The 979,419-nt window shown below is 37.4% G+C and overlaps 3 protein-coding genes, 6 long non-coding RNA genes and 1 pseudogene across 21 annotated transcripts; 7 read left to right on the top strand and 3 right to left on the bottom strand.

Annotated features, from left to right (window-relative positions):
* Positions 1-6,158: 6,158 nt before the first annotated feature.
* LOC141490761 (uncharacterized) lies at positions 6,159-739,715 on the bottom strand. Of its 7 annotated transcripts, XR_012469330.1 has the most exons (11): positions 738,851-739,715; positions 645,387-645,461; positions 404,881-404,931; positions 197,468-197,635; positions 159,534-159,668; positions 159,313-159,381; positions 19,710-19,820; positions 18,612-18,682; positions 10,699-10,770; positions 7,709-7,799; positions 6,159-6,526 (listed from the first exon to the last, which is right to left on the bottom strand). It is a non-coding gene; the product is annotated as an uncharacterized LOC141490761 (long non-coding RNA). The 7 variants fall into 7 exon arrangements; XR_012469329.1 differs by having other exon boundaries at positions 18,514-19,820; XR_012469327.1 differs by having other exon boundaries at positions 18,612-19,820.
* LOC141491624 (uncharacterized) lies at positions 32,052-34,569 on the top strand. Its single transcript, XR_012469672.1, has 3 exons — positions 32,052-32,194; positions 32,847-33,036; positions 34,296-34,569. It is a non-coding gene; the product is annotated as an uncharacterized LOC141491624 (long non-coding RNA).
* SOX2 (SRY-box transcription factor 2) lies at positions 50,332-51,393 on the bottom strand. Its single transcript, XM_074192527.1, has one exon. It carries the CDS (start codon positions 51,391-51,393, stop codon positions 50,332-50,334), a length of 1,062 nt encoding a protein of 353 aa, XP_074048628.1.
* Positions 51,995-61,569, top strand: LOC141491622 (uncharacterized). Its single transcript, XR_012469671.1, has 3 exons — positions 51,995-52,078; positions 57,738-58,031; positions 61,215-61,569. It is a non-coding gene; the product is annotated as an uncharacterized LOC141491622 (long non-coding RNA).
* On the top strand, positions 317,606-324,580 carry LOC141491492 (spermidine synthase pseudogene; annotated as a pseudogene).
* Positions 379,440-425,279, top strand: LOC141490762 (uncharacterized). Its single transcript, XR_012469334.1, has 4 exons — positions 379,440-379,667; positions 399,305-399,446; positions 422,079-422,192; positions 425,224-425,279. It is a non-coding gene; the product is annotated as an uncharacterized LOC141490762 (long non-coding RNA).
* On the top strand, positions 460,689-468,656 carry LOC141491621 (uncharacterized). The gene is made up of 2 exons (XR_012469670.1): positions 460,689-460,884; positions 468,411-468,656. It is a non-coding gene; the product is annotated as an uncharacterized LOC141491621 (long non-coding RNA).
* Positions 739,716-744,838: 5,123 nt separating the features above from the next.
* Positions 744,839-755,706, top strand: DNAJC19 (DnaJ heat shock protein family (Hsp40) member C19). Of its 2 annotated transcripts, none has more exons than XM_074191004.1 (6): positions 744,839-744,938; positions 747,188-747,239; positions 747,327-747,400; positions 751,745-751,824; positions 753,329-753,399; positions 755,540-755,706. In XM_074191004.1, exons 1-6 carry the CDS (start codon positions 744,936-744,938, stop codon positions 755,608-755,610), a joined length of 351 nt encoding a protein of 116 aa, XP_074047105.1. In that variant the 5' UTR covers positions 744,839-744,935; the 3' UTR covers positions 755,611-755,706. The 2 variants fall into 2 exon arrangements, with proteins under 2 accessions (XP_074047105.1, XP_074047107.1); XM_074191006.1 differs by lacking the exon at positions 744,839-744,938 and adding an exon at positions 745,110-745,118.
* Positions 755,707-774,511: 18,805 nt separating this feature from the next.
* On the bottom strand, positions 774,512-839,823 carry FXR1 (FMR1 autosomal homolog 1). 6 transcript variants are annotated; one of them, XM_074191000.1, is made up of 18 exons: positions 839,605-839,822; positions 810,230-810,282; positions 808,773-808,866; positions 806,141-806,212; positions 803,300-803,448; positions 802,948-803,041; positions 802,148-802,264; positions 798,212-798,382; positions 797,276-797,354; positions 792,914-793,023; positions 789,856-789,942; positions 789,110-789,167; positions 788,960-789,022; positions 783,056-783,259; positions 781,569-781,769; positions 780,737-780,817; positions 776,675-776,766; positions 774,512-775,522 (listed from the first exon to the last, which is right to left on the bottom strand). In XM_074191000.1, exons 1-18 carry the CDS (start codon positions 839,653-839,655, stop codon positions 775,346-775,348), a joined length of 1,953 nt encoding a protein of 650 aa, XP_074047101.1. In that variant the 5' UTR covers positions 839,656-839,822; the 3' UTR covers positions 774,512-775,345. The 6 variants fall into 6 exon arrangements, with proteins under 6 accessions (XP_074047101.1, XP_074047099.1, XP_074047102.1 ...); XM_074190998.1 differs by having other exon boundaries at positions 788,960-789,167; positions 839,605-839,823; XM_074191001.1 differs by lacking the exon at positions 788,960-789,022 and having other exon boundaries at positions 839,605-839,823.
* Positions 839,824-840,173: 350 nt separating this feature from the next.
* Positions 840,174-846,983, top strand: LOC141491620 (uncharacterized). The gene is made up of 3 exons (XR_012469669.1): positions 840,174-841,851; positions 844,412-844,551; positions 846,229-846,983. It is a non-coding gene; the product is annotated as an uncharacterized LOC141491620 (long non-coding RNA).
* Positions 846,984-979,419: the final 132,436 nt, after the last annotated feature.

Raw genomic sequence — 979,419 nt, 5'->3', positions numbered from 1 at the left:
AACTACCTTGAGAATGGTAGTAAACATAGACTAAGCTTCAGAAATAGGAGACATGCAGAACACCGAGGAATAAGATATTATTCTTTATTGCCTAATAGGGATGTATACCATAGAGGAATGCATTACAGGAAAGGAGCTCTAGCCCTTCCTTGACAGTTGATGAATCCCCATTGCAATATGTTTTTAGTCTTATTTCCATAATTTTTTTATATGTGAACATCTGTTAGGTCGAGATTTTGGTAAAACCTTTATTAAATGAGTTCCTTTTATGAGTAAGGCACCATAATTGGAGAGAAATTTAGAAAGAGGTAACTGACAACACAAAGCACTATGGGATGGCAGTATAATCCTGAAATATATTCACTTTTTTTTTGAGAAATCAAGAACTTAAGAGATAACTTTTCTCCTGGTCTAAAATACACATATAGTTAATTATTATTTCTCCTCTGTTAACCTTTATTTTCCTCACTTTTTATATTTCATCCCTTTATTCTATTAGGTTTAGTGGGGTCTTCTGATAGTCAAGAAAACCTTGGTTCAAAATTTGTCTTTGATGGCTTTTCTACAGTTGGTTGACTCTTGGAGAATCTTTGCCCCCAGGCTCTGAATTCCAGACAAGCAGCTCATCTGCTTTGGTAGACCAGTCTTCTTTATAAGGGAGTTATCTATTCAAATGAACTGACCAAAAAAACGGGGTGGGGGGGGGGGGGGGGGGAATGAAGGGAAAGGGGGAGAGACTGAAATCTAAGAGAAAACCCCAAAATTCTGCAATAGTCCTAGTTAGGGGAGGACTGGATTAAAGGGGTTGTGACATGAGAGGAAAGAAGGGAAAAGCTATGAGAGAGATTTGGAGACAAGACAAGATGAGACCCTTGATGGTTATTTGAGGGATTAGAAAATATGAATAATGAAGTGTTGCTCTGAGATTTTCAACAGGGGCATCTGAAAGAATAAAGGTAGAAAGAATGGTGGGTTTTGGGGAAAAGATAATGAAGTTCCTTCTAGTCAAGTTGAACTGGAGATGATTATGAGACATTCAGGTGGAGAAAGCTATCAGAAACCTATCCGTGGAGATGTTGGAATGGAGTAAGATGAGAGATTGCTCTGTAAATGTGGGAGTCTGGAGATGATAACTGAACCAGTGGAAACTAGTGAGGAGAGAGACAGAGACAGAGACAGAGACAGAGACATAGAGAGGAATCAAAGTCCGCTAGAGTACAGGTAATGAAGAGAATAGTGGACTCCAGTGATTACTCAAGTATAAAAATGGTTTAATTGATGAATCTGAAAATTTTATACAGTGTAATTTTGGCAAGTCATTTGAGTTTTGGTATCCTTCCTTTGAAGTTTCTCCCTTTGAAAAATGGGCATAATATTTTCATGCAATTGACTTTTCACAAAGGGGTCGTGTTCAGATGCCAGTGTGCACAGTTACTACATCAAGTGGGTGTTTCCCCACAAGTTTCATTGCCAGCCATAGAGACCAGGGGAAATTTCATGGTATCATAGTTTTCAAGTTGTAAGGAATCTCAGAGGATATTAAATGCAATCTCCCTCATTTTGCAGTTGAGGAAAGTGAAGCCAAGAAAAATTAAATGATATCCCCAGGGTCATATGACTAGCAGATTTGAACCCAAGTCTTTTCCACTCTCCATAATGAATGGAGACTTCCTCCCTTCTCCTTTAGCCTGAGGTCATTGCTTACAGGGGAGAAAAAGGAAATGTTTCCAAAAGGCAATTATAATAATATCTGTTTCCATAATCTAAAGAAAGCTGTTCAGTTCTCCACATTGTTTTCTTTCTCTTTTTTTCACATTGTTTTCTTTCATTGGAGGTGACAGCTTATTTCCAAATAGAGATTGAACCCTGTTCTTCCACTTTTTTGAAACTTAATGAGTCTCCCTGCCTTTCAATCACTTCTCTTGGGGGGGGAGGAACAGGGAGAAGGATGTCTTCTGAAGGCTTCACATTCCTGCCAACTCTAAAGTGAGCTTAGTGACTGTCTTCCAAGTCTCAGGTGAGAGGAAGCATGGCAGAATGGGGACAGGGAGGGACTTAGGGTCAGGGAATTCAGGCACTTAATACCCATGGGAACCTCAGTAAGTCACCTGATCTCCTGGAGCCTCAGTTTCCTTATTTGTTAACTGGGGTTCAAAAACAAAAACAAAATCATGGTCATTGAAAACAGATCCTTGTCCTCTAGGGTGACAATCACTTTTCAAAGACTATGAGTAGTTAATGATGATGTTATTGCTGTTGTTGATGATGATGGTGATGATGTTTTATAGGCAGCTAGGTGGTCCAGTGGATAGAGTAATTGTCATGGATTTTGGAAGACCAGAGTTCAAATCTGGCTTCAAACCCTGAATTGCTATATGACCTTGGACAAATTATTTAATCTGTCTCATGTGTAAAATGAAGATAATAAAAGAAACTTACCTTGAAGGGTTGCTCTGAGGACCAAATAAAATATTCTTTGCAAGTCCCTTAACATAGTCTCTGGCACATATTAAGCATTTATACATGTGAGCTACTATTATCATTGCCCACCTCCCCGGTTTGTTGTGGGAATAAAATGAGATAATATTTACAAAACACTTTGCAAACCTTAAAGCTCTTGATTAATTCTAATGATTCTTAGTTATGGGGAAGACTTTATCTTTGCAGGGGGCAATTAGAGAAGTTCCTCATCAATAAAGAAGAATTCTTTTTCTATTTGAATTCTGCATAGGGCATCTTCCCAAAAGTTTAAAAACACCTTAGATGAAGATCTATGTCTCTGGGATTCAGGATTTGCTCTATTTAAATGCACTTTGCACATTGCAGACACAATTGTTATACTCATTAATGGATGAATTGATTGAAGTAATCAAAGAATTTCTTAAAATCCGATGCCTGGGAGATGATTTGTTTGAGGAGAACTTTTCAGGCTACATTTTGTTCTACCAAGTTTAATGCCTTTTCTGAAGAAAACAAACAAGTGACCCAGTGAAGATTTACCTTCTCTATAACTCTCAGTCAATTGTATGATTGTAAAGATGTGGTCTATTGCAGAAAACCACTTATGAAAGTTTTTCTGCTCCTATTTTATTTTTTTATCCAGGATATCCTTGATGGATAACCTGGACAATTCTCTTAAAACAATAGAGAAATAAGAAAATAGACATATGGGCAGATGTCTCCTCAGTCCTCTGTTTTTTGGGGTGGCACTAGCACCCTTTTTTGTGGGAGAGGAAAACTACTCCTTCTGTGATCTTGACCAAAGGATGGTACAATGATCAGGGAAGGCTTCCCCTCTGAACAAGAGCTCAGAATCTGAAAGGAAACGCATAGAGCAATGAGGAAGGCAGGACAGACTACCATGAACCTACCTTGGCAGTCACTGAGTTGAAAGATGAGACATAATGAACTAAAAACTTTAGGTTCAAATTCCACCTCTGACATATATTGGTTCTGTGACTCCTGAATATACTTAATATTTCAATATTTCAGGCAACTTTGTAAGACTATAGATTTAAGAAAAAAGTCTTTGCAGAGATGGTTTCTTCATCTATATCATTAACTGCATCAATGACATTCCTATATCAATGAAATCATAGATCCAGTCCCTATCCTTTTCCCACTACAACTTTTTCATATTTTCTATAAATTTCCTTCGTAAAAGTATCTCAAAAATTAATCCCAGAATATCTTTAAAATTGTGTACCTTCTGCATAGATCTCTTCTCTTAGAGGAAATTGATCTTAGAATCTTCATCTTTTTTTTTTGCAAGGCAAATGGGGTTAAGTGGCTTGCCCAAGGCCACACAGCTAGGTAATTATCAAGTGTCTGAGACCAGATTTGAACTCAGGTACTCCTGACTCCAGGGGCAGTGCTTTATCCACTGCGCCACCTAGCTGCCCTGAACCTTCATCTTCTAATGACACTGTTGTTCATTCCACAAAAAGGACTGAGGTGATAAACTTCAAATACATTAGCTACATTATGTCACAGATGAGAACAGATTAGTAGAATCTATAGTCAGTGAAAATTTTTCTAAATCACTCTTGAGTAGCTTGTGTTGATTACAGTCTGACATGACAGGAAAGGAAAATGATAAATGTTGAAAGAGATATTGGAAAACTGGTACCCTAATTCATTGTTGGTAGAGTTGTGAACTATCCAACCATTCTGGAGAACAATTTGGAACAATGTCCAGAGGGCATCATACTGTGCATACCTTTTGATTCAGCCATACCACTACTATCTGTATCCCAAAAAGATCACTTAAAAAAAAGAGAGAGAGAAGAGTGTATAGGTATAAAAATATTTATAGCAGCTCTTTTTGTGGTGGCAAAGAATTAAAAATTTAGGGGATGTCATCAATTGGGGAATGACTGAAAAACCTGGGGTATATAAATATAATGGGCTACTGTTGTGCTATAAGAAATAAGGAGGTGGATTTCAGGAAAACCTGGAAAGTTTTACATGAACTGATGCTAAGTGAAGAGAGTAGAACCAGGAGAACAGTGTACACAGTAACAGAAACATTTTGTGATGATTGACCATGATAGACTCAGTTCTTCTTAGCAATACAGTGATAAAAGACAGTTCCAGAAGAGTCATGGTAAAAAATGCTATCCACAATCAGAAAAAGAACAATGGAGTTTGAATGCAGATCAAAGCATAATATTTTTACTGTCTTTGTTTTTTCTCCCTGATGTATTTTCCTTTTGTTCTGTTTCTTCTTTCACAACATGACTAATGTGGAAATAGGTTTACACAATTGCACATGTATAACCTATATAGATTGCTTGTTGTCTTAGGGGAGAGGGATGTGAGAAAGGGAGGAAAGGAAAAAAAATTGAAACTCAAAATCTCATTAAAATGAATGTTGAAGGGTAGCTAGGTGGTTCAGTGGATAGAGAGCACTGGCCCTGGAGTCAGGAGTACCTGAATTCAAATCTGGCCTCAGACACTTAATAATTACCTAGCTGTGTGACCTTGGGCAACCCCATTTGCTTTGCAAAAACCTAAAAATAAATAAATAAATAACAAATAAATGAATGAATGTTGAAAACTATCTTTATATGTCATTAAAAATAAAATATTATTTACAAAAAATTAAAATTAAAATAAAAAATATTAGCAGAGCTAGTGAGTTTGATAACTGTGTTATCTTCCTTCTAGTCCCCTACTAGTCTTTTCGAGGTGATCTGGCTAATAAGGTCAATATTGATTTTCACTATAATAATAATAACAATTTTCTGTGATGTTGTATTTTCAAATTATATTGTCTTCTAAATCCACATTTGCTTTGGATACCATTTGTTGAGTTTGTTTTATTTAGGTTTTTAGAAGTAGGCAATGGACTTATTGTACTAGATTGGTTCTTGGATATCAGCCAACATAATATGTTTCTTTGATTTGTTTGTTTTGCCGTAGGCAATAGGGTTAAATGATTTGTCTAGACTCACACAGCTAGTAAGTATCTGATGCAGAATTTGAACTCAGGTCCTCCTGACTCCAGGATTGGTACTCTATCCACTAAGCCACCTAGTTTTCAACTATACTTAAAGCTTGGTAAGACCTGCCAGATATTGTGTTCAGTTAGTATTATCTTTGGAAGCCTGGGAAGACCTCAATCCCAAGATTGATTTTCAGGCAAAGATCTATTTTCAGGGAGATGTCTAATGAATTGGAGGGAACATAAACAATATAGTTATCTGGTTCCACTGGACTTTTGAATTTACTAAGCACTTAGTGATGATTCTTGATTCTTATAAGCTCTCTATCTTCCCAGAAAGTAGGAAGAGAGTGAGTTCCATAGTTTTAGTTTCATGGATATGGAAACTGAGGCATAATAAGCTTTAAAATCTTGCCCAAGGTTGGCAACCCTAAGAGCAGCAAAGGTGACTAGTTTAAGCAAAAACTTCTGACTCTTTATTCCATAAGTCTTAAAATGACTGGGCTTTTCTAAGAAGCCCAATTTTAAATGATCTTACTTTTTAACAGGAAATTCATAGTATATCTTCTGATTAACAAAGACAAGAGAGCCAAAATCACCTCTAGGTATGTTTACTGAGTTCCTGGGTCCCTATACCATTGGGTGATAGATATGCTGAAACTAGAACAAAGAAGACTATTTTTAAAAAACATTGGAGAAAACACATGAGAGATTTATTTTTATTTAGAAATCACTGAAAATTCAAAAAATCTGCTTCTTAGAGAGATTTTCAAACATCCACTGATTCCTCCCCATATTTGCCCTCTGGAAATACTACAATCTATTGTTTATTTAAATAGTCCACTAGAAGGATGTAATACTGTATAGATTTACTTTCTGGGCTACCAGCTCCTTTTCTGTTACATTGTTCTGTTGAACACAACTTATGGTTTGAAGAAATGTCACTGATAAATTGTGAAGTTTGAAAAGCAGCAGAGGCCAACTCAAAAGCCAGAAGAGCATGAGAAGGAAGCATTTGAGAGGAATCGTGGACAATTCAGGCGGGTGGATCTGCAGGGAGCTCCAGAACTCAGAAGGACTCTGTTGGAAGCAAAGGACCCAGGGTCCTGGTCATTCCATGTCAATCAGGCAAACAAACAAACAATCCCCCCTCCCAACCCCCCAGCTGGGAGGAGAGGGAGCCGGTGGGCACATGATGCATGCAGATGGTGCTCTCTGAAAGGGGCTTTTGCTTGGGAAACACCTGCAGGAATTCCAAAACCAGTGGAATGCGTTCCAGTTGGCCACCACCAATCTCCCAATTGCCCCACTTACTTGGGGAAAAGAAACCCCAAACATGCAAAAATAAAATTGTAAATAAAAATCACCTGGCTTTAAGAGTCAGTATTTTATCTCCGTAGTTGGGGAGGGAGAGAGAAAGAGAGAGAGAGACAGAGAGACAGAGAGAGACACAGAGAGAGAGAGGGCATGAGAGAGAGAGAGAGAGAGAGAGAGAGAGAGAGAGAGAGAGAGAGAGAGAGAGAGAGAGAATGAGAGAAGAGACAGAGAAAGAGATGAAGAGAGAAAGGGAAATAGGATAGAGAAGAAGCAAGCCAGCCACAGAAAGACACACATACACAGTCCCCAGGCTGGGACTGCTTTACACCAGCTTAGGACATGAAAAAGAACATTTATTAAAGAAGTGACAGCATTTTTTAGGTTCTAAATGTCGTTTTGTAAAAGAAGAATTAGAACAAAAGGGGAAAACACATAAAATAAATTTTAAAAAGATAAACTTTGGTTTGCATTCAGATTCCATAGTTCTTTCTCTGGCTGTGGATGATTTTTTTTTTCCATCAAGTCTTTTAGAATTGACAGCATTTTTAAAAATAAAATTAAATGGTTTTAAGAAACTAAATAATTGACATTTCTGGAGGGTTTTAAATTTTGCAAAATTCTTGGAGTAATTAGATTAAACTTCAAATATTTCCTTTGAAAGAGATGTTACAAATATCATCATCATTTTTCAGATTAGGAAACTAAGGCACAGCAAGAAAATGTGAGTTCCTTAGGAAGGAACTGCTAGCAAATTTCAGAGGCAGGATTCAACCTTAGGTCTATTTTCCTACTTCCCACTCCAATACTGATTCCAGGGCCAGTCCTCTTATGGACTATATAATTCTCTGTCACCAGCGCAGTCTCCCCCCTACCCATCCTTTCCCCTCCTAGCCTCTCTTCCACGTCTCTCCTGAACAGCACTGTAAAAATAAAACTTTGGCTCACCTTGCATTGGAATCGAGATGGTTTCTTCTAACACTTGGGGATCTTGTATCAATGAAACCGATATGGAGACTGTTTTTACCCAGCTTGGTACCTGGCAAGAAAGATCGGGAATTAGCAAACTCGATTTGAATGAATAAATCTGTGTACATGTTGTCTTTCCCTAAACAGGTAATAAACTCCTGAAAGCAGGGACCCTCCCATGTTTTGTCTCTCTTGCCTCATCGCAGAAGCAGGTTGAGATCTATATAGCAGGTGCTTTAATAAACATTTTTTGGTTAGTTTTATTTACTTTTCCAATACATGTAATTAGTTTTCCAATCATTTTTATAAAGTGTTGATTTCACTTTTCCTCCCTCTCTCCCCTTAACTGAAAGCAATCTAATATAGATTATATGAGTATAACTGTCTTGAACATAGATCCATATTTAATAAACATTTTTCTAATGAAATTGTTGAACTGAAACTGCCCCCCAGGAGTGTCTGGCTTGCTCCCCAGGAGCTATTCTCTAAAGTTGTGATTTCCACCCCCCACCCCCCCACATCACAGAAAATAAAGTTTCTTCCCTTAGTTAAAAAAAAAAGCAGCCTATTTCGGCTTTTGAGGCAAGATTTCTATTTCCTTAAAGCAGCCTCCTCCCCCAAATTCTCTGGGCTACTCATTTGAATCTGTTGTTGTCTGAAAAGGAGATATTAGCAAGGAGATTAAATTCATGATCGATGGAAACCAGCCCCCAGGGTCCCTCTCTGGACCTAGCCAAGGTGCTGCCGAGCTCGCCGAAACAGTCCTCCAAAATTGCATTTCACACAGGCTCAGAATCTACAGGGTTTTTTAAAAGTTAGATAATTAGCAGGAATAAAAGTCCTAGCCGGCATGCTCCAGTGCCAATGGCCGCTGTTGTTGTTACTTATTTCCCCCCTCTCTCTCTCTCTCTCTTGTTAGGTCAGAGTATGTGCAACTTTTCTTTGGGGGATGGGGAGTGGGCAGGGAGGAACAGGGGTTCAAAGGAGCAGGGTCTTGGATCTCCAAGCCGGGCTCTAAATATATCGAGGGCATCCCTGGGGGGAGAAGGAAGGATGGCACCAAATAGGACTTCCCAGCAGCAAATTAGAAAGTTTTGGCTCCTAAGAATGGGTTGTGTTGTTTGGGCCTGGATTCTGCAGCTGCCTCTTGCTGCTCCCTCTCTCTCTCTCTTTTTGGTGGTTTATTACATACAAACTCCTAATGAATGGGAGCTGCTGTCTTACAGTATACCACACTTACAGGACTTATCTCTAGGCCTACCACAGATTTGACTGATCAACAGCAGGGCACCACCATCATAATTCTTCCTAGAAACAGGAGGATAAAAAGGGGTTTGTTGGAGGTTGGCTGGGTCTGCCCAGAATCCTGCCTGCGGGGCCTGCCGATGTCATCACTAGCCACTCCGCTCTCTGGCCTAATAAGGTACAGAAACAATGATTGTTCACTTGTTGGAGGAGCCGCAAGGACCAGAGCCGTGGAAAGTGCAGGCAGCAGGGCACCCATCCAAGTGGGATTAAGGCCACAAATGCAACTTTATAAGGCTGTCTGGGTGGCAGGAGGAGTATCTGCAGTGGAAAATCCAGTTTAAACATAATTTATGACTTGTCATTCATAATTAGGGGCGCTTGTCATTGTGAGGGAAAGTGTTGCATTGTGTCCAGTTGATTTCGATAAGTATTTCTATAAGCTCCTTATATGTTATCACAGCTCATGGGGAACGACCAGAAGATAGGAAAGCACAGAGGAAAGAGCCAAGTGAAAACTAGAGGCACTTGGGGCTAGCCAAGAAATATGGCGCTTGTGAAAGAGCAGTGGGTGGGACTTTGGGGGCTGAGAGGATGCTGTATTGATGAAAATCCATTCAACCAACTTCTCCCATCAAAGGGTCTTAGCATGTGCAGAGCCTCCTCTGTCCATCTACCTCCTCCTTTTCAAAAAAAGCAGAAGGTAGTAGAGGCCACTTGACAGAAGAACAGAAGAACATCATCAGAACCCTAGAATTATAAACCAAAGGTTGTCATCCTTTTTATTTATTTTATTGTTGCCAGGCAATGGGGTCACACAGTTAAGTAAGTATCAAATATCTGAGATTGCATTTGAACTCAGGTCCTCTTGTCTCCAGGGCCCATGCTCTATCCACTGTGCCACCTAGCTGCCCCCCCCCCCATCCTTTTTAGATTAACAGACTACTGATTCTCAGCTTATAAATATGAACAGCAAACTAGCCATGGAATCCCAGTTTATCAGGAACTAAACCATTATCACAGACAGATCTTGCTCTCACCTGCCAGGACATAGCACAGATTAAAAGAAAAACAAAATAAAAACAAACAGAGAGTTTTTTTTTTATTTTGCAAATGTATAAACAATGAAGAATGATGTTTATTTTTTTTTGTGAATGTCACATTACATACTCATAATCTCAAAACTACACAGAATGAAAAATTTTCACAAAATGGGGACCAAGCAGAAAAAAAAATAAAATAAAGGGGAAATAAGGAGAGGTATATGCCATTTATGCTATGGGCCTCTCTGCTACTGGAAGAGTCCCGATAATGTTTTTACCAGGTCTATAGATGAGCTTACATCTCTTTATTTATTTTTCCAACTACATGTAATGGTCGTTTTCAACAATCATTTATTCCTTCCCTCCCTTTTCTCCCCCCCACCAAAAGAAAGCAATGTAATAAGGTTCTACATCTATAACCATGCTAAACATAGATCCATATTATTCGTGTGAGTTTACATCTCAATAACTTTATGCAGTGACAACAAGCTGTCATTTGATATGCCCAAATAATAGCCTGTAGAGCATTAAATAGCAAATAATTGCAGGACAGTTATTTATTCTCACATTATTTCTACATACACTGCTTTAAAAATCATGAGAAAAATGGAAGTAGCAATAGGAGTCACTTTAAAAGCTTTATTTTAAAAGGAGAGAAAAAGTAGTTTACTAGAGGCTTACCCTTTGAGTCAGGAAGACCTGTGCTCCAATTCTCTTCCTGATGCCTATTAGCTGTGTCATCATGGGAAGTTACTGAAATCAGTCAAAAAACATAGCATCAAGAACCCTATTCGCTCAATGGCACCATTATTGGTGCTATTTTGTAGACAAAGAAAGTGGAGCTGAGGAAATTTAAGTGACTTGCTCAGGTATCACACAGCTAGTAAGTGCCTGAAGTAGAATTTGAACTCATATCTTCCTGGCAAAAGTTAGCAATAACTAACAAAAAAAAAATCAACAGAAAATGGACTCCACTATACTTGGATTCTGTTTATCTCTGGAATTATGGGGGGGAAGGAGTTATTAAAAGGATATTAGTACAATGAACTTAAGTTTTTTGGAGTCTGCTACAGTAGCCCTATGTCCAAAAGAGGGAGGAGTGTGCTTGGCTGAGGCTCCACAACATTCTAAATGGAAGTTTTGTTCCAAGAGCACAATGACCTAAATTCATCATGGCGGACTTTTATGGGGATCCATAGTTAAATAGTGTCTAATTATCTTAATATTATTTAACACAGTTTGATCAGTCTGTTAACCAATGCCATTCCATGTGTATAGGCTCCCCAAAAATGTGTTCTTTTCTTTGAAAATTTGGGTTTCCCCCAGTTTTGCACAACTGACTAATTTTGTACTTTTCTTCTACTGAGTTTTATATATAATTTTATACAAAAAAATCAGTACTGAAAATTACATACTCATCTCCTCCCAATAATAAAGAGAAAATTATAAAGTTTCTCCAATATCCATAACATTTAAGATCCAATCCTATGCTTCTGATATATTCTAATTATTACTAGCATTTCAAGTTACACTAAATAAACTAATCCATGTATGCATTCACATCGCAATCTTTTTTCCCTTTCCTTTCTATTTAGTGAAACTTTAAGCAATATACAACCTGCTCTTGCCTTCTATTTACTGGGAAGAAACAAATGACCTCTTGTCTATCAGTTTTGTCATCTGTAAAAGTTGATAATTCTTTCTCTGAGCAGAATCTCCCAGGGCTGTTGATGCAATCTAATGAATAAGAGATATGAAACTGCTTTTGAGCACCATATTGACATGAAGGTTTAAGATCAGAGAGTTTGGTAACTGTTAGATATCCTAGAGATCATGTAAGGATCTAGGGAAAGTCAAGTCATTCCCTCACATTGTAACTCAATTTCCTTCTTGGAAAAATAAGAGGGTTTAAAAAAATAAAACAGGGGATTGGAAAAATAAATGAAAGGGATTGGATCACAGGATCTCTATGATCCTTTTTAGCTCTAAATCTATAAGTTCTGATCAAAAGATGTAGGCAGTACACATATAGGCTTGATGGCAGTAGATAGCAAAGCTGGGACCAGATCATAGGTCCAATACTCACTCTATCCTCCACTAGATTACCTATTCTCTCTCTCTCTCTCTCTCTCTCTCTCTCTCACACACACACACACACACACACACACACACACACACACATTTATCTACCTGTATCCATTAACTATCTATCAATTCATCCAAACTATGTCTATCCATACTATCATCTATCTATCTATTGATCTGTTAGTCAATCTATATTTCTTTCTGTCATCTCTCTCTATCTCCTCATATGCTGTCTCCTCCATAGAAAAGGTTTTCTTTCTTGACCTACTGTCCTGAGTTTTTGGCACAATGACTGATTGAACAGATTCTTAATAAATGTCTGTTGTATGGGTGGCTGGGGGGCACAGTGGATAGAGCACCAGCCCTGGAGTCAGGAGGACCCGAGTTCAAATATGACCTCAAACACTTAATAATTGCCTGGTTGTGTGGCCTTGGGTAAGCCACTTAACCCCACTGCCAAAGACAACCAAACCCAAAATAAATAAATAAATGTCTGTTGATAGCCTAGTTGGTTTTTGGGCCACTATACTGAATCCCTTGAAGCTCTTCTGTATTGGGGAGTGGGGAGGAGGTGCCGATTTCTTTTCCACCTACAGGTTTTCATATTCCAGGAAGCTTATGACTCACTCAAATGTATTTTGTACTTTTCTTAGGGTCAGATTTGTCCCTTTTTGAGTTGCAAGAAAAGCCCAGCTGCAGGAATCATTAAAGGAATCCATTGTACTGTGAACTTAAGCCCCCTACAAGGCTAGCACACTGACAAGCAAGTGGACCTTTGGCTGAAGAGGCTCAAAGACTATAGACGATGGAGTTTTAATTACAGTAATGACAACTTACACTTCTAAGGACGCTTTTATATTTACAGACAGCTTAAGAATTAGTATCCCTATTTTACAGAGAAAGAAACTGAGGTAGAGAGCACAAGTGACTTAGCTGTGATCATCCAACTAGCTATTTGAGGTCATTTTTGAGCCCAAGTCACATGTTCCTTTTGTGAATCAGATTCTATGATTCAGTATCATGACTGGCTGCATAGGTCATGTCACTTCCTTGCTTAAGAAGTTCTGACTTCATTCTGCCTAAAATCCTCTCTTTGCAATCAGGTTCCAACTTTTCTTTCCAGACTGATTACACAATAACTACCACTGAATACCATTTTAAGGATTGTAGAATGGTTTATAAATATTATTTCTTTTGATCCTTACTACAACTCTGGGAGGTAAGTGCCATCATTAGTCCCATTTTACAGAGGAAGAAACTGAGGCAAACAGAGATTAAATGACTTGCCCAGGATCACACAAACCACTAAGTGTCTGGTTAAATTTAAACCCAAGACTTCCGGACTCTAGAACTCTATCTACCTCCCAGCTAGTCTGAATGCCATAAGAGTGAATTTGCAGGGCCAGTCTCTTTTCCCTTCTCACAAAACCCAGAACTTCATATGAATTCCTTCAAAATGCACAGCAATAAGAACTTCTTGATAATAGCATATGTTTGAAAAAAGGAAATTCTGAGGAATCTGATCATTGGATCAGATGTCATGTACAGCAAAGCTTGCAAAATATTCCTTCACATTTCTATGTAAGTGGCACAGGGCAAAGAGACAAGATGCTTTTGGGGCTGCTACAAGATGCCATTTGTCTTGCAACCCATGGTGGGCTAAAATGAAAACCAACCATAAGCTTTAATTAATCCAAAATTTTGTGGGCATGTGGGGAAAAATGTTGTCCAAATCCATTTTCCATCATATGCCCCCCTACCTCTTAAATGTTAGGGGATCCTTTCATAAGCCAAGAGTCTCTGGTCAGGGTTTAATATAGGACAAAGCTAGAAAACATCACTAGCTAGGCTGCCTTTTTTTTAATATCTACTAATAACACAGGCTCCTTTTCCATTTCAGCCCACAATTTTAAAAATTAGTTTTAGTGATACCTTCTGTTTTTGTATCACAATTTTTCTGAAAATACCTCACTTAACATCTACCTCTCAGATTAAACTCCCTCTGCTCCAACAGAAATGTTCTCAGGGATCATCATTCTTTTCAAAATTACTTGGAGTTCCTTAGCCCATCTTTTTTGAAACAAAAGTTACGCAGGACAAGGAAAGGGTTGGTGGGGAAACACTCTTGTTACTGACAGTTTTTTAATTCACAGGTTGTTCACTTACCCCCACACTATAAGATTTGAAACCATTCAGCAACTATCTTAACGAAATGGACTCAAGAAAACGGAATGATTTAAACTCAAGTCATTTCCATAGCCAAGGGAACAGCCGCAGTCCATTTCCCTGTTTGAATTTGCAAAATATTGGCATGCTGGAGGAGAAGGATGTCAAATTGGTCATGCCCAAAACTAGTTCCTAAAAATGCTCCGATCCTTACAATCAAAAAAGCTGATTTTCCCAGCCCCAGAGTTTCACTGGAATTCTGCTCCTAAGAGTCTTTGTGGGGGTCTGTCTGCTTGCCAGGATAATTAGACAAGCTTTTCCATATATGTAGAAATGAGAAGAGATTTTCATTTTAATTGTACTCAAGTAAGAAAATGCAAAAATAAAGATTCATAGAAGGATACCGACGTAAAGTGCAAAAATTCATACTCTAAAATCTATGTCCTTACTGATACATAAAAGTATATAATCAGAAATCAAAAGATTACAAAAAATTAAAGCAGGTGATTTGCTTGTGATGGAAGTCTAAACTTTCAAAATAATGTCACTTAAAGTGTAATAAATAACTGTTGTTTTCATATCTTACATCTTGTCATAATTTTCTCCAGTTGTCTTCCTATAACAAAGAAAGATTATTGAGCAAAATCAACTGACATCAGATGCATGTGTGACCATGTATAAAACATTTCATATCCAGGTCCTTTATTTCACCAAGGGAAAAAAGATCAAAATATCCAAACTTTTTATTTATAAGGCCCAGATCCTAATTGCTGAAGCTGACAGCTTTAATAAAATCTTAACTATGAAGTTCTGCTTCACTTTCCTAAATGGCTGTGGAAGTTCTAATAACTAATTGAGGGGAAGAATTTAAGACCAATCGTTCTGGGTTAATTCTAGGCCTCCAGAGTTTTCTTTACATCCCTTGAAAGTAGGAGAGAGGAAGGGGGTGGAGGAGCAGTTTATCAGAATAAATGAAATTCTGACAGCTTTCCCCTCCCAAACCCCATACCGCCATCCCTAGCCAAACCATTTCAAGGGACCTTAAGATACCCTACAACTGCAAGTCACCATCATCATGCAAATAGTAGTCTGGTCTTAGAAGACTGTGACTTTGCAAATATAGAGATTGTTCATGCATTTCTATAGGGTCATCTTGTATATAATATTGAAAAGTTAGTCTTTTGGAGCTAATATTGAAAAAGCCAGGCAGGGAAGTACTCTGGATACTAGGAATTAGGCAATCCTAGGTTACTTTTTGTTATCTTTCAGCTGAGATGCACATTGGGAAGCTTATCTCTCAAATACTGTTTTCCAGAAAACTTTGCAAAGAAAAGCATGAACTGGTCAAAGAAAAGAAGAAAAACTAAGTCTGAATCATATAACTTTTTTGAGTTTAAACATTTTGACAATGATTTCTTTGGGACATTAAAAAACAAACAAGTAAACAAAGAAACCTCTCCCTTTGTTGAAAAGTTGTGGAGATTGGGGCAGCTAGGTGATGCGACAGATAGAGTACCTGCCCTGGAGTCAGGAGGACCTGAGTTCTAATCTGACCTCAGACACTTAATATATTTTTTCTTTTTTTTAAGGAAATGGGGTTAAATGACTTACCCAAGGTCACACAGCTAGGTTATTATTAAATGTCTGAGGCTGGATTTGAACTCAAGTCTGCCTGACTCTAGGACCAGTGCTCTATCCACTGTGCCACCTAGCTGCCCCCAGATACTTAATATTTACTTAGTTGTGTGACTTTGGGCAAATCACTTAACCCCACCGACTTGCAAAAAACAAAGATTTCAAAAAAAAATGTTTTTTTAAAAGAGAGGAAAGTTGTGGAGGGACATAAGTCCAGATAACTGAAGTCACGAATGTATGTGAAATCATTCCTAGGGGATGGAAACTACTCTGTGATTTCATTGGTATAGGGAAACTCCAGTGTGTAAATTCAACCAATGCAGGCTGGTACCTGCTCTGCAACATAGAATTTCCTAGAAAGTTGCCTAGAGCACTGAAAAGATAAATAACATGCCCAGGGTAACCTAGCCGGGGTATGTCTGAGGTGGAACTTCAGTCAAAATCTTTTGAGCCATTAGGCTGTTTGTTTATTCAAACACTGTCAAAATCATAGCTATACCTGAGAAATAACTGTTATCCAGGAAACCATTTGAAGTGCTTCTCATAACAACCCAGGGCTATGGGTCTTATCCTCATTTCACAGATGGGAATACTGAGGCTCAGAGACTAAATAATTTTCCAGTGTTCCATAACTAAGGAATACCAGTGATGGGATACAAACTGCCAAGCGAAAGTTTATCCCTTCTTATTGTATTGATTTCTTAACATTCCTTTTTAATTAACATTAGTGTGCTGTTTTGTCCTTCTCTAGTCAATAATCTATAGAATAAAGTATACTTCCCCCAACCCACAAACATCCACCCTGTAAGAAAACAGTAATATAAGCTGTTTCCAAAACACTTCTCAGTATTAAAAAATAAGAAATGTCCTAAAAAGTTGTCCTTTCCACAAAAACCTCCTCAGAATCCCTGGAGGGGAGATATTGAAAGTGTCCCTTATGAATTCAGGCTAAAATAATGAATGCATCTGTGGATCATCACTGTCTCCCCCCGAGTTAAGCTGTTGTCACCCCTAATTTTCTCTAAGAGAAAACGAAGGGGCTCTAGCTCCTGTCATTCAAGCACTAATTTATCTGGCTCTCAGGAGAACAGACTTTCTGAGAATAAGGATTTCTTGTGTGGTAGAGTCAAGCAAAGCAACCTTCCCACCCAGAGAGTATGGGAGGGTGTGGAGCCCCTCCTTTCACAAGACAGAGCCAGTAATCACAAGGGGAAAGAGTTCACCCCCTACCAGACCCCTTTTGTTTCAGAGGGTGGGGAAATGTAGAGTCAGAAGATGTGGGTTTTAATACCAGTTCAGCCGCTAACTATCTGTGTGGCCATGAGCAAGGCATTTTACATCTATAGGTCTCAGTTTCTTCCTGTGTAAAATGAGGGCATGGACTAGAGAATGACCCTGAAGGGTCAGATTTGGATAAAGCATCACCTGGTCAAATTCACAAGGTCCCCAGGATTTCCTCAGAGAAGGTATTCTCCAAGAACTATTATATAGCATGTAGTGTGTATAATATAGCTGGCCAGAAAATGGGGAGAAAAATTTCTTTCAGAAAGATTAGAAAGGAATCCTTCCCTTGTCATCCCATTTGCCAACTGAATTTATTTGGAGTAAATTAGTCAAAGAGAACAATAGTATGTTTCCCACAGAAGGAAGACTACAGTGGGACATTACCAATGAGATATCCCATTCAAAAAAGAAACAAGCTAATGCAACTTGGGGAGTTTTCATCCTCTTACTTCATCCACCACTAAACTTCCATACACTTTTTATAAACATTTCCTTTTTTTCATTCCATACTCTTAAATCTGAAAAAAATGGGGGGGGGAGAAGGGAAGGTTGGCCCTCACTCTGTCTCCATGCAGTTAGAAAAGAACCTCTTCAGCTCTCATGTTTGCAATCAAATGTGTGTCTGCCTATTTGTTTGACAAAACAGCAAGGTGTTGGGATCTTGTAACTAATCTAGTTTCATTTCAAAATGCTGTTGGTCTGTTGTTTGTTTTAGTTTCTTATTTTTCCTGGTTCAATCAGAAGCCTCCAGTTGGACACATTCATTGGAGCCGAGTAGTAAAGAAGTGAGACAAATTTTCTCTTTTGATGAGCAGTTTGCTGTTTTTGGAGCCCGTGTACAGTGATTTTGTTATAAAGCAAATAATTATATTTCATGTTTATCCCCAAAAGCCTGTTGGGGGTCAGGGGTATGATAGGGAGAGGAGGGAGACTGTTCCTGCTATAATCTCCCTGACATTTCCATGATGGCAGAAGATGCTAAAGAGGAGAGAAGGGTTCAATGTCCACTATGGGCCTAATTCTTAGCACCAACAATTTATTTTAACCAAAAAAGGATCTTGAAAATTGCTATTTAATGTGCTTTTAATGAGCCCCCCCCCCCCTTCTCAAGCCCTCACACCTACATCCTGGCTCTTCCAAACTGTTTTCACCCGTCCTAATAACACTCAGTGGAAAACTGTCATTCTTGGCTAAATCCTTGCTTAGGTTAGATGCTATGCCTCCGTGAGACAGGGTCAGGAGGTCACCATCGATTTTGGAGGCCACCTGGAGAGCCCAAGCCGTGAACTGACTCAAAAAATTTATATCAGCGCTGGAATGGCCCACCTCCCAGGGTTAGCCCTCGTCTGACACTCCAACCGAAGGCTGGGGCCTGCCAGGCTGAGCCCAGAAAGAGGCCAGAGTTGTTGACCCTGCTAGCTGACCTCTTCAAACTTCAGGAGGATTTTTCTGGCAGTTACCACGGTGACTGGATACTCCAAGCTTATCCTTTTTACTGAAAAGGAAAATTAAAAAAAAAATCCATAAAAAAAGTTAAAGCCCACCTTGCAGAGATTCAAGATAAAGAATGAAAGTGTTTGAGTCCTCAGCCCTGTTTCAGTACGAGCTGATAGACTGGGCTCTTTGCTCACAAAAGCTGTTAATATTAAGCCCTCTCCCTTAACATACACCCCTGCCCCCAAAGGGGCACTTGCATAGTCTTCCAACATGCAAGGCTTAGAATGGGGGGGGGGGGTGGAGTAGGCTGAGCTTTTGACAGGGATGATAAACAACACCCCCAATGGACTCTTAAAATATGTAGCATTTACTCTGACTTCCTGGATCCATTTGAAGGCTGTTATTATAGCTGATTTCTCACTCTTCTCTTTTTGTAAAGAAAAGCAAAAAATAAAAATAAGAGAAGAAAAACAACTTGAAAATATTCATCACTTGGATATGTTCAAATGTATAAGTAAAAATGAACGAAATGGTTATTTTGCATTAGAAAAATGTCCTTTGTTTGTTTTTCTCCTGCGGGAATAGTGTTCGGTTTGGTTTGTCTAAATTCTTGTTAAACAATAGAATTAAGAGGAAAAGAAAATGAGGATACATGAGTAATAGTCTAGGTGTGGGTATTAATGTTGTCAGTTCTGTCTCCCATTAAAGGGATTGGTGAAAATAATTATATGACAGTGATAATATTCAGGAATCAAAGAGGACCCTGAGAGGTAAAAATGCAATATGTCCTTTATTTCTAGAATAATAGACATCAAAGGTGGGGGACCCTTCTTTTCCCTGTTTACTACCTAATGGAATCTGGTCCCCAAAGTTCCCCCAAACAATGTTCAATGCCCATTTAACATATTCTACTGAATTTCCCTGAGAGTTGTTATTAGAATTTTAAATTAGAATTTTAAAAGCTGCCCATCTGGGGGTACCAGGAAATCAGTTTCCTAATTGCTTGTAAACCTGGAACCCTGAAACTCGGGTTTCTTTAGATATTGCTGTGTCCCCTCAAATTTTTAAAGAAGAAATATGGTTACTTTCCTGTGTCTCCTCCTGGACAAAATTTTTTCTTCCACTTTTCAGAACCTCGAGTCTCTGGAAGGTTGCAAAGCTTCTTCATCATCCCTAGATCTAGAAGGTCCTGCAGTCTGTGTGTGGGAAAGAAAATAAAAAAGAGAAGCATTTGCATTTGAAAGGCATTAGTTATATAACAAACTAGAGAGTGTCTTCATTCCAAACATAATTTTTTTCAACTCTACGGACAGTCAAGGAAAAAAAATGACATGACAAAGAGAAATGGACACTTGAAAAAATACTCTAGATTGATATTCTAATTTTTGATGCTTTTTGCTAGGATGTCGTTGCTCTCTGTATTTATATGTAAGCATGTAATAACAATGATTAAAACATGTATATGTGTGTAAGCTTGGTTCATTAATGTTTATTTAAAAATTAATCATGGGAATAATTACTCCCCTGGTTGTGTGGTTTTAGGAAAACTGGGGAAAATATTAAACTTAGATCAGCTGCAGGGAGAAGTAAATAGAATCAGGAGAATAGTATACACCTTAACAAATAATGATGTCAACTGTAGAAGTCTGCCAAATTCAAATTTATGGCATTGACTAAGAAATGACAGAACATATTTTCTTCTGCTTAGTTGAGGGGTGGAGGACTACAGATTCAGAATGTTGGTTATGATTGCTAAAAATTTTTATGTTTCAAGAGAGGGTTCAATATGTTTGTGTAGCTGAGGAGCCTCTGGCCAAGTTTGCCTCTTTCTAAGTGCTCCATCATCTCTCCCTCAACCCCTCTTTTGGGTAGGGGGTGGGATAGGATGGAACAAGTCAGGGATAGGTGACAAGGAGGATCATATAAAGGAATGATAGTGAGGAACAAACAAAAGACAACAATAAAATGTATTTTCTTGAACAAGGCAGAGAGCAAAGATTAGAGTAGTTTTGTACAGTTAATTTGTGTGTTCCCACAAACCTCTACAAAAACAACTGTTTTTCAATCTGATAAGAGGGTCCAAGATGTGTTGGATTGACCAGCTAGGTTGGTGTGTCATCCCAGTTAAGGTGCCATCTCATTCCCCAGTGATGATCATTGAGTCTCCTTCCTAACTGGAAAGGTCTGGTAGGCTTTCTGAAAGACGCCCAAGACTGGCAGAGATGGGGAATGACTATGGAGCAGGGAATGAGGTGCTTGCAGAGGGATTGGGGAGAGAGATGGAGTACACAAAGGAAGCAAACCAGGCCAGAGGCTTCTGAACTGCAAACCTTCCATTGAGTGAGACATTATTTCTGAGATGGATCTGAACAAGAAATGCTCATTACTAAGCAGTGGTTTATTTGCATGGAGAGGAACTATGGAAATTCCTTTCAAGGTACTCCCCCTTTGAATAGCTTCCCAGCCAGATTGTTTTCTCCAAGCATCAATGACATTTCCAATGATTTATATAATCCTCCACCAAATGAACTATGACTTATTCAGTACTTAATGACATGGCTCCCATACCTGTGGCCAGTCTTCTGTGATCAATTCAAAAAATATAGAATATAACCTCATAAACCATGAGTGAGGGAAAGAACTATACAGATGATGTTGTCCAAGTCTCCCACTTTGCAAATGAGAAACCAAAGCCCATAGAGGATGAACTTTTGTTAGTCTCACAGATATAGCTAATGGCTAAGACTAAAGTCAAAGTCTCGATTTCCTCCTATATCCCTATTGCTCCCCACTGAAATGAGGTAATATGGAAGAGCAAATAGGTAGATATTCTAGGTCCTCTGAAGCCAGGAGTTACCAGTTTTTTTCCTAAAACCTTGACTTCCTGGTGAATTAATTTCCCCAGAAGGCAGAAGCTTCAGGATGTACAATAGTGGAGATGACAGATAACATGGCAGTGATATCACAGGTATGAATGATGCTAGAGGGGAAAAAACCTCACTGCTTTAAGTTCTATCAGAACAAGAAGAGGTGGATTAATATCATTGCCCCAGTTAATTCTTTTTATTGGTTTGTTGTGGTTAATAAGCACTGATTGATTTTCTTCTAATCAGAACAGAGAATTCACTTTGCCAGGTTTGTAATTAAATACTGAGAAGAAGGGCATTCAGTGTGAGCCTAGTCCTTCTCAGCTTCCAGGGCTATGAAACAGAGTACATTCAACTCCAGGCTTTGTAAGATAGGCCCACTGCCAGTCTGGGTAGGGCTTATTCTAACTTGACTTTGACACCATTCTAAATTAGTTCAGCCTTAACTTGTATCTGTTGGTAGGTAGGCATTCCATCGGGGAAGTCAGAAAATGAAGGGCCAGAGGAGCAAGCCACCATATCTAGGCAACCCTGTCCAAGCCAGCCTGGGTACCTTAAACTGGACACCTGCAAGATACAGGGCTCCCATCCAAACAGGTGTGGGAGGGTTCTGCTTTTACTCAGCATTTCAGTCGAACAAATATTTTATTTATTGTAAAGCTTCCTTTTCAGTTCCCTAAATCTCAGGTGTCTTTGTGAGAAGCTGGGAAGGAGATGGAAGGGAACAAGGTTTAATTAAGGGTTTTGTAGGCAAGGAGGTAAAGCAATGTGTCTCCTAAGGGTTCTGAAGGAGTCTCAAGGTCTAAAGAAGGGTGCAGATTTTGTGAACAAAATAGGAACTAAGGTAGCAGAGGGAAGAAAGAAAAGAGTAGATTGTAGCTAGAATTTCAAAGATTTACCTAGTCAATCATTTATCAGGAAAATCTGTATTTTCATATCGCAGATTTAGTTGAGTCAAGACACAACTGAATGGGGGTGGCTGGGTGGTGCAGTGGATAAATCATGGGCCCTGGAGTCAGGAGTACCTGGGTTCAAATCTGGTCTCAGACACTTAATAATTACCTAGCCATGTGGCCTTGGGCAAGCCACTTAACCCCATTGCCTCGCAAAAAAAAAAAATAAATAAAAATAAAAAAATAGAAATAAAAAAATACAATTGAATGGGGAAATTTTCACAACAGGGAAAGGTTAACTCTTACAGACTTGAAGTTAGCTTGACTGAAAAAAAAACTATCACAATGTGTGGTCAGGATGCCAAAGGTTATTCAATAATATATTTCTTGTTAGAGACAATAAAACTTTGATATATATATGTATCAAAGTTTTATTGTATGTATATATATTTTTATTGTATATATATATATATATATACATACACACACACACATATATATAATCAATTAATTCTTTTCTTTCTTTAAAAAAAGATTTTATTTATTTTGAGTTTTACAATTATCCCCCTAATCTTACTTCCCTCTCTCCACCCCACACAGAAGGCAATTTATCAGTCTTTACATTGCTTCCATGGTGTACTTTGATCCAAATTGAATGTGATGAAAGAGAAATCATATCCTTAAGGAAGAAACATAAAGTATAAGAGAGAGCAAGATCAGACAATAAGATATTAGGTTTGTTTTTTTTTCTAAATTAAAGGTAATAGTCCTTGGTCTTTGTTAATCATTTCTTTTCTGGACAATAGAAATCAAACAAGTTTAGGTTGATATCTTTTTTTGTAAGGTTAGAATTGGGGAGCTATTATATTTTGCCCCCTCGAGACATCTCTTACTTCTCCCTGTGCCTCAGTTTCCTCATCTGTAAAATGAAGAGCCTGGACTAGTTAAGATTCTTTCAAAATATATTCTAGAAGTATGTTTTACAAGATCACCCATATCATATAATCTATGTCAAATTGCTCACCGTCTTCGGAAGGAGGAAAGGGAAGGAGGGAGAGAAGAAAAATTTGCAACCCAGAATCCCTACTCCACATCCACCCTCCCTGTGGCAGGGCATGCTCAGATCTCTTCTCAAAAGCCAACCTGGGCAGCATATATATCCCTGGGGACAGACCTCACTGCCCTACTTCTTACTTCTTTGATTGCTTTGGAATGGTCTCACCAGCCCAGAGGTAGAATCCAAACAGGAAGCAAAAGGAGTCCAATTTCCTTTATTTTACTTTTTAAATAATGCATATAAGGGGTAGTGGATGGATAGATGATGAAGGGAGGTGGGACTTTAGAGGATTTTTCAATAAAGAAAACCTGCTTTGTCTTTTTGATCAAGCAAAAAGTGGATGCTCATCCCTAAGCTTCCCGGTAGAAATTCCAAAGGCTAAGAGGGAGGGGGGAGGGAGAAAGGGAAAGGAGAGGGAGAAGGGCGGGGAAGTGCCCTACCCCCTTCTGTTCAAAATCTGCATCCCTTCACAATACCTTTCCCCAAGGGACATTTCTTCCAAGTCAGTTCCTTCACCAGATTCACTAGAGTCTGAAACTGTTCCTAAATCCTATGCCTCTAATTCCCTTCTTTCCTCCCTCCCCCCTTACATCCTACGCCCTGATTCAGCAGGTGAGGAAATAAGAGAAGGAGTTTTCACTGTTACTCCTAAAAACACAAATTAAACCATTTTAAGGAAAGCCAAATAGGTCTGATTCCCTCCCCTCCCCACTTCACAGATGAGCAAACTGACTCAGAGGAGAGGGAAGTGACTCATCCAAGGTCATGCAGTTAATGAGTATCTTTACAATTTACCATGGAAGCTCAATTCCCTTGTCACGGCTGCCATGAATAAAGATATGATGTTGTCTCAGTCTGGAAAAATGCCACAGGGGATGGGTCTCTTCTGGGTACATACTCACTCATGCAAACTGAGTCCAACAGACAGACCAGAGAGAGACTCGGGGAGGTAAGGGCAGGAAACTTTCCCTCCAGATAGGCTTGGCTACTGTTTAAAGGAATGGAGGTCAGATTAAATCTCCTTTCTTCCTGGGCATCCAGCTCTGACAAGAGGGAAAGGAGCCAGTGGTTCATTATCCCTTGGTGAGTGCAATGGAAAGAGTTAGAGCCAAGCTAACCCAAAAGTTCTAGCAATGGGGATCAAAACTCAAGGAGAAATTATTCAGAAGATCAAAGGTCTGGAGACGAGAAGTCAATAAAAGATGTCCTTCTTCCATGGCCTGAGTTATACTCAGGTGTTTGCTGCTAGTCCTGAAATGCGGGCAGGAAGATTGGGCTCAAGGGAAAAGAGAGAGAAGAAGGTACTGGGATTGTGGCAGGGCAAGGCCGGAGCAGAGGTAGGGAGATCCAGGCAGAGGGAAACACAAGGACAGGACCAAGAGTCTGCTTTCAGTTGGGGCCTTAAACAGAAGGGGAAGAGTTAATGAATTCAAAAGGCAGCTTCAACACTCTTCCATTCTCCCTCACCCAGCATTCCAGAGCTTGGTTCCTTCTCTTCCTCCCAGTGTGTGTGTTTGTGTGTGCACCCCTGGGTGCCTCATCAGGGCTGAAGACTCATATTCCCTTGCTCTTGATCTATCGGCTCCTAAATATCTGCTAATTCAAAGGGGCTGGGTAGACAGGATTCTGGAGAGTGTATGATTCAGTAATTAGATGAGCATATTAGGACCTATAGAAAAACCTGTGCCATAGAGTTAAACTCGCCCTTGGGAGAAATCCTTTAGGTATTTTGACACAGGCTCATAGAATTTAAAATTACAAGGGATCTCAGGGACCACCTAATCCAATATCCTTCTTTTAGAGATGAAGAAACTGAGACCCTGTCAGGTTAAAATATATGTTCAAGGTTAACACAAATAGCAAGTAGAAGAATCATCTATGTAGATTCATTAGGAAGATGGTTTACCTTCAGGGAGGCTGCAACATAAGACAAACAAAAATAGATCTTGCTCTGTTTCTGAGTAACTGCTTTCATCTGTTTTATTTCTTTAGAATTTTATTGATCCCTTTGATTTTTCTACTGGCTATTTCCATCTCTCTCTCCTTCACCTAGTTGAATCCTTCTTTGTAACAAAGCAACACCGTTAAGCAAAACATACCGATAAAGCCACCTCATCTGACAAACAACCTTCATGTACAACATTCTGCACCCTTGTTTCTCTACCTCTCCATGGAGGGAAAGGGGAGGAGTGTGCGCTTTTATCACCCATCATCCTCCAAGAGCAAGAGTGCAGAGCTCTGTTTGACACACATCCCTCAAGCCTTTACTTGTGTCTGTCATTATTATTATTTAAATTTCAGAGTGATCAAGCGTTCAGCCAGCACACAACCTGCTTCTCCGGATATTTTAAAAATTAACAACATGCATACATGCATGCGAAAGCCTATCTAATTTCCTTCTCTTCCCATTGGCACTTAACCATCCAGTAGATATAGTAAATGGCTGCTCCATTGGGACATATATCTCTTACAGGTTCAATTCCATAAAAATGAGGACTCTGAAGGCTTCTTCATTCATTCCCTGACCCAGAGTTTTCTAGTCCTGCAATGGCCTTCTTTCAGGATGATAACTGTGATTCTTCTGTCTCCAAAGAAGGGTGCACATGAAGTCAGGGTACTTTCTGGGAGAGGCATTCCTTGGAGGCTTTTTTGTCTTCTCAAAGTGTGCGAATGAACGGTGGTGTCACATAATCGATAGGAAAAACCCAGCTGTCACAGATCCTAAGCAACCCCTGGCTACAGAAATAATTTGAATTGGCATTTCAGAATCTGAAAATAACCTATGTGGGTGACTTGGGGTCCAGATGGAGCGATCCTGCAGTGGCTAAAGAATAACCTTAGTATCCAAGTGCCACACCGAGTACAAGCTATTCTCCCTCTTTACAGACGATCTATCTTCCTCTCCTACCCTAATATCCAGAGGTGTGCAGTCAGAGAAGAGGGAGACAGGGGAGTGGTTTTGTGTGTGTGTGTGTGTGTGTGTGTGTGTGTGTGTGTGTGTGTGTGTAGGGGGGTCTGAAGAAGGTTCATCTGGCCTTTTCAATTTACTTTGAAGTATCCTTTCAGTGGGTACTTTAATAATGGTATTAAATCCAAAACTCTCTCTTCAAATACTGGTCCAATTGACCCCTTGATTTCCAAGTTAGAAATCTGAATAAAGATCTGACCACTTCCAAATCCAGCTTTTGAAACTCTTATAAAGGGCCTCTGCAACATCCAGAATGTACAAATATCTCTCAGCACGAAGCCACTGAATTAAAAGCATTTTATCACAAGTAATACAAATATACAAAACGTTTTTGTCTGTCTCTGCCGGTCTCTGTCTCTCTTCTTCCCAATTCCTCCTTGCCATCTCCTACTTTAGGCCACCCTTCTCACTCACACCAAAAAAAGCAATAAAATCAAACTATTTGTCCCCTCTCCTCTTACAGCTTTTGCAGAAAAAAATTAGAGTTTCTGTATCTCCAGTTCTTAGAGCTTTTCTGTATCTCCAGCTCTTAGAGTTCTTTATCTTTTCAGTGCTTCCCTTCCTGAACAGTGGCCTAGCACCCCAGCCCCCCACTCCTTGGATTAACCTAATAAACTCATTTGAAGTGTTCAAATTTAAGAAGAACCCCAGAAGTGAATTTCATGACCTTGACAAACTGCAAATCACAGTAGACTAGTTTTAAAGTTAATCACTCACCTAAGAATTTGCTGACTGGTAAGAGGAAGGTCTCCTTTCCACAATGGTTTGAATATTATGGCTACCATATTCATTGTCTACCAGGCCTAGGCTAGTAAAAAAACAAAAAGGATTCAAGAGGGAGAAATTTCGTGTGGTAGACCAAGGGAGATAAAAGTCGGTTGATAACTTCAAAGAACGATTATCTTTCTCAAAACTAGGGGATTTATACTTGCCTTTTTACTGCCTTTACCTCCCAAGCTGTAGGCTGAATGGGAGAGTCATCATTTCAGATCATCCCTTTCCCCATCTATATCCAACAGTTGGGACAGTCAACATTTGGAAGAAAATGGCAGCTCTGTTTTTAGAACTAGTTTGGTGCTATTTTTCATCCAGTTTAGCAGATTTCCAAAGCTCCTTACCTCCACCTCCAAGCCAGGAAGAATTTTCCTTTTGGCCTCCCTATTCCTGGCTCCAAGTTTATCCACTTCTATAATTCATCAGATACTCCAAAGCTGCAAACTGACAATCAGAACATATGTAGTGCAGGAGAGGTGAAATCTCATCCAGGGAGAGAGTGGCTTCTTTCTGAAGGCACTCTTATTCCCAACCAGGGGGCCAGGAGTAATCAAGCTGTGATCTCCATCGAAGAGAGGAGAGATAACCACCTGACTCCAATAGCTCAGGCTTCAGTTCTTGGTTACTCGATAGGCGTGTGAACTGTGCTTATTTACCTGTATAGGCAGTCACCAGGCTCCCACCCCATGGCTGTACTGGACACACGAACAGCAATGAAATTCTTGCAAAAAGTCTTGTCTTTCTTGTTTTGTTTAGTTTTTAGAACAGAACAGAGAAGTCACTTTGTGCTTAATTTGTAAGCATAAACCCTAACAGGTCAGTTGGCTAAAGATTCGGGGGCTTTTCTTCTTTACAATATAGAGAATGCATCTACGATTTCTTTGCTCAAATAGATCAAATGTTCCCAAGGTCTGGCATTTTCTCTCTCTATGGAAGACTATATTCATGCATATATTTTGATGTACCTCATACACATACTGACATGACATAACTCTATGGTGGAATTACAATCCCCCAATCCCTAATGCACACATACACCACCATCATCATCCAAAAGGAAAATTTGCAGAAATGTTTGACTCTTGGGAATATGCTTTCATGTAAGCTATTAATGAAATGTTTCTCTTTTGTTACTTTTCCTCCGGTGAGAGGTCACCTGAGACGGGGTCCTATGGAATATTTAAGGCTCAGGGAAGGATTCTTCAGGTGGGGAGCATCTTCCAAATCCAAAGAGGCAAGGATTTGCCACCTTCCCATCCCCAACTTCTCCCTCCCTCCCTTGCCTTCTGGCCCTGCTTTTAATTTCACTGACGTGTCTAGGTTTCCATTTTCCTGTGTGTTTGCCAGCTTATTGTAGCGCCCTTGCGGAAGCATTTGTCTCCTCTGTCTCTGTCTGTCATTATACAAAGCGTTCTGAAGAGCTAATTTCCAAGCCTGGGAGTATACACTGACTACAAAAGTCATCACATTAGCATAACAAGCATAAAGTTCCAAGGTGGTAATTTGGTTATGGATCTGAAATCTTCCCCACTCCAGTCTTCCAGAAAAGGAGATTTAAAGTTTGGCTGAGGAGGGGGCACTTTCAGGGTTCCATCAAGGCATCTAGAAGGGCAGCATAGTTGCCTGTGGGTTTTTGGACTCTAGGCAATAGAAGTAGCAGTTTCAACAGCTGGGCTGGGTGGGTCATCTCTTCAAGATTCAAAATGTGAATACTTTAATCTTTCCTTTCTTCCTTCCTTTTTCTTCTTCCTTTCCTTTCCCTTTCCTTTTTTCCTTTCCCTTTCCCTTCTTTTTCCTTCCCCTCTTTTCTTTCTTTCTTTCTTTTCCTTTCCCTTCTTTCCTTTCTCTTTTCTTTCTTTCCCTTCCCTCCCCTTCCCTTCCCTTCCCTTCTTTCCTCCTTTCCCTTCTTTCCCTTTCCCCTCTTTTCTTTCCCTTCCCTCCCCTTCTTTCCTCCTTTCCCTTCTTTCCCTTTCTCCTCTTTTCTTTCTTTCTTTCTTTTCCTTTCTCTTTTCTTTCTTTCCCTCCCCTTCCTTTCCCCTTCTTTTTTCCCTTCCTTTCCCTCTTCTCTTCCCATCCAGGACCATCATCTTCTACTCTTCCACATAATGCTCTCTGTAACTAACTGGGAAGGGAATGCCTGAAGAAGCCCGAGGAATGTTCCAGGGCTAAGTTTTTGATTTGGGATAGGCAGTTGCTTAGGCTACTGGTTTTGGGAGGCTAGCAAAGACAATCACCTGGTCGGATCTTAGAAAAGCTGCATTAAACCTTCATTACCCTCAAGTTTTTCGGAATACTCATGCTGTACACCAGTGGGACTGGAGGAAGCTAGCTATTCCTTATTAATCCTGCTCAACTTGGAATGGAGAGAGGATTGGGAGAGATGGGGAACCAGTTCAGTCCTGCTATTGGGGGCCAGTTGTATCTCAGTGCCATCCCCAGCCCCGCCCCAGTGAAAGTCCAGTTTCAAAGGGAAGAGCTACCGGGGCACCTTAGAGGCTCCCAGGGTGGAGAGATGATTTCCTGTCCATTAAATGGAACAGGGGCAGTCTTAGATGTTGGACTGTTTGGGGGAGCACAATTTGAAGACTTGAGATGGCTAGGACACTTTCTGGGTTCTCCTTCCTGGGAAAAAAACAGCAATGGTTCAGGCAAGCATCCCAAAACCGGGAGGGGATGGGATGGAGTTGGGGGTGGGAAGGAGAGGAAGAAAACACAAGGAGATGGGAAATAGCTCTTAGGGGAAGTGTTAATCAACTTCTTAGACTACTGGAAAGGGCCAAATGAAGGAGAAGAAAACAGTCTAGTTTAGTTTAAGGTAGTATCACTTGGGAATTTTCTTCATTCTTTTCTTTATCTGTGTCTTCTTTGGTCAACAGATGGAAATTCACATCCCTCTTTACTCTCTGGCTCTGATGCTTCTCTCCCACTAGTTGGACATTTATTTTAATTATTTCACATATTCTCTTTGCCACCAATTAAGAATTTCCTCTCCTCTCCTCTTTTCTCTCTTTCTAACTGTCCCCTCCTATTACAATAGGCTTTGGATTTTCCCTTTATAATTCGAAATTTAATTCTCTTTACCCTGGTTGTTTCCCCCTTCCTAAATAGTTGGAGATAGTTTAGGAGCTTCTGGCACTTCACCTTTCAGCGACAGATGGCCATGGAACAAGCTGCCCATACCTGTTGGAGCTTTGCCTTGCTTTCCCTCTAATTTCCCCCATCCCATTCCGGTTTCTTTTTCTCTTTCTTCACTCTTTCTTCTAGGGAGAACCCTACCTTGCTTCAGAATAGTCCCCGAGTGACCCCATGGGTATTTTTTGGGGGGAAGACCCCTTTAGCATTCCAACACGGCCTACTTCCTTACCTAAAATGATGGTGAAGGGTCCATTCAGGCCCAGGGACCACACTGGAGCATTAATTAGGCTGATGAAATCCATAGAAATGTATGGATTCAGCATAATCGAGTTTCTGCTGCCCACTATAGTTAAGGAATACGTGAGCAGCTGGGAGAATAGGGAGTTCTGTTAGGGGGAAGTCATGCGTGTAATTGAGTATACTTAACATAAGCATTTTAATGATCAGTGATTAAAAGTGCGTCTACTTAAATTGTATATCCTCGGCAATTTGTCCAGATCCACTTTATAACATTCTCGCAGAAAAAGGTGAGGAGAAAAAATTATAAACATGCTCCTTTCCTCCCCCCCCCCCCCCATTCTGATCTCAGGACTGGAGTAGGAAGGAAGAGCTCAAAGGCAAGAAAGGTGGCCTTGTGTGAGGAAACAGCTACACCAGGCTGATGGTAATTAATCACTGTTTTGGCACCTTCTTCGCTCAGTTCATACAAACTATTAGGAGTATATAATAAGGGATTTTTTTCACCCGTAATTACTTATAATAATTAGATCACTTGAAAATCCTGTGTTTCTTTAAAGAAGCTTCTCCTGCTTGTTTGATATGGTGGGGTTCCCCCCTTTAAATTTTAAGGTCCTCTTAGAAGATATAAGCTGAGATCGGCTATGATGTACGGTAGCTCCCCAGAACTAGGCGAGTTGGAATGGACACAAAATCCTCCTCCAACCTGTTGGGGCTGCCTGCTCTCCAGTCCCTTGGCTGGGTGATGTTCAAGCCTGGGGAGAGAGAGAGGGAGAGTGGGAGGCCGGGAGATGGCAGTTCTGCCCCCAGGCAGGTGAAGCCTACAAAGGGGCAAGGAGCCGCTGGCATGCTATCGTGATGCCAGGGTCTGGGATGGGACCCAGAGTTCCCCCGCACTTAGTTAAATGTCTCCCTTCTTTCCCAGGCTGTTTGGGGGCAGGGGCATGGATGGACCCCGCCTCCTCCAGCCAGCAGTGAAATCAGACCAACTTTGTGTAGTAGCTAAAAAGCCCAGCAAAGAAATCTATTGGGGCTTTCCTCCCCACCCCCTCCCCACCTACACCAAGAGCCTCTAGCTAAAGAAGGGATCAGATCTAGCCCAAAGGACCCCGAATTGTGGGTGCGTTTGGGGGTACCTGTCAATGGGGCACCCTGTCCGAAGCAGCGCTAGCAGGGGCAGAATCACAGCCCAGGCCAATTGCATCCTAGTGCGAAGTGATTTGGGGGCTACCCTTACCTTTGTAACCAAGTGATATTTGAATCCAATAATCTCACTCCGATCCCGACTAAGGGAACCTAACGGTTTCGAAAGTTCAGAAGCTGCCTTGGACCCTTGGGGCCCAAGACAGACGAAGGGGGCGGGCAGGGAGTCACTAAAAGTTTACTGGGAGGAGTGAGCCGTTTTCCTATTTCAGAAAAAAAGAAAACGTTGTGAAGGGATCGCCACAGAAAGATTGCCCCTCCCCTTTTCCCAAGCCCACCGCAAAAGTCCCCCTTCCCCTCCCTCCAAGGGAAAGAAACCAGCGCTGGGGAACAGTGATCCCGTGCCCCCGGCGTCGGTTGAGGAGCTGTGCCAGGGCAGCCTGGGCAAGGGACGCCGGCGCTGTGAAAGCCTCTTTTTTTTCTTCTAGCTATGGTGGTACTTGGGGACTTATGCGGGCCATGGAGCAGGGAGATTTATAGGGTTTGGAAAGTAGGGCGAGCCAGATGGTAATAGCGTCATTAACACACCAACTTGGGGTGGGCAAGTGAAGCTTGAAATTGGAAGAGAGGCTGGGAAGAACAAAGGGTAAAAATGCTGCCCCCCTCCTACTGGTCGGAGGAGCATAGAGCCCCTTCTGGGGGGCTGCCCTGTCCGCCTTGAGCTACACCATAAACGAGGGCTTTCCTCTCCCCTGGGGAGACTGAGAAAGGCCAGAGCAAACTTTCTCCGAGGGCCTGCTCGCCTTTCATTTCGGGGTAACCCTTTGTCTCCTGAAGCCTTCCCAAAGGACTTGGCAGCCCAGGTCGCAGGGGGAATAGCAAAGTTTGGTTTAGGGAAACAAAGCCCTGCCAGGAGTAAGTTTGGCTAAAAGTTCACCCCCCCCCCCACTACACCCCGCTCTGCTCTCCAGATACTGTTTATAAGGAAGTAGCAAGAAGCTAGAGGTTAGGGGAGGGTGGGAGAGCCGGCAGAGGGAACACAACAACGACAACAATCATAATAACCGTTTATATCGTATAGAGAATGACGGTCTCATTGAGCTTCCCAACATCTCTGTGAAATAGGTACTATTACCTCTGTTTTACAGAAGAGGAAACAGGTTCAGAGAGGTAAAGGCCTTGACTTGTCATATTGCTAGCAAGTTTTCGAAGGAGGATTCAACCACATCCTTTCTTGACTCCAAGTCCGGGACAATCTCCATTACACCATGAACTGCGAAGTTTGGGCAGGTGGAACACAAACCATCACGTTTCCCCAACAAAGCTGCTTGTAGAAAGGTCAGGAATCATTGGGGGACAAACAAACCGTTTAATTTATAAGAATCACAACTCCTATTTATAATAAACAATCTCACCAACATCCATCTCTGGAGACAGCATGCCTTATAAATGTGTGTGTGTGTGTGTGTGTGTGTGTGTGTGTGTGTGTGTGAGAGAGAGAGAGAGAGAGAGAGAGAGAGAGAGAGAGAGAGAGAGATGGATTTATCTTTGGAACGAATCTTCCCCTTAAAGAAAGGAAAACATGGAGCTTGGCTCTTTTTGTGCAAAGTTTAGGGGTGTTAGTTGGGTTACAACTACCAAACCAACTTAGCAACCCAAATTTGCTGATGAGGTCTAATCTGGAATGGAACATTCCCCCCACCCCCTTCTTTTAAAATGTGCTGGGGATATTGAAAAGCCACAAGGACCGACCCTTCAAACGTTATTCAAAGAAAAACTGAGCCTGGCGGTTCGTCACAGGCAATTGTAAAGAGTTTCAAAGAGCCGATCAAACGGGCTGGGAAGTCATCTGCATTCGAGTCCTCCGGATGACAGAGTTACAACCCGCACCTGCAGGGTGTTTGCGAGCCCAGCCCCACGCCGAGCTACAAATCACCACTGGAATAAACCGCGGAGGCTTCTCCTCTGCTTCTAGAAAGAGGGACTCGGGAGGGTTCGCTTTGCTATTGAGCCACCTTGCAAAACAGGGAGGTTAGCAGGTTTTTCCTTCTTGGCTCCTAGAGCCAGGCGCTCCCCAGAGTTGGAGCCGTTAGGGTTTGAATGTAGAATTGGGCAGGCAGTAAGGAGGGGACCAGGGGTTTGTTTCTTTTCCCCGATATCCTCAGCCTGCGTCAGACTGTTATCATCATCTACCGGACTGTTAGCTGTCTCCATGGGACTCAAAATCAAAAACCAAAACAACAACAAAACACAAAAAAGCCTTGTTCTTCTAGTGTCTTTTCTACTTGAGGGGAAGACTCACTTCCAGGAAGCCTGGATACCTCTCTCTCTCTCTCTCTCTCTCTCTCTCTCTCTCTCTCTCTCTCTCTCTCTCTCTCTCTCTCTCTCTCACACACACACACACACACACACACACATACAGACGCCTACATAAATACATGCAAACACTTTTTTGGCGGAGTTAAAACTACCCACATACATGGACCCGCATCTGAACTGTTTGGTTTCGTTTTCGTGGAGCGCATGAACATGGATGGATTCTGGAATGTTAGTGTTTGGCTTACTTGATCGTCCTCTTTTGCCTCCTTTTTTCTCAGATGGAACAGAAAAGAGAATCTCTTCAGAGAAGAGATCGGCCATCGAAAGAGGGGGAATGTTCAAAAGAAAAAAGAAGAGAAAGAAAGGAGGGAGAGATGGGGAGACAAAGAGTAAAGTTTGTCTAAGTGTTGCATGAGTGTCTGGAAGACCATAGAAATACAAGCATAGGAGACTGACCCATAAAAAAAGCATTAGTTAGTGCCTTTGGATCTGTGGATGCTGCCAAGATCAACATTTGGAGCAAACAGATCAAAAGAACCATTTTCTGCTCTCCCCCCACCCACCCAGGAAGGTTTCTCCACGCAGAGTTGATGTACTCGTTGGAACCTCAATGTTGGAAGGGCTAGAGAGTCTCAGCACCAACTTCCAGAGGCGCAAAAATGGAAATTAACTCATGAAAGGGGCGTGGTCATGACAAGCCCCTCCCCCTTCTCCCTTCTTTTCTTCTTTTCCTTCAATTCTTACTCTTTCTGTGACATTCTAAATGTGAGAAACCAAGTGATGGACGAAGTAGAGGCCGGGGTCAGCCGGCTCAGATTAAAAGATAGGAGAGCTAGGGTCTAATTTGCTCCAAGGCCTCCACTCAGGGTTCTTAACCCTTCCGGGCTCCTATGGGGTAACAGCTGCCGGGACTGGTCCCATGAAACTTTCAGATCCTCTGGAGATTTAAGATTCTCCAGGGACCAAGCGAGGCACAATCTGAGACTCTAGTGGTCAATGTTTTTTGTACAATTCAGAAGCACAAAATCCCATCGCAGATGGAAGGCTTGTGATCAAGGTTCTGAATGGGATCTTCCCTACTTTTCTTATGAGGGTGAAAGAGCAGACAGGTCTTTCAGAGTAAGAGCAAAGAGACTTCGAATTGGGAAGAGTTATACATTTCCCTGGAAATGCAGTAACAGAACTACAAAGAAAGAAGGCAAATGGACCTCGGTTTGCCTTATAAAATAGAACAGTGTGTATCTGAGCCCTCCGGTCTCCTCCTGCTCTCAAATTGAGGGAACCGCACTTGGAAAAAAAAAAGTTATGTGGGCTAGTAAAAATATGAATGCTTTAACTGGGACATAAAGGTTTTTTAATCCTAATCAGAGTATCAAACTCACATTTAGTCTGTTGGGAAACTGTGGCTTTCTTCCATACTAGGATTCTAAAGGTCGATCTCCTATTCCTGATGAGTCAACAAGAGTATCAAAACGAAATTTAACAAATTTCTTTTAATTTGTAACAAATTGGGATCCCAGCCAGGGTAAGGATGCTTTCACCTTGGAGCAGAGTTTTTAAAATTTTGTTTTCTGTTGAAAATTTCAGATTGGAAAATCCTTTCTGGACCCTGGAGGGTGGAGGCCACCCAAAATAAAAACCAAAGTACTCACTCCCACCTAAACACTCAAAACGCAGGAAAGGGGGACAGGGCGAGAGGAAAGGGAAGACAATTCTTGGGCCCATGATCGGCATTTCTTCTAGTCCCCCCCCACCACCACCACACACACACACACACACACACACACACACACACACACACACCCTCCCCTTTCCTGCGTTAGAATTCAGTCCAGGCCCCTTCAGCTCCCGCAGAGGGAGGGCGCGCTGGGAAGCAGGAGCCAGTCAAAGCGCGCATTGTCTAAGTCTCTGGGGAAAGCCAACAAGAGCAGGCGGAAGAATAACACTGTCCCCAACTCTTACAGATGAAAGTTTTCTAAATAAATCCTTTCCCTCGAATAATACTTTTAGGGGAAGGGGTTCCGCTATCTCCTCCTCCTCCTCCCTACTTTTACTCTCTTAGAAAGAGATGTATGGGAGATTTACAAGAAGGGAAAGTGAACAATTTTGTAGGGAAAGTGAACAATTTTGCTTACAAAATTAATACAAATAGCAAAATGAGGATGGAGAAGAAGGGATTATGTGTCTTTAAAATCCATCCAGACATTGCATCTGCCTCAATGACAGGCTATAACATAAGGGGATGGGCGTCAGTAGTGACAGGGCCACTATATTCACACCTCTTGTTTATCTTAGAAATGAGGTGGAGAGCGCAGTTTGTTGGGAAGTTTCTCCTTCTTTTGGTCAGGTCATTTAAGTATAATGAAAAGAAATAGCGAAAACCAGAATAAAAACCCACCTCTAAACCCCTAAACTATAGAAGAACCCCGTAAGGGTGGGACAGGAATACTAAAAGATGATCAGAAACGTCAGGAAAGAATTTGGGAAATCCTAAGACTCTGTGACTTTGGAGGGCAGGCAATCCTGAGAGATAGGGCCGTTAGCATTGGTGAGTGGAGAATAAATTTCTTCACCGGGTCTTGGTCCTTCCCTTTTCACCTGCCTATGGATCCAGAGGGGAACCCTCTCTCCTTCCAGTCTCCTGTGTCTGCAGGGGTCTTAGGGCTGATTGAGTCTGCTCCCCCACCTCACCCATTTGCAAGAGAAAGCCTCTTGTAAAACTTGCAAAACTCTGGCAGCCCCCTCCGAGGGGCAGCCGGGGATAGGCGGGCATGCACATATTCCTAAACCTGGAGCTGAGGATGGGGGGGGGGGGTGGAGGGGAAACGGAGGAGGGATCACTTAAAATGTTAAAAGGAGAAAGAAAAGAACAAGAAATAAAAGAAAAGAGAGAGGAAAATCTTCCAGATTTACTTCATGGTGTGCTGTAACAGGGGAATAAACGAAAAAGAAAAAGTTCAGGCTTCCTGCGTGATGCTAGCTGCCCCATTTGGTTTGCGAAGTTTCATAAGCCGAAGTGTTCATAAAGAGAAGAGTCCAGTGGAGCAAGTCAGGGAAAGGGATGTGTTTGCTCCTGGAAGGCTTAGGCTGTTGCTAGGATCTAGAAGAAACAGAAAGACGCAAAACAAAAAGGGAAGAAGAAAAAAAATGGGAGAAGAGAAAGAAAATAGTAAGGAAAGAAAGAAGGAAAAAAGGAAAAGAAAGAAGATAAAGGGAGAAAGAAAGGAAAGGAAGACAGGAAAAAGAAAAAGAGTAAGAAAGAAAGAAAGAAAGAGAAGCAAGAAAGAACACCTATCCTCCAATGAAATCCTCCAGTTGTGTGTCTTTCTGAACATGAACTCGATGGATGGTTATGACAGAGTTACAGTGTCTCGGATCCAGTGTGCCTACTGCTGACTGTTTTTCAGTGTCTGTGACTGTGTGACAGTGTAGTGTGACTTTACTTTGTGTGGCTATTGTTTCTTTAGGAATTCTAGGAGTGCCTGCACACTCTGTGTGTGTGTGTGTGTGTGTGTGTGTGTGTGTGTGTGTCTGTGACTATACATGTGTGAATGTTCAGAACTGTCTGTACTGGGGGAGGGGGCCGGGCCCACATCTGTTAGAAGGTCCATCTTGGAGTTGCTCACTTACGGGAGCCAGCTTATGAAATCCCCACAATTAGACCGGCATTGTTCTTCCTCCACAACACTGCCGAGAAAGAAAAGGTCTTCTCGGTCGGGGCCAATCCAACGAAGCGTTTGACGTTATTAAATAATAAAGCGATTGTGATTTACATTGTTGCGCGGAAAAAAGGGCCAATTACCCACTGTTATGTTGCCATAAAGATCATATTAACTCGAATTAGTAATCCAACAATATGTGAGCGTTTAAAAAAAAGGGGGGGGGAGCAGGGACCGGGGGAGCTGGAGCGCGCGAGGGAGCGAGGGCAGCCCCAGCGGTTCCTGCGCTTGTCCAGGAGGGGCGAGCCCCGAGGGTTCTGGGAGAAAGCAAAGAGGAGAGGAGGTTGGAAGAAGCTGGGATCCACCACCCGCTCCGAGGTGCAAGCTTCTCAAAGAATCCAGAGCCAGGGAAACCTTTTATTCGTCCTCTCCTGCCTTCGGGTAGTTCTTTACCAAAGACTCTTCCCTGGGCTAGCCCAGTAGCCTTCTAGTAAGGGAGAGCGCCCCACTATTACCAAAGACTCTTCCCTGGGCTAGCCCAGTAGCCTTCTAGTAAGGGAGAGCGCCCCACTATTACCAAAGACTCTTCCCTGGGCTAGCCCAGTAGCCTTCTAGTAAGGGAGAGCGCCCCACTACTGCCTCTCCTCAGCCCAGGATGTGGATGTGCGACTGAATTGCTGTGCGTTTTTACTTCACTCGGGCTCCAAGGCTTGAAGCCTAACACCGGGGCTGCTGAAGGCTGCATGCTAACATCCCAGCGTAATTCTCATCTTCTCTAATCAAATCATATTCATTCTCATTTCCTTCTCTCTCTCTCGGTTATTAGGTTTATAACTCTTGGCCCACTTAAATTTGTGCAACCAACCAAGGAAATCTAAATAGGTTGGGGCTGCCTCAGGAGTCCCGACCCAGGGCTTTGCTAAGGAGGATTACTGATGGGTGTGTACAGTCAGAGGATGCGGAGGCTGGGCTATCAGGTAGCAGGGCAGAGTGGGCTGGAAGAGGGGAGGGAGGAGGGAAATGGGACGCCAGGGGTCAGGGACAAGGTGGGGAGAGTCTTACTGATCCGCAGGGCAAGAGGTGAGGAGAGAGCATTTGCGAATCTTGGTGAAGTGTGGCTCAGACCCCCACCCCGCCCCGCCCCATCCTGTGCATTCCGCAGTCGGGAAAGGAGGCGGGTTGACTACCGTTAAGCTCCAAGGAGAGCGGGGGTCCCTTTCCAGCCCCAGCTGGAAAGAAACCTGGGTCCTACGGTCAGAAGACTTACAGTCACATCAAGGGCCCAAATCGAGTCAGAGCCCAGATCCTACGAAAACTCCAGACGCTTTCATTATTAGAACAAAACAAAACTGCTACTGAATATGGTCCTTTGTGAGCCTTCTGTCCTCTGTCCCCTCTTTCCTACTGTAAAGAATCCCAACTTGGCTCCCAGCCCCCAAAGGGCAGAGATCCCCTGGGTGGGGGTGGGGTGGGGTGGGTTCAGCTCAGAGCAGCTGACGAGCCACCAGGCGCTTACCCGAACAGTAATCGCTGGGCCTGCCAGCGCCCCCCCACCCCCCCTCAGTTTAACGGTATTCAGGCAAATAATGGTTTCACTCAGGGGCCTCAGAAGTTGATGCTGTTTGTTACCATATAGAAAAACTTCTACGGTTACATGAGTTTTCATAAGCAAACACAGAGCCATTTTCCTCGGCGCGATGCATCAGCAAATTTAGGGGAAGGGGGAATAATCTACTGCTCACAGGAGCAGCAAGGGGGAAGGCCGGGCAGGCCGGGTGAGGGGCTGGGGTAGTCTCGGGGTCCCAGGGGGGAGGGGGCAGGCGCTCCCGGACCCAGCCCCACGTCCCTCCTCCTCCCTTTCCTGGCTAAATAGTTCCTTTGGAGGGCAATCAGGGCAGCAGGGTGGGGAAGAGGAAGGGGGGAAAGAAAGAGGGATAACTCAACCAGAACATTCCAGCCAGAAGGAGGAAGGAGCTTCCCTGCCTCGTGGAATAATCTTGAGTTAAAAATCCGAGTAATCAAGTGGAACAGCGGCGGGCCCTTCGAAGCTCCCAATTGGAAAATGCGTCTGTCTTCCTAAGGAGGCTGCAGCCCACGCAGCCGCCCGGGAGGTGGGGGGGGGGGGACTGGCAAGGGTTGGCAAACTTGGCGTCCTTCCTGCTCCACCAGCCATCAGCCTAGGGGCTTAAAAACCGGCTGATGCCCCCTCTCCAGTAATAACTAATTCCAAAGGGGAGAGGATTCCACTCTACAAGATTACTGTGTGTCCATGGACCAGATTAACCCACTCCTCAGGAGGAGTAAAATCGAAGAGCAAGTCTCCAATGAGAACAAGAGCAAAAAAGTGAACACGTTCCCTCCCCTCCCCCCATAAAATTCTGATACAAATAACAACCCCGGTCCGAAGTCAAATGAGACAATGTCTTTAGAGAGCTTTGCAAACCCTAAATGGGTACAGAAATATCAAGGATTCTCATGTTGTTTCCTGATCTGCCCTTCCCCAGAGGTTGGAAAATTCACATGAACTAACAGATTTCAATCGCCTTGCACATTGGAAAATGCTACTGAAAGGTCATTTTGCCTGTCATTTGCGGTTTCTGACTTTCAAGGATCCACGGGCTTCGGAGAGACTGCTTTGGAAACTTCACTGCACCTTAGAAACGGCGGGATTCACCGCTATTATGTGCAGATACGCCGTCTTACAAATGTTCTGCAGGCTTTGGAGGTTCAAAACTTGCAGAATGCAAAAGACTCTGCAGCTTCTAGGTCGTCGTCTCCGTTGTTGTTATTTATAGTTTCTGACTTGCAGCTTTGACTGGTTCAAGGCTGCTGTGACTCAGGGGATGGGGGTGGGGGGGAGGAGGAAAAGATGCCGCCATCCACTCTCCGTGTCTCCCCGGTACGTATGGATATCTTCATGCGCACACATGGAGATCCAACCGGCGGGACTACAAGAAGCCGGTCCCATCCATCCCGGGCCGAGTAAACACTCAGAACATTTTGAGGATGGCCAGGACAGCTCCGAAAGGCTCATTAAAGACCCTAACGAGAAAGGGCTCTATGACCACTTTGTGAACTCTGAACGATGGAGGGGGGGGGAAGCAAGGCTGCAATGGAAGGGGGGAAGCAAGGCTGCGAGTGTGAGTCGCTGCCACGCTGGCTGGCAGTGTGTGGTCTATTGTAGAGAATGGGGCTTTTCTGAGTGAACAGAGAGAGCGTCCCCCCCCCCTCCCCTTCCCCATTTCTACTGCACCTGCACTGGATCAGGGAGTTCCTGCCATTCACATCGCAGATTGTTCAAATAGAAGACGTCTCTGACAGCGCTCAATTCATTACATTTCTTCCTGCTTTTCACACCAACACACACACACAAATGAGTATTGCTAGTCAGTGACAGAAAAAAAAAATCTTACAATACTTGATATTTGCAACTCGTTTTGGAGCTCATCTCCGTAATCTTAGAATCCTTCCTCTTAAGTCTCTTGGCACTTTGCACTCCTAGGAAAAGGGGTAACGTTAAGGATCCCTCCAATGAGCCCCAGGAGTTGCAGGCAATCACACAGTTAGAGGGCTCAGGCTGAAGTTGAGATGTGGAAGGGCGCAAGGATGTGGGGGAGCACCTGATTTATGCCATCTTCGGTGCAGGCTTGAAGGACATTCATAATCCCTGTTAGCTTCCTACTAAGGAAGCAGTTTGCTAATGGGGTGGAGGAGGGAGGAGGGACAGCTCTTGGGCTGAAGTGTTATTGAAACATTTAAAACAATTTCCTCACAATTATGGCAGGCCCCATATGTTCCTGGGTGATTTTTGCCATCTTGGATTCCAGGATGTCTGGGCACCCATTTAAAAAAATGAAAAGGGGCTGGAGTGTTTTGGGGGGGGGGAATAGTTGATGAGCCAGTGCACCCAGCTTGACTGGAGTTAAGATAAACAAAGTCCCCTAGGGAAACTGGTCTCTTAAGGATGCTGCTATTTCCCTGGGAGGAGGAGGGGGAGGAGAAAGGGGGAAGCTAGAGAAGGGAAGGGAAAAACTTGCCCTGGGATTTTGCAGTCTCAATAAAACAGAAGCCTTACATAATAAGCCCAGCTTTGAGTCTTTGACTGTGATACTCCAACCGACCTGTGTGTGAACCCCTGGCAACAGAACTGCATGCAGAATGAAGCCCTCGCACCCACGTTCACACCGCATCATTACCAATTCTGCTGTCTCTAAGTTCTCAGAGGACAGGGCAGAGATTTCGAGAGCCTTCTCAGTATACTCTGAATTCAAAACACTTTAAACTGATTTCTTGATAAAGAAAACGAAAAAGGTAGGGATCATAAAGTTTGTGTGATCTCCCCATTACATTTTCCCAGTTCTCTCTCCCCCTTCCTGATTTACCTCTTGCCAAAAATATTTCAATTGCTACCTAACCAGAATTGATTCTGAGGTTTAATTAAATGGCTTCTCTCTCTCTCTCTCTCTCTCTCACACACACACACACACACACACACAGAGCCAAGGCTCTCAAACACTAATTTTCCTTTCAGGAAAAGACAATCATTTAAAAAGTTTCAGAAAATGTGTGTGTGTGTGTGTGGGGGGGGAGAATGAGGTGTGTGGAGGGGCAGCGCAGAGATCCACCAGGCAGCCTCAAATCCAACACAAACTAAGCCTTTAGGACTTCGGGAACTCCACCATTGGAGAGCCAGTCCTTACAGCCACCTCCCCAAAACCCACAGCAGACACAACAGTGTTTTTCTGTTCTTAAAGAATTTCCTCTTTACACCCCCCCCCCATTTGTGGGGCGTCTCCAAACAAAGCAGACGTAAACAAAAACATAAAGCCACCCAAACAGAGCCCATGACAAATTTCAAATGCACCCAAGACGACGTGGATCGGGGCAGTTTGGAAGAGAGGAGCCGCGGTTGCCTCAGTTTCTCGGTGGGTACAGGTGAGTGCGAGTGTGCGTTGCCACTGGGTCCTGGGTCTCCTCGGCCGGGGGTGGGGGCTGCGGGGGAGGGGGCAGAGCTGTGGCAGTGAGGCCACCACTGACTTTCCCAGGCAGCCAGGTCTGTTTCGTTGTTGTGTTAGCTAAAATTAAGAATTCCATAACTCGCTGGCCGCCGTCAAGCCGCGCCAGTGACGTCACGGGCGGGGGGGTGGTGGGGGAAGCTGGGGCTGTGCTGGGCCTGGCCGCCCGCGATAAGGGCCTTCTGCCCGAATTCGCCTAGGCTCCTTTTAATGCGTTCATTATTTCTCGGGCTTGGGCGGGCGGGGGCGGCTCCTCCCCTAGCTCCTTCCCTCCTCCCCCGGAGCTGCGGGTCAGGCACCCCGCCTGAAGGAGGACAAGTTTGCTGGGTGACCTGGGGGGGGGGAATAGAAGACTTCCCAAAGGAGGAGACCCCCCCCCCCCACCCGGGCTGGGGCTAGCAGAAGGAGAGAGGGAAAAGCTAAAGGGAGGCATCCGAAATGCGCTAGCCCAGGGTCCCAGCGTCTGGGGGCCAAGGAGGAGGCAGGTAGTTGCCAGATAGCCATAGCAGCTGAGCTAACAGCCCCATCTCGGGGACCACCTGGCTAGGCTTTCCCAGCCCCTAGGAGCCTCCCTTCCCCTTCTTAATGGAGGAGGAGCAGGAAGGAATCAGCAACTTTTCCCCATTCCCGTCCTACATATGGGCCAGTAAGGTACCGAGTTTCATGACCCCTTATTCTAAACAGGCCCTTGGTTAAGGTTTCAAAGCCTAGAGAACTTGGGGGTTTGGGAATGAATAGTTTTCATTAATAGCCACAAAAGAATAAATATGCAGGAAAAGACGAATATGCATCATACCCCAATTCAAGTTCAGTCTTCTCTTGTTTCCCTCCTAACCACCAATCAGCACAGATCTTGGGGATCAGATCGGGACAGTCCAAGGGACTGGGCCCTGGGGAAGCTTGGAGTCCAAGGAAGATCTCCCGAGGCCATGACCAAGGAGCTTCTCATCCCTAAGAAGCCTCAATCATATTGGGGGCCTCCCAGCCAGTAATTCCTCCCTCTTCCCTTGGATCTGGGGTTACTGTTGCAAGAACGAATGCTAAATACAGAATTTGTCTTAGGGCAACTGTTAAAGGGACTAGACTGCATCAGGAATCACAGTGGTACCCCCCCCCCCAGCCCTATAAGGATGAGGTGGGGTGAGTGAGCTTGGAATATCATGGGGAACCCTTTAAACTAATTGTCAAGGTCAGTGATATCTGTGACAAGTACTCCCATGAACAGCAAAGGAATAAATCTGACTCCAAAACAGACCACCTAAGAATGGCTTTCCCGGATCTGGTAGGTAGGTGAGAGGGCAGGACGCCGAGGCCCAGAGGGGCGGGACTGCACCACCACAGCAAGTTTGCCAGGTCTCAGAACTGGTAAGCATCTCTACCCATCCTGAGCAGTTAACATCAGAGTAAGGAACATCTGAAAACGCAAGAGGTCCTTGGTGTTGAACCAATCCTTCAAAATTCAGACATTTAATATTTGTGCCCTTCTCAAGGGAAGGGGCTGTTATATTTTGTTTAGCTTGAAAAAGAACCTAAGAACTAGCAGTTCAGGAATATTAAAAACAACAAATCCACAAACCAAGAAAAGATGTTTGAACAGAAGACATTTCCTTAGCCTACAGAAAAGCTTAATTTCACCTGTCTCCCCTCCCCATCTGATTGGCACCGAAGGGAGAAACCTTGAATCTCCAAAAGATAAAAAAAACACACAACCAAACACACACACATACAACAAATAAAAAAAAATCACCTCCCAATATATTTTAAATGACCTATGTTAAGAATAAATTATCTCAGCCGACTGAAAACTGAAAGTAATCCATTTGATGGACCTGGGAGGGACAAGGATTAGAAATGGGACATGGGGTGGAGAGGAAGGAGGAGGGTCTTTTCTTGTGTCTTCAAGAAACTTGTAAAAGTTTTTCCTCCTGAAACCAATGGAAATTCCAGATCAGCTGCAGGCATTTCCAAATTGCCCAGGGAGGCAGCCCTAAGAGAGAACCTTGCATCGCTTCATTTTTCTAGGTTACTCACTAACTTTAAGCAGCACCTCTCAGCTTCTTTCTCCTCCAACAGCTTATAGCTGGGGCAAGCAAAAATAAAGAAGGCGGTGGTAGCAAGGGTTGGGAGAATTTTATTCAGCCTGGCTCAAGATATCCTAGAACTTCCAACTCTACAGAAGGGGTTAGGGTTAGGGTATCTTGACGCTTCTCCTCCCCCCATATATATTTTACTCTGCCCCCTCCAATCCCTGGGACTTTTAAGTATGCTCAGGAGGTTCTCAGTTTAATTCCATTTTAAAGAAATGCCGGAGGAAGACCCCAAAGTGAGAGGGCAAAGAATTGTTTTTAAACTTGGGAGACCTAGAAGGGTAACTCACTTCTCTATTCTAGCTGCTTCAGAGTGTACCTATTTTTTAAAAAGTGAAATGTGGCTGGCTGGCTGCCTCCTGAAATCCCCAGGCTCAAGGGAGAGCCGGGGAGGTGGTGATGTGGTGTGGGGAGTGAGAAGGGAGGATGAACGCTTATTAAATTACAACAGATAAGCGAGATAAATAAATGAATGGATAAATAAACAAATAAGCGGAGTAGAAAGAAATAGCTGTGCGGCTGACTAGCAGGCGATCTCTACACAATCAAACCCCCATCTCCAGGCAGTTAGCTATAAACTGTCAGCAATTGAAAAGTAAACCCGGGAGCATACAAAGGGTCTGTTTAATTTCTCCCTTGTAAAGACTCCAAATGAGGACCCCATCACTATGCAGTTAAGCGGTTCGGGTGGCTGGTCCCCCTGAGGGGTTTGAGCTCTCCCTTTTTAATGTAAGAAAACTGCCAGCTCGAAGGCTTCAATGGCGCTCCCACAACAAAAGTCCTGAAAAGCTGAATGAATTGGGTTTGTAATTACAATTTGCGCCCCCCCCCCACCCCAGCTTATCTCTTATTCATTCAACATATATTATTGTCACCTAATCTCACTCTCCTCATTTTTTTTTCTGAGCACCCTAAAGACCGGCCAGACCCTCGTTTGGTAATTAGGAGGGAGCAGAAGGAAGCAGGTCTATCTCATCACACCTCTCAGCAACTAGCCAGCGGCCTTGGAGACCCCCATGCCCGCCCCCCCCCCACATCAGCAGGATCTCGAGTCCTCCAACCCTCACCTCCCCAACTGCCTCAGATCTGCCCTTCTCAAAAACCTGGAAAGAGGCTGTTAAGATTCTCCGATCGGAATTCTCTCCCACAAGAAGGTACCCCGAGCAGAGCACAGCACCCTAGCTCCAGAACAGGTTAGATGCAAGGAGGGAAAAACCCCAGCTGAGCCCTGGCTGTCAGGGCCTGGGGTTGCATAGCTGCGTTTCAGAAAATGAGAGCCTCCAGAGATCCCCGCCTGGAAGCATGTGTCAGTTCTCGAAATAAGTTCAACGATTACAAGCAAATCTAGGAGCAGGCTAAATAATTAATTGGAGCGCTGCTCTCTGACCCCTTCGAAAGTCCAGTAGGGACCAGTTCGAAGTAATAATACCTCCGAATGAGCTCTTGTCAAATACGCATTTCGCAGTTAATGTGAGCCGTGTCCCCCTGGGACCGCCTGTAACACCAGCTTCCCAGCCTTGGCAAGAAATCCTGCTAATCTACCTCTCCAGTTCAACAAAATATTTTAACACCCTGTCTTTAAAGGACGCTTGGGGGCGAGGAAAAAAAAAACCCAAGTGTTCACAGGGGAAAGGATGGTGTTATCCGAAGTTCGTAGGGGCTCCCGGGTAGGAGGTTAGTTGACAACATTAAAATCCATTCTCTTGCTCCAGAAACATCCCAGACCAGATTCCACCTTCCACCAACTCCATTCCCTTCTTTCTTGGGGAAATAAATCCTATCCAAGCTCAAACTTTGAGGAGATAGCTAGTACAAGTAAGATGCCCTATCTTCCTCTTCCTTCATAGAAAAATCACAGACTTCAATTAAAGAAAATAAATATCCCCAAGTAATAAAGTAGTTAGGAAATGTCACATCGTTGAACTATTTAAACCCGAGGGACTGAAAATTGCAATCTGGAATCTGTCCTTGACGGTTTTTTTCTGGATAGTAATATATATATATATATATATATATATATATATATATATATATATATATATTTTAAAGAAAGAATTTAAATTATCATACAAAATGGTTTTTTTCGATTCACCTGATTCAAGGGCATGCTGGGGGGGGGGGCTGTTACTGTGTTTGGCAGACAAGGGACAATCACTTCATCTAGTTCCACCTTGCAAAATTCTTTTCTGTTCCCCACGCTCCAAACTCTCCTCATTTAAAATAGCTGAACCCCGGTAATTCGTCAACAAAAAGTCGCAGGCGGCAACAAAAAGCTTAGGCTTAAGTGTTTCCTGTTTAAGAGTTTTTTTTTAAAGTCGACTCCAGTATTTATATACACAAATACATATATATATATATTTATATATGCAATATATATGCATATATGAATACGTTTCAATAAGTTTCCCTTTTATTAAAAAAAAATTCCCGACGCCAGGCTCAAATCTCTTGCATCTTTTTTCCTTGATGGATGGCAAGATCGTTTGGATCTTTATTCAAAGTTTTCTTTTATTCATATGTGCCAGCAAGGGCAGGCTAACGTGCTCATCACCACGTGAATAATCCTATATGCATTACAAAAGCCGGGCAGCTCCGAGAAATTCTTTCAGAGTCTCTGCATTAATTAGAAAAAAAAATGCTTCGCCCAGGGTAAGGAACCGGAATAATAATCTGTCTGCTCTAGCACAGCATTGTCCTGAAAGAGTAAGAAACTCACAAACGGGGGCACATCCAAAAACCCGAAATTATATCCTTGGCTGCTAGCTTTTCACTTCTCAGTTTGGGGACTCCAAAGAGCTGAAAATTCGGGCAGTTCCCCAGATGTATTTACTTGTAGCAGCCTCCGGCAGGGAGCATTTTCCCTCACCTAGAGGGTAGCAGTGGGAGCCTGGGCTGCTGAAGGCAAGTTGCTTTGCAAAAGGTGCAAAGCTACCAGTTTACCTAGCGGCCCCATCTCAGTATTAGTCCACATTTGGAGACCCGATTGAAAGAGTTCCCCAAATCCCGCTCCCCGAGAACAAATGGGGAGCTGTTTTAAGAAGTGACTAAAGGAAGCCACTAATTAGGTCGCCCGGACGGGCCAGGGGAAGGATCCTGTGGATTCCTCTGTGACCTTCATCTTGCTAAGTTTGGGGGCACACGTGGCCGGGAAGTCCCACCTAGACTCTCCTTACCCCCAAAGCCCTAGACAGAAGAGGCTTATCACACAGCTTCTGGTCCTCGACAATTCCAGGGCCCAGGGCCCAGGGCCCCGCTCTGCCAGCTCCAGAGAGTACAGCAGAGGATGGACCCCGCTACCACAAGTACCAACTAGGGCAATGCCAAAGGAGATTACTTACAGACCCGACAGAGCATAGCATCTACCTCAGAGGCGGCTGGGTTCTTCCTTCATAGGGTGGATGCTTGGGGTGCTCCTTGGCTGGAGACACTATCCGGATTTTGGGGCTACAGTCTCCGACCCGCGCTGGCAATTTAAAATAGGATCCGGATAAAGACAGGGAGGGAAATAGAAAGGGCGAGAGAAAGAAAAATAAATACAAAACCCCACCTGTGAGAAGCCGCACGGTTTACAACTGGTCCTCTTTGGCCTCTCCTCTCTATGAGGGGAAAGAGGAGAAAGTTTATGGAATTCTGAACCAAAAAAAAAAAAGCAAACCACTTGTTTCTCTCAGACAATAGCAGGGCCAGAGACACCCTCTTCCCCCTCCCACCCCTAACACACACATCAGCACTTTCAACAACCAGCTTGCAATTATTCTGACACAAAGAGACACCATTTATCCCTCTAAATATACTTCACCTTCCCAAAGACCAGTGCACCGTGAACTGGGCTCCAACAAAACAAACAACCGACACAACCCGCCCAGCTTCTGCCTCTGGGCCCAGTAGCTCGGGGCAGCTTTCCGGAATATTGACAAACTCCCCTTCCAGCCTCCCCCCTCTGGCCCTCCACACACATAATCCACAGTCTGAGCCTCGGGTCAGAGAGGCCCAGGAAACCTGGCTGCTGGTTCTCTGCAACAAGTGTTGGAAATCATCAGTTAAAAGCGCACAGGTTCCCCCACCCCGTCACCCAATCTTCTCCAAGTTGGGAGACCTGGCTTTAGGAAGGTCCCGAGTCCCAGACAGGTCTTGAAAAAACGGGACACCCGACAAGGTGGCCTAGACTCCCGATTCAATTAGCTAAGCAGCGAATGCCCTTTATTTCTTGGCTCCTATACATTTGCAGACCTGCTGCCTGGCAGCGGACACCTCCAGTCTATTTTGTATTTTGCATTATTTGGGTTTTTTGTTTGCTAAAGCCATTCTAGAAGCCCGGCATCTCGGTTCCCACAGGCACTTTCAAACAACGCCATTGTCTTCTCCAAAGAAATCCAAGACGCAAATGGAATTTCAGTGTCCATATTTCAAAAATTTATTATCTCAAACTGTGCATAATGGAATAAAAACTGAAGTTGAAAATGTACCTGTTATAAGGACGGGATTAGTTCAAATATATGTACATGGACACTCGGCGGACTGGTTTAAAGAAAACACAGGGTCAGCCGAGTTTTGAAAATACAACTACCAAAAATGAGGGAGGAAAAAAAACCGTAAATATCACAATAAATTTACAGAAATATTACAAACCATAAGAAAATATTTCAAACACAGTAATTTCAGGTCGCTCTCGCTGTTCTCTTTTTTTGTTTGTTTTGTTTTTGTTTTTAATTTGCGTTCAAATTGAAACAGAAGGAAAAGTTTGGAAAGAAATGCTATTTAAATGACCAGCCGTAGCAGCCTGTCTGGAGGGGGCCAGCTTTTGTTTTTGTTTTTGTTTTCTTAACAATAAGTAAAAAAAAAATGAATACAACCTAGAACGTTTGCCCTTTTATAGAAAAACCACGGAAATGGTTTTTGTTTTGTTGTTGGGTTTTTTTTGCAAGTATTCTAACCTTTTTTTTTCCCTCTCCTTTTGTACGGATTTCTAAACAATTAAAACGTCCAAATTGAAATGAATTCCCTCCTTTTCTCGCCTGCAACCGCCCCGGATCCCAGGGGGCAGGGATCGGGGATCCTGCAAGAAGACTCTTTTGAAAAATAGTGGCCAATCTTCCGATTAGGAACAAGGGACATTTTGATTGCCGGGTTCGTCTCGATAAATACTGTACAAAAGTTGCTCGCAAATATGAAAACGCTTTTCCTTTTTCTGCCGTCGCTCGGGAGACTAGCTCTAAGGATCGTGGGTAGAGACTTTTGCAAACTTTGTGCAAAGCTCCTACCGTCCGCGCTCGAACTTTTGAAAAAGTTGGCTGTAGTTTTTTTTTTTTCCTTCCCTTCCAGAGGTCTATACAAGCCCCCCTCCCCTCTCTCGGTCTCCCCCTCCCCCCGAGTCTCTCTGTACAAAAATAGTCCCCCCCCCCCCCGCCCCCAATACAAGTCCGGGGTCTCTGGATAAAAGTTTTCCTGGGGGCGCGGCGGCGGCGGCCGTGGCCGGGGGTCCCCGCGGCGGGCGCCCCTTCTCTCTCTCCCCCTGCGCCCCCACCCCCCGCGTCCGGCCCGGCGGCGGCGCGCTCACATGTGCGACAGCGGCAGCGTGCCATTGATGGCCGCGCCGGGCACCGGCGCGCCCTGGTAGTGCTGGGACATGTGCAGTCTGCTGGGCGCCGCGGGCTCCGGCACCTCGGCCCCCGGCAGGTACATGCTGATCATGTCCCGCAGGTCGCCGGCCTGGCAGGGCGCGCGCGAGTGCGACGACGAGGTGACCACGGGCGGGCTGGAGCTGGCCTCCGACTTGACCACGGAGCCCATGGAGCCCAGGGCCATGGCGCCGCCGCCGCCCGCGCCCGCGCCGCCGCCGCCGCCGCCGCCCGCGCCCGCGCCGGCCTGCTGCGAGTAGGCCATGCCGCCGTAGGGGGGCGAGCCGTTCATGTAAGTCTGCGAGGCGCCCATGGAGTTGTACTGCAGCGCGCCCACGTCGTAGCGGTGCATGGGCTGCATCTGGGCCGCCGCCGCCGCCGCCGCCGCCGCGGCCGCCGCGTTGTGCGCGTTGAGGCCCGGGTGCTGCGGGTAGCCCAGCTGGTCCTGCATCATGCCGTAGCCGCCGTTGCTCCAGCCGTTCATGTGCGCGTAGCCGTCCATGCGCTGGCCCACGCCGCCGCCCAGGCCGCCGGCCCCCACGCCCACGCCGCCGCCCATGGCGTTGGCCCCGGGCGCCAGCAGCCCGCCGGGCAGCGTGTACTTGTCCTTCTTGAGCAGCGTCTTGGTTTTCCGGCGCGGCCGGTACTTGTAGTCCGGGTGCTCCTTCATGTGCAGGGCGCGCAGCCGCTTGGCCTCGTCGATGAAGGGCCGCTTCTCGGCCTCGGACAGCAGCTTCCACTCGGCGCCCAGCCGCTTGCTGATCTCCGAGTTGTGCATCTTGGGGTTCTCCTGGGCCATCTTGCGCCGCTGGCCGCGGGACCACACCATGAAGGCGTTCATGGGCCGCTTCACGCGGTCCGGGCTGTTCTTCTGGTTGGTGCCGCCCGCCGACGTGGAGTTGGGGCCGCCGCCGCCGCCGCCGCCGCCGCCGCCGCCGCCCCCCGAAGTCTGCTGCGGGCCCGGGGGCTTGAGGTCGGTCTCCAGCATGTTGTACATGGCGCGGGCCCCGGACCTCCCCGGACGGGCCGGCGGGGCTTTTCGGGGGGTCCGAGGGCGGGGGGAGGGGAGGAGGGAGGGTGGGGGGGCCGGGCGCGAGCAGCCACGCGCAGCCACCGGACGCGCCGCGGGCCGGGTCAGCCGCAGCCCCGGCCTCCGCCGGCCTCCGCCTGGGCCTGGGCCTGGGCCTGGGCCGCCGCCGTTATTATTGCGATGATTACCGGGCCGCGGCGCCGCTCCGAGCCGGCCCCCACTTGTGCCCCCGGCCTGGCCGCGCCTCGCCGCGCCCCGGCTCGCGCTCCCGCTCCCCTCGCCGGCTCCGCTCCTGCCAGTCCTCCAGACGCGGCCAACTACTTTGCCCCCTTTTGCAAACACTCTCCTCTCCGCCTTGACAACTCCGGAGACTTTTTTGAACAAGTTAATAGACAACCGTCCATGTGATGGGGGCTGTCAGGGAATAAATGGGTTTCCCCGGACCAATCAGCGCGCGCGGGCTCCTCCACACAGGACAAGCCTCTCGGGCTGGTTTTGCATGAAAGGGGGCGGGGCCTGCCGCGCCGCCGCGCCGCCGCCGGCCCTGGGGGAGGGGGAGGCGGGTCCCCCCGCCAGCCAGCCAGCCACTAAGAAACCTTTGTGCCCCTCGCGCTGCAACAGGTCACCCCGCACGCCTTTTCGGAGGAAGAGGGTAAACAGCGCCGGGGCCGCCCCGGGGCCGCATCTGGGCGGGGGGGGGAACTTGACCGGGACGGGGTGGGGGGGGCCCCCCATGTACTTTGCTGTTCCACGGTCTGCTCCGGTCGCCCCCCCCCTCCCCGCCCAGAACTCCCGGGGATCAGCGGCGGAGCCCACCGGGCCCCACTCCGAGGTCCGCTTGGTCCCTCCTTTCCCTGCGGATTGTGCCAAGGAGCCCAGAAAGTCCCAAGACCCGCTTGGCTCTCACTCGTCTTCCTTGTTTAGAAAACATCTGTAAGCTCCTTCCTGCCTCGCTGCCGGGACGCCCCCTCTCGCCCCATATCTAGGTCCCTCTCCCGACCTAAAACAGATGTACATACATTCTCTATATAGGCTTTGTTATTAAGAAGTTGTAGGTATCTCCTATCTAATTCATTCTCCTCCTGCTCCTCCTCCCCCTCCCCTCTTCCCCTGGCTGCGGCCCCGCCCCGCCCCCACCCGCCCAATCCTTAATCCATTCAAACAGTGAGGAAAAGCAAAAAAAAAAAAAGCCACCAGCCCTAGCCCCATATTCCGCTTTCTCCTCCTCTTCCCTTCGCCCTTCTCTGAAGCCTATCAGAAGAATTTCAGTGTGTCCCTTTCAAATAAGGCGTAGGGGAGGCCGCCGGGGGAGGGAGAGCAGAGTGAGACGGAAAGAAGGAACCAGGAGTTAGATGAAGGTTCCTTCAGCCCAGAGCGCTGCAAGGAGACCGGACGCCAGCCCGGAGTTCTAACGTGCCCTGGTTCCTAAGCTCCTCCAACACAGTTCCCACAGCCCAAACTTTATCACCCTTTCCTTTTGTCCTGTCACTCATCCCCCCCCCCCCCAGTCTGCATCGCACTGCCGAGCTTCCTTTGGCTCAGCAGATCGCTTGGGACGGGGCTCCCCGGGGCTGGAAGGTCAGGGCGGGGTGAGCTCTGCCAGGCCCCATCCAGGGTCAGGGGAAGGGAGGCAAGGGAGCAGCACTGTGGACAAAAAACTGAAGGGGGAGAAGAAGAGGAGGAGAGAAGTGGGGGGGGGGGTGGACGGAGGGGGGAAGGGGACTGGACTGGAGGGTCTCGGGAATCCTGCTCGCAGCGGACCCAGGAGGGTAATTTTAGCCGCTCTCCCATTGTCCCGATGTAAAGATTTCAATAGGTGGGAGCTCAATGCGGAGAGAAATGGGAGCACGTCCGTTACAAATAGGTAGTTTTGTTTCTCTTGTTGTCACTACACGCAGGCAAACAAAGCCCGGTCTAAGTTTCCTTCCACTCTCTTGTTGGGATCTTTGTGGCTAAAATGCACTTGACTACAAAGGGAAAAAAAGAAGCAACAACCTCATGCTATTTGTGGCTCAGAAAGGACTTAAACCATCAGGGTTATTTATTTTTTTCTCCTTTAACACTCTACCCCCCCCCACCTTGGCCCCCAGCCCTTCTCGGGTAAGGAAAAAGTGCCGATCGCTAGCTCCAAGCCACGTTCTCTCTATTGCATTAATTCTCTCAGTAAAAAGTCCGGATTACTGGGAAGAGAAGTCATTGCGCCCTCCCTTTATTACCCCCCCAAGCTCCCCCCAATCTCTTCTCTTTTCGCTTCCTTCAAGAAATCTATATGGGGGGAACCACTTCCAGAATTCCTCCAAGGCCAGCCCGCGCATCCCTTCGAACAAAGTGGGGGACACTACTTATTTCGAAAGTTTGGGGCGTTAGGTATGAGCCCAGGGCTCCTTTTGAAAAGCGGAGGGGGGTGTGGGACTCCCCCGGAGACGGGCCGCTTTCAAACGGATTTGGGAGATACGTAAACGTACCCCGAGATCAGGCAAAGGAGGGACCAGAGAAAAGATTAGGGCGGGGGGGGGGGGGGCGGCGACGGGAGGGCCGGGACCGCAGGGAGGGGCGGCGGGAGCTGGAGCCCAGCCCGAGGTGGCCGCCACTGGCTTTTCTGCGCCTTGGGTTTCAGGGACGGGGTTGGTGCGCCCCCTACTGGCGCGACTTCCCCCCAAGAATCGTGCTTTTCATTTTCAAAAGAAAAACCATTTGGGGAAATCTTCATCTTCTCCCTAAAGAAGGAGGGATGGGTGGGGTGGGAAGAAGCAAAATTAATTACAAGTCATTTTGATCCACAGATTGGTGTGTGTCCCTCAGAGGCGTGGAGGAGCCGGACTGAATTTACTCAACTCCTTCACACCCTCGCCCCCCCCCCTCCCCAGTCTAATACTTAAGCTTTAAAACTAGGTAGGAAGGGTGAAAATTAGGGCCACTTCGCCTGGGTGGGTGTGCTTGATCTCATCAACTCCCGCCTCCTCGGTCCTTCCCCTGCCGCTGCCCCCCCCCCTCAATCTGGCAGATTGATTAAATTTGGGACCGAGGTGGGCTGCAATAAGGGTAGCCCTGGGGGGGGGGGGGGGGGGTTGGTTCATGAGCAGATATTGATAACTGGTGCCAGTGGAGCCCCGAGCACGGAGGGTTTGCTCGCTCAACTGAGGCAGCCGGAAGATTCCTTCCCACCCCCACCTTCGCTAACCAGATGCGTGCATTTATGTTTGAACTCTATAATAATGCATTTAAGAGGTGAAAGGGGCTGGCTTGGGCCTCAGCTAATTGCGTCGATCACAGAAATGAGCGGGGGAAAATGCGTCACAATTGAGTCTTCATTGGCTGCATTTATTTTCAGCTTTGTTTTAATTAAGCCCGTTTGACTTCTCCCCGCCGTACAACTAACTGTCTCTGGCTTTGAGGCGTGAGAATAACGTGTAAGGGGAAAATCGGGAGCCACGAAGGGCGCCGAAGCCCCCTTTCCCACTCGGCTTCTGACGACGTGTGTATTTACAAAACCGAATCCCTGGCCAGACCATTGAAAGCCACGGCCATCACTCAGCCCTAAATACTGCTAACCTCCAACCCCGAAGGCTGGATCAAGCGCCCCGCTCCCACAGTCCTTCCTATTAGGCTGCTGCATCGCTAATAACCACCCTCCTTGCCCTCCTCAGGAAGAGAATGAGACCTAAGACAGGAGTCTTCATTCAGGGATCCTTTAACATGTTGTCTTTGGCATAATTTATGGAAACGGAACAGTCCTTATAGGAAACAGGAGAGAAATGTATAACCCTTTCCCTCCCTTACTTCTCCTCCCTCCCCCTTCCCTCCCCGCTCCCAAAGGATGGGAAATAACTCTTCCACACTTTTATTGATAGATTAGACAGCTTAAAAGGTTGGGGGGGGGGTTAGGAGAGGGCGGGGAAGGAGTTGGAGACTTCTGCCATATTTTGTTTTCTTTTGGTTCTGGGACCGGCCTTGGGCAAAAGCCCTTTAGAATCCCCCAAAGAAACATCCTCCTGTGGTAAGTGGAAATCCAACTCTTTAATTTAAGTTAATTTTTTTTCCTGCGTGGGTCCACTCCCTTCTGCACCCCCCTCCCAGCGGTAACCCATCTAAAGCTAACTATCAAACCATTTTGTTCATCGAAAGAACCGCAGACCTATTTTTTCTCCCTAGCGGCAAATAGAGGTTTAACTTGCGGTAATTAGGTGAGAACTAGCCTAGCATCTTACTATTATGATGCTCGTTAAGAGACGCTTCGTTTCTGCATCTGCATCTGAGAGCGCTCCCCTCCACTCTTAATCTTCTTATGGAAATGAAGGCGAGCGGCAGGGAACCCGCAGTCTTGGAGAATGTCCTTGTTAGCTGGAATTTCTCAGCATTGCTAATTAGCAGAGTTTGACGACCACCAGTATTGGGGGAGAGCTCTGTTTAACGACGCGCAAACCCTTCCGAGGAAGAGCAGACTAATTTTATTTTGTAATTAAAAGCTGAAAGGGGCCCTATTTGACAGTGAGGGCCAGGAGAGTTTTATCTCTCGGTGAAATAATCATTGGCTTGATAACTCAATTTTCGCAGAAATGTCACTTGGAGCCTCCAAAAGTTTTCATTTGAAAGGGAGACAGACAGACGGAGGCAGACGAGATGTCCTAACTCTGGAAATAGAAGGGAGGTAGGAGTGAAAACTTAGCCAGACCAAGTTTTTCCCCCTCTTCTGGAGAATCAGGGTTGTAGAGTAAGGGTTGTTTCATCCTCTATATTTTTATCTCCAAGACTCAAAATAGTGTCTGACACTGTAGATGTTTAATAAATGTTGATTTTTTTTCCCCTTCCTCTACTTCATTCCTTAGCCCACACTGAAAATCACTAGTAACCTAGTTCAGGAGGACTGATAGAAGTAGCGGAACAGAGAGAGAGAGAGAGAGAGAGAGAGAGAGAGAGAGAGAGAGAGAGAGAGAGAGAGAGAGAGAGAGAGAGAGAGAACAATGCTTGTATTCATGTATTCAGGGCCTGGGCCGAAGCTATTTGGTTGGGTAGAGTTGGTACATAGCTTTCCCCTTAATATATGAGAACTAAAAAATTACAAGAGAATCACGCAGGCCTGAATTATTTTACTTCTTAAAGGTGGTTTGATACTCTTGGGGTTTGGGTTGTTGTATTTGTACGTTTTAAAATCACAACAAAGAGGCGCACTCCCATTTGGGATGTTCTAAAGTACAGCGGTCGCGAAATGGACACGGGCTGGGACCCTGGACAGATCAAGGCAATACTGATGAATGTCAGAGCACTGTCCGCTATCATACCTTCCAAAAGGAGGGACACATTCCTCTCCAAAACAAGTCGTCGGCCGGCCTACGGCAGAAGAACATGCCAAATCCCAGGCAGCCACGGACTCGGGATTTACTTTTATCGAACTTCATTTCTTTCAGATCCCCCAAAAGCATTCAGATTTGCATAGGTTATTCTGCAAAAATAATTGAGACTTCTCCCTAACGCCGTCTTCCATTAAATTTCAATTTAACTTCTCAATTTTGGGAAAGGGAGAGGCAGTGATTCCAACACCGGGTTCTAGTGGAGTGACCTGTGAACACCTTCTCACCTCCCTAAAAATCCTGCAGGAAAGATGGAGCTAGGAATGTGTATGTGGCTTTGTCTACTTAAAATTGCTTAATCACCCCCCCCCCCTTTCCGTCTGTTCCTTAAGCATCTTGCTTTTAATTTGCAGAAGTGTCTTTGCCCACAAAACGAACAAATGCTTTCTCAGCCTAAACCCAATTTCACTCAATCATTTCCCTCAAGAGCTCTAAGGACCCTTGAAGGCTTGCATTCTCGCTCTGCATTCTCCCGCCCGCCACCCTTTTTTTTTTGTCTCTTTTCTCTTAATTCTCTTGGAAGAAATAAAAATATTTTTTCAAAAAAGAAAAAAAAAAGATCCCAAGTGCCAAAACACAAATATATTGAGGCCTTTTCGGCTGCGGTTTCAGATGGTGGAGCCACAAGTAAATTCGGGTCTTTCTGCTGTTACTGGTGCAACCGAGATCCCAATATTGAAAGAGGTAGCACCGAGGGATAGATATCTATAACTGCTTGTCTCCTTACAGACAGTGCAGACATTCCCACCCCCCAGCACACACATCTACACTATCACCCCCTCAACCTTCCTTGCTCCTGTGGCCCACTCCACAACCTGCCGGCAGTTTCAGTCAAACGAATTTGTCCCCGTCCATCACACCAGCTGATTTCTGGAGAAATGTGAGTTTGTTTTATTATAGCAAGCTTCTAATTATTATTATCATTATTATTGTTAATATTATTATTATTATTATTATTAATAGAGACTTCCCTGGAAGTCAACTGGAATGTGCAAGGGAGCTGCTGGTCTAATGACTTTTCCAGTTTCCTGGAATGTCTCATCCCTGAGGTTAGTGACTCAGGTCACCATCTACAGCTCCGGAAGTGTCTGTATGTGGCAACCGAGGAGAAAAAAAAAGAAGCCGAGTATTCCTTATCTTTCCTCCCCTGCCCTGAAGCCTTCTTAGAATGGACCCTCAAGCACCTGTTGGAGTCCTTTTGGAGAAGACCACAAATGAGGCATACTGGAGAGGTCTGGTGAATCCGCTGGCTCAAAGGTATTTATTTCTGCTCTGCTTTTCCCCAGGGGACTATCATTGCTTCTAATCCTCTTCTCCCAGTTCTTGTTCCAATGGGGGGGGGGGGGCTAAGAAGAGAGTTTGGAAGACAAGAAAGTAGATTACTCTGCTCTCCCCTCAGTCCAGGGTTCCTGTGGCAGTACGGAGAGACCACCGCAGGGTTGGGTGTAGGGCTTCTAAGTGACTGATTCTTTATTCTCTCTTTCCCCCTTCTCCTGCTCCTCTCCAGGTAGAGTTCTGTATCTCCTGGCCTCATTACACAGCCATCTCACTCCTTTAAAAAACTACTTCTGCCCTGGACAGAACTCAAGGGGATAGTATTTTCTCCAGTTTCTGCCAGCCACCTTTGGGTGGCTAAAGGAGTCATGCATCAGCTTGGGGGAAGATGGGGAGGGATCAGGGGAAAACAATGCCTTTGATCTCTGCCCTGGCTGAACAGAGAAGATCCTAGTTTGGTGATGGTAGGTAAGACACTTGAATAGGGAAAGAGACAACCCCAAGAATGGAAGAGAAAGTTTAGGTTTTCCTTCGGTTAATGGACAAGGAAGAAAAATCATAATATTAAAGGAGGAAGAAAAAGCCAGGCTCAAAGCAGCATCTCCCAAACTTTGATCATCTGGCCCAAGAATACACTAGACTTGACTCCAGCAAAAGCTCTCTCCACTAGTAGAGGCAAGTCAGGCCAGGCCTTTGATAGACCTTAGACCTCCCCAAGGAACTGTCTACAACCTTGGAAGGAAGAAGAGCAAGGCTCAGACCTAAATTGTAATCCCTCAGCACCAGTCTTTCCTCCTCTCTCTCCCATCTCCAGCACCACTTCAGAGCAAAGACTAGCACTTCTTTAGTGGGAATTTCTCTAGCAAAATAATTGAGAGGATATCCTTTGGATCTAGGGTGCTGGTTTTCTTCCCTCCCTCCCTCATTTTCCTTCTGCAGCCCTCACTGGATCAACCCAACCTATCCCCAGTTTTAATTTGATAAATTTTAGTAAACCCTTCAGAAACACCACCGATCTTTAGTGAAAATCTGAACCCCCAAGACACAGATTATTAACAGGAGCTCTGTGGCCAATGGAGTAGGCCATTTCAACACTCAAGTTCCTATCAGATGGGCTCCATCAAAGTTGAGGAAGTCTGAGATCCTTGAGCAATCCAGCTCTCTCTCTCATCCCCATCAGTTTTGAGAAGGTAGAACTGTAGGCATCACCAGTGGCTATACTCCTCCCCCTTCCCCTTCCCCTTTCCTCTTCCTTCTACCTCAGGCTAAATCAGTTTTCCCTAGCAAAGCCCCCAAGCTGAATCCTCCTTTTGAGTCAGGAAACTTGACTAGAGGTTCTCTACTCTGACTCTAAAAATTACTGATTGGGATTTTTTTTTAATGGGGGGAGGGAAGAGAAGGAATTGTGTTTCTGTTTTTTTAAGAGGGAGAAAGTAGAATGGATTACCCTTGTTATCTTCCTCCATTATCATTAACAACATCTCATTCACAATCCCAACCATCAGACAATGTTTGGAAAGTAGTCTCCACTATAGAAGATGAGTTTGAGGCTAAACCCCCAGAGGGATTAAGGGTCATAGGGGAAAAAAAAGCATGACAAAACTAATTTCTCTGTTTGAAGTGGGTATTGGTAGGATCACTTTTAAGAAATAGTGGTCCATTATAAGATAGTAGCTGATTCCCATTCTTTTGCAGGCTTTCTTGCCAGCTTAAAGCAAGGAGTCTCTCTCTCTCTCTATCTCTCTCTCTCTCTCTCTCTCTCTCTCTCTCTCTCTCTGTGTGTGTGTGTGTGTGTGTGTGTGTGTGTGTGTGTGTGTAAAATGAGGCCAGATAGATGGAGAGAAGGCTGAGTAGATGGAGAAAGCACACTGATAAGATCCTTCTATCATAAAGGTGAAAGGGGCCTGGGAAGTAGAGAATACTACCCTTAGAAAACTTGAATGAATGAATGAATTAGGAGAACATAGTGCAAGTACGAGAGTTCCCAGTAGCCTCAATAAGAGGTAAGTTGTGTGGTGGAGAATTAAAGAAGTGAAAAAGGGTAAGGGCGAGAAATAAGGTGAGAAAAGTGGGAAGAAGACTTCTCCAAGCCTAATGGACCTTCTGGTTAGTATGATAGGCCGAATATTTTGAGGTTTGGATAATTAGCATATTTTAAAGCACTGAAACCAATAGGTACCTCTGAAACAGTACCATCCTGATGTCTCACCATGCCTTCCCATTCCTGAGTTCATCCAATGTGTGTGTGTGTGGGGGGGGGGGGGGAAGAGGGTGGAGAAGTTTTTCTTCTGGATTCTGTCTTTGTGTCTTGACTAGGATTTCCTCCTAACTCCCTATCCACTAGCCCTTTCCTTCTTTTCTCTTCCCCTCAGAATCAGGAAGCACTGATGTCTTTGTCACTTGCTACCTATAACTTCCCCAAGGTCCACAGACCTTTGAGAAATGTTCTTGATGATTACTGAACAAATGGTCCAAGTTCATTACCAAGTTGCACATTTGATTGTGGTCTCCTGTCCCTTTTGTCTCTTTTCCTTCTCATCTTTTCCTTCCCTTTTTTCCTATTCCATAATTCAAAGTAACAGAGCTGGAGAGTGAGGCAGCAATGTATACAGGAATAGAGTGGAGTTGCTTGGGGTTTGGAAATGCAGTTTTATTGTTTTTTTTTAAAGAATAGAATTATTTGATGAAGACAGAAGCCAACACCAGATTCCAATTTTATAGTTTTATTTTAAAGTGAGAGAATTCAGGAAGGGGGGCGGGATTTCATGTAAGATCAACTCTATCTAAAAATAATCTGTACCTTCCTCACTTCCACTCAAACTGGGGTCATAGAAAATGACCAATTTCATCAAGTTCAAGAGAAAGTTTACTCCTTTTAAAGAAAATGATTTTTTGGGGGGTGAAGCCTAAATTTCCTTATTCTAAGTTAAAGAAAGAATGTGGAATGTGTTCACACCCAAATCAGTAGGGAAGGGAAGAGACACTATCTATAGCAATCTTTACAGTTTTCCGATAATGAAAAAACATCCGAAAGGTTTGCTATATTCTACAGTGTCTTTCTGAAAGATGTTGCTCTGAGTTTTGCCTGAGTCTTATCCAGGCAGCAGTCCAGGTGAGTTGTTTGAGAAAGCTTTTTCAAAATGTCCCCTACCTACACCTTCCCAGACAGTGATTTGGAATTCGGGTGCATGCATTAAAACCATAAAGTTGGCTACAGAAGAGCACCAGAGAGATGAGAAAACCGAGGAGCAGGTGGGACCTCGGGGGTTCAAGGCTTAAAAAATGGCATTGAACCTCCTGAGGGAGAAGGAAAAGGAGGTCCAGATCGGTCCTCACCCTTTGAATTGCCTCTGAAACAATGGGGGACTAGCCTGAACAGGGGTGATTTCCATCTATCATATGTGTCCCCCTAAACTCCAGGAACTCTTTGATCCCTGCCACGGAAGGATCCCCACCCTTGTGGCTCAAGTCTCCAGGACATTGACATTAAATTGGAAAAAAAACCTTTTTAAACATTTTATTGTCTCACCAGAATATCCGTTCTCCCTTCCCCTGCTTTTTCGCCAGTTTCTAAATCATGGATTATTCTTTCACTTTTACAGTCGCATCCTAACAGTCCGGTCTTTTGGGGTGAGAAGACAAGGCTTAGGCTCTGTCTATATTTTTATAAGGACACTAACATTTCTCGCTTTCCGCTCCTCCCACTTTTTTTGGAGAGAGGGCTGGGATTATGAGGAAAAGTCTCCTAAAAGTTTACAATAATCGAAGAATAGGTTCCAAGTAACTCCTTCTCCAGCCTCCCCCCATCGCACCCCAACCCCAGCACCGCGCAGTTCCGCTAGTGTCCAAAAGGGGGCACCCTCGACAAACGCGCTAAGAACGGACAGTCGGAGCCCTGAGCCGTAGCCGGTGGAGAGCGGATGGTTGGCTCGCAGGATCCCCCCCCCCCCCATTGGAGGGTTCTAGATTTTAGGAATCAAAGCAAAGATTAAAGTAAATTTTTATGGGGGGGAGGGGAAGTATGTGGCTCAGTCAACTAGGAACACGTCGAACTTCCATGCCCCCATGCGGGAGAGGCGACGCGCCTCGGGAGTCCGCCCGCACCATCCCCGGCGGCGCGTTCGAAATCCGAGCTTTGTGACGGCGCTTACAGAGCCGGGGCCCCGAACCCATCCCTCGTCCGACTTGGGAATCCTTTCAGACGGCCTTCCCTTTATAAGTAACTGGAGCCTCAAGTCACCAGCTGACACGCCGATTCTAGGCTATGGCTGAAGCCCCGGGTTCAAGAGCCTTGCTTTCTGCGCTGCCGCATTTTGCCAGCATCTCCTCCTCCAAGGCAGGGCAGGGCAGACAGTTCTTACCCCCAGGCTGGAAACCCCCACTTGTGAGCACCCGTGCAGAGGAGGGAAGTCACAGCGAAATAGAATGGTACCCCCCTTTTCCCTCTCAACTTAAAAAAAAACCCACACACAACCCACCAACCTACCCTTCACCTGTATTTAAATCGCACGTCTTTAATTACAGCAGTTGGGGATGTATGAGGCTGAAATGAAATTAGCAGTCATTACCAGTCCTTTAACTCGGTGGTGCTTTTGATCAGCACGAAATTAGCTTTCGAGTCCTAACAAAGGCGCTATAGCAAGCAGTGGGCTGTAAATAAGACAGCTCGACCTGCCCTCAACACCTTTTCTCTTGTCAATCACAGCTCTATCATTCAGCCCAAGATTAACCTTTATCTACCAAATTCTTAAAGAGAGAAGAGGGAAGGGAGGGAAGCTCCCTCCCGAACCAAGTCGCTCCCTACCGGAGCCGAAAACAAGCCCCCCCCCCCCGTTAAATTGTATTATAATGAGTTGGTGTCAACATGTGCAATTTCCCAATCATTCCTCATTCCCCTCTCCCCCCCACGTATCGGAGATGCAGCAGAAAGCTCAGGGAGGCAAAACAATCATCTATCACCCTCTCAAAGAAGGGGAATGCCATATGTTCATTGGTTTTGGAGAGTCGGTTTTAGGTGGCAACACTCCTGCTTTTAGAAAAGAATTTTTGGGGAAATGAGTCATTTGCTTCCCGGAAGGAAGGAAGGAAAAAAAGGAAGATTCTCTAACTGAAAACCACTGTCTTCAGTGTGGTTCAAAAAGTAAACATACGTGCAGGTTACCGTTAGGAGGCACCAGAGAGTAAGCCCATGGTCCCCCTTCTCCTAGGGACAAGAATGCTGTCCAGTTTCTGGTGTGGACAGGTCGCAAGCCCTTAGTGGCAGATTCTCCCAAGCAATATTTGCCCTCGCCCACCTTGGGGGCATTTCATAAGGTTTCCTGGTTTCCCCAATCCTATATGACTCAGCCTATTTCCCAATTGAACAAACAAACAAACAAAAAGGGAGGGCACAGGTAGACTGCAGGACTATGTTCGCCTCACAGTTTGGATGCGGCCCGCGCTCCTCTTTTTACTGACTCGCATCGGGCGGGAGAAGCTCAGTGGCAAGGCGAGCAAACTGCTAAAGCAAAACCAATCAGGGCGGAAGCCCAGCTCTCAAAGTCCTGGGTTCCTCTCTGGTGCTTCCCGGATCTGGTTTCTCACTTTCAGAAGGGAAACTACACAGCCACATCACCAAGCACCCCACTAACCCTCCACGGCCCTACGAGGCAGACAGATGAATTGGGTTCAACCATGAAACTGTATGGAAGAAGATGCCATTTCATCTCAGCACTTGTTTAAAAAGGATAACGAAATGAGCAAGTAAATTGCAAAAGTTAACGTTTTCCAGCTTTCGATCTCCATGGGAGAAGTGATTGTCACACAAGGTGGGTTTCCAGATCTTTGTAAAGGTCACCAAAAAAAAAGAGAGAAAGGGGGGGGGAAGAAGGAGGGGATTAAGGGAGAAAGTATGGGAGGGGAGAGAGGTAGGAAAGGGGAGGGAGAGAAAAGAGAGAAGAGGAGAGGAGAAGAGAAGAGAAAACTCGCAGTCAATGTCAAAGTTGGTTTGCAAGCTACTTACATGTCCGTGCCAGATCAGGGTGTTGTCTTCTAGCGGTTTGATTGGCAGGTAAAAAAAGCGAAAGGAGGCGAGGGCTCCGGAGCCTCCTGTCAGTCCCAGCTCGCTTACTTCTCACCGGACAGCGCGAGTTGAAGGAGCTCGGCGGTTCCCCTCTTTCTGTCCTCCTCCTCCTCCTCCTCCTCCTCCTCCTCCTCCTCCTCCTCCTCCCTCCTCCTCCTCCTCCTCCTCCTCCTCCTCCTCCTCCTCCTCCTCCTCCCTTCCTCCTCCTTTTCCATCCAGGACACGGTGCATCCAATTCGGCTTTCCTTCCCCCCAGTGGGTCCGTCAGCCTCCTTCCTCCTCCACCCGCCTCGCCTGCTAGAAGCCTCCAAGTGCTAGCCTAGCTTTGCCACTGCGACTCCCTGCAACAAGAAAGATCGTTTATGGCTTAAAACCCCCAAATGGCTGATTTTTGAAGAGAGACAGAGAGAGAGAGAGAGAGAGAGAGAGAGAGAGAGAGAGAGAGAGAGAGAGAGAGAGAGGAGAGTGAAGAGAGGGCGAGGGAGAGGGAGAGGGGAGAGAGAAGAACGCACCCAGAGAACAACAAAAAAGTCAGTTAGCCCAACAGTGCTCTATCCCCCCACCGTACAGAAGAATAAAAAAAAAAGCTTTATGTTTTTTCAGTGGGTATTCAAAGATAATTTGATGCCATTGTTTCTGCTACAGATGGTTCTTTTAAATACAATAACACGCCTCTTTGTGCGGACTACCCACAATAAAAATCGAAAGCGGTCCCCTGAATAACCATTTTGTTCTCTCTTGTATGAGGCCAACAAAAGACGCCGTGAGGTAATGGGTTCTGTTTATTGAAGCCATAGAATAGGGGTTTGATAAAGATTTTTTTTACAGCAGAAGGCCTTGCAAGGTCGACATGATCTCTTCATATTTTCCTTTTTTAATTTTCCTTTTTTTTATTAAACTATCTGCTCCTGGATTAATTTTCCAGTCCTCCTTGATTCCTACTCGGCTCAAACATCTGGCCTTCGGCATGGGGCCTTCCTCTGCTTGTTTTGGAAGATCTGCATGGGGATCGATAGTAAGGCCATCTTCCGCAAGCCTCAGTTTCCTGCGGAGACTGAAAGGGGCAGAGCGATGAAGGTATTTCCAGCTCTTTCCTTTGGGGGTGGAGGAGCGCTGGAGTAGAAGAGAAAGGAGGCCAAGAAGGGACACAGCCACCCTCCCCTCCCCCCTCAAAAAATAAACAGGAAAAAGTCATTACTGACCACCCCGCTTGCCCCCCGCCCCGCCCCGTTTCTTGTGCTGTCCACGCAAAAAGAAAGAAGCGCTGAGTAGACACATAGATCGGGAAAGATGGATGTCAGCCACAGGAGATGTGCCCACATCTTTTCGTGCAGTTCCCCACCCCCACCCACCCCACCCAGCAGGCATTGGCATGCTCGCCAGCGTTCCCAAAGGGCTCCACTCTCCCATCTCCCAGACTGGGCTCTCCAGCACCTTGACCAAGAAGGACAGTGAACCTGGCAAAGGGGCAGGGAACAGGACTGGGCAACCCATAAGTTGGCATCCCTGAAGCCCAGCGCCTCAGGGGCATTCTGGTGGATCTATAAGGGCTTATTGCTCCTAACCTGGCGACTTGGGTTCTCTTTGCACTCCTCCACGGTCTCCGGTCATCTATTTAGCTTGGTAGTGCCACCTCCTTGCCAGTTTGAAGCCACCACTCCTCCCCATCCCCCGCGGGGCCCTTGTGTTGGCCCCACCTGGGTGGGCCTGCTGCTGCCTCCTAGGTTGGCTGCCTTTGGATGGGAGCCCTGCCTGTCACTCGGGCCCTAAATTTGGATGCGGGTGAGGTCTCTATCCTCTTCGACGACCTTCACGTCCCCCTCCCTGTATTCTCCCCTCTGCATCCCCCACCCCGGCGAGGGAGGAGACAAAGAGGACTCCGCAGGGAAGTTGTTAGACCCTGACTATGTTTTTCTACCTTTCTATAGGAATGGATGGCACAGTTCCCGGCCTCTCTGGAGCCAGTTTTGACAGTAATTCTGCTCTGTGACTTTTGCCCTTTGTGCGCTCCGAAATTGGGGCTCACCTGGAGCCCAGCGAAGCCCCGAGATAATGGCTTTAATCTTAAAAACATCACGTCCTTAAGTACCCCCTTCCCCCCTCTATGTCTCTGCTTTTCTATCACTCTTCTCCCTGTTTCCTTCTCCTGCCTCTGTTTCTCTCTTCTGTCTTTTTCCTTTTTAATCCCCCTTCTGTCTCTCCCTTTACAAATCGGTTTCTTCCCGGTCTCTCCATCTCTTCATCTCTCTGTGTCACACGGTGTCTCTACCTGTTTCCGTCTCCGCCTTCCTCGCTACCTCTGTTTCTCTCTGGGTGTCATCATCATCATCTCTCTCTCTCTCCCTCCCCCTTCCATCCATCTCTCAGTCCTTTCTCCCCCACTACGAAATAAAAGGCATCCAGACCAAACCCATCTTCACTTCCACTTTTCCTTTTCGAAACGCACACGCCATTGGTTCATAACCGGTCTGAAGTCATCTAAGAAGGGATTATTGGGAAGTATTATTTACACACCAATTAAGGTCTTGGGTCGGAAACTCCGAAGGCAAAGATAAGCAACAAAACGTAAAATTAAAAGGATTTGCACCTGGTTGCTTCCTCTAGACGCCAGTGTGCTTAACAGGCTAAACCACCAGAGTACCTTGTTGCAGAGTCGAAAAAGCCGGGAATAGCCATCACCCCGACTTTTGATCCCCTCGCATGCTCACCAAGAGAGCTCAACCTCTGAGCCAAGACAGTGGGCGCAAGTGGCTCCCTTTGGTCCGGGGACAGAGTTTAGAACGTCCTTCGACGGCTCAGCCTGGCCTTGGCTAGGGCGCAGAGTCATTCAGAGGGCACAATAAAATCGGAAGCTAGGCTGAGTAGGAGCAAGGGTGGGTGGGCACCCACGGGTGCCAGTCTACATCCTTGTGGTGGACATTTTAAATCGGGCGTAGGGTGGGATAAAAAGTAAAGAAATACGTCTCAAAACTTTGCAGCCACAACAGACATCCCCCAAGTGAGGTCAGAGAGCTCGTTGCTTTCAACTTTTTCGGGGAACTGGTTCGGCTTTACTCAATGTCATCAAGTCCCACGGTCTGAATTTGTCTAAAGCTCCCCCCCATCCACTCCAACACATTCTCACAAGTCCACTGAGGGGGAAAAGTCCTATTTGGGGTTGTGCCTAGCCCTCTATGGGGGTTGGGGTGGATCCTACAGTCAGTTCATGCGGGTGCTTAGCAAACTCCATAAGGCCAAAGACATGGGATCCACCGGATCCGCTTGATTCAGCCATTCCTCCATTCGTCCATCTCTTCCTTCAAAAAGGCGCCCGAGTCTGGGCCTCGCCGGTACCTTGCGGCGTCGGGAAAGCCCAGGAGAGGAGGTCCCAGGAGAAGCAATCTTTGGGATCCTTGGATAAACGGGAATCACGCCTCCTCCCATTGCGGGAAGGTGGGGGAAATGGAATCTGCCCGCTTCTAGGAACGCCAAGGGACCACCACCTGCCCCAGATACGAGCGGAAGGCTCGGCCAGATGGAGGGCTGCACTGGGAAATAAGTGTCAGCTCCTGCGTACATGAAAGTTCCTGGGTCCGATCCCCCGGTCCTGACCCAGAGTCAGTTCCTCGGGAGTCACAAGGAAAAGGCAATTGGACAGCGCCAAGTGCTAGAGGTGAGATCCCTAACGGGAACTGTCCCTCCCGGATTACATTCGTTGCCCGAGGGGAAATCGAGGGGTCCTACAAATTGAAAACAGGGCGAAGGACTCATTCTGAGTCGAAACAAGAAATATCAAAACGATTCCCTTCTCCGCACTCCCTACATGATATGGTGAGCTCGGGATAGTCAGAACCACATCTTAAAGGATGTTTTTCTCTCTCACTTTTTGCCGCTCCAAGGCCGGGGACTTCCTGGCTTGTCTCTTATTTTGGCTCTACCATGGGGTTCATTCCCCTACCTTGGTTAACAGCCTGAACACAGTTTGCCCAGAAGGATGAGCAAAAATAGATGGATGAGCATCCATCAAGGGTGCCTGAAGGGTTACCAAAAACTGCTTCTGACCTTGGGTATATTTGATAGAAGGAGTGTAAAGTTATTTGGATGCTAGCTGCTAATGCTGCTAATTGATTATCCTGGACTGAGATGTAGATTCAGGAAATCAAACCTTAAAGATCAATTTTCTGCAGTGGTGGTGGGTGATGGGGGGCTGTATTGGGAATGGAAGGACTTGGGTTCAAAACCTAGATCTTCTACGCCTATCAGTGTGACCTTGGGCAAGTCCCTTCCTTCATCTAAGGCCTCATTCTCACTTGAAGCTCAGGAGCAGTCCGATTTTGAGCTTAGTTTGGGAAAGCAGGAACTGAGAAAGCAAGGGAGTAGGACTTCATGGGTGGGACAAGGTTGGAACAGAATGCCCCCCAACCTGGAATGGAAGATTATGTGTGTTTATGTGTGTGAAAATTTGATTTTTGAGTCATAAAGATTAAAAAGCCAGAAGACTTTAGCCAAAAAAGTGAGTAGAGGCTGAGTTCCAGTCTAGCCTATTATGTATGCAATTATGGCTTAAATGATCATCTGTGAGCTTTATTTTCTCATTTCTAAAATAGACACATTAATTCCTCTAACATCTACTAACCCCCAGGGCTGTTGTGAACCTCAAATGGAACCATATTTGGAAAGGGTTCATTATATAAATGTCTCTTTTTTATGACCAAAGTCTGTCATTCTTATTTGTTTATCCCTTCTCTCTTGGGAGAGCCAGGCTGTAGATTGCAAAGTTTTTAAAAAAGGGAGGGAGTTTGGAAATGGGACTTCACTTGATTTACAAATGTTCTTTTTGACTTAGACTGGCAGCTAGAAGCCAGGCAGGCGAATTGAGGAGATTGGTAGGGAGAGAAGGATCTTCATCTTGTTTAGAGTACCTTAATAAATCTTAACTGAAGAGATCTTTTCCTGTGCTTTGTGGCAATCCCTTCTAGGCTCCCTTCTCTGGTCCAGGACTCTAGGCCACTGCTTTCCACTCCGCCCCATCTTCCACCTATCCTTGACTTCAAGACATTAATCAGTGTTTCTAGGTCTTAAGATATTTGAGCTTAAATTTCATTTAATCCTGGTAGATAATTCTTGAGTGACATTAGGCAAGCCATGTCTCTCTGGGCCACAATTTTATGCTGTAACTTGGGAGGGATGGAGATGGAGAACTAGATAATCTCTAGATCTCCTCCAGTTCTTCTTCTTCTTCTTCTTCTTCTTCTTCTTCTTCTTATTATTATTATTATTATTATTATTATTATTATTATTATTATTATTTTAGGATTTTTTTATAAGGCAGTGGGGTTAAGTGGCTTGCCCAAGGCCACACAGCTAGGTAATTATTAAGTGTTTGAGGCCACATTTGAACTCAGGTACTCCTGACTCCAGGGCCAGTGCTTTATCCACTACACCACTTAGCCGCCCCAAGATCTCCTCCAATTCTAAGAACAATGACATAAGACCTGTAAAAAGATCCATTTAAAGAGTTAATCATATGTGGGGTGGCTAGGTGGTGCAGTGGATAAAGCACCTGCCCTGGAGTCAGGAGTACCTGGGTTCAAATCCGGTCTCAGACACTTAATAATTACCTAGCTGTGTGGCCTTGGGCAAGCCACTTAACCCCATTTGCCTTGCAAAAACCTAAAAAAAACCCCAAAAGAGTTAATCATAGCACTAAGAGGCTGCTTGGTAGCAGAACAGATAGAACACTGGGTCTGGAGTCAGGAAGAATGAGTTCAAATATGGCTTCAGACACCTATTAAGCTTTCACCCTGGGTAAGTCACTTAAGTTCATTTGCCTCAGTTTCCACATCTATAAAAGAGGGATAATAATAGGATCTACCTCCTAGGGCTGCTGGGAAGATGAAATGAGAAAATAGTGAAATGTTTAGCATAGCGTTTGGTACCTAGAAAGAGCTATATAAATTTTAGCTATTAATATTAGCATATTTTTTGTCAGGCAAAATCAATGTATTCATAGTTAGAGATTAGTTTTCCCTTGCCCTCAAGGCTCTTTCCTGGCTTGGCAACTGTCTCCTCTCCGGATTCGAGCCTGAGGGTAGGAGAGAGGGCAGATGAGACCATATTGCTTTGACTTCTCTGAAATTTTCTTCACGATCCAAGTGACTTGTTATTGTTTAAAAAGACCACTGAAGAAGTCCAGAAACATTAACAGGTTAAAGTGGGCAACATTCCTGAGTGGTGAGTAACAGAGAGTCCTGAAGGAAAAGGCCTGAGAGGGCTTCAAATGAAAAACCCAGGGAGGACTGGATCTTGAGACCATCAGTCTGACCCCCACAGGCCAGAAGAAGCAGGAGATAATTTGAATATCCAGGAGAATGCCAAAAGGAAAAATTCAAGGGAGTCTCCCATGGATGTCCGGTACAGAGAGAGAATGGTTTCTCTGAAGGGAAAAAGCATAATACATGCTCCTACTCCCTCTTCTCCTGATACAGAATGTCATATTCACAACACTAGATAATTCATTATCCTTCCTCTTTCCTTCTCTTTCATTTACCTGATCCATATCTTCCTGAAATATGATATTACCCATTCCCTCTATGTCTCTTTTTAATATTGGAAGTCACTCCATACACCCTCATAGAAGGAGATGCTGAGAGCAGGACATGCCTTTAGAACACTAATACTGTAGGTATTGTAGACTAATAGACTAGTAGAACACTAATACTGTAGGAGGTGGAAGGGTTAAAAAAAAACCCCATGGAATTGATTTCCCTTGCTTTTCTCTGAGATATTTACATCACATTCCCTCCCCAAGTTTGTCTGGCACAAATTGCAAGATAAATGAAATAATTTTTGGAGAAAGTTTCATATGTATGACTGAACTGATTCCTCAAAATCTCTAGGTTAGGTAGGCAATGTAGGTATTTCCATTTTACAGATGGGAAAACTGAGTCGAGGGATGAATTAAAGTGACAAGGTTAGCATCCAAGGCTGAATCAACATCTCTCGACTCTGGACCCAGGAGGTAATCTCCTGTTTTCTGGGCATGGAGAACTTCAGCAAATTAAATTCACAAAGTACTTTTTAAACAACTATGATTGTGTAAAAGGTATGGTACTAGATGATAGGGTTATAAAGATGAAAAACAACCTATCCTTGCATGCAGGGGTTTATAATTCACTGAACATAATGTCTCCTCTACTCTCCCATCCACCCCCAGCTTGTATGGACAGGATATGGGACGTAAAACAATAACAAAGATCTCAAAATATATTTGAGAATTCAACCAATAAACTCTTCTGGAAGCAGATGAGGTAAAGAACTGTTGCCCATATTCATTTGACCCTGATTCATAAGAAATCAGAACATTTTAGATAGATGTTGTATACCAAGCATCACTGACTTCCAAAAATATGATATGGAATATTTTCAAGTATCTGTATCTATATACACATATATGAAGTGTATATATACACATTGTATACACATGTATGAACATTAACATGTGTACATATATGTGTGTATGGATATAAACATTTACATGAAATTAAAATCTTGAGAGAACAAAAACAAAGTATATGCCATCTTGATTACTACTACATTCATCCCAAGCATTCAGCAAGTCAATAAAAAATGAACTTACCTCCCAATTCTCTCTCAATTAAAAAAAAATCTGCCTATTTATTTGTATAATAATATGAAAGTCATTTAATACAATTGGCAGGAGAGCTGGTCATTTTCCCACCATTTCTAGCTGGACTACATCAAAAAAACATGAGATCATGATAACTGATTATAATAAGGTGACTATTTTTGTAGATCACTTTACGTTTGTAAATAGCTTTACATCCATTATTTCACTTGATCTTTCCAACAACCCATGAGGTAACTGCCATTCTTATTACCATTTTATAGATGGAGAGACTAGGATTCAGAGGTATTAAATAGGTCTATCTGTGGCACACAGAAAGTATCTGAGTAAGGATTCAAACCCAGATTTTACTGTCTCCAAGCCCAATGCACCATCCTTGGACGTAAGTTTGGGATATATTTTGCCATTCAATATGCCAGTCTTAAAACACATTTGCCCATGGGAATAACCTGGTTTCTGGCCTGAACATCTGAAAATATGTATGTGTGTATGTTTGTGTGTGTGTGTGTGTGTTTAAGAGGGGAGGGTTAAGGGAGGGGCATATCAGTTGACTGGCATATTTAGAAGTGTTGAGAAAATGAATTCCAAGGTTGACTGGTCTTGTGGATAGAAAGTTGTGCAAACACAATAGAGTCTGAGAGAAGAAAAAACTTACTAACTTTGATTAGGTTTAACAAGAAAAAGTTATTGAGCCAAAAAAACCCCAACTACTGGAAAAATTTCCTTTATTCTCCTTATCCATACCCTTGATTTTCCCTTAAAAGTAGTTTGTAGTGACTTACTAACTAAAAAAATGTTAGCCCCACCTCACTTTCCCCATTCTCACCCTTCCCTTCTTTTGTTATTTCAGTCTATAGAGATTCTGCTTGCTAAGGCAGGGATGATGATAATAACAATAATAATCTAAATTATTAGCTTCAATGGCATCTTTTTTAATCAGTCCTGAGTCTAGCTTTGCCCAAATGGCCCCAATTCAATTCAAAAGTAATTATTTATTAAGCACCTACCATGTGTTATTCAACAGGAGTGAATGCTCTCTCCTGAGGGAAAATATGAACAGCCTAATAGATAATATTTGAAAGTAAAATATAAACCATTTTGGGGAGCCAGGTGAAACAGGTTATAGAAATGGACATTTCCTCCATTCTCTTTTCAGGTATGTTCCCCCAAATCTGGCCTGCCTTTCTTGAAGACCTTCAGGGTCTTGTAGTTACAACGGGTTAGGATTGGGTTACATTGAAGGGAAGAAGAGGGCAGCTATTAAAGAGGATCTCTGGAATGTAAAAACTTCCTTAAACTTTGAAGGCATGAGACACTCAAGGCCTAGGCAATAATGAGTTTAGGGATCAGTTAGTCCCTCTTAGCTAGTGATTTCTTGGATGCTTCCCCCTCACTTTGGAGCAGAAGAGAGATTCCCATACATTCAGGGCCCAAGTCTCCAAAGAGTCTAGGCCAATGGCACATCCAGCTACATGTTCCAAAAATCCCAGGCTCAGAAATCCAGGAGGGAGGGAGGAAACTACAGCTCTGAGAGTACACACGTGATTACTAATTAACCTCATTAATGACTGCAAATCCATGAAAATCTGTATTTTTATTTTCACTGAAAGTCAATTAAAAACATTTTGCCTCTTATTACTTACCTTCCTTGCTACCTCCCCCCACCCTTTAATCACCTCCATCAGCACTGCCCTCTCAGAGGTCAGTAGAAATTACTTTAAGACATTCAAATAAAAGTATTGTTATTTTAATAGGCACTGTGGATAGTTTAATTTGTATCTTGTATTAAATTAAACATATGGTGAACAGGGTATAATAGATTTTCTATAATTTAGCTGCCAACGTGGCTACGGCAGCCAGTTCCTCTCCCCAACAGCCTTGTCAGTGGTTTGTTTACTAGCTTATTTGAATTAAAATAAAGCTTCGCTTCTGCTGACTGCACATCATTATCTATGAGACCATAATCCTGTGAGCAAATCCCATATCTTCCAGAACTGGCTCTTTTGTTTGGGATCACCGAGAGCTTAGCCTATGACAAAGAGGAATAAGGCATCCCTCTCATCCTCATAATTAAGTGTGGGGAGTAATTTAGAAACAAACCCAGAAAGATGTACAATTTAGAGTTATATTTCTATACAGAATGGAGGAGAAACAGGATAGGCCAAGCACCTGATTGTGAGCGGGATGTTTCAGCCGTATGACAGGCACCCATCCAGTTGAGGAAAAAGGATAAATATGAAGCAGCGTTAATAAAGAACGGCCTCATTTTTGCACCAAAGGGGCAGCCGTTCTATCTAAGGGAGCTAAAGACAAGTTAGGGAGGAGGCAGGGGTGGGGTGTCAATCAGGGGAAATGTGAGACTTCGTTCCCTTCTTTTCTGGGGAGCCTACACTATGTTCTCCCATTATTCTAACTGGATTCACAATTAATAGTTATTGTGTTGCTCATATAGGAGATCTGTAATTGTGAGTATAGTAGTTAAAATGCTGAATAAGAATAACAAAACAGGGTTTTTTTTTTATTTGTTTGTTTGCTTTTTTTTTTCCTCATGGAAAAATACAACTACAACTCTTGTTGGAAATTGTTAGCATTTTCTATCCAGGATGCATAGAAACTATGATTCCCAGCAAAGAGAAAAGAATGAATAATTTAAATGGCCATTTCCAACTGTACCCCCAGCTTATCTTCAAACCCCCCCTCCCCTCACTGTGACAACTAAGAATATTTCTCAGTTTAAATAGAAGTTGCAGATTTTCCCAACCAGGTCATACAGAGAAACAGCATCCCCTGCAATGCCGCCCACAGACAAATTGGTGATGCCTCTTTGGAAGAAGAGGGGCAAGACAGGGGTTGATTTATCAAAGTCTTCCAGAGGAATTGTCACAGATGGGAATTCTGAGGACCTCTGGGAAACCAAAGCAGACCCTGGTGAATTAGTAAGCAGGTCCTTAGACTTTAAAAACATTTAGGCAAAGTGACAGTTCAGAACATCTGTTAGCCTTCTGTCTGAGCGTAAACTCATGTCATAGAGTGCACAGCTGTAGGCATTTTGTGTGTCTTTGCCAACATCTGTCACAGCAGTACAGTAATATAGGTAATTATCCACACCTTCTATAAACTGTTTGCTATTTTAATTTTTTGAAAGAGTAAAATTAGCGTTATAGTCCTGGGCAAAAATAATTGAGATAAATATAATCATTTTTCCCCTCCCAAAGATGAATGAATGACTGATGTGATCACTCTGAAAAGAGCATACATTTAGAAAATTTCCCCTGCCAGTATGGGCCTTAGACCAATTTTTTAAAAGGTAAGAAAAAAATGTAAGTGATCTCTCCATAGAGAAAAAAACATCAGAGATTCATTTTTCAGAAGCAAAAGTAGAATGAAAGGAAAGGAAGAAAAAGGCCAAATGGTCTGCCATGTAAAGCAAATGAAAATGGTATATTCTGATTTAAAAAAAAAAAAAGATAGCGTGGATGACAGCTACACTATTCTGGTGCCAATTGGATCACTCTTCATAGTGGCCCGATGGTCATTTGACAGTTGTTACTGATAGCACTATCTATGTAAAGGAAATCAATTCCATGGTTTAATTTTTACATGGGGGGAGGGGAGAGGAGAACCCCTATATTAGTCTTCTAAAGGCCCACCTTGCTCTTATCATTTCCTTCTATATGGGTATATGGAGTGACTTCCCATAAAAGAAAGAGGCAGAGAGGGAATGGGAAATGTCATATTTCCAGAAAACAAGGGTTATCTCCCATTTGACAAGGAGATGGCAAATACCACCACTTCTTACACCCTAGTAGTTTACCATGCAAGAAGAGTCACAAAAGGTTGACAAACATATGAGGTTCCTTCAATTTCTTGGAGCCAGGTCCTGAAATCCAAATAGCCCAGATGAGATGTGTGCATGGGGTAGATGGGCTGCCATGTCAATGAGTTTAACATATGAAGAAACTGAACCAATTAAGGCTCTAAATTTGAAAGCCACCTGTGTGCATATGTATGAGCACATGCATACATTTGTGTGTATATATGTGTTTGTGTGTGAGTATGTATATGAGTCTGTATGTGTATGTGTGACAGAGAGAGAGAGAGAGAGAGAGAGACAGAGAGAGAGAGACAGAGAGAGAGAGACAGAGAGACAGAGAGACAAAGAGAGACAGAGACAGAGACAGAAAGTAAAGGTGTTGGGGAGGGTGAGTGGGTTCAAAGAGAATTCCTTTCAATAATCCCTCTGAGTAAAAAAGAGTGAGCCCAGAAAGGGAAAATAAGCATCCCGTTGGGGGTAGTTTCAACATCTAAACATGTGATGCCATCTTAACCAATTCATTACATACTCCTTTTGTTTCCACAACAAAAGGGAGGCAACTTGTGTTAGAAATTGTGATTCCAGTATGATCCTGTTTAGACTAAGGTGAAACCTTTAAAAAGTGCTGTCACCTCTGCCTCCAGCTGGTAAGAATGGTGGGGCCCGAAGGCCCTAAGTACAGTTTGGATGAGGTCATGCCCTCGCCAAAGGCCCTGCATGGCCCTAGTTTCTGTAGTAAGGGCAGCTTCAGAAAATAATGATTCTGGGCAGGGGGGAAGGATGCTGGCCAGTTCTTTTACACAATCAGATTTCCTAGATGTGGTATTTAATCAGACAAGGTAAGCAGTTGAGTGGTTCTCTGTTTGGTGAACTCTATTGATGCTACAAAATGGAGCTTAGAGCTTTAAAGAAACCCTGGAGGGGTTGGGAAAATATTTTTAGAAGGCAATGTTGAAAGATATGACAAGAAGGATCATGGTGTGTACCAGCATACACCACCACCGACAAGAAGGGGAGGAGTCATGGGCATTGGCCTGTAAGGTCACAAGGTTCATTTGTCAAAGGCAGGGTTTCCAGAAGGGGATTCCATCTTAAGGCCAAGGGCCATGAGGGGCAAACCTTTTGCGGGAGGTGGGGGGTGGTGGAGGTGAGATGCATAAGAAAGAGAGAAGGAAAGAGTAGGACCTAGACATAAAAGAGACAGACAGCCTGGCCCCCAAAGAAATACTAAAGGTAGGAATGAAAGGAGATGATGACTAAAAGAGAAGAAAAAAAGAGAAAGAGAGGTACTGACAGAGAGCATGGCTGGGGGTAGAGAAAAGAAGGGTAGAAGAGGATGCTGAGGGGTGAATGGGATCTTAGCGGCCAAGGGAAAACCAAGGGACTTGAATAGGAAAGTGGATGTTAAGGCCTTAGAAGCAGGAGGATAAAACAGTAAGAATTAAGACCTAGAAAGGAAGATTAAAAACAAAAAAAATCAAAGAACAATACAGCCTGTCCAGTTTAAAGTGGGTGAGTCTAAGATCCTTTCCACCTCGAATTCCTTTACTAGCAGTTAAGGGAAAAAAGGAGCAGTTTACGCGATTTGAGGATGATTAAAAAAAGGGTAAAAATAATGAACTCCCCCAAAATACCTTTGAAAAAAAAGTCTCCTTTTAGTGCTGAGCCTGGGTACTTTAATTGTCTCTACTATAAGTATTCTGGGTTGGAAACCCAAGCAAAAGGATCATTTTAAAATAAGGTTATAAGTAGCATTATTTTTTGAACTTAAAATAGGAGAGAGAACCCACAACACAGTGGGAATAAAATATTCCACACAGCTGTGGTGGCTCCTGTGAAAATATCTTCCTATTAAGGAGAGTGAATAGATAGGTGATTCACTGTTTCTGCAAATACGGGAGAGCAGGGGATATCGCTAGGACATTTCTACCCATCAAATCACTGCTTCCCAGCACCCCGGTCCCATAGTCATGGTATCTCGCTTTGGCATTACACTTTTCATTCGGAAATTTCATTTGATTATAGTCAGGATCAATACTGACTCTTTGAGGTTCTTCTACACTGTGTCACACGGGACCTCTCTTCAACAAGGGGCCGTCCCTGCCCCTATCAAAACCTGTTCTATTCCAACTGCTTTTTGGAGAGTATCAGCTACATCGATTTACATTATGGTACTAATGACTGACAACAAGTGGCCCAGGATACCCCTTAATAGGGAATATTCTTTTACCAAAGGGAAAGGACCTGTCTTGGTAGAATATCAGGTGCTTGTGGTACAGTATAAGGGATTTGGGTGAGGGAAAACATAATTCCTTAACTCTTCTCATCATACAGAATAGATGGCAACTTAGTCTAGCCATACCAAGAGTAGGTTATCTTCTGGATAAGGAACAGGTCTCTGATTATAGAATACCAAGTCAGCGGTTGAGAGTTACAAGGATTCACAGAAGTCTTAGAGTTCAGGAAAAGGAACAACAAACACAAGACTCTGTTGCTCGTATTGGTCCAAACCTGTAATTCATTAGTATGAAAAAGTTCCCTTTGGGGAAATGCCCTCCACCCAGGTGGACAATATAATACTTAGTCTTAGAAAGTCATCTCAGAAGAAAATGAGATTCAATGACTTGATCATCCATGGTCAGTTTGTCCTGCCTGGAGGCAGGGTTCAAACCTTGATCTTCCCACTCTAAAGGACCCCCTTTATCCATTAGTGCTATTCAAAGCTTGATGGTAATAACACCTGTAGTTCAGATTTATACAGTGAAAGTTTACAAAAGTTAGATAAAGAAAGAGCCCTTTCAGTTGATTTGGGGGAGGATGCCTAGGTAAGAACTCCTATGAAAGGTGACTGAGTCTTGGAGAAAGTTTACAGTTCTAAAAGATGAGGTCTCAATTTTCAAGTCACCCCATCTCCAAATTATTGAGGAAAATTCAGAGCTGGCTACAGCTGTAACAACTGGAAATTAGAGAGTAATTATAATACTCAGTAGATTTGTTTTATATATCTGTATATACATACACACATATATCTATCTATTCAGATGCCTGCTAAGTGGATAGCACCCCTAAAATCAAAAGGACCTGAGTTCAAATCTAGCCTCAGACAATAGCTTGTGACTCTGGGCAAGTCACTTAATCCTGTTTGCCCCAGTTTCCTCATCTATAAAATGAGCCTGAGAAGAAAATGGTGAACCACTCCAGGATATCTCCAAAGAAAATTACAAAATGAAGACAATTGGACAGGACTGAAATGACTCAATTCAACTCCCAGAGGCATGCCTCTCACTTAAATTCAATTCACAAGTCAAGATACCACCAATTTTGTCATTGATCCTTTTCAAAAATGAAGGACAAACAATAATGAGGAGGAGGAGGAAAGAAAATGACATTAAAAATCCCTGACTATCTGTATGACATTAGGAAGTTCATTCCTTTTTGCTGGGTCTCAGTTTCCCCATTTGTAAAACGAGGGGCATGGCCTAGATGATTTACACTGTCCCTTCTGGCTCTAAATCTAGGAACCTATGATTCTACGTTCCAGATTCCATTTTAACCCATGCCAATAGAGGTCAAAATGCTTTCTCCCCGCCCAAACAAGTTTTAGATAAAAATGCGCCCAAATCCTTTTTCAAAGGAACTACAATCCACACACATAGTGGCTTATGAAGTCCTCTTCTCAGTCAAATATGGTGGGTATTTCAAAGCTTATGATTCCTGTTTGACAGATAAGTAATTTGAGGCTCAGAGAGGGGAGTGATCAGGATTCAGACCCCAAGCCTCTCTTGCCTTCAGGTCTAGAACTTTTCCTCCTCCACCAAAGAACTGCATTATTTAGGGTGCGTGACACTGTCACCAGACGAAACAAAAGACAAACTAATTTTTCCAGTGGTATTCAAGATATTTTGGTCACTTCTGCCTGTAGCCTGTGACACAAGGATCTTTAAGCAGAGAAGTGGTAGGAAGGGCTGCTTATGAAAGCATCCATTTGAACACTTTCTAGAGGTTTATAAGAGATATTTCTTCCACTACAAATGGAAAGGATTTTGAATCACTGTCCTGATGTATCAGGGTTAACCTTCAATATCCATTACCAGCAAATGGTATCATTAGAAAAAGAGGATCGATTTGTTGATTAGAAATAAACACTTTGAAGTGCTCCATTTCCCCTGTGGGTGCTATTCCTACCTCCTCATACCTTGGGAGATGGATGTGGAGGTCCTTTACAAACCTCAGGCCCCTCACAATCTAACTTATATGTGAGTCACCCCCTCCCACCCCCTTATATGGGGTGGAATCATATCCTTGGAGTTTGATTCACCATTCCTTAGTTCCCTCCAGAGAAATCTAGAGCATCTTCCTTTTCCAAAAAGAGCAAAATTGGACAAGGTCACAATCCACATGCCAAAAAAATCTGTTGCAGCCATCCAGGGGGGATGTTGCCTTCATTTCCAAATGTCAAAGGAGTTGCAGAAATAGAGGCGGCACCTCTGGTACTCTCTTTCACTTTTGGCCTGGCTCGTCCTGAAAGAGGAAGGAAATCAGGCCCCAGATTTGAGCAAATTTCAGTACACAGACACCCAGAGATGACTACCATCTTGCACCTGCAGAATCTGCTGTCAGCTGCTCAATTCCAAGGCCCTGGCTTTTCACTGATTCCTGCATCTTGGCTGGCTAGTTTTTTAACTCCTTAGTGACTAGAAGCTATGCCAGTAAAAGTCAAATGAGATTGGGGAACAAGAAAAAGACAAGAACGAAAGGGTATGACTTGGCTGAATTTTGCATGCTCCCCAAATTGTCCTGAAAGTTGTCTCAACAGCTGCACATGAATCAGGGGAGCATCTCAAACTCCAGCCTTGACTCCCTAGTTCAGAATCCATTCATCCTGGCTTCAGGAGACGGCCAGCCATTCAAATCACCAGCCTCATTTATATGCTGCAGGCAAAAAGCCAACAAAAATATGGTCACATTTAAAAGCCTTTTAAAGAGTGAACACCTCCCTCCTCTCCCAATTGTTCTCTGCTTTTTCACGTTGCCAGTTAATAGGTTTTTAGAGCAGATTCCCTCAACTCCTTTCCCTGCCACATACTGACTTGGCTGGCATCTATGCAGCAAAAGGCTGTTTTTCAAGAGGCTTTTAAATCCATTGGACCTCTTTATGCCTTTCATTTGCTAGCTCTTCAGGTAGGAGCTGTGTTCCTCGCTTAGCATCTTTTGCATGTTAGGAGTCATGTAACTGGAATGCATAAGTGATGATGATGATGATAATGATGAATAATCATTGTAAAAGATGCTTAGGGCTAAAACCACAGTGATGTTTATGCTGAGAAAATCTACTGATCTCTCCCTTAAGAACTGCATCTATATAAAATATAGTTATCATATTATTGGGAAAATTAAAACCCCTTGGACAAGTGTTCATGCTTTCATTAGCTGATATATTGTTAAGGTTTATGGAAATCAATTTAATATCCTGATCTCTTCCACTCTCTCACCAGTATGGACCAGAGATTAGAAAGCTGATTGAAGAATGGGGTGCAAATGATAAAAGAAACACTAATAAAATGAACTGATGAGAACTCATGGATCTGTATCCACATGTTGAAAAGCAAATGGAGGATTACTTTATTCAATGCAAAAATCATCTGTTCATTTCAGTGCATATAGCATAAGATAGAGTTAGTGGCATAATAATAACTGATTTTTATATAGTCTTTGATGGCCTACAAAGTGCCTAATATGTTATTTGAGTCTCTCAATGACCCTTTTTGATACTTTTCTTTCCAATCAATGAAGAAACTGAGACTCGAGTTTAAGTGACCTTATCAGAGGTGGGGTTTTTGAGGCCATGTTGGATATCTTTTCCATTGAGATATATTACTATTATAAAGAGGAAATGAACTGTCCAATTTAGTATGAGTTTATCCATGGAAAAGAAATTGTATATCCCTTTCAGCTCCAGCAGGATTGCATTTTGAGCCCTGAAAACTGAGCCAGCGAGCTCAACAAACTGCTGAATGAATTGCAATTTTCCAAATAATGAAACCACTTAAAATTCATGCGTCTTCTAATTTTTTCATTGTTCTTGGTTCTGGTCAGTAGGAATGACACTTATTACCAAGTCACTGGCAGCAGATAGAAAATAAACAATGGGAATCTGAGGTCTAAGGATTCAAAGATGCCCAAATTTGAAGTCATTTAAGTTATTACTAACCAATAAGCTTGGGGCAGCTAGGTGGCACAGTGAATGGAGAGCAGTCCCTGAATTCAAGAGGACCTGAGTTCAAATCTCTCTTGAGATATTTGCTAGCTATGTGACCCTAGACAATCATTTTACTCAGTTTGCCTTAGTTTACTCATCTATAAAATGAATTGAAAAAGAAAATGGCAAACCACATGAGTAACCTTGTAAGAAAGCCTCGAATAGGGTCACAGAGTATTGTACATGACTGAGATGACACAACAACCAAAAGACTGGGCTTTCAAATGTCATTTAAAAACATTAAAATGTAGGTGAAGCACAATGTAGAATCTGGATTTGTAGTCATACTTCAAGGCTTAGAATTTTGGATCTATCATTTAATACCTGTATAATCCTGATCAAGTGACACCCCACCCCCCTTCAGATCTCAGTTTCCTCATTTTTAAAATGAGGAGTTTGCAATCAAAGTTCTCCAGCATTTCAGTTCTAGATCAAGGCTATTTTGAATAAAAAGCTACCATCAAGCTCTACATGGCAAGCTGTCTAGCTTGCTCAATGAATGCCCTTAGCCTGAGTGGCAAACTTCGGGATCTAACTTCTGAGCTGATCTGGTCCCTCAAAGGACCCATTTAACTTGCAACAGCTCAAAGCACCACATTTTGAATTGGACATAATTATCTATGAAAATATAATTAAAATACTCCCATTCAGATGGATTGGGCTGAGTGTTTGTGAGGAGGAAGTAACCTCAAGGGACTATATCTGTCAAAGGTCCTTAGTACAGTGAGAGCTCTTTATTCCCTTCTAACTTTCTCTAAACAAAGGTTGGTTTATATTGCTGGCTCACATTTGCTGGAGAGTAGAACATGCAATAATTATGGGTTATTCTCTGATCTTTGATCTCAAACTAGCCTGTATCTCTTGTATGTAGTTTGAAGGACGTCTATCCTTTTAAATGTCATCTAACACAGACAACTGTGATGGATCCGAGCTAAGCATCGATCTTTAAAGGAGAAATCTAATCTCATACCCACCCCCTCACAAAAAGGGGAGAAATTATTTATGAATCTTTGGTTTGAAATAAGTTCTTATAGTTCTTTTGGTGGGGAGAGCTATTTGAATTTTTCTTCATCATTTAATCACTTTCTGGGAAAAAAGAAAAAAGGAAGAAATAGAAAAAATCGGGGAAGGAGGAATATAGAGAATCAGGAACAAAAGTGTGAAAGTTAAAAGAGAGAGGGAGAAAAATAAAAGTATCCAGACAGAAAAATGAAGTGAACAAGATGAGATAAAGGAAAATTTGAATTTATGTGTTCCCAGCAACATTTGCTTCATGTTCCCTCTTTAAAGGCCCTGATCCTTGGATGTTTTCAACATTCCCTTTTTTGATGGATGCCCTTTTAGCTGTGTCTCTACAGGGTTGGTAGCTAAATTAAGAAGAAAATAAGGAATTCAGATTAAAAATACAGAAAGTGAGAAATGAAGAAAATAAGGTGGAAGATAGGAGAAAAAAGAAATTGGAAAGGGAGAAATGAAAGAGGAGAAAAAAAGGGAAGAAACAGAAATGCTGGGCTCTTAGAATGAGGGAAAAAAAACTCCATTCACAGGCATAGGCCCTTATTTTAGTATTTCCATTGCTGTATGGATATTCTTTTGGCCCTACTGGCCAAAGTGAGTTACTCATTTGCAAGAGTGGGTTCAGATTATTAAAAGATTCAGATTGTTGGAATACTTTGCATTAAATAGTACCTCTCTCTAATGAGCTCAAATGCATTTGGCATCTCATTAATTTTTGCCACATCACTCTGAGATATGTTGGGGTCAGAATTACTATCTCTCCTCTACAGATGGGGGTTGGGGGAAAGAGAGAATGTAGACTTTTTAAATTGCAAAATAGTAGGGTTTTTTGGACTTCTGTTTTAATTTACCTGAAGATGCTTTTCTAATTTTAAGAAGGACTTTGTGAAATTTTAGTCCATTCCCCCTCTCACAAAGGTCTAATGAAAATCAAATATTTAGAATATCCTTTTGCTGATACCTGAATGGTTATTGATTATTATTACTATTATTTTAGAATATGGGAGAGTTTAAATTTGCAAAATTCTTTGTTATATCATTTGAACCATGAACAACTCTTTCAAGTGGATACTTACAAGTATTATATTTACCTGAAAGAGACAACATAGGATTGTGGTTCAAGTGTTAGGTTAGTAAGGTAAGTTCACAGTCTGACTGTGATTCTCATTTAGATGAACCACAGGCAAATCATTTAGTATCTCTGAGGCTCAAACAGACATCTAAGACCTTAGGTTAAACATTGATTGAGACCTGTGTTGGTGAATATTTCAATAATGGATCAAATTAAAAATCACTAATATTACAAATTTGGCTCAAAGGTTAAAGTGACAATTCAATTGCAATACATTTAAAAATATTAAAATTATTCACAATGATGAAATTATAGCAAGCTCTTCATTAGAAATTTTAAGTATTTTTGAATAGAAGCCTATATGAGCACACTCACATTTTGAACAAAAGGATGTAAGCTTGTTTTTGATAAATCACTTTTTCCAAATAAAGTTTCCTAAGGATTTGTGAAAAAATAACTTTAAAAAATCAATTAAATTGTTTTAAATGTAATTGGGGAAAATAAAATAATATATATATACATATATATATTTAAGAAATCAATTAATTTATCCAAACTGAGTAATGCTTATAATAGCTAGCAGTTATATTACCACATTTTGACCAAAAGGATGTAAATTTGCTTTTGATAAATCATATTTTTCAAGTTTGTTCTTAATGGTATGTGAAAAACTAACCTTTTTTTTTAAGGTTGCATGGCAATAGGGTTAAGTGGCTTGCCCAACGCCACACAGCTAGGTCATTATTAAGTGTCTGAGGCCAGATTTGAACTCAGATACTCCTGACTCCAGGGCTGGTGTTCTCTCTACTGTGCCACCTACCTGCCTGAAAAACTAACCTTTAAGAAAATCAACTTATTTACCCAAACTTTGAGAAATGTTTATAATAGTTAACATTTATATTGGAATTTAAAGTTTACAAAATACCTTACAGTTTCTGATAATAATTTGTCTTATTTGATCCTGATAAAAATCCTGTGACATAGGTGCTATCATTAACCTCATTTTACAGATGGGGAAACTGAAATTAGGAGTGATTAAAAGACTGCCCCAGGGTCACATGGTTAGTGAATGTCTAGTTCAAGAAACAAGTTAAAGTTGGAATATAGTATTCTATAATCACCTAGAAAGAAGTTTTTTATAAAGATGCCCATGACCATTTTGGTTCCCCCAAACCACATCCTCCCAAATAAGAATAGATATGACTTGTATTTGCACTAGAGGAAAACAACTAAATAATTGGGGTGGAGAGAAAGAATTGAGTCAAACCAGTCAAACCAGTTATTTGGTGTAATAGAGGCAACTATGATCTTCCTGAGCTGAGTACTCCCACCCCACTAAAAATTTCAGTCTATTTATGTTATCTCATTATGATCTCTCATAATTTTCCATGAAAGATCTACTCAATGCTTCAGAGTTCTTTCTCTGAGTCTATGGATATTTTGTGGGTACAAGCATACTACTTCTCTTCATTCTCACTTTATGATATCTCCACATCATATATATCCTGATATAAGCTTCTTAAAGGTAGGGTCTATTTTTTTTTTAGTTTGTCTTCAAACCACCAATCCCTAGCTCAGAATTGGATTAAAGGTTATTTGTTGATTGGAATTGAATGTCTTTTATACACAATTCATCATTGATATTGAATATAACTGATTTTATTCACCACATATCTATCCATCCAATTTAGGTCACCAGTAATTCCATGTATTAGAAGCTTGTAATTAGCAGATGTCAAAAGATTAAATTGGACATTAGCAGTGAAGAACAAATAAGGATCTAAGTATGCACTGTTGATGGAGCTATAAATTGGTATAAAGATTCTGGAAAGCAATTTGGAATTACTCAAATAAAGTGACTAGCCTAGCCTTTGACTAGAGAATCTACTTCTAGGCACCTGCTCTATGGAGATCACTGAATTTTCCCCACCCCTCCAAAAAGGTTTCATATATATCAAAATATTTACAGCAGGACTTTTCATGGTAGTAAAGTGGATACCCATCAATTGGCAAATGACTAAACAAATAATAGTACATGAATGTGAGAGAATATTTCTCTGCTTTAAGAGACAGCATGGGGAGCAGCTAGGTGGCGCAGTGGATAGAGCACCGGCCCTGGAGTCAGGAGTACCTGAGTTCAAATGTGAACTCAGACACTTGATAATTACCTAGCTGTGTGGCCTTGGGCAAGCCACTTAACCCCATTGCCTTGCAAAAAAAAAAAAAACCCTAAAAAAAGAGACAGCATGGACAGATGCTTCCTCTCTTCTAAGCACACATACCTTTTAGACAGGTATTGATTGATTTTGTGGAAATTTTTTCCTATTCTTATTTTTAAAAATTGTGTTATAAAGGAAGAGGGCAGAGGAGATACAACTGGGGAAATTAATGATGTAAAAAAAGATATCAGAAAAAATAAAAATTGCAAGTCCTAAATGTGATGGAACCTAGTCTCAATTCCACTCCCCTTTCAAGTCTATTAGTCCAAATACCCCTATTGTGAAAAACTATGGACTGGAGACCCTCTTTTCTAACTCTAGGGAAGAAAATCAGGATGAAGGGAACACATCTCATTTCATTCACTGTCAGGGTTGATCCTCTCCTCTCATACCAGGCTCTGGCTGGTGTAGAGTCAACTTTTGTAATTGTTAGGAATGTTTTCAGTTGTTAATTTGTTTCTATGGCCAGTAGTTAGCACTTCAGTTTTTAAATGACCTAGTTGACTCTCTCAGATGCGCAGTAAGTGTCAAAGATGGAGTCATCATGCATGCAATAAGCAGCTAGAGTATAGTGCTCCTCCCAGACCAAATTCCGAAAGGTTCTAGTTGTTCCCCCCCAATTAAGAGTCTACATCCATAGAACTCAACCATGAAGTTTTTAAACAGACATTGCAACAATTTATTATTAAGCACTTATTTTTTGCAAAATTTCAAGGCTCCTGACTAAAGAGTTGGTCTCAATGTCATATGATCTATGTGACTCTGAGCAAGTCACTTAATTTTACAGTAACCCAGACAATTCTCTCAGATTATAAATTGCAGAACAGTAGCAGTTCTTCATTGGTAGAGGATTCTTTCTTACTGGGAGTTTTTTCATTTGTGTGAAATTACAGATAGGAAATGAAAGAAAATATGCTAGCCACTTTCTAGGAAGACAAAGACAAAAGTAAAAATAATTCCTGCCCTCAAGGAGTTTATATTTTACTGGAGCAGAAGGGGGTATTACATGTAGTCAGGTAAGAAAATAAAGTGAAGTAAAGTCATTTCAAAAGAGAGAGATCATTAATGATATGAGGGATTCAGGAAAAGCTCTCAGAAGAAGCTGGCTTATTTGTTTCAAGAAAGCTAGGAACTCTAGAAAGTAGAGATACATTTTAGACATGGTAGACAATTGTGGGAAAGCATGGAGCTAGAAGATGGAAAAAAGAAATAGAAATCCAGCACAAGCATTGATATTATCTTCCTGATTTTACCTCTCTTCTTTGCTTTCTTTTGGGGGGGGGTGTTGCAAGACAGTGGGTGATGTAAGTCACAGAGCTAGGTAATTATTAAGTGTCTGAGGCCTCATTTGAACTCAGATTCTCCTGACTCCAGGATTGGTGCTCAATCCACCTAGCTGCCTCATCTCTCTTCTTAAATTTGCCCCAATCTTTCCTTTCTTCCAGGTCAGGGAATTCTTTCCCAACAGTTTGATTGACTTTCTTCACTATTTGATCTGTATCTATATCTGGTACCACATTCAAATGAATAAACAATTGAGACCAGTAGAGTCTAGAAACTCAAGAAGGAGATATATTTGAATGAATAGAGGTAGAGAGGAAGAAAATGGCAGAGAAAGAAAGAAGAGAGGAAAGGAGAAAAAATAATTTAAAAAGTTAAATCTTTTCCTGGTTTTGTGTTTACAGATCACTTTATTGCCTCTTGTGAAATCTTTCTTCCTCTGCCCTTCCTTGTCCCTTGTTTCCTTGACCCTTTCCTCTCCTCCACCTTTTCAAGGAATATGGAAGGAAAAAGGAGTAGGTGAACAGATAAAAATTTTCTGAATCATTGTCTTGCACATGGAAAAAGACTAATGAGGTTTACTGCTGGTGGGAATGCTGAATAATGTCCAGTAATTTAATTGTTTATAGATATACATAAGTAAAGCAGATATTTAGAACAAAGGATTACAGGATGAGTCTGCTAGCTCCATTGGTTTGACAGCCTTTTTGCTCTTGCTTCTATATTGATTTGCAGGACCATCAGGAAGAATTGTGGAATCTAAATCTCATCAGTCTAGACCCAAACAGCTACTCATTTGCTGGGTAATTTCTAAAAAAAATTGGAGTGGATGAAAAAGAATAATCATAGAAATAAGAGGAATTGAAGGAGCTTTTCTAACTGCAAATCAGAAAGCTGACTAGGACTAGGGATTTAGACTTGATGAAAAGAATAGATCTACCATGATTGCATCTGATGGTTTTTGCTTTCTGCTTGATGGAATGTGACTATCTTTGGCTTATGATATGTCTTAGGGCTATTTAAACTAAATCTTTACTTGCTAAGAAGAGTTTTGCTAGAAGTTTCACTTCTACATCTAGTAGTAGAAAACCAAAGATGCTTAAAAAGGCTAATAGTAAGAAATGGTAGCAGAAAGCAATTCAGTGAACAGCAAAGTAAGAGATAAATGGAGCTGTCCAGCAGGAAAATAGGCACTAGTGAAGGATCAGAGAATGATCAATGACTCAGAAGCATAGGTGTTGTGTTTTCTGGCTACACACACTCTTAAATCCTAAGATGATGGCTCACAAGTTCCCATTGGTGTGCTTACATCTAATACCCAGGCAGTAGACTCAATCAGGAGTGACAAGTGACATAGTAATTAGAGCCCTGGGCCTGGAGTCAGAAAAACCTGAATTCAAATCTAGTCTCAGATACTCATTAGCTGTATGACTAGCAAGTCACTTAAGCCTGTTTGCCCCAGTTTCCTCACATATAAAAATAAGTCAGAGAAAAAAATGGCAAAAGCATTCTAATATCTTTGCTAAGAAAACCCCATTTGGGGTCAACAAGAGTTGGTCATGATTGATAAATGAATGAAAGACTCTTCTAGTTAGATTTAGTGTTCAAGTTTTCAAGGCAAGAGTGGTGAGTTCACACATGAAGTTTAATAGTAAAGAGGTTCTTACTTAGGGAACACATGGCTAAGGAAACAAATTTCTGGAACTATAGTCTTCTAATATCTCTCTTCTCATGGTATCCTCAACACTCTCCCCTTAGGGGCAGCATGTCTGTGTGACAGGTTATTCAGCTGACTCCTATTTCTCTCTGAAGGGCAGCTAGGTGGTCCAGTGGATAGAGCACTGCACAAGAGGGCAGGAGTTTGAATTGAGTCTCAAAGACTTGCTTTGTGACCTTGGGCAAGTCACTTAACCCTAATTGCCTTGCATTCAGGGTCATCTGCCAATCCTGATTCATATCAGACCACTGGACCCAGAGAAAGTGAGACTGATGACTTAGCACAGTCCCCCTCACTCAAATCCAGTTCACATGCTTGTTATGGCATCACCTCCCTGATGGTCTTCTTTAAAAATGAAAGGTAAAACATTATTATTTGTCTCTGAAACTCTCTGAGCTCAAGGGCCAGGGATAGCTCTCTTCTTGACTCACAGAATTGACACTTCTTACAGTTGTCTCCTATTTTATCTCTCAGGTCTGTTCCCTACTGGGGGTAGCACCTCTAACTGATAAATGTTGATGCAAGATATCATGGTTAATAGTAATAGAATTTTGCCCTTGTTTTTACAGCTACTTCACTTCTTGAAGGCCAGGAGTCACACTCTTCAAGACCTATTCATTGCTTTGACTCTTTAGGGAGTATATCCTGTTTTTAAAAAGTTACTTTGAATTTAAATTCAAGAAAGGGTATTTTCAGTCAAATAACTGCACATAAAAAAAGAATTCCATATAAAAATGTGAATTTCCATTTTATATCACTTGCTTTTTAAAAAAATTCTACATATTACTTTCAAAACTGTCCTTATTTTAAAATATAATTGCTCTCTCTTCTCTCTCTCTCTCTCTCTCTCTCTCTCTCTCTCTCTCTCTCTCTCTCATTAACTTCCCTGACCTCTTTCCTGTTAAAAAAAATCAGAAGGTCCAAAAAAGCCATTTTTAAAAAACTGGCTTTTTTCCTATGTCCTTTGAACATTGCATTTATCAGAATTTTTAAGCTTTTCCAGAATTTTGTGGTTGTTTTATAATGTTGATCAAGTGGTGCAATGGATAAAGTCTCAGATATGATATCAGGAACACATGAGTTCAAATATTGCTTCAGCCACTTTTTAGCTATCTAGGACTGAGGTAAGCTGTTTAACCTCTGTCTACCCCAGTTCACCATCTGTAAAATGGGATAATACTAGCACTTACCTCTCAATGTTGTTGTGAGGATGTAGCGAGATAACATAGGTAAGGTATTTTATAAATTCTAGTTAGAATGATGCTAATGATGATGACGATGATGAGGTTGCTATCTTTGTTTAATTTTTTCTTGTATCTGTTCACTTTATTCGATATCAATTCATATGACTGGATTCTCTGAACTCATCTCTTTTGACATTTCTTATGACATAATAATATTCCATCACATTCACATAGCGCAATTTGTTCAGTAATTCCCCAATTGTCTAAGAGGTAGAAACATTCCCTTAGATTCTGTTTTTTTGTTTGTTTATTTTTATTGGCCCCTAATCCTTCCTTCAAGGTCAGGAAGTTTGTTTTGCTTGGGACTTTCCTTTATCCTGTTGATTTTTAAAGGGCCAACAGGTCATGGATAATTTTTTGGACAGCCAGTTGTTAGCTGTCTGATCAATTATGTAACTACAAACAGACATAGGAACTGACATTTATACGATGCTTTAAGGTTTGCAAAGAACTTCACATGGGTAATCTTAGTTAAACTTCACAGTAGCTTTATGAAGTAGATACAACAAGAATCTGTATTCCCATAAGAACACTGAGAGGAAGATTCAATGACTTGCCCATGGGTACATAACCACTAAATTTCATAGGTGGGATTTGAACCAGACCTTCCTAACTCTCCTACCAGGACTGGAGTGGACTATGCTCCATATAATGTCTATGGCAGGTCATGTTCTGTGTCAATCCTGTGATACTTTAAGGATTTTTGATTTCATTTGTGACTCTCCACCGGAAATCTTTTTTTTTTTAATCTTAGTTGCTTCTAGTATCTTCTGTGGGAATATCCTGAGGCTCTGTCCTAGCCCTTTTCTTTCTTCTCTTTATACTCTGACTAATAGCATTAGCTTCTATGGCTTTATCATCTCTATGCTGATGATTCCCTGAACATTCCTTTCTCCAGTGCCAGTTTACATCACCAGCTGCCAACTGAATATTTTCTTTTCTTATCTTTTTCTCTTCTCTTCCTTCCTTGTTCTCTTCCCTTCATTCTTTTCCTTCCTTTGTTCATTTTCTTTTTTCTTCCTTCCCTCTTTTTCCTTCATTCTTCCCTTCCTTCCTTTCTTCCCTTTTCTTCTTTTCTTTCCTTCCTTCCTTCCCTTCCTTTCTTTCCTTCATTTTCCTTTCCTTATTTTCTTTTTCTCTCTTTCATTCCTTTTTTCTCCCTTCCTGCCTTTATCTGAACATCAGATAAAATAAGCATCACCTTACAAAATATAGAACAAAAAGATTACACAAAATGTGGATTTCTATTATATACAACTTGCCATTTCCTTTTAAGTATATATAACAAATTCAACACATAATTTTCAAAGATGTCCAGTTTTTCTCTGTCTCCTAGATTTCCTTCTATAATCACCACTGTGATTTTTTTCCCAAATGTTTCAGTGAACCTCTTCTTTTGTTTCTTTCCCTATTATTAGATCTGTTTCCCTTCCAACTCCCTTCCTCCCCTCATTAAAAAGAAAGGAAGAAAAAATTATCAATCAAGCAAAACAAATTCTTCTGTTGGCCATTCTGTACCTTCATTAGGATGTGGTCAGCAGATTTCCTCATCAGTCCTCAGGGATCCTTCCTGGCTGGTTATTGAATTGGACTGAATTCTTAATTTTTCCTCTAGGTTATGCACACTTAACTTCATATGCATTCCTATGAGTCTTCCTAGGTTTCTTATGGCACAATTTGTTCAGCTCTTTTGCTGCAGTTGCTACAACACCAACACCAACAACAGGTTTCCATAAACATTTTAAAGCACATGAGTTCCTTTTTTTCTCTCTTTGATCTTCTTGGGGTCTGTTGGCCATTTATAACTCAATATCTCATTGGCATGTCAAGCCCAATATGTTCAAAATAGATTTCATTATCTCCTTCTCTGCACCCACTATTCTATTTCTATCAGGGGCACCACCATATTTCCAAGCTCCTCAGGCTGAAATCTTGGTGTCAATCTTCAACTAGTCACTTTTTTTCCCCTCCATGCTGTCAAATATTGTCATTTCTATTCCTCCATCTCTTGCATGTCTTCTCTCCTCTCACCCAGATACAACACTAGTTCAGATCCTCATTTCTCTTACTTAGACTATTTCAACAGTAACAGCCTCTTATTCAGGTTCATTCCTTTGAGTTCATAATCCACTGCCATCCATCCTCCACATAGTTGCCATAGTTGATTCTTCTAAAATTCAGATCTGACCACATTATTCTTCTACTCAAGAAATTACAGTGGCTCCCTATTCCATTTAGGATCAAAATTACATTTCTCTTTGTGATTTAAAACTTTTTACAACCTGGTCTCTTTGGTAAATTACTCTTCCTTTCTCCCTGTTTTCCAGTTGTACTTTCTTACTCCAGTTCCTCACATCTAGCACTCCATCTTCTTTTACATTACTACAGTATAAATAAATATATCTCTATATATTTATATATATGTAGTAATGATATCACAGATGTCTGAAATATTGATTAAATTGTTCTTTGTCTTTTCTTTTCTTTTCTATTCAGGTTATTTGCAAGGCAATGGGGTTAAGTGGCTTGCCCAAGACCACACATCTAGGTAATTATTAAGTGTCTGAGGCCGGATTTGAACTCAGGTACTACTGAGTCCAGGGCTGGTACTCTATCCACTGCACCATCTAGCCCACCCCTGCCTTTTATTTTTGAAGAGGGTCAATGACAGTTGACATATCTTGTCAGTTGGAATTGGACTTAAATAAGGCAGAGTTGCACAAAGTCATCAACCTCACTCTTTCTTGAGGCTTGATCAAAGTCCAGTGGCAAGACAAGAGTAAGGATGATGATCACTCAGGGTGCAGTGGATGACGTTGGTATCTTTGATGCCTGTCCAAACTAGGTCACAAGCCTACTTCAGCTGCCTTCATGGTCATTGGAACATTATTCTCATTTGCCCATTTCACCCAGGGAAGTCTTCACATGCTTGGTATAGACACCTCTCATCTCAGTAATAAGTTTAGGGTCTGACCCTCTCATCATGGTTTAATCATCTGTGAGATGTATGACCATTGCATAATACAACTTGATGGAGCAACAGGTGAGAGCTGGGTATCAGGTAGACATCAAAGTTGGGGAAGTAGCCCTGAAAAAGACTAGGTAAGCTCTCACAACAGGGATGCTAGTTCTCTTGAACACTCCCCACAGTTCATTGATTAAATACTTTGGATGAAAAAGAAATCTGGGTTATTAGTGGGGACATGCTTAGTATGATTCAACAGTGTAATGAGACAGCAAAGAAAGTAATCTTGATCTCAGGCTGCATTACCATAAGAATAAGTAACAGAAATGAGGATTTAATGTCCTCTGTTCTAGTAAAATTTGGAATGTTTTTTGTTTAATTTGGGAGCTATATTTTGGGAAAGAATTTTCAGAGGAAAAAGTCCAGGATTGTATAGTGACTAGATCACAGGGATTAATAGAAGGAACTAGGCTTATTTAACACACTGCCCCCAGCAATGGGGAACTTGCAGGGAACATATGACAACTGTCTTCGAGTATCTAAAAGGCTGCCTGGTGGAAGATGGATTAGACTTGGTTTGCTTGCCCCTAGAGAATAGAACAAAAAACACTTGGAGGATGTTGCAGAGTAATAAATTTCAGGTTGATAAAAGAAAAAACTTCCCAAATGATCCAAAAGTTCAACTCAACTTAAATGCTTATTAATCATTTCCTTTGAACATTTTTTGATTATAATGACTAATCTTGGCCTTAGAGAAGAGAGGAAACATAGTTCCTTCCCCTTTTTTTTGAGCAATAGAGGGCTATAACTTTAGAATGTTGCATTCACACACTTTCAGAGATATTTGATTTTGTTATTTTTTTTTCTTTGCTTAAAGGAAAGTCACCTGGGTTGGGAAATGCAGTATGTCCCTCTCCCACTTGAGGAGCAATCACATTTGCTGGATTGGATTGAAATACTTTGAACATTTTCCATATATACAAGTTTCTGTTTTGCTTAGGCCCTAGTGGGTGACTGTAGATATACTATATAGTTCCATGTCTGACTCTATTCTTTACTTAATAATAAATACATTACAGTAACTGATTTTTTACAACAGACAACTGACAATATTGTTAAAAGACTTTTAAAAATTAAAATGTTTTAATTTTTTTCCTCTAACATTCATTCTATAACTTTTGTGTCACATGACCAGGTAGTTACAAGTATCTTCTTTTTTACAGATGGGGAAAATGAGACAGAGGGAAGCTAACAGATTTGTCTGTCCAAGACTGTAAAAGTCAGGAAGTGCCAGAGTGATCATCCAATACTTTTTCATATACTATGGCAGACTGGGTATAAACTGAGATCTTTTTTGGTGTGTATGATCCTACCTGGATTCATGGCCTCTGGACTGTATCAGCAGTAGGGTGGCAGGTTTCAAGTTTTGCCTACTTCTTACACCTTGGTCATTCCCTTCTCTCAGAATACACGTGCCCCCCTCATAGGTTTAAGTCCAAACATATTGTTTAATTGTGATTAATAATGGGAGATGAGATGCTTTGCATTATTTCTTCAATTACAAATCTCTCATGAATTGTAATACATAATACAAAATGATCATTATGAATTCCTTTTATCATACGCTGTAATTGCTATAAATCTTCCCCTCCAGTGTTTTCTTTTAATATCAGCAGCAGAGGTTCAGAATACATTTATGTGGTGTCAAATTCCCGACATATAATTGGAAAACAGTGCAAAGGCACGATTCAGTTTGTTTGATGAAGCATTTTCAAGTTTTACATATGCATTTATCTGCATATATATGTTCAATGTGTTGACACAAAATAATCCATTTACCACTTTGAAAAAGCTTTCATTGACTAAAGAAGTAGGGCCTTGATGTACACACAAAGCTATAAACAACATAATTGTAGGTATTCTTTATGAATGTTGCACCTTCATTATTAAATTATTCCTTATATTTTTAGTCTGAGAAATGAAACCCAGACTACTAATGTTAATTCTCTTTATGGACTATCTAAGAAGAAAAGCAAGGTCAAGCTTCTTCATCTAAACTTCCTCAGTGAGATGATGCCCAGTGACTTCACGTAAGTCTCCACAAGGGTCTTATGTTTGAAAACGTACAGGAGAATCATCACAGTTAGACATTGAAATGGCAGTTCTAGAACTGTGCAAATTTAAAAGGCAAAGCTGAAGGGTTCAGGTGGGAACAATGTCCCTATTTTTCTTATTGTGTTACTTCCAGCTCTTTGGGGAACGAGGGCCTCTTTTTAAACTGGGAGGAGTCCTTGTTCTCCTTTGACATATGGTTGGAATGAGTGGGCCTCTGCGGTGACAGCCTCCCATTCATCCATGGGAGGAGTGAGAACACAGCCGTGGAAGAGACTACGAAGGGTTTTTCTCATTACTACTAGAAATCTTATATTGTCTGCCCCTGAGAATGTTAATGAAAAACTTGTGACTTTGGCAGCTGGAATTCATCTTTGTGATTTCAGTCAAATCAAATTACCCAACAGGTAACATTTTGCACACATAAATACACACACACACACACACACACACACACACACACACTCAAGTCTCAAGACTCTCATATACTGTGCAATATGTCCGGGCAATGACCCAAAAACCTACTGTGTGTAAGGCATTGCCAAAGGTTCTGGGAATAGAAAGACAAATTGAAAAACAGTCCCTGCCCTCAAGAGTCTTACATGCTGCTCTACAAAAGCAGTCAGGCTCTAAGATGCAAGTATTTCAGAAGAGGAATAGAATAATTGCCTCTCTCTCTCTCTCTCTTTGCAGAAGAATTGATTCCAAATAGGAAAATTAACTAATTCCCTTTCTCATTCTGACACTGATTTTTCCTAGTCAGAGAAGCATGATAACCATTTGAAAGTTGCTTTTACCTGTAGGTAAAAATCCTTCTTTTAAATTATTTTTATATAGAATTGCAATATTTAAACTTTAGATGTAGCTGTACAACTTTCTACCTTGCTGAGGAAGGAGGAAAAATTTAAGAAATTCATTTGACCATCTGGATATCAAATTCAAATAGAAACAGAGAGTAATCCATGTATAAGGATTTCTGTAGGACGATTATTGACAGTTAAAAATTTAATGCCACATAGGTTTTATTGTGTTTTTATTTGTTTGGTTAAATATTTCCTAATTACATTTTTTTAGGTTTTTGCAAGGCAAATGGGGTTAAGTGGCTTGCCTAAGGCCACACAGCTAGGCAATTATTAAGTGTCTGAGACCCTGAGACCGGATTTGAATCCAGGTACTCCAGACTGTGCCACCTAGCCGCCCCCTAATTACATTTTAATCTGGTTCAGGCTATACTCAGGGGATTACAAGCAAACTCCATCTTTAATACCTCTAGTTTATACAACCCACAAAAATGTGGATAGATAGCAACATCTGGATGATGAGCTAAAACTTTGTATTTTTATCCAAAAGTTGAGATTAAATTGAAAGAATATTAATAATTTGATTCTGATATGAGAACAATATGTGATTTCCTCAGAGTAACCCAACAAGTCTATGATATAGACAAATCCTAGGCACTGAGTTAAATCCTGAAACTAAGATAAGGCTGTCCCTTTGGTCAAAGCTATCCATCTATGTTTACAGAATTCAGAAAGAAGCAGATTAGGATGTTGGGAGGGACAAATCCTGTTCTGAGAAAAGGAGAAAGTTGGAATTGAAAAGAAGTCAGTGGTTCAGAAAGATGAAAGAACCTAAGATAATTTAAGTTTACAACCTTATTTTAAAGGTCAATTCATATAAGTAGAAGAGGTGATTTGAGTTCTGTTCTTTGACTCAAAATCTAGTGCTCTGTTAATAAGTAAATGGTAGGTTTTCTTAAGAGGTTATAGAATCATAGGATCATGGAATTAGATCCATTTCTAATGGATTTCATCCAAGTCCTTCATTTGACAGAAGAGGAAACAGGTCCGGAGAAAGTTATTTACTCCAGATTACACAGTTGACAAGTGAGTTTTATGTACTTTGGGAAGCGATTCCTCCTTGCTCATTGATCCACTCCCTCTAATGAGATTGGGAATACCCATAATCAATTAAATACAAATGTCTTATATTGATCATCAGCTACTGCTAGTTTCTTTGATAATTCTTAGACTGGTGATAGAATCTTTATGCCAGATCTGGGTTGTAAATTGGCCAATCTGGGAGTAATTCTTTTTAAGAAATTTATTAATTATTTTTTGTTCCTACAGAGAATTTCACTTAGAGTTGCATACTTAACCACCTGAAATCATTATTATTTCATGGACTCAAAGAAATAGAGGGCAGAAGGAATCTTCGCAATAAGCTCAGTGCCCCAGCTGTGTACCTACTCTGATGAACAATTACAAGGATCTAATTGACGATCTCAATTTAGTTGTTTAGACAGCATCTGGGCCATCTTCAGAAGGCTTTTATTTATCAAAAATCAATTATTTAAGATTCTGGTTCAGAGCACTTATTTGGTTAAACATCTGTCTAGATCTTGGTGGGGAGGTGACAAGGGGAAAGGATAAGTGAGAATTTAAAGATGTATGAGGAGGCATGAATATGAGTGAAAGAGATCCAAAAAAAATTGCTCTTTTCCAATCTACTGAGTTTAAAATTTGAACACTTCAGTCGAAAGTAGGTCCTTTAACTTTTAACCTCTTTGCTGCTTATGTTTTTCATATAACTACTATCAAAGGATAGGTACCAGGAGGATCTCCAAGAGCTCTTGTGATTCAAGTAATTTGGCTTCATAATGATCTAGGCTTACTTCTGATATTTACAGCTACATAAGTATCCTCTTGTTGAGCCTCAGTTTCCTCATCTGTAAAACAAGGAAAATAATACCTAAAGTATCTACCTTTTAGGCAGCTGTGTGGCTTACGTAAGATAAAGTCTATATACTTCTTTTAAACTCTGACATAATTAGAATATTGAAACTCATGAACATTTGATTGCACAGTCCACATTGGGAGGATGTCAAAACATTCTGCTGAAAAGTGGAAAATTAAGAAGTTCAGCAGACCATCTGGGTGTTTTGTCTACACAATCCCAAACATCTGGATAGAGTGCTTTGCATGCTGTAAAGTGCAATAAAAACTTCAGCTGTTATTACAGTAGAGGCAGCATAGTATAGTCTATAGAGCAGTAGGACTAGAGTCGGCCAAACCCGGGTTCAAATTCTGCTTCTGATACTTCCTAGATAGGTGACCCTGGGCAAGTAACTGTGGTTCAGGCAAATTCGAGGAGTTAGATAAGTTATACCAGGTCAGGATTCACACCTAGACCCTGATTGAAGAAAGTACATCTACTTTTTCAATTTGTATGCTATTGTGTGAGTTGAAAGTCAAGGTTAATGGTTGGGGTGTGACTTCTGAATTCTAAGATGGGTAAAAATTCACACAGAAATATGGGCCACCATATGTGGCAAGTAGCCAACTAAGGAGTATTTGTGTGGGAAATGCACTGTAAACACAGGACAGCTAGTTGTTTCATGTTTGCAAATTTATAGGCTTCTTCCAGGCATGTTTAGAAGCCTAGGATAATTGGTTCTATTGTGGCTTTGTTACACTGTGTCTGAAAGTGTGTGGTCTTGCAAACCATGAGGCAGAATGGAATCCTTTTTCTTCCAAGCATGAAATAAGTGACATAGAATGTCTTCAAATAATGTTCCCTCCTCTGGCAGGCAAATGTATGCAGTGATATAATAGACTCTAAAGACGAAATGGATCTTCTGATCCATTTTGCAGAGGTGGTGCGGTACAATGGGGAGAATTCTCTGACTTTGTAGTTAGAAAACCTGAGTTCTAATCCTGACTTGCCACACCACCTGTGTGACATTAGACAAGTCACTTCCTGACTCTGGAAATGAGTTTCCTTTTACGTAAAATGAGAGAGTGGAGCTGATGAATTCCAAAGTTTCTTACATTTCTCAATTCAAGACTATAATCCTATGGAAATAAGACAGAGAAACTCTGAATCATTTCTGCAATGTTTCTCTACTGTCCTCACCTTGGCAAAGTACTTTTCTCATAGAAGTCATGGAAAATATAAGCCATATAAGTATTGGCATCCCCAATTAAAAAAATGAAATGGTTCTCAGAGAAGTTAAGTATGTGGTTCAAGGTCATACAGCTCATAAGTGGAAAAGGCAGGAGACAAATTAAGTTCTCCCTCTTCCTATTATGACATTCTGAGACTTAGATTTGTTGGATACAAAGTGGCCCAATGTATAAGGGACTGTGCTTTATATTCACGTCCCAACAGTTGAAGGAGGAGGAAGAGGCCAAAGAAGGAGAAAAGGAGGAGTGAGAGATAGAGGGGAAAGAAATGGAAGAAATGGAGTAGGAAGGAGTAGAAGAGATGGAGGAAGAGAAAAAAAGGAATAAGGACAGAACCACATTGTTGACTGAATGTTGGCATTCACATGTTTGGCTCTCAGTGACTAAAAAGCCCTCTTGAATATGTTGCCTCATCAATCTCTTCTTTTCATGATTCTTTCCCTCAGGGTTGAATGGAATCTATAGTCATGCAGTCCTCATGCCTGAGTTCTGGTTGGTCCATGGTTCTTCCTCTTCCTTATCCTCCCTCCTACTATCCACTCTGGGTCTTTCCATGAGGTAGGGCTTTGGAAATATCATCATTTCAAATTATTTTCTATCTAGAAGCATGAGCTTAAAGGATACACAACCACCATTCCTATCATCCTTCCACCAGTGGCTCTCCCCACCCCTTCCACTCCCCCTTCCACCTCTTCCCAACCTTCCCCATGTCAATATTCCTCAGCATCCACTTCATCAGTTTGGGGGAGATGATGGTTTCTATTTGTACATCCAAATAAACAGAGGAAATATGCTAATGCAATCCAAATATGGACCATGCAATCAAAATATCATGAGTTCTGGGCAACATTTTTTTGAGGTTTTCTCTAAAAATAGAGCATTTATATCATGCAAACACACACACACACACACACACACACACAGAGCTTATATCAAACAAACTATCATTTAATCCAGTCAAAAATTGTAGTATTTTTAAAAGTCCTGAGTTGATAGTCTTTCCTTGAGTGGTTCTCCCACCCTCTACCCCCTACTGTGTGATGGGGAAGGAGGTGTGGATATGTATGTATGTATGTATGTATGTGTGTGGGAGGGAAGAAGGGAGTAACCCATGTGAATGGGAAGGAGAAGTGATCTATGTCTGGGGAATTTCCCCTGTAACATTTAATGACATCCAGCTGTTCCAGCTGTTTCTATTTCACAATTGAATTTTTACAATTTTACAGAGCTGGGAAAGCAAGCTATTGATCACCACATCTATCACTTAAATAAAGTAACTTCTCTCCGCAAAAGTGTAAGAATTTGAATAGCTTCAGACAAATATCCAAGTCATGGTTACATGGGAGCAAAGAAACAAATGAAAATTAACATTTTATCAATTCCTGTTTTTTTTGGGGGGGAGGGAGTACAAAGTCCTAAATGTTCTAACTTATCCTCCATCATGTGCAGGGATATTCTCTAGCAAGAGAGTTTTTACAAGGACAATAGGTCTAACATGTGTATAGGAAGAGTCTAGAGACTTATATCCTGGTCAGGGCTAGACCAGGAGTGATGAGTTTTGGGGACAAATCCAGTCCCTACATTGCTTAGTGAGATACAAGGCAAGATTCCTTCAGATCCCTTACCTGTAAAATAGAAATTATGATACTTGATACACTTGGATTCCCTACCTCACAGGGCAGGGGCCAAAAGTGGTCCAATTCTATAAGGGACTATATTCATATATTCATGTCCCAACAATTGAAGGAGGGGGGAAAAGGATAAATTGAATTATATAAGATACAGGTAGAAAGGTACCTTAGGATGGTGAATAGAGTCAGACCTTGGAATGAACAAAAGAATGAATTTTCAAAAATAGCATTTATCAAATGCTTACTTTGGGTTAATCACTGTGCTGAGTCATTAGGATAGAATTTTTTTTTAAAGAGACAGTTTGATCTCAAGGAGTTCACATTCTAATGGAGGAGATAGCTCCCAGAAGAGGGGTCATATGTAGAGCTCAGCGGTCTGTAGAGGGCAGCGACAAACCAAATACTCATGTTTCTTCCTGAACATCACTTTCATTCCCAAGACAACTGGCTGGTACAGTGGAGAGTGTTGTTAAGAGCCAGCATAATCTGAGTTTGAATTCCGTCCAAGACACTGGTTTATGAGAGCCTAGGTATGGGGGTTCTCTTCTAATGTCATTTTTCTGTAAAATGGAGGTAGTAATAATAATGATGATGATATTTGCTCTTTGTTCTTGAAGACCATGACATCAGGAAAGTGATGCCATGACATACCTATGAATTGGATTTGAGTGAGGGATTACTATGCTAAATCACCAACCTCACGTTCTCTTCCAGAGCTATCTGTGTTCAGTGGCCAGATAAGAATCAGGACAATTGGAGATAGGTTTGAATGGAAGACAATCAGGTTTAAGTGATTTGCCTAAGGTCAGACAGTTAGCAAGTGGTAATAATAGGTAATAGTAAGAGGTAATAATAGTCCCTACATTAAATGATTGTTGAGATCAAAGGACATAAGATATGTAATACTTTGCAAATCCTAAAGCACTGCATTCATGTTACTTATTCCTGATAAATCTATTTTAAATATTTTTATTTATTTAAGGCAATGGAGTTAAATGACTTGCCCAAGGTTACACAGCTAGGTAATTGCTGAGTGTCTGAGACCACATTTGAACTCAGGTCCTCTTGACTCTAAGGCCTGTGAATTCCTGATAAATTTATCTATTTCTGTTCTATCATTTGCCAGAGCCAAAGATTTTGTTGTCAAGAATCTTTTGTCTAGGTAGCTCTGGCTGCTGAGGAAGTGGGGTCTGTAAGCACTTACAAGGGGGGACTTGCTGGGACAAGTCTCTATAAGGTCAAATCTCCTCTGGATGATAGTTTATGGTACTTGAAGAGTGGGGGAGGAGGAGCATCTTACACAGCTCTGTGTTGCCTCCACTAAGTTTGAAGAGGAGGCGGTAATGGAGATGATTGAGGTAATTTCATAGGCCTGAATCAGGAAGAGCTGAATTCTGACACATAGAAGTTGGGTAACTAGCCAGTTAGCTCTCAGTAATTCAGGTAACAAATACTATAAGTTGTAAAGCAACCTCCAATTACCAGTAGTGGTACAGAGAGTTTTCTTACAAAGAAGCAAAGAAATCACTGGTGTAGATAAAAACAATCATGAATTATTATTTGTCCTGACTCTACCATTAGTTTAACTTGTTACCCTTGCCAATCAATCATTCAACAAATATTTGTCAAGCATGTGCCAGAATGACAAGTTCAAAGAAAAAAGCAACCTCTACTCATAAGAAGACTATATATTTTATGGAAATATTTACAATATAAAGATGAAGTCAACAATTATGAATATATGCCCAAGTTGACACTTGATTAATCTTTCTTAGAGAAGCAGTCTCACTAAATGGACCATTTCCTTCCTAAGAGCTTACAGATTTGTAGAGGCTTCTTGTCTGTTTCTCTGGAGGCTGCACATCTGAAGTCAACTATTAATTATGAGCAAGATGAAAAGTTGATCTATGTAAGTGAACTCAACAAACATATATTAAACACCCATTAATTGAAATTCACTGGGGATGAATAAACAGAAAGTGAAAACTAAATGTCCACCTCCATTTCAATAGAAGTTATGTTAAACATTAATTAAATACAGGATAACCTAAGTTAGACAGATAACTCATTATTAAGGGCATTAGAAATAAATCTTTCCTTGGAGGTGTTACCTGATCTGAATCTTAAACCTTCATTGCCACTGACAAGTCTCTCTGTGCCTCAGTTTCATCATCTGCAAAATAATGTCCCTTCTAGTTATAAATCTATGATTCAAGAGGTAAAGGGAGGTTAATGAAAATTTCTGAATAAGGATTGATACTTTTGAATAAAGGAGATTCCATGTTTTAGGAATATTTGCTTGGCTGTCACATGGAGAATAGATTAGAAGAAGAAGAAGAATGGAATCAGGAAGACAAATAAGTGATGACTATACTAGTTTAGGAGGGATAAGGATCTGAACTACGAGAGTGAATGTATGGGTGGGACCATTTTAACTGATGTTGGGGAGGTAGAGTTAAGAAAACTTGGCGATTGATAGGATGTGAAGGATGAAAAAGAAGAAAGAGTTAAGGATGACACTCTGGATGTGAAAGTGGGTGATTCAAAGGATACTTGTGTTTTCAACAGAAATGGTCATTAAGAGAAGGGATGGTATTAGGGGAGAAGATAATGATTTCTGTTTTGGACATATTGAGTTGGAGGGGTTTCTGCATAATCACTTAGACTAGCTAAACAGGCATATATAAAAGTAGAATGGAAATTCAAGAGAGATATTAGAATTAATAATAGTAGTTAGTATTTATGTAGTATCTATTGTGGCCACTTATTGTGTTGTGTATCACAAATATTATCTCATTTCATTCTCACAAAATCCTTAAGGGTTAAGTGCATTGTTTTCCTATTTTTCAATTGTGGTAACTGAGGCATGCAGAGGTTAAGTGACTTGCCTAAGATTGTACAGCTAGGAAGTATCTGAGGTCACATTTGAACTCAGGACTTCCTGACTCATGGCCCAGAACTCTAACCATTCTGCTATCTAATTTACCTGTAAACCAGGCATCGAGGTTAATAGTGAATAGAATACTGGGCTTAGAATCAGGAAGACTCATCTTTATGAATTCAAATCTGGCTTCCAAAACTTACTAGCTGGGTGACCCTGGGCAAGTGACTTAACCCTGCTTGCCACAGTTTCCTCATCTGTAAAATGATCTGGAGAAGGAAATGGGCAAGCCATTATAGTATCTTTGCCAAGAAAACCCCAAATTGTGGTGATGATGAATTATACATGACCAAAATAATTGAACAACAAGACGATATTTATAGATGGGATTACATATAGAGATCTGGAAATCATCTGCCTAGGAAAGTTAATTGAATCCAAGGGATTGGGTGAGATCTTTAAGGGGAAAAATAGAGAGAAGACAAGAAGGTTCAGGACCAATGTCCATGTTTAGTTTGGGGGAATAAACTGATAATCCAGCAAATTCAATCTAACATAATAGAAAGAGCACTGTCTTTTGAGTCAGTGGATTTGGGTTCATATCTTGTGTCTAACAAAGTCCTGGAATGACTTTGGGACTCATTTTCCTCATCTATAAAATGAGAGCACATGGTCTCCAAGATTCCTTCCAGCTCTTGATCTATGACCATGACTTTTAATTCCTTATCAAAGTCATACAAAAAAAGAGGGTAACTAGAGAAAGCAATATTATGGAAGTCAAGGAAGGAGGGGGATGGGTTTCATAATCTGTTAAAAGCTGAAGAAAGGTAAAAAAAATGAGGAATGAGAAAAAACCATTGAGATCATCTTTACCATCATTCATAGAGTGTCTTCAGGTTTGTATGTTAGATCATTTATCAGGTAAGACTTTACTGGTTACCTTTCATATTAATGACTTCAGACTATTGAAATCTGAAACAAGACTGCAAAGGATAAAAAGAATAGTAGGGAGTGGAATGGAATCAGAGTACAGTCAACTATTTCTAGGTGTTTGTGAAAGAGAAAAGTGATGTAGGTCAGTGGTTTGAGGGGATAACAATGTTAAATTTGTGTTTTTTAAGTGTGGAGGAGGTCCTAGTATATTTGTAGAAGGTAGGAAATTAATCAATGAATTAATGAGCATTTATTAAGCCACTATTATGTGCCACCTAGGTAGAAAAATCTACTGAATTAGGAAAAAGAGGGAATGATGTCTATAAGTCTATCCAGAAGAGAGGAAGGGAGAGAGAGGAACAAGAACACATGTAGAGTCATTGATTTCACCATGTGGAAGTGCTACCTCCTCATCAGAGTCTGGAGCAAAAGATGAGAGAATAAGAGGCATCATAAAAAGAGTTTTATGGTGTGGAGGAGTTGGAAGAGGGAGCTTTTGAATAGACAACCTCTAATTTTCTTATCAAGTTAGGGGAAGGGGTGCTCTACAGCCAGGGATGGGAAGAGTAAGTGATGGAGGAGGCTTAAGGAAAGACAAGATATAGAAGTCACTATGAAAAAGAAAGGAAAAAAAACCATTCATGGTCAAGAATGTGGTAGTCAAGTCAAGCAGAAAAGAATAGAACTTTGGTGTCTCACAAGTTTGTAGTGAGCCTACTAAATGTGACATTTCCTTATGTTTCTCATCTTCTTCCAGCATTAGTTGAAACCAAAGGTAGGAGCAGAGAAGGCAAATAGTGGAGGTAATGCAGGGAAGGTATGGGATTTTGAATGCATAAGGTATGATCGGTGTTAGGATAAGGTGATGATGAATTTAAAAAGTATGGCATGGGTGTCAGTTTGGTGACATAGTAGATGGAGTACTATCTATGGAGTTAGGAGGACCTGAATTAAAATCTTCCCTCAGTTACTTCCTAGCTGTGTGACCTTGTGCAAGTCATTTAGCCCTGATTGCTTCCAAGGGGAAAAAAGATGAAGAAACAAGTAGAGTAGATTTGAGATATCATTAGACCCAACTCTAGGAAAAAATACTTTTGTAATTGTGTGAGGAAATTACTGGACTGGAGATATAAGAAATGTAGAAGTAAAATCAACAAGATTGCTGAAATAATTGTAATTTTTATTGTTGTTCAGTCATGTCCAACTCTTGAGGTCTTCTTGGTAAAGATTCTGGAATGGTTTGACATTTCTTTCTCCAGTCCATTTTACAGGTGAGGAAACTGAGGCAAAAAGGTTAAGTGACTTGCCTAGGGTAACAGCTAAGAAGGTCACATTTGAACTCAGGTCTTCTTGACTTTAGATCCAGCAGCATTTTATCCATTATGCCACTAGCTATCCAATGATTATCATAATATCACCATGTAGCAAAGTGCTTTACATGTATTTACACGTATTATCACATTTGAAATTCATAACAACCCTGAGAAGTAGATGGTATTATCTCCATTTTATAGATGAAGTAACTGAAGTTAACTATCTTGCCCAGGATCACAGAGCTACCAAGTGTAGAAGACAGAATTTGAACATGGGTCTTCTTGCCCGCAAGTCAAGTGTCTATCAATGGCACCAACTAGATGAGCCTCTATAAAATGACTTGAAATCAAGTATGAACATCACCAAATAATGAATGAATTTAGGAAGCTCTCTGAAATGTATACAGTTAGTTCTCTCTCAGTGAGAATGGAGATATATATATATATATATATATATATATATATAAAGTATATATATATATATATATATATATATATATATATATAGGCAATTTAATGCTCTCCAGGCACTGGGAAGTAGTTTTGACTACTCATAGGAATGTTTCTATCCAGGTCGATTGCTCAGGAAATGAAGTAGGGACGTATTGTACATTATAAAACTGAATTAGAATCTATTCTCCTTTCTTCCCAATTGGCAGCCATTGTTGGCTCATGTTGGATTACCCAACTATTGAATGCAACTTGGGAGAGATATGTTTTGCTACCAGAATGTACAGAAGCTATTCGAGGGGTGGACATATCCATCCATGTACAATCAGAGCTGTACCCACCATTAGGATTAACTCAAATTTCTAATGCTGTTGAAATAGGCATGAGTATAAAATATAACTATAACCTAGCCTGGGACTACCAGTGTTTGCTCTCTAAATCTATTCATTGTTTAGGCTGGAACCAGAGACAGGAGAGTCTTATTTAGTATTTCATTTCCACTGCTGTAGTCCTGGCACCTCTTGTTAAGAAGCACAAGGTACAAAATAATTTTGGAAACTAATGTGGAAGTAGGCAGTAAATATTACAAAAATAATTCTATCTTTTGATCTAAGAAATCCAATGTGAAAGTGTTATCAAAAACAATATTTTTTATCAGTATTCTATATAATTAGAAAAAAATTGCGAAACATAAAAATGTGAGCTCCTTGAGAGTAAGGTTATCTTTCTTTCCCATTTGTAATCCCCTTGTACTTAACACAATCCTTTGTTCATAATGAGTGCTTAATAAATAATTTGCCTCATTCATTCACTTGAACACACTCTCTTCTATTATCTCTGTCAAGAAGTTTACACAGATTTTGCTTGGGAGTGGGGAAACTTCCTCTATCCATGAAGAACCCAACTGATCCATAAACTGCCATCATAGAAGGTCGCCTACAGTTCAGAAAGATTGAGTCACTGCTCCTTGGTCATGTAGCAGAAATAGGATTTGAACTCAGGTCTTTCTGACTCTTGGTCCACCACTCTATTAACTGTGTGTCTCTTCTGCTGTCACTGGCATGTTTTACTGAGTATAATGGGAGACACATGACTGAGACAATGTCCATTCTACCTTGATCCCAGGATTTGATGACTCTTAGGTATCATTTGACTCTTAGGTACCATTAGAGGCTGTCTATCCAAAAGCTCCCTCTTCCAACTACTTCACACCATAAAACTCTTTTTTTTGATGCTTCTTATTCTCTCATCCTTTGCTCCAGGCTCTGATGAGGAGGTAGCACTTCTACATGGTGAAATCAATGACTACACATGTGTTCTTGTTCCTCTCTCTCCTTTCCTATCTCTTCTGGATAGACATATAGACATCATTCCCTCTTTTTCCTAATTTAGTAGATTTTTCTACCTAGGTGGCACATAATAGTGGCTTAATAAATGCTCATTAATTGATTGATTCCTACCTTCTACAATACAACCTATGATCTGATGATTCTGGTTCTGTTGTGCCTCTCTAGGGTCCAAGTGTTTAATAAATTCCAGTTGTAAGAATGAATAACAATAACAGTTCATATTTATGGAGAATTTTATAATTTCCAAAGAGCTCCTCACCCCAACATCCCTGTGAGGCAGGGAATGCAAGTGGTCTTATTCCCTATTTTATAAAGGGATGAAGCTCAGAGAGATGAAGGCACTTATTTGGGATCTGATGGCCCCTAAATGCCAATATCTACTTGCCTCCTCAGACCTTCTGTGTATGAGAAAGGTATTGCTTTATGTCTCTCACATCAAAAACACATTATAAAAACATTCTCTTATGTACAAAGTCCACCAGGAAATACACTTTGGTAATTATTCCCATATTTTTAGATAAGGAAAGTGATTAACCAGGAGGCTTTTCTTTTCTTTTTCTTTTTTGCAAGGTCATACTGCTAGTAAGTATCAAGTATCTGAGGCTGGATTTGAACTGAGGTCCTCCTGACTTCAGGGTTGGTGCTTTATCCACTTCACCACCTAGTTGCCCCACCAGGAAGATTTTCATGAAGGACAGTTAGTGAACCTCAAACAAAACTAAGACCAGCACATCATTCTCAAATCCAACTAAGAGTGGGTTTTGCATTTTTCTACAATTGCTTGGGACTCATCATTTGAAGAATCTCCTTCCTGTCTTCCATTCAAAATCTGCACATCTTGACTGTGAGGTAAAAAAAATTACATTGAATTGTGGGAAAGCTAAAGAAAAAACCCTTTAAGGTCTCTCTATCTTCTGTTTTCAGTTTATGGCTGGGCTTATTAAACCTGTGAGCACAGCTTAACTGTCAGAAAAAACCCCGAAACCCCCAAAACAAAATCCCCTCTCTTTCCTGGGTATCACAGTTATGGTATGCTGGAGGTTTTCCCCCACTCCAATCTCTTAAGAGTCATTTCTGTAAAAAGATGCCCAAAAGGAAAATGATAAACAACAAGAAAAACTAATGAAAATCTAGAGAATAGAAAATGAAACAGCTTCTTTTTCAGAACTGAGAGGGAGGGGATTTCCAGGATAGAACACTGCATACACTATTAGACAAGGTTTCTGTATTGGATGATTCTGCTTAATTATTTCCTTTGTCCTAAGAGAGGGTTTAAAATTCTAGGACCTTTTCATTCTGAATTACTTCCCATTTATCCTGCCTACACACACATTTGTTTGTTGACTCACTGTTAGATTGTAAGATTCTTGAGGGAAGAGACATCTTTTGCCCTTAGTATGTAATAGGAACATGGTAAACGCTTAACACATTTTTTATTGTCTAATTGACAGTTCAAATCTAGAGAGGAAGAAATGACTACTGTTAAGATTTATGGCAATTACACATTATGTACATGAATATATGCACATGATATGTGTGTGTCATATTGTAAGTATGGACATGTAAAATGGATTTGTGCATAGATTGATACAGGTATATTTGTTGTCAAGTCATTTTTCATTTGTGTCTCACTCTTTGTGACCCCTTTTTGGGGGTTTCTTGCCAAAGATACTGAACTAGTTTGGCCATTTTCTTCTTCAGCACATTTTATAGATGAGGAAACTGAGACAAAAAGGGTGAATTGACTTGCCCAGGATCACACAGCTAATAGGTGTCAGTGACTGGATTTGAACTCAAATCTTCCTGACTCCAGACCAGGCACTCTATCCATGATGCCATCTCACTACCCCAAATATGTATACACACACACACACACACACACACACACACACACATAAATGCAAGCAAACGTGAATATAAATACAAGTATACAAATATTCACACAGGAGAAACACACACATAGGCAGCACCCACATGCACATACAGGTATATGTATATGTGTACATATAAGACAATACACACATTTGCACAACACATGCATGCAGGTGCCATACAATACAAATACACATATATGCACATATGCCCCCACATATGCACATATATATACACACACAAATATGCACACATACACATACACATACACACAAGGCAGCTAGGTGGCATCATAGTGGATAGAGTGCCTGGCCTAGAGTCAGGAAGTTTCCTCTTCTAAAATTCAAACCTGGCTTCATACACCCTGAGAAAGTCACTTAATCCTATTTGCCTCAGTTTCCTAATCTGTAAAATAAGTGGGACAAAGAAATGACAAAACTACTTCAATAGCTTTGCTAAGAAAATCCCAAATGAGATCATGAAGAGTCAGACATGACTGAAATGGCAGGTCTGTAGACACAGGCATAATATACACAAGCCCCCAGCACAATGGCTATAGACACTTGTACACACACACACACACACACACACACACACGTATATATGTGTGTGTGTATACATATATATACAGGTATACACATGCATGCACACATATATTTTTCTAGCTGCCAAAATGCATCATTTTTCTTGCCTCCTCTTTGCACATTAGATAGATCAGTCAACATATAACAGTAAAGTCAAGCATGGCTCCCTTTTCACATTGTGAAAGTCAAATTCTAGTCCCAAATCATCAATTCATATTTAATAGCTACAAATAAACACCAGACAACAGAGCAATTATAGGTTAAGTTTTGGAAACATGAGGTAAAATTTTTAGATGATTTTTCCAGTGATCCATTTCCTCCAGTACTATTCAGGGAAATGAAATATTCTTTTCTTAAATTAATTTAAAATTTTACTTATTTGGTTTTCACACCATCTACAATTAACATGAAACAACAACAAACATTTAACAATATTTGACTCCCCCTTCCTCTTGCATTCACCCCTTGCTATTACTTCTCCCACTTTTAGAGAGCAATCCCTTAAAAAAGGGAGAAAATAGTTCAAAAAATTATTGCAAACATCTAAATGATTTGATATAATATTTAATATTCCGTGCCCACCAGTCTCTCCTATCTTTGCAAGGAAGGAGAGGAGATGCCCTCTCTTATCTCTTCATAATTTCCCAGCACAATGACATATTCTAGCAACTTCAAGATACAGAATGTCATCAGTTTGCAGCCCCCCCTCCATGTGGATTATGAATCTTTTCTGTCTATCCAAAAAATCTGTTACCTTGGTCCCAATGTATGAGCTCAATGAATTTAGGTAGACCCTTCAATAATAAACACAAAGTCCATTTCTGGACCTATATTATAGTCTTTTCTGCTTGGTTGGCTCAATCACAACTTGTGTTCTATGGAGATCGTGAAATTTCTTTTTAAAATAAATATTTCATTAATTTTCCCCCTGTGCTTTCCAATCTAATCATGGAGAATAGGAGGAATTCAAAGAAATCCGGATACTTTTCAATACATTCCCCCTCTTTCTACAGAACTTCTTTTTTGAAGTGAAAGACAGTTAAAATTAATGTCATCTATTAGTACATATAACATTTCAAATCTAAAGTCTTCTACCTCACACCAACTGAGACAAAAGAAGTGGTAGACTCAAGAATGAGCAATTTGTTTAATCTGATGCCAGATGTCTTCTAGTGTGCTTTTTATTCCTTTATTGGAATTACTGAGTATGTTATTCTCCTGGGTCTCTTTTTCTTCATTCTGCCTCAGTTTATCTATGTCTTTCTGGATTTCTCTGAACAACTCACATAATGATGCAATGCTAGTTCAATATATTGACTTTACTATAATTTTCTTTCTTGAAGTTTCTATTTTTTTCTCCAACAAAAAGAACTGCTTGCTCAGAACATCTTAGTTTTTAGGGAACAATAAAAGTTTACATTTATATGATGCTGATTATGCACCAGGACCTTCTTAATAATCTTTTTTTAATCCACCCAACCCTGAGAAGTAGGTGCTATTATTATAATACCCATTTGACAGGTGAGAAAGTGAGGCAAATAAAAGTGAAGTCACTAGACCAAACTCATACAATTAGGAAGTTTCTGAGATAGGGTTTGAACTCAGGTCTAACCTTCTATCCACTGAGACAGCCAGCTGCCTAATGATCAGAATGATGAGATAATGAATGGTAGCTTATATTTCTGCACAAAGCTTCATCTCACCATTCTTATTGAAAAACGCTTTCTGAAATGCATTATATACATCTTTGTCTTAAGTAGAGATTCTTTCATAATGATGGTCTTAGCATAGAGCATACAGTCCAAGATTTAGTTCATTTTGCTGAGTCAGTCTTCATGGCTAATGGAATGTTGGGGGGGGGGTCTGGTTATTTATACACTAATTGACCCCAGGCTGTCTGCTCTCTTTAGTGACTTCTTAGGTAGTTCTACTTTCTATTGTTTACTGGACATCTCCCTTGCCATGAGGCACAAATTTGTCATTTTTTAAAATATTGGTCACCATCAGTAGCATTCTACCATTTTCTGCTCCTGATTCACTGTGGTCTGCAAAAGTCTACAATAAAGTTGCTACTATTGTATCTAAACTAAGAGTCAATAGCCTCAGAGTCTAAAGACTGAATTCAGACTTTCAGATTTATATAAAATGCACCAGAATATGAGTACAAAAATTTCTTTTGTTTTTTTTGACTTATTAAATGATCTTTGAACTTTGATGATTTTGACCAAGATTTGAATAGCTGATGCTGTTGGATAAGTAACTTCTGGATAGTCTTGATGTTGTTTGTCCTTAGTTTTGGAAGAGGATCAAAGACATCAGGAGGATTATGTCTTGACTTGTAAGTAAATTGGAGTTAAGTGAGGCATGGCTGTGTAAAGTCATAACTCCACTCCAGAGTCAATGGAGTCCAATGGCAAGACAGGTCAGGACTATTGGAAATAGTCCTGGCTAGATGGTAATAACTCACTTTGTTATAGTACTTTATAGTTTATAGAGCACCTTTTTAATTCTAGCCCTGTGAGATGGGTATTTCAGTTATTATTATTTCTATCTTTTTATAGATGAGAAAACTGACTTACAAGATCATAGAGCTAGCACATATCAAAGCCCCGACTCAAAGTCAAGGTTTCTGACTCTGGGTCCAGGGCTCCTTCAGTCTCATGGCCATCTATGCATAAATGAGATTTGATATACACTTAAAGAGTTAACAGAATACCATGAAACAATGGCTCAGTGAATGGTTATTTTAAAATGTAATTTATAAAACTCAAATATTTATTGTATGTTTTAGGCACTATGGTAGTCCCTGGAGATAGGAAGAAAAATAAAATAATCCCTGCCCTTAAGGATCTTATATTCTTCTGGAAGGAAAATCTACAGACAAATATAAAGAAAATAAATGCAAAGTATTTTGGTGAGGGGGACAAGCCAATCTATCCAAGAAGACAAGTTAAGTGAAAAAAAGTAAGGTAAAAACATTTTTTAATTGATATCTTAGATTTTTATGGGCAGCTAGTGATTAGGGAACCAGATTTGGAGATAAGAAGACTCATGCTCCTGGGTTCAAATCTGGCTTAGACATTTATTAGCTGTATGGCCCTGGGCAAGTCACTTAACCCTGATTACCTCAATTTCCTCATCCATAAAATGAACTGGAGAAGGAAATGGTAAACCATTCCAGCACTGCCAAGAAAAATCTGAAAAATCAGACAGGACTGAAAATGATTGAGCAACAAGATTTTTATCTCACCTTCTTTCCCCAATGTGTCTTGACCTTCAGAACCATTCTTAGAGTTTTTTTAAAAGAGGGAAAGAGAAAAAACTCCAACTTAGCAAGACTAAAAAACATATTATAGAAACATGTTGAATAGAATGCTGGTCCTGAAGTTAAGGGGAATTAAGTTTAAATCCTGGCTCTTGCTTCCTGACCCTGAACAGGTTACTTAACTTTTGTCTGACTCAGTTTCTTCAATTGTGAAATTGAAATAATAGTGGTTCTTGAAAGGGGTTCTTGAAAGAATAAAATGAAATAACCATTTTAGAGATCTCATTGTTATTTTCCCCTTGCAAGGTGATGTCATGACTTGCAAGTAAATTGGACTTAAGTGAGACAGACCTGTGCAGAGTCACCAGTCTCACTCTCCCCTCTAGAGTCATCTGGGACTAGTGATAAGATAAAGATCAGGATGACTAGAGATGGCCCCGGATGCAATGAGTAAGTAAGTAAGTAAACCTTAATGTACTACATAAATGCTAACTACTGTTAATATTATAGATTATATCTAATGACTCGAATAGTATTTACAGTGTTGATGATGATGATGTTTGTCTTCCATTCTTTTTTTTCAAGGCAGTAGGGTTAAGTGACTTGCTCAGGGTCACACAGCTAGGTAATTCTTAAGTATCTGAGGCCAGATTTGAACTCAGGTCCTCTTGGCTCCAAGACCAGTGCTCTATCCACTGCACCACCTGGCTGCCTCCATTCTTGAAGAAGACTATGACATCAGGGAGGTGATGTGATGACAAACTCATGAATTGGATTTGAGTAGGAGGAGGGGCTACGCTATGTCACCGGTATCACTTTCTCTTCCAGAGTCATCTGGATCCAGTGGCCAGATAGGAATCAGGACCACCGGAGATGGCCCTGATTTGGAAGGCAAACAGGATTAAGTGTCTTGCCCTAGGTCACACAGCATTGTCCGAAGCTGGATTTGAACTCAGATCCTCCTGACTGCAAGGTCAGTGCCCTATCCAGTGAGCCACTTGGCTATATTTACAATGATATACTACACATAGTACTCCACCTCTGCAATGGAGCTAGGGAGATGCATTCTAGTAGTTCTTTGTATTAAAATGACATTTGAGTTTTCTGTTGTAGTTTTGAAGAGAGCAGTGCTGCCTTTTGCTCCTGAAGTATAAGCCCCTAGGATGTCAAGAACAATCCTTACCATTTCCCCCACTCACTTTTACCCTTAGAACTAATTAGTTCATTTGGTAGACACTCCACGGGACCCTTCTTTCCCCTTGAGAGAAATACCAAGGTATTTTCACCCTTTTCTGCTTTTACAGAATTTCCTGGACAGCCTAGTCAGTGGACCAGACAGTGGAGCCAGTCAGTGAAGGAGACAGCCACTACTGACGCTGACATTACAATCTTTATAAGATGCTAAGTGACTTCTGTCATTCACTTTTTGGTTTCATCCAGTACTAGGGGAAGCCCTGCCATTTGTTCCAAAAAGCAAAGAATGAAAAGCTCAGTTCAGTTGTCTTCAGACAGATGAAGAAAAATAGGCTGCATCCTTAGTTCAATGCCCAGGCAATCTTGGCTCAGGACTCAGAATGCCCCCCCCCCCCAGTAAAATCTGATATCAGTTCTATACTGAGGAAATGAAGGTAAAAATAATAATAGTTAACATTTACATAGTGTTTAAAATGTGTCAGGCACTTTTCTAAGGGTTTTATAATTATTGTCTTATTTGATCTTCACAACAATCCTGGGAGGATTGTTATCTCTATTTTACAGGTTAAGCAAATTGAGGCAGACAGGTTAAGTGACCTGCCCCAGCATCACATTCTAGTAGGGGTTTGAGGTAGGATTTGTACTCAGGTCTTCTTGTCTCAAGCCACTGCTCTACCTAGCTGCCTGTGACCAAGGTTGTGTCCAATAGCAAACATTCAGCTCAAAACAGACCAGTTTCTTCTAAGAACAATGCCAAAGGAAAGCTTTGCAGGAAGCTGAGTGGAACAAGGACAGGGACCTTTAGTCTAAAGAAGGAATGTCTTGAAGAATGAAGCTCCAGAAAGAAGTATTAGACCGGATCTTTTTGGTTCCTTGAAGCTAATCTACAAGCAGTGGATAGAATGTACAAAGAAGTGAATTTTGGCTTGATTTTAGGAAAGAATATCCCTCAAAATGAATTGGAATGGGGCATCTGAGGCAGGCAAGCAATCAGCCAGTCAGCTAGCAAATAATTTGATGCATCCAGTATCGGGCTCCGGCCCCAGACATCTAGCTGGAGGGCTTCCGGGAGATGCTTTATGGCTGCTTGGTGGGGATGCTTCTTCAGGTCTGGGTTAGATGAGATGACTGCTGAGCTCCCTTCCAACTTTAGCTTTTTCAATTTGGTGATGTAACTGACAGTGAACATTGGATCAAGTTTTAAACATTTCCAGCTGACCTGATCTTTAGTGTTATTCAGAGAAAGTCATTCTCCCTAGCTTCATTGTTGCCTCCTGAAGATCAACATGCTGTTTAGATAGGGGGTGCAGTTTTCCTGTGAAATCCCAGGTGCTAAAGTGAGAAAGGTCATCTCAATAAGAGATAATTATAATGGTTAGTGTCTTGAGTAAGGCTTCCAAGACCTTAGGCCATAGATATGAGCAGGATGTGAAATAAGTTTGTTTCTTGGACCTGAGAGAGAACCTTTGTAAAATTTGACTTGGTAGCCTAGAATATCAATGTAAGTTCTTGTAAATTTTACATTTCAATTTGTTAGTGGTTTCGGGATTTTACTGAGATGGATTGGTGGCTTAATTATACATACAGCAATCCATTCACACAGTCTTCTTGTTGTTTGTTCAGTTTTTTCAGTTGTCTGACTCTTCAGGACCCTATATGGGGTTTCTTGGTTTTCCATTTCCTTCTTCAGTATATTATGCAGATGAGGAAACTGAAGCAAACATAGTTAAGTGACTTGCTCAAGGTCACACAGCTAATAAGTGTCTGAGGCCAGATTTGAACTTGGGAAGATGAGACTTCTTGACTCCAGGCCCAGCACTTTGCCCACTATGGCATCACTTGGCTAGCCTCCCCGAACATCCTTAGAACATCCTGAGATCTGACATTGTCACTCTCCATTCCTTGTGGTATGGGTTGTCCATGATTCTGCTTTTTTGGAATTAAGAGCATTTTCATGTTTCTGATGATCAATTGATAAGATTATATATTTTAATCTATCTGGCCAGTCCAGGAGATATTTATTCTCTTTACTAGTACTGTACATGGCAGTATTTAAACTAGTCAGCAAATACTTATTGTCTGCTATGTAATGAGTACTATAATTGCTTTAATTGGAGAGAAGGTAAACTTCCTGTTTCAGTTTTTGTCTTTGCATCCTTGGTGTCTAGCAGCATACCTGGTCCATGGTAGAGGTTTAATCAATACATAACTGATCTAATAATTGATTATCTTCCTCCCTCCCGCCCCACAAGCAGTGAAAAAACCCAGCATGTGAGTTAGAGGATCTGGGTCTAAGTTCTGACTTTTCCACTATGATTCTAGACAAAATACTTAACTTTCCTGGGTCTTAGGTTCTGTAGCAGTATAAAGAGGGGAAGGTAGCCCAAGTAGATTAAAGACAGCATAAAAATTTCCATGTATACTAGTGACTTCAAAGCAACACTTTCCTTCCCCCTCCACCATTGGAAAGAAATGGAAGAGAGGCAATAAAATGTAGTAGGTATGAAAGTTAGGTCGAGATAAATTTTGGTAGTGTAACCCCGGAGAATGTTATATAATCTACTTATTCTGCCCAAAACTTCCAAAGATTGTAAATTAGAGGGTGGGTGTTTATTTGTCATTAGACATTTCCTACAAAGATGCTTTTGAAGTTAGGGTCTGTTGATCAGGGGGAATGGAGAACAAACTAGGGTGTTTGAGTAGTAAGAAACGAGGAATGTGAGGAATTTAGAGAAACATGGGAAGACTGATAACACTGATATGGAGTAAAGTAAACATGATGAAACTCTAAAGAGAAGTCAAATTCTGAGTAACTGTAAAAATTAATCTATGTCCCAAGGAAAAGATAATAAAATATACCGAGGTCTTTTAGAGTCAGCTCAGGCTAGCTCAGAGGAGTTGATTGTTAACATTTCAATGTAAGCATCAATACCTCAGAAATTGGCAAAGAAAATGATAATAAAGCAGATTAAACTTTAAAGCATGTTTTGCATAAATTTTCCCTCTAGAGAGCTGATTGTTAAACATTATACCCCTTAATAAATCCTTCTCCCCTTGGCAAAGAGATGGGGGACAATGGAAGCTACATGTTATATATACTGTCAGACATGATCCCTTATTTTTGTCTTTAAATAAGGATCCATTATTTTTGTCTTAATACTTTTCTTTGCTCAATATTGTCAGGGTGCTATATCTAGAAATAATTCATTTGAAAAAAAGGGACCAGGGGCAGCTAGGTAGCGTAGTGCATAAAGCATGGGTCCTGGAGTCAGGAGTACCTGGGTTCAAATCCGGTCTCAGACACTTAATAATTACCTAGCTGTGTGGCCTTGGGCAAGCCACTTAACCCCGTGTGCCTTGCAAAAAAAAAAAAAGAAAGAAAAAAGGGACCAATAAAACTTTTTAAATAAAGCTTCTACATCAAGGCTTCTTAATGGGGAGTTCATAAATTTACTTTTGAAACATATTATAATTATATTTTAATATAGTTTCCTTAGAAATCCTATATAAAATTTTCTGTCATAATAAACACTTTATTTAAATTACTAACATCTACAGTATTTTTAATATATTATACTATATATTTTATTTTATGTATTTAAAAGCATGAATCCACAGGTTTTATCATATTGCCAAAGGCTATGATACAGAAAAAAGTTAAAAATCTCTGTACTAGATAATGTCTAAAGTTTTTTCCTTGTTCTGACACTGAACAGAGATTTATTACATATCTACTAAGTACAAGTCACTGCAAAAGGTGATGAATTACAAGGTAAAAAAAATTCCATTCTTGCTTTCAAAGCACTTACATTCTATATTTCCCTTCTGAATGTCAATAGCCTTTCCTATCACTCATATGGAAATGAGAATATATTGCTTTTTACTTATTGCCGCACAAAAACTCATCTAAATTTTCAATGAGGGAATAACTAGTTAATAGCTTTGTGACCACTTAGGCTTCAATTTCCTCATTAAATAAACATATTTAAGTATGGATTGGCACTAGGCTTGCACTAAGGGATAGATTAAGATTGTTAACCCTAGTTCCAGCTTTCAAATACTTTCAATTCTCATCTGTTAAATGTGAGGATCAGATTAAACTATGATCCTTAAACTTTCTGTAAGTTAACACTTCCTTTCTTCCTTTTTACTTTCTCTTTCTTATCTCTCTCCCATGCGTCCTTCTTTTTCTACTGTGCATTTCAATGGATCACATATTTATTTTTCACTGAAAAAATTCATTTATTTATTTTTTATATCACAGTAATTTCATAATATCTATCTGTCTTTCTATAACTAAATTCACCTTTGAAATAACGACAACAAAATACAGTTAATCTTGATGTGTTTTTTTTGGCAAGGCAATAGGGTTAAGTGACTTGCCCAAAGTCACACAGCTAGGTAATTATTAAGTATCTGAGACCGGATTTGAATTCAGGTCCTCCAGATTCCAGGTCCAGTGCCACCTAGCTGCCCCAGTTAATCTTGATGTAACCAAGTAAAATAGGGGTCTGCTGTTTGAGAGACCTAGTCACTGGGATGAGTATGTTGGGTAAGTCTGCTTCTGGAAGTGCTCAAGAATGAACTGGATGGGTTCTTCACTGCAGAGTATACCCTAGGTATATACTAGAGTATATACACTAGGTATATACTCTTTTTTTTAGATTTTTTTTCAAGGCAATGGGGTTAAGTGGCTTGCCCAAGGCCACATGGCTAAGTGTCTGAGGTCGGATGTGAACCCAGGTACTCCTGACTCCAAGGCTGGTGCTCTATTCACTGCGCCACCTAGCCGTCCCGGTATATACTCTTAAATAGTGGTGATGAAGAAAGTTTTGGCTTAGTTTCTGGGTTGTAACTGAGATGTTTCCAAAAAGTATTAACTGGACAAATTAGTCTTTCTCCTTCCTGGTGGGAACTGAACCAAGAAATGATGTAACTCTCCAGGAGGGGAGAGGTGATACCAGCAAACAACTGACCCCATCTGAGCCAACGCATAACCTTGAGCATGACTGGATGGCTTTTCTCTCTCTCGTAGTTATTCTTTTCTTTTTTTAGGTGACAAGAGTATTGGAGATGAAACAATTTAGGCTAAGACTTGTGAGCTTCAGTAGGTCAGAAGAGTCATTAACCAAAGATCAAGGAACAGAAGTTGTCAATAGCTGAGTTCTGTAATGTCTCTGAGGGGTAACCTGCTTGACCAGTTGGGCAGAGGATCAATGCCAAAATGCCATGTTCAACAAGCAAGAAGTGAGTCTGCCCATGATTTATATCAATTAGGAAGTGGATAGAGAGAGGAGGGAACAAAAGCCATAACTTTAAGTCTGAACTCATTATGTTCAGACTGTGATGGTAGAGGGGACAGTGTGTCCTACCTTCCACCCAGTTGGAGGGAGATATTTTAATGTTTCTGGCTTTGAAATATCTTAGATCTTCTCTGTCACTTTATCATTCTTGTTGTCTTCCTAGACTGTCAATTTTCTTCCTAAAACATCTTGCCCACAACTGAAGACATTGTTCTAGATGTGATATGACCAGATCAGAGCACAGAGGTATTTTTGTGACACAGAGGTATTTGTGACTCTTTTAGACAATCTAAGTTAATATTAGCTTTTTGGATATAATATGACACTTGAAGAATATTATGGTGGTTTATGATTTTCCTTGTTTACCTTTCTATAAAGATTTAATACAGGGTCTTTTTTTAGGGAAATGTGAATAAAACGCAGGCTAGAAAAATTTGGCCAAGAAAGGGCTGAGAAATTATAAACTGAGGGTGATTTTTACCCTAGCCATGATAAACTGGGATATGCTCCTTCCATTTGGTTTAATTTCCAGAATAATACAAATGTCTTGGATTGGAAGGAGTAGCAGCTTCTAAGTTCTTCCTTGCTCTATCATGGCATTCAATTCAAGCTCTGTTAAATCAACAAAAATCAATACCAAGTATATGTATTATATGACAGTTCCATCTAAAGTAGCTAGTCTAGAATTTAGGGCACCTACAATGGAGCAGCCAAGCAAACATAATTTACCCAACATATCTGAAGCATCCTCACATTGATTTTTTTTTTTTGGTTTTTCTAGCCCCTAGTCACTGAACAGAGAAAAAAAATGGCTTACTTAGAGTGTGCTAATACTTGAAGCTACAAAACATTCATCTCTGTGCCCTTTAGTTTAGCACTATCTTTTTTTTTTTTTACTTTTCTCAATGGACATTTTAGGACATTTTAAAAAATACTTTTCTATTCTAAAATGTTATGGCAAGAAAATAAAATGGGTTTTTTTAATGCTCTGATCTGTTGATTAATTTTGCCACTAAAATTATATTATACCAGTATAGTGTTTTAATGTTTTAACTATTTCCAAATGCAATTATCCTGAAATAACTATGAATAGAAAATTGTATATAGCTGAAAAAAGACAGGCATTCATAATGTATTAACGTCCCTAATTTAGCAACTAGAATAAAAGGGACACACAGACACCATTTTTGAGACTATAATTACAACTTAAGTCACTATTAAAATGACAGGCATATATATTTCCAGGTTAAAATAATTAATGTGTGCTCCTTCCTAAATGTGTTCACTCATAAGAAGAGACAATCTGACTTCTGAGTTCATACCTAGCCAAAAATATGGCATGGGCCTCATCGACCAGGCAGGACAAAAAAGCATATCCTTCTACATTGATCAGTTTGATGTAAACAATGACCTTCTGGTTTTCTTTTCCAGTTGCCAGCTTACTCATATTTTAACCTTGACAGGCTATGAAATTTATCCAGATTAAATATCTGAAATCCAAATAATAATCAAATGATGATACCCCAACAGAGCTAGGAGACAGGGTTACTGCCAACCTCAGACTCCCCCAAAATATGCTCCTCCCTCCCCCACACCATTTTTATTTACTCATAAGTATCATTAATACCAAAGATGTATAACCTCTAGTGCCACATATGTCACTCGCTCTCTCCAAGTCTTTAGTAGCTGAATGCTTATCTATTTCAGTCAAATGTATTTCTTATCGAAAAAAAGAGTGAGCAGCCTGACAATACAGTGTTATCGAATTTTTTCAGCAGAGACCCACATGTCATTCAGTATTCAGACATGCTTGTGCTTGATTGATGGATGGGTTTGTGACAAATAAAACTAGGATCAACAGCTTTGCACCTTTCCCCCATCAGGGACCAGAGTAAAGCATAACTCTATAACAATGGTGGGATTAGGGATGCATTAGCTCTCCATCGACCAAAACCATCCATTCCCATCAATACTTTGCACGTAATAACCTGAAGCTATGATAAGGAAACAAAAGAAGGAAAAAAGGGACAGGAGAAAACAAATCAATAGAAGAAGGGAATGTTTGAAAGATGCACTGTCCAAATGACGAGATTTTTTTCCTTTTTTTTTTTTTTTTTTTTTTTTTTTGCTGAATTGCCAGGATAATGCCCCTTGACAAGGAAACAATGACCCTCAAGGGTTATCGAGAATAAAGCACACAGTGGTACAATATTAGCCAAAGATTTGGCATTTGAACATTGCCACTTGGCTTGCATCTGTACTGGCCAAGAAAAGTGGAGAGTTCAAAAAACAAATGCTGTCAAAGCAAATGAATCATTTTTAAGAATGTGTGATTTCTTTCAAGGCTCATTCACTTCTTTCTTGACCCCTCCCTCTCTCTCCAAATTATCTCGTAGTTATTTATTTCTGTTCTCTTCCACTCTTGGCCACCCAATAGAATGTAAGCCTCTTGAAGGCTGGGCCTGTTTTTTATTTTATCTTTGCACTTTGAATACCTATCAGAGTCTTGCACATGGTAAATACTAAAATATTTGTTGGATCAGATTGGAGTGATTGAGTCTGCAGGGTAAATTTACTGGATTTTTTCAGCCAAACTTTTCTGCTTAGGCACATCTTAAAGACTAAAATAGACAGTGACAACAGAAATTCCTTCAGTGGTGACCCCCTTCTGAGTTTTTATAAAGGCCACTTTAGAGCACTGTTGTCAATTGAAATGGTTAGAACGGACACTGGTCCATTTTTACCAATCCCTAAACTCATATATGTTTCCCTTCTTGCAAAAGGGGATCAGATACTTGTCCAGGAAAATCTTTGTTTCTCTGTTACTTTTCTACAAGAACATTTTATCTTCAATTTCAATTCATTGACTATTTTGATGATAATTTCATCATTTCCCCACAAACAATGGACTGTTAAGCTTATTTATTCAAGTTCTTTTAAATCCCTTTTCTCTTGAGAGCTTTTGATTTTGTATTATCTCTCTTATTTCTTCTAATTTACAATTTATTCTAATTGACCATTGAATGGGTTGGCATTATTGTCCCATTGGTGTGGACCGACATTAGTGATATTTGTTCTCCTCTGAAGAAGAAGTGGGCAACAGAAAGTTGAGTCCAAAGTTCTAATTGAACAGTCATTGGTTTTGGGAAAGATACTTCATTATTTTGTTTCAGGTTTTATACTCAGAATAAAGAAGAGAATTGTATTGTCTGATTTGTCATCATCTTCCTTCTCCTCTTCCTCATCCTCATCATTAGTAGTATTATTATTCTGCACTGACATTATAGGATGTTATTCCCCAGTTAAAGTTTTCAAGAGATTTGGAGGACTAACACATTCAAGCGCTATTCTTTCTTTTTATTTAATTCTTTCTTTTTAACACCATGAGAGGAAGAAAAACCTTTCCTTCATAACTCCTACAGAAGATGAGGAGAGGGAGTGAAATTCCTTCTTCATCTCCCATCTTCATAGAAACCCTAGCTTTCTTAACGAGCATCTTTCAAAACTACTTCCTTGATACAGCCTTTCCCAATATACCCCATTACTCATGGCCTCCCCTTGAAATGACTTTCCATTGCCCTGTATATATGTTATTTTAAATTATTTTTTTCCATGCTGCTTTCCCTCAGTAGAAGGTAAGCTCCCTGAGGTCATGGATTGCTTCTTTTTCTATCTTTGTATCATCACTGCTTCACGCAATGTTAAGTGGATTTTTCTTAATAATTCAATTGTTGTATTGAATAGGGAAGAAAACTTCAAATTTCTCACACAAATACTCTGAGATAGTTGTGATTGTAGGTTAATGATTCTCACTAGAGAATGAGCTGATTCAAAATGTTTCCAGAAATGGGGGGGGGGAACCAAAAAGAAACCAAGGGAGCTTGTTAAGTATTGAGCCAATTCTTCCCTAACATAGAAGCACTCTTATGGTGACCAGTAATTTCAAAGCCAACTTTTCATTTCTATATTAACTGAATCAACTCAACCTCTGAGGCCTGGATAGAACATTTGAGTTCAGGGATGCTGTGTTTAAGTCTGGGGATGGAGTGCTATTGGGGTACTTGCCAAGAGAAGGCTAACAATTTAATGATGACTTTGAGATGCCTTCTTCTGGCATGAAATTAAAGGGTTAAAAAGTGTGAGAAGCATACATCTGACATCTCAGATCATACGGCATTTAATACATATCACTCTAGCCAGGAGTTGCTCTGAAAAATCTCTGTGCCTGAACAGAGAACCCTTTAGGTAACACACCTGATTAAAGGCATATGGTCCACTTTTTTGGCCCCCAAATTTGACCTATTTTATAATTGGTACAATCCAGTGGGGAATTTCCTTCAGATCCTAAATACAAGGCCAACCTCAGGGGCACTCTAAATAAGTGATTCCAGGGGGCACCATGCTGAAGATGAATGAGCCCCCAGCATCCAGCACTTAGACCTGTGAGTGGGTTCATTTCATCTTCAGGAAGAAGACTCACCACTTGCACATCTGTCCCCTTAAAATTTAAAGCAGATCCTGGCCTCTGACTCCAGCTACCTTTGTAACCATGCGGAGGGAGAGTTCCAGGGCTCCCAATGTCCAATGTTCTAATAGAAAAAGACATTAACAAGGCCTTGTGTTATGTTTTAACATATACATGAACATGACCCTGACCCGCTAATGTACAGGCACGATTGATACCTTTCCTTTACAATGAAGTCGGCTCTTCAAGCTTTCAGTAGCCAAGTAAAAGGCTTTCCTTCGAAGCATCCTTCCATACCTGACCCAATATAGGGCTCTCAGATTCAGTTTCATTTAAGGATCTACCTGAGTCAACATGCCAGCCTGAACCTACCACCCTCTGTGTCCACATGCTGAACAAAGCTGTCCCCCTGTGTGGAACACGGGTGTGGTGATCATGTCCGTGATTTAGCTGCTTCCCATATCTAGTAGACTAATTGAATAATCCAAGGTTTCTGTATTAGTCTACATATCACTAGAACATGAGTTTCTAGAGAGCTAGGCTTTTCCTGCATAAACCCGCTGCAGGTGGGCAAAACACTTTACATATACTGTTTCTTTTGGTCCTCAAAACAAGTCTATAATATTGATGCTTTTTATCACCTTTTTAGAAATGAGGAAATTGAGATTCAGTGAATTTAAGTTACATGGTTAATAAGGTCAAGTGTTAGAAGTGGGCCCAGCCTTTGTTTCCCAGGACCTAATATAGGAAATTATTCTTAGTAGCTACTTAATAATTTTATGTTGAATAATTGGTTGAATAGTTGCAGGGAGGATCTTAGGAATATTAATTGTGTTGAACTTAAGACAATAGCATGTATATATGTTGAGAGAGAAAAAGGAAGAAAGAAAGAGACATAGAAGAAGAGAAAGAAGTGGAGAGACATATTTATAGATATTTATTTTTATGTATTTATAATACATGAGTGAGAAGCCTTTTGAAAACAGAACTATACTTGGTTTTGATTCCCTGCCTCATTCTTATCTACATGACAAATCCCTTCTGTACTCTGAGCTTCAGGCAGTTTTCTAAATCTGAAAGTCAGACATGTTGGGATCTCCATTGATATGAAATGTCCCTGACATTTTGACCTATATGGATAGAACAGAAAGATTAAATGCATCTTGAAAAAAATTCCCATTACTTAATCATGGCCAAGTTGAAAGTGTGCAATACCATCTAAATAATAACTGAATTTTCATAAGTGTTTTGAAGTTTGCAAAACATCTTGTCAACATCATTTCATTTCATTCTCCCAATCCTCAGAGACTGAAACTACAGAAACGATCACTGTTTCATAGGTGACAAAACTGAGTTAGAGAGGGGTTGTGTCACTTGTCCACAGGTACAAGGTCTGGTTGGATCAGAGGCAAGACATGAAGTGAGGTATTTTGGAGCTCCAGGTAAGTATTCTATCTACTATTCTCTGATACCCCTCATGCCTATTCATTTTGTGTGCTACATTATATCCCTAATCGAACAAATCTAGAATTTGTTTTTGAAAGAGACAGGTATCACATTGAACTTAGATCAATGCATACTATGGGAATGATGTAAAGACTAACAAACTGCCTTCTGTAGGGGGTGGGGGGAGAGAAGCAAGATTGGGGGGAGAAATTGTAAACTCAATAAATAAAACCTTTCTAAAATTAAAAAAAAAGATACAGGTAAGAAGAAAAGTTTTCCCAGTGTAGGAGAGGCATACATTATCTCATCTCAGTTTCCTTAGTGGTAGCTTCTGAGGGCTCTGTGATGATATAATTCCTCAAACAGAGCTTTGAAAATCTTCAGTGAGTCACATAAATGGGGCTGTCTGTGAATGGATCCATGGGCCACATTAAAACTAAACTAAAAAATACTGCAGCAGGAATACAATATATGAATTGGGAGTAGGGCTCCACTGACAAATCTAAAAAAGATCTCCAAGCCCTTTACCTTCTTGCCAAATGTTTCTCCTCACAGACACTAGATTTGGCATACTATAAAATGCATTCCAATAGTCTCCTTCTTGTTCTCCAAGCTCAACTTTCCACCTCTAGCTTTTGGGCTTTTCCAAATTTCCCATGACTCCCCTTTACATACTCTCCACTCCAGCCAAACTAAACTACAGCCTCTGTCCTTATTTCACTGAGCTGTCTTGGCATTTGTACCCCATGTCTGTAAATGCCCTCCCTCCTTACCAGTACATGTCCAAGTACTATTGACATTCATCTTTTAAAAAAAATTTATTTAAGTCAATGGAGTTAAGTGACTTGTTCAAGGTCACAAAACTAGGTAATTATTAAGGGTCTGAGGCTAGATTTAAACTCAGGATCCTGACTCCAGGGTTAGTGCTTTATCCACTGCACCACCTAGCTGCCCCTATTGCCATTCATCTTGACTTTTGTCCTGCCATTGGACTGGATGACTCAGGAAGAGAGAGAGACTGAAAACTCTGTGCAACTCTGCTTCACTTTAATTTATGCACAAGTCAAGAAATCACACTAAATGGTATTGTTTCTCTTCAAAATAAAGGGTGAACTTCAAGGCTCTGTTTAGAAGACACTGCCTTTTCTGATTCCCATAAGCTCCTTGAGAGGAGGGATGGTTTTATTCTTTTTTTTCATATTCTCAACATCTACTCCAGTATGTGTGCCCTTAGAAATATTAATTGTATTGAACTTAAGACAATAGCATATATATGCATATATATGTATATATATATATATATATGCTGAGAGAGAGAAAAAGGAAGAAAGAAACATTGAAGAAGAGAAAGAAGTGGAGAGAGAGAGACATATTTATGGATATCTGCATTTATAACTATAAATAAATACCTACATGAGTGAGAGGCTTTGAGAACAGAGTACTATATTTGCTTTGATTCCCTGCTTCATTCCCTATCTACATGACAAATCCATTCTATATTCTGAGCTACAGGAAATTTTCTAAATCTAAACATGTCATAGACATGTTAGGATCTCTATTGATAGGAAGAAATTTTCTCCCCCAACTAGTAACCAGTAGATCCTTGACATTTTGACCTATATGGATGTAACAGAAAGTTTAAATGCACCTTGAAAAATAGGCCCTTAATAAATACATGTTGATTGATTTTTTCATCAATAGTCTTCTCCCTTTCGTCAAGTTATAGTAATCTATATGTATATTGTCGCCTTCTGGTAGAATTTCATCACTCTCTTTTTTTATCTTTGCATCCCTAGTGTCTACTACAAATCCTAGTTTATAGTAGGCACTTAACATATTATTAAATGTATGATATTATAATATAAAATAAAGTACCTATAATAAATATCTCATAATAATTGTTGGAGACAAATCAGGTTAAGTGACTTCTCCAGGGCCATATAGCTAGTATCTGAGGTCAAATTTCAGCTCAGATGGGGCAGCTAGGTGGCATAGTGGATAAAGCACTGGCCCTGGAGTCAGGAGCACCTGGTTCAAATCCGGTCTCAGACACTTAATAATTACCTAGCTGTGTGGCCTTGGGCAAGCCACTTAACCCCATTTGCCTTGCAAAAACCTAAAAAAAAATTTCAGCTCAGAAAGATTAATCTTCCTGACTTCAGGCCCAGTACTCTACCTGCTGGGCATTACTCATTTAGGTAATAAATGTCTCCTCCACAGCATAGATTTAAATAATTTAAGAATCAGAAGGGGCATCAGCAGCCATGTAACAGCTTATATACAAAAAGAACATTTAATACACAATATGCTACAAATGGTCATCTAACCTCCACAGAGGGGGGAACATGCTACCTCTTAAGGACTTCCATCATACCAATAGGAAGTTTTTCTTGACATCAAACCCAAATTTGCCTCTTTGCAACTTCTCCTCATGGCTACTAATTCTGTCTCTGGGGTCAAACAGAACAAATCCTATCAGTCCTCCACAAGACTATCTTTCAAATATACAAAGGCATTTATCAAAACGTCCCTGAGGGGCAGCTAGGTGGTGCAGTGGATAGAGCATCGGTCCTGGAGTCAGGAGTATTTGAGTTCAAATCCCACCTCAGACACTTACTAATTACCTAGCTGCATGGCCTTGGGCAAGCCACTTAACCCCATTGGCCTTACAAAAATCTAAAAAAAAAAAAAAAGACTTCCCTGAGTCTTCTCTTCTTCTGCCCAGTTTCTTCAACCAATTCTTATATGAGTGGGACATGATGCCTTGCACTATCCTGGTTGCCTTTCTCTGGACACTATCTTCTCAACAACTTTCTTAAACTGTGACACTCAGAACTGAACCAATAGTTCATCTAAGTCAAATCTGATCAGACTTTAGACACAGTGCAATGGGAGTAGCCCATCTGCCCTTCCTGGAAGTTATGCTTCCATTTCTGCAGAACAAGAGCTCCCATTAATTTTTGTCACTGGAACATCACATACTGAGCTTGTGGGTCACTAATATCCCCACTTCTTTTCCAGAACAACTATTATTTAATCATAATTTTCTTATATTGTGCTCTTGCTGTTGTTCAGTAATTTCAATTGTGTCTGACTCTCTATGACCCCATTTGGAGTTGGTTTTTTTTTTTTTTGGAAAATACTGGGTGGCTTGCATTTCCTTCTCCAGATCATTTTCCAGACGAGAAAAGTGAGGCAAAGATGATTAAGTGACTTGCCCAGCTGATAATTGTCTTAAGGTCAGCTTTGAATTTGGGAAAATAAGTCTTCCTGACTCCAGGCACTCTATCCACTGCTCCACTTTGCCACTTTAGAAGCTGATTACTTGTGCTTAAGTGTAAGGCATTCTATTTATCCCTATTGAATTGCTTCTTATTAGATTCAATCTATTGATATAGCTTGTCAAGTCCTTTTTTGATAATGACTATTGGTGTATGTTGATTATCTCTTCCAGTTTTGTGTCACCTGCAGACTTAATGAGTATGCCATGTATTCTTTGTCAATGACAAAATGTTAAACCACACAGATCTCTGAAGTACTCTTCTGGAAATCTTCCATTATCTTATAGATATATTAATAATGAATTGTTCTTTGCTTCCTTTCATTCAATATTTTATTGTTTTTCCAATTATATGTAAAAATTAACATTCTTTTTTAGAAATTTGAGACCCAAGTTCTCTCTGTTCCTCTCCTCCCCCCTTATTGAGATAGCAAAATATTTGATATAGCTTACACATGTGCAGTCATGCAGAACATATTTACATGTTAGCCATGTTGTACAGAAACCATGCACCAAAAAAATTCCTCAAATTTAAAAAAGTTTCCAAAAAAAAGTATACTTCTAGCTGCATTTAGATTCCATTAATTCTTTCTCTGGAGGTGGGGTGGATAGCATTTTTTATCATGGATCCTTTGGAATGTCTTAGGTCATTGTATTATTGAGAGTAGTTAAGTCATTCACAATTGATTATTTTATAATATTTTTATTACCATGTACAATATTCTTCTGGTTCTGCTCACTTCACCTTTCATAAGTTTATATAACTCTTGAGGTTTTTCTGAAATCATCCTGCTTGTCATTACTTGTGGCATAATAGCATTCTGTCGCAATCATATACAACTTGTTCACTCATTCCTCAGCTGAGGAATTCTTCCCTCAATTTCTAATTCTTTGTCATCACTAAAAGAGCTGCTATAATTATTCTTTGTAAATATAGCTCCTTTGTTTTTTTAAATACTCTTTGAGATACAGATCTAATAATGCCACTGCTGAGTCAAAAGGTGTGCACAATTTTATAGCCCTTTGGGCAGAGTTCCAAATTGTCCTTTAGAATAGTTGGATCAATTCACAATTCCACCAACAGTGGTACAGTGTCGCAATTTTCCCATATCCCCTAAACATTTTTCATTTTCCTTTCCTGTCATACTGATCAATCAGATAGATGTAAGGTACTACCTCAAAGTTGATTTAATTTGTATTTCTTGAATCAATAAGTAATATTTATAGCATTTTCATATGACTACAGATAGTTTTGCTTTTTTCAACTGGAAACTGTTGCGTATATCCCTTTGATCATTTATCAGTTGGAGAACGACTTGCATTCTTTTCAGTTTGACTTAGTTCTCTATATCCTTGAGAAATGAGGCCTTTATCAGAGAAATTATTAAATTTTTCCCCAGGTTTTTGCTTTCCTTCTAATTTTGTTGGAAGGGTCTTATATAGAAAGTGGTGCCTCAGGTGAGAGGAAAATCAGAGATCCCAAGAGGTGGAGGGTAACTGTGAGAAATCCACTTTCTCCTTTTGGCTGGTTCCTCCTCTGAGAAATGAGGGTTTTGGAGCTAGATCATCTCTAAAGTCCTTTCTGGTTTTGACATTCTATTACCCATGCTCCCAATAATTAGTCCTCTTAAATGAGTGCTAACTCAGAGTGCTGGACTGCCACAAGTACTTTTACAGAAAAGATGCCATGTTCTTGGAAACAGTTTCAGTTTTACTAGAGTTACTCTGTATTCCATGTTTGGTATTGGGTACAATACTTTAGTCTGCTGTCATATGACCATGACTACTCAAAATCAAGAAATCTCAGGATTATAAGAGAGTGCAGGAGCCATTGAGTCCACCTCATGTCTGAACAAGAGTCTATAACACCCAACAAGTGATATCTAACCTTCATTTGAAGAACTTTATTGAGAGGTGTTCCAACACCTACTGAGGCTTCCTATTTTTTTTTTTTTTTAGGTTTTTGCAAGGCAAACGGGGCTAAGTGGCTTGCCCAAGGCCACACAGCTAGGTAATTATTAAGTGTCTGAGACTGGATTTGAACCCAGGTACTCCTGATTCCAGGGCCAGTGCTTTATCCACTATGCCACCTAGCTGCCCCGGCTTCCTAGTTCAATTTGGCAAAGTATATACTATGAAAAAAGGTTTTGCTGGGCGCAGCCAAAAACATAAATATTGGCAAATTGATAGCTGAAGAGACAACGACCTAGGATTCCAGAATATTAATGATGGAATTCTGATAACTATGATTATAACTAATATTTATATAGTCCCTACTATTGCTAGGTACTGAGAACATCATATCTGATAAAGACCCTGGAAGGTAAGTGCTGTTATTATCATAATCATTTTTTTTAGGTTTTTTTCAAGGCAAATGGGGTTAAGTGGCTTGCCCAAGGCCACACAGCTAGGTAATTTTTCAGTGTCTGAGACTGGATTTGAACCCAGATACTCCTGACTTCAAGGCTGGTGCTTTATCCACTACGCCACCTAGCCGCCACCTAGCCACCCCCTATCATAATCATTTTAAAGTTGAGGAAATGGAAGCAAATCTAGGTAAATGACTTGCCCAGGGTCACACAACTAGTGAATATCTGAAGCTATATTGGAAGTCTGATTTTCTTGAGTTCAGGCCTGGCACTCTATCCACTGTGTCACTGAACTGATTCAATGGAAGCTGATTAGGTCAACAAGTGAGACATCATGGAGCGGGGTGCTAAGCATTTCTGCACTGTGGACTCTCTTTGACCGCTTTTGCAAAACTGTGAATATATTCTCAGACTAATATTTTTAAATTTGCAGAATAAAATACTGAAGATTACAAAGGGGATCATTTCTGTTCAATTACAGTTAGATATCTATTTTAGTCTGTCTATGTTTGGCTATCTACTCTGTCTATTTATCTGTCTGTCTCTCTGTCTCGTCTGACTATCTATCTACCTATCCACATATTTTTAAAAACCACATTCATTTAATTGGAACTGGACTAAGGTTATGCAGATGAATTCCAAATCTACACACAGCTTGAGTCTTTCTTCTAAGCTCCAGTTCATATCACTAGGTAACTGATAGACATCTTCCTCCTACCTCCCTCCTCTCCTCCTTCCTTCTTTTTCTTCTTTTTGTTGTTGTTTTTTTTTTGCAAGGCAATGGGGTTAAATGACTTGCTCAAGGACTCACAACTAGGTAATTATTAAATGTCCGAGATTGCATTTGAACTCAGGTTCTCCTGACTCCGGGCCGGTGCTCTATCTACAGCTCCTAACTGCTCCCTTGATAGATATTTGTAATGACACCTCAATCTCAGCAGGTGAGCCCAAAAAGATACACATTACCTTTTCCTCTGAACCCACCCTTCTTCCAAATTTCCCCTGTTTCTCTTGGGAATAACACCATCTTTCCAGCTACCTGGGTCAGCAAGGCAAAATCATCCTTAACTCTTCTGTCTCCCTTACACCTTATCAATCAAGTGCCAAATCTTATTAATTCTACTTTCACAACATTTCCATAGATAGATATAACTGTATTTGAATGTAAGTGATTTGCTTTGTAATCTTAAATATTTTATTTTGTGAATTTAAAAATACTATTCTTTTTTTTTAAGGTTTTTTTGCAAGGCAAATGGGATTAAGTGGCTTGCCCAAGGCCACACAGCTAGGTAATTATTAAGTGTCTGAGGCTAGATTTGAACTCAGGTACTCCTGACTCTAGTGCCAGTGATCTATCCACTGCACCACCTAGCCGCCCCTAAAAATACAATTCTGAGAATATATTCATGGTTTTGCCAAACAGGCCAATTTACACACTCATTTTTGTCTAGATTATAGCCAGTTTCTTTTTTAACAAACACATTTTATTTATATTTTTATTTCTATGTCCATTAAATTTCCTTCTGCATCCTTCTCCCTTCCCTTCTAGAAATCTATAATAGCTAACAAACAAAAAGGAATTTAAAAAAGGAAGAAGAGATTAAATATCAGTAAAATTAATCAATACATTGAGAATATCTAAATATATGTCTCTTGATTGGATTCCTATCTTCTGACTTCTCCTCTAATCATCCTCCCCACAGGATAATCTTCCTTAAGAACAAGTATAACTGTGTCACTTCTCTGCTTTAAACATGATTAGTGTCTGCTTAGTGTAAATTCCTTAGTTTGGATTGGGTCAGGAAGGAAGAGACATCATGGACTTTCTGAAGGAAGAAATGACAGGTTTTGATGATCAGCTGGATAAAGAGGAGGAGGAAAAAGGTTTCAAACCAAAGGTCTGGAAGTATGTTCATCCTGATGGGTATTTTAGGAAGAGATTCAATTATGGTAATAAATTTTACAAGATCACAACATTTGAAATAACCATTTGGTCTGAGTGAGAACTAAACTGTACAAGATTACAAGATATAAAATATATAACTTGTCTGAGTGAAAATGAAATGGCATAGAGGGGAATCTCCTTTAGCATTTATCAATCCACTTTACTCTCTTTTATATGCTTGTAAAAATAAATGTAATCCTCCTGACATACTTTTTCATCTACAGTCAATTCTATTTTATTATTTAAGGAGTCACAGACCACCCGAAACCTGTTATATGTTCACATTTTATTTTCAACCTCTCTAGACAGCACTTAGTCCTCAGAAAGGTTATGATGAAGCTTTTCACACACTCAGTGTGAAAAAAAAGACCCTAATCAACACTTCTATTTCTTCTTGTTTATTTCCTATGGGCTTGACTTTACTATAGAAAGTTCTATTTCCAAAACAGGACAGGAACTATATTTATGATTTAACAAATATACGGAATTTCCTCTCAGTGCAGGTAGGTATCTTTTGTGCAATTTATTAACTTAGTTGTTTGGGGGGTGCTAAAGAGTCAAAAAACCCTATTTTAATCTAGGCATGATGATAGGTGCCATGGCTACAAATTCAAGAAACATAAAGATGAAGCAGTACCTTCTCTGAAGGACCTTACATCTTACAAACAACACACATTTTTTCAATCAACAGATACTTCTTAGGCACCAGTCTCTTTCCTAGGTGTTAGGATACACTTAGAAAGAATAAAACAACGAAATACAAATGAATACAATAAAATACACTTAAATACAAGAATGAAACAATCTCTACTTTCAAGGCTCATATATCCTCATGAGAGACAACAAATAGATATGTACTTAATACAAATGCAGAGTAACTGGGGGAATGGGATGGGATATGGGGTAATAGGAACAAGGAAGATTAGGGCTGACCTTGCTATGCTAATGTAAGGTTTTTCTTATTCCCAGTAATGCCAGGATTTGTCATCTTAAATCATGCCTTAAATCATGTCTATACTGCAAAAAGTGAAGTATATCTATCAATTATTCCTTTAATTTCATTAATACCAAACAGGGACTGCTTATCCAAGGTAAGACCCAATGATCCTGTTTGATTCTATAAATTGACCAAATAAACCAGAAACAAGAGATTAATCTCTACTCCCCATGGTGTATAGATGGCCTCAAGGTCACTACAGACTGCATCTCTAGTTGTGAATGAATTCCTCTGTTTCTGCCTCCTGAGCTTTGCTTTATCCTAGATGTTAGACAAAAAGAACCTTTTCAATAAAAGGGGACCTTTGTTTCTGAAGAATTTGTTTGCTCTGCTGTTTTTCAGACACAGAAAATCCCATTTCTCTTTTTTGTGACCACTCCAGTCGTTTCAGAGCCACGTGCTAGTCTGAAGCTTGATAATGCTTAGATGGGATCCCATGAACCCAGAAATGGACAAGTAGTGGTTTCAGGTCATTATTGCGGGGGGAAAGGTGTTTGACAGGGGGAAAAATGCACAAAAAGTGGATACCGGCCTCAGAATCATGTTTCTCCCTTGTTGTTGGGTGAGGTTTTTTTCCTCCCCCTATAAAGGAGACAACCATTCTTCACAGTTTTTGCTTAAAGTATCTCTCCAGATTTTTGTTATTGTTGTAGCTAGGAGGTGCAGTGGATATAGTATCAGATCCTGAGTCAGGAAGCCTCATCTTACTGAGTTCAAATCTGGCCTTAGATACTTACTATGTGATCCTGACCCTATTTGCCTCAGTTTTCTTATCTGTACAATTAGCTAGAGAAGGAAATGGCATTCCTCTCCAGTATCTCTGCTAAGAAAACTCCAAAGAGGGTCACAAAGAGACAGACAAGACTGAAAATGACCAAATACTAACTGCAATGCTCAGAATCATTGTGTTTCTTCCTTGCTCCCCCCACCCCCAAGGAGACAACTGCTCTCACAGTTTTTGCTTCCCTCCAACAGTACAACTGTCCCCATATATAGTCCACTCTACTTCTGAAGCACAGAACCATTGTTTTGAAAATTCCTCTTGAGGTCAATAAAAAATGTCATTGAGAACTTGAAAGAAGAGATTTTAATACAGACATTTTATTTTCTTTACACGTGATTGATTGAAACAAGCTTTCCTCCGAATCCAACCTTTCCTTTAAAGACCCCCTCCTTTAAAGACCTCTCCTTTAAAGACCCCATCAGGAAAACAGCCTTTAAAACTAATGCTATGGCTTTGACTAGGGTGATGACAGGCCATTGTAGTGCTTGTTGGCCATATGTAAGAGTCATTTCCCTGAGCTTAGTTCCAATGCATAGACTCTTGAGATTGAGTCAGACTTCCTGATGGATTATCATGGGTAAAATACGAAGTTTAGTTGTTAAATAATTCTGAGTTGGAAGAGACCTTTAGAGTCTCCCTGCCTCAAGTCTCTGCCCAACCCACTTCATCCCTTCTACTACTATCTTTCCCTTTCTACTACTTTTAACATGGTTTTCCATAAGTACAGATGTGTCACTCTCCTATTCAGTAAACATGTTGTTGGAGTATATAGTTATATATACATATTGTTTTCTCATTAAAATGTAAGCTTTTTATGAGAAGGAAATTGTCTAATTCAATCTTTGTGTATTAGTTCCTGGCACACAGAAGAAACTTAATAAAATACTCTTATCTATCTATCCATCGATCTAGCCATCCATCTCCCTTTCATCTCCCTCCTGCCTATCTCCCTCCCTTCTAATTTGCCTATCTATCTATCCATCTATCTATCTCTTTTACCTGTCTTTCTATCAATTTATCTATCAAAGGTATCGAGAATACATGGTCATGCTATGTTGATTGTTATATATACATACATATATATATATATATATATATATATATATATATATATATATATGTATAGCATTGGAAAACCCAAAGCTAAAGTCTTGTTTTCCCCATGTACATACTAAGAGAATTCGAGATCCCCCCACAGATAGAAATACAGCTACAAAAATATATTCTGTCATATTCATGGTCACATTCACACTTTAATTTTGTCTTTGGATTCACTTTTATCATCCTTCTTCCAGACCAAGACAGGATATTTCTCTTTTCTCTGTAGATGCTCTTGGGCACCCTAAGTTGCCCAGCTCTTTTATTTTACACACAAGGAAGCCCAGTGGCTCAGTGCAGTGCCTAAGCTTAGGCAGACAATATGTAGCAGAGCCAATGCTTGAAATAAGATCCTCTGACTCCAAATCCATTCCTCATTCCAATATAAGAATATAAATTTTTGCTTAAAAAAAGGAGTGAAACTAGACCATAGTATAGTTTATTCTACCCTTTTGGAATCTTTAAAATCAAAATCCTCTCTATGATATGGAAACAAGCTATGACATGACCATTTATACTGAGTTTGAATCAAAATGCATTTGAGCCTCATCAAATACTAAAATGTCCAAAATATTTTGTTCAAATATCCTAAAGACTAATATTATTAAGAATATAAATTGAATGCCATTATCTATTAAGAAAATAAGGCATTCAGAAGCTAGGTGATGCAGTGGATAAAGCACTGGCCCTGGAGTCAGGAGGACCTGAGTTCAAATAATGGCTTCAGACACTTAATAATTGCCAAGCTGTGTGACCTTGCATTGCCTTAAATAAATAAAAATTAAAAAAAAAGGTGTAGGTAATCATCTGGTCCAAGACCTGGAACTCTTTCTTGACTTCCATAAATTCTAACTTTATTGAAGATAGCTAAAACAACAAAAATATATTGACCTCAGGGGTGCTTACTTGGGAAATTCTGGGAAGATTGGTTTCAAAGCAAATTCAATGGCAAAATTTAAAATCAGATGAAATATTTATCTGCAAATGTCAGGAGCTTGGGAAATAATTGGGATGGATTGGAGAGTCTGACTGGGCTTTAGTTATTGATATTATGAGAATGAATACATAATAAAGAATGAATACATGAAAGGACTGCTGGGCTAGCCTGCTCAGGAAAGTTGACTTGGGCTAAACCTAGAAGTAGGCGGTGATGATGATGATGATGATACTAACATCTTTTCTGGTTAAAAGAATGAGAGTCAAGAGACTTGAGCTGCCTAGGTAGTGAAGAAGGTGACTGAAGTCAGTAGAGTAGAAGGCAATTCCAGACTTACAAAGGAGGCAAATGGGCCAGGCTGATTCCCAAGGTTAGACTCTCACTTTCTACATTCTGATGAAAGCAATTCAGTTGACCAATATCAACAAATGAATTTTTGTAATGGGTCAGAACTATTTCCCTCTGGAAGAAGGTGAAGGTGGGGAAGAGAGTGGGAAAAGAGTTAAATTCGGAGTTGGAGGTCCAAGGTTTGAATCTGAACTACCTGTGAGACCCAAGGCAAGTCATTTTACCACTTTGGACCTCAGTCCCCTCCTTTATAAAATGAGGAGGCTGTACCAGATGACCTCAGAGGTCCCTTTTACTTCTAAATCGATGATCCGAAGGCAAGGGATTATACATTTCCCATCACTGGAGGTTCTGAAGCAGAAGCTGGACATTCACTTTTCAGTGATGTTATAGAAGAAATTCATGAAACGGGGAGGGGGTAGGACTAGATGACCTTAGAGGTCCCTTGCAAGTCTCACATGCTATGATTCTATGAATCAAGGAGGGAAGATGCTTCCTTGATTGGTTTCTAACATGAAAGAACTACTTGAGGATCTAAAGATGAATGAAAACCTTGAAATGAAATGAAAGTGGCAGGATCCAGACAACTTAAGGAAAACAAATTTTAACAAGCTCTCTCGTGCATTAGTCACAGAGATCTGATGAGAAAGAGACCTAAGGAACAAAGAAATATGGAAAGCTGTTCTCTCATCCAAAGAGGCAGTCTGAAGGTAGAGAGACAGACTCAACCAGTCTCTAAGACAGGGAACAAAATGTTATTTTGACTAAGCTTAGAACTAAATTATATATACATATGTACATACACACACATACATATATGTATACATATGTGTGAATATATTCCTGAAAGCAGAAAGATAAGTGGAAAAAAAGACATAATTAAAATGGAGAATAGCTTTTCTAGGGAAAGGTTAATTTATACATATTTGTCTACACATATATATCCATATCCATGTACTTGCACTCTCATCCACATATGCGCACACATGCACATAAATATTTCACATGGACATATACATACAATGCATAAGAGACATATGTCAATGTGTACCTATATATATCTCTCTGTGTGTATTTAGCCTCAAGAAGCTGGAAGTTTATGATGTGACATAATAATTGGATGGCTATTATGAGAAGACAGTGACACATTATTGAATATATCTCCAGAGGGCTGAACAAAAAGAAACTGCCTTAAATAAAACCAAGAGAAACTTTAAATAGGTAAAAGGAAGGATATATTGCCTGTAAGGGTGAGACAACACTATAAGTTGGGAAGAGCAGCTCCTGATTTCCTAAATACTTTTAAAAATCAGATTTTAACAACAGTCAACTCTGTTTGATGATTTAGACTTTGGCAAAAAACAGGGTGCTGGACTTTATGATGTACAGAGATCCCTGCTGGCTTCATACTTCTGGGATGATTGCTTATTATTTTTAAGTATTTTTACTAAACACTCACGAATATTTTCTACATATAATGCCACAGAAGTCACTAGAAAAATCAAATTAGTTAGCCAAAGCTCTCACCTGCAAGGAACTTGGTGTCGTCTATATGCATTAGATTGCCCTCAAGTAACCAGTCAAGTCATTGAAAAATTCCATTTGCAAACCACTAGTGGGCATCCACTCCAAAGGGGACAAAGGCAGAAAGGAATGCCCAGATTTATAGTATCACCTTTGGAAATAGAAAAAAAAAAGAAACAAATAGGTACTCATAGGTTGGAAAGTGAGCAAGCAAAAGATTGCATCCTATACCCAAACTATGCTTTCAGGTCAGCTTCCTCATTCCCCCTCCACGAAAACTCATATTCTGTTCTCAAATAGGGAGATTTCATCTTATTTTGCCTCTACTCCCTGACCTTATCCAAACCATGCCAATGCCACAACCCTTTCCAGTTCCCCTTTATGTGATAACTGCTCCTTGAGGGCAGGGACTGGCTTGCTTATATATATAGTTATGCCACCAACACAAAACACAGTGTCTGACACATATTTACTTAATAAATTATTTTCATTCACTCATTAGAAGTGACAAATATGAGGAATTCAATGAAATATGGAAATACTTGTATAAATTGATAGAGAGTGAAATATAAAAACTCAGAATGATAAACAAAATGCCTATAATAAAGAGCAACAGAACTCTGATTAATTGCAATCAATTATTTTGGTCTTAGAAAGTAAATGAAGAACTACATTTTCCTGCACTTGGTTGAGAGGTAGGAGAAAATAGGTGTAGAATGTGGTCTACGTTATCAGATCCAGTTTTACTTAGTGGGGGTTTTGTTTTTGTTTTTAGTCACAAAGAATGAATCAAAGGAGGGGAAGCAGATATTGGGAAGCATAAAAATAAAAAAGCTACAAGCAAAACTTCTAAAAACCACCTTTATTTAACTCAACCTTCTGCTTCTTAACCTGGTGGACCTAGCAGACACCTGCTGATAGTATAATTAAGGCAAATAACCCAATACAAATAGTCATAATAAATCATTGAAAAAGAAATCTTATGATTTTGTCAAATTTAGTATTTTGTAAAACCAGTAAGGAAGAGATGTAAGTATAGTCCCTAACACTAATGGGGATAGAACCCTGGGACAGATAATTATTTCTCAGTTATCAAAAGAATCATAAAGTCTTAGCAAAGACATGTTATTTCAATGTTTTGGAGAACTTTGGTATTCCATATAATTATCAAAAAGACACTATTGGGAAAAAAAGACACTTTTGTAAGGGCTTTACTAGTCTAGGGATGATATTTTAAGAATGAAAGATTAATTATAGAATTAATCTATGGTCAAGAATCATAGGGTCAAGACATGGGGCCTGGAAATAACAGCAGAACTCCTTGGAAAGAAGTTAGAAGACCATGATGGGATGCTATGTATAAGTTTAATTCTTATGACATCTAGTGAGGAACATCTTTGTCATTTATCCCCACCCCCATCCCAACGGACAGACTAGAAAGTAGTGTGCTAGTCAACAGACTATTTCTACCTTTCCAACCATCTGATTTATAAATCTGAATTTTTCTTGGTGCCAATAAATGCTTATATAAGCTCTAGTGGGTTTTCCCAACTTCTGAAGGACATGTGCCTGTAATTGGCCTTTCTCATCTCTGTCTTGTTAACAAGTATATAAATAAGAGAAGGCTTCAGTAATTGGCTCAGAGTTACTAATGAATTAATTAACTTCAGTCTATTTTACCTAACCTTTAATAATAAGAGTCTTTTTTTTGGGGGGGCCTAGCAATAGGCCTGACAGGCTGAAAAAACAGACATGCAGCCGAGCTCTTGAAAATTAATGAGAAACGAGGAAAGAATCAATGTACTTTCTGCTTGCAGAGAACGGACACAAAAAAGACACAATAAACCATGAACAAACACAGTCAGTTTAAAAAATAGGTTAGAAAAAGTGGGCAAATTCAATTATAGAAGTAATTAGAAGATATAGGGCAAGGCTGCCTTTTGGGACTATGCCAGAAAACATGAATTAATCCGAGTGAATAGAAAGCGGCCGTGTAGTAATTAAGAGGCAATCACCTATGGCAATGAACACCTGAAAACAGGCTGCAAACTATTAATTCAGTGATCAAAAATATTTTTAGATGATTAATATGGCAAATTTGTTTTAAAAGACTAATTTCGGGAAAGATATCAAGACAATAGGCCACTATTTGTTCCTCTGGCATTTATATAGCTAATTAAATTTTATAATTTGCACAACATTCATTATTATCTGAAAATAGAGAAAGCAATACTGAGCCTTGATTTTTTCTTTTTTTTTTTTAATGATGATGGGTGACAAAATCAATAAGTTAAAACTGCCTCCATTTTCTTAAAAATTCAAGTGCCTCAGCCTTCCTTCCTTCAACTTGTGTTTTTCTCTTTTCCTCCTATCCTTGATCCTGAGACATTAAGCACTGACTTCATGTATGCATTTCTCAAAGGCCTTTGATTCCCTCTCTACCTGGCCCAACTTCTGTTCACAGTTTAATTTCAGCTCCATCAAACAAAAATGGTTCAGAGTTCTATTTGTGTATCAAAGGCCCTCTGACGTGGTCAACAGAGGGTCTGTTCCTTTAGTACCCCCACAGTCCTTCCCTCAGAGTACAAAGGAATTGGGACATTTTAGTTAAGTATGCTTTACCACACACAGAAGCCTAATGGTTTCTGAATACTCGATTACCAGAGCCTCATGAGGCAAAAGAAGTCCTAACATGCCAATAAACAGCCTTTAATAAGAACTCTTCCATCAAGACAGCTCCTGGAGACAAATTTACTTTGCTATCACTAGTTATACAGATTAGTCAAATGTGACCCTTTCTTTAGGAAATGGAATCTGTTGAGGCCAACAAGTCATTGACCAGGGGTTTAATTAGTGCCCATCTTTTGTTTTTAAGTTTTGGGGTTTTTTTTGCAAGGCAATGGGGTTAATATAGCTAGATAATTATTAAGTGTCTGAGGCCAGCTTTGAACTCAGGTCCTCCTGATTCCAGGGCTGGTGTTTTATCCACAGCACCACCTAGCTGCCCCTAGTGTCCATCTTTTAAGGGGGCAAAAGAAACTTTTACTAATCAAAAGGAGGAATGCTAATCAATTAAACAGCATTTATTAAATGGCATTAATTAATTAAGGGCCATCTTCAATTCTCCAAATTCACATCTGGTCATTGGACCCAGATGGCTTTGGAGGAGAAAGTGAGAATGATGACTTAGCACAGCACCTCCTCACTTAAATCCAATTCACTTGCTGGTCATGGTATCACCTCCCTAATGTCATGGTCTTCCTCCAGAACATGCAAACAGTATCATCATCATCATCGTCAAATGCCTGCTATGGGTCAGGTACTATGCTGGGTTCTGGAAATAAGAAGACAAAAGCAAAGCAGTCTGTCTTCAAGGACATCTAGCATATATAAGGAATATGCAAACTAGACTTAATGCATAGAAGATAGTTGTATATTTTACAACAAAGTCATTGGGGAAGCAACTTCAAGGCATTAGGGAGAGTTTCAGGGAGAATATAGTACTTGAGCTGTATCTTGAAAGAAGTTAAGCATTCAAGAGGGGAGAGGTAAAGAGGAAGGGAAGTCCAGGTTTGGGGGTACAGCCAAGTGTCACAGAGGAGGGACAGTGAGAAAGCCAGTGTAGCTGGACCATAGGGAATATGAAGGAGGAAGCAAAGTGCAAGGTTGGAAAGGTAAATTCCCCAAAGAAGTCATTCATCTTGTGAAGTAAGAAGATGTTACATGGCACCCTTCTTTTCCCCTAAAAACTTTGTTCTTGCTATGACATGATTTGAGATGCTTTTTTCAATATCAGATTTCACAGATGATTAACATCATTAATAATTAAAACAAAGCAAATTGATGGCCTGCCAAATAAGCACCAATTGAAAATTCATTAGGGGACAGCATTTTGTTGATAGTTATATGGGTACAGGATGGCGCAAGATGTAAGATATAGGTAGGGAACCTGAATAAAAGATTTTAACAGGAAATTCCAAATTAAAGAGGACTGTTAGTTTGACTATTTCAGGATCCAGTCTCAAGAGATGAAGGCTCACTTGTTTGTATGCTTATCAGTGTCTACTAAGTAGAACCCATTGGCCATAAAATATCAATGTGCCAAGTAAAAGAAAAGATGTATATGGAGGCCCCCCTCCACTATCCTCAAAATTAGTTTTAACTGAGTGAGTATGGAAGATAATTTGGAGAACAATTAGGGTGATCAAAGTCTCAAAGCCTAAAAAGAAAGAATTGGTATCTTTTTTTTTAGAAAGGGAAAATATATTTGTAGAATGGAAGTTTCCAGAAACCAAGACCAAAGAAACAAATGATTCAATGCAATAAAACACATATCAAGAACCAGTGAAAAGCAAGTTGATATAATGAGAAGAAAACTAGACTCAGAGTAAGAAGAGTTTAAGATTCACATCCAGTCTCAAATCCTCAAAACCTCTAGACTCTGTGACCATAGAAAATTGCTATCTTTGAGTCTCAACTTCTTCATCTGTAAATGACAACAATAATACCTACAGTACTCATTTCACAGTGATTCTAAGAGAATTACATCACAACTAAAATCCCATCTTTTACTGGAAGTCTTGACAACCCCTTTCAATTCCACTACTTTCCCTTTATCCATGATTTCCTATTTATCCTGCAAATAGCTTACTTTGTGGAAGCTAGGTGGCACAGTGGATAGAGCACTGACCTTGGAGTCAGAAGGACAGGAGTTCGAATCCAGCCTCAGACACTTGACTGCGTGACCTTGGGCAAGTCACTTTAACCCTGATTGATTGTCCCACATCCAGGGTCATCTCCAGTCATTCTGATTCATATCTGGTCACTGGACTCAGATGGCTCTGGAGGAGAAAGTGAGGTTGGTGACTTAGCACACAGCCTCCCCTCATTCAAATCCACTTCATGTGCTTGTCATGACATCCCTCCCTGATGTCTTCGAAAATTAAGGACAAACATTATTATTACTGTTAGTTTGCTTTGTATCCTTTTTGTTTACATGTTGTCTCCCTCATTTGATGGTGATCTCCTTGAGGTGAAGGATTGTCTTTTGCCTCCTTTTGTGTCTTTAGCATTTAGCACAGTGACTGGGGCATAGTAAGAGCTTAATAAATATTGATTGATTGATTGAAATGAAGTATTGTATGTGAAGAGTTTTGTAAACTTTAAAGTGTTGTGTAAATGCAGGCTTCTAAAGTTATATTCAAGCTATTTTTGTTTTTTATTTCCTTATTCTTTTGTCCTCTTGTTGCCTTTAAAAAAAAGAAATTTAATTACTTGCTTTACTAGTGTTCTTTGTCCTATAATATAAAACTCTTTAAAATATTCCTTTTATTGGTTTCTATTATTTTCACATGATCTCTTTATGATTTCCAAAGCACTTCTTCATATGTTATCTCATGTAAGTTTTAGAACTGCATGATGTGGATAAGCCTGGTATTGTTTCCATTTTATAGACAAGGAAAGTTGAGTTTGGAGAGCTTAAGCTATGCCCAAGGACAATTGGGCAAAGTAAATTTCTGAAGCAATATGGTATAATGTGTACTGTGCCAGGTTAGAAATCAGAAAACCTGGCTCCTAGACTCAGGCCTGCCTATAATCTCAGGATTGCAAGGATTACAAAAGATCGCATATACAAAAGAGTTTTGAAAACTGAATTTCTGAAGAAATTTAAAGTCTGACATTTTTCATTCCTTTCTAGGATTTTTAAAGAAGGGAATGATAGGAGCAAAGGGAATGGTTGGGATGTCTAAATCAGCAAAATGAAACCTGAACCCCCCCCCCAAATGAAATAGGTTAGAGAGAATTGGGGAGCCAGAAAGGGAAGAAAAATCCCAGCGGGACAAAGTCTCATTCAAAATGAACTAGATTTTCATGCTCCCTTACTCTCTTCTTCTCTTTAATTCATAAGTTTCAGTCTTGACACCTTTAAGAAATGCTGTTTGGGGGCATCTAGGTAGCACAGTGGATAGAGTACCAGCCCTGGAGTCAGGAGGACCTGAGTTCAAATGTGACATCAGACTTAATAACTGCATGTGTGACCTTGGGCAAGTCACTTAACCCTATTGCCTTAAATAAATAAATAAAATTTAAAAAGTAATCATCTAATAGTACAGCTGATAAATTTAGAGATCATCCACTTGTATTTTCTCATTTTATACATTAGAAAAAGAAAGGAGGAATTGACTTAGCCAAAATTAAAGCTGGTAAATGACAAAGGCAGGTTGAGAATAAAGGTCTCTGAACTTTTGAATATCATGCTTATTCTACTATGCCAGAGTAATAAATGAAAAAAAAAAAACCAAAGAAATGGGATGGACTTTTGGAGGAAAGACTATTCTACAAACATACAAGTCTGAATTGAATCACCAGGGTACTCATATTTCTATAAAATATTCTGTCCACTAAAATATAGTGAGCTCTGTGAGTCCCATTGTGTTGACACATTTATTGTCAACGAAAGATATTCCAAGATCTTATTATTATTGGTGATTCTTCTTTACTACTTATTAAATATGAATCATATAGACAAAAAATAAAAATGGCATAAGGTATTAAAATATAGGTATGTGATAGGCCCAGTGCTTACAGTCATTTAGATAACTGGATGCTTCCATTGCTGTGTAGATTCTTTTGTTTGCTCTGAAATTTGAATACTATTTTTAACTTTCAACTTTCCAAAGGAATTCTCTTTTTTTGTGATTTAGTATGACCAAATTTCACAGTCCAGAGGAGGATGCAGTTAGTGACAAAGTTCACCTTGTTTTGCTAATTTCCAATTGTGACTAAGTCCATAGAAGACTTCTTTGGGTGCCAGTTGGTATATGACCTCATTTTCCCTCAAGCTAGTATTTTCATGGATAGCTAGAATAGAACATGGATATGGATGTGCAAAATTAGGAAGGCACAATTTTCCCTTGTTATATTAGTACTGGATTATAATTTTACCCTTTTACTTTAAAATTCTGATATCTGTTGAAAATGCAAATATCTGGAAGATTAATCCTTTAAACTTCTATATATGTCATTTATACTTTAAATTGTTATCAGCCAAGGTTTGGACCCACCTCTTTAGTAAAACTCTTCTTCATCTCTCAAGGAAACTCTTCCACAAAGACTTTCTACTCCTATCTATTCTCTATACTTACTTTCTTCATTGTTTTATATATATATATATATATATATATATATATATGTATGTATATATATATATAAAATTTCCATTTCTCATGAAAAATAAGTTATAAAGGTAAGAGAAGACAAGACTAAATTCTTTGAGGGGAAGGACTACAACTTATTAATCTGAGAGAACACTGTGTTATACATAATTTCAACATATATTTGTTCCAGTGAATGAATGAAATAGCATGACATAGAAAAGATAGAAAATGACTGATATTTACTGCCTCATTGCACTTGGCAAGTCTCATTCCCATTCTGATCCTTAGTTTCTTTTCCTATAAAATGTAAATAATAACACCTATACTACTCAACTCTAAAGGCTGAGGTTTATTATGAGGAAACACTTTATATGCCTTCTAAAGTGTTAGGAAAACAGTCTATGTCCCTCAAATTACCAAATAAAAGAGAAGCAGTGCTATGTTAAATAAACAAATTCTTTGGTGTGAATAAAGTTAATGAGTAAAACCACAGCATAAAAGGGATCATCAAAGATATGGATGACAAGAAAAGAAGATTAGGCTATCATGCAGCAAGAACAAGGAATAACATACGGGCCAGTCCGTTTCCTCCATTGATGTTCATGTGATTTAAGAGACAGAGAAAAATTGTCCAGCCACTGGGTGGACATTCTGTGGAAGATTTATGAGAAGATATGATCAAAAGTCATCCAAGATGAGAAGGCATGGACAGGATGCTATCTGGATTATCAGCAAGAAAAAAATAATGTTCCTACTCCCCATTTCTAAAGTCTGAGCTCACAGACTCATTGAAATGTAAAAGAGAATGAAGATTTCTGAGATTCCAAAAGGAGGATGAGGCAAGAATATTAGATTATTGTGAGTCTAAAAGGGACAGAGGAAAGGGAACTCAAATGAGAGCAAATGACAGAATGTGGGAAAACTAACAATCAAGTATCTGTTTTATAATTTTCTCTTTTCATTGCACTATGTTGTGAAGGCATGGTGGCAAAGTCACTTGCTTTTCTCCCAACCATTTATCCCAAACCAGTTGTCTGCTCATTTGTAAATCAGAGATAATAAAATTTGTTCAACTTACTTCAGAGTGTTATAATCATGAAAGCTGGAAGGGTCTCTCAGAGAATCTGGTCCAATCCTTTCCTTCTAAAATTAAGGAAAGTGAAGCTTAGACTGGAATATGACTTTCTCAAAGTCACAACTCATGATGTGAATTCATTGGTATCAGGTACTTCCAATGGGAAATTTCCTTCTGCCAATGCAGATCAACACTTGTGCTGCAATTTAGAATTTTAGACAATTATCTGGGGCACTGTGTGTTTAAGGACCAGCCTTCATCCTTCAGAGATAGGACAGTCCTCTGTGTTGCCATCTTATAAAGTATTTTCCTGTCTAATAAAACATTTTCTAACAAATAGTAAATGGCTACATGAGTGGGACCTGTACATTTCTTACCATGATTATCTGTAATACATCTATGTCTCTATTTCCGCTCCTCCTCTAAAAGAAGGGAGAGTGATATCACAGTGAATTCCCTCCCAGCCTCCATGGAACTGCTTTGACTCAGTCTCCCTGGAGGGCAAAGAATTCCTTACAGGAGAGAATAATAACAGTAGTCGTTCACATATCACTTAAAATTGTGCTTGGCCAACATTATTGTATTGGATCCCCAGAACAACCTCATGAGGTAGATATTACAATGATTACTATTGCCTTGTTTACAGACTAGGAAAATGAGGTTCTGGGAGGGTGAGTAATATAACTATTAAGTATCTGAAGCAAAGTCTTATTTATTCCAGGGCCATTATTTTAGTCACAGTACCACACTGTTACTCTTATCCTTAGCTCATGGCAAGAATGGCTCAAAATGTATGGAAGCAGAAGCAAGGTATCATTCTCTGATGTTTGCCCAGTTCTGAAAATTGGGACAAGTCTAGGGATCTTAGGGGATCCCTAAGTAATAAATAGATCAATCTCATTGGTATAATGAAATCTGAGAATTTGGAAGATTCCAGTGAAGTCCTATGGTTACCTCTTTTTTAAGTTTGGTATCTGCTTTCCTAACTACTCTTCTAAGAGGGGTTCCACTGCACTATGAACTCTGGCAATTTCTGAAATTGCTGTTCACATCAATTGAGGAAGTAGAGAGTTCTAGAAGAATATAAAGACAAAAATAAAAAAAAGTTTCTCCACCTGAAACAGCTTAAGAAATATCAATTGGGGGTGGCTAGGTGGTGCAGTGGATAAAGCACTGGCCCTGGAGTCAGGAGTACCTGGGTGCAAATCCAGTCTCAGACACTTAATAATTACCTAGCTGTGTGGTCTTGGGCAAGCCACTTAACCCCATTTACCTTGCAAAAATCTAAAAAAATTATCATTTGGATTGCAAGATTAATACCCTAAATTTAAGAATAGGGTACAAGTGGTGGTGAGGAAATGCCATTTCAAATCTTACCCAGACTCGAATCATATCATAGTTAATAATCATATGTTACTTTGAGGTTTACAAAAAGCTTTCATACATTTTCTGAAATAAGCTTCAAAACAACATTCTAAGGCAGGTATTCTTTCTTATTTTGCAGATAAGGAAATTGAGGCTCAATCAATCAAGCAACAAACATTTATTAAGCAACTACTATCTGCTTGGCATATTGTGTTAAGTCTTGGATTATAATTAGAAAGAAATAATTCGGGGATGCTAGGTGGTGCAGTGGATAGAACACCTGCCCTGGAGTCAGGAGTACTTGAGTTCAAATCCAGCCTCAGACACTTAATAATTAGCTAGCTGTATGGCCTTGGGCAAGCCACTTAACCCCATTTGCCTTGCCAAAAAAAAACCCCCATAAAACAAAAAAGAAAGAAAGAATTCAATTTGTAATAAGCCTACATTCAAATGGGGGAAGAGAATAGTACATATGAAATCTATAATGTATTAATATTAAGGTAACAAATGTAAATGTATACAAAGTAGTTTCACAAGAGAGTTTGGGATGAGGATAAAGAAAGGTTTCATGCAGAAAACAGTACTGGAGCTATAACTTAAAGGTAGAGAAGGACTTTAAGGTAGAGGTCAGAGAAAATGCAATATAGGCATAGAGGGAAATCACAAAGGTAGAATGAGGTGTGTGAGAAACAGAAAAATGCCAGTTTGGCTGGATCACAGAGAATGGAAAAAGAGAATAATATTCATGAGGCTAGAAAGACAGTCTGACAGATTAGGGTCAGGAGATGTAGTACTTCAAAAGCTAAACAGAGACATTTATAGCTGATCTTAGAGGCAAATGAGAGCCACCAGAGTTGATTAAATAAGGGAGTCATATAGTTGGATTTATGTTTAGAGAAAATTATTTTGGAAGCAGTGTTTAGGATATTCTGGAATGGAGAGAGAGCAAGGAAGCAAGTTAGGAAGCTGTTGCAATAATTTAGGCAATCTAAGATGGTGGCTATGTAAATGGAACAAAGAGTCAGACATTAGAAATGCTGTGGGTAGCAGTGGATTGGATAGGTGGGATGAGAATGAGCCGTCTGGAAGAATGCAGAGATTAAGACCCTGAGAACCTGGAAAGATGGTGGTCTCTTCACCCTCAGATATAGTGAGATTTGGAAGAGGAGAGGTTAAGGGGAAAGATGAGGGGATCAGTATTAGATATATTGTATTTAAGATTGCTTTGGAACATTTTTTGACATGTCTAATGGCAACAATCAATGAAAGATATTGGGCAGATATGAAGGTATGGGAGTCCTCTGCAATAAAACTACTAAATGTCTTGCTCACAGTCATATAGTTAAGGCAGTTTTTGAAAAGATATATATATATATATATACATATATATATATATGTATATATATATATGTATATGAGGAATTGATCGCAAAGATGAAATCACAGATCCAGGCTCTTTTTATATATGTATCTGTAAATATATATTCAACCATACACATGTACCCACAAATATACATGGGTTTACACCATCATTCAACATATATCTAACTCTTTGCTAACATTTGGGGTAAATGTGGTCCTGGGACATTAATTAAATTTTCTTTTGTGAAAGACAAAAGTCATTGGTGATTCATTTAATCTTTAATTCCTGTACTCTGGAGGCTCAGACAAACATCAGAAGGTCATGGCTACTTAGACACAGAAGTTTTAGATATCCAGTCAGTCACAAAATTCTTGCCGACACTAAACTTCCTCTTCTTTTTTTCAGTTTTCTAATGTAAATAGAAAAAAAAAGAGAGGGGAACAAGGAGGAATGGCTAGGGCAACATAACACACAATTAAGAAACCTCTCCAGAGAGACACTTTCAGAGGAGACATTGGCAAAGGAAGAAGGCATAAACTTCCCCTTTAATATTCCTGAACTGCCTCGATGAAGCTGTGCTATTTGACCTTGTGAAATTTCTTTTCTTTTAAATAATTTTCAAAGGATTATCTAGAGGATATTAAGGTTTTATGGAAGCATCAGTAGGCTCAAATCTAAGTGACCTGGATTCCTATCCTTGTTCACTATCAAATTTATCCTGTTTGGAAGAAGCCATTTGGTTGTACTATGTTTTGTTCACTTAAACTTAATCTAGAAGTAAGGACAATGATGATTATTAGGGAAGCTAATGCATACTAAGAGCTTTGACTTCTCTCTTGTGGAAAACTTTAGGCAGAGTTGGAATATTTGTTTTGCTTTGAAGTAGCTCAGATGGTTTTATTGTTAGCTTATTATATTCAGTTGGAATTTACTGATGAAAATTTCCATCCCTTCTGATAAAAATATTCCATGTTGACATGGTAAGCATTGCTTCAGAACTCTTAACACAAGGGTAACTAGGTGGCACAGTGTATAGATACTTAATTACCTAGCTATGTGACCTTGGGCAAGTCACTTAGTATCCCATTATCTTTGAAAAACAAAGAAAAAAAACTCAATAGAGTATGAAATATTCTTATTATTGTAGTTCATGATGAGGATAATGGATTGAGATCAATGTATAGATAATAACTCTGGACCAGTTTAATGAAGAAACGGGGTATTTATGGGATGGTTTAACTTTTATTTTTTATTTCATTTATTTATTTGTGTGTTTGTTTATTTATTTATTTTTAGGTTTTTACAAGGCAATGGTGTTAAGTGGCTTGCTCAAGGCCACACAGCTAGGTAATTATTAAGTGTCTGAGGCTGGATTTGAACTCAGGTACTCCTGATTCCAGGGTTGGTGCTCTATCCACTGTGCCACCTAGCCGTCCCAGTTTAACTTTTAAAAGTAGAAGACAGATGTTTAGTAAAATGAGCAGAACCAGGCAATGATTTGTACACTTTGAAAGCAACACTGTGTGAAGATCAAGTATTATGGACTCAGATCCTCTCAGCAGTTAAGTGATCACAATTCTAAAAGTTGTGTGATGGAAGATGACATCCACAACCAGAGAAAGAACTATGGAGAACTACAGAGTCTGGATATAGACCAAAGCATACTATTTTTACTTTTTAAAACTTTTTTCTTTCTTTCTTTCTTTCTTTCTTTCTTTCTTTCTTTCTTTCTTTCTTTCTTTCTTTCTTTCTTTCTTTCTTTCTTCCTTTCCTTTCTTTCTTTCTTTCCTTCTTTCTTCTAGTTTTTTTCTTCAGTTCTGATTCTTCTTTCACAATATGACTAATATGGAAATATGCTAAATATGACTGTATATATATACATACATATGTGTATATATATACATATACATATAAAATCTGTTTCAGATTACTCACTATCATGGGGATGGGGGAAGTAAGGGAGAGGTAAAAAGATGAATTCAGAAGTTTACAAAAAAGATGAAATCTTTGCATTTAATTATAAAAATAAAATAAAATAACCTAACATTAAAAATTAAAAAAAGAGATTCAGAACAACAGCAACAAAACCCAAACACAACTCTGGGAAAAAAGAAGAAAATTACGATCTCCCACAATGCATTCCTTGATTGTCTCTATATGAGAAAGAATTTGGGAAGGAATAAAGGCCTGGTTTGAGCCATCAGGCTTCCTTATGTTTTCATTGCTTCCATTATTATCTCTTCCTCCAAATATATTTAGGGAAGAGGCATGATATAGAAAAACTGGGAATGCTGATCCAGCATCATCTTCTGTCCCAAATAAAAATCAAGTGGTTCAAACAAACACTAGGTCAGAGATTCAATTCTATTTTAACTCTTCTTCCTCATTTTATATAGAGAAACAATTTGAAGCTCCAAAGGATAGAATGCCTTATCTAAGTCCACACATGTAAGGTAAAATACCAATAATTGGAATTTGAACTCAGATTGTCAGACAACAAGACCAACATGTTTTAGACTTTTTAGGATTTGGAAGACTTTGATTTGAATTCCATTCAGTCAATGATTAGCTTTGAGCAAAAACATTTAATCTTGGAGCCTCAGTTTCCAGATCTAGAAAATGGGGCTAGTTCAACCTACCTCACTAGGCGGTTGTGAGGGCCAAGTGAAATTATGTTCAAAAACTGCCCCTAAAGGCATTCTCAACTCCTACTGTCCTGGGAGCCTTCTGGTGGCAGAAAATAAAATCTCTTTTTAGCACCAAGAATGAACACTTCCTGTCTCTGAGGGTCTCTCTGATCCTTCACTCTTTCCTGAGAGCCCATGTCACCAGAGACAGCTTTGCATTTTAATCAAGTTTCTCATCCCTCCCTCCTAACTCTGTCTGTCTTCCTGAACCCTCTACTCCCAAGTAAATGAAGTTCCCCAGGGCTCCTAAGGGGTTGAGGAGAGAGAGCAGCTTTTGTAGCTAGTGATGGGGTTGGCGGATAGCTCAAGCTGTCATTACAAGATCCCCCAGATATAGCAGAACAATCACAGCAAGGCTTCAGTTCCACTTGAGGTTTTCTGATTGTAAAACCAGCCATTTTTCAATTTAAATAATTTAAAGATTCCAGCTTCTCCCTCTGCCACGGCTCATTTAGCTCCTTATTAGTTAACTGCTTCTTGAGTTCAAGAGGTGTAAGGGAAGAGGGCATCTTTTCTTTCTTCTGATATGTAGCAGCAGGTAGTAGAGAATAAGTAAAAATAAAATGAATATATATCTGATGAGGAGAGAGATGAGAAAGCCATCAAAATCATCACAATTGATTTTTAAAAGATAATTAAAGACAAGTACTTCACATCATGGTATCATCTTTTGCTAGGGAAGTTGACTGAGATGCCAAAGAAGGATAAGGAAGGGAAAGATAGAAGTGACTAAGTCCCTAGAAAACTTGGGAAGGGCCACAGGAACTTGACAACCCTCATCTCTGCTTAAAAAATGCCCAATCCAAGCCTCACTCTTCCCAGATGTTGTAACCTATGCCTGCCCTTCATGTTTTCTGTGGAGAAATAATAAGGCATCATGTCATCTTGGAAGAACAGACTTGGAGTCTGCTCTAGAATCTCTTTCTTTTTTGTGAAGGAAACAATCATCTTCCTCTTACATTGATCTTAACTTCCCTTAATTTGGTCTTAATATTTGAGATCTCCCCCTTCCCCAAGTCTCTGGAGTTACAAATTGGCAATCTTGAGTGATGCTGTAAGGATGGGAAATATGGGAGGCTCAGAGCAGTTTTACTTGACTTTTTTCTTTTAACTCTACATAAATGATAAATATTTTAATAAGAGGAGGTTTTTCTTAGGCATTGTCAGGACTGAGAAAGGTAGGAACCTTTCTCATATTTCTCCCATTTTTTCCCCACACTGCTAAGCACAGAGCTTAGGTACTCTGGTGCCACTCAAACAAATATTTACAGAATGATTCCCTCTTTCCCTCAGCCTCTTAGGTTCTCTAGCTTCCTCCAACTTCTGTGCCATCCCCTATACAAGATGCTCTTGGAGCCCCTAGCTGTCCCCTCCCCCACTACAAATAACTCTTTTTATTTCAGATATTATTATATGTGTACATGTTTTCTCCACATAGAGACTGAAAGTTCTTTGAGTGAAGGAACTGTCAGTTTTTTCCTTTGTTTTCTCAGTAACTAGAACAGTGAACTAGCACTAGCACAGTGGATTCTTAATACCTGTTTACTGAGAGCTGGATGGATTATTTAATTTCAGAAAAGGAAAGAGAGAGCGAGCTCAGGGCAATTCCCTTTCTATCTGCCTGGGCAAAGGCTATGGCTGAAGGTGAGTTGTCTTTGTCTGAGTTTTCATAACCCTTTCAGGGTTTCTGCCAATGCTTAGGACATTCCACTCTCTAATTATAGATGAGAGTTCTAGAAATCCATAATTAAGGATTCTCTATAGCAAATTCTATGGGGTGGGGAGGCATAAAGCCTGGGGAAGGTTTTTTCCACAATCGTGTTGAAAACATTTTGCTATAAGGGAGAAGTTGAGGAATTAGATCCTGTCCATATCAACTTGCACTTTTCTTTCTATGCTTCAGCTAACATAGTCTACTCATGTGAAAGAAAAGAAGTTCTCTGAAAAAAAGGGTAAATTGCAAGAAAGGAGAAAGCATGAGAACTCTCAGAGAAAAGACTGCTGGCAGTGGTGGAATGAAGAAGGCGATGAATCTCTAGTTTGAGTTATTGGCAAAATTTTGAATAGCTCAGGTAAAATGTCAAGGAGGACAGCAAGGCAAGAACTGATCCACCCATCCAAAATGAAAGTGGAATTATTCAACGAGAATCTCAATAGATAAGGAGATGTGATATAGGGGAAAGTGGGGAAAAGATGAGGAAAGATGATAATAGTGGTTTTTATCTTTAATGGTGCCTGGAAAATAGGAGCAGATTCTTGAGCTTCTGGGGATAGTGATGGGGATAACCACTGGAAAACCAGGATAAATTTCAAGAAAATAGGAAGAGCTTATTCCAATGGAATGTTCCAACGGGAACATTCATCTCAATTTAGTCAAGTCAACAATCTCTAATTATGCATCTAGTGTGTGCTACCATGCAGGATGACACCTGAACCTCCTTAATATCTGGATATCTGAAAGACTTTCAAGATTTACTCAGATGAAAACATTAGGAATTAGTTAGGTCCACTTGTGCATTTAACATCCAGAGTATAAGTGTCTGGGGAAACATCATCACACAAGTTAGCATCAGAACAGAAAACTCTTAATTCACAGTCTTTGCTTAGACTGAAAAGTCCTTCCCTCTCCCCAAGTCCCTCTAGAGGTTCAATTAGGACCTTATTTTTAACCCCTTGCATGCTTTAGCTTTCTTCCTTTTAAAACTTAAACTTGGATCACAATTTTGCTTTTATGCTAAAATTTCATCACAAAATAATGCTCAATGAGGAATCAGAATTGTCCCAAATTTCCTCTATTGGCTGCATTTGAGCCCCTGGGCATCAACAGTGTGTCCAAATAAAAAGCTTTAGTTTTCTTCTACAATTCATCTACAGTACCGTGCCCCCTTTCTATCAAAGAACAGCAGTAATATTCATCCTTCTTTTAAAAAAATGATCTGTACGTAATATCAAGTTTGTCTTTAAGAGTTTGAACTTTTCAGATTTGTAAGGGTTTTTTTTTGGGGGGGTGCTTTTAAAAAGCAAACTTTTCTTTTAAGTGGTAAAATAAAAAATGAAAGAAAATAGACACTTGACTGTGTGCAGAAAACAAAGACCAGAGGTCTGAAGTATAAGAGCATGTTCAGGTCCATAGTATCATCACTGAATCTCTCTGAATTAATAGAGAGATCATATAAAGATTAAATATAAAAATATGTCATCATATAGACATCTTCATTTGAAATTGGATCTTTTACATTTTCAATTTTAAAAGAGGACAATTTTTATTATCCTCCAAAATATGGAGAAAATTTCAACATTTTAGTAAACTGCTATAAAATTAAAATTTCTGGCAGGTAATATCAGCATAAAAGTTGGCCACTGAAATGGTTTTCTAAGAATATTGACTAAGTAAAAATGTAGGACATTATGTCAATGGGATTTAATTTTTTTTTTCAAAATAATGGCTATCTTCTAGTTAAGGAATGAGAGAAATGAATGCAAAAATATTCTAGCAGGCATTTTGTTTCCTGTACAGCTTTTAAAATTATGACATGTTTACCAGAAAAATGTATAACTCATTGACAGGGTGACAAAAGCAATGTTAACCTTCTTGAAATTTAATGGGCACGGGAAACATGGGAAATAAAATCGGTACTGCATATAGAATCACATTCAGATTGTATACAGGAGAAAAGAGATTTTCCAAAACACATTAGGATTTGGGAAAAGAAAGGACCCTTTAGAAGATATATCTACACACACACACACACACACACACACACACACACACACATTATTAAAAAAAATCTTAACGGCAATCTATCATGCTGAGTCTTCCAAAGACAATGCTTTTTCATAGAAAGCACAACATGGGTACAATTGCATCGATTATGGGTACCCTGCAGGTATCCCAATTTCATGTCCAACCACAATAGTTTCCAGATTCCTTGCTCCTTTAAATATATATATTTTCCCCTTTAGTTTCTGTGCCAGGTTACTACTATAACCTTAGTGAAAAGGTATCTCGATTTTCTACAATATTAAAGCATTCCTAGTGAACTTCAATAAAAAAGGGGATGTTTACTTCTTCAAAAATAAAACAATTTTGAAACTCCCTCTATATTGCTATATAATTTTGGTTACATTTATTCTAAAATTTCTATTGTAAAACAATTTATTTTCTTATGTATTTAAAAAATTTCATTAAATTTATTTTAATCCTGATGGCTTTATTCTTGAACATGTTCATTGCCCAGTTATGTTTGCATTGAGGTATAAAATATTAGCAAACTTCATTAACCTCATATGCTTATATGATTCTACAACACTCCATTAAAACTCTCCTCCAGCCAGTATTATTTTACTTGAGAAAATGCTAGTTTAAGGCATATTTAAGAAAAAAACAAAACAAAGGTCAAAAGTCATAATGGATAATAGCTAATGGTTTTGATAATGCTAATTACATAGTGCTAGAGAATAAAGGTAGAAAGACAAATACGAATACCAAAGAAAGATAAACATCCCAGTGCTGGATTAAAAAAATAATAAGGGGGAAAAAACTTTAAATGTCTTTGTACTTCACTGTCATAATTCGGAGACATAATGAAGCCTGAATTAAAAATGTCAGTTTCTGTGAGTGTTGATAACTTGGTTCTTTGTTGGGCAAGTCAAAATGTGTCTGTTTGATAGGTAAAAATGACAGATTGAAAATGGGAGAAGCTCAGTCTAAAAAAAGAAACACACACACACACACACACACACATACACACACGACTTTAAAAAAAAGTAGGCCCATAATGTGGTACTTTAAGGAAAGGACCTGTGGGGTAGGAGGCAGTATCTTTAGGATGTAACCATGCAGCATTAAAAGGCAATGTCCATGACCAATCACAGTGATTTCTCTGGCTGCTGGGGCTCTTGCATCTCTCTCTTTACACTAGACTGGAAACCCTTTGTACTAATTGCCAGACTGTACCAGATTTTCTGGTTCAGTTCAATCCTATAATTGACTGACAATGATGGGCAAGGAAGGGGAAAAATCCAGGCTCAGCACTGCAAGCAGAGGGTCAGAAATGGTTTCGCAGGGAGCCCATCACTAGCTGGCACCAACGGCAGGGTTAAGAAAGCATCCTCAGTACTTTATTCTCATTGCCAGGTTAAAAGGGGATGTGGGGGAAAAAGCAAGTCTTCCAGATACCCTCTGGGCCTGGGGGGGCTGCTCTGATCTTGCTCACAAACTCCTAGCTTGCACTGATCTGAAATAAAAGGAAATAGAAAACCACTTCCACTGAAGTTTGTTTTTTTTTTCTCCTGCCTGTTTGGTATTTTTCAAATTAATAGATTATTGCATTTCTTTGGGAAAGAGGGTTCAACTTTAGTTCTACACAATTAAAACAGGGTTGTCTTAGAAAAATTAAATATACTCAGAAGTTTTCATCCAGTTCAGGAGTCTCTAGAAAGAGTGCTGCTATTTTAATTAGGATCCCAAGAATTGAAAAGCGTCAGAGTGCCGGACATGATGAACAGAAGCCAGGAAACCCAGGCTGGACCATAGACTCTGAGTCAAACATTCAAGAACCTATTAATGTTGCTAATTCCTACATCCTGGTTCCCTGTGACAGGGGACTCAAGGGCAGCTTTCACAGTACAGAAAATGGTTTACTTTCCCCCCATTAATTAAAAAATAAAATAGACTGACAAGTACCTAAGGAAGTCAAAGTTGATGCCAAAAAAAAAAGAAAGAAAGAAAGAAAGGGAGGAGGGCAGGAAGAAAGAAAGAAAGAAAGAAAGAAAGAAAGAAAGAAAGAAAGAAAGAAAGAAAGAAAGAAAGAAAGAAAGAAAGAAAGAAAGAGGGAGGGAAGGAAGGAAGGAAGGAAGGAAAGGAGGAAGGAAGGAAGAAAGAAAGAAAAAAGAATGTTCCCAGTTTTAGATTAGAGAAAGGTAGCTCTGCTGACTGCCTGGTCACTAGTTATTTCCTTTGAATGGTTCTCCTCCCACTTTATTTCAAACTAACAACAACCTTAACAGAACAAACAGTCAACGTTAAAAAAAAAATCTGTGGTTAAAAACACAGATGTCCAAACCACTAGAAGAATGGGGAAGAAGAGGCACTTCTCACCGTCAGACAGAAGAGAGCCCTGTAGGAATCTTTGGAGGGTCAATAGATTGAAAATGTGATCACAAGACTCAGTCCATTTTTTTAGGTATCTACAAGCCAGGTGCCCCAGCATGTACAGAACTAGCACCCTCAACCTTTCCTAGAACACCTACCACAGCAGCCACTTCAGTTTTTAGTAAGAAGTCATTTACTTACTGGGATGGGAAAGGGACCTTTCATTCATTCCGAGGAGGACCCCCTTTTCGCTGGAACCTGTCACACTATCTGATTTTCCATTTAAAAATGAAGAAAAGGAAAGAAAGGAAAAAAAAGAAAAAAAAGTTACCAATAAGTTCCATCCTGCAAAGTTTCAGAGTTAGGCCAACAAACTGGCATCTCAAACTCTAAGGCAGCCGAGAAGTTGAGCGAATGCTTACCTTTCCAACCCCTGAACAGAGCTGTCTTTTATGAGGCCTAGACCAGCTGACAAGTCCCAGGACTTTCCCCCACAGAGGACCAGGACAGGTGAAATGATAATAGGTGAGGAACACCTGAGAAGAGGGACAAGTTGACTGGAAGAAAGGAGAAGGCAAATAAGTAAAATGTCTTCCCACAGCCCCAGTCAGCCCTTGTGCGTGCACGGGGAGTTACCAATGCACAGACTCTAGACTTTTGTCCAAAGCTGTGGTTCTTCCCCCCTCCCCCTCCTTTTTTAGTGAAGCTAGATTAGTTCATACAAAACTCAACAATACAGCACTGAAACCCATTGTTGATATTCAACATTTTTCACATAGCGGAACAGAATAGACAATACGGTATCTAGGAAACCATGGGCTGGATTACAAACTGATGATATCTCATCCTTCTGGAGGCCTGTAATCCTTTTTATTACCTACCACAGCAAAAAAAAAAAAAAAATCAACAGGGGAAATAAAAAGCTCTCCGGATACATCAATAACATTACCATTCTTAAGAAAATAGGATAAATTCAAATCAAATCTTGTTTTCAGGGCTATTTCTCAAAAATGCCATTTGCCTTTCATGTGGCCCAGTGGTTATTAAGCCCACACACTGTTTGCCAGCTTACATAGGATTTATTATTATTACCATCATCATCATATTATTAGGACCTTTAAAAAGAAACTTCTTCAATAGGGTTCATGATCAATTCATATCTCCAAGGTTTATAAATCCTTGGCAAGTTTTTGGTTTCAACACTCAAAAAAGGGGCCTGGGACAAAAAACCTAGGCCATTTCATTCATTTGCTCAGAATGAATGTGTTTCTGTGTTTGTTTGTTTTTTTAGTAAATTAGGTTAATCTATCTCCTATAGCTGACATTTCATTACCATTTACCTGTAAAGAGCCAACCAAGCCCCTATGTTTATTTGTGCTTATTCAACTTGAGAACTATTCTCCAGTTTCTCAGCACCTAGCACTCATTTTGGGTGCCTCCATTTCCTGAATGTGCCCTTCTTCTGGGGGGGCGTTCCCCCTTTTAACCTTTCACAGACAGCACCAACCTCTTGGCTCAGTTCCTTTCTACAAAATCCGCTTCCCATATTTTCCACCAACCCCGAAATGGTCTAGGTAGCCTCGAAGTGATTGTTCCTACCAGTTTCTTTTCATCACTTCTGCAATTGACCAATTGACAACTGATTGATGGTTATCTTTTCACTTCCACAATGAAAGAAATTACCATCACTATGGCTATGTACAGTAAATGCCTCCAGAGTAAATTACAGGATTCTAAAATTCTCCTTAGCTCACTTAGTAAAACATCAACACAAAAAGTTTCTTTACTGCCTCCCTTCCTGTACCACAGATTTGGCCTTTCCTGTCAGCTGTAGAAAAAGAACTTGACAGCTTCTTTAAAAAGAGGAACATAAAGAAACTTGAATAAAGGATGGCACTAGGCCGGTCTCAGGCAAGTGGCCATTCTTTGCACTTGGAAAAAAATCAGACTTGTGAGTACTGATAAGCCATACGCGAATACTCCAAAGACCATTCCCAGTGACCTTGAGATTTTTCTCTCCCTCACTCAACTATTCCAGTGTGTTAGCACATGAATTCTGAACTTTAGAAAATTGCCTCTTTTTTTAAGTTGGTGTTATTTTTTGTCAAAAAGAAAACTCCTTAAAATTGGAAAGCAGAAAAAAAATAAAAGAATCCTATTTCTCTCAAAGTTTTAAAAAACCAACACATTCTTTTATTCTGATGGGCTGATGGACAAATGCTTTAAATGCTATACTATAATCTAAAATATACTGTAAATGTGTATTTCACTCTCATATGAACACTTAGTTCTGTCAAGGAAAGATGATTAGAAATAGCTTTTGATCACTATACAATTAAAGTTTTTTGCATGTGTGAAATAAATATATCATGGTGAAAAATAAGATCGATGCTATTTCCCACTTGAAAATCATACTTAGAGAGTTAAAAACACATAAGAACAGGCAGAAAATGTAATTTCTTACTATTTTTCATCTGTTGCTTTGTATCTCTATAAAATAATGTATTCTTCTGAATAGCCAAAAGGAAATCTCACTCTAGTTTCATTTGTTTAGAATGGCTGGGTCTTGTTTTGAAATCTTTTCCAGTACTGAGTCAATTTATTCCTCCTACCCATCCCAATTTTCTTCTTTAGAGTTGACAGAAAGGAAGTTGTCTGCTGGCTGAAGATATCCAATAGAATCTATTCTTGGCTCTGTCAAGGACTCATTTTGAACTTGGGCAAATGAATGTATTTGAATTCAGTTATTTAATCAGTTACTTAATTGACAAAAAATTATCCCCTGAGTACCTCTCATATCTAATGCTGGATTAGGACTATATTTGTTTAAAAAAATACAAGATATTATAAATGATCACAATAAATGTACAATATAATTGGAGAGACAACAATAACAATGATGCAATGTTAGCAAAGTACTTTATTTCTTTATTTCATTTGAAGCCAGAAATAGGCTGTGAGGGAAGAACAAAAACTACATATAAATATAATTATTTGTCCATACATTCATATATATGAATTCAAGGTTTATATATATGTGTATATGTATAAATATATATATATATATATATATATATATATATATATATATATATATGCTAAGGATGTATATATTCAGGACACACACACACACACACACACACACACACATATATATATATATATATATATATATATATATATGCACACACACCAGACACATGTACATATGTGTGTGTGTCTATCTTCAATTCCAAAAGAGGCAAATGAATTTTAGGGAATTAAATGACTTTACCCAAGGTCATTTAGATAATGAATGTCAGAAGCAAGATTTGAAGCCAAGTCTTCCTGCCTCTGAGTCAAATATATCATTTCCTCAAAAAGAGGTGTGAATTCATGAAGCAATTTGTAAAGAAGATAATATTTACACTGTCTATGCAAGCTATGCAGACACACTCAGATACATATGTTTGTGTATGAATGTACATGTATATATAGATGCATATAACATTGCTGGTATGATGATAATTCTGTATTTCAGATACAGGGGACTGGGGGACTAGCCCATGCTAGAATACCTGGGAAGCTAAGTTCCAGGAGAATTTTTTTTTTTTAGGTTTTTGCAAGGCAATGGGGTTAAGTGGTTTGCCCAAGGCCACATAGCTAGGTAATTATTAAGTGTCTGAGGCCGGATTTGAACTCAGGTACTCCTGACTCCAGGGCCAGTGCTCTATCCATTGTGCCACCTAGCCACCTTCAGGAGAACTTTGAAAATGTGCAAACGAAATATCTCAAAGAGATTGTGTGACATGTTTGAATAGTATCCAACCACTCTAAATGGCATAGGATTAGGCAAGGCATTTTTCAGTGGGTTCTGTGGCTGGACCTAATGGGGTCTTCAAGAAGTTTGAGTCAGATTGACCTCCCTCTGGGTTCCATTTTCATCTAGGGGAATTCAGTGACTCATATCCTGCTATCTGGTGAGAGATTATGCTATAAGAAGAAAGGTCTCAGAACACTTGAGGCCATATGATCAAGAAAAAAATAGACTTTGGTCTTTGACTTCTTTGTTTCTTCTTTTCCATTCTAGGTAGAAAGAGTGGAGCCTTCTAGACTTTGGGAGTTTCAAAAGGTTAATATAATATGCTACAGGAATCTAAGGGTCTGAAAGTTAGTGTAGCATTGATGCCCCGAGGAAGAAAAAAAGATTTTCAGGAAAAACTTTCTAAACTCAAATTGGCAAAAGCTTAAGTGATTATTCAGACTAATTTTTAGTGATGATGCCCTTGGGTATGAATTTGGTGGGGTTATGCTTTGTAGGAATTGATATAAACTTGAGTCTTTTCCTCCAGAAGACAAGGTAGTATAGGGGAGAATATGCTCTGAAATGTTTGTTCTTGTTATGTCATTGAAATAAGCATTTTTTTTGTAAAAAATGTAAAATATGACCAATCTTTCTAAAACTATTTCTGTTAGTTAAATGGAACTAGAGTACTAGCCACCAGCCTCTAACAAATGTGCAGAATACAACCAATTGGGGCTCGAGTCTCTCTCTCTCTCTCTCTCTCTCTCTCTCTCTCTCTCTCTCTCTCTCTTCTTTCCTTATTTCTCTCCCTCTTCCTACTTCCCTCCCTGTCTCCCTCCCTCCTTCCTTTCCTTCCTCCTTTCCTCCCTCAGAGTAGTCTAGCTCTCTATTATAATGTAGCAGACCCGACTCTTGACTGAGCTACATCCATGCTACAAAAATAATACACACAGAGAAATTAGAGAATATAGAATTCAATATGAGGCAGGTTCATAAAGCTATATTCACAAAGACAGTGGGATTTGATTGGAGCTTGAAGAATAGGCTAAGTGTGAATAAATGGAGGAAAAGAGTACATTCAGTCTAGGCAGGAGAAATAACAAAAAAGCATGTAATGGAAATAAGTATAATTCAATTAAATAAATATTTATTAAATATCTACTATGCTCCAGATTCATCACTGGCAGACTAGACATTGGGTGATTAATTCTTTTACCATGGTAGTTCATGAAACTGAGATAAATATAAAAGATCCCTCAATCTTATGCTAGACTTTTCCATTTTTTCATTATAGCTAAGGGACCCATTGGTAGAAAAAAGAGGAAGAGGGTGCTAAGAATCATGAGTTTTAGATTACCAATAAACATTAATATACTTGATTCTATAAATACAAGATACTTGTTCATGGACCAATGAGTAGTCATATTACTGAAGAAAGCAAATTATGATCTTATGAATCCCTATATAAATGACACTGAGAGACAAAAGAGAATTATAGTTAAGTGGCAAAATGGTTCAGGAGTTTTCCACGGAGAAGCTGTTCAAAAAATTAGCAGAATTGGCTTTATTATGCCTCCAAAGACATATCCATTTGGAGGAGGAATTTGGTTATCTTGTGAGGAACTGATCATGATGTGCCTTTATGAAAGAACCCTTCCTCAAAAAAAATTGGAGATAATTTTAGCTTATATGCCATCATCTTTCAAAGAATGATGTGAAGGAGAAATTCCATAAAGAACTTAAAAAGCCTTCCAATTAAATCAATATGTACTTTAATTTTCAGCGACTTCAGTGAAATAGGAGAAGCTAGCAAAAAATGTTGAAAAATAGGTAGCAGGATTAAGAAATTGTGTCAGAGTTTTGTAGATACACTGATGCCTTATATTTGTGATGGATGTGGCAAGTGGCAAAAAATTCCCCCAAAACAAATGATTATATCTTGTATAGGAAATTAATGTTAAGTAATGTGGAGGTCATTTTTTAATTATATAATTTTCCCAGTAGTTTTTGTTGGATGAGTGACTGGGATCATTGATCTTTTTCAAACAATAGGCTATAAGGTTTGTTTTCTTCTATATGTTGGGTAATTAATCTGCTACACTAATCTTCTTTTATATTTTTAACAAGCACTAAATAATTTTGGGAACTATAGATTTATATTATAACTTGAGATCTGGTACTGATAGTCTTTCATCCTTCATATTTTTCATTATACCTCTTCAGAATCTTAACCTGTACTTCTTTCACATAAATTATGTTATAATCTTTCCCTGTCCTATAAAGTAACTCTTTGGAAGTTTGATTAGTATGGCACAGAATAAATAAATTAATTTAAATAGTATTGTCACTTTTATTATGTTGACTCTGCCTACTCATGAGCAAGAAATAGTTGTCCAGTTGTAGTATGGAAACTCTGGACACAGAAAATGTAATCTTTTTGAAAATTTTTTGTACTATGGGGGTTGTTTTGGACTACTTGGTTATACTCTTTGGGGCAGGAGAAGATGTATTAGATAAAATGCTAGTCATGGGCAGTGAGTACTATCTTTAGCATAAGCATTGAATAATACCTGGAGTCTGGTGCCAAATCACTCCTGAAGTTCCCTTGTACCATTCACCATGGAAATGCATTTAAGCAAAGATCTGCCCAGGTAGAAGTTCTTTCCCCCTTGACATCCTGCTGGTCTGCTTCAGCTCTTCCCCTCTTCCCCTCGTCCCTTCTTTAAACTGGAACCACATACTTTGGTCCATGCTGCTAGAATAATATGGCCCCAGCTCCATGGGATTGGATTTATGCTGATCTAGGTTTCTTGCCTTTGTCTTTTTAAGCACTTTAGCCTTTCTTAACCTCAACTTCTGCTAATCACTATCTAGCTGCTTCTCCACAGGAGCTAACTTGTAAACTTTTGTGCAACCTGTGAATTAACATCTAAGCCTTTCTTACCTCCCTGAGTTAGAGTTGGTGAGTTTTTCACAAAAATGACCTCACATAGATTGATCTTTAAGACCCCTCCTTCCCCAAAATTCATTTCCTCCCATATTCACAATTACTTAGGTTTTCCATGATGAGTGTTTTGTAGTTGTACTTCCAAATATTCTATGTGGTATGTAGTTATTTTAAATGGAATTTTTCTATGCCTTACTATTAGTTTTGTTGGTAATAAATATAAATGCCGATGATTTATGTGGATTTATTTTATAATTGGGAATGTTACTGAAGTTATTATTTCAATTAATATTTAGTTGACTATCTAAGGTTACCTAAGTAGACTATATCATTTCCAAAAATCAATAATTTTGTTTGTTTTCTGAATATATTTATTTCTTTAATTTTTTTCTGTCATTGCTACAACAATTTCTAGTGATGATATAGTAGTGATTAAACAGTAGTGATGATAATGAAGACCTTTAATGCATTCCTGACTTTACTGGAGAGGTCTTTAGATTATCCCCATTACATATAATGCAACATATTGGTTTTAGATAAATACTACTTTCTTTTTTTTTGTATGTTTCCTATAGCATTCTTTTATTTTTATATCTTTTTAATTTATTTATACATTATTAAAATAGTCTTTTGGTAAGAGTAACATAATCCTCCCCTCCCCCCACAAAAATAGAAAAATTTCACAAAAAAATAAAGTGAAAGAAAGAAAAAAATTATACTGCAATCTGTATTTATTTTATTTTATTTTATTTTATTTTTAGGTTTTTGCAAGGCAAATGGGGTTAAGTGGCTTGCCCAAGGCCACACAGCTAAGTGTCTGAGGCCAGATTTGAACTCAGGTACTCCTGACTCCAGGGCTGGTGCTCTATCCACTGCACTACCTAGCCGCCCCTGCAATCTATATTTAGATACCATCAGTTCTGCCTCTGGGGTAGATCATATTTTTTATCATAAGTCCATCAGAGAAGTTGCTTCAATATTTTTTCCCCCACAGTTGCTATTACTGATTGTATTTCCCTCTATCCATTCCTCCCCACTCCCATTTATTCTATTTTCTCTTTTTCTTTCACTTTGTCCCCCTCCCCCCAAAGCGTGCTATGGGGCAGTTACATGGCACAGTGGACAGAGCACAGGCCCTGGGTCAGGAGGACCCAAGCCAAAATCCCACCCCGGACACCCAACAACTACCCTGCTGTATGGTCCCTGGCAGACCACCCAATCCTACCACCTTGCAAAAACACAAGAGTGCTGTATCTGATTACCCTCTCCCACAATTTACCCTCGACTCCATTACTTACATCCCTCATCCCCTCCCCCCATCACTTTCTCCCATCCCCTTCCTCTCCTTTTACCTCTAGGACAAGATAGATTTATATACCCTATTAAGTATGCATTTTATTTCCTCTCTGAGCCATTTCTGATGAGAATGCTCACTCATTCCCCCTCATCTTTTCCCCTTCCACCCTATTGCAAAATCTTTTTCTTGACTCTTTTACATGAAATATCTTAGCCTATTCTACCTCTCCTTTCCCTTTCTCCCAGGAAATTCCTTTTTTTACCCAATGACTCCATCTTTATATCATACCTTTATATTCAACTGTCTAAATATACTCCTCCTAACTGCTCTATTAATTGAGATGGTTCATATGAGTTATTAATATCTTCTTCCCATGCAGGAATACACGCATTAAATTCATCATAATTTACCCTTCCCATCCACCCTCTCTATATTCACCCGAGTCCTTTCTGTTCAGCTCTGGTTGTTTCAACAGGAAAGCTTGAAGGTCCACTGTTTCAATGAATGTCCATCTTTTCCCTTGGAAGAAGATGTTCAGTTTTGCTGGGTAGTTGATTCTTGGTTGCATTCCAAGCTCTTTTGCCTTCTGGAATATTATATTTCGAGTCCTAGGAGCCCTTAATGTAGAGGCTGCTAAATTCTGTGTAATTCTGATTATAATGCCATGATATTTGAATTGTTTCTTTCTGACTGCTTATAATATTTTCTCTTTGATTTGGGAGTTCTGGAATTTGGCTAGAATATTCCTGGGAGTTATTTTCTTATTGATTTCTTTCAGGAGCAGATCGGTGAATTCCCTCAATTTCTATTTACCCTCTGCGTCTAGGATATCAGGGCAATTTTTCCTGTGGAAAGTCTTTAAAAATGAAGTCCAGGCACTTTTCCTGATCATGACTTTCAAGTAGCCCAACCATTTTTTTTTAGTTTTTTTGCAAGGCAATGGGGTTAAGTGGCTTGCCCAAGGTCACACAGCTAGGTAATTATTAAGTGTCTGAGGCCAGATTTGAACTCAGGTACTCCTGACTCCAGGGCTGGTGCTCTATTCATTGTGCAACCTAGCCACCCCAGCCCAATCATTTTTAAATTATCTCTTCTGGATCTGTTTTCCAGCTCAATTCCAATGAGATATTTCACATTTTCTTCTAGTTTTTCATTCTTTTAGAATTGTTTTATTGTTTCTTGATTCCTCACAAAGTCATCAGTTTCCTTTAGTTCCAATCTACATTTAAAATAGTTGTTTTCTTCAGAGAGCTACTTTATCTCCTTTTCCATCTGATCAATTTTGCTTTCTAAAGTATTCTTCTCCTCATTAAGTTTTTGGACTTCCATTTAACCTAAATTGTATTTTTTAGGTTTTTTGCAAGACAATGGGGTTAAATGACTTGCCTAAGGCCACACAGCTAGGTAATTATTAAGTGTCTAAGGGCAGATTTGAACTCAAGTACTCCTGACTCCAAGGCCAGTGCTCTATCCACTGCACCACCTAGCTGTCCCTAAACTGGTTTTTAAAATGTTTTCTTTGGCATTTTTTTATATCTCCTTGACCAAGTTGGTGACTTGGTTTTCATGTTTTTCCTGCATGGCTCTTATTTCTCTTCCCAATTTTTTCTCTATCTCCCTTATTTGATTTTCAAAATCTTTTTTGAGTTCTTCCATAGCCTATTTTTCTTGGAGCTTTGACTTTGTTATCTTCTGAGTTGTGTTTTGATCTTCCATGGGACCAAAGTAATTGTCTATGGTCAAGTTCTTTTATTTATTTTTTTTTTGTTGTTTACTCATTTCCCTAGCCTATGCCCTGGTTTTGGAGTGCTTCTTGGGTTAAGTGTTATTGGGACACCCTGGCAAGGGCCTCAGTTCCTTCAAGGTATTATGAGAGGCTCTGACTACTCTCCTGATCTGTGCTTTGGTCTGTGAATGGTCATTAGCACACCCCTCTGCCCTGGAGCTGTGAGGGAGGGTCCCTCTTCTGATGTGGCAGTAGGGGACCCCAGATTGCAACCAGATTCTGAATATGGATAAAGTACAAAAGTCCTGTACCAGAGATAACAGACTGACCTTAATAGTCTTCCCCAACCCCCTTAACTTCCATGGGCTGAGTGCTCTGGAAACAGCTGACAGGTACTCCCTGAGAGCCTGCTTCCCTGGGCCAGGAATGCCCTGAGGACAGTGGCTGTGGTAAAGGCCTGGCAGAGGTTTCTGACTGATCTTGCAAGTTGTGCTTAGTGATCCCTTGGTTAGGAAGTCTGAAAACCACTTCTACTGCCATGAACCATTGCCCCCAGGGACCCGAGCACCCCACAGACTGTTCCTGCAAGGTTGGGGCTTGTTTACTCTTGCTAGGAAAGATCCTAGTTTTGCTGTTGTACCTTGTGAACCTGATGGAACATAAACTTTCCCCAGATCTTCAAGTTACCATGGGCTGGAGAATTGTTTCACTGGGTCTATCTGTGGGTTTTGCTTCTCTCTAATTTAATTAGAATCATAATTCAAAGGTTTTCAGAATATTTTGGAAGAGAGCTTCTGGGAAATCCTGCCCTCATGCCACCATTTTGGCTCCCTACTACTTTCCATATTATGAAAAGGTCCTGTTATTCCTGTATTGTCTGATGTTGCTTTTTAAAAAAATTATTAATAGAATTGGATGTTCTTTTGTTAAAATTTTTTCTAAATCTGTTGATATAAACTTTATGATTTCTAAATTATACTTATCCTAATGTTGAATCAAACCTATATTTCTAGCATAATATCAAACCTGATTATAGTACAAGGTATTATTGATATGTAGTTGCAAGTTTTTACTAATATTTTCCATCAATTTTCATTATGATTATGGAATACAGTTTTCTTTACCTCTCTTTTTCTTCTTGGTTAAAATATCAAGATCATATTTGTATTTAAGAAGTAATTCAGGGGTGGCTAGGTGGTGCAGTGAATAGAGCACCAGCCTTGGAGTCAGGAGTACCTGGGTTCAAATCCGACCTCAGACACTTAATAATTACCTAGCTGTGTGGCCTTGGGCAAGCCACTTAACCCCATTCATTGCCTTGAAAAATATATAAAAAAAAAGAAGTAATTCAATAAGATTTGATCTCTTCTTATTTTTTTTGCAGTTTAAACAATGTTGAATTATGTTGGAATTAACTGTTCTTTGAATGTTTGTTTGAATTTACTTGAAGATCCATCTATGCAAGGATTTTATTCTTTGATACTTGAATGACCTATTCAACTTTTTTTCTGAGAATAAGTTATTTAAATTCTCAATTTCTTGTTTTGAATTTTGTAAATATTTATAGATTTCATTTATCTGTTTTATGGAAATATAGTTGGACAAAAGTTTCTAATAATTTCCTTTATTTCTTCTTTATGAAGAATATATCCCATTTCATTTTTGGTACTGATTATGTGGTTTTTCTGTTTATAAAAAAAATCAAATTAATGTTTTATCTATTTTATTTATTTGTTTGTTTGTTTTTTGCAAGGCAATGGGGTTAAGTGGCTTGACCAAGACCACACAGCTAAGTAATTATTAAGTGTCTGAGGCCGGATTTGAACCCAGGTACTCCTGACTCCAAGGTCGGTGCTCTGTCCACTGTATCTATTATATTTTTAAAGGAGCTTCTAGATTTATTAATTCATTTAATTTTTCTTTCAGTATTACTACTCTCTTTTGACTTCCAGAACCTATATTTTTATGTTTAATTAATATTTAAAAATTCATTGCTGTTTTTCCCATTGTTTTAGATTGCATGCTCAATTAATTAATCTATTATTCATGTCTTTTGCTGATGAAAAGATTTAGAGATACAAAATCTCTCCTAAACTTTGCTTGAGTTCTAACCCATAAATTTGGGGGGGGGGGGTTAGTGTTTTTTAAAGTTTTTTTTTTGCAAGTCAATGGATTTAAGTGGCTTACCCAAGGCCACACAGCTAGGTAATTATTACATGTCTGAGACTGGATTTGAACTCAGGTACTCCTGACACCAGGGCTGGTGCTCTATCCACTGCATCACCTAGCTGCCCCTTAGCCCATAAGTTTTGGCACACTGTCTCATTTTTGTTATTATATTTGATGAAATGATTTATTGTTTTTAACATTTGTTCTATAATTGCCAGTTTTTTTGGATTAAGTTTCTTTGTCTCAAGTAATTTTTAATCCTCTTTTCATTAGACATCTACTACAAATTTCTTTTTATTGCATTGGATAACTAAAATATATACTGAATCTGTTTTTCTTGCATTTGTGTGTGAGGTTTTCTATCTTATATGGTCATTTTTTTTTCAAATGTACTTCAAGTGCTGAAAAATAGGGGTATTCCTTTCTATTCCCATTAAGTCACAAAGATCTATGTTAGCTAACTTTTTCTCTAAAATTCTATTTGGGTTCTTAATCTTTTTTTTATAGTTAGATTTATCTAGGTTTAAAGGGAGGTGGTATATTGAGATTCCCAATGCCAACAGTTTTCAATTTATTTGTCTCTCTTTAACTGTTCCTTTATGTATTTAAATGGTCATATTTGAACTCAGGTCCTCCTGACTCCATGGCCAGTGCTCTACCCACTGTGATACCCAGTCACCTTTTAGCCATTTTTTTACCTCCTCTATCCATCTTATAATCCTGTCTCCACAACTTTGCTTACATGGTTCTGATTGTTGAAATGTCCTTTCTCTACCTCTTCTTTTGCTTAATCCCTATCCATTCTATTCTTTATAGTCTAATTTAATGCTAACCTCTATGATACCTTCTTTGGTTCCCTGGTCTTCAACTACTTCTCTCTTTAGAATCTCACAAAGCTCATTGATTTGGCCCTTTCCAATGCATTTCAATATTTCTTTGTGTATGTGTATGTGTGTGTGTGTATTTGTGTATGGCTGTATACGGTATTATGTGTATATGGTTTTTCCCCCAACTAGACTAAAAAAGGGCTAGAAAGGTAAAGTGGCATCAGACTAAGGAGCAATGACAGAAGTATACCCCATTGGCAATACAGAATTACTGAAAAATTTTGAGCAGAACATTTACATGATCAAATCTATACATGAGTAACATTAGTTTGACAGTATCAAGTAATACCCTTCAGAATGGGATTGAATTAGGAATGAAAAGTGATTGCAAGAACAGCATTTGAGAAAACCCTCAATTATTGACACCACTGTCTCACCTATACCTTTCTCAGGACCCAACAAAATGCTATACATTCAATAATTACTTAATAAATGTTAGCTGATTTGTGGGATCTAATAACCAAAGACAATTTATTCAACTTCAATATTTGATGATAAATTCTTGGAAAAGTTTGTGTGTGTTTGGTTATGTATGACCCAGGATTTTTCTTCGTAGTTTTATTTGTGTGTGGCTTTAATCTTTGTCATTATTTGTCAAATGAATTGGGATTAAAGGGATTAAAATAGCAAAGGGAGAAGGAAGTTTTGAGGCAAAATTTGTCTAGATTCCATGCAGGAATATAAGCAGTTCATAATCATTATCCCTCATAATTTACCCTTCTCATCTACCCTCTTTACCTTTACCTGAGTCCTGTACTTGAAGAACAATCTTTCTGTTCAGCTCTGATAGTTTCAACAGGAACATTTGAAATTTCCCTGTTTCATTGAAAGTCCATTTTTTCCCCTGGAAGAGGATGTTCAGTTTTGCTTGGTAGTTGATTCTCGGTTGCATTCCAAGCTCTTTTGCCTTCTGGAATATTACATTCCAAGCCCTACAAGCCTTTAACATGGATACTGCTAAATCCTGTGTGATCCTGACTGTAGCTCCACGATATTTGAGTTGTTTCTTTCTGGCTGCTTGTAATATTTTCTCTTTGACTTGGGAGCTCTGGAACTTGGCTCTAATATTTCTGGGGGTTGGTTCTTTTTGGATCTCTTTCCAGAGGAGATCAGTGCATTCTCTCATTTTCTATTTTCCCCCTCTGCTTCTAGGATATCAGGGAAATTTTCCTGTAGAAATTCTTTAAAAATGAAGTCAAGGGCTCTTCCTGATCATGACTTTCAGGTAGCCCAATAATTTTTAAATTATCTCTTCTGGATCTGTTTTTCAGATCATTTGTTTTTTCAATGAGATATTTTACATTTTCTTCTAATTTTTCATTCTTTTGATATTGAATTATTGTGTCTTGATTTCTCACAAAGTCATTGACTTCCTTTAGCTCCAATCAACATTTGAAGGATTTGTTTTCTTTAGAGAGCTTTCTTATCTCCTTTTCCAAATGGCCAATTCTTTTTTAAAGTATTCTTCTCCTTATTAACTTTTTGAACTGTTTTATCCATTTGACCTATGCTGGTTTTTAACATGTTATTTTCTTCAGCATTTTTTTGAATTGCCTTAACTAAGTTGCTGACTTGGTTTTCATGTTTTTCCTGCATCTCTCATTTCTCTTTCCAATTTATCTTCTACCTCCCTTACTTGATTTTCAAAATCTTTTTTGAGCTCTGTCATAGGCTGAGTCTAACTTATATATTTCTTGGAGCCTTCAGATGTAGAAGCTTGAACTTTCTCATCTTCAGATTGTATATTTTGGTCTGCCATGGGACCAAAGTAATTGTCTATGGTCAGGTTCCTTTTTTTCTGTTTACTCATTTCCCCAGCCTGTGCCTGATTTGGGGTGCTTTTGGAGCTTTTGAGTATTGTTGGGACACCCCCACAAGGACATCAGTTCCTTCAAGGTCTTATGGGAGGCTCTGACTGTCCTCCCAGTCTGTTGAATGACCACAAGCACACCCCTCTGCCATGGGGCTGTGAGTAAGGTCCCTGCTCTATGACAATATGGGGCTCCAGACTGTGACCAGGGTCTGAATATGGACAAAGCCCCAGAGTCTTGTCCCAGAGATGGAGAATAGACCTTGGTCATATCCCTCCACTACCTTACCTTCTGTGGTCTGAGTGCTTAGGGAACAGCTGCTGGTCAACTCCCTGCTAGGCAGCTCTGTGGTACTGTTTCTGTTTCCTGGGATCTGGGCTACGCTGAGGGTCGAGGCCTTGCTGAGGAGGACCACACTGGACTGGGCTTTGTGTTTGCTTTGGCAGAGGTCTCCCTGCTTATCTTTCAAGTTATGCTTGGTTTTTCCTGTGGTAGCAGGTCAGGAAACTACTTCTGTTGCCAGGAGCTGGGGCTCCCAGGGACCCAGGCACCTTGGGGTTGTTCCTGGATGGCTGAAGTTCCTTTGTTCCAGCATGCTGCTGCCCTCTCCAACTCTGTGGAACAGAGCCTTCTCACTATTTTCCAGGTTACCTTGGGCTGGAGAATTGCCTCACTGGATCTTTCTGTGGGTTCTATCTTTCAAAAATTTAGTTGGAGTCATAATTTTAAGGTTTTTGAAATATTTTGGAGAGAGAGCTCCTAAGAAAGGCTGTTCTCCTGCCCGCATCTTGGTTCTGCTGAGATTATGTTTCTTATAGTCTTCCTGACTGCAGAAGACTTCTATGCAAGCCTGAAAACCCACTTTCATTTCTCAAGGTGACTCATTGTGCCTTATATCATCAATCAATGAAGCATGCAAATAAATAATAAGCATTTATTAAGAGTTGAACATATGCCAAAATTAAAGTACTTATTTAGTACACTATCAATCAAAATTACAAAAAATTAATGCATTAGAAAAAATTGTAAGTAAATTCATATGGAGAAATAAAAAGTTGAGAATTTCCAGGGATTTAATGGAAAAAAAGTGCAAAAGAAGGTGGCTTAGCCCTACCAGATCCAAAATTATATTATAAAGCATTAGTCATCAAAACTATCTGGTATTGGCTAAGGAACAGAGTGGTAGATCAGTGGAATAGACTAGGTGCAATAGAAGGAAATGATTATAGTAATCTGCTGTTTAATAAACCAAAGAGTTCAGTTCTTGGGATAAAAACTAGCTCTTCAATAAAAATTGTTGGGAAAATTGGAAGTTAATATGGCAGAAACTTAGATTAGACCAACACCTCACACTCTATACCAAGATAAGATCAAAATGGATATAGGATTTAGACATAAAAAAACAATATTGTATACAAACTAGGAGATCAAGGAATAGCTTATCTGTCAGATCTATGGAAAGGGAAGCAGTTTATAACCAAGGAAGAGATGGAGAACATCATTAAAAGCAGCCTAGATAATTTTGATTACATTAAATTAAAAAGCTTTTGCTCAGACAAAACCACTGTAATCAAGATCAAAAGAAATGTAGTAAATTGGGAAACAATTTTTACAACTAGTATTTCTGACAAAGGACTCCTTTCTAAAATATACAGAGAACTAAGTCAAATTTTTAAAAAATAAGCCATTCCCCAATTGACAAATGATCAAAGGATATGCAAAGGCAATTTACAGATAAGGAAATAAAAATGATCTATGAAAAATTGCTCTAAATCATTATGGATTAGAGAAATGTAAATTAAAGCATCTCTGAGGTACTGCCTCACACTTCTCAGACTGGCCAATATGACCAGAAAGGAAAATGATCAATGTTGGAAGGGATGTGGGAAATCTGGAACACTAATACATTGTTGGTGGAGCTGTGAACCCATCCAAACTTTCTGGAGAACAATTTGGAATTATGTCCAAAGGGCAACAAAAATGTACATACCCTTTGATCCAGCAATACCACTATGGTCTATACCCTGAAGAGATTATGAAAAAGGGTAAAAATATCACTTATACAAAAATATTCATAGCAGCCCTGTTTGTGGTGGCAAAGAATTTGAAATTGAGTGAATGTCCATCAGTTGGGGAATGGCTTAATAAACTGTTGTATATGTATGTGATGGAACACTATTGTTATAATAGCAACTGTGTGTGTGGGGGGGTGGGAATTCAGGGAAGCCTGGAAGGATTTGCATGAACTGATGATGAGCCAGATGAGCAGAAACAGAAGAACACTGTACACCCAAACAACAACATGGGGTTGATGATCAACCTTAACAGACTTGCTCATTCCATCAGTGCAACAATCAGGCACAAATTTGGGATATCTGCAATGGAAAATACCATCTTATCAGAGAAAGAATTGTGGAGTTTGAACAAAGACAAAAGCTATTACCTTTATTTTAAAAAGAAAATCATTATCTTATTATGTAATTTTGCTATATCTTATACTTTATTTTTAAATTAAATTAAATTAAATTTTTTAATAAAGATTTTATTTTGAGTTTTACAATTTTTCCCCTAATCTTTACTTCCCTCCCCACCCCCACACAGAAGGAAATTTTGCCAGTCTTGACATTGTTTCCATGGTATACATTGATCCAAATTGAATATGATGAAAGAAATCATATCCTTAAGGAAGAAACATAAAGTTTAGCAAGATCAGACAATAAGATATCAGTTTTTTCCTAAATTAAAGGCAATAGTCCTTGGTCTTTTTTTCAAACTCCACAGTTCTTTCTCTGGATACAGATGGTATTCTCCATTGCAGACAGCCCCAAATTGACCCTGATTGCTGCACTGATGGAATGAACAAGTCCGTCAAGGTTAATCATCGCCCCCATGTTGCTGTTAGGGTTATACTTTATTTTTGCTTCCTTAAGGATATGATTTCTCTCTCATCACATTCAACTTAGATCAATGTATACCGTGGAAACAATGTATCTTACAGACTGCCTTCTGTGGGGATTGGGGGGAGGAAAAGTGAGATTAGGGGAAAAATTGTAAACTTCAAAATAAATAAATATTTTTTTAAAAAAAATGAGCTGACCATATGCTAGGCATTGGAGATACAGATATAAAAATTAGACAGTCTTTGTTGTCAAGAGTTTGTCTTCCAATAGATAGAGGAGGCTAACAACCAGGCATGAAAACTTTTGTTTAAGCAGTTATAGGGACTATGAGTAGAGTCATAGAAAGGAGGATTCCCAGCTCTCTCCCAGAAGCAATGGTAGAATTGATTTCATTATTGCTCTCACATTGAGTACATGAGAAAGGTGTGTTTGGAAGCAAGGTAGATAGTAATGACAGTACCTGGCTAAGTCCTAATATTCTGGTGAATGACTAGATAGAATATGAAACATGGTCAAGGGTCAAGTAGATTTAGTGCATTAGGTGTTTTTAGCATGGCATAAAACCAATCATCAGAAAGAAACAGATGATAATGATAATAATTCTATGTGTGTATGCCCATACACATGTACATATGTGTATATGTATATGCAAATGTAGATATTACTAAGATTTATAAAGAACTTTGCATATCTTATCTCATTTCATGTTGAAATGACTTCAATGTTCATCTCAGAGAAGCAGATTTTGTTCACTACTTTCTGTCTTACACTTCAAGTGCTTGCCTCTGACTCCTTTTGAATCTTGGCACTCCAAAGGTTCTATATGGTTATTTCCTCCATTAGTGCAGATCATAACCCATCTTCTGTTTCCTGTCCATCTTCTCCCAAAACATCAATCACAAATGATTTCCAGTAATTGAGAGTTCTTTATCTAAGCATTTTTACATTTCAAGACACCAGGGACCTGGTGGTCCATATAGTCATGGCACAACTGACTCTAAATCTTTACCATTCATCCATTTTCTTGATTATAGTTCAAGACAGTCTCATTACTCTATCTTTTAAAAGATGTTCTATGGCTATATTTCAATAATTCAAGGACCTGTATTTTCACTGGTGTGGAGTCTCTTTTCTGCTGTAGGTTGCAACTTTGATAATAGACAGTCTGCAGAAGCTGCTATGGCTGAAGAGGAGGGTGTCAATGGAGTTGTATAATGGCATAGTATTGTTAAAATATGCTCTGATGGGGGTGGCTAGGTGGCACAGTAGATAGAGCACCGGCCCTGGAGTCAGGAGTACCTGAGTTCAAATTCGGCCTCAGACATTTAATAATTACCTAGCTGTGTGGCCTTGGGCAAGTCACTTAACCCAATTGTCTTGCAAAAAAAAAAACTTTAAAAAATGCTTTGATGCAGAGAATGAAGCATTTTATTAATCTATATCCCTATATCTATGGAATTGTCAAGATCTCTCCCACCCCCATTCCCGCTTTCCTTTTGAAATTTATTTAATCTGTTCACAGACATCAACACTCTTACTCTGTGAATTTGGCTGACAATATTTTAAAATTGTAACTTCTCCAATCAAGTTAAGTTGTTGTCATCATCATATTATTTATTGAATACTTATACAACATGCTTGTTTTCTTCCCTAGGGAACAAAATGATTTAAAATGACATTCTCTTCCCTGTCAGGAGTTTATGGTCTACTTATTTGGAAGAAAGTCAAACATTTGGTTTGAAAATAATCTTATACACTTGTATATTGTTTATTTTTTTATATAATTCTTTCAAGCATGACTTGAGATAGTTCATCCTTTTAATGAAAACACAATGGAAAAATAAGACATTTAGGGAGAAATAAAAGGAAGAAAAGCAAAAATAAAAGATGGCATAATCATCTGAGAACCAATTCATTTCAATTTAGCATTCATTAAGTGGTTAATATGTACAAAGCACTTACTCGGTGCTAGTGATACACAGGTAAAACTTACAGGTATCTGTTTTTGAGCAGATTCTATTCCATTGTTTATATAGTATGAAAACAGAGAAGTAACTTCATTGTTCTGTCATTTCAGTTGGATCCAACTTTTCATGATCCCATTTGGAATTTTCTTGATAAAGATACTAGAACGGTTTTCCACTTTCTCATCCCTACAGATGAAGAACCTGAGCCAAACAGGGTTTGGCTTGCCCAGGGTGGTCCAGCTAGTAAATGTCTAAGCCTGAATTTGAACCCAGGTCAAGTCTGGTGCTCTAACCTGGTAAGTAAATACAAAGTGTACAAAAAGAAAACAAAGAAATTTCAGACTGTGAGTGGGGAAGAAGGGAGTGCTAGGAGTTAGAAAAGAATTGATAGTTGCCCTTGGTCCTTAAATTGTAATTCAAATTTCCTGGCAGATAAGGTTGAAGAGATGCACTTGATTTTCCTTTTCAGTCAAGAAAAAAGCATGTAAATCTGAGTGAATTTGTCCCCTTTGGACAGTTTCATGAGAAAATGACTAACTACAAATTTTGTAAACATATATGGACAAAAACAATAATAATAATAACAAACCCCCTGTGAAAGATAGTGATCAAATATCGTGAACTAAAGTTTTGCAAGTGATAACTTTCAGTTCATTGAGTCATTCTACTGTTCATCCTTGTCAAAGCCAGATATTTTTATGGAGCCAAGTCTAACTTTGATTCATCAGTGAATAATCAAGGAGAAGGAAGTTAGAGTGTAGAGTCAGGTAGCATTGAAAACAGGCTGGAATTGTTATACTTGTTGCCCATGTTTGACTTCTTTGCAAATAACTAAACCATGAACACTTTGTAGGAGAGAATGTGTCATTCTAATCTCATTTCCTGCCCCGCCCCCCTCACTGTGACTTGGACTGACAGATGTGGGAGCATAGATTTTGGTGAAAGGTTTCAAGGAGTTCAGTTTGTATTGCTTGTTTACTAATGTGTTTATCTGTTTGTGGAAGCAACAGGAATTAAAAATTCAATTACTCACTGCTACTCTCCCCCAAACTTTGATGATCAGGCTTTGCATTATAGGTGACTCATTAGTGCAGCCTGGTCATGAAAGCTTTTTGGGGAGTAAAAGCTTAGAAACATGAGAGAGCTTAGAAATACTAAGATTTGACAGCTGGTTGGATACATGGTATGAGTGAGAGTGGGGAGTTTGAGAATGACACCAACATAATGAACTGGAACAGAAATGAAGATGTTCTGAATAAGGGTAAATTTGGAAAGGGTGGATTAAAATAAATTCAGTTTTGGACATTTTAAGTATGAGATGTCTTAAACTCATGTTTGAGATGTTTCAAATAGGTCAATCAATTTGAAATCTCTTTTAGGGAACAAAAGCTACATTGAAGCTTAGGAGAGATCTGAGTCTGGAAATCGCAGTCTAGGAGTCATCAATATAGCCATGGTTAAAACACCAAAAGCTAATGAGAGCACCAAGAGAGTGTAGAAGGACAACAGAGGCAAGAGAGGGGAATCTAAGACAGCCTGGGATGCAAGCACAGTTAAGAGGCATACTCTCTATGAAGATCAAAAGGAGCAAAAGAAGCTAAAATGGCAGGATTAGAGAACTGGAAAGAGAACCAAGAGAGAAGAGTGTCACAAAAACTCAGAGTATCAGGAAGAGAGGCTGGCCAACTGTGTCAAATATTTCAAAGAAGTCAAAATGAAGATAGAAAAATACTAACAGATTGCTTACTTGGGGTTTTGTTAGAGATGATTCTTGAAAATGGATTAGAACAATCAAACAAGCATTTATTAATTATCTGCCAGGCACTTAGTATTTGTGAACAAAACCATGAATCAATTGTTGCTCTCAATGTGTTTATATTCTATCAGATACTATTAGATCATTGAGAAGCAGGTTTGAATCTGTAAATATATCACTAGATATCACATACTGGTGCTTTGCCCAGAAACAAAGAGATGCCTCACTGACATGGGAGAGGAAACCATAAAAAGATCAAGGACTTTTGCAGCATTCAGACGAACCCCAGAAGTCCTATTTTCTATCAAATCAGGTCATGGAGTGAAATGGTTCTGGTAAAAGTAAGTGAGAGGGATGTCTTTGTACAATATATACCTCATTACAATAAACATATTTGTACAAGTCCTGCCACAATTAATTTGCTTGGCAAGGTAGTCTTTGAAATAAAAGGACAACTATTACCAGATCCCATCTAGTTCTCAATTCTGTATTTCTGTGTATAGGCCCCTTGGAGATAGGGCCATGAGGTATGGGGTTGGTGTAGAATCATTCATGCATTCCCCGCCCCCCCTCAGAGAGGAGGTAGGGCATTGGATGAAGAAAATCTTTTTTTAAAAGTTATATGTTGGAATATAATGAAACAATTCAGTTTTTAAAGTACTTGTGAAATGAGGGAGACACATGTACTCTCAATGCTGATTTCATAAGGCATAGTGGAAAGGCTAAAATTATTCAGAAAATTCTTCTTTTGCCTGAGCCATCACTTCATATTTACACAGGGAGAGTCTTAAACACAATTACAAAGGAGAGAGAGAGAGAGAGAGAGAGAGAGAGAGAGAGAGAGAGAGAGAGAGAGAGAGAGAGAAGAGAGAGAGAGAGAAGTATTTTGCCATTTAGCATAGAAAGCACTGAATGGCAATTCCTTTTTTCAGTTAAAGCAAGCATTTCTTCCCTATTCTTCTTGAACTTCCAACCCAGAACCTCAAACAGATGTTTTCATATTTCTTCAAAGGGAGACAAGCAAGTTAAAAAACTTCATTCCTAAAATCAAGAGCTTCCATTGTCCTCAATGACTGTTAGCGCTGTATGTATATAATCATTCAACCTACTTGGGAAGAATTTGCATCATGGAGGGTGAGTCAAATTAGGGATACTAAAAAGAAGCCAACTTTAATCTGGAAGAAAAAGGAAATACTGGTTTTATCTTTTCTTTTAAAAATTCAACTTTCCTCTAGTACTGTCTTCTTTCGAACTTTATCAGTAATAAATGCAAAACAGAGTCTCCTGATAGTGACATTCTTAATGCATTTCATGACCTGGGAAAGTAATTTCATCTTCCCAGACCCTACTTTTGCTCTTTTCCTAACTTGACCTATAGAAAAAAATCAAAGGGGGGGCGTGGCTAGGTGATGCAGTGGATAGAACACCAGCTCTGGAGTCAGGAGTACCTGGGTTCAAATCCAGTCTCAGACACTTAATAATTACCTAGCTGTGTGATCTTGGGCAAGCCACTTAACCCCATTTACCTTGCAAAGACCTAAAAAAAAATCAAAGGGATCTAATAAATTCAATTAATAATCTTCATGAGTGTTTTAGGCTTTATAAAGGAAAGACATGATCAGAACCAAAACCAGATTAGGGAAATTAATGTTTTTCCTAAGGTGTCAATATGATGGTAGGGGGCTTTCTCCCCATGACACTCCTAAGTGAAACATGTCCTTGTATGTAGTAGTCCTCCAACAGTCTTGTGCTATATGATACCATCTCCAAGGGTGCTGTTTTTCTTCCAGAACCTCTCCTAACCCTACCCTTTCCCTTCCCTGTTCTATACTTTACTTTGTCATAAGTTGGACTGTATACTGCATGGATCACTCCATCTCTTAGCATGACTACCATGATTCAACTAAGGCAAACTTCTCTATATGTCAGATCCCTAACCCCTAGTGACAGCTCTGAACATGATTTAAGAAACTGAATTTTTTTAAATCACAAAACTCTAAAAGAATGCTTCAAACAAGAAATTCTCAAAATGGGTCCTTATCCTTAAAAAATGAAATAGGTTATATTTGAAATGCATTAATTAGAAATTAAAACTTCAATTTGATTTGATTTCTGCTATTATTTTTGTGAATATTCAGAAATCACATGGTACTCTATGGAATATGTATCAAATCTGTTGTCTCTGTCTCTCTATCTCTCTGTCTCTGTCTCTCTCTCCTTCATGTGTATGTGTAAAGGACCATTGACTTATTCTGTCACACTTGGTAGAAATAAGCACTTGTAGCTTATTCTAATAGAATAATCAGTGATAATAATAGTAACAATAACAGATATCATTTGCATTTATTATTTTATTTAATATTCACAGTAATCCTGTAAAGTAAATACTGTTGTCCTCATTTTACAGATGACAAGCTAAAGCTGAAAGAAGATAATTGTCTCATCAAGGGTCACATTCGTAGTAAGCAAGTGAGGCAAAAAATAAACTCAAGTCACTCTGGGTCCAACCCTCTAGCTACTTTGCTACCTAACTACCTACATTTCAAGGAAGCATGACACAGATGCCATACATGCTTCAATATTTTGGTGGTTCTTTGAGCTTCTTCTCATTCCATCCATGCCTACCCAATCATAATTCTTGTCCACCTTCTTCCAAAGATCCTTCATAAAACGTCCATCTTTGACCTTGGATATTTTTATATTTTGTAGGATAGCAATTGAGCTTTCTGTATGTTGACCCTTGCCCTCATTAAATGACCAGTTCACCTTCTTTTTCCAATCAAACATCTCAGATTAGTTCTCATATTATTTCTCATGTACACAGCATGAGGATAAATCTGCTGCAGCTTACCCTTGCCTAACAAGCTTTTTCCCATTGAGCTTGGGGTCTCCTGAAGCTTTGGTTCTTCAGAGATCATAACATTCTTAGCTCTGCAGCCATAGAGTGGTGGCAGTAAAATATCTATATTGAAAGGACGAGTCTTTACACTGTGGAACAATTGGAGATCATTAAAAATCCTGTACCTTTCCCCAAATACAATCCAGCATTCTTCTTTCCTCCTATTCAGTTCTGGGCTCAATTCAGTGTCTATTTGCCAGCTATTCCGGTATCAAATGTATACAATGATGAAAGAATTCAATGAACTGACCATCAAGTTCTATTTCCTCGACAATAGGTCTTTTTATTCAGTTGTTTTTCCTATACAGACTATAAGTTTGTCTGATTAAAAAGTAATCATAGGTATCATTGAGATCCAGCTCACTGTAATGTTCCAGGATTTGACAAATCTCCACAATATCCTCTGCAAGTGAGTGAGAATCATTCTTTCATTAAGATCTTGTGCAAAACATCCTCATGACAGGAGCACCTGCCTTTAGCAGTCATATTTTACTCATGTCCATCTTTTCATGACCTCATCTGGATTTTTCTTTTGCAGTGATCCTGGAATGGTTTGCCATTTCTTTCTTCAGCATATCTTACAGACCAGGAATAGAGGCAAATAGGGTGACTTGCCTAGGGTCATACGGCTAGTAAACATCTGAGGTCAGATATGAAATCAGGAAGGAGTCTTCCTGACTCCAGGCATGACATTCTATCCACTGCAACACCTAGCTGCTCTGTAGTAACAGGTAATAAGACCTTAATGAATATTTACTGAATGGAGGACTGCGTATACATTTCCTTTTTCATGAGTTACTTAAGAATCGATTATTGATGGCCATATAGTAATTGAACAGAGCTATCAAGAAAAGTAGCATGAAATTAATGTATCTAAGAGAGATCCACCCATTGGAAGGGAATCTCTAAGACTAAATTTTGCTTTAACTTTGCAACTCAATGCAAAGATAGGTCCCAGGAAGCTCTACATGGAGAACCAAACAAAGGGGCTGGCAGAGCTTGTTTCATCTGAGGGTGGGCTGGAGCCAGCTTGAACTGACTTCCAAGAACCAATCATTAAATTTTCAGTGAGAGTGTCTACCCTGGAGTCAGCAAATCCTACCAATCAAGAATTAATTTATTGTTTTGTTGATTGTCTAGACTCAAGAAAGTGATAGAGAAAATGCTAATAAGATAGATTCAACTTAAAAGTGTATCTTGTGTGTATTACCTACCCAAGAGTCAGTTGTTAAACATTTTTGAGCATATTTTTGGTCTTATCTCACATGCTCTGCTCAATAAAGAACTCTGTAAGTCTGCAAATATTTTGCAAGCTAAAGGAAAGAGGAAGTAACTGGAGATATCTCGGGAAATAAAGGCCTGTACAATGGATATAGAAAGGAAGGCAAGAGATTCCAGTATAGGAATAAAATTTAATTCCACAAATATTTATTTAGGACCTCTTATATGCAATATATTGAGTTATGTGCTGGGAAAACAAGGGTAAAATGAAAAAGCCCCTTCCCTCAGAGACCATGTTTGAATCCTGCTTCCTACACTTATTTTTTATTTGGTGTGGAGGGGAGGTTATTGCTTAACCTCTCTGTGCCTCAGTTTCCTCATATGTAAAATAAGGAAGTTTGACTAAACAATCACTGAGTCTTTTACAATTCTTAAATTATGTGATTCTTCTTAAGATATATGAATTGATGTAATATAAGGCAAACATAAATGGGAAGATAAGACACTTCATCATTGTACCAATTTAAATAGAAAGAGAATTTGTTCAAGGGACATACTCTACACAAAGAATGAGGAATATTATATGGTGTGAATAGAAAAGGAAGATGGCACCAGATTGTAGAAGGCCTTGCATGGCAGAAAAAAAATTGATCATTATTTGGATTTCAATAGGGTTACTTTCAATAGGTCACTTTTTTTTTTGCAAGGCAATAGGGTTAAGTGGCTTGCCCAAGGCCACACAGCTAGGCAATTATTAAGTGTCTGAGGCTGGCTCTGAACTCAGGTACTCCTGACTCCAGTGCCAGTTCCCTATCCACTGCGCCACCTAGCCACCCCTTTGGTTACTTTTTGACCAGATCTGGAAACCATGTGAAAGATGGATTTGAATGGGATAAAGTGAAAGCTCTAGGCAGATACAGAAGAAGATGATATAGTCACAAAGTAAAAGTATGATATAAGAAATTTAGATGTAGAAAAGACATTAAAAGATATCAAGTCACAATGAAACAATAGTTAATAGTGATAACAATAATAGTTAGCATTTATATAGTGATTTAACATTTGCAAAGTACTTCACCTATTTGATCTTCCTAATACCTTGTGAGATAGGTACAAATAATTATCCATGGCAGATAAAGACAGTAGTGCCTCATAGAGCAACACAAATACATCTATTAATAGCATATTAGCTTCTTCTCATGAAGAAATTGAGCATTTAGAGATTAAATGACTTGCCAGAGTCACATAGCTAGCAGCTTCCTGAGATCAGATTTGAACTCAGATCATTTTGACTTCAAATCTAACATTCTAGCCACTACACCTAAGGTCACAGAGGTAAGCAGTGACAGAGGTAGATCCTCTGATTCCAAAATCCAAATTCTTTCTATTAAATCATAGACAACTAATCAATAGCCTTCTCTATCCCATATACAGTCAATAGAATGCACAGAAGACAATGTGGGGGGGGCAGCTAAGCAGCACAGTGGTCCTGAAGCCAGGAGGACCTGAGTTCAAATTTGGACTAAGACACTTAATAATTACCTAGTTGTGTGACCTTGGGCACGTCATTTAACCCCACTGCCTTAAATAAATAAAAATTTTTAAAAAATGAAAAAAATAAGAAGACATCATGTGACTTGTGGCAGTTTTCTAGGAGAACATGGATAAGAGTCCATTGGAAAGGGAAACCAGAAGGAAGGTCCAGAGGACCTGTAGGATCTGCAATAGATCAGATAGCCATTAACAAAGCCTTGGGCTGGATAAGCTAGTGGCAGTGAACCTGGAGAAGTACAGAGAGGCTGTGGAGGTGGCATCAACACAACTTGACAATTGATTGGATATAAGAAATAGGAGGGAAAGAAGGGTTAAATATAACTCTCTGGTTCACTATGCAGAAAAAGGTATTTTTCTGCTCTTTTAAATTTTTTTTCTAGAATGTGAACATTATATGACTCAAGGAAATTTGGTGTAAGTTGTTCAATATTGTGATTTAAGTCTTGTGTTCAATAGTCAGAGGGATATAATTTTGAGAAGCATGATGCCTATATCAATTAGTTCTCATAGATTTTCTAATTAAAACAATTAAAGGATTGGAAAAAATAATTGGAGTACCTACCTTGTGAAAAGCATTCACTGAGGTTAACATGCAGGCACAGAATGATTATGAACTTGTTTTAAAAATAGCTACCAACTAGAAAAAAATAATTATAACATCAAACCAAAGTCATGTCTGAACTTGCCTTGGAAACAAAAGAGAAAATTTTCCTTGAGCTTAGAAGCTGTCTGTTTCACATCATCAGGGACTGGAAACAGCTCCAGAAAGTTACCTTAATCACCGGAAACCCTAACATCAGTGAACATCTGCTTGAGAGAAGTGTGGGCAGTTTCTCCATTATTCCTTCATTGTTGAGTTATTCAATGTCCTTACAGGCTTTTCTAGAGTCTCAAGACATTTTACTGGTATCAGAGCAGCTTGTAGTCTGTCACCCACTGAGTGATTTCACTTTCTTTACCAATCTGGATCATGTATGCTGAGGTGCTAGATGATGGAACTCCAGGGGTGCTGGGGATGCTTGATCAGGGAAGCCGAGGGGCTAGAACTCTAGGGTACCTGTAATGCTTTGGATCATGATGGGTAATTCAGGCAAGGGAGCATCACTCAATTGAGTCACCTTGAGGTGTCCTCAATATCTATTCTTTTTCAATATCCTCTGATTACTGCTAAGTAAATCTTTTATTCATTGTTGAATGTGAGTGTCACATTTCATTCCAAGCCAAACCTCAATTATGGGGACTCACCTTGCCTGAGCCCAGAACAACTCAAAATTTATAATCTAAGAAGACTGTAGTATCTTCATAATACCACAACCATCTTAGTTTAGGCCTTCAACACTTCTCACTTTCATATTATAATATCATAATTTTTAACCTATTGTTCTCCAGACTTTTCCTCCCTAAATCATAATCCACATACTCATCAAACTGATATTTTAAAAGCACAAGCCTGACTATGTCAATGCCCTCATAAAGAAGATTCTTTCTTTTTTTTTCTTTCTTCCTTTTTTTAAATTAAAAAAAAATTTTAGGTTTTTTTTTTCAAGGCAATGGGGTTAAGTGATAAAGAAAATTTAGTGATTTCCAATGCCTTTAGGTGAAAATACAAATGTTTTCTTTTGGAAGTCTTTTATAATTTAGTTCCTGCATATCTTTTCAGACTTAATATTTATTATTGTCCTGTTCTATACTCAAATGAAGGTGATAAAAACAAGATATAACAATAATTTTTAAAATTGACTAGTGATTCAAAAGCTAAATCATCTAATTACTCACTTACGGTTCTCCATATACAACATTGTATCTACAATTTTCTTTTCTAGGGCTAGAACTGTTTTTTTCTCTTTTTTTTTACAAAACAATGGGGTTAAGTGACTTGCCCAAGGTCACACATCTAGGTAATCATTACGTGTCTGAGGTCACATTTGAACTCAGGTCCATCCTGACTCCAGAACCAGTGCTCTATCCTGCACTGCACCACCTAGCTGCCCCTAGCACTGTTCTCTAAGAAAGTATATTGCTTCTGGAGAAAGGCAGCCATCTATACCAAATGCAAGCTAACTTCTACAGATAGGGAAGACAAGGCAGTTTAGCTGAAGCAAAGCAGCACTCTGGGGGAGAGATAGTATGCAATATGTGAAAGGCAAGTCAAATAATTGCTATCATCCTTACCAACTGTCTCCCTGCAGATCTTGATAAAAACTGCCTAGGACCTTGAATTCTAGGGAATAGCAATGCACTCCCCACCTCCAAACCACTAGACCTGTTTCAAGATCAGTACCCCAGTCATCATTGAGGGGAGAAATTATTGTGGAGAAGGAGCCCATCTTTATCATCACTACAAGGTAATAACAATTAAAAATTACAATTAAAACAGGAGCGATAACACTTCCACTCCCTGATTCTAGCCTAGCTCTTATAGTCAGCATCTGGGGAAGTATCTCCTGTGAACAAGAATCAGCCATCCTGAACATCTGCAATGGACAGAGCAGGCAAGCCAGTCTAGCTGAAGTGTCTCCCCAAAGGAGAGAATGGAGATGGTATGTGACAGGCGAATCAAAGCACCATGACCACCTTGACCATCATCTTCCCTCAGATGCTTATAGATATGGTCCAAGACCCTGAACCCAAGAGTTTTGGGAATAGCAATACTATTCCCAAATAGCCATTACCAGTTATCATCCTGGTATGTAACTCATTTGGGGATGCAACTACTTCTGTGAGTATCACAGTTACAGCTTTTGAAAAACAATCCAGAAAAGAAAGTTCTTGTCACCAAAGTCCTTAACACTGTCAATTTTTTAGGGTTTTTTCAAGGCAAATGGGGTTAAATGGCTTGCCCAAGGCCACACAGGTAGGTAATTATGAAGTGCCTGAGGCCCGGATTTGAACTCAAGTACACCTGACTCTAGGGCCGGTGTTCTATCCACAGTTGTTAGTTTCTAATCCCTCCCTATCTGAGTATTTCTTTTCAATACTCCTACCTTCACTTATTTACAGACACAATATTCCTTTGGTAGATTGTAAGTGCCCACCAGGAGCTTACAAAAAGACAGGGACTGGGAGGTGGAGCCAAGATAGTGGCATGAAGGCAGGAATTCTCAGAAACTTGTTCTCCCTAAAACTCCAAAAGCCATTAAATTATGACTCTGGCCAAAATTTAGAGGGGCAGAACCCACAGAAAGACTGAGTGATACAATTTCCCAGTCCAAGACAACTTAGAAGTTCCACAGGAAGGTCTGTTTCACTGGGACAGGGGCTGGAAAAAGTAGCTGGGAGTGCAGCCAGGCAGGGTGGGTGCCTAGATCCCTGGGGGCACCTGGGTCCATGGCAGAGGGCATGGTTTCCAGACCTCCTGTCCTAGGAACAGTTGGAAGGGGTGGTGAGAGAACTCTGCCGCACCAGAGCCTCAGAGCAGCCCTGTGGAGAAAAACTGTAGCGAGAATCAGGGACTCCAGCCTGCACCTCCAGAGCTCAGCCCACAGACAGTAAGGGGGTCGCAGGAGACTGCAGAGGTTTCTCTACTCTCCCTGAGGCAGGACTCAGCTGTTTGCCCACACTCAGATCCAGGTTACAGTCTGGGCCCCCGTGCCATCATAGCTGAACAGGGACCATCCTCACAGCTCCAGGGCAGCGGGAGGGCCTGTGGTCATCCACATACCAAAACACAGGCAAAAGAAGAGTTACAGCCTCTCCTAAGACCTTGGAGGACTTATGGTCCCTGTGGATTGTCTCCCCCCCCAAAGATGACAAAAGAAAAGACAGATATTGTCTCAGGTTTGTATTCATATACTCACTGTCCTAATACACAGTAGGCTCTCAATAAATGCTTGCACTCCATGGCTATATGGGAAGGACAATATTGATAAAATCACATAAAAGGCTAACTTTAAAATCATGATTGCAATGTCCTCACTTGACAGAGAAGGAAACTGAGTTTCACAGATGGTCCGTATCACATTTGACCTTGCTAGAAACAAAATCTAAACCTCTTGATATGCTGCTCTCCTGGGTTCTTCTCCATACAGCATAATATTTTCATCTACTTTGTGTTCCTAAGAATCTCTAAGGGCTATGAGTTGCACATGACATAGCTCCTCTTTATACTCTGGCTTCAGCACTAAGTCTATGCTGTTCAATAGGAATGTTCATTCATTTACCTTTGGTAAAGTTGTTAGGGTTGATGGACTCCAACAAACTATTCAGGAAAATGAGTGAATTTAGTTTTACATTTAGACATCTGGCATGTCTAAATGGTGTGAACTAAGCCTTAGAGAACAATAATAAATTTAGTATTACATTTCATCATCAAAAAATGGTTTGAATTTGGTTGAAGGGTTGAATTTGAAAGTCAAGACCTCTAATTGGTATTTCTGTTCCTCTAGTACTGCACCATGTTTTACAAGTGGATTCTGGTGAGCAAGGGAGCATGAGAATGTAGGCACAGTGGTGAAACTCGTTTCTGCTATAGCTTAAAATGCAAACAAGTAGGCATAGGATACTTAGCATATTCAGTCAGTCAACAAGAATTTAGCTGGTGACTACTGATGATGATGCTTGTCCTTCCTTCTCAAAGAGGACCATGACACCAGGGAGGTGATGCCATGACAAGCTCATGAATTGGATTGGGGGGGGGCACTGTCACCAGCCTCACTTTCTCCTCTAGAGTATCTGGGTCCAGTGGTCAGATAAGGATCAGAACGACTGGAGATGACCCTGAATGTGAAGCAATTGGGTGGGGTTAAGTGACCGGCCCAAGGTCACACGGTCAGTAAGTGTCAAGTGTTTGAGGTTGGATTTGAACTCCTGTCTTCCTAACTCCAAGGTTAGTGCACTATCCACTGTGCCACACAGTTGTACAAAGCTGTGGAGGTACAAAGGAAAGCAAAAGACAGTTCCTACTCTCAAGGAGCTCAAGTCTATATATGAAAAAGCTACATATAGGATAAATTTAGACAGAAAACAGAAGAACCTATCGTTAAATGAGAACAGGAAAAGTTTACTGTAGAATGTAAGATTTTAGTTGGTACATAATGAAAGCCCAGGGAAGCTCGGAGGCAAAGAGGAAAGAAAGAATAGTGGGAAGAACTAGCAAATATGCCCCAAGTCAGGAGATGGAGTATATGGGGAATGAAATGGAAAAGAGGTCAGCAAATCTATATCATAGAGTACATAGGGATGAATAGGCCATAAGAATATTGGAAAGTGGGGTGGCTAGGTGGTGCAGTGGATAGAGCATCGGCCCTGGAGTCAGGAGTACCAGAGTTCAAATCCGACCTCAGATACTTAATAATTACCTAGCTGTGTGGCCTTGGGCAAGGCACTTAACCCCATTTGCCTTGCAAAAACCTTAAAAATATATTGGAAAGCTAGGAGGGAGTCAAGTTATGAAGGACTTTGAATGGGCAAAGAAAGGATTTTATATTTGATCCTGAAGATGATAGGAAGTCATCGGATTTTATTGAATAGGGGCAGGAGTAAGTAACAAAGTCAGTTGTGTACTTTGAGAAGATCAAGATTAGTGTTTTTTATTATTCAACTAGTGGGTTTTTAATTTTATATTAAAAACATTTATTCAATCAATAAAGGTGATTTTATTTTCTAATTACAAATGAGGAACTATACTAGAAAGAGTAAGAAGAAAATAAGCTACCAGATACAATTAAATACCTTGTCAGTTTTAAATGCATTTATGCTCTACTCTCATCTAACTTTCCTCAAAACACTCTCTGAGACTATTTTTTTTCTTTTTTTTTTTTTTAGGTTTTTGCAAGGCAAATGGGGTTAAGTGGCTGGTCCAAGGCCACACAGCTAGGTAATTATTAAGTGTCTGAGTCAAATTTGAACTCAGGTCCTCCTGACTCCAAGGACCGGTGCTTTATCCACTGCACCACCTAGCCGCCCCTCTCTGAGACTATTCTAATCGACAGTTTGCGATTTCTCATTTTCAGTGTATATCCAGTTGCCATTTAGAATGCAAGAGTCAACTACCTCCTTAACATTAACATTTCTTTGCTAATTTAATTTTATCTTCAAATGCTTTAAATTCTGCTTCCTCAGTTCTCTGTCTTCTAGATTAAACACTAGGGCTAGTATTATTATTACTGTTATCATTATTATACTTGTTTAACTCTTATTTTGTTTTGTTTTTGTTTGGTTATTTGACAAGCAGAGAAGACTCTTTGGCCACAAAGGAAAGGATCAGAACTCTAGGTGGGAGTTCATATTTTGGATTACATAGGGAGAAAGTTAAGAGGACTATAGCTTCCTTTGATGAATTTAAGTCATTAGGTCAGGCAAACTATATGAACAGGCAGGCATGACTGCTAAGCCACTTATTGTTACTAGGTGAAGCACTTACTGTCAATGATATTTGGAAAATCCTGGAGAATGGGAAAAAATGTTTCAGTAAAAAGCCAAATAGCCTAAAATCATGGATTTAAAGCTGGAAGGACCCTTTGAGGTCAAAACTTCCATTTTGCAAATGAGGAAATTGAAATACAGAGAGATTAAGGAGTTTACCTAGAGTTATACAACTAATGTCCGACTCAGTATTTTAAACCAGATCTTCCTGGCTTCAAATCTAGTGTCCAAGAGACACTATTCTTGACAATTCTTCACTTCCTCCCTCATTTTTCTTTCTTCTTTTTTGTTTTTTTGGATTTTGCAAGGCAATGGGATTAAGTGGCATGCCCAAAGTCACACAGGTAGGTATTTATTAAGTGTCTGAGTCAAATTTGAACACAGGTCCTCCTGACTCCAGGGCCAGTGCTCTAATCCACTGCACCATTTAGCTGCCCCTCTACCTTCCTTCTTCCCTCCCTTCTTCTCTTCCTTCCTCCTTCTCTTCCTTATTCTCCCTTTCTCCTTTTCTTCTTTCCTTCCTTCTCCCTTTTGCCTTCTTCCTTCTTTCCATTGCTTCTTTCCCCTTCTTTCTTTCCTTCCCTCCTTCCCTCCCTCCCTCCTTTCCTTCCTGTCTTCCTTCCTCCTCCCTCCCTTTCTTTCCTTGCTCTAATCTAACTCCTTCATTTTATGTATGAGGAAACTCATACAATTCACTTCTAGTCTGTTCCTTTTTCACCACTGTTCACTCTACACCCCAGGCCAGGATTACCCCAATCCTATCTCTGTCTACTGAAATTCCTTCGGGCCTCAAATCAAGTTCTACTTTCTCCATGAAATCTTTATTAAATCATAGAATCATAGATTTAGAGTTGGAAGTTTAAATTCATCTAACGTAATTCTCTCATTTTACATATGGGGAAACAGAGGTTCAGAGAGATTGAGTGATCTCACAAAGGTTGTACAAATAGTGATTGACAGAGCTGTGACTTGAACCCAGGAATTCTGAAACCAAATCAAGAATTCTTTTTACCATTCCACACTACTCCTTCCCTTGGTTCTTCTAGGTGAAAGCGATCACTTCTTTTTTAAATTTCTGAGAAGATTCTAACAAGAACTTCTCACTTTAAAAATTTTTATAATAGTTACTTCTATAAATGTATTTCCTTCTCTCCAGGTCCCTTGGCTATTATATATATATGTGTATATATATACATATATATATATGTATGTATTATATCCATCTGGATGTATCTATGTCTGTCACAAAATGACTATAGAGTAAGAAGCAGATGTATTAATAGCAATAATAATCATATTTAGATTTTTCTCCTACATTTTATAAAGCCCCTTATATACATTGCTCCATTTCATCCCCACAATGACTCTGTGAGGTAGTTGCTAATATTATACTCCTTTTACAGATGAGGGACATTAAGTTGGGAGAGTTTGTGACTTTTCTAGGATTACACAGCTAAGAAATTTTTGAGGCAGGATTTGAATTCATGTCTTCCTGATACCAAATTATTCACTTGATTGTCATTTAGTCACATTTTCTGGAAATCAAAAAATTAATTTTTTTTTACTTTTGATGAAAATAACAAAAAGTGAAAGCTATTCATTTATTTTTTTTTATGGTTGAAACTTCCCTAATGCTGTTTCCCATTGTGAAAACACCCTCTACACTCAAAGGCAGTGTTGTGTGCCTTTCATATCAAAACATCTGCCACAACAAAGAATGTGACTGAATAGACTGAGAGGATAAATACAAAGCATAATAAATGGCCTTAATACTTTAAAAAATCCCATGGCATCAAAACTAATTTTGTGCAACTCACTTTGATTCTTCAATAGCTCTGTGATGTTACTGAAGTAGACACTCCCCCCCAGCTGAGCAGATTGCAATCCATCTCTATTTCCTCTTCCTGTGCATCTCTTGTCCAAGACCTCCCAGAAACCTCCTCCCAATAGGCCTTCCTCTCAATTTCTTGACATTATGTGACCCCCCCTCCCCGTATTGTAGCAAGCAGGCTGTCCATTGGGTTGCCTTCTCTGACTAGGCATCTCTCTGATGATAATCTTGATTCTGTTTCTCTCATATGGCTCTTCATTTGACACATGATATAGCCTACTCTCTTCTGCCAAGTTCTCTACTAGTGCCTTTGGGGTGACCTGTAAATTGAATTCTTTAGGCACTGGAGATTCTGTGGCTTGCAGCCATTTAGCATCAATAGATACAGTCAATTAATTTCTCAGTGGCATTCCAGATCTCTTCTTGTATTCAATTTTGGGTCTAGTTCATTGTCTATCCACTGTGTTTGAATAGTTCACTATTTTTGGGAAACCAATTATTTTACTCAAATCTTGTGTCTAGGCCTGCAAAGATCGAAAGAATGCAAAGAGGCTCATGCAAAGAGTAAAATGCCAAATGGGGAAAAAGGTCAATTATTTCTCTATTTGGGCTCTAGGCCTTCCACTGAAGTCCTTCTCTAAATCCTCATCAAAGTATGGAGGGGTCCCTGGGTTCTTGAATGGCTGTTCCCATGGAATATATTTTCTTGGTAACATCTTGATCCAATTAACCAAGTTCAGAACCAAATTCAACCCAAATTAGCTGCAGGGGCCAGGCAGGACAACTCTCAAAGATCGAGTCATGATCATCGAGTCAAGGGGTTCTTTGTTGCTACTTTGGCAGCAGTCTGGTGAAGCATGTGGATCCCTTCTCAAAATAATGTTTTTAAATGCATAAAATATATATGGGAATTACAAAGGAGACCAATAAATTGAAATAATTATTAATTTAAAAAATAAGCTCACAAATCATAGGTTAAGATCCCTTGATCTAACAGATCCCTGAGAACTTGTAAACTGTGATTGGGGGGGGGATGGAGAAAGGGAAAAGGAACCTTAATGAAATCATAGATCCTTGAAATACAGAAAGGTAAGGCTATTTGATCCTACATAGCTAGAATTCTCATTAATCTTCATTTTTTAAAACTTTGAGTTCCAAATTCTCTATCTTTCTTTCTCTCCAACACTCCCCTCCCCATTTTGAGAAGGCAAGCAATTTGCTAAAGGTTATACATGTATAATAATGCAAAATATTTCCATAATTTCATAGACTATCAATAAACCCATATGTTTCTTAGATGAAAAGTCCTCATACAATAATAAATTTAGAGTTGGAATGAATTGTAGAAGATCATCAAGTCTATCTCCTCAGTATTAGTGTATAAAAAAATTAAAGTCCAGAGGTCACACAAGTAGCAAATTCTCTAAAGACCTTGGATACCAACTGCACTACTTTTTCCTTCATACCATTATTTAGTCAGAGGTCTATAGGATATGATCACTATGTTTCAAGAATTATGGAAATAATGAAACATTATAGGCAATATCAAAGACTAGGAATAAGAGTGATGGAATCTGATCTTAATATATGGTTCAAAGATGTCAAAATATAATGGCACAAAGACCGTCTTTAGAATCAGAAATCCTACTCTTTTGTTAAACGAAAGAGGTTATAGAACTAATATAAGAGGGAGGTAGACATGAAATTTATCTTTTCAGTGATATTCATATATGGAATCAAATAATTTCAAAGGTAGAAGAGACCTCAAAGGCCTACCAGTTCAACACATGCTTGACCAAAAATCTCCATTGTGACACACCTAACAAGTGGTCATCCTTCCTTTGCTTAAAGACCTGGGAGAGAGATTCAGGACTGAATGAGGCAGCCCACTCCATTTTTATAAAGCACTAATGACTATAAAAAAATTCCTTCCATAAAGTCAAAAACCCTCTGAATTTTCCCCTGATTATTTTTAGTTCAGTCATCTAGGGCACAACAATCCAAATTCTTATGCAAAATATCTTTTGAAATTCTTGAAGATGCCTATCATGTTCCCTCTGATTTTCATTGGACATTATTTTGAGTTATTTCCCCTTATTCTCTCTCCCATTAGGAGAGGACATTTTTTAGAAGTTTGTCAATATCCTTCCAAAAATGTGGAAGTAAAATAATATTTCACACATTGTCTGACCAGTACATGTATAGTACAGTGGAGAATAAGAGTCGACTTTGCACTAGATGTTTTGCTTCTCATATTGCAGCCTAGGATTTCACTAGTTTTGAGGTTTGAGGGAAACTTCATGTCCTACTGTTCACTTATCTTGAGTTTATAATCCATTAATAATCTTATTCAAATAAATAATCTCTTGTCTAGACAAATATAGGAAATGAAATTTAAACACATTCTTTTCTCTCCTCTCTTCTCCCTAATTCTTTCACTTTCTGAACATCATTTATTGTTCTAGTGGAAATCATGCAAAGTCAAACACCTGAGTCATTCCCCACACCAGCCCTGCTGAGGAAGAGAACCAAGATTCAGTTAACCAGCAGTTTCATTTCAAGCCCCGAAAGATGACAATCACCAATATCTTTCAATTTGGGGAGGGCAAGTGGGAGTAATTGTTCATAAAGCTGCAGGAGCCACATAAAACCAATATCACAAAACAGAACTCTGAAGACTCCAACAATCAAGTCAGTCATTCTGGCAAAAGCCTTTATTGGTCATCTGCAGGGTGTAGAGCTCTGTATCCAGACCTGTCTTCCTCAGATATAGTTGAAATAGCTCATGCAGTTTGGGCTGAGAAGAAACAAACAACACTCATGGGGCTCCATTTCATAAATCACCCTGCTGGGCATTGACTGGCGGCTTGCGGCCCTTCCTAAAGCACATTTCACATCCCTGGGGTATGCTGAGTCCGAGCTCTAATGTAAAATATAAGAACATCACGTGAAGTGTTTATTATGGCTGTTTTCCTATTGCCACTGCCTAGGAAGCCTCATGCAACAGAAGCTATATACCTCTCATCTTTATGAAACTTAAAATTTAAATGTATTTCTAACTAAAGCACAATTTAAAAAGGAACCTCAATCAAGACTTTTCAAGAAGACCCATCTCAGGTCAGACTGACTGATTTAGTTGCATGTTAGATACCTTCTGAAATTAATATGAGCCAGTACTATACATTATGAAGTAAGGACCAACTTCATTAGCACACAAAAATCCATGATATAGTCAATCACTTACCTGGTTTCCAATTTATTGGCAGAAACACTTGAAGAAGATTCAAAAGTCACATAGAGAATAAGAAAACAAGTAGTTTTTTTCTTTCTAGCAAAGTGAATTGAATTATACATCCTTTGAATCTGGAAGTTTCTTTTGCAGATGGCAGTTTCAGATTTCAGGTGATCTTTTCTGCAGAGAGATATGGAAGTATATTTCAGTAGCAATCCATTATCAGATAAGAGTAAGAAAAATTACTCCCAAATGGCCCTGAATGGTTTACCACTACTTTACCAATTGAAGTTGATTTTAGACACATATTCATTCATTCAATCAATTTACCAATATTTATTAAGTTCTGCTGGTATGAAGGATAAAGACTTAGGCATGGAGAGATCACACTCTAGTAAAAGGATAAGACATAAACAAAAACAACATGTGATTTTGTCAGAGTAAAAAATCCCTTTGCCAAGGTAAATCATAGCTTCAATAAGTTCTTTTTTTTAAGGTTTTTGCAAGGCAAATGGGGTTAAGTGGCTTGTCCAAGTCCATGCAGCTAGGTAATTATTAAGTGTCTGAGGTCGGATTTGAACTCAGGTACTCCTGACTCCAGGGCTGGTGCTCTATTCACTACACCACCTAGGCACCCCCCCCCCCCCATGATAAGTTCTTTAGAATTGCTGGAGATGTTAAATAGCTCGACCTGGTTTTACTACCAAATAATTGTTAGATGTCTTCCTAAATTCACATTCAGTCCTTTATCCACTACCTTAAGACATAAACTTGAAGAATTTTAATATACAATATTACCTGTTGCCTACATAGATACTGCTAAGAGATGTTGCTTTATCAGTCAGTTTTGCTAAACTGCTTTTCTTTGTCACCAGGTGTATATGGGCATCTATGCTGGGTCTGTTAATGACTGTAGTATCAAAACAAAAGGCATTAATAAAATTTTAAAAGGGGGATGTATTTTAGAAAAATGAAAATCAAATGCTTTTATTCATATAAATACTAAAATTAGAAATGGCTGTAATCTGTAACTGATCAACAATCCTCTCTATAGTATCCCCAACAAGAGGCTAAAGACCCAAAGTTTCTGAATGAAGTGGAAATGCTGGAAGAGCCTATATCCTGGTGTATGGTCTATTAATCTTTTACTAGCTTCCTTTCTAACTTGAAATTGATGATTCTTTTGACTTAACCCCTAACAGTGTCCTAAACATTTTTTTGGATTGGATCTGTGATTTCAAGAGTAGAGAGGAAAAATCTCTCTCTCCCAATGCAGTTTAGCACCTGCTCTATAAATATAGAGACTTACAAAATCTTCTGAGGGTACTGAGAAATTGGGGATTTGCTTGTGATCATACAGCCAATGTGCTTCAGAAGGAAGACTTTATGACTCTGAAGCCAGTTCTCCATCCACTCCACCACAATGATACTATTATTTACACAACAAGCACTGAATAAATACTTTCTGGGTTGAATTGGATTGAATCCGCATTTTATATATGGAGAAACCAAGACTCAGAGAATTGTGAATAAAATAATGGCATCCCTAGGACTTAAAAACAGATTTTTGGATTGGGAATCCATTGATCTTTTTCTGCTTTATATTGGCAAAGCATATAAGATTTTGGAATAAAGTGAATCCATGAAGAATCTAGGATTTACAGTGCATACATTGTTGTTCCTAGTTTGAGGGTTCACCCAACATCATCACAGTGTGGTGAACAAAAGATCATGCATAAGAGAAATGAGAAACTGGCCCTTTCTTTGTTAGCTATGGAACAGTCAGGACAACTTTACTGGATGAATATCATTACTTCTGTATTGTTTGTACATTTTAATATTTCCCTGAACCATTCTTAAGCACTAAGTATTCTTTACCAGAAATTGTCAGTCAAATATCATGTCTGGGTCATAGAAATGCTTCCAATTTAACTTCCACATCTTGTACACAAGACTTTTGAAAATGATAGGAGGAGAATAGTACAACCAATAGTACAACCAATAATGAGACAAATTGTTTGTCAACAGTTCCAGTGTACATATGTAATATGTACATATATATGTATACACACATAACAACCAAGAGGATATTTTTGTTCATATCCAGTCTAATGGCCATTGAAGACCCTTCTGATTATGAAATAATTCTATGATTTTTTCACAATTACACAGAATGTTCTGGAGAAGATTGATGACAAATAAGGAAAATTATAGTGTTTTTGAGTATAATAGAATTTAGCTGAATATTTTCCAAAGAAGTGGTTAGGTCTTAGTTATCAATTTGTTTTGTCATAGACTATGTGTCAATGAAGAACTGTCTTTTAATGACAAATTATCCTGGAATTGATCCTGATGCTTTCCCAGGAAGTGATGTTAATCAAGAAATCTAGAGTTTTATGAAAGACTACTTGATCCTGTTTTTCTCCATGATAGAATACATTTCATTGATGAGAGATGAGCAACTCTACCTTGATGGCTGCTTCATTTCCATCAATGCTTTGTAACTGGTGTAGATTAAGGCCTGTTCAGAAGGAGCTTAATAAAGTAGTTGAATGTCATGTTGCATAAAGAAAGTAGAGTAAGATATGGGTTGGTTCACTATAATCCATTTCAGGAATGATAATCAATACGGGAAAGTAAGTCTTTTTTCATGCTCAATTTTGTTCCATTTTTTTTTTTGGCAAGACATTAAATGGCAATGGAATATTTGCACTTTAAAATGTGCATTTATTTTTCAAGATTGCACTCGGGATCTCTCTGAATTGTGCTGTCCAAATACTTGCATATATTAATTGACAACACTTATACAGAAATTACTACCAATTTATGCCTTCTGTCAGCTTAAAAGCATATTATTGAAAAATGTTTTTGAAGCCCATATCAGAGCCATAAGAAGTAAAAGGGTAAAAAAGGCACTAAGTCAGCATATTTAATTTCAATTCCCAGCTACATTGCAGGGTATAATGCAGGAATTAGTCATCATACTCAGAACGGAGGACTAAAAGGTTTTTCATGGTTGATAATCCAAGTATGCAAGAACCTTGACAGGGCTCCAAGAACGATCCCAGTGGATCATACATAGAAGAACAGCATTGGACTAATCCCTAAAGGAAACCAGTAGGGAGTTGACTTCAAAAAGTATCAAAGACTTAAAGAAAATATAGTTAGAATTTATAGAATGATTTTAGATTTGAAAAGTTTTTAACATTTTATCTGAATAAATTCTCATAATAACCTTGTAAAGCAGCTTTTTTTATCCCTGTTTTACAATTGAGGAAAATGAGAAATTAACTGATTTGTCCAGTGAACATAGGGGTTTGGGCAAGATTTCAGTTCAGGTCTTCCCACCTTTAAATCCAATACTGTTCACTTCACTATCTTTTTTTTCTCTTTCTTTTTCTCCTTCTTTCCTTTCCCTTTTCTTTCCTTCCTTCCTTCCTTCCTTCCTTCCTTCCTTCCTTCCTTCCTTCCTTCCTTCCTTCCTTCCTTCCTTCCTTCTTCCCTCTCCCCCCTCTCTCTTTCTTTTTTCTCTCTCCCTTCTACCTGTCCCTCCCCATGATAGTGAGTAACCTAATATAGCCTATGCATGTAAAATTATATTGAACACATTTCCACATTGATCACAATGACTTCACCATCTTTTGACAGAAAACAATACTAGTTTTAACTTCCACGATATGCAAAAAAAGGAAAGCAGCCCCCCCCCCCCAAGTAGAGATTTTCATTTATTTCTATTCCTTTCTGGAAGCATGAGGAACAGACATGAAAAATGAGAGACATTGTAGAAAGCATTAAGAAGGATAGTTTTACTGCTAATATTAAACTATCAAATACCTTGAATTTGCAGACAACATATTTTTGAAATAAAGACAATTTCACTCAGAACTGATGATGTCAAAATCCACATTTCAAGATACAGAGTCTGAGAAATTCTTAACTGAAAGGAGCTTCACTGAATAAAAAGACTCATTTAACTAAAAATAAAAGATATGTCACTTCACAAGAGATACTGAAGGGCATGGGGATGAGGGAACACAAAATCTGGAGGTATGAGTTCCAGGGCAAGAAGAAAACTGCCTCTAAATGGAGGTACCTTCTAAATATGGCTCGTTCTTCCAATCCTATGCCATGTACCAGGACATCTAAGTGATGTTGAAGATGTCCAGGTGTGTTATAGGGAATGCTTTACTCCTACTCAGGTTTGTTTTAGTTTTTCCAGTTGATGTACCAGTCCTGTATCACAGATAGGGAACTCAGACGGGAAGAATTCAGAAATTGGGAGACTTGTACCAGGTAGGAGAAGGGGGCCTGGCTAGATCAGAGATCATCTATTGGAGAAAGGCTAAGCCCCCCCAAACTAGGCAAAAGCAGAGTTATAGAATTTGAAATGGGTAAAGGATGGCCTACACCATTTAATCTAACCCACTCACTTTATAAACAAGAAAATTAGGATGGTGAGATAATAAGATCATAAGATTAAGAAAGACCTTTGAGGACATATAGTTCAAATTCCATTTTTTACAGGGATCCTGAGATAAAGTGACTTGTTTAAAGTGACTTGTCCACACAGCTAGCAAACAGTAAAGCTGGATTAAAGGAGATGAGATGACATCAAAAAATGAGCAGTCAGGCAGCTAGTTATTATCACTAACACACAGCTAGTAGATCTACTAATCTAGTTATTATCACTATCACAGAGCTAATACATCTACTAATGTATTTAGTATAATAAAACACAGCTGGGTATAACAATGCATCTAGTTAAAATCACTAACATACAGCTAATTAGCATACTAGTTAGTGGTTAGTTCACTAATGCTGCTGGTTAGCATTGCTAGCACAGCTAGTTGTATCACGAATACAGCTAGTTAGTCATCTGATACACCTAGTTAGTACCACTAGCAAGTTAATTAATATACTAATGTAATTAGTTAATATCACTAATGCAGTTAGTATCACTAACACACTTAACTGTATCATCAATATACTTAGTATCACTAACACACAACTAGTTGGTATTTTTTTCTTTAGGTTTTTCCAAGGCAAATGGGGTTAAGTGGCTTGGCCAAGGCCACACAGCTAGGTAATTATTAAGTGTCTGAGACTGGATTTGAACTCAGGTCCTCCTGATTCCAGGGCCAGTGATTTATCCACTGTGCCACCTAGCTGTCCCACAAGTTGGCATTTCTAATGCAGCTAATTAATATTACTAACAAAAAGTTAATTAGTATACTAATACATTAGCTAATATCACTAATGCAACTAGTTAGTATATGAATATAGCTAGTTAGCATCACTAACACACAGCTAGTTGGTACTCTAATGCAGTTAGGATCACTAACACATAGGAGCAGCTAGGTGGCACAGTGGATAAAGCACTGACCCTGGAGTCAGGAGTACCTGGGTTCAAATCCGGTCTCAGACACTTATTACCTAGCTGTGGCCTTGGGCAGGCCACTTAACCCCATTTGCCTTGCAAAAAACCTAAAAAAAAGGATCGCTAACACATAGCTAATTAGGATCTCCAACACCCAGCTAGTTGGTACACTAATGCAGTTAGCTAGAATCACTAACATATAGCTAGTTAGGATCACTAACACACGGCTAGCTGGTACACCAATGCAGTTAGCTAGAATCACTAACATATAGCTAGTTAGGATTGCTAACACATAGCACATAGCTAGTTAGGATCACTAACACACAGCACATAGCTAGTTAGGATCACTAACACACAGCTCATAGCTAGTCAGGATCACTAACACACAGCACATAGCTAGTTAGGATCACTAACACATGGCTAGCTGGAACACCAATGCAGTTAGCTAGAATCACTAACATATAGCTAGTCAGAATCACCAACACACAGCACATAGCTAGTCAGGATCACTAACACACAGCACATAGCTAGTCAGGATCACTAACACACGGCACACAGCTAGTCAGGATCACTAACACACGGCACATAGCTAGTCAGGATCACTAACACATGGCTAGCTGGTACACCAATGCAGTTAGCTAGAATCACTAACATATAGCTAGTCAGGATCACTAACACACAGCACATAGCTAGTCAGGATCACTAATACACAGCACATAGCTAGTCAGGATCACTAACACATGGCTAGCTGGTACACCAATGCAGTTAGGATCACTGATATATAGCTAGTTAGGATTACTAACACACAGCTAATTGATTCACTAATGCAGTTAGGATCACTAACGCATAGGATCACTAATGAAATTATTTTTACTAACACAGCTAGTTAGTGACTCAGTTTCTTGTACATGGTCGTTTTCATTACATCATTCTACCTTCTTTTTATAGTATACTCTTCAATGACACAGCTGATAAAAAAAATATTCTGGATATTTCAAATCGCCAGGCAATCAGCATGCACCTACTATGTGCAAAGCTTTGTGCCAAGTGTAGAGCGATAATGACAAAAAATGAAGCAATGATTGCTATTCAGGAGCTTGCAGTCTCCTCACAAGCAATGACAGATTCAGGGGCTGGTAGAGACAGTGTAAATCAGCTCACAAGTGTAGACTTAAATTTTCAGTATGATCTGGGCAAGCGCTACACATTCTGACTGGATTTATTGTTTTGTTGATTGTTCAGATTTAAGAAAGTGATGGAGAAAATGGCAATAGTGCAGATTAAGCTTAAAGGGGGTGACCTACCTGAGAGATCTGGTCAAACAATTACTAGCACATTCCTGCAAATAAGTAAATACAACATCTATAAAGAGAAAATATAGACATTTCTTTGGGATGGGGAGAACATGAACAAGAGGTTGGGAAGGGGGAATCTAGAAAAGTGAAAGTTATTATAAAATCAAAATGTCATAAAATCACATTATTGGAACAAAAAAAGCACATTGGGGGAAAGAGCAACATTTAAATAAAATGCCTATACTTTTCAATAACCCAAGTAATAGTTGATAGAATGTCATATTTTTACAATTTTCTCCATGGAAAAGCAATATCAGTATAGAGATCAGTGACCCTCTTTCCAGAACATGCACTTACTAAGTAGGTATTTGCTTCCTGAAAGAAGGTTATCTCCTCTTTTGACTATCATCTTTTCCTATTCCAATAAATCTCACTTTCATCATGAAAATGTAGCCAATTCTAATAGGGAGTCCTCCATGCAATATTACCTCTGATCAGAGTGATTATGTGACGAAGTCAAGTTCAAAAAAGATTGCCCAAATTGATGATGCCAGGGAAAGAGGCACTGAACAGCTCTGTCCACAGATTGGCTATTGCTTTTCAAACATGTTTTATGAAATAGCAGTACTTTGAGAAAGCACGACATTTGAGAAAGCTAAAAGCATACAATCTTTTCCTTTATTGGACAATGACCCAAGAAAATGTTTAGTGTGTGCAGGAATAGTGCAGATTCCCAGAGGGTTGGGATACAGGAGGTGTTAAAATGTAAAAGAAATATGTGAGAAAAGTCATCTCTTCTGATTAAGCAGTTGCATTACTGGACATATATCCCAAAGTGGTAAAAGACAGAAAGATTACACCTATACCTAAATATTCACAGCAACACTTTTTTTCTTTTTTATTAAAGATTTTATTTATTTTGAGGTTTACAATTCCCCCCCCTAATCTTACTTCCCTCCCCCACCCCCACAGAAAGCAATTTGCCCATCTTTACATTGTTTCCATGTTGTAGATTGATCCAAATTGAGTGTGATGAGAGAGAAATCACATCCTTAAGGAAGAAACATAAAATATAAGAGATAACAAAATCAGACAATAAGATATCAGGTTTTTTCCCCCTAAATTAACGGAAAGAGTCCTTGGACTTTGTTCAAACTCCACGGTTCTTTATCTGAATACAGATGGTATTCTCCATTGCAGACAGCCCAGAATTGTGCCTGATTGTTGCAATGATGAAATGAGTGAGTCCATCAAGGTTGATCATCACCCCCATGTTACAGCAACACTTTTTAAAGGCAGGTAGGGAGTGAGCGTAAAATCATTACAGGATTCTTTAATTTGTATTTCTTACTTTACAAATTGCTTGTTCAAACCCTTTTGTCATTTATCTTTTGGGAAATGAGTCAGTATTTTATAAATTTGAAAAGAGAGAGAAAAGCAGAGAAGGAAAAATGTGGACTAATATCAACTATTTGTGATGAACATTTTATAAATGTTTTAAATAAGATATGAATAAGTAAATTACAACAACATATTAGAAAGATTGTACATTATGACATGATTGGATTTTATACAAAGAATGCAGTATTGGTTCAGCAGAAAGACAACCATAATTATAATAAATGATGGTAATAATATAAATAATAAAAAGTATGTGATTATCAATAGATACTGAAAAGTCTTTTGAAAAAAGTCAACAAATGTTCTCCTTTTTTAAAAATCTTAAAGGCATAAGAATAAGTGGACTTTTCTTAATATTATCAAAGATATATTATTATATTCAAGAGTGGCACAGAAGATAGAGCACTGGACTTGATGTAGAGAAAAGCTAAATTCAAATATTACCTCAGTACTTAGTATTATGTGACCCTGCTATATTTCTTCACCAAAGCTGGATGTTAAGACAAAATGAGTTAATATTTGTAGAGCTGTGTACAACCTTGAAATGCCATATAAATGCTAGATATTATTAATACTAGTTGTCATATGTAATAGAGGAAACATTAGAAATCTTCCCAGTAAGACCAGAGATAAGTCAAGAATTCCACTTAGAAAATCCTAAAAGTCAATACAAATTATCTGAAAGAATTAAAAAATTCAGAAAAGTTACAGGACATAAAACAAATCCACACAAATCATTGACATTCTTGTATGAACAACAAAGCCTAGCTGGATGAGCCAGAAAGAGACATTAAATTCAAAATAATTACATAAACTTGATAATATTTAGGAGCATATCTTCCAACTTGTGCTGAAGAATTACATGAATCCAATTATAAAATACTCTGCAGTAATAAAGACAGACTTAAATAAGTGGAGAAACATCAATTTGTCATGGGGAGGCTAAAATAATATAACAAAAATACTATCTAAATCAATTTACTTTTTCAATGCTATATCAATAATAATATTGAAGGTATATTTTATAGAATAGGAAAAATAATAAAATTCATATGGAGGAAAAGTGATCAAGAATCTCAAAGGTAATAATGAAAAATATGGGGAAAATGAATAAAAAAAATAGGAGTATATTAGTAACAGATCTTTTCTCTCTAAAGCAGTAATACAGTACTAGCTTAAAAAATAGAGAAACTGATTAATGGAAGAGTTGAGATTCACAATATATAGAAGCAAACTAACACATTAGCATAATATATGAAGAGAAAGCAAAGGGGGAGGGAGAGGGAGAGAGAGAGAGAGAGAGAGAGAGAGAGAGAGAGAGAGAGAATGAATTAGAGGAGCAAAGACGAAATTGCCTTTCAGATCTATGTATAGAGTAAGGGTTCATGATATTAAACGATTAAAAGAAAGCATAGCAATAGATAAAATTCATTATATAAAAGGTGAAAACTTTTACACAAACAATATAGTTAGAATTAAAAGGGACACAGGTAAATTGTAAAAATTTTGGTGCTAGTTTCTCTGATAAAGTTCTCAAGATATAGAAAAAAATGATTCAAATTTATAAAATACTGACTCATTTCCCAAAAGATAAATGACAAAAGGGTTTGAACAAGCAATTTGTAAAGTAAGAAATACAAATTAAAAACAATCACATGAAAAATCTTTTAAATGACAAATAGAAAAAATTAAATTAAAGCAATTTTGAGGTTACAACAGATAACAAACCTATTAGCAAATATAACAAAAGAATAAAATGACAACATGTGAAGAATTACAGGAAAAAAGGCATACTAATATATTGCTGGTAAAGCTGTGAATTGCTTTAGCCATTATGCAAGGCAATTTGGAATTATTCCCCAAAACGCTATTAAACTCTGGATGGTCTTTAAAGTAGCTACTTGGCCTTTATCCCAAGGTTTTCAAAGAAAGAGGGAAAAGACCAATAGGCATAAAATATGCTTTTTTTCCCAAAGTAGCCAAAATTAGGAACTAATAGACTATCTTTCTATTTGGGAATGTCTAAACAAACTGGTACATGAGTATAATGAAATATTTATTGTCAGAAATGATGAAATGTATAGTTTGAAAGGCAGCTGAGAAGACTCTAATAATGCAAATTGAGTAGAACCTTAAGAATAATTTCTACAAAGACAATCCATGGCTCAAGCCTACACAGTTGTATAAGATCTTTCTTGTTGGAGGAGAGAGTGATTAAATGATGCCCCAGGCTTGTCTAAGGGACACAGTTGTTGGGAAGAGAATGACATTAGAAGAGATAATGTCTTCAACCTGATCCTGCTTCCAGTTTAACACAATAGGGATTTGGGAGGAATTTCTTTTGGGTGAAAAACAGGGATTCTTTGTCAGTTAAGGTAAAATACCTAGTTCCTAGCAGGAGAGGTCATTCATTCTGTGTAATGCCTAGTATATTCTAATCTGTATAACTTCTCTGATTTCTTTTTGCTACTGCTTGGATAAATGGGTTACTATTCAGTACGTCTTATAGTCATTGTATAATTAATTTTTTGTGGAAAAGGAGTCAAGTTTTTGGATATAGCTTGAGGTACTCATTTTCTATTAAGGAAAAGTGACAAACCTAAAAATGTTTTCTCTTAGATTAATAATATTCAAGAGGGCACACAAATACAATTCTAGGCTCCTCTAAGGAGAGCAAGGTAGACCACTCTTGTGGATCCAATCTCCTGATCCAATCATGGTAGTAATCAAAGTCTCCCTTGGAGATGAATATGTAAGATTCCATAGAAATCTATTTATTCAATTCTCCTTGAAAACCACATTTAGACAGATTCCTGTGGACATAAAACAACCCATATAAACTATACATATACTTTCCACAATGATAACAGCTTGTAGAGAAAAAAATGCCTGCAAGATTTTAGAATTTTATTGAGCCAATGAAAAATTATGAGTCCAAAGAAATGAAAATAAAATATCTCCTGACAGAATAGGATGGGAAGAGAGAGACAAACATTTTCTGATATGGCCAATCTGAGAATTTGATTTGCTAGACTATGCATATTTTTGAGGAGCATTTTTGTCCAATTGTAGAGAGCAGTGGGAGGGATAGATTATGAATGAATGAAGAAGCAAATACATATATAAATTTTATTAATATGTAAATTATAATAATTACCTTATTTCCATTTTTATATACAGAAAACAATTCTAAAATTTGAGATTTGGAAAAAGGAAATACAAGTCCTCAAATGCATCACAGAACTAACAAAAATAGATGAAGAGAAAAATTTTTTTAAAAATGCAACAATATGGAATAATCATCTTTTCCACACCTGATGATATCTTGAATTAAGGGCTCACAGAGAAGAACCTTATAATGAAGCAACAAACCCAAGTTGTCCATGTTTAGATACCAACTAATTCAGATCATGCAGTGAAATAAGCATGCAATTAGATGGGCTCCCCTGGATTTATGGAATCATAGGATTAAGTGCTTACCACTTACTCACAAAGGATTAGTTAGGATATATGTATTTACTTAAAGCAGATCTTTCACTAAATTAAATCATTTATGATGATAGGGAGTAGAGAGCTCACATGAGGTTCTGCTTCCAAACTTTGTCTTTAACAATCAACCAAAAGACAAACTGTGTTTATCCAAAACAATATTTAATCCTTAAACGGGTTTAAAAGATCCAATTTGCATGAAATATCCATGCATTGATGGTGAGATAGACTTCATATTGGATTTGGAAAATTTGGGTTCAACTCCATCTCAAAAATGTAATTATAATTTTTATTATGATTTATGATTTAATTATTATTATTTATTATAACTAAATTTATATATGCTAAAGCTGTGCTGAGTGCTTTACAAATTTGGTCCTCACAACAAAGTAGGTGCTATTAATAACCTCATTTTATAGCTAGGAAACTGAGTCAAATAGAGGTTAAGTGACTTATAAAGGTCATATAACTACTAAGTGTCTGAGACTGGATTTGAACTCAGGCCTCCTTAACTACAGAATTGTCCTAGTTTCCTAGTTATATGACCTCTTTGCTCTCTGCTCCACTGAAACTTTGAGCTATTTCATTTAATATTCAAAAAAATACAACTTACTCATATTTTGAAAATTTTTAAGTCTCAATATATGCTTTTCAAAATCATCTTTTTACATTTTATTATTTTTAGACACTAAAAGAAAAAAGTTTTTGAGGGAGAAGGAGAGAAAAATCAGTTATGCCAGACTAATCAACACATCAATTTAGTGAGAATCAGTTACTAAATTTCCTTGCTTATTGCTGTTTGTTGTTTAGCTTCTGTTCTTGAAAAAGACCATGACATCAGGGAGATGATTCCATGACAAATTCATGAATTGGATTGGATTTGAGTGAGGGGTGGGGGGGCTGTGCTTAGTCACTAGTCTCACTTTCTCCTCCAGAGCCATCTGGGTCCAGTGGTCAGATATGGATCAGGATGACTGGAGATGCTCCTGGATTTGAAGCAATCAGGGTTAAGTTAACTAGCCATAGGGGCAGCTAGGTGGTGCAGTGGATAAAACACCTGGTCAGGAGGATCAATTTCTTCATCTGTAAAATGGGGATAATAGCAACTACCTCATAGGTGAAAATCAAATAAGGTAATAATTGGAAAGTGTTGGCCTATAGTAAGCACTATATAAATATTGATTATTATTATTAGTAGTAGTATTAATTTCCCAGTTCTGTCCAATAAGCATTTATGTAGCACCATCTAGGTGACATATAATATTCTAGGGGCAGGAAAACAAAGACAGTGAACTCACTCCCTGATCTCAAGGAGTTTACATTCTTCTGGGGAAAATATAACATGTAAAGAGATAAGTAACATATTTATATATACATGTACGTATATATATACACATATATACTAATTAAATACAAAAATAATACTTTCAGGAAGTGGTGCATCCACCTAAGTAGGTTTATCTGGGGTTGGGAAGTGGGAAAAGGCTTATCAAGGGGAAGCCCGTGAGCTGAGGGTCAAGAGAAGCTAGGAATTCTAAGAGTTGGAGGGAAGGCTCCAAGCATGAAATACACCATATATAAATGAATGGAGGCAGGAGATGGAATGTCATGTATGAGGGAACAGCAAGTTCAAAAAGTTGATGTCAAAATTCTAATGAATTATAAGGAATTGCTTTGAGAAGCTATTAAAAAAGATTCAATAGAATTTCTATCTATAGAGCATCTTTTCATTAATTTAAATTTTTATGCAAAAGTTAATTTAATAGCAGCTATTTAAAGCAATATTAGCATTTTCCTTGTTTTCTATGTTTTTAACATTTTTATTAGAAAAATTAAATAATAAATCAAATATCTTTAGCAGTAAAGAAAGCATGTATTTAATAACAGATTATCTATTATTCAATTACTAAAGAGCTATTTCCTGTCATTAGAAAAATGAGAAATCTCTTCCAAATGTCTTTTTTGTTGCTTTTTGGAGGTTTGTTAACCTGATGATCAATGATTTTCTTCCTCTAAAAATCCATTGCTTGCAGAAAGGTCACAGAACAAAATCCTTAGGAAAATATTAATTTTTTAAAGATCCTGAGGATTAGAAGCTTATTTATTAAATCTGTGGACCATAATATGATTATGTTCATTGAAAGAGAATACTCTGGATATATAAAATTATCATATTTTGTGTTTTGGAGCACACTGTCTAAATAGAAGGGTGTCCGAGAATTTATAGCCTGAGTCTGAGGTTTTGCCAGAAGGATACTGATAGAGATTGCTCTGGTGTTTTTATAGGTAAATATTCTACTAGTCACCCACCAGAGTTTGATAATAGTGCTTGGAAAAGAAGCTGGGAAAGTCTAAATAATGTAATAATCATCCCATTTCCCATCATTCAAATGGACCACCACCTTCCAAATCTCAGTATGGGTCTGAATGTCTTCTTGTTTAAAGTATGAAGAGATAAAGTAGCTCATCTTGTAAAATGGATGGGAAAGGAAGGTATGTGGTCAGTCTCAGAGCCCAGGGTTCAATTCCTACATGAGGCTTCTCCTCATCTCCCTCTTACCCCAAACCCTCCAGTAAAATTGTTAGTGTTTTCTAGTTCCTGTGATTAGAGAGAGATGTGGTGTTTATTTATCTATATACATGTGTATATAGATGTGTACACACGTATACAACCAGTTAACTCTCACTTCCGACCCTGGTAAAATAGCAATTCTTTGAGTGCAAGAACTGACCTTGGTTTTCTATTCCTAGCACTTGATCCTTTGAATGTTTCTTGAACTGAATATAAAAGTTTGATGCTAAAAAGACTTTCAATTTCTTAAGATTTAATAAATAGCTTAGAAGGCAATGAGCATGGGATCTCTAGTTACCAATGACTTCATTTAAGATGACTTTCCACAATCTTTTAATACTAACAGTCCAATTTTACGTGTTGAAATCAGGCACCAAAAATACAAGTCATTATTTCTTTCATGTCTTAACATAGCATTAACCAACTAATCTCTTTTCTCTTAGGAAATCTTTAGTTCAGTAGATGGAAAATGCAACAAGGCTGCAGATAACTTATTTTGCCATTAGTAAAAAAATGGTTTTAGAAGATTTCGGTTTGTCTAAAGGCTTAATCAGCTCAAAAACCTGCAAATATACTGAATATTAACAATGGGGCTTAATTTTTATCTGGTAATCTAAGAAGGAAACCCAGAACTAATACTGAATTTATGTTTCAATGAATTGAGTCCTCTTTATTAATCTGGATTGTTTCAGTGATAGGAAGAGACCATATTCATTGAAGGATTGATCTAGAATTCAATTGTCTCTCAGCAACCTTTAAATTAAATTCGTATCTCTTATAAATAAGGTAACAACTTTTTTTGTTTTCCCTTCTTTTCTCTTGGCCTCATCCCAATCCCACCACCTATTTGATCTCTAGGTACTTTTATTTCCATCAAGTTATAAAACCGTACTACTATACAGTAAAAACACAAGGTCCCTACTTATATTCTTCAGTACATAGTATCTTTCTTCTAAAGATCTATGCCAAGAATATCTTGAGGTTTTTGAGTCTTCATTTTCTCAGTCTTTTGAAATACTGTGTCAGTTCTATCACAATTTACCTAGCCTTGGCCTGACCCAATTTAGAAAAGCACATTGAAATTGGAATCCAAAGAATTCATATTTGTGAAAACAGAATATGACTGTAAATGTGTCTTGAATGACCAAATAATACCATTTTCAATAATAGGAAGTACATTTTTCCAGGGGAGGAAATCCCTGCTTTCTAATCTCTGCTTTCTGCTCAGCATGACATGGTCTATTGGTCTCCGAGTCAGAGAAAGGCCCAACTATCACCTAATGTTAATCCCATCTGTGAAGTTTTCTCCTTTTGTAACCTTTGGCAAATCATTTAAATTCTCTGTTCCAGTTTCCATTTTTATTGAAAAAATGATTTACAAGATACTTGATGTGGGGCAGTCTGATACATATGGTTCTCAAAATAAATATTTAATATTTATTTATATAATGCTAGATATTTTATCACATATTATTGAGCATAAAGGCAATTAGTGCATGATTTTTTAAAAATTCATGTAACAGTACCTATAGCAGGGAATGATATAGATACAATGTTTCACATTAAAAAAATAATTATTAATGTTCACTTTTCCATATAAAATATTATTTCCCCTATTTATATGGGTTTATGCTCTCATTCATGTGGACAGCTCACCCACAAATAGAGATTACAACCTAGATTTGCTCTTGCATTTGTTTTTAACTTTTATTGTATTCTTCCTCTTATTCTTCATTATGGATCTATTCAACAAACCAGAGGTCCGTCATCTTGACTAGATGAATTAAATTAATAAGTATAATGTTATATGCCAGGCACTGTGCTGACTGTTGAAAATACAAAGATAAAAATGTATGAGATCTTCCCCTCCAGAAGCTTACATTACATGGTGGTTGGGGTGGATAGACTTGATATTGTTGTTAATTTTTAATTTTCAAAGAGAACCAGTAACACCAAGGGTAAAGTCTTGACTTTTACTTGAATTGGATTTAAGTGACAGGGAGTTTCACAAAGTTGGCAGTTTTACTCTTTCTTCAGAGTTACTGAGGTTCAATGGCAATCCAAAAGTCAAGATAACCAGATGACCCAGGATGCAGTGAATGACCTTGGTGTCTTCTATATCTGACCAAATTCTGAGTAGTTCACCACAAATTGTTATTATCTGCCTGTTCAACCAGAGGAAGTCTTCACAAGATTGGGATTACTCACCTTTGCATATTTATTACCTTCAACCTTGTTTAGTTATTCTACCAAAGCAATTTTATGAGGGTGAGGCCACTGTATAACCTGGAGCTTCCTGGAGCTAAAGATAAGAGTTGGTTGTAGGCAGATACTGAAGGTGGATGAGCTGCCCTGAAAAGGTACTTCCTAATATCAAAAGCATTAGCCCTCCATAAATATCTTATAACCTTGAGAGATATACTAACATATACATGGATAAATTCATATAAAGCATACATTAGTAAATATGAAGTATTGAATGGGATATTAACAACTGAGAAAATTAGGAAAAGCTTTGGAAGGTCTGTAAGTTCTCTATGAGGATCAGTCAGCACATGATTTCTCTATGTAACTAGTCCACTAATTCAAAGAGTTTAGAAGGAAGATAAGTAGTAAACCATGATATAAAATGCTTGAGTGAAGGATATATGGAGATACTAAAGAATGAAATTATGTAGACCTAAAAGGATAAATTGCAGCAAGAATTAAAAATGAAGTATTTCCAGAGAGAACAATATGGTTGCCAACCAGCTTAGATTTTGAAGAGAAACATACAGAAGATAGAGGCAAGGTTAGGAAACAAAAGATGAATAATGGCTACAATATGATCTTGTAAAAAACAGTGTTAGGAAAGTTAAAACTTATGATGAATTGAAGACTAGTGAAGGAAGTTAAAAACAATGAAAAGGCTTCCCCCACCCCACAAAGGTCTATTGGTTTAAAGGGAGGGTCAACTCCAGGACAAGATCCTTGTCTGGAGTGGATGGAATGGTGGTAGCTGACAACAGAAAGAAGAAATTGCTGTTTGATTTTTTTAATTTATTATGCTTTTCTCTGTAAAGAATGACCTTTATACTGGAAATGACTCAAAGGAAGTTGAGACCCCCTATATGCAGTTAGATGTTCTTGATGAATTCAAGTTGCCTGGCCTAGATAACATCATCTTCAGATTCTGAAAGAGAAGTCATCTGTGAAGGATGAGCCACTGACAGTGACATCTTAAAAATCAGAGTTAAAAGGAGAGTAGTGAAAGACTGGAGAAGGTTGCATGTTGACCTATTTTTTTTAATGGAAGAGAACCAAGTCTATAAACTACAGGCTAATAATCTTGATGTCAATTCCTAGGAAAAATATAAAATGGATCATTAAAGAGATGGTTGTTCAATATTGAGAAAGAGAAGCAGTAATTACAAACAGCTGTCATTTTTTCATAAAAAACAGGTTATGTAAGAAATTTTATTTTTTTACAAGATTAATGTTTTTGTCCTTCACTTTCTTTTTTTTTAGGTTTTTTCAAGGCAATTGGGGTAAAGTAGCTTGCCCAAGGCCACACAGCTAGGTAATTATTAAGTGCCTGAGACCAGATTTGAACCCAGGTGCTCCTGACTCCAGGGCCGGTGCTTTATCCACTGCGCCACCTAGCCGCCCCTGTCCTTCACTTTCAAAGAAGCCCATGATATCAGGGAGATGGTGCCATGACAAGTAGGTGAATTGGATTTGAGTGAGGGAATATTGTGCTAAGTCACCAGACTTACTTTCTCCTCCAGAGACATCTGGTTCTAATAGCCACATATGAATCAGGATGACTGGACACAGCCCCAGTGTGAGGCAATCAGGGTTTGGTGACTTGCCCAAGGTCACACAGCTAGTACATGTCTGAGGATAGATTTGAACTCAGGTCCTCCTGACTTCAAGTCTGGTGCTCTAGCCACTGTGCCATATATTTGCCTTTTAAAAGATTACTGAACTAGTAAGATGAGAAATGTGGTAGATACTAGATTTTTGGAAAAAATTTTGGTACAAATAACTCAGGTTATTTTTATGGAGAAGATGGAAAAGTATGGACTATACAAACAGATGAATTCAGAATTGCTTGGATGAATGTGATCTTGAGATGAATTAAGGATATACAGCATCCAATAATAGAGAAGTGGAAGTTTCACTTTTCCTTGTCTTTGTTAAATCTCATCTGGAATAATGATTTCAATTCTGGGTATCATGGAGAATCTTTAGAAGAGGGCAACCAAGATGCTAAAGGATTTGGAATCCATGTCATAAGAACCTGAGCAAGTTTAGGAAGGAGAAAAGAAAATTTGGGGGTGGGGAACAGAGTTTAATAGTTGTCTTTAACCATGTAAAGTTCAGACTTATTGTTTTTTGGCCTGGCTGGGTTGAACCAGGAAGAATGGGTAAAAGTTCAAGCAGAGGCTGGATGACCCCTTGTTGAGCATGCTAAATTGAAGATTCCTTTTTTATGAGTTCAGTTAAATGCTATTGAGATTGCTTTCATCTCTCAATTTTGTGATTCTTTTTCTAGGCATGTAAATCAGCAATACTGCCTTTTATAATACTTCCTGGGCACGTATTATTGGTGGTAACATCTTATAGCCTGCTTTTATCCAAGAAGCATTTTCCATTGACTCCATTGAGTCTTCTGACATTTTCCATGATATAATAGTATCAAGAGAATATTGCTGTGTGGAACAGTGTTAAGTATTATTTTCATTCCACAAACAGTAGATTGAGTATTAAGCTTTAAAAATTTTATATTTATAGTATAATAAAATATATTTTTATCCTAAAGAAGAAAGGCTTGCATATTGAAATAGTGGGAGTTCTCTCAGTGAAGGTTTTTAAGCAAAGACTGGATTACTACTTACCATGTTTTCTGTAGAAGGAAATCTCATTCAGAGCAGACTAAATGGTGTCTGAGGTTCCTTTTTAGAAAAGGGATTCTATGATTCCTCTGATGGTCAAAATTGATCACTATAAAAATATTGATAAATCTATTCCATCTCAATTTATTTATTATTCTTATTTGAGTTTCATTTGTAAATCTTCCCAGCAGGAGAATGCCTCATGTAAAGCTTTCTGGAGACATCTCTTTTATTGCTTTTCAATATTTTATGAGGCAATCACTCATACTCTTCCATCTTTCCATCCTCCTATTCTGAAACATTTAGCTTGTATTTCAAATTGTTGTTTCCCTATGCTTCCCTGTCTAATAGGGTTTTGTCAAGATAATTGGTGATCATAAGCAAACTTTTTTTCAACAACCCACAAGTTGACTCTTCACATCACCAAATTATCAATATTGAAATTAGATTGATTATATTTTGAAACCAAAGTTGGAGTTCTTCAGTCAGATATCACAATAACTAGAACTGACTGTGGCTCAGACCATGAGTTTCTAATGCAAAGTTTAGACTTAAATTGAAGAAAATAGGGAAAATCATCAGATCATCAATATGACCTAAATAACATCCATCATGAATATGAAGTAGAAGTGATGAATATTATTTAAAGAATTAAATCTGGCAAATAGAGTGACTGAAGATATATGAACAGAAGTTCACAATTTTGTAATGGAAGCAGAGACAAAAATATTCCAAAGAAAAAGAAGAGCAAGAAAGCAAAAGGGCTATCTGTTGAGATCTTACAAATAGTTGAAGAAGGAAGAAAAGTAAAAGGCAAAGGAGAATGGAAAAGATATAACAAACTGAATGCAGAATTCCAAAAAAAGGGGAGAGTTAAAAAGATCTTCTAAAATGAGGAATGCAAAGAAATAAATGAAAACAACAGAATGGGGAAAGACAGGAGATGTTTTCAAGAAATTAGAAATCAAAGGAATATTTCATGAAGAATGGACATGATAAAAGACAAAAATGATACGGACTTAATTGAAGAAGAAAAGATTAGAAGCGGTAGTAAGATTACACAGTAGAACTATACAAAAAAGATCTTAACATCACTGATAACCACATTGGTGTGCTTAATGATATTCAACCATATATCCTGGAGAAGGACATCAAGTGAACCCAGGAAGTATTGTTGGAAGAAAGGCCAGTGGAGGTGATCAAATTCCAGCTGACCTTATAATTCTAAAAAAGGCTACTATTAGAGATGCTAGTAAATTTGGAAAACTCAACAGTGGCTACTGGATAGAAAAAGATCAATTATACCCCAATCCTAAAGATATATAATGCTAAAGAATGTTCGAATTATAGAACAATTGTACTCATTTAACCTGTAAGGTTATGCTTAAAATTCTGCAAGCTAGGCTTCAGTAATATATAAACCAGGAATTACTAGAAGAGAATGCTGGCTTTCAAAGAGGCAGAGGAACCAGAGATCAAATTTCTAGTATTCATTGGATTGTGGAGAAAGTAAAGGAGTTCTAGAAAAAACATCTATTTCTTCTTCATTGGTTATAATATCATCATTGGTTGGGTGAATCATAACAAAATGGCAAATCCTCAAAGAGATGGGAATACCAGATCATCTTTGTTGTTTCCTAAGGAACCTTTATGAGGGTCAAGAAGTAATAGAACTGAGCATAGAACAACTGTTTGATTTAAGATTGGGAAAGGAACACAACAAGGTTGTCTATTATAACTTTCTTTAATTTAGACGTGAGTAAATTGTCTCAAAGATCAGAGCAGATAGTGACTTGCTGACATGAGATGTAAAGATGCTGGCTCTTAGGAAAGAAAAGTACAGCAAATATGCTGTCCATAGTAAAAAGCGGAGAGATCATCTTTCCAACAAGGTCCATGTAGTCAAAATTATTGTTTTTCCAGTAGTAATGTATAGTCATTAGAGTTACACTATAAGAAAAACTGAATGGTGCAGTATCTACACTTTTGAATTTGGTGCTAGAGAAGAATTTTAAGAGTTCCTTGGATGGGAAGGAGATCAAATCAACCAATATTTCAAGAAATTATTTAGTGGAGGGCAAAATATTGAAGCAGAAGATGACTACATAATTTGGCTAATAATGGGAAGATAGTGCTCATTGGAAAAAACCTCAATGTTGGGAAAGGTTGAAGGTAAAAGGAAAGGGGGGATGACAGAAGATGAGATGAATAGTGTCAAGAAAACAATGAACATAAACTTGAACACATTTCCATAGATAGTGGAGGACAGAGGGCTGGATGCCTTACGATTCATGGAGTTGTGAAAACCAATGCAGAAATTATATCTGATAATATTTAGAGTAATCCATAGCCATCATCCCATAGCCTTTATCCCATCCTTACCCCTCATTTTTTAAAGGTTTTTGCAAGGCAATGGGGTTAAGTGACTTGCCCAAGGTCACACAATTAGGTAATTATTAAGTGTCTGAGGCTGGATTTGAACTCAGGTCCTCCTGACTCCAGGGTTGGTGCTCTATCTACTGTCCCACCTATCTGTCTCCCTACCCCTCATTTCTTTATCCTGGAATGAAGACTACTCATATTGCAGGTTTTAAAAATGAAAATACATTGTGCAAAATTATTCTTATATCAATGTCTATATAAAATGAAATATTGTTCTAAATAATATGAGATCAGGGCAGCTAGGCAGCGCAGTGGATAGAGCACGGGCCCTAGAGTCAGGAGGTCTTGAGTTCAAATCCGACCTCAGACACTTAATAATTGCCTAGTTGTGTGACCTTGGGCAAGTCACTTAACCCCATTGCCTTGCCAAAAAAAAGGCAAAATATCAACGAAAATAATATAATATGAGATTCTTAAGGATATTATTTTTGTATCTCCAGAAAATACCATATTGCCTGGCACAAATGATTGATGTTGTTCAGTCATTTCAGTCATATCTGACACTTTGTGACCCCCTTCTAAGTTTACTTGCTAAGGATACTGGAGTGGTTTATCATTTCCTTCTCCGGCACATTTTACACATGAGGAAACCAGAAGTACCTGGGTTCAAATCCAGTCTCAGACATTTAATAATTACCTAGCTGTGTGGCCTTGGGCAAGCCACTTAACCCCCCTTGCCTTGCAACCCCCCCCAAAAAAAAGTTAATTAGAGAAAACAGAGTGGTCCAATTGCAAGGGGCTAGGTTTAGAATCATTTGACTTGACTTGAAATTCTAACTTAATGTGAACTTGGACAACTAAATTTATCTCTCTGGGTCTCAGTTTCCTCATCTATGAAATGAGAGGGTTGGACTAGATAGTTTCTGAGATCTCTTACCTGTTCTAATATTATGACCTTGTGATCTAATGAATAAAATTTTCTTGAATGAGATAGTTTCATTTCCAATGACCTATATTCATTTTTCATCCCAAATTATGCTTGAACAAAAAAAAGTAAAATGGAAAGCTAACATGTCAATTGTATCTTAAAACTGAAGATCTTTCTGCTCTGATAATACCATTTTTGAATCATCTAAATTCATACCCATTATCACTTAAGTGAACACCAACACTATTACCAAATCTTGGAATGATATTCAGATTTTTCCCCCCTCTCATTCTGAAGGTTATCTCCCTGGTCGCTCAGAAAATCAGGTGACAACCATTTCCCATGATGCTCTAAGTGCTGTCAAGCTGTCCATCAAACTGTCCCATGGTTCTTTAAGACTTCACATATGATAAATTGAAAAGCACTATTATCTGCCTGTTGTGACGGGGACCTGTTTAGGCTTTGATAAGATATCACTAGTCCCAGGTGAGAGGCGGCTGACAGCACGTCAAGAAAAGACAACAGGCAGCAATAGCAACCATGAGAGTGAGCACCAGGTTGACAAACATCTGTTGTGGCTACTAAGCCCTCTTCATTGCATTTCAGTTTCAGAGTCATCCTGAGTCTGGGCAAGAACAGAAATTTTACTTTTATAGCTAGCAAATTTCATGTCAAAGGGAAGAAAGTCCTTAGAACTGAAAAGATAGCAAGGATAAATCTCACCATGGGAATTTAGAGAAACAAATTTTCTGCCCTATGTTACTAAGAAATTCCATGTTAGTGGTGATGATATCATTTAATTCTTTAGGAATTTTAGATCACAGAATGATTCTTTGCAACAAAAGGGGAAATTTTGGATTTCTTTTTCTGACCCTAATGAACCATTATATATCTTTGTGAAAGCAATGTATCAATGTTCAAAAATTAGTTCAGTTAAGAGTTGGTCTATATTTACTGTTTTATTTAGTGTAATTTAAAATTAACAGTGGAACTAAGATTTCATAATGGATAGGGTTTATGAGTTGGAATTCACAGTTTTTTTATTTGTTATGTTAATGTCAAACTAAAAACTCTGATCTCTATATAAGGAGGAAGAATGGGAGAAGGAGTCTTTGCTAGACAAGAGATCAATGGAGCAGTCAATATTTGGACAAAGAAAATATTTCCAAAAGAGATGGGAGAAATTGTGAGAAGGTAAAGATTGTTCTATAATCAAGGTAGCTAGGGGAGAAAAGTTATTTCAAGGATTTTTCTTGAAAAGATATAGAAACAAGTTTGAAATTGGAATGAACTTCTCCAATCTCAACTATCCAAAACCAGGATCATTGGAAGTCTAGATATTTACTAATGTTGAATTCCTAGACATTAACATGCACTAGTCTTTCATTGTATTTTTTTAAGGCATTCATGAAGAATATTACAATTTCTACTTAGGCAATTTGATCATTTCTTTTCTTTTCCTATGATTTCCTGCTTCTGTGTATTCTAAGATGTCTTTCATGTTACACATTTCTTCTCTTGTTCTGTGGCCTTACATCCTTGATGCCTGTCACCTTAAGAACACCTGAACTTGGAGCTCACTTAAGGAAAATAGTCTGTTGTTATTTATTATGGTTTTCAGCTGAATAAAGGTGGTGGAGTTGGTTGCTAACATCACCACCTTGTGTACAAACATTTTTTTGCATGTACTTTCTTAATGTCATTAGGGAGTATTGTAATTTTATTATATAGTGATGTCGCACCTCGATTACAGAGAACATTTAAATAATTTTGTAATTCAAAAGCAGGGGGTAAAAAAATCCTAGCCAACTAAAACCATGATTTATTTTTAGACCTTTATAATTGGTTCACCACATAATATTTTCTTGAACTCTGATGAATAGAAAAAATGCCCAGATCACTGAATAAAACTGAAGAAATGGCACAGGAATTAGAATTTTTATTCAGAAAATAAACAAGGATTCTCCTATGACTGATGCAAATAACACAAGCTCAAATTGTCTTTTTTCTAGTTCTTGGATCTGGTTTCCTGTTTCTGCATCTCTGACTCTACAGTACTACTTTTATATGCTAGGACTTTCTCTGCTCCAATTCAGTGTACCAATATTGGGAATTTATAACTCATTTGAAAACAGGCTTTGTCTCCGTTCATTGTCAGAACTTTAATTGAACAGTATGTGAATTTCTCTTCAATAAAACATGTCATGTTTCTAAATTGAAATTTTCAAAGAGCAATCTTTCTTAGTGACGAATGAAGCTTGAGTCATTTGTAATCTTCCATTACCTTTTGAAGAGATCAAGCAACTGGAATCCTGTCAATAAGAATGTTGGTAGAGCGTAAAGAACTAGTATTTAATCAAATTCTTCAGAGCACCAAAAGAAAACAAACTAACAACCATATGTTCCAGAGAAAGTTAGCAAGCAGCCCATTTGACTTGATGAGCCTGCTTTTATATACTCTCAGCAATGGAGCTATCCTCAAGCAAATTGTGGGATTAAATAGGTAAATACTTTCATACAAGTAAATCAAGATTGATTAAACCAGAAGCTATTAAAAAAAAAAACTAAGGGAAAGAAAAGTGATTAAATACAAAAAGTTAGGGCTGCTTGGTTGTTTGTTTGTTTGTTTGTTTGTTTTGCAAGGCAATAGGGTTAAGTGGATTGCCCAAGGCCACACAGGTAGGTAATTATTAAGTGTCTGAGGCTGGATTTGAACTCAGGTACTACTGACTCCAGGGCTGGTGCTCTATCCACTACACTACCTAGCCACCCTATGCTTGCTTTTTTTTGAAGGAGTGATTGAAAATGGCAGGGATGTCATACACATTCATCTGTACATTGTCAAATTCAAGTTCACTGCACCAGTCTATTGGGACCTGTGACACACTGTCTACTTTATTTCAACTGGCATTTATTCTATGACTTCTTTAATCTTCCATTCTTTTAAGGTAAAAATAGCAAATCAGTCTTGAAAGAAAAGGTAGATTGATCCACAATGGCAATTATTGGTAAATATACTTCAATAGAGAAGCAATGCACATCCTCATATGGATGCACGCCCAAGATAAGAAGTCATTGGAAGAGACAATCTAATATATCCATTTATATTCTTGATTTATATTGTAGAATTACAAATGGTTTCCAAATATATCACTATCTTAATATATACTTTCAGATATGACCCAGGGTGATCTCTGATCTCTTTGGGCATGGCTAATTTATGACATTCAGCTGTAATTCATAAGACCATGGGATCAGAGAATTGGAAAGGCCCAACTCTAAGAACAGTTTCTGGGTAGACATATAAAATTATTTGGGGAATGTTTGCTGAAGGGAAGAAATATTAGGATAATTTTTCAAGAATTTTCATCAAGAGTTTTTATGTTTCAAAATTGTGAAATGTTAGTATTGAATGGCTGTGCATGAACAGTGCATTTGTGGCAAAGGTAAAGATTCCCCAAGAGGTTATTTTTTAAATTTTAGAATTCATAGTAAGGAGCTGATTCAATGCCACTCTGACTGCACAGAACTGGAATATGTTTTAAATTGAAAGGGAAATGTCCAATGTATTATTTCATTTTTTAGATTACTTAAAACCAATGATAGACTGCCTCTAAAATGCTACATGAAACAGATATGATCAGAAACACACAAATATACATGAAAATTCTCTCTAGTGATAATTTTCTAGACACTAGAAATCACAGGAAACAATACACATTGACAAACTTATCAAAAGCTACCCATCTCTCAATACATTGTATTTATAGACAAATGTCAATGTTGAGGCTAAAATCACTTGTGAAACAATGAAGGATTCATGTCTCAACAAGTTCAGATACCCATTTTTCTTCCTTTGACCTTGTGACAAAATTCCTGCCCCCCTAACCCCCATTCTTTGTTATAATGAGCAAACACAAAAAAGAAGTCCAATTCAGCACAGGGATATGATAAGGTATCAGTGTATACTAGAAAATTAATTTATTCTTATGCTTTATCCAGTATTAGGTAGTTAGCCATTAAGAAGTCCAAGTAATAGATTTTTCTCATTATCATTTAGAACAATGTCTGGGTTATAAATGCTTACTAGACGCTTATTAACTATTGATGTTCCCCAACAACAAGCTCACTTAAAATGAATTTCAACATTTTCAAAATTAGTGTCTGATGCTGCTTCCCCTTTTCTTTTTCTTCATACTAATAACCATGATTTTAGAAAAAGAAACCTTTCTATAATCATTCATTCAGCCTTTATGAAACTTCTATTATATGTAGGCACCAAGCTAGGTACTGGGGATGCAAACACACACATAAAATAAAATTGTCTCTATCTTTAGGGAGTTTACCTTCTATTGAGTTGAAACAACATGCATACAAGTAGGCAAATATAAAAGAGAAAGTAAATACAAAATTAATTTTAATTTCTTTCTTTCTTCATTCATCCCTTTATTTTTGCACAGGAGAGCTCTAGAAACCAAGTGGATAATGGTAAGACTGTAGAATTAAAGTTGGGTAGTTAAAGTTATATGGAACTTCTGAGCTCTACTCTGTGGAAACAGAAAAATTGAATATCTGAAACGGACTTATAGTGAATCACTCAAAAGTTCCTTTTCCTCCTGAATAATGTTTTAAGAAGGTGACCATTTTTGTTTTTTTTACTAAGGGCATATGGGTATAGAATTTCTTATTTCAAAAGTGGTCATTTATATTTTTAAACTCACATTATTCAAGAAAACCAGCCCTTAGTTATATTTATAAGGGAAAATGAAAATGCAAAATATGCAGATAAACTTTTTGGGTTTTTGCAGTTGTGTGTATGTGCATGTGTGGGGGGGGAGATTGTCATAATATTTTTTAAAAGCAACTGAGTTTTTTTTTTCACTTTTCAAAGTCTTCCATCACATTTAAACAGCCACAAGGGAAAATTAAATGGTGACATAATATTTGAACAAGATGACATTTGCCATTGAAAAAAATCAACAATTCAATGCAATTCATCAATCACTTATTAATTAAGTGGCTACTAGGTGCTAGCACTATCCTATATTCTTGAGATTCAAAGTGAAAAATGATTCAGTCCTTCTCCTCAAGAAATTTGTATTCTACCATTATTTTTCCTAAAAATAAAACTTGTTTTCTACAATTATTTTTTCTAAAACTAAACCCCCCCCACCACTTGCAGGTAGATGCATTTTTAAAATCCATTTTTAATTTTGTGCTTTGCACAGAAGAATAGGAAGAACCAGTTTTACATAGAAAAACCTCTCAATAATTTCTATCTTCACTAAATTATCCAGAAATAAATCACTGGGATATTGAGTTCAATAGGTCTTACAAAACTGCTAAAAGTTTTCTTTGAAGATCACTGATACTCAATCTGTGCCCAAAACATTGGGGGAAAGTCAAAGACATAAAAGAGGCAGTTGAACAAACCCATCCATTTCTAGGAAAAAAATGTCTATGATGTTACATGATCTTTCTTAATTTTACTTCCCAATCGAACTCCAGATCATAACAATAAAGTTTCATCCATAAACAACTGGACCATCTGAAAGAAGAGCCCTCCTTTCTATACTGAGCCAAGAAAATGAATGGGGACACAGATTCTTCTCCTTTGGTCTCTTGTGTAAAATTTCTTCCCTTATCATCTCATCTTGTCATATCTTTCTGCAGTTTGAATTACCCTCTTTTCCTCAAGCTGGTAAAGCAGTGAAAGGATGTTTGTTCTGCTAATTAACTTGATTACCCTGATAACTCCCTGCAGCCTGTGACAAAAACAATTATCGTTCTTCCTTTTCTCCCCCCCTCCTACTGGTGAGAGAGAGAAGAGAGAAAGGAAGGGGGGGGGAGAGGGAGAGAGAGGGAGAGAGGGGAAGAGAGAGAGAGAGAGAGAGAGAGAGAGAGAGAGAGAGAGAGAGAGAGAGAGAGAGAGAGAGAGAGACTATTAATTAGCAGCCAGGCCCAGGTCCCTGCCATGTTCTCCTGCCACGTTCCCAGGCCCTCGAGCAGGATAGCATTACATTGTCAGGAGTAATTTAGCTCTCATCTGTCTCTGCTAATTATTGTCACATTCATCAAGTTCATCAACAGAAGTGCTCTCCGGAGGGCTGCATATTTGCAGTTAATACAGCATAAACGGGTATTACCCATCACCACATTTGTGATGATGAGAGGGACACAACTTATTCATCCCTAATTAGAGCAAGCTGGGTAATTAATTATGCATTCCGCCTTATTACTTCTGAGTTCCCAGATATTGTTTGTCTAAAAAGGGGGAGAGAGAGGGAGAGAGAAGAGCCTGAAAATGCAAAAAAAAAGGGGGGGGGAAGAGAAAGAAGGGTGATGTGTTTTGTCACATGTTCTTTGCCATAATTCCCACCTGACAAACTCGCTGAATCAGGGGAAAATTGCGAGTTGTCAGCGGCAGAATAAACCGCTGTAATAGCTGATTAATGATCAGCACCTGTGACAGGTGCTGTACGGGACTGTAAACTTGGTTTGATTAACAGTCACTGGACGAATAAATATTAGTGACAGTCACTGGAGAGCCAGTTGGCTTGTTTTCTTCCTTGTTAACAAATCACTAGCGTTTCAGTTATTGATATTTCGGATGGAGATGCCCGGTTTTCTTTAGGATCACGAAACAACATTGATGGAAAGTTGTTATGGTTTTTTTTAAACTGTGTTGGTTTCTCTTCAGGTACTTTATTCCAGGGGAAAAAACTGTATTTTGACAAGATGGCCTATAAGAGTTTAAACCTACCAGATTCAGGAGGAAGAATTCAAAGGATGAAAAGATTCCGAACAGCTTAATGGACATCCACCTGTGTAGATGTCCATGTATATAAACATTCATTTAATAAATGTTTGTTAAGCAAATACCATGGGGGTATGCTAGGTACTGGCAAAAGAAAGGTCAAAATGAAATATAATCATTGCCTTCAAAAAGCTTATGATCTATGATCTATGATCTATATAGATGTGTAAAAACTATATCATATATTGCTGGGTGATATTTAAGTATATGCATATATACATATACACATAGATACTTATCTACTAAGAATCTTATGTAATGGTTTACTAGAGAAATTCACCTCTGCAAGTTACATTTTACAATAGATATATGAAAATATAGATAATAAATATACATATATAATATATACATTATATACATAATTTATATAAAATATATACATATAATATAAAGATATATCATATATGCAAGATATATACATATAATATATATTTATATATGCTATATATAAATATATATGTACAATACATAATACACAAAAATATATACAAAATGTATATACTTCATATACAAATATATATACATTATATATACAATATATGCTGCATATACTATATATACAAAATATATATACAGAATATATGTAATATACACATTATATATATGTTTAGTCAAAATTATCTTTTACAGCCTATGCTACTGGTCAAAGACAAAATTCTCAATCTGTAATTGAGGATTATGAATTTGGAATTTCTATCTTTCCTATCATTAATTGTGATTGTGATCAATATCCTTTCTAAATTCTGGCAACTAGAACTGGATAAAATACTCCAGATGTAATTTAGCCAGGGCAGTGCACAGTTGGAGCCTCTTTTAATGAAGCTCAAGAATGCATTTGTTTTTTAGGTTTCTATATCATCATTGTTGATTCATAAGGAATTCGCAATATACTAAAACATTATCCTATCATTCCCTTTGTCCTAAAATTTTATGGCTATAAAAAATATTGCTTGGGATTGGATCTTTTCCTTTGGAAAAAGAGAACTTCCTCTTTATGCAATCATCTATCTCACACCTAAACTGAAAGGAGCAATTATCTAAATTATGTCAATGTCTGAACATATGACCAAATCAAATAGACTTCGACTAAATGGTCCAATTATCCTTTGGTTGGCCACTACCTTTATTGAATTGCCTCTGGCATTTTCATTTATTCTCACTAAGTCTTCTAGGAATAACTAGGTGACACAGTGGATAGAGCATCGGATATGGGATCAGGAAGAATCATCTTTTTTTTTTTTTAAGTTTCTGCAAGAGTTAAGTGATTTGCCTAAGATCACACAGCTAGGTCTGAGGACACATTTGAACTCAGATCTTCCTAACTCCAGGGTGGGTTAATCTACATCTACTGTGCAACCTAGTTGCCCCAGGAGGACTCATCTTAATGAGCTCAAATTCATCCTCAGAAATTCATGACCTACCTACAATATTTGAATGAGTCAAACTTCTTTGACCTTGGTCTAAGACCTTTTTTGAATTTGTAAGATGAAAGGGTTGGGTTATTTTATCTCAAAAATTCCTTCCAGTTCTAAATCTGGAGGAGGTTCAAAGATGATGATAGACCAGTGTGTCTCAAACCAAGGGTCAAAAAGCATTCCCCTATCTATCCTACAACCAGTTACTTAATTGTTGTGGTTTGTCTTTGATTTTCCAAGAGGACCAATGGTAGCAGGAAGTTGATGTCATGACTTATAAGTGAATTGGATTTAAATGAGACAGGGCTGTGCAAAGTCACTCTTTCCTCCATAGCCCTATGAGTCCAGTGACCACCTTTAGATCAGAATTACTGGAAATGTCCCTGGATGCAGTGGGAGACCTTGGTCTTTTTAAGTTAAAGTCTTTCCTAGGGTTTCAGTTTATCTCCCAATCACTGATTAAAGCTAGATAACAAAATTAATCAAAAGCATTCCCTGATCACCAACTATTTGGCAGACTTTAAGGATAAAAATTTAATAAATGAAATAACCAAAAGCTTAAATTCTGAGAGGGAAAACAAAGAACAAGTAACAACAGCAACAACTAAATTTATATAGTAAAGTTTTCAAAGTGCTTTACATAAATTAGCTCCTTAAATGCTTTCAACAATACTGTTAAGTGGATACTATAGCATTTACTATTAGGATCCATTATATCAACTATTATAATAATAGATTCCATGTTACACATGAGGAAACAAGAGACTGAAAGAGTTTAAGTGACTTCCCCATGGTCTTTTAAACTCTGGTCTTCCTTGACTCCAAGTCCAGTCCCAAATTCACCACATCACTTCGCTGTCTATATAGTCTTATATATGCAGGAAAAAGTAGGCTAAGAATAAAATACAAATAAATGCAAAGTTAAGTACAAGGTAGTTTAGGAGGAAGATCACTAGCAACTTGGGGAGATCGTGAAAAACTTTGAGTAACAGTGGTACTTGAGCCTTTGTACCATCCAGAGATGTCTAGTGAGAGCAAGATTGTGCAAAATGCTGGTCACAACTCAATGTTTAGAAAGAATATAGGCAGGAAAAAAAAAGATAACTCTTGTTAGCATCAGAAATAATGATATTTTTCAAGAGTATAAAAGGACAACCATCCAATATTTAGCCAATTAATCAATGTCTAAAGCAACAAATACTTGTTGAATTGAACTGAATTGTTAGTAATCAGAGATATATGGTATTATAATCATTGCACATGACACTAAAATTTATACAGAAATTTACAGCTTAAAAAACATTATTCACAATAACCTGTGGTTGCAGTGCAAATAGTATTATGATTATTTCATGCATAAAGAAACTGAGCATCAAAGAGGAAAAATAACTTGTCCAGGGTCACACAACTAGTATATGGTAGAAAAGAGACTTGAACCCAGGTATTTTGACCCAATATCAGAAAGTGGAGGGAAATGCACTTCACCCCAGCTGGTGTTTCTCTCCCACTCCTCTGATCACTTCTTAGAAATTCTTATTATCACATTAAAGATGAAAGGTATTCCTATGAGATATGATACTTGCTGATATGGAGCATGAATCATTTGTAATAATATACATTTACAGAGATCATACAGTTAGAACTCAAGATTTCCTTTTGCATATTCTAGAAAGGAAATCAAAATCAAAAGTGACAAATTGGCATGAGTTGGCATCCCCCATTGGATTGCTGCCCATTTGGTCTCACTGGCAGTAAAATCTATCAATTTGTTCATGAATGACTGGAGAAGAAGTGAAATCATGGTGTTCAAGAGAAAAAAATAGCATGATGGATAAGTAGTTAATGAAGATAGAACGGGGAGATATTCTAGCTGGAAATGATTTATTTACATGATGAAATCAGTCTAGAAAGGGTCTAGTCAATTTGATAAGTGAACCCAGTTAATAGTGACCCATATTAGCACCAATGTTGAGATAATTATTTTAAATTTTGATCTCCTATTTCATGTACAGGAGAAGAAAGATAAAGCAAAGATCTAGACATGATAGTCACCCATTCCACAAGCACACACATACACACACACATATATACATACACACATATATGACATAACCCCTTTTCTCTTTTCTCTTTATACTTGGTGATCTCATCAGATTTCATGGGTTCAAATAGCATTTCTATGCAGATGATTCCCAGGTCTACATCTACTTTAATCTGTCTCCTGAACTCCAATCCTGCACCACCAATTGCTTTTTGGACATATCAAAGTGGAGGTCCTGTAAATATCTCAAATTCATCACATCCAAAAATAGACTCATTATCTTTTCCACCAAAGCTTTAACTCTCTTCTCAATTTTCCTCCTACAGCAATGACACTATTTTCTTCCTAGTCACCAGTCTCATAATCTCTATATCATTCTCAATTTCTCATCCAACTGATCCTACATAAGAGATCTCTTGTTAAAGATTATCATTACTACCTTCATAATATATCACATATACATTCCCCTCTCTTCATACTATAGGTACTTAACACATGCTTACTGGAAGTCTGACACCAAAAAGAAATTCCCTGTTAACCGAGTTTCACTGTATTGTAATGGATAATTAGGAGAAAGAACAATCTTCTCTTGGTAGGCCATGAACTGAAGTTATCTTTATAGTGGTCTTCTCTTCCTTCCTGTTAATCCTAGAAGAATTAGTTTCTCCAGCAGGGACCTCTCCCACTTAACTGCTGATTTGTCCAATTCTGGACCTGTTTTCAACCCCCCCCCCCCCAGATAAATAGCCATAGACCAATGAGCAGAAGGATAGCATCCATCTTCCCTTGACTAGTGACCCAGGCATGTACTGGAGAGAAATATCTATCTATATCTTATGACCATGGCTGCTTAGTGATAGGAAGGGTGATTCTGCCTTGGTCTTGGTTTAACTCATCAACCCAGAAGCAATTATTAAGCATCTTCTATGTGCCAGATCTTCAAGAAACATTTTGGAGAATCTTTTAAAAAATCTTATAGCTGTGTCCCAGAGCATAGTCTTATACAGAATATATGATCTTACAAAGAACAGAGAATAGCAGAGGAAGGGACTGTAACAGTCTCAATTTATTGTCAGACACTTTCAGAAAATACAGACTTGCTTAGTTTCTATTGGACAGTCTACAAGAATGTCCATCTGAGATTCTAAGGAAGGAACCAATGATTATGCAGTTTAAGAGTAGGAAAGGAACTTTAGTGACCAGATAGTACAACCTATAAATGAAAAATAATTCATTGATTTCTAGCTGGAAGAGTCCTTAGAGATCATGTAGTTTTACAAACCCCTTATATTCTTGAACTTTTTTGTATTTTTTTCTCTTTTGGTCTGTTTCTTCTTTCATATGGGAGCAATATGAAAATTTGTTCTATAATATTGAATATAAATAATATATTTAAAATACTTATCTTTTTATGGAGGGGAAAAAGAGAGGGAGAAAATTTAGAACTCAAAATTTAAAAAAGATAAATGTTAAAAATTGATTCTACATGTAATTGAAAAAATACTATTATGAAAATATGTAGTTCATAAGTCTCTCCCTCCATCCCCACTCTACTCATTGAAAAGGCAAGCAATTTAATATAGATTATACATATGTAATCATGAAAAGCACATTTCCATATTTGGTCATGTGGCAAAAGAAAATACAGACAAAAAACCTCAAGAAAAATATAGTAAAAAAGTATACTTTGATCTGATTTTAGTTTCCATCAGTTCTTTTTATGGGGATGTATAACATTCTGTAGTGATGTATAAGTCCTTCAAAGTTGTCTTATATCATTGTATTTCTTTTTTTAAATTAATTTTCATTAAAGATATTATTTGAGTTTTACAATTTCCCCCCCTATCTTGCTTCCCTCCCCCCACACCCCCCAGAAAGCACTCTGTCAGTCTTTACTTTGGTTCCATGTTGTACCCTGATCCAAACTGGGTGTGATGAGAGAGAAATCATATCCTTAAAGAAGAGAAGAGAAGTCTAAGAGGTGGCCAGATAATAAGATATCTGTTTTTTTCTAAATTAAAGGGAATAGTCCTTGAACTTTGTTCAAACTCCAAAGCTCCTTATCTGGATACAGCTGGCACTCTCCTTTGCAGACAGCCCAAAATTGTTCCCGATTGTTGCACTGATGGAATGAGAGAGTCCTTCAAAGTTGAACATCACTCCCATGTTGCTTTTCGGGTGTATAGTGTTTTTCTGGTTCTGCTCATCTCACTCAGCATCAGTTCATGCAAATCCCTCCAGGCTTCCCTGAAATCCCGTCCCTCCTGGTTTCTAATAGAACAATAGTGTTCCATCACATACATATACCACAGTTTGCTAAGCCATTCCCCAATTGAAGGACATTTACTTGATTTCCAATTCTTTGCCACCACAAACAGGGCTGCTATAAATATTTTTGTACAAGTAATGTTTTTACCCTTTTTTCATTATCTCTTCAGGGTCTAGACCCAGTAGTGCTATTGCTGGGTCAAAGGGTATGCACATTTTTGTTGCCCTTTGGGCATAGTTACAAATAGCTCTCCAGAAGGGTTGGATGAGTTCACAGCTCCACCAACAGTGTAATAGTGTCCCAGATTTCCCACATCCCTTCCAACAATGATCATTAATTATCCTTCCTGGTCATATTGGCCAATCTGAGCTGTGTGAGGTGGTACCTCAGAGAAACTTTAATTTGCATTTCTCTGATAATTAATGATTTAGAGCATTTTTTCATATGGCTATGGATTGCTTTGATCTCCTCATCTATAAATTGCCTTTGCATATCCTTTGACCATTTGTCAATTGGGGAATGGCTTTTTGTTTTAAAAATATGACTCAGTTCTCTGTATATTTTAGAAATGATTCCTTTGTCAGAATCATTAGTATATCATTGTATTTCTAAGAACAGTAAAGTCATTCATAATTGATCATTTTACAATATTGCTGTCCTGCAATATTCTACTGGTTCTACTTATTTCACATTGCATCAGTTCATTTAAGTCTTTCCAGGTTTTTCTGCTCATCATTCCTTATAGTTTAATAGCATTCCTTCACTGTCATATACCACAACTTGTTCATTTCTTCCCAAATTGATAGGTATCCCCTCAATCACTTTGCCATCAGAAAAGAGCTGATATAAATATTTTTGTGCATATAGGTCCTTTTTATTTTGCTTTTTTAATCTCTTTGAGGATCTAGGCCTATTTCTGAGTCAGAGGTTATACATGATTTTATAGTCCTTTGAGCATAGTTCCAGATTGCTCTTATTAATATATATATATATATATATATATATATATATATATTTAAAAAATAAGTTCATATATACTCCAAGTAGAGAATCCCTGTTCTAATCTAACATAATGGAAATTGTATATTCACTTGGTGTAAAAATACCTAAAAAAAGAGAAAATTGTCAATTGTGTAACACATTTTTTTGGTAAAGCAATGGGGTTAAATGACTTGCGCAGAGTCACACAGCTAAGTAAGTATTAAGTGTTTCAGGTTGAAATTGAACTCAGATCCTCCCGGATTGGTACTCAATCCACTGGGTCATCTAGTTGCCCCTTGTGTAATACTTTTAAAAGAATTTTTATCATATTAATTGCCATCAAAGCTACATGAATTTGAAAAATGCTAATATGTATAGGATGTTATTTATTCTGCCTATAGGAATATGTATAAGATGTTATTTGTTTTTCCTATAGGAATAATGTTGTACATTTTATTTGATATAAATAAAATCAAAACAAGAGTGTTCAGCATGTGGATTTTTGGACCCCTTGCAATGATATAGTCCTTAAAGGGACTTGGGCCTAGAGTTGGGGAACTATGGCTCTGATCTTTAGAATGAGGACTCCAGACATGGTGAGTTTCTAATAGAGTTTTGTAAACAAAGAAACATTAAATTATATTCAGCTTACACTCTCTTACCTGTAAATACCTCATTCCCTTGCAAAGAATCTCCAGCTACTTCCAAAAGTAGAGAGGTTTAGTATTCATGTTTCACATACTCTAATTCACCTGTGGTGATCCAGTGGTGGTAATCATAAAAATACCAATAAACAAGGCAGGAGGAAATGATAGTTGGAGGCATGATACACACTTGGAGTCACTGAAGATGAAGACAGGGATAAGACAGAATTGATGGCTATATAAAATTGAGTGCAACAGCTGCATTTATGAAAAATAGGGAGAGGACTATAATGACATCTCCCAGTCAGCAAGATCAACAAGGTTAGTACTCCAATTGACTGGTCAGTCACAACCAACCAGCAGTGGATTCATATGATAGTCTGGCAAAATGAGTGGTTACAGGGATTCTAAGACATCTATAATACTTGAATACAAGGGTGCTTAGGCTGGGTTTCATGACATGGAATTTTTCAGTGATTGTGGCAAGGGTTCTCTCATGGTTTCAGTTTTTATTTTTTTATTTAAAAAAAATTTTTTTTTAGGTTTTTGCAAGGCAATGGGGTTAAGTGGCTTGCCCAATGCCACACAGCTAGGTCATTATTAAGTGTCTGGGGCTGGATTTGAACTCAGGTACTCCTGACTCCAGGGCCTGTGCTCTATCCACTGTGCCATCTAGCTGCCCCCCGTGGTTTCAGTTTTTAAGAGAAATCTGAAGACAAAAGTAATTTTTAATGCAATTCACCAACATTGTGTTATGGCAATGGTGAACACTAATATGATTTTACTCTGCAGTGAGAGGCATCATTCCCAGGAATAAGGAGGTGATAAGCCTACCATATTCTGTCTCAGTCAGGCTACACTGCAATAATGCTTCCAATTGTTGGCAATACGGTTGAGGAAGGATATTGATAATCTGAAAAGCATAGAGGAAGACCACTAGGATACTGAAGTGCCTCCAATCCCAGTATAAAACTGAAAAACCTCCAAGAGATTAAAGTTAGAGAGGAGAAGATTTGGGGAGGATGAATTAGCTCCCTTCAAGAATCTGATGAACTTTCATCTGGAAGAGAATTAGACTTTTAAAAAAATATTGATCAAAAGAACTGAACTAAGAACAATGGGCAGAAGCTGAAAGGAGTCATGTAAGGAAAAATAAACTTTCAATAACAACCATCATAATGGAGAATGACTGCTTCAGGAGATAACAGACTCTCTCTCTCTTTTTTTTTTTCAGTAAGGGCTGAACGGCTACTTTTTATAGATGTGAAATTAAGGAGGGTTCTTGTTCCAGAACAGGTTGGATTACATCAAATGTGAAGATCCTTACAACTCAGATTTTGGGATTCATCTCAATTTAAAAATTAGTAAGGTGTGACTATAAAGAAATGACTTTAAAGTCATCTACCTAAAGTAAGAAATTTTAGGGATAAGTGAAAGTGCTCCAGAAGGCATTGTATTTTCAGAAAGTTTAAGTATCAATGCCCCATTAGATAGTACTGGTGGGTCAAATGATTGGGGTTTCTGTCATTTTTTTGTGTCACCCTGCAGTGATAATACACTGTAAGGTACAAAAGATAAGTGAGTTTCTCTAGAGTAAGTTGAATTTAAGTTTCTTAATGGTTAGTTATGTATCTGATTATTACAGTCACCCTTAATTGCTCTCTATATAATTAGGCTCAGTATCTAAAACCTGCAAAGGATCTGAAATGTTCAAAAATTTCAACTATGAGAATGGAATTTCCACATTATTCATACTTCATGGGAAGCAAGACAATTTAGTTCAAATAATGGCAAAGACAGAGCTGGGTCCTTGGCTAGGATTTTTAAAAATACAGTAAAAATGCTTTTTTAGAAAAATCCATTTTTGCTTAAGCACAATGTTTTAAGATCAGGAACCTAATACATAACAAAAAAGTTCAATAGAAGGTGAATTCTTGCCAACAGATGCAAAATGCTATGAAAAATCCCTGGCCCAGAAGTAATCGCTTACCAAAATACACACACATGGTTATTGGGTACTTGAACAGATACATAGCCATTTGAATAGACAACAGTACTGTTGGCCAAGAATTCCGGAAAGAGGCCAACCTCTCATCCAGATGCCACTGCTAGAGAAGAGAAGTGTTTGGCACCAAATTTCCTGCTGCCAACCTCCTCTCAAATTCACTGGTGAGAATTTTTACAGAGGTGATACAAGAAAATGAAGACTATAAGTAGTTCTATTTTAATATTTCTACACAGTCACACAATGAAGGGTTATAATATGATACTTTTTAAACTTTGAAACAATTGCATGGATACTTTATAAGGTACCAAAGAAAGTCAACTACAATGGATTTGACTGCTTTGGAGATTAAGAAGTATATATTGATTTTTAGAATAAAAACAAAATCAGTGGGAGCCCAGAAAATTTAAGGTTTTAAAGTCATGCATTTTTTAAAAGAAGTTTTATTCCTGTTTTTTGTTTTAAATAATGGCCATCTCTGAAAAACTGTTGATTTTTTAAATTTCAAAAATTAAGTTAATCTTGTTCCAGTCCATGTAGAAATTCATATCAATTTATCCTCCACAGAAATATAATTTTAAAATCTTTTCAGGCTGGTCAGTGGAATACAATGGTGATTTCTTTCAACATCAAATAATTTCCAAAGAAAAACCTGAATAGGCATTAATATGTCTATTATAGTATCAGTCTGACAGTGAAACAAAATGGGGAGAAATAACCTATTAAATTCCTATTTTTCCCCTCTTCTTTTTAATCAGGGGTGGCTGAATCAACATTCTTTTTAGACTCAGTTCATGAGGGAACATAAAACTGAGAACTAGAAGGGATCTTAGAGATCATCAGAGCCAGCATCTTTATTTTATAGAGGAGATAGGTGAAGTCAGAGGCTGCAGTAGATAGAGAATTGCAGCTGAAGTCAGAAAGACCCATCTTCCTGAGTTTCAATCTGGCTGCAAACACTTACAAGCTCTGTGACCCTGGAGAAGTCTCATTTAATCCTGTTTGCCTCAGTTTCCTCATTTATAAAATGAACTGGAAAAGAAAATGGCAAACCAATTCAGTGTCTTTGCCATGAAAATACCAAGTGAGGAAACAAAGTGACTGAACAACAAGTTGAAGCCAAGAGAAGTGAAGCGGCTTTTCCAAAATCATTTAAGCCAACTTCCTTTCTGTCAGCTAGTTGGAGATGCAGCTGTTTTGCCAGGGCAAAGTTTTGAGATTCATCTGATGAAAGGGGAGAATTATCAGACGATGGCCTAACATCTGACGGTTCTGATGAATTCTGAGAAATGCCTTAGTTCAAATCACATCTTTTAATTTCCACAATCACAGAGTAATTTCTAATTTAAATTTTTTGCAATGTCAAAAACCATTAAACTGCTCTTTGAAAAGAGAAAGGGAAAAGCAACAGGGTCAGCTTGGCATGCTCATCGAGATTCCACTGGCTAATTTTGTATGAATGTAGTACTCAGAAGGGGGTGATGTCTTTGTGTGTTCCATATTGTTTTCCCAATCTTCCCACAGAAATATGCTGAATACAATTCTCCAAGATGACCCAGTCAGAGTTTTACCCTTTAACCATGCAAGAAGCTACATTTCCCTGGACACACTACTGCCCACTGATTACATCTACTTTGCAGGAAATACATTTAACTGCTCTCACTTCAAGTGTCATTGACATTGATAAATCATTCTGAGAGAGACATGAACAAATATATCCAATGCTCATCATTGCATTTGGGAAAGATTAACAATTTATTACAAGAAATGAAATATCAGATAGCTAGCATACTTGTGTAGTAACACTTACCTGGCTGTGAATTATATGATTAACAAATGGAAAAGCAAATGAAATCAATCAATCAAATGGATCAATAAATATTTGTTAAATGTCTACCCCATGAATGAAACAAAATGATGGGACTGATTTTTTTTAGAAACTATGAGATTTAAACCCCTTTTAGAAAAAAAATCAGCAATTGCGATAACTAAATAAAAGAGAAACCTTTCTTCCTTGATTGCTAACTGGATGGAATCTTACAATTCTCCAGTTACAAAAGAATGTGATGGTTATCTGAAGACCCAAAATCAAAATGGGAAGGGTAGAGTGAGAAGGTGATTTTATATCATTTGATCATTAAATTCACCAAATTTAAGTTCCTAATCAATGAAATTGAAACATTCCCTATCTTTTAAAAACTTACATTTCTCTCTCTCTCTGTCTCTGTCTCTCTCTCTCTCTCTGCCTCTCTGTCTCTCTGTCTCTCTCTGTCTCTGTCTCTGTCTCTCTCTCTCTCTCCCACACACACACATACACAAACATAATAAGCAAATAGAAGCTGATTTGAAGAAGAAAAATGCTAAAAGAAATGGAGGGATAAAGAAAGATTTCTATAGAGGGTGGTACTTGAGCTAAGTGCTAACAGAACCTAGAATTTCTAAGGTGGTGAGGAGGGAGTTTGTTGCAGGAATGAAGGACGGCCTGGGGAAATGGCCCAGACTAGTATAGTTGTAAAATACTTGAAGATAGGGAGTAGTGGGGTGGTAAAAGGGTTGCAATATCAAGATGAGTTTCTATTTGTCATTGTCTTATCAAAATTTATGTAAAGTCCTATGAAGTTATAGGAGATTTTGGTATAAAAACTCACAAAGACCTGGGAAAAATAAAATTACAGTACTTGGATGAATTCACAATGTTAATGAGAACACCCCCATCCATAGATACAAACCACAACACATCAATCATTTCTAATTCTATATAAATTCTTGTTTGTACTTTCCCATAAACCATTGGATAATAGATTTAGAGCTAGAAGGTATCATAAAGATCATTAACTACAACTTTCTCATTTCACAGATGGGTAAATGTAAGGGATTGTTGTGTGTGGGAGTACTGTAAACTTTTATCATCTGGTGTCCTTGAGCACCAGAATCTTGTTTTACCGCTTGATTGCAGAGTGCCATGGGAGTAAGAGTGGACCAGGGACTAGGGAGGATATTTAAACACTTGTATTATTGTAAATAAATGGAGATCTTGGAGTACTTGGAGATCTTGGAGAACTTTCCACTCTTGTCTCCCACCTTTTCAATATTCACCTGGATAGGGATAGGCGAGTCAGCAGGAACCTAACACATCCTGAGCAGCTAGTCTAAAAGGAACTTAATGTATAAACTGAGTCACAAAGCTAATAGTATTTGAGGTAGAATTTGAACTTAACTTGATACTTCAAGTCTTGTTTTCCATCTCCTATGTAACTGAGACTTCACTCCTCCACGGAGAGTCTACTCAGAACCATGCTATACTTGCTCTGATTGTTTTTACCAATTTCTTCTGCTGTTCCAAACCTTCATGACTCTTCTCTAGTCATTCACATCACCTCATTTCCCACCATTTCAGCAAGCTTTCCTTGTATATCACCAAAAGAAATTTGAGACCATTTGCTTCATCTTCTTCATTCCCTTTCACCCCATATCCCTCAGACATCTTCTCCCACTATCTCTGTCTCTCACACCTCGGATAAAGAAGTAATCTTTCTCCTTGCCAAAACAAACCTCTCTACATGAACCTTTAATTTTACCCCTTCCTATTTTTTTGCACAAGATTGCTCTCATTATTAGTAAACTTGCCTAAACTTCAGTCGCTCTATTTTTTTTTCGGTTTTTTCAAGGCAATGGGGTTAAGTGGCTTGCTCAAGGCCACACAGCTAGGTAAGTATTAAGTGTTTGAGGTCTAATTTGAACTCAGGTACTCCTAACTCCAGGGCCAGTGCTCTATCGACTGTGCCACCTAGCTGCCCCAACGCCACCTAGCCACCCTAGTCTCTCTGTTTCTAGTGATACCCACTGACATGTTCACATCTCATCATTAAAAATCATTACCTGACCCAAGCATCTTTCCTAGTTATCATCTTATATTTCTTCTTCCCTTATTGACTTAACTCTATAAGTAATTTGTGCCTCTATTTCCTCTTCTCTCTCTCTCTCTCTCTCTCTCTCTCTCTCTCTCTCTCTTAAAGTTCCTGTAATCTTACTTCTAAATTCATTCAACTGAAACCTCCTTTCCCAAGGTTCCCAAGAATCTCTTCCATAATTTATACAATGTAAATAGCTTACTAGATTCAAAATAATTGATTAAAAGAGTGAACATGAAAAGTAAAATAGGGTTCCAGAGAATTACTAAGCATTAAGGCAGTTAATCCAGTAATGACTATTTGGGTTTTTCTGGTATGCTTACTTAGAGGATTTTATAAGGGAATGTGAATGACTAAGGTGAATTTTAATTTTACCTTTGACTTTATTGTATGAATTGTTTTATTTCATGTCTAGAAAAACCCTGGTAGTTTTTCAATCAAATTGTGGATTACAGAAGCAGTCATAATACTCCAAATGTGCCTTAACTAGTGCTTGGGAGACCAGTGCTTATCTAAATGTGTGTATGATGCTTATACATAGCTAAGACTGGGGTGGATTTTTAATAATCATATGGTTCTTTCTGACCAAATGATCTCTCATTTTTAGTTTTCTTTGTTGTATCTTGAATCAAATCATGTCCACTAACTGTGTGTCCCCATATAGACCCAATCATTACATTTTTTAGGCACTGGATACACAATGAAAGAGCAAAACTAGTCCCTCCATCCTAGGAGTTTACATTCCACTGGAGAAGACAGCATACATAAATCGTTATTTAAAAGATCTATACAGATTAGCTGAAAACTCATCTCAGAGGAACTGGCAGTAGCAGTAGCAGCTGGGGAGACCAAGGGAAGGTTGACTTAAGGAAGTGGTACTTCAGCCATGGATTCTAAATCTCACAACTTGGGAGGGAAAGAGCATTATAGAAACAGACAACAGCCAGTGCAAAGATCCAGGGATGGAAAGGAGTGCTATATCATAAGAATAGGATGGAGACCAGATCACAGAAGCAATTGAAGGAAGTAGCTTATGCAACTTCACATGTAAGAAGGGCCTCTTTCTCTTTTCTTTCACTTAATGATATCTTTAGCTTTCATGGGTTCACTTATTTCTACTTAAAAGATGCTTAATCAATATATCCTTTTTTTTGTCTTTCTACTTACCTCTTGTCACTAATCTCAAACTATCCTCTGGATGTGTTAAATTGAATGTCCTCAAATAAGCATCTCAAATTCCACATGTTTAAAACATAACCCTTTATTGTTTCTTCCAAATCTTTCCCTCTTCTGTCATTCACCAAACATGTCTAATCCATCTCCAAATCTCATCATATCTACTATTTACAATATCTCTTGTGTATATATCCCCATCTCTTCACTCACATCACAACAATCTGAACTCAATCTTTATCTCCTCTTCATCTTTGACAAAAGAAAAAAGAAAACATGTAAAATATTGGCATCCTCTGGGCCATGGGATCATAAAAAGTCAGACAAGACTGAATGAATGAGTAATTATAGATGTGTGAAGAGTAATATAATATTGCAGAAGTCAAAAGATACAAGCTTATAGCCAAGGATGCTTACCAAGTAAAACTGAGAATTATCCTACAGGAAAAAAATGGTTCTTTAATGAAATATAGCATTCCTGATTAAAAGATCAAAGCTTAGCTGAAATTTTGAGTCAAAACACAGGAGTTAAAAGAAGTTTGAGAAAGCAAATACAAATGAATAAACAAAAGAAATTTACAAGAATGAAGAGTATGCATTCTAACAGGGGAGATGATATGTATCCCCTCAGAACCCTAATATAATTGGAGTCATTGGGGCATTTAAATGATATAACCTTTTTAAATAGGAAGGGCTAGGAGTGTAGTTTTGATGTTTTAATGAACTTTTAAAAATAAGGGAAAAGGATAGAATAAAGAATACACTAAAGAAAGAAAGGACTAAGAAAGAAATGAAAAGAAAGGGGGGAGAGAACTAGCTATCTCACATACCCGGGTCACACAAGTAGAAAATCAATTCTAAAAAAGGAGATATCACTTTAATGTTATTTTCATCTGAACCACTACAAGGAGGCACAGGACACACACAAAAAAAAATGGTATTGTAATACATTCACTCAACAGGGCAATAAGATGGAGTGGGAAGAAAGCAAAAGGGTAATAAGGGAGAGAGTAGATTCAAAGAAGGATTAATCATTAACAAAACAAATTCTTCATCTAGGAAGAGAGATTATGAAGAAAAGTTTTAAATGGAAAAAATGGAAAAGAATAAGAACTTGTGTTAGGATTTTGGGGTAAGGGGAGAGGACAGAGGAATGGAAACATATTGCAACAAGTATAGAATATCTGTGCTGAGCATTCCTCTTTTACCACCTTTCTTTTTCTATGTAAAGGGGCTAGTATAAAGGCAAAAAGAAGGAAAAGTGTAGGTGAACAGAATAGAAGGAAATATGCAATTAATGAGCATAATTGTGTGTGAATGGGATGAACTTAGGAATTCATGCAAAGTCAAAATAGAAGACTGAGCAAAGTCTATCATCCTTTAGTTTAACTCAAAATGCAAAGGTAACCATCCCGATCTAAAATAAAGTCAGGGCAATAATTGTTCATTGAAAGACATCGGGGGGCAGCTAGGTGGTGTAATGGATAAAGCACCGGCCCTGGAGTCAGAAGTACCTGGGTTCAAATCTGGCCTCAGACACTTAATAATGACCTAGCTGTGTGGCCTTGGGCAAGCCACTTAACCCCATTTGCCTTGCAAAAAAAAAAAGACATCAGGAGGGATATAACATTATATAGAAAAGGTTCCAAAAATAATGAATCAATATAAAAACTTAAACTTTTGCACCAAATAGCATAACATTTAAATTCTTAAAGAAAAATCCAAATTAGTTCCAAAGGAAATGAGACATCAAAATTATGATAGCTCAGGACCTCAATGTTCTCCTTTTAGACCTAAGGAGTGCAACAAAAAGATAAACAAAAAAGAAGTGAAGGACCTAAATAGAATTTTAGAAAATTTACATGTGAAAAATCTCTGATAATTAGTGAATGGATTAAAAAAAGGAGATAGATTAGATAGATAGATAGATAGATAGATAGAGATGGATAGGTAGATAGAGATATACACATATACAAATGTAGAATGGTGGTGGTGGTATATGTGTATATATACTTCATCACCACATAGTACATTTATAAAAAATATGTACCCGTGTGTGTATTCTTTTTTCATTGTATTCAATAATTTCTAGAGATCTATAATCTCTAACTTTTTTCAAAATTTTATTTTGGAGTTTAATCTCTGTTTTTGTCTCTCTTTGTGTGTCTCTCTCTCTGATTTTTTTCTCTTCTCTCTGTCTCTTTCTCACCCTACACACACACACACACACACACACACACACACACACACACAAACATATATAAATACAGACACACCACCACATATATAAAAATTGTCAGTTTTAAGGCTTGAAAACCCTATAAGCAACGAAAAAATCCACAAATAAAAAAATCAGAAATACTAATCAAATTCTTTACTGACTACAGTGATGTCTGTGTTTGTATATATATATATATGTGTGTGTGTGTATATGTGTGTAATTTTAAAAGATAATTAAAATTGAACACTAAATGAGAGTCCGAGGTTGATTGATCAAATGTCGAATCATAATAGAGCAGATAATTTCATCAAAAATGAGACAATATACTGAAATATTTAGAATCTAGACAAATAAGTTCTAAGGGGAAAATGTTTATCTCTAAACATTTTCTTCAACAAAAGAGACAAATCAATCAATCACTAAATTTATATTTAACTCCTACAGTGTGCTGGCACTGTGCTTATCAATGGGGCGAATACAAAAAGAGACAAAAGATAGCCCCTGACCTCAAGAAACTTACAACCTAATGGGGACATATCAAAACTAATATATACAAAGCAAGATCTATGTAGTATAAATAGGAAATGATTAACAGAAGGAAAGCACTGGAATTAAGAGGAGGTGAGTTAAGGCTTCTTGTAAAGGGAGGTCAGTAGATGGAGTGAAAGAGGAAGAGCATTCCAGGGATTGAAACCAGCCCGAGGAAATGCCAGGTCTGAGATATTAGACATTTTGTTTTTGGAACAACCAGGAGCCCAATTATCATGGACTGAAGAGTATATGTGGAAAGTAAGATGTAAGAAGACTGGAAAGACAGAAGAGGGCTACATTGGGAAGGGCTCTGAATGCCAAACACAACATTTTTAATTTGATCTTGGATGCCATAGAAAGGTCCCTGAGCTTATTAAGTAGAGAGGTGCAACAGAATCAGACCCATAGAAGAGGAAAATTACTTTAGTGGCTGAGTGGAGAATAGAATGGAATAGGGAGACACTTGAAGCAGGCAGACCTACCAACAGACTATTGCAATAATCCAGGAATGAGGTGAGGAAGTTTACACTGGAGTGATAGTAATGTCAGAGAAGAGAAGAGGGCATGTTTGAGAGAAGACATTCCAAGGGTGTATTCATAGGTCTTGGCATCAAATTGGATATAGGGGGTGAGAGATCAGGGAAATCTAGGATCATATCTGTGTCGGAACTGGAAGGATTGCTATTGGTCTCCATGTAATAAAAAAAAAGGCAGGGGAAGGAGGAGGATTTAGAGGGATAACAATTAGTTCTGTTTTGGACATGTTGAAGTTAAGTAGAAGATGGGGAAAAGCTTAACTTGACAGCATTTATTCTGGAAAAAATAGTCGCATTTCATTACACTGCAAACTGTGAATTAACAGTATGATATAGCAGTTGAAAAAGCTACTATGATATTATGTTCCATTAAAAAGAGCATAATATCTACAATGAAGGAAGGGATGAATAGTCCTGTGTCTTGCTCCTGTCATACCATTTCTGGAGTGTAGTGTTTAATTCTAGAGATTATGTTTAAAAATTTTGAAAAGCAAGGTTTTAAAAATTTTATATTGTCTAAAAGAGATCAGCACATTTGGTGAAGCACCTTGAGAACATGCCATACAAAGACTGGAGGTAGGGGAAGGTAACTCAATTTCATTCAAATATTTGAAACAGCTGTCATATGGAAGATAGATTTGGTTGATTTTTTCTACTTGGTCCCAGTAGGAAGAGCTAGGAACTATGTGTAGAAATTACAGAAAGGTAGATTTAGGCTGAATGTAGGGAAGTTATATCTAGCCAAAAATAAGCTGGACTACCACCAGAGAGGGCTTGGAGGATGCTGGAAGACTGTTTGGTGTGGATTTCTTGTAGAAGGAATTATTGTACAGGGCCGTTTTAAGTCAAGATAATTGACCTTTAAAATGCCTTCAGCTTGTTTCTTTGAGTACTATAAGGGGAAATTATAAATAATAAAATATAGCTAGCTTTTTCTCTAATTACCAATGTTTTTATAAGTAGGCATCTAGGTTGTGCAGTGGATAGAGCACCAACCCTGGAGTCAGGAGGACCTGAGTTGAGATTTGCCCTTAGATACTTGACACTTACTAGATGTATGATTTTGGGCAAATCACTTAATCCTCATTGCCTCAAATCCAAGGCTATTTCCAATTGTCTTGATTTGTATGTGACAACTGGATCCAGAGGGCTCTGGAGGAGAAAGTTAGGCTGGTGACTTAGCACAGCACTCCTTCACTCAACTCCCATTCACATGCATGCCATGGTATCATCTCCTTGATGTAATGATCTTCTTCAAGAATGAAAGACAAATATCATCATCATCATCATCATCATCATCATCATCATCATCATCATCATCATCAACAACAACAACATTATACAACCAGTCTAAAAGGCTGTTGGAAATTAGAGACTGGAGGTCAACAGAGTAATAGGGACATGCTAGATATATTTAAGAATCATCATTATATGAGTTAATATTACAAAAATGACAGTTATATCTAAATTAAATTACTTATTCAGTGCCATACCATTCAAACTACCAAAAAACTATTTTACAGAGTTAGAGAGATAGTAACAAAATTCATCCAAAGGAACAATATCAAGAAAATAAATTTTTAAAAATGCAAAAAAAGGTGACTAAGCCATACTAGACTTAAAACTATATTATAAAGTGGCAGTCATCGAAACTATCTGATACTGGCTAAAAAACAGAAGTATATCAGCTGAATAGATTAGGTATAAAAGAAACAGTAGTAAATTTCTATAGTAATCTATAATAGATAAACCCAAACACTCCAGCTTTTGGGATAAAAACCTTTTATGTGACAAAAACTACTGGGAAAACTGGAAGACAGTATGGCAAAAACTAGGCATAGACCCATATAAGGTCAAAATGGGTACAGTATTTAGTCATACAATATAATTTAATCATACAATAAGCCAAAAGGGAGAGCAAGGAAGAGTCTATCTGACAGATCTATGGAACAGGAAGAAGTTTAGGACCAAAGAAGAGATAGAGAACATTATAAATTGCAAAATGGATAATTTCAACTACCTTAAATTGAAAAGATTCTATACAAACAAAGCCAACTCAATCAAGATGGGAAACAATTTTCAGAACTAGTGTTTCTGATAAAAGATTTATTTCTAAAATATATAGAGAACTGATTTAAATTTATAAGAATGAAAGCCATTCTCCAATTGATAAATGGTCAAAAGAATATGAACAGGCAGTTTTCAGATGAAAAAATTAAAGCTATCTACAATTACATGAAAAAATGCTCCAAATAATTTTTGATTAGAGAAATGCAAATTGAAACAACTCTGAGATACCACCTCATACCTAACAGATTGGCTAAAATGACAAAAAGGGAAAATGATCAACATTGGAGGGAATGAAGGAAAACTGGGGTACTAATGCACTGTTGGTATAGTTGTGAATTGATCCAACATTCTGGAGAGCAATTTGGAATACCTCCATTAGATCTATATCCCAAAAAGATCATAAAAAGGGAGAAAGATCCAGATGTACAAAAATATTTATAGCAGCTCTTTTTGAAGTGACAAAGAATTGAAAATTGAGAGGATGCCCATCAATTGGAGAATGAATTAACAATTTATGATATTTGAATGTTATGGAGTGCTATGATTCTATAAGAAATCACGAGCAGTTGGACTTTAGAAAAGCTTGGAAAAACTCATGCTGAGGGAATGAGCAGAACCAGGAGAACCTTATATGCATTAAAAGCAAAATTGTGAGATTATCAGTGAAGATGGATGAAGTTCCTCTTGGCAGTTCAGAGATCAAGGATAAGAGAGCACCTGTTATGGAAAATATCATCCACATTCAGAGGGAAAAACTATGGAGTCTGAATGCAGGGTGAAGCATACTAAGTTTACTTTAAAAATTTTATTTTATGTTTTTCATTTATTCTCATGTTTTCCCCGCTTAAATTGAATTCTTCTTTCACAGTGTGAGTAATATAGAAGTATGTTAAACATGATTGTACATACCCCATGTGAAAAGGGGAGGGGAGGGAAGGGAAGGTGGTAGAAAAATGTAGAACTCAAAAACTTGCAAAGGGAGGAATGTAGAAAACTACCTTTGCATGTAATTGGAAAAAAATAAATAAATAAAATTTTAAAAAGAGTCATCACATAGAGATGGTAATTAAATCTTTGAGAGTTGATGAGATAACCACATGAACAAGTGTGGAGGGAGAAGAGAAGGCCCAGGACAAAGAATAGATGAAAGAATTGAACATGAATCTATAAAACTAAGAAAATGAACAACTGAAAAATTGAACTCCAAAATAAAAAAATTGAAATCAAAGAGATTGCCACAGTTAAAAGCAAAAAGATCCACCAAATTAACACAAATAAAATAAATAAAAAATAAATTAAAGATAAAAACAGGAATAGATAAATAATTAGCTAATTTGATCACAAACATAAAGTGGAACAAACATCAATATTAAATGCGTAAAAAGAGAATTCACCAAAAATTGAAAACTAAAAGAAGTTATTAGAAACTATTTTGTTTAATTCTATGCCAAGAAATCAAAGGAATATTTACAAAAATATTTACGAAAAAATACAAAATGCTCAGATTTCTAGAATAAGAAATAGAAAATTTTAACAAGCCAATCTTAGGAAAGAAATTAAATAATAAACAAATCAACTCCCATATAAAAATTTCTGGGACCAGATATATTTAAAAGCAAATTCTATCAAATAGTAAAACAATAATTACAATATTACATAAACTATATGCAAAACAGAAGTTACTTGAATAACTTTCGTGATATGCATAATTTTTTAAGGTTTTTTTGCCTTAAGTGGCTGGCCCAAGGCCATACAACTAGGTAATTATTAAGTGTCTGACACAGGATTTGAACTTAGATAATTGACTCTAGGGCTGGTACTCTATCCATTGCGCCACCTAGCTGCCCCTGCATATTGTCTTAATACCTTAGGGAGAATTAAAACAAAAAAGAAAACTATAGACCAATATCTCAAAATATTGATGCAAAAATTAAATAAAATGTTAGTAAGGACCCCATAGCAAGATATCAAAAAGATCACATCACACTATTACAAGGTTGAGGAATCACACAAAAACTAATTGAAACATTAACTAGTATAGTTGTAGGATATGAAATAAATCTACAGAACTGTCAACATTTCTATTCATTATTAGTTAAATTCCATAGGAAAAAATATAAAGAGGGGTTGCATTTGCATTAACTACATAATACTTGAAATTACTGGGACTTAACTACCAAGACTCAGAATAACTGTAACTATAGAAATACAGCTACAAAAACTCTTTACACAAATAGAGACCTAAATGATTGGAAAAATATTTCTTATGCTCAGTCAATGCAATAAAATAACAATGTAATCTAAATTAATTTAACTATCCACTACCAAAAGATTATTTTATGGAGCAAAAAAAAAATGAGATTTATTTAGAGTAACAAAAGATCAAGAACTTCAAAACAAATGATGGCAGGGTGGGTGGGGAACTGGGAATGAAGGACTCACAGTATCGGATGTCAAACTATACAACAAAGCAGGAATCATCAAAATAACTTAATATTGTTTTAAAAAATTAATAAATCAATTAGTAGAAAAAAGTAAGTAGATAATTTGTCAAAGAAAATGAACTTTGTGCCCATGGTCAACCCAAAGGTTTTGGATATTGGATGAGAATTCACAAGTCAACTCAACCCAAGTTGAGTGCTTACTAGGCCAAACACTGCAGATAACAACAAAGGCAAAAGATGATTCTTACTCTCAAATTTCTAATGTTCACCAAGGAAGAATAGCAATTAAATGCTTTAAGCTGGAATCTAGAGCTTAACAACCAATTATTGAAAGTGATACCTAGAAATACATTGGTGTTCTCAGGAAAGGCACAGAAAACATAAGATTAACAGTTACCACTTAGGTTGTATATGTTAAGGAACTGATCAGTAGCCTAAGGTCAGAAACTGAGGAGGAAGTATACATTTGGAGAAATTGCAATGTAAACTTTTGGTGTGATAATATGGAAAACAGATCTGGAAGGTGTCAAAACAAAAAGTCCCATAATATTAATGAAACATATGGCTCAACACTCTACAATAGTTGTGGAAAGCTGAACTTTTCCTCATCAATAAGAAGGAAGGAGATTAATGTTTTCAGAGCACAAGATATACAGGCTAAAATTTACAGAAATATTTTAAGCAAAAAGACTATTTCACAAAACAATAGTAATAACTAGAAACAGAGAAATGCAATTGAATTTGCTCACTATACCCAAAAGATTTATTTCCAGAGAAGGGCTATGAAATAGCGAAGATCAAAGTGGAATTAAAAAGCACTCAATGGGCAACACTCACAGGAACTCAGTCAACAATATATCTGATAAGAAGAATTAAACAAGTGGATGAATCAAGTATATTTGTTTATAAAAACAGTTTCATGATAATCATTTAGAACTAGATTATTCATTGTCCCCATAATTTGCAGAAATGCTATCACAAAACATCTGAATTTCTGGATTAAGGCAGATTATGCAATAAAGCAATGGAAAATATGCTAAATTTATCATTTACTATACACTTAGAAAGATATGTTCAAAAAGCTACAATTCCACACCATAAACTTTCTATCTTATAAAATAAAAGATAATAAAACCTGCTACAATTTGTACTACTAATGCAAATCTCAGAATATCCTTGAGATTCAAAAACAAATCACTCATACAGGAAGCAAAGCATCATTGCAGAGAGACTTGTTGCCTACAACAATTAAGAAATAATAATGATTCAAAAAAATTAGGCATTTTAGTAGAAATTGTCATAGCAAAAACTCTTAAGATCCAAATTACAGTTTGAAAATCTTTCAAGATATAAAAACCTAGTGGAAGAATTTAAAACTATTGTAGGATCAAAACAAGGTACACATCATACTTATTGTCCAAATTGTCATTGGAGTTTACTGAAGGTACTTTCAATGAGTGCACAGAAGATGAGTTTATGTCTCAATATTCCTTTTTCAATAATAAAGAGCCACTTATAAATTATAAAAGCCAATTATAAAAGTCCACTTATGTAAGAGCCCAAAGAATATTAAATATAAAAGAATAAAAGCAGAATGGCAAGTTGTCCTTGGACCACTTCTATCTGAACTACTTCAAAAATGTTGAGAATGAGATAAAAATTATAACCAAATAATAAAAGTCTCTTTCTCTATTCCTTTAAGGTGGACTGTTCTGCATACACAATGTCATTCGAACCCTGTGATGTCAGTGGTCTTATTGTCCCCTTTATCAGATGAAGAAACTGAATCCCAGAAAACAGAAGTGATCTCCCATATCAATGTCAATATCAGAGGCAGGTTCCAGACCCAGTTTTCCTGACTCCGAGTTCCCTGCTCTAGTCACTAGATAAAAATAATTAGCAAAAACAAATGGTCTAGGGACATATCAAGCATATTGGCACCTCAAAATATCACCAGTACCTGATGAATGTCTCATAACAGATTTCTATATGGAATAGTTATAGACAGATGGAAAAAAAGACGATATAAAGGATGACAAAGGGTAGAAAGAGTACAATCCATCTCTTTGGTACAGGTCCCCAGTGAAATCATGGAGCCATCAAAGTATCCAAATAAATCTAAAATACATAGAAATTTCTTTTATAATTCTAAATTTAAAAGCATATGCCATTTTTATAGATTCATGATTCACTCAAGATATTGACTGCCCTGGTTCGCTCATTACATCGAGTTCATATTATAAATCAATAGCAAAGAAGCAGAAGCTAATTAGTCTAGCTAATAAATATTTTTATGAGAGTACAGATAGCATGATCACACTACTGTAACAGAGGAAAACAATGTGTGGGCATTGTGGTTCCTGCTACACAGGGAATTTCCCTCTGTTGCCAGATTGGGGCCAACTAGGAGGTGATTTGAAGAGTCCATATAAGATGCTTCCCAAGTGATTCAAATCAGAAATAAAAATAGACATGCTATTTAAAATGTGGGACATGTCCATTAAAATGTTTTTCTTCCAAAGCTAAAGCTTACAGAAACAAGAACCACCAATAAGAAGAGATGAAATGAGTAATGTGTGACCAGCAGCTGTTGATGAACTTGCTTCATGCAGAGTTAATCATTTTGATAAGAGCCGTTATGGGCATGACTAGCCATTGTTTCTAACTGTGTCTCTCATGCTCACAGTCAGTGGGGATGTTTTGACTGAATCCCTCCCCCCCCACAAAGCTACAGGAGTGTTCACACAGAGCCAACCAAGTAGAAAGAAGGGTTCTAAATGAATGGCACATGGATGGTACCAAAGGAAGAAAGAACTATGTGGGGAAATCTGTGGATGGTTAAAAGTTACAAATTAGCCTCTATGAAAATCCAAACTATATTAAAAAGCAACTCAAACTCCAGAGAAAAGAGAATTACTAAAACTTCATCTTTGGAAATCAGGCTCCTCTACCTAATTTCAGACACATCTGAATTCAATTCAACCTTATAGGGCCTTTATTGATACATTGGGCAAGGCACTATATTGGGAACAGGGAAACATAAAGGCAAAAAAAGTTCTTAATTTAAAAAAAGTTTTCTGGGGAGGTTCAGTGAGAGGAAGGGTATGATGGAATAATAGCCAAATATAACATTAAATACAAAATACATGTTATAATTAGTAAGTAACTTCTGGGGAGAACATAAATCAACAAACATTCAAATGCTTCTATAATCAGAGCAATATAGACATTCATTTTAAAAGTAAATTGTCATTAAATAATATTTATTAAATATATTAGTGTAAGGCTGCTACAGGGTAGGTTGTCATTTTGAGTTACTCCAAGAAGAATTCATCTACCCGACTACCATCTAGCTGCTTTCTATTTTAATGAATTATTCTTGCCAATTAGTTTAGTCAATAACAGTTATTAAAAGTAGCCTATTGCCAGACATTATTCTAAAGCATGGAGTAACAAAACACAGTATTTGCCCTCAAGGAGATCACATTCTAATGGGAGAACCAACATGCAAATATCTATGTAAATAAAAGACACATACAGTGTAAATGAAAGTCCTCTTAGAAGGTAATAGAAGGTGGGGTTGGAAAAGGTAGATCTTGAAAGAAACCAGATAAGCCAGAAGACAAAGGGGAGGAGGGAAAGAATTCCAGATTCAAGGAACAGCCAATGAAAAGACATGGAGTCAGGAAATGGTAATAAGAAAGCCAGTGTACCTGGATAGAAGAATTATTGAGAGAAATGTAAATACAAGAAGGCTGAAAAAAGTAGGAAAGGACTCATGTTGTTAAGGCTTTAAATGTCAAACAATGTTTTGTTGTTGCTGCTTGGTCATTTCAGATTCTTTAAGACCCCAATTTATGTTTTCTTGGCAAAGTTCCTGGAGTGGAATGTTATTTTCTTCTTCTCAGATGAGGAAACAGAAGCAAATAGGGTTAAGTAACTTGCCCAGGGTGCCATAGTTAGTAGATGTCTTCAGTCAGATATGATCTTAGGAATATGAGTGTTTTTAATTCAAGGCACTCTATTCTTTGTGTCACCTAACTGCCCTTTTTATAGTTAATCCTGAAGTAATAGGGAGCTACAGGCATTAATTGAGGAAGATAATGAAATGGTCATATCTGTTCTTTAAGAAGATCACCAGGACAGTTCAGGGGAGGATGAATTGAGATAAGGTAACCAATCAATAACCTATTACAATAGCCTAGGCACAAGGGGATGAGTATTTGCAATAGGGAAGTAGTTCTATGAGTGGGGATAGTGGGACATATACAAAAGATGTAAAGTAGCAAAGGCCAGATTTGGTTATGGGGGGTGAGAGTTAATGAGGAATCAAAGATGACAGTCAAATTGTAAACTTGGGGCTGGGAGGATGTTAGTGCTTTCATCAGCAACAAGGAACTTTGGAAGAGGAGATTGATTCAGAGGAAAAATGAATTCTATTTTGAACAAGTTGAGTTTGAGATACCTATCTGACATGTCCAAAAGGAAGTTGATGTGGGACTGGAAATTAGGGAAAAGGTCAGGGAGAGAAATATATATATATACATGAATCATCTGGATCATTTGGATGGAGCTGATCATCAAACTCATGGGAATTGATGAATTCATCAAGAGAGGTAGTATAGGGGGCAGCTAGGTGGCACAGTGGATAGAGCACTGGCCCTGGAATCAGGAGTACCTGAGTTCAAATCCAGCCTCAGACACTTAATAATTACCTAGCTGTGTGGCTTTGGGCAAGCCACTTAACCCCATTTGCCTTGCAAAAAAACCTAAAAAAAAGAGGTAGTGCAAAGGGAAAAGAAAGGACAGAAACTTGGAGTACATTCATAGTTAGGGGGCATCACCCAGAGGAAATTATAGCAAAGAAAACAATAGCAGACAGATAAGAGGAGAAGCAAGAAGTATCAGTGTCACAACAATCTGAAGTTAGAGTGTGGAGAAGAGGGTCATTGACTATTAAAAGTTACAGTGAGGTCAAGAGGAATGAGGACTAAAAAAAAGGTCATCAGATTTGTCAATTAAAGGCTCACTAGTAACTTTGGAAAGAGCAACTTCAGTTGACTGCTTAAATTGGAAGTCAGATTGCAGAGAATTTAGAATTAGTGGAAGGAGAAGAAATGTTGATGCTAAGAATAAGTGACTTTTTCAAGGAATTTAATGAGAGAAATATAGCTAGTGAAGATGACGTAATCAAATGATTTTTTTTAAGGATGGGAGGACTGTAGGGAAGTATCTAGTAGAGAAAGAAAAATTGAAAATTAGTGAAGGAATAGGGATGATATAGATGACAAATTGTTATAGATGATGCAATGGAGTGGGATCACTTTTACATGTAAGAGGGTTTCCTTGGCAAAGAGAAGGACTAACTTATCATGTGAGAAAGGAGTAAAGGAGGAGATAGAGAGGAAAAAGACATCTGAACTTTGTGAAATGAGGAGGAGGAGAAATGGGGGGAAGCACTATTATAAGGGAATTTGTGGAGAGATGAAAATGGAATGACTGTTGTGGTAAGTGGACTAGAAAACTAATTAGAGAGGAATAAAAAGATTGCTTTGCTACAGTGAGGGCCCAGTTGAGATAATATAAAATTAATTTGAATGAATCCAATCAGCATGATTTTCTTCAGGTCTGATCATCAACAAATGAATAGGAGCAAAGGTGGTGACTAGTGGGAGTAACCCAAAGTTGATGTTTGGCAAGGTGTAATCAATGATAGTTGAAGGGAACAAGGGACTGGAGTACAGTGTATTTAAAGCAGAGATGAAAGAATTGAGTGATGAATAGAATTATACAGCTTCGTTGTTTCTTCAATGAAGGAAATGACAAATCTCATATTTTGACAATTATTTTTCACTTTCTCATTTTTTAGAAAGTTTTAACATCATGGAAGTATATGGAAAATCTTAGAAACAGCTAGGTTGTATCTGATCTATTAAATGTTTTTGACAAATTTAGGTTGCATTCTTACCCAAAGGCAAGAACTAGGCTTACCTCCTAGCACGTCATGCTCTGTGCTTCTTTGTACCATAGACTATAACTTAGTTGAGATTGATATCATCGTAGTTTTGTCTATGCATTTCCAGCACAAGATATAAGAAGCACTTAAAATGAAATACACACATGTCTGTTATAATTATTAATACTAAATCTGTCAAGGGTAAAAAAAATACACATAATTTTAATTCCTTTTTTCTTCCTTCTACTTGATTATTTTCCTTTAAAAATAAGTTCCAAGGATCATGAATGACAATGATTGAATTATTTTTCTTCACCACTTACTGGGAAAATTCTCACTGAGCAATGGTCTTTGCAGAACCAAAGAGAAGAGGTCATTTTTGTTTGTCATTAAAGTGAGACACACTGAGTTTTGGGTTTGCTTCAATTTCAGATGGCTTGTTTTTCTGTTGCTGCTTTTGTCAGTGGGGAAATATAGTAATGACTCAGCTCTTTCTCATTCATGGTACCCAAGAGGGGAAGAACAAATCTGTATGTTCTGCCTTGGATTATAAAGATTACCTGAGTACAGACAAACCTACAGGCAGTTCATCATTTATTTTAGAGTCTATCTCTTCTAATGCTCTTGATAGGACTCCTGTTTGATCAAGTTGTAAAACTGGGCAATTTCTCAGACCAATTCATGCCTTTTGCCATAATTTTGGCATCTATACATTGCCAAGCTTAGGACTGTGTTTGCTCGGGCATGATAGGCATTTTAGAATATCCCTGACTCATGAATATAAATAGTTATGTGGAAAGAATTTTTTTTATATCTAAAAACCAGTGCCGGTAACAAAAATCACCCAGAGATCAACAACTCTGAAAGAATCTCACGTCGCATTCCTTAGAATGTCGGATTAAACTAACATGTGCCAGTCAATATTGGTACACTGTGACCCTTGATGCTTCCGAAGCCAAACTATTAAGTCCACCATTTTCTCCTGTAAGCACTTATCTGTAAGGATGGCTAACATGTCCTCTGAAGCAGATATTGAAACTGATTGGACAATAGGTAGATAGCAGACAGGGGCCCAGGGGCCGACCTCTCGAAATAGGGGGAGAAAATCTTAATCTGCAACACAATGCAGCTCTCTGGAAACCCTATCATTTTCACTTCCCATGTGTCTGCTGCCTGACTGTGAATGGATTTGAAAAGGAATGGTTAGTGCTGAAAATTGGATCAGAGCTAACATTCTCTCGTTTTTTATCAGCAGCTGCCAAAGGTCACCTGACATAATAGCTGATGAATTCAAGCCCAGTGGATTTCATTTGCAATTTTCAATTTACTGAGGCCTCCAAACCCCACAGTGATAAAAGCTTCCCCTATCGTGGCCTGTCACAAACATCAAGAAACCGCACCAACCCACAAGAAAGGGAAAGGAGAAAGCCATGCATCATCACAGCTACAGATAAGGAGAACAGGAAGAAACGGTATCATGCAGAAAGGTGGGGAGCGGCATGTGTGGCTCCTTCTCTAAATGCCAATTGTAATGAAAAGACTATGAAGAGCAATCAAATGATGCCAACAAAATGACAACATTTTTCTTTGGGGTTTGAAAATTGCCTTCTAATCGCTCACTTGACATGGCCAAAGATAAAATAAAGGGTGACAATAAAGGAGGGAAGGAAGGAAGGAAGGAAGGAAGGAAGGAAGGAAGGAAGGAAGGAAGGAAGGAAGGAAGGAAGGAAGGAAGATAGGGAAGGAGGGAGGGAAAGAAGGAAGGAAGAGAGGGAAAGAGAAAGGGAAGGAGGGAGGGAGGAAGGATTGGAGAAAGGGAGGGGAGAGGGGGATTGGGAGGAAAGAGTGAGGAAAAAAAATCTCTGTTTATTTGGATACTAAAAGTATGGAGTGCTGGATTATATGAACTAGAGCTGTGATTTACAAAAACACCTATTCTCAAAGGTCCCATTATTGGAGACATGGTCTGTCAGCCCAAACCAGGGAACTGTGTGTGGCCTCTCTGAGGACCTATAGATCCCTGGATTGATTTGCAAGAGAATTAAATGGACTTTGCCACTAGATGTAGGTGAGGATAGACATAATGGAGAGTAAGAATGCAATGATTAGATGAAGAGAGCCATTTTCTCCTTGTCAAAGCATTTACAGATTATTTTGTGAGGCTCATGGGTGAGATCCTGCTCCCCCAAATGAGGAGGAAATACTTTGGGGGGGGCAAAAGAAAACAACTATATTTCTGGTAAAATATTTTGTCTTGCAAGACTGACTTGTCCACCGGTATTTAATTCATGTAGGATGTGATCAATGCCATAGACAAAAAAGAGAATAGTTAAAGCAACAATCACCATTCCAAATGTGAGTGCTGGAAAAATTAATTTCAGACATTAACATCTGTATCCAACAGCTTCTGGGTAGATCCATTGAGACAAATGTGTCAAGGTTGCCATCTGGTTGGTCTCATATGTGAATTTCCAGTTCCAATATTGTTATTCTAACCTGATTACTTAAAACAAAATTTCTATATCTGAATTGAAGAAAGACCAAATTAAATGGAGAGTTTGATATACACTGTAAAAAAAAAGAAAGTATATATGAAAATGGGAACCTCCATTATTTAGTTTATTTTTTTGAATTTTTTAGTATATTATAAAGTCAATGTGTAACTTTCAAAGCTATCTCTCTCGTCTGCGATTCCTTCTGACCTTCCCCTGTTCTCTTCTCATTTACTGGTAGAATCTTATCCCTAAATCTCCACTAATTCTGACCTCTTTGCCCCCTCTTCCCACTATTGGGGAAAAAAAGAAAAAAATACACATAATAAATACAAGCAATACAAATTCCCACACTATCCATATACAAAAATGTATGGTTAAGTCTGCTTTTGAGACCATCCCTTCTTCCTCAAGAGGTGAGTAGCAGGTTTTATCCCTGATATTCTACAATTGTGAAAGGTCATTGCATCGATCAACATTTGGAATTATTTTTCTGCCACTGTTGTCAAAGTATAAATTATCCTCTTGGTTTTATTTACTTCACCTTGTATTAATTTGTATGTCTTTCCAGGTTTCATGAAGATATCTGCTATATAATAATATTCAACTATACTCACAAGCCATACCTTTTTTTTTCCATCTATTGCCTAACTACCAGATATCTTCTTGGTTTCCAGTTTTGTCTTCATTTGACATCATTGGAGTATGGGCATAATAGTGATACATTTAAGTCAAGGGGTATACACAATTAATATTTTGCAGAGCACAGTTCCAAAATGCTTTCCAGAATAGTTAGACTAATTTACAATTCCACCAACAGAGGGCCTATATTCCTGCAGTCCCTCCAACACTGACAGCTTTTGCGTTTTTGTCATTTTGTTAATATGATGGGTAATGAGATGGGACCTTTAATTATTAGCAATTTGGATAATTTTTTTCCACATGATTGTTGTCTTAGATTTTTTTTTACTTTGAAAAACTGCCTGTTCATATACTTTTGCTATTAATCAATGGAGGAATGGCTCTTATTTTTCTAAATTGCAATCAATTCATGTCAAAAATGAATCCTTATCAGAGAAACTTGCTGCAACGGCTTTTTCATTTAGTTTTTATTCAAATTTTAACTATATTGGGTTTTTTATGCAAAACCTTTTGAATTTTATGTAATCAAACTTGTTCATTTTTTCTTCTGTGATACTTTCTATCCCTTGTTTGGTCATGAACTCTTGCCAGATGCAATACCTTTATCATGTGACCTTTAATAGCTAAGCCATGTATCCCTTTACAGCTTATCTTAGCATTTGGTATGAAGTATTCATCTAAAACCAATTTCTGCTCGACTGATAATTAGTTTTCCCAGAAACTTTTTTCAAATAATGAATCCTTACTCTAGGAATTTAGGTCTTAAGGTTTAATCAATAGACTACTTGGTTCATTGTCTTCTCTGTTCCACTGATTGACATCTCTGTTTCTAAACCAATACAAAATTGTTCTGGTGATTATTGCTCTGCAATATAATTTGAGATCTAGTATTGCTATGCCCCCTTCCTTATCATTTTTTTCAGCATTTCCCTTGAGGTTCTTGACTTTTACTCCTCCAGATAAATTTATTATTTTTTCCAATTCTATAGAATAACTCTTTGGTATTTTTATTAAAATTGCATTTAATTATATGTACAATATAACATTTCTCTAATTATTTTGGTCTGTCTTTATTTCTATAGAGTATTTTATAATTGTATTCATCTAGTACCAGTGTGTCTCAGTAGGTAGACTCCTGAATATTTTACACATTTTATAGTTATTTTGAATGGAATTTTTATTACTATCTCTTCTTCTTGTATTTTGTTAGTAAATAAGAAGAAATATTAATGATTTATTTATGTTCATTCAATTTGCTAAAATTATTTTTTCAAATAATTTTTGGTTGGCTCTTAAGCTTTTTAAAAATAAACAATCTGGGGCAGCTAGGTGGCACAGTGAATAGAGCACTGGCCCTGGAGTCAGCAGGACCTGAGTTCAAATGTGACCTCAGACACTTAATAATTACCTAGCTGTGTGATCTTGGGCAAGTCACTTAATCCTAGTGCCTTGCAAAAACCTAAAAAAAGAAAAAGAAAACAAAATAATCATACCATTCGCAAAAAACAATTATTTTGTTTTCTTTTTGACTATTATTTTCTTTTTCTTTTTACTTATATTCTTATTCATTATTTTCTTATTCATTTATTTCTTTTTCTTATTTTATTATTATTAATGAAAACAATGCTAAAGCATCAAAAGGACCATACTTGATTTACCATTGTTTTTTTAAATAAAAGTCCACTTATTCCTATGAATTCTAATGATTGTAATAGAAATGAATGCTGAATTTTGTCAACTCTTTCCTAAATCTATTAATATAATCATGATTCATTATTCTTGTTATAAGATAGCCTATTATATTTTAACAAATTCACTTTGGTAATAGTGTATGCATTTTTGATAGGTTGCTATAACATTTTGCTAGCTTTTTATCTATTTTTTGCATCAATGCTTATTGGAGATATTAGTTCATAATTTTCTATCTCTGTGGTTTAGGCATCAAGACCATTTTTTTGTATTGTAGAAAGAATTTTATGGTTTTCTTTCACTTATCTTTCATAAATATTTTATGTTATATTGAAATATTGGAATTAATCTTTGAATATATCTTCTTGAAGACATCTAATTCTCTGACATTAGTATCTGGTATTCAGGAAATATTTAATAAGTATTTACTGGCCAGATGAGTTAAGAGTAACTGGCAAAAAAAAGAAAAAGAAAATTACTCATCAGTCTATCTTTCCAATAATAGTATTTTTCTGGAAGAAAAATGAAGAAAGGCAACTATTAGAGTAGGATATTTACCTCCTTTGATGATTATATTACAATATCTTTTATAGAGTGCTTTAAGGTTCCAAAGCAATTTACATATATAACTTCAACTGCTTCTCACAATTACTCTGTGAGGTAGGTACTATTACTATCATTTTAACAATGGGAAAATTGATGTTCAGAAAGGTTAAATGATTTGTCCAGTCATACAATTATTTATCAATTCACCATTCAGCAAGCGCTTGTTAATAGTCAATATTTCTATGATGCTTTAAGGTTTACAAAACATTTTACATATATTGTCTTATTTGATTCTCACAACAAACCTTTGAAGTAGATGGTATTATTATACTGATTTTGGAATTGAAGATTCTGAGGTTGCTAGAGGGTGACCCAGGGTCACATCTGTTAAGAACAGTTACATGACACAGTGGATAGAGTACAGTCAGGAAACTCTGAGTTCAAATTTGACCTCAGACACTTATTAGCTATGTAGTCCTAGGCAAATGCCTTAACCCTATTTGCTCTCAGTTTCTCATTTATAAATTGACCTAGAGAAGGAAATGGCAAGCCACTACAATGGTTGTCTTTGTCAAGAAAACTCAAATGTATTCATGAAAAGTTGGATGTGACTGAACAAAAATGACATAGTTGCTAACTGTCTGAGATCACATTTGAATTCAGATGTTCCTGACTTTACCTCTAGTCTTCTCTACTGTATCATCTAGTTGCCTCAAGCAGCTTAGGCTTATGAAATGCTCATTAGGTGCCAAGAACTTTGCAAAATGTCAGAGAGAAAATATGGAGCCAAAGTGTCTGATTTCAAACAATGGTTCAAAGTACTTCTTTTAATGCAAATTTGAATAATCTTTCATTTTCATTAAATCTTGATGAAAATTAGTGTCTTAATTATTCTTGGATTTCACATTTGAAATAAGAAAAATATACATTTATTTTAAATTGCAAAAAAGAAGGGTATTATAATGTGGTGGTAGCTACTTTTGTCTTTTCAGATTTCCCATCTCCCTCCGCCAACATACACAAAAATACAGTTGCAATTATTTTGGGGAGGGTTCTTTTAGAAAGATAAACTACAAGATTCCATTCATTCAAAGAGGTTTCTGTATATTATCTTTGAACTGTTAAACATGCTACAATGATCTCAGTTGTGGTATAAGATTATTTAAAAGTCTTAAATTAATCAGGATTCTGAACATATGTATAAAACCTGGTAATGGTTTTTCATTAGCTCTATTCTTTTGTAGTATGGTAGAAGGCCAGACATTCTTACTGGTCAATTGTGACATACCCAAAAGGTGATTCTCCTTCATGTTCTTTCTATTACAAGCCAGATCTATAGTCATTGAGCAAAGAGAGTCTCAAGTAATCCTTGCAAGTTGATTGATTAACAGGAAGTGACTGTTATTTATCACGTTCTATGACTAATTACTATCACTCAAAGAAAAGAGCATTTTACCTTGCAGTTTTAGTATTAAGAGGTCTTGTACATTTCCTGAAAGGAGAACCTTGAGAGAAGGCATTGCAGCATATATTTTTAATTCACTCCCTGCTTTGAAAGCATTAAAGTCAGACCTCATCCTCAGTTAGAGAGCTTCAACACTGAGAATGTTTGATTTCAATAGAAAGCAGACTCTACTACACAGATGGTGACTCCTCTGTGAGTTGGTGAATGGTCTTCTACAGTTGATATGAATGACAATTTCATTTTACTCTGATCAACCTAGTGATGAGACCAGATCACTATGAAAATATTTAAATAATGGCAAGCTTATTTCAATTGAGTATTTAGATGACAAGTAGCACCATCAGGAGCTTCCATTTGATTAGACAGTTCTCAAACTGTGGTCTTCAGACCTCTGGGGACCCTGAGACCCTTTCAGGCATGCCACAGTGTCAAAAGTATTTTCCCAGTATAGGATGTGGTTTATCTGTTAAAATACTCTCCTTTCCAACTATATACCTATATGAGGCTAGATTTTCTTCATATGCTTTAAGGAAAATAATATATTATAAGGAATAGAGTGCAGAAGAAGGTATTAGAAGATAATCATCTTCTTTTAAGTTATTGATATTGAAAATAAGGTCTCAATTTTTTTATGAAAATGAGTTATTTTTCATACAGTTATGCTGTATACATTAATATGGAGTGGATATATTTTTATTTTAACTGAATATTGTAAACATTGATCAGGTTTCACATCTAAATTCAGTAATAGTATAGCTTTTATATATATATATATATATATATATATATATATATATATATGTATGTGTGTGTACAGATAAGAAAAAGTTCTTTGGGTCTTCAGAGTTTTTAAAGAATAGAGGGGTTTCACTGCAAAAATGTTTGAGAACTGCTGGGTTAGAGAATGGTGTTGGGGGGTGGTCAACATTTTAGATATGATCTTCAAATGGACCAATAAACAGACTCTCAGAGATAGAAGGTGTCTTAGTCACCAAATATAAACCCTTCTCATTAGAATTTAGGAAACTGAAGGCCATAAAAAGAAATGACTTGTCCAAGGAAATAGTATCACCAAGTATACTTTGTAATATATAAAATAGTATCACAAAGATGCTAAGTAATAGCATTCAAATCCAGGTCCTCTTACTTAGAAGTAGCACTCATTCCATACCATCAGATGAGGAACATGTGTGGAGATATGAATTTAAAAATTTAGAATGCCATATTTTCAGTAAGTTCCTCTTAAAGGTATAATTTAGTATTTTGCTGGAAATTAAGTACTGGAAGGAAAAAAGACAAATGTCTAAGTAAGCATAATGTCCAAAATAAAGTCTGTCACTTGCTTCAAGGGTGTAATTTTTCTGCACTAAACCACGAAATTCAAAGCTAGTCTCATTTGGCTCCATTTGACTGGATTTCAAGCCTTCTTTCCAGAATATGAACTTCCTGAGCAGAAAAATGGTATTTACAGTAGTAAGAGGCATTTCCCTGATGATGAGGATGTTAGTAAGGAGACGCTGTTAATGAAGAATGAGTTGCCTTTCCCTTGTACCCACTCCCCCAAAAAGAGTACTGTCAATCATAGAATCAACCATGGTTTTGCACAGAGTTAGAGTGCTCTGAATTGGAAAACAACTATTTTAGTGCATAATTAATGGGTATTACTGCTGATCGAGTTTGTGTAGAATCAAGGAAATTGGTGGAACTGGAGATGGACCTACAGGGCAACCCTACTTTTCTTTCTGCAACATTTCCTTTATTAATGTCTGCAGTTGGAAATCAGGTCTTAAATGAGGTTCTCACAAGCAGGCTGATGAAGTATGACTGCAATTTCCAATGGTCCCATGAAAGAATGTGGGGGTTTTTTCAAAGTGACAACACCTAATTTCACCTTTCAAATCAGGCAGCTATAACAAAGGAGTGATCTTTTTAAATGTTCCAGTCTTGCCCCCCTCCCCTCTTTCTCTCTCTCTCTGCCCTTCTTTGTCTCTATCTCTGATCTCTGCCTTTTTGTCTCTCTTTCTCTCTGTTTCTTTCTCTCTGTCTCTGTTTCTTTCTCTCTGTCTCTCCTTCCCTCCTCCCCTCTCTGAATCTCTTATTATCCTCTACAACTCCCTTGAATTCATCAATTCAATTGTTCATTTCAGAACTGTGAATCTTTAGGTAAACCATTTTTCCTAATAGGGCTTATGTGACTTCCATGAAGCAGTGATTCACATGAATCCCTATCAATGATATTTTTCAGCAGATTATTAGAATTTTGCCCCTTTCACTTATTATTTATTGATCTTATCAAAATAAGGGTTAAAATAATGGTCCAAAATAATATGGTGCTTTATGATTATGAGATACTTTCACATATATCAATTGGTCCTCAAAAATCTCATATAAGTATTATTATCTTGGGGCGGCTAGGTGGCGTAGTGGATAAAGCACCAGCCTTGGAGTCAGGAGAACCTGGGTTCAAATCCGGTCTCAGACACTTAATAATTACCTAGCTGTGTGGCCTTGGGCAAGCCACTTAACTCCATTTGCCTTGCAAAAAAAACTAAAAAAAAAAGTATTATTATCTTGATTTTACCAATGAGGACACTGAGGTTAAGCAAGGTGAAGTGATTTCCCCATGGCCACACAGCTAGCAAATCAAGTAATCATAGTATAAAATAGCGTTGATAGAGGGAATCAATAAAATTATCACATTTCACTTAAAGTACATAATTAAAACGCAATAATTCAGGTAGAAATGAGTCAATCAAATCAAATAAAATCAAAAACATTACAACTAAATGTGAAATAGTCATGATCATTTTAGATATCTCTGATTTCTTGATGAACTGGATTGATGCTGCACAAAATAAGTGTTTCTATTTGCTAAGGAAACTTGACCATGTCCCCATGAGTCTTTTATATAATATAATAATATAATAATATAATATATATAAATATATATTTATGTATTATATATATAATATATATTTATGTATTATATATATAATATATATTTATGTATTATATATATATATATATATATATATATATATATATATATATAGTAAATCAGTGCAAGACTAACAAATATCAATTCTAGCAAGCAGCAAAGGAAAAAATCTATTAAGTAACTTCAGAGGGGAAGAAGGCTGGGGAGAGCTTCCAGCCTAGGTTTCAGTCTCCTCCCCATTCCCTTTAGCTAGAGGAGCTTTGAAGGGTCTGGAGAATTCTGTACTTTCCATTTTTCCTTGGAAAAATGTACCTGAACATTTTGGCCCTCAGGATAGCAACAGACAATAACAGTTCCTGCATTGAGAGCTAAAGAAGTCCGGGAACAGATTCATAGCACTACAAAGAGCCCAGCAAATAAATTATCCCTAAGGGTTACTTTGAGGTTCTTATGAAGGAAAGTATTCCCAGTAGGTAGAATGCATTTGGTCAATGTGTCTCCAAGCTTGAGCCCACATTTCCCTAGACTCTTTATGTACTGGCACTAGAGAATATCAACGATTTTTTTCATGGGTAGGGGGAGATGTTTCATACCAGCTACTCAGTAAATAAAACCTTTCTAAAAACTACTTAATTCTAATTTATGAAAATGATTCCTAACTGATCATTCATAGCTAGAAGCACACCACAGGAGACTTGTGAGTTATAAAACGTTAGAAAGATAATTACCAATCCTTTATGGTTAACCTCAGAACCCTTTGGGGGATACAGTAGCTATGGAGAGAATGGGAGACCCAATTCAGCAAAGTATGTGCTACAATAGAACTCAGGGTTGGGAAGGTAGAGCCACCATTTGAACAAGTATTTTGATTTAAATTCTTTGTCCCTTTAACAACCTAGGGACTGGACTGTCTTGTTCGGTAAGTATAGTCTCACCTAACCCACAATACTTAGCTCCAGATTAGTAACCTCCCATACTTGTCAACTTCTTATATATTCTGCTACTATCTTACTTCTTGTAATAAAATACTTCATTGTATATACTGGACCTCCAGAAAGACTGTTTCAACAGAGCACAACTGTCTGGACTAGTAAGTGAATAAATTCAAACTAATCTAGCCTATTCTCCTGAACTAGCCTCAGTCCCTAAAACACTTAACATCCCATTCAGTCATCTAACTAATTTATGATATATCCTGCTCCTATACATGTCTCCCCCAACCAATACCCCATGAGCACCATCACCACTTGGGCCTCCTTTTCATGTGTTACTGTGGAGATGATAATAAAGTCAATTTCTACCATTACAACTGAAAGAGGTAGGTTAATTAACACCCAATGGCTTTATTTACCATCCCTATGGCTGCCTAGCCTAAAACTTTATTCCCTAGTCATCATTTCCCTTTTAAAGTGCTATCTCCTATTAGAATCCTTTGAGGGGCAGGAACTGTCTCTGTTTTGTATTTGTACTGAGCATTTATTCAGGTTTCTGATACATATTAAGAGATTGATAAATGCTATTTTCCCCATTCATTCATGCATTCACTCATTCATATATTTTTTCTTTCTAGATGAATAGTCAACTAAATCATAAAATATTAAACTAAATCCAACCAGACCTAAAACATGAATTCCTTCTGCAGTTTCATCTAGTCAATTGGTCACCAGCCTTTGTTTGAAGACCTCCAACAAAAGAAAACTCATTATCTCTCAAAGTAACTTGTTTTAAGTCAGTCAAAAATCAACAAATATTTGTGAAGTATTTCTTTTGTTCCAGGTGGGAAAGAAAGGTGGCAGGGTGGATAGAGTGCTGGTCCTGGAGTCAGAAGGACCTGAGTTCAAATCCAGCCTCATGTACTTACTAGCCATGTGACCCTGGATAAGTCACTTAACCTTGTTTGCCCCAGTTCCTCATCTGTAAAATGAGCAGGAGAAGGAAAGGGCAAACTACTCCAGGATCTTTGCCAAGAAAACCCCAAATGGAGTCACAGAGAGTTGGGCATGACTGAAACAACTGAAGAACAAACATGTGCCAGCCACTGTACTAAGAATACAAGGAAAAAGGGAAGGAAATAGTCCCTACCCTCAGAATTCACATCCTAATGGTGGAGGCAATATGCAAACAACTCTGTACATACAAAATACAAACTAGATGAAGATAATCTCAGAGAGAAGACACTTCAGGGGAAGTTCAGGAGGGGAGAAGCAGGAAAGGTCTCATGAGGATATAGGGTCTGAGTTATGTCTTTTTTTAAACTGATTAATTGACTTTAATATCACAAACTACTTTCCTCACAGACTTCACCAAAGCCTTCCTCTGATGCCACCCATGGGCCTTAATTAGCCCAAGCTTTCTTAGTTGACACATTATATGTTTGAGTAATATTGAACTGGCATTCACTCATATCCTCATATCCTCATAGGCATAGCACATCTCTGGCAGGTCCAACCAAGTTGGAAAGAACTTATATATAAACTGTATGTCAGACCTTCAAGAGCCAGTCTAGTTAAGCTGGGGGAGTTTTATCTTCAGGTTGCTGTTGAGAGAGTGATTTTTCAACTATGCTAATTTTTTTCTTGAGATATCAATATTTTTTTATCAACACACCAACTCTAGTTTGTCAAACATCAAAATTAAGTTTTCTTCTGTAAGAGTAAACATAATTCTCCTCCCCCACAAAATAAAAAACCTCACGAGAAGTAATAAAGTGAAAGAAAAAGAAAAAAAATGTTCTTTGGTCTGTGTTCAGATATCATCAGCTCTGTCTCTGGGGTGGATCACATTTTTTTATCATAAGTCCATCAGAGAAGATACTTCCATATTTTTCCACAGTTGCTGTTGCTGATTGTAATTCCATCCATCCATTCCTCCCCACTACCATTTATTATATTTTCTCTCTCCTTTCACTCTGTCTCTCTTCAAAAGTGTGCTGTGGGGCAGCCAAGTGGCACAGCAGGCAGAGCACTGGCCCTGGGGCCAGGAGGCCTCAAGCCTACATCCCACCTGACACACCCAGCCACCCAGCCACATGGTCCCAGACAGGTCACCCAATCCTACCACATTGCAAAAAGTTAAAAAAATGTGTTACATTTGACTATCCTTTCCCATGATCTACCATCTCCTCTATCACCTACATCTCCCCTCTCCTTCCTCTGTCCCCTTTCTCCCATCCACTTTCTCTCCTTTTTCCTCTAGATTTCTATACCCTATTAAATATGTGTGTTGTTTCCTCTCTGAGCCATTTCCAATGAGAATGTAGGCTCACTCATTTCCCCTCACCTTCCCCTCTTCCATACCATTGCAAAAGCTTTTTCTTGACTCTTTTACATGAACTATTTTAGCCTATTCTATCTCTCCTTTCCTTTTCTCCCAGCACATTTCCTTTTCACCCATTGACTCCATTTTTACAATATATTATACCTTTAAATTCAGCTCCCTCCTGTGCCTTGTCTACATATGCTTCACTAACTGCTCTAATAAATGAGAAGGTTCATATGAGTATTACCAGTATCATCTTCCCATGCAGGAATACATGCAGTTCATCATCATTAAATCCTCATAATTTGCTCTTCCAATCTATATTCTCCATGCTTCACCTGAGTCCTGTACTTGAAGATCAAACTTTCTGTTCAGCTCTGGTCTTTTCAACAGGAACATTTGAAATTCCCCTGCTTCATTGAATGTCCATTTTCCCCCTGAAAGAGGATGTTTAGTTTTGCTGAGTAATTGATTCTCGGTTGCATTCCAAGCTCTTTTACCTTCCCTTAATGTGGATGCTGCTAAGTCCTGTATAATCCTGATTGTAGCTCCACGATATTTGAATTGTTTCATTCTGGCTGCTTGTAATATTTTCTCTTTGACTTGGGAGTTCTGGAACTTGGCTATAATATTCCTGTTTTAGGGGATCTCTTTCCAGAGGAGATTGGTGGATTCTCTCAATTTCTATTTTGCCCTCTGCTTTTAGGATATCAGGGCAATTTTCCATAGAAATTCTTTAAAAATGAAGTCAAGGCTCTTTTCCTGATCATGACTTTCAGGTAGCCCAATAATTTTTAAATTGTCTCTTCTGGATCTGTTTTCCCAGTCAGTTATGTTTTTAATGAGATATTGCACATTTTCTTCTAGTTTTTCATTCTTCTGGTGTTGTTCAATTGTTTCTTGATTCCTTGCAAAGTCATTGGATTCTTTTAACTCCATTCTACATTTGATGGAGTTTTTTTCTTCAGAAAGCTTTCTTCTCTCCTTTTCAATCTGGCCAGTTCTGCTTTTTAAGGCATTCTTCTCCTCATTAACTTTTGGATTGCTTTTTCCATTTGACCTAAACTGTTTTTTAACACGTTATTATCTTCAGCATTTTTTTGATCTCCCTGACTAAACTGATTTAGTTTTCATGTTTTTCCTGCATTGCTGTTCTGCCTCCCTTACTTGATTTTCAAATTATTTTTTGTGCTCTGTCATAGCCTGAGCCCAACTCCTATTTTTCTTGGAGGTTTTGGATACAGAAGCTTGGACTTTGTCATCTTTTGAATGTGCAATTTGATCCTCCATGGGACCAAAGTAATTGAGTATGGTTATGTTCCTTTTTTTCCTGTTTAGTCATTTCCCCAGACTGTGCCCTGGTTTTGGGTTACTTCCTGAACTTTTGAGTGTTATTGGGACACCCCTGCAAGGACCTCAGTTCCTTCAAGGTCTTATGAGAGATTGACTGCTCTCCTGGTCTTGTGGATGACCACAAGCACACACCCCTCTACCCTGGAGCTGTGAGGAGGGTCCCTGCTCTCTGGCAATGGGGGTCCTAGACTGTGACCAAGGTCTGAATATGGATAAAGCACAAGAGTGAGGAAAGACCTCAACAGTCTCTCCCTACTCCCTTACCTTCTGTGGCCCAAGTGCTCTGGGAGCAGCTGATTGGAAGCTCCATGCTGGGCAACTCTATGGGCCTACTTCTGTTTTGGGGGGATCTGAGCTGTGCTGAAATCCATGCTAGGGGTTCTGTGCTCACTCTGGCAGAGCTTTCCCTGCTGATCTTCCAAGTTGTGCTTAGTGTCCCCTGGGTTTGCAGGTCAGGAAACTGCTTCTGCTGTCACAAGTTGGTGCTCCCAGGGACCCAGGCACCCTGTAGGCTGTTCCCAGAAGGCTGGAACTCCTGCATGGTAATCCTGGCTGCACTGCTGCCCCCTCCAACCCTATGGAGCAGAGCCTTCCCATGATCTTCCAGGTTACCTTGGGCTGGAGAACTGTCTCACTGGATCTTTCTGTGGATTCTGTCTCTCAAAAATTTAGAGTCAAAATTCTAAGGTTTTTGAAATATTTTGGAAGAGAGCTCCTGGGAAATGCTTTGCTCATGCCACCATCTTGCCTGTGCCCCCTGAGTTATGTCTTGAAGTAAGCCAGGAAACTAGCAGGTGTATAGAAGGGTATTCAGGGGGAGAAGACTCAGTGAAAATGCATCTAGTCAGTGGATGAAGTAACATGTTTGAGGAACTTTCATTGGATCATAGAATACTTGAGGGGAATCAAGTACAAGATGATTGGATGTGTAGGAAAGAGTCAAGTTTTGAGGGTTTTTTTAAATGTCAAATAAAGGATTTTTATATTTGATTCTGAAAATAATGGGGAATCACTGGAGTCTACTGAGTAATGGAGATAATATGGCTAGACATCTATCTATCTATCTATCTATCTATCTATCTATCTATCTATATATATATGTTTTAGAAATATCATTTTGCTGGTTGAGTGGACCAGGAATTAGGAAAACCTGAATTCAAATCTAGCCTCATACACTTATTAACTGGGTGACCCTGGGCAAGTAACTTAACCTCTGTTTGCCTCTGGTGAAGAAAATAGCAAATCACTTCAGTATCATTGCCACAAAAACAGTATTAGCATACTGTGACTTCACAGAGTAGTGAAAAAAACTGAACAATAAAAAAGTACTATAGGCTCCATTTGCTCCCCTCCCACTCATCCAATTGTCTCTTGTAACTGAATTTCCTACCTCATTGCCCTGAGGAAATTCTAGCCTTAGTAAATTAACATCTTGATTTCACAAGTATGCTTGGATTCACACCATGCATTTCATACAAAAAAGTTAGGTTTAGTCAATTTTCTTGTGCTAATACAATTTATCAAGTCTAATACTTTCATTTTTCTGACTCAATTTATGGAAAAGAATGTAGTAATAATAAACTAGCATTTTATAGCATTTCAAAGTCTGTAGAGCACTTTACATAAATTAGCTCATTAGCTCTCTCACTTGGGAGAGAGGTCCTATGATTATTCCCATTTCATAGATGAGACTGAGGCTGGCTAGTATCTATCTTATTTTATCCTCACAACAACCTATTATCCCCATTTTACATATGAAGAAACAGACACAGGCAGGAATCTTGTCCAAGGTTGCACAACTAGCAAGGATAAAAACTCAGTTCTTCCTGATTTCAACTCTACGCACTGTGCATCCAAGCTATCAATTTAGCAGGTTCAGAGACATAATTCTGATTTATCTGACTAACATCTCCACTAAACACTATCATCAGGTGAAGTCTAATTTCATGTCATCCTAATTAATAATCCTAATCATCCTAATTTTTCTGATTGGTACACACACAGCTACTAAATGGAATAACTGGGATTTGAATCCAGATCAATTGCCACCAAATCTGTGGTCTTGGAAAGACTGCATGGTAGTAAACATATATTGCCATCATTTATTGCTATATTATCTACTCTATAGAAAATCCTGGAATAGATGCCAATGGAATTTTAAAGATTTAATAAGTTATGTTCCTTTCTTTTATTGAGCTTACAATCTAGTGCAAAGATATGATCAAAATATAAGTAAACTATAATATAAACTATAATTTGGCAAGAGCATAAGATAGGCACAAATAAAGGCCTATGTCAGTTGAATTTAATAATTTAATTTATTTATTCTTTATGTCAATAAGTATTTATCAGGGACCTTATAAAGGCAAAGGACTAGGGTAAGAGATAGAGCAAATGTGGTGGTCCCTAGAGAACATTTAAAAATTAAATAAGACACTCTTTCTGTTCTCAGAGAACTTAAAATCTAAGATGGCCTATGAGGAAGAATATAAGTTTTTTCAAGTTAGGAGCTGTTTCTTCTTGTATTTAGAGAGAGAGAGAATGAATGAGAATCCAGTTCATAAGGAAGTAGAACTTGGGAAACCAAGCTATTTATTATATATAAATTTTAAAACTACCAGAGTAATTTTCTTTTTTTTTTAAAGGTTTGTATTTTATAGTTACCTCTTGCTTTTTTTTTAAAATTTATTTAAGGCAATGGGATTTGAGTGACTTGCCCAAGGTCACACAGCTGGGTGGTTATTAAGTGTTTAAGGCCAAATTTTGAACTCAGGTCCTCCATACTCTAGGACCAGTGCTCTATCCACTGTGCCCCCTAGCTGCTCCACAGTAACTTTCTTTTTTAAAAAAACTTTTAAATAATTTATTTTTGAGGGGCAGCTAGGTGGCACAGCGAATAGAGTACCAGCCTTGGAGTCAGGAGTACCTGGGTTCAAAGCTGACTTCAGAAACTTAATAATTACCTAGCTGTGTGGCCTTGGGCAAGCCACTTAACCCCATTGCCTTGAAAAATCTAAAAAAAATTATTTTTTCCAATTATGTGTAAAGATAGTTTTCAGCTTTCATTTTTATAAGATTTTTTTTCTATCTTCCTCCTTTCCCTCCCTCTTCCCTGGGATAGTGAGTAATCTGATATAGGTCATACATGCACAATCATGATTAACATATTTCCATATTAGTCATGTTGCATAAGAAGAATCAGGATACAAGGAAAAGACAAAAGGAAGAAAAGATAAAACAAATTTTAAAAAATGAAAATAGAATGCCTTGGTCTACATTCAAACTCCATAATTCTTTCTCCATATGTGAATGACATTTTCCATTAACAAGTCAGAGTAACTTTCCCCTCACCCTCAAAAAATGAACTCTTTAGAAACAGTGCAAAAGATCAAATTACATGAAATGACAGCAGAGTTATATTAAGATGCTTTTTAACCTGGAGCAAAAACCATTGTGAGGAAAGAGGTGTCAAAAATAATATTTTTGTGGTTAGAAGTATAGGAAAAATGAAGACAAGGGTTTATTTGTGCCAGGATTCCCCAACCTACTGCTGTCCCATGATTCTGCTTACTAATCCATCTTCTTAGCCTTGCTCCCTCCCACAGACATCCTGGGGATGTGGTCAAGTAAGGGAGGAATTTTAATATCAACTGACTGTAAAGGGAGGAATTCTGATATCCCAATGGTCAGAGTTCTCTGTTAATTATTCACATGCATCATACTAGTTATGCATCTGTGCCTAGAGGTTCATAACACTCATCATATGAAAGTGAAAACAATTGTAGAGCATTGACCATGGAGCACTGACGTAAGTATAAACCTCCAGTAAACTCTGACATTGAGGCTCTTGTTATATAAACTCTGCTGGAAATGGGATGATTAGAGCCAAAGACTGAATCAAGAGACAAATGAACTCACCCTATCCACCTATCAGCTTGAAAATCAACATGAGGGTCATCTTCTGTCCTGATTTATTTCTACTAAACTAATCACTATCACCAACCCATGTCTAATTTTAAGTGCTCATGCCACTGAGATTGGAAGGTAGCATCCTTCTCTAATAGATATACAAAAATAATTCATTGCAGTCTGAATACAATTCAAAGTTAATGAGGATATAGTCACCAACTCAGAATGAAAATATGGAAGAATCTATTTTTCAAATGGTAAAACAGAAATCAATTCTATAGGTCTGGTATTGGACTTTCTAATAATCCCATCCCTTATCCTCTTGTATTCCCAAAACACAATCCATTACAAATCAACCTTCCTTAACCAAACAAGACTAATGCAATCAAACATTCAACAAGCTACTTATGTGGGCTAAGCACTGTGCTAGACCCTGGAAATCCCAAAATAAAAATTAAATAGTACTTTTTCTCAAGAAAGTTGTGTTTTATTCAGAGAGAAAACATATACATATATATGTATATATATATATATATATATATATATATCCATTATCTAATCCACTGGAGAAAGAAATGACACACTATTCTAGTATCTTTGCCAAGAAAACCCCAAGGACAGTATGGTTTATGAGGTCACAAATAGTTAGACAGTTTAAAAAAATAGTCATATGTCATATAGTCACCCAACAAGATGATAGGCAAGATAATTGCAACTGAGAAAATAATGATTACATGAAAAATGATGCTTGTTATGAGTGTTGAAATGAATTAGGGATTCTAAGGCACGGGAGGCACAGCCAGAACAAAGGCATGAGGATGGGAAATAGAGCACTGTGAATGAGAAGCAGCAATTAGGTCAGATGTCTGAACCATAAGAATGTGAAAATAGGAATAAGATATATTACATTATAAAGGTAGGCTCAAATCAATGGCAAAGGGATTTCAGTCCCTAAGAAAAGAAGTATATATTTGATCCTAGAGGTTATAAGGAACTAAATGTGTTTTTCAAACAGGTGAGTGACACAGTAAAATCTGTACTTAAAGACAATGACTGGCAATTGTGGGAGGATGAACTGCAAGAGAATCTTGAGGCAGGAGGACCAACTAGGAGACATTTGGAATACTACAGGTAACAGGTGATAAGGAAGTGACCCCTAGCTGTGTGAGTAGAGAGAAGGAATTGGATTCAAGAGTTGTGGAAATAAAAATGACATGATTTTTCACTTGATTGGGTCTGTGAGATGACCAAATCACACCAAAAGTATTTCTGCAATTTAAAAAGAGGAGATGAAGTTGAGATCCAGAGAAGTACTGTAGTAAGTTCTTGGGTCAAGGAAAATTATAGTTCAGGTCTTCAAACTTGCAAAAAAGTATTTTTTTCCTTGATGTCATAGCAAAGTACTGACACAAATTTCTTTCTAGTCCAATGATGATGATGGCTAGCACTTAAATGAAAGTACAGATAGAACAACAACTGATAGCTCTCTTTATAAATGATATTTCTAATCAATATCATGATATAAATCATATAATAAAGCCTACTTACTGACTTGAGCAATTTCTCCAGTACTGTGGATCTTTTATTATCGGGTATGTTAAGGAAAAGAGCTAAAGTAGATTGAGTAAGCTCCAAAGTTCTTGTCTTAACTTTATATACAACTGACTTGGAAATGGGTATTGACATGATATTCAGTTTAGTAACTTGGTCATGAAGATGCTACTTTGAGATCTATGAGGAAAAAATTTTCTGCTCAGTTGTTTCAGTTGTACCTGACTCTACATGATCCCATTGGGAGTTTTCTTGGTGAAGATATTGGAGTGGTTTTCCATTTCCTCCTTTACCTCATTTTTATAGATGAAGAAACTGAGACAAACAAGCTTTTCCATGGCTAGTAAGTGTCTGAGGTTGGATATGAACTGAGGAAGATGAGACTCCCTGATTCCAAGTCCAGCACTCTCCACTGCACAACCTAGCTGCCCCATTAGGAACAGATGAAAGAATGATGAATTTCTAGTTCATACTTGAAAACATAAAAAATATATGATTTCATCAGAAAAAGGAAATTGCGGTGTGAGTACTTCCTCTGCTATCACAATACATAACTCGTTCATATTTAGTAGTTAAATCCTAGCAAATAGTCTTAAGATCAACCAAGTTAAATTACTCAATAAAAAACTATTAAATGTAAAAGTTGGGACTGGAGTTGAGATCTGGATCCCAAGCCCCAAATTTCAGCTCCTACTTATCTTATGCTATCGCTATTTGGAGTGTAATTGCCAGACTTTAGAGTATTAGTTTACTCACAGTAAAATACTAATCCTTTTTGTGGAATATAAATATAGTTTTTCAACTCTATGCCAAATATATTCTGTTCAGAAACTTAATACTCTCTGTCTCTTCTCTTGAAGACCTTTTAAATGTCATGACTTTACATATCTCTCTAAACAGATGACTTGTACATTTATATATCCATTCCTTCTCTTGAACTTCATTGTTGAATCATCAATTGCCTTCAGGATAATTTGGCTTTAACTTTTTTTTATTAATATGATTTGTTTTTATATCATCAAAATTTCTCTCCTCTCTTTCTTAACCCCTCTCCCAAAGAGTCATCTCACTCAGCAAATAATTTAAAAAAAAGAATAAGAGAAAAATATCAAATCAATGAATAAATCAGAACTATCTGAAAATTTCTGCAAAAAAGTGGAGTGTCTTCTTTAGACAATTAATGGATAAAGCACTGCATATAGAGTCAATAAGTCCTGAGTTCAAATCTAGATTTAATGCTAATTAAGTATGACTAAGGGCAAGTCAACCTCTGTCTTCCTTTTTTTCCTCACTTATAAAATGGAGATAATTATAGCATCTACTTCCCATGGTTATTTTGAGGATAAAATTAGATAAAATTTATAAAGCAATCTAAAAATCTTGAAGCATTATATAAATGGTAAGTATTATTAATATTATTTGGGTCATGCTTGTTCTTTGAAATTTTACAACAGTCACTTGTGATTATTTTATGCTTATTGTTATATTTGTATTTTTGTAGCCATTATGTGTATTTAGATGTTTTAGAGGTTGTATGTCCTTAATAATATCTTCTCTATTGATTGTCTACTTGTTCTCAAGGTTTTTTAATTGATTTTTCTTCTTGTTATCTTCATTAATATTAATCTTTTCCTGTCATATTTCCCTATTTAGCCCTCACTCCTTTCCTTTTAGAGGTATATTCCCCCTCAAAGTTTTTCAGACTTATCCCCAATTGGGCAATTTACTTTCCAGCCTCAGTTCCTGCCCTAAGTGACAACTAGGAAAACAGAATTGGCCTTCCTTTAGGCATAATGTGGCCTCATCCTACATGAACACCCCCACACACATATGTGCACACACACACACACACACACACACACACACACACACACACACCAATGCTGGTATTTTGTAAGTCTTTGCTCCAGGCAGAGTAGAGTTGTGTTTTGGGCATGGGCATGGAGTGATGGCAGACATTGCATCAGCAGAAAGGAAAATGATCATTAGATCTCTGAGCACAAGAATATGGGTTCTGTTATAATACACTGTAGTGGTTTAGATGCTGGTGAGGGAGGAAATGTTTAGTGAATACATTATGGATTAGGGATTAGTCTTCTCTTAGGTTAACTCATCAGAGTGTTACCTCAGATTTTCTGGTGTCTTGGCTTGTGCAGATGGCTAAATTTATTTTATTTCTTGAGTATGATAATTTTATTAAGAATTGTGAGAACTCTTGAACCTCACAGAAAATGTGTACTCCTGCATCTTGTTGGTTATGTGATAACATCTCACTTCTTGGACATTTTGAAACAGAAGTCCCAGATAAATCTCAAACAACATATTTAAAACAGAATTCATTAACTTTTTCCCTCAAGTCATCCTCTTTCAAACTTTCTTATTACTATTGAAGGAAATTTCCTATATCATTGAAATCAAATCCTATCTCTTTGCCCTCTGTGATTTAAAGTGGCCAAATATTTAATAAATCAAAAGAACTTATTAAGAGCTTATACCGTGGTAGCCACTGTACTACATACTGGAGATAAAAAACAAAAATGAAATGTTTCTTCCCCTTAGAGAGTCTACATTGTATGAAGGGAGACAACATACAAGGCTGAAAATTATATAATATTTTCTTCCCTTTTACAATTCATCAGACATTGAGTTTTTGAACTCAGAATTTTACTAGAAATCTTTGTGTCGGTTTCAGCAATCTCCAATACTTCCAATACTCACAGGTATGTAGGATATTGCCTTAGGCACTGTAGTAAATATATTAAAGATCTCTTTCCTTTAAAGATCTGTTAACACCTCCCTATCCAAGGGAGGTTTGAAGAAGAGTTCAAAGTCTCCAAACCATTCTTATGATCCCTGTGTTTGATCCATTATTGGACTACTTTGGATTTATTCTCTTTATATTTATCCTCTATAAACTTAAGTACATATTTGTTGTCTTCTTTATTCAAACATAAACTCCCTGTGAATAGAAATTGTTTCCTTCTTTGTCATTGTAGCCATAGGGCCTTACTTCATACTTGGTACTTAATAGACGATTGATAATATGCTTGTTGGCCGATTGATTCCTAATAGTGTACTTTTCAGCTGCCATCAGATCAATAGAAGGGATGAAGGACAAGCAAGTGCCAAAGTATGACAACTTTTTTTAAAAATTGAGTGCATTTGCTATTTTTATTTAAAGTGGTTTGCATATTTCTCTTACTTTTTTTTAAGCTGAAAAATAGAAAAAAGATTGAAAGTGGACATGCTCTGAATTTACACCACAGTAGAATTAACTAACTAGAAGTGAGGAAAATATTTTTTGCATATTTCAGTAGGAAACTATTTAAATATGAAAATGGGGATTAAGGAATTTATTTTCATTTCTTTCTAACATTATATCTATCACCTGGTTCAATTGTCATCATAGTTAAATTAATGATAGATAGGTATAAATAGAAAGAGAGGAAGAAACAAAAATTATCCTTTTTGTTTTTTATCTAGCTCTAGTTGCTCAGTATAATTTTAGCTCGAGTTTCTCAGTATAATTGAGATAGTCTCTTGCCTACAGGCTAATAATAGAGTAATAAATGTCAATGATATCATATGAACAGGGTTTAGGATTTGTTTTTGAGTGACCAGAGAATTTCTTGGTCATCAACCACACACACACACACACACACACACACACACACACACACGTGTGTGTGTTTATGTTGTAATGTGTACAGAAATCTCACAGAAATTCAGCCTTTTTTATCATCCTCTTAGCACTTAGGTTATTCTGCACCAACTGGTACTTTGGTCTTCTTGGTCCTCCAATAACAAGTCTAGTCACAGTGAGCCCTGAGAGATAGGACAGAAAGAGTCCTCATCTTGCATTAATTGCTCATATTGAAACTATGCCACATCTCTCCAAGCTAGTTGTTGCTTAGTATCCCTTTGATATGATAATGACATGCTTCTTAGCAGATGAATATGCAAATTAAAAGCAGTAATTTGGTGGCCTGCACCTGCTGACACCGCACTCCTAGGCTTCTGCGCTCAGCTACAGCACTGCCGCGACACAAAAGGCTAGCGGAGGGAAAATTAAATTCTAATGTCGTATATATTAAGCAGATGCTTCCACTTTTCTTTGTACACTGACTTCCACAGAATTTTCTCCTGGAATCTCGGCTCTCTCTTTATGCAATGAATGGACACTGATGTGTCAACCACAGAAGTGTGCCCCGTGTCATTTAAGTGCTCCCATTTTAAAGAAATGGCTCAACACATATGTATACAAGAAGATGAACATCTCCTTCCTAGTAGAGCAATAGATAATTTTACTTTTAATGTACAAAAGATTGCCCATTCATCCCTTCATTCATATACTCTGTACTTGATTGGTGAGGCCTCAAAACAAATTTCTGATGCAAAGATTTGTCCTGACATGAAGCTTTGCTTCTAACTTTTGATGACAAGAACACTGATTTACAGGCAAAAGGGACCTTGGAGATCATCAGGTCCAACCACTTCATGTTAAGGCAGAAGAAAGTGATCGCCATGAAGGAGGTGACTTGCCTAAGGTCACTTAGGTAATAAGCAAGAGAGCCAAGATTTAAAACTAGATGCTCTAACTTCATTTCAAGGGCTAATTCCAATATACCAGATGTTGTCTAACAGTATAGTGCTAAATAGCCTGGAAGAATGGGAAGAAAGACAGATCAGAGATATGAAGTCCAGACTTTGAAAACTTCATTTAACAAATATTTGTGTGACAATTATCAGGTAATTTTGGAGGAAGCTAGGCAGAATAATAGCTAGCTGGCTAGATAGACTTGGAAACTTAATTTCATTTTCTATCTGTGATCCTGCTCTTAGTCTCAATTTCCTGATCTGTAAAATTATAAAAATATTCATTCACATGGTTGATATGAATATCAAATGAATAATGTACATAAAGAACTTTGCAAAATGAGAGTTAGATATTATCATTGTTGGTATTAGCTTCTTTAAGGCTATTTCCTTATCTATAAAATGGAAGGATAAAACATGCAAAACTGGTCTCTTAGGGTTAGTGTGTCAGGATAAAAGTTCTTGATGAAGCTTAAAGTAGTATAGAAATTGAAGCAAAAATATTTCAAATGATCCATATATAAGCCAACAACTCTACAATAGTTTTGACAAGTGGTCATACACTCTCTGTTTGAATACCATTAAGAAGGGTATAATTGAATAGATCCTGAGCTAGCTCATTCCACATTTGAATATCTTTAATCATTTGGAAATGTTGCTTTTCAATGACTCTAAAGCAGACTTTCAGCAAAATTCACAAAATTCTCCTAGCTCTGTTTTTGTAGGATAAAAATCAAATTAAATCAACTAGTACCAAAGAACTTAAGTGATGGAAAAGTCCTTGAAGATCACCTAGTCCAAAATCATCTAGGCCAACCCATACTTGAACATGAATTCCATGTACAACAACCCCTGAGAATTGGTCCTCTACTCTGGAAGTCCCACAGCAAAAGGCAATCCAACATCTCCAATTTGGAACGTTTTTAATGGTTTAAAAGATCTTCCTTAGACAAGCCTAAATATGCTTTATTGAAACTATCACCTATCATTCTAAGTTTTGACTTGGAGAACCAACCATGTGAATTTAATCTCTCTTCCACATGACAACCCTTCAAATATTAAAAAATATATATCCCTCCTTAAATTTCCCTTTTGCTAGTCTAACTTCACCAGTTTCTCCCAATCCTAGCCTCTGGTATCTTTTAATGCCTCCATAGAAATAAAAGCATATTTTTGTACTTTGATATTTGTTGCTTCCCTGAAGCAGTGATGTGTATGTATATACATATGGAGAATAAAGAATAAAGAAGTATATATATATGTATGTATGTATGTATGTATTTGGAGAGAGAGAGAGAGAGAATAAAGATGTCTTCCATTGACCTTTTCCACCCCAAGTCAACAGGAGTCATTTTATTGAAGAAGAAGCTACCCCCTTTTATCCATCTTTGGAATTCAATACTTGAACTTATCTTGGAGCTTGCTGGTTTAAGCACTCCCTCCACTACTGTAGATCATGAACTATTTGCACCTCCACTTTGTGGGAATCTTCCATTGATGATCTGCCTGACATGGCTTTCCTCTGGTACTTTTCCTATTAGGTGAGGGTCAGTGAATCATTCTGGTTGTTCATCTCCTACCCCTTCCTCTTCCTATAGGACCAGCCTACCTCTCCTTTACTACCTAGCTCTAAACTTTTAAGCTGTAACAGAGAAAGATCTGAATTTATAAATTATTTTTATAAAACCAAATGACAGTTTTCATTTTGTCCAAAAGACCTACGTCCTCCTCATCTAGATTTGTGAAAAAGAAAAAGAACTTTTTTGTACCCTCTTGAGGGGTTTACATTCTATGGGTAGTATAATCCCTTTCCCTCCTAAGTAGAAATATAGCCAGGAGAAAAAAGCTAAAAAGAAACACAAAACTCTCCTCTGTGACCTATCAACCTCATGATGCATCTAGTTTCCATTAAACTGAGGAGGCAGAGTTCCAAGGTTATATCTAAGAACATGACAAGCATCTATTACTGATGAACTTCCTGGCTGACAAGATTTGCCATTTTTATTCATGGTTTAACTTTTTTTACCTTTATCCAGTCACATGAAAGACACACACTTGGATACTTTCAATTAAGCACAGAGCCCTTAACAAACATGTACACGGTAGGAGCAATGAGAAGAAGGTCAAGATCAATGGGAAAAGATGGCTTGAAGGCTTTCATTTTTTTATGTTCCTGTATTGTCCAAGGACTGGATTGTTTAGCTGAATATTTCTATAGTCTGTCCCCCATTTCTCCTTAGCCTCCCTTGTTCTTGGTAACCATGTTATCAACAAATTTTTTTTTGCTTTGATATAAAGATAATAGTGCTTGAAATGAAAGGAAAGAAAAGAAATGGGATGATTTTAGGTCCTCTTGAAAAGAAGCAGTATGGTTTTCTATCATATCCTGTCTCATTTCAGTTCCTAGAAATAGCAACAATATACACTAAGTTATATTTTGAAAAAAATTATAAAACCTGAGCTATCCAGCTACTGGAGAGAACATTGTACAGGGAATCAGGAGATCAGAGTTCTAGCCTAGAACTCCCATGACTTGTGTAACACTTGAGATTCACCTCTCTAGGTATCTGTTAACTTTATCTGTAAAATGAGGTTAAATGCAAAGGCATAATGACCTCTTGAGGTACTTTCAAAAACTAAAATTCTATGATGTTCTTCAAAATAATTTTTATTCTCCTTTCAGTTTTACTCTGATGCCTCATAATAGTATAGATATGATCCTGGTTTCTTAAAGATACACTAGAGAAGTGTATGCACTTTTAGCTTGTGCTGTAATGGAAAGTTTTAAGTATGATCACAGGATCAGACTAAATCTGCTGTGTGAGGACTAGGTTAGAAAAAGATTTATCAGCAGTTAGCTGACTATTAAGAAATTAATTCTTTGAACCATAGCAACCCTCAAAAATGGCAGTTAGATGGCACAATTCAAAGACTGGAATCAGGAAACTCCCTTTTATTGAGTTCAAGTCTGGCTTCAAATCTAGCTAGGGAACCCTGGACAAGTCACTTAACTTCATTTATCTCAGTTTTCTCATCTGCAAAATGAACTGAAGAAGAAAACAGCAAAGTACTTTAGAATTTTTGCCAAGAAACCCCCAAAATAGGGTGATAAAGAGTTGGATACGATTGAAAAATGACTAAAAAAAACAACAAAACCCTAAAAATAAAATCCTCAAAACTTTCAGCACTGCTCTTTCACTGTGATAGTAGGGGATGAATGTGAAACAAATAAAAGAGTACTACGTTGTTAGGTCAATTGTAACAGTAAATACAGGTTACCATAGTTGAGATCTTTGTCCAATTACCAAAAATCTAATGTATTATTGGAATAATCAAACCACATCTCTTTTGATATTTTGATAAAGAATGAAGTTATAAGACAAAAAAGTTGAAGTTAAATGAAAGATGGCTCACAAGTTGATTTTAATGAAGTTGGAGTAGTTAGTTTCATGTCATGGTCAAAAGGATTGAGAAAGATCATTTTTTTCTTTTATTATTCATCATAAGTAAAAGCAAAACATCAAGACAACTACAGCTAATGCACAAACATCTGTTATGGATGAAGGGATTGAGAAATTATTGAAAAACCTCTAAATGAAAGACCTGGTACCTTAAATTTCAAAGTAGGCACAGGAGAGCATGATGAAAAGCATGGGGGTCTGAGAGATCTCAGAACTTGAATTAAAGTAGCAGGACTCAGGACTCAGAAAACTAATGATGAAGTCTCTCATCCACTCTTTGATGGAAAAGTAATTGCCTAGAGCTTTAGAAGTAGACAGACATTCTAAAGAGATCCATGTTTTCTTGCCATGTACTTGAAAGATATTTGTAGGGATAAGGAAGGGCATTCAAATAGTGAAAGAGAAAGTGAATTGATAGACAATAGCAGAGATTAAAAATAAAACATATATGAAATAAATCCTTTTAAAATCACACACTGGGGGAAGACAGGAGCAATTTGTTGCTAGTGTGATACATACATTGCACGCAGAATAACTTCACGGTTTTCTTCTGTAGTTCTCTTCCCTATTTTGAGACATTTGTGATTGCTGACAAATGAATAAGAAATAACAAAAAAATTTAAAAATTAAAGTATTTTATAAAATTAGGGCAGCCGCATGGCACAATGGATAGAATACTGCATCTGGGATCAGGAAGACTTGAGTTCAAATTATCCTTAGACACTTAATAGATGTGTGACCCTGGGTTAGTCATTTAACCCTGTTTGCCTGTTTGCCAAAACCTGTTTGCTCATCTGTAAAATGAGCTGGAGAAGGAAATAGCAAACTAATCCAGAATCTCTACTAAGAAAATCCAAAATGGGGTCATAGTATTTATGACTGAAAAAAAATTGAACATTTTGTAAAATGTAAAATGTAAAAAAGATTTGAGAAGCAAAATAGCATAAAGAAAAATGCATGTAGTCTATTCAGAAGCCTTGAGCCCATATTTCTTTCAGAAGAACACTGGAAGGTTGGAGGTATTTGTTTGGAGATCAAACAAAAAAGGTAAAAATGAAACTGACTATACCCTAACATAAAGTACAGAAGTGGTTACTGGGAGCTACATGAGAATCGGCTTCATGATTGCATTCAGGCCATTTAGTAAAGCAAGAACAGAATCAACCTCAAATTAAGGTCTGTAAAAGGTTTCTAAATAAATAATCTCATTCAAATTCCTAACTTGGTCTATGAACTTGTACTAAATATCTTTGAACCTCATTTACTGATTTGTAAAGAAAAACAAAAAGAATAAAGATATCCAATCTTTTATACCCATGGTGAAGGAGAAAGGCCCCCAGAGTCAGAAAATCAAGATTCTAGTCTCAGGTCTGCCTCTAGTTAACTCAGCAATCTTAAAATCTATTTGATATATTTGAGTCCCAATTTTCATCATTGATAACATGAAGGAGTTGGAATAAATGATCCCTTAAGTCCCCTTCTAGACATAAAATTTAAAAATTTTAAACAATATCCATTACTTTTTCCATTTAAAAATTTCAGCACAAATTTATTATGCCATTATTTATCATGTATAATATAATTTACTATATATACACAATAATTTTATATTTATCATTTTTCACATACTATATTCATTATATATATTATACTTCTTTATATACTATACATAGTATGCCATATATACATAAATAAAATATATGTATTATTTTTATGAATAAATATATCACATAAATCTCATAAGTGAGGCTTATAATTGGAGGAATATTATAAAACCTGAGAGTTATAAGTAATCTGAGAGGCTCTACACTCTGCCACCCCCACCCCCACCACCCAAGATAAGAAAAGCTTTCTTTCTTTTGTGATGTTTTCATTTATTTTTTTTTCAGGGACTAGACTATTGGAGGCACAGTTTATCAGGATTTCTTTTGGAAAATGTTTTGAAAGAGTAGTTATTTTCAACAAATTACATCCTTCAGTTAAGAGCTCTGTTGCTTCAATCATTTGTTCTTTCTGAATACAGATTTCAAATACCATAATTTGATTTGCTGAATTGTTACATCACATCTTTCTATGTATCATCTAATCGGAATCATTTTATTATTACATTATGGCCAAGTGTATCCTTCCCAAAGTGCAATGGACATGTCAATAAAACCAACTGATTTGGTTGATGTGGAAAGTCAAACTGACTTAATTCTGATTTCACTGTGAACACGGTACATGTGTGTATGTGTCTATGTGAACATGCAATGCACAAATGGATGTGTATTATCCAGTATGGCTATATAATTAGTTAGATAATTGACAAGTCTACACTTCCCCCTAGAGCAAGGAAGATAAAATGATAACCTATGAGAACACTTTTCTTGTCAGTATTTAGCTACAAAGTAGTGGGGAAAAGGAGAGATATTTCAACTGGATCTGTTTTTACATCAAGTCAAATGTTTTAATCAAAGTTTATTTGAGCACCAAATTATATTTTTTGGGGTGGACACTTCCACTCAATTCAATGGATATTTATTAAACAAATTCAGTGTGAGAAACAGTAGTATCAAGGACAGAAAAACAAAAACAAAATTCTTCTTTTGAAGCAACTGCTTTCTAATCAATACATATACACATATAAATAAAATACACAGATATTACATAGATATAAAGAGATAGCAATTTTTTTTAAATTCTAGAAGGTAGAGCTGAGATGCACAGAAAATCCAGGGATGGCTTACAGTTTAACAATCTATCATCTATGACTTCTCATAGCTGACAGTTTTCTTTCTTTTGTTTCTGAATTCTTTGAACTCAGCTCTCTCCTTATCCCTCCCTAATATTAGAGTGTATGGAATGGTATGATATATATGTATAAATACACATTATATTATTACACACAGTATAATATATAATGAACTCATGTCTCATAGATATATGTATAGTATAAGTGATACACATATGTGTCACTCTCATAAAATATGTACCATATAAAATGGTATATATGTATAGCATACAATATGTGCATATATATATTATATACTTTGTAAGTCTGTTTCATTTATACATGATGAATAACATGTGGTATATACATATGAGTATACATTATATGAATATAAATATAGCATATAAATATAAATGTATGGTATAAACATCTATGCATCTATTATACAACACACACAAAAATATCCTATAACACTATATTCCAAAGTAAATGTTTGGAGAGAAAAATGAAGAACACTGTTGGATGAGAGAAGTCAGAGATCATAGATAGCTAAGTTATAAGCCATCCCTGGAATACCTTCCCTGTCTCATCTCCATCTTCCAGAATTTTTTTTCTAAAATTGTGGATATATTTTGATTTTGCATCATCTACACTTCACAATATATTTCTGTCTCTCCATCTCAGAGAATCATCTCTTATAATAAAGAATTGAAAGACAAGGGGAGGGATTCAGCAAAATTAATCAAAACATTCAGTCCACCTGCAGAGTTTCATATCTGAAAAGCATCACTGTGAAAATAAGGGGAACACATGGCATTATCTACTCTTTGGGGTAAAGCTTGGTCATTCTAATTTTATGGTATTTAGTTTCAATGACTTGGCTATTTTTCTTAACACTTAGAAGAAGTCATATTGTATTCTCTCAAAACTGTCTTTTATTCACTTTATATATTTTGAATATGCATAAATATTGTCTTCTTCATAAGACAGTAATTTTCTTGAGATTAGGAACTACTTACCTTTGTTCTTCGTGTTCTTAGCATTTAGTATAGTGAATGACACACAACCATTTCTCTCTTATTAAATCTAATTCACTTGCATGTCATGGCATCACATCCCTAATGTCCTTTGAGAACAAAGGACAAGCAATGACACCAGCAAACACTTAATATATGCTGATTGAATGATTTTTCTAATTTGTTTTTCATATAGTTGGATCTAGTCATAGATTCAGTACCAGTGTAGTAGTGTGTCCACCTTTCCAAAGCACCTCAAATATAGATTATTTCTCTCTGTTGTCAGATTTTTCAATATGTTGAGTACTAGATAAAACCTGACAGTCATTATAATTTGTACTTCTTTTATCATTATTGACTAGGAGTGGTTTTAATAGACTGCTAAATTCTTGTTCTTAGAATTATTTTTTAATATATTTTGTCCATTTATCCATTAGGGAATAGTGTGAGTTTAAATATTTCTGTTAGTTCCCATTATATTTTAGATATCAGAATCTTATGAGGGATATTTGATGTCCCGAATTGGCAGCTTCCCCACTTATCTATAAGACTTGCATTAATTTTGTTTTCACAAAAGTTTTTAGTATCATGTAATCTAAATGACCGATTTAATCTGTTATAATTGCCTCTAGAATTTTTTTTCACTAAGAATTCTCCCTCCAGCCATATTTTGAAAGGTAAAGAATCTGTTTCTCTTTAAGAAGTTTTATGGTGTGACCTTTAATATTCATGTCCTGATTCCATTTTGAATTTATTATCCTATATGACATAAGATATTAGCCTAATTTTACTAAATTCTTCCAAACTACTTTCTAGTCTTTTCAGTAATTCTTGAAAATCAGGGAGTGTTTCCTCAAGCAATTTCTGTTCTTGGGTTCATGAGGCACTGGGTTATTGAGTCAGATTATTTCTGATTCTTCCTTCTTCAGTTTATTCTATTGATTTATTTTTCTTTTTTTTGACCAGTACCAAATATTTTTGATGAAAATAGATTGATGGTATAAATTCATCTTTCATTCTTTCTTTCTTTCTTTTCATTATGTCCTTTGAGATTTTAGATCTTTCCCCCCCCAATAATTGGAGTTTCCCCCTTATTTTTTTTATTGTTTTATGTGTAGAATTTCCTTGGTAATTTGACTCAAATGATACTAAATCTGCAAATTAGTTTAGGTATCATTATTTTTCTGGTATTACCCTAGCCCATTCATAGGCAGTGATTATTCCTCCAGATGTGAGTGGTTTTTTATTTATTTCAAAAGTGTTTTATAATCATCTCTATACAAATCTTGAGTATGTTCCAGTATGTAGATTCCCAAATATTTTATATATTTTCCCATTATTTTGGTTAGGACTCTATTTCTATTATTTCCTCCAGAATATTGCTATTTCTATATATAAAAATTGTTTATTTGGTTTTACCTTATATCATTTTATTTTATTAAACTTATTAGTCCCTTTGATCATTCTCTAGGATTTTCTAAGCAAATAATGTCACTAACCATACTTACCCTTCACAAAAACTGATCTCATGTCCCACCTCCCCATGAATCTTATGATCCCAAATGTTAATAGTCTATCTTTCCTCAAATTACCTTGTTTTTATTTTTCATGTTCATTTTTAAACCTCCTAATACTGCAAAGATGCAGAATTCAATCCTTAAAATTCTGAATTTGAAGTATGGGCAGGACATCCACTAGATAAAAAGTCTTAAAAAATCTGAGAATGGAGCTGAAAACTAGAAATACTCATTTGGGAGGCCTCTACATTGACCTTGTGGAACTGGGTGAACTACAGAAGAAGGAAATTATGGAGGGAAAAGCAAGAGAGTCCTAGCCAGGACCATGAGGAATGCCTGTACTTAAGATGTAAATGAAAGAATAATATAATTTTAGGATTGGAAGAGTTGTCAGTCTAATGTAGATACCCAAAGAATTCCCCTTATAAGATGTCCAATAAAGTCATCTGGAGCAGATAGAGGTTAAATGACTTATCCATAGGGTCACACTGCTACAAAGTATCTGAGGCAGAATTTGAACTCTGGACTTCCTTACTCAAAGATGTGACTGTCAACTTAGTCATCTAGCTGCCTTGTGGATCTAGATAACACAGGCTCTTTCTAGCTCTAAATCTAGGATCATAAAGTACCTATTCAACACCTTTGCCTTTATTTTGATTTTTAACTTGAATAATTGTATAGATAGCATTGTAAGGAAGTGTTAAATTCAAATAGAAACAAGGCCACTAAACTGTACATAAAGATTCCTATATTGACTTCAAGGACTGCTCATATTGACTTAGAAAACAACATATTAATATTACTCTATGTTTTATTTTATATTTATCTATTTTATTCCATATTTACATTTTAATCTGGTTCAGACCATACTTGGGAGGCTGTGGACTGTGGGTACATGTTTGATATCTCTGTTCTGATGGCTTGAGAACAATATTTGGCCTGGGTTGAATTCTATATCAGACATTTATTTGTTATATGACCTTAGGCAAATTAGTCTCAATTTACATATCTGTAAAATGAGGATAATGATACTAAGCTCGTATCTAATATTTTTATGAAGAACAAATTAGATATGTGTAAATTACTTTGCCAACCTCAGATTATCAATTATTATTATTACTGAAAATATCAGCTAAATGTAATTTTGAAAAAAAGAGAAAAGGAAACATAGCCTTAAAAATATTACTTGTTCTCTGAAGGTTTTGGAATATATTGTCAATGATATGTATTTCTCATTTTTCTCAAAGCTTCTTCCTACCAGAGACTATTTTCGATGAATAAATTGTACTCTACTCACTTCCCCTTGACAATGGGATTCAGAATTAAGTAAAAATGACCCTAAATCATTCACAACTATAGAAAGAGTCAGTGTGACTTCATCATCAATTCGCAGACATCAATCTGTAGGCTTGTTTAGAGGGTACAATACTTGTAATCAAATACTACATCTTGAATTTGGCTTCTGGTGTCAGAGGTCTATAGAAAGATCTTTTTAAATAGCAAAGAAAACATAAATGGGGGTTCTGACAGGCACTTGAATAGAAAAACAAAACAAGATTCAAAGCTGTAGTGACCAGCCATCACAGATCACCAATATTCTTCCTAGACATTCATTTATAAGCATTCCTAGTTCATCCCTAGAGTCTTCCGCTTAAGTGACATAAGGTCGATGTTGGTAGTCTTTCCCATGAATGAAACATGTAGAATTGTAAAATAGTCCCCTGGGAGCAATTCTGCTAACAGAATTGCCCTGTGGAAATATGAGAGATCATTTATGGCAACTGTGATTTCAATTGCTCCAGTAAAACCACCTGACAGAGTTCTTATTTATCAAGATCATTTTCCATCAGGATCTCCACTTGTTTTTCTTAAAGAAAAAAAAAAACACATGTGCAGTAGCTGTAGAAATCCATTTGGGGATGAGATTAACGATGCAGCACATTAGTGGAAAATTCCCTCAATTGCAATGTTAGCGATTGGGGAAATTTATAAAGCAATGATGTTAGCAAACAGGCTACCCCCTGGAGGGTATGAAAACCAGGAAGAAACAGAGTGAATGTGTTGGAGATCTTCATTAAGATTCCATTTGAGTTATTCCAGTTGTTGGAATGCGGGGCACAGCTTTAATTAAGCAGCCTGGGCATATAAATACTCTTCCATCCCTGGGCTCTTGACCCACAGAACCTGGGAAAGAATCATTGGTTTAGTACCCAGAAAGGAAAATATGTTCTAACGTACTCTGTGTTTGAGAAATGGTGAATATGGATATAGTGCTGGGTTTGAAATTAGGAAGATCTAAGTTTGAATCCTGACTCTGACTCACATTATCCATGCAATCTCGGACAACTCTGAACCATAGTTTTGTCATAAAAGTATAAGTAAAATGGAGATGATAATATCTACCACAACTCAAGAATTTGTCATAAGGTTTGAATGAGCTAATGAGTGAAAATCCCTTTGAAAACATCAAAATATCTTATAAATGACAGCTATTATCTTTGTAATGAAAAGGGTCAAGACACAATTATATTTCTTACCTAATAATAGCCCCAAATAAAACTTAGTATAACACACTGGAAAAACACTGAATTTCATATCAGAAAGTATGGACTTGTCACCTGTGTGACCTTAAATAAATCATTTAACTACTTTAGTTTTGTCATCTATAAAAATGATGAGAATGGATTAGATGAAGTATAAGATCCCCATCAGCTCCAAATTCTAAGATTCCATAACTCTAATATATTCTTACAATATCATTACTTCTTTTTTCCTATCAATTCCAAACATAATTGATCAAATAACAGGTATAATAACTTGGAGCATAGTCACTAACACAGAGGGACCAAAGCAGGGGAAAGAGGAGGTTATTAGGCTTTGTCATGGATTGACTTTGAATTCTAGGAATTAATTCTAATTCAAATAACAAATATATTTCATCTATAGTCAAGAGGCAAAACTAAATGTCTAGGGTACATTAGAATAAGACTAATAATTTACAATACAATAATTTACATTACAATAATACTAATAAATTACAAATAATTACAATTTGGTATTCAAATTTCACATAAAAGGAAGATTTGTTCAGTCATAGAATCTCACAGTTGAAAGGGATCTCAAAGATATTTAACTCAAGTCTTATCTGAATAAAAGACTCTTTTGCCACAAAGCCAATAAGTGCTCATTTGGCCTTTGCTTGGAACACCTCCATTGAGGTGGGATCCTATTCTAATTGACTCCTCAGAGATGCAATGGTTGGAAAGTAGCAAAGATGCAAATTTAGACTTGAGGTCACCCTAAACCACCTAAAACTCAAGCTATTCAGAATTTGTATTTGAATGGGCAGCCTCTGGAGGTAGCCTCCCTTCCTTGGAGATTTCTAAGCAGAATCTGCATGACCCTTCGTTGAATATATTACAACAGGAATTCTGGGTATGTTTGGGTTAGACTAGGATGGTCACTGACAACTCTTGAATTCTTTGATTGTGTGAACTCATAATTTCTGGAGACAGTTTATTCCACTTCTGGACAGCTCTGAAATCAAGCTAGTGTAAATTTTTGTCTCTGCAACTCTGCCTGCTGCGCAATCAAAACAAGCCTGTTCCCTGTTCCCCATCCATGGGACCATCTTCCAGATACTTCTCTAATTTTTCTGAAAATGAAATGGAAAGGGCGGCTAGGTGGCTCAGTGGATAGAGCACCGGCCCTGGAGTAAGGAGGACCTGAGTTCAAACCCGACCTCAGACACTCTAATTACCTAGCTGTGTGGCCTTGGGCAAGCTACTTAACCCCATTTGTCTTGCAAAACAGAAAGAAAGAAAGAAAGAAAGAAAGAAAGAAAGAAAGAAAGAAAGAAAGAAAGAAAGAAAGAAAGAAAGAAAGAAAGAAAGAAAGAAAGAAAGAAAGAAAGAAAGAAAGAAAGGAAGGAAGGAAGGAAGGAAGGAAGGAAGGAAGGAAGGAAGAAGGGGAGGAGAGAGAGAGAGAGAGAGAGAGAGAGAGAGAGAGAGAGAGAGAGAGAGAGAGAGAGAGAGAGAAGGAAATGGAGAGTTAGAAATAAATGACTTGCTCATCATGATGTAGAAAGAATGGGGGAAAGCTGGGATTTGAACCCTGGTTCTCTAAATCTCCTAAACTATACTGTCTCTGGAAAGATTTGCTTCTGCTAGGAGCAAAGAAGCATCTAATTTTATTTTGCAGCAGGAACAGACTTTGTTCTGCAACATCACAACAAGCAAGCATACTATCTTTAAACTGAAAATAAGCTAAGTATGTAACATCTATAGAATTGAAACAAATTCTCCCCTTTTCCCTCATGCACATCCACATATGGAGATCTTTGTTTCAGGACAGTAAAGAAAATGTCATTAAGTATACATATAAACACACCACAGTTTATGGAAAGCCATTACAGAAAGTCAAAGAAACAAGTTAAAAAGTATTACTATCATCCAACACCATTATCAACAGCTCAGTGCTACCATGTCAAGAAGAAAAGAAATAGACAATGATGTCCTGTTACTCATTTTGACAGCAGTGATCTGTAAGAACAGAATCCCTGAGGCTATTTCTTAGTGAAAAAAAAAAACCATCTGAAAAGCTGTGTACTCACTCAGCCAACAGAACTGTGCTTTTCCAATCCTATGTCACATTCTGTTATTCATGGCTCTCTCCTAACCCCCTTTACACAGCCTAATTGCTGGGGCTTCCACTGACATGTCACAGCCTCCTTTGGATTTGCTGTCAGTTTCCTTGGGTTGGATTTTTTCTAAGCTTTCTAAATGGAGGAGGAGAGACAAGACAAACCTTGTTCTTGATTTAGCCCCCTCTGTTTCATAGAGTCAAGAGTTATTCACTGTCCAACTTGCTATGATAGCTTTTTGCCTGGGACGTAACCTCTGATTGAAGGTTCCCGAAACATGCAACTTGTCTTTGGCAAATGAATTGTGAGGATGCCTGCCAGCTGCCAGACATCTCCATTTTTAAAACACCTTCGAAAACTGCTTTTGGCACTGGTCCACCAACAGGCAAGGCAATCTGGAGCTGGAGGCTTTGTGCAAAAAGGGGGTGGGAAGGATACATAAGTTTGGCCACCTTTCTATCTCCATGAAGACAATAAAATGAAGGAGGCAAAGGATGGAGGGAATGTTTTTTTCCCCCATCTCCTTGGTGGAGATATTTCCCATTTCAGACAAATGACACATGACTTTTCATAGGCTGGATGAAGCATATTGTAGAAGTCAAAGAATTTCAGAAAGTTGGAAAAGATCTCAGAGGTTGTCTAATGCCAACTATACCAGAATAAGACATATCTCTAAAACATACTTGAGGAGTGGTCATTCACTTTTTGTTTGAAGACCTCCAGCAAGGGGGAATCCCACCACCTCCTAAAGCAACTCATTCCAGTTTGGGATAGCTTAAATTATTAGAAAACTTTGCCTAATGTCAAAACTAAGTTTCCTCTTCTTCAACTTCTACCAATTGTACTATAGGGGGCCAAAAAGAACAAGTCCAATAGCTTTTCCACATGGCAACCCTTTCAATGCTTGGAGATACTATCATGTAGCCCCCAATTGGGTCTTCTTCAAAATAATATCCACAATTCTTTTGACTAATCACCTAATGACCTGAATCCAAAGTCTTCAAATGTCTTTCCTAAAATGTAGTGCCCATAGTTGAATGTACTCCAGATATGGTCTCTCAGAGGCAACAGAATTCTCACATCCTTATTCCTGGGCATATATCTCTTATAAATGTAATCTAAATTAATATTGGCATCCTTAGCTGCAATATCCTCACACCAATGACTCCTATTAAGATTATAGTTCACTAACATTCCAAATCTTTCTAGACAAACTTCTGTCTATTCATGCTTCTATTCATAAAATACTGTGACAATTTTTTAAGCCCAACATAAGACTTAATAATTATTTCAAATAAAATCCATCTTATTCAGCTCAGGGCCCTAGCCTATCCATAGCTTTTTGAATACTAAAACTTATCATCCACTGCAGGGATGCCAAACATATAAGGCTGCTACATTCCTAAGTTCAGCCTAAACCAGATTAAAATAGAATGGGGCAATATTAAAAAGTAAAGAAAAATAAAATGAAATCTAGATAGTGGCAATTTGTAGTTTTGTTTAATGACCCCTCCTTTGTATTTGATTTTGATACCATTGATTTGATACCTAAGCTACCCTGCCCACCTGTGCCTTCTGCATATCTGCTAAATGTGCCATCTATGCCTTTATTTTATAGAAGATGTTTAATATGGTGTAGTGAAGAAAACAATGGAAACTGAAGTCAAGGTATGTGACCTTGGGAAATACTAGCTTGAAATTTCCTAAATGTGTAACCATAGGCAAATCACTTGATGTTGCATTATTTCAACTGTATTGTCAGTAAACACCCTGTTCAATGACCCTCTGATATAAAATAGATCCAGCATAGATTCCAGGTCAAGGAGGGATAACTTGTGGATGGAGAGGTTCTCTATCTGCTCATGACAGTGTATTGATTATATTAAGTGTCAGGACATTTCAGATGTCCTGAAAGATATTTGTGACTACTCAAAGGAATCTGACTTTTCAATCCCCAAAGGAAACAGAGTTTAAAGGAAGACTCTCTTTTGCTCAGATTGAGACATGCATCTGAATGGAAACCCTCCAGAGCTTGTCTAAGAGTATATAAATCTGGGGAAAACCATACAGATAAACAAAGAACTGAGTTTAGCTTTGAAAAGGAAGAGGAGAGTGAACTGGATTTGATTTTCTTGAAGACTAAGCATTCATTTATTATCTACTATATACAAATTCATCTTCCTGAACTCTAGGCAAATCACTTCACCCTGTTTATCTTAATTTCTTCATCTATAAAATGAGCTGGAGAAGGAAATGACAAACCACTCCATTATCTTTCCCAAGAAACCCCCAAATGAGGTCATAAAGAGTTGAAGAAGACAAACAACTGATCATTGTTGGATAAATATATAAAAACATTCTTTATTTCCTGTACAAATGCCCTCATCAAAGATGCTCTCAGTTCAGGTATGGATCACCTTCATAAAGATTTCATATAGATGTTCTCATAGTCACCTTCTTCTGGAATCAATAGGTCCAATGACTTGGGGATATTATTCTTTATAAGTACCATGAATCCATTTAAATAAATGCAGACCATTTTCAACTACTTCATACTTGATTCACACTTCCTTTGAAAAATGAAATGTTATTGGGTTGGTCTATTCTGATTCTGAGATTAACAAAATTCTACATATAAATCCCACTTTCTATAATTTCAGGGCTTTGATAGATAAATTATAAAACTCAAAGTTCAGTCTAGATACCAAAGATGGAACTTAGTTACTTTTCTGTTCAAAGTGAAGCAAACATGTCTGTGAATAGGATGTGAATAATATGGGATATGAATTCTATTTTATGACCAGGGAGATTTATATTTATAGTATTCAAAGTAATTATTATACAGGAAGGTAAGAGTACTATGAAAAATACAAGGCAGGGAGCCTGAATTCTAGACTAGTACTTCCTTAGTCTTTCATGGGTTGTGTTGATCAGAGTTTGGGAACTACAACTTTCCAAAAGAGTCTATTCTACTTTGGACATCAGGAATCATTAGGAAAACTTTCTTTACATGAGGTTAAAATCAACTTTTCTTCAAGTTTTAACTGTTGTGTCCTCTGAAGCCAAACAGAGAAAATATAATTATTATTCAAAATGATAACTCTTTCGATGCTTGAGGATAGCTATTATGTCCCCCTATGACTTCTCAACTTCAGACTAAACAGACCTAGTTCCATCAACTGATTCTCATATCTTGTGGTGACATGGGAATTTACCATACTGATTGTCTTCTTTTTCACTCTTCAGCTGATCAATGCAACCTAAGATTTATTGAGCTTCCATTTCACTTAGCCCTCCAGTTCTTTTTCAAACTTTTAGTATGCCCCACATCTATTTTATTCTTGTGAAGTTAACATTGTTTTATTTTGCTCAAATATTAGACATATTCTTATGTCATTTCATCTTCTTAGATTTAGGCAACTTAGTGACAATAGCGTTCTGGGTCCATAGTCAGGAAGATTCATCTTTCTAAGATCAAATCGAGTCTTAGACTCTTACTATCTGATTCTGGGGAAATTATTTAATCCTGGTTGTTTCAATTTCCTCATCTGTAAAATCATCTAGAGAAGAAAATGGCAAATCACTTTAGTATCTTTGTTAAGAAAACTTCAAAATGTGGTCACAATTGCCAGGCACTACTGAAACAACTAGATCTCTTTGGACTTTAACTCTGCTTTCCAATAGATCAATTATTATCATATGCTTTTTGTCATCTCAGATTTATTAAGTATGCTGACTATGCCTGTATAATTATTAAAAGTAGTTCCTCTGATTTATCTGAAAGAATAGTATAAAATATTGTCATAAATAAAGCTATATGTAATTTTTTTATACCTAAATAATAGGTTAAAAATTGAGAGACTATAAGATCATATGGCAAGCAAAAGTATACAAGAGGCAAAGTTTGCTTTACTGCCAGCATCCTTCCCTCTTCCCTTCTCCAAGCCTCCCCCAAATTCTCTCATTCTGCTCTTTGGCTACCCAAGGTACCTCACTTTGGGGTCCTATGCGATGTCTCTTTTCTTGGTATGTGGAACACACTGAGTTTTTCTTGTTTTTCCATCTCTGATCCTCCAAAAATACTAATCTGATATCCCAGTTCTAGATCTTCATTTGCCATTTTCTAATTTGTTGAGAATCAATAACATTTCAAGGTAATGCATTTGTAATTTTAAACAGATCTTTTGGGAAAACCTCCATTTAGATTCTACTCTGATGTCCCATTGGTATGTGAAGATGACCTTGGAATCTTGAAGAGAATGTCAGAGAAATATCAGCTCTGAGATGTCTTACCAAGTGGGAAAGGTTTCAAGTGTGGATTTGACAAAAGGTTGAATATCTTCAACACAAGAAAGAATTTAGCTAAATGAAGATTTTTTTTTTAGGGTGAAGGGGAAAGGGAAAGAGACACAACTCATGAAAAGGATTCCTAAGATGTGGATAGGTTCTGATATAAGTTGATGGAAGCCTACTTGGATGAAATCATGGATCTTCTTAAGTCTTTAAATGTTTCTGGAGACAATTGTAAATACTTGAATGCACTTAAGGGAAGCTAGTGAGAAAGACAGCTTAATTTTTTCAGTACCTCTCAATGTATTTTTTGTTTGTGCAAGGCAATGGTGTTAAGTGACTTGCCCAGGGTCACAGAACTAGCTAATTATTGAGGTCGGATCTGAACTCAGGTCCTCTTGACTCCAGGGCCAGTGCTCTATCTACTGTGCCACCTAGCTGCCCCATCCACCTACCTGCCCCACCTCTCAATTTGAAATAGATAATAGTCCTACATATCCAGATTCTTTATACTCATATAACCAGTTGTGATATGCAAAAAATACAAAACAACTCTCATACCAAGTAGAGTTTATCAAAAAGTACAGTCTAAATAAGCCCCTAACTCTTTCACAAACCTTAGATATAGGATGGTTTCAGAAAGTAGTTCAGTCTTCTTGAAATGGGCAGAATCTGATGGATAAGAGCAACTTTACTGAGACCTCAAATACCCTGTGGTACCACATGAGAACTAGAAAGAACTGCCAGAGGGAGGAGAACTGAGTCTTCATGATTGCCACTTTAACTGATGTCTCGAGGCTAAGGGAGAGAACCTTGGCAGTAGTCAGAAGGAGAAGAGACACCCAGACATTAAAATTGAAGGTAATTATAGTACTTACTGATTTTCCCCACACCGGAGTCCTACAATTCAACAAAGGAAAGGAGATCTCAATAAAATTGAGATCTGATGATAGCATCTCTCTCCCTGATTCATTCTTGAGAAAACTCTAGATTATTGAACTAATTACAGATTTTTAGGGATTTGGGGGTGTTAAGAAGATGATAGGGCATTTCTTTCTAATACTGCAAGGAAATGGAGAATGATCCAAGAGTACCAGGTTGGATTGTCTGTACAATTAGGAACCTGGCTTGAGTTATTTTATTTTTCAAATAAATTTAGTCCACAGATTTGTTTCCCTAGTCTTTATCACTGGTTGCTAGAATTTGTCTTTTCTATGAAGACAAAGCAAAGTTGTTTAGTAAAAAAAGGATGGATTTGAGTCAAGACCTGGCCTTAAACTCTGGCTTTGCTTTTTATTTTTCGGAGGGGGAGGACTTTGGTAAGTCATTCTAGACTTTTGTTTTCCATCTATTGGGGGGAGACACACACACACACAGAGAGAGAGAGAGAGAGAGAGAGAGAGAGAGAGAGAGAGAGAGAGAGAGAGAGAGAGAGAGAGACAGAGAGAGACAGAGAGACAGAGAGAGACAGGAGACAGAGACAGAGACAGAGGGAAACAGAGACAGACAGACAGAAGACAGAGATAGAGATAGACAGAGCGAGACAGAGAGACAAAAGGACAGAGTCAGAGAGTTCCTACACTAACTACCTTATAATGTTGTGAGAAAAACCCTAAGGAAAATTTAAAATATTGTAGAAATGAGTAGTTCTCAAATGGGATGCCAGTTCCATTCTATAGAGTTAGTGGATACCTGAAACTTTCAAAAGACCATATTTCACATTGTGAATGATAATGAACAAACAAAATTTGATCTCTTCATTTCTCCTTAGTAGAGAGAGTAAAATAAAAATAGAAAACTAGAGAACAAGACAGAATACATTTATTTCCTTTTAACATTGGGATCCAGTCAAGGGTCATACAACTTGGTGGGAAGCTTCCTAAGAGCATTTTCTTATTTTGGCCTCATTTTCCAAGTATATGCCTCAAAGGCACTCTCTGAAGGGCTGTATAGGACCTCTGAAGCTTTCTACAGCTCCCAGTTTGGGATCACCTTATCATATTTGAAGGGCTATCCCATGATAGAGATCATATTTGTTCTGTTGGTCCCAGACAGTTAGAGACAGGAGGGGAGTGGGGCAAGAGGGGAAGTCACAAGGGCACAGATTAAGTTTAATGAAAAAGGAAAAGTCTGATGATGAAATTTATCCAAAAGTAAAATAAGCTGTTCTCACTGGAGATCTTCAAGGTGTGATTCTGTGGCATTGCTATCACAGTCCATTGGTGTCCACTGTCCAGTGTGGCAACCAAGCCATGGTTTCCCAAGAAGTGTCCCACCATAGAGTCCAACTTTGAACAGCTTTAGGCATTCACTATATTTCCTGCTAGCCAATTAGATTTTTCTCTCTCTCTCTCTACTTCCTAAAATGAAAGTAGCTGCAGCAGCAGTAACAATAGTAAAGTATACTCACACTTTTCATGTATATTTTTACAATACAGCTCTGTGTATGGGCATTGCACGAATGGATTGTCCTCATTTTGCTAATTAAGAAAATGAGATTCAAAGAGATTTAATAATTTGTCCAGGGTCACAAAGCAATTATAAATGTCAAAGATAGGAATTGAACTTGTTTCAAATCATGTCTAATGATTTACCAACCAAGAAGCACTACCTCTGAAAGCCACCACCATTACCTATATGGAGTATTTAATTGTTCTTTGAATGGCTATTTCTGACTCCAATCTAGCCTGTCTCCAATATACCACCTATCAGTGCCAGAATAATCTTCCCCAAACACTCCATTGCTCAAGAACCTCCAAATGGATCCCTGTTGCTTGCTGAGCCCAAATTCCTTAGCCTCTTATTCAGAGCCCTCTATCATCTGACCCCAACCTTTCCTGTACTTTCCCTCTAAGTACCCTATGCTATAGTCAAATAGGACTGTAGATAGTTCTTACAATGTGCATCATAGAATCCTCTCTCCTTGAATGTATTTAAGTAATTCCTTCCACTTGAAATGAATGGGAGGTAAAGGTCTTTATTAGCTGTGACTGTTACATAGTTAAGGAATAGAGAACAAGTGTAAGAGGCCTGTATTTGATGACTGGTACTTTTTAATGTAATTATGGGTAAATCCCTTAACAATTAAAACTCAGTTTCTTCATCTACAAAATGAGATAATAATACTTAGAAAATTTCATTCATAATGGTACTGTAAGGATAGAGTTACATTTATATTTGAAAACTTTAAAATCTTATATAAATATCAGTTATTTTTAATATTAATTATTATTATTATCAACTCATCTAAACTTTACCATGCAACTTCCAAGATCCAGTTCAAATGTTACCTTCCCATGTACAAAGTAATAAGCTATGTGTTAAGGATACAAATAGAGAAATAATAGAGACTTAGATCTCTTGAATCTCACTTTTTAAAAGGGGGAAACAACACAGATAAGAGGTTTCAGTTGGGAGTCATATAGATGGGTTCCATGGTCCTTAAAAGTTTTCCTTGATCTTTCTAGAATTTCATTTCTCTCTTTAACTGTGATCACAGTTTGTACATTTGTTTGCACATTTTTCCTGCAGTACTGATGTTTGTGTTAATGACTTCTTTCCTCTATTAGACTGTAGTAAGTCCCCCCCCCAAAAAAAGGGTGTGTTATTTTTTTTTGTTATTTTTATATTTCAGTGTCTTGCTTCCAAATAGTAAGCTATTGTTGAATGAATGAGATGGATGGATTGAAAAAGGCTTAGAATCTGCAAAACTGTGGGGGGGCAGAAATGAAAGGATATCAGGGATTCTTGTCCCATTTCAGATGGACTTTCTTCTCAAGGTCCCAGGTTTGTCACTGATTCTCTTCTCTCCATCTGCTGTTGTCTCTACTCAGCTGAGGGAGTCCATGCAACCCTTCTCCCTCCTCCACTCTCTTCTCCCAGCTATCACAGTATCTGACTAGTCCAACTTAAGCCCATCATTTCAGAGGAGAGTTCACTTCTAGAGCAACTCTGGGTCAAATAATTCTCTTCAAAGTTGAAATAATACCAAAGCTTCCACCCAACAAATACATCAATTCTTCCACTTTTGAGATTATGCTTAGAAAGTTCCATTCCCCAACACACTGGATAAAAAACAACATGGAGCTTTTCTTACAGTCACAGAAAAAAATAGGCAAAATGCTTCACCCATAGAAATTTAGGTACTTGAATTATTCAAATATTTATGCACAGATGCTTTCTAGAATGTGGTTATTCAGTTGTGCTCAAATTCTTTGGAACTCCTTGGACCTCAGCATGGCAAAGACTGGTTTGTTGTTTTCTTCTGTGTTGGATTAAGGCAAATTGAGGTAAGTGACTTGTTTAGGGTCAAATTTGAACCCAAGTTTTAGTCACTCTAAGTCCAACCCTCTAAGCCACATAACTGCTTCCTTCTAGGACCGAGACTTAGCCTAAGAAAGTTTTTGCAAAAACAAATAACAAAAACAAAAAAAAATACTCTATGTCAAAGGTGAAAACAGTTGAGGGCTGATGACCTTAGTTCCAAATGCTTTGTGCTCAGTTAGAAGAGGTAGCTACTAAAAAACCATGGGACAGTTGACTGACCTCATGTCTTTTCTGGACCTCAGGTTCCAGTTCTCTTAGATTAAGGGAACTGGAATAAAAGTTCTTTAGGGTCTTTCCTCTTCATATACTTTATGGTTTATGACTTATATAAGGTAATGGTAATATAAGGATAAAGATGATGAGCACATTGAATGCTTTAATTAAATTTAATCTTACCATCTCCAATTGTGATAAACTTATTGAATGAAGAACACATTACTCTTACTTCCCTTTAGGGTTGAAATTGCACTGCATCTTAAATAAACCTGTTTAAAATAAATTTGGACTTCCCAAATGGATAAATTATAAAGTGATTGTTCCCCTTATGAAAGGATTCCTAGCTTTACAAAAAGTATCATTTAGTGAATTCCATGAATGTAGTTAAGGTATTGTTCATTAATAGAATGACATTTGTGTAAAACAAATACTTAGGGTCTATCATGCATCAGGATTAGGCCAAAAATTGGGGATACAAAATCTAAAAAGGTACAGACCCTTATCTGAAGGACTTTATAATTAAATAAGATTTGGAAATGAAATCCCATGTGTGTGTATATACATACATAAATACATACACATATATACATATAGATAAAATACATAGATATTACATAGATATAAAGAGATAGCAATTTTTTTAAATTCTAGAAGGTAGAGCTGAGATGCGCAGAAAATCCAGGGATGGCTTACAGTTTAACAATCTATCATCTATGACTTCACCTAGTCTTAAGACTAATTAAGACTAATTAAGACCAATTAGTCTTAAGACTAATTATGATTATTTATTATAGAATCCCAGAATTGGAGGAATTCTTCTAATATCCTCATCTAAGACATCATTGGTGGCCTAGGAACTTCTTACATAATGCTTTGGGTTCAAGAACAAGGCTGAATTCTAGGTAACTAAATCAAGAGAGTTCGTTTTTTTCCCTCCCAAATTGGGGACAGATTTTATGCCCAAATCAGAATGCAATTTCAAAGATTTCTCTAAGACAAAGCACAATTATAGCTCAGGTCTAGGAATTCCCTGTATGTGGTTAACAGCCCTCCCACCAAGACACTCAGTGCATGATAGGTATAACAGATAGAAAACAACTTCTGGGGGTGGCTAGGTGGTGCAGTGGATAGAGCACCAGCCTTGGAGTCAGGAGTACCTGAGTTCAAATCTGACCTCAGACACTTAATAATTACTTAACTGTATGGCCTTGGGCAAGCCACTTAACTCCACTGACTTGCCCAAAAAAAAACCCTAAAAAGAAAACAACTTCTTATTTTCCACATCAGACCCCTTACTCTTTGAAATTTAGAAACACATTTTTTGCTGACTTCTTCCACTGCCCCTGTGGCCTCTATCTTTTATTGGTGAGTTCTCTTGGGAGCTACCATTTTAAAGAAAAGCCCAAACCAACAAGTTTTCATTCTCCCGACTTGGTGACCATCCCATGCCCTACATCCCTTGCCCCCTTTCAACTTCCTTTTATGTCTTGTCATCCTCCATTCGAATATAAGCGCTTATGTTAGTGCAGAATTTGTCTTTCTTTTATACTTGTATCTATATCTTGGCCTAGAAGATGACAAGTACTTAAAAACACTCATTGATTTGACATATCACAAACACTGGCCAAGATAAATATGAAATCATGACAGTTATTTATGGGCTTTTCTTCTAAGCTGCCTTTAATCTCACACTTTTAAGAAAAGATAGCACAATATAAACTGAAGTCACACTAGGGAGAATTCTTAGAATGTTAGACCATAGAGGAGAAACCTTAGAGGACTCTATGACTTCTTCATTTTAAAAAATTAAGTAAAATTGAACCAAGAGAGGTAAAGTGACTTCTGTGGTAAATACTGTGAATACTGGAAATGTTGAATTTAAGATTGTACTTATCTTAAGAGAGTTAGAAACACTTTAGCATTTAACCTTGTAGACACAAAGGTAAGTTTATGTGAATGAGGACAAAAAACCAATCCTCAAGCAAGGATTCACTTTCTTAGCTTTGCAAAGAGGTTAAAGAATAGCAGAATTTTAGGAAATGTATTCAAAATTTGCTTAGATTATTTAACATTATGACTGTGGGCTACAGTGAAATCCATGGAAGACCTGAAAGACATTGTGTACTTAAACAAAGAAGAGCAAAAACAGAAAAGAAAATATAGACCACTTTCCCTGATTAATGCTCAAATTAAAAACTTTAAACAAACTTCTAGCAAGAATATATCACAAAGATTATGCTCTATGCTCACATGAGATTTTTACCAAAAGAATGCAAAATTTTTAAATCATTTGAGAATTGTTGAATTATTTTTTAAACCACTAGCTCTATTAAAAACACTAGAAAGTATAGGAATAAATGGAACTTCTCTCATAATGATAAATAGTATCTAAAACCAAGCAAATATTATCTATACTGAGAATAAATTAGAAGCTTTTCCAATTAGAATAAGAGTAGAGAAAGGAGTCAACTAGTCAAAACAGCTAACAACTTTAGAGAAAGATGAAGGATATAAAATAAATCCTCATAAATCATAAGCATTTCTATATATTAACCAACAAATCCCAAAAGGGATAAATCGAAAGAGAAAGAACATTTAAAATAACAGCAAACAATATAAAATACTTGGAAGTCTACTTGCCAAGACACACACACAGAGAATACATGAACACAATTACAGAATACTTATTTTTTAGGGTTTTTTTTTGCAAGGCAAACAGAGTTAAGTGGCTTGCCCAAGGCCACACAGCTAGGTAATTATTAAGTGTCTGAGACTGGATTTGAACCCAGATACTCCTGACTCCAGAGCCGGTGCTATTTCCACTACACCACCTAGCTGCCCCTGTTTTTGTGCTTTTTTTTTCAAAGCAATGGGGTTAAGTGATTTGCCTAAGGTCATATAGGTAATTATTAAATGCTAAGACCAGATATGAGCTTAGGTCCTTCTTACTCTAGGGCTGGTGCTCTATCCACTGCACCACCTAGTTCCCCTTTTAAAACACTTTTCACACTCATAAAGTCAGATCTAAAGGACTGAAAAATTATTAATTACTGATGGATAGCCTAAATCAACATAATAAAAAATGATAATACTACTTCAATTAATTTGCTTATTCAATGCCATGATATCAAACTACCAAAGAATTATTTTATATAAACCAGAAAAAAAATCTAGTAAAAGGAAAAAGACCTAAGAATATCCACAGAATCAATGAAAAAAAGGAACTTCATCATGAAAAAAAGTTAAGGCAAAGGCCTAGCAACTTGAATTTCAAATTATACTACAAAGCAATAATCATCAAAACAACATAGTATTGAATAATACATAGAGTGGTTGATCAATGGAATATATTATATACATAAAAACATAATCTACAGATATAAATATCTCCAGGAAGCTAGTAGTTGATAAACTCAAAAGTCCAAATTTTGGGGACAAGAGCTCACCATTTGACAAAAACTATTTGGAAAAATGAGAAACAATCTGACAGAAATTAGGTGTAGCTACCCATCTCACATCATATGTCAAGATAAATTCAAAAATGGCATGATTTAGATTTAAGGGGTGATATAAGGAAATTAGGGCAACATAGAAAAATTTACTTGCATGAAATATAGCTAAGAGAAGTGACCAAATGAGAGATACAGAGAATCACAAGAGGTAAAATGGATAATTTTGATTACATTAAACTAAATTGTTTTTGATAAACAAAATCATTGCAGACAAAATTAGAAGGAAAGAGGGAAACAATGATGGGGGAGTTTTACAGCAAATTTTTCTGCTATTATTGTCAAATAGAAAAAACCTGATCCAAATTTATGAAAATTAGAGCCATTCCCTAATTGATTAATGGTAAAAGGATATGACCAGGCAGTTTTTAGAAGAAAAAATAAAAATAAAAACTTTCAATTAATACATGAAAAATGTTCCTACTTATTAATAATTATTCGTGTGTGTGTGTGTGTGTGTGTGTGTGTGTGTGTGTGTGTGTGTGTAGGCAATTATCTGAGGTTGCATTTGAACTCAGGTCCTCCTGACTCTGGGGCCCATGTTCTATCCACTATACTACCTAGTTGCCCTTCTTAGTAATAATTAGATAAATGGAATGGAAAACAACTCCAAGGTACGATTTCAGGTTTGTTATGATTTGCATTTCTCATTTTTTTAGGTTTTTTTTTGCAAGGCAAACAGGGTTAAGTGGCTTGCCCAAGGCCACATGGCTTAGGTAATTATTAAGTGTCTGAGACCAGATTTGAACCCAGGTACTCCTGACTCCAGGGCTGGTGGTGCTTTATCCACTACACCACCTAGCCGCCCTTAGCCACCTAGCCGCCCCTTTGCATTTCTCATATTAGTGATTTGGAATACTCTTTCATGTAATTGTAAGTTCTTTTCAATTCTTACTTTGTGACCTGCTCATATCCTTTGAACATATGAATTGGGAAGGTTATATACATGCATATTAATTGTTTATATATCTTTTCAGACTCATCTGACCCTATCAAACCCCTCTCAGAGATGCTCAACAAAAAGATTTTACCCCCTTAAACTATTACCCTTCTTATCTTAGGAATATTAATTTTCTGTGAGCAAAAGTTTTTTTTAGTTTTGTTTATTCAAAGTTATCTATTATATCTTTTGGGAGTGCCTCTATCCCTTGTGTGGTTAAGAATATCTCTTAACCAAATATATGAAAGGTTTACAATCAGCTTTCCATATAATTTTAAGATTGAAAAATGTTTAATATTTATGTCAAGTATCCATTTAGAATATATTGTGGAATATGGTGTAAAGTGTTTGTCTAAGCTTAATTTATGCAGGCATCTTTCCAAAATGCTTAGAATTTTTTTTTTTTTATCAAATAGGAAGTTCCTTACCATGTAATTTATATTTTCTGATTTATCAGATACTGGGCTATTGAGTTCCATTGTTTCTGATTCTTCTTTGTCTCATCTTTTTCATTGATCTAACTCTCTATTTTTAAACCAATACCAGATGATTTTGATCATGTTGAACATATGGTGCTTCTATTTACTTTTTAATGATGAACTTCATCATGAAGAAATACAAACAATTCAAAATGAATAGAATAAAAGACTACATATAAGGGTCAAGATGAGTAACAAAAAAGAAGTATGGTCTAGCTCCCCCACCAAATCTCTTCCTATCAGACCAAATACTGATCAAAAACTCCAAGAAAAAGTCAAAATGCATCATTTTTTTTTTCAGCACAAGGGAGCTTAGCAAGCCAGAAAGAGGCGTCTACAAACAGTTGTGACAGGTTCTGGCCAGGAGGGTGCTAAAGATGGAACATCATAGTAACTAGGGACTTAAGTGGAGATTACTGGGCAAGAAGCTCCAGGGCAGGAAATGATCTTGGGGAAATCCTGAACTAGTGCAGGGTGTGGGGACAGGGACCATTTGGCAATTCTATCACTTTCCCAATTTTGAACTGGACTGAGGGAAGGATCTGTACATTTTTCTTAACTAGAGTAGTCCCTAATGAGAGAAATGACTATAAAATTACAATAAAGGGGAGTCTCAGCTTATCCCTTTTAGACTAAGATAAATCTAAACAAAAATAAACAAAACATTAATTAAAGTTTTAAATGGAAATAGAAAAGAACATACCTATTTTTGATTTATGCATAGAACCTTCACAAAAACTGATCATATGTTTGGATATCAAAAACCTTAAAAAAGAAAACATAAAGCAGAAAAATTAAATGTACCTTTAACAACCATAATATAATGACCATTATTAAATGACCATTGAAGCAAAGATTAAAAATAAACTGGAAATTAATAACTTAATCCTAAAGAGCAGGAATGTTCAAATAATGAATCATAGAACTAGTCAATAATTTAATTTAATGACCAAAGTGAAGCCAGATACAAAAAATAGGGAACACAACCAAAACAACACATCAGAAAAAATTATTTTTAAGCACTTTCTTCAGTAACAGAAAGAGTAAATACAACTTCATCATGCAACTTAAAAAAAATCTAGAAAACCGACAAATTAAAAAAACTTCAAATTCAATATTAATCAAAGGAAAAAAATTATCATTTTATTAAATAAAACTAAGAGCTGGTTCTTTGTGGGGAAAACAATAAAACAGATAAACCTGGAACCTGATGTTTTTTAAAAGAAGAAAAACATCACTAGCATCAAAAATGAAAAAGGTGAATTCAAACTAATGAAAAAAAAATTTTTAAATTATTGGGATCTATTTCACCCAACTATATGCTACTAAAGCTCACTAGCTAAATGAAATAAATATTTACAGAAATATAAATTACCCAGGTAGATAAAATGGGAATTAGAATAATTAAATAACCCAACTTAGAAAATGAAATATACAAGTCATAAAAGAACCCTTAAAGGAAAAAAATTACTCCAAGACCAGATGGATTTACAAATGAATTCTACCAAACATTTAAATAATTTATTCTAATACTACATAAAATTTTATTTAAAAAAAAGAAAAGTAGGGTTTCTACAAAATTCTTTGTGTGACACAAATATGATCTTGATATTTAACCTGAGAGTTAAAACAGACACAGAAAACTACAGATCACTATTTTTAATAACTATTGATTCATAAAACTTTAAATAAAATATTAGAAATGAGATTACATCAGCCTATAAGAAATGATACATTGTTACCAGATTAGATTTGTACCAGATTTATACTATTTCAATATTAGGGAAAATTATAATATTTGTCCATTACAGTTAAAATATGATACTCATTTCTGGCTTTAAAAATACCAGAAAGTATAAGAATAAGTGCATTTTCCCCTAGAATGATGGGTAGTAGAACTAAGAGTCAATATTATCTGTAGAGGGGATAAACTAGATGCCTTTCCAATAAGATCAAGAATAAAACAAGGATATCCATTATTACCATTACTATTCATTATATTACCAGAAATTCTAATTCTATCAATAGGACAGCAAAAAAAGAATAGGAAATATTTTTATCACCCTTTTCAGATGACATAATCATTGACTAAGAAAATCCTAAAAAGTTAATTGACAAAATTAGCAATTTTTGCAATTAACAGGATATAAAATGACCTATATGTATCAGGCATTTATATATATATATACATATATATATATGTATATATATATATGTATATATATATATATATCCAACAAAATCAAGCAGGGGACTAAAAGAGAAGTTTCACTTTAAATATACGTAGACACATAAAGGAAAAATCATATATGAATGTCAACTAATAAGTATTGGGCTTCTATGAAAATATACAAATGAGGAAAGATAGAGATGCAAGTCAAAGATAATATAACATCTTCTATAGTTATAAAACTGATTTGTTAATGCTGGTGCAAATGTAAGTTTTATGAAATATTCTAAGTGCCGGTGTCAGGGAAATTCTTGGATGCAAAATATAATACTGCAAGGTATTATAATTTCAATGAAGACTAAGGTTGTAGCTAGTACTGTATACGTAATTCACCAATATTAATTAACAAAACACTCTTTATACAAATACAGACCTGAAAAAATTGGAGAAATGTTAATTGTTTATGTAGTTTGAATCACTATAATAAAAATGATTTCTATCTAAATCGATTTACTTTTTTGATTCCATGCCAACCAAACTAGCAAAGGATTACTTTTTAGATATAAATAAAAATATGCATCTAGCGCAAGGTAATTAATGAAAAAAGTACAAAGATAGCCTTAACAATATGAAATCTCAAACTATACTGCAATTTCATAATTGCTTTAAAAAATTAAAATTGGGTAAGAAACAGAGAGATCGACAACACATTTGGGATGCATTATACAGAAGCAATTAGCACAGTAGCCTACTGTTTGATAAACCCTAAGTTTTTTTTATATTGGGGTAAGAAATCATTATTTTAAAAAATTTTTGGAAAACTGGAAAGCAGTCTGGCAGAAACTAGGTAAAGAGCAGCATCTCACACTGTATATCAAGACTATATATATATATATATATATATATATATATATATATATCTTCTTTCTTTTGGACATGGCCAATGTAGATCTCCATTTTGCTTGGCTGTACATGATTGTAAAAAGGGGTTTTTCCCCCTTTCAATTATGATTCAGGGTGGGGGAGAAAAGAGAATGTGGATTTTTGCTAATTAAGAAATGAAATTTTATTTAAATTCTTTTGAAAATAAAAGAACATTGTAGTTTCTTCTGTAGAGACCAGGAGAAACTAAGAAGGTCTAAAGAAACATTATATTCAGGGTGAGATAATGAATTCTGTTTTGGATATGCTGAGTTCGAAATGTTTCTAGGACATTCAGTTTAAAATGTCTAATAAATGGTTGTTGGTATGGACCCAACTATCTGGGAAGGTAGGTAAGTTCAAGATTCCCTTATAGTGAGGAATTAAAGTTGAATACATAGAACTGTAAGTTCTTAGCAAGAAGATGATTATTAAACCTTTGAAAGCTAATGAAGTCATTAAGATAATATGTAGAGAAAGAGATGAAGAATCAGTACAAAGATATACCCATAGATATTGGATATAATATGAATGATGAGCTAACAAATACAATTAAGAAGAAGTCATACAGGTAGAAGGAGGATAATAGAGTCAAGATTGGAAATGGAGAAATAAAAAGTTAGAAAGGTTGGAGAAAATCTTAATAGGATTGGAGGTTGTGGTGAAGATGGATAGGTTCATAGGAGTAGCACAAGTTTTGATTAAGGAAGTGGAACACTTGTATGCAATGGTGAGATCTGGGGAGATACCATCCCTGTTGCATACTGAGTTTAAAAAAGTAGGTTCTAGTACTTGAGGAGACTGAAAAACCAAGAGGCTAAAGAGTTTAAGGGAGAATAAGGGCAGAACTTTAAGGGAAGAGCAGAAGAAAAGGAACCAGGGGCTGAAATGTTGGAGAAAGGAGGGAGCTTGCTTTGGAACCATGTAGACAAAAGTTACCATGATTTAGATACTTAAATAAAGGGAAAAATTTTAATAGAGTATATTTCAAAGGAGAAATGTTGTTTAGTGATAACTGCAAAGAAACAGTCTTAGGTGACAATGGGAAACTTTGTCCTTTAAAGATCAAAGTTATCAGAGATATTTATGTGTATATATGTATGTAGGTGTGTGTGTGTGTGTGTGCTTCCATGTCTGTGTCTCTGTGATCACAGCTAGTTTTGGAGAAGATGATAAAAAAACCATAAAAAATCCATATCATGTACAGAGATCAGGTCTCAGTAAAGGAAGGAGTATGAAAGGAAGAGGCCTAGAATGAAGGGAATGTCTTCATTATTGAATGGTAATTCCTAAGGGCACAGTGGAAACTATGGGCAAAACTGGAGTGAGACATGGATATGGTAGGGTTCAAGAGGATAAGGATGAAAGACAACAAGGTGGAGGTGGTGGGTCGCTTGATCTGAAATAGTCAGTATTTAAGTAATACAGGGAGAGGGAGACTAACAGGTAATGGTAGTTTGCTAACCATTCTGGTTAGTCGTAGTAGTAGTAATAGTAGTAGTAGTAGTGGTAGTAGGAGTAGAAGTAGGAGTAGCAGTAGCAGTAGCAGTAATTGTTGGTGTTGTTCTGTTATTCTTCAGTCATGTCTGACTATGTCCTCAAATGAGGTTTTCTAGGAAAAAATACAGGAAAGTGGTTTCCCACTTTCTTCTCCAGCATATTTAAAAAAAATGAGAAACTGAGGCAAGTAAAGTTATTTCCCCAGGGTCACACAGCTAGTCAACAGCTGAGGTCACATTTGATCTCAGTTCTTCTTAACTCTAAGTCTGGTGTTCTATACTCTGTACCAATTCTGGTAAGAATAGATGGCAGATTAAATGGAAGAGCCAGGTTAGACCTGTGAGTCTCCAAACTAATTTTGTGACTTGGCAAAAAGTCACTAATCTCAAAATAAAAAAGAAAATCTCAGGATAATATTAATTTTGTTTACTTTAAGCTATTTTAAAAACTATATTTCAAGTCTCTAATTCCTTTAGGATAGGTCTATAGTAGACTCAAATCAGATGTAAGATGCTAGAACTCCAGTCACTGTGCAGATTAGAAAAATATAATCTATCTCAAAGAAACACTTGTCTGAGGTTATAAAAATATTTCTAGGGGCAGTTTCCTCCTCCTAAAGCATTATAACTTCTCAGCTTTATCCTTATTCTCACTACTCACTCTTTATGTAATTTATAGAATCATAAATTTAGGAGCACAAGATATCATGTGATTTCTTTATTTGGGCTTCATAAACTTTTAAAAATGTTTTGATAATTACATTTCAGTGCAATTGATTTCCTTTGTAACTTTATCCTATTTTATTCATTTAAAGACATTACTCTGAGAAAGGGTTCTGAGGACTCATCAGACTGCCAAAGGGGTATAAGGTTTCTCATTTTTCAGATAAGTAAATTGAGACCAAGGAAATAAATTGAATTGACAATGCCACAGAGATATGAAGTAACAGAGATGGGATGTGAACCAGCTAGGTGGTGCAGTGGATGGCGTTCCAGGCTTGAAGTCAAAAAGCTCTGAATTCAAATTTAGCCTCAGACATTTAATACCTGTGTGATTCTGGGCAACTCACTTAACCCCCTTTGCCTCGGTTTCCTCATCTGTAAAATGAGCTGGAAAAGGAAATGGCAAACCACTCCAGTATCCTTGCTAAGAAAATCCTTAAAAGGGTCACAGTGTCAAACATGACCCAAAATGATGAAACAAGAAAACAGCAACCTCCAATTCCACAATTGGAGTACTGATTCTTCTGAACCATTCTGAGTTTTGTTTGTTTTTTGTTTTAGGGTTAGACCTTCTCAAGCATTATCTCTATCCTCTGACAGATAGCTCACACTCACTCATTACATGGAAATTTCTCCCAAGGTTCTGGTTCACTTCCCCTATTTGCTTTTGAAAGGTATATATGCTTCCCAGTTAAGTCACCTTCCTTCAACTAGAAGTAACTCCCATTCCACAGTATCTTTATAGCCTTCTGCTGTATTTGGGGTCCTGTGCAAAGCTGATGGGATAATTTTCATCAACATCCAAGGCACAGGCCAGGACCATGTATAGAAATAAGCCTGGAAGCCAGAGGTAGACATTTAACGAGCCATGCTTTTCCAGGGCTTGGTAAGGAAGATGGCCCAACTAAAGAAAAATTCTGTCATGATCTATTAATAGAGAATAAAGATTAATGAAGGATTATGTCATAATGAGCCAGCCTGCAGAGTAGCTCCAGTTCTGGCCCTCTGCTGCCAAAATACAGTTCTCATTTCCAACAAACAAAGTCCATCAGAGAGAAAGCATAGAGCCCCTTTAGAGCTGGGAAGTCCCACGCATAATAATGAATGGCCCACTCTTCCTTTGCCAGAGCTCTCCAGCACTCTCAGGGTCACAGGTCATTGTGGTGATTCAGAGGGGGTCTGATCCTTATCTAAGCTTTGGCAACAAAATTAGATTGTGCTCCAGTCTTATTAAAGAAATGTTTGTTCCACCATCAATGAACTGAAAGAAAGCAGCTCAATGTACTTTTGCAAATTACAGCAATAAACTGCTTGAATTAACTGCTTTATTACAAATATTTAATTATTCTATGGGCTAACTGTCTAGTATTTAGGAAAAAGATGAGTAGAACACTTACTCCAATTTAAATTTGGATATAAAGTTGTTTTTTTATTTTAATATTAACTTCTATTTTCCTCTCATCTGAGATAGAGATAAGTTCTCCCAGTCAGAGCTTCTGTGTTTTGAAGATCAACCAGTTCAAGTTTGGAGATGACAACATGGAGTCTTTAGGTCTGTATTAGTTGTCAATGAAAAAAATGTAGTTTGGGATAATTTACAAAAGGCAGTAAATTTTCATTTGGCAGAAATATGAATGAGCATAGAAATGAAATGTTTTTGCCCAGAGTTACTGTCCAAGTTGCACAAGTTTCTTCTGAAGTGAGACATGGTGGGGACAAGACCTAGGGAGGACAGATCTTATTGTACATTTACTGGAGTTAAATACAGGCTCTTATGCCTTGGCAATTCCATCTATTCTTAAATGCTATTGGATTTAAAGAGAAAAAAAAGACCTTGAGAAACTCTTCATAAAAAGCAAGAGTTCCAATGAAAAATTCAATAATTTGGCTTCAAACTTCACTTTCCATTTAGGGGGTTCACAGGATGAAAATAAAGTAAAAATATTTTTTTAAAAAATCATCAGTCATGTTGGCCAAGCTATCAGAAAAATAGAAAATACACAGTAGAGGGCATATTGCTCACAAAGAAAAATCTGAACGTCTACTACAGGAGTAGTGATCATCCAGTATCCAACGGCATCAACAGGGTTATTTCATCAAAGCCCTTTGACAGCCTCTGCTTACTTACTGTTTGCTAATCTACAGACCTAAATTGACCATTCAGCACCAGCAAGTGCACCATGTAGGTCTCAACTTTTCATGAAACACGCATTCGGAAACTACAAAGTGCTGAATATATTTTCAGCCTTTTTATACTAAGATTTACAAGTAATGACCTTAAGCAATGTCATGCATGTAGAACAAAATCATGAGACCACCCTGGTTTTGAGCCGAATTAAGGTATAGAATCATACTTCATTATCATTCAAATGTTGCCGGACTGAACAACAAAACGGCCCCCAGTCATACCGCTAAACCGATTTCATAGTTTCACTTGGAGCAACACCCCTCCCTCTCTTGCTATTTTTTGCTATTACAGGCTCACTGTAAGTAGACAATTATCAGAGCTTAATGCCAGAAATGATAATGCACTGCCACATTTGGAATCCTTGGGCAGCATCCGTTCGATCCCGTGGAGAAAGAATGTCTCTTAGTGTCTCCTTGGGGCACTGGCAGTTGGCAAATTTGGCCGCCCGTGATGACATTTTGTGAAATCATCATTTCAGCTTGATTCGGAACCCAACCCGGCCAAGGCTGATGGCAGGATGACTCTTCTGGCAAGCTGCCTCCCTGGACCCACATACTCTACAGGCTACTTTCTGTCGAACTACCTCCCATGAATGAAGCCCTTTGACTTCCCTGCCATAGCTGGCACACTGCCCCTTTCACAGCCCCAACTAACCGTCATCTTGGATGTAACAAATTAGTACATTCTCAGAATAATAATAAGTACAGACATGAAAACACCATTGTCTTTATTGGGAAATGAAGTAACTGTGCTTTAGGTGGGTGACTCTTTCAAGGCAACACCACAGGCAAAAATAAATCTTTTAGGGGAACGAATGGCCAATTCCAAGAGATATGTGACACATCATTTGCTGTAAAAATCAGAAAAAAGGAAATGGAACAAAAAGCTGTTTGTTGGAATGGATGAAAAAATGAAAGGATAAAGAACATGAAAAATATAAAAACAAGGGGAGATGCTTTTACTTGAAAGTACAACAGAGGACACAGGATTACAAAATCTCTTTTTGAGAGGATGGTACTTAACATCACCTGAATTCCCTACTGGTTATTACTCAAGAAATTTTTTTTCTAATTTTTTCAAACTTTAGCTTTATTAGGGAGAAAGAGTTCATATAGAAGCAATCAAAATAGATTAACAGTAAGATAAAGCACAAAAATATTCTCAAATGTAATGATATTCAAAGTCACTGATTAAAAAAAATTTAATAGTGGAAAAAAGGATTTTAATATTTGAATGGGATCAGAGATCCAGAATCTAGAAATGGGAATATATATGTACACACACACACACACACACACACATATATACACATGTTTGTGTATGCACATGTATCTTCTTCAATTTTGATTAAACTCTATTCATGTAGCATTTATAAATATACATAAAAGTCTACTCTCTTCAGCAGCACAGATATAAAGATATGCAGGAAACAAAATGTTTCTTCTTATTTTGGATAGACCAATGTCAGTTATTCTGAGAAATAAGAATATTAAAAAAATGTGTCATCATGGTCTTTATGACAGCCTCAACTTTCTCAGGGAACTATAAAATGGAACATTAAGAAAGATGGGAACAATGAGAGTCTCCTTTAGCAGTTGATAAGACTAAATTAGAATAAATGACAACAAGTCTGGAAGAATCGAATAAATATTTCCTTACCACAACTCAGAGACTTTCCAATGGAGATGTCACTTTTCAAACTGTTACCATGTAGAAATCAATGTCACCCTTGATCATTCATTAACGAGCTTTTACTTGGAGTGATTGGACTCCAATCACTTTAAATCGTTTGAGATATTTTACTGCAATATTCCTAAACTTTCTGGTTCAAATGAGTCCAAGAATATCTCATTATAAATGTAGACAGTCCTCAAAAAGCAGTCAAGCATGACTAAAAAGATCACTCTTTTACACAAAAAAATAGCCTTCTGATTTTACCCTTTGTTGAAAAGACATTTGGTCGGCCACAGGGGAAATACATAATCTACTTTTCTATTCAAATACTATATTTGAGAATTCTGAGACTACAAGGACCCTACAACAATTCTGGGTAAAATATATCTATATATGTACACTCATATATATGGACACATATGCATCATGTATGTCATAAACACTCATGTGACAAAGTGCAAATTGCTGCTATGTTAGCAATAATTTTAACCATCATTTTAAAAAGTAAAACACCTAAAACAGCTCTAATTAGTAATAAATTAAATCAGAGTAGCTAACACAAGTAAAACTGCCTCTGAAATCCATCTCATTTCTAGCATTCTCAAGGGTAAATTTTATGTTCAAAGTCAAGTTTGAATAACATAGCTCTGCTCCTGTAGCAGGAATCTAATTTTGACCAAATATACATTCTGCCATCATAATTCATACATAGAGATGACCTTGGAGTTAAATCCTGTCCCTTTCAAATACAGAATGTGTGACCCTGGATAAGTCATTTAACTGCTTCTCTCTGTCCCAGGTAACTCTCTGCAACTAAAAACTTCAAAAAAAAAATGAGACAGGGATATATTCATGGAGAGAAGCTATCCCTATATCCTACTATATATTTTGTTCAGTAACATATCAAAAACAATGTTCTTCATGACTTTTTACTGAAGATGGGCATCAGAACTTTTTATAAAAGAAGATCAGGTCTGGGATTCAACATAAAATTCTGATGCCTTCATCCCTTAGTCATGGTACCCTAGATAGATCTATCCAGACCTAGAAGGGACTTCAGAGTCCATCCAATTCAATTTCTTTAATTTACAGATGAGGAAACTGAGTCACAAGTAATGCCAGAGAAAGAATTTTAATCTGGTTCTCTTACTTCAGAACCAGTGACCTTTTCACAGTTTCATCATCTTTGCTTTTATTTTTCTGTTTTGTTTCAGGAAAGAGATGGAATATGACTCATTCTCTTATATTGCAAAAGTGTCTTTTTTCTTTCAGAAGTAAAAGAAGGTGCTAAGCAACTGATGTCTCTCTTCTGCTTTAAATAAGAGGCTGATTCAATCTCCCACCCAGTTCCCCAGATTACAAAGTACTGGAACTGAAGGGGAAAAAGTTTCAAGTCATTAGTTTCTTTGTGAGTACATAATATTTCTTCAGTTATCTTTTCTCTTTAAAAAAACAACAAGCAGTTGTTCAATACATTTCAAGCCACCACACAAGGATTTTAAAAGTCCAAATTATCTTTTCATCCTTACGTGTATGAAAAAGAAGCTTTATTTCTACACTCTAAAATTGATGACTCATAGGGCTAAAAGTTTGAAAGCTTTCTACCTATGTGCTTCCCTTGACTTTTCAGAGTGTGAATTAGCTTTTGGGGTATAATTCTAAAATGCAAAATGTCAACTCGACTTGCATGTTCACTCTGAGTTCCTTCCTAGACTGTGTAGCTCTCCCAGCAAAGGAGAATGCTAACCACATATTTCAGGACAAAGGAACTGATTCATGGGGGGCTGGGGAGGCGGTAGGGGTGCGGGGGTAGGGGAGTGGGGGCAGGGAAGAGACCACACACCATTTAAAAGGTTTGTTCAATTTACAAGAAAACTATTGTAAATGCTTTGTTGATTCATTATGAATGACCCGGCATGACAAATAACAAGTGACCACCTCCTTGTTGTGTCTCCCTGAATGCGTAATGCATTCAGGGGGAGCCCAGTGGCCATCTGGACACACCACAGAAACTTTTTTGCAAGGGAACATGAAACCCTTTCCAAAGACACTGCTCCTAGGTTCGCTTGGCCAGACAGCTTAGATTACAACCATGGACAGCTCTGTCCGGAGAAGATTTGATAAACGCAAATCTTTCATCCAAAAGGTCATTTCTAATTGCATATTGCTTGTTCCTGGCAGACAAGATTCTGAAAGGTAGCCCACACCTGAGAGGTGCATTCCACTAGAGGGAGTGGAAAGAACCCAGAGAAGGGGAAACAGAGTGCTGGCTCTGGTTGGGTTTTTATCACCAGGGTCCCTTGAACCAGCTAACAAAAGTCCTTTTTGCTTCTTCACCTCAGAAAAAGGGAATAAAATATATTTTAGTAAAACATCTTAAAAATCCTTTGTTGAAAAATGCTTTAGAAGAGAGAAGTATTATCCTCATCATCTACTGAACTTTTGTCTCTTTTTCCCATGTCCCAAGGGAAATAAATTGACATATTTTTCTATCACCAATGATCCTTTTAAGACCTCAACGTGGCTTCACTCCATTACTTCTCACACTTATCTCCATTAAAAACACATAAAGTGAAGACAGTCAGAGTCGGGGCAGAAATAGGTAAGGAAAAAGGGCAGTAATGTTTAAACTGTTATGTAACATGGGAGCTCTCTAGTACCCCACCATCAGCCTTTCCTGTAGGAGCAAGGTCTACAGAAAATAAATAAATAAAGGAAATGAACAAAATGGGGCCCTTCAGATTCTAGCTGAAATGGGCTGCTTTGAGGTTAAAAGCATAGAGATTGCTTTCCTGAGTGGCCATTTGATTGCAGATCATCCATGTATTGCTCTATCCTTTTCCACTGGACCCCAATGTTGCAAAAGCTTTTACTAAATTGCTAGTTTAATAGGAAAAGTCTATATCCATAAAATGATCACTCTAGATGAACATTTTGGGTTAATTTCCTTTCTTCTCCCCCCTTCTTTAACCAAAAAAACCAGTCATAAACAAAACTCCAGGGTCTAGGAAAAAAAAAAAAGATGTGTTTCTGGAAACATAAGTAAAAAGATGTCCAGTTCTTACAAAATTCTGGAAACCTTATCTCTTTCAATTTCTTTACGATTCTTTGCTTCCAATAGGGTTTACTGGTCCATGACAGTTTCAGAGGAAGGAAAAGTTTAAGGGTAGGAAAAACAAGATTCAGATAAAGATATCCAGGACATGAATAAGCTGGAGAGGGTCTAGAGCAGAGTGATTAGGGTAATGCAGAGTCTCAGGATCATGCCATAAGTGCATCAGTTAATAGATATGGGGATTTTTATCCTGGAGAAGAGAAGATGGGAGATAGGATTGCTAATTATCTTATATGGAAGAGATTAGATTTATTCTGCCTGACCCAGTGGGCAGAACTGGTCAGATCTGGGTTAACTGCTGCTTCCTAATGTCTCTTACAGAAGCATTATTCGTGTTCCTCTTCCTATGTACAGAGAAGCCCAGGGATCTATTCTGGTTCCTCTTCCTCTACTGTCTCTCTTGGATCTTACAGGTTCAAATGCACACAATATATACAAGTGCAAAGTGTATGCAGAAATATGTCTATATTGTCCATAAGGTTAGCTTATAGCTTATAGCTTATAGATACAGATAAATTTATAAATATAGATACAATAAAATTTATAAATATAGATACAATAAAATTTATACACAAAATAAATTATAATAATATAAAATAAATATAATCATATTACAATTTATATAAATATAAAAATTTAAAATATGGATATAATAAAAATTACATATAAGATTGGTTTATTTTTCTATGCATATTGTATAAGGTTGGTTTATAAATCTAAATACAGATAAATTTATAAATATAGGCTTATGTCTAGTTCTATAATTGAACCTTATCTATAATATACAGATATATAATGTACAGAAATATGTATATTATATATATAAGGTTGGTTTATAGATAGATTCAGATACAGTTGTACATCTGTAGCTGCCCATAAATCAATCTTTTACATACTATACAGACATATATGTTTTGATATCTATAAATCAGTTATATATAATATACAGAGATTATATTCTCTGTAAGGTAGGTTTATAGATAAATGCATAAATATATAAACACGTACATATTATCTATATCTATAAACCACTTTTATATATAGTATATATGCATGTCTGTATATTATATATAGATACATATTTATCCATATTTGTATATCTATCTGGGAGTCATTTGCATACATGGCAACTGAACTCATGATATATCTATCTACAGCTACACTTACATCTATGTTTAAATCTAGATCTATTTATCTATTTCCAGTTCTCATCATTTTCTTATTCTGACTGTTAAATGTTTAATAAATGCTTATTGAATTGACTTCAACTCAATTCAGTTTGCAGAGAGTCAAATGTTGGTTTGGTAAAGAAAAACTTCCTAGCAATTAGAATTTATCTCAAAGTGAAGTGGACTACCTTGGGAAATAGGAAGTTCCCCCTTCAAGCAATGACTGGTTTTTTTTTAAGTTTTTGCAAGGCAAATGGGGTTAAGTGGCTCGCCCAAGGCCACACAGCTAGGTAATTATTAGCCCAAGGCCACACAGCTAGGTAATTATTAAGTGTCTGAGATCGGATTTGAACCCAGGTACTCCTGACTCCAAGGCCAGTGCTTTATCCACTATGCCACCTAGCCGCCCCCTGCAATTGACTGCTTTTAAGGGAAACTATATTGGGAAATTTGGTGGAAAGGGATAGACTGGAATTTCACTGGGCTGTCTTCAAACTATGAGATTGTATATAATATTGTGTGCTGGTTTTAACACACTCTGGGTCTGATTTGAAGTAACCACAGTAAAAAATAACCACAGGAGCAGATCTACATGGAAATCAAGAAATGTTTTGTTCAGGAATAAACCAATCTGTCTTTCTCCTCACCTACATTTCCAATGTATTCTTCTCCTTTTCTTCTCAGAAAAGAAAAAAGTTTTTTAAAAGGCAAAAGAAAGTTTAGAAAAAATTAACAAACTAATTGCATCTGAAGGGAGGTCAGTCAGTTCCTTTCTGCTGTACCATATTGCCTTCCAATAAGGAAGTGATACTCCTGATAAAATGTTTTAAACAGGAAAAATTACTGAATGATTACAAATATTAAAACTTTTTCTCTAGTTTTTGACTAGAATTTTTTTTCCAAACTCAAACTTTCTGATTGACTTCTCTTTTCAGTTGGGAAAGCTCAGAATTTACAGAGGAAAGTAACTCCCCTAAGAATACAAAAGTGGATTTGAGCTGGAGGTGTGTGTACTGTGCTAAGTCAGCACCCTTGTTTTCTCCTCCAGAGCCATCTGGGTCCAGAGGCCAGATAGGAATCAGGAAGCCTGGAGACCTCCCAGGATGTGAGGGAGTCAGAGTTAAGTGACTTGCCCAGGCTTACATAGCTATTAAGAGTTAAGTGTCTAAAATCATAAAAACAAAAAACAAAACAAAAAAAGAAGGGGAGAAGCTAGGTGGTGCAGTGGATAGAGCACTGGCCTTGGAGTCAGGAGTACCTGGGTTCAAATCCGGTCTCAGACACTTAATAATGACCTAGCTGTGTGGCCTTGGGCGAGCCACTTAACCCCATTTGCCTTGCAAAAACCTAAAAACAAAAAAACAAAACAAGAGTTAAGTGTCTGAGGTCAAATTTGAATTCATGTCCTCCTGACTCCAGGGTCAGTGCTCTATCTACTGTACCACCTAGCTGCCCATATGTTTTAAGAAAGACTTTGAATAAATAACTTTATTTTGACTATTATAAATATTCAAATTAACTATTAAGTACATATGAAGAAAGATGTTATATGCATCCAGAGAATAAATAGAAATATGTATGGGTTTTATGTATATATATATATATATACATATATATATGTGTGTATATACACATATATATGTATACATATATATGTATATATATATATACATATATATATATATATCCAAGATAGGAGAGCAAACAAGAAATTTACATGATAATTTCATTGTATATTTGTAGGGAATAGTAAGTTGTGCATAGAAGACTTGCAGTTTCATGTGCAATTATCTTTTTTATTGTTATGGAAATATATATATGTTTACATGTTATAGAAATGCTTGTTGTATTACATAACTTAAAAGTAAATGTTAATTAAAAAATAAGATAAGCCATACTAAAAGCGAGTCTTCATGCAAATATCATCATTCAGATTGTTGGAGATGTTCCTGTTACACACATACACACATACACGTGCGTGCACACACACACACACACACACACACACACACACACACACACAAATACAAACACAGCTGCATAGGACAAAAATACCTTAGAACAAAATTTCTGATTGTCAACAAAAAGTGGAAGGTCACAGGGCCAATGACAGGCAGAAGTCTGAGGTAAATAAAGTTTGCCTTTGCCCCCCAGTCCTGTCTCCTCTTGCAGCCTACCCTGACTTCCTGACTTAGCACATATCTGTTTGCTAAATGGGTCCCTTCCTTCTCTATTTCCACTCAGCTTCTCTCTCTCTCTCTCTCTCTCTCTCTCTCTCTCTCTCTCTCTCTCTCTCTCTCTCTCTCTCTCTCTCTCTCGCCTGAGCCCAAATGAGGCCATCTGCTGACCTTCATGCTCTCTATCTACTGCCTGATATAATTTTTCCTTTTACCCCTGATACTCTCTGATATGTATTTAGGGTTCCATAGTAGGCATAGTCTTTTTTTTTAACATTTGAAGATCATGACTGCAATAGGTACAACTTAGCAAATTTTTGCAACAAGAGGACATCTTTTTTAGAGCAAATCAAGAAGTGGAATAGTTTTTCTGGGGGGGGGGTACATCAGATTTTCCCCAAACTGGAACTCTTTCAGCAAAAGTTTGATGATCAATTAATGTCTATAGGGTAGAGAGGGTTCTTGGTGAAACTTAAGTAGATCAATAAGACCTTTGAATTCTCTTCCAAATCTAAGTCTCTGTGATCAACAGGATATGTTCTATTATGTTAGTCCATCAAAAAATGGATATGGAGATAGAGATATATTTATTAGAAATATTGTGTATATGTAATATATAAATGATTAAAACATGTATATTCAGAAAGATATCTACTTATGCCTATGTAGATATAAATTATATATAATTTTATATAGCCATGTAGAGAAATATTTATATGTAAATTTTATCTAGCTATAAATATGTCTATAAAATACTTATGTATAGTTATTTAGGTGTTAGAGATATAATTACATTTAGTGCTTTTACTATACTCATTTTACAGATTAGAAAACTGAGGTTGAAAGAAGTTGTCCATAGCCATACAAATAATAAGGAGACAAGAATCAAATTCAAGTCTTCCAAATGTCAATTCCAGGTCTTGCCACTATGCCAATAACCTGCTCGAATATGCTTAAACAGTCCACTTGGGGGCTCAGTGAATAGAGTCTTGGGCCTAAAGTCATAAAGGCTTGAGTTCAAATGTGGCCTCAGACTCTTACTTGCTCTATGATCTCAGAGGAATCACTTAATATGTTTGCCTCAGTTTAAAAAATGTGGATAATAATCAGACAGGGTTGTTGTAAGGATCAAATTAAAATTACACAAATGTATGCATTGTAAAAGGATATACACATTTGCACATACACATATGTGACCCTTTGCAAACCTTAAAACACTATATAACTTCTAGCTAATATCATTATTATTATAATATAATAAATATGAATGTATATTTTTGTTGTTGTTGCGTCACTTTTTAGATATGTCTGACTCTGTGTCACACCCATTTGGAATTTTCTTGAAAAAGATAATGGAGTGTTTTGCCATTTCCTTCTTCAGCTCATTTACAGGTGAGGAAACTGAAGCAAAAAGAGTTCCTGGGTTCCACATTTGGGATTTTCTTGGCAAAAATACTGCAGTAGTTTACCACCTCCTTCTCCAACTCATTTACAGATATGGCGAATAGGACTGAACGATTGTCCCAGGGATGCACATGTAGTAAGAGTGGCTGGCCCCCGGGTTAGGCTGCGGCACAGGTTGGCGGGAGGGCAGACGGGCGGGCGCTGCTGGCCCCGTTGTGCTGCGGCCACCGCGGCCTGTGTTTCCCCCGGCCCCGCCATGGAGCCCGGTGCCCCCTGCCATCCGCCAGGGCTGGTTCCGGGAGACGTGCCACCTCTGGTCAGGCCAGGCCATGTCCCTGCAGGTGGACGAGCTGCTCCACCACCAGCGCTCCCGCTACCAGGAGATCCTGGTCTTCGGCAGCAAGACCTATGGCAATGTCCTGGTCCTGGATGGAGTCATCCAATGTACAGAGAGGGATGAATTCTCATACCAGGAGATCGTTGCCAACCTGCCCCTCTGCAGCCATCCCAGCCCACGAAAGGTGATAATCATTGGTGGTGGGGACAGGCATCCTTTGGGAAGGGGTGAAGCATCCCTCTGTGGTGTCTGTGGTCCAGCATGAGATTGATGAGGACATGATCCAGATCTCTAAGAAATATTTGCCAGGCATGGCCATGGGCTGCTCCAGTCTGAAGCTGACCTTGCATGTTAGAGATGGATTTCAATTCATGCAGCAGAACTAAGACGCCTTTGATGTCATCATCACAGACTCCTGAGACCCCATGGGTCCTGCCAAGAGTTTGTTCAAAGAGTCTTATTACCAACTGATGAAGAACAGCTGAAGGACGATGGGATCCTCTGCTGTCAGGGTGAGTGCCAGTGGTTGCATCTGGACCTCATCAAGGAGATGCGACACTTCTGCAAGTCTCTGTTCCCTGTTGTGGAATATGCCTACTGTACCATCCCCATCTACCCAAGCATCCAGATTGGCTTCATGCTCTGCAGCAAGACCCCAAGCACTAACTTCCAGGAGCTGACCCAGGAACAAGTAGAGAAAATGAACCTCAAGTACTACAACTCAGAGGTCCACCGCAGCCTTTGTGCTGCCTGAGTTTGCCCGCAAAGCCCTGAGTGATGTGTGAGGAGACTGGTATGCCCCCCTCGGCCTCTCCCAGGGACTTCAAGCCACAAGTACCCATTCCAGGATGCCCCTCTTCTTGCTCTGAGGGCATCAACTGGCACTTGGCACCTCTTCCTGACTGAGGACCTGCCCCTTGCCAGCCAACCCTGCCTGTTGACCAAGTGTTACTGAACCCAGGACGTGATTGAGGGGCTCCCTGTGCCCTGCTCTGCTGGGCGGGTGAGGGGCAGTACAAGATGTCTGTCTTTCTATCTCTGTCTTTGTCCAGTCTGGTCAATTAGTGTCTGTTAATATTGATCACCTGTGTACAGACTGATCCTTCTCACCTCACCAAGACCCCTCACCAAACAGTGTATTTATAACTGAAAAAAAAAGTGGGGTGTGTAGAAGGGAGAAAATTGAATTTAAGTTCTTTTGACTCCATGGTTAGTGTTTATATTTGCACATTATATACATCATACATATTATATACATATATGTATTTAAAACATTTTGCATATAATGCTTATATAAATATGTATCTGAAATAAAACATATTTACATTTATACACTGCTTTAAGGTTTTCTAAACACCTTAAATGGACTTTCCCAGTTGATTTGTATAGCTACTAAGTTTATATGAGGAAGGATTAAAACTCAGGTTTTAATACCTGACTCCAAATCTATGACTCATTATTCTGTACCACTTAGATATTATAATTTATTATAAGTAATACCTTATTACAAATATTATAAGTAATCCCTATATAACTAAATGTCTGCATAATAATATATACATGTATAGTATCTGTATAACAAATATATAATATAATGTATGTAAAATAAATACATGCGTATAACATATGTACAATATCTGTATAAAAGAACTATATAATATATGTGTAATAATATATTAATATTTGATATATGTATAGCAATATATAATATAATACACAATAATAAATATCTACATATGTGATGTGTATATCTGTATAAAATAATAATAGATATACAAATATAATAAATATATACATATATTTTATTTCTCTCTATATATTTCTATCAATATATCCACTAAACTTAGCAAAGTAACTGGCATTTAGTAGGTTCTTAATAAACATTTACTGACTCCTATCAATAGATAAAATTATGGATAGGTCTCGATTATATTGGTCCTACATTTGGATTATGACCTAGGAATAGTGGCCATTGACACAATTCAGTAGAACTTACAGCAATTGCTCTATGCTGTCTAAGTCCCAGAGGGCTTATCAACAGCTGGTCTGTGTGATTACAGATGTCTGAACAATTATTACCCATTTAAAAGTTCAACTGGTGTTGGTCTGCTTCCCTGCATACTGAGGGTGGGAAACAGCAGCAGCAGCAGCAGTAGTGGTCCCATCATTGAGTGATAAATCTTCCTAGTTCTTAGATAGACTGAATTATCCAACATCTGGAGGTAACGAGGGAGCCCAGTGCACTAACAGCAGAGCTGACGCCACTTTGACAGTCTATATACATGGGTTGGGCAATAAAGCCCTCAATGAAAGAGGCTTCAGTTTTCTCTTCAACAATGACATGCTAGTGGGTTAAGAAATAAGCTCCCATATTCATCATCCTCCTTGGCTTTGAGATGGCTGGACCCTTGGGCATTGTCATCTAGGCTGCTGCCCAACCTTGCTATCCATCTTGCCTTTGTATCCTAAGGATGATAGTGCCAGGTAACCTGAATGCTCTTCAGCTGCACCCTCCCATATGCATTTTCTTCTCCTGCTAGTTGTTCTCCTGTTAGTTAGCTAATTGAGAATAGAGACTCTTAGTTTTCCATTTGTATCCCCTACATGATTTACAACTTTTAGGTCTTTAATAAATATTTTTCAATATAATATTCATTCATTCACTCCTTCACCTTCCTTGTTACCAGACATACGACTAATGTGTTTGAGATCACAAAGTAGCTGGACACTAGCTTAACCTTATGTGCCATATGAAAGCCTTTCCTTTGCTTTATGGTAAGGAGGAAGAACCTTTCAAAAAGAGCAAAAAGAGCAAAGGACAGTTCTTTGGAGGACATAAAAGCAATAATACCTCAAACATTAGGTAGGATGTTTGGGATATTATTGTTTTGAGTCTACTTTCATGCCCTGTCTACAACTCCAACCTCAGGAGAATGAGAATATCAAATTCTTGGGATCTGAAATCTAAGGAAACACATTCCAGGGAATCACAACAACTTCCACACAGAAATTGGCAATGACAAGCATAGGATCTCATAACTGCTATGACCCTGTCATGTAAGGGAGTATGAATAGGCTACCATGTAGCATCCCTTTGCACTGGCTTCTCCAGAAACAGGGTGTCTAAAGAAAATGCTCTCATGGATTTCATTTTTCCTTTTCCTTTTCCTTTTAAAAACTAAATTAGTGAACTTTTATTTTTTTCCCTCCCACACACCCCCAAAGATAAAGACACATAAAATCCTGGTAACAAAGATGCAGATGCCTCATTAGTCATGTTCAAAATGTGTGTTTCATTCTGCAACATGAGTCAATACCCTCTCTTCCACCAAGGAGTCAAGGACCATGTCCCCACATCAGTCCTCAGAATTCAAGCTTATGCTTGCATGGCAGAGTCTTTCAGAGTTGTTGTCTTTATAATCTGTCATTATGTAAATTATTCTCTGAGTTCTATCCATTATACAAGTTTTCCAAGATTTCTCTGAAATCATCTCTTTTATCATTTCTCAAAGAACAATAATATTCCTGGGCAGGAATCCTCTGATGCTTTTTTATAATTTTATTTAACAAGTAGTTATTAAGTAATTGCTAAGGGTAAAGTCCCAAGTTACATGTTCAAAAACAATGGAAGTGTAGTTATTGTTCTCAAGGAAATTATATTCTAGGGAGTCAGTGGAAATGCAACACGAAAATGAATGTATATACATACATACATACATATATATATATATATATATATATATATATATATGATTTGAAGAGGGAGAAAAAAGAGATAGATCAGAAAAGGTTTTTCAGAGGACATGGAATTAGAGATGAGTTCTGAAGGAAACTCTGGACTCTAAGGCATAGAATGAGGTCTAAGAAACTGACCCTTCCCAAGAGCTATGGACCTCACTGTGGTTATCATTCTGGCAGTGTCCAGGGGCAAGCTTTCTCTCAATTAAAGCTTTTCTATTATTTCAGGTGATAGAAGTTCCTATATTTTTACCACCTGGGAAATAGTTCTTTCTCTGCTAAAGAGTTTGCCCTAATAAATTCTACCAATACCACTGAATCAAATGAAGTCAACCAATGAATAAATTACTATTTATTTAGCATTTCCTTTGTACCAGGGAGCAGTGTGGGAGTGTAGTACTCCTGGTCTACTTGCCAGGAAAACTTTGGTTCAAATGCCTCTTCTGACACTTATAAATTATGTGATCCTCAGTGTTGGAAAGGATGTGGGAAATCTGGGACATTAATACATTGTTGGTTGAGCTGTGAACTCATCCAACCTTTCTGGAGAGCCATTTGGAATTACACCCAAAGTGCAATAAAAATGTGCATGCACTTTGATCCATCAATACCACTACTGGGTCTATACCCTGAAGAGATGATGAAAAAGGGTAAAAAACATCACTTGTGCAAAAATATTCATAGCAGCCCTGTTTGTGGTGGCAAAGAATTGGAAATTGAGTGAATGTCCTTCAATTGGGGAATGGTTTAACAAACTGTGGTACATGTATGTCATGGAACACTATTGTTCTATTAGAAACCAGGAGGGATGGGAATTCAGGGAAGTCTGGAAGGACTTGCATGAACTAATACTGAGTGAAATGAGCAGAACCAGAAAAACATGGGGGTGATGATCAACCTTAATGGACTTGCTCATTCTATCAGTGCAACAGTCAGGCACAATTTTGGGAAATCTGCAATGGATAATACCATCTGTATCCAGAGAAAGAACTATGGAGTTTGAACAAAGACCAAAAACCATTACCTTTAATTAAAAAAAATAACCACATTATCTTATGTAATTTTGCTATCTCTTATACTTTATTTTTTCCCTTAAGATATGATTTCTCTCTCATCACATTCAACTTAGATCAATGTATACTGTGGGAATGATGTAAAGACTGACAGACTGCCTTCTGTGAGAGGTTGGGGGAGGGAAGTAAGATTAGGGGAAAAACTGTAAAACTCAAAATAAATAAAATCTTTCAAAAGATTATGTGATCCTGAACCATGGATAATCAAAACTAAAAATATTCTTGCCCAAGGCCACACAGCTAGGTAATTATTAAGTGTCTGAGGCCGGATTTGAACTCAGGTACTCCTGACTCCAGGGCCGGTGCTCTACCCACTGCACCACCTAGCTGCCCCCGGAAGCTTATATTCTATTAGGGAAATAACATATATAAACCTCTAAGTAGACATAAAAGGTGAAACTTGGCAACTGTTCCTTGAATATTCCTAAATTGCCTCCTTTATTACCTTTTCCTTATTTAGAGAATAATTTACTTGAAAATAAATTGCCTGGCATGTAGGAACCATCTAATGAGCTCCTAACTCCATGGAAATAATTTTGGGGAATCATAGGACCATAGATCAGGAACTAGAAGAAAACAGAAAGATGTGATCCAATCTCCTCATTCTGCTGAGGAAGAGACTGAAGACACATTCAGCACTATACTGATAGTATGTAACAGAGCTGAGATTTGATTCCAGAACATTTGACTCTAATATGGGAGTAGACCAAAAGAATACATGTTACAAATGGAAACTCAGACAATACCTACTCTCAAGGAGTTTATATTCTATAGGGGAGATAACATACATGGAAGGTTTCACTGGCAAGTCCCATTGTCCAGAGAGTTTAGAAGCAAAGCACTTGGCAATGCCTCTTCTTAATGTAATTTTTTTTCTGATATAATCATTTCCATTTCTGATGTTTTTCTATCTGCCAATGGGTTAGAAGTATACCTATTACACAGAGTCTTGGGTTCAGGATCAAGGCTGCCACCATTAAAGTCAGAAGAGATATGGTGGTGGTGCAGGTGGTGATGGTGGTGATGGTTTTGTTTGCCTTTCAGACTCTGGCTCCTTCTCTTCCAGCTATCCTGCTGCCTCAGCCTCCTACAGACATGGAGTGCCTTACTCTATCTCAGATCAGAAATCCAAGAGGAGTGCTCCAGAAACCTTGTGACACTCACCTCAAGTAGTAGATAGTGTTTCCTTCATTTAGATGACTGCAGAATGCCTCAAAATCTGGCATGATTTCAACTGTTAGCTTTTCCTGTGCAAATCTTCTTACAATTTAATAGTTGATGTCTTATAAAATGCTTAATCTCTTTTTAGTGAAGGGTAATTCTGCCTGGCAACAGGAGGTCTATCTACTAATATAAATGACCTGTGAGCTTTTCCACTGTTACAATCTACTCTACTTTGCCAAGAAAGAAAAAAAAAAGGAGAAATATTTGGCTCTCTCTAAACACCTTTAAACATGCAGGCAGATGACTTATAAACCAACAGTCCTGCTATGATCATGTAGCATCAGACTTCATTTTAAATTCTCCTGACAGAAGTGATTAAACAGGTATGTGTTTATACTCAAATTTTTTTTCTCCTGAAACGTAGCTCTTAGAAAAATGATATTTCGAGACCATGTTAAGGATGTAGGCTTTGAGGTTATAATGTAAATGCTAGAGGGGCAGAATAGAGTTTTCTGCCAACTGAAATGTTTCATTTATCAAATATCTGAGGGCATCCTCACATAAGGCTATCTGTAGACAGGACCAGAATGGGTCATGATTTCATTTGCATATTGAACTCTCAGATAAGGAAATTCCTTTTGCCATTGCAGGTTGATACCCTCTCCCTGTAACTTGTTATCTTAGGGAGTTACCTACAGCACTGAGAGGTGCTGTAAAAACCTCTGATACCCCCTATTCTTCCAATTAACTTGGGAAGGAGATGTGATATCATTATAGATGGTATAGTAGACAGGGTACTGGACCTGGATTTAGGAAGATGTGGATTCAAATCCTTTCTCAGATACTTATTAGTTACATGATCTAAAATAAGAAATAAACCTTCTGTCTCAATTTCCTTCTTTGTGAAGTGAATAGTTTGGCCTCAGAGGAATCGAGGGTTCCTTCTAGCTCTGAATCTATGATACTATGACAAATGAGAGTGTGACTCCAGGTCTACTCATCAAGAGTAGAAAAGACATTAGTTCAAATTTCATTTTCAACATTATAAATTGTGGCCCTGAACAAGTCACTTCCCTAATATGTAAAATGAAGATAAATTCAAACAAACAAATAACATGAAGATAAATAGCATCTGCTTCACATGATGATGTTAGGAGCAAATGAGAAAAATTTTAAAACAAAAATTGAACACAGCATAGTGGAAAGAAAGCCAATCTTGGAGCTTAAAGATCAGAATTGAAGTCCTAATTCTCTGTCCCATACAGGCTGTGCTTCTATAGGCAATGCCCTGAACCTCTCAGTGCTGTAGGTAACTCCCTAAGATAACAAGTTACAGGGAGAGGGTATCAACCTGCAATGGCAAAAGGAATTTCCTTATCTGAGAGTTCAATATGCAAATGAAATCATGACCCATTCTGGTCCTGTCTACAGATAGCCTTATGTGAGGATGCCCTCAGATGTTTGTTGGAAACACAAAGCAAATTGCCTAAGATCACACAGTGTGGAGGCAGGACTGAAGCCATGTTTTCCTCCAAACATAACACATAGAAACAAGGAATTCTAAGAGGCAGAAGTGAGGAGGGAATCATTCTGTGCCTATGGGATGACCAATAGAAAGATACAGAGGCAAGAGATGTTTATGAGGATCAGCTAAAAGTGTAGAGTAGGTGAAGGGGAATAATGTGTTTAAAAGATGAAGAGGTGAGAAGGGGCCAGGTGGTGAAGAACTTAACATGCCAAACAAAAGAGTTAGATTTGATCCTAGAATGAGTAGGAGCCACTGTATTTTCTTTCAGATAAAAATGATATGGTTAGGTCTGCCTTTAGGAGGGTTGGACAGGAATGGGGAGAGACTTAAGACAGAGACCAATAAGGAAGTTATTGTAATAATCCAGACTATCCATGAGAATAGCATAAGAGGTTTTGTCAAACTCTATCTAGATAAATAGCAGCCCTATTCTGTCAAAAAAATGAATTGGGGGCAGCTAAGTGACACAGTGTATAGAGCACCAGCCCTGGAGTCAGGAGGACCCGAGTTCAAATCAGACATTTAATAATTACCTAGCTGTGTGACCTTGGGCAAGTCATTTAAGCCCATTGCTTTGTAACCCCCCTACCCCCCCCAAATGAATTGAGGTTAGCCTGTCATGACCTGTTGATGAAGCTATACCAGCTGCCTGGAATCTCTTTTTTCCCCCTTGATGTTCATGTTTTTAATAATTTCTAGAATCCTGTTAGGAATCCAAGTCAAACTTGCAGGGCTAGAGTTTGCAGACCCTTGCAGAGTCATTTTATAATTAGTACATTTGACCATTTCCAATCCTATGATATCTCTTTCTTCTCCAAAGATCACTGAGAGTAGTTTAAAACTCATATTTGCTATTGGCATTTATTTCTCCCTGGATCTAGTTAGCATCTAGGGGTCCTCTTACTATCTCCTCAATAAGTTTCATCTCCATCTTAACCACTTTGACTCTGTTCTTTATAGTTCAAAGGAAGGTGAAACAGAAATAAACTATGAGTTAAGTAATTTTGTCTTTGTTATTTCTATCCCAGTTGCTGTGATTATTATCCCCCATCTTTCCTTTGACCCATACTTGAATGCATTCCCTCTTTTCCTTTGCTTCCTAGAAGCTGTAGCTTCTTGCAAAATTCCTTTATAATAACACCTCCTACATGTGACCATTCCTGATCTTCCCATCTGCTATTGCCAACATTTTATTTATTTTGAATATGTTTTGCATATGCCTACATCTGTACATGTTTTCTCCCCTGATAAGACTGAAGATCCTTGAAAATAGGGGTTCTTGCACATTTGTCCTTGTATTCTTAGTCTCTAGCACAATGATTGGTTCATAATAGATACTTAACAATGGTCATTGATTGATTCTCATCTCTCTCTCTCTCTCCACCTCCATATAGATTTTAAAAGCCCTTTTGTGTTATCCTGAGAACTTACCAGCCTTATCTCATTCAGAGCCTTAGCAATCCTGAAACTATTATAGGACCATGCCTCACTTTTGTATACATCCTCTATTAACTGCTCATGCTTCCAAATTGCATGTATATCTTTTTTAAAATCAAAGTTGGTTGATGTATTTTCAATGTCCTATACATTTGTCCTAGGCTGACTTCCCCCTACAGAATTCTAGAACATGGAGATTCTACTTTTTAAAAATTCTTTGAAACTCTTCTCTTCAAATCAATGGAGTACATTAAACTATGCCTGGCTTTTTTTTCGCCTCTAGCATAAACTCTAAGTTGGAGAGGTCACTTTCTCCAAAATTCTCATTATTTTTAGCATAACATCTTGTTCTTTCTTATTGATTAGAATCAAATCTAGATTAGCATTTCCCCTCATTATTTTCTATTATATATATTATACATGCAATATTCTTATTTATACATTTCAGCATTATGGTCATTGAAATAATAATGTTAGCCATCATTATTATAAACCCCCAAATTAAAAATAACATCTGAGAATTGATGACATCTTTGACTTGCTAAATTGCTGGTTTACCATGGTCTACATCATGCTCCCTAAACTGTGAATCAATGGTTCTGTCTTAGGCCCTTTACTCTTTCTATATCTACTCACTCAGTGACTTTACTGTGAATTTAACTATCTTTTCTATGACGATGACTCTCTGATCTATACATCTAGCCACAGTCCCATTTCACTGAGTTTCACCCTTGCATCACCAGTTGCCTTTTGGAAATTTTGAAGCAGATGTAATAGAGACATTATCCTTAGTTCCAAATCAAGTTTCCCTGTCTTTATTAAAGGCACCATCATTATCCAATCTCTCCTGCTTCTAACCTTAATGTTATCTTTGACACTTCACTATTCCTCACCCCACATACCCAATCATTTGTTAAGTTTTATTATTTCTTCATTCCCAAGATTTCTGAAATCTTACTCTTCTTTGCTACTTGCATGTTACCACATTCATTTAATTTTCTCAATTCTTACTTAGATAACTACAATAGCCTCCTAATGAATCTCCTTATCTCTAGCTTCTAACAAATTTACAATGTCCTGCATGCAGCTCCCAAAGTAATTTATTTTTTTAATTTTTTAATATTTATTTATTCTCTTTTTGTACAAATAATTTTTATACATTAATAAAATATTCTTGTTTAAGAGTAAACAGAATACCACCCCCCCACAAAATAGACTCACATGAGCGATAAAGGGGAAAGAAAAAAATTAAAATAAAAAAATAATAGTAATAATTGTAGGTATGGCCAGGTGGCACAATAGACAGAGCACCAGCCCTGGAGACAGGAGCACTGGAGCCCATATCTGTCCCCATACACCCAACAACCAACCAGCCGTGTGACATGCAAGCCACCCCAACCCCACTGCCCTGCAAAAACCAAAACAAGAAAAAAAAAGACCCAAAATAAAATAAAATAGTGATAATAGTAGTGGTGGCTGGGTAGTGGACAGAGCATTGGCCCTTGAGCCAGGAGCACCCGGGTCCAAATCCGGACTCAGACACCCAAAGATCACCCTGTTATGCGGCTCCAGGCAGGCCAACCAGCCCCATTTGCCCTGCAGCCCCCCAAATAATAATAATAAAAAATGTGCTTCAGTCTTTGTTCCAACACGAACAACTCTGTTGCGGGTGGATCACATTCTTTATGGTAAATCCATCGCAAAAGTTACTTCCATATTTTTCCATGGTTGCCATTGCTGATCGCAACTCCCTCCTTTTGTATTTCTCCACTACCATGTACTATATTTTCTCTCTCCTTTCACTCTGACTCTGCTGTAGGGTAGCTGAGTCATGCAGCAGACAGATCCCTGGCCCTGGGCCCCCATACCACCCCTTAGGCCCAGCATCCACTTGGCCCTATGGTCCTGGACAGGCCATCCAATCCCAGCCCCTTGAAAGAAGTATAAAAGAAAATGTGTTACATCTGACCACTCTTCCCCCCATAGTCCATCCTCTCCTCCTTCATTCACATCCCCACCCCTTCCCCCTGCTCCCCGCTTCTTACTCCAGAGGTCTATACCCCATTGAGTATATATGCTGCTTCCTCTCCTAGACACCTCTGATGAGAGAGAAGATTCCCTCATTCCCCCTTGCCTTCCCCCCTTTCATATCATTGCAATAGCTCATTGTAATAAAGAAAAAACTTATATGAGATATCTTGGCCTATTCCCCCTCTCCTTTTTCTTTCTTCTATTACATTTCCCTTTTTTTTCTATTGACTCCATTTTTACACCATATTTTATCTTCAAATTCAGCTTTCTCCTGTGCTTCAACTATAAAAGGTCCCTTTACCTGCTCTATTAACTGAGAAGATTCATATGGGTATTATCAGTGTCGTTTTTCTATACAGGAATACATGCAGTTCATCATCATTAAGTCCCTCATATTTCCCCCCTCTCCTCCAATCTCCATGCTTCACCTGAGTCCTGTATCTGAAGATCAAACCTTCTGTTCAGCTCTGGCCATTCTAACAGGAACATTTGAAATTCCCCTGGTTCATTGAAAGTCCATCTTTTTCCCTGGAAGAGGACATTCAGTCTTGCTGGGTAGTTCATTCTTGGCTGCATTCTAAGCTCTTTTGCCTTCCGGTATATTATATTCCAAGCCCTGTGAGCTTCCAATGTAGTTGCTGCTAAGTCCTGTGTGATCCTGACTGCAGCTCCACAATATTTGAACTGTGTCCTTCTGGCTGCTTGTAATATTTTCTCTTGGACTTAGGAGCTCTGGAACTTGGCTATTACTATTCCTAGGGGTTGGTTTTTTGGGATCTCTTTCTCAGGGGAATCTGTGGATTCTCTCCATTTCTATTTTTTCCCTCTGCTTCTAGAATATCAGGGCAATTTTCCTGTAGTAATTCTTTGAAAATGATGTCAAGGCTCTTTTCCTGATCATGACTTTCAGGTATTCCAATAATTTTTAAATTATCTTTCCTAAGTCTGTTTTCCATATCAGTTGTTTTTTCAATGCGATGTTTCACATTTTCTTCTAATTTTTCATTTTTTTTGGTTTTGAAGTAATGAATCCTGGTTTCTTGTAAATTCATCAATCTCCATGAGTTCCATTATTTGTCTGAAGGATTTGTTCTCCTCAGAGAGTTTTCTTATCTCTTTTTCCATCTGGCCAGTTTTGCTTTTTAAAGCATTTATCTCCTCAATAACTTTTTGAACTGTTTTATCCATTTGACCTAAGCTGGTTTTTAGCATGCTATTTTCTTCAGCATTTTTTTGGATTTCCTTGACTAAGCTGCTGACTTCATTTTCATGTTTTTCCTGCATCTCTCTCATTTCTTTTCCCAGTTTTTCTTCTAACTCCTTCATTTGATTTTCAAAGTATTTTTTGAGCTCTGTCATAGCCTGAGCCCAATTTCCTTTTTTCTTGGAGTCTTTAGATGCAGGAGCTTGTGCTTCCTCATCTTCAGATTGAGTGTTTTGATCCTTCTTGGGCTCATATGCAAAATATTCCTCAATGGTGTTACTCTTTTTTCTCTGCTTGCTCATTTTCCCAGTCTAAGCCTGTTTTGGGGGTGCTTCCTGAGCTTCTTGGACACTCCCACAAGGATCTCTGTGTGTGAGGCTCTGTCCTCCCTCCTGGTCTGTGAATGACCATATGTGCCCCCCTCTGCCACGGGGCTGAGGTAGGGGGGCCCTGCTGTTCTATGGGGGGGCCTAGACTGGGATCAGGATCTGAATGTGGTCAGAGCCCCAGAGTCCTGTTCTGGGGGCAGAGGACAGAGCTCAGCAGTCTCTCTTCACTCCCCTCCCTCAGCTCAATGGGCTCATGCCCTGGAGGCTCCAGCTTACAGGCTCCGCCTGCTTCTGTTCCTGGATCTGGGCTGCCAAAAGACCACATTGCTGGCTGTATGCCCTAAGGGCTGGGCTCCACGTGCTCACTCTGGCAGAGGACCCCCGCTGTTCCCCCACTTTGTGCCCGGTGCTCCCCGGGGTGTAGCTCAGGAGACTCCCCTGCAGCTGTGAGCCTCAGCTCCCAGCACCCTGGGGCTGCCTCCGGGAGGCTGATGTTCTTTCCCTCTGGCAGCCCGCCCCTCCGACCCTGGGGAAGCAGAGCCTTTCTGGTCTTTTCCAGGTTACCTTGAGTAGGAGAACTGCCTCACTGGGTCGCTCTGTGGGCTCTGTCTCTCGAAAGTTTAGTTAAAGCCCTTAGTTTGTAAGTTTTATGAGAGAGCTTCTAAGAGACCTTGCTCTCTTGTCACCATCTTGGCTCCGTCCCTCCTCCAAAGTAATTTCTTAAAGTGAAACTTCAGTCATGTCTCTCCCCTACTCAATAAAATTAGGAGTTCCCTATTGCCTCTAGAACCAACATTGAACACCTCTTTAGCTTTTAAAGTCCAATGGCATCAAATCACAATTTATCTTTCCCAATTTCATTGTACTTCCCCATCCCCACCCCTGCATTCTGTGATGCAGTAAATAGACTTTCTCTTTTTTATTCACAGATGAAAGTCCATCTTATCTCCAAGTTTTGCACAGGTCATCCCACATCCCTAGAATGTACTCTCTTCTCATGTTTAACTCAGAGAAGCTATCATTTCCATCAAAATTCAGCTCAAACACTACTCTCTATGGGAAATCTTTCTGATCTTCCCAGATGCAAGTGTCTTTTCACCAAACTGTTTTTTAGCCATTTCAGACATGTCCTACTCTTTGTGACCTCATCTGGAATTTTCTTGGCAAAGATATTGGAATGGTTTACCATTTCCTTCTCAAACTCATTTTATAGATGAGGACCCTGAGGCAATTAGGGTTAAGTGACTTGCCCAGGTATACAACTAGAAAGTGTCTGAGTTCAGATCTGAACAGATAAGTATCTATACTACATTACCTAGGTACCCCTCTCCAACACCCATTGTAATTATTTGTATTTGTTCTCTTTATATTTGTTGTGCATATGTTACATATATGCTTGTGATTTTAGGATGCTTCTTATAAGTAGATACTGTATCTAATAAATATGTGTTCATTGATAGTTACTTTTGTAAATGAACAGTTTTTATCACTGTTTGTGTGGTACCATTTCTTCCATTTATTTTATTTGTGGTTCTTGCTTCTCTTTTTTTTCCCATGCAAATTGCTCTACCCACATCAAATTTTATTATGTAGTACCTGGATAAAGGGTTCCGCATGTTTGTTGTGGCATATACTGGCTCTTTGTTTCTCACTTTGATTTCCGTGGGTTATAGGCCTAGTAATGGGATCACTGGGTTGAAGAGTATGGAAGTTTAGTTACTTTTCTAATAGAATTCCAAACCGACACCTAGAATTGTTGGTTCATATCACAGTTCTACCGCAATGGATCAGTGTGCCTTTCTTTCCACAGCTCATCATAATCCAAACAATTCCAGGAGTTTGGATATCAGATTTTTATTGGTAATATTGATGAAAATGTGTTTCCAATCTACCATTTCTCCTTTAAGTATTTCTCCAAAATTGTATAATTCTCCATTTTATTTAACTGTTTCCAATTCTCATTACATTTGCTAATTTGTTTAAAAAAGACTTGTACTATTTAGATCATTGATAACTTCAAAACATCAAAAATTTTAATTTTGCATGTGATTCAAAGGTCATAGTCCCTATATGACTTTAGACTCTAAAGGTTCTGAGAATTTTTGTGACCTAAAAATTAATCACTTTATGGCTAATTCATTGATTTGTTGTTCTAGTTTTAAATTGGCTGATCTTCAGAATGAAGACAAAGTCCATCATGGGGTCTATATTAGAAGCTTTTATAGCTTGGCAAGACCTGAGAAAGCTTGTGTTCTATTTTCACATGGTCTTCCTAATCACAAGATCATCTCTCTGCTATGATGAGGAACAAGAGGGAGGTGTCTGAAGGAACATTCATTGATGTTAAATCATTCTACAAGCAACTCAAAAACTGAAATTGATATCTTTGGCAAGACTGTCAATCAATGATTGTGGTGAACACTCCAAAAAGCAATGCCCTTTTTAAATTTTTCTTTATTATTAGGTCAAATGACACCAAACCAAAATTATCCTAAAAACCAAAATACAGTGTACCCATTGCTTTACCATGTTTACAAAACTTATCCTTTATCGAGGAAGAAAATTAGTTTGTTCTGACAGGATGGGTTTCTATAGTTCAAGAAATTAATCTTAATGTTTTATTTAAATAATTTCCTAATGACTAGTAAACTGTTTCTTGCTGGAAATTCATATGTATTTTTCCAGGCTTGTCTTATCAGCTCTATAACTATTTCACCAAATTGTATTAGAAAATTAGAATAAATAAGTCTCATTTGTTTTCTTTCCTGTGTACTCATCTGTAGATTTAAATGATATTCCATTGCTTCTTGAATGGTGAAAATATAAAGTTAAAATATTCTGCATCCATTAAGTAGAAAGTTCAACAAAGTTTATAGTACAAAGGAATTGGAGTTGCTTTTTTGGTAATTCTGAAAGGAGTGAAAATGAAGAATGGAGATTTTCAGCCTTTAGAAATATTGTCTAATTTATTGTTCACCTCAGGAGTGGTCATCTATACACATCTCAGAAGTTAAAAAATCAATATTTTCAGTTATAAATCAGAAATGCAAAAATAATTTAGCCTATGTTTCAAGAATCAAATCATCCATGAAGCAAAAAATCACTACAATTTATTTCTATCAAAGAAGTATTTGTCATTACTTTATCACCCACTTTTTTTTTAGTAAAAGGGGAATTAAACTATTACAGGACACCTTGTTAAGTAATTATATAGCAGCCTCCTGGTGCAATTAAATAGCCATCAGTCCCTGCAGCTGAGAAATTTCAGGTAATTATTCCAAGATAATTTAATAGGAGAATTACTGTATTCAAGCAAGCATTAGCTAGTAATCTACCTCAATTAAAGCATCCAATTAATTTCAGAACCTTGACAACAGTAGCCTTTTTCAAAACTATGCTTCTCCCCTCATTTGGTGCTGCAGATGCAATATTCTTTAAACATCCTATAAAGTTAATTTACTTTTCCAAAAGGTCTTGTAACTAACATTCTAGTGTCCTGAGAAATAACGCAAGCCAGGATACAAATGTTCTTTTTGGAGATCTCCTCTATATCCAATGTTGCCCTTTGCTTTGAAAGAACACAAAAGTATATTCATGTAGACTTAGCATGGACTTCATCAGGTGGACCAAAAACTGTTTCATTCATGGTCAGCTTTAGGAAAGCATTTCTCTCTTGGAAGAAGATTAGACCATGAAACAATAAACAATGTGTCTCTTGGTTGTATTTACTTGTGAAGCTGGGAGTAGGAGTGGGGAAAGGTAGATGACAATAATCTAGGATGGTTCTATACACTGGAGTTTTTCCTTTTCCATACTTCTGAGTTTTTCTCTGTTCCTACCCAAATAATATTGTTGTAGTCATTGAGTCAATCAATCAAAAAGCATTTAATAGGCACCTATCATAGTCTAAGCTCTAGGTTCACAAAGACAAAAATCTAATACCCTGTTCTGAAAAGACCTTCTAAGGAAAACAACTTATACACATATAAGTAAATGAAAAAATAAGAAATATAAAGCAATTACAAAATATTTTAAAGGGAAAGAAAGGCATTACAGGTCAAGGGATCTAGAAAGATATAAAAGAAGATGGTTCTTGAATTAAGCTTTGAAAAAAAATTAGGCATTCTGGGTGAAGGTGAGCAAGATATGCATTCTGGGTGTGGAGTATAACCTGAGCATCCAAAAGCAAGGAGATAATTGTTGGAATATCATGTATGAGGAATAGCAATGAGATTGGGTTGGTTAGGACATAGATGGAATAAAAGGGAATAAAGTGTAATAAACCTGGAAGGATAAACTGAAGTCATATCCTGAAGGAATGATCCACCTGTTTGGGGTCTGCTAGAAATAAATGTACATTGAGAAATAGATGTCTATTGAGATCACAAAATGAGATTAGGTTTTAAAAGCAGTTCAATGCATGGTCTGTGGTAAAGTGGACATCATTTTGGCTGTCTGTGATTACCACATTCATAAAGATGTCAAACAGGAAAATCATCATCAGGCCTATTATCTAGAAAGATAACTTTTCTAGGTCCAGGTAAACCAAGGCACGGTGTCAGGAGAACAAAAGCAGAAACCAGTCACTGAACCTTAGAGTCAGAAAATATGACAGAAGCATTTTAGTTCAATTTAACTCTGATAGAGAATCCTGGCTACATTCCTAACTGGTAGCCATCTGTCCTGTGCTTCTATGAAGAAGAACCTAATGTCTGGCAAGACAAATGAATCCAACTTTTGGAGAGCTCGGACTGAAACATTTTGTTTACCTAAGACCTAAACCTGCTTCTTTGCAGCTTCTCTTGATTCTGCTCTCCAGAGACCAAGCAAAGCCAATTCAATCCCAATTTCATATGACATCTCTTCACACTCCTGAATCATTCCCCTTGGGTCTGATTCCTGGTTATGGTAATTACTTACTATGTGACCTTAGGTGGATCAATCTATCTCCCTGGACTTCAGTTTCCATGACAAGTTTGGACTTTGGATTTCTATAGTCTCACTCCTATGACCCTCATCTATAACCACTAGAATGGAGAAAAATGAACCAATTTTTTCCAACTCATAATACACTTGTGAAATTACTGGGAAAACCTGAGCAGCAAGGAAGGAGTTATCATCAATGCAAAGCTAATCTGACAGCTAACAGAAATGGATTCTGATTATGAAATTATCTGTTTAGGAGAATATCAAAATTAAGGTTTTCTCATTTAACTGAATAGTAATCTTTTATTAAGTACCTCTGGGTGCTCTAGGACAATTTACCAGACCATAAAAACTTTAGCACCTTTCATGTAAACAGCAGAAGGCATATTTTTAAATAGCCATTTTAGTTTAGTCTGCATATATGTATGAATACTAGAATTTAACATTTGGCTAATATAGATACTTAACCTAAGTGGGTTTTTTTTTTTTTTGCTTAAAGGGTCTCCCTTCTAATATTAATGATCTCATGGTTCACTCTTATTTCAAAGGAAGGAATTTTTGCATTTGGGACCTCAGACTGAAGACTTGGAATTACTAATATAAACTACTAGAATAGCAAGTGCAATATTGAACCACAGTCTGGATTTGCACAGCACATCTAGTTTCCTTCTCTCTTCCTATAGATTGATAATTTTACTACAGTTTGAAAAAGGTTGGGAAACACTGAGCTAAACAAATCTCCTTGCCCTTGTTTAATTATGATTAACTTATGAAGGAGGATAGCCTTTCGGGGGGGGGGGAAGAGCAGTATTAATAGGGTATCAAATGATGTCTCAATGACTTCAAACAATTCTTCCCAATCTTGAAGAAAAATCAATAAAACATACCAAGAAGCAAAAATCAAATAAATACACCATATAGAAATCAATTGGTGCCCTCCCATCCACCAGAAAATCAGCATAAATCTATCGATGGGACTAGAATCACATCTAAAGCTGCTGCACTGTAAATTACACAAGCCGAATCAGTAATTGGCAATATTTCCTGTCTCGAGTGACAATCCTCTTCGCATCCAGAGCCAAATTATACATGTAGCAAGCCCCCAATCACAAGTTTACTCCCTGCACAATGATTAGAGCAGGTAAGGATTCAGAGAAAATAACTACAAGGTACCTAACGGATTTAATTCGCTCCACTGCGGCACCTCTTGCTGTTCTAATTATCATTTCTTTTGGAGTTACCTGTAATTTTCTTTTAGTACCACAAATGGTACACTTTGTTTTCTTAACATTTCATAGGAGTCTGTTATTAATCAGTCATTTTTCTACATTGGGGGAAAAATCTTTCAGAATATTTAATAATTAAAATAATAAAAAGGGAAAAAATTCTAACAGGTTTTGCACTGCTGAAAATTTACCACATGACCCCCAGAAAGCAGTCCATAATGGATTAATAAAAGATGAAATCATTTGAGTATTAATGTGGACCCCTGGGGGACCCCATCACCATCACTAATAGACCAGACTTGGGGCAGCTCAATTATGTACTCAGATAAATAATTTGCTATACCAAGAACAGACCTACAGATTATACAAGGAAATTCTCAGCAGCTCTGATGTATCAGCCTATGGCAAACAGTTGTAATCAAAAATTAAGAGCAGGCATGGCATCTATATCTGTCATTTTCTAAAGGCCTCCAGAGCAGGGACCAATTACAAGAGCATAACACCAAATAGGACCTTAAGAAACCATCAAGCTACTTACCCACACCCATTCCCCCCCATCCCCTAATTTCAAGTAAGTCACCAAAACAATTCTGAATAGATGGAGAGGATCATGGAATTTGGAATTGAAAGGGAATTTCAAATCTAGTTCCTTATTTTACAAAATAGGAAACAGAGGTTCAGAGGAAGAGTCTTGCACAGGGTCTCAGTTACAGATGGCAGTCCCGAGATTCCAACCTAGGTAGTATGACAAAACTAGCATTCTTTGCATCGCAACATTCTATTAAAGATTTCTAGAGAAGAAAGGAAAAGGCAACTTTCCTGGGAATGCTCAATATCTCAAAGTTCACAATTTGAATTTATCAATCCTTATCCCCCCAAAGCAACAGTTTTCTGAATTCCCCCTTTTCTGTGGAGGGTAAAGCAAGGATTCTTTCCTAATATAATCTCACAGCCCACTTTGGCTCTTTGTTCTCACTCACCCTACTTAGTTATCAGATTTTTCCATCTCTTCCTCTATGTCATGTGTCATTTCTCTCTCTCTCTCTCTCTCTCTCTCTCTCTCTCTCTCTCTCACACACACACACACATGCACACACACACTCATACATATAGAAAATACATAATCTGTAATATATGATATATATCTTGCCTCTCCTCTCTAAACTATATGATCCATTGTTGCCCATGGCTCCATTAAAATATTATTGCAGCAAACTGGAACTCAGAGAAACATAAGACTTGTGTAAACTAACTTGGAGCAAAGTAAGCAGAACCATATATACAATGACTAGGATACTTTGAACAGGGCTATAATAAACAAGTCCTAATAGCATAACTATGGATAGAACATGGGCTAAGTGTACTCTAAGCTCATTTATGGCAAATGGTCAATGATCAATGGGCATTTAGGGATTCTTGAGAAAAGATCCATCTTATCATTTTCCAGTTCCTGCTTGGTTCCTTTTCTTACCCTCCCCTCTCCCATACTTAACAATTCATCATTATTGCCACCAAATACTTCAAACAGTTGTTTTGATACTACAGATTATGGTTTCACAGGTTAAGATATCTAGCCTAAATCTTTCAGTTTATGGATAAGGAAACTGAGATCTAGAAAAGTTCCTTGTCTTAGCCAAGCTCCCAAAGTGGTGGGGCAGAGCTTTGAATTCAGGAACCTTAACTCTAAAATCACTACCATTCCCAATGTGACAACAACATCATAGGAGTCTGAACTTAGAGCAGAATGGAATCTGTCAGCTTTATTCCAACCCTCCCATTTTACAAATATGGAAATGAAAGTCCAGAGAAAGGGGTCCCATTAAATTCGGACCCAGGTACTGAGACTCTAAGCTGGGGGCCCTTTGCAATACAGAAGGAGGCCTCCAGCAATTTTAACTCTGTAGACTGCCATCTTTCCACGAAACAATAATTTCTAAATGGCCTGCAACTATGACAAATTCTATTATTGTCCTTTTTGATAGCTTCTCATTCATATCTTTAAAGTCTGGGTGGAAAAGTTATAAACCAGAACACTTGCTAAAAACAAATGCAGGCATGCCATGCTGGCCGATAATTCAACTTTCCATTCTTCAGACTTAGGTCAGTTTTCAGTCAACTAGTCAAGTATTTACTGAGCATTTAGACCATGTCTAGTATTCTAGTAGAAGGATGTGGGCATTAACTGCAGGGCGAGATAAGTTTAATTTCTTACCAGTCTTCAATATGGACTTCTCTAGCAAATTCTAGATACCTCTCCTTTCTAGAATAATACTTTGATCCTGGAAATCACACCTCAGAAATAATTTCTCTCTTTATAATTTCTCCCACCTTTTAAATGGGTCTTCTCAGAACTTCTATTTAAGAAGAGCATCCAGGCTAACCACCTCATTATCTCTTACTAGACTGCTATCTGGACACAAGTTATCTTCCACCTTTCCCTTGTCCCATCCCTTTTCAACTTCCTTTCAGATTATCTTCTTCCATTACAACATAGGATCCATGAAGGCAAGACTTTTTCTTTTTTGCTTATATTTGTATTTCTATGCTTGTTGACTCACAGTATGATCTTATGCTTTTATTGGGGAAAAATACATGTATAACAAACTAAATTGAACGACAGACACCATGCTTTACTTTCTACTATTTCCCACCTTTGTTGTATGATTTAAATGCTGCCGAGGGGATGCTATAAATCCCTGCTCCCTTCTCCCACCCCCCAGAAGTTTCCACATGTTTCTGGATTTGCTCTATACAATATCCAGTGAAGTCCTAGCAGAAATATGCCTGAATGCTTTAATGGATCTGGGATCTCAACAATATAGGCACTAATGACATACATCAAAACATCCATAATTTCTCATTCCATGAGAACCTTGTCTGTATTCATTCTTACAAATCTTCCACAGGAGAGCTATCCAACTTGCTAAATCTTTCCCTCTATTTCTCTTAATGTTAGATAGATAACAAGGGAACACATGAATAAATTGCCCATCAGTTATCCCAAATACTGAATAATAGAATTTAAGCTCCTTGAGTGTTAGGAATCATGTGATCCTCATCCTCTACCAGTTTCTGTTCCTAAAGTATACCCCCAAACTTACCCACTTTTGTTCCTACTATTTCCTCTGCTTGGAATACCTTTGTTCCCTACCTCCTTTTCTTTCACTCTCCTCTACCTCCATGTCTACTCATTGAAATCCTACATGTCTGATTGAGGCTATTTGGGAAGGTACCCTTCAGATGGAACAGTATTACAGGCAACTAGGTGTTATAGTAGGTAAATGTGCTAGATTTGCAGTCAATTGTTACCTCAGAAATTTTCTAGCTGTTTGACCCTGGTCATTCATTTAACTTCTCTCAACCTGAATTTCTGATATATAAAATGGGGTTAATAATTGCAACAAATATAGGATTTTTATGAAAAAACACACATTGAAGTATTTTGCCAATCTTAAAACATATTAGCTGTTATTATCATGTCTCCCCAATTTGACTCAACAAAAATAACTGAATTGGTTTACCACTTCCTTCTCCAGCTTATTTTACAGATGAAGAAACTGAAGGAAGCAGGGTTAAGTGACTTGCCCAAGGTTACACAAATAGTAAGTGTCCAAAATTCAAACTCAGGTCTTCCTGACCCAGGTTAAGTGCTCTATCCATTGTATAACTTGCTGCTTAATCCTATTTTACTAATTTTATATAAAAAGAAATAACAGTAATAGAATAGCTACTTGAAGAGGAACTAACCAGGGAAAATAGGGATAAACTTTTTTTAAATTGGAATGTTGGACTGTGTCAAAAGTTTTTAATTCATTAACCACAAAACTCTCTAGTATTGCTTAACAGATGGAAATGTAATTGGAAAAGCTAACAAAATAAACAAAAAATATAATACAACATAGATAATATAAATTTGTGGTTTTCTAAGTCAGTTTGTAACTGCAATTATGTGTTTCTATTTGAATTTGATTCCATGGGGCCACATGGTCTCTAAGGAACTTACAAATAGGGAAGCAGTTCATATAATTCTATGAAACATAAGTGGGATGTTAGAAACATTCTAATTTACTTTAACTGCATAATTAAGTCAAAGATTCTCAACCAGAGATGAGAAGTTTTTAAAAATTTTGAAATTGCATTTCAATGTAATTGATTTCTTCTGTAATTCTACATACTTTTTTTCCTGTAAATCTATATATGCACTTAAAAGTGTTATTTTGAGAAGAGGTCCAAAGCCTTCCTCAGACTTCCAAGGAAGCACATGACACAAAAAACCTTGAGAACCTCCGAGCTAAATGGTATTTAATTCAGACTTTTGTGCCTACATAAATAAAAATGCCATTCATTACCTGGGTACTAGATAAAAAAGCAGAACTAAAATGTCTGCCCTCAAGAAGTTTACTTTTTCATTGGTGGGGTGTAACATGCACACAAATGAGTAAACAGAAACTAATTCCAGGGACAGCTAGGTGGTGCAGTGGATAAAGCACTGACCCTGGAGTCAGGAGGACCTGAGTTCAAATCTGGTCTCAGACATTTAATAAATACCTAGCTGTGTGACCTTGGACAAGTCACAGCCCCACTGCCTTGCAAAAACAAACAAAAAGGAATTAATTCCAGCTCCATAAAAATTAGTGGATATAACCCATCAGTATGGCTAACTTTGGTTAGGACTCAATGTTTTAAGCTGAGAAATAGGGAAAGTAGCTATTAGCAAATGATGATGGAAAGTATTTTGAGAAAATCAATCAGACCTGAGAACAAATATCAGGGATTACTGAATTGATTACATCATATTATATCACTGTCACATATCATTATCAGTTTTTCAGTCTTATAAATGGGAAAGTATGTTTTGATAAATATTGATAGAGTGCTATTTGCTATATTCAATTAGACCCGAGTATGTATGTTAGAAGTGGCAGTTAGGTGGAACAATGGATAGACTACTGATCTGGAAAACAGGAAGACTCATTTTCCTAAGCTGATGTTCAACTTCAGACACTTAATAGGTCTGTGAACCCGCGCAGGTTCCTCAGCTCTGTTGGACTCATTTTTCTCATCTGTAAGATGACCTGGCCAAGACAATGGCAAACCAGTCTAGCATCCTGGTCTAGAAAACCACAAATGGAGTCAAAAAGAGTCAAACATGACTAAAAACAATTCTACAACAATTGATGATGCAGAAATGAAACTCAGGGGAGAGACTTGTCTTATAGGCACATGCATGCACAAACACACACATATAAAACATATTTCCCTACAACAAAATATATATTTTTAAAAGGCAATGCTTTCTCCCTTCATGGAGAAGAAAATGGGAAATTGCTCTAGGATCTTTGCCAAGAAAACCCTTAAGGGAGTCATAAAGAGTCAGACATGACTAACATGGCTCAACAGACATCAGTCATTATTGAATTGATGTCATTATGCCAATTCCATCGCATTTCCAACATTACCCTTTAATATATTGCATATTTCTATTATTTTATAAATATTTGTTTTCCCCAGTATGATATAAGCTCATCGAGGGTACAAGCTATGATATTTTTTGTCTTTTTTATACCTAACATCTACAATGTTGCATAGCATATAGTAGTCCACACAGAGAAAAAACATTTACATGATGGTCAGAAAAAAGTTATATAAGGACATTCTCAAGGTCTCTCTCTTAAGAACTTTGGAATTGATTGCATGACATGGGAAACAGTAGTACAGGACTGTTTGCCATGGGATGTCCTCATCAGAGAAGGTGCTGGACTCTATGAGCAAAGCAGAACTGAAGTAGATCAAAGGAAATGTGAGATATACAGACTTAGAAAATCTACTCCAAATGTTCATATGGATTATTTATGAATGATCCGTGGCAGAGCATTTTGAGCTCGTGTTAGTCTGGTCAGCCACAATCAGACATATTGTAACTTTACTCTAAGGAAGTGATATCATTTTGACCCTCTTCAAAAATTAAGGATAACAACCAACTAGTAATGTACTTCAATAAAATGTCTAGTTTTCAACTACCTGTTTGATTTAGGCTATGCCTAAGCTTTAACCTAAATGAATTAAACAAGTCCAATGGATATAAAGGTTATGAATTCCCTTTATTAATAATAAAAAAGTAAAAATACTTTCAGTTGTGTAGTGGGCAAAGACAGGAAAAATGGAAAAGCATTTGACAATAAATACATCAATAATTCAGAAGATTATGTCTACAGTCCCAGTTTTTACCCCCACATATTTTTACCCCACAGAAAATTATCTTCATCTATGTAGCTGATACAGTTGCTGGTGATCTTAATTCTCTTAACCAATTAAGAATCCAGATCCTAGTGAGAAACAACTCAAAGTACTAATAATTTGACACATTAATATATTGAAAGGGTTTGAAATTTACTTTTTAAAAGATTGGGGGGACTGAACCTTGGATCCTTCTTAGCCAAGTTATCTAAAACACTTCAGATATCTTAAAATAAAACTAATCCCTATACCAGTGGGTTGAAAACTTTTCATATCCCCAGGGCACTAAAATAATACCCTTTAGAACAGTAGGAAAACTATTTTAGGAAAAAGCTCTCTCGTTAAAAGAAGGAAAGTCAATTTTTAGGAATTAGGGATGCTAATCACAGTGTCTCAAGATGTGCATTGCTGGGGAGTTGAAAAAAAATTTCAAGACCACAAACTGTCCTAGAGGCAATGTACTCGGCCCCTAGGAAGGAGATGTAAATGGGAAGGAGACTTGAGATCCCAGTCCTGCCACGGCTTGAGCTATCATAAAGGTCAAGATAATTGGCCCCATACAGCAAAATCAACACCACTCACCCTCCCCTCGCCAGGCAGATAAGCACAGAAACTCAGCCTTCCCGCCGAGCTAAGTGGCGGCTAATACGGGTGGAGGAGGAGAAGGTCTGAAAATATGCATGTAAGAACATGAGGCATTGTAATGATGCCATCAAGCTTAGCATTAAATATATATTTTACAATCAATTGAGGTACCAGAGGTTTCCCTCCAAACAAGCAGGAAACATTTCAAATGTTTTACTAGATGGTGTACTCTCAAGTTTATGCCCTTCTGGTGTTTAGAACATAAAATACTCTGAATGACATAGACACACTCCAGTTAACAAATAAAATTATAATAAAGGTAAGTCATAGTTCAATACCACGACAATAGGAAGTCAGGAGAAATGGAAATCTCTTTCAAAATGCTACAATTAATCATATGTTGAACTATACATATATAGATGCACACATATGCATCTGTGCAGACAAAAGAGACACATCTATTAAAATAGAGAATGTAAGGAGAAGCAAGATTTACAAAGTGTTCCAAAAATCTTAGTGAAATATTAAGCTCTAATAATTTGAATCTGATAAGATTCAAGAATTCTGAACTCCCAGTGGTCATAATTTGAATTGAAAATGAAGAACTCAGGCTGGATCTCTTCTAAGTGATCACACAGACTTGATAGTAATCTCAAACTGCTTCCAGAAAGATAAATCTCATTTTTAAAGACTCCAATATTCCCTCAATGATGTAGGAATCCCAGCATCACACCAGTATCTCAAAGAACAAAATGGTAGATTATGCAAACCACAATGGAACTCTGCATGGTTGATGTCAGAAGAACAGACTTAGGCAAGAAAGGTTGGGGGGGGGTAGGTATCAAGGAGATTTACAACTGTACAAATAGGGGTTGGGCTATAGGTTGTAACCATCTCCATCTACATACCTCACAGGAATCTGAAATTCAATATGTCAAAAACAGATTCTCCTTTCCTTAAATCTATCATTCTCCCATAATTCTGATGGGGAAATGCATAACTTTCTAGTGACCCAAGTTTTCTTTTTTAATGTGATCCTCAACAAGTCTCTATCTCACATTCTTTATACTAAATTAGGTATCATTCTGTCAATTATTTCTTCACTATATCTCTCACATCCATCCCCTTCACTTATATAATTGCTACCTTAGTTAAGAGTCTCAATACTTTTCCCCAGAATTTTTCAATATCCCCAATCAATCTTCTTGTTTGAAGTTCCCTCTGTAATCCATCCTCCTCAAAACTATCAAACTGATACAGCTGTATCATATTAGTACTCCTACCTGAGGTTATCTGATTATTTTCCCCTCAAAATTCTAGGAGTAACCCTGAGGGATTGGGGATGTGAGAAGTGTTCATGAGCCCCAATCTAGTGTGCTTCTGACTGATGGAATATTTTAAAAATATTTATATTTAATTCTTTAATTTAAGTTCCAGATTCTCTCCAATCCACTCATTTGTCTCCCACCCACTTAAAAAGGTATATAATATCAATTATACATATAAAATCATGTAAAATATGTTTTCATATTTGCCACATCATGAAAAAAGCAAAAAAAAAATAAAGTGGGAAAAGTATACTTAAATTTGCACTCAGAGTTCATCAGTTCTCTCTCTGGAAGTAGAGGGCAGTTTTTCATCATGAATCTTCTGGAATTGTCTTGGATCACTGTATTAATCTGAGTAGCCAAGTCTTTCACAACTGATAACCATTACAAAATTATTCTTACTATGCATAATGATCTCCCAGTTCTTCTCATTTCACTTTACATCAGTTCATATAAGTCTTCCAATGTTTTATTTTCTGAAATCAACCCTCATCATTTTTATAGCACAATAGTATCCATCACAATCATATGCCACAATTTGTTCATCCATTCCTCAATTTATGAGTATTCTCTCATTTTCCAAATCTTAGTCGCCACAAAAAAGTTGTTATTTGTCCTTTTCCTTTTTATCTGACCTTTTTGGGACATAGATATAGCATTATTGGATTAAAGGGTATGAACAGTTTGGTAACCTTTTGTCTGTAGTTACAAACTGTTCTCCAGAATAGTTGGACTAGTTCATTACTTCAACAATTGTTCATTAATGTACCTATTTTCCCACATTCTCATTAGCAACTGTAATTTCTGATTAGTTATGAGACAATATTTCAGAGTTGTTTTAATTTGCCTTTCTTAATCAAAACTGATTTAGAGCATTTTATATGACTATATAATTTTGATTTCTTCTATTGAAAACTACCTGTGCACATTTTTTAACCATTTATCCATTGGGGAATGGCTCTTATTTTTATTAATTTGACTCAGTACCCTATACATTTAAGAAGTGAGGGAGCAGCTAGGTGGCATAGTGGAGAGAGCACCAGCCCTAGATTCAGAAGGACCTGAGTTCAAATCTGATATCAGACACTTAGTAATTGCCTAGCTGTGTGGCCTTGGGCAAGTCACTTAACCCCATTGCCTTAAATAAATTTTAAAAAGAAATTAGGCCCTTATCAGAGAAATTTGCTATAATTTTTAAAATATTACTTCATTGGGGTGGCTAGGTGGCACAGTGGATAGAGCACCAGTCCTGGAGTCAGCAGTACCTGAGTTCAAATCCAGCCTTAGACAGCAAATAATTACCTAGCTGTGTGGCCTTGGGCAAGTCACTTAACACCATTGCCTTGAAAAATCTAAAAAAATATTACTTCATTGTACACGGTACCTTTTTTATTTTAGCAAAATAGAGGTTTCCTATCTCTTTAAATAAGTTCTAATTTTTTCTTTGTCTGATATGATTGCCAACACCTGATCATTTCACTTCCACTGAAATATAACTGTCTGTCTAGCCTTTCTTTTCAGCTCTATGTATACAAGTGTATCTCTATTGCGCAAGCTATTGTTGGACTCTGGTTTCCAATCAATTCTGCTTCTGTTTCTATTCTATGAATTCCATTCACACAGTTATGTTCACTAACTGTGCATTTTCCTCCATCCCATTTTCCTTTGTTTCTTTTTTTCTCTCCCCAATTCATGCTTCCCATTACAATCCTCTTTCTCACTTCATCTCTTATTTCCTCCCCTTCCTATCTCTCTTTTGGGTAAGACAGATTTCTTTACCAACTGAATTTGCACATATAGTCTTTCCTCTTTGAAACAATTTCAAAGAAAGTGAGGTTTAAGCATTGTCTACCATCCACAATTTTCCCCTTTGCTATAAAAACTCTTCCTTGTGGACTTCCTTTAGGTGATAAAATTTCCCCATTTACTTCTCCATTCCTCTTTCTCCCAAGAAAACCCTCTTTCTTTCTATATATTCTTTCTTTCTTTTTTTTTTTTTGGAGATCATCTCACCATAATAGATTCACATCCATGCCTTCAGATTATATAGATTTCTTCTAACTCCTCTAATAATGACACAGTTCCTAGGAGTTACATGCATCATCCTCTCATATAGGAATGCAAATAGCTTAATTCTATCTAGCCCTTATGCTTCTTATTTAGCCTTTATGTTTCTCTTGAGTCTTCTGTTTGAATGTCAAATTTTCTATTCAGATCTGGTCTTTTCATAGGAATGCTTGAAAGTTGTCTAATTCATTAAATATTCATTTCTCACCCAAAGGATTATACTCAGCTTTGTTGGACAGATGATTCTTGGTTTTAAACCTAGTTCCTTTGCTTTCTGGATTACCAAATCTTCTATTCCTTTAAAATGCAAGCTATCAAATCTTGGGTGATCTTTACTGTGGCTCTATAATATTTGAATTATAGCTTTTTGACTGCTCACAATATTTCCTTCTTGATCTAAAAGCCCTGGAATTTCGTTAAAATATTCCTGGGAGCTTTTCATTGAGGATCCCTTATAGGAGATGATTGATAGATTCTTTTCATTTCTATTTTATCTTCTGGATCTAATATGTAGGGAAATTTTCCTTGATAATTTCTTATGTCTAGTCTTTTTTCCTCTCATGATTATCAGGGAATCCAATAATTTTAAAATTATCTCTCCTCAATCTATTTCTAGGTTAGAGATTACACATTTTCTTTTATTTTTCATTCTTTTGACTTTGTTTTATTGTTTCTTGAATTCTCAAGGAATGATTAATTTTTGATTACCCAATTCTATTTTTTAAGGAATTATTTTCTTTAGTGAGCTTTTGTATTTCCTTTTTTCTATTTGGCCAATTCTGGTTTTTAAGGAGTTCTTGTCTTCAGTGAATTTTTGTCCCTCTTTTACCAAGGTATTAGTTTATTTTTCATAATTTTCTTACATCATTCTTATTTTCTTTTCACAAATTTTCCTCTACCACTCTTATCTTTTTCTTTAACTCTTTCCAGGAATTCTTGCTATCCTTGAATTTAATTAACATTTTTCTTTGAGATTTTGCTTCTAACTGTTTTCACATTGTTTTTTCTTCTGCATCTAAGTCTTGGTCTTCCCTGCCATCATAACAGTTTTTTATGATCAAGGGTTTTTGTTATTGTTTATTTGCTTGTTTGCTAATTTCCCCCACTTATTTCTTCATTTTGAATTTTATATTAATGTTTAGTTCTGCTCATCCAGGGGTAAGGAGACATTATGTCAAACTTCAGGCTTTTTTGAATCACTACTTTCTAGCTAGTTATGGAGATCTTCAAGTCTTCAGTACTTCCAAGATGTTGTGGGAGGAGAAGAGGTGTGATCATTGCTTTCCTGGGCTCTGGTTCTTAACTAGGAAGGTTACTTGTTACCCTGAAGTTACAAGTGTTAACTAATACTCCTCTTGACTCCTCTTAAATTGCGATCAAAGTCTATGCTCCCTTGTGACTGATCACAATCATTCCTCTCTGCCCTGGACCTGGAACAGGCAATAGAATTGTCAATCAATGGAGTGCTAACTCCACCCCATGCCAGCAAAGAGTTCCCTATGACCTCTTCCTGATCACTTTTCTGACCCACTGCTGGTGTTCCTACCATGGTTTTCACCCACTCTAGTGTTGCAGACCTCCAAACTTTGATTTGAGGAATTATTTTATACTAGTTTAGAGGGAAATGTTGGAAGAATTCAGCCTGTCATCTTTCCCAATGATTCTTAATTGACTAGAATTAATTGAAATTTTAGAAATCTAATGGAGTTCCAAGTTTGGTCAGGTGGAATTAGAGTGAAGAAATACTCAATGCTGAATTCTGTATACCACAAGGAAGCCAAGGCACCTAATTAGTTAAGAAAATGTTGAGTTTGATGCTAGATACCTGCCAAAAGGAACTTAGCAGTTTTGTTTTACATCTTCTTAGAAGATGTGTGGATATTTATGCAGGTGTCTGTGTTTATGTGAGTGTTGTGTCTGTGTGTTTATACACGCATATGTGTGTGTATGTGTGTCTGTGTCTGTGTATGCACACAAGCATGTATGTGTAAATCTGCATTCTGAATCCATCACTTCTCTGCTATAGGATAAGTAACATTCTTCAATTCTTTGGACTTATAATTCGTCATTACACTAATCAGAGATCTTAAGTCTAAGCAGTTTGAATTTACAATGTTGTTGCTATAGGATAAATTGTTCTTGTTCTCCTCAATTCTCTTTGCATCAGTTCACCTAAGTCTTCCCAGTTTCCACTAAAACCATCCCTTTCATAATTTTTTATGGTAGAACAGTATTCCATTACATTAATGGAACACAATATGTTCAGCCGTTCTCCAAATGATGATTAAAACTGTTTGAGAGATATCTTCTTTGCGTAATTTAATCATTTTATCGATAAGGCAAGTTATTAATAAAAAGGATGGTCATTTGTCCCTCTCCCTTAGACCAAAGATAATCATGGTGATGGACTCACAGTTTATGTACCCCTTTGAATAGTAGGTGTTCAATGAAGATCTGAGAGTGACTTCATGTCATCCTTGGACAGAGAGACTTATCTTTATATACAGACTGGGCAATCTATTCAAAGAATATATGCCCTAACCAAATGGTCATTCCACCAATATGGAGTCTTAAACAAGAAAGTTAGTCCAATTTCATTATTGACAATGTCTTTCAAGAGACTGAACTTTTAAAATTGGAAGAAGGAGAGAACTCTGAATCTCCCCCAAATTATTGCTTACCCAAACAAACTGTGGTCTTTGAGTTTATCAAACACTAGATTACTAGATTATTTTTTTTTGCTTCTGCATATTTTGCATCTAATCTGTTATACTGATCTCTATATTTCTTAACAAATACAAATCCATTTTGATGCTTCCTTCTTTCCTACTTTTTTCATTATTTCCCTTGATATTTTGGACTTTGGTTCTTTCAAATGAATTTAATTAGTTTTCCAGCTTTTAAAAAAATCCTTTGCTTATTTTTATGTGTGTCACATTGAATAAGCAAATTAAATTAGGTAGTAGTAATTTGTATTATATTATTAGATTAGGTTAATAATAATAGTAAACCCATGAATAATGATATTTTTTGAGTGTTTTAGGTCTCCTTTACCATAAACAGTATTTTATAGTCATATTAATACAAATTCTTTTGTGTTGATATAAAAACCAAGAATTTTATATATTCTATAATTATTTTGAAAGAAATGTCCCTTTTTATTTCTTCCTGATGAGATTATTTTAATAATACACAGAAATATAGATGATTTATATAAATTTACTTCACATCATTTTACTTTGCTTTATTGTTTATATTAATTTTCATTTGAACTAGGTTTCTATAAGTACAATATGATTTCATCTTTAAAAAGTGATAATTTTAGGGGCAGCTAGGTGGCCCAGTGGATAGAGCACTGGTCCTGGAGTCAGGAGGACCTGAGTTCACATTATTGTCAAAGCTTAGACACTTAATAATTACCTAGCTGTATTACTTTGGACAAGTCACTTCACCCCATTGCCTTGCAAAAACCAGAAAAAAGTGATAATTTTGTTTCTACTTTGTCTATACTTGATACCTCATTCTTTTTCTTAAACTACATTGACTAGTAAAGTCAAAAATGGACCCCTTTGATTTCTTCTTTATCCTACTAAGAAAGACTGTAGTTTGTTCTCAGTATAAAAAAATATTAGGACTTGAAATATATATACTGCTTACCAGGTCAATTAAAGATACATCTGTTCTTTTGTTTGCTAATGATTTTTCTTAATAAATAGGTATTGTATTTTTAAAATTTTTTCTTGCATCTATTGATGTAATAATATGATTTTTGTTGTTCTTTTTTTTGGTACTAATACATTCAGTTATGCTTATGGTTTTCCTAATATTGAAGCAAGTCTACATCACGGTATAATCCAACCTAGCCACATTATGCAACATGTTTCTATAGCCCCTTGACTAACATTAAAAAAAAACTTTTACATTAATTTCATTAAGGATAGTGACCTATAATTTTCTTCCTCTGTTTTGTCACTCCTTAACCTGGATACGAAGACAACATTATTTCATAAGACTAATTTGGTAGGATTATTTTTTTTCACAATTTTAAAATAATTTGTGTAATATAACAATAAATTATTTTATTATTTGATATAATTCAGTTTAAGTTCAACTGATCTTGTATTTTTTCCCTTTGAGAATTCATTTATGAGGCTTGTTCAAATTCTTTTTCTAAGACTGGGCTATTTAAATGATCATTTTTTTTCTATTAAGCCAAGTATTTCATATTTTTGTATACATCACATTGTTTATCTTATTTATATAATTGGACGAATTAGCTTTTAATGTTTTTCATGTTTTATTATGAATTCTTTTTTCATTTCTTATCCTACTAATATAATATTTTTATAATAATTATACTCTTTCTTATAAGAAAGATAATTGTTTATATCAGAAAACAGCATTTATTAATTATGTGGATTTTGTTTGAATTACATTAATATTTGATTTTCAGGATTTCTATTTTACTGTTTAAGGTTTTTAATCATTGGTTTTCTCTCCTTTTTAAAAATCTGGACTCCCACTTTGCTTATCTATTCTTTCTCTCTTTTGTGGATGAAAATGTTTAGAAATATGAGTTTTCCCCTAGGCTTCTTTGGTTGAATCAAAAAAAAATTTGTGCTTAGTCATTATTATCATTATTTTTAATAAATTATCTATGGTTTCTATTATTTGATTTTTGATCCACTGATTGTGTAGAATTTAGTTTAGTCTAGCACTTTTATTGAAAATAACCTTCATCATATTGTCAATAAATACTATGTTTCTATTTCATTGTTGGTAGAGCTGTGAACTCATCCAACCTTTCTGGAGAGAAATTTGGAACTATACCCAAAGGGCAACAAAAATGTGAATACCCTTTGATCCAGCAGTATCACTACTGGGTCTATACCCTGAAGAGATGATGAAAAAGGGTAAAAACATCACTTGTACAAAAATATTCATAGCAGCCCCGTTTGTGGTGGCAAAGAATTGAAAATTAAGTAAATGTCCTTCAATTAGGGAATGGCTTAGCAACCTGTGGTATATGCATGCCATGGAACCCTATTGTTCTATTAGAAACCAGGAGGGATGGGAATTCAGGGAAGCCTGGAGGGATTTGCATGAACTGATGCTGAGTGAGATGAGCAGAACCAGAAAAACACTGTACACCCTAACAGCAACATGGGGGTGATGATCAACCTTGATGGATTCACTCATTTCATCAGTGCAACGGTCAGGGACAATTTGGGGCTGTTTGCAATGAAGAATACCATCTGTATCCAAAGAAAGAACCATGGAGTTTGAACAAAGTCCAAGGACTATTTCCTTTAATTCAGGAAAAAAACCTGATATCTTATTGTCTGATCTTGTTATCTCTTATACTTTATGTTTCTTCCTTAAGGATATGATTTCTCTCTCATCACACTTAATTTGGATCAATGTATAACATGGAAACAATATAAAGACTGAAAAATTGCCTTCTGTGGGGGTGGGGGAGGGAAGTAAGATTAGGGCGAAAATTGTAAAATTCAAAAATAAATAAAATATTTAATGGAAAAAATTAAAAAAAATTCCTACCCTCAAAATATATAAATAATATGCTTAATAAGTTATATGTTTTTGCATTTGTACAGTTTTCAATGATGTAATAATACATGATCAATTTTTGTAAAGGTGGCATGTAGAGCAAACAATAGTAAACTCCTTCCTATTCCCATTCAATAATCATTAGATGTTTAGCATCTCTAATTTTCTGTCTTATTTGATTCACTTCCATGATCCCTAATAACATTAAATTATTGGATGTCACTTGTATTATCCTCCTTCCCCATTAGAATGTAAACAATTAATCCTTTTAAAGTCCTTTTAATTGCTCAATTGTACCTAACTTTTTATCTTTTCTCTTTATTGTCATGTTTGTATTTCAGTTGTGCTTATACTTTTTTTTTTAAATCATGAGTTCTTAGAATTCTTCTCTATTATTAAAGATCTATTTCCCACATTCCCTAGAAGAATCATATTCAGTTTGGCTAGGCAAGTTATTCCTAGTTGCAAATTTATAGTTTTTTCCTTTTCGAATATCATATTCCATACTCTCTGCTTCTTAGCTGTTTAATCTTTCATAATCTTAAGGGACATTGAATTCTTTATTTCTGATTGCTCTCAGTATTTTATATACTTGAAAATTCTGGACTTTCTTATGTCATTCCTGGGAGATTTTGTTCCAAGATTTCTTTCAGGAAATTACAAGTAGATTTTTTTTTATATTTTGTCCTTTTATTATGATCCTGTAAATTCTAACAAGAACAATTTGAGAGAATTCTCTACTTTAGTGTAAAGTATAACTTCACATGGGAGCTGAGGTTTTAACCTACCTCCTTCCATGGTCTCATGCTTAGGATTAAAAAGTCTTAAAGTTATCGTTATTATAAACTTAAAGTTATTATAATAAGTATAATATTATCATCATAATCAGCTCTTTTTTAAGCCTAGAAGATTTCTTCCCTTGTTTCAATACATCTAGACATCTAGACAGGGTTTTTAAAAAAAATTTTTTTTTAAGTTTTTGCAAGTCAATGGGGTTAAGTGGCTTGCCCAAGGCCACACAGCTAGGTAAGTATTAAGTGTCTGAGGCCAGATTTGAACTCAGGTACTCTTGACTCCAGGGCTGGTGCTCTATCCACTGAGCCACCTAGCTGCCCCCTAGACAGGTTTTTTCCCATGACTTCTTGCAATATGAAAACCAGATGCCTTTTATTTTTTAGTGTTAGAAATTGTGATTTTCAGATGGTCCAATGATATTTTTAAAATTGTCACTATGATCCAAGTGGTTCCCGCTAATGTGTTCCCCCAAAGGCAATTCCTTCAAGAATCACTGGACTAGTCTATTTGCTGGAATTCCCCTGGTAGAATGTATATATACTTCTCTATTTGACTGGGTTGTGAGTGAAGCCCAACCCCTACATACAGCTCTGGCCATTTCATGAACCTGCTCAAAATTGCTGAATGTTTCCCTATTGCCTCTAAGATAAAATGAAAATGCCCTTGTTTGGGATTTAAAGTCCTTCATAATCTCACTTCAGCCCCACCGCCCCTTTCAGATTTATTTCATACATCTCATTTTCATTTTTCTCTAAGCTCCAGTCAAACTGTCCTATTGCTGTGTGTCCTCAGTATTTATCTTCCATTTCTGTGCCTTCACCAAGTGGTACCTCAAATCTGGAATGTACTCCCTCTACTTGTCTGATAGAATCCATAGCCTTCTTCAAATCAGTTCAAGTGCCACTTTCATTCTCTCACTTTTCCTACCTCTAGTTGCTTGCTCATCTTGATAAGCGCATGTTCATATTGTTGTGTGTGTGGCTTCTATAGTTGCAGCTGAGAAATAGGAAAGAAATTCCCTCCATCTTAGAAGTCCAAAGCAGAACTCAAGGTATTCTGTCAAGTTCGAAAAAAGATTTTGTCCTCTTATTTAAAAAATACAAAGTGAGAAATAAAGAGTTTCTTGTTCAATGACTAGTCCACTTTGATACAGCCCTTTAATTCTCTCTTCCTTTTCTACCACTTAACCTTTCACTGAAGGCAAGGGACCAACCAAGAATCTTCACCCTTTAGTAATAGGGCAGAACACATGGGTCACCAGAAGTGGGTGATTGTGATTTATACCTGTAGAGTTACATACTCATACCTAGCTCTCAGAATTAATTATCTAAGTACTACTAATGATAGTAGACTTGAGACACCAAAGTTGGCAGAGATCATACTTTACATATATACCTACGATACCATCTTATCCATGAAGTCTAGCCAATCCTAAAGAAGACACAATCCATTTCATTCTCTTCAAAAACTTGCAGACATTCAATTTTCATCTTCTAGGATAAAGGACAAAACAAGACCCTTTACCATGTGGCTCTACCTACCTTTCCAGCCTCATTTAACAGTACTTCCCTTCATTTAATCTGATCCTTCAAGTCTAGGCATTATCTACTCCTCAAATACAAGTCTAACCATGTGTGTACCTATCCATGTATGCATGCATACATATATTCATGTGTGTGTGTGTGTAATCTGCACTTACTTTCTCTTCATCTTCGTCTTTTTGATTCCTTATATTTCCTTATGTTTTAGATCAGATCCAATCAACTTTATTATACCTATTCTAATCCTACCAGTTAGAACTTTCTCCTAATATTCTATTCTATTATATGTCTATATGTTATATTCTCTGTGTAATAAGTAAAATGAAGCTTTTGGAAGTTAAAAACTAGTTCATTCTTGTTTTTGTATCTCACACTGTTTAACAGAAAGTTATTATATTCTTAGCATAAGTTTGTTGAATTATTCAAGAAAATCAACATGCTGTATTATCATAAAGGAATGCTGTTATTATCATCATCATCATCATCTTCTTCTTCTTCTTTCCTGGTCTTTTCAAGCCTTTATAAGAAATTTTACCAAGAGGAGAACTGAAACTGGAAAAGGGAAAAATATGACATTAACTGACAGTTCTACAGACAGAATTTTCATCAGGATAGCTGCCTCTTTTCAGGCAATTCAAATTGTCAAATAAACCATTACAGTTCAGTTGAATATATACCTACAAATAAATATAATGGTTATGGATTTTGAAGAACCTTCTTTGCTCTTGGGAAAGCAAGTAAAATCCAAACATAAGAAAGCAGTTATTTGATTGCTAAACAGAACTAAGCAAGGAAAAAAAAAACTAATTCAATGAACCATCAGACATTTGAGCAGCAAATTAATTTGAGATTCTTTCTGAAGTTCATGTAAAGGAACTAACTGGAATAAGTTCAAAGTAAGTGGTTAAAAAGCTGTTGATGTATGGAAGAGTTGGTCCTAATTAGCTCACTGAGTAGGTCTGTCACAGCATTCTGACCAATCAATAAGTAAATGGAGAAAACTCTCTAGCATTAGCCACAATTAAAAGCATGTCAGCAGGTGGTAGGAAGGAAGAGTATTTACTTTGTAAAATGGAAGACTCATGCACAGAAAAAAAAAGTAAGACACTGGCCTTAGCAGGAGAAAATGTGAGTTTTCTGGAGCAAGTGAGGAAAAGAACTGAAAATGTTAAGTGAAAATTCTTTTCTCTGGCATGTAAAAAAGAAGAGTGCATTTTATAAAAAGGATTTCTAAGACTGGAAACATGAGACTATAGACAAATGAACTAAGGTACAGAACAGTTAAATAATTTGCTCAAAGTTCTACAGATTCAAGAACAAATGGGTGCTGATAACAAATTGGAAGCCAGAGTATCCCCCCCCCCATTACACCACACTGCTCTTAGTGCTTAATTTCCACTTTAAATTATCTACCCCTGTTAAGAGAAATTATTATCAATGATATGGGGGATTCAAAGTTTTCCCTTATACTATAGTCCTTATTTCAAAGTTCAGTCAGTTTAAGGGAATTATTGATAATGAGACTGAATTAACTTCTCAATCTTGTTAGGACCCAATCCAACACAATCATAGAAGAAATGTATTCCCATTGTGTCCCACTCAGGTTTGGATGGCAACAAATTCTTTCATTAGATTGACCAACTTGGGAGGGGGTGAAATTTAGAGATAAATGATATAAGCAAAGTTCATTAAAATAGGTCCAGCCCTCATTGCAATATTCATTTTCTCTCATTCCTTATTAAACACTCAGACCTGATTGCTACCCTCTGAAATACCCACGTTTCTAAAGCCATTTAAAGCCCTGAACCTACCACCATGAGGGTTCAAGAGTGCCTCTGACTTCTTTTATTAAAACACTAGCACTTACATTAAATTAAATTAAAATGACTAATTATCCAGAAATCATATCTCTCAAATGTTTTAAATATCACACAACATTCAGATCCACATAAGGTATTCTGCAAAAAGTATGAGATGGTGGGGAGCATGGGGCACAGAATGTGTTTAAAAGTCATTCAAAGAGTAGAAATCCCAAATATAAACCCCTGAATGTGCAATCTTTTTAATTTCTAAGTTTTCTTGTTTCTATAGAAAAGGAGGATTGTATGTGGCACTCTGAATTTCTCTCATGTATCACTTGGGGTTCTTAAAGTATATCTTAAGTTTAATTTTTAAACATTTTTTAAAGATTTTATTTATTTTGAGTTTTACAGTTTCCCCCCCTAATCTTACTTCCCTCCCCCCACCCCCCAGAGAAGGCAATTTGCCAGTCTTTCCATGGTATACACTGATCCAAATTGAATGTGATGAGAGAGAAATTATATCCTTATATCTTAAGTTTAATTAATAAGTTCCAAGACTACCACGCCTGTTTGTGTTCCTTTCTAAACTTCTTTATGCTCATTTTTGTGTATTTTTTTAACTGTTTCACTAATATTGCTTTTTTTTTTCTTCTTTTGCTTTGGTTTCTCTGTAACTACCTCAGCTACTTTCCCCTGCTCTTCTTCCACCCTCACAAAAAAAGAATTCTCTCATTAAAAATCTATGCATTGGCTATAACTGGTAAAATATATATCTGATTCTGAACCTCTAGTTATTCATTTTTCAGTTCTTAGTTCAGTTGATCTTCAGTCATACCTGACTCTTCATGACCCTATTTGGGCTTTTCTTGTCAAAGATACTAGAGTGGTTTGCCATTTCCTTTTCCAGCTCATTTTATAGATGATGAAGAAACTGAGGCAAACAGGTATAAGTGACTTGTCCAGGATCACACAGATTAGTGCATGAGGTCATATTTGAACTCAGAAAGATGAGTCTCTCTGACTTTAAGCCTAATGCTTTGTCTACTGTGTCACCTAGTTGCTCCATGCATCACATCTTTTTTTTTAAGGTAATGGCATTGTGACTTGACCAAGGTCACACAGGTAATTATTAAATGTATGGGGCTGGATTTAAACTCAGGTCCTCCTGACTCCAAGGCTGGTGCTCTATCCACTGTGCCACCTAGCTGCCCTCATACATTATTTCTACCAAAAATACAATTCATCATCAATGTTCTAGAGTCATAACTTCCTATTTATTGCATTGATCATAGTTCTTAAATATTTCTGTTGTATTATATTCAGGTTCTTCTCTCATCACACTGAATCAATTAATAGAAGTCTTCCTAGGTTTCCCTGAATCTGTCCTTTTTGTTATTTCTTAAGATGAAATAAAATTCCATTACATTGGTGCACCCTAACTTGTTCAGCCAGTAGATGGGAATCCATTATGTTTCCAATCTTTGCTACAATAAAAGTGCTACTATAAAATTTTTATACATAGTGTTCCTTTTCCTCTTAGACCTAACACTGGGTCACTGAGACTCTATAACTGGGTCAGAGGATCTGCTCAATTGAGGGACTTTAAGCATGTAATTTCAAACTATGTTCTAGGATGGCTAAACCAATTCACTGCTCTACCAGTCAGATATCAATGTGTTTCTCTTCTCTTCAACGAGCATTATTTTCAATTTTGACCAGTTTTGCCAATCTGAAGGGTATAAGAATTTCAAAGTTATTTTAAGTTGCATCTGATTAATGATTTGTGGCATTTTAAATATTAATTTTGATGGGAGGCTAGGTAGCGTAGTGGATAAAGCACCAGCCCTGGAGTCAGGAGTACCTGGGTTCAAATCCGGGCTCAGACACTTAGTAATTACCCAGCTGTGTGGCCTTGGGCAAGCCACTTAAACCCGTTTGCCTTGCAAAAAACTAAAAAAAATATTAATATTGATTTTTCATATTTCTTCCTTTGAGAACTAATTATTCATATCTTTTGACCCTTTGTCTACTGGGAAATGATACTTCTTTATATATATATATATATATATATATATATTTGTATCAATTCCTTACATATTTTGAAATGAGACTTTTTATCAGGGAAAATTGCTGCAAAGATTATTTCCCCCCCAACTACTATTCACCCTTTAATTCTAGCAATATTTTTTTTTGGTGCAGAAACTTTTCAATTTCACGTAATCAAAGTTGTCCATTTAATCCCATGTAATTCTCTCTATCTCCTATTTGGTCAGAAACTTTTCCCTCATCCATAGTTGTGAAAAGTATTCCTTTTGATTCTTTTCTAAAGTGTTTATGATAAGACTTTTTATATCTAGGTCATGTATTTCATTTAGAGAATACTGTGCAATAGGATGGTAAGGTGAGGTGTTCAACTAAAATTAATTTCTGAGAAACTACTTTCCAATTTTCTTAGATATTCTGAGAATTGAATTTCCTGGATTTATTGAACATTACACTACTACATTTGATTACTACTGGTTCCTAAGTACTTAATGTTTCACATTGGTTCTTATATTTTTAAGTAATATAAAATACTTTGGATGATTACAATTTTGTGACATTTTGAGATCTGATATTGCTAGGCCCCCTTCCTTACTACTTCCTCCATTCCATTATAAGAAAAATTGTGATCTTTTTCCTCTTCAGATGAATTTTTCTATTTCTCAAAAGGAATGCTTTAAAATTTTGGTCTGCCTGTGAATATATATAAAATAATTTAGGTAGTACTACCATTATATTATATTGACATAATTTCAGTATATAATCAGTATATAATATATATATATTATTTTAGTAAAGAATGTTCTCTAACTGTTAACATAATTCCTCTGTAGTACTTGATACACTCTCAGATATTTTATAAATTTGATAATTATCATGAAATTAATTCCTTTTTCTAGCTATACCTAGTAGTTTTGTTTGTAGGAAATAAAAAAGCTTGATTATATTGGTGGGATTATTTTGTATTCTGCTACTTTCCCAAAGTCAATAATTACTGTAAGTAACTATCTTCAGACTTCCCTAAGTTCATCACAGAAGCTACATGGTACAATAGATAGAGTGCCAGGTCTGAGGGGCAGAAAGACTCATCTTCTTGAGTTCAAATCTGACCTCATGTACCAACTAACATGTGATCCTGGGCAAGGAACTTAACTCTGTTTGCCTCAGTTTTCTCATCCATAAAATGAGTTGGAATAGGAAATGGCAAGCTACTCCTGCATCTTTGCCAAGAAAACCCCAAATGGAGTCATGAAGAATCAGACACAACTGGAAATGAGGTTCATCACATGCTCTTCAAAAATCCATATAATTTTATTAATTCTTTGCTTATATTTTTTCATTAATTTCTTTTTCTTTTCTTATTGATATACCTAGAATTTCTGGAACTATATCAAATAAGAGTGATAATAAAAATAGTATTATAAAACTGAGATTCTGTTGAAAAGGTGAGGAGGTGAGGAAGATCTGAGTGCAAATATGACCTCAGATACTATTTGTATAAACCTAATTACTTAACCTCTGTCTGCCTCTATATGACTATAAAATGGTGATAACAATGGCACCTAAAACCCAGAGTAGTTGTGTGAATAAAATGAGAAAATATTTTTAAAGTGCTAGTACAATGCCTAAAATTTAGTACATGAAAACAATCATTGTTTTCCTTCCTATTAATCTGGATATTATATATGAATATATATATATATATTATTTATCAATTTCATTTGCTCATTCTGTCAATATATAATTAGATAAAACACCTTCTAATAGCTTTATTTCCTCTTCATTTGCTGTGATTTTTTCATTTTTATTGTTAGCAATTTCCTTTTTCTCCCATTTTAAAATATTTTAACTAACAATTTAGCTAAATTCTTTTTGAAAAAAAAAGTTATCCTTTAATCTTTATTTCAAGTCAATGTTTTATTAGCTTCTAATATTTTTAATCCCTTTTTTGATTTTAGGAATTTCTTTTTGTGCTTTGTTGTGTTTTTCTTATTTCTTGTTTTTATACTTTTTCTTTTAATTCAATAATCAGTTCTGTTCTTTCTCTTATATTTGAGGAAACTGCATAGAAATAGAAATGTTTCTCTAAGGAATGTTATAGTTGCATTTCTGAAGTATTAGTAAGTTGTCTTTTTACTGCATTTTCTTTGATGAAATTTTCTAGAATTTATATCCTTTGATCTCTGACCCCCAATTCTTTAGGATGAAATTGTTTTTATTCAATTAGTGTTTGAATTATTTTTTATATGTCCTTTTCTGTGTAATTTTATAACTTTGTAGTTAGTAAAGGATTATTTAATATTTGGGCTTTTCTACATTTCTATATTTTATTTTATTTTTTAGGTTTTTGCAAGGCACTGGGGTTAAGTGGCTTGCCCAAGGCTACACAGCTAGGCAATTATTAAGTGTCTGAGACTGGATTTGAACTCAGGTACTCCTGACTCCAGGGCCAGTGCTCTATCCACTGTGCTACATAGCCACCCCATTTCTATATTTTATGTACATTTTGTACAATTTCTACTTTTTACACATGTGGCTTTAAAATTTTTGCATTAAAAAACTTTTATTGGGGTGGCTAGGTGGCACAGTAGATAGAGAACCGGCCCTGGAGTCAGGAGTACCTGAGTTCAAATCCAGCCTCAGAAATTTAATAATTACATAGCTGTGTGGCCTTGGGCAAGCCTCTTAACCCCATTGCCTTGCAAAAACTAAAAAAAAATTATTGAGATTTTATATATATATATATATATATATATATACACATATATATATATACATCTATCTATCTATCTATCTATCTATCTATCTATCTATCTATCTAATCTATCCATGTATAGACATATAATTCCCCACAGTATTTTCCTAGAGAATAATACAAAATTAAAAAAGAGTATTTTAAATAAAAAATTATTTTAAATTAAAAAAGTCAGCATAACTGACTAATGCATCAATAAAATCTGAAAATTTGTGCAATATTAAACATGGGCTTCCCATGACTGCAAAGCAGTGAGGTCTCTTTTCTTCAATCATGCTTGTTCTGGGTAGCTTTGCAATATTCACTTTTTTTTGGTTGTTCTTTCCACTTGCAACTCCCTCAGTTCATGTTATATATTTCCATGATTCTCTGTATTTTTTTATTACAGTACAGAAATAGTCAATTATATTAATGTGTCAAAGTTTGTTTAGTCATTACTCAATTTATTGTAATCTATTTCATTTCTAATACTTTCCTATTAAAAAGGGTCAGTTTTAAAATATATTGGTGTACATGGAAGTTTTATTATCAGTGATCTTCTTGGTTTATAAGTGTCTCAGAATAGAATCTCTGAGTCAAAAGACATGGAAATTCTAGTCAGTTGATTTACAGAATTTCAAGTAACTTTTCAAAGAGATTATAAAAATCCACAACTCTATCAACAATGCATTAATATGTCTACCTTCTCACAAACCATCAAAAATTGACTCTTCCCATCTTTTGTTATCCTTGCCAATTTTCAGAATATAAGGCTATATACCTTAGGTTAAATTTTACGCTGATTTATTTCTTTTATCAACAGTGATTTGGAACACTTTTTCATGAGATTGCTAAAAATTTGCAATTATTTTCAGATTGTTTGTTCAAATCCTTAAACAACAGATCTATTCTTATTGTTTTTTGGGAACTGGGAAATAAGCTTATATGTATGTCCTGGGGTTGTTTTTTTTTTTTTTGCCTTTTTTAATGTCTTGGATACCATAATCTTATTAGGCCAATTTGACAGAATTTTTTCCCATTCAATCACTTCTTTTCTTTTCCTGGTGCATTAATTTTGTCTGTGTAGAAAGGCATTTTTTAGGTTAATATATTTAAAATTATTAATTTTATCTTTTGAAAGGGCCTCTATCTCTTATTTGGTTAAGAATAAATTTCTTGGGGCGGCTAGGTGGCGTAGTGGATAAAGCACCGGCTTGAAGTCAGGAGTACCTGGGTTCAAATCCAGTCTCAGACACTTAATAATTACCTAGCTGTGTGGCCTTGGGCAAGCCACTTAACCCCATTTGCCTTGCCAAAAACCTAAAAAAAAAAAGAAGAAATTTCTTATCCATAGTTGTGAGAGGTACATGATCTTCTCTTTTTATTGTTGTACAGTCTGATCATTAACATTAAAGACACATATCCATTTAGAATGTGTTATGGAATTTGATATAAAGTGTTGGTCTAAATGTAATTTCTGCCAGACTGGTTTCCAGTTTTGTAAGAAGATTTTTTTTAATCCAATAAGGAGTGCTTTTCATAGATAATCTATATTTTCTACTTGATAAAACATTGAGTCAAGTTCTGTTGTTTCTTATTCTCTCATGTCTAACTTTCCATTAATCTATCTCTCTATTTCTAACCAATACAGATGGTTTTAATGATTTTTTATTACTATCATTATATTATATTTTATATTTTATAATATTATATATTATATAATATTACATATTTTATAATATATGTTGAAATCTAGAAGTGCTATTCTCTATGGAAAGGGGGAAATTAAACAGAATATTAAACTGAATACATCTCTATAAGGGAAGATAGTTCTTGTAACTTGAAAATTATATTTCTCTTGGGATAGTTAAAAGGTTGAATATAATAGAAAAGATTGTACTTAGAGGATATGGGTATAGTTGGTTCTTGTCTTTCATTATTGAAAAATATCAAAATTACATCACTATGTTTGAGACAAGATGGCAGTGTGAAGCTAGCATGCTCCTGGAACTTTTCCCTACATAATGTTAAATGAAGCTTCTATACAGACATTATAGCTAAAGATCATATCAAAAAAAGAGGAAAACAAGTTCTCAACTTTAGACATCATGGAAGATCTTCAATGGAGGTGTCTCTCTCCAGGGGAAAAGGAGAAATAGTGTCCAGCTAGGCAGGAAAGCAGGAAAGTCAGTGGGAGGCTGTTAGTACAGTCTAGCAGCTAGACAGCTGTCTAGGTCCTGGCACAGCTAGATAGTAGGCCAGCAGGGAAGGTCTCAACCCCAGACAAAGTCTGAAACCTGGCAAGACTAGGTCAACAGACAGGGTACAAACCACTAGGCAAAACCTGGACATAAAGAAGGAAACAAACCTCTGCATAGGCAATGCCTGGGTTGCATATGCAACATCTTGGAATGTGATAAACCAGGGACGAGATTCCAGCTCCAGCTGAGAAGTATACTCCCTATACCCCAGGAGCAGAGGTCAACTATCAAAATGAACAAAAAAACACTAAAGAGCACTAATCACAGAAGGCTACCATTCAGATAGAGATGATAAAAATGTCATTTCAGAAGAAGAAAGCAGGGACAAATTATCTACATGGGAAGCCTCAAAGGAGATTATGCATTGGACTCAAATCTAAAACCTCCTGAAAGATCTTAAAAGATATTTTAAAAATCAAACAAGAGAGGAAGAAAAATGGAAAAAAGAAATGAGAGTCATACAAGAGAATTATGAAAAACTGACCAAAGTAATCAACTCTTTTAAAAGTAAAAATGATCAACTAGAAAAAGAATGTAAAATTGTCCAAGTGGAAAAGGAAAACAATTTATTTGAAAGTAAAATTAACCAAGTGGAAAAGGAAACACAAAAACTAACTGAAGAAAATGAAACTCTAAAAATTAGAATCGGACAAATAGAAAGTAATGACTCTTTGAGACACCAAGATTTTACGAAACAAAATCAAAAGACTGAAAAAAATTGAAGAAAATATAAAGTACCTCTTAAGAAATATAAATGACTTAAAAATAGATCCAGATGAGATAATCTATCTATTATTGGTCTACTTGAGAGCCTAAATAAAAAAGAACCTGGAAAATGTCTTTCAGGAAATTATAATGGAAAACTATCCTAATATACTAGCTCAAGAAGAAAATATAGTCCTTGAAAGAATTCACAGAACACTTGTGAAAGAGACCCCAGAATAAAAACTCTAAGGGCTATAATAGTCCAATTCCAGAATTCTCAACTAAAAGAGAAAATATTGCAAGCAGTCAAAAGAAGAAGCAATTCAAATACAAAAGAATCACAATCAGAATTATACAGAACATAATTGAATATGTCAATATCAGTAATATAACCACAGAAATCTTATTTGACAAAATAAAATATTCATTCCTATTTAAATTCCAGAGAATATAGAAATAAATGAGGTTTTCCTTAAAATAATGAATAGTATCTATCTAAAACCATCAACAAATATTATATGTAATGGGGATAACCTAGCAACATTTTCAATAAGATCAGGGGTGAAACAAGGATGCCCGTTATCATCACTACTATTGATTATAGTATTAGAAATGCTAACTTTAGCAATAAGAGAAGAAAAAAATTGAATGAATTAGAATGGGCAATGAGGAAGCAAAATTTTCACTCTTTGCAGATGATATGATAACATACTTAGAGAAACCTAGAAAATCAACTAAAAAACTACTTGAAACAACAACTTCATCAGAGAGCAGGATATAAAATAAACCCACATAAATTATCAGCATTTCTATATATGAACAATGAATGGGTACCAAGTTCACTTTTTTAAAACTTCTATTTTTTTCATTCTTATCCTATGGTTTTCTTTCTTTACCCTTAGTCCTAATTCCTCATATAAAAATGACTAATTGGGAACATGTTAAACACAAATGAACATGTACAACTTTTACTAGACTATTGGCAACTAAAGGGGGGGGCTGGGAATGGAGGATGGTAGAAAACTATGTAACATAAATGTGCATATGGATGAATGTTGAAAAACTTTCCTAACATGTAATTGAAATAATAAAATATCAACCAACAATAAATGTTGAAAACTATATTTACATGCAAATGGAAAAAATGAACATGTTTTAAAAAGAATAGAAAAAAGATGATTGTACATGAAATCTGCAAGTCTAGTATGTACAACTTGCTTTTCCTTTTAGATGTAAAATAAAATTATCATTTAAAAATAATTACCCTTGCTATTCTAGGATTTTTCAAATTAATTTTATAATTAATCAAGTTCTAAAAAGCTTGTAAATTAATTTGGGAAATTATCATTTTTATTATATATATACAATAGGAATGATCACTGAATAGCTTTCAAGATATTCAAGTTGTTCTTTATTCTTTAAGTAACATTTTATAATTTTAACTATAAAAATATTTTTTGTTCTTTGGTAGATTGACCTCCAAATAGTTTATATATTTTGTAGTCATTTGGAATAGAGTTTGCCTTTCTATAATTTCCTCTTGGATTTTTGTTATTAATGTAGAAAAAGGCCATTTGATTTTTTAAAGTTTATTTTGTAGTTTGCAACTTTGAAGAATTTATTACTCCAATCAAATATCTTTACTGAATCTCAAGGACTTTCCAAGAAACCATCATATATCAGCAAAAAGTGATAGTTTAATCTCTTTGATTATCTTAATGCTTTTAATTTCTTTATCTTGTCTGAATACTACTGATAGAATTTCCAAAACTATATCAAATAATGGTAGAGAGAGGGGATATCTTTGTTTTAAACAAATTTATCATGAATGGTTCTACTACATCCCCATTGATTCAAGGTTTATATCAATTTCACTTTTTTTTTCACTTAGTGATAAACTGCTGCCATTTTATACAGGTAAACTCTTTTTCTTTTTAGCACCATGGTTCAACAACTAATATGAACAGGTCACTTCAATGTTTATTTGCCTAGTGTTTTATACCTATTAGTGAGTTTTTCCTTCCCTTCTGTTTATATTACATTTCTCTTCCCTTCCCTTTACGTTATTATTTTTAGATAATCAAAATATAACATAACTATTCACAGGATCTCTAATTTGATTTCCTGAGGACCCATGTTGATAATAGAGTTCTGAGGATATGGGATGTGTGTGTGTGTGTGTGTGTGTGTGTGTGTGTGTGTGTGTGTGTTTGTAAAATCTCCCAGTAATAGAAGATAAGCAATTTATCTGTTAATCCTATATTAGTATTCATTGTTTACATTTTTTTTACATTTTTCTGGATACTATGTATTTCAAAATTTCTTTTCAACTGTTTTTTTAAATCAGAAATGTGAGGAAGTCCTTTATTTCAATAGTGTACTTTTTTTACTCTAATGGATTATATTCAGTTTTTCTGGGGAAGTTATTCTTACTATTTCCATAAGGCAACTGTGGACTATCCTTTTCCAAGGTCTCCAAAACTTTTTATTACTTGTTGCTAAATTGTATGATTCTTTTTTTAGGTTTTTGCAAGGCAATGGAGTTAAGTGACTTGCCCAAGGCCACACATCCAGGTGATTATTAAGTGTCTGAGACCAGATTTGAACTCAGGTACTCCTGACTCCAGGGCCGGTGCTCTATCCACTGTGCCACTCAGCCACCCCTGTAATGATACTTCTTTATTTTTGGTTGTTTACAGTGTTTTTTTTATCTTTGATGTGGAAATTCAAAATTTTGCCAGTAATATTTTCTGAGAGTTTTTTATTTAGAGATGAGGAAACTATTGCTTCCATTTTGAGAGATCAAGCCCCAAATCCAAGGTTGCTTATTTAACAAATATCAGGGTCATGGATCAAATCAAGTTCTTCTTCAAAAGAAGTTAAGGAACAGGACTGGGAGGTAACAAACTGGCAAACAGATGAGAATGAAGTGTTCTAAGTTCTAAGTTCTCCAGGCCTCAGATGCTAGCTCATGGGCAAGTCATATAATCCTGTTTGCCTCAGTTTCTTCATATGTAAAATGAAATGGAGAAGAAAATGGCAAATCACTAGCATCTTGGCTAATACCACAAATGAGATCATAGCAAGTTGAACATGACTAAACAACAACAATACGGGCACTTTGGGGCCATGACCTCCTGTTAGGACCCAACGTGCAAGAGCACTAATTGCTCTTGATGCAAAGCTAATCTACTTTCTTTTCGATCATAAATTTCTCTAAGATATTTCTTTCACCACTTTTCACCTATTCTGTTTAGTAATAGGTTATAGCTCATTTACAACCTTATGGTCTTTAATACAATTTCAGAGATGTGACTTAGATCCATTGTTTTGATGTGAGCAAAATAAGTAAACTCACAAACTTCTCATTCTTTGTGATAAATATAGATATTTTAATTGTGTCATAGAAAACATATTGAATTTGTCATTAGAAGATTTGCATTTATTTAAGTCCCATTCTTTCTCTAGATGTCTGTGTAACCTTTTCTAAGTCTCAATTTTCTCATTTTTAAATGGTTTGTAGAATTTGTTTTATGTACCTCTTACCTAACTCAAAGGGTTTTTTCCCAAGAAATAAACAATTGGGAAAATGTTTTATGACTTTCAGTCATATAAAAATGTCATTATCATTTCTCACAAAGTAATAAATTTTTAATATTCACAGGTCAATTTGTATAGTTTATTTCATTTGATCTTCAGAATGCTGGGGAAAGAGACACTATAGGTATTATTATCCCCATTTTAGAGATGAAGTAGGACTCAAAAAGTAAGATAAAGAAATGTTCTTTATACAGGAGGTCCTTTTTAGTCTCCTCCCTTGCAGCCTACCTTCCATATACTAAGTATATATCTTATATGTACTTAGTTACTGATATGCTATCTCTCCCATTAGAATTGATACTTCTTGGGGAAGGGAGGTTTTGGGACCTTTTATGTATCTCCATCACTCAGTGTCTGGCATATGCCAATGCTTTAATCAATACTTATTGACTGACTCACAAAAATTGATGTCAGGGACAAGATTCAAATCCATGTCTCTCTTGAATCCAACTCTAGAATGCTTTACCTTAGTACCTTCCTGTTCCACTCCAAAAAGGATAAAGGAATGTACCAAAGGTAATCCAAAATGTGTGGTGGTGAAGAAGGAATTTTTTTTCTCTACAAACTCATGCTATGGGTTATCAGTAAAAAAAATTATGTAAAGTTGAAGATATCATCCATTTATCTTTTGTTTCTTATGAATTTGGTAGGGGGAAAGGTGCTGGATAAAGTGGGGTATCTATGGTTGCAAGATCTTTCATTATCTCAGGAGTGTGCCAATACATTAGAGTGTTCAAGACTGGCATTTTAGGGATACAGCACAGTGGATACAGCACCGGTCCTGGAGTCAGGAGGACCTGAGTTCAAATCTGGTCTCAGACACTTAATAATCACCTGGATGTGTGGCCTTGGGCAAGTCACTTAACCCCCATTGCCTTGCAATAGAACAAAAACAAATAACAAACAAAAGACTTCTATTTTTATGTTAAAATACTAGAAAGTAACAGGAATGGAGGGATCATTATTAACCCAACACTATGGGACACACACCTATCGAGATGATTCTACTAACCCATTTCAGAATGTCCAGAAGTAATTTCAGGACAAGTATTGGACATGCCTAGGAAGTTAGCAACGTTAACAAAATATGTTTGAAGAACTAGGAAATGGACTTAACTTGAAAAGTTAACTTGAAAGAGGTTATATGAACTAAAGGCTTAGCTATGGAAGAACCAAGAGGAAATGAGAGAAAAGAGAGCTAGGTGAGTTCAGGAGAGCAAGAGTCATTGAGCTGGTGAGTGCCAAATTGTCTTGTTTCCATATTAACTGAGTATTTTCTGTGATGCACTATGAGCATAATAAGCTAGTAACTATGATTATCTTATTGAAATCAGGTGCAATGAGGCTGTGGCTTTACTCTCCTAACTCACACAAGTACTTAAAAAACAGGTTTTTAGATTAAGGCTATAAGGGTCCTAGGAGCACCCCTGAGGGGCAAGGGTAACTTTCTCAAATGCATCCAGCTCAAGCTACCCCAATATGCTTCCCCTAGAGATTACCAGAGACAGTAATTTTAGTCAGTCCCACTAAAGAGCTTTTTATAAAGGGACATTTGCTAAGGCACTATCATAAGAACACTTGGCAAAAAAAATTCCTTACCCCCCCAAATTTGTAACCCTTTATCTCTCAGGACACAGACAATAGAATTTCCAGAGGGAAACTGCTCAAGCTTAGAAAGTACAAAGTGGCAACTCACAGATGCTGGTTGTTGAAAGTCCACTTCATCTTAGGGTGCTCCAGAAACTCCTCTTAGCTGTGGTATAATTTATTGATAGGGTTTCTTGTATAACTATGAATTTACATCCAGGGTTTTTTTTTTTTGATTCCCTATCAAAACACTATCATTAGATGATCCAGTAAAGAAAGGGAAACCCAATGTTCTCCAGACCCTTTGAAGTTCACCAGGTCCTCCTTTAGCAGAAGGGAGGGGCTGGGGGAAAGGAGACCAAGGTCAAGGTTGCTACTGAGCCTCTAATTCCACACATTTCCCCATACTCCAGAAGTTCCTCCTCTGTGATTTTAATGGGACACCACACTTATTTCATCCTTTCAAATGACTCGGCTTCTAATAATAATAATAATTGGTAATTTAAGGACTATCCCTAGAATATGACCAGGCTCATCTATCTTAAACTGTAAATGATTCTTGTGTGGCATCCTTATAATTCTAAGGACTTTGGACACTTAGATATAAACTTAAGGTTGACTGATAGGTTGATTGAAACTAAAACATAGAACTGAGATTGATTGTTTAATCTGCTTCTTTTTGAGGGGGGGATAGGGTGACATAATTGATTATGTTTTAAGATGAAAAATCCCTGGTTTGAGGGAAGGACAGAATGACCTCAGGACTATGGGTAACAGCTGAATGGTAATATGAGATAACTTTGAAGAGTAACAGATTAATAACCTCCCCCTTCATCAAACCAAAATGAAGCTATTGAATGAAAGAGGCTTACATAAGGAGTTGAGCTATGGGTAGATAGTTGAAGGACATTATATGATGCATAACTTTATAATAACATTGGGCATCCATACCTAATGACATCATAATTTGGTCCTCATTTATCATGTAATGTGTCCTAGACAGCTTCAGCTATCATTTGTCTAGCATTCGTTAAGTATTGTCTTTCTTATGCTAGTCAATGGACAATGAATGAGGTGGGGAAACCATTTAGCACATAAGAAAAATAAACCTCAGTGACAATAAACAATTTGTCAGCTATTTCTCTGCTTTAACATATGTGTGCCATGAAATGAATGAACTGATCTTGTCCGTCTCATTCATCATCCAAAGCACAGAAAGACTTCTAAAGTCAAGATTCTCTGGGAAGATTATCTGACAGGTGATATATTTCCAGCTCTAACACTTCAAGAGTCTATGAAGCCACATAATGGTTATGAGATGAATGAACATTAAAGATGACAAATCATGTGCCATGTTCATTTGTCAGGTTCCCTGTTCTTTCACTGTGGAACCCATACACACAATATTCTTAGCTCATTTGGGAAAGGATAACTTAACTTGGCTTGACTTGACAAGTACTAGATGATCATAGAAATATGAGGAACCACAGTACAAACAACATGGCACCCACCTGAACAATATGATACCTGATCATGGGCAATTTGGGGCTGGTCACATATCTCAAAAATCAGGGAGTGATCAATGGTGTGGTGCCTATACTCTTTAGTTTGCAGAGTGGCTGATTCTCTTCCTCCCACAGATCCTGGGGGCTGAGCATTTGTTCAAATATAGAGGCCTCAGCCCTATGTGAACCTGAATCAGGTCATCTCCAGATTATTTTGACTTCAAAGTCTCATTATTTACTACTGACTTACTTACAATCTACAAACACATCCTGGTCTCTTTCCTACTAATCTCATCGGTAAAGCTGAATCTTTAGCCTTTTGGAATATTCTATTCTGAGAGCTTCTCTCATTTACACTAGAAGCGGCTGCCAGGTTGGGGAGATTTCAACTTTATTTCCTTTGTACTTAAACTCCTTCATTCTAGATATTTGTAGCATCTTTTCTTTTTCCTTTTTTCTAGGACTTTTCCTTTTGAATCTTTTTATTCCCAGAGGATGATCAGTGGATTCTTTAACTCTTTTCTACATTCACTTTCTCTCTTTGTTCCTTCACTTTGTCCTCTGGTTCTAAAAGACATAAGCAATTTTCATTTATGATTTCTTAAGAGGTCATTTTCAAGCCTGCTTCTGACATACTGAACATGTGTCCCTGGGCAAGTCACTTAACCTTCTAGAACTCTAAATGACTCTCTAAATTTATGTTTCAGAGAACCAATGAAGAAACATTTCATCCACTACAGAAAGATTATGGATTTCAGGTGAATAGAATGAGATATTTTTTGTGTGTGGGAGGAGGGGAGTAGATTATACAACCTTTGAAGGATTGGTTTTGCTGGACTGTGCACATTTGTCATATGAAATCTATTGAAATTTCTTCTTTTTCCCAAGAGGGGGAAAAGGGTGGAAAGAAGTAAATATAGATTTCTATTACTTTTTTAAATGGAGAGGCAGATGGTGCTAAGAGATACAAATTATCATATGTACTTTTAGGTGAGGTCACTGTATTGTTAATTTTGCCTAACTATTTTGCTTTGTCAAAAGAGACTTCTCATAAAAGTGAGAGTAATTTGAAAAGTTTTTAAATAAAAATCAAAACAATAACATTTTTAAAAATATATAAATATTCTGAAATCAAAATTCAGTTGGAAGGATACATTAGAGCAATCAACACCTACATAACAAAGTTTTAATGGACGTCTGGACAATGGAGTTAGAAATCTAACAAACCTATGCAATACTTACATATTAAAGGTCATCAACACCTCAAGGCCAAAATGGAAAATTTTAAACTTCCTTAGGAAGAAGGAAGAGCACTGACATACAGTCTCAGAGCATTTGAGGAAAAAAAGAATAGGTAAAAAACGTAGAAATATTTCTGGACCCAAGAAACTTACATTCACTGAGTAACACCAAAAGCTGACCACCAGGATAGGAGACCAAATCTGTCAAATGGAACCCATATTGGTTTACCCTATGGAGCCCATAAACAAAGCTAAGATCCAAGAATAAATTCAAGAGATCCTCCCTATTGTTGATGTTCATTTGAGCTCAAAGAAGTTAATGGCAGCAACAATGAATCAAACAAATGACTGTCATGGAGACTTCTTTTTAAAAAAATAGAAACAGAGAGGTTTATGATAGTTGAGAGTCAGGTTACAAGCCATCACAAACAGAAGTTACAAAAACATTATCCTTAAGGAGCCTGGACTAGTTTTCAATTCAGAATATCCCAGGACCATAGGAATAGCAACAATAAACTATAGATTACAGAATTTTATTACCAATAGAAGACTATTTTAGATCAGAGAGGAGAGACAGAGAGAGAGAGAGAGAGAGAGACAGAGAGAGAGACAGAGAGAGAGACAGAGAGAGACAGAGACAGAGAGACAGAGACAGAGAGAGACAGAGAGGAATAAATGGAATAAATAAGAACCATTTGGGATCAAGAAGAAATGTATATATCAGCCCTGTTGAACTGTTGGTTAATGGAATTCTCCCAAAGATGCTATCAGTGAACTTAGAGATGTTTTGTTTCATTTCAAAAAGTACTTTATTCACCTGTGAAACAGTCCCCAGAATATTGAATATAAAAGAATAGCAGTTAGATGATGAAGTCTCTGAATCATTTTTTTTCTGAACTTCATCAAACAGTAATATAACTATAAAAATAATAAATATGGAGAGGCTCATTTCCAGCACTTCATTGCCAATCAGATTCTTTGACCACAGCTCAGAGGAAGGAGGAAATGCATTGAATTTATAGTCAGAGAGCACAGCTTCTGAGTGTCTGCCTATCATTTATTACCAGGACAACACTGAACAAGTCACTTAAAAGAGCTGTATAATTAAGGGGTTAGACTAGATGACCTCTTTTTCTTGTTGTGCAGTCATTTCAGTCTTGTCTGTCTATGACATTTGGGGTTTTCTTGGCAAAGACACTGGAGTGGTTTGCCATTTCCTTCCCTAGTATATTTTACAGGTGAGAAAATTGAAGCAAATAGGGTTAAATGACTTGGCCAGCATCACACAGTAGAATTATCTGAGGTCCTTAGATTGTTACCAAGACCCAGAGTTCTGTTCATTGCACCACTAGTTACTCAGATGTCCTCTAGAATCCCTAATTCTGTGATCAAACAATGAGACTACTAATTATCATTGAGAAGTACTGTGACAACAAATATGCTACTAGATCCCAATCTTATAACTTGAATGTCTCTAAATCCTTGGTATTTTGAATGTAAGAACAAAGCACTTATGAAGAACTATGTACAAAGCACTGTGTATTTATTTCCCTAGGGAAATAAAAGGAAAAGTAAGACAGCCCTGACTGCAAGGAACTCGCTAATCCTAATGAGAGAGATAAGACATATGGAAGGTTTCAGCTGCAAGTCTGAAGGAAAGGTCCTATGACCCTTATGGTGCATCACCAAGATAGATGGTAATGCCTCTTATATAAATGTCATTTCTACCACTAATATCATATCAAGATAGCATGGTACTAATATCATAAAATAAAAATGGAAACAGAACCAAAGTGGAAAGATGGAGGGGACATATGGTATAGTTAGAAAAATATTGGCTTTAGCACCCAAAGATCTGGGTTGAATTCCCAGCATTGTACAACAAAGAGGGACAGCTCTCAAAAGTACCTTTCAGTTCCAAGTGTGATATCACATATTTATAAAGTATTTCAAAGTTTTTCAATAACAACTTTTTATAAAGTATATTACCTATATTTTATAACTCATTTTTATTTAAATTTATTTAAATAATTATTTGATAAGTGCCTACTCTGTACAAATTACCACTAAGTTACTAAATCAACACTCAGTGGGTACCTATTGACTATAAGAATTATTGTTGGTACTAGGGGAAAAATAAAATATTGTAAGATGCTGTTTAAAAAAAGATTATTATCCAAATGAACTTTGCCTTGAGCTTACACTCATCGTCAAATAGGTTGAAACAAATTCAACAACAAATCAAGTTTTATAAGTTCACATAAGTCACATTTTTCCTGGTCTTTTTTCTTTCCTTTCTTCCTTTTCTCTCTTAATCTTTCTTTCTCTCTCTTTTTCTTTTTTTTTCCTTGGAATCCTGTCCCTAGTTCTTCCCTCTTTCCTATCACCATCATTAAAAAAAGTAAAAACAAAAACTTTGTAACTAATATTCTTCACCCAATTAAATAGACATGATGATGATATTTTGTCCTTCATTCTTTTTTTTTTGCAAGGCAAGTGGGGTTAAGTGGCTTGCCCAAGGCCACACAGCTAGGTAATTATTAAATGTCTGAGACCAGATTTGAACCCAGGTACTCCTGACTCCAGGGCCTGTGCTTTATCCACTGCGCCACCTAGCCACCCCACTGTCCTTCATTCTTGAAGAAGACCATGACCATTAGGTGATATTATAACGAGCACATGAATTGGGTTTGAGTGAGAGGGGTTGTGCTAAGTCACCAGTCTCCCTTTCTCCTCCAGAGCCATCTGGGTCCAATGGTTGGATATGAATCAGGATGACTGGAGATAGCCCTGGATGTGAGGCAATCAGGGTTAAGTGACTTGTCCAAAGTCTCACATTTAGAAAGTGGCCAGTCTCTCTCCACTGCGTTATCTAGCTGCCCTTAAACAGACATGATAAATGATAGTTGAATCAACATTGAGTATGCAAGTGCCACAGTGTAGTATTAATATATGTATTAGCTATAGAACTACAGTTTTCTTTTTCTCCCCCCTCAGGAAGATGGCGAGACTGATTTCTAACACATGGAAAAAATATTTCCATGCCTTCAGTTACTCTAAATTTTTTAAAAATAATCCACAAATCCTGATAAAGTAAACTTGTATTTCTAAATGCTACAAAGAAGAAGCATAGCTATGAAATGATAGGTGTGTCCTATAGATGTAAACAAAGATTCCTCCTAGGTGTAATTAAGGAAGAGCATGATGAAGGGAATCTAAGTAGATTTTTCTTAATTCTTCTTCCTCTCAGCATACTTGTCTTATTGTGGGTGCTTAATACAACTTTGTTGATTGACTGATAAACTTTCTGCAAGTCTCAACAGGTGCCACCTTCTACAAGAAGTTTTTACTGAACTGAACTGTCCTTTCCCTACTCAAATCAAACTAAATGTCCCATAATTATCTCAACTCAATATTTTCAAGACTGAAATGAAGCTCTTTTCTCTTCTTTTCCAAAATTTATTTCATTCAAAGGTACCACTACTCTTTAAGTTATTCATTTTCCCATTATATAAACAGTCATAGAATCTTGACATTTCTACCCCTCAGTTTTCTCTTTATTCACAATCTCAATATTAGTTTATATTCTCATCCCATCATATTAATACCATTGCAAAAGCTTCTGAACCAATCTTCCCTAATCATCTCTTCCATCTCCACAGCTGCCCTAGTGATTTTTCTGACATGGAGTTCTGATCATACCATCCTTTCTGTGATAGCTCTATACGGCTTTCAGGATCAAAATAATTTTTTTTTTTTTACTTCTAAAGTCCTGGCCTCAAATTGCCCTTCCAGTGTGATTGCATTGTACTTCTTTCACAAACTGTTATTACACAATCAATGGACTTTTTTCAGTCGTCATCCTTCCTGGACATTCTTTGTTTATCACCCTTTTGGGGATACTCCTCCTTCCTAGCTGATTCTTTACCCATCATTTCCTCTCAACTGTAAGGGTACTGTAAGACTGTCTTTAACCCTTTTCTCTTCTGCATCTAGATAATCTATGTAGGTTATGCTCAAATCTAGCTCTAATTTTTCTAGCTCTCTTTTTTTCCTTTTTAGGTTTTTGGCAAGGCAAATGGGATTAAGTGGCTTGCCCAAGGCCATACAGCTAGGTAATTATTAAGTGTCTGAGACCAGATTTGAACCCAGGTACTCCTGACTCCAGGGCCGGTGCTTTATCCACTGCACCACCTAGCCACCCCTCTTTTCTAGCTTTCAATCAACATTGTCTCTTGGACACCTCAAAATGAATTTTCTGTAGATACCTTAAACTTCACATGTTCAAAAGAACCCTCATCATCTTTGCCCCCCAAAACCTTCTCTTCTTCCAAATTTCCCTATTAAGGTCAAGTGTACCATTCCATAATCACTCTAACAATCTCAGTTTATCTTTAACTTCTCACTCTCAGTCACATCACATATCCAATCTATTGCTAAATCTCCTCATTTCTATCTTTACAATATCTCTAGGATATATCCATTTTTCTCCACTAATTCAGCTGCCCATCTGATAGAGGGACTTATCACCTCACACAATAATCTTTGGGATGGTATCTCTTCCTCCAGTCTCTCACTTCAATCCATCTGTCCTCCATTCAGCTGCCAATAGTGATTTTTAAAAAAAAAATGGGTCTGCTTCTGTTACCTTCCTCCTCAATAAACTTTTGGAGCTCTTTATTGTTCTCAGGTTAAAATATAAAATCCTGGTTGATTTTTAAAGCCCTTCATATTCTGCTCTCCTTTACCTTTTCAGTTATCTTACCATTTATTCCCATTCATGGACACTGTGACACTGGTCATGGACACTGTGACACTGGTCATCTCACTGCATTTGGAATAAAATATGCTGTTGTTGTTTGTCCTTCATTCTTGCACAGTATCAATTTGGAAGGTGTTATTTTGACTTGCAAGTGGGAGGGTTGTGCAAAGTCACCAGTCTCACTCTCTCCTCCAGAGCTATCTGGGTTGAGTGGCAAGATGTAGATCAGGCAACTGATCTGGGAGTGACTCCTAGACATGCCATCTCTTGTTTCACCACTTTTTCACTGACTGACCCCCATATTTTTCAATGCTCTCTTTCCTCATTTATGCATTCAGACTTCTTTGACTTCCCTCAACAGGCAGCTCAAACTCCATCATTGACAGGAGGCCTTTTCCAGTATCCCTCCCTCCACCCTGCATCTCCTTCCCCACATACCCTATAGAGTCTTCCTTTTGAAATATACTCTCATTTGCATAGCATAGATTCTGTATGTAAAATGTTTCACATCTTCTCTTCCCCACTTTAATGTGAGTTCCTTTAGAGTAAGAACCACACACTCCTTCTGTTGTTTGTATACCCAGCACATAGCATTCATACACTCAATCAACACTTAATATGTGTTTGTCAACTTGACTCTACAAAAAGTCTTTTGTTGTTCTTCTCATTTTCACTTCTTAGAATCCTATGATTAATTCAAAATTTAGTCCAAGTGACAACTTTGGAAGCATTTTTGCTGCCACTTCTGATGGCCTTCCTCCATTCATTACCCTGTGTTGATTTCATATATATTTTGTCTAGACTTATAAATGTACATGCTAGTTCTCCCAATAGCATGTAATCTTTCTTTGGTCAGAGAGTGGTACCCTTTTTATCTCTGTATCCCTAGCACCTAATACAATGGCAGTTGAATAGCAGTTCTTAATAAAATCTTGTTCATTAATTGATTCTCTGATGACAGAGTTTCTCAGGGAGCATAGGAGGGAAGGGGGTAGGGTCTGGACCTTGAGCCTCACTAGTTACAATTTATAATTTGGACAGAACTACCCTGGGGTAAGCTATTAATTGTGTCCACTCACAACTGAACCTGAACCAGCTTAAACCTGGTTGACCAGGTAATATTTAACAAAATAAATTTTAAAACAATGAAATTTAAATAATGTGAACATATGGTTTTCTAAGTCAATATACTGTCTACATGGATCCTTTTGTACCAGTGAATAGCCCTCATTTCTATTAACTATTAAGCCAAGAGCACTGAGAGGGTAAAGTGATGTCAGAAATTGAACTTAATAGTTCTTCCTGATTTTGAATTGGTCTTTGTATCCACTGGCTAAAGCACTGGGCTGGGAATCAGAAAGTCTCCTCTTCCTGAGTTCAGAAACTTCCTAGCAGGACAGCTAGGTGGTGCAGTGGATAGAGCAACAGCCCTGGAGTCAGGAGTACCTGAGTTCAAATCTGACCTCAGACACTTAATAATTACCTAGCTGTGTGGCTTTGGGCAAGCCACTAACCCCATTTCCCCTCACAAAAACCTAAAAAAAAAAACAGAAACTTCCTAGCTCTGTGACCTTCAGCATGTCACTTTGCCACAGTTTCTTCATCTGTAAAATAGAGAAGAAAATGGTAGTCCACTCCAATATCTTTGCCAAGAAAACCCCAAATGGGGTTATGAAGAGCAATGACTGAAAAACAACCAAATAACAATTCTATCCACTATTCCATGTTATCTCTCAGAGGAGAAATTGTGGGAAAATATTTAAGAACTTTCATTTTTGTACTTAAGATTACTTTAGAATGATTTGATAAGGTGGAGAGTGTGTATTATTTTCTTGATTCTACAAATCAAAACAAGATTACATACAAAGTACTTTGTGAACCTTAAATCATTATATAAATACTAGCTATTATTATGATCATATATGATGAAACTAAACTTCTGTGTGGTCCACACCTTTTCCCATGATATCTTGCAATCTCCTTTTATTTGTTTTCTACACATTTTAAATATAATCATCTATGCTCATTTGGTCCTCCAATAGAATATAATCTCCTGGAAGTCAAGGGCTGTTTTATTTTTCTCTTTACATTCCCAACATCTAACAAGTAGGTACTTAATAAATTAAAAGCTTATTGAATAGTTGGTTTTTAAAAAAGCACTATAACTGGCCTGAAAACATTGACTTCTATCCCTGTCTTGCTCTATGATCTTGGGGCAAGTGATTCAACATTTCTAGACCTTCATTCCACCATTAGCAAAAGAGGGGGAGGCATACCAGCCTTCCTCACCTCTAGAAATTTGTTGTGATGTTTGAATGAGGCAAGGTAAGCAAAAATATTTTTAAAAGATGCCAAAGCATTATATGAATAAGCCATTTGACCTCTTAGTCCTGCTCTGGCATATATTCATCCTGGGTTCAATGATGAAGGCTCATGCCATACAAGCTCAGAAACTGCCTCTCAAATATATACATAATACATACATGTGTATTTATATGTGTCTAGGTTCATGGTATACATGTCTAGAAATGAGCACTCAAATACACACATGCATTTACATGCATGTGTGTCACACACGTTCAGGAACTGCCTCTCAATATATGCGTGCATACATAAACATATGTTCATATGTACATGGTCAAGGACTGTCTCTCAAATACACACACACACACACACATATATATATATACACATGCATATATCTATATGTGTTCATATCATACATGCTCACAAACTGCACCTCAACAGCACATGTGTATTTTACATATGTGTTCACTTCACATAGTTCAGGAACTGCCTCTTAATATATGCATATACATTCATGTGTGAATGGGTTTGCACCATACATGTTTAAGAATTGTCTCTCAAAAATACAAACATGTGTGTTCATACCATGCATGTTCAGGAACTGCTTCAGAAACACATGTGCTCATTTGTACATACATACCCATGCAGATTGTTTATGAATCACCTCTCCCATACACATGCATGTTTATATGTGGATGGATGGGTTCACATCATACATGCTCAACAATTGCTTCTCAAATACATGTGTGTTTGAAAATATATATGTTTGTGTCGTGCATGTTCAGGAACTGTTTCGACATAGACACACTGCACAATACACACATACATACATGGACATGCATGCAAAATGTGTAACTTATGAATACATATATATATCTATGTGTGTGTATCAGAAAAGCCAAGCCAGGGCACAGAATTAAAGGGAAAGGAAAGGGAGAAAAAGCACCAAACCAAGCCATGGCCTACTTGAAGCCATGAAGGAGGGATGTCATTTCTCAAGTCTGAGTAGATTTGTTTCCCTTTGTTAGATTCTTTTCCAGTGTGTCCCAGGCACTCTGGAAAATGAACGTCAGAGACAAAAAAGTACTTCGCCCGGCAGGAATACAAAATGGTCAAAGCCTAGCCAGCCCCACCGAGGAGCAGCACCATTCACTCACAAAGAATTGTGTGCATGTAGATGGCTGATTAATTGCCGGCCTGCCTAGACGAGGCTGCAACAAGCCAGATACTGTCAGCGTGCAGTCTGTTACCATGGAAATGCAGCGTTCCTGTTCCCGACAAACCCTTGAATACCGGATAGATTGTGCCATATGTAAATAAGGCAAATTAGTTTTCCTATATCTTCCAGACAAGGTTAGACTGAACGAAAATATATCTGTTTAAACATACTGTAACCCTCTTAGATGAGGCAAAGGGGCGAGATCAGCTCCTTTCTTAGGGAGCTGCACTCCATATGTTAGAGCTGAAAGGCACTTGGGGGTGGGGGGGATGACCAAAGGCAAAAAATGCTTTTCCCATTTAGAAGGCAAGGCAGCAAAGCCACTTCTGCAAAGCAACATTAATTAGGGTTTTTTTTTCCCTGTGAACCTAGTCATGGATAAGATGCCCTTGTCCAAGGGACAATAAAAAGGCATATATATATACATATATATATACATATATATATATATATATATATATATATATATATATATATATATATATATATATATATGTATACCATTCCTAGGAACAAATACATTCCAGGTCTTTGGCCAGTCATTGGGGTGATTTTTTTCTTACTCTTTTTCTTCCTGCCTAGTTCCAGATTGCAGAGGGCATTGCTCCCTTTGACTGAATGGAGATTCTGGGGGTCAGCAAACTAAACTAAACCAATTCAAGTAGCAATTTGGAACATGGAAAACCACTGAACTTAGATATCCCTACCTTGAGCACTAAATTAATAAATACTTTGCTAACAGTATTAAGCAACATGTAGCATGGGCCATGAACAGGCATACTGGATTGACAGGTACCATGATGGTAATGAGATTAGGAAAGATCCAGAAGAATAAAAATAACCCCACCATCACTAAATATGGGACCTTTGTCCTGTAGGAAGAGAATCCCAGCTTGAGAAGTCTCTAGGAGTTTATAATGCTCATTCATAATGAATCCAATTTGATGGAACCCTAAAAAACTCCTTGAGATTAATGTTAAAATATATTTTCCAGGAGGAAGTACAATGCAGTTAAAAGACAACATTTTCCACTCTTTTTCTGTGTTATAAGTGCTTAGCACAATCTCTGGCGAATAGTAATCACTTAATAAATACTAATTGACTGAAGAATACAACACATTGCTAATAAGTAAATACAGGATATATATCAAACATACACCCAATGATTCTGGTTAGAAAAACATCAAAAATAAAAGACAGGAAGGGATAGGCATTTCCACTTACTAGCTAGAGCTGAAAAACCATCATATTAGAAGAGGGAGGGATTACTTTGGGTTGAGATAAATAGGATGAAGTAAAGATAGTCCTTCCAATTCTGTCAAAATCTATATATATTTTTTGGTGATATATTTCTGATAAGAAAAAATGATGGGTACACAGGTCCAAAATTATATAACTCAATTGCATGGGCCATTCTGAAACTTGGAAAACATATTTTTCTGGGGTTTTTTTAAATATTCAAAGCCACTTTTTTAGAGCTACTATTTCTTTACCAAAAACATTGTCTAATAATAGTAGTAACTTCTTTTTTTTTTAGATTTTTTTGCAAGGCAAATGGGGTTAAGTGGCTTGCCCAAGGCCACACGGCTAGATAATTATTAAGTTGTCTGACACCGGATCTGAACTCAGGTACTCCTGACTCCAGGGCTGGTGCTTTATCCACTACGGCACCTAGCTGCCCCCAAGCAGTAACTTCTAAAACAAAGACTTGGTCCTACTTTAAATAAATGGAAGTCTACCAAAGTATAAATTTGTATGTACCATCAGTCACAATCATGCCTATAAGTTGCATTGCTTATCAAATGGGAGATCTTATAATAGGAGAGATTTCCTGGGAGTTATGTCAAGTGTTGCATCATGAGCTGAAACAAAATATTTTAATAATCATTTTAAAAATTTCTCCTAAAAAAGAGCACTGTCTCTTTTAAAATCCAAAAGGCCTGGGTTCAAAGACCACATGAGTGACAAGAAAAGTTGTTTACCTCCCTAGTCCCCCAGCTTCTTCCTTTGGAAAATAAGGTGGTGTTGGAGGACTAGATGGGTGACCTCTGATATCTCTTCTAGCTCTAAATATGTAATCTCATAATTCTTTAATCCCAGGATCTAACATTCACAAATAGAGAAGTTCTTTTCTGCTCAGTCAGAGGAAATCAATCTTTTCTTGTTAATCTCTGAATTCTTATGTATACAAATAATGAAAATGCAACAGTACTTCCCACAGAGCCACAGATCTGTGTTGCTTTTAAATGTACATGTGTCAAAATATACTATTTTCTCTGGATTAAATAAACACTTTCCCCTAGACTTCAGTCAGATTTTCATTAAGCACTGAACTTGGAAAAAAATCATTATTTTTCTGGTTTCCATGCTAAAATGGGAAATAATTTTTCCACTTTACCTCTTCCCCAAAACTCAAATTAATAAATACAAGTTTTTGTGAAAGGCAATTATTTTGTTATATGATCAAAGTACTAAGAAATTTGCCCAGGATTTTGATTCGAGGAATAAATTGTCTGTCATGTTATCACTAATAATTTCTTAACATTCCCAAAATTACAAAATCTAATTAAACAAAGACAGACTGATAGAATTTTAGTAATGAAAAGGACCAGAGATTGTCTTGTTCAACTCCTTCATTTTGTAAATGAAAAAACCTCAAGACCAGAAAGGTTGATGATTTGTCAAAAGTCACAAAGCCAGATAGTGGCAGAGCCTGGGATTAGAGCCCAAAGCTTCTGAGTCTCAGATCAAATCTTTTATTTTTTTAATGTACCAAAAATTATCCTAAGCAGGCACAAACACAAATGTTCTGATTCTGAAGTCCTGGTGCTCTATAAAGACTATAATTAAGAGTTCTGACCCAAATTGCACATATTATAAACATTTGCCTTAACATATAAAAGATAGTTGTTTTTTCCTTACAGAGTCATTCAATATATTATAAGCTTCTTTAGTATAGGGAACATGCCATTCATTGCTCTATCTCCCACAGCACCTTGTACACTGTGACTGCTCAAGAAATATTTGCTGAATGAATGAATGAACAAATGAATAAACTAATGAATGATTTCTACAATTCTATTCAATATATAATAATAGTTGACTATCAATTGACAAATCTTTGGATCCTGACATTACTAGTCTTTAGAATTAGGGAGTCCCAGAACAAGAGATTGAGCTCCTCTTTGTTCTCAGACTACCCCCTGGTTTCAGGGCTGGGAGAATGGGAGGGGAAATGACTGGGTAGAAGAGTGGTATATGTTTAAGGGAGCTGTTTCTGTTGCTATCCAATTCTTGAGTATAGGTTGAACCTGACAATGAGGTGACTAAGGATGACTAAGAGATGATGTGATATAGAAATGTGTTGGACTTATTTGTCAAGAAAGATTGTGTGAACATGGGTACATAATTAATATCAAATGTATCAAATGAGAACTTATATAAGTACCTGTAAACCTTAAAGTACTGTACAAATGCCAAAAAATCCTACTCCTCATCATTATTAATCTGTCTTAACCCCAGTTTCTTCAATAAAAAAGAAAAGTATGATAGCATAGAGGATAAAACTCCAAACTTAGAGCCCCAAAGACCTATCTAGCTTCTAGTCTTTCCTCTGACATCTGTGTGACTGTGATGGTCACCCAACATTAGTTTAGATAAAGAATCATTAACTTTTTATTTAACGGACCTCTTTAGACCCTTCTGAGAACATGTTTCCTATATTCATAATGGAAATAAATATAAAATTCCAAGTAGTGGTAAGAAAAAATAACTGCATTTCCCCCCCACACAAGTGCATAGAAATCTATCATACTGAAATATATCCACAATCTCCTTGGGGGGTCCATGAACCCCAGATTAAGAACCCTGAGTTTGGCACTTTCCCAAGACTGTAAATTACATAAGAATTGCTAACCCAAATCAGTGTAGGAAATTCTAGTTCCCTAGACTTCATAAAATCAAAGATACAGGCTAAAGGAAGATCAAAAGAATACCTACAGTTTTTACCTAATAGGGTTATTGTAAAGTTCTTTCTTTCTTTCTTTCTTTCTTTCTTTCTTTCTTTCTTTCTTTCTTTCTTTCTTTCTTCCTTTCTTCCTTCCTTCCTTCCTTCCTTCCTTCCTTCCTTCCTTCCTTCCTTCCTTCCTTCCTTCCTTCCTTTCTTTCTTTCTTTCTTTCTTTCTTTCTTCCTTTCTTTTTTGCAAGGCAATTTGGTTAAGTGGCTTGCCCAAAGCCACACAGCTAGGTAATTATTAAATGTCTGAGGCCAGATTTGAACTCAGGTACTCCTGACTCCAGGGTCATGCACTATCCACTGTACCACCTAGCCACCCCTATTGTAGAAATTGTGCATTTCTGCCTGGGAGCATCTGTGTAATATGTATATATCTATACATTTAAGCACATGCACATTTGTATATAGATACACATATGCATATGTGCATACATATATATAGATACATATATCTATATACATGAAGTATATTAAAAACTTTGTAAACCTCAATGTTTTCTTTGAGTTGTTCAGTCATTTTCAGTTGTGTCTGACTCTCTGTGACACCCTTAGTGTTTTCTTGGCTGAAACTGAAATGATTTGTCATTTCTTTCCTCTAGCTCATTTTACAGATGTGGAAACTGAGGAAAATAGTGTTAAATGACTTGGGCAAGATCATACAATTTTCCTAACTCCAGGCCCATACTTTATCTACTGTGCCATACCACTGTTCTAAAATGTTTTCTTTATATATCAATTAATATGACAATAAGATACAAGAACATAAATATAAGAAATATAAATATAAAGAACATAAATATAAGAACACTAGAAAATGTCTGGCTTGTACTTGTCCATGGCAAAGGATTCTTCCTTTCTCCTTTGGGACAACTAGATGGCACAGAGGATGGAGTGATGGGCTTGGAATCAGAAAGAGTGAAATTCAAATCCAGCCTCAGAGACTTAATAGTGTGTGACTTTGCCCAAGTCACTTAACTTCTGTCTGCCTCAGTTTACTCACCTCTAAAATGAGAATACTAGCAGCACACAATAAGAATATTGTGAAGACCAAATAACATATAAGTAAGGTTTATCACAGGCTTGGTACATAGAAGGTATTTAATAAAGGTCCACTTTTTTCCATTCCTTCATTTCTTCCACCCCTGCATTTAGTATTCTAAAATGCATGGCCCTTACTTCTAACTATAGGAAAAATAACAGTTCTATAAATATACAAAGGGAAATAACTTCAGAATATTTTAAAATATAAACCTATCTAGTAGTCCTATCAGTAACATATCTTTTAAAATGGAAATATAAGGGATAGCAAATGACTTCCAGAAGATACATCTACAATGAGAAAAAAACAAAAAAACTTGATTTGTCCCCAGGTAATTGAATGTAATTTCATAAAGAATACTAATTGCCTCATTTCTCGGAGTCCAATTAATTGAAATTCAACATGTTGAGTGTTTTCTATATTTCTTAAGGAAGAGTTTAATGTGATTTTAAATAACAAATAACTTCACTAAATTATTTAAAACTAAAAATATATGATTATGCTCTGTGCTTTATACTTTGTACTTGTTTTTTGGACTTGGAGCCTAACAATAGATATGGCTTCACAGTTCTTTTGCCATTTTCATTTTTTAATAGCTAAGTCAAAGAAAAATCTGGTCATTATTATCCATGCATTTCTACCATTGATAGGACTAGAACACAAGAGAGCTGTCCAAATGCTGATTTCCAAGGTAGCCTAATTAGATTTAAGTTTTTCTCCCTTAGAAAAGCACCAAGCTGGGCTTGAACACAATTCTTCATCCTTGGTTTAATTCATTCACAACATATAAATAATGATGCCAGCTGGTATTTATATAGTACTTTTATGTGCAAGTAGCCTCGCAACAAACATAAAAGGTTTGTAAAAGAGATATTAGCTATCCTATGGACTGCTAAACAAATGAAGTCATAAACTACAAAGTAAAGATGGATCACAGAATCAGAGAATCTCAGAGTAGGAAAAATCAGCAAAGATCTGACTCCCTCTAGAAAATCCTGCATTCCTGCCCCTCCCCCTTCAGTACTAGTTGTGCTCTTTTTAATGCCACTTAAACAATCGAACAGGATAAAGAGATATACTCCTTGCTACTTCTAGACTGTCCCTTTGTCATGATTACTCAGCAATCTCTCCTCCTTTAAAGTTTAGTCCATCTATTTAGTTGACCCACTTCAGATTCTAATCAAAATTATCTACTGTCCCATAGGTCAGTAGTTCTCAAACTTTTTGGTCTCAGGACTCACTTACAAATTTGAGTTAGGTTTGATGACTGACTTATCATCTTCTACACTATAGCACCTGCCCTTATACTTCAGGACTTCAATACACATGTCAGTGTTCCTTCAAATATTGGCACTTTCCACTTCATCAGTCTCCTAGACTCTCATGGTCTGTGACTTCATAACCCCATCAGAAGAGTAAGATCCTTGATCACTCTATGACCCATAACTATATAACCACTATGGTAGTAACTAGAATTCTTCTTTCTGAACAAAACCTCTTAATATTGCATCTCTTCTTCTTTCTACCTGAAGCCAAACTTGTTCTCAATCCTCAATATGTCTTCTACTCCTTTTGATTATATCATCTTTTAAAAACATGTAATGTTTTATTTTCTCTGATTACATTTTAAAACAATTTTTTTAGGTTTTTGCAAGGCAAATGGGGTTAAGTGGCTCGCCCAAGGCCACACAGCTAGGTAATTATTAAGTGTCTGAGACTGGATTTGAACCCAGGTACTCCTGACTCCAGGGCTGGTGCTTTATCCACTACTCCACCTAGCCACCCCAAAACAATTTTTAACATTAGTTTTTTAAATAAAATTTTGAGTTCTAAATTCTACTCTTCCTTCCCCTCCCGCTCCCTGAAATAGTAAACCATCCAACAAGGCTGTTTATGTTTAATCATGTAAAATATTTCCATATAAAAATCATTTTGTGCAAGAAGACTCAAATAAAAGAAAAAGGAAGGAAGGAAGGAAGGAAGGAAGGAAGGAAGGAAGGAAGGAAGGAAGGAAGGAAGGAAGGAAGGAAGGAGGGAGGGAGGGAGAGAAAGAGGGACGGAGGAAGGGAGGGAAGGAAAGTTGGAGGGAGGGAAGGAAGGAAGGAGGGAGGGAAGGAGGGAATAAGGGAAGGAAGGAAGAAAGGGAAGGAAGGTTGGAGGGAAGGAAGAAAGGAGGGAAGGAAGAAAGGAAAAAAGGGAAGGAAGGTTGGAGGGAAGGAAGGAATGAGAGAAGGAAGAAAGGAGGGAAGGAAGGAGGGAGGGAGGAAGGAAGAAGGGAGAGGAGAGAGAGGGTGGGAAGGAGGGAAGGAAGGAGGGAGGGAGGGAGGAAGAAGGGAGAGAAGGAGAGAGAGAGAGAGGGAGGGAAGGAGGGAAGGAAGGAAGGAAGGAACCATGCTTTAGTCAGTACTCAAATGATATCAATATTTTTCAATGAAGATGGATTGTATGCTTCATCATCAATAGTTGGGATTATCTGGAATCAATGTATTTCTGAGAATAGCTATCATTCACAGTTCTTCATCATATAATATTTCTGTTACTGAGTACAATATACTTCTGGTTCTGTTCAATTCACTTTGCATTAGTTCATATAAGTCTTTTAAGTTGACCATATCATCTTGAACCTATGGTTGAACAGTTCAACCATATACTATCCTCTACCTTTACATTCTTCCAGGCAAGCACTGACAAACTTAAATCTGGATTATTCTCACCATATATCTTTCTGACCAGATTTATTTCTACCCTTTTAGTCTCCATGGGGCTCTCAGGCTCTCAGGGTTGTATGAAAATCCTCTTATTCTCTGATTCTTTCATACCTGGCTCTATCATACTATCCTAAGTAATTATTTCAAATTATTTCTTCTTCTCTTCAGATTCTCTGTTTCTTTTTTTTAGGCAAGGCAGTGGAGTTAAGTGACTTGTCCAAGGTCACACAGCTAGGTAATTATTAAGTGTCTGAATCCAGATTTGAATTCAGGTCCTCCTGACTCCAGGGTCAGTGCTCTATCCACTGTGCCACCTAACTGCCAACACCACCTAGTTGTCCTCCTCTCAAGATTCGTATACCACTCCTATCCTCCCTCTCAGCAAAATATCTTCCTACTCTACTGGAAAAAAACACTGAAATTTATGTCTAGTCTACACAACACTGTCAAATCCTTCCATATCATCTCCCATTCTGTCCTCTTTTGCTCCAGTTTCTAAGGAAGAGGCATACTCTTTGAGGAGCTTGATCCCCTGGTCACACTCTCATTCTGATCTTAAATCTTGACTTGCCCATTGCTTCCTTTCTAGTTTCCTAAAAATATGTCCACCACTCCTGGTTTTGGGTAAGTTATTTAACCTCATTGTCTCAATAAATTCTCAAAGACTATAAAATACCATTAAATTGTTAACTGAATCAGTAGTGGGAAATTCCACACTGGTAACCTTCAATATTAATGAAATTGCATGATCTGCCCATCATCTCATGCAAAATGTAAGCACAACCAAAATGTCCCATACTATAAACTATTTTCAGTACTTACATGTTGATATAAACATGACATTTGAACACTTCTTTAAAAGGAAAAAAAGGAACCAAGCAGGTTTAATTGGATTACTTGGATTCTTAGATAGTCACAATCCAACATTGAATTTGCTCATTATAAAGCTTTCCAAGTGCTGCAGTTGAGAATTTGTGCATTTTTGTATTTATATAGTGACATGTATCCTAGAAGCAAAAGGTTCCACAATGTGAGAGCAGCCATCTCATTCTCAAACTTCATTAGACAAAACATACCATCTACCTGGTAACATGCTATTTGTGCTCTGGATGCCAGTGATGTGGTGAAAGAACAATGACAGTAATATCTAGGGTCAAGAGTATTATCCCAGTCAGAGAAATGAAGAGTTTTGAAGTTCTGAGTTAGCATAAGCTGAGAAGAAAAGTATGAGATCCCTATATTAGACTAACCCCATGGAAGATACCAAGATGGACAATTCCTTCAACAGTATTAATAGTATTGAACTTTAAGAGTAGAATGATTAATAGAGGAAAAGATCTCTATAGAGATAAGATCAATATATTTCCTTACAGAAGAAAACATTATCAAATCTGAAAGAGTACATGAAAATAGAAAAGAAAGAACTGAACAGGTAGATGGGATACCTAGATTTTAGTCATGGCTCCCTCTTTTGAACTTTCCACTCAATCCAACTGAAAAAGCATTTATTTACTAAGCAAACACTAACTATGAGCAAAGAACTAGGCAAGGTACTGTAGGCAAGGCAAGGAATTGCGTTAAGTAATGAGGACAGAAATGTAAGCAAAAAGAAATAGTGTCCCTTCCTCCAAGTAGCTTATAGTCTAAAAGGAAGAAAATACAACCAAAAAAGGGGGATGTAATGAACTTGGGAGAGAAGTACATCCTTTGGAAGTGTAAGTCTGGTTTTGGAATTCAGAAAGCCAGACTCATAGCTGGGAAATTAGAGACCCTTCCCTAAAACAGAAGTACCAGAAGGAACTCACAAATGAAAGAAGGGGACTAACATGTTAGAAGGTAAGACAATAGCTGAGGCAAGGTATTGAAATCCAGAAACTTTAAAATCTAGCCAAGAGGGGAAAATATTGTACACAAGTGGGAAAAACTTCAAATAGAAATGGGGGCCACTAAATGGTTGACAAGGTTCCTTTTAGGCCACGTATTGACTTAGAAAACCACAGATTAAAAATATGTATGTTTTACTGTGTTTTTATTTATGTGTTAAAATATATCCCAGTTACATATTAATCTGGTTCAGGGAACACTCCAGAGTGCTATGGGCCACGTGTCTGACACCTGGCTGCACACTGAGATAGCAACTGCCTTACAGTACTTATCTTAAATCACCTGGTTTTCTAATTATGTGTTTCTTTTTCCCATAGTAGCCTGGAAACTTCTTTAAAAGTAGTGTCTTATCCATACTTTCTGCATAATATATACTTGTTAAATGATTGTTCAATAGCTTCTAGGGAAGTTATAATGTCACTGCACTTCGGTTTCTTCAATCGTATTAATAATAAGGATAACTCCTATTTGAACTCCATCAAATAGAAGATAAGAACTGATTGAGATGAGAATGAATACATACATTCATACATACATACATATATATTTTTATATATAAAGACAAATTATAAACTTTATAACAGCAGGACATGATTATTTTCTTTTAACTGAGAAGCAAGTGTATATTTGCCTTTTAATTAGTTCCGTGTAAATATTGTCTTTGTTTTATATTGGGTTATAGCTTTACAACCAAATTTTTTTGTTTACACAATCTGCAATCAGTTGTGTGGGTTAGAATGATAACAACAGCTCATAAGGTTGGCGATACATACATATATTATTGTGGTTGATTCTGACAATCCCAGGAGACTGGTACTATTATTATTATTATTATTCCCATTTTACAAATGAGAGATTTAAAGCTCAGAGACAGGAAATAACTTCCCTGTAGACAACACCAAACCTGGAAAAGTTCAAACCAAGAGTTTTCTATCCAAATTCAAGACTGGGCTCAAAAGTGACTAGATGGTCCCTAAGGTTCTTGAAAGTCAATTATTACCTAATATTGATTTACAACCACTGATTTCCCCATGACTGAACAAATTCAGAGGTTGAATACAAGTCACAAAACCTCGACTTAAAAATTAACCCATGCAAATTTTGATTTACTTCAATAATAAAAACGAAGGAGTGACTCATTTTTTTTGGCCATGTGGGTACATATGTCATTGTTATTTTATTTTTAGTTGAACTCAGCATTGACAGTACATGAGAATTTACAGTTGAGTCCAATAAAAAACCATTTAATCAAGACATGTTAAAATAAGCCTGGCATTCAAATCATACCTAATTAGACATTAGTTTTCTAGAGAGAAAAATATTATGAATAAAAGTTGGAGGGTACTGGTATCTTTAAACTTTCAAAAGAAAATTAATTTAAATCCACTCAAACCTTCTTTCTTGGCTCATTCTTAGTTAAAGAAGCAAGGTACCATGAATTCATTCTCCATATAGTTGCAAAAATATTCTTCCTAGGGTACATAAAATATCACTGCTCTGATCAAATGTCTTTGGTAATTCCCAAATGTTTCAAAGATGAAATATAAATTGCCTAGCATGGCATTTAGGGTCCTCCAAAGTAATTCCAAATGTTTTCCAGTCATATTTCATGATTCTTCCTTCCATATCTACTATTATCATTCCACTCTTCCCTCAAAGTAGATAACTACTTTAAACTAAAAAAAAAACCCATTTCTTCAAGCTTTTCACTTCCTAAAAATTATTCCTTCCTCATTTTCATTTTCAGAATCTTGTTTTTGAAGGTCTAGTTAATATGCCAGTTCTAAATTACAGAATCTTAGTTGGAAATGATTCTAACAGATACCAACAAAAGTGCTCATGTCTTTGGGATAATTCTGTTAGAAAGTTTTTCCTTATATCAAACCCAAATAATCTCCTTGTGAGTTCCAGCCTTTGCCTCTAGTTCTAACTTCTGAGACCAAATAGAGAAAATTTGTTCCCTCTTCTATATGATTATTCTTTTTTTTTAGTTGTTTATTTTTTTGCAAGGCAAATGGGATTAAGTGGATTATTAAGCATCTAAGGTCAGATTTGAACTCAGGTACTCCTGACTCCAGGGCCAGTGCTCTATCCACTGCGCCACCTAGCTGCCCCTCTATATGATTATTCTTCATGACAATTATTATGCTCTGCCCTAAGTCTCTGTTTTCAAAATCAAATATGCCTTGCTACTCCTTGCTTTCTTTCTTTTTGTTTTTTGGTTTTTTTGCAAGGCAATGGGGTTAAGTGACCTGCCCAGGGTCACACAGCTAAGTATATTTCCTCATGCATAAGATGCACCTTTTTTCAAAAAATTTGGGATCTAAAAACTGGGCACATCTTATTCAGTGGTTGTAGATTTTTTTACTTGCATTTCCCATTTTTTCACTCTTGTCCTTGCCCTCATTGTTTTGCATTTGTTACCAGTATATTAGGTTATGCTATGCCACATTTTGCCCAGAAATGGCTTAGAAAAGATTTTAGTATATGCTGAATTCAAGTTCAAAGTGATCCAGTTTGCTGAAGTGAATGGAAATCATGCTGTTGACCCTAAGTTTGGTCCACCTCCAAATGAGAAAACAATCTGAGACTGGCTATGGAATGGAGAAACCTGACTGAAAACACCCCGGCAGAAGAAGGCCATGAGAGACAAGGCAGTCAAATGACCTGATTTAGAGAGGGAATTGAAGATCTGGATTAAAGAGCAAGGGGCAAGTGGAATTCCCATGTCCTCCAAAGATGGTTCAGCAGGAGACCAGAAGAATTGCTGATGAAAATGAAGTGACTGATTTCTAAGGAGGACACAATTGGTGCTTCAGGCTCATGAGACAGAATGGCCTGAGCATGTGTCCATGCACCAGACTCACCCAGGGAGTACTTGTGGTCGACTCCAGACCAGAGCACTGCAAGGAAAGCCATCAGAGTTTCTCCTAAGACAGGGATTCATCTTCAAACACAGATGAGGATGAACTCATGGATGGGAGTTTTGACAGTGATGAGGAGATGCATGAATGTGATGATGAATAAAATGAGGTCAATAACTTTACGGAATACATTTTTTCAAATTTTTGGTCCCCAAATTAAGATGTAACTTATACATGGAGAAATAATTATTAAATGTCTGAGGCTGGATTTGAACTCAGGTCTTCCTGACTCCAGGGCTGATGCTCTATCCACTGTACTACCTAACTGCCCCTTTATCCCTTGCTCTTTCAATGAGTCATCATATACCACGATCTTGAGATCTTTCACAGTCATGTTTGCCCTCTTATGAACACACTGCAATTTATCAATATTCTTCCTAAAATGGGGCACCTAAAATGAGATATGATTTGATTAGGATAGAGTGTGGTGGGACTATCACCTCCCTAATTCTGACACTATGCTTCTTTTGATGTAGCAAAGATGGCTTCAACTTCTTGTGTGTCCCATTGCACTGCTGACTAGTACTGAACATGCAATCTTTTAAGCCTCATCCAACCCCTCTACCACCCATCAATTTTAGAAGTACTGCTATCTGAATCTGCCCAGTTCTGGATTTGGTAAGTTGATTTTTTAAATCAATTTAAAGTTCTTATAATTAGAACTTTATATTTGTTCTTATTAAATTTATTATATTATGTCTAATATAATATCCTGCCAAACCATATCTTTTTAATTCTTGTTATTTATTCCTTCTGGCTTTGTTATACACAAATTACTAATCATGAAAATTATGCCTTTATTGAAGAAATTAATAAAAATGTAAAATAACACAGGTCTAACCCAGATCACTAAGAATTACCTATAGAAGCCTTTTCCCAAGTTGGCATCACATCATCAATGATTATTTTTTATCTAAGCATTTTATCTAACCATTATATTTAATCTAACCATTCAAGGAATTCTGAATCTGCCCAATTATACTATCATCTGACCTATTTCTCTCTGCCATTTCCAAAAGATCACCATGAGAGACTTTGTTAAATGCTTTGCTAAAATCTTGATAAACAAGAACTAAAGGACTCTTGATTCCCCAAATCAAAATATGTCCTCTCCTACTTCAGATCTTTCAAGAACATTTATCTGTTAGTCTACCCCTCCCCCATCACTATCAACTTTGCATTATACTTGTTCTTATGCTTGTCATTTTCTTTGCAATAGAATGTAAGCCCTTTGAGGTCATTAATTATCATTTAAATATTTTTTATCCACAATGCCTTGGAACAAAGCAGATATAGCAAATATTTGTTGAATTTTACTGATCTCTTCTCTAAGTTGTTATGCTGCAAAGGATGTGTTCAATAACCCAAACCTGTGACAGAGTACTATAATAATGAGGACAATGGCACAATTCAAGGGCCATTTTCTTCCTTTTGTGAAATGCATGTATTTATTTGAATCTCTAGAATTTGATGAACAAACTTTCCAATGGAAAATCTGATGAGAGGTGAAAGGAAAGTGACCTTTACTCATTGATCATTGAAAAAAAATTGAGATCTCACTCAAGTATTCTTCTGATGTGTGAAATTCCAGATTGATTTTTTCATTAGTCTTCTGATTACACTAACCTCCACATACCTCTTCTTTATAATAAACTTTACATAAAATTCTTTTGAAGAAAATAAGTTCCTGCTGACTAATTTGAATGCTTAAAATCCAGTCCAAAACTCCTTTCACATTAATGCTAATCTAAGTGATTAGATAGTTAAAGATTGAATTTGTGTACTTCCATAAACTCCAGGTAACAGGCTCAAAACATTTAATTAAAAAAATTAAAAGTAATTTTTTGACCTTGTTTGAGTCTTAAACTCACTGAGTTTCATTCAGGTCATTCATGTGTGAACTATATGACTTCTAAAGTTTACCCTTGGTTTCAACATTCAAGGGGTCCATTGCTGCTTTGTTTGTACAGTACAAACAAAATAAGTAGTTGGCTGACTTTTAAAACTGATGATTGATCTGGTAATCAGAATAGCCTAAATAATATTGCTTATGTAAAGAATTATTCTTTGGTTGCTGAAAGGAGCAAAAAAAAAAGAAACATTTGTATAAGAAAACTGGTAAGCTAGAAGAAATAGAGATGCGATGATGAGATACACAGGCTATTCTAAGGATCAGGTCAAAAATTGTCCTTCAAATGAATGTACAGAGAGGACCTATTTGAAGGCAGAGCTAAGACTATGTTAATAATGGACCTGTCACCACCCTTAATGGACCTTGTGGTCCATGAGCATACTAGCATGTGTTTAGGGTTTTTTAATTATGAAATCTATAGCTAAGAGATTATATAATGGTGATGGAGTACTACTGTCATATAAGAAATGATGAACTCAAAAATTTTAGAAAAACATGAAAATAATTGCATGAAATAATGAAGAGTGAAATGAGCAGATTCAATAGAACATTATATGGAGTCAAGAGAACCTAAGTTCAAATTCAACCTCACACATTTGCACATTTGATATATACTAAGTGTGTGACCCTGGGCAAGTCACTTAACCCCAGTTGTCGAGAGAGAGAGAGAGAGAGAGAGAGAGAGAGAGAGAGAGAGAGAGAGAGAGAGAGAGAGAACATTGTATATAGTAACAGAAATATTGTTTTAAAAATGACTGTGCTTATAAATTATTCTTTTACAGATATACAAATTAACTATAAAGCATATATAAAGACACTATTTGTAGCCAGAAATTATAAAGAGATGTAGAGAATATATATATATATACACATATATCATATATATATATATATGTATACACACATAAATATTCTTATTTGTATCTAATAGTAGCCAATTCTAGGAGAGGGGGGAGGGAGAGAAAAAAAAGAATTTTCTTGATAATTTTGACATAACATTGAAAGGAATAGCAAGTTAAGCAGAAAAGATATGTAGTTTCACGTACAATCCTTTTTATTGAACTATGTTATGGAAATGTTTGTTTTATTCCACAAATGACAAATAAAAGAAAAAAAGATAAATCCAATAGTTCTTTGGAAACTATGGAACTAAGGACTGCCAAGGTAAAACCAGACAGAAAGGTAAAATTTGTGTCATGAGTTAGAAATGAGTCACTCCTTATAAAAGAGGACCAACCTGAGAAATAAGAACCAAAGAAAAGCTAGAAGAAGAAGAAGACTAAGCAAAGTGTAGGAAGGATCACAAGGAGCTGGAGTTTGTAGACATAGAAGCTATAGGAAACATTCCTAATGGGTGGAATGCCCAAAGGTAGATTTTTATTGGGAGACTTGATTTGATGAGAGTCATTGCTTTGCTGACTGGCTGAAGAGAGGTTGAGCTGTTCTAGGAGTTCTTTCTGCTGTTGTGGTGATCCTGTGTATCAATCTGAGTTTGTTGCTCTAGTTTCATCCTCAGCCTGATAAAGAAGAGACCTTTCAGGCATACTTTCTATGGGCATTTATATTCTGAAAGAGAGAAACAGGGCAACAGACAGTTTGTAGCTGTTTTGCTATGAGCTAAGCTTATTGGCGATGTGTGCTTTACTAAAGGCAAATTGGAGAAAGCAAAATTCTGTTGAGTGAAGAGCTATCTGGGCTTGTCTATATTACTAAGAAAGTCACCCTGAAGAGCTCTGCAAGTCTCTGGCTTAAGGGAATAGCTTGACTCTGAACAAATGTTGATATATGTTTGGCTGAAAGAATGTTAATATTCCCTCATCACCCTTTTTTTTAAGGCAATGGGGTTAAGTGGCTTGCCCAAGGTCACACAGCTAGGTAATTATTAAGTATCTGAGGTCAGATTTGAACTCAGGTACTCCTGAATCCAGGGCCGGTGCTCTAGCCACTATGCCACCTAGCCGCCCCCCTCATCACCCTTTTAAGGGTGTTTGTTAGTTAAAAATCTTGTCAGTGCTTCATCAGCTTGGAGATGAGAAATATTTTCGACTAGAAGAAGAGTACTGAGGACCAGAAGGGAAACTGCTAGCTGATGTAGATTTGTGTGGACCATCTTGTTCCTGAAGAAGTTAGAGACATCAAAATTTTCAATATAGAGTTATGGATTCAAGCCTTTCCTCATTCATTTAGGTCCCTGTTAGATTTCTATAAATATGTGTCTCTTCTTCACTCAATGTATGTTCTGGTAGGAGACTGGATAACCCCAGATTAAAATGATGATTGTAATGTTTTGATTACTTCTGCTCTTGTAATCTATTGAGCAAATATTATTCTATTTCTTGCCTTTGCTTCAATGCCTGGTGAATGTTTCATGCAGTCAACAAGTGTTTATTTATTAAACTTACTACATTCTAAACAGTGTACTAAAGTCCCAGGGCTAGAAAAAAGGCAAAAGTGTGCTCCCTGCCCTCAAGGAGCTTACAATCTTATGGGGGGGGGTACATTCAATAAATGTACAGTATAAATGGAAGATATTCTCAGAGGGAAGGTTCTTGACTATGAATCAGTGATGTCATTGTCATTGTTTTTTTTTTTATAAATGGGAAATACACCAGTGGGGGCTCAAGAGCAACATGGGTGATTGAGGATATATTCCTGCCAACACTGACATACAAAACATGTATATACACATGTGCACATACATGCACATATACATATCAGGGTAACTCCAAGAACCCTGAGAGAGAATAGCAAATTATATACCAAGACTGTGACCCATGCCATTCCTCAACTCTTGGAATAATCCCTAGATATAAAGATACGATGTCAGATGGAAGATAAATGAGTTAACCCAGTGAGAAAAAAGATGGTATGGGTACCACATTGTGTACCACCTTCTGGTCTACTCTGCTCCTGTAAGTAGTTTGATGCCATATCTAGTCAAAACTTATATAAAATGATGTAATGAGAAGAAATAGTAACAAGGAAAAGAGGAAACTGGCAAATGAAAATAGGACAGCAGATTCAAAGAAATGAGACAAGGTCTTATCTTACTCCCACTAAAGAAAATCTCATATTTGACATTTCACTCATTATTATTATAAATACACAGTTTCACTTTGAAGGACAGTTAGAGAACATGATAATCCACTTCAGATGGAACATTTACGTAAGAGATAAACTGATTTTTTTTTCCATGGTAAACTTTGCTGGGCAAGGAAATTACTGGAAGAACTCTTTAACAGGTGATAAACTACTTTAGTTCAAAATTTGAATTTTTAGTAAAACTACAGAAAAGATGGTTCACTCTTTTACTCTGGTTTTGTTTTCCTCTTCTCTGCTAGTCACTTTAGGAAATATGAAGCTATGCTATTCTTGTATCTGATCATTCCATGTACAAATAAGTTCTATTAGTCATAATTCTCAAAGGTTGTAGTAAAAATTAAATTCTACAAATATTATCTTCTAAGTACAAACTCCATGCATGCAAAGATAAAAAGAAATAGTTCCTAGCTTAAAGGAATTTACATTCTATCCATGACAGCATACATTCAAAGGTAATTTTGCCAACAAGTTTGGCCCCAATTGGGCCCAGTAAAGAATTTTTGACAATATATGTTGATTGATAAATCTTCACCTAACCATGGAAAACACTTATCTCTATGCTGATACGATAAACAGACCCATTGCTCTTTGCCTTTGCCAAAATACTCTTAAAATTCTACTACAGGGCAGCTAGATGGCACAGTGACTAGAGCACTGCCTCTGGAGTCAGGAGGACCTGAGTTCAAATCTGGCCTCAGACACTTATTAATTACCTAGCTGTGTGATTTTGGGCAAGTCACGTAACGCCCTTGCCTTGCAAATACAAAAAAAATTCTAACTACATCTCCATGATACATTTTTGTGAGGTTAGACAAACAGTAAGCTTTGCCCATTCCACAGTGGTACAGTTTTTATCTAAAGACCTTGATGACATTTGTTCCCACAGAACCCACTCCATAATTTTCATTTTTTCCTCAGGTTTTAGCAGAATATCATTACAGCTAACATACAGTCAAACAATGATTTAAATTATTTTTAAAGTCTGTTTATAATTAGAAAGCTATAGTTGGACATTTTCAATATTTTGGGCATACTTACCCCAGAAGAGTCTGATTTTCCAGGCAGGAAAGGATATAGTTTTATAAGCACCTAAAAAAGAAGGAAGAATAACTAATTAATCAAGAAGCATTCATCAAGTACCTGCAGTATGCTAGGCCCTGTACCAGGTGCTGGGAATGAAAATATAAAGATAAAACAATACTGACTACAACAAAGGCTTACATCCTAAAAGGAGAGGGGAGAGGAGGGACAACAAATACATAAATATATGTTCAATATAAATATAAAGATAATAAAGACAAGTAAATGCAAAATAGTTAAATTAGAATAGATTGTAAAGAGAGGGACTAGTTATTAGAGAAATGACAAAAAGACTTTGCATGAGCTTTATCTTGAAAAAAGAGAAGGATTATATGAGTAGAGATGAACAAAAGATCACAATCTGGTTTGGGATGTCCAATACAAAGGTATAAGAAAGGGAGATAGAGGGTTATGAGGGAAAGAGATCAAGTTAGCTGGACCATAGAGTGTTTGGGTGGGTGGGAGTAATAGCTAATGGGGCTGAAAAAAGAGATCGAGGTCAGAGTGTGCAGGTATTTTAGCTTCTGTTTTAAGAATTTCTGTTTTATCAGGACAACTGCGTGGTGCAGAGGATAGAGCACAGGCCCTGGATTCAGGAGGAACTGAGTTCAAATCCATCCTCAGACACTTAAAAATTACCTAGCTGTGTGACCTTGGGCTAGTCAATTAACCCCCATTGCCTTGTAAAAAAAAAAGACAAAACAAGAGTTTCTGTTTTATCCTGGTGACAATAAGGAAACATTGGAATTTATCAAATAGGGGAATAATATGATCAGATGTGCACCTATGGAAACTAATTTGCAGCAATACCTTGGATGGACTGGAGTTAGGAGAGGATTAAAATAGGGAGATTAGTTAGGAAGCTGAAGCAAAAATCAAGGAAAGAGGTGACAGAAGTTTGTGAATTAAGGTGGTAGCTGTGGGAGTGAGAAAAGGAGTGGATGTAAAAGATTCTGTGGAATTACAAATAGCAAGACTTAACCATTGATAAAGTTTGAAGAATGAGGAAGAGAGGAGTAGATGTAATGCCAAGATTATAAGCCTGGAAGAGTGGATATATGACATACTTCCAAAAAAGACATTGGGAAATTCAGAAGAAGGGAGGATTTGAGGGAAGAGTTCTAATGTGTTCAGTTTTGATCATGCTAAATTTGAAATGCCTCTAGGACATCCTTTTAAAAATCTCCAATAATTAGCCAATGATGGAAGATTATTCAAGTGAGAGACTGGAGTTTAGGTCCTTTACACAGCAACGATAAGTAGGTATGGGAATGGTTGAGGTTCCCCAAGAAATTTGAATAGAATAGAGAATCTAGGACAAAAACTTAAGAATACTCATGGTTAAGGGTGATGCGAATAAGAGGAGACAGACAGTCATCAGACAGGATAGAGGAGAACCAAGAGAGGGTGGAGTCATGAAAGTTCAGAGAGGTGAGATTATCCACAAAGAAAGGATGAACAACGTTATCAAATGCAATCTTATGTCAAGAAGGATTCCTACTGAGAAAAAACCCATCAGAACTGGCAATTTAGAGATCACCAGTAACTTTGTAGAGAGCAGTTTCAGTTGAGTAGTTAGGTCAAAATTCAGGCTTCAAGAGTTGAGGAGTGAATGAGAAAGTGGTGGTAATGAGTATAGACAGCATTTTTCTTGGACTGACTGTAAAAGAGGAGACATTGAACAGTAGCTTAAGGAAATGAAAGGGAATGATGAAGGTTTTTGTTTTTGTTTTTCAAGGATAGAGGAGGCTTGAAAGTGTGTGAAGGCAAGTTGAAAGAAGTGGTCTGATAGGCTGAAGCTTAAGATGGGAGAGGGAGAGGGAGAGGGAGAGGGAGAGGGAGAGAGGGAGAGGGAGAGGGAGAGGGAGAGGGAGAGGGAGAGGGAGAGGGAGAGGGAGAGGGAGAGGGAGAGGGAGAGGGAGAGGGAGAGGGAGAGGGAGAGGGAGAGGGAGAGGGAGAGGGAGAGGGAGAGGGAGAGGGAGAGGGAGAGGGAGAGGGAGAGGGAGAGGGAGAGGGAGAGGGAGAGGGAGAGGGAGAGGGAGAGGGAGAGGGAGAGGGAGAGGGAGAGGGAGAGGGAGAGAGATGTATGTACTGGGGTTAATGATGCATACTTGTAGAAGCTGGTACTAAAGAAGTGACCTAATTCATGTTCCTACCTTAATTTTTCCCAACTATAACCTATCTTATGCACTGTTGCCAAAGTGATTCTCCTTAAACATATTTCTGTTTGGACATCATGCATATAAGTGTAACCTTTGATACTAGTAGCTCAAGCTAGTGCATCACTGGGGTTTGGTAGTTCTAAGCTGTCTGAAACACCAAGAGGATAAATAATTGGCTTTTGTCTCAGTGTCAGAACTGGAACCCAGGTCTTCTTGATTGCTAAAATCAGTCTTCTATCCATTATACTATGCTGCTTTTCTTTTTTGCCACTTAAAAGATCAGTATAGTATTCCAAGATATCCAAATTTCTCTCTATATATTAAATTATGCCATTTGTTCCTTTCTAGTGGACCATTATTATCAATGGCAACAGCAACAATAATTGACATTTTACAAAGAATAATATAGAAATTAGCTCATTTGAATCTTACAACACCATAGGCACTACAGGCATAATTTTTCCTATTTTATAGAAGAGAATATTTGAGAAGTTATGCCCATAGTTATATGGAGAGTAAGTGATCACAGAGCATAATAGGCAGGAAGACTGGGAAACTTTTTGAACAAAATTGTCATATAAGAGGATCTTAAGAAATGCTGTTGCCTGACTACTATGCCCCTGCATGGATATCATCCTTCTCTCTGCCTCCACTCTATTTTTCTAGTTTTTGTCTTTTTTTTTTTAATTGTCTCTGTTAGAATGTGAACTCCTTGAGAGAAGGGACCTTTTTTTTTTTTTATTACCTAGTACACAGTACAATGCCTCATATTCAGGAAGTGCTCAATATATGCTTTATCTAGTTCAGACACTAGGCGTTAGTCTTGAATTTTGATGGATACAAATGCATATAGCTACTAACACTTATGCGGGTGTACTCACATATACTTGGCATATATATATATATTGGAGCTAACTGATTATAAAATACTTTATTTATTGATGCCACAGTCGTGTAATAGATGATAAGTTTCCTGAGGGTAGACTCCCCCCCCCAATATCTCCATTACCTAGAAGAGTATTTCACATGAAGTATGAGCTTGATAAATATTTATTGAAATTAATTATTTGATGTTATTTGTTCCAGATAATTTAAGGTGAGAGAAATTGATTTTATATTTCTTTAACTAATTCTCTTGAAACATTCCAGGGTGGCAGCAATGTAACCAACACAGTAACAGACTTAAAACTGCAGTTTATTTTGGAAGCAATTTTAGATTTTATTGGGGGATGGGAATTAATTTGCTAGTTCCTCCTCAAAGGATTTATATGGGTCAAGGCCATTCAACCAATGTGCTAGTTTTAAACAATTTGATGATGGGTATACTGACCCCTCAATTCCCCATGTCTCCATCATGCACGTCATATAATCTTATTGTTATGTTTTGGAATTCTGCATTACCCAGTAAGTTCACCACTTCTACTTTCATTTTCCTGACCACTTCAGCCTCTCCTACTCATCATGAGCAACCTAATATTAACTTAAATGACAAGTGAAATACCTCATCCTCACTTGTGCTTCTCTCCTTGACATCTTTTACTTCCACTGACCCCAAACACAGAAAAAGGCAGCACCTTTATTTATCATCAGCAATTTTCCTCTCCACCAGAGAGCACTTAATTACCAAGCTGACACTCCCTTCCACAGCTGCAAGAGAACAGGTAGGGCTTAGGAGATGCCAGTGCCAAACCTGCTGCTGTGGCTGCTGCTACTGCAGCTACTTTCTTGTCATTTGGGGACCTTCTGGGGATCTGGGAGGTGAGGGAGAGAATAACTGGCATCTTTTACCCAGCCCAGTGTGTTTTCTGAAATTTGATGATATAATGAAAAATACCTCTTGCTTGCTACATTACTAACTAAATACTGTATTGGGAACCAGGTTTCCATTATAACCCCCTAGCAGATTGACTGAGAAGAATTGATACAACATCATACTTAGTGCTTGTAGAAAATCTCTAGTGATAGAATATATTGGGGATCAAGACTGTCTTTCTGATCTTTATAGCTCTCCAACTGAGACATTGAAGCAACATGGTAGCAACTTCACAAATGTTTGCTGAATAAATGGATGATAATAATTTGTTTTTAGGTTTTTGCAAGGCAATGGGGTTAAGTGGCTTGCCCAAGGCCACACAGCTAGGTAATTATTAAGCGTCTGAGACCAGATTTGAACCCAGGTATTCCTGACTCCAGGGCCAGTGCTCTATCCACTTCACCACCTAGCCACCCGGATGATAATGATTTGTAAAGCAAACCAAAAACCACACATGCATGCATGCACAAAAACACATAATTCCAATTGCAACATTTTTGTGGTTCAGCCCCCCTTTTTTTACCCAATGAGAAAGAGCACAGGTACAAGTAAAATATTCATTATCATAGACCTCTCTTTTGATCTACTTAGTATATCTCTTGCTTACAGAAATCTATTAATGACTACTTTTTGGAGTTCACACTTTTAAATAGTTCCTCTTTAGGGAAAGAAAGGTTGTTTTGTTTAGCATCATTTGCTTAAAAAATTAAATTTAGTGAAAAGTGACATTAATGATAATGACAATTGACTTTCCATAGAGCTTTAAGGTTTGCAAAGCTCCTTTCATATCATTTGATCTTTCTAATGTCAATGGAACATAGACTTCTTGAGAACAATGGTTGTCTCATTTTTGTCCTGCATTCCCAGTACATGGCCTAACTGCAAAAGTCATTCAATAAAGGTGTGAATTTCCTGATTGCAGGGAAAGAGAATCCAGTTCACTTATTCTTGGAAATGTACTTTTATTTCATCATTATCATAATAAAATAGAGATTTTCCAACCAAAACAATATGTTGGTTAAGTATATTGTTTCACAGTTCTATGCTATGTTATCATAACTACTTTTGATGTAATGAATTACATCTACTTTTATTAAAATTTGACAACATATCTCTTAAATGTTAAAATCACTGAAATCTTCCACAGTGAGAGAAAATTCCAAACTGTTTGCACTGGCTTTGATTTGAACACAAGTTAATAGAAATGATCCAGGATGGATCTTGCATTTACTATGAAATCCTACACCTAAATTTTGAGGGACCAAATTTTGTGATATTCATAATATTTTATGAACTTTTTTGAAATGCTTGGTTTAATAATTTTTTTAAAATCCTGATTGTTTTCTTTGTAAATCACAACTAAAAGCTAAACATTTGTAAATAACTTTTGTACTTCATCATTATCATTTCTACTTAGGAAATGTAAAGCAAAACAAATAAAATATAAGCAACAAGTCATTGAGGCAATGAGACTTGGCTTTTTTTTTTCAAGAATCATAGTACCCATAAATAAAGATAGCTTTTAAAGCAAAATTATAAGACCATAGAACTTTGGTTCTACACTAGACCTCAGGGCTACCTGGTAGTACAATCAGTATCTGCATGAACACTGGTTCTGACCATGGACAATTGTCTATTTAGGCATTGCTTCAAAACCTGAAATGAGGAAAACTCTCCTTGTTAGGAAACTTATTCTTAATCAAACCTAACCTCTTTCCAACTTTCCCCCTTTACTTCTAGTTCTGCCCTGTGATCCAAGCAGGACAAATATGATCTCTCTTCTATATGACTGCCTTTCTAATACTTTAAAACAATTATTATGGTTGTTCCCCCAATATGACTTTTCTCCAACCTGAACATATCTACTTTCTTCAAACAATCCACTTATAAAATGATCCCATGGTCCTTTACAATCTTCCGATGCCATTTTCTGCATTCTGTTCAATTAATCTTTTTTCTTAAATAGGACCCCCCCAGAATAAAACACCATATTGCCAAATGTGATCTGAGCTGAGAACAATCACTTACTTAGTTCTGGACACTATTCAATCAAAAAGTAAAGCCCCTCAAGGCAATCTAAAATTATCATAGCTTTTGTTGTTGCTGTTGTTGTTTTGGGTTTTTACAAGACAGTGGGGTTAAGTGACCTGCCCAAGGTCACACAGCTAGGTAATTATTAAGTGTTTGGATTTGAACTCAGGTTCTCTTGACTCCAGGGCCAGTGCTTTATCTACTGCACCACTCAGCTGTTCCTCTTGTAGCCTTTTGTAATTCATATCCAATTGTTTGTAGCCCATTAAAACCACAAATGACTTCAAATACCTAGGACTTTGTACCTTGATTTCTGAGCATTAATTTCCTTGCTTTAATCCATTACTTAATTCAACTCCTTTCCATGAGGAGAGAGGGACAAGAGAAGAAATTAAAGCAAGACATTCCATAATATGTACAGGGAAATGGGCAGCTCTTTGAACAGTAGTGGGTAGGCCATATCTCAGAACTAGTTCATACAACTCTTTAGCCAAAATGAGGCTACATGCTCTAAACAATTGAAAGCTGACCCATTTCATTAACCCCTAGAAGGGCAAGGCCTGGAGGTAAGTAGAGTCAAGTCTTATGACCCTCAACTATATAGTACTCTGGGACCTCTTCCTCTTTTTCTGCTTTGCTCTAGTACAATATTTTTCTTCCTCCTAAAGTGACTCCAGACCCTGCACTCTATTGACTGCACCAAAAACCTTAAAACACTGTATAAATATCATCATCATCATCATCATCATCATTATTACCATTATTATCTGAAAATGTATCAGGAGATTTGGTGGACAGTAAGCTCTCCATAAGCCAGCAGTGTATTGTTATGATCAAGAAATGGAGTACCATAATTGACTGCATTTTGAGAATCAGAGGAAAGGAATTATTTTGTTGATATAAATCAGTGTCCCAAGGGGTATAACTAGAAACTGTTGAAGGGACTGGGAATGAGGTTCAAGAAAGAGAGATTCTGTAAGTAATAGGCCATTTCATCAAGGGCAGGGAAACACTTAGCCTGAAGAAGAGTAATTAGGAGGAACTGAGAACAATCTTCCAGAGTCTGAAGAACTGCCATTTGCAAGGATAGTATTGGCTCAATTTGGTCACAGGGGCAGAACCATGGTAGTTACAATGAGATAGATTTATATTTAGTGTAAATAAAAAAACTTTCTTATACTACATGAAAGTGAAAGAGGCAACCTCAGGAAATAGTTATGTCCCCCTGAAATGCCAGGCTTAAAGCCAAAGCTGGATGACCATTTGTCAGGCATACCAAAGAAAGGGTTCTTGTTAAAATATAGTGATGATATTATGCAATTTTAAACACCTACTGAGTCCCAGGGTGTGGTGTAGGGTTTGTTCAAAGAAAACTAGTACTTATGGTGTGAAGGCTGCTTTTTGATGTCCTCCAAGAAGCTGTAGCATGCCGAGTGTCTACAGCCTGGTAAATAGTTTTGCAGGCAGGCTAACCAGATTGAGGGTAACTGAGGGAGTCTCAAATTCATTTGTAAGTTGGGGAGTTGTCTACTCCAAGCATGAGAACTATGTCCCAGACACTGTGATAAATGTTGGATATGCATGCCTTTTTATAAAAGCAAAAAATGGACTCAACCCTTGAGGAGTTCACAATTAAATAGAAGAGTTAGAAGATGGGTTGTTATATTCTCTAAGGATCCTTATAGTTCTAAGGGTTTAGAATTTTGTTGTTATAAAAGGAATTAAACATAAAGAAAAGAAAACAGATTCATGGGGGGAAACCCCAAGTCAGTGTACTGGTATAGTTTTTTTAAGGAAGATAGTTGGTATCTTATGCAAAGTACAAGGGGCCAAAATTGTATGAGTCAATCTTTCTGTCTCTAATTTTGATCATTCAGTGATAACATATCCTTCTCCTCACATGACTTCTGAAGAAAGAGGAATCAAGTGTTTGCAGATGCATCGAGATTATCCAGTTCTAAAGAAACCCACCATCCTTTGGAATGACTTTCCAGATAATCACAACCAGTCCTATCCCAAAGAAAGGAGAGAAATTTTCTGCTCCTTTTCATCTTTTTTACATTCTACCACCTGTATACTAGATAGTTCACCTAATCAAATGCTATGGGAAGGTAGTAGGGCATATTATTAGTTACAACATATCACATCAATGGCACCAATCTAGAAGACTGAGAGGGGAGATAAAAGAGACTCTCCTATTTATGTTGCTAGAATTCAGTCAATCAGCATCTAGTTGGGTTTTTTAAAAGGGGAAGACCATTTTTTATGACATTAATTTTATTTGTTCATTCATTCATTTATTGAGTCATTCAACAGGCATTTGTTTTTTATGTCTTTAATCATACACAAAAGCTTAATAGTGATAAAGGAAAAAATCATGTAAAGTATCTTACGATCATTTAAGTAAATTCAGCAAGCATTCATTATGTAACTATAAAGTATTAGTTATTGTATTGGGCACAGAGGATATAAAGAAATTATAAAACTTTCTGACTCCTAGGAGAGAGCACATTTTATTTAAATGAAAATTCAGGAATCCAGTGAAACAGGAAGGTAAATATAATGACCATTTGGAATTGATTATATAATGATAAATTATTTATATTTTAATGGAGAGAGGAAAAAATATGTCCTCAAAAACCACAAATATCTTCATGGGTCAGAGAGAAAATTAAATAAGACAGATAGTGGCTCCAACTGGTTCTGGACTGTTTTGATTGTCTTAATAGAAACACATAGGAGGAAAGGGGGAATGCAATGGGGATGAAAAAAGGAAATTTGTTCTATCACAGAATAGAGATGGCTTGAGATAAAGACTATACAAATAGAAAGGAAAGGGTAGGATGAATGGGCATCATGCAAACCTCATTTTCACTTGAACTACCCACACTTGCACCTACATACTCAAAGAGCATAGTCTAGAAATACATTCATCTCAATAGGGATATTAGGGGAGACAGGGAAATGATGAAGGATGAGGATTTAAAACATAAGGCAAGATAGAAGAGGGAGTAATCATTAACAAACAATTGTCACCATCAGAAGGTCAGGGTGTATAGAAGATTAAAAGGAAAGAAATTGAATTGATAAAGCTAGGAGCTTTTATATAAGAAAACTGAAAATTTTCCAATTTTGGAAAAAAGAGCTAAACCAAATTCTATTAAAAAGGAAAATGTAAAATTCAGAAAAATTGAAGATAAAATAAAGGAAACTATCAGAAACTATTTTTGTTCAAGTATATGCCAAGAAAACTGATAGCAAATTATTTGAACAAATATTTACAAAAATAAAAAATGTTCACATTTGCAGAAGATAGATCATCTAAACAGTTTAATATAGAAGGGCTGTGGGAGAGAAATAAACTATAATTGAAAGCAAAACATCCCAGAACATTTGCAAATTAATTCTATCAAATAATTCAAAATAACAATACATTTCAATATTACAAAATGTTTGTAAAAATAGGAAAGAAAAGATCATTTGAAACTCTATGACAAAATATGACAAAACTGATAGTAAAGTCTAGAAGAACAAAAGCAAAGAAAACCAGAGACCAAAAACTAATAAATTTCAATGCAAAAAATATTAAATAAAAAATTAGCAAAAAAGGTTTTGTAATAATCTTTCTAAAAGATTATGAAGCATGACCAGGTTGTATTTGTATCAGTAAATGCAAGGTTTTTTTTTCAATATGAGAAAAACTTTAAACACAATATAGTATGTTAATAGCAAAAATGAGAAAAGCCAAATTATTATATCATTAAATATTTTTTAAAAAGCTTTGGACAAAATACAATGCCCAATTTTATTTTATTTTGTTGGGGGTTTTTTTTAGGATTTTGCAAGGCAATGGGGTTTAAGTGGCTTGCCCAAGGCCACACAGCTAGGTAATTATTCAGTGTCTGATGCCAGATTTGAACCCAGGTACTCCTGACTCCAGGGCCAGTGCTCTATCCACTGTGCCACCTAGCTGTGCCCCTCCAATTTTTATTTTTTTTAAAAAAATAGCAAACAGTAACAAAAAGACCTTTTTGGTGGGTTATGTTTAAAGAGAAATTATATTCAAAATAAATGAAGAAATTATATTAATTTGAAATTCTGGGTGCAAAGAAAAACAGGAACTATTTGAAGATAACTACAAACTGCTGTAGAAATACAGGTGTAAATAGTTCTAGAAATATTAACTGTTCATTGATAGGTTATGCTAATATAATTTTTAAATGGCAACACTATCAAAATTAATGGACCTATTTATAAATGAAGTAGTATCAGAAACTAAGAGAAAACATTATGTGCAATGAAGAAATGCTAGAGGCTCTTCTATTAAGAACAGGGATAAAGCAAGGAAGTCCATTATAATTCTTATTTTAATATTGTGTTAGAAGTACTAGTTATGACAATAAGACAAGAAAAAGATATTGAGAGAATAAACAAAAAGCCAAAAAAGTAAATAAAGTTATCATGTTTTGACAAATGATACAATGGCTTATCTAGAGAACCCAAAAAACAAATTGAAACAAGTTATTTCAGTCAAGTTGAAGAATATAAGATAAATTGTTGTAAATCATTAAAATTTCTTTATATTACCAACAAAACCCAAAAGAAGAACTATGTATATAGAAAAAATATATTCAATATAAACATACAACTTTTAAAATATTTGGAACTCTAGATACTACAAAATATTCAGGAACTATTAGACATAACTACAAAACATTACAAAATACAAGATACATAAATAATTGGAAAAGTGTTTATTATTCATTAGTAGGCTATGCCAGTATATTAAAAATGATGCTGCTGCCTAAACTAATGTACTAATTCAGTACAGTATCAATCTAGAAAAAATAATAATGAAGAAAGACACCAGGGGAAAAAAAGAATCCCCCAAAACTCAAGGGGAATAATGTAAAAACTGTGGAAGGAGACCTAACAGTGCCCGATTTTAAACTCTGCTAGAAAGCATAATCATCAAGAAGTCTTGATGCTGATTAAAAAGAAAATAGACCCATAGATAGTTAGAAGGCTGAGTGGATGGAGTACTGGATTTGGATTCCAAAAAACCTAAGTTCAAACAAAGCTCAGACACTTTTTAGATCTTAGACCCCAGGCAAGTCATTTAAGGTTTTTTTTTTTGCCTTAATCCACTAGAAAAGGAAATGATATACCATTCCAGTATCTTTGTCAAGAAACCCCATGGACAGTATTGGCAAGTTATGGTCCATATGACAAAACAACAGCAACAAATAGAAAGATCTAATAATAGTAGTACTGATTAGGGCTACAGCATATAAAAATATCCAAACATAGTAGCATAATGTTCAATAAACCCAAAGAACCTAGCTATTGGGGGGCAAGACCTTACTGGTTAACAAAAATTATCAAGAAAATGGGCAGAAATTAGTTAGCAACCAATATATCCTACTATATACCAAGATAAATTTTACAGGAATATATGACTTAAAAATAAAAAGTGACAAATTTGAGGATTAGCTATTTCTTCCAAACTGTTCAACCAACCTCTCAAAACTTCCTAAAATTATAATCATACACAAGAGGCAGAGCAATTGCAGTTGTCGTCACAGTCTAAGACACCAAGAAAGAAAGCACAATAACAATCTGATACATCAACAATAATAAAGATTAATACTTAATCTTTTTCTTTTAGGTTTTTTCAAGGCAATGGGGTTAAGTGGCTTGCCCAAGGCCAAAGAGCTAGGTAATTATGAAGTGTCTGAGGCTGGATTTGAACTCAGGTCCTCCTGACTCCAGGGCCAGTGCCCTATCCACTGAACCACCTAGCTGCCTCCATCTTTAATCTTTTAACATGCTCATTTAGCACCCCCTAAGGTCTATATAATGGAACCTAACCTGCTTGTACTCTGGGGTTCACTAAGATACTTCAGCAGAGACTTCCTGCTACTGTAGTCTCTATCACCTAACCTCCTGATGAAGAAATGGACATGAAGGAAAAGTAAAGCTTATGTTGACTGGGGCATCAGCTACTGCTATACTGCAGCAGACCTTAGAAGTAAGGAACAAAGGGAACAAAGACAGGGAACAATTTTACTTGGTTGGGCATGAGGGGATATTTAACAATCCTAAAGGGTAAAGGAGTGGCATCAAGTTATGTACACATAGTCAACTGGGGTAGACTGAGGCCAGTGAAAAGTGAATTTCTCATATTGAGACAACTTTGATCAGTCTTTTATCAAAATGGAAGCAGTCAGAAAGTGAATAATATTGGAATATAAAGAGTAAAAAGTAAAAGTAAGAAGAAAATAATTTAAAAGATTGAGCACAAACTAATAAATTAAAAGGGAAAATATTAATAAAAGAAAGCAGGATAGCCTCCTAATCATCTAAACATCTCTGAATAAACATTGGAAAACAAAAAAGAAATAACTCAACACCCGATGAGACAAAAGACCTGTGGATTACCAACAGAGCATGGAACCACATCAGGATATTACTGAGTGGGTAAAAAGAGAAATAAGAATCATGAGAGATTCAGGGTCTACCTAATACATATAATTGATAGAATAGAAAAAAAAATTAAATTAATGGTAGCTGATGATTTAACCAAAGAAAGAAAGGAAAGAATAATTGATATAGAGTGCTGGACCCAGATTCAGGAGATCAAAAGTCATGTTGAACATGTACTAACTCAGTAATCTTATGCACATTTCATATGAATAATAAGAACATCTACCAACCAGGGTTTATGGTGAGAATGAAAAGTAATTTGGCACATTTAATGTCATATAAGTATTAATAATAACAATAAAATGATAATCATTTCAACTAACACAAAAATGAAGGACATTCTAGAAAATGGGGGAACAAAAAGTAATAATAGTAAAAGAAAACATGGCTCCTTCACCAAAAAATATAATAATGTCAAAGAAAAAATATACAGCAAAATAAAAACCTAACTCTCCTAAACTTAAGTGTGATTAGATAAAACAATCTAATAAAAAAGTGACAAATTAGATGAGAAGATTAACAACATATACTTACAAAACAGCTGAACACAACATACTTAAAAAGCAAAGAATAAAACTGAAGGACTGGGATATTGTTTAAGAATGTGAAAAAATAATAGTGATTTTAAAATTAAAAATTTGTTGTATGTAGTAAAAATAGTTCTTAGGGGAAAATTGTATCTGTATAAGAAATAGCAAAATAGGGAATGAGAGGATTAACAGACTGAATATGCATTTTAAAAAATTATAACACAATGATGGAAGTATTAATTTTATGAAATAAATATGTTCTTAATACCCAAACCAGGGAAGGATGAAGAACTATAGGTTACTATTATTGATGAATATTCAATATTTTAAAATAAAATCTTATCAAACAGACTATAGCAATTCATACATGAAATCATCAATTATGATCTAATTCGATTCATACCAAGAAGGCAAGGATAGCTTAACATTAGAAAATAATCAACATAATTAACAATATTAAAAATCAAAATACTCCAAATCACATGATCTTAATAGGCATAGAAAAGGCCTTTAATGAATACAATACCTCTTTGGTTAAAAATTCTAAAAAGTATAGGCATAGTTAAAGAAACCTTCAAATATCATAAAATCTAAGTTAAATTGAAAGCATGTAATATAAGCAATGAAAATACACTAGAAACTTTCTTAATAAATACAAGAGTAAAGCAAAGGTGCCAACTATCCCTGATATGATTTTATATAGTCTTAGAAATTCTACCAATAAGATAAAGACAAAGAAATTAAAGTTATGTAGAAAAGAAAAATAAAAAATAAAGCTCTCTATTTGCTAACATCATGACAATCTACTAGTAAAGATACTAATTAAGATAATAGCTTCAGGTAAGTTGTAGGGTCAGAAACAACCCCTCAAAAATAAACTTTAATTCAATATAATTGAATAATAACTTTAATTCAATATAATTGAATAATAACAATCTAAGTGTCAATAGAAATCTCATTAAAATATTTGGGGAATCAATCTACAAAAGTAGATCAACCTACTTCTGTTAACTCAACTAAATTAAATTAAATAAAGGACAATTTAACTACTGAAGGAATATTCAGTGTTCATGGGTAGGTTATATTAATATAATAAAAATGATAATACAGCTACAATTTTAATTGTAATTATGTTAATTAAACTATCAAAGTGATGATTTACAGAACTTGAGAGAAAATAAAATTTATTTTAAGAAAACTAAGGTCCAGAATATCAAGGAAAATGATAACAAAAAGATAGGATTATGGAGGAATAGCACTGCTAGTTCTCAATTTAAAAAATATAAAGTAACAGTCCTCAAAACCTTAGTTATTGCATAAAAATAGAAAAGTCTTTCAGTGGAACAGGGGAGACAATGAAGCATAAGAAGTGATGGAGAACTCACCAACATAGTGTTCCACAAAGCATAAAACATAAATTACATAGTAAAAGCTACTTACTGATTGAAAACTGGGAAAACTGGAAGGCAGACTGGAAGAAATTAGATTTAGAACATCTTATGTCATATTGTACAAAAAATTGATAATAATGATCTAAATGTTAAAGATAAAAAAAATTCAAAAAAAGCAGATTATGTACCCTTCACAGGAATGGGTAGGAAATGAATTATTAAACAAACAAAAGATAGAATTAGTTACAAGAGATAAAGAGGCAACTTTGATTACACAAAACTGTAAGGCTTCTACACAAACTAAATGCATCTAGGATAAGAGAAGAAGTGTTGAATGGGGAGGTATCTTTGAATCAATTATCTCAGAAAAGAATTTGCTATTAAACTGTACAAACAAAATCCATTTTTATGAGTGGTAGAAGTATATGAACAAACAGTTTTTAAATAAAAAATTTCAAACTACTACCAATCAAGAATGCTTCAAAACACTAACACTAAAGATAAATTTAATCTCCCAGGAAACAAAGTTGCAAAGATAACAAAAGGTAGAAATAGTCAATGTTCAAGAGGTTGTGGGAAGAAATTTTTGGTGGAACTATGAATCAGTACAACCATTTGGAAAGCAATTTGGAATTATGCAAATAAAATGACTAAAATATCCACGTTATATGGTCCAACGATCAACTGCCAAGAATTTATCAAGGAGGTGAATGACGAAAAAGAGACTCCAGATTCTCCAAAGATTTTAGCAACACTTTGAAATAGCAAGAACTAGAAATAAAGTGAATGTTCATTGAGGGCATGAATTAATGGACTATTACCATGCTTTAATAAACATCAAAAGTCATGGAAAAAGAAAAACATGGAAAGATTTACATGATCTGATCTGATACAAAATGAAGTAGCATAGCCAAGAAAAAAATGACAAAAATGATACAAATGAACCACAAAATGATAAAAAGTAAATGTTGCAAAATTATAAAGAACAAGTTTGAGCCTGAATAAAAAATATAAGAAAACACTTCCACTCTTTTTCTCATGGTTTGGAAGGTCCAAAGATAAGGCATATCTTAGATATCTTCAAAATTTCCCAAAGCTTTTATCAGTTTTTGCTGATTTTTTTCTTTAGAAAATATTATTTTTACCTACATGTACAAAATTATTTTAGCAGTTTCTGTTTGTAATGGTAAAGAATTGCAAATTGAGGGGATGCCCATCATTTGGGGGATGATTGAACAAATTACAGTATATTAATGTGGAATATTATTGTTCTGTAAGAAATCATGAGCAGCCAGACTTCAGAAAAGTCTGGAAATACTTGTAAGAACTGATGCAGAGTGAAGTGAATTGAGCCAGGAGAACATTCACACATTAATATCAATATTATGATCGACTATGATAGATGAAGCTCCTCTCAGCAGTTCGGTGCTCAAGGACAATTCCAAACGACTTGTGATGAAAAATGCCATTCGCATTCAGAAGGGAAAACTATGGGGTCTGAATACAGAGCAAAGCATATTATGTTCACTTTTTAAATCTTGTTTTATGCATCTTTTCTTTCTTTCTCATAGTTTTTCCCCCTTTGGTTCTGATTTTTCTGTCACAATGACTAATATGTAAATACATTATACACAATTATACATGTACAACCCATATCAGATTACTTGCTACCATGGAAAAGGGGAGGGAAGAGAAGGAAATAGAAAAATGTGGAACTCAAAAGCTCACAAAAAAGGTAAATGCTGAAAACTATCTTCGCAAGTAATTAGGAAAAATAAAATAACATGGAAAATATTATTTGCTATGCAGAATGGCTTTCTTCAAGTACAGGATACTGTGAGAAATTCTGGTGATGTAAAATATAAAAGATATTATTTAGAATTATTTAAAATAGAGAAAAAAGTAAATTAGAGGAATAAGAAATAAATTACTTTTTATATTGCTAGATGGGGAAGAGTTCATGATAAAAAAAATGGGGTAAAGAGAATCATAGAAGATATGAAATTCAGTTTTCATTATATAAAATTCAAAATATTTTGTACAAACAATATAGCCAAAATTAGAAGGAAAATGGGTATCTGGGGAAAAAAAATCTTTGCAGTTAAGTTTTCCAAGTAAAAACTCATTTACAAGTTGTAAAGATTGCCTGACTCAAATTTATAAGAAAAAGTGCCATTCTAAAACTGGAAAATGGTCAAAAGATATTAGTTCTCAATGGAAGAATATTCAGTTTCTAATAGAGAAAGGCAAATTAAAGCTACTCTTGGGTTCCATCTCACATCTATCAGATTGGCAAATCTGATTTTTTTTCTAAAAAAAGTGAAATGTCAAATGTTGAATGGGACTTTGGAACATTTAAACATTGATTTTTATGTAGAACTCACACAGGGCAAGAGCTCACAACAGTGGAGGGAGGACAGGTTCATAAAAAGTGATACAAAGGACATTCTGAAAGTCTCTCTTAAGAACTTTGGAATTGATGTGGTATGGGAGACATTAGCACAGAACCACCCATCATGGTGAGTCCTCATCAAAGAAGATACTATGCTTTATGGACAAGACAGAATAGAAACAGCTCAAAGAAAATGTGAGATAGACCAGTTTAGAGAACCCACTCCCAGATGTTCACAGGGACTAGTTGTGCCCAATTTGTGGTAGAGCATTCTGTGCTCACATTGTCAGACACATTGTAACTTGTCTCTAATATAATGATGTCATTTTGATCCTCTTCAATACTGTGAAGGATAAGAACCACCCAATCAACCAATCGGCATTGATTCCTTGTTGGTGGAACTGTGAATTGCTGTAGTCACTCTGGAAAGCAGTTGGAATTATGCTCTCAAAGTCACTAAAATAGGTCAGTATTTTAGTAAAGATACCACTCACAAGGTCCACACCCCAAAGATGACAGAAAAAGGAACTTCCCTGTATAAAATATTCCTACTACCTTCATTTGTTAAAGCAGAGAATTTGCTTTAACTCAGGGATAAGTCATTGGTTATTGTTCTGTTGTTTCAGTCATGTCCAACTCTTTGTGACCATATTTGGGTTTTATTTGACAAAGATTTTGGAGTGGTTTGCCATTTCTTTCTCTGTCTATTTGACAAATGAGGAAAATGACATAAATAGAATTAAATGACTTGCCCAGGGTCCCACAGTTAATACATATTTGAGGCTAAATTTGAACTCAAATCTTCCTGATTTCAGACTCAGTGCTTTATTGTGCCACCTAACTACCATGCAGCCTCCCAATCTATCAATTAAAAGATAACTAAACAAATCATGGTATATGAATACATTAGATATTATTGGGTTATAATGAATGAGGAAATGGAAGCTTTTAGAGAAACCTGATATAGAGAGAAGTAAGCAGAAGTTTATTACAATACAATATAAACAAAAGTTTGATACAATAACAACACTATAAAGATTACTTTGAAAAACTTGGGATCAACTCAATGACCAAGCACAATTCCAGAGAACTGATGATATGCACTTCTGGTAATGCTATAAACCTATATACTATGGAAGATTATAGTCTCTGAAGATCTAAAATTTGAAGGTTACTCAAATGGCAATGGAGAAACATACAGTGATGGGATATAAGCAGACTGTAACAGTTTATCCAAACAGAATTATGAAAGAAAAACCAAAATGCAAAGCTCAAAAAACATTGGAGGATCAAAGATTGAAAGCTGAGAAGGTCTTTGGATATCAGTTAATCCAAAGTTCTGATTTTAGAGATTAAACAAGCCCAGAGAGAAAAAAAAGTGAATTGTTCAGGGTCATATAGGTAGTAAGCAACAGAAAGTGGTATCTGAATCCAGAAGGCTTTTATTACACAATAGGCTAGTAATCTGCATTGGTATCACTGTGATTTAAAGAGAATTGTATGTCTAACACATTGGATAGCTCTCTTATAGCAAATTTATAACTAGAATTTAAGGAGAATCTGATAATAATAAAGGGAATTTATTAACAGTTATGAAGAAGAATCATCAAGAGTGATCAAGCATAGGGATGGATGGGTAAGGATCTTCATTATTCAATGAAATACTAAAATTGAAAAGCTTACAGATCCATTTGAGCACTGAGGATTATGTCAATGACAGCAGCTAAATTTATCATAGCATTCTATCTCTCAGGGAGGATTTTAAACTCAGGAAGCATATAAGAATATTCTGGAATCTTATTTATGACTTTAACATCTTACCTCCATTCAGCTAGTTCTTAGAGCAGGTAATAATATGAGACATCTTTTGCCTGGCCCTTATGAAATGATTTCTATAATGATATTTTTAAAGAGGACCTGAAAAAGGAGAAAGGATCATTCACAGTGTAGTCTGACATATCTCCTTTGATGCCTAGTAACCAAAAGCCATACTCATTATATCACACAAAATCTAGGTGAAGCAAAACAGTGATCCTAGTTGAATTCTTGATAAACTATCGCCTGAATACTGTTCCCATACAGGAGAAGCAATTCAGTATAGAGTAAATGTTCAATGCCCCTGCCGCTGTTACTAGACATAGAGAATGAATCACCACCCTATTATATTTTTTTGTCTGAAAAAAACAGTATTAGATTTTCTCGTAACTGCCTCAGAAAAAATTAATTAACTATTTCAGTGCCACCAAGTACTGATCCACAAAATACCCTCTGGTAGTTCAATCCTGTGGGGCCTTTGTGGCCTAAATCTCACTTGGTACAGTGATGAAGAGGCTGGGTTCCATCTGTGCAAAGCATGAAGTAATTTCCAAAAGAAGTAGGACAGACAAACCACCTGGTTGTATTCATCTTCTATCTAGGGTCCGTTAAAAATCACCACACACACAAGGGCCAGAGACAATTGTGGATGCTGACCCTTGCTGACATAAGTGTCCCTTGATTCAAAGACTTGGGAGCTAACCTAATTTTGCCTTTTCTCCCCTTCTTGCGCTACAACAATACACACTTGCCACCTCAGCAAACAAATTATCAGATCAATATTTGGCTGGCAGTCAGTGCCCCCAGCCATAAACATATATAAAAAGGGCAATAAGCTCTTAGGATGCTCTAGTAAAGATCTTGTATCTATCATCGGCCACAGTGGACATCGAGCAGTCTTTCCCTCCCTGGGCAAAGGGGGAAAAATCAGCTTCAATTTGAGTCCACTGCACAAGTTGTACAAGGAGGGAGCAAAATACTCTACCAGATAGAGTACACAAATAAAACTGTCATCCTATATAATGTGTCTAACAGATAAAGTCAGCATTCATTCTAACATTTATTCCTACATTTAGAGCAGTTTGATTGTGCTTTTAAGATCATTAAAATTTTCTACTTTGTATAAATGACAGTCCACTCCTGCTCTCCTCGTTCTTCTCAAAAGATAGCATGCAAATATTGTCTTCTAAATAGTTCCTGACTGCCTTACTACTAAATTATTGGATGGGTCAGAAAAATCTGAATGTTTCCTTCACATTTTTTAGGCCTCAAAGAAATATCAGTGAACAGGGAATATAGACAGACCCTAACCAGCATAGTCTTCAATCAAATTCAGATAAAGAAAATAGTGATTCCATCAAAGAACTATTGAAACTAGGGATAAACTGGAGGAATATTTTTTTCACTAAGGAAATAATAAAATGAGATTGTGGTGGCCCAGAGGACATAACCATTTTGCCAAGGGGAAGAGAGAAAAATCTTCCAAATAAAGTAACAATCCATTTTTTTGGACTGATCCTCCTGAAAAAGTTATAAAACGTACATTTCTCATTTGTGTGATTTGAATGAATCTGTATTCTCAAAAAATTATTTTAATTTTTCCAACATTGTGAAGCACAGACTAAGACAAAGACAAGAAATGTTTCCTTCCTCAGTGGGATTTTTTCACTCTCTATTTCAGGCATGGATATAGATGTGATGTGTAACTACATCTGTTTGACTTCATGAAAAAAATTAGGTAAGTAGAATGATAACCCATATGCTAAAATACTAACAAAGAAATTTCACTCCCCTCGGGTTCTCCCCCCCCAAAATGCGAGGAAATCATGTGGGGTTTTGCAATCAGCCGGCATCGGGGGGTCAGAGATCAAAAATAAGTGGTGGGCCACAACATGCAGAGCTTTTAAAAAAATAATGTCACATTCTCTCGTTCTCAGCATAAGAAATGGGCAACTTGTTCGGGCAAATAATTGTTAGCGCTGAGGATTTTATTATTAATCTCCGAAGACCGCTGAATTTGGGGTCACAGTGAGGGTTGATTAGGTACAAGGTGCATAAAGCTCTCCTCTGTCGATGCTATTGAAAGAAGCAAGTAATTTAGATTCAGAATTGGTCTTGGACTGAAGCTCACTCCATTACGGACCATTTTCAATTTCAGCCATACAATAAACATCAAGCTCAGCAAGGAAATTAGTACATTTGGTAATGTATCGGAAGAGATGGGTGGGTCTTTGACAAGATGACACTTATCACCAAAGCTTCAGTTAATGAAACCCTTGAGTGGTATCTGCGTTTGACATATTTTGACATTTTTTGAAATCACATCCAGCGTTTTTCCCTCCACAATGTTCTTCTTTATGAAGAGGGGAAAAAAATCCATCTACCTTTAAAATGAGGGCTGAAGTACTGCAATATTATTGGAAAAAAAATTAAAGAGATGCTGTCTGTCCATGATGGGAAGAACAGAGTACTTTCTGGAAATCCGTAAGATACAACAGATTCACAAGATAAATAGTATTCAAATTAAGCACACACTGATTTTCCAGGGAGAATCTTTGGATGAAAATAGGGACATTTTTTATCTTACTTTCTGGAGAAGTATCTTCCTCTATCAATGGGGTTTCATTAATGGGATTTGAAGTTATATTGCCAAAAAAATGCCAATTGTAAATAATTATTTCTTGAGTCTAACAGTTTTTCTTTCTTTCATGAGGAGCCTGCTTGTACCAGGAGAGGTGGTGGTAGGGGGAAGGAAGGGTCATCAGTTAAGTAAGAAAAAGAAATGAAAATACATGGGTCTATCTACCCATATACTCTCACCTACATACTCAGATACACATGCCAAAAAAAAAATGCTATGCAAAAAAAGAAAAGAACAAAATATGAGGTAAGAATGAAATCAGCAGAGGAAAAGAAAAGAACAATATCTAGCCCCAAATCGACTCTAAGAAAAGCATGACCCCCATTCCTCCCACCAGATTTCTTCGGTTGGGGTATCATTAAATGTTGCTTGATGGCCAAATGCATAGATAATATAAAACCCAAGAAGAGGAGAAAACATCCAAAGTGATAGGAGATTTTGGCTCACACATTCTGAAGGGGGGAGGGAGGTGCTATTTACTTTTTAGCCTTCCTGAAAGCTGAGGGGAATTATTATGGATTCAGATATTTCAAATCTCACACAGCTCTATTGTTCCTTCTGTGTTTTTCATCTCGCACTAGAAGAACAATTGCGACAGAAAGTACAAAGCGTTCCAAACAGGGGGCCTTCCTGAACTGCCTGGGTCCAGGGCAGCCCTCAGAGCACTGGAGCCCAACCCGGGTGGTCCCTCCCACAGATCATTTACCCATCACAAGGAGGAGGTCACCTTGAAGTTTGAAGAGAAAGAGAAAGAAGGATGTGTGTGTGTGTGTGTGTGTGTGTGTGTGTGTGTGTGTGTGTGTGTGTATAGAAAGAAGAGAGTGCAGAGGCTAAGATTCTGAAATATGTATGGAGGAAGGGAATGTTTTTTTGTTTGGTTTTTAGAATTCTTTCTTGTCTTAGAATACCTCTTCGAGGCACTGTGCCTGTCTGCCCCCCTTTTTTTCCATGTCGCAATCATAATTTAAGGTCCTAAATTCAGATCCTATTTTTAAATTCCCCTATAAAAGCTACAGATTCTAAAAGGACAACTCCTGGTTATTTACAACAAATTCTCCACTTTGCTGGCCTAGGATGAATTTTGAACATCAGGCTGAGAGCTTCTCACTCCTTCTACACACACTCCCCTAACCCACTCCCATACAATTTCTGTCCTTCCCTGGCCAAAGAAGCCAGTGTACACTCACAAGTCTTATTGATAGATTTTTTTTTTAGTTTAAAGACTTGTTGAGAAAATAGACCTTCAAGATAATAACATGTATTTTCCAGAGTTATGAAGATCAAATGAAATATTTGTAAAGTACTTAGCACAATGTCTGCCACATAGTAGGTGCTTAATGCTGCCTCTCTTCCTTTCTTCTTCCTTCCTTTCCTTCCTTCCTCCCTCCCCATCTCCCATCCTCTTTTCCCCTCCTTTCCTTCCTTCTTTCCTCTGTTCCTTCTATTCTTTCCTTTTCCTCTTTCTCCTTTTCTTGCTTCCAATCTTCTGTTATTCCTTTTCTCTTATTCCCTTTCTCCCAGTCTTCCTTCTTCCTTCTCTCCTTTCTTTTCTTCCTAAGTTCCTTTTTTTCTTTGCTTCCTCCCATCTTCTGTTCTTCACTTCCTTTCTTCTTCTCTCTCCTTTCCTTCCTTTCTTCATATCTCCTATCATCTAGTCTTTCCTCTTTCTTCCTCCCTTCTTTCTTCTCCCTCTTTCTTTGTTCCTTTTATCCTTTCTGTTTCACTCTCCCTCACTTCCTTAGTTCCCTCCTTTCTTTTTTCTTCCTTCCTTTTCCCTCCCTCCCAACACCTCTTCTTCCTTCTTTCTTCCCCTCTTCTTTCTTCTCTCCCTTCCTTTCTACTATCCTTTCTTCTTTCCTTACTCCCTTTCTTCCTTAGCTCCTCCCTTTCTTCCTTCCTTCTTTCCTTCCTCTGGCTCCTTTTCCCCTCCTTTTCTCTTCCTCTCTTCTTCCTTCTCTTTCCTCCTCCCTTTCTCCTTTCCTTTCTTCTTTCTTCTCTCCCTTTCTTTCCTCTTTTCTTCCTTCTTGGTAAAGTTCACTTCCTTCCTATCACAAAAAGAAAAAAAGAGAATATTGTAGAGAAAAGAACACTAGTTGAAAATAGAAATGCTCAGGTTTAAATCTGAATTTGGACCCACTATCTGTGAGTTCTTGAGCCAGTCACTCAAATTTATGGGGCCTTAGTTTTCTCTCTGTAAAATCAAGGATAACCTCATTATCTAGTTCATTTCTTCCAGTCTCATTTAATGGTTTAGCCACAGTAAAGGTTTTAGTTTAATGATAAGAATCCTAAATTTGGAGTTAGTGTCATTCACGACATCAGCAGAAAGGGAGATACTCAAAGACAGATTTGGACTCAGTGCCAAGTTTAACCCCCATAAGAACGGTGTCTGCATTTCTATTGTTCTTTAAGGTATGCCAGATGCTGTACAGACATGACATCATTCAATCTTCAGAACAATCTTTTTTTTAAGGTTTTGGCAAGGCAATGGGGAAAGTGGCTTGCCCAAGGCCACACAGCTAGGTAATTATTAAGTGTCTGAGGTACTCCTGACTCCAGGGCCACTGATCTATCCACTGTGCCACCTAGCCGCCCCAAGCCACTATATCTTTTTTTAATATTTATTTATTCTCTTTTTGTACAAATAATTTTTTATACAATAACAAAATATTCTTGTTTAAGAGTAAACAAAATACCCCCTCCCCCCACAAAATATAGATCGCTTGAGCAATAAAGTAAAGGGGAGAGAAAAAAATTAAAATTAAAAAAAAATAATAGTAATAATTGTAGGTATGGCCAGGTAGCACAATGGACGGAGCCCCAGCCCTGGAGCCAGGAGCACCAGAGCCCATATCTGTCCCTATACACCCAACAATCACCCAGCTGTGTGACACGCAAGCCACCCCAAACCCACTGCCCTGCAAAAACCAAAGAAAGAAAAAAAAGACCCAAAATAAAATAAAATAGTGATAATAGTAGTGGTGGCTGGGTGGCAGACAGAGCATTGGCCCTTGAGCCAGGAGCACCCAGGTCCAAATCTGGCCTCAGACACCCAAAGATCACCCTGCTATGCGGCTCCAGGCAGGCCACCCAGCTCCATTTGCCCTGCACCCCCCCCCCCCCAAATAACAATAATAGTAACAAATGTGCTTCAGTCTTTGTTCCAACACCAAAAACTCTGTCGCAGGTGGATCACATTTTTAATGATAAGTCCATGGAAAAATTACTTCCATATTTTTCCACCATTGCCATTGCTGATCGCAACTCCCGCCTTTCATATTTCTCCACTACCATGTACTATATTTTCTCTCTCCTTTCACTCTGACTCTGCTGTAGGGTTGCTGAGTGTCGCAGCAGACAGATCCCCGGATCTGGGGCCAAGAGGCCCTGAGCCTCCCTACAACCCCTTAGGCCCAGAATCCACCTGGCCCTGTGGTCCTGGGCAGGCCTTCCAATCCCAGCCCCTTGCAAGAAGTAAAAAGGAAAATGTGTTATATCTGACCACTCTCCCCCCATGGTCTATCTTCTCTTCCTTCATTCACATCCCTCCCTTCCCCCTGTCCCCCCCCTCTCCTTCTTACTCCAGATGTCTATACCCCATTGAATATATTTGCTGTTTCCTCTCCTAGCCACCTCTGATGAGAGTGAAGATTCCCTCATTCCCCCTTGCCTTCCCCACTTCCATATCATTGCAATAGTTCATTGTAATAAAGAAAAAACTTAGTACATGAGATATCTTGGCCTATTCACCCTCTCCTTTTTCTTTCTCCCATTACATTTCCCTTTTTTTTCCTATTAACTCCATTTTTATAACATATTTCATCTTCAAATTCAGCTTTCTCCTGTGCTTCAACTATAAAAGCTCTTTCTACCTGCTCTATTAATTGAGAAGGTTCATATGAGTATTATCAGTGTCATTTTTCTATGCAGGAATACATGCAGTTCATTATCATTAAGTCCCTCATATTTCCCCCCTCTCCTTCAATCTCCATGCTTCACCTGAGTCCTGTATCTGAAGATCAAACCTTCTGTTCAGCTCTGGCCATTCTAAAGGAACATTTGAAATTTCCCTGGTTCATTGAAAGTCCACCTTTTTCCCTGGAAGAGGACATTCAGCCTTGCTGGGTAGTTCATTCTTGGCTGCATTCTAAGCTCTTTTGCCTTCCGGTATATTATATTCCAAGCCCTACGAGCTTCCAATGTAGTTGCTGCTAAGTCCTGTGTGATCCTGACTGCAGCTCCACGATATTTGAACTGTGTCCTTCTGGCTGCTTGTAACATTTTCTCTTTGACTTGCGAGTTCTAGAACTTGGCTATAATATTCCTAGGGGTTGGTTTTTTGGGATCTCTTTCTCAGGGGGATCAGTGGATTCTCTCCATTTCTATTTTGCCCTCTGTTTCTAGGATATCAGGGCAATTTTCCTGTAGTAATTCTTGGAAAATGATGTCAAAGCTCTTTCCCTGATCATGACTTTCAGGTATTCCAATAATTTTTAAATTACCTTTCCTAAGTCTGTTTTCCATATCAGTTGTTTTTTCAATGAGATATTTCACATTTTCTTCTAATTTTTCATTTTTTTGGTTTTGAAGTAATGAATCCTGGTTTCTTATAAATTCATCAATCTCCCTGAATTCCATTCTTTGTCTGAAGGATTTGTTCTCCTCAGAGAGTTTTCTTATCTCTTTTTCCATCTGGCCAATTTTGCTTTTTTAAAGCATTCTTCTCCTCAATAACTTTTTGAACTGTTTTATCCATTTGACCTAAGCTGGTTTTTAGCATGCTATTTTCTTCAGCACCCCAAAACCAGGCTCAGGCTGGGAAAATGAGCAAGCAGAGAAATAAGAGGAACACCACTGAGAAATATTTTGCATATGAGCCCAAGAAGGATCAAAATACTTAGTCTGATGATGAGGAAGCACAAGCTACTGCATCTAAAGACTCCAAGAAAAACAGAAATTGGGCTCAGGCTATGACATAGCTTAAAAAAGACTTTGAAAATCAAATGAGGGAGTTGAAAGAAAAACTAGGAAAAGAAAGGAGAGAGATGCAGGAAAAACATGAAAATGAAGTCAGCAGCTTAGTCAAGGAAATCTGAGCCACCATATCTTAAAGGAAGTTAGGGATATTGTAAAAAGAAAATGAGGAGGGAGATTCTAGTCATTCTGGATGGCCAGTACAAAAGAATATGAGGATCAGTAAGGAAAAAAAAGCAAGTTTAGCTGTACTGTAGAGTTAAAGGAAAAAAGTATTATAATGACACTGAAAAGATAGGATGTAGGAACTTTGAAAACTAAACTGTTTATACTTTACCATAAAGGCAATAGAGAAACATTAGAAATTATTGAGGAGGGAGTAACATGGTAAGATCTATGCTTAAGATAATTATTTTGGCAACTATGTGTAAGAATTTACTGGATAGGCAAAGAGAGATCTCACCATGTCATTTCTTGATAATTTCTAATAACTCCAAAGAGCTGATAGGTGATGTTGGGGCCAGATTGCTTAGGGCTTTACAAACTAAATTGAGGTATTTCCTAAAAACAATAATAACCCAATAGGGTAAACAGAATAGGGTAATCACATGATCAGCTCAGTACTTAATGAAAATTACTTGGAAAGGAGTGTATAGGATGGACTGGATAGGGAGAGTTTTGATTTGGGGAGAACAATTAGAAGTCTTTTGTAATAATCTAGGCAATGATTTTGACAGCCTTATATAGTTGGCTAAATTTTAGTTAACTAAAATGTTAGCTGTTGAAGTGGTAAAAAGGGGTCTTATAAAAGCAATGGTATAAAATAGAAATGACAAAATCTAGGATATATGGGGTAAGGGAGAATCCAAGATAATGCCAAGATTTTGAACCTGAAACCATGGAAGGTCAATGGTACCTTCAATAGAAATGTAGAAACATGGAAAAGGAAAGTGCCTAGAGGGGAAATAAAATAAATTTTACTTTAGACCTGTTGAGTGTCTCTAGGATATACAGTTTTAAATGTTCCATATGCAAGTGGTGACCTAGGATTGAAACTCAAAGAAAAGACTGGGCAATTGAGATGAAGCCATAGATAAGATATGGGACCTGCAACAGGAAGACCTTGGTTTGAATCCTGCCTCAGATATTTGTTAGCTTGGGACCCTGGGCAAATCATTTTTCCAAGCTTCAGTTCCTCATCTGTAAAGCTGGAGATAATAATAACACCTACCCTACAAGATTGTTGCAAGTATCTAATGAGTTAACAGCAGTAAAGAATATTTTAAACCCTAAAGAAATTTCTACATTATATAATAGTTAAAGTCATGTGAACTAATGAAGTTATCAAAAGTGAGTATTGAGGAAGAAGAGAAGAGGGTTCAGGACATAACTTTAGAGAACACCCACAACAGTATGATGTGAATAGAGATCCAGGAAAAAAGAGTAAGAAAGAGTGGTTAGCTAGGTAGGAGGAGAACCAGGAAAGAATAAGGTCATTAAAACCCCAAAAGGAGAGAGTATGAGAAGGAAAAGAAACTAAGATGTGCCAAATGCAGAAGATGAATCAATAAAGATTAGGACTGAAGAAACATCCATCAAATTTAGTAAGACATCATTAGATAGTTCCTTCCTCATTTCCTTTTCACAATATCGCTAACTTCCTTTAAGACATGGTGACTCTAGTTATATTTCTAATGCAAAGTCTTTTCTATTCCCTCAACTTCTAGAGACTTTTCTCTAAAATCACTATCATGTGAGATATGAAAAATTTTCCAAATCATTAATAATTAAAGAAAGGTTGAGATTTTACATCAATCACCAAATTGACAAAATTGTTAAAGAAGGAAAGTGACAAATGTGGGAGGGGGTCATGGAAAAACAGGCACAGCAATGAAATGTTAGTAAAGTTGTGAAATGGTATAGCAATTCTGGAAAATAATTTGGAATTGTTCTCAAAAAATTACTAAATTCTATATAGACTTTGACCCAGCAATACAACTATTAAGCATATCCTCCAAAAAGACCAAAATAAGAAGAAAACTACCCATGCATAGAAGTATTTATGATAGTTCTTTTTATGGTGATAACTGGAAACTAAAGGAGAGTAAAGCAATTGGAGAATAGCTAAATAAATTATTATATATTAATATAATAGAATATTATTGTACTGTAAGAAATGATGAAAGAGGGGGCAGCTAGGTGGTACAGTATTTAGAGTACTGGCCCTGGAGTCAGGAGGACATAAATTCAAATCCAGACTCAGACAATAATTGCCTAGATGTGTGACCTTGGGCAAGTTACTAAACCCCATTGCCTTAAATAATAAATTGCAATTAAAAAAAGAAAGAGTACTTTAAAAAAAGAAATGATGAAAAGAATGGTTTCAAAGAAACCTGGGATGATTGCTATGAACTTATGAAAAATGAAGTGAACAGATTCAGGAGACAAATTTAACGATAATATGCTGTAACATAATGTAAACATAAAAATGTTGTTAATGTAAAGTTGTAAGCATAAAAAATGTTGTAAATGTTGTAGTAAACATAAAAAACTTTGAATATCTAAAGAATTTTGATCAACACAATGACCATCCACAATTACAAAAGACCATTGATAAAATATGCTACTGATTTCTTATTAAGAGATGTAATAGACTCAACAATGCAGACTAGTTTTGATTGTGGGTAATGTAGAAATCAGTTCTATTTGACTATACCTATTTGTAACAAGGGTTTTGTTCTTTTTCTTTTTAAAGAAATCTGACCTAATTTCTTGTTAATTATACATTTTTATTTGATCATTTTTAGAGAGTGATTCCAGTTGTGTGATTAGGTTGAAAGTAATACAGAGGAAATAATGTATATAGCACTTTGAAGGAATTTTGACTGAGAAAGAAAAAAGATATATAAAATGATAAGGTATGGTATGGTCTGGGGAAGATTTTTTTAAGAATAAGGGAGCTTTGGGCATGCTTGAAGGCATTAAAAAAGCAGCCAGTTAATAGGGAAAGGTTGATAGTACAAGAGACAGAAAAGGTGATTTTGCTAGAGAAGATGAGAAGGGATAGGATCAAATGCACATGTGGAAGTGCTGACCTTGGCAAGACAAGGGGCCTTGGTTTGTATACTGGAGTAATAGACAAGAGAAAAGGAGATGATATCTGAGTGTTTTTAGATGAAGAGAATAGGAAAAGAAGGAATTCACATCAAATTGCTTCATTTCTTTTGGTGAAGAGATAGATCCTCAGAAGAAATATGGGAATAGGGGAATAAAATGACATGGGAGTAAGGATGGAAGTTGTAGGGAGAAGAAATTTGCAATATCTCAGACAAAGGTGATACACATCTAAAACTGAACAAAATAAGATATCACATTTACATGAATGGTAGATCCTTTGTAAGTTAGATCTTTACCATCCCTTCAAACTTATTATCTTATATCTCATTTCTTTCTCAACCAAATTCCTTGAAAGAGATGTTTACAAATATTCTAAATGGAGGGGGAAAATCAAATTGATTCTTTGCTATTGTGGACAAAAAATGCCAGTTGACTGGATGAACCCTTCACTTTCAAACTGGTTATTTTAGAAATGTGAAGACACCCATCAGTAGGAATAAATGGTGGCAGCCAGGTACTTGATAAGAAGTTAGGCTATGGAGAGTAAGAAGATATTTATTCTGCAATATGCCTGGAAGAGAAGCAAAATAAATAAAAAGACAAAGGTAACCATTCATAAATTTAGGACCAGTTCCATTTGGAAATAGCAATGATTTAAACATTTGATTCATCTTAAATACTAAACTCAACAATTCATACTCAGATACTCCAAGCATCAGAGAATCATAGCTCATACAATTCTAGGAGAGTTGCAAAGACTCTTTAAGGTCACACAGTCCAGTCCTCTTTTACAGATGAGTAAATTGAATCTCAGAGAGGTTAGGTTATTTGCCCAAGGTCACACAAATAGAACCAGCATTTGAATTCAGTTTGTCTATCTCCAAAAACCAGTATTCTTTCCACTCTGCCTATTGTATATTAAGTAACAATAGCCTCTTCTGATGTCTGCCTCTATTGCAATATTCATTATGAATGAACTTGAATTCCCAAGTCATTTTTCCAAAGTGATTGGGCAGAGTTGGTTTCCCCCCAAATATAGCTGAAAAATAAAGGAATCTGGACAAGTGAGAAGAATACTCAGGGTCAATGTTATGCAAGGTTTTGCTGCCATGTCTCCTGAGTCTGTCATTGGTTTTTGTCCAAACATCTGAAGATGTAACAAATTCCACTACATTTGAAAATTCCAAAGTTCTTAATCTTTGGTGTCCTGCTCATTTGGCAATTGAATTAAGTGTTCAGATTCAATTACACTTCCTTCCTTCTTTCTATTTTTTTTTAAAAATTCTATACAGGTACTTAACATTTTTCTTTATTATTATTTTTTTAATGTGTGTTGTTTAAATTTTATTTATTTAAGGCAATAGGATTAAGTGACTTGCCCAAGGTCACACAGTTAGGCAAATATTAAGTGTCTGAGGTTACATTTGAATTCAGGTACTCCTGACTCCAGGGCTGGTGCTCTGTCCACTGCACCACCTAACTGTCCCAACAGTTCCTTCTTTCATAAAATTGTTCATACCTCTCCAGTGCCTTTAAGATGAGACTATATGAATAATAACTAATGATACTAGCTAACATTTATATAGCATTTTCTAAAAATTTATTATACCTTTCCATTCATTATCTCATTTGATCCTAATAGCAGTCCTGGGAAGTAGGTGCCTGGATAATCCTCATTTCAAAGATAAGGAAACTGAGGCAAGAGGGTTAAGAGACTTGTATAGGGTTATACAGCTAGAATCAGAGATAATATTTGAACTCAAGAAGATGACTCTTCTGACTCCAGGTCTGGCACTTTATCCACAGCATCACAGAGGTAATAATAACAATTTAGGATCATAACAATTTAACACTAACAATAATTAATAATAATAACAAGAAGGTAAATAATAAAAACCATTTAATTGCCACCAGAAATTACAGAAAGGTTATCTTTTTTTTAGATTTTTGCAAGGCTATGGGGTTAAGTGGCATGCCCAAGGCCACATAGCTAGGTAATTATTAAGTGTCTGAGGCCTGATTTGAACTGAGGTACTCCTGACTCCAGGGCCAATGCTCTATCCACTGCACCACCTAGCCACCCTGAAAGATTATCTTTAAGAAGCTCAGACTGATTCAAGGAAAAATTTTCATCATAGGAATGGAAACTGTACATAACATACAACAACAGGCAGCAGAAACTTGAATTTTATCGTAGAGTACCTAAAAAGTCATGTTCCAGGGGCTGGAATTATGCATCAAAAGGTTTCTGTCATTTATAAACTATCAAACAAGTCTCCATCTTACAAATACAAAACCCAAAAGCTTGAAAATTCAACAATTAAACTTGACTACATCAGTATCCTTATAGTCAGGAAGGTCACTCATAATTGCTTGGACAATAAAAAGTGATTTATAAAATATTTTTTAAATCTTTCTCATACCAAAAACTCAGAATCTTCAAACAACATGTAATGAAAAGTTCTGACACATTAGTCTAACCCTATGGGAACAGGATGAGGTTCACATCATCCCTACCATCCTTTCTACTACTAGAGGAGTCCTGAAGATTCTTTCACTGAATCTCCCCCAAAATAAGTTGACATGAAGACAGTATTATTGATGAATTAAAAAATCAATCATTTCATCAACCTGAGCAGTAACCCAAAGAACATTAAAAAAAGAATAAAGACTAAATGATTTGATCTTAGATTATTTCTATCTGAACTTCATTAATATAAGAGGATGTAGGAGATAATGATACTAATAATGAGGATGATGATGAACTTAAAATCCACCAAATCAAGAAACAAGCTAAAAGGTGAAAAGCTAACAAAGTATTTTTAAATCTAAGTAGACTTTAATATTTAAGAAATCTAGTAAAATGAAATATCAAAAGAATTCAAAGTAAAAACCTCTCAGTAGCAGTTAATGGTATGATGTTCTATGTTTTTCACTCAATTCATTCCTCATCTCCTTTTTGGAAGTTGAATGCCTTCTTCAATTTGTTTGATATCACAGAGGATACTATACAGAACACATTATGATTTACTTTGTTTTAATCTATGGTTTGTTCTACTCTCAAGTGTTTGTTTGCTTCTCAGTAATGGACAAAACCCAAGCCACACTGTAGTCTTTCTTAAAAAAACATTTCTAAGTATTTACTGGATAAATTGTTTTGTTTTTACTTTCATATCCCCAAGGTTTAATAAATGTTGGTTATAAACTAATTGTTAGAAAAGACCTTGAAGATCATGGAATACAACCTCCCCCCCAACTCCTACGTCAATTTTATATATGATATTAAATGTTGTGAAGCAACAATTGTTAGTAGAGTTGGGATTGTAACTCAATCTTTTCTAACTCTAAATGCAATTGCTTTTCCATTATCCCTGCTCTCACTCCACAAGCCCCTCACATTACATATAGTTGTTCAGTCACTTTTCAATCATGTCTAATCTTTGAGACATTTGGAATTCTCCTGACTGAATGGTTTGCCATTTCCTTCTCTAGTTCATTTTACAGATGAGGAAACTGAGACAAACAGGGTGAAGTGATTTGCTCAGGGTCACACAGCTAGGAAGTGTCTGAGACCAGATTTCAACTCAAGATAATGAGTCTTCCTAAGTACAGATTCAGTGTTCCATCCACCTAACTGCCCTATATAAACATGCACTTATTTTTTAAGAGGAAAAAATTCCCCCTCTTTTCCCATTTCCCATTTCCCAATCCCTAATCCTACTTCTGAATTTCTGAAAAAAAGTTCATCTTTGAAAAAGATACTATTAATTAAAACTTAGAATGTATAGATTGGGCCATCCCTGAATTCCATTTTCAAACCCAATTGAAATGACTTTTTCTAGTCAAAATTTCTATACTATTTTGCCTTGATATCTCCTAAGCACTTAACCCTCTCTTCCTTTTATCATTTCTCTCTGTGCATATGTCCATTGCCATTTTAAATCAAGTCCCCTGGAAGCAGGGACAGGACAAGATCTATCTTTGTATTTCCAGCACCTAAATACAGCACCTTGCTTGTTGTAATGTTTAATAAAGGTTTACTGAATTGAATTGAATTTAGAAGTAATGTCAAAAAGTCACTACCTTAAGGGAATCTTTCCACTTTTCATAATAACTATTAAACTCCATAGACATAGCTGGCTTTTGGTTAACAAACAGTTCAGATGAGCCAGATTCTCATTTCTAGGACAGCTAGGGTCCTTGATCACCTTCTGGACTATTCTATAGCATTCAAAGGAGGTATTTGTATAACTCAGTCAATTTTTGAGCCAAAGATCTAGTATAAAGCAATTCTTTTCTCCCCTTAAGGAAAATCACTTTGAACATTTACATAGAAGATAAGCTTCAGAGAGTAGAGAGAGCTTAAAGTCAAGGAGATCAATTAGAAAACCATTGTAATATCATACAAGGAAGAAGATGAATATCCAACAAGACTAGACAGGTAGGTTGGAATTAGATTGTAAATGGTTTTAAAATCAGAAGGAAAATAGTTAACTGGGAAATATCTTTACAAGCTTCTATGATAAAAATATCATTTCCAAAATATACAAGGAGATATTCCCCAACTGATAAATGGTCCAATGATATCAATAAGCAGTTCTCAGGGGAAGAAATAGAAGCTATCCAGAACCATATGGGAAAAATGTTCCAAATCCTTGAGAATTAGAGAAATGTGAAATGAAGCAAAATTAAAGTTTCATTTTATATCCATGAGATTGGCAGAATTGATCAAAAAGGAAAAATAACAAATTTATGGGAAATAGGCATATTGATGAAGCTGTGAAATTGTACAATTATTCTAGAAAACAATTTGGAACTATATCCCAAAAGTTACTAAACTGTGTATAACACTCTTTTTACCCATCGATAGCACTAGAAAGCATATATTCTAAAGACATCAAAGAAAGAAAAAATATCCTATTATGGCCAAAAATATTTGTATTTTTGTAAATATTCTAAGGGCAGCTAGATGGCACAGTGGATAGAACACTGGCCTTGGATTCAGGAGGACAGGAGTTTGAATTCGACCTCAGACACTTGCCACTTACAAGCTATGTAACCTTGGCAAATAACTTAAGCCTGATAGCCTTGCATCCAGGATCATCTCCCATCATCCTGATTCATATCTGGTCACCAGACCAAGATGGCTCTAGAAGAGAAAGTAAGACTGATGACTTAGCCCAGCACTCCCTCACTCAAATCCAATTCATGTGCTTGTCATGACATCACCTCCCTGATGCCACAATCTTCTTCAAAAATGAAGGACAAATATTATTATTATTATTATTATTCATAGTAAATATTTTTTTATGATGACAAAGAACTGAAAACTAATAGATGACTATCAGTTGGATAGCAACTGAGCAAATTATGGCATATAAATGTACTAAATACTATTGTGTAGTAAGAAGTGAAGAGGCTTATGAGAAGACTCTTGTACTGCTTGGCCCAATACAAAGTAAAGTAAAAAGAATGAGTTACAACTAATTGTATATTGTAATGTAATATATAGTAATTTTTCATAAAATATTGTAAAATGAACAATTGTGAAAACTTAAAAACTTTTATTGATTCAATTATCATCTCTTGGCAGATCATTCCCAGATATATGGATGGTTTGAACAAACTGGGAATGGGGAGATGACCATGTCTTCAAATACTTGAAAGGAGTGCTATTATTGCTATTATATTAAACTTATTCTTTTTAGTCCTAGAAGGCAGAATGAGGAGCAAAACATGAAAGTTAAAATGGCATATTTCAGCTTAAGGAAAAGAAGAATTTTTTCTCCAACACCTCCCCCTTCCCTCATATCAGATAATGCAATCTCAGGACATGATGTTAACATGACAAATTATGCCTCATATATAAGGAAAACCTTCCTACAATTTATAGTCCTCCCAAAATACAGTACACCATCCTAGGAAGAGGGAGCATGCCCCATGACTCTACAGCTTAAAACAAGTCTGGGGGGCAGAGCCAAGATGGCCACAAGAGAGGATCCTCTCTTAGGCACTCCCTCATAAAACTTATAAACTAATGACTCTAACTAAATTTTCAAGAGAAAGAACCCACAGAGGGATCCAGTGCGGCAGTTCTCCTACTCAAGGTAACCTGGAAAAGAGCAGAAAGGCTCTGCTCCCTTGGGGTGTTGGGGCTGCCTGCCAAAGGGGTAGCCCACCAGAGTGAAAGAACTTCAGCCTCCTGGAGGCAGTCCCAGGGTGCTAGGAGCCACAGCTCACAGCAGCGGGGGAGTTTCCTGGCCTATGCCCTAGGGAGCACCAAGCACAACTTGGGGGAACAGAGGGGGGACCTCTGCCAGAGCGAGCACGTAAAGCCCAGCCCCAGGGCACACAGCCAGCAGCATGGCCAAGGCAGCCCAGATCCAGGAAACAGAAGCAGGCAGAGCTGGTAAGCAGGAGCCCCCAGGGCATGAGCCCATTGAACCTAGGGAGGGGAGTGCCCCCCCCCATAGAACAGCAGGAACCCCCACCTCGGCCCCGTGGCAGAGGGGGGACACTTATGGACATTCACAGGCCAGGAGAGAGGACAGAGCCTCACACACACTGAGATCCTTGTGGGGGTGGCCCAAAAGCTCAGGAAGCACCCCCAAAACAGGCTTAGGCTGGGAAAATAAGCAAGCAGAGAAACAAGAGGAACACTATTGAGAAATATTTTGCCTGTGAGCCCAAGAAGGATCAAAACATTCAGTCTGAAGATGAGGAAGCACAAGCGCCTGCAACTAAAGACTCCAAGAAAAACAGAAATTGGACTCAGGCTATCACAGAACTCAAAAAGACTTTGAAAATCAAATGAGGGAGTTAGAAGAAAAACTGGGAAAAGAAATGAGAGAGATGCAGGAAAAACATGAAAATGAAGTTAGCAGCTTAGTCAAGGAAATCTAAAAAAATACTGAAGAAAATAGACCAGCTTAGGTCAAATGGATAAAACAGTTCAAAAAGTTATTAAGGAGAAGAATGCTTTAAAAAGCAGAATTGGACAGTTGGAAAAAGAGATTAGAAAGCTCTCTGAGGAAAACAAATCCTTCAGATAAAGAATAGAACTCAAGGAGATTGATGAAATTATGAGAAATCAGTACTCAATACTTCAAAACCAAAAGAATGAAAAATTAGAAGAAAATGTGAAACATCTCATTGAAAAAACAACTGATATGGAAAACAGATTTAGGAAAGATAATTTAAAAATTATTGGAATACCTGAAAGTCATGATCAGGAAAAGAGCCTTGACATAATTTTCAAAAAATTACTACAGGAAAATTGCCCTGATATCCTAGAAGCAGAGGGCAAAATAGAAATGGAGAGAATCCACCAATCTCCCCGAGAAAGAGATACCAAAAACCAACCCCCAGGAATGTTATAGCCAAGTTCCAGAATTCCCAAGTCAAAGAGAAAATATTACAAGCATCCAGAAGGACACAATTCAAATACCATGGAGCTGCAGTCAGGATCACACAGGACTTAGCAGCAACTACATTAAAAGCTCATAGGGCTTGGAATATAATATACCTGAAGGCAAAAGAGCTAAGAATGCAACCAAGAATCAACTACCCAGCAAAACTGAATGTCCTCTTCCAGGGAAAAAGATGGACTTTCAGTTAACCAGGAGAGTTTCAAATGTTCCTGTTGGCATGGCCAGAGCTGAACAGAAGGTTTGGTGTTCAAATACAGGACTCAGGTGAAGCATAGAGATTGGAGGAGAAGGAGAAAATGTGAGGAACTTAATGATGATGAACTGCATGTATTCCTGTATAGAAAAATAATATTGATAATACTTATATGAACCTTCTCAATTAACAGAACAGGTAGAAGGAGCTTTATAGATGAAACACAGGAGAAAGCTGAATTTGAAGATAAAATATGGTGTAAAGTCAATAGAAAATAAAACAGAGTCAATAGAAAAAAGGAAAATGTAATGGGAGAAAGAAAAAGGAGAGGGGGAATAGGCCAAGATATTTCATATAATATTTTCCTTTGTTACAATGAGCTATTGAAATGATATGGAATGGGGGAAGGCAAGGGGGAATGAGGGAATCTTTGCTCTCATCAGAGGTGGCTAGGAGAGGAAACAGCATATATACTCAATGCGGTATAGGCATCTGGAGTAAGAAGTAGAGTGGGGGAACAGGGGGAAGGGGTGGGGATGTGAATGAAGGAGGAGAGGATGGACCATGGGGGGAGAGTGGTCAGATATAACACATTTTCTTTTTTGCTTCTTGCAAGGCTGGGATTGGATGGCATGTCCAGGACCATAGGGCCAGGTGGATGCTAGGCTTAAGGGGTAGTATGTGGGCTTGGGGCCTCTTGGCCCCAAGGCCAGGGATCTGTCTGCTGCACCACTCACCTAAACTACAGCAGAGTCAGTGAAAGGATTGATATATAGTACATGGTAGTGGAGAAATACGAAAGCAGGGAGTTGCGATCAGCAATGGCAACGGTAGAAAAATATGGAAGTAACTTTTGTGATGGACTTATCATAAAGAATGTGATCTGCCCGCAACAGAGCTGGTGGTGTTGGAACACAGACTGAAGCACATTTTTTATTATTATTATTTTTTGGGGGGGAGGCCAAATGGGGCTGGGTGGCCTGCCTGGGGCCACATGGCGGGTTGATCGTTGGATGTCTGAGGCCGGATTTGGACCCGGGTGCTCCTGGCTCAAGGGCCAGTGCTCTGTTCGCCACCCAGATGCCCGCACTTTTATCACTATTCTATTTTATTTAGGTCTTTTTTTTCTTTTTTTTGGTTTTTGCAGGGCAGTGGGGTTGGGGTGGCTTGTATGTCACCCAGCTGGGTGATTGTTGGGTGTACGGGGCCAGATATGGGCTTGGGTGCTCCTGGCTCCAGGGCTGGTGCTCCATCCACTGCACCACCTGGCCATACCTACAATTATTACTATTATTTTTTTAATTTTAATTTTAATTTTTTTCTGTCCCCTTTACTTTATCACTCAAGTGAGTCTATATTTTTCAGGGGAGGGGGGTATTTTGTTTACTCTTAAACAAGAATATTTTATTAATGTATAAAAAATATTACTTGCACAAAATGAGAATAAATAAATATTAAATTAAAAAAAAACAATTCTGTAAGACTTTGTAGAGGTATTCTAGAGAGGATCCCTAGTCAGGTACAAGTTTAAGGTGAAAAGGCTAAAAGGAAGGTCATATAGATGATTAGTTCATTAAGAAGTTTGACTGTATTGGTTTGACACATTCTACCACCAGAAATTACATGCTAGTGCTTGCCCTATGTTGATATTGCTCCAAAGTACCTTGTTTAAATGAAAGGAAGAGAAACCAACTCAAAGGCCAAGAGACTCCTGAAGCATCCAGACCATCATCAGTAAACCTATTTCCTGTCAAATCAGGTCATGGAGTGGCTCTGGAAAAGGCAAGTGAAAAGGATACCTTGCATAAAACACCATGCACCATAATAAAAATAATAAACATAATTGTGTACTTCATGCCACCATTAATTTGATCAGCAAAGTCATCTTCAAAATCAAAGGACAACTATTATTAGACTAGCTGAACTCTTAAGTCTCTTCCATTTCTCACATTCTAGTGTCCTCTGTTCCTTTTTTCTCTGACTGAAATGATTTTACTCCATACTTCTGCCTCACAAAGTCCTTCTTTTCCTTTAAGAAACAAGTCACGAATGATTTTTTTTTGCATGAACCCTTTCCTAACACACTCTTTTCCAATATTAGGACCCTCCCTCCCAATTTCTCTTATATTTAACCAATTTGTTGTATCTATATTTATTAGCTTTTTATTTATGCTGGAACTTTTATAAGTATTAATACCTTCCCCATTAGAATAAAAACTCCTCAAGACATTTCATTCTTTAAACACAGTTCTTTATTCACAGCAACAATATGGAGGAAGACCAGGTAAATGTCATTATTCCCATTTTATAGATGAAGACCTGAGGTTGAGTTGCACCTAAGGTCACAAGATAGGGTCAAAGGGACAATTCTAATGCGATGTTCCTAACTCTACCACCTCTCTTCATCAAGATAAAAAGTTCTGAATTCTAATCCTACTTCAAACACATGAATTGTGTGACTCTAGACAAAGCACTTAACCTGAAAATCTCAGTTTCCTCAACTTTGAAGCGGGAACAATATTAGCACATACCTCATACCTAGTTGTGAGATTCATATAAGATGATCCATTTAAGACCTTTGCAAATGTTCAAATTCTAGATAATAGTCACTATGTGACTGAATGATCAAAGAAGACCAAAGTGGGAATCAAACTCTGTCTTTGACAAATCTCACATGCTAACTATGTCACCCTGACCAAGTCTTTTACCTTTTCTCTGCCCAGATGGCTCACTAAGACTCTTAAGTGGGAAAGTTGCAGATTTACATCAATGGCAAGAGACCTATAGGACTCCCATTGCATAATTAATAAGCTTCTCACTTTCAACCCCTTCCTCACTAAGACCTTTCATTTTCTGACACTAATACTTTCCTTCCTCTGGGTGACATGTCTTTTCCAGGTCAACCTTTATTTCACTTACATACCCAGGACTAGCTGCACTCCAATGCACTAGAAGGTAGAATATCCCATGTTTCTCCCTTTTACTACTTTCTAGATTCTATCTCTACCTCCACCTCAGTCACATCTCAGTCATATCTCTTTCCTTGAGCCCTATCCAAATTTATCTCCTAATCCAGATCCTGGTGACCAATGTCTACCACTGTCTAGGATAGCATCCCAGAGATACTATTCTTCCTCCTACAATAAATTAAAGTACATAACCTCCAATCTCCCTCTGAACCTCAATTTTTGCTCTTTCACTGGAGAACTTTACATATATGTTGATGTTCCCTCACATATGTGAACTCAGGTCCTCAATCTACTTAATTCACTTCATCAACCCTTCCACTTCATTTCAGATACTCACAAGGATGGTCATACCCATGATCTCCAGAATCACTGCCAAGGGTTCCACTTTTTGTTGAAGAACCTAGAGATCCCAATTTTTAATCATAATCTTTTATCACTCCTTCTCTCAGGATCCCTTCATCTTCATCATGGCCTCTAATTCCTCCATCTCTCAGTGCATTTTAAAGTATCATGCATTCTCTACTTGTAATCTCCTTTCTGAGAAATCATGACTTGGCGAACCACTTCAATTCTACAATAGTTCCACTACTTGCCTCTCTCTCTCTCTTACTACAAATTATGCCTTCGCAGACACCAATCACAGTCTATATACTCCCTAACAATTTTATTTGCTCTAACTTCTATTCTGTTGACCAAGTCCACTACAAATTTAAGCTATCTAATCCCAACTGAAAAGGCCAGTGGAATAAATTAGGTACACAATACACAATAGTAAATGACCATAGTAAATCTAGTCTTTGAAAAATTTAAAGCTCACCATTCTGGGGACAAGAACTCACTATATGACAAAAACTGCTGGAAAAAGTGAAGAGTAGTTCGACAGAAACTAAGTAAAAGCCAATATCTCACATCATATACCAAGATGATATAGACATAGTGTGACACTAGAAGCAAATTAGGGGAGCATGAAATAATTTAAATTTCAGAACTATGGATAAGGGAAGAATATATGATCAAGAGACAAAGAACATTTACATGACATAAAATACATAATTTTGATTTTAGTAAAATTAAAAAATTTTCCACAAACAAAAACCAATGCAGCTATAATTAATAAGAAAACTCAGGGCAGGGGAAGTTTTATAGCAACATTCTCAGACAAAGGTATCATTTATCAACTATACAAAGGACAAAATCAAATTTAAAAGAATACAAGTCATTCTTCAATTGATAAATGGTCCAATACTATGAACAGGAAATTTTCAGATGAAATCAAAGCTATTTGTAGTCATATGAAAAAATGCTGTAAAATACTATTGATTGAAGAAATGCAAATTAAAACAACTCTGAAGTACTTCCTCACATCTGTCAGATTTGTCTAATATGATAAGGAAAATGACATGTTGGAAGGAGTGTGGGGAAAATTGGGGCACTACAAATTTGGGCTATTTAATCTTAACAGGGGATCTACATGGCACAGGGGATAGAAAATTTCTGGGCCTAAAGTCAGGAAGACTCATCTTCCTGAATTCAAATATGACTTCAGACACTAGCTATGAGAAACTGGGCAAGTCACTTCACCTTATTTGCCTCAGTTTCCTCAACTGTAAAATGAGTTAGAGAAGGAAATGGAAAACCATTCTAATTTGCCAAGAAAATCCTAAATGTAGTCATGAATAGGCAGATATCACTAAAATGAGTGAACAATAACAAAAATCTCAACTGGACTCTCACTGCAATAAAGCAATCTTTTTACTCCTTTTGAAATCATTCTCTGTTTCATTCACTGAAGTAGATATAAATCTTCTCTTCTCTCCTCAAGCCTCCCAGAGGCTTCTCTCCTCCAATTTATCAAATGTCTCATACCTTACTAAAACAAATTGAAACCATTCACTGCAAGCTCCATGAACTCTCCACTGAATATGATATCCTCAATAATACCCCCAACTATCAAGTCCTCTCTAATTTCTTGATGAAAATAAAATGTCCCTTCTTGTCAAAGCTAAATTCTCCACATGTACCCTTGATTCCATTCCTTCAAATCCTCTCCAGCTATCATGTCCCACTGCATATCTCCCACTTTCATCCCCATGCACCCTCTAATATTTAATCTAACTTTATGCACTAGAATCTTCCTTAATGACCACAAACATGTAAAGGTCTTCCACATTCTTAAAAATATTCTCAGGGGGCAGCTAGGTGGTGCAGCAGACAGAGCACTGGCCCTGGAATCGGGAGTCCCTGAGTTCAAATCCAGCCCCAGACACTAAATTACCTAGCTGTGTGGCCTTGGGCAAGCCACTTAACCCCATTGCCTTGCAAAAAACTAAAGAAAAAATATTCTCATTAATTCTTACAGTCCCCAATAGTTATTATCCTATATTCTCTCCCTTCTCACTTAACGTCCTTGAAAAATCATTTATCCTAGGTGTCTTAAATTCTCCTCTTCTCACTTTCTTCTAAACATTCTGTAATTTGACTTCCATTCTCATCATTCATTTGAAACTCTATCCTCTAAAATTATCAATTGACATCAACTTCCATATCTAATAGCTTTTTTTTTCAGTCTTTATCTTAATATGTCTGCATCCTTTGACATCGTCAATCACTTTCTTCTCCTGATTGCTCTCTCCTCTCTCAGTTTTCATGATATTTCCCTGTCTGGCTCTTTTATCAGTAACAACTGTTCATTCTTAGCCTACTGGACTCTCATCCATGACACACCTCCTATGCTTGAGTACTTCCAAGACACTGTCCTAAGTTCTCTTCTTTTTATTCCTACATTCTCCCACTTGGTGTTTTCATTGCTTCCATGGATTCAAATATTGTCTCTAGGGAAGCAAGTCCAAATCTAAATATCCTGCCTTAATTAACACTCCTGAATTCCAGTTTGGCATGCCAATTACCTTGGCATGTTTCAAATTGTGAATCTCATAGTCATCTCAGACTCAAGGTCTCTCAACCAGAATTCATTATTTTCCCCTAAAAAACACACTCATCTCCTGAACTTCCCATTTGCTGTTAAAGACACTCCTGTTCATCTTCCAGTTACCCAGCTTTGCAATCTGTGTTATACTTGACTCCTCAATCACATTTACCCCACATAAAGGGTGGGATTGGGAAAAGAATCAGAGAAGGGAATAAAGAGAATAAGTATTTATATAGAGTTTATTATGTGTCAGGCCCTTTGCTTTTTACAAGAATTATTTTGCTTAATCCTTACAACAACCTTGTGAGGCAGGTGCAATTATTATGCCCATTTTACAATTGAGAAAACTGAGAAAAAACAGAGGTCAAGTGACTTGGCCAGGGTCATACAGTTAGTAAATATCTGAGGCCAAACTCAAGTCTTCCTAACTCCAATCTCTGCTACCATTTGCCTCTTATTGAATAAATAACTTACCAAATCTTGTCATTTCTTTCTCTACAACATACCTTTCTATACAATATCTATACAATGTCCCTTTAACTTTACCCTTGTTGAGGCCACTCATTTCAAGCCTAGACCAATTCAATCACCTAATAATTGATATCTCTGATTCAATTTTCTTGCTACTACAACTCATCCTCTACATGGCAAAGTGATTTTTTTTTATAAAACAAGTTTGATACTATCGATCCTTTTCCTCAATAAACTCATGACATCTTATTACTTTAAGATCTAAATAAATTTCTTCATTGGCAATTTAAACTCTTCACAATCTTGCCTCTTCCTATATTCCCAATGTTCTTTCATATTTTTGTTGTTGTTCAGTCATTTCAGGCATGTCCAACTATGCATGACTTTATTTGGCATTTCCTTGGCAGGGATACTGGAATGGTCTGTCATTTCCTTCTCTAGCTCATTTTACAATGAGTAAACTGAGGCAGACAGAGGTTAAGGGACTTGCCCAGGGCCACACAGCTAGAAAATATCAGAGATCAGATTTGAACTCAGATCTTTCTAACTCCAGGCTAGGGCTCTATTCATCTTGCCATCGAGTTGTTTCCAGTCTTTCCCATTAATCCCCTTTAAATATTTTACAGTTGACCTCTATTGATCCACTTACCATTTCTCACACATAACTGTCTATCTCCCATATCTTTTTGCTGGAAGTTCCCCATTCCTGGAATGCTCTCTGTCACATCCACATCTTAAAATCCTTGGCTTCCTCTAAGAATTAGCTTAAATCCACCTTCTTCAAAAGACATTTCCTACTTCCCCAGTTGCTTCCCTTCTAAATTTACTTTTTCTCTCTTCACTATATATCTTGCATGTATATTAGAATGTGAGCTCCTTGAAGGGAGAGAATGTTTTTGTATTTTCATCATATATTCAGTGCTTATCATATTGCCTGGCACAGACTAATTACTTATAAAATGTTTGTTGACTACCTCGTTGCCTTTGTCAAATGTTAGCTTTCTAAGATAAGAGTTCACAATATAAATGAAATAACAGATGTAGACCTCAACAAAACCACCAAAAAATAAAATTCTTCCAACACTGAGTGTTGGGTAGGTAATGATACTCCTATTTTACCTTAAATGAAAAAGAAAGATTGGGAGAGAATGTGGTTAAATAAAAGCACTAGAACAGAGGGACATAGGTTCAAATCCTTGCTTTGTTTCTTTGTTGTATAACTTTGGAGAAGTCATTTGTTATCTATGGGACAGAGTTTCCTTGCTCATAATATGAGCATCTTGAATCCATAGGTAATCTTAAAAGTCTCTTCTAAGTCTGAATTTTTTAATTGAGATATGAATTCATTCCAAATGTAATCTCTAAGTCATACTCCTAGTTGTGTTGTAATAGCTTTCTTCTTTAGGCAGATGATGGGGGTATTTCACAAAATATTTCATAACAGAGCCAAGTAACGTACATATTGGACAACTAGGGGAATACATGAATAGAGTGCTGGGTTTGGAGTCAGGAAGATTCACCTTCTACTCTCATTACGTGTGAGATCCTAAGCAAGTCACTTTGCCTCAATTTCTCATTTGTAAAATGAGAAGGAAATAACAAACCACCTCATTGCCTTTGTCAAGAAAATCCCAAATGGGGTCACAAAGTTTGATATGACTGAAAAACAGCTGAAGAACAACAACAGAAATATACATTATATGTGAGAGTTTCCTACATGTACACATCTCTTTATTCATGATTTTCCTCTTTGCTCCCTTCCTGACAACCTTTTCATAGGATTTCCCTGAAAACTTTCTTAAGCTCACAGTAGCTCATAGAAGATGGTTTCTGTTCCTTTCTCACCTTTATAAAAGTTTCCCCTTTGCTCCCTCTGCTCCCTTTCCATGTCATCCCCACCCCAGGAATCTCATTTAACTATAATTTCTAGTCCCTGGCACACATCAGGAACTATTCACATCTGCAGTAACCACTTACATCTTTATTTCTCTACCTTTTCTCTGGAGGACCTTTCTATAAACAAATATGCTTATATTACAGAATCCTAAGAAAGTAGTGAGGGGCCACCTGATCTTTTTTTTTTAATCTGTCAGGGTTAGAACACTTACATTTCTTGCTGAGAGCTAGGCTCACGTGGTTGCTTTCGATCTGTAGGACCCAGATTAGCTAATTCGTGACCCGTGAAACAACTCAGCAGGAGAACAGATGGGGGGAAGTCACTCTTGACCTCATCTCTCTGCCTCAGGAGAAAAACAGAGTGTGTGGAAAGAGTGTCAAAGGTCTAAGGTTCGTTAAAGGATTCACAGTGGTCCTATCTCAGAGGGAAGAGATGAGGCGACAATGCTGTCTCCATTTTTGTATTCTTTTGTGGATTTCTTTTCGGACACATTGGATGAAGCCCTGGGAGAAACTCCCTTTCTTGAAGCTTATCAAAAGCCTTGCAAGTTAAGATTGGACAGATGCCCTGTAGATAAGGAAGAAAAAGCCCAATTGTAAGAGATAAAGAAGATGCCCCCAGTGCTAATGGCAACCATTCCTCTATTTTACTTAACTGGGGCACTAAAGAGAAGTAGTAACTACTCATATTTTTCCAGAAATGAAAGAATACAGCCATTAATTGTTCAAAATTAATTTTTAAAAAAAGATTAAATTGACTTTCTGGCAGAAAGACCCACATTTGTTAACTTTGCACTCACAGTCAGACTATAGACACTATTCACCCCTTCGCTACTGTTAGCTTTCATCACTGTGAGTCCTACATCCAAAGAGCGCACACACACACACACACACACACACACACACACCTCCCTCTTCCCCATCCTTCCAAAGGTTTGATACCCTGAGTGATTGTTTTTCCATTTTCTCTGTAATTTCTTCACCAATGTACTGCTCAATTAGCTTACAACCTTCTTCTTTGAATACTTCATGGATATCCATTGATTGGAGAATAGCTAAACAAATTGTGGCAGATTCATGTGATGGAATATTACTGTGAGATAAGAAATCACAAATATGAAGGGTTCAGAGAAGAATGGAAACCAAGATATAGATTTATAGATACAGAGCAAAACAAACAGAACAAGGAAAATAAATGTATAATCATTACAACAGCATAAGTGCAAAGTCCAAAAATCAAAACAGATACTATGTTATTACAATGACCAAATTTCATGTCAGAAAATAGATAAGAAAATGCACCTTTTTTTGCAAAGACTATTGGTATGAAACTTTGTATATTCCACCAAATTTTATTAGTTTTTCTTTTAATTGCTTGTCCCTCCTCTTTCTTTTTTCTCTATGTTATTGGGGGTGGGTGAAATGGGTAATAGCATAGAGATTATCAGAAGACTATATTCAGAAATTAAGGTGATATAAAAGTAAGAACTATCACTTTTAGAAAGGCAGTAGGGAGCTAAATTTGGAGTCAGAGGACATAGGTTCAAATATCACCTTTAAGATTTACTACATGACTTTAGATAAGTCATGTGACTTCTCTAAGCCACAGTTGTTCCATCTGTAAAATAAGGGTGTTGAATTAAATGACCTATAAAGTACCTTCTGGTTCTAAATCTATAATCTTAGGCTTATGAAATTATTACTTTTTAAATAAACATTTTGCAAACACCAATGTAACACTTGGGTTACCTAACTTTTATCCTGTACATGACTAACCCGTAAACTTTTCAATTTATATATTTTTACACCAAGAAAGGAAACATAGAGTAGGGGGAGAAAAGTTGACCCTGGGATCTGAAAACCTGGGTTTGATTCTTGTCTCTAACTTACACTAGGTATTTGATCACAAGCCAGACCCTAACACCATTAGTATCCCAAACCAATGAATAAGTCTTTCATACAAGCAAAATATTTAAAAGTTAAATAAACACTCAGATGATAAAAATAGCAATAGTTTTGTTAGAGTCCAAATGGGGCTAGAACTTAAAAGAAATGGTGTAGCAGAAGAGTCAGAGAAGAAGAATCAACAACACTCAGAACTGCAAGGGATTTTAAGTGTCTTATCATCCAGCTAGCATCTGAGTAAAAAGAATCTCTTCTCTATCTCCAACAATTGATCTTTGTCTCTGCTCAGTAAGAAGCAACCTCCTGAGATATTCTTTTTCTTTTGAGATATCTTTAATATTTAGGAAATTTCTCCTTATGTTTAATGGAAATCTTGTTCTCTGAAACACTTCTCTGGAGGTGCGTGAGATTTTTCAGTTTTTTCCTAAAATGTGGTGACCAGAATTGAAAAAGAACGTTTTCTGACCAGGACAAAGAATGAAGAGTGAAAGGAGAACCAAGAAAACATTGTCCACAGTAACAGTATTGTTTTAAGAAGAACTCTGAATGAATAAGAATGACTTTGACTATTATAAATATCCAAATAACGTTTAAAGGACATGTGAAGAAAGACACTATCTGAAACCAAAGAAAAAACTGATAAATAGAATAATTTTTAAATATATGGGCATATGTATGTGTGTGTGTGTGTGTGTGTGTGTGTGTGTGTGTGTGTACCTATTTGTGTTTAGTAGTAACCATCTCTACTATGGGGGAGTATGTAGAAAAAAAGAAATTTGCATTTTTAGAAGACTTTTATAGCCATATGTATTGTCCTTTCTTTAACTCATTTCTGAGAGAGTAGGTTTCCAGGACTACCAACTCCCTTCCCCATCTAATTCCTTTGTTTCAATTCTTCTTCTCACATCTCATTTGTGTAATATGGTAACTTTTTAAAATCTTTTCTTAGACCATTTTACTTTTAAGAATAGCATCTCAGGGTGGCTAGGTGGCGCAGTTGATAGAGCACCGGCCCTGGAGTCAGGAGTACCTGAGTTCAAATGTGACCTCAGACACTTAATAATTACCTAGCTGTGTGGTCTTGGGCAAGCCACTTAACCCCATTTGCCTTGCAAAAAAAAAAAAAACAAAAACCTAAAAAAAAGAATAGCATCTCACTCAGTTCTCCCTCCATTTTTCCTTCAAACATTCTAATAACAATCTTGGACATACAGTTTACATTTCCACATGTAGATAGTAAATAATTTGTCCTTATTGAGTCCCTTACAATTAGTCTTTGATGTTTATGTTATTTTGGGGGGGGTTCTGGAATATCAAATTCTCTATTAAATTCCTGTCTTCTTGCAACAAAATCCTAAAATTCTGGCACTTTGTTGAGTGTCCATTTTACATAAAATCAGGATTATGCTTAACTGTGCTGGGTATGATATTTTTGACCACAAGCCCAGTTCTTTTGATCTTCGATATGTTGTGTTCCAGGAACTTTTAAAGTAGCCACCCCTAGTACTTGTGTAATTCTAATTGTGGTTTTGCCATATTTGAATTTTTTTCTTATTGCTCTAAATATAGTCTCCTTAATGTGGGGCTTTGGAATTTAACTATATTTCTGGGGTTTTTTATCCTAGGATCCCCTTCAGTGGGTGATTGGTGAATTTTTCCCATTTCTACTTTTCCCTCTTCTTCTATCACTTCAGGACAATTTCCTTTAATTATTTCTTTTATTATTATTATAATATTAAGTTTTTTTTTATTATAGCTTTCAGGTAGTCTGATTATTCTTATGTTTTCTCTTTTTTTTTAGATTTTTGCAAGGCAAATGGGATTAAGTGGCTTGCCCAAGGCCACACAGCTAGGTAATTATTAAGTGTCTGAGATCGGATTTGAACCCAGGTACTCCTGACTTCAAAGGCCGGTGCTTTATCCACTACGCCACCTAGCCGCCCCTCTGTTTTCTCTTCTTGATCTGTGCAACAGATAGCTTTTTTCTTGTGAGGTGTTTCACTTTCTCTCCTATTTTTCCATTCTTTATATTTTGTTTTATTATTTCTTCGTCTCTTATAACTTCACTGACTTCCCCTTGCTCTATTCCAATTTTCAAAGAATCATTTTCTTCCTTAAGATTCTGGACCTCCTTTTTCAGTTGGTTTACTTTCTTTTCATAATTTTCTTGTTTTTCTTAGACTGTACCTATTTTTTTTTTTAGTTTTTTTAGTTCCTCAGTAAATTCTTTTTGAGGAAGAAATTATTTGATGTTACTCCTTAGAGTAGGAGAGGCTTTTTTTGCTTCAGCATCTTCCTCTGAAGACAAACCCTGGTCTTCTCTATTCCCATTAGTAACTGTCTATGGTTGGATTCTTTCTCCTTACCCTTGCTCATTTAAAAAAAAGTTAACAGCTTTTTCTTCTATTAAGCTCTAGTTCTGCCATGTGGGGAATGCTGTCTCTTATCTCAGAAACTTTGTTCTGGGCTCAACCTCCTTTCTCCTAATAAGCCACAGCTGGGGTCCCTCAGCACACTGTTTTAGAAATGATCTTACTCCCTGAGTAACCTCCAGTGACTATAACTTCAGTTCTCCCCTCTGGCCAGGAACCAAGACCAAGAACTCAATTCTCCTAGCTCCACTGCCTCTGCACTCACCTGGTATGAACTGGTTCCTTCTTGCCCAGGACATCATATCCCACACAACTGGGCCTGGGCTTCCTTTTCAGCAAAGGTTCCCCTCTTCCCTGCTCAGATACCCCAACTCCCCACTTTCTCTGTGAGGTGATATATTTCTGTGACTGAGGCAGAGGCTATCTCCCAGCCTGGCTGCCCCAGGACTCACCTCTTATTTCAGGGAGCTAGCCTGGAGGTGATTGCATTTCATTCAGTCAGCAGAACCTCAGTCTAGAATCTTTCTTTAGATATTCCTTAAATATTCCCAAGATATTCTCCTATTCCCAGGAGAATACTGGATCTTCTCCAGTTGTTCCAGAAGGAACACTGTTCTGCCACAAATTTTGTTTGTTTTTGTTGCTCTTATTTCACCTGAGGTGCTTTTTTTAACTTGGAGGAGGAAATCTGGAGAGCTCAGAAATTTCTGACCTATTCTGCCATCTTCCCTCCCTAAAATTCTTTAAGTTAAAAAAAATGATTGCTGGGATGGGGTGGAAGGCAAAAAGTAATACCTGACACATATAGTACTTGAAAATTTGCAAAGTTATGCATAAATAGAGACATGTATATGGCATCTACACACACGTATACATATATAGACATGGGCATGTGTGTACATTTATGTATACAGGTATGTATTGTGTATTTACATGTGTGTATATGTTATTTAATTTAAGCCTCTCAACTTTCTCATCTTACAGATGTTTAAATTGAACCTTGAAGGGGTTAAGTGACTTGCCAGTGCCAGTACTGTTCCTTTCAGTACTAAGAGACTTTGAACAAGTCAAGAAATTTCTCTAAGTCTCAGTTTCCTTATCTGTAAAATAAAGATGTTGGATTTGATGGTCTCTTATACTCTGATACTAAAACCACATGGCTAATCCATTCAAGAACTCACTTCCATTTCGAACACAATAAACTATTGAGTTGTGACTAAAAGATCAATGAACTAATCAAGTCCTTCCTTTCACTTTTAATTAGCAGTTGGCTTGGCTTGTTTTTCAATCATATCCAAGTCTTTGTGTCCCCCATTTATGGTTCTGATAGCAAAGAGACTGAGTGATTTGTTGTTTCCTCCTCCAACTCATTTTACATGTGATGAAACTGAGACAAACACATTTAAGTGACTTGCCCAGGGTTCACACAGCTTTTAACTTGAACTTGTGGAGATTGGTCTTCCTGACTCTAGGCCCTATGCTCTATGCACTATGGTACCACCTAATTGTCCCTTAAATGGTGCAAAAGAAGTTTAATTAAACATTTAAATAAAACTAGGGTTTTTAACCTGTTACTCTTGACCTTAAGAACCATTAAAAGGCCCATAGCCTTAAGAAGGAAAAGGAAAAAAGCAACCCTAAAAAACTTAAAAGTGGGTAATCTCCCATCCATACCCCAAAGATCATGCAATTATTGAAATAAATAAGATTTTTTTTGCTATTTATCTTACACAAATTTCTAAGTAAGAAATAAAGCAAGAGATAATGTAAGAAAAACTGATTAAGTGGCTATTTGCTAAGCTGTTAAGGAGCTGACATCTGTAAAGAATGTTTACAGTAGATGTCTATTAGAGAAAGTGGTGCAGTGGATAGAGCACTGGTCTTGGAATCAAGAGGACCTGAGTTTGCATCCAGCCTCAGACACTTGACACTAACTAGCTGTTTGACCTTGAACAAGTCACTAAACCCTGATTTCCTCACAATCCAGGGCCACCTCCAGTCATCCTGATTCATGACTGGCACAGGACCCAGATGATTCTAGAGGAATAAAAAAAACTGGTGACCTAGCACAGCACCCTCTCACTCAAATCTAATTCATATGCTTGTCATGGCATCAGCTTCCTGATGTCATAGTCTTCTTATTATTATTATTATAACTGAATGCTAAAACTGAAAAGGGATCTTCAGGTTTCAAAGTTAAATGATTTACTCAATCACATGGCTACTAAATGGCAATCTCAGTAAGGAATGAGGCAGGTACCAGAGCTCACATCTCCTGATGTTGAACTTTATGCTATGACAACTGCCCCAGAATAAAAATTAAAAATTAAAAATTTTTTAAAAATGAAACAAGGACAAGCAGTCAGTACCTCACTGGTGATTTGGGTCATTTCTTGGTAAATGTGAAATCTGTGAGATCAACTGTTATTTTGTATGAGACAGTACCATCACTATTTAGGATGTTGAAATGAACCCCAGAGAGACAAGAATCCTTGGCAGACAAGTTAGGTACCTATCAGAATGGTGTTTTAGCCCTGCTTCATCCTCTCTGGTTTGTTATCATATCTACTGCTCTAATATTACTTCTATAGAAAAATGCAAACTGCTCAAAGTCATTTTTTGTCTTTTTTTGGGGGGGGTGCTTTTTTTATATGCAGTCCTCAAGTCTAGGACATTCCACAACATGTACTAGACATAATGAACATTTGCTGAATTTAAATGAAAGAAAATTTTAAGCACCCCATCCAAAGGTGGAAAGAAAATTGTTCTATCACCATTCTTTATTTAATATTTCTACTATTCTCTCTGCTCCCTCTTTACAGAAGTAACATTAGTTGAATTAAAACATTTGATTGGTATTTGAACCTTCTACCTGGATGGAGAAAATTGTTTTTTATTAATCATTTATCATCACCCTTGGTATTTTCCCACAGAAGAGGGAAACTTTGGAATAATTATCAGTATTTTGTCATTGCTTTAATTTGTTACGAAGAGGAACTTTTCCTCATTAAGTCCTCTGATTAAAAGATATGATCTTTTTTTAGTGTATTTCATACTCAGAGAAGAAAAAGTGGGAGAGAACGCCTACAATTCCATTTGGGTGTCACCAAGTCACACATATGAAGTAATTATCCCATTATAAAGTACATTGCTAGAGCTATGTCTGGAATACTGCATGCAATTTGGAGCTTCTTCTATAAAACATATATTGCTAATTTGGAAAGAATCCAAAGAGTAGTAATACTGACAAAAGGCTTGGAAAACATGCCATTAGGAAGAGTTTAAGAGAATAAAAAACTGAACTACCAGCAGATCAGATAACTAATGAGAAACAGAAAAAAAATTTAAATACTGGGTTGTGAAAAATCACCTAAAAGGTAAAAGGGATAATTTGTCTCATAGTCACATCTGCAGAAATATTAGTGATTAAAATTTAAGTAAGCACAATTTTAAGCAGAAAAAGCAACCAACCAATACTCAACAATATTGTCAATCAGGTGAAAGGAGGTATGCTTGAATGATTATGGGACTTAGACACTGAAAATCTGGGTTCATACCTCAGCTTGACCACATTTGATTATATATATTTCTATGGACAAGTCATCTCTCCAAACCTCAACTACTATTTCTATAAAATGAGGATAATTCTTGTTATGAGGATCAATGTAAGGAAAGAGCTTTGCAAACTTTAAAGTAATAGCAGAAAGTAATCATTAAAGAGATACAACCACCCATGGCCCAAATCTCTTTCATTTATCTAGCCCTTCTGAGACCTCTCTCTGAGAAACATGGACTACAAATAGCTCACCCTATAGGTCTGCATGGGTAAGAATAATAAGTTCCTGTTTCCTATACAAGCACTAAGGTAACAGTGCACATCAGGTTTGGGGTGGTTTTTAATTTTATCCCACAGAAATGGAGAGAATGGAAAGAACATAAACAAGAGATGTAATTCAATTACTTCTCCAGCAAATCCCATGCTCTACCCAGAAGCCTATAGAGACTCCAAAACTAATATCATATAATCATGGTTTAGACTTTCCTCAGAATGAAAATTAATTGAGGATTGCTACAGAGAGCAATCTGATCTTGCCACCAGACCTACCTGCACTATCTGAATATCACAGAAATAATGAGGACAAAGTCCAAGTTTTTAGCTCACCGATAACATGATTCATTCCCTTAATGCTCTTTCTAATCTAGAACACTGGGGCACATTCATAAGCTTTGTCTCCCCAAGAGTCATATTGCTTAAGAATTCACCTTAGTCTCTTTTAGAAGGCTGGGCTTTTGAACTTTGAAATTGGGGGTTGACAGGTACCCTGAATTTGGTACTGTCTAGAAATCACCCTCCTTAGTCTCTCAAGAAGGTTGGATTTCAGATTTGTGAACCGAGGGGTTCTTTTCTTAGACAGAGTGGATGGAAGTATATGAAAGCAGTCAAAAAATGATTGCAGTAATGGAGTGATGGAGGGTATTCATTTTTACTATTTGGAACTTTTAGTTCTGCTATTCTGAGTTCCTCAAAAAGAGAGGGTAAAGGCTGAAAGAGAAAGAAATATGATTATCTAAATGACCTTTCTTAAGGGCAACCATAAATGGGTGACTCCAACCTACAATGGACAGAGCCAATAATTATCTCTGACTAATGAGAGACTTAGAATCATAAATAAAACTTGAGAAGCCTGTACATTTCTGGATGTGACTCTCATAGTAAATTATCCAGTCCTCTCACATTGATAACCAAAGAGACTCAGAGAGGTTTTACCTGCCCAAGTTCAAAGTAACTGTGACAAAATTTTAATCTAGGTCTTTGAATTATGTCTATATAATGTCAAATTCAGTTCAAGAAAGTACTGAAAAGAGCACAAGATTTGAAGGCTAGGGACATCTGTTCAAATCCCTCCCCTGCTGCTTACTATGCATTGACAGCCATTCATCTCCACATAGTAAACTGCTGATTGAGAAGGAATTGTTCTTCTCTGAAAGACTTCTAGAAAGAGTGAAAAGCTTTCTCTCCCTCTTCACCTCTGTTTCTATCACTACCGGCAAAACATTAGGCATTAGTTACTTTGTTTTAGTTCTTTAAGTTTGTTTATAACTTCTTATTTAATGTGTTTTTCCCCTGGGTCTAAAAATCTAAGATAGATCATAAATCCTTAATGATGCCTGTCTATATGTTTAATCCTATGATGAAGAGGATAAATGGAAAACTCAAGTAACTAGTTAGAAATACAAAGAATTCAACCACATCAGAGATTTAACTCTATTCACAAAGCCAGGGTACTCCACAATCTGAAGTTGAGAAGAGACTCTCATGGCTATGATTTTTTTTTCATTTATAGAGACTTCATTTATAAGCTCTTAAAACAGCAGACAGTGATCTAAGTCAACAGCACAATGAGCCCTAGATGAGAAAGCAAGTCAACATAATTAGAGTCAGATGGTTTAGCCTCTGGATGCTTCAGGCATCTTATCATGGAAAAGGGGGGGTGGAATTGAGGCAAGAAGCAAAAAGAAGTCCAAATGCATACCCTTGGGCTAGTTAGGGGGAAGAGAAAGTCACATTCTGGAAGGAAATCTGTTTCTTCTCTTTCTTGTTAGGAGGAAGGAATTTTTAAAAAGTTCTTTCCCCACCTCACTCCATACCCCCCAAAAACCCTGATTCATAGAAAGAACTATTGGTTACATGTCAAAAATGAAACATAGAGGATGATGACAGAGGGGTGAGAAAAACAAAGAAAATGCAGAATAGGAAGTAGGGAGAAAAACGTAATCAAATATTTAGAAAATAGAGGCAGTATTGAGAATATGTATTGGTCAAAAGTACTTCACAGAAGAACAACAATCCTCTTTTCTACGCTGTTTCAGTGAAAATGATCTAGGCCAGTTGCTTCCAAAGGTTTTCATTTTGTTCAGTCCCACTGGGGCCATCTTGCATTTTCAGTTTTAGTGGAGTAGATGCTGCTCTGTCAACCTCAGTTAAGATGACAGATGGTCTAAACTTATAAAGAACTCTTTCTATTGCTATCTAAATACTAGCTACTACTACTTCCTCTAAAAGGAAATGACAAAGGACTTGTATCTTAGTCATAAAACATCATGGACAATAAGATTCAGTGTCACAAAGGATCTGACACAATTGAATGACTAAACAAATCTACCACCACCACCACCACCACCACCACCACTACTACTACTACTACTACTACTACTACTACTACTACTACTACTACTCATCATCATCATCATCACAACCAGACTTTTCTCAATAGAGGTTTCTCTATCCCAGAGGCAAGGATTTTAGTTAGAAAATCTGGAAGACTTTTTAAGGACCAACTCTAAGAATCAAAGTGATCCTTCTATGAAGATAAAGAAATTACCATGGGATATGTGAGCAATCATCATAAGGTTTGGAAAGGCAACTTGCTAGAGTAGATAGAGGGTGAGCCTTAGATTCAAATATCATCAAACATTTCTAAAGAACTTTATATGTATTATTTCATTTCGTTCTTACAGCAACCATGTGACATAGAGATGCTATTGTCATCACTATTTTATATAAAGAAAGAAGATTGGATCACTTGCTTTGAATTCAGTTTCTGAGAGCTCTGCCATAATTATTGAATGACCATTGCCAAGTCACTGAACTCCCCAGAGTCCTAAGCAATTGTCTATATCTATAACTATATAAAGTTGCCTAACCGAATAGGTGGAGAGAGACTAATTAAATTAATTAAAGGTACCCATATAAAATAAAAATGATCCCTCAACCCTGACACTTTTCAAAATCATAAAACATTTTAGTACACTAGTCTTTGGAATAGAGGAAAGAGAAAGAAATGCCCAAGTTCATGTTTCATCTCTATCTAGCTGTGTGATCTTGAATAACTTTCCCTCTCTGAGTCTTTTTTCCTCAAAAAGACAGGAGAATCATATTTGTACTATCTATTTCTGGGCAGAATTTTTGACACCTGAGGAGGAAAGAGCTTTATAAATCTGAAGCACTTTATCAATGTGAATTGATACTAATATGAATCACACAAACTTTCCCTTGGGAAGTAATGATGCCTCAATAAGGTTCCATTTTGACCTTTCAGCCAAGGGATTGTTTCTATTCACAGAATAAATAACACTTAACAGTTAATAAGTGGATTCGTTCAGAATCACCCCCATGAACTAGGCAATTCAGGAATTATTGTTCTCATTTTAGAGATGAGAAATCACAGACCCCAGAAAGGAAAATCACCTTACATAAGATCACATAGCTGGGTCATGGACTATTTCCGCTAAGCAAAAAAAAAAAAAAAAAAAAAAAAAAGGTCTTCAAATCCCTCCTGATACATTCACCATAATTATAATCATAATCATGTTTATAATGACTAAAGCCTTATTCTTTAAGTGAGATTAAAATAATCACCAAGGCTAAGTGTCCACATCTGACAAGATTTTGGTTTGTTTATTTAATTTAGCCACCTACAATTTTATCTTACAGGAAATCTGTGACAGTATCATAGTCAGATAAAGAAAGATTTTTTTATAATTAGATTTTAATTGTAAGATATCACTAGTACTTTGTTGTGGATTAATTTGGGTAATCATTCTTGTAAAATGCACAATGTCTCAAGCCTTGGAACAATTTTTGTTTAAATATTAAGCAACTTATGATTTATTTTTGCAGATAATAATTTTGGGGAAGTTATGGATTGTTTGCTTTTTTGATGAAGAGAGACCTGGATTTCTAGTTTTCTTATGTTCAAAAAAGGAGAATATATATATATGTATATATATATATATATACATATATATATATATATCAGTGAGGTACATACTTATAAATAAATCTTATAAGTAAAAATTTATGAATGAATAAATAAATAATTTTTAAATTGCTATTTATTATAATTCTTGGATTTGTAAATGCTAGTTTTTTAAGGAGATGAACTCCTTTGCAATAGGGTCCTTTTCTTTCCAAGGCTGTACTCAAGAGTTAATATATTACAAGGACATAATCATCAACATACCAATAAATATAGGGACTATGTTTTGATTGGTGGAGTTCTAATGTAAAATGAGAAAATGCTTTTGTAAGTATCACTTCTTACACCAAACTAAGATAAAAAAATTTATACTCAAAATATTTAAATATACCTGACTTTTCAATATCAAGAGCATATTCAAATTATATTACAAATAATTTTTAAACTATTTTTCTGGGCGGCTAGGTGGCGTAGTGGATAAAGCACTGGCCCTGGAGTCAGGAGTACCTGGGTTCAAATCCGGTCTCAGACACTTAATAATTACCTAGCTGTGTGGCCTGGGGCAAGCCACTTAACCCCGTTTGCCTTGCAAAAAAAAAATTTTTCTTTTTTGAAGTTATGGCTACACATGTGTATATGTATACATATAAAGGAAAATATGGAGAAAAAGAGAAAAAGAAATCTCTATATATTTATATAGAAATGTTTCTTGGGGTGGGAGGCAAGATATGCATCAGAATATACATTTAAAAGATTATTTTGCCACAAAATTATAAATTTTCATGAAAGTTAAATACAAGGAAGGAACTGATATGTGGAACTCCTAGGATGGGATTGGGAACCTCCTCACCAACCCAGACCATCTGTGATATAGTAGATAAGTCCAAGTGAATTGTTTGAGGCACATATGTGACTGAAGCAAGATCAACATATGTATAAAACATTCAAAACCTAAACAAAGTATAAATATAAAATTATGTTTAGAAAGTTTTCTTCTTTAAATATAGTTTTTCAAGTTTCATCCACAAAACCAAAAATTAACACAAAGTTCATTTTTAGTCATTTTATAGACCTAAGGAATATCTAAAAAGGATTTTTCTTACTAATGGAATATCAAAGTACAAATATAAAATATTATACAACAAAATATTCCATTCTATAATAAAATGTTACCCATATAAGGAATATGTCCTAATAAAATATGAAAAAAATCAAAGATGTTATTTTGATATTTGGAACAGGTGGACCTTAAAAAAGGTTCCTAATTATTCTTACACTGTTGAAATTATTTTAATTTTGCATCTCAGCAGATACATTTGTATTCTAGAAACAGGTGTTCATCAAAAAGACGGCGATAAAGAGATACCACTGTCAGCCGTCAGGGCTTGGAACCTAGCCTGCATGGTGTGATGACAGACAAATTAGAAAAACCCTGCTAAACATTTCTACACTTCAGAAGGAGATTACACCTTTTTAAAAAGGCAAAACATGTGGTTCAATTGCTTATTGTCTTGACATGTGGTTATGATGAAAGACAGAGTCTTAAACATCAATAGAGCTAAACTAACATCCCAGATGGGCTTCAGAAGAGGGGAATCCTACAGAACTCCACCTGCACGAAAGGCAGCTTGGAAAAAATGAAAGGAACGTTTTCCTTTCCCCACCCCCATTCAAGTTGTTTCTTTCTATTAAATGGGCTTTTAATGAATAACACATGGTTAGACAAACTATGATAGGAAAGTGTTTATTAAAATTTATTTCCTGGGATGACAAAGCTCACAAACAGCAGAAGCAGCAGACTCTATCTGTGCTTTTGTAGCCACAGAATATCAGGTAGGAATGGTAGACCTGTGTAAGATATACACTGTATGGTAGGGCCAAGAAAACTGACCCAGAAGGGAGCCAGGACAACTGGGTTACGGTAGCAGCTCCACCACACTCTTGCTGAGATATGGAAAGTCAGGTCTTAGTTTCTTCCTCTGAAGAATGAGATAAATATGGGCTATAAATTCTCATATCTCCAACTGCCTATTAGACATTCCAAATTTGGTGTCCCATAGACATCTTATATCCAACATGTTTAAAATTGAACTCATTATTTCCCCCAAAACCCCCCTCTCTGAATTTCCCTATTAGTCTCAAATTATTACCATCCTCCCAGCTTCACATCCCAGATTTCATCTATCAACTCTTCATTATATCCCTCCTACCCCATAGCCAAGTCCTGTTGATTCTATCTTCACAAGATCTCTTATATATTCCCCTTTCTCTCCTCTGATATAGCCAGCAGCCCAGTGCAAGCCCTCTTTTTCTCATGTCCAAACTATTGAAATAGCTGGCTAGTTGGCTTTGATTCCTAAAATCTTTTCCCAGTAGAGTCCAACCTCCATTCAACTGTCAAAGCGATCTTCCTAAAGTGCAGGTCTGATCATGTCATCCTCCTACTCAATAAATACCAGTGACTTCCTATTATCTCTAGCATCAAATATCAAATCCTCCATTTAGTTTTTAAAATCTTTTCACAATTTGACTTCTACAGTCTCCTTAGACTTTATTCCTTTCCACATTTTATGTGGTCTATTGATACTGGTCTCATTTCTATTCCTCATACACATCATTTCAACTACAAATTCTACATCTTTGCACTGTCTGTCTCCCATGGTTAGAATGCTTTCCTTCATCATTGCTCTTGCTTTCTCTACCTTCATTCAAATATCAAGTAAAATCTCACTTTCTGCAAAAATTTTTCCAGGACTCCTTAATACTATTTGCTTCCTTCTCTTTAAGATTATTACCAGTTTACTCAATAAAAAGGTAAGTAGATACATGATGGATGGATAGATAGACAGACAGACAGACAGACAGACAGACAGATAGATAGATAGATAGATAGATAGATGATAGATAGATGTATGGAAGGAGAGATAGATATGCATATATAGAAAGAGATAGACAGATTGATAGAAAGTCAGATGGTAGGTAGATAGATGAAAGATAGATCTTGCACATACATAGTTGCTTGAATGCTATTTCCTCCATTAGAATATGAATTCCATGTAGTTTCTTAGATTCCTTGAATGTAAGTATTGTTTTCTGTCTTTCTGTATATCCCCAGTGCCTAGCACAAACTACTTAATAAATTTTTGTCAATCTGACTCAACACAATCTTTAACATTCTATGATTTTGCTTTGTCTCTCTGGAAATAAATGTACCCTCTGTCTCAGTAGCAAAGAATAGCAACATATTTCTGCAGAGTTCCATAGTTTACAAAACCTTTTTTTCTTAAAAGGGGTTTCCATGGAATAGGTAGTGAAAATTCTAGGGAAGGGGTAGTGAAAATATCATCATTCCCACTTTTTAATGTTTTTTTCTATAAAAATTTTAATACAAAATATTATAATCCATTTACATCATTTCTATTTTATAGGTAGAGAAATTGAGGCTTCTGGATATTAAATGACATACCTATAATCACATAGCTAGGAAGACCAGAGGTAGAAGACTCGGGACTCTTGATTCCAAACCTAGCATTGTCTCTACCATACCCCAATACCTCTGATTTTTGAGGTGAAATGCAAATGAGGCACATGACAAATAGAGAGGTCAATGAGCTCCAAGTTTTCTCTTCTTATCGAAAGGCATCTAGGTGCCACTAAGAGACAATAATTCTTTAAGACTATGGAAACAGCATGTAAGATGCCTAGGAATCTATCTTTTAATAAACCATTCTTAACTCACTCATTTCAATTGTTCATTCCATTAACGTTTATTGACTGTCCATTACATGCTTGGCTCTTAGAAGATTAAGTCAAAGAGGCTATGAGGGCAATTGAAATCTTGTTGGTGAAACAAAACAAGATATATTTCACCAAATACTTAAATAATAGTGTTTAATAGTATAGCCTAGAGAAGACTGAGAAAATATATAATGGCGGCCCTCATGTATTTGAAGAATTGCTATTTGGGAAAGAATCAAGAAAGCAGAATTAGGATCAGTCAGGAAAGCAGAATTAGGATCAGTGAGAGTAAGGTTTTGTGCCCCCTTTATCAAATTGCTCCTTATCTCTCTCTCTTTTCCTTCCATAACTCATTTCTTTTATATTTTTCCCCTCTAGAGCAAAGCCAAGAGAACATTATACAAATTAACAAAGGACAGATTTTAAGTTTAATGTCATAGAAAGCTTTCTAATGATGAGACAAACAAGCAAGCAAAAGCAAAGAATCATACAAACATAGAATGGACTGGCTCAAGAGACTAGAGTCTTTTCTTGCATAGCATCTTGAAATACTAGCAATATGACCACATGATTTTTTTAAATTATTTTTTCCAAGCATCAAAAATATACTCTTTCCTCCTGCCACCATAACCCATTGGAAAAGGAAGAAAAACAAAAACCCTTATTACACATATTCAAGCAAAATAAATTTCCTCATTAGTCATGTCACCAGAACAGTGTGTGTGTATGTTTGTGTGAGTGAGTGTGGGTACTTGTATACTCTAGGATAATCTTTCCTAACCATCCTATCTCTTCCTCCATAGTGCTTTCCTCCTCCTATTCTTTCTACTCTTCTTTTAAGGTCATCATGACAGATGATAGGACCAATTTCAGAACCTCTGTCTAATTAGACTCCCCATATGACCTGTGATGGCAATATCATTCAAGAGGCATATATCATCTCCTTTTATTAGAATAAATCCAGTTTATCCTTCTTTAGTCTCTCTTGACTATTGGTTCACATTTACCTTTTTATATTTCTCTTGACCACTGTGTTTGTCTTCAAAGTAATTATATAGCTCTGTTCTTTACATAAGAAATTCTTATGTTTTCTATTTCATCAAAGATTCATATTTGCTCTTTATAATCATACACAGTTTCACTGGGTAAGTTCTTCTCACCTATAAAACTATAGTTCTTTGCTTCTGAAATATCATATTCCAAGCTCTTTGCTTCTTTGTAGTTGTGGTTGATGAATTGTATATGACCTTGAATATATCTCCTTAGTAACTGAGGGTTTATTTTTTTCTTTTTAGATGCTTGCAGTATTTTTTTTTGTCTTGGAAACTGTGTTTTGGTTATAATGTTCCTTGAAACTCCTGGGAGTTTTCATTTGAGAATTTCTTTCAGGAAATGACTGATAAATTCTCTCTATTCCCAGCTCTGATTCTAAGAGACCTGGGCAGCTTTCTTTTATAATTTCTTGAAAAATTTTGTCTGGACTCTTAATTGGTCATGTCTTTCAGATGATTTTTAACTTATTTCTTCTTGATTTATTTTACAGGTCATTTGGTTTGGTTTTCTTTTTCCATAAAATACTTTATATTTTCTTCTATGTTTTTAGTATTTTGGTTTTGTTTTAATATTTGCCTCAGGGAATCTTTAATGTCTATTTTGTATATTCTGATTTTCAGGAGTAAGGTATTATGCCCCTTTTATCAAATTGCTCATTCTCTCTCTTTTTCTTCCATAGCTCATTTCTTTTATATTTTTCCCCTCTAGAGCAAAGCCAAGAGAACATTGTACACATTAACAACAATACTGTGAGTTGTTCAACCTGATGGCAGAAGTTCCTCTCAGCAGCTCAGAGAGCTAGGACAACCCTAGGAGATTGGCTATGGACAATGCTATCCCCATCCAGAGGAAGAAAAACAAAAACAAACAAACAAAAAACTCTTCATAATCTGAATGAACACTACATTCACTTTTTCAAAGTTTCTCATATATTTCTTTACTATCTCATGGTTTTCTTTCTTTTCCCTTAATTCTAATTTCTCATACCAAAAATGACTAATCTGTAAACATGTTAAACACAAATTTTATGTACAATTTGTACAATATACAACCTGACTGTTCACCACAGAGGGGAGAGGGGTAAAAAGGGAGGGTAGAAGGAAATTATGTAACTTTAAAATATGCATATGTATGTGGATGAATGTTGAAAACCTTTCATAACATGTAATTGGAAAAATGAAATATCAGCTGAAAAATATTTTTTCTCTAGAGCTATTATTTAATTCTAAATAAGTTTTTAACTTTGTTGAACTTGTACCTAAGATTTATATTTTATTTGAAGCTTTGTTTGTAGATGTTTTGGAGTGATTCTCTTCTTTTTGGTTTGTTTCTAAACATCTGTGATACTTTTTGACATTGGGATTTTTTTAATTTTTTTAATTTTTTAAAATTTTTAATTTTAATTTTCTCATTCTTCCAGCTCATTTGTATCAAGGTCAAGCTTGATTCTGAAGGAGGTGTCTAGGCTGGTCCAACTATGTTTTCTTGGGGGTACCAAGAATTGTATTATTCCAGGATCTCAAGTGCTCCCAACATATTCTGATCCATAGCAAAGACCAATCACTGCTACCTGATTGAAACTCCACAAGTTAATGGTATATGTCCATGAGTAGTAAAAGATTTTTTGGCAGCACATACCAAAGAATAAAGAAATATCATAAATGAAGGTTTAGGAAGCATTGCAAAATTCATCACCAGAGGGAATATCCAAGCCAATAAAATCAATGATTCTTTTTATGTATAAGATAATATGTGATCAATTGTTTAGATGAGTGGTAGAGGTATCACTACTATAAGAATGTAGATCTTGAAAAGATAATTTCAAGTTAGAGCAATTACCAAGAATAAGAATTTGAACCAGGCTGGGATGGGGAGTCAGGATTTGGATGAAAAGAAAAGATTAAAGAAGGAAGCTGTCTCCAAGCAAGACCAAAACCAGCCATTCAAAAGGGCAAGGCAAGCAGTGCTTTGAGGGTGATGACAATGCCAGTTTCATTGGATTAGTGAGCTCAAGGAGGAGTGTAGTAGGAAAGGAAAGAGGAAAGGCAGATTGCAGAGATTGCTGGGCTGACTATGAACTTTGATCAGAAACCATGGAAGGTTTCTGAGGAGGGGTATGATATAATTTACTTCAAAGAATGCATCATAATCCCATTCTTGAGGAGAAAAAGCATCTTTGGAGGACCAAGGAACTACACATGCTGATAGGGGGATGTTTCAGAGGCTACCAATCTACAACTAAAATTGTCTTCTCCCTGTAAAGCAGAAGTCACCCCAGTGAAAATCTACTACAGACCAACAGGACCACATGCATTCAGAATCATCTCAGTCCCATCTCACTCTACCCTAGCCTTAACACTCACATCCTCTTTTTCTAACTCAGAATTCAGGAAATAAGCTGCTCCTAATAATATTATTTATTAATTACTAAATATTGGAAAGTGGTTGTTTTGGAAAGCTATCTGAATTATGGCATATAGCACTATTTTGGAGACGCCTATCTCTTGGGGACAAATGGACCAGCTAATCAGTAAAGCCATGTTAATAAAAGACTACAAAGAGTCCCCCCACACCTCATTTGCAAAAGCCTGCTCTACCAGCAAATTTGATGATAAGATACACTGGTCTGAGGGTGTTCAGCAAATAACTTATGATTGGCAAAATAAACAAACATAATACCAATCAATTCCAACCAAAATATTCCTACCTAAGGTGGTGACTGGAGAGATTGAAAGTTATCCATTGAGAACTAATGAAGCAATAGGCCCCCACACTGCCTGCTCTTATAACGCAGGTGGCTGGGGACCAAATGAACAGCCCTCCTCGGCTTTGTTGTTGTTCATTGGCAGAAGTAACTAAGAATAAATTTTATCTCCTATTCCCCTAAAAACAAGCAATATGTGCTCTCTATATACATGAATTCTCAGGTTTCAACACTGAAAATTATTCTTTCATTCTACAGACTTGGAAAACCTTCCCAATGTCACCCTTCCCAAAATAGCCATGGTTCCTTAATTAATTAAATATGTTGGTTTATTTCTTGATTCCCCCATTAATACTGTCCTTCAATAACTCATGAAAAGAAGGACACTGGTCTCTTGAAGACAATTTGAAGGAGTATGAGTCAAAAGGAATTCTAAGACAGTCTCAGTAAAGGATTCTGTGTCCAGCATTCAAGGATCAGGTTAACCTAGAAAAGTTCTGAGAATCACATCATTTAATCTGGAAAAAATAATGATAATAATAATAATAACAATAATAACAATAATAATATATGAAATCTCTATATTTTTCACAAAGCATTTCATATACAGTATTCTGGTTGAGTTACTATACCCCATGAGACAAGCTATCAACCCAATTTTATAGAAAAAAAGGAAACTGAGGCTCAGAGATAGTAAATGAACCCATAATAATTATCAGAGATAGGATTCAAAGCCAAGCCCTTCTTGACTCCAAGTTTACTTTGGCCTTCTACCCACAGCAACTCATAAGGCTCAAGCATGGGAAGGACTGCAGTCTACATCAACAGAGGGAGGATTCACACCAAAGACATCAAAGATCTACTAAAATGTTAAAACAATAAGCATATTCAGTTTTTAAGATAATATTACCTTTCCAACAAAGAAAAGTTTAAAAAAGGGGGAGAGGAATCATAGGATCAGAAATTTAGAGCCAGAAGAGGACTCAGAGGGCATGATTGTTTTGTTCAGTCCTTTCAGTTATGTCCGACCCTCTTTGACCTTATTGGTATTTTCTTGGCAAAGATACTACAATGGTTTGTCAATTCCTTCTCCAGTTTACTCTTCAGAGGATGAAACTTAGAGAAACAGTTTTTGTCCAGAGTCACACAACTGTAACTTAGATCTTCCTAACTCTGAGCCCACTGTACCCACTGCACCACCTTGTCACCACTTTGGTCTAGATGGCCACTGAGGAACCTTCCAACTTTTGGAACTCTGTGATTCTTTGATGTGTTTTATGTGAACATAGATTTAGCTCCAGGACTCTCTTCCAGGTCCTCTTGACAGTATGCTAAGTTTCCCAATTAGGAACTACCTCTCCTAATGCAGATTGGTATCTCCCAGCACAAGTCCCATTTACATGAATGTATCTGGTTTTCTGTTCAGACAGTAACTTAGCCATTCTCTCTGAAAATGAAAGATGATGATAACTTTGGAAAACTCTTCAAAATACCTAACTCAGAAATAAATCCATTAAGCTTATAGTGTGTTTCTGAGTATTTATTTTGCCTTTGCTGTTAATCATAAGAAAAGCTCCTTCTGCTTAAACAAGAGCTGTTTGCCACTGTTCTACTCTCCTCCCACTTGATCCTAGATCAAGGTCATCCTGCTAAATGTGTTTCTGACATGACAATCACTTCCCTTTCATGGCCACAAACCATAATGTCCTAAACACAGGAATATGATTTTATTGCAAAAGCTGCTAGAAAGAGAATTCTGACTCAAGCACAAATACCTGTAATAATAGTGAAGGAAAAACAGGAAATTACGGGCAAAGTAAATTGCTTTTTTGTATAAATACTGTTTTTTCCCAAGGTCTTCTCAATGTAAAAGCCCCACTTTTAAATTACTTAAGTCCCTTCACCCTCTTTTTTAAAATTCTCTTTTGCCTTTTCAAGGCTTCACCTGCTCCTTCATTAATAGTCAAAGTTAGAAAGCAAACTAAATTAACCCTTTTCCCCAAATGGCCTTAACATCCCTACCCTCCACTAGTTAGTCATCAGACCATCTATGGCAAAGGAGTTGACACAGACAGAATGAAGAATAAAAAAAAAGAGATATCCAGGAGGAACATATATCAATCACTGTTGTTTAGTTTTGTTTCTTTATACAAGGGAAAAACAGGAAACCTGTGATATTTAGTGCTGGGAAAAGAAGACCAAGGGAATATATGAAATAGAAAAAATAATTGTCTTCAAGTACTTGAAAGATTGTCAGATGGAAAAAGGATTAAGTCACCTCCCCCCACACCATTGGATCCAGAGAGAAAAGCTAATTTCCATGAATAGAAGTTATAGGGTAGTAGATTTTGTCACAATAGAAGAATGACTTTTCTAATTATTAGAACTTTTCCTAATGGGTTACCTGATAATATAAGGAGTTCCTTCTCATTAGAGGTAATTAAGTAGAGATTTTAAGAACATCACAACTATCTTATCTTATCCTCTCTACCCTTCTGCCCCAATCCACATTTTTGGCAGAAGTTAAACTCAATTATTTATAAATTTATTACTAATGTTAGATTTTCTAAGTTTCTTTTACCCAGGCTCATAAGCTTTAAAATAACAGAACTAAAAATATGCAAATGATGTAGGGAGATGGAATAAAAATCCTCCCTCTTCATTGTTCTTTTTCACTTATTCATTTATTTTTTCAAATGTTTTACTTATTAATTTTTTCAACTACATGCAATGGTGGACTTTAGCAGTCTTTTTTTTGCAAGGTTTTGATCAAATGGGGACCAAACAAATAGCCCTCCTTGGCTTTGTTTTTCCTCACTGGCAGAAGTAACTGAGAATAAACTTTATCTCCTATTCCCCTAAAAAAAAAGAAAGCAACATGTGTTCTGTACATATGGATTCTAAGGTTACAATACTGAAAATTATCCTTTTATACTTCCCCAAATAGTCATGGTTTCTTAACTAATTAAATATGTGGCTAATATCTTGATTCTTCCCCATTAATACCCTCCTTTGATAACTCATGATAAGAAAGGCACTCTGGTCTCTTGAAGTCAATGTTGAAGGAGTATGAGCCTCCTTTCCCCCCCTCCATTTCTTCCCTCTACCCTCTCTGGATAGAAAGCAATCTAATATAGGCTATAAATACATACATACATACATACATACATACATAAGACCATGCTAAACATAGATGCAAATTAATAATGTTGTGAAAGAAGAATCAAATTAAAATGAGGGAAAAATTAGAGAGGAAACTAAACATAATACATAAGATAACTTTTAAAAATTGAAGATGGTACAGTAGATAGAGCATTGGCCCTGGAGTCAGGAGTACCTGAGTTCAAATCTGGCCTCAGACACTTAATAATTGCCTAGCTGTGTGGCCTTGGGCAAGCCACTTAACCCCATTGCCTTGCAAAAACAAAAACAAAAAAAAAATTGAAGATAGTAAACTTTCGTCTGCATTTAAACTCCATAATTCCTTCTCTGGATATGGATAGCTTTTCTTATCACAAGTCTTTTAGAATTAGCTTTGATAATTGTACTGCTAAAATGAACAAGTCCATCATAGTTTATCATCACTCAATGTTCCTGATAGTGTGTACAATGTTCTTCTGAGTTGTGCTCACTTTATTTAGCATTAGTTCAGTAAAGTCTTTCCAGACTATTCTGAAGTCCCATCCTTTATGATTTCTTTTAGAACAATTGTGTTTCATCACATTCATATACCCCAATTTGTAAGTCATTCCTCAATTGGTGGGCATCCCACCAATTTCCAATTCTTTGCCACTATGAAAAGAACTGTTGCAAATATTTTTGTTTATGTGGGGTTTTTACCCCTTTTGTAATCTCTTTGGGATATAGCCTATGGTTGGTATTACTAGGTCAAAAGGAATGCACAATTTTATTGTCCTTCAGGTGTAATTCCAAATTGTTCTCCAGAAAAAAAAAATATGGATCACTTCACATCTCCACCATTACTACCTTAGTGTCCCAATTTTCCCACATCCCCTACATCATTGATAATTTTCCATTTTAGTCACATTGGTCTATCCGATAACTGTGAGGTGGTAACTCAGAGTTGTTATAATTTATATTTCTCTAATCAATAATAATTTAGCTCCTCACTCCTCTTAAGCAGTTTCCATATTATTTGATAAATGATCAATTTGAAAAATTTTAGCATGATAAAAGGTATTAGAGATCATCTGGACCAAATCCTTCATTTTACAGGTCAAGTACCTGAAGCACACAAGAGAATGAGGAAGAAGTCACCCTTTTTGATAATATGTGCATATTTCAAGTACTATGAGTTTGACTATAAAATAATGTTATCATTATTGACAACATGATGACAAAATATCGCCTCACAACACTGGCACACAAAAGGTTTTGGACATATGGTTGAATGGATGGAAAGAGAAAGAATGATCAAAGGGGAAGTGTGAGTCACCAACAAAGGTTTTTGTAAAGTGACTAAAGTCCATGGATGAGTGTAGAGTGGGCAGAATATTCAGAGAGGAGGAGATAATATGAACAAATGCACAGAAATGACAATTAGCAAGAAAAGGACAAAGAATACCTGAGCTTGGGTGTATAAAGGTTTTAAAGAGGGAGAAACACCATTCAACTTTAGATTACACTCTCCTATTCTGCTCAGAAAAATATAATTGGGAATTTTATGGCTGAGGCAAGAACCACAAAGGAAACCAGGAAATAGGCATGAATGAGTCATTATTTGAGAAGACAGAGCAAGGAAGAAGGTCACTCTAGACCACTATCTGGTAGCTTCCTATTTCAGTGGAAGAAATTAAGGGCAATGATCTACTGTGTCTGTTTCTACAAGACTATTCAAGTATTTTTGAGGTTCTTAAATGTGCTACCCTTAAAATTCCGTACCATGGAGGAAAAACCTCTTTTTCCTCCTACCTTAGTTACACCTGTGACTGCTTACCTTTCAGATTCACTGCCGGTAATTTTCACCATGACCAAAGAGCATTCCATTGTTTGCCATACCATTTCCTGTTTTCCTGAGTGCAAGGACCAAAGTGAATCTCTACTGTTTTTTTTTTGCCCCTTTCTCTCTTCCCATACCAACACAAAGACATACGCCACATTATTCTGAATATAGGAGGTCCTTAAAAGATGCTAATTAACCAAATTTTGATTAACCAATTTTTGATCTCAGTGTATTTGGAGACATTCTATAAACTGAGGGATAGAAAACTATCCTTTTTCCCCATCATTGCCTTATCTTCACTTATCTGTATATATGGACATCATCACCACTGTACCATTCATCCCAAGAGAAAGTCAGTATCTTGAAATCAGAAACTGTCATTTTTATTTCTGTATTTCAAGTGAGCTTGTAATGAAAGTTTGAATGGAGTTTTATCAATCAACATTCTCTCAGCTGATTCTGAGTTTTTGGAAAATCTAGAAAGATTATATGGTTGTCCTTTCTTCTCCTCACTGCAGATAGAGATTTTTGCCTTGGATCTTTTTTCTTAGTACTTAGCAGTTTCATCAGAATTTTATCACTAATGACAAAAACTAAAAACAAACAAATTTCTGTCCTATCAATTTCCCTGAGGGAAAAAAATGTTAAAAATGTTTAAAGCTTTTCTCATCATATCAAATAGCTATAAGCATCAATATGCCTTGCCATGCCAAGAGACAAGTAGTTTAATATATTGTTTTCTGTTTCCCTTTTTTAAATAAAGAAAGAAATAATCTTCCTGGGGGGAAATATGATAGGTTTTACTTTAGCCCTGTAACAGCCAGAAGTCCATGACTTATCTGCCATATTTGTCTAATTAAGCTATGTCAACTGTTGGTATTGACTAAAAACTTGCATGTGTCAAAAGCTGGGAAAAAATACTTCTAAAGCTTCTTGGAAGCCAAGTTACCATAAACTGAAATTGAGTGCAGGCAGACTCACACTGTAAAATCCATTTACAAGCCAGAGCTGTTTTATGTAAGGATTTACCAGGGATGGTAACTAGTCATCAGAGTCTGATAATAGGGTTTTACCTGAATTTCATTCCAAAAAGCTCTTCAGGTTTCCACTAATACATTTCAGCTGATTAAGGACTGGTTTTGTGATGACACACAAAATTAATCCAAAGTTCTAGCCAAAAGAAATTTGTCATGGTGTTAGGTTTCCAGAAAATAAGTGTATACATGAAAACGGAAGAATTTTTTTTAACATCTTGTCATGAATACTAGTGTTTTGGGATTGCAAATAGGGAAGAATATTCAGCTTCAATATATGAATGTGTGTATGATGTGTTATGTATGTTCGGTCCATTTTTAAAAGAGAATGTGACAGAGCTTCAAAACAGCCTTTTCATTACAGATCAGTTATAATATAATAATACAAACGACACCCTCTCAGAGGCCAACAGCCAGCAAAAACATATTTCCATTTTAACGCCTTTAGATGATCAAAGCATCCGCTTAATATAATCAGCTCAAATCCATTTACCAGCAGGCCGACCACTGTGCCCAGGGACTGTTTTCCTTTCCAGCCCTATCTATTCTGGAACAGGTGCTCTAATGGTAAATTAATTAGCGTGTGGAGATGCACCTTGTTCTCCATCTCCCCAGGCCTCTTGTGGGTCAGGGCCTTGCAGAAAATGCCATCTGGGCAGAGTTTCCCCTAGAGGAACAATCAAAGCCTGCAGACTGCAGACGACAGAGGAAGGTTCATGGGACAATTAACCTTATTAGTCCTCATTTTCCCAGTATATAGTGTGTCAACACGTTAGCTCCATAAATAAGGTGCTTCAGAAACCCAGCCAAAGAAATGGCTTTTATGCGTTGTTAAAACTCTTAAAAACCCTCCAGAAAAAAAAAAGGAAAAAAAACTTAGATGATTCAGATGGAATGAGAGGAACTCATTTAATTATCATTCTGGCATATTACCACAAGGGGTTGGTAAAGAAGAATGAACTATCTGAGATACAGATTTCAAAATCTGTTTTGGAAATTGATGGCCTATGACTTATTGGATGCAGGGAGAATTAGAAGACAATTTCTTTACCAGGTTTTCCTAATATTTCTCTCCCAGGATTAATGCCTCTTATAGATATATCTCAGAAGCATCTGGACTACTTAAGAAAATGGAGTTCTTTTGCAGTTTTTATTCCTGATTTCTTCCCCATCTCAATTCTACACATAATACCCTATTGTCTTGGGAATCCAAATGAAAATCTATCAGCCCCTGGTTATTACAAATTCAACACATACTTAGGATCACTTTTTTATCCAAGTAGGTTTAATTAAACACTTCACAGATGATTTTTTGCAACCTGATGCAAAAGTGCCGATCATTCAAATTGTTCTTGAGGAATTTTAAGTGTTTTTTGAGAAATGACAGGGTCAGTTTGCTTTCATATGAATTTCTTCAAAGACAATTTGTCTTTGGCTTGATTATTAAGAGAGCTACATGGCAGAGGAGATGACATGATTTGATTAGAGCCAAGAAGACATCTTCTCCAAATCCCTCATCTGACATGTACTGTATGTACCATTGTGAGCCAGTCACTTAACCACTCTTATGTTCTTGACAAATCTAAAACTCTTGAAGTTAGAGACGAGTTGTTGACATCCAAGGTAGGAGCCTCCATATTCCCTACATCAATAAATTCACATCTTAAGTACATATACATATACATAGATGAGTATATTATGCATAACACACAAACACAGGTATATATACAGTATATTTATATATCCATATAAATGTATATAATATAATTTATATATACATTTGTGTGTTTTGTGTATATATACATATCCAAAGTATTTATGTGTATGTATATATATATACATACATATAATATGTGTATGTGTGTGTGTGTAGCTTTTTCATTTATCAATAAGAAAGTACATGACTCAACACTCCAAGCTAATTCAGTTACTCAATTCAGAATTTAGAGTTTCAACCTGTAAAAACATTCTCTCAACTGCTGACTCTCCCTCTTTTGCAGCATCCATAGACAGTTCCAGTGGGGACTCCAGAATCACCACTGGGTTAATGATGTGTTTGGATGATCACTGACAACATGAGCAGCTTTGTCTTTTTCCATTACAGTCTGTGTTGATTCACATGTGAGTTGAAAATATTTGCAAACTCTAACTGTTTGACATTAAGGACTGGGAACTCATCTAATTCTTCCCAAAGCTTATTCTTAGTTAGAAGCAATAGTGGAATGACTTACTTCTTGCTTTGTTTTATTAAAATAGACATTAGATGCCGCTGCTTTCACTCAGAGTAAATTCTTAGGGACACAATTTTGAGGACATAAGCAAAAACACACTGGTGGGTAAAATGTGAGCTTTTATTCTTCTTGTCATTGCTCATAGACATGCAATCATCCATTTAGAGCTAGAAAGGAACTGAGTCCAACTCCTTCATTTTACAGAGAAGTAAATAGAGGCCTGGAAAAGGATTTGCTGACATTCACATGATACCATTCAATGGGAAAACTGGGTTTCAAGTCTAGGTTCTCCTACGCCAAATCCAGTCACCCTGTCTCTGCCCCACATTCTTCCTCCTGCCCCATGAATTCCTGAATCTTTTGTATCATTTTCCTCATTTAAACTTCCAAACTCAGATTTCCTTTTGCCTTTCTATTACTCTTCTCCCTAGACTTCTCCCTTTATTGAAATCATTCTTGTAGTCTTAAAAACCCCACTTCAATCTCCATGACCATGAGAAAAGAGAGACAGTCTTTCACTCCCTTGCCTTCTCTTCTAGAAGGAACACCAGACAGCACCTGGAGCACAGATAACAGTCAATTGATCACGGCAACCATACAAATGACTCACATCCCCTGCATATCACACAAAAACTTTCCCACGCGTGCATCTCTGAGTAAAAGAGAAAGGATCAGTCAGCAAGTATTTATTAAGAAGTTACTATTTACCTGACACTGTATTAAAACATGAGAATACAAAGAAAGGCATATATAGTCCCTGTTCTCAAGGAGCTTACAGTCTAATGAAAAGACAGCATTCAAATACAAATGAAAAATATACAAAACAATTTGGATGTAGTCTCGGAGGGAAGGCACAAAGATTAAGGAGGACTGGAAAAGACTTCTTACAGGTAAGACTTCAGCTGAGAAGTGAAGTCAGGGAAGCCAGAAGACAGAGATGAGGAGGGAGAGTGCTCCAGGCAGAGGGACAACCACTGAGAGCAGAGGGACAACCACTGAAACCACTCATTCAGGAAATGGAAAGTTCTGTGCTAAGAATGGTAAGAAGGTCAATGTCAATGGATCAAAGAGAATATAGAAGGGAAAAAGATAAGACTGAAAAAGGAGCAAGGTGCCTGGATCTAAAGGAATTTTAAATCCAGAGGGCTTTTATTCGTTTCTGGAGATAACAGGGAGTCATTGGAGTTTATTGAATAGGGAGGTGATAAGGTAAAAATTGTGCTTTAATTTCACTTTGACTAAGTTTAAGATGAATTGGAGTGAAGAAATATGAAGCAGGAAGACCAAAAGAAAAATCCTTATATCAACACTGTGCTGACTGTTGAAGGGATACAAAAAAAGGTAAAATTATGGTCCCTACTTTCAAGGAGTAGATTCAAGAAACAGATAGACAGATAGATAGATAAATTTGTTAGAGTGAAAGCATTAGTATAGGATAGAGGAGGATAGGAGGATAATAAAATATTAATAATAAGGTGGGATGGATTGAATTTTGAGGGAATCAGGAGAAAGAGAGAAAGCAAGGGGCAGCTAGGTGTAGCAGTGGATAGAGCAGCGGCCTTGGAGTCAGGAGTACCTGAGTTCAAATCCAGTCTCAGACACTTAATAATTACCTAGGTGTGTGGTCTTGGGCAAGCCATTTAACCCCACTTGCCTTGAAAAAACCTAAAGAGAGAGAGAGAGAGAGAGAGAGAGAGAGAGAGAGAGAGAGAGAGAGAGCGCGAGAGCACAAACCCAGCACTCTAACTACAATTGCCTTAATAACATGTAAATAATTAGGTATCTAAATCTGACCAGGATTAATGATTATTTCATATCCTTAGTTCAATTCTATTTCCTCAGTATAGCCATGTCCCCTAATTCATTGCCACTATTGTGACTCTATTTCTCTGTATTTCAGTTTCTTCACCTATCAAGGTATTGGATTGTCATTAGAAGGGCAACTAGGTCTAGTGGAATATTAGTATTCAACATATTCAAAATATTCAACATAAAGTCAGAAGAGGTTGAGGCTTGAATGCTTGCTCTGAAGCTTGATGTCTAGCTCAGTGACTTTAGTAAAATGAAAAAGGTAAAATTTAAAAGATTTGATTTATTGAGAATAAAAATTAATATAAATTCATAATTTATCTTCCTTTTCACTTAAAAAAATGAGTCTTAGTAACAGCCTTAGCCCAAATCCTTAGTATAGGATTGTATTCACCTCTGGTAACTCCAATTCTGGAAGAGCATTAAAAATTGGACAGTATTCAAAGAAAGACAAATACAATAGAGAAGGACTTCAAGTTTGTGCCATATGAATAGTGATTGCACTGGTTTAGTCTGGAAAGGAGAAGATCAGGACGAATAAGTCTTCAAGTATCTGAAAAGCTGCCATATGAAAGAAGTATTAGCCTTGTTCTCTTTGGCCCCCCAAGGCCAGAACTCAAAACAATACATGTGAAATAACAAAGAAATAGATTTAGGCATAATGTCAGGGAAAATTTCCTAAGTACAAGAGCTATCCAAAAGTGAAACAGTCTGCCTCAGAACCCTGTAGATTCCTCTTCATTGAAGGTCTTTAAACAATGGCTAGATAAGCACTCTACAGTTTTGTTTCTGCAGGGATTTGTCCCAGGGAACAGACTGAATAAAATAAATAACCAACTCATTAGTGAAAAAAAAATTTGCTAAGTATTTACTATATGCTAAACTCTGCATTAAGTGCTAAAAAGGGGGGGAAAGCAAACACAAACTCCAAAAATGTCCCTCCCTTAAAGAGCTTGCATCTTCTGGAAGAGACCACACAAAGGAGATTGGTGACTTGGAAGGTGGACTTTAGTCTGAAAGTTACAGGCATAGAACATAATACCAAAGATGAACATTGACACATCTTATTCATGATCAGTGGCTGAGTTCCCTTGATAATACTTCATGGTTCCAGAACTGGAAGAGGGAGGAAAAAAAGAAAAGGCTACTCCCAGGGTAGCAAGATAACTGGCAAGGAGTCTGAGAGAAAGAGTGAAATCAAGTATGAGGTAGTCCTGAAATAATCTTCCCAAGAGGGGCAGTCACTAATCTAGAGAGTGAGCTACCAGTTCAGAAGTTCCTCCAGGTCATGGTCTCCAGTAATCTGCAATGGCAAAGTTGGTAGGACCAAATGATGGTCCTTTGGTCTGTGATAACAGAATTAAAAGTAGCAAGAGGTAAGAAGCTGGTGAGAAAACAATGTATGCTTCCTCCTCCTCCCACAGGTAATTTCTAGAAGTTGACCACAACTTATCAAAATCCCCTGAACTATACCCATTGGTCAAAGGAAGCACAGAGTTGTCTTAATTAATATAACAGGCTGCCATGAGGTGACAGAGAATGAATCATGGCAAACTGAGAATACATTTAAATATTCTCTCTGCATCCAAGCTGTTTAGCTGCTAGAATCATCCTCTTTCTCTGTCCCTGAACTAAAGAAGTGGAAGGAACAGCGGGGGAGGTTAACAGATGCATCTGGAAAAAAAGAAGAGACACTAAGAAAACATGCAGAGGAGCAGCCATGGGGTACAAGATACAACAGGGACAATTCACTAAAGGCAGCTAGAAAAGGTGAATAATACAGAAGACAGAGCTTAGCTGAGTAAATGAAACAGAAAAGATAGACTCAGAAAGCCAACATTTCTCTGCATTCCAGAGATATTTACCAAGGAAGACATATCACACATACCCCCGAGACTACGAAAATATTTACCCTCAAAGAGAATTTAAAGGAATATTTTTATTCTCTTTTTAATCATTTGATGTCCTTATTGACTGTCTCATCAAGTAAAAAACATGCCACAATCAACCTAACCTCCAAAAAAGCATACAACAAAGAACCACCAGGCCGAATAAGGATGAAGAAATAAAGAGCTCCAAATGGACACAGATCTTAGAAATAAAGGGTGACAGCATAAACAAATTAGAAAAGTAAGGAATTATCTTTCACACCTAAAGATGGGGAAAATTCAGAACACTGAATAAAAGAAGGGAAAACAAACAAGAAAGTGCAAAATCTTACCCAAGGAATGGGCTCCCTGAACATTAGAGCAAATAGAACTCAATGACTCTAAGAAGTGACAAGAAATATAAGAGCACCAATTAGGAGAACAAGGAATATCTATGGAGAGGGGAAGAATTCATGCCCCAAATAGAAAACATTATGAATGCATAATGGATCATTTTGATTACATTAGATTAAAAAGATTTTACACAAATAAAACCAATGTAACAAAGATTGGAAGAAAAGCAGAAAGGTGGGGCAAAATTTATAGCCACTGTTTCTGATAAAGGTCTCATTTCTAAAATATATAGAGAATTGATTCAAATTTAAAAGAAAACAAATCATTAGCTAACTGATAAATGGTCAAAGGATAAGAACAGGGAGTTTTCAGATGAAGAAATTAAAGCTATCTATAGTCGTATTAAAAATGCTCAATCATTACTGATTAGAGAAATGCAAATTAAAACAACTCTGAAACACCACCTCACATATATCAGATTGGATAATATGACAGAAAAAGAAAATGATAAATATTGGAGGGGGGTGTGGGAAAACTGGAGCACTCATGAACTGTTGGTGGAATTAGGAATTGATCCAGCCTGTTCTGGGGAGAATTTGGAACTATGTCCAATATGCTATAACTGTTCTATATCCTTTGATTTAGCAATAGCATTGTATCCCAAAGAGATCACACAAAAAAGAAAAAGGACCCATATGTACAAAAATATTTATAGGAGCTCTTTTTATGCTGGAAAAGAATTAGAAATTGAGGGTATACCCATCAACTGGGGAATAGCTGAACAAGTTGAGGTATATGAATAAAATGGAATAATATTGTTCCAAAAGAAGTGATGAGCAGGCAGATTTCAGAAAAACCTGGAAAGACTTCCCTGAACTGATGCTGAGTGAAGTGAGCAGAACCAGGAGAATACTGTATACTGCGACAGTAACATTATGTGAAAATCAACTATGATAGACTTAGCTCTTCTCAGTAATCTAGCAATCAGACAATTTGAAAAAAAGACTTGTGATAAAAATTTCTTCCACATCCAGAGAAAGAACTATGAAGTTTAAATTTAGATGAAAGCATACCATTTTCACTTTTTTTATGTTTTTTTTTGTTTTGACTCTTTTTCAATATGGAAATATGTTTAATATGACTGTACATGTATTATCTAGATCAGATTGCTTGCTACCTTGGAGAAGGGGGAGGGAAGGGGATAGAAAGAGAAACGTTTTTAATTTAAAATCTTACAAAAATGAATGTTGAAAACTATTATTACATATAATTGGGAAAAATTTAAAATATTAAGATAAAAAATATATAAGAGCAAAATAAAAAATAAAGTTGCAAAAAAAAGAAAACACAAGTCATCTCCAATTGAAAAATTACTCTTAGGAAAAAGATGAAGGCAAAATAATGTAAGAATCATCAGACTACTTGAAAACCATTCACACTCCAAAACCACAAAACTCTAAATACGATATTTCAAAAGATCATAATGAAAACCTCCCAGACCTATTAGATAAAATTGTATAAATTAAACTATCATTTTTTTCTTTAAATTTTCAAGAAAAGACAGACCCCACTAGGCACCTGTTAAAAGACACCCCAAGGGGAGGCTAGGTGGCACAATGGATAGAGCACTGGCCTTGGAGTCAGGAGTACCTGAGTTCAAATCCAGCCTCAGACACTTAATAATGACCTAGCTGTGTGGCCTTGGGCAAGCCACTTAACCCCACTGCCTTGCAAAAAAAAAAGACACCCCACAATGAAAATTTTCAGAAATATAATTGCAAAAATCCATAGATTAAAATAGCAAAACACTGAAAGCAATAAGATGAAAAGAATTTAAATTCTAGGGAACCACAGTAAGTTCATACAAGTCTTAATAGCAACTGTCTTAAAAAATAGAAGGGCCCAGAACATAGCATTCTAAGAGACAAAATAAAAAGACAGCTAAGAATGACTTAACCAATAAAATTTAACATAATCCTACTGAGGAAAAAAATGGATTTTTAATGATGAAGAGAATTTCCAAATATTCCCAATGAAAAGATAAAAGCTTGAGAACCTATGAAATGTAAACATAAGAGTCAAGAGAAAACAAACCAAAAAAAGGAAAATATATAAGAGCAAGAGCTCTTAACTGACCTCCTTGGAAGCAGATCTCTAGATAATTTTCTGGGGGTCCATGAAAGTAGATGGAAGAAAAATGCATCTTTATTTCAATTTAAGTGACTTCCTTTTTCATTCCTGCATATTTTGTTTTTATGCATGAAAAACATTATTCTAAAAGAGACCCATATATTTCACTGCCAAAAGGGTCTATAACAAAAAAAAATGTAAAGAAGCTCTGCATTAAAAAATTTTGAATGTGATAAACAAAAAGAAAAATATTTCATTCTAATGGAGAGAAGCAACAAGGATTCTCCCAGGACTCTTTAAGGATTATAGAGGTAGTACAATAAGACAAACAGAAGATGTGGGGTGGGTTTATTCATAATCATCTTAACTTAAAAAGAGAGGGAAAAGAAATATACTATGGAAGAATGGGAGGAAAAGAGATGAGATACTTTGCTTCACATAAATCACAATGTGCAAGAAAAAGGATTGCAAAAATATACTTAAAATATGAACCTCAGCTTCTTTTATGTGATGAATTCACTGTATAAGAGAAACAAGTATTAAATTAAAAGCAGAAACTAACAATATGTTGCTTACAAAAAACATTTGAAATCTTATGTCATAAAGAGTTAAAATTAGGAACTTAGATCAGAAATTATATTTCAAGTATACTCAAAAAAGTTAAAGTACAAATAATTAACTTATAAAAGGAAACAACAAAAATTGAAATAATTAAAAGAAAACAAGGAGACCATATTATATTCAAAGTCAACATAGGGAAAATGAAATCAGTGTTTATAAGTATATGTATACATTATAAAATATATATATATATATATAATATACACAAAGAAGTGGGTATAGAAATTAATTTTACCCAACTGGAAAGTAGAAGGAAAATGAAAAAGGTGAAGGTTTGATGAGAGCAAGAGTAGATTGAAAGAGGAGGGAGTCAGAAGCAATGAAGATGTATAAGAAAGAGACAGGTTGAAAAAGAAAGATAAACAGAAAATAATAAGATGGATGGAAATACAAGGTTATCAATCAAAGCTTGGGTGAAGGTGAATGGGGAAAACTCACATAAAAAACAGAAGAGGATAACAGAATGGGTTAGAATACAACAAGTATATAATTTTCAAGATAAACATTTAAAAGAAAAAAGATACATAAAAATTAATTAAAATAAGAAGCTGGAACAGAACCTTATGCTTCAGCTGAAGTTAAAAAACATAGGGGTAGCCATCATGATCTCAGCCAAAGCAAAAACAAAACCAGAACTAATTAAAAGAGTTTACAAACTTTATTTTTAGGGTGGCTAGGTGGCACAGTGGATAGAGCATGGGCCCTGGAGTCAGGAGTACCTGAGTTCAAATCCAACCTCAGACACTTAATAATGACCTGGCTGTGTGGCCTTAGGGAAGCCACTTAACCACATTTGCCTTGCAAAAACTAAAAAAAAAAAAAAAAAAAAAAAAAAAAAAAAAAAAAAAAAACCCCAAACCTTATTTTGTAAAAGATACCACAGACCATAAACAATACTGAATATAGACAATATACTGAACATATATGTACCCGATCACACAGTATCCAAATTCTTAAAGGAAAAATTCAGTGAACTACCGGAATAAGGAGACAATAAAACTATATTAGTTTAGAACCTTAATTTACTATTATGAGAACTAGATACATAATAAAATAAATAAGAAAGATGTTAAGGAGATGAATAGAATTTCAGAAAAAAATTGATATGATGGACCTTTGGAAAATATTGAATGGGAATAGAAAGGAATATACTTTTTTTTAGCTCTTATGGTATTCAGAAAAATCAACCACATATTAAGGCATAAAAGCTAACAAACAAATGCAGAAAAGTAGAAATATTAAATGTATATTTTATTATCATAATGAAATAAAAATTACATTTAATAAAGGGTCTTTAAAGCATAGATTAAAATGGATTGGAAAACAAATAATCTAATTCTAAAGAATAAGTGGGTTAAAAATCTGATCATGAAAACAAATAATTTCATTAAAGATAGTACAACAATTGAGACAATGTACAAAAATTTGTGAGATATTGACAAAGCAATCGTTAAGAAAAACTATGTCTCTAAATGCATACACAAATTAAAAAGAGAATCAGATTGATGAATTGGACATGCAACTTAAAAAAAAATCTATAAAACAACATTTTAAATTTCCAATTAACTATCAAGAGAGAAATCCTGAAAGAAAAGAAGATATTAATAAAATTGAAAGTTAAAAATTGAATTAATAAATAAAATTAGAATTTAGATTTAGGAAAAAAGACAAAAAAAGCAGACTAAGCTTTTTTTTTTTTTTTGGCGAGGCAATGGGGTTAAGTGGCTTGCCCAAGGCCACACAGCCAGGTCATTATTAAGTGTCTGAGGTCGGATTTGAACTCAGGTACTCCTGACTCCAGGGGCGGTGCTCTATCAACTGCACCACCTAGCTGCCCTCCTAAGCTGTTTTTTAAAAAGAATAAAAGCAAATTACTAGTGTCAGAGTTGAAAACAGTGAATTCACAACCCCTGAAGAAAAAATTGAAACATTATTAGAAGTTATACTGTTGAAATAGTTGTCTATATAATTGATCATCTAAATGAAGTAGATGAATATTTACAAAAATATAAATTACCAGCTTTACATAATAGGAAATAGACTATTTAAATAATTCTATTCCAGGCAAAAATTTTAAAAGAATCAAAATCAAACAAACCATAAATGAGTTCCCTAAGAAAAAATATCCAGGACCGGATGATTCAAAGCAAATTCTACCAAACATTTAAAGAACAACTAAATTAAATAAAAGAACAATTTTACAAACTATTTGAAAAAAAAAACAAAGGAATCCTACCAACTTCCTTCTATGATAAAATATGATTTTGATCCTTAAATCAGGAAGAGCTAAGACAGAGAAAGAAAAATTAAACTTATTTCTCTGATGATGATTGAGGTGAAAATATAAGTAAAATCCTACCAAGGTGACTATAACAATATATCATAAAAATTATGTTATGACTAGGCTGTATTCCAGCAGAGCTGGTCCAAATTAGGAAAATTACAAAATATCAATAAGAAAAACTATAAAAATCATTTATTATATCAATAGATGCAGAAAAAAATTTAATAAAATACATTACCAACTCCTATTAAAAAAAAACTAGAAGGCATAAGAATAGAGTTTCTCCCCCTAAAATAATAGTGTCTAAAACTAAGAGAAAAACATTATCTGTAATGGGGATAAAATGGAAACCTTTCCAGTAAGTTCAGGCATGAAGAGAGGATATTTATTGCCATCATTTGTATTCACTGTTATATTAGAATTACTAACTATAGATATAAGAGAAGAAAAAGAAATTGAAGACATAAGTGAAGGCAATGAGGAAACAAAACTATAACTTTTTTACAGATGATATAATAATATTTAGAGAACTCTAGAGATTCAACTAAGAAAAATAATTGAAATAAAACTTTAGTAAGTTGCATATATAAAATAAATCACACAATTAATTGACAATTCTATATATTACTAATAAAATTTAGTAGGAAGACATAGAAAGATAAATGCCCTTTAAGACAATGGTACACAATATGAAATATTTGGGCACCTACTTGCCAAGACACACACAGGAGCTATGTGAACAGAATTTCAAAATGTGTTTCACCAAATAAAGATAGAGATGAATAATTGGAGAAATTGCAATTGCTCCTGGGTAGGTTAAGCCTAGTTAATAAAAACTGCAGTGATTTCTAAATTGATTTACTTATTCAGTGCTATATCAATCAAACTACCAAAGAATTATTTAAGAGTCATAAAAAATAACAAAATTCATTTGGAGGATCAAAAAGTCAAGAATATCAAAGAAATTGGGGGTGGCCACGTCATGCAGTGGATAGAGCAGCCGTCCTGGAGTCAGGAGGACCTGAGTTCAAATCCAACCTCAGACACTTAATAATTACCTAGCTCTGTGGCCTTGGGCAAACCACTTAACTCCATTGCCTTACAAAAAAAAAAACTAAAAAAAGAATATCAAAGAAATCAATCAAGGAAAAGAGTGAAAAGGGGGGTCTAGCATTATCAGATTTCGCACTATATTACAAGGTGGTAATCTCTGAAACAATTTGGTACTAGTTAAGAAATGGAATAGTTGATGAATGGAATAAATTAGTACATAGAAGAAAATGAGCATAGTAACCTAGTGTTTGATAAGCCCAAGCATCCTACCTATTGGGGAAAGATCTTAATATTTGACAAAAGCTAATGGGAAAACTAAAAAGTAGCTTGGCAGAAGTTAGGTATAGGCCAACATCTCATACTACATATCAAAATAAACTCAAAATAAAAGGTAATGTCAGAGGCAAATTAGGGGAGGTTGGAAGAAATTATCTGTCAGGTCTATAGTTAAGCAAACAGTTAATGATCAAATTAGAAGAGAAGTGCATAGGCAAAATGAATAATTTTGATTGCACAAATTTAAAAGATTTTGCACAAACAAAACCAAGACATACAAAATTAGTATAAAAGTAAGCTATGGGAAATTTTTATACTTTTTTTTCCCTGAAAATGTTCTCTTTTCTCAAAAATATAGAAAATGGAACCAATTTTTTTTAAAAAAAATAAGAAGCAGTCATCAATTCCCTAAAGGTTATAAACAGTCATTTTATTCAATTAAAGAAATCAAAGCTATCAATAGTCATATAAAAATGTCTAAATCTTTAATAATTAGAGAAATACAAATAAAACTCCTCTGAAGTATCACTTCACTCCTATCAGATTGGCTATGATGTCAGAAAAGGAAAATATTGGGACAGGGAAAAAAGATACATTAATTCACTGATGTGGAGTTGTGAACTAGTTCAACCATTATGGAGAATAATTAGACACAAAGTCCTATAAAATTGTGCATATCCTTTGACCCAGAAATACTGTTACTAGATCTGTATTACATACAAGAACAACAAAAAAAAGGATCCATATGCACAAAAATGTTTACAGCAGCTCTTTTTGTGATGACAAAGAATTGGAAAATGAGATGATGTTCATTAATTGGGAAATGACTGAACAAGTTGTAGCATATGAGTGTGATGAAATATTATTGTGTTATAAGAAACAACGAAGGATGGCAGCTAGGTGGCACAGTGAATAGAGCACCAGCCCTGGAGTCAAGAGTACCTGAATTCAAATCCTGCCTCAGACACTTAATAATTACCTAGCTGTGTGGCCTTGGGCAAACCACTTAACCCCATTGCCTTGCAAAAACCTAAAAACAAAAAAAAAACAATGAAGGGATGGTTTCATAATACCTGGTAAGACTTATATGAAGTGGTGCAAATAGCAATTTATACAGTAATAGAAATATTATAAATATAATTAACTGTGAAAGACTTAGTGATTAATTAATACATTTATCAATCAAACTTCAAATATTCATGATGTAAAATGCTATCCAACTCAAGATAGAGAACTGATGGATTCAGAATGTAGAATGAAGTATATTTTTCCTTTATTTTTCTTGTTTTTTTCCAGAACATTAATAACATAGAAATATGGTTTGCATGAAGTCAAATATAACAGGCATTTTATTTCTTGCTTTTCAATGGAGAAAGTAGAGGGAGGGAGAGAATTTGGAATTGAAAATAAACACAAATTTTAAAAAAGAATAACTTACCATCAGCATAAAGTATTTGAGAGTGTACTTGCCAGAATACACTGAGGAAACATAGTTAGAAAAACGAAAATCAAGTCACACCCTCAAGAAGTTTACATTCTTAGGGGGCAGCAACATATATAAATCAATACATGCAAGATATATATATATATATATATATATATATATATATATATATACATATATATATATTGATAAAAGATAGTCATAAAGAGAAAGACAGTAGCAGCTAATGGTGGCAGGACAAGGAAAGACCTCCCAAAGGAGGTACTCCTTTTTTATTTCCTTGTCAGGTCACACCTGGAGCATCAATTCTGGGCAACACATATTTCATTTTTATTTTTAAACTTTATTTAAACAAAATTAACATTCTTTACACAAATAAATACAGGTCTAAGACCTGGAGAAATGGTCATTGTTCATGGCTATGCTGAACTGAAATAATAAAAATAACAATACCACCTAAATTAATTTACTTATTCAATGTCATACCCATACAAACTAACAAAGATTTACTTTAGAGATTACTTAAAAAAAAACCACCAAATTCATTTGAAGGAACAAAAGGTTAAGAATATCAAGAGGATTAAGGAAGAAAGTGGGAAGTACAGAGAACTAGTAGTATCATATTTCAAACGATACCACAAAGTCATAGTCACTAAAACAATTTTTCATTGAGTAAGAAATAAAGAACTTAACCATTTCAGCAGATTAGGTACATAATATACAGAAGCAAATGAGCAAAGTAGAGCAAAGTAGCCCAGTTTGATAATCCCTTAGAATCCCACTTTGGTGCATGAGCTCAGTATCAAAACAAAACTGATGGGAAAAACTGAAAAATAGTGTGATAAAAACTAGGAATAAAAAAAATGTCTCACAACATACCAATATATGTTTTAAACATACATGATTTAGACATAAAGGATGACATTATTAATACGGGAGCAGAGAAGAAATTATCTGTCAGATTTATGGGTAGGGAAAGAGTTTAAAATTAAAGCCAAACCAAAGAAGTTCACAGAAGTAAAAACAGAAAATTGCAAATACATAAAATTAAAAAGTGTTTTACAAATAAAACCATACAAGTAAAATTAAAAGAGAAGAGAAGAAGGAAAGTATGGGAAAAATCTCTGCAGCAAGTTTTCCTAGTAAAGGTTTCATTTTTAAGATATATAGGGAGCTGAATCAAAATTATAAGAATAAGATCTATTCCCCAATTGATAAATGGTCAAAAATTATGAATAGGTACTGTTTAAAGAAATAAATCCAAGCTTAGCCATTTGAAAAATGCTCTAATAATTAAACAAATTTAAACAACTATGAAGTTCCATACCAAACCCATCAGATTAGGAAAGTTGACAGAAAAAGGAAAATGATAATAACTGAAAGGCTTTGAGAAAAAAATTATATTAAAATTTTTTAAGTGGAACTAATCCAGTCATTCTGAAAAAAAAAAGGTTTGGAACTGTACCCAAAACAATTATTAAACTATGCAAACTCTTTGACCCAGTGATACTCCTAGTAGTTCCATACCACTCAAACAAATCAAAGAAAGAAGAAAATGACCCATGCAAACAAAATATTTATAATAGCTCTGTTCGTGATAGCAAGGACTTGAAAACTGAAGAAATACATATCAATTGAGGAATAGATAGCTAATTTATATTTGAATGGTGTAGAATAATATGGTGCTAAAAGAAATTATGAAGGGAATAGTATATGAGAAACCTCAGAACACTTGTACTAAGTGTCACAAAGTTAAGTAGAACCAGATCAATTACTCAATAACAGTTTTATAAAGCCCAATAATTTCAAGGACTTGAGAACTCTGATCAGAACAAAGACTAATCATAATTCTAAAGAATTCATAATGAAGCATGCTATCCACCTCCACAAAGGGAAGTGATGGTCTAAAGAGTGTAGATTGAGGCATTTTATATATGATTAATATGAGAATTTGTTTTGCTTCACTATGGATAATTGTAAGACAGCATGTTTTTCTTACTTTCTCAATAAGGGCCAAGAGTAGAGTGGGTAAGAGAAAGAGAATTAAGAACTAAGAATAAAAGTAAAGAAAATATAAAAACAAAAATAAGTGTTGCCCAGAACTGATGCTTCATGTGTGGCCTGACAAAGAAATAGAAAAGAAATAGTACCTCCTTTGGGAGATCTTTGCTTGTCCTACCACCATCAACTGCTCATGTCTTCCCCCTTATGGCTACCTTTCATCTATATAGCTTGAATGTACTGATTTATATATGCTGCTTCGCCTCTATGAATGTGAGCTTCTTGAGGGTGTGACTTGATTTTTATTTTTCTTCTTGTACTGGTTACTCAGCAGAGTGCTTGGCACATAAGAAAGTACTGAATAAATTGTCCATTGATTGGTAGATTATAGACACTATAGTTATATTCAGACATAAAAATTGTAGTTTTTTTAGAAGTCATCCCACATTGTTAACTGAACTTGCAGTTCACTGACTCTGTCCTCCCCCATATTTTTCATCAAAAAAATGCTGTCATTGCTTCTCTCCCCACCCTGTACTGGTGCAGTGAACATATCTTAGGTATACAGTGAGAAATGATATAAATTTGGTGCATGAGAACTAGAAGTCAAATCTTGGCTCTCTTAGCTGAGTCATGTTAGGGACGTCTACCTTCCACCTCAGTTCCCTATCTGTAAAATAAGGAACTTCTAAGATTTCTTCCAGCTTTAAGTTTATAATATTAATATTTTAATTACCATTGAATTTCATCTTATTTTTATTCATTATTTAATCCTTTTTGAATCCTGATTCTATAATCAGTTATAGAATCTTGAAATAGCAAAGAAGCTCAGAGACCATTTAGTCAGAATTTTAGCTGACAAAACATCCCATCTACAATATGTCCAATATTCAGTCTTTGAGTAAATACCTTTAGTCAAGGGATATCCATAGCTCTGCAAAGCTGTTCACTCCATTTTGCTGTTGTTCAGTAATTTCAGCAAAGTTTGACTCTTTGTGATCCCATTTGGAGTTTTCTAGCAAAGATATTGAAGTGAGCTGCCATTGTCTTCTCTAGCTCATTTTACAGATGAGGAAACTGAGGCAAAAAAGTCAATGACTTGACTAGGTTCACACAATTAGTAAATGACAGAGATCAGATTTAAACTCAGGAAGATGAGTCAGGCCCAGCATTCAATCCACAGTGCCACTCCATTTTGGAATAGGTCTAATTGCTAAGAAATTATTCTGACTTCAAGCTTATATCCGGTTCTCTGGTGCTTATAATCATAGCTCCAATATCTATCCTCCAGAATCAACAAAAAAGAAACTAATTAATTTACTATATAACCTATCAGACTTTTGAAAATAGAAATCATGTCCTTAAGAAGTCTTCTCTTAACCAGGCTAAATATTTCCATTTATTTTAGCCTGTCAACAAATGACCTCAACTTGAGTCCTTTTATCAGTTTCAGCTCTCTTTTCTGAATGTATCCTAGCTTGGGCATGTCTTTCCAAAAACGCAAGATCCAGAAATGAAGACAGTACTCTGGGTGCATCCTCTTATGATATTAGATCCATTGCTCTTCTCTACAGGTATTTTTTCTGAACTCTGCTATATCTCATGTTAGCCATCTCTCCCTAGAGATGTCATCCAAATCAATAAAGAACCATTAATGACTTCTCATGTTTCCATTTCCTACTGAAACTGCCTCCATACCACCTTTCACATCACTTCCCTCCTCTCCATTGCCATGGTATAGACCTTCATCTCTTCTCTCCTAAAATTCTGCAAATGTCTCCTAATTGATCTGCCTGATTGAAAAAAAAATGTATGTTTTCTGCAATCCTGCCTCCAAGTGATCTACAATGTACCTAAAGCACAGATATGATGTCATTGTTCTAAGAAGATACAATCTTACAAATCCCTTTAGTTGGCCTCAACCTACCTTTTGCCGATTTACAAACTATTATTTCCTTTCATACATACTACTACCAATTTAGCCAGGAAAATTACTGTCCCTGATTTTATGAGATAGCTAGACATTACAGTGGCTAGAGTGTTGAACATGAAGGCAGTAAGGCCTAAGTCCCAAATCCTGTATAACTCAATTTCATCACCAACAAGATATGAATAACAGGTTTTTATGAGAACCAAACAGAACCATTTGTGTAAAGTGTTTTGTAACCCTTAAAATACCATATAAATGTTTGTTATTATAATTATATTTCCATCTTTGGATGCCATCTCCCATGTCTTGACAGAATGCACTTCCTCTTCATTATTACCTCTTGTAATCTCTCATCTTCAGCCTAAGATCAATTCATGAGCCACTTTCTTTTGAAGTCTTTTCTGATTCCTCCTAATTATTAGTGACACCCCTTCCAAAGGAGAAAACATCAAACAGCCTCATATCCTTCATCTGTTTCCACATTGCATCTACCAAGAGGACAAATCGATCAACAAGCATGTATTAAATACCTATTAGGTAAACTCCTTGAGGGCACTATTTTGCAAGTTTTTCCTTTCCATCTTTGTATCCTCCAATGTCAGACATGGCAGCATGGACTTGTAAATCTTTACCAAACCCTTGCCGAAAATACTGCCTCATTCACCAATTATCATTTAGACATCCTCTCTTCATCTTTTCCACAAGAGGAACAGTAATGACTGACCAATTATTTGATGAAATCAAGACATATGATTTACCGAATTATTCTGATTCTCTGGTCACCTGCCAAAAAAAGGAACAGAGCTGATTTTAATGAAAGACTCTCTCTTTGTAATCACCACTCAAGTACACAAGGATTTTGAAATTAGGGAGAGAAAAAAAACAAAGCAATCATTTAGTCCAAACTTTTCATTTTGTAGGTGAGGGAAGAGAGAGCTATAGAGACCTTAAGTGAAGGGCTTAAGATCACATAGTTAATAAGTGAGAGAGAGAATGTTTAAATGTGATTCCTCTAACTCCAAAACACTATACTGGATACTCCAAAAGGGAATACTACATCTCTTAAGTCATTCTAGAATTTTACCAGGATTCAAAGTTAAGATCAATGAACTATAATTTGTAGTCTCTACTCTTTTCTTTTTTGTTAAAATTCTATAGATTATAAACATGCCTATATACACACATATGGGAGGGGTAAACATGGAACTATACATATATATATATATATATATATATGGGTCTAAACACATATATATCCACACATGTACAAAAAGATATACATACAAACACAAAACATTGCAGTACATTGGAAAGATAATTGGGTTTATAGCCAAAAGACTTAGGTTCAAAATTGAGGTCTGCCATTTAGTATCTTTGTGCCCTTGGAGAAATCATTGTTCTACTCTTTTTCTCAGTTTCTTCAACTATAAAATCAAAAAACTTCAAAAATGGCAGTACAGGTGCATTATAGCATTAAATTATTATCTTTTAGCAAAACAGTATGTGTGTATATGTGTGTGTATGTGCACATATACATTTTTCTTTCATTTACAAATTTGCTAATTATGTCTTTCTTTGGTTTGATACAAGTTAAAGATCATGTTTGAGAGACAGTACCAAAAGATAGAGAGTACTGGTCCAAAAGAAGTCTTTATTCTGGCTATAAGATTGTGGACTTAGAACTGGAAAAGACTTCAGAAGTCATCAAATACAACCCCCCCCCATTTTACAGATGAGAAATCTGAAAACTTTAGAAGTGAGATTACCTGCTAATATCACAAAGGGGCTAAGTAATGGTACTGGAATTTGTACCCAGGACATCCTAGTTTGAATCTTTCCACTATATTTTCATACTAGATGACATAGAAGGATCATTAATTTTTTAATGTTGTCAGTCAGTTCTACCAATCTATATTATCTATTTTGCATTTTTTCCTTTCCTACAAGTATATAATCAGAGATCCTGCCTAGTTCATTGCTAAAATGCAAATAGACAATATAAGCTACATACTCCTCATGTAATATTCCAATAACCATATTTAAAATGATTGAGCCCAATTAGTCATGGCTTGTTTTAGTGACCCCCCCACTAAAGCTGTAGTTATCTCAGTTTCCCTTTTTGAAATTTTACAGAAGTTAAATAGTCTCTTACTTATGAATAAAATCTCAGCAAATCATTTCACCTTAACTCTTTACGGATCCATGGACTTCATAGACTTCACACAATAGAGTTTGGGTGATTCTCCTTAATATCGAACTCCTTCTAGGGGGGGTCATCATAATCTCTTCATTTTAACACAGTACAAGAATGCATAGTTGCCTGTTTGGAAGGAACTTAACACGGTACAAGACTGCATAGAATAGCCTGTTTGAAGGGACTTCACAGAGATCCAATCAACAACTGAACAACAATAGTCTCTAGACTCTGGTGGTCATCTAGCTTTTACTCACATGTCTGAAGAATCTACAATGAGACTGTCAATGAGAGGATTGACAGTAAACTCAAGTCACAACATACCAGCCTCAAATTTTGAATGTCACCAATTAAATTAATGTAGACTAAAACTGTGATTCTTTCCTACTCTGGCCCCTTTCCACCATTCTGTACTGTCAGTATGGAAGAAAGGACTAAGGACCGTTTCAGATGAAGAATCTGTTTCCTGGGTGTTTTCCTTGGTCAGAGCTTTCATCATCAAGAGGTCAATTTTTTTTCTGGTGATAAGCCTCTCTGTAGCAACCCTTTTTGAAATTGCATCTATGAAAGACCTGGAGATAGAGAAAATATCCCCTCAAGGGCTCTGTTTTGTAGCCTTTCCTTCCTACACTGGTCCTTAAATAGCTGTAAATGGGGACATGGCACGAGCTATGTCTTTTTACATTCAAATTGGCCTTCTCTTCGGGAGGCCCTGTTTTCAGGTGCCTGGGCTTGGTTTTTTGTTTGAAATGTGCTGCTGATGGCTTTCTACCCTTCCCATTGCTTTTAATGTCCTTCTTGTACCACACAACACTCGTATCACAAAAGATATATTAAAAGTAGATAAATATGCTACCCAGTTTAACCAATTACATGCCTGCAGGAAAGCAGGTAATTTGAATTAAGTGAAGTGCACTAAAAATCAACCAGCTGATCATTAGCTCTCTGATTAAATGAGGAGCTGAATTTAGTAAAAGATTTTGATTAGATATACATATATACGTATATGAATGGATAGATTTCATTGTGTAGAACATGTAATAAAGCAAATAGATGTATGTCATATGTTATATTGCATATGAAATATATAAAGTAGATCTATATCTACTTTATATAAGTGAAAGTATTGTCAAAATCCCTTGCCAAATGCATATTATATATAAATAGTACATAAATATATAAATACATATCTTATTTGCATTCACACATACACAAAAGCCTGTAGCTATGTGTATACAATGCATGAAGGGAGGAAGGAAAAGAGGAAGGAAGGAAGGAAGAGAGGGAGGAAGGAAGGAAGCAAGGAAGGAAGGAAGGAAGGAAGGGGAGGGGAGGGGAGGGAGAAAGGAAGGAAGGGAGGGTAAATAAATGTAAAAGCAAATCCAAATGACTGGAGAATAGAATTTCCATTAAAAGAATCCAAGACCTTGGACTCAGCTGAAAGAAAATGCATCCTGCTCCTGTGATTTCTTAATTAGGATGATCTTATTCCACTCCTCGTTCCTTGAGCCCTGCCTCAGTTGGCTAGGAGATGACAGCAGGCTAAGTCAGAGCCAAGGAAAAGTGTGGGCCAATATAAGGCCTCTTGGGTACAGGAATCAGGGCGCTTAAAATATGAGGATTTGATAGAGTTAACACTTGCCCTCAAGCAGATGGTTTTGAACATCCTGTCAACACTGTCAGTGATTATGGAAAACAGATTCTTGTTACAATGATAGTCCCTCTGGGACCTGAGTGAAGAGCTTTCTCACTCCAGAGCCTCATGGAGGAGGTGTAAAGCATGTCATTTCCAGGATCTCCCTTCAGCTGTGAAACTGTAAATGTGCCTGAACTGTGACTTAATGTGGGGTCCTGTGACAAGATTCTGGAAGAGAGAAGCAGGGAAGGGAAAAAATTTCCCATCTACTTCACATGTCCTTCCAAGCCAGGCCACTTGCAGTATATTTTCAACTTGTGAGCTTCAGTATCCAAAGTGAATAACTGAGAAATCAAAAATAGGCAGGTGAGGGAAGTCAGAGTAGGAAATGCTAAATTTTAAATGGATTTTTAAGGAATATTTTAAAGGAATTTTTAAATCTATTTTTTTCAAAAGACTTTAGTTTAAAGTCATTTGCTTGAGGTTGAAAAACATTTAAAAATATCTCTTCAATTAAAAAAGGAAACATATGAAATAATATTTGTGTGAAATCATCAATGATAAATTCAAAGTAATTTGAAATATTAGCATGGCTGGGGGTGAAGTAGGCAGTACAGACCTAATGCTACAGAGTTCAAATGAAAATTTTTCAAGCAGAGAGTTAACCATCTAACTATGAATGACAGCATCAATCAAAAAAGATTTTCTGAGTCCCTTCTGTGAATCCAGAATTCTAATTCTAATTTTGAAGGAGGGAGTGATGCTATTTCCAAGAAATGAAATGCTTTCTCATAAGCCACATGAAAGTCCCAAGGAACATCAGAACTCGTAAAGATTTGAGAGATCAACAAGAGAACTGAGGACTAGAGAGGGGAAGATCACACATCTAGTAAGTGAGAGTCTGGAACTAAAGCCAGGTCTCCTTACTTCCATGGCCCTTTCTATTATTCAAGGCTGTCTTCGATTTGGAAGGGACCATAAATGACAAATTATTGCTCCCAAGTTATGCCTGCTTCAAAGTGATCAACGGGATAATATCTCATCTAGAGATGCTGCCTTCTAGAACTCACCATCTCTGATGGTCCTCTGTGGGGCTGACCATTGCCCTCAAACCTGAAGGTCAGCAGTTGGCAGATTCCCCTTTCTGAGAACCAGGGAAAGTGCCATCTTTGTTTCAAAGAGAAGAGTTAAGGAGGAGAGCTGGTTTCAAAAAGCTCCCTAGACCCAGAGTGTGGCTTTCATCCAGAGGGGTTTCTAACCTCCTCCTTCATTCTATCATTCGGCTGCAGGGCTTGGAACACCTGCGCTATTAAATTCTTTCCTTGGAATTTTTTTAATAAGAAAAAATTAACAAAGTAAAATTTGTTGACAGTGTTCACAGTCAACGCAGTGGGTGTTCCACCTCTCTGCTGTCACATTTTCCTCACTCATTTCTGCAGGTGCTAAGTACATACTGACAACAACACATGTTACCAATCTTAACTGTGCTGTGTGTGTGTTTTTTTACCTTGTAATTAAAGAGTGCTCACAGCTTGAAAAAAATAATACAGGTGAAAGCTGTCTTTGCCCAAATATCTCTTATTAAGAGGCCCTTGCCTCTTAGATAATTCTATAACATGGCACTTATAGAAAAGTTGAGCTCTCTATATGACAATTTACATAAATTGGAACTCTATATTCCCAGACACACCTATTTTGAGTTCCTTTTTATTTCTGGGATCCAATTTAAAAGCCCTTCCTGACTTGACTCCAAACAACCTTTCCAGTCTCATCATGAATGACTTTTCTTTGGTCAAATCAGACTGACCTTCTGGCAGCTCCTCCTACATAAAATTTCATCTCCTTTTCATAATTTTGAATGTCCTTCCATCTCACCTCCATGTCTCAGAACCCCTCATTTCCTTCAAATTAGCACAAATGCTACTTTCTATGAGAAACCTTGACTGATTTTACACATATATATGTGAAATATATACATATGTGTATGTGTGTATATATATTCCCATTCCCTTGTGTTTATGTATATATGTGTGTGTGTGTGTGTCTATGTGTATATATCTCCCATTCCTTTTGTGTGTATGATATACATACAGACAGACAGACATACAATATGGCTTCACATTGGTCTGATCAGCCACAGTTGGACATGCTGTAACTTGACTCTAACATAATGCTGTCATTTTTGTCCTCTTTGAGAATTAAGGACAACAACCAATCATACACATAAATACATATAAGAGAGAAAGAAGGCATACATATATAAGGAAGGTGTGTGTGTGTGTGTGTGTGTGTGTGTGTGTGTGTGTGTGTAGGCTATTTAAACTCCTTTGTCTTTGTATTTACAACAGCTAGCCTAGTTAATAAGCACTTATTATTTGGGTAGGTATACCTTCCTGCCCCCAATATCTCATTTTCTCCTTAATATAGACATTCGGTGCTCCTTTTAATAATATAATTCACCAATAGCATTAATGTTACTGAGAAATACAAATCTAAGGGAGTCACAGCTTCTCAGGGAACTGTCCAAGACTAAAAATGACAGAGCAGTTACCCAACTACATTGATAATTTCCTCAGAGGAATTTTCTCATATTGAGGAAATAACAGGTTCTGACCAAAAATCAAACAAACCAAATCAATGGTATTTCTAGAGCCCCTTGAATATACATTATCTTTAAATACATTATCTTCCTTGAGTCTCACAATAATTCTGCGAGGTAGGTATCAGCATCCCCATTTTACAAATGATGAAACTAAGGCTCCAAGGGCATTAAACAAGTTGTCCTTGAGGACAGAGAGGTTGTCACTGTCAAACCCAGGACTTTCCTGATTACACCTTTCTGTTCATGACAACATACTACTCCCTTTCAATATCCTTCTTCTAGGAAAAAACATATATTCTTTCTAAAAAAAAGTATTTGTTGTAAATTGAACTGAACAGACCCCTATATATGTGCATCCAAAGTCTGGTTCATTTTGAAGAGCCTCATCCTCAAAAAGTTGTCTGTCAAAGGGATGAATATTTTGATTCCAATAGTTCATGAAAACTCTGGGTGAGGTAGAGAAGAGTTGCAAGCTGAATCAGTAGAGGGAGTATCCATAACAATAAAAACCCAGATCCTTCAAGAATTAAGTGCATCATACAAAGTAGAGGCAAGGAAGAGGTTGGAATTTAATTCAATGTCTTTGCTATTTCCCACCCAAATCTACATGGGTAAGCCTCACTACATGTCCAATGTATAGCTAAGTTAACAGAAAATATTTCCTCTATGATTCATCTCTTTAATAACCATCTAATTGAAGATTTCTTTTATTAGTAGCTTAGGATGACAGATGATAAAAGTTTAGTTTTTTAAGTCATTCCTTGTTAAGGGAGATGTTCCACACCCTGAGGCATGAAACCCACCTCACTCATTCTTTAATACATCTTGATCTCATCTTTTTTTGGTGTAAGGTACCAAGTCAGGTCCTGGTAATATAGAGTCCAAAAGGTAACAGTCTTCTTTTTTGTGGCCCCTACTTCTGCGAGGTTTGCTATTGTTGGGGGTTTTTTAAGGTAGCACAGAACTGACTCTAACATAACCATTGAAAGCAGCCTAATTTCAAAACATCTTCTATTCTACCCTTAATGGAAACCAGAGAATAAATATTATTCTGTAACATTATTTATATTTATATATTCATAATAATATATAATGTTAATAATAAAAATTAGTGTACTAATAAGAATAGATATGAAATCATAGATATTGGAGCTGTAAGGAATCACCATGCCTCACTCCCTCTAACATATAAGGAAACTAAGTGCAGAGAGGTATACTGAATTCATGAATGACTCATAGCATAGCTAGAAGTAGATTTCAGAGCTCCTTCCTCCTTAGGTAGCATTCTTTCCTCTGTCTTTACTAATATTGGTCATTCTCATCATGCAATAGGGGTGGGGGGGCACCAAAATGAGGCATTACATGGCTAGAAGGAAGCATGAGGCTTTCAAAACAAAATGAAATTGTAAGAAAAAGTCGACTAAATAACAAAGAAATGAAGTTCAATGACCACATGGAGCTTCCCAGAATGGAGCTGAATTTGATTCCTGCAAAAAAAAATATTTAAATGTAGAGATTTCGTGGGTTTAGATACCAAACAGTAAATAGGACACTTGCCTCTTTCACTCTGTTTTTTTTTTCCTCAGGATAAATTAAATATCAGAATTAAAGAATTTCAGCGTTGGAAGATTATTTTGTCTCACATATCTCCTCAACTTACCTGACAACTGGTCATCCAACCTTTAGCTAAAGCAATTCAGGAAAGAGGAAGCTTCCCTCATCAGCCCATTCCAAATGTGGATAGCCCTTAATTGTTGGGAAGCTTTTCCTGACTACAAGTCTAAAGTTACCTCTTTGTAACTTCTACCTACAGCTCTTAGTTCTGCCCTCAGATCAAGCAGAATGAGATAGTCCTTTGAATACTCAACATTAGCTAGCTTGATCATCATAAGCCATGGCACTAACCTGAATTCGGTCTTTTGGAATTTTTTTTCCTAGGATAGGAGGTAAGGCAAACAAACTATCGCAAAAGAATTTTCTCATGCATGAACATTCTTAACTTCACAAAAACACATCAATCTCAAACCATGGGAATGGTCATCAAAATGGATAGATCTGGATTTGAACCAATGGCAGATATTCTAAGGGGAGTTCCATGAGTAAGATCTAAGGTGATACTAAAAGAGCTTGTTGATATGTAAAAGTTAACCTATTCTAGGACTATTTGCCTTTCTTTCTTCAACTTCATTATTTCCAAATTTATTTTGTTATATGTCCCAATCTTACAAAAGACTAAGTCATCTCTTAGCTGGTAAATTGTACATTTAAAACCACTGAACTCAAAGCAACCAACTAAGAGCCTAGAAAGTCTAAGCTAAAAAGAACCTTAGAGGTAATCCAGTCTACTCTCTCAGCTCAAGTATGCAGATGGGGAAACTGAGTTCCAGAAGTAGGTGATTTCATCTGAGGTCATACTCTGCCTGAATTTCTAGTGAGAACTAGAAATGAGGTCCCTTACTCCTAAACTTTCCCTTGCACCACAGTGATAGCCTAGAAACCTAACCTTTCATTGCTTGCTATGTATGATCAAAGAACCAAAGAGACAGGGAGTAAGTTTCATTATTTACCTTATCAGTGCCAATGTCTCAAATTCTTTTGTTTAAATATCAGAGACTACTTTTCACAAATGATTTTATAAACATGTTACATGATATATATATATATATATATATAAAACCACTGGCATTACACAGACCTATGGATTCCATGAAGCAATGCTTTACAATTCAATTCAGTAGACATTTAATAAATATCTACTACATGCCAGACAAAAGAGGCTGCACTGAAGATAGAAAGACAAAAAGGAAATAGTCCTTTGTCCTCAAGAACTACTTGGATTCAAATTGATACCAGGCCAGGCAGTGGCAAAAATTTGTTACCCTCTCAAAGGGCCACTGTGGTGTGTTCTAGAAGTCATTAGGCTAGTTAAACAACCACAGCCTCCATCGAGATGGTATAGGGCTGGAGGTAAGACTATGCAGGTGTAGACTATGGCCCACAAATGGATAAGAACATAGATATGAATCTTATAATATACAAGGTCTTTCTAATGAGGAAAAAACCTAATAACTTTCTATAACGGTAGATGTCTGCCTTGGTGTTTATATGTGTGTGTATGTATACACATGTTTATATAAGCATGTGTGATTTTAGAAATATATGTTGTGGTCACATATATGTTTTATGCTACATGTGTGTTCCTGTGTGGATATGTGTGTGGATATGTTGCTAGAAGAGATAAAGAAGTACAAACATAGATATATAGTTATATAGATTATAGATATGAAAGGATTAATTAGTGATTTACAGGAGTCTATTCAATTCCAAACCAACCCTCATGGAATTTTCTCAAAGGGAAAAAACCAGAATAATCTCCTTTCTGACAAGACCAATTGTATGAAATGTTCGCAATAGGGTTACCACCTTACTAAGTACCAGGTCTTTGCTAACAAAATAGCAAATAGTCCCTACAAGCTGCATAGGGAAGGCAAAGTTCAAAGGACATGTTTTTCAAAAACTTAATTGCTGCAGACATCCAGTTCAGTGACTTCTCATGAATGTACCTTCTGAACCACAATCATTGGTCATTACCACACCTCCACTACACTGAACACTAGCAGTCAATATCTACTTTCTTTTGTGTAGTTGTGCCTAGACCTAATCTAAAGGACTGAATATAGAAAGGGCACTAGAAATTTAATTGCATGAGTAACCTTTAAAGAATCAAAGGCCAGTGGGCATCAATAGCCTTTTATAAGGAAAATCCATTTTTCAAAAATTTATCACAAGCTCTTCTGTAAGAGGTAGGCAGTGTTCTATTTCCTTCAAGGGGTTAAAATACAGATGCTGAGAATGAAACATATAATCCTTAAGGCCTTAGAGCATTAAGACATATCTGCTCCTTAGTGTCCATCTCTGCCCATAATCAATTTCTTCCCTTGGAGAACATTAATTGTCTCTAATGATAGCTTTCCATCAATACATCCTTGATCTTAAAAGGCCTGTACAGCTTTTTCCTTTATTCAATCAAATCATCTCTTCAATTGCCCCCCCTTTAGTAAGATAATACCTTTTAAGCCTTGTATTTTAATATAAAAAATAAGAGGTAGCGGTAAATTCTAATGGAAGTGCTAACATTTGAGAACTGGGATGATGGCTTCCATTATCCTAAATAATGTTTGAAGATTACAGAAAGCACTGTGTTTCAAAAGGTGGAAACTAATCCACCACTTTCAAATTATTCTCCAGTACAAAAATCTCTTTTGACATTAGGAATTTTTATGCCCCCAATGACAGTGCAGTCTATTTAAATATTTGAATACAAAAGATAATTTTTCAACTAGGAAAAAAAGCAAATAATTACTATTTAGCAGACCTAAGAATGAAATAAATTAAGGAAGTGACAACCTTAAACACTGAAGGCCTTTTTTTCTGGCCCTTGGTAAAACCTTATTGTTCCCTTCAAATAGTGCTACCTTGATCACAAATTAATAATATTATTTAATTTTATAATGGCTCAATTTTTAAAAATAGTATAGATTCCTTAGCCATTTAAATCACTTGGCCTTTTTATCTTTCTTAAATTAACTTTTTTTAGACAATTCAATTCGATTTTTTTTTCTTTTTGACTGGTTTGTTTCCATTTCAGGTTTGCTCTTTCTCTTCTTTATTTAGAATCTCCAGGACCAATCTATGTTTCTGTCCACATTCCAATAGCAGCTTCTGCAGAAATAAGCTTATTGTTGACAATGGGACAGGAATCCAGAGACAAAAATATTGATAGGACAAAAGATTTCAGTATTATCTTTGGATCATTTTTTCAAAAAATCCAGAAGGAACATGACAGCATTTCTGGGTTAAATATAGAATATCATTCTTATCTATGTGAGATTAAGGAGGCCCTCCTTTTCCAGTACCCCCTAATATACATTTTTGCTTTTCTTTTCCTATATAAATCTCCCTGTAGGCTGAAAAACTGATGAAGAGACTCAGTGAAATGTAATTAAGGGCAAAGTCCAGGTGATTAAAAAATGATTTTAAAAGAAAACAAATAAGCAACATGGGGAGAAAAACTCATATTTGGAAGAGTATGTAAACACAAGAGAAGCTCCCATTGGTTTTGGGGGACTCTTGTAGAAGGATAGAAAATTCAAGTTATTATGATTTCCTTGGGATGGGGAGAATGATTAGTGTTTTGTAAGTATACAAGTCTGCAAAAAAAAAAGATTATTGAGGTAGGGGGTGAAACACTTCTATTTTTCACTAAAAAGGGGGGTCATATGGGTAGGTAGATATTATCAGCCCAACAAATATCAGAACCAACGACGACAGAAAAAGAGAGACCAGTTAACATCCTGGATAAGAGAGGAAAATTGCCACTGGAGAAGATCAACTTTATTCACTGCTCTGATAAGCACCTATTTGCTCTTCCACATAATGCTTTCTCAGTATTTATAAATTATCATTTAATTACACTGGCAAGTGGTAATTGTCAAATAAAGCTCAGATAGGCAGAAGCCCTCAGGCTGCTCATGACAGAAAAATCTCTGGCAAAGCTGAACTGATTCACACGCTCGGAGAAATAATTTCCTTTCTCCTTTTTATACTTGCCAACAAATTATGGGGCCTGGCACTTTGTGCTGGGTCGGCATTTTGAAGTCATACCGATTACAGGGAAGAAAAATGAGTTGTTTTAGGATCCACCATCCTGAAATTATTCTGCCGATTCCAGACGTCCCGGACAGTCCGAACAAAAAGCTGGCACCAGTGGAGAAATCCAAGCTTTCCTCCCCTTACCATTGATGCTCAGGGTCACTTTCAACTGAGGAAATGAAGATTTGGGGAATTAATTAGCATTCTGGAGAATGGATTTTTTTATATAAAGCAGTACTTGGAATCTGCCATTCATTCCATTAGGCCAGATGCAATAAGAAATCTTTTTTTTTCCTTTTAAAAGGTCTTATGACAAATTTAATCAATTCCCTTGCTCCCTCTTTCTGGACTAGCCTCTATTGTTGATAATTGAGCATAAACACAATACTGTATTATAATGCACAAAAAAAGGGAAGTTGAATATTGTATAAAAACAGCAAATGATTTCATAGGGACTACTTTCAATGAATATTACATTTCAGTGGCATAGGTCGAATCCTTTTGAGTTATTTACATCTCTCTTTTTGAACAGAAGAGAGAGAACTGAACCCTTTCCCTTCCTGGGTCCTGGAGCAGAAGTAGACAGCCCATGTAAGTATACCCAATCACCTGCTGGGAGCAAATAACACGAATGATTGTATTTCCATCTTGATGGATAGGTGAATTCTCTCAGAGGCTTCACTCATGTTGGCATGCCAACATCATGCCAGAGCTTCATGAATGTAGATTTACTCAGTGTTTTGAAGCCTGGCTCATCATCGTAATTCACATTTTCATAGAGATTTCTATAGAATTCACATAAATGGGCAGTCCTAGTATTAGCATCCTCATTTTACAAAAAAAAAAAAAAAAGAAAGAAAGAAAGAAAACCAAGGCTCAGAGAGGTAAAAGAGTTTGCCTGGGCTTCTTGATCTGTAAGTAGCACTTCATGGATTGAATTCCATATCTTCTGGCACTGAGGACAGTGATGTGGGCTTCAGTCATTCATTGGAGCATTTTGCTTATAAGACATATTTTTCCCAGATTTTTTTAATAGTGGCCTTCCCTTTGTTTCCAAAGGTTTTCTCAAATAACAATAAAGACAAATAGCATTTGGGGTCTGACAAACTGGGCTTGACAAAAAACAAAGCAGCATTTTTTGATCCCCCCTTTACTTCTATCATTTTTCATAAATGCTTAGAGAATTCTGAATGCTCAGAAATAACAGAGTGCTCCAAGGGATAGGAAGCCAGAATCTGAAGGGTTCCTCTAATTCAACCTTTGTATTATTATTACTTATTCACAGGCTGCAAGAATGTTAACAAGGTTTTGTCCGAATAAATCAGCAACATTTGAACGCACAGTCCAATCTTGAATAAAACAGGCCCTTTGTGGCTCCAAGTGAACAGTACTCATTTTAAAACTTGCCCATTTTCTCCCTCCGGGCTTTGTTTAGGCATACTTTTCAAGCATTTAAGTCTGCCACAGAAGCTATTCAGTAACTGATGCAAATTTTCCTTTTTAGAGAAATGAAATCAAGACCTTTTTAGTGATCAAAATATAAAAACATCAAGGGGCGGGCACAGTGGATAAAGCACCGGCCCTGGAGTCAGGAGTACCTGGGTTCAAATCCGGTCTCAGACACTTACTAATTACCTAGCTGTGTGGCCTTGTGCAAGCCACTTAGCCCCACTGCCTTGCAAAAAAAAAAAAAAAAAAACATCAAGAACAGGCCCTGGGGAAATTGCATGTAACATAACCTGAGTTCAGACAACACTTTCAAACATAAGACTTTCCTACATGGGCCCTTAATCGACAAGTACAAGGCTAAGTCACATTTAGAACTTCGTATTCACCAATACTTTCTAAGTCCTCAAAGATGATATTCAGCAGCTTATTTTCATATCTTCTCCTCAAAGCTATTGAGAAGCAATTCGGAAATTGAGCCGCCACATTCAAAGAATCCTGGGCACTTTGAGGATTATATTGCTCATGTTATTTAGAATCTCCTTACTGTATTGTCCTAATACCCAAAACCTTCAACCACAATATAAAACTTAGAATAGCTCCTTTTTTAAAAGCTCTTATTTCTACTGCCCATAGAACAAAAAATCAACTGGATTCTCTTCATTTCAAAGATGAAATGACAAATTTTTTGTGATCATTGAAAGTTGGTACCCATTGATTAAGGAATGGCTGGATGAACTAAAGCACAGTAAATATAACTGAATGATAATAACTACCATTTATCTAGTGTTTCCTATGTGCTAAGCACTTTACATTTATTATTGCATTTAATCCTCACAATATTTCCAGAAAGCCAGTACTATTATTATCATTACCATTTTACAGAGGAGGAAATAGAGACAAATAGTGTTTAAGGAATGTAGTCTGAGTGTTAAGTGACACAAATCTAGTCTAAGGTCATATTTGAACTCCAGTCTTCCCAACTCCAGGACAGTGCTCTAACCACTGTAGCACCAGCAATCTTTTTTTTTTAGTTTTTTTTTACAAGGCAATGGGGTTAAGTGGCTTGCCCAAGGCCACACAGCTAGGTAATTATGAAGTGTCTGAGGCCGGATTTGAACTCAGGTCCTCCTGACTCCAGGGCCGGTGCTCTATCCACTGTGCCACCTAGCTGCCCCACCACCAGCAATCTTTAAGAGAGAATCTTCTCTTGGGGGGGCTTCAGTGATCAAATGTTGATGTCATCACTTGGTCACAACTTAGAGCAGACTCTGCAGAGGTAGATCAATGTCTAGAAATGAAACTGAATTTAAAAAACTAACATTATCAACAAAATATTCTTTAGAAGCAAGATATGAAGTTACCTGGGACAAAAATTGCCATTTTTTTAAAGTTGCATTTAAAAAAAAAACTAATACAATAAAATTCTTAAGACATTGACCTGATAGGGGCGGCTAGGTGGCACAGTGGATAGAGCACCGGCCCTGGAGTCAGGAGGACCTGAGTTCAAATCCGCTCTCAGACACTTCATAATTACCTAGCTGTGTGGCCTTGGGCAAGCCACTTAACCCCATTGCCTTGCAAAAAAAAAAAAAAAAAAGACATCGACCTGAGAAAAAAAAGGAAAAGTAAATATCTAGCATCCAATAGAAGGCAACCAAAGTATAATAATAATAAATTCATATGCAAAAGAGCTCCATCAAATGAGATGGCACACACTTTGTCTTTGTCTTCCCACTGCTTGACTCATAATAGATGCTTGATAAATACCTGTTGATTGACTGATGACACATGAAAAAACTCTGGATTGGTAAAGAGAAAGCCTGGTGTAATGCGAAAAGAACTGCACTAGACTTTCCTGTCACCTACTATGTTACTTGTAACAAAAAAAGTTTGCCAAAAAGGTTCATTTTGTTTGTCTGGGTTTCAGTTTTCTTATCAATGAAAAAGGATCAGAATACTGGTACTTCTTACCTCAGAGACTTTAATGGGGAGAGCCTAGGACCCTGAACCCAAGAGTCTTGGAAATAGTAGTGGCCCCTAAACCACCAGATCTGCTTCCAGTCCCCAGAGCCAATACTGAGGGGGAGAAATGATTGTAGAAAAGGGGCTGCAAACAACAACTGTTTGACCATCTGCTATCAACAGACAAGCACAGGCACCCTGGGAGGGGCTGTACTTCCCAGACCACCAATCCCTCTTCAAGGCCAGATTTTACAACCATCATGAGGGGAAGCAGCTCCTATGGAGAAGGGACTGGCCACCCCCACTAACTGTCAACTAACTGCCATACTCCGGGAAGACAAGGCAGCCAAGGAAGAAACAGGAGGCAGGATGGGCCAGGCAGTTCAAACCACCATCACCTTTCCTCAAATGCTGATGAGGAAAGTCTGGGACCCCCAATTTAGGGGCCTTGGGTTTAGTGACATTAAATAATTACATCAAAGAAAACACATTAGAAAATCCTCATTATCTCTGCATCCCAAGGATCATGGAGTTTTTCCACCTGACTTGCAAATTAAATCTTTCTTGTGTGTTATCTCCCCCATTAGAACATGAGCTCCTTGAGAGCAGGAACTGTCCAACTTTTCCATTTGTGCTCCCAGTACTTATCACACAGCAATAAATGCTTGCTTTATTCATTCATTCATGTTTCTAAACTCCATATAAGATGATGTATGAAAGGTATTTTGTAACTTGTGTTCACTATACAGACAATCCACTGCACCTTTGTATCCTTGAGGCACAATTTAAAATGGTCGACCAAAGAAATTGCAAGATACCTTATGATTCAATCACTCTGCAAGCAAAGACACAAAAATTGAGAGGCTCCTGGGGCAACAAGAAGATATTCCTACAATGCCACAAACTTGGATTTTCATTTAACATTTGTGCATGAGGATAAAATAGCACCTACTTCTCAGGAGTGCTCTATCATGACATACTATTTAGGTCTCAGCATTATATAAAGGTCTACTATTATTATTATCATCATTCTTCTCATTTTCTCTTTTAGGAAGTTCAAATAGAAATAGTCCTGAAATAACAATTATTGTTCATTTAAGATTCTTTCATATTTAATAGTCAAGGGATTAATATTGTTATTATCATTGTTACTAGTCAGGTGCTACTATTACTAATCAAGGTATTAAAATTGTTTTATTATTATGAAAAGTCCAGGGACTAACATCATTACTAGTCAAAGGCTAACATTATTATCGCTAAAAGTCAAGGGATTAATATTGTAGCTATTATTATTATTATTTCTTATTTATTATTATTATAGCCAAGGGGCTAACACTGAGATTGCCAGTAGCGGTAGTAGTCAAGGGCCCATTATTATCATTATTATTATCAGCGTCATTTTTGTTTTTATTCTTATTAACAGTCAAAGAACCAACATTTTTGTTATTATTAATAGTTAAGGTACTCACATTCTTATTATTATTTACTAAAAGTCAAAGGACTAATACTATTATTACTAGTCCAGGGACTAACATTAATGTCAGTAGTAGTACTGTCAAGGGACTAATATTGTTATCATTTTTATTAATAGTCAAGAGATCCATAACATTATTATCATCATTATGATTATTATTGGACTAACTTTTCTATTATTCCTACTAATAGCCAAGGGACTAATGTCACTATTATGATTTATAGTCAAGGGACTAATATGGTTATTATTACTATGAATAAATAATCAATGGACTAACATTGATGTCATTAGTAATAGTAGAACTTGTAAAGGAACTAATATTATTATTATTGTTACTATTATTATTATTATTAATAGTCAAGGGACTAACATTTTTATTATTGCTATTAATGATATTCACGGGATCCTCCAAAAGTTCAAAAGACCCAATTTTTCACAAGTCAATAAGAGTCAGAATGAAAATAATGAAAATAACTCCATTTAAGGTTTGAGAAGCATTTTACACATATGATCTCAGTTGGAGCTTCATAACTACAGCCTTGTAGATTTAGTACTACAAACATTGCTACTCCCATTTTACAATTGAAGAGATAGAGTTAGAAAGGTGAAATCAAAGTGAGAAGCAGAATTTGAACCCAAGAGCTGATTTCATGTAAAAACCTCTGTTCACTATACAATGCTTTGGTGATCTATCCATCTATCTTTGGTTTTCTATCCCCAGTTTTAGTGTTTTTGAATTGGCCAAAATATTACTTAAGGGTAACTCTCTTCAAAGTCTGGTGGCAATCAGAGTAATGAGAGACTCGGGTTATTCTGTTCATTCCATCCCCAATATTGGTCTTAAACCACAGGAAGTATCTTCTGAATCACCAAAAGAAAGGATAAATCATATTGAATATACTTTCAGATCAATCCTATTTACATTAAAAGTTTTGAGAAGTTGTCTCCAAATAGTGATATAAAAGATATCTTAAAAGTCCTCTGGGAGAAACATGGGAAAACTAAAAAAAATAACCTGAATGCTTCAGACATATTTTGTTGTTGTTTAGTTGTTTCAGTTATGTCTGAGTCTTTTTTGACCCCATTTGAGGTTTTTTGGTTAAAAATACTGGAGTGGTTTGACATGTCCTTCTCCAGAGCATTTTACAGATGAGGAAATTAAGGCAAATGGGGTTAAGTAACATGCTCTAAGTAACAAACTAGGAAATGTCTGAGGCCTATTATCAAAATACTTAGATGAAGGCCTTTAATACAATGAGTGTGTTTTATAGGAAAAAATAGAGTTGCACAAGATAAGATGACATGAATAGATTATGATCTGAATATTTAGAGAGAACAAAAGATCACAGATCCATCAAAATCACTAAAGCAATTTAAGAGAATTTTGGTTATCCCATATGGCACATGTGGTAATACTACTCGATTAGCTAGAATTTTTAGAATTCAGAAACAAACAAAAAATAATGTGAGAAGTGGGAAGCTTCATCTTATAAATTTCTTATAATATAGCTTTATCAAACCAAAAACTTATTGATAGTTTATTGATTTCTATTCCTCAGTTAATCTGACATGTGTCAAATTCTAGTAAAAAATCATCTACAAACAGTAGGAGCCCAACCAATGCTAGTTGACTGACCAACTAGTATTGGCTGGCTTGAAATAAATCACATAATTTGAACTCAGTCAACTAAAAGTCTGAACTCCCTAGGCCCCCATGTTTTGAGTTCCTGAATATTTTATTCTACTTGAAACTAAAAAGTAATGTCACTTTTTCAATACTGGGATCCACTTTAGATCCTTGGATCTTCTGAAGAATTTGACCCTATTCAGTTGAGGTTAGCATACATTTATTAAACATACTATGCCCAAAATTCCATGCCACATATAACCTTGAGGCCTAATTTACGCTAACTAGATAAATTTTAGCAAGTAGTTACTCTCCAAGCAAACATACAGAAATTGAGAGGCTCCTTTGTCTATAAACTGCAATATCACAATCCTGTTTTTCCACTTCATATCTGTAGATGAGGATACAGCAGTAGAGATTCCTCATGGGGAAACAAGTCTGGTGAAGAGTTGGAGAGCTGGCTATATGTCTGGCACCAGAATTGGAACCCAACCCTTATAAAATTCAGATCGGAGTGGCTAGGTGGCACAGTGGATAAAGCACCGGCCCTGGAGTCAGGAGTACCTGGGTTCAAATCCAGTCTCAGACACTTAATAATTACCTAGCCATGTGGCCTTGGGCAAACCACTTAACCCCATTTGCCTTGCAAAAAAAAAAACCTAAGAAAAAAATAAAAAATAAAAAAATAAAATTCAGATCACGATACACCAGTCTAAGAAAATATGCCATTAAAAAGAGACACCCCCCCCAAATTATACAAGAATGTCCTTAGAGGTGAATCACATCAACAAATTATATTTCACATTTGAACCAGAAAAAAAAATAGATTGTTTGGGAGGAATTCACTGATTATCTTCAAGTCAAGGCTGAATGATGACTTATCAGGAATTCTCACCATAAGATGAATTAGATAACTACTGGGTTCTCTTCCATCTCTGAGATCCTCTAATTCTAGGGAAACCTGGAAGATTACCAGGAAGAGAAAGAAAGAAATAAAGGAAGGAATACAGGAAGGAAGGAAGAAGAGGAGGGAGGGAGGGAGGGAGAGAGAGAGAGAGAGAGAGAGAGAGAGAGAGAGAGAGAGAGAGAGAGAGAGAGAGAGAAAGAAGAGAAAAGAAAGACAAGACAAGACAAGACAAGACAAGACAAGACAAGACAAGAAAAGAAAAGAAAAGAAAAGAAAAGAAAAGAAAAGAAAAGAAAAGAAAAGAAAAGAAAAGAGAACAAGTCTGGGGAAGAGTTGGAGATATGGCTATATGTATGGCACCAGAATTGGAACCCAACCCTTATAAAATTCAGATCAGTACACACCAGTCTTTTCAGCAGGTTTTAATCAATGGGATAGGCAGAGAGACCCAGAGTTTGCATTTCTTCCACACATGTTGCTCAGAAACAAATGAAATTTTTCTCACTAGACCCATCCAATACTTAGAGAAAAGAAAAAAGCAGAGCAACATAAGTCTGAATCCTTCCTTTGAGGCATCTAGTGGATAGAGTGCCTAGTACAAAATGGATACACTACTAGCCACATGACCTTGGGCAAGTCATTTGACCCTGTTTGCCTCAGTGCATCATCTGTAAAATGAATTGGAGAAGGGAATGACAAATCACTCCAGTATTTTTGCAAAGAAAACACCCTAATGGGGTCACAAAGAGTTGGACATTCCTAAAATAACCTAACAACAAAATTCCTCCTTAACATGATAGCTCCTCAAAAACCTGAAGTACCCAGTGCCTAGTTTTCTATTCAGTTCCTTCAGATCTTCTTTGTACAGAATGATATCTAGTCCACTCATCATCCTGTTTGTCTTCCTATGAAATCACTCCAATTTAAATCAATTCAATACAATCCCTATCCTCAAGAAACTTACAATTTATTGAGGGAAGACAATACACAAAAGAAAGGATGGAGGACTACCAAGAAGTACCCAACAGGAGAGCATGATATTTTATGGAGTTTAAACCAAGTAAAGCTGTGCATAGAAAATGGAGTTAGTTGGAAAGTTCTACTTCCAGCCCTCTATAAAAAAAAAACTTAAATTTTTAAAAAGTTTTGGACTTTTTGGGGTTCTAGCCTTTTCATTTACAACTTCTCTTCCTTCCTTAAATTTCATTTGTCTAAAGAAACCAAGAAGATATGGCTTGATGTGAAAATTGCTTTCCTCAATCGAGACACTAGCTTTCATAACTAAATCCAAAAAGATATTAGTATTCTTGATTTCCATGCCATGCACTGACTCATTGGATTTTCAGTTTAGGAAAAACTCTTTTTTCACACAAACTTCCTTTTGTGCAAGGCATACCCTGCTCTCACACTTCGATTCTCACTTCATACTAATCTATATTTCCCACTGGTTGTATTCTTTGGGCAAGACTCCACCATCATTATGCTCCTAGGAAACCTCATCACCAAGAAACTCATCATCCTGGAAGACTGCATAGCTGTGGTACTCACACCTCATCAGGATCCTCAGTCTCCTCAGCCCCTCTCATTGAAGGAGTAGATTGCAGAGCAAAGAACTCTACTCAAAGCCTCCAATTAAAGAGGGCTCTCAAATCAACCAATTCTTCATATTCACCAGCTGCCTTCCTTAGATTGGATTCCCATCATGCCTCCTCATTGGGTAACTCCCTCTTCATCCCCACTTTTTACCTTTCTTTTATGTCTTGTTTTCCCATTTTAGTCTTTAAGTTCCTTGAAAACAAAGGTTCTTTCTTTTCAATTATATTCCCCAGTGCTTACAGCAGTGACCAGCACATAGTGGGAGCTTTAGAAATGTTTAGTGATCAACTGACTAATTAAATGCCATCACATTCAGCCCAGAGCTCTAGCCAGTCTAAAGCTTTCTGGATCTTGACTTTCTTAACCAACATATGGTTTGTTCTTCCTAGTCATCTATCATTCACAAATTTTATAAACATGCTATCTATAACTTTATCTAGCTCCCTGATCAAAATGTAAAGCAGTACAGACCTCCAATGCTCCAAGTTGGCATTTACCAACCAATGATTCCTCATTAGACAAGTCATTCTACCAGTGCTGAATCAAACCAACTAGACTATTATCCAGTCTACCTCTCTCCACACCATCCACAAATATAACATGAGACTGTCAAATATTTAGTTGAAATACAGATATTCTCTTTCTATTTCTCCTTATCTACAAGTTGAATAAGCTATTGCATACAGAGCCATGGCCAGTCATCCTGTTCCTTATCTGGTCACTGGACCCAGATGGTTCTGGAGAAAAATGTGAGGCTGGTGACTTTGCACAGCATCTCTCACTTAAATCTAACTTAGTTGCATGTCATAGCACCACTTCCCTAAGAAGGAAGGACAAATAACAAAAATAATAGCAATAGCTTGTTATAGAGGGAAATGAAGCCAATCTGGCAGGACCCTTTCCTGAGAAACTTGGAGAGAGACAAAACCTTGCAGATACCCAAGAGATACCATCAGCTGTTGACCAGCTGCCATCAATAGCCTCAGGAACAGTAATGCCTCCTAGAACACTATCCCTACTTCCATACTATGCCCCCCAAAGGCAGTTATTATCCAGAGGATCAATCTCTAGGGAGTTGTTTCCTTGCAACTACTTCTGCAAATACTAAAAGTCTAGAAAAGAAAGTTCTCACCATCAAAATCTTTGGAACTGCCAAACAGTTAAACATGTCAACAAGCAATCACAAATATCAGAAATATAAATGGTTTTATCAGTTAAAAAAATAATTACTATAAAATGTTTCCTATGGTCCTCTAGGGACTATAGGGTCTTTCCATCTGACTTATAGCTTAAGAAAATGGAGCTAGCATTTAGCAAGTACCTACTAAATGCTAGCTCCATTTTCTTATATATCTTATATATCTGCTAAGGGCTTTACAAATATTTTATCTTCATAACAACCCTAGGAGGTAGGTATTATGATACCCATTTTACAGTGGAAGAAGCAGAGTCAAACAATGGGTGAGTGACTTGCCCAGGGCCACAGAGCTAATAAATATCTGAGGTTAAATTTGAACTCATATCTTCCTGACTCCACCTAGCTGCCTTGATATGCTTTTTCTCCCCTATTATGTGAGCTCCTTGAGAACAGAGACTAAAAGTAAATATTTAAGAAGTATTTAATAAATGTTTTCTCTTCATTCATTTCTCATTCATCATTCCTTCTATCATATACTCCAGAATTTTACGAATTTTTATAATCTTAATGTGCCAGAGTCCTTACTCTTAAGTATACTCTTAAGTATATTCACTATTAACTCATTATTATTTTATAGAATATATATATATATCATATAATAACTTATTAGATGTACTGTAACTCTTGGTGTTATACAGAATATATATAGTATATAGTAACTTATTAAGTGTATCATAACTCTTATACTAAATAGCTATAAGGTATACATGTACTTAAGTACATGAAATATATACTTCATAACACTGCCTTCAAATTTAAATATGATGTCCTCTAGAAAATTCTCCACTAAATACAATCTTGAAGATTAAATTAGTTCAACCTTGCTCACTTTGTTGGAAAGTTCAAAGGAAGTGATAGAAATTTTCCAATATTCTGCAGGTAGTTCATGGAAAATCTGGGCTGAGAGTCCTTGATCCACCCACTACTAACTCGTAATGCCTCCCTGAAGAACAATCACTATTTATTTATTTCAAAGGCAAGAGTGACAGCAAGTCTGACCTGGAAATGGATAGTAATACATGAATTTCTGACTCATAGATCATCCTAGTATGAACAAAATGATTTATTTCCTGATGAGGTTTGAAGGTGGGAAAAAGAAAGTAAGTCATTTCTGAAAATATCTAAAGATCATATCACAGAATAAGCCCAATGGAGAGGTCTATAACGGGGGACTCAAGGAAATTTTCAAAAAGAAGACTTTTAGCTCTGGTTAGCTGTAAGACAAATATGTGTCCTTCCATTCCTGTACTGTGGTTATTATGTGGGCTGCATTTATACCACTAAAGGCAGAGAAATAGGAAGTGGAAAAGGTTATCTCCTCCTTTTTCCCCACTGTTTTTCCCCATGTTCTACTTTCAAATCAACAACCCTCAAAAAGTGAATGTTCAGTTTCAGTAAATGAGTACCAACTATAGGTTGGACTATAAGGTCACACATTCAGATGATCAACCTTCTATAAGTTGGATACCCAAATTCACTAAATGGGTATTAACTATAGCTTAGAATGATGTTTTATATGAATCTTATATGAATTCATTCTTTAATGAAGATTTAAAGGTGACAAAATCAGAGGTTCCTAGAATCATATGCTTAGAGGAGCAAGAGAGCCTATAGAACACCCAATCCATCCTTTTAAATCTATAATTGAAGAAATCGAGACTGAGATAAATGAAGTGGCAAAATTATAGGAAGTAAAAAGTCGTCTCAACTTCTAATGCTGACTCCAGAGCTCTTTCTAGTATATCATCCCATTGAGGTCCAGAGAGGTTAATGTCTTTTTCAACTTTCCCTACAGTACACAAGTAACTGGAGTTGATACAGTTAGGAGTTGAATCCAGGTATTCAGACTCCACTGCTCTATCTACTTATCTTTGTTGGAAACACACGCAGTGAATATTGAAATGAATATTCTGATCATAAGTAGATTGTTTTGTAGCTTCATAAAAAATAATAAATACGTATATGTCATTCTAAAGTTTGCAAAGTATTTTACATATATTATTTCATTTGATTCTCACAATAACCTTGTGAGGTGGGTACTATTATTATGCCCATTTTATAGATGAGAAAATTGAAAATTAGTAGAGGTTAAATCACTTGCACAGGTTCACGGAGTCAGTAAATGTTTGAGGCAGAATTCAGATCTAGGACTACCTGACTTCAAGTCAAGTTATCTATAGTTATGCTTTCTTCCATACTATGACCTCCATGTTGGTTTGTCGGCATTTCTACTATCCTAGATACCTAAACTTAGGTCTTCATGACCCCAGGTCCAGTACTCTCTCCATTATGCCACCTAGCTATATGACTTTGGTCAATTCATTTAATCTTTGCATGCCTCAGTTTTATCATCTGTAAAAATTGGAACAACAATGACAACTATCTCCCAAGGTTGTTGCGAGGATCAAATAAGATGACATGGATTAAATGATACACAAACCTTAGAGTATGATGTAAATGATAGCTATTGTTATTTAGATTATTCATATATATGTACACACAAATACACACACACACATATATATGTATATATATATATATATATATATATATATAAACTCTCCTCCAATAGAGTTTAAAAATAGGGCTCCATGAAAATGGGGACTGTTTCTTTTTTTTTAATCCCAACACAGAATAGTCACAGAATAACCCTTGTGCTATTTAGGAATCTAATATAAGCCCAGAACATTGGAAAGGACCCGTCATTACATATTGTGATGGAAACCTAATCCTGGTATCATAAATCATTGACTCTATAAATACAAACAATGTAGGGGAAGCTAGGTAGGCAGTGGATAGAGCACCAACCCTAGAGTTAGGAAGACCTGAATTCAAATCTGCCCTCAGATACTGCCTAGCAGTGTGACTTTGCCTTAAATAAATAAAATTTTAAGAAAAGAAAAAAAATGAGCCCGCAGACTATGAAGTTAAAGAAATCTTATGGTCAACTGATCCAGCCCTCTCGCTTTTCAGATGAGGAGTTCATGGAATACAGTAGCGAAGGAACTTTCCCAAACTTACACAAACAGTAAGTCAAAATTTTGAGCTCAGATCTTCTGACTTGAAATCCATTGTACTATGATTCATTCATCCTTGCAACCATCCATCCATCCATCCATTTATTCATCAGATATTATTTGAACAGATTTATTGAGTATTACTATTTGCCAGAGTATGTGCTAAGTGCTAGGCTGGGGGAGGGGAGCAGTATTTAAAATTTCTTTAAACACATGTTGTCTTCCTTCCATGGAGTTTGCAAATCTAGTAGGAAACAAAAAGATGTGTGCACAGATAAGAATAAAAAAGATAGGATATTATAATTGTTATGCGGTATAAAGCATTATGGTGATTGAAAGATGGCAGTTATTAGATAAATTTTCAAAACCGTATGCATATCTGTTGGATAACAAATCCTGATACCAGGATTGTAAACTCACCCTCCCTCTACATAACTGAATTATCAAGGGTGTTTCCAGGAAAATATAAATTTAAAAACCAATCTTTGCTCCAAGCCCTGAAAGTGAACAGATTCTTAAATTTGTTTAAGAGGGAGGGGGGAATATGATTCCAAGGGCAAAAACTTTATTGTATCTGTTAAGTTTAAGGATGTACAGCCAGGACCACCTCTGCCAACCTCAGATAACATGAAAATTTATACATCAAGAACAAAATTCTCCAAGATAAATTGAAGGCAATGGATTAAAAACCAAAATGAAGTTAGAATTCAGTCAGTCTTTGATAGCAACACTCCTCATTTTTAAAAAGTCATAAATTCACTGTATGCCCTACAAATTGCAAGATGAAAAAAAATGAGAACAGTCAACATTGAAAAGACTGTGGGAAGACATGCTCATCGTAGACATACCCCATCACAGAGCTGTGAATTGGTCCAACTGTTCTAGATATCAGTTTGTAGTTATGTAAGAAATTCGATAAAACTATCCATAGTCTTTGACTCGTTGATCTCAGTACTGGGCATATATTCCGAGGACGTTGAAGATAGAAACAAAGGTCCAATAAACATTAAACTATTTATAGCAGTGCTATTTATGGTAGCAAAGAATTGGAGATAAAAACAAATGCCCATAGATAATATAATAGCTACAAAAAAGATGGTATGAGAATTCAAGGTCCAGTTATTGGGCATTAAGGATTTATGACTACAAAGGAATTCGGAGAATCATAAAAAGATCTATATCAATGGATGGATGCAGTGTGAAACAGCAAGCTTCTGCATGGGGAAAAAAGTAACTAAAAGTAAAATCAGTAACTTCCTAAGATCTCCATTTCATGGACTATGTTGAAAGAAACAGACCTCTTTCACCTAGGGAGATGGGTGATACAACAGAAATAGAAATTACTCTAGAGTCAAAAAGACCTAAATTCAAATCCAATCTCAGATATTTGCTAACTATGTGATCTTGGACAAGTCACTTTACCTCTGTTTGCTCACTTGCTGCCCATTAAATGATGTAAATAAATTGGAACCCAAAGTCAACTAAGGTCTGGCTACTCACAAACAATGGACTTCCTACCATGTCCATATTGCCAGAGTGCTTGGCCATTGATGAGGTAATCAAATTTATGTTTTTTTAATCATCAGAATCAAGCTCATATATGGGTGCAATGATCTTGAAGGGAAGCATGCTGCAGGATCAAAGATAAGGCAATGGACAATAGATAGTTCATATTTACATTTACATATATCCTTAATTATTGATACTTAAGAAACGTGCAAGATTTTAACACAACTGATCATTCAGAGTAAGCTATGTATTCATGTTCAGCATGTTGCAAGTAAAACAAATATTTTTCCTCTTTTCCTAATTAGTCAATTGTCTTACATGCTTTTTTAAAGCCTTCAACCACTTATGTTCTTAAAGAATGTGATAAAGAAAGTGAGTATTATAGGAGGCATTAAGCATAAGGCCCTGGTTCTAAGCCATACTTCTTTCTCTACTTTGTAATAAAGATGTTTGTGACTCTCATTTAACTTAATTCTATTTCAAAATTCCAATCAAACCAGTGTTCAAATTCACCAACATAAAATCATCTGTCTTCAAAATAGATTAGGTGTGTTTTTCTATTTTGGGTACTAAGGCTATACATTACAATAAGCGATGGTTTGTAAGAAGAGGATGGGGAGGGGGAGGCATCTAGGGAATAAAAACTAACAGAGTCAGAAGATCTGAATATCAATTCCCACTCTGCTGTCCATCAACTCCATCTCTCTGGACCCTTGAGGTCCTGCTTCCTCCTATCCCAACAGAGTACTGTTAAAGTTTGTAAAATGCTTAATATATGTATTTCCTTTGATGCCCCAACTAGTGCAGGAGGACGATAGCATAACCAAGAATTAAACCTAGGTCTTCCTGACTCACTGATGATGATGATGATGATGATGATGATGATGATGGTTATGACGGTGATGATGAAGATGATACAGTGATGACAAAGATTTTATTTCCAAATTTTGTTTGGGACAAATGGGGAAAATAATATCACTCTCTATTTCTACCCTAGTACTTAATTATGCATCCACAGAATTATGCAAAAGCCCTTAATGTTCCAGGAAGAGAAAGTGACAACCTACATTGGGAGAAGGAATTTCCCCATATAAGATTTACCTATATCAATGAGATCTTAAGACCTAGGCATATCCTCTATTTCTTAAAGAATAGAAATATGAGTTAAAAATCAAGAAATATTTAATTTTAAGCCCAATATACATATTAACTTTAGTTCCAAGACCAGATGGGCTACTAGATGGTACAGTGGGTAGAGCACTGGCCTTGAATTCAGGAGGACAGGAGTTCAAATCTGACCTCAGATACTTGCCACTTACTAGTGGTGTGACCTTGGACAAGTCACTTAATCCTGAGTCATCAAAATTCATATCTTGGCCACTGGACCCAGATGGCCAGGGAGGAGAAAGTGAGACTGGTGACTTAGTATAACATCTCCCTCACTCAAATCCAATTCATGTGCTTGTCATGGTATCACCTCCCTGATGATCAGTCAATCCACTGATCTTTACTCAAGAGAAATCACATCAGCAGCTGGGAGAATGAATTGGAATGAAGAGAGACTTGAGGTGGGGAGATCAAATAAAAGGTTCTAAAACTAAAGTCAAGGGGGGAGAAGATTTTGAAGTAAAGTTGTGTTTGTATACATCGTGAGAAGGGAGCAGATAGATATCAGATACTTTGGAAGGGCAAAAGGCAAAATTGATGATTTCCTTCATTTCTATACCCTTCTAGTCACTAATTCCATGTTCACTTTTGTTTCAAACTTGTCCCTCTTTATTCTCACTGTTATCACCTACTAGCACAAAAGGGAAGTAGTAAGTTAGTAAGAATAGTTTAGGCTCACAGGGCAGTTAAGTGGCCCAGCATCTCTGCCCATTTACAGACCAGGGAATTTGGGCAAACTATTTACATGGGCATTTGATGCTGTTAAGCCTTCACCACTCTTCAAGGGTCTAATCTTTTCAGGAAGAAGGAGGCAAGAAAAAAGGTTTATTTGCATCAAGGTAACTCACTGTATTGGTTTATACCAACCTTTGGAGGAAGGGAATCAGGACAATGAGTTATGTCTCCTTTCTCTGGGGTCAAGGTTGCACATTACCCTAGATTCAGTGATGTTCCTTTGTTCAGGATCAACGGATGTTGCACATTTCTGTTAAGCATCATATTAGGTAACTCCTATTATGTGAGTTTTATGAAGGATAAGAACCTAGCCTTCTCCTATTTTAGCCCTTTATCACTTCAGACCTGGATTATACTAACAGGTATAATATAAAATAAAATAACATGATGTGATATGATATGATATAATAAAAATAATATACAATATAATACAATGTAATATAATACAACATAACTTTGAATTGTCTAATCCAGCTTTAAAACCTAATCCATATGATACTCTAAAGCTTCCTCTGTCCATACTCACACCATTTCTCCAAGTTAGTACTCCCTCCCCTCCCTTGGATTTCACTGCACATTTGATTTTCATGTCTCCAATGCTCTTTTGCATGTTTTGTATTATTTCTGTATGTTACCAAACTGCAATCTCTATGAAAGCAAAGTAAAGTGTTATCTAAATTCCATCCCTCCTTAAAGGCCTAGCACAGTGCTTGGCAAACAATACTAGCTTATGAGATGCTTCATAGTTAAGTGTTTAATAAATGTGTGTTACATTGAACAGATGTCTTCCGAATTGATATTTGTTTAATTTAACAGAGACTTTTAATTCTAGATTTCCTTGAGTAAGATGTCAATAAGAAAATCTAGTCTGCATGTCTCAAGTTGTTTACACAATGAAAAAGCTTGGATTCTAGTCCAAGAAATAGCTTCAAGAGATCACCAAGCCCATTCCCACAACACATTACTCCAAAAGTCTAAACCAAAGCTTCAATGAAGTCATTCTAGAAAAGTAACCATTTAGTTTTATATCTAAAATAGCCAAATAATACACTCTTCTTCAAATTTGGCTCCAATAATTCCATTTCAAATAAATACCACATTAATTATCCATATTTTTATCCACAAGGGATAAAAGGAAACTACATGAATGAATATATTCAACTGTAACTATTTACCATCAATTCAAATCTCTTAAAATGTTTTGATCATCTTAATGTTGTGGACAATGTCTATTAGTTGATTCCTCTTGTTTTATATAACTTAATAAGAAGTCATATATTTGTCATATATAATCTCTTTTCCACATCCCCCCTCAAAAAAAAAAGCCAACTGTGATCCATAGTTCCACATTTCTCTTGTCCTCGTTTAAAAAAAATGATTGAGTCAGTGTTGTTTAATCTGATAATTATGCAAACGTTAAGTCTTACACTGGAGCAGAAAATGTTAACACACATAGATAAACCCCAAAGCGTACCACTATAATCTGTATGATAAAATGCATTACTCTGTTTAAAAGGATTGTTTTACAGATGCAATTAACAATCAGCAATCATACAGTTTAGACCGGTGTTTTGATGCCATCTGTTGGAATAAGTCTTCTCACTCCCTAGAATGAAGCTATAATTTTCAGTTTATGGTTTCATTAGGCAACATACAGTATAACAGCCACAAGGGGAAAAAAACCCACTAAACACTTTCCTTTTAAAAGGCTTCCATAAACAATTAAGTGTATCACTGATTTCTTTGGAAAGAGGGAATTTGGAAGATTAGATATGTGACCACAAATTCATTTTTTTACATTACATACATTAAAAATATTATCAATCATTCCAACTCCACTGAGGAGTTAAATTCCAGTTTTGAAATTTCAAATGAGAATTTCATCCTTTCAGTTCATTTAGGATAATCAGAAATCAAGACCTTTTCAAGAACTTTTGAAAATTCTGGTCTTGTTATAAACAAAAGAGACATTCACAGTGTTAGGAACTACTCCAAGGGCATGTCCATCAGGATCTACATTGTGGTTCTGTTGATTAGCTTATTAAATGCTAGATTCAACCTTTTGGGGGCGTTTAATACACTAGGGGGTGCTAGATCTCTATATGTCCACAATTACAATGTGAAACTTTTTTCCACAATTAAATTTTTTGCAATTATTAAAGTTAATCCTACTACCCTTATGGTGTACTTAGAGCTTCATGTAATGAAAAAAAAGTAAGAACTCATTGAAATATTTTTCTTGCGAATGAAACACCAAGAATCTTTCAAAAAGAAATGTGATTTTACAATACATGGGATCCTGTCCAACTCTTAATTTTGTAAACCAATGAAGTACAACCAAAGTATCTTTTTCCATAGCCTTGATCACCCCTGATATTTTCAAAGACTACTTCAAATGAACTACTACGCCTTATAGCCAGTTTGACCTGGATAAGATCACCTATTCAAAGTGTACTGTTCCCAGTGAAATCAGATACCCTGGAGGTATCACCCTGGAGTAGACACTACCCTAGCAGTTGTAGATATTATTTGAGCTTCTCCTCCTCTACAACATCATTCAGAAACAGCCATTGGCAAATGAGCAAGGAATATTTCAAATATGAATTTGTAATCTTACAGCTAATGGAAAGTCTATGTTGCCTCAGGGAACTAAGAGTCCTGGAAAATCAGAAGATGCACATAAGCTGAAGACTTGTATGTCAGCAAAAGGACAGTCAGAGTACAGTAAACAGGACCAAATTGGGATGAGGGATAGTCATGGAGAGAGACAAAAAAAGGAGGGAGAGAAAAACAAAGAGACAAAGACAGACAGAAAAAGAAGAAATATGAATTTTCCACTATCAAGTGAAAATACTGTATCCCTCACAAAATTATTTTCACAATATCATAATTCCTGCCACAAAGAACATCATAACTATAGTCAGGAGATATTATGGTCATGAATACAGAGATAAATATATATATATATATGAATATATGTATTTGTGTATGTTGAATACACATGTGTATATATATTTATAGAGAGAGATAGATAAAGATATAGCTATATCTACATATACATTTATACATATGTGTTATATACATATGTCTGTATCTGTATTGTTTGTGTATAAATGATAAGTATGTGAGTTATATGCATACATATATGAAAACATGCACATTTTTATCTCCTGTAGCAGAAAGTATCCAGCTCAAAACACTGATTCAGGTAATAAGCAAACAGTCATTACTTAGTACTACCTTTCAATATATCCAGGTCCCAGTTGTAGCAGGCACAATGCTATTAACAGGAACAGAATAATTCTACAGCTCTTTGGAGTATGTCAGCGATATGTACACTCATCCCTCTGGAAGGAGGCTTCAGGAGAACGATGGGGTGGGGGGGGGTGCTCTGTCTAATACTGTGAGATCATCAAAGTTAGTCATCATCATATATTCTCTCCTGCACTATGTGAAGTATATAGTGTATACTCCATGTGTAAATAGAAGCTTCCATCCAAAGGCAGGAACTTCTTTCATGTTGGTCCATTCAAAGGGAAGGGAGATTCATGGGATCATCATCTTAGTCAAGACTGAGTCTGCTGCTTTAGCAAATTCTACTTTTCCCTCTGAAAAGGAAACAGCCTAGATATAGCATTGTTGCTATCCGACACAAGAGCATTGTGTGAATGGAAAGAACACTGAACCAAGAGAAAGATGACTTGAGGTCATTGAATTAATGCAGCTTGGATTACAAAGGATTTTAAAGATCAACAAGCCTATCTCATTTTATAGATGAGCAAAACCGTTTCAAAGGCAGATGACTGACTTATGTGAAGTCACAACAATGGCGAGAAGCAGAGATGGGATGCAAAACCTCTAACTTCTGCTCCAAAGCTATCACTCCTTCCAGGTCCATGTGCTGCCTTTCCAAAATGCAAGACTCAAAAGTCATTTTCCTACTGCAAATATGGAACATGAAAAATGGCTGTTGCTAAGCAAAAAAAGAACATGTTTTTCTATTCCCTCTTATGAAAATTACTTTAATAGACAAAACTCAATATCCCTATTATGCCACTCTCTTATGTAGAAAGAACTTAGATCACAATACAATTGTCTTATAGAATTGTAGTTATAGAAATGGAAGAGAATTTCCTTCAGTAGATGCCATCAGTGTGGATTTGCCCTCCATTTGTGCAGATCTCCATCCACCCACACCCTCTCATCAGGCTCACTTCCTATTTTTCGATACCTCCTCAATGAATGGATTCAATATAACCTGCCCTAGGTTGATAGTAGCAATTAGCAAGAAACAAGGTTGACATTCACCAACTGGGAAAAGGATAATAAGCTATAATTCATGAATGTGATGGGAGAAGCAAAGAAAGATTTGCAGGCATTGATATAGAGTAAAGTAAATAGAACAAGGAAAACTATATACAATGGAAATGGAGAAGAAATAAAAATGAAACAAAACAAAAATCCATGTAGTAAGTAATTTTAAGGACTACATATAGCTCCGAGAAAGAAAAACAAATGTTCCTTTCTCCTGTGTTTGCAGAAGTGAGAGGGTAAAGGTATAAACACTGAAATATACCAAATTCAATGCAATGGTTAGTTTTTATCTGTCTGGTTATTTTTCCCTTTTTATTCTTGGTTACAAAGGGGAAGAGGGAGAACAATCAGAAATGAAGGCAATACAAAAAATTCTAAATCACCAAAACTTAAATTTTTTTTTAAAAAGGGATTTACATTTGTGGTTGTCTGTAAACACAGATTTTTTGAGATGTGTGTGAAAGCTCAGAATGGTGTATGAACATATTTCCTCTTCTAAAATTAGAATGTGAAAAGTGGACAGTCACTGATATTTAACCTTTCTTCTGAGAGAAGATTCAGAATGAGTTGTTTGAAGAAAAGCAAAGCCCACACAAATATGACCAGTTTTAAAATACATTAAGATGCTTCCCCTTCACTGAAAAAGGTACATCTACTTTACATTGAATTAAACATTTAAGTAGTTTGACCAGTATAGCTGAAATGTCTGGTTGAGTTCATCAACAATAGGTTTGACTAACCTTTAACAGAACTAATTGGTTGTAGCACATTAATTCTGTCAAAATGGTGAAATTGGGTTACACAAGAGGCAATGTAGTCCGCCAGACAGATGGCTGACTACAGAATCAGAAATTTCTTCTTCTGACATATACTAGTTGTGTCAAGTCATTGAAAATCTGAGTGTTTCTGACCAACTTCTTGTTATAAATGAGTAGCTAAATTGCATCATTAGAATGAGTATCCAATCTGGAAATTACCTTCATGGATGAAATCAGACGTCTGAATACCTCTACCCCACATTGGGAAAAAAAGAGTCAAATTTTTATATTATTCAAAAATTGCAGAAGCAACCATAAAAATATTGGTAGATGTTCTTAAATATTTCAAATTAAATTTTTTAATTAAATATTTTTACAGTAAAGGAGAAATATTTAAAATTCAAATAAAAAACTTTTTATATTAATTGTAACTGCACTTAGAGCATAGGGTAGTGGCACTGAAGGAAGAACACACAAAGCTGAATACATCTTAGAATTGGGATGTAGCATTTTCTATTCTTTCTTTGAAAGATAATCACTTTTAAATGGTAGAGAGAACACTTCACTCATACTACCTAGAGACAGCTAGATGGTGCAGTGGATAGAATGTTTATTCAGGAAGATCTAAGTATAAATTCTGACTCAAGATTCTTGCTAGGTATGGATGAGACCCTGAGACAATCACTTATACTCTGCCTGCTTCAGTTTTCCTATCTGTATAATAAGAATAATATTAGCACCTATCTCCAGGATTATTGTGAGGATAGAAGAAATATTAATTGAGTACTTTATAAACCTTAAAGATGTATATAAATGTTAGTTTTTGTTATTTTTTTATATATCTTCCTGTACAATTCCTGTCTTTATTCTCTCACAAAATGAGACCATGGATAAATTTTCATTTGATTCTAAGCAATAACAAAGGAGCTGAAAGAGTTGAATCATATCAATCTTGATGTTTTCCATATAAAGAAGTTTCATCTAAATGGTAGTAAGGTGGTTCACAGATACTTCTGGAAGGAAGGAAATATTCCATCCTAGAGTTTGGGACATGGGAAAGGCAGTATTTCCACTGTTTGACATGCAGCCCAGATTGGAAGAAAGCAGATTTCAAAGGATTCAGAGAAATGATAGAAAGGATCCCATGAAATAAATGGTTTCAGAAAGATGTAGCCCAGAAGGGATGGAAGATATTCAAGAATGAAATTTTGAAAATGGCAAGAGAAAAAAAATTCCAAGGAGTAGGGAAAAATGAGATTGGAATGAACAGAGAAATGTGAATTCACAGGGAACTCACCAACCTGGATTTGGAAAATATATGGGAAACCATATAAATATTTAAAATAAGTGGAAACAAAGTCTGGTAATAAAAGAAGGGAAGTAAAGCGAAAAGAGCAACTTGGATTTTTTTAAACCTACATTGAAAGAAAAAAGAATTAAAGAATAGGGCCTTTGGTATGAAGTTAATGACCGACAATAGAAAGAAGGCACAGGTTTTCAACTCTTATTTTGTTTTCTCACAATGGAAAATGACTTTAAATGGAAATGAGAGGACAAAAATTACCAATATGGAGGTCATACTAAAGATAATTAAGAAAACAGTAATACAGTATCTGACTATCTTATGAATTCAGATTACTTGGTCCAGATGTACTAAACAAAATCCCTAGTTACTGAGAGAACTGGAAGAAAGGAAAGTACCAAGATTGTTCAGTAGAAGAAAGAAGTGCAACTGAGCTTTACTCCACAACTCCTCCAAGTAGGTCTAGAAAATGTATAAGACCAAGATTAAAAAAAAATATCAATGAGTCATTTTATTTTAGCACAGGGAGACAGTGTTTAGGCACTGGGTGTGGGTTCTAATCCAGAAAGATCACATAGGGGCAGCTAGGTGGTACAGTGAATAGAGCATCAGCCCTGAAGTCAGGAGAACCTGAGTTCAAATCCAGCCTCAGACATTAAATAATTGCCTAGCTGTGTGACCTTGGGCAAGCCACTTAACCCCATTACCTTAAATAAAATTTTTAAAAGAAAGAACACTTGGAATGTTCCAGGACAAGGAAGGAAGGAAGGAAGGAAGGAAGGAAGGAAGGAAGGAAGGAAGGAAGGAAGGAAGGAAGGAAGGAGGGAGGGAGGGAGGGAGGGAGGGAGGGAGGGAGGGAAGGAAGGAAGGAAGGAGCAGGACTGAGGGAGGGAGAGAGAAAGCAGCAAGGAGGGAGGAATAGAAGCAAGGAAGAAGTGAAGAAGAGAAAGAAGGGACAAAAATGAGGACAAGAAGAAGAAGAAATGGCTATATTAAGCATTGTTTAGCTACCACTTAGCAGATCTTTTACTTTTTTATATATTTATTTATTTTTAGCCATATGTACATGCATATTTCCAAGTTACAAAATTTTCCACCCCCTCCCCTCAGCAGGGAACAGTCAGTTTAGCATTTCACATACATATTTTGTTAAACATGTTTACAAATTAGTAATTTTAGGCATGAAGAATTAGGATTAAGGGAGATACATAAAAGATAATTTTTATAAAGTGATCATCAGATTCAGAAGGGTTTTTTCAGTGTGTTTTGTTTTGTTTTTCTTCCTCTGGATGGGGATAATATAGTCCATAACCAGTCAAATCCAGTTGTCCTAGCTCTCTGGACTGCTGAGAGGAGCTGCTTCCACCAAGGTGTTTCATCTCATAATGTTGTTGTTGATGTGGACATTGTTCATTTGGTTCTTCTCCCTTCACTCAGCATCAGATCCTCTAAGCCATTCCATGTTTCTCTAGAGTCCAATCTGGTTTCATATAGAACAATAGTATTCCATAGTATTCATGTACCATAACTTGTTTAACCATTCCTCAATTGATGGGCATCCCCTCAATTTCCAACTCTTTGCCACTACAAAATAGCTGCTATGAATATTTTTGAAACATGTAGGACTTTTCTCACTTTTTTATAATTTCATTTGGATTACCAGATCTTTTACTAAGCATGGTATAAATATTAACTTTTTTAATTATTACAACAACCCTAGGAAATAGATGCAAATATTATCTTCATTTTATAGTTGAGAAAAATGAGGCAGGCAGATATGATTTGATCAAGCTAATAAGCATCTGAGATCAAATTTGAACTCAGATCTTTTGATTATTAGGCTAGCATTTTAATCCATTTAAGTCCTGAATGGCTAGTCCTTAGCTAGTCCTAAATGACTATGCATCACAGCAAGAAGTCCAAAATCCAGCATAGATGGGCCTAAACTTAATTAGGGTGCAGGAAAAGACACTAATTAGAAGATATGCTGGGGTGGCTAGATGGTGCAGTGGACAGAGGACCCGCCCTGGAGTCAGGAGGACCTGAATTCAAATTCAACTTCAGACACTTAGCTGTGTGACTTGGGCAAGTCACTTAACATCATTGCCTTGCAAAAACAAAAACAAAAAAAAGGGGATATGCTTCTCTTTACTAAGTTCTGCTTCACAGATCCAGGGCAGACTGGGCAGGGTCTTGGCAGAGTTCCAGAATGAGTAACAATGGGCTATGTAACCAAGCAACGAGCAAATTCAAAGGAAGCAGCAGTTAGGTTGTACTGGAATGGATTCTCAGTTGCAGTCTCCAGGCCACTCTGAACCTTTCACTGGAATAAACTTGACAAGAATCTCAGACCAGGTGCAGCTAGATGGTATACAGTGCATAGAGCACCAGCCCTAGAGTGAGGAGGACCTGAGTTCAAATCCAGCCTCAGATGCTTAATAATTACCTAGCTGTGTGGCCTTGAGCAAGCCACTTAACCCCACTGCCTTGCAAAAACCTAAAAAAAAAAAATCTCAACCAAAGGGAGCATATAATCTTGTCCCTCTGAACCAGCAGAATTTCCTGATGTCAGATAATAGCTGAATCTAACAGGGATCTACTGGTACTCCAACTAGACAAATCCACAAGCATGTTACTCAGACCCAAATTCAATGCAGGAATTTTCAGGTTTCAAACAAGACTCATGGAGGGGAGTAGGGAGCAGCAATCAAATTGTACCTAGATCAGATCACTTTGAAAACAATGAAAAGCCTGTGGATTCCCAGTCTGTTATCCCTGAGATCCTGGCACAACACTCAATATCCTCCAAAACAGCAGGTATCCTAACCAAGACATTCCCTCAAAATCTAGGCCCTGACATAAAGTCTGAAATCATGAAGTACACCATAAAAATTATGGAGGAAAAGAATAATTCTATCATAAAGAGTTATGTTTATGGATATGTACATTTAAGACACAAACTTGGGAAATGAAAATGGTTCCAAAACATCTACAAGCAAAGTCTCAAAGAAAAGCACAGCATGTATAAAATTTCAACTAGGATTCCTGCAAGAAATTAAGCAAGACTTCTAAAATAATTTTATAAATTATATGAGAGTTCTGGAAGAAAAAATGAAAAAGAAATGGGAATTTTGTAAAGAAGATTTTGAAAAATAATTAGCAACTTGGCACAAGACATACTGAACTTTTCCCAAGGAATAAACTTCCTAAAATTAGAAATGATCAAGTGGAAACCAATGACTCCAAGACACAATAAAAAATATACAGTTAAAAGCCTGAAAAAAAGAAAAAATGTAAATTATTTCATTTTTTTAAAATTGACCTATGAAATAGATCAGGAAGAGATAATTCAAGAATCATTGGACTATCTTTATATCATACCCCCCCAAAAAAAAAGCCTTAGACAACATTTCTCTAAGAATCAGATGGCAAAGAGAAAATAGAATCAAACATCCAGTCCTGAAGGAAACCTCAAAGGAAATCTACCAGTCACATTATAACCAAAATTTAGATCTTTCAGGTCAAAGAAAAAATACTGAAAGCAGCCATTAAGAAAAATCCAAGGATCTACAGTCAGGATCACACAAGATTTAGAAGCCACTACTATAAAAGAATGGAGAATTTCTTTGTGAAAAGGGAAAGTTTAGAGGATTGTAATCAAGAATGTTACCCAGCAAAACTGAATATAGTCCTACAGAAGAAAAATAAATGGATCTTTAATGAAATAGAAGCCTTTCAAATATTCCTAAAGAAGAGTCAAGAGGGGCAGCTAGGTTGCCCAGTGGATAGAGCACTGTCCCTGGAGTCAGGAGGGCTTGAGTTCAAATCCTACCTCAGGCACTTAATAATTGCCTAGCTGTGTGACCTTGGGCAAGCCACTTAACCCCATTGCCTTAAATAAAATTTTTAAAAAGAGTCAAGAGCTGTGCTAAAACTTTGAAATATAAAAGGTATCAAATGAAGCACAGAAAGGTAATCTTAATGAACTATTATAAGGGACTAGATAGAAATAAACTACTTGCATTTTAATATGGGGAGATGATACATGTGTTATCTCTGAATCTTATTATCATCATCATCATGGGTCATAAAATGAATCTAATAAGACAGAAGGCTTACAAGCATTGTTATGTTTTAATGATTAAAAGAAGGAAAAGGGAAGAAAAGAGCACTCCAAGGGTAAGAAAGAAAGGAAATGGAAAAAAATTATCTCACATAGTTCATGTAGACAAGTAAAAGTCTATACAAATAAAGACAAAGATGTCCTTTGAAATGGTCTGCTTTGGAGCAGAGACACACAGAGAGATTCATTTTAAAAATTATTGCAAAGGTATAGAGCTGAGGGCCAGAGCTAAAGACTGGGTTGTATCACTAGAGAGAATAAAAATTTTAAAGATATAAATAAGAAGACTGGAAACAAACTGGATATGTGGGGTGATTGAGAATGAAAATTAAACTTGACACCAAGACTGGAAATCTAGATGAGTAAGAAGATGGTGGTATCCTAGATTGTTATAATAAAGTTGGGGAAAGGGGAAGCTTTCAGGGGAAAGATAATTGTTCTAAACATAGTAAGTTTAGATGTCTATAGGACATACAATTGATATGTGGGACTGAACCTCAGGAGATAAACTGGATATATAAATCTGGGAATCATTTGTATGGAGAGAATAATTGAATCCATAGGAATTGATTAGATCACCAAGTGGAACTGCATAGAAAGAAAAGAATCCAGGTCAAAACCTTGGAGAATCTTCTCTCCTCCTCACAATGAGTGTGAAAAGGATCAAAATCCAGCAAAGGATTGATCAGATAGACAGACAGGAAAAGAATCAGGAAAAATCAATAAAATAAAAATTTAGAGAGGAAAGATATCCATGAAGAGAATCAGTATCAAAAAAAAGAAAAAGAAATGAAACCATGTCAAGGATTACAGAAAGAATGAGAGAGGTGGGCACTGAGAAAAGGCTGTTTGATTTGGAAATAAGAGGTCATTTGTAAGTTAAGGAAGGAAATTTTCAGGATGTGGTCAGAAGCCAGGTTAAAATATATGAAATACTACTTATCCCTGAACTATTTAAAAATCAAAAATGGAGAATAGGCAACAGAAATCATATTGACACTAATTATAAGTGAATTCAGAAAATTAACCAATGCAGATTAATTGCCACAACCAGGAGAACAAAAAAGACCAGGAAAGGCCTTAGTCAGCACAGTTATTCACCGAATGGAGAGACAGCTGCCAAAAACACCACTGGGTTAGAATACAAACTCATTTTCAAAGTCTTATATAGAAGGTTGATGGTCTGTTAAGTGTCTCATAAGACATGGAAAAGTAGTGGAAAACAATTTTTTTTTCTTTTAAGCTCAGCAAGACATCCCACTAAGCAAGCACAATCAAGGGTGAAAATAGGACTATATATAAAGAAGAAAAAATGGAAAAGATTTACAAAATCCACTTTAACAAACTATTTTCTCTATCAGGTATGAAGGAACCACCACATTTGCATCTTAACATCAGGGTCTTAAGACTGTTTATTAAGGAGATAGAAATGTCAATAAAGATAATAGAGATGGGGTAAGTAGTCAAAATGTAACAAGAATGTAAAGGGAGGTGATACAATTATGAAGGCTTTGAGGGAATAATATAAAAGCTATCTCAAAAAAAAAAAAAGAAGATACCAAAGGTCTGGAAAAAGTCTTAGACCTTATTAATGTGAAAAGAAAAAGGTGGTTTGAGATGGTATCAATAAATTTGTTCAGCAAATATGTTCTCACATATATGAAATCTTTGTAAGAGCAATCTAGACACATTGCCACTAAGTATTAGCAAAGAACAAGCAGACTTAATATTTAAAATCTTTTTACAATTATCTGAAAGATGTCAGGAATATAAGATGCCATTATCCTACTAGCTGGTTATCAAAAGAAAAAGAAAAAATTGGTTCAGTAGAACAACAATGTAACTGTCCCCTAAATATCAAAATCATTGAAGATTACTTGGGGTAGATGGATATCCACCAAAGTTTTTTGTCACTGCAATTGAGGAGAGCTGAAACAGAATTCAAAAAGAAAATGAATTCTGTATGGACAGTCAGAGACTCCAGATATTCCTGTTTGCATTGTGTTGAAAAAGATGCACAATCATTAAAAGGAGTTTGTCCTGATCATCCACACAGGAAAGACCAAGTGAATGAAGAATGTTACACAATCCAGAATCCATCATGCATTTAAATAGATTTCATTCAATAGTAAGTATATCTGAGATAGACTGTTCAGTTAGATGTGCTGAGGTTGAAAAGAAGAAAGAGAATGGGAAATTTGCAAAATTTCCTACTGACCCCATGTTTTCAGTAGTCCATCTCTTCAGTGCTAATACTTTACTTTTGTTTTATGGTTGTGACACATGAGATACAATGGCCACTGAAGACCTAAAAAAATAAATGATACACAGAAGGAAATAGAGAAGTGTGTGCTGGATATGAGAAAGTGTGGTGGATGTGGACAAGAACTGAACTCATGTGATGGGTCATTATGATTTACACTCTGTGTTCCTCATTTTTCCAGTGTATCCATTCACAGTGGGTATGCAGCCTTATTAGTTGGTTAGGATTAAATTGATTGGATAACATTAAAGAGATATTTACTCTCATAAACCCTTCCTTAAAACAGGAGGTAGGATACAGAAAGGACAAGTATTTATTAAGTACCAGGGGTCTTTAATGGGCTAGGAGTTATGCTAAGTGCTTTTTATATTATTTCATTTCATGTTTGCAATGATTATGAGTTATTATTATCCCTATTTTATGGATGAGGAAACTGAGGCAAGCAGAATTTAAATGATTTTCCCAGGATTACATAGCTCAGAAACATCTGAGGCTGAATTTGAACTCAAGTCTTTTGGACTCCAGACCCAGAGCCTCAATCCATGTGCGACCTAGTTTCATCACTGAAGTTAGGGATATAAATCTCCTTTCTGTCCCAACTCACAAGATTCATGGTAACCTCACTTGACTCCAGTTCTAACCTTACATTTCACTATTGTTAGCTTAGTACTCCCATCTCTGCTCAAGAACTTCAGCCTCAATCCCTTCCAACTCACTCTCCCTTTCTACCATCCTACCCTGTCATCTCAAAGCTGTAAGGGGGGAAAATGTCAATTCCTTCCCCCAGAAAACTTGGAGACTTCTGATCTAATGCCAGATGAACATGTACTCTGCTATCAACAAGAAATAATAAGATCCTTGTTAAGAAAGACATTTCACATCTACCCCCCTTCATACTGGGTACCTTCCAGACAAAGGCACTATTTACTTACTGATATTGCATTATAATTGCTCTCTATGGGCACCTCACAGTTTGTTTTCCATTCCTGGAATGCCCTCCCTCCTCACTTAAATTTCTCTGAATTCCTAACTTCATTCAGAGCTTACTTAGTTCACTAGTACATCTTCAACCAGGTATTTTCCTCTAATCTCCTTCAGGTGTTGGTGTTCTCTTCCTAAAATGGCTTTGTAGATGTACCCTCAGCTTTCAATAACTATAAAAGCCATAATGCAAGGAAAAAGTTTTAAGGCAAAATATATATGATGGAAATCTTCTGTTTTTAATGAAGAAAATTGGGGATTTTCCTGGACAGTCCAACTTTCCCCCAGTAAAGGAACCCCAACCTTCTCACCTGGACATGCCCAAATAACAAACACCTTAGTAGCTCTTTCATATCTGCTCAGAGCTGCTGTTAAAACAACTGAGCAATTTGTCCACAGTTATTGAGCTGGAAGGTCAAATCAATCAATTAGACTGACCAACTCCTAACAGGACTGAAAGGCTGAAACATTAATATTCCACAATGTGAAGTCATCAAGAATTTGTTAAGCACCCACTATGGGGTCCTAGGCAGCACAGCAGATGGGGTGCCTGGCCTGGAATCAGGAAGATTCATCTTCATGAGATCAAATCTGGCCTCTGACACTTACTATCTATGACTGGGTAAGTTACTTAACTCTGTTTGCCTTACTTTCTTCATTTGTAAAATGAGCTGGAGAAGGAAATGACTAAATGACTCCAGTAATCTCTGCCAAGAAAACCTCAAATGGGATCATGGATAGTTGGACACTATTGAAACAACTGAACAATAACAAATGTGCCAGATTCTATTCTAATCTATCTATTTGAGATGTAAAGAAAAGCAAAAATTACAGGTATTGCTGTCAAGTAATTCATAGCTTAGTGGGGAAGACAACATGTAAACAACTATGTACAAGCAGGATAAATAGTGGTCAAATTGATCAGAAAGTGAAGGTCCTATGATTAAGGTGCACTAGGAAATGTTTCTTGAAAAAGGTAGAATTTTAACTGAGACTTAAAGGAACCAAGAGATGAAAATGGAGAAAAGTAGAGTTTCAGGCATTGGTTATGGCCAATGAAGATGCCCAGAGCTAGGAAATAAGAGTATCTTGTTCACTGAATAGCCAGGAAGCCAATGGATCAAAGAGTATGCATTGGGGATAAGATGGGAAAAGACTGGAAAGATAAGATGGGGCCAGGTTATGAAGGGCTGAAGCCCAAATATGTTTTATATTTGAACCTAGAAATAATATGGAAAACTGGAATTGACTGAATACTGGGTGACACAGGCAGACCTGGACTTAAGAAGGATCAAGTTAATAACTGAATGTAGAATGGACTGGAGTGAGGAGGAGACTTTGAGGCAGGCTCTCAGGTGAGAGATGCTGAGAGCTTTTGTGGTAGTATCAAAGATGAAAAGGAAGAAAATAGGAGAGACGTTAGTCTCTGGCAAAAGGAATAATAAGGTTTTTAAATTCATTAAGTAAAATGCTTAGAATTACAAAGGAAATCAATTATATTGAAATATCTTTTTATCATTATCAACATTTTATTGATTTTTATCAATATCTTTTTAAAAGTTGCTGAACTCCCATGTCAAGAACCCCTAATCAATGAAAGGATATATGCAGAACACTTTTGCTGGCCTCAGAGGCAGGAAGATGCAGGTAATTCAAGGCAAATCACAATCCCTCAATGTCCCTAGGAAGTTTTCTAAGATTATATATTGCAGAAAAGTTGTTAATCTGCCTAGGTGGAGAGAGTTTTCTTCTTGGGGCATTCCCTATACTGATGATATTATTCACCAAATGTGTATCCTGGGCAAAGCACTTCACCTGTTTATCTCAGTTTTCTCATCTTTAAAATGGGTATAATATATAATACCACCACCCTCACAGAATAGTGGTAAAGATCTAATTAGAGGTATATTTAATCTTTTATGCATAATGCAACCTTTTTTTGCAATCTGGTGAATCCTATGGACCCCCTGTCAGAAAAAGATTTATAAATTCATAAAGTAAAATACTCAGAATTACAAAGGAAACCAATTGAACATTGAAATGTAGTTATCAATATATTTTTTTAAAGTTGCTGAACCCCAGTTTTAGAACTCTTGGTCTATGAGATAATATATGTACAGTACTTTGTAAATAATAAAAAGATATATCCATCAACACCATTAAAAACAAAATAAAATAAGGGCAATTGCTAGAAGCTGGAAAAGCTGTTCTGGGGTCCTCAAGAGGCATCCAGAAGACAAGAGTTGGTAGCAGTTTGGTGGTCCAGGAGAGGAGGACTTGGCCTCTTGACGCAGCCAATTTGATTGACTCTAACCCTGCTCCTAGACCTGCCATTGCTGTCTTCAGTCTTATGTACCACTGCTGAGGAGGTGGTTCAGCCTGTCCCTGAAAAACCATAGTCAGGGTACCCAGGGGCAAAAAGGAGTCTAAACAGCAATAGCCCTTCTGAACCTCAAGGCTTTCCATTTTACAGAGGAGGAAACTGAGACTCAAGGATTGGAAGAAACTTAGGATCATAGGATCATAGCCATAGAGCTGAAAGGGACCTCAAGGGTTATCTTTTCTAATAATGATGATGCTGATAATAATAACTAATATTTATGTAGCACTATTATGGGTTTTGCTAAGCTCTTTATAAGTAATATCCTATTTGATCTCCACAACAACCCTGGAAGGGGGGTGATGCTATTACCCCATTTTATAGATAAGGAAACTGAGGCCTAGAGAAGTGAGATCACTTGCCCATGATGAACCAATTGATAAGGAGTAAAGCCACTTAAGTAGAACTAACTTTAAGCAGCTGTCAACTGATTTGCTAAATTTTCATTATAGGTATTAATACCTCTGAAATCAGCAAAAGCTACAAAGCAGCTCTTAATTTATTGCTTTGTTACTGTCTAGACTTAGGAAAGTATTAAAAATGCCAATTAAGTTTAAGAGTGAGGGCAAAGGGCAGCTAGGTGGCACAGTGGATAAAGCACCGGCCCTGGAGTCAGGAGTACCTGGTTCAAATCCTGCCTCAGACACTTGATAATGACCTGTCTGTGTGGCCTTGGGCAAGCCACTTAACCCCGTTTGCCTTGCAAAAAAAACCTAAAAAAAAAAAAAAGAGTGAGGGCTGCTAGGTGGTGCAGTGGATAGAGCACTGGCCCCGGAGTCAAAAGAACCTGAGTTCAAATTAGACCTCAGCACTTATTTAATTACAAAGCTGTAGGACCTTAAGCAAGTCATTTAACCCCATTGACTTGCAAAAAAAAAAGAACAAAAAAAAAGAGTGAGTGTATAGGCACATTTTCCCCCAGTGCACCCCGAGTATAGCTATTAATATGTATGACTTAGTTCCACAGACCAGAGTAGTGGATATAGAAGTGGGACTGAGTCAGGGAAACCCAGGGTCAAATCCTGCTTCTGATATGCACTTCTGATATGACCATGGGCTAGGCACTCCACTGCTCTCAGGCTCAATTTCCTCATCTGTCAAATAAGAAACTGCACCTACCTCTTAAAAGTTTTATGAGTATCACATCAAATACATTAAGTGCTGTGCAAACTTTAAGACATATTCTATGCCTCAGTTTACTCATCTTTAAAACAAGAGTAATACTACTTAGACTACTTGACCCAAAAGGAAATTGTGAAGTCAGAGCTTTATAAACCTTATAATACCATATAAATATGAGTTATTAGTAGAAATCAAAAGAAAAATTATAAATCACATCATTTGAATTGAAGATACTTTTTCTCATTGTTGAGACAGGGGATATGAATAAAGAGAAAAAATAATTTAAAAAAAGATAAAAAGTCTCAAATAAATGATCACTAGTGCTAGATGGTTTCAGAGGAGGGAATTATCACTGAAAGTTGGAATAATCATAAAAACTTCCTGGAGGAGGTAGATTTTACTCAGTAAAGAGAAGTGCCATAGAAAGGGCAAACCAAGTCAAGGAGAATAACATAATCCAAAAATTAGAGGCAAAAAAAAAACCAACTAAACTCTGTAGTGTAATTAGGTGACAATGAGTTGAACTTCAAATCTGGTTGGAGCAGTGAGAAATTAAGGGCATAACAAGACTAGAGGGATAGGAAGAAGGAAGGATGGAAGGAAGGATGGAAGGAAGGATGGATGGAAGGAAGGAAGGAAGGAAGGAAGGAAGGAAGGAAGGAAGGAAGGAAGGAAGGAAGGAAGGAAGGAAGGAAGGAAGGAAGGAAAATTATTAAGTTGCCTTCTTCTCTAGGCATTTGGATAGGAGTGGGGAACCTTTTCTCTTCCAAGGGCCATTTGGATATTTAAAACATCATTCATGGGCCATAGCAAAATTATCAACTTAAAAATTAACCTGCTATACTTGGTCAAACATTTAATTAATTCATCCCAAAAAAGCTCCTAGATTTATTGAATTTTAAGTACTTCATTATAGGCTCTATAACATCTTCTGGACTTTGCATGCCATTCACAAAACTCCCAAAAAATTCCTGCTTAATTTCTTATGCTGACCTGCAATATATTGAAAATGAAATGGGAAAAGTTATGATGTGGAACAGATAAGTATAGAAACTTTTTCATTGTAAACTCCCTAATGTAATCACAAGTCCATACAAAAATAAATAGGTAGAGAAGAAACAGAAAATAAACATTGGCAGGACTATTTTTAGCCCTATTGATGCCCAGGTGCTCCATGGGTAGGCTGGCATTTAGGCAAAAATGATTGAAATGAAGTTAATAAGTCCATGACTAAAGAGTATAAGTATTACCAGACTTGTCTCAGACCTAATAGGACATTGTCCTTATTTTATGAAAACTGAATGATGATGAAGTGATTCTGACTATAAATACAATATTTTTAGGGGGGGGGTGTCCTAGCCTGTGGACTATAGCCTTCCAGTTATATATTTCTTACATGGAGTTCACAGATCCAAATGAAAGTCCAATCAGGATCCATTGTGCTTTGTGTAGGCTGAAAAAATTATATGTGTAACATACTTGTACAACTCTTATTCAAATGCAGGTAGATGCTATTGTAATTAATCATCATCATATTTATTATAATAGTATAATATAAACCATTATTGATAATAAATAATTGTTAATATTATTAAACAAATCAAATATTTAATTCTTTTAAATAACTGTTAGTAAATATTAAATGATAATATTTAATAATATTAATAATATTTGATCATAATAACAATAGCTGCAATTTCCACAGCATTTTTTTGTTCTTAAGGTTATCTCATTGGATTTTCAGATCAACCCCTAAGATTTGTGTTTCAATATTATTAGCCCCCATTTTATAGATGAAGAAACAGGGTGACAGAGGGAATGAGAGTCTACACAGGGACTGAACTCAGGTCTTCCTGACTTATTGTCTCTTACTAGCCTAATACTTAGGTATCAAATGCAATATTTGTAAAGTACCTGACATGATATTTGATATGTAGTGGGTATTTAACAAATGCTTCTTTTCCCTTTCTCATTGTTTTTTTCTGCCTCCAATCTCTCATCTCTCACTTTGCACTCCACCCAGTTATCAAAGAAATATTCCTCCTAAGGCATGTCTCTTGAGTATTCAAGGTTACTGCCAAGACTGTATGTTTTTTCCATGTTAAATGAAAATTGCTAAAAGCAATTTAAAGATGAGGAAATCAAAGCAATCCATAGTCATATGAAAAATTGCTCTGAATCACTAATTATTGGAGAACTAAAAATTAAAACATCTCTGAGGTACCACCTCACACCTCTCAGACTAGCTAATATGACCAGAAAGGACAATGATCAATGTTGGAAGGGATGTGGGAAATCTGGGACACTAATACATTCTTGGTGGAGCTGTGAACTCATCCAGCCTTTCTGGAGAACAATTTGGAATTATGCCCAAAGGACAACAAAAATGTGCATAGCCTTTGATCCAACAATACCACTACTGGGACTATACCCTGAAGAGATTATGGAAATTGAGTGAATGTCCATCCATTGGGGAATGGCTTAACAAACTGTGGTATATGTATGTGATGGAACACTATTGTTCTATTAGAAACCAGGAGGGATGGGAATTCAGGGAAACCTGGAAGAATTTGCATGAACTGATGCTGAGTGAGATGAGCAGAATCAGAAAAACACTGTACACCCTAACAACAACACGAGGGTGATGATCAACCTTGATGGACTCACTCATACCAACAGGGCAACAATCAGGCACAATTCTGGGGTATCTGTGATGAAGAATGCCATCTGTATCCTGAGAAAGAATTGTGGAGTTTGAACAAAGACCAAAGGCCAAAGACCTTTAATTTTTTTTAAATATTATCTATCTTATTATGTGATTCTGTTATATCTCATACTTTATGTTTCTTCCTTAAGGATATGATTTCTCTCTCATCACATTCAATTTAGATCTATGCATACCATGGAAACAATGTAAAGACTAACAAACTGCCTTCTGTGGGGGGAGCAAGGTTGGGGGGGGGGGAATTGTTAAATTCAAATTAAATAAAATCTTTCTTTAAAAAATTGAAATTGCTACCCTGCTCAAGAAAATCCATTATCTTTCTATTGCCCCGAAATCAAATAAGGGAAAGGTCCTCACAGTCTGACTCTATTCTTCCAGATTAATTAGACATTACTTCTCTTCATGGGGTCTATGGATGAGACAACAGATTTACTTTCTGTTCTTCAGAGACAATATTACATCTCTACTTTCCTGAGCTTTTGTACAGGTTGCCTCCCATATCTGGAATCCCTATCTCCTTGCTTCCACCTCTTTAGAAGCCCTATCCTCCAAAGCTTGTTCAAATACTCCCTCCTACATGAAGCCTCTCCTGATTCCCTTTCTGCTAGTTCTTTCTCTCCATCCAATAACCTAATATTGACTTTCTATAAATTTATTATCAACTCATAGGTATTGTTGTCAGTCATTTTACAGATGTGTCCAACTCTTCATGAACCCTTTTAGAATTTTCTTAACAAAGATACTGGAGCTGTTTGCTATTTCCTTCCCCAACTCATTTTACAGATGAGGAAACTGAGGGAAAAAGAGTTAAGTAACTTGCCTAGGGTCACACAGCTAGGAAGTGTCTAAGGTTTGAACTCACCAGATAAGTGTTCCTTACTCCTTACGCCTTACTCCTTACTCCAGGGCCAGCATACTGTGCACTATGGTACCACCTAGTCACTGCCCATATAGCACATGTTCTTCAGGTCTCCTAGCAACAAATCTGTGGCTTAGTTTCAATTTTAAGTCATTAATACCAAAGTCAGTCGTTATTCGCCCAGTTTTCATTCACTGAGCACCTACTCAGACTCCCTTCAGCACTTTTACAGTCTACGTTAATCAATGATTATGGCATGGATTCTCCCTTTATTAATCTCAACATTCTTTCATGTATATACAGAGTTCTTAACTCAACCAAGAGGGTCCAAGAACTTGGATGGGGAAAAGTTACATCTTCATTTCAATATAACTAGTTTCTTTGTAATTCTGAGAATTTGATTTTCTATGTCAATAATGATTCTGAGAAGGGACCCATAGGTTTCACCAGACTGTCAAAGGTATGGAACAGGTATTTATTTCTTACATAACAAAAGACGTGCTAAATATAGAATTCTCCTAAGTATGCATTTGAAAAAAGCAATCTTAAAAAAATTATAAAATTCTATCATTTAACTTTTAACTTCTATTACTATCTCTGGGGAGGCTATTTAAACCTCATCAGAACAAAAAGCAGTTTGTGAGATTTCTGATTAGTGATTTTCCATTTCACCTTGGCTTTGCACTATCTAAACAATTTTTGTCTACTGGTAAAATGGCCTGATGAATAAATTCTCTGTCAGTAGCTATTCTTTCCAATGAAGACAGGTCTCCTGCTGCCTGCTGGCTCTTACCATTGCAGGACCTCCAGGTCTCTTGAATACACAAGGTCACTGCCAAAGCTATATATTTCTTCCATCTAAAAGTTTATGTTCAGTCAACTACACAGGAAAGGAAATACAAAGAAGAAAAGGCTTTCTAGGACCCAGTCACAAGGAGTAATCATATGAAGTTAAGTCCTTACTGCATGTTGAGCATTAGGGGGTAAGATAAAAGAACATATATCTCCCTTCCTTCTTCATGAAAAGTCTAAACCCAGGAAGCCCTGTTTGCTTGCCACATGGGAGAATCAAAGAAGAAAAAAACTGAAAATCTCCAGATAGTGCCATAGTACACAGAGTAATGGGCCTAAAGTCAGGAAGACTCACTCATCTAAGTTTAAATCCAGCCTCAGACCCTTAAAAGCTATGTGACCCTGGGCAATTCATTTGATCCTGTTTGTCTCAGTTTCTTAATGGTAAAAATGAGCTGGGAGTCCACCATTTCTGCTATGCCTAAATGCTGAGCTGACCATGTATCTAATGTTCTCAGAAATTTCCAGGCAAGTTCCAAGTACAAAGGTTCCTGAAAAGGGCCCAAAAGAAAAATTCAAGCTTCACTAAATATTTCTTTGTATCCCTGCTGAATTCTTCTAACAGAATGTAAATATATAGTGGTCAAGGAACTTCTAAAGATTTTTAACTATTGCATTCACTAAACCTAGTACATTACTTTCTACAGAGTAGGTACTTGGGAAATAGTTGCTGCTATTATTGTTTAAAGTAATCAGTAATGGCAACATCCAAATCTCATAAATAACTCAAAATTTGTTGTTGAACCATGAATTACCCCATGAATTTCATGTGATAACTTTGTGGGCAAAAGTTTTATGTGATAGAAATCAGGTGGAATAGCAACTTGCTAAAAAAAAAAGTCAGGAGCATTCAAAGCTTTCCAGTAAAGGACAAACAAGATTCATAGTTTTTCCAGTTTCTGAGATTTATCAATTTCTGATCCAATGAAAGAAATAGTAGCCTGAAAATCATTATGATTTTTCTGTACCACCCTTCATTCTTTCTTAGTAACAAAGAGTCTGTTTTAATTAAACTCCTTCAAAGCAGTATCATTGGCAAAGAACAGGAATAATGAAGTTCAACTATGTGACATAAAGCTTCATGAAAATAATGATGACTCTTCTAGGAATTTCAACCCCTTGTAGTATTGGGTTAGCCATGTAGTGCCCACTCTGCTAGTGAGAATCCACCATCTTTTGAGATCCTTGACTTCCTTCAGGACTCAGCTCAAATTATGGCTTTGCCAGACCCACAAACTGCTACAACTTTCCTAATCTACCTGCTCCTTACCTGTTATCCCTTTCATTAGAATGACAATTAGAATCATTTAGCATAGAATCTGGCACAGAGCAGGCACTTAGTACTTACTGATTGATTTATTGATTGATTGATTAGCTAGATTGATCTTCAAATGATAGGAACTAGGGTGGTTAGGTGGCGCAGTGGATAGAGCACTGACCCTGGAGTTAGGAGTACCTGAGTTCAAATCCGGCCTCAGACACTTAATAATTACCTAGCTGTGTGGCCTTGGGCAAGCCACTTAACCCCATTTGCCTTGCAAAATCCTAAAAAAAAAAAGGATAAGCAAATGATAGGAACTGAAAGTAGGGCCATATGTAAGCACTTCCAGCTTGGTAGAATTCCACCAGAATTATATTTTGATGGCAAAGTCTTCCAGAACTCAAGGTTACTCTCATGCTACGATGAGGCATCAGAATAGAATTTTGTGGATGCAACAAAACAAGCTATAGAGATAAAGATATACAAATACATATACATACATACATATATATATATATGTATATATATATATATATATATATATATATATATATATTCACTAGAGGATGTTGGGTTGACTTGTCATGGAGGATATTCAATACAAAATCCAAATGGAAGAGAGACTTCCTAGAAATAATAGTTTCCTAATATAGATGTCATAATACTAATGGCATCATGTTCTATTACACTACAGGACCTCTTCAATGAAATATAGGGCCATTCAAAAGAGATTAGTCTAAAATCCATACAGCAAAAACCAGGTGGATGAAGAATACCCAGTTATGCCATACAGGTGTTGGAGTTACTCACTGAATTATTCTGTTAGAAGATTTATCGTGGACAGGACCAATCAATGAACATAGACCTGGAGTCTGAATTGAATAGTGGACAATTGAGATGATTTTTTTTTAAATTTCAACTCAATAGTTCTTGGGAATCTATTATGAACTGACTCTAAGAAAAGTGCAAGGAATATGAGGGGAAGTATAAAGATATGGAGAAGAATCTCATAAGATGAGAAGGTGTGGATGGCTCATGATCAGTTCTGCCTCATGGAAAGAGAATCCACATTAATGAGACCTCAATCTATAAATGTATTATTAAAATCTACTAGGAGAGATGGCATAATCAGTGAAATTGGAGCATCTGAACCATTCCAATTGCATTTGATGGGTATATTTTAAGCACCTGCTCTATAGGACCCTGTGCAGAGAATACAAATCAATTCATCAAACAACACTGATTAAGTTCTGCCTAGGTCCCAAGCCCTGTGTTTGGTGCTGGGTATATAAGGACACAACATATAAAGAACTCCCTGCCCTTGATAAAGAATGAATAAATGACAAAGCAATTATTAAGCATTTACCATGTGCCACACATTATATTAAATACTGGGCATATAAACATATGCAAGTAATGGAGTTTCTACCTTCAAAGAGTTTACATTTCAATTTAAAACAACATATTTCAAGAAGTAGCAACCCAGAATCAGTGTTTTGGGCAGATAAGTCAGAAGGATGAAAATTGAAGCCGGGGGGGGGGGGAATCTGGCATGTCCTTTCTTGAAGGAGAAGGAGGGAGGAGGAAGAGGAAGAAGGAGGAAGAGGAGGTATAGTTTATATACCACTTCAAGGTTTGCAAAGTGCTTTACATCTATCTCATTTTATCCTCATAACAATACTGTGAGATAGATGCTATTTTTATCCTCTTATCTAGATAAGGAAAGTGAGATAAATGGAGGGAAGTGTCTTGCGCAGGGTCACACTGATTGGAAGTATCTGAGGTTGGAGTTGGACTCAGATCATCCCAAATCCAAGTCAGTGCTCTGTGCACCATGACTCCACCTAGTGGCTAGTCTTATTGGACTCTTCCCTACTTGAAATCACTTTGAATGGCTAATGTAAGTTGTATTTTCCACAGTAGAATATAATCTTCTTGAAGGCTGTTTCTGTCTTTGTATTCCCAGATTTAGCACAGAGCCTGGAATATATTAAGCACTTGATAAATGTTCTCTGATTGATTGAGTTTTATCACTTTCTACTCATTCCCTTCCCTCCCCTAAAGTGAGATATTAAGGGTCACTAACCAAGTTTCTTCCCTCCCACATCCCTCATTATCCTTGTCACAGGCAAAAGAAACTTTGGTTAGATAGATGAGATGACTGACTCAGAAAAGGATATGGTCATGATGGGAGGGAGAAGGAAGAATCTTCATTTCCTGCATCCCCATCTGATGAGCTTTCTGCCTAAGGTTTAGTGGTCAGCAGCTCTGGCATCTCTATCAGTAAACAGGACTTCTTCATTTTGTAAGGACAAGTTGATCAGATCATTTTGCTCATTCCTAATGCAATGTCTATGCCTCCAATCATATAAGAACAAGAACTAGTGTTCCCCTTTTTGGCATTTAAAGCCCATCACAATCTATCCCATTCTTACCTTCTAATCTACTTCCATTTCATTCCTATCTACTCTCTTTACAATCCAGCAATATTGACCTTCTGCCCAGCCCTAATCTTTCTCTTGATCTCCAGTTAGTTTCCCAACTCCAACAGGATGTCTCATAGACATTTCAAGTCCAATATGTCTACAACTGAGCTTCTTATCCTCCCTGCTCCCAACAAAATCTTTCCCCTTTCTCAACTTCTCTATTATTGTTGAGGACACTACCATCTCTCAAATCACTCATTTGAAATCTGTGTCATCTGGGTTCCTCATTCTCTCTCTCACCAACATCACCATTCCCTACATCTAATTTGTTTCCAAAATTTTACCTTCATAACATCTCTCAGAGCATCTAGGTGGCAAAGTGGATAGAGCACTGGCCCTCATCAAGAGTACCTGAGTTCAAATCCAGCCTCAGACACTTAATAATTACCTAGCTATGTAGCCTTGGGCAAGCCATTTAACCCCATTTGCCTTGCAAAAACCTTAAAAAAGGGGAAAAATAACATCCCTCAAGTACACCCTTTCTCTCCTCTAACACACCACCACTCTGGTGCAAACCCTTATCACTTCATACCTGGATAACTGAAATAGTCCACTGATTGGTCTCTCTACCACAAGTTTCTCCTTGGTCATCTTAAAGCACAGATCTAATCATGTGCCCCCTTCACCTTTATTCAATCAATTCCCTTGGTTCCCTATCGCTAGGTGCTCCTATTTATTAATTAGGATTATTAATTAATAGGATTCTGTTTGGGGTTCAAATCCCTTCATAATCTGCCCCTTCCCACCTTTTTAGTGCTACACCCAAGCCCCCAGATATTCTGCAGTCCAGTGACACTGACTACCTTACTTCCTTGAACACATTGCTCCACATCCCAACTCTGGGTCTTTTCATTGTCCATTTCCCATACCTGGAATGTTCTCTCTTATTCCCACTTTCTGGCTTCTCTGGCTTCTCAATGAAAAGCTTTTAATGATCTGTCTTAATGTTACTGCCTTTCCTCTTTCCAATTATCACATATATAACTCATCTATACATAATTATTTACATTTTGTCTCCTTCATTAACTGTGATTTTGGCACCACATCTGGCACATAATATGGACTTAATAAATGTTTTACTGACTAGTCTTCAAATATTGCAATCCATCTCCAGACTCCAAACATTTTCCCTAGCCTTTCCAATCCTTGCATGCCCTCTCTCTCTTTTTACCTTTTCATCCTGGCTTTCTTCAAGATAGCCCTCAAATCCCACCTTCCAAAGGAGGTCTTTCCTACCCTCCTCTCCCAATTCTTCACAGTGTCTTCCCTTCCATTCAAATAGCTATTTGCATGTTTCCTCTTCATTAAACTAAGTTCCTTGTGGGCAGGGACTATATTGGCCTTTCTTTGTCTCCCCAGTGTTAAGGGCCATGCATTATACAACAGGAAACACTTGATAAATGTTTATGGACTGACTGATAAACATTCCATTCTGGAGATAGGTGACTATCAAACAAGGGATATGATCTTCATCTGGAAAATGAGTATAAAGATACCCTGCCTAACTGAAACATGACAAGATCAAAAAGGAGATGACCTATCCATTACTATATAAACAGAAAACCTTAAGAAATATAATGTATTTGGCTGAGATCTTTTTTTCTTTTCCCTGGACTAAGGGAATCCATAAGAGATTATGTTTAGTAAATCCTTCTGGAACAATGTGGCATAATGATTGGGCAGTGAATTTGGAGTTGGCGTCTGACCTCAGCAGCCTTTGACTTCAACTTCATACTCCCTCCTACTCTCACCCCCGCAGGAATCACTCCTCTTTGGACAAAGTTTGGAAGAGGAGACTCTCATTCTTACCTCTCTGTAAGTACCTAGACAGACCCATATGGACACACATAACCTACATGAACAGAATGTACCACACATATCCTCCATAAGAATGCTAATTATATTTCCTGAGTCCAACTCTCTCTGCCTCTGTCTCTGTCTCTCTCTGTCTCTCTCTGTCTCTCTCTCTCTCTCTCTCTCTCTCTCTCTCTCGCTCTCTCTCTCTCTTTCTGTTTCATTCCCTCTCTCTGATTATTGCAGTTATGTGTGCTTGTTTATGTACGTGTGTGTGTGTGTGTGTGTGTGTGTGTGTGTGTGTGTGTAAGCAGTTAGGTGTTGAAATGGATGGACTGATTTTGAAGTAGGACAGGAGTTCAAATCTGACCTCAGACACTTAACTAGCTGTGTGGCCGAGTAAGTCAATTAACCATGATTGTCTCATATCCAGGGCCATCTCCCATCATCCTGATTCTGATCACTAGACCTAGAAAATTCTGGAGGAGAAAGTGAGGCTTATGACTTAGCACACACCCCCCAATCCAATTCATGTGCTTGTCATGGCATCACCTCCATGAAGTCATAGTCTTCTTCAAAGATGAAGGACAAACACCACATACACACATATGTGTGTGAATATATGGATATGTATGTATATGTATTGCATATGTATTTTTGTTGTTGTTCAGTCATTTCAGTTGTATTCAATTCTCTGGGACCCAATTTGAGGTTTTTCTTGGCAGAGATACTAGATGATTCGCCATTTCCTTCTCCAGCTCATTTTACATATGAGGAAATTGAGATAGACAAGATTAAGTGACTTGCCCAGGATCACATTAAGTGTCTGAGGCCATATTTGAATTCAGGTCCACCTGACTCTAGGTCCAATGTTCCATCCACTGTGCCACCTACTCCTCTATGTAGGTATACATATATAGATGTATTTGATTTTACATATATATATATATATATATATATATATATATATATATACAAGTATATATACTACAAATATATTCATGCGTATTTGAATTTATAGTTTTCAAAGATGTAGTTAGGTAAAATATAGTAATTGGTTCCAGCTCAATGGGAATCCAAATAACGCAACCGCTGCACAAGATTTGTTATTCACATTGTCATTAGCCACCCTGCAACTGTTTTTATACTTTCCTTTGTATTCCTACTGCCTAGTACAGTACCATGCATATCATAATCATTTAATAAATGATTACTGAGTGGTAAAAGGAGTTTTGAGGGCTTAATGTGGCCTCGGGGATATTGGGCCCAATATGCTCCAAAGAGAAGGAGCAGAACTGGACAAACAGTTGAGGTCCAGCAGACTGGCCTCTAAGGTCCTCCAAATGCTGACAATTAGCCCCTCTGTGGTTGGAGATGAAGTCGATGCTAATCCCTGGCCTTCATCCTAGTATTCTAACAAGGTTCCACCAATTAAGGCAGAACATTTCTTCCAGATAGCCTCGAGTACTTCATTCGTTCTGCCTCACTAAATCTCATGACACAGATTGGGGGGCCAATCTCCACTATTAGAGGCACAAATAATCCTCCGAGAGCTCAAGGGCCCTAGCTCACTCTCTATTTGACAAGGCCCTCTTGGCTGTCTCTGTAGAAGCCTAGTAAGATTAAAAAAGAAAAGTTAGTGGTATTTCTAAATGAAATCCCCTCTTACAAGTAGGCTGCAGTTCTTCAGTTCACGTTTTGGCACCCACATCAAAACCCAGATGAGGGTCACGTACCAATCTGCAAGAAAAACTCTCCTCTTTATAAGCATTTACATTACAGTCTATAATGACCTGACAATTGCTCCATTCGTCTGGCTACAAGATCAAAACAAAGTATCTTCTGGGGACATTTTGCAACTGTTCCTTTCAAGCATGATATATAACTAACTTCCTTTCAAGAGCCACTGAGAGCCGATACTCTTTTATGACACTGAACCCAAATTAATGATTCTTTTAAGAGGTCCCAACAGCCACACACTGGCCCCTGTAAATGTACTTTTTTAGAACACTATGATGTAGTTTTTTTCTCCTTTCTCTTAATTTGGGTTTCTGATCCCTGGTGTCTGACCTACTGTTCTGTGGACCTTGTCTAGACTGATGGACATGCGGCCCCTCATCTTCCTAAACTTGTTCCCTAGCCTGCCCAGATACACAGGCTTTGGGAGCTTCTCTGGAGCATGGCCTTTGCCACTGTATTTGTTTTTTTTCCTCTTTTGGGCAATCTCACTGGAATTGACCCCTTGACTGTATCAATTCTTGCTGTTCCTTGCTTTGTCTGACCTCCCTGGATTTGACCCCATTATCTACTTAGACATGCAAAGGTCAACAGTTTGTGGCCTTAGCAATTTTCTCTAATCTTGATTGATGCTGCTCCTCTCTGACTTAGTTGACCATGTGGTCTTGATCTCTTGCCTGCCTTGTGCAAGACTCCGCCAACTTTTCTTTGTTCAAACTCATCACTATGGATGTGCTCTCATGATATGACTGGCCAAGTAAAGTTATACTTAGGATGGGGTTACTCCAGTAAATAGTATTTCTCACTAATATCACCAGTACAAGACATGACAGGGAAACTTTACTATCATGTTCTCTGAAACTTGTCTAGCCTTTAGGGCCAGAGAAACCAGATGGTAAGAAAATAAATACTCATCAATACCATCAAAGACACCAACAAACACTTATTAAGTGCCTACTATGACCTTCTGATAAAAGTGCCTGCCCTCAAGTAAGGGAGAGGGAAATTCAAAAGCATTTATTAATATTATCATATTATATGCCAGGCTAATTGCTTCATAAATGTCTCATTTGATCCAGACAACACCCTTGTAAAGTAGATACTGTTATTATCCCCATTTTACAGTTGAGGAAATCAAGGCATACTAAGATTATGTCACTCACCCAGATTCACACAGAAAGGAAGCATCTGAGGTTGTATACGAACTCCTAGCACTCTGTTTACTCTGCCCCCTGGTTACCCTGGAACCCGTAGTCTAATCGGGGAAACAGCATGCAAACAGTTATTATGTGTATGCAAGCTAAAAATAATACCTGTGGGAGCTAATAATTCATATCTCTATATACATTAAAGAAATTGCTTGTATTTCTATAAGAATTACAAAATGCTTTGCTCACAGAGATCCAGATAAGTCAGGTATTAAAGCAGAGAAAGGGGTCATCTAGTTCAACCCCTTCATTTGACAAATAGGAAGCTGATGCATATAACTTAAGTGACCCACCCAGTACATTAAGAAGCATAGTGAGGATTCAAGTCCACATCATTTGATTTCACTCTCAGCTCTTTTGCCACTCTCACAGTGCACTTTCACTACACACTTCATTATTTTGTCGAGGGAAGTTTTTTAAAAACCCTAAAATGCCATATAAATTGAGTCCTTTACACTCCACATAACTTGTTCATGACATCCTTGATGTGGTTTCATCCCATGAAGAATCAAATATAGACAAGTATCTCTCCTACCCTCTTACTTTTATCTCAATACACCCCAAATGTAGATTTTGGTCCCTCTGTGACTTAGCCAAAAAATGAATCATCTTGAAAAAACCTAGTGAGGAGCTTCACTGAGCACAATTAGGCTGGCACAAAACATAGATGGTTCATCTCCAAGACCATCCTCTGAGCCTGCCAAATTTTCAACTACCAGCCCAAGCTTGTTTCTTCTAACCTAGCCAGCAGGGTGAGTCAAGGTCTCATACCTCCTGAAGAGGCATTCTAGCTATTTTAGCACTTACGGAATACTAAAGTATTTTTGCTTCCATTTCCTTGTTTTAGCTTCACGGCATCATAGGAGTTGGGGAGAAAAGGAATGATCCTTATTATTAACCAGGGGGAGTGATTATTATCCCCAAACTAGAGTTGAGAAAGTTGAGACTCAGAAAAGTTAGTGATTTTTAGAGACACACAGCTAGCAATGGCAGAACCCCAACTAGACTTCTGATTTCTTGGTCCTTAGTCTATTACTAAAGGAATGTGAAAATTCATGCAAGTATCTTCTTATAAATGGTAGTCCTTACTGTTACTTTCATGAAGATGACTCTAGCCATTAAGAATCTTCAGGAATATTGGGCAGCTAGGTGGCACAGTGGGTAGAGCACCGTCCCTGGAGTCAGGATGACCTGAATTCAAATCCAGCCTCAGACACTTAATTGAATAGCTATGAGACCTTGGGCACATCACTTAATCACATTGCCTTAAATAAATAAACTTTTAAAAAAAAAAAGCATCCTCAGGAATCTGCAATAACTCTTTATAATTGTTTATTTTAGTATATATAAAAAAGCAATTATAAGATTACAGATTGAGATCTGGAGGGACCTTACAGATCAAGTCCTCTGGTGTGAAACTCAAAAGAGGATTTGATTCCTGAACCACATATTGACTTACAAAATCAAAAATTAACAGTGTCTTTGTCATGCTATATTTTTACTTATTTTGAAAAACATTACCCAGTTGTATTTTTAAACTTCTTTTCAAATTAAATTTTATTTTTAATTAACATTTTTGGGGGGCACATCATGACACTTCCGAGATAGTCTAATACCCAATTTTTGTCTTTTGATTCATGTCTAAATTGGATTTAAGTGAAGCTGAGTTGCACAAAGTCATTGGCCTCACTCTTCCAAAGTCATCATGATCTAGTGGCAAGACAGCATCAAAATGACTGGTGAGGATGTGATATGCAGTAGATGACCTTGGCACCTTTGAGATCTACTCAAACTCTAATTGCTCTACAGCATCTGCTTCAGTTGCCTTCATGGTCATTGCAATAACTTGTTCTCATCCATTCATTCCACCAGTGGAAAACTTCACATATTTAGGGTAGATACCCCCCTAACTCACTGGCAGGTTTAAGAACTCCTTGATTACACTAATTTTACACATGAGGAAACTGAAGCACAGGAAAGTGAGGTAACTTGTCCTATTAAGGACTTGCACATAGGCAATAAATAGAACCAAAATTCAAATCAAGGTTCAATATTCAGCACTTTTTTAAGTGCCCCACCTTGGACTGGGAATCTGCAGACCTGCAGATTCATCTACCAGTGACCTGGTTCATCTACCAATTCACTGTGATCTTGAGCAAACCACATTCATTCCCTGGTCCCCAGTTTCCTTGTGTGTACAATGAGAAAACTAGACAGGGTATATAGCTGGGATCCTCCATGATATTCCAACACTAAAACAGAGAAAGAATGAAATATCAAGTTTTTGCCAAGTATCCCTAAGTCCCTTTGTCATATCAATACAAAAAAGAAAGCCATGCAGGAAGCCAGGAACTTTCTGCTCCATACTCTCCCTATCTCCATGCACTTGAGCATCTTTTTATGCCCTTAGAGCTTGAGTCCTGCCCTGGACCAGCCCTGAAATCTCTTCTCCTGGCTCTCCAGAGATGCTGAACCCTGACTTTCTTTGCCTCTTCTTATCTGTGGATATCACCACCGCCATATAACCAAAGTACACAATACAAGCTACAGAAAACAGCTCCTAAAAACTCCGAGTGAGTTTGCATGTATTTATGGTTTGCACAAAATATATTTGGACAGCTCCTGAATTTCCACCCCAGGGGTTCTGTCTCCCCCCCACCCCATTTGTATCAGGCTCCAGATTCTCCTTCCATAAGGCAGACTTTGATTCAGCAATTCAACATTAAATGTAAAATAAATATTTATGAAAAGCAGCTGCCTAGGAGAAATCTCCCGAAAACAGTACCTTCAAATAGACAAAGATAATAAAAAGCCTTTTAAATTTATTTTAAAAAGCCCTTGTTACCCTGTTTCCATTGTTCTGTTGAATCTTTCCTTACTCTTCTGACAGTGTTGAATATTTTTATAGACAAGAAGGGAAGGAACACCATTCATCCTCAGATAGTGGGAACTCATTAGTAATTGGTGTTTCAAGCACTTAAAATCCTTTTTAAAAAATAACCTATTTAAAAACCCCAATGCTTTCCCTCCCTTCTTCCACAAATGTTGGCTTTTATGATTTTTTTTGTAAAGCCGGCCTGCATATCGAATTTCCCAGACTGTGTTTCTGAGCAGCAATCTTGTGGAAAAGTGCAATTATTTTTTTTTCACTCAAACATGCATTTGAGAGAAATGAGTAGATCAGATAAAGAGCTGAGATGCTATTCAACTCAACCTTGAGTCACTCTCTGTCTCTTTAAAAAAAAAAGAAGAAGAAGAAGGGGGGGTGGCAAAATCAATACAAACCAATAATAACTTCACATTTGTGGAAGCAACATGAATGGCTCTCCAAAATATTGAGACACATCCAAGCACATTTCAGCAGAGCTGATATTTATCAGAAGTCATTTGCCCCCAAGCAGATGCTCTCTAGTATTGTGCGCCTGTCACCGATGACTAAGATTTATGACAGACAATTACGGCATCTGCCGTTTGCAGCCTTATAATCAGCGCCATTATTGAACGATTGGGGCAATAAACTGACTCCTGTTCCTGTTTATCAGATAGCAGGCAGGGCTGCCCATTTTCTTCAGCTCCCAAATCACAGTATGGTGCAGCCACTGCCTCTTAATGGCTAGGCATCGGCAGGCAAGAGCCTTTCCCCCACTGGTTTGGTGGGGGAGTGGGGGGGGTGAAGGGTGTTTTTTCTTTTTCTTTTTTTTCTTTTCTTTTTTTTTTTTTTTGCAGACAGCAAAGGAAAGGAGAAAAGCATCCAATTACCAGGATGTGTGGGGCCAGCTCAGTGCAGATGCTAGGTCCAGATCTCTCTTGCTCTCACTCTCTCTGTCTCTCTGTCTCTGTCTGTCTGTCTGTGTATATGTATATGTGTGTGTGTCTCTGTCTGTCTCTCTCTGTCATCTGTCTGTCTGACTCTTCCTTTCTCTGTCTCTCTGTCTCTCTCTGTGTCTCTCTGTCTCTCTCACTCTCTATCTCTGTCTCTTGGTCTCTATCTCTCTGTCATCTGTGTCTGACTCTTCCTTTCTCTGTCTCTCTGTCTCTCTGTCTCTCTGTCTCTCTCTGTCTCTCTCTCTCTTTCTCTCTCTGTCTCTTGGTCTCTGTCTCTCTGTCATCTGTCTGTCTGACTCTCTTCCTTTCTCTGTCTCTCTCTCTCTGTCTCTCTCTCTCTGTCTCTCTCTCTCTCTCTCTCTGTCTCTCTCTCTTTCTGTCTCTCCCATCATCCTTTTCTTTCCCTTTCTCCCTATCCTATCGCTGCCTCCATCTTTCTTTCTTCTTCCCTTCTCTATATTTTCTTTCTATTTCCTTTTCTCTCTTTTTCTTGCCCCTTTTTTCTTCTACCCACCCTCTCATCTCTTCCTCCTCCTCCTTCTTCTTTCTCTAAAACTTAGTGGAAAATAACTAACAACTTTTACTGTGGAAGGAATTGGAGTTTTTTCCTAATCTCCCTTTTAAAAAAAATGTTCTGCTTAGATATTCATGTCTTTTAGGAGTGACTAAAGTGTTGATCTACTGAGTCCATCTCCTTCTCTACCATTTCAGTTTTCCTTCTAAAACTAGAAAAGCAGCTGTTATCCCTTTAAAAGGTTCATCAAGGAGCAGGTTTTCTGATTCAAACTAAGAGAGGTTTAACTTGGAATAGATTCAGAAACAAGAGAAAATGAAGTTTGGAATCAGCATGTGGTGGGGTGGAGAGGTGGGAGAAGTGTATATCAAAAGATAGATGCATATAGATATCTATTCTAGATCTCACAAATGCATGATGAGCCTACAAAGACTCTCTACAGGCCCCTCCAGCTTTAAGAAGCTATGAAATGATGAATCTAGAAAAGGAGAAAAAGGCAATCAAATATTACTGAGCAAAGAGCAGGCAAGAATTTAGAATGACGTAGGAGGTGATAAAGGGATGTGAGTTGATGACTGAAATAAAAAACTCAGGGAACACTTCCACTGCTTATTCAAGCTTCAGAACATCTGGTCTGAAAGGGTCAGGTAGAGGAAACCAAATTCTTGGAACAATTGTCTTTTATTGATATTTCTGTATCCCATAAAGATGTCTTTTATTCAAAATGAAAATTTTATTTTCAACAAGAGGGAACTTGTCGAAATCAACTGTACTGACACCCAGGAGAGCAAAATGACTGCGCTAGCCTTGCTACTACCAGGGTATGTGGCCAAGATCGATGACCCTTTCCAAGCCTCAGCTTCCTCCTCAATGAAATGATGACGTACTTCAAATGTCTAATGTTTAGATAATCTTCAAAACTATGGGTTACTATCATGCTTCATGCCCACTCAACAATTTTGAATATATAATTATAGATCCTGATTAGGTTTACATATTTACCCTGATGCTTGGACTTATAGATTTGAGGATAGAAGGGATATTAAGGGTCATTTAGCTCAACCTCCTCATTTCATAGGTCAATATGTGAATGATAGAGCTAGGATTCAAACCCTGGTCCTTGGATTCTGAATTCAGAACACTTCAGAGAATCAAAGGATCACATACATAGAAATGGTAGCCCATCTGGTCCAATCCCTTCATTTGACAGATGAGGAAATTGAGGCATAGAGAAGTTACTTGGGCAACCCACCCAGTGTCAGGCATTAAGAGGCATAGTGAGGATTCAAGTCTATTTCATCTAATTTCAGACTCAACTCTTTTTTCCACTTCCACAATGCACTTCTACTACATACTTCATTATTTTTAAGTGAGTGGAACACTCTATAAACCTCAAGATGCCATAATATTGACACTATTGTCACACACACACACACACATACACACACACACACAGACACAGGTCAAACTCTTTTAAGTGGTTATAGACCATAGGAGGGAGGGGGAGGGGAGAGGAAGGAAGGAAGGAAGGAAGGAAGGAAGGAAGGAAGGAAGGAAGGAAGGAAGGAAGGAAGGAAGGAAGGAAGGGAGTATTTTTAAGCATTAACAATGTGCTAAGCACTGTGCTAAAAAGCACTGTATATATGAGCAAAGTTAAGAATGTCTACTATATAGACTATATTTTGTCCATCCAACTATGAAATTGAATGAAAATATAGAGGTTATCCATAAGAACATAAATCTCGCATGTCTATTTGAAATGGACAATGAGTTGAGACTAGAATTGAACAAGAGGAGGAGTATGGCTGTATGGACTTTGGGAAACTGCAAAGCTCTTTGGGTAGACAACCTATTGTCCCAGTGATATGCTCAATCACCCAATCAACCAAAAAGTATTGAATACCTATAATGCACTAGACCTTGCACTAAGTGATGGGGAAACAAAAGAAGAAATGAAATATTCCTTGCCTTCATGGAGTTTACATTCTATAGAGAGAAATGTGGTTTGTGTGGTTTGTCCTTCCTTCTAGAAGAGGACCATGACATCAAGGAGGTGATACCATGACATGCAAGTGAATTGTATTTAAGGGGGGTGCAACCATGCATATAAAAATCATAAACAAAAAAACCAGAAGGTCTTTTGGGGTAGAAGCACTAGCAGCTGCAGTGGGAGATGGAAGGACAGAATTAGAAAGTGATGCTTGAATTGAGCTTTGAAAGAAAAGAAGAATTTCTAAGTGGCAGAGAAGAGAAGGGAGTGTATTCCAGGCTTGGGGAAAAACCTTCTTGATGGCATAGAGATGGGAGATGTCATGTCATGAGTGAAGAAGAGCAAGATCAGTTTGACAGGACCATCAAGTTAATGATAAGGAACTAGATGAAAGCTTTTCACAACTGCTTCCAACCTTTATATGCCAAATAATGGAATCTGCATTTCATCTTAAAGGTCATAGAAAGCCAATGAAGTTTATTAAGCAAGAGAATAACACTATCAGACCCATACTTCACAAAAAATCACTTTGGCAACAGTGTGGAGAAGACTGAAGAGGGGAAAGACTTAAGGCAGGGAGACCAACTTGGAGGGTACCACAGTGGCCCAGGTAAGAGGATAAAGACCTGGACTGGGGTAATGGCTACATAAATATTAAGAAAAAGAACCATTTAAAAGATGTTTTATAGAAAGAAGGAACAAAATTTCACAATTGATTATATATAATGAGGAAGTAAGGAATAGAAGATGACTCCAAGACTTGGTTTCTGGGGAAATGGTGGCATCCCAAACAGAAAGGGTTGGGGAGTGAAAGAATGGTAGGTTTGGAGAGAAAGATGAGTTCTGTTTTGGTCATGTTGAATTTGAGATGTCTATCAGAAACATGGCAAGTGATAATTCAGGACTAGAATTCAGGAGAAAGAATAAGTTTGTATGAATTACTGAAAATCATCTGCAGAGATGATAATTAAACATATGTGTACTGATAAGGTCATCAAGTGAGAAAATATAAAATGAGAAGAAGGAAGTGTCAGAAAAAAGGTTTAGGGTACATTTACAGTTAAAGGGCATCATGATTTGGAGGATGAACTAGCAAAATAGACTGAGAAGAATTAATCAGATAAGAATGAGAAAAACCAAGGAAGAGCTGTGTCATGAAAACCCAGAAAGGAAAAAAGTATCAGAAGGAAAGGATGATCAACAATGTCAAAAGCTGCAGAGAGAACAAGAAGGATGAGCACAGATCACAAAAAGGACCATCAGATTTAGCTGTCAAGAGGCCCCTGGTAACTCTGAAAGAAGCAATTTCAGTTGAGTGATAAAGTCAAAAATCAGATTTCGGAGAATGAAGAAATAAATGAGAAAGAGAAATAGAGCCAATAGGAATAATCTTGACTTTTTTCTAGGAATTTATCTGAGAAAAGGAAGAAAGATATAGGATAATAGCTTAAGGGAATGGTAAGGTCAAGTGAGAGAAAGAAAACTTAAAAGGTCAACAGTCATTTGCATGTCTCCATGTAGCAAAAAATATAGAAGGATATGGCCAAGAATCACACAGAATGAATAGATATGGATGCTTCTCCTGTGCAGCTTGGAGGGAATATACACATGAAGGAGTTTACATAAGTATTTGAACACATATAGATTAGGATAATAATAATAGATATCTACACTGACCATTAAGGTTCACAAAGAACCATATATATATATATATATATATATATATATATATATATATATATATATATATACATATTAATATGTATATAAATATATATATATATATATATATAACTTGTCTCACTTGAGCCTCACAATGATCCTCTGAGGTAAGTACCATAGGTATTATTATCCACATTTTACAAATAGGAAACCTTGGAGAAATGAATTGATCTGCTCATGATCAAATAGAAACAGGATTTGAACCATAAAATTCAAGTCTAGTACTGTACTCCCTATTCTACAGGGACTCCTTCAAATATCTATTTTTGCTGCTTCTGTTTTTGTTGGTGACATTATTGCGGACATGCTGAAAGTTAAACTCAGAATGAGAGTTCAAAAAATTCTCTTGGGGAACAGGATAGAAATAAAACTGGTGGCACACTTTTGCTGGGAATGTATCATAGACTAGTTAATAAATATCTAGAGATATTTAGGATAGCTAGGATCCTGTTTGATAAGTCAAGGTAATATGTGTGATAAAGTAAAGAGATACCATCTCTCCTTGCTCAGAACAAAACTCTCATTTTGAGATGGGGAGGAAGGAAGAGACAGGGCAGATAACTGGAAAGCCAGTGACCAAAGACATGAGCAGGCTGTGAGCTGGTGTTGGTGAAGGCTCCATCTGATCAACCACTAGTCATGGAAACACATGCATATAGAGTTCTCACATTTTACCTCCATGGCTGCTGAGCTTGAAGAAAAAAAAAGGAAATGAAAGCTACCATCATCAGGGTGGAGAGGTTCTATACCCTGGGGTGTCAATTCTATTGGGCTGGGGAGCAAAGCAAATCAGGATTCCCCTAATACACACAATTTAAGCTTTTTTGGAAGGAAAGAGAGAAGAATCTGAGCCAAAAGATGAGTGTTTTCATCAATGGTCACTATTTGGTAGCAGAAGTTATCACTTGAAGGGAAATAACTCATAATCATCATATGAGTGAAGCTGTTTATAGAATTCCATTTCAATGGAGAATTGGGGATTTCACCAGCCTGGCTTAATCGGAGCATTTCTTTCCTAACCTATCCTTACACAATTGTCACAGTCATTCCATTCAATTCAACTAGCTTTTATAAAGTACCTGTCACATTATAGGAACTGTGCAAGGATCTAGGGATTGGAAGGAGGGGGAGGTCAGAGCCTAGGATTCATCAGCCCAGGGTAGGGGAGTGAATAATTTGGAAGGGGGACTCCCAGGAAGGAAGATCCTTCTACCAAGATAACTCAGCAATTTATCTATGATATATTTTCCCAGAAAGTTGCACTAAAGAGGTATCCAAGGTCACAAAATTTGTATGTTGCATGTCATTCTGACTGAATTCTCTATTCACTACTTCACATCATCTTTCAGACTACTAGGGAAAGACAAAAAGATGAAGGAAAAAAGGCAAGACAAGGCAAAATAAGAGGAGGCAAAGGAAGGGAACAAAAGGGAAGGAAATGGAAGGAAAGGCAAGGGAAAGGACTGGAAGAGAAGGCAAGGGAAGGAAAAATATCTCTGTCCTCAAGGAGCTTATATTCTATTAGAGAAGCTTATGATAACCCTCAAAATATGGATGTTTAAAATGCTGACACACATCTTTGAATCCTTTTTTTTCTCCTATTAATTACAAAAAATAGATAAAACTAACTGTTGGGGTTCAAGGGCATCCCAAAATTAGGGGCTTTGCTCAAATTCTTTTTAAATTTCTTTACTCTGGTCATCCTGCAGACTGTAATGCTCTCCCTTCTCACCTTAACCCCATTACTCAAGTGCCACCTCCACATAAAGCTTCCTGATTCCCCCAGATAACAGAGCCTTCCTTCCTAAACTCCTTTTATTTATTTTCTATTTATTCTGGAAATTCTTTTATGTCCTGGTCATCCCTTCCATTAGAATGTAAGCTCCTTGCAGTTTATGACTAAGGAAGAGTTGGAGAACATCACCAAAAACCAATTAGATGATTTTGATAACATTAAATTAAAAAGCTTTTGCACAGATAAAACCAATGTAACCAAGATAAAAAGAAATGTAGCAAACTGGGAAACAATCTTTACAACTAATGATTCTGACAAAGGACTCATTTCTAAAATATACAGAGAACTGAGTCATATTTTTAAAACAAAAAGCCATTCCCCAATTGACAAATGGTCAAAGGATATGCAAAGGCAATTTACAGATGAGGAGATCAAAGCAATCCATAGCCATATGAAAAAATGCTCTGAATCATTAATTATTAGAGAAATGCAAATTAAAGCTTCTCTGAGGTACCACCTCACACCGTTCAGATTGGCCAATATGAACAGGAAGGATAATGATCATTGTTGGAAGGGTTGTGGGAAATCTGGGACACTATTACACTGTTGGTGGAGCTGTGAACTCATCCAACCCTTCTGGAGAGCTATTTGGAACTATGCCCAAAGGGCAACAAAAATGTGCATACCCTTTGACCCAGCAATACCACTACTGGGTCTATACCCTGAAGAGATGATGAAAAAAGGGTAAAAACATTACTAGTACAAAAATATTTATAGCAGCCCTGTTTGTGGCAAAGAACTGGAAATCAAGTAAATGTCCTTCAATTGGGGAATGGCTTAGCAAACTGTGGTATATGTATGTCATGGAACACTATTGTTCTATTAGAAATCAGGAGGGACAGGATTTCAGGGAAACCTGGAGGGATTTGCATGAACTGATGCTGAGTGAGATGAGCAGAACCAGAAGAACACTGTCCACCCTAACAGCAACATGGGAGTGATGTTCAACCTGGAAGGACTCGTTCACTCCATCAGTGCAACAATCGGGAACAATTTTGGGCTGTCTGCAAAGGAGAGTGCCATCTGTATCCAGACAAGCAGCTGTGGAGTTTGAACAAAGTTCAAGGACTATTCCCTTTAATTTAGGAAAAAACAGCTATCTTATTGTCTGATCTTGTTACCTCTTAGACTTCTTGTCTCTTCTTTAAGGATATGATTTCTCTCTCATCACACCCAATTTGGATCAAGGTACAACATGGAAACAAAGTAAAGACTGACAGATTGCTTTCCATGGTGGGGGGAGGAAGTAAGATTGTGGGGGAAATTGTAAAACTCAAATAATATCTTTAATAAAAATAAATTTTAAAAAAAAGAATGTAAGCTCCTTGAAAGCAGAATTTGTTTCAGTCTTTATTTTTGTCCCCCAGGTGCCTAGATATTTAATGCTTAATTCTGACTCTAACTCTAACCCTTGTTCCAAGCATTTTTTGCCCAATAGGGAGTGGATCCATCATACATTATCCTTCTCATCTATGTATTCCTCTTTAGTGAATATAAAGCTATCCTTGGAGTCAAGAACACCAGAATACAAGAACTACATCTGACACCTCCATTCTGTTTAACCCCAAGTCAACTCACTTAACTTTCCTTTACCTCAATTCAACTTACAAAGACTATAAGTCACCTGAGAGTCTGCATCAATGGAAGGAATTCCCATACTGAGAGTTGTCTACAGAGATGAAACAGTTGGTCTATGTCTCTCCTTACTCCCCACCCCCAATCCCATTTTGATTTTTCTAAAAGATGAGGTGAACCCACATTTTTATCCATTCTTCACTTAACTCCATTTTGTATATTCCATTCACTCCAAGAAATTAAGTCAAATGAGAATGCCAATTGACAATGAAATAAAAAAAAAATCACTTGTCCACACATAGCTTAATAAGGAAATATAGCCTAGATTGGGGTAGTGCTTCCTAGGGGCTGGTGCTTAAAAAACAATAAATGAGGGGATATGCATATTCTCTTTTTTAAAATTTATTTGATTATTTTCATCCATATATACACATATATTTTCAAGTTAAAAATTTCCCTCCAGGGGTGGCTAAGTGGCGCAGTGGATAGAGCACTAGACCTGGAGTCAGGCATACATACTTGAGTTCAAATCCAGCCTCAGACACTTAATAATTACCTAGCTGTGTAACCTTGGGCAAGCCACTTAACCCCACTGCCTTGCAAAAAAAAATAATAATAATAACAATAAAATTAAAAAAAATTCCCTCCACCCTCCCTTCCCACCCCCCTCCCCTCATCAGGGAACAGTCAGGTTAGCATTTTACATACATATTTTGTTAAACATATTTACAAGTTAGTAATTTTTGGCAAATGGAATTATGATTAAGGGAAAGAGATATGTAAGAGATAATTTTTATAAAGTGTTCATCAGATTTGGAAGGATTGTTCTTTTTTTCCTGTGTGTTTTGTTTTGTTTGGGGGATAGTATAGTTCATAGTATAGTCTCTGATTGGGGATAGTATAGTCCATAACTAGTCAAATACAGTTGTCCTAGCTCTCTGGACTGTCAAGAGGAGCTGCTTCCATCAAGGTTGTTCCTCTCATAATTATACATTATTATCTTGGCTCTTTTCCCTTTGCTCAGCATCAGATCTTGTAAGTCATTCCATGCTTCTCGAGAGTCCAACCATTTATGGTTTCTTGTAGAACAATAGTATTCCATAGTATTCATATACCATAACTTGTTTAGTCATTCCCCCAATTGATGGGCATCCCCTCAATTTCCAATTCTTTCCCACTACAAAAAGAATTTCTATGAATATTTTGAAACATGTAGGACTTTTCTCTTTACTTACAATTTGTTCTAGATATAGTCTTAGAATTGAAATTGCTGGCTCATAGGGTATGAACAGTTTTATTTTTCTTTGAGCAAAGTTCCATATTGCTCTCCAGAAAGATTGGATCCATTCACAACTCCACCAGCAATGCATCAATGTCAAATCCTCCCACGACCTCTCCAACATTGATCATCTTCCCTTTTTCACATCTGGGCTAATCTAATGGGAGTAAGATGATACCTCATTGCTGTTTTAATTTGCATTTCTCTAATCAATAGTGATTTGGAGCATTTTTCATATGGTTATATATAGTTTTAATTTCTTCATTTGAACACTCTCTGTTACTGTCCCTTGACCATTTATCAATTGGGGAATGACTTGTGATCTTATAAATTTCCTGGTTGTGAAGATTGTTTCCAAGCTTTCCTGCTTTCCTTCTAATTTTTGCAGCATTGATTTTATTTATGCAAAAGCTTTTTAATTTAATATAGTCAAAATCATTCATTTTGCAGTTTATAATCTGTTCTAATTCTTGTTTGGTTGGTCATAAATTTATCTCTTTTCCATAGATCAGTTAGTGTATTTTTGGTCTATTAATTTATGATATCACTCTTTATATCTAAATCCTGTACCCATTTTGACCACCATTAATATTCAATATGGTATTAGAAACACTAGCAGTAGCAATAATAGAAAAAAAAAAGAAATTGAAGGAATCAGAATAGGCGATAATCTTTGCAGATGATATGACGGTGCACCTAGAGAACCTGAGAAAATCTAAAACTCCTTGAAACAAGAAATTCATCAAAGTAGCAGGATATAAAATAAATTTACATAAATCATAAGTATTTCTATATATGAACAACAAAGCCCAAGAACAAGAGACAGAAAGAGAAATTCCATTTAAAATAACTATAGATAACATTAAATACTTGAGAATCTACCTCCCAAGCGAAACCCAGAAATTGTATGAACACAATTATAAAGCTCTCCTATATAGTCAGATCTAAATAATTGGAAAAATGCCAAATGCTCATAATTAGGTCAAGCCAATTTAATAAAAATGGCAATTCTACTCAAATTAAATTACTTATTCAGTGCCATACCAATCAAACTACCAAATAACTACATTACCAAGATAGGAAAAAAATAGTAATAAAATTCATCTGGAGCAACGAAAGGGAAAGAATTAGAAGGGAACTGATGAAAAAATGTAAAGGAAGGTGGCCTAGGACTACCAGATTTAAAACTATTCTATAAAGCAGCAATCATTAAAACTGCCTGGTACTGGTTAAGAAATAGAGATCAGTGGATTTGGATAGGTTCAAAAGAAATTGCAGTAAATGACTACAGCAATCTATATTTGACAAACTCAAAGACATCAGCCTCCGGGATAAGAACTCACTATTTGACAAAAATTGTTGGGAAAACTGGAAAACAGTATGGCAAAAACTAGGCACCAATGCACATCTCATACCCTATACCAAAATAAGGTCAAAATGAGTTCAAGATTCAGACATAAAGAGCGATACCAAAGTATATTCTCAAGGACTAACATTTATGTTTTTAATAGAGAGAATATGAGAGTTGGATGGAATCTTGGTGATCAACTAGTTCATTTATATATGGGGAAACTCAGGCCCAGTGAGGATAAGACTTTACCAATGAAATTGGGCTACTCGGTGACAGAGTATGACCTAGCATACTCTCATTACTCCAATTCTATTCTTTGCAGTATGTTCAAAACAGAAAAATAGCTGATTGATGCATAATAATGAAAGCTAGCATTTATATATTATCTCATTTTATCCTCAAAACAACCCTGGGATATAGATACAATTATTATTCTCATTTTATGAATAAGAAAACTAAGGCATCCATTAAGTGATTTGCTCAGGGCCACACAACTAGCAAGGATATGAGGCAAGATTCAAACTCAGGTCTCTCTGACTCTACTGATCATGCTACCTCTAAAATTGGTTATTATAGCATTCATTTTGGCAACTATTCTTTAAGCACTCCCCCCAATGCACCTTCTTCTATGTCCTTGGAGGCAAGTAATATAAGCATTTCTCTCTGAAAAAGTGAAGTGACTTGCTCAGGGTCACATGGCTGTGTCAGTGGCAAAATTTGAAACCACATCTCTCCTCCATACATTCCTGTATTCTTTCTGCTACACTACGATTTCTCTTGCTGGCATTATTATTCTTTATATAAATTATGCTCAACTTGAAATATAAAATATATCTTTGGGGAGGAAAAACTTCAAAATGTTTCTCAAAGCTGTTTTTCATATTGTTGATGTTGTTCTTGTCATCTTAATTTTTATCAAGGAGGCCTAAAGGCAGTTCATTTCATTGCATTGTCTACATTCCCTTTTTTTGGAAGACTAGCCATAATACTATCATTCCTAGGCCTGGAAAATATCAATTTTCCCATACATTAGCTAAATAGAGAGTAGTTGCTTTAAGAAAACAATTTTAAATCTTATCTCCAATCGTTCATTATCTGATCTTCAATGCTGTATCCCTGTTCCCTCATCCAATAGCATACTTCCACAACTCCATGTTAAGAGAGATGGCTGAGTGATCCTCTTCTTGGAAAAATAAAATAGAAAGGTAGGAGAGTGAATGGATTCTTTTCATTCTTTTTTTTGAAGCATTCAGGGTTAAATGACTTGCCCAGAGTCACATAGATAGTAAGGATCTGAGGTCAAATTTGAACTCAGATATTCCTGATTCCATAGCTAGTGCCATAACCCACTGGGTAATCTAGCTGCCTCTACAATACCCCCTCCATGCAGCTATTAAAACAATCTATGAAAGGCACAGATCTGACTCTGTCACTTCCCTATGCATAAAACATCAGTAACTCCCTATCTCTGATAAAATCGAATTACTAACCTCTTAGCCTACCCTTTGAGACTTATTTCACACTACTCCTTCACAAATTCTATGTCCCAGCCAAACTATTTTTATGGCTGTCCTCAAAACTTGACTATCAATATACCACTTGATGTATTTGTTCGACACTCCCCATACCTGAAATGTGTTCCCTTTTATTCTTTACATCTTGGAATCCTTACCTGCCTTCAAGACCCAGCCCAGGTACCACCTCTTCCATGAAACCTTCCCTGATTCCCCTCCCAGTTGTTAGTGTTTCTTCCTTCCTCAGTTTCTTCTGAAGTACTTAGAATACATATGTCTGTGTGTGTGTGTGTGTGTGTGTGTCCCACCCCTCCTGTAGAGAAGTTCCTTAAAATCAGTGCTTTTATTCATTCTTTTTTTTTTATTTGGGAGGCATCCCTTGAGCCTAGAAAAGTACATTGTATATAGATACTGGCACTAGGCCTATAATCTCATTAGTTTAGAGAACTCCTTCTACCAACAGAGATCAGCACCTTCTCTGTCATTTTGTCTTGGAAGGCTAAATATTCTAAGTCACATAGTGTGTGTTGTAAAAGCCAAACTTGAATCTGGATGTTCCTACAGTAGTGATGGGTCTCTATCTGTTGAACCTTTCCTCTCATCTGACACATAATAGGCATTTATCACCACCCACCAGACTCTAATGCCTATTTGACACTAACTACCTACACAACCTTGGGAAACCATTTAAACTCTACCAGTCTCGGGTTCTTTCTCTGTAAACAGAGTTGGAGTAGATGATCACAAAGTTCCATCTGGTTTCTAAATCTACATATCCAATAATTTAAATACTTGAAAGTGATAATCATTTGTGGGAGTTGCCCCAGCATGGAATTATTAAAAAGTCATTCACCCAAAGGATATATGGCTCATTTAGGAGAGTCCTCCATTCTAAAGCAGGTTGGGAAACATGAAGGGAAGAAGCTAAGATGTTCTGAGACCACTTCACTGCTAGTATGCTCTCACTTGCTTTGTTGAAAAGGGAAGTTCTTGTGGTTGTCTGGGTTCATAGCTCCATATTTTGTCAAATTAAAGGCACTCATTTTAAAGTGGACAGTAGCCTGTGCATTAGCTCCTCTTGATTAATATTGGACAAAGACTCTTGCCCTGACATTGGTGTTTTTATGTTTGCGAAGCACTATACAAACTTCACCTTACCTGAGTCTCACTTTCATCTGTACATTACTATACATTATAACTATATAATGGTCTCTTAGGGAAGTTGAATAACATACACTGCCTTGTGGTACCCTTCTGATTCAGAACTGATCTCCCTTGGGTGGAGGGGATAAAAGAGTAAAGATGGCAAGATGGCCCCAATATTCCTTTCAGAGGTTTCTAAATATAAGGAAGATTCATGCAAGCAAGAGCCTATCTTGACTTTCCTTGCAGCATCTGATATTCCTGAATAAACCCTAGCATTTAAAACTCTCTTTCCTTGGCTTCTACAAAATGACACTCTCCTAGTTTCCTCCTCTCTCTCTCTGTTGCTACTGTTTCTCTGCCTGATCTTTCCATTCCTTGAATGTGGGCCCTAATTCAAAGTCCTGATATAAGCCCTTTTCTCCTTACTCTCTATACTCTTTCTTGATGACTCATTCAGTCCTGATACTCCAGCTATTCCCTTTGAGTATATTGGTTCCCAAATAGTTCAAACTTTGCTTTCAAAGTCTTCACATGGATATAAAAAATTAAAATAAACTTCTATAAGTACAAGATGGAGGTTAGCCCCCTCCCAAAAATTATCTAGGTGGAATTAACATGTTAGCAATGTGATGAGACATACAAAAAAGCTAAAATGTATGATCTTCCAGATATAGGGAGATAATAGTTTTTGCACTCCACCCTTGCCAGAGCTCAACTGGAGTACTGTGTTGAGTCCTGGTTACCATACTTTTAGAAGGTCAAGATCCAGAGGACAACAACCAGGATCATGAAGGACTTTTGAGTCCATGTCATTTTAAAATGACTTGAAGGAACTGGGGATGTTTAATATGGAGAAGAGAAGGGGATGAGGCATCAATAGCTATTTACCAGTATTTCAAAGGCTATTTTGAGGTTCAGATAAGGTAATATGTTTAAGGTGCTTTGCAAACTTTATAGGAACTATATAAATGTGTTCTTATTATTGTTGTTATTATTACTATCCCGCCAAGTCCAAATTCACAGCAGGATGCCAAGTAGAAAGTAGGGATACAGTCCAGTTCAGAGAAAGTCATTCCCTTGAGCATGTACTGGAGAGCCTGGCAGGGGAGTGGAGGGGGGGTGCTTTTAAGGAGTTAAAAGCCCGGCAGTGGTCTTAAGCACATGTTGCTAATCAGCAGGGTGCCCCTCAAAGATATCCTCAAAGCCTAATTTGATAGATATTATGCCATACACTGCTGTAAAGAATAATGAAGAAAGTAAAAATTTTATGGATGAGCAAAATAGGAGCTCTTTGGGCTAGAGTGTTTTTTAAATCAGGTGTATAATTTAGCCCATGTCAGACCTCATGGAGAGCCCATTACTCAATTGAACTTGCTAGCAGATAGAGAAGCAGTTTCTTTTAAGAAGCACTCCTTCAATTTGGGGGCTCCTGGGCAATTACTTACAGTAGATTACTAGCAGCTGCTGTCGCTCAGTATTTCATCCTCTACAAGGAGTTGCCTTAGTTTCTAATCAACACGCCATTCAAGGACTCTTGATCATTTTGGGCTTCGTTTCCACTTTTATTTGGAATTTATTAATTAAAATCACCGATATTTTCCTCATCCACTTTGATTTTGTGCTAATTTCCTTAACAGGGGAACTACTAGACTGTCTCCAGGTGAGAGGAGATGGGATGCAATGGACTACAGGCAGAGAACTAAGAAACTCATTTTTTACTTGTAAATCTCTAAGGTGACACTGGCTCCATTAAACTCCTATTACCCTTACTGGGTAAATCTTTACACATCAGTGATCTGATTGAGATATGAGAGCTGTCCTTTAGAGTATCTGCCTATTTCTATTTACTAAATTCCTCCATCCTCATATGACAATAACTCATTGCCAAGCCAATATTTCACTGAGGTCATGCATTACTTAGATCTGTGGTACAGGAGGATGCAATAAGAGGTACTGGATTCAAATTATGACACACTCATTTACCAGCTTTTTGACCCAAGGCACCTTTGAGTGTCTTTCCTTCCCAGATATTTTACTAGATTTAAAAAGGTTATTCTTTGCCTCATTTCTTTCTTACCTGGTCTTAATCACTGAATAAGCATTGTGAGAATCAAACTGAGTCCTATTTAAGACCCTAGCTTGAAAAGGTCAGGGTCGCCCGCCTCAACCAAGACTATCTCCAGTCATTTTGACCTATATCCAGCCACTGGACCCAGATGACTCCAGAGGGGGAAAAATGAAGCTGGTGACTTTGCACAGCCCTTGCTCACTTGAATAGAATTCATTTGCATGTCATGGTAGCACATCCTTGATATCATGGTTCTCTTTCAGAATGAAGAACAAAGAACAATGACCCTAGGCAAATCAATTAACAATCTCTGAGGATCTCAGTTTTCATATTAAATGAATGGGTTGGACTCAACACCTAAGATCCTATCTCTCTGTAAATCTATGATACTTTTCTTAATTCTCTCCAACTCCTCTTAAATCTAGAAACCTCTCCTCTGTTAATTGTTTCCTTTTTATGCCATACAAAGCTTTCTTTATCAATATCTGTCAACATTAAATTGTAAGATTCTTGAGGATAAGAACTGTCTTTTGCCTCTTTTGTGAATCCCCAGACCTGAGCACATGATAGACACTTAAATGTTTATTCATTAAGTGATTGATCCCATGATATATTTCACACAAAAGAGTTGAGGTGACTGAATCAAACAGGCTATATTTATTTACAACCTTTTCAAAATGTGATGGATACCAAGTACCTTGGCATCTAAATCCATAAAAGAAAAAATTACAAAAAGACATAAATAATATAATAATCTTAGGAGATTTCAATGTTCTTCTCTCAGAGTTGAATAAAACTAAAAGAAAGATAATCAATGTATAATAAGAAATGTATAATTGAGTAGATAGCATTTATTGTAATTGTAATATAGCAGTTTATTATAATTAATTATAATGTAATTGATAGAATTTAGATTTCAAAGACTTTCAGCATCTTTTAAATGGGAATGTTAAAAAAATATAAATATTGCTGAACATTATATGATGCCTGTTCAAAAAACATATCATATATCTTGGCACAGAGAAATTATGTCAATGTATAAGAGTGAAAAATATTGAATATATGCTTTTAAACTATAAAACAGAAATAATAATTAATATAGAGAGATAAAGATACAAGCTAAATTGAGACAATAATTACTTCAAAATGCAGTGCTCAGATCTGAACATGTGGGCTCTAGCCTCTGGGAGAAAGAATTAAAGAAAACTGTGAGCCAAACAAATCTCACTAAGAAATCACCGTCTACCAAAAATCCGCCTTACAATGTGCAGGGAAATTTAAATGCTAGCTAAAATAAGTATGAGAAATCTGAAGCGTCACACTCGGAACAAGCTGTAGCAGAGACTACATTTTACATTTTTTTTCTCCCATTTTCCAACCTTTGCCTACCAAGGCTTTTTTAGTGAGCTTGCTGCATGATAATTGGTCAAAAATGAAATTCTGTTTAGGGATTTAATTCTTCTAAATGCACCTATTTAAATGTGGCTGTATATTGCAGCTGCTTTCAGAGCCAATGGAGAAATAGAGAGACTAAAATATATTTAACAAGAACAGCTGAAATCTGAATAAGATAAATATTAATGCAACTCTTCCCATATCAAAAGGAAAGGGTGTCAGGTTAATTTTAAGCAGGTGCAGTTATTTTTGAAGTCTTCATGGTCAAGAATACCTAACTAGAAGAGTGAGTTAGTCTAGAAACTGCCTCTTCCTGCAGCATCCTCTCCATGTCCATCTTCTCTGTCCACTTTAACCCCCATTTGAAGTTTGGATTCCATCCCTGGGTCCCATGTCCAAAATTGACTTTTTGACCTATCTTTAGGGAAAGCAGACCCCCACACCATCAATTTATCTTAATCTCCTCTAGTCACTCTCTACCCTCCCACTTCTAGTAATCGCTTATGTTTTGTCTTCTCATGCTAGAACTATAGGCTCCTTGAAGGCAGGGAGTGCAATGTTTGTTTTTATTTTCTATTCCCTCTGTTTAGCACAGTGCCTTGCACATGGTAATTATTTTCTGGTCCTAGTCTTTCTTGAAATAGGTAGTCTTTCCTAGACACACAGACATGTCTCTCCACTCTCCAGTCCTTGCTCCTTCTGCTTGGTACCCTGACCCCGGACTTTCTGGAACATTTCATTCCTATAACTTCTAAGTCCTAAGGTATTATAGGAGCATCTATGGTCAATTTGTAGCCTTTGTACCTGCAATATCAAAAGTGGGAAGCAATCAGACATTCCAGAAATATTCTCAGTTCCCTTTCAACCCTCTGATCTTTACTCACATCACTTTTTGTGAGGGACGAGATCTAGATATTCTCACATCAAGTGGATCACAGTAAGAATAGCCTCACGGGGTGGCTAGGTGGTGCAGTGGATAGAGCACTAGCCCTGGAGTCAGGAGTCCCTGAGTTCAAATGTGACCTCAGACACTTAATAATTACCTAGCTGTGTGGCCTTGGGCAAGCCACTTAACCCCATTTGCCTTGCAAAAACCTAAAAAAAAAAAAAAGAATAACTTCAGAACCTGGATGCCAAGTCCAGAGAATGACCTCTCAAAAGTTTATTAGTTTCCTTGCTGCTACTTGACCCTAAGATCATTGCACCCTCTAAAATAATAGAAAAACAGAATGTTCTGGATTGTCCATTGACTGAGATCCAAATTTAACCTCTATCCTGAAATTCTGTTCCCCATCTTTCTTCATTCTCCTAGTGTCTCAGATTATGCCTGATGCCTTTCCTTGTATGAATTAAAATGAACTCCCCCATCTCTGCAAAGATGAGGACTATGGATATGGACCACAGTTTAAAAAGTCAGTTTTCCTAAACATGTTCCTTTTTATTCTTTTTTAATAAAAGAAGATTCTTTAATAAAAGAAAAAGGAATTATAATTAGAACTATAAATGGTATATAAACAAAATATGTAAAACAAATTTTTAAAAATTCAAACATTTCTTTAAAAGAAATTTCTCAATTTGCTTTTTCTGGATTGGAGGCAGCTAGGTTATGTGTTAGCTAGACTCAGTATCAGAAAAACTGTAGTTCAAATCTTGCCTCATATTCCTCCTACCTGTGTGACCACGGGCAAATCCTTTAACATCATTCAGCCTCAGTTTCCACATTTCTAATATAAGAACAATAACAGCTTTTACCTCCCAAGGCTATTTTGAAACTCCAATGAGATAACACAAATAATGTACTTTCTCAAGTTTAGCTATAGATATGCTTAGCCAACTTCTTGAGGGAAAGTCTCTGAATCATTGAAACAGCTGAAGTGATTTAGGGTAAAGTATTTAATTTCTCTATGCTATGGAGAATTTTTTTGGAAGAGGGCAATGACAGTGGGGGAACAAAAAAGGGGTTGACTACATTTTACTTTAATAAAATGAATAACAAGAATAGAATTACCACCTGCCACCAAATCCTATCAGTCTGTGTAGGATTTGCCTCAAATGTCTCTCAAATCTACAGGTTTGTCAAAAAGTAATACTAAGAGACAATCACCCAGAACCAGTAGCAATAGAGTAAATGCTGGAATTGAGGAAACAGAGAGGAGGAACTCAGACCCTTCAGATTTAGTCAGAAGGTGACTTTACAAATATTGTCTTGGTTCTTGTGACAATCCTCAGAGGTAGAAGCAATAATTATCCCTGTTTTGTAGGTGAGTAAACTAACTTGCACAGTCATACAGCCAGTAAATATTTGAGGCAGGATTTAAAATGTGAACTCAGACCCTTACTAGTGACCCTGGAAAATCACTTCACCCTATTTGCCTCAGTTTCCTCTTCTGTCATATGAGCTGGTGAAGGAAATGGAAATTCCTCCAATAATCTCTTCCAATAAAACTCCAAATGGGAACATGAAGAGTTGAACATGACTGAAAAAACTAAACAATAATGAAAAAAAACTCCCTAACTCAAAGTCCAGGGCTCTCACTAGTGCCCCACTGAACTACCTCCAAGATCCCTTTAATAGCATCCCTGACAGATGATGATCAATTCTCTCTAGTGGAACACTTCTAGTACATTTTCTAGGGAGCCCTCTTAGGTGAGCTCATTATCTCAAAAAAATACAAGATTTAAAAAAAAAAAATAAGGACTCATTAAGTGCTAACTAGGTACCTCAAACACTTACTAGCTATGTGCCTATGAGCAAGTCATTTCACTTTTCTCAGGCTCAGTTCCATTATCTATAAAATGGGGGTAATAACAGTTCTGAACACCTAGGGCTACAAGAATGAAGTGAGATATTAATTGTAAATTGCTTCACAAACTCTAAATACTAAATGAATGCTATAAATAAAAGGGTGGGTCAGGGATAGAGACATGAACATGAATATATACATATATATATATGTATATATAATGTGCTACACTTACACATTGGGTTTTTTTGGCAAGACAATGGGGTTAAGTGGCTTGCCCAAGACAACACAGCTAGGTAATTATTAAGTGCCTGAGGCCAGAACTCAGGTGATCCTGACTCCAGGGCCACTGCACTACCTAGCCACCCCCCATATTGTTCTTAGTAATAAAAAGATACTCTACCAAATTCCTTATGATTGGCAAAGCATGCCACAAATATTTTAAATAAGAAAAGAATACAGTAGAGAGAGAAAATTCAGATCAATAATATTATTGAATTTTTTTGTAAAAAATAAATAACATTTTGTTGAAGAGGTTATGTTAATATATCAAAAAATATTCATTATGATCAAGTTGAATTTTCATATTATGGACGCAAAGAAGGTTTAACATTAGGAAAGTAAATTATCATTATCAGTCATAAAAAAATATTTAAAAAATCACATGACTATATTGATAGATGAAGAAATACATTCATTTCTGTTCACCATCCTAAATAGTCTAGGAATTAATGAAACCCTTCTTTGAAACTATCAAAAGCACATATCAACCAACACGAACTATCATTATTTGCAAGGGAGGTGTACCAATTGCTTTTCCTTTAAGTTCAAGGTTAAATCAAGGATACCTTTTTCCTCTGCTATTAATAGACAGTAACAGAAATGGTAACTATTGAAAAAACTAATAAAAAAACAAGAGTAAAAAATTAAAGACTATATATCAGCTATGATGGTATACTTGGAGAATCCTAGAAACTAAAAAACTATTTGAAACAATTAGCAACTTTCACAGAGTTGCAAGATACAAAATAAAACCACATAAATTATCAACATTTCAATATATTACCAACCAAACCAAACAGCAAGAGAGAGAATGAGAAATTCCATTCAAAATAACTGTAGACAACATAAAATATTTTGGTGTCTACCTGACAAGACAAACCCAGAACTATATGAATATAATTCCTATAAATAAAGTTAGATCTAAACAACTGGAAAAATATCAATTGTTCAGGGTAGGCTGAGCTAATATAATAAAAATGATAATTCTACCTAAAGAAATCTACTTTTTCAGTGTCATACCAATCAAATTAACAAAAATTTATTTTATAAAGCTAGTAAAAAGATAACAAAAGTTATCTGGAACAAAAGATCAAGAATGTCAAAGGAAGTAAGGGAGAAAAATGCAAAGGCAGGTGATCTAGCTATACTAGATCTAAAAGTATACAATAAAACAGTAAATATAAAACTTTATTATAAAGCAAAACTGTTTGGTACTGGCTAAGAAATAGAGTGATGGATCAGCAGAATAGGTTAGGTTCACAAGACACAGTAGTAAATAACTAAAATAATCTACTGTTTGATAAACCCAAAGAATCCAGCTTCTGGACTAAGACTTCACTATCAGACAAAAATTGCTGAAAAGTAGTTTGTGGGTACAGACCAACACCTCACACCCTAAACAAAGATAAGATCAAAATTGGATACATGATTTAGTCATAGAGGGTGCTAGCATAAGCAAATTAGAAGAGCAATGAATCATTTACCTGTCAGTCTATAGAGAGAAGAAAAATTTATGATCAAACAAGAGGTGGTGAACATTATGAAATGAAAAATGGATTCTGATTACATTAAATTAAAAAATGTTTGCACAAACAAAGTCAATGAAACCAAGATTAGAAGGAAAGCAGAAAGCTGGGAAATAATTTTTACAGTCAGTATCTCTGAGAAAAGCCTCATTTCTAAAATATATAAAGAACTGAGTCAAATTTAAAAGAATACAAGTCATTGCATAATTGATAAATGGTCAAAGGATAGGAACAAGCAGATTTTAGTTGAAGAAATTAAAGTTATCTAAAGTCATGAAAAAATACTGAGTGAAGTGAGCAGAACAAGTAGAACATTATACACTCTAACAACAACGCTGTGCAATGTTCAACCATTATAGATGTAGCTTTTCTCAGCAATGCAGCAATCAAAGATAATTATAGAAAACCTGCAATGGAAGATGCCACCCACCTGTAGAGAAAGAACTATGGAATCTGAATTCTGAGCAAAATATACTATTTTCACTTTTTTAAATTTGTTTTTTCCTTCTCAATTTTTTTTGTTCTTAATCTTCTTTCACAATATGAGTAATATAGAAATATGCGTAATATGATTGTACATGTATAACCTATATTAGATTACTTGCTATCTTAGGTTAAGGGTGGGAAAAGTGAGAAGAAAAAATCAACAAAAATGAATGTTAAAAATTATCTTTACTTGATAACTGAGAAGATAAATTCAATGTTTTTAAAGAAGCTATTTTAGCAAAAAAATAGGCAATACTATACCTATTTTCAGAAAATCAATCAATAAACACTTATTAAACACTCCAGACACTACTAAATTCTGAGAATACAAAAAGAGTCAAACAACAATCCCAGCCCTCAAGGAGCTCATAATCTAAAGGGAGACAACATGCAATTAAATACACACAAAGTAAGCTATATACAGTTCTCTGTATATAGAAAATAGTGTGGTTCGCTTAGAACACCTCTGAGAATTAGCAAAAAAAAATAATTAAGATGATTTGTAGTTTCAATATAGTAGAATACACAATAGTTACAAAAATAATCAGTATCACTATATAATAATAATAATAACTAACATTTATATAACATTTATGATATTACAAACACTGAGTAAAGTACTTTAAAATTAATAGTCCATTTGATCCTCACAACCCTGGGAAAAGGGTACTATTATTACTGCCATTTTACAGATAAGGAAACTAAGGTAACCAGAGGTTAAATGACTTGTCCAGGACCACACAACTACTCAGTGTCTTAGGCTGTATTTGAACTCAGATCTTCCTGAGTCTAGCACTTAGACTTCAATGCTGCACAGCTGTGCCTTTTTATCCTTTTATTGATGTTCCATCACAATCTGTACCATCATCATTTCCAGTCATTTCCTTCCTCTGGAGACCCAGTCCTTACCCTTTCAGCTACTAATTACTAAGTGCAAGTGCTCTCTCTCTCTCTCTCTCTCTCTCTCTCTCTCTCTCTCTCTCTCTCTCTCTCTCTCTCTCTCTCTCTCTCTCTCTCGCTCTCGCTCTCTCTCTCGCTCTCTCTCTCTCGCTCTCGCTCTCTCTCTCCATCTCCACATCTTATTCCATTTTTTGTCACCTTCTATTTTCTCCTTTGATCTCTGATGGAAGTTGGCCTTCTATTTGCCAAGGCTTACCTCTCAAACTCTATTCTTGATCTCCTCTCCTACAATCTCTTCCTGCAATTTGCCACCTCAGTAATTTCTTTTATTTTCTCATCTTCAGTCTCTCTCAATTGCCTACAAATATGCCCAGATTTCTCCTGATGTTTAAAAAAATCTTCACTTGACTCTATTGGTCCCTTAACCTACCATCCTTAATCTCTTCTCTCCTTTACATCCAAACTCTTAGAATTCTATTCATTTTCTCTTCATATTCTCTATCTCCTATCTCCTCACTCCCAAATTTCCTGTTCTATAGTTTCTAATACCAACTTGACTAAAATTGTTCTCTCCAGGATTAGCAAGTACCTCTGGGGTCTTAAATCTAATGGCTTTTTCTCACTTCTCAGTCTTCTTGATCTCTCCACAACAGAAACTATTGATCACCCTCTTTCCTGACCACCTTTCCTACATTAATTTCTAGGACACTTTCTCTTGGTTCCCCCCTTATTGGTCTTCTCATTCCCTCTCAGTCTTCTTTGCTGTTTAATTACCATCCTGCTAACAATACCTTCATGGGATCACACAATCTTTCTTACCTATCCTTTAGTTGGATGTTGCTGGTGTTTTGATCACTGCCCTTTCCCAGATTTATCCTGCTAGTGTAAGAATGTTTCTATCTCTGACAACCTGACAACTAGCCTTGCCCCTTCCTCCACTGCCTGGCTCTTCTTTAATCACAAATCTGCCATCTTTGCTCTTTTCTTCCTCTACCCTGTACTATCCTTCTTCCCTGAATTTTCACACTTGCAGCTTACTAAAAACCTACAGGAGTCCTGGGATACTTTAATTCTCCTAAAGTTCAAATATTAGAGATGTACCCACACATGTACTTGTCTCAGTAAAAATAGTGGCTGTTACAGTGCTAAGCAGACCTAAAACATTGGGAAAGGTGACTCAAATTCAACTGTTTTCATATTTCTAGAGAAGCTCATTCCACCATGGAGATCTGAAAACTCAACAAGGATAATATCTGCCAAATGACTCAATTTCTTTGCTATCGATTGCAAAATCTCAGGTCATCCATCCAAAAGAGAGTATGATTATAGGTTGACAGTTTCAAGTTAATTAAGATCTAATTTCTGGCCAGGCTGTCAGAAGTCAATATTTCTATTTTAACAGTCAATTCAATCGATACAGTTTTTAAAAAAGGTGTTTTAACAAATATGATTCTTGTCATAAATGAACTTGAAATACTGTGTTCAGTCTTTCTTCCAAGATCAAGTTTAAAAGTACAACAAAATCTTGTTTTCTACTGAAAGAATATGAAGTCAACTTTTCAAAGCCCATCATAAAAAGAGCAATTACAAACCTTGCATTTACCTTAACAGATTTTCAGTGTTGTTAATATCTCAAAACATTTATGCCAAATTCATAAAGAAATTATTTTAAAGCCAGAAAATGCTGCAATGTGTAATATATATATATATATATATATATATTATATATATTATATATATACATTATAAGGGAATTGGAAGGCACAATAGGAAGTAAATGAGTATTTACTAAAGGTTTAACTATGTACTAGAACACTGTTAAGCACTTTACAAATATCATCTCATTTGACCTTTACAACAACCCCAGGACATAGGTGCTATTATTATTCTCATTTTCCAACTGAGGAAATTGGGGCAAGAGGTTAAATGACTTGCCCAGGGTCACGCAGCTAGAGAGTATCTGAGGTTGGATTTGAACTCAGAGTATTCCTGACTCCAGCCAGACCCAGCATTAAATTACTGTGTCATCAACTGCTTCTTAATTGATTTAAAGAACTAAGCAATTGTCTAATAAATTTCACAATTGATATGCATATTATATATTTCATTATTTATTAGTATGTATATTGCATATGAGTGCATATAGCATACTTTACATGCTATGTATTATAATATATCTGTATATTACATACCTGTATTGTTGTTGCTTTTCAGTTGTTTCTATTGTATCTGACTCTTCATGATCCCATTTGGGATTTTTCTTTGCAAAGATATTAGAGTGGTTTGTCATTTCATTCTCAAGCTCATGTTATTATGATAAACTGAGATAAACAGAGTAAAGTGATTTGTTTAGGGTCACACAACTAGGAAGTATCTAAGGCCAGATTTGAACTTAGGAAGATGAATCTTCCTGACTCTAGGCCTGGCACCCTACCCACTATATCATCCAGCTGCCAAACAATATATACATGTAGATAATCATTGTTTATGATATAAGCAATTCTTTCCATATATCAATAAATTAAAATAAATTTATTTAATTACTGAAATATTAATCATTCTCATTTTTATCATCTCACATTTTAGACAAAGAAATTTGAAATTACTAAAATATAAATTGTTTATTCACAAAATCTCAGAATTTTAGCCCTGAAAGGGACCTCAGTGTTTCTCTACTCTGACAACCTACTGAACAGGATTCCAGTAAAACTTGTGCAAGAAAAAGTCATTCAATCTTGCATTGAAGACATCAAATGAGGAAGAACACCCTCCCAACCAAGATAGCCCATCACCCTTCTGAAAAGCTACAACTATTAGAAGTGTTTCTGGACATCAAGTCAGATTGACCTCTTTGCAACATCCCCACTTGTTCTGTGCTTTGGGATCAAGTAACACAAATCTTATTATCCCTCCTTCACATGACAGACTTTCAAGTCTTGGAAGACAGAAATCAAGGCTGCATGGAGGCTTCTCTTCTCCAGTTTAAACTTTCAAGTTCCTTCAGCTGATCCTCAACCAGGCCCTTTGCCATCCTGGCTGTCTCCTCTGAATGCTCTATATACCCAAAAGGTGGCATATAGAAAACAACAGAATGGATAGCAGTCTAGGTGTGACTGGGGCTAAGGCATAGCTAGGGCATGGGCAGAGGGTGACTAGGTGTGACTAGGGCTAGGGCAGCATGCAGAGGGACTATCATCTCTTTAGAATCATAATTTGTACCTTTTTATGGAAGCCAAAATCTCATTAACCTCTTTGGTCACCATATAATATTGCTGCCTCAGTTTACAAGCCACTAAATCCCCCATATTTTTTTTTCAGACAAGCAACTGTCTGACCATATCTCCCCCATCTTTTTTTGTTGTTTTTTTTTTAGGTTTTTGTAAGGCAATGGGGTTAAGTGGCTTCCCCAAGGCCACACGGCTAGGTAATTATTAAGTGTCTGAGACCGGATTCGAACCCAGGTACTCCTGACTCCAGGGCTGGTGCTTTATCCACTGCACCACCTAGCCACCCCTCCCCCATCTTTTAATTGTGAAGTCAATTCTCTGAACCCCAGGAAAAGATTTTATATTGTTCCCTATTAAATTTCAACCTTTCTAGTCAATTAAATGCTTTGAATTTTATGCCTTTAAATCAAGTACAACTTAGCCTCCTCTGTCTCTTTTAGTCTCTCTATGTGACATATGTCTGAATCCAGCTAATTCTCCTGTCAAAATATTCTCTGATTCCTCCATTGCTCTATTCTCACTTCTATTATCCTAACCTAGGTACTCTTTCACATGTTTATTACTGGAGAAGACTCCTAACTAGGTCTAATCCCTATACTTCTCCCAACCCTTCACCTCTCCCCTCCTGTTTATCTTGTTTAATTACAACAAAGGCCAAAGCAGTGCTCACCTGGCTCAAAAAACTGAAGACTTCTTATCACCAATCCCTCAGATTCAGGTTTCTGAACCCACTACTTAATTTACAGATGTGCCTTAAATAATAAAGCTATTTTCTATTCAGCCTATGTATGTGTGACAGAGACAGACAGAGAAAGACAGAGAGAGAGACAGACAGACAGACAGACAGACGGTGGGGGAGGGGGTGACTCTAAACAGCTTAGTCTCCTCATGGTTCCCAAGCTCTGTTTACTAATTCCTATCTCATTTCATTTCTTTTCTAATTCTGCTCCCAGAAATTTCACTAACATTCTTGAATCCAGGGCAAGGAGAAGGACAAAGGTGTCTTAAATTAATATTTTAGGATCAATATAATTGATTTTTGGACCATGGGACACTCCTATGGAAGAGAAACACCAGACACCAGGACCCTAAGCCACCTAGAGAAGACCTTGCCTCACTATTGGGAAAGATGTTGCTAGGAGAGAGATTGGAATGAGGCTGAGATAAGGACAAACATCGGTTGAGTAATTGCACCATCCATTATCTTTGTACTTGAACTAATTAATTAGTCTTGCTACCTAGGTGCTGGTAGCTAGGTAGCACAAAGGATTGAGCAACAGGAAGACTCATCTGCCTGAGTTCAAATCCAGTCTCAGATTCTTATTAGTTGTGTGACAATAGGTAAGTCACTTCACCCTTATTGCCTCAGTTTCCTCATCTATAAAATGAGCTAGAAAAGGAAATGACAAATGATTGCCCCCCCAAAAAAAACTAAATAAGATCATGGAGAATCAAACATGACTGAAAAATGACTGAACAACAAAACCTAGCTGTTCAATTACTGGTATCTGCTGAGGAGATGCAAATACTGTCAGCACACTGAAGATATTGGCACTCTAGACCAAAGGCCTGATCACCAAACCTGGTGATAGCTCCAGTTTTATCTCCATTTCCATGAAGCTTTCCCTAATAATTCCAATCTATATCCATGACCACCCTCATTATTATTATTGCTATTAACATAGGTTGCACTTACATAACACTTAAAGGTTTATAAAGCACTTCTATCCTAACAATCCTTGGAGGCAGTTATTCTCTTGGGCTCAAAAAAGTGATAGGCCCAAGATGTGGTGGCATGACTTTCCCTTCCTTTCGACTGTCCAGTACTTCAACTTCCCCCTGTCTTGTTTATTGCCTATGTTCTATAGTATGGGGCTTCACTATAGTCATTCTACATTTTATTGACCATTATTTGTACTGCCCTATACATTTCATATATGTTAATACATAGGTAACCCTGGGCAAGTCATTACGCTTCTGTTTTCCTCAGTTTCCTCGAATATAAAATGGGATAAAAACAAGCATCCACTTCTCGGAGCTTTGATGAGAATCCAATGAATTAACATTTGTAAAGCACGTGGCACAGTGCCTAATTCATAGAAGACATGACATAAATGCTTATTCCCTTCCCTACTTAGATAAGAGTCCTTGATCACTTAATTTCTGAGCCTCAGTTTCATTAACTTTAAAATAGGGATTAATACTTTTTTTGGAGGACCAAGAAGTTTTTACGCATATATAAAGTTTTTTGCATACCTTAAAGCATCGTATAAATGCCAAAGATTATTAATAATAATATTTAATATCATTGAAGAATTCATTCCATACTTCTGGAAGATGGTCACTATGCATAGAATACACATAGACTACATGATTGAAAAAATACTTTGCATAATTTTTATTTTGGAAATATTTGAGAGATCATGAGGATAAAAGAAAATATCTAGTCTACCATCTTTGCTAATCATGTGACCTGGAAATCTGGACTATAGATTTAGATTAGGAAAAGACTTCAAAGCTGTCTCATTCAAGGGATTGAAGTCAATCAAATCAAATATAATCAAATATTGATTACAAAAGATAAACTCTCTGTCTTGCTGAGGAGGTAAATATGACCAAAGGGAAAAAGTGATTGCTGAATTTGACTGAGAAATATTCTAGCCTTCTAGCAGGACATAGCCCAATTCATTTTATCCAGCTCTACACAAAACAAGGAGCAAATTTTCCTACAGCAAAGGGGCAAAGTTAAACAGCTATTGATATTGTCACCCATAGAAATAGTCACAAAGACAAAATGTCTATGATGTCAAAATAAACCACTCATATTCAAGGTTTCCAAGTAAAGGTGTTTTGTCAAAATGGAATTGCATCTTTTCAACATAATTATTACATTTCCTATAACCTTGTGGAACTTGAGCACAAATCTGTATGAAATATAAACAAATAAGCAATTACTCTGCTCTTCTCATTTGACACTGACTAATAAAGAATTTATTCTTATTTCAGCAGTCAAGTAGTGCAGTGGATAGAGCAATGGACCTAGAGTTAGGTGGATTCATCTTCCTGAGTTCAAATCTAACCTCAGACATTTACTATCTGAGTGACCCCCTGCACCAGCATAGCTAACTCAGAATCCAAAAAGTGGCACCCAACTGAATCAGTTCTGTATCCTTACTGAACATTCTTACCCTGCTGTGAGTAAGAAAGCATGGTGTCATTAACTGTTCAAATGGTCTATGAATATCTTATTTCTAACCCTGAACTTGAATCACCAGTCAAGCCAGATCTTCTATACTTTCAGTGTTGTACATCTTGTATGTATGTATGTATGTATGTTGCCAGTTATATTTAAAGATAATTTTCAAGATTCATTTTGTAAAGTTTTTCTCCTACTCTTTTTTCCTCCCTCCTAAGATAGCAAACAATCTGATAAAGGTTATACATGCACATTCATGCTTAATATATCTCCATTTTAGTCATGCTGTTAAAGAGGAATCAGAACAAAAGGGAAAACCATAAGAAAAAAATAATAATTTTAAAAAGTGAATATAGTATGCTTTGATCTATATTCACATTCTTGCACAACTAATCAAAAGAACTTAAAACTGAAAAACTAAAAGAGAATATCCCAAATTTCACATACATCCATATATTATATGTATATTACCTATATAAATATAAATTTGTGTGCAATAGAAAATAAATATAACAAAATTAATAATCAGTAGAGATGACTAGAAATGCACATGAGACAAAAAAAATTATAAAGTATCTAATAATAAACCCAGATCTCAGAAGTATCCACAAATAAAGAAAATATGGTTAACAAAGGGGAGAAAGAAAAAAATGGGAAGGTTAGACACATAATGAAAAGAATCATATTTTAACTCACTAAGTGTCATTAAATCTTGGTTGGATAAGAGCCTTGATTGGACTATAGATCTTAAAGGACATTGTTTATTCAAAAGTGATAGGTTTTGAAGCAGGTGAGGGAGTAGCATTGTATATTCAAGTGATGTTCTTTTGTGAGGAAACCCAGCAACCTGAGAGGAAAAGCACGGTAGGAAATGTTTGACAAAGACCTATATAAAAGCAGAAAGAGAAGTGCTACTATCATGGGACTTATAACAGACAGGTTGGATAGTGAGAAGAAATATATGAAGAATTTGGGGAAATGACCACCAACATGGCAAAGGGATATGATATATTAGTGAGAGGGGACTTCAATTATCCCTTGCTGAGACTCAGTGATTCTTCAATAATCATTTATCCCTAAGTCCATACTCAAAACTTTTTTATAACATTCTACATTTTTAAAGTATTTTAACAACATTTTACAACATTTTTACATTACCAACACTTTGGCTCCAATACGTCTCAATCTTAGATCTTCCATTTACTTCATGCTTGACCTTGGGGAACTCACTTGCTTCTCTTGACTTGAATCCATTGAATGACACAGCTTTGAAGTCTCTTCCTAATCTAAATCTATAGTCCAGATTTCCAGGTCACATGATTAGCAAAGATGGTAGACTAAATATTTTCTCTTATCCTTATGACCTCTCAAATATTTCCAAAATAAAAATTATGCATAAGAGTTAAAACAATTGCCACTGTCCCTAGGATCTAAGACACCAAGAATTCTAACATGGTGACACCTTGATGAACTAACAGCAGAAAAGGCTAATCCTCTAACCAAAATCATTTAGCACTACTTTTCTCATGAAGTTCCAATATCTGGCAAGAAGGCAAAAACTCACCCAGGAATTGTGCTCTATAAAAGTGTGTAAATATATTTGCTTGCCTGTAACATAAATGTCATAGAAAATAAATATTAAAAAATAATATGCAAGGGCAGTTAGGTGACACAATGGATTGAGCACTGACCCTGAAGTCAGGAAGATCTGAGTTCAAATCCAGCCTTAGACACCTAATAATTACCTAGCTGTGTGACCATAGGTAAGTCACTTAACCCCATTGACTTGCAAAAATAAATAAATAAACAAACAAACAAATAAATAAATAAATAAATAAACAGTAGAAATGGCCAGAAAGTCACATGAGACAAAAAATAAAATAGCATCTAATAACTCTGAAATGTCTTAAATTGAGGAATGTTCAAGGGGCAATGGAAGTCATGAGCCAACTGCAATCAAGAATTGTAAATAATAAATTGTATAAAGGAAGTTAGCAAAGAGATGTATTATTGGAAAAGAAGGTAGTCCAGTTATGTAGCAAGAGATAGGAATGGACAGTTCATGCATTTTATAGATATTCATATAACTTCAAAGAACTAGAGAAATATCCCAAGGGGAGGGGAATGACAAGAGGTTGATTTCCATCTTTCTTGGTGAAAGATTTTGAGGGGAAATGGACAAGAGTAACATGGCATGAGAAGGTATGGATAGGATACACTCTACATCATTGGAGGAAATAGTCCTATCAATAAGAGATCCTTTGATATACAAAAAGAATCTGTAAGTTTCTAATCTTACCGATGTAGTTACTTCTCCCTTCAGGATGAATAGAAGCCCATTCACTTTTGATCTTGATATTAGTCTTGTGTTGGTGCTTTAATGGACTTTCCAATATACTAGAAATCTTTCCTCTATTTCTTTTAATATTTCATGAGTTTCAGTACAGCACTTGGACCATTCATCACCATTTTCTAGTTAATCGGTTGGTTCAAATGTTCTGGTAACATATTTGTTGGCTAGATAGAGGATGAATATTGGGCCTCTATTTCCTTATTAGCAAAAGAGAAGGGTTGGACTGATTAACTTCCAAGATTCCTTCCAACCCTAAACCTATGTACCTAATGAGCAGAAAGAATCACATGAATAATGTGTCACATACCACATGAACTCTCAGGCAATCATATTTATTGAAGTTTGCATTATCTGTTGGTACCATAAACACTGAATCCCAGAATTTGAGAATTGAAGAGACCTTAGCAGTAGCTAAAACAAAGGAATCCCCATCATATTCCAAATGAATCCCCCCCATAACATACCTAACAAGTAGTCATTCAACTTCTGCTGAAAGACCTCCAAGTCAAATAACCTCCAGTTCATTCCACTCTTGTTTTTGTTTTTGTTTTTTTTAAGGTTTTTGCAAGGCAAATGGAGTTAAGTGGCTTGCCCAAGGCCACAAAGCTAGGTAATTATTAAGTGTCTGAGACCAGATTTGAACCCCGGTATTCCTGACTCCAGGGCCGGTGCTTTATCCACTGCACCACCTAGCCACCCCTACTACGCCACCTAGCCGCCCCCATTCCACTCTTGAAAGCTTTAAATATCAGGAGATTTTCCCTGACATTGAACCTCAACTGACCTCCTTGACAGCGTCTACCTATTTCTCCTTGTTCAGGAGACAGAACAAATATAATCTATCTCTACATCAGAACTCCTCAAATATTTGAAGACAGCTATCATGTCCCTCCTGAGTCTTCTCTTTGAGAGGTTAAGAAAACCTAGATCCTTCAATCAGTCTCCAAGTGACATGAACTCAAGGTCCTTTGTCATTGTAAATACTCTCCTTTGAACTCTCTCCAGCTTAATAATGTCCTTGCTTTGTTCCCATTTGTCCCTTGTTAAGCACTGGGGGATGCAAATACAAATAAGCAAAATATTCTTTGTCTTCAATGAGCTTACAAAAGCAACCTATAAAGAAGGAGTTGCAAAAGTAAAGGAAGAGAAAATAGCAATAGTGGTAGAAGTGGAAACAATGGCATATAAGAAGGCATGAGTATGGCCAAGAAGTACAGATAAAGCTTGAAATATGTCAAGACAGGCCAAATTTGATCCATCAGAAGCCAAACTTGTTTCTAAGGATGAAGTCCAAGACTCTAGTCAGGAAAAAAGTGGAGATGATGACTTGAATATAGACGATATAGTATGGAGATCACCGGGAAGTGGACATAATTTAAAACCTGTTATCTTAAGGGGCTCAGTTAAGTGTGATAGTAATCTTTTGGTATATAAACTATGACAACTGCAAATGACTAACAAATGGGACACTTCAGTTCAATGCAATGAACATTTTATAGCCATATCCTATAAGGCATATACTTTGAAATGTGAAAGCAAACAAACATTCCCTCTGAAGGATCTTATACTCTCCTGAGAGTAAACAACATCAACATAAGTGACTACAACATATAATCTAAATGCACATTAAGCAATTTTGCCATAAGGTAGTATTCTACAGTGATTAGATAACTCGGCCACAATATTTCTGAGTGCTTTGGCTCTCTTACATTCAACTATAAAATAACTTTCCATTGGTTAGGGAGAGGTTAAATTTCTAATAATTAAATAGGAATACTGATTCTTATAGTAGCCATAATATTCTTCTTCCAAGTTGAGAAGGTTTAGAGACATGTGGCCAGAAGCAACATTCTAATGCTCCAAACATGCTTTGGGGTAGTTATAAATATGCCTCTGACAGCTAAAAGGTCTAAACTTCATCTGTCTGACTTTCCAATCCTTTCATGTCTGTCCTTCATTATCAAAAAGAATAGGACATTAGGGAGGTGATGCCATGAAAGCCTATGAATTAGATATGGGTGAGTGAATGCTGTACTAAGTCACCAGTCTCACTTTCTTCTCTGGAGCCATCTGGGTCATGAAACAAGACATGAAACAAGGTGACTGGAGATGACCTGGATGCAAGACAATCACGGTTAAGTGACTTTTCCAGGGTCACACAGCTAGTAAGAGTATCTTACTAAGAATCTGAGACCAGATTCTAATTCTCAGAAGTTTGAATCCTACCTCCAGTCATCCTGGTTCATCTTTGGCTACTGGACCCAAATGACTCTGGAGGAAAAAGTGACACTGGTGACTTAGCTCCACACCCCCTCAGTCAAATCCAATTCATGTGCTTGTCATGGCCTCACCTCCCTGATAAGATGGTCTTAACCAATTCATGACATTTTCTTTGAAAATATATTTGTTTTTGCATGAACTCCTCTAATAGAGAATGAATAGTTATTCCATATTGATATATTAATTTAGATAGATTTAGATAACTAGATACTATATACATACTTGCATATAGTAGAGATTTAATAAATGACTGCTGAATGTAGAAAAAAGACTAAAATACTTCTGATTTATCTTTATCAATTCAAGAGATCTTTATTGCTTGGTTTCCATTGATTCCACAGTATCACCTCCATCTGGTGGAAAATAACTGCATTGCAGGAACAAAACCCCCAGAGGATATGCCTTGTCAATTCAACCCTATTTTTATGGTAGCAAATGTTATGAAAACTGTAATGGGTTCAGTATTATCATGAATTTCTAAAACATTTTTTCCGAAGGGAAAAATTAAGGATGGGAAATACAAATCCTTGTATAGCACTTATTCAGTACTTAAGTGCTACAGACACAAATACAAGTCAGCAAGAAAAACTGTACCCTCAGAAAGTCTGCATTCAAATGGATAAGGATAAAACATGGGCCCTGGGGGGAAGATGTGAAAGCCATGTGGCCCTGGTGATGGTGAGAGGTAAGCTAGTAAGTGAAGACTGGGTGGCACTATGGTGGATAAAATATTGAATCTGGACTCAGAAAGACTCAGATCTAGCCTCAAACACTTATTTAGTTGGGTAACCCTGACCAAGTCACTTAACCCTATTTACCTCTTTCCTCATTTGTAAAATAAGCAAAACACTCTCTTGGGGCAGCTAGGTGGAGCAGTGGATAAAGCACCAGCCCTGGAGTCAGGAGGATTTGAGTTCAAATCTGGTCTCAGACACTTAATAATTACCTAGCTGTGTGGCCTTGGGCAAGCCACTTAACCCCATTTGCCTTGCAAAAAAACCTAAAAAAAACATACTTTAGTTTATTTGCCAGGGAACCCCAAATCGGGTCACAACGAATCAGATAAATACAAAATCTGTTGAAATCAAGTCCAGGGATGGAGGGGTAGAGGGTTCAAAGTAGGAAGAAAGAGCTTACAGTTTCTAAACTGCTGCTGCTACTATTACTACTACTACTACTACTACTACTACTACTACTACTATTTACTACTACTTCTACTACTACCACTACTACTACTTACTACTACTACCACTACTACTACTGCTACTATTACTACTATTTACTACTACTTCTACTACTGCTACTACCACCACCACCACTACTACCACCATAACTACTACTACAACTACTACTACTACTACTACTACTACTACTACTACCACTACAATATAGCTGTCTCAGTTTTTTTCTAACCTCTGATACTGATGAAATGCTTGCTATAGTTTTTAAATTATGATTCGCTGCTGTAGTAGCTTGGCATATACTACAACTACAATATCATTCAAAGTTTTCTTGGGGATTTTTTTCATACTCTTCTTCCTTCATTTTTAAAAACAAATAAAAAATCATACAAATATTAATATAGAATACTTCAGCATGTTTTCTAAATTTATGAGATATAATACTTCTTTTTAGTCATTTATATAAATACATGGAAATATCACTTATGCTATTTTAGTTTCCATTGACCACCTCAAGAGAAACTTTGGAGATTCTTTAGTTATTACCCATTCCTTAAATGTCACTCCCATTCCTTGTGTACTCTGATGGAATTAAATGAAACCAGCAATGTCTTGTTATTTGGGAGGAAAAGAATTATACTGTTCTCATGCACATCAGGAATGGTTAAGTAACAGGTCTCTGGAGAGGTTTAATTCATTTTATATCTTTAAGAAATAACTTGGAAGACTTCTGGCCAAGATGGCAGAGAGAACTCAGGCACTGTGCTGAGACTCCTGGTTTCCCCTCAGAAATAATATGAAAGAAACCTCTTAACAGAAATCTGATTGACAAAACCCAGAAAGAGAAGCTAGGAGAAGAACCCCTACCTCAAGGTCTGTCTTCGGGGATTGTGGGTGTGCTGGGCACAGAGCGCAGATAGCCACTGGGGGCAGGGTGAGAGACAGACTGGCCTAAGAGCAGCCCCACTCAAGACACAACCAGAGAGCAGAGGAGTGGCTGTGGGACTGATGGTCTGGGAATTAGCAGAGGGACTGTGGGGTAAGTTCCAGCCTCTGGCACCCCCTACTGGCCAGCTGGAGATATTACACTTAGGGAGAAAATTCTCTATCACCCCCGAGGGGCCAGCTGGAGATATTACACTGAGTAAAGCCTTTAGCACCCCCTACTGACCAACCCACTTAGAGTTACTAAACCCAGTAAGTAAAGCGTCTAGAGATCCCAACACCAAACCTCTGTGAACCAGCCCTTCACCCAACACTAGATATTAGGAAAATGAAGAAAGACCAGTGGAAAGGGGGGGGGGGTCCATAGAAAAATTCCTAGAAGGAAAAGACCCTAACTCAGAGAGAAATAGAATTTCTGAGGAAAATATGATTTGGTCTCCAGCACAGAAAGACTTCCTTGAAGAAACTAGGAAGGAGTTTAAAAATCAATTGGAGGGGTGGCTAGGTGGCACAGTGGATAGAGCACCCACCTTGGAGTCAGGAGTAGCTGAGTTCAGATCTGGCTTCAGACACTTAATAATTACCTAGCGATGTGGTCTTGGGCAAGCCACTTAACCCCATTGCCTTAAAAAAAATCTAAAAAAAATCAATTGGAAAATTTGGAAAATTTTGGAAAAGAAACCCAAGAGAAGATTAACACCTTGCAACAAGAAAACAAATCCTTGGAAAATACAATTGGACAAATGCAAAAAGAAAATAATTCTCTCAAAACCTCAATTGGTCAAATGGAAAACTCTTACAAAAATAGAATTGACCAATTGTTGAAGGAGTTGCGAAAAATAAATAAAGAAAATTCTTACCTAAATAAAAAAAGAATGGAATCTGTGGTAACCAATGACTTCATGAGAAAACAAGAATCTGTTTAAAAAAAACCAAAAATTTGGAAAAATAGAAGAAAATGTAAAGTACCTCATCAGCAAAACCACTGACCTTGAGAATAGATTGAGAAAAGATAACCTAAAAATTACTGGTCTTCTTGAAAACACTGAAGAGGGGAAAAAAAGCCTGGACTCAATATTACAGGATGTAGTGATGGAAAACTGCCCTGATATCATGGAACCAAAGGCCAAAATAGTTACTGAAAGACTACATCAATCCCCCTCCAGAAAGGGACCCCAAAATAAAAACACCAAGGAATATTGAACTAAATTCCAGAATTGTCAGATAAAAGAGAAAATCCTGCAAGCAGCCAGAAAGAAACAATTTAGATACTAAGGAGTCACAGTAAGGATTACACAGGACCTGGCAGCATCAACATTAAGGGATTGAAGGGCCTGGAATGCAGTATTCTGAAAAGCAAGGGAGCTTGGAATGCAGCCAGAATCCATTATCCAGAAAAACTGAGCCTTCTCTTCCAGGGAAAAAGATGGACATTTAATGAAATAGGGGACTTCTAACTTGTCCTGATGAAAAGACCAGTACTTAATAAAAATTTGAACTTCAAATAGAAGACTCAAGAGGCATGTGAAAAGACAAAATTTTAAAAAAGGGGGGGAGAAAAAGAAAAAAAAACTGTTATCAAATAAGATGAAACTAGCTATATCCCTACCTGGGAGAAAGACTTTAATAACTCTAGAGAATTGTAACTCTATTAGAGAGAATTTAATTAGCCAGAAGAGATGGACACTCATGACTTATTCAAGAACTTGCTAACCAATAAGGTGAAATGGGTTATATCCCTACCTGGGAGAAAGACTCTAATAACTCTCAAGAATAGTAATTCTAGTAAATAGAATATACTTTAGCCAAAAGTGATGGATACTCATGACCTTTCTGTGACTCAGATAGAATGACTTAAAAACAATACTTCCTTAAAAAGAGGGACAAAAAAAGAGATGGGAGGATGGAGGAGACTGAATGTGGTAAATCTCATTACATTAAGAGGTACAAAGAACCTATTGCAATAAAGAGGAAGAAGGGAGGAAGTGAGAACCACCTAAATCTTACTCTCATCAAATTGACTTAAAATTAACATACATACACCCAGTGAAGTTAACAAATTTATTTTACCTTTAAAGTGTTAAAAGGGGAAATTGGGAGGGGGAGGAAAGGGAGAACAAACAGAAGGAAGGGAAGGAAGAAGGGGGAAAAGGAAAGGGGGAAAAAGGGAGGAGGGTTGGATATAGGAGGGTAAACACACTGAAGGTGATGGTATTCAAAAACAAAATACCAGGGAATATGGATAAAGGGGGAAAATGGGGAAAAATACAAAGAGAGGGAAGATAATATGGAGGGCAATAAAGAGTTAGTAATTATAATGTTGAATGTGAATGTAATGAACTCTCCCTTAAAATGGAAGCAAATAGCAGAATGTATTAAAAACCAGAATCCTACAATATGTTGCTTACAAGAAACTCATTTGAAGCAGAGAGATACATAGAGAGTAAGGGTAAAAGCTTGGAGCAAAATATATTTTGCTTCAGCTGAAGTGAAAAAAGCAGGGGTAGTAATCCTTATCTCAGACAAAGCAGCTACAAAAATAGTTTTAAAAGAGATAAAGAAGGAAACCATATCATCCTAAATGGTCCCATAGACAATAAAGTAATTTAAATACCTAATATTTATGCACCCAATGGTATAGCATCCATATTCTTAGAGGAGAAGTTGAAGGAATTACAGGAAGGCATAACAAATTCTACTAATTGGAGACCTCAACCTCCCGCTCTCAGATTTAGATGAATCTAATTATAAAATAAACAAGAATGAACTTAAAGAGGTAAATAGATTGTTAGAAAACCTAGAAATGATAGACTTATGGAGGAAGTTGAATGGGGATAGAAAGCAATATCCTTTCTTTTCTGCAGTACATGGCACTTAAACAAAAATTGACCATGTACTAGGGCATAAAAACCTAATGATCAACTGCAGAAAGGCAGAAATAGTGAATACATCTTTCTCAAATCATAATGAAATGCATAATGCAATACTGGACCAAGGAGATACAGACCCAAAACTAATTGGAAACTAAATAACCTCATTTTAAAGAATTGAGTGGATTAAACAACAAATTATAGAAAGAATTGAATATTTTATCCTAGATAATGGCAATAATGAAACAACATACCAAACCTATGGGATACACTCAAGGTGGCTGTCAGGGAATATAGTATATCTTTAAATGCTTATATTAATAAATTAGTGAAAGAGTAAATCAATAAACTAAATATGCAACTAAAAAAATTAGAGAAAGAATAAATTAAAAACCTCCAGTTAAATACCAAATTAGAAAGTCTAAAAATTAAAGGAGAAATTAACAAAAGTGAAAGAAAAAAAACTATTGAACTAATAAATAAAACCAAGAGCTGGTTTTATGAAAAATGAATAAAACTGATAAACCTCCGGTCAACTTGATTTAAAAAAGAAAGAAGAAAACCATCATAAATGAAAAAGGTGAGCTCACCACCAATGAGGAGGAAATTAAAATAATAATTAGGAATTATTTTGCCCAACTCTATGCCAATAAATTTGATAATCTAAATGAAATGGATGAATATTTACAAAAATATAGGTTGCCCAGGTTAAATGAAGAGGAAATTAAATACCTGAACTCCCTAAGAAAAAATCTGCAGGGCCAGATGGATCCACAAGTGAATTCTATCAAACATTTAAGAAACAACCAGTTCCAATTCTATATAAACTATTTGAAAAAACAAGTGAAGATGGAACTCTGTCTAACTCTTTCTATGACACCAATATAAGTGCTGATACCTATACCAGAAGAGTTAAAACAGAGGAAAAAAAACTATAGACCTATCTCCCTGATGAATATAGATGCAAAAATCTTAAATAAAATCTTAGCAAAATGACTACAACAAGTTATCACTGGGATAATACATTATGGCCAAATAGGATTTATCCCAGGAATGCAGGGTTGGTTCAATATTAAGAAAACTGTTAGTATAATTAATTATATCAATAACAAACTTATCAGAAATCATATGATTATATCAATAGATGCTGAAAAAGTGTTTGACAACATACAGCACCCATTCCTACTAAAAACACTAGAGAGCTTAGGAATAAATGGATTGTTCCTTAGAATAATAAGCAGTATCTATCTGAAACCATCAACAACCAATTATATGCAATGGGGATAGGCTAGAGGCATTCCCAATAAGATCAGGAGTGAAACAAGGTTGCCCATAATCACCACTACTATTCAATATATCAAAGTTTCAGCAATAAGAGAAGAAAAAGAAATCAAAGGAATTAGAATGGGGAAGAAAGAGACAAGACTCTCACTCTTTGCAGATGATCCCCAAAATCCCAAAAAAATCATCTAAAAACCTACTAGAAATAATTAGCAACTTTAGCATGGTTGCAGGATAGAAAATAAACCCTCATAAATCCTCAATATTTCTATATATGACTAGCAAGATACAGTGGAAAGCTAGAAAGAGAAATCCCATTCAAAGCAATATCAGACAATATAAAATACCTGGAAGCCTACCTGTCAAGGCAAACTCAGAAACGTTTTGAAAACAATTACAAAACACTTCTCACACAACTAAAATCAGATTTAAATAACTGAGAAAATATCAACAACTCATGGATATGTCAATCAAATATAATAAAAATGACAATTCTACCAAATTAAACTACTTATTTAGTGCCCTACCAATAAAAATTTCAATAAATTATTTTAATGAGTTAGAAAAAATTGTTAAGTAAATTCATATGGAGAAATAAAAAGTCAAGAATCTCCAGGGATTTAATGAAGAAAAGTACAAAAGAAGGTGGCTTAGCCCTACCAGATCTAAAATTATATTATAAAGCATCAATCATCAAAACTGTCTCATATTAGCTAAGAAATAGAGTGGTGGATCAGTGGAATAGACTAGGTACAAAATCAGGAATTAATTATAGTAATCTGCTGTTTGATAAACCCAAAGAGTCCAGATATTGTGATAAAAATTCTCTCTTTGATAAAAATTGTTGGGAAAATTGGAAGTTAGTATGGCAGAAACTTGGATTAGACCAACACCTCACACCCTATACCAAGATAAGATCAAAATGGATACAGGATCTAGACATAAAAAACAATATTATAAGCAAGCTAGGAGATCAAGGAATAGTTTACCTATCAGATCTATGGAAAGGGAAGCAGTTTATGACCAAGGAAGAAATGGAGAACACCATTAGAAATAAACTAGACAATTTTGATTACATTAAATTTAAAAGCTTTTGCACAGACAAAACCACTATAACCAAAATCAAAAGAAATGTAGTAAATTGGGAAACAATTTTTATGACTAGTATTTCTGACAAAGGATTCGTTTCTAAAATATACACAGAACTGAGTCAATTTTTTTTAAAAAGACAAGCTATTCTCCAATTGGCAAATGGTCAAAGGATATGCATAGGCAATTTACAGATGAGGAAATCAAAGCAATCTATAGTCATATGAAAAATTACACTAAATCAATAATTATTAGAGAAATGCAAATTAAAACATTTCTGAGGTACCACCTCACACCTCTCAGACTGGCCAATATGACCAGAAAGGACAATAATCAATGTTGGAAGGGATGTGGGAAATCTGGAACACTAATACATTGCTGGTGGAGCTGTGAACTCATCCAACCTTTCTGGAGAGATTTGGAATTATACCCAAAAGGCAACAAAAATGTGCATACCCTTTGATCCAGCAATACCACTACTGGGTCTATACCCTAAAGAGATGATGAAAGGGTAAAAACATCACCTGTACAAAAATATTCATAGCAGCTCTGTTTGTGGTGGCAAAGAATTAGAAATTGAGGGGATGTCCATCCATTGGGGAATGGCTTAATAAACTGTAGTATATGTATGTCATGGAACACTATTGTTCTATTTTAGAAACCAGAAGGGATGGGAAGTCAGGGAAGCCTGGAAGGATTTGCATGAACTGATGCTGAGTGAGATGAGCAGAACCAGAAAAACATTGCACACCCTAACAGAAACATGGGAGTGATTATCAACATTAATGGACTTGCTCATACCAACAGGGCAACAATCAGGCATAATTTGGGGACATCTGCGATGAAGACTGCCATCTGTATCCTGAGAAAGAATTGTGAAGTTTGAACAAAGACCAAAGACTATTACCTTTAATTTTTTTTAAAAAAGTTATCTTATTATGTAATTCTACTATATCTCATACTTTGTTTTTTCCTTAAGGATATGATTTCTCTCTTATCACATCCAACTTAGATCAATGCATACCATGGAAACAATGTAAAGACTAAAAGACTACCTTCTGTGGGGAGTGGAAGAGGGAAGCAAGATTGGGTAGGGGGATTGTAAAATTCAAAAATAAATAAAATCTTTCCAAAAAAAGAGATAGCTTGGAAAAATGGAGAAACTGTTGACTTTTTTTAAGGGGAAACCTTAGGTTCAAATACCTTTTCTGATCCTTGCTAGAAAAGTGGCCAAAAGTAATTTGCTTAATTTCTCAAAACCTGAGATTCTTACTCTATAAAATGAGAATAATAATACATCTAGGACCTAATTAAAATAACAACAACAACAATAATAAACAAAAACCCTTTATTTGATCCCATCACCACCAACATGCTACATCTCCTCTTTTTCTTAATCAAACTGTCTAAAAAGCTGTCTACTTTTGATACTTTCACTCACTCTCCTCTAAATCATCTCTAAAGTGGGTGTGGGTATATGTGTCCATGTAGGTTTTGTATTTTCACATGAGTTGTCTAAGAATAAAAAATGTGGATTTTAGGAAGCATTTATAGATATCTCTAGAGTTTTGCTCACACCTCTCCACAAGATTCTAATATTTGCCTTGAGGGAAGAAGGGCAAAAGTGACCGACTGGCTATTATTTTTTTAGTCTCTGAGAGGAATACTAGATAATTATATCTCTGTGCTCACCCACATCCCTGGTTATTGCTGGTATAAAGACATGATCTTAGGCTTAAAATAAAGCCACTTTAATTTAAACCACTTTCCTAAAACACTAGCCCTTAAGAGGGAAAGTTTTTTCAAACATACACCCATGAACTTGGCCCCTTGTACTAAATGAGTGCTTCATAAAAGACCATCATAAATACCAAATTTCATTTCATTTGTCCAAGTGTACAGCAAATAGGAATCTAAAGTTATATGGAATTTATATATATATATATATAAATTTAAGAGTTCTTTATATGAAAAGAAGATAAAATTTCAGCCCAAACAAGAGAGAGGCCTAAATCTCACCCATGAAGAAATTCCCTAAATCTCTAGAGAGGAATTTTGGAAATCAGTGACATAATGAAAAACTGTGTCCTGTACTTTTCTGCAAAATCTAAAATCTCTATTTCTCATTTTCTCTCTCTATCCCTCTAAGTCTTTATGTCTGTCTCTCTCTCTCCCTCTTGTGCATCCTTGAAAAATGAATATCTCTCCTCCTCAAAGCTCTTTCATCAATTCTGCTACTCATGAAAGTCTGAATTTTGCATCAGCAGTCTCCCCACCCCCCAGTTAGTCATCTGTATATAAAGAGGTGCAAAATTGCCTAGACTTGACTGGAAATAAGGTAGACCCTTTCATTGTGGCTTCTGACCTCATCACTCAACTGGTATTACTCTCTCCAAGGTTACCAATAATCTCTTAATTGCACACCTCAAACACTTAAACTGTGTGACCTTGCATTATTTTTCTCATCTGTAAAATACAAAATTTGGATTTAATGGCCTATGGGTTATTGTATATTCCTTCTAGCTCTAAATCTATAATTCTAGAAGGAATTTTATAGACCATTGAATCTAACTGTCTCTCTCTTTTTCAGAGGAGAAAAACTAAGAAAAAGTCACACAATATTAAGTTTATGAATTGGAATTTGAAGGAGGGTCTTCCTGAATTAAAGTTCAGCATACTTTTCACTAGACCAGGCTGGTCCTTACTTAATTGACCATTTCTTCATTCATTCATCATCCATGTCCTGCCTACTATCTGTGACTTTACTCCAAAGATCTTTCCTGGACTTTCTTCTCTCTTCCCACTATACTCTGTCCCTTGGTCCCATAAACTTAATTACCATCTCTATGCTGATATCGCTCTCCTGTTCTACAGTTCCACATCACCAGTTGATTAATGATGGACATTCTGAATTGGATCTCCTTTAGGAGTTAAAATTCAACATGTTCAATATAAAATCCATTATCTTTTTCCAAAATCTATTTCTCTTCTGAACTTCTCTAATGCTGTTGAAGGTACTTTCACCTCCCAGTTACTCGGGTTCCCAACCTCAGTGCTATCCTCAGCTCCTCCTTCTCACTCACTCCATATATCTCATCAGCTGTCAAATTTCATCACTTCTATCTCCAGAACAACTCTCACATAAGTCTCCTTCTCAACTATCTCACAGTCAGTGTCCTAGCTAAGGCCTTACTTGTCTTATATATCTAGAATGCATGTTATCCTTATCTCTGCTTATCAGAATCCCTAGTTTTCTTCAAGTGCTATAGTCTACATCAAATCTTTCATGATCTTCTCATTAACAAGTATGTTCACTCTCAAAATCACTTTGTATTCATTTTGTATTTTTAGACATGCATATACACATGTGGACACATGTGTTCTTGTGTGTCAATATGTGCATGCATAAATAAAATATATATATGCAAGTATGCACACTCACACTTCCACTGGAATAAAAACTCCTTGAAGTCAGGGGATTTTTTTTTTATAGATTTTGTCTGTTGCTCCAGCACTAAGGATTGTGTCTAGAACATAACAAACACAAAATGCCTACTGCTTTATTGCCAATGTGTGTTGTAAACTCTAAAGAAGTGTATATTATTTAATTCAACTTTAAGTATTGATTAAATATGTGCCATTTGCTATTCATAATCATGAATTTTTGGAAAAGGGTTATTAGCAGACTTGAGGGAATAAGAGAGGATATCTCATGGAGGAGAAAATCAAGAAACCAATGAAGGAAGAATGGCAAGGTCATGGTTATTTCTCCTCTAGATAATTTCCTTCTTGTAAAATAAGTGCATCTTAGACTAGATCTCTAAAGCTCTTGCAAATCTAACATTCTATTGGCTAAAGGTACTACATTTCTTCCCTTGGTTTGCACTCTAGCCAAACTGGTTTCTCTCTTTCCCCATACATAGCACTCCAGTTCCTATAGCTGTCCTTCATACTGGTGTGGAATGTACTCCCTCATTTTTTACCACTTGGAATCCTTTTCTTTCTTCAGTGCTTTGGTAGGATGCCATCTTCTCAATAAGAAAAAACCAATTTGTTATTATTATTATTAATACAGATACAACCATATCTTTAGTATCCAAGGATTTGGTTGGACTTCTCAGACCTGGGATATTTTGAAATATAGTAGTTGATTTCTCAGTAGAGGTCTCCAAGCAAAGACTTGATGACTACATGTTGGATCTAAAGTAAAAGGGCTATTTATTCAGGTCCAAAAGGGACTAGATGCCCTGACATCCTTTCTAGACTTGAAATTATGGAATTCTGGGGGGCGGAGCCAAGATGGTGACAAGAGAGGATCCTCTCTTAGGTGCTCTCTCTCATAAAACTTCTAAACTAAGGACTCTAACTAAATTTTCAAGAGACAGAACCCACAGAGGGACCCAGTGAGGCAGTTCTCTTACTCAAGGTAACCTGGAAAAGAGCAGAAAGGCTCTGCTCCCCAGAGTTGGAGGGGTGGCCCACCAGAGGGGTGGCCCACCAGAGAGAAAGAACTTCAGCCTCCTTGAGGCTGTCCCAGGGCACTGGGAGCCACAGCTCCCAGCAGCGGGGGAGTTTCCTGACCTACGCCCCAGGAAGCTCCAGACACAAACTGGGGGAACAGTGGGGGGACCTCTGCCAGAGTGAGCATGTGAAGCCCAGCCCTCAGGGCACACAGCAAGCAGCATGGCCACTGCATTCCAGATCCAGGAACCAGAAGCAGGTGGAGCTGGTAAGCAGGAGCCCCCAGGGCATGAGCCTATTGAGCTGAGGGAGGGGAGTGAAGAGAGACTGGGAGCTCTATCCTCTGCCCCTGGAACAGGACTCTGGGGCTCTGAACACATTCAGATCCTGATCGCAGTCTAAACCCCCAATAGAACAGCAGGCCCCCCGACCTCAGCCCCATGGCAGAGGGGGGCACATATGGTCATTCACAGACCAGGAGGGAGGACAGAGCCCTACACACTGAGACCCTTGTGGGAGTATGCCAAAAACTCAGGAAGCACCCCAAAACCAGGCTCAGACTGGGAGAATGAGCAAGCAGAGAAATAAGAGGAACACCATTGAGAAATATTTTGCATATGAGCCCAAGAAGGATCAAAACACTCAGTCTGAGGATGAGGAAGCACAAGCTCCTGCAGCTAAAGACTCCAAAAAAAATAGAAATTGGGCTCAGGCTATGACAGAGCTCAAAAAAGACTTTGAAAATCAAATGAGGGAGTTAGAAGAAAAACTGGGAAAAGAAATGAGAGAGATGCAGGAAAAACATGAAAATGAAGTCAGCAGCTTAGTCAAGGAAATCCAAAAAAATGCTGAAGAAAATAGAATGCTAAAAACAAGCTTAGGTCAAATGGATAAAACAGTTCAAAAAGTTATTGAGGAGAAGAATGCTTTAAAAAAGCAGAATTGGCCAGATGGAAAAAGACATAAGAAAGCTCTCTGAGGAAAACAAATCCTTTAGACAAAGAATAGAACTCAGGAAGAATGATGAATTTATGAGAAATCAGGAATCAATACTTCAAAACCAAAAGAATTGAAAAATTAGAAGAAAATGTGAAACATCTCATTGAAAAAAAACAACTGATATGGAAAACAGATTTAGGGAATGATAATTTAAAAATTATTGGAATACCTGAAAGTCATGATCAGGAAAAGAGCCTTGACATCATTTTCAAAGAATTACTACAGGAAAATTGCCCTGATATCCTAGAAGCAGAAGGCAAAATAGAAATGGAGAGAATGCACCAATTCCCCCCAAGAAAGAAATCCCAAAAAAACCAACCCCCAAGAATATTATAGCTAAGTTTTAGAACTCCCAAATCAAAGAGAAAATATTACAATCAGCCAGAAGGACACAATTCAAATACCATGGAGCTGCAATCAGGATCACACAGGACTTAGCAGCAGCTACATTAAAAGCTTGTAGGGCTTGGAATATAATATACTGGAAGGCAAAAGAGCTTAGAACGCAGCAGAGAATCAACTACCCAGCAAAACTGAATGTCCTCTTCCAGGGAAAAAGATGGACTTTCAATGAACCAGGGGGGTTTCAAATGTTCCTGTTGGAATGGCCAGAGCTGAACAGAAGGTTTGATCTTCAAATACAGGACTCAGGTGAAGCATAGAGATTGGAGGAGAAGGAGAAAATATGAGGGACTTAATGATGATGAACTGCATGTATTCCTGTATAGAAAAATGACACTGATAATACTCAAATTAACCTTCTCAATTAACAGAGCAGATAGAAGGAGATTTTATAGATGAAGCACAGGAGAAAGCTGAATTTGAAGATAAAATATGGTGTAAAAATTGAGTCAATAGAAAAAAACGGAAATGTAATGGGAGAAATAATAAAAAGGAGAGGGGGGAATAGGCCAAGACATTTCATATAAGATTTTTCTTTATTACAATGAGCTATTGCAATGATATGGAAGGGGAAAGGCAAGGGGGAATGAGGGAAGCTTCACTCTCATCAGAGGTGGTTAGGAGACGAAACAGCATATATACTCAATGGGGTATAGACATCTGGAGTAAGAAGGGGGGGGGGACAGGGGGAAGGGGGGATGTGAGTGATAGAGGAGAGGATGGACCATGGGGGGAGAGTGGTCAGATATAACACATTTTCTTTTTTACTTCTTGCAAGGGGCTGGGATTGGATGGCCTGTCCGGGACCATAGGGCCAGGTGGATTCTGGGCCTAAGGGATGGTAGGGTGGCTTGGGGCCTCTTGGCCCCAGGCCCAGGGATCTGTCTGCTGCACCACTCAGCTACCCTACAGCAGAGTCAGTGAAAGGAGAGAGAAAATATAGTTTCATGGTAGTGGAGAAATTCGAAAGGAGGGAGTTGGGATCAGCAATAGCAACGGTGGAAAAATATGGAAGTAACTTTTGTTATGGACTTACCATAAAGAATGTGATCCACCCATGACAGAGTTGTTGGTGTTGGAACATAGACTGAAACACATTTATTATTATTATTATTATTATTATTATTATTATTATTATTATTATTTTGGGGGGTGCAGGGCAAATGGGGCTGGGTGGCCTGCCTGGGGCTGCATAGCAGGGTGATCATTGGGTGTCTGAGGCCGGATTCGGACCCGGGTGCTCCTGGCTCAAGGGCCAGTGCTCTGTCCACCACCCAGCTGCCCCTACTATTATTACTATTTTATTCTATTTTAGGTCTTTTTTTGGTTTTTGCAGGGCAGTGGGGTTGGGGTGGCTTGCATGTCACACCACTGGGTGATTGTTGGGTGTACAGGGCCGGATATGGGCTTGGGTGCTCCTGGCTCCAGGGTTGGGGCTCCGTCCACTGCGGCACCTGGCCATACCTACAATTATTACTATTACTTTTTTATTTTAATTTTTTTTCTCTTCCCTTCATTTTATTGCTCAAGTGAGTCTATATTTTGGGGGGGGGAGGGGGTATTTTGTTTACTCTTAAACAAGAATATTTTATTAATGTATAAAAAATTGTACAAAATGAGAATAAATAAATATTAAATTAGAAATTTAAAAAAAAGAAATTAGGGAATTCTGTGACCACAAAGACAATTGTTATTAAAGAGTAACTAAATAATTGTATTCTCCTTAGAACTAGGATAAATCATCCTGTCTTGGGAAACTCTGAGGAGAGAGAAATATAGTTTCCTAAGATGATCTATTTTTCCATAAAACAATTAGGTTAGTTTAACATTTACTCTGCCTGACATTTCCAGGACCTTCCACATATTTTGGTCAAATATGTTACCTAGAGGTAGCTAGGTGGTGCCATGGATATGGTGCTGGGTCTGGAGTCAGAAAGCCTGGTCTCAGACATTTATTAGATGTGTGACCCTAAGCAAGTCACTTCAACCAGTTTACTTCAGTTTCCTTACTGAATGGAAGCTAAATGAACTGGAGACTAAATGCCAAACCATTCCAGAATCTTTGCCAAGAAAACCCCAAATGGGGTCACAAAGAGTCAGAAACGACTAAAAATGAGTGAACAACAAAATGGTATTACCTGCATAATTTCCCACATGTCTTGAGCATTTGTTTAATATCAGTTCTAACAGCAGTATACATAGAGAAATTCAGCAAATTGATCTGGTGCTGAGGGACATAAATGAGGGAACAAAATATACAATGATATATAAAATGAGCAGTCAAGTAGCAAAGTATGGCTAAGAATTCAGAATTGGGAGTCAGAAAAGATCTGAATTCAAATTCTACTTCAGATATTTATTAATTGTGTGTGCCTCTAAGCAATGTTCTCAGTCTCAATTTCTTCATCTCTTAAATGGAAATAACAATTTCCATAGTCATTGTGGCATTAAAAAATGGGATCATATTTATAAAGTATTTTGAAAAACTTGAAATGCTACATACATACTAGCTATTATTATCATCAAAACAATTCTAAAAGGTAGACACATGATGTGTAACCATACTGACCAATTTTAGTTCCAACAGAAAATTCACACACTCCTCTCCTTTTCTGAGACAGCTAGGTTACTGTAGATGTAGAATGTTGAATACATTGCCAGGATTGAATGCCTTTTTGGTTGGTTTTACTTAATTTTTTTTGTCACAAAGTAAAAAGGGTAGGCTCAGGAAGCAAATGGAGGAGGTAGAAGGAAAACAAAATAAATACCTAACAAAGTAAGCCCATGATTTCTACTCTTTAAGTAGAACTTCTTCAGAATAAAATATGCTCTCTTAATTGCCAGGGATATGCCCAGTCTGAAGTCTGCACCAAACCAGGCAGCAGCAGCATCATTATACCTCCTACTCAAAACCATTTCAACTCTTATCTCTGTGTTTGGGTAGTTCTTCTAATTAACAAGCTGGTATTACTGTAAAGATGAGATTGTCATGGTATTTGACATGGTTTTTAACAGTCTGTGTTAACCACTCAGTTTATTAACGGTTTGCAGTACTTCAAGTGAAGAAAATTCTATAATTATTGTGAGACTAGAAAATTAGAAGAAACATATAGGTATGTGTTATCATTATTCAAGATTCATGCTACAATTAAAAGTAGTGCTTTTTTTTAAAGGAAAGAAAAGTAGTAATTACCTGAGGCTTTTTAAAAAATGAGAAGAGTAAACTGTCATTTGTTTGCTTGCCTTCTATTTGTACTTGGGCTGAAGAGTTTGAAGCTTTCAAGTCCACTTAATAAAGAAGACTCCCAATATAAGTGGATGTTACATTAAATTCTAGCTGTAAATATCATAACTAGGTCTGTATCCCAAAGAAATCAAAGAAAAGGAAAAAAGGACCTATTTGTACAAAAATGTTTATAGTAACTTTTTGTGGTAATAAAGAATTAGAAATCAAGGGGGTACTCATCAGTTGGAGAATATTTGAACAAGTTGCAGTGTATGATTAAGATGGAATATTATTATGCTATAAGAAATGACAAGCAGGATGTTTTAAGGAAAACCTGAGAAGACTTATATGAACTGATGCAAAGCAAAATGAACAAAACCAGAAGAACACTGTACACAGTATCAGCAATGTTATAACAAGATCAACTGTGAAAAGCTTAGTTACTTTGATCAAGACAATGAGCCAAGACAATTTTAAAGTATCCATAACAAATGCTATCCACCTCCAGAGAGAAAAATTGATGAATTCTGAAATCAAATTGCTTTCTTTATTTTTATATTAATTTTCTTTTTCAATATAGCTAATATGAAAATAAGTTTTTCATTGATTTCACATGTATAATCGTTACCATATTGCTTGCCTTCTAAAGAAGGGAGTGGAGGAGGAAAAGAAAATTTAAAATATGATTGTCAAAAATGATTGTAATTGTGAATATATAATGAAATAAAAACAATTTGAAAAATAAAATAAGTGTTAGCTGATATTGTTGTTAATTCAGCAAGCTGTAATGAATTTCAGAACACTGGATCTGAAGACATAAAGGTTCCTGCAAGATGTGTTAACTTGTTAATTTAGGCAAGTCACAATCTCTCTGAGCTTCATTTTGCCCATCTTTAAAATGGGGATAATTAGTACCTTCTCAGGGTTATTAAAAGGGATAATCAGGCAGCTAGGTGGCACAGTGGATAGAACACTAGTCCTGGAGTCAGGAGGACCTGAGTTCAAATCCGAGCTCAGACACTTAATAATTACCTAGCTGTGTGGCCTTGAGCAAGTCACTTAACCCACTTGCCTCGCAAAAAAAAGGGGGGGATAATCAGATGATAAAATGGGATAATGTGTGCAAGGTATTTTGCAAACCATAAAGCATTGTATAAAGGCGAACTATCATCATCCTTCCCCACAACTTTAATTATTGTAAAATAATTTTTTTTTTTAGTTTTTGCAAGGCAATGGGGTTAAGTGGCTTGCCCAAGGCCACACAGCTAGGTAATTATTAAGTGTCTGAGGCCGGATTTGAACTCAGGTCCTCCTGACTCCAGGGCCAGTGCTCTATCCACTGCGCCACCTAGCTGCCCCATGTAAAAAAAAATTTTGCTGGCATTTACATAACCCTTAGAAGTTTGCAAAACACGTTACAGGCATTAAGGGAAAATCATTTTGCCATAAGAAACACTGAAGATGATCCATTCAGGAAAACTCAGTCATATTTGAAAGAATTAATTCAGAGAAAAGAAGGTAGAGAACTAGGTAATAGTTTGTTTTGGCATTAAAGTAACTAGTGAGATAAGAACAGCAAGTGTTAATAGTCTCATATTAGAGATAGGAAAACTGAAATTCAGAGAAGTGATGAGACCATTCTGAATTATACAGCTGAATTTGAGTCACAATTTGAGGTAGGAATGCTGAGATTGTCTCCTCTGCCTTCTCCATCCATCTGCCTCAGATACAAGAATTCTTAGTTCCAGCTCAGCTGCCAAATCTGGTTCTGAAACTCATGTCTTTGGAATCCTATTCAAAGCCCTTTCTGCCCTAGGCCACTGCCTCCTTGACTCTTACCTATTCCACTTAAATTTTAAGAACTCATGCCAAAAGGGGGGGTGTTTTTAGCCTTGGTACTGCTGTTTCTTGTCCTTCATTTTTAAAGAGGACCACTGGCATCAGGAAGGTAGCATCTTAGTTTGCAAGTGCTTTGAATTTAAGTAAGGCTGGGCAAAGTCAGCAGCCTTACTCTCTCTTCCAGAGACATCAGAGTCCATTGGCAATAAACAGGTCAAGACGAATTGCAGCCTGGGAAGAAAACACTTTATATTCCTGTTTGTAGAACCCTATGACAGTAGCAAATCTCGCCATTTTGATATTATTCTATATTATAAATGCTTTGAGACCTTTGTGTTCTAAATAAATGTTGACTATAAGATGGATACAGTATCAAGTCAAGTCAACAAGCATGTATTAAATGCCTTCTGGTCTGGAGCCAAGATGGAGGAGTAAAGGCAGCATTTCCCAGAAACTCCTTCCCCCCCAAAACTCCAAAACCCAATAAATTATGACTCTAGCCAAAATTTAGAGGGGAAAAAGCTACAGAAAGACAGAGTGATACATTTTCCCAGTCCAAGATAACTTAGAAGTTCCATGGGAAACATCTGTTTCACCAGGACCAGGTGTTTGACAAAAGCCATGGCCGTAACCCAGTCCAGCCCAGCCCAGCCCAAGGATCACTGCAACAGCATGAGGAGCACCGACTGGAGAACCTGAAGTGAGAATCAGGAGAAACCAGCCTGAATCTCCAGAGCACAGCCTACAGACAGTAAGGGGGTCAGGGGGGAGACTACAGAAATCTCTCTTCTCTCCCTGGGGCAGGACTCTGCTATTTGCCCATACTCAGATCCAGGTTGCAGTTTGGCCTTCCATACTAAGATAGCAGGGCCCCTCCTCAAAGCTCCAGGGCAGAGGGGAGTGCCTGTGGTCATCTACATATCAAAGCACAGGCAAGAGAGCATAAGGTCTTGGAGGAATAAAGGTCCCAGTGGGGTGTCTCAAAAAAAAAACCAAATCGGGTATCCCAATAATACTCAAAAGCTCAGGAAGCACCCCAGGCACAGGTTGGAGAAATGAGTAAAGAAAAAAGAGGAACACCATTGAGAAAATCTTTGTCTATGATCCCAAGAATCCTCCTCAATTTGATGATGAGGAAGTATAAGCTCCTGCATCTAAAGACTCCATGAAAAATAGAAGGCTATGACAGAGCTCAAAAAAAGATTTTGAAAATCAAGTAAGGGAGATAAAAGAAAAATTGAGAAAAGAAATGAGAGAGATGCAGGAAAAAACATGAAAAAGAAGTCAGCAGCTTAGTCAAGGAGATCCAAAAAAATACTGAAGCATGCTAAAAACCAGCTTAGGTCAAATGGATAAAAACAGTTCAAAAAGTTATTGAGGCAAAGAATACTTTAAAAAGCAGAATTGGCCAGATGGAAAAGGAGATAAGAAAACTCTCTGAGGAAAACAAATCTTTCAGTTCTAGAATGGAGCGAAAAGAAGCTGATGACTTTATGAGAAGTCAAGACACAATACTTCAAACTGAAAGAATGAAAAATTAGAAGAAAATGTGAAACATCTCATTGAAAAACAACTGATATGGAAAACAGATTCAGAAAAGATAATTTAAAAATTATTGGGATAACTGAAAGTCATGATCAGGAAAAGAGCCTTGACCTCATTTTTAAAGAAATCCTATAGGAAAATTGCCCTGATATTCCAGAAGCAGAGGGCAAAATAGAAATTGAGAGAATACACCAATCTCCCCCAGAAAGAAATACAAAAAAACCAACCCCCAGGAATATTATAGCCAAGTTCCACAACTCCCAAGTCAAAAAAGAAAATATTACAAGCAATCAGAAAGACACAATTCAAATATCGTGGAGCTGCAGTCAGGATCACACAGGACTTAGCAGCAACTACATTAAGGGCTCATAGGACTTGGAATATGATATTCCAGAAGGCAAAAGAACTTGGAATGCAACCAATAATCAACTACCCAGAAAAATTGAATACCCTCTTTCTTAGGAAGAAGATGGACTTTCAATGAACCAGGGGAATTTCAAATGTTGCTGTTGAAACAACCAGAGCTGAACAGAAAGTGTGACCTTCAAATCCAGGACTCAGGTGAAGCATAGAGAGCAGAGGAGAAAGGTAAAATATGAGGGATTTAATGATGACGAATTGCATGTATTCCTAAATAGAAAAATGATGCTGATGATACTCATATGAAACTTCTCATTTGATGGAGCAGGTAGAAGGAGCTTTTATATATGAAGGCCAGGAGAAAGCTAAATTTGAAGATATAATATATTGTAATGATGGAGTCAATGGCTAAAAGGGAAATGCACTGGGAGTAAGGGAAAGGAAAGGTGGAATAGGCTAAGATATTTCATATAAAAGATATTTTTAAATGAGCTTTTGCAATGATATGGAAGGGGGGCAGGTGAGGAGGAATGAGGGAACCTTCACTCTCATTGGAAATGGCTCAGAGAGGAAACAGCATACATACTCAATAGGGTATAGACATCTAGAGTAAGAAGGAGAGGAGAGAAGGGGGAAAGGGGGGGATATGGATGATAGAGAAGAGGGTAGATCATAGGAAAGAATAGTCAGACATAACATATTTTCTTTTTTACTTCTTGCAAGGGGCTGGGATTGGGTGGCCTGTCCAGAACCATGGGGCCAGGTGGTTGCTGGGTCTTGGGGGTTGTTTGTGGACTCAGAGACTCTTGGCCCCAGGGATGGTGATCAGTCTGCTGTGCTGCTCAGCTACTCTACAGCACATATTTTAGAAGAGGGACAGAGTGAAAGGAGAGAGAGAATAAAATATATGGTAGAGGGGAGGAATGGATGGAGGGAATTACAATCAGCAACAGTAACAGTGCAAAAATATGTAAGTAATTTTTATGATGGTCTTATCATAAAAATGTGATCCACTCAAGACAGAGCTGATGGTATCAGAACACAGAATGAAACACATTTTTTTCTCTTTACTTCATTTTTCATGAGGGTCTATGTTTGGGGGGTATTATGTTTACTCTTTTTTTTAGGGTTTTTTTTTGCAAGGCAAATGGGGTTAAGTGGCTTGCCCAAGGCCACACAGCTAGGTGTCTGAGGCTGGATTTGAACTCAGGTACTACTGACTCCAGGGCCGGTGCTCTATCCACTGAGCCACCTAGCCACCCCATGTTTCCTCTTAAACAAGAATATTTTAGTAATGTATAAAAAAATCACTTGTACAAAAATATTCATAGCAGCTCTGTTTGTGGTGGCAAAGAATTGGAAATGGATATAAATGTCTTTCTATTGGGGAATGGCTTAACAAAATGTGGTATATGTATGTGATGGAACACTATTGTTCTATTAGAAGCCAGGAGGGATGGGAACTCAAGGAAGCATGGAAAGATTTGCATGGATTAATGCTGATCAAAATGAACAGAACCAAAGGAACATTGTCCACGCTAGCAGGAACATGGGGGTGATGAACAACCTTGATGGACTTGCTCATTCCATTAGTGCAACAATCAGGCACAGTATTTTATTTTTCTTCCTTAAGGATATGATTTCTCTCTCATCACATTCAACTTAGATCAATGTATACCATGAAAACAATGTAAAGACTAACAGACTACCTTCTGTGGGGGGTAGAGGGAGGGAAGCAAGATTGGGGGAAAAATTATAAAAAATTCAAAATTTAAAAAATGCTTACTGGTCATGTAAATGTATCTTTGATAAGTACTGTAATATTACTTCACAGATGAACAAAGACTCAAAATCACTCCATGAATTAATACACAAAACAGGATAGATATAGTCACAACCTGAGAATTCTACCTTACTGTTCTGCTTTTACAGCCCCAGGATGGTCCCATGTTGCCCTTGAGGTTTTTTATAAATTTGTTTTAGGATCCCAGAGGTTCTACGCCTGCCTCCCTCTGCCCTTGCCTCCTTTCTGGTGCTTACTATGCATAAGAAAAGAAGATTCTTCAAATTTACAAGGGAATTATTAACCAGAAGGAAAAGTGAATTGGCTTTGAGGCTCAGAAAGTCGTCTATTTTCAGCATCTTGTTCTAGGACATAGAAAGTGAGTCAGGAGATGTGAGATCTATTTCTGGAGTCAAGTCACCAGTGTTCCCAGGAACTGGCAATCTTGTGAGTCAGTTTATTTTATCATAAAATATAGAGGAAAAAATTATGATATTTCTCACCCTACCTGCTTTATCACAAAACTGGAGGATGCCTGAGACAATGTTTACAACTGTCTCCTCAGAAAAAAAGGATACTACACAAAGCAAAAAGGCTTTGTTTTCAGGGGGAAAATATTTTGAAAATTCTCCAAGACATTTTCTCCTATGAGGTTTCTCTTAAAATTCATCTGTATATTTTGAATTAGGCAAAGAAAATCACTAAAGTGTCCATGCTAAAGTGTCTTTGATCGAGAGACTCCACTGCTAGGCATATACCTCAAGGAGGTCAATGGTAAAAAGAAATATCTCATATGCACAAAAATATTTATAGCAGCACTAGTTGTGGTAGCAAAGCACTAGAAATATAATAGATGCTCATCTACTAGGGAAGAGTTAAAGAAATTGTGGGACAGGAATATGATAGACTATTACTTAGAAACAAAGGACATGATGAATAGATAGTCAATCAACAAGCTTCAAGCACTGGGAATACAAAGAAAGACAAAAACAGGGTCCCTATCCTCAAGGAGTACATATTCTGATGGAGGAGAAAACTTGCAAAAAATTATGTACATACAGGAAATATAGTGGGTAAATGGCAGTTATTCTCAAAAAGAAGGCCTTTACAGTAGGAGTGAGGACAATCAAGAAAGGTTCTTTGCAGAATGTGGAACTGAGCTGACTTAGAGAAGATGAAGAACTAGAGTATATATAGGTATGAAGGACAGCCAACAAAAAACTGGGAAATGGAGGCTCCTACATAAGGAATTGTAATTAGGCTTTTGTAGCAAGAGCAAGGTGAAAGAAGGCTAGAAAAATCAGAAGGGGCAAGGTTGTTAAGGTCTTTAAATATCAACTAGATGAATCTTATATTGAATCCTGAAAGAAATTAGGAGCTACTAGAATTTGGGGGATTGGAAGAATGATATGGGCAGATTTGTGCTTCAGAAAAATCACTCTGACAGTTAAATGGAAGATGGAGTAGAGTCATGATAGATTTGAAGAAGAGAGACCAACTAGAAAATTGTTGCAATAGAACAGCTGTGATGTGATAATGGCCTATATCAAAATAGTGGCTATGTGAGTGGAAATAAGGGGGTCAGCAACAAGAAATGTTTTAAAGGTAGATATGTCAGGGGCCACTAGAGGGAACCCATAATGTAGAGAGCTCTGGGCTTGGAGTCAGAAAGACTCATTTTCCTGAGTTCAAATCTGACCTCAGACACTGTGTGCCTCAGTTTCCCCACCTGTAAAATTAACTGGAGAAGGAAATTCCAAACCATTCCAGTATCTTTGTCAAGAAAATTCTAAAAGGGATCAAAAAAGAGTCAGACACAACTGAACAACAATTAGAAATAAATAACACCAGGTTGCAAGTCCATGAAAGGATAGTGGTATCCTTGAAAGCAATGGAAAATTTGGATGGGAAAATGGGAGGGTCTGGGGGGAAAAGATACTGAGTTTGGTTTTGGTTGTTGAATTGAAATCTGGAGAGAGTTATATGAAGTGGTGCAAACCAAAGAGACTCAAGAGAATCATATACACAATGACCACAACAATGAAAACAGAATAGTTACAAGATAGAACTGGAAGCTGCAAAGTTATACTGACTGTGCCTGGCCCCTAAGAAGAAACAGGACAAGCATCTCCTTCTGCTCCTTTATGGAAATTGGGGGGGCTGGGAATGAGACAATGAATATATCAGATTCTTTCCATGTGTTGGTTTATTTGGAAGAATTTTTCACTTCAAGATGTAATGACTATAGGGCAGGATCTGGCATAAGAAAGATCTGAGTTCTAATATGGCCTTAGATACTGAGTAAGTCATTTAACTCCTGTCTGCCTCAGTTTCCTCAACTGTAAAATAAGCATAATATTAGTACCTACCTTACTTATGTTTATTTATGCACATAATTTGTATAAAGAATTTAATATTGTGTAGAGTACCTGATAAATATATATTTCTTGCCTGCATGTCTTCCTTCCTTCCTTACAATAAGGGAAAACTCTAGGAAGGAGAGGAGAGAAATATGGTGGGAAATGCAGGTAATGTGAAAAATATATTGATAAAAATTATTTTTAAATAAAATTAAATACATATGCACAGCATTCTCAGGGACAGCAATGGCCCTTGGACCCAGGCCAAAAACACTTAAGTATTGCCAATAAAAGCTGTACAGGATGCATTTACTCTGCCTCCAGGGAATGGGGAGACTTGAGAATCAACAAAATCCCCTTCTGGAAATCCTCTTGCCATCTGTCTAACCTAAGTGCTTCCTTGACCATGTAGAGCATATATTAAAATGCCAGAGGACAAGAGGATGGTAAAGAGGAATGATGGACTGACTCCTTGGATTTCTATGAGAAAAAACACACAGAAATGCCTCTGGGTTCCAATGCACTGTTCTTTCCTGCCTAAATAATGCATGTTGAATTTTTGCACAATGATGAAGCATACTTTCAAATTAACTAATAGTTCTGATCCTTCAAGACTTGAAAGAATCAGTGACCTCACTAAAGCACAGGCTCTTTCCATCACTGCAGATCACGGTTCACATAAACCCATCGATGGGTGACCCTTGTTCATGTCTTCCCATAAATCCTCTCCAGGGGAATCTGTCCAACACACTGGGGACTTTCCACTGGCCCCCTTGACATTGTGTGGCTACCAATGGAGAATAGGGGCTTTCAATCCATTATCTTTCTCTCTCTCACCCCATGACCAGCCCAGCTTTTTGTCCTGGTCATATGTAATCTTATTACTTTGCTAAGTATCTCTTAGTCTTTTCACATATGCTTTGAACATGCTGAGTCCCAAACTGTTAGGTTTTTCCCCTTCCAATATAAAAATTGGTTCACATGATGAAGGGCTGCAGGAAATCATGAGAAAATCAACATTTACTAGTGAAGACCCTTGTCTCTCTTATTCTGTGACTCAAATATTGCGTTGAGTCTCATATCTACACCTGAGTTTTCAAATTGTAAGGGTGCTGATCCATAAAAAAGCAACCTTTGACCTCTTCCCCCTCAAGAGGTTTTAAGGAGCAGCAGTCTACCTAAAACCTTCACTCCTGGTATTATTCTCTCTTTAATAACCAGGCAATTAGGTGACACAAGGCCTAGAGTCAAGAAGGCCAGAGTTCAAATCGTGCCTCAAACATTTACTGACTGTGTGATCCCCGGCAATTCACTTAACCAATGCCTGCCTCAGTTTTCTCATCTGCAGTGGGGAGAAGAATAGCACCGAACTCTCAAGAACATTGTGAAGATAAGATGAGATAATTATATAAAAGATGCTTTGCCAATCTACTATATAAATACTAGCTATTATTGTTATTATTATTTAATAATAAGGTCAAGGTAAGTAGAGAATCTGCTGCTGCCCAGATAGGGAACATTTAAATGAATAAGATCTTGTCACTCAATCTACATACATTGCAAGATTTAAGACATCTGAACAGAAAACAAGGTTTTTCCTTCTCAAAGTATTTTTGGCCATAAACTGTATAAATGATGTTGTTATCATTTTATATTTGCCTGCAGTGACACCTGCTGGAAAACACTGTTGAAGCTTTAAGGAAAAGAAAAGAAAACTTGAGAAATTGGCCCCACAGAATGGACACAACAAATCTGACTAAGAATGGCCTTATTCCAGGCACAATTGCATTTCTTGGTTTTTCTTCTTTGGACACATTCAGAAACTATGTGAAGAGTTGCAGGACAGGGACAAATGAGATGCCCAACTGTTATTTAAAAAGTAATCTTATCTGCCACCGGTATGAACCTCCTCACAAAGTATCAACAAGATTTTTGGCTAAATAGAATTTATTCTAGACATCAGCATCAAAATGATAAAAGCTAAAAGGGGGTTCCAGTTAGCTAAGGAAGGGCAAACTGGCCTGGATTAGAAATGGAGTAGATCAACGCTAGAATTGGACCAGCACATGAGATGCTTCCAGGGTGGACAAGAGAGAGACCCCATCTTTAAAAAAGCAACATTGGGGGCAGCTAGGTGGCACAGTGGATAAAGCACCGGCCTTGGAGTCAGGAGTACCTGGGTTCAAATCCGGGCTCAGACACTTAATAATTACCTAGCTGTGTGGCCTTGGGCAAGCCACTTAACCCCATTTGCCTTGCAAAATCCTAAAAAAAAAAAAAAAAAAAAAAAACCAACATCAACAACTCAGTGGAGCAGTGGATTCTCTAAGACTTTAAGTTTCACAGAAATGCTGACTTCCATTGACAGAGGGAATTTCCTCACATGTCAGTTCCCTATGACAATAAAATTCTCAGTCCAGTCCACTTAATTAAACAGTATTTACTGAGCATCTAGACTTAACACAACACCCCCTCATTCAAATCCAGTTCACATGCTTGTCATGTTATCACCTCCCTGATGTCATGGTCTTTTTCGAAAATGAAGGACAAGCATTATTATTATCATTTACTGAGCATCTAACAGATACAGAGTCAGTGCCAAGAACTAAGGAGTTGAAAAAGAAATTTAAGCTACAGTCTTTTCCCCTAGAGGGTATATAGGGTACAGAGATAGCAGGACAGAAGAACAAGAGAAGGATTAGTGAGTGTCACTAGCTGAGGAATAATGCAAGAGAATGAGAGACTTGACTGCCTAAGGGAATCTTGTCCTAACACTTGAATATTATCTCTGACCTCCACGTTGTCATGTCAGAGTAGAAGGGCTGCCGCACTGCAAGGCTAACCTCAGCCAAGCTGTAGACTGTTAGGAGTTGTGTATCACCATCAATGACCACACTTCCTGTCAACTTTGTCTGCATCACATTCACAAAAGTGACTCAACGTACTTTACAATTTCTCTATAGTTATATAGAGGAGACTAAGGAAACACATAGTCCTATTTAATAAAGAAGGGTCTGACAAATAGTGGAATGGGGTGTGCCAAATTGGACAGGATAGTCATTTCAGGTGCTTTGATGTGTCTTTGTTGGTATAAGGAAGGAGTTCAGGATTTTTTGATCCATGGCTTTCTGGTTTTACTCACATCCCATCTTTCAGATTAGATAAATGGCATGACTTTCCAAAAGTGGGATGAGTTTTGGACTTGAAGTCAGGAAAACCTGGATTGAAATTCCACCTCAGAACCATAATGACTTTAATCTAAGTCACTAAATGTGTCCATGCCTCAAGCCAATCTGGTTAGTGAAGGAAGTTCTCATAGCAGGAGTTCCCTAAACTCATGAAAGCATCAATCCCTTTATTTCTCTGCATACTTGTAGGTGACTGAGCCCATAATCAGAAAGTTCTGAGTTTAAATTCAGTCTCAGATACTCACTAGCTGTGTGACCATGGGCAAGTCACTTAATCTCTGTTTGCCTTAATCCACTGGAAAAGGAAATGCAAAAACCACTCAAGGATCTATCAAGAAAACTCCATGGACAACATTGGTATGCTAAGATCCATGAGATCACAAAGAGTTGGACAGACCTGAAACCACTCAACAACAATTTAATAAAGTGTGGAGTATATTGTGACCATTTAATAAAAGCTCTGTCACTGAGTCATTTAAAAGACCAGGGTTTTAATCATATCATAGATCCCTAATAAATGTTTCTTATACTGAACTGAATTATACTTTGGGTAGTTTTGAGAGTATGGATTGGAGGTCAAGCTCTTTTGCTGTATTCTTGGACAGAATTCTTGGTTAATGTAAGAAGAATTGATTTGTGGGTCAAAAGATGAGTTCAAGTTCAACTCATTCACTGACTGTGTAACATTGAAGGAAATACCTTAATTTCCCCATCTGCAGGACAGAGATGAGAATATTTGCACTACACTGCTTCACAGTGTCATTGGAAAGAACCAGTGAGGCAGGAATTTGTTTTGCATCACTATACATTTTTGTTCATGGGTTTTGTTTTCCTTGCCTTCTCAATAGGTGAGGGAGAGGGAAGAAGGAGAGACTTAAAAATAATAATATATGGCTTATAGCACCTATTATGTTTTTACAATTACTATATCATTTGATCCTCACAACAATCCTGAGATGAGTGCTTTTGTAATTCTCCTTTTACAGATGAAGAAACTGAGGCATACAGCTTAAATGACTTTCTCAGGGTCACACATCTAGTAGATATTTGAGGCTGGATTTAAAGTCGGGTTTTCCTGACTCCAGACCCAGGGTTCTATCTATTCAGCCTCTTAGTTGCCCTAAGAATAAAATAAAATAAAATTGAATTTTTGAAAAGAATTAATGAGAGAAAATATAGAGTTTAGTGATCCATAAAATGCTATATCAATGTGATTAGTCTTCTTAATAAATGACATTACATCCCTAATGATTCCTTTATCTGGGATTTTCATTCAGCTGGTGCAGTCTCTGTATTAATGTCCAGAAATATCAATGACAAAAAAGCATTTCTGTTAGAGAATGTTGCTAGTGGTGGTTGTGGTGATAGTGGTGATGGTGATGATGGTAGAGGTGATAGTAATGGTGGTGGTGGTGGTGGTAGTGGTGGTTGTGGTGGTGGTAGTGGTGCTGGTGCTGCTGGTGCTAGTGCTGGTGGTGATGGTGGTGGTGAAAATGGTCCAAATCTGTAATTTCATCAAGATGGGCAACTCCTGGTGTGGAAACTCTTTCTACCAGTGCGGAGCAATAACAAAAGGGCTGCCTGAAGCACTGAGAAGTTATTAATATGCTCCTATGCCAATATAATTATAGCTTTCATTTATAGAGGGACAGTATGATCAAGTGCATAGAGAGTAAGCCTCCCAATCAGAACAGCTTCAGGTCAAGTCGTGTCTCTGACACATCCTGGCAATTTAACTAATTAGTTGATTGATTAAAGCCTTGAGGGTAACCCCCACTTCTTACCTAAGTCTTCATTTCTGCCCTGGCTAAGCCTTCCTGCACCATGCACTCAGACCTGCTTCATCTCCCAAACGACTAGACTCCTTACAATCTGTACATTTTTATTTGTTTGTTCTCTGTGCTCCCATTAGGCAATGAATTCCCCCAGGGAGCTCCATCTCCCATTTCTCATCTTCCTCCTAACCCCTCCAGCTTCAGTGCTGAGCACTCTGCACTCAGGAGATGAGGAATCACTGTTGATAACTGACAGGTTTATGTCTTTTCTTTGTTGTGTCATTGTCCAAACATGAAAAGCAATGAAATGCACTGACTTCAGGCAACGTGTTAAGGAAAAAAAAAAGGAAGATAACAGCCAAGTACACTCTGGATGAAAGCTCTGACCTAATCCGGAGAACATTTGATTTTGGGATATTGATATAAGATAGACTCGTTCATTCAATAAGCATTTATTAAGGCCCACTCTCTGTCAGGCAATGGAGGTACTGGAGATGTAGAGACAATATTGTAGACACAGAGCTAATTGTTAAACAGATCCTGCCCTCAAGAAATTTGTATTCTACTTGAGAAAACAATATTTACATAGAAAATCAAATATAGAGTACTTGCAGTAATTTCTCAAGGAAGAATATTAGCAACTAGGGTGATCAGAATAGGCTTCATGCAGAATGTGATATGAACCCAGTTTTGAAGGAATTCAGTACTTCTGCAAATTGGATGTAAAGAGAAATCATCTTCTAGGTATCAGGATTATCCTGTAAAAAGTTAGGGAAACAAAAGAGTGGATATTATTCATGGAGAACTACAAGTAATTCAATTTAGTTGGAACATGAGGTAAATTTCTAAGTGTTTATTTCTATGTAAATTTTGTTTTTATTTCAATATTAATATTGTTTTCTCCATGGTATGAGCCTGGAATAGCAGGCTGGCATCAGGTGAAATGTGCAGTGCCCTAAAGTCAGAGGGAATTTCTTGAATGGGGAAGTTACATGGTCAAACTCATGCCTTAAAAATAATAATTTGATGCAAATTAAATCAACTCTGAGGTGTCAACTTAACATCTATCAGATTGGCTAATAAGACAGAAAAGAAAAGTGATAAATATTGGAGATGTGGGAAAATTAAGACACTAAAGCATGGTTGGTGAACTGACCTTTGGAACATGTCCAAAGGGCTATAAAACTGTGCATCCATAGAATCTGATCCCATTATACCATTGCTATTCTACAACTATATTCCAAAAAGATCATAAAGGGGGGGGATATTTATGGCAGTTCTTTTTGTGGTGGCAAGGAATTGAAAATTGAAAGGTTACCCAACAATTGGGTAATGGCTGAGCAAGTTATGAGATATGAATGTAATGGTATACTATTGTGCTATGTGAATAATATAAGAGAGGACTGCAAGCAAATTTCAGAAAAACCTGTAAAAGACTTGCATGAACCAATACAAAGTGAAGCATGTAGACCCAGGAGAACATTGTGCACAGTAACAGCAACATTAAGTAATAATCAACAATGAATGATTTATCTCTTCTCAAAAAAACAATAAAACAAGACAAATTCCAAAAAAATTCAAGATGGAAAATGGTAACCACATTCAGAGAAAGAACTGATGGAGTCTGAATATAGGTCAAAGTATACTATTGTTACTTTCTTTTTTGTTGTTTTTTCCTTTTATTCTGTTTCTTCTTTCATAATTTGATTAATGTGGAAATCCAGGGTTATCTCCAATCATCCTGATTCATATCTGACCATTGGACCCCTATGGCTCTGGAGGAGAAAGTGAAGCTAATGACTTAGCACAGCCCCTCACTCACTCAAATTCAGTTCATGTGCTTGTCATGGCATCATCTCCCTGATGTCATGGTCTTCTTCAAGGATAAAGGAAAACATCATCAATGTGGAAATGTGTTTTACATGATTGCACATATACCAGTTTGATAACCTACATCATAAGGAAGAGAGAAGGAAGGGAGATAGAAAACTTGGAATTCAAAATTATATTTTAAAATGAATGTTAAAATGGTTTAAAATTGTCTTTACATGTAATTGGAAAAATAAAATACTTTTTAAAAGAAAAAAGAACAATAATTTTACAGTTGCATAAGAAACAGACTGCAGAGAGAAGAGGTTGGAGACTGGATGACTCAATAATCTTCTAAAATAAAGGCTATTTATTACAAGAGTACAGAAGAATGGGAATGAGGCTCTGAATTGGGGCAGTGACTGAGGAGAGAGATGCAAGATTTCATATAAAGTATTTAAGTAAAGATCAAAGGAGGGAGAAATATTAATGATTTTGCTATTGGTATGTGCAACAGACCAATATAACAGAAAGGAAAGAGATGAGTAACTTGGGAAACAAATTACACAGAGAAAGATATAGTATAATAACAATCTGTTGGAACTCTCTCTTATTTTTTTTCTCTCTCTCCTCTTCTCTCACATCCTCTTTTTCCTGCTCCTTTTTCCTCCAAATCCTTTCTCTCTCTCTCTCTCTCTCTCTCTCTCTCTCTCTCTCTCTCTCTCTCTCTCTCTCTCTCTCTCTCTTCAAAAAAGAGTTTAGCTTGCCTTGGTGATAATGTCATCCATGAAAATGGAAAATTCTATTCTGGGTCTTCCTCAAAAATAAGGAGGAACTGGTTATTGGAGTAGAAATGACAGAAACCATGAGAAGAAATGACCATTCCCTGCTTGAATTTGTGATAAAGGATAGATACACATCCTAAATTTTGATAAAGTGAATTTCAAAAGGTTTGGAGGAAAAGGTATATAGAATCTCATAAAGGGACTGCTGTAAGTCAGCAAAGGAGAGAAGGGACATACTCAAAAATGAAATTCTGAAGATGGAAAGGGAAAGTGTTTCAATTAAAAAAAAAAAGAAAAATGGGATCTGTCTGAAAAGACTCATGTGGATACACATGGGAACTACCCAAACAACTTAGATTTCTAAAAAGAAACCCAGAAGGTGGAAGCAAGACCATGGAACCAAGAGCAAACATGCAAATTTGCTAGAATCCTATAAATATGTTAGGAAGACTAAAACTCAGAATAATTTGAGGGAAATTAAGAATAACAAGAAAAGGATTTTTTAAAATTATGCTGGTAGAAAAGAAAACTGATCAAAGGCACAGGACCTTCACTTCAACTGGATGAGAGAGTGAGAACTGACAATAAAGAGAAGCTGGCCTGCTTGATTCTTATGTTCCTTCTGTTTTCTTGGCAGCGGAAATGACAGAACAAAAAAAACTGATGAGCAGGGAGTTGGTATCCCAGAAAAGTAAAGTGCTATTGAGGGTACTCAGCAGTCCTTAAAGAATGTCAGTCACCTGGCCCACATGAACCTCAGTCCCAGGTCCTAAAAGAACTAGTAGAAGAAATGACAGAATCACTGTTAGTAAAATTGGAAGGATAATGACAACAGGAGAGGCACCACAGAATTGGAAAAGAACAAATGTCCTAATTTTCAAAAAAAGGGGGTAGAAATATAATCTGTAAACTGTAGACCAGTGAGCATGACTTTGATTTCTGGGAAAATTCTACTGATCATTAAAGAGATAGTTCGCAGTCATTTATCAGGGAGGCAGCTATAGAATGAACTTCAACATCCCATTTCCATTTTTTACAGGAATACTAAGCAAGCAAACAAGGGGGAATGTTGTGAATGTAGTTTACCCAAGTTTTAGCAAAGACTTTCATAAAGTATATCATAATTCATTTCTCATTGAAGAGATCTGAATTAGGGAATAATAAAAATCAGATGGCTTGAGAACTCCTTGGAAGGTCAGATTCTAAGAGTATTTGTACATATATCGATATCAATGTGTCAGGAGGTCTCCACTGGAGAATGCCATGGATCTGGGTTTGATTGTGTGCTATTATACATTTTTATCAATCATTTAACTAAAGATCTAGATAACATGAGTGGCATAGATTAAAGGTATATAGATGGTAATGCTCATCAGATTTACAGATGGCACAAAGCAGGGAAGGATGGTTAATACTGGGTGGATAGCAGAATCATGCATGATAGTTGGAGTTAGGACTCTGAATGCAACCTAAGGTCAAATTCAAATTTTAGCTATTCCAGCTATTTAACTGCAGATTCACATTTACAGTTCACTAAAAGCCCCCAGAATATTTTTTCAGAACAACTCATGATAAGTGATAGTTCTGTTATGCTCCACTTTCATCTAAAATAACCTGGAGAATTATGTTCCATTCTGGGTACAATGGTTTAGGAAGGATGTATAAGCTGGAAAAACGGGATTAGAGAATAAAATGAAATAACTGGTTGTGTTTTTAACCTGGATAAAAGAAGATTCATGGGAAACATTATAAATGTCTTCTAGTATCTCAAGAGTTATCAAGGTAAAAAAGGATGACTTGTTTCATTTGATCCCAAAGGAGAAGCAATGTTCTCAAAGTTGCAAAATAAAACAAAAAAACAAAAACAATTCAGGTTCAGTATTAGGACTTTCTAAGGAGGAAAGTTGCCAGAAATAGAATATGATGCCTGGAGAGAAGGTGCAAACTCCTCCTTGCAGGTAACAAGCAGTGACTGAACAACTTCCTTTCATGTATGGGTTAAATTCAATGATCAATGATCTGACATCAGATGGTCACTTGAACTCTGTAATTCTTTCTCAAGCTTTGACAACCAATTAGATGTGAACAATGAAGGGGAAGGAAGAGTCAAGATTGACTCTGAAGCTAGGAATCTCCACAAGTTCCTTATTTGGAAGATTTTTTTCACCTACATTTAATTTAAGAGAATGATATGGGGAAGTAATCTAGGTATTGTGGTGAATGACCAATCCCAAGCAATTAGCAAGAACATGGGAAGTGAAGAGTATTAACCCCTGTTTGGTCATTTCCTTCGGAACTATTAAAGATTCCAAACAAAATATGCTCAAAAAACTGACCCAAGGCTAAGAGGCTAAGATTCTGCCTATCCTAACCAGGTACATTCACCTTTGGGTACTTGGATGCTTTTTATTTTCCCTCTTAAACATTAATTTGGGGGCAGCTAGGTGGCACAGTGGATAGAGCACCGTTCCTGGAATTGGGAAGACCTGACTTCAAATCCAGCCTCAGACACTTGGTCAAGTCACTTAACCCCATTGCCTTACCCCCCCAAAAAAAACACATTAATTTGACTAAGTACAAAACACATTTGCCAATGATCCTGGGATATCATAAAAGTCATAGACTCATTCCAAGCCTCTTCATCTAAAAAAATGAGGGCAATGCTAATCACCCTCAAATGTTTCTTCCAATGAATCACTATTAAATACTCTTAATTGATCCAAACATTCTGGAGAGCAATTTGAAACTATGCCCAAAGGGCTACAAAAACCATGCATACCCTTTAACCCAGAAATATCGAAAGGGAAAAGAACTTATTTGTACAAAAATATTTGTAGTAGCTCTTTTAAGAATTGACAATTGAGGGGCGTCTAGGTGGCATAGTGGATAAAGCACCGACCTTGGAGTCAGGAGTACTGGGTTCAAATCTGGTCTCAGACACTTAATAATTACCTAGCTGTGTGGCCTTGGGCAAGCCACTTAACCCCATTTGCCTTGCAAAAACCTAAAAAAAAAGAATTGACAATTGAGAGAATACCCATCAATTGAAGAATGACTGAATAAGTTGTATTATATGATTGCAATGGAATATTATTGTGCTATAAGAAATGACAGAAAAACCTGAAAAGACCTATGTGAAATGATACAGAGTGAAGTGAGCAGAACCAGGAGAACATTGTACATAGTAAAATAGTGTTCAATGAAGTATGAATAACTGTTATTCTCACCAGTACAATGGACTAAGACAATCCCAAAGGACCCATGATGAGAAATGCTATCCACCTCCAGAGAAATAACTGATGCTGTCTGGTTTGCTATTTTCACTTTCTTTCTTAATTTCTTTCTTCCTTTCTTTTTTTGTTTCAGTTTTCTTACGCAAAATGACTAAGGAAATATTTTACATGATTATAAATGAAGGATCCATTTCAGATTGCTTACCAACTCAGGAAGGGGGGAGCAGAAGGGAGGAAAAATAGAATTTGGAATTCAAAATTTAAAAAAAAGAATCTTAAAATTGTTTTACAAATACAGTAGGGGGGATATTATTAAAAAATAAAATAATCTAATTATCAAGCAGTCAGAGAGAAGGAGGAAAAGTCTAATAAAAAGGAAAAATACCAAAATGCTTACTATATCTCTTCAGCAACTTTGGGAACAACTTTTTGTGATGTCTTATTTTTGGATTATTCAGCTCAGTGGTTCTTGCTAATTGACCTGTATAATGGTCAGACCAAATTACCTTGGAACTTCACTATCACCAGAGTCCCTGAATTCCTGATCTCCCTTCACACACTTTTACTATACACAAAAACAAACAGGGGGCGACTAGGTGGCACAGTGCATAAAGCACCAGCCCTGGAGTCAGGATGACCTGGGTTCAAATCCATTCTCAGACACTTATTACCTAGCTGTGTGGCCTTGGGCAAGTCACTTAACCCCATATGCCTTGCAAAAATCTAAAAAAAAAAACAGGACAAAAAATAGGTATCCCAAACTACTTTAAACTGCCATTACAGAATATTGCAGACAAGAGTAAAGGTATCATCTATTTCATTCTACATCATCCATCAAACCCTTATTATAAAAATAGCCTACAGAATCACAAAAACTCAGAGGTAAAAACAACCAGGATCATCATCACATCTACTTCTGGTCCAAATTCTTATTTTCCAGATGAGTCTCAACCAGGTCAAGTCACTTGCCAAAAAGTTTCAAAGGTAATAAATAGCAGAATTAGATGACACAGTAGATAGAGTGTGAGGTCTGGAAACAGGAAGACTCTTCATCCTGAGCTTAAATCTAACCTCAGATACTGATGATACTGATACCCTATTTGCCTCAGTTTTCTCATCTGTAAAATGAGTTGGAAAAGGAAATGGCAAACCATTCTAGTATCTTTCCAAGAAAACCTCAAATGGAGTCACAAAGAGTGGGAGATGACTGAAACAACTAATAAAAGGATTTGAACCCAGATTCTTTGACTTTAAATAGCATCCTTTCTATTCTCTATCTAGTTTAAATCATAAATGGAAATTTTTTCTATAGCACTGTTAAATAATCCTATAGTTTTGCTAAAAAAAAACCTTCAATGATAGAGAATCCCCTAGTTTGATCCCCCCCCCTTTTTAAGAAGAATGTGTAAAAATTAGAAATCATTGGTAAAGGAATTGGTAAAGGAATAATAAATCCTATATGACTTATGATTAATGCTGAAAAGACTAGAGGGGGTAGGATGAAGAAGGGAGGAGGAACGTAGGACTATATGACTTAAGATTAAATTAAGTACAGGTTTGACTATATCATTTTCAAGTTTAAACATTAGTAGCAACTCCCTTTTGCCTCTGGGTGAACCTGTTGAAAGAATGACAAATAGATATAAATTGTCAGAAATTTGATTACTCTTTTCTAATGAGTTATTATCCTCATTAATTAGAGATGAACTATCACATTTGGGCTATGAAACTTCAGTCCTCCATGTAGTACATAAGGAAGCAGCAGTAGATAATATTTGTATAACACTTTGATTACCTGATCTCAGTTGACCCTCACAACAAGCCCTGTGAGTCAGGTACTAGAGTTATTATTACCGTTTTAAAGAAAATGAAATTAGCTTCAGAGAGGCTGAATGAATTTCCTATGGAAACACAACTAGTAAGAACAAGTCCAGCACTTTTTCCACTCTTCCAGGTTGACTCTCTCTAAAAATGGTCCATGGGAAAGTGGCATTTGGAAGAATCATTGAACCAGATCAAGGACACACCAAGGAGATCTATACAAGAACTATTACCATATTGAAAACATTAAAGAATCATTTCACAGAAATCTCAGAAAGGGGGAAAATACCAAAAGAATGTGGAGGGGGTAAGAAATCTCAAATGATATTAATAGTTTAAAAGAGGCAACAATGAGATGATCACTATCTAGTGGTCCATATTTCTCTGTTAATATTTATCAAATCTTTGTGGTAAATTGTAATTAAGTCTTTTTAAAACCTTACAAGTCATTTAATCTCCCTGGGCCTCAGCTGACTCATCTGTAAAATAATATGATCTAGATGATCTTTGAAATCCCTTTTACCTCCCCAATGATCCTATGAAATGGCATGAGTATCAAGAGAATGATGGGGGAGGCTAGGTGGTGCAGTGGATAGAACACCTGCCCTGGAGTCAGGAGTACCTGAGTTCAAATCCGACCTCAGACACTTAATAATTACCTAGTTGTGTGGCCTTGGGCAAACCACTGAACCCTATTTGCCTTGCAAAAAACTAAAGAGAGAGAGAGAGAGAGAGAAAGAGAGAGAGAATGAATGAATGATGGTGAAAATATAAGAAGATTAATAACAGTATGAACTTGTGGCTAGGGCATTACACTTAAAGTCAGGAATACTTGGATTCAAATCCCACCCCAGTTGTTTAAACACAGATAAATCACTTAATCTCCCAAAGGAGGCAGGTAAAATAATGAACCAAGTACTGGGCCTGAAGTCAGGAAGATCTGAGTTCAAATCTGACCTCAGGTATTTATCTAGTCTTGGGCAGGCAGGTCATTTAATGTCACTACCTGCCTCAATTTTCCTAACTGTAAAGTAGAGCTATTAATAGCCTTTACCTTACAAGGTTGCTGTGAGGATCAAATGAGATAAGGCCCAAAACATGGCAAACATTTAATAAAATGCTCAATCCCTTCCTTTCTTTTTCCTTTCCCTTTCCTCTTTGAGCCTCAATTCTGTATCTGTAAAATGAGGGTGATGAGGTTCATTCCAACTCTAAATCTATAATTTTGTGATCAGGTAGGCCTTCACAAATAATTCCCAACATATGGCAAAGACATACAGGACTCTAATTTTTCAAAACTAAACCTTTTTCACACCACTGTCCATGAAGTCAATTCAATAGGCCTTCAGAGTGAGTAGTGAACACCAGGACTAGCATTAGAGAAAATGATAAAAATGAAGCAAATCTCTTTGCCATGTTACTCTCCATGGTACCCAGAATTCTCAATCTAAGTCTTAGAATAGTAGCATCAGTTCTAGTCTTTTCCTAATCCTCTTTCCCCATCAGACTTATGTATTCTATGTTCTTTCCCTATAAGTCTTGCTCTCTAAGGGACAGTTGTTTTCTCTGTAAGTACTATATGTTTATATGTGTCCATGGCTCCTAATAGAGTTTCATTTTATCTAGAGATAAAATGGCTTACGTCAAGGAATAACAACTCATTATTTAAGCTATACAAAGCATTTTCCTCAGGGAAAACCTGTCAAGTAGGTAGTATAATTAACCCCATGAAGAAACCAGGGTTCAGAGATTTTAACTGATTTACCCATAATCACAAAACTAGTTAATGACTGAAATTTAGGAAACCTAATCCCAAATTCTAATGTCCAGAACCCAGGAAACCTAATCCCAAATTCTATACTCTCACCACTATATCATGCTTTTAGTCAATTGTCCCTTATTTACCCCCTTCTCCACCTGTACCTGAGCACTATGGTGAACACTAGACAGAGATTGTCATTGACTGTTTAAGTTTAGGAGTAAGGGCCTGTTGTTGAAGGTTGAGGTACTGGTCCCATATGCTAAAGAGATCAAAGGAAGGGGGAGGGGGGAACCTATATGCACAGAGACATTCACAGCAACTTTTTAGGGGATGAAGAGAGTTCCAAATCAATTGGCTTTTTGACTCAGTTTATACATATATCTCATTTGAACTTCATAACAACCCTTTAAGGCAGTACTGTCATTATATTCATTTTTTAGATGAGAAAACAAAGTAAGAAATATTTGATGGCCTGCCCAAGATTATATAATTAGTTTTCAAGACAGTATTCAAATTCAAGTCATCTTGGCTCCAAATTTTACATCTATCTACTTGTGTCACCTTTCTGCCTCACACCATAAAAAATAACACATTGGGGCTGGCTAGGTGGTGCAGTGGATAAAGCACCAGCCCTGGAGTCAGGAGTACCTGGGTTCAAATCCAGTCTCAAACACTTAGTTGTGTGGCCTTGGGCAAGCCACTTAACCCCATTTGCCTTGCACAAAAAAAACTAAAAAAAATAAAATAACACATTGGGAAATTTAGAAAAACTTATAAATTTGTATGAACTGATCCAGAGGAATGAAAGAAAAATCAAAGAGACAAAATTTAAAATGTTTGAAATAATATCAAGGAAAAGCACACTCAAAGACATTAGCTTTCAGAGCAAGTCAATGATCACTTAGTTCCAAAGGACCAAGAAGGAAAAATATTCCCCTCTTCTCAGGTTGCAGGCTACAGGTGCAGAATGGTACATACTCATGTTTTGCTCACCTCTTTCTTTAGTATATGTGAGAGTCCTATGAGTAGAAATAATACTGATAAGTAATTACTATTACTATTGAAATTAATAAAACATTTTAAAAGCTTTCTTCTGAATAAAGTGTCTCATTTATGTAGGCTAATGGATCATATATGTTATATGACAATACATGGATATAGCAGGCTGTAACATGGGCTCTCACATACAGTAGTATGTAACTCTATCCAAAGCCATCAAGCTTCCCTCCACTTCAGCAAGGCAGGGGTTCCATAGCTAAAGCCTTTTGGGGCTCTTCAGGTAATTATGATTGAAATTATATACTTTGGTATACTACACACTTTGATTCTGTGACTTCAGAGTCTTCGTCTCTATTAGTCAAAATATTATTTCCACTATTATTGCTGAGAGCAAAAAATTTCCAGATTTAAATAATCTTAATGGTTGTGACACAAACCAACTATAAGGCCAGGAATTCAGTTGTCTGGCATTGCAGCCTGAGTGCCCATCACACAGAGAGACAGACAATGACAGCCTGAACTTAGAATCTTGAGGTTTTTGTCACCAAGACACAGGCTAATGTCCATCATGTAATCCAAACTTTCCAATTCCCTCTCCCGGCTCTGTGAATTTTTTCTTTAATAATAAAATTCTGGTTAAGCACTGAGGAGAAAACCACAGAACTTCCAGGTACATTGACCCAACAAAACATAAAGGATATAGTGGTATTCATCTTTTAGGAAGGGAGATTTTATTTTGTGAAGTAAAACCATTCACTTGAATTTTTAAAGTCAATTTTGAATTACCTTTTTCTTTGGGAAAGATTCAAATATATATTTTAGCTAGCCAAAATATTATTTCTGATTTAAAATACTTATGTACCTCAACTGACATCTGATAATCATAGACTGAAAGGAGATGCTCAAAATAATTTAACCATAGGATTAAAGATTTAGAGTTAGAAGTGGCCTTGGAATCCATTTAGATCAAGCCCCTCATCTTATATGAAAAGAAACTGAGGCCAACAAAGTGACTTGTCCAAGATCACATGAGTAGTGAATAAAGAGACTGAGATCCTAACCCATGTCTTCTGCCTCCATTTATAGGATTCTTTCCACTGTCCCATAACTGCTTCCTCTATCACCTTACATGTATAAGAATTAAATATATATTTCTGTCCTTCATCCTGAGGTCAAATTAATCTTACTAGTACACAGTTAGATCATTACTTCATGCACCAGCACAATCAATTGTTCCCAATGCTTTCCAGATATGATCCAAAAGCATTTATAAGTTACAGCTGGATTCTGGAAGCCCTTGGTTATGCTTAGCAAACTTTCTAGTTTTCTTTCATTTCCTTTCCCACTCATACACTCCACATTTATAGGCATTAGAGCTGGGAGGAACCTTAGAGAACAATGAGTCCAACCCTTTCTTTTTATAGATAAGAAAACTGACACCCAGAGAGATAAAAATCAACAAATATTTTCTATATGCATCTCAGATAAATAAGTGAATCAATGAAGAGAATGAATGAATGAATTGATTGAATGAGTGATTGAAAGGATGAAATGAATGAATGAATGAATGAATGAATGATCTGCCCAAGGTGCCACAGCTAGAAAATGATGAAAATATGCTTTTTCCAGACAAACTATGTTACATTTCTTTCCCAAAAAACATATTCCCTGTGCTCTTCCTTAATATTTCATTATCACATTTAACCTTTTGATGATAATAGCATATCATCATTCCTGCTATTATCATATCCAATTGGATGGATGACTTCACTGGGGTAGAAGTCCTCTCCAATAATGGAGTCAACTCATCCGTGACTCTTGTTCATGTACTTCCATGAGTTCACCACAGTACAAGGGGTCTGTTCAAGTCACATGATATTTTCCTCACATTATGAAATCATGGAGACTCCAATGGAGCAAAGTGTCAACCCTCGTCCTTGACATGTGAATAGTCCATCTTCTCTTCCTGTCTTATTTCTTTAATATCTTTTGCTCTTATTCTTCAAAGTTTGTCAATGTTTGTATGTTGGAGCCTACTCATACCTACAACACACTTCTTCATTACCTTCTCTAAGAGAATTGCTTCAATGTTTGTAGAGATTGTGATATTCATGTCTTGATGTCATATGACATCATTGATGGAATATTGATATGAAGAACAAATGAGGAAATATATAAAAGGCACTTTGTAGCCATCATTATATTCTATTTTATGTTATAGTTGTTGGTAGCAACATCTTGACTTTCTTCCTGTATAAGAAGCTTGATGAGATAATTTTTAATCTTTGCCAGAGTCTACCAAATATATTTTACACAGTAGACAATTAAGTTGACAGTCTCTTGAATAAATGAATTAATGAACAAAATGAAGCATGTCCATTTTCAAATAGTTAAGTCTTTATCAGAAAGAAACTATCCAAAAGTCAGAAATGTAGCTCCAGCCATTCAAAACCAACTAGAAGGTCAACATACTTTGAAAGAGAGATATTGCAGACAGAGTCAAAAAATCAGGTTCTTCAGGCTGATGCTGTGCAACTTTAGCCAAATCCCATAAGCTCTTTGGTTTCATCCAATTCACATGAAAGTCATTATCTATGATGTCATCAGTCCTTTGAAAATGAAAGATAAATAACAACAAAAACAAGAATTGGGGGTGGGGACAGGGAATAGAGAGAAAAACTGAGTGTGAGATGATCAAAGAAGGAAGTTGTAGTGAAAGGAGAAAAAGAACTTATCAAGTGAGTCTGGGATACATTGTAGATGACTAAGGAAGACCAGTTTATTTGTATTTGTTTTTAAGAAAATAGTTGTGATCAAAAGAAAGATCAGTAGAAAAAGAGAGAATAATCTTAGAGGAATCTAGAAGGGAGCCCTGAGCAGGTGGAAACATAGAGATCACATCAGTCTCAGAGTACAAAGATGCTTTATTATCATACTGGGATTTAGTTGACTGTGGATGGACTTGGAGTTGCTTATTTAAAGATACATCCTTAGGGTGCGAAAGATTAGAAGCCTCCAGTTTAAAAAGCAAATCTCTCCCTCCCCTAAGCTAACAGTACTTTGTAAATTCATCTGGTATCTTCGAATGATTGTATATTTTTGCAATAGGTTTTTCTTAACTAATAGATTCTTCATTCAGGGAAGTGAACCATGATTTAGGCTTTCTTGTCTCCTCTCAGTACCAGAGACGAGAAGGAAAAGTCCTAGAGAGATCTCTGAACTGGGTGTCAGGAAGACCTGAGTGGGAATCTTGGCCAAGACACTTGATAACTTTATTACCCTGAGATAGTCTAACATCTTAGCCTCAGTTTCTTCATTGATGTTGTTCAGTCATTTCTCAGTTACATTTGACTCTTCAACATTTCATTTGGGGTTTTCTTGTTAAAGATACTAGAGTGGTTTGCCATTTCCTTCTTTGGTTCATTTTACAGATGAAGAATCTGAGACAAACAGGGTTAAGTGACTTGCCTCAGGTCACACTGCTAATAAGTGTATGAGGCCAGATTTGAACTCACAAAGATGAGTCTTCCTAACTCCAGACCATAACTCTTTTCACTATGGTGTCACCTAGCTGCCCTCTTGAGGGCAAAGTTTATTTTTTAAATAATGGGTTTCGGGGGTGGCTAGGTGGCGCAGTGGATACAGCACTGACCCCGAAGTTGGGAGTACCTGAGTTCAAGTCTGGCCTCAGACATTTAATAATTACCTAGCTGTGTGGCCTTGGGCAAGCCACTTAACCCCATCTGCCTCACACAAAAAAAAAAAACTAAAAAATAGGTTTCAAACTAAAAGGGACCTCAGATGTCCAATATTCTCTCATAAAAATTGACAATTTCTATAGCATTCTAGATTTTACAAATACATTTGTACAGTATTCTCAAATTCATTGGCAAAGGTTTGATAATAACACCTTCATTTTATGATTCTTATAAGAATAAAAATCATATAATAAATGAAAACTACTCTACAAGCCTTAGAGTACAATATAAACCTTAGCATAGCTCATAAATGATAATATATATTATAATTTGAGTATTACACATCATATAAATATTATTACTAGTTTCTTGCATATAAAAGAACTCAGCAAATATTTACTCAGATATATTAGTGAATCAATGGAAAGAATGAAATGAATGAATAAGCAAATTAATTAAATAAATGAACTAGTGAATGAATGGATGGATGAAATTAACCAACAAATAAATAAATTAATATATAACAAAGAGATTTAAAGTAAAGTTTTATATTTATATATATATATATGCTACAGATAAAAGAAAAGAAGAATGGAATGGTAGTAAAATAGAAAAGAAAGAGAATAAAGGAGGAAGCAGAGAAGATTATAAAAGATCATTGAAGGAAATATAGTGTGAACATCTTAAATGAAAACTCTTAAGTCATCAGGCAGGAAAAAAATCAAGCAAAGAGTTTGGGAGTTCAGGAAAGGCTCAAGGATGAAACAGTTGCCCAGAAATCACAGGATATAAGACTTCTTGTAAGGCCTAGGTGACAACCCAAAGAGCCAAGAGCAGAGAATGAATTCTTAATAATGGAACCAGGCAACAAGCTGGAGCTCCCCGCCAAGTTGCTGTAACTGAGCAAGCCCAGAAGGAGTGTAGTGGGAGGATGGGTCAATCCAAATGCAATGATCTAAAGGTCACAAGGATGACCCAAACATCTCAAGAGAGGATAGATGCTTAAAAGATGAGGAAGACAGAGGTTCAGACCCAGGAGAGTCAAAGATGAAGGAGCAAAGAGAAGCAAAGCTTGGATTACACTGAACCACCTTTTCACAATGAGTCTTGAACTTGGAATCAGGAAGAACTAAACTCAAATCCTACCTTGCTGTGTAACCCTGCCACTTCTCCTCTGCCTGCCCCAGTGCCCTCAGTTTCAGGAAAATGACAAAGCTGGACTTGATGGTTTCTAGAGTCCCTTCTCACTCTAGACCTAAGGCTCCTGATGCCGCTGTTTCTCCTTCAGACTCGGCCCTTGCCATGATGAAAGAGAATTAGTTAGAGGTTGAAAGTACCTCAGTATTCTAACATTCTCTAATAAAAGCTCCCATTTCTACAGCACTTTAGATTTCTTAAATACATTTGAACAGTATTTTAAAATTCTCCAAGCATCTCACAAACATGATCTCACTTGAGACAGCCAACAACTCTGGTGTTATCATTATCCCTATTTTAGGGATACCTTGTGATTTGTCCAGGATCACATGGCTAGTAATTAGTTGATACAAGATTTAAATCCAGGACTTTCTGACTTCATGGACAATATTATATCCCCAGGTCATTCTGTTCCCAAAAAACAACATGCACATTCGCTCCCCAATTCTGTGAAGTAGAGAGCATGAGTATTATTATTTCTATCTATAGACAAGGAAACCCAGGGGAGAGATTCAATTGTGGCAAAGGAGTTAGTAAGTACAGAGTTGGGATCTGAACCACCCTATACACACACACACACACACACACACACACACACACACACACAAACATATAGATTAAAATTTGTGTGTTTTCTGTACAAAAATAGTATCTCTACGTAAGTCCCCTCCCATCTCTATCTCCATCCCCACCCCACCATTCCCAATCCTACCCCACTGCCATAGCCTTCTTTTATCAGTTCTAATATACTTAAATACTTCTTCTAATGATCCAGTGTCTCCCATCCAAGTTCCAATTTAGTTTCCAAGTACTTATTTTCTGGTTGGTTGTGTGAGCTTTTTTTGTTTGTTTTATTTTGCTTTCATTTTAATACCTTTGGGGACTTTCAAAATATTTTAGAATTCAAACATCCTCAAAGGATCTTTGGAATAAACCAAAGAGAGCATTCTGTACATTAGCCTTTTTTGTTTGTTTGTTTTTTGCAAGGCAATGGGGTTAAGTGATTTGCCCAAGGTACACAGCTAAGTAATTAGTAAGTTTCTGAGGCTGGGTTGAACTCAGGTCCTCCTGAATCCAGGGCCAGTACTCTATTTACTACATCATCCAGCTGCCCCTGTACATTAGCCTAGTTTTAATCTAGGTTTTAATCATGAGGGTTAACAGTCATTGCTCCCTTAAATGATACTGAAATCATGAAGAACCCCTATGAGAAGATTTTCCTTGTCTTTCTAGCCTGTAGGTTCAGGTTGTGAAGGGTCTTTGAGCAAAGTCAAAGTCTGGTGCAGGTCATACTTTACCCTTACAGAAGTCAAGACATTTTAACACTGCAGATAGTTGCAACAAAGTATTTGGGATTGTTTTTTTCCCGTGTTTAAAATGGAAAATCTTTTTATTATTTCAAATGAAAATAATTCTGTCCTTGAAATCTAGTTAACTTATTTCTTATCTCTGTATCCTGACCACAAATTTCTAAAAATCCGTGCCTGAATTCCTCTCTATTTTCATCTGGTATGTCTGGGAAATGTCGAAGGGGCTTCAGTACTGAATATATCTGAGCATCTCATCCCAAGATAATCCTAGTGCCAGAAGGGGTATAATTAAAACTTCTCTCTGAGGAGGTTAAAAAATTATATCAAAACACGTGCGCCAAGCTGTCATATATTATCAAGGTAATTGAGATTCCATTTTTAAAAATTCAATTCAGCTCCACAAACATTTATTAACCATAATTGCAAGTGGGATATACAAAGATTAGACTTACTAGCTGTGTGACCATGAACCATATGCTGAATCACTCAGAGTCTCAATTTTCTTCTCTGTAAAAATGAGGGATTTGAACTTGATGGGACTCAATCCCTAACCTCAAGGAGCTTACAATCTAAGGTGAGTGATGTCTTGCAAATATAACTCACTGTATACAACATATGTGCAGAGATGAAGACAGCCTGAAAGGGAAAGCATTATTTAATGCTACTCATATTATTCACACAAGATCCAATAGAGATATAAAAACCCATCTTCAAAAGAGTTAATTCTTTGCTTTAATCTTTTGTTATCACCTCTGGGGCATTCTCTCCAACTTGATTAGCTTTACTATATTTTATAAGTATAGAGTTTCAAACACACCCTAAAAGCCTCAGTTGACAACTCAACTGTATAGCAGGGCAAATTCAGTTGGATACTGGAAAGAAGGGTGCAGCAGACAGATTCCCAAACTAGCTGTGCTGAAACATGGACTATCTTACCCACAGAGAATCTAGCCCATACCATCTACTATCATGATTCTTGTCTCATCCCCCAGTGTCAGAAAGAAGTTGATGTGGGATGGCTTATAGAGACATAGAAAATATAGAAAGAGGACTTTTATAAGAGCCAAACAAAGATACAAAATCTAGTCCTTGCTGATAGAAACAGTACAGAATACAAATAGTCAAAATTCTGCTAAGGTGTGGAAGCAAAGCCCTTCAATGTTGGCTGTTGTTCAGTTGTGTTCAACTCTTCATGATCCCATATGGGGTTTTCTTGGTTTGTCATTTCCTTCTTCAGTGAATTAGGATATTCTTTAGCTGCATCTATGCTTGCATCCCATGGATAGATGTATGTAAAGTGGATGATGATGTTTTCCTTCATTTTTCAAAGAAGACCATGACATCATTGGAGGTGATGTTATGACAACACAAGAATTGAATTTGAGTGAGGGGAGCGGTGCTAAATCACCAGCCTAACTTTCTTCTCCAGTGTCATCTGGGTCCAGGGACCAGATATGAATCAGGATGAGTGAAGACAGCCCTAGATATGAGGTAATCAGGGTTAAGTGACTTGCCCAAGGTCACACAGACAATAAATGTCTAAGTCAAATTTGAACTCAGGTCTTCCTGATTTAACTACAGCACTGCACCATCTAGAAATGCAGTGGGGGATATATTTTAGACTCTCAGGTACACACAATGGTCCTCCATAAGAAGGCTAGGGGTAAGTTTAGGGCAGATATATTTCTGCTTTCTTTAGGAGAAATATCCTACCAGCCATTCCAGACCATCCTTATCTTAGTGATCTATAAATTTCTTAGATTAGGATTAGATTAGGATCACATGACTCATTGCTATTAGCTTGAGCACTTCTATAACCTAGGTTTCATTTTCTATCATTTATGAGCACAGTTGGTGCTATTTTGTATTTTTATAATTTGTTTTTTCTTGACTGGTTTATTTAATGCTATACTTGCCTTTCATGATCATAACTTCTGTTTATTATTAACATAATTTTACTACCTTGTACAGTACTAGATCCTGAACACTAAAGCTATAGTCTCAACAAGATAGTGAATATTAAACTCCCAGACAGCAAGGATCAATTTTTTGTTTTGTCTTTAAATATCTAGCACACATCACGGTATCCTGAACATTCTCATTCTACTTGACATTGCATTGAATTGAGTTAATGTCCTTGAAAACACTAGAGGAACTCAATGGGAGGAGAAATCAGGTACAACAGCAGCTAGATGACATAACTATAAAGGAAAGAGATCAGGACTTACTTGCACAGAGGAAGACCTGAGTTCAAGTCCTGCCTCAACCTTTTACTAGCTGTGTGAATCTGAGTAAATTAATCTCATCAACTTCAGTTTTCCAAGTCTACAATATGGAGATAATATTCACCTCACAAAGTTACTGAGAAAATCACGTGAGATAATGTGTACTCTGTAAACCTTAGAGCACTCTACAAATGCTAGCTGTTATTCTTACAAAACACATCTCTTACCACCAGTCCCTAAGAAAAGTCCTTTCAAGTTCTTATCATCCTTATAAAGATGAAGAAAATAGGATTTCAGAAATGATTTGACCACAGTAACCCAATAAATCAACCAATAAACATTTATTAAGTGAATACTATGTGCTAATCATTATACCAAGCTCTAGAAATACGAAGACAAAAATTATGTAGCCCCTACACTTGAGGGAATTATCTTCTACCTAAGATTGTGATGATGATGATGATGATGATGATGATGATGATGATGATGTATAACATGTATATCAGGGATATGGGACCTTTTTATGCCAAAGGCCATTTGGATATTTATAATGCCATTTGTGGACCATACAAAAATATCAACTTTAAAATTAGTCTTCAATATTTGGTCAAATATTTAATTAATTCACCCCTAAAAAGATTCTAGATTTATTGAGTTTTGAGTCCCTCCTGTGGTTTCCATGCCAGGCCAAATGATTTCACTAGTCTTATCTGACTCACAGGCTGGACGTTTCCCATCCCTGATGCATACAATGTCTACTATATATCAAGAACTAAGTTAATAATCTCATTGGATCCTCACGTCAACCCTAGGAAGTAGGTGCCATTATCATCCTCATTTTATAGATGAGAAAATTGAAGCAAGCATATATCAAAGCGATTTACCTAGGGTCACACACCTGGGAAGTATTGGGGACTTCCTGATTCCAGATTTGGCATTCTATCCACTGTGCTATTTAGCCACCCACAAAGTGGAGATCTGAACCCACAACTCAATTTTAAATCCAGGGCTCTTACCACACTCTACCATATAAGTGATTGCAGCAAGCTAAATTGATTTAAAAGTATCTGGAATGTCACAAGAGATGGGTAAAAATTTTCATTTACAGAAAGACTGGTCTGATCCTCATAAATTGCAAATTTCTTTCTTCCCTTTCTGAAGAAGGTCCTAGGCATTCATTTGTTTGCTGCAAAGTATTCACTGAGGCTCCACTGTATGTAATAATTTTGTGAGTGATGTCTGACATGCCTATGTAACATAAAATGATTCAGTGCATGTTATGATGGAAAGTCAAGGGAAAGCTATAGAAACAGAGTGTTTGAAGTAAATGGGATTTTCTTTGGAAAGACTACATTGAGTCCTTAGGTGAACATCAAGCTCCACTCTTGAGCAAATGACCAGCATCAGTCAAGAGGATGGGAAATGGATGACTCCCAATTCATGACTCCCAAGATAGAGTCAAACAAGAGACCGTATAAAGTTGTTAGTGGCCAGACAAGTGATCAGACAAGTTCCAGTGATCTCCCATCCAATACAATACAATAAACATTTATTAAGCATATATTATAACTGCAGCCATGAAATTAAAAGACACTTGCTCCAAAAAGAAAACTGTGGCAAAACTGGACAACATACTAAAAAGCAAAAGCATTAGCTTACTGATAATGGTCCATATGGTCAAAGCTATGGCTTTTCCATTAGTAACATATGGCTGTGAGAGTCAGACCATAAAGAAAATTGAGTACCACAAAATCAATATTTTTGAATTGTGGTATTGGAGAAACTTTTGAGATCAAATCAATCAATACTCAAAGAAATTTATTCAGACCATTCATCAAAAAGACAAATACTGAATTTAAAACTTACTTTGGGGGTGGCTAGGTGGCACAGTGGATAGAGCACTGGCCTTGGAGTCAGGAGTACCTGAGTTCAAATCCGGCCTCAGACACTTAACAATTACCTAGCCGTGTGGCCTTGGGCAAGCCACTTAACCCCATTGCCTTGCAAAAACTAAAAAAAAAAAAAAAAAAAAAAACCCTTACTTTGGTCACATAATAAGAAGACATTGGAAAAGACCCTGCTGTTGAGTAAGATTAAAGGCAAAAGGAGAAGGGAATGGCAAAGAATGAGATCACTGGATAGCATCATGGAAGCAAAGAACATGAGCTTGAAAGACTTTGGGAAATAGTGGAGAACAGTGAACTATAGTCCACAGTCAGAAGAATCATATACAATTGAATTAGTATACAACAACAACATTCCAGGCACAGTTCTAGGAATACAATTAATCAAAAGATTAATTAACTAATTGATCAAGAAGCTTAAGGAATTATGGGATGATCAGGAAAGGAAACAAACATTTAAAAATAGCCATTATGCACTCAGAGTCAGCAGAGGGCATAAGAAAAGTCATGAGAAGAGAGGACAGCTTGGCACCCTGAGAAAAGAGGTAGGATTGGAATTTCAGAGGATCTGGGTTCAAGTTACTGATTACCTAGGTGACCATGTGCTAGTTACATAACCTCCATGAGTTTTAGTTTCAACCTCTATTAAAAAAAATGGAATTAATAGTCTCTAAGGTTTCTTCCAGTTCTATTACTAAAATTTCTCCATCTTATGGATGTGGAAATCAATGGCCCTAAGAAATTATATGACTTGCTGTATAACAAAGTCAGTCATTCACCCAACCTAGTTAATAAGATCTAGCCTGACTCATCTGACACATGGTTAAAGAGTTATATTTGCAAACTCGAATCTTCTAGCAAACAGAAAAAATCCCACATTTGTGGTGACTAGAAAAGCTTTCGGTGTCTCTGTAATAACAATTTGTTCATAGAGTGCTGGGATATGGATCATCTCCTGACTACAGTTATTAATATAATCAGGACAGCAGGGCACAATAATAAAAGATCATAAGTTTGGTGCTGGAAGAGATTTAAGAGGTCTAACCTTCTCATTTTCCAGATAAGGAAACTGATATCTACAGAGGTTAAGGGATTTTCCCAGGGTCACACAGCTAGGAAGTATCTGAGGCAGAATTTGAACCCAGGTTTGCCCCATGTAGCAGCTACTAACAATAACCCCACAATATCCAAAGAGCTTTCTTCCATACAACAGAGACCATGTGCAAAGATGGCAGTAAAGGACTGTCTTACATTCTTGGGTTAACCTGGTCCACATTATGATCATTGAGATGTGTTTGGAAAAGTGAAAAAGAAGAGAGATAGTCACAATTCTTGGTAGCAGAGCAGTGTGATTTTAGAAAATCTAGGTTACCGGATTGGTTTTACCTGTGATTATAAAAAGTTTGCACAAGGAGTTAGTCTATAAGTTGTGTGAGAGCTTACATACAGAATACATCAAAAGGTTAGGCAGTGGACTATGTCATAAGGGCTAACTCAAAGTCAGAAGGAACATCCAGGGCCATGTATTCCACCCCATCAATGACTAACCCTGAGAATATATTCTTAGCTTATCCTGTTTCCTTGGGTGTATCTGTGACAGAGGTCATAGAGTCTGTGCAGTAAGTAGTCAGTTGTGATCTGCATTGTTGAGGAGAAATGCCCTGATCATCCCATAATTCCTTAAGCTTCTTGATCAATTAGTTAAGTGAGTTGACCAGGAAGTCTTTTTCACAATTCTGGACTGAACTATATTCATCTCCACTAAGTTCTTAGGATCAAAGAATCATAGATTTAAAAGTAAAGTGTTTTAGAGGTGATCAAATCCAACCCTCTCATTTTAAAAAATGAGAAAAGAGTCCCAGGGAAAGGAAATGATTTGCCTAAGGTCATTCAGACTATAAGTTGCAGAATCAGAATTTGAACCAAGACTTCCTAAAATTAACTTTGTATGTAATTAGGAAAAAATAAAATAAAATAATAGTTTAAAAAATACTTTCTGATTTCAAACCTAGCTGCCTTTCTACCATACTGCCCTGTCCCTAACCAAGAAAATAACATGGCTATTGGTTGAGTCTATAGAAATACCATTACCAATACTGCAAGATCCAAGATGAGAATAGCTAAGGAAAGTTGTATTTTCAAATGATTAATAAATTAAGTTCTTCCTACCATTTTTCCTCAGTGAAAATATTCTTAATTCACATTACCTTCATATGATACTTAAAAAACAGTCTCCACAGAACAGAGAATTGTCGATTTTAATTCACTTTGAAAAGAAACTCTTTTCAGAAACATTCCAACTCTGGAACTTTGAGTTGGTGACCAGTTTTGACTCACCTACCAATTTTTAAAGACATAGCTAGTTTCACTTCCACCATGGTAATGAAATCTGTGTTCAGGGCTCAAAGATGGACTGAAAGTCAGTGAACCATGACCAAACCCACAAATGATATCAATCATAGGGAGGATATATGTCATAATTGATAAAGCAGTGTATTTGAAGGAAGACAAGTTGAAATCTCATCTCTGAAATGTGACTTTGGACAAGTCCCTTAAGATCTCTTTGTCTCCGTTTTTCCATCTTTTAAATAAGCATAATGGATTCAGTGGCTTCTAAGGCTCCTTCCAGCTCTAAATTTATGATCCTAGGATCCCTTAATGCCTAACCTATCTGTCAGCTCCCAATTCTCCTGAGTAGTGTTTGAGCAGGAGTTGGTTTATGTGAAAAGACTACGATCTACAAAGATCTTGACAGAGCACTTTTTAACGGTAGGGACTGTAAGGACTCACAACTTCTGTACTCTTATACCTGCCATATCACCATCATTCAACATCCTGCCAGCAGTCAGCTGGCATACTCCAGCATTATGGAGTAGCCTCACTGGCTCTTTCACCTTTTCTCTGACTTTCCTGATAATTATGCATATATGTTAAGGACCTGTGATTGCATCTCCCAGTGAGAACCTCCCAATGTGGGCATTTCTCCTCAACAATGCAGATCACAAGGGGTTTGTAAATTAATAGATATAATCTAGGGAGTTTCTTGAAGCACATAGAATTTAAGTAAGTTATCCAAGTCATCAGGCCAGTGAGTGTCAGCAATAGGATTTGAACTCAGGTCTTCATGACTCCAAGCCTAATCTTCACTATGTCTGTTATGCCACCTTGCTGCCATTTATGGAATACAAGTAATAATAACAAGAAGAATAGCTCATGTTTCTATAACACTTAGAGATTTCCAAAGGTCTTTCCAGATATTAGCTCGTTTAAATTTCACAATATTCTTCTAAGGCAGGTAATATTATTATCATCATTATTTTCCAAATGAGGAAACTGAGGCTTGGGAAGATTGACAGACCTGTCCATAGCCACATAATTGTCAATATTCAGAGAGAGGACCAAAATCAGTCCTCTCCTGATTCTGTTATTCCTTTTTTCACTTTCTGTTCCTTAGCATTATTTTTGGACAAAGCCACCCAGTTTCCATAAAACAGAGTAACTCTAATGGCTACAGAAAACAAACCTCTAATTTCCATGAAAGAAAGCTCTGCCCATCATTTTCTAGTGAAGGCAAAACCAGGCTCAAAAGCAAACCAACAACCAAGTCCTGGGGCTTGTTTTTAGCATTCAAGAATTAAAAGGAAATGCCATGAGCCAAGATTAATTTTTGAAAAGCAAACCACAACAACATGAAGGGACCAACCATACATCAGTCCCATGAAACTAATGGAATAGCTGAATTCATATTTTTAAAAAAGGAAGCCAAAGTCAGATTATCATTCATAGATTCAGAGTTGTAAGAGATCAAATGGACTCTAACCAAACTTCTCACTTTTCAGATGAAGAAAGTGAATGGAGCCCAGGGAGTGACTTGCCCAAGGGACCCCAGGTAGTAGATAGCAGAACTGGGATTCTCAGCCCCCCAGGTCCTCTCATTCTGGTATCAGTGTCTTTTCCACCACCTTGCTTCCCTACTGTTGCTATATAAAAGTCTCTGCTACCTTGTGGGAAGGAACTCAATGAGCAAATCAAAGTCAATTTTGTTTGTACCAGAATAAACCCTGCTTTAAGAATCAGAAGAATCCGTCTCCTCTTTTCCTATTGTTTTCAAAATCTATCCTCTACTTAGTTTGAAGTGGAGGGGGGAGTGATAAGCATTGTAAAACTTTGATTCCAATAGAATAAATGCCCCTATCCATCCCCTTCCACCACTACTAACAGCAACAATGTTCCAGCACACGGTCTCATATGTGATTAAGAAATAAGGCATTAGGAGGCAGCAAAAGGTTCATAACTGTGGCCAGAGTTCAGGGTACAGGGAGGTTAGAAAAGAGAACCAAGACTACAGAGCCCAAAGAGTCTGTTCCTGCAGTATAGAGACAGCTTTGATTGTGGAGTTCCCAAGCTTCAGCTCTGATCAAAAGATAAAGGAGTTGAAGGTTTGTAAACCCCTCTTCAGAATCAATCACTGGGCTCAGCCAGTCCCCCCTTTCTCCTCCCCCCAGTAGCATCCCACCTCTCCCTACCCTTCAGAGTCACAGCAGCCTCCAGGCTCTGGAGGTCAGGGTTTTGTCTCCCCCGGATTTGCCTTTCCATGATCTCACCAAGGATGGAGCGGGATCAGGGATGGCCACCTGGAATTCCCCAGGGTGTGCTGGCCTCACTCAGTAAGGCTTTGCAGAAAATACAGAAACTACTCAGTAAGGCTTTGCAGAAAATACAGAAACTATCCTGTCCCATGCAGCTCTGCTCAGAATAAAGCTTGCCAAGAGTACAAAGCATAGTCCTAAGGTTTCAAAATTGACATAAGCTGTTTAGACCCACCTAAAATACCAGGGACCAGGTCCCAGTCACCAGTCTTCTGGCTAAAAACCCAGGAACTCAAAATAAAGACCCAGCTGGATTCACAACTGACTCACAACCTTGTCCCTGGAGTATTAAATGTTCCTCTCAAAATTCACGTGTTTCATTAAAACAAAATTTTTAAGTTGTAACTTAGAGAATTTTAAAGGAAGTATTCTAAACTACTTTTTTAAAAAAACACCTTAAAAACATTATAAAATGTTTTGCCTAATGCTGAAAAATTTTCTTAATCATTTAGCAATATCAGAGTAACAACTCCTCCCTGTAGAGACCTTAATGCTGAGGAAACCAGCCAAGGCAATTAGATATGGTTTATTTTATTTCTCTAGGAGGCAGAAAGCTTCTTGTCTGAGAACTAGACCTGCTAGTTTTAAAGAAAAGGCTGTTCCAAGCTCCTAGCAATGCTTTAGAGACAGGATAGCTGAGATGCTCAAAATACAGTTCCAGACAAATGGGAAGCATTCCGTACTCCATTGCCCTTTTAGGGATGCAACAAGCCATCTGGTTTGCTCAGTGCTAATTCAACATGATGTGAGAGAGGCACTGGAAATACACTGGCATAAACAGGTAGTCTTAGACTTCAGCCTGCAAATTCAGACTGCTATAATTCCCAAAACTTGGCTCCCTCTGAGGCACAGGTAGTGAATCCACATTGCTATGGAACACCCTTGCTGTTCTCTTCATTTTAGAAACAGTGATAGGAGAAAAGACCACACGCTACTTACTCTTTGCCAGATGTCTGTTTATGCCGGTCTTTCTCTTTGGAGTCAGTAAGAAAGAAAGCCTTGCCATGAGGAAATCTAGCAGGCAAAAATAAAGAAAAAAAAAGGAGGAAGAAAAAGAAAAGAGAAAAGGAAGGACGGACGGAAGGAAGGAAGGAAGGAAGGAAGGAAGGAAGGAAGGAAAAGATGAAAGACAGAAAGAAAGAAAGAAAGAAAGAGAGAGAGAGAGAGAGAGAGAGAGAGAGAGAAAGAAAGAAAGAAAGAAAGAAAGAAAGAAAGAAAGAAAGAAAGAAAGAAAGAAAGAAAGAAAGAAAGAAAAGGAAAGGAGGTAAAGGAAAGGAGGGAAGGAAGGAGGGAAGGAAAGAAGGAAGGAAGGAAGGAAAGGAAAGGAAGAAAAGGAACAAGAATTAATACTGTGGAAATTCAAATCTTCTCTTTCACTGGAACCATCTCGTACAAGGTCCCAAAGGAGTGAGGAAAAACAGGAAAAAGTTGAAGTGGGTAAAAACCAGACCAGCCCCCACACATATGTCCTGGTTCGGATCTGTCCATAAACCCAAGCATCACAAACTTTGACTGTAAATACTCAGATTGTTGAGTCTTCTCTTAGAGGAAAAAAAAATCCAAGTTCAGTATCACTGGTTACGTACTTTGTGTCACCAAAGACGAGCGCGCTTCCGAAAGAATGCTAACTTTCATGCTTTATCCAGATTTGTCTCCCTGTTTTGCTGTCTCCCCTTCTCTCTTTTTGCCATTGACATTTTTTCTTCCTACAGAATGCTCCCAGGTCTGTTCTTCCTTGTACCCTGACTCAGGCCTGGCTTTGAAATGCATTTCAATCTCTCAACACAGGCTGCTTTCATGGTATTTAGAGTCCCACCAAGGCCCAGCTTTAAAAGCTACTGATTCTTTTTTTCTTTAGCCCGCTTCACAAAAGAAGGGTATTTTGTAAATTACCAGCTCGTTCAGATCAACAAAAGGTACTTTCATAGAAAGCCCCATTTGATTTTGCTCAAATTTGATTACAAGGATGGAGAAAAGGAAAGGAAGTCAAAAAGAAAAACCCCAGATGGCTTTTTCATTCATCACAGTGAATGAGCTTTATCTGCGCCTTTTGAAACTGTAGCAGTGGAAAAGCATTTCTGTTGGCTTAAAAAACTTGACAAAAATTATTGGTTTGCCATTTCTCCTGTAACAGCCATTGGGAACTGGATGAAAAGACTTTTTCATGGGATCGCCTGCTTGGATCAAAATAATGGAGATTAGGTATTTCATTATAAATTACAGTGGGAGATAGAGCAGGCTGTCATATTAATAGCAACCTGCTCATGGCCTTCAATGGTAGCTATTCTCCTAGACAAAGGACCAAGGGGGCTGTCTATTGAACTTGTACTTCTGGCCTGATCAATTTTCTATCATCAAGGCAAAAGGTGAGTGGCCGTACAAAAGAATTCACACATGAGTGACCTCATAAGCCTACAGATAAAACAGCTTAAAAAAGCCAAATACATCCCAAAATTATGGATGATAAACTGTATAAAGAAGGAGAGAGAAAGCATGAGGAGGGAGGGGGGAGAGGGAGGGAGGAAGAGAGAGAGAGAGAGAGAGAGAGAGAGAGAGAGAGAGAGAGAGAGAGAGAGAGAGAGAGAGAGAGAGAGAGTATAATTCCCCTCCTCTCGATCTTGGCCAAATGGACCCATTAAAAGCTACTTGTTTTCGGCTGTAGATAATTGCTGCCTTTGGCTTGTGGGGTTCTGCTGTAAATCTCTCTGCACACTTCATTCCTCACCATAGTTCCAGTCATCTCAATCACAAGAAATAGTCATATTGTGCCCAAGACAAAGCTGCTGCCAAGAATCACCCAAACTTATTTCTTTTAAAAGAAGTACAAATAACATTGGTTTAAAGAAACCAGATAGAGCACATTGGTGTCATGCCTAGCCTTGAGTCTTTGCATTGTTTCAGGTACACTTGGATGTCATACACCAAAGTATTTAAAAGTCATTAGTGGCAGAAGCAGTTTAGCAGGCAAGAATCTTTAGAAAAAAGGAAAATTTCAGGTAATTTCAGTTAAAATGGAGTGATGATCAAGTCCTAAGCTTAAATAGCAAAGAAGATTTGGGCATATCTATCTGTTTGCAAAAGCAACATGGTATCCTGATTTTGCATTTGAAGACCTGAGTTTGAATTTTGACTCTCCTTAATTAGCAGACACTAGCAGGGTGACTGAACAAGTTACTTCATTTCCCTAGACCTCAGTTTTTTCATATATAAAATGAGAAGACTGAATTAATGACCTGTAAGGTCCCTTCTAGCTCTCAATCTATGCTCCTGTGATGCTAAATTCAAAATGATAACTTCCATTTGAGATTTAAAATCATAATTTTTAAGTTGATAGGGACCACTGAGATCATTGAGTCCAATCTCCATCCAGAAGAGACTTCCTCAAGATGACACTGATAGTAATTGAAAGAACTGGGATTTATCCACTGGGCGTGAAAAGATTCCTTACCTTCAAAAATCTCACATTCTATGGGGATGTTGGAGGTGGGGGTGGGGAAGGAAGTAACTTAAAAGACAAAAAAAAAGTAAATAAAATATGTAAATACAAAGTAATTTTGAGGATGAAGGTATTAGCACCTGGGGATATTGAGGCAGGGAGTAGGATGTGATACTTGAGTTAAGTGTTGAAGGAAGTCTGTTTCCTAATCCAGCTATCTTTCTCTACCTATTTCAGTGTTTCCACAGCATGCTATCCCACTTACCCTAACATTTATTTCATATTTTAATATGACTTCTCCTTTTAAAATAATTGGTGTTTTTAATAGATACAAAGCAGAAAACAGGTAAATAATATACAGAAAAACTGAAGCAACCTAAGCACCACAAAAGGATAGTAAATCAATGTGGAATTATAAAGAGCAAATTTGGCCCCAAGGAAAAGAAATGAGAACGCACCATCTCATCCCTTTTTCAGAGGCGGACAAAAGGGAGTCCAAGGATGCAGAAAACTGCTTATGATATCGTGGTTTTTTGATAGATTGATAGGTTTAACTAAATTTTTACTTTTCTTCCTCTTCCTACTTTTTAAAAAACTTATTTTGTTGAAGGGATGATTCTCTGGGTCAGAGGGGGGGGATGAATAAAATATGAAATCCAGACCATGTTAAAACAAAGGACACTAATTTAAAAAAAATTATGAAGATTAAAGGTTCTATTAGTTCTTTTCTTGACAAATATATCTATAACAGATTCTCCCCACAGCTTCCCTTGTTAAAAAAAAAAAGTTGATTTAAGCAAACAAACCTGTCCATCAATGTCCATTACACTCCCAGAGCTCCCCACCTCCCTGCCTAAAGGAAAAATTATGTTCAAATCACTTCCTCAATGTTATTTTTTTTAACAGAATTTGAATTTAAAAGATCTTTTTTGTTGGTCTGGGATTTTGTCATTTCTGTTCCAAAGAGTAATTTCTCAATCAACAATAAAGTATTTTCTAACTTCCCAAGCATAATTCTAAGTACTGTGTTAATTAAACAAATGTCACAAAATGTCAAAGTTGCCTAGAAATTTAAATGCATTGTATATAACAGCCTTACACAAACTTGACAATGAAACACTCTGGACCTGAAACAAATTCCATGAATGGTGATCTTTGGGGTGAAATACAGAACACAACTTAGCTATGCCTTAGTAGCTAAAACTTCTGGAATTGTCTAAAGTATTTAGAGGTTAAATTACTTTCCCAAGGTCACAGACTCAGCCAGTGACAGCTGCAGGATCTGAACCCAGGTCTTTCTAACTATAAATTTAACATTCAAAATTCTAGAATTGGTAGGGAACTCAGATGTTATACCATCTTTCACCCTTTTATCACCCTGATGACACTCTTTACTCTGTTTCTCCTTCATAGTGTCCCTTATGTGCCTCTCCATTGCCTCAAGAGAAAAATACTTTAAATTCCAAGATACTTAGTGTTCCAAGACTCACAGACAGACAACCAATGATAGAACTTCATTCTGAAAAAAGCAGGCCTTTTATTTCTTAAAGAAGCTTGTGGTGATCAAAAGAACAACACAATTCCCCCCCCAAAAAAAAATACAACATGCACTGCTATTCTTATTGAATTCTAGGCCCAATGCTTTGCCCATTTGTTCTGCAAGAATATATCCTGGAGGGGCGGCTAGGTGGTGCAGTGGATAAAGCACCAGCCCTGGAGTCAGGAGTACCTGGGTTCAAATCCAGTCTCAGACACTTAATAATTACCTAGCTGTGTGGCCTTGGGCAAGCCACTTAACCCCATTGCCTTGCAAAAACCTAAAAAAAAAAAAAAACATATATATATATATATACATATGTATATATGTGTGTATATATATATATATATATATATATATATATATCCTTATATCCTGGGGCAGCTAGGTGTTGCAGTGTATAGAGCACTGGCCCCAGATTCAGGAAGACCTGAGTTCAAATCCGACCTCAAACACCTAATAATTACCTAGCTATGTGACCTTGGGCAAGTCACTTAACCCCATTTGCCTTGCAAAAAAAAAAGAATATATCTTGATAGAAAAGCAAACAACTCTCTGATACATGCAAAATTTCACAGTTAATCTTTTCAAGGGAAACAATACTAGCAGTGAAATCTGGCATACTTTTCATGATGCTGAGGATGCAAGGGGCTGGAGAACTCAGACTTTGTACAGCCTGGGAAAAATGTGGGAGAAAGTAGATATTTTTGTAGGGTTTTTTAAAAACCCTGAAATGAAGACAGATTCTGAAAGGGGAGAGAGCCTCAAAGTTTGAGAAAATACCTAAATTATGGCCCCTGGAAACAGCTGTCAAAGTGAGGACTCCTTTTTTGACAAGGTGAGGGAACCACTTCAAACAACAAGTGACAGATAAAGAATGTGAACATAGAGCATTCTGATTCCCAGTCTAGCCCTCTGCCTCCAACATTTTTTCCATATATTTTGAATCACAGTCCAAGGGGCATGGGAGGAAGCCTGAGGATGCAAATCTCTGTCATGGTGTGGTCCACAACCCTGGTCCCTATCCCATTCCGGTCTGCTTATTGACAGATACAATGCATAGAGCCACAAAAGCGCATCTTGCTCTCTATCTGTGAAGGCCTTTATCCAGGCCATTGGCAAACATGATTCATATTTATCATTTATTTGGGATAAGTCACACATATCTCAGGGCTAGCCTTTGTAAGAAATTGCAATTGGATCAAAGAATCAAGCTTCTTGAGAATTCTGTGCTCCCTTGATCAGTAATCACCCAAGTGTAAATGTAATCTAACAGAGAGAGAAAGAAAGAAGATTAACCAGTAATAACAGATTGATGTGCCATCAGACTAGGGATGACTTAGCTAGCTTGGTTAGTGGAGTTGAACGAGTCTACCACTATCTGAGAATGGACTTGCCACACTGGCTGCAATTGCATCATCAAATATACGTGTGTGTGTGTGTGTGTGTGTGTGTGTGTGTGTTATATACTACATGGACATTATATGTATATACAGTACACTCTCAATCAAGAGAGATGGACACATAAACTACTGTATTTTTGCAGTAGAGAAGCCTCTACTAAGTAGGAGTGAATAGGAGTCAGGGACAATGAGAGGAAGAAGTTAAGGATGGCTCAGTGAAGGCCCTGACTTCAGGGTCACTGATGGACTCCCCAGAAGTGGCCACAGAGCAGTTTCCTAGTCTCATGCCCAACTAAGGTTGGCTCTCAGTTCTTGCCTTAGATGACATTTTTCTCACAAAATTTGTGTAAAATGCACAAATTTCTCATTTAGAATACAAGTTTTTTATTTATGATCCCATACTAGTTGGCACATACTTAGAGATAGGAAAAGGCATAGCCCTTGTAAGAAGTTATTATTAAAATGACTGAGATAAAAAACTGTCCTATCAACTCAAGGAATTCACTTATTTTTAGAATTTTTATATTTTTTTTTCCTAAATGAATGCCTCTCAGATTGACATTTCAAATCTTGATCTTTCACCTGAGCTTCAGAGTCACATTTCTGATTAGTTCTAGGATAACACCAATAGAACATCTTTACATCTAAAACTCAACATGCCCAAAGTCAAATTCATCATTTCCCCACACCCTCCCAACTTCCCAGAATTCTGAATCTCTAAAACATCTCATTTTGATCCATGAAAGAATGGCGTTTCCCTAGATTTTTAGACTCAGACTTTTGGAACTTAGGTTGTAGCAAACATGTCTGAAAAGCAGGAGACAGGACGTGAGAGCTGAACAAGGCATCAAAGTGACAAAAGGAGGTCTTCAAGATTGATGCAGTAGAAAAATCCCCAGTACTCAGGATTGTATTCTCCATCAATGGCAGTTTTTGTGCAAGTCACTTGTTTGGTAAGTAACAATTGAGTGCTCTTTATACTCTTCCCAACTCTAAGATTCTGAGTCATTCTTCACTTCTCCTCATTGTCCCTTACTCCTATTAATTCCTCCTCCGCTGAATTTCACATCTGTCTTCTCCTCTCTTTATAGGCACAATCATAACTGAGAAGAAGTTTGGTGGTGGAAAGACTGCTAATGAATTAGCCTTCCTAGAACATGATGTATCCAATAGAGCATGTCGAGAGGGAGGGGACTATAATGGGGAAGAAACTGGAATCAAGTTGCATGAAGCTGAGAAAACCAGGTATGTTGAATCTGGGAAAACATGGGAAAACATGGAAGAAAGAGTCTGAAAGCTGTGTTTTAGTACAGGAAGACCTGTGGAAAATGGATTAAGCTTTTTTGTTTAGATCTAGAAGGCAGAACCTGGAGCAATGGGTAAAAGTTACAGGAAGACCAATTCAGGAAGAACAATTAGAGCCAACCCAAAATGGAAAGGGGCTGTTTCTGAAGTAATGTTTCCCATTTCTGGAGTTTTTTTTTTTTTATGAAATGATGTGGAGGGGCGGCTAGGTGGTGCAGTGGATAGAGCACCAACCCTGGAGCCAGGAGTACCTGGATTTAAATCCAGCCTCAGACACTTAATAATGACCTAGCTGTGTGGCCTTGGGCAAGCCACTTAACCCCATCTGTCTTGCAAAAAGAAAAAAAGAAAGAAAGAAATGTTGTGGAGAGGACTCATTCAGGTTTGATGACATGGAATATGGGATCCCTTCAAATTCTAAAATTCTGTGCTACTCCAGAGTCCACTAAGATTCCCAACCACTATGTAAAAGGGGTGTGAACCTTCACCTTGGCAGTCGTCAAATAAATACTAGATGACTACTTGTTGGGTAAATTATATCAGAGACACCTTTCAGATATGTTGATGAGATGGCCAGTGAGATCTCTTTCAGCTCTAAAAGTCTATGGTACTATGATCATATTACCTGAGGGAATTGACCCACTTCCAATGGTCTGGATTCCATTCTATTCATATATTCATTGAATACATATGGAATTCATAGACCTGAATCAGGATACAGGACCTTCCCTGTATGGAAAGGATGACTCGCATCTCTTTAAAACTAAAACTAAAATATTTACAAAATGATCTCCTCACAACAACCCTAGGTTGGCATTCCAGGAGCCTGGGTACTGACACAAGCTGCACATGAGCAAGTTCAAATATCCACCATCACATGAAGAAAAAGTAACTGATACAAGATTTGAACTCAAATCTTCTAACTTCAAGATTGACACACTCCCCACTATGCTTCTCATGGAACTACTATCTCCCACTCACATGTTCAAAATAAAACTTGCTATCCTCAAAAAAAAATGTTCCTCCTTCTAACTTTGCTCTTCCTGTCAATGGTTCCTCCAGACATCTGTCCCCACTACCTTGGTGTTATTGTTGATTCATCCTTCTCTCTCACTTCCTACATCCAATGACTCGCCAAGTCTTGTCATTCATGCCTCCTCATCTCTCTCATATTCATGCCTTCTCTCCCTTCTTCCTCATTCCACTGGCAATATTAGAACAAAACAGAAGGCAGTGCCCTATCAAAGAGGAAAAAACTTGGATGATCACTCCAAATATCCCTTTGGGTTACAGACATTTGAACCACAGGGAAAGAAGGAAAGAAAAACATTTCAATGTAGATTCTTGGATCACTGAGAGTGACTCACCCAACCTTGCTACTATATGTGGCAGAAAGAATGAGTGTTGGAGTCGGGCAGACTTGGGTTCAAATCCCACCTCAGACAGCTATGTGACCCAAACCTTTCTCAGCCTCAGTTTCCTCTTCTGCCAGATAAGGATCATATTAACCTACCTCACAGGGTTGTTGCAAGAATCAAATAAGATGACATTTGTACACACCCATCAGATTGGCTAAGATGACAAAAAGAAAAAATGATGAATGTTGGAGAGACTGTAAGAGGATTGGGACGTTAATGCATTTTTGGTAGAGTTGTAAACTGATCCGACCATTCTGTAGAGCAATTTGAAACTATGCCTTAAGAGCTATAAACTGATCATACCCTTTGACTCAACAATACTAATACTAGTCTTATATCCAGAAGAAAACATAAAAAATTGGGAAAAGTTCTATATGTTCCAAAATATTCATAGCAGCTCTTTTTGTAGTGGCAAAGAATTGGAAATTGAGGGGATGCCCATCAATTTGGGACTGACTAAACAAGTTATGGTACATGAATGTTTTGAGAATGAGAAACTATGAATGGTTGGACTCTAGAGAAGCATGGAAAGAATTACAGAAACTGATAATAAGCAAAGGGAGCAGAACCAGGAGAACACTGTACACATTAACAAAAATGTTGATCAACCTTGATGGAAGTAACTCCTCTCAGCGGTTCAGAGATCAAATACAACCCTGGGAGACCTGTTACGGACAATGCTATCCCCATTCAGAGAAAGAAAAACAAAACAAAATAAAACAAAGAAAGCCTACAGAATCTGAATGAACACTACATTCACTTTTAAAAAATTTCTCTTATGTTTTTCTTTTTTATTTCATGGTTTTCTTTCTTTTTCTTTAGTCCTAATTCCTCATACAGAAAATAGCTAATCTGTGAACATGTTATATACAAATGTATATGCACAATATTCATCAAACTGTTCATCATTGAAGGGTGGGAAGGAAGAAGGGAGAGTGAGAGAAAACTACATAACATAAAATATACATATGCATGTGGATAGATGTTGAAAAACTTTTGTAACATATAATTGGAAAAATAAAATAGCAATTGTGAAAAAAGATATTTGTGAAATGATACATAAATGTTATCTATTATTATTTAACAGCATATAAAGAGAGAGTTAAGATCTTAGTAGCATGCTTGCCATAATCTGCAATGTTTAATCTGTTGTTGTATGTGGCTTTAAGGACCTCCTTGGGAAGACAACCTAGAAAGTGAGTGGTATGTGTCCTTTTGGGTGTCCCATGTGCATGTTTTGCTAGACTGGAGTCAGAGCACAGTAGCACCTTAGGAAAATAGTCTGTGATGACTCTGAGTCTCAGGTCTCAACTTGGAAGTTATATATCTAATTAGAAAGTCTGAGATGTCTCCACCATTTTTTTAAAAAGTAATGAGTAAAAGAAAACAAAACTGATAAGTAATACCATCTGGTTGCCTAGGCAACTTCTATTAGAGGGAGGAAAGGGAGCATATAAAAACAGTTCAGATGACCAGTTATTCATTAAAATTAGTCAGATAGATAAAAGATAGATAGATAGATAGAGCATTTATTATGTGCTTATTTATTAAGTACTAACAGACACTGTTCTAAGTACTGGAAATACAACTACAAAGCAGTAAAAAGTCATAAACTTACATTCTAATGAAGGAAGACAAGACATTTATGTGTGTTTAAAAACAAGTGGGAGTATGGAGAAAGAAGGGAAGGAGGAGGAAATGCTAGTTAAGGCAAGAATAAGGTGAAGCATGGCTAAAGTCCTTCCCAAAATAGCAGTCATCAATGAAAAAAGGAAAACCCCAAAGAAATTTTACCAAATTCTATGTTTATCTTTCTTTGGCCTGCTTGTGGGTACACCTACAAGTGGCTAGGGTCTACTTAATCCTGGATTAATGCACTATCTTCCTTTGTCTACTTCACAGACCATTAACTACCATTGCCAAGATACACTCATAACTAACTGAGCAGGACTACGGCATGGGTTCCTTCAGATCTCAGAATCAGAAGCAATATAGAGGCCTATGTGGTAGTGAGGTTGTTTGGAAATGCCTGTCAATTAAAACACCAATCAACAAACTTTTAATAAGCACCTACTATGTGTTAATACACTGGAACAATCTCTTATCCTTCTGACTAAATGAATGAATCATTTATTAAGCATTAGTGAAAAAACACTGTACAAAGTACTCAAGATGCAAATAGAAAAGTGAGAAAGTCCACTTAGGTGGTATGAAGACTAGTAACTGAATCCAAGGCTCTTTCTCTGTACCTAGATATCCAGGACTCATCCTACAGATCAAGTCAAGTCTAGGAATTAATAGTCTCAACAACACAAAATGGAGAAACTTCCCTCAAACTTTCAGAGGGTCAGTTCATGTACAGAAATTGAGCCAGGGACAAGAACTGCAGGGGAGGTATCAGAGGGAAGGCCCATATGGGTCAAGATCAGAATTTCCTTCAAGCCATGACTGCAATGGGATTGTTGTCCATGAAACGCCCCCATGCTCTTTGAGTGCATTTACTGAAGTTGTTAAAATCTGATATTTGACCTTATGGGCCCATGTTAGAACTCAGGACCTGTTCCTCCTGTTTATGATAGCTATATTATTGGGAAGTTGGGGCATAGGGCATGCTGAAAGGAACTTTTAAGATCAAAGCTCTAGATACAAAAGAAATTTTAGAGGACATTGAATTCATCCCCCCATTTTCTAGACAAGGAAATTGAAGATAAAAGACCATTGAACTACCAAGCATCTGGGGCCTTAAACCAAGGTAGTCCTGATCCCAATTCCAGTGCCTTATCCACTGTGCCATGCTGTCTCTGTCATGGACTCTAGAGGCAGCAGGGTAATTCCTGTGATGTAGACAAGAGAGCATTCCATTGGTGATTTATAAGAAACCTAAGGCTGAGTTTTCATTGTCTGAGTATACAATAATTTGGCATGCCCTCATAGAATGGATTAATGAATTCCATCAATTCAAGGGTACCTTCTTTTGGCAGGCAGTCCTATTGACTGAAAGTCCTAAAAAGAGGGTGAAATAATAGTATCTAGAATTTGTATATAGCATCTTAAGATCTGAGAAGTGCTTTATATATGTCATTTAATCCTCAACTATGTGAAAGTACAACTCCATGTTTTATAAGTGAGGAAACTGTCTAAGTGAATGACTTACCAAGGATGATACTAATAAATGTCTGAGATGAAATTTGAACTCAGGTCTTCCTGGGTCCAAGTTCAATCCTCTATCCATTGTACCATTCAACTGTCTCCTGAGAAGGATAGGACTGGAGTTGGAAAAAGATGGGGAGGAGAACCAGAATTAAAGTATCAAAGAGTTTCAAGAAACTTCACTCACCATCTAGTCTAACCCATATCTTTTTAAGAATGAAAGAAAGATGAGCAGAACCAGAAAAACACTGTCCACCCTAACAGCAACATGGGGGTGATGATCAGCCTTGAAGGGCTCGCTCATTCCATCAGTGCAACAATCAGGATCAATATTGGGCTGTCTGCAAAGGAGAGTGCCATCTATATCCAGATAAGGAGCTGTGGAGTTTGAACAAAGTTCAAGGACTATTCCCTTTAATTTAGAAAAAAAGATATCTTTTTGTCTGATCTTGTTATCTCTTAGACTTCTCTTCTTTAAGGATATGATTTCTCTCTCATCACACCCAATTTGGATCAAGGTACAACATGGAAACAAAGTAAAGGACTGACAGATTGCTTTCCGTGGGGGGGGGGGGGAAGTAAGAGGGGGAAAATTGTAAAACTCAAATAATATCTTTAATAAAAATTAATAAAAAAAATACTTATCTACAAAAAATGAAAGAAATGAAAGAAAGAAAGAAAGAAAGAAAGAAAGAAAGAAAGAAAGAAAGAAAGAAAGAAAGAAAGAAAGGAAGGAAGGAAGAAAGGAAGGAAGGAAGGAAGGAAGGAAGGAAGGAAGGAAGGAAGGAAGGAAGGAAGGAAGGAAGGAAGGAAGGAAGGAAGAAAGAAAAAAGGAAGAAAGAAAGAAAGAAAGAAAGAAAGAAGAGGGAGAGAAAGAAAGATAGCTAGTAGAAAGAGAGGAGAGGGAGAGGGAGAAAGAGAGAGAAAGAGAGAGAGGATAGATGGATGGCAGGCATGAAAATTCTTGGGTTACAAGAGAAGGGAAAAGAAAAAAATAATCATTTGTATTGTGTCTGCTATGTGTCAGTCACTACAAATTATTTTTGACAAATATCTTCTCGTTTGAATCTCACAACAACCCTGCAAAGTTGAGGAAACTGAGGCTGAGGTTAAGAGATTCAACACTCTGTCCTCATGTAGCTGCTTCTTAAAACGTCACAAGTCGCCTTGGAGACAGAGAGAGAATGGGTAAGCCACCTGGGCATCCACAGCCACAAGTCATCTCAGATCAATCTGACCATGCAAAGGCAATGGCCACTGGCCACTAGATATGATGCAGCAGTATTCCCTCTTTCCAGTGATGTGTCTCTTATCACTGACAGTTCTGATCTGTGTGGAGTCAATCTCACAGACCCATGGAAAGTTAGAGATGCTGGTGCTTCTGCCAGCATTCCTGTACCACACTGACTTTCTCCCTCTGTAAATCCTGCCCTGGGTCTTTTTTGCTTGGGAGTGAGTGCTTGGGGCTTACTCACAGGTCCAGTGCACAGTTGTCTTATCTGTATCCCTGGGAAGGATGGCTCTTTGTAGACTACCTAGGGGAGAGCCTTTGTCTGCCTATGTACTTACGACCAATAAGCCTTCAATTACCTTCAAGAGAATCAACTAGCCCAGCTAACCAGGGGTGAACCTTGCATTATAGGCTAGTGTCTGCAACCATCAATTGTTGGGAATGAAAACATGAATAGCTATTGAGACAATGCTGAGAATTATCTACTGTTCTATTTTAGGCAGCAATGATGGGGCAGAGAGAACACAGAATATGAAATCAAAAGCTGGAGTTTTACATCTCAGTTCTGATGTTTACTATGTGACACTGAAAAAAAATCTTTTCCCTTTCTGGATCTCTAATTCCACATCTGTAAAATGAGAGGATTGAATCACCTCCTAAATTCTTGTCTTGCTATCTATCCAAGAACAACCAGAAAGGGACAGCCAAGATCAGCCCTTCTGCAATGCTAATGTTGTTCAACTTGGAGCATCATCTGGAGACTATTTTAGGGGAAATTATCAGTCAGATTTGCCTGCAGTCCCTGCTGCTAGGGAGGCTGAGGCTGGTGGATACCTTGAGTATGGGAATTCCAATCCACAGCAGAAGGGTCAAGCATTAATGCTGCACGTAGTTCCCAGAAGGGGAGGGCCAGCAGGCTGCCTAAGAAGGGGTGAGTTGTCCCAGGTGGGAAAAACACAGAAGATTAAAGCTTCTGAGCCAAACAGTACATCAACAGTAGGGAATGACCCAAAAGTGACTACTGCTCTTTCAGCCTGGACGAGATAAGCAGTCAGTCACAAAAAGGGGGAAAAAGTGAGTCAAAGGAGAACCTAAGGGACCCTTTATGTGTTGCTGAATTGTCTTTAAATGGGACCACATAAGGAAGTCGATTTTAATGGTAACCATGAGGGTGAGAACTTCCTTTACTAATGCAAAGTTCATTATTCATAAATTTAGAGTTTAAGTGGTCATTGAGTCCAGTAAACTCTTTTATGAATGAGAAAACTGAAGCTTACCCAAGTGAAGTGACTTATCCAAGGTCACAATGATAGTAAGTAGCAAGCTAGGATTCAAACCTGGATCCCTGACTTGGTATTCTGAGTCCCAGGGAGTTATTTGAAGCATATAGAGATTATCAGAAGTCAGCACCACACTAGATAGTGTCAGATGTAGGATTTGAACTTGTCTTCCTAACTCCAAGTCTAGAACAATATACATTATACCATGTTGTCACTTATTGCTTTATAATCTTTGAACCTAAGTTTCCTAGCTCTAATTTTAGTAGAATATCATTATTATTTCCCTTGTATTTCCTTAATAAATCTTATGAAAAACATAATTTTTATTCATTCTGATTGATAATAATAGCTAGCATCTATATAGTATTTTAAGTTAAATAGAGGGACAGCTAGGTGGTGCAGTAGATAGAATACTTCCCTGGAGTCAGGAGGACCTGAGTTCCAATGTGACCTTAGATACTTAATCATTACCTATCTGTATGACCTTGAGCAAATCACTAACTATTATCTTGCCAAGAAAAAAATTTTACATGGTAGAATTTTACAAATATCTCATTTTATCCTCACAACAACCTTGGGAGGGGCTATTATAATCCTTTTTATAGATAAGCAAACAATATAGGTTGTGATTTTCCTAGGATCACATAGTCAGGAAGTTTGAATTTGAGGCTGGATTTGAATTCAGATCTTCCCTGACTTCAGGTCCAGAACTTGATTCACTAAGTCATCTAGTTACTTTCTAGTCTGTTAATCCATTAGCCTGAATTAGTGAGACTTTAACACATTAATAAATAATTGAAAAAGTTCAATTTATTAATGGCTATAATCAAGGCAGTTATTTCTTTAAATAAGTAAACAATTGGCTTTGGGAACAATTATGAGAATAGAAAAACCACTTGATTTGCCTGTTTTATTAATGTATTTGTGTTGCTAAATTTTTCCTTCTTTCCCTCTTCTTAAAAATATTCTTTATTGTAAGGGGTGACACTTTGGGAAGTTGAAGGAGACATATAAAATATGTAAAACCAAAAGATATCAGGACAGTTAGGATAAAGCACCAGCCCTGGCATCAGGAGGACCTGAATTCAAATCCGGCATCAGACATTTGACCGTTACTAGCTGTGTGACCCTGGGCAAGTCACTTAACTTCAATTGCCTCATGCCAAAAAAAAAGATATCAATAAAAATCTATTTTTGAAAAAAACAGATTGACAGATTTAGGTTTAAGGTCAAGAAAAATTTCATATCAATTACAGCTATTCCAGGTAGCATGGGCTACTTTAAGATCTGTTAGATTGGGGCAGCTAGGTGGCACAGTGGATAGAGCACCAGCCTTGGAGTCAGGAGTACCTGGGTTCAAATCTGGTCTCAGACACTTAATAATTACCTAGCTGTGTGACCTTGGGCAAGTCACTTAACCCCACTGCCTTGTAAAAACCTAAAAAAAAAGCTCTAAGTAGAGATTGAATAATTATTTGTTGACTATATTATAGTGGGGACTCCTTTGGGGGCATAGATTGGAAAAGATAGCCCCTGAAGTCCTAGGATTTCAGGGACTTTGCAGCAGAGAGAGACAGAGACAGAGGTGGGAGGGGGAGAGAGAGGCACACAGAGAGACACAGAGAGAGAGAGAGAGATTCTTATTTTTCATCATCATAAACAATTCTTGACTATCAGTAAGTACATACTTCCCTGAAACTCATGACTGGTAAAGTCATTGAAGGGGAAAAGGAGGGAAAGAGGAGGACCCATACCATTTAGCCTGCATCCCATGGAATGAGTTGCCTGTCCCCATTTTAGCTGTAAGCAAGTGGTTTCTGTGTTCTCCCAATCCTGGCCCTGCATCACCATGACAACACGAACATATAATTATATATATGCACTGGAATCAAAACTAATGATAGAAATACAAAGCATCCAAGGAGATGGAGGGTCCCCCCCCTTTCTTTTTCTTTTCCCCCCTTCCCCCCCTTTAATTCTATTCTATAAAGAGAAACAGAACTGTATTTTTTAAATGTTTTTCACAAAAGGACCCATGTTTACAAAAATAGTCAATTAAACAGATTTAAATGTAACATAACTTAAACACTGTGGCCATTTCTATCACACAACCCTCAATAGCACACTCAGGAGCATTCACGCAAACTCCAAACAGCAATAAAGCCTTTCTAAGCTGCCTGTAATTGGAGGCACAATTTCTATAATTACAAGTATTTGACAACTTTTTTATCATTTCTCAATGATTATGAATATCTGTGAGACTCCGGAGATTAGACTGTACAGCTCATTTATCCGACAAACCTGCCCATGAAAACAGGGTACTATTACTGTGTTTAGACTATTAGTTTCCATTGTGCTGTTCCTGAAACAAGCCAAGGCCCAGAATACTGGAGAGGGGTGGTGAGTTGAGTTGATTCAAAAATGGAGTGAAGTCTTTAGTGGAGTGCCTTAGGGCTTTGTTCTTATCTTATTCATTAGCAATGATCTGGCTAGAAGAAGACTAGAAATGCTGGTCTGGAAGCCAGAAAGACCTGAATTCAAATTCTACTCTGACATATAATGACTGTGTGACTCTAGGCTAGTCACTTAACTTCTCAGGTTTCTAGGTATCTCTCAATGGCCAAGCTTTGGAGAAGGTCCCAATCTTCATTGGTAGGGGGAGTTTCCAGTGAAATTACAGGTCCATTGGAAGAATTGCTTATGCAATTTAATTGCAATTCAAAGTAGAGAGGAATAGATGATACTTGGCACAACAGAATCAGGATCCTTTTGGATTTCATTGGTCTTAGAGAACAGGCCAAATCCAGAAAGATTAATAGATGACCAGATCATGTGAAACTTCAATAAAATACATAGGGCATCAAGACTTGGGAATTGTTTGTCCGGTTGAACTGTGTCCTGGAGTGTACCATATTCTAAGGAAGACATTGATAACTGGAGAGCATCCAAACAGAGAACACGCAAAAAGGACAAAGGGCCTGGAGTTTATGTCAGGTGATATAGAAGAGCTGGAGATGTTTAGACCAACAAGAGCTGGTCTAGGGATAGGCCTTCATGGTCCCATTGGCCTCCATGAACATTTCCAATTGCACATGAGATGAGTTTTGACTGTATGATCAAATAATTCCCTTATTGTTTTCTTGGTCCAGGTGGCAATGCCAAGGAGTACTTATCAACAGTCAATTTGCATATATTAAGCTCCAATGAGATCCTAGGCAATGTGCTTCTTGTGTCAGAGAAGACTGACCACTGAGTCAGGAAGAGCCACCCACTTAGGAGAATCTTTTTTTAGGTTTTTGCAAGGCAGATGGGGTTAAGTGGCTTGCCCAAGGCCACACAGCTAGGTAATTATTAAGTATCTGAGACTGGATTTGAACCCAGGTACTCCTGACCCCAGGGCCGGTGCTTTATCCACTGTGCCACCTAGCCGCCCCTCCACTTAGGAGAATTTAAAGGGAAGGACAACTTCTTACTCTCTTCTCTCTACCAGTTCCCATGAGGAGGGGTAGAAGGGCTCCTCCACTTGTACTCCCAGCACTTATGATGTTGGCTCATTCATACATGGAGGCTAGGGTATACATCATGCAAAAGAACCTGAGTAATCATCTCAAGGCCTTGCCACCTCTTCTTGCTTTGTGCTTCTTTCCCTAAGCATGGGTAACCAAACAGCAATCCAGGGGTAAATGTTTCCAGTCCTGGAGGCAAAGTGATGAGTTTGAGAGGTCAGAAGCTTCTGGTATATACATTGGTGCTGAATGAACTACAGAAGGTATTCCCTATAATTACTGCAATGGTTCTCTTCAAAAACAGATGATTATTCACATGCACGAGGTGAGTCAAACATCCATCACCACCTTAACTACCACCTCCTCCAAGATTCCAATAGAGGTAGCCTGGGACTCTGAAACCAAGAGTTCTAAAAATAGCAATGTGCTTCAGGTTTCCAGCCCTGCCCCTCCAGTCATTGATGGGAAGCAATCCTACGGAGAAAGAGTCTATCTTGTTCCATACCACCAACATTAACTACTGACCAACTGCCACCTGTATGGCAGGCAAGCCAACCTAGCTAAAGGTGAAATAGCTTGAGTGGAAAGATTGGAGTCAGCACAGGCCACTCAAGCCAAACTACCACCACTGTCTAAACCATGACTTCCAACTACTGATCAACTTCCAGCCTGAACATCTAGTGAAGAAAATTCTTCCCACCAAGCTCTCTGGTACTCAAAAACTTATAGGGTCTTAATAGTGAAAATGACATTAAAGAATTTATGTAACCCTGGGTCCAGAGGAATTAAGATGAATGATCCCATTACCTCCTGTCAGAAAAGTGAAGATGTACTTAAAATGCAGAATGCAGAATTTGGGAACATGGTTAATATGAGAATTTGTTAGACAGGTTTGGTTTTGTTTTTTCTTGTGCTATTGTGTGGGCACTGTGAGAGGAAAATAATTAATGTTTATAAAAAACAAATAGATTAAAACATATTTTAAAATAAGATACATTACCATCTGTTTTTCCCTAAAGACTTTGAGACCTTTCCATCTGACTTGCTGCTGAAAGCTCCTTTATATTTTATCTCCTCCATTAGAATGAGTGCTTTAGGAAAGTAGGGATTGTATACATTTGTGTTCCCAGAACTTCTGCTTTGAAGTTACTCATTTTAATTTTATTTATTATTCTTTTATATTCATTTATTTTTTTATTCATTTATCATCCAGGGGATGTACATAATCTTTGCTTACAAGTCATGCACATTGAGAGAATTATTTTGTTTTTGTCTTTATTTTTTTGGTTTTTGCAAGGCAATGGGATTAAGTGACTTGCCCAAGGTCACACAGTTAGGTCATTATTAAGTGTCTGAGGTCAGAGTTTGAACTCTGGTCCTCCTGACTACAGGACCAGTACTCTATCCAGTGCACCTAGCTGCCTCCAACAGAATTATTTTGAAAAGTGCAGAGAGGAAACAGAGCTGAAATATTTATTTGCCAGTCTCACTATATGTTCCATCTTCTAATGTTTTAACTAGCAACCTCTCAGGAGAATATAATAGAACTTATTAGATCATGTTTTCAGTCTCAATAATGCATGTTTATGAATCTTTTATTTTTAAATATTTTTGTATGGAGAAAATAAATAGCTGTCCTATACTTGATTTGCATTGTACACTGAGTACTCTTCTATTTCCTTTTAGAGGGAAGACCTTAGATATGAGTCATACCTAAACTTTCAGCAATTTTCCCCAAGGTCTAAGATTGGAGGCATGAAGAGTTAAAGAGTCAAGAAAGATCTTGATGTCTCTTTATATCCCTCTATTCTCCCAGTATTGAATCTTAGTGGGAAAGGAAAAGCATCCCAAGTTCTTTGGACCCATTGACTATATTGTTCCATCTATATCACAGAAAGAAAACTGGCAAGGACTTGATGTCATCTTGTCTAACATCTCATTTTACAAACTAAGAAACTGAGACCTAGAGAGGAAAGGTGACTTGCCAGAGCTAGGATTTAAACTCCTGTTCTTTGATTCTTCCTATCACTATCACATCACTCTTTCCCCAGATATGAGCGACCCTCTTAAACTGTTGAAACAGAGTCTTAATTCAACTTGCTCAAAAGACTGATGAAAAGGTTCGTCACTCAAATTCCAATGATTGCATACATGTCAAAAATGGAATCTACTGATGCAGCAATTGGCTTGGACACATAATCTCCACCGTGCCTGCATTTTAGGACAGTAGTGTGAATCACTTGGAAAGCAGTGATAAACGAAGGCTGCCCTAAGAGGAAACAGGGTGAGATGGAAAGAGCTCCAGGTTGAGACTCAGACTCAGACCTTATTCCAAATCCTAACTCTTCTCTTTCTTAACTGTATGAGCAATCAATTAAGTTTTCTGGTCTTTGCTCACCTGTATAAAACAAGGTAGATGGATTAGATGACATCTGATGCTCCTCTAGGATGCATGCTCCTAAGGGTTAGTTACTTAGGCAGATAAATTGGGACAAGCTTGAATCTTCCTCACCATCCCTATTTCACTACTTCTGGGTCAGTTCCTTACTGGAGAGGAAGAGAGAATGAAAACTTTTCACTTTGAGAAAAGAGGTAGAGAAACCCCCAGGTACTGGGGATACAAAGGCAAAAATGAAACCGTACCTCAAGAGTTTACACTGTGCTAAATATCTTACAAATATTATCTCAGTCATCCTTACAAAAACTTTGTTTGGATGATGTGAGTGTGATGATCCCCATTATACAATTGAGGAAACTGAGGTAGACAAAGATTAGTGACTTGTCCAGGGTCTCACATCTAGGAAGTGTCTGGGGCTGGATTTGAGTTCGGGTCTTCCCAACACTAGGTTCCATTTTCTTTTTTCTTTTTTGCAAGGCAACTAGGGTTAAGTGACTTGCCCAAGGCCACACAGCTAGGTCATTATTAAGTGTCTGAGGTCAGATTTGAACTCAGGTACTCCTGACTCCAGGGCCGGTGCTCTATCCACTGCTCCACCTAGCCGCCCATGGGTTCCATTTTCTATCTAGCTACTGTACCACTTTGCTATTTTTGTTCAGTCATTTCAGCTGTGTCTTACTCTTCATAACCTCATTTGGGGTTTCTCTTTTTCCTTTTCCTTCTCCATCTCATTTTACAGGTGAGGAATCTGAGGCAAGCAAAGTTAAGTGACTTGCCCAGGATCACACAGCTCATAAGTGTCCAAAATCAGATTTGAACTCTGAAAGATGTCTTTCTTTTTCATGATCACACTTAGCTGACTTTAAACTAAAATCTTCTTAATGACAAATCTAGGAGTCATTCACTCTGCTAACTTCCCAACAACTATACACCAAGACAATAGATGTCATGAAGTCATACATGATCAAATACTCAATGAGATGATGGGCAATCAGTACTCATTACTGAAGATTATTTGTTTTGTTGTTGTTTGAACTTGTGATTTCATTGGGAAGGATCCTTTAGCTATGCAAATCATCATCCGTTCTACAATGTATCAATCAATTTGAGTGCCATTGGCTCAGGTCACAGGGTTGTCTTCTTGATCCAGTCTTCCTTCTAACTTCAATACAATAAAACAAAGATGACATAATAGAAAAAACTAATAGAGATTCAGATTTCTCTAATTTTTTTTGGTTAGCTTAACGGATTATTAAGTTACTTAGTACAATCCAAAATTAGAAAATATGGCATTTTTCATTGCACTATGCTCATTTATTCCTTTCTGGAAAAAAAAAAACAGTGCCACTAATGTCCGTTAAAGATTCGTTGAATTAAACACTATGTGGTGGATTCAGTAAGCCACTTTTTCTAAATTATATATTTTTTTTCATTTTGGCATCCTCTGTTCTGTCCTCTCTTGGTGCAAAAGAACAAATCTTTTCTATGCCAACACCCTGAAAGACCACAGATACTGAAGTTACCAATATGGATATAGTCAATGAATATGCTTTAAGGACCCTTCATCTTGAAATTAAGAGGGGAAAGAAAGGCCCTATAAATATAGAAAACTTGTTGACTGACTGGGGGAAGCACATTTGGTAAAAAAACTTCAGCATCTACAAGTCAGACAGAAATACCATTATATGGTTTATATGTCTCCTTTCATAAATAAATTTTACCAGGCAAAATGTCAAATTTCAAAGAAAAGTTTAAAAGGCAAAAAATTCTTTTGATCTTTCTCAAATACCTCAAAGTCACTCAGCACCTGTATATTCTGTTTGATTGGTGGTTTGAGTTTAGAATTTTTTCTCACTTATTTGTGATTTGTTAATGTTTTAAGCCTTTTCAAATATATTCATTTCATCCTCACAACTAGATAACAAAATCTTGTCTAAATGTAACACTGATTTTATGTTTCTTTGTTATCTCCAATGGTGCTCTAGCTTTCATCTTATGCTGTATTGCTTAGCACATAGCAGACACTCAAATGCTTGCTGATTTGACCTAAAAAATTATAAAAGAGAGCTATGTGCTAAGCTAATTATAAACATGTAATTCCTCAGATGATCAATTTTGGCATTGCTCTGTAACCTAAGGCCTCTCCAAATGTGGTCCTGAAAGCCATAGTTCAGCTTTGGGTCAGTATTTATTCAAAACCACAACTTAAGAGCCCTGATCCATTGGGTTTTTTAAATAATTAGACCAAACACATGAACTTAAAGAAAAAGGCATGAATTAGAATAAGAAAAAATTACCATCAACAGAGAGCCATCACTGGTAGGACAGAAAGCACATCTAACCTGCATGGCTCATAATGCTTCCAGGGCTATATACAAGCTGGAACTCTGCTATGCCTTCAGATACCCCACTTGCTGCTTACCCACAGAGTTGCTGATAATTCTTGATTTTTTACTGCTTTGAGCTGATTCTTTGATGTGTTGCTACTGCCCTTTGCTGATTCTCCTATAGGAGAACGATTACAGTTCTTTGGGGAGATCCTCTATAGCCTTGGTGATATAGTAGCTCTCTTATGAGTCAGACCCACAGCTACACACAGCTAACCAGAGTCTTTTAAGTCAAATCTTAAAAATTCCCTTTGAATCCCCTTCTCACTTTCAAATCAGCTTAATATTTGGGGTAGAGGTTATAAAACTCCTTTTATCTTTGACCCTAACAGATATAATTGTTTCATGCAATTTCATTTAGTGAGATTGTTAGGGGCATGGCAGAATCGGTGACCATTGACCTGCTTTCCTATATTACTTCTCTCCCTAAACTTTTAACAATGCAAGACTCATAAGGATCTGTCCTACCTGAGGATCATCAGATTGAAAAGAAGCATCTAACAACTCCTCCATCTGATTTTGCAATTACGTAAGGGTTCATGTTCTTCCCCAGACACACTATAGAGGATCAATTGCACATCTTCTCAAAGTAGAATTTTCTAGAGAACTGCATTATAAGGTTAGTCTGGGCCAAACATCCCAAACCTGGAATATCCCGAAATCCCCTCTCCACATCCAGGTGTACCTGTACACTTACAGGGATCAAATTGTCATACTTTTTCATATAAACCAAAAGATATAGGAGAATGTAGTCTTTCCCATATGACCAATACACAAGTATAAAAAATTCAAATCCTTCATGGAGTATGTATCAGCACATCAATAAACACCATCAGTGAATTAAATAAAATGATCACTATTAACATATAATGGAAAGAGTATAGAATTTATAATAAAGGGATGGGGCAACTAGGTTGCATAGTGGTTAGAGCACTAGCCCTGGAATCAGGAGGACCTGAGTTCAAATCCAGCCTCAGACATTTAATAATTACCTAGCTGTGTGACCTTAGGCAAGTCACAGCCCCATTGCCTTAAAAATGAATAAATAAATATAGTAAAGGGATCTACTATTCAAAACTTTGCTCTGACACTAATTATAATGATGTGCAAATCTCTCTAGACTCAGTATTCTATTCAGTAAAATAGCCAAATAGGAGATCAAAATGCCCTTCTAGGTCCTTTCCAGCACAATCTGTAATATCAAGATCCTATTATTTTTAAAACAGTGTTTAACAACTACAGAAGGACTGGGCTTTGAAAAAAATATTATTTTTCATTTATTCATTTATTCAATAACCATTTCCAAGGCACCGAGAAAGATACAAAGACCATTAAAATAGAATCCATCCCCATAGAAATGAAATGAATAGGCACCATGTGCCACGGAGAAGCCAGGAAGCACAGTGGATAGAGCACCAGCCCTGGAATCAGAAGTTCAAATTCAAGCTCAAACACTTAATAATTATCTAGCTGTATGACCAGGGCAAGTCACTTAACCCTTCCATTGTCTTGCAAAAACAAAAAAAAATTACAATAAGTACAATGTGCCAGACTCTAGGTTAGTTAACCTATGCAATCTCCTCAGTTGAGGAGATACAAAAATAAAAGTTCTTCTCTTCCTCCTCCTCCTCCTCCTCCTCCTCCTCCTCCTCCTCCTTCCTACTTCTTTTCCTCCTCTTCCGTCTTTTCTTCCTCAACATCACCACCATCATCTTCCTCCTCATCTTCTTCCTCCTGCTGCTACTTCTCCACCCATTCCCTTAGAACAGACCATCCTGGTGCCTCTTTGGAGAAGCAACAACTGAGGAGACCCTGGGACTCTCCAAGGCTGTCAAAAAGCCAAAGAAAGGAGTCAAGACTGGAAACAATGACCACATTAATTTGAAGGTGGCAAGGCAAAATGGTTCGTTGGTGCAATTTAAGATTGAGAAGTACACACCACTTAGTCATTAATGAAAGCCTATTGTGAACCACAGGATTTGTCATTGAGACAAATCAGATTCCAATTTGATGGCAACCAATCAATGCAACAGACACACCTGCACAGTTGGAAACAGGAAGGTGAAGATAAAATTGATGTATTCCTGCAATAGACAGCAAGTGTTTACTAAAAAGGGAACTGCAATTCTACTCCAGAACTTCTCTCCCAAGGAAAACAACACATTCACAATTAGAAAACCAAGATTTGGTTCATCCACATCCTGACCACTACAGTATAGTTTTCTCTCTTCTTTAATTCCCTTTACCCATTCCATTATTGTACATACAGTAACTGGTATACATGCCCATGAAAGATGTCTATTTTTTTAACTAAATGGCCAATGGTATGTTTTGATCAGTATCAAATGAAGATGGGGAGTGGGGAAAAAACAAATTGGTTCTAGGGGGGGGAAAAAAAAACATTTCTCCATCAGTGGCATGCTCATTCAACCTTTATCTTTATATTCCAGCAAGTTATTTTGCTTTCATTGTTTATTAACAAAATATCCTAGTTTGATTGGGTAATTTCAATGTTTTTCTTTTATCATTGTAAAACCAAGGACAATTTTATAACTTTTTGTACATAGTTATTACATGTAGGGCAATCTCTGTCTCTCAGTAGGGAAAAAATTACTATAAAGAAATTGATCCTATGGGGTGGCTAGGTGGTGCAGTGGATAGAGCACCGGCCTTGGAATCAGGAGTACCTGGGTTCAAATCCAACCTCAGACACTTAATAATGACCTAGCTGTGTGGCCTTGGGCAAGCCACTTAACTCCATTGCCTTGCAAAATCTAAAAAAAAAAAAAAAAAAACCTGATCCTGGATAGTTTTCCCTTCCAAGTCAAATATCTTATTGTTTAAATAAACTTCTTGGGGTGGCTAGGTGGTGCAGTGGATAAAGCACCAGCCTTGGACTCAGGAGTACCTAGGTTCAAATCCGGTCTCAGACACTTAATAATTACCTAGCTGTGTGGCCTTGGGCAAGCCACTTAACCCCATTTGTCTTGCAATAAATTATTAGATAGATAGATAGATAGATAGATAGATAGATAGATAGATAAACTTCTTATTTAAAATAAAAAGGGAAAACTCCATAGTTCCTACCTTAAATGTCCCTTGCCTCAAGGAAGTCTAGAGAGTAACAAGAATCTTGATCTGATCCATGGGGCAATCAAGTGACAGACTCTTTCCAGAAGCAATAATAGTGCTGATTTGATGCTGTGTCCAAAGCAAGAAGTTAGAAGTATCATGGTGTCTTGAGGGGAAACATGGGAGAAGAAGGCAAAAATGACTGGGGCAGGTGATCTTAGGAAACATAGTCTATGCCATCTGGAGCTGGGTGAACTAGGTGAATGTTAACTCCCTTAAGAACCAAGACAGCTCAACCCCAAGCTAAGAGTTACAAAACTGAGTGGATTAACTTTTCCAGAGCCTTGAGTAATGGTTTCTGAAAGTCTGGTTTGGATGGTGCTGATCTGGGTGGAGAGAAAAAAGTTAATAGTAGAGCGTGTTGGCAAGATGGCTAAAGAAGATAGCTGGATGAGATATGAAGCATGGTCTGATCACAGTCAAGAAATATTATATTTCCTGAGATGTTAGAAAGGGAAAGAGGCACCCAAGAGGGATGCAATACAAAGTGAATTTCAGCACATATGATCCTCCTTAATTGAGTACTGAGACATGTATACCATATCTTTACTGGCTATCTTTTGGAAGGGTGAGGGAAGAAAAGAAAAGAGAAAAATGTGGAACCCAAAATCTTACAAAAAATGAATGTGGAAAACTATCTTTACATGTAATTGGAAAAAATAAAATTTAAATTTAAAAAAGACAAAAAATAGGAACATTCAGTATAAAAGATAATAAGTGAATCCCTGTTGATTGGAAAAAAGTTTTAGTACTGAGAGCATTTACACAGCAATGAAAGCCTCAATCAAAATTGGCTCACTTGGAAGTATTTCCCAGAGAGCCACAAATTAAAATAACTTATTTCCTTGCTAAATTCTTATACTCAATGACATAAATATATTGAAAATAAATGTGTTTGTCCTGATCATCTCACATCTGAAGAATTGTGTTCACTCTGGAGTATCACATTGTAAAGGCCATTGCTAAGCTAGAGAGCATCCCAAGGGGAGCAGTTAGGATAGAGAAGAGGATCAGATTCATGGCATAGGATGGTCACTTGAAGGACCTTGAACATTTATACTGGAGAAGAGAACTCAGTGAGCACATGGTCACTGTCTACAAGTGTTTGAAGGATTATTATATGGAAGAGGTATTTAACTTCCTCTGTTTGGTCCCAGGAGGCAGAAGTAGGTAGAAACTGCAGAGGATAACTTTAATTTGTTCTAAAGAAACAGATGCCACCACCTCAAGATATATCCAAGTGGAACAAGTTCCTTTGGGAGGTTGTAAAGACCTCTTTTGAGGTCTTCAAGTAGAGATTAGCTGATCACTTGGCAGCATTGTTAGCAGAGATTTGAGGGTTTCTCAACAAGGTATGTCTCATAGTACATTGTTTTTGTGGTTCTTTCCAAGTCTGAGAGTCTTTGAAGAAATCTGACTTTCTACACAAGCCTTCTTACTTCTTGGTGGGTAAAAAAAAACTGTCTGCACTTCTTTCTCCATCGAGCTCCAGTCTACTCTCCCTAAAATAGGAGTGTTCAACCCTTTAGCTCTTCTGGACCACATCACCCACCAAAAGCTTGTCAAGGGGGCCCCAGAAGATCCTTCTTCCCCTTTCTCTGGTCTTTTCCTCCTGGGACCTCATATCCAACCAATTAGCAAAGATGAACAAAGAGAGAAATACTCAATATTGAAGGGGACCATAGAAAGACAGATACCTTAGTATATCTTTGATAATGGTGTGAATTGTTATAAGCATTCTGGAAAATCATTTGAAATGTTTTTAAAAGTGGCTAAACTGTCATATCTTTGATACAGTGATTCCCCAGCTAGGCAGAGATCCCAAAGTGGTAAAAGACAAAAGAAAAGTTCCAAGTGCACCATCATATTCATAGCAGCATTTGGAGTCAGAAGATCTAAGTTGTAATCTCAGTTCTGCCATTAATTCTCTGTGGGATCCTGGACAAATCATTTCACTTCTGGGTAATAGTTTCTCCATCTGTAAAATAAGGGAGTTCTGGCAATTTCAAAAATCCTAATGGTCATAAAATCCTATGACACTACAAATTGGTTCCCTGCTTTGTCAAATACACGTTTTCAAAATCCTTTATATTGCATACACTTGGGAGGGGCAGCAAGCAGGGATCTATAAATCATATAGAAAAACCAAGGCAACAAAAGATGATTTTTCAACACAAATATGTCTATCAAAGATTCCTTTCCTAAAGTCATCCTCCTGAGTTCTAAATGGTCACCCTAGGACAACACAAACTCTAGCAGGTCCTACAGAGATGAAAAGTTTCAGGTGCAAATAAAACATTTTGTATGTCATTCAGGGACCCATCTAGCCAGAATTTTAGCAATATCAAGTTATAAGGATGACTTCAGGTACCATGAAGTACAACCCTCTGTTGTTGTGGGCACAGTGCCTGGCTGTTAGCTATTATAGTTAACAGTTATAAATGTTAGTTATAATTATAAGTGGCTTGTTCAGAGTGATACAACCAGTATAAGGCAGAGTGATTGCAATCAAGGTCTTTCTGACTCAAGTTCAGCTCATCATAGTACTTCTCTAATAATAAATTTATATCATCTTAAGATTTGTACAGAACTTTATATGTATATTATCTCACCTCAGCACAATCCCATGAAGTAGGTGCCATTATTACCTCCATTTTACAAAGGAAGCAACTGAGACTAAGATATGCTAAGTGACTTATCCAGGTCATACAGTTTAAGAGTCTGAAATAGGAATTGAACTCCAGTCATCTTAACTCAGTGTTCAACACTCTATCCAGAACTTTGGAGGTGATTCTCAGGGTGTCTTGAATGGGAACCCTTTAATAACTTCTCTCATCAGTGATCATCCAGTCTTTGTTTAAAGGGGAGCCCAGCAAGCAGAGCTTCCCTCCATGTTGATGCTGGGCAGTTGTTCTCAGGGATAGTAGCATAGCTGGAAGGGGAGTCAATCTGTAATCAGAGGTCTCCCAAAGTCTTCCAGGCTCTTCCTCTTAAGATATTTGCAGCCTTATGCGAATCATTCTCTGGGTCTCCGTTTCCTTATTTGTAAAATAAGGGTGGTTGACTTCTCAGACAGTAGGTGGCCTAGTAGACAGATCACTGGAAAGATAGGTTAGTCATATAATAGCCTCAGACCCTGTTTGCCTCAGTTTCCTCAACTATAAAATGAGTTGGAGGAGGAAATGATCAACCACTCTAGTATCTTTGCCAAGAAAACTCCAAATGGGGTCAAATAGAGTCAGACATGACTCAACAACAACAAAAGGCCACTTTTAGTTCTAAATCTTATGAACATGGGATTAAAAACAATTTGATTTTATGAAAGCATCCAGACAGTTTTGATAGATTAACCAACCTCCTTGTCATATAAAAAACCTTTCTGGAGTCTGTCCTTTCTGCTCTCCTCACAGCACAACTACCTCAGGCCAAGCCCTCATCACCTCCCATCAGGAAAACGAAGAGAGCCTTTTAATTTGTCTCTCCCCACTATCATCCATCCTCTACACAGCTGCCAAAGGGACTTTCCCAAATCACAGTCCAGTTGGGTTTTTTTTCCTTTTGTCTGTGTCTTCTTTAACAACATGACTAATATGGAAATATGTTTTGCATGGTGACACATATATAACATATCTATTTGCTTATCATCTCATGTCAGGGTAGGTGAAGGAAGGAGGGATAATATTTGGAATTCAAAATTTTTTAAAATAAATGTTAAAAAAAAGTCTTTACATGTAATTGGGGGAAAAAATTATTTTTTTTCTTGCAAAGCATTGGGGTTAAGTGTCTTGCCCAAGGTCATACAGCTAGGCAATTATTAAGTGTCTGATGCCACATTTGAACTCAGTACTCCTGACTCCAAGGTTGTTACTCTATTCGCTGCACCACCTAGACCCCCCTAAATATTATTTTAAGAAAAGCATATCTACTCATGTCACTCATAATGCCCTAGAAGCTTCAGCAGTTCCCTTTGCTTTATAGCTAAAAGATCAGCTCCTTTTTGGTTTTGAAAGTCCTTTATTATATGACTCTAACCTATCCTTCCAAGCTGACTCCATCCATAGTTTTCCTCCTCCTCCTCCTCCTCCTCCTCCTCTTATTCTAGGCTCCAAGTCAAACTCACCTACTTGCTATTTCTCACTATATACCTCTCACTGGGTTTTTACCTAGGCACCATGTATTGAATGTTTTTCTTACTCACCTCCACTTCTTGATATCCTTAATTCCCTTTAAAACTTATCTTAAGTGTGATTTCTTTCAAGAAGCCTTTCTTAATTTCCCCTTCCCCAGTTGCCAGTGTTCCCATTAAAAAACTCTGTGGTATTAACTTCGCATATGTTCCATATGAACATGTTTTATCTTCTGTACCAGATTGTAAGCTTTCTGAGGAAATCTATACATGTAACTTCAGTGCCTTAAATAGTACCTGGTACATAGTAAGAGCTTAATAAGTTTTTATTGAATATATTATTGATCAATGCTAATGATTATCCATGCTCTTTTCCTTTTATAAAGTGTGTTCACACTTTATAGGGTTTCTGTGTCTTGGTTTCTGGTGCTGGCCTTTCTATTTGTTGCTACCTGTATGACCTAAAATAAATCGTTTATTTCTCTTTTCAGGGATTCTTTTCTCATCTATTAAATGGGAGGGTGGAAGGGTGTCAGACTAGATCATTTCTAAGACTAAACTTAAACCAACCTAGGGTATCATAGGTCTATATCCTTCTTCTCACCCTAGGATGCTTACTACCCAGGTTTCCATGCTGGTTATGACCCTATCCTGGAGTCTACCTTTTTTATTTTATTTTTTATTTCTATTTTATTTTCACAAATATATGTTATAAAAAATTTTCAGCATTCATCCATATGCATATATATATTTTTTTTTTTAAGTTACAAAATTTTCTTCTACCCTCTGTTCCCATCCCCCTCCCCTCAGCAGTGAACGGTCAGGTTAACAATGTACATACACATTTGTGATAAACAAGTTTACTGCTTAATCATTTTTGGTATCAGGAATTAGGATTAAGGGAAAGAGATACATAAGAGATAATTTTTGTAAAGTGTTCAGATTCTGAAGGGGTTTTTTCCATTTTGTTTAGTTTTGTTTCTCTTCCTCTGGATGGGGATAACATTTCCATAGCTGCTCTAATATAGTTGTCCTAGCTCTCTGAACTGCTGAGGGGAGCTGCTTCCAGCAAAGTTGATCATCTCACAATGTTGTTATTAATGTGCACATTGTTCTCTTGGTTCTGCTCCCTTTGCTCAGCATCAGATCCTCTAAGTCATTCCTTGTTTCTCTAGAGTCCAACCATTTGTGGTTTCTTATAAGAAACAATAGTGTTCCATAGTATTCATGAACCCTAAGTTGTTTAGCCATTCCTCAATTGATGGGCATCCCCTCAGTTTCCAATTCTTTGCCACCACACCTGCTGTTCTGACTTCTGGCCTAGGGACTGGCGTCATTTGAAATGTCTTACATAAGTGAGGTTTCATGAAAGATAAGAGACTCATCTAAGCTACAGGGTGGTACTACAGATCTTGGAGAAAAGTCTCAGCCTCTGTAGGACAGATTGGCTCAGCAGAATGACAAGCAGAAAGCAACACCAGTGCAGTTTCCTATTGATGCAGGGCCAAAGAAAGGCTGATTTGATTGCTATCTCCTATAGATTAGTTTAATGGGGTCCTGGGTGTCCTAAATATCCTATGAATTTTCTGCGATGTAAAATAAGGGCTGTCCTATAGTTAATGAACATCAGTGCTTATACAGCATTTGGAGAATCTACCATCCATATCTGGAGTCACTCAAAATATGAACTGGAGTCTAATTGTGGAAACTTTCTTGGAATATTCCAAAGTGGAGGGGGGGGTCGATGAACTGAAGAAGAGAATTGACTTTTTGAAGACAAAGCCTCAAGATGAGAATCATGTAGACCCAAGATTGTTGCAGGGTGAAGAAAGGAGGATGCTATTTTAGTCATATACCTGGCAACATCTATTTTGTGGCATTACATACAACTATGTTTGCTGCAACATCCAAGGATATGTAGTACAGGTAGAATACAGTGTTACATTGCTACAGTCAAACCTGGGATAACTGCTGAGATAATGAACCCGTGAGGGGATTAGGGAGGGGAGATGCTTCCACAGTACTGATGATGGACCTGATCCTGAGTCCTGAGGATTGCCAGGAAAGTAAGAGGAATTATAGGCAAGCATGGAGCTTCTTTAAAAAATGAAGTGGATGGGGCTAAGTTATCTCCCTCCACTTCATTATTGGAGAAAACAGGTACAAGGCTCATGTGGATTCACATGCGGATAAAAACAACAACTAGCAGTTACACAGTTGGCAGGTTTTTTCCATCCATTATTTCACTTGAATCTCACATTAACCTTATGAGGTATTATTATATCCCTTTTACAGAAGAAAATCGAGGTTCAGAGAGCTTAAGTGACTTGCTCATGGTCACGTAGCTCATCAGTGTCAGAGGGGAACTTGAGCATAATTTTTCCTGACTCCTATTTCAACATTCTATTCAACATGTATACTGCTGATAATTCACACCCACTTGTAATAGACAGAGCAAGAGGGTAGTCTTCTAGGAGAGAGCCTCAGAAGACAAAATCACCTCTGTCACTAAGGCTCAGAAAGACCTTGAACAAATAAGCTAACCTCACTTGTGCCTCAGTTTCTACATCTACAAACTGTCCTTGATTATGCCACCTAGTGGGGGGGGGTAAGTGCCAAGATCAAAGGCAAGAATCAGCAAACACCTAAGGCTAAGACTGTGGAAGAACAACAACCCAATTCTGAGGAATGATCAATCAACTTCTCCACTTAGACCCTTCAGAGACAGAGAACTCCCCCCCTTCATGAGGCAGCTTTTCCCACAGAGTTCTTATTGCCGGATAATTTCTTCCTTACATCAGTTTTTTTTTCCTTTGTAACTTCCATCCCTTATTTCTGTCCTCTAGTGCCTAGGGAGTATCTAGTCTGCCTCCCACATGGCAGTCCTATAACATTGGAAGAAAAGGTCCCCTTCAGTCCTGTCTTTAGACTAAACATCTTCAGTTCTTTTAACTGATCCTCACAAGTCATGATATCAAAGTCCATCTCAAAATAGTCTGTTTATCAGCTCACATCAGCCAAGACCTGATCCTGTCACTACCCTAATCAATAAACTCCAATGGCTCCTTATTGCTCCTAGAATTAATAATAAATTTCCCTTTAATTTTTAACAGCCTGTTTTCAACTTTTGAGTCTCATTCTTCATCAATCCCCTTCCTTCACTCAATGATCCAGACAAATTGACCTGTTCTTGGCTTCTCACATATGGTGCTCCATCTTCTATCTCCATGATTGTTTCTGGTTCTCTTATGCTTGAAATGCACTCTTTTCCTCAGGCTTATAAGAGTCCCTATCTTCCTCTAAGACACTGCTCAAGCATGAAGTCTTTCAAAATTCCTCCAATAGTTAGTGATCTCTTCCAAATGATATTGCTTTAACTAATTGTCTTTATTCTCTTTGTAATTATTTCTCTATATATGCGCACACATGCATATATATACATAGGTTGTCTCCCCTGATAGAATTCATGCTCTTTGAGAGCAGGAATTGTATCATTCTTTGAATTTTTTGCCATGATTTTAGCACAGTTCCTAGCAAACAGCTGACATTTTTAATAAATACTTTTGATTGATTCTTTTCTTTATAGCTTCTCCAGAGCCCAACAGAATGCTTTGTACCCAATAGGCACTTAATAAATTTGCATTATATTGTGTGAGGGTATGTGAATAATCCTAAGAAACAATCTTTTGTTTTCCTCAGGAGTAAAGTGTCTGTATTTCATCAGGTAACATTTAGAAGGAATTCATTTTATAGATGAGGAAACTGAGGCCCGGATTTGTCAATATCACACAAGCAATAGGTGAAGTTTCAATCCAGGTTCAGCTGATTCCACATCCAGTCTCTTTTCAACCATACTATGACCAATTTTTCTAAAGAAATATTGCCTTTAGGACCATAAAGTGAATGATTACAACTGCTGATAGAAATGCCTCCAGCAAATAGGGTAATGTGTGAAATTCTACCACGCCCCCCATCCCCCTCCTCCTCCAGAATGGTAGACTCTTCTAGAAGGTAAAGGTAGAGCACAGGAAATTCGAAAAGCAATTATTGGTGGGTGTCCTATTTGACCCTATAATCTAAATTCTCACAGTTGCTTTAGTAACACATAAAATGACTGAGATTAAGTGGCTCCAGCTGGTGGTAATTATAAATGAGGATCAGGGGGAAGAAGGAGAAAAGGAAGAGAAGAGGGGGAAGGGAGAGCAGAAATGCTGATTCTTGGTTATTTATTTCCCATACCCTACCCCCAGCCTTACCCTTACTCTACACCCCCACCCAGTTCTCCTCTATTACAGTTTATATATGACATGAGTCATACATATATATATATATGTGCATAAAGATACAAATACACATATATATACAAATAGAAAATATGTGCATGCTTATGCATGTATTTATATATATTTCTGTATAGATTTCTGTAAATAGATATTATATATAATAATATATGCTATATCAAAACTTTTGTACTATATAATTCTTTCTATATATATATATGCATATAGATAGATAGATAGATAGATAGATTTAGCTGGATATAGTAGCAATGTGTATATGCATACATACACACATACACATACATACATACACATACACATATAAAGCAGAAAGGTAGAAAATATATAGAGAGAGACTAGAATCCCACAGTCTCAAAACTGAAGGAACCTAAGGGGCATTCAGTCCAATCTATAAAGCAAAAATACAAAAAACATTAAAAGAGCCCCAACAAGTAATCATCCAGTCTCTGCTTGAAGACCTCCAAGGAAATCAGTCTTTAAAAGCCAACCATTCTACCTGAGGCAGTTTGAATTGTAAGGGATTTTTTTCATTGCTTCTAAAGTAAATATGCTCTTTATAACTTCCATCATTGCATCTTCTTTGGTTTTCTAGGACTAAGAACAAATCTGATCCCAATTTCCAAAGTCAACTCTTCAAATTCCAAGAATATGACTATCATTTCCTGCCTAAATTGTATTATCTCCAAGTTAAATAGCTCAGGTTCCTTCAATAGATCTTCATATAGCATGAACTGACCGCTCACCATACTGGTTGCTTTTCTCTGAGCAATTTTATCTGACCTCTGGTTGATTTAAGCCAACTTGCCTTTTTAACATGAAGGTCTCATTTCCAATGAAGCTATTTCACTTTCCTTTCTTCCAGCACACACACACACACGCACACACACACACACACACACAGTTCAGATTCCTTCCAGAGAGTAGTTAGGATGTACTAAGGCCATAGCACATCCACCTGATGGCTGGTCCCATATTGCCACAAGCTTTCCTCCTTACACCCCACACTCCCTTCCTTGCATACACACCCAATCCAGGGAGGTAATGCATATGTTGTGCCTTCTCCCTATTTTTCACCTCTAGTTTCACTACTCAGTTAACTCTACCTGCAGTTTCTCCTTTCTGTTTTACTTTCAGGGATAACAGAACAAGCAACTAACAAAAAAACACCTCCATAGACCTCACCACTTAATTGTTCAGAGGTCTTCTCTCAGGGTCTTTCATGGAAACTTGAGCTGGAAAATGGGAAGAGAAGCTGTCGCTACCATCATCCACCACCACTGAAGCCTTTCCTCTTCTTTCTCTCAAAAGATCTTCAAAGAACCCACTATACAAGGAGAAACTCCACCCTCCTATACAGACCTCCTTTTAATTTCTTCTCTTCCTGAACTGGGAAGAAATTCAGTTCCCAGGGAGGAAACACCAAGACATTTTGTTAATTCCCCCCATTCCTAGAATACTTTTTCTCCTCATCTCTTCCTTTTAGGATCTAACTTCCTTCAAGATTCAGCTTACATATTACTTCATAAGGAAAGCCTTTTCAGATTCTTTTAGTTACTGTAATGCTCTCTTTTCCCAAATTATCATCTATAAACTTCCCTGGTACATTTTATATCCTCCCCACCCCTCCCCTACAGGAGGACAAAAGCTCCTTTTAGGAAGTGACTTGGGGAGGCGGGGGAGTGTTGTCCTTGTATCCTCAATGACTGACAGAATAGGTGTTCAGGTGAACTGGATGTAGAGGCAGTGTGACATAGTGGGTAATCTGCTGGTCTTGGAATCAAGAAAATGACTTCAGGTCCTACTTTTGACCCTGGGCAAATTGCATGGTCTCCAAGCTTCAGGGCAACTCTAAGACAAGTTATAGGAAGAATATCTGTATCAACAAACTTCATATATTATAAAGATAAGTTAGCCCACAGACGAAGAACCATGAATTCACATATGCTTCATAGAACTGAGTAACTGAGTTATTCAGCAAGCCTTCCCATTGGGAAAAAATGGGTGTGTAACAGATGTTCAACATATACAAAAGGAAAAACAAATCCCCCCCATCAAAGATCAATTGTCACACAAACATTTGGTGCAGAAATGTGAAATGCACTTATTTTTTGAGATAAATTTTTTAAATTAAGCAAGATGGGACAGATGCCTAAAAGTTACAAGGAAATTTGCTCACAAGAATTATTCCATTGTTCTAAGACAATAAGTAATTATAATCACACACAGGAAGACATACTATTGAAAACACAGGCAAATGACAGATGGAATCGAAAAGGCTCCTATACCACTAGTGAAGATTTTCAAGCCATCCTTCCAAAACCCTTCCCCCAACCTTAATCCCCACCAAGAACAGCAAATTAGGGCAGGAAGACCAGGGTCTTGATGGGGGGAGGAGGCATATAGGGAGCTATGATAGCAGCTAGAAAAAAAATTTCATCATTTAGTTAACAATGTTAATTAGTTATAGGGGGTTAGAGGTGACTCCTCCCCACATGTTTTGTCCTGCCATGCATCACTCTCTCTCTATTCCCACAGCAGTCTCATGGAATGCCCACCACCACTCCTGCCCTACCACCACTTACCAAAGGCACAAAGATCCCTTGTCTCTACTCAATTTCCCTTAAGAAATTTTTCTTTCATAAGGAACTTGTCCAAAGTCTCACTACACAAAATGTTCTCTCCTTAGACCCACACAGTGTGATACATTAACTCATATTTAAAAGATAAAAGCAGTTTGTTCCTACCTCTCTTTCACCTACTGAAGCTAAATTTTCTTGTAAGTGTGCTTCAGATAGAAATGACCTTCCAAATTTCAGATAGAAATGACCTTCTATTTTTATAAATTACCATAACAGCTAAAATTTATCAAACCCCAACTTTGTGGAGAACTAGACTAGGTTTGAGGAAAACATGGACCCAATCAAGCTTCCAGACTCATCAAGTATAAGACACAAACTAATATATTAAGCTGTATTCAATAACAAACTCATTATAAAAAGGTGAAAAGCAAAGGCATATATAAGATCTGAAGGGGATAGTCTTTACCATTGAAGTAATACAAAAAAAAAAAAGGTTTCATGGAAAAAAGTATTTGAGTCCAGCTTTAAAGAATTGGTAGGAATTCAAAAGATGAAGGAGATGGGATAGGAGGAATAGTAGATATTTCATGGGAAGGTGATTGAGCATGTACCCAGAGAGAGGAAACCACATCATATAGCTGAGGAAAGAGAATAATTCAGTTTGACTGTAGCATAGATTTCATAAAGAAAAGATATATAAGATAAATTTAGAAAAGTAACAATTGATGGCCTTGAATGCTAGTAAAAGGTTTTTGAATTGTACCAGGGACGCAATAGGAAATCACAAGATTTTGGAGCAAGGGAGTGACATGATCAGATACATACATGTGGGATATAAATCTAGAAGGGGTATGAAGAATAAAGTGAGGATAGGGAGTATAAAAACCAGGGAGAATAAATAGGAGACCAGGAACAGTTCAGGAAAAACAATGATTAGGATGGTGATAGCAAGAACTGAGGGGAAGGGACAAATGAAAGGGATAGACTCAACTGCTTTTGGTAACTGATTGTCAAAAATGACAATAAAGGTAGTCAGTGATAATAATTCACATGGGAGATCATGTTGATGTTGGTATCATAGGCAAAAACAGTGAAACCAGAAGGAGCATCCTTATAGAAGAAGGTAATAAGCATGTTTCTGAGCTTCTTGGTGTGGCTCAATGGGACATCCAGCTTGAATGGCTTAGAGCTCAAGATACAAGGCAAATAAGCAAATGCTTTATTCAAAATGCTACTTCTTTGTAGACCCATTAATGACACTCAGCTCTGTCCTCTAGGATTAAGCAAAAAAAGCCGGAATCCTTTCCCCCATAATAGTCCTGATAACTGTTACATCCCTCCAGTCTTCTCCAGACTAACCCCTCAACTTTCCTCTTCCATTCTTCAGCAGCAGCAGCATCTACTCTGTCCTCCCTCCCTAAGGTCACAGGAAAGGTATTCATAATGCTTATATAGACTAATCACTACCTGCCCCCTTGAACCCATCCTATTCTGCACCCTCCAAGATTCTGCTCTAACAGCCTCTGGCTCCTGCTTCTTCCATCTCTCCCTTTCTATGGCTCCTTCCCAACAGGCACCAGACATTCCTCACATCTCTCTAATCCCAAAATGTCTTCCCCTGACCCTTAACCCCTTCCAACAAGTGTAATATCTATCTCTATTCCCTCCATGGCTAAGTATTTAAAAGTATTTACTGTAATGCTCTCTTTTCCCAAATTATCATCTATATATTTTATATGGTTCTTTGTAATTCTACGTCCAACCCACATTTACTTATGCCAAGCTTCCTCTGTATATGCTTATATGATCAGTCAAATCAGCAAGCAATTTTTAAGTGCCTACTATTGTGATTGTGCTAGCCACTGTGCCATCAGCTGCCTCTATGTGCCCTAGAAAGAAAGGAAAAGTCTTTATTTAGTGCCTCATATAGACCAAACATTGTGTTAGGTGCTTTACAAACATCAATTTATTTGATCCACACAATAAACTAATGAGGTAGGTGTTCTTGTTATCTCTATTTTGATGATAATGATGTTGTCCTTCATTCTCAAAGAAGACCATGACATCAGGAAGGTGAAGCTGTAACAAACACATGAACTGGATTTGAGTGAGTAGGGGCTGTACAATTAAGAAAACTGAGGCAGACAGGTTAAGTAATTTGCTCAGTCATACAACTATTGAGTATCTGAAACTGGATTTGAACTTGGGCTCCTAGACTCTAAATTTCCCCTTTGGGGAAAGATTCCCTTAGAGGAAAAACCAATCACCTCCTAAGGCAGCCAGTTCTACTTCAAGAAAATCTGGTGCTTTAAGAAAGTTTTCATGGCATCAAGTCTAACTCTTCTCACAGTCAATGCTCATTGCTCCTGGTTTTACTTCACTGCAGTTCTCCATGTGCTCTCCCTCATCAGTTTCCAAGGACCCCGAGGCACAAGTCCTTGTTGCGATCCCAGTCTTATCTTGGACACTGCACACATGTCGCCTTGACACACATTATGTTCTTAGTTTAACTCCCTCTATTTTAATTAAAACAGAAATGAATTTTTTTAATCTGCCATTTTTTGGAGTCTTGGAATTAGGGTCCATGATTAGCTATAGAAATGTGCAATGACACGGAAAGCTCAATAAAATTTTTAAAAATTAACAACACATCTCTCCCACTTTAGTTAACTCCTCCAGTAAACCTTTATTTGACCCAGAAATCCTTTCTTGAAAGGGCACCCCAAGTCACTGAAAATGCATCTAATTGATCAAAAACCTGAGTATTAGCCTCTCAAGAGCACTAATATGAGTATTTCCCTCTCTCTCAGGAATAAAAAATCCACTTTGAATTTTCCTACTTTTATAACCTTGATCTGCCCATTTTTCCTTTTTGTTTATTTTATATATCTTCAGAACACTATCAGTATTTGTAATGATCCAATGAAGCCAGAAGTTCAAGTGTTATGTGTGACAGTTAAGACTTGGGTGGGGCCTCAGCTTCTTCATTTGAAAATGTGAAACAATTGAACTAGATGATTTCTCAATCCTCCTCCAACTCTAATTTTAGAATCCATCACTGAAAAGCTTTTAAAAAGAAATTGGGTGACTTCTTTTCTGTTCACAGAAAGGCTTTTCTGGGCTTTTCTAAGCATGAACTTCTGTGACTCTAATTCTTCTAAAAACCCATGTAATGGAAAGATCTCTGAACTTGGAGTCAAGTGGCACTAGACTAAAATCTCACCCCTAACTCTTTATTGGCTATGTGATCATGGGCAAGTCACTTGACCTATCTAAGCCTCAATTTTGTCATCTATAAAGTAGGGTTTCACCATACCTGTGGAATCTCCTTCATGGGTTTCTGTGGGACTGAAATGAAATGATGTAAATAAAGTGCTTTGCAAACCTAAAAATAATTATAATTGTCAGCAATAGATTAGCATTCACACACACACACACACACACACACACACACACACACACACAAAACTATGAGCCTCTTGAAAGCAGGGACCATTTCTTTTTCCTCTCTTTATATCTCCATCTCTTATCACAATCACAATAGTAGGCACTTAAAAATTGCTTGTTGATTTGACTGATCATATAACCACATGTAGTTCCTTGTGCTTACAGAGGAAGCTTGGCATAAGTAAATGTGGGTTGGAGGTAGAATTACAAAGAACTGGTTCAAATCCTACCTCCAAAATTTTCCAGTTATTTCACTTAACTGTCTCTTTTCTCTTATCTAAAAAGAGGGTAAAATATCTCTTGAACCTATCTAACAAGTTTCTTGTGGGGCTTAAATGAGGTGGCACATAAAATATATGTTACAAAAACTTAAAGGCTCTTTATAAGTATTAGGTATGATTACCTGTATGTCATAATTAGCATTTGCTAGATTCGTGGTGTCTGTTTCTTATTCCATTATACTAGAACTTGTATTAGATCTTGAAGAAGTAGTAAATAGGGAGCATGTTTGAAAATCAGGAAGATCTGGTTCAAATTCTACATAGACTCTTAAGTTGCAGAGATGATGCTCACCTGCACTGGTGAGCAAATAGATTTTTTTACTTTATTTTTAATTTATGGAATAAAATGAGAATTTCCAACACATATAATTTTTAAAAAGATAGCTAAACATGCAAGTAAAAATCTATTATGTAAAATTCCTTTTAAGAAATATAACAAATACATCATGTAAATTTTTTAACTTTTTTTCCCTTCTCTACAGTCCAAGAGATGACTCTCATTAGAAACAAATGTGTATATAATCATCTTTTTTATTTTTCATTGTAAATGGATATTGAAAGGTTTTTTAAAAAATATATGCTATTGGACTTTTGAGAGTTGTGCAGGAAGGCTTTGATGTACTCTGATCATCAAATCTAGAGGACATTTTTCCCAAAGGCTACTGAGCACAATAATCTAATAATGCTATATGATGAAGCATGTACCACAGTCTCCAAAGAATCCAAATCAATTATCCAAAGAGCACCAGAGAAGTTCATGTTGAGCATGAATAAGTTGCAGTGTGTTACCAATGAAGAACTGTACAAATCAAAGGAGAACTGAAAATAGGAATATAAAGACAATGAAATTTAGGTAACAAGAACTTATACTCAACATAAAAGCTAAAGATAAGAAGATCATCAAGCAGTTTGCAAGTTGATCCACTTCTTAATAATTTCCACTGCATTTGTAGTCATAGATTTAGACCTAGAAAAGAATTTTAAAGGTCATTTACTTCAACCCCCTCTTTTATAGATAAATAAGGAATCAGAAAGGTTAAGTGATTTTACTCAACATTATAAAATGATAGCGAAGCTAAGATTTGAACCCAGGTCCTCCCAATTCAAAAACTAATTTTTACTTTTCACTGTATGTCTCTAAAGCTTATGATTATTAAAAAAGGGTCTCATTCAATAAATACATTGTTCCCTATACTGGTCCAAAACATTGGTTACAATTCTAAACTTCATCTTTACCTTGATGCATATAAGATATAATGTGATACTAACCAGAGCATTGTCAGTTCAATTCAACAACTATTTATTAAATGACTTTTCTGTACTAAGTACGGTGCTTAAGCATTGGAGTTGCACAGTTAACAACAAAAGAGTCCATAACCACAAGTAGTTTACACTCTATTAACTAGTTACTGGATGTCTTCAATTCAGTAAGTAGCTTCTTCAGTCATTTAACGTAGACACTGTCCACTCACAGTTGAACAAGCTATACAGTGATAATATTGACAACTAGGAAACTGCCAGATACATTAAGAACATACTTTCATTGTACTAGGATGACAATGACTGAGGAAGAAATCAAAAGTACCATATATCAGAAATCCTATTGGCTCAAATAATAATTAAACAACCAACAGGGGGTCAAGGAAAAAACCTACAATTTGTACATCCTTTCCTTTATCTCTTTATATCTCTCATAGAACAGCTATTAGACCATTGTGGAAAAGGCTTAAAGTCTCTATAAGAGCAATTTCTTGATGATGGATTCCAGCATTTTCCAGTTCTCCAAGTTAGGATTTTTCCCTAAAAATTTCACCCAAAAAAATTTCCTACTGCTACTGTAACACCATCGCCCTAATCCCACTTCACCCTGTCTCATGCTTGGTGGGAATTTAATGCAGTTGTTTTCCCTATGATGGAAATGAAGATTGTTATCATCTCTTCTGAAAGTTAGACAAAAAGAAATATGGAATCTATGAACAAATGGCATCCAGTTCAAGGTTTCTCTAAACAAAAATTCTCTATATAAATATACATCCAGTCTTTACTTGAAAATATCTACTGAGAAGAAACACACAACCTCCTAAAAGTCCCCATGCTGTTTTTAGAGAGCTATAATTTCTAGAACATTGTACCTTATAACTAACCAAAATCAACCCCCCTCCAGTTTCCACACATTGCTACTGGTTCTGCACTCTATAAAGAGAACAATTCTAATCTTTCTTCCACATAAAAACCTTTCAGAACCTTAAAGGCAACTGATCTTCCCCACCCCATCCTCAATAAGTCTTCTCTTTCCAAGGCTAAATAGTTTAACCTCCTTTAGCCAAATTTAGAATTTCATAACCTATAGTACCTTCACCATCCTAGTTGTCTTCTCTGGAAGCATTGCAACATGTCAATACTTTTAGCTTTTATAAAGCATAAAGGGATGTTATGATCATAGGTTTTAGAATTTGTGAAGACCTTTGAGGTTAAAAAATCCAACCACATCATTTCGTAGGCAACAAAATTGAAGCACAGAGAATTGCCCACATTCACACACAGATAGAGTCAGAATGTCTAGCATCAAACCTAGCCTTCTTTCTTCTGCACCACACTGCATCCTATACAGACTTTCCAGACTTTAACATAATTTCATGGTCAACTCTGAATTTCATGGTTTTAATGTGAAACTCAAGTTGCAAGACACAATTTTAAGAAAGGGCTGCAGCATGCTTCCTCTGGAAGGTTCAGTACCTTGGACAGGTCTGAATTGATCATTGTTACTCCAATATATTGAATACCACCACAATCTAAAGAAGGCTGATGAATGCTAAGTAGGGTGGATTAATAGTCTGGCAGTTTCAAACTATTTTCCAAATGTTTGTAGTAAGGACATGTGGAAAACTACAGTTTTAGGACAACAATCTAATTCCCATCTCTGAACATTTTCCCTGTCTATATCCCATTCCTACAACTCTCCCTTATTTCTTCTACCTCCAGGTTTCTCAAGTTCCTTCAAGTCTCAAATAAATTTCTACCTTTTGCAAAAAAGCCTCTCCCAGTCCTCCTTATTCTTAGTGCATGCCCTCTGAGATGATTCCAGTTTATTCTGGAACAAATATGTTTGCATGTTACCCCCCACCACACACACACACACACACACACACACACACACAAAACTGTGAGCCCCTTGAAAACAGGGACCATTTCTTTTGCCTCTCTTTATATCTCCATTTCTTATCACAATCACAATAGTAGGCACTTAAAAATTGCTTGCAGATTTGACTGATCATATAATCACATGTAGTTCTTTGTGCTTACAGAGGCAGTTTGGCATAAGTAAAAGTAGGTTGAATGTAGAATTACAAAGAACTGATTCAAATCCTACCTCCAAAATTTACCAATTATGTCACTTAAACTGTCTCTTTTCCCTTATCTAAAAAGAGGGTAAAATATCTCTTGTATCTATCTAACAAGTTTCTTAAATGAGGTGGCACATAAAATATGTTACAAAAACTTTAAGGCTCTTTATAAGTATTAGGAATTAATACCTATATGTCATAATTAGCATTTGCTAGATTCATGGTGTCTGTTTTTTTTATTCCATTATACTAGAACTTTGTATTAGATTTTGAAAAAGTGGATAGGGAGCATGTCTGAAAACCAGGAAGATCTGGCTCATATTCTACAGCTGACATATACTGACTGTGTGACCTGGACAAATTCATTATCCTCTCAATATTCTAAGCAATTCTTTTTTTTTGCAAGGCAAATGGGGTTAAGTGGCTTGCCCAAGGCCACACAGCTAGGTAATTATTAAGTATATGAGTTCGGATTTGAACTCAGGGACTCCTGGTGCTCTATCCGCTGCCACCTAGCCACCCCAATTCTAAGCAATTTTTAAGACTCTTAAATTGCAGAGGTGAAGCTCACCTGCACTGATAAGTCTAAGATTTCCCAATAAAGTCTCAAGCCCAGTCACTGTCCTTGTGTTAGATCACTCAATTACCCTGATGCATTGTAGCATCCTTGATAAATCCCTAGCTCTGAGCATAAAAATAATAACCAAAATTAATATAGTGTTTTAAAATTTGCAAAGCATTTTATATTCATCACCTCATAAGAGCTTCCTAACAAGACTTTGAGGAGGAAAATATAAACATTATCTTCATTTTACAGAGATTCCAGGAGGTTATATGACTTGCTCCAATAAATGTCAGAAGTGAAATTCAAATTCACATCTTCCTGATGCTAAGTTCAGGGCTCTTTCCACTAGACTACAGAAAAACCCAGAGAAGGGGGTTTCCATCTTTTTTAGACAAGTTTTGGCTAATCTTTATTGTGGTGATTTAATCTGAACCAGACTGAATCTGGTAAGAGTAGGAGGCATGGAAAGAAGACTCTGGGTAGCCATGCAAATACAAAGTTAGTGAAATTACAATATTTATGGGGCAGCTAGGTGGCACAGTGGATAGAGCACTGGCCCTGGAGTCAGAAGTCCCTGAGTTCAAATCCGACCTCAGACACTTAATAATTACCTAGCTGTGTTAACTCCATTGCCTTACAAAAAAATCTAAAAAACAAAAATTACAATATTTATAAAGGAATAACATCCACAGTGCTTGTGGGAAAATAAATGGGCACCTCAAATACTAGGAATAGGATTATTTGGTTCTGGTCTTGGTAATAATAAAAGCACCTGACCAGGAGGGAATAGTGTATTGTTAAATCTTTAGACAGATGAAGTTACTCACATTATTATGAGACCAGAAGTTAATTCCCATGATTGAATTATGAAGCATTGACAAGGTCCTTCTTAGAAATCTCTCTGTTCTGCTGTGGTGTGAAATGAAAATTCGTGAAAATTCAAACAAATTCTCAAGTACCCACAAATCTCCCTCTTTTCTTCTCTTTTGTACAGTGTGCTAACTTGTAAATCAAAAGCTATTGCCTTGAAAAATTGCTTACTGGGTGAATGCCTCCTTTTCCTCCCGGACATTTATAAAGAATTTGACTTCCTGGTTATTTGTTCAATTCTGCATTCACTCAGGAAGCTCACCAGCAGAGTCCTCTTCAATGCTCTTATTTAGTTATGTCCATATCCTGATTTCAAGCTATTCATTTTCACCCACACTTCTCTTTTGAGGTCATGCTTCTGATTGTGGAGGACTTTTTTGATAGCAACTCACTGAAATAATAAATCAAAACTTTTCTATGTTGCTGATTCCCATTAAATTTGAGTTTGTTTGGAGTTTCTTTCAAGACATCTTGTAAGCCCCATCTACTAACAACTTCCATATGTCAAGGTCTCTGCTTTCATCTATATGGATAGTCTCTCCCTACCAATATAGATCCCAAAGACAGGATCACAGATTTAGAACTAAAGGGAACTTCAGAGGACATTTAATCCAACCTTCTCACATTACAAATATAAAAAAACTGAGATTAAGTAACTTGCCCTAGATCATACAGGTAGCAAATAGTAAAGCCTAGATTTCAATCTAGATCTTTTTATGTTCAATCTGATTATGCTCCTTCCAAATCTCTTTAAAAATTAGCAAATAGTCTTAGAGATTTACTATACCTGGAAAAAAACATTGCCCAGTAACCAACCTACTAATGATCTTCTTTGAACTTAATACAGTAGCCCTTGAGTTCCAAGAGTATAATCCATCAATATCATTGGCAATATTAAGTGAGAGGTTGTGCACAAACCCAACTTACTACTTATGGAAACTTGGATAAATCACTTAACCTTCCTCAGCCTCAAGATTGTTTTTTTTTTTTCCATCTGTCAAATGAGAGAAGGGGAGAAGTTAAATGATATTACAGATCCTTTCTGGTTCTAAATGTATAGTCCTATTATATCTTGGGATTTGTTTCCCATTCAACACTTCAAAATATCTAGAAATATGTTAAATGACCTAAAATTACAACTAAATGAGAGAAGAGGAAAGAAAACCCCAGAAGGAAATCCCAAAAGGAGAAAAAAATGAGGAAATGAATGACTGAAGAAATAAGATCATACATTTATAGTTGGAAGGTATCTCAGTGATCACCATCAACAACTTGCTAATTTTATAAGTGAAGAAACAGATGAAGGGAAATAGGTGACTGGACCAAGGTGATACAAGTAATATGCATGAGAGAAGGTTTTGACCCCAGGTCCCCTGATTCTCTTTCTACTAGGCCATATGGACTCCCTACTATTATCCAATAATAAGAGAGTATCAGTAGAAATATCCAAAAGAAGTGAAAAATTGTATAATAACTACAGCTAGAACCTCAGAAATGGCTGCAAGTATTCTGAGATTTCTTTAGAAACCCTAATAAAAAAATTTTAAGAAAGAGATAAGAAATAAAGCTATAGTTCTTTGTAAAAAAAACAAAAGAATAATTGATAGCTAGAAAAAGCACTGTGTACTAAGTCATAGAAACTGTAGATCTCTCATATAACTTCTGTCTTTTCCTTTTTTAATAGGGAAAAATTAGAAAATAATATTTGATGAGGGAAAGTAATCAAATCAGTGTATGTGAATAGTAATGAATTCTTCCTTAAAGTGGGAGAATTTTACAAAATAGATTAGAAAGTAAAATCCAGCAAATTTCTGCATGTAAGAAATACACCTAAAATATCAAAACATATACAAAGTTGAGAGGCCATAATAAAATTTGACATGATTCAGCAAGCCTCAAAAACTCAAAGGTGGTGATCATGATCTCAGGCAAGACAACAAAAAAAAGAGAAAAACAGAGAAACTGAATTTTCTTTAAAAGCACCAAAGCATGAAACCATGTCAATATTTAAAATACATATATCATACCATCCAAGTATTTATAGATGCATAAATTATGTCTAAAAAGCAATATTAATTGGAGATCTTTTAAAAAGGTGGCAAATTTGGCCTCATAGGCATCACTGTGACTCAATAGGATAAGACTCATAGTTGATATATTATGAAAAAGTGTAACTGATTTAACAGAAACAGAATATGGGTATGTGGATGAAGCCTATATTAGTGAAAAACTCCAGCATATTGAGTATACAGAAGAAAAATTCATGAGAGGAAATCCAGGAACTAGAGTATAGAAATATGTGACGATCATTTGGGTGAAGATCAATGGAGATAAAAACAGAAGTGATATCATCATCACATTACATTATAGATGACCTGGGTAAAACAGTTTAGTAAACAAATCAAAAGCACAGCAAATGTAGCTGATACAATAGTCACTTAATTTTCTTACTGTCTACTGAAGTCTTCTATTCTAAAAGAAATCAACTAATAATTTCTTGAAGAAATAATGATGCCATGAACTGATGTTGAGTGAGATGAGCAGAACCAGAAAAATACTACACACCCTAACAGCAACATGGGGGTGATGATCAACCTTGATGGACTTGTTCATTCCATCAGTGCAACAATCAGGGACAATTTTGGGATATTTGCAATGGAGAATACCATCTGTATATCCAGATAAAGAGCCATGGAGTTTGAACAAAGTTCAAGGACTATTCCCTTTAATTTAGGGGAAAAAAACAGGTATCTTATTGTCTGATCTTGTTATCTCTTATACTTTTTGTTTTTTCCTTAAGGGTATAATTTCTCTCTCATCACACTCAATTTGGATCAATGTACAACAGGGAAACAAATTAAAGACTGACAGATTACTTTCCATGGTGGGGGGGGGGGAGTAAGACTTGGGGGGAAAATTGTAAAACTCAAATAAAATCTTTAATAAAAGAAAAAAAGAAATAATGATGCCATCTTCTAAAAGCTAAAGAAGAAAGGGGAAATTCTACCTTTGACAACTTCAGCTAATAAGGAAGAACTAGATTCTGATATGGAAATGAGGGGAATTTTAGGGGAAAGCAACTACTTCACCTTAGAACATATTATAGGAAAGGAGAGAAAAGAATGTTTCAATGGGTTAAAAAAAAGGATGAGTAAAAATCCTACAGCCAAAACTTCTACAGGGAAAATCTGCTTATATGACTTCTTTTTTTTATTTTGTTTTGTTTTTAGGTTTTTGCAGGGCAAATGGGGTTAAGTGGCTTGCCCAAGGCCACACAGCTAGGTAATTATTAAGTGTCTGAGACCAGATTTGAACCCAGGTACTCCTGACTCCAGGGCCGGTGCTTTATCCACTATGCCACCTAGCTTCCCCTTATATGACTTCTTAAAATAACATTCTGGAGACATAAAAAGAAACCATTCCACTGAAGAACAAGAGAAAGAAATATCCAAAAAGATCAGTGTGGATACACAGGGAACTCTCTCACCAATTTTAATGTTTAAAAGGCATTTAGAGAAAATGAACAATAGGACATGTAATAAAAGATGAATATAAAAGTGGGGCTCTACCTGTAAGAATGATGTTGAAGGTATCAAATGCTAATGAGGAAAAGTTAAGGATAACAAGAATTTAGTTTAGGCCTTCAGAAGGAAAAGGGGAGAATTAAAGAAAGGATAGGATAGAAGAAATAGAAACATTATAATGAAGGGACAAATAAAAGGTAAGATTGCTGAATTCTTCTTTCACAACATGACTTATATGGAAATGATTGGTTTCATGGATGGTTCTTATCCTTCATTATCAAAAAAGACCAAAATGACATCACTATGTTTGAGACAAATAGTCCATGTGAACACCTGGGGTGGGTACCTAACTTACATAGGTCACATTTCCTTTAAGCTGCTTCAGTTCTGCCTTTCTCATAGAATGCAGCCCCTTCAATGATATGGGTGTGCCATGATGGGTGGTCCTGTGCCAGTGTCTCAGTGACTCAAAAGATATCACTCAAAATATGCAAATGTGTTAATCACAATTGTACATGTTCAACTTTTACCAGATTGTTTGCTGCCATGAGGAGGGGGTAGGAGAGAGAGAGGGTTGTAGAAAAATGTGGAATTTGTAAATGTGCAAATGACTGAATGTTGAGAACTACCTTTGTATGCAATTAGAAAAATTAAATTAAAAATTCAGTACAAAAAGAAAGATTGCTGAATTCTTTGGGGTTTTTTCTTTTGTTTACCCAGAAGACTGACCTTTGCCTTGGAGGGAAGAGAATAAAGATGGTTAACAAGGAATTTATAACCAAGATGAGTAAGAACATAGTAAAAGAACACCTATTTCTTTGGTGAATTTGAATCCCATAGCCCATGCATGTACTGAAAATACAATTGCTGAAGCGCTGTCAGTGTCCTTTAAAAGATCATGGAGCATGAGAAATGTTGCTACAGGACTGGAGAAAGAGCCAATGTCATCATTGTTTATTTTAAAAAAAGATGGGAAAAATATAGTCATTGATTAGCCTTCAGGCCAGGCTAATAAGGTTGACTTCAATTCCTGACAAAATTCTAGAATTTATTATTAAAAGGACAGTAACTGAATATCTAGGAAAGGAAATGCTAATCACAAAGAGCCTGTGTGACTTCATCAAGTGAAGTGAATTAAAATGAATTACACAATCTCATATTTAATTGTTTAAAGAGTTACTAGACTCTTTAGGCTCAAAGCGGGATGCTTTAGATGTAATTCACCTGGATTTTAGAAAACATGTATAAACTCCTCTCATACTTTTTTCTCGTGGAAAATATAGAGAAATGTTGTCTAGGTGTATACAATTAAATGAATTTAGAACTTGTTGAATGGCTGGATCTCCAAGGTGTTAATTAATGGTTCTATGTCAACTCAGAAGGTCTCTAGTAGAGAGCCCCAGGAATCTCTGCTTGGCCTAATGCCATTTAAAACATTTTCATCAATGATTTGAATTAAGGTATCTCTAGGCACAAAGCTGGTAGAGATCACTAATACATTGGATGAATGCCAGGGTTCAGAATGATCTACATAGACAAAATGTTATACTGAATAGAATAAAATAAAATTTCTCAGGAAAAAAGATGTCTTATTTGGGATTGACAGTGCCACATATTTAGTAGGTACTTTATGAATAGTGGTTGAAACGTTGGATTGTGGTATTTCTGGTAAGTGATAAATTTTGCAACACATTTATTTCACCCTGTTTCTGCATCAGACTCTAAGGAATGCCCATTTTCCCTCATTCCTTCTTGCTCTATAATCATAGGATGACAAAGTTCATTTCCAGGTCCCCTATCCTTTTTCTACTCTCACTCCCTCAGTGTAGACCAGTCATTTTTGTGGCATTGATTATGTAAATAATCACATAATGTGTGATTGTGGCATTGATACAAGTGAGTAATATCCTGATGTAAGGTTCTGTACTTGCTTTCTCATCTGAATTCCAATATTTTTATCTTCAACAACGTTCTAGACTACATGAATGTCCCACCATCATCTCAGGCCCAACAAATCAAAGTTTGAACAATCTTCCTCTCCAATGAATGTCAGTGGTATCACTAATCTTTTAGTTTCCCAGACTAAAAATTTTGGAACTAGCCTTGACTCTTTGCACAACTTTGCTTTCCATCCCCAAATGGTCATCAAGTCTTATGACTTCTTCCTTTCTAGTTTCTTGGATTCATGTGTTCACCTCCATTCCCAGAGCCAATTCATTATCACTAGTCCAGGCACCTCATGCCCATCCTTTTGCAAAAGTCTTCCAACAGTTCTCCTTTTCCTCTTTGCTCCCTCCAATCCAATTAAATTCAACAAACAGTTACCAAGTTCATATATTAATTGTTTGTCATGAGTAAGGCAGCATATATCCAAAGTTGAAAAGTAACAATGGGAAGAAAGTTGATTTTGGAGTCAGAGGATCTGGATTCAAATCCTGGCTCTGACATTAATAGTCAAACTGATACTTTGAGCCTCTATTTCCTTTATAAAATGAAGGGATTAGATTAGCTGATCCCTACTGCCTCTTCCTGCTCTAATTTTTATGACTAAATAAAACTCATCCTGGACTTTCATTTCTGCTCTTTTTCTCTCTCAGTTGTTCTCCTTTACCTTACCCTAGGAAGTCAGGTGTGCTCAGATTGACCCAGCCTTAACCTACAAGAGCTTGCCGTGTTCTTTTTCTGTTGCTCTGAAAAGAAAAAAGAGATAGAGACAAGAATAGGAAGACGGTGCTCCCACTGAGTAGCTTGCTTTTTTATATCCCCAATGGCACTACAGCTATACTTCCTTTCTTACATCTAAGCCAGGCTGCTTCTGGCTCCCCACTCACCTCTGCTCCAACCCAGCCTAGCCTCCTTCCAGCTGATCCTCCCTCAATGTTTCTGTCCTGGTGGCCCATTTCCTCAACTGCTCTCCTGCCCTCAAATGCTTTGATCATTCCCACCTCCAAGTGTGGGAGTCTATATGTTGCCACAGCCCTTCAACTACAATCAACCTCCAGCCTCACTTCAGCATCTCTGTTATGTCAACCAGAAAAGGTTGCCTGGTTAGGAGCAAGGCTAGGCAAAACTTTAAGAGGGGGGTAATTTATCTCCCCTTACACTTAGATCACTGTTTTTAAGCACTAGCCCTTTCTTGATGATCACCTGTCTTCCCACTTAATCTATGGAGATATGTTCTTGGGGAAATGTATTCACACTAAGGAATGTAGATTCAATATATTATAGCCAGGATCCTATGAACCCTAACACAGGAACATGAGAGACAACTAGGCAGTGGACCAGTATTATCAAGAATTTGGTATCAAATTACCATGACCTCTTAGGAGAATGGGGAAGTATCTTGGAAACAAAGAATATGGCATCTTTATCTTTGCATCCCCAGAGCTGATCATAAGGAATTGTACGTAGTGGTTATTTAATAAATGCTTATTAAATCCAACTGAATCTCTGACCAACTCCCTGGTGGTCTCTACATCTAAGATCTTATTCAGCTCAAACAGCAATCTGATACATGGGCTCCTCCAGGAAAATATAATTTATCAAGAAATATTTATTAAGCCCTAATATGGGCTACCAATACTGTGTTAGGCACTGAGGATCCAAGGACAAAGAATTAAATAATCTCCATGCACAAGGAGCTTACATTCTAGTGGAGGAGACCAAAATAATATGTGTTATTAACTTGAACTATATATCATTTAAATGTCAAGTTAATAAATATAAATATATACAAAATAGTTAAATGCAAGGTAATAAAGAAGGGAGGGCACTAACCAGTGGAAGATCAGGAAAGGCTTAAAAAAGAGAAGTTCCATGAGGTAGAAATAGGGAAGAAACACATTCCAGACAAAGACACAGAAATGGGAGATGAGAGTGATGTGAGACAGTAACAGAGAGGCCAGTTTGGTTGAATCATAGAAGATAGAAGAAAGAGGAGTAATACAATGAAGCAGAAAAGGTAGTTTGAGACCAAATTGTGAAGGGCTTTAAAAGCAAAACAGGAATTTCTATTTTATCCTAGAGGAAATAGAGAACTAACATTACAGTAGAGAAGTAGGGTAGAGGAGTCACACAGTCAAAGACTTAAGAAAAATGACTTTGGCAGCACTGGTGAGGATGAACTGGAGTGGAAAGAGATTTGAGGCAGGGAAATCAGTTAGGAGACCATTGAAATAATCAAGATAGTAAATGATGAATTATATTATTATATTCTAGTTAGGAAAGCTAAGTGGCACCGTGGATAAAGCACTGGTCCTGAAGTCCAAGAAGACCCAAGTTCAAATCCAACCTCAGACATTTCACTCTTCTTAGTTGTGTGAACCCAGACAGGTCACTTAAACCTAATTGCCTCACATCCAGGGCCATCTCCAGTTGTCCTGATGCATATCTGGCCACTAGATCCAGATGATTCTGGAGGAGAAAGTAAGGCTGATGACTTACCACAACCCCCCTCACTCAAATCCAATCATGTGTTTCTCATAGCATCACCTCCCTTATGTCATAGTCTTCTTCAAGAATGAAGGACAAGCATTGTTATTATTTTCAGTAGAGTAGTAGTAGTAGTAGTGGTGGTGGTGGTGGTGGTGGTGGTGGTGGTGTTAGCATTAGTATTTATTTGTTTGTTTATTTATTTATTTATTTTAGGTTTTTGCGAGGCAAATGGGGTTCAGTTACTTGCCCAAGGTCACACAGCTAGGTAATTAATTATTAAGTGTCTAAGGCCAGATTTGAACTCAGGTACTCCTGATTCCAGGGCCAGTGCTCTATCCACTGTGCCACCTAGCTGCCCCTGTTAGCATTAGTATTAGTGTTACTATATTCTAGTTATGTAGGTGGAGAGAAGGGGACAGAAAAGTTACACATAGCAAGATCTAAGGGAAAGACAGGGCTCTACAGACCCATTGTTCCATCAGGAGATTTCACCATCACTTCAAGGATCAGGAGTGCTGAGGTTCAGCCCAGGAAAGGGCAACCAAGTTCTTTCTTTCATACAATCAAAGAACTAGAATTGGAAAAGACTTGGAGATCTACTGGTCCAAGACCATTTGATGGGGGAGAAAATGCCCTTGGTTTCAGAAAGACTTCTTTGGATTCTCCTCCACCAATAGCTGCTTCCCTGCTTTATTCATTATCTATTTAAACTCCCACCCACTCTAGTTATGTGTGTGTGTGTGTGTGTATGTGTGTGTGTGTGTGTTCTCCAAGGACCTTGATCCTCTTCTCTCTCTAAATGCTCTTTGGTGAACTGATTCACTCCTATAATTTCATCTTCCACCAAAAAACAGGTAACTGGAAAATCCACATTTCCAGTCCTGACTATCTCACTGAAATATATTTTAAACTGCTCACAAAATACCTCCATATAAGTGTCCAATCAATATCACAAGCTTCACAAATCTGAAAAATTGGCTGCTAATTCTATCCATGATACCATCCTCCTCAGTATCCCAGATCTGAAACCTTGGAGTTACCTGGGAATTGTCCCTCTGCCTCATATCCTTACTCACCTCTCATTTGAGAGATAACATGGTGTATTAAATATGTAAGTAGCATTGAGCAACAATATATAATCGAAAATAGTATACTAGACAGGTTGTAGAGTCAGAGAACCCAAATTAGCATCCTGCCTCTGTCATATCTGTGACCTTCAGCAAATTGTTTCACTTTCTTGGCCTGTTTCCTCATCTATGAAATAAAAGTAATGAACCATCCCCCATCTCTGAATCTATCTATAGTCCTATGATACTATCACTGGGTGACTCTCTAGATCTTTTCTCATGCTGAACCTATTATCCTTGATCTATGTCTGGAAAATTCTCTCTCCTCATTTCCCCATCTTGGAACCCAGAGTCCTTTCAATACTCAGTTCAAGCACCACATCATTCAGGAGGTCTGTCCTGATCTTCCTAGTTGCTAGTGCCAAAGGGTTCCCATCAATTCCTTTGTATTTATTTATTTCCTTATAAAATATAAATGTTTCCTTCTAACAAAATGTGAGCTCTTTGGGGTCAGGACTTGTTGGTGCTTTTTTTTTTTTTTGTATTCCCAGCACAGACTTCAATTCCTGGTATACGGTAGGAGTTTAATAAATGCTGGTTGAAATATTCTCATTTAAACAGATTTGAATTCCAGTGGGTTCTGTTTTTCAAAATCTGCATAAGTGAAAACTACACAACACCATAAGTAAAACCCAGCTGAGCAGCTAGGTGCAAAGAGCACCAGGCTTTAAGACCAAGAAGACTCAACTTCCTAAGTTTAAATCTGGCTTCAGACACTTACTGGCTGTGTGACTCTGGAAAATCAGCTAAACCCTGTTTACCTCAGTTTCCTTATCTATAAAATGAGTTGGAGGAGGAAACGACAAGTCACTGCAGTATCATTGCTAAGAAAACCTCAAATGGAGTCAGATACAACTAAAGTAACTGAACAAACAATAACAAAAAAAGTCCAGTAGAAAGTGAGTAGTAAAGAAATATCCATGAACTACTAAAAGGGATCATATAGTGGGATCAAGAATTGTGTCAAAGATAACAGAATCCCATCCATTTGGGAATACAAACATTGAATACTGAAGGACTGGGGGAGTAAATGTTTAGCAGCATTATATTTGAACCCACACTCTTTGCTTCTGTGCTCATGGGGAAAAAGCCTACATATGAACATGTAATCAGAATCAATCTAAATTATGAAGTGGTAGGAAATGAGAAATATTGTTGCAAGAACACAAAGGGGATTCAAGAGGAAAGGAAATGGTCTCAATTTTCCTTGTTGGGGTGTTTATAAACCAAGAATCATTAATTGAAAAATGATCCTCCTGGGCAGGCTGACTTGGTCTCCCCTTGAAATTTGGCCTTTTGTATTCCAGAGGCTTTCATGTTACTGAAAAGAGGCTCAGGTAAATAATAAAAGTAACACAGATGAGAGGGTGGGAAGATGTCATTCCTAGAGCTGGGAAAGAAAATGCAGGAGTCAAAAAAGCCAAGCATTCTTTCAAGTGAGCTATTACCCAAGCGGTAGGATTGCAATAATGAAACTGAACAGAATAATTGCTTTAAATATCTGTTTAAAGGTCTGGTACAAAGGGGGATGGGGGTGGGGAGAAGGCAAGAAAAACTCTGCAAAGATGAGAAATGCTAAAAAAGCAGTAGAGAAAGAGACCCTGGGGAAGTCTGCCGAATAAGAGGAGGGGGATGGGAAATCCAAACAAGAAAGCCGGGGAACAGAGAAAAATGAATCCTGAAAATGGGAAAGAAAGCCCTTGATTGCAGTGGCTGGCATTCCAAAAATAATCCAAATGTTGCAATTAAGGGCACTGTATGAGCAGCAACAATATGGACTGTTTCCAGCAAGAGATGAATTCATTTTGTGATATCAAAGTATCCCCCAGAAAAGGAATTATAAAATCAATGTTTGTGTCATCCCATGTGTCCCTCAGATGAGAGGAGCCATCCAGACCTTAGTGCAGTATTTAAAGCCCTCCATGATATAGCTCCAATCCATATTTCTGACCTTATATGAGGCAGCATGATGCTATGAAAAGAATGGGGAAAGTCTGAAATCTCACCTTAGTTATGTACTAGTTATGTGACCCTGAAGAAGTCACTTAAGGGTCTAGGCTTCCATTGGACTTGGTGACTTCTCAGGAGTCTTCCAGCCCTGGATGTTTGATCCTTCTATTTTATACTGATCCTCTTCTTGTGTTCCATGCTGCAACCAAAAGGAACCCCTCTTTCTATTTCCTGTTCTTGACCTATCCTTTGGGGTTTTTTTTTGACAAATTGGTTCATCCCACTCTCAATTATTAGAATGGATTCCAATCCCTTGTTCATTTTTGTCCCCCTTGAAAGTTCTTCCTTTAGTTATCAATTCAAATGCCCCAGAAACATTTCTTGGACTCCAGAAGGAAAAATAATCTCATGGACTCACAGAGTAAGGTTGGGGTTAGAAACTCCCTAGCTCAAGTAATATGGCAGCAAAGTGGTACCATATTACATAGTGCACTGGGCCTGGAGTCAAGAAGACTCATCTTCCTAAGTACAAATCTGGCCTCAAGTCACTTATTAGCAGTGTGAACCTAGGCAAGTCACTTAACCTTATTTGCCTCAGTTTCCTCACCTGTAAAATGGGCTAGAGAAGAAAATGGCAAACTACTCCAGTATCTTGCCCAAGAAAACCCAAAATGAGGTTAGATACAATTGAAATTACTGAACAATACCAAAGACATCAAGTACAGTGGATGAGAAAGTACAGACTTTTGACTGAATCAATCAAATTAGGGATGAACAAGAAACTAATAAATTTGGGAAGCATAACTAAATGCATCATTGAATAAAATCTGGAGAGTTCCCAAAGAACTATCCTGGGATTGGTTGCAAAAAAAATCAAGAAATCCTCTAGCCAGCAAGCCAGTTGGCAATCAAGAATTTTAACAGGAGCATTCATGCTGATTGATGGAATCATTCTTTTGGAATAAAGGGAGAACTGAGGCTTAGTAGTTTGCTCAAGATCTCACAGGAAGTGTATGAGATAGTCAAGATTTGAGCCCATACCCTATATCTCTACATTATTCTCTTCATTTAACATCTGAAGAAACTAGGACACAGCTTAAATGACTTTCCCTTTCTTGTCACAAAACTAACAAATGTCTAAGGTTGAATTTGAACCCAAGTCTGGGCTTGACTCCAAATCCAAGCTACTTTTTTTGTCCTACAGTCCTTCCGCCACTCGTTATTGCGTCTCTCCTCCTCTGGCTGCCCATTTTTACATTTTTTATAATGGCTACCACAGTTTTTATGATGCAACAGACTGAAGGAGAATGCCAGTCCAAATACTTCTGAGTTTGAGCCAGCCAAAGCAGACAGCTAGAGGTCAGTGATTCTTTGTCCCAAATTGTTCCTTCCAATTCACATCATCTTTCTTGAACTCATGAGTCACTTTATGAGAAGACCCAATTCAACAGGAATGTATGAAATGCATTTGACTATCTGATGATAGGAACACAAATGAAAAAGAGAAGCCATGATCTCTACCCTCAAAGTGCTTATGCTTTAATAAGGAGAAAAGAACCATATACAGATAACTTAATCAAAACATGATTAAATGCATAGGATGGTTCAAAAAGAAGGCTATGAGATGGCCAAAGGCAGGGAGATTGGGGATCAATCACATGAGGGATCTTCCTGAAAGTGGTGGTTCCTAAAATGAACCTTGGAGGAATGGAAGGATTTAAAGAGTTGGGAATGTAGGAAAGTTTCTCTGAAGTCACAAGAGATTGTGGGACAAAATGGAGCAAGATCAGGAAAGAGCTAGAAGTATAGTTTAAGGATGAAATAAAGAAAGAGAAGAGGAATCATGTAAAACAAGATCAGGAAGGCAGACAAGCAAAAGTAGCTAGGCTACTTTTTCTAAAAGTTGAGGCAAAATGAGGAGCAAAAGAAAGCAGTCTAGTTTAAGGGGAAACTGGGCAATCATGAGAAGGTTGGATTTTCATTTTTTTCCTAAAAGATATAATAAATGATAGGAGATATGAGAATAGAACAGCCCAAGTGGACAGTCACTAAAGGGCAAAGATTGAAAAAGGGACAGTTCATCATTGATGGTGCTAAATCCTGGGAGAGAGGAGGGAATAAAAGACACAGGTGGAATGGTAAGTATTGATAATGAGGAGGGTCATCTTATCCTCTGAGAATTAAAAATAGGATAGCCAAGTGAATACATATAGGAAGAAATGTGAGGGCTCTTGTGCTGGATCAAACATTGACTTCACAGCTCTTCCTATATAGGACATGAGATCTCCTACCTCTTCACTTTGTACTTGTGGCTCCCCACCAGAATCATGGGATCACAGACATAGAGTTAAGGCCTATCTCCTCATTTAAAAAATAAAGTATCTGAAGCACACAGAAGTAAAAAGATTTGACCAAGATCTTATAGATAATAAGGATCTCCAAGTGCCAAATTTAGTGTCCTTTCCATTGCATCATCCCATCTTTATCAATAGTGACATGCCTAGAACATTAAGACTGGCCTGGTGCAATGAAAGGCAGCCTGCTTTTGAAATTAAGAAAGACTGGGGTTCAATTCCTTCCTCAGAACTTGATTGCTTTGTGATGCTATATGAAAGAGGAAAGTCATTTTACCTAAATCCCAGTTTCCTCATCTGTAAAATGGGAAGAATAACAGTAGCTAAACCTCAGGATTATTGCAAGCTTAAAATGAATAAATGCATTTTAAGTTCTTTGCAAACCTGAAGTGCTAAGTAATGCCAGTTCTTATTATAATAGGTATTTGAACTAGATCTATGATTTCATTATTATAGGGAACGACTAAATAAGGAAAATGTTACATTGATGCAAGTCAAATCTTTCTTTGCAATGCTTAATCTAGAGCACTGAGAAATTACATGACTTGTCTAGGTTCACACAGTCAGTATGTGATAGAGAAAGGATGGCTTCCTGGCTCTTAGACCAACTCTATTCACTCATCGATCCTGCCTCTCAGTAGTTATTCCTGAGTCAAATATGAGCTGGTTCACTCATGCACAATTGATCCTCTTCTATAACACTTAGTACTGATATACCCATTCACACTGAGATCTGCCAAAAGCCAATCTGGCACGAGCAGGGCCAATCTTGGACATAACTGAGGAAAAAAAGATGATTTGTCTTTTATATCCTTCCATGTTTCCTTTCTCTCGCATTATCAGTCACCTAGTTCTAGTGATTCTAGGATCAGGGGATGCAAAGGGAATATAAATTGGTTGTTGGGGCCAGCTAGGTGGTGCAGTGGATAGAGCACCGGCCCTGGAGTCAGGAGTCCCTGAGTTCAAATGTGACCTCAGACACTTAATAATTACCTAGCTGTGTGGGCTTGAGCAAGCCACTTAACTCCATTTGCCTTGAAAAATTCTAATTTTAAAAAAATGGTTGTTAAAGAAAAAGAATGGGATGGGTCAAGGATAGTTTGTCAATGAGATGCTACAATCCCATGAGTGACTTTTTAATCATTTCCATGAAAAACCCTTAGCCACAACACTGAATGAAGATTCAAGAATCAGGTCCTTAGCTGCAGAAACAATTATCTCCTTTATTTGGGATAAATCACTTCGTATCAGTATTACCTCAAGATGGAGGTCATGAAATTCCTTCAAGAGACAAGAGACTAGGGTTCAAATCTTGCCTCTGAGCCACATGGATGATCTATGTGAACCTAGACAAATCAACTTGACATCTCAAAATGACATTTGACTTGATGGTATGCATTGAAAGATGGTATATCTCTTTTGAAATAGAGTGTTTGCTCAATAGGAGCTCCCTACTTACAAAAAAAAAGTGAACTCAGTAGGAAATTTAGACATTTAAAAAAGAAAGCAAAATCATTATACCAGTTTACCACTTCATCCTACCTACTTCCTAAAAATGTTTTAGCAATACATGAGTGAAATACATGAAATTATTCAGAATACATGTGCTAAAGAGCTTCAAGGTAATGGGGATATTTTCAGATTTGTCTTAAAGACATCATAGCATTTCTAAATTTGGAATATGAACTATCAAATATGGAAAGAATTCTGATGCTACTCAAATTCTCAAGGCAACATGGATAGAGAACTAGATTTGGGATCAGTATTGAAATCCTCATTGTCATTAAACACTTGTGTGATCATGTAATATAGTCATATCTCTCTGGGTTTCCATTTCCTCACTGTAAAATTAAGGGAATAGATGACCTCTCTTCCAGATCTAATCCAGCTCCTCCCTGGAGAAACCACAGATGTGATCTATTCAATCTTATAATGATGGATTCATTGGCTAAAACAAGGAAGTCAAAAATAAGAAATCAATTTGGGGGAGGGGAGAGGAAGAGGGAACTCTTTGCTCTGTTTTGGTCATGCAGAGCATTGGAGATGCCATTGGAACACTAAGAGGGTGCTTTCCATGCCACAGTTGGAAATACAGGTCTGGGGCAGCTGGAAATACAGGTTTAGGGTGGCTAGGTGGTGCAGTGGATAGAACACGGGCCCTGGAGTCAGGAAGACCTGAGTTCAAATTCAGCCTCAGACATTTAATAATTACCTAGCCGTGTGGCCTTGGGCAAGCCACTTAACCCCATTGCCTTGCAAAAACCTAAAAACAAAACAAAACAAACAAACAAACAAAAAGAAATACAGATCTAAAGCTCAGGAAAAAGGCCTAGTGTAGACTTGGGAATCTTCTTGTATGGGAGTAGATAAGGGAAAGACTTTAGAGAGAGGAGAAAAGAGGGGAAAGAACAGAAATTAGTGCATAAATACTTGAAAGGGAAGGGTAAACAATTTCCTCTCTTAGTTCTTTGACATATAAAAGGAACAGTTTGGTTAAGAAAACTAAGGTCAATTGTAAATCACAAGGTAGATTGGAATTTGGGGATGGGGAGAAAGGTGGCCAAGGATATCTGTTTTTCCATGGATTCTATCACATCACATTCCTGAGAGCTTCTGTCATTAAGCCATCTATCTTCAGTAACCCAAGGAGGACAGGGGTCAATAGATATTCTGACAGAAAAGCTGTTCATTCAAATTAAGTCAAATAAGTTAAACATTCAATAGTTAATTAAACATACAAGTGCTTCTGTACTTGAGCAAACAAGGATTTATATTAAACAAACCAGTCCTGAATTTGGAGTCAGAGGAGCAGGACTAAGAATCTGGACCTGCTCTGCTGCTCATTTCCTTGGGACTTTGAGCAAATTGAGGGAGGTGAGGGAGTTAGACTGATGTCATGGGTAGCAAGGTAGCACAAGGGATAGAACATCTTATCTCTCTCCACTATGCCACCTGGGGGACCAGCATCCATATCCAATGTCAAGGGCATCTACCAGATTTGATTGAAGAAACTTTTCCCCTTGGATACCTTCCTGCCCTGATTCTTTATAATAATTTAGCTGATATTTATATAGAACTTTATATTACTATCTGATTTGTGCTTCATTATAACACTATGAAGTACAAGAGGTATTCCCATTTCATAGATAAGGAACCATCATATACAGATCTCCCATCTGTCAAGTCCAACACCCCATCCATTACTCCATTCTATCTCTCATTGCCAAGCAGTTTTCTGTTCTTAATTTGTTTTTCAAAGTAGCCCTCCCAACTGGGAAGAGATGCTCTGATGAGCCTATAGAAATGCCAGCCTCCTTGGCTGATATTTCTTATTTTGAATTATTAAACTGACTGGTTGCCACCTATCAGCTGGAGTTCTGTAAGTTCAGTTCCCTAGGGCCTGAATAAGCCAATCACTAAAATCCCAAATCTGCTAGAGTTGGGAACTCTGCAGCCCCCCCCCCAATGAATCTGTGTCATTCTACTACATGCAGCATTGTTTCCCCTTCATAAAACCCCTTACCCTTGAAAAGTAGTTGCCTCAAAATTTGAAGACTTGTTTCAAAAACATGTTTCTGGAACTAAAGGAAGAAATAAAACAGATTTCCTCTGTTTAATCAACAATGGGATGCTATAAAACAACCCAAGCTGCCTCTAAGAAATGTTTCTGCTATATTAACACACTGCAGAAATAATCATTCTAAAGACTTGCTTCTTTTATCCATAGATCTCAAAACACTTGAATAATCAATAAATAAGGATGTTTTAAGCACCTACTATATACTGGCAGTCACAGGACTATTTATTATTTTCTATACCAACATAAGTACCAAAATAATAGCTGGAATTTACACAGCACTTGAAGATATACAAGACCCTTCACAGTTATAATCTCATATGTGCTTCACATCAACTCATTGAGAGAAGTAGGCTCAGAAAAATTGTGACCTCCCCAGTGTCACAGAGCCAGTAAAGACCAGAGATGGGATTGGGGAAAGGCTTCTTGCAGGTGAAAAAATGAGCTGAACTTCGAAGAAAGTCAAGTGAAGTGGAAGAGATATGGATATGTAATGGATATATACATATGTTTTTTATTTGTTTAATTGCTTTCCTATTAGAAATATCCACGCATTTTTGAACTCCAAAGTCAAAAACAACAAAAAAAATAACCAATTAGCTAAATTTCATATATGTCCTAAGATGAACATGGTGCCAATTACAGTCAATTTCTTTCTCTTTGCTTCAATCAATCAATCAACAAATAAATACATATTAAGTTCCTACTATGAGTAAGGAAATAAGATGAGAATTGAAAGGAGAAAGACAATATGGGGCCAAAGAAGGGCCCTGGATACCGAGTCACTCTAATGGCTGTTTATATTTCCCTCTTTTAAGTATATCTTTAAGTGTGGAAATCAGGGAATACCAAAATTCCTAAAGAAAGAAAATTGTGGCGATGGAGAAACCCTTAGAGGATGGGAGGTGTGTCTAACAGACTGCTTCCTTTTAACAACCATGGTATGCAAACAAGACAGAACAAAAGATATGTAGCCAGTGGGCTGGTCATGGACAGAGTGAGAGACAGGGGCAATAGAGAGGCAAGCCAAAGAGCTACAGGATGATTTCCAGTTCATTGGATAGATCTACCTTGGGAAATTCATGGGAAGTAATGCTGAAGGAGAAAGCATGAAGTGGCAAGGAACAATAACAGAGCATAGGACCACAATGATGAAATCACAGATTTACTGAAATATTAAGTTATTACTGTATTTATGCAGAATCCAAAATATTAAAACATAATGTCTGACATGAAATAGGAATTTAATAAATGTTAATTAAATTAGAGATTGAATTATATTATTACAAGTGAATTTGATCACTTTATTTATATTTAGACCTAAATCAGCAGAAGATAACCTAACCTAAAGCCTTGCTAAAGTCAACATGTTATACTATGAAAGTTATCCTTGATTTTTGGATTCTGCCTCCAACTGGCCCTTGAGGATTCCATCAGTGAGTCCCTGGACCCTCTTCACAGAGGCAGCTGCCCACAGCTTCCATATATAGCACATTAAATGGAGGCATGAACCACTGCCTTGGAGGCTGCCCAACTAAAAGAGTGGCTATCCCCAGAGTCAAAGGCATTGACTTTTACCACAACACTATGTCAACACACTGGACAATAAGCAAATACTCTCTGGACTAAAGCTGATGCATTGTAATAAAGGAGATGACAGTGGCCTTAGCATAGGGAGGAAAATGGCCTCATTGGTCCCAATGCCTGAAATTTTTAAAAGCTTGTTCTAGTAGAAGAAGAAGAGATTTTTTTAAATTTGGAAAGGGGGAGGAGACAAATCTTAAAAGAATCCTTGGAGCATGATGGCATTCATCTCAGCCTCTAAGCACCTCTGATATCTAGAGGTGATACAGTGCATAGAACAGAATGTGGAGTCAAGAAGGAAGACTTGAGTTTAAATCTAGTCTCAGATACTTACTGGTGAGATCCTGAGAAAGTCACTTGACCTCTGTCTGCCGTGCAGTTTATTCAAGTGTAAAATAGAGATAATAATGGCACCTCCCTGCCAGAGTTCTTATCATGATCAAAACAGATTAATAATTGTAAAACACTTGGTACATAGTAAGCATTTATTAAATGCTTGTTTCCTCCCTTCCTCACGTTTCCATCAAAGCTCAGTTTATCCAACATAGGATCTGACATACAAAAGGCACTTAATGAATGCTTATTGATGGACTAGGCTTCTGAAAGTGCATGAGAAAAAGTACAAGCAGAGGTTTGAAAGAACTGAGCACAAGAAGAATGGTGGAATGGAAAGATCAGGGAAATGGTGGGTGAGGTTAACAGGGTAGAGCACTATTTGAGACACAATCATGATTTCCCAATGTGAAAAAAAAAAAAAAACCCAGAACCTTGCCCCAAATAAGACAATGGTCTTATTCAACAAGAAAATTAAAATAAATAAAGAAGATTTTAAAAATTATTAGTGTCAGGGCAGCTAGATTCTGGTGCAGTGGATAGAGCATTGACACTGGAATCAGGAGGACCTAAGTTCAAATCCAGCCTCAGGCACTTAATAATTACCTAGCTGTGTGATCTTGGGCAAATCACCCAACTCCATTACCTTGCAAAAACTAAAAAAAAAAAAAAAAAATTATTGGTGTTCAGCTGTGTCCAACTCTTTTTTTTTAGGTTTTTGCAAAGCAGTGGGGCAAAGTGGCTTGCCCAAGGTCACACAACTAGGTAATCACTAAGTGTCTGAGGTCAAATTTGAATTCAGGTCCTCCTGACTCCAGGGCCAGTGCTTTATCCACTGTGACACCTAGCCGCCCCTGTGTCCAACTCTTCATGACTTCATTTGAAGTTTTCTTGGCAGAAAATATTGGAGTGGTTTATCATTTTCCTCACCAGCTCATTTTATAGTTGAGGAAACTGAGTCAAATCAGCTTAGGGATCATGCCCAGGGTCACTCGGTTAGGAAGTATATGAGGCCAAATTTGAACTCAGGAAGTTGATTCTTGCTGACTGCAGGCTTGATGCTCTATCTATCCACTGTATTACATAACTGCCCAAAGAATAAAGGACCCACTCTCAAGACCAGAAGGTAGTGACTGAAGACATGATTCCAAAGCAAGACAGCATGGGCTTAGCTAGGCAGTGTTCATTTCAGTTGATTTGGAGTAATCTGGAAGGTTGTCCAAGTGCCCCAACAATCTAAATAATGTAGGCTGAAACCCATTGGCATTTTGGATAAATACATTAACCTGGAATCTAACTAAAGTTACCTGTCATTTATCTATAACTTATCCGGATTACCTAAGTAGGCAACTGCTATCATGGAAAGGACTGCTTCTGATGCTTACCATTGAGGTAATTGATGGCATAGTAGACAAAGCTCTAGACTGGAGTTAGGAGGTCCTGAATTCAAATCTGGCCTCAATCACTTACTAACTTTGTGACCTAGGGCAAGTTCCCTGTTTGCCTCAGTTTCCTCATCTGTAAAATGAGCTAGAGAAGAAAATGGCAAACCACTCTAGTATCTTCACCAAGAAAACCCCAAGTAGATTTGTGAAGAGTTAAACACAACTAAAACACAGCTAAACAACAGCAGCAACAAATAATTCTTGGATCATGGAATTTTAAAGGTTTTTTTCCCTCCATGTTTTTGAAGGTGCTCAGTGCTCTGCTAAATTTTTTTTCTTAGCTGGTATCTAGCTAGGCAGCATGGAACAACCTGAACATAAATATACATACGCAAAATAAGAATACCAGGAAAGAAACACCTACTCAAAGCAACCATTTTCATTTCCATTCTGAGGAATTGCAAGAAACCAGATAAAATAACAAACATCATAAAGCCAAACTTCCATGCAAAGTTTGAAAATCACTCCACAAATTTTACAAAAACAAGGGAACTTTTTTCCCTAATGGAGTAATAATGCAGGTAGGGAGACTCTGGGAAACTAATTTGCAGTTGGGCAGCTCTTTTCTGCCCATTTGCAAATAGGCATGCCCAGGTTTGGAAGAATGATCTCACCCTTAGCCAGGGGTGAGATAAGTGGATGGGTGGGGATAGGTGACCCTATCCAAAAAGAGGCACTTAACAGAATGCCCTTGATAAACACTAAGATTTTTTTAAAGTGATGCCAACAAGGGGCAAGGAAGTAGTATTTCCTGATTACCAGAACAAATATACAAAAATATTTAGCTCAATTCAGTAACACTCATTAAACACCTACTATAAAGAAGCTTTATTAAGCATCTACAATGTAACAAGACCCTGGGAAGGAGAAAAAAATGAATGCAGTCAACTAAACAAAGAGGATTCAAAATAATACACAATCATTTCAAGAAAGAACTGTTACAAAGGATGCAAGGAGCCCAGACCAGGAAACTACTTCTTACAGAATGTGCTTCAAAGGAAGTTGGGAAGTCTAGTGGGCAATATATTCAAAGAGGAGCTTAATGTTTTGACTGACTCCCAATTCTTTGGTCTTCTCTGAATTTTTTCATTATCCTCTCCCAATACATGTAAACTCTAGCCAATTCTTTAAAAGATCCTTTTATCAAGTCTTTCTTCTTTATCCTCAAACTAAATCCTTTCTCTAGACATCCTTCTAAATGAATGAATGAACAAATCAACCGTTGACTGAACATCTTCTATGTACAAAACACTGCTCCAAAAGAAGAGACATGACTATCTGCTTTGTTGATATATTCTAAGTATCATGGGCCTTTTCTATCTGACTTGCAGCTGAAACCTTCCATGTGTGATGTCTCCCATTAGAATGTGAACTCCTTGAAAGCAGGGACCATCTTCATTTATTTTTCTATCCCTAGTGCTTTGCAGTATTTTATTTCCACTGATAAAATCATATCAGCTTCTGATGTTGAGCCATTTGAAAGTGTCAAAGACTTTAATGGAAAAAACTCTTCCCTTGGATTTGTCTATTCCCATCCTCCTCTTGTTCCTAGTGGTGGTCCCTCTGTACACTAAAACTAACATCACCACCAAAAGTTTGATGTCTGCCTTGGTCTCCTTGCTCAGCTCCACTGCTAGGCTTGTTTTCTCTTGGTTCCGCCCAAACAAATCTCAAATCTCTCTTCGAATTTCAATCACTTCCTCCACTGACTCAGTGTCTTCTCCTTTACCTCCTATCTCTAATACTTGGAATCACTATTCTAAATATTCACCCAGCCTCTGGGTATTCTTTCCTAAAGACCTCTTTGAGGTTGTACTTGGGCTAAGCAGAGGGAGGGTTTTCAACCTTATCTGCTGCATCCAGCCAGTCATTCCCCAGTATCAAAATCGGAATATATATATATATATATATATATATATATATATATATATATATATAAACTATATGAACAAGCCAGCCCAAAAAAATTATGATTAAGCATAAACACGCACAAACCATTGCAGGTCTGAAAAGTTTAACCCTATGTACATGTGTGTCTCTTGTGAATTTCTGGAATCCTAGTTTGTGAAGCAAGAATCAAGTCCCTCTGAGCATCTCTGAACAAACATAGAATAGCATAAGAGACATTCATGACAGTTAAAGACACAGTCAACCAAAAGGACAAATAACTCCATGATCAATGTGACACTGAACTAAATAAATGGAGGGAAACTCTCCAAGGCTTTCCTTCCTCTTGCATTCTTCATTATTCAGAAGTGCTCCCTATTTCTACAACAGTGCTTTCTATGGATCCCAGTTACACATTTGACTTAAGCTCATTGCCACTTGCCTTTTTTTCTCTTCACTAAAAATAAATAGTTGATTGTTATTAGATTCCAGGAAGATAAGAAAAATCCTTGGTTTTCTAAGATCAACTGACTGAAAGAACTATACATCTGAGTAACACACACACACACACACACACCCTGAAGCAGAAGAAAATTCTAGACTATGAAACCTACCATCCCATCACCATCCTACCACATATCTATTCCATCTACAAATGGGGACAAATATTTGTGCAAAGATCAGTCCCCAGGCTGACCGACAGGTTCCCATGCAAAGTGTCTATCTTTCATCCTTACTAGTATCTGCACAGGAATTATTTGAGAAATTTGAGAAATAAATACACAAAGACCATTTCATTTCATAAGCTTAAACCTATTTTGATAATGAGGTTTTTTTTCTTTGAGTTTGATCAAAATTTAAGTGGAAATGAAAACATTATACTAATTATTTGTATAAAGGTTAATTTAGAAAGGTGACTACATTTGCTTGAAGTTTTCCTGGATCATCCTAAGAATAAGAAAAAATGAGAACCACACCCACCTAAAAGAATCATTTTTCATTGAAACACTAGAAACCAAAACTACATTCTTTGTAAATAATTCCTGATAATTGATAATACAATAAGAATTTATTAATGTGCCAGACACAGAACTAAATAAGCACTGAGTATGCTAACAGAGAGGAAGTTTGAGTTTTCATGATGAAACAGACTACCCACCTCCCGACAGAGAGGTGATGGGCTCAGACTGCAGATGAGACATAATTTTTTTTGAACATGGCCAATATGGCTTGACTACTCATGTTTATAACAAGGATTTCATTCTTTGTCTCTCATTTGGGAGAGGGAGAAAGCAGATCTTCATTTGGAAAAACAAGATCACGTGTAATTTTTAAAAATTTGAGTCATAACATGTACATATTTTCCCTATCTTCCCCTAAGTTCATCTTTGTATCAAAGTGACTGAAGATCAAAATATATGTGGATCACTTTTGCAAGCTTTTGCAATTTCCATTTAAATTCAAAATTCTCTTGATGAGAAGTTCAGGTTTTCTTATGGGTTTTCCTATATCAAATATATTTGTTCTCTGAATTATTAATTCTCAATCCATGTTTAGTTTTTTAGTAATAGCTTTACTATTCACCTGATGAATTTGGGGATGCCATTAAGACTTCCATCTTCTCAATAAGATTTATTATGCTACACATTTATGTTAGCTATGTAATTATGTATTTTAACATAAATTCATATACTGAAAGGTAGGTAATAGAGATTTTTAAATGCAGACATTAAAGACAGAAAATCACCAAATGATTTAATATGTAATAGTGTGAGACAAGATTTTCACATTTGCAGTATGTACCATTTACAATGGAATTAATTGTTCTACATGGAACAAAAACTTTGCTATCAAAAGACTGTACTGAATGCAAAAGAATAATTTACAAGCAGAAACATGAAAGGATGGGAGAATAGACTCTAATTTGTGATTAATTGATCTGAATCTCCTGCAGTCTCTCTACTCAGCATATGATATTTTTTATGGGTTAGATTTTTAAATCAAATCCAAGAATGTTGGTATGTCCCTTACCTAAGCAGGCACAGTGAGCTGTCATAGGAACTCTTGAAAGAATTTAAGAGGGGGAAAAAAAAAGGAAGAAACTGAAAATGGAGTATGACAGAACTGAAATCAGATGCCAGGAAATGTATGTTTGTTTCTGTGCTGATGTGGGCGGCTTTTACTCTATTATTGGTAAACACTATCAAAACGCTCCAGAGGATCAGACATTTGAACAGACTGTCATACGGCCGGCTGTCAGACTAAAGCAACAGTTCTTAGTATAGTAAAAAGAAAAATTCTCCCAAGTTCCTCTTTTTGAATATGGATTGATAAATTTGTTATTTACTCTAGTAGGCAAAAAGGATGCCAAAGTCAATGCCCAGATTTTTCCTTGAGAAATAACTTTATCAAATACATACAGTTCAAAATGAGCTCTAAGACACCAACACCAAGGTAAGCTTACCAGCCAAAGAAGCCGGAAAATATTAGATGTGAGCCTGAAATTCCAAAAGAAGCCATCCTACTTTAGCTCCCTGTCATATAACTTTACAAAACCAGTTGATTTACTGATACCCTTCACCTTCAACCCCACCCCAAATCATAAGCCCTCTTTCCAGGACATCAACTATGAAGCAACAACTCCACAGAGAAAATTTTGAAATAAGAAGATGCAAGATAAGTAGGATAGTTGTATGCTCCATCAATGAAAAATTAACAATTTGGGACAAGCAATCCGGTACAAATTCCAGAGCTAAAGTAAAGGCTTTTCAAAGCCTCTTTTTTGGTCGGGGTTGGAAATGTGGTTTGGTTTGATTTTTGCCAGAGAAATTATAAATCAATAATATTGGTGACTCAGTCATTGAAAAATACTTAGTCAAAATAGCTACCTATGTCTCCAAGATGCCTCAACATCCCTCAGCCTTCCCTACGCAAGGGTCATTGATTTTAAATCTAGGAGGCATTATAAATTCTGATAGAGATACATACAAATCTATCCATATATATATATACATACATATATATATAAACACAGCAGGAGTCTACAATTGATGCTAAGTTATTTAACTAAGGGTTATTTACTCTTAGATATAGGGATCTGGTTTTAAAAACCCAACAACTCTACTGCTAGTAACAAATTTAGAACCAATAGCCGTGGCAAATCTTGAAGGCTAATTGTCAATCCTATTTCCTTATGAATTTTTTTTTTGGTTTCCAAGCTATCATGATGATTTTGTTTTCTCTCTTCAACTCAGATTTCCTAATTTTTTCCATATGATGAAAAAGATGGGCAAAGAAATAGAAGCTTGCTTTGAAATGGACCTGAAATTTATAACCAAAGGAATTCTTCCTTCCTTCAAAAAGACTCATGTGGAGAGCATAAAATACAGAACATCTGCTCTCCCCTGGTCCAGATTGTGATCTGTATAAATCATTTCTTTATCAACAGGGTTGGGGGTAAGTAGGACAGGTAAATATTTCTATGATGCTACTGAAAGTTTTCTTCCTTTTGATGAGGAATATGTCATAGCAAAGTTTCTTATTAAAGGAGTGGGGAGAAGACCTTTTCAATGACTAAAAGTGAAAATGTTAAGTCTTATTCTTCCCTTTCAATTATAATCCAAATTAATTTTGAAGTACCAAAACCTATTAAATTAAGGAAGCCATGGAATAAGAAAGCCAAGCTTCCAAAATGCCAAGAAAGTCTTTGTATCCAAAAAACATGAAACATTCCATATAAAATAGTTTAAAGGGAAGGAGCCAACTGGACCCTATAATGTTGTTTCAGTTGGATCTGAGCTTAAAGGTTTTCATAAAAATTTCTGCATCAAAATGCAAATTTCTTCCATGGTGGGGGTGGGGGAAGTTCCTAAGTGAATATGAGACATGATGGGACAAAGTTGTTCAAAGTAGTTTCAATAATTCCAACAATGTCAGGATCTAAAATAGAAAGGTAAAGTTATGGAGGCAAGAAATTTCAGTTCTTATTATTTCCAAATATTTTCTGTGTAAGCAGCAAACCCTAAGCGGATCAACCATATTTTATGTCATCAGCATTTTCTAAGTGCCATATTTAAGAACTCCCAAGGAAAATGCCCTGACTATGTATAAAGATGAAAGACTTATGAATATAAATAAAGCTAAGACTCTGACTGCAAACCTTATCATTTTCTAAAATGCATTTTTGTTAAAAATGGCTAAGGATACTTGAATTTTGCTTTCTGGGCTCATACTCCTCAGGTACAGATATCAAAATATGCATTAAAGAATTTATCAAAGCACTTGTCTAAAGAGAAAAATCAATAACGACCCCTACCCCCAATTTGATTCAAAACAGCAAAAAAAAAAAAAGGTCACCGAGAGCATCACAGGATTCCCGACAATACCGTTAAGTCAGTTGCGCCAACCATAAAAACAAAGCCCGGATATTAACCTCCGGTTGTTGATGAATAAGAAAACTATGAAAGTGAGAACAGTGTACCAACAAGGCAGCCCAAACTTTCAAGACGGATGCCTGGCTGCCCTTGAGAGTTCACCTTTATCTCCCGTGAAAAATGCCAATATAAAAATTCTAAAATACCTTCATAAGCCCCAAGGAAAGCCTGCGGACAGACAGATGATGTGATATATTTCTTCCTTCCCATTCTTGGGCAGCTTCTTCTCTCTGCGGCTGAAAGCAAAATGCTTTGAGACTCAGTCGCATATTTAATTAGAAGCAAGCTGCTTGCACTATCACTGTGTGAATCTACCTCTCCAATCTCTCGTGAGTCAATCTTCCCCATCTCTGATTTTTCTTTTATATTTATGCTAGAATATTTAATTGTAGACAAAAGGTTACTCTGGCTGTATTCACTGCACAGAGGCAGAATAATCTGCTTTAAAAGGCTTGACATTTCAGGCTTTTCAAAAAGGCTGAAAAAATTATATCCCTGCTTTTGTTAATCAATGAAGTAGAACTCTCCCGAACAAAGGAATTAAATTGCTTGGTTGGTTTAATAAAACCAACAGAAATAGCAGCTTCCTCTGGGCCTCATTGTGTAGGCATGGCGCACGCATCTAGCACTGTAATTCCATATGATTCAGGGGCAAAACTCTAATTTCTGCACACAGTTGGGTTTTTAAATCCTATTCAAACTCCATCCATTCTGGCTGGTGCTTGGAGACCAGCTTTATCATTAAACTTGACTTTTTTTGGAGGTGTGGCCTCCATATAATAATTTTATTTTTTTTGTTGTTGTTTTTCTTTTCATCCCTCCCCCCCAAAAAAAGGTTCATTAAAAACATAATAATCTAATGATTACCTTTACCATTTGTTTAGCCAAGAACTGATCATTTTATACTTTTTCTCAGTGATTTAATTGGGGGGAGGGGAGAGGCAAGAGAGTAAGTACCAAAAACTTTGAAGCAAGCATATAAGAAAGTCATTATAAACACCACTAAGATCAAGCCAGGGGGAGGCTAGGTGGCTCAGTGGATAGAGCACTTGTCCTAGAGTCAGGAAACCTGAGTTCAAATCCGACCTCAGACACTTAATAATTACCTAGCTGTGTGGCCTTGGGCAAGCCACTTAACCCCATTGCTTTGTCAAAAAAAAAAAAAAAAAACACCTAAGAATAAATGTAAAAAGAAGATCAAGCCAGAAAACATATTCTGTTACATTTATATTTTTTAGCATTGGCTCACCAATATCCAGGCAATTGTTTCTGACTAAGACTTGGGGTCAATTAAAAAAGATAACTAGGTAGATGGTGACAAATGGCCAGAGGGACACCTTTCTCAATTCATCTCATGATTTTCCTGAGTCTTGCTATTTGATAAGGAAATAGATGGGGTGAGGCTATGGTCATCAGTCTACCTCCAGTGCTTGTAGATACCCTAACTTTCTTCCATCACCACTAGGCTAGCAATTGTTCCAACTTCTGAGAAGAACAGTTTAAGGGGCAGCTAGGCAGTGCAGTGGATAGAGCACTGGCCCTGGAATCAGGAGGACCAATAATTAGCTAGCTGTGTGACTTTGGGCAAGTCACTTAACTCCATTGCCTTGCCAAAAAAAAGAGAGAGAAAAGTTTACTTAAGGACTCATGTTGCCCTTGATTTTTTCATCCAACCCCATGATTTGGGGGGGGGGGAGGGACAAATGCTACGGAACACCATGCATTCATATGCAATGTTGCCATTTCTTGACAAACTCAAGCTTTTCCTTTGAACTGCTCTTCCTCCACACAGGAGCATCCAACCAGCAGCAACACAAACAACCTAAATGCTTCCCACCAGATCCTCAGTGTAAAGCAATGTAAAGAGCATTGGATTGGGAATCAGAGGATCTGTTCACCTCTTTGATCCTCAGTTTCTTCATCTATAAAATGCAGAGTTTAATATTCATTCCAGCTCTAAATTTTTGATGCTATGATTACATGACTCAGAAGTCCTGGATATCTAGGATCTCAATGATGGTACTCCCTCCAACAAGGCAAACTGCAACCCATCCTGGGTGATGTGTGTTCATGTTTTACCATAAATCCATTTCCAGGAATCCAACCAACATGCTAGCAGCCTTCTTCTCCTTCTCTTGCCATCATGTGGGCAGCAACAGAGCACACAAGTTATCCATTGTAAAACTCTCACCATGTCAGGGTGGTGTTGTAGACAGAACACTAGACTTTGGTTTAGTATCCTGTCTTAGATACTTCTACCTGTGAGACCATGGGTAAGTCACCTTACTACACTCAGCCTCATTTTCTTGCTCTGTAAAAGGGTGAATTTGATGGCTTTGAAGGTTCCTGCTAGCTCTAAATCTATGATCTCATGATATCTCCTTTTTTTCCCAGTCATATCTATTCTTCTCCAATAATAGATTGCTTTGATGATTCCTTGTGCAGAATTTCTTATTTATAAGTGTTTTAAGACCCTCACACCCACTGTGCAGTATTGCAATAACCTTAGGGTGAAATTCAACTTCAGTTCACCAGCACCATGTCTCTTTTTAGGCAGCTAGATGGTACAAAAGATAAAGCATTGGGCATTAATCCAGGAAGACTTGAGTTCAAATTTGACCTCAGATACTTACTAATGGTGTGATCCTAGGACAGTAACTTAACCTTTCTCTGCCGCCAACTTCTCAAATGTAAAATAAGGACCTAACTTCCTGGGTTGTTGTGAGGATCAATATTTGTAAAAGTACTTAGCACAGTGCTACCTATTATTTTTATTATTATAATATGTTGCATAATTTACAGACATGTAGCAATATCTGAAAATACAGGCAAGAAAATATTGAGGCCATTTGGGGAAGAAGATTGGGCTCATTAAAATTTCACAAAGGAAATCCAGTCTCTCTTCTCATCCAATCAGATTCTCAACCATGCTCAGTAGCAAATTACTAACTGACCAGCTGTTTCCAAGTGTAAATTAATTTTCCAGATTACATTTTCCAGTATTTTTGAGTAGGTCAGTGCTCAGCAATGGTCAAAGTCATTGTATAACTTGTGGAAAAGGTCACCACACCTGGAGAGGCTACCATATCCAATTGTTTTGTTTTCTCAACCAAAACACCTGTTATTAGACCTTTCTACAAATATTCTCCCTCTGTCATTCTTGAATAAAAAGTGGTAAAGTGGGAAGTGGCCAGTTTGAGAGTTAGAGGATCCTTAGAGACCACCTAATCCAATATCCTCTTTTTTACAGAGGAAGAAACTGAGGCCCAGAGAGTTTCAGTTACTCATTCAAGGTCACATAGGAAATGGGTGATAGAAGAAGATTCTCTTCCTCCCAAACCAACCTACTTTCCACACTGCCTCTATAAGGCACCTCTCTCCAAAATACACTCCTTCTTGTTGTTGTGCCTTTAATACACTAGAGAAACTAACTTTTCTCCAATTTATTCCACCAGTTCCAAGGGGGGAAAGGAAGAAGAAATGTCTGAGGTTTTCAAGAAAGGGAGAAGATAGACCCCTGAGATCGCCCCAAAAGACAATGGGTTCATTTTCCAAATGTGCAAAGTAGCTGGCTTGCATTCATCTGCTCCTCTCTATTCCCAAGTTTCTAAAAGAAACTAGTCCATCTCGTCCATGACCCTGCCTAATGTGACGGAGACATATTCCAGGTTGACCTGGTTGTACAGAACTCATGTTATCTGGAGATAAGTCAACTTTACACAATCTAAAGTTAGGATAGTAACTGGGGAAGGGGAGGGCTGGTCCTGACCACTGATTTCATTGATATAGGGAATTGCCAATGAAGAAACTCCCTCAGGAAGTGAAGATCTGCCACTATTCCTCACTAGTCTTAGAGGACTGAATAACAGGGTTTTTGAGAAGTTGAGTGACTTGTGTAGGGTCACATAGGTTATAGGTATCAAGCCAAACTTGACTCTCTATCGACTATGCCACTTGGGATAGCAAATATGAGGAAATTTTCAGTTAAGAATTTTCTCAAACCTTTTAGGCATGGTGAAGTGATCTAGCCTGCTAGAGAAAGTGTTGGGTTTGACTCAAGACAATATGAATTCAAATATAGCCAGTGATCCTTTTTCCCTGTATATGACCCAGGGAAAACCATCTACTTTCCCTGAATCTCAGGCAATTAATTCCTTAGGATTTAACTACTAAAATAGGGGCAGCTAAGTGGAACAATGGATAGAATACCTGGACTGGAGTCAGGAAGACCTAAGTTCTAATCTGACCTCAGACACTTACTAGCTGTGTGACCCTGGATAAGTTACTTCCTCCATTTGTCTCAGTTTCTTCTTCTGTAAAATGAACTAAAGAAGGAAATAGGAAACCACTCCAGGCAAGAAAACCCCAAATGGGGTCACAAACAGTCAGAAATGAGTGAAAGAAATGACTGAGCATAACTTCTAAGCTACAAGCCAAGGAAGAGCGTGCCTGTGGTGAAGAAAGCTCCCATACAAGAAGTTCCTCCGACTGAAGGACTCCCAAATCCTACACATCTTTTTGTTCTGTGTGCTAATAGACAAATAAACTTGAATGAACCATCTGGAATGTGGTGGGCATTGAGGGAAGGCTCCCTACCATCATCCTCACTAGGACCCCTTCTTCATGACTTCATGCCATTACTAGTGAAAGAGAGAGATGTCTGACAGTAGTACCTCCTATGGAAGCAATGTATGACAGAGCCCTACACATGAATAACCTTGACATTTGGCATCTCCATCCTCCCTCTAACCCAATTCCTATTTTGTTTCCCAGATCTCAAATGACCTAAAATCTCTTCAGCTTCTCCAATCGGTGTTTTAAGATTATACCCCCGTGCAAGTCTAAAGGCACTGCATATCACTGAAGTCTGATGAAATCCTCATTGTCTTCTCTCATTCATTTATTAAAGCATTTATTAAAAACCTACTATGTACCTATTGTGACTATACACAAAACAAAGACAAGATGCAAAGCCTAGAGTGAAATAGCCTGCCCTCAAGGAGCTTACACTCTAATGAGCAACCAAGGGAAATAAGTAAATGACCCTTTGAAGAAAAAGTTACCTGGGACAAATGAGTTTCCTAGAAACCCTCGAATGATCAGAGGCAAAATTTAATGAATTAGACCAGATTACAGGGAAGACATGGATGATGGGTTGCCAAAAAAACTAGTCTTTATTGCAGTGTTATCAATGCCTGTATCTTTGCTCCACATTTGTACCCATTTACATTGTCTAGGAAGACCTCCTGTATAAGACTAGCACCTACATCTGATTTTTGTTATTAATTTCCAAGCCAAACCCTGTAGAGGGTTTTGCATTTGTTAGGAAGTCAATGAAATGGAAAAATGCTTTTCAGCATTTTTGGACCCTCTTCTCACAACTCTTGGTGACTCAAAAAAGTTTGGTGCGGTAGAGTGAACACAGAACCTTGAGTTAGGAAGACCTGGGTCCAAATCTTGATGCTGAAACTTAGAGTCACATATTGAAAGATGGAAAGAGCTTCTTAAAAGTTGTCTAATCCAGTGGGGTGTGGAGCCAAGATGTCAGAGTGAAAGCAAGAAATTTTGGCAGCTCTCCCCAAGACCACACAAAATGCCTTTGAATAATGTTTCTAACCAAATTCCAGAATGGTGGAACCCAGAGAAAGACTGAGTGAAACAATTTCCCAACCCAACACAACTTAAGAAGATCCACAGAAAAGGTCTGTTACACTGGGGTGGAAAGGGCCACAGTCTAGCCCAGGCTGTGTTGGCACTGCCAGAGCAAATTGGCTCCAGTCATCCAGGAAGAGCTCATGGAGTGCTTGGGTCCCTGGGGGTGCCGGGGTCTGTGACAGTGGGATGTAAGAGACCATCTAATACAATATCCTTTTTTTTATAGAGGAAGAAACTGAGGCCCAGAGATTGCCAAGTACATCTTGGAAGGTCAGTGGGAAAACTCTGCTGCACTACAGTGAGCTCAGTCCAACACAGGCTTTGGAAAAGTTCCAGCTCCCGGAGACCAGGAACAGGTTCTGGAGAGCCACAGGCAGGGAACCATCCAGCAGTAGCTTCCAGAGCACTCAGCTCATGGATGGTGAGGGAGTGGGGAGACTGCAGGGATCTCTCTGCTTTCTCTAAGGCAGGACTCTGTTGCTTTGCCCATACTTAGATCCAGGTCAGAGTCTGAGTCCTAGTCTCAGAAAAAGGAGTTTTACTCTCATAGTAGAGGAGGGACCTCTCCCCTTATAATTTCAGGGTGGAGAAGAATGCTTTTGGTCATCTACAGACCAGGGCACAGACCAGGAGAGTAGTCAGAGGCTCTCATAAGACCTTGGAGGAATTGAGATCCTTGGAAGCAGCTACAAAGATCCTCAAAAGCTTAGTAAAGTGAGTCCTCCACCTTGGAAGCAGAGCCCCACTTTAACAAAGAATTAAAATCAAGTCACAGGTTGGGGAAATGAGAAAACAGGGGGAAAAAAAGAATGTGGTTATAGACAACTACTTTGGTCCCATGGAGGATCAAAATACACACTCAGAAAATAACAAAGTCAAAGTTTCTTTATCCAAAGCCACCAAGAAAAATAGGAATTGGTCTCAGACTATAGAAGAACTCAAAAAAGATTTTGAAAATCAAGAGAGGTAGAGGAAAAATTGGGAAGAGAAATGAGCGCAATGAGGGAATCAGGAAAACTAAGCCAGGAGCTTGATGAAAGAATTACAAAAAAAAATACTGAAGAAAATAACATCTTAAAACCCGTTTAGGTAAAATGGAAAAAGGAGTTCAAAAGTTCAATGAGGAAAAGAATGCCTTAAAAAGCAGAATTGACCAAATGGAATAGGAGATACAAAAACTCTTTGAAGAAAATAATTCCTTCTGGGGCAGCTAGGTGGCTTAGTGGATAAAGCACCGGCCTTGGAGTCAGGAGTACCTGGGTTCAAATCTGGTCTCAGACACTTAATAATTACCTAGCTGTGTGGCCTTGGGCAAGCCACTTAACCCCATTTGCCTTGCAAAAACCTAAAAAAAAAATTCCTTCAAATGCAGAATGGAGCTAAGGGAAGCTAATGACTTTGTGAGAAATCAAGAAACAATAAAATGAAACCAAAAAAATAAAAAACTAGAAGAAAATGTGAAATATCTCACTGAAAAACAACTGACCTGGAAAATGGATACAGGAGTGATAATTTAAAAATTATTGGGCTATCTGAAAGTCCTGACCAGAAAAAGAGCCTTGACTTCATTTTTCAGGAAATTTTCCAAGTAAATTGCCCTGATATCCTAGAAACAGAGGGTAAAACAGAAATTGAGGGAATCCACCAATTATCTCCTGAAAGAGATCCCAAAATAAAAACTCCCAGGTATATTGCAACAAAATTCCAGAATTCCCAAGTCAAGATGAAAATATTACAAGTATCAGATAGAAACAATTCAAATATTGTGAAGCTACAGTTAGGATTACAAAGGAATTAACAGCATCTACATTAAGTGCTTATAGGAATTGGAATATGATATTCCAGAAGGCAAAAGAGCTTAGATTACAGCTGAGAATCAACTACCCAGGAAAACTGAACATCCTCTTTCAAGAGAAAAGATGGGCATTCAAAGAAATAGGGAACTTTCAAACTTTCCTGCTTAAACAAGCAGAAAGTTTGATCTTCGAGTACAAGAACCAGGTGAAGAATAGAGTGTGGACAGGAAGAGCAAATTATATTGTCGAACTGCTTATATTCCTGCATGGAAAGATGATACTGATAACTCACATGAACCTTCTTACTTATTAGGGCAGCTAAAATAATATAGAACCAAGATACAGGAGAGAGCTGAATATGAAGGTATAATATGTTATAAAGATGAGAGAAGGAAGGCATTGGGAGAAAGGAAAAGGAGAGGTAAAATAAGCTAAATTGTCTCACATAAAGGTAAGAAAAAGCTTTTGTAATGGAGTGGAAGAGGGGGAAGGTGAAGGGAAGTGAGTGAGTCTTCACTCTCAATAGATGTGGCTTGGAGAGAGAATAACATATGCACTCAACTGGGTATAGAAATCTATCTTACCTTATCTTATAGGAGAGGAAAGAGATGGGAGAAAGGGGATAGGGAAGGGAAGGGAGGTGTAGGTGATAGAAGAGGTGGAAAATTGTGGGAGAAGGTAATCAGATACAACACACTTTTGAAGAAGGACAGAGTGAAAGGAAAAAAGAATAAAATAAATGGGGATGGGGAGGAATAGGATGGAGGGAAATACAGCTAGCAATAGAAACTGTGGGGGGAAAATATTGAAGCAATTTGTCTGATGGACTTATGACAAAAGAATGATATTTATCCCAAAGAGAGAACTGATGGAATCTGAATATAGCCTGAAGCACACTTTTTTTCTTTCAATTTATTTTTCTTGAGGTTTCTCTTTCTTGGGGGGGGGATGGGGGGGGATTATGTTTACTTTTACAAGACTATTGTAGCAATGTGAAAAAAATAAATTTTAAAAGTCATATAAGAAAAAAACGACATCTATTTCAAAGCCCTTGTTCTTTTCACTTTATCTTTTTAGATTTTAATCTCTCAAAGGAATTGTGACATTTCCCAGGTACTCAAATCAACTTGGACCTTCCATATCTTACTTCTGGGTCTTTGCATGTCTGTGTCTTGAATGCCCTCATTCCTCACCTCCAGTTCTGAGAACCCCAAACTCTCTTTGAGACAAATCCCAGTGCCTCCTCCACCAGCCCTTTCCTCTCCATGGCAGCTCATGCTTTCTTCCTCTTACAATTATTTTGTAAAAGTTTGTATCTGTTTTACATTTCCTCATCTGGTTATCTATTGTATTTCTCCATTACAATGTAAGCTTCCTGAGGGCAAGAACTGCTTCTGTACTGTCTTTATATACCTAGCACATGGCCATGTGGCATAAAGTAGAATTTGAAGTCTTTCAAAATGACACAAGGAGGTCCCAATTCTAGATGAATCCTTATAACACCTAAACTGGAAACTTCAACACAAGAATAAAACAGGTAGATAGGGCAATTCCTTTATTTTATAGATTGTAACATTCTTTAGGGCTGTCAAGGAGATAAGATTGCTGCAGATGGATGTCTATGTGGAATTTTCAACTTATTAGGGACTAGATCTTTCCCCATATAGAATTGATTGACAAATCTCCCCTCCAATGTTATAAACCTCCATACAGTCTCTATAGGGTAGAGGGAAATGCAGGCTTCCATCTCCAGTACCACCACATCTCTTTAGTGATCAAGAGACAGAAGAAAACTGAGATGTAAAAAAGTGAGTCAACTTGACCAAGGTCACATGAGTAAGTGTAAGAGGCAGGATTAAAACCTAGACTTTTGTCCCCCAAATCAAACTGTCAATTCACGGTGCCACCTTGCCTGCCTCATTCTCTTTATGAAACACAAATTTACTAAAGAAGAACCAGCTATAGATTCTCAGGTAACAACAATTTCATTCCCAAACGGTCATAGAATATACAAAGTTTGTAACTCTGAAGCAAAGGAAACTAAATGGAGTCAGATTGGATGTAGGAGTAAGAAATTCACCATTTAAGTCATGTTTCTTCAAGTATCTACTGTAGGACCCTAGCTATAACTGAGTGCTATGGGCCTCAGTTTTCTCTTCTGCAAAATATTCCATTGACAACCCAAAGCATATTACACAGATTGACTCATTAATTATTACAATATTCTTGTAAAGACCCAAACTTATATGCAAAGTGTCTTCAGGACCAGGAGTCCCCCCAAGAAACTGATAATATTTTCTACAATATAAAATTAGGCATCAAAAACACAAGACAAAGTGGCAGACAGGAGTGACTATATCTAAGCCTAGTTTACCCTTCATTATTTCAGCAGCTTCCTATAGGGGAAATCTCCCCCATGACAGATTAAAAACTCTACATTAATAAGATAGAACCTATGTATCTATTCAACAAACTTGGTAGGTTGTCATCCCCATTTACAGATGAGTAAGCTTAGGCTCAGAGAGGAAACCTGAATTCAAATCTAGCCTCAGACACACTAAATAACTGTGTGACCCAGGACAAGTCACTTCATATTGTTTGCCTTGGTCTCATCTGTAAATCACTATAAAATGGCAAACCACTCCAATATCTCTGCCAAGAAAACTTCAAATGAAGTCAAAAAGAGTCAAACATAATTGAAATGACTTAACCACAACAAAAATAATGAAGACATCTATCTCCCGGGATTGTAATAAGAATTAATGAGATAACATTTGTAAAGTCCTTAACAAAGTAACTGGCACATAATCAGTGTTATATAGATATTAGCTTTATTATTACTTATATTATTTACAATTTTATATTATTATTCCCATCATCATTGCTCTGCAATAGAAGTTCAGTTACGTAATGACAAATCACATTTTTCCAGGTAAGCATTCAAGGTGAAATTTGAACTCAAGTCTTCCTAACCTGGAGTTGGTACTCTGTCCTTTAGCCCATGCTGTCTCTGTAAATGGCTTGTAATGACAGAAACATTTATATTAACCACCAGTTCTGAAATTCCCTTGTAGGTACACTCTTTTCATGCTCCCAAATACAAAGAGAAAGCTGGGTCTAAACCTTGACTTTCTCATCTTCTCTTGGGGCTGGCACTGTGGGTGGCTGATTTTTTTCCCTTAAGTCAACTGGTACTACATTAATTAGGGAAAACAATCACATTTAAGAAAGCAAGGGGCCTTGGCAAGGCCCAAATGCACTTTGGAAGAAAGGTCAAATTCAAAGCTCTTGAACCTGGAAGTGTTCCTTTAATATAATCCAGAATTTTTTTTAAATGGTCTGGATAAATGTGAAGTCCTGCAGATGGAAAGAGCATCCTACTCTTGAATCTACTGCTTGTTCCAATCAAAAAGATTCAAGATTCCCCCCAAAAAAGCAAGGCTTGGGCAAGTAGGGATGTGAACAATGGAAGAGAGAAAGTCTCAAACATAATGTTAAAAAAGATTCTTTTTCTTTCACTCAGGTCCATATCCTACTTTGTATGATATTCAATTTCTATTCAATGTTAAATTTCAAAATTAATTATGATTTTCAAATAGCAGGCGGCCTTTCTATTAGATACACAGTTCAAGAACGTAATGCTTTTGCTGAAGAGCTCACACATAAACTAAAGGTTAACCAAAAAGAGTCTAAGTGGTCACAGAATAGATAAGTTTGGGCTTGTACTTGGAATTCTAAATGAGAAGGATCCTGACTGGATGAGTCTCTTTGGATTTCCTCAGAATTGTTCAGAATTGTTAGAGAAGACACTTGAATTGTAACCAGAACAGGACAGCAGGAGCTTTGTTTCCATAAGTTGAAATTTAGAAGGTGGACATCTTCAACAGGTAGAAATAACTAAATTTAACAACTATTTAGCAAGAATCATTAGTTAAAGTATCAGATGTAGGACTTCCTCTTTCTCCTCACTCTTCCAAAGAAGATCCCTTAAACTTTGATCTCCTTTGCCTGTGGCAGTAGCCTCCTTAGAAGTAGCTTTATGATGCTCTGGAGTCTCCCCCCCACCCTGCCTTAGTTTTTAATCACCCAAGGTCTAAGTTTTCTTCTTTTTATTCTCTCTTCTACATCTATACTAAATTGAATTTCTCTTAAAATTTTGGTTTCAGATAGCTTTCCATGCAATTACTAGCAGTGCTTTCTAGTGCTTGCACCAGAATTTTCTTTTTTTTTTAAGGTTTTTGCAAGGCAAATGGGGTTAAGTGGCTTGCCCAAGGCCACACAGCTTGGTAATTATTAAGTGTCTGAGGTCGGATTTGAACCCAGGTACTCCTGACTCCAAGGGCCAGTGCTTTATCCACTGTGCCACCTAGCCGCCCCAACACCAGAATTTTCTTTGGATTTACTCACTAAGAACATTCCAAATCCTATGGCTATATAATAGCCTCATTTTCAGGATATATGGGACAGTTTTCTTTTTTTAAAAAAAAAAAGGAATGCTTATTTTTTAAGTACAGTTTGTTTTCAACTAACTTTTATTATTTTCTCTTCCTTTCTGCCCCACCCCAATACAAAGAAAGAGAAAAAAAGGTCATACATAATTTACATACTTAAGTAAAATGAATTCTCATATTGATCATGTCAACAAATGTTTATTTCCTTCTGCATCTTGATCCTATTACTCCTCTGGTAAGAAGTGGGGAATGCTTCATCAGTTCAGGTTCTCAGAAATCCTGGTTGGTCATTACATTGATCAAAATCAGTTGACTCATATTCTATAAAGATGACCATTTTCTATTTCATATTGAGGGGAAAGACATAAATCTATCTGGGTCTTAAACCATAATCTGGAGTGACGTCTACAAAAGCTCTTGAGCAAGCCAGAGATCCAGATTTGGATAAACTAGAATTATAGATTTAGAACCAAAACTAATCTGAAAAGGGTATTTAGGCTAGAAAATAGAAGCCTGGGAAATGCAGACTTAATCACACAGAAAATAAGTATAGTGGACTAGAATCCAAGCTTAGGTCTTGGACTCTAAATTTCACATTGTTTTTTTTTTTCCTATTGTACCATGCTGGCCAGTAAATCTGAGAAGTGAACTCAGTTTCCAGACTTCTAAAGGGAAGGAGTTCATCCATTTTTTCATCCATTAGTCTATAAAATGCTGGTCAGTCTGTTGCGTGAAGAGATTCAAAGACAAAAACAAAGATAGCCTCTGCATTTAAGGAGTTTGCCTTTTACTGGGAAGACACAACAAGTTTGCAAGTAAATACAAAATAGAGATGCAGCTTGGGGTGATGAGCAGAGAGCCAATTTAGGAATCAGAAAGACCTAGATTTGAATCCCATCTTTGACACATGCTATCTGTGTACCCCTCAGAAAGTTACCTAGCCCCACATCATCCCAAATAATTCTTTTTAAGAATATAAATGACAGCAAAGATTGGGATTCACTCTAGTAGAGTTTTTCAGGGCTGGAGCTCTCATGCACTGATATCAAAGGTTTGAAAAAAATAAAAGTCAAAACAAAGTCAAAAGAACAAACTTTTACAAAAAAAATTGTAACACCAGAAACTTCTGGAAGGTTTCTTCTTATCCTTCTGCAAATAGATTTTCTCTGCCTGATATCTTAAATAATCAATGATCATTTATCAAGCTCTTTATTATGAATCATTCATTATCCCAAAACTCAATGATACAGTCACAAACATAATCCTTTCCCTCCACTCATACTCTAATAGAGGAAATATATAAATAACCAGGAACACAGAAGGCACACATGGTACCTTTTATTATACCCAGGATTTACAAAATGAATAGAAGATAATCTCAAAGAAGGGCAGCTTGATGGTACAGTAGAGAGAGAGAGAGAGTGCCAGGCCTGGAGTCATCTTCCCAAATTCAAATCTGGTTTCAGACACTTATTAGTTGTATCAGACTCTGGGTAAGTCACCTACCCCTGCTTACCTGAGTTTCCTTATCTGGTAAATGAACTGGAGAAGGAAATGGCAAACCAGTCCAGGATCTTTGCCAGGAAAACCTCAAATGGAAGAGTTGAACACAACTGACATGACTGAACAACAAAAATCTCAGAGAGAAAGCACCAGAGGATAGAGGAGGAGGTTAGATCTAGCAGACTTAATCTGTCTTCAAATTATCATACTTACTTGCAAATGAATAGTTCTCTGAAAAAGGGGTATAATACAAACATACTCGTTGAATGTGACACATCTCTGGGAGATCATGAAGAACAAAAGATTTATCTGTGCTTTATTTGATGTCCCTGACCTTGATATCTAGTCCTGGGAAATTTTACATTAAATTATTAAAGAGATGGTTTACAAGCATGCAGAAAGGGAAGCAACAAGCATTCAACTAGTCTAGAAAATCAGGGCAATACTATCATTGTAACTAATTTAGATAACAGCAAAGCAATTTTCTGAGTTCCTCATGCCATCCTTGTCAATAAGATGGAGAAATAAAGGCTAAACAAGAAAACTATTAGGGAGACTAAAAAATTGTTAAATAACCAGAACCAAAGAGTAATTATTGTTGGTTCAATCTCAAACTGAAGTTATTGTCAGCAGATCTGCAGATAATGCAAAAGCTGAAAGACAGACCAAATACTGGATGAAAAGATTCTGGAAAACTAGGAACTAATAGAATTAAATTAGAGATTCATAGGAGAGGAAGGGAAGAGAGTGGAAGAGGATAAGCATTTACATGGTGCCTACTATGTAACAGGCTAATCATTCTTTTATAAATACGAATTTATAATCAAAAAGTATTAAGCACCTTCCAACTGCCAAGTCCTATGATAGTTACTAAAGGTTACAAAGACTAAAAGGAGATCATCACCACATCCCTCAAGGAGTTTGCATTTTATAAGGAAAGCAACATGCATACACACATATATGCAGGAATGACTGAAAATAGCAAGTACCAACAAGCATAAAAAAATTAATTGATCATTTTACAATTCTCAGGAAATCAATCTTTATTGACGTGGGTCATTTGTGAAATAGTTCTCTGTGGATAATTAGACCACAGACTAACCAGAAAAAAACGAAAATTAATGTAAAATTAGTATCAATAATCAAAATTATAAAAATATATGGGATAATTAAAATGCTAACCTAACTTTATTTAAACAAATTACTGTTAACAAAAAAATAGGAAATAAGTAGAAGAATTGGCATCAATATCAATTGTAACTATTTATTCCAGCAACCAAGAATCCAAACAAAAACTGAAAACTAACCTGTTTTAGCCAGCAAACATTTGATCCCCTTGAACAGCAGAGAAAGATAGTGACCAAGAGCAGCATATTTATAAACTACCTTATAAAATCTTACAAAGAAGGATGTTGGAAAATTATGAGCAGTATAACCTACTCATAATGCATCAAGGAAGAGCAGAGGAAAGAATAAGATTAAAGAAAGTCTCATGAGAATCAACTGAGCATAATCCCCCAAAGAAACTGGAAACCAGACAAAAACACAACTCCCTAAAATAATGAAAGATTGAAAAGTTCTGAAAAAAATTAACAAACTTTTCAAAATCAAGGACAATGGAGCCACTGTAATTAGTTTTCATATCATAGTATCAGATATCAGCCAGTAAATGTTTGTCAAGCACCTACTAAGGGCAAAGCACCTGGAAAAACCAAAGACAGTCCTTGCTATCAAGGAGCTCACTATCTAACATGGGAGACAATAGAAAAACAACTATGTACAAGCACCAGAATTAAAGGGAGTGATGTGATGAGAGGATGGTGGTAACCTCAACAGTTAGAAATTAGGAAGATTAGAGGAAAAAATAATGGGTTCAGTTTGGGACATGTTGAATTTAACATATCTATAGAATATCCAGTTTGAGATGTCTGGAAATGTATGACTGGAGCTAAACTAGAGATTAGGAATATATACTTACGTGATGAAGAAGAAATGTCATGAAAGAAAATGAAGATAAGAAAGGTAACTAGAATGGATCAAATACACATAGAGATCTAAGGCACAGGTGTCACAAACTTGAGAGCAATGAAAGGTCAATTCTCAGGATATCGGAAAAATATTTAAAGGCATTTAAAAAAAAAACTTGAGTTTTATCACCACTACTGCTCCAAAAAAGACAAAGAGAAGAAATCAATTAATGATCAAACTATAGGCTCTCTTTCCCATCTCTACCAGGATGTTTACAGAATAATCTATCCACCCATCAAGGGATCAGACAGGCTTTTTTCAAATAATCTTCTAGAGTAGATCACGTCTATAGTCACACAATCTACTGAAAGGTGTAGCTAACACAAAATCCCATTGTGCTTATTGTTTATTGATTTTTTCAAAAAAAAAAAAGATTGACAGCAGTACTAAAAAAAAAAAGTCAGAGGTTTCATGGTATTTTTATCTCCCTATAGATTACTTTATCCAACAAAGCCTCTCCATTCTTTACTCTGTCCTGCATAGCATTTCAAGATTAATCCTCTAAGATATCCCTTTCAATAAGAGCCTACAATTGGACCCCTCTGCCAACTCTTTCAAAGGATATTTCTTAGCTTGCCAGTCAAACTCTCTTTTTCTTACCTAACCAATCTAACTAAACTTATTATTCTCCCTTATTTCTCTCCAAAACAAATTCTTGGCTCCACATAGAATGGTTTCTATGCTGTCCTCAACACACATCATGTTCACTCCTGCTTTAATATCTTACTTTCTATTCTGTCCCCTGGATAGAATGCTATCTATTCCACTAATAATCCTACATATCAGGGCAGCTAGGTGGCACAGTGGATAGAGCACTGGCCCTGGAGTTAGGATGACCTGAGTTCAAATTTGATCTCAGACACTCAGTAGGTACCTAGCTGTGTGAATTTGGGCAGGTCATTTAACCCCATCACCTTGCTAAAAACACAAAACAAGCAAAAAATAATCCGACATATCCTATCAAATTTCTCACATAAAGGTTTGGTATCCAAAATGTATAGACAACAAATAGAAATACAGGGTATCTCAAAAGTCATAATGCAGATTTGTGTGAATTCTTCCCGGTGCCTCCATTTTAGTGAAAGTGCCAAGTTGGTCAACCTTCATTCCTCTCTCAACTCTGCTATTGACTTTATGGACATCAAAATCAAGCCCCTGAGGGAGTTCTTTCATCTCCCCCTGCAATCTTTTGCCTTTATGCAGCCCTGGTTGGAGTATGAGTTCCTTGAGATAGGGTCTATATTTATTTTGACTTGTATTTATACCACCAACATTTAGCATGTTGCCTGGCACATACATGGTAAAGTGTTTAATAAATACTTCTTGTCTTTCTCATACAATACAAATCTTACTCAGTCTGGAGGATTTGGAGGGGAGGGAAAAATCAGTCACATTTTGACTTAGTCTAGTTATATGTTTATGCCTTGACTATATTTTCCTTTAACATAGTGTTTTTCCTGATTTCATTCTAAGATTCTCTTCACTTAATAAATACATTCAAGGGGTAGCTAGGTGGCATAGTGGATAAAGCACCAGCCTTGGAGTCAGGAGTGCCTGGGTTCAAATCCGGTCTCATACACTTAATAATTACCTAGCTGTGTAGCCTTGGGCAAGCCACTTAACCCCATTTGCCTTGCAAAAGGAAACCTAAATAAATACATTCAAGTATATTTATTCTCATAATTAAATAATGAATTGTTTAATTATTAATAATTGAATATTGTTGATAAATGGTTGATTAAACAATTAAGCAATTAGATTAAGCAATTAATTCAATCTTGATTCCCCAAGAAAAAAAGAAAATTAATTTTGGAAAACTGCAGAGAATAAAATTGGCCCCAAAGAAATAAGAAGCTATCTCTCCCCACCTCTTTGGCAGAAATGTAAGGGGAGGGTTATGGAACATTGTATGTAATGCCATTTTTCAATGTATTGGTTATTTCTTTTTCTTAATTTTTTTCTCTTCTTCCTCTTTTACTCTCTTAAAAACATTCTTTCTTATAAAGGATGGCTCTCTGAGTGGGAATGAGTAGAAAGAATAAAAAGGTAAATCTAGGTGAAAAAAAATCAGTAAAATCTTTTTTAAAGACTCCTACATTTCTTTCAAAAACTAACTCAAGTCCAGCTTACTCTCTGAATTTTCACAAGATTGTTTTTTTTTCTTTCCACCCTAATATTTTTTTTAGGTTTTTTTTTTTTTGGCAAAGCAATGGGGTTAAGTGGCTTGCCCAAGGCCACACAGCTAGGTAATCATTAAGTGTCTGAAGGCAGATTTGAACTCAGGTACTCCTGACTGGAAGTCACAACAGTTTAAAAAAAATCAAGTCTTGATTTGTAGCATTTGCCAATTTCCAAGGTGTAAATGGTTAGGCTAAAAATTTAACAACTGGCTCTCATGAGTCAGTATCAACTAACTCTAGCACATTTCTGGGCCCTAATCTCTCATTTCCGTCTCTTCTCCCTAATGTTCCTTCATTATAGTAAAATTAAAGGCATTTATTCATCCAACTCTGTGCTTGTATTCTACTCTCCTTTGATCATTTCAGAAGAAAGTAAGTTCAAGGATCACCAACTTCCCCCATCCCTTCCTCCTTGTTTTTACAGTTTTCAATGTGTCTATTCTAATTATAAGAAATAAGTTCCCTTTCCTTCATCCTCCTTTCATCCCTGATATATTCCTTTTTTCCTTCTCTTTTTTATCCTAATTCCATCAAAACATAATAAAGTTATTTTGAGATATTTTTATTCTAAGACCCCTGATGAAATTAGGATCCTGAAGTAACAGTTGTATCATCTCACCTTATTAAAATTCAAAATCTTCATCCTTTTAAACTCTTTCTATTTATTCTTTTGTATTGATTTTTAAATATCTTTGTTTTGTGTTCATATTTCAAAGTTTTTATTCAGTTCTGGTCTTTTCATGAGAAATGCTTAGAAATCCTCTCTTTTTATTATATTCTCATTTTCCCCATTAGGATTTTATTCAATTTTGCAAATTAAGTTATTATTTTATATGCCTTATTATTATTTTATATATCTTGTCTTTTGGAACATGATATTACATGTTCTCCTCTCTTTTGTAGTGGTAGCTTTTAAATCTTTTATAATTCTGACTGTGACTCCTTACCTCATGAACTATCTCTCTTACACACACACACACACACACACACACACACACACACACACACAGAATCTGTAGGTTTACACTGAGACACAAGTCCCGTTTTCAGTCCACACGAGATTTATGATCTATTAGTCCAAAGCAACAAAAATTACTAATCCTTCCTGTTCCCATGAAAAGGCACCACTTCACAAGATTGTAGAAAGAGCAAAGAAAACAAGATGCCTAAATTTGTAAACTTTTGTAAAGACCATAGTTAGAAGGTATAATTTTTTTTCCTTAGAGACTACTTTGACTTTGTTGTTTTTTCATTACTGACATTACCTTTAATAAATTTATCTGTTGTTTCTATTATCCACCAATTTTTAGTAGTAAGTCAATTACTTTGTAAATCTTAAAGCATTTTATAAACTTTGGCTGTTGTTATTATCATCGTTTTACCAGATCATTGACCTTTTGAAATATTCAAGTGTAAGCTTGGGGGGGGGGGGGGGAGGTGGCTCTTTTTACTTATTTTGCATGTTTGATGGTACCAGAAGGCTTGAAAAGAAACTTCTTCAAGTTCTTTTACTTACTTCCTGAGGGCAAAATAATGAAGGTTTTGCAAATTAACTTAATTGCCTGAAATTCAGTGTTTGTATCTTAATAGGGCATAAGCATGGTATAGTGGCAAGAGTACTGGTTTTGAGGTTAAAGCAACTAGGTTCAAATTCTCCCTCAGATCCTCAGGACTCCTTGAGCACTTAACTCATGTGACTTCCTTGAGCTATAGTTTCTCCAACTATAAAGTAAGGAGATTGGACCAGATGGGTTTTGAGATTCCTTCAGTTATAGGTTTAAGATTCTATTAGCCTAAATACATGTTTTTAATTAATGTAAGTATTTAAGCACCGAATCAATCTTTTGTCTGTCCTCAAGGAGGTCTTATCAGCTGTTGGAACAATTGCAAATCACCTAGTTTCTGCATATCATATGATTCTTATACAATGCATTTTACTCCTGAAACCCTTCATTATTGTGATTATTCCACAGTCCATAAAATCCTGAGAACATCAGACCCTTGATCTCTTTCCTGTTAAGAACCCTACTCAGAAAATCACAGTTGGAAGGGACCTCAGAGACTGTCATGTTCATTTGAAGATCTCCAGGAAGGGCTGAACAAATGAAAGTCTGATAAACGATGTAATTTGCTCCAAGGTGTTCTCTGTGTCATTGACATGAGGATGAACACTGATGAGGCCTCCCTCTTATAATGTTAAAAAGTTTGTGAGACATAATTTCTAGGTAAACCTTTTATTCATAAAAGGAAGTCATTTAGCTATCTCTCTCTTGGACCAAAGGCAATCATGACGGTAGGCTTGTGGTTTATATGCCCTTGGAAAAGTGGGTTTTCCAAAAGATGGCAATGCATTCTCACTAGTTAACAAACTCTATTCCCAGAATACCCCCAACCCTGAGTAACAAATAGAGAATCTACCCCAACCTGTATATCAGCTTGAGTGGAACATAATGGACAATATTCATTTTAGGTTAAAAGTCTGATCTAGTTGGGAGAGAACAGCAGTACTCAAAATGAGAAGAATATTAATCCTATCTTCCATCAGCCCTGTCCTTGGGAGACTGGGTTTTGGTCAAGAAAATAGGGCAGGAGTAAAAAAAAAGCTTGGATCTACCCAATTTAGTAATTGGCTATTAATATAAGAAAAATAATCATTTTTCTCCCTATAGAGCAGGGGTATCCAACCTTTTAGCTCTTCTAGGCCTCAATGCCCAACAAAAACTTGTATCCCTTAACAAGTTTCTGTTGGGCATTGCAGCCCAGAAAAGCCAAAAAGGTTGGACACCCCTACTCTAGAAGGTATGAAGCCCTCCAGTGATGATGATTTTGATCCAACAAGGAGTTATTTCCTTGGAAAACATGAACTTTACAAGATATGTCCTTACATTGCCCTGGGTTTTCCCATTAAGGTCACATTAAGGAACACAGATTCAGACCTGGAAAAGGAGGACAGAAGTCATGGAGCCCAACCTCCTCATTTTACAATTAATGAGCAATCAATCAGAGAAGTTAGCTGACATAACTGTCATAGGTTAAATTTGAACCTAGCTCTTCCTGACTTCCTGTAATTCCATGACTGATTTCTAAACATTCATGTTTCTGAGCTACTCTTTTGAAAATTTTTCTTTAAAAGAGACAAAGACAGAGAAGAGACTGGGAGGATGGACAGAGTTAAAAGGAACCCTTAGGATCAGTTAGTTTATTTGACCAATAAGAAAACTGAGGGCTTCTTTACAGGCTATATCTCTCAGTAGAAAGTAAACTCTAGGAGGCAAGGACTGATTTTCATTTTTGTGTTTTTTATGCTCTGCAGCACACCTAGAATGTGCCTTCCACACAGTAAATGTTTAATAAATGTCTATTGGTTTGAATTAGCCTGGTGGAGAGACTTAGGAGCAAAGCTGCAGTGATGATTTTAGTTGGAGATTAAAAAAATTCCCCAGCCATTACAGGTATTCAAATATAGATGGGATTTCTTTGGAAGAAAATGAATGGGGGGCAGCTAGGTACACAGTGGATAGAGCACTGGCCCTGGAGTCAGGAGGACTTAATAATTACTTGTGTGGCCTTGGGCAAGTTACTTAGCCCCATTGCCTTGCTTCCCCCCCCCCCCCAAAAAAATGAGTATTTTCTCATCCCTGGGATCATAATATCATAGATCAAGGGATGAAAGAGATCTTAGACATCACCAAATCCAACTGTTTCATCTTACAGATATGAAAACAGAACCCTGGAAAGAAGTGACCATTTAAGGGCCAGAATGGTTCCCCTGAGCTGGCTGGACCAGATTCTCTCTGACTGAGATGAGGCCATGTTTCCTACCGGTCACCAATGTTGTTTCTGACCACAATATTTGATCTCTCCAATTTCGGCTGATGCACTTTCTCAAGTGCTTTTTATCCCATCCCTCTTCAGCCCCTCTGCCATCCAGCCCCATCCAACATGGCTTGAAACGGGACTTCCCCAACAGACCCTCGAGGGCAGCTTTGTTCTATATGACATGATGTTATTAATACATGGCACGATGTTATTCATAATCCTCACAAACAAGTTGCAGACCACCTATTTCATCCTCATTAAACTGCCATACCAGCAATCAAGTCATCAAGCCTGTCTGCCAGCCCTCCTCCCCCAATATCCCAGCCTCTCACATAGATGCTGTCCATGGTCAGTTCCATGAAGCTGACAGCCCAGCAGGGAGGCCTCCATTTATGCAGAGCAGAAAACCAATGAGTGAGGGGAACTAAAGCTGTGAGAACAAAGGGACAGAAGTGAAGGAGAGAGATGCTCAGAGAGAAGGACAGGAGTGTTTACTGACCAGACCAGAACTGGAAGAAGGACAGATGAGCTCTCCACTCACACACTCTGCGACCCTGGACAAGTTTCTTCTGCAAATTTTAGGGTTTTTTCCTCTATAAAACAGGATTAATAATAGTACCTACCTACCTGGGTTGTTGTAATTCTTGCCCTTCGTTCTCAGAGGACCAAAATGATATCCCTATGTTAGAGTCAAGGTAGTGGGTAATCTGACTGTGGGCTGATCAGACCAAAATGAACTCAGAATGCTGAACCAAAGGTCAGGCACAAATAGTCCACATGAACACCTGGGGTGGATTCTCTGAACTTGCACATTTCATGATTCTTTCTTGCTCATAAAGCAAAGCACCCCCTCTGATGAGGGCTCAGCTTGCTGGGCAGTTCTGTGCCAATGTCTCCCACATGTACAATCAAAGCCAGAGTTCTTAAGAGAGACCTTGAAAGTGTCTTTATATCACTTTTTCTGACTCCAACATGAGCACTTACCCTGTGTGAATTCTCCATAAAATAATCTTGTTGACCAGCACACGTTTTAGCATTCAAACAAAACATAGGAAGACCATCAGAGTTGCATTCTCCGTAGTAACATTGGCATGCTTGGCAGTTTAGCTCAAGAAAGGACCTCAGTGCCTGGGATCTTCTCCTGCCGGCGGATCTTCAGAATATTCCTAGGACAATTTAAATGGAAGCAGTTCCATTTCCTGGTTTGGCACTGGTAGATTGTCCAGATTTCACAGGCATACAACAATGAGGTCAGCACAACAGCTCTGTAGACCTTCAATATGATCCTCAGTCTAATACCTTTTCTCTCCCACAGTTGTTTTTGGAGCCTCTTCAGCTAGCTCTGGCAATGTGAGTGTCAACCTCATTATCAGTGTGTACCTCCCTGGGGAGCACCCTGCCAAGATAATTGAACTTGTCCACAGTATTCAAAACTTCTCCATTTGCTTTTATTTGACGATTCCACATATGGATGGTGTGGAGTTGGCTGATGGAGCACCTATGGTCATAAATTTAAATAAGATAATGTACATAAAGTACTTTATAAACCTTAAAATGAATCATCTAATGTAAGCAATCATAATTTTTATCATTCTCATCAGGTAGAGCGAGATAGAAATGGTGGTGAGAAAACTCACTGAATTTATTATTCTCTTATGCTGAACATTCAGTGTATTGTTTAACAGAGAGATCAAATGACTTGGTTTTTTACAACTGAACAGACATGTTGGGATTTAAATTCATCTCCAGGAGTACCCCAGGGGCAGAGGACAACAGAAGTGATATTATTTTATCACATTCATATATGATTTTGATTTCTTCCATTAGATCTCTACATACTGAAAGCTATTTAGAGTTAATATTAGTGTTAATACAAGCATTGATATTAATTTTCAGTATTAGTACTAGCATTAATATTAGTATCAGTGACAGGACTGTTATCAGTAATGGTATTAATAGTAATACCCTAGTAATAGTGCTAGTGCTCATATTAATATTGGTATCACCACTAGTACTAGTATTAATATAAATATTAATAGTAGTATCAGTGTTAGTATTAATATTAAAATTAGTGGTTGTTTTAATATCATTGTATTCTAGTGCTACTATGCACATTAGTATTAATATTAGCATTTAATATCCTTGTCTTGTGTAAAGGACAGAATGGTTGTTAGAAGAAAACTTGAAAAAAGTGTCTTTTTCTGATGTACATACAGTTTCTTTCTCAGACTGACCTAACAATTACCCTTTGGACTAAACAAGCACAAGAATATCACAGATTAGAGTTTGGAAGTATCCTTCAGGTTTTTATTCATTTGTTCATTCAAGTATTTATTAATAAGTGACTACTGGGCAGCATGCTATGTGCTGGGATATGACAGAATCCAAAACCACTCCTCTCTTTTGACTATTAGGAGACACCCTGTTTTCCAGAGTCAAGGCTCAGCAAGTAAGTTGTAACCTGAGTCTGGCAAAACAATAATCCTTTGCACTCACTCTCTGATTGAACTTTACTGCAACTCAATCACAGAACTGATGGTCCCTGACACCAGCAGGTCCAATCATGAAGCCCCGCTATACATGGATATTTTTGTCACTAGGCAACTTGGCCTCTCTGTTGTTATTATGCCTTACCGCTATTGCCACATTACAGCATTTGATTCTTTGTCTAAACACAAATATATAAATCAAGGTTTAACCCCACTGCCCTGGGTCTCCTATTAGAGGAGACCTTGGCACATGCCTTTAATTCCCTTTCCCCAGTTAAATAAAGAAAGCTTTTTGCTTATAACCTAATTGAGTTCTTCAGTATTTTTACAGTTAACAGAAATGGCAAATACAAAGATAGAATAAGAAATAGTCCTTGCCTTCAAGGACTATTGAGTTTATGTTGAGGTTTATCCTGACACCAAACTGAAATTTGCTTCTTTGTCACTTCTCATTGATCCCATTTCACAAAACAAAATATGTCTAATCTTTTTTTCTAAATGGGAGCCCTTCAAAAGTTTGAAAATAGCTATGATCTTCTACCCAAGTCTTCTCTTTTCTAAGCTAAACATCTGTGGTACCTCCAACCAATCCTAAAACAGTATGACTGCAAGAATCTTTACAACTTGATTCCCATCCTCTTGACATGTTCTAGCTTATCAGTATCCTTTTTAAAATGTGTTGCCCAGAACTGAACAGATATGATCTGACCTGGATATAGTTCAGAGGGAATGTTATCTCCTTTTCCCTCAAAATTGTACCTCTTTTCATGACATACAAGACTGTAAAATATGTCTTTGTTGGGGGTTATTTGCATGAGGCAAAAAGATTCTGTTGGGTTACTGATGGAGTGGAATGGTTAGGATTTTTAAAACTTCTTTCTCTTGCTCCCACTTTTGAAATTTGGCTATTAATTTTTTTTTCCCAAACACTCTCCTTTCTCCTCCTGGTTGTGACTTTCCCTCTTCATTACTACTCTTGCCTCTACCTTCTGGGGGTAGTCTCCTTGAACATGAATTAGAGTAAAATAAGGATGATCACCGGACCTACTAGGCAGCTCTCCCTAACCCTTCACCTCTCACCAGACAAGAAACAATGATAAATTTACCTGCTTCCTAAGGGAAATTTGAACCAATAAGTTTATCCCACTTTAAGGAAGTTATGAAACATAAATCAATAAAATTCTTTCATTTAATTCCTGAGCCCCCAGAAGAAATTTTTCATTGTTTAGTCATGTCTGACTCTTTGTGACTCCATTTGGGATTTTCTTGGCAAAAATACTGGAATGGGTTTGTCATTTTCTTCTCTAGTTCATTTTACAGAAGAGAAAACTAAGGATGAAGTGATTTGCCCAGGGTCACATAGTATCTGATATGAACTCACAAAAATGAGTCCTCCTGTTTCTAGGCTTGTTTCCTATTTCCTATGCCATTAAGTTGCCCATAAAGAAGAAAAGATGCCAAAATTCTCTAACAGAGATTCTATTACTTCTATTTCATTCTCTGTGTGACATACCAATCAACTCCTCTCCCTAACATCTCATTCCCAGTTTTGAAACACATTCAAATAATAATTATAGTCGGTCACACTTGTATCTTATGCTAATTTTCAATATTAATTGAATGGAAAGGTAACAAGTTTAAAAAATACATAACCTTTGGACTTACTAAGATCTAAGCAGACAGGAAGAGAGAAGAAACGGGCAAATAATATATATCAGTTATCTTGTTTTGGGCCATAGACACACTTGTGTTGGTCTAAAGTTCTTCTCCCAGTCTTGGATGGGAAGAGATAGCAATGGCAGTGTAAGCTCAATGGTTGTCCAAATGTTAGTTATCCTATCTACCTCCACACCTATAAAAAAAAAAAAGTCTAAGATATATATAGCCTACATCCAATCGTTTGTCTTCTCAAGGTGGAGGGAGGTAAGAAAGGGGAAGAATTTGGAATCAAAGTTTTAAATATATATATTAAAAATTGTTGGGGCAGCTAGGTGGTATAGTGGATAAAGCACTGGCCCTGGAGTCAGGAGTACCTGGGTTCAAATCCGGTCTCAGACACTTAATAATTACCTAACTGTGTGGCCTTGGGCAAGACACTTAACTCTATTTGCCTTGCAAAAAAAAAAAAACTAAAAAAAAATTGTTTCTAGGACACTCAGAAGTTAAGTGACTTAGGGTCTCATAAATATGGGTTTTATGCCACAGGAGGGATTTGAACTATGGTCTTCCTGGCTAGACACACACACACACACACACACACACACACACACACACAGAAACAGACACTTATCATCCAAGTATATTGTGCAACAAGGTGACTCAGGACAGAGCACTGGGTCTGGAGTCAAGAAGACCTGAGTTCAAATCCAAGTTCAGACAATTACTTAACTGTATGATTCTGGGCAAGTTACTTGACCTCTGTTTGTTTTAATCCACTGGAAAAGGAAATGGAAAATCACTCTGGTATCTTTGTTGAGGAAACTGCATAGAAAACATGGTCCATGGGATCAGGAAGAGTTGGACATGACTGAATGACAACAAAGTTGGGCAGATTTTTCCTCCTTCTTTCCTTTAAAGCCTTTTTGGTTAGATTTGTAAGACTTCACTCAAATATTTTCTAGTCATTATTAGTATAATACATATCTGGTTGGGTGCCTATCATTCTTGCATTTTAAATTGTGGTCCAGAAATCTAAATGCCATTCTTAGATGATACTTTCTCAATCAGATGTTCACTTCCAAAATGTTTTTCCCTTCTGAATCCCTTGCCTTTGAAAAGCTGAGCAGCAAAGCCCCCTAACAGAACCTTAGCCCCCTAATGTCTTTATATAATCTTGAGCGAGGCTTCCTCATGCAGGGGACATGAGCCTGTTGGGATTCAGTCCTGGAAACTGAGGGATACTGTGTCCACTAAGTACTTCGCAGTTGGCTTCAATGATTTCGCAGTCTGGATTGGCACTCATTTGAGCAAATGAGTCAAGGTGCTGGAATAGGACTTTGCGAGAGAGAAAGATAAAATAACAGCAGCTTGGTCTCCAGTCGATACAGTATTCACTCGCCTGATTCTGCAGGCCTGGCACTGAGTCGGCACCCTGTGGTTCTAGTGATTAGCATTTTTACCCAGTGTGTCTTTAAGGTGCTGGTATTTTAGGCTTACTAGGTTCACGAGCCAGATCCGATGAAGGCCTCGGCTCCCGAAGCGAAATCTTGGCATCCTTTCTGTGCGTGGGCTATCAGATGATCCCTGATGGCCGCTGTGGCATTTGGGGGCTCCTGGCCAACAACCAGCTGTATTATGAGATTTTATCTCCGCTTTGTATTAAGATTCCTAATTTACACTCATGGCCACAGCATCCTGATCCGGATTCTGAGCCCCCTAGCTATCTACAAGGCTTTTCTCCATTCACTTGCTAAGCCTGATGGCCTTTTCTCAGTCTTCAGTGTTTCCCCACCTCCTGGAATCACCGGTTTCTTTCAAAACCTAGTTCAAGTCCCGCTTCCTCTGTGGCCCCAGAAGATCCTTGTATCTATTTTGCATTCCCTGGATGTAGTTTCAGGTGCGCAGTCCCTATCCGTGTCTGCACTTGCCAACGGGCACGGCGCCTGGTATACAGCGGGCGCCTGACAAGTGCAGGGCCCCCCCGGGCTCTCCCGCCTGGTCCTCACCCTGGCCTCTAGCCCTGCCCCCACCCGCGCTACCCGTCCTCCGTCTCCCTGGCTGGGCCCTGGCAGCCCAGGGTCCTGCCCCGGGCATCTTCCCTCTCCTTTCTCGGGCCAGGCTGCCCTGGGTTCAAGGCCAAGCTCCAACCCGGGCTCGGTCACCGGGCCCCGGCGGCCTCAGTTTCCTCTTCGGTAAAAAGCGCGGGAGAAGGGAGTGACCACGCCCCCCGGCCCAGGTCACGGCCGGCACGGTCCCGGGGAAGGCGCCGCCCCCCCGCTCCCGGGACCCCACGTGAGCGGCTCCCCTCCCCCCCGGAAGAGGCCGGCAGGGGGCGGGACAGCGGCCCCGGAGCGTCCCTCTGGCTCGGCCAATAGGAGCTCGCGGCGGCCGGCCGCGGCCAATCCTCCGGGCCCGGCGCTCGCGCTCCCTTTTACGACGGTGGGGCCGCCGCGCTTTGCGGCAGCCGCTGTGGGTGACCCCGGCGTGGGCGCTCTGGGCGCTGCGGGAGCCGAGGCGGCGGCGCGGCCTGCGCGGGGTGCGGCGGGGCCGCCGCGGGGCCGGCCATGGTGAGCGGCCCGGGCTGCGGGGTGCGGGGGTGCGGCGGGGCCCGGCCATGGTGAGCGGCCCGGCCTGCGGGGTGCGGGGGTGCGGCGGGGCCGGCCATGGTGAGCGGCCCGGGCTGCGGGGGTGCGGCTGCCTGAGCGGCCCGGGCTGCGGGGTGCGGGGGTGCGGCGGGGCCGGCCATGGTGAGCGGCCCGGGCTGCGGGGTGCGGGGGCGGCCCGGGCTGCGGCGGGGCCCGGCCATGGTGAGCGGCCCGGGCTGCGGGGTGCGGGGGTGCGGCGGGGCCCGGCCATGGTGAGCGGCCCGGGCTGCGGGGGCGCGGGGTCACCGGTGCATCCCGGCCCCGAGCCCCGCGAGGCCCCTGCAGCTCGGGGGTGCGGACCGTGTGCGCGTGTCCGTGTGTCCGTCTGTCTGTGTGTCAGTGTGTCTGTGTGTGTCCGTCGGTCTGTGCGCGTGTCCGTCTGTGCCCTTCGGTCTGTGTGTCCGTGTGTCCGTCTGCGCGTGTCTGTCTGCCTGTGTGTTTGTGTGTCCGTCTGTCTCTGTGTGTCTGTCTGTGTGTGTCCGTCGGTCTCTGTGTGTCCCTGTGTGTCTGTGTGTCCGTCTGTCTCTGTGTGTCAGTCTGTGTCTGTGTGTATCAGTGTATCCGTCTGTCTGTCTCTGTGTGACAGTCTGTGTGTGTCAGTGTGTCCGTCTGTCTCTGTGTGTGTCAGTGTGTCCGTCAGTCTCTGTGTGTCAGTCTGTGTGTGTCAGTGTGTCCGTGTGTCAGTGTGTCCGTCTGTCTGTGTGTGTCAGTGTGTCCGTCAGTCTCTGTGTGTCAGTCTGTGTGTGTCAGTGTGTCCGTCAGTCTCTGTGTGTCTTTCTGTGCGCGCGCGCTTCACGGGTGTCCGTGTCCCCATGGTGGGGACAGCCTGGGCTGTGCGTGTGTACGTGTGGGGCCCGTCCGCCTCTTCATATGTGCACGCGTGAGTCCAGGCGTGTGTGTGTCCTCGTGTGTGCACTGTAAAGGCTTCGTGTGTAATTTAACTCTGTCATTTCACAAGTATAGATGAGTGTGCTTGCTGTATGGGGTGTGTGTGTGTGTAGAACTTGGAGCAAAGCACACCAATTGCACATTAACCAGGTAGGGCTTGAAAATAAGGAAGAACTAGAGGGCAGCTCGGTGGAGCATTGGAGTCAGGAGAAACCGAGTTCAAATCCACCTCAGACACTTAATAATGACCTAGCTGTGTGGCCTTGTGCAAGCCACTTCACCCCATTGCCTTGCAAAAAACCTAAAAATTAAATTAAAAAAAAATAAAAAATAAGGAAGAACTAAGTGACTATAATAGACTGTCCTCCAAAGGAGGGGTTCCTATGCACAGGGGTCTTTGATTAAGGGCTGACTGACCTCCCCACTGATAGTGTTCTGCCTTGATTCAGTGGTGCCTTCTGGTTCCATTCAATTCTGAAATTCTGGGGGGTTTTTTCCCCTTAACTAAAAGACTTCCAAATTCTTCCTCTAACTGTTCCTCTTAATGATCACAGATGCAGAATCCTCTCCAGTAGAGGGAATGGGAGGAGCTTGTGCAGATGGAAGCCCTCCAGGCTTTGTCCTTTCAGTTCTACAGGGCTTTCCATTGGTAACCGCTTTCTCCTAATCTTAGAGGAGGCAACTGACAATAACTCCCCTCCAGTTTTGATTCTGTCCTCTTGGTGCCCTTGTTTCAATCTTCCGTCTTTAAGTCCTCATTTCAAAACCCAAAAAATAATAATAATTTTTAAATATCAGAAGATCATAGATTTAAAGTTGGAAGGTCATTAGAGCAGTTTTAGAAATGCTTGGTTTTTTTGTTTATGGGGAGGGCAATGAGGTTAAGTGACTTGCCCAAGGTCATTCAGCTAGTAAGTACCACAGTGTCAGACTCCACAGCTGGTATTCAATCCATCATACCACCGAGATTCCCTGTTATTACCTTTTTTAAAAAAATAAATTATTAGGGGAGGCTAGGTGGCATAGTGGATAGAGCATCAGCCCTGGAGTCAGGAGTACCTGAGTTCAAATCCAGCCTCAGATATATAATAATTACCTAGCTGTGTGGCCATGGGCAAGTCACTTAACCCCATTGCCTTGAAAAAACTAAAAAAAATAAAATTAAATAAATTATAGTAGTGAAATATAAACTAAAAATTGTAAAGAAGGAAAGTGAGATGAGGAGTAATATGAAAGGGGAAGGGAAGGGATGGAAGAAGTAACTCTTTTTCTCCCTTCTCTAGGCCAGCACAATGGTAGCAGTTGGACTGACAGTTGCCGCCGCAGGATTTGCAGGTTGGTAGCTGATAAGGAGAGTAGATGGGACATAGGGGACCTGGGACTTTATTTTTATGTAAAGTTCTGTTCACTTTTTTGTTTAAGGCCGCTATGTTTTGCAAACCATGAAGCATGTGGAGCCTCAAGTAAAGCAAGCTATTCGAAGTCTACCAAAATGTGTAAGATTTCTTCTTTTATGCCTTTAAACAATTTCAGATCATTATTCAAGTCTTAGTTTGAAACTCTGCCCACTTCTTCTCCCCACCCAAGAGAGGATCTGGGTCCCTGAAGAGGTCCCGTGTCACTAGACAAGCCAATCAGTGTTGTTGGGTCCAAGCTGCAAGTACAGTACCTGAGATCTAGAATAGGGATACTTAACCTACATTTCAGCACATCTGTGAATGTAGATGAGGAAAAACATTACCTCCCCATTTCAATATAATTGATTTCCTTTGCAGTCCTTATTTTACATCTTGCATTTAAAAACATGATTCTGAGATGTGCATAGACTTCACCATACTGTCAAAGGGATGCACATACAAACAATTGTTAACCTCTGATCTAGAATACCTGAAAGGTAGATGGGTACCAACTGGAAGAATGTCTTTTTATTCAAAATTAACCTTAGCAGCTTCTTTCCACACTGTTCCCTTGTTTTCATCTCTTAAAAAGTTTGGTAGCCCAAGCCTAAGAAATTGTGGTCAGAAGAGATGGCCCAGATCTCCTGTGCTCCCGGCAGTGTCATTCTCCCCACAGACCAGCTCCATCCTTGGTGTGATAGGGCCAAGTGGCAGATCCCAATACAAGGAAGATGCCTGCATTCCAAAGTGCCATCCACTTGGACACCCTTAGTACTTGGCTTCTGAAAATCAATTATTAGGAGTTTGAAATGTTTGCTTTCTCTACATGAAAGGTGACACTGTTCTTTCCCAAAGATAGTCTGTACAGAACCTGTTAGGGCACTAATCGCCCATTGTTGGACATTTCACAGTCTCTGAGATACAACTTTAGTCATTCTCTCTGGACCATCATTTTCTCGTCTATGAAACGAGGAGATTGGACTAGATGGAATCAGTCCTCCTCAGAAACCATCCCCATGACCAAGTAGTCCACAGTGCTGAATCCACCTCAGCAACGGGGTCAGCCTCTAGGAGTCTGATCTTAGAAGGACCACAGTCAGCAGTGGCATAGGCTATTGTTCTGAGAGTCAGAGACAAAGTCCAAACTTGATCCTCACCAGGACCCCCTATCTGGCCCAAATTTGAGGCATCCAGTGGTGGAGGGCTCCCTGTTCTCTTAGGTCCTGCTTTGTTCTCACCTTAACTTAGATCTTTTCAGAAGAGTCACTTATAAGGGAGGATGTCTCCTAGCTCTCCAAGCTGTTCCCCACATACCTGCCAAAGCAAAGAAGGCTCAGTCCTGCACCTTGTAGTTACAGGCCCATGCTCTCTTTTCTTCTCTCCCCTTTCTCTTTCTAGCTCTTCCCTTGTACATGACCTTGTCTGCCCTGCTTCCACACTCAGAACACTGACTCTCTTTACCTCTGCCACTGACACACAATGCCAAGTGCCACCTGATCTCTTTCTGAGGCTACCAGTTGGGATCTTCCCCCAAAATTAGTGTCTACTTTATATTTACTTATTTGTGTATACACTATCTACCAGCTGGGATGTAAGCTCTTTCCAGGCAGTGACTTGTTTTTGTGGTCTCTGGCATCCAGGCCCATAGCTGGAGACTACAGGTACTTAGTAAAGATTGGTTGAATTAGATTTGAATTCAAGTATAGGACAATTTCTACATTAAATGTACACTCAGGGCTAAATATAACAAATTTGTCCCAATGTTCCAACCTGTTAACAGTTTTTCAGACCCTTTTTCCATGTTACCAGCCATCAGGGTTTTCATATTAGAAGTTGCTGATTTAAAATAGTGAACAGAACAGAACTGTGCAGTACATTACCAGAGACTCTCAGCCTCTTCTAGATGATCATTCAACATTTCCATGCCTACCTGTCTGGCTCACATCCCAGTGTTGTCCATAAGGTATCCTCAGAGATGTTGTCATGATTTGTTGAAGTCATCCCCTTTGTAATATTGGGAGAAGGACAAAGACACGGTCGGTCTGGCATGACTTGTTTATAGTGAATCCAGTGACCACAGTTACTGATGGTTTTTCTTTTCCAACGTTTTCCATCAATGATTTAGTTTCTCATCTTTTATCTAGTTCTATGGTGCCTCTGCTCTCCACAGTTGCCAAAAGATTAGTGGTCAGACACTTATTATCTGTGGGTTATTTAACCACCCTGTGATGTGATGTGCCCAGGCTGGCTGTCTTTACCGAATCTCAAAGTCAGACGACACTTGTATAATGAGGATTAGACTGGGATATATCAGTCCACTGTACCTAGGCCACCTGATACCTGATAAAATTAGGCCTATCTTTTATCTTAGGGGCTTCTGTTCCACTGGGTGCGAAGACATTCTTTTCAGCAGTAATTAAAATCTGCAATTTTCATTGTTCCTTTAAATAACTGAAAACAATGAGCACATCTCCCACCCTGACCTACCTAAGCCATACTTCAGGTCCAATATCCCAAACCCTGGGGAATGGTCTTCATGGCAAATCCCTTCCTTTTCTCAATCCTCTGCCATGTATTCCCTTGGGCTTGTTGAGTTCTTTCTAGAAGCATAAAAGGGGTGGCTAGGTGGCACAGTGGATAGAGCACCAGCCCTAGAGTCAGGAGGACCTGAGTTCAAATCTGGCCTCAGACACTTAATAATTACCTAGCTGTGTGGCCTTGGGCAAGCCACTTAACCCCATTGCCTTGCAAAAACCTAGAAGCATAATTACTCTTTGGTTCTGATCATTCAACAATTTTTTAGTCCCCCAATAGTTATTGCTGTCATTGCTCCATCTTGTCCAGAAAGATGACAGGAGGAACTTGGACAATTGCTTTGCTGTTATCTAAATCATTTACAATGATAGTATTGCCCTGATCTGGACTAGTTGAACTGTCATTGCTTCCCTTTCTGCATGCTTGTTAACCATCCCTTTAATAATTTAATGTGAAATTTCTCAGGACTAGAAATCACAGTCTGTGACAATATCTACTCTCCTCTAAAACAGAGATAGCTCTTTTGTTCTTCAAGATCTACCGGAGACCTGTCACATCTGCCAGATTTTTCAGAATGTACTGTAACACATTTTTAGAGAAATATCCCTTTGCAAGTAAGTGTGATAATTTGCAGACATATCTAACCCTAATTCTTGCTAGCCATGTTCCCCTCTCCCCCACTTCTATCCTCTGGTGCTTTCTTTCTGAGATTTTTGTTGTTCAGTTATCAGTAGTGTCCAACTCTTCCTGACAGTTCATACTCTTCATATCCTTAATTTACATTTTAGTTCCTTTCCTGCCCAAAGATCATTTTTCTTGGTAGTGACAGTAAGCAGAAGGGGCATTAAGGAATCCTCCTTTCTATTCAAATTGATAGAACAGCCTGAAGCTGCCATCTAATCACGTCCATATCTTGGGTTTGTGATTTTGTTTGCCAGGCTCAGCACATTGAAGTCTTTCGTTCCAGAATTCTTCTAGGTCCCAGCAAATCTTCTAACCAAAAATCTTTTCATCTTTGAATCTACAGCCTTCTACTTCTGTTTTGGAACATCTGATTTCATCATAGAACTTCTCCAGTTGTTAATTTTTCATAGGAACCCTTTATTAGAGCAGCATTTCTTGGTAGTGTCCTGCCCTGGAGGCCCCCAGTCATTGCTAACTTGTCTCTGAAATCTCCTAAAGTCTGCAGAGAGACTATTACCTTCCGTGACTTCACAAACCCTAAGATAACTGGGTCACTTGATGCCAAAGTTTTTGTGGTTCTTTAGTTTCCCCGACCATTGGGATAGAACCAGGGCAAGTGAAGCATTTTCTTGGACTCTGCTTCTAAGAGAGCAGAGAATTGGATTTTCAAATCAAAGTAAAGCCAGTGCAGAGCACCAGGTGGTTCTTAGTGAATATTTAGTGACGGACAGCTGCTCTCTCGGCCCAGACTTTGTGAGCCCCTGAATCAAGTATATCTCCATTCCTTATATATGACTCCGCAGACTAAAGCACACTCCTCATGGCAATTACTGACTTTTCTCCTCTTGGATCCCTCCATCCCAATCAAGAGATAGGCTTTTTTGAGTTCCTCTTGTCGCTAGCTCCCTCATGCCTGCGTGGTTGTCTTCATTCAGTAGTGTTGAGTAGTGCTGAGAAGGGAGCCTCATCTGGTGACCTTTTAGATTGATTCTCCAGTATCTTGAGCATCACTTCAACTCTAATTTAGTGCAACTGGTAAAGCTGTAAGAAACCCTTAATGATATTCCATGTAAATTCCATTTCTGTCAAACAAAAATAAAGTTCTTCAGTCAAATATTATTCTTAATCTTTTTTTTTAAAGATTCTTTTGAAGATTTTGTGCAAAATCATTCTCTGCTTTTCCTAGTCCATTAATTGTTCTTACTGCTGCCTTTTCTCTTTTAGGCCTTCAGTGGTGGCTATTACAGAGGCGGATTTGAACCCAAAATGACAAAGCGAGAAGCAGCACTAATATTAGGAGTAAGGTAAGTCAGGCTCCAAATTCGCTCTAAGGCATTGGTATGTGAGCAAAAGAAATTTCCACCATTTAGAGGGTGAAGATGTGAATGTTCATCTCCTATGATTGCTGTGCTTTGGAAGGTCCAGCTCATCTGTTTGTGAATACTATTGTCACCAGTATGACCACTGTATCCACATGGGCCCTTCCCTTTAAACCTGCTGCAGTCCCAAAGAAGGGCTGCTTGAGAGGAAGATTTGTGTGGAGCTGAATAAAGAACTGGCCTACCTTGCTGCTTCCAGAGCCTTAGCTCAAAACAGTTTGGGGTGAATAGTGGAGGTAACATGAGTCACATCATTTTTACCATTGAATTCAGCATATGATCTTACATTAGCCTTCTTCATTAACATAATTTTGCAATAAAATTTAGTACAATCTTGTAATAAGTATTTTAAAAACCTATAAAACCCTATTGTGGGTGTGGTAAGATGCCTTTCTCCATAACTAACCACATCTTAATGATGATTAATCAACTGAAAGCATCAGACCAGGGCTTTGGTAGAATGAGGACTGGATTTGGTGTCAGAAGACCTGATCAAATCCCAGCTATCATTTATAGTCGCTGTCTTTGGCCAGTTATCTTACCTAACTGAGATTTAGTTTTCTTATCTAACCTACCATTCCAGTCCTTCACAGCACTAAGTCTGATTCTCTGATCCTTATCTTTATGGTTTTAATCCTAGTATATTTTCATAGCGAACTGGGTTTATGACAATACAGTAATTTTAATGCTCTTAAAAGGAACAGAACATAGCTAATAGGCTTATGAGCTATGATTAGATTTAGTGACTGATTTATCTATTGTATTGTTCTATCAGTTGTATTGTCCTTATATCATAAATAAGCTTTCTGAAATGTAAAAAAAAAGTGATATCTCTAACCAGAATTAATCTAGAGTAAGGACATACAGCATTTTTATTTTGAGCAAGTCTCAATGTCAGAGGAATTATTTAAAGTATTACTCATTGTTTGTCTTAAGGAAAAATTTTCCAAAAGACTTTTAAATAGTGATAAATGCCCTTTTCCCAGATCAGTGATCTTGTTCTTGACAGCTCTTTTTTGTGTTACTAACCAATTAGTCTATTCTTAGGAAGTTTTCTATTATGTAAACTCCCTTTCATTTCCAAATATTGAAATATTAAGCAATTTTCTGGGAGTGTTTATAATAATGTTAAACTATTCCACTTGAGTGAAATCCATCATTCTTCTGACCAGAACATTTATTTTTCATATTCAGAAGACTTTGCTGATTTTGTCAAAACAAATGAAGATTTAGTTTGATTAACTTGAGTTTTACTCATATTGTAATGAATCGTGGCAGTGGTGCTTATATAGGGCTGTGCCATGACCCACAACTCTCAATGGCTTAGTCATTTCTATTTATGCTTGATGTGGCATATATTCATTAATAGTTGTTTAGGGAAAAAAAGAGGGTTTTTTGAGGCCCAATGTCATTGATTTTTCTTTATTAGTCCTACAGCCAGTAAAGGGAAAATTAGGGATGCTCACCGACGAATCATGCTTTTAAACCACCCAGACAAGGGTAAGTAGTCATTATATTCTTTTTTTTTTTTTTTTTTTTGCAAGGCAATGGGGTTAAGTGGCTTGCCAAGGCCACACAGCTAGGTAATTATTAAGTGTCTGAGACCAGATTTGAAGCCAGGTTCTCTTGACTCCAGGGCTGGTGCTTTATCCACTGCGCCACCTAGCCACCCTGATTATATTCTTAATGTAAACCTTACTGGTGATTTTTTTTTAACAAAATAAAAGAGAAGAATTCACTTGGTGGTTTTTCCAAGGAAAAAGCTTTAAGTCAGTTACACATTTCAGGTAAAATGTCATATGTTATGTGTTTTTTCAAAATGTTTTCAGCTGTGTCCAAATCTTCACGACCCCATTTTGGGTTTTCTTGGCAGTTACTGGAGTAGTTTGCCATTTCCCTCAGATCATTTTACAGATTGGGGGAAACTGAGACAAAGTGACTTGCCTACAGTCAGTCATGTGACTAGTGTCTGAGGCCAGATTCAAATTCAGGAAGTTGAATCTTTCTGATTCTAGACCTGGCACTTTATCCGCTGTGCCATCTCACTGCCTTTTTTTTCTTTTTCTTTTTCTTTTTTTTTGGCAAAACATTTGGGGAAAATTTCTGATTATCAAAATTCAAAATGCCTTCTCTAAGCATTTATAAATTGGTAACCAGCTGTGATTGAGAGGTTTCATTGATGTTTTAAAGAATAATATCAGTCAGTTTACTACTTATCCATCATTCAGCCTAGCCATAACACATGAAAAAACAACCAGTGGGGTTTTTTTTTATTTAAGTCACCTTAAGTGACCTTTTTGACCCCATCCAACACCTGTGCCACCTGCCTCACATGTTTCTAATGCACTTGATCAGATGTAGGTAGATCTCCAATGGCCTCACTTTCTATCAAACCTTCTGGGGTTTGGGAGCCATTTTTGTTTCAAGGAAGAGTTTTGTCCTAGAATATCATCTTTGGTATACTTGTTACTAAATACACACAAGAACTCCTTTTCAGTGTCTCAGTGCTTCCTAGATGGTCAATTAGAATGATCTCTGGGAAAACTACTATGAAAAATGTGAGGCCAAAAGTATCACTTAGTGCTTGGGATTCTAAAATTTGGCCTCTGAAGAGTTGTTGCTCATCTTCAGCAGAATTAGAACTCCCACACTGGACCCTTGACTGGGTACATTTGACCTTGGTATTTGCTGTAGTAAACCCAAATTTAGAGTCTTCAGAGAATACAAACATACCTGAGGAGGCAGCTTATTTGTGGACTATTTACTTCCTATTTGCTTTATGGCAAGAAAATATCCCATTATGTGATAATTCAGTAAGTGGATTTGAAAGAAAAAGTTTGAGCTATTAAAAGTAACTTTTGTTTTCTTATGAGTAACCAAGGCAATTTAACTTGGAATAATAAGTCAGATGAAATGTTTGGAGGTTTCTTTACATGCATGTAATACAATAACTCGTTACTTCTCCAGTACCTCAGTGACTTGAAGCAAAGAATTCAGTAGCAGCAAAGAGCTTTTTCTTCCAAGGAAAAACTTAGAAGGGATTCCTTACTTTGGTTTTTTACTGATTACTTTAAGCAGAGAACTAATTACTGGTTACCTAGTTTCCTAAACCACAACACATAAGGATCCTCAAAAGAGGAAGCATGACTGTTAGAAAATGAGGAATAATGTAAGAAACAGACACAGGTATTCTTTCTGGGTAGAGGCAGACAGCCCTTTACATATCAGTCGCCCATTAGGACATTAGAATTTACAATATCTAAAAGTTATTTATGTTTGTAATGATGACTGAGTCATCAAGAATACCTCAAATTATGTTCCTTGGGACTGCATTTATCACAACACATTAATAATATTTTAGAAAAGTTTCCATCAAAATCATTAAATGTATTTATATTTAAAGGAATAAGCTTTCTTTTATCTTGAGAGTTCACTTTTAGAGAGTCTTGTTCTTTGCTAATGCTAACTAAAAGGAATGTTATAATTTTTTAAGTATTTTATATTGCCTATGATAGTTGAGTATACAGTTCCAGTGTTAATTAGTGGCAAAAGAAAAATATATATTATATTCTATGGTCAGATAAAACATTTCTTTGCCCAACCTCCTTAACTGTTCCTTTTCTTTTTTCTTATATTATAGGAGGATCTCCTTATGTAGCGGCCAAAATCAATGAAGCTAAAGATTTATTAGAAAGTCAAGCTAAGAAGTAAAATTAGTACACAGATAATTTTAAATTTATATATACATCAATTTATGTGTAGGAGTCCTGATATTTTATAATAACTTCATAAAAGCTGTAATATTTCTTTACTGGTTGCATTAGTTGGTATAATTTGTTTTGTTCTTTTCATTAACTTTGATACCACTATAATTATTAGATTACAAATGTTATGGTCTTATAAGTTATGAATAGGTTTCCTAATGGGAATTGAGTAGAACCTGAAACATGATTCCTTAGTTAACTTACCTATATTTAGAATCCTGCAGAAACAAATCATCCCTCTTATGACCTAACAAATTGGTGCCCATTTGCCTGCAGTATTTTATATTAATTTACCATATTGATTCCACAAGGCTCAAATAACTTTGCAGATTTATAAAATAGATAATCAATATAGCAAGTCATGTAAGAGAAAGATGTGGTTTATCGTGGCATTTTTTGCATTAAGTACACTGTCCCATAATACTATATTCTTTTGTTTTTAGGAATTTTTTTAAACAATTTCCATAAAATGCTTTTACCTTTTTAAAAAAAACTCAGTCTTATTTTAGACTATTTTGAATGACTATTTAGTCATACAAAATTCATTCATGTATAAAATGTCCAGACTTCCCAGTGACTCATAAGAGCTTTAACCTGACTAAGGAGAAAGAGAAAACAAACTTATTGGAATCACAAAATGATAACAGTACTTTCTGCTGGCACTTGGGAGATCAACCACATCTGATCTCATCGATGTGAACATTTCCTCCAATGATTAAAATCCTAATCTATCCATGACTGCCCATCCTGGTCTGCCCTGACATATCATTCAACAGACATTGGTAATGTGTGGAAAAAAAACTTGGTGAGTTAGAAAGTACCCCCCAGAGGCCGACTGTCAAAAGTCTCTGGGACAGTTGCACAAGGAGCTATCTCAGTCTGCTTGCTAACCTCGGGAACCCGCTGTGAGTGAGAGGTTTCATTGATGTTTTGAAGAATAGTGTCAGTCAGTTTACTACTTATCTACTATAATCTCGCTAACCTTTGGAAACCAATGCCTTTCTTGCAAGTGGCAAAGGATGATGATGATCCAGTGGACCTGTGCAAACACAGGTATTCTAATTGGAATAACAACGTTTTCTATGGTTTATATTAGTTACCTCTTATTTTTTTTTTAACACTTTAACATGATTAGCTACTGAATTTAGGGATAGAGTTTATTAAAAACAAATTATCAGGAATTCTTCCAATAGGATTCTTGAAGCAAATCCAGAAAAAAAAGTCATGTTTGTTTTTCAAACTTTGAATATGTGTGTGTGATCTGAAAATTCTTAATACTTTAATGAAATTGTAATGATGATTGAGGATTAGGAAATGGAGTGCGGATTAGAAAACCTCCAGGTTTTCTACCTTACTTGCTCAATCTGTTCTGTATTCTGTGCATCAGTTTGGAGACATGCCATCCTAAAGCCAGTTATTGCCTGAATAGGGCCAAACCAAAAAGTAACCCTGGTTTCTACTTATTCTTCATGTCTAGAGTGATGATAAAAACAGATTTTGTTTCTGTGAACAAGCAATTGGATATTAAGTAATAATATCAAAACTTGAAATTAAGATTTGCCAAGAATAAACTAATTCAGAAAAACCATAATAAACCAAAATTTAGAATTAACTCTACCAAAATCTCCTATTAATGCAATTCATGCAGATATAGCTGCTTCTTACATAGTAGCAGGAGCAAGCTTAAAAGAAAGGTTACTCAAAGCAGAGGTCAAGAGCACAGAGGCAGTGCCACCAAAAGTCATAAAACGACCAAAACAGCTATTTCTGGGAGAAACCCAGATACCTTCAACCAAGATATAGAGTAGATGGGCAGAATTGTCAGGGAAGATCATGGGAAACTCCAAGGTAGGACTCCTAGGTAGCTGTGATTTCAGCAGGTCATCTTTGACAGTTGGTGGAGCCAGAACATTTCCCCATTTCCTTACCCTATAACCAGTCTCATGAACTGAGCTCTGAATTCAGGCCAAGATGCACCATCAGATGAGTATAACTTGAGTAGAGACACATAATGGTTATAATCATTGAATGTTTACTGCTGGAAGGAACTTTAGTAGAAATCAAGTCCATTTCAGGAGAGGTGGACTTATTTGTCCTAAGTTTTAACAGTTTTAAAATGTTTTATGGAGGAAGCTCACTATTTAGTACATGTTAATTTGTGCCTTCTAAAGGATTTTGGTCCATACCTGGATGAGGAGAGTCACAATGGTTGAGAAGACATGAAGGTATGATGCTTGGGACCTGCATTAAATTGAATACCCACAAAGATGAAGCTGAATCTGAGTTTAACAGCATGAGCTGTTGCCTAATTACACTTCACTCTAGGCTTCCACCTCTGCCTCAGTTGCTCTTCCCTGCTTGTGACTTACTACTCTGGTGGTGATCTGGTCATCCATAAGTGGGGGAGCTGTCCCAGGACCTGCTTTCAAATGCCCTATGGAAAGGGAACATTACTGATGACCCCAACTTTATCACCTGCCTTTTACTGACAGCAAAATCTAACTACTGCTAGCATACTGTGACAAGTGATATTGAAATAAGCAAAGGGAAGACTCCACTAGGAAAGGACAGTTGTCTCAGGTCCTTTAGTGTAGGGGTGAACATCCCTGCCCCCTTAGGAACTACTAACACCATGAGAGGTTGCCTTGGAACAAAATAAGAATGGTTGATGTCTCACCAAGATGATCATGAGATAATAAGAAAAGACTACACTTTGCAATTTACTATTTATGTCTCCAGAGACACCCCACTTTAATGCAGAGTCTCATTGTAGCCTGGAGGTGCTCCTGAGCTTAATAAACCCACACCAGCAGGTAGAAGCTCTGACAGATTATACCAATAAGGACCTGCTATGAACCAGACCCTCTGTTGGGGTCTGATGGTAACAAGGATGAAAATGAAAGGGCCTTTGCTGAATTGTAGTCTGGTAACTGGGCATTGGGGAAGACATCTACAGCATTCAAGCCATAGAAGGAGCACATTACAGAGAGAGTGCAAGAGTAATGCATGTAGAAATGGAAAAGTAGATTGCGTCCAGACTTAGAGGTAATAGGAAGCCACTGAAATTTGTTGACTAGAGAAATGGCAAAGGCCTATACTTTAGGAGAACTCGGCAGCTATGTGGAGGACCAATTGATGATGTTTGTCCTTCACTCTAAAAGACCATGACGTTCAGGGAGGGGGATTCCAAGACAAGCCTATGAATTGGATTTGAGTAAGGTGTTACTATGCTAAATCACCAGTCTCACATTCTTCTCCAGAGCATTTGGGTCCAGTGGCCAGAAGTGAATCGGGACGATTGGAGATGGCCCTCCAAGTGAGACAATCAGGTTTAAGTGACTTGCCCCAGGTCATGCAGCTAGTGACAAGTGTTTGAGGTCAATTTGAACTCCTGTTCTCCTGATTCCAAGGCCAGTACCTTATCCATTGCACCAGCTAACTGCCCTGGAGGACCAATTGGGAGGCTGTTGGAGTAGTTTTTAAGAGGCTTTGCACTAGGATGGTGGCCACATGAGTGGAAAGAAGGGTCAGATGATAGATGTGGAAGTAGCATAACCCAAACTGGAAATCTATGGGTGGATTGCACTTCTGTTGAGTAAGGACCAGTTTAACAAAGCTGGAGCAGCCAGTTCACCAATTTTTCCACAAAAGGATGAATTTTAGCCATCACAAGTCATGAAAATCAGAGCTTAAGGCATCTCAAGTTTGACATTTGCACTTCAAGAACTTTCCAGATTGGTAAAATCCCCTTTCCCAGAAGTACTGAAGTATATACAGTATGTTCTGAAGCATGGAAGTGGAATTTTAATTTTAAAGGGTAAATAAACATTTTGTAATGTTGGTGCTACAAAGGGTAAAACAAATCATTTGAAAGGAAAAAAATCACTCCCCTGGAATACTCAGAGGAGTTGACCCAGGTTTGATTTATGCTTTTAAACTGGAATATGAAATATTTCACTAACTACAGTAACAAAATTATTCTGTAGTTTGTCAATGAGTATGATTTTTTTTAATTTAAGGCAATGGGGTTGTGACTTGGCCAAGGTCACACAGGCAATTATTGTCTGAGGTCACATTTGAATTCAGGTCCTCCTGATTCCAGGGCCATTGCTCTATCCACTGCGCCACCTAGCTGCCCCGAACCTGTGATCTTAACATGGCACTTTCCAGATCTGAAAGGCATGGTAAAATTAGGTAATTAGCTAATGTACATTACTAATAAAATTTCCAAGATAAAATCAATAAGGAACCTGAAGACAGATAAAGAATGGAGCTTTTCTGGGGGGAAGGGAAGCTGGGAAGAAGGAATCAAATCAGGCAAGAATCTGTAAATTCAGGATAAACAAAACAAAAACCCAATGGATGCTATGGTAAGTTCTTAGTTACCCAAGAAATCCTGGGCTGAGGGTAACCTTGGATACCAGGAACCTCAGATAACCTGAGCCCAGTTGTCCCTGCCTCTTGTTGCCAGGGCTACAGAATCCAGGCTGACTGGGGATTGCTGTGCACCTGCCTAGGGTCTGTTACCCTAGCAACAGGACATGGGAAACCAGAGCTGGAGGCTCCCATTATCCTTTAGTCCTGACCCTGGGGTTTGAGCCCTAGTGTTTGAAGGGCCATGTTAACAACTTGACCCTTGCTGCCCCCCTAACGGTCACTCTAGATTCAATGCGGGGAACAGTAATGTATTTGGTTACCATGACAGTTGCCTTAAAACTTCCAGACATTACTTAAATGGCATCTCACTGGCAAGTGAATGAGTTCTAAAGGAGAACTAAGGTGCGGTGTTGCAGGGTCAGACAATTCTCTGCCCGGGAGAGTACCCTGCATATATTGTCTCATCTGTTCCTTGGTGGAACTCCCAGTGAGTCCATTCCCTCCATCCATGCAAGTCAACATTTGCTCTTGAAATCTATAGTCCTCCAGTGTTGTCTAGGGAATTGAAAAATTAGGAGATTTGCATTATATCCAAATTATTAATTCTTGATGATAATCATGTACTGAGGCTGTCCTTGTCCAAGATATGAGAAGGGGAAAAGCAGTCTTTTGCGACAGTAATCTATAGCAGTTTACCCCTCCACAGCCAGTCATATGATTGACTTTTAAAAGTATAGGAAATATAGGATCCCACTGCACTTAACCTGTTTATGAACCATAAAAAAAGTATTTGATTACAAAATGCCAACTTAAAGACATTCCTCCCAACATATTGTCTTCCATTGTTCCTTGAAAGATCTGAAAGAGAACTTTGTCTACCCTTGATTATTATCGAAGCAAGAGACAAAATGGAGATATAGCTCATCAAATGTAATTACTGCCATTAGAGAGGGTGTCTAGCAGAGTCCAAATGGAAAAGGCATTGCCTACTTGATGAAATCTTCCAGATGTTCCTGTTTGTCAGTGATATTGTACTGATTACATTAAGCCCTGGAACATTGTAGAATGGCTAAAAGAGAACCAGAATTACTTGAAAGAGTGGTCTATCAATACAGGAAGAATCAAGAGAATAACAAAAGCCCAAACCAAGCTGGACAATTCATAAAACTTTTACCTATACCTGGATAACTGGAGACAGACCATTTGGGCACAGAATTGAACCAGACAGGCTGGTTTGCTTTTGTGGAACTGGGCTTTGTTTTAATGAACCCAAAAGTTCCTGAAACAGTCTTTTGTAACATCATTATTCTTCTGGGGATATGACATTCCCATTCATCATGGTACCCTGACACCTGAGAAGTGAAATTACAAGTTACCTCACAGAAAGGTCAATGATAATCATTAGAGGGATGTGCATGTTAAAAGTGAGCAATTGTGAGGGGCAGCTAGGTGGCACAGTGAATAGAGCACCGGCCCTGGAGTCAGGAGTACCTGAGTTCAAATCCGACCTCAGACACTTAATAGTTACCTAGCTGTGTGGCCTTGGGCAAGCCACTTAACCCCACAGGGGGAAAAAGTAATTGTGCAAAAGGAGGAATATAAAGGAGGCAATTAGATATTTGGGGAAAAGGAGAAGAATTGGACTACACTGAGATAACCTCATGTTTTAGAGACTGGGGGAGAGAGAGAGACCCTAGCACAATACTAAAACCCTCATTCTCCTATGGAGAAGTCCCAGAAAAATATGAACTAGCATCCTATAAGATGAAAAGGCTGTCTTCTACCCTATTGGAAGTGGTGCCCACATTGCTGAGGACATCAATAAATACAAGTAAATTTTGTTTCAAATGTATAGCAAAGCTTTAATACACACACACACAAACACACATACACACACACACTTTGTGAAAAAAGCAAAATAGCAAAGAATGACCAATTTGTGCAGTGAAACCCTACACTTCACCAGTAATGTTTATTTTTTTAAAAGTGCATATTTTAACTTCAGAAAATTAAGTGCAAAAATCAATTAGGTTGTATCTGTTTTGCTGCAGTTTAAAGTTTCATTGATTTATAGATGAGTAAACAGATAAGGAGGAATTAAATGTCCTATGGGAATAGTATTGTCTCATCAGTTTACTCTTCAAATCCAAATGGTATTTACAAATCATCAGTCATGGTTTTAAACACATGAAAAAAGGTAGAACCAACTTGAATAGAGAGTCAATTGTTAAATCTTCAGTTAAATTTCAGCCCTACAGATCAGGACTTAATGTATTATTTTGTTGGTTTTTGAGACCTAAGAAGGTAATTGAAACTGTTAACTCAAATTCAACTTAAAAATATGTTCTGGAGCAGCTAGGTGGTGCAATGGTTAGAGCATCAGTCTTGGACTCAGGAGGACTTGAGTTCAAATGTAGCCTCAGACACTTAATAATTACTTAGCTATGTGACTTTGGGCAAGTCATTTAATCCCATTGCCTTCAAAAACCAAATATATATATGTATGTATATATATATATATATATATATATATATATGTATATATATACATACATATATATGTATATATATATACATATATATATATGTGTGTGTGTGTGTGTGTGTGTGCAAATTTTTGTTCAGAGTCAGTTCCTAAGCATTGACCAGCACTCACTCCACTGTACATAAACAAGCTTTCTATACAAAGGGTTTTTTGTTTATTTTTGTAGTTGACTTCCTCATGGTCAGAGGCAGAGAGAATGTAAGACTTCGGGGTCCCTATTATCTGATGATTATATAAAAGCACTTATTGCATATTTCCATATCTTCTTTAAAGAAGTCAGTATTGTCCAGATGATGACATGCAGGCGGCTGAGCAACCCAATAAAGTGACTTACTGTTACATCTATCTCAGTCTTTGCAGCCTGAAAGTGAGTTAAGCCTGTGCTCAAATAGGACAAACACAGTCTAGATTATCCTTGGACAACGCATGACATTTCTGCAAGCACATGCTGGTTCTGTTCCTTCTGTGTTTATTGTTTCCCGAATTGAAGTGAATGAGTATCCTGGTGAGACAAGACGATAAAAACTATCAGAGGAGCCAGCCACTCTAGTCTATAGGAGCAGCAGCCCAGCCTGGTGGGACCCCAGCGTAGCCACCAAACAATCTGCTTGACTCTCCAGGAGGATCAAGGGAACGACTCAGCTCTTCATCACCAATGCCTCCCCCCTCAATTTTGTGGGGGCTCCAAAGAGGGAGAAAGGGGTTCTCAAAATCAAGATTTGTGAGGGACGCCTTGATCCCTTGTGCTTTCTACATGAGAATCTCACTACCTTGTACTCTAAATTTGAGCCCACACTCCCAATGGAATGTGTATATATATATATATATATATATATACACTGAGGGGAAACTGAGTCTTCTGTGTGGGGGAATGTGAGTCAGTCAACAAGCATCTGTTAAATGTTTACCATGTGCCCAACACTGCTCAGTGTCGAGGACACAAAGAAAGGTGTGGTCCCTACCTTCATGGAGCTTGTTTTCTCAACTCAGGAGGGTTAACAGAGTCAGTTCTACAGTTTTGGAGGATGGACTGAAGTGGGGAGGCGGGAGGCAGGAAGACCAACCAGAAAGCTAAGGGCAAATTATCCAGAGGTGGTGAGGGCTGGCACCAAGGTGGTGGCTGTGTGAATGGAGAGAAGTTGTGAATGCAGGAACAAGACTGGGCCACAGAATAGTTTGAGTCATTGAGCATGACCCTGAAGTTTCATGTTTATTTGATTGGGAGATTGGTGGAACTATCTATGGTGTTCTATTTTTACTATAGAATAGTATAAAATTATGAAATCGGAGAGTGGGGGGAGGAATGAGTGTCTTGGACATGTTAATGTTGTCTATAGGGCATTCAGTTTGAGAAATCTAATAGGCAATATAACAATTTAATAGGTGATATAAGATTGGAGGTGAAGAGAGGATAAGGCTGTAAAAATAAATCTTATGGGAGCCCCCTCCCCAATGGGGGGGACTAGGGATGTAGCCCAGGACTGAGGGTGTGGTGCCCACTTCCCTCTCTCGCCTCCTTCAAGGGGCTGGACTCAGGTTAGTTTGGGGGTAGGGGTGGAGGATGGGGGACCTCCTACATTTTGGCCCTAGGTTGGGGGGCAGTGCAGGTGTGGCCCTTTGCTCCTTACCTTATCTACTCCCCCACCAGGCTGTACTTTCTAAGAAGGCAATTCCCCCCACTCCAGAACAATACATGTTGACCATGTGCAATATTTCTTACTGTGCCAAGAAGCCTCCAAGACTGAGAAAAAAATAGATCTGAGAATCATCTCCATAGAGGCGATCGTTAAACCATAAGAGCTGGTAAGATCCCCAAGTGATAAAGTCTACAAGGAGAAGAGAAAAGAACCCAGGAAAGACCCTTATGGGACATTCACAGTCAGTGGCCATGATCTGGAACATCAAGCAAAGGCAACAGTAAAAGAGCAGTCAGGTAGAGAACCTAGAGAAGAAAGAGAACTCTGGCGAGGAGTGAGATGGGCTGCACAGAGGTCAAGAAAGATGAGGATTGAGAAGGGGGCAGCTAGTGGTGCAGTGGATAGAGCACTGGTCCTGGAGTCAGGAGGACCTGAGTTCAAATCCAACCTCAGACACTTAATAATTACCCATTACCTCAAATTAAAAAAAAAAGATGATTGAGAAAAAGATCATCAGATTTGGCAAATAAATCACAGAAAACTATAGAGAGCAAGGTTAGATGATTTGTTACTTCGGTCCTTGCTTTTTTTTTTAACCAGTCAATATTCTTTCATAAAAGCCTAAAAAATGACCAAACAAAAAGCTGCATAGTTTTTTCAATGATGCCACACAGGTCCTTCTTGCCAAAGTGCAAGGTTAGGATTCTCTTGATGCTGCCTTACTGGTGTGAAACATAAAAGGCCCTTGATCGCCAACAGTCAAGATTGACTGAATTTATATTGAATTGATATAAAAGATCGCAAGAGCATGTGTGGTCAAACAAAACCAGGACTGAAACCATGATCCACGTCTCTCTCTGCTCTACTACAACTGCCTAATTTATTTAAAGAAATTGAAAATTGTAAATGAATGAATGAAAAAGCATTTTTAAAATCAGAAAACAGTCCCTAGCTCACATTCTGTTGGGAGGCACCACAAGCAAGCAACCACATCTGAGCAAACTATAGAGGGGGACAGATTGGGAATCATCTCATGGAAGGTACTAAGATTAAAGAGTACTTGGAAAGACTTCTGGCAGAAGGTGAATCTTCAGCTAAAACTTGAAAGAAACCAGCAAGAGGAGATAAGGAAGGAGAGATTTCTGGTCAGGGGAGACAGCCAGTGAAAATGTCCAGATAGAGAGAATGAGTGTTTTCATTTGAGACAGTCAGGAGGCTGATGTCATTGAATCTCAGAGTGGAGAGATGTGAGGTATGAGAAAATGGCAAAGGTAAGAAGCGGCCAGGTTATGAAGGACTTTGGATGCCAAACAGAGCGTTTTGTATTTGATTCTGGAAGTGATAGAGAATCATTTTTTAATGAGTAGGAGGTGATAATGGTTAGATCTGCACTTTCCAAATATCAGCTGACCATGTTTGAAGATCAAGGGGATGCAGAGTCTCCAGGATCATCTTTCTAAGTTTTGGTGATTTGTTTATGAAGACTGTATCAAGGAAGTGGGATCTGCACTCAGGCTGTGACATGCTTGTTGGAAACAAAATGTATTTTATTAGTTGCCTTCTCTTTTTTTCTCTTTTGGTCACAAAAGTAGAGGGCAAACTATGCACAAAACAAAACCACAATGCTCTTAGTTCTACTTTCCACATTTGGGAAATAAAACATGGCATTGTAGGTCAGGGCATCAGTGCCCTCCAGGTGCCATTGGAAGCCAGTGCCATCAGGATTTAATTGTTTGGTGGAGATCAGAATTGGCCTTGACAAGTATCAGGTTCCCTAAAGCCAGATCATTCCTGACTGGACCTCCAGTCCCTTTCACCTTTCATCTGTGCCAACAGTTCAGCCGAGCACAGCATACTCATGTCTCTGCAACTGGTACAAGTTGCCTCCAAGGCTGCTCTGGTGGCATAAGTTTTCTAAAGTAGAATCCCAAGCTCTCCAAGCTAAGCTCATGGCATGTACATATAAGCCCTGATACCACCAGTCTGGCATCCCTGGAAAAGGCAATGAGTAGGGCAGCTAGGTGATGCAGTGGATAGAGCACCAATCCTGGAGTCAGGAGGACCTGAGTTCAAATTTGACCTCAGATGCTAGCTGAGTGACCTTGGGCAAGACACTTAACCCCATTGCCATAAATAAAATTTTTTTTTAAAAAAAGAAAGGGAATGAGCCCCTCAAATGAAAGGGCACGATGACTTTCAAGGTGACGTCCAAAATCCTTTTACTTCAAGAACTTATGATTTCATGGGTATGGCTAGTTCTTTTCTATTTATGAAGATGGCAAAAATAGACCTCCAGTCACTTCTGTAGACTTCTCTATATTGCCTGTGTATGTCCAGTGATATTGGCCTCCTTGCTGTGCCTTCAGCAAGACACCCCATCTCTTAATTCTAGGCTATCTCCTATGCCTGGAATTCTCCCTCCTTCATCTCATATTTCTGGCTTCTCTGTTGTGGTTGTTCAGTCAGTCAATTATGTCCAACTTGTGTCCCCATGGACCACCTCATACACAACGCTGTCTGTGAGGTTTTCTTGGCAAGGATACTAGGGTGGTTTGCCACTTCCTTCTCCAGTGGGTTAGGACAGAGGCTAAATGACTTGCCCAAGGTCACAGAGCTAGTGAGGGTCTGAACTGGGGAGATGTTTACTCCGAGCATGTGGAGACTTCCCATGACTGAATGGGCAAATCAGAACCTTGGCGTCTTCGATGTTTGTCCAAGTTCCAAGCTCTTCACAACCTTGCTTCAGCTATCCTCATGGTCATTGAGTACCCCCCCCCATCTAAAGTACTCTATATATGAAGTTCCAGTGATTCCTGATTGCCACTGGGATTAATTGCTCTGTTTAACTCCTCTGTGACATTTCTAAGCCTTCATAAAGTGGCTCCAGATCATGTATCATTCCAGATTTACTGAACACAACTCCCCTCCACTCATTCTGTGGTTCAGCAACACCATCCTCTTTGCTATTCCTCAAGAACATTCCATTTGCATTATCAGACTGCCTTCTGGGGGGGGGATTATAAAATTCAAAACCTTACCAAAAAAATACTACTATTGTATATAATTGGAAAACAAATAAAATATTCATATTAAAAAGAATTCAGAGGAACATTCCATTTGCCATCTCAGTCTCTGAGCAAGGCCTACCTACAGACTTTCCAGATTTTCTTGTTCTTTTAGTGCCCCCCCCCCCAGCACCCATCTCTTAGAATCTCTTACTTTCAGAATCAAACACTCCAGAGGCCTGGACCATAAAGTCTTTTGTTATTCCCCCCAGTTGTTTGAACCTCCTCTCCCATATTTGCATTTATTTTTATACGAATTTTGCATTTCTCATCTCTATAATGATATTTTCTCTCAGTAGTGTTAGCACCTCGAGGGAAGGGCATTTTTGGTTATGTTTTCGTTGTTTTTGTCTTCGTGCCTGTTGCTCGATCCGTAGTCAGTGAATGCTAAATGCAGGAAAGAGCCTATGAGTGAGTGCCTGCCTTCTAGTAACTTCTGGAGACGATCTACACAACTAAGTGTAGAAAATATTTTCTTTCTTTAAATTGTCCTAGAGGATTCTGGCTCATCTGCCTGAACCCTTCATTTTACTATTATTTGGGCACTTCACATCCCTGTTAGGTTATCCAAGATCATGGATAGTCTGAACTGTTTTCCTTCTTCATTTTCAGACCTCTCAGACTCTGCACAGTATTCATGGGCGACAGATCCCTATGATCAGGTTTTATGAGAGGTTCAGAAGGCAGAGGGGTCTCACTTTGCCTTGATTGAGCAAAAAAAAAAAAATTCCAGTCGCTTCAGGGTCAGATATGAAATCCCTGGCTTTCAAAGCTCTAAGTTCACTCAGTCTACATTTCCAGGCTTTTTACATTTTACATCCCTCCGTGGAATTCTCCCATCCAGGGACCAGATTCTGCCTTCCTTGCTATTCCTCAGCCTTGACATCCATGCCTGGGATGCTCTTCATTTTCATCTGTTTCCAGGCTTTCATGGCATCCTTTAAGACATAATTTAAATCCTGCCTTCTGCCAGGTGTCTCCTGGCCCTTTCCCTCAGCCTTCTTTCTCTGTAGTCCCTTCTTGTCAAGGTAATAATGACAGGGGGACAGCTACATGGCACAGTGGATACAGCACTGGCCCTGGAGTCAGGAAGACCTGAGCTCAAATGCGGCCTCAGTCACTTAATAATTGCCTAGCTGTGTGACCTTGGGCAAGTCACTTAATCCCATTGCCTTAAATAAAGGGGTTTTTAAATTTTTTTTATAAAAGATGACAGTAGTAATAATAGCTAGCATTTATATTATGCACTGAAGTTTCAAGGCCCTAACCACTTTGGCAGGTTCCTGGTTCCCAGCAGGTGCTTTATAAATTCTTGCTTCACTGACTGCTTTGTCCATTGGACCAGGGGGACTATCGATAGCTTTTGAGGAGCTCACAGGGTTAACACATTTAGGATAAACTCTGGAGTCACAATTACTTCAAAGCTTGATGAGAGCTGGTCCAACCAGGTTCTGAACAGAGCTGCCAGTATTTATTCAGCACGGTGTCTGACACATATCGGGCCTTTAACAAGTTGTTGAAGGTTGGGAACTTTGCTGAAGGACTCCCCCCCCACCCATGGCTTAGGTAATAAGCCCAAAAGGACCCTCCAAAAGGCATCTTGTCCAACTAGCCCAGAAATACACTCTTGTGGCCTCCATGAGGTCGCAAAAGCTTCAGTGAGGGGTTCTGCCTTTGATGCAGTCCTTCCCACTTGGGGCCCTGCTCTCATTGGGAAGTTTTCCTTCCAAAGAACCTAAGTCTTCCTCTCTGGGCCTCCCCACAACCTTCTTCCATGGCTCCTAGTTCTACCCCCTAGGGCCAAGCAGAAATCAATCCAGTGGCTCTTCCACATGACGGCGGTTCAGATGCTTGGTCAGCTCTGATGCGCTCACCCCAATCTTCTCTTTTCCAAGGCTATAGATGCCAGGTCCTTTCTAAGATCATTTGTCAAGGTCTCTAGTTCCCTGGGCCACCTTGGATTTGGACTTGAGTCACAACTCCAGATTTCTTCAGGGGCCCCCCAGGTGTGGCCTGAGCAACCTAGCACAGGTAGTTGGGAGGACCTTGAGTCCTGTGATTACAATGTGGAAGGAAAGGTGGAAACAGAGCAACATTGCTGGAAACCCGGCAAGGTTCCACCAGTGGGTGAGAACCTGACAAGGGAGAGTCAGTGTGACATCAGAGCAAAAAGCTGGTTTGTGGGGTGGATGTTTTATTTGGTGTATACCGAGTTTGAGATTCCAGCAGGCCATCCGGGGAGAATGTTGAGTTGGTGGTCCAAACTTGGTTCTCAGGAGAGTGTGGGGCTAAAGATGACTTTGTGGGCCACAAGCATGGAGATGATAGTTGGCATGGAAAGAATTAAGATGAAATGAACTGAACTGAACAAAAAGCAAGAAAATAAACTACACAATGATTACAGTGAAAAAGGAAATAATGATCACAAAACCTCTTAAGTTCAGTGTTGCAAAATCACTAAGAACAAGATTGGCCCAGTGAGGAAACTTGAAAAACTACCTCCCCTTGTCCTTTGCAGAAGCTGGGGGGAGAGGAAAACCTTTTTGACATGATGGTTCTGCTATTTTGTCATTTTTAGGGATAGTTACAACTATGGAAATGGATGAGATTCCTTGAGGGCACAGATGAGGTTTGAGGAACATGGAGTTTGAGGGAGTATATGAGAAAATGAGACCAGAAAACCTCTCCTGGAAATAGAAGTCTGAGAATTTCAGGAATGGCAAGTGTTGTGGAAAGGATTCAAAATCAGAGTTGGACTTGGCAAACAACTCACTGGTACCTCCAACCCATTTCAGTAGTGCTGCTAATGTGGGGGGGGGGGTAAGGGAGGGAGGACCCTCAAACCTGGAGGAAGTTTATTAACATAATCAACAGAGAAACCTGGAAGACATGAGGACCTAGGGCTTCACCATGAGGGAAGTAAAATAGAAAATGACCACCCGGCAAGGGACAGCAGGCCTAGTCCCCAAGAAGAGATGTGAGAGGGCATCTTCTTTCTTTGCAGAAGTGGGGAACTATGGGTGTGCCTTTTCCTACCAGGATGGTTCTAAGGGAGGGAAAGACCAAGTATAGGTGTAGGTGACCTAAAAAGCCCTTTATTTTTAAAGTTTGGCAGTGAATCAGATATTACTAGATTGCAAATCAATTTATAAATACTATAGGCACATATGTGCCTATAATTGTGCTAAGATCTAGGTCATAAGAACTTTTCTATTTAGGTATTAATTTCCTACTTTTGCTGTCACTAGTTTGCTTTGTATATTGGTTTGCCACATGCAAACAAAATCTTCACTAGATTTTAGGACAGATTTTTTTCCTTTTTTGGTATTCACAACACTTAGCAGAGTGCCTGAGAAACGATCAATTACTGATTTTTTAGAACATGGAAAATCTAAACTTGATTTGGGGCGGGGGGGGGGTGGTAAGAGAAAAGAGCAGAAGAAAAAATGAGGCAAATTCTTGAATGGCGGAAGAGCCCGAGTGACCTCAGATGCTAGTGGGCTTCATTGGTGTAGAAAACTCTTCTGGAGACAAGGAAACATTGACAGATTTTGAAGTGGGGAGTTCATGTTATGACACCCATTGTCCAAGGGCTTGAAAAGTCAAGAATGGGATAAAGGAGACTTGGGGAAGAGGGTGAGGAGGAAAGTCAAATAAACGATTATAAGCTAGCTGACTCATTAAGTACTCCTTTATTCTTCAAAGCAAGGACCATCAACCCAGTGGGAGTTGCTCAGGGAGGGGTACAACAAGGTGAAAGGCAGCAGGTCAAAGTGGAGAAGGGTCACCAAGGTAAAGCTGATCTTGCTAAGGGTTCTCTAGCTGGAATGGGTTTCTAGAGCCACTAAATGATCAAAGTGTATCTCCAAGTTTCAAACCTAGAGGCTCCAAATCCTATAGGACGAGGAAATGAAGGCCTGGAGAGGAGGAATCAACAGTAGGTTATCAAGTAGCAAAACCAGGATTTGAACTCAAATTATCCAAAACCAATATACTTTAACAAATTTTACAGGCATGAATGGGAGAAATGGAAAATATTGACCCACAAGAGAATTGAGGTGTTCAAGTTTCTAAGGGGTAGCCTGAAGACAACTCCCAAGATTCAAGCCCTACCTCTTGGGCTTGTGGTCCTGGGGAAGGCCTCCCATATTCACCGCACCAAGCAACTGAGTACCAATATATATAGCAAACAAATGAGGCAGTAAAAATTCAGAACAAGATAAAGCAAAAACCCCAGATATCAAGTTCCAAGACAAGACACAGGCATCTCTTCTCCCCTTTCATACACCATCTCCCTCTAGGTATTTTCAGTGATGTCCCCTCTTCAGGTGAATTCTCCCTCTGCCTCCTGGGTTCTGTCAAGTCTGTTGTGCGAAGCCCCTGACCCAAAAAAGCCCTTTCCAATCCTTAATTTTGTGGATTTCCCTCTGGGATCATCTCAAATTTATCCTGTAAATGCTGTTTCTTCCATTTAATAATGACCTCTTTGGAGCAGGGTTGATTTTCTTTTTAATATCCCCCATGACATTTGACTTATGGCCACATCAGTAATTGAATACCTGTGATCTTACAAATAGCCCCAACATATTTGATATGGACCTTGTACAAATTCCACATGTATCTTTGTGTTATTTGCTCCTCTGAAAAATCTGAGAGGGAGGGGTTACCATAAAGATCAACGTATGTATCCCAAGCATTTTTCCAATGTAGGATTCCCAGGACCCAACGGAAAACGAATTATGTGTGGGTGAGTTCTAAACTGATCCTAGTTTAGGGATAGGAAATAACCAACCATTGGAGCAAAGACAGTAAATAGATATAGGTGGCCTTTGATGTAGGACATTAAGACCAGTTACTAATTAACACTCAAAAATTGAATTTCTATTTCAGAACTGAAAAGCTGGGCAAAGAACTCTTATGGAGTAGCCGCCACCCCAGGTCCTCCCCACCGACATATACGGCTTTTAAATGACCACTCTCTCCAAAATACAAAACCAAGGAAATGCAGTCCTCTTTTGCACTGTAACAATTTTCACAAGTTTGACTTTTGAGGTTCATGATTTTAGCTGATTTCACTGAGGCTTGTCCAGCTTTTCTAAGACTACTGTCTGTAGCTGAAGCATTTCTATCCTAGTTAGGTTAATTTTTCAGGAGCTAATAGATTTAAAAGCTTTCTTACAATTTGCTTAATCTAATTTTTCATATTAAATACAAACCTTTCCAATCCTTCCCAGGTTTGAGACCCCACAAGGTCAAAGGATTCATGGCTAGAAGTAACCTTGGGGATTACTCTAGTCTAGCACTCATTTTAGGCCAAGAGGGTGATTGACATATCAACAGGAAGCTTCCTTTGTAATCTTATATCTTTCATATTCTGCATTTAAAAAAATTCTTTGAAAGGATTCATAGGCTTTAAACTGAATGGAGATTCCATGACCAAAAAAAAAAGTCTCAGAAGGTGTTGCAGCAGAGGTAACCTTATTTGAAGTACTGCAGGTGTTATAAGTTAGACAAGGTCCCAGAGTCTGGATGCACCAAGCTTTGCTTGTAAACCATGGAGAAGTAGGGGTGATGATTCAGTAGCAGCTTCTTGGCAGATATTCCCCTTTGTCCATTTTATAGCTCACTTAACTTTTGGGGATGGGAGGGGAGGAAGCAAGAAAGTAGCAGGGCAAGAATAAAAATTCAAGTGAAATGACCTTGGTCAAAATTTTGCTTGAAAAATTTAAAATATTGAGATTAAATATTTCAAGTTTTCCTTTTATCCATAATAGTGAAGAATGTTGCCTTCCCATCTCCATCCCTCTGGGACCAAAGTCTTTGTACAGTCACTAATGCAGCCTGCTTAGGCACTGCGAATGTGCCCATCAATGGTTGTATCAAGAAACTTGGGACTACTAATTTTTAACTGGGGACAAACCAAGGGGTTGTTTTGTTTTTTAAACCAAGTTAGGAGTTTTGGCTTTACATGGGCAATTGAAGCTCTTAAAAAGGTCCAGTCTTAAGCAATAATTAATGACATTTTTAAAAACAATTCACGTTTTCAAAGCATGATCAAATAGGTGTGAACCACATACTATCCATGGTAGAGACCCCAAGGGGATATATGTGATAGGCAAGGAGGAAAGACTGAAGAAAGTGACTCGAGAAGTATAACCACAATAAGTAGCAAAGTCAGACATGAAGCTTTAGTTGAAGAGTTGGCCAAAAGGGTAAGACCCATTTCATAAATGCACTTTCTGACAAGATTTCAGAAAAACCGATAGTGTTTTAGTAGCCAAAAAGATTTTTTTAGACTAATTTAATCTAAAAGACATTTGGTAACTGAAAAATTAGTGAGAAGTTCCTTTTTAATGAACAGAAAAAATAGGGGGCAATCAAGCAGAAAGTCCAGTACTTAAGATCTCAAGATGCTCTTGATTGATTTATCCTAGGACTATTTCTAACATAAGAGATAAACCAAACACTTATGTGAAGAAATCATTGAAAAAACATTCAATTGTCTATTGGTTGAGTTGGTTATCTTCCTAATATAGAAGTGAAGGAAATTTTATCTATGATTAAACTATTGACTTATAAACTAGTCTCCCAATGACCTCAAAAATGTCTGCTTCACCTGTCAGATCAAATACAAACTTTTGTTTCAAGATAAATTTCACATACTTCCTAAAAAAATGAAATCCTTTTATCCTAAATAGCCTTAATTTTTTTAGAGGGGAGAGAAAAAAAGACCCAAATCAGAATGAGGTTCAATAAAAATGTCTAATTTTCTAATTTAACCTAAAAGAAACAAAACAGGATTTCTTCCATCAGGTCTGCAAAACAAATTTGCTGGATTGCAATGCTTCTTTAAAAATAATTTCACTAAGATGTAAATTATTTCTGAAACTAGTAGAGAAAAGAGGGAGGAGAAAAGTCAAAATTTCAATAAAAATAGAACATCTGTATAATTATGTCATAATCAAATCTTCAGATTTGCTCTTCGGGAATAAAGTTTTTCAAGTAAACTTGTGATTCAATTGTCTGTCTTTGGGGGACTTAAAGAGTCATTTTTATCTAAATTTAAAATCCTTATCCATAATCATATACAATGTATTGTATTTTAAATCAAAATTTAGAAATTAGCTTTTATGATCAGCAGAAGGGAAGCTTCTCTAGGCCTATCAGTAGCTTTTGTCTTTGAACAACTGGAGTAGAAAGTAAAAGTTAAAATCCAGCAAATGGAAGATCAAAGTTTATTTTTTACTACCTGCATACAAAAACATATTGCACATCAAACAACCAAAACAAAAATAAAAATACTCTACTAAGGACTAACATATGTAGTTTATACAGAATAAACCTTCTGGAAATTGATCTTTTCAGTAGTTCAGGTTATGTCTGAATGGACATGACTAATTCAGCTTAGTGTTTTAACTAAAGCTATGTTTGATTTTTAAATACTGTACAGTTTAATAAATAAACCAAACAAAGCCTCAATGTAGAACAGTCACTGCCAATATCACCCAGTGTCCCTGCAGTTTGAGAATTTAACAAATGTATTCCAGTGGTCTGCAGCTTTTCCTCTACATACAGCATTTAAAAAAACATGTATTAAAACAGACCAGTTTCCAGACTAAACTAATGGAGAAATTACAATTCAGTGCAAAATATTTTAGACTGCATTTCGTTCTAGTTTTCCTCAGGTGAAGAAGTGGTTGCATATTATTAAAAATGTAACAAAAGCAGCTAATGCTTTCATAAAGATATTACGTTAGGGATCCCCCCTCCCCCCATCTGCCATATTTCGAAAACAAAATAACATTTCCTATAGCCAGCAATTCTTTTAATGTTACATATACTATCTCAAGGCACATCTGATGATATATTTATAACACAGTAGGTGTCAAAGAATGTTTTAACATATGATTTCTTCAGGATCCCTCCCCTTTCTGTATTCCAAATGGAGGAACTGAAAGTGCGGTGTCAAGACTGGCGATCCATATCCTATCTTTGGCAAGCTGTACGAGCACTATTGTAAAATGTAATGTAAAAGAACTGTAAACTAGCAACTTCAGTTTATGACACGCCGTTGAGCACAGTGGCTTCCTCGGGAGAATTCTCCTCTTCTTTTAAGACGCTGGACTTTTCTTCTTCAGGGCCATGCTGCAGTTTGGATGCTTCGTCGCCAGATGCACTGGTGGGGCCGTTGACGGCCTTTTCTGAAGGCGCGTGCTCTTCAATCACGTCTTTTGCCTGCCAAAGGGAGACAACTTTTTCAACTTTGTTTTACATGTAATCTTAGGGACCCAGGAGGAACAGAGAGCAATACAGAAGAGCTTCACTTCCCTGCCCCCCTGAAAACTCATCGACCTCTGGCTGTTCAAACCAGGTGTACTCCTCCAGTGCTGGTAGTGACATCACTCACTGACACTCCAAGGGGCAGCTCATCACTCAGGAAGTCTCTGCCCAGCTCAGACTCCCTACCTACTGCCCTCCAGGCCTGACCTCCACTGGGGCAGACACACCTGCTCAAACCCTCAATGGTCCAAGGAAAGCTCAGTGCAGTACAGGCGTGAAGGCATTTTAATCTTTCACAAGACTACAAGTGTCCGTAAGTCTTATCCACAGAAAAGTCTCAAGACCGTCTTTCGTTTCTCTATTAACTAAAAAGAGTTCTATCACAAGGCATACATATTAAAGAACTCACTGTAAAAAGGAATCCCTTTTTAAATGGATAGTCTTCCTCATTCATCTGTTTTGTCAATTCAAATTTGCTTAATCAGGGACACATGCAAGGTCTGAAATGTAAGATTTCAAGATTCCCAAGATTCATTTTTAAGACTGAGATGCATGGAAATAATTTGAAGCATAGATCCTTAAGAGGCAGAAGAGAATTTAGAAATCACCTAGTCCTAACACAAATGAGCAAACTGAGGTCCTGAGAAATCAAGCCACTTGTCCCAAGCGAATCATGAAACCCATGCTCCTGAATACTGTTGGGTCCATTGTGACTCAATGTGCTGCCTTCACCTTCTCATAAAGCTGATTTCCCAAATTAAAGATGGGACTGTTTATACTTAAGAAGGTGGGGGGTGGGTATAACTGAACTTGAAAAATTAAATCAGTTTCTAACTTGATTGACACACACACAGTGCTTCAATAGAATTTGTTACACTTTTTAAATTCAAATCTAATAATAAAGCATTAGCTAGCTGTTATCAAGCACTTCAGCAAAGAATTCTTTTCTGAGGGAAAAGAAGCTTGCTATGCCTTATATAATGATTTGTGAGGGCACGCTCTTACCACCTTGGATGGGTATGGGCCCAGCACATCGATGCATCGATGTATCACACAAATGAGGATTAAAGAGGAAAGGGGGAGGGCTACCAATTTAATTCTGCTTACCATTTCTTTCTTGTTTTTAGTCAAAGTTTCCCTTGGCAAGTTTCTTTGTCTGCTCTGAGACTCAGCTCTGGATATATAATCTGCAACTGTGACTGTTAGAGATGAGAAAGAAAAATTACAGGTACTGAAATATAACAGAACATTCCAAAATGTTCTGGATTTAAAGGGCAGTTCCACTACTAAAGGAGGACTAAACAGGTTTCCCAATTCTCTATGACTAGGTAGAATGGATAATATTATGCCAACATTAATGGAGTATGAACCTGCTCTCTCTATTAACTTATGGCTGGTGAATAGGCAAGAGAATGTGGGCAAACCATTCTTTGCCAAGCACCCAGACATCATTTGGTTGCTGTTGATGGCAGGTAAGCAAGGGACTGGGGATTGAGGACTGTGATATAAAACCCTTCTCCACAACCTCAGATCCCACAGTAAAAAGAAAAACAGTTGACATAAGCATATGAAGGCAGTTGAGATTGCCAGACTCTATTTGGACCTCCCCCATTAATGTCAACTGTTGAGCAGAATGCAAAAATTAATGAACTAATAATTCACCTCCTACACCCTACAGCAAAATCAAAAGAACAAATTTCTATGAATACTAAGTGATGAATTTTTAAAACGAAACATTTTTAAAAGCTGAAAACCTCCATTCAATGTTAAGGAATAAATTACACAGCTAAATCCTGCACAATGTTTTACAATTTACACATGTCAAAAAATAATGATGCAGGACAATATTCTTAGAAGTAGAGATTTTTAATCAGAAAACTAAGATTCTCAAAAATAAGCTTGTTAAAAAGCACAAATGAAACATCTGCATGTATATTTTACAAATTAATGCCAACATACTGCATCCAGATCAGAGAATATAGGAACGAACACCAAAGAAAAGCATCATGGGGGATTATGTACCCGACAAGCAGTTGCAAGGCAACACGCTAATAAACGAGTCAACGCTGGGCAAAGGAAAGAAGGGGCAAAGGAATCCTGGAATCACTCTCCTGGCCCTGCCACTTGTGGCTGGCTTGGGGTTAATGGGATGAAGAGTCATTCCCATCCAACACACAACCGATCTCATATGGAACACACCTGAAACTCTGAACACAACCATAAAGGTCACCGTGCTTCTGTGGGCAAAGGGTAGCCTAGAATTCTGAAGAATTACCTCAATGCTCTGATAAAACTAATATCGAAGGCAAATCCACAGGCAATTGTTTACTCCCTACAACTGCTAGCATCAGGGCCTAACTCCACTCCCAAAGGAGCTGTGAGGGGATGGAGGAAAGTAGACACCAAAGTGAATGGAATCTTATTTGCCATGGTGATTAGGATCTGATTGAGAGGCAATCAATTCTGTATGAATAATTAAAACAAAAGTTGTATAAAATTTGTGAAGGTATAATCCTCTTGAAAGCTACCAAATTTGGGCATGTGTCAATAAATCTTATCAGATACCTGTCCTAATGGGGGAAGACTATAAACCCAAGTCTTCTGAGCTATCAATTTCCTCTATAAATTATGCCACAAAACACTGGTAAAATGTTTTCCAATTTCAAGGAAAATTTTCTCAAATTATTTACAAACTTTAACTGGCTAATTTCAAGTATTGGAATGCACAATTTAAACCAGGAATTGGTTACTGTTTCAGATCTCACAGCTTTTTTTAGCACACATTTATTTTTCAAAATAAAGATTTCTGTTTTGAAAGGACCTCCTGCCTTTTTCATCACAAATGTGCCCACCTCTGTAAAACTGAAAGGAAGACTTGTACACTGCTTTCTGTTTATTAGAGAAGGGGTGTGTGTGTCTGTGTGTACACATGTGAGAGACTGCCTGTACTTACACATGCATCTCTTTGCAACTGTAGCATCAATTTTAAAATGGTTCTTAGCATTACACAAGCTTCTCAGTAAAACTAGACAATCTTAAGAAGTTTCATAGTGGTTTCATTCTCAGGCATAGGAGTGGAGCAGCTGCTTCACCAGGCTGACAACTTTTTGCATTTATTTTTCCCTCCAAATGCATGGACAAGGAGATACATTAAAGTTTTTTTTTTAACTGATGAATTAAAGAGTCAGGCAGTTTTCTATAGACTATTCAAGATAGGGAGGCAAGTGCTAAAAAGCTAAATATATACTGCACTAGCTTTTCTCTAAAACAAGTAAAATGCAGTTTCCATAACCTAAAAAAATAGGTATTTCTATTTCCTTATGAAAATCTGACTCTGCTTGGTACAGTTTGAAAAGTGAGCTGAGTCAAATTTGGAGAGACCTTCTAACCTATTCAATCTCCTACCTAATTTAAATTCCTTGAAGGATGATGAGGTAGGGAACTGTGAGGTGGGAAAAAAATTAGGAAAATTGTTCCATTCTACTGTAAATGAAGGGTGCAAATCACAACATTCTAAATTTTTTTTGGATCTGTGATTTGGTGAGAGAGAAAAAAAGATGCAGAGGGGGAACTCAGAACCTTCTTTCAAACTTCAGACTCCTAAGAGGATTGCCCAAGTCACGTCACTGAGAGGTGACGGGACTGGTTTAGCCAATCTATCTCAGAGGTAGGATTAGAAACCCAGCTAACCAGAATACCAGGCTGACCGAATCCACTGCACCAAGCTGGCTCTTGTATTTTGAATAAAATGCCTGTTAGAAGTTCAATGCCAATGAATGTGTACTGATTTACTGGATGTGTACCAGCAGGGGACTATATTATTCTTCCAGTGCTGGCTCCTGTGCTCTAGGCTCCCCTCCTTTCATTTTTCCTTCTTTCCCAGGAGTTAGGAATGAGGTGGGGGGAGGGGGCTCAGAGAGTGAGGGCAGGCCCTGATGGACAGAGAAAAGAGGCAAGCTGGACCAAAGGGCAGACAGATAATGAAGCACCCAGACCAATGATGAAAGATTTAGAATTAAGCGGGGGTGGAAATATGTTTTCAGTCTTTCCAAATTTGGGATCAGCCACAGAGAATGGAGGACCTTGGAATACCCTGTGATTGAGAAAAAGGATTTGCTGTAGGAGTGTAGTGTCCAATGCCCTTTAGTCTACCAAAGCCCAAATGCATCACAAAATTAAAGATATCAAAAGGAGCACACTGAACATAAAACTTTCCATTTCATGAAATAAAAGGTCCGTTTTTTGATTTTTCAAATAGTTTCAAAAGCTCTACCAGTTTTGCCAAGGATTTTTATGCCCACAATATTTCGATTAAATACTAAGGGTATTAGCGTTTTCAGGTTTTTATTTGGGGAGAACCACGAAAAGCTGCATTATGAAAAAAATTCAAAAATTGCTGAATTTAAAAGGGTTTATTTCTGGCTTACACAATTTCTTCACTGGAACTATACATGTGATTTCTCTCAACATAAGAAATAGAAATGTGCTCAAAACAACAGACAGAGCAAATAATTTCCTTTAAAGTACAAATCATGATCATTTCTTTTAAAATAAGTTAGCATTCTTTAAATTAGGTTAAATATTAATTTTAAAAAGGTTAGTAAGTATAAAGGAAGGGAATCACACACACCATAATAACAAAACATGCATTTGCTTTGTTAGAAAAAAGGGACACTTCATATTTGGTTAAAAAGAAAAGATCATCATAATGGCCCATAAAAATGAGGTGTTGGATCCAGGTCTAATAAACAGGCACCACCATGCAAGCTGCCCACACGTCAGTCCATCTCAATCACAATCTAGAACACACTCCTGGGGACCAGAGCAGACTTCCTTCCATCTCAAATGTGAAGAGTCTGACATTATGCCAAAATTGGAGGAGGGGAAAGGGAGATGGAATGGGGAGAAGGTGAGATATTCTTCTGATAAAATTTATTTGTATAGGGCTGGGACATGGAGGAGAACAAGACAAAATATTAGTTCAATTAGACAGGTTATTTTAACACTTATTGTCTTATTAGTTGAGTCAACAATTTATGCAATGCAAATCTTCAATGTTTATGCACATGTGTGCACAGTTAAGTAGAAAATAGATATTTTTTAAAAGCAGACATGACATTTTTTCATGCTTGTGACCTGATGTTATCAACAGGTCCACACTCAAGTTACCTGGCTGTCTATCTTCTGCCTGACCCCTGAAGCGACGCCTGCGGCTACGATTGCGTCGCTGGGGTTTTTTTTCACTATCATCTGCAATTGCAAAGTTTACCATGAACTATTCTGACAATAAAAAGTCTTTCCTTCAAGATTTAAGGGGAAAGAGAAATTGTTTAAACAAACACCAATGATAAACAATACACAATACTTTTATGATATACACTCTTATAATTTAAACATTCTACAAAGAAATGATAAATGGAATATAATCTACAGATTATGGGATGCACAACATTTAAGAATCACATCCCTTCCTCAGACTATTGAGGTAAGAGGCCATGTCATCTAGGGGATTATGGTTAGGGATATTTCCTATAATGCTGATATTTCTACCTGCTCTTTTACATGGACACAAATATGGGCAGAGATCTATATCCCTCCACAAGTGAGGCAGTAACAGAAATACATGGGCTAACATTCCAATTTGGAGACATTGCTCTCTAACTTGGGAGATTGGGGGGGGGGGGGGGGGGGTAGTCTGGAGAAGCTATCTTATCAGGGCAATGAGGGCAGCAGGTGCCTGATATTGCTTTAGTACTTCACTGATTTAATGGCAGCCCTGACAGGCACTCAAATCATCCCACCAACATTGGGGGGGAGGGGAGAGAAGAGAGAAAGCCATGGTATTTATTTGGCTACAAAACAGGCTTTGAAGACTGAGCATTAGAGTCATATGGATCTTACTTATGTCAGACACAAGTTATCAATACAGCTTACAATTCAACTTGTAAATCACATTGACAACTTCACAGATTAATGGTATATGTACCTAAGTGTTACATACCTAGACCATTTTCATTAACAGAAGCAGTGTCTGACTCTGTCATTCCGTCCATGAGGACAGCATCATCATCAGTCCTCCGTCTACGAGACCGCCTACGGCGGTTAGTGCTGTGATGGGACTCACTGGCATCAGTGTCTGCAGTCTGATCAGACTCGGTGTTGTCAAGGAGGCTGTAAGGATTGCTGTCCGGGTCTTTAAGCACTACATTTGTTTGAAGAAAAAAAAATTTGCCCCAGTTAGGACTTATGCTGTATGACTAATTTCACCAAAATTCAAAGATTTGAAAATTAAAAAGATGAAAAAAGTTCACACTATCTATCAAAAGTGCTTTTCTAAACATTATCTTAAGGTTCAAAATCTGAAACACCTAAATATTAATTCCATGCTTTCTTGTACACTTAATACCCAACTGTATTAATGATTAATAATTAAATACCCAACTAATCCTTAGTTGATTCCAGGCAGATGGCTGCCTTGGCTGTTAAAAGGGCCTACTTTTGAGAAGTCAGCAACAACTAACTCTCCTTCCATGCGATGGCCAGTGATGTTACTTGAAACAGAAACAATCAGAATGACTCCCACAAAAGCAAAAAAAAAAAAAAGACGGAAGTTAAGAGACTTATTTACTAAAGTTTATTACTGTTTTAAATGTTAAATTACAAAACTGATCCAAACAATCATCTAACTATGACAAGTGAAAAAAACAATGAGAATTGGACTATCTACACAGTCCTTTCAAGTTCTGAAAACAATTTATCTACAATTAAGAATCACTTCCCAACAATCCTGTGAAGTTGCTACTCTATTAGAAAAGGGAGAAGCTCAGGAGTTAAGGGATTTGGTTATTCAGCTTTGTCTGGAGGTAGAGTCAAATGTAGAACCTCCTAATTCAAAGGAAGACATTAAGGTGATGCTGCCTCTTGGGATCACCATAGCCCACGAATCCCAGTGAACTAAATATAAATAACCAATGAGCTAGGTTACAAGAGGGGAGATACTCAACTGACACATAAGCAAAACAAACCAACATAATTTGCTTACAGTAACTAATAAAACAGTGTAAAAAAGAACAGCATTAAGAACATTAGGGATTCAGGCATAACAGATTGCAATGGTCCTGAATAATCATCTTTTTCATAAACTGTGAAAATGCTATCTCTTCTTTGCAACAAAGGTATACAATATAATGGAAATTGAAGTGGCCTTCATCCAAGTCAAACACATGCAAGAATGGAAGTGTTTTTTCTAACAGAGGAATGTCACTCATACTACCTTAATTAACCTGGTACATGAACTGCTCGGCTAAATATGGGGGTGGGGTCTTAGGTGTCTCTAATTAACATATTTTTGTATAGCCCTCACCTTGTTTTTGAGACCAGAGCAGAAAAACAGTATTTGTCTTTCTGACAGCTTTGTAATAGGAAACTAAAAAGTGCCAGGCTCAGAGTTTCCAAGAGAAATGACCCTAATGTTGCAGAGCTTATTACCAGAGCTAATTGATGACTTTCCACCACGGGGCCCCCCACGCCCTCGACCCCCTGAAACGCTTCGGCCTCTCCCTCCAGGGCGTCTCCGGCTGTCCCGCTGGTGTCTGCTCTCTCGGTCATCTTCTCCAGCCAGTGACCAATCACTCAACTCATCTTTACGCTCGGACTCTGTTTCGGAGGGATTAGACAGTTCGGAGTTTGTGCCTGAAGTGAAAAAGAACATCAATTTATTGGATTAAGCTAACACATGATTTAAGTCAATATTTACTTAATGTTAAAAGCTATATTATAATGAAACATTATAAATGTAAAAACATTATAATGAAGTTAACTGTCCAACATCATACGGTAACAGCCTGAAACGATGCCAAAGTAAGATGCCATCCATCATCAGGGCAGTGGCTGGGTGGCTTAGTAGTTAAAGCACCAGCCCTGGAATCAGGAAGACGAGTTCAAATTTGACCTCAGCACTTACTAATTATCTAGATGTGTGACCTTGGGAAGTCACTCAACTCCACTGCCTTAAATAAATAACATTTTAAAAAGATGCCAAGATCAGCAAATCTGAAAACTTTACTTTTCTTGGCCACAAAGTGTCACATGACTAGAACATAAAATATGAGAATTTTATTGATAGACCGGGATGTTCACAAAGATGTAGTGTTGGAAACTTTAATAATTTAAGTTTATAAATGGATACAAACTCTGGAAACACTAAGCTGAAGCTGACACTTTCTATGACTTTCATAACAGTAAACACAAGATCTGAATCATGCAAATATAGTACATAAGTCTAGTACAGTTGAATGGAACTACAGAAACCTGGTAGAACAAATCCAATTTTCTCTCAAAGGCTCTTTAGATTTATGAAAACTACCAAAATCAGTAAAGTTTAGAAGTGGAAGTATAAAAATGACACTGTAATCATACAATTTGTTAAAATATTAATATTTTTCTAAAGGAAATTCTTTTTTTGCCAGACCTTTTCCTCAAAAAATACTTTGTTCTCTTGTGCCTCCAAATCTTTCCCATTCTTCACAGTTCACACTTAATCATTTCTGCCCCCCCCAGTCTATTACTATTACTCTCCACCAGTCCTAAAGGACATACTGAATACAGATAGAAAGTTATTACTTAAATGTATTGTTCTTAACAATTTGATTTTTTAAGGCTAGAAAACCTGTCCCCTAAAATAGGCCAGATGGCATGAATCCCTTATGCATCCTCAAAACTGTTGATGCGCCAAACTGCAAAGTCCTACAAAAACTACTTAAAATGGGCCACAGTACACAAAGGGTTAGTGAGAATCTCTATGAACTGCATATATCTTTCAGGCATTTTCTTTGAATAATCCATAGCCCCTCCAGCCACTCAAAAAAAAAGAACATAAATAATGAAGTTGCTTAGCAACTACTCTCAATTATGCATTATACAAAAGGTTTAATTTAATAGTTTTAGTAAAGACTCAAGTTAAGTCCTTTGCCACCTCCCCTTTGTTAACAAAATTCTAAAACTAGCCCCCAAACTAGAACATAACTACAAGTCAATAATGACACACAGAGTGAAGGTAAGTTCTAAACACTCAAAGAAAAACCTGGGAGATGATATTCAAATGAAGATACTGATTTTTACATCTCTCTGGAAAGGCTACATATTGACATCTAGGTTCCCAAATATTCCTGATTCTCAACTGTGAAGTAAACAGCTACATAACCAGCTATGTGGTTAGCAAAGATAACAAAAGGAAATGCAACTTGAAGAGGGTGTTTGGAGGGTTCCCAACATTAAGAAAACCAGCATAAACAAGGAGCCTTGAATGTATTTGAATGAAGTTATTTCTTTGCTCCATCCACACTGCTTTCAGACAACCCCACATGGAGGCAGAGGGGAAATCTACCCAGTCTTGAAAGGTATTCAGGGAAAAAAACCTCCTAAACCAAAAGGTCCACTTGTGGTAGAGTATAAGGGACATATACACCCACAACAGTGAATTACCCTCAAAATTCTCAGAAAAGTCTTAAAGTCACAGGTAGGAAAGAGAAAAAGCTGGTCAGAAAGAGGAAACAGTGTTTATCAAAGAAAGTTGGTTTCAATGGAGGATGGTAGAGATTAAGTATACGAGAAAAATAAAGTCTGAGACAGAAATATAAGCTGAGAGGAAGTCAAAACAGACTTTAACTTCATTTAACCAACTAAGCTAAGTGCACAGTCCCATAGCTTTAACTTACACTTAAAATTCTTTGATCCTCATCATTGTATAATTCTCTATTGCCAATTCAAATTCCTCCTGTTTTTAAAACTAAGTGGGAAAAACTGTGCCTGCCTCCAAACTTAATATGAATCAACTTATGTTTAAAACATCTGACTACCTATTTTTGAAAATCTTTTTCTCAGCTAGGATAAGGAAAAAATTGATCTTTGCATCAATTAACTCTGAAAAAAACCTATTATCCAAGATTATAAAAAAGGAAGGACTACTTCATATACTACATATACTTCCCTGATTAAAGTTATGAATTATTAGTTGTAAATTATATCATTTAAACTAACACCTTTCAGTTACATGTTAAAAATCAAAACTATAAAATCTTTGAGATTTCATATGAACTTACAAAGTAGGTACTATCACAAAACTGAATTTAAGACCACCAATTATATAAACAAATGAAAAAAACTTCAATATAATTATGATCAAAATCTGACACCATGGAAAGTGAACAGGGTTCCTCTTCTCATGAAAGAAAATAGGAAGACAAGAGGACACATATGATCATGGAACGGTTATATAGTATGGTATATAGCAGTCTCAAATGTGCTTTGAAAAAAAAGTATGCCACAAAACATAAGCTTTACATTTACTTAATAGTTCTCCCAATTCCCCATCCCTATTTAGACAATGTTCAAATATTTTGTTTTCTATTAAAATTATGATTTCAAAATACAAGCAGGAAGCCACAAGAAACAGCAAAAGAATGATTAACAGATAATTCTTTCACAGTAGTCCAAAAAATGCCACCATAATAAGTCAGAAAACCAATAATACTTTTTTGAAAGTAAGTTTTATGTATGATGTTCACTTGTCCATATTTTAAAATTTCTGGGAAAAAAAACCAGACAACCTACCAGAACTTTTTTTATCCTTCCAACAGTAATATAGCATAAAAATGTGTGCCCTATAATAAGCATACTTATTAACAAATTTTTTAGACTAAACTCAATTCTAAAGGAAGAACCAGTCACAACCAGGCTCTGACCTATTCCTGAAGTGGCTCAGATTAAGGGTGCCACCTACTGAAGAATCCAAAAAACTTTTGGCTGTAGTGGTTTCCCCAATTATATGCTTCTTTTTACTGCTTTAATCTTTTTTCCATATTCCAGTTCAATTTGATAATCTAATACAAGGCTGCCCAACCTTACTTTAAAAGTTTTTATTGAAAACAACATACAATATATTTTGATTTGCCATTTCAATGACAGCTTTGTGGCTTTGTTTACTAAGTATTTAGTAAACCAGGGGGGTCTTTAAAAAAAAAAAATCACACTATGTCTCACATTTTGTACAGCCCTGCTCTAAAAGATGATGACCAACATATGTGTATGTAAGTGTGAGTTTATGAGAGAGAAGGGGGGGGGAGGAGAGAGAGAGAGAGAGAGAGAGAGAGAGAGAGAGAGAGAGAGAGAGAGAGAGAGAGAGAGAGAAAGAAACACAAGTCTATATAATAATGAGTGGAAAAAAACCAGCACTTAATGTAATCCTTGAAGGCTACTTGAGAATCTGAACAGGTAAAAGTTGGATGGCAGTACATTTAACGCCCATGGGGATGGCAAGGAAGACCACAGGCATCTAAGCATTAACATGGAGGACTGGTTCCTTGGATACAAGGAATGTCAAAAGCAGGCCATTTAACTGGGATAAAGATGGTGGGTGAAAAGGCAGGTAGGAATCAGAGAGGAGTGTTATTTATTATTAGCCACCCACAAAGAAGTCACTAAACTACACCTAAGGATCTCAGCAGATTACTTGTTCACTTATGAACACTATTTCGTAAAATATTTCTAAAATTATATTTTAATTTGATTCAGGTTTTCATGGAATCTACAGGTATGTTAGAAGTGTTGTGGTCGGCTGAGGGCTTTCAGTAAAGCCCTTTGGCCAATCTGTATAGGTTGTAAGGAGGGGAGAAACTTGAGACCAAGGCTCAATAGTCCAGTGAGAGATCCAAGTCCCAACTCAAGTGATCAGTGACTGAGACTGGGGCTCACTTTGAACATCTTTTAGGTTTCAAAAATAATTCCAAGGTCAAGAAATGAGTGATTGGGGAGATAAGAAAAGCATCTACTTGTAAAAGTGGGGAAAAGAACACCCCAATCATAATGTAACTTAATGTCTTTTATTTTTCAATTTATGCCTCAGGTTTAAAATGGTTAATATACTAAAGTGTTCCACCATAGATCAACATATCATGACATGGAAAATAGTCCAAAGAGATTCATTACATTAATATATCTTTTAAGTCAAAATAATAAATACTTCATCATTATAATGTAAAGGCCTGGTTCACAATTTTTCAAATAACATTAACTTTGGAGGGGGAGGGTCCACGGAAGAGGAAGTCAAGGCATATGTGTGACAACAAATTTTGCCACCACACTTGAACAGATGGCTAATAAAAGTACTGTCCAATGGAAAAAAATTTCTGAATTTTTTGGTGAAAGCAAAGTAAAAATATTTTCCTTTGCTATCCTATGTCTATTAGTTGAAAAAATTTACAGGGAAAATTTCTGTTAGATATACAGTTCCTTTTATCTTAGTGGAAAACAGCTACAAAAATTAAGAGTTCTTTTTTGTCACAGTGACTAGGAAAATGATAAAACTAATTCAGGGTCTAAATACAGTAATCTAAGATGCCTAAGCTTTATTCTATTTCTTTTACAGCTCATTTTCCTTTATATGTAGTTTGAATTTTCTCTTAATCTCAACTATTTTGCATTATTTCTTTCTCTCAACACCTCAAATGCACCTGAAATATGTATGTGTGCTATAAATCTTTAAAATTTCTAAAATAAACTAAAAAGGTAACAATGAGCTAAATTACTTTTACATCGATTTTAACAATACTCTTTCCCAGCCTTCTAGATAGACCCTTCAAGTATCTCCCACAAAGGAGAATTTGGTGGTAAATGGAAGATAATTGACTCCTAAGCAGAAAGGGAATGAAGGAAGGGTCTGCATCTAGTGTGACTAGTCAGTTAGCAAGCAATTCATGCAAAACAGAAGAACACTAGCTGGCAATGCCATTCCATTACCTAGCCTATTCCCTCAAATGTAGATGAGGTTAACATAACAAAGGAGAAAGAAAGGAAGGAGATCAGTGAAATCAATAATGATCAGAATGAGCAACAAACAAGAATCACCAGTCAAATCCCCCAAAAGCTCTCCTGAATGGAATCCACAGAAGCTCCAGGCACAAGGCCCCAAGTGGATGTAGGTCAGTGATTTTATATGCTTCACATACAGCTGTCCATAGTTCCAGCAGTAACAGATAAAGTAAGCCCATCATACAATAACATGCACTTCAATTCAGTCTATAGAATGCCTACACAAACAATTAATCCAGTCATGGCTATCTCATAAAAATCCTGTTATGTAGAGTCTTCATTTCTTCAATAGCCCTTTACTCATTATTACTCAATGTACTGAACTATCCATTCAGTCAAGTTGTTCATATTCTATTTTTAATATCAACTGGCAAATAATTACCTATGAAAATTAGAAGACAAATGGGATTTCCTGCCAAATACTGAAAGATTTAAGTTTCAAAAATGGGCAACATAGACAGACCATACATCTATTCCAAAAAACAAAACTGCGTTACATCAATAAATACGAATCATTGTTTTTACCATAACCAGACGTATAATTAGGGCCCCGACGACCTCTGCCTCTTCCACTATAAGACCTAGAACCTTGTACAGAAGAAACGGTACTTTCATCAGTGGCATAGCCTTTCTCTTTTTCAGGCCCTCTGGTGGAAGAGGGTCTGAAACCCATACCGATCTGCCGGAGCTGCTCGTCAATTTGAAGTCTCTCCATTCTTAGCTGTTCTACTTCCTGTAATAAAAAGATGGAGCCTTATGAGTCATCTTTCTCAGAGCCAGCATAGTTATTTCATTCTGCCCCATCCTAAGAGAACCTGTAGCACAATAGTGACTTCAGTCATCACAAAAATTAGATCTTATCCATGCTTATAATGGATTGGATCAATTACTAAGAATTTTTAAAAAACTGTTATGAGAGCACACAAATACTCAGTTTATGTTAAACTTCTCAGAAGCATCTATATATTTTTGATATTAAATGAATATATTATTTTTAATTCTCTTTCCATCGTGTAGAGAAAAGCAGAGGATATGTTGTTAGTTAATACAAAGACTAGAAAACAGAAACTAAGACGATCCTTTCCCTTAGTTCTCTCAGTTTAACAGGCCTAGATTTCCCCTGTAACCAAACCAGGAGAATAAATTAAGATTGAGGACACAAGCCACAATAACTTCAAGTGACTCAGAGTTACTCCACAGAAAATGCTTATTACCAAAACAAGATTAGAAATAAGAATAAAATACTATTCCAAATCATGTACAATTACTGCCAAGAAATAAAGTTGGTAGTGGCTTCTCAAAACAAGCTCTTAATTAGCAGCTGAATTTCTATCTAATAGATAAAGCTCAACCTGTCAAAAAAAAAAAAAGGAAAGAGATCTCAGCAAATTAAAACTGAGATTTCTATCTAGAATACATACCTTTAGGTAAGCAATATGATATTCTAGAAGAACTTGCACATTTCCAATACTTTCTTTAGTGCCGACAAATACAAATGGGACCATTCCCTGGAAAGAGAGAGGATGAAGGGAATTCGTGGAAAGGTAAAAAATGAATCATCATAAAAATTCCAAAGTAAAGTTGAATTTAGCAATTTTCAAATAAAATTTAAAAAACACATTAACCTGTTTTCATATAACTCTTGTCAACAAAAAGAAACTAAAAATAGTGCAAAGAATTTAAAGCAGGGGTGGCTAGGTGGCACTGGCCTTGGAGTCAGGAGTACCTGGGTTCAAATCCGGTCTCAAGACACTTAATAATGACCTAGCTGTGTGGCCTTGGACAAGGCACTTCACCCCATCTGCCTTGCCAAAAAAAAAAACCTAAAAAAAATTTAAAGCATATAAAATGCTTACTCTCTCCATGAATTACTTAAAAACCTATGAGTTAAGAACACTAGTTTCTCTCCCCCTTAAAGCAACCCTCTTGCTTTCCCATTTGATTAATTTCTCAGAATCTACAAATTGAATTTAAAAATTGGAAAATTCTTTTCTATTCCTTCAACAACAATGATTCACATAACCAATAGCCATCTCTTTCAGTCTCCATGGAAAGTGCTCAATCAACTTGACTGCTGTGAGATAGAGTACTTTACCCTGGACCAGTGTAAATTGTTAAAAACTTTTCTTTATTTTAAGGCACTGTATGGTGTATCACGGATGAAATTCTGGTTGAACTCAATATATAACAGACAATATGGCAAACAATATATAGTGAATGGAGTATTTTCTAACTATTCTTCAATTAAAAAAACCCTAGTAGACCCAATAATGCAAATTTATACTTCTAAATATACATACACACAAGGCAGGTAGTTAAGAAAAGAGGATAGGGGCAGCTAGGTGGCGTAGTGGATAAAACACCAGCCCTGGAGTCAGGAGTACCTGGGTTCAAATCTGGTCTCAGACACTTAATAATTACCTAGCTGTGTGGCCTTGGGCAAGCCACTTAACCCCATTTGCCTTGCAAAAAGCAAAAACAAACCAAAAAAAAAAAAAAAAAGGATAAGGGGCAGCTAGGTGGCGCAGTGGATGAAGCACTGGAGTCAGGAGGACCTGAGTTCAAATTTGACCTCAGACACTTAATTACCTAGCTGTGTGGCCTTGGGCAAACCACGTAATCCCATTGCCTTGCCAAAATAAAAAAGGATGAGTTAGTTCAGCATTTTGGAATTTTAATTGTCTCTGAACTTTTTTGTTAAATAAATATGGTAAAGTGAACATTTGGTTACTGAACCTTTTGATCTAATTGTAACTAAATCAAATCTGAAAGGCTAGACTGTAGGATGCAGTATCCTCCAATAATGGCATAATTATAGAGCATTATGGATATTTTAATAGGCCTGTTTAAAAAATGTCATCTTCAGTTTATAACCTAACAATCCAAGGACTTTAAAATTGTTGCCTAAATAACTGTTCATCTCAAGAGAATCACAGAGGCAATCATTGAACAATTTAACTCACCAGTAGCCAATTACTATTTATAGAGCAGTGACTATATGAGAGAGGCACTGAACTTCATGCTGTCTTTTAAATGTAATAAAGGACAAAATATACTCAATGCCTGCAGGGAGCTTATAATCTAGTTGAGGAGATAAGATATGGTCAGGTAAATACATAAATAATAAATCAAAGCAGTTTACTTAAGCAGTCACTAGGAATATTATTGCTTGATTGGAAAACAAATGAAAAAAGTTTTAGGAGAAGGAAGAAGGAGGCTCACTAAATAAAGCAGGAGGCTCTGCTGGTGCTTGAAGGACAAAAAGTAGGACAGCTGGCAGGAAGCTGGAAACCTGTGAGTGTTACAGTGGAAAGGACACAATTCAGGAGGAGCTGAGCTGAGCCCATTTGACTTAGCTCCAATTTGAGGGTAAGTCAGATTGAGGTTGTAGTCAAGAGGGACTAGATGACCAAGCTAAGGAGGACTTGTAGAAAGAAGTCTAAAAACTGGATGCAGGGGCAGCTAGGGGGTGCAGTGGATAAAGCGCAGGCCCTGGAGTCAGAAGTACCTGGGTTCAAATCCGGTCTCAGACACTTACTAATTACCTAGCTATGTGGCCTTGGGCAAACCACTTAACCCCATTTGCCTTGCAAAAACCTAAAAAACCAACCCCCCCCCAAAAAAAACAGGATGCAGGAAGAGCGGCAAGGCTTACACTGGATTCCTGGGATGTGTATGATTGACTCCCAAAGAAGAATAAATGTAGATTTGGTTATCAGTGTTCAGGGGGGATTAAAGGACAAAGAGTAGTCAAAGATAAATTGTAAATTTTAAACAAGAGTCCCTAAAAGACTGGGATCAGCAGGCACCTGGGGGAGACAGGGAGGTGTCTGGGGAATAAGGTTGCTTTTAAAATGAGTCACATGCAAATGAATATATAGGGTAGATGGTATGGAATTAAGTGAAAACTTATGACAATAAATTAGGTAGAAAAGGGAGATGAAGTAACAGGAGATCTCCAAGGAAAAGGATAGCAGAAAAACAAAGTTGATGACATTAGGGGAAAAAAAAAATATATATATAACTGAAGGAAGAAAAAAAAAGACTAAAAAAAGAAAGAAAAAAAGGCATGCAAAAAGCAATTTTCAAATTGAGATAGGGCAAAAAATATTTCCAAATGAGATTCAGAGAAGCAAATAAATGCCTTTAGCTTTAGTCACAAAGTTTACCAATAAAGAATTTTTATTTACAGGTTCACAAAATATCCTTTAGATCAAGTCTATGTCAGTCGACAGACTTAGATCTACAAGCTTAAAACACCACCAAATTTTCAGGTGATTCCCTAATATTCTACTCTTTGTTCAAATTTAATCACTGTTCAGCATAAACCTTAAAAGAGACCTAGAATAGGAAATGTATTGAAAAACACATATAAACCAGACAAGACAGTGCACCCCAAAATTTTAAAAATTATAAACCAATTAAGAAAAGCACATGAAAGCAAAATTTCAAAAAAGGAAAAGATTAAAATCAACTTACATCTTCCCTTGGTAGTTTATTTTCATTATCTCCTTCAATTCTCACCCTAACTACTCCAGATTTGTCCACAATCTCTTGAATCACCTTGCCATTCTTTCCAATAACTTTTCCTTTAATGAGAAAACAATGATATCTAATTAAAATTAGAATATTTAAATTAAGTTTTTACCAGCAACATGAATAAATTGTTCATTACTAGCTTTTATTTCATGACTCAAACTAACCCATACTTCAGAGGCAATCCAAAGATTCCTCCTCTTTAGACAGTTAATTACATGGAAGTTGGTTTTGAGACCACATGGACATTCCCTTTAAATCATGTCTGGAGTAGACTTCCGTTTCTATTTAAAATAAAAATTCCTATGGGCTTAATATTTTCATAAAGCTTAAACATTATACTTGGAAGCTCAGCAAGCGGCCAGCAATACCCAACTCCAACTAGTAATTTGAAGGATATAGATTCACTTTATTTTTTAATTTAAAAGATTTCATCAATATATAAAACTTCTAAGATGTGGCTAAAATCCTAAATCTTCCAAAAGGACTCCTGGAATTAAGAATCTAAATGGTTTTGCACACATATTGAAGATGTGAATAACAGGACTTGAAGCCAGGTCTTCCTAACACTATAGTTTGGCCCTCTAATTACTGCAAATTATGACACAAATGTCTTTATGACATCGACACAACATTGGTGGAATTTTATGAAAAAATAATCCTGGATACTTTAAACTACTGACTTTAACAGCTCAGTTTTCAAACTACTATTATCAAGAACGAACTTCTAATAAAACATCTCAGAATAGTTTTTCATGCTTTTGAACACATATTAAATAATTTACTAATTAAATTTAATATTGCAATGAGGTCATTTTAAAGTCCAAATAAAAATTCTAAATTATCTTTAAATCTTTAAATTTTTTAAATGATCACATTTCTATTCTCAAGATATTAAGACTCCACCCATGCCAGTAATTTATTAAAGGCTTTTCAAAGACCATAAAACTGGAAAATTATTCTGGGAACTACTGAGTTTTAGTAAAACACAAATCTTCAAAAAGAAGTCTGTTGTTCGTGAATAGGGAGATATCCCTCAGTACATCTAAATGTTTATCTAAATATTCTATTTCAACAAATGCAGTTTTTTTCCCTACTTAGTGCAACACAGAGAACTTGAAAGCATAATTAATCTGTTATATTTTTCATTATTCATGCATTGGCTGGTGTTGAAATACAAAAAAAAAAGATAATGTGTATTTCTGAAATTTTTCACATTTTTAATTCTAGTTCAGGCATCTGTCAAGGACCCACTGTGTGCTGGGCACTGTTCACAGTTAACCAAACATATTCCTTTGCTAAGATCATCACTTAGCCTCCTCTCATTGAGCACTCACTGTGGTGGCTTTACACTTCACACAGCACTTTCCCCACAACAGCCCTGTGGGGTAGGTTCCTTTAAAGAACGTAAAAATATGGCTCAGAGAGTTTAAAGGACACTTTCCAAGTCATACAGCTCCTAGGTGAAAGAATGGAACTCAAGCCAGGACTCCCATCACCAGGGTTCTGTTCACCATACTACCCCTCCAGCAAATCAAATCCAAAAGGGATTTGTTTAACAAATCAATGGAAAGCATTTTGGAATACAAATTCCATGACACATTCTACTTTCCCCAGAGTTATAAGAATAAATCATAATTCCCTCAGAATTTTCCAATATAAACTAAACCTCTGTTGCTTTTTGGTAAAAAAGTTGTAAAAACCCCATCTTTTGCGATGGCATGCAGGGAAGTTCGGACCCATCACACAAGGGTAACAAGGGCAGTGGCAGCACCAAGCCAGCCTGCAGCCAAGCAGTGAAAAGGTCCCTCCTCCAGCTTCATCCCCACCAGACAGGTACAGCTACATCCACCCAGGAGAGATCAGCAGCAGCAGCAGCAACACAGCCCAGCATCCAATCAAGGAGGAGAAATGCTGACAGAGGCAAAGTGCGCCCAGAGGACATCAGCAGATTAATCCAATGGCAGCCTTTCTTTGCCAATTCCGTGGAGTCCTACCAGGGATTCCGTCCTTGGCTCCAAGATGCAGGCAATTGATTGAGGAGAAAGCAAGCCCCTCTTCTGCAGTCTCCCAGGTCCATTTTCTCCCCAAACCCTAAGTCTCTGATACCCCCGCCCCTCTCCCATGTGAGCTATAGCAGCAGTAGGTGAACTCAAATCACCATTCTTGGGGCCAGTGGCAGGAACCTACCTGCAGGTTTTAATCAGCCCCACCACAGACTGAATGTGTACCTTAATTGATCATTTCCATAGGTATAAATTCCACAGAGCAGACTGACAAAGTGAAGCATACCTGCAGTACAAATTGAGCATAAGTGCTGGGGGAACACAGGGTGGAGAGGTGAAGTGGATGTGGGGAAACTGGGAAATGAACAACCTAGCAGATTTGAGCTATGACTTTCTAAAGTGTTGGGACTTTTTTCCTGGGTGATCATGGCCAAGAATGTAAAAGATCCATTTCTTATCTCACTCCTTTGTCTCTCTCTGAAAAGCCAAGAATATTCTGAATTTAAAGAAAAATGAGTAAGGTGCTACATGCATGCCATAGTCAAGTCTCTTCTACCAGCTTGGGGCAATCTCAAGGTTGCCCTACCCAGAGGAGCTGTTGGTACCATTCTCCTGTCCTGCCCCAAATCATGCAAACAACACAGAGCAAACCAAGCTGAATGGGAGAAGAGACTTAAAAAAAAAAAGTAAAGTAAAGAAAAAAGACAGGCATTCAAAAAAGCTGTTGAATCAACCTAAGCAGGAGATTGCCTTCATCACCAATTCCCTGATTTTTTATGAACTCCCAGGTACTTTTCAATCCTGAAAACCCTAGTCAGAGACTGTGGAAGGGTAATACAGAATTTTAGAACAGCAAAACACGTTAGGAAAACTCACTATATAGGTGAGGTTACTGAGGCTGACAGGTTTGAATAAATGACAATTAAAGAACTGCAAAAAGGAAGTCCATTATCAAAAGCAGCTTGTCATGAATATCACATCAACAAATAGCCAATTTAATCCTAAAATAATTGACAATCAAAGATAGTATTATCAATAAACAAGAATTATCTGTTCATTTTTAATAAAAAAAATTTTTCAAAAAGTTGTTAAAATCACACTATTATGGAATTTAAATGTTCCAAATATTTGGTAGTTTAAAGAAAAAAAAAAATCAACAAAATATTCTAGTATTTTTAAATGATACCATCAAGTACAATATCTAAGAATTTTGCTATAATGATGGTATAGAATAATAGCTCTTAAACTAGAAGAATCTCAGGTCATACAATTAGGCCCCCAAGCTTTTGCTGGGAAAGAAATGAAATTCCAAAGTGAAATATTTTGCACAAAGTCATGTGGTAGAGCCAGGATCTGTAGCCAGTTTCTCTGACTCAAATTCAATGCAATGCCCTTTCTACTGCTGCCTTCAGGATTTAGGGAACAGTTGCCTGTAGTAAGAATCATATTTCATCCTTTAGATTCCAAATTTAAAATTAGAAGTGCTACTTAAAATCCTATAAAAAACACTGCCATAAATCAGTTTTTTTTAAAATTTCAAACACTTCAATACACTGTTGTGTCAAGTCAAATAAGCAGAACTAGAGACAATTTTGAAGGGAAAAGAGATTGGAGCAGTGTTGGGCCCTAAAAAAAATTAGTGTTCCCTCAAATCCAATAGTCTTCCCAAACTTCTAACCCAAAGATGTAATCCAAAGGTTCCTCAAAGAAATGGTATCAAATGGGAGTTAGAATAGTCAGTATCGTCCCTGTCATACCCCCCCATCATTATACATCCCTCTTAAATATTATCATTTCAAGTCTACTCATTCTCTCCCCTTCTAAGTGAAACAAGGGAACAAATCTATTTTCACATACTAAACAAAAATGAAGCTCTACACCTTTAGGGGAACAAAGTGTTAATATGGGCTCAGCAAAAATGAGATCCTACAACTCTGAGAAAGGCATATGATTAACATGGGCCCTGAAGGGATAAAGGTGAGTACTGGAGGAAGGAAGTAGTTCATTTCAATAAATAGCCTTCTGTGTGCTTCATATACAATATAATACAAAATTACTTATTCTGCTTCTTTTTTCACAGGAGTAGATAAGAATTAGGGACAAAGTAGCAAGATACAAATTCTCACTAGATACAAATAAAATTCTCACTACAGATGTGAACAAGTATAGCTGTAATCAGCAAAAGCCTAAGCAGCCTAAATGGAAGAAAACTAGCATCACATATCTAAGTCAACATTAAGTCACCATATTATCTATTTAAATGCGTTTTAATAAATTTAGATTCAGTAGTATTACATACCAACTAGATTTCTAGGAACCTGAATAAAATCCTCCACAAATTCCAAGAAACCTCTAGCCTTTTTTACAGCATCAGCACTCTAGAAAAGGGAAAAAACAAATTATAAAGAATTATCCAACCACACTTGAAATACCATGTGAGAAAAAAATAATTTCCTAAGTAGTCTAATGACACTCCCCTTAAAAGGGCAGTTGTCTAAGCACTACAGATACATCAGAGTTATGATTAACTACTAAATGATATTCTAAAAAAACAGAAGACAAACATATATGCCAGAAACTGTTACAGGGCTCTGAAAATCAAAGATTTTTAAAGCTGGACACAACATAAATATTGTCACCTAATCTAAGACCCCAATTTAAGACTTGAAGTTAAGTTGCAGGCCCATATCAAGACAACTAATATAAAGTTATAACCTTGAACCCAGAACTAAAGGCCTCATCTTAAGGCTTTCTTATAGTAATTGGCTTAAAATTAAAAATTTTAATTTAAATTAATAAGTGAAAGACATCTTAAAAATTACTTAGCCAGATTCTTTTTCAACCTCAATGCTGATAGAAAACATAGCTTTTGCTTATGAACAAATCTTAATCAGCTGTGAAGCCAATAATAATAATGATGATTTCAGTTAACTCTTTCAATTAAAGGATCGAAATTAAAATAAACTATTACTACAACTTCAACCATTAGGATATGGAAGAATGATTTGGATCAGCTTTTAATAAATAAGGCTAAATGGTTGTAAAAGTTTACATATCACTCATACTTTTCATTAAGAGTCCATTATGAAGAAACAGGGTATCATTTCTAGCTGGGAAATATCCTAGTTTGCTTAAATATGCATAGTCAATCATTTAGACAAAAGAAACTAAGATATGGCAAATAGTGTGAAATCCTTGAAATAGAATCATTATGAAAAAGTCATGAAAATTTTACCTCTCCATAGATCCTAAATGTTCCAGTATCTTCATCCAGTTCAATTGCTGTGACTCCTGGAACCTTTCTAGCCTGCTGGATATTACTACCATGGGTTCCTATTGCAAGACCCATCAAGTCTTCTCTCACAATAAATTCTTCATGAAATGCTGCTGCCAATTGTTTTGTACACTAGGAAGAGGTAGAAAATTATTAACTGGGGGGCGGAGCCAAGACAGCAACAAGAGCAGATCGTGTCTTGGGTGCTTTCTCATAAAACTTCTAAACTAATGACTCTAACTAAATTTTCGAGATACAGAACCCACAGAGGGACCCAGTGAGGCAGTTCTCCTACTCAAGGTAACCTGGAAAAGAGCAGAAAGGCTCTGCTCCCCGGGGTGAGAGGGGCGGCCCGCCAGAACAAAAGAACTTCAGCCTCCCAGGACGCTTGGGAGAGTTTCCTGAGCTACACCCTGTGGAGCACTAGGCACAAATTGGGGAAACAGCAGGGACCTATGCCCAGCCCTCAGGGATCAGGGCACACAGCAAGCAGCATGCCCAAGGCAGCCCATAAGCAGGAGCCCCCCAGGGCATGAGCCCATTGAGCTGAGGGAGGGGAGTGAAGAGAGACTGCAGAGCTCTGTCCTCTGCCCCTGGAACAGGACTCTGGGGCTCTGACCACATTCAGATCCTGATCCCAGTCTAGGCCCCCCATAGAACAGCAGGGCCCCCCCACCTCAGCCCTGTGGCGGGGAGGGGGGGCGCATATGATCACTCACAGACCAGGAGGGAGGACAGAGCCTCACACACTGAGACCCTGGTGGGAGAGTCCCAAAAGCTCAGGAAGCACCCCCAAAACAGGCTCAGGCTGGGAAAATGAGCAAGCAGAGAAACAAGAGGAACACCATCGAGAAATATTTTGCCTGTGAGGCCAAGAAGGATCAAAACACTCAGTCCGAAGATGAGGAAGCACAAGCTCCTGCATCTAAAGACTACAAGAAAAACAGAAATTGGGCTTAGGCTATGACAGGGCTCAAAAAAAAAAGACTTTGAAAATCAAATGAGAGAGTTAGAAGAAAAACTGGGAAAAGAAAGGAGAGATGCAGGAAAACATGAAAATGAAGTCAGCAGCTTAGTCAAGGAAATCCAAAAAAATGCTAAAGAAAACAGCATGCTAAAAACCAGCTTAGGTCAAATGGATAAAACAGTTCAAAAAGTTACTGAGGAGAAGAATGCTTTAAGAAGCAGAATTGGCCAGATGGAAAGAGATAAGAAAACTCTCTGAGGAAAACAAATCCTTCAGACAAAGAATAGAACTTAGGGAGATGGATGAATTTACCAGAAATCAGGAATCAATACTTCAAAACCAAAAGAATTGAAAAATTAGAAAATGTGAAACATCTCATTAAAGAAACTGATATGGAAAACAGATTTAGGAAAGATAATTTAAAAATTATTGGAATACCTCAAAGTCATGATCAGGAAAAGAGCCTTGACATCATTTTTAAAGAATTCGTACAGGAAAATTGCCCAGATATCCTAGAAGCAGAGGGCAAAATAGAAATGGAGAGAATCCACCGATCCCTCTGAGAAAGGGATCCCAAAAAAACCAACCCCTAGGAATATTATAGCCAAGTTCTAGAACTCCCAAGTCAAAGAGAAAATATTACAAGCAGCCAGAAGGACACAGTTCAAATATCGTGGAGCTGCAGTCAGGATCACACAGGACTTAGCAGCAACTACATTGGAAGCTCGTAGGGCTTGGAATACAATATACCGGAAGGCAAAAGAGCTTAGAATGCAGCCAAGAATGAACTACCCAGCAAGGCTGAATGTCCTCTTCCAGGGAAAAAGATGGACTTTCAATGAACCAGGGGAATTTCAAATGTTCCTTTTGGAATGGCCAGAGTTGAACAGAAGGTTTCATCTTCAAACACAGAACTCGGGTGAAGCATGGAGATTGGAGGAGAGGGGGGAAATATGAGGGACTTAATGATGATGAACTGCATGTATTCCTGCATAGAAAAATGACACTGATAACACTCATATGAACCTTCTCAGTTAATAGAGCAGGTAGAGAGAGCTTTTATAGTTGAAGCACAGGAGAAAGCTGAATTTGAAGATAAAATATGGTATAAAAATGGAGTCAATAGAAAAAAAAGGAAATGTAATGGGAGAAAGAAAAAGGAGAGGTGGAATAGGCCAAGATATTTCATATAATAAGATTTTTCTTTCTTACAATGAGCTATTGCAATGATATGAAAGGGGGGAGGCAAGGGGGAATGAGGAACCTTTGCTCTCATCAGAGATGGCTAGGAGAGGAAACAGCATATATACTCAAATGGGGTATAGACATCTGGAGTAAGAAGGAGGGGGGGAGCAGGGGGAAGGGGGGGATGTGAGTGATGGAGGAGAGGATGGACCATGGGGGGAGAGTGGTCAGATATAACACATTTTCTTTTTTACTTCTTGCAAGGAGCTGGGATTGGATGGCCTGCTGTCTGGGACAATAGGGCCAGGTAGATGCTGGGCCTAAGGGGTGGTATGGGGGTTCAGGGCCTCTTGGCCCCAGAGCGGGGGATCTGTCTGCTGCACCACTCAGTTACCCTACAGCAGAGTCAGAGTGAAAGGAGAGAGAAAATATAGTACATGGTAGTAGAGAAATAAGAAAGGAGGGAGTTGCGATCAGCAATGGCATCAGTGGAAAAATATGGAAGTAACTTTTATGATGGACTTATCATAAAGAATGTGACCCACTCGCGACAGAGTTGCTGGAACAAAGACTGAAGCACATTTTTTATTATTATGGGGGGGGGGGGGGTGCAGGGCAAGTGCGGCTGGGTGGCCTGCCTGGGGCCACATAGCAGGGTGATCATTGGGTGTCTGAGGCCAGATTTGGACCCAGGTGCTCCTGGCTCAAGGCCACCCAGCCGCCCCACTATTACTATTTTATTTCATTTTAGGTCTTTTTTTTTCCTTCCCTTTTTTTGGTTTGTGCAGGGCAGTGGGGTTGGGGTGGCTTGCATGTCACATAGCTGGGAGACTGTTGGGTATATGGGGCCAGATATGGGCTCGGGTGCTCCTGATTCCAGGGCTGGTGCTCTGTCCACTGCACCACCTGGCCATACCTACAATTATTACTATTATTTTTTTAATTTTAATTTTTTTTCTCCCCTTTACTTGATCACAAGTGAGTATGTTTTTTGGGGGGGTATTTTGTTTACTCTTAAACAAGAATATATTATTAATGTATAAAAAACATTTGTACAAAATAAAAACAAATATCAAATTAAACAAGAATATTATTAAGTACAACAGAGCATCACAAGAAGCAAAACAATACCATCCATATATAATTTATAAGGTTTGTAAATCTATAATTAGCAAAAGTCGAATTTTTCTCCTAATCCAATACAGAACCCCCCAATCAAATAGGTTGTGTTAGAAAGTTTGATTCTGTTAACTGGAATTCAGAATTATGCCACAGAAACCATGTTACAAATAGCAACTGTAAGTAGAATGGACCCCACTAATGTTTCACCTGCATTAGGAGTTGTTAGCTGGGTAAGATCTCTATTGGAATGTATGAAACCCATATGGAAAAAACAATGACCACTAAGAGGAAAGAGAAGCAACTGCTCTACTCTGTATACCTAGTAAACAGCTCTGGGACTGTATAACAGGATAATATAGATAACTATAACAGGAGGCCCCTAGACCCTCCCATTCTACAAACAACCTTAAATCAGTAATGTTACAGGGAAATTAGACTGCACATTTCACCAATTCTGTTAAATATGTCCCAGGAATTTAAGTTGCTTGGGACTTTAGGCAGAATTTTGACAACTTATGTCTTAGACTCACTACTCAAAAACTAGTACTAATGATCGATGATACTGAAAATAAATAAATAAATAAATAAATGAATGAATAAATAAATAAATAGAACCTGCTTACTTCTAAATGTTTGGTGGCTTCTTCATTTCTTGACATAAGCATCAGTTTGGTGCGAATACTTCGCAAATGCATATCACTTAAAATATTGACCCTCTTCACGGTAGCTTCACTGGCAGACTACAAAATAAAAATATTCAAGTGAAAAATGTTGTTTGTGAGAAAATTTATATCCTAAATGAATATGTGACAGGTGTATAAAAAAGGAGGGGGGAAAAAAGTTGGTAGAGGCAGCTAGATGGTAGAGTGGCTAGAGCACCAGCCCTGGAGTCAGAAAGACCTGAGTTCAAATCTAGCCTCAAACACTTACTTTGTTATATGAATCAATAAATGCACTTAATACCACAATGACTTGCCACCCCCCCCCAAAAAAAACAACAGAAAGCACGAAATACAGAGTTCTATGATTCCACCATTGGGGGATAAATATAAACTATATTCACTGTTACATATTATGTAATAGAGAATCAGTTACCCACTCTCTCTTGGTTAGAAAAGCAAAACATGGGAAAAATTAGAGAATATTAAATTGTATTTCTTAAATGTGTCAATTTTGCAAGAGTCGGAAAGAAGCCTCAGTGAAATCAGGGGATCAATGGTATTCATGGAAAGCTAAAAATCTTTAGGAATTTAAAGACTTATAAGTTTGAGATATCATCTGCATCACTGGAGGCAGTACCATCCTTACCCTTATCAGCAATATGTACATACCATTATTAATGAGATTTAAGCATGCCTAAAATTCAATGTTTTAAAATATTAGGTTTAAGAGAGGTTTCTATTTAATATGTAGTAAATCTTACCAGTATCATTAACTGTGTGGTTTCAGCATGGTAAAATATCCGGCAAGCTCCCACCGCTTTTTTAAAATCTTTATGTGCATTTTCATTAGCACACCTAGAAAAAAGTTAATTGATATGTAGGTTTTTTATTAATAAAAATTTCCAGCAAAGACAGGAAACTAAGTATCAATGAATAGGGAAACCATAATGAATATAATTCTGAATATATGCTAAAACTTTACCATAATAATTCTGCTTCAGAGAAAACTTTTCTCCTGAGAAGATTTTAATGGACATTTAAAGAAAACGGATTCATGCTGGAAGATAGTCATTTTACATACTTAAAATGATGGAACAGTAAACAGTTACTCACGCCTCCCTTAAATCCTCAGGAACATCTACTGTGCATTTAAAGAAGGTGTTTTTTTTGACAGTTTTGTTTTGATTGACAGGTCGAAGTCGTTCAAAGGTGACGATTTCATTATAAGTGGCATCACAAGCAGCATATTCAATGACATAAAACTGGAAGAGAGTAAAACAGAATAAAATACTCTCATTTGAAAAGGTAAAAATAATCTAATACAAAAGGTCCACTAATAGCATTCAACTTTTGTATATTTTTCCACTGGACTAGATTTGTAGCTCAGTATACTTTTGTCTAAGATAAAAGTACCTGTCTTTGTATGACTTGGAAATTTTTTAATGCTGTTTCTAATGCCTAGATTTTCACAACTTGTGCCATTTCAAATCTACGTGATGAACCATTATATCTTACTTATCCTGCATTAGCTGTGGTACTGATAATGACTGCAATATTGTTTTAATAACAATTTAGTATTTAAGAGCAATAGACAGCAATCAACATTCATGCCTGCTGTACTTTAAAGTCAGATATAATGTCCATAAAGCAATACATTAGTGTCTTTATCTTCTTTTTCAAGCCCCCAAAAAAAGGGTCATGAGGGACCATGACTTTTAATTTCAATTCCAGTATATTCAATTGTTTTGCAACACAATGAGCAATTTCACAAAAATCCTTGCAAACTCATGCAACTTTCCTTAAGTCTCTATACACATTAAGAAAATTTTTCTTCCAAAATGTCATTTTTAGACATTCACAGCAACTATAATTAGGAATCTTTTCTATTTAAAAACCAAAAAAAAAAAAATCTTACTAATTCCAAGGGTATGATTAAAAAAGTTTACAAAAAGGAAAGTTTTAACTTGAACATCAATGAGGTCATTCTGCCAGTCTAGAGGATTAAATAAAGGCTAGAGAACGAAAAACCAAAATCTTTCCTATTCCTCCTAAAAAGGATTTTGTATATTTTATTAAGGATGATGTGAATTATCAAATTAGTAAACCTAAATCAAACAAAGTAAGAACCACTTTAGCTGGTGGCATGCAATATGAATATTATAAGAAAATTGAGGTTTAGAAACATTAATAACTTGCTTGTGTTTACAAAACTTCAAAGGGGTCGGAAACAGAATCCAAAAGATAAGTCTTCTAACTTCAAAGCAGAAATCTTCCCACATATCTGCAATGTGATGCTAACTATAAAAGGCTTTAGTCTTTAATATGGATTTTCAAGAATTCTAAAATTATTTTAGATGTTTTAGAATTTCAAATTTTAGATATAAGTCCAGACCCTTTTTAATAGATGTGAAAAGTTCAATTTCTGTTTCTTTGCCTTTAAATTTCAATACTTCAGGAAAGGCAAAAAGGTGAATGGCAATACAGTAAGCAGAAAGAAGGAAAAAAAATCTACCAGTTGGGGACCATCTCCTGTCCCAACAAGCATAACCTGCTGCTGTCATGCTTCAATCCTTCCTAATAGTACATAGCATCAATATGACTAGCAGGTGCTAAAAGTGCTTTATTAAAATTATCTCATTTGAGCCTTAAAACAAAATGTAGAGTAAGAAGTCAAGATAATTTTGACTTAAAAATAAACCTAGGAATTAACTTAATAGTTCCCAATGTCTAAAATTTCTGATTTTGGAGGGAGAATTTTAAAAATATAGTTTAAAAAGAGATTTAAGAAAAGTTGAAAGTAGGATTTCTCTCAACCATATAATGTATCTAATCTTCAGCTAGACAGGTAATGTTATGAAACCAAATACAGACAGAATCCAAGAATCTGAGGCAGGATTTTCACTCAACTTCAGGTTCAGTTGTCAACTCAATTTAAATCCAAAGTAACCAGTTGTACTGAGGGAGAGGGGAGCCTGTATCTCCCATCACTGGAGAAGCAGATACAGCAAGCAAAGCCTTCCACAATTACTGCCTGGGCTCTCCCTCCATCATTCCTCGTCACTCCTTGCCATCTCGTTGCCAAGTTCCTTTCCTTTTTTCCCTTCCTCTAGCCTGGCTAAGCTAAAAACCCAGGGTAACTAACTGCTTTAAGACACAGTACAACAGACAAGGGGCCAGAGCAAGAATGGAGGCTAAGAAAGGAAGCCCCAGTGAGGACAGAGCAGCATGTCCCGTGTGCAGTCTGGAAAGAACATTCATCTTCTCCTGGCTCAGTTCAATTCTTAGATCAAGGAAGAGTAGGCAGTTTTTAACAAGGTCCATTACAGGACAATATCAGTAACCTATAAAGTCCCTACCAAACCAAGACTGATTTTGAGGGGCCTCGTGTGGATGCAGCAGCCCCCTCCATTCCATTCCATTTTGAACAATTCTCCCCTTTACTTCTGCCCCAGTTTATCTAGTGACCTCCTACCCACCTTACCTTTAGCCCTAACTCTAGCTCCTGGTGATTCTCCTGTGGGTGCACAGGGGGCGTGTCTCCAGGGTAAGGCTAACACAGATCATACTAAACCAGCAGTAGTTCCCAACTAAAGAGTCCTTCTTGAAGAATACTTATTTCTATATATGACTCTGATGGAAGCCTCTTGGCTAAAGGTACTTTATTCTAGGTATAGTGTTTCTCACCAAAAAACAGAATCCAACTCTTTTCTGAATGAATTGACTGCAAAACTTCTACCTTTTACTGCTCAACCCTTCCCACAAGCTAGTCATTCTACACAAAAGAAGATTTCTTAGGTAGAGAATTTTGAAATCAAGAAAACTATTCAAAGAGTACTATGGCTATTTCTTTCAGCGTCCTAAACAATCATTCAGTGCATAAGATTGTTCTTCTCATCTTTATTCACTAGATGGGAAATAAGAAAAGCATCCTATTAGGGATTAAAAATAACTTACTTCTCCTTTCATCATCCGAACTTTCGCAAGCCACCATCCACATGGTTCTTGGTCATTTGCTCTTGAATAAACCTGAGAGGACATATAAAACTTAAAAACTCAGATCACATCACAGATTACTCAAATCACCATAATGAATTGACAGATTCTAGAGATGTGACTGATCCATTAGGATAATTAGGAGGCTTCAAATTATTCTACGAAATTTTTGTTGCATTCTGCTTTCATAGACATTTAAAGTTTTATTATAAGAATAAAACTTGTATATAAGAATAAAGATTGCATTTAACAAACAGGAGAAAGATCCTAAGCATCTGAATAATGTCTCTTCAAATTCGTACCCAGCAAGGCTCAACCTAATCTAAGACAATCATCTTCTGTCAGTTTTGTCAAAATTTTGCTGTAATTGAGTTTTCATTACCCCATTTGGGGTTCTGTTAGAAAAGATACTGGGATGATTTGCCATTTCCATCACCAACTCATTTTACAGATGAAGAAACTAAGGCAAGAGATAAGTGATCTATCTAGGGTCACAAAGTTAAATTTCTGAGGTCAGATTATGTCTTCCTGATTCCAGACCTGGCACTCTATGCACTAAGCCACCTAACTGTTCATTATTATGAATCAACTGTTTTCAGAGGTTGATGAATCTTTGATGAAAATACACATCAAGTCAAGCAGGAGACACTGAGTTTCTTTGATAGGAATGTAAATTAAATTGATAAATACACCTTTACAGCTATTTTAAAAAGAGAGATATAGTCTTCATCTTATTCTATTTTAAAATGGATTTTTAACTACCATTAAACCCTACCTTACAAGCCTTCAAATTATTTTTGTTCCTTTTGAGAGGTGTGGTATAAATAAATCTTGTAAACAGCTTGCTCTAGGATATCTAGTATTAGTACACAAAGTATACAAAGTACCTTTTTTACTTCAATACCTGTGTATACAAATGCAACGTTGTCTTGTTAGAAAATCTAAACTAACATAACTAAAACAAAAATCACAACCAGATCCACAATTTCTCTATTAAAAACATCATTTGCGTTTTTTTCCTTCTCAAAATTAAAGTCCTAAAATTCTTACTCTTGGTTTCCTGAATTGTAAAGATTTGAGAGGCTCTGAAGTCTTTTTCTTTCAAACAAATCTTCAGTTTGTGTTTTAACAAGTAATTGGAGAAAAAATATAACTGATCAGAAAAAAATTACATTTACTGAAAAAAATCTTACAAATTTTTTCATATTTTTCCAATTATTAAAATCTCTATGATGACTGATTTAAGTGTCTTTTTTTCTCAAATTTATCTTTGAATAATTATCACTCTCCATGACAACCTACTATCAAACTATGTTTTTATCTTATTGTGGCATTTTGTGTTTATCTGGAAATACAGCAAAACTGCAAAAAACTGGCTCATGTAAACTCTCTCCTTTTAGGGGTAACAGTTCAAGAAAAGTCTCTGACAGAACTATACTCCAAAGGCAGAGAACTAATGGTATTTATTCCTTTCTCCCAATTTACTTTATTGAATTCTGTTCCCCCAAAATATACTAATTTGTGTGTGTGAAGTAAAGTCTATATTCAATTCTGATCTTCCACTGTCTGTTGTGTTCTCTTTACATTTTTATCCCCTTTTTGCCACTTCTTGATGATCCAATTTTGTTTTTTTACCTTGTAGATTAAATACATTAATAAAAATCAACCTCCAAATATGACTAATGTCATCTTTTATGAGAGTTGTAATGATTTACTTTTCCTGTGCTTCTCTTTAGGATTGGAATCTCTCTGAAAGGGTTAGTGGGAATGCAATAGAAAAATGTTGGTGATGGAAGGCTAAGGAGGTGGACAACTGAAGAGGCCATAAGCCTCAGTTGACCTTTGGCCGAATTACCTTTTCCCCTATTTTTTGTTATAAAGCATAGCTACTGAATAAAGGGTTTAAGGGGAAATATATGCAGAAATGAAGATGCAGAAGTTCTTTTTTTTACACACCAAAAAAGGTACAAAAATGATCTACAATAAAAGCACAGGACAAGATGAATGGGCTAAAATTTCAGATAGTAATTTCCAATTAAATCTCATTCAACTTTCATGTGAAATTCATCCTATAGGTTCTTTTTAATTTTACAAACTTTCTAACCAGCAAGGGCTTTTCAAAATTTCTAAAAACAATGATAAAAATTAATTTTGGTGCAAACAGTTTAGCAAGAAGATTCCCCAGTATCTCCTTTTCTTCTCTGGTTTCCCTTCATTTTCTCTCAGATCCTTTTATCTTTATCCACGTCTTTGCCCAGCCCTCAAGTTTTTGTTTTCAAATATAGTATTTGAGGTTTGTTAAAAATTTTAAGTTTCCCTTGTCTTCTAAATATATTTGTAGGTCTAGGTTTTTTGCTCAGTAAACAAGTTACCTTTTGACTTCAAAAAGAAAAAAAAATACATATTCCAGAATGACCAAACAATATACCAATCTCTAGAAATGTGAGGATTGCCTGCCTCCTCCACAAATGACTTGAGGGTTTTATTCATTTTATAGTAGTCAATGAGAGCAAAGAAAAACAATCCAACTAATCAGCTTATTTATGCTTTAAATAGATATCAATGCCTGTACAATAAACATAGAAGCACTCACCTCAACTTCATCTCCTTCACTAATTTCTTTTTTTATATCAGGAGGAGGAGGTAATCTTACTTCATTAAATGGAACTTGGCGTTCAGGCTGCCAGCTGAAAATTAAGGTATTTTATGCAATGTTAAAAAATTATTTCTCACATAAAAGAGCATATATATAATTACATGTTTGTAATGAACTTTATAGTCATCATCAACCAAAACAGAAAAACAATACTCTGGATAAGTAGGGTACCAACAAATAAATTCAAGATCCAAAGCATCCTAAACACTTGAAGCTTATCAGAAAGATTCATGAACATAATTTCAACTATAATCTGCCAGAAATGATGCTAATTAGAGTAGCTGGGTGGTGCAGTGGATACAGCACCAGCTCTGGAGGCAGGAGAACCTAAGATCAAATTTGGCTTCAGGTACTTAATAATTGCCTAGCTGTGTGACCTTGGGCAAGTCATTTAACTCCATTGCCTTAAATAAAATAAATGACACAATTCATACTTTGAAAATTATATTACTGCTGTAAAAACATTTTATTTTGGAACTGGCATAGCAATATAATATTTGCTCTAAGGTTTCTGTCATTTTGTTTGGGAGGAACAGGTAGAAGAGAAGAAAAGTAACTAAAAATTCTGAACTACATTCCACTGAATTATAAGCTATTAAAAGTACTATCTAAAAATGCAGTCAACTTAGAAACTGAAGCCAAGTTAACTTCCAATGCTGCCTAAAAATGAAGATAAATAAATAAATAAATAAATCTGTGCTTTTGTTTTCTAGTATGGATGGACACACCCCCCCCATCTCAGCCCCTACACCTTTAGGTTGCTCCTAAAACTTAAAAACTGCCACTCTTCCACAGGTCTTCTCAAAAGGAAATAGCTTCACTTGACTTGTTGGGGGTGGGGGATGGGGGGGGGGGACTTGGGTACAAATCTACTGAGAGAGATCTAGCAGCCATGGACTGAGTTACATAACATCTTTCTAGACTAACTAATGCAGTTCAAAGTGACCTATGCTTTCCCCATTTTTCAGTTTCTAGGATTTGTTATAAAAGGACTTAGCATTTGACAAGAGTCCTGAATATTTTCCTGAACTAATCTAAATACAATTGAATAAATTTCAGAATATGTGTGTTTTAAAGAAGTCTTATAGTATACTGGAACATATATGGACTAAATATTTTCCTTAAATGGAGGTTGAGAGCATTATCTTTTAATATCTTAAAATAAGTATAATTACTATCCCAAGATTAGGGAATTCTTAATTTCTCCAACCACTGCACCATTCAGTTTCAAGCTCCATCCAACTCATTAAGAAGCTAACTTGTGCCTTTTATCTGTCTTTTTATACCTGTTTGTATTCAAGGCTTAGAATTAAGACCTAACAGATGATATATTTACTTTAAAAAAAAACCAAACTCCATACTTTTAAAGATTATTAGTGAGAAAAAAAACTTACTTATTTTCAAAAACAACTGTCAGGGAATCCTCGTGAACATCTTTGATAAATCCCTATAAAAACAAAGACATATAATATTCAAAACCAGTTAAATGTTCAATATAAAGTCTTTAAAACAACTCTAAACTTCCTTTGAGAAAAACACAAAATTTCTGTTATATTTATTAAAACTAAGTAACTAGATTTATTACTTTTACCCTCTAAGTACAATGTTAGCATTTTAAGTCTTTTGAGTATTAAGTTGAGCTAAGAATTTAAAAGGGTGAGTGGGATATTAAAGAGACTAACAAAAGCATCTTATTACAACACTACAAAATAAGTTGTAGCTCCCAGGTATTAGAAAGAGAAGCTAGTCAGTCCCAAGGAAAGATCAACTTATATAAAAAGGCAGTGTGGGGAAAGGTTGAGTGAAGTACATTCTGTAAAAGATGTTTCTTATATATAAAGCACCACAACTTCTTAGAATGATCAAGGAAACTATCTGCCATCCCTTGCTTCTATCCCATTACCAAAAAAAAAAAAAAAAAAAAAAAAGTAAGTCTAATACTCCTTCCATTGGAGTACTTCAATTGAGGGTGGCCCTAACAGCAACATGGGGGGTGAGGATCAGTCTTAATGGACTTGCTCATTTCACCAGTGCAACAATCAGGAACAAGTTTAGGGAATCTGCAATGGAGAATACCATCTGTATCCAGAGAAATTGTGGAGCTTAAAGACCAAAGATTATTTATTACCTTCAATTTTTTTTAAAGCTGTCTTATGTACTACATAATTTTTCTATCTCTAATATTTTACTTTTTCCTCAAGGATATGATTTTTCTTGCAACATTCAATTTTGATTAATGCATAGCATGGAAACAATGTAAAAATTATCAGATTGCCTTCTGTGGCAGGGGGAAGGGAAAGGAGGAGGGTGAAGTATAAAATACAAAGCCTTACCAAATAATAATAGGTAGAAACTACTACTGTATATAATTGGAAAACAAATAAAATATATAAGAAAAAAAGGAAATTCTTATGGATTTTTATGTACCATAACAATCTCAATATGTACAAGACCAGAATGTTAAAAAAAAAAATAACCAAATCATGGAAAATTAGAAAGGAACCAAGTCAGGCAATTTTTTCTCCATAATAATGACTGGGAAAAGAATACTTAAGCAGACAAGGAAACTTTCAAAGAACTGAAAAACTGCAAGAAAAATACTGAGACTAGAATAAGTGAAAACTGATTGAGAGGGGTAGGTATTTGCTAGAGGCTATATAACAAGTTTTATGTAAGATGTAAAAGTCTCTTTCCCCTAGTGAGGCAAAGGATAGTAACATTTTTGAATTCTTTTGGTAAAAAATTATAAACTACTGACAACCACATGAAAGAATTCAAGTACTAGGAGAAATACAAAAAGAACCCCCCTCTGCAAAGACAAGGAATGCTAAAGGATTAGAATATTTAATGTTCTAAAGGCTGAATGTAAAAAGACTGGCTGAGTCAGTCAATCCACATTTAGCTGGTCCCTATGTGCTAAACACAGAACTAAGTATGGAGGATGACAATGCCTACCTACCCTCAAGGTGTTTATAATCTAATGACAGTTTACAGAAGGAACTCAAACACAGGACTTGATGCCATGAGTCCAATGAGTGCAGCAGTGACTTTAAGGGAAAAAAAATCCCAGCACAACCTCCCCTTTGACTCATAGACTAGTTACACCAATTGCTCCATGAGAAGGGAAGAATGGAAGCAGCTCCACAGAAGCACACACCAGACAGAGCTAGTATTGATCTAATCAGTCAGACTGAATGATGTCAGTTTTGGTCTTCTTTCAGTAATAAAGGACAAGAACCAACCAATTATGTTATGGTAGTAACCCAAGGAAAGCAATACAACAATTTTATAGCAGTACTTTTTGTAGAAGAGTAAAATAAAAAGTCTGTAACAAAATTGTTGTCCATTCACTTGCAGAATGGCTAAGAAAATTTTGGCATACAATTAAATGAAATATTACTGTTATAAAATGATTAAAATTTAACACAAGGATAAAAAAGTGGTGGAATGGTAAAAAAAAAATCTGTTATCAAACTTCTTTGATAAGAGCTTGGTACCCAAGATAAATAGGCAAATTATTTGTGCATATGTAAACCGCCATAACCATTATCCAATAGATAGGTGGTCCAAAGACATGAAAGAATACTTCAAAAATCACAAAAATGAATGCAAAAAAAACCCCTCCCCAAATCAATAAAAATTAAAAGTTTTCAATGGCTGTCACATCTTGGATCTAATCTAGTAGAGTTCACTGAATTTAAGATTTTTGCATGTTTCCTTTCAAAGTGCCTAATGAAAGAGAAGCCCAAGTCCTCAGTCCATCATTCAACAAACACTTCCCAATTCTGACTTCAATTAGTGGGCTCTCTCTTTCTTCCAACCATTACCCCTACATGAAGCTCTTCTAACACCAAACTGAACTATTTAGTGTTCTCTAAACATAATATGCCATTTCTTCCTAACTGGTGTAGCATCTTCCTTCTCTCTCATAGTTCCTTTACATTATAGCTTCAAGTCCAGCCTTTGTTACCCCTAAGCTAAATTTCTCATAGCCAGAACCATTGTTATTTAGTAAGGTGTAAAGGGACAGCTTTAAGCTTAAAGAGATGATCTAATCATATGATCCAGGAAACATTAAATGTCTACTACATGTCATGAACTAGGAAAAAAAAAAATCAAACAAAAAACCTTAATCCTCAAAGCTTACATTCTATAGGAGGAAAAGCATGTGTGTGTACATGTGCATACATACACAATTATCTATATAATTATTCTTCTCTGATGAAACCCAGTTTCTGACTTTCCCTAATCTAATCTGTTCCATTCATTTCTTTTTAAAAACAAATGCCCTATTTTTTGCTAAATAAAATATATGCAAAAACCAAATTCCAAGGCCTAATTATCACTTAAAAATTATATTCAAGAATAGGGTTGAGAATATGCACAAGTTTCTGATAATGAAAAATCGAAAAAATTTTAAAATGTTAAGGCTTAAGAATATTTTCTGAAATGTTTCCTATTTTAAAATTACCAATTTAACATACTTGTCTTTTAGTTGAATGTGAAATATTAAACACCAAGAAAATGAAGGGGGGGAAAGCCACAGCTTATTTAAATTCCAGGATCCTTTCTCCAATGGCTTTGTGTAGAGAGGGGAGAGACCAGGTCACTGTGCTTTAGAATATCACTGGCAGCTTAGTTCATGGAAAATGGAAGATATTTGAGGCAAAGTAATAAATTTAGGCAACTCATGAAGAAGGTAAGATGGGACAGAACTAGGGGTATAGACTGATCTGATGGAGGTGCCAACAAAACAAGGAGGCCTATCCAAGTTATTAAGTAAGCACCTTTTGCCTTGCAAAAAAAGTTTCAGGACTCTCACGTACAGAAATGATTAAAGTAGTAGAGATTAATCACCGCCAAAGTAAAGTTTAAAATGAAGAGGAAACAGAAACCCAAAGTAAATATCCACTTTTAATTTAAGAAAGGGGAAAAAAAAGAGCCAACAGTCATCCAAAACTTCGAGTACTGGGGCTTTTAAAGAGAACTAAGACAACAGAAAAGACAGGATAAGGGAAATCAGAATCTATGGGTTTCATGATAATAATAAAGGATTGGAAATAAGCGTGTTGTCCATCCACTGGGGAATGGCTAAAACAATGTGTGGAAATGAATGTAATAGAAACTAGTAACTGCTGGAAGAAAATATCTTCTAAGCCTAGAATCCAAGACCTGCAAAAAATTAACAATTAAATACCTTTGCATTTAGTCCAATCTCCTTCTACAACTCTTTCAGTTTTCACAATGAGCCAAAGAGCGAGACAGTTCACACATGAAAATCCATGGTCACTCTTCCTACTGAAATTCTAACCATTTTTAAAGACCAGGTATAATATATCTTTCAAACTACTTTTCTAGGGGGGCAGAGAGCACTGGCCCTGGAGTCAGGAGTACCTGGGTTCAAATCCAGTCTCAGACACTTAATAATTACCTAGCTGTGTGGCCTTGGGCAAGTCACTTAAACCCCACTGCCTAGCAAAAACCTTAAAAAAAAAACTTTTCTAGATTTTACTCCCAGACCTTATCCACACATATTATCTATTTCCTCTGAACTTGGCAACTTTATGATTTAGGATAGCTACTCATTGTAATTCTTGGTTTTAACTCTCTGAAAATGTTTCTTGAAAGAATTCATTTTGTTATGGCACTACCCAAATTTTCCCTCTTCACTCCCAATTTATTTTAATTATTTCAATCAACTATCCATTTGGAAGTAAGACCCTGTAAATGTGCCAAGTCTGGACTCACAACACAATGGGTATTAACTTTTAAATGGAATGGATCAAATACAGCAAAATCTCTCATTAACCATAATATTCTAATTTTTTTTCAACTGAGAGAGCAATGAAGCTAAGCTTCTCTTAAGTCAGTCCAGCAACCATGAAAGGGACAGTTTTAAATACTTACAGAAGTTCTGTGTCACTGGACTTGACCTGGAAAACGAGGAGCCAGAGAAGCCAGACCAACTAGCTTCTACTGAAGCTCTGCTGCCCTGCTTCCAGGACTGCTTATAATGTGCTCTTTGGGACCAATTACCTTCACTCTTTTCTCAGCTTCTCCACATAAAGCAGCACAACAGGATCTGCTCTCAGACAATGCTAACTGAGTCATAGGAACTCTTGTTTTTTTCTTCAACCTAAGATAATAAGGTAATGACAAGTATTCTAATTCCATAAGAACCTACTTATTGGGGCTGCTAGGTGGCACAATGGATAGAGGCAGCCCTAGAGTCAGGAGGACTTGAGTTCAAATCCAGCCTCAGACACTTAATAATTACCTAGTTGTGTGACCTTGGGCAAGTCACTTAACCCCATTGCTTGCAAAACCCAAAAAGAACCTGCTTATCAATGACTTTTGTCCCAGTAACACCACTGGACATTTATAGAAAACTCTTGAGGTAGCAAACTAAACTCCCAATAGAAGCAGCAAACACTTAAAGAGTACTCACAGATATTCATCACAAATGCATCTATAGAGAGAGTTTTAAGTACTGCAAAGTACTTTCCCTTTATCTCATTTTATTTTCACAACATTCCTGGGGGTGGTTGCTATTTTTATCCCTATTTTTAAAGATGAAAAAACTGACAGAGTTCTATAATACTCCCAAGGATTAGAGAGCTATATCTGAAATTTGAACTGAGATCTTCCTGCCTCCAAATCCAACACACACTGTACTACCTCTATCCACCTACATATGAAAACTTTGGAGAAATTCCTGTGGAATAAAGGAGAATGAAGAAAACAATACCCAATGATCACATCAACAAATGAGAACCACACCAAAACACCAGAAATCAGATCAATCTTGACTTCAGGGGACTACCTATAATAAAAACCCATCTCCCAACTCTTTGAGAGGTAATGGACAATGGGAGTAGACTGAGGTGTGTGTTCTTACTAAGACATGGTGACATGTTTTGTTTAACTATCACTATTCAATTACAAAGGAGGATATTTAGGGAATACTGGGAAATCACAATTAGTTTTTTGGAGAATCATTAACATTGATTTTCTGGAAAACAAAAGATGACCAGGTTCAAATGAGTAAGACAACTTTAAAGATGGTTTAGTCCAAGTTCTACATTTTATATATAACAGAGGTCTAAGAAGAATTACATTAAAAGTAGAGAAAGCACCTGAACTCAGCTCCCATAAAGGCTGATGGAAATCAGAATAAAATTGTTTTGAAAATTGTTTTTGAATAAAAAAATTTGTGGATGATACCCAAGTTATCTAACTTTCCCAAAATCTTTCAAAATTCTAGAAATCAGGCAAAACTTTCAAATGGATAAATTTTAACACAAGTATTCATTTTTAGATTGTTCCTTTTTCTCTTTGGAAAGTACTTTCCTTCAATTCCTTTACAACTCTTGAGCCTTTGAATAACAAATTCAAGATGAGTTCAACTATCTATTATGTTTTATTTTTATACTAAAATCCCAATTAAAAACAAGTGAAGTGCATTTATCCTCAGTAGGAAGAGTGATCATGGATTTTCATGGCTCATTGTGAAAACTGAAAGAGTTGTAGAAGGAGATTGGACTAAATGCAAAGGTATTTAATTGTTAATTTTTGCAGGTCTTGGATTCTAGGCTTAGAAGATATTTTCTTCTCAGACCTATAAAATGGAGATAAACATATTGTAATTGAAAAGATGTGGTTACAAAACAGGTGCTGTTGTTGAATACTATAAGTTGTGTCCAACATTTTATTACCCCATTTGCAACTTCCTTGGCAAAGATCCTAGAGTGGTGTGCTATTTCTTTCTCCAGTTCATTTTACAGATGAGGAAATGGAGGCAAACAGTTACGTCTGTGCAGGGTTACATAGCTAGTAACTATCTAAAATCAGATTTGAACTCATGAAGTTGTTCTTACAAACAGGTATACTTTTACATCAATGATAGAAATGTGAATTGATTTAGCCATTCTGAAAACCAATTCAGACCTTTGCCTTAAAAAGTCACTAGAGACTAAGCCTTTGTCACTTATTTCAAAGAGACAAAGAAAGAAGACTCATACCCATTTACAGATAAAATTCTTATACAGGACTCTTTTTGTGTTGCAAACAAGTGAAAATCAAGGAGATGTTCATCTTTTAGAGAATAAGTAAGGAAATATTGGGAAATATTGTATTCAATGTAAGAAGAGCTAATTTGGCAGTCTTTTACTTTTTATGCATATTTGCTATAAGGGTTTTCTTAAGTTTTTCATTAGGGAGAGAGAGGAGGAATAAGAAAGAGAAAATTCATCTTAACTGAAAACAAATAATCTCTTTTGAAAGAGCATTAAACTGAGTTTGAGTCCAGATATGCAAATGAGACCAAATTATAGGATAACATTTTTCAAATCAGTGTCAACAGGTAATTGGGAAGAACTTTTTGAGTCAGGCAATGCAAGAGGCTGCTATGATGGTTCCTGAGGTCCCTGATCTTAAAGTACTTCCATCCTATGGGGGGGATAAGTTCTGTTTGAAATGTCCACTGAAATTGATGAGGGGCTGGCCTCACCACAGAGCAGAGCTCAATTCAACTAGATCAGAGAATTATCTGCATTCAAAATTCATAACTGAAATACATAAGGTGACAACATTAAAAGAAGCAGAAACAAGATCCAGGACAGAGACTCAGACATCAAATTGTATCTAAGTGGACACAGGGATGATAATCTATCAAGAGACAAAAGAGCTACATCAAGGACAAGTTAGCAGCTATATACTCTAAATGGAGTAACAGACAGTGAAGTAGAGACAAAGAAACAGTAAATGGTAGACTGGATGAAGAAAACCAGACAAAGGGTCAAAGCAAAAGACAATGAATAAGGGAAAGTGGAAGAGTGAAATAGAAATGAAAAGCTGCAAAGACAAAGGGGGAGAAAATGAGAAAGGGGGAAAGAAGGGAAAGTTAGGCTAAAGAATGGGCAAAGGGGCAACTAACTAGGTGGGGCAGTGGTAAGAGCACTATCCCTGGAGTCAAGAGTACCCAAGTTCAAATCCAGCCTCAGACACTTAATAAATGCCTAGCTGTGTGGCCTTGGCAATCACTTAACCCCCATTGCCTTGCAAAAAAAAAAAAAAAACCCTAAAAAAATAGGCAGAAATAGAAACAAGACCCAAAAGAAACACAAAGAGTAGAATCAGCAAGGAAAAACAGGAGACAAAAGGGAGAAAAAAAACTAAAACATTGAGGGGTAGAGAGAAAAAGGGAATGAAGGAAAATCAAAGAGGAGGTGAAGAAGAGGAGATAGATCTAATTGCATTAAGAGACAGAATCTGATTCGAAGTCCTCAACTAAAGGTTGATGATTCAAGGATCAGACAGATTCAATGGGCTGTAAAAAGAATTTTTTCCTACCATCAGATTGGATGATCAAGTATCAGATAATTATCTAATTATAAAATTGAGGCCTGAAAGAGAACACTCACCTATTCAAGTCCTTTTATTTCAGAAATGGAGACAGTGAGAAAAGCAACTTATCCAGAGGAAAAAAAGCAACTTATCCCAAATCTCAAAAGCAAAAAGTATGTGGTTATGTTTGAGACCAAGTCTTCTGAAAATGAATTCAGTGCTTTCTTAATCCTATATAACCATGTCTCCTCTTTGTATTTGTGGGAATAAGGACAGGAACAGGGGAAAGAACTATCTTTAAATTACAGTGAGCTTAATTTGGGAAAATTCTAGAACTATTATCAAAGGTATGGTTTTAGTTAACACCTAGATATGTGATATCTCAGTGACCACAAAGTCTCAAAATAATTAAAAGGTGATGTCAGTAGATTGGTGGATCAAGAGAATACCACATATTTGACATGCATAAAATTTTAATGCAGTATTTAAGACTCATGTTTTTCCTTTGGAAAAAATGCAGTGATATTAATTAGATAATTTTAGGTTGAATTTGAAAATAGTTTGGCATGGCTAGGTGGGGAAGTGAATAGGGCACTAGCCTTGGAGTCAGGAGGACCTGAGTTCAAATCTGGCCTCAGACTCTTAATAATTGCCTAGCTGTTGTGGCCTTGGGAGAGCCACAACCCCATTGTCCTTGCAAAAACCTAAATAATAATTTGGAACTAGTTTATTAATGGCTAGACCAAAATTCTTCTGATCCAAAGCTTTCACATTTTATAATCAAGAAACTGATGTTCACAGACCAACAAGAGATCCAGGATTTACACCCATGTCCTGACTCTAAATCCAATACTCTTTTCCAATCAAATCATTCAAATAAATATGTCAGCTTGGTAAAGAAATCTCAACCAGATCTTTCTTTCTTTTTTCTTTTTTTTGCAAGGCGGATGGGGTTAAGTGGCTTGCCCAAGGCCACACAGCTAGATAATTATTAAGGGTCTGAGACCGGATTTGAACCCAGGTACTTCTGACTCCAGGGTCGATGCTTTATGCCTAGCCGCCCCTACCAGATCTTTCTCCCCCCCCCCCCCCCGTCCTAATTCCTCTTACACAAAATGACTAATACGCAAATGTATGTGTACAACTTATATCAAATTGTTTACTGTCAAGGGGACGAGGGAGGGAAGGGAGAGTGGTAGAAAAATGTATTTAACTTATAAATTTGCAAATAGACAAATGTTGAAAAAGAACGATCATGTAATTGGAAAAATAAAATATCAATAACAAAAAAAAAAATCTCCACCAGGGATATCTTTGCTCAGTTCTGTTGGTCCCAAGTTTTTTTAAATCAATAATTTCAAAAAAAAAAAGCATGGACATGACATAAAAACAGTAAAGATTGTTAATGTGCTATGAGTCAAACTAAAAAGAGCTTGACAAACTAGAGCAATAGACCAAATCTATCAAAATGTCATTTAAACAAGAACACCTAGTCTTACATCTGGGTTTTTTAAAAAAAAATCTATTAGTATAACAACATAGCCACTCCCCAAATGAAACCACTAGATGAATTCTAAGACATATATGAGTTTACCCTATTCAACAAATGAGATGATCTAAAAAAGCCAAGTTAATCTTAGTTTGCAGTATTTCAAATAATGATGTTAAATTGGTCCTGATCATACCATATGGGGAATATCAAGTTCAATTATTTGTACTATATTTTATAAAGAATAGTGACAGACTGAGGGAAAATATAGAAAATGGTAACTAAGGCGGGAGGGAAACAAAGCCATGTAATAAAAGAAAAAGCTGAAGGATATAAGTAATTTCAGCCTGAGAAAATAGAAGTTAATAGGTTACCACAAAATGTAGTGGGCTGCTTCAGGAAATAGTATCTTTCCCCCCCTCACTAGAAACCCTCAAGCCAAGTCACTCAGGTGTCTTGTGGGACAATCTTGACCTTGATTTCACAAAGATTTGGGTTCAAGTTCTAAGGGGCAAGTCACTTAAAATACTTCTCAGAAATGCAGAGAATACTCGGGTTACCATCTCCAGAAAAAGTGCTACTTAAAGATGAAATCAGGGGGCGGCTAGGTGGTGTAGTGGATAAAGTACCAGCCTTGGAGTCAGGAGTACCTGGGTTCAAATCTGGTCTCAGACACTTAATAATTACCTAGCTGTGTGGCCTTGGGCAAGCCACTTAACCCCATTTGCCTTGCAAAAAAAAAATGAAATCATAGTCTGGTTTTAAAATAAAAACTATTAACAATTATTTGATAATTTCCTGATCTAGTTGAATAGATTGCTTCCATCTCTGCTTCTTTATGAATTAAGAAGATGCATTATATTACGGCATACTGTGTACCACATTTTTATAAAGAAAATTCAAAGTTTTAGGTCTTAAAAAATGTTAACTTTAAGGTATAGTCAAGGAATTCTATAACCCTAATACTAGACTGAAAGCACTGCTAATCTCCCCCGCTCCATCCTCATGTGTATTGCAAACTCGTGATGAACTACACCGAAGCAGCTCACTTCTAAGAGCTTGTCATAACAGTGACTTTCTAAGCAGTTTTCCAGTCCAGGTGAGGTGGAAGGGATAAAAGAAGAGAGGTCTGGGCTAGGAGCCAAAGGGGAGGAGCATTCCAAAGAGGAAGCTATGCACTGGAGCAAAAAGAGGTCTTCAGGTGGAGCACAGAGACCTAGTGGGTGGAGGATAGAAGAACAAGTACCAATCGGCAATTCTGTCCCTCACTATCTAGAGTTCTAGATGCTAGCAAGCACGTGTGTGGTTCTGACTCCAGGAGCAGTGTGATCTCAGTTCCAACTTTCAGCACCGACTGAAACCAGTAACCACAGTGGGAATTCCAAACCAAAAGGAAGCCTACAAAGCTTCCTTAATGTCTAATGGAAGCCAAATTCAATGGTCATTTCCTGGAATATACCATAAGTTAAAGACCATAAACTTGTTGTTCAAACTCAAAGACCAGTGATCATACCACAATGGATCAGAAAGTTTCCAGTACCCAGTTCCAACTGTCCCTGAGAACCTGGAATATCAAAAACACTTAATACTGCTCTATCTGGAAAAAAAAAATCCCCTAAACATCAGGAACGAACTTCATAAAAATAAACACCTAATTTTCTTGCTAGATATGAATTTTCACCATAAAGTACCGTCACAGAGAAAAACACAACTCAAAGCATTACATCCATTTAAGTTGCTATTATAAAATTTAGGCAGTACTGATCACCTCTCAATTTTACTTTCTTTGTGGTCCAGCAAATGATACAATCAATTTATCTTCTGAATTTCCCAAAAAAAAAAAAAAAAAAGCCATAACTTTGCCTGTGGTGCCTCTAGAAAGCTTATAAAGTGAATCAACCTACCCAGGACTTGCTCATCACTGTGACTTTAAAAGCAATTGAGAAGTTCAGGAAAAGAAAAATCAAAGTGTCTTTTGAAATTAAGGAATGAAAGAATTATCCTAATAAGAACTAGACTACTATGCCAAAAGCTGGAGAGCCAGAGAGGGTAAGGTCTGAAACTATTTTAAGTCCAGGGGAAGAATTCTTAACCAAACAAGGGATAAATCACAAAGGATAGTAAGGATATTATTGTTAAAAGAAATTGCACAGCTTTTCATGGACTGGGAAAAAAACAGAGCAAAAATAAGTAATGGAAGAATCTTTTCAAATACATTGCTGATGAAATCATGTATTGTCTTAAATATTCTGAAAAATAAAATAATTATGCTTTTAAAAATGATTTAAAACATGCATACTTTTCCTAATCTCACTCCTGAACATATTAATCCAAGTAGGTCAAAGACAGAAAAGTTTCATCTGTAACAAAAACATTCAGAGCAGCAATTTTGGAGCAACAAGTCAACAAAACCCCCCCACACATATCCAGTGAGAACTAAGTTTACTTGTATGAAGGATTCAGACTAAGAATTGATAAAACCCTCTGAAGGCATCAACAGAAAAACAAATTATCTCAATAACATGGCAATGTAAAGAATAAAATGACATGGTGACTGTAAAGACCAAGCTTCACCCTGAAAGAGTTGTTATTCATGGTTTTCCTGAGCCATCTTCTTCCTCCTTTTAGAATCTCCTTCTATGTATGGAAATGGGGAAGAACATATTCAGAAAACACTGTGATGCCAACAAAATGCACTAGTTTAAAAATAATAAAAATAAAGGTAAATTGAGACTTAGCTGATTTCAAGGTCATGGGTGAGCACAGTAAATTTTAATAGCATGCTAGCAGGTACTCACTCCTCAGTCAAGGGTTACATAAGACTAGAGTAGTGGCTATAGAGGAAGATATTTGTTTTCCTAACAAATTTACCCATGAAGAGAAGTGATGAAATCTTATTTAAGATGAGCTAAAAAGCTATGTTTGGAATGACAAGATTTTGTTTCTGTAGAAAGACACAAACAAGAATTTATTAAGGATACACTCTGCATCAGAAGTTGCTCAAGTGCTTTATGGATATATAATTTGATCATCATATCAACCTTGGCATCAAGTGCTATTTTTACCCTTCCCATTTTATAGGTGAGGGTCCTTAAGGCCTCTCCACTGGGTCACCTAGCTGCCTCTAAAGAAAGGTCTTGATGGTTACCAAATAAGGAAGCCACAGTAATTAAAAATCATTCTATCTAGAGGGTGAGAGGAAAGCTGAAAAAATTTAAGAAACAAAGGAAGTAGGGGTGGCTAGGTGTGCAGTGGATAGTGCCCTGGAGTCAGGAGTGCCTCAGACACTTAATAATTACCTAGCTGTGTGGCCTTGGGCAAGCCACAAAAACCCCATTGCCTTGGGAAAAAAAAAAAGAAACAAAGAGGGGCAGCTAGGTGGCACAGTGGATAGAGCACCGGCCCTGGATTCAGGAGTACCTGGGTTCTAGCTGTGGGGCCTTGGGCAAGCCACTTAACCCCACTGTGCCTTGCAAAAACCTAAAAAAAAACAAAAAAAGAAAGGAAGTTCAAGTCTGATGACCTCATTCTTGGTGAAATAAACAGGCTGAAGTAAATGGAGGCCCAGGAGAATGAAAGGCAGCAGCCCTCTCAAGCAGAAGCTGAAAAATTAAGATCCAAGAAAAGGAGTCAGTTCAGGAGGACTGGAGGGAACAAGAGAAAGTGCACACCAGATGGCCTCAATCCTCTTAATGAAGGACAATGTTAGATCATCTGCTGGTCAAGGAATTCTAGAATAAGCAACTAGTGAAACAGCAAAGAGGCACCTTTTCAAGGGCTAAAAATAAAAGCAAGCAAAAACCTATGTGGAGGAAGAGATAGCCTAAGAAAAAGTGATGGTTCAAAGAATCAACACCTCCAACTGAGGTAAAATATACTAAATCACTTAGGACCAGTGAATGAATTGGAGAGGCAGATTTGTGCAGTTAAGATCAGAAAGAATGCCCAAGTACTAAAAATCTTGCAGTTAGTGAAATGTGGCAAAATTGGTGTGGTACATGGAATTAAAAAGCCAGGAGGAATTGAGGTCAAAGTTGTTAAGCTCTTCAATGACCACTAAAATCTGAAATCAATGGTTGGGGGCTCTTGATCTTCATTATCAAAGGTCAAAATGTTATTCTCTTGTAAAGGCAAGTTACAGTTTATGTCCATCCTAAGCTGATCGGACCAATACAAGCTCGGAATGATCTGCCACATGTTGGGCACAAATGGTCTGTGTGAACACCTGGGGTGCTTACTCTAAACCTATGGATGAGGTACTTCCATTCTTTCTTGTTCACAAAGCACAGCCACCTCTCTGCTGAGGGTATGCCATGCTGGGGGCTCCTGTGCCAGTGTCTCCCTTGCTGCACAATCAGTAACAAAGTTCTTGAGACCTTGGGTGTCCCCGTATGGCTTTTTCTGATCACCCTACAGAGTTCTCTTCCTTTGGGTATTCCATGTGGTCAGCCCATCACAGCTGTGATGTTGTAAATTTGAATGTTTGACAATTTAGCTCAAGAAAGGACCTCAGCGTCTGGTACCTTCTCCTGTCAGGTGATCTTCAGAATCTCCCTAGGACAATTTATATGGAAATAATTCAGTTTCCTGACATGGCACTGGTAGACCTTTCAGGTTTCGCAGGCATATATACCCATGAGGTCAGCACAAAGGTTCTTTAGAACTTCTCTCCCACACTTCCTTTCAGGGCCTCCTAAATAGTGAGCTAACTGGCAATGTCTGTGTCAACCTCATTATCAATATGGAAAAAAGTATGCTGCCAAGCTAAGTGAGCTTATCCACAGAATTCAAAACTCCATTTGCTGTTAACCAATGGCTCCACGCGTGGATAGCATGCTAGCAGATGGAGCGCCTGTGTTTGCTTGGTGTTAATTGTTAGGCAAAAGTCAGCAGAGAATTGATCCAAACTTTGCTCCATCTTGGCTTTAGGGGCTACACTGATGCACAATCATCTGCAAAAAGAAAATCATGCACCAATACTCCCTGCACTTTGCTCTTAGCCGGTAGTCTTTTCAAACTGAAGAATCTATCATCAGGATGGGTAGCTGAACCTGGATGCCCTAATCATCCCTGTTGAAAGTATCTGATAATATGACTGAAAATATCATGCTAAAAAGCTTGGGAGCAAGGCAGCAAACACCATATCGACTGTTCCTCGACCCTTACTGAAGCCACACTGGCTCTCAGGAAGGTGACTATCTTCCAGGTTAAGAATCTAGCAAAGACTTTTACCAACAATGACACACAGGGCATTCTATTCCCTTTACCTTTAGAGATGGACAATGGAGACATCCTTGAATTCCTGGGGGGGATAACCTCCTCATGCTATACAACCGGGAAAATTTCATCAGCCTTTGTTCGAGTAATGGACCCTCAACAGGTTGTAAATCTCAGCAGGAACAGAATCAACACCAGGCTCTATGTTACTCAAAAGAAGCCTAATGACATTTAAAATCAGTTGGAATTTTCAGCCAGTGAAGGATTTTCAACCTGAGGTAAATCAATGGCTTCTGCATTTGATGATGCTCCGTTAAGAACACTATTCAAAGTGTTCAGCCCATCTCTCTAGGATCACATACCTATCATTAATCAATGTGGTTCCATCAGCACTGAATAGTTGACATGCACCACATGTCTTTGGCCCAGAAATAGCCTTCAGGGCATCAAAATAGCGCTTTGGATTGTTACTATCCGAGTAAAACTGAATTTCATCTGTCTTCTATCCCAAATCAGTTATTATTTTCTCCCTCCACGTACCTCTTTCCTGTTGCTTTCTGGAGCAGATTTCTAGACTTTGTATCCAGGACACTGCAGATGCTTAATACTTGTTGACTAACCAAAAATGGGGGAATAAGTTTCATTTCAACATTTTTCAAATTGCTTCGTGCAAGACAGTGGATACAAAGACAAAATAAAAACAGAACCAAGCCCTTACAAAGTCCAATTTGACTAGCGGGTGAAGTGTGCATAAAAAATAAAATAATTTGCAAGAAAGCATACCAGAGAAGGAGAGTTACACAGCTGAGATTGTGACGTCTGAATTAACCTTTAAGTAGGACAGGAATTCTGAAAGGAAGAAACGAGAAGTGGATAGTGGAAAGAAAACAGTTCTAGGGAGAAGGGAGACTGATACCTTATCTGCTCTAATAATAAGGGGTGATGGTGTTTGACTCTGGGGCTAAATTAGAAAAGTAGCTGCAAGAGGGGGTTCTTCCTATAAATAATTAGAGAAAAACAAAAGAAATACCCTAGAGTGTTTGTGGATACTAAAAGCTGCAAAAGATAGCAAGAGCAGATTGAGGGTTGAGGAATTCATCAAAATTGTGAAACATGGCAGTAGGTGGTGGAAAAATGGGCCAATCTATCAAAGTTGAAAAGTGAGCCTAAGATTCCTTGAGGCCAGGAATTCCAGTAGATATTTAATGGGATTTTTGGTAGTAAAATTAAGGATATTAAAAAAAAAAATAAGGCTAGAGCATGGTAGATATGGTAAAGAAAAAAAAGACTTAAAGAGAAAAGAGGCAGACAGATAGATGTATAGGAAGTAGGGATTGAGCGGAGATAAGACTGCAAGTGAACGACTAAAGGTGGAAAACCTTTGGCTCAAAGACTGGCCATTGAAGGATGGTAGTGAATGAGTTATCTAGAAGGATTAAGGGGAAGGAGCATCATCACCGCCCCCTGAGAGGTGGAGAAAGGGACAAGAGTGGCCACCAATAGAAGAAATGTAGTTGGCCTGGGGCTGGAGTGGGATTCCAATTTTTTTCTTAAAGTGAATAGCCATAGAGATAACACTAGTTGAAGAAAGGTGCAAGAAATCTATTTCATAAAGTGCATTCAGAAAAGAAATCATAAAATTTTTTAACTAGTTTTTTTTTTAAGTTTCTGAGAAGAAACTTCCCTAAATTTGTTATGGGTTCATCTCCAGAAAGTGCTATATGCAAGTTGTGACAGGTTATAACCTATGTTATCACAGATCCCTTAAGTATTCAAGAAAAAGCAGACAAAAACTAAGGAAGTAAAGAAATTCAACATTATAATAAATCAGGGAGTCATCCTACCTAAGTCAAGTGAAATGAACAGCTAGCTTTGATCTAGACAAGTGACTGGAGTTAAGCAACAAAAGAGACCCTGATGGGGCGGCTAGGTGGCGTAGTGGATAAAGCACCGGCCTTGGAGTCAGGAGTACCTGGGTTCAAATCTGGTCTCAGACACTTAATAATTACTCAGCTGTGTGGTCTTGGGCAAGCCACTTAACCCCATTTGCCTTGCAAAAAAAAAAAAACTAAAAAAAAAGAGAGACCCTGATGAATCATCTACAAATGGTCTGATAAGAGACAAAAATGTAGGAACAGTCTAGTCTGGCTTCTCTCAAGAGTTTTACATTCTATAAGAAAGACAAAATCCTAGGTAAAACAGCTACAGTGCAGCAAATAATTTCTACAGTGCAGCAAATAATTTCTACAGTGCAGCAAATAATTTCTACAGTGCAGCAAATAATTTGGGGAAGAGTATCAGGAAAGGTTTTCCATACTTAGATCATATAAGGAAACTTCAGATTCTAAGAAGCATGAATGAGGAATGATAACCATGACATACAAAGGCATAGATTGGGAGAGATGCAATGTCTTGAGAAGCAAGCAAATGTACTTTAAATATGTACAATGCCCAAGTCTAGGAATGTAATAAATTCAGAATGGGATGAGGCTTTTTACATGACCAGCAGTTTATATCTAATCCTGAGAGGATTTCTTTGTCTTACTCCACAGGCCTATTTTTCATTCCCAGACAGCGTAGAAGACACTTTTATATATCCTAGACAGGAAAGAAGACAGTAGAAAAAAAGACCTCCACACTAAAGTACTCTAGTATGGCTAGGATAAAAACACTACAAATAATAAAGGATTCCCATTCCACTCCCTCTGGTTCCAAAAGATGGAATTGGTTCAATAATTTTGAAACCATACCCTAAAGTTATTATACCATAGATGCCTTTTATCTCAGCCATACCACTACTGGGCTGTACCAAAAACAGATCAAAGAAAAATGAAAAAAAAAAATGTATATTTATAGTCACTTTTTGTGGTGGCAAAGAAATGAATCCTAAGGGAGTGCTCAGGACTTTTGGAATGACTCAACAAATTATGGATGTGACTCTAATGGAATACTATTGTATTATCAGAAACAAGAAGTGATGGTGTTTCAGACAAATTGGGAACATTTGTATGAACTGATATAGAGTGAACTGCGCATAAATAGAACAATTTATACAAAAACAACATGGTAAGGACAAAAATTAGAAAGATTTCAGAATGGTAATTCTGGATTCCAGAAAGAAAACATCCTACTCATTTTCTGCAGAAGTAATGAATGTAAGATGAATAATGAGCCATATAATTTGGGTACATAGCTAATGAAATAATTTATTTTGCTTCGCTTTTTTTTTGAGTTGTAAGGCAGTGGGGGTTAGGTGACTTGCCCAAGGTCACACAACTAGGTAATAAGTGTCTGAGGCCAGATTTCAACTCAAGTCCTCCTATTCACACTGCACCACCTAGCTGCCCCTGCTGAGCTAACCCTTAAATCTCCTTTTCTCTCCCCACATTCAAGGGAGGTAGAGACAAGAGATTATAAAAATTAATTAAACAAAAAGCCTAGCTCAGTTTTCTACAATGAATTCTGAATTAGCATTGGGAGGCAACATCTATACAATGTCAACAAAAGATGTTGGAAAATTTTTGACATCCTTGTCCATAGTATAGTCACTTCATGAAAATGTTCAGAAGGCCTTCTACATAGGAATATGCATAGATTTAGACTCAAATTTGAACTCAATGAATATTAGTTCTCCAAACACAACCTCTCCCCTAAAATATAAGGCAGATTATTCAAAACAAACTCAAAGGACACTGGAGAAAAATGGCTCCTTTAGTCTATACTCCAAATCTAAAAGAACATATATGCTTGCAAATGAAGTTCATCACCCTTAAATCAAGTCAGTAGAGAGCTTTCCTTAAAAAAAGATTAAGTAGCATCTCATTTGTAGTGAGGAAAGGCTAGAGGCCTTTTCATTAAAATCAGGGAGCCAAAATAAGGATTTACATCACTAATGGGGGAAAAAAAAAATCACCATTACAAATCTTAACAATTGTAGAAATAAATGCCAGCTAGAGCAAGAAAAAGAAAATTAAGGAGTAAGATTAGGCAAAGAATACACAAAATGATCACTTTTTTGCAGATAATATAGTAGACTTAAGAGAATCCTAGAATAACTAAAATAATAAGCCTTCATCAAATCAACATTTCTAAACATTATTCAAAAAATTCAACAGGAAGAGATGAAAAATTCCATCAGTGTGGATGGATATAGATGTATGTATGTTTGTGTCTATAAGCAAATATGAAAATTGGAGTCTACCTAAGCTCCCCAAAATATTCAAGCTCCCCAAAATATCCAAATGAACTATATTATATAGTGTTTTGTAGTTTTGTTTAAAGACAGAACTAAACAATTAGAGAAATGGTAATTGCTCAAGTAGACTGAACCAATTATTTTCTTTAAAAATGACACTATTACCTAAATTACTTTATATCAGAACTCAGTGACAAACAGATCAAGACTGTCAAGAAAAATCAATATAGTAAGAAGATACAATTATCAAAACTTTATATTGGTTAAAAATTGGTAGAAAATGTTTGGTAAACAATATGCAGAATCACACAGGCAGAGACTATCAGATGAACTATGCATACCTACTATGCATATATGCATATACTACATGCAAAAGAGATCTAAGAAAAGGACTCATGTAGAAAAATATTTGAAAAAGCTCATCTGTGGAAAAAGAAAACTGAGGGAAAACCTATTATGTATATTAATGAGATGGATGACTATGAATTTGAGTCCCTGGGTCACTTTTCTGTTTCAGTCCCTGCCCTGGCAGAGCCAAGTGCCCTGGGTCCAACCAGAAGAGATTACTTACAGGATAAATGGGAGGTGGTTCCCTCAAAGGGAAAGTACTAGGAATTTCGATCTGTGGAGAAAGAGTTCTTTGCAGGTGATGCTTAGCTGAGATTCGAAGGAAGCTGTATAAAGTATTCCAGGCATGAGGGACATTGGAGAGCTGAGCAGTCTGTGATCAAAGAAAGTAGGGCAGCTAGATGGATAAGAGCAGCGGCCTTGGAGTCAGGAAGACAGGGGTTCATATCTGGCCTCAGACACACTTAACTAGTTGTATGACTTTGGACACTTAACCCTAATTGTCTCGTATTTAGGGCCATCTCTGGAGGGCAAAGTGAGGCTGATGACTTAGCACAGCATCCCCTGACTCAAATCCAATTCATCATCTCCTTAATGTCATGGTCTTCAGTAAAAAAAAAACATCAGTCAAAGAAAACAAATCTCAGAACAGGTTCATGAGACTGGTCTAGGACTGGAAAAGTAGGAGGAAGTCGGGTTTTAAAGGCCAAACAGAGGATTATATTAGTTGATCCTAGAAATGATTAAGGAGCCATAGGAGTTTAATAGCATGTGTTGGGAGGGGGCTGGGTAGATATATGGTCAGACTAGCAATTTTAGGAAGATCCCTGTGGCAAACAGTGGAAAATGAATTCTAGTGATCAATTAGATGAGTCCAGGCTTGAGATCAGAAGGAACTGCACTATAGTGGTAAATATGAAGGTACAAAGACTTGGCACAGATAGAGCAGCAAGTCTGACTGACGGATAAAATGGTGATACCCCAAACAAAACATATAATATATATAGTATTAAAGGAAGTAAGAAATTACTTGTTAGATCCATGGATAAGAACAGTTTTCAACTCCACAAGAGAATTGAAAGAAGGTAAAATGGCCAGTTTTTATCAATAAAATTAAAAAGATTTTACACACAAAAGCCAATTCAGGTAAAATGAGAAGAGAAACAGGTGAAAATCAGTAACACATTACCCTGAAAAAGGTCTCATTCCAAGATATGTAGTAATGTCTATGAATTAATTATATATGTAAATTATATATAGATATATCTAGCTATCTGGAACCAAGTCAAATTTATAGTAAGAGCCATTTTCTCAATTGGGACTATTAAATATAGCAAAAAAAGGCAGTTAGGTGGCACAGTAGATAGATTCCGGAGGACCTGCATTCAAATCCAGTCTCAAGATACCTGACACTTGCTAGCTGTGTGACCTTTGGCAAATCTTTATCTGGCCAGTGGACCCAGACTACTCTGGAGGAGAAAGTGTAGGTGGGGACTTGGTGCAGCATCCCTCACTCAAACTCAATTCATGTGCTTGTCACGGCAAGACCTCTCAGAAGATGTCATGATCCTCTTCAAGAACAAAGGTCAAACATCATCATCATCATCATCATCAAAAATATGAACAGGATATTTTCAGAGGAAGAAATCTAGGCTACCAGAAGCCATATGAAAAAAAACTGCAATAAAAATAAGGAACTAGGAAAAGAAAATACAATATACAAAATCCATAGCAAGTCTTTATGTGGTAGCCAAAAAAAGTGGACCTACCAATTGGGAAAAGCTTATCAGAGTAAGGGTATTTGACTTTTTTCTTTAATTTTTTTATTCATTTAAGGCAATGGGGTTAAGTGACTTGCTCAAGGTCACACAGCTAGGTGATTATTAAGTGTCTGAGGTCAGATTTGAACACAGGCACTCCTGACTCCAGGGCCAGTGCTGTTTCCATTGGGTCACCTAGCTGCCCCAAGGTATTTGATTTAAACAAAAATCATGCCCTAAGAAATAAGGCATAGAATCAGTTTCAGAGAAACTTGAAAAAACTCAAGATGAATTGATACAGAGTAAAGGGAGCAAAAACTAGGAAACCAACTGTGCCACTACCATCCTCTCTACCTCTTCCTATGAGATCTTCCTAAAGGAGATCAGAGGTGGAAGGAACCTTTGCATTTAGAAATGAAGAGGGAGGGAGGCAAGGTTCCCAGCTGAAGCTGAGGGCAGGCAGGGGGAGGAGTCATGAAAGGATTTGAGGAGGGATTAAAAAACCTTAGAAAAACTGCAGTAACCAAGAGATAGTAATTGGAGATAAGGAGCAGAACCTAGCAGCAAGGAGGGTCCAGCTGAGATTGTTTAACAAGTAGCATGTGAGTAGAAAGGCAAAGGATAGTAGGAGTAATCTGCTCTCTGACAACTGACAAACTCTGCTATTCATTCCCTGACAATGGCCATAGACATTTTCTAGGTATAGAAGGTCAATGTAGGAATCTTGTTAAGTGTGATAATACATTGGTTTTTGCAAGGCAAAAATTCAATTCAGGTCTGCATGCGTCTGAGGCTGAATTTGAACTAGGGTTTTTCCTGATGCCAGGGGTCAGTCCTCTAATCCACTATGCCCACCTGATTATCCATTTCAAATTAAAATGGTTTTCTTTTTGTTTTGTTTTTTATGAGGCAGAAGGTATTTTGGTCACTTGGAAAAACATTTTAATTTTATTAAGTTTCCATCTGTACAACATCTACTTGAAGTTGTCCAGTACACAGGGAGTCTAAATTAAAGGTTGAGAGGTAGAAGTAGCATAAAAAAAAATCTGAATATAATCCACTTAGATAATTGAATACATGGGTACTGATGAGATTATGAATTAAATAATATATAAAAGAGTGATAAGGACATACCCTTTGGGGAATGACCTGAAAAAAGACTCAGGAGGTCAGTAGGAAAGGAATGGTTAGTAAGATAGGATAATCAGGATTACCTGGTATGTAAAAAAGCCTAGTGAAAAAAGAGCATCCAAGAGAAGAAGCCAAAGAACATCATCAAAACTTGTAGAGAAGAATGAAGACTGAGGAAATGTCATTAAGACTGGCACTTTAAGCCCTACCAATCAAAATTCCAAAAAATTACTTTAATGAGTTAGAAAAGGTTGTAAGTAAATTCATATGGAGAAATAAAAAGTCAAGAATTGCCAGGAGCTTAATTAAAAAAAAGTGCAAAAGAAGGGGGCTTAGCCCTACCTTATCTAAAATTATATTATAAAGCATCAATCAGCAAAACTGTCTGGTATTGGCTAAGAAATAAGAGTGGTGGACCAGTGGAATAGACTAGGTGCAACAGCAGGAAACGATTATAGTAATCTGCTGTTTGATAAACCCAGAGTCCAGCTATTGGGATAAAAACTCCCTCTTTGATAAAAACTGCTGGGATAATTGGAAGTTAGTATGGAAGAAACTTAAGAGTAGACCAGCACTTCACATCCTTTACCAAGATAAGATCCAAATGGTTACAGGATTTAGACATAAAAAAAAACAATACTATAAGCAAATTAGAAGATCAAGGACTAGTTTACCTGTCAGATCTATGGAAAGGGAAGCAGTTTATGACTAAGGAAGAGTTGGAGAACATCACCAAAAACCAACTAGATGATTTAGATTACATTAAATTAAAAAAAGCTTTTGCACAGATAAAACGATTGTAACCAAGATCGAAAGAAATGCAGTAAATTGGGAAACAATCTTTACAACTAATGATTCTGACAAAGGATTCATTTCTAAAATATACAGAGAACTGAGTCATATAAAAAAGAGCCATTCCCCAATTGACAAATGGGCAAAGGATATGCAAAGGCAATTTGCAGAAGCGATCAAAGCAATCCATAGCCATATGAAAAATTGCTCTAAATCATTAATTATTAGAGAAATGCAAATTAAAGCTTCTGAGGTACCACCTCACACCTCTCAGACTGGCCAAGGTGACAAGAAAGGATAATGATCATTGTTGGAAGGGTTCTTGAAAATCTGGGACACTATTACACCATTGGTGGAGCTGTGAACTCATCCAAGCTTTTTCTGACTCCAGGGCCAGTGCCACCTAGCCCCCCCCTTTTTTAGGTTTTTGTAAGGCAAACGGGGTTAAGTGGCTTGCCCAAGGCCACACAGCTAGGTAATTATTAAGTGTCTGAAACCGGATTTGAACCCAGGTACTCCTGACTCCAGGACATCCAAGCTTTCTGGAGAGAAATTTGGAACTAAGCCCAAAGGGCAACAAAAATGAGCATACCCTTTGATCCTTCAATACCACTACTGGGTCTATACCCTGAAGAGATGATGAAAAAGGGTAAAAACATCACTTGTTCATAGCAGTCCTGTTTTTGGTGGCAAAGAATTGGAAATCAAGTAAATGTCCTTCAATTGGGAATGGCTTAGCAAACTGTGATATATATATGTATGTATATATATACATAGATATGTGTGTATACATACATACACACACACGCACGCACGCACGTGCCAATGGAACACTATTGTTCTATTAGAAACCAGAGTGACAGGAATTCAGGGAAGCCTGGAGGGATTTGCATGAACTGATGTTGAGGTGAGCAGAACCAGAAAAACACTGTACACCCTAACAGCAACATGGGGGTGATGATCAGCCTTGCTGGACTTGCTCCTTCCATCAGTGCAACAACCAGGGACAATTTCTGGCTGTCTGCAATGGAGAATACCATCTGTATCCAGAGAAAGAGCCGTGGAGTTTGAACAAAGTTCAAGGACTATTCCCTTTAATTTAGGGGGGAAAAAAGATATCTTATTGTCTGATCTTGTTATCTCTTATACTTTTTGTTTCTTCCTTAAGGAAGTGATTTCTCTCTCATCACACCCAATTTGGATCAATGTACAACATGGAAACAAAATAAAGACTGACAGAATGCTTTGGGGGGGGGGGGGGGATTGAGAGAAAAATTGTAAAATTCAAATAAAATCTTTACAAATAAAAAAAAATTTAAAAAGATTGGCACAGCTCAGTTGAATGATGCTTAGAAGCCAAACTACAGAGTTAAGAGAAGGAAAAAGGAGGCAGCACTAATTGTAGATGGCCTAACAAGAACTTTAGCCAAAAGGGGGGGTGGGGGTGGGGGTGGGAGAGGAAGATAGTAGAGATAGGTTAAGTGAAGAGTTTTATGAGGAAAGAGAGGCTTGAGGAGGGATGAAAAGAGATTTGGGAAGAAATGCTGTAGTGAGTAGAATAAACAGTGGATTAGAGGTGTAAAAATGATTTCCTCAGTGCAGTGAGGGCCCAGCTGAGGTTAGATAACAAATTGTAGTAAACCAGTCAGCACTCTCCAAACCACTCAATTATGCTGACTACCTATACAACTGCAAAGTAAAATGTCTTGGGCGTAGGGATTGTCACTGATTTTTTTGTGCCCCTAAAAGAAACCAACAGGTGCAACAATTTATCCCTTCCCTAGACCACCATTTGCTCACAACCAATCCAAGAAAGACATAAGGAGGTACAACTCCTCCCTTTCTTTCCTTCTCCCAAGACTGACCAGATCTCATGAAGACAATCAATTTGTTTGGGATCATATCATCAACAATTCCTGCAGATGAGATGGAGGACCTCAAGGTCTTAACATCTATTCCTACACTGACTGGTCCATAAATTCCTCAAATTATTACCATCATCTAATCTAGAGATGTAACCTCAGGATCCCCTGGGGGCCTTGCCACACTGACCCCAGGAGTTGAACTTTCTTTTTAAGGTAATTTCTTCCAATTAAAAGATAACTTCCTGGAGAGCAGGGACTAGCTAGTTTTGTTTTTTGTTTCCAATTTGTTATCACCATCCTTTAGTATATCTTAGAAGGATAGATGCCTAATGGTTTATTCCTTTATTTACACAGTTGGGATAAGTAAAATTGCCATACCAGATAGAAATAACATTAGAAGCAAGGAGATCAAAAGTAAAGCTATGGCACCAAAACATCATTAAATATTAAAATAAGTTAAAAACAAAATGCCCTAGAGGAAAATTACGTATTTTAGAAATTGTCTATTTTGTTGTTTTGCTTGATGATACTTATTTATTGTAAGGACAGTTTCTTTGACACTGACTATTAAAAAACAAAATCGGAGAAACTGTAACAAAGTTTTGCAGTCCATAAAGGAAATATTCAAAGTCTTGGTTTACTTCACTTCCAAAGTGTGGTCAACAATCCCTGAATTGAACTGTCTTATCACATCAAATTAGATCATCTTGAAATTCTTTGTAAGCAAACAATCATATAGTAAGATATTAGGTAGTGATCAGACTGGAAGGGGGCAGCCCCATCCTTATGCTACCTATTTGTAAAGTGAAAAGAGATTGGAAAGGAAATACAAAATCCCAAGAAGTAGAAAAGAGAACAGTGAACCCCTCAGCCAAAAGAAATGAAATGTGGGTGCCAAATTCTTCAGATATTTGTCCAGAGCAAATCATTCTCATTGCCCCTACCAACTAGGGGCAACTATGCCAACTCAGCTTTAATAGAGGGTTAAAACTGATACTTTTTTTTAACAATAAAAAACTTTTTTAAAAACTTCCATATATATAAAATTTTCACTCCTAGAACTCAATTATCAAGCTATTACTGTACAATTCCATTTATGTCAGGTTGACCTTAGAAGAAGCCATACTTTGTCTTTCAAAAGGGTTCATCATTTTCTGGGTCATGAATTTTCCCTTTTGCAGTCAAGACCCCTTCTAGATATGTTTGTAAATTCCTAAAAATGCACAGTACAAATCAAACCAATTAATTAGGTGAAATAGTTATCAATTAAGAAAACTTTTTAAAGATAAATCTGTGACCCTTTGTGAAGAATAGTGATGACAAGTAGAGAGGATAGCCCCTAAATAAATGTGACCAACCTACTCAATAGGAACCTTTTCTACTTCCTTCAGTTTGCTTCACAGTCAAAAGGATAATATTAAAACTTGCAAATATATACCCACCAACTACATTTACAAGGTGCATTAAAGTGCAGAAAAGACCAACTGGACTGATTCATAAAACAAGTACATAAAGAGGTACTGCTTATGCTCAATTTTACAGATGAGGAAACTGAGGCTCAAAACAGACCCAGCTATTAAGTATATGGAGCAAAGAATGTAGAGTACATAAAACAATTTAAATTGAGGCCTTATTTAAAAGGCAGCATTTCCATACATTGCAACTTACAAGCTTTTACTTTAAAAAAAAAAAATCCATCTTTTGTGTCTCTAAAAGTTACACATCTTAACCATTTGGTTTCAATTTTTGCACTATAAAAAAATCTGTAAGAATCTTATCACAAAACAAAAAATGCAAAACTTCATGATTTTAGAGGACTACCTATAAGATATCGGATTGATATGCAACATGAATTATTGGGAAGTTGTTCTCTCATTTTTGACAGGTATGTGAATAAAGATTGATGAGAATTTAGAGATAGGTCCTAAATAGAATCCTGGAAAGGGATTCAATTTAAAAAATTGTCTTTTTATGTGCAATCACCAGTTTATGTAAAATTTGTATTACCTATCTTATGGGAAGTGAGAAATAAAAATATTAGGAATAAAACAGAAATAGATCAATATATTTCTTTTACACTTTTAATTTCTTAGAATTTAAATGTACAATTAAGTGGAGCACTATGTAGTGGAAAAAGCACAAGACAGAACACTTAGGTTAAATATTGGTTCCCTTTCATAAGTCATTTAAAAAGTTTCAGCATCTCAAAAATACTTTACAGCCTATTTCTTGGAGAGTTAGGAACAAAGCTTAGTGATGATTATAAAATGTAATGCCAAAATTTCTAAAAGGCATGACATGGATACCTAAGTATTTTTCTTCAAGAGCTCAGCAAGAGAATTAAGGTATTTATTTTTCTCCGATATGCTAATTTTTGATGGGGAATGTACTAAAGGCAATGAACAAGAGTAAATTTGTTGAAATATACATAATTTTTACTATAGATAGCTAGCTAGTCTATCATAATTAACTGCAGAACTATTTCAATTCTTTAAATTTTTTTTTTAGGTTTCCACAAGGCAAATGGGGTTAAGTGACTTGCCCAAGACCACATAGCCAGGTAATTTTTAAGTGTCTGAGGCTGGATTTGAACTCAGGTACTCCTGACTCCAGGACCCGTGCTCTATCCACTGCACCACCTAGCCGCCCCTTTTAAATTTTCTTAATAGAAAATCACATTGTAATATTTTAAAACGAATTTTACCAAGTAATCATGTATTCTGGATTTCTGAACTAAATGTCAAATTATAGTTGGAATCCCAAGCTTTTATATTTATACATATTTACATATGTACACATGTGTTTACATGTATACATTTTAGGAGCTTTTATATTTATACATGTATATATTTTAGGAGCTTTTATATTTGCATGTATTTACACGCACATGTGTTTACATGCATATATTTTAGGAGCTTTTATACATACATATTTACACATATACATGTGTTTACATGTGTACATTTTAGGAGCTTTTATATTTGTGTGTATTTACACACATACACACGTGTTTACATATACATATTTTAGGAAAAATTTAAAAAGCTACTTAAGGAGAGCTTCAAATTTCATGTTATCAACTTGGCATTCTTTCCCTTAGCAAGGACACCATGGAAACTTTTTTCCTACATAAGCATTAAGTATAATGTGACCTAACTTTTAACCTCTCCCTAAGCCAAGTGTACCTTTTGGTAAAATGTTGGAAAAACCCTCAACGCTAATGATATAGATTATTTCCTAGAACTTCTCCGGATAATAAAAACAGTAAGTAATACTCAAATCTAAATTTCCCCCCCATGACAATTCCTATTTTACAGACAAGTAAAACGAAAAGTGAGATGAATTGATCGAGTTGAGGTAAAAGCTGGAGTTGGGATTTCAAGCCCAGTATCTTTATGCTACAGTTAAGTTGAGCCTCAAGAATACTCAAAACACAATTGTCCTAAGGCATTTCACAAGGTTTTAAAGGGTTAATCTGAAAAGGAAATTTGAATATCAACAAAAGATTTTCCCCTTGCACTTTTTCCTCATTCTTCACAATTAGTCTTTAGTCCTTTCCCAGCATTTGTAACCAAATCGAAGAAAACGTAAGTTTCATCTCTCCTAAAATACCTTACTTCTGAAAATGCTCTTCCTATCCGTCCATTTAAAGCCCTAAAATCGCATAAAAGCCCCGTCCGCAGCAATGTGGGCCCCCTCTAAAGACTGCATTTGCTCTGGGGCTGCCCCCCCCATCCGAGGGGGCTCCCCGCTCCACGGCCCACGTGGTGGTCTCCAGATGCAGTTACGAGTCTGGAGAGAAACGCACACCATTGTCTGCGGCGGCGGGGCGGCGGGGCCGCGCGGGGAGCCCGGGCCGGGCCGGGCCAGGCCGGGCCAGGCCGGGCCGAGCCGCCGCCGCCGCCGGGCCCGGCCCCGCACACGCCGCTCACACACAAAGGCCGGGCCGGGCCGAGCCGGGCGTGCCCGCGGCCGCCATGGGGGGTGCGCGGCGGCCCGGCCTCCCCGGGGAGCCCCGGGCCTGGCCGCGATCCCGCCCCCCGGGGCCAGGCCGGGGGCCCCTCCGCGCCGCGGCCGCCACAAAAATAGCCCGGGCTTAGGCCGGTGACGGACGGGCGACAGCTGGGGGGAGGGTCCCCTCCATCGGGGCCGGGGGCGGGGCGCGGCGCGCGGCCGCGGCGGCCCGGGAGGGTCGGGGGCCCCCGGGGCGCCCCCCGTTAAAGCCCCGGGGCCCCCGCCGCCGGGCCGCCCCCCGCCCCTCCCGGGGACGCGTTCCGAGGCCCGGCCGGCCCGGCGGGGCAGGGCGAGGCGCCGCGCGGCCCGGAGGCCGGCCCAAGGTCACCGCGCCGCCCGGCCTCCCCGCCCCGCGGCGGCCCGCTGAGCGCACAATCCCCCGGCGGCGCGGCCCGGCGCGGCGGGCGGCCGGGGGGCCCCGGGCGGCCGCGGCGCCGAACGGAGCCGGGGCCCGAGACCGTTAAACCGCGGCCGCCGGCGGCGCCGGGACGCAGGGCCCGGCCCGGGCCGCCCGCCCGCCCGCGCCCCGGCCCGGCCGCCCGCCGCCCCCCGCCCGGCCCCGCGTCGCCTCCCGCCGCCGCCCCCCGCCCGGCCCCGGCCGCGGCCCGGCTACCTTGTAGAAAGCCCCGTTGGAGCCGCGAACCTCCACCGTCAGCTCCGCCATGTTGGAACCGCAAGGGCCGCCGGGAAGGGGTTCTAGAAACTTTCCAACCAGAGGGGAGGAGGGGGGAGGGGCGTAGAGGAGGTGGGGTGAGGGGCGGGGGGGGAAAACAGGGCGGGGACTGGGGCTCCCCCGCCCCGCACCCCGGGGTCTCGCCGCGCCGCCGCCCCCCCGGCCGCGCCCGCCCGCCCGCCGCCCAGCCGGATCCCTCCGCCCGCCGGGCCTCAGCGCGCCGCGGCCGCAGCGTGACCCGCCGGCCGCCTCCGCCCGCCGCCCAGCCGAGAGCCTGCGAGCCCGCGGGGGGGGGGGGGGGGGAGCGCCGCGGGGCTGGGGGCGGGGCCGGGGAGGCCGCGGGGCTGGGGGCGGGGCCTGCGGGGGCGGGGCCTGGAGGGGCGGGGCGCCGCCGCCCGGCCGGTCACGCGTGCCCCCGGCCCCGCCCCGCCTCGGGCCTGCCCGGGGCCCCCCCCCCCCCCCCCCCGGGGCCAGGCCGCCCCGCCCCGCCCCGCTCCGAATTGCCGAGGGCCGGCCTCGGGGCCCCGGGCCCAGCCCTGCCGGACCCGAGCCCGCCCGGGCCGCCTTTCAGCACTCGGAAAACCTGTGTTTTCTAGAACTGACCCCAGGGAGGCTGCGGCCTTGAGCCCGGCAGAGCCCCCTGCGCCAAGGAAGGGACCCCCGGAGCCTCGGGCCCCCCGGAGCCTCGGGCCCACGTGCGCCGCATGCGATTTAAAGGGATCCGAACAGATAAGATCAGTAAACAGAAATAAAAGAAACCTAAATCTTAGAAGGAAAATGAGGTCAAAACCGGGGAACCCTCCTCTAGCAAAAAGCAAAACTCAAAACATCAGAACGGAGTGGCTTCACGCAAAACTGGGCCTCATTTTGTGGAATGAAAAACCTTTCGCAATTAACAGGCTGGCTGTCTCAGTGTAGAACAACCTGAAGCGTTTAGTTCATTTTTCTGTTCTTTTGTTGAAGATTATTTTGTTCTTGTGTTAACAGAAGCATTTTAAAGTCATTTTTTTTCTTTTTAATCTGCATTTCAAGAAATCTCTGAGATGTTACTATTAATATTAAATAGGAGATTCTCTCAATGAATCAATATTCATCTCATTTGATAAGGCATTCCAAAATGAGCCTGCCCAAGACAGAGCTAGGAATGCTAAGACTGAGCTTCAAATTGTCTGACAGAACCTCTAGGCCTCATTTCTAGAAGAATAAGCCAGGAGCTAAGTATTTAAATACTTGACTTCTTTTGCACAAAGTGCAAAAATGCTTGGGTGTGGTCTCATTTGGGTTCAAGAAGGTGTGAACAAATTCACAAAAGGACTGGCTCTGACCCAGATGTATTAAAGGGACAAAAAAAGATTTATTACATGTTACTGGGCTTAGCAAAAGCTACAAGAGAGACAGACTGGAGGCGGGGAGCTGATCCCCCCCAGGGGATGAGCCAGGGAGGAAGGATGAGCAGAAAGGAAAGAGCAGTTACCAGGCTGATCCTGGGGGAGAAAGCCAGGGTTTATTTAGGGCTGGTACATGAGCTGGGAAAGGGCTAAGAGAGAAACTGGGTTTACATCTCAAAGGAGCTGAAATATTGACACCCCTTTGTGGCACAGCTCTCCAGGAAGAGTTTCCAGGTGGCCCACAATGGGGCTATTTATCTAGATAACAATGGGATGAAAATCAGATGGCCACAGGCTATGCAAGGCCATCCCAGAAGAAAATATTTGGTCTCTGTCTAATACTTCCTACCTCTCAGGTGAGGGAGGTTCGGTTATCCTCTGAGGGATCCCTCTTCAGAGAAGTTGTGACTTCCCCAGGGTAGCCCAGCCTTAGGGTATCAGAGGTGGGCTTCTGAATCTAGGTTTCTAATACCCTTGGCCCTTTCTAATTTTCCAACAATACCTATAACTTTCAATCCCGTCTTTTTCAGCCAAGACTTCTCTCCCACACTCAAGCGACAGATCTGGATTTTATAAATGACTCATCTGGCATAAGGATGTTTCAACTGTTTCTCCAATGACTGTTTGGACATCTTTTATTTTTATCATTAGTTTGTTACCATACCAGAAAATTAGTTGGAATGTCCGCATAGATATTAAAGAAAATAACATGGGGCCTAATGAGTCTAAGTCAGTGGAATTGAGATTGAACAATATTGCCTAACAGCTTTGGAAACAGCTACTCCTTTAGTCTCCTAGGGTGAGTAATGATTTATGACAGCTTAAAGGAATATGGGTGGGGGTGGAAACACAGATTTTTTTTATTTTTGTTTTTCCAACAAGCCCCTGTTCTTCAGGCTAAGGGGTCTCCCTAAATCTGTGCTCCCTAAATCTGATGTGACCTTCCCAAATGCCAACCCTGCCACTTAAGAGCCACAAAACCTCAAGGAAACCATCTCACCTAACTGGGCCTTTCTTTGGTCATCAATAAAACCTGAAAGTTGGATCAGATAGGCCCTGGATTAATCAGGATGAGGACTAATGGCAAAACTAGATTTGAGGGCTTATGTCCACTGTTTGTTGAAGTTTGGTAACCCAAAGCTCCAGTCCCTCTATAGGTCACTGATTGAGCTGTTTGACACAGTACAAATTCCATAACCTTTCTGGGTTAGAGTTTTGGAAGGTACAAGATGGGGAAGATGCAAGTTGCCAATATTTCCTCCTTTGGCGGTTTTAAGAGTTAAAATGAGATGATCATAAATTTGAAAGGCTTATATGTAAGATTAAATCTAAAGATATAAAAGATTATTATTATATATGCTATTATATGTCCTTTGTGCCCAGGGTCATACAGCATGGATGGATGGATGGATGGATGGATGGATGGATAGATAGATATAGATAAATTGATGCTAGATAATAGATAGATAGATAAACACATTTAATATAGTGGAAGCTGTTGTGTGATTTTTCAACTCCGCATGACTGTTTTGACAAAGATACTGGAGAGAGATGCCATTTCCTTCTCCAGTTTGTTCTCATTTTATAGAAGAGGAATCACAGGACAGCTAGATCACACAGTAGATGGAGCACTGGCCCTGGAGTCAGGAGGACCTCAATTCAAATCCGAACTACCTTTTTCCAACTACTTTCCTACCTTTTTACCACCATATTCCCACCTAGTTTAGAGGGCTAATTAAATTTTTTAAATTTTTTTTATTTAAGGCAAAGGGGTTAAGTGACTTGCCCAAGGCCACACAGCTAGGCAATTATGAAGTGTCTGAGGTTGGATTTGACCTTAGGTCCTCCTGACTCCAGGACTGGTGCTCTATCCATTTCATCACCTAGCTACCCCCTAGAGAGTTAATTATAGATAAATAGATCAATAATCTGAAACTTCCTAAATACAATTAAGATATTTGGAGTCTTGTGGTAGAAACAAAGAAAACTAGAAACAAAGCAGATGCTCACTGAACAAATTATAATGCAATGAATGTTACAGAATATACACAACCATAAGAAAAAATGATGAAGAATTTAGAGAAACTTAGACTTAGATGAACTGATACAAAATGATTGAATCAACAGAAACAGGGGAATTTTTTTTTAGGTTTTCCCAAGGCAATGGGGTTAAGTGGCTTGCCCAAGGCCACACAGCTAGGTCATTATTAAGTGTCTGAGGCCAGATTTGAACTCAAGTACTCCTGACTCCAGGGCTGGTGTTCTATCCACTGTGACACCTAGTCGCCCCATAGGCAATTTTATGTAGAAACATGGATATAGATAATATATTATATATATATATATAATATATTATATATATATATACTCTTTACAGAGAAAGCAAATAAAATTATAAAACTGAAATTTAAAATTTCTCTTAAAAAATATTGCCTAAATAGAGCACTGGCCCTGAAGACCTGAGTTCAAATCCGGCCTCAGACACTTAATTGTTACCTAGCTGTGTAACTTTGGGCAAGTCATTTGACCCCATTGCCTTGCCAACCCCCCAAAAGAAAACATAAGACTTTCCCATTGGGCATCACATAGGAGGTTTCTCAAGGCAAGAATGACTTTGACTAAATTATCAAATACTTCATAAATCAAGGTAGGGTGATCTAAGGATCACAAATGGGATTATGGGAGGGAGTCATTGTTTTAAAATTAAAACTCAAAAAGAACAAGAAAAGGAAGTCTATTATTGCTGATATCACAAATAACAAAACAAGGCTCCATAATTCAACATTTTTTTGAAATACTTTTGGAAAGGCTAGTTGTTATGGCTATATGATAAAGGAATATACTTGGATAACAAAGCTAAAATAGAAAGTGGTTTTGGGTTGCTGGAGAAAAGAATGTAAGGGTTGGGAGGTCAGAGGGTCTAGGGCCCAATCCTGGGTGGGCACAAGTTATCATCTGCTTAACCTTAGGCATCATTTGCCTGAGCCTCCATTCCTCTTCCATCAGAATAGATAGACTCCAAGATCCTTTCTGCTCTAAAACTATGATCTTATGGGTTCTAATTGATAGAAGACAATCAATGAAAAATTAAGAATAAATAACTTCAGAAATGTAGTGAGATTTAAGAAAAACCTGAGTTAGGAAAAATTAAAACTCAGATTTATATACAGCATGTTAATATTTTATAAAAGCATTATATGTGTGTGTGTGTGTATAAGCATACACATTTTTGTGTATGTATGCATGTGAGCATATACCCATATTTTTGTTCAGTCATTTCAGTTGTTACCCCATTTGGGGTTTTCTTGAAAAAATACCACAATAGTTTTTGCCATTTCCTTCTCCAACTCATTTTACAGATGAGGAAACTAAGGCCAACAGGATGAAGTGACTTGCCCAGAGTCATACACCTAATAAGTGTCAGTGACTGGATTTGAACTCAGGCCTTGGCTCTGTATCCACTATGGCATCATCTAGTCATCTGAAAACACAGACACATGTAAGTGTGTATATTGTCTCCTATGATGTTACAAGGGATCTGTGATGAGACAGTTGAGAGTGAGGGAAGTCAAGTAACTTGCATTAAATCACACAGCAGTAAATATCTGAGGCAAAATATGAACCCAAGTTATTCCTAAACAATCTACTCTAATTATGACTAGAAATAATAAAGTATAAAATATAATTCAAAATAATAAACATTGAATATTTGAGATATACCATAAAGAAAAATATAAATCATTTATGTATAAAGATGATTATAAAACATATTATGCAGAATTAAAGGAATTAAATAATGACTTAAATGATTAAAGTTTTAATGCTTTGGGTGATATTTTAATGCTTTAATAAAAGTGGCAATCTTAAACATTAATTTTTAGAATTCTATAGATTAAATTCTATATTGACCAAAATGCCAAAAGCATAATTAATGGGACTGATAAAACAATAGCAAAATTCATATTGAAAAAATAGGTGGAGAAATATCAAGGGAAATGATGAAGAAAAAAGTTATAGCAGGACTAGAATGACCATATCTCAAATTATTTTACATAAAAGTGTCAAACATGTGGACCCTATGATATTCCCAAAGCAACTCAACCAGATTAAAATGTAATTAGGAAATATTTTGACAAAATAAGAAATACAGGGTGGCTAGGTGGTGCAGTGGATAAAGCACTGGCCCTGGAATCAGGAGTACCTAGGTTCAAATCTGGTCTCAGACACTTAATAATTACATAGCTGTGTGGCCTTGAGCAAGCCACTTAACCCCCATTTGCCTTGCAAAAAATAAATAAATAGTACAACATAATATTAACATATGGTTTTCTAAGTCAATAAGCAGTCCCCAAGGAACTTGCCCTCTGGATAGTTCAATGAGACTCCTTTCTATTTTAGTTGGATACCACTGCTATAAGAGCAATCAATTATAAATATTTTTTTACAAGGCAAATGGGGTCAAGTGGCTTGCCCAAGGCCACACAGCTAGGCAAAATTATATTTTTATAAAAACTTATTTGTAAAAAAATTTTTGTAAAAATCTGATATTTCCATGCTTTCAGAATTAAAGAACAAATTAAATCCTCCTACCTCTTAACAATCCATGAACTGTATTCAGGAAAATATTCAGAAAAATCATGTTGTTGTTCACCTGATTATATCAAATTGTATTATTTACATATATGAGTATATAATTAATATATATGTATATTAGTTATATTGAGTACAGCACTTTAACAGTATCATCTTTAGGCTTTTAAATATTTCAGATGGAATTCCGTAGCCTTCACATGCTTCCTAAGGCCCACTTGACTTCATTCTCTAGGATGTATGGCTCTAGATCAGTGAGATTATTGGGGACATTAAGATCTTTTATAGTTCTTCCGTATATTCTTGCCACCTCTTCTTATTCTCTTTCACTTCTGTTAAATCCCTAACATTTGTCTTTTTTCATAATCATATTTTTCATGAAATGTTCCCTTGATAGCTCTAAATTTTTTTTGCAAGGCATTGGGGTTAAGTGACTCACCCAAAGTCACACAGGTAGGTAATTAAGTATCTGAGGTTGAATTTGAACTCAGATCCTCCTGACTCCAGGACTGGTGTTGTATCCACTGTGCCACCTAGCTGCCTCTTCCTATGACTAATTTTTTAAAAGGTTTCTTGTCTGCTCCAGTACAGGGCAAACTGTTCAACATCACAACAATACAAATCTATGCTCAAACCACCAATGCCAAAGAGGCCAAAGTTATTCATTTCTATGAAGACTTCATCTTCTAGAAATAACACCCAAAAAAAGTCACAAAGATCATAGGGAATTGGAATGCCAAAGCAGGAAATCAGAAGATAATTGGAATAACAGGAAAGTTTGGCCTTCGGGTACAATATGAAACAGGTCAGCGACTACTAGAGTTTTGTTAAGAAAACTCTCAGATCTTTTTTCAACAACCCAAAGGTGACTCTACACATGGACATCACCGGATGGTCAATATCAAAATCAGATTGATCATATGAACCAAAGGATGGAGAAACTCTATAAGGTCAGTTAAAGCAAGACGTGGAACTGACTGTGGCTCAGATCCTGAGCTTTTCATTGTAAAATTCAGACTTAAATTGAAAGCCATCAGACTACATAGGTATAACCTAAATAACATGTACAGGTGATAGATTTAAGGGATTCAATCTGGTATATAGAGGGCCTGAAGAATTATGGACAGATGTTCAAAAGACTTTTGGGGGCACAACAACAAAAACATACTAAAGGAAAAAAAAAGCAAAATGGCAATGAGGATGCAGAAAGAAGGCAATGGAAAGGAGAAAGGAAAAGATAGATCCAACTGAATGCAGAATTCTAGAGAATAGCAAGGGAGAGGGGTTTTCTTTAATGAGCAAGGCAAAGGAAAACTTGTACAAACCAAAATAAAAAATGACACTGGATAAAGACTAGAAAAAAACATACTTGTTTTGGAGTCAGAGGACCTAGATTCAATGCCAGCATCTACATTTACTACATTGAGCAAGTAGCCTTCCCACTCTGGGACTCAGTTTCCTCTTCTGTAAAATGAAGGGATTAGACTAGATAGCCTCATTTCCTTTGAGTTCTAAATCTATGGTTCCCCCCAAGTTATATAACCAGACATTCCCATAGGGGCCCATATTGGGCCTTAATGTCTTCTTTTGACCTTTGCAGGTCCAAGCATAGGAAGTTATTAGCTACATTTTCCTCCAACTTTTTTTCCAGAATAGTTGGAAAAATTTACACCTATATTTGTCTCCCACAGCTCTTCCCACATTGACTATTTCTGGGTTACATTTTTTTTTAATTTGCCAATTTTCTTGTGTGGAGGTGAAAGAAACTTCACAGATGTATTAATTTACATATCTCTTAATAGTGATTTTAAAATGTTTTGTTGTTTCTGGGGCACTTATGTGGTGCAGTGGATAGAGCACCGGCCCTGGAGTCAGGAGGACCTGGGTTCAAATCCGACCTCAGACACTTAATAATTACCTAGCTGTCTGGCCTTGGACAAGCCACTTAACCCTCTTGCCTTGAAAAAACAAAAGAAAAAGTTTTGTTGTTTCAAAAGAAGAAAAATTTTTTAAATTATTCAAATTCTTTTCTATGGTGCAGTGCTCTTGATGTCATATATGTTGGACATCAGATTTTTATCAGTAACAGTTGATACAAGTCTTTTTTTCCCACTCAGTGTTTTCTTTTCTGTGTTGATTTTTTTGTATAAGAGGTTTTTAGTTTTATGTAATCTAAACAACCTATTTAATATCTTTTTTTTCTTTTTTTTTTTTGTAAGGCAATGGGGTTTAAGTGGCTTGTCCAAGGCCAGACAGCTAGGTAATTATTAAGTGTCTGAGGCCGGATTTGAACCCAGGTCCTCCTGACTCCAGGGCCGGTGCTCTATCCATTGCGGCTCCTAACTGCCCCTATTTGATATTTTCTTATTACTTCTATCCTGTTAAGTTAAAAATTCTTGTCAACTATTAGACCTTTACCTCCTTCCATATGATATTTTCATCATATTACCATTGACATTCAAATCAGAAATTCTTTTGAAGTTTATTGTTATCCCATAAGATTCTGGTTTAAGGGCAGCTAGGTGGTGTAGTGGATAAAGCACCGGCCCTGAAGTCAGGAGGACCTGGGTTCAGATTCGGCCTCAGACACTTAATGATTACCTAGCTGTGTGGCCTTGGGCAAGCCACTTAACCCCAATTGCCTTGAAAAAACCTAAAAAAAAACCCAATTCAAGAACTATCTTTTGCAAAAAAACTTTCTTCTGTCTACCACCATCCTCATCCAACTACTAGTGTCCTTCTCTTCCCAGATTCTACATATCATTTTCTCCACATTTAAAATATAAATTTCTCATGGACAAGGACTGCTTAATTCTTGTGATGGTATTCTCAATGCTTAGTTCAGCTCCTGCTTCATGGTAAAAGACTTAACAAGGACTTGTTGATTGATTCATGAGTGGTCAAAAGAATGAGAGATAATCTTACAACAAAGAATACAAATTATCAGTATAGGAACTCAAAGAGTTAAATCAAGGACTTGGCTTTGCCATGTGTCACACATGATGGGTCCTTGAGCAAACAGACCATCATAAAAATAATTGTAATTTATGTACCAAAATTCAAGAAGAGGATGAAGTAAAGGAATCTATGAAAAATCTGATAAGATACTCCAAACCAAGTCGACATATAACTTGTTTAGAGCCCCCACTCCAGAATGCCCTCCCAAACTTTTATTCATTAGTACGTTGAGTCACCAGAGGGACAGCAACTGCTTTCATTGTTTCAGAGGTAAATCTGAAGGATCTTTTCCTAGTACTGTAATTCATGAGCCCCCACCAGTGTATTTCCTACTAACAAGATAAAACACAATTAGTTTTTCACCATTTGTGAGATCAATTTAAAATAGATTTTTATTTTTCAGGACAAGAGTTACATCTCCACTTTTTTTTTGCAGCACTGACAAAATGCAATGTTATTCATTCCTTTATTTCTGCACTCACTCAAATATTCAAAATGTTTAGATTTAACACTAGCTCCATTATTTTTAAACTGCCACTGCACCCCACCTTGACTACAAATTGAGAGTCCTTCAATTTTTGAAAAGTTAAGCTCCCTTTTCTAGGACATTTAATTGATTTCTTTTATGCGGGTCCAGAACAGGTACCCTCTAGAAGGGGTTGTTCTATCACCTTGGAAGCCCCCATGCATGCTACCAGTACTCTAGTACAGTTTAGTAATGCCGGGATTGCAGAATTCCAATTTTTTTTTCTATTGATTATCACATTTTTCCTTCTCATTTCGGTCTGGTTCATAGCAAACTAAGACCTTTATTTTTTAAAAAAAATCTAATTTTTCCTCAATTATATATAAAAGCAGTTTTTAACTTTTTTGACATTTTCAGTTCTAAATTCTGAAATGGTAAGGAGTCTGATATAGGTTATCCATGTGCAGACTAAAATTTCCATATTAGTCATTTTATGGAAGAAATAGAAAGGAAGAATGAGAAAGAAAAGAATGTATTCAGATGCCATCAGGTTTTTCTGAAATCATCCTGCTTGTCATTTCTTACAGCCCAATGATGTTCTATTGCAATCATATGCCATAACTTGTTCAGTCATTCCCCAAATGATGGGTATCCCCTTAATTTTCAATTCTAAACCATCACAAAGAGAACTACTAATAAAGATTTTTGTACATGTGGGTCTTTCCCCTCCTTTTTTTTTAAAATCTCTTTGGGATACAGATCTAGTAGTGGTATTGTCAGATCAAAGTATATGCACAGTTTTATAGTTCTTTGGGCATGGTTACAAATTGTTCTCCAGAATGGTTGGATCAGTTCACAATTCCACCAACATTTTCACAGGGGTCTAGGGGTTTCACAGAGTAGTTCTGCATTGAGCACTTCAAAACAGGTAGAAATGATACTCAAGGGGCGGCTAGGTGGCGCAGTGGATAAAGTACTGGCCTTGGAGTCAGGAGTACCTGAGTTCAAATCCGGCCTCCGACACTTAATAATTACCTAGCCATGTGGCCTTGGGCAAGCCACTTAATCCCCATTGCCTTGAAAAAATCTAAAAAAAAAGGAAAAAAGAAAAAAAAAGACATGATACTCAATAAACACACTGGTACTGACTATGAGTCAGACCCTAGAGTAAGTGTTGAAGATAGAGACAAAAGACAAACTATGATCTCGAGGAGCTCATGATTGTTGGGAGAGACTACAAGCAACAAATATGTACAACTAAGAAGGAAGGCACCAAAATTAAGAGGGATTGGGGAAGGTTTCCTGTAGAAGGTAGAAGTTGGAAGTTAAAGGAAGTGAGGGAGGAATCCAAGATATGAAGGAGAGTATTTCAGGCATGGTGGACAGTCAGAAGGGCCAGAGCTGATAAATGGAATTTCTTGTTCATGGAATGCAATTAGGTCAGTGTCTCAAAATTAAAGAGTATGAGGCAGTGTGTAAGGTGTAAGAAGTCTGGAAAGGTAGGAGGGTACTAGGCTATGAAGTACCAATGCCAAACAGAGCATTTTATGTTAGATTCTGTAGCTGATAAGGAACCATTGGTGTTTAAACCAAAGATTTTCCAGATGATGGTAAAGGGCATATGAAAAGTGATAATAAATTTTGAGGGTATTCCTCAAATAAAGAATAAAGACCAGGTTTGGGATGGGGAAGAGTTGTGACATGATTGGATCTGCATTTTAGGAAAATCACTTTGGTAGCTAAATGGAAGATGCAATGGAATGGGGAAGAGATTTAAAGTAGGGAGGCCCACCATTGGACTATTGCACTAATCCATGTATGAAGTGACAGTGTCAGAAGAGAGAAGGGGATATATTGGGGAAATATTGCAGAGGTGAAATAGGCAGGCACTGGCAACAGATTGGATCTGGGTGGGAAGGGGATCTGAGAGATGGTTGGATCTAGGAAGGGTGGGGAACTGATAGAAGATAAGGAATCCAGATAATTCCTAGCCTGTGACCTGAAAGATGGGGAGGATATTGTTGCCTTAGGTGTTATTGGGAAGGGTAACTGGAGATGCATTCCATTTTGGAAATGTTGAATTTAAGATGTTTACTGAACACTCAAGTTTAAAATGTCTGAAAAGCAGCCCAAAGATCTAAGCTTGATGGTCAACAGAAAGTTTGGGACAGGAGAAGTAGATCTGAGAATCATAAGCATAGAAATGGTAATTAAATTCTTGGGATCTGATAAGAACACCAAGCAAAACAGTATAGAGAGAGAGAGAAGAAAAGAGTGTCAAAGACAAAACCTTGAAGGATATCACTGGTGTAGAGGGCATCACTGGAAGACAGAGGAGAAATAGTCAAATAGGTAAGAGTAGAGCCAGATCCCTTCTGGATCTGTTTCTAACTTTCTTGTACTTCAGTACCATGACACCCAGTGGATGCCTACCCTCCCTTACTATTGTCCTACTCCTTTATGTGTGTCTTCCCTACTTAGAATGTAAGCACCTTAAGGGATCTCATTGGTTTTCTTTTGCATTAATATCTCAAGTGTATTCTTAGCAAGCACTTAATAAATGTTCCTTGCTTCCCCTTGGACCTTAAGCCTTCCTGAATCATCATTCACCACTACAGAAGGTCAATGTTTCATTTCTGATGATGTATTTTTTCTCATCAAATCTTTGACTATATTAAACACTTGTAATCGAAAATTATGTTAGCGAGGTTCCTAGCAACATTATTCTTTGAAGCATTAGTGATCAAATGTTCTGTGTTGATGAAGGCAATGGAATTCAGGGTAGTCCTGTTTTTTGCTCATTAGCAATGAGCTGTCTCTGTTGGAAGACTTCCACACAGGAATAAGTGGTGCCAAGATCAATGCCAACTATGAGGCACTTTGATGTAGTTTCTGGGATCTGGTTGTGGTGACTGATGCTGAGTCACAAGGGCGACTGCTGCAGAGTAAGGAGCATATGGATTTACTGAAATCAATTGGTACAGAACACCTCCCCTCCCAGGAAAAAAGAAGAAAAAAAAAAGAAGTCCCTAATGAATACTCTTTTGAAGATACCCATAGTGTCAGTGAAAAGAATGGGCTCAAATTTTAAGTGTAATGGTAAGAAGGCAAACACATGGGGAACATGTATGACAAAGGTGTCTCTCAGCTCCTGGTCCTGTGTGTGTCCTTTCTCACCTCAGAAGGTTCGTAGGAGACCCTCACCTGGGGTCTCAAGATCTTCTCCTTTCTTAGGTTCACATTCCCTGAAATTGGGTAACCATAATCTACCCAATTACCCAAATTCCCTGTCTCTTTCTCTGGAGACTCTTTCCTCACTTGTGTCTTTCTGTTCTTAACTAGATATTGCATCTAGAACTGGTCCATTCTTTCTGATGACATTATCAAGTGATGGAAAGAGAGAAAAATCTTTCTCCTCTTAGTCTCTATGATCAATCCCTTCTTGGCATCCTTGTTTTCCTTTTCCATATCCTGGATTTTGACTACTTCTGACTCCAACTCCTGAAATGACAATCTTTGTATCCTGTATTATCAAAAGTGCTTAGATTTCTGTATCTCTTTAGAGTTCCCAGGGGCAAGGCCAGCCCACCAGAATAATCAATTATGTCTTTTAAGACCCAATTAGATTATGGTTACCCAAAACAACTCTTAAGTACTTATGTTAAAGAATGCTATTCATCTGAGAAAGAGGTGATAGTCTGAATACAGACTGACACATTCTTTTTTTAAACATTATTTTTCTTGAGGTTTCTTTTTTTTTTGAGGTATGGTGGTGATCTGTTTTCTTTCATAACATGACTATTATTGAAATATATTTTGCATCACTACACATTTATAACCTATATCAAATTGCTTGCTTTCTCAATGTGGGGAGTAGGGCAGGAGAAAGAGAGAGAATTTGGAACTCAATAGTTTTAAAAAATAGTTTGTTTTTCCAACTACATGCAACAGTAGTTTTTACCAATTTTTTTTTTGCAAGGATTGAATTTTACATTTTTCTCCTTCCCGCCTTCCCTCTTCCCTTCTCTGACAGAGAACAATCTGATATAGGTTCTAAATTTATAACCTGCTAAACATAGATCCATATTGATCCTGTTGTGAGAAAAGAATCAGATCCAAATGGAAGAAAACATTAGAGATAAAAAAGACATATTACATAAGATAACTTTTGAAATTGAAGATAATAAGCTTGGTCTTTTAAACTCCACAGCTTCTTCTCTGGATATGGATGATATTTTTCATCATAACTATTTTTAGAATTGTCTTTGATTATTGTACTGATGAGATGAACAAGCACATTTTGGTTGACCATTACCCCATGTTGTAGTTAGTATGTATGATGTTCTGCTAGGGCAACTAGATGGCACAGCCATGGCCATGGCCATCAGTGCAGCCCCATCCTGGGAAACAGAAGCAGACTTGTGGAGCTGCCAGGCAGCTGTCTCCAGAGTGCTCAGTCCATGGAAGGTAAGGGGCTGGGGGTGCTTTGTACATATTTTGTCCTTTGTACATATTTGGACCCTGGTCACAGTCTGGACCCCCTATCACCATAAAGTAGGGACCCTCACAGCTCCAGGGCAGAGGGGAGGGCTTGTGGTCTTCCACAGATCAGAGCACAGGCAAGAGAGCAGTCAGAGCCTCTCATAAGACATTGAAGGAACTGAGGTCCTTGTGGGAGGTGTCCAATAACACTCAAAAGTTCAGGAAGCACTCCAAACCAGGGCACAGGCTGGGGAAATGAGTAAAAAGAATAAAAGGAACCAGACCATATCAATTACTTTGATCCCATGGAGGAACAAAATACAGAGGATGAGAAAGTCCACAGAGTAGTTCTGCATTGAGCACTTCAAGCATCTAAAGCCTCCAAGAAAAATAGGAGTTGGGCTCAGGCTATGGAAGAGCTTAAAAAAGATTTTGAAAATCAAGTAAGGGAGGTAGAAGAAAAATTGGGAAGAGAAATGAGAGAGATTTAGGAAAAACATGAAAGCCAAGTCAGCAGCTTAATCAAGAAGATACAAAAAAATGTGGAAGAAAATAACATATTAAAAACCAGTTTAGGTCAAATGGAAAAAGTAGTCCAAAAGGTTAATGAGAATACCTTAAAAAAGCAGAATTGGCCAGATGGAAAAGGAGATTGAAAGCTCTCTGAGGAAAACAATTTCTTCAAATGTAGAATGGAGCTAAAGGAAGCTTATGACTTGGTGAGGAATCAAGACATAATAAAACAATACCAAAAGAATGAAAAACTAGAAGAAAAGGTAAAATATCTAATTGGAAAAACAACTGACCTGGAAAACAGATCCAGAAGAGACAATTTAAAAATTATGGGGCTATTTGAAAAAGTCATGATCAGGAAAAAAGCCTGGACTTCATTTTTAAAGAATTTCCACAAGAAAATTGCCCTGATATCCTAGAAGCAGAGGACAAAATAGAAATAGAGAGAATCCACCAATCTCCTCCCGAAAGAGATCCCAAAATGAAAACACCCAGGAATATTATAGCCAAGTCAAAGAGAAAATATTACAAGCAACCAGAAAGAAACAATTCAAATATGGGGAGCTACAGTCAGGATTACACAGGATTTAGTAGCATCCACAGTAAGGGTTCATAGGGCTTGAAATATGATATTCCAGAAGGCAAAAGAGCTTGGGATGTAACCGAGAATCAACTACCCAGAAAAACTGAACATCTTATTCTAGGAGGAAAAGATGAACTTTCAATGAAATGGGAATTTCAAATGTTTCTGTTGAAATAGCCAGAGCTGAACAGAAAGTTTGATCTTCAAGTACAGGACACAGGTACAGCTTAGAAAGGGTTGACAGGAAAAGTAAATTATGAGGGATTTAATGATGTTGAACTGTGTGTATTCCTACATGGGAAGAAGGTAACGATAATCATATGAACCAATTCAATTAATACAGCAGTTAGGAGGATCATTTTTAGATAAGGCATGGGAGAGGGCTGAATGTGAATATAGTATATGTGAATGTGAATATATTATAAGTTGGAGTCAATGGGTAAAAAAAAAAAGGAATGTACTGGGAGAAAGCGAAAGGAGAGGTAGAATGGGCTAAGACATTTCATGTAAAAGAATCAAGAAAATGCTTTTGCAATGGAGTGGAGGGGGGAATGTCAGGTGGGATGAGGGAGCTTACATTCTCATAGGAAATGGCTCAGAGAGGAAACAACTTACATACTTAATAGGGTATAGAAATCTAGAGGAAAAAGGTAAAGGAGGAGATTGAAGAAAGGGGATGGGGGAGGGGAAGAGGGATGTAGATAATAGAGAGCAGGGTAGATCATGGGAGAGGGTAGTCAGATACAACACACTTTTATTGGTGTTTTTTAGGTGGTGGGATTGGGTGGCCTTCCCTGGGACTACACGGCTGGGTAATTATTGGGTGTCTGAGGTGGGATTTGGGCTTGGGTCTTCCTGGTCCTCGGATCTGTGTTCTGTTGGCTGCCTCCCTTTTGAGGAGAAAATAGAATAAATGGGAGTGGGGAGGAATGGATGGAGGGAAATATAATCAATAATAGCAACTATGGAAGTAACTTGTCTGATGGACTTAACAGTAAAGAATGCAATCCACCCCAGAGACAAGTACAATTTTTTCCCCCTCTTTCTTTCACTTTTATTTTTTGTGAAGTTTTTATTTTTGTGGGGGTAGGGGTATTTATGTTTACTCTTACAACAAGACTTCTAGTAATATGTAAATAAATTTAAAATGTAAATTAATAAAAGAAAAAGAAAAAAAGAAAAGAGTAGGGAGAATGATGGCAGAATTCATTGCCTTATGGTTTACTAAATTACTTCTATCCAAAAGAACACTGACTAAAAAGGATCTGCAAAATGTGGTTCATGATTAAGAAATTAAAGAGAAGGGGTGGCTAGGTGGTGCAGTGGATAAAGCACCAGCCCTGGAGTCAGGAGTACCTGGGTTCAAATCTGGTCTCAGACACTTAATAATTACCTAGCTGTGTGGCCTTGGGCAAGCCACTTAACCCCATTTGCCTTGCAAAAAAAAAAAAGAAATTAAAGAGACTGAAAAGTCTTGTAGATTCCTTGGGAACTTCATTCTTACATATCAGAAATATCAATGAACATGGAATAAAAGGAGAATAAATGAAACTTATTATACTTTATGTGGATATTGTGTTCTGCTTGGAGTCAGGAAGACTCATCTTGAGTCAAATCCAGTCTCAGACATTTACGGTTGTGTGTATGTGGCAGGTTACTTAACCCTGTTTGCCTGTAAAATGAGCTGGAGAAGCAAATGACAAACCATTCTAGTATCTTTGCCAGGAAAACCCCTGAAGAAGTCATAACAACAACAACAAAATATTTTAACAGGAAATGACTAATCATCCAAATAAAGAGTCATTTCAGAATCAGTTAGCTGGGTCCAGTTAGATTACTAGATTACTAACTGGTCAGAGAAAAATACAAATTCAAAAAATTCAAAGACTATGTAAAATTTTTTTAAAAAGACATTGTATATAACAATAATAATTCCAACCTGGTATATTTATGATTACTAAAACTTGGAAATGGAACCAAAAACTAAGTCACTGACTCTGATTATCAAAATTTCTTAAAGGAACTTAAGCGATGTAATTAAAAGATAATAATGGGGCAGCTAGATAGATTAGTGGATACAGCACCAGCCTTGAATTCAGTCATTGGTCAAATCTAGTTTCAGACATTTACTACTTAACTCCAACTACATAAAAAAATGGATAATAATAATAATAATCAATTTTTAGAAATTATTTTAGGGGGCAGCTAAATGGCATAATGGATAGAATACCAGCCCTGGAGTCAGGAGGACCTGATTTCAAATCTGGCCTCAGACACTTAGTAATTGCCTAGTTGTGTGACCTTTGGCAAGTAACTTAACCCCATTGCCTAAAATAAAATTTATTTATTTTTTAAAAGAAAGATTTTATTTATTTTTTTATTTATTTTATTTAATTTATTTATTTATTTTTATTTATTTTCCCCCCCATTCTTGCTTCCCTCCCCCCACCCCTCACAGAAGGCATTCTGTTAATGTTTACATTGGTTCCATGTTATACATTGATCTCAGTTGAATGTGGTGACAGAGAAATCATATCCTTAAGGAAGAAATATAAAGTATGAGATAGTAATTACATTATAATATAATGCTTTTTTCCCCCTAATTTGATGGTAATAGTCTTTGGTCTTTGTTCAAAGTCCATAATTCTTTTTCTGGATACAGATGGTATTCTCCATTGCAAATAGCTCAAAATTGTCCCTGGTTGTTGCACTGAAGGGATGAGTAAGTCCATCAGGATTGATCATCACCCCCATGTTGCTGTTAGGGTATACAATGTTTTTCTGGTTCTGCTCATCTTGCTCAGCATCAGTTCATGCAGGCTTCCCTGAATTCCTGTCCCTCCTGGTTTCTAATAGAACAACAGTGTTCCATGACATACATATACGACAGTTTGTCAAGCCATTCCCCAACTGAAGGACATTCACTTGATTTCCAATTTTTTGCCACCACAAACAGGGCTGCTATAATTATTTTTGTACAAGTGATGTTTTTACCCTTTGTGGTATTGCTAGGTCAAAGGGTATGCACACTAAAACAAAATTTTTTTTTAAAAAGGGTCAAGGTGTAAAAAAAATTTTAAACTTTACAAAACACTTTCTCATGTTGAGTTTTGCAACTTTTCTGTGAGTAAGAAATATAGGTTTTATTAACCTCATTTTTACAGATAAGAAAACTGAATTGGGAGATGCCTACATTTGAGTTAATTTCAACAAGGACTATTACTTTTTTTTTAAAGCTGTTGTTTTGGTATCACATTCTTTTTCAAATATGTAGCTTCTGAGAAGCAATGTGTCACGGTGAGTAAAAAACTGCTCTTAAAGCTAGAAAAACCTGACTCTGAGTTCTGTCTGAGACTGATGGTTGTGTGATTGGGTAAGTCAATTAAGTTCTCAGTGCCCCAGTTAACTCTCTAAGACTATAAGTTTTAAACTTATAGGAAAGGAGAGTCTTTGTGTTCTACCTTCCTTCCCCATGTATCAAAGTATGGTTCATGAATTTCTAGATATCTAGATTTTCCAGGGCACTGTAGAGCAGTGTTCTCTGAAGAGCAATGACTCTTCAGTGACTTCATAGGCTACATTGAAAACTAAAGACAAATGGCAGAAGGATGGGAGCTTCAGGAATCTATGAGTGTACCAATCCACAGAGCCTAGCAGTGACCTACAACAAAGGAGATCTCTTGAGGACTACACAAAGGGAGAATGGAATTCTAAAAAAAAAGGAAGTCTAAGTCACTCCTTTGCTACTTTCCCCAAGGATCTTAGAAATTCTGTCTTTGATTTGGGAAGACTGTTTTGTATTAACAATTCTCATTATGCATTAACCCTAACCCTAACTCTAACTAACCTTAGCCCTAAATCTAATTCTAAATCTAAATTCACTTAAATAAATATTCATTTCTAAAAACTAATTAGCTATGATTGGCTAATTAATAATCTAAGGGAAATATACACCCATAAAAGTTTATAATCAATACTACAAAACCCTTCAGCCCCTGAGGTTACCCCTAGAACCTTGAGGACAAAAGTATTCAGTCATCTTCTGAGGATTCAATCATCAAAAATGAGTGGAAGTTGAGGAAATAGCTCTTGAGTCTGCCCTTTTTAAACAGTACTACTACTCTTTTATTATTCCCTTTGGATGAACTAATCACAACCATCTTTTACTACTTATCTTAGTAATAAAACTCTATTCTTATTGGTTTTCTTAACAGTTTCTCTGCTTTCTGTTTTGTTTTTGGGTTTTTTTAGATTTTTCAAGGCAATGGGGTTAAGTGGCTTGCCCAAGGCCACACAGCTAGGTAATTATTAAGTATTAAGTGTCTGAGGTTGGATTTGAACTCAGGTACTCCTGACTCCAAGGCCAGTGCTCTATCCACTGCGCCACCTAGCTGCCGCCTAGTTTCTCTGCTTTCTACCAATTCTTCATACTCCTCTAAAATTTTAAATGTCCTGATAAAAATGCCCCCTTATTCATTGGGTGTCCACAGATGTGTGCTGATCAATGTTTAACAAGAGGCTTTCCTGGGGAAAGAAATCTTCATTACTAACATTTTCTCTATCACTTTTATAAATCTAGACAATCAATAAAATACTAAATCCAGTCCAGATTTGAAGTTTGTAAATTTCTGTGATGTAAATACTCACTCACACTGAAATTTTAATTATCAGCTCTCTCTGTTTGAGCTGGCTCCAGCACATACCTAGTTATACACCAGGCTCTTTCCTGGGTTCTCCCTTTTATTCTCTTTAAACTCTCTTTCTTGATAAAGTTATTTCCTTTGGCTTAAAGTGTTGTAGATGATAGAGAACTAGATAGGTACATAGATGCAAAGATAGATGAATAGATGACTTCCAGGTCTCCATAGCCAGCCCTTATCTCTCTCCTGAATCCCAGTCCTGTCTCTCCACTTGCCTGCTAGACTTCTCTTCCTGGATGCTTTTGAACATTTTAGACTCAACATATCAAAAACAGAACTCCTTATTCATCCCCCTAACACACCCTTTCTCTAACTTTCCTTGACTTTGTCTAAGACACCACTGTTCTTCCAGTCTCTCGCTAGCTAAGAGTCTAGTGAGTCCATCACCTTTTAGAAGTTGTTTCCTAATGCAGGCTGCCATATAATACTGAAGACACTTTGAGTCTGCATTCTATTCAACTTTTTCAGAGTTTTCTTAAAAAAAAAAACAACAGTCTAATCAGGGACCCCCCCCATCTCATCATAATTGTGAAGTATGACTATTTCTATCTCTATTAAATTTCATATTAATTGATTAAACCCAGAACTCTAGCCTGTCAAGTTCCTTTTGGAGTCTGACTTTGTCATCTGGAGTGTTAGCTCTCAATTCCAGCTTTGTGACATCTTCAGACTTGAAGAGATGCTATTTATATTATTATCCAAGTCACTGATAAAAATGTTAAGCAACATAGGACCTACCATATATTCCTGGGGCATTCTGTTTGAATAGTGCTTCTCAACCTTTTTGATCCCAGAACATCTTTATATGCTTAATAATTAATGAGATCCCTCCACAAAGAGCTTTGATTTGTGTGGTTTATGTCTATGTATTGTAACTTTTGGAGCCAAGAAGACCTGACTCCATATCCAGCCTCAAATATTTACTAATCGTGTGATCTTGGGCAAATCATTTAACCTCTATTTTCTTTAGTTTTCTGAGCTATAAATAGAATGATAATATTCCCTACCTCCCAGGGTTGTAGTGAGAATAAAAAAAGGAAAAGAATTGGAAAGAGGAAAATTTTCAGTGGAATTTTCAAAGCCTTCAAAAGCTTTTCTCTCTCTCTCTCTCAATTTGGATAAATTAAATATCTTTATATGTGCTTAATGTGTTATTGAAACATGAACAATATAGTAATAACCTAGCCCAGGCTATGATTAGTGAGAGTTTGCTATTTGAAAAAAAATCTCATGAGACTATAATCTGATATTGTTCTGAGTTTGATTTCAGATATGACTGAATGGTTGTTAAACCAATAGTCAGTCATTCAGGGGGAATGCTATGTAATGCCCAAAGACATTACAGGTGAATTTCTATCCCTGCAAAAAGTTAAAGGGATGGTTTTGCAGATCTGAAGGTAAAAATCTTCTTGACTCAGTTTCCCCATGGTGATAATTCTTTTCTAAATAGGAAATTCTTCACCCAGTTAATTCTGAACCTGTCTATGAAGCCCTTTGAATAATGTGGAAATTTGCTAAGTTATTCGTTGTTAATTATGACTATTGCCTGGAATAAAACAGATCTAAGGGAATTTTCCCCTTGTTACAGATTGTGTCAAATCAATTTGTGCCTTTAAAAGGAAATCTTGATGTTGTCATAACCATATTCTTCCTTTTTCCTTCATAGCAAATTTCTATAATGAGGGCAGGTGAACAGTAAGAGTTTTGTCATTAAATTATTACCTCAATGAATAGATTAATACTGAAATATCTGAGTTACTATAATAAAAGTATAAAAGATATTACTATTCTAATCTGAATTGTGGTCAACTTCATATCTTAAGCAACTATAAATAAGTTCTTAGACTCACCATTCCTTTGCTAATAGTTTTATACTCATGGATAAGATTAGGTCATTAAAGTATCTCATTCCTTCAAGATGATAGATAATGCATAATACTTACATACCCACACATATACACCTAGCCATATGGCCATAAAATGGGGGCTAAGAAAAAAGATGTAAAAGTTTTAAATGGGATGGTATAATCAACTTTGAAAATGCAACAAGATTAGATTTAGAAATCTAATAATTAGGATATACATACATACATAAACACACACATGCATACATTTATGACTACATAAGACATCTGGGACTCAAGTTGAAATATGCTGATTAAATGAACATTGAGAGTGGGTTATCAGATTACAAGGAAACTTTGTTATTTAATATTGATGTTCATTATTGTATTACTTTGGGTTGTTGTTGTTTTGTTTTGTTTTATGGTATTTATATTTTCTAAATGACCTTGGTGATATATAAATCTCCCCTCTCAGATTAGTACGTGGTAAGCCTTTATCTGTATGTTTGACCTGCAACCTGACTTAATTTACCTATAGAACTTTTTAACAAGGTTTGTCTTTTTCTTTTTTTTTTTTTTTTTTTAGGTTTTTGCAAGGCAATGGGTTTAAGTGGCTTGCCCAAGGCCACACAGCCAGGTAATTATTAAGTGTCTGAGACCGGATTTGAACCCAGGTACTCCTGACTCCAGGCCTGGTGCTTTATCCACTGCACCACCTAACCGCCCAAGGTTTGTCTTCTTAAGGGATATAGATTATATGAGATTATGACTCTGCTTAACTTTTTTTTAAACTTTGATGACATTGAAAAAACATGGATGTATACCATGGAAACAATGTAAAGACTGGCAAATTGTCTTCTGTGGGGCGTGGGGGAGGGAAGTAAGATTAGGGGAAAAATTATAAAACTCAAAATAAATAAAATCTTTATAAGGAAAAACCATGGAATTATGATTTTTGTGACACTTATGCCCACAATACATTTATTTGCTCTTGCAGTTTTAAGTCTCCTAGTTATCCAAATTGATTTGACACAAGCAGCAGAAATTAGGATGATGTAGTTGAGGATAGAGGAGCAATATAGATCCAATTGTGATGCTATGCTATGAATATGTTTAACACCAAAGAAGGGATTGTACAAAGTTAGATCACTGGACAAAATATAGTCTTGATGAGTGACCTTCATATTTTAACCTTGCTCAGATTTTGAGGATTATGCTCAACCAATCTGTAGCAGCTAGGTTCACCTGAGGACTGCTCCCAATACCTGCTCATTACTCTGTTTGGCTTGCAAATTAATCAAATCACCTGAGGATTAATCTCTGCCCTGAAGTCAGGAGTACCTGAGTTCAAATTTGAACCCAGACATTTAACTAGCTGTGTGACCTTGGGCAAGTTGCTTAACCCTGATTGCCTCCCATGTTCTTCCATAATCAAGGACAAATACTAACGGCTTCCCAATGATGCTTGCAATAGGGAGGAACTGAGATGACTCTTATCTCACCTCCTCCCTAATATGATTATTTTACCTTATATGTCAATTGTCCTACTACTGAATATAAAGGCAAGCTAGAGCTTGGATTTGGTGGAGATTCCACACCAACTTCTTGGATGCCAATAAATTTCTTTAGTTTTATTTCCTGACTTTTCCTTTTGACAGGTTGAGAACTCAAACCAGGATTTTTTTTGTAGCACTTCAAATTGTTGTCATTTAATGATATTTTCTTCTGACGTTTTAACTTCTTTATCTTTTCATCTCTACTATTTAAGAGTTTTTTTTTTGGAAATTGGCAATTCTTGGAGTTTTTTTTATTTCTATGGTTCCTCACTGCCCCTAAAACTATTTGGTTTTTGAAAATCATATTTTGTTTTTTTCCACTTGCATGTAAATACAATTTAAAAATTCATTTTTAAAAATTTGAATTTCAAATTCTCTCTATATCTCCCTCTTGTTCCCTTCCCAGACAGTAAAAATATACATGTGCAATCATGCAAAACATATTTTTACATTAGTCATGACATAAAAGAAAACACAGACCCCCTCCCCCCAAAAAAACCCATCTCAAATTCATGAACAAAATAAAGTGAAAAACTATAAGCTTTGATTTCCATTCAGACTCCATTGATTCTCTCTCTGGAGGTGTATAGCATTTTTCATCAAGAGTCCTTTGGAATTGTCTTAGATCACTGTATTACTAAGAAAAATAACTCAAGTCATTCACAATTTATCATCCTTATAATATTGCATTATACTGTGTATAACATTCTGGTTTGGTTCACTTCACACTGGTAGGACTTCACACATTTTTCAGAAATCATCCTGCCAGCCATTTCTTATAGCCCAATAATATTCCATTATGATACTATATATCACAGTTTGTTCAACCATTTTCCAATTGATGGATATCCCCTCAATTTCCAATTCTCTACTACCACAAAAAGAGCTGATATAAATATTTTAATACAAATAGGTCCTTTTCCTTTTTTTTTGATTCTTTGCAGTACAGAGCTAGTGGGGGGGGGGTCTGGATCAAAGAGCAGGTTCAATTTTATAGTCCTTTGGTCATAGTTCCACATTGTTCTCCAAAATGGTCGAATCAGATCATGACTCCACCAACATTGTATTAGTGTCCCGATTTTCCTACATCTTCTCCAACATTTGTCCTTTTCTGTCTTATTAGCCATTCTAATAGGTATGAGGTGCTTCTTCAGAGCTGTTTTTATTTCATTTCTCTAGTTGATAGTGATTAAGAGCATTTTTTCATATGACTATAGATAGCTTTGATTTCTTCATCTAAAAACTGCCTCTCTCACAGAAGTGTGCCAGAGTCTGCTTTTATGCAATTTCAGTTAATTAATAAGCATTTCATTACTGTGTGTTAAGGGTTGATAATGGCAGCTTCTAACCATTATTCCTACTTTGTACTAAGTCCAAACAGAATAACTTCCAAACAGGCTAGATAACTCCAGATCTATAGGGTAAGTGCTATCCATATCCCTTTGAAAGATCCAGAAAACACTGAAATTCTAAATGGATTTTAGTTCTGGAATAGTCAGTTAGAAAAATACAGTTATATTATGTAAATGTTTATCATCTATAGAATACAGACATAAAAGTTTAGATAAGAAATTAGTATGGCATACGTACTTTTTTGTTATTTAATCATATCAACCATGTTCAAGTAGGGGAGGTAGAAAGTGAAAATGGGGGCAGCTAGGTGTTGCAGTGGATAAAGAACCTGCCCTGGAGTCAGGAGTACCTGGGTTCAAATCCAGTTTCAGACACTTAATAATTACCTAGCTGTGTGGCCTTGGGCAAGCCACTTAACCCCATTTGCCTTGCAAAAAAAAAAAACCCTAAAAAAAAAAAGAAAGTGAAAATGGATGCTTTGAAATTAAAAAAAAGTATCTATATAAATAAATTTTTTTAAAAAGGAATTTAGTGGGTGTGTCTAGAGGGTTGACATGTCAAATATAATGAATAGTAAATCCAGAGGTAAATTCATTTTGTTGGAGATTAAGATCATGGTGATCAGTTATGTACTTTAAACTTTATTCAAATTCCAAATATAGAACATCTGTGATAGGGAGCCTTTGAAGGATTTAAGTAGAGTAATTTAGAAGAACTCCATATTCTTGAAATACTGTCTTGTCTCTGGTCTCCCAAATCCCAAAGTTGCCTCAGGCATGGAAAATATTACAATTAAGAAATGACATTTGTTATATTGCTAAGAGAAGGGATGCCCTGATTTACTGAATCAATGAATTTAGAGATAGGCAGCAAAGTATATAAATTTCTGGACCCAAAGAGCTAGGTTCAAATCCTCCCTCTGGACATGTGATCATGAGCAAGTTAATTTAATTTCTCTGAGACTGTTTCCCCATCTGTAAAATGAAAAAAAATACCGTTTGTATTATCCTCATATAGGGTAAGATCAAGTGAGATCATATATATGAAGCACTTTAAAAAACTAGGTTAGGTCTTCCTATCTCACCCTGTACATTCATTCATGGATTGATCCCCCATAGTACTGCATCTTTGACTTTCTCTGGGCTACTTTGCCCCCTCCTTAGGCAAGTTGGTGCTCATGCCCCCAGGTACTCCCTTTATTGTCTTAGTATGGACACCTAATTAACTTAGCTCCTCAGCTCTCAAGTGATCCACCACCTCAGCCTCTCCAGCACCAGGTACTGTGGCCATGATTTCCATGTCTGGGACATAAAGCTTTGCAAATTCTAAATGGAGATGTAAATACTAGTAATTATTATTACCAATAATTGTGGTTGATAGTTGGGATACTCTCAGCTCTCTAGACAAGTTTCCTGGGAATAGCTATATCACCTTCAAAGTATTCTACGGGTCCATATTCCTAATCTATAGCTCACGAGCTCCCACTGATGAATTAACTTTAAGTAATCAGTCAGAGGTCACAATTGACTCAAAATAAAAATAATTACTAAAAGAGTATAATATGATGATTTACCTTAGAAATTCTACAGAAGAGCATACCTTTGATATACTCTTCTGCAAATCTAACACCATTAATGGGAAAAGTGAACAAGCACGGATGCTATACATGATGGATCTGAGCAGAGGAGAACATATATGGAAAGTAATTAAACCAGAGGTCCTTTCCTGCTGGTGTAGTGAGACAACTTAAATTGGATGGGTTTTTTCTGGCTTATGGAGCCTCTTTCTTGCCAATAAAGCTCCCCTGAAATCATAAGCCTTGCTCTCTATTGGGTATAAATCTCCATCATATTTTATTTAAGCTTAATCCTTGGCTCAAGAGCTTTCAAAAGGAATCAGAATCTTTATCCTATGGCAAATGAAAAGCTTCCCCAATTCTGCTCCCTAACAGTATTGACTTTGAGGCATAGTATAGCTTATGCACCAGAAACTCTAATATTTTAATAGGGGAAAATAACATGTAAATAAATATGTACCAACAGGTACCATATACTCAGTAGAAGATTAACCTTAGAAAGAAAGACTTTACGAGCTAGATCACCGAAAGGGACTGGGAAGACTTCTGCAGAAGATGATCTTGGAGAGGAGGGAGAACAATCATTCATGGATGACTGTGAATACAAAAGCATGGAGATCAGAGGTAGAGACCATCACAGGACAAGAATAACAAGTAGGACAGTGTGCCTAGACTGTAAAATACGTACAGGGGAGTAAAGTGAGAAGATTGGAAAGGTAAGTGCTAGCTTTTTTTCTTTTTTAAATTTTCATTTATTTTTCAATTTAACAAGTATTTATTTTCTCTTTTACCTCCTCTAACCCCACCAATTTTAAAGGAAAAAATAAAAGCAGAATCCCTGTAACAAATATTCGTAGTTCAAACAAATTTCTTCCTGCATCAGTTCATAGAATTCACCCCAAGTTTCTCTGAAAACATTCCTTTCACCATATTTTAATGGCAAAAAAAATTTTTTAATGGCACAATAATATTACAATCATATATCATAATTTGTTCTGTCATTCCCCAAATGATGGACACCCCAACCTTAGTTTCCAATTCTTTGTAGAGGGGCTTAAATGCCAAATAAAACATTTTTATGTTTGATCTTTAAAGTAATAGAAAACCACAGGATCTTATTGGATAATGTGGATGCAAAGTTAGACCTAGTCTTTAGAAAAATAACTTAGATAGATTTGGATCAGAATGGAACAGATGTAAGGCAAGGAGACCAATTAGGAGGGGAGAATTATACCTAAAGGGGAAGTGGAAAAGTTAGGGTAACAAAGTCATAGCAGCATGCTTTGGAAATGACTGGGAAATGATGTGGAGGCATGATTCTTGGCAATGATAATGTCAAAGTTGTACTATCAGAGCTCAGAGTTCCTGGAACAGAATCTAGCATTTTTGCATATCCTTTCAAAGTGAATTGCTTAGACTGTGAAACACATATCTAATAAATGTGATCAAACAAAAGAAACTATCTCAAAATGAACATGTATAACAGTAAACATATTCTCTTTTGTCAAAGATAATTGAATTAAAAAAGTAAATTCTGTAAAAGTTGGGAAATATGTAAAAATTCTGAATGTCTCCTTCCTATTTCATCAAATGCCCCCGTGTTAATAAGAAGACAGGAAAGTATTTCATTTTTAAGGCAATTTTTTTTTCTAAACAAACTGTAACATTTCATAAAGGTATGAAATGTGCACCAAAGAAAATCATTCTAAAACTGTGTATAAAACCCTAGAATGTTACAGTTCTGGTCAATTATGATAAGAGCAGTTGGCCAGCTCCCACATAATCTGCATGTGAATTTGATCAAAATTGTTTTTCTTTAGAGGTGCTTAAAGGAAGAGGCTTCTGTTTAAAAGAAGCAGCATCTTCTCATCAAGAGAGATAGAGGCAGATGGATAAAAATGAAATGGGAAGCATCTACTCAGTTAGACAGCTCAGAGAGAGGATTTGAAGAAAATGCATAAAGAGAATTTGATTTGTCTTTCCTTCCTCCCTTCCTTCCAAGGAATCTGAAGGTCTAGACCAGTCTCTTGCAAATGCATGCTAATCAGTAAGTTGATTAAGAAAGGCAACATAGTATGAATCATAAGAATGTTGGACTTGGGAGTCAGAAGGGTGTCAAGATCAAATTTTGTCTCCAGTATTTTCCTTGAAAGAAGGAGCAGAGCCAAGATGGCGACAAGAGAGTGTCTTGGGCCCTCTCTCATAAAACTTCTAAACTAAGGACTCTCACTAAATTTTCAAGAGACAGAACCCACAGAGGGACCCATTGAGGCAGTTCTCCAACCCAAGGTAACCTGGAAAAGAGAAGAAAGGTTCTGCTCACCCGGGTCGGAGGGGCGGCCCTCCAGAGGGGTGGCCTGTCAGAGTGAAAGAACTTCAGCCTCCAGGAGGCAGCCCCAGGATGCTGGGAGCCACGGCTCACAGCAGCGGGGGAGTTTCCTGACCTACACCTCAGGGAGCACCGTGCACAGATTGGGGGAACGGGGCGGGGCCCCCTGCCAGAGTGAGCACGTGAAGCCCAGCTCTCAGGGCACACAGCTAGCAGCAGTGTGGCCCAGGCAGTCCTGATCCAAGAAACAGAGGCAGGCGGAGCAGGTAAGCAGGAGCCCCCAGGGCATGAGCCCAATGAGCTGAGGGAGAGGAGTGAAGAGAGAGACTGTAGAGCTCTGCCCCTGGAACAGGACTCTGACCACATTCAGATCCTGATCCCAGTCTAGACCCCCCCATAGAACATCAGGGCCCCCCCCACCTCAGCCCCATGGCAGAGGAGGGCGCTTATGGTCATTCACAGACCAGGAGGGAGGACAGAGCCTCTCACACTGAGACCTTTGTGGGAGTGTCCCAAAAGCTGAGGAAGCACCCCAAAACCAGGCCTAGGCTGGGAAAATGAGCAAGCAGAAAAATAAGAGGAACACCATTGAGAAATATTTTGCCTGTGAGCCCAAGAAGGATCAAAACACTCAGTCTGCAGCTAAAGACTCCAAGAAAAACAGAAATTGGGCCCCAGGCTATCACAGAGCTCAAAAAAGACTTTGAAAATCAAATGAGGGAGTTAGAAGAAAAAACTGGGAAAAGAAATGAGAGATGCAGGAAAAACATGAAAATGAAGTCAGCAATTTAGTCAAGGAGATCCAAAAGAATGCTGAAGAAAATAGCATGCTAAAAACCAGCTTAGGTCAAATGGATAAAACAGTTCAAAAAGTTATTGAGGAGAAGAATGCTTTAAAAAGCAAAATTGGCCAGATGGAAAAAGAGATAAGAAAGCTCTCTGAGGAAAACAAATCCTTCAGATAAAGAGTAGAACTCAGGGAGATTGATGAATTTATGAGAAATCAGGACTCATTACTTCAAAACCAAAAGAATGAAAAATTAGAAGAAAATGTGAAACATCTCATTGAAAAAATAACTGATATGAAAAACAGATTTAGGAAAGATAATTTAAAATTATTGGAATACCTGAAAGTCATGATCAGGAAAAGAGCCTTGACATCATTTTCAAAGAATTACTGCAGGAAAATTGCCCTGATAGCCTAGAAGCAAAGGGGAAAAAATAGAAATGGAGAGAATCCACAGTATTTTCCTTGAAAGACCTAGTCGCTTAACTCCTCTGTGACTCAGAAAAGTGGGGATCCTGTATAGTGAGGATTCTAGTCTCTCTCAAAGCAAGATCAAGGATATCTTCTCAGGATTTAGGGGCAATTTTAGGGAGTTTTGAGTGCTGCTGTCTCAAGTTCCCATTCAGGTGTGGTTCTTTCATTCTTTCTTTTTTTTTTTTTGCAAGGCAATGGGGTTGTGTGGCTTGCCCGAGGCCACACAGCCAGGTAATTATTATGTGTCTGAGGCTGGATTTGAACTCAGGTCCTCCTGATTCCACTGCCACTGCTCTATCCACTGCTCCACCTAGCTGCCCTGGTTAACCATCAATGGCAAGTCCCTCAAGTTCCATTTAACTAATTGACCTCATATAGTTTTATTTTTCTCAAACCCTCTTCCCTTTATTAATTATTTCATATTTATTCTGTATATAGCTTATTTTGGATATATTTGCAAGTGGTATTCCCATTAGATTATAAATTCCTTTAGGATGGAGGCTGTCTCTTTTTTATTATTGCTTTTTTTTAATTGATTAATTGAAAGAAAAATCAACAACACTTTAGGGTCATACTTCCCCCTATATTTTTACAGTCTATAGAGAAAGTGGGGTCATATTTAACAAAATTTCTAGCTGGTATTATATTAGGGCAAGTAAGTGGCATGGTGATGGAGTCCTAGGTCTGGAATCAGAAAGACTGAGCTTCCTGAGTTCAAATATGGTCTCAGATACTTCCTAGTGATCTTGGACAAGTCACTTAACCATGTTTGCCTCAGTTTTCTCATCTATAAAATAAACTGGAGAAGGAAAAGACTGATGATTAGGGCTTATTCAACAACACTGCTGCCAAGAAAACTCTGAATGGAGTCACAAACTGTTGGACATAACTGAAATGATTAAACAACAACTACTTAGTACTGGTCCCACCAAGTTCATATTTAAATGCATCAAGGTGGATCTCCATCTAATTTTTTGTCTAAAACAAAAGAACAAATTTCAAAGCAAAGAACTGAGACTTATATTCATATGGTGGTCTCAGATCAGGAGGGTCCAAGACCTCTCCCATTAAGGCATTGCCTTCTTTTTTTCTAATATACCATCATACCAGAAGATTTCACTTGAAAAGAAGGAAGAGGGGGGGCAGCTAGATGGTAGAGGATAAAGCACTGGCCCTGGAGTTAGGAGTATCTGGGTTCAAATCCGATCTCAGACACTTAATAATGACTTAGCTGTGTGGCCTTGGGCAAGCCACTTAGCCCCATTTGCCTTGCAAAAACCTTAAAAAAAAAAAGGAAGAGTTTCTAGTTAATGATTTTTTTTAAAAAATTAAATATTTTATTTGTTTTTCTCAGCAACATGCAACAGTTTGCACCAATCATTTTTTGCAAGGTTTTGAGTTTTATATTTTTCCCTGCCACTTCCACCTGATAGAAAGTAATATAAGCTATACATATACTATCATGCTTAAACATGGATTCATATTAATCATGTTGTGAAAGAAGAAGCAAATCCAAATGGAAGGGAAAAAAGCATTTTAGAGAAAAACTGACATAAGACAACTTTTAAAAATTGAAGATAGTAAACTTCAGTCTTCATTTAAAACACCACAGTTCCTTCTCTTACCCAGTGCCTTTTTAAAATGGATCAATAGTTCTAGATATGCAGCTAATCCAAGAGACTGCTTTCTATCACATAGCTTTTTTGTTTTTTTAATGAATTTCTTTTATTTTTTTATGTTAAAGATATTAGTTGAGTTTTACAATTTCCCCCCAGTCTTACTTCCCTCCCCCCACCCCCACGGAAAGCAATTTGTCAGTGTTTACTTTGTTTCCATGTTGTACATTGATCCAAATTCAGTGTGACAAGAGAGAAATCATATCCTTAAGGAAGAGACAAGTCTGAGGTAACAAGATCAGACAATAAGATATCTGTTTTTTTTCCTAAATTAAAGGGTATAGTCCTTGAACTCTGTTCAAACTCCATGGCTCTTTCTCTGGATACAGATGGTATTCTCCATTTGCAGACAGCCAAAAATTGTCCCTGATTGTTGCATTGATGGAATGAGCAAGTCCTTCAAGGTTGATCATCACCCCCATTTTGCTGTTAGTGTACACAATGTTCTGGTTCTGCTCGTCTCACTCAGCATCAGTTCATGCAAATCCTTCCAGGCTTCCCTTAAATCCCATCCCTCCTGGTTTCTAATAGAACAGTAGTGTTCCATGACATACATATACCACAGTTTGCTAAGCCATTACCCTATTGAAGGACATTTACTTGACTTCCAATTCTTTGCCACCACAAACAGGGCTGCTATAAATATTTTTGTACAAGTGATGTTTTTACCCTTTTTCATCATCTCTTCAGGGTATAGACCCAGTAGTTTTCCATCACATAGTTAACAAACTAGATTGAGTTAGAAAATGTCTACACATTCTTCAGGGCAACTGTGTAACTCAGTGGATAGAGTAGTCCGGAGTCAGGAAGACATAGTTCAAACCTGGCTTCAGACACTTTCTCGCTGTGTAATTCTAGATAAGTTACCTAACCCTGTTTGTCTCAGTTTACTCATCTGAAAAATTATCTGGAGAAGGAAATGGTAAACCACTGTAGAATCATTGCCAAGAAAACCCCAAATGTGGGACCACAAAGAGTTGGACATGACTGAAACAACTAAGCAACAAAAACAACATATTCTGAAACAACTAAACAACAGCAATAACACATTCTCCAAAGTCCAGGTGGAAATGATGAATATACTCCACATGTTCATAAGTCAAAAGGACTGGGTTCATTGACCATTGACCATTTCCCCATTGGAAGGGTTTTTGTGAATGAAATTGTGTATGAAAAGCAGATTGCCAATCATAAAATGGTTTAGGAATGTCACTTGATATCATTTTTTTGGCACTTAATAGGAAAATGGAAGTAATAATGCATTTGGACTCTCATTTCATTCTAGTCACCATCTTAATATCTGTTTAGATTCCAGAAACAAAATTTTCCCCTTTCTGCCCCTTCCTATTGTATGTTGTTTCCCCCATTTGATTGTAAGCTCCTTGAGGATGGAGGCTGTCTATTCTTTTTAGATGTATCCTAGCCCACATAACAGATGCCTTATTATTAATATTTATGGAATTGTATTATATTCTTCCACTACCTACTATAACACAATGCAGTTTTTACCTTGTGCTCATCTTCACCAATATCCGCTCTCTCCTGTCATTACTGCTGTCTCTTGAAAGAGTGTTGTTTCTCCTTAACTGTCCATGTTGTTTCCTTTTCTCCCTGGAATAGAATATTAATTCCTGCAGGTTAGGCACAGTTTTGTATTTATCTTTGTATCTCCAGGGTCTTGCATATAATAGGTATTAAGCAATGTTAACTGAATTCTTTGTGTACAAACTAAAAGGAGAAAATCCAATTGGCTTATTTGTAGATTTTTGAAAATTACAATTATAAGCATTGACATTTAAGAATATAAAAATATCCTCTTCCCTTCTTATTTTAGATACATTGATTTTGTTTGGGCAATAGCCTTTTGATTTTGTGTAGTCAAAGTTCTCTGTTTTATCTTTTTTTTTTTGCAAGGCAAATAGGGTTAAGTGGCTTGCCCAAGGCCACACAGATAGGTAATTAATAAGTCTCTGAGACCGGATTTGAACCCAGGTACTCCTGACTCCAGGGCTGGTGCTTTATCCACTGCGCCACCTAGCTGCCCCTTGTTTTATCTTTTGCAATAGCCTCAGTCCCCTGTTTTGTTAAGAATATTCTAGGGGGCAGCTAGGTGGCACAGTGGATAGAGTACTGGCCCTGGAGTCAGGTGGACCTGAGTTCAAATCCAACCTTAGACACATAAACAATTGCCTAGCTGTGTGACCTGGGCAAGTCACTTAACCCCATTGCCTTAAATTTTAAAAAAAGAATGCATCTTCTAAATGCAGCTATGAAAGGTATCTGATCTGCTTCTCTTCTAAATCCAATATTTAGGTCACATATTCATTTTGAATTTATTGCCAAGTGTTGAGTAAAATGCCGGTCTAAGCCTATTTTGCCAGTTTTCCCAGCAGTTCCATTATTACTGATTCTCTTTTTTCTACAGTGTTCCATTGATCTACTTTTCAAATTTTTGGTACCAGTTAATGCCAAATTGTTGTGATTATTGATGCTTTATAATAGAGTCTGAGGTCTAGAAGTACTATTCTCCTTATTTCCTAACTCTTTTCTTTATTTCCCTTGATAGTCTAGATCTTTTGCTCTTCCAAACAAATTCCATTATTATTTTGTGAGTTTGGTTGATTGGACTAGCAATAAAATTTTAAATTAATTTTAGTAGTAATATGGTTTTTAATCTTTTGACCCAGTCCAGCCATGAATATTGACTATTTCTCCAGAAAGGATATTGAAAAGCTTGAGAGGTTCCAGAAAAGAGTATTCAAAATGGGGAGAGGGGGAATCACATTATATAGGATCATTTGGAGAAAATAGAAAAGATTGAGAATGGGACAGGGTTGGTTTTAGACTATATAATAGACTTTTATTATGAGGAAGATGGATTCTGGAAAGCATTCTGCACTTTTTTTCCTTAGGAATTTAAGTTGTAGGATAATAGATCTAGAGATGGAAGAGATTTCAGAGGTCAATTAATCCAACCTTTTCATTTTACAGTTGAAGAAACTGAGCTTTCCAGGTCTTATGTGTCAGAAATGATTTTTGAACACAGCTCCTCTGACTTAGAAGCCTGTGTTTTTTCTACTGTATTATTTTGATTTCTTATATACAAATTTTTAGGGCAATTGTATATAGTATCACTTCAACTCACCTTTAAAAATAAGAGTTATGGATATTACATGTAATTGAATATATGTATATATATATATATATATATATATATATATATATACCACTGTATGTGTAATAATATAGATATATTAAGATAGATGATTTTAATTAGACCCCTATTTTATTCCAATCAGTCTTAATCAGTTTAGTGTCATTCCATAGGGGTGAATGATTATTACTATTACACTTATTTAGTTTTTTATATATATTTATTTATTTTAGGTTTTTGCAAGGCAATGGAGTTAAGTGACTTGCCCAAGGTCACACAGCTAGGTAATTTTTTTTTTTGCAAGGCAAATGGGGTTGTGTGGCTTGCCCAAGGCCACACAGCCAGGTAATTATTAAGTGTCTGAGACATTTGAACCCAGGTACTCCTGACTCCAAGGCTGGTGCTTTATCCACTACACCATCTAGCTGCCCAGCTAGGTAATTATTAAGTGTCTGAAGCTGGATTTGAGCTCAGGTACTCCTGACTCCAGGGCTGGTGCTCTATCCACTGTGCCACCTAGCCACCCCAATAGTAATATATATATTTAATCAGTCTAGTCAGCTAATATTGGTATAGAAATTATGTATAAATACATATTTTACATATATTTAAGGATGAGATAAAATAGATTCTTTCCTATTATAGGTCTCAAGCTATTTAATCTAAAATTCACTAATTTGTTATTTTAAAGTTCACTTGCCTAATCACAGGAATGCTGACTAGAGGACCACCACCCTTTTGGGTGACAAGTGTGTGAAATGTGGGTGGGATATTTTGACATGATGTGGAAAGTCCCCCAACTAATTTTTTATACCATTAGATCACTCTCTCTTGTCCAACATGGGGAAAGGACCATCTTATGACTACATAGCAGAGATGACTCTTGCCTTGCCTATCTTGTGACCACCCATACTGATGCATCGCATCTGGCCTTCTTACTGGATCAAAATCAAGGTCTATCAACCAATGAGACTTTGTATTTTACTTTGCCTCTTCTGTATGTCAGTTTACCACTAAAAGTAAAACCCTAGGGAAAGGGGATATCTCAGAAGCTGTGGAAAATCTGAGGTCCCATTCATTTAATAAATGGTTATTGTCTCAGAGCTCTGCCTCTGTCAGACTGCATTGTCAGATTGAAGACTGGATAATTTTGGACCCAATGGTATATAAGGTGATAATTGTCAATGAGATCTAAAGGGGAAGTCAATATGTACCTCGGTCAGAAAAGATTCTTAGCTGCCTATAGTTATAAGTTGTCCTCCAGACTATAAATGATTAGACAGGACCTTCCATAGGTAATGACTGATGATTATCAAAGTAGGCAAAACTGCGTGAAATCAGGATGAGCAGAGAACAGCCATCAGAGCAGTTTGAATAAAACAAGAAATATCAGTACTACTCTGGCAAATGTTTTCCACTAGATTGCAGTTTAAATATTTACACAATTATTGGAATCTAAGATTAATAGTGCAAAGTCAGCTCTGAGGCATGACATCAAAACCCTCATCCTGGACAGAAAATAAAGATGCAACCTGGACAGTTGGCTTGACATTTATGTTCGTGGTCTCACTTATTAATTCAATAGTACACTTGAGTTGTTGTGGATGAACACCCACAAATTAGTGATTACTGCAGCATGACAAAATACATCATCTATATAGAGCTTCTGAAAAATGTTGGGCATCCAAAAGAGAAACTCATCTACAGCGAATCCTGTCAGAACGAAGAACCTTAAGAACAAGTGTTAGAATGCTGTGAAATGATACTTGACTGAAAGTACAAAATGAGTATGGTATTATGTAGATAGTCGAATGTATTTATGGACATGCATATCTTACTAAAAAAGAAAAAAAGTCAAGTTCTGCAAGCAATCCTGTGCCAAAGGATATGCCTAGGTATTTTTAAAATGTTACATATAATGAGCTTTTATATAATTTATATAATATACTACATGGCAGGTGTTGGGTTTACTATAGTTTGTCCAACTCCTGTTGGTGCTTCTTTCAAAATAATGCCCAGGATCAAATACCTCTGCAGTTGTGAATTGTAATTCTGCTTGAACCTGTTGCCTAATTGCTATGTGAGTGTGGTCAAGTTTCTCAGCTTCTCCATGCCTCAGATTCCTACTTTGTAAAAGAGAGCCAAGAGAGTGGTCTGGTGTATCTGGGGAACCTTTGCTACAGGAATGGAATGATAAGGAGAATTTCCTTTTCTTATCATTGCTGGGTGGCAGAGAGGCAGGAATCAAATCATTTCCAGAGCTGAAAACTGAGGACTAAGTTATTTTTGCTATGATGACAGGCTACATTCATTGCAAGGTCACATTTCAAAGATATGAATATTCAGAACTGGAATTCTAGTTCATGATCTGCTGAAAACAAGTACAAATTAACTATGCCCAGGGAGTTTTAGAAGACTTTATAATTTTTAAAATGAGAATAGATAAAGCACTGGTTACTTCAGATACTTGGAATAGATTCTTTTTTTTTTGGAATTAGGAGACTTTATTCCCACTCTCTGGTAAATTGATGGAATGAATTTGTACTAAGAAGGGAAGATATGTTTCTGGTATGCCAAGCTAACACACTGAAAACATTTTTTTCTAAAAACATTATTATATGTGGTTACTAGTAGAATTTTATATTCTACAGATACATTAAAAATTAAATAGGCTTTTGTGGAATTGTGTGATTACAAATAGCATAATTTCTATGGGAAAATATATATTCTAAGTTCTCTCAAAATCTTTGCAAACAGGCTTTCAGAAATATTTCTTAAGCTAAGGATTGTCTCTAGGTGGCACATCAAGGTATGTAGCAATTATACATTTTGATTAGGCAAAGTATTTTTGTAAGAAATAGCACTACAATGTTATTATATAAAGCACATAGGTGAGTTTTAAAATCAATTTAAAGAAGCCCAGTACATACCTATTATGATATTACCCATTTTGCTTTGCACTGTTAAATCACCATGAATACTTCCCAATGGAATATCCCCAACACCAGAAGACAAAGATGATGACTCTGTATAGAAATATTCGGCTTTTAGCAACCCATCTTCAGTAGATATGTTAACAGAACTCCCCTGTAGTTTATCTATAGTCACAGTACTTTTTTCTGTTGCTTGAATATCTGCATTTCCAAGAATTGTTCCTAGACAGGTCACTTTGCCTCCCTTTGTTCGAATATGTATTTTTTCACTCTTAACTGATTGCACAATGCTGATCCCTTGTTCAGTTTCCATTCTACAATCATCACATCCAGCTTCCTGGACCTCTACACTGCCAGTCCCTAATGTACTGACATTCAAATCGAACTTCATGGGGACCTTCACCTCCACCGTGGCCCGCCGGTCGATGCTGTCGGACAAGATGGCCATCTGCTTCTGGGCCTCGCCGCACCTCCTCAGGATGCTGTCCGGGGCCAGGCTCACCGTGACCAGCGCCCGGGGGGCGTCCGGGTAGCTGTAGGGGTCCAGGGCCTCACGGGCACAGCCGCCCGAATGGGTGGACGACCAGCGTCCACTCCTTCAGCAGGGTCTTGCGAGCTTCGGCCGGCCGGCCCAGGCCGCCGCTCTCCAGCAGGCTGTGGGGCCGCGGCGGCCCAGAGGCCTCAGGGCCCGAGCGGGGCCCGGCCTCGCATGACCCGGGCCCAGGCCCGCCTGGACCGGGCCAGAGTCCGCGACTGGGGAAGGCACTAGGGCTCAGCGAGGGCAGTCACGAAGCCCGGGGCCCCACAGATCGCGCCCCTCAGCCCACCCCGCTCCACCAGCCACTGAGCAACTCCCGGCTCCGGAGGCAGCTAAAAATTGGAATCGATTCTAAAGCATAACTTGGAGTTCTGCTAATTCACTTTTCATTTTCCCTAAATTTTCAAGTGACTCTGATGTTGTCAAATCAATTTATCATTCAAATGGGCAAAGATCCTTCAATCTTCAGATCAAAGACAGAACTTGAAGGGACTTTTCTGGGCATTTCATCTAGTTTCCTCATTTTACATATGAGGAAATTGAAGCTCAGAAATTTCCAATGAGTTGTCCATGTCACACAAATAGTAAGTAAGTGGCAAAGCTGGAATTTGAACCCAGATCCTTGGACTCCCAAACACTTTCCAATGTAACCACAGAGCTGTTCTAGATATCAATGTCAAGGAAGATCTTGACAAAAAACAATTCATTGGTAATGCTAAAGTTGAAGGCAGTGGAATCATTCATAGATTATATCCAGAAAATTCATTTATTTCTAAATTCCCCAACAAGTCTGACTCCTAGCAGTTAGCAACTTCAATCTGGTGTCAAGTTTTGTAGTAAATAGCATGATGGATACATACCAGGAGTGACCTCCAGTTGTCACTTACAGCTGACACCCAACTTGGCCCTTTTACTACCTAAAAAAGCACAACTCTAGCTTTGTTCCTTTACATACCCAGCTGGTGCCAATTTATAATTTTTTTTCCCTAACCACCTGCTAAGAAAGTACCACTGAAACAAATTGTCCCAAGAATTTCTGAAAACCATTTCATGATTAAAATAAAGTCTAATTTTTTATCACAGAGACGAGCCCCTAGATTGCACCCTTAAGGCATGTTGTACGTGCAGGATTTGGAAAAGACAGTTGCTGAATTTCATGCACGAAATTTATACCTAAGCAGAACAGATCATGATTGCATATCTGTCTAAAAATATTTTCTGATGCCTCTGAAGGTTGGTTTTGTTACAACATTCTTCATCATGTGCTGAGCCAAGAGCAACTGGCATTATGAAGGGTGATGGTCAAAAGAGTCTGTACCCAAGTTGTCACTGGTTTTGTTGATTCATGAAAAACCAAGAATATTCTCATGTGTAAACCTTATTGAAAGGTTATTTCCTTTTCAATGAATGAGAAAGTCTATTTATAAAACTAGATGATACCACCAAAAAAACACAGCCCAATTTGATTTCATGTTATAAAAATTTAAGGGAAGTTTGACATTAAAACGACAAACAGTCTGTATTTCATTTTAAAATGAGCTAATTTTTAAAACTCTTCAGCCTTATTATTCTAACAGGTCCTGACAGATGGGAATATTTTCTCAGTGAAATTTAATTTGTAGTAATTATGCACAAATGGACAGTATGTGGGTTCATGGGTAACATAAGGACCAGGCTTTGAGAGCTGGAGTCTAAGATGATAATCCATGGCTAATGGCACCCACAGGTGTTATGATTCAAATAAGTCTTGTTCATGAAAGAGAGATCAGGGTCAACAGTATGTCCTGGCTTTATGCCCGCATTTCCATTCTGATTAGTCAGCCTGTCTACTCACTATAGTGCCATTCCATTTTGAGATGGAAGGCAAATGATCCCAAGTATACCATTTTAGGTAAAGTCTACACATATATTGGAGGACTCTGTTTCAACAGGCATCTGCAGCTCACAACAGCTGACATTCTCAGCCTCAGCTAGTTTTCATTTCTTTGTGTTTGAGATAGGGCCTGAATTAATTGAAAAAGAATACTTTTATGTTTTGGTGGAATCATTAAAAAGAAAAGCTAGATCTTTGATTTTAGTTCAGAGTGTTGATGGGGCCTTTGAAGGATGGGTATTATTTGGTTTGCAGCTAAGCTCAAAAATGGTATTTTGATTTTGTTTGACTCTGGATTTGGCAACTAAATGTTGTGATTTCCAGTTTGGAGAATTCAGGGCTTAGTTGACTTCCAGTTCCTGATTTTTTTAAAATATTGCAGATTGTAGAAGCAATCTGACTAACTTTAGAAGCACAATAGAATTATAATATCATCTGAATTCAGGTATTTTTTTTTTTACTATTAAAGAGAAAGAGCTTTTAAATGAGTCATTAGCAGAGGAAAAGAATCCTGGAACTGTATTCAGGAGAGACTTATTTTACTGGACCAGGTTCAGGCCCGGGATTTCCCTAAAATACCAACTTCTCTGATTTGTCTTTGATAGCTAGGTTGGAATACTGGATGTTTAACAGAGGCAAATTACTTAACCTCTCTGAGAGCTTCCTCATCTATAAAATGAAAATAATTATATTGGTGGTTAGGACCTTTCTAGGGCTGATATCATGTAACATCAAAGCACTATATAAATGTAATTAATTCTTGCAGTCTCCATGCATTAAAAATCATTTTTAGCATTTAAAAAATAATAGAAATAAATAATGAAAAATAAAGATAGAAAAAATAAATAAAAAGAAATAATCTTCCTTGTCCTACAAGAGTTTCAAGGATTTACTTTAGAATACCCAGTGACCACTGGACACTTCTTAAACAGAAAGATTTCCCGTCTTCAGCTTCCCCCCTCAGAATTCACCCAAAAAGATACCTACAAGAGGAACAGAGGAAATAGTAGTGAGTTCAGAAAAGAAAGACAAAGGAAGAGTCAAATATACAAGAGAGTTTAGCTTGAAACATCAAGATATTGTCAGCTTGTTCAATCCATCCTCCTGCCATTCAAGGTCACTTCATTTTTGGAGGAAGGAGGAAATCCTCAAATGAGATCTTATTATTTTAACCATCTCTGTTTCATAGTTCTGTGTGTGTGTGTGTGTGTGTGTGTGTGTGTGTGTGTGTGTGTGTGTGTTCCTTTTTTTCTTTCCTATTTTGGATTCCAATGATGGAGAAACAACAGGGAAAAATCTTTAAGGTTTAGTTTTTGGAGGGGAAAAGTTGAGAGGAAGGAATTACTTTGTCTTAATTTTCCTGCTTTTGCTTTCCTTTTGGGATGTACTGAAATGTAGAGACTAAGTTTTGTTTCCCTTAGAGAGAAGGAAGTTGGTTACACTGGATTTGGCTTTGGAGGCAGGAGACCTGGATTTCAAATTTTGCCTGTGTAATCTTAAACAAGTAATTTCTCTCTGTTTCCACATCTGCAAAATGATGGGGTGGACTGAGTGAACTCTGAAATTCCTCTCAGCCCCAGAATTTGGCTCTTATGAGGCTCTACTTGAGTAGATGGTGGGAATAACAAAAGGAAGCTACTATTATTCACTAACTACTAAGAGCCTATAAAAAAATCCCATATTTCCTGAATTCTCCACCTTCTCCCTCTGGTGTAGAAAGACTAGTTGTCAGATAAGATTAGTATTTCCCAACTTTCACTCTTCTATCTCTATCTCCATCAAGATAATTGATGTCTGTCATCCTCCCTGCCCCCCACTCCTACATCCTCTCTTTTTCTCTGTCTCTGACTCTGTCTCTCTGTCTCTCTCTCTCTTTTTGTCTTTGTCTCTCTCTGTCTGTCTGGCTCTCCCTCCCTTCCTCTGTCTCTCTCTCTTTGTCTTTCTCTCTCTACATTGAACCCAGAGAAATTTCGTAGATCAGCTATGGGGAACTCCCCTCCCCCAGCCCCCCTCCCCCACTATTTATTGATTTAAGTACAATTCATCAGTTCCTTATATGGACTAGGGACTATGTTAAGAACTAAGAATACAAGGACAGACAAGAAAGCAAAATAAACAAACCAAAAAACCCCCAATTCCTGCTCTCAGAGAGCTCACAAGTGTAATGAGGGAGACAACAAGCAAGCAACTCTGTATGAACAAGATGTATATAGGATAAATTGGAGATAATAATCCCAGAGGGAATGAATGCATTACTGTTAGAGGAAAAGATAAAAGTCAAGTCAATAAACAAGAAGCATTTATTGACAGTTCACTATGTGTCTGGCACTTTTGGAGATAAAAAGAAAGGATTAAAAACATCTCTGTCCTTAAGGAACCCATAATCTGGGGGGTGGGGGTGGGGAGACAATGAATAAACAACAGTGTAGAAACAGGTTATGTGAAGTATAAATTGTAGACAATCTTAAAAATGAAAATCTCTGACCCTCAAGCAGCTTACAATCTACCAGTACCTTAACTATCCCTGAACTATCATTCTTTCCTTTTATGCTTTGATGTCAATTCTTTCCAAGAAATCTCTAGTATGATTTATTTTAAAATCCATTTTATCATGGCTATTTAAAAATATATATTTTTTAAATGTTGAATTGCAAGCTAAACACATTTATCATTGTATTTAGGACCTCTTCCATTCCTGTATTCTGTTTCAAATCTTATAACTGTATATTGGAAAGTTAAAGACAGGGAAAAATAACTCCATCTATTACAAAATAGTCTATGCAACTCTATTTGTGGCAGCAAAGAAATAGAAATAAAAAAGACTCTTATCAACAGGGGTATGGCAAAAATTATGGTACATAAATGCATTGTGCTGTAAGATAGAATGGATACCCCCAAACTTGGAAAAGACTTAAAGGAAGTGATGGAAATGGAATGAAGTAAGCAGAGCTAGGAAAACAGTATAGCTAATTATAACAGTGTAAATAGAACAACAAAATATGAAACAACACTGTTGAATTATAATGACCAAGTTTGTTCCCAAAGGGAGATGAGAGAGGTAGTAGACTCTTGAGCGTAGAACACTGCCTATCCTTTTTTTTTTAATGACTTAATTACTCAAAGTCATTTTTTTTTAGGTTTTTTGCAAGGCAATGGAGTTAAGTGGCTTGCCCAAAGGCCACACAGCTAGATAATTATTAAGTGTCTGAGGTCACATTTGAACTCAGGTCCTCCTGACTCCAGGGCTGGTGCACTATCCACTGGGCTACCTAGCCACCCCTATCCTTTTAAAACATTGACATTTTGAAGAATTTTGGTGACTTTTTAAAACTTATGTATGTATATATGTATGTATGTATATATACATATATATTTATTTGGAACTGGATTAAATTAGAAAATAGAGGTGATATAAAAACTATTAAGAACAATTACATTTTCTAAAAAAGAAAAAATGGATTGGATTGTGAATTAGATATATCTGTGGTGTTTATAAATTATATATATATATATATATATATATATATATATATATAATCCTATAAATTCTGCAAACATGGTTCAATATCTGTGTGTGAGGAGCTTTCCCTGGGAACTCTTGGAGTTCAGAGGTAGCTTAGGAATATTGCCTTACATGTTAACAATGGGAAATTTTGATGACTTGCCATTCATTTCAACCATATTCATGTCAACCTTGCTAACTTTGATTGTATTGCCACCTAAATATATTTTATAAGGAACTTGGAATGGGGCAGATTTTAATCAGGGATGTCATAAGATCATAAATGCAGAGCTGGGGTCAGAGGTCATCTGGTCCACTATTCTCACTTTACAAACAAGGAAACAGGTTCAGGGAAGTTATCTCCACTGGATGGTGAGCTCATTGAGAGCAAGGATTGTGTTTGTCTGTGTATTCCCAACTCTTAACAGTGTCGGGCAGAAAGCAAGTCCATAATATAATCCTTAATTTATAATATAATATAATGTGTTGTAAATATAAAATAATGTAATTCCTTAATTGGGTCAATGAGGTATTGTAGGACATAAAACATTGAATCATAGCATTAGGAAGTTGTTCAGTCATGTCTAGTTCTTCGGCGTTTTCTTGGCAAAGATACTGAAGTGGTTGCCAGTTCCTTCTTCAGATCATTTTATTTTCCAGATTTGCCACTAAGACAAACAATGTTGAGTAAATTTGTGCAGTATCACATAGCTAGTGAGAGTCTGAGACCAGATTTGAACTCAGGAAGAAGAATCTTTCTGACTCTAGGACTGGCAGTCTATCAATTGCAAAACCTGCATTATATGATCCTATAAACTCAGCAGACAGATTTCCCAGGTTTTTCTGAAAGCATCCTGCTCATCATTTTTTTATAGGATAAAAGTATTCCATTACAATCATATACTACAACTTGTTCAGTCATTCCCAATTGATAGATATTTCCTCAATTGTTAGTTTTGCCACCACAAAAAGAGCATGGTACAGTATATGTGTGTGAGGGCATAACTGCCCCAGATCAAAAAGACCTGAGTTTAGATTGTACCTCAGACATTTACTTGTTGTGTGACCCTAGGCAAATCACTTCACTTCTATTTGCCTCTGTTTCCTCATCTTTAAAAAAGGAGATAAACATCTACTGCCTGGATTAATATGAGGATAAAATAGGTTAACATTTGTAAAATCATTTGTATACTTTAAAGTAAGGGAGGGGAACCTTCAGATCCCAACCAAAAAAGGCTCACAAAAATCAGTTGGTCTTGGCAACTGCAAATGGTACTCAAAATTCAATAAATCTAGGAGGTTTTTTAAGGAGAGAATTAATTAAAAGTTTAACCAAATATAACAGGCTAATTTTTAAGTTATAATTTTGCATGGCCTATGAATGATATAAATAGCCAAATGGCCCTTGGCAGAAAAAAAATGTTCCCCAACCTGGCCTTAAAGCAATATAGAAATGCAAACTATTATTATTATTATTGTTATGACTGACTTATATAATAGTCATTTTAAATAAAATAAAATCAAAATAAAATAATTTTTAGCTTATTAATGTCATTTTAAGAACAAGCATTTTGGTTTTTAACTTTAAAAACCATTCAGTGAATCAACCCACTTTGAAATGTCATCAAAATAATTGAGTTAGAGTCTACAGAATTATTTTACCTGAAGTGCTTTTCTAAATGTGTTAAACGTGCTCAGAGGCCATGTTGAGCAATGTGTTGCTACTTTATCATTCTGTTATGTGGCTTTGCATTTGGTTCTTTTTGGTTTTTTGCAAAGCAATGGGGTTAAGTGGCTTGCCCAAGGTCACCCAGCTAGGTAATTTTTAAGTGTCTGAGGTCGGATTTGAACTCAGGTCCTCTTGACTCCAGGGCTGGTGTACTGCCAGGCTGCCCCTCTGCATTTGATTCTAAGGACCCGGGTCTGAGCCTGTTCTGTCTGTTACAAAATATGTGATTTGGGGTAAGTCATTTGACCCTTCTTAAGAGCCTTAGTTTTCTTATGTGTAAAATGAGGTTCAAGTACATGAACTCTTATTGTTGTTTGTTTGGGGTTTTTTTTTAGGTTTTTGCAAGACAAATGGGCTTAAGTGGCTTGCCCAAGGCCACACAGCTAGGTCATTATTAAGTGTCTGAGGTCGGAATTGAACTCAGCCCTCCTGACTCCAGGGCCAGTGCTCTATCTACTGTGCCACCTAGCCATCCCAAGTACATGAACTCTTAAGATTTTTTTCTAGCCATAAACTTTGATCCTATAAATTTACAATGCATGAGAACACACTAGCAAGTGGTATACTAGAATGGAAAGTGCCCAGGTTCTGGAGTCAGAGGAAGACCTGAGTTTGAATGAGACTGTCCGGCTTACTTGGGTGATTCCTCTCACCTAGAGATGATGTGTCACAAGTTCAGCTATCTTTGTGGTCAGAGACAAGTCAGTCAACCTCACTGAAGGGCAAGATGACTTTTAAAGCCTCTTCTCACTTTAAATCTAATATCCAATGATCATATAAGTTTTCAGAGCATTACTTTTTTCATCTTTAAAATGGGAAGGTTAGGATTCAGGAAAATCCTAGACCTGGCTGAGGAGAGGTCTCTAGAGATCAACAAGTTAAAATTTTCAGTGTGAGCATTTATAACTTGGAAATTTGCCAATAGGGGCTTGGGTAATTGTTTTGTTAATAGTCTAGATTTAAGAGGAAGAAAATGTTCATAAAAGTGTTTTAAAGTTTGTCAGGCATACAATTTTTTTTCTTGAGAGATGGCAATTAAACTTTTACTAGCACACTCCTTATTGGACTAGACATTCTCCCTCTCCCAGGTAATTTTCATCTCCTTTCTATATCTACTAATTTGGGGTTTGCCTCTTTTCTAGTTGATGAGATTCAAATGGACAGAACTGTTAGAGTGCCCTGGCACTATACTGGTATTGCTAAAATATAGATCTGACTAGTTACAAGCCAACCCAAGAAGTTTCAATGGCTCCCTCCTCAAAGGACAAATGACAAACTCTCTTCACCATCGGTCAATCATCAAGCTTTTACTGACTGTTTACTATGTGTCTGACATAGTTCTAAGTCTTGGAGATTCAAAGGAAAAAGTTAAAAACAATCCATGTCCACAAGGAGCTCACCAGCTAGTAGGTAAGAATACTAAGTAGATACAAGGTCACCTTGCAGGGTAGGGTGGGGAGAGGTTCCAGCACTGGAGGGACCTGGAAAGGCTTCTGGCAGAAACTGGCACTTGAACATTAAGAAATATAGCTAACATTTAAAACTTATAAAGATGAGATCAAATATCTGATTTGATCCTCACTATACCTTAGGGAAGAAGATGCTATTATTATTTCCATTTTACAGATGAAGAAACAGATCAACTGAAGGGACCTGCCCAAGGTCACACCACTAGTAGGTATCTGAATCAGGATTTGAATTGAGATCTTCCTATCTACTAGTTTGAGCTGTGTCTTAAATAAAAGTTTCCATTTTGTCTTTGTATCAACAGGGTCTTTAGACCCACCTAAATACTATGGAAAAACCACTCCCTGGTTCTAGAGTCATAGAATCTGGGTTCAAATCCCTCCTCTAAAATTTGGTGACTTCAGATAAACTACTAAACCTTTCATCTATAAAGTGACTCTGAGACTCTGAGATCCCTTCAGCCTTTTAATCTATGATCCTATGGTATGGTTTACCTTTCAACTCAGATGTTCTGTGTTTTAAACAGTCTCTGTTTGGAAGCCTCCCTGGACTTGTATAAATTGGCCCTTGAGATTCCTTCCAATTTGATCTCTGTGACCCTGGAATCTGGAATCCTTCATGTCATTAACAATCTGGTTTTCCATTGGAACATCTGCCTCCCCAAAGACAAGGCTTTCTGATGAGGACTTGTTTCTTTCTGCCCTTTGCTTTCCATCCCCATTTGGAAACATTTGAAATTGAATTTTCTGGTTCCCTGGATGCTGGGCTGTTATAGGACAACCTTGTTGACAAGGTTGCTATAGGAGACCTCAAAAATTGTGGGTGATAAAAATGGCTACTTTGACCATACTCCCTAATTTTCCACGCTAGGCTCCGGACTGTCTCGATTGCATATTAGCACATTTTCCCCTGCTGAGTAGAATTGGCACTTCTAGGGGGATGCCCTCCTCTAAGATTGTGAAATGGGAGTTCAGACCAGGAGACAGATGGTCTGCTCTGAGAGTCATAGTAATCAGGGTCCATTTCACTGCTAGGAGGTGGGGGATGGGGGCAGGATGCCCAGAGACAGGGAAGGAAAAAAACTGAAATGGAAACTTGGGAGAAATGCCAGCAACAGGAAGAAGCTTTTAGGATCCTACCCAAGCTAGAAGTCGGAGTTCAGCAGCCTTGTTTTAGAGATGGAATAATAGAGGCAAAAAGCAGTGAAGGGACTTGTCCATGGTCACATAGCTATCAAGTGCCTGAGTCTACATTTGAAGCTAGGTATTCTTGACCACAGGAACAGTGGCTCTCCACTATATCATGATGCCCCTAAGAGAAGATGAAATAGAGGAAAAGTAACTAGAGAGTTGGTCTGACAATCACAAAGAACTGGGCTTAGGTTCTGTTTCATGGGCATGTGCGAGATTCTGGAGAAAGATGTAGCTTTTATTATACATATATGCATGAATTTTTATGTAAGTTGTGCATGTGTGTTTATGCATACACACATATACATATATATGTATATGATACATTATCTGTTACTCTGTTTGGGATAGCTTTGGAATTATACTGTGAAGTCATGGATTCAAGACAGCTTTTCCATTTACTATCTGTGGGATCTTGAGCAAGTCACAACCTTTTTGGGTCTCAGTTTTCTCATATGTAGAATGAAGAGGCTGGATTAATAGTCTCTAGAGTCCTTCTTTTATTCTAAATTTATAATGCAAAGTTCTTTTACCTCTCAGTACCCCTAAGTATCTCTGTAAATTGCAGTTTTCTATTTGGCATTTGTAGAGAGAGAGAATTTCCACACTAAGAGAGCTCTATAAAGATGATATTGAAATTCAGAATCAGGGGCTCCCCAAAGTAACAAAAATGTTCCAACCCTCTGACTCTGAAACCTTGCTGCTAGGCCTAATTTCCCAAGAAGGTCAGTAGCAAAGAGAAGTGTATGTGAGATGTCAAGAATTAGAAACTGGGTAGAGGCCCACCAAACTAAGTAGATGGTCTAACAAATTATGGTAGAACTCTAGGGTTGAAATCAGAAAAACTGGGTTCAAATCCCATTAGACACACTTACTGGTCAGGTGACACTTGGCAAAGTCATGCAAACTTTGATTTTTGTTTTGCAAGGCAGTGGGGTTAAGTGGCTTGACCAAGGTCACACAGCTAGGTAATTATTAAGTGTCTGAGGCAGGATTTGAACTCAGGTCCTCCTGACTCCAGGGCTACTGCTCTATCCACTGTGCCACTTAGCTACCCCATATTACCTTTGACAGATTCAATTTCCTTACCAGGTAGTTGTGAAAAATCAAATAAGATAATATGAGCAAAGTGTTTTGTAAATCTTAAAAGCTTACATACATGTTAACTATTGTTATTTTTGTTGGTATTAATGTTGTTCACAAACTAAACAAATTTCTGTCATCCTGGTAAACTGATCACAATTCCCTTTACTTTCTTTAGACAGTAATTCACTAATTAAAGGACATCCTTGCCAATATACCCATTCCAATGACTCTTCCACAAGAACAACCTGTGTGATAAAATCTGCTCATGGTTTCACATGGACCACTATGGTCAGAAATGTGCTTGGTTTCCTCATTTCTATTGCATAAAGGATAAAACTTACCGAAGAGTGGTAAATGGGACCAGTCTTTTAAAGGTAACAATGCAAGCTTACTTAGATGCAACAAAAAGGACCTATATATTTTGTAATTTCTATGCTGTATTTTGGTGGGGTTTTTTTTTCTGTAATGACTTTGAGGGATATAGAAGTTAAAACAATCAGATTCTCAAACATCAGCATTCATCACTGTGAGCTTTCTGTCTTACCAGACACAAAATATAATTACTAAATTTCTTTTAAGCTGACTTATTTCATTCCAAGAAATTCATTTAGGGTGCCTCCACAAATCATACTACTGAAGACCACCTTATCATTCTTAGCCAGGAAAAGTAAAAGGAGGACTAGTTAAATCATTTATATTTTAGCCACAAAGAACCCTTAAATTAGACAAGGAATTAACCCTTTATAAAATTCAATATAGGAATGTTATCAGTATTTATAAATAGAAAAGACTGGGATTACAGTACCCTTTTACATTTGTGATGTTGCGTATCTGGAATCAGCTATGGCAAATGTAGCTGATTCTAACTGGGCAGAAGAGTAAATTGTTTAATGACAAGTAGCACCCAGAAATTGGAACTACTTAGAGATAAATGAAATCATTTTTATTTCACTTTAACCCAACACTGACTACCTCTTCACTTCCAGAATCAACAAGTGAATTCCTCTCTATCTTCTAAGTTCTAAATTATTTTTTCCATTTACTTTTATTTTTATTTTTTTTTTAAGTTTTTGCAAGGAAGATGGGGTTAAGTGGCTTGCTCAAGGCCACACAGCTAGGTAATTATTAAGTGTCTGAGACTGGATTTGAACTCAGGTACTCCTGACTCCAGGGCTGGTGCTCTATTCACTGCGCCACCTAGCCGCCCCTTCCTTCCGTTTACTTTTAAAGATTTCTTTTCATTACAGCAATGTTATTCCAGATGTTTAAAGTTATGAAACTCCTATTCATAACCCCTATATTAATACCTAGAGGCTTCAGGAGTTGATTTTGTTGAATGTTTATTCCACTGAGATTCATTTAATTAAATGACACCTAAGTTTACTGATCATAGGCCTGTTTTCCTCCTAATTGGGACCTGGTGAAGAACAATACAAATGTAATTAGTAGTACTTTAGACCATAAATGTCTTTGTTTTTTGTAAAGGAAACAATTTGATTTCAGAATCATAATAAAACCTAACCCTGCTGTTAAAAAAAAAATCTGCTCATGGATACTTCAAAGGTTACTTGATTCAGCCAAATGGCTTGAAATATCCCCTCCAAATCTCCTTTTATCTGAAGTCTTCCCCATCTTCTATGTTTTAATCATATGTAAACTTTGTCCTTTTGGCACTTTTAGGGAATTTAAGAGCATGTGAGTGGGATTTCTTTCCTGGAAAACTCAATAAAACCCCAAGGTAAGTTTAATACTTTGGGGTCTTATTATTCCATCATCTACAATGTACCATTCCATCCACCTGGGAAGACTTATATGAACAGATGCTCAGTAAAGTAAGCAGAATCAGAAAAACAATATACTCAAAGACTAATAATGGGAAATGGAGTGGAAGAGAACATTCTATAATTATAATGAAGAAAGTTGATCAGTATAAGATTCAAGAAAATTGACTTCTTCTGAAGTAGGAACTATATCTAATATTGCATATTCTATAAGACTCTGTTGATATATTCATTGATTTTACTGAATTCAGTTTTTCTCTTTCTTTTTATTCTTTGTTCTAAGGCATAGCTTTGTGAGTAGGGGAAGATTGGGAGTGAAAATGAAGAGAATCAAAAAACAGTAGCAATAAAAATCATATTTTTAAAAGATGAAATCAGAGTTGGCATAGCATAGTAGAAAGCACATTGTATTTCATGTGAAAGAGAGCCTGGGTTCAAATCTTGATTCTGCCATTTAGGTATATGTGATCTTCACCTCTTTTTGCCTCAGTTTCTTTCAACTATAAAATGAAAGAAGTGAACTGTGTGACCCTGATGGTGTCACCAGAAAGAAAGGGGAGTAACCAGGTAGCAAAAACAAGGGACTTTAATCAAGACAAGGGAATTACAATTTGGGAGACTACCCATCACAGAAGTACTTGACATGGAACTATAAGATCATGACCTGAAGAGATTTTAATTTTAACCTCTTGTTTGGTGTCAGGCTCTCAGAACCAGTTTACAATAGCATTCACATCTTCAACTTGATGAAGGCTGAAAATAGGGGACAAACAGTTACATCAATAGGTATATTCACAGAGTGACTCTGATGGTAGACTCCCCTTTTCTGCAGATGTTGGGGAGCCAGCCTCTAGTTAAGTTGTGGTGACATGTAAGAGGAGAGACTATAAACAGACTTTGTGTAACTGTTAAGAGTTGGCTAACCACTCAATTAATGGAAGATTCTTTATAGACTTGAATGTGGATTTAGAACACTTTTACTATGCCTATTGACTCATTGGGCAAATAGTAAGCACTTAAGAAAAGTATTATCTAATGAAATTTATCTAATATTAAAGTAGATACAAGGTAATTTTAGAGGAAGGAAAAACCAACTGAGGAATCACATAGGTAAGACATCTATTAGATGGCACCATAGAGCAGAGAGCCTGGACCTAGAGTCAAAAAGCTTTTATGTAGAAAGAGAATTGTGAACTGAGCTTGAAAGGATCTCAGGCTTCCAAGAAATAGGGAGTTAACCATTAATGGAAGGGAGGGATGATGCTGAGACTGGAACCACAACCTTGAGGTTTTCATCTTGCCTTTTGACCTTCTGTCCTGAGGCTTTGGGGAAGACAAACTCCCTTTTCAGGGTTATTGTTTATCATCCTAATTGACTCAAAACACTTTTTTGTCAGTAGAACTAAAAAAACAAACCATTAAATGACCTTTCTCATATCTAGGCAATTGTTGACTCCCTAAGGCAATGTGGATCAGGTTAGTGCAGCAATCTTCCCCTATCCTTTTTAGTAGCTTGGTCCCATAGTCTGTCTGCCCAGAACTCCCCCCCTAGAAGTTAAAAGATGGGCACTCAGAAGAAAGGACCACATAGGTGCCAAAATGATTTTCCTAAAGTTCAGATCTGATCATATTACTTCCCTACTCAATAACCTCCAGTGGCTCAGTAATTCTTCAGGATCAAATATAAAAATCCTTTGTTTGACATTTAAAGTCCCCAGCAACATGGTGCCAACAAGTTTTTCCTTCCAGCCTTATACAGTACTACCCTCCAAATGCATTGCCTTCCAGCCAAGTTGTTCATCATACATAAAATTCTCTTTCTCCATATTTCTATCTTTCAGAATCCCTAATATCCTTTGGGACTGAATTGTAGGGCAACTTTCTACCAAAGGCTTTTCCAGTTCTTTCCCAGTTGCTAGTATTCCTTCCTTATGACAAATTATCAACTGTGTGTATATTGTATCATTGCTGTTTGTCTTTTGTTCTTTAAGAAGACCTTGACATCAGGGAGGTGCTGCCATGACAACCATGTGATTTCGATTTGAGTATGGGGGTGCTGTGTTAAGTGCCCAGCCTCACTCTCTCCTCTGGAGCCATCTGGGTCCAGTGGCCAGATAAAGATTAGGGTATCTGGAGATGACCACCTAGTTGCTCGTTCATCGTATCATTAGGGTCTGTATTGTAAGCTCCTTGAGGGTAAGAGTTACTATGCTTTTAATACAGCCTAGTTACAGCCCATAGTAAACCTGAGTATGAACCATAGTAATCACTCTCTAATGTTTATCTAATAAAATTCAACTTTCCTCTCTTCCCTCTCTCCTACCTAATCCACCTCACAATAAGACAATTGGGAAGTGAACTGAACTTTGGAGTTCAAGGATCTGGGTTTAAATCCTGGCCCAATTACTTGCTGCTAATCTTTTTTTTTTTTTTTTTTTTTTTAGATTTTTGCAAGGCAATGGGGTTAAGGGTCTTGCCCAAGGCCACACAGCTAGGTAATTATTAACTGTCTGAAGTCGCATTTGAACTCAGGTCCTCCTGACTCCAGGGCTACTGCTCTATCCACTGCGCCACCTAGCCACCCCTGCTAATCTAATTTTGAACAAGTCCTTTCTTTGCCTTGAGCTTTAATTTCTTTCTCTATGAAATGAGGGAATTGGACTGATTTATTTTTATCAAAGTCTGGTTCTAGAGAGGACAATTTATGAAAGGTCCAAGTCCTTAGTGCCACCTGCTGGTAAATGTGTGGGCAGAAGGATGACTTGGGGGGGGTTGTAGCTTCCAAATTGGGTATGATAGAAAAAAACAACTACCAGTTCTGTTTGTTTTAATTAGTTTAAGGCAAGATGTTTGTAAATGTGCTGATTTCTGAGTTTGGACTTTTCATTGGTGCTTGGGAGAAATGTGTTAATTGAAAATCAGTCGGCATTATGTGCTGAGCCCTCCGAAAAGAGAATGTAATATAAACCAATCTCCTTTAGCATATGGTAGAAGGGTTTAGGTAATTGGACTGATCTAAAAAGAATGAGGAGCCTTCAGAGAGAATGTTGTGGATGAAGTAAGCCTATGCTAGAAAGAGCTATATGTGGCACCCCAGGCCTGGGAACATGGCAGGTACCCCAGAACAGGTTAGACAGAGCAGTCTAGGATGGATAGAGGACTAGATCTGGAGTGGGCATATTGCCTGGTAATAGCAAGTGTTTAATAAATGTTTGTTGACAGTGATTGGCAAGGAGAAAGGCATTCCAAGTTGGATGACAGGAATGACAACTTGTCCAAATGAATAAAGATAGAAAATAGAATAAGGAGTTCCGTGCCCCATTTTGACTGGGACTGGAACGTGATAAAGGTGGATAATGTGAAATCAAACCATGGAAGGTTGATATCTTGAGTTTGGGGCTTTTTATACTTAGATGAAAGAAAGTCATGAGTAAGATAAATGCCCCATGATGAAACTGAAAGTTGGCATTTTAACTACTCTCCAAAAGATGACTGAGCACCTTTCCAAAGAATCCCACCTCAGGTACAATATAAGCCCTTTGCAAAGAAGACTGGGTTCCCCAGCGTAACCAGGCCTGTATTGGGCAGGAATGCCAACATAGTACTTGACACCTTGTCTTTCTATTTTGGTAATTTTCCCCTGTTAGATCAAAACTTATTCATTTGGTATACCATAAAGAAATTCCTATTTAAACTGCCTTGCATCCTTTTCATCTGCATTTTTTTCCTCCCAGAACCCAGATACAAAAATGTAAAACTTTGCCCTATTTCATTACTTTTGTTCTTTTTGGTCGCCTCCACCCTGAAAGCTCTGTGTGAAATTATTAGAAGACCTCATTTTTCAGATCGTTGTAAAAGTAGATGCATATATGGGACTCACTCAAAGGGCATTATTTAAAAAAGCCATTTGCTGGGTACCTAGCCCTCAGGATGCTGATGCCCATTCAAGGATGGGGGAGCCATCCTCTGTATGATTATTTTTACATCTGAACTTTTTTTAAAATACACTGGATAGACTTGAAACTTTCAGGGTCACAGGCCCAGCATGCTTCCCAACGGCCTATGCAAGGGATTCCAATTAACCAGACTAGGTTCAAGGGCGCTACACCACCAAGGCTGTTCACCTGCTTTCCACCTGGCTTTGTGTGGTGCTGCTTTGTTACAGCGGCAACCAGGTCTCTCCACCCTTTGATAAAAATTTCAGTTACCCCAGGGAGAAGCTTTTAACTTTATTAAGCATTGAAGCCTGACCATTTGTTCTCTTTTTGGAAGAACAGTTCAAAAGCATGTTTTCTAAGGAAGTAGTTGGATAAATTAGGATAAGACTTGTGGACTTTGGGTGTGTGTGTGTGTGTGTGTTTCTATAACTAAACTGAGGAACCCATGTCAATCAGTAAGCTATTGTCAATGTCTAAAAAAAATTCTCTCCCTCTATTTTCCTCTTTCCTCCTCTCTCTTCTCCTCTCTCCCTGTCTTCCCCCCTTGCCATTTCTGTCTCCCCCCTCTCTTCCCCCTCTCCCTCTCTCTCCTCCTCTCTTTCCCTCTTCCTCCATCTTTGTTCTTTTGTCTATATCTTTATCCTTTTCTTCATCTTTTCCTCTCTTTTTCTTTCTTCTCTCCATTTATCCTTTCCCCCTTCATCTCTGTTCTTTTTTTCTTCTTCCTTCATTCTCTATCACTGTCCTTTCTCTCTCTCTCTCTCTCTCTCTCTCTCTCTCTCTCTCTCTCTCTCCCTCCCAATCATTCCCTCTCCATCACTGGACTCCTTTCTCTCTCTCCATCCTGTCCTTTTCTTTCTCCATGTCCCTCTTCCTTTCACTTTCTCCTCTCTTCTCCTCAACCTCTCACTCTCCTCTTCTTTCTCTTCCTTTCTTCTCTCATTAAGTAACATTTTTTCCTATTTCTTTTTTGGCAAGTTTTGAGATTCTTGGGTCTCTGTTGTGAGAAAAGTCTCAATCTAGATTTTGAGATAGATAATTAGTAGCCATAGTTATATAGAAAGTTCTCAGAGCTCTTTTTCTAATCCTTATTGGTATTCTGAGTTCCAATCCCATGTCTCCAACTACTTGTAGAAATCTCAAACTGAATGTCCCATAGGCATTTCTCCCCCCTGCCCCCCAAACTTTTCTCTGAATTTCTCTATTACTACTGAGGTCACTACCATTTTCCCAGTCAGGCAACTCTTGCAACCTGGGTATCATCCTTTACTCCCTACTCTCACCACTCGTAACCTGTTATTAAATCTTTTCATTTTATTCTTTATAACCTTGCTTACATCAGACCACCCTTCTTTCTATTCATACAACTTCACCCTAGTTCAGGTCTTTAGCAGTTCTCTCCTTGACTGTTAAAATAGCCTCCTAATGGGACACTCTCTGACTCAAATCTTTCCCTCTCAATAATGTATCTACAGAGGTGCCAGAGTGATTTTCTTGAAACACAGGCCTGATCATGGAATAAACTCCAGTGACTCCCTATTACCCATAGAACCAAATATAAACACTAGTACTTTAAAAATTCTTTACAACTTGATCCCTTCCTCTCTTAGAAGTCTTCTTATACTTTGTCCCACTCCATGCAGTCTATGGTTTAACTAAACTGTTGTTACTCATATATAGCCCTTTTTTATGTTCAGTCACAATTTGGTTTACTGGAAATGAAAAAACAGCAAATTACATTATAGTGTCTGTGGCATTAGGAAGTTGGGAAAAGCCCTGTCTTTGCCTTAGCATTTTCCTCAGTCCAGATCCTCTTCCTTGATATGCCAGTAGAGCAAATGATTCTCCTTGATATCTCTTGGGTCTGCTTGAGCTGGGTCCTCTTCCTTTGCTCCCATCTCTCAAATACAACCAGGCATAATCTGTATCACTCATTTCTGAGAGAATTTCCTTTTTGTTCAGATTGCTCAGGGGGTAAACTAGTCCTCACATCACCTGTGGCTTTGATTGATTCGAGAAGGCCTCCAGATCCTGTTCATCCTTAGTTTTTGACTGTCTGATTCAATCAAAAAAAGTGTTCTCACCTATTCAAGATGCCAAGAGCCAAAATGGGGTGGTTTCAGTCCTGCCCTATATATCTTTGGAGAGACAGGAACAGCCAAGGTTCTCTCCTTTGTGGAGTATAGATCTTCTCATAATGATGTTGTGATCCCCCTCTCAAAACAATTAAGCAAACAAACACAAAATCTGTGATTTTGAAGAAAGACTGGTCCCATGATAGGAAAGAGAGACAACCTTGGGCTGTCTCTGTGTTCCATTGGTGTCTTTGATATCAATCAGTAGACATTTATTAAGTATCTATTATGTGTCTAAGTTCTTGGGATTCAAAGAGAGACCAAAGACAGTCCCTGCCCTCAAGAACTATACAATCTAATCTAATGAAGGTGACAACTTGCAAATAAATATATACAAAACAAGTAGTATATAGGATAAATAGGAAATAATAATGAGAAGAGGAAAAACACTGGAATTAAAAGACTTCCTGTAGAAAGTGGGATTTTCGTTGGGAGTTAATGGGAGTCAGGGAGGTCAGTTGATGAGATTTTAGAAGAAGGAGAATAGACCAGGTGTGGGGAATAGTTAGAGAAAATGCCTGGAGGTGAAAGATGGAACATCTAGAAAACCAGTGTCACAGGACAGAAGAGAATATATTGAGGAGTAAGGTGTGAGAAGACCAGAGAGTTAGGAGTGGGGCTAGGTTATGAAGGGCTTGAATGCCAAATAGAACATTTTGAATTTACTCCTGAAGACAATAGGGAGCCACTGAAATTTATAGAATAGAGGGTTTGATAGGATTAGACTTGTGTTTTAAGGAAATCACATTAGAGGTAGGATGGAAAATGGATTGGCCTGGGGAGAGACAGACAGATGCACCACCAGGCTATTGCAATAATCTAGGCAAGAAGTGATAAGCATTTTCATTAGAGGGATAGCAGTATCAGAGAGGAGAGGAGGTGAATTCAAGAGATATTGCAAAGATAAAATCGCTAGACAACAATTGGCAATAGCTTGGATATGGGAGGGGAGAGGGTGAGTCTAGTATGACTCTTAAGGGTTTGAGCCTGAGGGTTGGAAGGATGGCAATAGGAAAGGGAGGAGGGGAAAAGAGGGTTTTAGGGAGAAAGAAAGTTCTTTTGGGGGCTTGACTTTGAGATGTCTTTTGAGGGCAGCTAGGTGGCACAATGGATAGAGCACCAGCCCTGGAGTCAGGAGACCCTGAGTTCAAATCCAGCCTCAGACACTTAATAATTCCTAGCTGTGTGACCTTGGGCAAGCCACTTAATCCCATCGCCTTGCAAAAAACTCAAAAAAAAAAGGAAAAAGAAAAAAAAAGAGATGTCTTTTGAACATCCAGTTTAAGAAGTTTGAAAAGGTTTTGGAGATGTGAGTTGGAGGTCAGCAGAAAATTTGGGGCAGGGAAGGTAAATTTGATTATCATTAGCATAGAAATGGTAATTAAATCCATGATAGTTGATGAGATCACAAAGTGAAGTGATATAGAGGAAGAAAAGAAGAAAGCTCAGGACAAAACTCTTAAGAATACCCCCTGATAGAAACTGTGATCTGGAGGAGGATCCAACAAAGAAAACAGAGTAGGAGCAGTCAAATGGGTAGAAGGAAAACCTCAAGGAATATTTTCTGTGATTTTTTTTTGTCAATAATAGAAGAAGAATTATTAATCTAATAACTACTTTGGGAGTTACAGGAAAGACATTTATTTGATCAAAATATATTTCAAAAATTAAAGACCTTGAAGACCATTAATATCCTCAGCTGGGATCTCCAGAAAATAAAGTAAGCTAATATTACAATACTCTTGCTGGGTAGACCAGCAATAAGAGTTCCAATGTTTTCAGCTTTACATTTTCACCTATGAAGCAGCATGAGATAAGGGGAACATCAGCACACTTGGAAAAAGGAAATCTGGGTTCAAATCCCTCCAAAACCATGTAACCATGGAAAAGTAAATCATTGAATCTTTCAGAAGCTCAGTTGCTTCATTGTAAAATGAGCTAATAAAACATGCATTGCCTACTTAGAGTGGTTGATGCTTTGCCAACCTCTTAATGCACTACAGATACATGAACTTTTGATATAGATGCATCGCTGATACATTTGCAAGTCCCATCAAAGTCACACACCTGCAAATTAGAAGAGAACACTTACTCATGGTCTCTGCCTTACAAATTAATTTCTTGCTGAATGTGAAGTTTCTAATGCTCCTTGAGAAAAGACTGCAGCTTTGCCCACAGTTTATTCTCTAATATTAAACAGGAGGAATTCCTACGGTAAAGTCAATAATCTGGAAGAAATCAGCAAATTCTCCCATTCTGAATTAACAGGGCTTCTAAGCTTCATAAAATTTTTCCTCTGGCAGTTTAAGTTCCTCCTAATTCACCCCTTTCTGAATTAAATGAACATTACTCTATTTCCTTGGACTTTAGTCAATGTGTTGGGACTTGATGTTCTTCTCCTCTCAGATTCTTTCCAATTTTATGTTCAATTTTTTTTTCTTTTCTATAGTGCCTGGAACACAGTAGGCTTAATGGATGTCAGCATCTAAGCTATTTTGGATTGTCATAAAGAGAGATCCACAGAGAATGAAGAACCTTAGGGTTTGGTCCTCTTTGGTCCTCTATTGAATGTAACTTTCCATTTTTGACCTTTGTTTGACTATTTTTCCATCTGATTTTAATCATCCTAATGAAAACCACCATGGCATAAGGGTTGCCTTGTTGGTAAATCATCTTGGAAAACCAAAAGTAAAGGTAGATATTTGACAAAAGTTGCTCATAAAACCAGAATGCAGTTTGGGAGAAAATATGGTTAGATCAAGTTTATATACTATATACCAAAATAAACATGTACACATCAATAGTAATAATAGCTTATATCATATACCACAACAAATATTACATTAATATGTAACCTGATTATGATGATACTATAAAAAATTAGAAGAGACTAGATCAGGTACCTTTCACAGTTATGGCTTGGGGAGAATTCTTAAAATAAATAAGGAATAAAAAATATATTAAAGGATAAAGCAAATAATTTCAATAGCACAAAAATAAAAACTTTTGCACTAAGAAAATGAATGCAACTAGAATACAAAAGTAAATGGGGAGGGGAGGAAATCTTTGCATCAAATATCTCTGATAAAGATACTTATGATATATAGGATGGGAGGCAACTAACAGCATATAACCAAAATCATCCCTCAAAAAAAAGCTAAGAACTACTCATTTATTGATGGAAGACTTTTGGTCACTAGCATTCCTGAAAACTATTAAAAATCATATAAAATGTTCTTAATCACTTATGATTGTTGATATTCATTTGTTAGTTCCATTCAACTTTGTGATGCTATTTGTGGTTTTCTTGGTAGAGATGCTAAATCAATTTGCCATTTCCTTCTCTAGCTCATTATAGAAATGAATCAATTGGCGGCTAGGTGGTACAGTGGATAAAGCACCGGCCTTGGAGTCAGGAGTACCTGAGTTCAAATCTGGCCTCAGACACTTGGTAATTACCTAGCTGTGTGGCCCTGGGCAAGCCACTTAACCCCATTGCCTTGCAAAAAAAAATTCTAAAAAAAAAAAAGAATCAATTGAGACAAACCGGGTTAAGTGACTCACCCAGGGTCCCATAACTAAAAAGTGTTTGAAGTCATATTTGAATCCAGATCTTCCTGATTCCAATCCTGGTACTATCCACTTCACCACTTAGGTGCCCATCACTAATAATAAGAGAAAGTAAACCAAAACAACTCAGAAGTTTCATTTCACTCTCAGCAAACTGACAAAAGATGGAAATAAAGAGTAGCAGAAAAGTGGAATAAAGATAGATAAAGGAATAAATCTTTAGTAGAGCTGTTATGTGATCTGATCTTTGGGGAAAGCAATTTGGAATTGTATTAAGAAGTTACTGAAGTTCCTACACTTTGACCCAGATATATCCCTAAAAAGATCAATGATAAAAGGAAAAAAATCCTATATATAGCCCCCTCCCCAAAAGCAACATTTCTCCTGATAGCAAGAACTAGAAATAAAAAAAATTAAACAGAGCTAAGCAAGTGATGCTTTACTGTAATGAAATAGTATTGTAAAAAAATGACAAATTAAGAGAAACATGAGAAGACAAATATGAACTGATACAATAAGAGGAAAACCAAACTAGGAAAACAAAAATACTGTGACTAGAGTAATATAAGTGCAAAGCAGAACAACCACAAAACAACGTAAATTGAATGACGCAAAATTACAATGGGTTTGGGTCAGTGTTAGTTGGGCTTGATCCCAAAGAGACCTTTTCAGAACACTGTATATGCAGATCACATCAGAATACAATGTGTTGGTTAATTTTGCAGAACTTTTTTCCCTCATTTTTTTTTATTAGAAAGAATGACTTTCTGGGAGTGGGGCAGTGAATTTTACAGATGGGGAATTTTACAAGAGGCGAAGTGAGATTTTGAGAGCAGTGACCTTTCCAGGGTCACATAGCCAGGAAGTGTCTGATAGAGGAATAATATAAAAACAAAGTTCAAAAGGGAAAAAAAAAGTTGGTAACAATTAAGACCAGCCAAAAATTCTTTTAAAATGCTTGTTGTCTAATGACTATTTCTTTTGTGTTTATTCTTTCCTGATCTTAGGTAAATGAGAATTCTAAGCTGGTAGAGCCCAAGAACCCTAGCTATATTTTGGGTTCCATTAGAGGGTGTGAGAGGGTAATGGTAATCAGGAAAAAATGCATGTCAGATATGGTACTTGTGCTGTCTTGAAGAAAGGGAAATATCAAAAATATCACCTGAATTTCTTTAATCTGCTAGTGCTAATTGTCCTTGGGTAAAAAAACTGATACAGATTTTGGGTAACTTTTACTTATACATAATATTTAATAAGTCCCCTTTATAAATATCTCATAAGATGCACCTTTTCTTTCAAAATATTCAGACTTAGAATTAATGATGTTGGCAACATCATTAATAATGTAGAATCACTCACTAAGCATTAATGAAACACTATACCCTAGGCACTATACCAAGTGCTGAGAATACAAAGACAAAGGTGAACAGCAAAGAACACTGGCTCAAATCCCACCTCAGAAGCTTATTGACTATAAGACCCTTGAGTGAATCGTTTATTTGACTAAACCTCTTACCAGACTAAACCCTGGGCCTCTGACTACTTAACTGAAAAATAAGGGATTTGGAGTCCTTCAGTCCCTTCTCTTATTTTACCCCAACCTCAATTCAAGGCAGCTAGGAGTTAGTGCAAAGCGTGCAGGGTGTGGAGCCCTGAAGACTCATCTCCTGAGTTCAAATCTGGTCTCAGACATTTACTAGCTGTGTGACCCTGGGCAAGTCACTTAACTTTGTCTCAGTTTTCTCATCTGAATTATGAGCTGGAGAAAGAAATGGCAAACCCCTCCAGTCTCTTTGTCAAGAAAATAACCAAATGGGGCTATGAAGAGGCAGACCTGACTGAACAACTACAAAATCCTCAATTCAATTTCACAAATACCAATTAAACAAATTTTCTCAGTGCTAGCTGTTCAGAAAGTTATACAGGCAACATATCGAATCATAGAGTAATTGCTAGAAGGAATCTTAAAAGAAATCGGATCTAATAAGTAAAATCTAATAAATGAAGTCCAATGGGGGAAGTGACTTGCCCAGAGTCATGTGGGGAACCCAGATTTAAACACTTCCAATTCTAGAACCAGACCTCTTTTCTCTACACTCCCAATGCTGCTTCCAAAGTCATCTATTTCCCCCAATCAAGGAACTTGTGAACTAATCAGGAAAGGCCCCAAACTATTATGGGACCACAGAAGAGGGGAGACAATGGAGAGACAGACTGAACAGATTCAAGCTTCAAAATGTGTGGCCCAGGAGAGAAGAAAGTAGATAGAATCTAGAGGGAGACTCTGCCCTCTGGATAGATGAAAACAATTTACTTTCAGATTCTACCTGAGATCCCAGCATGGAGTCTCTGTGCCATTAACAGGACCAGCCTAGTCTCTGAAGTGAAACCAGCCCTTCGGTGAGCAAGGCTAAATCACTCTGGTCCTTCAGAACTTTGTTTCCATTCTCTTGGAGAGGAACCAGGGGAGAATGAAGTCTATGTTCTGGATGCCGATAGGTCCCTATTATTACTCAGAGAATTGGCCCCATGAAGCGTGGACTCATTGTCCAGCTCCGGAAATAAGAGTATTTGATTTTCAAGAGCCAAGTTGAACTCAGAACAAGGGCTGTTCAGTCTCTCTGACCCCAACGTTTATTCAGCTCTCTTCCCAAGTCCCTGGATTGTTCTTTCCCATTTTTATAAGACTATGCTTTCTAACACTTGGCTCATTCTTCACTCAATGTGTTTCATATTGCGAGGTCATAATGCCCTTTATTAATGTTGAAATCCTGCTGTTCATGACCTGCGGCAGAATTCTACCATCTTCAACAGTATTTTCACTAGATTTCCCCTAGTTTCTCTTAGGGGGATAAAAATTCTTTGATGGATCCATATTTGAGTCCCCAATTTTGCCAATTAATTAAGAAATCTAAAATACATAAGGATATGGATTGGGAAATGGCTAAACAAATTGTGGTTTATTACTGTAATAGAATATGATTATATTGTAAGAAACAATGTGGGTTCAGAAAAACATTTGTAGATATTTAAACTGATACAAATGAAATAAGCAGAAACAGGGAGCCAATGTACACAAAGAATACAACAACCCCCACCCCCACCCCATGAAACTATGAGGGATCATAAAATCAATCAAAACTTGGTTCTGGAAAGAGATTTTTTTTTTACTTTTAAAATTATTTTATTGCTTAGTTAAATATTTCCCAATTACCAATAAAATATGTTTAGGATCATTTTTTAAAAAAATTGAACTTCAAATTCTTTCCCTTTGGCTTGCCTCTCCCCTCTTCTAAAGAAAGCAAGCAATTTGGTTTTGATTATACATGTGAGGTCAAACAAAATACATTTTCATATTAGCTATGTTGAAAAAGAGATAGAAACAAAAACTATAAGTAAAAAAAATTTAAAACTCTGCTTTAATCTGCTCTCGAGGTTCATTAGTTATCTCTTTGGAGGTGGATAGCATTTTTCATCAAGTGTCCTTTGGAACTGTCTTGAATCATTGCATGCTGACAATAACTAAGACATTTACAGATGGTCATACCAATATTGCTGTTACTATGTACATTGTTTTCCTGTTTCTGCCCACTTCCCTATTCATGAGTTCAAATAAGTCTTTCCAGGTTTTTCTGAAACCATCCTGCTGGACATTTATTGTAGCACAATTCCATCATAATTATATACCATGACTTGTTCAGCCATTCCTAAAATAATGGGCATCCTCTTGATTTCCAGTTCTTTGCCACCATAAAAGGAGTTGCAAGAAATATTTTTGTACAAGTAAATCCTTTCCCCCTTTCTCTAATGTCTTTGGGATATAGATCTGGTAGTGCTATTGCTGAAGAAGGTATGCACAGTTTTATAATCCTGTTGGCCCAATTTCAAATTGTTCTCCAGAATAGACAAACTAGTTCACAACTCCACCAGTAATGCTAATATTCCAATTTTTCCACAAATCTTCCTGCATTTGCCATTTTCCTTTTCTATCATATTTTCTATTGACTTTTTTTGTTTATTTTGTTTGTAGTTTTTCTTTTCTTTTATAACAAGATTAACGTGGAAATATATTTAAGATGATTATGCATGTATAATCTATATCAAATTGCTTGCTGTCTTGGGGAGGGAAGAAGGGAGATAGGAAAAAAATTTGTAATTCAAAATTTTACAGAAGTGAATGTTGAAAACTATCATTACATATAATTGGAAAAGGGATAATATTAAGAGAAAAAAAGCATAACATACTATTGAGTAGGGTCAAGATGTGACAATTGGGGGTGGCTAGGTAGTGCTGTGGATAAAACACTGGCCCTGGAGTCAGGAGTACCTGGGTTCAAATCCAGTCTCAGACACTTAATAATTACCTAGCTGTGTGGCCTTGGGCAAGCCACTTAAACCCCATTTGCCTTGCAAAAAAAAAAAAGATGTGACATTGGTTTTGTCAAACTTTTGAAATAATATTTATTAGAAAGGAAAGGTCACTGGGTTGGGAGGCAATGAATATGATATAGAAACTTTTGAAAAAGCAAAAAGCACATAGGACTAATTAATTGATTTGTATCATAAAGTCATAGATTTCAAGCTGGTTGGGACCTCAGAGGCCTTCTTGTTCAGCTCCTTCATTTGAGTGATGGGGAAACAGGCCCAGAGAAGTTAAAGTCTCACAGGTGGCAGAGCTAGGAGGTGAACCTACCTTTTCTTTCTCCAAATTAACTTTTTTTTTATTGGAGCTAAGGACCTTTCTGTATTATTCAATTCACAAGATTACATGAACCATTTCCTTAAGAAATATTACATGGATATTGGGAGATTGAATTAAGACCATTTCCACAAAGGAGAATTCACAGTGTCAATTTGAATCTTGATATTATCACTGTTAAGAAATTGTCTCCAGGTGGCTCTAACTATGTAGCATCCTTATTAGCCAGATTGACTTTTTTCCTCTCTGGGGGGGGCGGGATGCAGGGACAAGGAATCTCATGGTACCTACCTAGATCCCTTTTGTACCTAGGAAGGAAGAGGACATAAGCAGCTCTTGTGATGGCATTAGATACCCCATTTATAATGGCTTACAAAATTCTTTATATCTCTCACTTATTGTCTCAAAAGAAGCACCTCAAGATTAAATCACTTGCCTAGGTGTCTCACAGCCAACATTTTTCAGAAGTGAAACTTGAACCCGGGGTTTCCTGACTTGACATTGACCCTTTAACTCCTCTACATTATTTTTTTTCATCTTTATAAGCCTGTGAAGTAGATGCTATTTTTTTCCATTTTATAGATGGAAAAACTGAAGTTTAGTGTCTTCCCCAAAGTCATAGGGACACCCTTAAATCTTGAATGCAGGTCTTCTGGATTCTGTTGAGTTCCCCCCACCTTAAATCAGCAGCTAGGCTGCTTCATGGAGATTAACTCCATGAAGTACATGGAAGTTATTTGGTTTCCCTAAGGTCATCCTCCTGCCCTTGACAAGAGCCTGTGCCAAATTTTCAATGACTCAAATCTTCAGGGAGGTTGCAGAGGTTTTCTTGGCAAAAATACTGGAGTGACTTGCCATTTCCTTCTCCAGCTTATTTTACAGAGGAGGAAACTGAGACCCAGGGATGATAACAAGCATCTAAAGCATGATTTGAACCTGGATCTTCTGACTACAGAGTTGCCAGGTGCTATAGTAGATAGAGTGCCAGACATAGAGTAAGAATTCTCATTTTCCTAAGTTCAAATGTGGCCTCAGACACTTCCTAGGTATGTGATCCTGGACAAATCACTTCACCCTGTTTACCTCAGTTGCTTCATTTGTAAAATGAACGGAGGAGGAAATGGCAAACCATGTCACTATCTTTGCCAAGAAAACCCTTAAAGGGGTCACAAAGAGTGGAACATGACTGCAAAACAAATTCTGTCTACAGGACCAGAAAATTTTCACACACTCCTTGTTTTGTGAGCAAGGACAAGGCACAACCTCTCTGATCTTTAGGCTCCTTATCTGCAGAAATGGAGGGTGAGACCAGGACTGACCTCACTGGCTTGTGTAAGGGTCAGTTGAGAGGACACCTCTGCGACTTTGAGGGGCTGAGCCCATAAGCTTCTTCTGAAAATAACCATAGTGCTTCTGATTAACTTCACAAGGTCTCCAGCCAACCAAGGCACCTTGTGATGATTCATCAAAATACTCTTAAGTTTTTGTCTCAAAGCTTAATGCCACAATAATACACAAATAGAAGGTAGTTGGAGATAAAGAGCTTTGCCAGCAGCCCTTCTTCTATCCCCCTGGATACTTTCTCCTATTTCTTTGAATAATGTCCAGTGATTTCCAGAGTCCAAAGTTTTGGGTTACCTCATTTCCTATTATTATGAATAATAGATGATTACTTACTGTCTTTCCAAATTTTTTTTTTGTTATATTTTCTTTTCATGACAATCTTTGAACTTGCAGAAGGAGAAATGAAAATATCATTCAGGAAATAATCATTTCAACTTTCTTGTTTCTTCTCCAGGTATTTCTACCTACAAGGTTCAAATTATAAAGATTTTCTTTTAAGCTTCTGAGGGTATATTCTGAAAGGTTGTCTTTACAAATCTTGGAATTTGGAAATGTTATGCTTTAACTGGGAGACTTTAGAAACAGATGCTCTATAGGAAAGAGGGAAAACAAGCCCATTCTTTGTTATTGTCATTAGAATATTTGAATATTCTTAAGAAATCCTTGTAGTCCTCCTCCTTCATATGGGTGGAAACTCATTCTACCTCCTTGGTGAGCAGAAGGCCACCAAGGGAGAGGGGGGGCTATGTTTCCTACCGCCATCCCCTACTCTCTGTCCTTTCAGTCCCAGAGAATGGGGAAGAGCAGATCAACCAGTCCTAGCTGGCTGAAGAGGAAAAAACTGGGGTTGTTGCTTTGTGGATGACTCCTCAACCTTGCCACCCTCCCCCAACTCAGCTTGTGCCAACTTCCCAATGACTCAGGAATCTAGGGGATGCTGTTTCATTATGGTCCAAGCAAGAATTAAGAGGGATATCAGCACTCAGCATCCAAAGTATCTATTGCACATAAATTCAATGGGATTGATTTTAAAGATATGAAGTGTGCTGATGGAGCTTTTCTGTCCAAAATGAAGACTCTGTGACAATTGAAATTACTTCTGTCAAGGGTTCAGCCTTTGCTAGGTTAGTGATATTAGGGCCACTGGACCCTGATTAGGTCAGATCGCAGCTAAAATATTGTGTTTGGTTCTGGGCTCCTTCTTATAAGAAGGGCATTGATAAGCTGACTTAGAAGATGAGGAAAACCAGGATCAGGGGCCAGAGTGATCCAGAGAGAAAAGTGTTACTTTTGGGGTCAGAGGACCTGTGGGACTCTAGCCAAGTCCTTTATCCTCTCTGATCCTAAGTTCCTCCATCTGCAAAATGGTTTAATAGTGGTTCATTTTTGAAAGGGCAAAAATAGAAAAAGAGAATTGGTTTTGTTCAACAATATGGACCATCATCTTTAAAATTGAGAATTGAAGAGTCAATAAGCAATTACTGGGCAAATCATTAATCTCTTCCTCAGTTTCCTCAACTCACATCAAATGAGATCACTGTCAAGTGCTTAGCCCACTGATGGATAAATAGTAATCTCTATATAATTGTTTTATAGGAGATTTTTTTTTTTATTTTTGGCTTTTGAAAGGCAGTGGGGTTAAGTGACTTGCCCAAAGGGACAAAGCAAGCTAATTTTTAAGTGTCTATTTAGCTGCCCCCTCTCTATGCAATTGTTAGTAGTTTTTATTGCTGTTGTCGTTACCTAACACAGATATTAAGTGACAAATCTGGGATCCAAAACAAATTCTCAACCTAGCATTTTATCCACTACAATATGGCGGGTGCATCCTCACGGGCTCAGTGATCTTGAACCTTAGTGTCTCCATTTGTAAATTTAGTTCAATTTGATAAGCATTCAGGTGCCTCTCCTGAGCAAGAGACTATGCCAAGGACTGATAGAATGCTGATATTCCCCACGTCTTAGAAAGAAAGCCTTCAGCAACCCTTCAAGTGACACAGAAATGTGAATTGTTTTTAGATTGACCCCAGTCTTCAATTCTTGGGCAAAATGGATCTCATAGCCCTGGTACTCAAGAGTCCTCTACTAGATCAGTTGAATAAATAGATATAAAAACTTTTATTAAATGCTTTGTGTTTCCCAGTGAGGCCCTGGGGATACAAGTACAAAAACAACTCTGCTCCTGCCTTAAAGCAGCTCATCTCTTTCCTCCCAGAATGAAAGAAAAAATATTCCTTAAGAGCTTATTAAGTGTTTTGAGCAGCTACATGGTGCCTGGAGAGAGGAAGACCTGAGTTCAAATCCAGATTCAGACACTTATGAATTGTGTGATCCTGGGCAAATCACTTCACCTGTTTGCCTCAGTTTCCTTAACTGTAAAATGAGTTGGAGAAGAAAATGACAAACCATTCTAGTGTCTGTCAAGAAAACCCTCAAAGTGGGGCACAAAGATTTGAACAGGATGGAAACAACTGAATAATAATTATAACAAAACAAGTACTTAGTCCAGAGTTAAGCCCTGATCCAAATACAAAAGGGAAGACACACCCTGTCTCCACTAAATTTCTTGACTCCAAAGCACAATGAACTCATTATGCATCTCGAGTAGGTTCTCAAGTCTTATGTAAACTTATTTTAAAGAGGAGAAAAAGCATTCTGAGTTCTAAATTGGGACTCCAGATTCTAGGAATAGATTTCTCTCCAAAGCACCAAGAATAGGGTAAACCATAGATGGAGAAGTGGAGGAACCTCAGGATTGAACCAAGTTAACAAATGTTTATTAAATGCCTACTGTTTTCTGGTCACTAGGCTGTATGCTGGGATTCAAAGACAGGCAAAAATAGTACCTGTCTCACTCCCTCATTTTACAGATGAGGAAACAAAAGCCCAGGAAGATAAAGAGCTTGCCCAAGGTTATAAAGATAAGGAATATCAACTGTGAGATTTTGAGTTCATCCTCTAATTCTGGATTTTGTGATCTTTGTCTTTTTTATATAACTGACTTGAGGGCAAGTCCTAGGATAAATGCTGAGGAAAAAAGCAAAGGTAAAATTAGGGTCTCTGCCTTAAGGAGCTTCCATTCTAGTAGAAGAGACAATAGACAAAGCAAAAAAAAAGCAGCTATGTACAGAATATATACAATATAACTGGAAGGTTGTTGTCCTTGCTCATCCTTTGTTTTCAAAGAGGACCAGTGACTTGTCAGTGAATTGGATTTAAGATAGGCAGAGTTTAGAAAAGCTGTTAGCCTTACTCTCTTCCTAAGTTATGGAAGTTCAGTGGCCCAAGACAACTGGTGATGGTTTATAATCTCTTCAGGGAAGACCCTAACAGTGGAGAGACTTCTTACAAAAGACTGGGATCTGAATGGAGTTTTGAAGTAGACCAGGGAATCCTCAAGATGGAGCTAACTAGGGAGAACATTCCAGACATGTGGGATAGTTCCTGTCATATTCAAGAAGAGGATGAAGGACTCTACAGTGGAAGTAGAGACCCTACTCTGTCTTCTAAACCCTAAAGGGGTGTTGGTGGCTTAGAAGGCCAGGTTTCAGTCATAATAGTGAGGAAGATGGGAAAAGATAGGGAAGGAATTTACAGGAGCTGGTAGTAAGGAGCAGAAACAGGGAGGGGCAAGATTTCGAGCTAGTTAAGATGTCTGGCTTTACTTCTTCAATTGGATCCCCTCTCTTGTACCTGAAATTTTGTGATTCTAGTGGAGTTGGGGGCTGTTGAGGAAATGGTCTTAAGAGCTAGAGTCTGCCCCCATGGTTTTAGAGGGCAGAGTCTCATCTGCCCTCTTTTCTTTCGGTTTTCATGTTCTTGATCACAAGGTAGAACTTTTACCCAGGATTTCTTTTTTTTCTTAACCCTCTTGTGGGACAGAACTCTAACATCACACACATTAAGTCCCCTTTCCTTCTCTTTTCTCACTTTCAATCCATCAATGAGTTATTATTATTATTATCATTTTTTAGTTTTTGCAAGGCAATGGGGTTAAGTGGTTCACCCAAGGCCACACAGTCAGATTTGAACTCAGGTACTCCTAACTCCAGGGCCTGTGCTCTATCCATTGCTCCACCTAGCTGTTCCCCATTTGGGGTTTTCTTTTGGTTAATACTAAAAGAGTTTACCATTCTTTCTGCAGCTCATTGTTCAGAAGAAGAACTGAGGCAAACAACGTAAAATGACTCACTCAGGGTCACATAGTAAGAGTCTACAGGCAAATTTGAAGAAGGAAAGATAACTTTTTTCAAGGCAAATGGGGTTAAGTGGCTTGCCCAAGGCCACACAGCTAGGTAATTATTAAGTGTCTGAGGCCTGATTTGAACTCAGGTACTCCTGACTCCAGGGCCAGTGCTCTTTCCACTATGCTACCTAGCCGCCCCAGATAACTCTTTTTGACTCCAGGTCTGGCACTATCTAGAAGCCCATCGAATTACCTTGAAGTAGACAATGTAAATTTGACTCATAAAGGACTTGGGACCAGATGTGATCAATACTCAGAAGGGATCTGAATCTGAACAGCTAGGAGGTCTGCCACTGGCCTAGAGCAGCCTAAACAGATTAAATTAAACCAGATTAAATTAGTTGAGAAATTCAATTAATTTGAATAAACATTTATGTGTTAGGCATAACTCAATCAAATTAGAAAAAGAGATTCAGTTCCTGCCCTTAAGGAGCATCCAATCTAATAGGGGAAGGCTATTCAAAAAAAAAAAAAAGAAGGTAAAAAGGGTCCCCCAACCACCCACTCAGGTTGAGGAAGTGAAACCCGGCTAAGCTGTTGATAGATAATGGAGTCAGAGGGGCAGCTAGGTGGCACAGTGGATAAAGCACCAGCCCTGGAGTCAGGAGTACCTGAGTTCAAATCCGGTCTCAGACACTTAATAATTACCTAGCCGTGTGGCCTTGGGCAAGCCACTTAATCCCCATTGCCTTGAAAAATCTAAAAAAAAAAAGCAATAATTACCCAGTAATGTGACCTTGGACAAGTCATTTAACCCCATTGCCTTAAATAAAAATAAATAAATAGATAATGGAGTCTGGAAAATGAAGGGGGGGGACTAGTCTAGGCCCTTCCTCAAAAGGAAGTTCCAAGAAAAACTCACCAATGAAAAAAAGGGGGTAGAGAGAGATAGAGGGAGAAGGCAATTGAGTCTATTCTCTTCTGGGTACTTAAAAAATTCTTTCTCCTTTTTTCCTTTTTTTTCTCCCTTCCTCCTTTCTCTTTGTTTTCTTCTTTCCTTCTTTTCTCTTTTTACTCTCTTCTTTCCCTCCATTTTCCCCTTCCTTTTTTATAAATTTAAAAAGCAAGAACTGAGAAGTAAAATGCCTCCTTCTTTGTTCCCAAGAAAGATGTCCTTGGAGCTGATGGCAGAACCAGGGCTGAGGAGGAGACTTTGGAGGTGGGGAAGGAGAGAGGGCTGGATTTTTTTTTTTTTTTTTTTTGCTCTTTCCTCTTGCCTATTTCCACTTTAGGTTTATTCTTTGATGGTATACTAAGGTTAAAATATTGCAACGGATGCCCATGTTCCCAATGTCATTTTTCCTTTTGGGCACAAAACCAGGGAAGCTTTTGGCAATGGGAGTTGTTCACCTCCTTATGTCACCTATACAGAATGACCTGCTTAGAGGTTACTGTGTCCAGTCCTGCTGATGAGCTATTTTTACAAATAAAATCTGGTGTTCATATTCAGAGGCCTCCCAGGTTAGAGAAGAGGCCAAGATCTGGTTTGAATCTTCCCTTTGACTCTTCTTAATATTCAGAAATTTCTTCTGGGGTTTGATGTCTATGATTTTCATGTGCCTCAAGTTTTTAATCTGAGGACTCCTCTTACCTTGTTCACCTCCTTTGAACTGCCTCAAGGTCTCTTTCTTTCACCTCTTGCTGGATATACAGATAGTTTTTAGGATTCTGGGATAGAAGTCCATAGGGATCAAGTAGCACAGACACAAAGGGAAACTGAGGTTCAGACTGGAGAACTGAGCTCTGTCTTTCAAACCCAGATCCTTAGAATTAAAAAAATCCAAACTAGCATATTCTTTTTTTTTAATTTTTAAAGATTTTATTTGAGTTTTGAGTTTTAAATTTTTCTCCCAATCTTGCTTCCCTCCCCCCCTCCATGGAAAGCAATCTGTCAGTCTTTATTTTGTTTCCATGTTGTACATTAATCCAAATTGAGTGTGATGAGAGAGAAATCACATCCCCAAGGAAGAAACAAAAGTATAAGAGATTACAAGATCAGTCAATGATATCTTTTTTTTTTCTAAATTAAAGGGTATAGTCCTTGAAATTTGTTCAAACTCTGCAGCATTTTATTCTCCATTGCAGACAGTACAAAATTGTCCCTGGTTGTTGCACTGATGGAATGAGTGAGTCCATCAAGGTTGATCATCACCCCCATGTTGCTGTTAGGGTGTATAGTGTTCTTCTGGTTCTGCTCATCTCAGCATCAGTTCATGCAAATCCCTCCAGGCTTCCTGAATTCCCAGCCCTCCTGTATATTTACTTCCACTGTGTGGTGCTCCAGCTGAGTGGGATAATCACCTAAATAGCTGAGAATTATTTAGATAAATCTATACAATAGGAATAGAAAGAGGGGTGGGGAAGAGGTTGGAGGGAGGGTGCAGGTTGGGGTTAGGAAGGTCCCTTTCTTTGACCTTGCCCCTACTGCTAGCTATTGTTAAAGTAGACAGTCCCCAAGGCAGAACTGCTAGAGGTTTAATCCAGAGGCTGGACTGAGTTCAGAGTTGGAATCAAGATCTTAAAGAAGGGTTCCCCCAACCCTAGTTGCATGAGGTTAGATGTTACATTTTTTCCAAAGAGGAACCCCATCCCCCCAATAAAGATTGTCAAAACAGTCAAGCCTGTAGTCTGGGTGACCTCCTCCAAGGTCTTGTCCAAACCTAAATTTCTGTGATTCATTTCAGACATTGATTTAGTCCTAACAAGCTGGCAGAGCTGTGTCCATTGATAGCCAAGAGGTGAAGCATCTTGCTCTTGTCCATACCAAAAATGACAGTGGAATAAAATGGATTGTGATCTTGATTAATAAATTTCCTTGTGCTGTATGACAAAAATAAAATCTGAGAGTCCACTCCTAGAATCTTCCATCTGTGGAGCTTATCTTGTCCAACCCCCTTATTTTACAGAAGAGGAAAATGGGTCACACACAATTTAATCTTTACAACAGCCTCATGAGGCTTTTACTTCTCCATTTTACAGAGAAGAAAACTAGCCCAGAATTGGAACTTAGGTCTTCCAATTTATTATGCCACACCTCTGAATCTGACCTACCTGTGATTTGGCCTAAAGGTAACCAGAACATACTTTCCATCCATTCAGCCACACATGGCACTGGGCCCCACCTACTGTCCTCCCAGACAAGGGAACTCTGTACAGTCATCAAATCAAAACTCATTGTTTTTGGAAAATTTATGGAAATCTAGCCTCCAGATGGCTCCCCTCACCATCCCTATGACTTCCCAGAGCAAGAATTACAATGTAAGCCCTACAAACAGAACAGAATATCTCACTTATGCATTTGATCCTCTGGGTAGATATTTAAATGCTCCCCTTCCCTACCAATAGTGGGGAAACTTCCTTCAAACTTCATTATAATCCTCCCAGACAGGAAAGTAAAACACAGAGATAAATAATTGCAAAAAAGAGTAAATGCAACTTTTTGCTAGACAAGGTTCCTATTTGTTAAGAGAAAGGCAGGGTATCTGCTTTGGTATATCTTAGTTTCAGACAAGAGCAGGGTTGTTGTAAGGATCTGGGAAACTAAAATAAATGTGTAACTCACAATATACATTTGAAAACAGTTTAAATATTAGATTGTGGTAGTAGTAACAGCAGCAGCAGAATTTAAATATCAGGTAGTAGTAGTAGTAGTAGTAGCAGCAGCAGTTGTAGTAAATAGTAGTAGTAGAGTTGGAGAGTTAGTAATAGAAGTAGCAGCCGTTGCAGCAGAGTAGTGTTGGTGGCAGCAGCAGTTATAGTAGTAGTATTAATAGTCTCAGCAGCAGAATTTAAATATCAGGTAGTAGTAGCCGCAGTTGTAGTAATAGTAATAGTAATAGTAATAGTAATAGTAGCAGTGGCAGCAGCGGCGGCAGTAGTAGTAATATCTTGTATTGTCCTATATCACAGTTTCTATTGAACAGCTTTTTTGTATTATTTTGGTTTTTTGAGGGGAGGGATCATTATTTTATATCACCCCCATGATATAGATAAGGAAACTGAGGCTGAGAGGTGGTGACTTTTCTAGGGTTTAGAAACTGTTGACTTCAAGTCCCATTATTCCAATCCAATGAAATACGATGAACATTGACCTTGGACCTTGGACTAGTCACTTCACCCTGGCATCCAGTTGTCCTGATTCCTATCTGGTCACTGGACCCAGGTGGCTCTGGAGGAGAAAGTGAGACTGGTGACTCAGCACAGTCTCCCCTCCCATCCAATCCCGGCTTGTCATGACATCATCTCCCTGATGTCTTAGCCTTCTTTGAGAACAAAGGACAAACAAAAATCAATCTAGTATCTACTAATGGAGGGAATGAGGTGTTGGTAGATAGAGAGGCAGTTTGTGAGAGTGAGGAAGACCCGAATTCAAGTTGATGTCATCCTGCTGACATGACCTGGGGAAGTCACCCCCCTGCCCTTGACTGAGCTGAGAGGGACCTCCATAGCCAAGGATGGCCTTTCCCGTCGTTTTATGGAGAAGCAAGATAAGTGACATTTAATGATCTGCATGTTTATCCTGCACCCTTGACAAAGACCTTGAATCCGAACCATTCTTCCGTCCTGCCCCTCCCCGAGAATCATGTTCAGTGTTATGGCTGAGACCAGTGCTCAAAGATGCTGCATCATCCAAGTTACCAGGAGGCTTGTCTGTTCTTTTCCTGGGATCACGGCTGTTTGGGGGAAGGAGGGAAGGGAGGAAGGGGAGGAAGACAACAAGCCAGTCCCCTACTAATTCCTAAGCCCTGAGGCTCCACTCAACCCTTTGGGAAAGGAAAGGCCTTGATTTCTGGCAACTTCTATACCAGGGCCCTTCCTTGATCCTGGGTACTAAAAATAAAACAGCATCTTGGGTTGTATTTTGTTCTCCTGCTGCCATCTAGAGGAAAAGAAGTGAAAAGCCAACAGGGTCTCCCCGACCCCAGGCAGCAGAGCCCCGTCTTTGGAGAAAACAGATGGGGATTACTCAGCATGAGAGTGAGGCCTTTCACAGGCCACTGGAGCCCGGAGACGATTTATGAAATGTCTGGGTGTCCGGTTCAACAACTGTAAAATGAGGGCGTTGGATGTCTACTCAAGTCTTCCCAAGCTCTAGACCTGTGGTTTGTCTGCTAAAAGGTAATTCAGGGAGGGGGCTCAAGGTCAAATTGTGAAAGCAATACCGCCGGCCTGTGCTTCCCTTGTTAGCCTTTCAAGCCCACCTCCTAACATTTGTCCCCAATTCTGAACCTCTCCAGTGTATAGTCATCATCCCCCCACTTGGAGTCTCTCCAGTATAGACATCTCCCCACTTGGAGCCTCTCCAGTGTAGTCATCATCTCCCCACTTGGGGTCTCTCCAGTATAGACATCTCCCCACTTGGAGCCTCTCCAGTGTAGTCATCTTCTCCCCATTTTGAGACTCTCCAGTATAGTCATCTCCCCACTTAGAGCCTCTCCAGTGTAGTCACCTTCTCCTCACTTTGAGCCTCTCCAGTATCTTCTCCCCACTTTGAGTCTCTCCAGTGTAGTCACCTTCTCCTCACTTTGAGCCTCTTCAGTATAGTCATCTCTCTTTGAGCCTCTCCAGTATAGTCACCTTCTCCTCACTTTGAACCTCTCTGGTGTAGTCATCTTCTCCCCACTTTGAACTTCTCCAGTGTAGTCTTCTTATTTTGCAAATGAAGGGCTCCCAGTTCTTTCCTGATTTTTTAACCCCCAGATTGTAAAAACTTGCTCTCAGAAATGGATTTGGCAAACTGATTTTCACTAGGGTGTTAATGACTAATAAAGCTTTTAAGGTATACTGCTTCCCAGGAATATTTGCATTTTCATTCACTTCAACCCAAGAATATTAACCATCTTTTTTTGTTTTTTTGGTAAAAAATCCCTTTCTCAGGGATGAAATAGGATACCTAGATTAATGCAATTGAATGAATCTCTAATTTTTTATAAAAATATTTATGTGTGTATGTATGTGAGTATATATGATGATGATGAAGAAGAAGAAACATGAGTTTGAGCACTCCTTAAAAGGGAGTAGAGAAGAAAAGGAGTAGAGAGTAAAAGAAGTCTAGAGGTGAGCAGGTAAGTAACCAAATAGATTGAGTATTGGACTTAGAGTCAGAAAGATGAATTCAAATCCAGTCTCAAACACTTAATTGTGTGACCCCCTGGGCAAGTCTTTTGACCATTCTGTGTCTCAATTTCCTCATATGTAAAATAGGGATACTAGTAGCACCCACATCCCAGGGTTTCTGCGGGGATTAAATGAGAAAGCGTGTAAAATGCTTTGCAAACCTTAAAGCATCATAGAAATGATAGTTATTATTATTGTTGTTTTATATTATTATTATTATTTAGATTTTTCAAGGCAGATGGGGTTAAGTGACTTGTCCAAGGCCACACAGCTAGGTAATTATTAAGTGTCTGAGGCCGAATTTGAACCCAGGTACTGCTGACTCCAGGGCCGGTGCTCTATCCACTGAGCCACCTAGCCACCTCCTGTTGTTTTATTATTAAAGAAAGCTTGACAAAATATTCACCTTGGCAAAATCATCCCAAATGGACACAAGTAAGACGAAAAGAAAAATAGGAAAGATTTCAAACAATATACTACAAGGAAACTATATTCCCCATGAAAGACAGTGGAACCACCCTTTGACCCTAATAATAGTCCTGTGGTACTTGTTACAGAGGATGTAGAAATGGCAGAAGAATGAGCAAAGATGGGAAGAAGAACTGGGTTGGATTTTATATAGACAGAGATTATGAGGACATTGAAGTATGGACTAACCAGATCTGTAAAGGAAGGGGTGATATGAAAGTTGTGGAAAAATTCTTGGAGTTTGTTGAGATTCTGATCCCAACTTTCCATTCTACGCCCACCCCCAACAGGAGATGGAGAAAACATCAACAACTTTTGAAATATATGCTTGATCTCCTATACAAAATCTCTGTACTGGTCTTCTATCCTGGAATTGGGGACACCTTTGGTAAGGATATTAGTAACAAGTTTTCTCAAATGACATTCAACAATGGACCGCACCTTTACTATCTCATAATCGACTAAAAATTGTCGAGATCCCATTTTGCTTACTATTTTTGTATGATACCTTTGAGGGTCTTTTACAACAGAGGGTTCTCTCATCCAAACAGCAAGATCATTTAAGATTCTTTGGAAGATGTAACAACAGAAACAATCCTCTTCAATGGCCCCCTGTTTATAAATATCAGGTGAGGCAAAACAGGGAGATTTATTCTCTGCATTCCAGATTTCTCCTCTACCATGCTCCAGCTACCAGCCCTGGATTTCATTCTTTGGAAGTCTCCTTCTCCTCTGTCCTCTCTCTGTTTCAATGGTTCCTCCCAGAACTTATATTTAATGAGGCACCCTGCTATGTCTCCTTCTTCTATACTCTGAACTTCTTCTACCCTTCTCTGTTTGACCAACTCTTGTGTACCCTCCCATCCTCTTTTATATATAGGTTTTCTTCTTCCCCTGGAATGTCAACTGTTGAAGGCACTTTTTGACTTGGAATGCATTTTTTTTTTTTTTAGGTTTTTGCAAGGCAAATGGGGTTAAGTGGCTTGCCCAAGGCCACACAGCTAGGTCATTATTAAGTGTCTGAGACCAGATTTGAACCCAGGTACTCCTGACTCCAAGGCCGGTGCTTTATCCACTACGCCACCTAGCCGCCCTGGAATGCATATTTATTAAAAGTATTTGTCAACTGATGTGGAGGATCCTTTAGGAAGTATAGGTCAAGGAGAGATTCTCTATCAATAAGGAGATCTTCCAGGTGCTCCATTTGAAAATGGCATTGTATTGGTAACATTGAACTCCAAGATATTGCATAGTCTCCTGGAAAAGTGATAGCTCAGAAATTTGGCTTGTTCATTCACAAAGGACAGACTAAATGGAAAATTTGGATACCTGGGAGCAGCCAGTGCAAGTTGGATGATGTACTGGGGCCAGAGATAAAAAGGAGGGGGCAAGTGACCTGCACAACTCTGAGGAAATTATAAACTACTTTTATTGGCTATTCCTCCCCTCAAACTTGGAAAAAACGATGGCAAAGAGCCTTATTTCAAATCGCTATACGGCAGGAAGACATGGAACCCTTTGGCCTCTGAAGAATTAGATTAGTATCACACAGAGGATGATGGGGAGTGTGAGTAGGATGCAACTTAGAATCAGTGAAGAACTCTGAAATTTGGGGGGAAAGGAGGGAAACATGCACATTATACATCACATAGCAATTTATTTTTCATATATACATATTGTTGTCAGTCATGATCCCATTCATGATCCCATTCTGGGGTTTTCTTGCCAAAGATACTGGAGGGGTTTGCCATTTCCTTCTCCAGCTCATTTTACAGAAGAGGAAACTAAGGCAAACATAATTAAGTGACTTGCTCAGGGTCACACAGCTGATTATTGTCTAAAGTTGAATTTGAATTCTTGAAGATGAGTCTTCCTGATTCCAAGCCCATGTTCTAAAATGCACCACTTTGCTGCCCAACATAAACACATATAGTATTCATGTCCATGTGAACACACATAAACACACACTATATCAATAACGTATTTATATATAACATACACTTACATAGCAATACACATGACACATACATATTAGCCATACACTATGCATATGTACATATATGCACGCATATATAACACAAACTGATGGTTACACATATAGACATAATACACATGCATACCACATTGGTGTTAATTCCCTTAATAGGGAATGCCTATTAAGGAATCCAAGGAAGCTCTATAATTTAAAGTCTTAGAAAGTTGCTTGGGAACACGAAAGGGTTGTGTCCCATGCTCAGTGTCACACAACCAAGAATTATCAAGTATTTTGAAGAACCCAGATTCTCCTTACTTTCTTTACTATCCAGGCTGAATATATAATTTAGATGAATTTATATAGGGCTTTGAGATTTTTATGCACATTATCTTACTTGAGCTTTCCACAGAACCTCAGAAGTAATCAAAGTTGCATTATCCTCATTTTATAGGCTCAGCGAGGGTGACTCACATTAGGTCACAGAACTTATTGCCAAGTGGATTGTAAACTAAGATCCAGGGCTCTCCTCACTATTATTTTGCCATCCTTCATATGACAGTCAACCAAGCTGTTGTTTTTTAATCTCAAATTCTTTTGAACCATTGGGTCCTGAAAGTAGCCTCTGTGAATGGCTGCTACACCACCTTCTCCTCCTTCTCACCTCGTAGAATGTATTGCCTTTTTTTCTTGGTACCTGTTTATTTTTCCCCATTTTACATGTAAAAACAAGTTTTAACATTTATTTTTAAACTTTTGAATTCTCTCTCTCTCTCTCTCTCTCTCTCTCTCTCTCTCTCTCTTTTTAAGATTTTTGCAAGGCAATGGGTTTAAGTGGCTTGCCCAAGGCCACATGGCTAGGTAATTATTAAGTGTCTGAGGTTGGATTTGAACTCAGGTACTCCTGACTCCAAGGCCAGTGCTCTATCCACTGCGCCACCTAATTGCCCCGAGTTTTGAATTCTCTACCTTTTTCCCAGCCCACTCTTCCTCATTGAGAAAGCAAGTTATTTGATATAGATTAAAATGTGTAGTCATGAAAAGCATAGACTCCCCTCCCCTCCAAAGTAATCTCAAGAAAAATAAAATTAAAAAGTATGTTTCAATCTGTATTCAGACACCATTAGCTCTGGTATAGATAGCATTCTTTGTCATAAATCCTTCAGAAATGCCTTGGGTCAGAGCCTTGCTGAGAAAAGATCTCATTCACAACCGATCATCCTACAACATAGCTGTAACTTTGTATAAAGTACATTTTCTATTGCATCTGTTCATGTAAATCTTTCCAGGTTTTTCTGAGAACATCCTATCATTATTCCTTATAGCAGAATAGCATTCCATCATGATCACATATGGCAATTTGTTCAGCCATTCCCAACTAATGAGTGTTCCCAATACATTGCCTCCTAATTAACTTAGGAAATAAAGATCATTCAGCAGTAAATGCCCACTTTCTCCTATTCTATACCTCAAAACTCTAAATCATCCTCCAGCATTTCCTCTTTTAAAAGAAAATAAGGTAATCTGCTCTGCCAAGGTTCATCTCTCTCTCCAGGTATGCCCTTGTTTCTTCTCCTTCCCCTCTTTTCCAGGTGCTTCCCCTTCAAAAATCCTCTCTCCCACTAATTTTCTTTTCTTTCTTTTTTTTTTAGGTACAAAAAGGTTTATTTATTTTTTAAATTATATTTATTTTATTTTTGTACAAATGATGTTTTTTATATATTACTAAATATTCTTGTTTAAGAGTAAAATAATACCTCCTCCCCCAAAAAACATAGACCCTCATGTGCAATAAAGTAAAGGAAAGAGGAAAAAATAAAAGTAAAAATAAAAAATAATAATAGGGGCAGCTAGATGGTACAGTGGACAGAGTACAAGCCCTGGAGTTAGGAGCACCCGAGCCCAAATCTGGCCCCAGACACCCAACAATCACCCAGCTGTGCAACCCTGGGCAAGCCACCCAACCCCATCTGCCCTGCAACTCCCCCCAATAATAATAATAATAATAAATGTGCTTCAGTCTGTCTCCCACTAATTTTTTTTTAGTTTTTTTTCAAGGCAATGGGGTCAAGTGGCTTGCCCAAGTCCACACAGCTAGGTAATAAGTGTCTGAGGCTGGATTTGAACTCAGGTACTTCTGACTCCAGGGCCGGTGTTCTATCCACTGCGCCACCTAGCTGCCCCCTCCCACTAATTTTCAACTAAAAATCAGTTGCTCCTTCTCTGCTGCTTCCAAAGAGGAACAAGTCTCTATTCTTCAAAAAAAAAAAAACCCTAGTTTGACTTTGCTACCCTCTTGGGCTACTATCCTATACTCCTCCTTCCTCAGTTCCAGGAATCTGCTTCATTGATTGTACTAAATCCTTTGACAACATGAATCACAACAAAATGTGGAAACTTCTCAAAGAGATGGGAGTATCACATTATCTTATGTATCTCTCGAGGAATTAGGATGGGTCAAGTTAGAATGAAAATGGAACAATTGATTGATTTAAGATTGGAAAAAGAATGTGATAAGGGTATATACTATCAACCTTATTCATTTAACTTATATGCAGAGTACATCATATGAAATGTCAAGCTCCAGAATTAAGGTTTCCAGGAGAAATAGCAATAATCTCAGATATCACCACTCTGATGGCAGACAGTGAAGAAGAATTAAGAAGCCTCTTGATGAGAGGCATCTAGGTGGCACAGTCCTGGAATCAGGAGTACCTGAGTTCAAATCCAGCCTCAGACACTTAATACTTAGCTGTGTGACCTTGGGAAAGTCACTTAACTCCATTGCCTTGCAAAAAAGCAAAAATAAAACAAGTCTCTTGATGAGCTTGAAAGACAAGAGTGTAAAAAGTGGCTTGAGGCTTATTAAAAACCAAAGAGGTTGGCAACTAGTCCTATCACTTCTTGGCAAATAGAGGTAGAAGAAATGGAAGCAATGATAGATGTTATATTCTTGGACTCAAAAATGACTGCAGGAGGTGAGTGCAGTCATGAAATTAAAAGGTACTTCTCCATGGCAGGGAAGCAAAGCAACTAAAAAGCAGAAACATCACCTTGCTGATGAAGGTCCTATAGTCAAAATATGGTTTCTTCAGTGATAATATATCTGTGAGTTGGACTACAAGGAAAGCTGAGAGTTGTTGCAGAACTGATGCTTTTGAGTCATGGTACTGGAGAAGACTTTAGAGAATCCTTTGTACATCACAGAAGTGACATAAGTCAATGGTTAAAGAAATTAATTCAAGTTATTCACTGGACAGTCAAACACTAAAACTGAAGCTTAAAGGCTTTGGTCACATAATGGGAAACAGGAATCACTGGAAAAAACCCGTATGTTGGGAAAGACTAGAGGTAAAAGGAAAAGGGGATGACTGAGGCTGAGACAGATAATATAATGACAGTGATAATACTAATGATATTTGTTCTTCATTTTCAAAGACTACAGCATCAGATTGGTGATACCATGACAAGCATGTGAATTGGAATTGAGTGAGGTAGGACTGTGTGAAGTCACCAGCCTCACTTTCTCTTCCAGAGCCATCTAGGTCCAGTGACCAGATATGAAATAAGGATCATTGGAGATGGTCCTGGATGCAAGATAGTAAGGGTTAAGTGACTTGCCCAAGGTCACACAGCTAGTAAGAGGCAAGTGTCTGAGACAGCATTTGAACTCCTGTCGTCCTGACTCTACTGCACCACCTAACTGCCCCCAACAAGCAGGAATTTGGATAGATTTCCAGAAATAATGGAGAATAGAAGGGTCTGGTGTGTCATGGTCCATGAATGAACTACTGAGGAATAACAATAAAATTTGAGTCTTTTGGGGTAACTGAATGGTGCAGTAGATAATGTCAAGTTTGAAGTCAGGAAGACTCATCTTCCTGAGTTCAAATCTGGCCTCAGACACTTCCTAACTGTGTGACCCTAAGCAAGTCCCTTCACCCTTTTTGCCTCAGTTTCCTCATCTGTAAAATGAGCCAGAGAAGGAAATGATGATAAATGACCCTAGTATCCTTGCTAAAAAAACCCCAAATGGAATCATGAAGAATAAGTGAACAACAAACCCTTTGAGTATCTAATTTGTTTTCAGATTTTTTGATCACAAGTCATTTTGTTAAAATTTATTTTTGTGAATTTATGTGTCTTCCTATTAATCAACATATGATATATCTCAGTATAGTGGAATCTTTGATTCTAAGCATATGAACCTTTTTTTTTTTTTGCAAGGCAAACAGGGTTAAGTGTCTTGCCCAAGGCCACACAGCTAGGTAATTGTTAAGTGTCTGAGACCGGATTTGAACCCAGGTACTCCTGACTCCAGGGCCGGTGCTTTATCCACTGTGCCACCTAGCCGCCCCACATATGAACCTTTTAGTTATTTTTCTAGTATCGTTCCCAACTGGGCCAAATTCACAGCTACACTGGCAGCATGACTATCTTTTTTTTTTCCAACAACACTTTCATTTTTTCCAATTACACTCAAAGATAACTTTCAACATTCATCTGTTTACAAGCTTTTGAGTTCCACATTTTTCTACCTCCCTTCCCCCTCCCTTCCCCCACCATGGAAGTGAACAATCTAGTATAAGTTGTACATGTATAATCATATTTAACATAATTCTATATTAGTCATGTTGTGAAAGAAGAATTAGAACTAAAGGGAAAAAAACAACATTAAAGAACTTTTAAGAAGCTAACATTGTATGCTTTGCTTTGCATTCATACTCCATAGCAGGTCTCATAGACTTGTCCTTGATCACAAACTGCTGAGAGAAGCATACCTGTCTTTTCATAGCTCCTCTAATATTTCTTCCTTTTTTTCCTAAATAGGAATTATACATATTGATTGAATATAATCTCCTTGAGAGGAGGTACTATCTTGCTTTTGTATTTAAATTTCCAGTCACTGATACATAATAGATCATTTTAATTTATTTTTATTTTTTTATAATGGGTGTTTAATAAATATTTTCTGATTGTTTCCTATTTCAAGGAAGTCTACTATTTTTCCCATATTCAAATTAGAATTTCTCAGTCAGTCTGAAATTCATTGCTGATGTAATTTTCCATTATTTTCCAATGCATGCAGAAGTACAATATTCATACAGTCAGAAGCTCTTAGAATTAAAGCTAGGGGCAAATCTTAGTCCAATCTCCTCATCTAACAGATGAAGAATGATCTAGATAGATGAAGTTATTAGCCAAAATCAAAGATGATTTTTTTTCCCCAAGGCAATGGGGTTAAATGACTTGCCCAAGGCCACACAGCTAGGTAATTATTAAGTGTCTGAGGTCAAATTTGAACTGAAGTCTTCCTGACTCCAGGGCTGGTGCTCTATCCATTGCACCACCTAGTCACCCCTACCTCTCCATTTTTAATGGAGCTTTCTTCAAAATTCAAATACTTTCTCCATGAGGCCTTTTTGGATTCCTCTAGTTTTTCTCCCTGAAATTATGTGATATTATGTGATAGATAATTATGTGATATATATAATATGTGTTTATGCATATATTTTACATACATATATATCCAAATATGCAAATATATGTCTATCTTTATTTACTTGATATTTTCCATGTAGAATGTAAGATTTTTAGAAGTAGAAGAAACTAGGACGGCTAGGTGGATAGAGCACCAGCCATGGAGTAAGGAGTATCTGAGTTCAAATCTGGCCTCAGACACTTAACAATTACCTAGCTGTGTGACTTTGGGCAAGCCACTTAACCCTGTTTGCCTTGCAAAAAAAAACCCTAAAAAAAAGAAGTAGAAGAAACTATCAGCATTTTGGTCAAAGCTTTCACACCCCCAATTATATTTTATGGATTTAGCTGCCTCCACAATGTCACTCAAGGTTCCTTTTCATAAATGGAGGTGAGAAAAAAATAATTCCAGTTGAGCAAAATCACTTTTGATCCATAAAACTGAACTGGCCTCATTTTCTGAGATTTCACTATCAAAAGGATTCTAAAAATGCCAGGTCTGAGAGGGATCTTATAGATCATTGGGATTCCCCTTCTTATCATAGATGAGAAAACTGAGATCCAAAGAGAAGCAATAACTTATCCAAGGTCATACAGCTAATACAGTGGCAGAGTCAGGATTCCAACCAAAGTCTTTTGATTCTAGAGATGTTTTTTCTAGCCTCACTCCCTTCCATGTATGGTTTTTTATACTTCATTTTACCATGCCTCTGAGCTTCTAAAAATGGAAGCTTTGCTTGGATTGAGATAAGCTTTTCTACCCTTTTGCAAGTTAATTTATTTTTTGGTTTGGTGAATTTCTGAACACAAGACAATTTCTTTCAGAGGTTAGAGGAAATGGAAGATGCTGAAGCAGATGATGAGCAAAAGGAGTCTAAGGACTGAATTGTGCAAAATTTGTGATCTCAGACAAAAGCAGAATGGCTGTGGTCATTAACCCCCTTGAGGGTACTTGCCTTTCTGCACCTGGGAGGCTATTGTTCACCAGTCCATGAAAGCAATGGTAGCCCAGATCTTTGGGGCACTTAGGTGGATAGAGTGCTTCTGGCCCTGGTCTCAAGAAGACCTTAATTTCAAATCTCAGATACTTAGGAACTGTGTGACCAGGGCAAGTCATTTTACTTCATTTGCTTTAGTTTCCTCATCTATAAAATGAATTGGAGAAGCAAGTGACAAACCATTTCAGTACCTCTGCCAAGAAAACTTCATACGGAGCCAGGAATAGTTGCACACAAACAACAAATCTTAGAATGCAATATAAAATCTCAGTTATTTTTAATGCGTGTAGCCTTGCTTAGGGCTGTAAGGTGTTAAGGTGTGGCAAACACCTCCCTCCCTTGACCGTCTCCTACTTTGTCTCCCCATTAGACCATGAGCTCAATAAGAGTAGGGACTGCTTTTTGCTCTTCTTTGAATACTAGGAACTCGATCCAGCTTGTAACACAGTAAGCTCTTCGTTGATACCCATTGACTGACCTAGAACCCACTCCAACCTGACTTCCCTGCAAATCTGCTGGGAAACAGATAAGTTGTCTTTCCCACCACTTCACCCTTCACAGTCTGCCATACCATTTCAATTGATTTTCCTTAGTACAAACCCAAGAAACACTGGAATATATTATGCAGACTGAGCATATGGCTAAGAAACAGAGACCATCTAATCATAGCATGTATTATGTACTCTGTGGAAGAAGCTAAGAACTCAGTAAGTCTTTTAGGCTGCTAGAGATTATTTGTATTGAAATCATAGGATCATAGTTCTAGATTCCATTTTGTCTTACTTTCTCATTTTATAGATAGGGAAAATGAAACTTGGAGAGACCAAGGGACTCAGCTCAAGGCCATGCAGTTAATAAGTAATAAAGGTAGGATCGGAACCCAGTTCTTTGATTCCAGAGTCAATGTTTTTTATAACGTTCATCAAATTGCAGCTTAGAACAAAAAAGATTAAAAAGAGGAAAAGGACCTATATGTACCAAAATATTTATGGTAGGTCTTTTTTGTGGTGTTGAAGGACTCAAAATTGAGGGGAGGAACCCATTAATTGGGAATGGCTGTATATAGTATAAATAGTATAAATATAGTATAGTATATAGAATATAAAATATATACTATATTTATATAAATGAACACAGTGGAATACTGTTATGCTGTAAAAATGATGAAGGGTGCATTCCCCTAGCCTTGAGGAAAATTCATTACAAGAGATTGTGGAAAGTACCAAGAGAGCGAAATAAGAAAGTATATGGCATATTGATGAGAATGAAGAAAGGAACAACAGTGATTTATTTTTTTTGAATGTTATTTTATTTTTCAATTATATATAAATATAGTTCTCAATATTCATCTTTCTGTTAGCTTTTGAATACCACATTTTTTACCTCCCTCCTTTCCCTCCCCCCTCCTATGACAGCAAGTAATCTGATATAGGTTATACATGTTTAATCATACAATGTGATTTTAAAGAGGATATAGAGCAGACAGGTCTCTCTGGTTCCTGATACTGAGGTCTACATGGAGAAGGCAGGCAAGAGCAAAACCATGATAGAGATTTCATTGAAGTTAGTCTATTCAGAGTGAGAAGAGATGGACGACATCTAGACAGAGAAGTGACTGTCCATGGCCAATGTCAACCCTGACTGGCCATTGCTGCCTTGGTCCATTGAGGCCAGAAAGGACAATTGAACTAGAGTGAAGGGCACATCTAGCTAGAGGTGAAACTCAGGGTTGAGAATTCCCAAAGATTGGAAAGTACTTCTTTACCCTTATCCCCTCCCTTTTTGCTTGAAAGGGGAGCAGAGACCTAATTCAGAGTTGTTCAAATTTGTTCATAATTCCTGATTTAATCAGTATGTTATTGCCATAGTTTAGGTAAACTTTGATGAATAATAGCTGCTTTGATTGTGTGTTATGTTATTCATGATTAGAAATTTATAAAAGAACAGAGTTTTGATATACAGGTTAAAGTAGATTGTTGATAAAGCTCGATACTGGATAGGAGTTTGAGAGTGAGATGAGAGAGAATCATATCAATTTATTAATTTTAATAAATGACCAAAATGGGCAAAACTCTGCATCTTCTTTTTCACCTTTACCTTTCCTAGATGTGTTTGATGTATGAGATTCTCTATTACAAAGCACAATCCTTCCTTGATTATTTTTGTAACCGTCAGCTCTTAATACAGTGTCTGGTACTTAGTAAACTTCATTATACATTGATTAATTCATTCATAGGATCAATGAATCTCAGATTTAAGGTAGAGGAGAAATTATAGGTCATTTAGTCCAATCCCTTCACTTTGAAGATGAGGACGCTGAAGTCCAAAGGGTTGACCAACTTATCCAGAGCTTTACATGTTGAAAATAACAGCCAGAATTTGAATCTAGATGCTGTTTCTGAGTATTGTGCTTTTTACTGTATGACACTGAAACATTAAAACTCAGTGAGGAAGATAACTAAAAAAATATTATCCTACAGTTTGTAGTGATTAACTATGGTCTTAATGAATAAGATGGGAAACCTAATAAACATTTGGGTGGCTCAATGAGTAGATCTCTGAACCTGGAATCAGGAAAATCTGAGTTCAAATCTAGCCTCAGACACAAGCTGTGTGACCCTGGGGGAAGTCACTTCACTTGAGTTTCCTCATCTGTAAAATGAACAGGAGAAGGAAATATATCTGCCAAGGAAAACCCCAAAAGGTATCTTGAAAAGCCAGGCATGATTGAATAATAACAAAAGATATTAGTTGTTATAATAAGTGATAGAGAAAGTTTTGGGGATCATAGATTCTTTTTACCCATTTTCCCCTCAAGTCATACCATGTGGGTAGCTACCTACTTTACCTATTGAACTATTACCATTGTTATGGATTTTATGATTATATTGATATAATGTATTGTGATCCAAACCAATGTCCTTATAACAAAGTCTGGAATAACACAGTTAGATAAGTAAAATAGTTTTTTATCTTGCCCCTGAACCCTCAGCAACATTCAGGGCTTTCCCAGTATTTCCAATACAGGTTCTGTCTAAATGTACAATATCACTTCAAAAAGGAAATTTTATTGATGTTTTCAGTTTTTTCTTACCCTTCTTTATTCTCAAACCAATAGACTTCTCCCTTGTGACAAAAGAGAAATAGGTAGAGCCTTAGTTTATTTTTTAAAATATCATTTATTCCACATAAATTTCTGCCATGAGTTTATGTTTAAAATATAAATAAATTGGTCAGCCATAAGACAAAACCCTTTCCCCCAAAGTCTGTTTCAAAAGATCTTAACAAATGCAGAACGTTTGATAATAGATGTGTTTGATGCATGAGATTCCTTTGAATGAAAACCAGTGATTATGTGTTTAACCCTCCCCCCCCCCCAAATAGTTTCCTCAACCCAAATAGTTAAATAAACCACAAGGCAGCACCTGGATCTGCCAGTGCATACAACATTGAGTTCCTGTAGTCCTCCACCTCTACCAAGAACAGCAAAGTGTATTTCAACTGTTATTCTCTGGGACCAATTCAACTCAGTTCAACTCAACAAGCACTTAATAAGCCCCTACTATATAACCAGGATTGATTAGTTTGGAACAGATAATCAATCAATGAATTAATTGAATTTAGTTGTATTTTTAGTATTGTTTTCATTTACGTTATTGTTGTCATTGTGGATCATGTTCTGGTTCTTCTCTCTTTATTGTGCCTCAATTTATACAGGATTCCATATTTTCCCTAAATTCTTCATACTTTCATTTTTTACAGCATAATAACATCCCACCACATTCATATGCCACAGTTTTCCAGTAGTGATGGGCACTCATTTAGTTTCTTTGCTTTGACAAAGGACACTGCTGTGACTATTTTGGCTTTTATTGAATTTCTATTGCAGAGAGATCTTTTCAATATCTTGAAGACCTATTTTATCATCTTCATCCTCAGATGCCCTCAGATACAGATAATAGTCCCTTGGGGTTTTGGGACATAGTCATTGCCATTTGTTGACCTGGTAGCCAACCTAGTGATAGTTGTCTTTGCTCTGGGTTAGGTCAGCTTTCAGACAACAGACACGTGTATCACTGATCCACCAATCCCTTAGGACTGAGAAACAAGAAAATAAGTCTTTTGAAACCCAGAACTCTCTACTCCCAAGTAACCCAGGCACTTGCTTGACCTGTTAGAGTCTGGGAGTCCAGTTTACTATATCATTGTCTAGCATCTCTCTGCTTTGTGCTCTCAACCTTCTGAGATCAGTTGAGTTACTAACTAGATTTTACTAATAGCAAAATTACTTCGAAGAAATTGCATAGTCTCCCTTCTTTATGGCTCCCTAAATGGAAAGGAAACAAAAGAGAGCTATTTGGGGGTCTTCTCTCTCCTTCCAGGGTCTATTAACAAAAGGATGAGTTGTATTTTAATGGATCTAGAGGAAATTCATAGAATAGAAATGAAATTCACATAAAAAAATAAGTTAAAAAAAAAGTACCATGGGTAGGACAACAACGGCGACAGAAATAGCCCTGTCTCTATTGTTTAGAATTTCTGATGTTGGGATTTTATTCAGAGAAATAAGAAAAAAAATCTTTTGAAACCCTCCTATAGCAAATTATTTTGGCTGAATTATCAATCCTTAAAAGTGGGGTTTTATGATAATGGAAACAGAAGTGGAATGCAGAATGCTGGCAGCCAGCGGCATCGGCAGGCTTCTTCTTATAATGAGGGTTGAGTGCATTTGTGTATTATGATTGGAAGTGTATCTATTCAGTATCAGACGAAAGCACTTCGGGCTTTTATATGCAGAGTTATTGGTCAAGTGTGCTGCGAGCTTCCCTAGTTCTTTTCATCCAATTGTTTAACAAATCTCCCACATATGAAGCCCCACAAACCCAAATGATGCCGTCAGGTAAGGATTATTAGTCCAAGATCATTCTCCTGTTAGAAATTCTCTACATATTTATCTGCAGAAATGAATAATAGCTTCAGACTTAACCCCAGTCAACAGCTCTCAAATGTTCCAACTAAGTTCGATGGGTGGCAGTCCCTTAATAGAATGCTGGCAGCCCGGGAGGGAGATAAGGCCAGAGAGAATAGGGAGCACAGTGGGGACAGGACCTGGCTGGGTCAGGAGACCTAGTTCTGCTCCTAACTTGCTGAGGATTTCTTAGATCCTCAGTTAGCTGCCTCATCTACAATCATTCTACAATTTCCACGACAAGGACCATTGCCATTACTAATTCTAATGATGGTAATTTAGGTAGCACAGTGGTATCATTGGGCTTGGAGGCTGGAAGATTCATCTTCCTCAATTCAAATCTGGTCTCAGATACTTCCTAAGCAAAGTCATTTAATCCTGCTTGCCTCAGTTTTCTCATCTGTCAAATAAACTGGAGAAGGAAATGGCAAACCACCTCAGTGTCACTGCCAAGAAAACCCCAAATGGAGTCATGAAGAGACAGAGATGATTGAACAACAATAATTATGATGACATAAAGATGAAAAGAATGAGAAACAGTAATAAGAATTTAAATGTAACTAATTACTAAATTCATATAATATTCATGTGTAGATATAAGAATTATAAATATAATTAATTACAAAATATGAATAGTAATATAGTAGCTTGTCCTAGAATCACTTATATTTGAAAACCATCAAAATAGAGGAGAACAAGTTGGATAGTGCTAATGATACACATAGCTGAGAGTCAGTGTGGGCTAATGTTGGACCTAGATTCAGAAAGACCTGGGTTCAAATCCTGACTCAAAAACTCATTAGCTGTGTGACCTTCCATAATTCAGTTCACCTATCTGGGGCTGTTTCCTCATCTGTAAAATGAAGAGGTTGGAAGCAGTGACCTTTTAAGTTTTTCTACAAAATTACTTAAGCCTTCACTGCTCCCAAGTAACACTTGGGAGGAAAGAGAAGGATGAGAAAGTGGGTTAGTGGGTTAAACATTAGTAATAGTAATGATAATAATAATAATAATAATAGTAATATTGCAGATGAGGCATCTAGCTGAGGCTAGAATATCAGTCATAACCTTCAAAAAATTTTAAGATGATAAATTACAGGAGTATTGATCTTCTTTGATAGATAAAATTCCTCAATGTAATAAAACTCCTACTAATAACATTGCCAAATTAATGAGCTTAGTGACCTAAGCATGAGAAAGTAATTACTAAAGTCTGTCTGAATTAAGTTCAAATTAAAACTAATGATAGTTGACTTTTATGTACATGCAAAAATTACTATATGTGTAATTTTCTTTCATTTGGACCTCACAACAGTCTTATAAAATATGTACATATGAAAGGAATAGCTAAAATTGAGAAGCAGGATTTGAATCTAGGACTTTTAACTCCAAGTCTAATCCTCTATTACACTAACAACCATTCATAGTTATCTGGTATTTTATGATTTGCAAAGCCTCTGCCCCATATCACTCTTGTGAGGTAAATAATACAAGTCATTTAAAAAATCTTTCTTTTCTATTTTAATACAAATATATATATCTATATATGTATAGGTATGTATAGTACAGACATGACATTGAATTATATTAATGGGGGCAGCTAGGTGGCACAGTGGGTAGAGCACAGTCCTGGAATCAGGAGGATATATATAGTAACTTCAAACATATAGTGACTTCAAATACAGCCTCAGATACTTAAAAAAAATTGCCTAGCTATGTGAACTTGGGAAGTCACTTAACCCCATTGCTTTGCAAAAATAAAAAATTTTGAAAAACTACATTCATGTCCACTCTAGGAACCCCCACCTCCAGACTTACCAAGGGTCACACAGGAGAATGATATGTCACCTTCATTGCCTTTCTTGTTCTTTGCCTTGGTTCATATACCGAAACTAGTACTCACATTGGCAGATCTGGGTGGAGGGGGGTGGGGAGGAAGTTCCTGGAGTGGACATGAATGTAATTTCATTGATAAAACTCAAGTTTCCTTAGAAATTTTGGTTAAATCTGGAGGGAATGTGTGTACGATAAATTTGTGCTATTTACCAGTTAAGCCTCTATCAATGTACTTCACATTTCTTTCCTTTTTTTATAATAAAGATTTAATTTATTTTGAGTTTTACAATTTTCCCCCTTATTCTTGCTCCCCCCCCCACAGAAGGCAGTCTGTTTGTCTTTACATTGTTTCCATGGTATACATTGATCTAAGTTGAATGTGATGAGAGAGAAATCATATCCTTAAAGAAGAAAAATAAAGTATAAGAGACAGCAAAATTACATAATAAGATAATGTTTTTTCCTTTTCTAAATTAAAGGTAATAGTCTTTGGTCTGTTTAAACTCCATGGATTTTTTTCTCTGGATAAAGACGATATTCTCCATCGCAGATAGCCCTAAATTGTCCCTGATTGTTGCACTGATGGAACGAACAAGTTCATCAAGGCTGATCATCACTCCCATGTTGCTGTTAGGGTACAATGTTCCTCTGATTCTGCTCATCTCACTCAGCATCAGTTCATGCAAATCCTTCCAGGTTTCTCTGAATTCCCATCTCTACTGGTTTCCAATAGAACAACAATGTTCCATGACATACACATACCACAATTTGCTAATCCATTCCCCAACTGAAGGACATTCACTGAATTTCCAATTCTTTGCCACCACAAATAGGGCTGCTGTGAATATTTTTGTACAAGTGATGTTTTTACCCTTTTTCATCATCTCTTCGGGGTATAGACCCAGTAGTGGTATTGCTGGATCAAAGGGTATAATGTGCTTCACATTTAAGCAACATCAATCACAATAAGAGACACGGAACATTTACTAAGAAATCAAAAGCAAAAATAATCAAAACATTTACTTGAGAAGAAAAAATACAGAAATATTCAAAATATAACAATCCACCCTTGGATCACACTTTCCTACCAATACATACAGAGTCAGCTGTGGGAAAATGGGCATACAAACTCACAAATATCTAGCAGGAAGGCAGACCAGCAGGGAAACCCCCTTGCCTAAGGCAGTTTAGGACTGAATTCAAGACCATAGTGTCCAGGTGGCTATTGAGACAGTCTGATCCCTGTATCACCTCTTGGGAAACACTTCTCTGCTGTCTGCCCCCCCTTCCGGTTTTTGAAACAACCTTGCCTGGGCTAAGCTGCTTCTCTGCTATTCTCAGACCGCTGAAGATGTATCAAGCTCTTTTAGCACATAGACACCCTTGATAGAGTGCTAAGAAGGTGTTATGCTCATTTAGCAGATTTTATTAGCAAGACTCCTCTGTATTCTCCCTTTCTCTTTCCCCTTCTTTTAAGTTCTAGAGGGGCAATAAGGACCAAGACATGTAATCCTGGAAGGTTACCCTTCAAGTTGTAGATAACAGTAGAGGGCAAGAAGTGCAGGTGGCTCTCAATACAGCAAAAGGGTTGAGCTCTCTAATGATCTTCCTGTAGCTTCAGAGCCTATTGGGCTTCAGTCAGCTCTACAACAAAACAGCTGTAGAGTCCTTGGGTCAGATAAACTCAGATCTGGCTAGTTTTGCATTGTGTCTTCTGTCTCCAACTCCTTCCACGCTCCGGGTTCCCTCTTATTATCTTTATCTATTGATTTCCTATTGCCTCAGATGCCTCTTCATAAACAGCGACACTTCCCTAACTTTGGATGTGAAAATCAAAAATTATACTTTCCTGTGAGATATAAACCAAATAATTCTTATAATTTTACCGGAGATCCCAAACCGTTCTTTGATTTATAATATTCTGATTATAACCTTCAAAACTCTGAGAGTAGTCACATGTAGGTGAACAAATGGTTAACAATGTCCTCATAGTCCATGATCTGCTTTCAAACAGGTCCTTACAGTAGATTTATCTGACTGGTAGTTTCTCTCAGGTTCTCATAATAGTCAATATCTATCCTCAAATTTTTAATCTGAGGGATGTGTTTCTGCTTAAGCTGATTTTTAAAAGTCAGGATTCTCTATATAAATTTTTTTCTGTCCCTTTTAGACATGAGGCAATACCTTTCATATATAATGTTGAACAAGATAACTAAATTGTCCTATATTTTCTCATTTATATTTTTTTCCTCCTCTCTATACATTTTTTTTTAGGTTTTTACAAGGCAATGGGGGTAAGTGGTTGCCCAAAGCCACACAGCTAGGTCATTATTAAGTGTCTGAGGCCGGATTTGAACTCAGGTCCTGACTCCAGGGCCAGTGCTCTATTCACTGTGCCACCTAGCTGCCCCCTCTATACACTTAAAAAAAATGTTTCATAGGTGCTCTTTTTAAGAACGTCTATCGTCACCAGTGGTGTGTAGGTAAATGTTTAACAACTAGCTCTCTGAGAAAAAAATGCCCACAATGTACATTTTTAAGTTTAAAAATTTGCTTTATTAACATTTTCCCATCACTTTAAGTGTAGACAATCAACAAAACAATAAATCAAATCCTCATTTGTAGTATTTGCTTGTCTAAATGTTCATCTGAAAATTTAATAATCTGCTCTAGCACACTCCAAATCATTACCTACTAATCCATCTTTTCATCCTTCCCCATCTGCTGGTAGCAGCTCTCCCTTAAAACAAACATGTATGGGGCGGCTAGGTGGCGTAGTGGATGAAGCACTGGCCTTGGAGTCAGGAGTACCTGGGTTCAAATCCGGTCTCAGACACTTAATAATGACCTAGCTGTGTGGCCTTGGGCAAGCCACTTAATCCCATTGCCTTGCAAAAAAAAAAAAAAAAGAATACCTGTGTAAGTTTTCCTCACTTAGTGGGGATTTTGTTACTAAAACAAACATGTATAGTCAAATTAAACAGATCACCATTTTATCCAAGCTTGATGGTATATAGCTCATTCTGTACCTCTGTTCTCTTCCAAGAAGCAGGAGGCTTGTTTCGCTGCCAGTCATTTGATGTTAGGATTAGTTGTTTCTTGAATCAGAGTTCTGAGATCTTTCAAAATCGTTACTGTGGTCATTGAATTCTTCTGTTCTGATCCTTTCATGTGGCATCAGTTCAAATAAGTTTTTCCACATGTCTCTGAATCTGAACAAAGGATCATAGACCTAGTCGTGGAAGAGGCTCCAGAGGTCACATAGTAGAATCCTATAATTTTTCCAGATCATACAATTGAGGCACAGAGAGTCTTATCTCATGCAAGGCCTACAGGTAGTGATTATCAGGGATGGGATTTAAAACTTGGCCCTTATACTTCTCTTTTTTTTGCTATACCACATCTATCATGTCTATGATTTTTTTTAAATTTTATTTTATTTAAGGCAATGGGGTTAAGTGGTCTATCCAAGATCACACAAATTCTGAGGCTGAATTTGAACTCAGGTCCTCCTGACTCCAGGGCCAGTGTTCTATCCACTGCATCTCCTAGATGCCCCTGTGTCTATGGTTTATAATGGTTCAATGAACTAGACAAATATTCACCTAGAGAGCAAGATGATGCAGTGGACAGAGTCTCAGACCTGAATCAAGAAGACTCCAGATAATATAGCGGACAGAACCTTGAATCTGAATCAAAAAGACTCCAGCCACAAACACTTACTAGAGATATAGCAGGTCACTTAAGCTCTACCTGCTTTAGTTTTATCAACTGTAAAATGGGGGTGATCATATCACCTACCTTCTGGGTTATTGTGAGAGTCAAATGAGATAGTATTTGTAAGGTACTTTGTAAACTTTAAAGCAATAAATCAATGCTTCCTATTATTTTTTAAAAAAGTTTATTTTTATTTTGAACTTAACAAAAACTTAAAACATGCATTTCCATATATAAAATGGAACAAAAAAGAGAATTATATATGAAATTGTGACTCTATTTCCAATGACTGACTTTAAAAAATATATATACTAGGGGGCAGCTAGGTGGCACAGTGGATAGAGCACTGGCCTTGGAGTCAGGAGTACCTGGGTTCAAATCCGGCCTCAGACACTTAATAATTACCTAGCCATGTGGCCTTGGGCAAGCCACTTAACCCCATTGCCTTGCCAAAAAAGAAAAAGTACTAAGAAAAAAATATATACTAAAATCATTATATTACCTTCAAAGCTGTCTTGTTTGACTGTCTTTCTTATGAATTTTCTTCTGTGAATTAAAAAATATTCTTTAATCACCTTTTTTTCTTTCTTTTCTTTTTTTTTTTGGCATCACTATCAATAGCACCTTTCACTTTCTGCAATCTCTCCCAAAATTAAAAAAAAACCAACTAAAATCTTTGCTAACAGATAAATACAGTAAAGCAAAGAGAATCCACAGAGTAATGATGTCCAAAAATATATATCTTTGCTAGGAGATGGGAATCATATTTTATCCTTGCTCCCCTGGAGTTGTGGTTGGTCATTGCATTGATCAGAGATCTTAAGGTTTTCAAAATTGTCTGTTTTCACAGTGTTGTTGTTATTGTATTAATTGTTCTTAGTTCTGTCCTCTTCACTCTACATTAGTTTATATGAAGTTTTTTCTGAAACTATTCCCTTCATCATTCCATTATATTCATACATCACATTTTGTTCAGACATTGTCTAATTGGCAGATCACATCTTTGTTACCAATTCTTTCATGCAAATAAATTTAACACTCATTTTGCACATAAAGAAACTGATGCTTAGAGTTAAACCCATGAACATTTACCTCACATAGTCTGAAAAAAGATTTGAACCCATGTCTTTCTTGATTCAAGTGCTGGACCATGTGATTGCAAAGGTTTCTCCCAGATCTGTATTTTCTGATTAAATGACTCTGGTTTCAGGATTCCTCCTCAGGACTTCCTAGAATCATCTCAGAAAAATAGTTGTTTCTTTCTAATCTACCTGCAATAACTTTCTAGAAAAACATTTAACATGTGCAGCCATGCCCAGCACAGTTACTAAAAATGATATTTGAGTTAATCATGAGAAATGACCAAGATTAATTCTGTATCATTTTTTAATTGATCCTGTTTCCAATTAATTAATGTGGTCATTTTATAGCTTAAGTCATGGATCTTTGTCTCTGAAGTGAGTTCAAGGGGGTTCTCCTGCAGTGTTTTGCCAATCTGCTATTCTTGAGGGATGCTGGTCGCCTCTAGGGAATCTGGTCCTTTATCTTATACATCATTAAACTATCCATCAAGGATGTCTGTTCCATTATCTCTGACTTTATAGATGGACTCAAACAATGAACATTTCTTAGTCAAAAGAGGTAAGCAGGAGGTTACTGCTTGCCCCTTATTCCCAATTTCCAACCAATCACATTGTCCCTCATGTCTCAGCTCTGTAATCAGTCATATTGATTTTGACATTCATGGTTTTGAGCTCTTGTAACTAATCAAAACTTGTTCTCTACCTATGGAGTCCTGTTCTTTATTATGTACTCTCCAAAATCGATAAACTAGAACTGTCTCCCTCATTCAAGGGTGTCTTAGCTTTGCTTAGGAAACTGAGAGTCTATTTATTGGCAAAAATCATGTGCTGTACTCATAAATTACTCATGCTTGGAACTTTGTGCCTCAGTTTATCTTAATTTTAACTGTTATACATTTTTATATGAAGGCTTGCTGTTGCCCACCTGGATAATTCAGCCTGTGCCCTCATTACCTGGAAACAGGTAGCTGAGCTGTGGCCACTGCCCATAATTTGAACAGCACCTGTAGCTATACCAGTTCTTTCTCTGTTTGATGTTTGCTTGCTAACATGGCTAGCAATCCCTTAGCTTAGTGACCCTTGTGGATCATTTCTTTTTTTTTTTTTTTTTTTGGTTTTTGCAAGGCAAATGGGGTTAAGTGGCTTGCCGAAGGCCACACAGCTAGGCAATTATTAAGTGTCTGAGACTGGATTTGAACCCAGTTACTCCTGACTTCAGGGCCGGTGCTTTATCCACTGCGCCACCTAGCCGCCCCTAAACAAATTCTTTTTTTTTTTTTTAAAGTTTTTGCAAGGCAATGGGGTTAAGTGGCTTGCCCAAGGCCACACAGCTAGGTAATTATTAAGTGTCTGAGGCCGGATTTGAACCCAGGTACTCCTGACTCCAGGGCTGGTGCTCTATCCACTGCACCACCTAGCCACCCTGTGGATCATTTCCACCTATGCATTTCCACCTATGCATTGTTCCACCTATGCATTTCTGTAGTCAATGCCCTTTGCTAGCTGGGACTTCTTCTTAGTGAAAATCAAAGGGAGAGGATGAAGAAGATGCAGACTTAAATAATAATCTGAGAGACATCATGTTACCTTTTCAATATTCTTTTCATCACAAATTTATTCAATTCATGGCAGTTAGGTGGTAGAATGGATAGAATGGTGGACTTGAAGTCTGGAAGACCTGAGTTCAGATCCTTACTCAGATACTTTACTTGCGTAAAGCACTTAGCTTCAGTTTACGTTTCTATAAAATTAGGATTAAAATAACCCCTCCCTCAGAAGGTTGGTATGAAGATCAAATGAGAAAATATATCATAGATCTTAAAGCACCACATAAATGATAGCTATTATTAACATTAAATGTTTGTATGGCAGATTCCATGCTGGGGCTGGGCATACAAGTATAGAGAATAAAATAATCTCCATTCAGAAGGAGTTTTCATTAAAATAGCGAGACATAATATATTATATATGTATATATTTATATGATCATATATATGTGTAGATACATGTATGCATGCAGGAAATATAAAGAAAGAATATTGGAAAGAATATGAACATACAAATTTAATTCTAAATTATGTAATATATATATATATATGTATATACCCTCTACATTATAGGTTATAGAATATATTTATATTGGTTGTTGTTGTTCAGTCCTTTTTCAGTTGTGTCTAACTCTTATTCCTATTTAGAATTTTCTTGGCAGAGATACTGGAGAGGTTTGCCATTTCTTTATCCAACCCATTTTATAAATGAGGAAACTGAGGCAAACAGGGTGAAGTAACTTGTCTAGGGTCATGTGTCTGAGGTCATAGTTGAACCCAGGAAGATAAGTTTTCCTGACTCCTAGTTCAGCACAATGTACACTATGGCACCATGCAATGACCTAATAGGTAGCGCAGTGGATAGAGCACTGGCCTTGGAGTCAGGCGGATCTGAGTTCAAATATGACCTTAGGCACTTGACTCTTACAAGCTGTGTGACCTTGGTCACACAGGTCACTGAACCCTGCTTGCCTCCCATCCAGGGCCATCTCCAGTTGTCCCAATTCATATCTGACCACTGGACCCAGATGGGTCTGGAGGAAAAAGAGGTTGGTGACTTAGCACAGCACCTCCTCACTCAACTTCAATTCATGTACTTGGCATGGCATCAATTCCCTACACGGTCTTCTTCAAGAATTAAGGACAAAAACAATAATATATTGATATAGTATATTAAAATATAGACGGTATATACATAATATCTCACATAAATTAGAATGAGAATTATTAGATTGCTAATATAAAACATATCAATATTATATGTTATCTGATAGTATATAATAGAGGCAGCTAGGTGGAGAAATAGATAAAACAATGTGATATAATCTAATAATATAGTACATAAATTTAATTAGAATAATAGCTTTATAGCAAGAAGGGAATTGAGGGGTCACCTGGTCCAACTGCCTTTTCTAAAGGAGAAAACTGAGTCCTAGAAAGATAAAATGACTAATAACAGCTAATGTTACATTAGAAAATGTCATATTATAGTATAATTATTAGATTATAAATATAGTATAAATATATTATAATTATAGTTTAAAATAGTATATTATATTTAAAGTATAAACATTATATTAACATTTAAAATAATATAGTTATAGTATAAATATTAGGTTGTAAATATTTATATCTCATTTGATCCTCACAACAACCTGTAAGATTGATGCTATTTCATATCCATTTTATAGATTAGGAAACTTTTTTTGTGTTTTTGATGATTTAGTTAGTAACTTTCAAAGATATGACTTGACTCTGGACCTTCCTAATTCTTAGTCTTGGGTTCTATTCAATACACTCCCTAAAGGCTTAGTTGTCAAGTTCAGGTCTGAGATTGAAATCCAGCTCCTCTGACTCCAAGTTCTGCCCTCAGAGTCTTTGCATTGCAGACTTCAGCCTAGCCTCTAACCAAACTTGTGTATCCCCTCATTGTAATGTTGGTATAAGTACAGAACCAATTTAATTATTATCGTTGAGCTGATGGGTGGAGATTTGGGGTAGATCCCTCTGAACAGAATTTTTTCAATCCAACATTCAATCTATTGAATGACTCATATGTGCTGGGGCCAGAGATATAAAGAAAATCAAAACGGTGCCTGCCTTCAGAAAGTTTACACTCTTATTCTAGAGACCATCCTAGCTCCCTGATCCTCAGATCTGAATGGCATGTTTTATCTAGTCTACAAGATATAGTGGGAAGAGTACTGTACTTGGGGTTGAGAGAAATCTGGATTTGCCTCACAGAGATTTAATGATTTTTATCTGTAAAAATGGGGATAAGACATCTCATAGGGTAAGCTATGAAGCTTAAATGAACCCAACAGTTAACTTTGTTAACCTTAAAGCACAACAGAAATGTCAACTGTTATTATGATGAGTGCAGGTGGCTAGGGGAAACTGAAGACATAAAGCTTCATGGGTCCCTAACAACCCTGTCCCCTTCCCCCTCCTAGCAGCTGCCCTGAATCCCCCATTGATTAGTCCCCACAGGGTGGGTTCAGTGAAAATGTAGGGCTGCCCCCTCCAGTTTTGGCTTTTGGCCCATGGCCTAGGGGGCAATTTGCATTTTTAAAGGGGAGAAGGGGAGGGAGCTAACTCTGGGAGCCCTGCCAGGTTGCCTGGCCGCCTGGGAATGTCTCTGGCCTTCACTGGGGAGGGTCAGATTAAGTTTATTTGCCTACTTTCAAACAGGCTGGGAACTGACCATCTCTGAACATCCATTTCTTTCCTTCCCATCGGTCAGTGTAGGTCCTAATCTTTTGGGGGTCAGATTCTGGCATCCAGAGCAAGACCTCATGGGAGGCTTGGCTTCTCCCACTGGCCCATGTGTATCCATCCATTACAGCCCATCCCAGTTCTGATCTCTTGGCCATTTTCTTTCTTAATTGTCCTGGAAACCCTGGGGGCTCTTGGAGCTGAGTAACTCCCCAAAGGCCTTGGAAGGAGGGAACAATTTGGCAGCAATTTTTACACCTGGAGTAGATTGATCTAAATTAGACCCCAAGAGCCAGATTTGTTATGGTTACTGAGCACAGTAGGGTCTCCCCACCCCCCTTCCCACCCACCTCCCCTTAGTGAAGTTTTTTTTTAAGACCTCTTGGTCCTAATTTGTTTTCCTTTATAGAATAAAACCAATAGAAGCACATTTTGAGTTCTCAGAAATCCCTTGGCAGACTTGGATGGCCATAGCTGTTAGTAAGATTTTGATCTCTGAGATCCTCTCTACAACTAAGGGGGAATAACTCTGTGGTTTGGAGAATAGGTAGAAACTATGATAATTTATACTGGAGGTTTGTCATGAGAAGAAATAGATTTCATATAATGTTCGTTAATTTAATGAGCATTATTAAGTGTTTGCTAAAATGCTGGGCATGTGATGACAAAGCAAAAAAAGAGTCCTCTTTAAGGAGTTGATGATGTTTGTCCTTCATTTTTTTTTGGCAAGTCAATGGGGTTAAGTGACTTGCCCAAGATCCCACAGCTAGCTAATTATTAATTATTACCCATTGTCCTTCATTTTTTTTTTTTAGTTTTTGCAAGGCAATGGGGTTAAGTGACTCACCCAAGGCCACACAGCTAGGCAATTATTAAGTGTCTGAGGTCACATTTGAACTCAGGTACTCCTGACTCCAGAGCCAGCGCTCTATCCACTGCGCCACCTAGCCGCCCCGTCCTTCATTTTCAAAAAAAGACCATGACATCAGGGAAATGATGCCTTGACAAGATGGATTTGAGTGAGGGGGTGCTGTGCTAAGTCACCATCTTCGCTTTCTCCTTCTGGGTCATCTAGGTCCAGTGGATTCGAGACACTCAGGGTTAAGTGACTTCTACAAGGTCATACAGCTGAGAATTTCCTCTATAGAAGTATTAAATTTTAAAATCCCAAGCTTAATCTTATTTTGACACATTGATTAACTAAACCCAGTCATAAATAACCCATTTAGCGAATTGAGACTTATTTGATTTCCCAGTTTTTTGTGACAATGCTGCTAGTAAGTATCTGAGGTCACATTGGAACTCAGGTCCTCTTGACTTCAGAAGCTCTATCCACTGTGCCCTCTAGCTGCCTTAAGGAGTTGATAACCTTATTGATGACCAAGTGGCAAAGTGGATTGAGCTCCAGAATCAGGGTTCAAATCTGTTCTGAGACATTTAACTTGCTTGAACTTACCTGCTGTGAATAACAAGTCCCTTGACTTCTAGCTGCCTCAGTTTCTTCACTATAAAATGAGATTGTTGTGAGGATGAAATGAGATAATTTTTGTAAAAGCACTTTACAAAATTTAAAGCATTATATAAATTATTTAGTATTATTAGTTGTTAAAAAGGGATGACTGTGAGGTGGTATGATATGGCTTTGTAGTCATATCATACCTTGTGGTATTTCATTCTCTCAAGAATTACAAAGGAGTATTGCTCATAGAGCAGTGAAGAGAGTCATGGGCAGTATGTGAAAAGGTTGCAACCTAAACAAATTATAGAAATTATGAGGAGAACCTGAAGGAGTCATCAAAACATATCAGACCAAAAAGAGATCATACACTGGTCAAGAGAAAGCAAGAAGGGTCTCTCATGTAGGGTGGGTCCAGTGTGACCCACTGATGGAAAGATATGAGTAAGAATCTCAAAAGAGATGAATGAACTGTGATCTGCTTTATTGTAAGAACATCTGATCAATCAATAAAAATTTACTAAGTACCCAATGGTGCTAGCCACTCTACTAGGGAATCCAAAGACAAAATGAAATCAATCACTCAGCAAGTATTTATTAATCACCTACTGTGTTTGACATACTAAACCTGGGAACCCAAAGATTTCTTTGTGAGAAATTCAACTGAGCCTGCTAGCTCATATCACTTGTCTCCCTGACTAGTGATCAGATGAAGTGAACATTTGACTATTCAGCATTTCTGTCCTGTCAGAGCACCTGAACAAAAAGAATCCCACTCCAGATGTGCTTTAATTTTTTTCACCTTCCATTTCCCAGTTGGGCTAGAAAGGTGCTCTGAAGCTATATTGAGGCTGTTGCTTATCTACCTTGTGCTGGGGAATCCAGCAAAGAATGAATTGGGACATGAACAACTGTTTTCTAGGAAAGCAGGCATTGGTTTAGTGATTGATTCAATTCTACAAAAGCTAAGTCAGGTTCTGATTTGTGTCATTAAGTTCAGGAAACAAAAAGGATTGATTGATTGATTGATTGAAGGAAAGAGCTGATCTATAATAGAGTAATAAAGCTGGGACTCTCCTGCCCTCTTGGGGATGTCTCAGGATTCTGTTATTCTGCTCTCCAGAAAGCACATGGTAACAATAACATTCCACATTTCTCTGGGGTGTTAAGGTTTGCAAAGTGATTTTTTCATCACACCCCCCCCCCCAACCAAATACCCAGTGAAGCAGAAGGTAAAAGTCTTGTGCTAATTTGGCAATATGCTAGCTAATTATGTACTGGGGCTCAGAATTGACCTTTGGGCCACCTGAGGCCAAATCCAGTTTGCTCTCCACTAACCGGGCAGATGCCCTTGTGTCTATGGACAAGAAAAAAGGATCTGAGGACCCTGGATTAGAGCTGGAAGGGACCTTAGAAATCTTGTCATTTTACAAAGGAGGAACCTAAAAGCCAGAGTAGTGATGGAAGTTGACCAATCATATAACTAGCCTGGGTCAAAATCAGAATCTAAAGCTAGGTCCTATGGTCCCAAATTCAGTTCCCTTTTTACTATACCATAAAGTCTAAAGCATCAATATTATTTTATTATGCATTTAATTTCTGGGAATCAGTAATTATTTATAAACTACCAGTCTCTGAACAAGGTGAGTAGGAAAAAACTTGACTCTAAAGAAAAGCCTCAAAGAGTCTCTCAACTTTGTTCAGGGAATCCTTCATCATGTAGTAATCAAGATTTCTAAATCTAGATTCAAGTGCCTGCTTAGCCTAGTTAAAGTATCAAAACACCAAAGTCAAGGAGTGAGGGGATAATGTCTGGGCTTTAGAAATTCATTTTTGATTCAATCATTACTTGGCCAAGTCTAAATATGATTCTAGTAAATGAGAAAAAATTCAGAGAAGACCTGTTTTTTTAATTATATTTTAAAAATTTGAACTTAGACAAAAAATCAGAGCATTTACATATGTGTGTACACATACAAACATACACACACACACACACAGAACTAAGAAGATTAGAGGAAGCAAACATTGAATTTCCATTTTCTACCACTGGTTTCTTTTTAAAGTTTATGATGACATTGTTGAAATTGTCCTGTTAGTGTAAACTTCCTTCTTTTTTCTGCATTTTAGGAGACTTGAATAAACCTATGCAGATTATTATTACATTTATATTGTATAATATATAAACAATTATAATTGGAAATAAATTTTTAATTATTATGATAAATACTATGTGATATTATGATATCACACTTGAAAGTTTACAAAGCACTTTACAAATATTATTTCAGAATATGGTACCTATCTCTCAGGGTTGTTAAGAGACAAAGTTATTAGGTGACTTGCCCTGGGTCACACAACTAGTAAATGTCTGAGATCATATTTGAATTCTGGTCTTCCTGACTCCAGGCCCAACACTCCATCCACTGCACCACCTGGCTGCCAGAAAAATAGACACAAGATGACCATAATAATATAAACAAAAGAACACAAAAAGTAGCTGAGCTCAGATAATTGCAATTGCCATCTTGATTACAGAGAACAAATTTGCCAACTCTCACTAGGGGGTTGGGAGCTGCTGGGGCGTATGGGTGCAGAGTGTCGAATACACTAGCAGATGCTGTCATTATGTCCTTGATTTTACTAGATTGTTTTTCTTTCATTACAAGGAAGATGATGAAGATTGAAGAGGAAGGAGAATCATTGGAAAATGACCATGCTATAAAAAACAAAACAAAGGGATCAATGAAATTTTTTTTTAGGGAAAAAATATGACTTTTTACAAAATAATTTTTTTAGAAACAACTGTTTCTGAAACCTTCCAACAAAATTGAAGTTATTTTCAGGCAAATTTCATCTGCTTATGAAAAAAATACAAAAACCAAAGGACAGATTGCATTTTCTTCAAGTGCTCAATTGTAATTATAAATATTTATGTACATTGTACATCTTTGCATAGGTTTATTCAAATCTTCTCCTGAAATGCAGAGAACAGAAGGAGCAAATGGAAGTTTTGACAATACCATCATACACTTTAAAAAGAAGCCAGTGATGAAAAATGGAGATTCAGTATCTGTTTTTATGGGGTGTGTGGGGTGTATGGTGTGTGTGTGTGTGTGTGTGTGTGTGTGTGTGTGTGTGTGTGTGCAGGTGTGCATGCACATCCCCTTCTGGGTTGCTAGGTGGTACAGTGGTTTGAATACCAGACCTGAAGTCAGGACAGATCTGAGTTCAAATCCAGATTCAGCCACTTCAAGACTGGATGACAATGGGTAAGTCAGTTGAACCTCTGTGTACCTTATTTTTTCTCATCTGTTAATGAGAAAAAATAATAGACACTTCCCTCTCAGAGTTGCAAAATATAATTATAAAGCATTCAATCACAGCACCTATACAAATATTAGTTATCAAATCTAGCCTCAGATATACTTTAGAGGGAAAGCTATTTACCTTCAGTCTGCCTCAGTTTCTTCAAATATAAATTGGGAATGATAATAACAATACCTATCTCCCAGGGCTGTAGTGAAGATCAAATTAAATCATTGTTAAAAAGGGAAAAAAAACCTCCTCTCAGTGCCTGGCTTGTTTCCCATTTAAATGCTTGTTTCCCTTCCTTTTTCCAATAAATTCTAGAGGATCCATATTGCCTCTGGCTTTTAAAGTTCTTCACAATCTTGTCTCAATCTGCCTTTCCAGCCTTATTATACATTACTCCCCTTCATACTCATAGGTCACCAAACTGGACTTCTCTCTATTCATCACACACACATTGCTTTATTTGTTACATGATGCTTTGCATAGGACTGACCCCTCCCCCCTCATGCATTCAATGTCCCCCCTTCTTACTTCCACCATAGCAGAGTCTCTCTCTTCCTTTAAAAGGCCATATCACCTTCTACCTGAGGCTTTTCCTAATTCCCTTATTATAAGTATTCTCTTTCTGACACTACCTTATATTGTTAAATGTATAAAACCATAAATATAGAATAAACATATTCCATAATTATTTTATAACTTTAATACATCCATTGTATTTCTTTTGCATCATTACATGTACATGTACACACTACACATATATGCACATACATGTTTATATACACATGAACAGATAAACACAGAAATCACATACATTGTTTCTCCCAACAGAATTCTGCCATTTTGGGCAAAGATTATTTTATTCTTTATGTTTGCATCCCCAGTGTCTAGTACTAAATCACTCATATAAGAGATATTTAATAAATACTTCTTGATTGATCATGAACAATCCTTAGCATTTTGAATATCATTCCTTTTTTTCAGGTGGTAAGGTTTCAAATGACCATATTTGTTTTAAAGAAAAAATCAAAAGGAGACTAATGGTAAATTTTTAGGCAATATAATTTGTGTGTTAAAGGGAAGTCTCATTGCTCCTCCCCCCCCCAACTCTCCAATACCCCTTGACAGTGAAAGAGAAAGAAATGACATTGGGGTTAAAAAAAAAATCTCACAAGCCAAAGGGATTTGGAAGCGTCTAGCCATCTCCTTATCCCATCCAAATGTTCTGCTGTTTCTCCCCAGAGTCTGATTTCTGTCTCCTTTGGGAGAGGATTTATTTTTGCTCCCTTCTGGAAATGTTGACCATTTCTAGTCTGTCACCGTTTTACACAGGAGACATATGTGTATGGGTGTAGTTTTCTCATCCTTTGTGATTTTTTTTCCCTAGGAATTCCTCCCGTTGCAAACTATATCTCTGCGTTGGGTGGGGGCTCGGAGCTTCCCTATAATGAAGTACCACTAGACAGAACAGTCACTTGTGGCAGGTAGCAAAGAAATTTCAATAAAGTAAACTCCGAGCATTATCAAAATTATACATTTGGGGCTGTTAGCATGGCCTAGAAAAAGATGAGGACAGGCTCATCTCATTAAAAGAGAAGAAATAGTGGAATTAGCTTGAATCTAATTACAAGCCACACTATCTAATGTAAAAACATGACTGTTTTTTCACTCCCATTCATTTGGGCTAGTAATTAGTTTTGGCCTCTAAAATGCCACCCTTTAATCATCCAAACACAGATGTGATTTGCCGTGCAATTTAATCTTGCTTTAATGAAGAACTAATGGACGCATCGCAAATTACTTTCCCTGTTGGAGAAAAATTCTATTTCCTGCTTTTCAAAAGATCAAGAGTATCTTGTGATAATAGGCCGAGCGGCCCTGGCAGCCCCGGCGCCCAGAGCAAACAAGCTCTTTTACTCAACTCCCAATTCAATGGCAAAAAAGAGGCTACAATTAGAGGCGACGCAGGGGAAACGCGGCATTACCGGCGAATCACTTTCGGCGGCTCAGCCCCCCAGCAACCACTGCCTAGTTCGAGCCGGGGCTAAAGTGGCAGCTCCGAACAATGCGCCGTGATAAATTACTCTCTTCAAACAGCTGCACTGCTAATTTTCAATTATACACACAAATGGGCCTCAGATTGGAAGAAAATGGAGTGCATGGGGAGAACAGTAGTAGATTTCTGTGTTTGTTTGGTGGTGAGTGTGGAGGCGGGGGAATGACATCTTGAAAGGGAGGAGAGAGGGGGCACCGGTGGAGTTGCCACACCAGAGATGATGCTGGTCCCCCAGCCCCTGCAGCCCCGTGGGCCACGTCTGCTGAACCCGGCTCCGGGAGAAGCGTGGCATTGAGTTAGGGCCAGTGGGTTGGGAGAACGCGAAAGTTGTGATCCATAACTCCCCAAGAGGAATTGTACCAAAGGGCCGCACCCGGCCCGCCTCGCCCTCCCCTTGAACTTGATGCTGGCGCTGTCCATGGGAGAAACCGCACGCGTTCCCGCTCTCTGTACTCGGGTTCCCCAAATGTCTAGGACCCCTGCTCTGCCCAACCCTCACTTCCTAAGGCTTTAGCAGGATGAAGGTGCTGTCCACGGTAGAATGCAGAAGTGCTTACGCTCTCTGTACTCGGGTTCCCCAATTGTGTAGGACCCCTGCTCTGCCCAACCCTCACTTCCTAAGGCTTTAGCAGGATGAAGGTGCTGTCCACGGTAGAATGCAGAAGTGCTTATGCTCTCTGTACTCGGGTTCCCCAAATGTCTAGAACCCCTGTTCTCCCCAGCCCTCACTTCCTAAGGCTTTAGCAGGATGAAGGTGCTGTCCACGGTAGAATGCAGAAGTGCTTATGCTCTCTGTACTCGGGTTCCCCAAATGTCTAGAACCCCTGCTCTGCCCAACCCTCACTTCCTAAGGCTTTAGCAGGATGAAGGTGCTGTCCACGGTAGAATGCAGAAGTGCTTATGCTCTCTGTACTCGGGTTCCCCAAATGTCTAGAACCCCTGCTCTGCCCAACCCTCACTTCCTAAGGCTTTAGCAGGATGAAGGTGCTGTCCACGGTAGAATGCAGAAGTGCTTACGCTCTCTGTACTCGGGTTCCCCAAATGTCTAGGACCCCTGCTCTGCCCAACCCTCACTTCCTAAGGCTTTAGCAGGATGAAGGTGCTGTCCACGGTAGAATGCAGAAGTGCTTATGCTCTCTGTACTCGGGTTCCCCAAATGTCTAGAACCCCTGCTCTGCCCAACCCTTACTTCCTAAAGATTTAGCAGGATGAAGGTAATGTCCGTGGTAGGATTCCGCACGTATTTGTGCTCGGTTAGTACTTAGATTCTCCAGGACCCCTGTTCTACCCAACCTTTGCCACCTAAGAATTTAGCAGGATGAAAGTGACGTCCGTGGTAGGATTCCGCAAGTGTTTATACTCTCTTAGTATTCAGATTCCTCAATTGTCTAGGACCCCCGTTCTGCCCAATCCTTGCCTCCTAAGGATTTAGCAGGATGAAGGGTGCTATCCGTGGTAGAATGCCGCAGGTCTTTATACTCTCTTTGTACTCAGATTCCCCAATTATCCAGGACCCCTGTTCTGCCCAACCTTGACTTCCTAAGGATTTAGCAGGATGAAGGGTGCTGTGCGTGGTAGAATTCTGCACGTGTTTATGCTCTCTTTGTACTCAGATTTCCCAATTGTCTAGGACTCCTGTTCTGCACAACCCTTGCTTCCTAAGAATTTAGCAAGATGAGGGTGCTGTCCGTGGTAGAATTTCTCACTTTTCCTCCTCAATCACAAATTTCTAATTCGTGACACCACTTTCTTTGAATTCAGATTCCTCAATTATCTAGATTCCCCTTGTGATTCCTAAATATTTAGCATGATGAAGATACTATCTGTAGTAGAATTCCTCAGGTGTTTAAACTGTCCTTTTCTCATTTTTCGCCCCCAAACCTTTGCTTCCTAAGTATTTAGCATGATGAAGTTGCTGTCCATGGTAGAATTTCTGAAGTGATGCTCTCTTCTCACTTGTCATCCCCAATATTGAATTCTCTTAAAAATTGATGCCATTTTCTCTGAACTCAGATTCCCCAGGTATCTAGGGCCTCCATTCTGCTCAGCCCCTTGCTTCTAAGTATTTAGCATGGTGAAAGTGCTGTCTGTGGCAGAATCCTCAAGTATTTATGCTTTCTTCTTCACTTTTTGTCCCCAACCCTTTGCTTTCTAAGTGTTTACCATGATGAAGGTACCATTAATGATAGAATTTCTCAAGTGTTTATGCTCTCTTCTCATCTACAATCAAGAATTTTCCTAAAATCCACAGCATTCTCTCTATACTCAGATTCCCCAATTGTCAAAGACTCTCATTCTGCCTAATCCCTTGCTTCCTAAGTATTTAGTATGTAAAAGTACTGTCTGTGGTAGAATTTCTCAAGTGTTTACACACTTATACATCTTCCTCACTTTTGTCCCCAACCTTTTGCTTCCTAAATATTTATACTGATCAAGATACTGTCTGTGGTAGAATTCCCTGAGTGTTTATGCTTCTTCCTCATTTTTCATCCCTAATCATGAATTCTCCTAAAATTTAACAGCATTCTGTCTTTACTAAGATTCTCCAATTGTCTAGACACCTATTCTGCCCGCCCTTTGTTTCCTAAGCATGGATCAGGGTGAGTCCCAGAACAGAAGACAGCTAAAGGCACTCCCCTTCTTAAGCCAAGATGAGAATTTCTGAACCTTGCTTCCTCATCAGGATCATGAACTTCAAATGTCCTGGAATCTACAGAGTCATAATTATCATTTTGTTATCTGTTGCAATGGGAAATGTACTATATGCAAAGTAGCAGCAATATCATAGAATGATCAATTGTGAATGACTTACCTTTTATCAGTCATGCTGTGACCCAAGACAACTCTGAAAGACTTATGATAAAGAATACTATCCATTCCCAAAGACAGACTTGATGGTGCCTGAATACAGATGGAAGAATACTTATTTTTTAACTTTATTTTTCTTAAAGTTCATCTTTTTGGGGGGAGATGGGGGAGCAACACTTATTTTCACAACAATTATCATGATAATATTTTGCTTTCTCAATGAGAGGGAGTGGGGTGGGAAGAAGGGAGAGAATTTGGAACTCAGAGTTTTAAAAATGATTATTAAAACCTGTTTTTACATGTAACCAGGGAAAAATAAAATAAAATAAAGAAAAAAAGAATTTTGTTATCTTTTCAAGCAGCCCAGAACCCACTCAAGTCAGCTTCAGAATTCGTGATGCAAAAATAGATATAGAGAGCCAACATGGTGGGAGGGCTGTTCTTAGCAACAGGAAGACCCATCTCTCACATACTAGCTGTGTGATTCTGGACACATCACTTAACTTCTCAGGATACCATGTAATTCTCTAAAACCACAAAATCAGGGAGAAGATGCTGAGTTTACAATGGTGAAAAAATTCTCTGGGATCTCAACGAGACTGATGATATCTTGTGTGGGAATTAAGAGTAATGATGATGATGATGATGATGATAGTAAAGTCAAATTCAATTGAGCAGAAATAGAAACTATATGACAAGGATCTGTGGAAAGGGAAATGTATGATTACTAAATGGGTTCTCTGGGAGAAGAAAAAAAAGGGAAGCCTGGCATACTTTTAAATTTAATTTTCATTTTAACATTTTCTTTACTTACCTCTGGACAACCAATGAAACAATAATTTAAGCCTTGATTTATAGCATTCAATTTTTCCTGAGATATAAATGCTCGTACTGATAATGTAATAATTGGTCAGACCACCCCAGAGCTGTGACTGCAGCATCAGGTATGATTCTCCTGGGTAAACACTCTATAGGGTGTGGAGGGAAAAGCACCCCTCAGAATACCTTGAGGCTGTTATGGGAGCTAGAGACAGGGAGGGCAGTGGAGCCAGTTAGAAGCAAGTTACCTGGTACATGACCAAGACCCTTGTGCAGAATTATTGCATCTTCTAGCTTTGTATTTTGAGTAATCATTCTTGCTCTGTTGCTGTCTATTGTCAGAAAGCAAGTGCCATCAAAATTGTACAAGCTTTTAAAGATCTGTGATTTAAGAATTTAATCTTATTTTTAAGATAAATCTAATTTTATTTTTGTTGTTTTATCACTTTCATTTCTGAAAATATCCCTTCCCACTCCTCTGCAAATAGAGATATCTAGTTGAACAAAGGATTAAAAACAGAGAGAAATGTTTGGCAAAACCAAGCAACACCTTGATTGAGTGGTATATTCAATATTCCATACCCATAGTTCCCCAACTCCCAAATGATGGGAGTGAAGATAATTGCACAATTAAAAAAATTTACTTTTTTCTTGCACCCTCTAAATTTAAATTCCTTGGAATAAATTAGCCTTTGTTGTTTTAACCTAGTTCTAATTCTTCAGGATGGTTCTTCACCACCTTAAAATGAGATTCCTAGTGATTTTAATTCTTCTTCTAAGGTGGGAGTTGTCTTTATTGTTTTCACATTTCAAGTTGTGAGATATTCAGTCTTATTTGGGTTTAGAAACAGAAAGGAATTGTGTTAAAGAAACTCTCATAAAGCTTATGGTTACTAACATGTATCCCCTTTTTGTTTATTTTTATTTTTGCAACTGTTAATTGATTTTTCATTTTTTATATCCTAACCATTTCTTCTGATAGAATCTTTCCTTGGAATATAGGAAAAAAGAAAAACAGTGATTCAAAGCCAACTACTATAACAAATGAATCTTATACTATATGCTACATTTGACATCCACAGTCCTTCATCTCTACTGAAAGGATGGACAATTATGAGCTCTCCAGCTTTCCTTCCTTTCTTCTTTCTTCCTTCCTTCCTAGGAAGTCTGCCTGCCTGCCTTCTCTATTTTTCTATTTTTACTGATTTTTAAAATATCACAGTAATAAAAAAAAATATATATATATATATGTATGTATGTATGTATGTATGTATATACTCTCCCCTCCTTCCCACCTATTTATTGAACTTTTTTCTTTTTTTTAAATTTTATTTATTTAAAGCAATGGGTTAAGTGACTTGCCCAAGGTCACACAAATAGTCAATTATTAGGTGTGTATGTCAAATTTGAACTCAGGTCCTCCTGACTCCAGAGCTGGTGCTCTATCCACAGCACCACCTAGCTGCCCCCTGAACCTTTTCTTGAGACAAAGAATAACAGTTAAACACAAGCAATGTAGTAAGCAATCTGACAGTGTATATAGCATTCCGTGCCCAGAGTTCACCACTCTCCAAGGAAAAAGGAAAGGTATATTTTCTCATCACTTTCTTTTAACTCATTTTATCATGAACTACTTGAGTCCTGAGGAAATACTCATGTGGATTTGAGAAAAGGTAGAGAAAATTTTCATGTTTTAGTTGAGCAGGTAGCCTTTGGAAACAGGCGTATCTGTCCTGAAGACTGACTCTCAGACAAATATTCGCTTTGACTGATGCTCTTTTCTACCAAGAAACTGCTGTCTCTGGGGAACATTTGGGGTAAGTCTTCCATCTTTCATAACGGATCTCGGGATTTTAGCGATGACCAAGTCAACAAACAAATGGGCCTCATCTGCTGAAGGGCCAGGCATTAGCAGGTACAATGATTTGGCCGTGAAGAGACAATGGTGATTAAAATGTCCTGATTGCCGAGTATTTCAAAGAAGCCTGAATGGAATATAACTTAATGTTCAAAGAAGGGACTGTTAGCTTGATCGGATTTGTTTTTTAAAAATAGCAATCCTTTCAGGGCATCTTCTTTTTTCCCCCCTTCAATAAATGTGAACGGACTCTATCCTCTAATTATGAAATGTATTATCATACAAAAAGGATTATATTTTAAATTTAAAAATTCCAGTCACATTTATAGTTACTTCCCCTTGAAACACGGAGACTTGGGATGAGGAGGGAGAATGGGGGAAGTGGTTCCAGTATGGGATCGTTAACATAGGACTTTTTTTTCTTTCTCTCTCTCTCTCTCTCTCTCTCTCTCTCTCTCTCTCTCTCTCTCTCTCTCTCTTTCTCTCTCCTTTTGCTGAAGTGGGATTTCACTCCTCCTAGTTTATAATCGTTACAGAAATTTAAACCTCAAACCATTTCAGTCCAAGCTTATACTAAGCTTGTTAGTGGTTTCTGATGCTGTAGGTGATAGGGCTCTGGCATTACCATAAATCAGCAGAATTAACGATGATCTTCAGAGGCATGCTTAAAGGTGGGTGACAGAAGTCTGCAATTTGGTGCTCTGAATATGATGATAACACTCTATATTAAATGTTTATAATCTACTTAGAGCTGAGCTGCAAGTACACTTTGTATTTGTGCTGGGCCCCATATAAAACATCAGGAGCAATTATTACAGCCTGGGCTATGATGCTGTCTTTGGTATATATATGTATATATATATATATATATATATATATATATATATATATGTATATATATATATATATACATATATATATATATATACATATATATATATATATATATATATATATATATATATATATATCCTGATCCACCCACATGTCTTAAGCAGGGCTATTTTCTCCTTTTTTAAAAGTTTAATTATATGATGGGCAGAGATGTTCTTGATGTGTGTGTCTAAATATTGCCAGGAAAGCATCGGACAGTTGTGTTCTCCACATAGAAGATCAACTGTAGACTTGCGTGGATTTTAGATTCTATATCTCAAATGACTGAAATCAAGTTTCTGCTCTCTCCTCTACATTTGTATTATTCTTCCAACTAACTGGGACTGATAAGAACTGAAACTGAACAGTTAAATGCTTTCCCAAGCACTCTTTTTCCGTTCATATGTGTCTCTCATACATGTTTATATATTATATATATGTATATATGTATACACACAGAGAATTTGCAGTTGTTCAACTGCTTTGATAGAAAGAATTGTCTTACTTGAGTTTCCCTACAAAAATGAATCGTGTCAGGTGAAAAAAATCTTCATTTGTATTTACTTATATCAATAGAATATGTCTAGCATCTATCCATCTGTTTATCTGTCTTTCATCTATTTATCAATCTACCATTTCATCTATCTACCATCTCAGTCTATCATTCTATCAAATTAAATAATATTTGTAAAGTCTATCATCTATTATTTGTTTATCAATCTATCAACATATCACTCTTTTTAATATAGTATTTTATTTTTTCCAATTACATGTGAAGATAATTTCCAACACTCATTTTTATAAAATTTTCTCCCTTCTATCCCTCCCAAGACATCAAATGTCAAGCTATACTTCTATCAAATTAAATAATATTTGTAAAGTGCTTAGTATAATATCTAGCACATAGTAGGCACCTCTTCAAACTTATCCCTTCTACTCCATCTTTGACTTCTTATCTACATCTCCCTTTCTAGTGCCTTTATGCTGCCTGCTTCTTGAAATGGATGTATTTGCATAGTAATTCTACTTAAGACAATAATTATAATTTATAATTAATATATTAATTTTACATAATTACATAATATTAGATAATAGGAAACAATGTGGAATGATGGATAAAGATCTAACCTCTGACACTTGCTGTTGGGCAAATCATCCAATTTCTCCAGGCTCAGGTCAACTCTCTGTGGATTGTTGTGAGAATAAAAGGAGATAATATTTGTAAAGGGCTTTGCAAACCTTGCTAGCTGTAGGAGGTGCTAGCCTGCTTTGGTAGAAGGAACTTCTTCATTTGAGAGCTTCCTGTATTACTGAAATTCAGTCCTTATGCCCTAATATATAAGATAACATTTGTATGTATAAATGTGTGTTTTTGTGTTGTGTGTATATGTGTGAATGTATGTGAATATTTTTTTCATCAATTTCTCAATAAATTCCCTCCTATCAATCACTAAATATTTATAAAAATTCTCCTCTGTGTTGGGCATTATGCTAGGGGGTTTAGGATAGGGATTCCTAACCACTTTTGTGTCATGGACAACCTTAAGCAGACTGGAGAGGTTTGTGGACCCCTTGAATAATGTTTTTAAATGCCTACAATATAACATATAGGTCTGAAAAAGAAGCCAATTGTACTGAAATAGAGCTATCAAAATATTTTAAAAAAATTTTAAGGAGGCCAAGTTAAGAACCTCTGCCTAGACTTAAAAATACAAAACTGATACAAGACAGTCCCTGCCTTGAAGGAAGCTTTCATTTTGCTTGGCCTTTCTAGAATCACAGTTCATCTGGTAGATATAGTCTTCAAGAGCTGCCTAGAGAAGTAAGATACTTGAGATGACTTATCCAGCATCACATAGCCAGTAGGGTCAGAGGCAGGTCTTTTTTATTTTTTGCAAGACAATGGGGTTAAGTGGTTTGCCCAAAGCCACACAGCTAGGTAATTATTAAGTGTCTGAGGTCGGATTTGAACTCAGGTACTCCTGACTCCAGGGCCGGTGCTCTATCCATTGCAACACCTAGTTGCCCCCAGAGGCAGGTCTTAAACAAGATTCAGAGACTGGCTATCTATCCAGCATATGCCAGGTGACCTCTTATTGTATGTATTCCTGCATACAAACACATGTATATAAAATAATGATGTACAATTACAATGAGAATTCAAAGTAATATAAATATAATTTTATATAATCAATAGATGTATAAATATAAATAAATAATATAAATCAAGTCCTATCAAACACTTCACAGGCATGTCTTTTGTTCTTCATAGCCCTATGAGATAGATGGCATAAGTACCCCCCTTTTAAATATAGGGACATACAATATGGGTTTGTATATATGTGTATATACATATCGGTCTGTAAAGATGACATTATAATGTAGGGCATGAAGTGTTGGATTGGAAGTCAAAAGGTCTGGGCTCAAATCAAAACTTTCACTTGACCAAATCCTAGTATTTCAGATGAAATGGGCACCTATTTCAAACTGTCCTTGAAAACAAATTTTATCTATTCTTTCAATCAACCAACATTTATTATGAACCTTCTGTGTGCCAGCAATTTTGCTGAGCATTATGAATACAAAGAAAAGGGAACCCCCCCCCCAACAATACAGTTCTTGTCTTCAAGGAACTCACATTCTTAAATCCATTTTTTAAATCCATTCCCAGCCTTCCCACCTTTTGTTCTTTTGTCCCTGAAAGAAACTCAAAAAAAAGAAAAGCAAAACTCTTGTAACAAATATACAGTCAAGGGGCGACTAGGTGGCGTAGTGGATAAAGCACCGGCCTTGGAGTTCAAGTACCTGGGTTCAAATCCGGTCTCAGACACTTAATAATTACCTAGCTGTGTGGCCTTGGGCAAGCCACTTAACCCCATTTGCCTTGCAAAAACCTAAAAAAAAGAAAAAAGAACAAATATACAGTCAAGCAAAATAATTTCCACATGACTATATCTAAATATATTCATATTTGTGTATATGCACACTTATATATATATATATATAAATGCACATTTATAATTTTCCTTTTTGTCAAATTTTCTCTAACCTGTAGTGATATGGAGCATTTTTAGAACATTGCTATTGATATTTTGTATTTTTTCTTTTGAAAACTGCTTCTTCATATATATCCTTTGACCATTTTTTAATTTGGGGACCACTGAGAACTCACTGTCTAATGGGGGGGAGACAATGAAAAGAACTAGGTACAACCTTGCTATGTTCAGATTAGATGGATGCTCAGATCATATGGGAAGGCTCTGGGATCAGGGGATGGAGGAGGACTGGAATCTTGAAGGAAGCCAAGAAAACTAAGAGGTGGAGGTGAGAAGGGAAGGCATTCTAGGCATGAGAGTTAGTTTGGTTCATATTTGGGGAATAGAATAGCCAGTAGGTAAGCATAGCTGAATTATAGATTGTTTGGAGATGTTAAAATATAGGAAAACAGACAGCTGGGTGAGTAGATAGAGCATTAGATTTGAAATCCAAAAGCCCTGAATTTGAATCCCGCCACAGACATTTACTAGCTTGTGACTTTGAACAAGTCACTTGACCACTCAATTCCAGTTTCTTCAATAAAATGAGGATAACAATAGCAGTTATTTCCCAGTGCTCTTATTATCTATCTATCTATCTATCTATCTATCTATCTATCTATCTATCTATCTATCTATCTATCTATCATCTATCTCTATATCTATCTATCTCTATATCTATCTATCTATCTATCTATCTGAAGGGCTTTACTTTCTATTAAAGATCAAGAAGACTGGTAGAGTAGGAAGGAACTAGCCAATGAAGAGTTTTAAATGCCTAAAGGAATATATTCTATTTAAACCTGGAGATAATGTGAAGCCAATGTATTTTATTAGGTTGAGGTGGGAAGAGAGGCTTATACTTTAGGAAAATCACTTTGGCATCTGAGTGGAGGATGGAGGATGGATTGGAGAGAGGAGAGACTAAAGGCTGGAAGACCAATTAGGAGGCCATTGTAATAATCTAGGCAAGAGGTGATTAAGATCTGTATTAGAATGGAAGTTGTGTGTGAGTGGAGAAAAGGACGATATTATGAAGGAAGAAATGACAGAATTTGGCAATGGTTTAGATGTTTGGAATGAGTTCAAATGAAGAATCTATATAACATTGAGTTTGTGAACCTGGATGATTGGGAGGATAGTGATGTTCTGGATGTTAATAGGCAAATCTTGAAGTGGGAGAATTGTGGGAAAGATGATGACTTCTATTTTGCATATGTTGAGTTTGAGATGCCTATGGGACATCCAATTTGAGATGTCCAAAAGTCAGGTGGTGATGTGGAACTGTTACTCAGGAAAGAGTAGATAGATCTGGGAGTCATCTATATAAAGATGATAATTAACCCTATGAGTCCTGAGGAAGTGACCAAATAAGGAGTGAAAGAAGAAAAAAGAGAAGCTATATGATCGAGTCTATAGATCATAGTGCCAAACTCAAATAGAAATGAGAGCCATGAACCATGCATAAAGATCCTTGCCACCTGCATATTGGCTTAGAAAACCATACAGTAATATTATCCATATTTTAGGGCATTCTTATTTATTTTGTTAAATACCCTTCAATTACATTTTACTCTGGTTCTACTTCCATTCAATAGTGTGATTTCTAATTAATTTCCCCTATGGATTTTGTATAAACCTTAATTAAATAAAGATATATGACAGTTTTCTTTTCACCATAGATTCACTTAGAAGTTTATTGGGAAGCACATTGTGATGAGATCTATTTTAAGGGATTTAATTCTATGATTTATATGATTTTCACCCCTGAAAGCAGTTAACCTTATTTTTTCTATATATTGCTTTACAATTAGTTTTAGTTTTTTTTTTGCAAGGCAATGGGGTTAAATGGCTTGCCCAAGGCCACACAGCTAGGTAATTATTAAGTGTCTTAAGCCAGATTTGAACTCAGGTACTCCTGACTCCAGGGCTGGTGCTCTATCCACTGCACCACCTAGCCGCCCCTACAATTAGTTTTAATATCAAAAGTTAAAGGAGACTTAGAGATCAGAGAATCATAGTTCTAGAGTGGACCTCAAAGATTATTTAATTCACTTCCTTCCATTTACAGATAAACAATCTGAGGTCCAGGGAGTATCAGGGTGAGATTAAAACCCTTTCTCTGGTATCTTCAAGTCAGTTCTCCAGATGAACTAGCTCATATAGTTCAATGACTTTATTTTGGACTTTGTGACTTCTGAGGTCCTTCCAGAGTTGAGATTCTATAAATCTATGTCCTTCAGTTGTGTTAGAGGTGCCAGACATGAGTTCTGTCAAATCAGTTCAGCCATCATTTAGCACTGGGGTTCTTTATTTGGGGTCCATAGACCTCCCAGACATCCTTAGTTAGACTTCTGAACTTGGATGGGAAAGAAATTATATCTTTATTTTCACAAACCTCTAATTGAAATTGAGCATACTCTTCAAGTTTGAATGTAGGCAACAGTGCATTATTCTGGGAAGGGGCAAATAGACTTGATCAGACTGCCAAAGATATTTGTGCCAAAGACACAAAAATGGTTAACTAACCCTGAGTTAGTAGGTTGTATATTCTGTTTGACTGATTGATTAGTGATGATGATCAAATCAGTTTTGCTTAGTTGCTTTCCTTTGTTATTTTTTTTTGCCAGGCAAATGGGGTTAAGTGGCTTGCCCAAAGCCACACAGCTAGGTAATTATTAAGTGTCTGAGACTGGATTTGAACTCAGGTACTCCTGACTCCAGGGCCGGTGCTTTATCTACTACACCACCTAGCTGCCCCGTTATTTGTTTTTGAGATTGAACCTCCCTATATTGCCCAGACTAGAACTAGCAAGAGCCTTTCATGGACAGACCTCACTACTGCTTAGCATTTAATCAGTCCATAAACCTTATTAATCACCTACTATAGGCCAATCACTGGTCCAAGTATGGAAACTTGGAGCTGATTAATTTGCACTTGGGCTATCTTGTTCCTCCTTAAGCATCCATCTTTCCCTCCTCATCCCTACCCATAAGGATGCTATACAGTGTGGATAACTAGTCCACTTTATCCACTGTTAGCTCCAAATCCCAATCTTAAGTCTTCTACCAGTTTTAGCTGTGATCACGGGTATGTTCGACCATGTTTGACTTTTTTTTTTACCTTTTGATGAGGGCAGTTAGGTGGTACAGAGGATAGAGTGAGGGGCCTGAACCTATCTTCATGAGTTCACCTCTGGTCTCCAACACCAACTCTGTGATCCCATGTGAAACCTTCAGTTTCCTTATTTGCTAAATGAGTTGGAGAGAAAAAAATGGTCAAACCATTCCATTATTTTTGCCAAGAAAACCCCAAGTGGGATCACAGGAAGTCAGACAGATATCTCTGAAACAATTCAACAACAAAGCATTTGATGATGTTTTACTGGGTTTAGTCCATATGGGTGCTTTTTAGTCCAAATGGTTTCTTTCTTAATGGACATGTTCACCTGAGAAAGGGGAGATCAAACCATACACACTACAGAAGTGGGTGCTTTCAAACTGGGCCTGGAGGACTAGCTAGCATTTAAAGAGGGCTTTAAAATTAGCAAAACATTTCCTATATATTATCTCCTCTGATCCTTACAATAAGTCTTGGAGGGAAATGCTATCATTATCCATATTTACAAATGAGGAAACCAGTACCTAGAGAGATGTTTGCCCAAAATCCTCAGCTGGATTTGAACTCAGCATCTTGTTTCTAGGTCCAGTGTCTGGATTTCTCTTTGCTACCTAGTTGACCCTCTGTTTTCCTTTGTAACAAAAGAAATTTCATTGATGGTGGAAGGAAGTCTATTAGGAAATGACTGATGTAAAAAGCAAGTAAACAAATTCAAAATACAAAGTATCAAATTTTTAAAAAATGAATAAAAAAGTTAAAGTTTAGTTTTCCTGAGTAAATATTTCAGTTTTAAACCATGTAATCTCCATATTAGCATCAAATGGTTATTCTTTTTCTCAGTGATGATGAGGCTCTTTTTCTTAATTTTTCCACTAATACATAACTGGGCATATTAGTAAAGTAGATGTTTTTGTTGTTGAGTTGTTTCAGCAGTCACTCTTGTGACTCCATTTGGGATTTTCTTGCCTAAGATACTGGAGAGATCTGCTTATGTCCTTCTCTGGGTCATTTTACAGATCAGGAAAGTGAGTTAAACCTTGCCCAGAGTCACACAGCTATTAAGTATCTGAGGCAGATTTGAACTCAGGAAGATGAGCCATCCTGACTCTAGGCCCAGGGTTCTTTGCAGTAGATATTAAACAATATAAGAAAGAATGTTTTGATCTATGAGCCCTATCTCCAAATGCTTTGTAGTTCTTTTTAGCTTCCATTTAACATGTTTATGAAGTGAAGCTGGATGACCTTGCATCAAATCTAAATCTGTTTCATAGAGGTAGTTTCTACTCTGGATGGGAGTTTTGGCTAGATGTTCTTTATAGGGTCTTATGACTTTGCTTATAAATATTGATTGATCAGTGATTGATAGGAGGCAGTAGGATGTAACAGAAAGAGCTCTGAAGTCAAAGGACCTGGGTTCAGATCCTGAACATGAGGCTTAGTGTGTAAGCGAAGGGAAATTACTTTATCTTCCTGGATCTCAATTTTCTTATCTATAACTGGAGGAGAGATATTCTAAATCTTTTATCCCACATTTTCTGCCCTCCTTGAATTAAAATTCCCCACTGAAGATGGTGAAGAATGTAGTGAGAAGAGAACAATAGGGGTGGAACTCAAAATACTGAAAAATTGAAATAATTTAATGCTAATTGACCCTCACTTTTCTCATTTGCAAAATGAGGAGATAGATGAGATGATCCTATGTTCCCTTTAGTTCTAAGATAATGAATCTGTAAATCTATGATAGTAATTAATATTTTTAATTTTTTGCATTTGGCTTTTTTTAGAGTTCTTTAAGGCAATTATATACAAAATTTTGACTGGTTATTTGCAGAAGAGAAAATTAATCTACAATTTCTTTCTTTGAGGAGCAGTCTGGGGTTCTAACAACTTCAGGCTATTACTTGTCATATGTAAAATAGAGGTTTTTTTAATAGCAACTATATTCCAAGGTGGCTGTGGGCCTCTAATGGGATAGTAGCTATAAAGCACTTTTACATGCTTTGAGTTCTGGATTCAGAGTCAAGAGAAACTTGTGTTCAAAGCCCATCTCTGCCTTGATCTCTCTGGGCCTCAGTTTCTTCATTTTTAAAATGGGGGTAGGTGGGCTAAATGGTGTTTAAGGTCTCACCAGTTCTAACTCTTTGATCCTGATAACCTCACATTTTCTGATCTCTATTAGCTGAAATCGTCTGTCAAAATCTGAATAAGTAATTTTATCTTCCTCAGCTTCCCATCTGTAAAATGAGGTGCTGAATTAGATAACCTCCAAGGTCCCTTCCAGTTCAAAATACAAATGGGAGTAGTCATTGTCATTCTTCTTAGTATTACTACTCCTTATTCTCCTCCCTCCCTCCCTCCTCCTCCTCCTCCTTCTCTACAATTCACAAATTTAGATGGTTTACCATTGTCCACTGACTCTAAGACCATTTATTTTAGTGTTAGCATGATTTTTTTTTGTGAAAGCAGTTATTATCATGGAAACAGGACAAGAGCCCAAGGTCCATTGGCTAATCCCAACTCCCCAGGAGGAGGCTTTTTCTCACTGCTGGCTCATTGCAGCCTTCCTGAGGTACTTCAGAGGGAGCCCCTCTAATCCTCCCAGCATTCCTGAGAGACAGGCATGGCAACCACCCTCTGGCGAATAGACAAACAGGCTGATTAAGCCCCTTGCCCTGGACCACCCTGGTCAGCATTGGGAATGAGACTCAAGTTCATGGAACCCAACTTTGCCCCTTGACCGGGAGACCCAAATGGACCCTCCGCTATCCCAGTATGAAGAGACCTGCCAGAAGAAAGAAGCGCTAAGTGGCTATTCTCTTCTTCTCTTGTTCTGTCCCACCCCTGGAAGTCAGACTTCAAGGACCCTCTTCCCTTTTGCATACCATTTTCTTGCAGAATAGACCATAGTCCAGACAGGCACACCAGGAAACCAACTGCTTCCTTGAGAGTCTTATGAGGCCCTTTGATTCCCCCTAAGCTCCTGTATTCTTCTAAGCCAAGGTTGGGAGGGCTTTTTTCCCCCTGATGAGAACTGCTGTTATTTTATTTTATTTTTTTGGGTGCCAATTGAAGATGGTGAATTAATGCATTTCAGAAATTCCTAAAATTAAAACCCCATGAACTAACCATTTGACGGTATTATGCTTTGCTTCCAAATGCATTCTCCACAGCAGAATCAAAGGGCCCTAATGCAGCTGCTATTTGGAAATAATAAAGCATGAAATGGGGTGTGGGGCTTAGCTATTTACATAAGAGGAAAGAGCTGAAAAAGTTGAGCAGAACAAGTGAGAAAGAAGAATGAAAACCACAGCTCACATTTACACCAGAAAGCCCCAGAGCTCTATAGTAAAGCACTCTGAGGTTGGCGAAGTACTTTCCTGCCCTTCATCTTGCAGTAAAAACACAAAAAAGTTGGTTTGGAAGTCTGAAGATCTGGGTTCAAATTCGGCTGTGATACTTGTTAATATGCAACCCTGGAAGTTATGAGGCAAAGTGGATAGAGGACAGGTGGAGTCAGTTTATATCCTCTCTTCGATCTTTACTAGATTTTTTGACCCTAGGCAAGCCACTTTATTTTTCTTTGCTTTGGTTTCTTCCTTTATAAAATGAAGATAATAGGGTTGTTGTGACAATTAGATTATATAATAATAATATATATATATATGATATGATATGATATGATATGATATGATATAATATAATATAATATAATATAATAATAATTTTAAAGTGCAGGTCTTATCTCATAGAAAGCATTCTACAAAAGTTATTATTGCTGTTATATTTATAAAGTGCCCTGCAAATCTTAAAATGTCATATAAACACTAGCTATTATTATCATTATAGTTATTAATAGTTCACAAGATTGAGGCACTAGGTGATTCAGCACCACCCCGGAGTCAGAAAGACCTGAGTTCAAATCCAACTTCAGACATTTACCAGCTGAGTGACCCTAGGCAAGTCACTTAATCCCAATTGCCTCCCTTTCTTCTCCCAAAATTAGTTTGCATAGTTGATCAAATGAAAAACACTGTAAAATACTTTATGAATCATAGCTACTTTCATCAGCATCATCACTAGTATGACTTTGATCAAATCACTTGATCCCTTTGGACCTCAGCTTCCTCATCTGTTAAATGGGGAGAGGGAGTTGGATTAAGTGACCTCTGGGGTTTCTTCTAAATTTCTATCCCTGGTCCTCCTCTGTAAAATGAGGGGGATGGGATGCAAAATCTCCAAGATTGCATCAGGTTCTTTGCTTTTTTTTTTGTTATCCATCGCACTTCTCACATTGTCATGCAGTAGGTGATTAATAAATGCTGTTGAAAGAATGAATGGTTTCATTTTAGAGAAGTACAATTGGAGAATTTAAATAGATGGAGGGCTTGATTTTTGCCCTTCAGAAAATTTACCCAAAAACTTTAATTGTGACTAGGTTGGGTACACTAGGACTTTGTCTATGGGTGATAAAATATAGAGAGAAATGACAGTTTTTGTATTCTTTCAGCAGGTAAAAAAAGAAGTGATGCAGCTCCTGAGTTAGCAAGGATTAGTGGGAATAAAACAACCAAACAAGGAAGCTCCTTCTTGGTCCTGTGGCTGTTGTCCTTAGATGTCTCAAATCATTTCCCCATCATGAGGGCTCATATCTTGAAGTTCAAAGTCATTTCCTGCTCTCTTTTTACCTTAGTTGCAAAACTAAATTTGCCTTAAAAATATGATTGTGCTGCTTTTTGTCCCTGTAGTCACCACAGGTTAAGGCCCTGGTAAATTTGAAGGCTTATATCTTTTACATTATTGTTATTCAGTTGTTTTCAATGGTGTCTGACTGGTGTCTCCTATAGAGAGATAGGAGTGGTTTTTCATTTCCTTCCCCAGCTCATTTTAACAGATAAACAAACTGAGGCAAACAGAGTTATGTGACTTGTCCAGGGTCACACAGTTAATAAGTGTCTGAGGCCAGATTTGAACTCAGGAAATGAGTCTTCCTAACTCCCAGGTACATCATTCATGTACCATCTAGATGCCCTGTCCCGAATGTAAAAATGTTTAATTGAAGACAAATCATATCAATACCCATATCTCCTTCTTCACTCTACCTCCTCAAAATTTCCAAGATTCAGAGTATTTCCCCTAACTCCACCATGTAGTCTGGTTTAGGGACCTTGTTTCAATTATAAGAATAGATAATAAGGAATAAGGAAATCAGAGGGTTGAAACAGCCAATAATAATAATAATAATAATAGCTATCATTATATAGCATTTTAACTCTAACAAAGCACTTTACATATAATATCTTATTGGAGCCTCACAATAAACCAGTGAGGTAAGGACTGTTTTTGCCCCATTTTACAGATGAGGAGACTGAGGCTAAGCAAGTTTAAGTGACTTGATTTGAATTCCACAGCTAATAAGTATCCAAGGCAGGATTTGAATTCAGGTCTTCCTTTTCTCTTCCTTACCCCTTATCTACTGCTCTACCCAGCTAGTAAGTAACAGGAAAAGGCAATTTCTATCATTTTAGTGTGAATTTGATGCCTTTGTAGACTGAATAAAATACACATGTAAAAGGTTAAAATTTCCTCAATTCTTCCTTTTGCCTGCAAGCTGTCCTTGGGAAAAGCCCAGTTGGAGACAAACTAAAGTAGAAAGTGTTATTTTCTTTTTAGGTTCTTTTTTTTTTAAGGTTTTTGCAAGGCAATGGGGTTAAGTGGCTTTAAGTGGCTTGCCCAAGGCCACACAGCTGGGTAATTATTAAGTGTCTGAGACAGGATTTGAACCCAGGTACTCCTGACTCCAGGGCCGGTGCTTTATCCACTGTGCCACCTAGCTGCCCCTCTTTTTTTTTTTTTTTGCAAGGCAATGGGGCTTGCCCAAGGCCTCATAGCTAGGTAATTATTAAGTGTCTGAAGTCACATTTGAACTCAGGTACTCCTGACTCCAGGGGTGGTGCTCTATCCACTGCCCCACCTAGCCGCCCCAGAAAGTGTTATTTTTGAGAATTTCAAACTGAATAAATTTTTAACATTATTAAAATTTGTGTTTCTACTGTTATTTTTAATCCTCTAGGAATGTTCTTTTTTTGGTTAATTTGATTCAAGTAAATTCTACAAACATTAAGTGCCTATGGAGAGTTGCTGGGAGCTGCTTCCTGAAAAGCTGTGATAGAGGGTAAGGAAGAAACTGGTGTTGGACAGACATGAGCATGTGTAGAAAACCTATGACTGGTTCCAGCTGGCTTACTATGTATTGAAGAGGAAGCTCTTTGGTTGGAGGTGGAAGTGATAAAAAAGACCTGTTGTCTTCCAACCCATCATCTTGGTCTCATTCGATTTGTCTCCCACTCTTAGTGAGAGCCAATGCTATATGATGAGCGTCCAAGAGGCTTTCTCCCATCTGAAGACATATGACCCCAGGAAAGGGCTTTGATCTTTGACTACTGTGTTTGTTCCTTTCTTTTCTAGATAAAGGATATTAGTTTTCTGACCTAATGAGTTAAGTTGGACTCTGAGGTGACCCTCATATTCCAAGGTCTGCGTTCCAGAGTCATCACAACCTCATTGATCACTCCAATGATAGCTGAGACAAAGACACATATGGCAGTGAGGTCACCTTTAGGAGGCAACTTGGTGGGACCAATACTGTAATAAATGGAGTCAAACTTTAAAGTGCTTTTCCCAGACACTAAGATGATGTTTGGAGAATGGTCTACCACCGTTATACCGAAGAAAGTATTTTATAGGTTTGCTTTTTTATTGCTTTATCTTTGAATTGACTAACTCTTTGTAAAAACTAATTCATAGGATCTATAATCCACAATTTAATAGGACTATTCTGAATATTAAATGGGATAATGCGTGTGAAGCTGTTTGTCGATATCATATAAATGTCAGTGATTCTAAGATGCTGAGAGAAATACTTACCCCCAATGAAGGAATTGATTTATAGTTAAGAGAATATTATTTGACCCACAGAGAGGACTGTGAGCTGACATAGGATATGGATGTGATGTTGGAAAACTTAGTAATTCTTGTAAAAAGGTAGAAAGAGGTCTCTTAAGTCTGTTCTTTCCTACAAGAGGCCAAGTGATTCATTATCACATTGTATAGTAAGGGAAGGGTATTCTGAATATGAATTCAGCTATCAATCTGCTGTTTAGTACTTCCACTTACAAAAAGAAAAAGTCTGAATATCATTGGATTCCTGAGGTTAAAACAATGAGTTCATTAAGCTGAGGAGCTACTTGAAACAACCTCTTCTGGAGTTGGCTTACTTCTACAGTTCCATGACCTTTTCTCAAGGTGAGGTGATAGAATGAACCCTTTATTTAGAGTTAGACATCTTAAGGTATATGGGGTGGGTATTCAAGGAATACTTGCCTCTCTGGTGAGAAGGCTTGCTGAGCGCTTTTCAGTGTTGCTTGTTCACCTTTGGTGTCTATATGACATAACTGTTCTCCAAGAAACTGTAGCCTGTGCTGTGACCACACCTGGTAAACCATCTCAGCATATGGGCTAAATAAACAAGGGAGAGGTAAACAACAGACCTCAAACCCATAGGTGAGTTAGGAGGTGTCCATCCCAAGCTGTAAAGACCTCCCCTAGTGGAATGGATGGATGAGAATAATTTGTTCCAATGGGCATGAAAGCATTCGAAGCAGGAACTTAGACACCAAGGTCATCCTCTACAACCTGACCACCAGTCATCCTGACCTTTGTCTTGTCATGGGGCTTCAATGACTGTGGAATTCTGCAATTCTGCCTTCCTTAAATTCAATTCATGAGCAAGTCAAGACAGTACCTTCTGAAGCCATTGGTCCTCTTAGAAAACAAAGGACAAACAGCAGAGCCCTTGGATGATAAAGATCAGTTATTTAACTAGATGGTATTAATACCCTCATTTTATAGATAAGCAAAAACCAAGGCTATAAGTGATTTGACCAGGATTATACAGCTAGCAAAGATCTGAGGCAGGTTTTGAATTCAGGTCTTCCTGACCACTAATCTGTTATCATACATAGCAAGATATTATATCATAAAAATATGATTATTTATTATTATCATTATCATACATAACATGACTTGCCCAAGATTATACCAGTAGCAAGACACAGAACTGAAATTCTAATTCTTTAACCTCAAGTCCAATGTCATATCCAGTTTTGTCTTAATCTCCTTAAAGACCATTGGTCCCATGATTCAGTCACCATCATTTGTCTTGCAGTGTCTGGTTCAGAGTAGTTGCTTGTCATGACAATGTTAGCTTATTGGTTGGTAATACAACATGGCAAGTCTGGGAAAGACCTATGAAGAAAGAATTGGTCTGGTAAAAACATAGGTGGGGATGAAGATATTTGTTCTTCATTTTTTTTTTTTTTTTAGATTTTTCAAGGCAATGGTGTTAAGTGGCTTGCCCAAGGCCACACAGCTAGGTAATTATTAAGTGTCTGAGACTGGATTTGAACCCAGGCACTCGTGACTCCAAGGCCGGTGCTTTATCCACTACACCACCTAGCTGCCCCTTCATTCTTGAAGAAGATCATATCAAGAAGGTGATTTTATGACTTGCCCATGAATTGGACGTGAGTGAGGGGATTGGGGTTACTTTACTAAGTTACCAGCCTCATTTTCTCCTCCAGAGCCATTTGGGTTCAATGGCCAGATATGAATCAGGATGAATGGAGATGGCCCTGGAGGTGAGGCAGTCAAGTTAAGTGACTTGTCCAAGGTCACACAGCTAGGTAAGGGGCTAGTGTCTGAGGCTAGATTCAAACTCAGTTCCTCCTGACTCCAGAGATGGTGCTCTATTCACTTGTACCACTATAGGCAAGAAACCCTAGAGCCAAAGGACAAATGACTCAAAGAGGGATATGCATTCAGATCATGAACATGTTTAGTTTTGAGATGTGTGACAAAGAGGTAGAGCCATGATGCAGTCAACCTCACTTTTTCTGGCTGACTCAAAAAGGGATGTTTAGAGGAGGAACAAGAGCATGAATCCTTTGTCCTCTAGGCTGTTTCCATCAATTATACTCCATTAAAGTAATGGGCATTCTGCTGGTCAGAAAAATTTAGGGGAAAAACTCAAACTTTCTAATTAAAAAATTAAGAAAAAGATATTTGCAATGATAATTCATTGGTAAACCAGTACCCCAAGGGTACAGGTATATGAATTATTTTAAGTTGGGATGGGAGGAAGGATGAAATGAAAGAAACCTAGGTATTATCATCCCTGAGAAAGGGAGAGCTCTAAGCATTCACATCTCCTAGTGATTTTGAGCAAGCCATTGCAAAAGAGGAAGGCAAGACACTGTCTTCTTTTGAAAAACCAGTCGGCCCAGCACAGCCTCTGCCAGAAGGTCGCCCGTCTCTCCTCCTCCATTTTGTTGCTACAACAATTGCAGTAAATTCTGGGCAAATTAATTTTCTCTCAAAGTGAAGCCTCTTTTAATATCCCCTTGAATGTCCACCTCATTGTCATTAATGGGCTTTGTTCTCTTCATTTGTGCGATAAATTCTTTATATACTTGTCTTTTCAAATTCTTTGTTCCTGTGAATAGACTTCAGAGGAAGTCACTTGAAAAATCTTTGGTCAATGTGGATTCCCCCTCCCCCCCAATATTATCGACAATTGTCCCTCACTTTTCCCACTCTTGTGCAGAATGACAGAAACCCTGGCTTTGAACATCGGGTCAAACTCTATTCTTATGGTTTAAAAAGCTACTTGATAATAAATATAGCAATTATTGTCTCTCACTTCCCCAAAGCCCCCCAAGTGATAGTAATGGTTCAGTGGAGGGTGTCTTAAGTCTTTAGAAATTTTAGTTCTCAATCCTCAATTTTCAAAATTCAATTTGGTACTCGATAGTTTTTGTTCTCATACTGGATTTGAAGGGATATGACTATGATTCCAGGTGAAGAGTTGAGTCAAAGGAGAAGGCATTTCCTTACAGCTGATGGCAAAATGAGGGGAAAAAACTACTTTAGCCTAAAGAAGGGTAATAAGCAGCTAATAAAGTTTACTATGAAATAGAGTAAAGAAACCAGAAAACTTTAAGATGGTAAATCAAAACTTGAGTATTCCTCAGGAAACTTCTGACCTGGCTAACCAAAACAAGCTATTCATTCATTCATTCAGTTAGTAAACTTTAATTGAGTATGTCAGATAATCCCTACAAATACAAAGAAAGGTGAAAACATTTGAAGGTTCAAGAAGATGATCCTATGAAGGGATAAATTATATATAAGAATACAAAACTCAAGGTAGAAGAGACCTATGTCAAGAAGTCATTTATTCCAATTTCTATTGTCCAGATTAGAGCAGTAGCTAGAGCACTGACCTTGGAATCAGGAGGATTGGAGTTCAAATCCATCCCTGATACTTGACTAGCTATGTGACCTTGGATAAGTCACTTAACCTTGGGTGTCTTGCATCCAGAACTATCTCCAGTCATGCTGATTCATATGTGGTCACTGGACCCAGATGGCTTCAGAGGAGAAAATGAGGCTGGTGACTTAGCACAGCCCCTCCCTCACTCAGATCCAATTCATGTGCCCATCATGCCATCGTCTCCCTGATGTTGTGGTCTTCTTCAAGAATGAAGGACCAACAAACATCATCCATTATCCAGATAAGACCCAGAGAGGGTAAGCTATTTGCCTAGTGACAGCAGCAGGATTCAAACTCAGGTCCTCTGACTCCAGAATCAGCACTCTTACTCTTGAACAACTTTGATTTTTTTTAACCATACAGATGAAGAAACTGAGACCCAGAAATGTTAAGACAATTGCTCACAGTCAAACAAGTAGTAAATGACAATGGTAAGATCTGAACTCAGTTCTGAAGCTGATGTTTCTTTCCTAGAGCCATGCTATGGTTATGGCTCAATGTCTTTTGGGATAATGTTAATTGACATTTATAGTACTCCTTAAAGTCTGCAAGACACACACATACACACACACAAACACACACACAGTTTTTATTACATATCAAGTGCTAGGGGCACAAATAAAAAAACTCCACTTCTCAAGGAGTTTGCATTTTAGTTTTCATATACTTTTATATATTTAAATTTATATATGTATAAATTATATATATATTTATATCATTGGAAATATGACCCCAAAGTCACTCAACTGTGTATACTCTTTGACCTCATTATACCATTATTTACCCCAATGTGTTCAAAGAAAGAGAGAAAAGATTCATACACACAAAAATATTTGCAGCAACTCTTTTTGTAGTGGTACAGAATTAGAAACTAAGGGGATACACAGTTGGGGAATGACTGAGCAAAATAACAATCTGGTAATAATAATCTGATCATTAATAATAGCTGGTGTTTCTATAACCTTTTAAAGTTTACAAGGATTTATTATCTCATTTGATCCTCTCAACCTTCCTGGGAAATAGGTTTCTTTATTATCCCCCTTCTACAATTGGGGAGAATTTTTGTTTGTTTGTTTTTGTTTTTTTAGTGACTTATCCAGGGACACACAGTTAAAAAATCATTGAGGCTTTATTTGAACTCAGATCTTTCTGACTCCAGGCCAGTCCTCTATCCATTGAGTCACCTTACTGCTCCAAGCACTTAGTAAGCTCTTAATAATTTCATTTGAATCTGGAGAGGTGATGGACTTAAATTACAGAATAAAATACATCTTTGAAAAATAGCCATTATGGAGATTTGGTTTTCTTTAATATGCATGTGTATTTGTTATCATGATTTTGTTTTTCTTCCTTATTTTTCAAAGGAATGGGGGAGGAGGAAGACTGTAGAGGAAAAAATAAATACTTCTTGATTAAAAAAAATCTATGTTTTAAAACCAGTTGAAGGCAGTATTTACTATTCCATGTGTAGAACCAGAAGCCATATGCATTACTGTAGCCAGAGCCATAACTAGGATAGGGCAACAAGAACTTTTCCCCATGACAGGAAACTGAGTAGAAAGATATATATATCAAATTTTCCAAATAATGATGATGAAATAATGGTTATGATAGAGTGCACAATTTTACATTCTTGCCTTGGACATACAAAATTATATTGCTATAATTCTAACTTCCCCAAACTGGTTTTGGGGAAGATTTCCTGAAATAGCAGTCTTTATTACCATTCTGTACAATTTGGCTAATGGGAGAATATCTGAAAAATTGCAGCCTTCTCTCCTGAGTGTTTGCCAATGGGACGTGACCAAACTCTTAACTGGTGAGATTATGGGTAGTAATTAAGGGCAGGTACCACGGAGTAGAATGGAACAGATCGAGAAGGACCCTTGGAATCAAGAAGACCCAAGTTTACTTTTCTGACACCTGCTAGGGGTGACTGTAGGTAAGGCTTTCTATCTCTGAGTACAATGCAAGGAAGCTAAAAGTTAAACTATCTGCTGATTTCTCCCAAAGGGATCTTCCAAACTGAAATTATTAATATAATTATTAGATTTTGGGTAAGGATAAAACAAAAACAAAACTAAACCAGACAACAATAAAAACCCCTGACTCAACATGAACCCCAAAGGTCAAGGTCACACAGGTAGTAATCAGGAGAGATAGATCCATCTCTGGCTTCCCCAACTGAGACTGCCTTACAAATCTTCCAACTACTCTGTATTTATCCCTCTGTATATTATATATATATATATACACATATAGATAGATTGGTAAATAGATATTCCTCTGTATATAGCTATTTACATGTTATCTCCATATTACAAGATGATTCTTTAGGGCAGGGGACTGTTTTTCAACTTCTTTATATTTTCAAAGCTTAATAATGCTTTTGGGATAATGATAATTGATATTTATAGAACTTTTTTCTTTTTTTATGTTTTTTGCAAGGCAAATGGGGTTAAGTGGCTTGCCCAAGGCCACACAGCTAGGTAATTATTAAGTGTCTGAGACTGTATTTGAACCCAGGTACTCCAGACTCCAGGGCTGGTGCTTTATCCACTGCGCCACCTAGCCACCCCTTATAGAACTTCTTAAAGTCTGCAAAGCACTTTTATATATTTAGTGAAGGAATGAAAATCCAAAGTGTTTATTATACATCAAGTGCCAGGGACACATATAAAAGCTTCTCTTCTCAAGGAGTTTGCATTTTAGGTTTTTTATATGCTTTTATACATTTAAATTTATATATATAGATACATTTATACATATAAGAGTATATATATATGTATATATACATATATATGTATATATATATATATATATATATACATATATATGTACACCATTGGAAATATGACCCCAAAGTTACTAAGCATGTCATTATTAACCGCAAAATGTTCAAAGAGGGAAAAGACTCATTCACACAAAAATATTTGCAGCAGTAAATATGTATTTTCATATTGTTCAGTTGTATATGATTCTTTGTGACCTCAGTTAGGATTTTCTTGGCAGAGATACTGAAATGGTTTGCTATTTCCTTCTCTAGCTCATTTTACAGATGAGGAAATTGAGGCAGACAAGTTTAAGTGACTTGTCCAGGGTCACACATCTAGTAAGTGTCTTCCTGGCTCCAGGTCCACTAATGTGCTACTTAGCTTCCTCACATGTAGAAAGTGTTTAATAAGTGTTTTGCTGCGGTTGATGGGGGATGCACTCTCCAAATTCTTCAGCCTGGGAGGTACCCAAATCACTCTACCATAATTAGGGCTCTCTCTGTAGAAGTATTCTTGGCATATATCTTCTGGACGTCACCTTCCAAACTTTGGCAGACCCTTTGGGCCATGGCCAGAGGTCCAGGACAGCAATTCTATACCTTCATGCAGATGAGGAGAGATTGAGGAGGGGGAGTGATCTTTCTTCCCTCCTCTTCTCATCCCCAATACATTTCAAAAAAATTAAATCAAGTATGAAAAAAAGTTGCATGACTTCCTACTAATTTTTTATCTGGAGTTGCTTTGGAAATATTCATCTATCTGCTGAGAGATTGCTTGGGATGGCATGAATACGTTCCCCTGAAGGTGAAGATAATTACCAAGGAGTGGGCAAGGTGAATCCTGTCTTGATGCCTTATTTCTGTCCCCCTACTCTTGATAACTCAGAAGCTTGGTTTATGGGGAAGGGGATTTTTTTCCCCCAGCTCATCTATTCAGTCTCTCTTTTTTTCCTTTTCTTTGCTTTCTTATCTTCCTAACCTATCTACCTCACTGAGATACAGTAAGAATTAGTTTAATTTCTGCCAGGCTCTTCTCCTGTAAAAGAGTGGAAATAAATGTTGAAGCAGGCAGAGTGCCCTCCATGAAGGACACTGAAAGTCGCTAATAGTGCCCTGAAGAGATTACCCGGGGAGCTGTCCTTCCTGAAAAGCAAGAGGTATGAAAGATCATGGCTTTGGTTATTATTAATGGATTGTTCGTTCTGCAGAGAAGCTGGGTAACAGGACTCTGATTGGTGAACTGGCACCATCAAAGGTAGTTTGTTTAGCTGTGCAAATGATGCCACTGTTTTCAAGGTCTGCTTGGGGGACTTCAATTAGCTAGTATCTCTGGCAAGCTAAGAAGGAAGGGGCACTTTCTTGAACTCTATCAATGGAGTGCGGAGGAAAAGAAAACTTTTCCATTAACTGTGAAGTTTCAAAAAAATACTAATAAGAATATGATTCATTGTGTGTTACTTAACTAGATTAGGAGCTAGACCCTGGTCGGCTTTTGTTTAGCATTTTTGCTTATGGTTTTGGGAAATGCCAAAAGGGGATGATCCCCATTGAAAACCTGAGGGCTTTACTTAAAAGCCTTTGCTTCATTTTTGGAAAAGAACACAGCCGGAAGGAGAGTTGAGCCCTTCTGTTTCAATAACAGCCAGGATGTTGGAATGACAACAAACACATAATTACATTTCTATGCTCAGCATTTCCGGACACAAAAATATGTCATTCCTGATTTTGGTGGAACATTTTCTCCTCTCCACTGCAAACTCTGAATATTTTTTTAAAAAATGGCCTTATTGTTTTTAACTAAAAATTAATAATTTTGCATTTGGAATGCAAGGAGCAAGCCTTCTGAGTGGAAAATACCCCCTTTTTAATTTCTCACTGAAAAAGGCAAGAAAATATTTGTTTTAAAAATAATCTCAATAAGTCCCCCCCAATAATAATTTACTTTCACAGTTTCCTACAGATTCATCAAACATATTTCTAAACCTTTAATGTAGAGATTTTAAATATAACATTTAGAGAGTGGGGTCAGTGTTGAAATAATGGACTCTCATTTTTGTTTATTGGGGAGGGATGATTTTATTTTGTTTTATTTCTTGGTTTAGGCCAGTGCAATTAGGTGTTTGCTCTGTAACTCATAACTTTAGGAAGAGATTCTTAACCTTGGAACTTTGGACTTTTTAAAAACAATTGTTATCTATGTTTCAATATGATTAGTTTCCTCTTTACTGGTGCCATAGTATATGGAGTCAGGAAGATGAGGCTTCATGAGTTCAAATCTGACCTCAGATACCTACTAGCTGTATGAACTGGGCAAGTCACTAACCTGGTTTACCTTAGTTTCTTTATCTATAAAATGACCTGGAGGAGGAAATATCGAATAATTCTAATATCTTTGCTGAGAAAATGACAAATGGGGTCACAAAGGGTTGGACACTACCAAAAAACAACAAAAAGTTTTCTTTTTAGTATTGTATATTTTATTTTCTATATTTAAAAACATGATTCAGGGAAGTTTCAACAGACTGCCCAAGGGGCCCATGATAGAAAAGGTGAAGATGCTATGCCTTAAAAAATTGCCTAGGCACTGTGAGGTTAAATTACTTGCCCAGGGTCCCACAACCAGTAGGTATTACCTTGATTCTTGAACCCTGGTCTTCTTGATTCTTGAGCTAGCCATCAATTCACTTTACAATGTTGTGTATGATACTACTTATGATAATACTGCTATTAAATAATTTCAAAGACCTCCAACTCACTGATATAGATAATCACTCAACTGAGGCAGATAGCAGCCCTTTGATACCTTAGCAGATGGCATCTAGAGATAACTCACTTTGGCCCCCAAACTCATTCAGTACTGAGCTTCTCCAAACACAGCTTTGCTAGACCTCAGACTACAGAGACAATATCCTTTAGATGTAGCTAGATGATGCAATGGATGGGTGCTGAACCTGAAGTCAAGAACAGAGTTCATATCCAGCCTCAGGTGCTTATTAGTTGGGTGAACCTGGCTAAGACAGTCTTCCTTAGCTTCCTCTTGAAAATATTAGCACCTCCCTCCCAGAGTTGTTGTGAGGATAAATTGAAATTATTTGTAGAGTGCTTGCAAACTTCAAATGCTATATAAATGCTAGCTATTATCATTATTAATTGGAATGAGTAAAAAACCCCACTTCTTAACCGCTCAGCTCTAGGTCAAGCAGTATGCTAATTTGTTTATAATATACTTATTTTTATAATTTATTCCTTAATTATTTATTATTTTAATAGTCGTTAATTGGTAATTCCCTTGTATATACTTTGTACACACACACACACACACACACACACACACACACACACACACACACCATTTTGCATCAGTTGATAGAAGACTTCCTAGTTTCTTTTGAAATTTCCTTTGTTCATTTTTTATAGCACAATAATATTCCATCACATTCATGCATCATCCTTTGTTTAACCATCCCCCAATAGGAAGACATCCCCTTGGTTTTAGTTTTTGATTACTAAGAAAAGGGTTGCTATAAATATTTTTGTACATATTGGTCCTTTTTCTCTTTTTTAGATTTTATTTGCATGGTTGCCATTTTTTTTTCTTCTTTATACTTTGTTCTTTAAGAGCCCCCCCCCCCCACTTTTGAGGCAGAAGATGTGAATTCAAATCCTGACTCAGATGCTTACTACCTGTGTGACCTTACCCAAGTCACTTCTCTAGTCTGGTTTCCCCCCTTTATAAAATGTTGGGGTTGGAATTGGTGGCTTCTGAGGATCCTGAGCATTAAAACTATGATTATGGGATCTTTCTATCATTCTCTGAAGTCTTCATATTCTCTATCCCTTATGGGACAGTAATATTCCATTACATTCATTTATCATAATTTGTCCAGCTATTCCCCAGTTGATGGGGACATATTTTGTTTCCAACTGAAAAAAAAAACTCAAACAAAAAACTGCTGCTTTAACCATTTTTATAAATATAAATCTTTTCCTGCTGTCAATAATTTTCATGGGCTTTAATCCCAGTGGTGAACTCTCCGATTCAAAGGATAAAATCACTGTAGCAATTTTTCTTGCATAATTCAGTTCAATAATAGCTCTCCCACATCTCCACCAGAAGTCAATCAGCATAATAATGGTTTGCATTTACATAAGGCTTTAAGGTTTGCTAAGCACTTTACATACATATTTTATTGGATCTTCACAATAGCCCTGTGATGTAGATGCCATTATCCCATTTTACAGATGAGGAAAGTGAGGAAAACAGAGATTAAATGACTTGCCTAGGGTCACACAATTAGTAAGTTTCTAAGTCAGGTTTCAAACTTGAATATTCCTGTCTAATACTATCTATTACACAATCTTGGTGTCTAAAGAAATAAATTAGCATACTTGTATTTCCACAATGAATGATGGTTGTGAAGTGATAACTAGGGTTGCTTTAATTTGCACTTTCTTAATTATTTAGTGATTTTAAATTTTTTCAGGTGGTTATTCATTCAAATTTCTTCTTTTGAAAACTATTCATATGCTGTTACTACTTTGTTGGGGGGAATGACTCTTAATATTATATGTTTTTGTCGAATTTACAGAGGTTTTGCATATAGAAATATGTAAGACTTTCCCCATATTTTTTGGTTCTATATGCATTCATTTAATTTGCGCATAAGTTTTTTTTAAATTTTAGAAAATTGTGATTATGTAGTAGGTCTTTTACAATTTCTTTTACACCTGTGATAACTGTCATTTTTCAAATGTGTTGTTTGATAATCTAGTATAAGTTGTTAGGACTCCAACATGGAATCACTTGGGCTATTTGGTCCAAATGATCATAACTGTATAAGCAATGACCACTAGCCTATACTCTCCTGACTCATTCTGACCCTCTGTCAAACATGTAAAACACTTATGTCTGTCCACTGGATGAGGCTCCCAACTGATTTTAGCACACATTTCTGGACTCCCAATGTATGAATTTGGACTCTCATCCAATTTTTGTCCCAATTAGGAAATTTCCCTAGTGTGTCTGGTATCAATAACTAACCTGGGACATTTTTCCAGGTCTGGTTTGGAATGCTCCCTACTACATATAGCCCTGATTATCTGTTCTCAATCAAGGTCATCTTTTAGGTATACAACTTCCTTGCTCAGACTCCTCTCTGAACATATGTCCTCCCTCACATAAATGACCTTGGCCCTTCTTCTAAGACTGAATCTCAGCATTGTTATATAGTGAATGTGGCTTCATTTTTTGTCTTCTTGCTATGCCATAATAGTAATAAAGCTCCTGTCTGCACTAACTTCCTGAGTACCAAAATTCTACAAATCCTTGAGTGCAAGTCTTTGTTCTAAATCCAGCTAGGGAACCAAAAGAAGCAACTTCACATCTGGTTATGAATTTCCTGAATCCATTGAAAGTTATAATTATCCATGTTCCTCTGATTCTTTTTTCCTGATGTGACCTCAATATTTAAATCATTTATCTTTTTGGAATTTATTGAACTCTGAGGTGTAGTGTACAGATCAAAACCTATTTTTCAAAAGATGAATTTTCAACTTTTCCAGTAGTTCTTGGAAATGAATCCTTTCTCTGGTAGCTTCTGTTCTTGGTCTATCCAGATTTGATTGCTAAGCAAAAAATCTATAGAATCATTTGGATAATCTTGTCACATTTATATGTGTATTGTGGTAGGTGAACTTCAAGAGAACATGGATTTGAATGTAAGTTTTTCTTCTTCCTACCTATGTAACCTTAGTCAAAACACTTAACCCCTCAGTGACTCAGTTTCCTTATTTGTAAAGTGATGGGGTTGAGCTAGATTAATGGTCCTCTTTATATTTTAAAAAATGATTATATTCTTCAATGATTATACTCTTTTTTTATTTTTGCAA

This window comes from Macrotis lagotis, chromosome 6 (genome assembly GCF_037893015.1).
Source record: "Macrotis lagotis isolate mMagLag1 chromosome 6, bilby.v1.9.chrom.fasta, whole genome shotgun sequence".
In the NCBI taxonomy this organism is placed as follows: Eukaryota; Metazoa; Chordata; class Mammalia; order Peramelemorphia; family Peramelidae; genus Macrotis; species Macrotis lagotis.
This window is presented reverse-complemented; position numbering and strand designations above follow the sequence as displayed.

Coding starts and splice junctions, on each gene's coding strand:
- SOX2 (XM_074192527.1), bottom strand. CDS start 51,393: ATGTACAACATGCTGGAGACCGACCTCAAGCCCCCGGGCCCGCAGCAG.
- DNAJC19 (XM_074191004.1), top strand. Junction 751,825..753,328: donor GCACTAATATTAGGAGTAAG/GTAAGTCAGGCT, acceptor TTTCTTTATTAG/TCCTACAGCCAGTAAAGGGA. Junction 753,400..755,539: donor TTTAAACCACCCAGACAAGG/GTAAGTAGTCAT, acceptor CTTATATTATAG/GAGGATCTCCTTATGTAGCG.
- FXR1 (XM_074190998.1), bottom strand. CDS start 839,655: ATGGCGGAGCTGACGGTGGAGGTTCGCGGCTCCAACGGGGCTTTCTAC. Junction 797,355..798,211: donor CATTTAGGATCTATGGAGAG/GTAAAATTTTCA, acceptor TCCCTTTTCTAG/AGTGCTGATGCTGTAAAAAA. Junction 775,523..776,674: donor CTAAAAACAAGAAAGAAATG/GTAAGCAGAATT, acceptor TCCCTTTGGCAG/GCAAAAGACGTGATTGAAGA.